This window comes from Rhinopithecus roxellana, chromosome 1 (genome assembly GCF_007565055.1).
Source record: "Rhinopithecus roxellana isolate Shanxi Qingling chromosome 1, ASM756505v1, whole genome shotgun sequence".
Lineage (NCBI taxonomy): Eukaryota > Metazoa > Chordata > Mammalia > Primates > Cercopithecidae > Rhinopithecus > Rhinopithecus roxellana.
In genome coordinates, this window is record NC_044549.1 from 150,238,502 (window position 1) to 151,391,934 (window position 1,153,433).

Below are 1,153,433 nucleotides of genomic sequence, written 5' to 3' on the forward strand. Positions count from 1 at the left end.
CAAGAAATAGCAAAGAAGTTGAAATGCACCTAACAGAGAATGAAAGGAAGAATGTCAGGAGATGATGTCTGAGAAGGGAGAGGAGCCAGGTCATATAGGGTTTTGGGCTGTATAAACCACTGTAAGGACTTTGGCTTTTACTCCAAGTGAAATAGGAAGTCATTCAAAGATTTTAAGAAAAAGAACATTTCACACATGTGTATCATCTTGAGAGCAGGTTGCAAGTATGTAAGGGTGCAAGCAGGGAGATCAGTTGAGAGACTATTATGACCATTTAACCAAGAGATGACGGTGGTTTAAAACAAAGTGATAGTGAAAATTTTGGATTTATTTGAAGGTGGAACTGACTGGAGTAGTCCAACCGATTGGATGTGAGAAATAAGAGAAAGAGGAGAACCAATGATGAGTTTTGACCTGAGCGACTGGAAAGATAGAGGTCACTGATCCCTTTCAAAGTTGTTGGGGTTTGTTTTATTTTGTTTTGTTTTCAGTGAGATGGTGGGAACAAAATTCAAGCACAGTGAGTACAAAGGAGAACTTGAGGAGAGAGAAATCAGAAACAGCTAGTATAGAAAGCTCTTCAGAAAATTTTGCTATAAAAGTGAACAGAGAAATGGGATGGTAGGTGGAGGTGAGGAAATGTTTATTCATTTTTAAGATGAGAGTGTTGAAGCATCTCAGTATGCTTACGTGAATGATCCAGTAAAGAGGGGAAAACTGATGGTATGAGGGAGGGGAGAGAAATACTAAAGAGATGTCCCTGGGTAGGTGAGAAATGATAGAATGTAGGACACCAGGCTGACAATTTGCCTTAGATAAGAAAAGACAAAATTCAACCTTTGTAACCGGAGACAAGTGGAGCACGTGAGTACAAAAGCAGGTGAGGTGTGAGGCTTAGTAGGAGAAACGTACGGAAGTGCTTTCTTGTCCCAAGTGCATTTTTCTTATCAAAGTGAAGTAAAAAGTAAAGTCATCAACTGAGAGTGAGAAAGGAGGAAAAGATCTTTGAAATTTGAGGAGATAGGAAAGAGTGTGAAACATAAGCCAATGGGAGATTGGATAGAGGATGGGGAATGTAATTGTATTTCCAGGCAGCACTAAAGGCCCTGTGAGATTAGTAGTCATGAATGTAAGGTGAGACCACATAGTCCTAGCTAGTGCAATCAGGAAAGAGGAGGAAATAAAGGGAATTCATGGAAAAGAAGAAGTAAAGCTATCTCTCTTTGCTGACGATATGATTTTATACCTAGAAAACCCTAAAAGTTCTGCCAAAAGGCTCCTGGAACTGATAAACAATTTCAGTAAAGTATCAGGATACAAAATCAATGTGCAAAAATCAGTAGCATTTCTATACACCAATAACGTTCCAGCTGAGAACCAAATCAAGAACAAAATCCTATAGGAACAAAGTCTTCAAGAAGTCTGGGATTATGTTAAATGACCAAACCTAAGAATAATTGGTATTCCTGAGGAAGAAGAAAATTCTAAAAACTTGGAAAACTTATTTGGGGAAACAATCAAGGAAAACTGTCCTGGCCTTGCTAGAGACCTAGACATCCAAATACAAGAAGCAGGAAGAACACCTGGGAAATTTACTGCAAAAAGATCATTGCCTAGGCACATTGTCATGAGACTATCCAAAGTTAAGACGAAGGAAAGAATCTTAAGAGCTGTGAGATAGAAGCACCAGGTAACCTATAAAGGGAAACCTATCATATTAACAGCAGATTTCTCAGCAGAAACCCTACAAGCTAGAAGGGATTGGAGCCCTATCTTCAGCCTCCACAAACAAACAATGATCAGTCAAGAATTTTGTATCCAGTGAAACTAAGCATCACATATGAAGGAAAGATACAGTCTTTTTCAGACAAACAAATGCTGAGATAATTTGTCACTACCAAAACCAACACTACAAGAACTGCTAGAAGGAGCTCTAAATCTTGAAACAAATCCTAGAAACACATCAAAACATACCTCTTTAAAGCATAAATCACACAGGACCTATAAAACAAAAATACACGTTAAAAAGAAAAAAAAAGTACACTGGCAACAAATAGTACAATGAATGCAATGGTACCTCACATCTCAACACTAACATTGAATGTAAATGGCCTAAATGCTCCACTTAAAAGTTACAGAACTGCAGAATTGATAAGAACTCACCAACCAACTATCTGCTGCCTTCAAGATACTCATCTAACATAAGGCTCACGTAAACTTAAAGTAAAGGGGTGGAAAAAGGCATTTCATGCAAATGGACACCAAAAGCAAGCAGGAATAGCTATTCTTATATCAGACAAAACAAACTTTAAAGCAACAGTGATTAAAAGAGACAAACAGGGCCATTATATAATGGTAAAAGGCCTTGTCCAACAGGAAAATATCACAACCCTAAATGTATATGCAGCTAACACTGCAGCTCCCAAATTTATAAAACAATCACTAATAAACATAAGAAATGAGATAGACAGCAACACAATAATAGTGGGGGAACTTCATTACTCCACTGACAGCACCAGACAAGTCATCAAGACAAAAAGTCAACAAAGAAACAATGGATTTAAAATATACCTCGAAACAAATCTTAACAGATACATACAAAACATTTCATCCAACAACTACCGAATACACATTCTATTCAATAGCACATGGAACTTTCTCCAAGACAGACCATATGATAGGCCAGAAAACAAGCCTCAATAAATTTAAGAAAATTGAAATTATATCAAGCACTCTCTCAGACCACAGTGAAATAAAACTGAAAATCAACTCCAAAAGGAACCTTCAAAACCATGCAAATACACGTAAATTAAAAAACCTGCTCCTGAATGACCATTGGGTCAAAAATGAAATCAAGATGGAAACTAAAAATAACACAACCTATCAAAAGCTCTGGGATACAGTAGAGGCAGTGCTAAGAGGAAAGTTCATAGCCCTGAATGCCTACATCAAAAAGACTGAAAGTGCACAAACTAACATTCTAAAGTCACACCTCAAGGAACTAGAGAAATAAGAACAAACCAAACTCAAATGCAGCAGAAGAAAGGAAATAACCAAGATCAGAGCAGAACTAAATGAAATTGAAACAAAAACAAATACAAAAGATAAATGAAACCAAAAGCTGGTTCTTTGAAAAGATAAATTAAATTGATAGACCATTAGCAAAATCAACCAAGAAAAGAAGAGAGAAAATCCAAATAACTTCATTAAGAAACAAACCAGGAGATATTACAACTGACACCACAGAAATACAAAAGATCATTCAAGGCTATGGTGAACACCTTTAAGCACATAAATTAGAAAATCTAGAAGAGATGGATAAATTCTTGGGAAAATACAACCCTCCTAGCTTAAATCAGGAAGAATTAGATACCCTGAACAGACCAACAACAAGCAGTGAGATTGAAATGGTAATTTAAAAATTACCAACAACAAAAAAAGTCCAGGACCAGATGGATTCGCAGCAGAATTCTACCAGACTTTCAAAGAAGAATTGGTACCAATCCTTTTGACACTATTCTACAAAATAAAGAAAGAAGGAGCAAAGGCTTGGAATCAACCCAAATGTCCATCAGTGACAGACTGGATTAAGAAAATGTGGGACATTTAAGATTCTTCCTAAGATGGCCGAATAGGAACAGCTCCAGTCTCCAACTCCCAGCGCGAGCAACACAGAAGACCGGTGATTTCTGCATTTTCAACTGAGGTACTGGGGTCATCTCACTGGGGAGTGCCGGACAGTCGGTGCTGGTCAGCTGCTGCAGCCCGACCAGCGAGAGCTAAAGCAGGGCGAGGCATTGCCTCACCTGGGAAGCGCAAGGGGGAAGGGAATCCCTTTTCCTAGCCAGGTGAACTGAGACACACAACACCTGGAAAATCGGGTAATTCCCACCCCAATACTGCGCTTTAAGCAAACGGGCACACCAGGAGATTATACCCACACCTGGCCGGGAGGGTCCCACGGCCACGGAGCCTCCCTCATTGCTAGCACAGTAGTCTGCGATCTAACCGCAAACCAGCAGCGAGGCTGGGGGAGGGGCGCCTGCCATTGCTGAGGCTTAAGTAGGTAAACAAAGCTGCTGGGAAGCTCGAACTGGGTGGAGCTCACAGCAGCTCAAGGAAACCTGCCTGTCTCTGTAGACTCCACCTCTGGGGACAGGGCACAGCTAAAAAAACAACAGGGGAAGCAGCAGAGGCCTGTGCAGACCCGAACGACTTTGTCTGACAGCTTTGAAGAGAGCAGTGGATCTCCCAACACGGAGGTTGAGATCTGAGAACGGACAGACTTCCTGCTCAAGTGGGTCCCTGACCCCTGAGTAGCCTAACTGGGAGACATCCCCCACTAGGGGCAGTCTGACACCCCACACCTCACAGGGTGGAGTACACCCCTGAGAGGAAGCTTCCAAAGTAAGAATCAGACAGGTACACTCGCTGTTCAGCAATATTCTATCTTCTGCAACCTCTGCTGCTGATACCCAGGCAAACAGGGTCTGGAGTGGACCTCAAGCAATCTCCAACAGACCTACAGTTGAGGGTCCTGACTGTTAGAACGAAAACTATCAAACAGGAAGAACACCTATACCAAAACCCCATCAGTACGTCACCATCATCAAAGACCAGAGGCAGATAAAACCACAAAGATGGGGAAGAAGCAGGGCAGAAAAGCTGGAAATTCAAAAAATAAGAGCACATCTCCCCCTGCAAAGGAGCGCAGCTCATCGCCAGCAACGGATCAAAGCTGGTCAGAGAATGACTTTGACGAGATGAGAGAAGAAGGCTTCAGTCCATCAAACTTCTCAGAGGTAAAGGAGGAATTACGTACCCAGCGCAAAGAAACTAAAAATCTTGAAAAAAGAGTGGAAGAATTGATAGCTAGAATAACTAATGCAGAGAAGGTCATAAATGAAATGACAGAGATGAAAACCATGACACGAGAAATACGTGACAAATCCACAAGCTTCAGTAACCGACTTGATCAACTGGAAGAAAGAGTATCAGCGATTGAGGATCAAATGAATGAAATGAAGCGAGAAGAGAAACCAAAAGAAAAAAGAAGAAAAAGAAATGAACAAAGCCTGCAAGAAGTATGGGATTATGTAAAAAGACCAAATCTACGTCTAATTGGGGTGCCTGAAAGTGAGCGGGAAAATGGAACCAAGTTGGAAAACACTCTTCAGGATATCATCCAGGAGAACTTCCCCAACCTAGTAGGGCAGGCCAACATTCAAATTCAGGAAATACAGAGAACACCACACAGATACTCCTCGAGAAGTGCAACTCCAAGACACATAATTGCCAGATTCACCAAAGTTGAAATGAAGGAAAAAATCTTAAGGGCAGCCAGAGAGAAAGGTCGGGTTACCCACAAAGGGAAGCCCATCAGACTAACAGCAGATCTCTCGGCAGAAACTCTACAAGCCAGAAGAGAGTGGGGGCCAATATTCAACGTTCTTAAAGAAAAGAATTTTAAACCCAGAATTTCATATCCAGCCAAACTAAGTTTCATCAGTGAAGGAGAAATAAAATGCTTTACAGATAAGCAAATGCTTAGAGATTTAGTCACCACCAGGCCTGCCTTACAAGAGACCCTGAAGGAAGCCCTAAACATGGAAAGGAACAACCGGTACCAGCCATTGCAAAAACATGCCAAAATGTAAAGACCATCGAGGCTAGGAAGAAACAGCATCAACTAATGAGCAAAATAACCAGTTAATATCATAATGGCAGGATCAAGTTCACACATAACAATATTAACCTTAAATGTTAATGGACTAAATGCTCCAATTAAAAGACACAGACTGGCAAACTGGATAAAGAGTCAAGACCCATCAGTCTGCTGTATTCAGGAGACCCATCTCACATGCAGAGACATACATAGGCTCAAAATAAAGGGATGGAGGAAGATCTACCAAGCAAATGGAGAACAAAAAAAAGCAGGGGTTGCAATCCTAGTCTCTGATAAAATAAACTTTAAACCATCAAAGATCAAAAGAGACAAAGAAGGCCATTACATAATGGTAAAGGGATCAATTCAACAGGAAGAACTAACTATCCTAAATATATATGCATCCAATACAGCAGCACCCAAATTCATAAAGCAAGTCCTTAGAGACTTACAAAGAGACTTAGACTCCCATACAGTAATAATGGGAGACTTCAACACTCCACTGTCAACATTAGACAGATCAACGAGACACAAAGTTAACAAGGATATCCAGGAATTGAACTCATCTCTGCACCAAGCGGACCTAATAGACATCTATAGAACTCTCCACCCCAAATCAACAGAATATACATTCTCAGCACCACATCGCACTTATTCCAAAATTGACCACATAATTGGAAGTAAAGCACTCCTTAGCAAATGTAAAAGAACAGAAATTTTAACAAACTGTTTCTCAGACCACAGTGCAATCAAACTAGAACTCAGGACTAAGAAACTCAATCAAAACCGCTCAACTACATGGAAACTGAACAACCTGCTCCTGAATGACTACTGGGTACATAACGAAATGAAGGCAGAAATAAAGATGTTCTTTGAAACCAATGAGAACAAAGATACAACATACCAGAATCTCTGGGACACATTTAAAGCAGTGCGTAGAGGGAAATTTATAGCACTAAATGCCCACAAGAGAAAGCTGGAAAGATCTAAAATTGACACTCTAACATCACAATTAAAAGAACTGGAGAAGCAAGAGCAAACACATTCAAAAGCTAGCAGAAGGCAAGAAATAACTAAGATCAGAGCAGAACTGAAGGAGATAGAGACACAAAAAAACCCTCCAAAAAATCAATGAATCCAGGAGTTGGTTTTTTGAAAAAATCAACAAAATTGACAGACTGCTAGCAAGACTAATAAAAAAGAAAAGAGAGAAGAATCAAATAGATGCAATAAAAAATGATAAAGGGGATATCACCACGGACCCCACAGAAATACAAACTACCATCAGAGAATACTATAAACACCTCTATGCAAATCAACTAGAAAATCTAGAAGAAATGGATAACTTCCTGGACACTTACACTCTTCCAAGACTAAACCAGGAAGAAGTTGAATCCCTGAATAGACCAATAGCAGGCTCTGAAATTGAGGCAATAATTAATAGCCTACAAACCAAAAAAAGTCCAGGACCAGATGGATTCACAGCTGAATTCTACCAGAGGTACAAAGAGGAGCTGGTACCATTCCTTCTGAAACTATTCCAATCAATTGAAAAAGAGGGAATCCTCCCTAACTCATTTTAGGAGGCCAACATCATCCTGATACCAAAGCCTGGCAGAGACACAACAAAAAAAGAGAATTTTAGACCAATATCCCTGATGAACATCGATGCAAAAATCCTCAATAAAATACTGGCAAACCGGATTCAGCAGCACATCAAAAAGCTTATCCACCATGACCAAGTGGGCTTCATCCCTGGGATGCAAGGCTGGTTCAACATTTGCAAATCAATAAACATAATCCAGCATATAAACAGAACCAAAGACAAGAACCACATGATTATCTCAATAGATGCAGAAAAGGCTTTTGACAAAATTCAACAGCCCTTCATGCTAAAAACGCTCAATAAATTCGGTATTGATGGAACGTACCTCAAAATAATAAGAGCTATTTATGACAAACCCACAGCCAATATCATACTGAATGGGCAAAATCTGGAAAAATTCCCTTTGAAAACTGGCACAAGACATGGATGCCCTCTCTCACCACTCCTATTCAACATAGTGTTGGAAGTTCTGGCTAGGGCAATCAGGCAAGAGAAAGAAATAAAGGGTATCCAGTTAGGAAAAGAAGAAGTCAAATTGTCCCTGTTTGCAGATGACATGATTGTATATTTAGAAAACCCCATTGTCTCAGCCCAAAATCTCCTTAAGCTGATAAGCAACTTCAGCAAAGTCTCAGGATACAAAATCAATGTGCAAAAATCACAAGCATTCTTATACACCAGTAACAGACAAAAAAAGAGCCAAATCATGAATGAACTTCCATTCACAATTGCTTCAAAGAGAATAAAATACCTAGGAATCCAACTTACAAGGGATGTAAAGGACCTCTTCAAGGAGAACTACAAACCACTGCTCAGTGAAATAAAAGAGGACACTAACAAATGGAAGAACATACCATGCTCATGGATAGGAAGAATCAATATCGTGAAAATGGCCATACTGCCCAAGGTTATTTATAGATTCAATGCCATCCCCATCAAGCTACCAATGAGTTTCTTCACAGAACTGGAAAAAACGGCTTTAAAGTTCATATGGAACCAAAAAAGAGCCCACATTGCCAAGACAATCCTAAATCAAAAGAACAAAGCTGGAGGCATCACGCCACCTGACTTCAAGCTATACTACAAGGCCACAGTAACCAAAACAGCATGGTACTGGTACCAAAACAGAGACATAGACCAATGGAACAGAACAGAGTCCTCAGAAATAATACCACACATCTACAGCCATCTGATCTTTGACAAACCTGAGAGAAACAAGAAATGGGGAAAGGACTCCCTATTTAATAAATGGTGCTGGATTGGCTAGCCATAAGTAGAAAGCTGAAACTGGATCCTTTCCTTACTCCTTATACGAAAATTAATTCAAGATGGATTAGAGACTTAAATGTTAGACCTAATACCATAAAAACCCTAGAAGAAAACCTAGGTAGTACCATTCAGGATATAGGCATGGGCAAGGACTTCATGTCTAAAACACCAAAAGCAACAGCAGCAAAAGCCAAAATTGACAAATGGGATATGATTAAACTAAAGAGCTTCTGCACAGCAAAAGAAACTACCATCAGAGTGAACAGGCAACCTACAGAATGGGAGAAAATGTTTGCAACCTACTCATCTGACAAAGGGCTAATATCCAGAATCTACAAAGAACTCAAACAAATTTACAAGAAAAAAACAAACAACCCCATCAAAAAGTGGGCAAAGGATATGAACAGACATTTCTCAAAAGAAGACATTTATGCAGCCAACAGACACATGAAAAAATGCTCATCATCACTGGGCATCAGAGAAATGCAAATCAAAACCACAATGAGATACCATCTCACACCAGTTAGAATGGCAATCATTAAAAAGTCAGGAAACAACAGGTGCTGGAGAGGATGTGGAGAAATAGGAACACTTTTACACTGTTGGTGGGATTGTAAACTAGTTCAACCATTATGGAAAACAGTATGGCGATTCCTCGAGGATCTAGAACTAGATGTACCATATGACCCAGCCATCCCACTACTGGGTATATACCCAAAGGATTATAAATCATGCTGCTATAAAGACACATGCACACGTATGTTTATTGCGGCACTATTCACAATAGCAAAGACTTGGAATCAACCCAAATGTCCATCTGTGACAGACTGGATTAAGAAAATGTGGCACATATACACCATGGAATACTATGCAGCCATAAAAAAGGATGAGTTTGCATCCTTTGTAGGGACATGGATGCAGCTGGAAACCATCATTCTTAGCAAACTATCACAAGAACAGAAAACCAAACACCGCATGTTCTCACTCATAGGTGGGAACTGAACAATGAGATCACTTGGACTCAATAAGGGGAACATCACACATCGGGGCCTATCATGGGGAGGGGGGAGGGGGGAGGGACTGCATTGGGAGTTATACCTCAGATAAATGATGAATTGATGGGTGCTGACGAGTTGATGGGTGCAACACATCAACATGGCACAAGTATACATATGTAATAAACCTGCACGTTATGCACATGTACCCTAGAACTTAAAGTATAATAAAAAAAAAAATGTGGCACATATACACCATGGAATACTATGCAGCCATAAAAATGGATGAGTTTATGTCCTTTGTGGGGACATGGATGCAGCTGGAAACCATCACTCTCAGCAAACTATCTCAAGAACAGAAAACCAAACACCGCATGTTCTCACTCATAGGTGGGAACTGAACAATGAGATCACTTGGACTTGGGAAGGGGAACATCACACACCAGGGCCTATCATGGGGAGGAGGGGGGAGAGGGATTGCATTGGGAGTTATACCTGATGTAAATGACGAGTTGATGGGTGCTGACGAGTTGATGGGTGCAGCACACCAACATGGCACAAGTATACATATGTAACAAACCTGCACATTATGCACATGTACCCTAGAACTTAAAGTATAATAAAAAATGATAATAATAATAATAAAAAAGAAGAAGGAATCCTCCCTAATTCATTCTATGAAGCCAGCATCACCCTGATACCACAACCAGGAAAGGACGTAACCAAAAAAGAAAAGTACAGACCAATATCCTTGATGAACATGGATGCTAAAATCTTTAACAAAATGCTAGCTAACTGAACCCAACAACAAATCAAAAAGATAATCCACCACAATCAAATGCGTTTCATACCAGGGATGCAGGGACGGTTTAACATATGCAAGGTAATAAATGTGATACACCACATAAACAGAATTAAAAACAAAAATCACATGATCGGTTCAATAGATGCAGAAAAAGCATTTGACAAAATCCAGCATCCTTTGTGATTAAAACTCTCAGCAAAATCAGCATACAGGGGACATAACTTAATGTAATAAAAGCATCTCTTACAAACCCACAGCCAACATAATACTGAATGGGGAAAAGGTGAAAGCATTCCCTCTGAGAACTGGAACATGACAGGGATGCCCACTCTCACCACTCCTCTTCAATAGAGTACTGGAAGTCCTAGCCAGAGTAATCAGACAAGAGAAAGAAATAAAGGGCATCCAAATCGATAAAGAGGAAGTCAAACTGTCACTGTTTGCTGATTATATGATCACTTACCTTGAAAAACCCTAAAGACTCCTCCAGAAAATTCCTAGAACTGCTAAAAGAATTCAGCAAAATTTCCAGATACAAGATTAATGTACACAAATCAGTAGCTCTTCTATACACCAACCAACAGCAACCAAGTGGAGAATGAAATCAAGAACTCAACCTCTTTTACAATAGCTGAAAAAAAAAAATATTTAGGAATACAGCTAACCAAGGAGTCGAAAGACCTCTACAAAGAAAACTACAAAGCACTGCTGAAAGAAATCATAGACAACACAAACAAATGGAAACACATCCCATGCTCATGGATGGATAGAATCAATATTGTGAAAATGACCATACTGCCAAAAGCAATCTACAAATTCAATGCAATCCCCAGCAAAATACTAATATCATTCTTCACAGAATTAGAAAAACAATTCTAAAATCCACATGGAACCAAAAAGGAGCCCACATAGCCAAAGCAAGACCAAGCAGAAAACAAATCTGGAGGCATCACATTACCTGATTTCAAACTATACTATAAGCCCATAGTCACCAAAACAACATGGTCCTGGTATAAAAATAGGCACACAGACAAATGGAACAGAATAGAGAACCCAGAAATAAACCCAAATACTAACAGCCAACTGATCTTCGACAAAGCAAACAAAAACAAAGTGGGAAAAGGACATCCTTTTCCACAAATGGTGCTGGAAAAATTGGTTAGTCACATGTAGGAGAATGAAACTGGATCCTCATCTCTCACCTTATACAAAAATCAACTCAAGATACATTAAGGACTTAAATCTAACACCTGAAACTATAAAAATTCTGGAAGATAACACTGGAAAAACGTTTCAAGACTTTGGCTTAAGCAAGGATTTCATGACCAAGAATCCAAAAGCAAATGCAATAAAAACAAAGATAAGTAGTTGGGACTTAAATAAACTAAAGAGCTTTGCATGGCAAAAGGAACAGTCAGCACAGTAAACAGAAAACCTACGGAGTGGGAGAAAATCTTCACAATCTATACATCTGACAAAGGACTAATATTCAGAATCTACAATAAACTCAAACAAATCAGTAAGAAAAAAACAATCCTATCAAAAAGTGGGCTAAGGACATGAATAGTCAATTCTCAAAAGAAGATATACAAATGCCAACAAATATATGAAAAAATGCTCAATATCACTAATGATCAGGGAAATGCAAATTAAAACCACAATGTGACAGCACTTATTCCTGCAAGAATGGCCATTATCAAAGAATCAAAAAACAGATGTTGGCATGGATGCAGTAATCAGGGAACACTTCTGCACTGCTAGTGGGAACGTACAACTATGTAAAACAGTGTGGAGATTCCTTAAAGAACTAAAGATAGAACTACCATTTGATCCAGCAATCCCACTACTGGGTATCTACCCAGAGGAAAAAAAGTCATTATACAAAAAAGATACTTGCACACTCATGTTTATAGCAGCACAATTCACAATTGCAAAATCGTGGAACCAACCCAAGTGCCCACCAATCAATAAGTGGATAAAGAAACTGTGGTATATTTATATGATGAAATACTACCCAGCCATAAAAAGGAATGAATTACCAGCACTTACAGAGACCTGGATGAGACTGGAGACTATTTTCTAAGTGAAGTAACTCAGGAATGGAAAACCAAACATCGTATGTTCTCACTGATACGTGGGAGCTAAGCTATGAGGATGAAATACGTTGGACTTTGGGGACTTGTGGGGAAGAGCAGGATGGGGGTAAGGGACAAAAGACTACAAATATGGTGTGGTGTTACTGCTTGGGTGATGGGTGCACCAAAATGTCACAAATCACCACTGAAGAACTTACTCATGTGGCTGGGTGCAGTGGCTCACACCTGTAATCCCAACACTTTGGGAGGCCAAGGCAGGGAGATCACAATGTCAAGAGATTGAGACCATGCTAGCCAACATGGTGAAACCCCATCTCTACTAAAAATATAAAAATCAGCTGGGCATGGTGGCATGCGCCTGTAGTCCCAGCTACTTGGGAGGCTGAAGCAAGAGAATTGCTTGAACCTGGGAGGCAGAGGTTGCAGTGAGCTGAGATTGTGCCACTGCACACCAGCCTGGCAACAGAGTGAGACTCCACCTCAAAAAAAAAAAAAAAAATTACTCATATAACCAAATACCACCTGTACCCCAATAACTTATGGAAAAACTTTTTTTTAAATAAATAAAAGAAATAAATATTCTGGTGCTACTCCAGAAACCTTAAGACACACACACACACACAATTTTATTTACAATAGCCACAGACACAAAAATAAAATACCTAGGAATACATCTAACCAAGGAGATGAAAGATCTCTATAAGGAAACTATAGAACACTGCTGAAAGAAATAATGGATAACATGAATAAATAGAAAAAAATATTCCATGTTCATGGATAGGAAGAATCAATACCATTAAAATGGCCATACTGCCCAAAGAAATCTACAGATTGAATGCTATTCCCATTAAGCTACCAACTTCATTTTTCACAGAACTACAAAAATCTATCCTAAAATTCATATGAAACTAAAAAAGAGCCCAAATAGCCAAGTCAATCCTAAGCAAAAAGATTAAAGTGGGAGGCATCACACTACCCAACTTCAAACTGTATTATAAGGCTACAGTAACCAAAACAGCATGGTACTGGTACCAATACAGACACATAAACCAATGCAACAGACTAGAGAACTGAGAAATAAAGGCATACACCTACAACCACCTAATCATCAACAAGCTTGACAAAAACAAGCAATGGGGAAAGGATTCCCTGTTCAATAAATGGTGGTGGGGTAGCTGGCTACCCATACACAGAAAAATGAAAATGGACCCCTACCTTTCACCACAAACAAAAATTAACTCAAGATGGATTAATTTAAATGTGTTTGGACGAACGGAGGCAAGATGGCGCAGTTCCAGGTTCTTCACCGTCAACTTTCCCACGCCCCGGAAAGACACGGGTCGACTGCCCAGGCGCAACCCGACCTTCGACAGAGAAGAACCAGAACCCGCCTAGCCACGCCTACCGCCCCGCCCCCGACCCGCCTATGTCCTGCCCACTGCCCGCCCACTCCCAGGCCCAGGACATAAAAGCCGCTCCAGGCGGGCGCGCAGTGCGAACTTCCTCAGCCACTCGTCGTACGCGGGACCCAGGAACCTCGTCGGAGAACGCCGGAGCGAACTTCCTCGGCCCGTCCTCATGCGCGGGACCCAGGAACCTCGCCCAAGAACGCCGGAGCGACTTCGTCAGCCTCCACCCCCGGAGACCGGTGAACCTCGCCCCTACCTCACATTGGCTTGTAAATAAAGTTTTTTTTGCCTTGCCTACTTGCCTTTTCTCTGGCATTTGCTCTGGGGGTCGCATTAAAGCAAATCAGTAAGATCTCGAACGTTAAGAATCCTACATGAAAGCTTAGGAAACACCATTCTGGACATTGGCCTTGGGAAAGAATTTGTGACTAAGTCCTCAAAAGCAATGGCAATAAAAACAAAAATGGATAAATGGGACTTAATGAAACTAACAAACTTCCGCACAGTAAAAGAAATGATCAACAGAGTGAACAGGCAACCCACATAATGGGAGAAAATGTTTGCAAACTATGCATCTGACAAAGGTCTAATATCCAGAATCCATAAAGAATTTAAACAATTGAACAAACAAACAAAAAATAACCCCATTAAAAAATGGAAAAAAGACAACAGGCACTTATCAAAAGAAGATATGTAAGAGGCCAACAAACGTATGAAAAAATGCTCAGCATCATTAATTATCAGAGAAATGCAAATCAAAACCACAGTGAAATATCTCACACCAGTCAGAAAGGCTATTATCAAAAAGTAAAAAAACTACGTATGTCAGGTAAGGCCACAGAGAAAAGGGAATGCTTATACATTGTTGGTAAGAATGTAAATTAGTTCAGCCACTATGGAAAGAAGATTGGAGATTTTCAAAGCATTTAAAACAGTACTACCATTTCACCTAGCAATCCCATTACTAGGAAAAAGAAATCATTCTGCCAAAAAGACACATGCACTTATATGTTCATTGCAGCACTATTCACAATAGCAAAGACATAGAATCAACCTAGGTGCCTGTCTACAGTGGACTGGATAAATAAAATGTGGTACATACACACCATGGAATACTATGCAGCCTTAAAAAGAACAAAATCATGTCCCTTCCAGCTGCATGGATGCAGCTGGAGGCCATTATCCTGAGTAAATTAACCCAGAAACAGAAAACCAAGTACTGCATGTCCCCATTTATAAGTGGGAGCTAAACATTGGACACTTATGGACATAAAAATGGCAACAATAGACACTGGAGACTACTAGAACAGAGAGGAACAGAGGGATGGGAGAAAGGATGTAAAAACTGACTACTGGATACTATGCTGAGTATCTGTGTGGCGGGATCAATCATACCCCAACGCTTAGCATCATGCAATACACCCATGTAACAAACCTGCATGTGTACTCCCTGAATCTAAAATAAAAGTTGAAATTATTAAAAATAAACAATAAAGTGATACCAGGCAGCATGCTTAGTTGCTATTTTCCAGCTACATTTAGCTGCATGTGTGCAGTCACAAAGTACATGGAGTATTGGATTTAACCAGATTTGAGGTATTTCCAGGCAAGTTTGATCAAAAGAGAGAGGGGAACAGAATTGAAGGTATTGGCAAGGTGATGATTATAATAATGGACTACTCTGGAAGTTAAGATGAGTAAGGTGGGAGAAGAGAACATAAGGGGGTACCAAAAGAGCAGAAAGGTGGAGGCTCAATGATTGTTGATCTTAATAGGGTTGAAAAATTGTTAGAGAAGAGGTATAAGAAGGAGTGAACGGGCCGGGTGCAGTGGCTCATGCCTGTAATTCCAACACTTTGGGAGGCCAAGGCAGATCGCCAGGTCAGGAGTTCGAGACCAGTCTGGCCATCACGGCAAAACCCTGTCTCTACTAAAATACAAAAATTAGCCGGGACGCGGTGGTGGATGCCTGTAATCCCAGCTACTCAGGAGGCTGAGCAGGAGAATCACTTGGACCCGGGAGGTGGAGGTTGCAGTGAGCCGAGATCACGCCCTTGCACTCAAGCCTGGGTGACAGAGCAAGACTCCGTCTAAAAAAAAAAAAAAAAAAAAAAGGAGTGGGCTGTAAATCTGAACTACAGAGTGTAAAATTGAACTACCGAGTGAAATGCTTGAAATCGAGAAGACAGAGAGATTGCAGTTATTGGTAATCACCAAAATATGATGAAAGAGTGATTCAGCTATGGGGGTGAGGGGAACAAAAATATTACAAGAATGTAGATTATAAAACTCAGAGGAGGAATTGCCTATGAGATGTTGAAATCAAGAGTTATGACTGGGAATAGTTATAAGTTAAGTCGTTTGCCTGAGATATGGTGAGTGGCACAGCTAGTTTCCAGTCCAGGTCTACATGATTGCAATGCCTTGGTCATCATCAATATTCTCCTGTATATTCTCCAATATAGCCAATATTCTCTGATATAGCCACCAGTGCTGATAACTTCTCTGCCTTCTGGCCTTCCTTGTTCCTTCAATTCTCCCCTTTTCTCCTAATTTCCTCACCATGGAACACTTCCTGCATGCACAACAGACAACCAAGGCTCAGAGAGGGGAAGAAACTGCCTAAAATTAAACAGCTAGAAAATGGATTCATGGGCTACCCAGGAGGGAGGATGAGATGTGTGGCAAACGGTTGAATGACTGAACCAAGAAAAAAGTGCTTCTTGTGAAGGAAATAACAGGGATAAAGGATTCAGACCAAGAAAGAGTGAGTTTTCATGGCAGCCCTGAAGCTTCAGAGTCGTTTTCAGTTTTGACTCATTTGCTTCCTAAATGTTACGTGATAAGGGATTAGTGAAGGGGAAGCTTTTAAAGATCGAATAACAATGTTGTAAAGGTCATTACGAACTTCTTGTGATTGGTCATCTTTATCTTTTAATTCCTATTTTGAGAAACAGGAAGAAAAATAAACAGGAAAATCCCCAACAGGATCTAATTGCATAAAAATAGCACTGACAGGAAACAAACATCTTAAAACTTTAAAGAAGGAACAGAGGACAGTATGGATTGAGAAAATCCTTCAAGACTGATGACTTTTAATTGATATTGAATATAATCAATTACTGTTAAATAGAACAGTGACCAACATTTAAGCAACAGCTTACTGCCTACTGGCAACCCGTTTCTGCCATGTCAGACATTTCCCAAAACTGCTACCTGCCAACACCCTGTAAAGAATGGGAATCAGACCTGGCAGTACCTCTGTGCTAGTGGCCAAGTTATATACCATCATATATTGGCCTAATAGCTAGCATTTACTGAGTGTCATTATGTATTAGACACTGGGCTCTGGATTTTACATGTAAGATTTTAAAAGAAGCTAGAAAAAATCACTGTATCTGAAGTGTTTATCCTTTACTCCAAACATTTCTACTTCATCAATTCTAAGCCTCAATTACCTTTTAGTGCTTTGAATGTGAATTAACTGATCAAATTACCCAGAGTTTGTTAAGTCAACATTTATAGAAAACTACTGTATATGGGTGTCGCGGGGCAAATTCCAGAATTGGGGTTCAGCCCAGGAGGCCACTGAAGGGTTCTTGGCTTTTTGGCTTTGCACATCAAGCCAAGAGAGTAAAGTGAAAGTAAGTTTATTAAGAAAGTAAAGGAATAAATTGGTGGCTACTTCATAGGCAGAGCAGCATCAAGGACTGCTGGTTGGCTATTTTTATGGTTATTTCTTGATTATATGCTAAACAAGGGGTGGATTATTCATGAGTTTTCCAGGAAAGGGGCAGAGAATTCTCAAAACCAAGAGTTCCTCCCTTTTTAGACTATATAGGGTAACTTCTAGCAATTGCCATGATATCTGTAACCCGTCATGGCACTGGTAGGAGTGTCTTTTAGCATGCTAATGAACTATAATTAGCATATAAGGAGCCGTGAGGACGATCAGAGGTCACTTCATTGTCATCTGGGATTTGCTGGATTTGCCTTGCTTCTTTACCACAGGTCTCTGTGACCTGTACCTTTTGAAACCAATCCTGCCAAACTCTTGTCTCATGGACATTCAGATGATCAATGTGAATAAAGAGACAGACAAGACACAGCCCTTCAGGAGCTACTAATCTAGTTAAATATTAAAGTCAGGATTTGTCAAATCTGTGTTATGTTTCTGCCTGTCATGTGTTTCTTAGTTAAAAAAGACAGTTGATTAGAAATCGGGAGAGTTTTCCTACTTCCTCTGCCACCAACTTAATCAATTGTGAAGACTGCAGGTAAATAATTGTCCTTCTTTGGAACCGTTTGCATCTCTTAAAAGAAATGCTTTGGATCATGGTCCCTACATTCTCTTCCAGGGCCACCAATCTATGAATCTACTGCTATTTTATTTTTATTGATTTAATATATATAGCGCTGTATGTCAAACAGTATTCTAGGCACTTTACAAATATTAACCTACTTACTGCTCGATACAATCCTACTATGTAAGCACTATCATTATCCCTAATAATATATTTATATCAAAACTATTATTATTCCCTTTACAGATGATGAAACTGAGGCACAAAATCATTTGAAACACTTAAGATATATTTTACTCTTGAGATACTTATTTTGCTTTGCTGAATGACATATAAGCAGCCTTTGAAATTTCATAATGGGTAGAGTTAGGTTATTAGTCTGTAGAATCTGGTTTTTAGTAGGGTAGGTAGAACAAAAATCTCAGAAAAAGCTGCAGTCATCCATCTGAGATGGTGAAACAACAGGGAGTCTGTGTCACAATCACAAACATACATACAACAGCCACAACACCCACCCTTGAGCAACCAGTGGGAATCCCTGGGGAACTCTTTTTGTTTTTTCTGTTCCCCTATTCCTATATCGTCTCCTTCCCCCTCATTAATGAGAGGAGGTATGCAAAAGTGCCTAACACAGAAACTGGATTGTTTTATTGACTAATTGGTTGACTGATTGGTTGGCTGGTTGAGACAGGGTCTCACTCTGTCACCCAGTCTGGAGTGCAGTGGTGTGATCAAGGCTCACTGCAGCCTCGAACTCCCAGACTCAAGTGATCCTCCCACCTCAGCCTCCTGAGGAGCTGGAACGACCACCGTGCCCAGCTAATTTTTAAAATTTTATAGGGACAGATTCTTGCCATGTTGCCCAGGCTGTTCTTGAACTCCTGGGCACAAGCAAGCCTCCTGCCTCAGCTGCCCAAAGTGCTGGGATTACAGGCACGAGCCAACTCACCCAGCCCCAACTAGCTCATCTTACACTCTAAAAAAACTGCCTTCCCTCCTTCTCTTGCTCTTTTTCCCTCCAGCCATCTTTCCTTTCTCCTTCACACTCAGCCTTTCAATCTTACTACTTTCATAGCGATGTTGTTTTCTGCCTTTCTAGCCATTTCCTAACCAAATGTGATTACTAATTCCTGTCCCAAAAGTGTCTATGTATCCCTGCAACACGATGCTGAATTCCCTTTGGTTTCCCCTTCCATCTACTTCAGAGTTCATTTGTCTACTACTGCTGGGACCATCCTGCAGCTGGATCCTCCCCCACAGCCCTGCAGTGTCATCCCTGCACTCCCCTTTACTGCCACCTCTTCCATGTCCCCATATTTCCAACTTTCTGTGTTGCTCTGTGCCTTAAAATCTCTCTGAAAGCACCAGGCTTGGCCTGACCTTAGCCATCTTGACACTCCACCTATTTGACAACACAAAGTGAACTTTTAACAATGCGGACTCATTGATTATATTACCAAATGGTGGTCAAAGGACACCAGCTTTAGATATAGCAGCATATACAGAAGAAAAGATTTTTATAATTCACTTGGCACTAATAATATATTTTTAACTTTTATTTTTAAATTTTTTCTTTTTTTTTTTTTTTGAGACGGAGTCTCACTCTGTCGCCCAGGCTGGAGTGCGGTGGCCGGATCTCAGCTCACTGCAAGCTCTGCCTCCCAGGTTCACGCCATTCTCCTGCCTCCGCCTCCCAAGTAGCTGGGACTACAGGCGCCCGCCTCGTCGCCCGGCTAGTTTTTTGTATTCTTTAGTAGAGACGAGGTTTCACCATATTAGCCAGGATGGTCTCGATCTCCTGGCCTCATGATCCGCCCGTCTCGGCCTCCCAAAGTGCTGGGATTACAGACTTGAGCCACCGCGCCCGGCCTTTTATTTTTAATTGACAAATAAAAAGTTATATATATTTATCATGTACAGCACGACGTTTTGAAATATGTATACATTGTGGATTGGTGAAATCAAGCTAATTAACATGTGCGTTATCTCACATACTTATCAATTTTTTGTGGTGAGAACACTTAAAATCTACTCTCTTGGCAATTTTCAAGACCACCATACATGGTTATTAACTATATTCACCATGTTGTACAATAGATCTCTTGAATGTATTCCTCCTATGTAACTGAAATTTTTCAGCCTTTGACCACATCTTCCCAGACTTGCCTCATCTTCCCCCACCAGCCCCTGGTAACCACAATTCTACTCTTGACTTTTGTGAGTTTAACTTCTTTAGATTCCACACATGAGATTATGCAAGATTTGTCTTTCCGTATTTGGCTTATTTCACTTAACATGATGTTCTTTAGGTTCATCCATGTTGTTGCAAATGACAGGATTCCCTTCTTATGGCTGAAAAATATTCCATTGTGTGTATACACCCTCACACCGCACTGCTGCTCATCTAACTGTCTGTCTTGCTAGACTAGACTGTGAGCTGCGGAGAGAGGGCTGTGTTCTTTTATTCCTGTATCTCCACTTCTGTTCTGCCAGTGTCTATCACATGCAAATGCTTAAGAACATTGCCTGGGCCGGGCATGGTGTCTTATATCTGTAATCCCAGCACTTGGGAGGCCGAGGCAGGAGGATCACTTGAGCCCAGGAGTTTAAGACCAGTCTGGGCAAAATGGTGAAATGCCGTGTCTACAAAAAATACAAAAATTAGCCCAATGTCATGGTGCATGCCTATAGTCCCAGCTGAGGGACTGAGGCAGGGACAGAGGCTGAGGCAGGAAGCAGAGGCTGCAGTCAGCAGAGACAGCACCACTGCACTCCATCCTGAGGCCCAGAGTGAGACTCCCTCTCAAAAAAAGAAAAAACAACCAACCAAAAAAAAAAAAGAATGTTGCTTGAACAACAAAGGAGGAAAGAATGAAAGTACCCTACACTGATTTTCTTTAGCCATTTCACCATTGACAGACATTTAGGTTGATTCCATATCTTGGCTATTGTGAATAATGCTGCAATGAACATGGGAAGGTAGATATCCCTTCAACATATGGATTCATTTCCTTTGGATATATACACAGTAGTGGGATTGCTGGATCATACTGATACTACTAATATTTAACATTTACAACTTTTAAAAAATTAAAGAAGATGATACTTACATTAGTGTGACTTTCATACATCATGACGTCGTCTAACTGGTAGATATAGAGAAGACACCGCACTGTTCTCTCCAGCAATGGGCAAGCCCCACCTACGCCCATGGGTGAGTCTCATTCAGGGGAATATCATCTATCAAATGTGTCATAATGAGGGAAAACTTTCAAACTACTGGAGAAGGAAAACGGGCATGGATTTTGAGTCAAAAGACATGAAATTAGAGCCAAGCTTTTCATTTACTTACAGTTTAACTTTGTCCAATTTACTGCTTCCATTTAGCTCTTGGCTTTTTTTTTCTATAAAAGAGAGAATTTAGTATATTAATCCCTGAGGTCCCTAATGCTTTAAAGTTCTAATATTGCAAGATTCTAAGCTTACTGTCCAAGTTGTTCAAATGTCCAATTTTGTCAAATTGCATATAACAGCAGCAATTTCCAAACTCACTATTAGGTGGCCTTCAGTAATGAGTAGCACTGTGCTAGGTAAGGTTTGAGGAAGCAAAGAAAAATGTATAGCATGGTTCTTACCCTCACTGAATCTTAATCTGTTTGTGGAGAGAAAATTTGATAAGGCTAATTAGCATGAAGAAGGAGGAAATAAAATTATTCTAATTCTAGTTACACCTGAAACTCAGAAGAAAATTCAAAATAGAGAACTAGGGTTATCATCAAATATGGACTTTAAGCCAGGCTTTGCAGAATGGGCAGATGTTGATGGTGGACAAAGGAACAGACCTTTACGTAGAAAGGAAGCAAATAATGAGTGTCTGAAAGGATGTGTGGGAAGTATAATTGGATAGTAGGAGTAGAACTGTATTATCAAAAGTTTAGGGAGAGGTAAGCAGAACATTTCAGATTTGTTTCCATGAATAATTAGAAGCACTAAAGGATTTTTAAGCCAATAAATAATACAGTAAATGTACAAACCAAATGACAAGTTAAGGGAAAAAAACCTTAAATATGGCAGGTTTCAGATCCAAGGGCATAATTTATAAAAATAAAATCATTTTAAAATAAAGGAGAAGAAAAAAAGGATGAAAACCTTCTGCCTCTCATTTCCTGGTACTACAATCTGGGGACTATCAGCTGGAGCAGTGGAGAGTTTTAATTGCCTCTTAATTGACACTGCATGGGGAGGGAACCAACTGCTAAGGTAACCGGGTCCCAAGCCATATGGGGCTTTGCAGAGTCATTCCAACACCTTGAGCTACCCTTGGAAATGAACAGGCAGTCCTGTTAGGCTGCTCAGTCCGTGGCCAAACACCTGCTTCTAACATCCACCCAGAAGAAGGCAGGGCAGTGATCTGGGCCAGCTGACATTTCTAGGTGATTTGGAAAGAAAAGTTTATGCTGAAATTTTGTCAGAAAATCTGAAAAGATAAATTTCTCCCAATGGGCTCCAATCTCTGCCAAAATGATTTTAACTGGGGCATCCTAAAAATTGTTCAGCAGGGCTTTGTAGCCACAAGGTGTTAAAGTTGGAATTGTCCTTTTGCCAATTGGGGAAATAAGCCCAGAGTAGACATTTTCAAGGTCAGATTTTAATTAACGACAAACCTGGCATTAGACCCCAGGGTTTCCGAGCCCCTAGGCAAGTGCTTTTTCCAATTCATCACCTGGCCTGTCACAATGTTACTTGTTGAATTAAAGGAGGAATCCCAGGCAATCTTCAAATCAGTGTGGTGGAGAGCAATGCTGAAGGTCGGGGGAGTGTGGGGTCATTAGTTCCTTAAATTCCCAGGCATGTAGAGTACTGTCTACGGAAAAGACTCTCCATCAGTTTACTGGATGCAACTATAAACTAAGAAAGACCTTAAATCTGGTGATCCTATAAGCAAAGTCTAGATTATTACTTGACAAATCGACTTCTAGACCTCTGGATATTGTGATAAAATCACCCTATTTTAAATGCAATTTCAGGCTGGGCGTGGTGGCTCACGCCTGTAATCCCAACACTTTGGGAGGCCGAGGCAGGTGGATCACCTAAGGTCAGGAGCTGGTGACCAGCCTGACCAACATGGTGAAACCTCGTCTCTACTAAAAATACAAAATTAGCCAGACATGGTGGTGCATTCCTGTAATCTCAGCTGCTTGGGAGGCTGAGGCAGGAGAACTGCTCGAACCCAGGAGGCAGAGGTTGCAGTGAACCAAGATCATGCCATTGCACTCCAGCCTGGTCAACAAGAGTGAAACTCCATCCCAAAAAATAAAAACAAAATTAAAATTAAATATTAAAAATAAATAAAATATAATTTCAAGCTATCCCTTCTGGCTCCCGCTCCCTCTCCTCCTTTTATCCTGCTCTAATTTCTTTCTCTCTATAACATTTAAGACTTTCTAACTTACCATGTAATTTTATTATTTTGTGTAAACAGAGTCTTGTTCTGTTGCACAGGCTGGAATGCAGTAGCACCACCTCACCTCACCGTATCCTCCGCCTCCCTCCAGGTTCAAGCAATTCTCCTGCCTCAGCCTCCTGAGTAGCTGAGATTATGGTGCTTGCCTCCAGGCCCTGCTAATTTTCTCCACGTGCCCAGGCTGATCTCAAACTCCTGAGCTCAAGCAATCTTCCTGCCTCGCCCTCCCACGGTGCTGGGATTACCTGTGTGAGCCACCACGTCCAGCCCCGTGTGGTTGCTAATTAAGCTTTTTGCATACGACCCTACTCTCCACACCGTAATGCAAGCTCTACGGATTACCTTTGTCTGCTTGGTTCACATACGTATCCCAAGATCCCAGAGTGCTCAGTAAGTATTTTGAATGAGTAACAGAATACCAACTGAATCCGTCACTTACTGTGAACAATTAACATACTTTTAAGCTAGAGTTTCTTATCTGCAACATGGGCAGAGTAATTTCTCTAATAATATAGAAATATTTTTTGCATGGCACTGGGCCCCAAGTTGGCACTCAATAACTACTGACCCTCTTCTTCTAAACGTTCAAAATCTCTCAGCCATCTCGCTTCTGATCAGTTCAGTCCACACCAGAGACACTACAGGTTCCTGCCTTGTAAATGCCTTGACGTTCTTCCTGTGGCTTTAGAGAGTCAAGATGGGACTTCGTGGTATACTGAGCAGAGGAAGGAGTGGTAGTTTGGGACCTAATAAGAAGCACTGGTTTTAGGCCAGGCACAGTGGCTCACACTTGTAATGACAGTACTTTGGGAGGCTGAGGTGGGCAGATCCCTTTAGCCCAGGAGTTCAAGACCAGCCTGGGCAACAGAGCAAAATCTGGTTTCTATAAAAGAAGCACTGGATTTAGAAACAGGTAGATCCCTGATGAATCCTGGCTCTGACACTTTCTAGCCATGTGACCTGGAAAAGGGATCTCTGTTTCCTAAGCCCTAGTTTCCTCCTATGAAAAATGGGGATAATAGTTCCTACTTGACAGTCAGTGAAGGTTACTGAGGCCATATGTTTGCAAATTACCTCCACATTAGTAGATGTTTAAAAAACATAAATAAAAGCAGCTATTATTCCTAGAAATGGGTTGATTTATTAAAAATTATCTTTTAAGGCTGGGTGCGGTGGCTCACACTTGTAATCCCAGCACTTTGGGAGGCTGTGGCAGGCGGATCGCCTGAGGTCAGGAGTTCGAGATCAAAATGGCCAACATGGTTAAATCCCATCTCTACTAAAAATACAAAAATTAGCCTGGAGTGGTGGCAGGCACCTATAATCCCAGCACCTTGGGAGGCTGAGGCAGGAGAATTGCTTGAACCCGGGAGGCAGAGGTTGCAGTGAGCCAAGATCACGCCACTGCACTCCAGCGTGGGCAACAGAGGGAGACTCTGTCTCAAAAAAAAAAAAATTATATATATATATATATGTCTATATATATGTATTTCTTCATGATTGTATATATTATATCGAGGCTTATATATGTAGAAATTACAGAATTTTATGGCCAGATTTTCTACTTACAGTCTTAATTTTGCATATGATGAATGGTTACAGAGAATGCTAATGTAAAAATCTCAATTTACTAAGAAACAGTGTTTTATTAAAAAAACAATTTATGGATATGAACATTTTATAGTTTTCAAAGCACTTGATAATTAACAAAACACTTTCACATTCACTATTTCATCCAATCATCTAGTAACCCTCTACAGTGAGTTGGAACTCCGATTCTATGTCTTTTCAGTCATTCTTCCCATTTTTCTCACTTTGTGTTCTCACACTCTAATCCTGTTAGACTTCTCCCAACTTTCAGGTCATTAAGTTGAACTTACACTGTTCTTTTTTCCATGTCTCTGCACAAGTTGTTCTCTCCGATTGGAATATGGCTTCTTTCTCTTAGTCCTCTAAATCTACTTTTTAAAAAGTGCTATCCATTGACCAAGGCCTAACTTTATCTTTTCTCTTCCAAATCCCTCGCAGGTCCCTTTGGCAGATGTCTGAAGAGGACAGCTATAGTTTTTGCCTCGCTAGTATCCTTTCTTTCTTATTGTGTGATCAACAAACCCTCTTTTCAAATTGTCATGTTGGGCTATCAAATATAGTGCCCAGTTTTCCCCCTAATGTGTCCTGAATTCACCATCACCACTACACACAAGCGCAAAACTGGACATGTGACCTAAACCAAGCAAAAAGCCTCTCTGTTAAGAATAGGGAGTTGGTTCATGGACAGAGGGCCATCCTGTTGTGAGCTCTAGAGTCTCGGCTGATTTCAGTAGCAGCATCCATGACCTCAGGCCACTGAGCTCATAAGGGTTACCTCTCCAGACCTGTCTTCAAAATCTTCTTATCAACCCTTCCTTGGATTCTGAGAACTGTTGGGTTTCCCTCAATAAATTATTCATTTTATTGATTAAAGTTTCTGATGTAAGCAATTAAGAAAACTGGTTACATTCTCTCTAATATTTTCAGAGTTCTTTCTTGGTCACTGTATCCCATTCCTCACATTTCTGCTTTAGATTTAAAAAAAAAAAATGCTTCTGCCTCTCCCATTGAACTATAAGTTCCTAACCAAGGTCTGTATCCTTCCTCTTCAGTTCCACAATTGTCACTTTCTTTCTTTTCTTTTCTTGTTTTTTTTGTTTTGTTTTTTTTTTTTTTTTTTTTTTTGAGACGGAGTCTGGCTCTGTCTCCCGGGCTGGAGTGCAGTGGCCGGATCTCAGCACACTGCAAGCTCCGCCTCCCGGGTTCACGCCATTCTCCTGCCTCAGCCTCCCGAGTAGCTGGGACTACAGGTGCCGCCACCTCGCCCGGCTAGTTTTTTTTTGTATTTTTTAGTAGAGACGGGGTTTCACCGTGTTAGCCAGGATGGTCTCGATCTCCTGACCTTGTGATCCGCCCGTCTCGGCCTCCCAAAGTGCTAGGATTACAGGCTTGAGCCACCGCGCCCGGCCTCTTGTTTTTTTTTGAGATGGAGTTTCATTCGCTGCCCAGGCTGGAGTGCAATGGCACGATCTCGGCTCACTGCAACCTCTGCCTCCTGGGTTCAAGCGATTCTCCTGCCTCAGCCTCCCGAGTAGCTGGGATTACAGGCATGCGCCACCATGCCCGGCTAATCTTGTATTTTCAGTAGAGACAGGTTTTCTCCATGTTGGTCAGGCTGGTCTCGAACTCCCGAACTCAAGTGATCCGCCTGCCTAAGCCTTCCAAAGTGCTGGGATTACAGGCATGAGCCACCACTCCCGGCCTATTGTCACTTTCATACCGTGCGTCCTCAGAAAAACGTTACTGGAATTGAAATGGAGAAAACATATTTTCATTTCATACTAATTAAAATCCTCATATAATACTTAGTTCTAGAAGATAACATTTCTCAAATGCTTGGAATAATTCAATTTTAGGACTGGAAGAGACCTTTACGTTCCAGAGCTACAATCTGATTCTTACGTCCTTACTATATCTTTCCCGTGATGAATACAAATCGATATCACTGGGGGCCGGGTGTGGTGGCTCACGCCTGTAATCCCAGCACTTTGAGAGGCCATGGCGGGTGAATCACGAGGTCAGGAGTTCAAGGCCAGCCTGGCCAACACGGTGAAGCCCCGTCCCTACTAAAAATACAAAAAATTAGCTGGGTGTGGTGGCAGGCGCCTGTAATCCCAGCTATTTGGGAGGCTGAGGCAGAAGAATTGCTTGAACCCAGGAGGCAGAGGTTGCAGGGAGCCGAGATCGCGTCACTGCACTCCGGCCCTGGGCAACAAGAGTGAAACTCTGTCTCAGAAAAAAAAAAAAGATAGATATCATTGAAATGTCCATAATGGGCAACACGATTGTCACCCAACTCTAGGAGAGTTAATCGCTGTCTTATTCCCTATTCCAATGTTCAAGGGCTGAACCAGAGGCAGGTTTGGCGCAAGGGGGAAAAAAAACAGATAAAGGACAGGGATAGAACTCGCAGTTTTTAAAAGAAGCAAGATAGATCAACAGAAAAACCCGGGATATTGGACACAAGCAGTATCAATATTTTACTATGCTTGTAAGGCTTTTGCTCCCATATACACTTGGAGGTCTTTAAAAGTGAATCCCAGCAGCGTGTGAGGGCAAACAGAGAGCAGAGCTAACTGCTTCAGTGGGAGTACAGAGAGCCCTGGTTCCTCAGAGAGGTCTCTAGTCCTGCAAAGCCCGTCCTGCCTTTGTGTCAGGGTGGAAAGGGGGACTAATGTAATTCCCTAATGGAATTTCTCCAGCTTTTCTGTTTATTTTTTCTTTTCAATCTTATTTCGCTTTAAGCTTTGATTATCATCAGGTGATATCTGTTTTATTGTTATTGGATTTGCCATTCTCTTGATTTATGAAATCCGAGATATAGTCAATGTATACTTTTCAAACACTCCATTGAAACTGAGGCGCAGGACAAGAAGATGGGAGCTGCCCTTGGCTCAGGGGAGTGGACTCTACTCCTCAATTAGGAAAAAATGAGGTAGCAATGAGAAACTTACTTCTTTCAACTCCTTGTCAGTGCAATTTGGGTATCCGAAATAATGCACAGAATGTATGACTTCATTACTAAATTAAAATATCATCTGAAATCATTAACAAAAGAAGCATATAAATGAGGTTTCTTGTGTGTTTAATCAGCACAAGTCAACCCCCTGAACCAAATCACTGTTGCATAAATGTATTGAAAAAGAAATTATCCATGGATGTAGCTGAGGATAGATGCAGACCAACAGGAGGCTGATGAGGGCACATTAAAGCTGCCTTGTTCACTGCCTTCACCCCAACAGTCAGTTTACCAAATTCTAATGTTTCAATTTAAGCACCTACCAGAAACTCCTGTCCACCCCAGCTAACACAGTGCATTTTCAAATTTTTGATCTTTGTCTGTTTCATAGTTTAAAATTTGTATTTTATTACATTTTCAAATTGCCTGTTCTTTATAAAAGTACTAGGAAAAACCAAGGTGAACTTCATATTAAAAGATAATTTTGGCCGGGCGCAGTGCCTCACGCCTGTAATCCCAGCACTTTGGGAGGCCGAGGCGGGTGGATCACCTGAGGTCGGGAGTTCGAGACCAGCCTGACCAACATGGAGAAATTCCGTTTCTACTAAAAATACAAAAATTAGCTGGGCCTGGTGGCGCATGCCTATAATCCCAGCTACTAGGGAGGCTGAGGCAGGAGAATTGCTTGAACCTGGGAGGCGGAGGTTGCGGTGAGCCGAGATCATGCCATTGCACTCCAGCCTGGGCAACAAGAGTGAAACTCTGCCTCAAAAACAAACAAAAAAGATAATTTTGACAGCCTGGCCAACACGGTGAACCCTATCTCTACTAACAATACAAAAATTAGCCAGGCATGGTGGCGGGCACCTGTAGTCTCAGCTACTTGGGAGACTGAGGCATGAGAATCGCTTGAACCAGAAAGGCAGAGGTTGCAGTGAGCTGAGATCATACCACTGCACTGCAGCCTGGGTGATTCTGTCTCAAAAAAAAAAGATAATTTTGAGATAGGCAAGACCTTTTTAAGAATGACACAAAACTCAGAATTGTAAAAAAGTGAGAAATTTAAGTATATAAAAATTGAAATTTCCAGGTGTTAAAAAATAATACAAACTCAAAATAAGGGACCAGGAAAAAATATTAGCAAAACATATAAAATACAAAAGGCTAATTTTATTAACTCAAAAAACCTTTAAACTTATAAATTTAATTAATTTATAATAAAATTAAAGTGTTAGTTTTATAGTAGGTATATCATAGTATACCATTTATGCAGGTATATCCATTTATGGTGTACATGAAATGTTTTGTTACAGGCATACCATGAGGAATTATCACATCAGCATAAATAGGGCATTCATCACCTCAAGCATTTATCATTTCTTCATGTTACAAATATTCCAATTAAATTCTTTTAGTTGCTTTTAAATATACAAAGATTTTATAATCTTATAATTGTAAAGGTTTTATAAATTAACATAAATTTAATTTTTTTTTTTTGAGATGGAGTCTCGCTCTTGTCGCCCAGGCTGGAGTGCAACGGCACAATCTCAGCTCACCGCAACCTCTGCCTCCCAGGTTCAAGCGATTCTCCTGCCTCAGCCTCCTGAGTAGCTGGGATTACAGGCATGCACCACCACGCTCGGCTAATTTTGTATTTTTAGTAGAGACAGGGTTTCTCCATGTTGGTCAGGCTGGTCTTGAACTCCCAACCTCAAGTGATCTGCCACTTTGGCCTCCCAAAGTGCTGGGATTGCAGGTGTGAGCCACCGTGCCCAGCCAAATTTAGATTTTATAAATTTATAATTATAAATTATATTAATTTATTTTAAAAGGTTTTACAAATTAATAAGAAAGACTAAATTTTAAAATGGGGGAAAATGAAGTAAAGTATTTCTAAGTACAAACTCTTGTTTTCCCTCCTTTACACTCTAATTTCACACCGTTCTTGGAATCAAAATCCAAATCCTTATGTGGCTTGTCATCCTATGCATTATCTGGCTCCCCTCCACCTCTCTAATTTCATTGCTTGCCTTTATTCCCCTCACTTCCCTATTCCAGATAAACTGGCCTTCTTCCAATTTCTTGATTTCCTCATGCATTCTCTCCCCTTGAAACACACCCCTCTCCCTAAAAAGTAAAAATAAAACCCTTATCTTTTACAGACATTCAAATCTTACCTGAAATGACACTTTCGCAGAGAAGGCTTTCTTGAGCATTGCAACCCCCTACCCTAAAGTAAATGACGTTCCCTGTTACTCGGTCTCAGCTTCCCCTACCTTTTCCCTTCATTGTACTTCACAGTTTATTATATACCTATATGTGTTGATCCATTTATTTCTTCTACACTAGATGGTAAATTCACCAAGAAGCAGATCACCGTATCTCCAGGACTTAGTATATTGCCTGGCACAAAAGACAGTTAAAGAAGTATTTTCTAAATTCAAGCTTGTTTTAAATTTTCTTACTCCTCAGATCAGACTGGTAAGCATTCTTCACTTAACTTCTTTCTCTATTATTATTGGTAATAATACAGAAGTATTATCCAACACTGGGTGTCAAAGTACGGTCCTTGAATCAGCAGCATCAGCATCATCTCTTGTTAGAAAAGCAGATTCCTGAGCCCCAACCCAAACCTCCTGAATCAGAAAGTCTGTGTATAGAGCCCAACAATCTGCGTGTGTTTGTTTGTTTGTTTTTGAGACGGAGTTTTGCTCTGTCTCCAGGCTGGAGTGCAGTGGCATGATCTCGGAGTGCAGTGGCATGATCTCGGCTCAATGCAACTTCCCCCTCCAGGTTTGGGTTATTCTCCTGCCTCAGCCTCCCGAGTAGCTGGGACAACGGGTGTGCACCACCATGCCCAGCTAATTTTTGTATTTTTAGTATAGACGGGGTTTCACCACGTTGGCCAAGACGGTCTCGATCTGCCCACCTCAGCCTCCCAAAGTGTTGGGATTATAGGCGTGAGCCACCATGCCTGGCCAACAATCTGTGTTTTAACAAGTTCTCAGGTGATTTTGATTACACCAAAGTGTGAGAACCACTGCTGTAGGATATTACTAGCATTAGTAACCTACAAACTCAAATGTCACATGGCTTAATCACCGTAGTTTATTTCTCACTTATGTTAGCAGTCCAACATGGGTGCTCCACGAGGTTATTTGGGGAACTCTGCCAGGGACCTCAGCTGACAGAGGCTATGCCAATTGTGACGTGTGGCTCCCAAGGTTGCCCTGGACTTCGGTATCTAGTGAAGGAATAGAGTAGAGATAATGGGGACAGTATGCCAGCTTATTAAGCACCACGATTCAGAAGTGACAGGTAACACCTCCACTCACATCCCACTAGGCACAACCAGTCATATGGCCCCATTTTAAAAAATTTTTTAATTTTAATGGCTACATAGTAGATCTATACATTTAGGGGGTACATGAGATATTTTGATACAGGCATACGATGAGTAATACGAGTAAATGGTGTATCCATCACCTCAAGCATTTATCATTTCTTTGCATTACAAACATTCCAATCATACTCTTTGAGATGTTTTAAAATATACAAAAATTATTGTTGAGAATAATCACCCCTTTATGCTATCAAATATCCATTTACCTACTTCCGACCCCTCCCAGACTCTGGTCAGCATTGTTCTACTCTCTATCCCCGTGAGTTCACTTGTTATAATTTTGAGCTCCCACCGATGAGTGAGAACATGCAAAGTTTGTCTTTCTGTGCCAGGTTTATTTCATTTAACATAATGTTCTCTAGTTCCAACCATGTTGTTGTAAATGACAGGATTTCATTTCTTTTCATAGCTAATACTCCATTGTGTATATGTACCACATTTTCTTTATCCATTTGTCTGCTGATGGACACTTAAGCTGCTTCCAAATCTTGGTTAGTGTCAATAGTGCTGTAATAAACATGGGAATGCAAATATCTCTTTGGCATACTGATTTCCCTTCTTTGGGGTATGTACCTAGTAGAGGAATTGTTGGATCATACAGTACTTCTATTTTTAGGTTTTGAGGCACCTTCATACTGTTCTCCATAGTAGTTGTACAAATTTACATTCCCATCAACAGTGTATGAGGATTCCTTTTTTCTCCACATCCTCGCCAGCATTTGTTATTAAAAATAGCCTGACTTTTGGATAAAAGCCATTTTAACTGGGGAGGCATGATAACTCATTGCAGTTTTGATTTGCATTTCTGTGATAGTCAATGATGTTGAACACCTTTTCATATAACTGTGTACCATTTGTGTGTCTTCTTTTGAGAAATATCTATTCCTATCTTTTGCCCATATTTTAATTGAGTATTCGATTTTTTCTCGTGGAGTTGTTCAAGCTCTGGTTATTGATCCCATGTCAGGCGGATAGTTTGCAAATATTCTCTCCCATTCTGTGGGCTTATCCTTTCATTTGTTGATTGCTTCCTTTGCTATGCAGAAGCTTTTTAACTTGATGTGATCCTATTTGTCCATTTTTGCTTTGATTGCTGGTGCTTGCGGGGTACTACCCAAAAAATTTTTGCCAGACCAAAGTCCTGGAGGGTTTTCCCTATGTTTTCTGTCAATAGTTTAATAGTTTGATATCTTATACTTAAGTCTTTAATCCATTTTAATTTGATTTTTGTACATGGCAAGAGATAGGGATCTGGTTTCATTCTTCTGCGTATGGATGTCCAGTTTTCCCAGTGCAGTTTACTGAAAAAACTGTCCTTTCCCTGATACATGCTCTTGGCAACTTTCTCAAAAATGAGTTTACTGTAGATGTGTGGCTATTTCTGGGTTCTCTATCCTGACCAATTGATCTGTGTGTCTGTTTTTATGCCAGTACCATGCTGTTTGGTTATTCTAACTCTGTAGTATCATTTGAATTCAGATAACGTGAGTCCTCCATTTTTTTCTTTTCGCTCATGATAGCTTTGCCTATTCTAGACCTTTTGTGATTTCATATAAATTTTAGGATTGTTTTTTCTATTTTTGTGAAGAATGTTACAGGTGTTTTGATAGGGGTGGCATTGAATCTATAGATTACTTTGAGTAGTATGGACAGTTTAACAATATTCTTCCAATCCGTGAACATGAATATAGTTCATTTCTTTTTGGTGTCCTCTTTAATTTATTTTATCAATGATAAATAGTTTTTAGAGATTTTTCGCTACTTTGGTTAATTCCTAGTTATTTTATTTTATTTGTAGCCATTGTAAATTGGATCGTTTTCTTGATTTCTTTTTTCAGATTGTTCGCTGTTGTCATATAGAAATGCTACTAATATTTGCATGTTGATTTTGTATCATATGACTTCACTGAATTTGTTTATCAATTCTAATAGTTTTTGTGGTGGAGTTTTTAGGTTTTTCCAAATATAAGATCATATTATTTGCAAACAAAGATAATTTGACTTTGTCCTTTCCAATCTGGATGCCCTTTACTTCTTTCTCTTGCCTGATTACTCATAGCTAGAACTTCAGTACTATGTTGAATAACAGTGGTGACAGTGAGCATTCTTGTCTTTTTCCAGACCTTAGAGGAAAGGCATTCAGTTTTTCTCCATTCAGTAGAATACCAGCTGTGAGTGTGCTGCCCAAGGCTTTTATTGTGATGAGGTATGTTCCTCCTATGCCCAGTGTTTTTTAGAGTTTTTATCATAAAAGGATGTTGAATTTATCAAATACATTTTCAGCAATCAATTGAAATGATCACATGGTTTTTGTCCTCCATTCTGCTAATATAATGCGTCACATTGATTGACGTGTGTATGTTGTACAATCCTTGCATCCTTGGGATAAATCCCACTTGATCTAGATGACTGATCTTATTAATGTGTTGTCAAATTTGGTTTACTAGCATTTGGTTGAGGATTTTTGCATCAATGTTTATTAGAGATATTGACCTGTAGTTGTTTTTTGTTGTTGTTGTTGTTGTTTGAATGATTTTGGAAGTATTCCCTCCTCTTTCAATTTTCAGCACATTTTGAGTAAGAGATTCTATAAATGTTTGGGAGAATTCAGCAGTGAAGCCATTAGATTCTGGGCTTTTCTTTGCTGGGAGACTATTGTGACTTCAATCTCACTACTTATTTTTGGTCTATTCAGGTTTTGGATTATTCATGGTTCAGTCTTAGTAGACTGTATGTGTGTAGAAATGTATCCATTTCTTCTAGGTTTTCCGATTTGTTGGCATATAGTTGCTCATAGTATCCTCCAATAATCCTTTGGATCTCTGTGGTAGCAGTTGTAATGTCTCTTTTTTCATCTCTGATTTTATTTGCTTGGCTATTTTCTTTTTTTTTTTTTTCTTAGTCTGGCTAAGGATTTGTCCATTTTATCTTTTTGAAAACTTGACTTTTTATTTTGTTGATCTTTTGTATGTTTTTAGTTTCAATTTTATTTATATCTGGACTGATCTTTATTATTTCTTTTCTTCTACAAATTTCGGGTTGGGTTTGCTCTTGCTTTCTTAGTTCCTTAAGATGCATCATGGGGTTGTTGTTTGAAATTTTTCTTTTCTTTCTTTCTTTTTTTTTTTTTTTGAGACAGAGTCTTACTCTGTCTCCCAGGCTGGAGTGCAGTGGTGCAATCTTGGCTCACTGCAACCTCTGCCTCCCAGATTCAAGTGATTCTCCTGCCTCAGTCTCCCAAGTAGCTGGGACTACAGGCGCCCGCCACCACGCCTGGCTAATTTTTTGTATTTTTAGTAGAGACAGGGTTTCACTATGTTACCCAGGATGTTCTCGATCTCCTGACCTCATGATCTGCCCACCTTGGCTTTTCAAAGTGCTGGGATTACAGGCACGAGCCACTGCAACTGGCACTATGTGAAATTTTTCTGCTTTTTTGTTATAGGTACTTATTGCTATGAACTTTCCTCTTATTACTGCTTTTGCTGTACCCCATAGGTTTTGGGATGTTCTGAGTCCATTTTCCTTTGTTCCAAGAAAATTTCAAATTTCCTTCTTAATTTCTTCATTGACTCACTGGACATTCAGAAGCATATTGTTTAATTTCCATGTGTTTTTATAGTTTTAAGAATTCCTCTTTGTATTGATTTTTAGTTTTATTCTGTTGTAGTCAGAGAAGATATTTTATATAATTTCAATTTTTGAATATTTTACAACTTGTTTTGTGTCCCAACAGATTGTCTATTCTTGAGAATGATCCATGTACTAAGGAGAAGTTTGTGTATTCTGTAGCCATTGAATAAAATGTTCCATAAATATCTATTAGGTTCACTTAGTCTATAGTGCGATTAAGTCCAATGTTTCTCTGTTGATTTTCTGTCTGGATGAGCTGTCCAATGCTGAAAGTGGGATGTCAAAATCTCCAGCTAATACTGTATTGGAATCTCTGCCTCTCTCTCTTTAGCTTTGATAGTATTTACTTTATATATTTGGGTGCTCCAGTGTTGGATGCATGTATATTTATAATTGTTTTATCTTCTTACTGAATTGACCCCTTTATCATTATATAATTACCTTCTTTGTCTCTTTTTATAGCTTTTGTCTTGAAATCTATTTTGTCTGATATTAATATAGCTACTTCCACTCTTGTTTGGTTTCTACTTGCAGGGAATATCTTGTTCCATCCCTTTATGTTGAGTCTGTATGTATATTTATAGGTGAAGTATTTCTTATAGGCAACAGATTGTTGGGTTTTGTTTTTTATCCATTCAGCCACTCTGTGTTTTGACTGGAGAGTTTAATCTATTTACATTCATTGTCGTTATTGATGAGTAAGGACTTAATCCTGCCATTTTGTTATTTGATTTCTTGTTGTTCTGTGACCTTTCTTCTTTCATTCTTTCCTTCCTTTTTGTGAAGCCAATATTTTCTGCTAATATAGTATATTTTACTCTATTTTGTTTTATTTTTTGTGTATCTGTTGTAGGTTTTTTTTTTATTTGAGGTTATCGTGAAGCTTACAAATAACATCTTATAACCCATTGTTTTAAACTGATTTCAACTTGGCCAGGTGTGGTGGCTGATGCCTTTAATCCCAGCACTTTGGGAGGCTGAGGTGGGAGGATCAGTTGAGGTCAAGACCAGGCTGGCCAACATAGTGAAACCTTGTCTCAACTAAAAATACAAAAATTAGCTGGGTGTGGTAGTGCACACCTGTAATCCCAGGTACTTGGGAGGCTGAGGAAGGAGAATTGCTTGAACCCAAGAGGCAAATTCTGAGGTGAGCCAAGATCACACCACTGCACTCCAGCCTGGGCAACAGAGCATGACTCTGTCTCAAAAAATAAATAAATAAATAAAATAAAATAAATAAGTAAACTGATGACAACTTAACACTGGAAAAAAAAAAAAACAAGCAAAGAGAAAACTAGTAAGAACTCTACACTTCAACTTCATCCTCCCACTTTTTAACTTTTTGTGTTTTCTATTTATATCTTACTATGCTCTCTGTGTCTTGAACAGTTGTTGTAGTTATTTTTTTGATAGGTTATCTTTTAGTGTTTCTACTCAAGGTATGAGTAGTTTATATACCACAATCACAGTGTTATAATATTTACATATTTACATACTTACACAATTACATACTATAATATGTAACTGTGTTTGTCTGTATACTTACTATTACCAGAGAGTTTTGTACCTTCAAAGGATTTTTTATTGCTCATTGATGTCCTTTTCTTTCACATTAAAGAACTCCCTTTAGCATTTATTGGAGGACAAGTCTGGTGTTAATGAAATCCCTGAGCTTTTGTTTGTCTGGGAAAGTCTTTATTTCTCCTTCATGTTTGAAGGATATTTTCAACTGTTACACTGGTCTAAGATACAAGTTTTTTCCTTCAACACTTCAAATATGTCATGCCACTTTCTCCTGGCCTGTAAGGTTTCCATTGAGAAGTCTGCTGCCAGACATATTGGAGCTCCTTTGTATGTCATTTGTTTCTTCCCTCTCACTGCTCTCAGCATTCTTTCTTTGTCCTTGACCTTTGGGAGTTTGATGATGATGATTATTACTTGTTTTGAGATGGAGTCTTTCTCTGTCACCCAGGCTAGAATACAGTGGTGTGATCACTGCTCACTGCAACCTCTGCCTCCTGGGCTCAAGCAATTCTCCTGCTTCAGCCTCCAGAGTAGCTGGAACTACAGGCGTAGTTCAGCTAATTTTTGTATTTTTAGTAGAGACAGAGTTATGCTTTGTTGCCTAGGCTGATCTCAAACTCGTGAGCTCAAGTGATCTGCCCGCCTTGCCGTCCCCAAGTGCTGAAATTATAAAGTGCTGAGCCACTGTGGCTGGCTGGGAGTTTGATTATTAAATGTCTTGAGATAGTCTTATTTGGGTTAAATCTGCTTGATGTTCTACAATCTTCTTGTAGTTGAATATTGATATCTTTTTCTAGGTTTGGAGAGTTCTCTGTTATTATCCCTTTGATAAACTTTCTACCCTAATCTCTCTCTGTCTACCTTTGGTGTTTCTGCAGGAGGATGATTGTTGCAGTGGTCTACTCAGCCATCTTGCTTTGCCTCCTGCCCCACCCCCATATAACCCCATTTAGATGGAAGAAGGCTGAGAAATGTAGTCCTCATTGGACAGCCATTTCTCAGCAACAATTGTATACCATGGAGGAGAACACAAATTTCTAATGTGCAGCTGGTCATCTCTGCCACAGTTACATCATGGAAAATGCCACTTTTGAAACTTACCTTTATATAACTAGAATTTTTTAAGGTCACATCATTAACTCCCTGTCTCAGCAAAAATCTCTGGAAGGCAGGCTCTAAATCTCTCATTCTGGTTCCCATGGTGTGACTCACATGGGCAAAAATGAGTTCATGTCATACTCTTTACCCATTTGGTAGAATTTGTTCCAGTTTACATTTTGTCCTGACAACGGCTTCAGTTTCTAATGTACCTCACGCCATCAGGCAACCTGAGTTTGTCACAGCCATTCTGCCATTGCGTTCTCATAAACACTATCCTGGCTGACAGAGTAGGGCCCTCCAAGACTCTGCTGATTCCTTTGCCCCTGGGGAGGAAGAAAATAGCCCATGCTGGTCAGGATGGGGCAGCAAACAGGACACATATCTCCTGCCCCTTCACCCTCCTCGTCTATTGATAACACTCCACCATGCAGAAGTGTCTTTGGTAGTTAGGTTTATCATCTTGAATTTTTGTTTGTTTATTGTTTTGTTTAGTAATTACCTAAGTTCTGACATACATGCCCTAGGCACTAGGTTGAAAGATAATCTCTGCCCTAAGCACTAGGTTGAAAGATAATCTCAATGACCTGTCTTTTATACTTTTAACCATTTTTCTCACGTCTAGCTAGTGTACCTTTCTTCCCTCCTTTCCAGGCAGACTTGTTCCTCAACAATTAGTGGTCTGTCAACAGCTAGTGGGAGAGGACAAGGAATACAGGCAGAGGCCTGTTAATCTTTGGTAGGGATTTGACTTTGGTTCTGGCCTGCTTAGTCTTTGTTCACCTAAGAAAACTCCTTAATCCCTCTTTGTTCACCCTGAAAGTTTTCTTAATCTCTCATTTAAAGTTACCCATAGCACATATGTGTACATGCAACTAAAGCCCTGTGCTGGGACAACTGTAGATCCACATGCAAAAGAATAAATTTGGACCCCTACCTCATACCATATACAAAAATTAATTCAAAATGGATCAACAGTGTAAATATAAGAGGTAAAACCACAATATTATTAGAAGAAAACATAGGATAAACCTTCATGACCTTGAATTTGGGAAGCTACAATGCCAAAAGCATTAGCAACAAAAGAACAAAATTAAAAACTTTTTTACATCAAAGAATATTATCAAGAAAGTGAACAGACACTTACACAACGGGAGAAAATGTTTGCAAATCATATATCTGTAAGGGTCTAGTATCCAGAATATGTAAATAACTCATAATTCACCAACAAAAGGCTACAACCCAACAAAAAATGGGCAAAACACTTGAATTGACAGTTCTCAAAAGAAGGTGCACAAATAATCCACATGTCCTTGAAAAGATGTTCAACATCATTAGTCATGGAAATTTCAAATCAAAGTCTACAATGAGATACCACTTCACACTCATGAGGATGGTTATAATTAAATATAATAATAATAATAAGTATTGATGAGGAAGTAAAGAAACTGGAACCCTCATACACTGCTGGTGAGAATGTAAAATGGTGCAGCTCCTATGGAAAACAGTTTGGTGGTTCCTGAAAATGTTAAACATAGAAGGTATATATCCAAAAGAACTAAAAGCATGTGTTGAAACAAATACGTGTATAGGCATGTTCACAACAGCATTATTTACAATAGCCAAAAGGTGGAAATGACCCAAATATTCATCCACAGATAAATGTATAAACAAATTATAATATATACATGCAATGGAATATTATTCAGCATAAAAAATATTGGGGCACACTGATACATTCTACGACATGAATGAACCTAAAAATCATTAAGCTAAGTGAAAGAAGAAAGACATAAAATGTTATATATCCTATTATCCGTTTATGTAAAATATCCAGAGCAGGTAAATCCATGTAGACAGAAAGTAGATTGGTGTTTAACAACAGTGAGGTAGATGAAAGAATGGGGAGTAACTGCTTAACGGAGACAGGTTTCCTTTGGGGGTAATGAAAATGTTTTTGTGGTGGTTGCATAACAATGTGAGGGTATTAAATGTCATTGAACTTATTCATTTTAAAATGATTAATTTTACATTAGGTAAATTCCATCTCAATTTTTAAAGATAATTAACAACTTAAGACCTCACTTTAAAATCCCAACTACATTTTTAAGAGTCCCTAATTAGGCTGGGGATGGTGGTTCATGCCAGTAATCTCAGCAATTTGGGAGGCTGAGGCAGGTGGATCACCTGAGGTCAGGGGTTCAAGACCAGTCTGGCCAATATGGTGAAACCCAATCTCCACTAAAAATACAAAAAATTAGCCAGGTATGATGGTGGGTGCCTGCAATCCCAGCTACTTGGGAGGCTGAGGCAGGAGAATTGCTTGAACCTGGGAGGTGGAGGTTGCAGTGAGCCAAGATTATGCCACTGTACTCCAGCCTACGTAACAAGAGTGAAACTCCATCTGAAAAAAGAAAACAAAAAATTCATGGAACTGAAAACCATGGCAGGAGAACTACGTGAAGCATGCAAAAGCTTCAGTAGCCAATTCAATCAAGTGGAAGAAAGGATATCAGTGATTGAAGATCAAATTAATGAAGTGACAAGAGAAGTTTAGAGAAGAAAGAGTAAAAAGAAATGAACAAAGCCTTCAAGAAATATGGGACTATGTGAAAAGACCAAATCTATGTTTGATTGGTGTACCTGAAAGTGACAGAGAGAATAGAACCAAGCTAGAAAGCACTCTTCAGGACATTATCCAGGAGAACTTCCACAACCTAGCAAGGCAGGCCAACATTCAAATTCAGGAAATACAGAGAACACCACAAAGATACTCCTCAGGAAGAGCAGCCCTAATACACATAATTGTCAGAGTCACCAAGGTTGAAATGAAGGAAAAAATGCTAAGGGCAGCCAGAGAGAAAGGTCAGGTTACCCATGAAGGGAAGCCCATCAGACTAACAGCAGATCTCTCAATAGAAACCCTACAGGCCAGAAGAGAGTGGGGGCCAATATTCAACATTCTTAAAGAAAAGAATTTTCAATCCAGAATTTCATATCAAGCCAAAATAAGCTTCATAAGTGAAGAAGAAATAAAATCCTTTACAGACAAGCAAATGCTGAGAGATTTTGTCACCACCAGTCCTGCCTTACAAGAGCTCCTGAAGGAAGCACTAAACGTGGAAAGGAACGACCAGTACCAGCCACTGCAAAAATATGCCAAATTGTAAAGACCATTGATGCAAGGAAGAAACTGCATCAACTAACAGGCAAAATAACCAGCTAACATCATAATGACAGGATCAAATTCACAAATAACAATATTAACCTTAAATGTAAATGGGCTAAATGCCCCAATTAAAAGACACAGATTGACAAATTGGACAAAGAGTCAAGACCCATCAGTGTGCTGTATTCAGGAGACCCATCTCACATGCAGAGACACACAAAGGCTCAAAATAAAGGGATGGAGGAAGATCTATCAAGCAAATGGAAAGCAAAAAACAAAAAGCAGGGGTTGCAATCCTAGTCTCTGATAAACCAGACTTTAAACCAACAAAAATTCAAAGAGATAAAGAAGGCCGTTACATAATGGTAAACAGATCAATTCAACAAGAAGAGCTAACTGTCCTAAATATATATGCACCCAATACAGGAGCACCCAGATTCATAAAGTAAGTCCTGAGAGACCTACAAAGAGACTTAGACTCCCATACAATAATAATGGGAGACTTCAACACTCCACTGTCAACATTAGACAGATCAATGAGACAGAAGTTTAACAAGTGCACCAAGCAGACGTAATAGACATCTACAGAACTCTCCACCCCAAATCAGCAGAATATACATTCTTCTCAGCACCACATCACACTTATTCCAAAATTGACCACATAGTTGGAAGTAAAGCACTTCTCAGCCAATGTAAAAGAACAGAAATCACAACAAACTGTCTCTCAGACTCCAGGGCACTCAAATTAGAACTCAGGATTAAAAAACTCACTCAAAACCGCACAACTACATGGAAACTGAACAACCTGCTCCTGAATGACTACAGGGTAAATAACCAAATGAAGGCAGAAGTACAGATGTTCTTTGAAACCAATGAGAACAAAGATGGAATGTACCAGAATCTCTGGGACACATTTAAAGCAGTGCATAGAGGGAAATTTATAGTACTAAATGCCCACAAGAGAAAGCAGGAAAGATCTAAAATTGACACCCTAACATCACAATTAAAAGAACTAGAGTAGCAAGAGCAAACAAATTCAAAAGCTAGCAGAAGGCAAGAAATAACTAAGATCAGAGCAGAACTGAAGGAGATAGAGACACAAAAAACCCTTCAAAAAAATCAATGAATCCAGGAGCTGGGTTTTTTGAAAAGATCCACAAAATTGATAGACTGCTAGCAAGACCAATAAAGAAGAAAAGACAGAAGAATCAAATAGACACAATAAAAAATAATAAAAGGGATATCAACAACAATCCCACAGAAATACAAACTATCATCAGAGAATACTATAAACACCTCTCACAAATAAACTAGAAAATCTAGAAGAAATGGATAAATTCCTGGACAAATACAACCTCCCAAGACTAAACCAGAAAGAAGTTGAATCACTAAATAGAGCAATAACAGGCTCTGAAATTGAGGCAATAATTAATAGCCTACCAACCAAAAAAAGTCCAGGACCAGCCGAATTCACAGCCAAATTCTACCAGAGGTACAAAGAGGAACTGGTACCATTCCTTCTGAAACTATTTCAATAAATAGGAAAAGACGGAATCCTCCCTAACTCATTTTATGAGGCCAGCATCACTCTGATACCAAAGCCTGGCAGAGACACAACAAAAAAAAGAGAATTTTAGACCAATATCCCTGATGAACACCGATGCAAAAATCCTCAATAAAATACTGGCAAACCGAATCGAGCAGCACATCAAAAAGCTTATCCACCAAGATTAAGTTGGCTTCATCCTTGGGATGCAAGGCTGGTTCAACATATGCAAATCAATAAACGTAATCCATCACACAAACGGAACCAAAGACAAAAACGACATGATTATCTCAATAGATGCAGAAAAGGCCTCAACAAAATTCAACCGCCCTTCATGCTAAGAACTCTCAATAAACTAGGTATTGATGGAATGTATCTCAAAATAACAAGAGTTATTTATGATAAACCCACAGCCAGTATCATACTGAATGGGCAAAAATTGGAAGCATTCCCTTTGAAAACTGGCACAAGACAGGGATGCCGTCTCTCACCACTCCTATTCAACATAGTGTTGGAAGTTCTGGCCAGGGCAATCAGGCAAGAGAAAGAAACAAAGGTATTTAATTAGGAAAGGAGGAACTCAAATTGTCCCTGTTTGCAGATGACATGATTGTATATTTAGAAAACCACATCGTCTCAGCCCAAAATCTCCTTAAGCTGATAAGCAGCTTCAGCAAAGTCTCAGGATACAAAATCAATGTGCAAAAATCACAAGCATTCTTATACACCAATAACAGACAACAGAGAGTCAAATCATGGGTGAAGTCCCATTCACAATTGCTACAAAGAGAATAAAATACCTAGGAATACAACTTACAAGGGATGTGAAGGATCTCTTCAAGGAGAACTACAAACCACTGCTCAATGAAATAAAAGAGGACATAAACAAATGGAAGAACATTCCATGCTCATAGATAGGAAGAATCAATATCATGAAAATGGTCATACTCCCCAAGGTGATTTATAGATTCAATGCCATCCCCATCAAACTACCAATGACTTTCTTCACAGAATTGGAAGAAACTACTTTCAAGTTCATATGTAACCAAAAAAGAGCCTGCATTGCCAAGACAATCCTAAGTCAAAAGAACAAAGCTGGAGGCATCACGCTACCTGACTTCAAACTATGCTACAAGGCTACAGTAACCAGAACAGCATGGTACTGATACCAAAACAGAGATATAGTCCAATGGAACAGAACAGAGGCCTCAGAAATAACACCACACATCTACAACCATCTGATCTTTGACAAATCTGACAAAAACAAGAAATGGTGAAAGGATTCCCTATTTAATAAATGGTGCTGGGAAAACTGGCTAGCCATACGTATAAAGCTGAAACTGGATCCCTTCCTTACGCCTTACACAAAAATTAATTCAAAGTGGATTAAAGGCTTAAATGTTAGAGCTAAACCCATAAAAACCCTAGAAGAAAACCTAGGCAATACCATTCAGGACATAGGCATGGGCAAGGACTTCATGACTAAAACACAAAAAGCAATGGCAACAAAAGCCAAAATAGACAAATGAGATCTAATTAAACTAAAGAGCTTCTGCACAGCAAAAGAAACTACCATCAGAGTGAACAGGCAACCTACAGAATAGGAGAAAAATTTTGCAGTCTACTCATCTGACAAAGGGCTAATATCCAGAATCTATAAAGAACTTAAACAAATTTACGAGAAAACATCAAACAACCCCATCAAAAAGTGGGCAAAGGATACGAACAGACATTTTTCAAAAGAAGACATTTATGCATCCAACAGATACATGAGAAAATGCTCGTCATCACTGGTCATCAGAGAAATGCAAATCAAAACCACAACGAGATACCATCTCACACCAGTTAGAATGGCAATCATTAAAAAATCAGGAAACAACAGGTGCTGGAGAGGATGTGGAGAAATAGGAACGTTTTTACACTGTTGGTGGGAGTGTAAACTAGTTCAACCATTGTGGAAAACAGTGTGGCAATTCCTCAAGGATCTAGAACTAGAAATACCATTTGACCCAGCCATCCCATTACTGGGTATATACCCAAAGAATTATAAGTCATGCTACTATAAAGACACATGCACACGTATGTTTATTGTGCCAGTGTTCACAATAGCAAGGACTTGGAACCCACCCAAATGTCCATTGATGATAGACTGGATTAAGAAAATGTGGCACATATACACCATGGAATACTATGCAGCCACAAAAAAGGATGAGTTCATGTCCTTTGTAGTGACATAGATGAAGCTGGAAACCATCATTCTTAGCAAACTATTGCAAGGACAGAAAACCAAACACTGCATGTTCTCACTCATAGGTAGGAACTGAACAATGAGAACACTTGGACACAGGGTGTGGAACATCACACACTGGTGCCTTTCATGGGGTGGGGGAATGGGGGAGGGATAGCATTAGGAGAAATACCTAATGTAAATGACAAGTTAATGGGTTCAGTAAACCAACACAGCACATGTATACATATGTAACAAACCTGCACGTTGTGCACATGTACCCTAGAACTTAAAGTATAATAATAAAAACAGAGCCCCTAATTAATCATTGATTTTTAAAAGAAACAATAAGTCAAAACTGAAAACCCACATCATTTTAGCTGGTTTTGTGATCTGGGGTGTTCTAAATACAGATTTTGGCACTAAAGAGATATTAACAAATATTTTCAAACCAAAATAAACTACATTACTAAATTTGGATTTTAAATCACAAGTTAAAAAAATCTCCTTTCATCTTAGTAAATTCTATATAAAGTATTTAAGAATAAACTTGCATCCTCTTATGAGATACTGAGATATACTGAGATCCTAACTTAGCATTTGACATTAATTACTAGAACACTATGAAAAAGAAAAATCTATAACAACAGATGGTTATATGGTTTCACTCTGTGTCCCCACTCAAATCTCACCTTGAATTGTAATAATCCCCACATGTCAAGGGCAGTGCCAGGTGGAGATAATTGATTTATGGGGGCGGTTTCCCCTATACTGTTATCGTGAGATCTGATGGTTTTATAAATGGGAGTTCCCCTGCACAAACTCTCTTGCCTGCCACCATGTAAGACATGTTTTGCTTCTCCTTTGCCTGCCAACCATTACTGTGAAGCCTTCCCAGCCATGTGGAACTGTGAGTCCATTAAACCTCTTTCCTTTATAAATTGCCCAGTGTCAGGTATGTTTTTATTAGTAGCATGAGAATAGACTAATACAGATGGAGTAGGGCCAGGTTAGGGTAGCAGAAGTCTATTATAAACACAATGAGAGACTTGAATTAATGGACGAATTTTAGGTGTCTTGGAAGTGAGTTTGAAGGATATCAAAGTCAAAGACTACTTTCAGGAGCAGTTCTGCAATGATTGGGCAGCTGAGCAGGGTAATGGACAAATCAGCTGTTACTGTAGGTAACAGCTAGTTCTCAGCAATAACTGGACTGGTGCTTGATCAGACAAAATGATGCCCACTGATTTGAGCTCAAAAGGATGACGCTTACTGAAGATTGATATTCTACCTCAAATCCTTACTTAATGTCAGTGGGGACACAATTCATTTAACCTCGTAAGCATTACTAATTTATTATACCATTATTCAAAGCATTTTGCAGGACATTCTTGCCTCCTCCATTTATTTTTGATCCTAGACTGACAGAATCTTTTCTCTATCTTCATTTCTTCCCATGCTCATTCACCCCTTTCTGTTTCTCTTCCCTCTTGTTGTGAACAGACAGTTTTGATGTCAAGAGCTGGAGAAGGATGTATACTGGTTGTTACCTACTACTCAAAAATCAGACCTGAATAGGTAGTCAGGACATATCTTAAGCAACATGGACCCAATTTTTTCCCCCACTAAGTTTAAGCTAATTTTTCCCTATGACTGATAAAGAGGGACATTGATAAAGAAAACCCAAAAATTATCACCAGAATTCATCTTGAGATCTCATTTTGATGCACTCTTTCCCAAATGTTGAAATGGGTGAATTTTAGAGTTTGACTCCTTATAACATGTGTGAGAAATATAAATGAGGTGTGAAATGAAAACAGAGAAAGGTGCGAGAGAAAAAATAAGGTATTGAACTAGACAAAAACAGATTAATCAGCTTCTAAAAGACTCAGAATGAGCATGTTTGAGCTCCTACCTTGAGCCAGGCAGTGAGATAGGCACCTAATATAAATGGGACAGAGGATACCAAAAAGAATAAAGACTACTAGGTTGTGGCCACTCCCTTCCAAGATAGAATTTAAGCTGGGACTTGAAAGATATGGTTTTGACAGTTAGCAAAGTGAAGTGTGGTCTGTCACACCAAAGCAGTAATATGCATATTACACCTGACATAATAGATTCAAAAATGTAACTTTGACTGTTGCTCATTTAGAGGCTGCTTACCTAGACAGATTTATAGTTTTTAGTCATCTTTGAATGTAGGCTTTTCTTTCACTGTGACAGATTTTCATCATTCCAGGTTTGTACATATTTTGGAAATTTTGTGTAATCTTGAGTACTTTGCTTATTACAGCTAAAACTGGTTCTCCCAGCCAAAGTAACTTCCTCCCTCCTCTGTGGTTCCACAGAACTCTGTTCGCACCTTTATAGAGCCTAGATTACACTGTATATTAATTGTCTGTTCTTTTCTGGCTTCCTCACTAGAGTGAGAACTCCTTGCAGAAAGCGATTATATTTTCTTGAGACAGGAGAGGTCAGGCATTGGCCTCTCCACTCGTTCTTCCCAAGTTCAAATCCTTGCTCCACTATTTCCTATCTTGCTGAAGAAACTTGGCAAGTTGTTAACCTCTCTCTGTTTCAGTTTCTTCCTTTGAATAATAATAAACTCACTTCATGAGGATGTATTGTGAACATTAGATAAATATGGTACTTTCTACAGTGCTTAGCACATGTGAGGGATCAATAAATGCAGGCTGTTATCCTATAGCCCACAGTTCCCAGCATATGGTAAGTATTTAATACAAGTTCAGAGAAATATTAAGTTAACAAATCATTTTACAAGAGCTACCTACGTTGGGGAATAGTTTTAGTCTACTTTTCCTGCCAAAATTTCCTTTAGATAAAAAGAGAAATCCCCTTTCAGACATTCCGTGATGCTGGAGTGAGTCACTCATTTCCCTTTGGTTTGGTGGGGAAATGATGGTAACTGTTTCTTCCTCATCTTGCCCAGAAACTGCTGGACTCAGCTGAGAACTAAAGACAGGGAGCAATAGTCGAGCTGCAGCTGAAAGTGTCCCTGCCCTTGCAGTTCTCGGGGGGCTGTGAGCACATTGTACATGCTGGTGCTTAACTAAACACTTCACATGTATTCACTCATTTAATCCATACAACAAATCCTTGAGGTTGGTGTTATGAGCTTCATTTCACAACTGAGGAGATTGCAACACAGAGAGTTGACGTAACTGGCTCTGGATCACACAGCTACTAAATGGCAGAGCTGGGATAAGAACAGCGCTGTTACCAGAGTCTGTGCTTGTGAACAGCACCCAAGTCTGCCTCCCTGATTACCTTCATGTCACTGTTTCTCTGTTGTGTGGAAATCCTGTCATGGCAGGTTTTCTTATCTTCCTCTCCAACTAAACTGTGGGGCTCTTGATGGTATGGCCCATACCCCCCTGATTCCCCAGCTCCTGTCATGGTGCCTGGCACACAGCGTGTATTTAACACACATTGAGGAAATGGATGAATGATTGCCCACATTGAAAGCAGAGCTCCAGGCAGAAGATATTTTGTTGGATTTATGTGAAGAGATGGAAAGCAGAGGAATCATGTCTGCATCGGGTTTCTCTAACTGGTCGAGCTCTCAGCAGAAGACGCCTCACCTCTTTTAGATCCAATGGCTCTGGGATGATGAAACTGGAGTCTTCCTCTCCATAACCTTCATCAAAACATTTTAAACAAATCACCAAATAGGAATCATTTAGCTTGCCTTTTCCCACATTAGTTTCAGACTTCCATAAGGGCATTCACTTCAGGCTCTAAACGACCCCTTCGCCCATTTGTTCCCTCCTGGCATAGTTTAATTTCCCCAAACTTTACCTGCCATGGCAACTGAGGCCCCATACATCTGCAGAACTCTCCCCAGAGAAACAGTCCTCTACAGTTGGAGATGTATTACGTCTAAGCATTGAGCTTGTGAACGTCTACCAAAAGAAGCTTTTCATGCACAGGTCTTCACAGCACATTTACCCCAGGGATTAAGGTGCTTTTCCTGCCTTGGGTGGCTTCTCTCCACATGTCTTAGGGCAAAATTGTACTCTTTACTGAGCTACACTGTTGCCTAAAGATATCATTAAGAATTGAATAATGGACCAGGCATGGCAGCTCACGCCTGTAACCCCAGCACTTTGGGAGGGCAAGGCAGGTGGATCACTTGAGCCCGGGAGTTCGAGACCAGCTTGGGCAACATGACAAAATCCTGTATCTACAAAAAATACCAAAAAATTAGCCAGGTGTGGTGGTGCACCCCTGTTGTCCAAGCTATTCAGGAGGCTGAGGTGGGAGAATCACTTAATCCCAGGAGGCAGAGGTTGCAGCGAACCGAGATTGCGTCACTGCACTCCAGCCTGGGTGACAGAGTGAGACCGTATCGAAAGAAAGAAGGAAAGAAAGAAAGAGAGAGAGAGAGAGAGAGAGAGAGAGAGAGAGAGAGAGAGAGAGAGAGAGAGAAAGAGAGAGAGAGAGAGAGAGGGAGGGAGGGAGGGAGGGAATTTGAATAAGGATTAAAGATTGATTCCAGGATATTTTCCTGAAGAATAAAGTGCAGTTTGTAGCCAGGAATTGGAGTGCTTACAATGGGTTTTCTGTGGGCTCAAAGTACATTTTCTCAACAATCTCTGTCACCTCATCTGAGAAATCATCTGAGCCATCCCTGCTCAGGGTAAGGTTTTATTTCTCTCCGACTTCCTATGACCACACAACTGTGACACAGATTTCCCTCCAAACAACATGCACATACACACTTACACAAACAGGCATACATGCTTACACACAGACACACACACTTACACACAGACACACACATAGACATGCACGCTTACACACACACACAGTCATCTGTTCCAAAAGCAGCCAGATCTTAGGGCCCACTCAAGTGATTTTCATACACTTGAACATAAAGCAAAGAAATCTTCACAATTTAGTAGTGTGTGCATTCTTTGAGTCACTACACAAGCCATTTCTATCATCTGCTCATCACGCTTCACTAGAGTGAGAACCCCTTCATAAAGTTGAGTTGTTTTAATGCAACATTAAGAAAGCATGTCAGTGTTACTTAATTTATGAAAAAAAGAAAATAGCAATTCACTTCTTTTTTAAAAAGTTGCCCTATTCCTCTATGGCTTACTGACAGTAAAAACATGAAAATGACCTGACCCGTGCCTTTCTCCTGGTATCATCAACCTTCTTTTGCTCATCAAATATTTATTGACCCTCAATGTGCAGAGCACAGTATACTGTAATACTTCTTACCTATTATTCTGAATAGCCAAGTTGGAAATAGAAGTAAAAGTGAATTCATGTTAATAATGAATTAAAACTATGTTCAACAGAGAGGTTGTACCCTAATGGGAAAATTTAGAAAAACTCATAGGACTGTCTATACCCGTGGTTTTCTAAAATTTTCTTTAGCTTCAAAACCTCTTCACATAAAATTTTAATTGGGAGCTCACTACATCAAATGAAGGTCATATTCTAATTGAGGTGGCTGAACTTGAGAGAGGAGTCAAGATTGGCCAGTATCTTCAAACCACTTCATGGAGTGCATCAGGTCTAGTCCTCTTATCCATACCCATAAGCAGTTGTGCTCACCTGCTGAATTGCAGGTTCCCTTATTATTACAAGCTGTCTTTAATGTCATGAATAGTCTACCGACTTTAAACCCTGGAATCCTGACTCCCTGTCCTTGGTCCCATTTGCCAACAAAATGTCTAATTAGGACAACCACTATTCTTCTCAGAATTTAGAGCTTGTGGGGCCTGCTGTGGTGGCTCATGCCTATAATCCCAACATTTTGGGGGGCAAAGGCCGGCAGATCACTTGAGCTCAAGAGTTTGAGACCAGGCTAGGCAACGTGGTGAAACCCCATCTCTACAAAAAAATGCAAGAATTAGCTGGGTGTGGTGGCATGAGCCTACAGTCCCAGCTACTTGGGAGGCCCAGGCAGGAGGATCACTTGAGCCCAGGAAGCAGAGGTTACAGTGAGCTGTGATTGCACCTCTGCACTCTAGCCTGGGTGACAGAGTGACAGCCTGCCTAAAAAAAAAAAAGAAAAAAGAAATCTGTGTATGAATCAAGATATCTTCCTGAACCTAGTGGAAAATGTCTAAATCTTGAAGCATTTTAAATGGGACTGGATGACAAAAATAAGCAGTTCAATATATGCAACTGGGATAACTGGCTAGCCATATGCAGAAAAATGAAACTGAATCCCTACCTTTCACTATATATGAAAAATAACTCAAGATGGATTAAAGACTTAAATGTAAGACCTCAAACTATAAGAATACTAGAAGAAAATCTAGGAAACACTATTTGGACATTGATCTTGGGAAATAATTTGTGATTAAGTCCTTAAAAGCAACGGCAACAAAAGCAAAAATTGACAAATGGAACCTTATGAAACCAAGGAGCTACTGCACAGCAAAATAAACTATCAGCAGAGTAAATAGACAACTTACAGAGTGGGAGAAAATATTTGCAAACTACACATCTGACAAAGGTCTAATGTCCAGAATCTATACATTAAACAATTCAACAAGCAAAAACCAGTAGCCCCATTAAAAAATGGGCAAAGACATGAAAAGACACCATCCAAAGAAGACACATAAGTGGCCACAAAACATATGGAAAAATGCTCAGCATCACTAATCATCGGAAAAATGCGAATCGGAACCACAGTGAAATACCATCTCACACCAGTCAAAGTGGCTGTTACTAAAAAATAAAGAAGCAACAGATGCTGGCAAGCCTGCAGAGAAAAGGGAGTGCTTACACATTGTTGGTGGGAATGTAAATTAGTTCAACCACTATGGAAAGCAGATTGGAGATTCTCAAAAAACTTAAGGCGGAACTACCATTTGACCCAGCGATCTTTTTACTGGTTACATATCCATCAGAAATCATTCTACCCAAAAGACACACAGACTCATATGGGCATCACAGCACTCCTCACAATAGCAAAGACATGGAATCAACCTACATGCCAATCTACAGTGGACTGGATAAACAAAATGCAGTACATATACACCATGGCATATATGCAATCATAAAAAAAGAATGAAATAATGTTCTTTGCATCAGTGTGGATGCAGCTGGCCACCATTATCCTAAGAGAATTAGTGCAGGAACCGAAAACCAAACACCTCATGTTCTTACCTATAAGCGGGAGCTAAACATTGAATACTCATGGACACAAAGAGAGCAATAATAGACACTGGAGACCAATAGAAGGGAGGGAGAGGAGGGAGCAAGGGTTGAAAAACTATTGAGTACTGTGCTCATTACCTGGGTGATGGGATTGATCATACCCCAAACCTCAACACCACACAATATACCCATGTAACAAACCTGCACATGTACCCCCTGAATCCAAAATAAAGGTTTAAATTATAAAATAAAAATAAAGAAATGTGACTGGAGTGAAGTAGAGGTGCAAGAGCAAAGTGCCTACTCAGAAAGTATTGAGAAAACTGAAACATTAATATTATATGAAGAAATGAAAAAGTGTTGCCCTACCTTGTACCATATCTAAACAGACTTTATGTGAATTAAGGACCTAAATCTTAAACTATAAAGTCATCAGAAGAAAATGTAGGATAGCTTTGTGAAAGAGAGGAAGAAAAGAAAGGAAGGCAACACTGATTATTGACAAGGATATGAGAACATGGGAACAATCGAGTGCTGCTGGGTTTTTATTGTTGTTGTTATTGTTGTTGTTGTTTGAGATGGAGTCTCCCTCTGTCACCCAGGCTGGAGTGCAGTGGCGCGATCTCCACTCACTGCAAGCTCTGCCTCCCAGATTCACGCCATTCTCCTGCCTCAGCCTCCTGAGTAGCTGGGACTACAGGCATCCGCCACCACGCCCGGCTAATTTTTTGTATTTTTAGTAGAGACAAGGTTTCACCATTGCCAGGATGGTCTCCATCTCCTGACCTCGTGATCTGCCCACCTCAGCATCCCAAAGTGCTGCTGGTTTTGAGTGTAAAACATACAGCCTTTGTGGAAAGAAATCTGGCAATATTTAGCAAAATTGAGAATGGTTGGCCAGGCCAGGCATGGTGGCTCATGCCTGTAATCCCAGCACTTTGGGAGGCCAGGGCGGGCGGATCACAAGGTCATCAGTTCGAGACCATCCTGGCTAATATGGTGAAACCCAGTCGCTACTAAAAATACAAAAAATTAGCCAGGAGTGGTGGCAGATGCCTGTAATCCCAGGTATTCGGGAGGCTGAGGCAGGGGAATCGTTTGAACCAGGGACACGGAGGTTGCAGTGAGCCAAGATCACACCACTGTACTCCAGCCTGGGAGACAGAGCAAAACTCTGTCTCAAAAAGAAAAAAAAAAACGAATGGTTGTACCTTATAACCTAACAATCCCAACAATGGGTGTACCCAGGACATTTCTCCCATGAGTTCACTAAGAGACAAATACAAGATAAAGCTAGGCACAGTGACACACACCTGCAGTCCCAGCTACTCAGGAGGCTGAGGAAGGAGGATCGCTTGTGCCCAGGAGTTTGAGTCCAACCTAGGCAACATAAGGAGACCCCATATTTAAACAAAAGAACTTAATTGTGGCAGCATTGTTTGTGCTATCAAATACAGAAGTTACCTAGTATACACCAGAGGGGAATAGATAAGTAAAATGTGGTAAGTTAATAGTCTGGAATTCTAAGCCCTGGTCAGAGTAAATTAACATGTAGCTACATGGATAGACCTAAAAGCACAGTACTGAATGAAAATTTCTAGCACAATATGTTTGAGTAACTAAAAATCCATAGATAAAGCAGCATTTTCATACTTAAGGATGTATCAAATACAGTAGAATAAGTGTTGAAGGGGGAGAAAGGGCTGGGAATGACAATTCTGAGTGGAGAAAAAATGAACAATAATAAAACATGAAAGACTCTTAGTATGCATTAGTGGTGATAGGATTCTATGAACCAGAGTAATTAAATAAACTTCGCAAACCTGGGGTTAAAAAGTAGAACAGAAAAAACAGATAGATATTGTTGGAGAGATGATGTGGTATAGAGAAAATTAACCTGTCCTGGCGGGCAAGAGACTTGGGTTTTCATCTTGACTCTGCCTCTTGCCTGTTGGATAACACGTGCCTGGTACTTTCTTCTCTAGATTTCTATTTTCCTCTTTGACATGATAGCAATATTAGGCTAAATTTCTAAGATCTTTTCCAGCTTTGTGCTTCAAGTATTCTGTTCTTCCATTCCCATCAATAACCTCTATAATGCCATTCATCAGCAGCAATAAAACCATATCAGCCATTTCAGAACATTTTTAATTCACAATGAAAGATAATCTAACTTACGAGCAATGTCTTTTGCTGAAGGTGTGTTTTTATACATCTGGATGACAGAGTGGTGTCCTTTGTTAAAATGTGCATCTGTTATCATCTTAAAGCAACAGTTTCCTTTTTCATGGATCTATGAATGAAGAGAAACAGCAAAAAAAAACAAAAAAAACAAAAACAAAACAAAAAAAAAAAAACAGCTTAAATAATGTTCAATGTGATCGGAGGTGCTATAGAACCAAAAAGCCTTTCTTGGATCATCAGAGCCCGGTTGATGACAATGATGATGATGATGATGATGATGATGATGACAATAATGATAAACAAACTGAAAAAAACATAAACCCACGAGAAATTCAGATTGTCTCTACACATCTAGCCCATAGGGGCCACCAGGCCTTTCTAGCCGGCCCTAGGTGGCATTGACTCTAACTTTAATTCACTTTAAAACACATCCTTGAGATGAGAGATGGAAAGCATTATGAAATGAAGGAGGCCATTTATAGACCTGTGGACTCCATTTGCGAATTAAAATAACAGAATAGAAAAATACACACTGTGATGGAAAATCCATTCTGTATTGTACTAGAAGAATTTTTTTGCCCTTTTAAGGGCTCATTAAAATGCAACAGTGCTCATTTCAGTCAATTACCATTTTGGCTATGAATAGGAAAATATGTGTGAATGGCCAGCCCAGTACAAATGAAAACATTTGCATAACGTCAGCTCTTTCTTTTGTTGCATAATTAATCATTTAGAATTACATATTTGTAAACATAATTTTTCAGTGTCAGAAGAAATCATATTTTACTTACTGAACCACTCGAAATCATAATTACAGCTATCATTTATTGAGCACTCACTGAGTACCAGATATTATACATATATTAATGGTTATGCTCATCACAATATAATAAAGTGAATATTACATCACTGTTCTTGGATTAGGAAACTAAAGTTCAGAGAGAGTGATTAATGTGTCCAAGATGATAAGCAATTCAAAGCTAAGTATGACTGTTTATTAAAGCGTTTGTTCCTTATTACCATAACATTCAGCCTCCTCTAAAGAGTTTTCTTCTGAAAATAATGACCCCACATTAACAGGTAAATTTATTGTGCATTCACTAATATGCCACTGTGCATGCAACTATATACACATTGCCTCCTATAATTCACCAAATATCCCTATGAGATGTGGATACCCTTATTTATTTATTTATTTATTTATTTATTTATTTATTTATTTATTTATTTGAAACGGAGTCTCGCTCTGTCTCCAGGCTGGAGTGCAGTGGTGCGATCTCGGCTCACTGCAATCTCCGCCTCCCAGGTTCAAGCAATTCCCCTGCCTCAGCCTCCAGAGTAGCTGGGACTACAGGTGTGTGCCACATGCCCAGCCAGTTTTTTGTATTTTAGTAGAGACGGGGTCTCACCTTGTTGGCCAGGATGTTCTCGATCTCCAGACCTCATGATCTGCCCTCCTCGGCCTCCCAAAGTGCTGGGATTACAGGTGTGAGCCACCGCGCCCGGCTGAGATGTGGATACCCTTATTATACACATTTTAGGTGATGAGATAACTGAAGCTTAAGGGAAATAGTACCTGGTTCAATAAAGCACAGCTAGAAAGTAATGGAATCTGGATTCAAGGTCTTGATAACTATGAGTTCTTTCATTAATTTTGTTAATTTTGTACAATAAAATTCGCCTTCCTGATGTACAGTTCTAAGAATTTTAATACATGTGTAGATTCATGCTACCATCACCGCAATCAGTATACAAATCAGTTCCATCACTTTACCATTCATCATCACACCTTCCTCTCATGGTAACCCCTGGAACTCAGTGATCTGTTCTCTGTCACAGCTTTTTTCTTTGTGAGAATGTGATACAAATGGAATTTTGTAGTATATAACCTTTTCAAACTGGCTTCTTCCACTCAGTGTAATGCTTTGAACGTCATCCTTGCCGTTGCATGTAACAATAGTCTCTTCCTTTACATTGTTGATTAGTTTTCTGTGATACAGATGTATCACATTTATTTATCCAGTCATCTGTTGAAAGAAATTCGGGTTGTTTTCAGATTTTGGAGATGGTGAATAGAGCTGCTATACACATTTACATATAAGATTTTGTGTAAAGGGAAGTTTGTCTTTTTTTTTTTTTTTTTTTTGAGACCGAGTCTCGTTCTGTCGCCCGGGCTGGAGTGCAGTGGCCGGATCTCAGCTCACTGCAAGCTCCGCCTCCCGGGTTCACGCCATTCTCCTGCCTCAGCCTCCCTAGTAGCTGGGACTACAGGCACCCACCACCTCGCCTGGCTAGTTTTTTGTATTTTTTAGTAGAGACGGGGTTTCACCGGGTTAGCCAGGATGGTCTCCATCTCCTGACCTCGTGATCCGCCCGTCTCGGCCTCCCAAAGTGCTGGGATTACAGGCTTGAGTCACCGTGCCTAGCCTAATTTCAGCCTTTCTAATAAGTGTTTAATAGTATCTCATGGTGGTTTAATTTTTTTTTTCTATTTGAACTTCTTTATGTGTTTATTAAAGAGATGTTAAGCATCCCTTTCTGTGCTTATTTGCCATCTGTATTTCCTTTTAGCAAAGTGTCTATTCAAGATACTTGCCCATTTAAAAAATGTGTTTTTCTTACCATTGAGTTTTAAGAATTCTTTATAGAATTTCTACGGATGTCTGAGTCCTTTGTTAGAAATATGATTCACAACTATTTTCATCATCCAGTTCATAGCCTGTATTTTCATTTTCTTAATAATGTATTTTACAAAACAAACTTTTAAAATTGTTATGAAGTCCAATTTATCAACTTTTCTTTTTAATGGATCATGTTCTTGGTGTCCTGTTTAAGAACTCTCTGACAGGAGGGTCCTGTTTAAGAACTCTCTGACAGGAGGGTCTGGGTCAGAGAGAAGGAGAAGGCGATTGGAAGACACTACAGTTTATGGCTTTGGTGATGGAGAAAGGAGCCATGAGCCAAGGCATGCAGGCCTCCCCAGAAGCTGGAAAAGACAGAGAAATAATTTCTCCCCTAGAATTTCCAGAAGGATTGCAGCCCTGCTGACATCTTGATTTTAGCTTAAGGAAACCCATTTAAGACCTTCCTCCAGAAGTGTAAGATAATAAATTTGTAATAAATAAATATTTTTAAGTCACTTAAAAAATAAATAAAACAAAAAGCCTCTCTGCCTAACTTTAGGTCAAAAACATTTTGGTCCTATCATTTCTTCAAAAGGTTTTATAGGGCCGAGTGTGGTGGCTCATGCCTGTAATCCCAACACTTGGGAGGCTGAGGCAGCAGATTACTTGAGCCCAGCAATTTGAGACCAACCTGGGCAACATGGTGAAACCCTGGCTCTACAAAAAATAAAAAATTAGCCAGGCGTGATGAAACCCACCTGTAGTCCCAGTTACTCAGGAGGCTGAGGCAGAAGGATCCCTTGAGCCCAGGAGCCCCAGGCTGCAGTGAGCCGTGTACTTGCCACTGCACTCCAGTCTGGGCGACCCTGTCTCAAAAACAAAAAGAAAAATAAAAACAACAACAACAAAGAAACTACCAAAAAAGGCTTTATAGTTTCATGTTTTACATTTAGTTCCGTGATTCATTTTGGATTATTTTTGTATAAAGTTTGAGGTTTTGGTCAAAGTTCTTGGCTTTACATGTGGACGACCAATTGTTTCATCGTCATTTGTTGAATAGACAAATCGTCTCTTCCATTAATTGCCTCTGGAAGCTTGCCAAAAATCAATTGGCCATAGTTCTACGGATGTCTGTGTGCTCTCCATTCTGTTCCATTGGTCAATATGGTATTGGTGATTTCTATCACCAATACTGTCCTGATTACTATCGCTTTATAGTAAGCCTTTAAATCTGATCGTGTTTGTGTATGTGTGTGATTCTCCAAGTAGTTAATACTCTGAACCAACAAACTATATGGCACAGATAGATCAGCTCAGTGTCCTCTTTTCTTTTGCCAGCTGGAGGGTGTTAATAATATGGTTTTTGATGTACAAAGGGGTGGAAAAGCAATGGGTCTGCCCTGCTTTTCAGCTCAAGAGAGAAAGGTCCGGCTGTCATTTGCAGCTTTTGCTCTTCCTGAGCCACCTGGAAGCCCCCGTTAACCTAACATTCACTGTGCATTCATATGTATTTATGCAACATACTTATTGAGTGTGTCTCTGTGTTGGGCTCTATTACAGAATTTAGGGAAGAATAGAAGAACAGGGCACACAAGGTTCTCCCTCCTTCAAAGATTATGTCAAACAGCAAACAAATACTATCTAAACAAAGAACACAAAACCAGATGGCTGCTCTTCAGAGAACCAGAATTGGGTAAGGTCAACGAATGACTCATGTATCTTAGATTGCACGGCCAGAGAATGCTTCTCTATAGAGGTGACATTGACACTGAGATTTGAAAGACAAGAAGAAACCAAATGAGTGAACATGGAGAGGAAGAGTATTCTGGACTGTTAGTCTAAAAAGCTGTAGATGAAAACAAGTTTAGCAGGTTTGAGAAAGAAACAAACAAAATGACTGAGTTAGCTGGAAAGTGGTGAGCCAAGGAGAACAGCGTGCGGCAAGTTCTGAGCGGTGCGCAGGGGCAGGGCGCAGGAGGGCTCTGCCACCAGGACAAGAAGTTGGGTTTAACTCTAAGTGCTAGGGGAGGCCATTAGAGAGTTTAAACCAAGTTCGGTCACATGACCAAACACAGAACTGGACTCCCAGATAAACAAATGAGAATAGGGAGCATAATGAGTCTTCCCAATCCTCATCCCCATAGAAAAATGTTTTCTGCTCACATTAAGCTTTTCTCTGTGCACACACAATGATGTACATGAAATTCTAATGAAGTCAAGTTCAGGACTCCATCTTTCACAACTTGCATATCATTTCTTCCTAGTCTGGACTCTAAGAGCCTGAGGAGAGGAAAGGGAAGAGGAGAGAGAGGAAGAAAAGTCACTTGCAGACTCTTGCTGCGTGTTGGGTGCTGCTGAGGGCCCACTACACAGCAGGTTGAGCTCTGAGTGTGAGACAAAGCAGCCCCCAAAAAAGGAGCCTATCATCTCACCGCCCCATGAAAAGTAGAAGCAGAGACCTCTGTTTGCAGAGACAGTGAGTTGTTTCATCACTGCTACTGCTCCATGGTTCCCAATCGTCATAAACAAAGAATTAAAGGAAATTGGATTAAAATTACAGTATAAAGAAAAGTCTTGCATGGAAAGACCTTCCAGCTCTGAGGAGTTATAAGCCCTGGACTGTATCTCCGAGCAGAGGGAAAAGAGAATGTATGTGTTCTGTTTATTTCAACTCCACTTTGGATAAATAACGACCTCTGTGGAAATGTAAACATAGCACCTCTTCCCCATTACAGAATCACGATTTCCAACTCTATGTCATTTCTTCTATCTTCACTGTGTATATGTAATTTTTATGGGACTATTATCCTTGTGATGCTTGCTTTCTAATGTTCTGGTTTTGCTTAACATTTTACATATATTTTCCTATGTAGCAACACAGTCTAAATATTTGCTATTTTACAGAGCTACACAGTGATACACTATAATAAGAATAACTCACACTTACATAGTAATTACTATTTGTCAGGCACTGTTCTAACCACTTTACCCATTTTTACTTATTAAATGTTTTCTCATTAAAGCCCTCTGAGGTGGGTCCCACCTCTCTAGTCTGGCTTCAAAATAAAGCAAATCCTGAAGCAAAAGATTCCATACACTACTTTATTTAAGGTGCAATTCCAGGGAGGCAAGAGTGAAGGAAAAATAATGTGAGGCAGGGAATGGGGAAGAATCCATCTGAGGTTATGTGATTAATCTAGTTACCAGCAAGTGTGATAGATAGATCCATCTATCTAAGACTGTCTTCCCAGGAGACAATTCTCCAACAGGCTGCGAAAGCTGCATTTTAGACAGTTCTGTAGGGGGAGGGAGGAGGACGTTTGTCCACCTGTTTCCATCGGACCCATGAAATATTTTATCCACCCACCACTACCCTGACACATACACACACACACACACACACACACACACACACACACACACACACACATTTCTGGGCTGGTGCACGTCACACCTCTGTAATCAACAGGGAAGCCTCGGGCTAGGCAACAAAAGGCAGGCATGAGGGCTTGAAGCGAGGTACTCTAGTTTGCCTGCACAACTTCACAAAGTCAATCAGAGCCTACATAAAACCTGGTTGTGGCAGCAATGGCTGGGACGTACAAGAGATTCTATATTGCACGGGTTTGAGGGTGAAACACAAAGAGAGTCGGTGCCTCCCTTAAACCACTCAGCTAGGGACTGACGGAGTCACAGTTTGAGTCCAGGAAGCCGGGCTCTTCCCAGTTTCGTTAAACTATCCTTTTCATTGGGGGAGATGTGAATTCTTTTCCATTTGTCACCAAAATGCTCCAGAGCATAATAAAATATCACTGGACAGGAATCGTGGTTTCTGACCTGGCTCAGACCCTTGGAAAATCAGTTCTTCATGTGTCTCAATCTGTTTATCTGTTTTTGGAAGAGTTCAGACTACACGATCTTCAAGTTCTCAAATATTGAATAACGCTGTTCTAAAAATCTGAGCAAATAATTGTTTTAAATGTATCAAACTTTAGGATGTAAATTCAGAAACTAGATCACTCAGTCATAGGGTAGGACCCTTTGTATAAGTCATGGTTTAAATGAGCAGATTGCCTTTGAAAACAACCATAGCAATTGAATGCGTTTATGACACCTTCCACAAATGTGAGTGCCTCTTTCTTTGCAGCCTGATCATCACTGGGATTAAATAAAATTCAATAGAAAATATTAACATTTGATGATTTGATAGCATCTCAGAATGGTCTTTTGTTCTATTTCTTTAGTAACTGAGCAAGCCAAACATCTCTCTAAGTGCTTTTCATATGATTTCCTCTTGTGTAAATTAACTTTCAGCAAGTTACTTCTCCTCTCTATGGGATCAGCTTTGTTATCCCTAAAATGAAAAGGTAGACTGAGATCTCTACAGCTGTTTTGAGGGTTAAGTGCGACAACCTAGAAGCAGACCCGATAGCGGTCCTACCTCAATTTAGTAACTAGTTAAGTAAGGGCTGTTCTATTTTTAGCATTTCTATGGATTTAAGAACCAGCCAGCATGCCCCTTGACCAGAGGCTTTTAAGAAATGTTTGGGCCAGGCGCGGTGGCTCACACCTGTAATCACAGCACTTTGGGAGGCCAAGACAGGTAGATCACCTGAGGTCAGGAGTTCGAGACCAGCCTGGTCAACATAGTAAACCCCCATCTCTATTAAAAATACAAAAAAATTAGCCGGGTGTGGTGGTGAATGCCTGCGGTCCCAGCTACTTGGGAGGGTGAGGCAGGAGAATCGCTTGAACCTGGGAGGCAGAGGTTGCAGTGAGCCGAGATTGTGCAACTGTACTCCAGCCTGGGCAACAGAGCAAGACTCTGCCTCGGAAAAAAAAAAAAAGAAAGAAAGAAAGAAAGAAATGTCTAGTCAACTGGATTCTGTCCTTCTTAGATGGTTCATATTTTAATCATTCCTAAAAGACAGAGAGATGAACTTAAATGACCTGCATGTTTTTTCCCTGATCCTGTCAGTTTATAATATTATTACATGACGAGAAACACATTATCAAATGCCTCTCCCAAGGTGGTGCTTATCTTGGTTCACTAACATTTCTAGTTTGCTCTAAGGCTGGAGCTTCTGAAACATTTGACGCATTTGTTCCAACTTATGGTGACCTACTTATTCTAAGTTTCAATCTTTTAGCAGATAAAATTAAAAATGGCCAAAGCAATGATGTCATCATTGTCAGTCTTCGGAGATTTAAGAGAAATAGGACAGCGCTCTCAAACACTAGGGCGGAGTTAGGGGGCTGGGAAACTGGGAATTTGCAAACAGATTACCATGTTTCCATTCTGGGACAGAGATTTTTTTAAAGCAGGGACTAATCCTTGGAGAGCGCCAGCCTCCTTTTTCTAAGCCTCTTTCTTTATTCCACGGTGTTCCTCTTTATTTTTACTCTCCTGTGAAAATCTGTGTTCAGAACTGGACTAGGAGGCGGGAGAGAGCAGTGCAAGCCCAGTTCTGCCACTTTATAGCTCTGCGAATTTTCATAAGTAACTTCACGTCATTGAGTCTGTTTCCTCATCTGTTTCCATGATTACAGCTCCTTCCACTGATTGTTCGTAGTCTTCACTAATGAGTCTGCAAGATTCTGGAATTAGTAGGAATGCCTTGTTTATCTTTGTGCCCTCCACAAAGGCCCACTATATAATTTGTCATATAAACATGCTCTTTCCTCTTTAGTGTAACAAATTCTAATGAATCTCTCCTTGTTCCTGAACGTGACTACCATCATTTGATCTTTCTAAGGTTGTTCAGGTGTATTAGTTTTCCAGAGTTGCTGTAACAGATTACTACGAAGTTGGTGGCTTAAAACAACAGAAATGTATTCCCTCACAGTTCTGGAGGCTGTAAGTCTAAAACCAAGGTTTCCAAGGAACCATGCTTTCTCTGAATGTTCTAGGAAATAATCGTTCCCTGCCTCTTTCTAGCTACTTAGGATTTCTGGCAATCTTTTGTGTTGCTTGGTTTGTAACTGCATCGCTGCACTCCCTGTCTTTATCCTAACACGGCAATTCCTCCCTTTGTGTGTGTATCTTTCCGTGGCTCCAAATCTCTCTCTTCTTATAAAGACACCAATTATTAAATTGGGTCCCAACCTAATCCAGTATGACCTTGTTTTAATTAAATTTACAAAGACCCTATTTCCAAAAAAGGTCACATTCACAGGTTCCAGGAGGCCAGGAATTTAGAGGGACACTATTCAACCCAGTACACTAGGATATCTCTACACCCTACTTCTTGCATCACATCACCTTGAAGCTGTCTCTTGCCTTCATCGTGAGTAATCCTTCCCTTGAATGGCTTCCCTTCACTGGAGTCGAAATTATTGCCCTCATTGTTCTCCTTGACAATAGGCTCTCCCTCCTGTAATCCATGTTTCACAGGAGCCTGCTGTCAGGCTAATCTCATGAAAAAAGGACAGCTTGGGTATCTTTACTCCCGTACTGAAAAACTTTTTCATGGTCCGATTACCTGTTGGACTAAGGGCTACTCTTCCTCAGAGGGATCTTCACTGACTTTTCCATGTGATCCCAACACATCTTTCCGGTCTTACTCTCATGACTCCCCTCCACGCACACCTCACCTTGTCCTTAACTCCGTGGCCTGTCCTTTTCCTTCTCCAGCATGGTTTTTCCCTCCATCTGAAAAGCCATTGTTTCTAACACAGCATGTATTATTCCCACCTCTCTTGAAAAGCCACCTCCTTTCCAAAGTCTTCCAAGATCCCTACCCCACACCCAGCCAGAACAGTCCCTCCCACTCCAAACTCCCATAATACTTTGTGCTTCACCTGATATTTTTCTTCCGGAAATTGTGATCATGCTATGTCTCTTTTGATTAGAACATCAGCTCTTAAGAGCAGGGACCCTTTCTCACTCCCCAGTTTCTGGTTCTTAGGAGATGTTTGGTACGTATTTCAAAGGGAGCGAGGGACTGAGGGAGGGAGAAAAGAGGGGAGAGAGGGAGGGAGGGGAAGAAGAAATAAATAATTCTAAAGTAAAGATTTTCAGAAGGTACTTCAAGGGATGTGGAAATATTTTGTATTTTATTAATAGTCAAGCTGATTTAAAAATTAAAATGTTATCTTTACCCCTAATTTTAAATTTTGATATTTACAAGAATAGCTCATTTTTTAATAATAAGCAACTATTATAATTAGATTTTCCAAGTAAAGGTATATTAATAAAGTGTATTTCTATCTTATAAGTAGAAAGATAAGATTGTGGCTGGCACAGGGGCTCACACCTGTAACCCTAGGACTTTGGAAGGCTAAGATGGGTGGATCACTTGAGCCCAGAAGTTCGAGACCATTCTGGGTAACATGGTGAAACCCTGTCTCGACAAAAAATATAAAAATTAGCTGGGCGTGGTGCCCACAACTGTAGTTCCGGCTACTTAGGAGGCTAAAGTGGAAGGGTTAACTGAGCCCAGCAGGTTGCGGCTATAGTGAGCCATGATTGTGTCACTGCACTCCAGCCTAGGTGACAGAGTAAGACCATGTCTCAAGAAAAATAAATGAATAAATTTTTTTTAAAAAAAAGGAAGAAGAAAAGAAAGATAAGATTTCTACTATGGTAAGATTTCTACCTAGAGAAATCTGGGTAAGATTTGATTGCATTTTAAAAAGTATGTAAGCCACCAAAGCAGTGAGGTCACATATTGCCCCTGGCAGATGAAGTATGTGCATTTCCTTTTAGACTCTTCTAATCCCAGAAGACATATGATGCTTGGGATTTTTTAACCTATGGGTGATATTAAAGGAGAGAGAGATGTAAAGCCAAGAAGCAGAGCAGAAAGGTAATGGACTTCAGAGTTACAAAGACTGTGACACCCTGCCATTTATTAAGTGTGTGATTTGGGAGAAATCACTGAACTTCTCAAAACCAGTTTCTTGAGATTAGCTTTAATTTATAAGGTTGTTGAGAGGATTACATAATATCCTTTAAACGACTAACATATGAGATGCTTATTAAATGAATCTACCTCAATTACAAGGGTTAGTTCTGGTGAGAGGTGCCGTTTCTTTGACTCCCCTTGGTGAATTACAGCAGTAATTCTAACAAGCTGAGAAAGTGGATGAGTAGGGCCTTAACCTCTCAATTGCCCCGAGGGAAAGTTAGCTAATGAAAAGCCACAAGAGTGAATTATCTGCTGAATGCACTCTTTTGCACAGGTACAAAATTACTTTCATATAGATATCCAGTTTGCTAATTATCTTTTAAAAAATCCAAGGAGCATTCTTTTTAAAGTCCTGGTAGCGACGAAGATTGAAGGAAAAGTAACTGATTTCAACCAAGAATCAAGGGACACACATTTGGAACTAAAATAAGTGCCTGAACACATAATGCTTGATATGACTCTGGAATAGATAATATATTTTTCTGTCTGTAGTCCTTTTTCTCCAAGATTTGGCTTTAAAAAATTTTTTTTGAGACATGACTAAGAAATAGAAAAATCTGCTCCCTGAACTAAATTGGATTTTTTTACTTATTATTATTATTATTACTATTATTCTTATTTGAGATGGGGTCTTGCTGTGTTGCCCAGGCTGGAGTGCAGTGGCACGACCTCAGCTCACTGCAAGTTCTACCTCAGGGGTTGGTGCCATTTTCCTGCCTCAGCCTCCCGAGTAGCTGGGACTACAGGTGCCGCCACCACGCCAGGCTAATTTTTTGTATTTTTTAGTAGAGACAGAGTTTCAATGTGTTGGCCAAGATGGCTTCAATCTCCTGACCTTGTGATCCGCCCACCTCGGCCTCCCAAAGTGCTGGGATTACAGGTGTGAGCCATCACGCCCAGCCCCAAACTGGATTTTTAAGAGAAAGCCAGTGACAGAATTTTTCTCTTACCAGTTGGGTTTCAAGTCATCTTTTTCTTCTTTCATGAGACTGTTCTTTCCTGGGCACTGGTGGGCACTGGTTTTAAGAGTCAAGAGTGCTATAGGAGAATATGCCACACATACCTGCAAGGGGCTCATTCTAGCTTTAACTCATTCCATCTAAAGGATTTTTTTTTTTTTTTTTTGAGACGGAGTCTCGCCCTGTCGCCCAGGCTGGAGTGCAGTGGCCGGATCTCAGCTCACTGCAAGCTCCGCCTCCCGGGTTTAGGACATTCTCCTGCCTCAGCTTCCCGAGTAGCTGGGACTACAGGCGCCCGCCACCTCGCCCGGCTAGTTTTTTGTATTTTTTAGTAGAGATGGGGGTTTCACGGTGTTAGCCAGGATGGTCTCGATCTCCTGACCTCGTGATCCGCCCGTCTCGGCCTCCCAAAGTGCTGGGATTACAGGCTTGAGCCACCGCGCCCGGCCCATCTAAAGGATTTTACCCACATAAGCTGGCAATATCCACATGCCTATGGATGTACTTTCACTTTTGTGACCCAGAGTTTCAAGGACAGGTATTCATGGTCATATAGGGCTCATCGGGAACACCCCTCCCCTATATGTATCTTTCTAAAATTACGTTATGGGGCCATTTCTCAGACCTAGCAAGAGGTGACGCCAGCTGGACTTCTTGGGTTGAGTGGGGACTTGGAGAACTTTTCTGTCTAGCTAGAGGATTGTAAACGCACCAATCAGCACTCTGTAAAATGGACCAGTCAGCACTCTGTAAAATGGACCAATCAGCTCTCTGTAAAATGGATCAATCAGCAAGATGTGGGTGGGGCCAAATAAGGCAATAAAAGCTGGCCAGGGGAGCCAGCAGTGGCAACCTGTGCATCCCCTTCCACGCTGTGGGAGCTTTGTTCTTTCGCTGGTCACAGTAAATCTTGCTGCTGCTCACTCTTTGGGTCTGCACTACCTTTAAGAGCTGTAACACTCACCGCGAGGGTCTGCAGCTTCATGCCTGAAGTCAGTGAGGCCACGAACCCACCAGGAGGAACAAACAACTCCAGACGCACCACCTTTAAGAGCTGTAACACTCACTAAGAAGGTCTGTAGCTTCACTCCTAAAGTCAGCCAGACCATGAACCCACTGGAAGGAATAAACTCCGGACATATCTGAACATCTGAAGGAACAAACTCTGGACACACCATCCTTAAGAGCTATAACACTCACCACGAGGGTCAGCAGCTTCATTCTTGAAGTCAGCAAGACCAAGAACCCACTAGAAGGAATAAATTCCGGACACACTGGGATCTTTGAATCTTCGTTACTTATATCTCAAAGAACTTAAGCGACTGTCTTTTCCCTTCTAAATATTAGCTCTACTTCTTTTTTTTTTTTTTTTTTTTTTTTTTTTGAGACGGAGTCTCGCTCTGTCGCCCAGGCTGGAGTGCAGTGGCATAATCTCAGCTCACTGCAAGCTCCGCCTTCCAGGTTCACACCATTCTCCTGCCTCAGCCTCCCGAGTAGCTGGGACTACAGGCGCCGCCACGGTGCCCGGCTATTTTTTTGTATCTTTTTGTAGAAACGGGGTTTCACTGGGTTATCCAGGATGGTCTCGATCTCCTGACCTTGTGATCCGCTCAGGGCTCAAATTTTAAGAGTTTTACCACCAATCAGAATAAAGAAGAGACATTATTACCAAAGATAAATTGTATGGAAAAGATGGAAAGTCTCTAGCATCTTACAAAGTAACTACAGCCAGTGCCCAGAGCTAAAGTTTCCATTGACATTAGGGATGTCTCAGATAAAAGCTGGAAAAGCAGCACTTTCCACAATAATTTATTCAGTGATACTTGGAATTTTCAGTGATGTTGGGAATAATTGGCTATAACTCAGAAATGGATATGTTTCAAACTGACTCGTACTGAATTCTGAGAGCAAGGGGAAGAGTGATTGGTTCACTTTTTAAATTCTCCTGAAAGTATCAGTTCCTTCGGAGTCCTTCCATTTTTCACGCCATATCAATCTTTCTCTGTTTTCTCTTTCACAGCACTTGATCATGTAGATCTATTCAGCTTCTTTGCTTATTTTCCAATTGCCAGACCCTAAGAGTTGAAAAAACATACAAGAATCTACACCATTTCCTGTATGTCTCCAGGTGAATCTCTCCACTCTTTGTCCTATGAATAAGGCTAAGATGGTGTTTCTTAGAAGACTGAGGGGCGAAGCTGAGTTGGTGAAAACAAAATGTCTGTTAAAACTTGACAGGGCAGACTAAAAAATAATCTGAAAAACTCTCACATATTATTAAATTCTGTTTCATTTACATTTGGATTAAATTATTAGCCATGCCATCAGGAACTTGTTATGTGCCTTTCTCAATCTCATTTCTCTCATGTGTAAACTATAGATATTTGGAGGCCTAGGCAGGTGGATCATGAGGTCAGGAGATCGAGACCATCCTGGCTAACACGGTGAAACCCCATCTCCACTAAAAATACAAAAAGTTAGCTGGGCGTGGTGATATGCACCTGTAGTCCCAGCTACTCAGGAGGCTGAGGCAAGAGAATTGCTTGAACCTGGGAGGCGGAGGTTGCAGTGAGCTGAGATTGTGCCACTGCACTTCAGTCTGGGAGACAGAGCAAGACTCCATCTCAAAAACAAACAAATGAACTGAAAAGACTCTAGTTCCCATAGGTTTAACACAAGAAAAGTTTACATCTGACTCATCTGGGAATGCAGTTAGGATGATTCTTGTTGGGTGATATTTCATGCAGTTATTCAGGGAACCAAGAACTCTATCTTGTGGCCCACCCCTCCTGCAGGATCCAAGGAGCCCTCCCCATTCACTTAAAGACATACAGAGGGGCTGTGGTGAAGACACACCCACTCCACTATTCCACCCAAAGTGACTGACTCACATCATTTCCTCTCTCTTTCCATTGGCAAGATTTCGCCATGTGACTTCCACCCCAGATGCAGGGGAGCAGGAGCATTAAATATGCCCTAGTTGGGTATCACTTTCTAGCAACAACCTACACTATGAAGGAGTCTTTGGTGGTCAGCTATCCATCTCTGCTACTGTGTTAAGTTGTTCTTCCACTGTGTTGCGTTGCTATAAAGGAGTACCTGAGACAGGGTAATTTTTAAAGCAAAGAGGTTTAATTGGCTTATCATTCTGCAGGCTGTATAAGAAGCATGGTGCCTGGCATCTGCTCAGCTTCTGATCAGGCCTCAGGACACCTCAGGCACATCACAGGCCAAAGCAAGAGCAAGAGAGAGAGTGGAAGAGAAGTGCCACACTTTACAACCAGATCTCACGAGAACTCTCTCACTATTGTGAGGACAGCACCAAGCCACGAGGGATCCAACCCCATGGCCCAAACAGCTCTCACCAGAGCTCACCTCCAACAATGGGAAGAATTATAATTCAACACAAGATTTGGGCAGGGACAAATATCCAAACGATACACCTTCTTTTTTAGAAAATGTTTTATTTTTAATTCTTTTGAGTATACAATAGCTATGTACATTTATGGGGTACATGTGATATTTTGATACAGGTAAAATCCGAGTAACTGGGGTATCCATCACCTCAAGCATTTATCATTTCTCTGTGTTAGAAACATTCCAGTTCCACTCTTTCAGTTATTTTAAAATATACAGCGCAATCCCAGCTACTGTGAGACTGAGGCAGGAAAATTGCTTGAGGCCAGGGGTTCAAAACCAGCCTGGGCAACATAGAGAGACTTTGTCTCTACATAAAATTAAAAAATTAGCCAGGAGTGGTGACATGTGCCTGTACACCTAGCTAGTTGGGAGGCTGAGGTGGGAGGATTGCTTGAGCCCAGGAGTTCGAGACCAGCCTGGGCAATGTAGCTAGACCCTGTCTCAAATCTATATGTGTATATATATGTACACACATACACACACACACACACAATTATTGTTAATTTCAAATTAAAGGGTTCTAACTGTAGTCACCCAATTGTGCTACTTAATACTAGGTCTTTTTATTTCTTTACTCATTTTTTCTGAATGCATTTTTGTACTCATTAACCATTCTCACTTTATCATCCCCCCTACTTTCTGATTTCAGTTATGAACAGAAGGATTTATAACTAACTTCTCAGAACCTATTCTGTTTGCTTGTAGAGAAACAGAGAAACTGTGGTAGATACTCAAAAATAGGAGCCATGACTCATAGCATTGCGTGTCTATACAATGAATGCATAAATGCAATTTTTAAATAAATATACTACTTTTTTTTTTTTTTTAAGAGAGATTTTCTATCCTAGATTGTAAATGTGTTAACGTCAAATTTAGGTAATGCACTTATTTGTGTGTGTGTGTGTGTGTGTGTGCGCCCAGTATCTCTTCTTTTGAGAAACTACTCCATACTGCTTCTGTAAATATCTTGGTTTACGTGGTTTAAGAAGGTGAAGGAAGGACTGACACGGGTCACCTCCTTACCTGAGCAGTTACATATGACCTGGTCCTGGCCAATCAAATGGCTTCACCTTACTAGCCACAGTGGGTTTTTCAGGGATGGAAACCTAAGCTGGGCCAATCAGAACTCCTTATGGTGCCTTTTCCAAAGACTCTTACTCTGAGCCCATGACCTCTAAACCCCATGTATACGGAGTTGTCTGTAGGCATCTTACTGCTGCATGGAAATGGCCTAATAATGGAGCCAGAGAGCTGATGGACATGATTTGAATGCCTGAGCAGTCATGAGCAAAGCCCACTACAGGAGCTTTCTAGTTACATGAGTCTGTTCATTTCTCCACTTACACTTTGTTTTTTTGCTTAATTTGATTTGAATTACTTCTGATAATAAAAGCTTCATATTAAAGGGCCCTAACTATGACACCGGATTTGGATTTTTCATCTTTTCATCATGGTTACTGTTCTGCTCTAAAACCTTGAATGAGGCCGGCTGCAGTGGCTCACACCTGTAATCCCAGCATGCTTGGGAAGCCAAGGCCGATGCAGATGGCTTGAGACCAAAAGTTTAAGAACAGCCTGAGCAACATGGCAAAACCCCATCTCCACAAAAAATAAAACACTGGGCCAGGCGCAGTGACTCATGCCCGTAATCCCAGGACTTTGGGAGCCCTCAGCAGGCGGATCACTTAAGGCCAGGAGTTCGAGACCACCCTGGCCAACATGGTGAAACCCTGTCTCTACTACAAATACAAATATTAGCCAGGTGTAGTGACTCGTGCCTGTAGTCCCAGCAACAGGGAGACTGAAGCATGAGAAGCACTTGAACCCAGGATGCTGAGGTGGAGGTTGCAGTGAGCCAAGATCGTGGCAGTGCGCTCTAGCCTGGGCGATAGAGTGAGAATCTGTGTCAAAAAAAAAAGCAGGGCATCATGGTGCGCGCCAGTAGTACCAGCTACTCACGCAACTAAGGCAGGAGAATCACCTGAGCCCAGGGAGGTGGAGGTTGCAGTCAGCTGTGAGTATGCCACTGCACTCCAGCCTGGCTGACACGGTGAGACTGTTTCTTAAAAGTAAGTAAATAAATAAATAAAACCTTTAATTAGCTTATTAATTGCCTACAAAGCCAAATTAAAGCTCCTCTGCTTCACTTTCAGAGCCTTCCACAATAAGGGTTCACTTTTCTTAATCCAAGAACATAAACCTTAGAGTGTCCAAACACTTACTTCTTACACTGACATCTGGTTTCAGTCCATTTCTGTCTTAATCTGTTTCAACTTATAAAATTCCACATATGTTAGGACAGTTCCCATGGAAATTATTACTGCTTTGAGGGTAGGGACCATGTGTTTCAGACCATGTGCCTGTAGCCCTAGCCAATCAGGACAGGAGGCTGAGGTGGGAGGATTGCTTGAGCCCAAGAGTTGGAGACCAGCCTGTGCAATATAGCTAGAACCTGTATCCAAAAAAAAAGTATGTGTATACACACACACACACACACACACACACACACACAATAAATTATTTTTAATTTATTGTTAATTGTAATGGTGTTCAACTACCATCCACTTCTCTACCCCTTGTAGCAGGTCAATCTTAGCATGCCATAGAAACCAAAAAACACTCTGGAAATTCTTGTTGAATTACATTCCTACAGTGATATTTCTTTGAGAAGAAGACTTGAATTTTGAAAAGGCTACTTTTTATTTTTTTGTCTGAGAGAGGAAAACTATTTAAGTAGACAATCTGGGGAGTAAATTTACAGCTTGCAAAAGGTGCTGAGTTGACCAAAGCCTTCTTGGAGGCCAGCATTAAGGTCACCTTTTCTTTTATTTCATTTTCAACACAGTGATAGCTCAGGTACCAACTCAGAGAGTGTTTCTCAATAATTGACCAAAGTGGTAATCTCTCTGAGATGTGAAAAAGAAATCAAGTGCTTCACAGGTCAGCCATCCAGAAGCTGTCGAATATCTGTTCTTCCTTATTCCTGGCACATTATGGTGTATGGCATTTGTTAAAAGAATAAATGATATCCCCCTTCCCTTGGGCCTTTTTCCTCCACCTCCAGGCCTCATCAACTCCAGAAATATTAGGAAGACATAAACTTGAGATGTATCAATTCCTCATACTTTTTTTTTTTCTTTTGTGAGATGGAGTCTCGTTCTGTCACCCAGGCTAGAGTGCAATGGCGTGATCTTGGTTCACTGCAACCCCTGCCTCCCAGGTTCAAGTGATTCTCCTGCCTCAGTCTCCTGAATAACTGGGATTACAGACACCTATAACTTTGCCTGGATAATTTTTATGTTTTTAGTAGAGACAGGGTTTCACCATGTTGGCTAGGCTGGTCTCGAACTCCTGGCCTCAGGTGATTTGCCTGCCTCAACCTCCCAAAGTGCTTGGATTACAGAACAGAGCCACCATGCCCAGCCATCTTTACAGCACTTTTATTTATTTATTTATTTATTTTTTGAGACGGAGTCTTGCTCTGTCACCCAGGCTGAAGTGCAGTGGTGCGATCTCCACTCACTGCAAGTTCTGCCTCCCGGGTTCACGCCATTCTCCTGCCTCAGCCTCCCGAGTAGCTGGCACTACAGGCGCCCGCCACCATGCCCAGCTAATTTTTTGCATTTTTTAGTAGAGACAGGGTTTCACTGTGTTAGCCAGGATGGTCTCAATCTCCTGACTTTGTGATCTGCCCGCCTCGGCCTCCCAAAGTGCTGGGATTACAGGCGTGAGCCACCGTGCCTGGCCCTTTACAGCATTTTTATAGTTTTTATTCACATTCTATCTTTTCATTTGCCCTCCACGATAACTTTGTAGCTAGGAAGGAGGAAATGATAATGTCCATTTTGCAGAGAAGGAGAACTGACACTCAGAGAAGCAAGGGTAACTAAAGATCGTTTAGCTGGCAGAGGACAAACCGAAGGTGTTAGGCCTCCTAACACAGCCATACGCCTTTTCCCATGGTACCCTACCCACGTGCTCTGGGAAGCGACCAGAAAGCAGCACACGCAGTGTAATGGTCAAGACCATAGACTTAGATTCAAGTAGACATTGGTGAAAGTCCTGGTTTGCTGCTTACTATGTAGCCTTGGACAGATTACACAATCCATTAAAGTCTCAGTTTCCTACTCTGAAAACGAAAATGATGCTACAACTTCTAAGGAAATTGTGAAGATTGATTGGCCCTGAGACTGAGATGTTTTCAGTGCTCAACAAATACTAGCTATTAAAGATGAAGTTGTTGAGGGAATGGGGATCTACCCAGGTACAGGGGGTAGTTACCACAGGTCTAAAAACCAGACTTGACATCTGCATTTAGACTACATAGGTCTTGTCTATGTGATATACTATGAAAGACCCACTGTGGGAAATACTTACTCTTGAACATACCAAGAAGAAAGAGCTGGAGGCCGGGAGCGGTGGCTCACACCTGTAATCCCAGCATTTTGGGAGGCCGAAGCAGGCAGATCACCTGAGGTCAGAAGTTCAAGACCAGGCTGGCCAACGTGGTGAAATACCATCTCTACTAAAAATAGAAAAATTAGCCGGGTGTGATGGTGTACGCCTGTAATCCTAGCTACTAGGGAGGCAGAGACAGGAGAATTGCTTGAACCAGGAAGGCGGAGGTTGCAGTGAGCTGAGATCGTGCCGTGGCACTCCAGCCTGAGCAACAGAGAGAGACTCCACCTCAACAAACAAAACAAAATAAAACAAAAACGAAGAAGAGAGAACTGGCATTCAGCCCTCACCTCCATAGGCGCCCCCCAGAGTTTATCATTGAAATGAACTGAGTCATTGTCTTTGGATAAATACATGAGGTAAGCTGTCTAAGTAAACTCAGACTAAGCTCTCCCAAGGAGGGCAACTGCAGCATTAGAATTCTGGAGTGGAGGGGTTGGATCTCCACCAATGACATGCCACTTGAAATTTCCTATTCTTGAAGAAACTTCTTGCTAAAGTACTTGTTGCACTCTTCCCACGTGACACCACGCTCTCCTTTAACAATTAGGAGACACCTGGAGCTTTTCCTGCTACAGTTTCTGATAGGATCAAGCCCTGGAAGACACAGACGCTCAACCTGCTGACCACACCCCACACATTCCACTGCTGGCCTCCCAGGAGCCTTGCCAATCTGGAAATGACTTTGGACTTTTCATATTCTTCAAAATCTAATCCTGAGCTAACAAAGCTTCTTCTTTTCTACTGCCTCAGATTTGCCTCAGGTACTTTTTTAAGGCCCCGCCTCTGCCTTGATTGTTTCTGAGGATGATACTTTTTTTTTTTTTTTCAGACAGAGTCTCACTCTTGTAGCTCAGGCTGGAGTGCAATGGTGCGGTTTCAACTCACTGCAGCCTCCACTTCCCGGGTTCAAGTAATTCTCCTGCCTCAGCCTCCTAAGTAGCTGGGATTACAGACGCCCACCACCACTGCGCAGCTAATTTTTTGTATTTTTAGTAGAGATGGGGTTTGACCATGTTGGCCAGGCTGGTCTCAAACTCCTGACCTCAGGTGATCTGCCCTCCCCGGCCTCTCAAAGTTCTGAGATTAGAGGCATGAGCCAATGTGCCCGGCCAGATGCTTCTTTTTTAAGGGGAGACACTGCTCCCTATCCAGTGGGATGTGATCTTGTCTTCAGACTAGACTGAAACATGATAAACTAAATCTTCTTATAACAGATTGACACCTACCCTGGGAAGGGAACTTTTTCTTAATGAAGTTTTTCATTAGCTAGTTGGCATGATTACCATTTATCCATGCTCCTTATCTATCTCTCCACACCTGCCCTTCTGAGACACACAAAGACATCCTCCTAGACATACTTCTCCTACCCAGGTGTTATTGATGTGCTGCAGAGGGTAACCTCTGTCCTCCAGAGTGTGATTCAACAGTCTGTGGTTTGCATGTCCCACAGGATTATTATGGGGATGAACATTAAAATGAGATCATATACAATAAATCTAAAGCATTATGCAAATGTAAGGTAATATTATGATTCTAAGCCTCTAGACATTTTCCATCTTTGGAAAATAATAGAAGAATGTCACCACAAGACAAATGTTCTGCTGTTCACTGAGGAAGTTGAACTCTGACACTTCTTGAGCGTTCCACACATCTGTTAACATCCATTTCTCGATGATGTCCATTTATGTAATACCTCTGATCAATAACCTCACTTCTCCCCCGTCTCTCTTTTACTAGCCTCTTTGGTAGATTTAATTAAAGTAATGTACTTTATGGGGATATGAAACCAGGCACTTGATTATGTCACTTCCTGGTGCAGGTTCTCAGCTTCCCTTTTATAAAGCAGAAATTAGGAGGGGGAGGGGGAAGAAAGAGTACAACTTGTTTCTGCTCAATTCACAGTGGCATGAATCTGAATAAAGACTGGTCCAGAAAGTGTCTGGAATCCTATAATTCCTATAATTATCTTATTTTTAAAAAATGTTACATTAGCCTCAAAACCAGTCACATTCTTTTGAATGCCATCAAACCATTAATTTTCAGAACAAAACCATGGCTAGTTAGTTCATCAGTAGAAAACATGAATTCCTATGTGGGCAAAAGGATGACTGAGTTTAATGCAGGGATGGGAGAGGCTGGTGGTGGAATAAGTAAGGCACACGTCATGTTTTCTTAATAGTAGTGTGCTAAACCAACAATGCTTCGAAATGTGGGAGCGGCTTGGGGCATGGAAAGAAGATGCCTGAGAGGAATTGTAATAAAATGAATTTATAAGGCACAAAACTGAAATAATAAGAGTCGTAGATTAATTTTACTTTCTTAAGCACCTTGTGACTCCTATAAATATTTTCTCTATGCACCCCTGACCACAGCAATTTAAGTATCATGCCCCTCCCCGCCAAAAAAAACCAAACAACAAAAACAAAAATCAAAAACTACCTTTGACTGAGTGGTAAAAGCAGTAAGGTTTGCATTTTGTGATATATAAATCCCTGAACATGTTATTTGGTGCATCGATACCTATACGTTCATTAAAAGTTAGGGCCTAATGCATTTCTTCCATTTATTGAAGAAATAGTGGCCTTTTCAAAGACAATTAAACTGAAAAACAGAGATAAAGCATTCTTATTTCTCAAGGATGGCAAACTTGTTTTGAAGAGTCAGCAGTATCTAGCTTCCAAAAGGAAATGGCATCGACTTGTATGTGTCGTGCCCTCAAGGTTTTCTGTGTGATTTTGGAGGAATCTCTCGATCTCTCTGTTTCATCTGCAAATGTGCTAATAGCTTTGGAATGAGTACTTGAACAAGCATGGAGTAATCAGTGGCTAAATAAAAGAGGTTCTCATGAATGCTCTATATTACCAGCCAAACTGAACCACTCAATGTTTCTATAAACATCACACATTTTCCTGACTCCGCACTTTTTCTTATGCCATTTCTCTCACTAGGAATGCCACAGTCCTGTCTTGTTCTTATTTTACTGTTCTCCAAGGACAAGGTCAACTATCTTTTGTGTTTTCAGCTTTTCCGCCTTCTTTACCTGGAAGTATTATTCCTTCTTCCAAACCTGCCAAGACAACTCTTGTTCTCTATCTCTTATAGAGTTGTTGAATAACATTTTTAATGTCTTTAATTAAATGACTTATGCGCTTCCTTTAGAGGGCAGGGATTGTGTGTGATTTATCTCAGAACTTGGCATGTGATAAGCACTTAATAAATATTTATTGGGTAGATGGCGTGCCAGTTAGTTTTATGTGTCAACTTGGCTAGGCTCTAGTACATAGTCATTTAATCAAACACTAATCTAGGTGTTCCTGTGAATGTATTTAATAGATGTGGTTAACCTCTACAACTAGTTGACTTTAAGTAAAGGAGATTACCCTAGATGTTGCGGATGAAATTTATCCAATCCATTGAAATTCCTTAAAAACAAAAACTGAAGTTTGTAGAAGAAATTCTGCAACATCAACTCCTGGGAGCCTGCCCTATAGTTTTCAGACTTGCCTGCCCTGCGGATTTTGAACTCATCTGTCCTCACAACTGCATAAAATAGTTTTAAAAATAAATCTTTAGGGCTCCAGTAGGACGAAAATGTTTGCTTTGTTCACCGCTGCATCCTCACTGTCAAGAACGGCGCCTGACACATAACAGGGATTCAATAAATATTTTTTCAATGAATGAAGACATAAAAAGACAACTTCATGAAAAATGCCATATTAACTAGGTTATGAACATTTACTAGGCTATTTACTAGGTTTTTGCTAAATTTGACTATTTATAGTTTTGCAGTATATAGCTATGGACTGCAAACATATAGCTATGGACTGCAACATGTAGCCATTTATTGAGAATTGATGCACAGGCCCTCACATTCTTTGGCTTTTGTGCTGACATGTGTGGAAAAAAATTCCAGTCCTGCCATTCTCTGTGTTCCCATAGGCAAGTCACTTCTGTTCTCTTCACCTTATCTTGTTCAACTGTATTATTAAGATTTTGATGTGATGATAGAGTTGGAAACTCCTTTCCACCCTTCTTTAAGATCTGTGATTTTTATGCATGGCTATATCTTTAATTTTGCATATAATTTTGTCATCAGACATACTTGAATGTTATTTATTGCCTGAAGATTGTTATGTCTTTTTATTACTATCACTAATTACTATCTGAAATTTATAAAGTTGCTCTTCTCTAAAATACGTAAAGAAAACTGCAGCCCAGATTCCTAGGACCAGATTTCTTCCATGTCTTGGTTGTGAAGAAATACAGACTCCTTAATGCTTTTTTGCCAAAACCACAATTTCTTGTGTCAACTGCTTTATAAGCCTGGTTATAAAGTTCTATACCTATGTTGATCTCACACCTGGGCTTCAGAACATCATCCTTGGCTTCTAATTTTAGGGCCAGAAAACCATTTTATAACTGTTTTGCAACCTCTTGTAAATACATCCTGGGGTACTTTCTTCGGGTACCTTCTGTTCTGCTCACCCCGGGGGGAGAGGGATTTCTGGAGTTTGACAACCCTGCTGGGCCCTGGCTGGGCCTAAGAACCCAGAGGCCAGGTAGCCATGCCCTAGGGCCAAGCTGCTGAGTGAATTTCATCAGCAGGCTTTGCTTCATTCCCCACCAGCAGAGAATAAGAGGCCATTAGCCAAGATGTGTCAAGGAGGGGGTCTTAATGCACTTATAGATTCTCTTCTCTTTTGATTTCAGGCTAATTCTTTTACAGCAAAGATCCTTAGAAAAAAATTAGAACATTCAACTATGGAATGTCCAGCTGTGCAAGGATAGACTAGGGGAAATAAGCAAACACACTGTGTTAAGAATTTGTAGGGAGCACAAGACTGCTTTATTTGTCTTCTCATGTTAGAGCTGTAGCCTCAGAATGTCACGCCTGGATGACACCTTATTTATTCATTTACACAAGAGGAAGAGGAGATTCAGAGAAAAGGAGAGGATTTTTCTCTAATCATGAAACTAATGGCCAAAGCTGAACCAGAACAGAAATCTTCTGACTTTCGGTTTTTGTCTGAATTTATTTATTTACAATGTATATCTGATATATTCCTATCTATCCCCCTTTAAAAAATTTAAGGCAGGCTGGGCACAGTGCCTCACACCTGTAATCCCAGCACTTCGGGAGGCCGAGGCGGACGGATCACTTGAGGTCAGGAGTTCGAGACCAAACTGGCCAACATGGTGAAACCCCATCTGTACTAAAAATACAGAAATTAGCTGGGCATGGTGGTGTGTGCCTGTAGTCCCAGCTACTCGGGAGGCTGAGGCACAGGAATTGCTTGAACCTGAGAGGCAGAGGTTGCAGTGAGCCGAGATCGCACCACTGCACTCTGGCCTGGGTGACAGAGCGAGACTCTGCCTCAAAAATAATAATAATAATAAGGCAAATCTCAATAAAATGCATGTACTCATATCCCAGATAGTTTAAATACACAAGAATAATCACAAATTAAATAGAATAAGGGACCCGCGTTCTCTTTTAGTCTTTCTTCCTTTTTTCCTCTCATTTTTTTCTATTAGACTATATAGAAACTTGGAGAACATAAGCGGTGTGAGGATATTTTTTTCTGCTGCTTAGAAAGTACTAACAGAGTAAGCAGAATTAGAAGTCATGGTCCAGGAAGTATATTTATGGCTGTGTGTGTGATAATACTGTCAGAGCTGAAGGAACATCAGAATTTTCCTCAAATCCTCTCTCTCTCTCTCTCTCTCTCTCTCTCCTCTCTCCAGGTTTTACACTTGGAATTTAAAATGAGCTTTGGACCACAACTGAACACACCAGGTCTCGGATCAGGGGAAACAACTCCTGCTATTCTCGTATTGCACTGAGCACGGTCGGAAGAGAAAAAAAGAGAAAGCCAAGTTTTTCAATAAACTTCTTACAGTGTAGGGTTTAGAGAGGTTTTGTTTTTGTTTTTGTTTTTCTGAGACAGAGTCTCCCTCTGTGGCCCAGGCTGGAGTGCAGTGGCACAATCTCGGCTCACTCCAGTCTTGGCCTCCCGGGTGCAAGCGATTCTGGTGCCTCAGCCTCCTGAGTAGCTGGGACTACAGGCACCCGCCACCACGCTCGGCTAATTTTTGTATTTTTAGTGGAGACAGGGTTTCACCGTGTTAGCCAGGATGGTCTCGATCTCCTGACTTTGTGATCCGCTGGCCTCAGCCTCCCAAGATGCTGGGATTACAGGCGTGAGCCACCGTGCCCAGCCTTTTTTTTTTTTTTTTGACAAGATCTAGAAAACAAAACAGGCATTATAGCAATTCCTTTGTCAATGGTATAGACTTGCTCAGAGAACTGCCTTCTATCATTAAACAATGAGCATGTAAATTAATATGTTAAAGGAAGACCCTTTCTTTTTACTGAGAACTTCTCCAAATATAAATTTGAGTTGCACGGTATGTATACGATGTCTGTGGCAATTTTCTGTACCACAGAACTTCTTTGTATCGGGTGGAATGAAATACCCTGCTAGAATTGCACAGTAAGAAAGCCAGAAACGGCCGGGCACGGTGCCTCACGCCTGTAATCCCAGCACTTTGGGAGGCCGAGACGGGCAGATCACGAGGTCAGGAGATCGAGACCATCCTGGCTAACACAGTGAAACCCGGTCTCTACTAAAAATAACAAAAAACTAGGCAGGTGTGGTGGCCGCGCCTGTAGTCCCAGCTATTCGGGAGGCTGAGGCAGGAGAATGGCCTGAACCCAGGAGGCGGAGCTTGCAGTGAGCTGTGATCGTGCCACTGCACTCCAGCCTGGGCAACGGAGCGAGACTCCGTCTCAAAAAACAAACAAACAAACAAACAAACAAACACAACAACAAAAAGTCAGAAACAAGGAAATAAGTATTTTTAAGCCTAGAAAAATAAAAGACACAATCCTTGATCTTCGTTGGGCCTTACATGAGAATAGATCTCAAACGCCTTGTATTTAGTGCAGAACATAACTCTGTCATGGAGTGTATCCTTGTAGGAAGCTAGTTTTCAGTTTTCCTGTTAACTGAAAATGGATCACAGAGTCAGAGCTTCTTAGAGCTGAAAGACATTTCAGAGGTCGTAGTCGAAGCTCTTTACTAACTTAGGAACCTCCTCTAGCATAATCCTGATGGACGGGTAACACAGCCCTGAACACCTTCTGTGGTGGGGAGTTTACTAACTCATAAAGCAGCCTATTCTGTGAAGAGTGGTTCTCATGGTGAGAAAATGCCTCCACATCCTCAGCCAAAGTTTCTATGTCTGTAGCTGCCACCAGTCCCTCCTAGTTCCACCCTCTAGAGCCACATAGGAAAAAAAAACTAAATTAATTTCTTTTTAATTAACTAATTGACCACAGCAAAGTAAGCCAAGCAGCTCCACTTTTCCCATGACAAAGGATTATGGTCTATCCTTGGCACTTGATCTAGTACCCAGGGTATATGTAAAGTAGGATATGGATTGGTGTGGAGACCCCAGAACAGGGCCTTTTGGCAAGTTGAAGGGCCAGAACAAAACGTAACAGTATCAAAGGATTGGTTGGTTATGAGGGACCCACCTTTTCACCAGAACAGCTGATGGGGTTAAGGCTGTTGTAATACGCAAAGAGGATTTTTAGAGTTATTTAAAATTACCTGCAATTATTACTATGCCCTTTCTTACCTGATGTGTAGAGTTTAAGTCAAATGGGTTTTCCCAAAAGAGAGAAGGATTGAAAATATGAACTTAATTTTTAAAGTTATTTTGTCATAAATTTTATTGAGCAAAAGGCTTTGTTTACAATAAAGAAACTTGAATCCAAATTTGGAATCAGATTGTGTATGTGAAATGCTGATAAACTGCACCCATTCTCTAAAATGTGAGAGATTATCGGTGTTTTTCTGTATACTCAATGGTTGCTAACAACAGACTCTGAAGTTTCATGGAAAGAACTTGGATCATAAATCAAAAGACTCAAATCTGAGGTCTGAGCCTGCCACCTTGTTCATGCATTTACTTTTTAATCAAACATTTATTGAATATCTACTACGTTCTTCACATCCAGTAAGAGGTACTGGTGATACATCTGTGATCAAGAGAGGCAACGTTGCATACATTTTTGTGAGGGAAACAGATAAGTTATCAGGCAGATACAAGGAAGTGTGAGAATGAACAGTGACATAAGTCCAAAGGGAAGGAGAGTCTACAAAGGAGTTTACCTGACCTAGACCTGGGTGTGTGGGGGTGGAGGAGATCCAGAAAAAAGCTGTTTTCAAGGAAATGACATCTAAATAGTGAGCTGAAGGATGACAATTAGCCACAAACTTCACTATCTCTCTGAGCTTTAGTTTCTTATTTCCAAAATGCAAACAATAATAATCGTCCTCACTAACCTGCTTCAGTAGGAGGTTGTGAGGAACTGATAAATGAATTTTGTGATGAGTGCTTTGTTGAACTGTAAAGTGCTCTATTATCATAAGGAATCGTTAATAATTGCTATCAGATATTGTTATTTCCATCCCTAGAGTTCATTTCCTTCTTTTCACATGCACAGATTTTGCTTCCCTGAGGATAGCAGGAGCAGAGAATAAAACGAGAGACTGGATGGAGAGATTGATATTGCTGTACTTTTCTCCATAGCTAGATCACTCATGCCCCCAAGGTTATTAGGGTACAGGGTTGGGGAAGAGAGAGAGCAGAGAATAAAATGAGAGACTGGGTGGAGAGATTGATATTCCTGTACTTTTCTCCATAGCTAGATCACTCACGCCCCCAAGGTTATCAGGATACAGGGTTGAGGGAGAAGCTGGGACTAGGCCCTCTGAACCACGTGAACACATCAGAGCAGGTGGGCTTCACGTGGGCCTCACTTTATTGGGACTGAATAGTCTGAACAGAGAGGGTTATTTATACTATTCTGAGGACCTCACTAATATTTCATCAGCCTAAGGCCGGGCATGGTGGCTCATGCCTGTAATCCCAGCACTTTGGGAGGCCGAGGTGGGCAGATCACGAGGTCAGGAATTCAAGACCAGTCTGGCCAACATGATGAATCTCTGTCTCTACTAAAAATACCAAAAGTAGCCGTGTGTGGTGGCATGTGCCTGTAATCCCAGCTACTCCAGAGGCTGAGGCAGGAGAATTGCTTGAATCAGGACCCAGAAAGCAGAGGTTGCAGTGAGCCGAAATAGTGTCACTGTACTCCAGCCTGGGCGACAGAGCGTGACTCCGTCTCAAAAAAAAAAAAAAAAAAAAAAAATTCAACAGCATAATCTCATCAGAAGTAAAACTGCCCAATTTGCCCCAAGCAGGCACATGCGCACCTTTGCTTATGACTACAAAAGAGATTTAGCTCTGGTCTTCATTGTCTACCTATTAGCCAAGTAATTCCAAATGTCAGCAATTTCTGGTTTACTGAGATTTAACTTCCAAGTGCAATGAGTGCATTTTGCCCAAGGGCCACTCTCCTTTTTTTATTTTTATTTTTTAATTATAATTTTGATGAAATTTCATGGCATTTTTCATGTTCTTTCTGGCAGTCTGGAAACACAATAACAAATATTTAGTAAATTTAAAGTTAGTATGAAAAATAGAAACAGAATTGTCTCTACGATTTAGTCAAGTCTCCTTTCTCTTTCTGTGCCCTCATTCTCCCATCTGCTAAATAAGGGTGGTAGATGGAATTTATCATCTAAGTTCCTTCTACTGTCAACATTCCACACGTCTGTGATGTTTGCCTCTCTTTTTCCTGCCTGCATTTCAAATCATAAAAAAACCAGGGCACTTCCATTTGTTAGACTTGTATTGAAAACCCAGCTGCCCAAGAAGGCCAGATCTTGTAGCCTAGGCTGCTATTTAAATCTCCGTCAGACCAGAGAATCTTTGTTTAAAATTATATTTTGTTAATCCGTCATGTGGATGTGGAGCTTGCTATTTTTAATGCAGGTTCTGCACAGCCCAGTTATTCATGGCTCAGAGTTTGCCACAGAACTTCAGAGCTGTATTTAACAACAAACAGCTCCAGAGAAGCAAGATGAAGACTTCTTTCACATGCTAATAAAATTCGGGAGTTGGGAGTAGAAGGGCAAGTTCTACCTCTAAGTGTGACTGCAGCTTGGAGATGCAGGCTGTTACTCGGTTCTGTTTGATGCTGCAAGAGCCAGCAAAGGAAAAGCCTACCTTGGTGCTTGTTTAGATGGTAGACTCCACTGACCTTTGTCCATCTGTCAAAATTCTAGAGATATGCATTTTTATTACAAGGCTCAGATACTCTTTAATATCTTCTAATAATTATTTTCTCTCTCTTTCCACTTTCCCCTCTATCTCCCTTCCTTCTCTTAGGTCATATAACATACACAGGGGGAAAAAGTCATAAAAATTGGGGCTTTTAATTAAATACATGCAGAAATATTTTCATTTATGATAACACTTAGCTAAATACTGGGAAACCATAGATAGCTTACATTGAGATATGTAAATTGTAGCAAAAATGACCTAAATTCTGACTTCTTGGACTTGGATGGTATTAGTTCATTCACTCTTTTTTATTATTATTACTTTCTGAGATGGAGTCTCCCTCTGTTGCCCAGGCTGGAGTGCAGTGGTGCAACCTCGGCTTACCATAACCTCTGCCTCTCGGGTTCAAGCGATTCTCCTGCCTCAGCCTCCTGAGTAGCTGGGACTACAGGTGCGTGCCACCATGCCTAGCTAATTTTTGTATTTTTAGTAGAGACGGGGTTTCACTATGTTGGCCAGGCTGATCTTGAAATCCTGACCTCATGATCTACCCGACTTGGCCTCCTAAAGTGCAGAAATTATGGGTGTGAGCCACCGTGCCCGGCCTCATTCGTTCTTTTATATATTCATTTGAACATATTAACTAAGGTCATAAGATGGGCAATAACTAAATTAAATGCAGTGTTTACACAGGTAAAGACACAGAGTACTTGCCCTTGAAAAGCTCAGAGGTTAAAGTATCCCAATAGATCAGTTCAGGAAATTATGGTTTTTGATCTTTTTTCTCTGTTCTTCTAATTCAACAAGGGATATTGACACAATCTTATCAGTGGTCTATGAGAGCCTAGGAAGGTGTTAGTTTACCATCCAACCACATTATCTGGATATGCAGGCTCACTGAGGGTCCATGATTCATAGAATTCTGATCTGGTTGATGGAAAGGAGAACAGACAATGAGGAACATCAGAGAGACCACTCACTCATTCAAACCCCCAAGGCCCAGCACTATGGCACAACGGGAATACTTTCTGCTAACAACCTGTTGTTTCTCTATGGATATAAATATCACAGGAAAAGGTAAAAATAGGCCGGGCGCGGTGGCTCACGCCTGTAATCTCAGCGCTTTGGGAGGCCGAGGCGGGCGGATCACGAGGTCAGGAGATCGAGACCATCCTGGCTAACAAGGTGAACCCCCGTCTCTACTAAAAATACAAAAAAAAAAAATTAGCCGGGCGAGGTGGCGGCGCCTATAGTCCCAGCTACTCGGGAGGTTGAGCCAGGAGAATGGCATGAACCCGGGAGGCGGCACTTGCAGTGAGCCGAGATCGCGCCACTGCCCTCCAGCCTGGGCCACAGAGCGAGACTCCATCTCAAAAAAAAAAAAAAAAAAAAAAGAAAAGAAAAAGAAAAGGTAAAAATAAGGGAAGAGTAATGATGCCTCATTCATATGCTTGGAAATTAACCAATAAAAAGTGTTCTGATTTTGTTGTCTGAAGTATTTCTAGCTGTACGTGGTTTGGAGGTAACTAGAACCATTCTGCGCTATGGAAGGACGGCCTCAGCCAGCTGTGGCACAGGTGCCTGCTGTTGATCACTAGCGAAGCACTGACAGGTGGGAGTGGATCAATTTGTGCTGGAGTTCCAAACACTTGTGTGGCTTCTGCTACTGCCCAGGTAATGTTAATATCCTCTCAGGATGAAAAGTCAGGGCAGCATGGCAGAGCTGCAAAAGCCAGAGCCTCTTTTTTTTTTTTTTTTTGAGACAGAGTCTCACTCTGCCACCCAGGGTGGAGTGCAGTGGCACGATCTTGGCTCACTGCAACTTCTGACTCCCGGGTTCAAGCAATTCTCCTGCCTCAGCCTCCTGAGTAGCTGGTACTACAGGCACATGCTGCCACACCTGGCTAATTTTTTGTTAATTTAGTAGAGATGGGATTTAATCGTGTTGCCCAGGCTGGTCTTGAACTCCTGAGCTCAGGCAATCCACCCGCCTCGGCCTCCCAAAGTGTTAGGATTACAGGCGTGAGCCACCATGCCTGGCGTAAAAACCAGAGCTTTTAAGTCACTTCCTCATCAGTCCACTAGCATTTATCTAGGCATGGATCCTCTTTCATGCTGAGGGGGTGAGGAAGTGTGTTTCAAAGAGAAGGAAACCAAAAGTAAGAGACATTAACTCATTTTGCCAAAGTTCTTCACTCACTACTTGATTCAATAAACATAGAGGACCCTTCTGTAGGACCATATGCTGCAGGAAATACAAAGATGAATAAGATGTAGTCCTCTTCCCCAGTAATCTTTTAGTTTAAAACTTAAATTAACAACGATGAAGTGGTCAGGTGTGGTGGCTCATGCCTGTAATCCCTTTGAGACCTAGATGCGAGGACTGTTTGAGCACAGGAGGCTGAGGATACTGTGAGCCACGACTGTGCCGCTGCAGTCTGGATTGGGCTACAGAGCAAGACCCTGTCTCAAACACACACACACACACACACACACACACACACACACACACACACGCACGCACACACAAATCCACAACAAAAAACAATGATGAAGCAAGGTCAAAATCATTAGCATCATATGAAAGCTTCTGGCCTGGGCTGCAGAGCAAGACCCTATCTCAAACACACACACACACACACACACACACACACACACACAAACCAAAAAAAACAACGATGAAGCAAGGTCAACATTCATTAGCATCATATGAAAGCTTCTAAGAGTAGGGTCTGAGGAAGGAAAAGTTGCCACCAGCTTGAGGGGAGGGTCTTGGGAAAGCTTTAAGAAAAAGGCAGATGAGGAATTAGTTTTGGTGTAAAGGGAGTAAAGAAGAGAGGAATCCCAGGGGGATGTCAGTGGTCAGATCTGTGTTTTCTAAAGATCACTATAGCAACAAGTTGTTACTAGACTGAGGAAAAGTGAAAGAATTAATAACAATAATAGTAGAAGCTGATAATAGCTAAGTACTTATTACGTCAGTCCTTGTACTAAGTGCCTGTTTTCCCTCATGTAATCCTTAAAACAACCTGTGAGACAGGAGTTATTATTCCCGTTTTATAAAGGAAGGCATGGAAGAGCGTGTACTTCCTTCCATGTCCAACAAAACAATTTGTATTCTTGGCCGTCAGAACTCGGTAAGAAAGTGAGAAAGACCTGATTTAAATCAGGGAATGTGGGATAGAGAAGAGAGGTTTTGGACAATCAGGGAGGAAGATAAGATAACCTATGTTTCTCAGAGCCATGGGCCTCCTAAGTGTTTGAGTGACACACCCCATAAACACCAAAAACACCTCTGAGACTCTATTCTGCCTAAAGGACTATGACTTAGATTGAACCTGCCTTGTCATGTAAGCCTAACTCCATGGTAGGAGTCACGTCTTTTGGCTATCACTGTCACATTCTGTCACTCCATCTGGCAAATAGTGCGTACTCAAATTTTATCCGTTGAATGAGAAAATTTTCATCTTGTCATTCAACATTCCTTGGAACCCGGGGCAATTCATTGTTTCCCCGCTCCCACACCCACACTTCAGTTTCCCTGCCTTTATAGTAGAGTAGGTTGAATCTCATTAACTCATTATATGTTAAGATAAACTGTTATTCAGGTCATTCATCACCTTGGGCAAAGGTAGGGATATTCTAGGGGTTAGTGGGAGTGCCAATACTGGGTTAGATGTGGACTCTCTTTTTTGATACGCTCCATCCTATCATCTTGGCAATCCAAGAGGAAAAGGGTAGAAGACAGGTTTCATATTCCTTAAGGCAGTTTCCTTTACTATTTAAAGGTATTGGAGTTCTTGGGATAGAGAGGTAAACGCGCACAGAGATGTCCTCCCCCAGGACACCGCCCTTAAAATCAAACGGAGGAAGACTTTCTTCTCCTTGAATGCGCTTGACGAACCCTGCCCAGAAAGGGGATGGGGGGACGGCCGTGGAGGTGGAGAAAGAATGCATCCACACCTCGCGCGTCTTCCCAAGTACGGATTGGCAAGTGGCATCTGCGCGCAGACCTCTGTCATTTATTTATTTTCCTTTACACTGGGTGCGCTGTCCCTTTAAATGGAGACGCTGGTGCTGGCTCCGTAACACCGGAGCCGGCAGCTTGTTGATTTCAGAGCTGGTGAATTTCACATTGTTTCCACTTCACTTTCCTCGCTCGGGGGGAGGCTCCGGTTGGCTCTACGACCGCTGTTGCTGCTGCCAGCGAGGGCCAGGGCAGGGCAGGGACGCGCAGCATCGGGGCGGGCGTGGGGCCGGGAAAAGGGTGCCGGGGCCACACACGCACCCTCGCTGCAGTCCAGCTCCTCCCGAAGCTCGCACGCCCAGAGCGCACGGAGCTGGGGACTGCCCGCCCAGACGCCCGCCCGTCAACCCGCCCACGGGCCGGGGCCAAAGCCTGGGAGCCTGCGAGGGGAGGAGGCCCAGGGGGGCGGGGTGGGGGGCGGGGGTGGGTGCTGCGCTGCCGCGGAGCTGCTACTCGGCGCGTTTTGCATGAAGATGGCGGCTCCCACCGCCAGCAAGGCAGCCTCCCTGGGCTGTAACAACAAGCCTGCGTTCCCGGAGCTGGATTTCAGGTCGGGAGCTCGGGTGGAGGAATTGAACAAACTCATCCAAGAATTTACGAAGCACGACCAGCGGGAATACGACGACCAGAGAGCGCTGGAGATTCACACAGCCAAGGATTTCATCTTTTCCATGCTGGGTAAGGAGGAAAAAGGGGGAGGTGTGTGTGTGTGTGGTGGGAAGCGGAGTAGAAAACCTATTCCCCCTTCTCGACCTCTTCCCTTCTCGGTTTCCTTCTCGAGCCGGTGCCTGGGGTATAAGCCATCTCCGTTCCGCCTCTCCTTTCTCCGCGGAAAGCCGAGCTGCCTGCCCTCCCCTCCTTACTATACTTTACGCCGTGTCTCCCTTTTCCCCTGTTCGCTTGCTCTTTTGTTAATTTCTCCGCCACCGGGGGCTGGCAGGCAGGTGAGGCGTTCGCGGTGAAGCTTTGCACTGTTGGGGGAAGCCCCTGGAAGCGAGTGCGGTCCAGGTGAGCCCCTGAGGTGCCTTCACTTGAGGGATTTGGCTGCCGGAGGCAGGGACCTGCGCCTTCCCGACGCCGGCTCTTGGGTGCTCTCCCGAGCTGGGGAGCGGAGACGGCTCAGGGCTCTGGCTTGGCGCCCGAGCGACAAGTTGCTTCTCTCGTCTCGCGGCGCGGCGCTGTCATGCCGAACCCCGGTGGCCAAACTTGTTGGGTGTTCCCGAGTAACCCGCTGAAGTAGTCTGGGCGTCTGGAGTTACTGCAACTTTGATTTGCAAATTGACTTCCCTTTGAAGCGTTCGGAAGCATTTCCGGTGCTTCTCCAGGGCTCTCGCTGAGCTCGGAATTCCTAATTCCCAGCTCTTCTGTGACCCGGCGCCGAGCTCTGGCCGCAGAGGAGCGCCGGTTCCCTGCTCTTTGTGTATTGTCTTAGCGCTGACCGACGGAGGTGCCCAAATTTCCAACCCCGGAGATGTCGGGGGCTAGAAAATGTGCCCCCCACGCCCTACCTCCAGCCCCTCACCTACAGCTCCTGAAACATGATTGAATGCTGTGTAAAGGAACATAATTGAGCCAGGCCCGGGAGACCGAGCCCACCCTCCCCAGGTGTCCTGCCGTTGGGATTATTGCTACTGAGGTGTAGTGGGAGTTTGCCAGGCGCCTGGGTTGTAGCTTGAGGCTCCGCCAGTGGATCCGTGGCTGTCATGCGGTGCGTGGCCCGCAGTCAACATTCCGCAGAACTGGTACTCCAGGGTCGTGCGCTCTAACGCTCGTCACTGTGTGTTCTCTACAAATAGATCAGCCAATTTTCCGGGTGTTGAAAAATTTGATTGGAAAAGGTCTTTTGGCCACAGAGGAAAACAGGGCTTTTCTATTTCTCCCGCAGTCTACTTGGGTTTCAGTTGGCTGTTGCTGCTTCTATCCTGGGATACCTTCTTCCTTCTAGATTTTCTTCTTCCTCACTGCCCAAGGAGGGGGTAATACAGAGTGAACGTGTCTGTGTCCGCTGGTAGTTGTTCACGCGTTGGGAAGTTGGATGAAACATGTTAAAACTCTTGGATGGTTTTTACCTTTTGCGCCGCACTCTCCAAGTGTATCCTACGTTGCGTATGGGGTTGGAAAACTCTTTTTATTGACAGATTCGACCGTTCAACTATTTAGATGAATAGATGAATTAAATATATATAGTATATATATTTAAATTCATAACCTGGTAGGAGTGAGCTTCCAGAGGGAAGCCTAAAATGCTTACAAAGCCAAAAGCCAACATAGTGATTGTCAGGAAGGTGGGGACACACACAGAAGGCTGAGGGCAGGTATTTAAGTTGTTTAGCTAATCATAGCTTTTCTCTGTGGCACAAATAATGGAAGTCTGCCATTGTGTTAATACAGCCTCAGATCATTTCTGACGTCACTTGCGTAGGTCATTTACTAGAAGAAGGTACTGGGTCACCACCAGTTAGGGTAGTCATAGGTCAGGAAATGGGATAATGTAGGGAGGGTAAGTTTAAGTGCCTGGCTCATTAGGAACTTCTGTGCTTAACTCCATAGCTGATCCACTGAGTCAGCAAAGCTTTTATCCAAATATAAAGAAGTAAATTATTCTAGGGTGCTTAATTTTTGCATGTGTTTAATGCCATGGGTGGCATTGTGTTGACAGGCAAACTAGATTTGCTTCTATTCCTTTTTACCCAGTTGACCTTGCGAGCAGTCTTTCTTCCCCCTGGGAATTTAGCATTGCCACCTACAGGAGAGAAAAGCCAGGAGAATGTCATTTAAGCCTTTTGCCCCTCTGGACACTAGAAGGCAGATGGCGAAATGAGCTTGCCTGTGTGTGGTGCTGCATTCATTTGTGAGTTCCTTGCTTTCCTTTAATGAGTTGCAGGCTGCTCTAGACAAGTGGAGGTTTGGCGACAGCAAGGGTTCCTATGTGGATTTACTTTTTCTAAAGCAGATTTTGGCGTAGCTTAAAGAACAAAATCATTTTTTTGTACACTTTGTTTCACTTGCCACAGCCTTGGTTCTTTAATGAATATGCAAATGAAGTCTCTTAATGACCCCTAGCTTGTTAAGGTGTCACTTGGGTGGCACCAGGCCCTCATTTCAGGGATTTGTGGGGGGGCAAGTCCTCTTGGCTTTGTTCTGTATCCGAGCTGCACCTGAGGATTGTTAGCAGCTTACAAATATTATCCCCTCATGCAGAATGAAGTGGCCAACCATGAATTGGGTGCAAGCCTCTTTAGTGGAGCTGAGAAAAATACTGCCTCATGTTTCAGGCAGTTGGCGGGGGTGAGGCATGTTACTCTCTTTTTCTGTAAGATTGTTAGGCAAGTCGGAAGCCCCTCCAGCTTCACAGATCCTTTTCATTTTGTCTCGTTTGGAGGAATTTTACACTGAAGAGCAAAGAGGTGGTAGACAGCTGTCGTAATCAATGACCTGTCAACACCAAGACACTCCACTGTCTTATCAAAGCAGGGTTCTGCACAAGCTGTGGGGTTGATCTGAGCCTGCTGGTGGTCACTCTGGTCTCTGGGATCTGTCCTGATGCTCTCTGTTTGTAGAGATTCTGATTTTTTTTTGGAGGCAGGTGTTAGCTGCCATTGTCTAGATTCACCTCTGATTCCTCTATACCTTGGTCTTTCAGGAGAATGATTGGTGTTATTAGCTTGTTAATATTTGAGAGCCCAGACTGTGCGAGAGGCTGGCAGTGCATAATAAACACCATTTATCAAAATTCAGGGAAATTGCCAGAGTTCATTAATGTTTTAATAATATTTGGTATTTGCATAATGTCTCTGCCAGCTCTTTTGTTGTCTTCATTCCCTGGTGAGGCTGGGTGGAGACTGGTTTGTGTCCCCATTGAACAGATGCAGAACAGGGGGTATGCAGATGCTGGAGAAGGCAGGAAAGAGACAAGCCGTCACCTAACCTACACACCAAATGGTTGGTACCATGGCATGATTTTAACGGTAGTTAATCATTTACTAATTGTCTTCTCAGGGCCAGGACCCTCACATAGACTTTTCAGGAGGTGTTGCTTTCCCATTACATAGATGAAGATATTGAAATCTAGTGGGGTTAAGAAACTGGATATCCAGGGTCACGTAGCTAGTAAATGGTAGAGATGCTACTAAAACTCAGATCAGCCTTACTCTAAGACGTGTTCCTCTTCTCTTACTTGAGACTATTAATAATAGATGCATAAAATCCAGAGGAGAGGCTTTGTTTAAAAAAAATCCCTTCTTCTTTCAGGCTTTTGTTTCTGATTTTAGCTATAAGTTTTAGCATAATGTAAGTAGATTTCTGGAACAGTCTGAGTTCAAGTATTCTATAATAAGATCTCCTATTTGAATTTTTGATTGAGAAAATCATAGTAATTATAATGTTAAAATCTATAGTTCCATTCCCAATCTGCCTCTTGTTGGCTGTGTGGTTTTAGTATTCTCTCTCTCTTTTGTGAGACAGGATCTTGCTCCGTTTCCCAGCCTGGAGAGCAATAGTATGATCATGGCTCACTGCAGCCTCAAATTCCTAGGGATAAGCGATCTTCCTGCCTCAACCTCCCTAGTGGCTAGGACTAGAGGTGTGTACCACCATGCCCAGCTAATTTTTTATTTTTTTTAATTTTTGTTTAGATGGAGTCTCACTATGTTGCCCAGGCTGGTCTCAAAATCCTGCCCTCAAGTGATCCTCCCGGCTTGGCCTCCCAAAGTGCTGGGATTACAGGCATGAGCCACCACGCCTGGCCAGTTTTTTCATTTATTAAACATGGATAACAGTAATGCATTGTTTTTCAGAACTGTTATGTCAGAATGTGAAATTACTTTGCTAACTAAAAATACATACATGAGTTTATTATTTAAAGAAATGTTTGTTTATTTATTTATTTGATTATTTATTTGAGGCAGGGTCTCGTTCTGTCACCCAGGCTGGAGTGCAGTGGTGCAATCTCAGTTCACTGCAATTTCTACTTTCCAGGCTCAAGTGATCCTCCCACCTCAACCTCCCAAGTAGCTAGGACAACTGGCTAATTTTTTTTTTTTTTTTTGGAGACGGAGTCTCTTGTTGCCCAGGCTGGAGTGCAGTGGCACAATCTCAGCTCACTGCAACCTCCGCCCCTGGGGTTCAAGCGATTCTCTTGCCTCAGCCTCCCAAGTAGCTGGAATTACAGGCATGCACCACCACACCTGGTTAATTTAGTATTTTTTAGTGGAGACGGGGTTTCTCCATGTTGGTCAGGCTGGTCTCGAACTCCTGACCTCAGGTGATCTGCCTGTCTCGGCCTCCCAAAGTGCTGGGATTACAGGCGTGAGCCACTGCGCCCAGCTACTTTTTTTGTATTTTTGGTAGAGACAGGGCTTTGTTTTGCCATGTTGCTCAGGCTGGTCTCACACCCCTGAGTTCAAGCGGTCCGCTTGCTTCAACCTCCCAGAGTTCAGGGATAAAAATGTACTTTCTTAGAAAATCCAGTGAACTTAAATTGGAATTATTTCTGCAGCTTGACATCTGAAAGAACTATGGAGTACAATTAGGGTAGCCCAGGAGGATATTGGCTCGTACTATGTGCTGACAGTGGTGCTAGCTACTTTGCTTCAATCCATCAGCTCATGTAATATTTTTTCCACAACTGTGTAAGTATAAGTATCATGACTATTTTGGAAGTGAAATAGGTGTTATTATCCCCTTTTAAAGATGAAATGGTGAGGCTCAAAGAAAGAAGTCAAGAACTTAGGCCAAGATCATTCAGAGTTTGAGATTGAATCCAGTTATTCCTGACTCAGAGGCTCATGTTCCTTTTACTGTAGTAGCAATTGGTTTCCATCACTTTTGGGTGAGACATACTACACTCAATAGCCTGCCTAGCCTGTGGGAGCAAAGATACTTTCTTTTTTTTTGAGATAGAATTTTGCCCTTGTTGCCCAGGCTGGAGTGCAGTGGCACGATCTCGGCTCACTGCAACCTCTGCCTCTTGGGTTCAATCGATTCTCCTGCCTCAGCCTCCCAAGTAGCTGGGATTATAGGTGCCCACCACCATGCCTGGCTAACTTTTGTACTTTTAGTAGACATGTGGTTTCACCATGTTGGCCAGGCTGGTCTTGAATTCCTGACCTCAAGTGATCCACCTGCCTTGGCCTCCCAAAGTGCTGGGATTACAGGCGTGAGCCACCACGTCCCGCCTGAGATAATTTCTTTTTGTCTTGTCTGTCCCTCTTTCTCTCCCTCTGTTTTTTTTGTTTTTTTTTTTTTTAACGCATCTGACAAATAATGAATGTAATAGTGTTTGCCAATCAGCAGGCAGGGTTCTGAGGATAAAATGGTGAGCAAAAATTTGAGAAATTCACAAGGGCCTTTAGGGACCCTTCCCCTGTTTCCTTTGCCCACCAACTCTAGCAGGATATTTTGCTGGCTGTTTCTCCTCCCAGGCCAGTAAGTGCCATGTGGCCATTTCAAAGATGCAAACCACGGTGTGGTGCTCCTGGACCTACCATATTTTTAGGCACTTTCCACATCTCCAGAGTGGGTAATTTTGAAGCCCTGCCTTTCCAGTGTTTGATTGCTGCTTTTCCCCTCATGAATTCCCCCAGCAGGATTTACCGTGGGAATTTATCATGCATTGGTGTTTCATGGGGCTCCATGTGCCTGGGAGGTTCGCGAGAGTTGTGTCTGCTTACGTGCTACATCTGTAGAGTGGACAGGATAATCTCGGAAGCTTGTTCTGTCTCTGAGAACATTATGTATCCCGGGCAGGGGATCCCTCTAAACATTGATTTCTGTGCTAGTTTGGATTGGTTTCAATTCCCCCTCCATGGTTCTGGGCGGTGGCTGCCTTTCATCCGTGAGAGAAGAGGCCTAGAACTGTTGACAGTCCTGGATCTTCCTGTCATTCCTTGTCGTGCCACCCATTGGATAATGCATTGCTCGCAGTTAGGCTGAGCCCCTTTTTAATTCACAGAAATATTAGATTCTAACAATTCAAAATCTCTGGTCCCATTCAGACCTATTGAATCCAAATCCCTGGAGATTCCCCGATGCGCTGCTCAGCATTTCAACATCCTGTCCCCTGTGAGGCCTGATGTTCTGCATTCTCTGTTCTAGGCACAATGAGCGTGATTCCAGTTGACTTTTGAGATTTGAACCAAGCTACTGAGCCTAATGAGCAGATAATGTCTGTCTGCTCCTGGAAAGTAATAACAGGGTTCTTCCACCTGGGACAGAGACAAAGCGGCAGAGTGAGTGAGACAAGGGTATTTACTCTGTCACAGGTGTTCATAGGACTTTACATCATTGTATCATTTAATCATCACCGTTACACTTTGAGGTGGAAAAAAAACTGTGGTGAACCCTAGAATTAGAAAAATAGAGGAATTCCTCCAAGTTTACCAGCAAGTGAGTGGCATAGGTGGGACTTAACCAGGGTCAGGATGAATACAAAGCCCTGGCTTTTAACAAGGACAATATTCTGCGCTCAGGAGGGCCAAGAGACTCAGATTTTACCTCTGAATCTGCAGTTACTAGTATTTGCTGTGTGACGTTGGGCAAATCACTCAGACTTTAAGCCTCAGTTTCTAAATATATAAGTTGGGGTTAATACTTATATGTACTTCGTGGCCGGGTGCGGTGGCTCAAGCCTGTAATCCCAGCACTTTGGGAGGCCGAGACGGGCGGATCACGAGGTCAGGAGATCGAGACCATCCTGGCTAACATGGTGAAACCCTGTCTCTACTAAAAAATACAAAAAACTAGCCGGGCGAGGTGGCAGGCACCTGTAGTCCCAGCTACTCGGGAGGCTGAGGCAGGAGAATGGCATAAACCCAGGAGGCAGAGCTTTCGGTGAGCTGATATCCGGCCACTGCACTCCAGCCTGGGCGACAGAGCGAGACTCCGTCTCAAAAAAAAAAAAAAAAATACTTATATGTACTTCGTGTGTTCAGGTGCATTCAATTCTGAATCTGAAAGCTTTTATATAAAATATGAGAAAAGGGAATTTCTGAGTTATTGTACCTGCTCTGTTTTATACTATGTGGTATGTGTTTTACCCTAAGTCTCCTAACCTATGTTGGGCCTAATTTTGCCCATTTTCCAATGATAGAAAATATAAAGGAAAAAGTAAAATCACCACAACTTTAATCACTATTAACATTTTGATGCACCCTTTTTTCTAAACATCTATATTATACATATGCTTATACCCAGACATATGTGCACATTTACATAACAGGGATGGTATGGGATCCATGTCGTTTTATTAATAGTAAATTTATCAATATACTGTCATCTACTGCATTTTAAAAGAGGAGCTATAAGTTGAAACCTGTAGAATGTTTTCCTAGCTTCTTTCATTCATCTCTTTTTATTCCAAAGAAGATGCATTCCTAGAACTTAGAGCACATTCTGTTATTTAGGTATATATGTATGAATGACAGGTCTCACTCTGTTGCCCAGGCCGGAGTGCAATGGCACCATCATGGCTCACTGTAGCCTCGACCTCTTGGGCTCAAGCGATCCTCCTACTTCAGCATCTCAGGTACCTGGGACCACAGGAGAGCACAGCCAAGCCTGGTTAATTAAATTTTTTTCTTTTTTTTTTTTGTAGAGATGCGGGTCTCATTATGTTGCCCAGGCTGGTCTTGAACTCTTGGGCTCAAGTGATTCTCCCACCTTGGCCTTACAAAGTGTTGGGATGACAGGCATGAGCCACCACGCCCCAACTCTATTCTATGCTTTAATAATTGAGAGAAATGAATCCTCACATTGGTGACCTCCGAGGATTTTACCTACCTTACCTGGCATCTTCTGAAGATTTTACCTACCTTTCCATGCCATCTCCTGTCTCTGCATGTTCTACATTGTCATATAACACACACCCCATATTTCTAACTTTCTTTCTTTGCTTAGGCTCTTTTCTCTCTCTCTCTCTCTCTCTCTCTCTCTCTCTCTCTTTTTAGACAGTCTTGTTCTGTCGCTCAGGCTGAAGTGCAGTGGCCGATCTCAATCTCAGCTCACTGCAACCTCCACCTCCCAGGTTCAAGTGATTCTCCTGCCTCAGCCCGAGTAGCTGGGACTACAGGCACCTGCCACCACACCCAGCTAATTTTTTGTGTTTTTAGTAGAGATGGAGTTTCACCGTGTTAGCCAGGATGATCTCAATCTCCTGACCTTGTGATCCGCCCGTCTCGGCCTCCCAAAGTGCTGAGATTACAGGCATGAGCCACCTTGCCTGGCCGAGCCTTTTTTCTCTATCAGAGTTCCCTAACCTGGGTCCATGGAAACAACATGAAGCCTGTGAACTTGAGTAGGGAGAAAGGACATCTTTATCTGTATTAACCTCTAACTTAAATACAGCATTTTCTTTCAAGGTGGGAAACCATAGTGTTATTAGTGGTACGTATATTTTTGTTGCCAATAGAAATCCCAGGCATCTTTATTTCACATTACAGTTGTTGCAGATATCTCAAAAAATGTTTACTGCTGCTTTGAAATTATGGTGGATATTATACTTGCTGCTAGATTTTATTATTTAAGGCACTAATAATCACATATGGTACTCTCACAAATTTACTTTAAAATGCATTTTGTATTTTAATACTGATTTTCTTGGAAATCTTGTGTGATGTTATAATATTCATTTAAATATGCTGTTCTCTGCAGGGGTCTATAGGCTTCTACAGTCTGTCGAGAGGATCCATGTCACAGAAACAATTAAATGTCCCAGCGTCTACAGATGGCCTTCTGACACCTTATGTGTGCTTTATTTTTCTCTCCCAGCTCAGCTGCCACTTGACTCATGAAGCCTGCCTATATGTCTTCGAGAAGAAGAAAATTTACCTTTCCTGTGTTTCCGCCTGATGCCTGGTCCCTTTTATGGCCCTTAGCCTATTCTTTCCCATGCTGTAAAGAATCCCTGGCTTATTTATCTTTACAGCACCTGGGGGGTCATGCACCTAGTAGTTGCTCACTAAGTGTGATGTGACTTGAGTCACTGTTTAAAAGAGCTCTTCCCAGTGAAGCTTTGTATTGCAGTCTCAGAAATTAGCACTTTCTAACCTTGTCTCTTTATGATTTTTAAAAATCCATTGAGCTATGCTGTATCATGTTTTCTGGAGTCAAGAAAATCTTGATCTTATCTCCTTATGTGGTAGAGGGGTGCAGGGCGAGTTTTTCTACATTTCTTAAGACCTATCCTAGGGCAATATAAGAAATATCCGTAGTGGGCCGGGCGCGGTGGCTCAAGCCTGTAATCCCAGCACTTTGGGAGGCCGAGACGGGCGGATCACGAGGTCAGGAGATCGAGACCATCTTGGCTAACACGGTGAAACCCCGTCTTTACTAAACAATACAGAAAACTAGCCGGGCGAGGTGGCGGGCGCCTGTAGTCCCAGCTACTCGGGAGGCTGAGGCAGGAGAATGGCATAAACCCGGGAGGTGGAGCTTGCAGTGAGCTGAGATCCGGCCACTGCACTCCAGCCTGGGCGACAGAGCGAGACTCCGTCTAAAAAAAAAAGAAAGAAAGAAAGAAATATCCGTAGTGATTGCTGTAGCTTGTTGACTGGGAACAGCAAACTGCAACTCATGACTCATAGGAATGTTCCCTTTCTTGTGGACTCCAGTGTTTCCTCACAGGCATGTTAGGGCACTTCTGGACCTCTGGCATGCCCACACTCAGGGCTTTCCAGAATGCACAGTGGGCACACGTTATCTTTCTCATTATGGTGTTTGACGTGCTTATCAGTCATCCTCCCAAGTGTTTGGAAGGTTCATCTGGAATGCAAGTTGTAGGAATTCTTTATTATTATAAACTACTGTTATTTGCCCTCAATCCTAATTTACCTTTGCACAGTGCTTTATAGATTACAATAAATATTCACATCTGGTATGGTATTATCTGTCGGTAAGGCCTTTGAGAAAGGTTGTAGAGGAACTGTTAATCCCCATTTCTAGATGGGAGTACTGAGACTCTGGGAGCTGATGTGACTGAGTTCTAAGGTCACAGAATCAGTTGTAGATCAAGACTCCAACCAGCCGCAGTGTCTTCTGCCGCAGTCAGTATATCACCTGGGAAGAGCTTATAGACTTTTCTACCCTTAGCCATCTTTCTTGGGTTGCGGGGATGGATTCCATAGTTGCAGACAAGGGAAGGATAATAGGTTTCATTCCCCTTTGGACCTCTCCGCTGTCCACCTGAGTCAAGGGTATATAGGGGGTCAGTCTAACTGAGACTGGAATGAGTGAATACAAGCCCTATAGACATTCATTCCCCAGGTCTGATTTTTAGGCCTTGCCCAACTCATCCTTAGGGCTTGTGACAGTGTTTACAATAGACCTGGGTAAGTACTTGCCTGCTGAGTAATCTCTCTTAAGAACTGTTCATAATTATGCCCTTCTATGAGGCCCTGTTTCCAGGAAACAGCTATCTGTTTTTCATCCACTTAAGTGCCTTTTCATGAATTCACTCTACACAAGATAAAGAGATAACTAGGGACAGTGCTGCTATGAATAAAGCTGGCATGGGAACTGTTCAATTTGTTTATGTTTTATATTTTTTCCTTAACGCAAGAAGACTTGCGAGTTAAGTCAGTAGTGGGAGTTGGTATAAGTCTTGTTTAGACTTTTGTCTCTTCCAACTACTAGTTTGAATATCTACAATGTGTGTAGAATAGTGTTAAGCATTCATTCATTCATAAATTCATTCAACATATGCTGGCATGCCTGCCATGTGCTAGTGTAATTATTGGTGCAATTACTGTGTAAGTGCACAGAGTAATGAATGAGAACCAAGACCACTACCTCCATAGATCTTCTTTTCTCTGGAGAATTTAACAAAATTAAGCATGCAAGTAAACAGGGGTGTGTGCTGTAAAAAAACAAGAAGCAAAGAATATGATGATGGTGGGCAGCTGGTAGGATAGAGTGAAGAGTGGTTGAGAAGCCTTCCCTGAAGCAGAGACGTTTGAAATGGAAGAAGCAGCAGCAGCAGCAGCAGCCATCTGAAGACTGGCTAAAAGTGTATTCCAGGTAGACAGACAGCAGGTGTAAAGGCCCTGAGGTGAGGGGTAAACTTGAAAGGAGCTTTCAAGATGGCTTAAATTTTAGCAAGTTTAATTTGGTCTCCATAAGGAGGAATGGTCTGTGTTCAGATAAGTCCTCTGATGGGGTGGGACTGCCTGCCTTGGCATTTAGTGAGCTTCCTGTGGGTAAGGTTTTCCAGGTGGGACCACACTTTTGCTAGACTCCTGTTAATAGCATTCAGGGATGGCAGGGGTGGATAGGAGGAATGTAGAAAAGTTGGATTACAAGTCCTCAAAAGGTGCTCCGTAGCCTTGTGATTCTCAGATTTTACCCCTGATAGTCCTAGGCCAGAAACAGTGACTTCTACATTTGGTGATTTATGGTTCAAACTGTAGTTTTCATGGGATGATGCTGATAGGCTCTATTTTTATCTAGTCCTCCACAATTTACAAAATACTTTCATATGTATAATCTGATTTGATTTATTCCTCACAGCAACCCTAGGCAGTATTATTATTGTATCTATTTTAACACAGGAAGAAACAATAATCAGGAGAAGTTAAGTAACTCATTCAAGGTCACTAAATGGTGGAGGTGGGATCAAACTCAAATCCTTTGAAACTCACCTTTCATATTACAATAATTTTTCTTTTCTTTTCGTTTCCTTTTCTTTCCTTTTTCTTCTTTTTGAGACAGGACTTGCTCTGTCACCCAGGCTGGAGTGCAGTGGCGCGATCTCAGCTCACTGCAGCCTCAACCTCCTGGACTGAAGCAATTTTCCCACCTCAGTCTCCTGAGTGGCCAGCACTGCAGGCAGACACCTCCATGCCTGGCTAATTTTTCTTTTTTCTCTTTTCTTTTCTGTTCTTTTCTTTTTTTGAGACAGGGCTTGTTCTGTCACCCAGGCTGGAGTGCAATGTCATGATCTCAGCTCACTTGAACCTCTGCCTCCCGGGTTCAAGCGATTCTCCCGCCTCCGCCTCCCCAGTAAGTGTCATTACAGGCGCCCGCCACCACCCCTGGCTCATTATTGTATTTTTAGTATAGACGGGATTTCACCATGTTGGTCAGGCTGGTCTCGAACTCCTGGCCTTGTGATCTACCCACCTTGGCCTCCCAAAGTGCTGGGATTACAGGCGTGAGCCACCGCGCCCGGTCATACCTGACTAATTTTTAAATATTTTGCAGAGACAGGGTCTCACCGTGTTGCCCAAGCTGGCAATAATTTAAACACAAAACAAAATCTTTTCTACCCCATCCCACCCTGTCACAAGGAATGGAAAGGGGATGATTTCTGGTCTGGAGAAAGGCACTGAGTGAGGCTCAGGAGGAAGAACTAAGCCAGCAGACTGCAAGTCTGCCTGTGCCTGATGGGCATTCAACTGTAAGCACTGTTTCAGGCTGCTTCAAGATCACCCTTTTAGCAGCTGCAGCTGTCCTTAATAGCAGCTGCTTGCACGGATTGTATTGTGATTAATAAAGGCAACTCAACAGTTTGTTCTTTCAACTGTGCCCTTGGTGTGCACAGCCTGCGTTTCATACAGTTTTGATTTGGAACAACACAATCCTACGGGCATATGGTGCCTGCGGGCTCATTACCCTGTTGTGAGAAGAGATGGTCCACCTAGGTCAGAGCTGCTGAGCCCAAGACCTCCCAGGGACTGGATAGTAAGGAAGATGAGTGGTGGGTGGCTCAGTAAATGCCAACTCCTCGGTAAGAGTCAGGGATGCCAGGGAGGCAGGGGAAGTTGGTAAATGGAGATCACCTCTTGTCCCTGTTGTCTGATGGGGCCACTGCCCTTTAACACCTGCCTCCACTGCAGTGGTTCTGGAACTTCAGTGTGTGTCGGTGTCCTGCTTGTTGAAACACAGATGGCCAGGCCCCACTTCCACAGTTTCTGATTCTGTAACAGAGCCTGAGAATTTGCATTTCTGATGAGTTTCCAGGTGATACAGCCGCTGCTGGTTGAGGGACCACACTTTAAGAACCATAGCCAAGGGCTGAGGGTCTGCGCTGATAGAACTTTGGATGTTTTGGATTTTTATGAAAAATCTCCAGATTTTAAGTATTGAGAATAAATCAAATTGTAAAGAAACACCATGGGGTTTAAAATTATAAGTCAAACAGAACACTGCCTGTCAACTTATGATCTCTGATCTGAATACTTTCAGGAAAGATCTTTTGCAGCCTGCTCTGAAAACTGAGACCCAGAGAAGGCTGGGAGTTCATCCACAGCATACAGCTAGTTTGGGACAGAATCATGACTAGAAGCCTGGTTTCCTGCTGTGTGTGTGTTTGTCCTTGCATACTGTCTTCTGAATACATTTTCTCTTTGAATGGGAAAACGTCTGAAAATAATAATAGCGGCCGGGCGCGGTGGCTCAAGCCTGTAATCCCAGCACTTTGGGAGGCCGAGATGGGCGGATCACGAGGTCAGGAGATCGAGACCCTCCTGGCTAACACGGTGAAACCCCGTCTCTACTAAAAATACAAAAAAACTAGCTGGGCGCGGTGGCGGGCGCCTGTAGCCCCAGCTACTCGGGAGGCTGAGGCAGGAGAATGGCATAAACCCGGGAGGCGGAGCTTGCAGTGAGCTGAGATCCGGCCACTGCACTCCAGCCCGGGCGACAGAGCGAGACTCCGTCTCAAAAAAAAAAAAAAAAAAAAGAAAAGAATAATAGCCACACTCAAATATTGCTAACTGTGTTCCAGGTGTGGTTCTAAGTACTTTATGTGTATTAGCTAAATCAGTCCTAACACCAACACTGTGAGGAAGGTACTTGTGTTAGGCTGTTCTTGCATTGCTATGAAGAAATACCCAACACTGGTAATTTAAAACGAGGTTTAATTGGCTCACAGTTCTGCAGGTGGTACAGGAAGCATAGTGCTGGCATCTGCTCAGCTTCTGGCGAAGGCTCAGAGTTCCCAATCATGGAAGGAAAGTGGCAGCAGGCACTTTCACATGGCGAATGCAGGAGCAAGCAAAAGTAGGGGGAAAGGTGCCCTCATACTTAGAAATGACCAGATCTCTCAACAGCTCAGAGGGAGAGCTCGCTCATCACCAAGGGTGTGGCCCAAGCCATTCATTGGAGATCTGCCCCATGATCCCAACACCTCCCACCAGGCCCCGCCTCTAATGCTGGGGATTACATTTCAACAGGAGATACCAGTTGTTAAGAGCAAATATCCAAACTCTATCAGTACTATTATCCTTATTTTACTGATGGGAAATCTGAAACAGAGAGGTTGAGTAATTTGCCCAAAGTCACAGAGCTACTAGTAAAGTGAGGATTTAACCCAAGAAGTCTAACTTCAGGCAGAAATTGACAAATAACTAAAGTTTGTTTTTCAAAACTTCATTTAAAACAGCAAAACAAAACCTCTTACCATGCAAAGTACAAATCATGGACAGAGTCTTGTAATTTCAATGCTGCCAGGAAACTTGAAAATTAGGTGGCTTGACTTCCTCCCTCCTCCTTTTATAGACATGGAAACTGAGGGCCAAAAAGAAAAGGGGACATGATCATCCTGAACACTGCCTTTACTTTTGGGCAGAATGGAGGTTAAGTAAATGTTGGGTAAGTAATGCTTTCTAAGAAAGATACTTGGACCTGAGACAGTTGGCTTCATAGCATTTGTGCCCCCGGGAAGATTCTACTGACTTTGAAGACAAGGAAGTCACCTCGAGAGGACTGTGCTTCAAGGTAGGGAAAACTTCCCCTGTTACAAAGCCACCTTGTAGTTTGAAGTTCTCTTAATTGCTATTAGAGGAAGGATGCTACATAAATAACCTCATAGGCAAGGTGTATGTTTGGTCTGTCATGTTTGCTTTGGTCTTTTCATTCGTTCCTCGTGTCTTTCTCTCTGGTTTCTTTCCTCTACAGTGTGACCTTTTCTTATGCCTGTGCTGTTTCCACAGCTTTGAATAGCATGATGAATATTTTGATCTCTGAACAATTAATATCTGTAATAAGCAAGGCTGGCGGGCTGGACTCTGGACTATAGGAGCAGCCTGTGGCTGGGAGGAGTTGCAGCTGCATGGGCTGAAACACCTCCTCGAGACCTGAAAGAACTAGCATAACCTTCACTCCCTGCGGCTGGTCTTAGGGCTTAGGAGGATTTAGGGTGTTGTAATAGGATTCAGAGAATTAGAGAGGAGTTAAGCTAGTGGGAATCTTTCTGAGATCAGCTCATCCACCCCATCATTTTACTGATGGAGAAACCTAATCCCTAGTGAACAGTGACTTGCTCAAGGTCAAACAGTGATGGTAGTGATGAGAATGATGAAATTGAGAAACTCTTCCCTACTGTTTGCTAGGCAATGTTCCAAGTACTTAGAATTATTCATCCATTGAATCCTCACAACAGTCCTGTAAGGAGAGTACTGTTACCCGTCCACACATCATAGATAAGAAACTAAAGCCGGGAAGTCACTTTGCTCAATCCAGTGATAGAGGCTGGATTCAAACATCGGCAGTCTGGCTCCTGCCCTCTTTGCACCTTCACAAAACTGACTGTGCCGGGCTCTGTGTGGTTGCTGGTGTGCAGAGGTGGGGTGGTGCCACACGCTGAGCGGAAGAACAGAAGTGGGGGTAGTGGGCAGGTGGAAGGGATGACGGTTTTGCTCTCCGGGAAACCAGTTGCTGATGTGGTTCCGGTTCTTGGTCCAGAGCCTTTCTCACTCTATCGGTTGGTCTTCCTTGGCAGCTCCCAGGACACACATTTTTTGATGCTTGCGAGTTTGTTTCTGGAAAAGTCCTTGGTATGAAATCTCATCCTAGCTACAGCCTCCTCCTTTTGAAAGTAAGAAGGTGTGTCCCAGCTAACTGATTGATTTAAAGAGGTATAAAGGTCAATTAGGCCCTTGACACTCAGTAAATTAGGGCAGCCTTATGAAGATGCAGGCTTTCCCCCACACTCCCCCAGTGGGTTTAATTTCAGATTTAGAACATTTAATTAGGGCATAGTTAATGTAGTCTATCATTGTGGGGATAATGGGGGAGCAGATCTATTTTTCAGGGAAAGGCAGATGCCAAATGTATTTTTAGGAAGTTGGCTTTGAGGCCACAATTTATAAATTGAGTTGGGTTTTATGTGAACTAAGCGATTGGCCTCTTTAGTGCTGTAAGTGACTCTAACAGTGACTAAAAAGTGACTAATTATTTATTAATATGAATAACCCTTCCAGCTTTCCTGCTTTCTGAGGGCATATGTTTGTACATTGACTTGTCTTAAAGCATTGAAGCATATTCATAGGATGGTACATGATTGGTTGTTGGGGTGAAATGACTTCTTGAGATCCTGGTGCTCATGATGCAGAGGATTGGAATTGAAATTCTCAGAGAAGCCTAATTCCCAACCTACTTACTCATGGTTTTCTGGCAATAAAGTCTTAATAGGAATGGAAACATTCATTTCTCCATGGAATAGTGAACCATCTGGACTTTGTAGAACCTCATAGGCAACAATTTAAAAATCTCTGTTTCTGTGGGAAGAGGATTGATGGGAAATGATCCACCTAATGTCTCTGTCATCCAAGACCAACCAACCCTGGCTGCATCCTCTGCCATCTCGGACTCTTCATCTGGGTATTATTGCTGCCTTCTCCATCTGTAGTTCTTTTTCAGTACTGTTTCCTTCCTGCATTCATACATCCATCCTTCATCAATTTCTTCAACAGAGACCTTGGAGACCTTTGTGCAGCAAGTCTTTTTTTTTTTGAGACAGAGTCTCACTCTGTCGCTCAGGCTGGAGTGCAGTGGTGCGATCTCAGCTCACCACAACCTCTGCCCCCTGGGTTCAAGCGATTCTCCTGCCTCACCCTCCTGAGTAGCTGGGACTACAGGCGGGCGCCACTATGCCTGGCTAATTTTTGTATTTTTAGTAGGGTTGGGGTTTCACTATGTTGGCTAGGCTTGTCTTGAACTCCTGAGCTCAAGTGATCCACCCACTTCAGCTTCCCAAAGCTGGGATTATAGGCGTGAGCCACAGCGCCCAGCTGTTCAAACTCCTTAGCCTGTTCTACAAGGCTCTTGGAAACCCAACTCCAGCCCACATCTCTAGCTTCCTCTCCTGTAACCACCTCAGTTTTACCGCATATTTCTTGTATGCCTGCTATGAGATAGGCACCATGTGAGGTACTGGCCTTGCATTACATGTTAAGGTAAAGACACAAACATTCTGAACATGTTGAGAGGTCCTCAATGCTCCTTCTCCTGTTGCATCTTCAGCCACACACTGAAATCTCAGAAGCTCTTACTCTCATTTCAACCACATTGACCTTTCAGTTCTTTGAAAATACTACATCCTCCTGCCTACAGAGGCCTTTGATGGAATGCCCCATCTCTCTCATCCCACTTAACTCTTACTGATCCATGAGATCTCTGCTCTGTCAAATCGCCACTTCTTGGGGAGGCCTTTCAGGCTAGCCTAGAACAGGTCAAATTTTTCCCTGGCCTTCTAGCCTCAAAGGTTTCTTAGTTGTACCAGTCAGTTATGAATTTGCAATGATTTGTGCTTAACGTCTGGTATTTTACACTGCCATAGAAACTCAATGATGGCCTTTTGTGTATCTGTTTCTGTCTTTTTTTTTAATTGCCTGAAAAGGAGATCAACAAATATTGCTGGTATTGTTGGCTATTTTACCTTCGTTCTTGAACGTGGGCAGTTGGGTGGTACACCATTCACGATGAGGCACTAAGATGGCTATGAGTGTTCTGAGCTTTAAGTATATACCTTGATGTATTTTGGGAACTTATCTTTCCTTCCTGGTCTCCCACTTCTTTGTAGCATATAATCATGAAATGATAAGACTGACATCTTTTGAAATTGTCTAGTCCAGTTATTCCCAACCTTTTCTAGATATGATAATTTCTTTTTTCTCAATTAAGAAAATTATGAGATAGTGATGCACACCTGTAGTCCCAGCTGCTTGGGAGGCTGAGGCAGGAGGATGCTTAAGTTTAGGAGTTTAAGACCAACCTGGGCAATATAGTGAGACCCCATCTCTGAAAAAAAATACAGGAGGTTCATGTATTTTTAGTTGTATTTTTGCTATCAGTTTTTTTTTTTTTTTTGGAAAAAATAAATAGTTATAAAATGCTACTGTGAATTTAATTATATAAATTACTTTAAATTTTATCTTAATAGCATCTACATGTACTTAAAATGTAGTAGTATATTTGCATGAGAGATAATACTATAGCACCAATAACTCCATGCCCGTGTGGTCTCTCAGTCAGGAATCAGCTATTAGTATTGGTCCTTTATTTAAAAAAAAATTTTTTTTTTTTTATTGAGACAGGGTCTTGCTCTGTCACCCAGGCTGGAGTGCTTGATCACAGCTCCTGGGCTCAAGCGCTCCTCCCATCTCCATCTCCCCAGTAGCTGGGACTACATGCCCTCCCAGCTAATTTTTGTATTTTTAGTAGAGGTGGGGTTTCACCATGTTGGCCAGGCTGGTCTCGAACTCCTGGGCTCAAGTGATCCTCCCGCCTCAGCCTCTCAAAGCGCTGGGTTTACAGGTCTGAACCAGCACGCTCCGCCTTTGGTTTTTTATTTTACATGCATCATATTTGGAACTGGTTCCCTGTGAGCTTATTCCACCCCTGACCCCGTATGTGTTCGATCTGACCAGCATGCTGTTTTTAAAATTTTGGAGCAAATATTTAAAAGCTGGGAGATTTTCTTGAAAAATTGGAAGAACTAGACGTGATTTCCTGTATGGCCATAATCACCCGGACTGAATAGCGGCTGCCTCCCCGAGATGTGCCACGTTTTCTTCAGTTTGTCACAGTCCTCACTAATCTCTATCTTATGGCAAGTTACTGGTAAAATGGGAACTCAAAACCGAGTGACCTAACCCTAGGTTCATGGGGCCTCCGTCAGTCTCCACAGAGGCTGTGAGCAGGAGCCCTGGGGTCAGCAGTCCCGAAACCTGGGTCTTTGTCTTCCGCTGTTGCTGACTAGTTTGGTGACCTTGAACGACCTATGCAACCGTTCTGTTTGTTGCATAGTTTGACTTTGAACAAGCTATGCGACTTTTGTCACCTGTTACCACATTCTAGTAAATACCTCATGGATCCCATGAGGTTGTTTAATCTACTGAGGGAAAATTGTTTGCTACAAGTTGCAGAACTTGTTTGTTATTAATTTCCCTGTTTTCTGTTTCCTTGTCTCTCTTCTCCTCCTTCCATAGAGGAATTTACTTCTTGTTTCACCTTGATGGTTCATTTTAGAAATCCGAGAAGGCAACCATTGGTTTTCCCTCACTTTCTCGTCCTGCTGTTTCTTCCACAGGTCGTGTCTGGAGGCAGCTCTGCTCCTTTCATGCCATGCTCTTTGCTCCTCCACAGCCATAAGCAAGCTCCTGCAGTGACACCCGAGACACCCCAAAGCTGGAACTTACTCCGAATATCAGAGTTCTAGCTGGATTATTGCCTGTTGAGATACTCAGTAACTAGCCAATGATGTTAATTATTTTGGTGTTGCTAATATCCATGAACTGCTAACAGGATACTGGGTTAGTAAGGGAAGATTTGGTTTCCAGTGGCAATGTCTTTGAGGCAAAATTTGTGGTTCTGTGTTAAGTTTTCATTGTTTGAGATGAACAATACCAGTGCTTTTGTCCTTGTGGATCTGGAAGGGAGGATGGGCATCAGTGCCACAGGAGAAGAAATAAATATGAAGGAAAGCTGGGTGTGGTAGCATGCACCTGTTGTTCCAGCTTCTTTGAGGCCGAGGTGGGTGGATCACTTGTAGCCCAGAGGTCGAAGTTGCGGTGTGCTATGACCACACCTGTGAGTAGCCACTGCACGACGGGGCAACATAGAAAGACCCCATCTGTAAAACAAAACAAGGCGAAGGACGCTGGGTGGTGCGGTGCAGTGGGAGGAGAGAACGTGGACTTTGGGGTCGGGCCGACCTACCTGTTACAGCTTGTGTGGGACAGCTTGTGTGACCTTGGGCAAACTATACTTTCTGAGCATTAGTTTCCTTGTCAGTGTAATAGGGATAAGAGAATGTGTTTCATCTTTTAATTTTATAGCCACGTTTTTTAAAACAGATTTTGTAGAGGATGAATGCCAACTTCATAGGGTTGTTTTAAGGATTAACTTAATGCCTGTGTTGTATGTTAAACAAGCAGCAGAGTACATAAAACTGCACTTTTCTTCCATGTTTTTGCAGGAAAGTCCTTTTTTTCTCTCTCCTGAAGTAGGATTAGTTTGTTGCCTATGAAAAGAAAAGTAGTGTGAAGTTGTCTGTATAAAGGTCTAGTGTGATTCTTTGTGCAAAGAATTTGACTCAGCAGTTTCTTGGGCCAGGCGTGGTGGCACACATCGGTAGTCCCGGCTACTTGAGAGGCTGAGGTGGGAGGATTGCTTGAGCCTGGGAGGCGGAGGTTACAATGAGCCAGGGCCATGCCACTGCACTCCAGCCAGGACAACACAGCGAGAGCTGGCCTCAAAAACACAAAACAAAACAAAAAAGCCCCCCAAACAACTTGAGTAGGTAGAATGAAATTCCTAGTGATTTTCTAAGTATCTTATAAATAAAAAAAAGCTAGATTTTCCAGGAAACTGAATGAAATTGTCTTTTTCTTTAATAGTTTTCTGGATGTTCTAAAAGGTATATAATTGGCCAAACAGGGTCCTTATTCCAGCCACTCTGTAAACCAAGCCCAAGAGGGCCTTCAGAAGCAGAACAGTCTCTGCCTCTTTGCAGTCAGTCGTTGGCTTCATTGATTGAGGACCTCTTGCCTGGCTGGATTAAAGTGATTGAAATAGATTGAAATAAAGCTGAGGTTTCAAACGGATGCTTGTATTAGTAATTTTTCCTTAGAACAGAAGAGAGATAATTGAGGGAGACGTGATTTGGAGATGATGGGGGACTATGTCTGGGTGTGGGAGTATAGAACTCCCTCCTGAAAGTCTACATATGAGATTTAAGATTCCACTAATCTTCTTGAGGGTGAAGGTGGTGAGGTGGGTTGGGCACCTGCTGGTGAAATGAAGAAGGTGAGCACTGGACCAGAAGGAATGGTGTTGAGAAAACACTCCTGTTCCTTCAGGCCCCTCGAGAAGCGGGAACCATGGAGTGATTTCCCTAGCAGGCCCCCTCGGCTCCCTCCCCCCAACCCAGGCCACCTGTTTCCTGCTTCTGTGTAGGACTGGCTGGTTATGTGGAGAGGGTTGGTGAAGAAAGAGTTGGTGATGAGTTTGATGCCCAGAGAACCCTCTTAGACTGAGGCAAGCTCGGGAATGTGCTGTGAGATGTCAAAGAGGAGATTTCTTTATCAATGTTTGGCTTTCTTATCAATCTTATCTGTTTGTGTTGTGATGAGGTGAGAAAAAGCCTAAAGGGAGGTTTCCCTTGAAGGAGAGCTGCCTGGTGAAACTGGTGCACCCCAGTTAGAGTGCATGCACCTGTTACTCAGGGGAGAGATGGAAGAATGGGGTGGGAAGCAGCAAAAGGATTCTTAAAGAGTGGAGGGTAGAGATTCATCTCTAGGTTGAGCAATAAAGTGGACTCCAGTCGCTTTCTCAGAAAACAATGTTACGTTACGGACATGGGCAAGATGTTTGTAAGACTGGCAGCTTTGAAATGTTCCCAGGTTTGTTTCTCCAATTACCTGTCGCCTCCCTATTAAAATGAGAGGTGAAGACCTCTTAGGTGAAAATAGTCCCTGTGCTTGTCTTCAAGGGAAGCCAGGCACAGGATTGGGCGAAAAGCTGCAGAAACCATGTTCTACTCAAAAATCCAATGGAGGCCAGGCGTGGTGGCTCACACCTGTAATCCTAGCACTTTGGGAGGCCAAGGTGGGTGGATCACTTGAGGTTAGGAGTTCGAAACCAGCCTGTCCAACATGGTGAAACCTCGTTTCTATTAAAAATACAAAAAAGTCAGCCGGGCATGGTGGTGGGCGCCTATAATCCCAGCTACTCATGAGACTGAGGCAGGAGAATCACTTGAACCTGGGAGGCAGAGGTCATTTTGAGCCCAGATTGTGCCGCTGCACTCCAGCCTGGGTGACAGAGCTCAAAAACAAAACAACACAAAACAGAAACAACAAAAATTTGCTGGGGAGAGAAGAGCTCGAACAGGGAACAGAATGGGAGAACGAAGTGGCTCTTTAAATTATTTCTTTTTTCGAGACAGAGTCTTGCTCTGTTCCCTAGGCTGAAGTGCAGTGGCACGATCATAGCTCACTGCAGCCTCTCACTCCTGGGCTCAAACAATCCTTTTGCCTCAGCCTCCAGAGTAACTGGGACTACAGGCACAGACCACTATGCCCAGCTAATTTTTAAATAGGTAGTAGAGACAGGGTCTCACTATGTTGCCCAGACTCTTTTCAAGCTCCTGACCTCAACCGATCCTCCCACTATGGGCCTCCCAGAGTGCTGAGATTACAGACATGAGCCGCCTCCCAGCCAGGGTGGCTCTTTAAAGATGTGAGGGGTGGGAATCACGCACTGGTTTTGAAAGGGAGAAAAGTGCTTGGACATGGGGGAACGCCTGGACTGGACCCTGAGAAATGGGCCGGGAAGCCCATCTGAGGCTGAGTGCTAAGTGCTAAGTGCTGAGAATTGTTAAGGATGTTTCCCAGATGTTTCAGGAAATGCAATGTTTTCCCATGCAATCAAGGGGTGTTGGCAGCCTTCTTCTGTCACTTACTGTGTCATCTTCAGCTCACCCCTTCCCCTCTCTGGCCCTCACTTTCCCCAACTATAAAATGAGGAAATTAGGCTTCCCTTCCTAGTCTGTGATTTTAGGACTCCATAAGTAGAGTCGCCTCTTATTGACATCAAAACCTGTGTCAGGTAGCTATACTTTTGAAATGATGGGTTAGATGTAGAGATTTGCAGTGGTGGTCGGGTTGAGGGCAGTGATTTATATTTCCAGGAAATCTTTGGAGAGCAGTTTCTGTTCTCATTCGAAGAAGTAAAGACGTCATGTCACTTGACACATGGGGAAGCCCACAGCCCTGCCTGTGACTCTCAGAAGGGTGACTCATTAAACTCCAGGGACGCTTTGACCTGCATTGAGAGGTTGGTAACTTGGCCCCTGCTGCTTCTGGTGGTGCGAAAGCTCTGGGCAGCTGGCTGGGCTGAATGTAACTGTGCCTTGTAAGGCACCAAGAAGGCCCTGAGCAGGTTTACATTGACTGTGGAAGCCAAATATTGTGCAAATTAAGTAGGACACCAAAAGGGAAATTCATCTTAATCTTCTTTAAATACTTACTGCTCATTTGCCAAGGTTCTAAGTAATACAATTTCAAAGGTTCAGAGGTGTCTTAATACAATTTTCCCCCTTTGTACATAATTCTATGCCCTTTGTGTAATTCTGTTAGAAACATTAGGGTAATTATAGAGCTACGTTCTACTTTTCAGTTACCATAATATTAGCCCTGAGTCTGCTTGTACCAGCTGTATTAATAAGCAGTGACTATGGCTGGGTGCGGTGGCTCATGTCTGTAATCCCAGCACTTTGGGAGGCCGAGGAGGGCAGATCACCTGAGGTCAGGAGTTCCAGAGCAGCCTGGCCAACATGGTGAAACCCTGTCTCTACTAAAACACACAAAAAGTAGTCGGTGTGGTGGCGGGTGCCTGTAATCCCAGCTACTCGGGAGGCTGAGGCAGGAGAATCCGTTGAACCTGGAGGCGGAGGTTGCAGTGAGCTGAGATCGTGCCAGCCTGGGCATCACCAGTGAAATTCCATCTCAAAAAAAAAAAAAAGCAATGACTAAAGTTCGGCAGACTGAGCCTTTCTCTGTAGCATTTATTTGCTACTAGAGGCAGCCAAGGTCATGACCTGGGATGAGCTTTGGGTTATTAATTCAAGGACCCAGTATCTAAATCCTCATCTGTAAAATGGGGACAAAATTGTCTGAACTCCCAGTCGCTGGATGTGGGGACCAGTGAGCCTGCTGGGTGTGAAGGCACCTTGGGAGCTGAAGATGGACCCTGCAACATGGGCGGTGGGTGTTAGAATGTAGCACAATTCCTAAAGTGTGGGTCAACGGAGCTGCCAATGCCACATGAATTTCTGAGCGGTCTTCTTGGGTGTGTGTCATGGAATAGAAATGTTAATATTTAATATCTGGGCTAATAATTGTTATAATTGTTTGACATAAGAGAATGTACAAGATGATTTTACTCTATGAAGTAAGTGAGTTTGTTTTTCTCCATTCTACAGACCAAGCAGTAAAAGTGCAGGTAGGTTACATAATAGGCCTCAAATCAAATCAACCATTTGATATATAATTTGTTAAGACTTTGCCTTGTGTTCACAGGTTTTAGAGCTTTTCTTTTCTCGTGGATCACGTTTTTGGGAAGGGCTTCCCATCACCTCTATACCAGTAATTACAGCTGACATTTATTGAAGCTTGGTCTTTGCCGACGCATTTTACAGATGAGAAAACTGAGGTAGAAATGTTAAGTAGTTTACCAAAGGTCATGCAGCTGGTGTGGAAGACCCATTTAAGCTTTTCCTATCTTAATAACAGTAATAAAAGCATTAACATGTACTGGCTGTTTGCTAGGTGGCAGGCATCATGTTAAACAGTGTCCTCTAGAACCTCATTTGGTGTCACACCAAGCCTGCAAGGGAAGCCCTTGAAAATGTTATGCAGATGGAGGACTCCTATCATCTGTCTTCTCTGGCAGTGGATTTGCAAATACCTCTCTGTTGCCTTTCTTTTACCAGCTTGGAAACAGCAAATGTCAGTGCCTTTGATGATGCTTTTCCTGCTCTCATTCTATTACATTAATTATTCTAATGCAGATATTATGAATCGGCTGCCTGCAGTCTGAATTTGGCTTGCAGCCTTGTCATGTTTTGGCCCTCAATGTATTACAAATGCATGGTCGAATTAGATGGCAACGTGTAAAAATTCAGGTGACCATATATAAATATGGATTTATGGTTTCTCATGAAAAGTTGCATAATACACCTACCTATTTGAGATACAATGACTCAATTAATACAAAGACCCAATTAATTTGACCAGAAAACTTCTGTAAGAACTTTGTACAAGTCGGAAGAAGGTGTTTTGTAGTTTAAATAAGTCTTCCCCTGAGTGGTATTCCTTTTCTTTGAGATGAGCTGCTAAGAAATAATGAAAATGACCTCTAAAAATACAACGTTAGACTTGGATAGGAGATGTTGCCTCATTTTTCCCCCACTCAGGATAAACTGAGTTTTTATGAGTAATGCTTAAAATCATCAGTCTTTCTTCCTCTCCCCATTTCTCTGCGTGGACTCCTGAGAAGCACGTACATCTTATGTCAATAACCGCCTGCCATGGAGGACGTAAGGAGCATCATGATGACGTAATGCCATAGCCTCACAGCATATATCATTTTTGCTGAAATTCGCTTGTTTCAAAGGCTTTTACCAGATAGCACAATCACCTGGCTTCATGGCTTTCAGAATTTATGAGTTTGTACCTGCGCAGTCAGGAGTGGCAGGGTGTGCCAACTGTTAACTTTAGAGGTAGGATTTTTTTTTCTTCTTTCTGTAATCATTGCTTACAAATCAGATTGCATCAGACCTTTTCTATACCTAGAAAATTTTCATGTATGAAGTTCAGGTTTCCCTTTTGTCAGGAGGCCCCATGAGACACCATCAGACATTACAAGCTAAGCCTGCCCCCTTCTGAAACCCGGGCTGTCTTTTTTTTTTTTTTGAGACAGAGTCTGGCTCTGCCGCCCAGGCTGGAGTGCAGTGGCTGGATCTCAGCTCACTGCAAGCTCCACCTCCCGGGTTCACGCCATTCTCCTGCCTCAGTCTCCCGAGTAGCTGGGACTACAGGCGCCCGCCACCTCGCCCGGCTAGTTTTTTGTATTTTTTAGGAGAGACGGGGTTTCACCCTGTTAGCCAGGATGGTCTCGATCTCCTGACCTTGTGATCCGCCTGTCTTCGGCCTCCCAACGTGCTGGGATTACAGGCTTGAGCCATCACGCCCGGCCTCTTTAACGGACAAGTACAAGATCTTTGTTTATTTGGTGTCTTGCGTTTCCAAGACTTGCTCAAATTATGATTTCCCTAAGTATATCGCATTGAAAATACCAGGAAAAAACCTTCTTAGTCTTTTTATTTATGTTGGGACTTTCCCCTGGCATCTGTGATCAGTGCAGATAGATCATCTACATAATGATGAGAATTTCTGTTTGCGTATTACCGTTAACTCGTTTTATATACTGAAAATGATCCTACATACCTGTTCTGTGAGGGAAGCAGGGACATGCTGCACTGTTTATTCCGTGAAGAGATTTTTCCAGAAACACCAGAAGGATGTCAAGAAAAAGTTGCCCTTGGTTCTTGTTTCTATTATTCTGGGAATAAATAAAAGTAAAAAGATTTTTTTTTCCCCTGACTAGCTGTAGTTTCAGAAATGGCATTAGACATTTCTTATTTCTTGAAATACGTATTTCACGGTGAAGTCATTTCTGATGTCTGTCCTTGGATTTTTTTTTTTTTTTTTTTACTAACTAAGCAACACTTTTGTTATTTTATTTTGTTAAACTAAGTGTTGACTCTGGATGTGGGTGTTCAGGACCTTAATTCTTTTATATTGGAGGTTGTTGGACTGAGTTTAATCCCAGCAGTGATAAGAGTTACAATGTTTTCTTGTTATGTTGCAGGCTTTACAAATAATTCATAAAACACTTTTTACATCTTTATACTCTGCATACATGCATTTGTCTTCTTTGTTAGGTATTTTGGCTTGGGCTTGAGAGTCACCCTGAACAAGCCTCTAGAAACTGTATTTGTACATTAAAAAAAAAAAAAAAAACTTCCTGTGATAAACTCTAGGGCCAGCAGAGGTAGGATCTGGCCTGGGCAAGTATCTTGTAATTTCCCTACAGGCTGCAGCCTCAAGGAGATGCTGCTGGAACTGGGTGCAATAAGACTTTTTAAAAAGAATGACACTTTCAGGTAAAAATGAAATATTAATTGCAAAGTTGGAGCTTCAGAGCAAAACGGCTTCTTTTAATAGCCAGCCTATTGAATTCTTTTCTGCCAGGAGCTCCTGCTGTCTGAGTCTGTGCATTCCAGCCATTCCAAGCTACTCTCTAGTCTGTTCTTTCAGGCTTCAGTGTCTTAGTTCATTTTTCCCCTTGTTGATGTGTTATAAGTACTCTTTGAAGGTCCTGCCCCAAAACCATTGTAATAAGAGAACTCCTTAACCCTTTTGTCAGAAGGGTTTCCTCTGCCTGCCTGAACTACCTATATATGTGTGTGTGTGTATCTGTTGAATAAATCATACATAGATTCTAATCTTTCTGCCCGGTGGCCTTTCCACTGGATTGCGTGCTTGCTGAAGGCAGGAACTTGGGTGGGTTCTTTCCATGCTCCTCCCAGTGGCTGGCTCCCTGTCATTCCTATGTGAACCATAAGGGGCATGATTTGAGCTGGTAGAGGTGGTAGAGTCCCTTGGACTCTAGAGAGCTTGGGTCTGGAGTTCATAGGTCAAAGAGCGTAGCACCTGCTCCTTTACATCATTCTGCTGGAAGAAGCTAAGAATTAACATTTTAGGAAAAGTACTTGCGAAGAGGGGAGGGATTTAGTGAGTAAAGACCCAATAAATAAAATAGTGACAGAGTGTTTTAGGTGAAATAAGTCATATAAACTACTTTGTGCTCACCTCAAAAGCACAATAAATGGGAGCTGTGTGATCCTATGGTAAGAGCTTAAGAATCGTCAGTGATAATCCCTGTCCTCTGGGCATTCATAGTCTAGCAGATAATAGAGCATTTCTGTGAGGACAGAAGACTTTGGTTAAGTCAACCTGACAACCATAAAACATTAGAGGAAATAACTGTATTTTGTGGATAAGATTTTCTACGGGTAGAAATCTTTTGATTCTTCAGAGATGTTGATGGTTGCTTAGGAGCGTGCATGCTTCAATGAATGTTATTTCTTCATTTAATGGAATTTACTAGAGCTTCTAAGATATTCTGCGTTTAACCTTCCTGTAGTTTGTTAATGATTCCCAGCTCTTGCCTGGGCCTCTGCACTTTGGTCTCTGGATGTGTTTCTTTGGCTTAGTCATTACTTAATAGATTGAGAAGCAGAATCTTTCAGGGCATTAGATTTTCATGGCTATTTAAGGAGTTTAGGTGTGTAAGGCTGGTCCTGAAGGAATAAAGCTGATTGCTAGGATGTTTTTGTATGATGCTGTCCATTTTAGAGGTTCTCACTAAGTGAATAATGATGCCTGGTGCTGGGGTGCAAAGGAGTCAGGAGACTTTTTCCCACAACGGAGGAGCAGTGTTGGTGCTCTTCTAGTCCCCAGATATGCAATTTAAATAAAGCCTTGCTAGATTCCCCCCTTGCAAATACTTGCAGCCTTTGAGTCCCCTGTTGCCTTGTTCCTCAATATGGGACCGGTGAGGCAGCACCTGGGAGCTTGTTTGAAGTGTAGCATTTCAGGCCCCACCCAAGCCTCACTGAGGAGAAACTGCATTTCCACAAGATCCCAAGGTGACTCAAATGCACATTCAAGTTTGAGAAGCATGTCCCTTCTAGGACTGTAAAAGGTAAAGCAGGTCTTAGGGCTGCTAGCATTCAAAACATAGGATGCTTTTTATTTTTAACGTAAGAGCAAAGCAACCTGTTAGTAAAGTGAAAAATATTTTTTGGTTGGGCTAAGCCATTTTTAAAACTTTATTTTGGAACTTCAAACATATAAAAGCAGAGGCTAGTATAATGAACCCCCATATACCTATCACTGAGCTTTAATAGTTAGTTTTGTTTTTTCTGTAACCTCTACCCCACCATGGATTATTTTAGATCAAACCTAGACATATAGTTTATCCCTAAATATATCTCTTTCCTTTTTTGAATATTGTGGTAAAATACACATAGCATAAAATTATGATCTTAACAGTTTCTAAGTGTACAGTTCAGTAGTGTTAAGTGCATTCACATTTTTGTGCAATCAATCTCAAGAACCCTTTTCCTCTTGTAAAATTGAAGCTCTATAAATATTAAGCAACGTCTTTTTCCTTTTGAACACACCATTATCACTCTTAAGAAAAGTTAACGATTGTTGGGTGTGGTGGTGTGTCCCTGTGGTCCTGGAGGCTGAGGTATAAGGGCTGCTTGAACCCAGCAGTTTGAGGCTGCGGTGAGCTATGATCACGTCACTGCACTTCACCCTGGGCAACAGAACGAGACCTTGTCTCTTAAAAAGTAAAGTTCGTTGATATCGTCAGATGTCTGGTTAGTGTTCACATTTCCCAGAGTGGATAAAGAAACCAAAGAATTTAGTTCAGCATCTTCTCGAAATGAATTGGTAGCCCTGTTTGTGTCGTGAAGAATCCAGGGACGGTGGCGAAAGTGGAGATTTTTTTTTCCCTTTCCTTAACTAACAGCTTGATGGAATTTTAAATGAAGACTTTGTAATTTCCAGTCTTCTAATTTCAGGAAACAGAGTTTTACATTAGAAGAACATGGACTTAATGGATGAGAACAAAATCTGAATTAGTCATTGCTTCTTAGAATCAGGCAAGATATTTAGTCTTTCATTATTTTAGGTAAAAAGTTACTGTGAAAATTGAATTAAATTGGAATTAATGAACTAGAGTTATATTTCCAACAAAGGTAAAATTTAAAAACGTAAGGTTTAGAAAAGCAAGTTGTAGAATGACTAGTACATGACACCATTTATTGAATGTTAATATTATAAATTGCTTATGAATGCACACATGTGGTAAAAGTATGAAATGTACTTTAGAATGACACACTCATATTTCAGGATGGTAGTCATCTCTCTCAATGACAGGAGAGTGGAATGGAATAACTGTATCTGTAGCTTTTGTTATTATTATTATTATTATTCAAAAGCCTGAAGGAAATGTAGCAAAGTGTCAAGATTTGCTAAAGGTGGCTGATGGATGAATGAGTACTCGTGGTATTAGTTCTGTTATGTGTTTGGAAATACTACAAAAGAAATACCTTAAGAAAACTGGTCAATGTATGTGAAAATATTTTGTGAACTCAAGTACTCAAGAATGTTAGCAAGTATGATTTTTATTTATACTCCTACCTCATCACAAAACAATGGAGACTTTGTAAAAAAAATTATAAAAATAGGCCAGGTGCAGGGGCTCACACCTGTAATCCCAGCACTTTGGGAGGCCAAGGCGGGTGGATCACGAGGTCAGAAGTTCAAGACCAGCCTGGCCAAGATAGTGAAACTCTGTCTCTATTGAAAATACAAAAATTAGTTGGATGTGGAGGCAGGCGCCTGTAATCCCAGCTACTCGGGACGCTGAGGCAGAGAATTGCTTGAACCTGGGAGGCGGAGGTCGCAATGTGCCGAGATCGTGCCACTGCACTCCAGCCTGGGTGACAGAGTGAGACTTCATCTCCAAAGGAAAAAAAAAATTATAAAAAGAATTGAACTAGTGGGGTTTAAAGATGTAAGGAAAATAATTAAAAAGAGCCATTTGTGACGTGTGTGGGGTTGTGCAAAATTTGAACAAGCCTTCTGTTCATCACTTGAGACTCACATGAAGTTCCAAAGAGTTAATAATGGTGAGCCATGGCCAGTTTTGTTTTTATTGGAATTTATAGTTGTGCTGCTTCCAAGGAAGATTTGAGGTGGCAGAGTCCCAGCTTGCTGTGGCCTTGTGGCCCTGAAAGCATCTTCTACTCAGAGAGCCTGCACATTGCCCTGTCATTTGTGCCTGTCCCATCTCTAGGCAGCACTACTTCAGAGCCATCTGAGGCGAATGTTGGTTTTAAAGATGATTGAGAAGGAGATTCTTGGGGCTTCTTAGAGGACTGTTGTGTGTTTAATTGCCTTTCCCTGTAGGCTGGCCTTCCTCACTTCGGGGTCTTCCTGCTGTGCGTGTGGAGGCAACTGATCAGTGTTCTCATTATAATAATCCTTGCCTAAAGGGTGTGATAAAGGTCACAAATTTGATGTTTATTCATGAGTAGAGAACTGAAACCCATCACTGTAGATGTTCTTTCTGGCAATGGAGAAGATTTGGGATTTTAAATCAGAGTGCGTGTCGTGGGAGTGGAGAGCAGAAATATTGTTAATTAAGTAAGCCACATTGACAAAAATGATAGAATTTATCTTGCCAAGAGTTTAAATAATGTGTAATTTATGCAGGTTGTCTGTATCAAGATCTCTTCGTTGTGGATATTTTATTGTTAGTAACTAAATTGGGCTTACGACGTAGTCACATCCGGTATCTGAAGACAGCTTGAAGTCTGTCTTTAGTCTAACCCTTGCTATTATGATTTTATTTCCTCACAGAACCAATTTTTGTCCTCTTAGTCATATTTATTGCTCTTACCTCAACTCTCAAATATCTCTAATCTTCCAGAAACGTATATAATTATCTTTTAAGGGTCTGAATCGTGCCAGATGTAGCAGAAGAATTGCTTCCTGGCTCTTGCATGACACTAAATCTTTTTGTATCAGATTTTACCTCTGTAGAATAGGAATGACACTGTCCTTTTCTATCTGAGTGATTCACGGATTTGTCCACGTATTCAGATATCTGTTGGGCTCCTCTTATGTGTAGGGTGCTGTGGTGGGTGTTATGGGGAAGGCAGGCGTGGAAAGGGGAGAAATGTACACATGTGTGCATGTGCCGAGAGAAAAAGAGGCTCCATTCAGCCTCAGATTTTCTGTTCGACTTTGATCAGGATGGAACAAGACATGCACCTTCACCTACCTGAGACTCCAACACTGTTGAAGTTCACTTCAATTGCAGTTGCCATATCGTTAAGAAGGAGAGAGGATTAGTGCAAAATTAAAGAATGATTTACAGTGTTCGAATGGTGTAGAAGTTAAAGAATGATAGGTTTAGAATGTAAACAATAGCAATGAAGGACATGCAGGCAAATGCAGTTTTCCATCCCCACATGAACACTGCACCCTAACTTTGAAAGGTAGGGGAATGTCTCATCTGATACATGCCCATGCCAAGGGCTCCGGACATGGCTTTTCATGTGTGTGAATCTAAATGGTTTTGACTCATGTTCACCTACTTTGCTGTGACAAGGAGTCTCAGATGCCGAGAGTCAACCACAGAAACAGATGAAGCTTGAGAGCGTTGTGAGATTTCATCCAGATTTGATTGTTGCCTTCAGGCAGCAGCACCACTATTAATATAACTTATTTTTTTATTTTAAATTGAATAAAAGACTCCCCTGTTTCCAGCAGTGAGATGTCTCTAAAGGGGAATCAAGGAAGCCGGAATCAAGGTGATTTAAGCCTCAAATCAGGGAACTATTTAATAGTTATGTATCTTTGGAGCTAGAAACTAGCATTCAGAGAGAGGTGACTCTCCTAGTATTACAAAGGCATTCCTGGGACTGGAATTCTGGTCTTTTGGTCTACGGATCCCACTAACCTCTAACAGAGATACAACCACAGCTACTGGGTCATGTTTCCAGATACCTTCTAATGGATCGTTTCCTTTTCCCCATGCTTTCAGAGAGTGGCCACGGGTTTATATTCCTGACAATAAATACAAAACCTAGTTATAAACTAAGCTGCAAGCCATTTTTAAAATTCCCTGCATTTCAGCAGCTGTCAGTAGCTGTCTTCCACCCTACCATTTTTAACCGAAAGTATCAACGTTTGTGTACGTGTCTTACTCTCATGCTATGCTACAAACTAGATCTTCTTTTCTTATCTTTTTCTTGTCAATAGGTAATTTTTGAAAAGTTTTAAACATGACTCTCATACAACTACAAAATAGGTACATAGCAAAGATGTATTTAACTCGTTAATGAGGGAACCAGTAGGAAGCTAAAGCTGGTTCAAAGAATGTTTGAGGAGCTGTGTAGTTAATAGGCCATGAAGAATACCGGCATAAGATTGCTAGGTTAGATATGAAACTGGTCAGGCCGGGCGCGCGGGCTCGCGCCTGTCATCCCAGCACTTTGGGAGGCCGAGACAGGTGGATCACTTGAGGTCAGGAGTTCGAGACCAGCCTGGCCAACATGGTGAAACCCCATCTCTACTAAAATTACAAAAATTAGCCAGGCATGGTGGCTCATGCCTGTAATCCCAGCACTTTGGGAGGCTGAGGTGGGTGGATTACCTGAGGTCAGGAGTTCGAGACCAGCCTGGCCAACATGGTGAAACCCCATTTCTACTAAAAATACAAAAATTAGCCGGGTGTGGTGGCTCATGCCTGTAATCCCAGCACTTTGGGAGGCTGAGGCAGGTGGATCACCTGAGGTCAGGAGTTTGAGACCAGCCTGGCCAATATGGTGAATCCCCATCTCTACTAAAAAACCAAAAATTAGCTGGATGTGGTGGCGGGCACCTGTAGTCCCAGCTACTCAGGAGGCTGAGGCAGGAGAGTCACTTGAACCCAGGAGGTGGAGGTTGCAGTGAGCCAAGATCGCACCATTGCACTCCATCCTGGGTGCTGGGTGACAAAAGCGAAATTCCATCTTAAAAAAAAAAGGAAACTGGTTAATGTCCTGTAGGGCAATAAACCAGTAACATCTGGGGATCTTATTTCTACCAGGCAGAGAAATCGTATACATCTATAATGGATAAAAATCTCCAAGTTAACATGTAACTTCATAAAGTCTGAACTGTAACCAATAGTAAACAGTCAGTAAAACACAGGTGCATCATCTCCTAGAGAATCAGATAACCCTTGGGTGCACCTGTTAGACAGTACACCAGTATGGCATTGAAAGGACATGCTGCCTGCCTTTTGCCTTATTTCCAAGTGTTGCATAGTGTTTCATCTTATCCTTAGTGTCACTGCATTTAGCCAAGGAGCATACACATTCATTCATTTGGCCGTTTTGTTTAATAATTACTGAATGTGCAGGGCGCAGTGGCTCATGCCTGTAATCCTAGCACTTTGGGAGGCCAAGGCAGGCGGATCACCTGAGGTCAAGAGTTCAAGACCAACCTAACCAACATGGAGAAACCCTATCTCTACTAAAAATACAAAATTAGCAGGAGTTTCGCTTGAACCCAGGTGGTGGAGGTTGCAGTGAGCCAAGATTGCGCCATCACACTCTAGCCTGGGCAACAAGAGTGAAATTCCATCTAAAAAAAAAAAATTACTGAATGTCAGTTTTGTGCCAAGTCGTAGGTTAGGCATTAGACATACATAACTGAATAACAGATGACCCTTGCCCTCAAGGAGTTCAGAGGCTATTCCATCCTGTAAAGGAACTAGCCAGGCAAGAGTTCCTTTAGGAAATGTTTTATTGTGGGATGAGCCAGAGAAATCCTCCTTTCTGGCTCACCGTTCCTTTGGATCCCAGTGTTTATAAGACTGGGATAAAATGCAGATATCACGGAGAATGACAACCAGAGCCCAATACTTTTGGGGACAAGAACAGATAAACATTGATGCCACTTCGTTTTGTTCATGTGGCGTTAATAGCTCCCTAGTGATAAAATTTCACAGGAATTTTGTGTTAGCCATCTGACATGATGGGCCGTCTTTGGCTAGTGCTGCCAGCTTTCTCCAGAAGCCTTCTTTTCTTGGCCTCCACAGGTACCGAAGAGCTTATTTCTCTTGATATGGCCAGTTTGTGACATAAGCTTCCGCAGCTTCTGAGACAAAGACCTGCCAGCGAGGCTGTTGTTTTCCCAGAAGGGTTTTGGTAACTGGTGGACAGCTCAAACTTCATAGCTGTCAGTACAGTTTTCTGAGAGTAACGCTATACGATGTTTAGGGTATTTTGTATGTGTGTCAGTTAAATTTAGCTTCTCATTACAAAAAAAAAAAAAATGGGGAGGGAAGGTGGCTGCCATTTGTTTTAGAACTATAAAACATTGAGCTGGAAGGAGCCATAGAGATCTTCTAGGTTCCCCCTGCCTCAGAAACAGAGCTGCGGAGCCTTTGTCATTAGCCTTTGTTCTCCTGGTGATTCATTGTTGGATGCAAGACTTTTGTCTAGTTTTGGGGTCCTACCTCCATAGTGGTGGTTCTCAGCTGGATTCGTGGGTGGGATATAGAAGTCCTCCAGAGGGGATAAAGGATGCTTTTGTTTTAAGTTTATATCTTTGTTTTTGTTTACAAAGACAGATAACTTGCTACCAAAAGATGCAATTAATACTGAAGGATATTAAGATGAAAGCAAAATCTTTCTGAAACCATAGCACCTAGAGATAATTACTGTGAACAATTTTCGGGACATCCAGACCATCTTCTATATAAATACGTACATCTATATCTATATACAGACGTGTGTATAAATATATATATGTGTGTGTGTCTGTTCCTTATAATTTTCAGTAAGTGGGAAGAGCAAAATTTTCTTGCATTTGATTTTTCTATAATCTGAAAAATGATTGTCATCTTAAGCACTAATGAAAATATTTCCTCTTGGTTTGTATTTTATTCATATTAGTAAATTCCCAGTAACATAACTTAAACTTCTAATCTTCTTAAACTTCACTGTAAATCTAAAGACAGGTTATGTCTTTGGAACAGGTAGACGTGCTAACTGCAGAGATGTGCCAGCCTGGCTCCCTTTGACGGAGGGCTTGCTGACAGTTGCAGGTAGTGCACTCTGCAGACAGCCTCCTGCTCACTGTCAGCTCCATGAGAGCTGCTCGCCCTAGGCCATGCTTTTCCTGGGGGACTCACATCTGGAGACATCTGGTGACAGGCAAGGTTGGAGTATTAAGGCTCACTGGACACCAGACACCCCATTAAGGCTTTGGTGGGTTGCTTTCTCTGCCTCATCCTGCTTCCTTTAAAAGGGTAGTTCTTCTAATAAATATCTTGAACCTCAAACTTTGTCTCAGCATCTGCTTCTGAAGAATCCTACCTCCAACAGTGGATTTTATTGTGGTTTTTGTTGCTGTTGTTGTTGTTGTTTTGAGATGGAGTCTCGCACTGTCACCCAGGCTGGAGTGCAATGGCGTGATCTCTGCTCACTGCAAGCTCCGCCTCCCAGGTTTAAGCTATTGTGCTGCCCCAGCCTCCTGAGTAGCTGGAATTACAGGCACTTGCCACCACGCCTGGCTAATTTGTTTTGTATTTTTAGTAGAGACGGGGTTTCACTGTGTTGGTCAGGTTGGTCTCGAACTCCTGATCTTGTGATCCACCTGCATTGGCCTCCCAAAGTGCTGGGATTACAGATGTGAGCCACCGCACCCGGCCCTATTGTTTGTTTATGAAGTGGTTTACTAGCCATTGGTGAGGCAAGAAATCCTGCCATTTCTCTTGCCGGAGTAGTCCTGGGAGCTGGTAGAATCCTGGGACTCTGAGGATCTGCCAGTCCATTCCTCTTCTCAGAGTGAGCTCATCCTCTCCTTGTCTACTCCTTGTCAGAGGTTTGGCATTTGAGGAATTTGGCCTTGGGCAAGGTGCTGAAGTTGACTGCTTTGTGGTTTTAAGTGAGTGCTTAAAAGGTTTTCTTGCTATGGGTATTCTCTGCAATAAAAATCCATTTTAATTGTTTATGACATTAATCAATGAAAGATTTATCTGCTTTGGGAGAAATTTCTCTAGAACAATTGAAAGCTTCTGCCTAAAAGTTGATTAAGGAAGATTTTTCTTTTTTGGCCTCCAACAGATATCCCCTTCTCTGCCCCTTCCTGCTTCCAACCTGCCACTTAATGAATGGTGTCTTCTGGGAAGCCCTCTATTTGTACAGCCTCTCCAATCACTTTTTAATTTCTAGGGGAAATTGTAATCTCACGAATCACCTAGAAAGGAATGTGGAGATGGGAGTATGAAGACACAGTTCAGGCCTTGAGGCCCGGCGGGGGTTTGTTCTAGTCACTGCATTTGCTCAAATGCTTTGTGTCCGTGGTTAATACTGGGAGTATTGGTGGACCTGCCTCTCCATGTTCTCAGAGTCCCCTTGCAGACCTTCGCCCTGCACTTGAAGGCTGTAGTGCTGGTGACATCGGTGTGAAGAGAGCCACAGGTGCTGTCTGGTCCCTTGGAATCTCTTCTCTTTATTACGAAGTACCACTGGAGGCAGAGAAAGAGATTTTCGATCTTTCCTTCTAGCCCACGAAGCTCAGTTTAATTTGGAGCTTTTAACCTTGACCCTTAACCAGCCCCTGCTGTGTGGATTTTAGAATCAGTGTGAATTTTAGGGAGATAAGGAAGGCCTGCAGAAGTTTGACCATTGCTTCTTGAGCACCTCTTTCTGTCTTTTTCTTTTTGAGGAGGGTGGGGGCTCCTTTAGAATTACGCTGACATGGTGATTCTTTTTTCTTCTTCTTTTTTTTTTTTTTTTGAGAGACAGATGGAGTGCAGTGGCACAGTCTTGACTCACTGCAAACCCTGCATCCCAGGTTCAAGCGATTTTTCCTGCCTCAGCCTCCCCAGTAGCTGGCATTACAGGTGTGCACCACCACGCCCAGCTAATTTTTGTATTTTTAGTACAGACCAGGTTTCGCCACGTTGGCCAGACCGATCTCAAAATCCTGACCTCAAGCGATCCGCTCAACTTGGCCTCCCAAAGTGCTGGGGTTATAGCCCTGAGCCCCCGCACCCTGCTCTTCAGCACAAAGTGCCCATCCCATGGCTAGCATGTTGGCGAGGACAGAAAAATAGAATTGTGATCTTCACAGTCAGGTCTGCAAGACATAGCTTATAGAAATGCCGACACATTCAAAGACCTCACTTGCTTAATGGATGTTTTTTAAGGCTATAAAAAAGTTAATTTTTCATGAAAGGGCAAACTAGACCAGAAGATGCTGCTGAATAAGTCTTTATTCTATTGAAAGTAACAGGCAAAAACCTAATACCATAGAAATTGTTAAGCTTTTTATTTCTTCTCCAATTTTATCTCTAAGGGGAGAGAGGTCTATAAAGGCGTTCATCTGTGTCCACTTCTTAAATGACTTAGTCCTGCCACTGAATTTGCCTGGGGGAAGAGAACTCGTAAGTAGATAATACACCATGGAGTCAAGCCTTTTGAAGTCATTTTGTCGCTCTCTCCTTTTTTGGGTGTTGAGGTGAGGATAAGGGGAGGAATTGCTTGAAGACGTTTCATAGGGGCAGTTTCTGCCTAGTATATGGCTTATCCCACCATCCCTGCCTCTCAGTGTTTCTTTTTTTTTTTTCTTTTTCAATAACAGGTTCATGTGAAAGGAGAGTAATGATTTATTTGGGAACCCGCAAATCCCTAACCACTTGTATCTTTGGCCCTTTCAAGTTCTGACAACAGAAATGCCCATCAGAATTTAGACGTGGCAACTTCTGGACACAAAGATGTGTAGAACACGTATATCAGTCTGCAGTCCTTGCATGTGCGTTTGCTAGATCCTCAGCCCCAATCTGAGTAATTTGGTGTCACTAAGCTACTACTTATTCATAAAGACACATTGTGTAGGAGTTTGAGCTAGATTCCTTGAGCTGAGTAACTACAGATAGATGTTGTACAATATGTATGTCAGATATATAATTATGAAGATACAGGACACCATGGGAACGCCTCTAGATGAGGTCTTGTGGGAGAACAGTGAGATAACTGCAGTGTCACTGACACTGGTGGCCAAGGAGGCCATTGCGGATGAGTTGATAGACACGACGGACAGAGCTCAGGGTAGAGAAGTGGGACTGGCATGAACAGAATTTCAGATACTGTTAAAGGATACGCATGACCTGTGTGGTGAAGGGTAACTAGTTTGAAATGGTTCTGAACACTCAAAATGACGTCGGATTTTATTATTTTGAAAGTTTAACTTCATATTTTTTCTCAAATTATGACCTAGAGAGTTGTGAGCTTTTTTGTTTTTTGTTTGTTGTAATGAGCTCAGAATCATCTTGAATGATTTGAGAGGGTAATACAATTTAAATACAACATAGGAGATGGTAACCTCCTGGAATTTCTTCCATCTTTTAAATTAAATAAACTAAGAAAGTATGTGTTCAGGCCGGGCGCGGTGGCTCAAGCCTGTAATCCCAGCACTTTGGGAGGCCGAGACGGGCGGATCACAAGGTCAGGAGATCGAGACCATCCTGGCTAACACGGTGAAACCCCGTCTCTACTAAAAAATACGAAAAACTAGCCGGGCGAGGTGGCGGGCGCCTGTAGTCCCAGCTTCTTGGGAGGCTGAGGCGGGAGAATGGCGTGAACCCGGGAGGCGGAGCTTGCAGTGAGCTGAGATCCGGCCACTGCACTCCAGCCCGGGCGACAGAGCGAGACTCCGTCTCAAAAAAAAAAAAAAAAAAAAAGAAAGTATGTGTTCAGCCATGGTTTCTGTGGAATCCTTCAGGCCCTGGCTGACACAAACCCTGTTGTTGTGTGGGGTCTTGGGATTGCTTAGAAATCCATTGCTTTTCTTCTCTTTCTTTCTTCCTGTTTCTCTCCTTCTCTTTCATACATTCCACCCGTAAGCATATATTAATTACCCACTGTGGGCAGACGCTGTTCTAGAATCTGGAAATAAACTCGAGGGCAGAGGGTGGCTCATCATTTCACTCACCAGCAGACTATTAGAATTCTGGGTATTAAATAGCAGGTGGCATGGGAGCACATAGGAAGAGCATCCAACCCACTTTGGAGCCGTAAGGAAGTTTTTAGAGAAAGCCGGAGCCTGAAGGAGCAGTAGTAGGAGGTAACCAGACCAAAAGGGAGGAAGGAGTGGGAAAGAAAGCATTGTAGCCAGAGAACATACTATGTTCAAAGGCTATGAGCCCAGGGAAAACATGGCTCCTGCGGGAGCCACAGGAAGCTTAGTCTAACTAGGGGAGTGTCAAGAAGTGAGAGGGAGCAGGGGCTAGATCATAAAGCATCAGCCTTAGGAGGTAGGGCACTATCCTAAGGGCAGTGTCTATTGCAGCATTTTCAGTGGGGAAGTGAAATGCCCTTTCAGAAGACCAACCACTGTGGCCACAAGGTTGAGAAGGGGCGGAATGGACTAACAAAGAAGACCAGTTAGGAAAGTGTTTAAGTAGTCCAGGAGAAAAGATTGCTGCAATAATCCAGGAAGCCTGAACTGGAGTAAGAGCAGCAATTATGGAGAAAACTAGACAGATTCAAGAGCTAGTTAGAAGGCAAAGTGAGCAGAGTTGTTTTGATGTGGGTTGTAAGGACAAAGGCAGAAATAAATTCAAGATGACAGTCACGTTTCTGTCTTGGGCGCGAGAATGCATAGTGGGGTCATTCTCAGAAAAGGACTACAGACAGCCAAAGGAAGAAAGTTTCAGGATGAGATAGAGTTTGGCATTGGGGACTGCTGAGGTGGCAGTGCCTGGGGGAACATCCAAGGAATTTTATTGACTTTCTACCATTGCCATTGGATGTCTTCACACTGGAGGTAGTGAGCAGCAAGTGTCAGAACTGTAGGGATTTGTGGTTTGGCAAGGGACTGTTAATGTACACATGAGGAAAGTGGACCCGAGAGAGGTGGAATAACTGGCTTAGGGGCACATAGGTACATCCTGGTTAATCTGGGACAAGTACCTACGTCTTCAGCATCTGTCTGGGAGTACTTCCACTTCTATTGCTGGTTTAGTGACCTCTGAAAAACGTCTAGAAATGAGTGTATGTAGCCATGTTGTCCCTTGCTTGGGAAGAACTGCTGATAATAAAAATGTGGGCCATAAATCCAGGTGATCTCATTTGATTCCACCTGCCCTGTCTTAACATGATTATGGCAACTTTGTTAGGCAAGTGGCTGCTTAACACCGTGGAAAGTCTTAATTACTCTTTAATAGCTACGTACAGAGGGAAAGTGTTAATATTTAATCATTTGGTTGTCTCTAAAAAAAATTTAGTATTCCATTTGTACATCCATTAAATGTATATATGCATATTTACTGCATTTCCATTTCATTCCAGATTTCAGGGACACAAAATATTTTCTTTTTAAAGTATTATTGCTGTATAAACATAGCAAATTTAATGAAAAATTGAAATTAAAAAATCCACCTACAGTCTTTCTAAAACAACAACAACAAGAAAAATTCAAGCTTTATGTTTTTTTTAATCCTTTTCTCTATGCATCCATATGGCAATCCTGATTTATATTCTCTTTTCTAACTTTTGTCTTTCACCATAGATTTTACCATGCTGTTCATTCATCCATTCATCCATTCGTTCAGCAAACAGCAGAGTATCTTCTAGATGCCAGGTAATCTGAAGGATATTAAGATTTATAGTAGTGTCAGTCCTCAGGAAGCTGACACTTGGAGAGTAGGGGAATGGCTGCATGCATTACACATTAAGTAATAAATAATGACTAATAAAAATTGCAGTGGAGGCAGTAAACATAGTGTAGCATGGTCTTTCCATGTTGCAGATGTAACATAACTGCTTTCCGTTTGTTAATCACAGTTTCAGTCGGGGTCTCAGTAGAAGTCAGGTGGCACACCCAAATTAGGATAAATAGAAGAGTTGTTTTTTTAAAGGGACAGTTTACAAAGGTGTGGTTGGGGTGAAAGGAAACCACCAGGATGGTGCATCTTCAATGCAGTGGCTGTAAAGCACCCCTAGGCCTAACAGCCAGGGGAGGGAGAGATTTCTGAAACCCTGAAGATGATTTGGTAGAATGGATGCGTTGAGAGACTGGTTGAGGAAAGCAGCCATCCCAATTGACCTTGCAGAGGAGTTAGGAGAATGGATGCTCCAAGCTTACGTTCCTGTCTTCCTCGAATCTTTGTTTTTCTGCTGTGCTCCCTACTGGCTGGACCCTACTAGAAGCCAGCAAGCTATAGTCTCAATGCAGTCTGTAGAGGTCAGCTTTCCAGGGCAAGGAGCTGGGAGGAAGTGAATATGAAGGGGCACACAGGATATCTAGCACAGACAGTCCATAAAAAGTTATTTTTAAGAGTGTTTTGACAGGAAGCACTGGATAAGCAACTATACATACAGGATAATAAAGTAAGTGGTGGGGATAGGGCTGGAATAGGGAAACTGGGAGTTAGTGACATCGTTTAGGTAAATTTTGATGTTTGTGGATGCATTTTTTTTAACCATAAGACAGCGTGAGGTTTCATTAGTGTTATCAGCTTAAGTTTTATAAGGTATCCTAGTCATTGTTAGTGATAGAGCTTTGGGGAATGGACCTTGATTCTAGCTGTGGTTCTGACTCATTTATTCATTTGTTCAGCCATTCATTCAACAAGTGTTTTTTTCTTCTTTTTTTTTACTGAGGTACAACTTTTGCATAGTAAACGGCAAAATTTTTATAAACAGCCCAGTAAGTTTTTACACAGTATACACTTGTGTAACTGCTACTACCCAGGTCTATGGAGAGAAACTGCTAGACCCCCTGGATGCTTCTTTGTGCCTTTCCCATTCACTTCCTCTTGTACCCGTCTTTGGTCTTTGAGTAGACACTACCACTCATTTCCATTGGGAATCAACGGACATTTTTTAAAGTACTTTCAGTGTGGTAGGCAAGCATTGTGCTGTATGTGAAAGTGATGAGAATAAATGCACTAAAGCCCAGTACTTTGGCCGGCCAAGGCAGGCGGATCACCTGAGGTCAGGAGTTCGAGACCTGCCTGGCGAACGGTGAAACCCTGTCTCTACTAAAAATACCATTACCGGGCGTGGTGGCGGCGCCTGTAGTGCCAGCTAGTCAGGAGGCTGAGGCGGGAGAATGGCTTGAAGCCAAGAGGCAGAGATTGCAGTGAGCTGAGATCCCACCACTGCACTCCAGCCTGGCAACAGAGTGAGATTCTGAGTAAAAAACAAAAAGAAATGCACTAAGGTAGTCTTCTGTTTCCAGGGAGTGAAGCCCTCAGGCTAGGACAGCAGGTCAGACAGTGGTAGAGGAGGGATAACAAGATAACGAGAGTGGCCCAACACAGGCTGCTTGATTTCTCCAGTGGTGAAATGGCCTGAATGGTAGGAGTGGGAAGAAGGGAAGGTTGCAGTGAACTCACTTGTTCCTTAGGCAGAGCTTTTCAGTTTGGGTAGGGATGGGCTGTAGGTAGAGAATGAGTGTGGAGACCTGCAACTGGTTACTTCTGGTCCTGCGGAGCCTCTTCCCCTTCACCCTAGTATCATATAAATATTATAAATTACATTATTACTCTCTGTGTGTGCTATGATGGAGGTGGGAAGTTTCCAGGGGACCATGCAGTTGAGTACTGTCGTTCTAGAAATGCTCCTTGGAATATAGGAAGTGACACACTTGGGTATTGTTAACCGTCACTTAACTCTAATGTAATCGTACTAATAGTAATTGTGTGTACAGCGACCGTTCTATTGTAGCCCTTGTCAAGGTGGAGGGAGGCAGATAGAGCCAGGGGTAGACTAGGGTTTCATTCTGGAGACAGTGGGGAGGGTAGCACACGAGCAGTCCCTACACCGATCGGTGTCGAGGACAAGAGTGCACAGGCAGGGGAGACAGCATTTTGAGTTGCTTGCCTGGGGGTGTGTGTCTTCTAAACTTGTGAATTTTATGTTTGGTGTTTTGCTGAGTATCACCAAATTTGGGATCTGTTGGACTAAGCTACTGGGGAGCTAATGAATCACTTTTGCTGAGCTTCCTAAGGGAACAGAGGTCAGGATCTAATGGCACCGCTAATGTGTGTGTGAATGAAACCTTGGCTGGGACCACTGTTTTTAAAGACGTAGGGTGGGGACCTCACTGCTTTTGAGGTATTAATTTTCTATTGTTTTGCTCTCCTGACTGGGGGAGGGGCTTGTCCAAAGATGAGCCCAGAGAAAATCTAGAACCTGATTCTGTTTCATAATTTTAGCCATCCCCATAGGGAACATTACCTTCACCCGTGATTCTTTTCTCTGTGTTGAAGTATTTAGCCATAAAGTCAGAGCTTTGCAACTTTTTTTTAAAATTTTTTTTTTAAATTTTGAGATGGAGTCTCACTCTGTCGCCCAGGCTGGAGTGCAGTGGTGCGATCTCAGCTCACTGCAAGCTTCACCTGCCTGGTTCACGCCATTCTCCTGCCTCAGCCTCCTGAATAACTGGGACTACAGGCGCCCGCCACCACGCCCGGCTAATTTTTTTTTTGTATTTTAGTAGAGACGGGGTTTCACCGTGTTAGCCAAGATGGTCTTGATCTCCTGACCTCGTGATCCACCCGCCTCGGCCTCCCAAAGTGCTGGGATTACAGGCATGAGCCACCGCGCCCGGCCAGCTTTGCAACTTTTGATCCTTAGACCCTAGGGGGCTAGTGCAGAAGGCAAACAATTATCTCCCTTACCTTGTGATACATTTGGTTGGTCTCTGTTTACCTTTTTTATTGTAAACGACCTCAAATCCTTTTTAGAAACAGGTGGGGTTTTGCGTAATAAATGAGTAAACTTTTCTTTATCCAAGTCCAAACAGCCAGAACGCTAGGTAAGGATTATTTCCACACCTCAGTTTTATGAGAGACAAACTTGGATCATGATTATATAAAAAGAAAATGAGTGAAATGTTTAGGATATGTGGTAAGATGAGTTCAGCTCTACCTCCATCTACTGCACCAGTGGTTTTTCTATTTCAGCACCATGTGGTGTCTCTATCCAGTAACCAAGGGCATTTCTAGTTACTGGAGGGCCTTTTGAACCACCCTGGAGAGTCCAAGTGATTTCCCCCTCACACCCCTTGCTGCAAACAGTGTTGTCGCTATCATGTCACTCCCTTGCGTAGCACCTTCCATGGTTCCCACCATAGTTAACTCAAAAAGCATTCCTCTTAACCTGTTTTAAGGGCCACTTGGCTTCTCCCCACCTCCGCAGCCCATCTTTGGCCTCCACCCTCTTCATTCTCTTGGTTCTGAGTTCCTTTGAGGCCCTTTATCCTGACCACTCTTGGCTTCAGACCTTGGAACATGCTCTGCCTTCCTTATTCTTTGGCCTTCTTCCCTGACTCTGTAAATGAGGCTAGGTGTTTGTTTTATTCCCATACCTGCACCTCTAATATCTATTTGTTGTTATAAAATATCAGCTCTTCTTTGTAGAACGTAATCCCCATGAGGACAAACTCTGTATTATTCTGTGTTCTGCTGTATCCCTGTATCCCTCTCAGTGTCGGGTAAACAGTCAACGCTCAAGAGAGATTTGCTGAAAAACTGAAATATATACTTGACAGGGGCCACACTTTTGGCATAAGGAATCTATATTTAGTAGGTCCCATCAACCCCTAAATAGCTGTCATTTTTCATAAGTTAGTATCCTTCCTTTTCTAATAAGCCTGGGTACATTCAGTCTGCAAGTATGTGTAACTTTTCACGTCAGGTGATTGTCAACAAGGGCGGGGTGGGTGGAAAGTGGATTCTATGAGAATAGATGGACTCAGCCCCTGCCTTTGTGAATATGCCCGTGTTCCATGTGAGTTGAAGCTTCACAGGTGGAAACTTTCACATTCATAATCCCCACTGATGGCCTTTTAATAACCTCTGAACTTGGCAGAGCAGATGTCTTTATCCCCATCTTACAACTAAGATACATTTGTGATGACAGCAACAATGTCTGGTTGAGAAGTTGCATTCAACATTTGCTCTGAGGGTGGTAATGACCAACTGTCCTCACACTGGTTGGGAGGAGAGAGGCATAGGATTAAAATAGCTATAGGAAACCATTCCCAGTTGGGTCATAATGTATTTTGGCCTTAAGACATATGATGAGAAACTATCTGCCGTTTCTACATGGGTTTTGCATTTTTTTTAACTCCTCAAACTTGTTAGCCTTTGCAATTTCTCCTCTCCTCTTTCTTTCTTTTTCTTTTCTTTTTTTTTTTTTGACGGAGTCCCCCAGGCTGGAGTGCAGTTGTGCAATCTCAGCTCACTACAGCCTCCACCTCCCAGGTTCAAGTGATTTTCCTTCCTCAGCCGGGGATTACAGGCTTGCACCACCATGTCCAGCTGAGATTACAGGCGTGCGCCACCATGCCTGGCTAATTTTTGTATTTTTAGTGAAGGTAGGTTTCACCATGTTTCCAGGCTGGTCTTGAACTCCTGACCTCAGGTGATCCGCCCACCTCAGCCTCTCAAAGTGCTGGGATTACAGGCGTGAGCCAGTATGCCCGGCCAGCCTTTGCATTTTTAAGAATAAGGGTAAGCATGACAGAAATACCCATCAGATCCAATGTGTTCACTCATCGTGCTCACTAGTCTTGGGCTTTAAATGTTTCTGGCTTATTTAATCCTTTTACAGATGAGAAGCTGAGGGTCAGAGACTGCCATTTACCAGAGAGACACAGTCAGGAATCCTGACTAGGTTTCCTGACCCGTGTTATGGATTTGTGTGACAGAAGTCCTTCCTGTGGATTAGAAAAGACAGAGGGGCAGTCCTGATTGTGTGGTTTTGAGGTTATTGTGTGTCTAAGCAGTCGTGGGCCAAGAGCATCAGTATTTGGTTGTGTAATTTATTTCCTGATGATAATTGTTAGCCTTATTCTTCGGCTAGCCTTTCTGATAAATCTCAGCATCTTGCTCCAAGCTTAAACATCATCCATCCAAGTATTACTGGTATGCAGTTTGTTTTTTTTTCTTGGAATTGCTCTGCATGGCTGTAATATAATTTGAAGGCTGAAGCTCCCTTATTTCCTGCTGTTTGAGTACCTTTCCTAGCTCAGTTCAGCAGGTTATAGACAGTGCTGATGGCTGCTCAAAGAGCAGTGATGTTTTTCCTTATTGATAATGTCAGTGGCAGGCTTGTTGCTGTGTCCTGTGCAGGCTGGAATAGGCTCATTGATGGCAGATATGCTTCCTTCCTGCAGAACTGGCCATGGCCCCAAGTGCAAGGTGAGGTCAAGTGTCTTTTTACGGGGAGGAGAAAGGGGAGTTTTCAGAACCAAGAGGCCAGTAAGAATCTGGGTAATTGGCAGCTTTTACTTTCCTTTGGCAAAGCCAGGAAACCCAACTGTGACTAGAGCCTGGGTTGAGTCAGACACATACTACATGACTCTGGATAGATGTGCTTTGGGGTTTGTTCCAGTGATTGGGAGACAGGATGGTTACAGCATCAGACCTCAGCTGGAGCCAGCTTTCAGGTGTTGGATTGTTTCATTCACTGTGTCCGTCTCCTTTACTACTCAAGCCTATCACATTATTCCCCTCCCTCCCTCCCTCCCTCCCTCCCTCCCTCCCTTCCTTCCTTCCTTCCTTCCTTCCTTCCTTCCTCCTTCCTTCCTTCCCTCCTCCCTCCCTCCCTCCTCCCTCCTTCCCTCCCTCCCTCCTTCCTCCCTCCTTCCTTCCCTCCCTCCCTCCCTCCCTCCCTCCCTCCCTCCCTCCCTCCCTCCTTCCTTCCTTCCTTCCTTCCTTCCTTCCTTCCTTCCTTCCTTCCCTCCTCCCTCCTCCCTCCCTCCCTCCCTCCCTCCCTCCCTCCCTCCTCCCTCCTCCCTCCTCCCTTCCTTCCCTTCCTCCTCCCTCCCTCCTCCCTTCCTCTCCCTCCCTCCCTCCCTCCCTCCCCTCCCCTCCCTCCCTCCCTCCTCCTCCCTCCCTCCCTCCCTCCCTCCCTCTCCTCCCTCCTCCCTCCTTCCCTCCCTCCCCCCTCCTTCCCTTCCTCCCTTCCCCTCCTCCCTCCCTCCCTCCCCCCTCCCTCCCTCCCTCCCTCCCTTCCTTCCTTCCTTCCTTCCTCCTTCTTTCCTTCCTTCCTTCCTTCCTTCCTTCCTCCTCCCTCCCTCCCCCTTCCTCCCTTCCTCCCTTCCTTCCTTCCTTCCTTCCTTCCTTCCTTCCTTCCCTCCTTCCCTCCCTCCTCCCTCCCTCCCTCCCTCCCTCCCTTCCTTCCTTCCTTCCTTCCCTCCTCCCTCCCTCCCTCCCTCCCTCCCTTTCTTCCTTCCTCCTCCTTCACCTCCTCCCTCACTCCCTCCCTCCCTCCCTCCCTCCCTCCCTCCCTGCCTTCCTTCCTTCCTTCCTTCCCTACTCCCTCCCCCTCCCTCCTCCCCTCCCTCCCTCCCTCCCTTCCCTTCCTTCCTTCCTTCCTTCCTTCCTTCCTTCCTTCCTTCCTTCCTTCCCTCCTCCCTCCCTCCTTCCCTCCCTTCCTTCCTCTCTCTCTTTTTCTCTTTCTCTTTCTCTTTCTTTTTTCTTCTTTTCTTTGACATGGAGTCTCACTCTGTCGCCAAGGGTGGAGTGCAGTGGCTCCATCTTGACTCACTGCAATCTCCACTTCGTGGGCTCAAGCAATTCTTCTGCCTCAGCCTCCTAAGTAAGTGGGATTACAGGCGCACACCAACACGCCTAGCTAATTTTTGTATTTTTAGTAGAGATGGGGTTCCACCATATTAGCCAGGCTGGTCTTGAACTCCTGACCTCAAGTGGTCTGCCCTATTCCTCTTATTTCATTACTAAATGCAGTATATTTCTTTTAACAACTAGTCTGTGGCCTACCTAATTACTTAATGTATCATTTCACGGGCATAGTTCCAGTTAGTAGCATAGTCCCCAAACTTACCATTTCATTGACTACGTCATTCCCCACTGTGCTTTCTATGATGGTTTGCTTAGCTAGCCACTCATGTCAGTCTGTTAGGTTATCTTATTTTTCATGATTTTATGTGGCAGTGAATTGTATCAAAGAGTTGCACTGATAGAATCCTAGGGATATTAGAGACCATCCTTCCCTGGGCATAGCGCCGAACAACCTTTTCATTTTGTGGACTGCAAAATGGAGCCTTGGTATATTTAAAAATTTGCCTATTTATCTTTTCCCCCTTTAAGATGATTCCTTATTTTGCCACTGATGACTGATGATTTAGGAATGGAAAAAATCAAGGGCAAGTGAAACCCCTCTTTCCATTAACTAGCACGAGTGGCAGCAGCAGCAAAATTAAAAAAAAACAAAACTTAATACAAACTTGCTTAAGCAAAATATTAATTTATTAACTGTCAGTGATAAGTTCATGGGTAGAGTTGACTTGATCAAAGGTGTCAAATAATGTCACTAGTCCTTGTTTCTTTCCGTTACTTGGCTCTGTCTCCCACTGCATTTTCAAAGAGATTCTCTCCCCTTCTGCTCCAGTTGCTGCTTCTGTTTCAAGTTCAGTGGGGACATGGATTCTGAAGAGTCAGACAGTGAGAGTCCAATATAAGCATGCACCTAGCCCTTCTATCTTTTGGATATGACTGCTGTAGTGAGGATGGGCTAAGAGGTGGAGGACCACTGGCACACATGAAGATCACAGAATCAGAGTTGTTACGGCTAAAAGGGCATTTATAGGACCCTGTATCCGTTACTGATTGCTGCATAAAACTACCCCCAAACCTAGTGGCTTCAAATAATACCTTATTATATCTGGTGATTCTTTGAGTCAGAAATTCAGACAGGGTACAAAGGGGATGGCCTACAAGTGCTCTATGATTTCTGGACCTCAGCTGGTAGCTGACCAAACATTTCTCCCCTTCTCTCATTCCAGTCTTCCTTCCCTCCCCACCTCCAGCCTTTTTGTGTGACTCGCTGTGCCGTTCTCATGGCATGGCAGCCTTAGTCTAAGTCAGCTTCCTTATGTGGAAGATCCGGGCTCCCAGAGAGAACATTCCAAGAGATACGAAGTGGAAGCTGCCAGTTTCTTAAGGCCTGATGCTGAAAATGAGCAAACCGTCACTTCCCTCTTACTCTGTTTGTCAAGCAGTGACAGAGCCCTCTTAGATTCAAGGGCACAGGACCTAGCCCCAACCTCTTGATGGGAGAGTGTCAAAGAATATGCATGCAGCCATCTTGCATCTGCCATGGCCATCTAGTCACATAGCCTTTTCTCAGATGAAAAACTTGAGGCCTGAGAGGAGCAGCAATTAGTCCAATTTCTCTGAGCCCTCTTTTTAGAAATCAAATAAAAAATAACAACCAGGACAGAAGCCTATACTCTAACCAGCCAGAGTACCTGTACTCACCACTTTCTGCTACCTTCCCCTTTTGCTCTGTGTCACTGAGCCATGGAGGTACATAGTGAGGTGACAGACAGGGTATATTGTTTTTTCTTTGCAAATAAGATGCTGACAAAATGCTGCTTGTCAGTTTTGAGGGAGCTGCTTTGCATCAGCCTCAGGCTCCTTGGCTCTGCTGGGACACCTTTCTCAGCCAGAGAGAGAGAGAGAGAGAGCCCGTTTTGCTTGTGTTGTAGCGGGCATCTTTGCTTGTTGCATTTTTGTGTCCTGGGAGGGGTGTGGAGGTTGGATTGTGGATTGAGGATTACAGCCCCTTATTTGAGCAGCCTTTTCCTCCCTTTACCCAGTACTCCTCCCATTCATTAGTGGTCCACTGATGCATGCCTGTTGGAAAGTCAGTCCTTTTATAACCTGATATTGCAATATTTTCTGGGTTTATTATCTCCCTCCAACCTGCGGCTTCACACCTTCTGGTGTGCATGCATGCGTACAAGGGAGAAAGCTGAGAGGGAAGGAAAACAGCTTTACCCGTTCCTTCTCCCTTCTGGGAGGAAGGAAAATTTACATTCTTTCCTCACGTAGGACTTGATGTCAGTTTCTAGGTGTGTGAAGCAGGAGGGGAGAGATGGTCAGAGCACATGGTAATAGAGGGTATTTCAGCAACTGGTCAGAAATCCAATGAAGTCTCTTCTAAAGATGGGAACTTTCTTCTCTCCTGAGTTATCTTTTACCTGGTGTGAGGACAATTTTTATTTTTTTTAATATTCTTACATTTCATATATCATGCCTCAAAAACAGGCAGCCTTCATGGATAAGCCAGACTGTTATGTTGATTTAGAATTCATTTACGACCTAGGGGACCTGAGAAAAAATAAATTAATTCAGAATTAAATGTGGATGTGTACATGCATGTCTACATACACGAGCACACATGCATGCTGAGATGCATTGTATCTTTAACATTGTGAGTCAGGTAAAAAGAAATCTCAACAGCATACATATTGGGCTGGAGAGTTGGTTGAGGTGAATAAATTAATTAAATGTAACATTCTTTGATTTTCTTGCATCATTTCCTTCCCTTCTTAATCAGAGAAAGAGAGATCTTCTAACCAGAAGATGGAATCTAATTGATGTTCTTTTGTTTCTTTAATCGTAGCAAATTAAAGAGACTTTGCCAGTGATGTTTTTAGTTCTTTCAGGAAGAATGTGATTCCTGCTTACACTTGTACATTGTAATTTTAGGATATATTTAAAGTTTGCTAAACATATATACTAAATATATATTTAGCATATATTTATAAAGTGTTTTCCTAACCTGAGCATTCTGGGGAAATTCTGAGGCTTAGAGATGAACAATTAGCTTGAAGTAATGGTATTTAAGAAGAAAAATCTATTGGTGCACAAAGCTCAGTGGCTCTAGTCTCAGTTTCTGATGAGTTGAGTTCATCATTACCCTTGGAATCAAAAACTTCTTTTTTTTTTTTTTAGACAGGGTCTTCCTCTGTTGCCCAGGCCAGAGTACAGTGGTGCAGTCACGGCTCACTGCAGCCTCAACAACCTCCCGGGCCCCAGCAGTCCTCCCACCTCAACTTCCAGAGTGGCTGGTACTACAGGCATGAGCCCCCACACCCAGCTAATACTTTAATTTTTTGTGGGGACAGAGTCTTACTATGTTGCCTAGGCTGCTCTCAAACTCCTGGGCTCCAGCGATCCTCCCACCTTCACCTGCCAAAGTGCTGAGATGACAGGCAGGGATCAGCAGCTTCTTTTTTTTGTTTGTTCGTTTTTTGTTTTCTTTTGTTTTTATTATGATTATTATTATACTTTAAGTTCTAGGGTACGTGTGCACAACACGCGGGTTTGTTACATATGTATACATGTGCCATGTTGGTGTGCCGCACCCATTAACTCATCATTTGCATTAGGGTTCAGCAGCTTCTTAAAGGCTGCTGATAGAGAAAATCATATGTTGCACACAGAAGAGTGGTGGGGGCGGGGTGGGGTGGGGGTCGGGGAAGATGGGGAGGGGCCTGGTAGACCAAACCTGCTCTCTAAGCTTCATCGCAGCCACAGACATCTTACAGCTTCAATTCTCACTTTATCCGTAACTCTTCTCTTGGGACTCCCAAATTCAGAACGCAGAGGTGTGGTTATTTTGATCATGTTTCTGAAATCTCTCTTACTTGTAAGATGAAGCAAAGCAGTACTTGCTCTTTTTGCCCTTCCAGTGGAATGTTAATGCATGCACTTTGAATTTCTACATAGTCCTGCTGAACCGTTTCTCCAATATACAAACCTACAAGCCCTTCTACATGCTTCTTATGAAAATCAAGCAAAACCATGAAAGGCGACAGCATCCCGGGAGCAGGAGACTGAGGTGTAACCTTGGGTCATCTTCTACGTTGCGGTTCACCTACCTCTGAGCCTCCTTCCAGCCTCATTCATGCCGATCGGCTCCCTGGGTTGCTCTAAGAATAAAGCCCAGGGACACATGAGAGTGTTCTGGAAGGGTGGAGAGCTCCACATGCAGGAGGTTACATAATTATGTTCTAAGATCGTTCACAGCTGTCAAGTGTGACACACTGACATCCTCACGCTCCTCCACTGTTGAGAAGCAGCTGTTACTTTCATTTCAGCCTCTCCCTTCTCCGTAGGCCAGATTGAGGAGAAATGAATGAATTACAAATCTGTTGGGGGGTGGGGGAAACCATCCGAGGTGTCTTCTGTCTGGCTTTTCATCTGCGAGTATTTTAATATTCCCACTGAAACTGTAAGGTGGGTATATAAGCAGTGTGGGAGGAGGAATATGGAGCTGGAGTCACTCTAAAAATGAAACAGTAGAAATAACAGTGCTTTGGGTGAGAGGGCAGTCACTGAATACGACTCTTAAAAATTGGAGTTAGAGGTCAGGCACTGTTGCTCACACCTGTAATCCCAGCACTTTGGGAGACTTGAGGCGGGCAGATCACCTGAGGTCAGGAGTTCGAGACCAGCCTGGCCGACATGGCAAAACCCCATCTCTACTGAAAGTACAAAAATTAGCCAGGCATGGTGGCGGGTGTCTGTAATGCCAGCTACTTGGGAGGCCGAGGCCGGAGAATCGCTTGAACCCAGGAGGCCGAGGTTGCAGTGAGCCAAGATCGTGCCATTGCACTTCAGCCAGGATGGCAAGAGTGAAACTGTCTCAAAAAAAAAAAAAAAAAAAAAAAAGGCACCGTAATTCACACTTGTAATTCCAGTTCTTTAGGAGGGCAGGGGAGGAGGATCGTGTGAGGCCCGGAGTTCAAGAGCAGCCTAGACAACACAGCAAGGCCCCATTTCTACAATAACAGTAATGGTAATAATGATAACATTAAAAAGAGGACTGTCTGAGCACCTGTGGGGTTTCCTGGACCAGTTCACACACAAACTGAGGTGCTTCAGCACAGCTTTTGAGGTTTATTTCTTGTCCTTCCCTCCTTATTCCCCACATTTATCTGTATCTGGAAGAGTCAGGCCAAGGCCTTTTGACATGCCTAGAAAGTATTTCCCCACCTTGCTCACCTGGAGCACACCTGCTTTTTAAAATCTAGCACAAATGTAAACTTTACACAAAGCCCTCCCTGATACCCACTGCCACAGAGGATCATTCTTCACTTTTTCTTACCTCTGTGTTTGTAAATGCCTCTGTCACAGCTTCCGCTACTGATGTAAAGACGTCTGTCACGTTATGTTTTTACATTTTCTTGGCGGGGAGTGTCTTAGTCCATTCAGGTTGTTCTAACAAAATATCATAGATTGGGTGGATTATAAACCACAGAAATTAATTTCTCACAGTTCTGGCATCTGGGCAGATTTGGTGTCTGGCAGGGCTCCCTTTCCTGGTTCACAGACAGCTGTTGTTTCACTGTGTCCTCACCTGATGAAAGGAGAAAGGGAGCTCTGAAGTCTCAAGTGCAGAAATCCCATTCATGAAGGCTCTGCTCTTATGACCTGGCCACTTCCTGGAGGCTCCACCCCCAGTAATGATCACCTTGGGGATTAGGATTTCAATATGAGTTTTGGGGGGACACAAACACTCAGACCGTAGTAGACAATGAGCTCTTTGAGGACAGGAATCATGTCTTCTTTGTCCTTAGGGCACTGCAGAAGTTTTGTCACATATTAAGTACTCAGTAAATATTTAATAAGTGTATGAATGAGTTAAAAAGAAAAAAACTAAACTTACACTATGTGTTAATGTTCCTTTTGATTCAAGAGTTAATGTTAGTGCACCATCACAATTCCCACTTGGAAAACAACTGTTAGTCCCGTAGATATAGCTAGAATGTCCCCGAGTTGGGTGTTCGTGTATGTGTTAGTTTCCTAGGGCTGCTGTAACAAATTCGGTGGCCCAAAACAGACGTGTTCCCTCAAAGTTCTGGAGTCTAGCAGTCTGAACTCAAGGAGCTGGCAGGCCAGTACTCCCTCTGAAGGCTTTAGGGGAGGATTTTTCCTTGCCTCTTCCTAGCTCCTGGTGGCTGCTGGCAACCCTTAGTGTTCCTTATCTTGTAGCCGCAACACTTCAGTTTCTGCCTCTGTAACCACTGCTACGGTCTGGAATGTTTGTGTTCCCTCAGAATTCGTGTATTGAAAGCTAATCCCCAGTGCAATAGTGTAAGAGATGGGACCTTCAGCAGGTGAGAGCTCATGAGGTCTCTGCCCTTGTCAGTGGGGTTAGTGCCCTTATAAAAGAGGCCTCAAGGAGCTGCTTCTCCCTTGTGCCATGGGAGTATGCAGCAACAGGGCACCATTTTTTGAGGCAGAGAGCAAGCCTCCCCCAGGCACAGAATCTGCCAATGCCTTGACCTTGGACTTCCCAGTCTCAAGAACTGTGAACAATACATTTTACATTGTTTATAAATTACCAGTTTAAGGTATTTTGTTATAGCACCCCAAATGGACCACAGCAGCCATCTCCCATCTGTGTACGTCTGCGTCCAACTTTCCCTTGTCTCTTAAGTGTATGAGTCATTGGATTTAGGGCCCACCCTAATTCAGAGTGAGCATCCTACGAAGACTCTATTACAGTTAAAGGAGCAGGGGGAGTTAGGACCTGAACATACCTGTTTTGCAGGACACAATTCGACTGACAACAGTACGTTGGTCTTATCATGAAATCTTGACTCCTGAGCTCCTCAGTCTCTCCTCTGAATGGTCACCCAGTGTCTGTTTCAGCACCCTGAGGAAGTTACTTCTTCTAGAGGTGAATTTCTATATTTGGGTGGCAGCTTTCTGAGAATTATTATTATTGAACCCAAATTTGTCTCCCTGCTTTCTCTATTATTCTACAATTCACGTGAATATGGAATACAATCCTACTTATGTTTCAGAGGAGAGAGGGAGCTTTAAGGTGTTAAGGTGGTGCTCCTGGCCTCCTTTCTGAATGTTCCCAGTTCCTTCAAATCGTCATCCAGTCTCTAGTTTCCTTAACTCACTTCCTCCATATTGGCAGAACTTTCAGGATGTTGGTTGAAACGGGTGTGGTAAGAGCAGCACAGATGAAAGCAGATACATTTCCTTCCAGGCAGTCTACTTCTGTTCATGCAGCTTCATTCACACAACCTTGGCTGCCAAAGCACACTCTTGAAACATTTGAATTTACTGTTCGTTTCATGTAATGTTGCTGAACCATGTTCCTTGAGCATTGTACCGTTGAGCATTTTGGCCCCAAGACCAGGGCTTGGCTCTTGTATGATTATATTTTACTCTGCTCTACTTGGCCTGTTGCCTCAGTTTGTTGAAACACTTTTATCATAATGTTGTCATTGCACCTTGCATGGTAATGGATTGTGGTGGGGGGAGAGTAGAGACGTGGTTCATGATAGACATGGGTCTATGTTTTTTATTTTGCTTTTGTTTTTGAGACAGAGTTTTGCTCTTGTTGTCCAAGCTGGAGTGCAATGGCGCAATCTTGTCTCACAGCAACCTCCACCTCCCAGGTTCAAGTGATTCTCCTGCCTCAGTCTCCCAAGTAGCTGGGATTACAGGCATGCGCCACCACACTGGGCTAGTTTTGTAGTTTTAGTAGAGACAGGGTTTCTCCATGTTGTTAAGGCTAGTCTTGAACTCCTGACCTCAGGTGATTCGCCTGCCTCAGCCTCCCAAAGTACCGGGATTACAGGAGTGAGCCACCATGCCCGGCCCAAAATGGGTCTGTGTTAAAGGTCACTGTGCTGCTGCTTCATTCCCAAACACCTTATCAGAACAGGACCCAGGTCTAATTTGGGGATAGCTATGGAAAAGGCTTTAGGATTTTGTACTGTTATTCTAGGCAACTGAGGAGGATGCAGCTCTCTCCTCTCTCCTACCATTTACCACCTCTCTCCTACCATTTAGCGGGGTCTCCGCTGACACTTGGGTACTAAGTAGATGCACATAGATGCTGGCAATTCTAGCCCTTTTTATTTGAATGAATACATAGATGGTCAGAACTAGAACCACAGGGAACTTGGAAATGGTAACTTGAAGGATTGAGAACTGAGCCCCAGAAGTCAGATTTGCATGCCTGGCTCCATCTCTTGTTTGTGACTTGGGAGAAAGTACTTTGTAAAATTGGGTTAATAATAGTATCAACTCATAGGGTTGGTAGAATAATTCCCATTTAATTTTAGCCAAGATGCAGTCACCAAGGGAATCTAAGACCCAGAGAAGTCCAGGGATTTGCCTGAGGCCACTTGTGTGTCCACCTAAACCAGCAACGATGTTCAGCCTTTTAGTTTCTAGTTTAATGCTCTTTTTTTCAAACCACTCTAGCACTTTAGAAATCATCAGCTTATGTTATTTATTTTCTCATTCTGCTTTTGTTTACAGAATAAAGGAAGATAAATCCGTAGAATTGGTATTTAAAACCTTTCTCACTAAAATACTGGTTGGGTTCCTCTGTGGTGTCTATGGATTTATTTTAGATGTGTCTGGATTAGTGGGGAGACATTGTTGCCTTCTGAGACAGGGACATAAGGAGGGGACGTTGCCCCAGTCCTTACGTTTTCTCAAGACTTGATAAAGTCTCCCACCTCTGCTGGCAGAGCTGGCTCCCAGGGCAGGCTGGCACCATGTGCAGACTGTCTCTGCATATTCAGCAATTGCTTGCATCCTAAAGCCACACTGTCTCCATTTAATTTGCAATGTGGACTATATTTTCTCTCAATTTCTGTGAATTGGCAAGGTGCATTGTGCCAGCTTTCTTAAATTGCCACAATCAATATTCTACTGCCTTTATTTTTTATGCATGTTAATGACTTTTCTCCTTTTGAAATGTACTTGTTTCCCAGATCAGTCTTTGCACCATTAAAATAAATAAATAAATAAATAAATAAATAAAATAACCCCCACATTTTAAAAAGAGCCTTCTACCTCAGGATCAGTTTCTGCCCGGCAGTTTGTGGCATGAATCTGAACTGGAGGTAGAAAATCGCTGCTCTGCTGTGCTGGGGAAACCCTGTTGGCTTGTCTGGGTGGGTCAGCACACAGCCAAGAGTGAAGAGGAGGTAGGCTTTTGGCTCAGAAAACTACTTGGCCATGTGGGCACCAGTCTGGAGGCCTGTCCTGCATTCGTTGGCTTTCAGGAATCATCCTCCACCTCCCCCCACTTCCCACCTCGCTGAACTGCTTTCTAACAGGGCCTGTGTAAATGTGGGGACACCAAGGTGGTCTCCTGAGAGTGAGCGGTGGCCCTCCACCCTTGCTTATACACTGTCCGCATTTTGGGCTTCATTCTGCATCCTTTCTGCTTTAGTGTCATTTATGCATCTTACATTTCAGACAAACGAGCCTCTCCCTGGTGTTACTCCAGCCCCACACTTCCCCGTCTGAATACTTTTCCCTACTGTTTCTTTCACCTGGGATGTTTAACTGTGGTCCCAGTTCTTGTCAATGGCTCCTTTTTCTGGACACCGTCCATTTAAAGGGAATTTCAAGTGGTGTCTTCTTCACAAAGCCGCCTCTGATTTCTGTGTTTATTCATTCGTTGATTCATCCTTTTCAGAAGACATTTGATTGAGTACCTAATATGTCTGAGGCTCTTTGCTTGGTGCTGTGGATGAAGTGCTGAAGGAAACACACAGATCATTGCCCAGAGCCGTTAGTTGACTCAGGGGAGAGAGGAAAACAAATATACGTGTAGGATGTTAGATGCTAGGGCAGGAATGGCGTTACAACTTTAAATAGGGTGTTCCAAGAGGGAGGTCTTGCTGGGAAGGTGAAATTTGAGTTAGGATCTGACAGCAAAAGTGCTGTCTTCTTCCCCCGCTCCTCATCCGGCACTGTCTCAGATCTATTGTGGGCAGCAACCATGTGGGGGGTGGGGGTGGTTTGACAGGAGGGAGACACTGAGAGACAGTGAAAGATACGAGAGTATGCATGTATCTCTGTGTGTCCACTCTTCCAGTGCCGTCTAGCATTTTTCCTCATGGTGCTTAATACATGATTTGGGAGTGAATATTTTTATCAGGCTTGTTTTGCTGCTCTGCTCATTGAGATGAAACACGATTTGCTCTGTGCTGTGCAGTACTGCTCAGGTATGGGTTGGGATCCCTCTGGGTCTGTGGGCTTTGTGATGGTGATGTTGGAGTCGGCCAGCATGGCTTTGCTGTGGGAGTTGCTCTGTGAGCCCAACACACATGAACCCCTACCAAAGACTTAGTTTTCTCAACCTTAAAATCAGGAAGTTGACTAACTGATTCCTAAGAGCTTTCCTGGCATCAAGGTTTTTCCATTTTGTATGATAAAATTCTCACAGTGTGCAGGAATCCTTTGTGGATGATTCCAGCTCACAGATTGTTCCATGGTTTGTACGCTGTAAATAGAGCCTTTATTACAATACTTGTATATCTGTAAATACAGGTATGTTGTCTTGGACACTGTCGTCTTCCTGGGAGGATATCCTCTCCAAGTAGATTGTGAGCCGTTAAATGACAGGCCTGGGGACATACCTTGTGTCCTTTATAACCTGCAATAGACTGCGCATTCAGGGCTGGTTGATTCATAGCTCCATCTGTCTATCTGTCCATTTTTTGAGTTCCCAGAAAGTATGAGAGGCATTCAATATCAAATACTAGAAATGCCGAGGGGGAAATGTGAATCCTGATCTGCAGAAGTTCACAACTTGTCAAAGGAATAACATTATTAGTAAAATACTTTGTTGTTTGCATGGTGCGATCACATTTGTTTTGATGTATTGATCTTCAGACATCTCTAGGATTCTGATAGGAATTATAATATGACGTTATATTTCATGTCCTTTAAATTCCAGGAATGTGACTTGGAAAACATTGAGAGAGTGAGAGCAGTGGAAATGGTGCTGGCGACATGGAGTTGGGAGCCCTAGCCATGAAGCAGTGTCCTGAGGGGCAGGGAGGCGGCTGGTGGGAGACCTAAGTCTGTTCTCTTTTTTGACCTCAGGTCCCATGTGTCTCTTATGATATATGCATTAAAACATGTCAACCTTACCTTTTCAGTGAATTTACAGATTTCTACCACCACTTTTTTTGGTTTGATTTGTTTTGTTTTGTTTTGTTTTTTGAGACAGAGTTTCACTCTTGTTGCCCAGGCTGGAGTGCGACGGTGCGATCTTGGCTCACCGCAACCTCCATCTCCTGGGTTCAAGCGATTCTCCTGCCTCAGCCTCTCCAGTAGCTGGGATTACAGGCATGCGCCACCACGCCCGGCTAATTTTTATAATTTTAGTAGACACAGGGTTTCTCCATGTTGACCAGGCTGGTCTCGAACTCCTGACCTCAGGTGATTCACCCACCTCAGCCTCCCAAAGTGCTGGGATTACAGGTATGAGCCACCACTTCCGGCCTAAGGCCACTTTTATTATATGTGATTTTGCCAAGTCCATTGACTTATGAACTGAATTCCTCGTGCAGCATGTTTCCATCTTTGTCCCATGTCACAGATGAGATGGTCTCAGAAGGAGGAGTCTTGAAGAATCTTCCTCCCTGTCTGCGTGGAAGACAGTCAGGATTGATCATATGCCTTCCTAACCCACAACCAGGGTTTTTTTTCTCTTTAGCCTAATTTCTGTAATTTCACACATGTGGACTAGTCGTACCTATGGGAGGAACCTGGTCCAGAAGTTGGGCAAGATGCGCACTCTGAAAGGGATAAAAGAGTGGTTTCTCTTTGAGTCTCCAGCTCCTTCTGGCTTGGGTTGGAGATGCCTGTTTAGAAATCTGTAGCTGTTTCTCCTCTGGCATCTAATGAATTCTGGCTGACTTTGAATGTTCCTTTGACATGACTGCAGTTCTTTAAAGCTCATCTTCCACATGGAATTGGCAGGTTCATTTAATTGTTTGGGAGCCAGATAAAAATGCTTTGTTCTTTGTTCTTACATTATGCCATTTCAGAATCATCTCTCTTCTCCCACAAATTGCCGAGACTGTTCAATTTGAGCTTTCAATTGCTTCTCTCTGAGCAGATCTTTCAATTTATTTTGCAGGGCCTGTTGTTTTTGATTAGACAGTTAGAGTATCAGCTGGGTTTCTTAATCTGTTTATTCATATTTCTGCTTGCCTTTCTTTTTTCTACCTTTCAGTCTCTTTTATTGTGAAAAGTATGCAGTCATAGGAGCTATAATGAAGTATAAGTACTTTTTTTTTTCTTGTTTGCTGACTGTAGTATGTGATCATTTTTTCCTTTGCTTATGTTTTAGGGTAATAATAATGTCATCATCACTGTTATTATTTTTCTTTTTAAATCAGTTACTATGCTTAGATCTCAAACAGACAGAAGATAATAAGTAGATAAGAGAAAAACCTAAAATGGCTGTGATTTGGCCAGGCACAGTGGCTCACACCTGTAATCCCAACACTTTGGGAGGCCCAGATGTGCAAATTGCTTAAGTCTACAAGTTCAAGAACAGCCTTGGTAACATGGTGAAACTTCACCTCTACAAAAAATACAAAAATTAACTGGGGTTGGTGGAGTGCACCTGGAGTCCAGCTACTCGGGAGGCTGAGGTAGGAGGATCGCTTGAACCTGCGAGGCAGAGGTTGCAGTGAGCTGAGATTGCACCACTGCACTCCAGCCTGGGTGACAGAGCGAGACTGTCTTAAGAGAGAAAAACAAAAACAAACAAACAAAAAACCCCTGTTATTCAAATTTCAGAAAACATGCAAGGGCAATGCCAGGTGCTGAGGTAGAGCCACGAAAAGGATTAACTGGGTCTCTTCCTCATGGTGCTTATTGCCTAATTTCTCCTGTTTCCTTATTTCACCTTATAGCAATCTGGTAGGATAGGCATTGTGATTCTCATTTAACTCATGGGAAAGCCGAAATTTAGAGTAGTGAAGTGACATAGTTAAAAGAATTGCAGCTGGATTTTAAACCTAAGTGTGGAGTCTCCAGGTGTAGTGTTAGAGTCTGTGTGCCAAGGACTGTATCTTACTGCCTCCAACAGACCTCTAATAAGACCACAGCATCCCCTCTGAATGCAGTCGGAGTCTCCTCCTGATTGATTTTATTCTGAAGTTTGGAAACATGACAGCATGTAGGTCTCTTGATTCTGCCTTTGTCTTGCTTTATTATTATTATTTTCTTATTTATTAATTTTTTTTTTTTTTTGGTTGAGACAGAGTCTCGTTCTGTCGCCCAGGCTGGAGTGCAGTGGCCGGATCTCAGCTCACTGCAAGCTCTGCCTCCCGGGCTTACGCCATTCTCCTGTCTCAGCCTCCCGAGTAGCTGGGACTACAGGCGCCCGCCACCTCGCCCGGCTAGGTTTTTGCATTTTTTTAGTAGATATGGGGTTTCACTGTGTTAGCCAGGATGGTCTCGATCTCCTGACCTCATGATCCGCCCGTCTCGGCCTCCCAAAGTGCTGGGATTACAGGCTTGAGCCACCGCGCCCAGCCTAATTTTTTATTTATTTTCTGAGACAGAGTCTTGCTTCGTTACCTAGGCTGAAGTGCAGTGGTAACGATCTCAGCTCACTGCAGCCTTTGCCTCCTGGGTTCAAGTGATTCTCCTGCTTCTGCTCCTGAATAGCTGGGATTACCACTTGGCTACTTTTTGCATTTTTAGTAGAGATGGTGTTTCGCCATGTTGGCCAGGCTGGTTTTGAACTCCTGACCTCAGGTCATCTCCCACCTTGGCCTCCCAAAGTGCTGGGATTACAGGCTTGAGCCACCGCGCCCAGCCTAATTTTTTATTTATTTTCTGAGACAGAGTCTTGCTTCGTTACCTAGGCTGAAGTGCAGTGGTAACGATCTCAGCTCACTGCAGCCTTTGCCTCCTGGGTTCAAGTGATTCTCCTGCTTCTGCTCCCGAATAGCTGGGATTACCACTTGGCTACTTTTTGCATTTTTAGTAGAGATGGTGTTTCGCCATGTTGGCCAGGCTGGTCTTGAACTCCTGACCTCAGGTCATCTCCCACCTTGGCCTCCCAAAGTGCTGGGATTACAGGCGTGAGCCGCCGTGCCCGGCCTGTCTTGCTTATAGCTTCTTTGAAGCTTCATTTTCTATCCTGTAAATGGAGAGGTAGAAAAGGAGGGGGAAAGTGGAGAGGAGGTTAGTCCTCAAGAGAATGGGTTCTAAAGTACACGGACCTAGTACTGAATCCTGGCACTTCTGTGTTTTGACTCTGATTTTAGAAACGAACTTCAGTTTCCTTATTTGTAAAGTGCAGATGATACTGCATAGAGGCATACCTCAAAGATACTGTGGGTTCATTTCCACACCATCACTAGAAAGTGAATATTACAATAAAGTGAATCGCACACATTTTTTATTTCCCATTACCCTATACTGTATTAAGTGTACAGTAACATTTTGTCTAAAAATGTACATATCTTAATTTAAAAATACTTTGTTGACTGGGCACGGTGGCTCACACCTGTAATCCCAGCACTTTGGGAGCCCGAGGAGGGCAGATCAGTTCGAGACCAGCCTGGTCAACGTGGTGAAACCCCGTCTCTACTAAAAATACAAAAATTAGCCGGGCGTGGTGGTGGGCGCCTATAATCCCAGCTACTGGCGAGGCTGAGGCAGGAGAATTGCTTGAACCTGGGAGGCGGAGGATGCAGTGAGTCAAGATCATGCCACTGCGTTCCAGCTCTGGGCAACAGAGCAAGACTCCACTTGGAAAAACAAACAAACAAACAAACTTCATTGCTAAGAAATGCTGATAAGTATCTGAGCCTTCACATTTACTTCAAAACTACTCATTGGTACATGAGTTGCAGAATGGATGTTGTATCAGCAGACATGAAAACAACATTAATTTTTTTTTTTTTTTTTTTTTTTTTTTTTTTTGAGACGGAGTCTCGCTCTGTCGCCCAGGCTGGAGTGCAGTGGTACGATCTCAGCTCACTGCAAGCTCCACCTCCCGGGTTCCCGCCATTCTCCCGCCTCAGCCTCCGATTAGCTGGGACTACAGGCGCCGCCGCCACGCCCAGCTAGTTTTTTGTAATTTTAGTAGAGACGGGGTTTCACCGTGTTAGCCAGGATGGTCTCGATCTCCTGACCTCGTGATCCACCCGCCTCGGCCTCCCAAAGTGCTGGGATTACAGGCGTGAGCCACCGCGCCCGGCCGAAAACAACATTAATTGTATTGTACATGTCCTTCAGAGTTCTTGAGTGACCAAGTGCATTGTCAGTGAGCAGAACTATTTTGAAAAGAATCTTTTCTTCTGAGCAGTGGGTCTCAACTGTGGGCTTGAAGTATTCAGTAAGCCGTGCTGTAAACAGATGTGTTGTCATCTAGCCTTTGCATTTCCATTTGTAGAGCACAGGCAGAGTAGATTTAGCGTAATTCTTAAAGACCTTAGGATGTTCGGAATGGTAAATGGACATAGGCTTCCATTTCAAGTCACCAGCTGCATTAGCTCCTGACAAGAGAGTCAGCCGGCCCTTTGAAGTTTCGAAGCCAGGCATTAACTTCTCTCCAACTATGAAAGTTGCGTTGACATCTTCTCTGATACAAGACCGTTTCATCTCCATTGAAACGCTGTTGTTTACTATAGCCACCTTCATCCGTTATTTTAGCTGGAGCCTCTGGATAACTTGCTGCAGCTTCTACGGCAGCACCGGTGGCTTCACTTTGTACTTTTATGTGACAGAGATGACTTACTTCCTTAAATCTCATAAGCCAGCTTCTGCTAGCTTCAAACTTTTCTTCTGCAGCTTCATCACCCCTCTCAGCTCTCAGAGAATTGAAGAGAATTGGAGCCTTGCTCTGGATTGGACATTGGCTTTTGGTATTCTATCTAGACCAGTAAATCTTTCCCGATATCAACAACAATGCTGTTTAACTTTGCTATCATTCATGTGTTCACTGCAGTAGCACTTTTAATTTCCTTCCATAACTTTTCCTTTGCATCTACAACTTGGCTGTTAGGCACAAGAGGCCTACCTTTCAGCCCATCTCAGCTTTTGACATGCTCTCCTCACTAAGCTTAACTATTTCTGTCTTTCAACTTAGGGTGAAGGACATGTGACTCTTCCATTCACTTGAACACTTAGAGGCTACTGGAGGATTATTCACTGGCTTAACTTCAAAGTTGTTATGTCTCAAGGAACAGGGAAGCCCACGGGGAGGGAGAGAGCTGAGGTAACAGCTGTTTGTGGAGCAGTCAGAACACACTATGGATGTGATTCCTGGTGCTCCAAGACAATTACAGTAGTAACATCAGAGATCACAGATCACCATGACGTATAATAACAATGAGAACATTTGAAAGATTAAGAGAATGACCATAATGTGACACAGAGACGCACGTGAACCCTCCTGTTGGAAAAATGATGCTCACTGGCTTGATGCAGGATTGCCACAGACCTTCCATTTGTAGAAATCACAACTATCTGAGAAGCACAATCAAGCAGTGCACCTTCAAACAAGGTGCACCTGTACCTGTAAGTCTTTTGAGAATTAAAAAAAAAAAAAAACAAAAACACCAGAGATGTATGTGGAACATCTAGCATAGTGCAAAATAAATATTTTCAGCTATTTTTCTGTTTGGGTCATTGATTCATTTACATATTCAGTGTGCATTCATTGAGTGACACTCAGGCGGGAACATCACCGCTATTGTAATCCCTATTTTGTCCCATGATGGGTACTTAGGGGCACGATAAGGCATTATAGATAAGACATGGTTAAATCTGCGGTGAGTGGTGAGCTGAAACTCCGCAGGTGTCCAATGATAAAAGTTACCTTACGTTAAATGCTACCTTAGTGTGAAAAACCATTTGTCACAGAATTGCCTCCTAAAGAAAGGAGTGTTAAATTCTGACAGGGTCAGCGTGGGATGGAATGACTGTTGGTTGGTGTGGAGATGTGGAGTGAGGGGTCCTGAAGTGGGAGGAGACCCTAGAGGGGCAGTGTGGTTGGTGGGTGTGGTTGGTCCCAAAGGCCAGGTTAAGGAATCTAGACCGCTTTCATTCATTTGTCCATTTATAATGCTGGGACTATATGGAAGATGGATCAAAGAGTCAATGTACTAAATATAAACTAGGTCAAAGGCCATGAAAATGGTCTCAGAGAGAGAGAGAGAGAGAGAACTGAAAACTGGATATAGGGCAGTGATAGGGAGAAAGAAAAATAGTTAACAGAAATGAAAGATGATGGGATATTTTAAAAAGCACTTTTCAGAATCTGGATTTCCAGGTAGTCATGAAGGTAGGAACATGAAAACCTAGAGTAATTTGGAAATGCAGTGAGACTGTAACAGACAGAGGATGGTGGGCATCTTGGTTAAAGTGGCGGGAAGTGGGGGTCAGTGCTGGGGAACTCATTCTGAAAATTCTAGGGCAAAATTGGAGAACTTGCCAGACAACTGGTCTTCACCTGCTTCTGGCAGTCGTCCATCTCCAAATTATGTTAGCCATGCTAACAAATGGACATTGATTTTTATTTTGCTCTCATTGTTTAATGTTTCCTGTATTTATTGCTTTTGGATTCAAAAAGATGCAAGAAACTGAATCTATTTTTTCTTTTCACTCTGAAGTAAAGAGACTGTTTTCCTTGTTTGAGGCAATTGCTTATTTCTCCTTCTTCTGTTTTTCCCTCCTTTAAAATGTTCTGCTACGAAGTGACCTCTAGAACCTGTATATGAAACAGGTTGCAAGGGTGGTTCAGCTGAGTGCTAGAATATATTTAAGAATTCTTTGCTGATGCCAGTTCAAGCAAAAAACAATGCCAACAAAAACCTGCTGCCTTGAAATAAGGGCTGTTTGCTTCCTGTGGCGTTCTTTCGCCTCACAACCTTTCTTTCCAGTGTCTTCGCTTTTGTAGCAATTACATCGATTGAAGAGTGACCATACATATAGGTCTGCATTTTGGAAATGGGTGCTGTGCATCCTGAATAGTGTCTCTGAGTGTGAATCCTGGTGAAAGGATGAAGGAGGCGTCTCGCTCCGTATTTTCTCTCCCTGAACTGGTCTGTCTCAGTTCTGCTTTCTGATCGTTTCCCTTGTTGGCAGAACCTCCCTTTGACCCTCAGCCGCAGTGAATCTGTGTACACTGGCACAACTCCAGATGCCTGGGGGATAAAACTTCGCCCAAATTTGCCAGTCATTCCTCGAAGCTGCCCAGTTGTTCCAGTCTTTGTTGATGTTTCCTAGAAAATTTTGGCTCCACGTTTATCGTGGTTCCTTAGTTTATTTGACAGCGTGTCTTGCTTTGTGTTGGATACTTTAGAGGATACAGCAATAAGACTTGCGCACTGTCTTGGAGTAGCTCAAAGTGGAAGAAGATAAATACTAAGAACCTTTTAAAAATCGGCCAGGCACGCTGGCTTACGCCTGTAATCCCAGTACTTTGGGAGGCCGAGTCGGGGATCACTTGAGATCAGGAGTTCAAGACCAGCCTGGCAAACATGGCAAAACCCTGTCTTTACTAAAAAATACAAAAATTAGCGGGATGTGGAGGTGCATGCCTTTAATCCCATCTACTCTGGAGGCTGAGACAGAAGAATCGCTTGCATCTGGGAGGCGGAGGTTTCAGTGAGCCGAGATCACGCCACTGCACTCCAGCCTGGGCAACAAAGCGAGACTCCGTCTCAAAAAAAAAAAAAAAAAAAAAAAAGTGTGCAATGTAGTGGTTTAGTATATATACAAAATTCATATTGATGACTGTCTAATTTTGGAATATTTTTATTACCCCCAAAAGAAACCCCATACCCATTAGTGGTCCCTTTCTACTCCCCTCTCCCCAGCAGCCCTTTGCAGACACAAATCTCCTTTCTGAATCTATGGATTTGCCTATTCTGGACATTTCATATAAATGGAATTGTATCATACGTGGCCTTTTGTGTCTGGCTTTTTTTGACTTAGCGTAATATTTTTAAGGTTATCCGTGTAACAATACTTCATTTCTTTTTATAGCTTAATTATATGCTATGGTGTGGCTATACCACATTTTGTTCATAGGAGTCATGTCTTGAGGGTGTTCTATGTTCATTGTTCCATGAGCTTTACCTTTTAAATTCATTTGTCTTCACAGTTACTCTACTTCCTAGGTAGTTACTGTTGCCATATTGCCGGTAAAGAAGAAGGCACACATAGGTTACACAGCAACAGAAGAAGGCGCAGACAGGTCACACAGCTAGTAAGTGGCAGAGCAAGCTTGGTTTAACTGCAGAGTCTGTGCTCTTAACCATACTTTTCCCGCCACACACCATGAGTCACCAGATAGAAGACGTATTTAAAAATGATTATAAACGTGGGAGGAAGTTACAAAGGTCTTAAATGACTGTGGAGTTCAGTAGCTCAGAGTTGGGGGTGGCCTGTGGTGTGGGGTGGCTGTTACAGTGTGCTGTACTTCGAGTCCTTTGTACTGCCCTTCAGATTATGGTGCACAGTGGATTTAGGGCAGCACAAGTGATCTAGGCCTCAGGGAGACGGGGTGAGGCTCCCAGTCCACTGACAGGATTGCTCAGGGCTGATTCAGCAGCCTGCAGGGCTGAGCCTGAGGCCAAAGGTTTTCAGCATGTATGTGTATCTGGGTGGGGCCTGGCCTGTGCAGGCAAGGACTTGATAGCAAGCACCTCTTTTCTGTGGAATGTGGAGAAGTACAAGCAAGTCTAACCATGCTGCCCAGCCCACCACACATGTGATGAATGATAGAATGAATAAGAGATGTGGTAGGTGGGTACTAGATTTGAGAGCCTTGAACCTCAAATTGAAGAGACCCTGCAGTGGCCTGCCTTGAGAGGTATACAGTCTGTCCACATCTCTGTTACTCTGCTTGAGCTTGCTGTCTAGATTCTACCAGGAGATATCACCCAGGTGCTTTCCTTCAGTGTAGAGTCTATCTCCTGGGAGATCAGAATTCCCAGCTTAGTCTTTTCTTAGTGGAACCCTAGAAAATTGTTCTATGGGCCAGGTGCGGTGGCTCACGCCTGTAATCCTGGCTCTTTGGGAGGCGGAGGCGCGTGGATCACGAGGTCAGGAGTTGGAGACCAGCCTGACCAACATGGTGAAACCCCCTCTCTACTAAAAATACAAAAAGTTAGCCTGGCGTGGTGGCGTGCACCAGTAGTCCCAGCTACTCAGGAGGCTGAGGCAGGAGAATTGCTTGAACCCAGTAGGCACAGGTTTCCGTGAACTGAGATCGCACCACTGCGCTCCAGCCTGGGTGAGAGAGTGAGACTCTGTCTCAGAAAAAAAAAAAAAAAGAAAAATTTTCTATGACATAATGTTTCTGTCTCTGACAGTTTAGTTATTCACTCAACAGACATTTATGAGGCGATTCTGTGCCAGGAATTGTTCTAGGCACTTGGGACATATGAGTGAGCAATATAATACAGAGAAGGACTTTTGCTGTCTTTATACTCTTCTAGCAGGGCAAACAGAATAATAAGCAATAGACATAAATAAATATTTTTTTTATTTAATAAAATAAGTGTTATGAAAAAAAGTTGAAGTAGAGCAAAGTAGAAAGGTATGTAAAGTGGTTGAAATATTAAATAAAGTAAGATGGTAACAGCCGGGTGCGGTGGCTCACGCCAGTAATCCCAGCACTCTGGGAAGCTGAGGCAGGTAGATCACGAGGTCAGGAGTTCAAGACCATCCTGGCCAACATGGTGAAACCCTGTCTTTACTAAAAATACAAAAATTAGCTGGGCATGGTGGCAGATGCCTGTAATCCCAGCTACTCAGGAAGCTGAGGCAGGAGAATTGCTTGAACCCAGGAGGCGGAGGTTGCAGTGAGCCGAGATCGTGCCACTGCACTCCAGCCTGGGCAACAGAGCGAGACTCCGTCTAAAAAAAAAAAAAAAAAAAAAAAAAGACGTGAAAAACTTGCACTTGAAGATGGTTAACGAATTAGCCGTGAGAGCATTGGAGGAAGAGTTTCACAGTGCAGAATTCGGAAGGTTCAAGTAACAGGCTGGGAGGCAAGTGTGAGCATGGAGGCGAGGAGTGGTGGGAAGCCTGGAAGCCGGCTTGGCACTCGTCTGGCTAGCCAGAGGACCTTGGTTTGTCCCCATAGTGGAATGCCAGCCATTTCAGGACTGAGCAGAGGGGTGCCGTATGTAGGCGTGTGCTTTAAAGTTCTCAATGGGTTGCCCCATTGAGAATCTCATAATGAAACTGAATTTGTGATATGTTAAGCACAATTAGAATAGACAGATTAGCTCAAGAAATAAAAAATTACAAGAATCAAAAGTACTTATTTTATCTGGCTCGATTTGGAGCCTTACCTGGGCCAGAGTTTTTTAAAGATGCCCCCAGAGTTTAAAATGTATGTTATATTTGTTGTACTCCTTTCTTCCCTCCCCATTAGAGATTTGTGGGATAGCTCTTTGGCAAAATGTCAGTGCAAATGTTTGTAGAAGTGGGTGAATGAATTAAAAAGCAGAGTAGGCATTTAACTGGCAGGCTGAAAGAAAAATGTCAGTTTCCGTGGGTTAAGCAGGATCTTTGCAGCATATTTAGCACTTGACTTCTTCCAAATTTGCCTACATGAAGTAACCTCTCTGTTTTCACACATGAAATATTTAAATAACTTTAAAATATGTGTGTAATGCCGGTATGTGACCAGATGGAAGAACACTTCTTGGCCGAAAATGTAAACAAGCTGCCACCAATGTTAATGTTACAGCTATAGACATCAATGTATTTTGGTTGGTTATATTTTATTTTTGAGCATGTACAGTTCATCAGAGTTAAGCCCGAACTGAATTCTGTTTGAATGTTTTTTTGATGGTCCTTCATATCTATATGGATTTTTACCTGCCCTTCTTGTCTAGGATATTTTTACCCCATGTAAAATGGATGCGACTGTTTGTTTTTCAGATCACGTCCAAATAATCATTTCCATCTCTAGTTCCCCAGGGAAAAGTGTTACGCAAACAGCTTTAGGATGTTTTCGCCAGTTAATAAAGTAAGTTGTCAGGTAGGCTGAGGAGTTACTGAGTTTGTAGAGTCTGGACAACTGATTTGCTGCTGTGTTGAACTGGGAATTGTTGTTTCTCCTGCAAGAACTTTGATTTTGGAGCACTGTGGTGAGGGGTGTTTCATGGTTGTAACTGTAGAACAAAGGAAGTTAAGTATCTGTTGTGTGTCATAGGCTGTCTCATTTAATCCTAATATTTCATGTGAGTTGATCTTATTTTACAATGAGGAAAATTCGCCTTTTGAGAGACACCATTTGCAAGATCCTAACTGCTAGTTAGTGGCACAGCTAGGGTAAGGACCCAGTTTCAACCTATTGAAGAGCCCATTCTCTTTTCACTGTCTCTGGTTGTTTTTAGGGAGGCAGTAAGGTGATATTTGTCAAGCATGTCCCAAATGATTGGGTCTGACAGATTTAGTGTTTCTTAATCTCTAGATAATTAAATGGAGAAACTATGCCTTTACATGTTTATGAATTCATTTTCAACATTGAATCAGCAAAGTAATGTTGGGTCTCTGAGCCCCAATCATCTGAATCTTGTTTGACAAATAATCGTGTGAGTGTCTGGGGGATTAATGAAGGCTTAGATTCCTTACAGCTCCCTTGACCTGGAGACGATGAAGACTCAGGGATGACGCTTTCTGAGGTATTCCAGAGCCTCTGCCTCCATATGGTGATGACTCTTCTCCCAATGGGGCTCTAATTGCTACCTCTAAATAAAGGAGTCTAGGGAACCCTCAAATCAGACCACGTGGGAGATTTTAAATTAATTGGCATTTAATCAAAATGTTTGCAGGGATGAAGGTGCCCATGCATGCAACTGCCAGTGTTTGTGCTTACACCTCATATCTTGAAACAGGTATAAGAGAAAAGTGAAAATGAGAAGCCTCAGGAAAACCACAGACTCAAAGTTTCTGGTATGAGGAGCAGGAATGATAAAAGGGGTCCTTGGCTTTGTTGATTCTAGGGAGTGCTTTTCAGTAGTGCATGTTCAGGATATGGCTTGGTCAAACGATGGCTGTTCCTCTGATGCGAAATGAAACAGCATGGCTTTCCTGTTCAGGGTATTCTTGGTAGGTTTTAGAAAGAGATGTTTCTGAGATCCCAAATCTGCAGGTTCCGTAAGAGGTGATGCTGTGAGTGGGCTAGGAGTTGGAACTGTGTTGCCAGTGACCCTGTGGGGTGGATTTGTTTATGTACATGTGAACACATTGGGCCAAGGGCATGGTTTGTGGCATTGGGGCAGGAGAGGAAGGAAGAACAGCAGAGCAGGTAATTGTATATAAAAACAAAATACCAAAACTTTGTTATGAAGATTCACTGAAGTAGTATATATGAACTACTCCAAGCCTGGCCTATAGTAAGCACTCTATAAATGCTGTTTTTAATGTTACTACTCTTGTTTTTATTACTGTTATTTATGTATCTCAGATGTGCATGGAAGAAAGGCTTATATGGATTAATAAAATATGCTTATATGGATTAAGATATGCTATGTAAGTTTTATAACATTTAACTAAAAGATTAGATGATGACTGTGATTAGAGTCTAAACCAGTCAGATGATTGGGCATTTAATCAGAATGTTTCAATGACTTAGCTAAAGGCATTATTTTTATTTCATTTCATTTCATATATATAGTTTTGAGACAGGGTCTCAGGCTGGAGTGCAGTGGCACGATCATGGCTTGCTGCCTCCTTAACCTCCAGGGGCTCAAGTGATTCTCCCACCTCAGCCTCCCAAGCCACTGGGACTACAGGTGTGTGCTACTAATGCCCGGTTAAGTTATTTTTTATTTTTCCTACAGACAGGGTCTCACTATGTTGCCCAGGCTGGTCTCGAACTCCTGGGCTCAAGCAGTCCCCCTACCTCAGTCTCCCAAAATGCAGGGACAACAGGCATGAGCCACCGCGCCTGGCCCCCAGCCACTGGCCCCTGGCCTCTGGCATTATTTTAGAGCATAAAATAATGTGGACTCCTGTGTACCACTCTTTCTGAGCCTCTGGTGGAGGGAAGTGAAGTAGACCAGAGTGATGTTTGACATTTCGGTCTCTGTTTTCCTTCCCTTAAGGCCCTCTGAGCACTCTGGTGGGGAAGGCAGAGATTATCAACCTGTTAGAGTGTGGAACCTTCAGAGCTGAGGCAAGAATTATGGGCTAAGGAGCAGAGCTGGAGGATTTGCTCACCTTTGTGACCCTTTGATCTTGTGATGGAAATTTATAATTGGAGCATAGGAACATAGATGAGGATGCTCAGCAAGTCAGGGAGTGGAGAGGAAACACTTCTTTATGGAAATTATGATTCATAGCTGCAAAATGTTCTCTACCACAAAGCTTATCCTTGACTCTACAGTGAAATGAGAACCTTTGGGGATGTGAAAGGCAGTTACCCGAGTTAGGAATGGTACATTGTCCTTCCTGTGACATGTAACTGATGGAAGCGGCTGGAGTTACTTTTACCCTGGCTCTTAATTATAAAGGGAAAAAAACCTTACTCAGTAATTTATGTCATTTGAGGAATATGTGCTGGTCACCCTATCATCCTTCTGTTACTATTCTGTAGGTTTCTTCACCATTTAGTCTGCAACTTGCGAGTTTCCCAAGGAACTGAGACAATGAATACATGTTTCTTTTACTTTTGAATCAAATTGACTTAGCAGCCAAATCAATAGTGAGTAGAGGATCACTCTTGTTTAAGAGGCTGTTAATCACCAGTTGTAAAAGTTCCAAGTGGGAACGGAAGGGGCAGAGCTTTAATCATGTTGACCTTCCTTTGGAGGAGAAAAGAGAAAGAGGCTGCCAATCGCCTGGCCGAGAGATGGGAGGCTTGGAAACAGACTTTCTCCTACACATCAAAGGAGGGCTCTTGGCTTATTCAGGTTTCTCTTTTTCAGGCAAAATATGGTTGTATGTGAATGGTGTCCTTGTGAAGGAACAGGCTGGAATCAGACCGTAAGAGTTAATGTGAAGAAGGGGTCAGGTTGACAGGAAAGGGTGTTGAAGCATTTCCTCTCTCCCTGGAGTCTCCAGCCCATCAGAATTGGGGAGCTCTGTTTTAGAGGTGTCCCAGGGCTCCACCTCATCTCCCTCAAGAGCTTGTGCTGGCTCCATCTGCCAGAGCAGAGAGGTATCAGGAGACATGTTTTTGTAAACAGAAGTGGATGGGTGGTCTTTGGATTGCATTTTTATTTTATTTTATTTTACTTTAAGTTCTAGGGTACATGTGCACAACGTGGAGGTTTGTTACATATGTATACATGTGCCATGTTGGTGTGCTGCACCCATTAACTCGTCATTTACATTAGGTATATCTCCTAATGCTATCCCTCCCCACTACCCCCTCCCCACAATAGGACCTGGTGTGTGATGTTCCCCTTCCTGTGTCCAAGTGATCTCATTGTTCAGTTCCCACCTATGAGTGAGAACATGCAGTATTTGGTTTTCTGTTCTTGCGATGGATTGGATTTTAAGCTTTTGCATCTGCTCATTTACTAATCAGTTGGTGAAAGGAAGGGACGGAGGAAGCTAAAGAGCACACAGCAATGGGGAGAGACAACTAGAGATTGGCAGAGGTCTTAGGGAAGAGATACTTTTGCCTCTGAAATAACCACATGAGTGGGGGCATCCGTCTCCTGACAGGTGATGAAGATGGGGTCATCTAATTCACATGAGCACCAAGCGACATTCAGGGCAGCCGAAGCTGTCCACGCTCCTTGCCTCCAAAAGTACGGAAGTAAAATAAAAATAAGCTCGACTGTTCATGGGCATTATGTGTCCAGGCTCCATCATCACCGAGGTAAGGACAGTGTAAGTGAGAGTGCCTGGCTGCACTAGATGCCCCGTGGGCTGGCGTGGCTGCAACACGGGGAGATTCAGGTGGGGTCAGGACAGGTTTCTAGCTAAGAGAGGCAGAACTAGAAAGAAAAAAGTTGAGCAGGAATCAAAACCTGGACCGAAATAGCACATTTCATAATCAGCAGATGAAGTAAGCATGGTAGGAGAGGAGGAGTGGGAGTTCTGGGGCTGGGAGGACAGGTGCTCTGGCCAAGTCTGCTAGTGTGGGACTCATATACAAATGGAGCATACGTTTCAGGAGGCTCCTTGTCTGATTGTGCATGGAGGTTTGCCATGGCTGCTTATGAGCCTGGGCTGGGGGCTGTGTAGGCACTTCTCTCTTGCAGTCTTTTTGGCAGGTTGGCAAAGAAGAGGGTATTTATTTCTATTTTATAATTTGGGTAAACAAGGCTCCAGGAAGTGAAGTAACCTGCAGGTTACATGGCTAAGTGGTAAAGCCAGGATGTGAATATAGGTTTTCTGTTAAATTTTTGGGATGGAGAGGGATTCTGTCTTCCCTGACCCAGCTGTCTTGCTATTTATAAGTACATACTGTATACAGACGTCACTGTTTCCCAAGTAGAGATATGTTTATATTTCTGTGAATTCATCATGTCTAACTTTCATGAGCAAATGTCCCTACCTGTATTGCTTTTTAATCTAAAAGGACGCTTGCTGAGCATCTCTGTGGTCCCAGCACAGTATGATGTTAGCAGGACTGGCCTCTACGCTGTGATGACAGTCTCCTTGTCTTATCAGAGCAAGCAGAGAAGCATAGGTTACTCAAGCTGGGTTTTTAGCACGTGTTCCCCATAAGAAAGCTGATGAACATTCCACTCTGATGTGTCAGAGACAGGAAGGAGCTTTCTTTTTGCACTTGTCTTTTGTAGTTCCATTGACAGGACTAACTTAGTGACAGAGGATCCTTTAGCAAAACTGCCGATGTGGGTGACTGAGCCTCTCGCTGCCCAGGGTTGAATTATGTTATTCCCTTAGTAAATCTGGATGCCAGCCCTGATCTCATCTTCAGGCTCTCTGACCTGAGCTAGTAGCTTTTACTTTCTCAGCCTCAGTTTTCCGAACTAGAAAATGAGTGTAGGCTAAAAGACCTCCCGCGCATACTAAGCTAGCTGGGCACTAACCTTGTATGTCTGGGAAGGAAAGGCCACATGTCTTCTTTTCACCCCGAGGGTATGTTACTTCTTTCCCTCCAGTCTCTTAAGACTTCTGTTGGTCGAAGACACAGTCTGCCAAAGGCTAGGGCCCTTTTGTCGGTTTTCCTGCCATAATTTCCACTAGAATGGCCCTGATTGCACTTAACATGCACAGTGGATATGCCAACCTCGGAGTCGTTGGACCATGTCCACTTCCCAGAGAACCAAAAAATTCCCGGATTGGAATGTTCCTTGAATCTCTATTGGTGATTTTTCTTTTGTTGCATAGGATGCCTTGATGAGATTGATAATACTAATATTGTTCTTCAGGCCTTTCCTCCTCAGACCTGTCACTGGCATAAAGGATTATTTTTTGAATTTTCTCTGTATTACTTCCATGTGTTTTCTTTTATTATCATTATTATTAGTTGACTTCATTTTATTAAAGGTAGTGTAATTTGGAGTCAGTTCTTGCAGCCGAGTTGATTTAAGAGGAAACGAAGCTTACATATTTACTATAATTTTGTGTCTATAACATCTACAATATTTATGGCATTAATTTTGTAGTGCAATGCATTGTGTACCAGAACAGCATGTTATATGCATGAATGGTGGTGCTTTGACTGAAAAATGTGTCCTGCGGTAGCTTTGTCCTCAGGCATGGAACTAAATATGCACACATATTAAATGACCAAGTGAGTGTTTAGAGACCTCTGGCTCTGACAGGCAGCCACGGGAGGCCAGGGTTCCATGTGGTAGACCATGTTCCTGCCGTACTTCCCATTCATCTCTTCAATCCATTCCTCCTTCAGCTATGCCCCAGTTCAGCTCTTTGTTTCCCCCACTGGGTCGTTACAGAAGGCTCCTGGTTGACCTCTCTGCCTCTGGTTTTAGAACAGCTATTTCATCTTTTATATGCCCCCCGAGTGGTGACTCGCACTCCTAGCTACTGCCCAGTCATCTCCTTGCTTAAGGACCCTACTTGCGCTCCATTCCCTGTATAAAGTGTAGACACTCTGGCCTGCCATCCCTGGCTCTTGACCCACTGCCCATGGAGCTTTTTTGAAACCCTCTCACCCCTCTGCCTGGTTCACTTCTACTCGTGTCTACAGCACACTAGACTCTGCCACTTCTTACAAACTCATCCTTCCTTCAAAACCTGTTCCTTTGACAAAGAACCCCTAGCCTTCAGGGATTTCTTCCTCTTCCAAACCCTAGCAACCCCCAGCATAGCCTGATGTATTAGTTACCCATGGCTGTGTAACAGATTACTCCACACTGTAAAACAACAAATATGTATTATCTCCCATAGTTTCCGAGGGTCAGGAATCTGGGAGTGGCTTAGCAGGTGACTCTGGCTCAGAGTTGCTCGTGAGGCTGTGGTCAAGTTGTCGGCCAGAGTCGCAGCCTTTGGAGCACTTGACTGAGCCGGAGCATCCACTTCCAAGCTCGCCTGTGAGGCTCTTGGCAGGAAATCTCACTTCTTCACTTCGTCCTCTCCGTAGGGCTACTCAACATCATGTCCGGTGGCTTTTCTAAAGTGAGTGATGAGAGAAAGACAGACAGACACAAGACTAAGATTGAAGCTGCAATGCCTTTTGTAACCAACCCAATGTTGGATGCAAAAACCATCACTCCTATTTGTCACACTGACTACTACCTTTGATACAAGGTGAGAGGTGACTAAGGATGTGAATACCAGAAGGTGGGGTTGTTAGGGGCCACCTGGGAGGCTGGCTGCTACACCTGCCTTATCTTGTTTTTGCATGCATGTGTTCTGTTTTGCCAGCTAGCCTGCACTGTGTAAGTCTGCAGGCTGGTTTCCTTGACTGTGTGATTCTCTTACTTCATCCAGAGTGCTTTTCATGAAGATACTTATTTTGTTTTCAAAATAATCTGTTGCCCTCTCCTCCTTTTTTAAGAGATAGAGGTAGCTGGGGCCCGGAAGGGTTGGTTATCTAAGTCAGTCAACTACCGTGTGACAGAGCACGTGAATTCACTCCTAGGTCTTTAAATCTAAAACCCGTGTTTTGTCCACTATACAAATGGTATGCTGATTTTACTTTCTATAATGTGTTTTCTACAACCTGCCTCTTGTCTATAAGCTTTGGTGTTAATTAAAAGGAACAACTTGGAAGCTCCCAATGATTGCAGGGAAGTATTTGTACATAACAGTTTTAAGGTGGGAAAAGTTTCCGAGAAGTTGTCTTAACCAACTGAAACCTCATCTTCCCGGCCTTCATCTGTTCAGCAGCTGCCTAGCCAAAGCCTGACTTATTTGACTGTTCTACTGATCAAGGGAGCTTAAGAGGCCCATGCAAATACTATGTTTTAGCAGTTTTTTTCTTATTAAGTCATCTGGGGAGATTCAGCTGGTCACCTCCTCCCACCACAAGAAACTTTCTACCATAGCGCCTTGCTCACCTGTTTTTAACAAGTCATGCTCTTGTGAACAGTCTCTGGGTTGTCTAGGTTTGGAGGGATTGCGCTGGAAATTCAATTGGAAACTCTCCGAATAACGCACTCTGGATACCGCGACTTAGCTTCAGAGGGAGGTTCTAGGAAAAGAAAAGAAAAGAAAAAAGAGAAAAAAGGCTTTGCCGTACTCCCAAGTACAAAGTTATGGTGGTTGAATTCAATAAAGGAGCTTTGATTTTCTTTTTCATTTTGAACAAAATACTGGTCCCTTTGGTTGACTTTGAAAATGTGTAATGTGTATGTTTCTAATTTCAGTTATTCGCCCTTTTCTGCAGAAAGGGGAACACTGCAGGTGGCTTTCTGAAACTTGAACGCCTCGAGTTTTTGTGTTCCCTCTCATGATCATCTTTTATATCTGCAGGGGACATTAGACTTATTCTTGTAGTGATCTTTAGATTTTTGGCTTATTCGCTAAAGACATATCTTTTTGAAACATTTTTATTGAAGTATGTCTTCTACCCCCCAATGGTTGGAGGAATTTTGAATATTGTTTTCTAACCTCTTTTCTTATCTCTGCATAGAGATGCTTTTTATTTTTTACCTGCAGTGGCCGGGGGTTGGTTTAATGTTACATGCTTCTCCACGGTGAGTTTCCCTAAAACGGAATTTTTTGGATCTCTTTAAAGAGTGTGAACATACTGGGAAAAGATGAGAAAGGGATTTGAAAAAGAATTGAGAATGAACTTTCTCAAATACGTCTATGCTCCTAGGTGGCTAGAAGGTTATTTTCTGTATAGATGGACATATAGATTGACATTTTCTTTAGCGGCTATAGCCTGAATCAAATTTCTTCCTCTGGAGCTCTGGGGAAGCTCCCATTCTGATGACAGTAGAATTGTGTCTTGCTAGTTTGTTTTTACGTATACCTAGATCTAGACTTAGGTAAATAATAGATACCCACACATACAGACACGTAAATGTGTATGTAGACATATCTGCAAATACAACATATTTCCAGAAACTTCTATTTTATGTGCTGTTCCTTCTTACTGTCACCTTCAATATAAATGGACATTTAAACATTTAGGGAGCAGTTAACTGTAAGTCTTCAAGATGAGTTGCTTGATGAAGTAGCTTTGGGCACTTTTTAAGTACATTGTACAGGGCCCATCCAGTTCTAATTGCCAGGAACACCACAGGTAGGACAGGTTTAGCAGAAGGAAAACATAGTTTGGAGCAGGGAGATGAGGGCCCCAGAGAGAAACAGAAGGCTGTTTTGCTCCAAGAAGGAAGGTGTACAAATCCAGAGTGGGTACATGCAAAAGGAATTAAGGTGACCTGTGTGTGTTGACCTTTTCACCACCTGATATGTATATATTTTTGCTTATAATAAGCATGCTAGTAATTGTAATTGTTGATATTTACAGCACTCAGCTAGTTTTCCAGCACAGCCACACACTTTATTTTCTTTAGCCCTCACAAAACCCTGGCCTCCCACTCCACCCCTCACCACCATGAAGTCATAAGTAGTTTTCCTTTTGTAAAAGAAAAAGGTCGTAACTTAGTGGCTAAGTGATGTACATAGCTAAAAGTGGGAAACCAGGGCCTCAAACCCAGGCTTTTTTGACTTCTAATTCACGATGTGCCTCTGCTCCTAACCTAAATGGGCATTCACCAGTTTGACTTCCAAAAAGGAAGATGATACAGTGGATACTTCGGTTGTCTCTTCTATCCCTGCTCCAAGATTCCAATGAGGGCAGAGTCAAAATCGTGTATGTATTTTTGTAACTCTAATTTCTACTTCATTCTTGGCGTGACAGAAACATTGGAAAGTATGCTGGTTTAAAATATGTCCACAAATTATTTGATATTCACTTCAAAAGATGGAGCCCATTTTTCTCTTGAAGGTGGGTTGGACCTAGTGACTTGCTTTTCATGGATGGACAAAAGTGGAAGTGATAATGTGCAACTGTATAGACTAGTCATTAAAGGCACTGTGGTGGCCGGGCGCGGTGGCTCAAGCCTGTAATCCCAGCACTTTGGGAGGCCGAGATGGGCGGATCACGAGGTCAGGAGTTCGAGACCATCCTGGCTAACCCGGTGAAACCCCGTCTCTACTGAAAAATACAAAAAAAACCTAGCCGGGCGAGGTGGCGGGTGCCTGTAGTCCCAGCTACTCGGGAGGCTGAGGCAGGAGAATGGCGTAAACCCGGGAGGCGGAGCTTGCAGTGAGCAGAGATCTGGCCACTGCACTCCAGCCTGGGAGACAGAGCGAGACTCCGTCACAATAAATAAATAAATAAATAAATAAATAAATAAAGGCACGGTGGTTTTCTCCTTGCTCTCTCTTGGATCGCTTTCTGTAGGGGAAATAGCTGCTATCATGAGCACACTTAAGATGTCTTATATAGATGCCCACGTGTTAAAGAACCAAGGCCTTCTGCCAGCAGCCAGTGAAGAACTGAGGCCTCTGGTCAATGGCTTGGAAATAGATTTTCAGCCCCAGTCAAGCCTTCAAATGGCTGCAGCTCCAGCCACGAGTGATGTCGCTGCAGCTTCATGAGAGAGCCTGTGCAGACATGGAGCTCTGCTGTTCCTGGATTCTCAGCTTACAGAAACTAAAAGATAAGAAGTGTTTGTTGTTAGAAATCCCTAAGTTTGGGGGTTTTCTGTCATGTAATAATAGAAAACTAATGTAGAAGTTAGATGGGTGGTACCTCTGGGTTTCTGATGTTTCTGATACTGACTTGATATGAACTGTGATTTGTTGGCATTGGCTGCTTCTCAGTTGCTTTGTTTTCTTTCAACTAAAAAATGTGTGGCAGTTTTGTGTGTTTCTCAGATTAGACAATCACCTGGGGATCATTTAAAAATACAGAATCCAAAGCCCCAGACTCATGACATGGAATGTCCTAGAATGGCATTTTGGAATCTGTATTTTTCTTGCAAAACCTTTTGAGATGATTCAGATGCAGAAAGCCCAGACTCATCCAGGGAATGGCATTTGGAAACCAGTGAGCAAGAGCCCTTTCCTTGATTCAGGTCTGACAATCAAGGTTTGCTACAGGATTCCTCCATTGGGTTCTCTCCCGGGAGCTCGACTTAATGCCTCTCTGCTGAGGGGCATGCCTTGGAATGATGAGCTGTTACAGTCTGCAGCTTGTTCTCCCCTTGAGCTACGTCTTGTGCTTGGTAGGGAGCCCAGGTCGGACAGGGATGGAGGATTGCCAGTTCAGGCCTTGAGTGTGACCAGGAGCCGAGAAGGAGACATGTTGCAGTGCTAATGCTGACACTGATGTGTGGTAATACTCTTAACAATAGGCGTGTTTATGTGGGAATGTCTCTGCATGTTTACAGCCTTCAGAAGGCCCTTTTGGGAAAGAAAAATACTCAGAGGAGAATAAGTAGCAATGGTGAGCTCTCTCAGGAGGAAACGTGTGGGCTTTCTAGGGGGAAAGAAGAACTGCTAATACTTACTGTGGTCAGCAGATGCTGACATAGTTCTGGGCTCAAACAGGGCATATGCTAACATGTATTTTTTTAGTTCTTCAGTGTCATAATCCTAATTTAAAATGCGTTCTTCAAGCATTATGGCCGTACCCTGGGCATGGTCTCTGGATGTCTATGCCAAGTGTTTTGTTGTATCATCTGCATTTTTTAAAAAGAAAAAAGTACAGATGTCTGAGGGTACCTGTTTCTTCCCATGAGCCATGTTCGAGTACCTCTTCTGACACTTAAGTAAGTGTGTGACCTTGGGAAAATTAGTTACCAGCATTAAGATGAAAGTCTTTTCTTTAGAGAAAGGAGAAACTTAGGCAGGATGATTGAACCATCTAAACAGTTAAATCTGTTCAGTATTGTATTAGCTTGCTAAGTCTGCCATAACAAAATACCACAGATAGCGTAGCTTAAACCACAGAAATTTGTTTTCTCACTGTTCTGGAGGCTGGAAGTCTAAGTTCAATGTGTCAATAGGTATGGTTTCTCCTGAGGCCCCTCTCCTTGGCTTGCAGACGGCGGCCTGCTTGCTGTGTCTTCACATGGCCTTCTTCTGTGTATGTGCACCCTTGTGCATCCAGATATCTCTTCTTATAAGGCTACCAGTCAGATTGAATTAGGACTCACTCTAACAGCCTCATTTTAATTTAATCACTTCTTTGAAGGCTGTATTTCCAAATACAGTAACATTCTGAGGTTACTGGGGGTTAGGGCTTCAACGTAAGAATTTGTGAGTCTACAACTTAGCCCATAACAAGCACCCAGGTAGCTTTTGTGTGTTAGAGTTCTGTGTGAAGCAATGGCTTGGGGTGGGTGCCAGGCACCCTTGGGTTTCTGTAGCAGAAGTAAAATAGAGTGAACTCCCTATAGACATTTGATCCATTGTCTGCTTTTTCAGAAACACGCTCTGAGATTATCTCTGTTAGGGAGTCACCGAATGCTACCTTCAAGGAATGCCCTCTATTTAATATTAAAGGAAGCTGAGGTCCAGGTGGGGATAGAGCTATGTCTGTAATTAGATCTCTTGATTTATAACCCAGTTCCATCCACTCGGAAACAAACCAGAGCATATAACCATATTCTCTGACCTCACTATTGCCTCACTCCAACACCTCAGAGACACCCAGCTTAGGAGTGGTGGGACTTTTTTTTCAACTCCGGAGAGGGAGGATATAATGGTGCTTCACTGGGAATGTGCTAAGAACATTCTGAAAATAGTGGCATCCTGTAATCAAAAGCTTTTTGTCTGAGGGAAGGCTTTTTTTTTTTTTTTCTCCAATCCTTTCTTCTTGATCTTCCAAAGGAGGTCAGGTTTTTCTCCATGAGTTCTAGGATCAAGGCTAGTAAATCTGTAAGTTGGCAGAGTTTTGTTATATTTAAACAGAGGTAGAACAGAGACAATAGTAGAAGTGATTCATCTAATTGTTTTAGTTTAATTCCAGAGTTAAGACTGAAAATGATTCTTAATGTCTTAATAAATAGTTTTAGACCAACAGACAGTTAAAATGTTTTAAGAAATTAGATCAAATGGTTATCATTTTTTTCTGGAATCTGTAAGTGACTTGGGAATCAGAGCCTAGCATTTTTCTGGATTAAGTGGAATAAAATTTGCAAATGTGGTTGTATGCTTTTAAGACTTTTTTTTTTTTTTTTTTTTTTAAAGACACTTTCTAAAGATTCATGGGCAAATAAAATGTGAATAATTGGCCGGGCGCAGTGGCTCACGCCTGTCATCCCAGCACTTTGGGAGGCCGATGCAAGCTGATCATGAGGTCAAGAGATTGAGACCATCCTGGCCAACATGGTGAAACACTGTCTCTACTAAAAATACAAAAATTAGCTGGGCATGGTGGTGGGCGCCTGTAGTCGCAGCTACTCAGGAGGCTGAGGCAGGAGAATCGCTTGAACCTGGGAGGTGGAGGTTGCAGTGAGCTGAGATTGCGCCACTGCACTCCAGCCTGGCGTCAGAGCAAGACTCCGTCTCAAAAAAAAAAAAAAAAAAAAAAAAGAACAGTCCTCTCAAGCATCTGTACCTCTGATAGAAAGCAATTGTCTGCACAGTCCAAGGAACATTTCAGTCTATCCCGGAAAGAAATTCTGCCAGCATTGTATTGTTATTCCCAGTTTGTCTTGCTCTCACAGTACAACAGCTGGCACTTCCTTGTTGTGTTTGGCTTCCTTGTTTTTGTTCCTTGGCTGAGATGTGAAGGACTTGGGAGAAACCTTGGGAAGGTCAGAAAAGTAGTGGCAGAAGACACAAAAAGTAGTGGCCCCACAGGAGAAACAGCATGTGCAAAGAGGAGGCATGATGGAAAAGCAGTGGAATGGGGATGAGAAAATCTGGATTTTTGTCTTTTTTTTTTTTTTTTTTTGATATAACTTTGGGGAAAATTACTTCCTCCATCTTCATGTCCTTATTTGCATCATAACTGGATTTGTTTGTTTGTTTGTTTTGTTTTCTGAGATGGAGTCTCGCTTTGTCGTCTGGGCTGGAGTGCAATGGCACGATCTTGGCTCACTTCCACCTCCTGGGTTCAAGCGATTCTCCTGCATCAGCCTCCCGAGTAGCTGGGACTACAGGCATGAGCCACCATGCCCGGCCTCATAACTGGATTTGAGTCAGAGAATCTGAGGGACCTCAGCGTCACTGAACTCGATTCATTCATTCACACAAATTGGCCGAGTACCTGCCATGTACCATGTGCCTGCAGTGTGATTGATCCTGCAATTCAAAGATGAATGAACTGAGATCATTGACCTCAAGCTGCTTGGTTCAGTAGCAGAGACAGACATATGAGACAACCATTTGTGATGCCATGTTGTGAGTGTCATGGGAATACAGATAAGGATGGGATTAGCCTTGATGGAAAGAGAGGGAAGTCTGCAGGACTCAACAGAGGAAAAGATCTTTCCCTAGAAGAAGAAGGTGACGTTAGCCTGGGCAGCCAGGCTGGTATGAGAAGAATCATAGAGATTGAGAAACTTCATTGGAACAACAGTGATAACACTACCACACGATCTAAAGTATCGACAACTTAGTCGTGTGCTTTTGAGACACTACGTGCACCCAGAGCTCTAGGGTTGATCTGCGGGTTGATATGGAAACCCTTGCCCCATGTCTCCGTGCTCTGTAAGGCTGGAAAAGCATAGAATCTATTTTTGTGCTCTGACTTCGTTGCCCATCTGTCAGAAAATGCCCTTTTCACAGCAGGGTTCTAGTGACTTAATTATTGTTTGTGAAATATTTGGAAGTTTAGGTCAAGGATGAATTTCTGTTGTGAAACTGAAGGCACACAAGTGAGATGTTTAAAAATGAAGTGCAAGTGTTTTGTTTTTGTTTTGTTGTTGCAGAAGAAAGATTTTTAATGCTTGAAGGTGCTGCCATAGTTGCATCAGATTGTCAGAAAATTACGTTGTACGTCGGAGGAAAAAAGGAAGAGCCTTTTGAGGAGCTGCTCTAAAATTATTTTTTGTTTAGTCTCTTAACTCTTTGGCTTGAATGAGTCATTGACTTCCCTTGCCAAGATAGGGTTAGCATTTGTTTTGTGTTTTAAAAGCAGGCCAAGGAATTGCCATGAGGGGAGACAACTCAAGCAACTGGAAGAAGAATTGCTAGAAATTGTGTTACAGTTGTTTAGTCTGAATGTGATTAGAAACAACAACAAAAATTACCTAACATTATTGATTTTAAAATTTGTTTTCTGCTTTCTTCCAAAAAAAAAAAAGGTCTAAAGAAAAAAGATTTTACTGTAATGTGTCCATTAAAATACAGAGCAAAGCTAAAGTCTCACAGGAAGGTTTATGTAGCAGGAAATGTTTTATTTGACATAGGTAGATAGCTGTTGTTTGAGTGCATAAATTTTAGATAAAAGATTCCTGGCAGTCTATGCAAAAAAGGAAAAAATGGTTGCCTAGCAACTTTTATTGATTGATTTAAAAGAGACAGGTCTGTCAGTAGAGGTACTCTTTTTTTTTTTTTCTTTTTCTTTTCCAGATGGAGTTTCATTCTTTTGCCCAGGCTGGAGTGCAGTGGCTCGATCTCTCGGCTCACTGCAGCCTCCGCCTCCTGGGTCCAAGTGATTCTCCTGCCTCAGCCTCCCGAGTAGCTGAGACTACAGGCGCACGCCACCACGTCCAGCTAATCTTTTTTTCTTTTTTTTTGAGACGGAGTCTCGCTCTGTTGCCCAGGCCGGAGTGCAGTGGCCGGATCTCAGCTCACTGCAAGCTCCGCCTCCCGGGTTCACGCCATTCTCCTGCCTCAGCCTCCCGAGTAGCTGGGACTACAGGCTCCCGCCACCTCGCCCGGCTAGTTTTTTGTATTTTTTTTAGTAGAGACGGGGTTTCACCGTGTTAGCCAGGATGGTCTCGATCTCCTGACGTCGTGATCCGCCCGTCTCGGCCTCCCAAAGTGCTGGGATTAACAGGCTTGAGCCACCGCGCCCCGCCAATTTTTGTATTTTTAGTAGAGACAGGGTTTCACCGTGTTGCCCAGGCCGGTCTCAATCTCTTGACCTTGTGATCCGCCTGCCTCAGCCTCCCAAAGTGCTGGGATTACAGGCGTGACCCACCACACCTGACCAGACACACTCTTTCGTATCTTTATTGTGCAGATTTTTAAATATTATAAACATTGAATAGTATAATTTGCCATCACTTAAGTTTTCCAGCTGATGATAAACTTTACTTGGTAAGACAAGTTTTTTGCATTGGCCTTCAGTAAAATCTTTCACTTAGTTGAAAACATTTTTATATGGAGAGGGGACGTAACTAAGGCAATCTAGGTTTGTGATTTTCTATTACAATTTGATCCAAGAAAAAATATCAGTAAGTGTGTCAATATTATCTTGTTTAGATCAGTGTTTTAAAACTTGTATGTTCGGAAGAACTGCTTGGGGCCCTTGTTAAAATACAGATTCCAATGCCAGCTGCAGATTTACTGAATCAAAGTCTCTAGGCAGGGGGCCTGGATGTATATTTAACAGAGGCACCAAGTGATTTCCTATGCTCAAACAGGTTTAAGGAGCACTGCTGTAGATGGTTTTCCTTGACTGTTTTTTTTCCTCTCAGCTGGGCTTTGTAGCAGTCATTTTGAGTATAAATTGTGATAGGAGCCTGAGGCAATAGCATTAAAAGTGAGTTGGCAAAGCCCAGCAGAGCCAGTTTAATTAGCTAGTTTGGATAACTGTAATGTCATTTCCCCTTCTCAAGCTGTGGTGCTTCAGGATGCTCCCCATCAAGTTCCTTCCAGGTGTCTTTTCATCTGTTATTCCATTGATCCTTACACCATCTCTGTGTGGTGGGCAGAACAAGTAAAATAATTGTATTTCATTGATTTTTTTAAAAGATGCTCCCCTTTCTCACAATTATTGTACATCCCTAATAATAGTATGCATCTTAGAATTGATTGTCTAAATATGAGTATTTTTCGCTATTCTAGTGATTTGTAAAGTAATGGTGCATCTTACATCCAAAAGTGTGGAAGATTTGACGAACTGCCATGGCTCCTTTCACAGATGAGTCATCTGAGATACTGAGAAGGTGATGTGACTATGGAAAATTGCTACTAGCTGAGAAAACCCAGTCTCAGATCCATCTTTCTGTTCTTGTACTAGTTTTCTGCTGCTGAGTGATCAATTATTCCAAAACTTAGTGGCTTAAAACAACATTAAGCATTTGTGATCTCACACAGTTTCTTGGAGTCAGGCATCTAGGAGTGGTGTAGTTGAGTAGTTCTGGTTTGTGGTCTCTTATGAGGTTGCAGGGCTGCAGTCATCTAAAATTTGACTGGGGCTAGAGTTTCCACTGGACTCACATGGCTGGCAAGTTGGTGATGGTGTTAGGAGGCCTTGGCTCATCCCCTTGTGGGCCTCTCCACAAGGTTCCTTTGAAGTGCTGCAACATAGTGACTGGCTTCTACCCAAGCATGTGATCCAAGGAATCAAGGCAAGAAAAGGTTGCAGTGTCTTTATGACCTAGCTTCCGAAGGCTCATACTATCACGTTTACCTGTTTGATTTGCCACACAGACCAACCCTCATTCAGTGTTCGAGGGGGCTACACAAGAGTACGGGTATCAGGAGGTGAGGATCACTGGGTGTCGGCTATTTCCTTCAGACCACCCAGCCTTTTTGACATGGTTTTGTCCTTATTAGCTTGGCCATCTCATACCCATAGGTCAGTCCTTAAATTGAATAAATGGAAACTCCCTGTGATTTATGTTCCTTTCCAGAGGTTCTAGAACTTTAACATGCCTATAGATCCACTGGGTGTTCTGTTAAACCACAGATTGTGATTCATTAGGTCCAAAATGCAGGCTGAGATTCTTCATTCCAGCAAGCAGATGATGCCTTTGCTTCTGGGCCATGAACAACACTTTGAGTGGCAAAATGAACAGACAGGCAGACTTCCAATAACACTTGCACTGCAACCCAAACTCTTCTCCTTCTCAAGATGTACTTGCCTCTTCCTTTTCTTTTGCAGAGAGATAACTGGTTTGGGGAGAAGTAACCAGAAAAACAGAGGAGCCTGCCTCATGAAGTTGGTTAACAAAAGGGATGTATGAAGCAGATAAGAGCCATGCATTATTAGGTAGGCAGAGTACTGCAGCTGTGAGTCTGTTCATAGTGAAGGTCAGGTTTCAGACAGCAACAGCTGGGTGCTCAAAGTGGTGAGGTCATTAGCTTGCAGGGGGTGGGGGTGCGGAATGGAACCCAAACAGTGCTTAAAATGAAACATGTCAATGCATGATTCAGAACTCAGAGCTCAGATGTCCATCAGTGGATCCTCATCTTTTTTCTCTTCTCTCCCTTTGACACACATACACACACTCACACACACATCTTTGAAGCATTAACATACTAAGAGTCAGGAAAACTCTATGTTCATAATATATTTTTTAAATAAAATGAAGAATGTAGCCTGGTGTGGTGGCTCACAACTGTAACCCTTGCTCTTTGGGAGGCCAAGGTGGGAGGATGGCTTGAAGTCAGAAGTTTGAGACCAGACTGGGCAACATAGCAAGATCCCAACTCTACAAAAATAAAAAATACAAAAAATTATCTGGGTATGGTGGCATGCACCTGTAGTCCTACCTACTTGGGAGGCTGAAACAGGAGGACCCCTTGAACCCAAGAGTTCAAGACTAGCCTGAGCAACATAGCAAGACCCCTGTCTCTACAATAAACAAATACATTAGCTGGACATGGTGGTGCATGCCTGTGGTTCCAGCTATGTACAGGAGGCTGAGGTGGGAGTATCACTTGAGCCTAGGAGGTTGAAGCTGCAGTGAGCTGTGATTGTGCCACTGCACTCCAGCCTGGGAAACAGAGTGAGATCCTGTCTCACCATTTATAGATACACCATACATACCAACATAAACATAAACAGAAGAATGCTCCAGAAGAGAGCACACATGAGGCATTGATTTGTCAAAGGAACAACAGTCATTATCTGAGGCTGCCCATTTAATGTCATCCAGTCCATACATGGCTGGTGGGAATGCAAAATGGTACAAGCACTTTGGAAAATAATGTGAACTTTACAAGAAAGTCAAACGCACACCCACACTTAAAAAATGAACAGCGATTGCACTTCCAAGTATTCATCTGAGATAAATGGAATTTATTTCAATACAAAGGGCTGTACACAAATGTTTACAAAAGGTTTATTCGTATTAGCAAAAACCCAGAAATGGGTGAATGGATAAATTGTGTCACATCTGTACAAAAAGAAGCAAGCTATTGATACTCAGCAAAATGGATGAACTTTAAAAGCATCATGCTAAGTGAAAGAAGCTAGTCATAAAAGGCTACAAACTGTGTCATTTATATGTCATTCAGGAAACAGTAAAACTACAGGCATAAATCAGAACAGAGATTGCCTGGGGGCTGGGAAGGGAATTAACTGCCAAGGGGTGTGAGAAAACTTTTTGCGGTGATGGAAATATTCTGTCTTAATTGTGGAGGTTATACAACTTTATACCTTTGCCAAACTTATCCAACTGCATCTTTAAAAGGGGGTGAGTTTTGTTGTATATAAAGTATACCTTAATAAGTATGACTTAAAAAAAACATATCAACCTGTCCAAATCTACCATTTTCCAAATGAGAAAACAGGCCCCGGATGAGGAAACAGCTTGCTAGCTCTTGTGAGTCAGGGACACAGGCATCTCGGGCCCCACTCCTGCTGCAGAGGTGCGCTGGATCCTTGGCCTCCTGTCGCATTCCAGAACACACTCCAGGTAGGACTCAGATGCTGATCTTCACTTCTCCATGCGCCATTGTGTGTGGCTTTTTAAAACCCACACTTGACTGTGCTGCCCTTTGGGCTGTTGACCTACAGTTTGGCTGGAGGGCTCCTAATTAGAAAATAAAACAAACTTGCATTCAGCCAGAATCCAAAGAACATTGTATTAGTCCATATTCACGCAGCTGATAAAGACATACCCAAAACTGGGTAATTTATAAAGAAAAAGAGGTTTAATGGACTCACAGTTCCCTATGGCTGGGGAGGCCCCACAAACATGGCGGAAGGCAAAAGGTATGTCTTACATGGCGGCCGACAAGGGAATGAGAGCCAAGCAAAAGGGGTTTCCCCAAATAAAACCATCAGATCTCGTGAGAGGACAAGGGAATGAGAGCCAAGCAAAAGGGGTTTCCCCAAATAAAACCATCAGATCTGGTGAGACTTGTTCACCTCCACGAGAACAGTATGGGGGAAAGCAATCCCATGATTCAATTATCTCCCACCGGCCCCTCTCCCAACACGTGGGAATGATGGGAGCTGAAATTCAAGATGAGATTTGGGTGGGGACACAGCCAAAGCGTATCAAACATAAAGCTACAGCAGGAACTTCTATGCACATATGGCATTCTACTTTTATGGTGGGGAGGGGAAAGCAAAACTATCAGTTTATTCAGAAGGGTGCCTTGAAGGACACTAAGTCAGTCTAGAAAGAACAGAATGTTCTATAAACACCAACATTTTGTTGCAGAAAGCAGGTAAGATGGCCGGGCGCGGTGGCTCACGCCTGTAATCCCAGCACTTTCGGAGGCCGAGGCGGGCAGATCATGAGGTCAGGAGATCGAGACCTTCCTGGCTAACAGGGTGAAACCCCGTCTCCACTAAAAATACAAAAAATTGTCGGGCGAGGTGGCAGCACCTGTAGTCCCAGCTACTCGGGAGGCCGAGGCAGGAGAATGGCGGGAACCCGGGGGCGGAGCTTGTAGTGAGCCAAGATCGCGCCCCTGCACTCCAGCCTGGGCCACAGAGCGAGACTCCGTCTCAAAAAAAAAAAAAAAAAAAAAAAAAGCAGGTAAGATTTGGAATGAGCCAGACCTGATTTTAGTTTCTGACTCTCCTTTCCCTCTTCATGCCCCTGAGTAGCCACTTAACTTCTCTGTCTGGGAAATAGTGACCGTAATTCATACATCACAGGGCTTCTGTGAGGTTTAAATAAGAAACTGGGAAATAGAGTACCTCTCCAGCGTCAACAGACTTCTCTAAGTGTCAGCACTGGGCTATGTGCTTCACACACATCATCTTAAACCCTCACAGTCATGGTTCCCGTCGTGGAGGTGAGCCAGCCCAGGGAACACAGTCTGCCAGGGATTATACCAGCTGGGCAGACCAGCAATCATGAGTCCATTTCAATACACGATTGTGGATCTGAATCAAGTTCTATTTATAAGATAATAGGTTGGGGAGCTTGGAAAGAGTGAAATTTTGCTTCTTAATTTGAGAGGAAGCTTTCTTTTATACTTTTTGCTCTTTAAGAAAGAGAGGGGGCCGGGCGTGGTGGCTCACGCCCCTAACCCCAGCGCTTTGGGAGGCCGAGGTGGGCAGATCACGAGGTTGGGAGATCGAGACCATCCTGACTAAAGTGGTGAAACGCCGTCTCTATTAAAAAAAAATACAAAAAATTAGCCAGGCGTGGTGGCAGGCGCCTGTAGTCCCAGTTACTTGGGAGGCTGAGGCAGGAGAATGGCCTGAGCCTGGGAGGTGGAGCTTGCAGTGAGCTGAGATCGCACCACTGTACCCCAGCCTGGGTGACAGAGCGAGACTCCCTCTCAAAAAACAAGGAAAGAAAGGGAAAACAATTGAAGCCTAAATTGGAATGCTGAGTGAGTGCCAAACTTCAGCTGAAAGGAAGCTGTCCTCCCGTATCTTATCTGCACTCAGCCTCCTTCTATGTCTAGAAAAAATGCTCCAACCACCAGGAGACCTTGGGCTATTTAGGGTCCAGCTAATACCGGAATTGCAGGGAGATTCTCTCTGAGGGCATTCTCTGTAATCTCAAACTCGTCTGCCTTCTGAGATGAAGAGGCCAGTTTAACACTAACTGACGAGGGGTCAACTAGGTTTAGGGTTGACTTGTGTTAAAACTTAATTTATTTTTCCCTTTTATAATCACAATGATATATAAGTAGGTTTTCCATCTTCACTTGAAAATGGTTTCTCATTCTGTCACACAGCCAGGCTAAATTTACAAAACACCAACTAGTTTTAATAGCCCAAGAAAACTGGCAAAATACCAACTGGCAAACATACTGAAGACAATAGAATTGCTTCCCATTCTATATGTTTAAATCCCTCCACCATTTGCTACATGTGCCTTGACTCAATTTTCTTTTCCTGACTATTGTCATCCAGTATGAAGTGGTCAGTTAAACTTACATTCCTACAAGCCCTGTGTACCATTTTGTTTTATGGATGTTGTACTCAAAGGGCATAGTTTGGTCTGAAAGTAAGTATACAAGGTTCTGGTATACAGAGAATATTATAAATGTTAAACCTCTGTATGGGGAGAAAAAAGCACATAGTGTTTTAAGTACTAGAGATTTCTCTACTGCCCAGGGTAGAATTACTATCCTTTTGAATAGTTTAGGAACCTGAAGACCAGAAAAATTGGAGTCAAGACTAGTGGTCAAAATGGGAGACTATAGACAGTTTCCCAGCAGCAGCCCAGAGCTGTTTCTGCTAGAGCACACCACATTCCCCTTGTGTAGGTTATTTAATAAATTCATTTCACAACCCATAGAGCACAGTAGGAAACAATGCAATTACTGAACCATTGGAACACAGCTGCCAACATCTTGTTTATTCAGAATTGTCCAAACACTTCCATGTGGGGGCGGGACTGATGCAATTTGCTGGTTCAACAGTTGACATTGATAAATTGGAGTTTCATTTCCTCTGCCTTCTGTTGGAGGTGCTAATGAGCATTGAAAGGCTGGAGAAACACAGAAGAGAGAGAAGGGAGAATCTTGCCTCATCTACATACTAAGTAATTGAGCCTGGAAGATGTAGACTTGACACCATTAGGTAATAGGTGGACACATTTGAAGTCACTAATAAGGGCCAAATGCAATTAGTGTTGTGAAAATTTTAATTATTTAAATTCCGCTTGTAGATCGTGTGGGCTGGAAGCTTCATTTAATAGGAGAGAATGTTTGCTTTTCCTAATTTTCTTTTATGTTTTCTAATTTTTTTCTTTTTATTTCATGGGCACTATGCCAACATTCCTTGGCTTCTGGAAAATGAGGGAATTGGACTAGATGATCTCTGAAGCCTCTTCCATACTCCATTGTTTGACTTGCTCTGGCATGAGGATTTGCCTGAAATGAACTGCATTCCCCTACGCACACATTTATCCAGGCCTCTGTTTTCCAAACCACTAATTTACTCATTCATTCAACAGGCTTACCATGTGCCAATTACTGTGTTAGGAACTAGAAGTAAAGTAGCATCCAGGCTGCAGTGAGCCATGATAACACCACTGCACCCCAGCCTGGGTGACAGTGAGACCCTGTGTCAAAAAATTAGGTAGGTAAGTGTCCTGAATATCACCAGACCTCGATTCTCAAGAGCTGGCTTTCTGAATGGGAGGCAGGAAAGTAGAATATATTGGAGCTATTCTACACGGCAGAACATGAGCACATAGGAGGACCCCTAAGCTAGACATAATCAAGGACAGCTACTCGGGGTATGTAATGTTTTAGGCAGATCTTTTATATAAGAAGGTAAAGATGGGGAGGAATAAGCGTTTGGATAGACTTTGTTTTGTGTACCTCTCAGGACTTTCTGTGCACCTTTTCTGTATGTGGCATAGAAGAGGAACAACAAACTTTAATTAAACTTTCCATCATTAAAAAAATTTAAAAATACATGAATGTTTTGCCACATTATTTGTGGCAACTACATCTCCCAACCTACTTGAGCAGTTTATTTTTTCTTTGATCCAACAAATTGAACTTTTACAATGAGGGCCTTAGACACTGGGCTGTGACATTGTTCTTGTCCCCAGAAAAAGCTTCAGGTCCAAGTGGGAGGATGGATAACACGGTTTTAAGGGGTGAAGAGTCTTAAATTCTTCCTCGGAATTTACATCCCTCAGTGATCTGACCCTGTTCCTACTGTTGAGTGTTCTCTTGGTGAAGCTGGATATATTACTAAACTAGACATTGCCACTTGTACTCACTGAGGTATCTCAAAAACAAGTTCCTGAAATGCAGTGATTTTCACTGTCTTTTCCTCAAAGGTTGTTAGGCCATCTGGATGTCCTCAGACAGAAGTATTTCTGCTGTGTTTTGGCATAGGAAACAATTATTATTTCCACAGTTTTAATTTTTTTTCACTCTTTTAATCTGTTAGTTTTATTAAAAAATAAGTTTATTTGAATAAACCAGGTTAACATGAGTACTGGAGTTCTAAATTAACCTTTTACACACATGAATGTATGTCCTACAGTCCAAGCTAGCCATAAACATTCCTTTTCCCGTCTCTTAAGCTCTCAGCCGGGAGAGTAGACTTATTTTGGAGAAGGGTGGTGTTTTTTTTTTTTTTTTTTTGGTGGTGGTGGTGGTTGTTTTTAAACATAGTTCCACTGTTGTTTCCCAGACTGGAGTGCAATGGCGTGATCTTGGCTTACATTGTGCAACCTCCGCCTCCCGGGTTCAAGCGATTCTCCTGCCTCAGCCTCTGTAGTAGCTGGGATTACAGACATACGCCAGTACGCCGGGCTAGTTTTTTGTATTTTTAGTAGAGATGGGGTTTCTCCATGTTGGTCAGGCTGGTCTTGAACTCCCAACCTCAGGTGATCCACCCGCCTTGGCCTCCCAAAGTGCTGAGATTACAGGTGTGAGCCACGGTGCCCGGCCACAGAAATGTGTTTTGTGAAGCAGTGAGTAGATGCAGTTAGGAATTCTCTAGCTACAAGTCATTACAGAGATTGTCAGACATTTATTCAATGTTTTTAAAGCAAATTGGATTCATTTTTTTTTTTTTTTCTTTTTTTGAGACGGAGTCTCGCTCTGTCGCCCAGGCTGGAGTGCAGTGGCCGGATCTCAGCTCACTGCAAGCTCTGCCTCCCGGGTTCACACCATTCTCCTGCCTCAGCCTCCTGAGTAGCTGCGACTACAGGCGCCCGCCACCTCGCCCGGCTAGTTTTTTTTTGTATTTTTTAGTAGAGACGGGGTTTCACCGTGTTAGCCAGGATGGTCTCGATCTCCTGACCTCGTGATCCACCTGTCTCGGCCTCCCAGAGTGCTGGGATTACAGGCTTGAGCCACCGCGCCCGGCCTGGATTCATTTTTGTATGACATTAATTAAAATGAAACCTAAACAATTTCTTTGCAGGTAATTGTGATTTTATTTTAAATGTGTTTGGTTAACGCTACCTGTAAATAAACTAGAACATAGGATCTTTGGTGTGAAAATAATTCAGATATGTATTTTAAAGGTAAATTTTAACTTTAAATGAATATTATACTGGCTTATAAATGTATCAGATATGGCATATTTTATTATATTTTATCATATCCATTTAGTAGAAACTATGGAGATTGAATGTCAACTGAATGTTGCCATTAGGGTGATGGCCAGACTGTCCTGTAAGGATATAGGTTTACACATTTTCAGGTCATCTCATCACCTTTGTATGGTAATACTTGACTGATAGCAGGGTATGGGAGTGCTCGCTTAAGAATCAGGAGACCTTGCTCTAATCTTAGTTCTGACACTGCGTGGCCTCTAATTACCAGCAGTACCTCTTTGGCATTCAGTGTTCTCATCCATACAAGGAAGCAGTTAGATTAGATGTTCTAAGGGCCTGTGCAGTTATAAGGTGAATGAATGTGATCAGTGGAATGTTTCTGTTTTGCACGCAGAAAAGCAAAAGCCATAAAGGATAAAGTGACCTGACCATGGCCATGGGGAAAATCACTGGCTCATCGGGAATAGGTCAGACTAAGTTTTGGCCTTCATGCTTCCTCGTGGTCCCCGGTAGAACTTCCCTGCAGTGGACCTTATTCTTTACAATGCGAGTCATTTGCATTTGCTCTTACATCTATTAGGAGAACTTATATGTGGATATTCGAAAGGGGTGGGAGGAGTAAAGTTACTTGGTGAGTTCCTATGCTGTTAATGAAGTCTCGACCTCCATGCCTGTTGAGACTGGTATCTGAGGTGAACTCTTGTTACCTTCTCTGTTGAATCTTATTTTGGGGAGAAACCAATGATTGAAGTGAAACAGTGTAAGTGACTCTCCAATGTATCACAAGTTCTCTTCAACTCAATTTAGAAATATCTCCTATTAGGAATGAAAACTTTAAGCAGATGCCCCATTTCAACCTCCCACCCCACCCCACCCCACCTTTTTTCTTTTGGACTCTTATGCTTGTTTGTGGCACATTTAATTAGCTTCTCAGGGCCTTGCTGTGAATAATACCTCCCTCACATTTAGAAATGCGCTAGGTATACACTTGTTTGTTTAGAATCAGATCATGTATTTCCATGTAAAGACATTTCAAATAATGCCTAGGTTCACAGGTGCCATTTTAACTCAGTTTGCAACTGGAATGCAGTACTCATCCTGTTATCTTGGGTTTGGGGAGTAGGAGACTATATAGGAGGGGAGGGAAAGGAAGAGGAAGAGAAAAAAAATTGAGCACAGTTTTGAAATTGACAGAGCGTTTCCTGGGTGCTGCCTCTTGCTGCCTCCCTGTCTCCTACTTCTGTCCTCAGGACCTTCCAGGACCCCGACGGCCCATCATGGTACTTTGTAAACCTCCAAATCACTGAGTCAACTCTGAACCAAACTCCCATTGTGGCAGGGCAGGTGTTCTCTGCTGTGTTAAGAATATTGTTCTCCAATTCCAGACATTTAAACCAAAGAGTAAATGTTAATTAGCGCCTTAACTTCCAGGAAGCAATCTCCAGTTTCTTTTTCAGTGTGACAGTGAACCTAATTGGTAGAATTAGGCAAGAAGAGAGGGAAAGGGCAGAAAATTCTGGACTGAGAACTTGCCTCTAGGTTTGGTGCTCCTTGCTTGTGCCTGGATCTCCCAGCTTCCTTCATTTCTGGATCCTGCAGTGTTTGAAAGCTGCAGGTGCTTTGCTGTCTCCCAGGGCAATAGTGAAGTTGTGAGATGAGGTTGAGGAATGAGGCGGGAGCAGGTGTGGATAGTTCACACTACTCTGGATGAGATGTTTGTGAGTCCACTCCACCTTTGGAGTCAGACAGCTTGGTTCAGCTATCAGATCCACTGACTATGTAACTTTGAGCATTTATTTAACCTCAAGGTCTTTATCATAAGAGGGCATTATAAAGATTTGTAACAATTCACAAGAAACCTTTTGGCCCAAAGTAGGTGCCCAGTAAATGAGTGATGTTATTAAGAGCCCAGATGCCAGTGGATAGTGACATTAGCAATATCTGGAAGGCAGCAGCATTAGTCAAATAAATGATGTGTTCATTATTATTTGAAGGGTACATAACGTTCTATTTGTTTAAAATGGATTTGTGAGGGATGGGTGTGAAGGATGGCTTGAGGCCAGGAGTTCGCAACTAATCTGAGCAACATAGCAAGACCTCATCGCTACAAAAAATAATAATTTAAAAAAGCTGGGTGTGGTGGCACCACCTGTAGTCCTGGATACTCAAAAGGCAGAGGTGAGAGGATTGCTTGAGCCCAAGAGTTTGAGGCTGCAGTGAGCCATGGTCACACCGTTGCATTTCAGCCTGGGTGACAGAGCGAGCCCCTGTGTCAGAAAATAGGATTTGTGGGGATGGAAAACGGGGTGGAGCTGCGAGATAGGTAGTCAGAAGTTGAACCTCCAAACGCTGGCTGAATGAGGCAGCAGAGCATCTCTGAGGAGGTTGGGCCTTTGCAGAGAGAGCCCGGGGTGGGATGCTGGAGGAATGTTTGACACAGTCTGAGTGGCCTCTACACAGGCACTTTCATCAGCAGTCATTCCTCATCTGTCTGTAGGCGAGAATCAATAACAAGAAGAAGGTGACAAATCATTCATTGCCTGGAGACTGGCTGTAAATCCAGTGCCTGTTATTTTCTTTCTAATCATTTTAACAAAACTTATGTGTGAGTCCTTTCCCTGCAACACAGAACCTCATCCCTGGACTTTGAAAGGCCTTTGGAGAGATCTGAAATTACCTTTTGTATTATCCGAAGTTGTTATCTCTGGGGAGTTCAAGGTCTACCTTCCTCTGTTGTGCTTAAGTTAAATCAGCATTCATAATGTCATTGTTTTCTTTTTTACAGTCTGTTTCATGATACTCATAAATTTTAGAGAAATCTGTCTGAAGGATCTGCATATGCCTCTATGTGTTTCTGGGGGGTGTGTACTTTTATACATCTTAGCCCTGACTTGCTGTTATACAAACTCACTCTTAATACCGCACCTCCCTCCCCTTTCTCTCCCCCACAGAAACACGAATACACTGATTTATGTATAGAGTCCTGAAAGTCAGAAGGACATTAAAAACCATGTATTCCACCCAGCTTACTTGGTAGCCAAGGAAACAGACGCCTAGGGAGAGGAGGTGATCCTCCTACCCCCTTGTAGGGAGCACCAGGACTAGGCCCTGGGTGTCCTGCTTCAGGTTCAGAGCTCGTCCCCAGAGCAGGAGCTGCAGGGCCTGCTCTCTGAGCTGCCTGCACTTCTACAGATGGATGTCAGGTGCCTCCTAAGCTGGAATACCTGGAAATGGGTAAAAATAGTTGAACAAGTGAGTATAGTTGGTGAAAAGTAAAGTCCTTTTAGACAGCTTTGGAATGATTAGAGAAGGGACTTGGGGACCCCTCCAACAGTGGTCTGCATAGAAGATCTTTTGTAAGCACTGATTTATTTTTCTGCTGAGGGGCCAGCCTCAGGCAGAATTGGGAAATAGGCAGCTTGATATGATGCAGTGATTTTCTAATCCTTCCCCATCTCCCTTTTAAAACTATAGGACTCTTCCTTCGAATAGAAGCATGAGAGGAAGCCCAGTGTGTAAAACCGATCCACGTGGTTGAAGCGGGGGTAGGGAGCCCAGGTTCTGCTCACTTGACTCTCACATTCTTTCCTTGCACTTCATCTTCCACCTCCACCCTCTGCTTCTCACAGGGCTCCTCCGGAGGTGCAGCCCTCGAGCTAGGTTTGGAAACCACCAGTGCCGTGAAAAGCCAGTGTTTTGGATTCAGGCAACCCTGTGTTAGTCACTGTGGGCAAACTGCGTCACCACTGAGCCTGACTTTCTACATGTCAATTGAGGATTAAGTCTCAAAGATGTTTGCATGTAAATCTTAATATATAGTATAACTGGGCCTTAGCAGATACTCTGTAAACATTGATTCCTATCTCTCTTTTCTTCTTCTCCCTTCCCTTTTGCCCCCAGATGGCCTCTCCCTCTTCAGCAGCCCTGAGACCTAGCATTCTTCAGACATGCTCAGCTCTCCAGGAAAACTATGAGTCACTTATATTCCACTGCCAGGTCAGGTCAGCCTGTCTTACCCAAGAGCGTTTGCATTGGCAGTTCAGATTCTAGCAAAAAAAGCTCAATTCCTGCCTCTCGGATATTCAGTTAGGTGAGAGCTGGCTCCAACAATTGACATTCAAGGGAACTGTATTGAGGGACCTTGTAATCATTCATTGATTAAGACCAGCAGTTGGCCTTCTATCTCCAACTGAGCACTGGTCTAGGTACGTATATAACAATATAGTATATATATTCCTTAAAATCTTCATATTCTGCACAATTGCATTCTGAAAACAAGCATGACTTACAGGAAAAGCAGGGTTATGAGCGTATCACCCCAAACCTATTTGACTTTGTAAGCAGGACATTAACAAAAGCAAAAGAAACACGAAAAGATAAAGAAATACTACACTAAAAAGGACTTTACCTTTAAAAATGGTTGAAGATGGCTTGATGAATTGTAAGGAAGAGATTAAGTTGTTGAATTTTGGAGACAAGGATACAGTGAAGTAAGATTGTAGGCAACAATACAAAAAGAAACGCCACATGATTTCTGAACCAAGAACCACATGTCCGTCTGAGCTGAGGACTCTGTGACTTGCTGTGTTCTGTGTTTGAGTACATTTTTTTAGCTGCTAATTCTTGATTGTACAAAATATTAGCATTCTAGGAAAATTGCATGTGAAAGCAATACAACTTTTAATTGTGCTGACGTCATTTTCCTGTTTGCCAGTCCTGTACAAGCAGTTCATGTTACCGTGACATATTCTGTAGCAGGTTGGACTGTTTCTAATCTCAGTGGCCTAAACCCCAGACACACAGCACACGGGGATGCAGGTGAATAAGGCTCCATTCCTGCTGGGCGCGGTGGCTCATGCCTGTAATCCCAGCACTTTGGGAGGCCGAGACGGGCGGATCACGAGGTCAGGAGATCGAGACCATCCTGGCCAACACGGTGAAACCCCATCTCTACTAAAAATACAAAAAATTAGCCGGGCCTGGTGGCAGGCGCCTGTAGTCCCAGCTACTTGGGAGGCTGAGGCAGGAGAATGGTGTGAACCCGGGAGACAGAGCTTGCAGTGAGCTGAGATCCGGCCACTGCACTCCAGCCTAGGTGACAGAGCCAGACTCTGTCTCAAAAAATAAAAATAAAAATAAAATAAAAAAAAAAAAAAAAAAAAAGGCTCCATTCCTGTCTTCAAAACACTCATCGTCTCGTGTGAGACATGAGAATGAGCTCAGATAGCTGTAGTACAAATGCTGTATGAAGGGGGACAGGAAATAATGTGTATGATTGTGGAGGGTGAGGAGGCAAAAGCTTTTAGGTGGGTAGAATTGGCAGGATTTCAGCAGGCAAGGAGGAGGGAGGGTAACACAGAAGAGAACAAGTAGAGGCTTGGGGACTGGAAAGCACTGGACATATTTGGGGGACTAGCATATTGTGGGGGATCCATTTGGGGGTTGGAGACAATTCAGAACATAGGGGAGCGGTTAAGACAGGGACGAAAATGGAGGTTGGCCTCAGGGTGTGGGAGGGCTTGGCTACGGAGATGGGGGCACCGGCACCGTGCAAGGATTTTGAGCAGGTGAGTGATGTCATTAGAACCCATCTTTCAAGAAGCTCCGTCTGGCAGCCTATGCTGGATGCGCTGGTGGGAGCAGAGTGTAGTTCGGAGGTATTGCAGTTAGTTGTCCCTGTGAGAGATGTGAGGACCCTGGCTGGACTGTTACAGTGACACACAGTGGCATGGGGTATGCAGGGAGCACACTACACCACAAACATTTTAGGGATAGAATCTGAAGTATTTGTCAACTGAATGATGGTGCAGGGCTCTGGTGGTACCTGTTTAATGATGACGGATTTACTGCTTGCAGTGATGCTAGCTGTCATCATTGAGTCCTGTAAAAGACGATATAAAGCTAAATCAGTATGTCTGTTTTTTCCCTTCCTTTCTCTCTCTCTTCTTTCCCTTCTTCCTTCCCTCCTTCCCTCTCTCCTGTCTACCAGATGCTTTGTGGTAATTTTTCATTCAAAGTGTTTTCTGTCCCTTACAAAGCTGACAGAGTTGTCAAGAGGTTTCACCCACTCAACCCACATTACTTGACACACAGTTACTTGCATTACAAAGCACTGCATGAGGAGCTCTTGGTAATAAAGGGGTGACTCAAACACAGATCCTCCCCTCCAAAGTCACATCTGTGCTGTTGAATGTTGAACCACATGACTACATTACTTATTAAAAACTAAAATTAAAAGAAAAGGAGGGAGGTGGTAGAATATATAGAAAAAATATTGGAATATTTATTTTTAAAAGTCAGATGCCCAAATAACAGGATAAAGAAGAGTGTTATTCATTAACCTACAGACGTGTGAACAGAATGTGATTTTAAAAATGCAATTACATTTTCTCAGTATTGCAAAGTTCCAGAAACTGTACTTGGAGCTTTATGTAACTGTTTCAGTCAAGTGTCACAAGAACCTTGTGAGAAAGATTGATATTACCCCAATTTTTTTTTTTTTTAATGAAGAAACTGAAGTTTCAGAAAGTCAAGTAACTTATCCAAATGTCACACAGCTAATAAATCATGAAGCTAAGGTCCACATTCAAGCTTGCCTGTATCCTAAATTAATAATCTTTCTGTCACGTCATCCACATCATCTCTTCTGGCATCCTTCTTTTCTGTCTTCCTTGTTCACCTCAAAGCTGTGAATCTTATCAACGACAGATGTGACATCCCATCATGACAGCAGCATTGCTGCAAACAGCATGTGGGCATTTGAAATTCACCAGCAAGAAGCACTGTGTTCTGACTCACGTTGAAAGCATACCAGTAAAATCAGGTATTAATTTTAAAAATGTGTGTTCAACCTCAGGCCTTACTTTTTGGGTTGGAGCCAGTCCAATAACTAAAGAAAAATTAGGAAGGCATGACCTCTAGTGGAAAGACTGAAAACTTCATATGATTTTACTGGCGAGTTTCTCCTCAAACCACCTCTTTTTAGACTGGAATTATGGAATTTTTCATCACTATCTTAAAAATGGGATTTTTGCATCTCACAATCGTAGCACACCTGAGTCCTTTAATAACCTTTTTCAAGTCGGCACCATCTTAAAAAAAAAAAAATTGTCCTCTAGTCTTTTTGCTGCTTCACTATAAAACCCAAACTGGACTTTTGGAAGGGACACAGTATAAATACAGGTGTCTGTATTTAATCTATCATCTCTAAATTCAACTCTGGGACAATTGATAGCTTTGGAAATTGTACACCTCTATTCAAACTGTGTGATCTTTGGTTTTGAGAGCTGAGCTGTAATTGTGCCCATCACTGCAGGTGTATTGCTTGGCTGCCAAGTCAGCTCGACACTTGATACTCACTGACCCACATATGTGCTCCCATGCAAAGTGTGGTATGAGCGCCAGTTGTCCTTAAGGATTCGGCCGGTGATGCAATCACTTTGTCTATGCTTGAGGTTGAATAGAGGACAAAAATCCTTCCCTATCTGATGGGTAGAGGGAGATAACAGGCCCTGAAAAAATAGCAGAAATCTAGCACAAATGCATCATTTTCTTTCAAAGTGAATGAATACCTGGGTGGTTAGAGATGAATGAATTCCCTGGTGGTACAGAATGAGACCTGCCACATCCCTCCTGAATCTCAATCACTACCATGTTTCCAAAAGCCCGCCAAAGGTGTCTTTCCTGATTCGACGAGTAGCCAATCTCAGCTCTTCAAGATCTTAGAGAATGACTGAGACAGTAAATTCCTTCCTCTAACTTGACAGCTTTGCCTTGACTGATTTCTTGCAGTTAAACTTTCTACTTTGAAATTGAGAGAGAGGCAGTCTCAATGTTTAAAAGCATTTCAACATTGCTAGTTTTAAACACATGTCTCCTTGGAGATTATGCTTCCGTCCTTGTGGGGTGAGACATGGGAACCTGCATTTTTAACAAGCCTCGCGGTTTGAGAGCAATATATGAAGTAGAGAGTTCTGGATTGAGAATCAAGGACTTTGGGTTCTATTTCTAGCACCTGTGCCAGGTGCAGTGCTGTGTCACCTTTACTTTTTGGGCCTTAGCAACCTCATATGTACCATGGCAGTTGGAATAAATAACCTTGAAAGTCAGTTCTGGCTCAATTTCTCCCTTAGTAGCCATCATTTGGTTAATAATTTCTGGCTAGAATACTTGAATGCCACTATTCATCCACCGACTTGCTCCATTTTTAGATGGTTGGGGGAAAGTAGATGAAAAAAGCCAGCTCTCAAAATATGACTTTCCCATGTCAGCATTACGAGACTCATCTTTGACTTTGTCTAAGACTTTTTTTATTGAGCAGGCATGGATTTAAAAACACTGCAGCTTTGCCCTCTTAAATGATCTACCCGTGCTTTTAAACTGCAAATTTCAACTTCTGCAGAGGGCTTTGGCTGGTTATTTTAAGTCTTGACTTCTTTTGGTCTGAACATTTTCAAGCTCAAACAATAAAGTATGTTTTTACCCACATACTGAAAGCAGTGATCAGGTGGGCAATTCTGTCTCCGCAGATTCAGCTCTTTATTAGTCTGTTAGCCTGTCAGTATTTTTTTTTATGTCTGTTCTCCTTGGAAAAACTCATTTGATCCCTTAGTCCTTTCTTAAATTACAGTGATAGGTGTAGCCGTACTAATCTGAACTTCTGGATGTATCGAATATTCCAGCTTTACATGATGGAAATACTTCTAAGACTTAATAACATACTCATTATTTTCCAAAATGGCATGTTTTTAGGATATTACTGATTTGTGATTTGAAAACTAGATTGAGGAAATTCTTATTTGAAATAACATTTACTTATTTAAATGAGGGCAAAAACAATAGAAGCAGGAGGTCATTGTGAATAAGCCTTGTGGAAAATTGATTAATAGCTATTAAGCACTTGGCTATCGACACTTAAAGACAAGTTATTTTTCAGGAAGGATGTGTGTTTATTTTGCTGGCATAGGTAAGGAAAGAAGGGAATCTTATCAGTAACCCAGGCAGTCTGGCTCTAACTGTCATAGATTCCTCCCAATAGAGCATGCTGTACAGTTGGAGTCCTTTCTCCCACCTTGCAACAAATTGACAACTTGATGGGGAAAAAAAATGATCACTCGATCTTTCCTTCAACATAATTGTGTGTGGTCAGATGAGTTTTAGTCTGGTTTAGGCCAAAGAACTAGGTGGATACTCTGTGTACTCATCTTGACTCGTTACTTAGGGCCAGGAGCCTTAGCTTCCACATCCCTGCAGTGAGAATTCTGGAGCTCCTCTTCAAGTAATTATAGGGAACAAATGGGAAAATGATTGTGGCTATTCTCTGGAAACTGCAAAGCATCATACAATAGATGTATTGTTTATTTTGACTTGATTGAAGACAGGTTAAAACATTTTCTTTTTATTAATCATCTGAGCTCCTAAAGTCTTCAATGTATTTATTCACTTGTAGTCAGAATGAAACAGTCTAGAAGGAAGAGTAGTGTCTTAACCTCATAACATCAAAGGCTGTTTCCTCTGACTTCTTTTTCTTTTATTCCTGGAACCTGAAGCTTTATTCACTAAAGAAAAAAAAATTAGCTGCAGTAAGTGCAAGCGGACCACTCTGCCTTGCAAAGAGCTCTTGAATATGCGTTGGGAACCCGTTGTCAGCCATGTTGCTTGCCAAGACAAAGCATCTTTGAGTCTTGGCTCAACCTGGATGATCCCTTCAGCTCCTAAATTATCAGGAGGATTTTCTCAGGGGAACTAAACGGAAAAGTCACTGGGTGGAACCTCAAAGTAAATAGGCCTGGGACTGATGCTTTTAACGTAGGCTTATCACATTTTAGCCCGTTGGTGAGCTTGTTTTCCCGAAGATTTTACTCTAGAATTGTAAGACGTCGGAGCCCAGCTAGAAACTCTTAAGAAATGAGTAGAGTGTGGATGCCATCTCCTGGCAGTTTTTGGGAATGGCTTAGTAAGGAATCCATTGATTTATAGGTTCTCCACTAACACATCAAGGGAAAAAATACATGGTTTTAATCTTTTTAGAAATCAGGTATTAGACTTTGATCATAGATCACACTATAGTTATATAGTAACTTTTCTCCTGCTTCCCTGATGAGGTTGTTGACTAAAAATTGGTGCTTTGGAGAATGTCCTAGAGCTAAATTATCCTCAAAGAACAAGAGGAGACGTGTCTGTGTAGTTACAGTACAGTTCATTAACAAGCTGCTAGCTTCTCCTTCATCTCTTCTGAGCATGTGATATGATTCCCTTGCTTGCAGATATAGAGGCTCTGGAGCCTTTCATCATGTCTCACAATGACAGTGTTGTCAGTCTAAGTATATCACCTGATGGTTTCATCCTCTATAAAGATAGACTTTATTGGCCAGGCGCGGTGGCTCACGCCTGTAATCCCAGCACTTTGGGAGGCCGAGGCAGCGGATCACGAGGTCAGGAGATCGAGACCATCCTGGCTAACATGGTGAAACCCCGTCTCTACTAAAAATACAAACAATTAGCTGGACGAGGTGGTGGGTGCCTGTAGTCCCAGCTACTCGGGAGGCTGAGGCAGGAGAATGGTGGGAACCCGGGAGGCAGAGCTTGCAGTGAGCTGAGATCGCGCCACTGCACTCCAGCCTGAGCAACAGAGCGAGACTCTGTCTCAAAAAAAAAAAAAAAAAAAGAGTTTATTTTAGTAAACTATGTAATTAGGCTACACCATCTGTTTATTGATTCAGCTTACTCTGCTGAACTTCTCTTGTGTTAGGGTGGGAGATATACAAGTCATCAGAGGGACACTGACAGGTAAACACATAATTGATAATTAGTGTAAGCACTACACTAAAAAAAAGTATGGGCCGGGCATGGTGGCTCATGCCTGTAATCCCAGCAGTTTGGGAGGCCGAGGTGGGCGGATTATTTGAGGTCAGGAGTTTGAGACCAGCCTGATCAGCATAGTGAAACCCTGTCTCTACTAAAAATACAAAAATTAGCCGGATGTGGTGGCGCACGTCTGTAGTCCCAGCTACTTGGGGGACTGAGGCAGGAGAATTGCTTGAACCTGGGAATCAGAGGTTTCAGTGAGCCAAGATCGTGCCACTGCACTCCAGCCTGGGCAACAGAGTGAGACTCCATCTCCTAAATAATAATAATAATAACAATAAAGAAAAAAAAAAAAAACTAAACACACACAAAAGAAAGTACGGGCAAAAGGTGATTGAACAAAGAGACTAAACATATCATTTAGAATTATTTCTGTACAATTTAGAGGAATAGAAACAGAATAATCGTCAACAGAGGCTGAAAGAGAAAGGTCGTTTTGGTCTTTAAATTTGGCTTGAGGCTTTTATGTATGAGTAAGGTGAGTCTGTTTGAACAAAACTCCACTCCGAAGGTTGGTTCCTGGAGTGAGTTCTTTTTTTTAATTCACCTTCCCCAACCTTAATCCCCATTGTTCTCTTTGGAATTTAAGGGAAAAAATGCCTGTATCTGAAGAATATATGGATTTTCACCTCTCCAAAGCTTTCCAGAGGTCTTAAAAATATCCCTTGGGAGGTGAGGAGAATTGAGATGACAACAAAGCCAGAAATAATAGGGAAGATGCTAGCTGTAAATGCACAGAAAAGCAAGCTTGCTGCTCTGAGAAGGCTAATGAACTATTTTTGAGAATTGTTCTCAGATCTAGTTTTATAAGACGTGTCATGAATCTCTAACTGATTGTGGGAAGGAGCAAGTAATCCCTTATCATCAGCTTAGGCTTCCAGGCACATGGCCAGTTGTCCATATGAAATATAATTTCATCAAGAATTATTAACAGACATGAGCCTGTCTGTCCCTGATTTACACCCCCCACCCACTACAGTTCCAGAAACAAGAATTACTTTGCTGTGGTAGTTCACTTGGGAGGTGACACAAAGAAACAGGAGTGAGGGAACAGAGCAATTGAGACAGAAGGGAGAAAAGCCAATAAAGGTTCTGTCTATTAATAAGCAATTGAATGGGTTAATCTGAGAGGTTGTGTAAAACCCAGTGTAGAATCGCCCACTGGGGAAGAGTCTGGGGAAGCCAGGGCATTTATCTACTGATTCTGCCCCATTGGTTGACAGTTGCCCCAACGGTGTCGGTTCTCTTGCATTAACTCCCCTGCACTCCTGGCAGTGGCTGGAGAGAGGTTGCCCTTAGGCAAAGGGGCAGAGTCACTGGCACTTGAGGAGACGGGCTGGGAACATCTGGGGGACTGCCTGTCACAGCTGCAAGTGGACCCAGGGATGGGCTGGGGACACAGGGCAGGATATCAACAAAGTCACATGCATGTGTACGTGCGCACACACACAAGCGTACTCATATATTAGGAACAATGTAAATTCAAGTGAGGTTTGTAATAACAAGGAACTGTTATTCATTTTGTTTAGATATGAGAGTGGTGGTTATACTTAAAAAGTCTCTTTTAGACAAATGTCTTTGTCTAATTGAGAAAGTATTGTTTATGGGTAAAATTATAGGTTGTCTGAGATTTACCTTAACATACTAGGCCAAAAAAATGGAATAAATGAAATAAGAATGGCAAACGTAATTGTTGAAGTTAGGTGATGGATATGTGGGAATTTATTATACTATTATACCTACCAGTGTATATGTTTGAAAATTTCTAAGTTTACAAAGTTAGTAAACTTCTCTAAAGTAAGACAGGGTCTTCTTTGACTTGCCAATGAGAGTTTGTAAGTCCTTTGGAGGAGGCTTCTTTCTATAAATTGGGATCATTTTTAAGCTAATTTAGCAGATTCGAATGTGTATTGTAGATCACCGATTCAGGGTCTCTTTTACATGGATAGTGACACGTTTTTTTAGGGTGCTGGTCACAAGGAGCATTATCCCTTATCACAGTTTGATGGATACCAGTTTTTGTTTTTAGAGAAGACACAGAATTCTTTGTTTGTTTCTCCATATCTCAGGGTGCCTGATAAGAGTTTTGTACAGACACAAAATGTGACCGTGATAGATACTGCTGTGTCTGTAAAGGGAAAAGACTTTCTTGCTTCAGAGTTCAATAAAAGTTCCTGACCTTGTGGTTAGTATGTTTTTGGCAATCAGGTTCCTGGCTACCTCCACCTGCCTCCTCAACCTAGTAGTAGAAACTTAGGGGGTACGACCTTCAAATTAAGGCTCTGATGTTGGGTTAAAATAACCTCTTAGACTACACATCTGAATATGTGGGAATGTTTTCAGAGTTTGTCCTGGGAGCCTGAAAGAATTTCAGGGATGCCGTTGTGATTAAAATGCTTGTGGAATGTTCTTTGAAAGTTGTCCAAGAGCTAAGTATGCAACACATACACACTTGCACACATGTGCACGCACATAGCTGTGTGTCTCAGCACTAAGTATCTTTTTATAATGTTATTTATAATCATCTCTTTCCGATGATCCTTGACCCATTTGCTCATATACTTTATTCCCCACAGATGACTAAAGTCAGTTTTTAATCTGCTCTAGAAATCTGTTTACTCCAAAATAGAATTTGTTCCATTTTTGGATGGAGAAATAAATTTCTACTTACTGTTTCCTATACTGTTTATGTGGCAGTTCTAAAGGCCCAAAGTATTACATTGTTTATTCTCTCCTAGGAAAGCCTGTTTAATACAAGAAAGCAGCATAGAATCAGCTATCATGGACATAAACAATTTATTTGACTGCTATTTTTCTTAATTTTCTTATCTGTAAAATGGGGACACTAGGCTGGGCATGGTGGCTCACGCCTGTAATCCCAGCACTTTGGGAAGTCTAGGCAGGTGGATCACGAGGTCAAAAGATCCAGACCATCCTGGCCAATGTGGTGAAACCCCGTCTCTACTAAAAATACAAAAATTAGCCAGACGTGGTGGTGCACACCTCTAGTCCCAGCTACTTGGTAGGCTGAGACAGGAGAATCGCTTGAACCCGGGAGATGGAGATTGCAGTGAGCCGAGATTGCGCCACTGCACTCCAGCTGGTGACAGAGCGAGACTCCGTCTCATAAAAAAAGGGAGTGGGGGAACACTATTGCCCACTTGAAAGGGCCAAGAAGATTGAACAAGATGACACAGGTAAAGCATTCAACCTGTGCCTTAGTGCATGGTAGTGGCATGAATGTTTGTGCCCTTCTCAGAGAGTCCTTGTCATGAGATGTATGTACTTAAAACGTGTACTATAAATTCAGCTCTTCTTTTGCTGTTATGTGTGTCATTGCTAGTGCTAGTTATCGCTTTGTAAAGTTGGTGAAGTTGACTGGAGGATGTGACAGCAGCAGGGCTGCAGGTTACAAATGACATAGAGTAGGCCAGATGAGAAGGAAGGGCAGCATCCAGACTTTGGGCGTAATGCTCAGAGTATGGTCTTCTTACAGCCACTGTGACTGGGCCCACACTGGATGGTCATAGGTGGCTCTGGAAGTCTATGTTATAGTTGTCTGTCTTAAGTAGTAGGTTCTTGGGATGGGCAGCCACCTTGGAAGACATCTATACTGAGACTCCATCCCTGCTGAAGATTCTGATTGATCCTCTCTTGGGATAGGAAAGGTACTGCCTCCACAGGCAGCATTGCTAGAAAATTCTGCCTGATGGATGAGTATACAACATTACACTGAAAACGTCTCTTATGTGTTCTACTCAGTGAAACCATATAGGTAAATTCTGTTTCTTCTTTACTAGCACAACTTACCAGATATTTGAAGATGGCTCTCATGGCCTTTTTGAATTTTCTGTTTTTCAGGCTAAACAATTTTCACTCCTCCTCTTATGCATTTTGGCTAGGACCTTATTCGTTTCCTTCAGTGCTGTTATCTCAGTTTCTAATCACATGTTGATTCGTGTGTAATTATCTGATTAGTGTGGGAGCTGTTCATGCTGCATATCACAGATTCTCAGTTCTCCCAGCATGTGGTAGACTTGTGCTTTCTTTCATGGGTGTGGATGGGACCGTGTGACTAGTTTGACCAGTGATTTGTGTATGAAAATGATGTACGTCATTTCCATGCCAGAGCATTTAACTGCCAAAAAGAGAACCTCCAGAGCCTTCTTTTCCTCCAGTAGAGTGACTGTGAAGTTCTTTCTAGACATGGTTTGCTCTACCCATCTGGGTCCTCAATTAAGGAAAGAAAAGCACCCCCAATCCCTTCCACCCCACGCACCCTGGAGGGTCGTCTAGTGTGAATGAAAAATAAAACTTGGTTGTTTTGAGTCATTGAGATATTACCTTTGTTACTCAGCATAATTTCACCTATCCTGATTGATACAATTAACACTTGGCTTTCTCACTAAATAATCAGCATTATGCAGTGGGGGTGGTGTGTTTCTCTTCACCTTTGTCTCTTCAGTGTCTAGCACAGTACTGGCTCATCGGAGACGCTCATACTTACTGCATGAATACGTAAAATCTGAGGTTTGAATCCTATCTTTGTTGCAATTTCTTGGACTTGGCCTACTTCATTATTTTTCTTCTAAAATGTAGACTTTCCCCCTTCTCCTCCCCAATTAAACACAGCTTTCCAGTTTCAGAGTAATTAAGATGTTTACGTATACGGAGTAATTTGAGATGTTTACGTATACATCTCAAAGTGAGAAAGGAATGGAAACCGGACCCAGCTGGGTCCCGGGCAAAGGATCAGTGATGGGGTACAACACTTGACTTCGTTCCAAATATCTCCATCACAAGCTTATGGGTTCTTGTGAAGAGCAGGAGAGCATGAACGTGGTCATCCCTGGTATATTTCTGTATCCTTATGTAGCTGTTTGACACCATATTGGCATTACTCTTGCTTTTCACTTTTTTTCTTTTTGGCTTTTCAAGAATGAGCCTTCTCAAGTGAACACCCTTCTTATAAAAAGTCAATCTGTAACTTTTGTACCCTATTGTGACTTTGGGAAGCTGCTAGGTAGGACTAATAAGACTCTCTTTTGAGTCTTGCCAGTAAGTTCTGAATGGCAAAAACCATGAGTTCTTAAACTATCCTAAGTACTGAAAAGAAAGAAAGGTCAGGACTTAGTTGATGGGAAAAATATATATTGATAATATATTGGTATGTGGATGCATGTGCCAACAAACCCTGTTTACTGATCACCAACTAAGCACAAAACCACACCCTAAGTAATTTGTTGTGCGTTTTCTCATTTTATTCCCATGACCACCCAACAAACTTGTACCAGTTGTTATTCTACAATTTTGTTTAAGGAAACCAAGGTCCACAGTGGTTGATGTTGGCATGAATAAATTGGACTTGAATCTAGGTCTAACTCATGTTCATTCTGTTTAAAATAGCTTGTAAGACTTTGACAAAGCCCACCAATTTTTAAGACCTTCAGTTTTAATTTTTAAGAAGGAAAACAATGGAAGATTAGAGAGGGATTTTTTCTTCCCGTCTTTTAGATTATTAGTAAACACTTTTATACTCATATGCTGACAGGATTTCATATTATATTGTGCAGCAAATTCCATAATCCTAGGTTATGGTTAATGAGGTATTCAAGTTGATTGAAAGAAATGGTACACACAAAAAGCAGGTGCCTTCTAATCTAAAGTCTACACTAGCAATGCAGCAAAAAAATCTTGACCCCAAGGAGGTTATAGATGTCGCCTAAGATAGGATCTTTCATTTGCGATGCCTTTTTGTGAGTTACTGTGCCAGATGCTTCACAGTTGACCCTTGAACAACACAGGTTTGAGCTGCACAGGTTCACTTATAGGTGGCTGTTTTTCAATCAAATGCGGATTGAAAATACACTATTTGAAAAGGATATGAAACCCACTTAGAGGACCACCTTGTATAAGCGGATTCCACAAGGTCAGCCATGGGACTTGAGTATGCACACATTTCAGCATATGTCGGCGTCCTGGGACCAAGGGATGATTGTCTATTGTTATCTTGTTTAGGAAGAAAGATACACCATGAACACAGCTCACAATGACAGTAGGTGTCGAAAGTGCTCACTTACGAGTTCAGGTCAAGACCCTCCACTAGGATGTACAGGGTGTTCATTCCATGGGATACCTGGGTGAGAGGACAAGAAAGAGCTAGAATCCAGCCTGTCCTCTGCCTGCCACCCTGTGTGTCGTGCCACACGATGGCATCCACTCAGAGAAAGCAGCCTTGGCTAGCAGCAGTCTTGGTACAGCCAGGGAGCAAATACTTCATTCATTTCCCTTCCTCTAACATGTTTTGTGTGCCTTGCATGTGCTAGAGGCTTTAAATAGATTGTCTTGTTTAATTAAACCTTTGAAATAACTCTGTGGAATCTGCGTTATTTGCTCTTCCAGTTTTATGTGTGGTAGGAAAAGGGAAGAACATATGGGGAAAATGAGCTAAATAACTACGATGTGCTTAGACATTTCATCGCAATCCTGTAAGGGTGGGTTTTTACATGCATTTACTTACTTTTCATCCATTTGTTTGTTTTTTAATAGATAAAGAATTGCTCAGAGAGGTTAATTTGTCAGCCTCACTTAAATAGTAAATGACAAGCCCAGGATCCAAGCCCAAGCCTGTCTTGAGTCCAATGTTCTTGCATACATATCAGTATCAAAATGGAGAAATGCAAAGATTCCTTTGAGAGACATCTTTTGACTGAGCCCTCTTACTATATATATATATATGTAGTATATATATAGTATTAGGAGCTATATATATATATATATATATATATATATAGTCTGGTCAGTAGGGCATTGCCATTACCATATGTGAATTAATCAGTTTTCTAAAAAGTAAAATTATATGCAGTTGTCTCAAATTATGCAAAATAAAACAGACTCTTTGACATATAAAACATTATAATTGTGAGTACTAATAACTCAGAATATTATTGAAAAACTGGAAAGCTCCATTTTTGGCTTCTGTATTTCCAGGGTCTTACAGTCTATTTGGGAATACTAATGGCTCTCTCAAGGGAAGCCAGGCCCCTTCTTCCTTATGATAAGTGTGGATGGTCAGACATGTTCTGCCCGTTGTCCCAGGTCCCGCTAAAGATTTGACCAGTAAAAATGCAAAGCTGGCACGTTGCCGTGAGTAATCTGCTGCTTCCCTCTGAAGCCACTGTGCATTGTCATGGGGAGATCAGTACGTATGTGCCTTTCTGATCTTTGCACAAATGTTGGAATGCAACAATGCTGGTATCTGTCACTAAGGCCAGATGACCCCAAATGAGTGATGTCTCTTCTTGGAACCAGTTTTTCCTTCAGATAGATGATTTCTGGGCATGAACGAGGAAAGGCCTAAAACCTTTTCCAACTGGGGTCATGAAGAATTTCATAGATTAGTGACTTTCTTTTTTTTTTTTTTTTTTTTTTTTTTAAAGACAAACATGGCGGCCGCCCCGAACGACACGCTCCGCTTTATTTTATACAGATTAGTGACTTTCTTAGAAAAAGGTGGCCGTGCCCACTTCTCAGATGTTTCTCAGAATGTCAAGTGAGTTTGACGAAAATACTTCCGCCCTGGAAACATAAACCATAATATTTTTATAGGAAGGTTTTATATTGTTTATTGTCAACCAAGGAGACTTATCCTACGGGATGCATCAGAATCAAAGAAGGACTTTGTCAACATTATCCCACCCTATACCCTTCCTCCCATTAAAACCTACTGCCGGAATAAGGCACTGTTTGTTACTGGTATGTGCTACATGAGTTGGAGCCAAAAAATGAAGCTCTTTTATATGAAACAATGAATATTACTGAGATATTCAGGCATATATATATATATTTTCAAAAGTGTATAAAAAGATCAAATTTATCTAATTTTGTAACTTTAATTATAAGACATAAAAATTTTACTTTTTATAAATCTTTCTCCCTTCAAATATGTAAGTGTGTGTGTGTGTGTGTGTGTTTTAAAGAAATCTGTACAAGTACTATTTTGATTTATCTACTTAGTATTTCTTGAACTCTGAGTTTTCACAGACTTACTGGAGTGTGGGGTTGTGAAGACAACAAGAAATGATACTTAGTTTTTGTGCTCTAGTATTAGCAATCTGGCATTATATGTTTGCACGATGAAGGTTTGCAATTTCAATTTAGTGGAATATGATACAGTTTTATTCACTAGAACATAAAGAAGTCAGGGACAGAGTTCCATTTTTCACTTGATATTCTAAAGATAATCAGCAGATAACTGAAAGCATGACATGAAACACATTCCTTAAACTTAGGACCTGAGTATCTATATAAAAGGGTACTATTAAGATATTCCTAAGTAAAAACTCTGAAATATATTAAAACCAAGAAATGGAGAATCACAGGAAAGGAGGTTGGGTGGCAGTTTTACTTAAGAGCAAGCACATGCCAGTGCTTCCATGAGAAGAAGAGACCCACCCAAGGGAATAGCTATCCTCTATCCTTCTTTTTTTGTTTTGCTGCTAACAAGCTCAGTGGTGTATGTGCATCTTCCTTTTGTTCCCATGCCTACCTTTGGATAATCTCACAGCTAAACAGCCAGGGTCACTCGATCTTATCCTCCCATAATTACACAAATAAACCTTGGATCATTGCAGAGATGGCACTTGTTGGAACTGATCCGTACAGCCAAAGCGTACAGTTGAAATTCTTCCCTCCTCTGTCTTTTTCCCTTCCAGCCCTGTGTTTTGGTTGCATGGCAACCCATCTGCCATGATAGCTGATGTCAGCTCATTTTCACTTAAACTTAGCCCAGGAAAGTTTTCAAGGAAGACATTTGGGCTTGTATAACGCTGGGGAAGGCTCGAGTTGTGTTACCATATTGTTTGTAAAATTGCAGACTAATGTGCTCAGGGAGGCTAAATGGAAATGTGGATATAAGAAGGGATTAGCTTCTGGAACAGTGTGGCCTTAGGGACTTTGTTTCTAACTTCTAGGGGCTTAGTAAATGTGTGTCTGCAGTATTCTTTCTGCTGCTAAAGGGCTTTCTTCACTTTAAAAGGAATAAGAAGTGTTCAAAATTACCCTACCTCCTGAAAATTAGAATTTAGCCAAATACTTGATGTTGACTCCTTTGAATAAAGGATCAACATTTTAACGAGATGCATAAGCATCAGTTGGGAGGAAAGAGAATATTTTATCATTGGTGGAATTTTCTAGTGTATATATTGACAAGTGAAAACACATTAAAACTTCTTAAATCCAGCAGAGGGCAGAAGGGAGTTTTGGCTGTGGCTTACCCAAGACTCTCCAAACAGAATTGTGACAATCCAAGGCAAAATTCAGTGGCACTTTTGTAGACAGATTATCTCTAGGTTGTTAATGCACAAGTTACCCTGATTAGATAGACAAGTCGTAGCTGGTGGGCTCAAAACCAGTTTTCTTCTGTCCAGGACAAAAGGATACATAGGATTTTGAGTTAGTTATGCCTAAGAGGAGGCAATAGTGTGGTACTCAAGTAACAATATAGCTTTAATAGATTCAGATCTTATTTACTAACCATAACAGCATTTCACAGTGTTTCTCACGTATATTTATGGTATTCTGAATGCTAGAATGAAAGAATGTTTGAAATAATGAGGAGTAAACTGTTTCATTATCAAATACATCTCACTGAAACTGACTGTTCCGATATGTGAGTTCATAAAATAATGAAAATGATTTTCACAACCTAATCTGAATCTGAGAAATCAATTTTATCCTTTAAAGCAATAACCAAAACGTGGGGTGGTAGTATTTCTTTACCTGGCAAAGATGAGGTTAATATTAAAAGATACTGACGTTTGAGAAACGGATCTTTGTCTTGGCATTTATAAGAACGTTCAATCCGGATTAAGTTTGGCTTAAAAAGAAAACATATTTTCCATGCTGAAGACGGTTTTTGCTTGGGTAGTAGGTAGTATCTTCTGTTTTGCTTGGATAATATTTAGTATGCTGGGTTTCTCAGGAAGCAGCCTCTGAAATGGAGTTAGGATGTTTATGAAGCAGCACCCTTGGGATCTACACCTGTCGAAGTGGGGAAGGAAGCAGGTTCAAGTAGGAGAAGCTGAGCTTCCCTGCAGGCGCATCATTCGCCACAGCCAACCCCACTGGGAACTCAGTTTGAATGGCCCTTCAGAGTATCCTGAGTTGGGACACTCCCACACCAGTCATTTACTGGATGTGCACCTGCAACCCCCATCCCAGCCCACAGGACCTGACCTGGTGAAGACGGCCTTCTGCAGCTGAGACAATCCTTAAGGGATAGCCTTTAAGCAGCTGGGATAAGTCCTTTATTGAAGAGGGACCAGGATGCCATATCACAGTGCAGATAATGTGAGAAACAGCCAAGAAGTCAGGTTTGCTGGATGTTCTTTCTGATGAATTGTTGACACTATAATGTTGGCTAACTTACGGTTTTAAAAAGAAAATGATAACGTGCCATATTTCTGTGTGTAAGGAAATGGTACTAAATAAAAGACTTTTTCATGGTTCATGTGGTTTGGAAAATAGGATTTTAAAGAGTGAAAAAGAGCACAATTTAACAAATGAGCATTAAATTTTAAAGTATAATTGTCTTAGTTCATTCAGGCTGTTATATCAAAGTACCTGGACTGAGTAGCTTATAAACAACAGGGATTTATTTCTCACCATTCTGGAGGTCAAGAAAGCCAAGATCAAGGCGCCTGCCGATTCATTGTCTGGTGAGGGACGGCTTCCTGGTTCATAGATGGCTGTCTTCTCGCTGTGTCCTCACATGGCAGAAGGGGTGAGGAAGCATTCTGAGGTTTCTTTTATGACAGTACCAATCCCGCCCATGAGGGCTCCACTCTCACGCCTAATCACCTGCCAGAGGCCCCAGCTCCTAATACTATCACATTGAAAGTTGGGATTTCAACATGTGAGTGGGGGGCACAAACATTCAGAGTATAACGATAATAGTAACAAAACACATGCATATGGTTTATTTGATTTGAGATTGTCCTATGAAGAGCAAACTATGAATTACAATGAATAATGGAATATGATAATCATTTGTGGTAGGTCTTTATGATCTTTGGGGAAACGCTGTTAAATAAATCACAGGATGATGCTGGTAGTTTGTCAGAGAATCAAGCATAAGCACATATATAATGAAGGAGGGAAAACGTATATGTTGTTTATGGAACAATCATTTAAGTCTAGCCTTTAAGTATTTATGTTAATTCTATCTATTAATGCTATCCACCTATTAATTTCATGCATTTGTTACCTTATCATTTAGTCATAGCCTCAATTATGTTCCTACTGCATGCGTGGAGTCTTCTGTGCCTGCTTAATACATGAGACATGGTTCTCAAAAGGACTCAGTCTCATCAAAAATCACATTCGTTAATATCACCGCCAATTTAATCAGAAACGTATACAATTCGGGAAGATGTCACGCTCATGGTGCGGAGTTTTCTAAATTTAATATTCTCTTAGAAGTTTCAATTTTATCATTGGCAATAAATATTGTCAGTAGTTTCCTTGAAGCCAGACTCATTTTGTTCATTTTTGAAGCAAATATCTGCCAAATACCCAAATCTAAATAGCCCATAGTTTTCCATTGTTCTTTAAAGTAAAAATGGTGTTCCATGAACAAAGAAGCTAGTTCAGCTTACAACTCAGTTACGTGAGTGCTTTTCCTGAAAACAGATTTCCTATTTCAGTATAAGGAAGAGAGGTCTTATGGTTACTTTCATTTCATCACACAGACTATTAGGAAAATAATCTTTCTAATGGCTCAAAGGTTGAGATTCAATAAAATAACTTATTTTTCTTCGTCAAGGATTTTCTTAAGTAAAACTGGGTTTTTAAAAAAATTGCTAATGCATGTCAGTGGTAAAGAATCTACTGACTGCTAGTGCAGTTTGGCATCAGTGTCTTGGCTGCTGCTAAAGCACTGGGAATTTTACCCTCCATTGTTTTTGTGCCATTAGTACAATGGCAACACAGTAAAAAAGTCAAACAAGACTGGGCATGGTGGCTCATGCCTGTAATCCCAGCACTTGGGGAAGACGAGGTGGGAGAATTGCTTGAGACCAGGAATTTGAGACCAGCCTGGGCAACATAGCAAGACCCTGTCTCTTTAAAAAAAAAAAAAAAAAAGTCAAACAATGTGTTGTTATTATTACTATAAAGAGAGTTATGAACTCATTACCCCTGAAAGTGTCTCCAGCCCACACTGAGAACTGCTGGTACAACGAAAAGTCAAGTGCGAAGAGCCTGGGGAAGGAAAACTGCTTTGGCAAGAGATAAAAAAGGCCGAACCTCCTATGATGGCAGGAGAGATGGAGAACAGGGAAGGAGGTGAGAAACCCTGGCAGAGGTTTCATGGAAAAGATTTGGCAGTAGAAGGGCAGCAAAGAGTTGAAATGTACTGAGGTTTTCAGTCTGCACAACTGAGTGGATGGCAGTTCCATTAACTGAGATGATGACTGGGGGAAGAAGGGCTCTGGTTTATTATTGAAAATGATACTGCTTTTCACTGAGAGAGAAGAATCTATCATCATTCTTCCATTTGGAAAAGGGTGGATTCTAGCACTAGTGTAAAAGTACTGTTGACCAGATCTGTGCAGCAACCTGAGATCTGATTTTGTACTGATAATGAATTTTGGTTCTTGGAACCTCAGAACATTCTGTATTCATGCATAAGACTCTTATGTCTGTGCTTCCTATAATAGTGTTGTTTTTTTTTTTCTTTTTTATTTCTAGGAATGGTGCAAAAGCTGGACCAAAAGCTTCCAGTGGCTAATGAATACCTGTTGCTCTCTGGAGGTGTCCGGGAAGGCGTGGTGGACCTGGACTTAGACGAGCTTAATGTCTATGCCCGGGGGACTGACTATGATATGGACTTTACCCTCTTGGTGCCAGCCCTCAAGCTGCATGACCGTAATCAGCCTGTGACACTCGACATGCGCCACTCAGCCTTGTGCCACTCTTGGCTGAGCCTTCGGCTCTTTGATGAGGGGACAATCAGTAAATGGAAAGACTGCTGCACCATTGTAGATCACATCAATGGTGCCACCAACTACTTCTTCTCACCTACCAAAGTGGCTGACTGGTTCTATGATTCTATCAGCATTGTCCTATCAGAAATACAGAAGAAACCCCAGCGAGGGATGCCAAAGGTGGAAAAGGTAGAAAAAAATGGGACCATCATCTCCATCATTCTGGGTGTAGGGAGTAGCCGCATGTTATACGATATTGTCCCTGTGGTGTCTTTCAAAGGTTGGCCTGCAGTGGCCCAGAGCTGGCTCATGGAGAACCACTTTTGGGATGGGAAGATTACTGAGGAAGAGGTCATCAGTGGATTTTACTTGGTGCCTGCTTGCTCCTACAAGGGTAAGAAGGACAATGAATGGCGGCTGTCCTTTGCCAGGAGCGAGGTGCAGTTGAAGAAGTGCATCTCCAGCAGCCTCATGCAGGCCTATCAGGCCTGCAAAGCCATCATCATTAAACTGCTGTCCCGGCCCAAGGCTATTAGCCCCTATCACCTGCGGAGCATGATGCTCTGGGCCTGCGACAGACTTCCTGCCAACTACTTGGCGCAAGAAGACTATGCAGCCCACTTTTTGCTGGGCCTCATCGATGACCTGCAACACTGTCTGGTCAACAAGATGTGCCCCAATTATTTCATCCCTCAGTGCAACATGCTGGAACACCTGTCTGAGGAGACAGTCATGCTTCATGCCCGGAAGCTGTCCTCTGTGCGCTCAGACCCGGCAGAGCACTTGCGCACTGCCATTGAGCATGTCAAGGCAGCCAACCGGCTGACACTGGAGCTCCAGAGGCGAGGTAGCACCACCAGCATCCCCTCCCCACAGTCCGATGGAGGGGACCCCAACCAGCCTGATGACCGTTTGGCAAAAAAACTGCAGCAGCTAGTGACTGAGAACCCGGGAAAGTCAATCTCCGTCTTTATCAATCCTGACGATGTCACAAGGCCCCATTTCAGAATTGATGACAAATTTTTCTGAGTGTTAGCTGACTTTTTTTTTTTTTTCCTGGTTCTTGAACTCTGATCATGTGTCGTGTTGGTTTATGATGCTATCTTTCTGTTTTTTACATATCCAGCCTAGATTGGATTTGTTAAGAACAAATTTTAAGTTTCCTGGTTCTGCAGGATGGTGCAGGCTCTGAAACAGTATATTACTATTTCATATTCTGCCTCTGATTTCATTGTTTACTCTTTGTAGTTATTGTCATGCTCTTTAGTTTGTGGGAGTCTTTTTCTTTTTAAGGAGATCTTGAGCCATAGATGAAAATGCCCGTGAGTCCTCTTGCTCTTTTGTTTCGTGCTCGGTGCAAATTTGTTCGTGGGTAAGAGGAGGCAAATCTCTTTCTGACGCTTAACGATTCTGTCGTATTATTTTTATTATTTTGCTTTTGCCTTTTTTTCTTGCGAGCTTTCACCACTACTGATATTTGAGAATCATATGAACCTGGGAACTACCTGGCGTGTTAGCTGGATTTATTTATTTTGACCAGTGACCAGAGTAGCTTCCCCGTTTTCCACCAAACAGTGGAAACTTTGAAAGTGATAATACTACAAATTGCGTTTTGGAGCAACTTCATTGAATGTAATTGTCCTCAAATCAGAGAACACGGAGTGGTTGGAAGGGTGTGTTTGAGTTTTCCAAACAGAATTACGGTTTCCAAATGTTAGTTTTAGCATATGTAATTATTCGAAGCCTTATTTAAATCCTATTAAAGAACATACCATTATAATTATTATTTGCACTAATCTTTGCCATTGTCAGAACTGCAAAGTGTGTTTCAATATAAATTAACAACCACTCTTGAAATTCTGTCATTTTTTCATTTTGCCCGTTTCTCTCGATCAGTGGAATGCTTCTTTGCATTTGCTTTGTTCTCCTTCAATAGTGGGGTCCTGTTTTACCCTCTTTGATATTCCTGATTCCTGTCTTACTGAGAGAAGTTTTTAAAGCTTTATACATGTTGACTCCATCTAAAGCTGGGGAAAATACATACTTGATAAAGTAGGTGTCTTTGTATTTATTCCTTCTGGGGTCGTCGAGGTAAGCTTTCTTTGTAAAGTCTCTAACGCTTCCTGAGAGTTTTGAGGAAAACTGGCGGGAAGAACTTACAATCCCCAAATAGAAGGTACCACGTTTGTTCAAAAGCAGATATTGCTATAGAGCAGGAACCAGGAAATATCCGTGGGTGCCATCCTTGGTATAGAGGTGTCCTGTCTTCATGAATGAAGTTGCTTGCCTGATTTCGGTGCTGTAAGGCATTGGCTCCCTGTTTTCGTATGGATTCATGGCAAACTGGTGTTTAAGAGGTCAGGAGGCCTGCTGATCTTTCAAAGGACACCCATGATGTCTACTCTGGAAAGGTCAAGCAACGTGTTCATTGTGGTCTTGAATGTCCAAACTCATGGATTGGATTTTGGCCAATTGAAATCAGACATACGCGATCTTGGGTTTTTGCATGGAAATTAATGTAATGCTTATAAATGAAAATGAAAACATTCAACCATCTAAGTCAAACACAAAAATAATAAAAAAGGAAACATACTGGCCTTGAAATTTGGTTGTTGTTGTTAGTTTGTAATCTGGGAATTATTTTCTTATTAGTATTATATTAGTATATTTATATATTAGTATATTTTCTTATTAGTATTATACTAACAGCAGTTTTCAATAAATACAGCCGTGGGCTTGCTAGTGTCTTTGAGACGAGTTGTCCATATAGTGAACATCCAGCATTCAGTCTTCCTCGTTCCCCAGTTTTACTACTGGTGTCTGTCCTCCACATGATCCTCGTCCTTCTCAGGAAATGATGTCATCCCCAGCACTGGAAATGCATCATAATTGGAAAAGCCGGTCTGCACAAACCGGTTCCCTGGCCACAACATTAGCAAGGGACACAGGATGTAAGCCGCTCCAGTCAGGGCCATGCTTAGCATTCCAAGTTGGAATGCCGGGACAGAAACATACACTCTCCCCGATATGGAAGAGAAAGCATTTGGATTCTTTTGCTACTGACAACTGTCATGCAATCTTTATTTATTTATGTATTTATTTATTTTTCATATACTTTAAGTTCTGGGTTACACGTGCAGAACGTGCGGTTTTGTTACATAGGTATACACACGCCCTGGGTGGTTTGCTGCACCCATCAACCCATCACTAATGTTATCCCTCCCCCAGCCCCCTACTCCCCAACAGGCCCTGGTGTGTGATTCCCCTCCCTGTGTCCATGTGTTCTCATTGTTCAACTTCCACTTAAGAGTGAGAACATGCGGCGTTTGGTTTTCTGATCTTGTATCAGGCAGTCTTGACTAGAGCTAGCTTTAGGATGATGCTGACGTTGGATGGCGTTACGGGAGTTGGGAATTAAAACATGACCCACCACACCCTCCAAGTCTTAGATCTCTCCTCCTCTAGACTTCCTAGTTAAATGAGTCAACACTTAAATTATTTTAGCCAGTTTGGCTCATCAAAATATTTAAACTGGTATACCAAACTACTTCAGTATATTTAAACTATTGCGCCTGTCGTGTGCCTCTTTTCTTTCTTGGGATAGGTATCAGGGTTACCATGTATTTTATCTAAGAGCTGGTTTATGCTATCTGATTTGATTAATTAAAAAAGCCTCTATAATAACTGTGCTTCTATTAACACCTGTTAAAAATGTATCATACTTTGACCATTACATTACACTTTGTAGATTAAAATAGTTATAAACCATCAAAGTAGCAAGCATATTACAGCAACTGTTCCTTTAAACTATAAACTACCATAACTATTCTCTGAACTGGTGTCTCACATGCACTTAGCAATATTTGCAATATTTTAAGTGCCGTGTTTTCAGACAAAATTCCATTATAGGCAAAAAAAAAAAAAACAAAAAAAAAAACTAGTTTCAAAGATCCTCTTGACCCTGGTTTTGTTTTGTTTTTGCCACTTCTAGTCCTAGTGAAGATCACTGTACAAATTCTTGGTTAAACTTATTGAAAAAGGTCCAGAGGCCTCTGGGCTCTAGTAATTTAAAAATCCTTTAAACAATTCCTGGAATTTCCTATTGGTACCGTAACGTAGGACTTTTGGCTCAGATGTTGAGAGGGGTAGAAATGGGATGTAGTCCAATACCTTTTCTTATCTGCAGTTTAAGCAAATCATTGAGTTACTAATCAGTCTGTCCTTCTGAAGTGCAGAAGATTGGTTAAAATCACTTCTGTTTCAAGCACAGAATACGATGCCTGAAGGCTGGAGTCGTAATTTTAACATTATACATGGCTGACTTTTTGATCAGGGGGGATTTATAAGCTATTACTCAACAGGCCTTCAATTCTCCAGTGAGGCCTTGTTTCACCTATTTTGAGAGTAGGTTATTCTCTGTCCTCTGGCTTTCCCTTTTGAAATGGAAGATCCAAAGATGCCAGTAAAGGTTGGTTTAGAAGTGGGTAGAGCCAGGACCAGACATTTTAAAAATATTTCTGAAATTACAGAATTATTTCAGAGAAAATAAGAGCAGGCATATGTGGCTAATCTTACTTCTGTGTGGAGAGGTGGGAAAAGTGGAAAGGAGGGTAAGAGCCCCTAGTCACTTGTGTACCGTAGGCACACACGCACATACATGAGTGTGAGCACACACAAACGTTTTTAGATCACCAATTGGAGGTTTCTTTGGGGTGACTTTTATAATGCACTTCCTTAAAGAATTAAGCCCCCCGGTCATAACTAAATGGTGGTGGTTTGGAATCAGATCACTGCCTCACCAAGAGGAATTTTCTGAGTTGGAATTCAGCCTTTGCTGGTAATGCTGGGAAGGAAAAGGAGGCGTGTTGAGCAGCGGTGCTGGTCTCCCAGGGCCTGGGGGGCTTCCTGTGGCTTCAGAGCTCAGCAGTGGTCTTTAGAGAAGGTGCAGGTGCCGCAAGTTCCATCCGGGTAAGCTCTCTCCAGAACCTCTTTTCCTGAGTCACTGAAGGTGCTGTTTGTCTGACTGTCTCAGGTAAGCATCTGGGAAAGACTTTCTTCACTCTCCCATAGTCTTGCCTAGAGGATAACCCTTTCTGTCATTAAATGGAGCACTAGCTACTACTTATATTAAAGGAAGAATAGGGATCAATCTCTGTTGCTGTTTCTTTATTAATATCAGGTAAATACAAATGTATTTTTTAGATTATTACAGGGATGTAATCAATGCCCCTCTTTGAGGAAAACATTTAGTTTTAAAAATGCACCTTTTGGCCAGGCACAGTGGCTCACACCTGTAATCCCAGCACTTTGGGAGGCCAAGGCGGGTGGATTACCTGCGGTCAGGAGTTCAAGACCAGCCTGACTAACATGGTGAAACCCCGTCTCTACTAAAAAGTACAGAAATTAGCTGGGTGTGGTGGCAGGTGCCTGGAATCCTATCTACTCAGAAGGCTGAGGCAGGAGAATAGCTTGAACCCAAGAGGCGGAGGTTTCAGTGAGCTGAGATCACGCCACTGCACTCTAGCCTGGGTGACAAGAGTGAGACTCCGTCTCAAAAAAAAAAGCAGCTCTTATGCTGTAGTTTCTTCAACAGTTAAACAAATAATGTATAATCTAAACACTTTAGGATAAATATACACCAATGGAGAATTACATATCTAAAATTCTACCTTATGTTAATTACCTGGAAAAATTATTTTTTAGAACTGAAGCTATAATAATTTATAATAATTGTGTTTCTCTATGCCCATTTCCAGTGCTATTCTATTAGCAATGAGTTCGAAAGCAGCATGTTTCATAAACCATTTCCTATATCACACTGACATTTTATATTGATTTAATGTGACTATTTTTCTGAGCTTGAATTGACAGTTTTTCTCCGTGGTTGGGTCTCAACATTCAGTGATCATCAGAGAGACCGTGTGACTGGGTTTGTGTGGTTGAGAATATGCAAGAAATCTCAGAAAAGTCTAATGTTAACCATCATGTAAATACACTGTTGTTCAAAGATGTCTAAAGACATATGTAGCCGTAATTTGGTATGGCAGCTAAGATGAGAATGTTTGCACTCTGGACCACTCTCCCTCTCTTTTCTAGATGAATGGACTCCTAATGTGACCTTGGTGAGGGTGCACTGGTATATTTTTTACTTGCCATCTTCTGCCTCGCCATTAGTCACAGAAGATAAAAGGGGCTAACTTTGGATGTAGTTGAAATTTTGTTTCTTTGATTTTATATCCTTATCTGTAAAATGTGGATTGGGGTAGCTGTTCTAGCTTTTACTAAAATTGCCTCAGTTTCTGAACTAACCTCAAGTTTAGATCTATACATCTATCTACACACTTGGAATATTCATTTTGACAGAATCTTATTTTAAAAATCTTACTAAGTTGCACCAACACCTACAGTGGGGCAGAGGAAACACTGAACACCTGCATGTACAGTTCTTGTTAGATGCTTTATATTCATGAGCCTATTTAAGTATCACAATAACTCTAAACACAGTAAATGTAAACTTCAAGACTCAGGAATTAGGTAACCTGTTCAACGTTACATGGATAATTAAGTGGTAGGGCGGAGTCAGTGTTTGACCCCATTTGTTTGTTTCAAAAATTAGGAACTTTCTTCCGTGTTATCCTGCCTCTGGTATTAGAATCCATTTTTATTGTTTAGGAAAAATTCTATTATGTACCTGCATAGGGGGGCCTGCATTCAGATAACAGGTAAACCTTGGACTGTGTTCTGATGACAGAACCCTGAGTATTTCCAGAACTTTTCATCAGCAGAATAGATGGATCATTTAGAGAATGCTAAGAGAAGATAAATGACCATTTATGGAAAATTTTCTGTTTAGGGCAAGGAAATGGACCAAATGTCTCTATCATTTTAATTTCTGAGCTCAGAGGAGTAGGCAGTAGAACTGTTACTATTAGCAAAATACTACTCTTTTTAAAGATATAGGGAGAGAGGTATTTATGAATTAGCTACAAATGAAAGGTATGACAACTTTAATGGATCTTTCAGCTGGCCTTGATGTAAAAATGAAATACACGTAAATAGACCACTTGTATTTTTAAAACAGTATTTCTGTAATTTAGAGGGAGATTTTGAATATTTTTTGAATATGATACCTTTTAAAAATTCTGAACATTTGTAGTCTTTGGTAGACTAAACCCACTACAAAATCTTACTGCTTGCATTTTATAAATCTATAATTTACCATTTACATTAATACTTGTTAATAGAAATTGGAATCTCAAACTAGTTTTTACAGACTATCACCAAACTGAAGGTTGAGGTATGGTTTGAATGATGCCCTAGGTGATTGACCCAAGAGGCAAGACAGCATTCCTTGGTTATGATAGTTGAAGCTACCCTGAGATAAACAGAAGCTTGTTTCTGATCCTTGTTCCTTCCGGCCTCAACACGGTCTATGCTTGGAGGACCAAAGCAAGTATCCGCTATCATGAGCCAAACTCTTCATTTATGGGAATTAATACATCTAGAGAAACTTCCTATCTCAGAAGATAATAATGATTAAAAATAAAGTCAGACTCATCTGATCTTTTGTGGTGATGGGCAGGCACTTTCTATAATGATTGTTGAAATTTACCAAATGACTGTCCTCTGAAGAGGAACCTGTTGACGGAAGAATGTTCTGTATTGGGGAGGAAAGGGCAGGCTGAGGCAACCTGTGAACCAATAGTGAGTGTTTAGACAAGCGGCTGGACCACCTGGATGCAGACGGTTCCGACATTAGCTGTGACACTTCAGGCAAAGCTTTCCCTTCTCTGGGTCTTGTTTGCTCTCATCATTTGTAAATTGAGAATGAGATGTGGGGCCTGTCTTTAGAGCCTTCATGAAGAGCTGTTAGCTGTAAAAGAACAAACACCGAGACAACAGCTGCACAAAGATTAAGCGATGATAAACTGTGTGGCCGGGCGCGGTGGCTCACGCCTGTCATCCCAGCACTCTGGGAGGCCGAGACGGGCGGATCACGAGGTCAGGAGATCGAGACCATCCTGGCGAACACGGTGAAACCCCGTCTCTACTAAAAAAAATACAAAAAAACTAGCCGGGCGAGGTGGCGGGCGCCTGTAGTCCCAGTTACTCGGGAGGCTGAGGCAGGAGAATGGCGTAAACCCGGGAGGCAGAGCTTGCAGTGAGCTGAGATCCGGCCACTGCACTCCAGCCTGGGCGGCAGAGCGAGACTCCGTCTCAAAAAAAAAAAAAAAAAGATAAATTGTGACGGTTAAATGGGATTTGCAGGTCCTGGCTGGGGCTGTAGATAAACTGAGATGGACAGAAGTGGCAGGGAGTGCTCAGATAGGTTGGAATAAATGAGAGGACGGTGCTTGTGCTTGTCTCGTCCTTTACATCAGGGTAGTATCATTGTTCTGAGACCTCTCCAAGGCCAGTCTCATGGTCATAGTCACGGATCTCTCTCTGTACGCTCTGCACAGCTGTGATTGTGACATTTTATAAAGCTGTTGCTTACAAAAGGATTTTACTGGAAAACAAACTATTTTTGGCTCTCAGGTCCTTAAATATAGTTCAAGCATTGACCTTCACTAATTCACACATCAGTTTTGTTCAGCTTTTTTATATGAGAATCCTAAAAGTAAGCCATTTGGGGGTTTGCGTAACAAGAAGGTAAGTCTAGGTTGGGTATATAACCTGCTTAAATTTGATCGCTACCTACCATGTGTTCTCTGTGTGGTAGAAACCTTTGGGGACAGCGTCTCCCATCTGAATCCTGTGACTCTGACAAGATCACGGCACGACTCCAGCCAGCGGAATCATTCCTTGCTGTCATATTGGCCTTGCAGTCATCTTGTGTTTTTCTATGCTAATGGCGTGGAAAAGAAACTAACAAAATATAAGATAATAAATAACAAAGTCACAGTCTCAAGAATGGCTTCCTTAACAGCGAAGGTCCTGGCCTAGAAGGTGTCTGAATTTTGGCATCACCTGACTGTTTGTTTCACACAGGTCTATGCCCAGACCCAGTCTCCTTATATTGTTCTTAGTGACAATTATATCGAATATTAAGTGGATGAAGAGACCCCACCCAAGTTTCTACATTCATTTCTCTTTTCAAATTTCTGTTTTTAGATATACTGGAGTCTTTTGATCAACACAGAAACCTCATGCTTCAGCCTATCCTTAATGCTTTTGGACTCTCCTTCTTCACTTTCCTATGACTTGTTAGAGAATCACTATCTTCTAAGTACTCCCGCTAGACAGCCAAAAATATTTTGACAAGCTTTCTGAGGTTTGTACGGTAAAAATTATAGGTATTAGGGGATTTTAAAATAAATTTAGAGACTGTGCTTTTTCAAGCTACACACTCTCCTAATTCTAAAACATCATGATGCAATAACCCTCCCCCTACCTCCATTAAGAATAATTTACATACATGGAAGGCCAAGTGGATGTTGAAGGGCTTTTCTAAATTTCTTCTGCCTAATTTGATCTCATAGAAGAACCTGCCTCACTAGAAAGAATTATTTATAAAGAAATGTCTCTATAGCTTGTTGATCTACACAGACTTTGCTCAAGTCTTGAATTTCCTATGGTGGGTAGACACCTGTGGAGCTTTATTCTAGTGAAATGGAACTGAACATGAAGGGAGAAATCAGCTCTAGAAAACAGGGGTTCCAAATACACATACACACACATCTTTATATAAAAGCATAGTGTGGTATGAGGTTAGTTTAAAACAAATAAGAGCTTCTGTTCTGCACCTGTGTTTCAGGGTATGATTAGAGCAGCTTTAGCTGGTCACCCATCTACCGCTACTGGCCATGTGACTTGATTCCGGTTTCTTTTTCTCTCTACTTCAGCTTTCTCGAGGGCTGTGTGAGTGTGTTAGATTCTGAATGCACCCTTTAGGGGACACCACGATGTGCTGGTGGTTGGGCTCCAGATCCCTCACCTTTCACTCGATGGGGGCAGCTCTAGGATTATTTGCTTTCTGAACTAGAATTTCCTCTAGGAAGTTATTTGAAAAACAAACAAAAAAAAAGATGTCACTGTTTTAGGTATTAAAAAGCGTGAGATGAGATTATCTCTAAAGGCCTTTCTAGCTTTCTAAGGGTCAGTAGTTCTAGAAAGCAAATGCTGATGTGTTGGGGAGTGAAGGATGAGTGGAAAACACTTCAATTCTTTTTTTTTTTTTTTTTTTTTGAGACGGAGTCTCGCTCTGTCGCCCAAGCTGGAGTGCAGTGGCCGGACCTCAGCTCACTGCAAGCTCTGCCTCCCGGGTTTACGCCATTCTCCTGCCTCAGCCTCCCGAGTGGCTGGGACTACAGGCATCTGCCACCTCGCCCGGCTAGTTTTTTGTATTTTTTTTTAGTAGAGACGGGGTTTCACTGTGTTAGCCAGGGTGGTCTCGATCTCCTGACCTCGTGATCTGCCCATCTCGGCCTCCCAAAGTGCTGGGATTACAGGCTTGAGCCACCGCGCCCAGCCAACACTTCAATTCTTAATTATTCACTCAACAATATTTATTGAGCACCGAGGCTCAACAAACCTTGAAAAACAAAACAAACAAACAAAAACCACTTTCCAGCTTTCTGGAGTGTTCAGTCTAGTGAAATGCGGATTAATATGGAGGAGAACATCTACCCTAGATGCTCAGATATAAAAACTAGCAGTTATGTAAAAATGCCATAATTTAAAAGTCGAAAACAAATATTGAAATCTATTTTCACATATTCAGCCCACATTGGCACAGTAAATTAAGGTTTGTCAAGTTTGGTACTGTTGACATTTTGGGGCCAGATAATTCCTTGTTACGGGAGGCTCCCCTGAGTATTACAGGACCCCTTTGCAGCATCTCTCGCTTCGCTCACTACATGCCAGTAGAATCCTGCACCTCCAGTTTTGACAAACAAACATATCTCCAGACATTGCCAAATGTTCTCTGGGGAGCAAAACTGCCTCTGGTTAAGAACCACTGTAGTAAATAATTGTACCTTACCTATTATTTTTGTAGGGGTATAGACACATTTTACCTTACGTGTTATTTCCTTGGGGATACAGACAATTATGACTAGCTAAAAGTAACAATGCCCGTCTAATGTTGGTTGTATTACATTTTTAAGAGATGAAGTGCTGATGAGGCTTTCCAGAGTTTTTCATTCATCACTTTTATGTTTGTAACTATTGAAGTGCTTGCTCAACCAGCTCATCAACCAGCATTTCCAATGATTCTGGTTACGCTCTTCAAGATGTAGCTTTTTTCTTAAGGAACTGACAGTGTATACAGGAAGATATTGATTGTGTAGCTAGAAATATAATGAGTAGCAAAACGAATATACTGAAAGGGTTAAATGAAAGACCAGATAATAGTTGTCATAGACATTGAGTCTAGGGTGAAATCTCGGGCTGGAATATTTAGGGAAGATTTTGAAGGATAGTAGCTTAAAACCATGGAGACAATTGGAAAAGTGTTACAGAATGAAGGAAAAAATAGAGAATAAGACATGGAAAGTCTACACATGGGAAAGAAGGGCAAGAAATAGAAGTAATCATATTATTTCATTCATTGAGGTCTGAAAATGGTTCTTGAGCTGTAGATTGAACTCAGGAAACATAGCTACAGCAGATTGGAGTGGAGATGGAACCTCACTTCTGATCTTAACTTTTGTCAGCCTGGGAAATATGTAAAGCAGCTTGACAGTATTTGAGATTCAAAAGTTAGTTGTCATTGAAATGACTTCACTATTAAATAAGTTTCACGTGTGAACACTGTTCTACCTTGTTATTTTTGGTTGAATTCATAAAGAAACATTATCAAGTCGTTAGCAACCACGAATTTCCAAAGCCAGTCAAGGTTTATTAATAGTCACTAAGGGAAATTCTTTTCATCCCGATAAATTTCTGTCTCAGCCAGTGTCCCAAAATGTCACACACACAAAAAAAGTTTGCCATTGTTATGTTATTGACCTTCTGTGTGGTTGGGCAATTAAGAATATTCCACTTCTATTTCTCAACAAAAAGATTCACAACTGCCAACAGTTAAGTATACAAGAGCATATGAAGTTGACTGTTGATGTGACTGGTTCGTAACACATAATCAAATATGGTGCTCAAAGTACTTGTTAATGAATAGTACAATGAACAACAGTAGGATTAAGCAGTACATCTTCATACATTTTGGTAAATTTATCCAACTAAAATTTTGTTCTGCTCCACCCATATTTTTATCATTATTAGTTGTCACACAGTTTTGCAGATTCTGCTTCAGATTGTACAGAATTAGTGTTTTTCTCAATGTCTTTGAAAATGTTCTCACCCATAATTGTTCCACATACACTACTAGAGGCCAATTCTTTAGTCACATTCAACTCTGCATTGATTCCTCAAATAAACATCACTGAGGGATATTAATAATACCTGTGAGCTCAGCAAGAGCCAAGGAAAAACACTTACAATTATTTGTCTTGTTTTAAAAAAGTAACTGTTGATGGCTGGGCGTGGTGGCTCACGTCTGTAATCCCAGCACTTTGTGAGGTCAAGGCGGGTGGATCACCCAAGGTCAGGAGTTCAAGACTAGCCTGGCCAAGAAGGTGAAACCCCTTCTCTTCTAAAAATACAAAAAATTAGCTGGGTGTGGTGGCGGGCACCTATAATCCCAGCTACTCTAGAGGCTGAGGCAGGAGAATCACATGAACCTGGGAGGTGGGGGTTGCTGTGAGCTGAGATCGTGGATTGCACTCCAGCCTGGGTGACAGAGTGAAACTCCATCTCAAAAAAAAAAAAAAAAAAGTGACTGTTGATTTTGCTTCTGGCTTCATTTTGTCGTCTGTTAAGATCCCTCTTTCTTAGCCTTAAAATTCCATATTAAACTATGTTTACAGGTTGACCATTCTGGGAAGTATTTACTAGTTACCTAGAGTTTCATTTCAGTTTATATAAGACTTTTTAAACTTGAGAAATCTTTCTTGAGTTATAGTTTTTAAATATTTGTTTTACAGCATTGTTTGACTTTTTCCTTCTGGAAATCTACTAATACTTATGTCCTGTTTCCTTTGCCTGTCTTTTATTTCTCTCATTGTCTTAAAATTGTTTTTCCTTTTTCCTATTTTGTGTTTATTTTATTTTTATTTCTTGCCATTTAAAATCATTTTCTTATTGAGATTTGTCTATTTTTATCTTACTTCTAATTTACTCTTTTATTTTTTAGAAAAAGAAATGTCCAACTCCTAGCATATTTGCAAGTACAATGCAAAGACTTTTATTTTTCTGAATATTTTAAGAGTATTGTATTAGTCTGTTCTCATGCTGTTATAAAAAACCACCCACGACTGGATAATTTATAAGGGAAAGAGGTTTAATTGACTCACAGTTCTGCATGATTGGGGTGGCCTCAGAAAACTTACAATCATGGCAGACAGGGAAGCAAACACATCCTTCTTCACATGGCGGCAGGAGAGACAAGTGCCATCAGGGGAAATGTGTGATGCTTATAAAATCATCAGATCTCTTGAGACACACTCATTATCACAAGAACAGCATGTGGGGCAGGAACTGCCCCCATGATCTATGATCTAATCACCTCCCATGAAATCCCTCTCCCAACACGTGGGGATTACAATTTGGATTATAATTCAAGATGAGATTTGGGTGGGGACACAGAGCCAGCCCATATCAAGTACATATCAAGTACATAGTAAATACAATGTCCCATCACCACCGAATAATTATTTCCCATTAACAAGGAAAATTTCCTGCGTAACCACAGTACAGCTGTCGAAATTAGAGAATTGACGTGGGTCTGTTGTTATTATCTAATCCTCAGACTCCATTCAAATTTGGCCAGTTTTTCTAATACTGTCTTTTCTAGCAAAAAGATCCAGTTGAGATTCTCACATTGCGTTTAGTTGTCACGTTTTTTTCAGTCTGCTCTCTAGCACCTTTTCTCAGTCTTTCCTTAAATTTAGGACCTTGACACTTCTGAAGATTACCAGCTAGTTATTTTTTGGACTGTCTCTCAATTTAGACTTGCTGGTGTTTCCTACATGTTTAGGATTAGTTTTTACATCATTGGCAGTAAAAACATCAACTAGATGCTGAGTTTTTAATGCATTCCATCCTGTGGTACATTATTTACCTTTTTTTTCTACTCAGTTAAGAAGTTGTCTGCCTGTTTCTCCATTGTGAAGCTTATTTTTTATTTTTTTTATTTTTACAGTGTTTTGTAAGGAGGTACTTTCAAACTGTAAATACCCTGCTCTTCATCATATTATGACTTAATCCACTTATTTTAAATCAGGATAGACTTAACGTCGTTTTTAATTTGAAAGTTTATAATCCATTATTATTATAGTTTATTTCGATGATCAAATTGTCCCAGATTTGTCCAGTGGGAGTTTCTTAAAGATGGCTTCTATGTCATCTTGAATTGATCCCCATCACTCTTTGAGCACTTCCTTATTTTCATGCACAACAAGATGCTGTGCTTATCTTCTTTGGTATTTTCCCTGCCTTGGCCCAGGTCTGCAATCATTCATTCCTCCAATCGTTCATTTATTTTTATTTTATTTTTGGTAGAGAATGGTATATACAAACTAAAAACAGGTGCTAGGTATGCTAATTGCCATTAGTGTGTTACTTCTCTCAGGTCCTCTAGTGGAGAGAACTACAGTGCACACACACACACACACACACACACACACATCAGTATTTATTTCTATATCCATTTATAATTTGGAAATAATGAGGTCACACCAATACCCCAAATGTAATCTACTTTTGAAGGGTTCATTTTAGTTTCCTTTATTTTCATTTCGGTTTTCATGGTGTATGTTTATTTTCTGAGAAAGCTGGCCTTGATATATTGTATTTGATCAATCTCTCTGTGTGTAACTAATCTCCTATTCCTTCTGCCACGTCTTTGCCACCCAACCCGCAGTGTGGATCCCCTCTCATCCTACTTGATCTCTGACATGGTCCCTGGGCTGCTGCCCTCCCTCTTGACACTCTCCTTACCTGGTAATGGACCTTCTCCGGGGTAAATGCCCACTCCCTCAACTCCCCAACAAACATGCATCATTCACATAAATACCTACTACACTTGGCCTTGTCTAATAATTTTTGGACTGAATCGTTTGAGGAGAGGGATGTTTTTTCTTTCTTATTTTCAGAGATGTCTGAGTTCTTGTTTCATTTCTTCCTAGATATGTAATTTCTGACTTTTCACTTCTGAGATTTTCTATCTCTGATCTGTGCTATTTCTTCAAAGGTTCAGTCATTTTCTTCATGCGTTATAGTTCATTTTCAAGTGCTTCATGACCACCTTTTTCTATGTCGCAGTCAGATATGATAGGGCTTATTTTAATAGTTTTCTTGTAACTCGTATTTAAGGGGTTCAGTTGAATTCACTTTTTGTTTCTCATGTTTAAATAAGGTGAATTTTTCTGGGCTATACAAAGGAGTTTCCTATTGGGTGCAAGAAAGGAATTAGGGTTTCTTTCCCAGCTTCAGAGCTCAATAACGCTCTCCTCTGTTATCACCTTAAAACTTAAAATATGGCCTCTCTATGTGGCCAAGTCAGACTCAGTAACATTTCCTGCCTCTAGCTTTGTGTGCGCTAGCCTCAACCTGTTTGGGCCTTGGTTGGTTCTCTCTGCTTTAGACTTTGTTTTGCTGTTAGAGTACTTCCTTCCTTGAATCCGCCTCCTCAAAGACTTCCCCTAACTATGGAGGCTTCTCGCTCTTCTTTACCATCAGTGGCCCTCTGCTCTGCTCAATTTGATTTTTGTTTCCAGTATTTCCCGCCCCCTCCCCACACAAAATGGGACTTTATCCTTCTGGAAGAGAATACTTGGTGATTATGTAATTTTCAAAGGCCCCGACTTACTGCAGCACTTTTTGATCTATTCGTATTTACAGTTCTCACTCTGTGAGGGTCTTTGTTTAACAAATATTTTCCAGAACAACCCATACTGGTTTTCAATCAGAATGGTGTTTTCTCTTCTTGTGGATGAGCATTCATTGATATTTTTTAGTTTCAATAGCTTTTAGGGTACAGTAGTGAACTTCCACTATTCAACAGTTATTTCATGCAGGTCCTGCTACTGTTGATGGCTTGATAACAAATGGTTTTTAGGACAATATTGTTGAAGATGTTGTTCATGTCTTTTCCCCCCTGTACTGATGGATGTGTTTTTTTCTCAGAAAGTTTTGGTAAAATTAAAAACTACATAATTCCGTGCTGACCCATGGCATGTGCTCCTGATTTTGCAATGAAGTGAATTCTTCCTGGGCTAGTTATTTGCAACAGCAGAGTGTGGAAGGGCCAGGAATTCTCTCTGCCTCAGAATGAAGTCCCACATGAAGCAGGGTTTGTGATTGTAAGGGGTTAAGTCCTATTCGCGTTGGCTAAGAAAAATTAGCAACCGCAGAGCGTTTTGGCCATCACAGATTTTCTCCAACCCTTCCACATGGTAGCAGATATGGCATCTCAGAAGCTTGCTTTCTCTTGCTCCTTTCCTCATTTGTCCTCAATTCTTTGGCTTCGCTGTGGTGTTAAAAGCAGTTCATTGAGGCTCCCAGGTGCTGCTTCCTCATCTCCAAACTAAAGGTGATTGCTTTTGCCCTTCTTAATGTGCCTACTATTTGGGAGGCCACTGAAGCCAGCTGCTGCTACTTGAGATCTGTAGTGGGTATGGTCCCTCCCCACTCACCTTCCCCTGGTCCAATTTTCACCACCCTTGACAGCTCTTCTTCAAATATGTGTGACTTAGAGGCAGGGGTGTTTCCTAGTTTTGTCTCAGAGAAATAAGCTTTTTTTTTTCACTTCAATTGTTGCTTTCAATTAATCACTAAAAGAAGTGACCAAAGATCATTTCACTTCTCCATCTTCACTCACATCTTTTCATGTACTGAGATTTTTTTTTTTTTTTTTTTTTTTTTTTTTTTTTTTTTTTTTTTTTTTTTGAGACGGAGTCTCGCTCTGTCTCCCGGGCTGAGTGCAGTGGCCGGATCTCAGCTCACTGCAAGCTCCGCCTCCCGGGTTTACGCCATTCTCCTGCCTCAGCCTCCCGAGTAGCTGGGACTACAGGCGCCCGCCACCTCGCCCGGCTAGTTTTTTGTATTTTTTAGTAGAGACGGGGTTTCACCGGGTTAGCCAGGATGGTCTTGATCTCCTGACCTCGTGATCCGCCCGTCTCGGCCTCCCAAAGTGCTGGGATTACAGGCTTGAGCCACCGCGCCCGGCCTGAGATTTTTTAAAAATATAAAAATTACCAAATTTTTTTCATTTGTAATTACTGATTTTAAAACTATTCTTAGAAATGCCTTTGATTTTTATAAGTATTCATATGGTTTTGTTTCATTTTGTATATTTTAAAAATATTTAATTCCTTAATCCTACTGGAGTTTGTTTTTGAGTAAGGTTTAACTTCGATGTCTAGTTTACTTATTTTTATAAATGGTTAGCCAGTTTTTTCCCCCAGCCATTTGTTTATCTCTGTCCTCTCTCTACCGGTATGCAATGCTACAGAATGTACTGATTTCTAATGTAGACTTTCTGTAGCATCTGTAATCATCTGCCATTCTGTTTCTGCTTCAAATCCATAGTGGTTTAATTATTGTGTCTTGAATATATGTATGAAATAATAAGTTTATCTCATCTCTTTTATATTTTTCCAAAATTTATTTTAGCTAGTCCAGATATTTTTGAGGTATTTTGTTAAATTGATTGATTGATATTTTTATACCCTTGAGGTCCCTTTCAGAAACATGAATTCATTTCATGTCAATATATCAGTAGATGTTCTAGTTTTCTTCACAATTCCCATTACTACAAACGTGATTTCCACTCTTATTCCATTATATATTTTCTCAATAGTTAAACAGCTATAGAAAAAATTTAGTATAGACTAGGAGTGGTGGCTCATGCCTGTAATCCCAGCACTTAGAGAGACCAAGGGGTGTGACTCTCTTGAGCCCAGAAATCTGAGATCAACCTGGGCATCATCGTGTGACTCTCCTGAGCCCAGAAATCTGAGATCAGCCTGGGCATCATGGTGAAACCCCATCTCTACAAAAAAAATACAAAAATTAGCCGGGCATGGTGGTGTGTGCCTGTAGTCCCAGGTACTGGGGAGGCTGAGGTGGAGGATCACTTGAGCCTAGGAGGTCGAGGCTGCAGCAATCTGTGATTGTGTCACTGCACTCCAGCCTGGGTGACAGAGCGAGACCCTGTCTCAAAGAAAAAAAAAATTAGTATCAAGGTAAGGCAGGCTTTGTGAATTTAACTGAAAAGATGGCCATCAACAATTAATTTTAAGGATTTAAATGTTAAGAATTATCTGTGTCTTGATTATTTAAAGGAATTTCTATTAAAACCAACTAGGACTGATACCATGTTGTGGGAGGCTTGCATTTGCATTTTTAAAAAGAGTTTTTAATAGTTTTTTTAGGTCATAAGAGAGACAAAACCATCTACTTAATTCAGTTGTTTAATAAACATCATGTGTCAACACTGCGCAGTCTTGGGGATACTGAGGTAAGACATATTTGCTTCTCAGCTTCTCAGGAATTTATTTTAACAGATTAAACTGGCAAATATGCCAATGTTAAATAATGATTAAACTGGCAAAATAACCTGAGTTTAAGTTCTTTCGACAAATCTTTCATTTGATATTATCACTACTTAAACTAATTCTGGTAGGATGAGTGCTATAATCTTCAGATGAATTATTAATTAGCTTTCTATTTCAGTCCCCATCATAACTTCTAAAGCAGCATTTTTCAATCGTATTTCTGTCCCAACCCAGCCTTCTCAAGGGATATTATGCAATACTATTAATGCCAGTGATTCACTGGGTTAGTGTTAGAACAGTTGAAAGAAGCTGCATGTTGGTTACCCACCACCCACCTTACACATGTGAATTATCTTTCTAGAGCTTATAATACTCAACAAATCCCTCACGTATGCTTACTGTTTTGTTATGTATAAGATGAAGTCACAAGTAACAGTTTTTCACTCGCTTATCATTATAATCTTTGTCCTAACTATCCCATTATTAGGGCAAAGATTATATTTCCCATTTTACAATTGACTGACAAGGCTGAGGCTTAAATCAAATGACGTGGATTCCAGCCTCCTCACTTTCAATGCTAGGTCTTTCCTCTGGACTAGGCTAAGGGCAGTGTCCCTTTGAATCTCTTTTAAGAGCTATGAAGAAGGCAGCTTTTAATTTACATAGCTCCTACTACAGATAGTGCCAATCTGGCTGCCTGGTGCTAAATTTCCTTTTCAATTTAACTAGATAATCCTTTTCTTCTTCTATGCCCGACAGTGGTTCCTAGCGTTTCTTTATAAAGAGGAGCTTGAAAGAGCCATATGACAGCCTTCCAACTCCGTATTTGGGGACTGACAGAAATCACAGAATTTGCTTCTCTTTTTTTCTTTTTTTTTGGGGGGACGGAGTCTCACTCTGTCGCCCAGGCTGGAGTGCAGTGGCCGGATCTCAGCTCACTGCAAGCTCCGCCTCCCGGGTTCACGCCATTCTCCTGCCTCAGCCTCCCGAGTAGCTGGGACTACAGGCACCCGCCACCTCGCCCGGCTAGTTTTTTGTATTTTTTTTTTAGTAGAGACGGGGTTTCACCATGTTAGCCAGGATGGTCTCGATCTCCTGACCTCGTGATCCGCCCGTCTCGGCCTCCCAAAGTGCTGGGATTACAGGCTTGAGCCACCGCGCCCGGCCTAGAATTTGCTTCTTTATCAAGACATCTCGTCTCATCTTGCTAACTTTCCACCTTTGCTCAGTTTTATACCAATTTGTCATTCAGAACCAACTGTAATTTATGTTGAATAAGAGAGAGAAAGTATAGACTGCGAAATGAGAATAGTAAGGAAAATTACTGAGATATAATTTTCTCTTCTATTTCATATTTCATAATGAAAGGAGAACTATAAAATTATTTTATACCTTTATGGTCTTTAAGTGAGTGAGATAATACTCCCAAGAGTAAGCACATATAGTTATGGGCAGATAATGAAAAATCAGTTCCTCTATAGTATTTCCACGCAGTCTTTATTGTGAAATATGCCATTAAGGAAAATACATACACATGTAAATAAATATGCAGCTTCACTTTCACAAATTTTTATAAATGTGAACACCCATGTAACCACCACCAAGGTCAATAAACAGAACCTTTCCAGCACCCTCAGAGCCCATCGGCGCTTCTTCCCAATTCCAACCTTCTTTTCCCCTAATAAATGTAATGACATCAAATTTTATGATAATCTCTTCTTTTTATTTTCTTTATTTTTTTTCCGTAGCCCTCTGCATTTTTAGATGATATAGTTTAGTTTGACTGTGTTTTAACATTTTGTATAAATGGAATCATTCTTTCATGTTTGGTTTCTCTCACTCAATTTTATGTTTGTGAGATTCATCGATGGTGTTTCAGGAAGCTGTAGTTTGTCAGCTTCCAATGCTGTCTGATATTCCATTGCATAAACACTCCACTATTTACTTAACTACTTGCTGTTGATGGATATTTAACTCGTCCCCAGTACTTATTAGTAATACTATTGTGGATATTTTCATCCATGTCTCCTAGTACTCATACCTTCAAACCTTTTGAACATAACATAATCTTGGATTTTACCTATGATTTCGGAGTATGTTCTTCTTCTACATATGTTTTCTTCAGTGACTGCCACTTGTATTTGTTCAAAATTTAGATATCAAATTTAGGAGTAAACCTTTTCCCAGGTATGGAATTTTAAATATTATAGAAATCTATACCACATATTTCTCTGTAGGCTTTATTGTGAATTTCTGGTGATGTATAAATGTTTCTACTCTCTATTCTATTCCTTGGTTTTTGTTCCTTCTGTAACAGTTATTAAAAGATATTTTATTTTATTTAAAGCTCCTAATCCCTATAATAGTAATATAGAAAATCTTTTGCATTGTGTGGTAGTTGCTTTCATTAGAGACTTTGAGAGCACTTTATAGGCATTGTCTGGTGGAGAACATTTTCAGAAAGGATAAAACATTAAAATTCTGTATAAATTCATTGTGCTTTTCTAGGCTAACAGGAAAGGAAAAAGAAATAAGTGTCTTAGGAAGACTGAAAGACTAATCTAGCATTTTCTCATTTATGCTTCTTGGTCAAGCATTTGGAGAAATTATTTGAAATGTTGAAGATTAACCAGAAGGGAAATGTCCAGATAGTAAGGAAGCCCAAATGGACATTAATTTATTTCAATACCTTTTACAGAGTCTGAGAGGCTTAGAGATTAACTCCATGAGCAGAGACAGTTTCAACCCCGAGGCTTAACCTACTATTATATCCATTGCCTACAACTGTTTCTGGAGAGAAACATCATTCTGTTCTCCTGGGTCCATGTATGACTGCCTGAATGCTTCTCCAGTGAGGTTTATGACATCACCAACCACACAATGTCTATGTTGGTCAAGGTCCTCTTGGGGGCAGCAGAGCAGCAGTTGCTGTCTACTTGGGAGTTACTGAAGAGTCAGAGAAGTCCTGGTATTGAGGGAAATTCCAGACTGAGAGAAAGACCAGAAGACAAGAGTGGAAGTGTCAGGATCAAGAAAAGATAAAAATGTATACAGCTATGTTCTGGAGGCAGATGTGGGCTGGAAGTTAAATACAGAGAGCATGTAATATTTGCTTTCTCATCAAATGCTTCCTCAGTCCTTAATTTGGGACAGATCTTCAGGGAGGTAATGAGGTCTCCGCCCAATGTCGTATTAAGACATATAAACAAGTGTCATGAACTAAGTGCAATGAAGATAAGTAAGAGGTGCTGTGGGAATTCCAAAACAGTGACTGTGGGAGTGGGGAGGTGACAGATGGTGGAGGTGGCAATGGGGAGGACTTCATATGTGGATGACATTCATCGCAGGTCTTAGAGAATGAGTTGCCAGAGAAATAACAGGGAGACATTAGGGTATATATTGCACACCTTGGCAATGATGAGCCGTTCAGCTGAGCCATAATGTAATGTCCCTTTGAGGAAGTGGGGAAGACAAGGCAGTCAACTTTGCCATCTGTGCATCTCCCCTCTAAGCAAGTATCTCTTTTAATATGCTCTGAGGATAAAGTCCATGAACGCTCTTCATCAATACTCCTTATTTCCATGGCTCTTTGGGGTTCTTCCTTAAGAGAATGAAGAATAGTTTATTTTGCAGAAAATTGAGAAGTTTTATTATCTGGTTAAACCCAGAAATCCCCAAGGGCGATATGAAATATGAGCCCTCACTCTGCCACAACATCACAAGATAAGGACATGGGATAGGCAGAAGGGGACTTCACTGGTAAGATAAAATGTGTCAACGTATCATTTAACCTTTGCTCATTGTTCCGCTTGGGTCCCCTTCGTGAGCCCTAGGCATCTCCAGACTCTCTGGACTTAAATGTTTAGTGTTCTAGATATTGTTTATTTAATTATCCAAATTGCATGTGATGGGAGCCTTTTTGACAGTCTTACTCTCTTAATGGACGTAGTATGATCTGACATGAATTTGTTTTATCACCCACTGTGAACTCAGCAGTTTGAATTTCCTTTTTGCACTGGCTTCCAGGACAGTAGTTTAATTATCAATTGTAATGATTATTGCTAAGACATATTAGAAATATTAAAGTCTGATATTAAAGTGGGATAAATTATGCAGATGAACAGTCAAGGGTCGTAATCCCCCATTCATTATGAAGAACTTGATGTTAACTGAAGATGAAATCTTTGTTGCCAAGATGCATCTACATATATGGAATTTTCCTCCTTTTTTTTTTTTCTTTTTGCTTTTCTTCCTAGTTTTAACAATAGTGTCTGCTGATATCCATACATCTGTCTGGCCTGATATAACCCTTGATGGGAATACATACCACTCTCCTAAGCCCCATGCATATATAAGTCAGGCAGTTTCAGATCTGTACAAACCATGGTGCTAATTATGACACATGAAAGCAACAAGGCTTGAAAATATCAGAATCTGACTTAGTATTGTTACTTACCATAGGAAAAAAAAAAAGACCAAGCCCTGAAAAGTACGAACATCAAAAATTTTACCTCCTGCTACACTTAAAAAAATAATTTTTAAGTGATTTTTCATAAATGTAGGTCAAATTACATATCAAAGACATCCTAAATGTGCCACACTGTCACGTTTCTTGACACAGTCCCTCACTATAGGACTGTAATATTTCCCAAACGACGGTGAGCCAGACTGCTTTCTCTAGCTTGTCCTCAGAACCACCAACGTCTCACATCTGTTTCCTTCTATATTGCATCAGATATATCTGTCCTTTTCTGTGTGTTGTATTTATTAAAACACTCGGCCGGGCGCAGTGGCTCATGCCTGTGATCCCAGCACTTTGGGAGGCCAAGGCAGGTGTATCACCTGAGGTCTGGAGTTCCAGACCAGCCTGGCCAACATGGTGAAACTCCGTCTGTACTAAAAATACAAAAAATTACCTGGGCGTGGTGGCCAGCACCTGTAATCCCAGCTACTGGGGAGGCTGAGGCAGGAGAATCACTTGAACCCAGGAGGCAGAGGTTGCAGTGAGCCGAGATCGCACCATTGCACTCCAGCCTGGGCAACAAGAGTGAAACTCCATCTCAAAAAAAAAAAAAAAAAAAAGAAAAAGAAAGAAAGAAAGAAAAAACAGTCTTTCATGTTTGAGAAGGGTTACAATTGGTGATGCTAATATAAATGTAATTCTTAGGATTATATTTATTTTACATAAGTGCACCACTGTTTTCTTTTGTTACTTTACTGCATTTTATCTTTTATATGTATTTACCTGGATTCCTCTGTTGGTTACATTCTCTTTGAGAACAGCGCTTATATGTTTTTTAAAAAAATCTAGCAACCAATGAATTCCCCATATTCTGATGAAAATAATAGGTGCCTATTCCCCTCAGCTCTATTTTGCCTAGTTGGAAACATGACTTTAAAAGAAATTTGGGCAAATCAGTAGTCAGAGGTCTGGAAATCAAGAAAGTCCTGAGTTTTCAAGTCTAACTCTGGTGCTAATTTGCTCAGTTATTTTTGGTGGATTTTTTTTCAGCATTGCTTTTCTTGTCTATAAAATTAAGGGATTTGGGCTAGATTTTCTCTAATATTTCTGTCATTGTATAGTTCTGTAGAAACAAATTATTATAAACCTTGAACTATCTTTGATTTAGCCCTGATTAAAATGAAAATTGAAGTCTGAGGCTATAAGGTGTTTTGTATTGTTTTGTTTTTGTTTTTTAAAGCAGGAACCTTGAGAACCTGATAAGCTGTTGACACAAGTGTTTTGAGAATAGCAGGTAATTACTAGCTGATTTTTAAATTGACAAAGGAAAAGGTTCGTAAATGTTTGCATATCTTCATTTACCACAAAATGTAAGTAAATCTGTACTTATTTGCATCTAATTATTATGGAAATGGAGTTTATATATCAATTAGTTAACCAAAAGGGAGATATACTTTCCTATCATGTTAAAATATTTATTTTAATCGCAGTTCCAGGTGTTGTCGGCTTATATCCTTGAAATTATATTTATTATAATTACATGCATTTGAGAAAAATGTTTTTTATAGAAAACTATCTAAAGTTGTGAACTGTTCACCATGGGAGGTTGTACATGCTTAGAAACTGTGATAATTAACCTACTATGACCTCATCAATTTTGCTTTAATTAACTCAACCAGTATCAACACCATAGTTTCTTTTAAAATGAGAACACATATAAAATGCTCTTCTTAGTAAAAAGTCATTTTACAAGTAAAAGAAAGGTCTCTAACTAATTAAAACACAAGATCAAATATTATTTTTTTACAACGGATACTAAGAAATCTAAGTGATCTCAACATATTATTGAAAATTCAGCAACATAATGCTGTCTTTTTTGACAAAAAGTTACATGAAATATCTTTAATAAATTTATTGCATTTCCAGGAAAGTAAAACCAATGTCATGTTTTGTTTATGATAACTCATCAACCTCCTGTCTCAACACTCTACCTGCAGGGAAAAAATACTATTGTGATTCTCGGTGCCAGTGTTAGTCTCTTCATCTCCTCTGTACGCTATTCCAACTGTTGGTTGGTAGCTACTCTAACCCACACAACTCAGGAAAAGGGTTAGGTATTATTGGCGAGCGTGGCTGTTTAGGTGACAGTAACAAGCACATACCCTCCTGTTGTCATGGGTTGCTAGTTTACCTCCAGTTGGTTAGGGGAAATGAGTTGAAAAAAGTAAGAGAATGCTTAGGTAAAATGCGAAGGAGTATAAGAAATATGTACTTAGGAATTTTTCCACCACTGTCAATCATTACAAATTAAAAATGTATTGCTACAATGCAGTGATTATAATACACTGAATATATCGTAGAAAAGGTTAAATTGGTGACAGCTCCATAGCATATGGGCATATAAAATATGAGTAGAAATGTGTTTGGAGTTGAACTTCCAACCAGGCTGTCAATTTGACCACTTCAGCATTATCCCAAGCTCACTATAATCTTTCAATGATTCTAACACCCCGGAAAATAACTTTCCCCTTGATTGCAAATACCACTGTTATATGCACAGAACCCAGAATTTACTGATGGAGTGAAAACCTACAGATGGTCCGCTAAGAGTTCCTTTCCCCATCAATTTACTTATCAAGAGAATTATTACATTAGTGACACATGATCCTAACCGCTGACCCCAGTTGTTTGGTTCAGGAATGGATACACTTAACTCCAGCTAGGTTAGAGTCACTTCTCTCTGAGATTTCTGATCTTCAAGCTAAGAACTGTGTTGGTATCTCTTGGTAGGCTGCAAGGTTGGCATGTAAGACATCATTGGTGTTGGCAGCTATGTTTCCAAAGTGTAGACAGGACTGTTATAGTAAGGGTAGAATGAAGTCATTCCTAGAGAAAGCAGAGAAGAGAGGTGGGAGTGGGATGGGGTTGGGAATCCTGAAGACTCTCAAGTCCCTGATTCCAGATGTTTCCGAAGCTTGCTATGGCTTTGCTATTCAAATATTGTGTAAGATATATCCGTATTCTCCCAACGTATTCCCATTTTGCTTAAGCTAGCTGGAATTTTTTTATTCATATAAAACAAAATCTAACTAACACGGCTTTCTTTTATTATGTTGTGTCTGGTTACTAATAGTGTCTAATGGAGTTAGACTGAAATTCTGTTACCAGAAAGTGATACACATAATATCCATGGTTTCTACAGAATGTGCTTCAGTCTGAAGTTGCGGGTTATGAAAGCTAGTCTTCCAATAATTCCCTATGTATCAATAAATGTGTAATTTTGACTGTTCAGTTAACTCAGAATGGCAGACATGAACAGTCAAACATAAGAAGACATAAAGATATGAATGTGAGTCAATGTGTGAAAAAGTTGCGTATCTCTTGAGGGGTGAAAAAGTTAAGAAAAGTTGTATTTGAGGTAAAAGGTATCTTTGAAATCATCTAATTCATTCTCATGTCTTTTCCAGATGGATGGACTTAGGCAAGAATGAAGACGGGTTTATAGCGATTAACAACATTACTGTGTTTTCTTGACTTGGGGATCAGTGTTCTCTGTGGAATTCCATGTGGATTGAAGAACATTAACTTGCTGTGTGACCTTTTTTCTCTGGGTCACAGTTTGTCCCTGTAACCTGATTGAATCATACCAGATGGTAAATAAGATTCCTTCTGGCTCCAATATTCTATGATTCAATAATTTTTTGCTGCATAAAATTATTATACAATGTTTATATATCTATGTGGAAATTCTTAAAGAGAAAGAAAAAACTGAGAGGAGAAAAAACTAGGCCAGAAGGACAAAAAACCCACAAGTAACACAAATTAAGACGAAAATATAATTGATTTATTTGTTGGCAGTTGACAAATTGAATTATTAAAGTCCTTTTAGGAGCCATCTTGCCTTTTACATCTGGCTTATAAATAACTTTTACTATTTAATTTTTTTTTAATTTTACTTTAAGTTCTGGGATACATGTGCAGAACATGCAGGTTTGTTACATAGGTATACATGTGCCATGGTGGTTTGCTGCACCCATCAACCCATCATCTAGGTTTTAATCCCTGAATACATTAGGTATTTGTCCTAATGCTATCCCTCCCCTTGCCCCCAACCCCCCGAAAGGCCCTGGTGTGTGATGTTCCCCTTCCTGTGTTCGTGTGTTCTCATTGTTCAGCTGCCACTTATGAGTGAGGACACGTGGTGTTTGGTTTTCTGTTCCTGTGTTAGTTTGCTGAGAGTGATGGCTTCCAGCTTTATCCATGTCCCTGCAAAAGACATGAACTCATTCTTTTTTATGGCTGCATAGTATTCCATGGTGCATCCGTACCGCATTTTCTTTATCCAGTCTATCATCGATGGGCATCAGGGTTGGTTCCAAGTCTTTCCTATGCTAAATAATGCTTCAATAAACATACGTGTGCGTGTGTCTTTATAGTAGAATGATTTATAATCCTTTGGGTATATACCCAGTAATTGCTGGGTCAAATGATATCTCTGGTTCTAGATCCTTGAGGAATCACCACACTGTCTTCCACAATGGTTGAACTAATTTACATTCCCACCAACAGTGCAAAAACGTTGCTATTTCTCCACAGCCTTGCCAGCATCTGTTGTTTCTTGACATTTTAATAATCACCTTCTAACTGGTGTGAGATGGTATCTCACTGTGATTTTGATTTGCATTTCTCTAATGACCAGTGATGATGAGCTTTTTTCATATGTTTGTTGGGTGCATAAATGTCTTCTTTTAAGAAGTGTCTGTTTATATCCTTCACCCACTTTTTGATGGGGTTGTTTGTTTTTTTCTTGTAAATTTGTTTAAGTTCCTTGTAGATTCTGGATATTAGACCTTTGTCATACGAGTAGCTTGCAAAAATTTTTTCCCATTCTGTAGGTTGCCTGTTCACTCTGATGATAGTTTCTTTTGCTTTGCTGAGGCTTTTCAGTTTGATTAGATCCCATTTATCAATTTTGACTTCTGTTTCAATTGCTTTTGGTGTTTTAGTCCTGAAGTCTTTGCCCATGCCTATGTCCTAAATGGTATTGCCTAGGTTTCTTCTAGGGTTTTTGAAGGGGTGGCCTGCCCCTCCACACCTGTGGGCATTTCTTGTTAGGTGGAACGAGAGGCTTGAGAAAAGAAATGAGACACAGAGACAAAGTATAGAGAAAGAAAAAGTGGGCCCAGGAGACTGGCGCTCAGCATACAGAGGACCCACGCGGGCACTGGTCTCTGAGTTCCTTTAGCATTTATTGATCATTATCTTTACCATCTTAGAAAAGTGGAAGTGGCAGGATAATAGGATCATCGTAGGGAGAAGGTCAGCAGTAAGACATATGAATAAAGATCTCTGTGACATAAGTTTAAGGAAAAGTGCTGTGCCTTGATATGCATATGCAAACATCTCCATAACATTTTTAGTACATAAAGAGCAGCATTGCTGCTAGCTCGTCTCACCTTTCACCCTAAGGCGGTTTTCTCCCATCTTAGTAAATAGAACATAAATTGGGTTTTACACCGAGATGTTCCATTGCCCAGGGATGGGCAGGAGACAGATGCTTTTCTCTATCTTAACTGCCAAGAGGCCTTCTTTCCTCTTATACTAGTCCTCCTCAGCACAGACCCTTCACAGGTGTCAGGCTGGGGGACGATCAGGTCTTTCCCTTCCCAGAGGCCATATTTCAGACTATCACATAGGGAGAAACCTTGGACAATACCTAGCTTTCCTAGGCAGAGGTCCCTGTGACCTTTGGCAGTGTACCTGTCCCTGGGTACTTGAGATTAAGAGAATGGTGATGACTTTTCACAAGCATACTGCCTTCAGGCACTTGTTTAACAAAGCACACCCTGCACGGCCCAGATCCGTTAAACCTTGAGTCACCACAGCACGTGTCTCTTGCAAGGACAAGGTTAGGGGTAGGGTCACCGATTAACAGCATCTCAAATACAGAACAAAATGGAATCTCTTATGTCTACTTCTTTCTATATAGACACAGTAACAGTCTGATCTCTCTTTCTTTTCCCCACAGGTTTTTATGGTTTTGGGTTTTACACTTAAGTTTTTAATCCATCTTGAGTTAATTTTTTATGTAAGGTGTTAGGAAGAGATCCAGTTTCTGTTTTCTGAATATGGCTAGCCAGTTTTTCCAGCACCATTTATTAAATAGAGAATCTCTTCCCCATTGCATGTTTTTGTCAGGTTTGTCAAAGATCAGGTGGTTGTAGATGTGTGGTGTTATTTTTGAGGTCTCTATTCTGTTCCCTTTGTCTATATATCTGTTTTGGTACCAGTAGCATGCTGTTTTGGTTACTGTACCCTTGTAGTATAGTTTGAAGTAAGGTAACGTGATGCCTCCTGCTTTGTTCTTTTTGCTTGGGATTGTCTGGCTATATGGGCTCTTTTTTGGTTTCATATGAAATTTAAGGTAGGTTTTTTTGTAATTCTGCAAAGAAAGTCACTTGTAGTTTGATGGGAATAGCATTGAATCTATACTGTGGGCAGTATGGCCATTTTCTTGGTATTGATTCTTCTTATCCATGAGCATGGAATGTTTTCCATTTGTTTGTGTCCTCTCTTATTTCTGTGAGCAGTGGTTTGTAGTTCTGCTTAAAGAGGTCCTTCATGTCCCTTGTAAGTTATATTCCTAGGTATTTTATTCTTTTTGTAGCAATTGTGAATGGGAGTTCACTCATGATTTGGGTCTCTATTATTGATGTTTAGGAATGCTTGTGATTTTTGCACATTGATTTTGTATCCTGAGACTTTGCTGAAGTTGCTTATCAGCTTAAGGAGGTTTTGGGTTGAGATGATGGGATTTTCTAAATATACAATCATGTCATCTGCAAACAGAGACAATTTGACTTCCTCTCTTTCTATTTGAATACGCTTTATTTCTTTCTCTTGCCTGATTGTCCTGGCCAGAACTTCCAACACTATGTTGAATAGGAGTGGTGAGAGAGGGCATCCTTGTCTTGTGCCAGTTTTTAAAGGGAATGCTTCCAACTTTTGCCCATTCAGTATGATATTGGCTGTGGGTGTGTCATAAATAGCTCTTATTATTTTGAGACATGTTCCATCAATACCGAGTCTTGCTCTGTCACCAGGCTGGTATGCATTGGTGTGATCTTGGCTCACTGCAACCTCTGCCTCCCTGGTTAAAGTAATTCTCCTGCCTCAGCCTCCCGAGTAGCTAGGACTACAGGTACGTGCCACCATGCCTAGCTAATTTTTGTATTTTTAGTAGAGACGGGGTTTCACCATGTTGGCCAGGATGTTCTCGATCTCCTGACCTTGTGATCCACCCCCCTGGCCTCCCAAAGTGTTGGGATTACAGGCATAAGCCACCATGCTGGCCCAAGAGTTTTTAGCAAGAAGGGATGTTGAATTGTCTTAAAGGCTTTTTCTGCATCTTTTGAGATAATCAAGTGGTTTTTGTCATTGGTTCTGTTTATGTGATGGATTACACTTATTGATTTGCATATGTTGAACCAGCCTTGCATCCCAGGGATGAAGCATTCTTGATCGTGGTGGATAAGTGTTTTGATGTGCTGCTGGATTTGGTTTGCCAGTATTTTATTGAGGATTTTCGCATTGATGATCATGAGTGATATTGGCCTGAAATTTTCTTTTGTTGTTTCTCTGCAAGGTTTTTGTATCAGGATGATGCTGGCCTCATAAAATGAGTTAGGGAGGAGTCCTTTTTCTATTATTTGGAGTAGTTTCAGAAGGAATGGTATAAGTTCCTCTCTGTACCTCTGGTAGAATTTGGCTCTGAATCCATCTGATCTTGGGCTTTTTTTGCTTGGTAGGCTGTTAATTACTGCCTCAATTTCAGAACTTGTTATTAATCTATTCAGGGATTTGACTTCTTCCTGGTTTACTCTTGCAAGGGTGTATGTGTCCAGGAATTTATGCATTTCGTCTAAATTTTCTAGTTTATTTGCGTAGTTATTCACAGTATTCTCTGATGGTAGTTGGTATTTCTGTGGGATCAGTGGTGATATACCCTTCATCATTTTAATTGTATTGTTCTTTTTTTTCTTCTTTATGAGTTTAGCTAGTGGTCCTTCTATTTTGTGCATCTTTTCAAAAAACTGGCTCTTTGATTCACTGATTTATTTTGAGGAGTTTTTTGTGTCTCTATCTCCTTCAGTTCTTCTCTGATCTTCATTACTTCTTGTCTTCTGCTAGCTTTTGAATTTGTTTGCTCTTGCTTCTCTAGTTCTTTTCATTGTGATGTTAGGATGTCCATTTTAGATCTTTCCCACTTTCTATTGTTGGCATTTAGTGCTATCAATTTCACTCTTAACATTGTTTTAGCTGTGTCCCAGAGATTCTGGTACATTGTCTCTTTGTTCTTGTTAGTTTCAAAGAACTTCTTTATTTCTGCCTTAATTTCCTTATTTACCCATTAGCCATTCAGGAGCAGGCTGTTCAATTTCCACATAGTTGTGCAGTTTTGAGTGAATATCTTAATCCTGAATTCTAATTTGATTGCACTGTGGTGTGAGAGACTGTTATGATTTTTCTTTTGCATTTGTCAAGAAGTGTTTTACTTCCAATTATGTGGTCGATTTTAGAATATGTGCTATGTGGTGCTGAGAAGAATGTGCATTCTGTTGATCTGGGGTGGAGAGTTCTGTAGATGTCTATTAGGTCCGTTTGGTCCAGACCTGAGTTCAAGGCCTGCACACCCTTGTTAATTTTCTGTTTCATTGAACTGTCTAATATTCACAGTGGGGTATTAAATTCTCCCACTATTATTGTGTGGGAATCTAAGTCTCTTTGTAGGTCTCTAAGAACTTGTTTTATGAATCTGGGTGCTCCCGTATTGGGTGCATATGTATTTAGGATAGTTAGCTTTTCTTGTTGCATTGATCCCTTTACCATTACATAATTCCCTTCTTTGTCTTTAGATCTTTGTTGGTTTAAAGTCTGTTTGATCAGAGACTATTGCAACCCCTACTTTTTTCGCTTTCCATTTTCTTGGTAAATATTCCTCCATCCCTTTATTTTGAGCCTACATGTGTCCTTGCACATGAAATGGGTCTTCTGAATACAGCACACTGATGGGTCTTGACTCTTTATCCAATTTGCCAGTTTGTGTTTTTTAGTTGAGGCACTTAGCCCATTTACATTTAAGGTTAATATTATTGTGTGTTAATGTGATTCTGTCATCATGATGCTAGTTGGTTATTTTGCACATTAGTTGATGCAGTTTCTTCATAGTGTCATTGGCTTTATATTTTGGTGTGTTTTTGCAGTGGCTGGTACCAGGTTTTTCTTTCCATATTTAGTGCTTCCTTCAGGAGCTCTTGTAAGGCAGGCCTGGTGATGACAAAAATCCCTCATTATTTGCTTGTCTGGAAAGGATTTTATTTCTCCTTTTCTTTTTTTTTTTTTTTTTTTTTTTTTTGAGACGGAGTCTCGCTCTGTCGCCCGGGCTGGAGTGCAGTGGCCGGTTCTCAGCTCACTGCAACCTCCGCCTCCCGGGTTTATGCCATTCTCCTGCCTCAGCCTCCGAGTAGCTGGGACTACAGGCGCCCGCCACCTCGCCCGGCTAGTTTTATTTTTTTTGGATTTTTTAGTAGAGACGGGGTTTCACCGTGTTAGCCAGGATTGTCTCGATCTCCTGACGTCGTGATCCGCCCGCCTCGGCCTCCCAAAGTGCTGGGATTACAGGCTTGAGCCACCGCGCCTGGCCTATTTCTCCTTTTCTTATGAAGCTTAGTTTGGCTGGATATGAAATTCTGGGATGAAAATTCTTATCTTTAAAAATGTTGAATATTGGCCCCTGCTCTCTTCTGACTTGTAGGGTTTCTGCTGAGAGATCTGCTGTTAGTCTGATGAGCTTCCCTTTGTGGGTAACCTGACCTTTCTCTCTGGCTACCTTAACATTTTTTCCTTCATTTAAACCTTGGTGAATCTGATAATTATGTGTCTGGGGGTTGCTCTTCTTGAGGAGTATCTTTGTGGTGTTGTCTGTGTTTCCTGAATTTGAATGTTGCCCTGTCTTGCTAGGTTGGGGAAGTTCTCCTGGATAATATCCTGAAGTGTGTTTTCCAACTTGGTTCCATTCTCCCCATCACTTTCAGGTATATCAATCTATCATAGGTTTGGTCTTTTCACATAGACCCATATTTCTTGGAGGCTTTGTTCATTCCTCTTCATTCTTCTTTTCTCTAATCTCATCTTCATGCCTTATTTTGGTAAGTTGTTCTTCAATCTCTGATATCCTTTCTTCTGCTTGATTGATTTGACTATTGATACTTGTGTGTGCTTCATGAAGTTCTTGTGCTGTGTTTTTCAGCTCCATCAGGTCATTTATGTTCCTCTTTAAACTGGTTATTCTAGTTAGCAGTTCTTGTAACTTTTTATCAAGGTTCTTAGCTTCCTTGCATTGGGTTAGAACATGCTCCCTTAGCTCAGAGGAGTTTGTTTTTAATCCACCTTCTGAAGCCTACTTCTGTCCATTTATCAATCTTATTCTGTGTTCAATTTTGTGCCCTTGCTGGAGAGGAGTTGTGATCATTTGAAGAAGAGGCATTCTGGTTTTTGGAATTTTCAGCATTTTTTGCACTGGTTTTTCCTTATCTTCGTGGATTTATCTACCTTTGATCTTTGAGGCTGATGACCTTTGGATGGGGTTTATGTTGTGGGGGGGCATCCTTTATGTTGATGTTGATGTTTGTTAGTTTTTCTTCTAACAGTCAGGCCCCCTCTTCTTCAGGTCTGCTGCAGTTTACTGGAGGTCCACTCCAGACCCTGTTCACCTGGGTATCACCAGTGGAGGCTGCAGAACAGCAAAGGCTGCTGCCTGCTCCTTTCTCTGGAAGCTTTGTCCCAGAGGGGCACTGGCCTGCAGCCAGCCATTGCTCTCCTGTATGAGGTGTCTGTTGACCCCTGTTGGCACCAGCCTGCAGCCAGCCATTGCTCTCCTGTATGAGATGTCTGTTGACCCCTGTTGGCACCAGCCTGCAGCCAGCCATTGCTCTCCTGTATGAGGTGTCTGTTGACCCCCGTTGGCACCAGCCTGCAGCCAGCCATTGCTCTCCTGTATGAGGTGTCTGTTGACCCCTGTTGGGAGGTTTCTCCCAGTCAGGAGGCATAGGGGTCAGGGACCCACTTGAGGAGGCACTCTGCCCCTTAATAGAGCTGGTGAGCTGTGCTGGGAGAATTCCTCTTGTCAGGATCCGCTGCTCTCTTCAGAGCCAGCAGGCAGGAAAGATTAAATCTACTGAAGCTGCACCCACAGCCGCCCCTTCCTCCAGGTGCTCTGTCCCAGGGAGATGGGAGTTTTGTCTGTAAGGCCCTGCCTGGGGCTATTACCTTTCCTTCAGAGATGCCCTGCCCAGTGAGGAGGAATCTAGAGAAGCAGTCTGGCCACAGCCGCTTTTCTGTGCCCAGCCCATACCTCCCAGCCTCCTTAGCACTGTCAGGGGAAAACCTCCTACTAAAGCCTCAGTAATGGCGGACGCCCCTTCACCCACCAAGCTCTATTGTCCCAGGTTGACTTCAAACCGCTGTGCTGGCAGCAAGAATTTCAAGCCAGTGGTTCTTAGCTTGCTGGGCTCTGTGGGAGTGGGACCCGCTGAGCCTCATCACTTGGCTCCCTGGTTTCAGCCCCCTTTCCAGGGGAGTGAATGGTTCTGTCTTGCTGCGGTTCCACGCGCCACTGGGGTACGAGAAAATACTCTTGCAGCTAGCTTGGGATCTGCCCAAACAGCCGCCTAGTTTCGTGATTGAAACCCAGGGCCCTGGTGGTGCAGGCACACGAGGGAATCTCCGGATCTGCAGATGGCAAAAACCACTGGAAATGCGTCCTCACCTGGCTGGGTAGCACAGTCCCTCATGGCTTCCCTTGGCTGGGGGTGGGGGGGGAGGTCCCCGGCTTCTTGTACTTCCTGGGTGAAGCGACACCCCACCCCGCTTCTGCTCACCATCCGTGGGTTGGACTCACGGCCTCAGCAGTTCCACTGAGATGAACTGGTTACCTCAGGTGGAAATGCAGAAATCACCGGCCTTCTGCGTCGGTCTCGCTGGGAGCTGCAGATGAAGCCATCTTGGCCCCTCCTATTTACTTTTTTATTTTTGGTATAAGCGCAATGTTTTTCAATTAAGAATACATCAGAATCAGATTCAGGAAATAATTCCATGAAGAACACTTACAACTTTGGCCTGGAGGATGAAATGTATTATATTTTTAAAAGCTTAGCTGTGATGATACTATCAAATTTATCGTATCTTAAAGCGAGTTACAGGGAGAATATTAACAATGACGTGTTTCTGGGTAATGTAGAAATTTCCATAATATGTTAAGATAGACAAACTCAAACACAATTGTTTTCTAGAATTAGGCTTGAATCTAGGTGCCACTGCTTATTATCTGTGTATCCTTGGCAAGTTACCAAACCTTTCTAAGCTTCAACTTCCTTTTTTTGTTTTTGTTTTTTTTTGTAAAATGAGGATACTATTTATACTTAATTCAGAGGATTATTGTATGTATTAAATGAGACAATGTGTGTAAAGGTACCACGGTGCTTTGCATGCAGCAAGTGTTCAGTAGCTGCTCCTATTAGTGAGTCCTAATGAAGTGTGCCACTTATACTGGAGATAACTCTGATAAAAGAGGGCACCTACAAGCAAGGTGGACTCCAGATTTCTGTTAGCATTCCCATGAATAAGTAATCTTATTAAATCATGGACATGAAACTTTAATGATGAATTGGAAAATTTCAATCCAAACATATTTTACATGATTCAAAGTGATGTTTAAGGCAGGGCACAGTGATTCACACCTGGAATCCCAGCGTTTTGGGAGGCCGAGGTGGGCGGATCACTTGAGCTCAGGAGTTTGACACCAGCCTGGGCAACCGTCTCTACCAAAAATACAAAATATTAGCCAGGTGTGGTGGCACATGCTTATGGTCCCAGCTACTTGGGAGCCTGAGGTGAGAAGATCGCTTGAGCCTGGAAAACAGAGGTTGCAGTGAGCCTGAGCAATAGAGCCAGACCTTGTCTCCAGAAAAAAAAAAAAAAAAAAAAAAAAAAAAGGTGGTATTTACTATTTATAGAGTCGTTTGTGGTTTACAATACTTTTATATGTAAATAAAAGTGTGTGTATATATGTGGGTATAGGTATAATTTTGAATTTTTTCCATCCACCAAATAACCATATTACTAACTCCATTATTTTTTAATTTTTTAATTTTAAATTTTTGTGGGTACATAATACATAACTTTTGTGGGTACAGAATTTTACTGGGTACATGAGATGTTTTGATACAGGCAAGTAATACATAATAATCACATCATGGAGAACTGAGTATCCATCCCCAAGCATTTATCCTTTTTGTTATAAGCAGCCCAATTACACTCTTCTAGTTCTTTTAAAATGTATAATAATGACGTTACTATCGATTATAGTCACCCTGTTGTGCTATCAATTAATAGGTCCTATTCATTCTTCTAACATTTTTTTTGTACCTATTAACCATCCTCCCCTCCCCCCAACCACACTCCTTCTTCCCAGTTCCTAGTAACCATCCTTCTACCCTCTATATTCATGAATTCAATTATTTTGATTTTTTAGATCCCACAAATAAGTGAGAACATGTGATGCTTGTCTTTCTGTGCCTGGCTTATTTCACTTAACATAATATAATAATCTCCAGTTCCATCCAAGTTGTTGCAAATTACAAGATCTCTTTCTTTTTTGTGACAGAATAGTACTTCATTGTGTGTATGTACCGCATTTTCTTTATTTGTTCATCTGGTGATGGATATTTAGGTTGCTTCAAAATCTTGGCTATTGTAAACAGTGCTGCAGCAAACATGGGAGTGCAGGTATCTCTTCGATATACAGATTTCCTTTCTTTTTTTTTTTTTTTTTTTGAGACGGAGTCTGGCTCTGTCTCCCAGGCTGGAGTGCAGTGGCCGGATCTCAGCTCACTGCAAGCTCCGCCTCCTGGGTTCACGCCGTTCTCCTGCCTCAGCCTCCCGAGTAGCTGGGACTACAGGCGCCCGCCACCTCGCCCGGCTAGTTTTTTTTGTATTTTTTTAGTAGAGACGGGGTTTCACAGTGTTAGCCAGGATGGTCTCGATCTCCTGACCTCGTGATCCGCCCGTCTCAGCCTCCCAAAGTGCTAGGATTACAGGCTTGAGCCACCGCGCCCGGCCCAGATTTCCTTTCTTTTGTGTATATACCCAGTAGTGGGATTGCTGGATCATATGGTAGCTGTATTTTAAATTTTTGCAGGAACCTCCAAACTGTTCTCCATAGTGGTTGTACTAATTTATATTCCCACAAACAGTGTACAAGGGTTCCCTTTTCTCCACATCCTCTCCAACATTTGTTACTGCCCCTCTTTTGAATATAACCCATGTTAATTTACTAGGGTGAGATGATGTCTCATTATAGTTTTTATTTGCATTTATCTGATGACCAGTGATGTCGAGTACCTTTTCATATGCCTGTTAACTCCATTCTTTAGATAAAGAAACTCTTTAGAGGTTTGATGTTTACATGGCTAATCCCTGTTGGTATTGTCATTTAAAATCAGGACTTATGACTACTTCTGGCCCAGTTCTCTATTTAATTAACATTTATTGAGCATTTATTAGGAGCAAAGCACTATGATGGGCACTAAGAGAAATATATTGTAGTGCACACTTTTTTTTTCTTTTGCTCCCCTAGCACTTTCTTCGAGAACTGTCCCTTTGTAGGAACTTCCCAGTTTTCTGAGAACTGCTGCTACCCACCAAACTCACACGATAAGGTGACTGAGAGAGCTTCTACATCAGTCTCACCCCAGCTATCATAAGTAGCCAAAGGAACCACTCAATGTAAATATGGGAGATTCAGAAATCTTTTAATCTGCACCATGGTTCATAGAAGAGAGAGAGAGAATGTGAAAGTGTGTGTGTTTGTGTGTGTATGTGTGTGTGTGTGTGTTTGGGTAAAGTGGACACTTGATACCTTCAAAACTAATTTGAATCTTTCCCTGAGAATTTGGTCTTACAAAAGAAAGTTATCTGTCTATGTGGACTGAAATATGTAGCACTGGGGAAACTGCGGCAATTACATTCTGCTACTGAGGAGAGGAGAAAGCCTGTCTGAGGTGAGAAGGAAAAGCCAAATTAATATTCAGAAGCCCATCAAGTCGTGAAACAGAAAAAATCTAGAAAGTGACTTTTCCATTGTTCTTGAGCCCAACTGCAGTCTTTCTTAGAGTTTCATGATCCACTCCAATGTTCTTACATTTTTTGGTTGTTAAAGTAGGGGAATTGTATTTTTATTCTATGCAACAAAGATTTATAATTAATAAAAAATCAAGATTAAAGACATAAGATTTCTGCTTCTATGAGCAAGAAACAATATTATATTTCTCAAATGACTAATATTAGGCTAATTGCCTAAGGACTATTGCAGAGCTTGTTGCAATGCAGATTCTAGGACTTCTTCACCTGCAGGTTCTGGTGTAGGATGGCTCCAATTTAGCCTAGACATCTGTGTTTTTAATAAACTTTTCAAATGAGTCTGATGCACAGCAAGAATTTGAAACCTCTGGCAGAAATACTTCTGTAAATATTTTGAGAACATGGCACTGTGACGTCAAGATGGTGCAGGCCATGTCAATTAGGATACATCAGCTGTATTTCAGTTTGGGTACTGATTAGATGGTAAAATTAAACATTTCCTCTTGTGGGACTGTTATCCCTTTGATGTGTTAGGAGGAGGAGAAGAGAGAAAGCAATGTAGTCAGACTTGGGGATTGGGGGCGGGGGTGGAAGAACAAGGAAGAACTGAAGATCAGAATTGGAGATGGTATGTAGGAAATTGGTAATAGATTGCGGGTGGGCAGAGGGAATGGAGCCACTCCTCAGCTTGACTCAGAAACCATTACAGTGTTAGGCATCCCTGGCCAGAAGCAACGGGAAAAGCAAAGGCAGAACAGAAGCTCTTTTGATGGAAGAAGCCACTGTCATGCCTCTGTGTCTCTTTTCTTGACCTGGCCACTGCTGCGAAGGTAGTTTATAGATGTAGTGGATGAGATTTACCTAATCTTTGCCTCCTGACCTCATGGGATATTGCAGATGGGCATCTTGGGAGGAATTATTTCCTATCCCCAAATTGACCCTGCTGTAATTTGCATATACCTCAGCATCTTTCAGAAGTGCAGGCCATCAGCAATGCATGAAGCGGCTCTAACCACAATCAAGTTACAAGGAGACTCATGAGAAGCTTTTCCATCTGAGAAACACAAAGAGCTCCGTTGATTTTGCTAACACCCCAGAGGTAAGTGTGAGAGCAACACAATTTGTCTCGGCGGTACAGTGAGGAGAAGGGATGGCATAAATGATTCTTGAGTTGTTTCCTAGCCTTGCCAAAAAGCATTACTGGGGAATGGAAACCGGGTGTGATTAAATTCCCAGCAGCTTAGAAAGTCATTGCAGGAGGGAAACTTAGAGATTATCCAGGGCGTAACTCTCTTTACAATTGAGAAACTGAGCTCCAGAGAAAGGAAGTGACGTGTCCCGTTTCACACTTCTAGCTGGTGACAGAGAGTCAAGTTTAGAATTTAGACCTCTCAACATCGAACTTAGTGTTCAATAGATGTAACCATGAGTAAGACTTCTGACTGTGTACAGGGCATGGGAATATAGCCAGTCCGAGAAACAGAATTCTAACAACAATTATATTAGTCAGTTCAGGCTGCTGTAACAGAATACCACAGACTTACCTGTTCTGTGTCATTATCTAATGGATTCTCAATGACAGATGTGGTTTAAACAACAGAAATTTATTTCCCACAGTTCTGGAGGCTGCAAAGTCCAAGAGCAAGGTGCTTACTGGTGCCTGCTGAAGGCTTTCTTCCTGACTTGCAGATGGTAAAATGTGACTTTGTATGGTGTGTGGGAGGGAGAGAGGGAAGGAGAGCACATGCACGCACACACACAAGTACGCTCTGGTATCTCTTCTTATAAGGACACTAATATCATCAGATCAAGAACCTACCTTCGTGACCTTATTACCTAAACCTAAATTACCACCTTATAGGCCTATGTCCAAATACAGTTAAATCAGTGGTTAGGGCCTTAACATATGACTTTGGGTGGGATACACAATTCAGTCCATAGCGATGACCATTTCAGACTAGCCTACATCCTCTGTCCTTGGTCACATTGATGATTTAAATGGAGGCAGGTACTTTCTCTCACTGCCAGCAATAAAGACACTGCTTTTGAAAGGAAGAGGATGCAAGAATATGTATCAATAATGACTTTTTAAAAAAATTTCACTTTAAGTTCTGGGATACATGTGCAGAATGTGTAGGTTTCTTACGTAGATATACACGTGCCATGGTGGCTTGCTGAACCTATCAACCCGTCATCTAGGGTTTAAGCCCTACGTGCATTAGTTATTTGTCCTGATGTTCTCCCTCCCCTTGCCTCCCACCCCCAACAGACCCTGGTGTGTGATGTTCCCCTCCCTGTGTCCATGTGTTCTCATTGTTCAACTCCCACTTACGAGTGAGAACATGCAACACTTTTTTTTTTTTTTTTTTTGAGATGGGGTCTCACTCTGTCACCCAAGTTGGAGTGCAGTGGCATGATCTTGGCTCACTGCAACCTCCACCTCCCAAACACAACTGATCCTCCCACCTCAGCCTCCTGAGTACCTGAGACCACAGGCACGCACCACGATGACTGACTAATTTTTTGTAATTAATGACACCTTTTGTCTATTTTATTTTCTGTGGTGTTTCATTATGAAAACATAAAGGGTCATAGGAAAAATCAACTCAGTACAAGTCAGCTAACATTGATGACTCTCTTAGAGGGACAAATGGAGTCACCAATGGTAGTTGATTAGATTAAGTAGTTATACAAATTGAGTAGTTGTATGGATGTACAATCCCTTACATGTAATTCTGAAGTCCAAAATGCTCTGAAATATGAGTTTTTCTGTAAATGTGTAGCAAATGCTCTTTGTCGCAAAACGTGTCCTGTCCTTATATGAAGTTGTTTGTACTGTTAGCCCACTTATTAATAATATTCACATGTTTTCTGAAGAAACACGAAAGCTTTCAATGACAGGTTCCTGCCCCAGATCCCGCTGGGGTGTTTTTAATATAGTAAGACAGACACTGAACTGTCTTTCTAAAATACAAATAAGTATAAATTGTTGAAACGCATATGGCCCCAAAAGGTTTTAGACAAGAAAGTTTGAGTTTCTACTAAAGTGAATATTCTATTTCAAGGAGTAAAATTGCATGTGATATGGTAGCGGGAAGAAAGCAAAGCTAAGCAGGAGTGATTGTTCTGTCAAAGTCTCTAGGAAATGAGCCAATGTCGAGGCCATCGGAACAGAGCAGGTGAGAAGGCAACTGAGCCGCGTGAAATTGCCGATCCTACTTCTGCCTGGCTTCAGTGACTGCAAGTGGAGTCATGGAATTCTTCAAATAAGATGTTTAAGTCAGAGCCTTTGGATCTGTATTATATAGGGTTCTGAGGAGGACAGCCATGGTGATTTGGAAAATAATAAGCAGTTGTTTTTAGGAATTTGGCAATGCTGTCTCATTCAGCAGACTGACCTCCAGGGAGAAGCTGACTTTCTGGTATTTCCTTCTTATGCATGTTTCTTTGTTAGAAATTAGCCAAATCATTTGACCTGCATGACTCCTTTTTTTTTTTTTTTTTTTTTTTTTTTTTGTTTAAGTGGGAATGGTGCAAAGCACTTACTTTACCATATTCTAAGTCAAGACATAAAATATCATTTTAGGCCGGGCGCGGTGGCTCAAGCCTGTAATCCCAGCACTTTGGGAGGCCGAGACGGGCGGATCACGAGGTCAGGAGATCAAGACCATCCTGGCTAACAAGGTGAAACCCCGTCTCTACTAAAAATACAAAAAACTAGCCGGGCGACCTGGCGGGCGCCTGTAGTCCCAGCTACTCGGGAGGCTGAGGCAGGAGAATGGCGTGAACCCGGGAGGCGGAGCTTGCAGTGAGCTGAGATCCGGCCACTGCACTCCAGCCTGGGCGACAGAGCGAGACTCCGTCTCAAAAAAAAAAAAAAAAAAAAAAAAAAAAAATTAAATATCATTTTAAAAAGACTTATAGTCCCACATAGGCCTTGTTCTCAAGGTTTCATGACAGTACAGCCTCTGGTTCTGGTAGAGTGACTTCAGGGCTGGGTGTTAAAGAGTCATGGTTCTAGTTTCAACCTCAATATTAATTTGTAGTGTGACCTTGAGCATGTCATTTTACCCTCTCTAGACCTGTTTCCTCACCTAGAAATCAGGAGGCTTGGAAATAATGATCTGTGAGGTTTGTTTTGTGATTAATGCTGAACCTACGAATAACAAGATGATAATGATTATACTAGGAGCCTCTAGTTTGTTTAGCAATTTCTAGTTTATAGACAACTTCACATCCATTAAGTCACAACAAATCTGTTAGTATATGCTAAGCAAGTATAACACTGGAAGTATTATATAGAACATGCTGAGGAAGAATAATACTGAGATGTGTTATTCTCTTCCAAAAAAGTTAAGAGAAAAGGGACACTACCCGACCAACATTACAGAGCAAACTATTGTCCAGTTACAAAAGGGACAGACCATGTCTCCTAACTTCCTAACTACCCACCCCGCTACTCCCCTTGTTATTTCTACTCCAGCTCACTACTTCACTGGTTTCAGAGATGGCTTGCTTAATGGCGTTCCCCAAGCAAACACACTTGTGACCCTAGAGTGGACCTAAGTGAATAGCATTTTTTTTTACATTTGACAGTATTGTACTTGGACAGAAAATAGCCAGATCATGGTTTAGCTTCTGTTGCTCAAGACGCTAGTTTTCCTTGTTAGCTGAGAAGACACTAGCAGATGCAATTTTTAAAATGTATAAGAAAGAAAGACAAAAGAGGGAGTCACTTCCCTCCCTGGGCCCCAGTTGCCCCATCTGTAAATGAACCTGACATTCAAGGCCCTCTGTCTTCTGGCTCTGACCTTCCCCAACACCACTCCTCTCTATACTCTAAGAACCCAGTTCCTCCATCGCCCGTGAGGCAACCTCATGCTGCTTTTGCTTCTGTAACTGTCTCTTCCCTTATTTAGCTTCACTATTCCAATTGTTCTTTTTTTTTAGGCTAGCACAAACGCCATGAAGCATTCTTTGAACTCCTCTGCTGGAAGCTAGTGTTTCTTCCTCACCTGCCAGTCACCTGTTTGACTTGTGGATGATGCTTAACAATTTCTGCCTCATATTATAATCATTTGTTACCTGTTCCGTGTCATTATCTAATGGATTCTCGATGACAGACACATCTCTGTGTCCTGTCTCTTCTCCAGGAGTGTGGGCCTCATGAAGTAAAAATTTAATAAATATCTGAACAAACAAAGAATGGATGAGATTTGAGGTCCTTTCTAACACAAACTCTGATTTTAGAGTAACATCACACTCTTCCTGAAGCAAATTTAATAAGAATTCATTTAGAAGTAAGACAGTTTTTGCGAAGTTATTATAGAGACTTGTCTAATCAAAAACTAAATGATCTTGGCTGAATTCTCCTTCTTTAAAAATAAATCCATTCAAAGGTAGATGCCATGTAGTAGAAAAAAATGCTGCCTGGGTTTTTTTGTTGTTGGTTTTTGGTGTGGGAAAAGTTAAATTTGAGATACGGTTCTATTTCTTACTAGCTGTGTGAATTTAGACAAGTCATGCCACTTTTCTAAGTCCTTTTTTTTTAACCAGCAGGTAATGACCTCTTCACAGGGTTGGGAAGAGTTAATGTGATAATGGATGTGAAAGCGTGTTGCAAACTAAAAAGAACCCCACACATAAAAAGGGTTATTATTATCATCACCATTATTATTATTTAAAAAGTCATTTCCATGGGATGTACATGCAGTCTCGACAGCTCCTCTGGGCCTCTAAGTGTACAGACTGTATTTCCAAGTTTATAAAACTCCCAATATGGAGTTGAATAACAGCCAATCAATGCTAATAGCGCTGGATCCTTATTTACAGAGTGCTTTTCTTCTGAGATCAAGAGCTGTTAAAAGCTAAATCCATCAAATTTTAATTAATTTCCATTCCATAGATTGTCCAACAAATATTTCCTGCATGCCTACTATGTGTCAGGCAGCATTTTAGACAGTAGGTGGGTCATTAATCTTGCTAATGGTCTACTTACCTTATGGAAAACTGCAGATCCACAGCATGTGCAGACCAGGTTGGGGCAGGGATTCAGTCCAGAGCGTAAGGTGAGTAGTGGCCTACATTGTGCTAAGAATACTTGTTTCATGAGCTGGAGCCAGGCCCCTTTGGTAAGAGTCATATATCTTCATCCACAGAAAACTGGGCCTTTTCCTTATTTGCCCATAATGAGAAATGATGTCAGTGGCTGAAAGACACATTGTGTGACCCAAGTTGCAGGGCTTAGGTTTCTGGGCTGCTTTGGTCAGCTCCGTTTCAGACACTTTGGAATGGAAAGTTTAAACGTAGCTATTGATTGAGAGACATTTGAGTCTGTCCCAGAGCTGACTCCTGCAGTGCCCTGCACCTGGCTGCAAACACATTTCACAGAGGTGCAATTTCACTTTTATCGTCTAGAGAGAACAGACTCTTTTCCAATTGGAGGATTTTTAAGATGCTGGGATCAAAGCTGCACTTTCATGTGCGGTTGACTCAGAGAACTGGGAGTCAGCAGGGATATGGTGAGCCAGCCCCAGGTGCTACAGGGAGCATTAGGCATGTTTCCCGTTTCCAGCCATGTAGCCTTTCGGACATTTTCTACCAAAGGGTTCCGAGTAGGCCTCCACAGCTTTGGAATATCCCTAGCAGTTTTATCTAGAACAGGAAAATCACATCTTGAACCTGAGCAGGATTGTTGACAGTCATTTGACGCATTTGCTGAAGGATTATCACTTTTGAGAAAGACCTGCAGATGACAGGGCCACCTCCTTCCAAAAGCTCACTATGGGGTGATTAAGAATGTAAATAATTTGAAGGGATGACTCATTCAACAAATAGTCCTTGGTAGAGTGTTTTTGTTTTTTTTTCCCCAAACCACACTCTTCAAAGAGTAAAAAGGATTTTATAAAACCAGAAAGTGTTTTTTGTTTTATTTCTATAATGTGGTATTTGAAATACTTTTGTGGCTGACTATGAAAAATTTTGAAAAAAAAAAAAAAAAAAAAACCAAAGATGGTTTGCGAATGGGTGCATTCCAGAGGTGAGCAATGTCCTAGAGTCAGGGAAGTGGAAACTGATCCTGGGCACCAAGCATGGTCCTGGGAGGACAGACTGGAGAGTACAGCAGGCAAGAACTGGATAAAGAGTTTCTGTGGGTCACTTTGGCAGCCAGCTTAACTCTGTGAAGGCAATACTGTGAAACTTTGAGAGTGCTATTTGGAGGCATTTAAATGATTGACCATGAACAACCTAACTCATTCGTCTGCAGTTATTATCTCACAATTTACCCAATCTCTTATATGTAATAGATTTATCTGAGCAACTGGAAAGCCAGCCTTTCCTCAAATAACAAGTGCCATTGTAATTCGTGATGAATAAAGGATCGGAATGATCTACCACAGTGATTTTTCCAAGCACTTGTGATTTTGTGTATATGTCATTAATAATTGTCTTGCTTTTGGCAAAGTGGCCCTAGAAAAGTAGTAACCATCCTGAATCATTTATTTTATTTTGATAAATAATATATTGGCTTTGATGAGAAAAAAAGAAACTCTCCTATCTTCCTTTTGACTATATTCCTTTGGATCACCGGCTCACCTTTATCCCTGGCTTAAATATAAGAAGTCATCCTATTTTTGGAAGTAGTTACTTCTTAATTCTTCACTTGATTGTTATAATATTCTTAGTGATTTGGGAATTAGTGTATTTATGTAGTTGTCTAAGTAAGTGTTCATCAAAGTAATAAACTCACTTCTAGGTTTGTTTCTATTTAAAATTCTTTCAGAAATTCATCAAATGTGTGTGTGTGTGTGTGTGTGTGTATTTATGTCACTGCTCTCTTAAAAATACCCAGAGCCCCCAACTGACGACAGTGAGAGACGTGTAGAATAGTTGATAGGACCTGGCCCTGGAATGCAAGAGTAATGGATTCTCCAGGGACTCTGCCATTTACCAGCTTTGTGATGCAGGGCAAGTCACATACCTGTTCTGAGCCTTGATTTTCCTTCAAGACAAATTCTCACCCTTTCCTTCCTCCACCTAATGTAGTAGTCCCCCTTTATCTGTGAGGGATATGGTCCAAGACCCCCAGCAGGTGCCTGAAACTGCAGATAGTCCTCAACCCTATATATGGTATGTCTTTTTGATTTGAAAACAGAGATGACTACTAAGTGATTAATGAGCAGGTAGTGTATACAGCATGGATATGCTGACCAAAGGGATGATTCATGTTCTGGGCAGGATGGAGTGGAACAGTAGAAGATTTCATCACACTACTCAGAGCTGGGTGCAATTTAAAACTTATGAATTGTTTATTTCTAGAAATTTCCATTTAATATTTTTGGACCCTGGTTGACTGTGGGCAACTAAAACCCTGGAAACTGACTCCATGTGTAAGGGGGGAACTACTGGAACTAGTGTATTTATTGACTGCGTGGTGTGACGCACTGCTCATACAATTATGGGTGCTTCTCTCACAAAGCTTAAAGCCTAAAAGGGTAGGGGGCAAAGGTTCTCCAGCAGTTTAAGTTATCATGGTCAAGAAATGTTCAAGGTTCTTTGAGAGCCCAGGGTGAGAGCATCAAATCATACTAGAGGATGTGAGAAAGCTTCCTAGAGGAGCTTACATTTGCACTGAAGTTTGAGTGAAGTAGAAAGAAGGGGGCACAATGTTTTTCCAACTGGGGAGAGCAGCATGGATGAACGCAGAGGCATAACACAGCTTGCTGTATCTGGGGGAACAATGGGAGGATCTCAGTAGGAGGTAGGAGAGAGGATAAGCATGGGAAAGGTGGGATCTGGGGCTGCAGTGGTGAAGTCTCTTTTAGGCTAAGCTGGCAATACCAGTGCTGCTAATCATAACTACCTTTTGTTGGCTGAGTTGAAAATACAAGTTAAGCTCATTTTTAGATTTCAAAGATTGATAAAACTAGCATTGCAGAGTGCGTAGCTTTTTACCAAATAGTCATTTCTAATGTGCACTATACCATTTCTTAAATGTCAACAAGTATTATCCAGATCTGCTGACTTAACTGAGATCAATTAACAATGTCAAGAGCTAAAAGGTTATGGAAATGTTGATGTCCTTTTGTGATATAAAATTTTACAACTGTTCATTTAAATATTCACTCCAGTGCTTTGATAAACTGATCCAAATCTTAGCATATTATCGAGGATAATAAGGGTTTACTAGGTAGTATTTATCCTACTTTAGTTCTCTTGAGCATAGACATTCAGTAGATTCTTTATTTCTTGGCACAATTTTATGAGCATTCAAATTAAAACTATTTTTCATGTTTATTGTAGTAGTAACATATGAAAAGCTAAACAGGAAAATAAAACCTTAAATGCAAAATTGCAATGAGAGAGAAGTGTTGAAATTCAGTCCATCAATGTTTACTGAATCCAGCCACATGTTAAATTCAACCACTTTTTAAAGCTCTGTTTACTTGATTTATTTAACCTTGTGAACTTAGGAATAATTATTTACAAACTTGACAGTAATACAGTCGGCCCTCCATATGTATGGATTCTACATCCATAGATTTAACCAACTGTGGATAAAAAATATATATATATTTTTTTGAGGCGGAGTCTCACTCTGTCGCCCAGGCTGGAGGGCAGTGATGCAATCTCAGCTCACTGCAAGCTCCGCCTCCCGGGTTCATGCCATTCTCCTGCCTCAGCCTCCTGAGTACCTGGGACTACAGGCGCCCGCCACCGCGCCAGGCTAATTTTTTGTGTTTTTAATAGAGACGGGGTTTCACCGTGGTCTTGATCTCCTGACCTTGTGATTCGCCCACCTTGGCCTCCCAAAGTGCTGGGATTATGATAAAAAATATTTCAAAAAAAAATTGCATTTGTCCTGAACATGCAGTGAACATTGAATTTTTTTCTTATTATTATTCCCTAAACAATGCAGTAGGACAACTATTTACATTGTATTAGGTATTATAAGTAATCTAAAGATAATAAAGTAAGTGTACATAGGTTAAATGCAACTACTATACCATTTTATATCAGGGAGTTGAGCATCTGTGGATTTTGGTATCCAAAGGAGGCCCTGCAGCCAATACACCATAGACACCAAGGTTCAACTATAGACAAAGGGCATAGTATATAGAGTAAGTGGTTAATAAACTGTACATATCACTTACCAGGCTTTGTGCCAAGCTCTCTCTTGACCTCACCTCCAGGGCACAGCAGTTGGAAGAGGTGAGCCAACAGGATTTCTGTGGGAGCAGAGGTGCCAGGAGAGGTAGAGCTGGAAGGGCTGTTATCCTGACGGTTGTTTAAAAACACATGGAATTAAGGAAGAGAGATAAAAAGCACAGCTGGAAGTTGAATCTGGTATCATGCTGACTAGGGAAGTCAGGTCGTTAACACAAGTCAGACACAAACCTGGTGGCTAAGTAAAGAGACAGAATCTAGGAGCAAATTGCTTAGTGAGTGGAGTCAAAAGATGAAGATCTAAATTTGCATGTGGTCCATATTTCTTTTTTGCAGTCTCAACAGCTTGGAAAGCCAAGACTGAACCCTTAAAGGAGCTACACTGGGAAGGGAAGATCTGGTGGAAAACTCATGCAAGATTCAGTCTTTGCAGGCAAGGAGCTAAATCTGACATGACAGGTAAACATGAAAACAGTCAGAACTTCGGATTTGGTAAACTCTCTGTTCAACTGAAATCCCAGGAGTGTTAAGGTTTCCTCCTCCATCCACATCTAGCCAATCTTCTCATCTTCTTGCAGTGCAGGAACACCAAACTATTTACGTTTCCCCAAATCACCCTACATTCTCTTCACTGAGGCTTTTAATGTTGAAACCTCTGTCAGAAATGGCTCTCTCTGCTTCATGGAAAAGGCTTTTCAGTGTTCCCTGCTCCTTCCCTGGCTGGGAAAATAAAGCACTCTCTCTCTTTTGGGTTCCTGTAGCACAAGTTTATATAAACACTAGTGGTGGAAGATGGCTTACCTACCAAGTGTATGTCCTTGAGGCATGTACAAAGGTCAAGATTTTAAATTCTGTAAGTGTTCAGTTGCATTTTTGACCCTACTCCTCACTTGCTGCATATTTGGGGCAAATAATAGACCTTGGAGCCTCAGTTCCTTATCATTGTTGTTATGAGGATTTCATAATACAGTAGATATAAAGTACCAGGCATAATGATAGACAAAATTTAGGATGTTTGGTTTGTTAAATTCAATCTTTGGAATTCATAATATAAATGAACATAAATGTAAACTAGTTGTGTAACATATAATGGATTTTAGGAGCTACCTTCAGCTTAAGAAAGAAGTTTGATTTCCTAAATTATCATGCTGCCTTTTTGATAAATTCTTCGATGCCACACAAAGACAAGCCATTCTCTTCTCTTGGCAGTTTTACTATTTTATCATCATTATAACAATAAAATGGTGACATTTTAATCTTATTCAATATATAATCCACAAAGTTATTTAAGTCAATTTCATAAGCTTACTTCATTTTCTCAGTGTTGATTTCTTGATTCTGATTTTCAGTTTATCATTGAGATGGATGAACTATCCTGTTTCTTTTTTTTTCTCTCTCATGCCTTCCAGCTTAGTTGCATTCAGATTCCAGTGGGTCTCCCTTCAGGGCCTAAGTAATACTTGTTGCATGATCTCCATGCTTTAAACAATTGAAAAACAACAACAAAAAAATCCAAGTGGAAAAAAGGCACCATTTCTGTTGGCAATTCTCCCACCTCCATCTGTGCCGCCCCAAAGTGTCTGCTTTCTGTACTTACAAGACATTAGTCTTTTGGCACTATCATCCAGAGCAAATAGTGCTGAATATAATAATAGCAAGTGATTTGGCATGTGCATCAATGTGAAAATAGAGTTTACAAATGCACAATAATGTATCCTGCAAGAATACATCATCTTTTAAATGTGTTTCTTGAACATACTTCCGTTCAGTGAGAAAAACCACATCCATTATTAGAAAGGTAGGGTGTCTCTTCATATTCTGGGAAAATTCTTGATAGATGATTGCTGTATTTAGCCATGGAAGCTAACATCTCACTTAAGGGGGGAGTGCCCTCTGTTCAGGGAGAAAACTAAGAATTGGAGTATTTTAAGTTCCCTGCTTAAAAGAAGAAATAATTGGGAGGAAATCAAAAGAAGTGGGTAAAAGGATCAAACAGTAACATTCAGCTACATTCAGAGCTTGAAACTGGAAAATAAAAATCAATAGAATATTTATCATTCATTTATTTCTTTTTCTAAAGCACTCTTTCTTTCCTTGACCAAGTCAGGATACTAGCTCAGCTCATGGAGGTCTATGGAGCCAAGCAAGGAGATTATTAATGAGGAGTGTGTGTGTGCTGCTGGTGGTGGTGGTGGGAAGGTGGGTGTTTCAGGAGATGGGAAATCCAAGACCAGAGGGAGAAGAAAGTAAGACTAAAAAAGGCCAAAGTCTAAGAAGCCAAGAGTGGAGACCTGTTTTTCCTCCAACTTGGAGATTTGGGGAGAAAAGAGCAAGAATAAAGCAGGCTGATGGGAAACACTGACAGTGTTGATAATACTACCCAATGTAGAACAAGCATGGCTATTCAAAGTGGATTTTTATTTGCTCCTGGGGTATAATGAAGAGTGAATAAATTGAATTGAAAGGTTCAGGAATATTTTCAGACTTCATTCATTTAATTACTCGTTGACTGCTTCACTAACGAATTCATGATATCATTACTCTATGCCTACTAGATGCTGGGCACAAAGCTGTGATGGGAATACTCCACCTGTCTTAGCCTATTCAGGATTCTATAACAGAATACAGAATACCACAAACTTGGTGACTTAAAAACAACAGAAATTTATTTATCATAGTTCTGAAGATTGGGAAGTCAAAAATCAAGGCTGCTGGTAGATTTGGTGTCTAGTGAGTACCCACTTCTCTGTTCATAGAAAGCAGTCTCGTGGCTGTAATTTCACATGGCAGAAGAGGCAAGAAGCTCTCTGGGGCCTCTTTTATAATGGCTGTAATTCTGTTCATAACTGCTTTGCCCTCATGACCTAATCATTTCTCATAGTCTCCACATCCAAACACTATTATGTTGGGAATCAGGTTTCAATGTATGAATTTTGGGGGAACACAAACATCCAGTCTATAGCACTGCCTTTATAGAGAGAGACAGATACATAAATAAATGGCAGACATGAATGAAAAATACTGAAAATGCTATGAAGATTAAGAGAAGACTTCTCGTGAAACACTTCAACTGGGTTCTGAAGGATAAATAAGAGTTTCCTCAGCCAAAAAAAAAGTGAGCCCCAAGTTTATATCCAATCTTGTAGCTCTGTGAAATTGTATTTATCCCTTCTTCTGTATCACAGCCTGAATCATCTGCCAACTTGGCTTGTTGGCATGATGTAGGCAATAAAAATGAGATAAACAAGTAAAAAGATATAAGGGAGAGGGGTAATGAGGCAGGTAGGTGGAGATCATTTTGATGGGGTTTGTATTTCTTCATTCCGTAGCTGAGTGGCGTTAGTGGGGCCGAGTAGAATACTATTTTTTCATTTCAACCTATTTTCTATTATTTACTTAAATACTTTGCACTTCATCAACATGTGGAATTACAGTGTAGTAAAGGTAGTAAAGTGACAATATAAGATAATGGCTAAAACGACTTTGGATTCTAGCAGTTCCAAGTTCAGATTCAAAAAGTCTTCCCCTCTCAAGCCTCAGGTGTCTGTTCTATAAACTAAAAGAGTTGGGCTAGAGTAACTCTAGTGTTCCTTTCAGGTCCGACTGACTTAGCCTAGAAGCGATGCTGGTCCAACACAGATGCTTCCAATATTAGGGCTGGAAAGGGCCTTCCTTATAGACTGTTTTGTCAAAGTCCCTTCTTTTACAGAGTAAGAAACCAAGGATACATCTCAATCTTTCCAGTATCCTTTTTATAACAGCTACTACTTTTTAATGATTAATAGCTTGTGGTTCTTCAGAAATCACAATGTTTAATGAATGAATTTAGAAGCGATTGGGTAGGCTAAATAAGAAGTTTGTCCGTCATGATAGATAAACATAAATTTAAGATCAGATGAAAAACATTTTCCTCTGATACTTTAAACTGAGACAGATTTTAGGTGACGGAAAGGGGCCGGCAGCATCAGCATCATATTATCACAACCCTAGGCCTAGAGTTTAGTATACAAGAGAACACTGTGGGCAGAACAGCAGTCTTGGTTCCACCTCTAACTATAACTCTTTGCTTCCCTTACAGTCCTGTAGTCACCTTGCTAGGGCAAATGGTTAGAGAAAAAAAATGTAAAAAGTTGTGGAAAATACTTTTTTTAAAAAAACTATCAGATATACAAATCCATTTGTCATTTTTTTTTTAAACTGCAGAGTATCGGTACTATCAGCAATTAGTCGTGAACCTCCAGGTCCCTGCTGATATTACCCTTGTGTTAATACACCTGTGGGGTCCACTATGCTATTGCATTCTTTTGCTGTTATTTAATTTTAGTTGGCTAAATTACTCATTACTCTTTTCCTCCCCTTTAAAAAGCAGGGTTTTTGGAACCAGTAGCATAGCTAATTGTTTCATTTCTGCATTTCACTTTCCCTGGGTAGCCGCAGTCGCTATGTGAATTGAGATTTGAATATAAACATAAACCATAAAGATCTTTCATCAAGTAAGAGCACTACTAATAAAACAAAGCTTTGTTATTATTTATCGCATGAACAATACACTTGTATCACCTCTATCAGGCATCGTGTAGAACATATTGTGGAGGTTTCTTATTGGCAGCGACACATTTAATATAGTTACCATTTTCCAGCCCCTCAACAAGAACTTCTGGATGTATTTACTAAGTGAGATAAATAAACTTCTGAAACAATGGTTTGCAGTACAACACACATAGGACTAGTCCTCCAACCTAAGAATGTATACAAATTTGCATGGAGAGTGCCGTAATGAGATAGGTATCAGCAGACTACTTCCAGTCTTGTTTATGACTTGCTATTTGACTTGAGAAAAGTTGTCCCTCTCCTCCCTCCTAATGGGTCTTATTTCTCACTTTTGTTTAATAAGTATTTGGGCTACAAGATATATGAAGTTCGTTCCAACCGTGAAATTATAAATGTACATATTATGAGTCTACATATTCATGGTGTATCCCAGCACCTAGACTAGTGTCTTGCACATAGTAGCTTCTCAGTAAATGAACAAATGATGGACTTTTGTTAATTTTTTTGTGACTGAATACTCGTATGCTATTATTACAAAAAGATTGAGCATCCGTGTATTTGGAATTTTGAGGGGAGGGTGTGAGGAGTACAGGATGAGGAAATGTCAAATGTCCACCTTCTTTAGATGCAGCATTTTTTATGAAGCCTCTTTGGACTAAACTTTGATGTACATTTGGTCTATTCTTAGCACCAGAACTCAAAGACTAGGTTGGTCTTCATACTGATCCTGAGCAGATTCAAGAAGTGACTTTTGCATATTAGATTGCCAGGTTATTTCTTATCCCTAGAAGGAAAAGAGACAATCAACTGAAAAGTTTTATTTTCTAGTATCCTATTTTGACTGATTAAGGTTTTGACTCAAAACCTAAACATTAATGAAATTGGCATACCACATTTTAAGTGGGCATTATGCCAGTGTAACAGATGGACCTCGAAACTGTCAGTTGATAGCTTGTGTATAAATCTCTAATATCGTCAAGTGGAGACAGTCCTTAACAAGAAATGTAAAAAATGTTTGTCAGTTGGCTTCCAGATGCCTTACCCATGCATCATTACTCTGTTACACGACTCTGCAAGTCTCTTTAGATACTTAATAGCACCCAGAGACATCAATGTTAGACTGTGTGGATGGGTAACTCCATGGAAAAATATACCCAGATGACCTGCATCTTCTGTCGTTTCCTGTCTTCTCAGACTATTCCTTACCTTCATTCCTTCCCTGAAACCTGAACCATTTTTATTGAACCATTTTTACTGAAGCTTTATCATGTGACCTTGCCTTTTTAGGAAGACCATTCTTTCACTCTCACTCAAGGAAGAGAATGAGAACCTTGCACATAGTAAGCAATCAAGACATGTTTGCTTTCTGAGGGACTCTCTCTAATTTCTACAGCGTGGCCACTTTCACATAGTTTTGCCACGTCAATCCATCTTCTTCTTGTGCTTTGAAATTTTAATCTTCCTATTCTTTCATCTTCTATGACTAATTTCTTCCAGCCTCCTAGCTTGTTTGCAAAGGCATGGCCCACCTATTAGCTTGCTTAAGAGGAATACCTGAACTCAAGTGCAGAGAAAACCGAATGTAGGACTGACTATTTATGGTCTTTGCCCAAGAGTAAGCACTGAGCACATTTGTTAACTGACTTCCTGCCTCGTGGTGATCTTGCTGCTTCTTGCAGGTCACTTATGACCTAGTTTATGCTCTCAAGGATTGCTGATTGATGCTTCTCAGTTGCCAAGTGAATTGGCTTTATGGCCCTGAAAAAAAAAAAAAAAAGCTTTATCTCATTAAACTCATTCATTTATTCAATGAATATTAAATAAAACCTTCTAAGTATCACACACTCTTCTAGAAGCTGGAAAAACAACAGTGACCAAAACGGACAAAGTCCTTGTTTTTGTAGAGCTTACATTCTGGTGACAGTTTGAACTGACACTCTCAGTGGAAACTGAGCTGACCATTTGTTTCATCTTAGAGTGAGTACTCATTTCTAGAGGTGAGCTGACCTCAATATCATCACCAAAAAGTCCATACAATTGGCCAACATTTCTTTTCTGTACATATAAAATACGTTATAAAATATATTAGTTATAAAAAATGAACAGTAAGAAAATAATTGGGCATAAATAAATGGTCACACAGTTCTCTCAGTTTACATTCAGCACTTCTGGACAAACAGCCTGAGTATATGGAAAAATTGTATGTGGGCTGGTAATTGGTTTGGCATTTTAGCAAGGCTTTTAAAATAGTTAATTATAATGCAATGCATTGCTGTTAATTAGTTTCAATCATTTACATTATTTCTGTACATTCTAGTAGGAACTAAAGGTAGACGGTCATAGAATTTATTGTTGGAGCCAGAACTGTTTTTGATGGGCAAAGGGGGCATTCTTTAAAAGTATGTTGTGACAATAAGTATAAAAAGGGAACATTTTGGGAAAACCAGAATGCACATTCACCCCAAATACAAGAAACCCAGTCTCACCTAATTCTTGGCATTTTGAAATAGCAAATTGCTACTAGTCTATTTCCTCTATTCCAGGATTATCATTAAGTGAGTTCATCATAACTAGATCAAATTATGTTTCATCAACACTTTTATGAAGCAATTCTTCCTTTAAATCCTTCCACTTTGGGATGTGGGGATTAGACCCTTTTCTTATTAAAAAGGAGGGGACTTTCAGGGATTCCAGCTCTAATCCTTAGCTTAGATGGATCCAAAGCCCTATATATAATAGTGAGTACAATTTATTGAGTGACCAGTATTTTAGACGCTTTTATAAGTATTATGGTCAGTCCTTACAACAGCTCTGCCTACAAGAAGATATTACTTACTTTTCCAGATTAAAAAAATGGGAACCAAATGCATTAATTACCCAAGATGTTACAGTAAGTAATAACAAGCAAACTGTATTTGAGCCCACGTCTGTCTGGTTCCAGAATCTATTTTTTTCACTATGCTCTACTGTTTCTCTATTCAAATGTATGATAGAAAACTTAGGTGAGATGAAGATATAATGATGATCTCTCCCATGTACTCTGGAGTTTTATAGCTTTGGTCCCAGACCCATACTAAGCATTTCTCTGCCTCCCTCCACTTTCCTCTTTTACACTGGAGATTCACATCTGGTAGAGAAACCTGGAAAATGATAATAACTTCTTATGTCTGAAAGTACTTTTGCACTCTCACATGGTCCCTGCCCCACACTCATACCCCAACGCTGTGAAGCTCAGACTTCAAGAACTGGCTCTGTATGTGTCTCCTCCAGGAAACTTTCTTGAAACCCTCAGGCTGACTGCCAACTCTTCTGCACCTCCTACTCCACCTGTGACAACCTGTCTTATACCTTACTATAGCTTTTAAAATCGTTTATGTTTCTATCATCTTCAATAGACTTTATGCTTCTGTGGGGCAAAGATCATGTTTTATTCATACTTTAATCTCTCTGTGCTCCAGGTTGCTTATCTTTAAAATAGAGATAATAATAGTTCTAATCTCATAACATTTTATTTTATTTCTTAAATCGACAAATAATAATTGTACATATTCATGGGGTAAACAGTGACTTTTAATACATATAATGTAAGTGATCAGATCAGGGTAATTATTATATTCATCATCTCAAATATTGATCATTTCTTTGTGTTGGGAAACTTCAATATCCTCCTTCTGCTAATTTTAAACTATGTAAAATATAATTATTAACTATAACCATATTACAGTGGTATAGAACACTAGAACTTATTCCTCCTACCTATCTGTAATATAGTATCCTTTTATAAATCTCTCCCTCCTTCCCCCTACCCTTCCCAGCTTCTCCTATCCTTTGTTGTACTTTTTACTTCTATGAAATCAACTTTTTCTTTTATCTTACACATATGAGTGAGAACATGTGGTGTTTAACTTTCTGTTTCTTAGGTTTATTTTTATTATTATTATTATTATTTTTTTTTTTTTTTTTGAGACGGAGTCTCGCTCTGTCACCCGGGCTGGAGTTCAGTGGCCGGTTCTCAGCTCACTGCAAGCTCCGCCTCCCGGGTTCACGCCATTCTCCTGCCTCAGCCTCCCGAGTAGCTGGGATTACAGGCGCCCGCCACCTCGCCCGGCTAGTTTTTTGTATTTTTTAGTAGAGACAGGGTTTCACCGTGTTAGCCAGGATGGTCTCGATCTCCTGACCTCGTGATCCGCCCGTCTTGGCCTCCCAAAGTGCTGAGATTACAGGCTTGAGCCACCGCGCCCGGCCTCTTAGGTTTATTTCATCAAACACAATGTCCTTCCATTTCATCTATGTTGCTGCAAATGACAGGATTCCATTCTTTTTTATGGCTGAATAATATTTTATTGTGTATATGTACCCCATTTTCTTTATGCATTCATTTGTTGTTGGACACCTAAGTTGATTCCATATTTTGACTATTGTAATAGTCCTGCAATAAACATGTGGATGCAGATGTCTCTTTGATATACTGATTCCCTTTCTTTTGGATAAATTCCCAGTTGTGGGATTGCTGGATCATATGGTAGTTCTAGTTTTTTTTTTTTTAGAAAACTCCATACTGTTCTCCATAGTGACTGTACTAGTTTACATTCCCACCAACAGTGCATAAGAATTCTATTCTGTCTGCTTCCTCACTAGCATGTGCTTTATTTTCTTTGTCTTTTGATAATAGCCATCCTAACTGGGGTGCAATGATGTCTCTTTGTGATTTTAATAGGCATTTCTCTGCTGATTAGTGTTGTTGAACTTTTTTTCATATATTTGTTGACCATTTGCATGTTCATATAGCTTTATAAAGATAATAGTCATTAAAATATTTAGAATCCTTATAGTGCCTGGCACATAGTAAGCTCTGAGCAATGTTAGGTCAATATTATCATCATTTTGTTATCATGGTGAGTGTAGTTAATGTCACATAGTAAAGTACACAAAAACATTTATGCTAAATGTTACAATTTATGAAACATTTTTATTGTTATCTATATTCAGGACACTCTGTAGACTATACTGAAGAAAGAAAAAGGAGGCCATTTAAAAAATAAGAGTGGGGCCGGGCGCGGTGGCTCAAGCCTGTAATCCCAGCACTTTGGGAGGCCGAGACGGGCGGATCACGAGGTCAGGAGATCGAGACCATCCTGGCTAACACGGTGAAACCCCGTCTCTACTAAAAAATACAAAAAAAAAACTAGCCGGGCGAGGTGGTGGGCGCCTGTAGTCCCAGCTACTCGGGAGTCTGAGGCAGGAGAATGGCATAAACCCGGGAGGCGGAGCTTGCAGTGAGCTGAGATCTGGCCACTGCACTCCAGCCCGGGCGACAGAGCGAGACTCCGTCTCAAAAAAAAAAAAAAAAAAAAGAGTGGGAAAAAGGAACAAGATATATACATAAATTATTCTGATACAGAATAGAAAATAGTGATGGAAAAGTAAAACACCAGTTTTGGAACCATTAGTGAGCGGATCATCAGTGTTCTTGGTAGAGAATATTTTCAGACTGAGAGTATCAGGGAAGACTGTAGAAAGGAGATGGAGTTTTTGTTGAATCTAGAGGAAAATATAAGATTTGAATTTGTAGACACTTGTGGTAGGTAGTAGTTTGAAGAGGTCAAGATCTTACAGCAATGATTATGTAAGCAAAGGTAAGAAAAATCTTGACAGAGGAGCTATTATGATCAAGAAGGTAGTTTTCTCAGTCAAGGTTTATCCATTGTACTCCAGATGTGCTGACCCCTGCAATTTCCCCACATGTGGGAAACTAGACTGCATAATTTGTGGTGGTGGGGGTCTGTGATCCCACTTTCTCCTGGTTTACACAAAAGGAAAATATTGAGGTTTGTTTAGGATAATATGTCTAGGAGTTAAGCTTGGAGAAGAATGGAAAGATCTTGAATGTCAGACCACAAATTTTGCATTAAATTTGATTTGCTTTCTATTTAATAAAGCATCTGGGTTCTTAAAATTATGAATAAAAATAATGATAAATTATGAACTAGAAGGTTCTCCCTATTCTTATTCACTGTAGATAATGGGAAGGCAGTTATATGAAAAAGTATTCTGGATTAGATGGCTTGCCTCTGCCTTTGAGGTATGACGCTTAGGTTCTGAACCCAGATCTGGTTCACCATGTGACTCTTATCATGTGCCACTCCTCCCCTGCCTTTAGCTTCTCCATCTGTAAAAGAATAAATATGAAGAGTACACAGAGATGCATTCTAAAGATATCTCCTATTCTAAAACCTTTGAGAAGGAATGAGCATGTAATGGGGTGCAGTATTAAGAGCAGAAATTATTTATCTCAATGAAATAGGCTGCTGTTCTTAAGGGGGAACACTACTCCTACCCTTAGCCTACTTCCTAAGCCTATTCAACACTGAAAAGAAATCCTGAGTTTTGTGATTCTTCCAAACATACTTTGGCGTACAATTGGAGAACCTAAAAATTAGTAGGCCCTAGGTTGTGGCCTCTGCAATCTGATACTCTTAAATGCTGAATGGATTCAGGTGTTGCTGACCCACAGCAGTTCATTAGTGGGAGTCCTCCACTAATAATGTCCATGTGTGGCTGAACCATCCATGGTTAATATTTGTAATCATGGCCCTAAGGCATTGGAAAAATCAAAGGATGCCCTCTGAATCACCAGAAAAAGATTAAATTAGAGATAACTCCAGGTTTCTTGTTGGCAGTACATTTTATTATATTTCAATGTTTTGAAAATTGCAACTAGAAGCCTACTGTGGAAGGATCTTTTGTGAACTAGAGTATGTGACGAATCTGCACATCTCCTTCCTTAACCATTCCAGATAACAGGGTTTTCTGGACTTCTGGAGAATAAGATTATTATTCTCAAGGAGAGATGATCACCTCAGGAAAATTTGGACTATTGAAAAAATAAAAAATAAAAGTAGTAAATCCAACACGATTTTTCCTATTAAACATTTTGCATAGAAACTAAATACAGTGTGGGCTTTAGAATTATTTTAATATGAAGGTAGTACTTCAAGAGATTTTTGGTTTTGCATCTTCCTCTAGAGCTCTGTACAAGAAAAATATTCTATCCCTGCAACTTCACAAAAATGATTAGGTATTGCATTTGGAAGTACTTATTATCAATAAGGCGCCTCCCCACCTTTGGGGACTTCTTGCAGGTTGTTGGAAAAAAGCTAAAAAGAGCACCTCAAAATATCCTCAGTGGCTTTGTTTAAAGAACTTTAGAAGCCTTGGAGCCTGCTCATGGAACAGTTTTGAGGTGGAGGCAGGCACGAAAACACTGAGTTTGAGTAACAAAGAAGCGAGAGAATATTAACCTTTGACAGTTCCATAAGTACTCTCACCCCACTCTCGAAAAACAAAACAAAACACATACAGGAATATAGCAAGCAATGTGAAGTCAGTGAGGAGAGGAGAGGGAAGCAGACAGCTGGAAAGTTACTGCAGCAAGTAGAAAGAGAAACCCAAATTGTGAACATTAAAAACGATTCGTAAATCTCTCCTCTCTGCCTTCTGAATAAAACCATACCCTGCCTGGAGACACTAGCCTCCTCTAAGACTTCAGCAATTCGTCCTGATGCACGCAGTACCAGTCCAATCCATTTTCTAGTTTGCAGAGGAAAATCCGGTCCGGCGTTTATTTTTAGCAGCGCTTCCCTGTGACCGAATGCTACAGCTCCTCAGCTGGGATAACTGAGGTCCGTATTGGGGAGCGAGGCGAAGGGGGCGGGGGAGCGGGAGGCGGTGAAAAGGGGAGGGGGGACGCCCTGCGCATGCGTGCCAGCGCCCATGCAAATCTGCTGTACATCCAGAGAGCAAAGTGGGATGATCTGTCACTACACCTGCAGCACCACGCTCGGAGGACAGCTCCTGCCTGCAGCTTCCAGACCCAGGTAAAAAAAAAAAAAAAAAAAAAAAAATCTAGGCGGGCACCGTGCATGCATTTCAATATCAGATGCGCGTCGCAACGTATCCCCTGTAGAGGCAATCTGCTGCTGCTCCTAAGTGTCCTTTGGTGGCTGATTGCAGCTTCAAGGTTTAAGAAATCCCATCTTTCAGGAAGCCTGAGGGGAAGGAAGGAAGTACTGGCGAAATCATCAGATTGGCTTCCCAGATTTGGGAATCTGAAGCGGGCCCACATCTTCCGGCCAACTTCCATTGAACTTCCCAGCACTCGAAAGGGACCGAAATGGAGAGCAAAGGTATGTGGTTGTCCCTATCGGGGGACTTCCCGCTGCATGTGCGTGTGGCCAAGGCAATCCTCGGCGAGGGGACTGCAGTGCTTGGGGAGCGAGCATCATACTAGGTCGATAGAGGAGGAGATGCTATGTCCGTTGCAGTACTGGGGAAGTGTGGCAGGAAGGCGACTTCTTTTTAACTCCCACAGCTTGGAAGACAGTGTTTAATACTCCATCAGTTGCGTAGTGAAGTGTGATGAGTTTTTTGGGGGGAGGTGGGGGGAGTCCCCCCAAAATGGAGGAGGAGGAGGTATGTGTTGGTAAAGCATTATCTTTTCTTTATAATGGATGGACTCAGATAAATCTATTTCATTTGCTTTAGAATTGCTGACAGGCACGTTTGTATCTGATATCCAATAATGCATTGCTAAAAAAAAATGTTTGAATTTCACCACCCCCACCTCATGAAGATGGTATTTCTGGGTGTGTATGACCACATCCTACTGCATTTTGAATATATATCAGCAGAGAAATTGGGTCTATTTGGAACAGCATGCGTTAGAACTGACCTCTAAGAAGAACAGTGTATGGGAGTACTGCTTGGTTTCCAAGCATAATGCATTTACTAGTTCTGGACATGTATATTTTAATGTTCTCCTCATAAGCAAATCTGCATAATGTATATATACCAACTGATAAATGAACTGTAAAAATCAACTTCTGAATGGCATATTGAACACACATAAACACAACGAGTGTTCTAATCACAAGATTAGATATCTTTTGGATTTAACCCCATCTATGCAGGTCTATTTCTCCTTTTCCTTAAAACGCCCACCAGGTTGTGAGAGCCTTGAGTGATATGGTGGTCAGATATCCAGGAGGCATACTGGATGTATTTAATTCTGGTGAAATCAGAAGAAATGATGTCAACTTTTATGAAACTATATTCATTACCCAGAACTCGGGAAGCTATATTTGAAACAAGATTTTATTTTTAAACCCGGAATGTCAGTCACTGTGGTAATGTACTCAGGATCAGAGAATGGTGGTGAGTTATCTATTTCTGGGCTGATTAATGAAACTGGAGTGTTGAATGATAGCAGTTCTATGTTCAATAAAGTATTTTAAGTATTTAATTGGCAGATTTAAAGTACTTGAACCTAGACAAGCATGTATAGTATAAAAAGAGCTGAATCAACATGGATTAAGACTAGCCGGCAATTTTCAGTTCCGGCAAATTATTCTTATGATACATTGATGGGCATCTCCATGTCTGACAATGATGTACACATATGAGAGAATCCATGTCTATAAATATACTTGAGGCATATATTATTAACTCTATTATAAACTCCATTTTAAAATAAAAAGCCAGTCCTTAACACGTAAAGGTTCGTAATATTCTAGTTGACTAAGTATTTCTGGGACATAAGGTTAACAACAGGAAAAGAGTATCATTTTACTATGAAACAGTTTTTCTTGCTTCGATGACACCTGGTATTTGTTCACTAAATTTACTTATTTGACAAGGGTTCTTGGTAACAGTTTTGCCTCCAATGTATATACTAATTCCTGGTCAATCATAAAAAGAGGCAGTATCTCTCGGCAGTAATCTTTTATTTTCCTTCGTTGCCCATAAAACATGCTACGTGTCACTCAGCATTCCAGGTGGTTTAATGGTCAGATTGCTAACAGAGTTCTAGCTATTCTTTCAGTCTTTTGAGTTCAGAAAGGAGAAAGAATCTCAGAAATATATCCAAAAAGAATCAGTTCAGAAGTTCTGTGTCAATCCAGACAGCAGTGATATAGTGAATCACAGCACTGATCCAAAGACAATGAAGACTTTTGCCATAGGCCAACACTGTGGTCATTTTGCCGAGGTCCCATAATTGCCTCTGAAAAAAAATATGATGAAAGTCTTTATGCATGTTAGTTCCTGGACTTTCTTAATGAAGCTGTATTACCTGCTTGGCAATCAGATTAAGAATGGCTAATTACTTATACCTTGGCCTGACTTTCTAAGTTGATGCAAATGGCACAGCTAACGATGGTAGCTAACTTGAAATTTTTATTCCAGTCAAAAAGAGTGTATTAAGAGGAACGTGTATTGGTGCAATACTCTAATTGGTGCATCTTTCACGTTTTATGCTGCCATGTACAACGTTCTTCCCCCAACAGATTCAAATCTAATTCTAGGAAGACATTCCCTAATGTATGTATATATAATACTTTTCTATTAGAAACTCTTTAAAGATAGAGTCATATTGTATGATTCAGTTGAGGATTCCAGAGTTCTCTATCCCATACCCCGATCTAATGGCCCGTTTAGTCTTGAATCCCATTGCCTACACTTGACAACCTTCACATTACCTCTAGCATTTGAAAACCTTTCTAAGAGCATTTGTCCAGAGTCCAGAAAGTTGAACTTCAGCTATTTACAAATAAGATCAATTTATTTTTGCTTCCTTATTTACAACTTTGCATCACTCCCTGTCATACACCATAAAGAAGAGAGGAACATAAATCAATTGACCTGAGGTTCAATTCATGATCTAATTTCAGTGATTTTTGTGCACCATGTACTTAACATTGTCTCAAAGCTTTGGGTTGGTACACAGTCCGAGCAGCTCTGATGGAATTTGTGCCTTGCATATCTTAAGGGCTTGAGATTCTTAAATGAGTTAAAATGTTTAGTATTTAGACAACTGGTGCACAAAGTTTGCTGTACACTAGAATCACCTGACATACTTTCTAAACATACTCATCCTGGGATGGCACCCCATACCAATGAAATTAAAATATTGGGGTGGAAGAAAAAAGCATATATATTTCCGTTAGAGGTCCCTAGGTACAGCAGTGTTTGAAAACCACTGATTTAGACTCTTGATAGTCAAAATGTGCTTTGCAGACAAATTTTTCAGAACTGCAGAATCTCCATATTTACTCCAGGTCTATTGAGTCAGAATTAGAATTTTGACAAAATACCTAGGTAATTTGTATGCACATTAATGTTTGAGAAGCAAGATTTAGAGTGAGGAAAGAGGCTTTTTTCCTTCCTTCCTTCCTTCCTTCCTTCCTTCCTTCCTTCCTTCCTTCCTTCCTTCCTTCCTTCCTTCCTTCCTTCCTTCCTTCCTTCCCTCCCTCCCTCCCTCCCTCCCTCCCTCCTTCCTCCCTCCCTTTTCCCTTCCTCCCTTTCCTCCTTCCCCCTCCCTCCCTTCCTCTTCTCCTCTGCCTTCCTCTCCCCCCTCCCCTCTTTTCTTCTCTCATTTTCTAGCCCTTCTCCTCTCCTCCCCTTCCCTCCCCTCCTTTCTTCTTTCCTCCTTTCTCCTCTATTCTCCCCCCACTTTCCTCTCCTCTTCTCTCTCTCTGTCTCTCTCTCTCTCACACACACACACACACTCTCACCTCCCACTGACCCCCACCTATATCACACTTTTCTTTGTCTAGGTAGATTTCCAGCCTCACGCTGGTGTATTACCTATAGAAACACCTGTAGAGCTTTTCAAATGTAAAGATGCTTAGGCCATACCCCTAATAATTTGGGTTTAATTAGTTCTGGGGTGGGATCTTGGCATAAGTATTTTTAAATGACTCCCAAGTGATGCTAATGGATGACCAGAGTTAACCACTGATGTAGGGCATTACTACTGGTGGTCTACAGACCGGCAGCATTTGCATCACCTGGGACTTTGTTAGAAATGCAGAATCTCAGTCCCTGCTCCAGATCTACCAAATCAAATCTGGATTTCAACAAAATCTAATGGTCATTTCTATGCACCTTAACATTTCAGACGCACTGGTGTAGATCTCGGGGAACTGATTGTACCTGAGAATGAATGACACCACTCCAGGCACCTCAGCAGAGAAGATTTGATATTATCTGACTAATAAATATGAAGGCTCGTGGATATGGGATCATGTTCTAAGTCTTCTGGTTGTTTTTGGAAACAACAAAAATGAAATGAAAAAGAAACTGCATGTCTCACAGTTAGATCAGAAAACAAACTTACTTTTAAATACCCTTGCTGCTCATCCTCCAATCACTTACTTTCAACCCCCATTTATCCTTAAATATTTATTCTGTATGTTCATGTTAAGCTCCTGACAAAGTCTGCTGTTAACTCATGGTAATGTGATGATATTTGACTACTTAAATCAAGGCACTTCTAAACAGAGTAAATATAGCTTTATCCTTTTCTATTGTCATACTTCTCTGTTCAACCCTTTTGAGATTCCTTTGACATGTCCCTTGCCACATATTTTATTGGTATATTTTATATGACCTAAGTACTTGTGTGTCCCTCACATAGTGCATTTCTTACAATCAACATTGTGATTTTTGTGCTTTTTATTTAAACAACTATTTACTGAGCATCTGATATGTACCCCATGTGCCTAGTTCAGAGAATGTGAAAGAAAACTAAGATGCAATCTCTGATCTTGACAATTTCACTCTTCTAGCTTCACTATTATATTAACCTTCTTGTGGGCGAAATCTGAGCCTTTAACTTTCCAGCAACCACCTAGGTGTCTATCTCAGGTAGAACATTTTAGTTTGCATAGTGGGGACTCAGATTATATGCGTTGGATAGCCTTAAATAGTTTTTTAGGCCAACTTCATGGATCTAGATGATTGTAAGTTGGGAGAAGTGCAGGAAATTTAGGTACCAGGAGGGCTCCCAGAAACATCAGTATGATTCCAGAACTTGGAAGGGAGTAACTTGACTTGCTCTCTCAAGAGAGACCTGTACATGTATTCCCAAGGAAGATTCAATTCTCTGTTCTAGATTTCATACCAGCCATCCGAGTTCAGTCTGGGCCATGAACCAACACACTTAAGATATAGAACAGTCATTTCTCTGAAGCCAGGATGATTTACTCTGCAGGGGAGAAAGGAAATGTCTATGCAATCATTAGTATATCAGAACTGGAAAGTGGTTTTAAGAAGAGCTATTTTGTGGTTAAACAATAACAACAACAATAATGAAAGACTGAGCCAGTATAGTGAGATAACTAAAATATAATTCAGTAAAATCATGATGTGTAGTCACTGAGCATAGGAAATACAGCTTCTCACTCCAGCTCTCATGGTATAAATTTGGACGAATCTTTTCCTCTCCGGGTATCAAAATTCTTAAATATCAAAGGGGGTCCAGTTCATTTAATTTAAAATACTGAGTTGCCACATTGTTCCAGGCACATGATTAAGTGCGGGGGACAGAGTTATAAATAGTTTATTGACTTGCCCTCTAAAAGCTTACAATGTAGGGATATATGAACAGGATTAAGAGCTGTTGATTTCTAACATTTTATGGGTCTTCTCCATTAATCTTTCAGAGTTCTAGTAGGTTATCTGGGGGGCTAGAATATAAAGTCTTACAGTGATTAATGAGCTCCAAAGAGGCAGTTAACATTCCACAGCCATAATTCCTGCCCTGCCTTTTGTTTCCCCTTTGGTTTATTTAAACAAAATTATTGTGCGGGAGAACATTTGAACTCAAGCTATGTACCTACTGTAAAAGCTATTCCGCCTAGCTGGCTACCTGCCTAACCTGTTTCCTGCCTTAGATTATTATGAGGCTTGTTAGCCTCAGTAATAGGTCTGGGGGAGGTCAACCTACTTAGCATTCCCTTATCCTTGTTCTTTTATGCTTTTAAGTTTTTGAAGTACCAACCTTATTAGGTATGGTGTTTTGTGCTACTGAGTGACCAATAAGAGTTTATTGCATCTGTTAATTTTGGGTTTCCTGATTTGTCACATATTTGCACCCATAAATAACGTTCACGAAACACTTTGTACTTTTTCAAAAGGCTTTTAATATATACAATCTCCCTTAAGACCCTGTTATTGGGCATTTTAACTTTATTTTATAACAAAACAAAGACTCATAAAGACTAAATGACTTAGGCAACTCATCTTACCTCTATTTCTCTGCAAAATAAGAATTCTTATACCCATCCTAAGCGCCATACCATAATATCATGATTATGATTTTAAACTCATGCTAATAAAGTATTTATAACTCTTTAGAACTATAATCTGACTTTCATCATTTTTTAACTGTGTCTGTCTTTACACTAGACTGTGAGATCCTGGATGGTAGAAATTGGTCCTCTGCCATTTTGGTAGATTTAGCAGCAAGTACATGCATAGACACTCAATAAATCATCTTCATTAACTCCCACAAAAACTTAAATTTACCAAAAGGGATTTCTTTTGTGCTTATTCTACAGTTTTAATAGTAACTTCTCCAGCACCTGAATTTGTCTCTATTCTGCTAAGACTTAGTTTTGAGGCAGTTATATAACATCTTATGGGTCTGGGGATGGAGATATATTGAGCCAAGTATTACACCTTGGATGGATTTAAAACATAAACTGTGTAAATTCTGGCCACTAACAATGGTCTCAATCAGGGGTACATCTCAGAACCACTGAACATCCTGTAATACCTGCAACTCAGATATTTAAGAAGCACTCAGGTGATGAGGATGTACATCCTCAATTATGAATCCACAGATAAGCTCCAAGATGGTTACTATGAAACTCTAACACATACATGTGTTCTTTATCAAGAGCACTGTAGGACTCCTACTGCCTGGGCCTTGTCTGTTATTATCACCCTCTTTAGAGTTAAGAGAATGTGTGTAGAAGAGAGATTTCATTTCTGTACTACAGACTTGGGATTGAAAATAGATATGCAAAATAGATGGCAGGAGTTTGAGGCTAAGATGACATGCCATTTTCCCCAGCATCTTCTTCCTCATCTCCTTATTAGCATCCTTGCATGCAGAGCACGGTAGGATTTTTTTAGGATCTATGTCAATAGTTCTAATTTTAGCTTTCTCGTCTCTCCAGTTACTTTTTGAAATAGTCCCTGTCTCCTTGTCTTTGGGAACGTGAGACTCCCACCCAAGGAGGCCGTGGTATTTAACTGCTGCGATGCCACTGATGGCACCTAGGCAGAAGTCCCAAAGGACACCTGTTGCCCCTTCACAGATCTTTTCTTTTTTCTTTAGTGCAACCTCTGCCTGGCTTTTTACCGGAAACAAGCCCCATGACTAATGATTCAAAAAGCACACATAATTAAAAGTGGGACTTTAAACTACGTGAGAGAAGTAAAGGGAAGTTGCCATTCTGTGGTTAGGTTTTTGTTTCTCTCTTGTTTGTGGATTGGCCATTAGCCTGAGAAGCAGCCCAAAGGGACTAGACTGCAGAAAAAGAATCCAGAAACTTTCAGAGGCCATTCAGAAGATAACTAAACGCACCAAAGATTCCTTTAACAAGCAGGCAGGAGGAGGCAGCAATGCCAGTGTCTCCCTACCTCACTCACTTCTACAATTATCCCCCACGTGAAACAATCAGGTTTTCCTCGAATCCTGCGGTACTGATGGCACTCAAACAGACTGACCAAACCTCAACACAGGCACATTGGAAAATTTCTTTTCAGATACTTGGAAACTGAAAGATCTAGATATGCTTCCTGCTTCAAAATGTGTTGGGCTGTTTTTCTTTCTTTTCTTTTTCTTTTTTTTTTTTTTTTTTGCCCTTAGTCTCTTTCACATATTTTAATAAATTGGGGTTAGATTCTCTACAAACAAGACTATTATATAAGATTTATTATCTGATCATTCTAACTGTTTAAATCTGGAAAATTTAAAATTAGACTATTTACTCATGTTATCTAACGGCTTTTCTTTCATTTCAAACTATTTTCAACATTTCTAGCACTATTTAAAATTGAATTTGGTTTACTTCTTTCTTTCTTCTGGGATTTAAAAGAGAAATACTTGCTATGTATCAAGATAAAGGTTTCCATGTAAATCACTCTTTATTTGCAAGCCTACAGATAATTTAAGATGAGACGAAATAAGTCCTTTTTTTTTTTTTTTTACTATGGGCTTTGATTTGTATTAGCATAAAAAACAAACAGATTATATAACTAATATTCTAATGGATTAATCTAACAGACTACTTAGATTATTCTAATCTAACCTGTTAAATGCTAGAAGATCTGGGATCAGGTTATGGTTCCTCTATTTATTCCATGGATGAACCTCAAAGTACTAAATCTCGATCTCTCTTTCTCTCTCTCCCTCCCTCTCTCTTTTTTTAACTCGGTTTCCCCATTATTGATTTTTATTTTCTTGTTACAAAGAAATTGTTATTTTAAGCTTGTTTGTATTCTTTCTTGATCCTCTTTAGGCTTAACTTCTATAGAAAATAAAACAGCATGATCACAATTACCACATCAAATTTTAAGGACTCAGTTTGGGTTGGAGCTAGCTTTTCAATGCTGTGAATTGTTCAACTGAAGTTGTTGGATTTATAACTCTATTGAGCAGTTGATTTGATTCTGAGTGAGAAAGCACTAAGACAGAGGAAAAAGTGCTACTTGGCTAAAGTTCGTATATAGCATGATTGTGACCACATAGGTCACAGTATAGTGTATGTCTGAATTGATGGATGGCTGCAGTGGCCTTGTGGAAAAGACCCTGTCTTGGGAATCCGGAGACCTGGATTTGAATCCTAATTCCCGCCCCATCTTCAGTTTGAGCTGGTGACTTTCTTTCTATGGCCTTGTTCTTCATCTGCAAAACAAGAGTGGATTAGAGGCAAGATTCTTTTCACTTCTGGGATTGAAAAAACAGCATTTGTGAAGTGTTTATATAGGAACTACAGTGGATACATTCTCTTTAAAGATTTATGATCAGCTGCTTGTTCTCTCCTATCTCTTTTGGCGAACTTGATGGCATTTTTGCTTAGCAGATTGTACATTATGTTTTTATAACGTCTTTTCTTCACCCTCATATGTGTCCTCTTTACAATTAAGATGAGTTTATTTATACAACAGTCATATGTGAAGTTGATTTGGTGGATATGGTTTTCTTCTCTCCGCCAGCCCTAACCAGCACCTTCTTGCTAAAAAAAAAAAAAAAAAAAAAAAGAAAGACTAACAGAATAATGACAAACAGTCCAAGGGCTAAGTGTTTTACTGACATTACTGATAGGAAGTTTGATTTTCTTTAGTTCTCAATCATTAGTAATATATTATTAAAAAACAATTGCACTCAGTCCTTCATTGCCTTCAAACAATTTAAAAACCAATAACTATGTCTTCCAATGTTTGATTGGCTACTGATCATTTTAGATAGAAGAAGCATTTTCTACTACCAGATGAAAGTTATCCAAGGTCTATGGGTTTCATGGTTAATAAACTGAATTTCTTGATTATGCAAAGAATAAAAGAAAGGGAAATATCTGACAGTCATTAACATGTTTATGAACATGAGTTATAATCAGAAGTGTTTATGACGTAAGGGTAATTATAAAAATAGTACATGTGGATATATGCACTAATTATAATACTGTAAAATTTGGTCATTGACAAATAGTAGATTGTATTACACAAAAAGTGGCAATATTTGGATAATGATGATTGAATTATGAGTGAACTTTTATCCTTTTTCAAATCTTTTATCAATATTTTATTACAGTTTTTTTCCCATAAAGCAGATTTTTTTTTCTATGCTTTATGGGAAAATAAACTGTAATAGGTGTTGGACTCAGTTATAAATTTAAACAGATCCAGCTAAACTTTAAAAAGCTCTTTATTCTTCATGCTTTCATGCTTTATTCATGTCAAACATTGAAAGGACATTTGAAAAGATAACTGAGTCTTTTGAAATAATGCTTATGCAGCTTTTACTATGTTTAGGCACTGTACTTTACATATATTGACTCACTTAAGCCTCATAAAAACCCAATGAGGCAGGCACTATTGTCATCCCTATTTTAGGGATGAGAAAAGTCAGGCATAGAGATGTTAAGTAATTTGCCCAGGTCACACAGCTGTAAGTTGCAGACTGGCTTCAGAGTCTATGAGCTTATCCACTACTTAACACCTAAGGCATACTTTAGCATAGTCTTATAAGCCAATCAACCTTCCTTTGTTACTGAAAAACTAGTCCCATTGTGTATGTACAGATTTTATTAGCCTTCAGAATACCCCATCTCTGCAGGCTTAGTCTCACTCAAGCCCTGGGCCAGTAAGATACAGACCTGAGGAATTACTGGGACTTCCTGCCTGTTATCAGGTGTGTTCAAGAAAGAACCCACAGCTCTTATGTGCCTTAAATTGGCTTCTACCCCTAGGGACTTAATTAAGCACCGGGTTGCAGATTCTTTTTCTAACCCTCACACTGAAAAACTGTTCTGCTTACCTGGGCAGCTCCGTGGTGTGGTAGAAAGATCATAAGACTTGAAATCAAACACACAACTAACAACTTTTTAGTCTTTGTAACTTGGGTAAGATATATTTCTGTATCCTTGCTTCCTAATTTGTACAATGACTCGCTTTCTAGATTGAGACAAATGAGGAAAATATATAGAAAGAACCAAGCTTAAAATTAGTACTCAATAATCACAGCTGCTACTGTTGTTATTCTTGTTGTTAGTATTTGACCCTTAGGCTTGCTACTTTCTCTGCTTCTATATGGGGCTGGATTCTTTCCTTAAAATCCTTAAGATTCCTCTTCACCTTGCCTAGTTTTATTTCACTAATTTTTATCTGTTTGGATCCATAGAACGCCATGCAGCTGTGGTATGCAGTTTAAAACAATGTAGTTAAGATATACTCGTTTTAAATTATGCAATAAAAACTGAGTAACAGTGACATCAATTGATTACTATACTGATTTTTTAAATCATAGGTTTACTATTTTATTCCCATTGTCTGGCTTACAATGAAGTCTAATTTCTTCGGAAGAAAGAACCTGACTATTTTAACAGGGATGTTGATGTCGTTGGTTGGGTCCAGGAAACATTGCCTTGTTCAGTCAGAAGAGTAAGGACAACTTTCTGACCAGTTTTCAAACTTAAGTGTGTACCAAAACGCAGATCACTGGGCCCCACCCCTTGAGTTTCTGATTCAGTGAACCCAGGGTGAGCCTGGCTTTTGAGTTTGCTTTTCTACAAGTTCCCAGAAGGTGCTGATGCTGCTAGTCTAGATCTTTGAGAAACCCTGGTGTAGACAATCTAGTCTAAGATTCTCTTGCACTTGGGAATTCAATCTAGAAATAGATGTGTATTTTGCTGATTATTCAGAAATATCAGAATAAGGGATCAGGGATAGCCTTCTCATGAGGGAATTCCATAGCTTAAAAGAGTCAGTGAGATCACACATAGACAATTAGCCCAGAATTACCCACAACCACACTGGCTAATTAATTAATACAAGGATCCCTGCTTGGACGTATCCATTTATCTGTGCCATGCACATTGCTTGTCACTGGTGCTAGACATGAAAAACCACGAAGTTAGTGACCTCAAGAACACCTCACAAATTAGCTTTTGAAGAAATGCATAAACAGAAACCTAGGAAGAAATGACAGTTGGCAATGCATGTGAAAATTTAGATTAAATTTACTTTTACCATCATATTGTCTGTGTGTATTGCTCTGGCTAGGTGTTATAGGCCAGGAACCAATGACTAAGATAAGGTTTAAACTATCCCCTATTACACTAAATATATAAATGTAATCTTTTGGGAATATAGAGAGGAATTCGACATCTAGAATGGAGTTGACATATGAACTCACTGTTGCAGAAGGGATAAAATGAAAACATTGGAAAATCGTTCCAGGCTGTGAAATATTATATGCAAAGGTAGAGAGACATTAATATACGTGTAGTAACTAGGAAAAGATTAATGGATTGCTTAGTTCATTCATCCAGTGTCCGTTTATTGTGCTGGACACTGTTTTAGGTGCTGAATATAGTACTGACACTCTTCCCTCATGAACCATGTAGGGTTGGGATGGGATACAGTAGATGATGAATCATGTAAGAAAGGAAGAAAGGTTGCAAGCAAATTGTGGAAGCCTGTTACAAATTATGTAATGTAGGTGATGATTTCATTTACATTTCAAAAGCATTGATTACTGTAATCATCTTTAAAAAATTAGATTCCTAGGGCTTCTAGAATACGATTCTACTTACAAAGCTTTAATTGTTCACTAGCTTTTCAAGAACACATGTACTGTGCAAAGCGAGGCATACGTACAAGCACACTGTCAGGGCCAGAAGAAATACTGTGACCCAGTATTTCACTCTGATTTTTGCCAATCTCTGCTGCTAACACACTTGTCTTGCTTAATGGAACAATGAGTTTCATTCCTGTTCACTTTTGGCTCTCAACTCTCTAAAATTCTAGCATTGAAATGTATAGACTAGTATTCTAGGGTAAAGGTCCTTTTGAAAATAACCTTTTGTAAAGTGTCAGTCTTAAAAATTATTTCCTTAAGATCTATAAATTATTAAGACTCAGAATTATAACAGAGTAAAAACGACACAAGTACTAATATACGTGCATTTTGCAACTGTGTTATATGAATTTTCTCAAACTCTTCTATGCTTAAATATATGAAGACTCATGCCAGAAATACGTTTGTCTCCAAACTCACCCATCACTCTTTCAGTAGCATATTTTTTATATTCTGATGACCCTTCTTTAGAGAAGACAGAATTCTAAAAGAGGGGTTTCTGAATCCAGTTCTAGTCTTGAATTTTATCTGCCTAATTCCTAGCTGAAGGCATTGGGCAAGCATCCTAATCTCCATAATCCTAGATTTCCTTATCTATATAATGGAGATAATAATAGTAGCTATTTATAGGGTTGTTTTGACTATTAAATAAGATAATCTAAGTATTTACCACACTACCTGGCATATAATAAGCATTCAATAAAATGTAGATATTATTATTTTAAGTATCTGGTACAAAATCATCGCCATGGGGTTTTGCTGAGTCTGACAGATTCGAGTTTGCTTAATTGTTTAAATGAAATTTAAGCACCACACTTCCAATGTGTGCCTTTAGTTGTAGCTCAGTGTAGTGCTGTAAAGTATGGCAGCTCCACAAAGATTATGCTTTTGAATCAAACTCTTAAAACTGTTCCGGGAAGACACATCATACCAAACTGCATCATCGTGATCAATGGTTGAAACCTAGAAAGCACCTTGTCTAGGGAATGTCTCAGCTTGATTGGTAAAAGATTTATGAACAAGATTTTGAAGATGAAGGTCAGCAGATGATTTTCATCTAATAACCATAAGGTGCGGTTAGACAGATGGCAGCGACAGTCTTGTCTTTTCTCTGAGCAACCTCTTTTCATCTCAACTGACCCCACTGAATCGTGTCTTAGTGAAGACGGGAGGATGCTGGGGAACACACTGCAATCTCCTGTGATACTCAATTCCATCAGAAATGCTTCTAGAGCAAAAACAATATAAAAACAGTCTCTCACGCATAAAATTTGAGGTGATTTCTTCTTTCTTTTTCTGTTTTTACTTGCTATTTTTGTCACAGTTATAGAAAGTATGTTGTGAAATATAGTACTTTCTTGTCCTCTCTCCCATTTTTTTCTCTACTATCACTTTCGACTCTTGTTGATATTTACCTTCATGTGCTAAACAATATTCTCTTCTTACTACCTCTTAATTTCTCAGCTCTTTTTATTGATGTCCCACCAAGGAAATAGCTTTCAAGTCTCTCCCTTTATCACATTCTCACCACAACATGCATCCTTTCCATCTCACCATCTTTCCAAGGCTGGTACATTGTTATTTTTGTTAGATCAGTATTTAGTAGTTGCATGATTATGATTATGTAAATACTTTCATGACTAAGACAAATTAAACTATGATTACTCCTCCTTTTGTCATAAGATTTTGTTTTTTCTGTGGTTGATAACTGTCTTATTTTTATGTGCCCAGCGTTCTACATACTTTGTACTATATTTAACTCAAGTCCCTGACAGTTATCTGAATCGCATCTCAAGACACTCAGATGCACAGATATTCTATCAATTTCATCTTGAAGTACTATCCCTCAGAACCTGATGACTGGGTGCTATGTGCACACTTTTTTCTGTGCATTGCTTTGGACCTGGAGTTGCTTTATCCATCACCCTAGAAAATTTTTGCGGTCTCTGCTTGGATCTCTTGTTCTCCTGCATCCTCTGTATTATTCTTTCTTAGTTCACTCTCTTATTTTGGTGGAATACATTCTCCAACAGCTTCCTAAAACAAAGGATGCACAGTAAAATTTCTGAGCCTTCTCATATTGGAAAATATCTTCATTTTTTCTCATATTTGAACAATCATGTGGTTAGGTATAGAATTCTAGGTTTAAAATATTTCTCTTCAGAACTTAAATTACACCATTACAACATCTTTTTTTCTGCCAGTTCTGGTCTGATGTCATTCTAACATTCTGATTTCTTATTTTTTGTACATACCCGATATTTTTTTTCTCTGAAAACTTTTAGTGTCTATTTTTTTTTCTCAGTGTTTTGAAAATTGATGGTAATTTGCCTTCTTACAGTTTCATTTTCACTCATTATGCTGTGTATTTACTGTGGAAACGTTTCTTTAATTCTAGAACATTTTCTTTAATTCTTTAATCTCTAGAAAATTGGAAATAATTTCGTTTTTGAAATTATTTTCCTAATGATCTCCTACTCTCTGGTTTGTTGTTGTTGTTGTTGTTATTGTCGTTTTGTTCTGGTATTCTGGAAATCTTACTTAATTGTTTATATTTGGGATTATTTTTCATAGTTTTCTATTTCTCATATGTTTTATTTCCTATTCTCTACCTCTTTTGTCTTTTCTCTATTTTGTAGATTATGGGCCCAAATTTATCTTTTAATCTTTTTCTTAGATGTTATCTTTAATTTCTGGTATCAGATTTTTAATTTCCAGGAGGCGTATTTGTCAGTTTTCTTTGTTTGATTTTATATTATGCCATCTTATTTCACAGGTGCGATATTTTCTAATACTTTGCTGAGAATATTTATGATCTACATTTTTAAAGAAGTTTTAATCTCCTTCCATAACCTCTGTTTCCAGTAAGCTTTTTGTTTGTTTTCATTTCTACCTTTCATCTTAGAGATTTTCTGAAGATGTTTTTGTATTTGGTTACCTGTTCATTTTTAAAAGTGGGTGTAGGGGCTAGAAAGGTGACTGGGAGCTTTGTGTACGTGGCGGGGCTTGTTGTCAACGAGCGTAGAGTGTTGGTGGTGGCTTTTTGCTGTGGAGCTCCTGAGGTCCATATTTCAGGTCTTACCTCTTAGTTTCCCAAGATTCCTCAAAGAAGACTCTTTGGGAAAGACCTGGCTGTGAGAGTTCTGTGGGTTTTGTCAATCCGTATAAATCTTCACTTAATCTCCTGATTTTCAGTGTGGTATTCACTCTGCCCACTATGCAGAGAGTTTCTGCTCTATCCAGTACAAAGAACAAATATCTAATCTTCTGCTGGGATTGAGGAGGGCAGTTGGCTAGATGCTTGATGTTTGGGAGAGCATTTGAGGTTATAATACCATCCTAAAAACAAACTTTCCACCATTTTTGCATAATTTACCCTTTTCTCCTTCACCTCACTTCTAGACAAACCTGGTGCTACCACTTTCTAAACTTCTGGAGATTGTGCAATCCAAGTTAGGTTGCCTATTGACTTTCTCCATTGCTGACTTAGGACTAAGCTTTCTCAGATCTGAAAAATATACCTTCACCAGCTGGTTTTCCAGCTCTAAAATTTTCTTGCTGTTGTCTTCTCTCTCTTTTGTTCCATCTTTAAAGATTTATGCAAAACATAAACACACATGCCATTTATTGTACTTTTAATTATGTTCAAGTAGGAATGAAAGTAAAAGCCAGTGTTCAATATTTCATCCTTACTTGGAAGTCTCTTTACATCCAAAAATACTAAATAACCCTGTGGAAAGATGCTCTCCATTCAGAAGTGCTTGATGTAGCATTTTGGGGAGTTCTCAGCAGTGCCCTGGCCAACTCCTTCAGTTTATCCAATATACTGTAGGTTGTCAGGCATAAGGATCATTAAGGTATTCTTCCCTTGAGAAAACACCATGCAAATAGCTTTAAAAAGTTACTGGCTTAAGAAAATTACCAAGGTCATCTCCAGAGAAATTTTTAACATTACCTTTGACATTCTCATTCATCTGTTCTTCTACTTTTCAAGCATACATTGGACACATAGCCTGAGCCACGCATATTGCCATGCGTTGGCAAAACAGGATAATGAATAAGTGACTGACCTCATGAACCTTCCATGCTATCATGGAAGACAGACACCAGTGTTCAACTTGCAATACGGTAAATGCCACCATAAAGATATTAACGGCCGGGCGCGGTGGCTCAAGCCTGTAATCCCAGCACTTTGGGAGGCCGAGACGGGCGGATCACGAGGTCAGGAGATCGAGACCATCCTGGCTAACACGGTGAAACCCCGTCTCTACTAAAAATACAAAAACTAGCCGGGCGAGGTGGCGGGCGCCTGTAGTCCCAGCTACTCGGGAGGCTGAGGCAGGAGAATGGCGTAAACCCGAGAGGCGGAGCTTGCAGTGAGCTGAGATCTGGCCACTGCACTCCAGTCCGGGCGACAGAGCGAGACTCCGCCTCAAAAAAAAAAAAAAAAAAAAAAAAAAAAAAAAGATATTAACAAGTGCTAGAGGCTCTAGGGGGTGGGAGTGATTAAGTCTGCCTTCGAAACTCATGATTGGAAATGTGTCTTAACTCTCACTATTCAAGCAATAATTTTCCAGAACAATCCCCTTGCCAATTTGTAACTGGAAAACTTAGTAATTTCCTAGCACCATAATAGAGTCTTAACTTGGTCAGAAGAGAATCTGGAAGTCATTTTCAGCTTCTTCATTTTATCTGGAAAAACTGGCTCAATCCTAGTGAAGTCAGGACTGAAACTTAGGTTTCTTGAGTCTCATAGTAATATACTTTCCACTAAATTATATTGGGCCCCCACCCAAAAGCCCAATTATTTTTTGAGATGACTGAAATTTTAATCAGTGGCTCTGAGTCTCAGAGATCTGGACATACTGATTTTAGAAACCTCTAAGAAGTTCTTTCAAAGCAGTAACGTGAGTGAAGGAGCTGTACTTTGGATATAGATACAAGACTCCAAACTCTGTCATGTAATGCCATAAAGAGAGAATGGCTTGGAGTTCTCATTGCTTCTTCTGAAAGCAGCGTTACCATTCTTAAACTAGAAGAACAGGGCTCTTTTTATTTGTACAGGTTAGTATTGATTGAATTTCAAATCAGCCGGCAAATTCAGGGGACAGTTGCCCGGAAGAAGCTTTAGTATGTCATTTTGCAATATATTTTTGAGACATTTCTGTGTTTACATTGTCTTGAAAGCACACAACAGATGTATAAACATAGAGTTTAAACATTTTGGAGAGGCAGACAATGTTGTCTTCGGTGAACACTTAAGAATGTAATGTATTCTGTTAAATATATGGTTTAATGACTTAATTAACAATTAGCAAATGGTATATTATGGGGAAGCTAAGAACTCTAAAAATATATTGTTCAATTGTCAGTTCTTTATCAGTAATATAATATTAACAATAATTACATTCCTCATTCAAAGCACAATATAACTTGAAAGTGATATTATAATATCTTCCCAAAGTATATTAACTTTTTATTTCCACAAATGCTTAGATTGTAATTTTCTCAATAAAGCTTTTCCTTGATCCTCTTCTGCTAAGAATTCCTTCTTTCCCTGGTCCTTCAAATCTCTCCTGTAGTGCTGATTTCTTTCTATGTTATACTATAGTTCCTTGGGTCCTAGCTTGTTTTCTAGGCTGTGAATTTCATGAAGGCAAGGGCTATGTCTTCTTCTTTGTAATTTCAGTGACTTGGCACATGTTAAGCATACAATAGAAGGTAAATTGAGTTAATTCTATAAGGACTATGTCTTTCTGCTTTGTAATTTCAGTGACTTGGCACATGTTAAGTATACAATAGAAGGTTAATTGAGTGACTACTATAAAGCCCTCAATATATTAACATAAAATCTTTGTTTATTTAATTTTTATAGCACTTTTCATTATATCCAAGGCATAAAGTAGCTAAAGCCTCAGGGATGATGTACATGTAACACACACACTTCAAGATTTCCTTCTTTCACTTTTGAAACGCCTCTCATCTCTCACCCCAGGCTGTTAGAGCCCTCTAAATAATGGATCCTATTCCATATGACTAAAATTCCTGTTGTCCATGGAAGAAAGTCATCAATCCTCATCCCTGGGAAATCTGGTTCGGCATAAAAGGTTTCTCCTCCACCTTGGTGGAAGAAATTCCTATGCTGTTTCTAAAAATCAGAAAGAAAACATTCTCTGTTTTTCTCATTTTTTTTTTTTTTTTTTGAGTCGAAGTCTCACTCTGTCACCCAGACTGGAGTGCAGCAGTGCAATCTCGGCTCACTGCAATCTCTGCCTCCCAAGTTCAAGCGATTCTCCTGCCTCAGCCTCCCGAGTAGCTGGGATTATAGGCACACACCACCATGCCCAGCTAATTTTTGTATTCTTAGTAGAGATGGATTTTTACCATGTTGACCAGGATGGTCTCGATCTCCTTACCTTGTGATTCATTTGCCTCAGCCTCCCAAAGTACTGGGATTACAGGCATGAGCCACCGTGCCCAGCTGTTGTTCTCATTCTTGAACAATGGGAAACAGCATGATTCTTTATTATTATTTGTGTATGTGTGTTGTGACCCGTCTTCTGGTTCTCTTCCTTCTTGACAGAGACTGTGTGTGCCGTTCTCGGTCAGCTCCCATGAAGCCAGCTCTGAACACCTCTTTGCATTCTAAGTACAGCCTTGTCATTAGTTGCATCCCTGGCATTAGTGACTGAAATTGTACTTCTCAGGACCTTTTGTGAGTCCCAACAAGGAGACTTCTGCATCAGTTCAAAGGGTGGCATTTCTGGAGCTACAATGATTACAACTTTTGTTGTTTAAGATAACCTGGGATTTCTGCTTCCTAAGGCCTGAGGTTAGAGGTGTTTCAGTTTCCTCAACTCAAAAGTGTAAACTGAAATAAATGGGGAATGAAGGCCTTTCTTGTCCTTGATGTGTGAATCCATTTTCTGGACGTTCGTTTCAGTGACTGTCTTGTCCTTTTCCTCAACAATTCATCTGTTACTTTTGCATGGGTTATTCATCTGTTTAGTATCAACATTCTTTTGAAATCATCTTCTATATTAATAAACACTTCACAAATTTACTGGGGAAGCCCCCTTAGAATCTTGATGTAATAGGGTTATAGTGAATAATTCTTTTCCTTGGATTCTATCTTTATAACAAAAATTGCTGTGGATTGACGTACAGAAAACTAGATGTGTTGTAAAAAGGTCAGGGTTCAAGTTTGGCTCTGTGACCTTGGACATTTCATTTTATCTTTCTAGGCCTTAGTGTGTTGTAAGTGGAGGTAAATATCTTGCATCTGGGGTTCTTGAGGTGGGGATTCAAGGAGAGAAAGTATTTGGGAAGTGCTTTGTAAATGATATTGTACTATATGACAAGCAAGTTGTTATTAATAGAGGCCTGACTATTCCCAATTGTTTCTGCTTGGTCAGTTAGTTCTAGATGAATAAATTGGAGAGGACAGGAAGGAAGGAAATGGCACTGGGCTGGGAGTCGGGTGATCTGGAATCCATCCGGGTGCTGTTCGGCAGTCAGTCGGTGACTTGATGTGACCTTGGCAAAGTCGTGTCACCTCATGTGCTTCTGTTACGTCATTGGTAATATGAGGTGGGCAAAAGAAAAGATGATCCAGAGACTTTTTCCCAGTTTACGAAAACATGTGATTATTAGAGTTTACATTATGAGATTATTATGTATTTAAGGATATCACTGAGTTTAGATTATTAAATCATAAGTCTTACCAATAGTGGGTCCAAATAATATACATATTTTGAATATATAATTTTAAGGAATTATTTTAAAGAAAATGCCAAGACTTCATCTTTTAACCACTGAAAGGAACTAATGGAGTCTCCTATTCACTACATTTTTGTATTATATTTGGAAGGAATGTGTGTATTTAAAGGGAGGCTAAGGATTAACAGATGAAATTCTGTGTAAAAAACCAATTGTGTCTACAGCACCTAAAGCACATTTTGTTGTGATATATTCTCTAGTTGCTTTAAATTTGTTTGTTTTCCTTCATTTAACCAAAAAATGAATAATTGTTAAGAATGAGGCGGTATGCTAATCACTGTAGTTAAGAGAATTCCTGTTATAAGATGTGGTTGATCTAGTGTAGAAAACAGCATGGCTTAAAAATTATACAGGAATGCCTCGTGTCATTGTATTTTGCAGATGTTGTATGTGTTGCATATTGAAGCTCTGTGGAAACCCTGAGCTGAGCAAGTCTATTGTCCCATTTTTCTAACAGCACGTACTCACTTCAGGTCTTTGTGTCACATTTTGGTAATTCTTACAATCTTTAAAGTTATTCTATTACTATAACTTTCATGGTGATCTGTAATATTTGATGTTATTATTGTAATTGTTTTGGGAATCCCATTTATGGGTAAGACAACAACTTAATCCATAAATGTTCTATGTGTTCTGACTGCTGAAGGAAAAGAAACAAATTTAAAGTTACTAGAGAATATATCATACCAAAATCTGTTTTCAGTATTGTAGACATAATTGACTTCTCAAACAGAATTTCACCTGTTAATTCTTGTGTGTGTTCTGACTGACTCCCCCGTCTTTCTCCCTCTTCTCAGACCTATTTCCTGAGACACAAAGATATTAAAATTAAGCCAATTAATCACCCTACAATGGTCTCTTAAATGTTCAAGTGAACGGAAGAGTCACATGTCTCTCACTTAAAATCAAAAGCTAGTAATGATTAAACTTAGTGAGGAAGGCATATTGAAGGCTGAAATACGCTGAAAGCTGGGCCATTTGCCCTAAACAGTTAGCCAAGTGGTGTATGTAAAGGAAAAGTTATTGAAGGAAATTGAAAGTGCTACTCCAGTGAACACAGGAAGGATAAGGAAATGAAACAGTCTTATTGCTGATGAGAAAGTTGTAGTGATCTGGATAGAAGATCAAATCAGTCACAACATTTCCTTAAGCCAAAGTCTAATACAGAGCAAGGCTCTCTCTTCAATCCTGTGAAGGCTGAGAGATGAGGAAGCTGCACAATAAAAGTTAGAAACTAGCAGAGGGTGGTTCATGAGGTTTAAGGAAAGAAGCCATCTCTGTAACATAATGCACAAGGAAAACCTGCAAGTGCTAATGTAGAAGCTACAGCAAGTTATCCAAAAATATTTAGCTGAGATAATCGACAAAAGTGGCTACATTAAACAGCAGATTTTCAATGGAGATTGCATAGTCTTCTGTTGAAGAAAATACCAACTACAACTTCCATAGTGAGAAAGAAGTCAATGTCTGGCTTCAAAGCTTCAAAGGACAGGCTCACTTTTTTGGTTCGGGGCTAATGCAGTTGGTGACTTTAAATGGAAGCCAATGATCATTCACCATTCTGAAAATACTAGGGCCCTTAAGAATTATGTTAAATATACTCTGCCTGTGTTCTATAAATAGAACAAAAAATCCTCGATGAAAGGCCATTTGTTTAAAGGATGGCTTCCTGAATATTTTAAGCCCACTGTTGAGACCTACTGCCCAGAAAAAGAAAGATTTCTTTTAAAATATTACTGCACATTTACAATGCACTTGGTCATCCAAGACTTCTCATGGAGAAATACAAGGAGATTAATTGTTGTTTTTATGCCTGCTAACACAAGAGCCATTCTGCAGTCATGGATCAAACAGTTATGATCCATGAATGATCAACAGCCATCCTGTAGCTATGGATCAAATAGCTGTGGATCAAAGAGTAATTACTTACAAAATATATTTCATAAGGCTTAGTTGCTATAGATAGTGATTCCTCTGATGGATCTGGGCAAAGTAAATTTAACATCTTCTGGAAAAGAGTCATCATTTGAGATGATATTAAGAATATTTATGATTCATAAGAGTAGGTGAAAATATCAATATTGACAGTAGTTTGTAAGGAGTTGATTTCAGTCCTCATGAATAACTGTGAAGGTTTCAAGACTTTGGCTTATGTCTATAATCCCAGTGCTTTGGGAGGCAAAGACAAGAGGATTGCTTCAGTCCAGGAGTTTGAGACCAGCCTGGGCAATACAATGAGACCCTGTCTCTACAAAAATTTTTTTAAAAATTAGCTGGGCATGGTCATGCAACCCTGTAGGAGGAACTGTCAAACACTTGTAAAACCATCAGATCTCCTGAGAACTCTCTCGGTATCATGAGAACAGCACGGAGGAAAAACTGCCCCCACGATCCAATCACCTTCCACCAGGTTTCTCCCTTGATGTGAAGAGTATGGGGATTAAAATTACAGATGAGATTTGGGTGGGAACACAGAACCAAACCATATCACAGGGTTTGAGAGGATTTACTCCAGTTTTGAAAGAAGTTCTACTGTGGGTAAAATATTATCAACCAGTATCACATTCTATAAAAAAAGTTAGTGAAAGGGAGAGTCAATCGATGTGACAAACTTGAGTGTTGTCTCCTTTTGAGGAATTGCCAAAGCCATCCCAGTCTTCAGCAGCTACCGTCATGATCAATCAGCAGCCATGAACATCAAGGTCAGATTCTTCACCAGCAAAAAGATTACGAATTGCGGAAGGCTCAGATGATTGTCAGCAATTTTTTAGCAATGATGTATTTTCCAAATTAAGTTGTGTACATTATTTTTTAGACATAATGCTCTTATACACTTAATAGACTATAGTATCGTGTAAATATAACTTTTCTGTGCACTAGTAGCCAAAAAATTTGTGTCACTTTCTTTATTGCAATATTCACTTTATTGTGGTGGTCTGGAACCCAACCCACCATATCTGTAAGGTATGCCTGTATAAGGAAGATAAAACACAATTCTAAAATTATAGGATAAGGGATTAATTTTGCTGAAAAGATAGAGGGAATATAAAAACAGCATATTTAAAATGCTTTGTAGATTATAAGTGTTTCTTATGTACTATTTTATTTAAATATTAAACAGACTTTGTCAGGTATAGAATGAAATACCATCTTTTGGAAATCAGTTTGAAATCTCCTGCAACTCTCAAAGCCTGAGCAATGTAGAGAAAATACTAATAATATATATTGTTATTTAAATAATTAAGGTGGATAGCTACATGTAATCCAACTCTTTCAAATTTCTGAAAGTTTTGCCTAAAATGACTTAGATTAGTTTTTTTATTTTTTATTTTTATTTTTATTTATTATTATTATTATTATTTTTTTTAGCAGAGTCTTGCCCTGTTTCCCTTGCCCAGGCTGGAGTGCAGTGGTACAATCTCATCTCACTGCAACCTCCTCCTCCTGGGTTCAAGTGATCCTGCCACCTCAGCCTCCCGAGTAGGTAGGACCACAGGTGCCCACCACCATACCCAGCTAATTTTTGTATTTTTTGTAAAGCTAGGGTTTCGCCATGTTGTCCAGGGTGGTCTTAAACTCCTGGACTCAAGCAATCTACCTGCCTCATTCTCCCAAAGTGCTGGGATTACAGGCGTGATCCACTGTGCCTGGCCTTGGACTGGCCTTTGTACATTTGAGCATGAATATTACCCTATTAGTCAGTCTCTTTTTAAATAAGAAGGCTAGAAGAAAGTTTTCAACTTACATAATGTAGGTATTTAGTTCTATGTATGTTTTCAAGGTGAATTTCTCTAATACTTATAGCGCATTGGTTTGTGATCACAAAGCTAGGAGAAGCCTTAGTTCCATTACCTAATTTTAGCATCATCCACAATAGTCAAGATATGGAAACAACCTAAATGTCCATAGAAAGATAAATGGATGAAGAAACTGTGGTATATATGCAATAAAGTATGATTCAGCCTTTAAGAAAGGAGAGCCTGACATTTGTGACACATCGATGAACTTGGAGATCATCTTGTTAAGGGAAATAAGCCAGACACAGAAAGGAAAATATTGCATGATCTCACTCATATGTGGAATGTTTTTTAAAAAGTCGAATACATAGAAACAGAGAGTAGGATGGTGGTTACCAGGTTATTAGAGTTGTGGTGGGAGGTGCTAAGGGAGGGAGAGTAAAAAGTTTCAGTTACGTAGGATGAATAAGTTTGAAGATCTAATGTACAGAATGAGGGCTATTGTTAATAACATTGTATTGTATTATATACTGGGAATTTGCTAACAGCAGATTTTAGGTGCTCTTACAAAAAAGTGCTATCTGAGATGATGGAAATGGTAATTGGCTTGACTGTAGTAATCATTTCACTATTTGTATATCAAAACATCATGTTGTACACTTAAAATATATAATTTTAAAAATCATCCAACTTTACAGATAATGAATACAATTTCCCTTTTTTCATAAAATGAAATTTTTTTTCATAAAAGATGTGTCTCGCTCAATCACAAAATCAGGACTATAATTACGGTCTCTGAGATCAGTTTTCATGCCGCTCTACCACAGCCAGAGTAAAGATCGCAGCAAGTAGAACTTCATTTGATATGGGAGGTGCCGAAAATTCTCTTGGTTGCTGTTTTTCTGTCAGCACAATATTTTTACACGAATTCTTTGAAAAATAATTAATGTTGTGTTTAAAGTTACTACTGCTTGTTGATGAAAAGAGTTTCACTCTGTAAAATATTTGACAAGATTTATTCTGAGTCAAATATGAGGACCATAACCCATGGCATAGCCAGAGGAGATACCAAGAACATGTGCCCAGAGTGGTCGGGCTATAGCTTGGTTTTATACGTTTCAGGGAGACATGTCATCAGTCAATACATGTAAGATGTATATTGGTTCCGTCTGGAAAGGCAGGACAACTCGAAGGGGCAGGGCTCCCAAGTTATGGGTAGATTCAAAGATTTTCTGATTGACAATTGGTTGAAACAGTTATTATCTAAACACCAGGAATCAATAGAAAGGAGTGTCTGGGTTAAGATAAAGGGTTGGGGAGACCAAGGTTTTATTATGCAAATGAAACCTCCAGGTACCAGGCTTCTGAGGTTTTATCAGACTTAAAAAGGTGCCAGACTCCTCTTAGTGAATTATCTCCTGGACCAGGGGAAAGATCGGGAAAGGGAAGAGGATTCTCTACCATTGTAGATTTTCTTACAAGAGACAGCTTTACAGGGCCATTTCAAAATATGTCAAATAAATATATTTTGGAGTAAAATACTTCAGTTTCTTTCACGGCCTGCTACCAGTCATGTTGGCATTTTATTGCTACAAAGAGTCTGTTTTGTCGATCTTAAGATCTCTGTTGGAATGTTAATGCTGGTCACTTGTGCCTGAATTCCAAAGAAGGAATGTATAATGAGGCATGTCCTACTTCCCTTTTCCCATCATGGCCTAAACTAGAGTTCCAGGTTTATTTTGGAATTCTTTTAGCCAAGAGGGGTTCTATAAGTTGCTGGGGGCCTTAGAATTTTATTTTTGGTTTTCATATTGTACAATACTAACATTTCAAGGAAGTTTGACTCTTTTGTGGCCTCAAATGCCTTTAATAATGTATCTGCTCAAACATGTTAAGTAGTTAAACATAAAACAAGGAGATATGGTGGTCAGAATTATTGCTTTCATCTTTGCCTCATTTTCAGCGACAAATCTTTAAAACTGAAATGTATCTTTTTATTATGATGTGACAGGACTTTATTTGGATTTGTTTTATTGCTAAGTAAAATTCTAATTTTACTTTATTTGAACACATTAAATATAGTGAATCTTAAATTTCAATAACTGTACAAATTAATTTTTTTTAAAAAGCACAATTTTCTGGTTTCATGAATGTGATCTTTGTTTATATGTTATATTGTTTGGATATAGTTAAAGCATGGTGTCCATTTTTGGACTGAAGTTTGGAAGAAGCTCATAAAAGTAGAGAGGGTATGTATATAAAATGAGCTCTTTAATGGCAGGTTAAGAGAATTGGCGTTGCTTAACCTGAAAAAGAGAGAGCTCAGGAAATGTGCTAATTATCACCCTCAGGCATCTGAAGTGATTTTATGAAAAGTACTGTAGTTTTTCTTTCCACTTAGAAAGGAGAGATTTGGGACTTATCTTGTGTTAGACGTGATGGGAGCATCTCAGGGATTTAGCAACGGTGATTGCAGTTGTCATTTGTTAATATCTCTTAAGAGAAGAATACAATGAAATGATTACAATGAAAAGATTAGGTATGATGAAGTAACTTCCTCAAGCATGTGGCATTGTCTCTCAAGCTTTCATCCTAAAGATGATGGACTAGAAGCCCAGAGAATGCTGGAGAAAGAACTTACATCAAGATCTTGCATCAAGCCTTACATCAGGGCTTTTGCATGTCTCTGCACTACTTCTGAATACTTACTGAGTGATCTAGTATTTCATTAGAGTTGACTACACAAAATTAATTGGAATGGGAGGTCAAGCTCAGGATAAATTGAGAAATGCACCTCTTTCCAAGTATTGCAGGCAATGGCTTATTTTGTTAGAGTGGTGACTTTCTGCCAGTGTGGCTAAAGAGAAATAGATGTGTTGATTTTGATTGATTTGCATTTAGAAATTATGGAATATTTGTAATGTGTCCTAGATCATTGTGCTCTTCTTTTATAAACTAGAAAGAAGTATGGAGGCACGGATATATTGCACCCCACCACGACCGAATAGTTATTACTCGGAATTTTTCACACCTCGCAGTGGTGCTAATGTTTCATCAGGTATGGCTTTTTGAGAGCCATCATTACCACTGACTCATTCCTTTTCTATGACTTGAAATTGTATAGGAAAGGGAAGAGTAGATAAGTTTAAAGAGATTTCCTTGTTGCAGAAAACACTAAGTTAGAACAAAATGAAAGAGTTGCAAATGGCATGGATGATGTGTTGCCCAAACCCTCATCTGAGAGATGTAAAACTTGAAGCCAGGAAAAACACATGGCTGGTATTTGGAGACAGGTGAGGACTAGAAACAAGGGATGAGAAGGACAAACAAAACTGAAAGCTGCAAATGGGTGATAAGGACTTATCAGGAAACACTGATGGCAGGTTTTTAGTGGCTAAGACAAAGTTATCATCCATATCTTTAGACAGAAAGAGGGAAGACAACTCTTTCATGACACATAACTCTCTTTAAAGCATTAACATAAAGAACTTTTCTGAAAGGGACAAAGGGACTGATCCTGAAAATGGAAGTGGACAATGTGATGAGCACTCTGAAAGGCTGAGGTGTACCTGACAACTAAGGTCTCACTGGTATTTTTCTTTGAAAAATGGAGGTGATTCTCACCTTTTGGGGGAAGACCTGTTGCTATTTGACCATCACTGGCGAGTATCTAACTGTTTCACATCTCCAGAGAACCAAAGGTAAATTATAAAGCTGACAGCAATATTAAAATTCATCATTTCTTCTCAATGCATGAATTCGGATTAATATTTAACTATTCATTAAATTTTTGTATTTTGTCTTCTTCCGACTGTCAGTAAGGTTCAGTGGAATTGAAGTCTGTGTTTACTCACTTTTATGGCTTCTATGCCCTCAGGATAATGTCTGACACATATTAACACTCAGTAAATATTTTTATTATTGTTATTGTATATAAAGCCATTGCTATTCTTATTTTTAGTGTTATATGATATTGGTGTTTAGAAGGGACTTAAAACCTGGTGTAATTCCTGTATTTTGTGATAAAAGACTGAGGCTAGGAAAGGGCCTGTATAAACTTATACAGCTACATAAACAGAACTTGGTTATACTGACTTCATTTATCTCCTAGTCCAGATTTTTTTTTATTTGAGTAAACAGCTTTGTTAGAGGAGGTCATATATAGTATATAGTTTTGATGAGCATGACATTATCTGAGATTCAATACTTTAATAACCCTCTTATTAATTGATTAGTTAATTCACTAAAATATTGATTTGTTAATTCACCAATATTTCTTGAGACATATTGTGTGCTAAGCACTGCTTTACGTAGAGCAGTGAACAAAAGCCAGTAGAGTTCTCTGAGTTTATGATTGACCTTCTGTGATGGGAGAGAGACTCTCAAATAAATAAACATTTTATGTCAGATGTTGGAAAGTATCATGAAAAAAAAAAAAAGATCAGGCAAGGGGACAAGGGATTCTAGGAGACATTAGGGGATTAATTTAGAATTTTACTTAGGGAGGTCATGAAAGACCTCACTGAAGAAGCAACATTTGGACAAGCACTTGAATTAGGCAAGGGAGCAAGCAATGAGCAAGCAATGGCCTGTTTGGGAGAGCAGCATTTCAGATGGAGGGAACAGCAAATGCAAGTCCTCTAAGGAGTAGTGTGCTTGGCATATTTACAAAGCATCAAGGAAGCCAGTGAAGTCAGTGAAAGTGAGAAAGTTGGAGATGAGCTCTGGGGAGGCCACAGTACACCTCCATCTTCTCATGCCCCATATCTCCTGACCAGTGACCACTCCTGACGGTGGCTTCTGTCAGAGTCAAATCTCAGATATGCAAGGCAACACTTCAGGGACTAGTCAGTCCACCTTCTCCCTATTATAGGGTGTTTCCTGCCATAACCAGCTCCTTCAGGCAAGTAACATCTGAGCTTTCTGCCAAGTTGAAATAATAAGTGCCTCCTGAAACTGAACTGGGGATGGGAGTTGACCTTCAGTGAACGCCCTTGTATATCAGACATTTGGGACAGTATCAATAATTTCCCCTAGAGAATGTGCATTTCTCTTCTGATGCAACAGCCTCAGATTGCTGATGGAAGAGACAGAAATGCAAAGTAGTTTGCAAGAGGTGAACTTCTTTCTATTCTGGTTCCAAAAGCAATGCAAGTCTAATGTATACCTTTGAAGAGTTGTTGTAGACTCAGACTATGTTTCATTTAAGAGAGCTGTGTGTTTTGCTACAAGGTTCCTCAGAGCCCCTCTAGTAACCTTTGGGGAATCATTACATTGCTAAATCACCACATTAGCCTGCTGCCTTCTGGAAAATGCTGATCCCATTGCTTCTGTCAGCAGGAGAAGTCAGCCCTTGGGCTAGAACCAACCATATTGAGAACTAACTGAGAGGTGGGGGAGGGTGGGGAAGCCCTTAAAAAGAAGTTCAGATCTTCAGGGTGGTGTGGGGGTGCAAAAAATCCTAGGAAATGCTGTACTAAATAGAAAGCACCTGTTTTTATTATTGCTAATCATCAAATAGCTTTTTTAAAAAATGCATGACAATTTATAAAGCTTTTCCCTATCCCTTACCTCATTTCATCTCCTCTTCAATCCAGTGTGGCCTTGTTACATAAAATGATACAAACCAGCACATCTGCATCACCCGAAGCTTGTTGGAAATGCCCCCCACAGGCATACTGAGCTAGAATTCACGTTTAACAAGACTGGTAGCCCCTTAAAGTTTAAGAACATTGCTATAAAGCCTACAGAACAATAATTTCTTCTGATTACAGTAAGGAAATAGAGAATCAGCCTGATTGGGTGACTAAGCCAAGGTCACCCATTTAGTAAGTAGTGAAGCCGGCCGGGCTTCATACCCAAGCTTTGTGCCTCCTGGTCCAGCAGCCTCTTGACTGCAGTCACTTCCTACTCCACAATCCCTTGATAGCATGCCTGCAATGTACTAGCTTTTGAAAGAAAAACAACCCTTTTTCTCTGAACCCACCTGCTCTTATTTTCTCCACCAGCTGTTCTGGGCTCCTCCCTCATCTGCTTGCTGATTCTAGAAATGCAAACACATTGAAAAGCTCTGCAGCATTGCCCACATGGCGCCCTCAATGAGTGAATCTGATAAGAATTGCTAGCATCAGTCACTTCCTCAGGGCTTCTCTGCAAAAACCTTCTGGCCTCACTTAGAGGAAAGGGTATGAATTCAGAACAAGACAACTGAGATAATGCAGCTGGAACATACTGGTGGGTACAAATGGGTTTTTCCACTATTGCTTACTGTTAGGAAAGGATTAAAAAAAAAAAAAGCTGAGCTTAGCATCACAGAAAAACACATGTGCAGAGAGCTTCATAGCCCACCATTCAACATGATCTTGCTCTGTCACCCAGGTTAGAGTGCAGTCATGAGATCTCAGCTCAATGCAACCTCTGCCTCCCAGATTCAAGTGATTCTCCTGCTTCAGCCTCCCGAGTAGCTGGGATTACAGGTGCATGCCACCATGCTCGGCTAATTTTTGTATTTTTAGTAGAGATGGGTTTCACTATGTTGGCCAGACTGGTCTTGAACTCCTGACCTTAAGTGATCCACCCTCCGTGGACTCCCAAAGTGCTGGGATTACAGTCTTTACCACCAGCGCCCTTAAGGATACAAAACGCAGAAAGTGAGTGCCTTGTCCTCACCAACTAATTGACCCAACAAGTAGGCAAAACTTAGTCTATTGGGTAAACAACCCCTCATCCATAGGAATCATACTTTGAGTGAGGGAAAATTCTAATAGAATTTTAAATATTTGATTTATAGATCCTGAACTAGAATTCCTTTAGTAAAGCTCACTGACCTCCGGTTGAATTCTCACATTTTATTAGTCAGTTTGTTAACTGAAAAAACTGACATAAGACATTTCCTGTGAACCTACTATGTACATGAAGGTCATCAGAGTGGGTGATGGGAAAGGTTCGGGTATGAGTGATATCTTCCCTAAGAGCCGGCAGTTTAACAGAATTCACGTATATGTACATGCCAAATGATAATGGAACACAAAGGGACATTTCTTCCCTTACCTTCCACCTCAAAGAATGAAGTCTTAACCTCAAAGGGACATTTCTCCCTTACTTTCCACCTCAAAGAATGAAGTCTTAACCTAGGAGGTGGCATTTGAATTATTTATGGACAGAAGGTAAGTTTGGGACATTCAGAGTCTGCAGAGTAGAGGAAGTCATGGGCAAGGTGAAAGGAACAATGTGAATAAGACACAACGAAAAATGCTAGGTTTGTATTTGGAATAGCAAATAATGTGTTGAATAGGACTTGTAATCTATCAACTCAGAGACAAAAGAAATATGCTTTTGTTTTCTTTTTTTTCTTTTTGTATATATTTAAGGTTATAGGCTGTTTTGATATACATAGACATAGTGAAATGATTGCTACAGTCAAGCCAGTTGACACATCTATCATCTCACATAGTTATCTTTTTCTGTGTGAAGAACACCTAAAATCTACTCCCCTAGCAAATTTTTTGTATATGGACAAATATTATTCACAATAGTCCTTATGCTGCACACTAGATGTCTACTTACCCTATACAACTGCAAGTCTTTACCCTTTGACCTTCACCTCTCCATTTCTCTCCACCCTCCAACTTTGGTAACCAGCATTTCTCTCTCCGTTTCCATGCATTTGACTGGTTTTTAGATTCCATGTATAAGAGTGATACAGTGTATGCCTCTCTGTGCCTGGCTTATTTCACTTAGCATAATGTTCTCCAGGTTCATCCATGTTGATGCAAATAGCAGGGTCTCCTTTTTTGAAGGCTGTATACTATTTTACTGTATATATATGTGTATGTATATATACACACACACATACATATATACACATACATACATATGTATATATACACATACATGTATATATACACACACACGTATATATGTATATACACCACAATTTCTTTTCCATTCGTCTGTTGATGAACATGTAGATTGTTTCCATTATCCTGGCTAAAGTGAATAATGCTGAAGTGAACATGGGAATGCAGTCATTGATAAAGTACTGACTTCATTTCCTTTGGGTATATACCCAGAAGAGGGATTGCTGGGACATGTGGTAGTTGTATTTTAATTTTTTGAGGAACTTCCATACTGTTTGTCATAATAGCTACACCAATTTACATTCCCACTAACAACGTATAACTGTTCTTTCTCACCGCCCTTGCCAACATTTGTTATGTCTTGTTCTTTTGATAGTAACCATCCTAACAGGTGTGAGGTGGTATCTCATTGTGGTTTTGATTTGCATTTCCATGAGTAATGACGTTGAGCACCTTTTCACATACCTGTTTTAGATTTTTATATTCTCCTTGGAGAAGTGTCCATTCAGGTCTCTTGCCTATTTTAAAACTGAGTTATTTGATTTTTGTTATTGAGTTGTGAGTTCCTTATATATTTTGGATATTAACTCCTTATCAGACATATGATTCACAAATATTTTCTCCCAATCTTTAGTCTGCTTTTTCGTTCTGTTTATTGTTTTCTTTGCTGGTCAGAATTTTTTTCATTTAACGTAGTCCCACTTGTTTATTTTTTCTTTTGTTGCCCATGCTTGATGTGTCAGCCAAAAAACAACAACAAAAATCACTGCAAAGGAAAATATTAATAAGCCTTTCTCACTGTATTCTTCTAGGAGTTTTATGGCTCTATGTTTAGATCTGTAATTCATATTGAGTTGGTTATTTTGTAGTGTCTTATAATGTTCTGACTTTATTGTTTTGATGTGGATATATAGATTTCCCAACATCATTTATTGAAGAGACTCTCCTTTCTTCATTGTATCTTCTTCCCTTTTCAGAATTTAGTTGACTATATATGCCTGAGTTTATTTCTGGGCTCCCTATTCAATTCCATTAATCTCTGTGTCAGTTTTCATAGTAGTATCGTATTTTTTTTTTAATCTTGGTACTATAATTTGAAATCAGGAAGTGTGATGCCTCTAACGTTGTTTTCCTTTTACAGGACAGCTTGGCTATTCAGGGACTTTTGTTGTTCCATAAAAATTTTAGAATTAATTTTCCAATTGCCATGAAAAGTGAAATTATAAGAGGGATTGTGTTGAATCTGTATATTGCTTTGAGTATAATAATTTTCACATTATTAATATTTCAATATATGAGCAAGAGATATATTTTATTTGTATCTTCTATTGTTTCATCCTATGGTTTTCAATATACAGATCTTTCACCTCTTTGGTTGAATTGATTTCTAAGCATTGTATTTTTTTTAATGCCATTGTAAATGGGCTTATTTTCTTGATTTCTCTTTTGGACAGGTAATATTTAGTGTAAAGATATACAATTGATTTTTGTATTTTTTTAATCCTGCAACTTTACTAAAACCATTCTAAGAGTTTGTTGTGAAGTCTTTAGGGTTTTCTATGTGAAGGATCATGTCACCTGCAAATAGGATAGTTTGTATTTGGACACCTTTTATTTTATTTTTTCTTGTCTGGTTATTCTTGCTGGTACTTCCAATACTGTGTTGAATAGAAGCGGTGAGAGTAGGCATCCTTGCCTTAAGCCAGACCCCGGAGAAAAGCTTCTAGTTTTCTCCCATTGATTGTCATGTAGACAATTCATAAGTGGCCTATAATATGTTGAATAAATTTCCTTCAACACCTATTTTTTGTGAGTTTTTATCATGAAAGGATGTCAAACTTTGTCAAATGCTTTTCCTTGCATTTATTAAAATGACTTTTTACTTTTTTTTTTTTTTTTTTTTTTTAAAGACAGGGTCTGTTGGCTTTGTCACCCAGGCTGCTGGAGTGTAGTGGTGTGATCTTAGCTCACTGCAACCTCCACTCCGCAGGCTCAAGTGATCCTCCCAACTCACCCTCCCAAGTAGCCAGGTGTAGCCAGCTACACCACCACACCTGGCTAATTTTTCTATTTTTAGTAGAGACAGGGTTTCATCACATTGTCCAGGCTGGTCTTGAATGCCTGAGCTCAAGCGATCTGCCCACCTTGGCCTTCTAAGTGCTGGGAATACAGGCGTGAGCCACTGCATCTGGCCTGATCATGTAGTTTTTATCTTTTATATTGTTAACATGTTGTATCACATTGATTAATTTGCTTATGTTAAACCAACCTTGCTCCCCAGGGATAATCTCACATAGTCCCAATGTATCACTTTTTAGATGAGTTGTAAAACTTGGTTTACTAGTATTTTATTGAAGATTTTTGCATCTATGTTCATCAGAGGTATTGGCTTGTTGTTTTCCTTTCCTGGGGTATCTTTTTTCTGGCTTTCATATCAGGATAATACTGGCCTCATAAAATGGGTTTGTATGTATTTTCTCTACTTCTATTTTTTAAAATAGGTGATTAGGATGGGTATTAATTATTCCTTAAATGTCTGGTAGAATTCAACCATCAAGGCCTCTGGTCCTGGGATTTACTTTGTTGGGAGGTTTTTAATTACTACATTAATCTCTTTATGTGTTATTTGTATGTTCATGATTTCTCTTTCTTCTTGATTCAATCTTGGAAGATGGTATGTTTCTAGGAATTTTCCATTTCTTTTAGGCTATCAAATTTGTTTACAGATAATTGTTCATAATAATCTCTCATGTCCTTTTTATTTCTGAGACATTTATTGTAATGTTTCCACTTTGGTTTTTTATCTTAGTTGTGTCTTTTTAAAACTTCTTAGTGATTCAATCTAAAAGTTTGTTAATTTTATTTTTTCAAAACTCAACTCTTAGTTTTGATTTTTCAATAGTTCTAGTTTCTATTTGATTCATTTCTGCTGTGAGCTTTATTACTTTTTTTCTTCTGCTAATTTTGGATTTAGTTTCTTTTCCCAGTTTATTGAGGTAGAATGTTAGGTTGTTTGAGTTCTTTCTTCTTTTTAATGTAGGCACTCACTGCTGCCAATATCCTACTTAGGAGTGTTTTACAGCATCTGTAGTTTTTAGTGTGTTGTATTTCCATTTTTGTTTGGCTTAAGAGAGTTTAAAATTTCACTTTTGATTTTTTTCTTTGACTCATCAGTTGTTTAGAAGTATTTACTTTAATTTCCACGTATTTGTGAATTTTCTACATTTTTCTCCTTTTATTGGTTTCTAGTTTCATACCATTGTGGTTGGAAAAGACACTTGATAGGATTTCAATATTCTTACATTCACACAGCATTGTTTTGTGGCCTGACATTTAATCTATACTCGACAATGTTCCATGTGCCATTAAGAAGAATGTGTTTTCTGTTGCTGAAGGATGGAATGTTCTGTAAATGTCTGTTAGGCTCATTTGTACGGAAGAGTAGTTCAAGTCTAATAGTTTATAATTGATTTTTTTTTTGTCTAGATAATCTATCCATTGTTGAAAGTAGGTATTGACACCCCCTTCTATTATTATATTGCTGTTTATTTCCCCCTTCGGATCTATTAATATTTGCTTTATATGTTTTGATGTTCTTATGTTTGGTACCTATATATTTATAATTGTTATAGACTCTTGATGCATTGACCCCTTTATCATTATATAATGACCTTCTTTGTTCCTTGTAACAGTTTTTGGCTTAAAATCTAGCTTTTTAGATACCTCTGCTCTCTTTAAGCTTCCATTTGCACGAAATATCCTCAGTCTGTGTATGGTCTTAAAGGTGAAATGAGTCTCGTGTCAGCAGCATATATTTGGGTCTTGCCTTTTTAAAAATAATTTATCCGCTCTATGTCTTTTGATTGACAAATTTAGTCCACTTACATTTCAAGTAATTATTGATAGATAAGGATTTACCATTGACACTTTGTTAATCATTTTCTGGATATTTTGTAGATCCTTCCTCTCTTGCTGTCTTACTTTGTGATTTGGTGATTTTTTTTTTGTAGTGGTGTTGTGGTTTGATTTCTTTCTTATCTTTTGTGTATCTGCTATAAGTTTTTGCTTTGTAGTTATCATGAAGCGTATGTAAAACATTTTATAGTTATACCTGTATGTCTACTTTAAGGTGATACCCACTTTGATCACAGACAAAAGCTTTATGATTCTACCATTTCCCCACATTTTATGTTGTTGATGTCACAGTTTATTTCTTTTTATATTGTGTATACATTAACAAGTTAATGTAGCTGTAGTTATTTCAAATACTTTTTTTCCTTTCAATCTTTATACTGGCACTATAAGCAATTTACACACAACCATTTCAGTATTATGGTATTCTGATTTTGACTATATATTTACATTTTCAGTGAGTTTTATGCTTTCATATGTTTTCATGTTACTAATTAGTATGCCTTTTCTTTCATCCCAAATAACTCTCTTTAGTATTTCTTATAAAGCAATTCTAGTGGTGATGAACTCCCTCAACTTTTGTCTGTGAATGTCTTTTTTCTCCCTCTTTTCTGAAAGACAGCTTTGCTATGTAATGTATTTTTGGTTGGCAGTTTTATTTCTTTCCACATTTTGAATACATCATCACTCTCACTTGGCTTGCAAGATTCCTACTAAGAAATCTATAATGGCCTTATTGGCATTTACTTGTATGTGACTTGCTTTTTTTTTTCTACCTGCTTTTAAAGTTCTTTCTTAGTTCTTAATTGTTTATTGTAATGTATCTTGGTGAACTTTTCTTTGGGTTGAATTTGGTTGGATTCCTTTGAGCTTCATGTACCTGCATGTTCATTTCTTTCCCCAGGTGGGAAGTTTTTAGCCATTATTTTTCTAAATAATGGTTTTCTGTCCCTTTCTCTCTCTGTTCTTCTGAAGCTCCTATGATGCAAAAAATAACTCTCTCGATGGTGTCTTATACATCACATAAACTTTTTCATTCCTTTTTTCTTTGTTCTACTCTGACTATATGTGTAAAAATCTGTCTTCTAGATTGCTTATTCTTTCTTCTGCATGATTTATTCTTCTTCAAGCTCTCTATTCCATCTTGTTGTTCAGTCATTGTATTATTTAGCTCCAAAATTTCTGTTTGGTTATTTTTTAATGTTTTCTATCATTTTGTTGTGCTTATAATTTTGTTCTTGTATTGTTTCCTAATTTTTTTAAACTGTTATTTTGTGCTCTCTTGTTTGCTAAACTTCTTTTAAATTGATACATATTTGTACATATTCATGAGGTGCATGTGGTATTTTGTTACATACATAGAATACGTAATGATCAAGTCAGGATATTTAGGGTATACATCACTTTAAGTATTTATCATTTATATGTGTTGGGAACATTTCAAATTCTCCCTTTCAGCTATTTTGAAATATACACTACATTGTTGTTACCTGTAGTCACCTTACTCTGGTATCAAACATTAGAATGTATTCCTTCTCACTATGTGTTTGTACCTATTAACCAACCTTGCTTTATCGCCAACATCCATATACCCTTTCCATTTTCTGGTATCTATCATTGTATTCTCTACATCCTGGACCTTCACTTGTTTAGCTCTCACATGAGTGAGAACATATGTCTTTCTGTGCTTGGCTTATTTCACTTAACATCACCTCCATCCAATTCCATCCATGTTGCAGCAAATGGCATAATTTTTTTTTATGGCTAGATAGTATTTCATTATATATATATATATGTATATATATGTGTGTGTGTGTGTGTGTGTGTGTGTGTCTCCCACATTTTCTTTATCCATTTGTCCACTGATGAATATTTAGGTGGATTCCATGTTTTTGCTTTTGTGAATACTGCTGCAATAAACATGGGGGTGCATGTATCCTTTTGATACACTGATTTCCTTTTCTTTGAATAAATACCCATTGGTGAAAATGCTGGATTATATAGTAATAGTATTTTTAGTTTAGATTTATAGAAATCTCTATACTTTTTTTTTCTGAGCTTCTTTAGATAATTATTTTGAATTCTTTGTCATAAAATTCATGAATCTCCAATTTTTCTGAGATCAGACAGGATCGGGCATATTCAGGGTGGTATGGCCATAGACAATGTCCAATTCTTTAAGGTCACTTATTGAAGTTTATTGTGTTCCTTTGGTGTCATATTCCTCTGATTCTTCATAATTCTTGTAGACTTACAAAAGTGTGTCTGTGCATTTGATGCACCCATGCCTTTTCCAAACTTTATGAACTGGTTTTGGTAAGAGAAGACCTTCACCTGTGGCAGAGGTGGGGGGATGGTTAGAGGGGGATACATGCTGGGGCATGCCATGGTACCAGGTGTAGTGGTGTGGGGCACCATGAATGGAGGTATACAGTAGCTCCAGGTCCAGGGGTAGATGTGGTGTCTCATTGGCTCAGAAAGCTGGTTCTTGGTGGCAAGAGCTGTGTGAGGTCTGCTGTGGCTATGAGGGTCCTCAGCGGTGTCTCTGAGTTTGGTGGCAAGAGGCTGGGGCAGCAAGTGATGGGGACCAGAGTCAGTGGTGTGCATGTGCTCAGGTGTGGAGGCTGGCTGAAGGCATGTGTGTGGCAGCAAAGGTCATTTGCAAGCTTGTGCATCATGCCTGGCAGCAGAGGAAGGGGCTAGGACTGACTGCATGTGCTCATGTTGTAGCAGAGGTTGGCAGTGTACACATGCGTGATAGCAGGTGTCAGCTGCAGGCTGGGACAGGGGTCAGGCTGACTACATGTGTGTAGGCAGTAGTGAGCCTGAGCTGGAGATGTGCACACCTAGGCAGCTGCAGGGGCCAGTTCTGGGTACAAGAATAGTGGTGGAGGCAGGAGCTGGCGGGTGGAGCCAGCTGCTTACACATGTACAGCTGCAGGGGCAGGGTTGGGTGCATGCCCTAGCCTGCTGCAGGGGACAGTCTTGGGTGTGGACATGATGATGATGGCTGGGTCCCCGGGCCAGAGCTCCTTTAGAGACAGCAGCTGTTCTTTGTTTCCTTTAAATTAGGCCAACCCAATTCTGACTTTGACTGCTTCTCCTTGGTGGTGAATTATTTGTCAGTCACTATTGGACCTTATCCCACCTACTAGGCAGAGTCAAAGTTCTGCCTGGGTCTTATGAGCCGTAACCCATTTGTGGTCATTGGCCACTGTTATGGAACATGTGCCATGTGTGGGGCATGAGAGTCTTCACTGTTACCAAGAACTGCCTTTTGCCTGGGGTTCAGCTCCCCAGGCAAGTCACATGGTCACCACTCCCCAGAATGCCACTGACTGTCTCTACCCAGCTTCCTCTTAATACCCTTGTGTGTATGTTTTTAGTCCCAAGGAAAACATTTGTCTCATCTAGATACTCTTTTTTTTTTTTTTTTTTGAAGTGAGAGACTATTTTATTAAAAATAAATAGGAGGAAAAAGTCATTGTCTTTTTTTTTTTTAAATTATACTTAAAGTTCTGGGTTACACGTTCAGAACATGTAGTTTTGTTACATATAGATATTCTTAAGAGATGTCTTTCCCACATGTACCTCCATCCCTAAGCCTTACATATCTCCTTGCTGAATACAGTCTTTTCTAAGACCTGTGATCTCCAAATAACTTCTATTTTTCTTACTGAAAAAATACCTGAGTCAAGGAAATACTACCTTAAGTAACCCACTTCAAATAGCACAGGAAAAAGAGAAGAATGAATGTAAGTTAATATCTTAATAAACAGCTGTACCACATTCAGAACAACTGGGGCATGAGGTTGGTGAGATAGAATGGTGGGTGCTCAGACTGGACACTTTTTGGGGTTTTGGCGATGGGGAGTGGTGTGGGGCGTCTTCCATTGACTTCAGTGACTCTCCTCACTCAGATCATACAAGCCTACATTTCAGTCTTGGTTCCAACTTTCTGACCCTTTTTATCATTTATAAACTTGCCTCTGTGCCTGTCTTTCCCTCTTCCTTGTTTCGAGCAAGAGTTGGCTCTCCTTTCATTTACAGCCAGTCAACATTGCCCCTAGATCCTGTCACCTCCTGTGTCTTGTGGGATGCTACCTCAGCACCTACTTCTAAGGCGCTGATATTTTCATCCTCTCTACTGACTTCTCAGCTAATCGACATGCTTACATCTATCCTGTATGAATACAAAATCAGCACATGAAAAGCCCTTCTTTTCACCTTCCAACTCTTTCTAGCTCCTTCCTTCTCCATTCTTCACAACATCCCTGATTGTGCCACACTGATTTTTGCCTCCAGGGCTCGGGGGTGCCTGAGAAACAGCCTGTTCAGTGTCAGTCATGGAGACAGATGGGCTCTGCCACTTACCGTATATTCTCCTGGAGAAATATACTGTAAGCTTTTCTAAGTCCCATGTTCTTAATTTAAAAAATGATAACAGTGAGGACAACCTTGAAATACTATTGTCAGGATTCAAAAACAAAGTAAGTACATCTTTTCGTCACAGTCCTTATATATAATAGATGGGAAAGATCTGGAAGTATTATTATTTTTCTCAGATATTGCACCCTTAGCCTGAAGTCCGATCCTCTCCCTCTTCCATCCTTCCAGTTTTCTTGGGAAATTTCTGCTCATCTATTTATACTGTCCTCTGTGCTGGTACCTGCTGTCACCTCCTTCCCTACCTTTCCCCTTGTCTGATATGCCCCCACTACTCTCTCATGATACCTAAGAAATTGTCTTACAGTTATTTGAATTTTTGTCTCCCTCTCAGTACTGCTTTGCGAGTTCTTGGAGAACAGGAACTGGGGTGTAAATCTTATATCCCCGTGCCTTTGTTGTGTTGTTGTGAGCACTCAAATGCTTGTTAAATTTAATTTTATTTCACAAACTTTTATAGTGCTTACTATATTCTAAACACTTTAGAGATATTAACTTTGTAGGCCGGGTGCAGTGGCTCACGCCTGGTATCCCAGCACTTTGGGAGGCCCAGGCGGGCGGATCACGAGGTCAGGAGATCAAGACCATCCTGACTAACACGGTGAAACCCCATCTCTACTAAAAATACAAAAAATTAGCTGTGCCTGGTGGTGGGCGCCTGTAATCCCAGCTACTCGGGAGGCTGAGGCAGGAGAATGGCCTGAACCTGGGAGGCGGAGGTTGCAGTGAGCCGAGATCGTATCACTGCACTCCAGCCTGGGCAACAGAGCGAGACTCTGTCTCAAAAAAATTAAAAAAAAAAAAGATATTAATTTCGTAATCTTTACAACAAAACTATGATGCGGATACTAATGTCTTCATTCTACAGATGAAGAAACTGAGGCACAAGGAGGTAAATTTGCCCAAGGCCATGTAACACAAGTAAATAGAGGAGCTGACATTTGAACAACAAGGTCAGTCTCCCTCATCCACTTTGTGTTTATTACTATCTACCCTGGGTTAATATTATTATATATTCCTTGCCTGCTTGAAGGATTATGATGAAGAGTATGATATGAATGAACTTTGTAGACTGCAAAATATTGAATGAATAAAGAAAAAGTGTTATATAAATACTACAAGTCATGACAACTAAAAAGAAAGCATTATAAACATAACACTTCATAGAAATTTGATGATGATCATCAAAATACTCTTTTAAACCCTGATTTTGAATCACTGAAAAGAGAGACTGCTATTCTTATATGCTTTTCAAAGGTAAGCAAAAACTGAAAAACAGTTTAACATATGTCACCTCTGGAGTGTGGTCCCACAGTCATTTTTCTGCAAGGATCGATTCTACTTGAGAACAGCTGTTTAGAGCAGATGAAGTTCCTAAAATGGCCCTGGAGAGAAAAAAGCAAACGGGCAGCTGCTTGACCTTTTTCCAAATGAAAAAAAAAACAAACCCTGATCAGTTGGTCTTGATTGGCATGTTCAGAGTCAAGGAGCTTTAGATCTGTTTTTATAACAAATCACTCGTGATGATTACTCACTGCTCACTAACATTGTATCACAGATCTTCTGGTGGGTCTGATGCGTATTTCCATTTTAACCCCATTAACACAGGCAGCTTGGACAGCAAATGCCCTCTCAGTGGTGACCTGTGGTGAAAAGCAATAGAAAGTGTTTCTGCAGGTCGCCTGTGTCAGAATTACCTGGAAGGGTTGAACCATGCAGGTGAGTGGGATCAAACCTAAAACTACCGATTCATAACCTTTGGGAGAGGATTCTAAGATGTTGCATTGAGAGCAAGCATCCCCAAGATGAGTCTTAGGAATACAGGGACTGGGTATCATGGAGGGGAGACGCTGGCCTCTTACAGCATCATACAGGATGAGAACGACTCTAGAACTGAAGTTGACCTTTCCCAAAAGAATTCTAGATTTTCTTTCTTCTGCTGATTATGATCAATTAATTGACGTTTACTATTGCGCAGGGAATAGAGATTGAGTTGCAACCGAACAGAAAGATATTCCTAAGTCTGTTTTGGCTCAGTTTACATCAGTGATTTCAATTCTGTTCCCTGTGCCTTTAGGAAGAAAAAAAGAAATGAATTTTCTGGATGACCAACATTTGAATTGCTTGAGAGTGATAAAAAATAAGCCCCACAGAGTAACATTTAAAGAGATGATATTATTAGGGCTTTAGTCAACACCTGAATAATGATGGTTGCCCCCTAGAAAAAAATTTTTTTTTAACTTTGTAACAGCTGCTTAATATAGCAGGGAAATGTTTCTGTTTTAAGCCCTGTTAGGAGGTGCTGGTGCAGACAAGTGTGTCCTCTTTGACATCTTGGAACAATTTTTTTATGTCATTCATCACACCAACGTAACCATGATTTGAAAATGCTATCAGTAGCTAGTCTCTTATAATCACATAACACCCGTGCTGCCGCCAGAGCATACCAGTAACTGTAAGCCAAGGAGCACTTGTAGAAGGTGTTTAGAGTCCATTTACTTGTCTAAGAACACATATAAATTATAATTATTGTCTAGTAGATATATTGTACGCAATGCTACAAGTCAAGTCTGATGCTAACCACTCAGAGTTAGCACTGACTCCACAGGTTAAGGACGCAACCCCCAACAAGATTGCACTGACTTCAGATGCCGGCTGCCAGTTCAGGTTCCTTAGGCCACTTTCACCTCTCACTAACTGAATACAGATTCGGAAGAGGATTTCCCATGACCCTCTCAGGTTAGATAATTCACTAAAACAATTCACAAAACCCGGTAAAGTATTGTATTTAGGATTATAGTTTTATTATTAGGGATATGATTCAGAAGCAGCCAAATGAAGAGAGACATAGAGACGGGAGCTGTGGCTCACGCCTGTAATCCCAGCACTTTGAGAGGCCGAGGTGGGTGGATCACATGGTCAGGAGATCGAGACCGTCCTGGCTAACACAGTGAAACCCTGTCTCTACTAAAAATACAATAACATTAGCCGAGCGTGGTGGCGGGTGCTTGTAGTCCCAGCTACTCAGGAGGCTGAGGCAGGAGAATGGTGTGAACCCAGGAGGCAGAGCTTGCAGTGAGCCGAGGTTGCACCACTGCACTCCAGCCTGGGTGACAGGGTGAGGCTCTGTCTCAAAAAAAAAAAAAAAAAGAGAGACACATAGAGTGAGATCTCTAAGGGTTTCAAATACTGAGCTTTTACGCCCTCTCCCCATCAGAGCATGTCACCCTTCTGGCACATTGATACGGTCCCCCAACAAGGAAGCTTACCAGAGCCTCAAGATCCAAAGTTTTTATTAGGGTTTTATTACATAGGCATGACTGATTGAGTCATTGGCCACATAAACGAAGTCAACCTCCAACTTCCCTCTCCTTCTGACCCATGGCTCAAAGTTGCAACCCTCTAATTACATGTTTGATCTTTCTGGCAGGACTAGCTGCCATCCAGAGACACCTCCTTAACTCAAACTCAGGTGTGGTTCATGGGCCCAGCATGAATCACAGACACTCTGATGATTTGGGAAGTTTCAAAGGTTTAGAACTTCCATCCCAGAAGCCCAGGACAAAGACCAAATTCTTTGTTGTATAACACTGTAATTCTCAGAGGATGATATTTCATATTAAATAAGTCTTATCTATTGGGACCTTGTACAGTGTTGAGGAGGAATGAATCTTAGAAATGATTTAGTCTAAACCTCTCACTTGACAGGTGAGGAAACTGAGGTCCAGAGGTGAAGGGAATCTCCCAAGTTAGGTACTAGTAAACAGCAGAGGTGGAGCTGGAGTCAGAGTTAGGTTTAGGTTTTCTTATCTCAAGACCTCAGATTTGGGACCCACATGGACATTTTCACGCAGAATTTACATGGCAAACAATGGGGATTGGAGAAAACATGCATGGCTGTGTGTGCACCAGCTGTGTGTGTTCCAGGGCTTATAGCAGAGAATATTGGGTGTCTGCTGTTTAGCTTGCTTGTACCAGGGCTGCCATATGGCTAATGAGGGCTCTTTAAACCACCGCTGGGGGAATTACTGAAACCTAAAACTTCAGATGTGTGTCACCATTTCTCCCGGTCTAAGGAAACCTATTATAAAAGAGAAATCAAGAGCCCGGATTCTGACTGTCTGACTCAGTCAACTCACGAGAAAATGATGGGCAAACCATTCTACCTGCCACTGTCTTAACTTCTCCATTTTTATAAAAAGGGTGGGCAGAGAAGAATGGTATCACAATGTGACACTATGGAATGTCTATGAAACATGGTGTGTGTGTTTTTTTCTTGGGGCACAAATTATTAAAAATGCAAAAAAAAAAAAAAGAGAAAAATGCAGTCATCCTATGGTGACCCTCAGCATGTTCTCTTTCCTCCTCTTCTGCATGTAGGGGTTGGCTGAATAGATGATTTTTATGGCCCCAGCCAGCTTCTAGAGTAAATATCTGGGTGGGGAAGTCATCACTGCTCCCTGTATGCCCATCTGTAAAGCAAGAACAAAGATATTTCCTTTTAAAAAGGAGGATTTGGGTGATACTTGGGAAAGGAAAAAATAGAAAACTTAAAAAAAGACTTCCAGTTAGCTGACTTTTTCTCTTTCATGCTCTCTCTTTATTCATTTCTAAATCCCTCTGGTCACAGGGATTTGTAGAGATTGGTAGAGGCAAGACAGAGGCCTCTACTGCCTCCAGCTGAGCTCTTTGTCTTCTCCTCAGTCACTCCCTTCTCTCTGTTTTTCTCACCTTGCCAAATGACACCACAATCTGCGTAGGCACTCAGAGTGGAAACTTAGTCATTCCCAAGGCAGCCCTTTCCCCACCCAGTCTGACTTTATGTCACCCCTTTTAGCGTCTCTAGTTTACATTGTTATATCCCTTTGGTTCTACTGTCTCAGTTCACACTCCTCACCTCTTATCTTCTGCAGTGGAGGCCTAACTGGCCTCCCTTATTCTGACCCTTTATCATTTATAAGAAGACATTAATTCTATGCTCTATATTATGTTGAGCCAGGTGGCTTACAGTCAGAAACAGTATTGAATAGATAAAATGTTTACGAGTATATTCTTGAGCTGCCTATATTATTGAACAGCTGAATAATCTGAAGACTTGTTCAGCTGAGTCCAGCACAGGCCCTTACTAAATGTCTTCATGTAAATACATTATTTAGTCTCGTTTAAAGTAGCTTCCAAGTATTCCTGTTCTGTGATCTTGGAAGCTCATGAGCCTGGGCTTTATGGGTAGGGGCACTTTTATTTATTATTATGAGTCTAGTATCTAATGACCTGGCAAATAGTAAGTGCTTAAGTTCTTGTGGACAGAATGAATGCAAGAATATACTTCCTAATGGACTTGGGAGCTGGGAGGACCCTCAGAGAAAACTTACTAGAATGTATTCATTTATAAATATAGATGCTGTGGTTAAAAGAGAGGAAGCAAGTCACATTGTGAACCAGAGCTTGTCTGGCTGGGCTGTTCTTATGCCTCTCACGTTTCCTATTGGGTTTCCTGCTGTGCAATCACTGGTCTTTTTCATTGCGGAGAGTTTTCTTCTGTCCGCACCAGACCTCACCTCACAGTCTGCCCTCTTTGGCTTTCACCATGTGATGACCTAAATAACCCCTGCAATAACTCCTTTCTTCATAACCTCCCCCCACCACCACCTCCCAACCAAAGGCCACCACCACCTGCTTTTCTGCCTGAGTCCATTGCGCTTATAGCTCTTCCAGCTCCTTGAACCTCTTCTCCCTGTGTCCTGGGCATAGTCCCTTGTCCCCTTTGCACCATTTCCTTCAGCAGCAGTCATCTTGTTTTTCACCTGGTTATGGCATTAATCTTCTAATCATTCCCCACTTTTTCTAGTTCTTTGTTCAAAATAAGTTTTGGAACAGTGGTGTTCACTTCCAGATTTTTCTGAGGACCCAACGAATTCCTCCCTTGACCCTACTGTATCTGTCTCTGACTTTTATAAACTGCTTTCTTCACATTGAGGCAATGCGAAACATGGGATAAGCCAATTTTTCCAGTAAAGGAAAAGAAAGCCCTTAGTATAGAAATCTTCCACCGACATGGGAGCCAGAGAAAATGTTTGTTTTTGTTATTTCCATCTTTTAAAATGCGATGTTTTACCATCAGGCATGCAACCTGGTGGCAGGGAGTAGAAGAGAGGATTTTATGCTCCCCCAACTCAGGAAGAATTACTCTCTCCTGCCCTGCCCCTGACATATAAAGTCCTCGGCTCCCAAGTCTGAAGCCCCATGGCCTGGTTAGCTGGCTCCCTTAATAATGTGCAGTTGTATAGAGAAGCCACAAAAAGCATCCATCATGATTTAGAAGCTTTAGAATAATAAGGTGTTTGCCCTTTGGGTGTGATCCCTGATTGGTAGTGGTGGGCGGGGTCTGGGGCCTCCCCGTATGAAAAGATGAATCTAGATGTCTATCAATGATTTGTTGTTGTTGTTGTTGGCAGGCTGGGGTGGGGGACAGTGAGGAGAAAGGGTCCTGCTCTGTTGCCCAGGTTGGAGTGCAGTGGCACAATCACAGCTCACTATAGCCTCAAACTCCAGGGCTCAAGTCATCCTCCCACCTCCCACCTCCTGAGTAGCTGGAATTACAGGCATGTACCACCATACCTGGCTAATTGTTGTATTCTTTGTAGAGATGGACTTTTGCCATGTTGTCCAGGCTGGTCTTAAACTCCTGACCTCAAGTGATCCACCCACCTGGCCTGCCAAAGTGCTGAGATTACAGGCTTGAGCCACCGTGCCTGGCTAGATCGCTTTGTGGTCTGAAGTTGGAGCAGAACTGCTTATCTTTTGTGTCAACTCCACATTTTCTGCCTATCTTCCTATACCTCACTTTGTACATTATTGCATCCCAGACTTACCCTGCTGTTTCCATTTCCCATCTAAATATGACCTTCCATGCCTCCTCTATCTGCTGCATACCCTTACTCCACCAAGGAGCTTCTCGCTATCTACTCATTTCTTTTTTGCTTAAAATACTTACTATTCTCCAAAGCTGGGATCCAGAGCAGAGATTCTCAAAAGTGGGGCCCCCAAATCTGCACTGTTAACCTCACGAGGGAACTTGTTAAGAATGAGAATTCTTGGGCATCACCCACATACTCCCTGAATCAGAAACTCTGGAGTAGGCCCAGCAAGGTCTTGAGGGGACTCTGAAGCATATTAAAGATGGAGAACCACTGCTCTGGAGTGAATTCCAGGTCTTCCATGTTTCCCAGTGAGCACTGTCCAAGCACCCATTGAAATGGACCTTATGAAAGGTAAGCTGGGCCTGGGCTGGCTCGCAGGAAGGCCCTGGATTCTGTACCACGCCATGCACTGACCCTGTTTTTCTTTATCCCATAAATGTTTATGGAGATCTTCTTATTAAATGCAAGGGAATATGGTGGGCTTCAGGGAAATTGCAGAAATAACTTAGCCATGAATTTTGCACATATGTAAGCTGTGGGGAAAGGAGAGAGGTTGAAGGTATATAAACAACTACCAGGCAAAAATTGTCGAATCATCTATGAGAAACTGAGAAAGTTGAGTGGAGGGAGAAATTGTTTCTTGGTTAGGGCATAAGGACATGAACGAGTTTGAGTCTTTCAACAACAGTCATTAAATGCAGGTGGAAGAGCTGAGAAGGGGATCCCCACTGACTTCAAAAAAGTTCACAGTCGGGGAGAAAGAAGTGACAGTAATGGTGGCTCTCGGTGCGAGAAGCAGACCAGGATAGTGGTTTATAAGCATGAGCTCTGCAACCAGCTTGGTTTCACATTCTGCATCTGCCATTTATTAGCGGTATGAATTTGAGTAATTTACTCAACCACGTCTTTACCTGTGTTCCTCATCTGTGAGGTGGGAATAGTAAGAATACCTTTGTAAAGGTAAAGGCACACTTATTGTGTGCTCATCTTTGTAAAGATGAGCACAAGATGAGCACAAAATAAGTGAAAAGCATTTGGAACATTTAGCCTGTCACACAGTAAGGGCTCGTAGTAACTAAAGGTGAGTCATTTTGTCATTGAGTATTGTGATAGCAACTTGTGTAATTGAAAACCCGCAAATGAGTACCATATTGTATAACTGTTTTTACGATGTTTTCCTCATGATGGAGTAGTTTTAGAAAGCATTTAGACAGTAAGCCCGGCAAGGCTTACTCTCTACCGATACAATTACTTCGTGTTTGTCGAGAATGTAGTGCCAGGACCTAATCTGGAAATGACTCCAGAGTTTCCTCTTCTGATGAATGGGTTCTCAGTCAGCCTGCCCCAGACTTATGGATTAGGACTGCCAAATCCAGAACTTTTAATGCCCGGCAGTCCACGAGGGTACCAGCTCTATGTGAGATGGAAGACATGCCAGGATCTGTCTTTTGCACCATCATATGTCTCTGGGTGGGGCAGTTTGCACTGAAAAATGTAAAAAAAGGGTGAGGTCACATTGCGTCCATTGGTGCCAAAGCATTCTGCTTAGGCATAGACCACGTAGCTATTTTGTTTTCTCATTTTCCAATTTTAGAGTTTCTATTCTTTGGAGCCTTTTGTATCTCTCTGTTAGAAGAAAAAAAAGACAATATATTGAACTAGCTAGTAAAATGACTAGAAAATATTCATATTTAAACAATTGGAAATTCTGTTCCAAGAGAAAAAAGTTCTCTCCTTGTATACATATAAAATGCTCTGGGCCAGAACTCTGAGAGCACCACGATATGTCCTCAGGTTTGCCTGCCACAACCTCAGGAGTTTCTCTCTGGCTTACTCATCTGTACAGGTGAGATCAGGAAGAGGGAGAAGGCTGTGATCATCTCAACCCCGAAGTTCACCAGTTATTATCAATGTGGGGCTCACTTTTGCGTATAGAACTAGGCCCAGTCAACTCTCAGTGTGGGAGTTGCGGGGGGAGGTGATAGTTTGGAAGGTGAGGGAGGAGTAAAGTCACTGTCTGGCAGGCCATCTTTATTGTATGTGTTGAGGTATGGACTTTTCATGCTATACAAAGTCAAGCAATCTTTGTGGCACATGTTTAGTCTGGAGTTAGGACGACAGTCACTACAGGTGAGCAAATCCAGACTGCAGATGAGCGACTTATTGGGCATTGGAGGAACACTGTGCCTCTAACTCAAACTCATTGAATTCGTTTTCTAGGGCTGCTGTAACAAAGTACCACAGACTGAGTGGCTTCAACAACACAGATGTATTTTCTCCCCATTCTGGAGGCTGGAAGTCTGAGACTGAGGTATCAGCAAGGATGGATCCTTTTGAGAAATTTTAGGGATAGTCTGCTCCATTCCGTGCCTCTTCCTTAGCTTCAAGTGGTTTGCTGGCAATCTTCGCCATTCCTTGGTCCCACTGCTGCCTTCATTTTTCCATAGTGTTCTCCTGTGTGTATATTTGCATGTAAATATCCATTTTTTGAGGATGCCAATCATACTGAATTAAAGCCCACCTAATGACCTCGTTCTAACTTGATTACCTGTGTAAGGGCCCTATCCCAAAACATGGTTACATTTTGAGTTACTGTAGGTGAGGACTTCAACATATGAATTTTGGAGAGACACAGTACAATCCAAAAACTCACATATAATGAATTCATTCCAATTCACTTGCATACATTATTACATGGAAAAAGTTAGAAAGCACTGTGGACCACAAAACAGGAAGCTTGAGGTCTACCTCTAATTTGCCGACTCTACCGCTAATTTGCAATGTGACTCAGACACAGATGTTAAGGCCTCTTTCCATTTCATAAAGAGAGGAGTTGGTGTTGTTCTCTTAGATTTCTTTCAACTCTGTGCTCCTAGGACTCTGCAGCTCTTCCTCTGACGTTCTTCTGTTCTGTCTAGGAAGTCTGATGTTGGGTGATACCATCATACTTACTCTTTTGTCTTGTAGTGATGTGAGCTGGACCAGGGGTTGCTCCAACAAATTCCAAGCACTCATTGCAAGACGGGAGGAAGAACGGATTCATGTTTTTCCTTGAACTTAATGCTAAATGGAACTGAGAATACTCATATGGTCTTCTGGTTTGGTGGCTGTGTGATGGGTTCCCAATAGAGGCTTCCTTCTCCTCTACATTCTCCATTTGGACAGGCTTTGTCAAAAGCGCATCTCTCCAGTTTCAGTTTACCTAGGATATGTCAACCTGAGTGAGTCTGACCACCTGGTGTGGTCTATTGGGTTTAAGACCCTTTTGGGGTATAGGCACCAGTGGATTTTGCTGAATATTCACAGCCAATGCAAATGGTGAGCCACGGTGTGCAGACCTCGGTTGTTTCCACTGATCTGCCTAGCTATTCTTGAGTGCTTTGTGAAGCACATCAGGGAACTGTTGACTTGCAAGCATTTTAATAAGGTGTTTTGATTCCTACTTTGTTCTTTAATGTTTCCTCTCTTTAAGAATCCTTTGAGCATTATTCTTCAAATATCGTAAGGTGACCTTTTGTGTGTCTTGGACAAGGCACTTCAGCTCTCTGAGCAACAGATTCCTCATCTGTAAGACAGGCATAAAAACCTGTATTCTGCTCCCTTCTTAGGCTATAAAAATGGAGCAGATGAAATAGTGGATCATGAACACAGGGTTTTAAGGATGAGAACCATGTGTCCCTGTTTATATCTGTTGTTTTGGGGTGATAATTAATGGCATCCCCTTGTACTCTCAAAAATGTCTGAGTGTGCATAATAAATTATATAATCCTCTTGTATTATAAAACAGTGAATGTAAGGATTCTTGGTTTTATCATTTCTATCACTATGTAAATTATCTTAAATTTTGGTTTCTTAGTCTCACTTGAAAAAAAAAGTAGGACTTTTTGATTTTTCTTACTTTGAAGGACAGAATAAGAGCTTTATACCCACACTCGTTCACATGGTTGAATGTCATTGGCCACAGTGCATCCCAGGCAGACCCTGTTGCTGTGGTGTCCTGGGACCATCCAGGTCTAGCCGGTGCTCAGGCCATCCACAGGCTTCAGTCACTCAACTGATTTTCTCCTACCACTTACTCTATCCCTAAGACTGTCTCCAAAGTGATACTGGTTTCTGCATTTCCCCATTTTCTTTCTGCACCTAAACACAAGTACTGAAGCCCAGTCTATTTATAGGATAAAAACCATGATCACACTTGTAGATAGATTATGGTAAAAAGAATAAAAACATGGAAAGGCTGCAAAGCTTAGGAAAGGGCATGATGTTCTTGCAAAGGGCTTGGCCTAAACCTAGCCTTCTCTACACCCTTGCTGTGACAGAAACTGTAAACCCCACTGGGCTTCTGTCTTCTGCATTTATGGCTAAAGCCGGGACACACACAGTTCTCTCCTAGTTTATAATACATTTTCTCCTTTGGGAAAAAGCATTTCTCCATTAAAGTCTTGTTCCTTGACTAAGGCTGAGTAACAGGTTATATTCTTTCCTTGAATGAGCAGTTTTCACCTTTGAGAATTTCTAGATTGGAGAGTACTCATTTGACAGAAACTTTTATTCATCTAACTGCATCTATCTTATTAAAATTATAATTAAAATTTTTTTACAATGGAAAGCAACTTAGGGATCACAAAATCTACTGCTGTCATCTCCCTTATACAGTGGAAGAGAATGAGTACTCAGAGGTTAGAAAGTGTCCTTTAATTACGGAGTATGGGCCTTGTGCAGGTCTGCAGGCTTAGGGTTTCTTTCTAACATACTATCCATAGTCATTTGTTTATCATTTTGTTTTAGTCCACTATATTGAATATAATAAGTGTTTACCAATGAACAATGCAATTATGGATGGACTGTGTAGTTTCTAAATATGTATCACAAGAATTGAGTCTGTGGATAGCATGCCTTTTGCTGCTTTTGTGGATTACAGTGGCCAGACTTTGGCATCAGTACTTTTAACATTCATGGTGTTTTGATTAGATACAAAGCAACTGACCCAAGTCTATGGTACATAATAATTTGTCACAAGGTTAATAACTACCACATGGGTTGTTCTAGGGATTACATGAGATACGGCACAAAAAATCCTGAGTATGAATGTAAATTCCTTGAGTTGCAACACTGGATATAGGAGGAATCACTCAATAAGAGAGTCTGGTCATAAAACACTCAGCAATAACTTTTGAATGAGTTAGGATCAAGAATTAGATGATTTGAAAAGGTGTCTGAGTGTGGTGATTTCTCAAGGATCTAGAACCAGAAATACCATTTGACCCAACCATCCCATTACTGGGTATATACCCAAAGGAATATAGATCATTCTGTTATAAAGATACATGCACACATATGTGTATTGCAGCACTATTCACAATAATAAAGTCTTGGAACAAACCCAAATGCCCATCAATGATAGACTGGATATGAGAAATGTGGTACATATACACCATGGAATACTATGCAGCCATAAAAAAGGAATGAGATCATGTCCTTTGCAGGGGCATGGATGAAGTTGGAAGTCATAATGATCAGCAAACTAACACAGGAAGAGAAAAACCAAATATGGACACAGGGAGGGGAACAACACACCCTGGAGCCTGTCAGGGGGGCAGGAGGAGGGAGAGCATCAGGACTAATGGCTGATGCATGGGGGCTTAATACCTAGGTGACGGATTGATAGGTACAGCAAACCACCATGGCACACGTTTACCTATGTAACCATCCTGCACATTCTACACATGTATCCCAGAACCTAAAATAAAATAAATGTTTTTAAAAAAGGAAGAGGTCTCTGGATGTAGTTTTTATGAATGTGGGCAACTTGTAATACTTAACTGATTTGTCTCTGTATTAGAGTGTTCTTTACATTTTTCTTGCCAACACCACAGGCCTCTTTGTGGTTGCCCCTTTCTGATGCTCCTCAAGACAACCTAATATAAGCAAAGAGTAAATGAGTGAGGAGAGCACCTCCTCATGTCAGGAAGCCGAGGGGGTTAGATCACCTGGATTTGCTGATTTCCTGGACAAAAACTGCCATTTTAATCCTCAATTTCCTATTAAGGCCTGGTTCAACATTATCATTTCCCAGGGAGAGTCTTCAACTTGAAGCGATCGTTCAATCACTAAGAGCTTCCAACTTGAAGCGATCGGAAAACCACTGCAGCTGCACCTGTCTTATGCATTCTCTTATTGCCTTGTGGATTGGACTTTATGCCTTATTTTTTTCTCCATTTCCAAGTGTGCACATAGTAGGAGCTCATAAAACGTCCACTGAAATTGAGTAGAACAGGAGAGATATGGCAAGGAAACTCAGTGGATCTAGGCCAGCACTTGCCAAGAGTTCCAGACTTCGTCTTTGTACCTGAGCTGCATATTTCTATGGCCTTGATGAATTCCTTGGCAGCAGAACGTTCAACAACTGAAACATGTATGAAAATTTAAGCAAATGGGTCAATAAAGGGAACAAAACGAAGCCCACACAGTCTACTCTTCTGCTCTTTTACTTCTAAAGAAGCTTGTTTGTGTTATCATTTCAACGGTTTGGTACATAACTGTGCCTTCTCCCTGATCTGTCCCCTGTGTTTGAAGTGGTAAAATGTGATGATTAGTCATGGGTGAAAGCTGTATGCACCTTTCCAGGCTACACGGCAATATGTGTGCAGGAATTTGAGGTAAATAGAGATGAGTGCATGGATATCAACCTAGAATGACAATTTTAATATGTGTTCATCTACTTGGAATTTTCAAGTTTGTCCATGCCAGACTTTTAAAAAAGGAACATTCTGATATCTTAGTGATTTCCTTCTTTATTTATGGCAACAGGAAAATCTTATTTTTAAATACTCATAAAAATCCAGAGTTGCCCTCAAAGCATTTGGTCTGGGAGGTATGTATCAGAGGAGTTGCCTTACTTTATCACCCACTCCTACCCACCTTAGGCTCTTCTCACAACTGTGAGATTCTATGAAACACATAAAGCCTCTGTATTATTTCCTTTTATTGTCATATTGCTGCAGTTTATTATAGAAGACTATTGGACTAGAAGTCAAGGGAGCCACGTTCTAGTCCTGGCTTGGCTGTTAACTTGCTTTAATGTTGAGAAGCCAAACTCTCTCTTTGGGTCTCAGTTTCTTCATCAGTGAAGTAAAGAAATTTGTGTGAGTTCCTTGCTATGGTGACCTAAAAGATTGATAGTTTTATTTAAATCCAATTGATTATGAAAAATTATTTATTCCTTTCAACTTAACTTATAGTCACATAATTTTAGCAATGAGCACGGCATTCAGATTTCTTAGATGATGTTGGAATGTTCGTGCGTGTGTGTGTGTGTGTGTGTGTGTGTGTGTGTGTGTGTGTGTGTGTGTTGGCCAAGAAGCATAAGATGCTTTATTGAATGCCTCCACTTCACCACAGCCTTCAATTTCTTGCCTAATTAGAGGACTATTTCCAAGGTATAAAGAGTTATCCCATTTATCATTGTGTGTGATCTTTATAGAAAGTGTATAAATACAATAAAGGGCATTTCATGTCCATCTTACAGTGGAAGAAAGGGCTGAAGCCTCTGGACTTGCCCCAAAGCACACAGCTGGTAAGTGGTTATGAGTATTTCTGCCTACCTGTCCAATGCATCTACCAAATGTTGGGTTAACTTTTGACTGCTAGAAAACCGCTGATTAGATAACATGACCAATACATGGAATTTCCACTGAAAGCCCCACAAATATTTTGTCTTCAATAATTGATATCTTTGAATCCTGTTCACCTAATACAGAATAAATGGTAAATGGAATATAATCTCTAAATAGTTTCCAAACTATTCGCCTGATCTCCACTTTTCTCCCTTGCGATACATATTTTTACTCTACTACTAGAGATATCTTTTTCTAAAGCACAAAAACAATCACGTCACTCTCTTTTGATGTTTTCCTGCTGTCTTCTTCAAAGCTCTGCAGGATCATCTAAATTCCTTTACTTGGTATATAAAAACATTCGTAACCCAGTCTTTGTCTTCCTCAGCAGTTCCCTCTCTTTCCATGCCTTCCGTTTATTTATTGAGAACCTATTTTCATACTTACGATATTCCATGTTTCCAGGCTAGGATAGACATGAAAGCTGATAAAGAAGATAGACCTAGGTGATTCCCTGAGATTACCATCTACAATCCAGCTGAGCCAAATGTCCCAGTTTTGACACTGCTCAGCCTGGATCGCTCTCCCGTTTTTTCTGTCTTCACTATACCAGGAAAACATCTACTTGTCTTTGCAATTCAGTTTTTACCCCCTTCATGAAACCTTTCCTTGAGTCTCAAAGAGATTCAAACTATCCTTCAGGCCCCCATTATACTTTGTATGTTTATGAGGACACCAATAATGCTTTAACCATTCTTATTGGTGTACTAGACTGAAGACTTTTTGAAAGTAGGGGACTCCATAAACATTTACTCAGTGCTTTAACTGTTTGTGAGTCAAAGTACTTTGCAATCAATAAACCAAGAATATTGGTCTATTTATTGTGCTCATATTATATGTAGAAAGACTGATCTGCCCATAGATCTATCCCAGTGGATACATGTACATCAGATCCTGGCCTTTTTATTGTATGGCAATTTATATTATTCATAACACCATTATTATCTTTTCAAAAATATTATTGTTGTTAAAGATTGTTCATGTGTAATGATTACTCCAAAACATTTGGTCTCAGAAGAGCTACCTATTTCAAAATTATTGAAGATTTTGATGAGCTTTCATGTGAATTATATTTATTAATACCTACCTGATTAAAAATTAAAGCTGAGAAATGCAAAAATAGTTATTTGCTTAAAATAAATAAATTATTACGTGCTACTATAAGCAATATATTTTTATTAAAATAACTATATTTTTGAAAACAAAAAAATTAGTGTGAAGAATAGCATTACTTTATATTTTGTAAATCTCTTTTAATGTCTGGCTTAATAGAAGACAGCTGGATTGTCGTATCTACTTCTGCATTAAATATATGGCAAATACTGTTTTGGTTGAGGTGTACTAAAAAAATCCAACCTTGTATCCGATAGTTGGAAAATGGAGGAATATTTTAATAATTCTTTTAAATAATTGTGGATATTTTTCTTAACAGTACATCAAAACTCAACCAGTGATTGTTTCTTAAAGGTTAGAGACAAAAGGAAATGCGAAGTCATATCAATGAACTCTTTATATTCTATCACATTACCTACCTTGTAATTTGAATAGATCTTTTACCTATGGAATATGCTTTAATATCATATATTGATCATTTGAAAAATATTGGTTCACTGAGTCATGCAGGTCTTTCATATGTTGACACAGTTTATTACACAATGTCATCATCTGTCATGGAGCCTCTGGAAAACACATTATAAGAAAATGATAATGAAAAAAGTAAATAACAATTTATTATTATTGGAAAAATAATCGTGACCTTGTGCTCTCCTTGTAGAATTTCTGGGGGCATCGAGGATTCTCTGGACCACACTTTGTTTGTTTGTTTGTTTGTTTGTTTGTTTGTTTGTCTGTTTTTTGAGACGGAGTCTTGCTCTGTCGCCAGGCTGGAGTGCAGTGGCGCCATTTCGGCTCACCGCAAGCTCCTGCCTCCCTGCAACCTCCACCTTCTGGATTCAAGTGATTCTCCTGCCTCACCTTCCCAAGTAGCTGGGACTATAGGTCCCACCACCACACCCAGCTAATTTTTTGTATTTTTAGTAGACACAGGGTTTCATTATGTTGGCCAGGATGGTCTCGATCTCTTGACCTCATGATCCACCGGCCTGGGCTTCCCAAAGAGCTGGAATTACAGGCGTGAACCACTGCGCCCGGACCACACTTTAAGAGCTGTTCCATTCTATCAATCACACTCATATCGACGTTCAATTTCTGGAAAATTCCTAGCCATAATAACATTTCTTTTCTTCTATTTTTTCATGTTTTGCATTTTCTATCATCTTTTAACTTCCATTTCACTAATACAATATTCTACTCTAACTTACATACAATTTAACTTATCTATTGAGATTTTTATTCTAATAGCCATATTTTGTTTTTAAAAACCTTATCTTTTTTACTTGCCTATTCTTTTTTGCTCTAACATTTTTAAAACTACCTATGAAACATATTAGAGCATATTTAATTGCTTTTCACATTTTGCATTTTTCTTATTTGCTTCTTCTAATTTCCTAACTGCTTATTCTTTCAATTTTTATCATGGTTATTAGTCTGTTCTTTTCTCTGAGGGTTCTAATCCTCCTTTTAAAAAGTCTTATTCAGATTTATCTGTTTTCTCTATTTCATGGATATGAGTTATCCTGTAAGTTGGATCTGGTTGCTTTATGTCCCATTGCTGAGCTTTTTCATGTGCTTTAAGATTCTTATTGGAGGTGTCATTTTCTTTGGAGACTGCTCTGTAGTACTGTAGGGAGTTTTGCGGTTTTTAAAATCTGGGACCTACACAATGCACAGCTTCAAACCAAGTCTCATGATAGCATCTCAGTATGAGTTTTACCCTTCGTGGGTGGTCACAGTTCAGGTCCTGCCTCTGTGTACCACGCAGACCCTGTGTACCAGCAGAAAAGCAGCAGAAGCCGAATTTCTGCTTCTGCCCTCAAGTGGCACATTTCTGGCCACAGACCTAGGAGAGCGGGAAGAACTCTTCTCCTTGAAGGTGGGCAGTGCAGTCTCAGCTTCTGCATTTGTTTGGAGAGCCTATCTCAGATTCTCCTACTAGGCAGGAGTCGTATTTGTCCCCCATTGAATATTCCCATTAAGAATCCCGACCCAATGTTTATAGATGTTCCCAGTTCCCTATAGACTAGTAGCTTTGTCTCCGCTTATTGCTGTGGGTTGCCGCTCTATTTTCACCAAGAAGAAATTTTTTTCATTCTTAGAGTATGCAGTTTTCAATTATATATAACTTATTTTGTCGCATCTTTTCGTTACTTATTCTACCATTGTTTTCGGAGTTCAGAGTGGAAGAGGAAATTTTTGGCATGTGCTTAATGTGCCATTTCTACCCGTTTATCCATTTTAGGAAAGTACTAATATTTATTAAACCAATTCCCCATTCTTGGGCATTTAGGGTGTTTTTAGTTTCTTGTTATTTACAAACATCACAATGATAAACATCTTTATAGCTAACCATTTTCACGTATCCATTATTATATCCTGAGATTACATTTTAAGAAGTAAAACGAATGATAAGTTTTACCTTTTCATTATGTGTGTCTGATAACATTTTTCTTCCAGCTTAAAACCCCTCCTTGGTTTTTTTTCATTTCCTTCAGGATAAAACACTAACAACATATACAACATGATGTTAAAAACCTGTCAGTATCTCACTCTTTCTGACCTCTTGCTTCCTGTTACACCAGTCTTCTCTACCATACTTGCCATTCTGCCATTCTGTAGACAGCCTCTGCTCTCTCCCTTCTCTCTTTCACTGTGCCTGCCCCTCTATCAGGGATACTTCCCCCCACCCCATGTCTTTGCATAGTAATCTCCTACTTTTTTTTTTTTTTTTTTTTTTTTTTTTTACGGAGTCTCGCTCTGCTGCCCAGGCTGGAGTGCAGTGGCAGTGATCTCGGCTCACTGCAAGCTCCGCCTCCTGGGTTCTAGCGATTCTCCTGCCTCAGCCTCCCTGGTAGCTGAGATTACAGGTATGCGCCACCAAGCCTGGCTAATTTTTTTTTTTCTTTTCTATTTTTGGTAGAGACGGGGTTTCACCATATTGACCAGCCTGGTCTCTAATTCCTGACTTCAAGTGATCCACCCGTCTTGGCCTCCCAAACTGCTGGGATTACAGGTGTGAGCAACCATACCCGGCCCCTACTCATCCTTTAGAACTCTGCTCATGTGGGCTTTTTGCTGGGAAGCCCTCTGTGACCTTTCCAGAAGCTTTTCTCCCTCTATGCTATTATATAGATCCTCTATTAAAGCATTCACTACAGTTGTTTTACATGATTATCTCCACCACTAGGTTGGGAAATTCTCAAAAAATTGTTATCTGAATCCCAGCACTTAGCAGAATGCATTATACACAGTAGGTACTCACTCAATGTCTAATCAATGAATGAGTGATATTATATAACGTTGTGAATTGTATCATGTTGTATCATGATTTTTTTCCTTTTGCTTCCACATGTTTTGGGTGAAGACTGTATTATGATGTCTTTATGTCTATCTATCTGTCTGTCTATCTATCTATCTATCTATCTATCTATCTATCTATCTATCCATCCATCCATCTATCCATCCATCTAAACTATTGTATTCTTTAATCTCTAATCTAGGAATGTGGTGTCAATCATGTTGTTGGCACACTAAACATTTACTGTTTGATTGACTATTAAGCAAAATTACAGTATTGGTGAGGTTGAAGTGAGTTTATTATGAAGTTCTGCTGCAGGTCATTATACTCTAGGCTGTCAGGATATTTTCACTGAATATTCACTTTGGATGAGCCTCTTTCCCTTTCTTAGTTTTCTCAGACATAAACAAAGGCTTTGGACTTGAAGACCTCCAAGGTAATTTCCAGTTCTAATAGTCGATCTTCTTACTCATAATTATAATCCTATGTCCAACACCTAGACTATGGCCCCTGTTCTATAAAAAATAAGTGAGCCTCATGTCTCATAGTGGCACTTGTTTATGGTATATTTGTATTTTGTGGAGTGCTAAAATAGAAGTCATAGCACTTGTATTTATGTTTTAACTTACATCTGGAAAAATGATTATCTAAAGTCCCAGGAAGAAAGCTTGTAAATCCTTCTGGAAATGTTTTGACTACAAATGAACACCCATCCATATTTCTAGCAAATTTGAAAGTGATAGCAAAAATGATAAACTGTTTGCTGCTTTGTAGAGAAAGTCATAGACTGAAAATAAAATCTTAAATTAAGCAGAGCTATATAAAACTGAGTTGAAAACAGATATGAAACTCAGGAAAGCATCCTTAATTGATTATAGAAAAGAAAGGTATTTAAAATGAAATGGCCTCCTTTTTAATGTTTATTTTACTGTTATCAAATTGAGAGCTATTGTTTTGGGATTTGTTCATTTCTAAAAATCTTTCTCTCTTCTACTTTATAGGTAAGTTATATTGGTTTTGTTTCAGCTGCATTAGTACTAAGGATTATTTCTTAGTGGTATTAAAATTTGATGTATGGACTCAGTCATAACAAACAAACAAAACTACCGGAAACTTTGGTAATCAATTCAATTTCACCATTACTGGTTGTGTCTTCTTTATGAAAGCTCTTATTCCATAACTAATTGACTTGAATATCCTGAATTCTGTTTTGAGTGCTGGTCCCACATATGAGACTTTAGATAAAGCATATTCTTTTTTTTTGTTTTAACTTTACTTTAAGTTCTGGGATACATGTGCAGAACATGCAGGTTTGTTATATGTGCTGTGTGGTTTGTATACATGTACCATGGTTGTTTGCTGCACCTATCAACCCATCATCTAGGTTTTAAGCCCCGCATGCATTAGGTATTTGTCCTAATGCTCTCCCTCCCCTTGCCCCCACCCCCAACAGACCCCTGTGTGTGATGTCCCCCTCCCTGTGTCCATGTGTTCTCATTGTTCAACTCCCACTTATGAGAACATGCAGTATTTGGTTTTCTGTTCCCGTGTTAGTTTGCTGAGAATGATGGCTTCCAGCGTCATCCATGTCCCTGCAAAGGATATGAACTCATTCGTTTTTATGGCTGCATAGTATTCCATGGGGTATATGAAGGCACATCCTTTATTGATTTCAGGTTTATCATTTATGGTAATGGCATAAAAATCTGTTCTCTGGCTTCAACTTATCTGTGGTTCAATCTTCATTTCCTTACCTTTTCCTATAATTGTTCCATGAACCATGATGAAGTTGATTTTTTTCATATTTAGGTAAAATTCTATAAAGAGGAACTGGGTCCAATTTATTTTTTTGCTCTCCACCCACTCTCCTGCCCCATCCTACTACCAGTGTGTAACATGCATTTAAAAAATATTTTGTAACTACATGTATTTCAATAAAAAACTGAAGCTCTTTAATACAGAAATCTTATTTCTCATTACCCTTAGATAAACCATGGTCCTGATTTTGCTGGATTTTTCGGGATTAATGCACTAAAAATCTTATTGAATGACAGATGGGGTTTCTGGATAATTTGTTTTTCTTCTTTGCATTTTTCTGTGTTTTCTAGTTCTTCTCTACTGGGTAGGTGTTATTTAGCTGTACAAAAACTAAATGTTAGTAAAACTCTAGATAGTAGACATCACGTCAATTTGTACTGGATTCTTCCGTGCAGAAAGAATAACAATAAATAATCAAACTGTTTGGGGCTGGCTTTTTGGTGACTTTTTTTGTTGCTGTTGTTGTTTTGAGATGGAGTCTCACTCTGTTGCCCAGGCTGGAGTGCAATGGCATGATCCCAGCTCACTGCAACCTCCGCCTCCCAGGTTCAAGCGATTCATTTCAGCCTCCTGAGTAGCTGCGATTACAGGTGCATACCACCACGCCCAGCATTTTTTTTTTAATTTATTTTTATTTCTAGTAGAGACAGAGTTTCACCATGTTAGCCAGGCTGATCTTGAACTCTGACCTCAGGTGATCCACCCTCCTCGGCCTCCCAAAGTGCCGGGATTACAGGCGTGAGCCACCGTGCCCGGCCTTTGATGACTTTTAAAAACCTTCTTTGTATAAATTCGGGAAGTAATGCTGATGGTAGTTTTAGTGCTCTGATAAGACCCCTAAAATCAGAAGGGCCAAGGTCCTAGAACAACTGTGGGGAGTAGTTTCATTCGCTTGGAATGTCTGTGGCTCATTGAAAACAGGAAGTGCTCATACTAAATGCTCCTCAGTTGCTACTACTTGTCTACTCCACACAGTGGTAACTTTGTTGGATTATAATGTCTCTTCATTTTATTATGAAGGTATCTTTTTATATCTCACAATAGATTTATTTGGTTGACACAAAATGGAATATTAAGGTATGTTACAACGAGGAGGACATTGGTTAACTTCACAATTCCAACCCCTTCCTCTTCCACGTATCTTGAGAAAGGTAGGAGCATTTTTACTCTTCACGTGCATAGAACCACAATCCGCTTTATCGCTTATTAGTGGTAGGATTGGAGAAGCTTGTGTGTACTATGTCCTTCAGGGGCTTCTTATCTAACATGGGGATACTATTACCTGCCTTTCTATCTAATGGGATTATACAATGCATGTGAAAATGCTAGACTAATTGCAAACACAGAACAAATGGATGTTGTCACCATTATTGTAGGATCTCTATGTATGTACAAAAGTGAAATCCGTGGAGACAAGCTGGAAGATTTTTTTTTCTTTAGTATCTCTTCTGCCAAAAATATATATTGATTGCAGCTGGAAGGAAACCATTCTGAGAGGGAAAATAATGTTGAATAGAAATCAGAGCCTGTTTGATATTTGACAGCTTGAACATGTTTCTTTACATTTAATGATAATAATAATTTGACTTTTAAGTGGCTTCTCTGACATGAGAGCCCACTAAATCAGGAAAGCTTTAAACTGATGAAAAGCTATCCCCAGAGAGATGACATGGAAGGGTAAATGGGACTGACCAGTGTATTTGACTGAGGGTACTCATCTGCCTAAGATTTTATGGGCTTCACAGGAGGCCTGTTCTGTGGCATGTGAATGACCCAAAAACAAGTCACCCACCAGCCTTGGACCTCATTTATTGAGATTCTACTATGTGCTACCCTCTGGAGTAGGTGCTTTGACAAAATTATTACATTTGACCTTCAGAACAATTCTGTGAAGAGAGTACTATTGTACCATTAATATCTGTAGGAAAACTTATACTCAAATATTCCCTAGATTACAATTATCATTAGGTCTTTTAATTCTAAATCTGGTACTCTTCTCATTTTATAGACCACAGCCTGACAACCACATATAACTGTATTAGTAACTACACATTTATAAAGCACTTCTACACAAATTACCTTAATTGATTGTTACTTTTTCTGTCCCTAACTTTTCCAAGTCATGCTTGTGTGTTGTTTCTGTCTCAGTTCTGGTGACCTGCCTAAAAAGAACATTGCATGATCATGAACCAGAATTCTGGTATTGTCTCCTTCACCAATTAGCTTCACTACTGAAAGCCCTGAAAGAGAAGGGAGTTGCCTCTACTGTAGCTCTTTGGTGGAAGAATCTAGAGGAGAACTCAGGCTTTTTGAGAACCGGGTCTCCCAATGATCTTTGGAGATAAAAAGTACTAAACATACAAGCATTTGTGCATTTGTTGAGGTCATTATTTAATTAAAAAGTATAATTATGATCTGTTCCTTCTGGTAATCAATAAGACTCTGACTCATAAAATGAAATAAGCAAAAATGTTGGTAGAAAAAGATTTTCCATAAAGGTTTGGTCCTTATTTATAATGAAAATGATACTTAGAGACAAAGGAGAAGAAGCTGTTTAAAGCTTGCATTAGTTGTAGAAACCCCAGCTTGAGGCATTGAATCTGTAAAAAATGGAGACAGAGTTTGGGCTATACTTAAAAGAGTCTATCAAGGGCTCCTCTTTGTAGAGGACCCAAGTCAGACTTCCTAGAAGGTGAAAGCCTATAGAAATCAGCTTGTCATAGCAAATGAATGTACTGGAGACTGACTCTGACCTAGGTAGCTTTCAGGTAATCCCTGGGAAAGATCATTTTAGAGGTTGAATTAATGAGACGGCTAATATGCTTATTGAAGTTATTGAAGACTATTTATTTGGATTTTGTAACGATTCAGATTTATGAAAATGAATTTGTAATGAAAATGAATGGTGGACATAAGCTAATACAGGAAGTGTTCGGCTACCAAAGCAAACCTGCCTTTACAATAAGACAAGGATATTACCTCTGGAGGATGAATAACATATCATTTGAGATATTTTATTAAAGGTTAGCTGTGACTCTCTTTTGAAGGCAGTTGCTATTACTCCAGGGAGAATGACCTCGAGGCTACTTCCTTCTTCCTCTTACCTTTCCTTTTCTTTTCTTTCACCCTTCCTTTTGGACATGCCCTGGTGAATGAAGACTGTGGAATATGGAGTGAGGAATAAGAAAGCCTACTCAGGCTGAGTCAGATGCAGTAGGAGATCAGTGAAAGGGATTTTTCATTAGGGAGTGGGATGTGTTGAGGTGATAAAGCTTCTTGAAGTAGAATTTTATGGCAAGCGTGATATTGTCACTTGCCCGTATTATGCAGCTTTTAAGTAGTAAAGCTACGATTTGAACTGGGTCTGTTTGTCTTGAATCCAGAGGCCCGAGGGAATTTACCAGATCTGGCTCTCATTGGTTTTGGATAGCAGAAGGTTGAACCTTAACATGTCAGTCATTTTTATTTGCTAGATTGATTACATTTTGTCTGGAACATGGTAATCTCAGACTCTGCTCAGTCTTCAGCTTAGGAAATATTTTCTTGTTTATTATTTCTATTTCACTATTTAAGATTTGTTCTCAATGATAAAAATTACTTGTAAAGAAAAATCTCCAGTCTGTACTATTTTTATTATCTTCCCTTTCATATCTTTCACCTTTTCTGATTCTTGGGAGAATTTCCTCTTTACATCCATGATTTAATTTTTTTTGAGACCAAGTCTCACTCTGTCACCCACGCTGGAGTGCAGTGGCGAGATCTCAGCTCACTGCAACCTTTGTCACCAAGTACAAGCAATTCTCCTGCCTCAGCCTCCCAAGTAGCTGGAATTACAGGCTCATGCCACCATGCCCAGCTAATTTTTGTATTTTTAGTAGAGACGAGGTTTCACCATGTTGGTCAGGCTGGGCTCGAACTTCTGACCTCAGGTGATCCGCTTGCGTTGGCTTCCCAAAGTGCTGGAATTACAGGCATGAGCCACAGTGTCCAGCTGATTTAATTTTTTTATAGTACCAGTTTTGTTCTTTTCCAATTCCAATGTAGGATTAATTTTGCTATTGTTACCTTGCTTTTCTCAGCCAGGTCCCTTAATAATTTTAGACTATATTTCCATAAATTGTCTTTTTGTCTCATCATTTATCATCATCCCTAACTTTAACAAGTGTACTTTTTCATATATTTACTTGACAGCCTAGAACAGACATTCCCAGTTTTTTCTTAATATGACATTGTTATTATTATTATTTTTAAAGAACTAGGGTTTTCTTCTGCACTTTCAGAACAACTTTTCCTTACTTCAATTTTTATTTATTTATTTATTTATTTATTTATTTTTTTGAGGCGGAGTCTCGCTCTGTCGCCCAGGCTGGAGTGCAGTGGCGCGATCTCGGCTCCGCCTCCCGGGTTCACGCCATTCTCCTGCCTCAGCCTCCCGAGTAGCTGGGACTACAGGCACCGCCACCTCACCCGGCTAGTTTTTTTGTATTTTTAGTAGAGACGGGGTTTCACCGTGTTAGCCAGGTTGGTCTCGATCTCCTGACTTCGTGATCCACCCGCCTCGGCCTCCCAAAGTGCTGGGATTACAGGCGTGAGCCACCGCACCCGGTCCTTATTTCAATTTTATAGCATGGGTTCAGCCTACGCTGTTTTTGTGCCCCACCCCCACCCCCAAATGTTTACTTTCCCTTGAGCGTGAATCCAACCCTGGAGTTTTCCAAAAGTCAGGCTTCTGTTTTCTGTTATTCCCCAGTACTTCCCATGAGAGTGTAATAGGTTTGTACAAAGCTCTTCGCTGATTTTTAGGCGGTCTGTTAGTGTGGCTCTGCCTAAATAAGGAAGTATCTTCTGCTTGCAATGTAGAAGATACTTCTTTGTTTCTGAAGATAATTTTTCACCCCTTGTAAGTTGAAATTTTTGTAGTTCTTACTTTTCCAAAAAGAGAGTATACAATGGTCAGAGCCCTTCCTGCCTTCACCAGTACCCACTCACCAGCTTTACATGACGTCCTACCTGGAATTTCTGTACCACTGGGCATTACAGTCTTTAACCTCTTCTATAAGGGTAATCCACTAATGCTGCTTTAGGGAAAAAGCAGATTTCACGGGAGAGACAAAATCACCCTAGATGGCTTAGTTAACCATTTCCTTATTGTATTTTCTTGTTGTAATATATGTGGGAAGGGGGATGTAAGATTTCTGATTTCTGCAGGTTTGAGAGGGAGCTACACACTGGGAGTGACTGATGGCTTCTGCTGCTTTTCTAGCCCTGTATATACACATCAGCTGGGGATGAGGCCGCATGCTCATCTTATACAGATGAGTATTGATTTCTCCTGGGTACTGAAAAACTGTTGTTAGATATTATTAATTTACTTTTCATTGCTGTAGTGATGTCAGCTCATATTTTTGGTTTTTGTGTATTTTAATGGGATGTCAGGAGAAAAAATATGAAATGCCATATGATGTATCAACACTTTATTTGTATGATGTCACACTAATGTATTGCTACAAACTTACCCTCAGTAGTTATAATTTTCTGGGATCCTTTTAGAATAGATGATGTCCATTTTTGAGCTCATGTTTTCCTATCCGTGGAAACCTCGCATCAGCAGCTGAAACCATCAGTTTTAGGATGACTTTCAAGCCTGATTTGTCCTGTCCCATGATCCACTCAAGGCACATGGGGAAGCAGCTTGGTGGCCTGGCTGGACCACGAACCCCTGGAAGGCAGGGGCCGTGTATGACTTACCTTTGAATCCTGTGTACTTTGCAAAGGCACCTGGGTTTCTAGAATATATCAAATTATGGGGTTTTTTTGTTTTTTTTTTTTTTTGTTTTTTTTTTAGAGCAAATGAAAAGCCTGCAAAATTTCCAGAGAAAAACTCAGTCACCTTTTCAGGCACTGTGTCGTCAGCTTCTAATGGGATAACTATTTTGATATGTAGTGAATGAGGTTTTTAAAAAGTCTTAACTGCAATGGTAATTTCATACTAATTATTGCACTGGACAAATAAATTATTTTCATTGAAAACCTAAGTTACGCAAAACTATGATTGAAAAGAAAAGCAGAATTTTTAACTCTTCTCACGCTAACCCATTATTTCAAAATAAGTCAAGTGCCCTGCTTTCTAGGGTAAAGCTAATGTACCCTAAAACTTCATTTACTAGTTAGCATGCTCCAAACTCTGCATTGCTCTACTCTCCATGATGATCTTCGTGCAGAGGCTGCAGCTTGCTCAGCTTCACAAAGTCGTGGCAGAATGTAATAAAACTGCTGGTAGCAGCATTTAGGTACCCAAGGGAACGTTCTCACAAGCCAGCAGCTGATCTTGAGTTAAAGAGGGAAGTGGTGAGCTACAGAAGCAATGCAGCACTCTGATATGCCAAGTTCTGAGTACCTGACCACTGGCAGGTTCAGTATCAGCTTTCAGCCTGCTAAGGCATGGGTCTAGTTTACCACCTATTTTGTTTATATAAAACTATATAGAAAATCTGTTTAAATGTGGTCTTTTAAACAGTGGACTGATTGATTATGTAGCACATTTATCATGGTTTTTCTGTGATTTTTCAAGAATCACTGATGTGTCCTATTGTATTTTCTCCTAGTTAAACTTCACAGCGTCTCTGTCAGTGCACTGTTTGATATCTGCAATTGCGAAGTGCTGATGAAGGTCCTTTCTCTTCTCCAAAGGAGCAATGATAGAGTGAAAAAAGAAAAAAAAAAAAAAACCCAAATGATCTCGTGGGCCTCATTGCAGAAATATAGTTTAGCCCAGAGTAAAAAAGTCTTTAAAACTTCATATTATCTTGCCACATTTATTACTTCTGAACATTTTATTAGGGTTTTGATCTTTTTTGCAATTTAAAAATCGGAGCTGCATGTTTGAAAACTAAAATTATTGTTTGGAAATGTCTAGGAAATGTGGTTTTACTGATAAATTTGGGTTTAAGTGTCAGTGGACATGCAGAGCTTGGTAGATGCATAATATAAGATCTCAATATAGTATAGCTAAATGTAGGATTTTAAAAATTATGATGATTAAAATGTCTATTACCTGTATTTTAAAACCACATGAGTCTGAATCTCATAGATTTAACAAATTCAGGTAGTTGGAACTCAGTTGTAAACCAAGAAATAAAGCCAAAAGGAATTTGGTGTGGATAAAATTGATACCCAGAAGCTTATATAGTCTCAGCTCTTGTTCCTTCTCACCTCCCTCCCCTCTCCCCATACTGCTATAGGAGCTTCTTTTAGGAGCTTATTTTACAGTTCTAATAGTTCTTTTTTTTTTTTTTTTTTTTTAATAGTTCTCTGTCTCTCTCTTTTTTAAACCCCATAGAAGACTGGAAGCATCGGAATGTAGGCACAGTAGCTGTAGTTAAAAAGACGCAGTTCCAACTCTGCCAGGAAAGGCAGACAAAGAAAAATGATAAAAATCTGACAGAAAAACTCTAAAAGCATTGGGACTATCTAGTGAAGTGACAGGAAGCCCTGAATATTTCATTTGCTCTAATACAGGACAATGTGGATATTCATCATAACCACGCTGACATGTTAAGGGAAGATTAAATTATGTTCAATATGGTATATCAAATAAAGGTCAGAAATGCACAGTACATTTCAGGAAGCATTCTGTGCAAGTGATTGTCTTTATGAACATAAGGGAAAAAAAACCTCAACTCACCAGAGAACATAGATATCCAGAATAACAACCATTATATGATTACATATTAACCTTCCCATCGTTGATATGTACTGGGATCCTCTGTTATTTGTAAGTGCTGTGACCTTGACTGTGGGACTTTATACTAATACCTATCCCTCAGTAATGTTCTGTAGATTCAATAAGATTTATCTTTGTAAAGTTTTTCACATTGTACTTGCCAATTAGTATATATTTAATAATTGTGGCTATTATGCATTTCAAGCTTCCTGTGAACAAAAAATACATTGGAAACTGGGTCGTGCCAAGAATTACACACCATACATTACATTTTCATGAGCCTACACTGCTAGGTGTTTTCTTGTTGGGTCCTCTGAAAAATATTACATGAACTAAAAGACTGTCAACACTGGAGAGAGTATGCCATAATCTTGAAGTAGCTGGCATTGTTACTAGATATGGATGGCGTAAGTCTTTGGTTTGGAAGTGGGAGGCTGTCCTGTGCATTGCAGGATAGTTGGTTAACAGCATCCCTGGCCTCTGCCCACCAGATGCCAGTAGCACCCCTCCTCCCACCCCAGTTATAACAGAGATATAGGCATTGCTCAATGTCCCTGGGGGCCAGATCACCCCGGCTGAGAACCACTGCACTAGAGAAACAAATGTGTACATACGGAGCATGAGGTTTTAAACAGTGGTCACAGGTTAATGCTGAGTGTGTTTAAATTCTCATTCCTTTGTGCTATGAGGCTTTGACTACGTGCATCTGGTTTACTATAATTCTCTCTCTCTCTGTCTCTCTCTGTGTGTGTTTGTGTGTCTTTTCATCTTATAATTTAGGTGTTGTTTAGTGACAGTGAAAGGATAGTAAGAAAGGATTGGGATGGAACAGTGTGTTTTATCCAGTATTTTGAGAATAAGGCTTCCCAGGTGAGCTTCCGTCACTGATTTTTTTGAATGGCTGTACATCAATTAACATACATTTATTGAGTGCATACCCTTCTAAAAAGTCCTGTGCCAGATACTGCAAGGAAAAGAATTTTTTTTCCTGAACCGCCTGGACGAGGGAATTTCTTTTCTGGCATGTAACGTTTCTTTTCCTGGCCTGTGTGTCTGAGGGGCTAGTTATTCTTCCCCTGCAGTCCCAGACAGCTTCTGTTCCTGTGGCTTCACTGACCTTTTGCTCTAAACTCTTCATGCTTGTATTTACCTCTCCTCATTTCCCCATCTCTATTGCATCACTATGCGGGTTTGCAAACATCATCATCTTCTTTCTGGCATGACTCAGACTCCTGATAACGTTCCATTTCTGGTTGCCTTATTTAGGGAAAATCATCAGCTTTTTCTAGCCCATATTAGCACGGGACACTGGTCCATCTATTACTCAGTCACTCTTTAATTTCAAAATATAGTCAAATCAAAATTTTCTAGCTCTTTAGTTTACTTATATTTCGGGGGACTCATCACTTATGATTGAATTGGTCAACTAGTAACAGAAATCTAAGTAATACTTGTAAACTAAATAGAATTAATTTTCCCTTGACGTAGAAGTTAAGAGGCTGGTATGGTGATGCTGTGATTTCACCAGCCTCTCAGTTGCTCTCAGTCCTTCTATTCTGCATTCCTATTTTGTAGCTTCCATCCTCAAGGTCAAGCCATGGTCGAAAGATGTCTGTCTGTCTATTGCAGCTCCATCACATCTGAGTTTTAGAAATAGAGATGTAGAAAAAAAGAAAGGCCTGTCAATGGAATGCTTTCTGCTTCTCTGAAGTCCCTCTTAAAATTGTTTGAATTTTGACACCTATCTACAAGAGCGGCTAGGATATGTAGCTGGGCACATTGTTGCTATCAACAATATAGAGATTGTGTTAATAAGGAGGAAGTGAGAATAGATATTGGCCAGGCAGCAGATGTCTCTGCACACAGAGAATTTTGAGTGGAATTTATGTCATCGATGTTATATATACGATATACAAAGTAGGACTTTAAGAAGATTTTTCATTATCTATACAGCAAAATTTACTACATTAATATTGAGTTATTACTCCTAACATTTGTTCCTTGTGCTTAAGTACAGAGTTGGAAGGATTCTTTATCACTGCTCCAAGGAATGAGGAGGAAAACTGTCACATTCCTCTGAAAAGTAAAAAATGTGGTCCATCAATCTAGTTGACTATTTTTTTTTCTTTCACACCGATCTGTCGGAAGTGGCTGATTAGCTATGGGTTTCTATACATAGCTAGCGTTTATCAGAGAATATCATGAGGACACTCTTCCTCTCGAATATATGAAAACCATAAGCAGTTTCTCCATGTCAGGGAAGGAGTGGTACACAGGTCTGTCAAACTGTGATGCAGGGTGGTGTGGGGAAAGGAACAGACTATGTTCAAGAAGCCCGTATTCTGCTTCACACTGAACATTTCTGACTCTGTCACTTTTCCTCAATCGCCGTAAGCCTCTGCTTTTCATCTGTAAAGTGGGACTAATCCTTACCTAGGCTGTCCTTTGTTTTGTTCCTTCTTAAAGATACGTTGAAGGCCCATCTGTGGCAAGATACCAGCGTAGGACAGAGCTCTTGTTAGGCGTAAATAAAATATCATGTAGAAAATCATATGTAAATTCAAAATGCTATTGGGTTGCTGACATGGAGATTATTTATTTTTTTTTTATCATTTAGATCCAGATCAGATTTTAGCCATTCTTGGCAACAGATCAACTCTATTTCTCAAAAATTTCTAGTAGCAATCAATTATCTCAAAAAAAATTCTGCTGTCCTGTGTGACACTGCAACTACGTATTACCCATTAATGCTAATTAGGAAGGACCTAGGAAGCACAGCCAGATAACCTATAGTTTCTTCCCAGTCCTCCTACTTGGCCTCCAAACTTCCACAAAACACTAGCTTCCTTTGTGCCTACTTCCAAGCCTAAAATTCTTAAGTAACTTTATTATTTATTTGTTTATACAATGGCAAAATCCTGAAATCCTTCACATATTTGTTAGGCAACATTAAATATTTGTAAAGTCTGAGTGGCACCCTCACCTTAAGAAGACTAAAATGAGGCCAGGTGCTGTGGCTCACACTTGTAATCCCAACATTTTGGGAGGCCAAGGCAGGTGGATCAACTGAGTCAGGAGTTCTAGACCAGCCTGGCCAACATGGTGAAACCCCATCTCTACTAAAAAATACACCTATACACAAAAGTTAGCCGTGCATGGTGGCATGCACCTGTAATCCCAGCTGCCCAGGAGGCTGAGGCAGGAGAATCACTTGAACCAGGGAGGTGGAGGTTGCAGTGAGCTGAGATAGCACCACTGCACTCCAGCCTGGGTGATAGAGCATGATTCCATCTCAAAAAAAAAAAGCCTCAAATGAGGAATCTATATTGAAAGGGTTTTATTTATTTATTTATTTTGGTTTAATGAAAATTTGATCTGTTGTATTTTTTAATTAGAAATTATTTGCTTCCATGTTTTCATACAGGACATACAGGAACTAATTAGAATATTTTTAATATTATAGATCTGGGCCGGGCGTGGTGGCTCAAGCCTGTAATCCCAGCACTTTGGGAGGCCGAGACGGATGGATCATGAGGTCAGGAAATCGAGACCATCCTGGCTAACATGGTGAAACCCCATCTCTACTAAAAAAATACAAAAAAACTAGCCGGGCGTGGTGGCGGGCGCCTGTAGTCCCAGCTACTCGGGAGGCTGGAGGCTGAGGCAGGAGAATGGCGTGAACCCGGGAGGCGGAGCTTGCAGTGAGCTGAGATCCGGCCATTGCACTCCAGCCTGGGCAACAGAGCAAGACTCCGTCTCAAAAAAAAAAAAAAATTATAGATCTGTACTGCGTTCTTAGAAGGCTACAGAACTCTGTGAAAGAAAAATAATTATTTGGCCTGCATGGTCTAAAAGGAGATGGTATCTAGTTGAGGAAAACTGGTGGCATTGGAACATGACTTTGACAGATTTTGATAGGCACAGAAAGCAAGGCTGGCTGAGTATTCCAGGAAGAAACCAAAATGTAGGGACCATAGAAACTCCTGGGGATTACTGGGGGAAAGTGAGAAGATTTTTTTATTGTTCTGAAGAAATGGACTAAACACCTCAAAAACAAGAGCTGTGACTTATTTCCCATCACCACTCCCAGCCTAGTCATAGTGATGACATAAAGAGAGCTTGGTGATCTTTTATCAAACTGAATTACAACCAGTTTTAAGCCAAACCCAAAGACTGTAGAGAAATGGATATGCCCACCGTCTCTTCTGTAATTGTCGTGCTTAAATATGACATGGGTGTTCCATAAAGAGCATTTCACAATTTCTGTTTGTGCACCATTCGAAATATGATGTTACAGAAGGCTAACAGTAAGTTCTGTGTCTCAACAAAAGTTTATTCCAAGGAGAGGAGGGCCACAGCTAGCATCCCTCAAATTAACAATTGGTGCTTAAGTCTCCCTTTCAAGTAGCCCTAAAAAGTGATGACTCACCACCTCAGCATAAATTCCTAGTTAATTCCCAAATAGTCCATCTTGCAATCTTCCTTGCCCCCTGCATGCACACAACATTAGCCTGTAGATTTCAGGAGCGTGTTGGTAATTCTGGGTTAGAACTGATATCTTTTGGTATGAGGATATTCAAATGGGCAGAAGTCCTTTAAAGCAGTGATTCTCAAATTTGCATGAGTATCACAATCACCTGGAGTACTTGCTAAAACACCGATTTCTGGGCCCCACCCTCAGAGTTTATGATTTGGTAAATTTGTGAGATTAGCCTGAGAATTTGCATTTCTCACAAGTTACCACATAATACCAATGCTGCTGATTCCAGTACCACACTTTGAGAACCATTCTTAAGGATATTCTGAAGCCAAGAGCAAGGAAACATCCTCTGTGGCAAAGCTTGGAGAATGAAAAACATAGAGGATATTTTACTTTGCTGCCTCAGGGCTGGTCTGGCTTTCTCTGAACAAAACGATGCCCACTCAGTCTTCCTCCTGCCATACAGGCCAAAAGAACTACCTTGCTAGGTGAGCTTTGCACTCTCATCCATCTGGGCTGTCATTCCTGCTCTTCTTTCCATGTTGGCATGCCTTCCCTTCCAGTGTTCACCTATTGAAATACTTCTCCCTCTTCAAGGCCTTGCTAAATGCCAGAGGCTGTCTCTGATTTTCATGAACGCGATGAATTGTTCAATGGGCTCCCATAGTTCCTTGCTTATATCTTTATGTCCCACTTGTAACATGTGCCCATGGCATACCATTCATTTTATCCACTTTAATCTCTCCTGGAGGTGTAAGAGCTGGAGGTCCAGAAGGGAGGGATCGTGTGAGGTTTGATATTCTCTGGCATCTAGCAGAGTGTCTGGCATAGAGTAGGTGCCTGGCAAATAGGTTTTGAATAAATTAATGAGCCTTCCATCTCTTCTTGTCTCACTTAGCAACATCCTCTACATGAATAATATGACTGGAGGGAGGGGTTGCAATGATACAGAATGAAGCTGAATTGAATCTAGAGACTGACAATTGAATCTTAGCTCTACATTTATTAGTTGCTGGACCTCATGCAGTACACTGAACCTTTCTGTCCCATCCTCTGTCTAAATCAAAGGGTTCTAACTCTCAGCGATGTTTCAAAGATTAAACAAGACATTATACATGAGTGCTTTGCAAAACTGTAAATCCTATATAAATATGAATATGTTAGTTGCTTGATGTTTCCACATATAACAAAAGTATGTACATCTATAATGACCCAAAGTGACAGTGGTTTCAATATATTTTCTATAATGAACTAGAATAAATGTTTTATTTGTCCCCCCATATTAAATGTGTTGCATGTAAGAAAACCATCTTACTTTTGTTTTTAATTTGTTTTATTTTTTTATTTTTTGTCTTCAAAGGTGAGGAGGGAAAATGAGATTGTTGAATTGAGAAGCAGGCCTCTTATTTGCCATATACCAGTAAATATCACTTAGCCTCGTTCATCATTTATTATAACTTGAAACAATCCATAGCTTGACAGGGTGTGAGAGCTGGAAGACTCTAAGGGATGTCATCTAGGCCCCTAATTTTACAGAAGAGGAGCTGCAGTTCAGAAAGAAGTCCCCTGCCCAGGTTCATATGGCTGATTGGTACCCAATTCACCCCACCTGAAGATCCCACCCTGAAGGCTGCAGCAAATGTCAATTGGTCTGAGGAGGTCAATGTTGTGTTTGCTCGTCAGTCCTGGGACTAAGGTTTCTATCAACCCATTGACCCAAGTAATTAGAATGTTTTGTGTGTTTTGGAAATTCACCTGAATTTACACATTTAGCTTCCTAGTAGATGTCTGTGCCTATGAATACAAAGGACATAGATGTACAGATTTCATCTGTAAACTATTTTTTGGTGTCTAGATAATATCTAGGACAGAAACATTAGGACAGAAATATATTTAACTTAAAATCTTACTGTTTAGAATTAAATGGTGGTCAATGAAACCCGTTATATACTTTTCATGTTCATGTTATTCATATTTTTTGAGTAAAAAAATCAAGATATCTTGTTGGATGATAGGACAGAATATTTAAAGTCATAATTGTCCTAGTGGACATACATTAATACATGATATTATTTTATTTTATATTTAAAAAAATTGCTCTTTAAGTGATGATGTTTCATTCTTTAGGTCATGAATACTTTAGATTTATTCAGAAACTTTTATGGAACATTTTTGTGTGCCAGGAACTGTGCTAATTGCTAATAATATGAAGTTGAAAGATACACAGGTCTTGTTTGGAAGAAACTTATAGACTGACTAAAAATGTGTTTAAGGACAAATTATGACAGTGAGGTATAATAAACTCAACAATGAGATAAATAATAGGTATAAGGTTGGCACAAGTACAAGGGAGTGGGTAGCTGTTTGGGTGGCTCAGGGAAGCTCATACAGATGGGAACTGTCTTTCAGAATGAGTAGGAGTTTATCAAAAGTGGAAACTAGGAAAAGGATGGCAGTTCCAGTAGTGGAAATAGCAGGTGCAAAGGCATGGAGATGTGAAACAGTATGGCATATTCAAGTGGTTGTAAGTTGGTAGACATCTCTGAAATGCAGAATTTGTGTAGGTTGGTAGTAGAAACTGAGGTTGAAAAAGGAGGTAGGGACAAGTTCCTGGAAGGCCTTTGAAGGCCCATTAAAATGTTTAAAGTATTCTGCAGGCAAAAAGGAGTTGGGAGTATGTGAAATTTTAGAGACATGTGACATGATCAGATGTACACTTAAAGAGGGTATTTTGCTGTCTGTGTGGCTTCCCCCATGACTCTCTTTGGTTCTTCTTCCTTACAGTCTGCAACAAAGTGAAAGACTGTTTCCTACATGAAGTCTGTGAGAGAGGGAACAGGTTTGCATGTTGCCAAGTTATCAAAGAAAATAAATTTCCTTCAGAATCAGCTTTTTCCCTGAAGCTGCTAGTAAGAAAAATATGAGAATAAACTTAAGCTGCATATAGAAAAGACTATTATCTTGTATGAAAATAATTCAAAAGTTAAAATGTTAAAATAAAAGGCCAGGTGTGGTGGCTCACGCCTGTAATACCAGCACTTTGGGAGGAAGGGGTGAGCAGATCACTTGAGGTCAGGGGTTCGAGACCAGTTTGGGTAACCTGGCGAAACCCCATCTCCAAAAAAAATAAAAAAAAAATTAGTCAGGCATGTGATGGTGCACACCTATAATTCCACACTCCTACTTAGGAAGGTGAGGTGGGAGGATTGCTGGAACCGGGAGGCAGTGGTTGCAGTGAGCCGAGATGGCACCACTGTACTCCATCCTGGAAGACAGGGTGAGGCTCTATTAAAAAATAATAAATAAATAAAAAGAAATAATTAAAATGATATTTCAGTATAATTTTAATAACAGAAAACTCAGGATGTTTATTACAACTCAAATTTATAATAATAAGAAGAAAACTGGATTATCAAGGTATCCTATGAATTAAGAATTAAAACAGTCATCAGTTAAGCAACAGAACTCTTAACGGAGAAGTAAATGAATAATGAGATTTACTGCACTTTGGGAAGGCCTGTCTCTCCCCAACCATTGAACAGACATTACCATTGGGGTCACTCTACTTATTACAAGTGCTTACAGTGGTATATGCAGTGGCTGAGGTTTGGCTGTGGGGATCAGTCCTCTACTGTTGGATGAGGGATAGGTGAAATCACTTCACAGGTCACAGTTAGGAATTTTTCACTGTCTGGGACACTATCAGTTAAATCATAAGATGGCTACTTATAGATATACTGATTTGAGAACTAAGATAACTGCAATTAGATAGGGTGACTCAAAAGCCTTCAACTTTTTTTTTTTTTTTTGAGACGGAGTCTTGCTGTGTCACTAGGCTGGAGTGCAGTGGTGCGATCTTGGCTCACTGCAACCTCTGCCTCCTGGGTTCAAGTGATTCTCCTGCCTCAGCCTCCCGAGAAGCTGGGATTACAGGCACACACCACTATGCCCGGCTAATTTTTGTATTTTTAGTAGAGACAGGGTTTCACCATATTGGCCAGGATGGTCTCAATCTCTTGACCTCGTGATCCGCCCACCTTGGCCTCCCAAAGTGCTGGGATTACAGGCGTGAGCCACCGTGCCCGGCCAAAAGCCTTCAACTTTTGACACCCTGCTTGTGTTGATTTTTAACATGATAGAATGACCCCTTAAGATCGCAATTTCCCTTCCTCCACACTCAGCAACATCTACTCTACCCCCCAAAGATAAGAATGACTTGAAATAATTCCAAGAATGAGCTCCTCGATTTATTTGAGAATCCATATTGGAGATTAATCAGCTCCAAGTTTGGTGAACTCCCTAACTGGCTTCTGGCCCCATACTTCAATTTCAGTTTATATTTAGTTGTTACTCAATGGAAAGCCTTCCCTCACAGGTAATTTATTCTATTTCTGTAAGCATTGTTTAAAAAGTGTTTTTCCTTCTATTTTTCTGTTGCTCCCTTTTAATGCCGTTTCTCATCCCTCATATTTCATGTAAACTTTGGAGCACAAAGCAGTCTTCAGAATGTTGGATGAATTTAACCCCTCTCTGCCTTCTTAATGAAATCAACTCTTAGGTTAGTGCTGGAAGAATAAATGGTGTGCAAAACACCCCTTCTGGTTCCTTGATGAATATTTTATGTGAGATAGAACCCAAAACCTCATTAAAACCCCAGTGTGTCATAACTCTGCCTCATTTTTGATCAGTCGGTCTTACCATTCAGCACGAAGGATGAGACTTACTGATTGTTCTTTTATAAGGTAGCGAGTGGCGACGTTTCATAAGACACAGGGATCTTGTCATCTTCCTGTATCTGTGATGGATTACCGAAAGCCTTTTCAGTTTCTCTCCAGGTAAAAAACTAATCTTATGAAACTGAATTTCCAAAGTTCATTGTTCAATACAGACATAACTCATTTAGCCACAACTCGTTAAAGACAATACCAGTTTTCAAAATTAATTCTGGTATAATCCTATGTAAGCAAACTCTCTAGATCTATCTGTATGTTAGTGTATCATGTATTGACACTAACAGGATGCAAGGAGGTATCCCATGACATTAAAAAAAAATTTATTGATATACAATTTACATAGCATAAAGTTTACCCATTTAAAGTATACAACTTAGTGGTTTTCAGTATATTCATAGAGTTGTGCATCTACCACCGTTATCAAGTTCCAGAACCCTTTCAGCACTGCAAAAGAGAACCTGTACCCATTCAGCAGTGATTCCCCATTTTCCCCTCTCCCCAGCGCCTGGCAGCTGTTAATCTACTTTGTGTCTAAGCATTTGCCTACTATGAACATTTTTTTATTATTGGAATCATACAATATGTGGTCTTTTGAATCTAGCTTCTTTAACTGAACGTAGTGCTGTCAAGGGTCTTTCTTGTAGTATGTATGAGTATTTCATTCCTTTGTATGCCTGAATAGAATTCTCTTGTATGGCTATCTCACATTTTCTTACTCATTCCATAGGTTCTTTAGTTTCATCGAAGTGTTTTGTGAATTCCTCTTCCTACTCCCCAGAAGAGAACATTTCTGGTGGATAAATTAGCCATATATAATGACTCATATATTTATGTTAATTGGGAGAAAGGGGCCCATTAGTAGATACCATACTGTGCTGGAAATGGTCAAAATCTAGGTTTCTTTGTAGGCTTTACTTCCCCTGCCTCTTTTATTAAACGTTGACTTCCTGCATTCCACACTCTGATGATGGATGGATGGATTGATTGATTGATTGATTGATTGATATTGTGTCTCATGCTATACATTTTCTCTGCATAAATAAATCTCTTTGAACTCACCCCTTTCTACCTCTCATCCTGGGTACATGTGAGATGTCTCAACCACACTGACCTTTTTCAGTATCTTGAATACAAAACTAACTCTTTCTAGGTTTAGGGACTTCATATGTGCTGTTCCCACTTGGGGTGACTTTTACTTAGCCAATCCTTTACCAGACTTTCGCTTCAGTTTAAATGCCCGTATTTCAGAGAGGCTCTGACTATCTCCTACTCCCCAACTCAGTCTAGATTACATGGCCCCTGCTATTCCTTTTTAATAGCACTCTACATCTTTCCTTAACTTAAAGTAAATTTATTATCTTGGATTTGTTTGTACTAGAACATTGGCTCCAAGAAGGCTATACTTTTTTTTTTTTTAACCTGTTTTGTCAACTGCTGTATCCTCAGCATCTAAAACAGCTTCTGGCACAGAATAGGCATTCAGTAAATATTTGTAGAACAAACATTTGACTTTAATTACCACTGTACTCTGATGACTGCCTCCTTGGAATCTCTCTCCTAGACATATCTGATGCTCCTTTCTGGTATGGGCTGTCATCTTGACACCTCTATCTGAATGTTCCACATGTACACCAAGTCAGCAGTTCTGAAACTGGACTCGTTATCTTTCTTTGCCAACTTTGCTTCTACCTGCCCTGTTTAGTGGAATAAAAATTCTTCTTACTACCTAAGCCAGAAATCTGAGCATCATCTTAAATTCTTTTCTTTCTTCAGCTATTAATATCCAACTGGTCATAAGGTACAGTTGATTAAGTGTCCTAAACAGTTCTTTAATATGTTTTTATTTCCCCCGTCACTATCTTACTTTAATTACTTCTTTTCTCTCTGTCGTGCTGTTATGATATCCTCCTAACTCGCCTCACCCCACCCCAGTCTTATTTAATTCATACCTCCCACAACTGTGAGCTTTCTAAATCTAATAGTTGACCATGTCAGCTGCTTTGCTTCAAAGGCTTTAGGGATTATTTCTTACAGGTGAGGTCCCAAGTTCGTTACTTGGCCTGCAAGACCCAAGCTTCTTCGGCTTCAGCAGGAGCCATGTTCCAGTCATGCCAAACTGGTTTTAGTCCCTGAAATATGCTACTTTTTTAAAAGCCGTGTGCCCTTTCCCATAAGGTTTCCTTTACCCACAAAGCCCTCTTCCTCCCATCTACTTAACAAACTTATAGTCATTTTTTAAGATTCTGCTCAAATGTGATATATTTCTCAAAGATTTGGCTAACTACCCTAGAAGAGTTAGGATTTCTTCCACCATGCTCAATGACAACTGTACATACCTGAATAATAGCTTGAACCCTGTGGACATAATCATCATGACAGCGACCTCTCTAGACCTGAGCCCTTGAAGGGCAAAAACTCTTCTCTGCCAACCTAGGCTTTGGATGATGGCAGACTTGGGCTTAAATCCTGATTCTTACTTGCAGTCCCACAGCTTGGGTGTGACCTTTAACTCTTTAACTGAGAAGATGTGTGTAAAATGCCTATTAGAGTACCTGACGTATAATAAGTATTTACTTAATAGTAATTCTTATTCATATTCTTTTTAATAATAGAAGTAACAATAGTGTCCCAGGTGTGGGACAGCAGCTGACATTTGGTAACATTCGTTGAATCAACGATTAAACAAAAATTAACTTTATTGTTGGTGAATCATGATGAAACCATCACGCAATAAAATAGAAGTGAACATACACTTATGAGGTGGTCCAGAAAACAGATGCACAGATAGATGACAACAGGGGTTTTAGCCTAGAGTGGTTGGAGAGAGGGCTGGGTGACTTGGACTCTGCTTCCCCCCAACTTGCTGAAGGCCAGATCTGAAAATCTGAAAGAATTCATACAAGAATCCAGGACTCCAAAGGTATGTTCAGACTAAGTGCTTGATGAAGTTGTGGTTTGTTCTAAAAATGTATGGACATGATAACAGTAGCAAAGCAGCAAAACACATGTTTACATTTTAGCAGTGGACATCACCAACTAATAAAAATTGTTAGGGAAGCATTATGATCAGATGGGGATGCATGGGCACAAAGAGCCAGAAGACCCTAGTCTTAATGCTGAGTCAGTTGCTTTATCTTTTTTAGACCTTCATATTTTATGTGTAAGGCTGGAAGTTCATCCTAGAAGGTTCTTTAGGTTTTTTAGCTTTGTAAGTTCCGAAGTCACTTGGTTTACTCTTCAAGTAGGGTGTCAATGATTTCAGAACAAGAAAGCTCCCAGTAAATTAAGACCCATTTATTTTGTGAGAACTCATTGAGGTGATTTACCACACTGTATGAATTCAACTGGTTTTTCATTTTTATTGTTTCACCAAAATTCAGATGCCAAAGAATTTCCCTTATTTGATAGTCTTTTCTGTGGTTTAAAAAACGTGGTCTAGCAGGAAAAATATATATACTATTTATAATGTATATACCAATATAAAACAGTAAAAACCAGAATGATGAATGTATAAAAATAAGTGCCACTGGAAATGGACACTAGCGAAGTTCGTTAAGAATTCAAGAAAGCAGAGCCTTGAAGAGTAGACAGGATCAGAATACGAAAATTGAAAAGACATTCATATTATTTAAAAGAACAAGGAAAAATAGTGTAATATAACATGGCTGGTGTGGGAGTAGAATGAGGGACAGAAAGTATAACTTGCATGAAGGAGAGCTCATGGTGGTAAGATTAAAATGGTAGGTTGGGGCCAGATTGCAGACACATTCACTGTATATATAATCTTTACTTTCAAGATTCACATTGGACAAAATCCCCTTTGGTGGCAGTTTCCTCACTGATTAAGACAGTTGGACTACATGATCTGTAATAGTTCATCCAATCATAATTTTTAAAAAATTTTGTAATTCTCCATGCCAGGATGAATAAGTGATATTCGAACTAGCTAGCTAGAGATAGATAAACGGATATATATTCTAAATTTATCTGTCTATCTATCCATCCATCCATTCTAAATGATCCCCCACTGTTTTCAGAAGCTTAGAATAGTAAAGAATTTCTCTGATATTTTAACTCTATGTCTGAATTATTTTTAAAAAATCATGCTTGCCAGTTATGTGCAGAAAACTCTTTTGTGCAATATCATTCCCTGAAGAAACACTTATTGATTGTGAATACAGAGCCAGGTAATTTGCTACTGGTAAGAAAACATAATTGATAGCTGATCTTACTGTAAGTCATAGCATTTAGTAGTAAAAAGGAATCAAAGGAAAGAAATAAAGAGTAGGACTCCAGATGGATTGGGCAGGACTCCCCGTCAAGCTCCTTGTCAGGTTCCTGCTAGTGCTGGCATGGTGACAAAGAGCAGTGATGTGCTTCATCATTTTCTTTGGGCTACAAGTAAATGGCCCATCAAAATGGATTTCGTGGCAAGTGCTGTGCTGACCTCCGATTAACATTTAATTGGAAATTCTCTTTTCCTTGAGAACCATTGGAACTATGTGAAATCTTTCCTCGGAGAGAGGCAATTCTTACTGGTGGGAGTTGCTTTCACTTGGTCATCTAAGTCTGGCAACTTTTGAAAACCTTATTTGTTGAGTAAATAATATATGTACATGGTACACATTTTAAACCAAAGAATAATAAGTCTTTCCTAACTTCTTTGGCCAGAGACAAAAGTTCTTCCTGGTTATCTTTCCAGAGATAACCATGCACAGGAAAGGACTGTAATTGTTTTTATAATATTATCCTTTATTATGTTTTGACTTTTCTAATCTCAGCTGTGATGATCTTCTGTCTTTCAGCTGGAGTGCTATTCTCTTAGGAGCACCTGAGTTCTGGGGTCAGGGCAGGAGTCTCTTGCTGACTGAACGGTGCTGTTAGGAATGTCTTTTGAATTCTCGGAGCCTGGTTTCCCTCTCTGTAAAGCAGCAATAGTAATTATTTCCATGGGCACCTTATGTGAGAGATTAATGGAATAATTTTGAAGCAGTAAAGACTTACATAAATATGGTTTGAAAAGGAGGTGTTGATTGTTGAGAAATTAGGAAAACTTCTCAGACATTTGGTATCCATGGTGAAACTGTTTGATAAGCCCATGGATGTATACCCAAAACACAGAAGGATATAAATCAAGTTCTGGGTATGTCTAACTTATAAACGAAAGATAAGCTCTTTGCAGGACACATCAACATATTACACATCTCTTCACAGACGTTCAGAGAAGGAGGGAGCAGATGTTTTCTGTGAAGAATCAGAGAGTAAATATTTTAGGCTTTTGAATGCTGTGGTCTCTGTTGCCACTACTCACTGTCATTGTAGCATGAAGGCTGCTGTAGACAGCAAGCCAACAAATGACCATAGCTGGGTTTCAATAAAACCTTTTATTTAGGAGCATGGAAATTTGAATTTTATATAATTTTCATTAATCAAAAACATTTTCTTTTCAATCGTATAAAAATGTGAAAGGCCAGGCACTATGGCTCACAACTGTAGTCCCAGCATTTTGGGAGGCTGAGGCATGTGGATCATTGAGACTATCCCGGGCAATGTGGCCTCTGTCTCTACAAAAAAATAAAAAACTAGCTGGACGTGGTGACATGTACCTGTGGTCCCAGCTATTTGGGAGGCTGAGGTATGAGGATCTCTGAAGCCCAGGAGATTGAGGGGGCAGTGAGCCATGATCGTGACACTGCACTCCAACCTGGGCAGCAGAGTAAGACCCTGTCTCACACAAACAAAAAGTAAAATAAATAAATAAATAAATAAATAAATAAATAAATAAATAAAAAGTGTGTTTTAACTCTCACCCTGTACAAAAATGGGCTACAGTCCAAAATTGGCCCATGGGTCATAGTTTGCCAAACATGAATTTAGAGCAAATTGTATATAGAAAAATGAACTTTTACCAACCAAAATTTTTATTTACTTACTCAAGTTTTTAACACATTTTATGTAAGATTGAGCCGACTGTGTGGACGTGGGCAGGACATGTTATCCTCTGAACCTCACTCTTCCTCCTATAAAATAGCGGAGGTACCATTCGATGACCTCTTAGGAGCTTTCCTTTGCTAATATTTTGCGATTTAGTGGCTCTGAATAACCTACCTTTATTGGAGTTCTTCTTTACTTATATGTGACATATAAAATTTGCCTGTGAAAGCCATTCTCCCAGCAAGCCTTTGGCTTCTATTTTATTTGATTTCACGCTTTTATTTTTATTTTTTAAATTAAAAATAAAATTTGTTGTCCATATTTAAGATATACAACATAATGTTATGGGATACATATAGATAGTAACATGATTCCCAAAGCAAATCAGATTTACATATCCATCATCGCACATAGTTACCCATTGTTTTTTGTTTTTTAATGTCAAGAGCAGCTAAAATCTGCTCATTCAGCAAATACAGCACACATTTATTAACTGTAGTCCTCATGTACCACATCCTCCACATCTGCTACCTCGCAACCTATGACCTACATCCCCCATTTCCTTCCCCCATTTCCGTCCTGTGCCCCTGGTAACCTCTGTTTTATTCTCATCTCCGTATATTTCACTCTTTTTTTTTTTAATGATTCTACATATAAATGAGATTAGGCAATATTTTTCTTTCTGTGTTTGGCCTGTTTCACTTACTGGCCTCCAGGTTTATCCATTTTGTGGCAAATAGGATCTTTTTCTTTTCTAAGGCTGAATAACACTTCATTGTATATACAATCCTACCTTAGTGTCTATGGGGGTTTGGTTCCAAGACCTCCCGAGAATACCAGATCCACAGATATTCAAGTCCCTGACATAAGATCGACATTACTTGTAATATCTAATATAATGTAAATTTTATAAAAATTGTTTTTCTGCATTATATAGGGAATAATGACAAGAAAAAAGCCTGTACATGTTCGGTACAGATGCAGTTTTTGTCTCAAATGTTTTCCATCTGTGGTTAGTTGAATCCACAGATGTGGAATCCATGGAGGGCAGGCTGTATATACCACCGTTTCTTTATCCATTTGTTGATGAGGGACACTTGGATTGTTTCCATATCTTGGCTATTGTGGATAATGTTACAATGAATGTGCAGTTCAGATGTGTTTACAAGGTGATGAGTTCATTTTGGTGGCATATGCCCAGAGGAGGGATTGCTGGGTCTTGTGGTAATTCTATTTTTAATTTATTTAGATATCTCCATACTGTTTTCGATAACGGTTACACCAATCCACATTTCCACTAACAGTGTAAAAGGGTTCTGTTGTCTTCACACCCTTGCCAATGTTTGCGATCTCTTAACTCTTTGATAATAGCCATCCTCATAGGTGTGAGGTGGTTTTGATTTACATTTCCCTGATTATTAATGATGCTGAGCACCTTTTTATATACCTAGTGGTCGTTTTTCTGCCTTCTTTGGAGAAATGTCAATTCAAGTCCTCTGCCCATTTTAAAATCAGGTTATTTGTTTTTCTACTATCGAATTGTATGAGTTCTTTATAAATCTTGGATACTGATCCCTTATCAGATGTATGGTTTGAAAAAATTTTTTTTCCCAATTCATAGGTTTCCATTTTATTTTGCTGATGGTTTCCTTTGTAGTGCAAAAGCATTAAATGCAGTGAAAACCAGAAGTGAATTTCTACATCTTTTTGGGCTCAGTTTGCCTTGGTTCAGAGGTTTCTATTAAATTAGCTGTTTTGGATGTGCATTAACTCTTCAACACCTCCTGGGTACCATTTGGGACACTGCTATGTTATTACTGCACAGCCTAGTGAATCTGAAAACATTTTATATCAGTGGGATTTTTCCCATCCAGTACTCCCACAAACGTGGGCTGTAACTCATACTAAATGAGCACATCTATAAAACAGAGAACTAATACCTATTTTGTGGCCATGTGTTGAAACTTAATTAGTTAATGCTTCTAAAGAACTTTCAAATCCGTGGATAAAATGTATTATTCAATGGCTAAGAGCTATCATTTTTTATTATTTCCTCTAGTATTTGCCAGTGAGTGCTTTACTATTAGGATATAATGGCAGTGATTTTGAAAGAACCTGGCATTTGAGTTTGTTTGCAGAGTGCATGAAGCTACAGGTAACATTTTAATGAAATCTTTCCCTCCTCCCCACAGAGTCATTAGTACACAGATACTGCCTCCTTCTCTTAAAGCTTTACACAATTTAATCGTATTTAAGTAACATCATCATTGCTATAAAAAGAATCAAAAGAAAGAATCTTTTTCCAACTAAGACCAAGTGATTTAGTAACTTCATCCTTGTTTATAATTTTTTTGATGCTAAGACTACGTCTAATGGAAAGAAGAACAATAAGTTGTATTCAGTAATTTACTAATAGTTGCAACTGACCTTTTATGTTGGTCAACATTATAGTTTAGATAAGAACCACTTGAGACAGGCCCTAAGTTACTCTTCTATTATTTATATGTATACATATACACACACACATATATATACACACACAAACACACACACGTAGCTTTGGTAAGACCCACGATTTTTAGATGTCATGCCATTTAATACTCACTTGCAATGACGTGAAAGCCAGCCAGTGTGTTATAATACGAATAGAAAGAACACTGGCCTGGAGGCAAGCCACCTCTTTGGAGACTCAGCTTTTCCCCTTCTTAGCAAGTTTCTTCTCTTTCTGCGTGTCAGTCTTCTTTTTAAACTGGATGCTTATACTTGATTTTCAAACTGTGCTTTTTGGAATTTAAGGCTTAGAACAGATGCTTCAAAATTTCTACCGATAGTTAAGTACTTTCCAACAAATATTAAAGATTTATATGCCCAAGAACCCCCATTTATTATTTTTTCTTCTTATATATATTGTTTCCTTTTACATTTTTATCTGAAGATTTTTATTACTTAGGAAAAGAATTCTACTCTGTGACTCAAAAGATCCTTTCCAGTTCAGGCATCCTATAATCTTTCCTCTCAAAGGAACTTGAGAGGAAACTTTAACATGACTTCCTAAAAATACAGCTCTTAGCACAGAGTCTATGACCCATTTAACAGAGAAGGAAAATGAGGCTGAATACAGGGAGGTCTACCTTCTGAAAGGCACATTTGGTAAGTGGCAGAGGTGAAATCTGAACCCAGGCAAATGGACTTCAGTGCCTCAGTGCCACGTCAATGCCATATTGCCTACAGATGTTTGGGGCACCATGCTAATAACTGTCAGGGGCCACAGCTATGCCACACATGTTGTCCTCCTAGAGCTTATGGTTGTAATTTAAGCTGAAAGTAAATATGAGTGAAAGCAGTGAAAGAAACGCCAGGCAGCCTGCACATCGGTGGCCAGAGGAGAGGTGCAGAACACGGCTATTCTGGGAGTCCTGAGAAGAGGGCAATAGAAACTTGGCATCACTGAAGTGTCATCATAAAACCAGCCAAAAGCAGTGTCAGCATTCCGCAAGATTTCCATTGCCTTATCCAAAGAAATAGGAGCGGGGGAGAGACACTATAAAAGGAAGAATAAAGGAAACATCTATTTATCAGCTGTGTTCTCAGTCATCCCTCGCTTGGCTGGGCTGACAGCCTACGATAATCAGGCTAAGGTGGTTTGTCAGGTAATCCTGTGCAGGCCCATAGCTCTTTGGCTTCCTATCACCTCCCTTCTCCCACCTCCCTAATCAGTAGTAACACTCTCTTCATTGCCCTTGCCCTTCTCCTCTCGTGGCCTTTCTGAATACCCTGGCCACATTGACTGTAGCCTTGTTTCCATTTCTGCTTTGAATTTAGTATTCTACAAGTATAGCGTTTTGGAACAGTCCTCTCTGATAACATCACTGTTGCTCTCCCGAGTGCCTGAGTCATCAGGGAGAAGTCCCCTGAAGTCACCTCTGCTGACCAGTATGGCTTGGCCACCTCACGGCACAGAAGGATTCAGCAGGCAGGGTAGCCCATAGCTATGACTATTCCTCAAACTCTGCACCCATTCTGATACATACACATGCACCCACACCCATTTTCAGGGGACCAGACACTATCATATCCTTGACTCATGAAGGAGAAAAGAAGTGAAGATGTAGCATGACACCTTGGAAGAGATTCATGAAACCGTTTGTTAAGAGTTGACTTGTGCAGATTTCAACATGATGAAATGGTGGTAGTTTATATTGGTGGTTGAAATTTGTGCAGAGAACTTTCTGCAGCGATGGAAATGTCCTCTGTCTGGGCTGTCTACTATAATGGCCACATGTGGCATTTGAACCCTCAAAATGTGGAACTTGAAGTAAAACCAAGGAAATAAATTTCAACTTTTATTTAATTTCAAACGTTTGACTAGTGGCTACCACATAGAACAGGGTAGCTATGGATCAAAGTATCCAAATATTCAGAACTGGATCTAGTGTACCAGTGCTAATACTAGCACTGTGTCTTCCTAGTTATATAGCATATCTTATAAGGTGCATTTCTATACATTGCATGATTGTATTTGAGCAGAAAGGTCTGAGAACATCAAGGATTTCTATTTTATAAATATTTGTTGCAAGTACACATATGCCATTTATCCTCCAGATCCCTGTCTCAGTCTCAGACTCTTCCTTAGTGTGGTGTTTCGGGTAGCTAGTGTCAACTGGTTGTATTTTTGAAGCGAGAGACACCTGATTTCTATCTTTGAGGTGCTAGAGACAACATATATAATGTACTTTGATACAGACATCATCAATTAAGACTTGATGACCAAATGATCTTTAAGGTCTGATCATGAGATTATATGATTTCATCAATTAAAAGGGAATCAGTTCTACATCCTATCCAGACTTCTCCATAGAACTTCAGAAGAGCAACCACCTCTATAGCACTAAAATATGCTAAAAGGATGGCCCTCTACTTCCAATAAACTCCCTCCCCACACTTAAAAAAAAGAACAGAAAGAAAAAAATGTACAGCAAGATTTTAAACCATCTATGGGTTGAAGTGATATCAAATAACTGATTGTTTTCTTTAGTTTCTGGATTAATGTATACACAGCATTAGGCCAAGTCATAAGCATTATAAAAACTTACTAAGGTCAAGCACTTTTAGGTGCTGGTATAGTGCAGGGTTTAATGACAAGTTATTAAGTATTGGAAAGTGACGTAGCAAAATCAACAAAGCTTTACCAGGTTGTACTTAAGTTAAACAGTAAGTCTGTGTGATATATGCAATACCATATATATGTATCAATTCCAGCATCAAAATGTACATGTATATATGTAGGGATTTCAGTGATTTCACAGTGGTTTTTAAAACACAACCAGGTTGGCCTAAAGCAAGAAGAGTTATGAGTAAAGAGGTACTTGAAAAAAATTAGAACACTCTAAACACTAACACATTGGCAAGTGATTCTAAATCATGTTATAGCTCTGTCTTTTTAAACTGTAAGAATGTCTTATAATTATTATGTAATTATAGTAATAGATCATAGTATTTTAAAAATTACTCTTGGCCGGGTGTGGTGGCTTACACCTGTAACCCCAGCACTTTGGTAGGCCAAGGCGGGTGGATCACTTGAGGTCAGGAGTTCGAGACCAGCTTGGCCAACATGACAAAAACCTGTCCCTACTAAAAATACAAAAATCATCCGGATGTGGTGGCACGTGCCTAAAATCCCAGCTACTTGGGAGGCTGAGGCAGGAGAATTGCTTGAACCTGGGAGGCAGAGGCTGCAGTGAGCGGAGATCATGCCACTGCACTCCAGCCTGGGAAACAGAGTGAGACTCTGTCTCAAAGAAGAAAAAAAAACTATTCTCATCCCTATTGTGAACTTATACCTAAAATCAGTTATTATTTTTAACACTTCACAGTTATTTTCCTCTTAAATATATAAATTAATTAATTTAGCTAATTCATTTTAAGTAATCTAAGTTTCTATAAAGTCATTTAAATATATAAAGTAATTTATTCATCTATCAGTGATTTATTGTACACCTTCTTGGAACAAAGTATACTGCAGTATACACTCTTCTGAGATAGTAAGGTATGTTGCTTCCTCTCTCAGATGTCGATTTCTCCTTTTGGAATTAGGTGGGTGTGAATGTGTGTGCATATATGTATATATAGTCATCCCTCAGTATCCGTGAGGACACCCTGTGGATACCAAAATCCATGGATGCTCAGGTCCTTTATATAAAATGATGTAGTATTTGCATATAACCCATGCACATCCTCCCCGTGTAATTCAAATCATGTCTAAGTTACTTTTATTTTCTAATACAATGTAAATACTATGTAGACAGTTGTTATACTGTGTTCTTTTTCAAATTAATTTTATTTTTATTGTATTACATTTTATTTTATTTTTTTTTGGGGGGTATTTTCCATCTGCAGTTGGTTGAATCCATGGCTGTAGAACCCATGAATATGAGGGCTGACTGGACATAACGTGTATGTGCACATGTGTATATGAATCTACGTGTGTAGGCATCATGTATATACAGAAAGAAAAAGATGAAAGAGAGAAAAAAGGAAAAAGGAAGAATAGAGCATGATGAAAATTATATTTTGCTTCGTATCCTTTGAAGCAAAGAGGTAGTGCTATGGTAATTGAGGAGACAGATTTATATCTGCACTGGGCCTTTAGGAATGAATTCAGACCTAAATGGATTTCGAGCAAGCAGATAAGAACTGAGCAGACAGGGATTTCAGGAGAAGCAATAAGGATTTACAGTTATAAAAAGCTAGAGGAGACGAAGGCACCTATCTAATTCACCTTGGTTAAACATAAAGGTGCATGAAGGATTGTTGAGGTGTGAGAGCGGTTACTGAAAATGATGGCCAGGTGTCTAGTGCAGGTATCATGAGCAAGAAACCCTGAACTTTCAGCTGCTGGCTGAAGGGAGTTGAGGCTCCGTATAGGACTGTCACCGAGAGTCAATTCTGTGCTGATTATTGGAGATTAAAAGAAGTTGAATGAAGCCAGGGCTTTTGCAGGGTGACACGGAGTGACTCCAGTACTGCAGCAGCACATCCTAACTTCTCTGACCCGGGCAGCATAATGTAACAGAAAAAGGGAGTGAACTGGATAAGGGTTGAATATACTGTTGTTTTGGTCTTGGCTCCACATCCTATCACTTGTGTGATTTGGGGGGACTCTTTTAACTCTTCCATAGTGATGAATCGTGTTTTCCCAAATTAATGTCTGCCAAGAACCTAAGGATGTGATCTTATTTGGAAATAGGATCTTAAATGAAGACGAAGCCGTATTAGCGTAAAGGGGGTCCCAAATCCAGTGATTAATGTCCTCATAAGAAGAGGAGAGGCCGGGTGCAGTGGCTCACGCCTGTAATCCCAGCACTTTGGGAGGCCAAGGCGGGCGAATCACTTGAGGTCAGGAGTTTGAAACCAGCCTGGCCAACATGGTGAAACCTTGTCTCTACTAAAAATACAAAAATTAGCTGGGTCTGGCCATGTGCACCTGTAATCCCAGCTGCTCGGGAGGCTGAGGCAAAAGAATTGCTGGAACCTGGGAAGTGGAAGTTGCAGTGAGCCGAGGTCGTGCCACTGCACTCCAGCCTGGGCAACAGAGTGAGATCCTGCCTCAACAAACAAACAAAACAAAACAGGAGAGGGCACACAGAGAAAAATGCTGACAAGGGGATGAAAGCAGAGGCTGAATGGATGCATTGATAAGCCAAGAACACCAAGTATTGCCTGCAACCATCGGAAGCTAGGAGAGAGGCATGGAACAGATTCCCCCTCAGAGCTTCTAGAAGGAACCACCCCAGCAGCACGTTGGTTTCAGAGTTCCGGCTTCTATAACTATGAGAGAATACATTTCTGTCGTTTTAAGATGCCCCTTTGTGCTAATTTGTCATGGCAACCCTAGCGAACAAATACACTTTCACACCTTAATTTACTTCATTGTTAAAGGGGGATGATGACTCTTACCTCTGAGAGTTTCGATAAGAATTAAATGAACCAGAATCAAATTAAGAATATATTTGTCAAATTTAAAGTGCTCTACAAATATCTGCAAATTTAAAAATCCATTTCCTAGCATTGGGAAAGATATCTAACAGTAACTGAGCATTAACTATGTATCAGCCAAAGCATGAAACACATCATGCCTGCTCTCTCGCAGTAGAATTAGCAATATTTAGTTGTCATTTTATCTGCTTGTCATTTGAAGCTTAATGTCAACAAACTTTTGTCAGTCTTTACTTACTCGGGGAAAAAGTGAGTGCAGTGGTTAAAATGAAATGATTAATGCATTTTCACTTTCTGGCAGTGTTTTTCTTTTAGTCAAAATCATTTCTTTTTCTCTACAGATAAGCAAAATTGCTAGGCTATGGTTTAATAAGTAAAATATGCACACTAAGTTCAAATAAAAATTTCAGCTGGTGTTGAATTCCATGCTCTGGTTTTCAATTACTATTCACCTTCTCTTAGGAAAGTCACACTTCTCATCTTCCCTGGATTAGATGAGGGGAAGAAGCTCCATGTACCACGTAGTAAGTGTAATCTGGAATTCCAGGAGAAGATGTGTGTGTAAAGCTATTTAGCTCAGTTCATTTTTAGATGATTTGGTAACTGTTGGTTAATTTGTTTGCATTGCTCTCCTGAGAGAACCGTGAATTGCGTTCTTTTGTAACAGATGTTGCTGCTGGAGCTGGACTTCCAGGATTTTAGGACTCTACTCATTGATGAACTTCCCCCAGTAGCATGTGAAGACCCCAGGCAGAAGACCCACAAACTATTCCTGACCATGCTTTAAATGGCCAAAGAAGTTTTCTAGGTTTATATTCTATCACATATTGCAAAACCCATTTGCTCTGACTTTAACCTTCCAGTTTCCATTCCACTGCCTTATATGCAGAAATATAATAACTATAATGGGGGGTATGCCCCTGCCTTCAATGTGCCATGTCTAGTAATGGAGAGTGGAAGTTGAACCATGTCTAGTAATGGAGAGTGGAAGTTAAGACTCAAGTTTAAATAGATAAGGCCACTTACTTTCAGCAAGAATGTGGAGGAATTATGTAGACCAAAACATCCAGGTGCTAAACTTGCCCATTGGTGTGGTACAAGGAGTTAGGAAAATTATCCAGGTATGGCTGCAAATGAGGGCTCAATCTGGTGAACAAATGATGTTAGCAAGATTTTCAGTTATAGTTAAGCAATTGCTGTGGGAAGTCAGGAGTGCTATACCGGATGAAGTGGCATTATGTTCTAATAGTTGGGCTAGATGTCGTGATGGATGCTAGAGGGGTAGGATGACACGGTTAGTCTCAAATATCCAGACACTGGCATCAGAGTAGTAGGTCCTACTGACTAGCCTGAAGTTTAGGAATAGGACTCTTCTCTATGAAAGGGGAAGTGAAAAGCAAATTCGGGCCAGCAGATAGATGGAGGACACTGGACTCTGAAGCAGGTTAGCAAAAAAAGATCCTTATTATAAGAACAAAGGCAAAAATAGTGGCAATGGCTCAGGAACTGGAGAAAGAGATAAGGATCAAGCTGCTGGCAAGAAGGACTTCATACTTATGAACTTCAGAATATGGAACTGGAGACAGTTCAGTAAATTGTGTCATGAGGCAAACTTTGGGGGGAAAGCCAGAATTGGAAGTGCCTGCTGATGTGAAACATAGCTTTAGCCTCAGCTGTTGGGGGGAAGAAGAGTGAAGAAGTTTGGAACCAGGCTAGGCCATAATATAGATTTTTTAAGAAAAAAAAAGTGGGCTGGGCACGGTGGCCCAAGCCTGTAACCCCAGCACTTTGGGAGACCGAGACAGGTGGATCACGAGGTCAGGAGATCCAGACCATCTTGGCTAACAGGGTGAAACCCGTCTCTACTTAAAAAAAATACAAAAAACTAGCCGGGTGAGGTGGCGGACGACTGTAGTCCCAGCTACTCGGGAGGCTGAGGCAGGAGAATGGCGTAAACCTGGGAGGCGGAGCTTGCAGTGAGCCGAGATCCGAACACTGCACTCCAGCCTGGGCGACAGAGCGAGACTCTGTCAAAAAAAAAAAAAAAAAAAAGAAAGAGAGAGAGAGAGAGAGAGAGAGAGAGAGAGAGAGAGAGAGAGAGAGAGAGAGAGAAAGAAAGAAAGAAAGAAAGAAAGAAAGAAAGAAAGAAAGAAAGAAAGAAAGAAAGAAAGAAAGAAAGAATGTTTTTGTAGCAGCAATGTGTCACACAGGGTTAAGAACACAGGAAGGGTGGAAGAGTTCTAGTTCAGCCTTTGTTAGTTATCAGGGGCATGACCCTGGGTAAATCGTTTTTTTTTTTTTTAGCCCTGATTTCTGTATCTATAAAATGAAAGCGTTTCTCTATATTAATAGTTCCCAAATGGCAGGCCATGGGCTGTGTTAGGCTGTTCTCGCATTGCTATAAAGAAATACCTGAGACTGGGTAATTTATAAAGAAAAGGGATTTAATTGGCTCATGGTTCTGCAGGCTGTACAGGAAGCATGATGCTGGCATCTGCTTGGCTTCTGGGGAGGCCCCAGGAAACTTACAATGATGGCAGAAGCCAAAGAGGGAGCAGGCACATCACATGGCCAGAGCAGGAGCAAGAGAGGGAGGGTAGGGAGGTACCCCACACTTTTAAATAACCAGATTTCTTGAGAACTCACTCACTATCACGAGGACAGCACCGAGGGGATGCTGTGAAACCATTCATAAGAAATCCACCCCACGATCCAATCACCTCCCAGCAGGCCTCACTTCCAATACTGGGGATTACAATTCAACGTGCGACTTGGGCGGGGGAAACACATCCAGACCATCTCAGGCTGGCACTAAGTTGCTAGTAAGGATCACCTAGGGAGTGTGTTAAAAATACATGTTCTTGTGTTATATCCTCGCAGATTGTGCTTGAAATAGTTAGGGGTAGATCCCAGAAGTCTGTGCTTTGAACAGGCACTCCACGTGGTTCTGAGGTAGGAATGGAGATGAGACTACCTTAGCCTAGAGACTGTGAAGTCTCTGCAACATTCTGCTTTTATTATTTTGTCTTCTTATCATTTGCCTTTGTACTTTTTTGTGTTCATGAATTGGGATGATGCTCAAAGATCCAGTAAAGAAGTTTATTGGCACACTCTTTCCAGCAGTCACTTGACATCTGGGAGCCAAATGCTGCAGGGAAGTTAGTTTTTATTGCTTTCTCAGCCCCAGCAGCACCAACAATCAAAAGTCTAATCTAGAATCTGTTTTCCTCTGACTTCTGAGCCCATTTTTGCAGATGCAGAAGTTTGCATTCTTGAGATCGCTGGTTTCCTTTTCCCATTTTATGCGGCTTTTCTGAAGCCTAACTAGTAACATCACCCCAGCATTTCAAACTCTTTAGAGAAAAAGTTTTCATAAATAAATATAGGATCAGTTGTGGTGATTGGGTGATTTCTACAGTCATACAGGACAAGGGAAGAACTTTCTGGAGTTTATCTTAGATGAAGTAAATCAACTTGCTGTGTTCGGTGGGTTACTTCTGGGGGAAATAATATGCTCCAGGGCCCACATGTTACCTTATTCTCCAGAAATAGCATTTCCTACTCATTAAGCAAATTCTTTTTCTTTTAGAAGATAAATAATTTACAGATTCTTCCTACATTCTAAACCTCATAGGCAGTCATGATAGTCTGTTTTATCTTGTATTCATATAAAGTTAAAATTACAGATTATTAGAAACTTTGTAGTTTATAGAAACCACGTTCCAGAAAGAGGAAATGGTTCGCTCAAGATCACACAGTAAATTGGTGGTGAAAACAGTCTCAGCCTCTGGTTCTTAGCTCTACATTCAGTGGCCAATAAAAATAATAAGAATATCCTCCATGCCTATATTAGTCAGGGTTCCCCAGAGAAACGGAACCAATAGGATTGTGTGTGTGTGTGTGTGTGTGTGTGTGTGTGTGTATTAATATCTATATAGAAAGTAGTGGTAAAAACCACAATTACTTTTGCATCAACTTATATTTAAAAAGTATATATTTATGTGTATATATGTATATACGTATATGTATATATACACACATATATATGTATGTATGTATATATATGAAACTTTGGTTGGAATGAAAAATAGTGTATATGTACATATATACTAATATATATACTTATATGTCTGTGTGTGTGTGTGTATGTGTATATATATATTCCTTTGGTTGGAATGAAAAATTGTATAGCCCCTCTGGAAAACAGTTTGGCAATTTTTATTTGTGTTATGCTCTTGAGTTTTATTCCAGAAAAACGAACAGTATATTCCCACACGAACCTGTATATGATTGTTCATAGCAGCTTTATCTAAAATAGCTCCAAAGTAGAAACAGCCTAAATATCCTTAAACAGGAGAATGTAGGTTTAACAAGCTGTGTTGCACTCATACTAGGAAATACTACTCAACAATAAAAAGAAACAAACTATTGATATCTAACAATGTGGATGAATCTCCAGGGAATTACACTGAGCGAAAAAAGCCAATCACAAAGGGTTATTTACTGTATAATCACGTTCATATAATACTTTTTAAACTACAAAATTTTAGAAGTGGAAAACAGGTTAGTGGTTTCCAGAGGTTAGAGATCGGTTGGTAGGGTGGGCAAAGGGAAGGAGAGTACATTTATAAAAGGGCAGCATGAAAAATACCTGTGACAAAACTAACTTTGGTGGTGGTGACCTCCACAGGAACCTCTACATATGACAAAATTGTATGTAACTAAATACGCGCGCGCGCACACACACACACACACACACACACACACAGTACAAGTCAAACTGGGGAGATCCATGAATTATGTAAATGTTGACATCTTGGTAGTAAGACTGTAATAGTCTTGCAAAATGTTACCATTGGGGGAAACTACCTGAAATGTACACAGGTTCTCTCTGTATTATTTCTTACAGTTGCATGTGAATCTATAATTATCTTGTAAAAATTTCAAATAAATGATATCCCTACTAATAAGCAAGTTAGCATTTTTCTTGTGCCTCAAAAGGATATTTTTATGCTTCTGTTGCTGGCAAGGACAGAGGAAAATAGGTATTTCTATTCTGTACTGATGGGAGTAGAAATTGCTGTACATCAAAAAATAATTTGATATATTTAATCCTTTCACATGATAATTTCACACCTGTGAAATTGTCCTAGGAAAATAATCAGAAAAATGGATACAATTTATATATGTGTTTTATTATAGTATACAGTATAGTACATTATGATAGCAATAAAACTAAAAACTTACTTAATAAAATATAGTATTTTACATGTTTTATTAAAATTATATTTTCCAACAATATTTGTTAATTGGAGAAATGCCCCTGAGAGAATGTTAAGTACAAAATGTAAGATAAAATTTTATTTATTATATTGCAAACTATGTATCAAAATAGATACCGGACTTCTATGCTTACTAGCTGTGTGATCTTGAGTGAATTGCTAAACCTCTCTATGGACTTGTTATCCGTGGAACAGGGATATAATAGGAATCGTTCTTTTTCTTTTTTAATTAAATGATTATAGCTCTTCCAAGCATATCCTAGCATGTAGATTTTTAAGCTGATAATAAATAGCAATTGTATTTGGTTAGTAGTAATACTTCTCATATTTACACTCTTCTGTATTTTAAAAATCTTTTTTTTGTTTTGTTTTGTTTTTGTTTTTTGAGACGGAGTCTCGCTCTGTTGCCCAGGCTGGAGTGCAGTGGCCAGATCTCAGCTCACTGCAAGCTCCGCCTCCCGGGTTTACGCCATTCTCCTGCCTCAGCCTCCCGAGTAGCTGGGACTACAGGTGCCCGCCACCTCGCCCGGCTAGTTTTTTGTATTTTTTAGTAGAGACGGGGTTTCACCGTGTTAGCCAGGATGGTCTCGATCTCCTGACCTCATGATCCGCCCGTCTGGGCCTCCCAAAGTGCTGGGATTACAGGCTTGAGCCACCGCGCCCGGCCAAAAATCTTTAACAATGAGTATGAGCATGTGATAGTTTTTCTTTAAAAATAATTACTATAGGCCAGGCATAGTGCTCATGCCTGTAACCCCAGCACTTTGGGAGGCTGAGGTGAGAGGATTGCTTGAGGCCAGGAGTTCGACATCAGCCTGGGCAACACAGTGAGACACCACCTCTACCAAAATTTGTTTAAAAATTAACTGGACATGGTCCAGTTGAAATGCTGGGGCGATGTTACTAGTTAGGCTTCAGAAAAGCCTCATAAAATGGAAAAAGGAAACCAGCAATCTCAACTGAGCACACCTAGCTACTAAGGAGGCTGAGGTGGGAGGATTGTTTGAGCCCAGGAGTTGGAGGCTGCAGTGAGCTATGATAGCACCATTGCACTTCAGCCTGGGTGACAGAGCAAGGCCCATTCTCTAAATAAATTAACAAACAAACAAACAAATTGGCATGTATATGTAGTGTTTAACTTACTCCTTCTTACTCTAATCATGACTAATTCCTATCGATACTTAATTTATATCCAAAATGCCTACAGTTAGTCCATTTCTGAGAGAAAAAGACATGCACATTTCTACCCAGCTGAAATTTTCCGTATACATTCTCTTGGATAGTGACAGAGTCTTTGAATGGAGTATTTAATATTTAATTTTAACTATGTCCAAATGTAGGGTATATACTTAAGGAATATGATTTGATCCCGAAGAGCAGAAAAAAAGTGTTGAAAAATATTTACTGTTAATTTTGTTAGTAGATAATTAATTGACTGCCTGGAAAATTAATCACTGATGAGACCATGAAATAAACAACATATGCTAATTATTTCAAAAGATTGAGATGATACATTGGTGATGGGAATTGAAAACGCGAACCACTTACTGGGTCAGGTTATGAAGCATTTAATCATTTACTTATTCTTGGTGAGCATTTAATTTGTCTTTAAAATGGCAGTCATTATAGCAGCCATGAGGACATTTTGTAGACTTTATGCATTGCAGCACCGTCAGAGCAAAGAGCAATGTGAGGAAATAAGAAGCTACAGAATGCGAGTCAACAGGGACTGTCTCGTCTATCTAATATCATCTATTCATCTAATTTTACCCAACAAGCTAGCTATCAATTTACTTTTAACCCTTACTCCTAACCCTGGGATCTTGTGAAAAATTGCAGTTCATGATATTAGGTTTTTAAAGTTTAGAAACATGACATCTAATGACTGTTTTGCCCGTTGTTTCCATTTTTATTTGTTCATGCCCTTTTCCTTTTTAATATTTTTTGTGTTTTTCTTTTTATTACCTAAATACCCCGTGGGATAATCTAGACAACTGGTAACACAGTACTTGAAAAAATATGACTTTTTAAAAAAAGTTTATTTTCTGAAAATAGAGATTTTTCCTTTGTGTATTTGCTCAGGTTTTAAGAAAAAACGTAGAATCTGTATTGCTTTCTGAAAATCATTAGTGTTTGACACTAATGTTTCTTGTTTAACTCTTTTTTTTTTTTTTTTTTTTTTTTTTTTTTTTTTTTTTTTAGGCAGGGTCTCCCTCTGTCGCCCGGACTGGAGTGCAGTGGCCGGATCTCAGCTCACTGCAAGCTCCACCTCCCGGGTTTACGCCATTCTGCCTCAGCCTTCCGAGTAGGGACTACAAGCGCCCGCCACTTCGCCCGGCTAGTTTTTTTGTATTTTTAGTAGAGATGGGGTTTCACCGTGTTAGCCAGGATGGTCTCGATCTCCTGACCTCGTGATCCGCCCGTCTCGGCCTCCCAAAGTGCTGGGATTACAGGCTTGAGCCACCGCGCCCGGCCTCTTGTGTAACTCTTAAAAAGGCAGTAACAGCCTGAACTTTTTAGTTTCTCATTTTTAAATTTTTAATACAGAAAAATAATTTCAAAACAGAAAACATTCAAGTGGCTATTAAACATATGGAAATATGCTCAATCTCAATCTTAATAAGAAAAAAGCAAACTAAAAATTAAACATCAATATATCATTTTTAAATCCACAAATTTTCAAAGATGAGAAAGTTTTATAACATAGCTCATAATACAAGTATACAAATTGGTATAATATTTGTCAAGGACAATTTGGCAGTATCTGTCAAAATTACAGATATATATTTTTTGATCCAGCAATTCTACTTCCAGGAATTTACCTCAGATATCCTGGAACATGTGAAAGATGATTATGTAAAGTAATACATCATAAAATCATCTATAAAAGCAAAAGATTAGACACAACCTAAGTACTAACTAAATAGTGGCACATATAAAATGAAATCCTTTATTTTTGAAACATAACAAAGCTTTTAATGTGCTATATGGAGTACTTCCCAAGCTTGTTAAGTAGATAGAGCAAAGGTACAGGACCATGACAGTAGTCTGTAGCCTATTTGCTTCTTATTAATGTTTTCACAAAGTATCTCTGGAAGAATACAGTAAAACATGAGAAAATGGCTTCTCTATGGAAGGGTACTGATAGATCGCAAATAGGACATAGAGACTTTTAAAATGTGTGGTCTCTTATACCTTTTTGTTTTTTAGCCATGTGATTATGCTACCTAATAAAAAATTAATTTTACAATCATTGTATACACATATATGGTAAATGGAAATGTTTAAAAGCAACTTTCTCCTTGCTACAAAGCTAATTTTTCCCTAAAATAGTCCTTAACAAGGAAGATGCTATATAATTATTTTATAATAATGATGAAAAATGATTTTTTAAAGTTTAAAGAGAAGAATAAAGCTTTGCAGCATTGAAGTCAGTTTATTACTTCTACTTGTATTATTCACATGAGAAAAAATATGAATTAACGTCTAAATGAGTGAATCACTTCCCCTCTTCTCCTTCCTCCTCTTCTCTCTGCTCCTCCTCCTCATCTTCTTGTCTAGTTTATCTGTAGCATTGGCTGATATCGGAAGGATTTTCAAAATATATTCATAAAATATGGGTACGTGCTTGACAATTGTAAATTAATATTTAGATATTCATCTAAATTATGTTTTTTCTGTGTTCATATAAATAGAAACAGGCCTAACTGCCTTTCTGCACATACCAGCCTTATTTTAATAGCGATTTTATTAGTTTTTCATTGGTTTCATTTGGGATTTTTTTTTAACTAAGAGATTGTTCTGCATTTGCTACTGGATTGTATGCCCTATATATATTTCTATGGAAAGTATTAGCACATTTCAATAATTTTTGCTATTATCAACTCTAAAGAAAATATGGAAAAAAGGAACTTAAACCACGGAGACTCCTAATGTCATGTCATCTCAATCTAGCTCAAGATATGGTGTACTTTCACATTTAATTAATCTTCTGTCAAATCCTGTGATAACCTAGTCTTAAAATTGACTATACAGTCGAGCATGTTTTTGGAGTCTCCATAAACGAATTACTTTTTCAAACATGCAGTTTTGGCAACTAGTCGTGATTACTTCTGAGGCTCCTGTAAGGGACTGTCAAAGAAGGGCTCAGATCTGATGTGCCCTGAGAAACTCCAACAGGGAATGATAGCGGAGAGAGAGGCGAAGTTGGTGAAGTTATTGAACTCCCTTGGTCTCTGGCTACTTTTCTTACAGTCTCTCCTCCTTCTGCTGAATCTGCACGACAGTGACTCATTTATGTTCTTTACACCTAAGGAGGACTGCATTCTACTGTCGGCAAATGTATGAAAGAACCTAATGGAAGTCTGGCTTTCCTCGTTCATAGAGACTTACTCTTTCGGCAAAACAAAACCAATACATCTGGATAAAAAACAGAATACAAAACAAAGTAAACACCAGGGAGTATGTAAAAAACAAAACAAAACAGCGGTCACAACTTTTAGGGTGTAATATGTACAGGATTATGAAGAAATTCAGTTGACCTTGTGGCATCACCCCCAAATCAGTATTAGTAGCACTTTTCACTGGTATTCAGCTACCAAATATCAAAACGTGTAATTTTAGCAAACATTGTAATCCCCCGATCAGAAATTTGATCCAGAGCTTTTAACAAAAAGCGTATTTGGCTTGCTTCAATTGTTTACTTTCTTTTGTCTCATCAGAAAAACGATGATACCCCCCTCTGTGCTCTTGCAGTCCATTTGGACTGACCTCACTTTTGCCTTGTTCTTAGTTGTTTTCATGTCAACATGAACATGAACATGGACAAACTGAGGACAAAGACCATGTTATTTCTATCTTTATCTACCGTAGCTTCTAGCAGGGGACCTTATAAGTTATAGCTGTAGCTGTTACATGGTTGATGTTTATTTGATTGAATTGAATAATAAGTGACACTTGGTTATTCAAATATAAACAAAGGGGAAAGAAAGGGAAATATGTCTGGTTTGAAATATAAATTGGTTTTATTTCTAATATATTAAGTGCTTGCTGCAAATGTCATAATCCAGAAAGATTGTTCTGTGGTCCCTGGATCTAGGAGAGAAGAAGCTACGGACTTGCTCTCCTTGGTTGGCCAGGAAGGCCACCCTAAGAAAACAACAAAACCTTGATTACTTTAGCCACAAGTGTGTGTGTGTGTGTGTGTGTGTGTGTCTGTAAGTGTGTGTGCATTTGGGTCCTCACCTGATGAAGAAAAGGGAGAAATCTCTTTATTTGTGGGTATGAGGCGTTTCACAGTTTATGACGCGCATCTGTGCTTTTCCATGATCATATTTGACGTTCAAAACAATGTGAGAATACTTTGTCTAGTTTACAATTAAGCAAACTAAGCTTCAGAACGGGTAAGTGATTTGCCTAAGTTCACCCAGTTAGTAAAGATTGGAACCAAGACTGGGGTAAACCCGAATTATGTGGGGACCTGCCTTGAACTACACAATGATTCCCACTGACTGGTGGTCCCTGCCCTCTCCTTTTCCTAGTCACTGTTTCCATGAGAGAATATTGTATGTCTTGGGTGTCTTAGGGTAGTATGAGGATTGGAAACATCTGACCCAAGGATTGGACTTCTGGTTTCGTGGTTTCTGCTCAGGGCATTCTACCCAATGAATTACCTACTGTCTCATCGGTTAGGTGATAACTACAGAATGGCTCCACGTGAGGTTGAAAGGAGCACTCCTGGATAACTCTGTTCCCACAAGTCTCTTTCTTTCCCTTTGGACTGCTCCACAGCCTTCCTGTCTCTCAGTTGCCTCATTTTGCTTGATACCCTTGGGCTGAAGGAGGGCATGCTGTGGAAATGATTACATCTACATGCCAGTTGGCACAGAGAAGCCACGCTGTGCATATTTATTTGTGCCCATGCCATTTGACAACAGTAAAATTTAGTACTTGGCTTGCGTTTGTAAAGAAATTGGAAAAGAAGACTTTTCCTCAGTGGGCTGCTCCCCAACAACTGGAAAGGTCTGAGTTCTCAATCCTGGCTGGCTGCCACTTTCTTCATATACATCTGGCATTATTTGGCTTCTCGTCACAGGGCAAATATTTGAGACAGAAGATATGTACCCATTTCCCTTATTGCCCCCAAAGAACTTGCATTCTATCATTTCCACTAGTGCTGTTGGAGCACAGTACCAAGCGTCTTGCCAAGCTCTCCAGATTTCTTGAGGCCCCTTCTGGTTATGAGAGCTACAGTTCTTAGGGCTGGAGGCAGGAGGATGTGTGCGAGTGTGTGTTCCTTTTTTTTTTCTTTTTGTATTTGTATTTTGCCTAAGATAATGCCTAAAACTTAATTTAACCCTGCTAGTTCCCTAAACAAAAGACACAATTTTCTCATCAATAAGAATATCTACTTTGTGATGGGCCCTACGCTCCATGAGTTATCTATGTTATCTCTACTCTAAAATAGCCCTGCAGAGCGGGTGCTAGTATTCCCAATATACTATGAGGAAAGTGAGCAACTCCATATCTTCTCTAAGATCACAGTGGCAGAACTTGAATTCCAAATGGTTCTTGCTGGGCTTCAAAGCCCATGCTTTTTCTGGTATCCGTTACTGCATAGATGAACTAAACAGAAACTTAGTTTTACAAAAGGTAGCAATTAATTTCACACACAGTAACTTTTACCCAACCTGCTACCTATGGGAAAAGATTCTGGACAGAAAATAAATTATAGAAGAAAAAAGAATTTCACTGAGGAAGTACATTTCTCTATAAAATTTTTGAGGAAGGAAATTTATTTATGAAAATTAACCAGCTAAATGCAGGCAGGAAAGGTGAGGGGAAAGTGTGCGTATCATTTTGGGGGTGGGTGAAAACAAAAACAATGGTTTTTAATGGATTTAAAGTCAACAATAGATTGCTTGAAGAGAGTGCAAGGTTTAGGGGAGAAGATGTTTGAAATTTTCAAGTCATATAGGATTATATTCCCTTAATTTGCCTGACTAAAAATATGTAAGTATGTTAGAGTCAGATGATGCTGGGAGTTAATTCTCCAACTTTGCAGATGGAGGCTTATGACCTGGAGCTCATACTGCTATATACATAGCCCTAGAACCCGAGCTTCCTGAGCTTGACCTCAGATCTCCTTTGTGAGCTGCCATGATACGCTTTGGTAAGGAAGTAGACACCCCAGCTCTTTCAACTTACCTCAAAAATGAATCCAGAGCTCACTGCATTGATGTTGGGGGGCTCAAAGCTGGGTACATGGCAGTTCAGGCATTTTGATCTTAAGAATATATCTGGGGACAATTCTGAAACCAAATAGACCTCATAAATAAAACAAGAGTGAGTCTTACAGACTAATGTTCTTAGTGAATGATATACTCAGGGAGGACACAGCACATTGGGTTTCAGAATGTAAAAGCTAAATAATGTGGACTCTTGATCAGCAGCTTGCCAGGCGAGAAGCTTGGGCAGCAGGTTGGTGGCATGCTGGCTAGTTGAGACAGGGTGGCATTTTTCCTACCGTATAGTTTTTATGCAGAGCACACTCCAAGCAAATGATTCTCAGCAGGGAAGGATGCAGATTTTTTCTAGTGTATTACAGCCACCAGGGTAGATGAAATATGGGCCCTGGAAGCCTTTTTGGCAAACTCTCCAATTACTGTAAGGAGTGCTTATAAAAGGAAGAATAATGTGGGCTCTTTTTTAGTCTATTGAAACCTTGAAATATTTTTCAGGTTTGAGTGTGTGTGTGTGTGTGTGTGTGTGTGTGTGTGTGTGTGTGTGTGTGTGTGTAATTGATCTTGTTAAACTGAACCATGCATTTTTTGTGAATTCAAGGCCAGAATGTATTTTCATGTCCCCCCAGTGAGGAGGAGGAGAGTGAGGTGGGCAAAAATGGAGTGTTCACAGAAAGTGGATGCCAAAGGGAGTGAACCTGTGTTACAGGGGGTTTGAATCAGAGTTCCAGTAAGCTCTTCTCACCCATCGAGCACAAATGACCACAGGGTATCCCGGTCTGAAACAATCAATACGTTTCTCAGTAAGTATTTTTGTCCTCCCAACCCATCTCATTGGAGAATTTCCCACATTATAGGCAAATTAAACATGCAAAATCAAAGAACTTCCCATAGGAAGTGTCTGAACTGGGTTTACTACTTGGATTCTAAAATCTCACACCTGAGCAGGATGCGGCGGTAGCAGTCCTCAAATTACCCCCAACCCAAAGTTGCCAATACAAGTTCTGAGGTCAGTAAAGGTCGTGGCTATGATACCAAATGCTTCGGAGATGTCAGCAGGAGGTGCTCAGGGGAAGCTTGGCTAGAGCGACTGATGGGAATACCAGTCAAGGCCCAGATGTGCTTCTTCAGCCTTGTCCTGACCTTCCTGCCATACGCACTGGGCTAATCACCTTTCCCAGTTCCTGCCCACATTTTCACTTCTCTTTGCTTTTTGTACATGCTTTTTTTTTCTGTGCCTGGAAATGCATGTTCCTTCTTTGAGGCCCAGTTCAAACGTCACCTGTTCTGTAACATCTCTTCAGATCCCCACCCATGGGGGGAGGAAGGAGGAATAAATTTCTCTCTCATCTCATTTGCCTGATAGAGGTTTCAGGCAGCCAATTAAAAAATCTAATAACATGCTAACCACTTAAAGCAGGACTATTAAAAAATATGTATATGTAAATTAGCAAATGTTTACCAATTAAATTAGCCTTTAATTAGCTAATTTAAGTAGCAAACATTTACCAATCCCTTATATGTGTAATATATATATTTATATATATTGACATATATATTTTTATAGGCCTATTTTAAGTGGTTAAAATGTTATATGATTTTTAATTGGCTGGCTGGGACCTCCATCAGACTGTAAGCCAGGTCTTATCTGTGCATTCCAGCCCCTAGCAAGTGTTTCTCACTTAGTAGGGATTGGTAAATGTTTGCTAATTTAAAGCAGATTCTTGGAACTGTTCTCACCCAAAGAGCAAATCCTCTTATTATTTTTTTTAGTGTTTATGAGATAGTCGAGCTTTGATCTATGAAGGCAGAAGCCACATTTGTAATTGAACAGGGTTATTACTTTTCTTTTTCATCTGTGAATCTCATCTGGAAGACTTAGCAGCTTCAAATGAGACTGAAATTAAAATTTTGAAGCAGTCCATTTCTGAGCCAGAGTTTTAGAGAGAATATTTTTGGCTTCAATTCTGAGGAGAAGAATATTCAAATTTATTATTGATATGCTGCCATTCTGATACATTAACTAACTCTTCTCATCTTGTCTATCATACTGTAAGTCTTCTTCCTTCCTTCCTTTCTTCCTTCCATCACTTCCTTCTAGAAGTGATAATTAGTTTTTAATAATCAATCTATTTATTATCTTGCCTTACATTAAATGGCACTAATCTGCCAAAACTTGATGGACTTGAGTCTGAGGTCATGGGATACACATTAAGTTTAGAGACCTGTGCCAGTATAGAATCCAGTTCTACTAGTTAGTAGCATTCTCTGGTTAACTTAGCAGACTTTAGAATTTTTTTTTTTTTTAGTTCCCCATGATCTCCCTTTATAAAAGAATGTATTCTTTTTCACCTTAGTGATTCCATTGTAACATCAGAAAAACGTACAATAAGAAAAGACCTTGGCCGTCATTTCAACAAGCCCTCTACCATTCCTATGATAAGGGGTTGCTTATGGTCATCTTGAATACTTCCATTCAAAGCGATTTATTATCTTCCAAGTTAACACATTTCTTTGTTAGTCAACCTCGATTCTTCTTTGCCATCCTGGGTATACAGATGGAGTCATATTTATATCAATAACCCAAATTTATTTTCCTTTCCTATATATATGTTCTTAAAATACCTAGGATAGCTGAAGTACTCCCAGCGTTTCTGGGTATATCTGGATTGTGTGTGGAGGGTATCTCCAGACTATTCATAAACTACCATGTGGGTTTCAGACCCTGTTCAGCATCTACCCAGTTTTTCCTCTCCTACTTAGCATTTTCCTTGTCAATTTCTTCTCATCTCAATAATCTCTACTAAAATTCTTCTACCCGGTGGTTGCTGGACCAGCACTATCAAAATTACGTGACAGCTCATTTGAAAGGTGGAGTCTTGGGTCCCACCTCAGACCCACTGAATTGGATCAGCATTTGAATCAGAGCCTCGGGTCGGTTGTATTCTTACATAAATTTGAGAGGCACTGGTCTGTCTAAATAGTGCCTTATGATGCCTGTGACTTGCCCATTCTTATAACACCAATTTCAAGACTAAAAGAGGTGCTTCTGGATGATTTCCAAACCAGAAGAGTCAAGTTGAAGAAGGTTCTGCACAGAAAGTGGGAAAATGACTTCTCCAATTTTATGACTCGCTTTATCACTTTGTAGTGTCCTAAGCAGCCATGTCCTGAACCCCCCTCTATTCATGGAGCTTTTCATAAAAATTGATCCTACAGCCTTTCACCTCCCTCAGTTTCCTTCTGAGGGATCCTGGAAATGCTATCTACACCATTATGATTTTTTTCCTATGACTTTTTCAAACTCCTCTTTAGGTTCTTAATATATCCCTTGCCTATTCTCCTTCAGTCTGAAATTTAAAAGCTTACCTAGAAATCAGTTGGTGCCAAGACCTTATGGACCCACATACGTCACACACATGCAAATAAGCCTGAATTCCTCCTGGATTTAACTGGACCATCCCATATTCATTTATATTGTACTGGCATTATACCTTCCAAAAACCTAGTTATTTTCTAATTTTTGTCTTCTGAAGCCATGAAAAATATACTTTTAATCTCTCTTCCATGTAACCGTTCTTTAGGGATTTGAAGGTCATTTTATGCCCCTGTCCCCCAAACCTTCTCATTTCTACACTGCACATTCTCACACCTCTCACATTTTTCTCGTGTTTGATTTTTCAGTTATTTGTCCAGAATGTAGCTTAGCTCTCTAAGAGTGGATGATACAAACTGATCACAAAACAAATTGATGATCACAAGCAGGAGATAGCAGAAGGCAGAGAGTAACAACACAGGAGATTCTCATATACATGAGGGTGTACAGAATGCCATAGAAGATTTCCACATGCAACTAAGCTGGAAAAGAACTCTCTTACTTTACTACCTCTCATGCATCAAACAGATGAGCTACTCATCTTCTCTTCTCAAAATATCACTGCCCATATTACTTTTTTTCACCAGTTTATTTATATTTTAGATTTTAGTTTCTCAGCGCTTATGCTGAGAACTCTTCAAACAACAAAATTCTGAGAGTCTGTGTCTCAAAGGCTCTGTGTGTCCAGGGCTACTCAAATTATTGGATGTTGGAAAATATAGACTTAGGAATCATAATAAATCTGATGTGAGAAACGTTGTGATGGCTGAGGCTTTTATAAATCGATGAGGTACATACCTAAATCAACATTAAACTAACTTAGAATCATGGGCTTCACTGATGGTATTCCATTTCTCAGATTGTAGATCGTAATGCTTTAGAGACATACTACTTTTATTTGTTTAAACAAATAAAAATAAGTTAAATAGACCGTCAGTGATTTTGAAACTTCTCTGAGGCTGTGACAATGTGGCACACCTTCTTTTCTTTGCCAATGACTCCAATAAATACAACTTAAGATAATTTTTTTCAGTAAAATTTGCTCTATTGAAATTGATTACATATAAGTATCTATAAAATATATTAGTTGTCAGTATATTACATTTGAGGTTATATGTGTTATAGCTTAAGAAAAAAAATTTTTGTAAGCATAAAGCTAATAATTATCTATTGTAGGATTTTTAACATCATAATTGATTATATTTACAAAGAAATTAAAATCATCCATAATCCCATTACTTGTAGATAAATGTGATATGTTGATGTACTTTTTTCATTTTTTATCCATGAAATATATAAACATATACGAGTATGGTTATTGACTCTATGTAATGTCATATTCTGCTTTCATTGCCTGACATATATTTCCATGTTGTTAAATATTCTTTGGCCTTAATTCTTGCATAACAAACCAGCACAAGAATATGCCATGCTTTGTTTATTTTACCATTATTTTCTTGCTGAACATTTAGATTGCTTTTAATATTTTATTGCTTTCACTGGAATGAATATTCTTATATATATATTTTTTGACCACTTCTGTGATTATTTCCTTATAATGGATTCTGTGAATTGGAATTGGCGAGTTAAAAATTATGGACATGTCATACGTATATTTTAAATGTGTAGGTAGTTTAGTTTGTCCATTAATTCAAATGCCACTTGGGTGGAGTGGATAGTGTGTATGGGCGCCGGGGGGGCTGTTAAGGGGTAAGAAATTGGAGAATTGGAGTTACATATTCTCAAGGAAAGAAAAGAAAGATCATTTGTTAGTAGATGATTCAAGATCTTAGCTATTAAGTAATTTTAAACACTCTAAAATGTGATTTTATAATGATAAATCTTAATTCTATAATTATAGAGAAGGGAGAATTTCTCATCTTTCCACTTTTTAATAGAATCAAAAAGCACACACTCACATTTAAAGTGTGTAATTAGTTGTTTATCTTGGCATAACACTGAGATTGAATAATCTCTTTAAAATTTTTTTACAAGGTTTATATTATTTTCTTCCTGTCATAAAAGGAAAGACACACAAAATCAACACTGTAAACTCCATGAAGGCAAAAGATGGCAGCTGTCCCAGGGAGTCTGTATCTCAGTCTCCCGTAGATCTCTTGACACATGAAGGGTACGCAGGAGATATCTGGACAGGGTAGAGAATCTCTTCCTTGTGACTTCTGGAGTATAAAATAGATCTGGTCAAGATAATTTTATTTTCATCAAAATTCTTAGAGAGTGATCTAATGGAGAAAATAATCCCTGTAAACAAGTAAAACAAAAACAGTATGTGAAGACCATTCTGAAGGTGAAGTATTTAGAAGGCTGGAAGTGCTCCTCTGTCTAGAGTTTGCAGTAGATGGGATTTTTTTCTTAACCACGGAAGTCCAGGAACTCACAGAAAACACTTATCTCTCTCATTTTTCAAAGGCCAGTTACCTGAAACTTTGTCTCTCTGTTCTTCCTTTGCCTTATTACAGCATAAAGAATAATACCCAGTAACACCTTCAGAAATGTTTCCTTTTAAAATTTAGTCTAGTAGGACTGAGAAAAAAATGGATTAGAGTTTAAAAAAATCTAAATTCTACCATCTGTAGCAATACAAAGAAAACACACTATGCTCTGTTAATGTATTTAAGGTAATAAGCAAATTTAAAGAATAATACAGAAAAAGCTAGATAAATTAACTTGAATGAAACAGTTTTGTTTTGTTTTTTTTCCTTGAAATGGCTCAAGTCCTTTTCAAACTACCACTGAAGTTTTATAGGAGTTAAAAAATCCATGGGAGGATATAGGTTTCTTCCTTCTTGTCACCTGAAAGCATTCTGAATACTAAAACTCTAATTTTATTCTCTTCACTTTAGTCTAAATGTAGAAATACAAGGGCAAATGAGCAAAGGATCTTTGTAGCAGATTGTTTCAAAAAAGGAGGATTTAAAAGAAAAAATTTAGCTTTAACCATAGAACGTGTTGACCCTTACGAAAAATATTTTAAATGCAATTGAAGGAAAAAAGGTATGAAGGAAATAAAAATTTAGAAATAAAATGATCTGTGGTAGGGATACACAGAGTGCTACATGGAACACACGTTCTCATCCCCCATGCTCCTGGAGCAAGTATATGTTCAGGAGAGATGAATAACAATGTCTTCAGTGGGAAGCAATGGACAAGAAATGCTAGGATGCTGGGGGAGGTCATGCGCTTGTGACTTTGATTCAATAAGAAACCCATCCATCATTCCAGATTGATCATTCTTACCACTGATAAATGAGTTAATTTACATTCCTTTGTTTAATGGCCTTATTACAATTGTAAATTTATAAGTGATGTTTTAGGATCTTATGCATAATTACTGAGAACAAAGTTTGCGTTTTTGAGCCTGTACACAGGGTTGGAATTTTACTAATCAAAGATTTCATTTTGGATGTTTCCAATAACATGAGTGTAAGTAGGAATGTGTCTTGGTGGTTTGCTTGGTGTACCTAGGATCACTCACCTTCTACTTCTCTTAACTGGGAAAATTGATCATACTTATTTTTTTTCTTTGAACATGCCAAAACTCTTGGCAAATATTTGTAAATTTTTATAAAGTGTCTGGAAAATTGTGTTGAAGGTCTGCAGGTCAAATAGCATTTGTTCTACAGAAGAGTCCTTATTGGACGATTTATTCATTACATCTTCTCAGAACCCAGATATAATAATATATTCAGATAAAGGTAAATGAAGTTAAGTCCTATATTGTTTTGCTTTTAGTCTTTAGTGTCATATTTTTATAGCAAACACCTTCTCATCATACTGTTGCAGAAAATAAAACGGAGCAAGATATCTGTGGTATACTGTGATGCGGTTGTCTGTTACAATTTCCTCTATCATAAAAACCAGTAATATAAAAATGCTCATAAACAAAATGAGAAAGGGCTTGGAGACAATAAGGGACAAATTTTACAACAAAATTACTAATCTCTTTTCAGAGATAATTTTCATCAAATAAATTGTACAAAAAGTCTTCAAGGAATAATTGACTTCAACAAGGTTTCCACTGGTCAGCAAAACTTTTTGTTTTGAAGTAAAACAAAATAAAACAAAATAAAAACAGATCAGAAAATAAAGCAGTAAATAAGAAGTAATGCCTACATCTTCCCACCAAGAAAAATGAGCAGGGAAGGGTCACCAGCTTGTGTTTTCAGGATTATTTGTCTATCCCACAGTTTGTGGTTCCAAAGTATTTTATCAGCATTAATTAGCTTTTCCCTTAAAATTTTGGAAACATTCAACTCAGAAGAGTTACACCAATTTAAATCTCAAAGAAAAATTTGGGCACGGAGCATGTTTCTTGGAACAAGGTGTATAAAGGAAAACTCATTTCTATTTATTTGGTTTCCATTAAAACACCACAAGTTATTGGCTTAAATTTCCCTATTTTTTATTTTTTGAAATTAATACATGTTCAGCTTAGAAGATTTGATATGAAATAAGCAAAAGATGAAACTATATAGCCCTAATAATGTTATTTCATAGCTATAGCTTGTAGGTCTTTTTTATATCATAAGTAGATTTGTATCCTCCATCCTCACATATTTTTCTTACTTTATGGTGACCATTTTTCCATGGCATTTCTCATTCTGCAAAGTATTTCACCATATAGGTTTATCATAAAGTATTTAATCAGTCTCCCTTTTAGTAACCATTTATTCTTAATTAAGATGAATATTATCAATTGAATAAGAAGTCAATCATGTACACCAAACACAGTTGTGAAATTCAGATGTGTGTTACAGATCCCAGTTTGGCATAATAAAGCAAAACTTGGTTTCTCTCTCTTCCAAGTGATTCATTTACTTTCAAAAGGCTGACAAAGGAAATTATATACAAACCTGGTCAATTAAGAAGTGCCAAAATATGGAGAAAATATGAAAAAATCCAGGTAGATAGGAGACCCAAAGTACAGGGTCACAGAAGGCAAACCAGAGCGTACTTCATCCAGTCACTATAAACCTTTTAAAATATAGCCATTTGACTGGCTTGTTTTCATGGCCAAGAACTGGCTTTGGTTGCAATTCTACATGGCTAATATAAATGGGTATATAGAGAGTCATATGGTGGCATGAAGCCCAAGTATGATTATAATCCCAGAGCCTCTGCAGGCCTGTTTAATGGGATTGAACTCACCAGTGACTCTCCCTAGAATATCTGCCTCATCTCCATCAACTCACTTGAGTGCAGAGCGATTCCCTAGAACACTGAATCTCCATGAAAGAAAATGGAGAATGAATAATTTCTCAAATTTGTTTGAACATGGGGCCATTTTCTCACCTAAAACAGCCATTAATCTTTCACAGATGAGTACTGTCCTTTGGAACACAGTTTGAGGAACATAGCTCTGACTGGACAGCATTACTTTCTCGTACTCCTCTAGCACTTACATCTGTTGCTCATTCAGTATCCACCCTTTTAATATGACAGCAGGAGTAAAACCTGGAGTAAATATTACAATCACCTGGGAAGTACTGAAGCATTCCTCTGTTCTTTGGATTTTCTGACACCAGGCCCCAGGCATTGGTTTGGTTTTGAGTTTCTTGGGCAATTCTATTATAAAGCTGTGTTGAGAACCACTGCCTGATGGTGCACTTTTTCTTTCTGTATTTTACAGAATATGTTTAGTACAGCTTCAGATGTCCTTAAGGCTCATGCAAGGACCTTGTAGATAATAGATTCTCGATAGATATTTGTTGAATGAATGAATACAACCCTAAAATATACTAAGGCAAAAGTATCAAAGAAAGATCTAAAATCAAAATTAAAAGGCAATCCCTAATAACTGCCTCCTTTTCTTACCACTGTGTATGTAGGTTTTAAAAGCTAGAAATAATTCCAATAAGTAGCCATACATTCTTTCCAAGGATACTCTGATCTTCCCAGAGGTTTAAAGAGTTTTCAATTCTATAAGCAAAGCAGAAAACAGAGCTTCTAGTTACGTAGCTTCCACATATGGCATTGCAATGGAGCTTGCCCTCCATCTTTTCTTCTTTTCTTTCTTCTGTAGCTGATTATTAAGTGATTAATATGTAATGAACACTATTGTAGGCTTTGAGATTATGCTAGTGGACACAACAGACGAAAGTTCTTGCCCTTACAGAAGTGAAAATCTAACTGGGGAAAATAAAGATCACGATAAGGGCTAAAGAGGAAAGTAAAACAGAAAAGGGTGTAGGGAGTATAAATGAGGCTGCGATTTTTACATAAGGAGGCTAGCTTAGGCCCTGATGAGAAGGTGTCATTTGAGTAAACAACGGAATAAGGTGAAGGAATATTTGGATGACAACGTTCTCCAGGCTGAGGGCACAGCGAGGGCAGAGGTTTTGAGACATGACCACACACCTGGTATATTCAGGAAACAGGCTGGGTATTAGGAGGAAGAGATCGTCAAAGAAGAAATGGGGAAGCCAGATCTTGCAGGACCTTGCAGGTTGTAATATGGACATTGGCTTTAATTCTTAAAGAGATGGAAAGTCATTGAGGCTTTTGAATAAAGGTGACCTGATCTGACATTTTAACAGGATCACTCTGGTTTCCATGTTGAATAAACTGAACAAGGTAATGAATGTAGCAGAGACCAGGCAGAAAGCAATTGCAGTAATCCAGATGAGATGATTGTGGTTTGGAACAAGGTGTTAACAACAGGAGATCAACAGTAGCCAGATTTTATGTGAATCTTCCCTTTAATCTATGGACAATGTAACAAGATTGGAGAGAACACACAATTTCCTCCCTGGATATACATCATCATAACTCTACTGTTCATATTGTCTTGGAGCTCAGTGTATATTTCTAATCGCTTCCTTTTTATGATTGCAGACAATGTAAAATAAAAGGAAAATTTGATTCACATTCAGTAAGCTCTCAGCTTTTTTTGCTTGGATTTTGACTGACCAATGAGTGAAGGAATCTGAAGAGAAGATTTCTGTACCCAGCAGAGGGTGGAAATAGATGAATGTGAGCTTTTTTTCTAATTCTGAGATTCTGTGATTCTGTGATCCTTAGTAACTCTGGAAATCGAATGTGCAAAGACTGCAAAATTATGTATGATAGTGGCACCAATTGTCACAATACATGGGAAGCAAATACTAATGATCATGGATGTATTTAAAATATTTTACACCTGTCCTAGCACAGACCAGTCAGAACAGATGCCAACTATAAACAACAGGCACAGCTATGCATCAGGCTGAATACTAGTTGTGCTTATTCTCAGGTGCAAGTCAAATTATGTTTTAGCTGACCTGGTCTGACAAAGATCTATGTCTGTTTGAACCAAGTCAAGTGAGCAAGTGTAGTCAACATGGATGTTGTGCCTAGGTTTGTGCCTGATATTTTGAGAAAAATATTAAAAGGGGTACAAAATACATTTGTGACCTTCTGAGTGTTTTTAATCTGTTTCAGAAGACTACACTTTGCACTCAAAACAAATGAAGAATGTTGCAATATATGAGGCCATCACAACTATTTTACGGGTTCTTGGCCTCCCACTAGCTTGTCCCTAACATAGTAGCTGTGTCTTTCCTGAGATTTCAGAGTAGTGTCATAATGAAAGAAAACAAGCTCACTTGCAAGATATTAGGAATTGTTGACTTCATGATGCTTGCTGGCATCTTAAGAACAGACATGCAATGTCTCAAGCCAGCGTTCAACACACTAACTTAGGCAACAGCCGTATAAGGCAATATCTCTTCTCCATATTCATGATCCCTCCCTCCCACCCTGGTTTGGGTGCTTCCCAGCACTATAAGAAACAACAATCATAAGCCAAAGTATATCTGGAGAGTGGGAGAAGCACTCCTGCAAATGCAGCCTTTTCACACCCTTCACCCCCAATTTATGATTGGCTTCAGGAAAATCTGTGTTGTATGGCATCTGATCAAGTACGGTCGAGGCCTGGATATGCATCATCTATTCGGCATGTAACACAGTTCGCTGGGTAGAGGGTAGGTCAAGGCCTGGATATGCATCGTCTATTCGGCATGTAACACAGTTAGCTGGGTAGAGGGTGTGACTACCGTCCAGAATCAACACACCAGGCTTATGTAACAAATATGGAGAGTTTACGGAATTTTCGTTTATTTGACCTATTGAACCCCCGTCATTAAGAAGAATCTAGAGGAAGAAGAGAATGATCAAAGCTTTATCCAGAAGGAACACAGAATTTCCAAAGTTAGCTAACTACAGATTCTGTCCCTTGAGCTGGATGCCCATTATAGCTCAGCCAAATGCCTTTTTTAGTATCCTCCTCTTTAAGCCTGCCTCACTAAGCTGGTTAAGTGCCAGAATATGTGGAACTGACCATGCACTTCTTCTGCATTAAATATTTCGGAGCTGGTAAATTTAGAACAACCTAAAGAGCCATGTTATGTCTCTCTCTACTGCTTATCAAATTGGCATAAGGGTTAGAGACTTAAAACTGGGAGCTGGATTTTCCCAGAGGACTGAATTATTTAACTGTCAGCAATTTTGAGGTTCACAGTAAAGTAGAAATAATGAAATCTGCTTCTAGATGTAAAAGCGTCTTCCCAGAAGGCCAGAAGGAGTTTGCAGCTTTTTCTGTCTGTTGGGTGTTCTGGGTGCTGCCTAATACACACTGTTTATCTGACCTGAAATGTGAGAAGATTCTGCCATAGGAGAATAAATTCTGTGTAAATTTAAAAGGGAGGGTCTGCATGTGCTGATGGCTCCTTCTGAGGGGATAGTTTGTCAAATTTGGTACATATTCCTCTCCTTTTTTAATTTTTAATTTTTGTAAGTATACTGTAGGTGTATGTACATGGAGTACGTGAGATATTTTGATACAGACATACAATGCATCATAATCATATCAGGATAAATTGAATATCCATCACCTCAAACATTTATCACGTCTTTGTGTTACAAACATTCCAATTATACTCTTTTAGTTATTTTTAAATGTTCAATAAATTATTGTTGACTGTAGTTACCCTGCTGTGCTGTCAAAAGCTAGATCCTATTCATTCTATCTAATTACATTTTTGTACCCTTTAACTGTCGCCACTTCCCACTGCCCCCACTACCCTTCCCAACCTCGTAACCATCCTTCTACCTTCTATGTCTATGAGGTTTGATTGTTTTAATTTTTAGCTCCCACAAATAAGCGAGAGCATGCAAAGTTTGTCTTTCTGGGCCTGGCTTATTTCACTTAACAGTGATCTCAATCCTGTAGTTTCCTCATCTGTAAAATGGGCACAGTAATGGCAAGGGCCTGTTCCTAACAGGGTGGTTGTGATGCGGAATTCAGTCAGAAGAGGAACTGGTTCAAAGTAAGTGCTCTATTCTTTTTTTTTTTTTTTTTTTTTCAGTGTTCTCTGGGTATGTTAACTATTTTTATTTGCTCATGGTGAAATGGAGAGAGCTGACAAGAAAATTTCCACCAACGAACTTTTTATGTCCTTTTAAAAAATTGTCAGAGTTCTATTGAAATAGATGGGGAGCTTAAATAAAATTAATGAATCATGCATCAGAGTAACAAGAGTAATAATCATCATATTTTCAAAACAGTGGATTAGAAATGCAGAAAACCTTTTACTCCAACCAAGGAACTGGCATATTTTTGAAAGTGTGCTATGTGTCAGGCATTTGTAATGGCATTGACGTCATATTTAGTCTTCCCTTCACCCTGGCACTACTATCAGCATGTAATAAACTAAATCTCTAGTTAACAGAAGCTCTAGCGGAAAGCAGGATGAAAACGCAAGTCTGACACCCCTGAAACTCCTCCTCTTCCGCTAACTCCAAATACCACCACATTCTTCCTTCCTCCTTAGGCCAGGCCTCAATTTTCTTTCTGTGGTGTTGAAGCACCTTCTCTCTGTGCTCCTCTCTTCTTTGCTCAGCAGAACTGCTTTCTGATGCTGCTCCTGAACACATGGGGTTTCCTGGATAAGGTGGATTTCATGGGAACTGCTGCAGGATGTGGCAGCTTGATGTGGGTTTTTGTCCAACTTTAGACAAATAACAAGCCTCTTATGTCCAATAATCAATGGCTAACTAAAGACTCTGGTTGTAGTTGTTAAATAAACAACAATGAAAGCGTTTCAAAAGTTACGGAGAACCAGTCAGAGCATAAATGGTAAAATTGTGACTGAATGTGTGTGTGCACCTGCGTGTGTGTAGGTAGCTGTGTGTGTGCTGGGGGAGGGGGTTGTCCTTGAAGCTGTCTGCATTCTTATGAAGTTCCAGTAAAAAACGTTTGTATTCACCTGGCTTACTCAGCATGCTGCTGCAATTGCTCTAAGATATTTCACGCTGTTTGGAAGAGGGGGATTTAGACCCGTGAGTCAGGGGGAAGACTGAAGTTTACTGGAGGTGCGGAGCGGGGAATTCCCAGTTGGAAGCTGTCTGATAGCCTGGACTTGAGTATGGAACAGATCCCGGTTCAAAACTTGTGCTGCTTTTAAATAACTGTATAACGTTGGACAGCTTACTTAACCTCTTAAGCCTTGTTTCTTCCTGTGTAACAGGAAAATAACCGTATCCATGTTACAAGATTCTCTGTGATGATCAATGAAGGAATGAGAATCAAGTACATGGAACATAAATTAGATGGTGCCTAGTGGACAGTGATTATTAATGTGCACTAATTTATTATTATTTTTTTTAAATTTCAACTTTTATTTTAGATCCAGGGGGTAGGTTTTTTACCTGGGTATATTGTGTGATACTGAGGTTTGGTGTACAGTTGATCCCATCACCCAAATACTGAACATAAGACACAATGGTTAGTTTTTCAACCCCTGCATCTCCTTTCTCCATCCTCTTTTTGGTAGTCCTCAGTGTCACTTATGGCCATCTATATGTCCATGAGCACCCAATGTTTAGCTCCCACTTATTAGTGAGAACATGCAGTATTTGGTTTTCTGTTCATGCATTCATTTGCTTAGGATAATGATTTCCAGACGCATCCATGTTGCTGCAAAGGACATGATTTTGTTCTTTGTTTTTTGGCTGCATAGTATTCCAGGTATATATGTAGCACATTTTCTTTAGCCAGTCCACCATGGATGGACATCTAGGTCGATTTCACGTGTTTGCTATTGTGAATAGTGCTGTGATGAACATATGAGTGCATGTGTCTTTTGGTAGAATAATTTATTTCCGTGTGAATATATACCCAGTAATGGGTTTGCTGGGTTGAATGGTAGTTCTCTTTTAAGTTCTCTGAGAAATCTCCAAACTTCTTTCCACTGTGGCTGCACTAATTTACACGCCCACCAGCAGTTTATAAGCACTCCTTTTTCTCTACAGCTCACCAGCATCTATTGTGTTTTGACTTTTTAAGAATAGCCATTCTGACTGATGTGAGATGGTATTTCATTGTGGTCTTGATTTTCATTTCTCGGATGATTAGTGATGTTGAACATTTTTTTTTTCGTGTTTGTTAACTGCTTGTATGTCTTTTGAGAAGTGTGTGTGTTCATGTCTTTTGCATCTGTATTCTTCCTTTTTTGTTGGGCCTTTTAAACATGAGATTTTTTGTTTTTTTGCTGTTCAATTGTTTAACTTTCTTATAGATTCCAGATATGAGACCTTTGGTGGATGCATAGATCGTGAATATTTTCTCCCTTTCTGTAGGTTGTCTGTTTACTCTGTTGACAGTTGTTTTGCTGTGCAGAAGCTCTTAAGTTTCATTAGGTTTCACCCGTCAATTCCACTTGCTTTTGAGGACTTAGTAATGGATTCTTTCCCAAGGCCAAGCCAATGTACAGAATAGTGTTTCCTAGGCTCTTTTCTAGGATTTTTATATATTTTTTTATTTTATTTATTTATTTTTTTTGAGACGGAGTCTCCCTCTGTCTTCAGGCTGGAGGGCAGTAGTGCGATCTTGGCTCACTGCAACCTCTGCCTCCCAGGTTCAAGAGATTCTCCTGCCTGCCTTCAGCCTCCTGAGTAGCTGGGACTACAGGCGTGTGCCACTACACGAAGCTAACTTTTGTATTTTTTAGTAGAGACAGGGTTTCACCATGTTGGTCAGGATGGTCTCAATCTCCTTACCTCGTGATCCACCCATCTCGACCTCCCATAGTGCTGGAATTACAGGCGTGAGCCACCGTCCCCGACCCTCTTCTAGGATATAGTGTGAGGTATTACACTGAAATCTTTAATTCATCTTGAGTTTTTGTATATAATGAAAGATATGGACCCAGTTTTATTGTGGCTAGCCAGCTATCCTAGCACCATGTATTAAATAGGGAATCCTTTCCCTATTGCTTGTTTTTGTTGATGCTTTTGAAGATCAGATGGTTGTAGGTGTGCAGCTTTACTTCTGGGTTCTTTACTCTGTTCCATTGGTCTATGTCTGCTTTGTACCCATACTGTGCTGTTTTAGTTACTATAGCCTTGTAGCATAGTTTGAATTTGGGTAATGTGATTCCTCTGGCTTTGTTCTTTTTGCTTAGGATTGCTTTTGCTATTCAGGCTTTTTTTGTGGTTGCATATGAATTTTAGAATAGTTTTTTCTAGTTCTGTAAAAAAATGACATTGGTAGTTTGATAGGAATAGCATTGAATCTGTAGATTGCTTTGGGCAGTGTGGCCATTTTAACAATATTGATTCTTCCAGTTCATGAGCTTGGAATGCATTTTCATTTGCTTGTGTCCTCTATGATTTCTTTCAGCAGTAGTTTGTAGTTCTCCTTGTAGAAATCTTTCATTTCCTTGATTAGATGCCTTCCTAGGTATTTTACTTTATTTTTTTGTGGCTATTGTAAATAGAATTGTGTACTAGATTTGGCTCTCAGCTTGAACATTATTAGTGTGCAGAAATGCTACTGATTTTTGTGCATTGATTTTGTATCCTAAAACTTTACTGAAGTAATTAATCAGTTCCAGGAACCTTTTGGCAGAGTCCTTATGTTTTCTAGGCATAGAATCATGTTGTCAGCAAAGAGATATAATTTGACTTCTTATTTTCCTATTTGGATGACTTTGATTTCTTTCTCTTGCCTGACTGCTCTGGCTAGGACTTCCAGCACTATATTGAATAGGAGTGGTGAGAGTGGATGTCATGTCTTGTTCCAGTTTTAAAGGGGAATGTTTCCAACTTTTACTTACTCATCTGATGTTGACTATAGGTTTGTCATAGAGGGTCTTATTATTTTGAGATCTGTTCCTTTGATGCCAAGTTTCCTGTGGGTTTTTATCATGAGGGAATGTTAAATTTTATTGAAAGCTTTTCCTGTGTTTATTGAGATGATCATATGGTTTTTGTTAATTCTATTTATAATCACATTTATTGATTTTTATATATTGAACCAACCTTGCCTCCTAGGAAAGAAGCCTACTTGATCATAGTAAATTGACTTTTTGTGTACTGCTGGATTTGGTTTGCTAGTATTTGGATGAGGATTTTTGCATTTGTCTTAATCAGGGATATTGACCTGTATTTTCTGTTTTTATTGGGCCTTTGCACACTAATTTAATTAGAAATGCCAGACACTCATAAACAGCCATGTTTTCCCAGGTCACACAGTGGTATCATAGATCTTCTCCTTAACAAGTATCTATTGAAACTTTGCTGTTTAGAAACAGTTGCATGCACACTGTGGCAGCAACTTGTACTCTCCTGAGAGTGGACACTTCTTATCAGTGTCATTCAACTACACTTCACAGCACTGAGAAGGTATGTAATCATCAACATAGAATTTGATGGACAAGGTGGTGGAAGGATTTGCATAGTTAGCTCCTTCTCATTTTTTAGGTTTTGCACAAATACCACCCCCTGGGAAGGAACTTCCCTGACCATGATCTCTCAAATACCCCTAACTTTACCCATAACCCAGCCAGCTGTAATCTCTTTCCTTTAGTATGATTTGTTTGTTTATAATTTTTTATTTATTAAATAATACATTTAATAAATAATTTTTTTTATTATTTTTTGAGCTGTTTTAGGTTCTCAGGAAAATTGAGCAGAAAGTTCCTATATATCCTCTCCCTCTCACCACATACACAGTCTCCCCACTATCAACATCTTAAACCGGAATAAGACATTTTTTACAATTTTGGTGAACCTACATTGACACATCATTATCATCCAAAGTCCATAGCTTACATTAGGGTTCTCTCTAGGTGTTATACATTCTATCAGTTTAAACAAATGTTTCATGACGTGTATCCACCTTTATAGTAACATGCAGCATACAGTCAACCCTCCATACTCATGGGTTCTACGTCTGTGGATTCAACCAACTGTGAAACAAAAATACTTTTTTAAGAAATTGACAGTTGTGTCTATACTGAATATGTACAGACTTCCTTACTCCCTGAAAAATATTGTATAACAACTATTTACATAGTATTTGCATTGTAGTAGGTATTATAAAGAATCTAGAGATGATCTAAAATACATGGGAGAATGTTTACAGGTGATATGCAAATGCTACACCATTGTATGTGGATTTTGGTATCCACGGGGGTTCTGGAACCCGTCCCCCAGGAATACTGAGGGATGACTGTAGTTTCACTGTGCTTAAAATCCTCTGTGCTTTGCCTATTGATCTCCCCGTCTTCACTAACCCCTAGCAACCAGTGACCTTTTTTTTTCTTCTTTTCTAAGCTGACCTATTATAATTGTACATATCTGTGGGGGTACATTGTGAATTTGCAATACGTGTAATGTATATGATCAGAGAAGGGTAATTAAGATATCCATTATCTCAAACATTTATCATTTTCTTGTGTTGGGAACATTCAATATCCTCCTTGTAGCTATTTGAAACTATATATTATTATTAACTGTAATCATACTACAATGGTATAGAACACTGGAACTTACTCTTCCTATCTAGTTGTAATTTTTATGTTTTAATAGATCTCTCCCTATTTCCCCTGTACCGCTACCCTTCCCAGCCTGTAGTATTCTCTGTTCTACTTTTAACTTCTATGAGATCAGCCTCTTTAGCTTCTACATATGAAGGAGAACTTTTAACTTTCTACTCCTGGCTTATTTCATTGAATGTAATGCCCTCCATTTCCATCCATGTTGCTGTTAATGACAGATTTTATTCTTTTTTATGATTGAATGGTATTTTGTTGTGTATTTATGTCATATGTTCTTTATCCATTCATCAGTTGTTGGACACCTAGATTGACTCCATATTTTGGCTATTGTGAATAGTACTGCAATAAACATGGGGTGCAGATGTCTCTTTGATATTGCTAATTTCCCTTCCTTTGGATAGATGCTCAGTAGTAGGATTGCTGGGTCATACAATAGTTCTATTTGTAGTTTTTTGAGGAATCTCCATACTGTTTTCCATAGCGGTGGTATGAGTTTACATTTTCATCAACAGTGTGTAAGAGTAACCTTTTCTCTGCATCCCTGCCAGCATTTGTTATTTTCTGTATTTTTGATTACAGCCATTATAACTGGGGTGAAGTGATACTTCATTGTGGTTTTGAGTTGCATTTTCCTGTTGATTAGTGATGTTGAGCATTTTTTTCTTTCTTTTTTTTTTTTTTTTGGCCATTTGCTTATCTTCTTTTGAGAAATGTCTTTTCAGTTCATTTGCCCACTTTTAAATGGAATCGTTTGGTTTTTGCTGTTGAGATGTTTGAGTTTCTTGTATATTCTGGACATTAATCTTCTGTTGTATGAATACTTTGCAAATATTTGATTTCATTCTGTAGGTTGCCTTTTCACTTTGTTGATTATTTAATACTACCCAAAGCAATCTATAGATTCAGTGAAATCTCTATCAAAATACCGATGATATTCTTCACAGGATATTTTTTAATCATAAAATTTGTATGGAATCACAAAAGACCCCAAATAGCCAAAACAATTCTGAGCAAAATGAACAAAGCTGAACGCATCACACTACCAGACTTCAAAATGTATTACAAAGCTGTAGTAACTAAAATAGCGTGGCGTTGTTATAAAAACAGACACATAGACCAATGGAACAGATGACAGTGCCCAGAAATTAATCCACATATCTACAGCCAACATTTAATTTTTGACAAAGGCTCCAGGAACACTCATTGTGGAAAGGACAATTTCTTCAATAATTAGTGCTGGGAAAACTGGATAGCTATATGCAGAAGAATGGAACTAGATCCCTGCTGCACAAAAATCAACTCAAAATGAATCAAAGACTGAAATATAAGACCTGAAACTGTAAAACTATTAGAAGAAAATATAGAGAAAACAATTCAGGACATTGGCACGGGAAAGGATTTTATGAAAAAGACCTCAAAATCCAGGTAACAAAAGTAAATATAAACAAATGGGATTATATCAGACTAGCTACTAATTTTACTGTCGCCATACTTTTTTTTTTCCTGTAATGTCATATAGTTGGATACTTTATTTTTAAAACATATATGTCACTATTCGCATTATTTACATGTTTCATTATTTATTTTTTTCCTTCCTCTAGAATGACAGCTGCATGAAAGCACACTCATTTTTTTACTTTTAAAATGTTGTATCCTCAGTGCTAGACTATGATTGACTGAAAAAACTCTTCAATAAATATTTATTAGTTAATAAATGAGTAAATCTTTCTCCTATTAAAATTACTCTCATCCTTCTGCTAACATTAGAAACTGGTCATTGGAGATACTTATACAGTGACAATAATAATCTTGGTTGTAATTTTTATTATCTTACAGATGCCAGGCGCTGTGGTATACATTCTAAGTACATTATTTTATTCAATTCTCAAAACTACCTTCTGAGGTAGGTAACATTTAACAGGTAATATAGATAGTATATAAGTAGTCTAGACAATTTTTAGATACAAAAATGAAATTCAGAGAAGTTAACTTACTGAAGATCACATATTTAGTAAATGGCAAAGTTAAGGCCTAAATTCAGGACTGTAGGATTCCAAAGTTGATATTCTTTATTATTATTATTATTATTATTATACTTTAAGTTTTGGGGTACATGTGCAGAATGTGCAAGTTTGTTACATAGGTATACAGGTGCCATGGTGGTTTGCTGCACTCATCAACCCGTGATCTACATTAGGTATTTCTTCTAATTCTATCCTCCCCTAGTCCCCCACCCCCTACAGGCTCTGGTGTGTGATGTTCCCCTCCCTGTGTCCATGTGTTCTCATTGTTCAACTCCCACTTAGAGTGAGAACATGTGGTGTTTGATTTTCTGTTCTTGTGTTAGTTTGCTGAGAATGATGGTTTTCAGCTTCATCCATGTTCCTGCAAAGGACGTGACTCATCCTTTTTTATGGCTGCATAGTATTCCATGGTGTATATGTGTCACATTTTCTTTGTCCAGTCTATTATTTATGGGCATTTGGATTGGTTCCAAGTCTTCTTAAACATGTTGGAATTTAGTGCAAGAGGAAAGTGTAGAGCTAATCCATTCCACTCTTTGGATTTGAAATATTGTTGCTTAATCTAAGTGCCTTGATATTTAACTCTGGTCCATTTAATACTTACACATCTGCTATTTGCTGTGCCATGTGCTCTAGGGTATCACTTGACTTTTCTTAGAAATGCAGACTTTTAGCTGTACTCCTGGCCCACTGATGCAGAATCTGCATTTAAACAAAATCTCCAGCAGCTTTGTATACATGAGATATGTATGTTGAGAAACACCACACTCTAAGGAATATCAAAACCCAAAACTCCCATGTCCTCGACTAGTGAGCAAACAAGGATCTTAGCTTTTAGAATACCTTGCACTTTAGGAGGAGACATAGTTATTCATGCTTATCACACTTGCTAGCACTAATAAACACTTAGAATTATTACAAATTACACAAGGAATGAACTATCAGCCAGCTAGTAAGGCAGATAGTGTTGCTGAGGGTGAACAAGCCAGCCTCTAGCCCCTTGCCAGCATAAAATATTCTCTTACAGTAATGCATAGAAAATGTACTTTCTTTTTCTCTTGCTGTGATTCAGTGGTAGTGTGGGCATTTGGTGTCATGTTAGCTTTTCTAACTGTAGTTGAGTAGATTTCTGTAATGCCAGTTAGACTGTAGCACTTCTGCAATTATGCAGTAATGTGCATTGCCAGGAAGGGCTGATATTTTACTACAAATCACAGAAGTGCTACTGTATGTCCACCAGGGAAGGTGTGGGTGGTCAATCTTAGCACAACTTGAAGCTGCTATGTTCTTACAATAGGGAACAAAGTGTTGACTGTTTTCTAACATCTCTGGTCCATACAAACTCAATCTTCATTACCCACTTCACGGTTTATGAGCATTTATTTACACAAGGGAAAATGAATTTGGATACTCCAGGTAAGCCATCTATCCCAGCCTGTCTGCATCAAAATGCCACATTGCCATCTCCAGTTTAGGCCCCCCCTCTTTTTCTGCTGTAAGTTGTATTTCAGTCTGAGGATGAATTCAGCACTTTAATCAGTGCATTTGTTTTCTGCTTTGTCATACACATAACTGGCAAGTCTGGCCAGGGCACTGTTTGCAGATGAAATCTGCCTGTGCCTGGAATGCAGAGTGGCCAGTTTCTCCGATTTTTCTTCTCTTTCTCAGTCAACACAGCCACTCTTTCCATTTGTTTCCCGTTCTATGCACACTATAATTATGTATATTTCCTTTAATGCCACTTATACTTGTACATTTCTGCATCTAGGGTGAATGCAATTTATTCCATTTTCTCCTTTTTTTCCCCTTTGTGGACTGTTGCCTTATTCTTTTTCATTGATTCCTGCACTGCCAAACAGTCAAATAGAAATACAATATGTTGCACCTGACATCCAGTTAAATCACCTGCCGTGATGCTAATACATGCTGGTGATTTCTTAGTGTAGTAGTCAATGGAAAACTGTATTAGTATTGCAATAATATGCCTATATTTGCTTTTTCTGGAATATGCTGTGGTTTGGTACATGAACGATTCAATAAAATTGTGAGGATTTAGTGGGAATGAGTAATAACACTTCACCCAATATGTTCCTTAATGTTCAAATCCTAACAGTCCCAATACACCCTTTTGCCCTTTCAATAAGTTAGGGAAGGAATTAGCTCTTATTGTGCACTCTCACTACTAAAGGCCCTGGATTAGGTACTCTATATGTACGTTCTTAGTTTTACATAAGGACACATGAACGAGGGAAAGGACTGGAAATAAGATTATCAGGAGTGGGAGGAGGAAATTGTGTTGAATTGGAGAGCTGCCCTTGCTTAATGGGAGCAGCTCGTGATTATTCTAGACGTTGGTTGCCATTTAGGAATGTGAACCAGGTCCAAATATAATTTTCCAAAAGATGAAAGAAAACATGACTGTCTTACAAATATATAGTGAACGTGTCAAAGATTAATTTAACTCGGAATAAGAATTTAGTAAGATGACAGCTGGTTCAAAGGAGAAAATGAGAGGCTGGAATATTTATACAGTCAACAGAAATAAGAATACTGAAAGAAGATAAAGTTAGTTAAAGAAATTGGTTAATACCCTACAAGGAAACGAAACTGTTATCTATGGAGTTATTTATTCTATTGTACAAAAATACTTTACAATCACTCAATCTTCTACAAGTTGGCATCTAACTTTATAGACTTGTAACTCTAATCAGTAGTACACAGTAAATCTAACAATATTGCATCACTAGAGTCTAGGGCCTAGATTGTCGAGGGCCTAGACAATTGTATAAATCTTAGGCAGATATCTTAGTCCATTTTCTATTGCTGTAACAGAATATCACAGATTTGGCAGTTTATAAATAAAAGAAATTTATTTCTTACCGTTCTGGAGACTGGGAAGTCTAAGACTGAGGGGTTGCATCTGGTGAGAACCTTCTTACTGCATCATAACGTGGCAGAAAACCTCACATGGTGAGAGGACAAGAGCATGTCAGCTCACGTCTCTCTTGCTCTTCTTGTAAAATCACAAATCCCATCATGGGGGCCCAACTCTAGTGACCTTATCTGATCCTAATTATCTCCCAAAGGCCTCATCTCCAAAAGCCATCAATGTATGAATTTGGGGATTACGTTTCCAACACATGAAATTTGGGGGGCATATCCAAACCATAGAAGCAGATTTTTTAGACAATATTCTATTATGATTGCATGAACATGCCATAATCCCTTCGTCTTATTTCTAAGGTCTGGATAATTTTTTCCTAACAAGCAAGTGTGACAGATCTTCTACCTTTAAAGGAAAACTGAGATCAGGATTTATATGTGAAATTCTTTCTTTAATAAATATAGGCTAAATAAAGTGTGCTTGAGGACTGGCAACTGTGGATTGCCACCTTGCAAACCAGGTATAAACCATTATTCAATTTGTGGACTCTAAAAATAGCCTATTCATCATGTGATGACACTCATTCTATTCATTGTATCCATTGTGTCCAGTTATGCACCCCAGTTTCACTATTAAAGCCTGTTATCCAACTTTTGAAAATAGGCAGCCTCATGTTCAAATGTCCTTACCAGACATTTCAAGCCTCAGCTCCACTACGTTCTTCAGAACATTTCAGCAGATTTGCTGCTTTTGCGTAACTTTACTCTAACAGACAAGCTGCTTACCCTCTTAATATTTAAGCAATTAAAGGCAAGACTGAGAATGAAAGTGTCTAGACAAAGTAAGACCAAAACCGTTTAAATCCTTCTTACAATATTCTTAGGCAGAGGAATGCAATTTGAGGATTTTTATAAAAAGAGGACTTTTTCTCCTGGTTTTTCCTTTGTTCTGGAGCCTTCTACCGTTTGAGCCAGTATCTTTCAAGCCTCAGAGGGAGGGCAGAAGCAACCCAGAACAAAGAAATCAATGCCTAGCTTTGAATTGAAAAATGAACTTTTAAAAGTGCACCACAGAAAAAATAGTTTTGAAACCCAATGCAGGCTTCTTGTGAGATTGTTTTTTGGTTTGTTTGTTTGTTTGTTTGTTTAGTTACGAAGATTGATTTTGCTAATAAAGATTCAAAGTTTGGTGAACTCTCAATTTAGAGTTTGTTCATCCATTCATTCATGCACTCTACAATTATTTATTGAGTATCTATAAAGTGCCAGACACTGGGTATACAGTAGCAAATAAAATAATGTGTTCTCATGAAGTTTATGTTCCGATGGGTGGAATTGAACATGTATCAGCAAATAAACAAATATTATGTCAGGTGATAATAAGTGCCATGAGAAGAAGAGGCAAAGAGAAGGGGAAGAGGGTCACAGAGGGCGTAGGGTTGATATTCTATATATGATCATGAGGGAAGGTCACGCAGATGCGTGGTAGCCGACCAGACCTGAAGGCAGTGAGGAAAAAGATATCTGGAGTCTAAGCAAGGGGGACAGCTTGTGCAGAGGCCTGAGGCAAAAGACAGCTAGAGCAGAGTGTTAGAGAGGAGGCAGGAAGGGCAGAAAATATAGGGTTTCTTGGGTCAATATCAGAGCTTTGGATTTTATTAAGAACGAAGGGAAAACCAATGAAGGATTTTGCAGAACAGAAGAGTGATGCTATGTAAGTTGCATTTTAAAGGGATCACATGGCTGCTGTTCTGAATATAGATTCTAGAGAACCAGAAGAGGAAGCAGATAGACCAGTGAGGAGGCAATCACAGTAGTGCAGGTGGAGGATGATGGTGGCTCAGACCATCATTGTAATGGCGGGCAGGTGAGGAATTATCAGCTTCTGGATGTATTTATCGTAGTGAGTCAGGACCATGTGACACCAAAGGAGACAATTTTGTGCCTAATGGGCAGGAAGTAGCACTAGCGGAGCGATGAGTCGAGCTGAGGTGTACTGAGTCTCCATGAAATGCTCAACCCCTCTTTCCTTTGCTTGATACCAAGCTCTGGAGATAAAGGGAAGATGGAGACCCTTGGAGAAATTTGAGGGGATTCTGGAACAGAGGTTTTGTTTTTGTTTTTGTTTTGCTTTACCTTCAAGGACAACTGTGAGCCCTGTGGAGTATCCTGTATCCTGCATGATATTGTGATGGTAGAGGAGCAACAAATGGGCGGAGAGCTTGGGAAGATGGACAAGAGTGTTGCTTCTCAAATTCCTATACATCCCCCATGGTAAACAACTAAAAGTTTCCCATAACCCTAAGAAAGAAATAACGACAGGAGGGAAAAAAAACAGCGAAAAAGAAGGATCTGTGGCTAGGATCAGGAGGACACAGTTTGCAAATACCACTTTACCAGGACCCGTGACAGAGCCAGAGATGCTGGTAGCAGTAGACAAATAAGATTGGATTCCAATACCTAGAACCAGGTAGTTTGAAATTGCTACAGGGGACACCAGCAAAGATAGGACAAATAACGAAGACATAATGTCCTCTCCCAAAGAGGAGGGTTTGTCCTAACAGAGCTTTGTAAAATGTATGCGGTCTTCATCAACAAGACGACACTGATGAAACAACTTCAGACAAAACGTCTGTTTACTCTGTCAGGCCCAAGTTGAATGGGGAGCAATTATAATTCTAGAATTTTGAACTAGATAAAAGTATCCAGGTATCCAGGGCTACTTGTTCTAATAGAGATTTTTTTCCCCTGCCTAATCTCTTTTTATTGTCCACATAGCCTGTAGCAAAACGGAGTAGCAAAAGTAGTCACTTACAAGTAGTTTTTCTTATAAGTTTTTTCTGGCTAAACCACTGAGATTAGGTACTGTGGCAAAAAAAAGAAAAAAAAAAAAGCTTAGCTTCCAATTTTATTTGTGGTAGAAATAGTCTAGTCCCAGCTTTCCCTCTACCCATACCCCTCCTTCATCCTTCCTTCCCCCATCCTTCCCCAGAGTCTTAAGATTCTCTGTAACGTGAAGGGCTTGTGCAGAAAATAATTACAGTTCCTTTAATTCTAAACATGGTGGACTTTCTATTGCCACTTAAGCATTTCCAGCTATACCATTCCCTTTCCTGTGACTCACCTCAGTGTCTGGCACAATGCCTTGCTTATATTCGGTACTAAATATCTCTTTGCCTTATGAGTAAATGATGCATGAGAAAGTTGACTGCAGCCTGAGCCCACTGTAGTGCCTTGCTGGAGGTAAAGGGCTTGATGGACCTTGGCCTGAAGCCCATTGAAACCAGATTATAAATAAGCCACAACCAGCTTATTTCCTGCCTCTTTTTCCTCAGTGCTACCACTTAGCTACTTTCTGGTTTAGTCCTTTAGAAAGAACAATAGGCACATCTCTCATTCCTTCTCCTTTCCTTCATTCGCAGCTGTTTTTAGGCATAAAAACTGGGAGCTGAGCATGTCTAGAAGTGAAAGATTCTCTCATGATGACAAATTGAGTCTCTATTTTTTAAAAATGTATGTAAGAGTCCTCAGAAGGGCTAATAAGAAACTTCCAACCCCCAGGAGCACTCAGGTAGAAGACGGATAGAAGACACTTCTCAGAGCAGCGCTGCTGCTTTGGTCTGATTGTGCCTATGAAGGAACTGGGTTTTGCCTGGTCTCCATAGATACCGCCTTCTTCACGGACTTTATCTTAGACTCACACTACGTGTTTCCAATATGAGATAGCAAAGCATATGAATAGAAAATGAAGAGAGGTGATCTGATTGGACTGAGGAAGGCAAGGCCTCTTGAGACATAGACAGTTTGGTGTTTTGTTAGAAAGTGATATGCATGGGAGGAAGATGGAGAGAGAGAACTGTGAGCAAAGGGGAGCAGAACAAGGTTTATGTCAAGAACAGCAAGCTATCAGGTCATCACTGTGACTGGAGCTGTTTTTGTTTGTTTGTTTTATTGCGACAGAAACTTAAGTTGATGGTGCCACTTTTGAGAGGTTTAAAATCTAAGGCCAAGAAGTCTGTATCTCGCAAAATCCATAATTCAAGAAAATGTGGCAAGGTCCATGTGATTATCTGCTAGATGTGTGGTACAGAGAGGAGTGGAACATGAGTAATTGTGAACCAAACCTCCATCTTTGGTCTTGAAGCAAAAGGAAGTCATTTGTTTTAAAGATGGATGTATAAATAATTTATGTTGTTGCTACTATAAAGACACATGCACACGTATGTTTATTGCGGCACTATTCACAATAGCAAAGACTTGGAATCAACCCAAATGTCCATCTGTGACAGACTGGATTAAGAAAATGTGGCACATATACACCATGGAATATTATGCAGCCATAAAAAAGGATGAGTTTGCGTCCTTTGTAGGGACATGGATACAGCTGGAAACCATCATTCTTAGCAAACTATCACAAGAACAGAAAACCAAACACCGCATGTTCTCACTCATAGGTGGGAACTGAACAATGACATCACTTGGACGCGGGAAGGGGAACATCACACATCAGGGCCTATCACGGGGAGGGGGTAGTGGGGAGGGATTGCATTGGGAGTTATACCTGATATAAATGATGAATTGATGGGTGCTGACAAGTTGATGGGTGCAGCACACCAACATGGCACAAGTATACATATGTAACAAACCTGCACACTATGCACGTGTACCCTAGAACTTAAAGTATAATAAAAAAATAAAAATAAATTAAAAAAAATTTATGTTGATAATTTTTGTGCAGCAATTGACTTCTATGGGGTTTTTGATTCAGAATAAATGCTTATCTACGTGATTTCATTTATTTGTTCTGCTGAAAAAATTGTTCTCCTGCTAAAAAGAAAAACCTTCAAGTGTTTGTAAACCTTTCTGATTATCAGTAGAACATATCAGCAGTTCTACTGGTACATTCACAAAAAATATGGGTAAATGAATTTGAAAGGTAGGAATTTAATTTCCTGAGAACTATATATGTTTTCTGAATGAATTAACTATTTATAAAGTACGACAATGTGCAAGGCAGTTTAGGTTTTACAATTTTTTTTTCATGGTCTGAAACTTTTCTCTTTATCTGTGTTCTGATTTTATATATTTCCCTGGTTCCGTACATATACTGGTTCTAGAATGAATCACTAAAGTGTCTAGTTTTACACTCATTTGTGCATGAATCTGACAACTGAAGCCTGAGTTTTAGGTTAAATACAGTGGAAGGGTGGAAAGAGCAAAGGACTTTGAGAGAGAAGAACCAAGATTAGAATCCCCACTCTACCACTTTAGAGTCCAGTGGCCATGGGCAATTAAAAAAAATCTCTCAAGATCATTTTTTTCCTCATCCGTGTAGTAGTAAAAACAATACCAACCTCCATCTTGGTAGAGAAGGGAGATAAGAGTTTCTCTCATAGGTGCTGAACAATCACTACTCTTCCCTCTTCTCCTTTTTCCATAAAATATATTACTTGCTTGCATAGTCTTTCTCCTAAAAATTGTCATTTTCTCCAAAAAGTCCACCTACTGTGTGACCTTAAGAAAGTGATTTCTGTACTCTGAGCATCAGTCACTCTTTATGTAAAGCGAGGGACTAAAGGAGATTGCTAGGGGACCATACTTCGATTAGTGCCATTCAGTGAGCTTGGGGGATTTCACCTGCTTCTTGACTCTGCTCTTCCTTGACTGTCCATTGCCTCCCTCCATCCCATGAATCCTACAGAGTTTCAGTGTGACTTACATAATGGGTGTTCTGTATCAGACATCCTGGACTTGCTGATAAGATTTAAGCCTAGAAATAAGTTGATAGAATTTGCTGAGACCTACTCATGGAGCAAGCAGTGTTTTTCCTCTTCTTAGCTAACTTTCTTTTCCATTTCAAAACACTGTGATTTGCAAGTCTTTAAGAATTTTATATCTTCTGACAATTTAGCAGAACCTGCTTGTATAAAATGGTGTTATACAATCCAGTAGCAGTTCTTTTTAAAAAAAATTTCTTAGGCCTTTTTTTTTTTTTTTTTTTTTTTTTTTTTTTTTTTTGAGATGGAGTCTCACTCTGTTGACAGGCTGAAGGGCAGTGGCGCAGTCTCAGCTCACTGCAACCTCCACCTTCTGGGTTCAAACAATTCTCCTGCCTCAGCCTCCTGAGTAGCTGGGACTACAGGTGCACACCACCACACCCAGCTAATTTTTGTGTTTTTAGTAGATGGGGTTTCACCATGTTGACCAGGATGGTCCCCATCTCTTGACCTTGTGATCCACCTGTCTCAGACTCCCAAAGTGCTGGGATTACAGGCGTGAGCCACCGCGCACGGCCAATTGTATTAGTTTTTAATAGTAAATTCCTACGGCCAATATTGCTGACTTGTATGTTTTAAACATAATAATTTTTGTTATTAGCTTGAAAATAAGCGAATAAAATGTGCAATTCTTGACCCGGCTGATACAGGTTTCTAGTGACCTCTATCGCACACACCCCTATTAGTCTCAGCACTTGGGTATTCTGTTATAGAGCTCAAGAAGTGGTCACAAATACATACAACAGCTAATAAGGTAAGACAATACTATGTTTCATTCTTTTACTCTCTAGAACAAACATTATAATTACTAATTTACCTCTTACCTAAAGAAAAATCCCAAGAATTCCAGAGTGCTTTAATGTAGTGGAAGGTGAACTCAAATAAGAAGACCTGGGTATAAATGCTGTCTCCCAGTTTCTAGCTGTATAGCCTTGGTGAGTTAATTTGAGTGAATTTTCTGAGCTTTAGCATCTTCATGTATAAAGTAGGAATGATAACCCTGGTATCCCAGGATGTTGCATGGATTAAAAGAGTTGATATATGTAAAATAACACTGTAAAGTCTAAAACACAAAAGTTAGCATTATTATATAATAACTTCTTTCTTGTTCCTAGCACTATTACTGTTGTTTTAATTTTATTTAATTTTTATCCAGATGCTGAATTATTTAATATGCCACTGTTTCGTAAAAGAACTTCTTTCTTGGTCCTAATACCATTACTATTATTGTTTTAATTTTATTTAATTTTTTTATCCAGCTGCTGGATTCTTTAATATGCCACTGTTTCATAAAAGAACTTCTTTCTTATTCCTAACATCATTACTATTATTCTTTTAATTTTATTTAATTTTTTTATCCAGATGATGGATTTTTTTTTTTTTTTTTTTTTTTTTTTTGAGAGAGTCTCGCTCTGTGGCAGTGCAGTGGCACCATTTCAGCTCACTGCAAGCTCCGCCTCCTGGGTTCACGCCATTCTCCTGCCTCAGCCTCCCGAGTTGCTGGGAAGACGGGCGCCTGCCACCACGCCCTGCTAATTTTTTGTATTTTTAGTAAAGACGGGGTTTCACTGTGTTAGCCAGGATGGTCTCAATCTCCTGACCTCATGATCTGCCCTCCTCGGCCTCCCAAAGTGCTGGGATTACAGGTGTGAGCTGCTGTGCCCGGCCTGCATTCTTTAATATGCTACTGTTGTTAAAAAAAGGAAATCATAGATGCCCAAAAAAAGCCTATAGAGTGATGAAATAATCAAATTAGGTAACCAAAAGTGAAGGCAAAAATAAATGTATTATTTGTCTTTTTCGCCCATGTGTTAAGAAGGTGGTGCCCAAAGTTTTAGAATTAGAAATTCTTTTTCCTCACATTTTCAGATTTGAGATTATGTATATATAATGAGAGAGAGGGTCTCCCCCTGTCACCCAGCTGGGGTACAGTGGTGCAGTCATAACTCACTGTAACCTTAAAGTCCTGAACTCAAGTGATTCTCCTGCCTCAGCCTTTTAAGTAGCCAGGGCTACAGCTGTGTGCCACTACGTCTGGAAAATTTTTGTAAGATTAAAAATATAGTGACAGGGTCTCACTATGTTGCCCAGGCTGGTCTCAAATTTTCTGGTCCTCCTGCTCAACTGATCCTCCTGCCACAGCCTCCCAAAGTACTGGTATTACAAACATGAACCACCATGCCCAACCTGCGAGAGTGTCTTGAGTTGATTTTCAACATGAAACTATTTCTTTGTTATTATATGTAAACATAAGGCTGATATTTAGCAGTCATCCTTGTTAAACTATTACAATGTATCCACATTCTGCTGTTCGAAGGCCCTCCTACTACCACCACAACCTCTGCCAGGAGTGCCCTCTTCATAGCCCAGCAACTTATTCTCCGCTCCTAGAATAAGTGGAGGCCTCTAGAAACTTGTTTGATCACAAGGCATTCATTCTGATTGATGATCCTGCAGAACTGATCAGTAACCATTTGGAGTACCACTCTCACCAAGTTCTATATTGAGGATTAAGTGACTGCATTACTACCAGAAGGTAATGTCTTTTCATTCACAGAAATGGTAGATAGAGCAGTTATGAGCAGCACTTTCCCTTCAGATGCCTTGCTGGCATTCACCTTAAAGATTTAATTTAATTCCGAAATGGGTTTAGACCCATAGCTCTTATATATATTATTCTGAGTAGACCCCCCCAGGGTCAGTGATTCCAAAAAAGTGTAAGAATTATCATATTAGACTCTTTCTAAAACAATACATTATTAGATATATAATGTAGAGACACAGGGGGAAATGTGTACAAATGGAAACCATACTAACAAGAAGTACAGTTGTCAGTAGTTTAACAGAAAGCATTTTAACAAGACTCGAATGATTTTTTTAAAAAAGTCAAAGTGAGTATGGACTAGTCTGCAGCAGGACCTACGCACATTTCCAGCATAAACAAATGGATCTCTATGGCGTTACCTAGACTTACATTTATATTTACTAAAGCTTCTCTATGAAACTGAGAGGATGAAATTTAGTCTTTGATACCCACTTCTGGAGGAAAATAGAGCCTTTCTTGCTGGCTTCTTCCTTGCTATCCACTTCTGGCGAAGTTATATTGTAACATCGGCTGTGTCAGAGGCAATCAAGCTCTTTCTGGAGACACTAATGCCAATGTTCCAAGCACTATTTTGGAATGATGTAATAATATTAAGATCAATAACAATAGCTGATTGTATAACTACATTTACTAGTTGTCAGGTACTATACTGAGTTCTTTATTTACATTCTTTTTTTTTTTCTTTTTTTGAGACGGAGTCTTGCTCTGTCGCCCAGGCTGGAGTGCAGTGGCCGGATCTCAGCTCACTGCAAGCTCCGCCTCCCGGGTTCACGCCATTCTCCTGCCTCAGCCTCCCGAGTAGCTGGGACTACAGGCGCCCGCCACCTCGCCCGGCTAGTTTTTTGTATTTTTTTAGTAGAGACGGGGTTTCACCGTGTTAGCCAGGATGGTCTCGATCTCCTGACCTCGTGATCCACCCGTCTCGGCCTCCCAAAGTGCTGGGATTACAGGCTTGAGCCACCGCGCCCGGCCCTAGTTACATTCTTTCATTAAATCTTTGTAACAACCAATGAGATGGATATTATTATGGCCCATATATAGATATAGAAATTGAGGCTTAGAGAAATTAACTTGTGTAAATTTCCAGAGTTCATTAGGTAGCTCATAAGCAGGAATCCGGAGCTTTTGTAAGCTCATAAACAGAAATCCAATGCAGGGTAGTACACTGTCTGCTTCAGTATTTCAATTGTTCCAGGTCTTCAGTTTTAGAAGATGTGATTTACCTGCTTGTTACTTTTGCTTGTCTCATCTGGGTTGTATCCCCCCTTCCCTGAAAAATCACAAGTGCACGAGAAGCAAAAACTCATTACCTTTTTATTAAATTTGTGTATGTTGCCTTTCACATGTACACTTGGTTAATTTTTATGTTTAGTAGTCATTATAACAATGATTTTTTTCTTTGATGGACTATTTCCCACTTACCAATGTCAAGTTATTTTCTTTTGATAATTTCGTTGAATAAAATATTTTCTCTTCATATGTTATTACTGCTACTACTGTATGCTTTCTTCACTAGTTCTTAGAAATGTTGCTGGATTTCAACTAAAAGTATGTAAATACATTCAACTAAGTATAAGTAATCATGGGGTTTCATCAGTGAAGCTAAACTCTTAGACATAATGTTACATTGCTGTAAATACAGTTATCTCTTCACCACCTCCATTCAAGGCAATTGACTATTGGCCCCAGTCTTCTACCTACAGTTGTTATTTTGCTGGTTGTGGGTGTTGAGGGGCTCAGGGAGTTCATGGAGGGCAAGATAAGGCTGAGCAGGAAATGTCAGGCTACCCCTCCTCAGAAAGTGTGGAGAAAAAAATTGGGTGCTGGAATCCCCAGGGTTCTACAGGCCCAAGCTCCTTGGGTCAAGCTGATGAGATACATACCAGCTTGTTAGGTGTCTAGGAGTTTCAGCCAATCACTGAGCCTAGAATCCCTTATGGACATTAAAGTGGGAGCAGGAAACTTGCCACCAGGTTGTGCCAAACCACAACTAAGTGTGGGATATGATCTGTACTGAGATGCCTGAAACTGCTCCCACCCCTCACTCCTGCTTACAGCTGGAAAGAGGCACAAAAATAATTACTATATATGGTAGAAAATATAGAGATTTATAGTTGAACAGACCTGGGTTATATCCTCTTGCTTCCAAGGTTTTTGTGGAGTCTAAAATAAGACAGGGGTCAGGGCAAGCAGGTAGGAAGCATAGTGCCCAGCATTTACCAGGCACTCCATAGTATTGTTTGGACCTGACCTAGAAAGAATTGACTTGGCCTGCAGTTTGTTCCTTAAATATTGAATCCACCTATGCTATTGCCACATTACTTTATTGAAAGCAGAGTAACTTTTTCTCACTTGATGTTGAATGCAACAGAATAAGCCTGTTTCCAGAATGAGAATTTTTTATCTGAAAATAGCTGAACCACATCTTGTCTTTAACCAATTCATTGGCTTCAGCAAGGCACCTAGCTAGGGCCTGGCATACACTATTGAAAAGCAGATGTCATATCCCAGAGGTGTCTAGAGATGGGGATGGCATTCTTTGTGGAGGGACAGAGTTTTGTGGGCATCTTTACAATAATTTATCAATAGAGGAAAAGTGACATTGCATAAAAGCCCAAGAGAGGCTTGAGACCCGAGGAAGTGTCTCAGCCAAGCAGAGAGAGCAGAGAAAGGAAAGAATCTTAGAAGCTGATAACAAGATAGCTTGAGGATCAGACAATACAGGGCAGCCTGGCACAATCCGGAAAGGTAGGAGACAGGAGTATCAGATTTTGTCTACAAACTGTGGTGATAAGGCCAGGGATAAAGGATAAATAAATATAGAAAATGTGGCTGACATTCTGGTATGCAACTAAAAGAGCCAAACCCCATGTGAAATTGTCTGAAAGAACCTAGGGCAACAGTAGGCAGCACATTCAATGTAGAGAACCTCAAACTCTGAACCCACTGCAGTCTGCTTCAGAGATGCTTCTGACTTGAGATAAGCCCTCAGTGTATCTCTGGACCTCTCTGGGCCTCTGTTTTCCACAGGGATCTCTAATATACCTTCTAGCTAAAAATTATTATAATTATGTTATCATGATTAAAAATAAGACTGCAAATAATATTCTTAATTGGTGCAAATTTACAAGGCCGAAGAAGGTTGGCATACAACAGAGAAAAGGGCTATGGCTTTTCCATACTTGCAAGTATAGAGTCGTGCCCTCAGGAAATGCCCAGTGATTTGAAGGGTTAACAAGGGTATCAAAGAAACAGTAATTACTAAGGTTAATCTGCCAGTAATTATTCATCTCTTTTACTCCTTCTGAAGCAGAGCATAGGCAATATCAGAGGAAATAAAGGTGTGGGATGAAGCCAGCTCCACATCTCTTAAATGGCTCCTTATTGAATTTAGAAATACCTGAATCATTAAACTCCATGATTCCACGGTAGATCAGTTTGATGTTCCTATGTATTTCTAAAGAAGATTATGAGCTCAGATTTTTTTTAAGTCAGCAGAACCCTATTCTTCACAGCAGCTCAGCAGGCTTTGTAAAGCTAGTCAGACTGAATTTTTTTCCAGGATTTAAATTAACAGAGAAAAAGATAAAACGATCATTTCAGAAGCAGCCTTTTAAGGCCTATAAAACAAGCTAAACTGAAAGTCAGGGTTAGGAGATACAGCCTTTGTGAAATATGTCTGTAGAGATAGAAATCCAGTTACTGATGCCTCTCCTAGACACCTGTCTGAGTGTGGAAGCACAGGGGAACAGGTCAGATAGTCAAGACTGTGACCTTGCTCTTCAATTGTAGGTAGGATGAAGTCAGGGGGTCTGAAAGTTGCATTTTTTTCTAATCCATTTAAAAAGATTCACATTTAGTATTCTGAAACTCAGATCTTCTTCAGTCTTTTTCTGCTATTGTATGTGACTTAATATCCAAGTCTTGAATTTTTGAAACTTATTGTCAATTCAGAAGGGCTGAAAAGTACCACCAAAGCAAATCAAAGATAGGTTCACTCTCAGTGCCAAAATTATTTTTTAGCACCTATAACAATATTTTCTCTAGAAAAGGAAGAGCATCATATTGTGAAGATGCTTGAAAAGTATAAACTATTTTATGCAATAATATCATTAAACAATTCACATAGCTCATCTGATATCTTATGTACCTTCAATGTTTTCCACACTACACTAGGCCCCATGGAGAATATAAGAGAGCATAAAGCCAGTGATATTCACCATTGACTTGCAGAGAAAATAAAGGTGTGTGTTATTTGAGGGAGTGTATACTTAGATAGCAAACTGGATATCACTTAGCAATGCATAAAATAAAGATTTGGGAGCTGGAGAAATCAGTGAGAACTAAGTATCTCTTCATGGAGGAGATGAGATGTGACCTAGCTCTTGAAGAAAGGGGATGGTCTGGAAAGATTGAGGAACAGATAAAATCTCATTTAGGCCAGAGGTATATGTGATGAGGGGGAAGGGAAGAAGGAACCAAATGAGCAAATTATAAAGTCAGGAATGAAAAGTGCACAGTGCGCATGCTGGTGTTGAGGCTAGGAATGTGAGGAAGGGAAACAGAGTGGGCTAGGCCTGGGGAGTACCTACCGAGAGCTCAGGTGTGGTAGGGTTAAATGAAGCTGAGAAGCTAGGCACGTGCATTTGAACTGCCTCATTCATCTTCACCTTGATCCTGGTTCATACCCAAACCTTTATATCTATGTTCATAACAACTGTAAGATAAGGATTTTTTTTTTTTTTTTTACTAGCTGTGGAAGCATTTACTGCTCCATTTTCTAATCACCAACCACCAGGACTGAGATTCTACTTTGTTTCAAAGCTATTTAAGTCAGTTTAGCTTCTGACCCTTAGGACTGCTCTCACTTCTTACATGGCATTTGAAGTTTTCTTTTCATTTCTCTATGTGCTGGACCCGATCTCATAGTGCTTAGTAGCTGGAAGGTTTCATCCTTGTCAAAAGTCAGCTCATCCTCTTCATAACTTGCTAAGCTATGTATTAAGGTAGGAAATAGTAATCCAGTAATAACAATAAGTGAACATGATAAAGATACAAACTGTAACTTTAAGTTAGAGTTCCCCTCCTTTATAGGCGAACAACTCCCATTTATATTTATAGTATGTGCTTTAGAAGAAGATATGAAATAAAACATAACATTATATTTTATGTTAACGGTCTATGGCAGATTTGCTGGAATCCTAAAAATAACTTTATAGAGATTCTAAATACACAGCCACAATTATTTTTGAAAGCTTAAAACTATTTTTAAAGCTGCCATAATTTAGTAATCCTGAAATAAAATGGCAAAGTTTAATGCAACAGTGAACCAGGTTAACATCTATGCAGTTATATATAGCTGCTTAATAATCAAGAGTTTGGAAAGACTCTACTTTAGTGGGCCTAGAATAATTTTACTTTCCCACAAATCCTGAACAAATACAAATGTTGCAGAAATATTGTCAAATAGTAAAACATTGAGCCTATCAGGACATTTGAATACCCCAAAGAGAGTAAGGCATTCATTGTTTTAAGCATTTTTATATTTATTTATAATCTTTTAGGTAACTAAACATAATGATATTTTAGAGATAAATGTGCTCTGCACATTGAGTAATTAAGAATTCACCATGCCATGTAGATTTGGATGCAGGAAAAATTTGAATTATAGTGTATTTAGATAAAAAAGCCATCATGCCATTTGGGTTCTAAAGAATGGAAAAATTTGAAGTCTTCTAAAAGATTGTCATTTATGTTTTAAAAATCTTCAAAGTCAACAGAGAGTGATGGGAGTTGAATATTTCAATGGAAGGGGAGAGAACACTTGGCCTCAATTATAGAGAGCATGACAAAGTCAAGAAATTTTAGAATGTCCAATTGTCCAGAGTTAATATTTTTGACATTTTTTCATGTATTATTCCTGTGTATATATATACATATATATATATATATATTTTTTTTTTTTTTAGAGAGGTGAGGTGTCATCATGTTGCTTAGGCCACAGTCTCAAACTCCTGGCCTCAAGACATCCTCGTGCCTCAGCCTCCCAAAGTTCTGGGATTACAGGCATAAGCCACTGCACCCGGCTGTATTCCTGTCTTTTTTTTTTTTTTTTTTAGATGTGTGGAAATATATTTTAACAAGCTTTGAGTCTTATAATTCTCTACATACTTTATTTATTTAGTAATAAATTGTGTTTATTAGCCCACATCATTGAAAGTTTTCTATATAATGTTTAATGATAATAATTATCTATGAAACAATGATTTCATAATTAACCATTCCCTTCTCACTGAATATATTATGTCCAGTTTTTCTCTATTATAAAAACAGAACATTTTAATAGACATTTTGTACATATCTGATTATTTCCTTCATCTCAAATTACTGTTCAAAATTCGTGGATATTTTAAGACTTTTCATATGTATTTCAAATCAATAAATCTACTTCAAATTAAATCCTCACAACTTGAATTAGCATCATTAAAATTCTTTATCGAGGCCGGACGTGGTGGCTCATGCCTGTAATCCAAGCACTTTGGGAGGCCAAGGCGGGCGGATTGCCTGAGATCAGGAGTTCGAAACCAGCCTGGCCAACATGGTGCAACTCTGTCTCTACTAAAATTATCTGGGCACACTGGTGCATGCCTGTAATCCCAGCTACACAGGAGGTTGAAGCAGGAGAATCGCTTGAACCTGGGAGGCGGAGGTTACAGTGAGCCGAGACTGGGCCACTGGACTCCAGCCTGGGTAACAGAGTGAGACTCCATCTCAAAAAAAAAAAAAAAAAAAAACCCTCTTTATTGAGAAGGATTTTTTGAAAAGCCCCACATGTGGGACATGGACCAATTGCCCTCATCAGACATAAACTATGTGGAGTTAGACCTTAGGATGCTAGTATCTAAATATTACGACACATTTCCTTAGCAAGCTGCTCCACAGTTCAGCGGTCACTAGACGTTTCCTTAAAAAATTATTGAGTTGAATTTCAGGGAGAGCTTGAAGCAGTTTTCATCTCTAATCAATTTTTTTAAATAAGGGATTTTGTAACATTTGCAAAAAAAAAAAAAAAAAAAGTAGAAAATTTGACTCCATGACAAATTCCAGTGGCTTATTCTAATACCACACATTGGCTGTCACCTTTGTAGCCAGGGAGATAGCACACTGGAACTTGAAATTGATCACTGCGTAAGATCTTGCATAAAGTGCCTCATAAAAATAAGTAAGTAAATAAGCAAATAAAGAAGTAGGCTACAACATTGTATGTCCTGGATTTCTAAAAAAAAGAAAAAGGAAAGAGTAAGCATTGAATTAAAAATCAAGAAGACCCTAGTCTTCCTCCCTCCCAATTGTAAGTTATTTGAGGTCAGGGAGCACGGCGTCTGTCATCACCGTTTCTCTCTGCTGCCTAGGAGAACGCCCAGCAAATGGCACTCAGTAAAAGCAGGTTGCCTGAATGAATAAGTGAATAGGTAAAAGAAATAATGAATAAAGGAATACTGAACTTGAGGCTCTTAGAAGAATAACATGTGGGGTTGGGTGCGGTAGCTCACACCTGTAATCTGAGCCTTTTGGGAGGCCGAGATGGTTGGATCACCTGAGGTCAGGAGTTCAACACCAGCCTGGGCAACATGGAGAAAACCGTCTCTATTAAAAAATGCAAAAACTAGCTGGGCATGGTGGCAAACACCTGTAGTCCTAGCTACTTGGGAGGCTGAGGCAGGAAAATCGTGTGAACCCCAGAGGCATTGAACCCCAGAGGTAGTGGTTGCCATGAGCCGAGATCATGCCACTGCACTCAAGCCTGGATTTCAGAGACTTCATCTCAGTAATAATGCTAATAATAACATGTGGTTTACAGCAACATGGAAACAGTGCTTGTGTGTCCTGAGCTTACCTATCCTCCGGGGGATATTTTCTTGGAGATACAGGAAGTGCCTACCCCAACCAATACCTCCACTCCTTGCTCAGCGACATATATGTGCAATTCCATTTTTACTCTCTTAAATGTGTCTTGAGAAATTAAACTTTGAATGGGTATGAGTTGTCTGCACAATTTTATCTTTCCTTTGTGTATGTGTGCGTGTGTTAAGAATTGCTTTTCATGGCGCTGTAATCAAGTCTTGTACCTTGAGAAGAGATAGAGATCTTAATTTTCTTTACTGGAAACAGGCTTATTACCAGGGTGCAAGTTAACCTTTTCCCAGATAGGAAAATGTTTCCTCAAAATGAAGACACATCGTAGATGGAAACAACATTGAAACCCTGTAATTTAAAGATTGTTGTCTATTTCAGAAAAACCTTAATGATGAACATCAGGTACTTGAAAAAGAACTAGTGAAAATCATTAAAAGAAAGGAGAAAAAGAAATTATAAACTTATAGGAGTGTTGGAATGAAGATTTGGTGATAGACATTTTACAAACCAAGGCAGCGTGGGAGGTCTTCAATTTGTATTTTTAAATGTGAGCAGATGGGCTGAGCATTCTTATAGAAAGTGGATGTGTGTGTCTATGTGATGAAAATGTAGTTCCTGAGGCTGTTCCTTTGCAGGTGGGAATAATATGAGCTACTCGCTTTGCAATAATAGGAGAACTAAAATCAAATCCGCAAATCATTTTACATATGGTGACCCAGTTCTTATTTTCTTATTAACTGTCCAGGGAGTTGTTTTGTTTCTCTTCATTTGATAATTTGAGTGAAAAAGGTAACATTATCAAAAGAAATGTGAATGTCCAGCAAGTAAAGATGAGACACATCATAGAAGAAGAATATCTATTACTTGGCTCTAACGGTACTGGGTGTCTCCGAGGTTAAGTGGGGCAAAAATTAAAGACACACTTCCTACTTACAGATCTAATCTGAGGGGCAAAACTGCCATGAAATTAAGGAATAAGAGCAGTTAATAAATCAGTTTTGAATACAACACGTTGTTGTTATTGTTGTTTAATCTTAAAAGACAGTAAAGGGTTAAGAATGCAGACTCTGGAGCCACAAGGCTTGGGTATAAATCCAGGCTTTGCTAAATATTCCTAACTGTGTGACCTTGGGCAAATCACTGAATCTTCCTTTACTCCAGTAAAAAGAAAGGACCAAGGAGAATAGTAGTGCCTATTGACAGGGAAGTTTAGGAAGACTAATATTAGTTAATACATGTAAAGTGCTTAGAGCAGTGTCTGGCACGTTGTGATGGCTACATAAACATAGTGTTTTCATTTATTATTACTTACTTGGTATTAATTTGATATTATACAGATAACTAGAGTTTGAAATTATCTTTCAGAAAATGTACCAAAAATATTTTTTGTTGCCATAGAGAATATGATGATCTTTCATGAAGTGACGGTACAATGTTGTTATTTAGATACTCTGTCCCCCACCAACCATAACCCCTTTCACTAGACTTTGCTATCTCCCTGCACCTTTCTTTGGAGCCAAATATTTACCCATAGTTACTGCTTGTCATGAAAAAAAAAAAAAGAGCATTTTCTTTTGTTTGATTTGAATGGAAGCATCCTTTTAGAGCTTTATCTAACAACTTCACATTAGTATTTTAAGATTTCTTGGATAAATTCATGTTTATTCAACCTATAAACTACAACTCAATTCAGGCACCTGCTATTTGCCAATACTATGCATATCATTGTGAGATTAGAAAGATGAATAAAACAGTTATTATTGGGGGAGTAAAGTACGGTGGTATTCAGATATTCAAATATATAATGACAAATTATTTTATGAACCTTAATCTTATCACTTTAGTCTTAAGGGATCTCTATTTAAGATTCCTAAATTTTAGTGAATTCCTCTATGCCATATGGCAGAATTTCCTCTTCCTTTGTTCTCTGTCCCAGCTTTTTTCTAAGTCTGTTCCGGCTTCATCTCTCCAGCATTGCCAAAATGCACATAACATTCCAGGTAAAGTTGGCAGGAACATGTTTCCACTTTGTTACACGTACCCTTTGTGAGTGTTTTGCTGCTGGAACTGAGTACATACAAAGGGCCAAATATTTTGAAGATAAGCACAATGACTCTCAGAACCATTTGTTCATTTAAAAAAGATTCTTTTTCTTGTACTGAGGACAATATGCTCATAGTTCAAAAGTAGAAAAGTATAGAAAAGAATAAAGAAACACAAAACCATTTATTGTCTCACCACCAGAAAGAACATGGCTAACATTAGTATTACTTATTTTTCTTTTTTTATTAAACTGTAAATTCTGGGATATATGTGCAGAATGTGCAGGTTTGTTACATAGGTATACAGGTGCTATCATGGTTTGCTGCACCCATCAACCCGTCATCTACATTAGGTATTTCTCCTAATGCTGTCCCTCCTCCAGCCCCCCATCCTCCAACAGGCCCCAGTGTGTGATGTTCCCCTTCCTGTGTCCAGGTGTTCTCATTGTTCAACTCCCACTTATGAGTGAGAACATGCAGTGTTTGGTTTTCTGTTCTTGTGTTAGTTTGCTGAGAATGATGGTTTCCACCTTCATCCATGTACCTGCAAAGAACATGAACTCATCCTTTTTTAGGGCTGCGTGGTATTCCATGGTGTGTATGTGCCACATTTTCTTTGTCCAGTCTATCACTGATGGGCATTTGGGTTGGTCCCAAGTCTTTGCTATTGTGAACACTGCTGCAATAAACAGTATGATTTATTTTTCTGCCCTCCCCTGCCACCTAGCAGATTCAGGACTAAACTGTTATTCTTCTCTGCCTTTCAAACTTAATATTAAAATAAGAGCATTTTTTGCCATATCATTAAGTAATCTTAAATAATGTATTTCATGGATTTGATTATCATTTGTTTAATCATTCCCTTAGTATAAGGAGAGGCCATAGCATGCAGTTAAGACATCGACCTGATTTCCCATCAGTACCTTTGTAAGACATTACTCTCTACTTTGAGTTGCACAATACTTCCTTTTCTTATCTTCTTTTCCAATGAAACTTTCTTCTTAAACATTTCAGTGTCATGGAAAATGTGCAAGATTTAGGGTCAGTTATTCTAAAACTAGCTTGCGTGGTATTTGACAAGTTACTTTATCTGACTTACTGTCAGCTCTCTCATCTGTATGACGAGGTCACATTTCCTGCCTTGTTACAACATAGTTGCGGTGCAGATGAAATCATATGGTGAATATGAAATTGGTTTATGTATTATAAAGTGAGAGATGGTTCTTTTCCTGTGCTTTATTTTTCTAACCCAAAGGCAACTTTCATTATTTTTCTTCTTTTGTAAGCAGAAAAAAAAAAAAGGCTGCACAAATGTGCTGGAAAAGACATCATTCAATTGCCTGACCTCCCAAAGGATTTGTTAATGTTTAACCCCAAGTCACTCCTTGCCCTCAGTGACCTGATTTATCTGATATTTAAAACAAAGGTTATTTGGATGGTGAAATTACAATTCTACAATTTTCATTGCAAATAAAAAAATCTATTGATGGAAGAAAACCTTAGTTATTTTTTTCCGAGTACCTTTCTCATACTTATCATAGAATATAACCTTGTAGTGGTAACAATATCAACATAATAATTACAATGTATTAAGTGTTCATAAAGTGGCAGCTAGGTGCTACAGATATCAACACCCTACAGATTATTTGTTGGGGTGAAAATTTTATTAATAGGCCAGAATCATTTAGAGAAGAGATCCAGAGTAGATCTTTAAAAAAAAATCAGTCTGAATTAGAAAGAAACTAGGCTTAAGAGGGAGAAAACCTAAATGCAAATAAAAGCAACCCTAATGGCTAAGTGGTACCAACAGAAGGAAAAGGAAAAATAAAGAAAGGACTTCAATATGGAAGTCCTAGTGAGAGGCAGAGAACAGGAGAATTTCCTCCTCCTCTTCCTCCTCTTCCTTCTCTCCTCCTCTTGCTCCTCTTCCTCCTCCTCTTCCTTCTCTTCCTCCTCCTCCTCTTCCTTCTCTTCCTCCTCTTCTTCCTCCTCCTCCTCCTCTTCCTCTTCCATGTTGCTGTGTTAGCCCTTCTTCCACTGCACTGTGGATATTAGCAAAGTGAATGTACTTTATTCCAAACCTGAGTATGGGGCAGGGCCAATGCCAATGCTTTGATCATCATTTTAAATTGATTTTTATAGCTCTATTGAGGTTTAATTGACATATTACATACTGTGCACAATTAAAATGTACAATTTGACAAATTTTGACATGAAACTATTACCATGATAAAATTAATGAATGTAACAATTGCATCCCCAGAGTTTCACTGTACGTGTTTGAACTCTTCCTCTCTTTGCCTCTTCTCCATCCCTAGGCCATCACTACCTGCTTTCCGTCATCATTTATTAGCTTGTCTCTTCCAGGCTTACTTCACTCCGTGTAACTATTTGAGATTTTAAAGCATGTTATATATGATAATAGTTCACCTCTTGTTATTGCTTAGTTGTATTTCACTGTATGGATATACCATCGTCTGTTTATCCTTTTATCTGTTCATGGATGTGTACATTATCCATTATTGCATAAAAGATTATCTCAGCACTCAGTGTCTTAAAATAACTATTCTTTATCTCACAGTTTCTGTGGGCCAGACTTTTGGGAGCAGCTTAGCTGGGTGGCTCTGGTTCAGGGTCTCTCATGAGATGGCTGCTAACCCGTTGACCACTTCTGCATGTTCAGTTACCTGAAAGTTTGACTGGGCTGGAGGAGTCATTTCCAAAGATGCATTTTTATCCACTGTATCAATTATCGTACCTAGTACATAGTAGGTATTGAACAAATGTGTGTTGCTAGAGTAAGTTAAGCTTTGATTATGGAGGTTGTTACATTTTAGGCTAAGCAGTTGAACATTTGCCCTCATCCCCGCTAAGCAATGGAGAATCAGTGCAGGGATTTGAACGGGGAATACTATGATAACCCATGTTTTGGAAGTCTGGTTTCATTGACAGGAGGTGGCCCATTTTTGAGTAGGACGACATGAACTATCCAATTGTGCAGTGCTACTCAGAGGTTCAGAGGTTTATTTTCTTGATTTGATCTTTAAGCAAAAGTTTAGATGGTAAAGGGTCAGAAGCATAGCCCCTCCTGCAGAGCAGACATAGTGGATTTTCATGAGGCTCCAACTACACTTTTTAAAATTTATTAAATCTTAAAGACATGTAAGAGTTGAGGCTTCATTATATAGCAGATTTTACAGATATGCTAATAATTACTGTATGGTACAGATAGGACATCTTCCCCTCTGAGGCTTTGTTTCTGCATATCCAAAATAAACCATACTGACTAGCTAACTTCTGCACTCCTTTTAAGTTTTAGGATATGTACTATGAGAAGTAGATTATTAATTACAGAAAAGTCAATAAAATACAAGAGTCCTGTATGTGATCCCTTCCCAAAGCAGCATCTAGCTTTATAGCTGAAAGATAAGGTTTAATCTGGACAGGAAAGACACTATACTTCACTCCCATGATCCTCTGCTAGGGTATCGCTAGGCAGAGGCCCTTACTTCAAGGGCACCTTAGGGGAAAAGAGGCCGGGAAAGGAGAAAAGTTGGTTAAACCTATTATTGCACTTTTGTTCCTAACTTAAATGAAGACTAAATGACACCTGCTGAATATGTAAGAAGAAGGGCATGGGTAAGGTGGCAATTAAATGTTGCTGACACATCAGCAGTGTTGACATTTTAAAACTCAAACTGCTTTTGAAATGTCTTCTTGTGCTGTTTATTTCTTATACCCAAATTTGGTTGGGTTTTATTTTTTCTAATGAGTATCATAAAAGTAATAGGTATTATGTTAGCCAGGGGTCTCTGGAGAATCAGAATCAATAGGAGATTATTTATTTATTTATTTATTATAAGAAATTGGCTCATGTGATTATTGAGTCTTGTCTAGTGTCTGCAGAGCCAGTATCCCAGTTTAAGTCCGAAGGCTAGTAGGCTGCTGTAGAACCAGGAAGAGTTGATGCTCCAATTCAAAGCCCCTCAGGTAGGAATTTCTGTCTTAATCAGGGGAGAGTTAACCTTTTGCTCTATTCAGGCCTTCAACTGATTGGGTGAGGCCCACCCACCATTACAGAGGTCAATCTGCTTTACTCACTCTACTGATTTAAATGTTAATCTCATCCAAAAATAACTTTGCAGGAATACTTAGAATAATATTGAACATATATCTGGACACTCTTTGGCCAGTCAAGTTGACACATAAAATTGACCATCACAGTATATTATCTTTTTTTTTTTTTTTTTTTTTTTTTTTTTAGCTCCGTAAGGCACCAACCATCCCCTTTCTAATATTATTTTTAAGGCCAGTTCAGAAGTATGTTCCATAAGCACTGAGAACCCCTATCCTATAGGAAGAGAACAATTTTCCAAAATAACCTTTCCTAGTTCTGACCACTGAATATAGAATGAGAATCTTTAGTATAAGGTTTTGCTCACGTTGCCATTGCTTTTGGTGTTTTAGACATGATGAAGGCCTTGCCCATGCCTATATCCTGAATGGTATTGCCTAGGTTTTCATCTAGGGTTTTTATCAGAGTGAACAGGCAACCTACAGAATGGGAGAAAATTTTGGCAATCTACTCATTTGACAAAGGGCTAATATCCAGAATCTACAAAGAACTCAAACAAATTTACAAGAAAAAATCAACCCCATCGAAAAGTGGGCAAAGGATATGAACAGACACTTCTCAAAAGAAGATATTTATGCAGCCAACATACACATGAAAAAATGCTCATCATCACTCACCATCAGAGAAATGCAAATCAAAACCACAATGAGATATCATCTCACACTAGTTAGAATGGTGATCATGAAAAAGTCAGGAGGCTGGGCGCGGTGGCTCAAGCCTGTAATCCCAGCACTTTGGGAGGCCGAGATGGGCGGATCACGAGGTCAGGAGATCAAGACCATCCTGGCTAACACTGTGAAACCCCGTCTCTACTAAAAACTACAAAAAACTAGCCGGGCGAGGTGGCAGGCGCCTGTAGTCCCAGCTACTCGGGAGGCTGAGGCAGGAGAATGGCGTGAGCCCGGGAGGCGGAGCTTGCAGTGAGCTGAGATCTGGCCACTGCACTTCAGCCGGGGCGACAGAGCCAGACTCCATCTCAAAAAAAAAAAAAAAAAAAAAAAAGAAAGAAAAAGTCGGGAAACAGCAGGTGCTGGAGAGGATGTGGAGAAATAGGAACACTTTTACACTGTTGGTGGGACTACTGTAAACTAGTTCAACCATCGTGGAAGACACTGTGGCGATTCCTCAAGGATCTAGAACTAGAAATACCATTTGACCCAGCCATCCCATTACTGGGTATTTACCCAAAGGTTTATAAATCATGCTGCTATAAACACACATGCACACGTATGTTTAATGCGGCACTGTTCACAATAGCAAAGACTTGGAACCAACCCAAATGTCCATCAGTGACAGACTGGATTAAGAAAATGTGGCACATATACACCATGGAATACTATGCAGCCATAAAAAAAGGATGAGTTCGTGTCCTTTGTAGGGACATGGATGCAGCTGGAAATCATCATTCTCAGCAAACTATCGCAAGAACAGAAAACCAAAAACCACGTGTTCTCACTCATAGGCGGGAATTGAACAATGAGATCACTTGGACACAGGAAGGGGAACATCACACACTGGGGCCTGTTGTGAGGTAGGGGGAGGGGTGAGGGATGGCATTAGGAGATATACCTAATGTAAGTGATGAGTTAATGGGTGCAGCACACCAACCTGGCACATGTATACATATGTAACAAACCTGCACGTTGTGCACATGTACCCTAGAACTTAAAGTATAGTAAAAAAAAGAAAAGAAAAATAAATAAATAAATTAAATAAATAAATAAATAAATAAATAAGGTTTTGCTCATTATTCTGTCCTTTACTCTCCCAAGTATAAAAGAAAATACCTTTTCTGAATGCTATTTCTTCGTTACTAGAGTCATGTCATCGTCTTTCTTCCCTCATTTTCTCTCCCTTTCTCTAACATTTACTAAATATTTATTTTATATAAAGTAATTCTAAGGGTTGGAAAAACTATGAGGCTGACCACGAAATGGCTCCTGTTGTTCATTGTAGGCTTTTAAAATGTTTGATCCATTGCCATTGTGATGACAGTGAATCCCTTGCATTTTAAATTGTACATAAAAACAGAATTGTTGGTGTAAATTGTGAATGGTTCACTGTGTGCTTTATAGCTCTGATTAAAACAGTTTAGTATATAATTGCTAAAAATAGTCTAAGGGGTAAACTTTTAGCATTGTTTCTCTTTATTTGGCCACAATGAGAGGTATTTGTGCATAAAATTGTCCATATTTAAGTCCTTGGGTTTAAATTAAAGGGCTAAAATACTATACATGCCACTTTTGCATTCCTTTGAGTTTTGTTTGTTTTGTGCTGTTTTTGTCACTACAAAACTTATGTTGCCCTTATATGGCACATTTTTCCTTATTTTATCCTTTCGATGAATTGTAATGACCATTTGTTCTCTGTTAAATTACCTACCTGCTCATCAGCATCATTGAAGGACAAAAGGCAAATGGAGCTTGACCCTGTGCATGATCATGTGAATTTTCCCCTTGCTACAAGAGTTCTTCAAACGGGCCTAAGGAAGATCAACCGGGTACTCAAGGAAGAAATCATTAAGTGCTAAATAATCATTTGGAGGAGGCTGTCAGTCTGATGCTCCTGGAGGATGGAAGAAGTGAAAGAGGTCATTTTCTTCAATTAAGTCTCTTTCAAGAAGAAATGAAAAACAAAGAGGAAGGAAAACAGCAGTTGTGTTTATTAAAAGCTTCCATCCAGGATCTGGATTACTATGAGAAGGTTCGTGATGGATCCTAGTTTCCTAAGCCTCAATGTTCTGATTTATTCATTGTTCACTAAATTGTCCATCATATTCTAGGCACTGTGGATAAGTCAGAGATGTGTAAGGATTGCTAAGACTTATGTATTACAACCAAAATTAAAAAAAAAAAAAAAAAAAAAAAAAAAAAAAAAAAACCAGCAATAGTGCTAAGGACCACTCTATGGACCCTCAGAAAGTTCCCAGGAGGGGCAAACACTCCTAACCTCTGGGAAGACCTCTCAAAGGCATGGGCATTGTGAGATCAAGATCGTTTGAACACCCAGGTTGCTACTTGGGCTGCTGCTGAGGAAGTTGGTGATGTGGCTTTGAGTGTGGAAGAGGCAGCTGCTCAGAAGCTGCTCACGTTGCTGCTTTGGTGTTTGAGGAGCAAGTGCAGGATCTTGCAAAAGCTAAATTGCTGCCCTGCCCTGGGGGAGTAACCTTGACACAGGACAGAGTCAAAAGCACAGTCTGAGTATGACAGATTTCTTTGAATAAGGCCCGAGCACCCTGTCAAGATGTTATCTTGTGGTCAGATGGATACTGAAAGCTTTTGCTTTCTCACAGGGGAAGTCTGGACCCGGGCGGTGGGTTCCCGTCCGCCCCGCGGCACCTTCTGCCTGTTGATGCCGCGCTGCTCGCGCGCTCGGTCGCTCTGGCAGCGATCCCGGTACTGCATGAGTCAGTTTTGCGCTGAACCTCGGCATGATGGAGGAAGGTGCTATTTTAGGATAACAGGCATATGATCAGGGTTTTCTTGTTTTGTTTTGGTTTTTTTATTTGTTTGTTTTTTGGGGGGCAGATTTCACAGACCGCGATGTTTGCATAAAGAGCGATCCTCCAGAATTCCTCCCTTTCTGCTAGAGCACAGAGAAAACAATTTCACGAAGTCATTGTTACCTTTCCAGGAGCAACCGTTTCACATTTGACATTGACAGTCCATTAACTGTGTTAACAGCAGTAATTGCTTTAGAGCAGTTTAGTGGAAGATGTTTATGTGTGGTTAATAAGGTACATTCTTTTTTTTTTTTTTTTTTTCCTAATGGTAGAAATGAAAGCAGAGAGGAATTGGAAAGGTGTGGAGAAGCTCTGAAGCATCAGAAGGTTAATGGAATCATGGAACCCTAAATGAATAGAACTCCCGGTCTGTTTTCCCTCCCTTCTCCATTACTACGTCATTTACTTTCCTAGCTTTCCTAGGAGGGATGCCAAAAAGTGAGCTTCCAGCTTAGAATAGTTATTAAGAAGGGATGTGCTAAGGTTATAATCTTATTTTTTAATTTAGTTTTATTTTTTTCTTACACATATTATTACTGTTACTTACAGTGAACTTTTTTTGGTAATAAGCCGAAATCAATACAAATATTTTATGAAAAGATAAAACAATGTATGGATGTGTGTGTGCAATTTCCAGGATTGTGAAGTTTGGGGATCTGTGTACTACTAGATGTGCTGTAGACAATATGGTGCTATGAATATAGCAGATCTTATTCTTATGTCCACATGATGTACACTCTGGTGTAAATCCTGCTAAACAAATTTGGGGAAACTTCTGGACTCAGTCCTTAATTAGGCTGAGAGATCAAAGGTGACTATGATGAAATCCCCACCTCCAGACACATCATAAACCTTTATCTTTTATAGTGTTTGTGCCAGCCCTCTTTGGCAATATCATTAATCACATATTTGGACTACAGATTTGCATGTTTTTCCCCAAGTATTTATCTATAACTAAAATCTTTTTTTGATAAATTTAACATACATATGCCTAAATGTCTGCTGGAGCTCTCTACTTGGATTTCCATTGGCAACTCAAATTCACCGTGTTCCAATCTGAACCACCCATGGTTCTCTCCCCCATTGAAAACAAAAGCAAACAAACACAACTACCCTGATGCTTGTATTCCATCCTGTCTTGGTAAATGGCATCTCTGTCTTCCTCCTTGCTCAAGCCTGGACCTTGCTAATCATAATCATATTCTGTCCTCCTTTCTTTTTTCTTCATCCTAAATATTCACTGATTTATTAAAACCTATAGATTCTGGTTCTGACTTGCCTTTGGGGCTTCCGCCTCCTTGCAATCACCACTGGCACTTTTATGGCACTGACTCAGTGTAGGGCCTTATTGTCTCCCTTCCAAAACCTGTCATAGCAGTGCTGCTGTCCTCATGTCCTTAGTCCCGTTCTTCCCCAATCATTGTTTTATGCACATATTTCTAAAACACAAATATGAACTGTGTTCTCCCTATTACAACCTTCCAGTAATTCTCTGTTATCATTAGGATAAACTCATTTGCATGGTACATGCGTTTCTCAATAAAGAAAGTGTAAGATCTGGAATCAGACAGATCTGAGTTCAAATCCTCATTCTGCAACTTACCAGTTGTGTGACTATGACTAACTTCTCTATGTCTCAATTTCCTCTTCTGTAAAATGAAAATAATTTGGTGGCTACCTGTGATAAATCTTACTTAATTCCCCAAACACCTGCTTCTCCTCTGATTTTGGACATTACCTTTCCCTGGCCTTTGAAGTTAGGTGTTTACAAATTACTTGCTTGGCCAAAGAAATGTAAGCACAATAGCTATGTGTCGTTTCTGTGGAGAAATAATTCTATTACTGGTACTGAATTCTCCAGACATTCCTTTGTTGAATGTGAAAACATGGGAATATGAGGGTTCCATAGGAATTAAGGAGATAGAATGCTGTGGCTACACACAGAAGACAACTGTCCTGAGGAATGACTCAAATCCACAGTAGACTATGTGTGGATGAGAAACAAACATTCATTAGATGAAGCAACTGATATTTGAGGGTTGTTGCCTCAGCATAGCTTAGCCTACACAGACATTCTACCACAAAGCCTGTTATGAGAAATTATATAATATATAAAGGCATATGCTATGATGCTTGGCCCCAAAGCAAGTGTTCACATAATGATTATCTTTGCAGACAGTATTTTTTTTCCTACCTTTCATTGCTCTACTTTATCCAAGGCACTTAACTAGTTGGTTTCACATTTCAGCATCTTTATACAGGGTAATTATTCTGCACGTACTGTTTTCTCCTATTTTCCTCAGCTGATAACATTTATTTAACCTTAGAGAATCAACGTAAATGTGCCCTTCATAAGTTGCTCTTTTATGAAGGACACACCTAAGTTGGTTCTCGAACGTTGAATAAATGTTATCTCATACCTGAGTCTACCCATAGCCTAGAGTGGTCACGTGGGTTCTATGCTTATGTATGCAAAGGATCTCTCCTTACTGCTTGAACACTATCTTGCAGTGATAACATCATGTATCTCTCCTATTGGGTTGTGGATTTCCTGATAGAAGGACTCTGTCTTGCCCATCTCTATAGTCTCAGAATTTATTAAATAATCACAATAAGCAGAGATTTAATAAAATGTAAAAATTAACAAAAACACTCTCAAAACTAATGAGGGAGTTAGGATAACTGATTCCACTATAATATGACAAGTAATTGGCATAAAGTATAAATGCTCTCATTTCTCTGAACCTCACTGTTCATTTCCTCTCAGACCAAGAATGCTTTTGACTGTGACCATTGGCTGGTCTAACTTTCTCATTTTATAGAAGAGGAGACAGCCCAAGGAGGGGACACAGCAAAATGGTGTCAAATTTTGGAGCAGAGATCAGATATTACTGCTCTATAGCAACTAAACACATGGAAGGGCAGGAGTCCATAATATGTACATGCATGAGCTCCCCACTGGCAGGAGGAAGTACAGTCACAAGAGCATTACAGTGGGTTGAATGGTGACCCTTAAAAGATATCCCCATGTCTGAAACCCTGGTAACTGTATATGTGATCTTATTTGGAAAAGGGATATTTGCAGATGTAATTCTGCAGATGAAATCCATCCAGATTATCTAGGTGGACCCTAAATCCAATGACAAGTGTCCTTATAAGAAACACATGCAAAGGGCAGGGCATGGTGCTCACGCCTGTCATCTCAGAACTTTGGGAGGCCCAGGCGGGCAGATCACCTGAGGTCAGGAGTTCAAGACCAGTCTGGCCAACATGAAACCCTGTCTCTACTAAATATACAAAAATTAGCCAGGTGTGGTGGCGTGTGCCTGTAATCCCAGCTACTCAGGAGGCTGAGGCAGGAGAATTGCTTGAACCTGGAAGGGGGAGGTTGCAGTGAGCTAAGATCGTGCCACTGCACTCCAGCCTGGGTGACAAGAGCAAAACTCCGGAAAAAAAAAAGAAAGGAAGAAAAAGAAAGAAAGAAAGAAAGAAAGAAAGAGAGAGAGAGAGAGAAGGAAGGAAGGAAGGAAGGAGAAAGGAAGGGAGGGAGGGAGAAAGGAAGGAAGTGAGGAAGGAAAGAAGGAAGGAAGGAAGGAAAGAAAGAAGGAAAAAGAAAGAAAGAAAGAAAGAAAGAAAGAAGAAAAGAAAGAAAGAAAAAGAAAGAAAGAAAGAAGAAAGAAAGAGACACGTGGAGGAGACCATGTGAAAATGGAGGCAGAGATTGGAGTTACACACCACAAGTTGAGGAAGGCCTGGCGTTAACAAAAGCTAAAAAGTCAAGGGAGGATTCTCCCCTAGAGCTTTTGGAAGGAGCAGAGCCCTATGGACACCTTGATTTTGGACTTCAGACCTCCAGAAGAGTTGTTTTAAGCCCCCAAGTCTGTAGTGGGGTTTTACAGCTGCCCTAGAAAATGAATGCAGGCACCAGTTGGAGGATACATGCTTTTCCCCCCAAGCATATTTCTCTCCAGTTAAGCTTTCTATAATAATCTCTAAGAAAATTTTTAGCCTTTGTTACTTAAAAAAGGAAAACCCTTTCCCTTTCCTTATCTTTTCCCCTTTTTTCCTCCAACTTTGGTGAGGAATAACTTACAGCGCCAACCCCTTAAAATGTTTCTAGTTCTATAAAAAAAAAAATTAGATATTTTCCCCATTAAAGTTGAAGATAGAGTATTCCCATTCATACTATATTTCCCCTAGATCATATCCTAAAAGAAACAACGACAAAGTTTTGATCTTTGTCTGACCTTTGAGCCTCTGAGGTGCTTCTAGTACCTGGAGTAAAACTTCGATCTTTATCCTCCACACAAAGCATGATCCTTTTCCTGTTGACTTCTCAGAGTGGTGATAAGAAGTAGACAGTATCTGTGGGAGTTTTGTAAAGTGTGAGGTGCTATGTGGAGATAATGTTACTAGCATTACAGCTGCTATTTTGTATGAACTACATAGAGAGGAGATGGAATCTGAGAATTCAATGCCTAGCACCCTCTAGGCTGCTGGCTCCTACTGCTTGTACACTATACTTTGCTGCCATCGTGTGGCCTTTCTGGTCGTTGTCAGTGTTGTTGGTTCTTATATTTTAATAGTTTTAGTCATAAATTTTATAGTTATAAATTTTCGGGATAAAAAAGTAATTTTTATCTTAGAAAAATACTGGTCATAGAACTGTGAAGTTTTTCAGTCTCTGTGTTCTTGTTTGAGGGAAACTAGGTGACGGTTTGGAAATATTTTAAATATTATGACGGACAAATGTAGAGATTAAAAGACTGGAACGCGTCAAAGAGACAACGGAGAGTATTGTAGACTTCAGAGAAACAAAAGCATGTGCCCCATCCAGGGGTATCCGTAAAATACAGTTACTGGAATTCTAACATTTCCTGCAAATTTCCCCAGACTCTCCACAGGTACTCACCAAGTCTTTTTAGCTTCTTTTCTCCAATATCGCTTTCATTTATTCTACACTCACCAGCCTTATGGCTGTTGTGCATTGGTGGCCTTTGTTTCTGTCTGTCTGGATCATTTTAATACCTGGTCTTCCTATCTCCACGATCTCTTATTTATCTTTTATCTTGCACATGCTGCTAGAATGATTTTCATGAAGCACTATAGAAAGAGTACAGAATAGTGATTAAGAGTAAAGTCTGAGGCCAGAATCCTTAAGTCTGAAACCGAGATCCCTCAATTTGGCTCGAACTAGTAGAGCAATTTGGTAACCTGAGGCAAGTTACTTAAATGCTCTTTATTTCAGTTTCCTTACCTGTGAAATATGATACCAATTATGCCTGCTTCATATATAGTCATGCCTCTCTCTCTCTTTTTTTTTTTTTTGAGACAGAGTTTCACTCTTGTTACCCAGGCTGGAGTGCAGTGGTGCAATCTCGGGTCACCGCAACCTCTGCCTCCCGGGTTCAAGTGATTCTCTTGTCTCAGCCTCCCGAGTAGCTGGGATTACAGGCATGCGCTACCACAATCGGCTAATTTTGTATTTTCAGTAGAGACGGGGTTTCTCTATGTTGATCAAGCTGGTCTCGAACTCCTGACCTCGGGCGATCTGCCCGCCTCAGCCTCCCAAAGTGCTGGGATTACAGGCATGAGCCACCATGCCTGGCCCAGTCATGCCTCTCTTAACGACAGGGATATATTCTGAGAAATGCATTGTTAGGTAGTTTTGTCTTGGTGTGAAAATCGTGGAGCATACTAACACAAACCTAGAACATATAGCCTACTGTACAACTAGGCTGTAGGGTATAGCCCACTATACGGTAGGCTCTATGCTGTAGCCTGCTATACAACTAAGCTGTACGGTATAGCCTATGGCTTCTAGGCTACAAACCTATACAGCACGTTACTGGGCTGAATACTACAGAGAATTGTATTTGTGAATCTAAACATATGTAAACAAAGAAAAGACACAGTAAAAATATAGCATTATAATCTTATAGGACCACTGTACTATTATGCAGTCCATTGTTGACTGAAACATTGTTATGTCATGTGTAATTTTATTTCTGACACAGGTAAAATGAGTGAATTCACATCAGTGCCTATAATTTAGTGTTCAACTAATGTTTGCTATTATTAGCACTCTGATAGAATGCAAATTATTTTGAATGCAAGAATTTGATTTGTCTTGGCATCTTCAACTTCACCTGTCACTTTTAAGCTGTAGTAATTTGATAAGATTTTTTTTTTTTTCTTTTTTGAGACAGAATCTCGCTCTGTCGCCCAGGCTGGAGTGCAGTGGCCGGACCTCAGCTCACTGCAAGCTCCGCCTCCCGGGTTCCCGCCATTCTCCTGCCTCAGCCTCCCGAGTAGCTGGGACTACAGGCGCCCGCCACCTCGCCCGGCTAGTTTCTTGTATTTTTTAGTAGACACGGGGTTTCACCGGGTTAGCCAGGATGGTCTCGATCTCCTGACCTCGTGATCCGCCCGTCTCGGCCTCCCAACGTGCTGGGATTACAGGCTTGAGCCACTGCGCCCGGCCCAAGATTTTTAAACATATAGGTGAAGGATCAGTGAGCTTTAAGCCAGTTTACTTCTTGGAACTCTCATTATATTATCAAAATATGCGTAAGGTTATCCCATGGTTTGTCTATGCACAAATGTACAGAGAATTTTCAAACTTGCTAAATTTACAGTTAATAAACAGTGATTAATATTTATTGAGCATTTACCAAGTGAAAAGCTCTGTTCAAAATGTTTTATGTGGATAACCTCATTTAATACGCACAATAGTTTTGAGATCAGTAGTAATATCAGCATTCCTATTTTATGTAGAGGAAACAAAGGTGTGGGAAAGTCCCACAGCCAGAAAAGGAGAGTAGATTAGAACCAATGCAGTTTGTCTCAAGAGCTTACATTCTTAAGGGAATTCTATGCTATAAATACATTCTCCTCTAATCTTTGGTTTCAGTCCTGAGATGCTGTATCTGAACACCAAAATACAGAAACATTTAAAAAATTCCAAACCCAGTGGAATGCAGAATGCCAAGCTCATCGCTGCGTTGAAGCTACATCAGGCCTCAATTTGCCGTAGCCCATTTTGGGAACAGTGCTCCATGTGATAATGAACTGTGATCACTGGTTTCTGTTGTACTTGGATTTCTTTAAGTGTGCAGATGGTGTGGAGACCCCAAAGACCGAGTATTTTAAAACTTGTACAGTAGGAAAGACGATGATTCAATTCCAAAAGCAATTCATGAGACATATCGCGTATCACCTGCTGCCCTAAATGCTGGCTTGTGTTGGAAAGTCTTCCTGAGAATACTGTCCCTGAATCATAAAGTGGACCTGGAAAAGTGTAATCCCTGAGGTAAGTGGAGCATCCGGAACTTCTAGATGTTCCAATAAGTCTACACATTGTCGGCCGGGCACAGTGGCTCACGCCTGTAATCCCAGCACTTTGGGAGGTCGAGGCAGGCAGGTCACCCGAGGTCAGGAGTTCAAGACCAGCCTGCTCAATATGGAGAAACTCCATCTCCATTAAAAATTGCCGGACGTGGTGGCAGGTGCCTGTAATCCCAGCTACTCAGAAGACTGAGGCAGGAGAATCGCTTGAACCCAGGAGGTGGAGGTTGCAGTGGGCCGATATCACGCCACTGCACTCCAGCCTGGACTACAGTCTCAAAACAAACAAACAAACAAACAAACACTACACAAGGTCTAATTTTAAGTCTTGGTCCCTGCTAATATATAGACAGGTTGAACATTGAAAAATGTAGGCACATCAAGTGGTAATCATCCATTGATAATAATAGCACATACCTATGTCTTGCAATACACGGTTCTTAAGCTTGATTTCAATTAATGAATTGAATCCTCATAAGAAGTCTATGATATAGGTATTCTTGTCATCTCTATTTTCTCAGAGAGGTTAGGTTTTCAAATCAGGCAATCTGGATCCAAAGTTCAAGCTTTAACTACTAAGGAATACTTCTTATCATTGTGTTTATTGATAATAGCAGAGTTAAATATCATTTTATTAATTATGTAGAATTTCTCTCTTTATCTCAGGACACTAATGATACATCCTTGCTGACAAAGCACTACCCATGCCCAGTAATCTGGATGTAATTGTGTTCATACTTTTAAACTTGTCAACTGCTAATCAGAATGTCATTCTCAAATATTATCCTTCTTCATTGGATTCAGCTTGATTTTTTTCCTCTTTAGGGAGTAAAATTGAAACTGCTCTGCCTCTCCTCAGTCTCCAGTATTAAACCATTGGCAGCAGCTGGTAACAAACTAGGAGGAGGATGGGATTGTGTGTGCAAGTCTTCATTGTTCGAGCAAGTGGTGAATGTGTGAGTTGTGAGCTTGGGGGCATAAAGAGCCCAGTGAAACATCTGCCCCCAGAACCATTAAATCTTGGGATATGAGGGATATTAAAGATTGGCTTGAGTAGCCATTCATCAGATGCTTAAAATTTGTGTCTACTTACCTGTTTTCAGTTTATACAACGTTTTAATAACATTCTGTTACTCTTAGATAGATCTAACTTTGTTATTTTGAACTGAAATTGCTTTACTTTTAACTTTAACCGTAGGTCCCAGTTTTAAAGCTCTTGAAATCACATAAAAAAGTCTAATATTCTTTCACGGCATATAAAAGCCACTTGTATGTCCGGTATGAGTCTTCTCAAGATCCTTGGAGTCTTTCTGTGACAGGACTTTGATGTCCTTGTTACCCTGGTCATACTCATGCGGCAAACAATGTGTCTATGAGTGTGTAAGCCAAACAGCATTGGTTTCAGTATGGGAAATCCGTGTGAATGTTTGATAGAGAATGTTGAGGATAGGCAATGACAGTGTAAGTATGAGAGACAATTGTCTGCAAGAGAAGCTTAGTGGATGAAACACAGTAAGTCTCGGAGGCAGGGTTGGTATCACCCAGAATTTATCTTCTGTACCCAAATTTCCATACTCGTTGCCATAATGAAGAGTATACCTATTTATTGATGACAAATATGTTTTATTGAAAATAATATAAATTCACAGCAATTATTTGTCCCATGGCAACAAGATGGCCTACATAATTTTTTTATTTATTAATAAGAGCTATATCTAGTACAATTCTACTGCGTTGTTTTTCATTTCAATCAAGTTTTGAACTTTGCTGAATAAATCCCTTCATGCATTTCTTATTCTTTACTTCATGCATTTATGAAGTAAAAATACATGCATTCTTCGTGTTTCTATTGTCTACTTAAAGTCAAATTTAAATGCAATAAAATGCATAAATTTTAAATGCATAATTTATTGAGTTTTGTTAAATGTAACCTGTGTAACCAACACATTCATCAAGACATACATCATTTCACTTGGGAAAATTTCCTCACATCCCTTCCAGTCAGTCTCTTTCCCACCCATCCACAACCAGTCATCTAATTTTTCTCATCATACACTTGTTTGGCCTAACCTTGAATTGCATATAAATGAATTTTGTCAGTCTATACTGTTTTGAAACTTCTTTCCAAACAGAATTTTTGAGATCCATCATGTTGTTATTTATCACTAGTTAATTATTTAAAATTGCTGAGTATAAGGTCTATTGTGTAAGCATTCCATGGTGTATTTATTTGTTTTTATTTTGGTAGACATTTGGATTATTTTCCGTTTTTTACTAACTTGCATAAAGCTTCTGGAAATATTCATGTACAAGTCTTTTTCTTTCTTTTTTCTTTTATTTATTATTATTATTATTATTATTATTATCATTTGCCATGTTTTAACTTCTCTTATGTAAAAACCCAGGAGCAGAATTACGGGGTCATAGTGTAAGCTCTTGTTTAACTTTATAATGAACTGGCAAACAAATTTGCAAACAATCTGATACTATTTTAAGTGACATTTCTAGAAGTATTATTTTCTAATCATTTGTAACATAGTACACTCCCAATGTATGAGAGTTGCAGTTGGTCCATATGCTCACAAGTAAATAGTATTTTCTGTCCACGGTGGCTCACGTCTGTAATCCTAGCCCTTTGAGAGGCCAAGGCGGGCAGATCACAAGGTCAGGAGATCCACACCATCCTGGCTAACATGGTGAAACCCCGTCTCTACTAAAACTACAAAACATTAGCCAGGCATGGTGGCACACACCCGTAGTCCCAGCTACTTCAGAGGCTGAGGCAGGAGAATTGCTTGAACCCAGGAGATGGCGGTTGCAGTGGGCTGAGATCACACCACTGTACTCCAGCTTGGGTGAAAGAGTGAGACTCTGTCTCAAAAAAAAAAAAAAAAAAAAAAAAAAGAAGTTTCTCACCATCATTTTAATTTTCATTTCCCTGATGACTAATGATGTTGATAACTTTTCATGTACTTATTGATTCTTTTTATACCCTCTGTTCTAAAGTTCCTGTTCAAATATTTTGCTTATTTTAAAATATGTGTTGTCTTTTTATTATTGATTTGCAGAATGTGTGTTAGTGTGTGTGTCAGTGTGTGTGTATATATGGCATATATATATGTTGGTCACTCCCCACTTCCCCCTTCCCTTGTAGATTTTCCTGTTCTGGGCATATCAGATAAATAGAGTCATATAATATGTGACCTCTTGTGACAGTCTTCTTTCACCTACCATGTTTTCAAGGTTTGCCCATGTAGCATGAGTCAATACCTTCTTCCTTTTTGTGGCTAAATATTTTGTTGTATGCATGTACTATATTTTGTTTCTTCTTTTTTAATAATCTGCTAGGTTTGATTTGCTAGAATTTTATTACTCTTTTCACACCTATGTGTATGAGAATATTAATTTGCATTTTTTTCAGTAATAGGTTTGTTAGATTTGTGACAGGTTTTATTTCTTCCTCTAATTTAGGAAAGAGTTTGTTTAAAATTATCATTCTTTCTTTAATGTTTAATATGTAGTTTAGCAGTTAAACAAACCAAGCCTCCAGGTTTCTCTAAGGGAAGGTTTTTCATTTACAAATTAAATTTCTTTTTTTATTTTTATTTTTATTTTATTTTTTTTTTTTTGAGACGGAGTCTCGCTCTGCCGACCAGGCTGGAGTGCAGTGGCGCGATCTCAGCTCACTGCAAGCTCCGCCTCCCGGGTTTACGCCATTCTCCTGCCTCAGCCTCCCGAGTAGCTGGGACTACAGGCGCCGCCATCTCGCCCAGCTAGATTTTTTGTATTTTTTAGTAGAGACGGGGTTTCACTGTGTTAGCCAGGATGGTCTCGATCTCCTGACCTCTTGATCCGCCCGTCTCGGCCTCCCAAGTGCTGGGATTACAGGCTTGCGCCACCGCGCCCGGCCACAAATTAAATTTCTTTACCAAGCAGAATTGTATTTATTTTCTTTATTTTTCCTGTCAATTTTTAATTCATTCTTTTCAATAAATTCATCCTTTTACCTAATTTGAATATACTAACACAAGGGCATGTATAATATATGCCCATAGAATCTACAATGACATGCCATATTTTATTCCTAGTATTGGTAATTAGTGTTTTTTTCTTTTTTCATCAACGGTACCTGTGTTAGGGTTTAACAATCTTATTACTTTTTTTTTTTTTTTTTTTTTTTTTTTACAGAAACACTTTGGCTTTTAAATTTTCCCATATTGTTTGTTTTATATTTTATTGATTTTTGCTCTTAATTATTATTATTTTTATTTATTTGGGTGTAATTTTCTCTACTTTTTCTGTCTTCTTAAGGTAATCCTTAGATTATTGATTGTAATTTTTTTCAAACATAAGAATTTGAATCTCGTTTATTTCTAAGATGTAGTTAAACTGGATCGTACAAACATAGAGTGATTTGTTTTCATGAACATACATTTTCAGAACTTACGTAATGTCCCTTGCTGCTTCTTCTTTTCCTTGCGTGATTTACAATTGTGCTGTTTCATTTGAAAATATTGAAAATTTTCTTCATCTTATTGAATTTTAATTCAATACCATTGTGGTCAGAGAACAGACACCGTAAAATTTCAATATTTTTAAATTTAGTGATACTTCTTTTATGGTATCTCATGAGTGAATCTTGAACATTTTTAGCATTTGAAATGGATGTGTGTTCTGCAATTGTTGCAGTAGTGTCCTATAAATATCAATTAGATTAAAAGGGTTGAGATAGTGCTCAAATCTTCTACTTACCTACTGATTTTTTAAAAATCATTAATGAACTTTAGTTTTTAGAGGAGTTTTAGGTTCCTAGTAAAATTGAGTGGAAAGTACAGAGAGTTTCTAGACAGACACAACTTCCATTGCTATCAACATCTCCCACCACAGTGGTACATTTGTTGCAATCTATTGACACATCATTATTAATCAAAGTTCATAGTTTACATGACGGTTCTCTCTTAGTGTTGTGCATTCTATGAGGTTTGAAAAAAGTATACACCATCATAGCATCACACAGAATTGTTTCACTACCCTAAAAATCCTCTGTGTTCTACCTATTTATCCCTCCCTATCCCTACCGCTTGATAACCACTCATCTTTTTACCATTCCCACAGTAACACTGAGCACGTTTTCAAACACCTATTGACCATGTATATGTCTTCTTTGAAGAAATGTCTACTCACGTCCTTTGCCACTTCTTAAAATATTTTAAAAATTGGGTTATCTGTTGGTTTTGCTATTGAGTTGAAGGGATTCTTTATATATTTTGGAATTAACTCCTTATCAGATATATGATTTCCCAATGTTTTTTCTCATTCTTTAGGTTGGCTTTTATCTGCAGATTGTTTTCTTTGCTGGGCAGAAGTTTTTTAGTTTGATGTAGTCCCATTTGTCTATTTTTGCTATTGTGTTGTCTACGTTTTCCGTGTCAAATTCATGAAATCCTTGTGAAAAGCGATATGAAGACATTTCCCGATGATTTCTTGTAAGAGTTCTACAGTTTCAGATCTTGCATTTAAGTCTTGAATCCATTTTGAGTTTCTGTTTGTGGTGTAATATAATGGTTCAATTTCTTTATTTTCACGTGGATATTCCATTTTCCCAACACCATTTGTTAAAGAGACTATTGTTACTCCATTTTGTAGTCTTGGCACTTATCTCAAAAATCATTTAACCAATATATATATGGATTTGTTTCTGAACTCTTTATTCTATTCCATTGATCTATGTATCTGTCTTCATGCCAGTACCATATTGCATTGATTATGTTGTTTTGTAATATGTTGAAGTCAGGAAGTATGAAGCCTCTAGCTTTATTTTTCTCTCTCAAATCATTTTGGCTCTTCAGTGTTTTGTTGTTGTTTATTTTTGGTTCCATATGAATTTTAGATTTTTTTCCATTTCCACAAAAAATGCCAGTGGGATTTTGATAGCAATTACATTAAATCATTAGGTCACTTTGGGTGGTCTCAACATTTTAACAATATTAAGTGTTCCAGTCTTGAACATGGGATATCCTTCCATTAATTTGTTCCTTCTTAAATTTCTTTCACCAAAGTTTTGTAGCTTTTAGTGTACAATTTTTTTACCTCTTCAGTTAAGTTTATTGATAAGTATTTTATTATTTTTGATGCTATTTTAAATAGAATTATTTTCTTAATTTCTTTTTCAGATTATTTGGTATTAGCGTATAGAAACATAAATGATTTTTGTTTGTTGATTTTCTACCTTGCAGCTTTGCTGAATTTGTTTATTAGTTCTGTTTTTTTTGTTTGCTTATTCTTATATGCACTCTAGAATTTTCTCTATATACAATCATGCTATTTGAGAACAGAGATAATTTTACTTGCTCCTTTCTGATTTTGATGGATTTTATTTATTTTTTCTTACCTAATTACTCTAGCTAAGACTTCCAGTATGATTTCAGTTAAATAGAAGTGGTGAGACTGTGCATTTTTGCCTTCTTATGGAAACATGTTCAATTTTTTACCATTGAATATTATGTTATCTGTTGGTTTTACATATATGGTCTTCATTATGTTGAGGTAATTTCCTTCTATTCCTAGTTTGTTGAGTTTTTTTAAATGAAAGAGTGTTGAATTTGTAAAATACTTTTTCTGCATCTATTGAGTTGATGATGCAGTTATTACCCTTCATTTTGTTATTATGGTGTATCACCTTGATTGATTTTTGTAAGTTGAACAATCATCACATCTCAGGGATATATATTACCACCTGGCAATAAATACATGATTCTTTCAGTGTGCTGCTGAATTTGGTTTGCTAGCATTTTGTTGAGAATTTTTACATCTGTTTTCATTGGGAATGTAGGCCTATAATTTTCTTTCTTTCGGTGTCTTTGTCTTTGCTATCAAGGCAATGCTGTCCTCATAAAATTAGTTTTGAAGTATTCCCTTCTCTTCAATTTTCTAAAAGAGTTTGAGGAAAAAATGATATTAATTCTTCTTTAAATGTTTTGTAAATAGAATTCATAAATGAAGCCATCTAGTCATGGGCTCATCCTTTTTGGGAGACTTTTTTATGCTGATTCAATCTCCTTACCTGTAATTGGTATTGTTTTTTATGTCTGTGGCATCATTGTAATGTCGCCTCTTTCATATCTTTTTTTTCAGACTTATCTGTTTTTTTTTTTTTATACCCTAGCTAAAGGCTTGTTGATTTTCTTTATCTTTTCAAAACACAATTCTTAATTTTGTTGATTTTTTCCATTGTTTTTCTACCTTGTATTTGATTTATTTATACTTTAATCTTGAGTATTTCCTTTCTTTTGGTAACTTTGGGCTTAGTTTGTTCTTTTTCTAGTTATTTCAGCTGTACCATTAAGATTTTTATTTGAGGTTTTTTCCTATTGCAGGCATTTACTGACATAAAATTCCCTCTTAGGGCTGCTTCTGATGCATGCCATACATTTTGGTATGTTGCGTTTTTGTTTTTATTTGTCTAGAGATATTTTTAAGTTTCTCTTTTGGCTTCTTCTCTGACCCATTGGTTGTTTATCATTCAAGAGTATGTTGTTTAATTTCCACATGTTTGTGAATTTTTAAGTTTTCTTTCTGTTTTTAATTTCTAGTTTCAATCCATTGTGATTGGAAAAGATACTTGGTATGATTTTAATCTTCCAGGAGCTCAAACAACCCTATAGGTAATAATTTCCTTAAACTTGTTAAAACTTCTTTTGTGACCCAACACATGATCTGTCCTGGAGAATGTTTTGTGTGCACTTGAGAAGAATGTTTATCTTCTGCTATTTAGTAGAATGTTTCTTACATGTCTGTTAGGTCCATCTGATAAATAGAATTGCTCAACTCTTATTTCCTTATTGGTCTTTTCTCTGTATATTTGGTCCATTATTGAAAGTGGAGTATTGCATTTTCCTACTGTTGTTGTGCTACTCTCCATTTCTCCCTTCAGTTCTATCAATGTTTGCTTCCTAGATTTAGGTGCCCATATTTTGAGTGCGTACATATTTATAATTATGTCCCTTCCTGGTAAATCGACATTTTAATTATTATATAATGGCCCTCTTTGTCTCTTATGACAGTTTTTTATTTGAAGTCTGTTTTGCCTTAAATAAATATGGTTACCATGATTCTCTTTGCTTACCATTTGCATGGAAAATCTTCTCCATCTCTTCACTTTCGGTCTATGTGTGTCCTTAAATCTAAAGTGAGTCTCTTGTTTACATCTTATAGTTGAATCTTTAAAACAAAAACAAACATCCAGCCACTCTATGACTTTTGATTGAAGAGTTTAAGCCATTTATATTTGCAGTAATTTCTCATAGGGAAGGACTCATGATTGCCATTTGTTAGCTGTTTTCTGTCTATCCTGTAGCCTTTTGGTCCTCCTTTCTTCTCTTGTTGTCTTCCTTTGTGTTTTGTTGATTTTTTTTTAATTGCAACATTCTTTGATTTCTTTCTCATTTTCTTTGTTGTATCTTTTATAGATATCTTTTTTTGTGGTTACCATGGGGCTTAAATTAGGCATTTTCTAGTTGTAACAATCTCTTTTAAGCTGGTAATTTCAGTTGTACATAAAAAGTGCCCTTTACTTCTCCTCCCCATGGTATCAGTGACATCAGCTGTAATGTCTTCCCATGCATACACTATGCTATACATGTCACTAAGTACATCTTATAATTTTTTTTTTTTTTTTGAGACAGAGTTTTGCTCTTCTCACCATGCTGGAGTGCAATGACATGATCTCAGCTCACTGCAACCTCCTCCTCCCAGGTTCAAGTGATTCTCCCATCTCAACCTCCTGAGTAGCTGGGATTACAGATGCCTACCACCATGCCTGGCTAATATTTGTGTGTGTGTGTGTGTGTGTGTGTGTGTGTGTGTGTGTGTGTGTTTTAGTAGAGATGGGTTTCAACTTGTTGGCCAGGCTGGCCTTGAACTCCTGACCTGAGGTGATCTGCCCACCTCAGCCTCCCAAAATGTTGGGATTACTGGTGTGAGCCACTGAGCCCAATCTTTTTATATTGTGTATTAACATGTTTTTATAGTTATGTTTTATCTTTCAACTTCTACACCAGAATTAAACATGATTCATGCACTACTTTTATAGTATCATACTATTCTGTGTTTTTCTATCTATTTACCTTTGCCAGCTAGCTTCAAACTTTCATATGACTTGGGGTTGCTATTTAGCATCATTTCATTTCGACTTGAAATACTCCCTTTAGTTTTTCTAGTAAGTCAGGTTTAGTGGTGATGAACTTCCTCTGTGTTTATTTATCCAAGAAGGTCTTTATTTCTCCTTCATATTTGAAGGAAAATTTTGCTGGATGCAGTGTTGTAGATTGCTATTTTTTTTTCATTCAGCACTTTGAATATATCATCCATGTGTATGTTAGACTGCAAGGATTTTCTCCTGACAAATTTTCTGATAGTCTTCTTGAGCCTCTCTTGTATGTGACAAGTCACTTTCTCTCTTGCTGCTTTCAAAACTCTCTCATTGTCTTTGATTTTTGACAATTTGATTACAATGTGCCTTGTTGTAGATTTATTGTGTTTTATACTAGTTGAAGTATTTTGGTATTCTTGAATATGGATATTCATTTCCTTGCACAGATTTGGGAAGTTTGGGGCCATTACTTCTTCAAATAATCTTTCCTTTCCTTTCTCTTTCTCCTCATCTTCTGAGACCCTCATATTGCATATATTGAACAACTTGATCTTGTGCCATGAGTTTCTTAGTTTTTTTTATTCTTTTCCATTCTTTTTTTTCTCCTACTGAATAATTTCAATGACCTGCCTTCGAGTTTACCAATTCTTCATTCTGCTAGATCAAATATACAGTTGAACCCCTCTAATAAATTTTTCAATTAGTTTTAGTATTCTTTCATTCCAAACTCTCTGGGTATTTACAAATGTTTTATTTTTGTTGATATTTTCTTTTTATTCATGAATCCTTTTTTTCTGAGCTCACTGAGCATCTTTATAGTGGCCATTTTAAAATCTATTTCAGGTAGTCTATATACCTTTGTTTCTTTGGGGTCAGTTTCTGAAGATTCATTTCATTTCTTTTCTTGAGCCATGTTTCCCTGTTTATTAAGTGCCTTATAACTTTGTGTTGCGATCTCTTCATTTGAAAAAAAAAAGCCACATCTATCAGTTTTTGTGGACTGGCTTTGTACAGGAAAAGATATTTACCAATCAGCCCAGCTAGAGATTCTAGAGAGCTTCTCGAACTTTTCCTATGGATGCGTCTTCTCTGGACTTGTGCATATAAATTCATTAGAGAGATTTGCCAATTTCTTTTTTTAAGAGTTCATTATCTCTTGCTCCCTCTAATGTCTGTGTTATTCGGAACTGCCACAAGGTGCCTAGCTCTCTTTTGTTCTCAGTGGCTCCCAGGCTTCTACCAAATGTCGGGACACATTAGTGCACTAAGTTTGAAGACACAGAAACAATTCCCCCCAGAAAGCTCCCTGAAAAGCCAGACCACTAGAGGCATACTCCACTCTTCTCTTCTGGCATGACCCCACAAGGGAGAGATCACCAAATGGCATAGGCCTCTGTCTGTTGTATGTTATCAGTAGCAGCAGCAAGTTGCCCGGCTCTATTTTGTCCTCTGTGCCTTGCAAGTGCATAGAGTATTCCAGGTCCCTCCCATCCATCCTCCAAGACAGGCAAGACAGAATCTAATCCTGTGGGCAGTCCCTTGAAAGGTCAGAATGTTGGACACACACTTTAACTCTTTCCCTCCCCAAGGATAAGCCAGGAGTTGAGGCTTCTTTCCCCCCCAACTCATTCTGTACTGAGCCAGAGGGGAAGGGGATAGAATTTTGGTGAGTGAGTGTTTGTTAGTCTAAACCATTACTTTTGTTTTCACTAGTCCCCAACCTGGCACTTTTTCTTTTCTGTGCTTAGATTCAGGCAGGAGATAAACCAGTTCCTTGGGCAGCCCCTGAAAAGTCTTGAGTTTTGGATGTGTTTTAGTCTTTTCATTTCCTCCCCAGAGAGAAGCCAGGAACTGGGAGGTTTCTCCAGATTGCACAACTCTGAGCCAGGGGGAGGGACTATGGTGTATGAGTGACACAAGTTTTCATACTGGTTTCAATGCAGTTGGCTTCATATTTTCCTGAGGTTCAGGAACCTCATAACTGGTTTATGGATTTCTAAGAAGGGACATTTGTCATTGAATTGCTGTTAAATGGTGTCCTGTGAGGGGAAACACGTGCTGGGCTTCTTATTTTGCCATCTTGGTCGTCTATTGGCTTTTTAAGCTGCACTGCTTTATTTATTTTTAGCAGTTGTATGAGGATTAAAGTATGTATTCTTAATTTATTATTACTCACTTAGAGCGACCATTGTAGTATTTCATATAAAATGTAAGAACTTTATAGTAGTATAATTGTATTTCTCTTTCCCGTCTTTGTGGTATTGCTGTTATATATTTTTCTTCTACATATGTTATAAGCCCTACAATATAATTTCTTTTTTTTACTTTGATCAGTAAGCTGCATTTTAATGACATTTGTAAAAGAAAAAAAATAGTTTTTTTTTTTTATATAGACTCATATATTCAGCACTTCTAATTTTCTTCTTTCCTTCTTGCTTATCTGTGCTTCAATCTGGTACCCTACTTCAGTTTGAAGAACCTTCAATAACAAATTATTATAGTGTATTTTTACTGGTGACAAATTTTCTTTGTATGCATTTATTAAAAATGTTTATTTTATCCTCATTTTTGAAGTATTTCCACTGACTGTAGAATACTGGCTTGACTTTAAAAACCTTTCAGTACTTTACAGCTGTTGTTTCAAGATCTTCTGGTGTGTATTTGTTTTTTATTTTTTTTGAGACAGAGTCTCACCCTGTCACCCAGGCTGGGGTGCAGTGGCGTGATCTCGGCTCACTGCAACTTCTGCTATCTAGGCTCAAGCAATTTTCATGCCTCAGCCTCTGGAGTAGCTGGGGTTACAGATGCACACCACCACATCTGCTTAATTTTTGTATTCTCAGTAGAGAGGGGATTTCACCATGTTGGTCAGGCTGGTCTGGAACTCCCAGCCTCAGGTGACCTGCCAGCCTCAGTCTCCCAAAGTGCTGGGATTATAGGCATGAGCCACCATGACCAGCTGGACTGTATTTACTTTTCTGATGAGGAGTCCATCATCTTTCATCTTGTTTCCCTTCATGTGAGGGTTTTTTTTTTTTTTTTTGGTAGATTTTAAGATTTTCTTTTTACCATTTTCTTTCAGCACTTTGATTGCAATATACTCAGTCAAGGTTTTCTATTTACATGGGTTAGGGTTTACCAAATGTCTTGAATCTGGAGGGTAATTTTTAAAACAAATTTTGAATTTTGATTTTTTGCCTTTTTATCCCTCTCTACCTTTTCTTCTCTCCTACTTTTTCTCTTCCTCCTCCTTTTCTTCTTCCTCTGGATTTTCACAAATAGTTGAATTTTCTGAGGTACCGGGGCTCTGCTTGTTCTTCTCAATCATTTTCTTTTCCTTGTCATCAGATTGGTTAATTTATATTCACATGTTTTCAAATTCATTGACCCTTTATTGTAGTGTCTAATCTGCTGTTCAGCCTATCTAGTGAATTTATTCAGGAAAAGTATTTTTTGTTCTAGAATTCTCATTTGGTCCTATGTTATAGTTTTCCTTTCTCTCCTGAGATTTCCCAACTTGGCATTGTGAGTGTATTATTTCTACATTTTTCTTTAAGTTTATATATATATATCTACATATATATCTCTATATAAATAATAACATATCCACCTATGTATCTATATCTACTTATCCAGTTTTAAGGTCTTTATCTCCTTATTCCAACATCTCTATCATGTTGGGATTTGTTTATATCAACTTCTTTTACTTTTGACTATGGGTCACATTTTTCCTACATCTTTGCATGTCTAGTAATATTTGACTGTATGCTTGACATCATGGATGGTATGTCGTGGGATGGTACATATTGAGTATGTTTTTTCTCTTTGAAGAGTGTTTAGTTTTATTCCGGCAAGTGGTTAATTCCTGGTGGCTTCTTTTGATTTTGTTAGAATGGATTTATACTTTACTTCAATTTTATCCTTAGTTCTATGGCATGGCCATTGCTTTAGGTCATGGTCTTTCCTCCTAGGCATGCTCATTCCAGCATCTTGACTGAATGCTTGAGTTGCTCAGTGAAGCTTTCTCAGTCTGGCTGGGTTAGGACTGTAACATCTAGGAGCACTGGTTAGTGTCTCCATTCAGATGAGCACTGAAGGATTTGTCACTGCTGTAGTTGTTCTCTTAAGAGTGTCACAGAATACTTACCTGAACAAAAGTAGCCCATCGTTTGGCCAAGGACCTGAGGGCAACCCCTGTGAAGATTTCTTGCTTCCCTTACTCTGTGAAGCTTTCTCTCCTCAGTACTCGGCCACACAAATTCTAACTACCTTACCAGCCCCAAACTCTGATCTGCGCCTTCTCCTCTCAGTAAAATTGTCATTCTCTACTTGGCCTCTGCCTCCCTTGCTGCCCCTGGAAAGTGACCCCAGGTAGAAAGCTGGAGTTAATATGGGGTTAACTTACATTTTCCTTTTCTCTAAAATATGACAGTCCTGTGCCATTTGTTATCAAGTGCTTGAAAATAATGTGTTAATAGTTTTCCACCCAGTTTTGTAATTGTTTATGGCAGAAAGGTAAGTCCAATACTAGTTGGACTTTGTCATGGCTAGAAGCAGAAGTGTTGTTTTTATTTAATATTGTATACACAATCTATTCCTAGGGCTCCTGACCTAAGTGACTCTTTAAACCTGAGAGTTACATGCATTCCAGGGAGAGGAAGCTAAAATAAATGGGAGATAATTTTGCTTTTTGTAAAGAGAGAGAAAAAAGGTTTTCGTATCTTTAAATATTTGAGTATTTTAATGTATTTTTAAAATTTCATTTTAAGTCTTTTACAAAACCTTCATTGAATTACATTTTTTATTAAATTAACTCTAAACTCTTTGTTTATAGATATATATATCAGAAATATATATCAGAAATATTCCCATGTACCTCCAATCTACCTTTTTCTGCTGACCTCCTACTTTATCTCACCTGATGCTCTAGTTGTGTTATACTATTTGTTCTTCTAAAACTATACCCTACCTACGTAATTTTCTCTTTGTCCGAAACAGACCTCTTCCATTCTTTAAGGCTTAGCAAACTTGACATACTATATTCTTTGTTACTTATTTCTGCATTGCTCATGGTTCTTCAGAGAACCATGGTTCATGGAACTCATGGTTCTTCAATAGGTATTGTATATCATAATATTATATCTGTGTAATATATAATGTAACATATGTAATATGTAATGTTATATTTGTAATATATGTAATTGTATTATATAATATGCATACACACATATAATCTACTATGTATGTATGCACATATATAGGAAGGAAAGGAATATATTATATATGTATGCACATACATATATACATGTATGTGTGTATAAATATTATCTATGCACATGCATATATACACACATATATATCTATACATATATGTATATGTTTATGGTCTCTCACACACCTCACATCCTGTGGCTCACTCAAGTGCACACATAAAATTAACCATCCCGATTTCCTTTTTTCTATATATGTAATTATACATATATACATATATATACACACACACTCACACATATACACATATATAAGTGTGAGTGTATAGATATATGTGTGTATATGTAATATATATATATATAGAGAGAGAGAGAGAGAGACAGAGGGAGGAAATTTTTTATAAGAGATTGGCTCACATGTTTGTGGAGGCTGATAAGTTCCAAGGTCTGCAGTCTGCAAGTCAGAGACCTAAGAAAGCTGTTGGGTAGCTTCCATCCAAGTCTGAAGGCCTGAATACCAGGAATGCTGGTGGTGTAAGTTCCAGTTAGAAAGCTGGCAAGCTCAAGACCCAAGAAGAGCTGATATTTCAGTTTGAGTCTGAAGGCTGTAAAAGACCAACGTCCTAGCTCATAGCAGTCAGACAGAAGGAGTTCCCTCTTGCTCAGCCTTTTTGTCTATTCAGGTCTTCAATTGATGGATAAGGCCCACCCACACTAGGAAGAGCAATCTGTTGTACTCCATCTACTGATTCAAATGTGAGTCTCAGCTAGAAACACCCTATAATCATACCCAGAATAATGTTTGGCCAAATTTCTTGGCATTCTGTGGCTTACTCAAGTAGACACATAAAATTAACACCCCAATTTCTTTTTTCCTATTTTCAAACGTGATTTTATCCTCCTTTTCATTTGTTCCCATATCTGACACTTTATACACTTTACTGTGAATAACCATTATTCTGTCATCAATAATAAATATCTATTTTTCATTTTGAGCCCCTTTTCTATTTAGCACAATTTCAGGAGCTTGGACATTATTGCTTCTTCTTTACTTCCACACACAATCAATTACTAAGTTACGTTAATTATTAGAATCTGTTCTTTTATTTTTATCACAACTGCATTTGCCATCATTTAGGCCTTTACAATTTGTTTTCAGGTCATCTTGGTTTTCTCTATCTCCATACTAGTACCAGAGTAATCCTCCTGAATCACATATTTGATTACAGCATACTAGGGGTTAAAATTTTTCAATACCTTTGATAGGATTTTTAGAAATCCAGATTTCTTAGCCTGAGCAACTGTTAGTGTAATTAGCTTACCTAGTATGGTTTAGGAAGCATAAACTATCACATCTACTTTAATGCCTATTAAGAAATGTAGCAGTGATTTATAGTAGAGAAGTGATGTAGAGATCTATGAAAGACTTTTTTGATGGAAGCAACACAAATGAAGTATTTTTTCAGGTTATAAGAGACAAGGTTATATTGTAATGAATTATTGCCACAGGAACACACTGTAGATTAGTTATTGTATCAGCTTTCTTTTCCATTTTTTAGGTTAATGTGGCCAAGTTTTTTTTAATGCTGTGTGTTGTTACTGGTGAGATGAATAAAAATATCAGTAAGTGTGTTAGAAGGGATGTAACACTACAACTGGGTAAATACGTGATTGTCTTTCAATCTGTCTGCTCTGGAACACAATGGTGACATTATTAGAGAATAACTATCATCAGAATTAATAATAATGTTCAGAATCTGGCTAACACATACCTTGATGAATTAGTTAACCACATCTTAGGCACGGTAGATGAGCCATTGTAGTGTCACTGAAAATACAGGTGATAGCCACACAGTTGATAAGAATAAATCTAGCAAAATCCTCTGGAAAGGGATTTAGAAGTGAAAAGGCTTGAAGTCTGCTCCAAGTTGAGTAATTATGTTGTTAGTGTTTCTGAGTGATTCATTTCCCTATGCCTCAGTTTTTTCCATTTGTACAATGAAAGCATTGGACTGTGTAATATCTGAAATTTATATCAATTCTAATATTGAATTTGAAATTTAAGAAATATTTCCTATTCATGTTTTATATTTTTAAACATGCGTATCAATGCTTTGGGAATGAGGGCCTTTAAGTTGCTTAACGTGATGTTGTCACCAATCCAACTGGTAACAGCTCTAAAGTCTCTCTATGCCTTAGACACCAAAAATCCTTCTTCTCTCCCTCAGCATACCCCGACACTTAAAAAACAGGAAATGTGTATCTTTGGATGTTATTCAAATTTACTCACATAGAAGTAGTTACTCACTTAGAAGAAATGTACTCACTTTGAAGTATGCTAAGAAAGACATTTTCAAATCCTGTAGTAGTTGGAAAGATTTTAAAATCTTGGTTTCATTTTTTGACTTCATTTCTGGTTCTAGTCATCTACATTCTGAATGTACAGAGGCCTCCAGTAAATTTTCTAGCTAATACTTGGGAAGCATTTTTAAGGGAATAGAGTATTATCCCCTAGCACATGTTGAAGAAAATGATAATAGAAGCTATAGAAAAATAGTGACAGAAGCTTTAGGGAAGAAAATGATAATTTTTTATTTCAGTGACTGAAGGCAACCCTGGCCAGTGCTGTGATGAGAAATAATACTAGTTTCATTGGTTAAGTTCTAGCCTTATATACCTAGAGCAGGTATTTTTAAGAACAGGTTGGAGAATGCTTCCTATTGGTTTTGGATTCAGTTGTGAATTCAGCAAGCTGTTTAGAATCCAGTATCATTTATATGTGGCCAATTTTACTACAACATAAGCTATAATTTGTATAAATATTGAGATTTGTCCACAACAATATACCATTGCAAAGATAATAACCTGTTATAAAGTACAATAATCATTTATTAGAGACAACCTTCCTGAAATAACTTGGCATCATTGAAGTGATGAAAGAGAGACATTGGCAGAGTGTATTGCAGAAGCAGAGACTCTATAAAGAAAACGGTGAACATGAGTAAGTTGAGAACTACGTATAGTTTGATTATGGATTACTCTACTGTGATCAGACTCCAAAAGACTAATTCATAGAGATTACTCATAAAAAAATTTAATTAATAAGTCAGATGCTGATGGATACAATTGCACTGGGAGAGAGACATCACCTGCTCTACTACCAGTAGAAATTGTCACTCTGTTTTCTATAAAGGATTCCATACATGGCTTATAAAAAGCCAAAGAGTCATCACAAGGTTTCTTTTGATATGTGAAATTAGTACAGATAGAGTTGGGTAGGTCTAAGGAATATTTGTGGAGGCTCAACTAGAATCTGGTTTGTCTTGCCCCACTCTTGTTTTTTTGAGACAGGGTCTCACTCTGTTGCCCAGGCTGGAGTGCAGTGGTACAATCTCAGCTCACTGCAGCCTCAACCTCCTGGGCTCAAGTGATCCTCCCACCTCAGCCTCTGAAGTAGCTAGGACTACAGGTGTGTGCCACCATGCCAGGCTAATTTTTGTATTTTTAGTAGAGATGGGGTTTTGCTGTATTGCACAGGCTTGTCTCAAACTGTTGGGCTCAAGGGGTCTTCCCACTTCAGCCTCCCAAAGTGTTGGGAATTATAGGCGTAAGCCACCCCACCCAGCCCACCCTACTATTTTGTAAATAGTCATGGTTATTAGGGTATTGAGTGGCCACTCTTTTATTTACTCATTTGTCAACAAAAGTCTATTGAGTAGAGACTATGTGACAGAAATAGTTCTGGTCTCTAGAAATACATTGGTGAATCAGATAAAGTACCTGCCCTCCTAAAGCTTACATTCTATCAGGAAGGAGATAAGCATTGAACCAGGGAACTACAATTAAACCCTTACTCTCCAGTTGTGGTTTTGGTGTATTCTTTATCTGTCAAAATATCCTTGTTTTGTTTTTGAAAAGTATCAATTTCTCATGACAAACATGTTACAAATTCTAAAATTTGCTGTCCATTTTAAATTTCTCCTTAATTTATGAATATGTATATATATATATATGTGTGTGTGTGTGTGTGCATATAATTGATTTTTCCATAGATGATCCTGAAAAGCTAGGATCACTGTGGTTTACACCTAAAGTATTAGTGATGATAGGTTTAATTTGTTTAGTTCCTATTGTAAGCCCAGCAGTGCGGTAGTCACTTTATGTATAACATCTCATAGACTCCTTAAATACTCTATAATGAGGCATTCTTATCTATATTTAGAGGAAACAACTGAGACTCAGAGAGGTCATGTAAATTGTCTAAGATGACACAGCTAATAAATGACAGAACCAGCATTTGAATCAAAGTTGTCCAGGCTCAAAAGTGATGTTCTTTTCCACTATACCACTCTGTCCGTCATTTACTAGGTCTTTCCTAAGGCAATAATCACAGCTAGCTAATTACATTCCATTCAGAGATGGAGAAGTTATGACTTCTTACTTAGTTTATTTGGGTGGAATCCATTCAGAGCACAGAGATCCTTATGCCTTTAATCAATCAGATTAGACCACTTTTCTTTTCAAAATCTCTGAGATCTATTTGTCTTAGAGAGTGTAGCCAAATGGTTCAACGTCCTTTGCCCAAAGCTTGAATGTCCTCTAAAAGTGAAAAGAAGCTCACTATGAGTAGAGACGGGTAATTCCAACTGTGGATGGATTTGAGGAAGATAATATTTTTTAATATTGAGTTGAGAATTGTCTCCTTAAAGTACCAACATCTACCACGTTGAAGAATTACAATATTTTACCCATAAAAGAACCCTCTGGATATTATGTGGACAATTTTGTTTTCTTCTGGAAGCTACTTTTTCTAGCACCTAGAGTTTCGTTCCGTTTACCATGTGTCACTCTCCTCGGGATAGGGGCCAGTTGAAACTAGCTATAGCTATGGGACAGAATTCACAGTTTTGCTAGAAGGTAAACTTTTCACAAAAGCTCTGCACATACTTGTGAAGGATTTTCTGTGGGAGAGAAAGATCAGTGGTTGTGGAGGAAAGCTTTTTCAGAGGTCGTTGAAACGTCACTATTCACAGTTGAAGACTGTTATTTATGATGCTCACTGTCCTTTGTGATAAAATTTATCATGTGGATGCACATGGTAAATGTCTCCTGGAATTCAGTGCCAGGGAAAATATGTTGGTAATGACAAATTGGTACAATTGTCCTGATAATTAGAGCTCATACACAAGTAGTTGTGGGGGCCAGAGTGCAAGTGTTCGGTTGGTACCTACATGAGGGAATATCCTGTAGTATTTGATTCCCCAGGCAGTTGCAGTTGGCACAGAAATCCCCTATCATGCTATGCTAGAGAGTGCTGCTTCTCATAGCTGTTTCTGGTCATTGTGGGGCTCGCTTCCCTTGGACATGGCTCAGTTGATAGTGCGTGAGTCTTTGTACCAGCTTACTGATTATTCAAGTTCTCCTTAAGCTATCTCACCTCACTTCTCCTCCACCTCCTCTTCCAGGAAGAGGAAAAGTCAAAGTCCAGACAAAGTATTTGTGGCGATTGCCCTGAAATAGATGTCTGCTCTTAGATAGACCTACTGACTTACAAATTGAATGGAAATACCAAGGTCTGCTATACTCACGACTGTACCCTGATTGTGTGCCCAAGATTATACAACTTGTGTGGGATAGAATTGGGGTAAAAGTCTAAAAATTCTAGATCCAGAATCAGCTCTCTTAAAACCTACAGTATAGTGCTTCACTATTAATACTTTAAAATAATAAAATAAGTGTGAACTCCAGACCCTACTTCTGTTAAAAAAAAATTGTAAAATTTTAAGTGTTGTAGAGAGAAATCTATATGTTTTGATATTTGTTAAATAGCTCTTTTGGATACCTTTAATACTGAGATAAAATAAATTTGTAGTAAAATTCTCAGAAGGATGAGATAATTTACATGAATCCACTGTCCAGATATCGAAACTTACTCCTTCTAAAAATTAAAATATAGAGAGGAAGGCAGAGCAAGATAGCCAAATTGAAGCCTTCACTGATTGCCCTCCCAGCAAGAATAACAAATTGAACAACTATCCACATAAAAAAAGCACCTTCATTAGAACTAAAAATCAGATGAGGAATCACAGTACCCGGTTTTAATTTCATATTGCTGAAAGAGGCACTGAAGAGGGTGGAAAAGAGAGCCTTGAATTGCCAACAGTACCTGTCCCCATCCCCGCAGCAGCAGTTGTGTGGCATGGAGGAAAAAAATCTGTGTGCTTGGAAGAAGGAGAGCACAGCGATTGTGGGACTTTGCATTGGAACTCAGTGTTGTCCTGTCACAGCAAACAGCAACACCAGGCAGAACTCAGCCAAAGCTAATGGAGGGAGCAATTAGACCAGCCCTAGCAAAGGGGAATTGCTCAGAACCAGTGAATCTGGGGGGCATGTGACCTAGTGAGACATCAGCTTGAACAACAAAGGGAGTGCTTGCACTATCCATTCCCCAACCCCAGGCAGGGTAGCTTGCAGCTCTGGGAGATACTTCTTCCCTCCACTTTAAGAGAGGATACGGAAGAGTAAAGAGGAATTTACTTGCAACTTGGAACCAGTTTAGCCACAGTAAGGTAGGCACTAGGCAGAGTCCTGAGGGCCCCATCCCAGACCTTAATTCCAGGATGACATTTCTAGACACACACCCTGGGCCAAAAGGGAATCCACTGCCTTGAAGGCGAGAACCCAGTCCTGGCAGGATTCATCATCTGCTGACAAAAGAGCCCTTGGACCTTGAGCATTCAGCAGTGGTAGCCAGGCAGTACTCGTTGTGGGCCTTGGCTGAGACTCAGAGACATGCCGGCTTCAGGTGAGACCCAGCACATTCCCAGCCGTCATGGCTATAGGGAGAGACTTCTTCTGCTTGAGAAAAGGGGAGGGAAGAGTAAAGGGGGCTTTGTTCCTTAGCTTAGGTACCAGCTCAGCCACAATGGGGTAGAGCACCAAGCAGAGTGTTGGAGTCCCCATTCTGGGCCTTGGTTCTTGAATGGCATTTCTGAACCTAGCCCTGAACCAAAGACTATGTGCAAGAAAGTATGTGCTAGAGACTATGTGCTAGAGACTATGTGCTTGGTACTATGTGCTAGGTACTATGAGATGGAGACTATGTGCTAGGTACTATGTGCTAGAGACTATGTGCTAGATACGATGTGCTAGAGACTATGAGCTTAGTACTATGTGCTATAGACCATGTGCTAGAGACTATGTGCTACAGAGTATGTGCTAGGTACTATGTGCTAGAGACTATGTGCTGAGATGAAATGGGAACCAAAGGGGATCCCATTGTCCTGAAGAGAGAGTCCCAGGCTTGGCAGCATTCACCAACAAGCTGACTGAAGAGCCCTTGGGCTTTGAGAGAACATCAATGGTACCCAGGCAGTACTTGCCATGGGCCTGGGGCAAGGGTGGCCACAGGGAGAAACTCTGTGCTTGTAGAAAAGGGAGGGAGTAGTGTGAATGACTTAGTCTTGTGGCTTGGGTGCCAGCTCAGCCACAGTAGAACAGAGCACCAGGTAGAATCCTAAGGTTTCTGACTTAAGGGACTGGCTTCTGAACAACATCGCTGGACCTGACCAGTGCTGGAGCAAACTCACCATTCTGAATGGAAGGACAAAAGCCAGGGTGGCTTTGTCACCTGATGACTGTAGAGCCCTAGGGCTTTGGGTGAGCCTAGGTGATAGTCAGGCAGTGGTAACTACAGGGCTTGGGTGAGACCCAGTACCATGATAGCTTCAGGTCCGACCCAGCACAGTCCTAACAGTGGTGACAACAGGAGTACTCATGTCACCTTTCTTCTAGCCTAGTTAACTCAGCACAGAGCTGAGCTGTTTGGGAGAAAGTAAGGAAAGAGAACAAGAGTCTTTTCCTGGTAATCCAGACAATCCTTCCAGATCTAATCCAAGACCACCAAAGAAGTATCTCTGTAAGTCTGCAAGAACCATATTGTTACTGGGCTTGGAGTGCTCCCTAATACAGATGGGGCTGCAGTGACCAGAAACTTAGATCACAACACCCAAGTGCCTTTGAATGCTTGGAAAGCCTTCCCAAGAAGGACAGGTGAAAAACAAAAACAAAAACAGACTGTGAAGACTACAATAAAGGCCCAACTCTTCAATGCCCAGACACTGACAGACATCCACAAGCGTCAAGATTATCCAGGAAAATATGACCTCACCAAATGAACTAAATAAGGGAGCAACAATTAATCCTAGAGAGACAGAGATATGTGATCTTTCATTCAGAGAATTCAAAATAACTGTTTTGAGGATGTGCAATGAAATTCAAGATAACACAGAGAAGGATTTCAGAATGCCATCAAATAAATTTCACAAAGGAATTCAAATAATTAAAAAAGAATTATGCAGAAATTCTGGAGTTGAAAAATGCAATTGAAATACTGAAGAATGCATCAGAGTCTCTTACCAGCAGAATCAATCAAATGGAAGAGATAATTAGTGGGCTTGAGGGCAGGCTATTTTAAAATAGACAGCGAGGGGAGACAGAAAAAAAGAAGAAAAAAGAATGGACCAGTCGTGGTGGCTCACACCTGTAATCCCAGTACTTTGGGAGGCTGAGGCGGGTGGATCATTTGAGATCAGGAGTTCAAGACCAGCCTGGCCAACATGGTGAAACCCCGTCTCCACTAAAAATACAAACATTTTAAAAAAGGCAGGCATGGTGATGTGCACCTATAGTCCCAGCTACTTGGGAGGCTGAGGCCCCCAAGGTCAAAGATAAAGAAAGGATCCTAAAAGTGGCAAGAGAAAAGAAATGAATAACATACAATTTAGCTTCAATATATCTGGCAGCAGACTTCTCAGTGAAAACCTGACAGATCAGGAGAAAGTGGCATGACATACTTAACGTGCTGAAGGAGAAAAACTTGTAACCTAAAATAGTAGATTCAGTGAAATTCTCCTTCAAACATGAAGGATAAATAAAGATTTTTCCCAGACAAATAAAACTAAGGGGTTTTATTAACATCAGACATGTCCTCCAAGAAATGTAAGAGAGTTCTTCAGTCTGAAAGAAAAGTTTGTAAACGAGCAAAAAGAAATCATCTGAAGGTACAAAACTCACTGGTAATAGTGTACAGAAAAACACACTACATTTTAACACCATAATTGTGATGTGTAAACTACTCACATCTTAAGTAGAAAGACTAAAGATGAACCAATAAAAAATAAACTACAACAACGTTTCAAGATACAGATAGTGTAATAAGATATAAATAGAAATAACAAAAAGTTAAAAAGTGGGGGGACACAATTAAAATTAAACTTTTAATTAGTTTTCTCTGTGCAATAAGTGTTAATTTGTCATTAATTTAAAATAATGGGTTATAAGATATTATTTGCATGTTTTATGGTAACTTCGATCAGAAAATACACAACAAACACAATAAAAATCAAGAACTTAAAACCTTAAAACATATTGTCAGAGAAAATCACCTTTGCTAAAAGGAAGACAGGAAACAAGGAAAGAAAGAAGACCACAAACAACCAGAAAACAAGTAACAAAATGGCAGGGGTAAGTCCTTACTTATCAATAACAACATTGAATTTAAATGGACTAAACTCTTCAATCAAAACACACAGAGTAGCTGAATGGATTAAAAAAACAAGACCCAATGTTGAGTTGCACCTTTCCTATAAAGACACACATAAACTGAAAATAAAGGGATGGAAAAATATATTGCATGCAAGTAGAAACCAAAAAGAGCAGCAATAGCTATACTTACATCAGACAAAGTAGATTTCAAGACAAAAACTATACAAAGAATCAAAGAAGGTCATTACATAATGATAAAGAAATCAATTCAGCAAAATGATATAACAACTATAAATATATGTGTACCCAATACTGGAGCACCCAGATATATAAAGGAAATATTATTAGAGCTAAAGAGAAAGATAGACTCCAACTCAATAACAGATGGAGTCTTAAAAACCCCACTTTCAGCATTGACACATCATCCTGACAGAAAATTAGGAAGGAAACATCTGGCTTAATCTGCACAATACACCAAATGAACCTAATGTATATTTACAGAACATTTTACCCAATGACTGCAGAATACATATTCTCCTCAGCACATGAATCATTCTCAAGGATATACCATATGTCAGGCCACAAAACAAGTCTTAAAACATTCAAAAAATTGGAAGTTATATCTTGTATTTTCTGTGACCAAAATGGAATAAAACTAGAAATCATTAACAAAGGAAATTTGAAAACTATACAATCATAAGGAAATTAGACAGTATGTTCCTTAATGACCAATGGGTCAAAGAAGAAATGAAAAAGGAAATTGAAAAAAAATCTTGAAACAAATGATAATGGAGACACAACATACTGAAACCAATGAGATACAGCTAAAGCAGTACTAAGAGAAAAGCTTATAGCTATAATCACCTACATCAAAAATTAGAAAACTTCAAATAAACTACCTAATTGTGCTTCTTAAAGAATTAGAAAAGCAAGAATAAAACAAACCCTAAATTAGTAGAGAAAAATAATAAAGTTCATAGTAGAAATAAGTGAATGTGAAATAAGAAAACAATACAAAAAGCAATGAAACAAAATAGTGGTTTTTAGAAAAGATAAACAAAATTAAGAAAACTTTGGCCAGACTAAGAAAGAAAAGAGAGAAGGCCCCCCAAAAACAAAATCAGAGGTGAAAATGAACACTTTACAACTGATACTGCAGAAATCCAAAGGATCATCAGAGGCTACTATGAGCAACTCTATGCCAACAAATTGGAAATTCTAGAAGAAATGCATACATTCCTAGACACATACAACCCACCAAGACTGAACCATGAAAAAATCCAGAACGGGAACAGACAAATGACAAGTGACCAGATCAAAGCAGTAATAAGAAGTCACCCAGCAAAGAAAAGCCTGGAACCTGATGGCTTCAATGGTGAATTTTACCAAACATTTAAAGAAGAACTAATATCAACCCTACTAAAACTATTCAAAAAAATAGGGGAGAAGGGAATACTTCCAAACTTATGAGGCCAGTATTACCGTGATACCAAAACCAGACAAAGACACCTCAAAAAGAAGAGAAAACTATAGGCCAATATCCCTGTTGAACATTGATGCAAAAATCCTCAACAAAATACTAGCAAACTGAATTGGATTCAACAACTCATTAAATAGATCATTCATCATGACCAACTGGAATTTATTCCAGAAACACAAGGATGGTTCGGCATACACAAATCAATCAATGCGATGCATTATATCAACAGAACAAAATACAAAAAAAAAGATCATTTCAATTGATGCTGAAAAATTATTTGATAAAATTCAACAAATAGACCAATGGAACAGAATGAAGAACTCAGAAGTAAATCCATGTCTCCAGTTAACTCATTTTTAACAAAGATGCCAAGGACATACATTGGGGAAAGGACAATCTCTTCAATAAATTGTGCTAAGAAAACTGGATATCCGTATGCAGCAGAATGAAACTAGACTCCCTATCTCTAGCTAACCATATACAAAAATCAAATAAAAATGGATTAAAGGCCTGGTGCGGTGGCTCACGCCTGTAATCCCAGCACTTTGGGAGGCTGAGGCAGGCAGATCACCTGAGGTCAGGAGTTTGAGACCAGCCTGGCGAACATGGTGAAACCCCATCTCTACTAAAAATACAAAAAATTAGCCAGGCATGGTGGCACGCACCTTTAATCTCAGCTACTCAGGAGGCTGAGGCAGGGGAATCACTTGAACCTGGGAGGCGGAGGTTGCAGTCAGCCAAGATGGCACCATTGCACTCCAGCCTGGGGAACAAGAGTGAAACTCTGTCTCAAAAAAAAAAAAAAAAAAAAAAAAAGGTGTGTTGGGGGGATTAAAGGCTTAAATCTAAGACCTTACATTATGAAACTAATAATATAAAACTTTGGGAAAACACTCCGGGACATTATTCTTGGCAAAGATTTCTTGAGTAATACCCTACAAACATAGGCAACCAGAGCAAAAGCGGACAAATGGGATCACATCAAGTTAAAAACCTTCTGCAAAGTGAAGGATACCATCAACAAAGTGAAGAGATAACCCACAGAATGGGGGAAATATGTGCAAACTATCCATCTGACAAGGAATCAATAACCAGAATATATAAGAAGCTCAGACAACTCTATAGGGAAAAAATCTATTAATCTCACTAAAAAATACATGAAGATCTGAATAGACATTTCTCAAAAGAAGACACGCAAAGTGGTATATAAAAATGTGCTCAACATCATTGATTATCAGACAAATGCAAATAAAAGCTAACAATATGTCACCTCACCTCAGTTAAAATGGTTTTTATCCAAAATACAGGAAATCACGAACACTGGCCAGCATGTGGAGCAAAGGGAACCCTTGTACACTCTTGGTGGGAATGTAAATTAGTACAACCACTATGGAAAATCGTTTGGAGGTTCTTCAAAAAACTAAAAATAGGGCTACCATATGATCCCACAATCCCATTACTAGGTATATACCCAAAAGAAAAGAAATCAGTATATCAAAGAGATTTCTACACTCTCATGTTATGGTAACACTATTCCCAATAGCCAAGATTTTGAAGCAACTGAAATGTCCACCAACAGACAAATGGATAAAGAGAATGTAGTACATATAAACTATTCACCCATAGAAAAGGAATGAGATTCTGTCATTTGCGACAACATGAATAGGACTGGAGGTCATTATGTTAAGTAAAATAAGCCAGGCACAGAAAGATAAACTTCATATGTTCTCACTGATTTGTGAGAGCTAAAAGTTAAAACAGTTGAACTCATGGGGATAGACAGTAGAATGATGGTTCCCAGAGGCTGGGAAGGGTAGTGGCAGGGAGTGAGGATAGTTTATGTGTACAAAAATGGAGTTGGAAAGAATGAATAAGATCTAGTATACGATAGCAGAACGGGGAGACTAAAGTTAATAATAATTTATTATGTATTTAAAGTTAACTAAAAGTATAATTGGATTACTTGTAACAAAAAGAAAGGATAAATGCCTGAGGTGATGAATACCCCGTTTACCCTGATGTGATTATTATGCATTATATACCTGTATCAAAATATCTTATGTACCCCATAAATACATCCAGTATGTACCCACAAAAACTAAAAGTTAAAAAAATCGAAATACCAAAAGCAAAAATCTTATTTTTTATATATTTTTTTCAAATGTCTTAGAAAATCCTCAACAAATTTTACAGTTTTTGTTGATGTCTCAGGATCATTATTATTAATTTTAATAATTGTATCGCCCTGTAAAATACACTTTCGGAGACTTGCTAACAACTTGTTAGGCTGTCTGGTATTATTTGTCTTCACACATGATGGCACCATGTATTGTGACTTTGGAGGGCATGATATTTGTTGGTTTGTTGTTTGCTTACTTTTTTGCCATAAAATAGTTATTTCTCACCATATGTTTTTAAATCTATTTCAACTTTTGCTTCTTGTTAAGAGGTTAGCAGTCCTTTTCTGCTAAAAGCCAGATAGTAAATATTTTAGGCTTTATGGACCATATAGCCTTTGTCACAATCACTCGACTCTGAGATTGTAGCCTGAAACAGTCATAGACAACACAGAAACAAATGGTTATGGTTGTGTTCCAATGGAACTCTATTTTCAAAAACAGGCAGTTTGCTGGATTTGGTGTGTGGGCTGTAGTTCTAGACTGTTGAGTGTGGTGAAATAGCCGTGTAGAGTAGTCTGTAAAAAGGTAAACAGAATTTTTAAAAATGTAAATACATATTGTATCAGGACATAATGAAAGCCTACAAGCTATGGAAAATTTATTGCTGCAATTTTATGACAGCATTTGTGGGGGGTTAGATGTCTTTGCTTTGCCCCTTCTTTGCATCTTCTTTCAGGTTGGTATCTATGTGGCAGATATTTGGGGTTGTTGAATAAATGAGCTCTAGAACACTTGCTTCATATGAATACGTGCATGTGTAGTTTTTGTATCTCAGATATAGCTAAATTCATTATACCAATTAAGACCTAGCTAAGACTGGTTTGAGCTCCATTCTATGAATTTTAGAACTCAGTATTGCCCACCCCAACCACCGCTAAGTTGTATGCAAATTTTCAGGGTGAGTTTATATTTTCGTGATCTCCTCTAGCTCTTAACTCTGATTCTGTCAAATTATTTCATTTTAGAGACTGTACAGCTATCCTTGTTCTCTGAAAAAGTCTCTTGGCCATTTCTACACCTCAGACTCCAGCCTCTTACCATGGTTTTCAGTTTTCCTTAGTCCCTTCCAGAGGGCTCACAGGAGCTCCAACTTCTTCTCACATTGTTCTGTAGATGAATTCCATTTCCTCCAGTCTTACTCCCAAATTTCTCTGACTCCTCTGTGCATTTTTTGATCTACCAAGATGCTTTGCTGAAGAAAGAAGACCTGTTCTCCCTTAATTGAACTGTCTTCCTAAGAGGGGAGTTTTAATTTTGAGTAGAATTTTTTCCCTATGGATATATGGACGAAAGACTATATATGGGTGAATGAATGACTAAAAAGATGTTATATGGTACTATATATTAGGATAGCTACTTCATATGGAGGCTAGTACCAAATATGAAAAACCTATTTTTGGCTTATTATAGTTGATTTTGTGATATAGATATTATTCAGCATTGTTCTTCAAATCCCCTGCCATAGCCAAAACACACCTTATATACTATTTCTGCTTTTACCTATAATATAATTTTATTCATTTCTTGTTTCATTTTATAGCATATCCTAATAATGATTTTATTACAAAAGGAGTCAGGAGTATCACTTCATATGATAGTCTACTAATTGTAGAAATAAAATATAAGATCATAAATTGTGTAAGGTAAAAGACTTAAAATCAAAGTATCCACTGAAACTTACAATAGTAAGGTGGTATTTCTATTTGGAGGAATGTCCCCAGATCTCCAATATTAGAAAAATAGTTGTCTTATTAATATTAAATACTTCTAAAATAGGTAATTTAAAATGATTTTATTCAAAATTAGTATTATTTAGTCATATATGAATTATCAGCCACTCTTAATTGTCTACAAAGAGCACTGCAAAGAACTTCAAATAAAAAGATACATTTTTAATAGACTAAAGAACATGGTGGCTCATGCCTGTGATCCCAGCACTTTGGCAGGCCAAGGCAGAGAGATCTGTTGAGGTCAGGGGTTCAGTACCAGTCTGGCCAACATCAAAAATACAAAAATTAGTCAGGTATGGTGGCATGTACCTGTAGTTCCAGCTACTTGGGAGGCTGAGACATGAGAATCACTTGAACCCAGGAGGCAGAGGTTGCAGTGAGGTAAGATCACACCACTGTACTCCATCCTGGGCGACAGAGTAAGACTCCATCTAAAAAAATAAAAATAAAAATAAAGAACTTACAATCTGGTTTTGCTTCTGGAAGCGATAGAAATATGATTAAATGATTAGAAAAAATCAGAAGTGTAATATATGAGTAAGGTAATTTTTTAAAAACGCACATTTCCTGAGCACTGCAGTAACCTAAACCCAGCTTCTTTGAAGTTTACTCAGTGTGTTGAACTGTAACAGAAAGCTAGCAACTATACTGCTTATACTTTTTTCTTAGAATCACTAGAAAATATTTGACCAGAAAGAATAGATTCTGAGTAAAATTAGTTTTTTAAAAAAACCAAACCCGATCCTTTTGTAGTTCATAAGCATGATGATTGAGTGTTCACGTGCATGAGTGAGATATGCCATCCTTGAACCTTGTCAAGACATTGGCACATTACCCATCTAATATGAAAAAAAAAAGTCATCTTATAAAAATTCACATTTATAAAATAGGAATAGATAGGACACTGAATGCTTTGGGTTTGTTTTGTCAACATTTATGTTTTCAAGCAGTCGTGCTTCATCCAACTTTTATATTCTTTTGAGGAAAAATACATTGCCAGGAATCACAGTATGTAATGCAAATCAGACACAGAACTATTCCCTATGGACTTTCTAGCCTGTGAAGAAAGATATGCATGCAGACAACAGAGGAAATTGGGGTGCTTCTGACTTCAGGCTTTATGGAAGAGTTGACGTTTGGACTGGCCCATGATAAACTTTAATAAATTAGAAGAGATACAAAGGACATTTTTGGCTAAGGAAAGAAGATGAACAAAGGCTCAAAAGTTCCAAAGTCTATGTCCAAGTAAAGCAAGTGCAGGCTTACACTTTACTGTCTTTGATTTCTAAATTCAAGAAGCTCTGAAAACCATTGTGTGTGTTGTTGTTTTTCCTTAAGGTACAGACTGACCTGAATTGACAGGAGGCCATTTATAGTCTTTATTTATCCCACTTATGAGAATATTTATAGATTTTACTGAAGAAATATCAATGTATTTCATTATAGGTGCAGCCCCAACATACATAGCTTTTGCTAATATTTTATACATTAACTGTATTACTTAAAAAAAATACCACCTTGTTCCCCCCAAAAACTTGAATTACAAAACACACTCGGCCCCAGCTGTTTCTGGTAAGGGATTGTAGACTTGAAGTAATTATGGGAAAAATGATATTGTATAAACTGTGTCCAGAAAGCTAGCTGAAGATTGTGCCAGTTCTTGAACACACCAAGTTACAGATTTTGGTAATTTGACTTTAGGCTACAAGGAACCATTATATACTTTTGAAGAAGAAGTGAAATATTCAACCATTTTTAATCAAAATTGGTTTGAGTCCCTGAGCACACGCTATTTTAAATTTTTTCTCCATGCAATTACAAAAACTCTGAGTAAGATGGTGTCAGATGAAATGCCTTTTGAAAATAGATATTTACATCCATCATTTGTTTACTTGTGATGGTGTGTAGGAGAAACAAGTTTAGAGAAAACAATTTCAGATAATGTCTGCAGCTTGCTAAGTGTCATGCCACATAACTATGGTCAGCGGTTGATGTCCCCAAATGACTGTGCATTAAAAATACTAGAATTGTTTCATAGAAGAAAAAATAAACAAGCAAAAACCATAAGAAATAGTAATTTATTTCATATTTGGTCACTTTCCTTGCTAAAAATACCTGAAGGCAAATTCCAGAAAATTTGTTTCTGATTTGGTTAAGAAAATTAATTGAGAAATTAAAAATGTTATTGTCACTTGTTGTGTATACAGTGTATGTGTGTCACTCATAGTTAGTCTTTAAACTCTGCCTTTAAAAACAAGCATCAGAAGTTTGGTACAAAATCAATGTTCACAAATAGTAGAACTGCTATACACCAACAACGACCAAGTTGAGAATCAAATCAAGAACTCAATTGCTTTTAAAACAGCTACAAAAAATAAAATTAAAAAATACTTAGTAATATACTTAAAGAAGTGAAAGATCTCTACAAGGAAACTACAAAACAATGCTAAAAGAAATCATAGACAACACAAAGAAATGGAAAGACAACTCATGCTCATAAATGGGAAGAATCAATATAGTGAAACTGACCATGCTGCTCAAAGCAATCTACAGATTCAGTTCAATCCCCGTCGAAATGTCATCAGCATTCTTCACAGAAATAGAAAAAAAATCCTAAAATTCATATGGAACCAAAAAAGAGCCCACACAGTCAAAGCAATATTAAGCAAAAAGAACAAATCTGGAGGCATCACCTTACCCAACTTCAAATTATACTACAAGACTATAGTTACCAAAACGGCATGGTACGAGTGTAAAAATAGGCAGGTAGACCAATGGAACAGAATAGAGAACCCAGAAATAAAGCCAAATACTTACAGCTAATTGATCTTCAACAAAGCATACAAAAACATAAATTGGGGAAAGGACACCCTATTAAATAAATGTTGCTGGGAAAACTAGCAAGCTACATGTAGAAGAATGAAACTGGATCCTCATCTTTCCCCTTACACAAAAATTAACTCAAGATGGATCAAAGACTTAAATCTATGACCTGAAACCATAAAGATTATAGAAGATAACATTGGAAAAACTCTTCTAGACATTGGTTTAGACAAATAATTTATGACTAAGACCTCAAAAGCAAATGCAACATAAACAAAAATAAATAAATGTAATATAATTAAACTCAAAATCTTCTGCACAGCAATAGAAATAGTCATCAAAGTAAATGTATTTCCCACACAGTGGGAGAAGAAAATATTCACAAACTATGCACCCCACAAAGGACTAATATCTAGAATCTGCAAGGAACTCAAACAAATTAGCAAGAAATAAACAAATAATCCCATCCAAAAGTGGGCAAAGGACATGAATAGACAATTCTCAAAATTAGACACAAACAAAAAACAAGAAAAAATGCTCAACATCACTAATTATCAGGGAAATGTCAAGTAAATCCACAATGAGATACTACTTTACTCCTACAAGAATGACCATAATTAAAAGCCAAAAAAAGAATAGATGTTGGAATGGATGTGGTAAAAAGGGAACACTTTTACACATTTACTCAGCTGGTGTGAATGTAAATTGGTACAACCTATGGAAAACAGTTTGGATATTTCTTTAAGAACTAAAAGTAGAACTACTATACAATCCAGCAATCCCACTGCTGGATATCTACCCAAAGGAAAAGAAGCCATTATATGAAAAAGACACATGCACACACGTTTGTAGCAGCACAATTCGCAATTGCAAAGATATGGAACCAACCTGAGTGCCCATCATCCAATGAGTGGAGAAAGAACATATAGTATATAAACACCATGGAATAGTACCCAGCCATAAATAGAAATGAAATAATGTCTTTTGCTGCAACTTGGATGGAGCGGGAGGCCATTATTCTAAACTAAGTAGCTCAGGAATGAAAAGTCAAATATTGTGTGTATAAGTGGGAGCTAAGCTATGAGGATGCAAAGGCGTAAGTATATATATATATATATATAAAATGAACTTTAGGGATTTGGGGGAAAGGTTGGGAGCAGGATGTAGGATATAAGACTACATATTGGGTACAATGTACATTGCTTGAGTGACAGGTGCATTAAAATCTCGGAAATCACCACTAAAGAACGTATCCATGTAACCAAAACCACCTGTTCCCCCAAAACTATTGAAATATAAATAGAAGTGCATTCACCAAAAAAGGTTGGGAATTAGAAAACTGACTCTAGGAATGTATCCATCTCCGTTTTTCTTTCTTAGACTATCTGCATAGTCAGTTAGTTTTGGCTTTCTGTAAGCTTGTAGTAAGTATTTCTGAGACCCCAAGATTAAAAGCACACTTTTTTCAATTTTTGAAATGTCATTCAAAATTTCAAACAAAAACAAAAACAAAAAAACAAATGGAAAGACAGCCCATGCTCATAAATGGAAGGATCAATATAGTGAAAATGACCATACCGTCCAAAGCAATGTAAAGATTCAGTGCAATCCCCATCAAAATGTCATCAATGTTCTTCACAGAGCTAGAAAAAAAATCCTAAAATTCATATGGAACCAAAAAAGAGCCCACACACCAAAGAAATACTAAGCAAAAAGAACAAATCTGGAGGCATCACCTTACCCAACTTCAAATTACACTACAAGACTTTGTTACCAAAACAACATGGTACTGGTATAAAAATAGGCATGTAGACCAATGGAACAGAATAGTGAACCCAGAAATAGGCCAAATACTGACAACTAATTGATCTTCAAGAAAGCATACAAAAACATACATTGAGGAAAGGGCACCCTATTCAGTAAATGTTGAAATGCACCAATACCTGGGCTGGAAGCACATGTAGGCTTATATAATAAAACTTGGAATTGGTATATTTTTCAAGAAGAGTATTTGGTATCTGCCTTAGCAAAATTGCTTAACTTACTTCCTAGAAGTGGAATTCCAATCCTTGAAAGTCTTTGCAAAGAAAATCAGAAAGTTCCATCTAATTCCCAGCTTATGGTTTTCCAGAAAAATTCTGCATTTGACTTCAGAAGAACAGAGAATAATAATAATTTTTATAAACATTATACAGCTCTCACTAGAGCCCAAGGATGAAGAACATGTATTAGGTCATAGAAGTATTTTTTGATGCTGTAATCTCAACAATCATATTCTGACTATTTGATGTTCTTAGTGATTTTTATCACTTTATAAGTGATTTTTATTTTTTAAAAATCACATAAAGATGCTTATTTTTTAAAACAATATTTATTTGATTTAAAAAGTATTCAATAATACTTTTAGAAAATATGAGAATATAGAAATGCAGTAATAAGAATTGATATTGATATCTATTGAGTTTTTTTTGAGGTCCTGTTGTCATTGTACCTTACATTTTACATACATTATCTCAGTTAAGCTTTACCCTGTTATATAATATTATTCACATTTTATATAAATAGAAACTGATGACTAGAGAGGTTAAGTGAGTGGCACAAAGTTATATGGCAGTAAGTGGTAGAGCAGAAGTCAAGCCCAGGAAATTCAATTCCAGAATGCATGCTCTGAGCAGCCATTCTCCCAGCTTCTCCACAATTGACAACCACCACCAAAATGGTCACTGAGAAATAACTACAGTTATATTTTTTGTGTATATGCTTTCAATATTTTCCCCATATATATACAAATATATATATATATATTTCAATATATAAATGAAACAATAAGACAGACTGTTTTCTCACCTTCAATAATGGCTTTTTGCTCATCGAACTTATGAAAACTAAAAGAATGGCAAAGGAATGATTTTAGTATAGGCTAATCCAGAATGTAGGTCTAATGCTGAGTGTCTAGGTAAGACCATGGACTAAAAACAACAAACAAACAAAAAGCACTATCCAAGCAAGCTGCCATCAGACTAACACCTCCTGAGCAAAAGCTACTTATATTCCTCAGCTCGAGGTGTCAGTGACAGCATCAAGCATGTGGTGGAAAATTAAAGAAGGGGGTTGATTTTCCAAATTTTATCTTCACATACCTTCCTTTCAAAATATAACAACCCAAAATGTTGTTAATAACTTTAAGTCTTAAATTTCACCTTTAAGAAAAGTATTTTCATTTGCTTTAAAATAATTATGAATTTTTAAAATAGGGATGACCAATGGATGTTTCATAAAAGGTTCTGACCAGAAAAAAAGAAAAAAGAAAAAATGTCCAAACCTCTTTTTCAGAATGTACTAGTCCTTTTAAAGATCTTCTGTAAATGGGGAGTCCGCTAAGTGCTAACCTCTATGTTAAGCATTTCCTTTTCTTTCTTTCTTTTTTCCTTTTGCCACAACAAACCTCAAGGCAGATTATTAACCTTGTTTTGCAAATGGGAAAAATGAGATTAATTTTAAGAAATGTGTCCATGAACACACAGCTGGGACTTGAACTCAGCAATGTGTAGCTCTTATAATGTCATCTAAGAGTCTGACAAACAAACTGATCATAATATCTACAACGTGGATGGACAACTGAAATGAAAACAGGAAAGAAAAAAAAATCACCACTCTAATAACGTGTGTAGCTGTAAACTATCTTGCTGTCTAATATTTTTCTGATAGTTTTAAAACATTAAACTGCAGGGCTGGGTGTGGTGTCTCACTCCTGTAATCCCAGTACTTTGAGGTGGATGGATCACCTGAGGTCAGTTCGAGACCAGCCTGGCCAACATGGTGAAAAGCTGTCTCTACTAAAAATAAAAAAATTAGGTGGGCATGGTGGCACATACCTGTAATCCCAGCTACGCTGGAAGCTAAAGCAGGAGAATTGCTCAAACCCGGGAGGTGGAGGTTGCAGTGAGCTGAGATCACTCTTTTGCACTCCAGCCTGGGTGACAGAGCAAGACTCTATCTAAAAAGAAAAAAAAAAAGGCCGGGCGCAGTGGCTAACGCCTGTAATCCCAGCACTTTGGGAGGCTGAGGCGGGTGGATCATGAGGTCAGGAGATGGAGACCATCCTGGCTAACACAGTGAAACCCTGTCTCTACTAAAATACAAAAAAATTAGATGGGCATGGTGGCAGGTGCCTGTAGTCCCAGCTACTCGGGAGGCTGAGGCAGGAGAATGGTGTGAATGCGGGAGGCAGAGCTTGCAGTGAGTGGAGATCGTGCCACTGCACTCCAGCCTGGGCGACAGAGCAAGACTTCATCTAAAAAAAATATATATATATGTATATTAAAATACAATTCAGATACCACAAAATTTACCCTTTTAATGTGTACAGTTCAGTGGTTCTTAGTATATGTACAAGGCTATGCAACCATCACCACTCTCTAATTCCAGAACACGTTCATCACCCTGGAAAAAAACCCCATACCCATTAGTATTCACTTCTTATAGAATTTTGATGAAGCAAAATCCTTCAAAAGCTTTCTACTAAAAATCCAATTTTCTTAGATTTTTCCTTCAAAGACAATTCTTAAATATTTTATAGCTACAGAAGAGAAATTATTAAAATAATCTCAAATAACAAATGAGCGATATTGCTGTTGTTGAATAAATCTTCAAGGATGAAAGGATGAAAAGGATTATTACTGGTAGAGTTTCCCAAAAGTCATAAATGTCAATAAACTTCTCTGCCATATCATTACCACAACTTATTAAGCATCTATGATCTGGCAGGCACCATATTAAGATATTCTATCTCAATTAATTCTGACAACAATTCTAAGGAAGTATGAATACTCAGTCTATTGTAGACATGATAACCACTGAAAGATGGAGCAGTCATCTCACCCAGTAAGTGTAAGAGTTGAGAAGTAATCCTAGGTCCAGTTTGATTTCAAAGCTCAAGCTCTAAACACTAAGCTCCACCAAGTGACAGAAAGTGGATCAAAAGAGAACGTAGATGTCAAAATTAAAAAAACAAAAACAAAACAAAAAAAAAACAGGAGGGAGAGAGGAGGATGAACAGAAGTGGGTTAAGGGTACAAACATACAATCCAATAAGAGGAATAAATGTAATGGTTGGTAGCAGAATAGGATGACCATACTTGATAAAAATGTATTATCCTCAGGTGATGGACACTTTAGATACCTTCCTTTAATTGCTACACATTAGGTATGTGTAAGAACATTTCTCATGCACCTCACTGATATGGTTTGGCTGTGTCCCCACCCAAATCTCATCTTGCATTCCCACATGTTGTGGGAGAGACCCCATGGGAGGTAGTTGAATTATGAGGGTGGGTTTTCCTGTGCTGTTCTTGCGATAGTGAATAAATCTCATAAGATCTGATGATGATGTAACTGGGAGTTTCCCTGCACAAGCTCTCTTCCCGTGTCTGCCGCCATGTGAGATGTGCCTTTTACCTTCTGCTTTGATTGTGATGTCTCCCCAGCCAGGTGGAACTGTAAGTCCATTAAACCTCTTTCTTTTGTAAATTGCCTAGTCTCCATTATGTCTTTATCAGCAGCATAAAAATGGACTAATACAGTAAATTGGTACCAGTAGAGTGGGGTGCTGCTGAAAAGATACCTAAAAATGTGGAAGCAACTTTGGAACTGGGTAACAGGCAGAGGTTGAAATAGTTTGGAGGGCTCAAAAGAAGACAGGAAAATGTGGGACAGTTTGGAACTCCCTAGAGACTTGTCAAATGGCTTTGACCAAAATGCTGGTCATGATATGGACAATGAAATCCAGGCTGAGGTGGTCTCAGATGGAGATGGGGAACTTGTGAGGAACTGGAGCAAAGGTGACTCTTGTTATGTGTTAGCAAAGAGACTGGTGGCATTTTGCCTCTGCCCTAAAGGTTTGTGGAACTTTGAACTTTAGAGAGATGATTTAGGGTATCTGGCAGAAGAAATTTCTAAGCAGCAAAGCATTCAAGATGTGACTTGGGTGCCGTCAAAGGCATTCAGTTTTGTAACTGAAAGAGAGCATTAAAGTTGGGAAAATTTGCAGCCTGACAATGCGATAGAAAAGAAAATCCCATTTTCTGAGGAGAAATTCCAGCCGACTACATACATTTGCATAAGTAATGAGTAGCTGAATACTGTTCCCCAAGACAATGGAAAAAAATGTCTCCAGGGAATATCAGAGGGCTTCATGGCACCCCTTCCCATGTCAGGTCTAGAGGACTAGGAGGAAAACATGGTTTTGTGAGTGGGGCCCGGGGTCCCTATGCTATGTGCAGCCTAGGAACTTGGTGCCCTGTGTCCTAGCTGCTCCAGCTGAGTCTGAAAGGGCCAATGTACAGCTTTGGCCATGACTTCAGAGGGTGCAAGACTCAAGACTTGGTAGCTTCAATGTGGTGTTAAGCCTGCCAGTGCACAGAAGTCAAGATTTGGGGTTTGGGAAACACCACCTAGATTTCAAAGGATGTAAGGAAATGCCTAGATGTTCAGGCAGACTTTTGCTGCAGGGGTAGGCCTCTCAGAGAACCTCTGCTAGGGCAGTGCGGAAGGGAAATGTGGGGTTGAAGCCCCCATACAGGGTCCCTACTGGGGCACTGTCTAGTGGAGCTGGGAGGACCACCATCCCCCAGACCCTAGAATGGCAGATCCACTGACAGGTTGCACCATGTGCCTGGAAAAGCTGCAGACACACAACACCAGCCCATGAAAGCAACTGAGAGAGAGGCTGTACCCTGCAAAGCCACAGGTGCCGAGCTGCCCAAGAGCATGGGAACCTACCTCTTGCATCAGTGTGACCTGGACATGAGACATGGAGTCAAAGGAGATCATTTTGGAGCTTTGAGATTTGACTACTGCACTGGATTTCGGACTTGCATGGGGCCTGTACCCCTCTGTTTGGGCCAATTTCTTCCACTGCCTGAACCCCCATTGTATCTCAGAAGTAACAAACTTGGTTTTATTTTACAGACTCATAGGCAGAAGGGACTTGTCTTGTCTCAGATAAGACTTTGGACTGTGGACGTTTGAGTTAATGCTGAAATGAGTTAAAACTTTGGGGGACTATTGGGAAGGCTTGATTGGCTTTGAAATGTGAGGATATGAGATTTGGGAGGGGCCAGGGGTGGAATGGTATAGTTAGCCTGTGTCCCCACCCAAATCTCATCTTGAATTCCCACATGTTGTGGGAGGGACCCAGTGGAAGGTGGTTGAATAATGGGGGTGGGTCTTTCCTGTGCTATTCTCATATAATGTATGAGAATCACCAGATCTGATGATTATATAATGGGGAGTTTCCCTGCATAAGCTCTCTACTCTTGTCTGCCGCCATGTGAGACATGCCTTTCACCTTCCACCATGATTGAGGCCTCCCCAGCCACGTGGAACTATAAGTCCATTAAACCTCTTTCTTTTTTAAATTGCTCAGTCTCTGGTATGTCTTTATCAGCAGCATGAAAATGGACTAATACACCCCTAAATATGTACAAATAAAAAAATAAAAATGAAAATAACTTCAGTCTAAATGGATTATTTACATAAGCCCAGGATGCTGCAGATGGTTATCTAGTGCTGGCTCCTAGAAGGATTATTGCAGTGATTTTCATATCTACATATTGAATGCTTACAATGTACACTTGCATAAGACCATAGAAAACAGATCATTCTGATCCTTCCATTTTTCATCATTTGTTAATTAACCTATAAAACTAGAAATGGAAACAATGGCAAAACTGGAAGTATACAACCTTTCAGACTAATACTATGAACCCCTTCTCCCAGGTCTTTTTCTGTTGGTCTTTCAGGATCTTTATCCTAAACTAGTCATCATCTTAGTTTATTTTCTGTTGTTATAACAGAATACCACAGACTGTGTATTTATAAAGAAAAATACATTTAATTTTCACAGTCCTGGAAGCAAGGAAGGCTGCTAGCATCTGGTGAGGGCCTTTTTGCTGTGTCATATCACAGCAGAAGGCAAGTGTGTGCTAGCTCAGGTTTCTCTTCCTCTTCCTATAAAGCCACCAGTCCCATCGTGAGGGTCCCACTCTGATGATGTTATCTAATCCTAATTACCTCCCAAAGGCCCCACCTCCAAATTTTATCAATATATGTTTGGGGATTGAGTTTCGAACACATGAAATGTTAAGGACACATTCAAGTCATAGCACCAATTTAAGGGCTCCAAAGGCTCCTTTTCTCCTGGTTTGCATTTCTTTTGGATTTTTTCAAGACCTCCTTTATTTTTATCATACTTGAAACCATGTGGTAGGTGTGTCATTGATTTTTAGGAAAGACAGAAGGCATGACGCATGCTGCTTTTGTTGTAACTGAAATGTAAGGTTATAATAAATTTGATTAAGGCTTTATCTTCAGTCGAACCATATGGTTAACTCTAAAGAAACAGAATCATATAACAATTCTGCAACTCTGGGTAAAGTTTTCAGTTAATTCGGCAGATATTTATTGACCATTTCCTATGTTTCAAGTAGCATCTGTATATGGGGAAAGGCAGAAATAGTAATATTTCATGATGAATGACTTTTATGACTTGCCATGAAAGGGAACAAAAGTGACGTGTGTGTGTGTATATGTGTGTCTGTGTGTATAAGCTTGAGGTGAGGAACTGTATATAAACATGTGCCCAACTAATTGTGACACAAGCTATGATGTGGTAAGTGCCTAAGTGTTTCCTGATTCCTCTGTGGCTAAATCAACACTTCTACCACCTCTTTAGACACTATAAAATCATGTACTTCTTTTGTGTAGCTGTTACAGTTGTAATAATATATTTGTTTGCATGACTATTTGGCTAAATTTTCTATAAGTACTTTGGCTTTTTGGAAATCAGAGATTATTGTGTGAAAGTTCTATGCTAAGAAATATGTGCAGTTAAGCTCCAAAGAATGGCACCTAATCCAGCCAGGGAAGGTTTGTTGACAGAGGCGATAATGAATCCAAGTTTTGAAGGGTGGGTATGAACTCACTGGAAGAAGAAAGAAAGCAGGATAGTCTAAGCAAGTGAAATATCATGTGCAAAAACATGTAGACACGAACACGAAACAGTGCAACTCAGGCAACGCATGGTGGCTCACGCCTGTAATTCCAGCACTTTGGGAGGCTGAGGCAGGCATATCACGAAGTCAAGAGATCAAGACCATCCTGGCCAACATGGTGAAACCAGTCTCTACTAAAAATACAAAAATTAACTGGGCATGGTGGTGCACACCTCTAGTCCCAGCTACTCAGGAGGCTGAGGCAGGAGCATCATTTGAACCTGGGAGGCGAGGTTGCAGTGAGCCAAGATGGTGCCACTGAACTCCAACCTGACGACAGAGCGAGACTCCGACTCAAAAAAAAAAAAAAAAAAAAAAAAAAGATAAAAAAACAATGAGACTCAAGGATATGGACTGAATTAAGTTCATGTACAGAGATAAAAGAAGACAAGCAAATCATTGTAGGTTTTATGTACCAAACTTAAATTGTCGACTTAATCTTCAATACTATGAAAAGTTTCTGAAGAGCCACATTCTTTAGGGACTTGAGTTTTAGGGTGATTATTTTGGCAGTATGGAGGCTAAATTTAAGGCAGTTGGAATATTTTTGTAAATATGTTGTAGTAATTGGGCAAGACGTGATCAGGGCCTGAAGGAAGGCAAGAATAAACTGATGGCTGTTAGATAAGTTAAACAAATAGTATCTATAATACTCTGTTTGACTGGAGATAAGTTAGCAAGAACAGTTTAGGATGGCTCACAAGGCTTTGAATTTGGAAACTGGATAATTAGATGTAGTTGTTCATTAAAATATGGAGTGCAAGAAGTTTAGAGGGAAAGAAATGTGTCCAGTTGTAGTTATGGTTTTTTTTTTTTTTTAAATACCTGTGGATCCTTTAGTAGAGATTTCCAGGGAAACTTGGAAATGGATGATTAAACCCATGTAGTTATCTTGCCAGCAGACACAGATCCAGGAGTTATCAATAGTGCAAGAATTTTAATGTGTAAGAAGATGTCCAGTAACAGCAAAAATGGAGAAGAGATTGAAGCTTGGTAAATAGTAACACTTAGAGGATGGCAGAAAGAGAACTATGATGTTAATAGAGAAGTAGAAGGAAAACCGAGAGAAAAATGGTGTTTCTGAAGATGAGGAAGAGTTTCTTGAAATAAAATGATCAATAATTTTAACACATATAATTACTTGCATCTTTGTAGCATTAGGACAAAATGTGCCCATTGTATCTGGAATAGCGTTGATTATGGTGATTTTATAAAAAGAACTTTGGTGAGATTGTGCAAGCAAGAGGCAGCACTCAGTGGGTTTAAGAAAGAAAAATACTGAAGTGAAGGTAGTACATATTGCCTCTTCTTTAAGATGTTTGTATGTTTGTGGAAGGGAAGAAAGAGGATAGAAAAATAATGCACAAAGGAGATTTCAAAATTCTACATGTGGCTCTTGCCTGGTATGTGAGAGTGGCAACTTTGGGCTTAACCTGTGTTATGCGCAGTCACAAAGATATATACATATGTATACTTGTGAATATATTTGTGTGCATAACCATCACCTTAAAGGGGCTAAAATATTCATTCTCCAAATTACTGCATGTCCAACAAATCTTCGATATGGATCCTGATGAACTTCTCCAGTTAACCCTTTTTCTCCTCCTTTTCCTACTCTAACCATTGCCCCACAACCACTTGTATCAGGACAGTTAAAAACTTGCCATCAGGAAAGTTAGCCAAAGTCAGTAAGTTTAGACTCTTTCCTATGCCCTTTTCTGAAAGTTAACACTAATAGAAACCTCATAGTTTACCATAAAGGCAATGCTTATTTTTATTGGTCAGATCTTTAAATGAATGACTACCTTCTGCTTCTAGAAAGCAGACAATTTACAGAGAAAATTCAATTTCCAGGGAAGAGAAAAATGTCCTGAAATCATTTCTATGCATAGTATCAAGTAGGTTTGATTCTGATGCTATCAAAATCAAGGGCAGCATCATAGTGTCTTTTAAAGAATATTACACTAGGAAGGGGGCAGGGGTTCTGAGCCACTTAGTTGCAGCCCGGCTGCTGGGGGCCAGGTGACTTTTGAAGAAGTCAATGTTCCTTTTTTTTTTCTGTGAAAGGATGGAGTTAGCAAATAAACGTCTACCATGGGTTGACTTATGTTAAAATTTTATTCCCTAAAACCCCAAATGAAATCATTCCACATTTCCTTCTCCTATCTGCAATTTGGAAGAACCTCTTTACAAATGTCATGATACTACTATGTGGTTTTACATGGTTCGCATCCCTCCTAGGCAATCAGAATTGCTCTTCTCATCTGTGCTATCGCTACAGGCTTCACATTTCTCTGTCCATTGTTTGTATAGCTATATATTCTTTCCATCTCTATGAGATAGTGAGTCCACTGAGGGCAGGGTTATATTTAAACAAAATATGCACTTGCTAAATGTGCAGTGAATAGAAATGAGTATTTTAAAATTCATTTAACAGGTGGACTTAACAGTATCTTATAAAACTTGATGACAGTTTTATTCGGAGAGCTTGGATAATATGAAAGCTAAAAGAGGTTGGGTGAATCTTTATTATCAGACTTGGATAGGGCTCTTTATTACTGTTTTGGTGTCTTTAATACTCAAGATTGTTGAAATTTCAGAAGGGCATGTGGGAATCAAACATGGTTTCTATCAATCACATGGAAGTAACTATTTTTCCCAATGTCACCTAAATGTAAGACTTTCCATTTAAAAATGAATATATAATTTAAAAATAAAATAAGAGTAGCAGCTCGGATTTATGGCACTTTGGAAATTTCTTATCATTTACTCATGCATCCCTTCGTCTTAGAGGATAAGGATCATCAAAACTTGAACTCCTTTTGGTACCAACATTCTACTGTTAGGCGCTGAGAAGTTATGATTCTCACTTAGGTCTTCTGATTCTCAGGCATCAAGACTATATCCTGTTGCAACTTAGAAATAACATTTCTAGTCCCTGTGTGTCTCCTTCACATTCCGGATTTTTGTATTTTAATTAAGCTTAGTAATAAATACGTTTTAAAAATCAAAGCAAAATTCATATAATTGATTTTTGTTGTTGTATGTCATTTATTTTGAAGAAGTAATATGCATACGGTGCACTTTTAAATTATAAAATGGAATGCAGTCCAAAGTAAGTCTCCCTCTCTCTGTTCTGTTCTGCTACCTAATCTTTCTCCCTGAGACTACAACTGATGCCAATTTCTTATGTACCTTTTCAGAAAGAGTCCATGAGTTTATAAACATGAATGTATGCACATTCTTATTTTCTAGATTACACAAATTGTGGCAAGCTATATAGATATATATACATACATATATTCTTTTATATGGTTATTAAATTCAGTAATAAATTTCACAAATCTATTCATATCAATACATATAGTGTGGCTACATTAAAAAAAAAATTGTAGCACATTACTTTATGGGAATATACCAAAATGTAAGTTAGTTCCCTACTGATAGATTAGTATCACTAGTATCAAATAGTGTTATCAACAATGTTGTACTGACTACTTTGTGCAGTTGTCACTGTTGTATGCTTGTACAACTATATCTAAAATATCTACGTAAGAAATTGCCAAAGGGGAAATTGGCTTTTTAAAGTTTGAAGGGTAGAGACAAATAACTATCCATAAAGGCATTAACGCTCACTTTTAACAAGAATGTATGAGGGTTCCCATTTCCTCTATATTTTCTCTAGTACACTAAGTTACCAAACATTTTTATCCTTGAAATCTTATATGGTATTAATATTTTATTTTGGATATATTTAGTATTTCTCTCATGTGTGAATCTTACGACTTTTCAAATGTTTAAAAATAAGTTATATCTTCTATCTAATTCATAGACTCACTCTAAATTCTTTCTGGGCTATGGTTTGTAAATGTAACATAGAATTATAAATATTTTTCCCAATTGGAAAATCACAAAAAGTCCCCATTTTTTCATTTCATCAATATTTAAATAAATTATTTCTTACATATTCTAGGTACCAAGATATACAAACATAAAAGATATGAACATGAACACCAAAATTTGGAGGCGAAAAGCCTCATAGTCTCTTGGGAGGGAAAATATGTATGTGCAAGCTGAATAAAATAAATCCTATAATAGAGGAACTACAGTGTGCTCTGGGAACTACGAGGAAGCTGTGACTGCTTTGGGGGAGGAGATAGGAGGGAAAGTTTACCAGAGAGATCGCTGTGGTTTCTATGGTAGGTCTCAAGAAATGTGTGTAATTTATAGGGTCAGAGAAGTGTTCAGGTGATAGGAGAAAAGGGTGGAAACACCCATTTTGTATTGTGCCCCTCTTTTGGTACTGAGTTTTGACTAATGAGCGATTTCTTTTTTCCTTGACATTCATAAGTTTTTATTATCTAGAACTGATTGGCCTCATATTTTGCATATTTTGCAAAATAATTTTTTGACCTCATATTTTACTATGATGATTTAAAAACATTTTCCTTCCATTTGAATTAGATAACTCATCTTTCAAGTTTTCTTATGGCTAACAAGCTCTGTGTTTATTCAAGACAACTTGTTAAAGTGTTATTAGAAGAGATGAAAAATGTCCAACTGCAGCAGCAAATCCTGGAGGTATCTATTCCAAGATAAGAAAAAAGTTCTCAAACAAATGACAAAATGTTCAAACTCAATCATAATTAGAGATATGCAAATTAAAACATTACAATCAAACTGACATAAATGAAAAAGTAGGACAATACATTATGTTGGTAAGGCTGTGGGAAAATAGGGAATCATATATTGCTGGCAAGAATCTAAATTCATACAAGCCTTCTGGAATGAAATTTAGCAATACTTAGCATAAATATCTACACACATACTTTTCAACCCAGCATTTCCATTTCTAGGAAGCTACCCTGGAGGCACACAGAGTGTATTTCTCGCAGGAGTATTGGTTAGCAGTGTTTTCTACAATATGAGAATGCTACACCTAAGGTTACTTATTGCAGCATTGTTTATAATAGCACAATACTGGAAACAATCAAAAGACCACTACATAGAAGAGTGTGTGTGCATTTGTACAAAAGAAGCACAGGCAAGATAAACTAAAGAAACCAGTTACCTATAGGCAGTGCATGGGAAATAAGTGGAAAAAAAGGAATGAACAGGAACTGGCCAGGAGGGATAATGAGGGAATAACAATGATCAAGCTATACTTTTTGGTAAAGCTTTGACTGCAAGTACTATAGTAATGTTTCATGCACCCAAATAAAAAAAATAATTTAAGTTAATTAAATTTAGGTAAATAATCAAGATCAATGTGTATGGAATATAAGTTTACAAATGAATAACCAAATCACACTGAAGAGGATGGGCAAGTAAAGAAACAACCTAAATCACTTTCAAAAGAAAATGATATTTTGATTGGATACTGTCAAGTTCAAGACAAAAACAAGTGTATATAAATACTGCACTATTGTAATAAGTGTCTCTCACAGGAGTATCAGTTAGCAATTCTCTAACTACCTTAAGTGTAGTAGGATTTAATAAATAAGTGAATATATTACAAATAATGAAAGTCGGGTTTTTCACTGTCAGAAAGAAGTTACAAATAAGGAAAAGGCAAAAAATAAAATGAACCTGGTGGTATTGACTTAGGATCAAAGTATTAATGACATCTATCTCTATCTCTACATGATATATCTGTATCTATCTAAAAAGATATACTGATAGAAACATAGAAATAAATATGATGTAGGTGTATGCGTATATAGATTTCCTAGCTCTCTCTGCTGAGAGGGCCTAAGAGCAGTAACACCACAATAAAAATGAGCACACTTAGCACTCAGATCTTGGTTGCTATATATTGTTCTCCAAAGAAAGAACTCAGACTCATTTGGCAATCAGTTGATTCCAGGGCTAGGGTAGAGGGGACAAAATAATAAACTTGGAACATATGTGATGCCAAAAAATTAAGGAACTGCTAAAAAAAATGGGAGTATGTCAAAAGGACACAATAACAAATCAGAAGGATCTCCCAATGGCTAAGCCAGAACAATTTTAGCCACAAAATAAATAATGATAGTATTGGATTATAATCCTTAAAATAAATATCCTTGAGGCCATACTGATATAAATAAATAACTGAATGCATAAATGAATGCAGGAGAAGTAACAGCTGTTACAGAAGAATTCCTATTACTTTAGACAGAATAAAGGAAATACAAAAGTCACTGTTGGGCAAACGGCACAGTAATAATTGTTGCAAGCAAGATCTGTCAGTGGATGCTAAAATCAGTGGATAAAAGCTAGAGGAAAAACAGGACATTAGCACAACATCAAAGTTTTTCCTCAATATAGTTATCAATTATAAATGAAAAAAAATGTAACTTTACAGTATGGAAATCTAGTAGACATAACCTGAACCAGGCAATCAAGGTTAACATCACTGACATCATGTACTCTCCCCCCTGCCATAATGATATACTAAGAAGGGTACAACATCTCTTCTATGGTATTCTTGCCAAATGAATAACCTTAGACTAATCATTAGAAAAAATTGGACAAACCCAAATTGAAAGACATTCTGCAAAATATTTGACCAATACTTATTAGAAGTGCCAAAGTACTGAAAGACAGGGAGGCCGAGGGCCCACCACAGATTGAAGGAGATTCAAGTGACATGACGATCAAATGCAATATAGGTCCTAGTTGGATCTGGTACAGAAAAAGGACATGAGGGTGGGGGAGAACTGGTGAAAGCTGAATAAAGTTTGTAGTTTAGTTAATCACAAGGTACTAGTGTAAATGTTCCGGGTTTGTACACTGGTTATAAAAGTCATGGGAGGTGATTGGATCACGGGGAGGATGCCCCCATGCTGTTCTCATGATACTGAGGGAATTCTCACGAGATCTGATGGTTTTATAAGGGGCTTTTCCCTGCTTCATTTTGCATTTCTCTCTCCTGTCACCATATGAAGAAGGACGTGTTTGCTTCCACTTCTGCCATGACTAAGTTTCCTGAGGCAGGCTTCTCAGCCATGCAGAACTGTGAGTCAATTAAACCACTTTCCTTTATAAAAAGAAAAAATTAGGGAAATTGGGTAAATGGTAGGTATGGACTCTCAGTCATATTTTATAACATTTGCATAAGTGGAAACTTATTTAAAGATAAAAAAGTTTGGAAAATAATAGAAGGAGATAATGAAGATGAAGAAGAGGAAGAGAAGGAGAAGGAGGAAGAAGAGGAACAGGAATGGTAGGGAGAGGAAGGAAAACGAAATAAAAAAGAACAAAAGGAAGAAGAGAAATTTTAAAATAACATGTTTGCTTTTTTAAAAACAGTATGAAGATTGTATTTGAAAGTATTGCTAAGATGAGAGGTACAGGCATGGTTCTGTGCCCTTTCAGAGTCAATGGGCTATATGCATAACATGGAACAAAAATACCATGTTAGATATCGTACTGATTTTCATCTTTTAGATTATATGTTGGTTTCTTTGTGAAAATAAATTTAATATCAATTCAACAGATATTTTGCCATTGATATACTCATTAAAAGTTTTGCAACCTAGCACGATTCTTTATATGTTATTACCAATTCAACATTTGCTTCCAAACAGATAAATACAGATTAATTGCACAGCTGATGCCAAGAGTGAACAGATGCCTATGTTTAGTGTTAATAGAAAATATCTTAGATAAGTCACAATTTAAATATCTCAGAACTCCCTTACACAATTATTAATTTCTACAAACTCTTAGTAATTATTTTTAAAAATAAAAAATTGGGGTACTAGGAATTCAAACACATTCATCCATCATTATATACCAGAATTCCTAATCCTTCTCAAAAAGTGCTAACTTATTGTATTTTGAAGCCACACTGGTGAGTCACTTGCTAGAATTTGTCCAAGATGTCTGAGTCAATTAGAGAACAGAAAGAATGGCTAACTTTAAAAATCTCAATTAGAGACAGATAACATAATTTAAAATTTGGGTATTAAAACAATAATATATCTTGAATATAAAATTAAAAATATTATTGTCAGTACAAGTTTGATTTTGGTTTATGGGATAATACACAGAAAGGAGAAAAGATGAATGTTCTTGTTCAAACTAAAACACATCACTTTTTTACCCTTCATGTGCTCCTGGCTATTTTGTTTTGTTTTATTTTGTCTTGTTTTGGGATGTTATGATACGTGTAAAAACGAATTCTGATATATTGCTCAAGATACTTCAGAAAGACTGAACCCTATGTGCCTAATTGTGGAAGTGGGTGACAATTACATGAGGAGTTGCTTTAAAAAGCATGCACATTGAAATCCTGGTAAGTGTAAGACCCTTTTTTAAAAAAATAAAAAACTGTCTAAGTAATACAATTCCAGTGATCAAGTTTTCTATACTTACTTACAAAGTAGAAACTTACTTTGATATATATTATACTTACAAAGTACGAACTTGCTATTATCAAATGTCCATACTATACAGTAAGAAAATATTTTGCATTAAAATGTCACGTGCCCTCTGAACTCATCTGAGAGCTCAATAACAACAAAAAAAATTGATAAATGTAATAACTCAGTTTGTTTTCATAAGTACTCTGATAATCCATTTCCTCTCTGGTCATTAGAATCACTGTGATGGCCATTTAAACAATACAGTGCACCATTTGAATATTAATTGTACTGATTGGCTTTCCCGCTCTGCATCCTAAAAGTTTACAATCCTGTTGTGGAGTCAGAAGAGTCACACATAATTGCTTCCTATAATCAAAGAATAGAACCACTGTATTAGACCTTAATAGTCTAACACCCAGAACCCAGGGAAGTTGGTAAAACACCTTATCTTGCAAAGATAGTTAAAATCTTCAAAGCACTTTCACATGTTTTACCTAATTGAACTCTTGCCACAACCTTGCCAGGAGGCAGAGAGGGTTATGATAAATATAAAAACGGATGGTCAGGAGGTCATATGTGTTTTAAAATCACACATGGACCTGTTCACTCTGCTCACGTTCCGGCCAGGGAACCACGGCATTGTCCTGTTCATTTGCTATTTTTCCAGGAATAGCACTTTCCTCAAAGTAAGGAAATAGCTCTAGGCATTGGGTTCCAGAATAGGAGAGCTCGACTGGAAAACTGTTCCGCTGCAGCACAAAGGACTATTTTTAGATGTTTTCCTTTTGCTAATTGCCTCTCCCTCTGTGGGGAATTTCTATGGGTAGAACCCCAGAGGAGCTAAGTTTCTCACTCATTCTCAGAGACAGGAAAGACGAAGGCCATGGCTCAGGTTGCCCTGGGGCTGCATAACTTCTTGGGTGATGTCAGCGTAGTGGTCTTTAGCAAGATCTTCAAGGACCTTGGAGCTTAAAGAGCTTGTAATACCACTGAACAACAGGACTAAGAGGCGACTAGAAAGAAAGGCCTAGGCATATCTTCTTGAATCTTGGAATCACCCCAAATGACCTTTCCTGGAGCTTGAGCTTTGAGAGGAGCTAAGAGGGTGTGAACCCAGTGGTGGCTGTAAGCTCAAGCGGCCCTCCAGATGTTCTGGTTTTTCTTCCATCACCTCTGAGAGGAAACAGGAAGAGACTTCTTCCAGGCAACTTCAAACGTCATTTCAAGTGTTAGGGAACATCAGTGGAACCGCCAATGTTTAGCCTACATAAGAGAAAGAGGAAAGGTGCGATGCAAACCATTTTTACTCCCTTGCAGGGAAGAGCTAACCAGTTAGTGCTAGGCTGCCCTGAGACAATGGGTGGAACAAAGGTGAAGTCAGTTGTTGGCTCAACCTCAGGGAAAACCTAACAGTTTTCGTGCAATGAATTACCTGGGGAGCTGCTGAGTTCTCTGCCACCTGGACTATTCCAGCAGAAATTCACTGGTATGAACACTGGCCTTCACTGGAAAGTGAAAATGATTCACAACCCTAGAGGTGGGGTCTAAATAATAATAATTGCAAACACTATTTTAGCACTTACTTTATAACAAGTATTTTCTTAACTCTCAGGGGGTATATGAGACAGGTGCTATCTTTAACTTTCTTTTAAAGATGAGAAAATTGAGGGACAGAGAGGTTAAGTAATTTGTTCAAGGTCACACACCTAGTAGGAATTTGAACTCAGGCTGCTTGTCTCTAGTGTCTGTGCTCTTAACCACTTGCTGTATTGCTAAGCGTCCCCTAAGGTCCCCTCTTGCCCTGAGATTCCACATAGGGTGACTTCCTGTCACTTCGACAGCATTCTTCCCATGCTTCCTCACTGCACTTCCAAAAGGGCATTGTTGGAATCAGGAAAAGAAAAAGAAACAACAACAACAAAAAGAGTCAAGGGGGCTGCTGGGAAAAAAAAATCGAGATCTTTAAACTCATGGAGAAGCTGTTTGGTCATCTTGGCGGGCTGGCAGAGGCAGAGCCTGCCAGAATACTGGCGCTAAAGCGAAGCGCTCTTTTGTCTTCAGATTTCCAGCCTCACCTGCCTCCTCTCCCTCTGTCCCTTCTAGCCCCACTTCCCACTGCACCTATGCTAAGCTTTTCCAAGAGCCTGAAAGGCACGGGGACAAACAAGCACGCCGCTGCCAATCCTCTATGTCACACCCTCTTCCCCACCCAGATTGACGGGGAGACGCCCAGGGTGGTAAGTGACTTACCCAAGGACACAGAGTCCCGACCAGAAAACCCAGGTGTCCAGACTCCCACATCGGCACTCTGTCCGCGCCTATACACACCTGACTTTTCATAGCCAGCACCCAAAGCTTTATTCCACGTCCCCGCCTCCCTACCCCACCCCCTAGTTCCCTAGAGTCGCTTCTGACGCTCTGCAGCCTCCGGGGTCCAGCCCTCCCTGCGGGTGCTTCCCTTCCGCCGGATTCCCACGCCGGAGTCGCCCTGGGCAGCGCGGAGCCCGCGGGACCGCTGCCTTCCGGGCTCGAAGCCGCGCAGCCCGCTCAGCGCCCCAAGCCCGGGACGGCTGGGACACCGAGGCAGGCTCCCAGGGCACAGGGTCCGGCGCCGAGGGCAGGAGCAGAGGACCCCGGTCCAGAAGGCACCTGTAAGGAAGCACCGACCCGCAGTGACGTCCTCCGCGTCGTCCTCAGACCAGCCGCCGCCTCCGGAAGGTCTCAAGGGGCCGTGTTCGAGCCCACCGAGGGGTGGCGGCGCCTCTGGCTCTCGGAGGGCTGCCCCGGGCGGAGCGGCACTTCCTCGTCCCGGCTCGCCCCCTGCCGGCGCCCGGGCTCCCTCCCGCTCCATGTGCAAACTCCCCTCCACCTGGGCGCGCGCGATGGACTCAGGACCCGGCTGCCGAACACAGGCCGCCAGTTGGTTGGACGACTAGCGCAGGTGGGCGGGGAGTTGACCAACCCCACACACGCGCTTCTCCATGAAGATTCTTGAGCTTTCTCTGAAGAAAGGAGTGCATATGCTGCAGTGTCTCTGTGGAAGGAGCCTGAGGTCCAGCGACAGCCCAAGTGGTGAGAAAATGTTCTTTCCCCAGCCCCAAAACACTGCAGAATGCCCCCTTCCCTTCTCCCGGGGCCCTCTCCGCCGCCCTCCTCTGCTTGATTCAGCGCTGCTTGTGTCGGAGGGAAGGCGTTTCCCGACTGGGGCCCCTCCGCTAGTTCTGTCTGTGGGTATTTTTTTTTCTTTTAAATCCCTGAAGTCATCGACGCTTTGTAGGGAGAGCGCGTTCGCTTTCGCCGGGCGCGCCTGGGCTGAAACCTGCGGGTCTCTCCGAGCGGTGCTGGCTGTGAGCTGCGTTCCCACCTTCTCGCGGCCCTCTCCTTGCGATTTGTGAGGGCGGCGCGCGACTTGGAGTTGTTCAGTGTCTCCAAAAAGTTGCTCGTGTATTCCACAGGAGAGGGGACTTTTAAACAGATGGCTGGCAAGGCAGGTATCTTTTCTTTTTCTTGCTTTGTCTGCAAAGTAGACATCTGGCGGTGGTTTCCCCTGGAGATTTAGCGATTTCTGTCCTAGGCGCTGAAGCATGAGGGTCCCGGTTAGCCTTGGGCTTCAACCCGGTCCCCCGGGAAAGACTCCAGGGAGGAAAAGAAAGAAAATCAGACCCTTTGAATGAACTGAGATATTGAGAAAGGCCATTAAAAACTTAATGGAAAAAAAAAAAACCCACCAAACTAATATCAAATAAGTGTGATTCTTTTCTGCTGAAGTCTTGCAAAATAGTGTGCTGTTTCACCACGTTTCCTCCATTGTCTATCTCTAATTGTTTAAGGTTCTTTAAAGGGTTTGTATAAGTTATCTTTAAAGTGATGTGTCTATTAATCTTGCAAGTGCGAATTCAGTTTCTGTGTCTTTTGATTTTCCTTTTACAAACTGGGAGTAGGGTGTGGGGAGAGAACAATGACACCCTAATACATCTAAACAAGTGCCTTTTTGCCAAGAAATATACGTTTTTGGTCCATGAATTCCAAATAACTTTACTTTTCAAAAATTTAACAACATTATACAAGATTTCGTGTTTAAAACTCCATATGTTATTTTGGAGAGTCTGATTCATTTGGTTATGGCACCTATTTTCACTCTGTTCTCGAGCTATGAAAATTATATTTGGAAAGATTAGAATATATGTAGGTTTCATTCATTCTTTTAGATCTTTGACTTTGTGGTTACTCATCAGTATAAATGAAATATAAAACTACTTAAAAAGAACTAATTAGAATTAAATAGAAAACTACTTAAGAAGAACTAATTTATGAAATTGCAGAACACACTTTCAAAATGAAATCAGCAAGAAGATCTCATTTTTACTTCCATGTAGTTCAGAAGATTATTTATACATTCTTTTTTGCGGTATATTTGTAAATACTGAAAGGCATCATACCACTGTATTCTAAACGAAGTGTCTTTATGTTAAAGTTTCATGTTTTGATATACATATTTCAAGAAGCCAGTAGAGATAGGTGTTATCATTTCATTTTTCCTGGTCCACAGTAAATCTAATATGAATAGATTATAACTTGGATATATGTCTCTTAGGAGTGAACATTTTAAAACTGTGTGGGGTTGTAATGAAGACAGGGCAGTTTCTCATGTCAAATTAGGAAAGATATTCATTTTACCTGCAGAGTCAGTTTCCCAAATAGCGATAGAGCCAAATAGAAGGGTTAACTTATGTGATTGGACAGCATAGTTTGTTGCAAGTATGGGACTGATTTAGTTGTAACAGTCTCAATAAGTCACTACCCATCTTTGAAACTCATTATTTTTATCTTACAACAGTGGAAATGATAGACATAGCCTGTTTTTTTAAATACATATTTGACTATACCTTAGGTTTAACAGTGATTCTATGGAAACTTGTGTTTTATTTATATATGCATTTTTACTTAGTGGGGTAGAGGAATTCTTGTAAAATGGTATTTAGTTCCAAGTAGTGAAGTTTCCTTCCCACCCTTTCCACAGACAGAGGTAATATATGGTTATGTATCAGGAGACTGTTTCTTGGAACAAATTACCTTTTAGAAAATTGTGACTCTTTTAAACTTATGATCTTGTGTAACTAACATGGCCTTGCTGTTTCCGAATTAGTGCATAAATGTAAATTACTATAATAATGGTACCTACCTAATAGATTGTAGTGAACATTAAATGAATTAACAGCAGCTAAAGATTTAGTCGAGCTCTCATGGTATGCCAGGCACTGTTCTAAGAACTTTATATTATATACCTATTATATATATACCTATATATTATATATACCTATTATAGCCTATTATATACCATATGCTTAGTATATTTTAGGTCTTTTTATTATTGTGTTCTATTTTAAAGAGATTTTTTTTCATATGGCCTGTGCCATTAGCATGACCTCACAGCAATTTTTCATGTAATATTGCCATGCCCAGTGTGCATATACAAATTGAGGTAATGATATAAATTTTTTTTTTTCATGGAGCAAATATATAAAAATAGAGCTCAAATGAACAACTCTAATTTTTAAAACTAACTTAAGGAGAACTTAAGGAGAAGTTTTATGCCAGCTGCTGCTTCTCCATTATTTTACAGTTGAGGGAGGTGAGGCCCACAGAAGGGAAGTGACATAATTTGTTACAATAGATTAAAAGATTCTCCTAACAGATTGCTGAATAGTTGGAATTATAAGCATTTTGATATTTTATTTGTTTTATTAAATGAATGGTACTAAGAAAATACAAACTAATCATTTATTTTGAGCTTTTTAGTATCATTAAAATATGTTATTGCTCCTGTCTTTCCTCTCTGTTACCAGATGTGAATGTCTTGTCTAGTTTATCCATCATATTAATTTCTAAGTCCTTTGTACTGCAGTAGTATGGGCATAAGCTATCAAATGGAAGACAGTCTTAGACAAGGCTAAATTCTGGGTCCCTTATGATCCTTTTTATTTCTCCATTTCTCAAAATGAAATTGTTTTAAGCATGTAGAGCCCATCCATTAAATGAAAGATATGAAGTTTAAGATGCTAAACAATATTGCTAAGGTTAAATGGCACTTGTATTAATCTGATAAAATATTAAGTATTTAGCTCAAAGGCAAAGTAAAGCAAGTACATCTTTCTCTAGAGATAGAACCTTTACAAAGAAAAAGACTCCAGAAGAGTAGTGATTAAAACAATAGCTAATGCCTGTTCCCATTCCTCTCAAAATGTAGTCGGGGGAAAAGTGGAAGCAGTCCATCAGAGTGTTGCTAAGATTGCAGGTTTCTCATCACTTCAGCAGGAAAGACCGTTATAATGTTGTAGGAGAGGAATTCCTGTCTTAACAACCAGGCTCCTGAGAAAGCTGGGTTAGGCCTCAACGTGAACCAGAAGGGCAGCACTTTTGGCAGTAGGTCCCTACAGTAGTAGTAGTAGTAGTGTTAGTAGCAGGTGTGTGTGTGTGTGTGTGTACACACAATTGCTTCCTTGATTGCCTGTGTTATCACGTGGGCTATCCCAGAAAATCAACCTCCTTCTCTGTATAATGACTCTTCTGTGTTATTTACTCAGGAGCTTCTCAGCCTGGTAGCCTGAAGGATTATCAGATACCTAGAAACTGAGCTAAACAATCACATCAAGTGGCCTTGATATGGAATTGAAACACTCTAGGCAAAAATAGCTCAACGATCCTATAAGAAAACACATACCCCAAACTCTGTCTTTCTTAACCCCTGAAAACCTGTGGTCTTTTTACTATCACTATAGTTTAGCATTTTCTAGAATGCCATACAGTTGGAATAAGATAGTGTATAGCCTTTTTATATTGACTTCTTTCACTTAGTAATATGAATGTAAGTTTCCTCCAGGTCGCCGGGCGCGGTGGCTCAAGCCTGTAATCCCAGCACTTTGGGAGGCCGAGACGGGCGGATCACGAGGTCAGGAGATGGAGACCATCCTGGCTAACATGGTGAAACCCCGTCTCTACTAAAAATACAAAAAACTAGCCGGGCGACGTGGCTGGCGCCTGTAGTCCCAACTACTCGGGAGGCTGAGGCAGGAGAATGGCGTGAATCCAGGAGGCGGAGCTTGCAGTGAGCTGAGATCCGGCCACTGCACTCCAGCCTGGGCGGCAGAGCGAGACTCCGTCTCAAAAAAAAAAAAAAAAAAAAAAAAAAAAAAAAAAAAAAAAAGTTTCCTCCAGGTCTTCTCATGGTGTAATAGCTTATTTCTTTTTAGCACTGTATGATATTCCATTGCTTGGATGTGCCACAATTTATTCATCCATTCACCTACTACAGAACATCTCGGCTGCTGCAAGACTTGGAAATTATGAAGAATAATGTTGCTATAAACATCCATGTGCATATTTTTCTGTGAGCATAAGTTTTCAGCCTGTTTGCGTAAATATCAACGAGCACAGCTGTTGGATTGTATAGTAACAGTGTTTAGTTTGGTAAGACAGTGTCAAACTGTCTTTCAAAGTTGCTGTACCATTTGGCTGTCCCACCAGCAATGAATGCAGGTTCCTGGTGCTCCACATCCTTGTCAGTGTTGTCAATGTTTTGGATTTTGGGCATTCTAATAGGTGTGGAGTAAGTTCTCATTATTGACACAATTTGCAATTCCCTGATGGCATATGATATAGAATATCTTTTCATGTCCTTGCTTGCCATCTGTGTATTTTCTCTGGCGAGATGTCTCTTAATGTCTTTTGACCAGTTTTAAATCAGGCTGTTCATTTCTCATTGTTGAGTTGTCATTAGGACTTTTCACCCAGTATTTTGGATCCTCCTGCTGGGCGTATTGTTGGATGGCATTATCCCATTCATTGGAAGGTAGTTGTGGCCGTATGACTTGCTCAGGCAAATGAAGTGTGAGCAGAAGTGACATACTGGAAGCTTTCTTAGCCTGATCACAACTCACCTCAGGTTCTTTGCTGCTGCTGATGTTCAAGGCAGTGTGTACCCTTAGCCTGTGTGTCTGAGTATCTGTGATGAGGAGCCCCGCCATGTGACCCATGATGGACATTTAATGCAAATGAAAAGTTGAAACCTCTTTTTGTGAGTAACTTCAGTGTTTAAGTTAGTGTATTATCTAGCTTGCCTTGGTTGATATAATAAGACAGGGCAGCTTAAATAATAAGATTTAATGGAGAGTTACTGATCTGTGTTGCAGACTCTTTTTAGTTAAAATGCTCTAATTTCTCTATGATAGCATGTGTAGTATCTAATAAATAGATGTATTGATTTCTGTTTGTAGTCTTTTGATAAATTATGAGGTTTTGTTATTACAGTTCTAGTTAGTGTATATACTGAGGCTAGTTGGTGCATTAGTCCTTCAATGATATTGATCTCTTTTCCAAAGGTGTAATTAATCCCTGCTGATGTTTTTCAAGAACTTTGAGATTATTGTTTCAAAGTAATTTAATTGTAATTGTATTTAACAATTTAATTGTAATTTAATTGTAAGACTGTAATTTAATTGCAAGACTCTGAAAAACTCAGTCGTTCCTTTCTACTTACTATAAAATGTGGAAATTACCTTTTGCTGCTCACAATCACGTTATCTCCATTGCCTGGAAAGCAGTGACAATGTGGTAGCTTTCATCACTGCTGCAGTTCTGCCAGGCAATGGAAACTGCAAATAAATGCTCCTTTTCTTCTCTCAACTTATAAACAAAGAGTTGTGTGCATTGGGAAGAGTATCAGTGAAGTAGTTTATGGTGAAAGGATAGGCTCAATGCTCCCATCTGGGTCATGGGCCAGCAATCCATTTGCCTGGCTCTGTGTTAAGCACAGAAGAAGAGAGAAGGGAACGCAGACTTTTTCTGAAGCCTCGAATACTTGCACCATGCCAATTCACCATCCCAATTGCCAGCCCTCCCTTCTTTCTTTCCTTCTCCATCCGAGAGTAGAAAGTTAGAGAAATATGTCTCTTGCTTCAGAGATTGCCATTTTCCAATTTAGCAAAAAAATCCTTCAGGATTGATTGTATCTAGCTTCTGTTTTAGGCAATAGAGACTCAGCAGGGAGCTCTATACCTATAAGCTAAAGGTATCAAACAAGGCCAAAGTGCCAAAATGAAGGGATTAGGAGTCTCAGTTTGTTTCAGTTCAACAACCCTTATTTGACTTAATGTTTAATGGTAAGAATCACCTCAAGAAAGGAATAACTAATTCAGTCTAAGATTCGTGATAATCTCCCTGAGCTTGAAAAGCATTTAGGAGTTCACAAGGAAGTGCTGGGGTATGACAGATGAGAGCTTTAATGGAAATGAGTAGTATCTCTGTATATTTTACTGGAAAAATGTGTTTGAATAAAACTAAGATAAAGATATAAAAAGAAGCAATTTTTAACAAAAGGCAACTACCCTACAACTGAATTCAAGTCGACTTACCTTTGTCCATATTCAGATATCCTGCAAAGTTACCAATGTGATATCTTTTCTCTGTTCTTGTTTCAATGTAAATCCGTTTATTTACAGCCAGATATATTAGAAATCAGCTTCTTAGAAAGGTGCAAGTTCTATTCCGTGGTACCAGAGCTATAAAGGGATATCCAGTGAGTACTTAGAGATCTGTTCTCTCAATTTCTATGGAGTGTCTTAAAACAATGGAATTCTTTTTCTTTGTCTAGTTTAGTGTATGCAATTGTTATCTTTATGCCATGTAATTTTCACTGCACAATATTATGAATGTCATGTTTGAACATTTTGAACATTTCTTCTGATGCCATTAAATGTGGGGCATTTGCATTTCATAGGGTGCCAATCAGAAAGATACTGTGACTCTTTTTGAGACAATCTCTCTTTCTGAAATGATCTTTCTTGTTTATACATAAGCTTCTAGTACCGACCTACCCCCTCCACTCATTACTGTTTATAGAAACGATAGCATTGCAGTTGGTGTCACTGATTGCCCACGTTGTTACTTCAATGAAGCCAGCTGGGATGCGATTGCATGGTCTTTAAATAAAACTTAGTGACACAAAATGAATCTCTTTTTTTGAGGGGAGAGGGGTTGTTGCTAGCTGGATCATTTTTCTAAGGCACTAATTATTTGCTTAACTTGAAGAAACTTGAGAACCAGTGAATCGCCATGTTGGTTCAGCATCTGACCTTGGCCCTAAGGAACTTGTGGGTGGATAGCAGAGTTATGATAGCAGAGTTACATTATGAAGCCATTCTCAAAATGATGGTGATGATCCTTTTACCGCAACTAATTCCACCATTCTGCAAATAAATCATTGACTAGAATAGTAGACGTGCCTGTGGTTCCCATTCCTCAAAGGCTGAGGCCAGAAGATTAATTGAGATCAGGAATTCTGGGCAGTAATAGCCCTTTCAGCCTGGTGACAGTCTTCTGTTCACAAGCAGCCTGGGGATTACCTGAAAGTGGTGAAAAAGAGAGTGAAAAGTTGGGGTTGCATTTTCTAAAACTGCCACGGTATAGAATATGGAGAACATCAATCATTACCTTTGACCTTTGGGCTTGCAAACCTTATCGTGAAATAAAGTAAGATACCATTCCTCCTTACAGTTATGTAAGACAAATTAGGAAACCGGGACTTCCCCAGCTGAAGATTTAGGTCTGTGTACATTATTTTATCCTGAAAAAATGTATAAATTTTAAATATGTTTATGTCTATTTAAAATGTCTCTGTGTGTGTGTGTGTGTGTGTATTTGGTCAAATGCATTACAAATTGCTAATGGCAGTATAAACTACAACGAAATGCTAAGCCCCTTAACTGATTGAATGAACCCTGTCTCAACCAAGAGGCTTACCCCAGAAAAGCCTTAAAAGCCTTGAACACTGAGTTCATGGCCGTGACTAGATGGGAGGTCAGATTTGCCCTGTTATATCCCCTCTGTTTTGCAGTTTGGACACAACTGACCAGCATTAATGTTAAAATGGAGATCATAAGGCTGACAGAACAGATTCTTTGTGGCCGTAAATTAGCAAATTGTAAATAGAATCTGAGGTCATCCCAGGCAGGGGTTAAGTTATGCACCCCTACACTGAAAGAATAAACTATGTTGGCCGGGCACGGTGGCTCACGCCTGTAATCCAAGCACTTTGGGAGACTGAGGCGGGCAGATTACCTGAGGTTGAGAGTTCAGGACCAGCACGGTGAAACCCCATCTCTACTAACAATATAAAAAATTAGCTGGTTGCAGTGTTGCATGCCTGTAATCCCAGCTACTCTGGAGGTTGAGGCAGGAGAATCACTTGAACACGGGAGGTGGAGGTTGCAGTGAGCCAAGATCGTGCCACTGCACTCCAGCCTGGGCTACAGAGGGAGACTTCGTCTCAGAACAAAACGAAACAAACAAACAAACCAAAACAAACCAAACCAAAACAAAACAAAAAAAACAAAAAAAGAATAAGCTGTGTTCTAACTGCCACAAGGTATTTGTTTTTCTCTAGCAGCTAAACAGGCCCTGGCTTTGAGATAAGCAATGTTGAGGAATTACAGCTCCACCAAATTCTAACTGGACCCCAACTTCTCTTCCACAAGTGATAACTGTAGCTTTGATTGGACAAGAGATTGACATCAGTAACTTTCTCCTGATAAGAGACCACTGACCATGCACTGGCTCTGGCTGGCTTACAGAAGCGATGTACTTGAGTGCTTTCCTTCCTGTCCCTGCTTCACCTTTTGACCCACTGGGTCCAATTGTAATACACTTCATGTTAAGCCTCCACCCCAAAGTGAACATAGGTCATATGTTACATACATATTTGTTCAGTATGCATGCATCAGAACTACCTTCATGAATATTCATAACTCCTCCTGTAACCTGTTGAATAGCTATATTTAGCCAACCTATTTAGCATAAAGCTCCTAGCCCAACCCCTCCTCCTTCGAAGGTCCTGTCTCTGGTCTTTGCCAGAGCTACACTTCCCAGTCTGCAGGAATGGCCACCTAGCAGTCTGTTAGCCTTGATAAGAAAATTTCCTTCGCACATTTATAGTTCTGTGATTTTTCAGTTAACTGCAGTTACCTTTAGGGAATTTGACAGCTGGGAAGACTAGCTTTTTACTTTACATGTGTTTATATTATTTAAATTTTTATTTAAAATGTGTTTCTTTTATAATTAAAAACTGGTGAGATATATATATATATATATTCAGATTATGCAGTTTTCTGATGATAGCACGAGACTTTGAAAATGTAAAATCTCCATAGAGTAAAAAAATCTCTTATAAATCTGTAACCCCAATATAATGTCTTCCATTCTATGCATGTGCATTTTTTAAACAAAAGTTATCACACAAACATTAATATGTGTTGTTTGTTTCCTTTCTATGGGACTAAATAATTATTCTAAATATGGAAAGAGGTACATATATTGAAATATTTGGAACATATATTTTTTCCAAAAGGATTTACAAACAGCTGTTCGTAATGATTACTTGAGGAGAGAAACTTCTGAAGCAGCGGGAAAGAGGCTTTCCCGTTTTAGCTTTTTGCATTTCTGTGCTGTTTCTAATGATGTGTACATATTGACTTTATTTAAATATAAGTAAGGGTGTAACTAGGTGGGGAATAGTGAATCATTTTCATTTCTTTTTTTTTTTTAAGCCGGTCTGTATTTAAAAATACTAATGGATGTGCAATTTTACAAAAGATTCTCCTAAACTTGATTTTAAATTACATTACAGGTCTATACCATACTTATCAGTCTACTCAATGTTGTTTGATATTTAGATTTTTTTTTTATGAGCTGTGGGCTTGGGGGAGGATATCAGTAATAACTTTTCTTTCATTTTCTTCCTTTGAACTCCCTCCTTCATTCTGAGTTCCAGACAACTGAGAAAATAGAGAAACTTGTCAAACAGATGGCTATCCACCTTCTTAGTCGATTGCTGGAATACTAGATTGGAGATGATCAAAATGGAACTTAGCACCTTTCTCCCAAAACTAAATCTTGGCACGTCTAACTCGCCAGAGGGAAGGTCTGGGTCTACAGAGAGGACTCATCTGCTGAGAATTCCCGCCTCATCTTTGCTGAACCCCAATAGTAGTGTCAGAGAGATTTGGACTCCACATCTGCCTGTAAAAGCAGGTTGAGGTCCTGACCCATTAGTGCCTACTCAGCAGCTCAGGATGTGTCCAGCCTGTGGCCAGGCTGATCCACGGAGATAGAAACAACAGGCTACAACTCACGTGTTCAGTTTTCCCCCGATCTCACCGAACGCGCAAAAGTTTTATCTTCCCTGGAAAACAGTGAGAAGAATGGACGGAAGGGTAAAGACTCTTATTTCCAATACTCTGGGAAAGGCAGAAGTGCCTCTTTTGTGGGCCAAGAAGTCGCTGTGGAAAGTGAGATAGCAAATATTAACTCTTACAGTGTGTAACTATTCTTTTTTTCAATTATTTTCACTTTCGTTTTAGGTTCGGGAACATGTACAGGTTTGTTATAGAGGCAAATTGTGTGTCGTAGTGATTTAGTGTACAGGCTGTTTCATTCCTCAGGTACTAAGCATAGTACCCAATAGAAAGTTTTCTGATCTTCACCCTCCCCATACCCTCCTCTCTCAAGTAGGTCCTGGTGTCCATGGTTCCCCGCTTAATGTTTATATGTCCTCTTGCTTTGGCTCCCACTTATAAGTGAGAACATGCAGTATCTGGTTTTCTGTTCCTGTGTTAGTTCACTTAGGATAATGACCTCCACATATATCCATGTTGCTGCAAAGAACATAATCTCATTCTTTTTTTATGACTGCATAGTACTCCATGGCGAATGTACCACATTTTCTTTATCCAGTCTGCCTCTGATGGGCATTTAGGTTGATTCTATGTCTTTGCAAAGTGAACAGTGCTGCAATGAACATACACGTGCATGTGTCTTTATGATAGAATGATTTATATTCCTTTGGTGTATACCCAATAATGTAATTACTGGGTCAAATGGTATTTCTGTTTTAAGCTCTGAGGAATCATAAATACTCTTAAGGGTATTGATATGTCCTCTAGTGACTTACACTCCTGCCAACCATATAATACTATTCTTCAACCCCTTCTGTCATGTGTACCTTTTCTATGCTGTGATGCACTATGCCATATGTGTGTGTTTTAAATCTTTATTAGGTATTAGAAAAACATATTGCTTTGCATTTATTTGATAACCAATGTGGGTTAAACCTTGTTTCATGTTTTGTTGACCTTTTGTATTTCTTGTTCTCTTTATCTTAGCAAGGAAATATCTTTTTGTTTTTGAGTTTCAAGAGTATGGAAGACCTTTGTTCTAGAGCTGTGTAGTGACATAGGATTTGAGTCTAGACACTTTACTATTTTTCCAATTATTTTTTATCTAGAAAGTTTACTTTCTAGAGAGGTGCTTCTCTAACCAACTTTTACTTCTTTAGTTTTTAGTAGAAGAAGTAGAATCACGGCTTTCCTTTGCAGCTTTTATGTATGTTGGAGCATGTGAAACAGTGACACAGTGTGTCCAGTTTTGCAGTCCAATACTTAAAAAGAGAGGAACAAGTTCCCTCACTTTTTCCTGGTTTTTGATGTCCAGGCTATCCCATTTTCCCATCCTGTGCTTGAAGGATAATCCTGTTTTTACCATATGCTGATGCCCCAACTGCAATGTATGATCACATATGATCATTTCTTTAAAAAATGTATGTAGGCCGGGCGCGGTGGCTCAAGCCTGTAATCCCAGCACTTTGGGAGCCCGAGACAGGCGGATCACGAGGTCAGGAGATCGAGACCATCCTGGCTAACATGGTGAAACCCCGTCTCTACTAAAAAATATAAAAAACTATCCGGGCGAGGTGGCGGGCGCCTGTAGTCCCAGCTACTCGGGAGGCTGAAGCAGGAGAATGGCGTAAACCTGGGAGGCGGAGCTTGCAGTGAGCTGAAATCCGGCCACTGCACTCCAGCCCGGGCGACAGAGCGAGACTCCGTCTCAAAAAAAAAAAAAAGTATGTTTGCGCATTTATGCATTTTCTAGTTATAAAGGTAGTACAAATTCATTCTAGTAATTTGAAAAAAATACAGATAAGCAAAAATAATATAAAAATTATTCATGTTCTCACCCTAGATAACTACTATTCACATTTGATATCCATTTTGTTTTACAAAATAGTATTATACCATATATTCTTCTATAAACTTTTCTTTTTTAAACCTAACATTATATCAACAGTGTGTTACATGTTAAAATACTCTTAAAAGTATTTTGAATGGCTGTGTAGTAGTCACTTATATGTGGGTGGGATAATCAATTCAACCAATTTCTTTGCTTGACATTTAGATTGACATATATATGTCAATATATATCTCTATATATGATCTATCTATCTATTTATCTATCTATCCGTTGTATCTCCTTAAGGGTGGCAGGTCTTTTCTCCTCTTAATTTTATGTCTAGTGTTTAGCCTGGTGCTTGCCACCTTTAAGGAGTACAAAAATATTTTAGATTACATGAATGAATTCTGCTTTTTGGAAAATTCATTAGAGATTCAACTTGGGGTATTGGCCTCATTTATTGGCTCTACAGTTTCAGTGTCAGAGTGTCCCTAGTACCTACCACTGGTGATAAGCAGCCTTGCAGGAACGGCATAGAAGGAGAGATAGGGTAGAGTACAACTAAAGCTTCCTCTGGTCAGAACCAACTTCTGCGTTACCCTCTCTTTGCCTGTGAAGACCCCAGGAATTGAGCAGTGTGCTACTCCATCCACTGACCACTAGCTGTCGCTCTTCACAATGGAGCATCTCTCACCCTTGCGGAAGGGCATGCGATTATGTTGATTCTCCCTTCTCTTTCTTATATTGAAGTAAGCATAGAGCACATTTTGAGATTTTCGTTGTTACATGACACAAGAAACAAATATGGTACTTAAAAGTCTCTGAAATTACTCCTTTCTTCTTGTACCCTAAGTTTTTGGGGCCGTATAATTGAAGATGGAAGGAGGTTACATGCAGACAGCAGAAGAGTCTATAGTGGTGAGAAAGAAGTGGGGAAGGGCAGAACATAATTCCAGAGAGTGGTGTTTGAAAGATAATTAGAATTTCTAATGCAATTTTTAAGGACCAGTTATTCTGTAAATCATGACACCGTAAGTTATGGATTCCTGTGTTTAAATGCCTAAATGAATCATAATGTCAAGGAGTATTTCAGGGTTTTAGAGAAGAGGAAAACTGATGTTTAAGAAGGGATAAGAATAAATGAAACAGTTGCTGAGTGATAACATTGGCAGAGACTGAGTGAGGGAGAGTTGGTTTAATGGAAAGTTTATGTTGGTTTGTTTTTGTTTTTTACACGCTAAGTGGAAGTGATGGAAGAGTGAAAAGAACCTCCTGAGGTCATGTCATTGGTGGCTGGATAAGAGTTCAAGGCGAAGGTTGAAAATTAGGTATATTGTATTTGAAATCCAAGAGTTAAATTGCTCCTAAATAGGGTATGCAGCCGATTGAACTCCATAAGGCCACCAGACAGCCCTTGGGGCACACATTTGGGGAATTCAGTGGGAGGCAGAATCTAGAAGTTGAAGAAAGGTCTTGTAGACAAAGCAGGAATTTATGTCCTGGCTCTGGCACTCACTGACTGTGTAACTGGGCTAGTTTCCTGGTTTTCCTGTGACTCATAAATGAAATGGGGCTTAATAATAATGCTTAGTTTATAGAAGTGGTCTCAGGATTAAACGTATTAATGTCTGTAAGGTGCTTAACCTGTGAAATCCTGGACAGGTAGTCAGTACTTTTTCTACTCCTCTTTCTCTTGCCACTCATCCTTCCCGGTGCTGTAAAATACCAAATGCATGCTGTGAGTGAATGGTTTAACCTAACTTATTCCTTCTTTTAATTTATGGCAAACAATGTGCACCAATACTAAATCTTTGAGTATATTTGAAAATTTGATCTGTATGTTGAGCTTTTCCTTATTGTTTAAGACAGACCTTTATTCTGGTAAAAAGCAATAGGAGTCTATATACAGCCTATTGCATTTGTGAGATTTCTGTTTGTTTCCATAAAACTAACAATCGCCGGCCATGGTGGACAGATCACGAGGTCAGGAGATTGAGACCATCCTGGCTAACCCGGAGAAACCCCGTCTCTACTAAAAATACTAAAAAACTAGCCGGGCGTGGTGGTGGGTGCCTGTAGTCCCAGCTACTCAGGAGGCTGAGGCAAGAGAATGGCGTGAACCTGGGAGGCGGAGCTTGCAGTGAGCCGAGATCACACCGCTGCACTCCAGCCTGGGTGACAGAGCAAAACTCTTAAAACAAACAACAACAAAAAATAACAACAACAACAACAAAAACTAACAATAATCCATATCCATAGAATTCAGAAAACATTTCAATTTGGTTTTTCATTGATTAAAAAATGTAAAATGGTATTGGGGAGTAATTTGGCTGTAACATATAACTTGGATGATAGTCTTTTAAGTGACTTTGGATCACTGATTTTTTGGAATTCAGCATAGTGACACTACTACTGAATAGTCTATGGTGATCCATTTTCAACCCTTTCTTATGTTGCTAGATTTTTCAGAGGATCAGGACAGGAGGCAAGCAAAAATCATATTAAAATTTAACATTATAAATCATATAACAGAAATTTTTGACCTCATTAACCTGTGACTAAAAAGTAAATTCACTTTCATTTCTCAAGTCCTGATAGCTAGGCTCATTCAGTAGATTGCTGATTTTTCATTTTCTTGCTGTTTTTCTGTCACCAAGTAATTTCTAAGAAACACTGCAAGTATTTATACATTCCACAAATTTATCCTGGTGTTAATTTGACGTATCCACCAACTTTCCTCACTCAGAACCACTGAGATGCAGGAACTTTGCCACTCTCCTCTTTCACTCTTAAGAAAAACCAGACTGTGGGTCTTTGGAATAATTTGCTGAATTCCTACAGAAAACGAAAGTGTATTTACAGTGTAGGAAATGGAAATGTTGAGATAGATATTAGCTATCACTGCTTCTACAGCCCTTAGGCCATGTGGTCCCTAGAACAGCCTCTTGTTCTTCTCTAACTCCTAGCCTAGATATGCATAATGGATATTCTTTGTTTCCTCTAGCAATTAGGCGCTACTCCCGATTACACAGAGAAAGTTCCTGCTCCCATTGCAACGTTAGTTGCTTTTCTTACTGCCACATGACTGAAGGTGGAGCATCCCTGTCTTTTAGGAGAGACACTTGTACCACAGGGCATGGTCGGGCCACTCCTGGTACAGAAAAGTAATCACAGTAATCTACACAGTCTGGCCACTCCTGGTCCAGAAAAAGTAATCACAGTAGTTATCTGTACATTTCTACGTGTGTGGGTTATTTTGTTTTAAATATTGGACGAGAAACACCAGGAGTCCGGCCCAAGTAGCATTACACCTTTCCATTATCTGTTATACAACGTAGATTGCAAAGAGATTAGTCTGACATGCTCTTCTTGGGATGATCCGTTCTCACAGACTTTTAGGAAAAATAAGACGGTTCTTCTAAGAATGATAAACAAGGACTTTCAAATAGGACAGCCAAATGCAGAGGAAAAATTTTTAAGTCTGCTTAGACTTGGTTCTGCTTAAAATATACCCAATGTAAATTACTAAACAAAATACTTAACACCTCGTTGGAAGCATCTGTTACAATGGTGGTGGTGGGAGGGGGGATTTCCAAGAACAAAGAATAGGAAATGGACTTAGATTTGTATGATTAGAAAGACTCACCAGGCAGTCCCTCTCAAAACAAAGTAGTTTCTAGGACAAGGGAAAATTCTAATCTCTATCCTAGGGAGCAAAAATTACGAACACTTCCCAGATTGGTATCTATCTAGTTATAGGAGTTTTAAAGGCCAGCCTCATTGGTCACCCTACTGCTTGAAGAGTTGAATGTTTTAGGTTTGGGAAAGAATAACATTATGAAATATAGCTTCATTTATATGTTTTCTTCAACCAGCATTACTAAGACCTGTGTCATGTGCCAAGCAATGTGCCTGCATGAACCCTATTTTAAAAGAACCCATAGTTTGATAAGGGAGATAACAGGTGAGCAAAACTGATCCTAATTAAGATATTAATGATGTCTAAAGTGTGTCATTCTTAAACAGCATTGTCATTGTTCTAGCAGAGACTGCTATGTTTGGAGTAGAAATAAATTCTCCCAAATATTTTTGTTTGTAGGTTATCTTCTCTGGCAATTATGGTTGGCTGCTGTCATTGTGTACGTGTGCTCAGTTCAAATTCTAGTTAAGTGGATTGGTTGTTGTGTTGTTTTCATCACATTCAGCTGGAAATATTCTATTTGTAGTCACTGTTAGGCTGACTGGCCCTAGATGAGTCATCATTACGATTTTGTTTTCCAAAATGCAATACTTATGGATTTCATGACTTCAACTGGAAGTAGAGTTCCTGGCATTGGAATTGGGAAGGCACAGGAAGGAATAGAAGAAAAAATATACGTAGTTTGTTTTTCAGGTTAAGATACAGAAATGTTCAGAGAATACTGTAACAAACACCAATACACCTAAAACTTAGAATGAAAAAATTTGCTGACTTTATATCATGTTTATTTCAGGTTTTTTTTTAATGAAGTAGTTAAATATTAGTGATGCAACTAAAATTATTAGAACCCTTCCTAGCTCTATTCTCCAATTCTTTTTTTCTCAGGGGTAACAACTTTAATGATTTTGGTGTGTGTCCCTCCAGTCCATGTGTTTACCTTCTTAACATATATGTAATGGTTTTGAGTGTTGTAAACATTTATATAAATGGTATCTAACTCTGCTGATCTCTTTGCATCTTATTTTTCACTCAATTTTGTGTTTTTGAAATGTATCCCTGTTAAAACAAATTTATCAGATTTAGAAAGAGGTAGCCTGATGTGAAATCGTCAACTATAGCGGCTGAGATGATGGACTATGGAGCCACGTTGCTGGGTTTTACATGGCTCTGAGAGGTACCACTTATACGATCTTGAACAACCTTCAAGGTTGTTCTTTAGCCCCTCAGTGCCTCAATTTCTCCATTTGTAAAATGGCAATAACAATAGCACCTACGGCTGGGCGCGGTGGCTCAAGCCTGTAATCCCAGCACTTTGGGAGGCCGAGACGGGCGGATCACGAGGTCAGGAGATCGAGACCATCCTGGCTAACACGGTGAAACCCCGTCTCTACTAAAAAATACAAAAAGCTAGCCGGGCGAGGTGGCGGGCGCCTGTAGTCCCAGCTACTCGTGAGGCTGAGGCAGGAGAATGGCGTAAACCCGGGAGGCGGAGCTTGCAGTGAGCTGATATCTGGCCACTGCATTCCAGCCTGGGTGACAGAGCGAGACTCCGTCTCAACAACAACAACAACAACAACAACAACAACAACAAAAAAAAAATAGCACCTACTTTGTGGGGATTGTAGTGAGGATTAAAATGAGTTAATTTATGAAAGCTCTTAGGATAGTGCTGGCACCTGTTAAGCACAATGTAGGTATTTATTATCTGTATTTCACTTGGGAATGCATATTCAGTCATAGTAGGAGGAGCAGTCTTGCTTGGCTAATGTTCTCTGATTTCTTACATTCATGTTAACTAGAAAAAACATTCTGTGTTCAGAGTTGGATTAGTCTCAGAAGCAACTGGGCATTGAATGAAGCAGAAAGAGTAGTAACCTAAGTAGGATAGATTAGGCTGTTGCACAGTGGACTGGCGTAGAGGGAAATTTGTAGCATCTGCTGAGAAGTTGCCTGACTATTCTGTGTGTGGCGGGGGGAAGTTGGATTTATTATATCAGCAATACCACAGGGACAAACTGAGAATGGTCTGAAATCCTATTCTATTTTCTAGACCTTCCCGTCCTCTCTCCCGGGAATTGTAAATAGGTGTACTCTTGTCATCTCACCTTTTAAATGGAAAGGGTATGGTTCTTGGTTGAGCTGGAACTAGAGTGAGCACTTGAGACTCAAGTCAATCCTTCCAGCTATGTAAGAGGAAAAATAAGTGAAAGTATGTGGAGCTGGGATTGTCCAGTGACTTCAGATCTGTGTCAGTTCTGCTTTCCAAGCCACATGGGCATCCTTAGCAGGTTCCTTATGACCAAAAATAGCCAGCTGTCTCAGAAAGGTGAAAGTGCATTTCTAAGGCAGACATTGACACTGAGGCAGGACTTTGTTTTGATTGATCTTCTCGCCTCATGAATCCTTTAGGCATGACCAAGTTTCACTAATTCTAATGCACCTTGCTGTTATTATTGCAACGAAGATTTCAGGAAGAGAAAATAATACCTGGGTTGTAACTTTCTAATGAAGGTTACAGAGTTTAAGTGCAGAGAGCATAAGCGATTTTAAATGCAGAATCTTAATATTGAGATGCTAGCAACAACTGGAGGCATTGAATGCACCCTTTTATTTGGCAGATGAATAAATTGAGGGCCAGTAAGCTTGAGATGTTTTTTTCAAAGCCCCAAGTCTGTGTAAAGTGGCTGAATCTTTGAATCCAGAACTTGTACCTCTTAGTACACTTCGGATTTGTAGACTTGTGACCTGGGTTGAAATCTAGTTCTTTTGGTGCCACTCAATGCATGACTTTCGGCAAGTTTCTTAACCTCTTTGAGCCTCAAAATTCTGATCTGTAAAGTGATTATGATCATCCTTGCTCCCATCAAAGCATAGTGAAGTTTAAATGAAATAGTGTATGTCCAAAGCATAAAATAGAAAAAGCATGACACAGATATAACTTCTTTATTACCACTGTTGTTATATTTGATTTATTCATAACACAAAGGCTATATCAGGGATAAAATGAAGCTTCATTTTATATCACTTTGGAGAGGATTTAAAGGCAGAAGCAAATTATACCAACATGAACCTTACAGCTTCTTTGGCATAAGAAGTATATCTTCCAGTAGCTATTTTGTTGCACACATTTTTTTCTGACCGATTCTATTATGATGCTGCTTACAGAAGATGCTATCCTTATCAGTTAAATAGAAACTTTTCCATCTGTGTTGTGGAGTGGGATAACATGATAGAGATGAATGCATTTTGTTGATTTAAACTTGTTTTAATGCGTTCACTAGTGACTAATAACTAGACTCTTACAAAGTGTGTGGTAATGGACTCCAATATCCAGACTTACTTCTATTATTAAAGTCTTGCCTCACTCTAGTTCTCAGTCAATGGTGAGCAAATATATACTTGATCAGGGTTTAATTCCTAGGGCCTACGTGCATTTTTATCTGTAATGCAGAGAGAACAATTGAACGACATTTAGGTGTGGCAACCACAGTAATGAACATCAGCTGTTAATAAAAATAATAGCACAGACAGAAGGAAAGTAAAAGCTCGCATAAGCACTAGTGATTAGACATATTTAGACATAATTTGGTTTCTAGTAGGTGCCGGACTTTGGGCATACAAAGGTAAGTCAACGTCTGCCGCAGGGAGTTCATAGTGTGGTCAGGGAGCAAATACCTAGTCAAAAGTACATCCTCAAAAATAGGTGCTAGACTGAAGATAAGAATAATTATCCACAGGAGCAAACAGAGATGAAAGCAAGTTATCATTCAAGTTGCATTTTTAAATATAAATAGGCATCCGCTTGGCATAGAAGGCAATGAGAAAGAACATTTTAAGTAAAAGGGAAAATGTGCACCAAGTCATGGGGCCAAGAAAGAACATGTGCTTCAGGCTGATGAGTTTGCTGTCTTTCATTTATTCCTTCATTCATTTATTGATGGCCTACTGTTTGCCAGGTGCTATTTTAACTGCTAGAGATTCAGTGGTGAGCAAAATAATGCTGATTTTGAAAGCTTATTTTCTAGTGCTGAAGTAAAACAAAAAATAAACAACTTGCCTGCGTATCATAGAATGTGAAGTGGTAATAAGTGCTATGAAGAGAATAAACCCATTAAGGGGATAGAGAGTGAAAAGAAGAACTCTTTGGATAGAGCAGTTTTCTCCAAGGGAATTGCTTTTTAGTAAAGACCAAGGAAGTAAGGAAGCAAGCCAGCCTGCAAATACCTAGGGAAGGTGTATCCCAGCTGGAAGGAACAGCAGGTGGAAAAGTCCTGAAGCAGGAAAAAATGTGGCGTATTTAAAGAGGAGGAAGAAGAGCAGCGTGGCAAGAGCAAAGTGAGGAAGCATGGTAAGAAAGGAGATTATTTGGGGTCTTACGCCGTGACACTTATTTTGGAATAAGGATTATGGGAAGTCATGGAAGGGTTTTGGACAACAATGGCATAAACCATTTATATTTTAAATGGATCCTCTGGCTGCACTATGAAAACAGACTCTAACAGGGAGACCATTTAGTAGGTTATTCAGGATTTCTGGTGGGAGGTTTGGAATAGGGTGATAATGTGTTGAGTAGTGACACATAGTCTGACTTGGAATATTTTTTGAAGGCAGAACTGTCAAGATTTGCTATTGATTGACGGTGGGATTTGAGAGAAAGAGAGGCCTCAAAGATGACTCAAGTAATTGAACCTGAGCAATGAGGTGAAGTGCGATACCTTTTACTGATTTGGGAAATAGAGTAAATCTGTGTTGTGGGGTGGAGGTGGGGGAGGGTGGGGGAATAAAGTGCTCTGTTCGAATATGTTAAATTTCACACAGAGTAGAGAAGAGACATTGAAGAGAAAGATAAAATTCTGGAATTTAGGAGAGGCTCGGGCTGAGATATGAGTGTGTGATTCATCAGCATATAGATGGTATTTAGGACCACAGAACTGTATTTAGTCATGTAAGGAGTGAGTGTCAATATGGAAGAAACGAGATATAAGGACTAAGCCTGCAATGTTCTGTATTTAGCCATCAGGAGCTAAATCCTACCAAAAAACCAGAAGGAGTAGCTTGAGAAGTAGGGGAAATTCAGGAGAGTGTGATAACACAGGAATTAAGTGAAGAAAGTGGCAGAAAGGAATGACCAACTTGATGAGCGATATCCACAATGTGCAGACTGGGAGTGGATCTTTCGATTGGGAAACATGGAGGTCATTGGTAACCTTGGTGAGCAGTTTCAATGGAGAAGTGGGTGAGAAAGTCTGATTTGAAAGGGCTCAGGAAACTAGAAAGTGAGATAGTGGGGACAGTGAGCATGGAAAAATCCTTCTGTAAGAGTTTTGCAGTAAAGTTGTGTGGAGAAGTAAGGGAATGTGAGATCATGAGAACATTGTTTTTATGCAAAATATTATTAGCATATTTATATGCTGATGAGATAGATTGACTAGAAAGAAGGAAAGCTGATGTTGCAGGAAAAAGAGGGAGGATATTGCAAGTACAAAAGCATCTTCCCATGGCTGGCAAATGCCAGGCTTGGACCAGTATATCAGAGTCACATCAGGCTCTTGTCAAACAGATTGCCTTGTCCTGCACCAAACCTCCTCTGTACCAGAAAGGTTCTGTATTTATATTTTAGAAAAGCTCCTCCCAAGATTATACTGTAGAACTAGATTTGGGAACATTTGTTTTAAGCAATGTAAGATGTTGCAGTGGTGGCAAGAATCCATTAGCTTGGGGTGGAAAGTTAGACTTTTTATAAATGTTTCATCTTGCTGTGGCTTTTCTTGGTTTTGAATTTCCCCTGTTAAGAATGATAATAGCATTTGTGACTAGAGGCTGCTAATGGTTTTTGGAGTCCATGTGGTTTCTTTGGGGAGTATTTACATAAGAGTCTAGCTCTATTTGTGATTAGAAAAACTTTAATCATGGATTTTAGCAAATGATTTCCTATTTTTAAAAGTGAGGATTAGGCTGGGCACAGTAGCTCATGCCTGTAATCCCAGCAATTTGGGAGGCCGGGATGCGTGGACTGCTTGAGCCCAGGGGTTCGAGATGAGCCTGGCCAACATGGGGAAACCCTGTCTCTAAAAATATATATATATAAATTAGTTGGGGGTGGTGGCCCATGCTTGTGGTCCCAACTACTCGAGGCTGAGTTGGGAGGATCACTTGAGTTTGGGAGGTCAAGGCTGCAGTGAGCTATAATTATGCCACTGTACTTAAGCCTGGGCAACAGAGCAAGACCCTGTCTCAAAAAGGTGAGGGCTATTGGATTTGGAATACAAAGGCCTGGGTTACAATTTTATCTCTGTAATTTAAAAACTATGTGAATTTTGACAAACTTTGTATGTTATTTGAAAATGAGTGTGCTAATTCTTTCCTTAAGTTTACAGCATCCTGGAGTTTTGTAAAGATCAAGTAGGTCTAAAACACTTTATGATTGATAAAGACTTACACACATATATAGGTAGGTTTATATATATATAATTTTCATGAATTGTAGAAAACAGCTTTTATAAAAATAATTATATACAGCATGATATAAGTATCTTGGGAAAAAACATTCATATTCTACTGCTTGTGATGCAAAGTAAGACTGATTAAAATGTTTATGTATGAACACTTTATATATTCATATACATATATATAAGCATACATAGATATAAATGTATATGTTGTATAATTTTGTTCAGTATAGCTTTGTTATAGGTTTCTTCAGAGATTAGGATGATTTTTAGATTATGAGATTTTTAGTTAATGAGACTGTAGAAAATGTATTAGTGGCTGGGTGCAGTGGCTCACGCCTATAATCCCAGTACTTTGGGAGGCTGAGGCTGGTGGATCACGAGGTCAGGAGTTCAAGACCAGCCTGGCCAAGATGGTGAAACCTTGTCTCTACTAAAAATACAAAAAGTAGCCAGTGGCAGGCACCTGTAATCTCAGTTACTCGAGAGGCTGAGGCGGGAGAATTGCTTGAACCTGGGAGGCAGAGGTTGCAGTGAGCTGAGATTGTGCCACTGCACTCTAGTCTGCATGACAGAGCAAGTCTCTGTCTCAAAACATATATATATATATATATGTATAGACCCTCCAATTCTTCCCACAGCACTTTCAAATATGTAGATAAGCCCTTGAGTTTCACTGGTGTTTCTCTGTACTACACCCTCTGTTTCAATCTGTGTTCCACATATTAAATAAATCACAAATGAGAGAAGGAATAGAATGCATGATACAGTAGGTTCTGCCTTTGTATTCCATGCAGATCACAAAACATTTGCAGTGGGAAGGAGGAGATTATATTTGGTCTTGGGAATCATGATTTTCAAGGAATGTTATCATACTAGAGTACATCTAGGGAATAGTGACCAGGATATTAGTAGGATTTGGAATCATGACTCAGAAGGAACAGGTAAAGACTAAAAATATTTAACGTAAACAAGAGAGATTGAAGTAAGATATTATGGTCTGATGATTTCGAGGAAGTAGAAGTAGGTTTGAAAGATTTAGTTTGAAAAGCAGCTCTGTGCCAACAGGAAGTACTATTATAGACAACACAATGGATGTTTCGGCTGCTTATCAACTTTGCAGTTACTGTTATTGTACAAACAGATGCTGGATGTCTGTAGGGATATTGCAGAGGGATTTAAACATCTGATATGAAGCAGAGATAAATGACCTACAAAGTATCTTCTAGCTCTCACTTTCTGTGTCAAACCTAAGATGTTATGAGAGGAAGAGCTAGTGAATTTTCTGAGCTCTAATGGAGGTTGGCGGGGAAGCTACAGAGTAAGACAGAGATGCAAGAAATGCTTGGTTATGCTAAATGGTAGAAAATATTTCAGAAGGTGTCTGGAAACATGAAACTTGCCGTTTGATTTCTGAAGTGTTTAGATAAATCTCTAGGTACATGCTGTTCTGTCATTCTCTTCTGATCCAAGGAGTCAGAACAGTGTCCTTGGTATATAGCTAGTTCTCTTCTAAACAACAGAAAAAAAGTCATCCTCTGATAGGGTTTGGATCTGTGTCCCCATCCAAATCTCATGTTAAAATGGAGGTGGGGCCTGGTGGGAGGTGATTGGATCATGGGGGCGGTTTTTCCTGATTTAACACCATCACCCTTGGTGCTGTCCTTGCAATAGTGACTTCTCCTGAGATCTGGTTATTTAAAAGTGTGTGACACCTCCCTCTTTTCTCTCTCTTCCTCCTGCTCTGGCCATGTGAATTACTTACTCCCCCTTCACCTTCTGCCATGATTGTAAGTTTCCTGAGGCCTCCCCAGAAATTGAGCAGATGCCAGCATCGTGCTTCCTGTACAGTCTGCAGAACTGTGAGCCAATTAAACCACTTTTCTTTATAAAGTACCCAGGCTTAGGTATTTCTTTATAGAAGTGCAAGGCCTGACTAATACATTCTCTGAGGCCTTCTTATGTCTCCCTTGTAGTAGTAAAATTTGCTGTAAAATAATAAAACTCTTAGCACATGGACTTGGATAAGTGAATAAATTGGAGGGAAGAAGCAACAATTTAATTTATGGGCCACTTAGTTAAGAAGAAGTCCATTTGACATACTTAACAGCTAACTGTGCTCCTGATGCAAAGTTAATGTTTTATACATAGACTCACAGATTGATGTTGCAGAGAGGAACTTTGGAGATAATTTAGTCCTTTCACAGATGAGCAAGCTGAGGTTCAAGGAAGAAATCTGCTAAAGGAACACAGTCTCAGCACCTGGACTAAGACCCAGAATGCCTGCTGTCATTGGCCAAGGCATGCTGAAACTCTTTGTGTTTCCGTTTGTCTCTTAAATTTGTAATTCCCATGATTACACATTGAGATGACTATTTCTAAGTTTTCCTAAAAATAAGGGTGGATTGCTTGAGCCCAGGAGTTCAAGATGAGCCTAGTCAACATGGTGAAACCCTGTCTCTAAAAAAAAAATTTCAAAAATTAGCCAGCCATGGTAGTACATGTCTGTGGTCCCAGCTACTTGGGAGGCATCATCACTTCTTACCTCTGACATCATCACTTCTTACCTCTTACGTCATCACTTCTTATCTCTACCATCCTGTGTATAAATTGGAAAAATTTGGGAACTGATCCAGAGGAAAGCACCATTAAGGAGGCTTTTCTGACACCTAATGACATGTGAGGAGCAAATATCAACTAACACAATAGCCCGAAACTCCAGAAATTCATGCACCTCTTGAATAATTTTGTTATTTCGGTGTGCTCCTTTTTCTTTAAATCAACATATCTAAAAATCAATTAAGTTTTGTCCTAGTAATAGTATCTGTAAAATCACAAGTTTAACATGCTGTTTTTTTCTGCTATAAAAATAATTACTTTAATATAACCATACTTCTTTTTAACAGTTTCGTCTGGGTGTCAACTAATATAATTTTGTATACCATGCTTTGAGAAATGCTGAGGAAATGAGACTATTTCAGCAAAGTTTCTGCAATGTGTAATAATTTCTTCTTCTCTACCCTCCCCGTCTGACTACTAATATCTCAGTAGTTTAAGAGGAAAAACATCAATACCTACCTGTGTATATGTGTGTGTGTATGTCATTTTTATATACTTTTTCTTTCTCCATAAGGGTAGAGGAAATAGGAAAGAATTGGAAACTAATTTGTTAGAAAAATGAATGAATCAGGTTACAATTATATATTAACTAATGATAAGAATCTTTTTGCTGGAAAAAGTGATTAAGAAAATGTACAAAATAAGTATTTCATTTCTTCTTAAATATTGATCAGGTGTTTACAAATTTATTCTCATTAGATATGTAAGATATAAACAAAACATCCTTTATAAAGTCTTTTTTTCCTGTGATGCCACCAAAAAGTCCATGCAAACCTAAATAAACATTCCAAATTCAGTTTAGGAGATTTAAGTCTGTAGTATGAATACTCTTATATGATGAATGCCACTCCTGTTTTGATCCCAATGGTGATTGGAGCAATCTGTCTTGTAGACCTACCATTGTGTTTGAGCTCAACTTAGTAGATGTTGCTTGAAGGAGAGGCACAATACCTTGATCCTATCTGAGCAAGAATTTTTAATTTTAGTAAATTTATGGTTTTCTGGTGCTTTCTAGCCAGTGTGCATAATTACCTGTCCTCCAGCTCTAAGAAGCCTTGTTATTTTACTCTAGTGTATTGTACAGTAACTATAATTTTCTAGGTGTGACATGCCATGAAAAAGGCTACGAAATACTACTGGAAGACAATGGAGAACAATGCTTGTAGTTTATATGCAGTTTCAGAGTTTACGTAACATTATATATATTAAGTCTCTTGACATACATATCGATTTTGTGAGGCAGACATGATTATCCCCGTAATTCAGATGAAGATATTGCAGATCTAATAGGTAAAGTTGCCTGTATTAGTTTCCATAGCTAAAGGTGATGTCGAGTGAAGGCTTGCAAATAAATTCATTACGTTTTTCATCCAATGTGCCTTCTACACTACAGCTGCCTTCAGAATTGCAAAACTTCATGATATTAGATTATGAAAACTGAAAAACACAAAAGCACACACCAACAGCTGACTTTTGGTACATATATTTTATAGAAAGCTATTTTGAAGTACAACTCCCTTCAACAATGATTACTGATCTATCTGATGCATTGCAGTGTGACATAGCACAGATGAGATCCTTGCCATCAGAGAGATCATAGTCTTATGGGGAGAAGAGGTGTTTACATATTCAGACATTGTAATACAAAGGAGCTTGGGATATCTGTTACACGGTAAGTGTAGACAAAATTCAATGGAGGAATAAGAGAGAAAAAGGTTAAATTGAAATGAAGAAGGAATCAAAGGAAGTGTTGTAGAAGAAATGTTAATGATAATTCTTTGGTGTGATTAAACTTTTTTTTTTGCTTTGGAAAACAATTTCTTTAAATATCACATACAGAGGAATGCGCGAATCTTAGATATACAGCGTGGTGTAATTTCACAAAGGGAACACAACCATGTGACTATGACATAGATTAGAAAACAGAACATTCCCAGCATCCTAGCAGCTCTGCTCGTTCCTCCTTCCAGTCACTGCCTTCCCCAAGGGCAACAATTATCTTACTCTGACACTATTGATTAGGTGCCTGTTTTAAAACTTGAATCAGTGAAATAATACAGTACATCTTCTTTTGAGCCTAGGTGCTTTGCTTAGTGTTATCTTTGTGAGATCTATCCATATTGTTGTATGTGGCTGTAGTTGCAGTTTGTTCGCTTACAGTGCCATAACCATACCACACATTATCCTTTTTACCACTGGTGTCCATTTGAGTGGTTTTCAGTTTGGGATTTTTATGAATAGTGTTTTATATGCTCAATCTCTGTCTTTTTGGTAAAAATATATATATGTATATGTATGTGTATAGATGTATATGTGTGTGTGTATATATCTGTGTATATACACATACATACACATATATACACATACACATATATGTTTATATATAAGTTTATATACAATAACCACATATACATATGTGTAATATAAACATATATGCATTTCTTATTGAAATATTACTAAGTGTAGGCTTACTGAGTCATGAAATATACCTGTACTAACATAACTTTTGATGAAGAAAAATAAAGATGGCAAAATACTTCAGTGATGGAGGTAGAACCATTTACAAAATCCTGCAGCGAACCACAGAGAGAATTCAGAGAATCATGAGCAATTGGAGTGGCTATTTGAGAGCTAAGTGGAAAGTAGATTTAAAGAGAAACACAAGAAACAAGGTGAGACTTTTTTTTTAGAAGTCCCGAGCTACTAAAAAAACCCCCTGTATGTATCACTTAGAAAAGCATTCAGTGGTAAGTTACAGGCTTCAGTGTCTTCATCAAATGGGGATTGATTTTCCTCAAATACTAAGTCTGAAAGTAGGCATTCTGCTGGATTTCACAAGGAACTTAGTATTTTTTTAACTTTTATTTTAAATTTAGGGGTACATGTGTAGGTTTGTTAAATAAACATGTGTCATGGGGGTTTGTTGTCCAGATTATTGTATCACACAGGTATTAAGCCTAGTACCCATTAGTTATTTTTCCTGATCCTCTCCCTTCTCCCACCTCCACCCTCTGATAGGTCTCAGTGTGTGTCGTTCCCCTGGGTGTGTCTAGAAACTGTCTTTCTGTGGTATCTTCAGCATGTTGCCATTTATACTCTGACTTGCTTTTTTAGTCTCAAGATAGTTGTTGCAGTTCCAGATATCAAGCCTGAATTCAAAGTAGCAAAAGGGTGACAGGGTGATGCCGGCTACCCTCGTCTCTTTTTCTCCTCAGAGGAGTAAAAGTTTCCCAAACACCCCTGCAAAGGCTCCTTCCCAAGCCTAATTACCGAAAGTAGGTGACTTCTGGCTAGAAGTGACACATAGTATTATTGAGTTTGGCTTACGTTGACTATTATTAGCTACCTGGGACTAAGCACATTGTTGTTCTGAAGAAAACTGAGACTTTCTTGGCAAAGAAGGAAAAAAAAAAATGGATTTAGATAGGTAATTAAATGGGTCTTCTATAGCAATGATGGCACTGGAGTGAAGAATGAATTAGGAGAAAGGGTTTTTTTTGTAATGTGCAATTTTATATTCACATACAGAATTAGATAAAAGTGGAAATTTGTATAGGGAAAATTAAGTATTCCATTTGATGGTGGGAAACTCACTAAGTCTTTTTATTTGTAGTATTTTTGCTCTTTTTATTGTCATTTTTGTTATTGTGATAATAATGATATCATGAGATTAAAAAATAATTAGATAATATGTCTTAAAGTTAGATGGCCCAGCAAGTCATCAGTTACATAAAGTGACTTTTTACCAGCTTTTCCAGAATAAAGTGAAACCAGAGCACAGGCAAGCATTGTGAGATGCTGCAATTACAGGCAGTGGTGTAAAGAGATTTCTATGATGCATAAATTAAAACATCCTATCATAAGGCTAACAGATCCAAAATAGCCCCAATTTGGTCTTTCATGTGACTTTATTTCTATCTCTAACCTGCAGTTGTGGATTTCTGACAAATTAATTTATCACAAAATCAGCTGAGTTAGCGCACAGAAAGATAGCACATTGATTCAGACGTTGTTTCACAGCCGAAATATGTACTGCCCTGCAAAGAGAAAAATGGTCATATGAAGTTCTTGAGGTTCTTTTTGTTTTAAACAAGTCTTAGAAATCAGGTCAGTCTATAAATTCTGTTTCCTGACAATTGATTCCCTGCAAGCAGCAGGATGAGGTTCTCATCCAATTAAGGCTCACACAACATAACTTTTGTCTTTGATGGTCGTTTGTTAATATTTAATTTGGTGATAAGGTGGTAGAATTAATTTGGCAAGAGTTGAGGTTTTCTGTATTGAGTGGAAGGAAAGAGAAAGAAAAGAATCACAGCTATGTCATCTCCAATGTAGTACTGATAAAGGTGGAACTAAAGGACTGAGAGATTTTCATTTTATGCTGAGTCTGATGAATGTCTTTTCTGTCCAAGAAGTTTTGCTCAGGGAAAGGAAGAAGAGGAAAGAAATGTGACTGTGATTGGAAGACACAATTTAGACCTGAGTTAAGCAATATTTAGGTAACTCTATTTTCATATGTGGTTATTAGTGATGGATGTGATATTTCTATATTAGGAAATATTCCCCAGATATTTCATAATTATTGTATCTATTGGTATGTTTCAAGATTATATATTGAACCAATAGAAGTTACTCTTATCAAGAGGTAATTAATGAAGAATTTTATTATTCTGAGGGCTATTATAGATTCATAATATAAATAGCTTAGGAAAATAGCATATAAGCTAGAAGCCATAGCTCATAGTTAAGTAATTGGTGTTGTTTGGAGAAGAAAGTGATATAGACGATGCTTCTATTATATTTTAGAGATCTCGTCAGCAAGCATGAGCATGGTTTTCCATTTAGCTGTCTCATGTGTCCAGAGCACATCTTGTGCTGCATGTCTCATAGCCTGGCATTCACTCACTACTCAACAAAATATGTACTGAGAAGCTCCCCATGTCCCACTACTCTAGGTACTGGAGTTACAGTAAAGGACAAGTTAAAATTCCCTACCTAATGCCCTTACATTCTTTTAGAAGCATTTATTTTTCATGATTTGGCTAAATTGCATACTCTCCAGGCAGATGAGAGTAAAGGGATAAAACTAGAAACAGGCTTCAGTTAATCTCAACCCAAGAGGTTACACATAAAATACAATTAGAATTGTACATTCTTTACATTTACATTTACAATTAAATAATTAAATTATAAATAAAGCACTTTAGGCAGGCAGCATCCGTTTTGCCAACTAAAACACTTAATTTTGTATACAGTACCCTGCCCCTCAAAGGGTCCAGCCCTGACATGAATAGTAGATGTAAACAGTGCAGAGGCCCTGTGTGAATGTCTTCAGAAACAAGCATGATCAAACAGGTGAGATTGAGACCTGGGATAATGACTCACAGAACTGAAGCTAAGCACTAGGCTTGGATGAGCAGTGAGATAGAACAAGTTGATGTTTCATGCCTAGGTGTGGTCTTGTTCGAGAAACAATGGACAAAGCCATCTGGGACTAATAAGTGAACAAAGATCAGGTTTAGACAAAAAAAGATCAAGTTGTCATGGTCTTTACCAAAGTTTTGAAGCAGCACTAGGAATAGCTCCTAAGGACTGTGACTGTTATTAGTTACTGTGGTTCCTATGAGGAAGTAAAAAATAATAAATGCATCTAGCTGTAGCCAACAAGTAAGAAAAGTGAATGAGGTAGGCTAGTTCTTACGCAGTAGGGGATTTGGAAGAAATGTGGCAAATATGAAATCACAGCACTTTCCAAATGGGGAAATTAACCAGCTGCTACTCAGCTCCAGCCAGTTGGTTCTAGGCAGGACTGCAGGCTCAATGTTACTGGATCTTCCAGAAAATAATAATAATAATAATAATAATAATAATAATAATAATAATAATAAAACAAATCCAAAGATGCAGGAGGAAATCCAGATATTTTAAGTGAAATCTCATGATTTTAATAATTTTGGCAACTCAAATTAAAACATACAAAATACACTAGTAAACACAGTCTTGGCTCTGGTTCCTTTTAAGTCAGTTTTGGCTCTGAGTCAAAGAAGCTATGTCCTTGTCCATCTACGAATGTTCAGTGTTTATTGATGACACATGTAGCCATCTTACCCACTGTAGCCTGATGTTCTCAAAATATAAATTAGATCACATTTGTCTACTGCTTATGCTGCTGTCTTCCCATTCCACTCAGAATGAAGGAAGAACACTTTAACATGGCCTTCAAGGCCCTGAACAGTGTGCCCTGCTTACCTCTGTGACCTTGTCTCATGCTGTTCTTCCCCCTGCTCACTATTTTCAAGCCACAGTATTCTTCCTTTTCTTCCTAGGCTATACCAAACTTTTCTGACACTAGAGGCTTTTAATTTTTTGTTCCCTCTTCTACAACATTTCCCCTTGCTATCCATGTTCACTCTTTGTTAACATGGCTTATTCTTTCATCTAGGCCTCATCTGAAGCAATCTGCCCTCCAAGAGGCTCCCACGGATCATTTAATACCAACTGGTCCTCCCAGTTACTCTGTTTGCCACAGGACCATTCAGACACTGAATGCAATTTGAATTAAAAAAAAAAACTATTTGCTTTCATGTTAATTATCTGTCTCATTCATTTGAGTGTAAGCTCCTTTGAGGATAAGAAACGTCTGTCTTGCTCACTAATATATAACTCCAGTGTCTAACACACAGGAGGCATTCAGTACATATGAATGGATGGATCACTGCATTAAAGGACTTGAAAGCTTTATGTCCTGGATATGTTGGTTTGGTGCTGTATTCTTTGGACCTAGATCTTCTGGAGCAGTGCTCCTCAAATTTAGGTAAAGGACTCACCTCTTACAATAAAAAGCCATATTAATGGCCATCCACTGACAATTTAGGTTATTTTTACTATGTATTATATATGCATGTATACAGCATAAAATTCTGTTGTTTAGAGTGCTTACAAAATGATGAAACTAGATAATTTACAAATTAAATTATAAACAAGTCTATATAGAAACAATTCAATCTAAATTAGCAATATTAATTTAATGTTATAGGTGACATTTTAATAACATAAAATTACCTCAGTTCAGATGCAGTTTTATATTTAATGTTTCTATGCTCAATACTTACGGAGAGAATCTGTTCACGTAAGTATGTTGAATAAAATTATATTACTAATTTATTGGTTTTGTTACTTAAGGGAAATTAGACTTCATACTTAACTAAATTTTTGCCTGCTAAAAATCCTAAAATGCAAAATGTAATGATATCACTAGAAAAAATTTTGGAAGACAGTTAATAAGACAGCATTACTGAAAACTGCATTTAAATGTTTTATGAACTAATTACTGGAATTGGGAACCGAGAAATTTCTTGTTGAATATTTGCTATTTAGTCTTACCATCAATGAATTATTCTAACAATGGTATTCTTAGAGCTGGGATTTTTGAAAGACATATGCCTGCTAAGTAAAATGTCTTCTTACTGCTGAAGCATTAATACCTAAACTTTCAAAAGTCTGGTGATTACTCCATTTTCTCAATTTGAACTACCACAAACAATGATTTCTTCAATGCACAGTGATTTCATCTAACCTTTATTGAAGTGAAACATACCATAATAAAAACCAGAAACATTCGTTTCAGAATTTTGTGGCAATAATTAGTTTCCGTAAAGTCAATAAAGTCATTATCCAGATGCCTTGGAATATGTCTACGTCTAAATAATAGATATACATACGCACACATGCACACTTGTTTATAGATATAATACATACAGGTAAATGGATGTTTATGTGTATACATATAAAATTTAAATTTTAAATTTTAAATTTCCATGGATACTTCCTACTCCATCCTTACCTAATTTGAGAAACAGTGGATTAGAAGATCCAGCTGTGTTTCAACTCCCAGAAGTCCAGGCATTGATTATGGAAGGTGAGGCTCTAGACCAGTCTTGAAACATGTAGACTTAAAATGAAAATACAAATAAAGAGATGAAACTCCTTCTAGAAAATGCATTGTTGTCTTTGAACTGAGCTCTGGTCTAGAAAATAGCCAACATGTTGCACAGTTCTGGGAACACCATTCACATGGCTTTCTGGAATTGTGTTTCAAGAAGTGACATTTCATATAAATACAATGGAAATGGTGCCCTTTGGGCCTGTGCACTGTGGGCCTGTCGATTCAGCCTGGGAGAATGCATAAGGTCCGCCCACCTTTATGGCAACTGTCCTCTTTTTTCACCCAGAGAAACCTGCTCTTCTCCTGTACTACCTCTCACAGCCAATCATTCACTTTGGCAACAGTTTAAATGATAATTCCCTCTTACAGAAATATTCACATCCTAAAAGTTAACTCCTGTATATTATGAATATGTCAATAATAGAATAATAAGCTGGAACAACAGGCTGTATTTTGCTTTTTGTGGGGATATGCGAGCTGTAGTCAGCATATTTTATCATGCACTGACTGAAGGGTCTGTGTGGAATTTCAGAGTCTATCTTCATGTCAGGTTCTAGAGCAAGTTCTAGATCAATAAAAATTGATGTTCTTTTCTTTTTTTTAGGAGAATGGAAGGATCTCCACTGAATTAAAAGAGCGTCCAGTTGTTGAGTGTTCTTTTGCATAGAGATCAGAATCTTTGCACCTAAGTGGTGATAATAGAGAGTACTCTCTCAGAAAAACACTTGCCTTCACAGTATCACCTGTCCTCAAAGCGCCCTTCTCTTTAATTCAAGACCAAAATAGAGTTTGCTATTTCATCTACTTAACTGGGCCTCTGTGGCTAGTCTTCATTGCTATCAGGGATAAAATCAGTTCCCCAGTCTTTCCGGCTCCAATTCTTGGATTCACCTTTAATATCCTACAATTTATTTTTTTGATATTGATAAGTCACAGATAATTAACATTTGTTCTTTATAATGTATTTTATGCTACAAGTGACTTCTCAAGAGCATAATGTCTCCCTCATATATCAGCAATACGCCTGTTTGACCTTACAACAATTTTTATTTTTCTATTGATGTCTGGCACAGCCCATGTGATTGTTAGATGGGTTACATGTCTACCTTTACCACAACTAAAATATATATATTTTTAAATTCTAGGCTACTGCTTATTTATTTTTTTCTACCTGGAATGCCTTTCTGCTTCCTTTTAATGCATCCAAATAGTAACCTTCCTTCAATCTACACCTCAACCACACTTGTACTCGTTGGCAGTTCATGCTGGAATGATCATTCTGTGCTTTGAATTCTTCTCTCATTTACACAAATAGCTTATAACACTTAATTCCCCTACACCATAAAAGTTATTTTCTCCTTCTCTTATTTTTGTTTACTTACTGAACTGATATTTACTAAAATATTTGTGAATTATCTCACTTTAGTATCTTAAGGACATAAAACCGTATCAGGTATAATTCTGCTCATAAAGCCTTTACAGTTCAGTAAGAGAAATTAGACATTTGTTTACATGTGACTGTTGTATAATAGGTTTTCATTTCATTTGGTTTTGCTTTTAAGAGCAAGCAAGTTACAAATCAAGGGCTGTAGAAGTTTCGAGAATGAAGGATGACAACTAGTGGTGGTTTATGAATCCCCAGGAAGGAGCTGGCGTTTGAACTGGGCTTTAGGACCTAGTAGTCCATTAGAACATTGTAAATAGTAATACTGTATTAAAAGACATGGGTAGATGTTAAGTAGGCAGATAAAGAGTATTCTTCAAGGAGGAATGGTAAGAGCCAAGATATGTAACTGGCTAACATAAGGGGTGCTGAGAAAGAGGTGTCTAGGAATGCAGGGTTACTGGCAAGCAGAACTCGTAAAGATGAGTAGTAGGAGATGAAGCTGGAAACATATATTGAAGCCAGGTTGTAAGTTGTAGAAAACTATAAATTCTATTCTAAAATATTTGGACTTTATTCTTCAGACAATAGAAAGTTGGCAGCCTTGAACAAGGAAATGAATCAGTGTTTTACCATGCACATTTTATCTTTCCAACTAGGTTAAATGCTATTCATTTTGTGGGAATCATATATGAATAATAAAGATTTTATTAAGCTTTTTTACATTATCTAATATCATCCTCTTAATAGCTTTTGAAAATTTTATTATTCTTTTGTTTTACTGCTGAAGGGAGTGTGCCTCAGAAAGTTTAAGTAAACAGCACAAAATTACACAGCTAAAAGGCAGAGAGTAATTTAACCATGTCTCAAGATTCATACTCCGTGCTGTTCTTGTTTTATTTGTTTTTTTGTTTTCTGAGACAGAATCTTGTTTTGTTGCCCATGCTAGAGTGCAGTGATATGATCTTAGCTCATTGCAACCTCTGCCTCCCAGTTTCAAGCCATTCTCATGCCTCAGCCTCCTGAGTAGCTGGGATTACAGGCGTGCACCACCACGTTCAGCTAATTTTTGTATTTTTATTAGAGACGGGTTGTCTCCATGTTGGTCAGGCTGGTCTCGAACTCCTGACCTCAAGCGATCCTCCCGCCTCAGCCTCCCAAAGTGCTAGGATTACAGGCGTGAGCCACCACGTCCAGCTCATACTGTTTTTCTTTACCATGGTACCTGTGTTCTTCTCGGTTCACTTTTTAGCTTTCCAGTAAGAGCTTAGATTATCAGTTAATAAAATAATCTCAAACAATATATGAATATGCTTATATTTTTTTCTCATACACATTTTGCTTAGTTCTTTTCAAATTCTAAAACACTAAGGTTGCAATCTCTTCTATGATTGAGGTTCAAAACTCAAATTTGGAAACTCACAGTGATCCCAATAATGAGGTGCAGTGTTCTTACCATTCTCAGCAGTGATAAGGTTGGCTTGTGATAATGACATAGTAGCAAACGTCGGGCCCAGGAGTCCCCATTAGTTACAATTCCTAAAAATCATCTTACCTTCTTCATATGACTCTTCTTTACTTCTTCATATTTAGACAAATAAAAATATGTTTGAATATTCAGCAGTCTTTAAGATTCAGTTTATTATTCTCTGACTATAGGCTCTGTGAAAAATTGAGCAACACATGCTGCATGGCGGTTAGGATACTTTCGAGCAGAATTTAAGAAAATATGACTCAGTCTGGCTTAAACACCAGGTGATAACTTGATTCATTTGATTGGAAAACCCAGAGGTAGACCCAACTTCAGGGTGGGCTGGTCGAGTGGTACATCTCTTTCATCAAGAACTAGATTTTTCTTCACTCTTTGCTCTGCCATTTACAGTGTTGCTGGCTTCATTCTTAAGATTGTTTTTTTTGTGGCCACAGATAGGAGACTGCCTGAAGCAAACTTAGACTACTCAGCAGGATAGTGTGGGTACCACTGAACAACATTCATGAAATCTCTGTGGCCAGAGAATTATTATTCATTGATGGGTATAGACCCAGTTTATCTTAAACAAACAAGATGCATAGGATTACCTTTATAGATGTGGATTAATTAGGACGTACCCCTAGTTGGAGATAGTAGTAAATCCTGTCAAAAGAAATGACTGCTACCCAGTGGAATCTGAAAAGACAAGCTAGGGTCCAGTATACATCAGGATACATGACTTTTTTTTCCTCAGAGAGGATAAGTGCATTTTTTAAACCATCCAAGCTCTTTATGCTCTTTTTCATTTTCAAAGAGTTTTCTTTAAAATTTTTGTTATCAACATACCCTTATATGAAATGTATTTTGAAGAATACTGATAAAAGTAATTCCTCAGCAAGCCCTAGAGATCTTAGAAATGAATTTTCTCTTATATACAGTATTCTGAACAAGATGCACAGCAAATAAAAAATGTCATATTTCAGCATTATAGTTCTTGATTTTGAGGGGAGGTTAAATTCAGCCTGTTCTTTTAGAAAAATAAATTAAGCATACAGCATATTAACCAGTGCTACTCCTTTTCCTGCCTTCATGTTATGTCTGACCAATTATAATGGAGCCTTCTTTGATTTAATTTTAAATGGATCCTGGAGTAATTGATCTGTGTTAGCTCAGCATGCAGACAAAGAAAACACTTTGATCAATCAATAGTAATGGGTGAATGTCACAAGATAATTCAGTTAAGCTGTTTGGATTCCATTTTAGGTTTCACAATGTAATGACTTATTTTATTCTTAATGTAGAATATATCATGTGTGGAATAAGACTGTAAATGACTTTTGCTATGTCCCATATTGCTGGTGGTTGGGACTTTGGACAGAAACTTTTTACATTGCTTCAGTGTAGGGAGAGTTGAAAGAGGTCTCAATGTTTCCCAATAGTTAGATACATTCTTTCTGCATTTAGCAATGACTCTACTCGATGGACAACTTTATTTGTAAAATACCTTTGTTCTTTTATTGTTTCTATACATGGCAGTATCATTTGTCTCAGATTCCTCTTGGGAAGAGGACTATCTTCTCTAGTAATAAGTGTATCCTCTTTGTACTGACCAGCACAGCAATTATATGCCATTTCTACAATGAGTGACTTCCTAGAATTAGTCATGGGCTCTCATACTGATATTCAAAATCTTGTATTTAGAGGAGAAGTGAAGGAAGTTAATGTTGATACTTAAAGGTGGTTGTGCCAAGTGAAATGTTAGAATCTTATAGTCCAGGTTTTGTGGGAGAAAAATAGATTTTGTTGGCAAGGGTGAGAAGAATGGTAAGGTTCCTTTGCAAAGTCTTACGATTAAGTTTTTTCCTCTTGTCCTGTCTCTGTAATAATCTACCCTTAGTACTGAAATTATTTCAGTTGTCATTAGATTCTGTAATTCCCTTTTTTTGTCTCCACCCCCACAGAAAATAATTCTACCTGTTGGTGCCAGCCAAATATTCCCAGAGCAATGATGTCCTCTCTGCTATTATCTTTTCATCGTCTGCATGGCATTCCCCCCCTCCCCTAAATCCTTCTTTCTTCTCTTTCCCAATCCCAATGTTGTCTTTCAAACCCAGGCTGGCTCATAGCTGTGCCACAAAACCCTTCCTCAATACTCGAGTCTATAAAAATTCCTGATTGCATATGCTCCATAGTGTTTATAGGGTCTTCATTACCCGTCATCTTATTCTTTAGCCTAGCTCATGTTACTGTAATAATTTTTTAAATATTCTTACTTCTCAATATTCTGGGGGATGGTAAATGTAACTTAAATTGTGCAAACTCCAGAAACTGGGCACAGTGGAGGCTCTCAGTTAAAATGGACCAAATGAACCAGGTACCATTGTCATGAGAGTGTAAAACAGGGTTTTTTTAACCAGACCAGGTTAGTAGATCCATTCTACTATTTTTCTCCCCCTCTTACTCACACCTACCATTCAGGAGTAAGGAATCTCTATTTTGGTTTGCTGAGGAAGATAGGAGAGTCTGTGGAGTTTTTTTTTTTTTTTTTTTTTTTTTTTTCATTTATCATTTTGTTTGGTGAAAGAGAAAATAGGTAGTGCTTAAGGTCTCCCAGGTTTTTTGAGTTGAACATCTGAAATAAGCTGACTAAATGTGCATTATTAAGACTCAGTGTGACTTTCATTGGTCAATATGTTTCAATGACACCTGACTCAGATGGAGCCTGGGACTTTGGACAGGTGGGCATCTGCTCAGGGACCCATCCTACTGCTGTATCTCTTGAGAGAGCTGCTACTGCTGCCTTCTGAAAGGATGATGGTGTTAGACTCTAAATATAGTTGGCACTGATATAGTCTCCTGTGGCCTTGAAAGAGTCTTGCAAGTGGAATAATTCCTTTTTGACACTGGTGAGGAGAAGGAGGGAGGCCCAGGCACATTGCCTCCTCAAAAGGGAATATATTTCCTGTATCCAGAAAAAGAAGAACTAAAAGAAGGGAAGAATTTGGCTTTAGATAAGAACACTCATCTGCATGATGTTTCACAGTGTTTTTCAAACAGCATGCCTCTTTTAGGCTTCCATATTTTGATCAATATGTACAACCGGAGATTTATTTTGCCTTAGTAATGCCTGTTCTGCAGAAAAGTGGACTGAGCAAGTTGTAACCAGATAAAACTTGTAGTAAGAATTAAAATATATAGCATAACATCAAGACAACACCAACAGTATGTTTCATGCTTACTGGAATATGAGAAACTTTCTTTTGAGTTTATGCAAGTCAACAGTTACACTGAAACAGTAACTGAATTCTGCAGACCAATTAAATAAATAGTATGGTCGTTTTTAAAAGAATTTTCCAAACTTCCTTTTTCTTTCAGCCAGTGTTCACCTTTAACTACTTCAGGTATGCTTTTCCACAGTCTACTATTTGAAAATTTTATCTTAATCACAAGAAAACTGAAAATGACTAATAGATGATCAAAATATTTATTTGAAGAATGAATACAGTAGTCTTTTTGAAAAGTTATACTTAGGGAGTGGTCAAGAATCTTAGAATTTATAAAACAAAAATTATACATTTATATAATTCTTTACCTTTACATAATATTTTAGCGTATTATTTCATTCAAAGCCTAAATGACTATTATGGGGTAGGAGGATAGTAGAGTATATACTATCTACTAATTATGGAGTAGGAGGATATATAGTATATAGTTTGGAGTCAGGCCAGGGTCTGGGTTCTCATCCTACTTTACCATTTATTAGCTGCAAGACAACAGGTAAATTACTTAACCCACATTAATAAGACTCACGTTTCTTATCAGTAAATTGGAGATAACTGTTGTACCTACTTCTTGGGTTGTGGTGATAAGTAATGGAGATAAACCTGGTGGTTGGAAAACGGTAATTGCTCAATATATATTCAATGTTCTATGAGAGGTTAGGTAGGGCAAGATATTTGCTTAAAAAGGTCAAAAGACTTGCCCAGGGTTACAAAGCTAAAATGCAATGAGATTTTAGGCTTAATGCCTACCAAGGATATTTTGATTTTAACAATTCTTAGCAAAGCTAAACACTGACCTTTGGCCTACATTTTTCATAAGCCAGTGTGCTTATCAGTCATACAAAGAGGTAACCTATGGATCTCCATGTGGGAAAGCAATATCTCCAGAATTGAAACAGGTTGTATTTTTAAGTGATATAAAGTACCACCACTTAGCTCCTGGTTAGGAAACACCAACATTCTTGTTGATGACAGTTTTCTATTGTGTCATGAACCTGAAAGAATAATTGATCTAACAGCATATTAAACTGTTATTATAAATATGTGGCTTCAAGTGAAGTCATTTTTAAATCAACCGTATGCAGTTTTCTGCTACTAATAATTTATAGCTAATTTTTCATGCCAGATCAAATTAACAATCAAAAGTATGTATTTTTGGACCAGATTTGACTCTTCCCCTCTGTCCATTCCCATTCTCCATTTGAATAGCTGCTATACTTACAGAAACTGGAACTACAATATAAATGAGTCTAGTGTTTAAAAATAAATATAGTTATCTTATACAATCATTGGGAATAAAGTATTTTTATACTGGTAACAATATCCTACCCTTGTTTCTACTCATTCTTCATTTATCTTAATACAGGTAACTAAAAATCGTCTGTAAACTATACTGCAACAGAGTTTTTCTCATTATTGGGAAGACTTTGAGTCAGATATCTTTGGTTTCGGCCTCCATATCCCCTCCACTCTCCTACCTCTGTTTTCTTCCTGGGGGGTTCCCCTATGTGAACTGTTTGAGGGGCTTGAGTGTACTCTGGCTGCTTGTTGGGTTTGTCCAGTGGGAAGCGCTGGCAGGAGATGGAGTGAATAGAGAAAGCAAAGTCAGTCTTTACTCCTCTAGTTTCTTCCCTGTAAAGTGACCTCTGATTGGTCATGACAGAATGTCACTGCTCCCTTCTGGGTAGTGTACACTCTACAACTTTCTGTCCTGGATTTGGGTAGCCCCTCTCTCTTCTTGTTCCATTAAGCTAGTACAGTTCTGCTGCTACTAGCCCTGGGTTCCTACCTGCTCCCTTGTGTTTCTCTACTCTTTGTTCTTCCTCCTGTAATTACTTCTTTTGTAAGTAAATCTTCCCCAAATTATCCAAACTTAAGAATGCTATATCTTTTTGGGATCTAGTCTGATATGAAGTTAATCATCCAAAAGCATTTATCAGATACTTGCTTGTATATAGCTCCAATCATGTCCCGCATGTAGGAGCCATTCAATGGCTCTCTATTGCCTTCAGAGTAAAGATCATCCAAACTCATTTACAACTTGGCTATAATCAGTCTTTCTTTACTCCCACTAGTCTCCTCCAGACAACCTTTATTCTAGCAAAACTAGACTTCTAGGTACTTCTCTGATCCTCAGTGTCTGACTTTGGGGGAGTCACTTTGCTTCTTTGTCCTCAGATCCCAAACCTTGAGCTTCTTTCCTGCAATTTTGCATTATGTGGTGTTTGTGGAGGTAGTTCCATGAAAAGTCACAGCGGGGATCAATATCAACAAAATAAACAGGGGGCATATTACAGATGGCTGTGAGGCTGCTGGACTTAATGCCATTGATCAATTCATTCATCAATTATTTATCAAGTACTTCCCATATGCTGTGGTAAAATGATGAGTAATTCATCGGGGTGATGTAGAGTGGTGGCAAGAGTCAGGCTTTAGACTCAAACAATTGGGATTTGCATTTAAGTTCTGCCAGTTATTTGTTAGAGACCTCTGGGCTCCATTTTTTTTCATCTGTAAACAAAAATAACAATATTTTCCTCATAGGTGAGAACTAAATGGTAGTCGCTTTGCAGAATCATTTAGGTAAATGGATGCAGAAAAAAATCGTCAAGATTGTAGCTATGATTATTTTTATGTTTTCGTGCCTTTAAAATATAGAGCTCACATGTGATCTCTGAAGCCAATGTCTAGGCCACGTATGGAAAGTCTTTCAGGTGTCATCTCACCTGGAGCTGCAGGATCTCTTGGGGATCACGTTATTCTATTTTATTCTGTTTAATGATGGTTTTGGAAGTTCATAGATTGTAACATTCTTTGTTGAGTGGGCTAGACTATTTTTCAGAAAGATTTTATCTATCTATCTATCAATCCATCATCTATCAGCTATCATCTGTCTATTTATCTATGTATCATCTATCATCTATCTATCTACTATCTATCTATCTACCATCTATCATCTATCTATCTACCGTCTATCATCTATCTATCTGTCTATCTATCTGTCTACCATCTATCATCTATCTATCTATCAATCATCTATCTGTACATCATCTATCTATCTACTATCTATCTATCATCTATCTACTATCTATCTATCTATCTATCTATCTATCTATCTATCAATCAATCTATCATCTATCCTATCTATCTTTAATGATTTTAGGCTTCAAGTAGTGGACTTCTGGAAGGATATTTTCTGGCTGTTAAGTCAGAATCATATTTCAGACACATAGAAGTTGTGTTCGTTCCCTGTGAATTTCCCTATCACAAGAACTGTTTCTGCACTGACTTGTAATCCTTTCATTTCTTTGTCATTTAAAAATTATGATATGAGAAGATTTGGTCTAGAAAACATGAGCCTCTCCCAAAATACTGGAATCCATAATCACTTAAAGCACTCTGGCATTTTCTGTTTGGCTTAGCTTTACAACTTTCCCATCAGTGGGTAGAAACATCTTTGAATTTGTGCTTTCCTTGTATTTTCTATATTTATTTCAGTATTTCTGGAAAAATAATTCTTGGAACAAGCTGGTATTTCCGGTCCTCTAAGGCCTGCAACCTTGTGCATCGTGCCCCCCTCATGACCGTCACTGACACCTACATTAGTCATATGTTTTGTATGTACATCACTTTTCTGTGTCCCAGTCATTCAGTTTATAGATTAGTGGGGAAAGGGCTTCCCTGGATATGGGTGGAAGCTCTGGAAAGGCTCGGGAACAACCTATCCTTAATCCTTACTAATTGAGAGCTAGAATGGACCACTGATGAGGGTTCCATGGCGTGCTTCCAGGGGCATCATCATTCTTTACAACCCAACTTGTTGAATTGGATCGATGTAATGTTTGTTCTGTTTTGATTTATAAACCAATGGTTGAAAGCTACTTTAATTCAGTTATATTCAATAGTACTTGCGATACAGAAACTGAATTTTAATTTACTTAAGCAAAGAAGGAATTGTTAGAAGGATACCGGGATTGCTCACAGAAAGAAGAGCTACATTAATGAGGTAGATATGGGATTTCCAGAACTGGGCAAAAGACTCAAGAGCCCTCAGAACATTCTCTCAATTCCACTACTCTGTTTGTGGGCTTTGTTCCCCTTTTCTCCTTCCCTTCCTTCCCTTCCTTCCCTTCCTTCGCTTCCTTCCCTTTCTTCCCTTTCTTTCCTTTCTTCTGCCTCTCTGCCTCTCTTTGCCTCTCCTTGCCTCTCCTCGCCTCTCCTCGCCTCTCCTCGCCTCTCCTCGCCTCTCCTCGCCTTTCCTGTTTCACTCTTGTTTCCCAGTCTGGAGTACAGTGGCGTGATCTCGGCTTACTGCAGCCTCCACCTTCTGTGTTCAAGCAATTTCAAGCAATTCTCCTGCCTCTGCCACCCAAATAGCTGGGACTACAGGTGCCTGCCACCACGCCTGGCTAATTTTGTATCTTTAGTAGAGACAGGGTTTCATCATGTTGGCCAGGCTAGTCTCAAACTCCTGACCTCAGGTGATCCACCCACCTTGGCCTCCCAAAGTGTTGAGATTACAGGCCTGAGCCACTGCACCTGGCCTTCCTTCTTCTTTATACCTTTTGGGCATGGCTGCAGTTTACTATAGCTGTGAACCCAGCAAAAAAGGTAGCAGTTTTCTCCAACCACCTCAGTATATAGAAATTCAAGGAAGGACCCTATCATCCTAGATTATGTTCATATCCAAGCACCGATCACTGTGACCGAGAAAATGAGGTACTATAATTGGCCACATCTGGGTTATGTGCTTAAACTTGTGGTCTGGGAAGCCAGTGTCCTATGATTAAAAGCCTTAGAAGGATTACTTGTCCCTAAAATGAGATGAGTGTTGTTACTGGAAGTAGAGGAAGAAATTCTGCGCTGACAAAAACAACAGATGTCCAATACACAAAGGGGAACTAATTTTTAAAGTTTTAATTTCTACATCGTTAAACACAACCTGTTTTACTTTATTGCAATGATATTAATTCAAAATATTTATTTAGTACCTTTTAATGTGCCAAGCTGTAAAAAGGCAATATGATATCATTCTTATCCTTAAATTAAAATAAAACCAGTCTTCAATAATTTGCCCTATGCATAAGGTTTTTTTCTATGCTCTGTGTAAAGACCAACTATAAAGCGGAGTGGCTTACAATAAATATTTAATTCATGCTCACGTACCATGAGCGCTTCAGGGCATGAGTCTGGGTGAGTGCATGAGTCTGGGTGAGTGCATGAGTCTGGGTGAGTGCACGAGTCTGGGTGAGTGCTTGAGTCTGGGTGAGTGCATGAGTCTGGGTGAGTGCACGAGTCTGGGTGAGTGCTTGAGTCTGGGTGAGTGCACGAGTCTGGGTGAGTGCTTGAGTCTGGGTGAGTGCACGAGTCTGGGTGAGTGCACGAGTCTGGGTGAGTGCATGAGTCTGGGTGAGTGCATGAGTCTGGGTGAGTGCAGTTCTGCTCTGTGTTTCTTTGCGTTGTGGAACCTGTACTGAAAGAGCAACAACCCCGGTCCGGAGACGTGAGAGTCTCACAGTACAGGGCAAGAACAGAAGAGCTTCAGCCATCCACACACTTACATTAAAGGCTTCTGTTTAATCATGGCAAACGTCTGCTCGCAGTTCTTTTGGTCACACGGCCAGTGCATATCACATGATGGCCAAGCACAAAATTAATGAGGTGGGAATGTGGTCCTTTCCCACAGAATGGATGACACGTCATTTGACAATAAAGAGAGATGTATAATCCTGTTTTAGAGAGGAAACGTGATTGAGGATGATAACCAAAAATATGACACTTACAAAGCAATATTGAATTTTCACTAATTCATTTCTTATGTGTTTCAGAAATGAAATATTGGTATATAAGTAATAATTACCGTGAGTTTTCTTTAGCGTAGATGGAAATTAGATAGAGTGTAACCAGCTACATAATGTTTCTATATTTCATTTCCTGGATTCACCAGCCATGTATACAGCCTTTAATGACCACTATGCCTTTGGTTACCCCATAATAACTATCAACTCAAGAGAAGGGATGGCAAGTAATGTCACTGGTCTAGAAAACTTGCTGGAAGTAGGCATGGGAATAAATTAGTGAAAGCACAAAGAAATCAGTGTGTCAACCATTCTGAAGGTTAGGTCAAACCTCTTCAGCTTGAGGGGTGAGGTGTGGTTGAGAATTTTAAGTTACAGTTGACTCCAAAACATACCGTGTATCTTTAATTTCCTGTTTCAATCAAACGTTTTTCCATAAATTGAACACACCCTAAGAGTTAGAATTACAAAGATGAGTAAACTCAGGCTCTGCACTGAAAGAAATCACAATGAGTAAAAACATGTCAATTATGGAAGTTTTTTTAAGTACAGAAACAGCACAAAAGATAAAATGACTAAATCTTTCTGGGGCCTGCCTTGAAGGAGAGGGACCTAGGGAGAGACTTCTCAGAATAGGTGATATGTGAACAGAATTTTGAATAATGGATAGGAATTATTTAGGTAGAAATTACATTTGTCCTTCTCAATACCCAGTAATAAGAATAGCAAGTACAAAGTTGAAATCATAGAGACACAGGCTTTGTCTTTTTGTTTTTAACACCCCTGGGAGGAACGAGGGGCATGTAGTGGGAGGAGGTGAGGAGACAGGGCTGAGGAGCCCAGCAGGGACAGCAAGAGAATTAGAGAAAATGAGACATCCCTCTTCCTGGAGTAGGGTGTGAATGACTCCCTCCCTTCCTCCTCCTCATTCCTCTGTGGAATAGCTGGATGCTCTTCATGAGTTTTAGCTTATTAGCCTTTTGGGAGTTTCCAGGGCACTGTGAGTCTTTGGAGGCCCTGGAATGTGGGCTTTGGGGGAACCTTCGGACTCTACCAGAAGATAGAAATCAGAGGGAGAAAAAGCCAGGTGACGGTGTGGAGTGGCATCCAGGTACCATGTAAAAGTGAAAGTGTTATGAAAGGAAATGTTAAGTTTCGTTCCAAGTATCTGCACCTACACAGTGGTGTATGTAGCTGGACCGGATGACGGGAGAGGCCGGACTCAATACGGCCGATAAGGGGGTGTGGTGTCTACGGACTTAAAAATATTAGGCTGGACGCGGTGGCTCATGCCTGTAATCCCAGCACTTTGGGAGGCCAAGGCGGGCAGATCACGAGGTCAAGAGATCAAGACCATCCTGGCTAACACGGTGAAACCCCGTCTCTACTAAAAATGCAAAAAATTAGCTGGGTGTTTTGGTGTGCGCCTGTAGTCCCAGCTACTTGGGAGACTGAGGCAGGAGAATTGCTTGAACCCAAGAGGCAGAGGTTGCAGTGAGCCGAGATCGTACCACTGCACTCCAGCCTGGCGACCGAGCGAGACTTCATCTCAAAAAACAAACAACAAAAAAATGAATAAGGTGAAATACAATCTATAAGCTTTTTTTATCAGCGTATGCAAGTATTCTAAACAGTGTCAGTGATAACATACTCTTCCCCTTAAAAACCTGCTGCTGCCGTTGCTTACAGTTGAGTCTTTAGAATAAATATGTAAGCTTGAAATTCTCACCGTTTAAAATCATGTACCCTTGAACACACTGTATTCTATCTATATGAAAGCTAATTTAGAGACTTCCCAGTTCCACAGTCAGTCCTCAATACATGCAAACTCAGCTACACATGTTCATTTTGAGCATAAATTAGCCATGGCTCAGAATATCCCAGCTCACTTCAAGAGCAGCTTATATCTATCAATTCCTGGATTTAAATAGTAGATTTGAAATCAACAATAATAACACAGTTTGTGAAGACGAAGAAGTAATTTGAGTGACTTCAATTCTGTGACCACTTGAAGAGCTTTTGTGCCTAGCATTTAAATCAGTGAAATGAAATATGAACCATGGTATACAATTTTTCCCTTTTCTAAAAAGTATATTAATGTAATTATTTTATTTCTTCTCATTATATTATTTTTATTTTACTGCTGGTTTCATTATAGATAGAATTCAATAAACCATTTTTCACTGTTTGCAAATTTCTCTATTAGTATGATTAAAATAATTTTATTACGCATAGGAGAGAAATGTTACAAAATAATTTTTTCTGGTGCCGTATGTAGTAGTTATACCACTGCTTGGCTCCTAAAGCTAAGAATAGAAATAGAGACTCAGAGAAAGCTCTGTTCCCAGGCTGAAAACTGCATCTGAATGAAACATCCCCAAGAAGTACATGTCTGCAACCTTAGCATGATGTTTATGGAGCATCTAATCCTTGCCAGGCACCGTGCCTAGTACTGGTAACATCACAATGAACAGGCCTTGAGGAGCCATATGTTCTAGTGGGGAGACAGTGAAAGTCATCCTGTAAAGTAAAATACTTTCAATGAAACAACCAGTGAAATGAAACTGCACTGGGGATAATAAAGGATGGAGGATTTCGATAGGCGGTCAGGCGAGATGTCTGGGGAAGTGCCATTTGATGAGAAGCGGGAAATGTGAAACTTTGGAGGAAGAAGAGTGAAGACAGAAGGGTCAGCCGCACCTCAGGCCCAAGGAGGTCAGGCTTCCTTTGTCCAGAAGATGGAGAAAGGGCTACAGTGACTGGCGTAAAATGAACATGGAGAATGAAGAGATTAGTTTTTCCTTGTGTGAGAAAAAGCCTAAGGAGTAACTTGATGGACCCTGATAATGATGAATGTTCATGACAGTTGTCAAACTCCATTACTAGGCCCGGTGCGGGGGCTCGTGCCTGTGATACCAGCACTTCGGGAGGCTGCTTGAGGTCAGGAGTTCGAGACTAGCCTGGCCAACGGTGAAACCCCATCTCTACTAAAAATACAAAAATTAGCCAGGTGTGGTGATGGTCACCTTTAATTCCAGCTATTCAGGGGGCCGAGGCAGGAGAATCACTTGAACCTGGGAGGCAGAGGTTGTAGTGAGCCAAGACAGAGCCATGTGCACTATAGCCTAGGCAGACAGAGATCCTGTCTCAACAACAGCAACAACAGCAGCAGCAACAACAACATTCTATTACTAAAGCAAGATATTTAATAGAGCCAATGTTGGATTTTCAAAGCATCGTAATGCATTTATATTGTTCTCACGTGTCGTTTTGAATTAAAATATCTTCAGTGCTGAATTTTAAAATACCTCTTACCCTTTAGCTTCTGGAGGCCTTGAATGACAATAAATTTAATATGAGTAAAAAATGTGTTTTTAAGTTAAAGGCTTATCGTATTTACTGGCCTTTGATTATTTCATTGACTTCTTACACATTGCCTACTTTGATTTTTACCTCCAGAGAGGACATTGGAATTAGTTACACTCTCCAATGCATCACACATAATTATCCTGGTTCAATGAAAATGCATTTCTCTTATTTTGTCATACTCTTTCCCTTTATATCCAGTTCCACTCTCCTTCCCATCATGAAATGCAGGATCTGATATGTGCCAAATATACACACATACCTTTGTAAAACAGATAATTTTTATGTAGGCGTGTGTTTTAAATTTATGTAAGTGGTATTATTATTTATCTCCTGACTCTTCATCCAACACTGTTTTTGAAGTCTATCCAGGTTCGGTTTATTGCACAGTTCCCACTTTTTGTGTCCATTACCTTTTACGTTTCCCTTCCCCCAGTGATGGACACCTAGGTTGTCTTCAGTTGCCACAACTACAAACATTGTGGGGACAGTTAATTACACACGTTCCTTTATAGACCTTGAGTAAATAGCATAGAACAGATTCTCTGAGTCATAAACCATGTAACTACTTAATTTCACTTAGCCTAATTTAGATCTTTCACAATTCTACTTAGTTTGGTAAACATACACACTTTCATGTTGGCTGAGTAGGTTATTGTGGAGGACAAGCTCTGCTATTGTTTGTCCTGTGGGGGCCAGGTTTCTTATCTTTTGAGAAAACGCTACAAGTAAAGAAGGAAGGCTATCATGAGCCCTATGGTGTTTGACTGGATTTACAGGTATCAGTACGAATTCATAGTATTTAATAGATAGACATACAGAGAGAAATACAGGTGTGTACATGCAGGTGTTAGCAAATGTACATTTGTTTCCTAGATCTACTGGCTGAGAGGGTCTAGAAACAGAGGCACTCTGTCTATAATGAACACAGTCAGCAACCAGATCTTTGTTTCATTTCTAAATTGCATTCTTTAATAAAAAGAGCCAGGACACCTTAGAGAAGTGCTGGGGAGGGTAAAATACCAGATGAGCCTGGAGCATCTTGTGATACGAAAAAATGAGGTAGTGCTTAAACAGGTACAAGGACTTGTCAGAAGAACACAGGAGCCTACCTAAAGACTCTTGATATCCAAATCTGGAACAATTTGAGCATGAACATATGGTAGTATTAGATTTTAATCCATGGGATAAAAGAAATAGCTGTAAATCTCTACTGGTATAAATAATCAAATAAATAAATGAATGGGGGAGAAGGGATCAGTCTTCTTTTCAGAAGAATTTCTATTAATAAATGTAGGTGGAAAAAGGGAAATAGAAAAATCACTGTTCAGCAAACCCCACATTAATAATGACTGCAGATAATGTGCCTGATGGAGGCTAAAATCGGAAAATTTTTGAGAAGAATAGATACTTAAATAGGCTCAGCGTCTCTTCCTAGATATATATTAACTACAAGTGAAAAGACAGTAACTTTCCAGAGAAGAAACCTGGAAGATGTCAACTTAACCAAGTGATCAAAGTTAATCATCACTAGTAGTAGACATATTAACATCAGCCCCTTAATACGATGTCTAAGAAGGACACAGCATGATTTTTGTGGCATCCTTTCAGAAAAAATGCGCAGTCTCCATCTAATCATGTGAAAACAGCAGGCAGCCCTAAATTGTGAAACAGTCTACAAAATAACCCATCAATATATTGCAGAAATGTCAAGATGATGAAAGACAAGGAAAGACTGAGAAAGTGTTGTATGTGATGCACTGGAGGAGATTAAGGAGAAATAACAACACAGTGCATTTGGGATCCTGGATAGGATTCTGAAATAACAAGCAGACATTAGTGGGAAATCTGGTAAACTTTGAATAAGGCCTGTAGTTTAGTTAATAGAGTGCCAATGTTCATTTGTTGGTTTGGACAATTGTACTGTGATTGTGTAACCTGTTAACGTTAAGGGGAGCTAGATGAAGGATGTACAGGAATGCTACTCATTTTTCAGTTTTCCAGAAAGGATTGTCATTGAAACCATCAGACGGGAAACCCACTCCTTAGTCGTAGGACTCCATGTCTCTTTGTGTGTTCATGCAAAAAGGGGGCTGTTTGAATTTCTGTGTCAGGACTTCCCCACTCTAGGGAGTGGATCATGGAAGTTGGTGTCGGTGGTGAACTGGTCCAGGGTCCACGCTCTTTCATCCTCTGCTCAGGAAGGGAGGACCTTTGGTAAATGCAAATAGCAAATCCATTTGAGATGTGTATGGCCTGTTGTGCTCGGTGCCGGCCACTGAAGACTGACTTCTCTGACAGCCTCTTCTAGATGTCAAAGCAAATGTGTTTTCTGAGACAGCTTTGCTACATGTTAAGTGTAGGACATTGGCCTGGGAGTCAGAAGACCTGTCTTAAGGTTGGGCTCTGCCATTTCCTAGCCGGGAGGCATTGGGCATTCCGTGGTTCTTTGTGTGCCTAGTATTTCTATCTTTAAAACGGGCCTGAAACTTCTATTGCTAGGAACTCACAGTCATGTAGTCCTCTTTTAAAAGACAAACGGGGACCTTCCTCTCTGTAAATGTAGCTGTGTTTCTTGACGTAGCATGTCAGAGGCAGCTAACCTGTGAATGTTTCCTTCTTAATTATGGTCACTGCAATATAAGCTTCCACGTTTTCCCGTTCAGCGCAGTGCTCTAGGCGGCCCGCTCACCTGGGCCGCGCACCATCTGACTAAAGTAGAACTCTGCTGCCATCCTCTGGCTAATTCTAGGTACTGTAGGGCTGGGAAACTTGCTAAAGAGTAAACCGATTCAGGAATTTATGGAATCATAGACCTCTAAGGAGGTGGGAGATTCCTCAGTATCACCTAAGCCCATTCCTTTGTTAATAAGGAAACTGATGCCCGTAGAGGGAGAGTGAACTGCCTTTTGCTACTTACTGATCAGTGGGAGAATTAGGAGCAGAACCCAGGCCAATGCAGTTGAAATTAATTTTCCGACATATATGATGACAGGAAAAAGATTTTAATACTACAAAAGTTGACTAACTGGAAAAATTCTAAAACCTTTTGCAAAGGGCCTCTCTAGATTCATCTTCTTTTAAATTTACGCAGGTGTTACAAACAATTAAGAAAAAAGCTAAAAATTATAAATAAGAAGAGCCATTATGTATTGTGTAATCTTCCAACAAAATGGATATTTTAGCCCTAAAAAAGGCGGAACATAGCGAAAAATATGTGGCGAAATTATGTTACTTTTTTTTCTCATTTCACTGAGGGCTAATGCAACTTCTTTGCTGGTATAAACGTCTGTCTACAAACCGCATTTGAGGGAACTACTTATAATCAGGAGAAGCCGGGGCTCTAGATTTTAATAACTGGGTCTAATTTCAAGTCTTCCATACTCTGTGCGTGTGAAGTAATTCCACCTTGATCAGACCCCTGACCTTCTTTCTCTTGTCCCCCATTTCCTCATCTATGCTAGTGAATAGCTTCCTCACAGGAAATTTGCCAACATTAACTAAGAAAATTAAGGTAACATTGGTGGTAACCTGCAAGCACAAAAAATATGCTTATTATTTTATTGTAATTATGGAGTAAATTGAGAGAGGCAAAGAAATTTGTTAATGATATGAAGAGCTCTCAGGAACCCCTTTCGTCTTCTGTTGAGGAGGGAACCTTTGGTAAATGCAAACAGCAAATACATTTGAGAGGTATGTACCTGTTGTGCTCGGTGCCGGCCACTGCATATGTGTGAATTTATTACATGTTTAATTTTGTCTCGGAGTGCGTGTGTGGGTGTTTAAGTGCTTTCCTGAGGATCTCGAAGACCACCCACACATTCTGTGATTTGCTGGAAATACAGGATTTAGTAGATACAGTCATGTGAACGACATAACAGCATTACAGTCAACAAGAGACTCGCCTGTATGATGGTAATTGTATAACATTATAATACCTTATTTCTACTGTCCTTTTTCCGTGTTTAGATATGTTTGGACACACAAATACTTACCGCTGTTACAGTCACCTGTGGTGTTAAGTGCAGTAGCATGCTGTACAGGTTGGTAGCCTAGAAACAGTAGGCCATGCCACATAGCCTAGGCGTGTAGGAGGCGGAACCATCTCGGTTTGTGTACATGTGCTCCATGGTGATCGCACAATGCTCACGGTAACGATCGCCTGATGACGCATCTTCCAGTCATTAAGCAATGCAGAAGTGTAGTTGCACTATCCACTGAAGTTTATTGCAGGGAAAGGAAGCATGATAGGATCAACAGGGAAAAAGAGACTAGAGATCCATGCGGAGGCTTGTAATGTTTTCTGTCTCCTCTGAGGGAGCGCTGAGGGTGCTCCTTTCTTCAACAGCAAAAAAATGCGGTAACATGTATACAATGTTTCTTCCCAGGAAGCTCATTAGAGACTGAGCATGCAAGGAAACTACCTGATGGGGGAACGGGGGCGGGGGCAGGGGGGCAGTCACGTAGGCGTCCTCTGCCTAGCAGCTATCAAAATTTAAGAAAAGTAGCTATTCAGCATAAATCGCATTATTTGTATAGACAGTCTGTGCACAGCAAACCATCTTTATCAGAGAGAGAATGGAGGGAACTCTCCATCGACCAAGTTTCCAGATGCCAGCCCAGGGCCAACCTTTCAAGACAGACATTCTAGAAACTGCAGCCTCAGTTCCACTTTCTTAACTTTTTTTCTGCACAGTCAAGATAGTTTCTACACTTAGAAACTGTAGCCTCTGAGTGTAGGGCGAGTCTTGGGTTTATTTTTATCAATATGGTTTTCAAAATTCATGTATTCACCTTATATCTGTACGTTAATTCTCAACTTCTACCTGATTGTGTATTTTTAGGAGGTGTTTCAGAATTTGGGATTTTGGGAAGAAATTTAAATATTTCACTGTTACCAGCCTGAGTACTTCTTTGAAAAGTTAAGTTTTCAGTGGACTCAAACGTTAGAGTTTTATATTGCCTTATTAACCAGCTAATTTGCATTTAACTTAAAAAGTTCTTCAATGTAAAAATTCTTCTATAAGTTTTTAACACGTATTTGGGATTTAATCTCTCCCAATTTAGATGCCAATGAGGAATTTACATTACTATACACTCACAGAAATATCATTATATAATGTTAAATAGAAGTTGTACTGTGTTATATTAATTATAAAATACATGATCTGTAATAAGAAAGGCCGTAATTAAAAATCACTGGATGTTTGGGGGCTTTTTCTTGTTAACATCAGATCAAAATGAGGTAGGAACTTGTCCTTCACTTTATGCTTCAGCTTTGCTCATTCAGCTTTAGTGCATTTTTCTTCTTAACAGCCAGACTTCTCAGAGGTGTGGCTGCACCTACTGTGTCTACTACCACACCTGTTTTAACACATTCAGACAGGCTTGCACTACTTTTCCCCAGTCCATAGGAAAGAGCTGTGATCAAAAATGATCAGCAATATAGAACATACCCAAATTAGGTTAAATACTCTAAGGTAGAAGGAGAGGAACCTGGAACACAGCATGTCAGAGGCAGCTAACCTGTGAATGTTTCCCTCTTAATTATGGTAATTGCAATATAACCTTCCACTTTTTCCCCTCAGCACAGTGCTCTAGGTGCCCCGCTCACCTGCTTGGTGCACTATCTGGCTAAAGCAGACCTCTGCTGCCATCCATTTGTTAGAGGAAAAATTAGGTTAAATACTCTAAGGTGAAATATGTGTAAAGCAGAGCCCCTTCTCCTAAAGGAAACTTCTGCCATTCGATCCAGCAGTCCCACTACTGGGTATCTACTTAGAGGAAAAGAAGTCATTATGTGAAAAAGTCACTGCAACCTCTGCCTCCCAGGTTCAAGCGAAAAAGAGATTTGCAGATGCATGTCATTACAATTAGCAGTTGCAAAAATAAGGAACCAGCCCAAATGGCCATCAATCAAGGAGTGCATAAAGAAAATGTCATACACACACACACACACGCACACACACACAATGGAAGACTACTCAGCCCTACAAAGGAATGAAATAATGGCATTCATAGCAACTTGGATAGAGTTGGAGACCATTATTCTAAGTGAAGTAAATCAGGAATAGAAAACCAAACATCGTATGTTCTCTCTTATAAGTGGGAACTAAGCTATGAGGGCACAAAGACGTAAGAATGAGACAGTGGACTTTGGGGACTCAAGGGGAAGGGTGGGAGGGGGGTGAGGGATACAAGACTACACATTGGCTACAGTGCACACTGCTTGAGTGATAGGTTCACCAAAATCTCACAAAATCACCACTAAGGAACTTATCCATGTAATCAAACACCACGTGTTCCCCGCAAACTGATTGAAATTAAAAACAACAACAGCAACAACAAAACTCATGCCTGGGCCCCACCCTGAGCAGTGTAATTGGAATTTCTAAGGGTCGACCCAGGCATTGTATGTTTTAAAATCTTCTCACAGCTGGGCGCAGTGGCTCACGCATGTAATCCCAGCACTTTGGGAGGCTGAGGCGGGCGGATCACGAGGTCAGGAGAACGAGACCATCCTGGCTAACATGGTGAAACCCCGTCTCTACTAAAAATACAAAAAATTAGCCGGGCGTGGTGGCAGCACCTGTAGTCCCAGCTACTCAGGAGGCTGAGGCAGGAGAATGGCATGAACCCGGGAGGCGGAGCTTGCAGTGAGTCGAGATGGCGCCACTGCACAAAAACAAAAAACAAACAAACAAACAAAACTTCTCACATGCCTCTCATTTGTAGTCAAGAGTAGAGCCGCTGATCTAAGAGTAGGATTAGAAAAAAGAGGGTAGTATGGCAAGATTGGAGAGCTTCACCACAGAGCCAGGTTTGGGTTGGGAACACTGGCAGGAGTTACATTATGGACGATAATAAAGCATATTGTTTTGCAGGTAGCTTTGTTCTTAATTTAAATAAACAAAAACAGAAACTAACCTAAAAAAAGAACAAAACAGATGAATAGCAGCTACTCTGATTTAAGTGAGTTAAGGGACTAAATCTCCACCCACAAGCTCTTCATCTTCCATCATCCTTTCACGTGATTCCCTATCATGCCTAGAGCTGCGGGAAGCAGAGTTTCACAAGCACCCATCTAGGTGCGAGCCACCGTGCTGGGCTGGGAAGGTGTCGGATGCTTGTTGGGACTCAAAACGCACAACTGTTAAGTGCAGCTCCTGGGATGTGTGATGTTAACTTTTGGGAATGGCCGGGTAAGCTTGAAGAGTTCATCCCCAAAAGGTAAAACCACAACCAGTTGATGGAAATAAGGTATGTCTTTTATTATATAATATTTTCATAATTCCTTAGAACAACAGCAACTGTGTTTTTTTAAAAGACAGAGTCTTACTCTGTCACCGTAGCCTGGAGTGCACTGGTGTAATCTCAGCTCACTGCAACCTCTGCGTCCCAGGTTCAAGCGATTCTCTTGCCTCAGCCTCCCAAGCAGCTGGGACTACAGGCATGTGCCACCACACCCGGCATATTTTTTGTATTTTTAGTAGAGATGGGGTTTTGCCATGTTGTCCAGGCTGGTCTCGAACTTCTGGCCTTAAGTGATCCACCGGCCTCAGTCCCCGGAAGTGCTGGGATTATAGGCAAGAGCCACCACACCCAGCCAATAACAAAATCTTCTATCACCCTAAGGTAACAACTTTTAACAGCTTGGTCTATTCCTTTCTAATGTCTTTGATATCATTTTCCCTCCTCTATACCCGGGGATTTATTATAATTGCAGTTTTCCAGCTTTCTCTTTTCACTTAACACGATAGCATGAGCATGATTTCATATCCCCATAAACTCTTCATACATCATATTTTTAATATCCCTGACAGCTTTTCATAAGCCGTTACAGTTGTGTAGCTTCTACAGAGTGCTTCTCTTATATGGCTGGATATTTAAATTGTTTACATTATAAATCAGTTATATGGATAATTAATACCTATCATTACTGTATGAAACTTTATACATAAAGTCCTTTTTAAAAATTTACTAAGTCTACTGTAGGCTTTCAAATCAAAAGCTAGGGGCATTTGTACCTAATGTCCTCTCAGTGAACTGTCATATTAAAGAACCTTGGTGTAATGCCTTCTTAACTAGCCGGGACTTCTTAACTTGCCAAGAACTCTGTGTCAGTCTATTTTCTGTTGTTTATAACAGAATACCTAAAACCAGATAATTTATAAAGAAAATAAATTTATTTCTTACACTTATGGAGGTTGAGAAGTCCAAAATTGAGGGGCCACATTTACTGAGGATCTTCTTGCTGGTAGGGGCTCTCTACAGAGTCTTGAGGTGGCCAAGGGTATCTGGTGGCCAGGGGGCTGAGCATCCTGCCACACTAACTCAGGTCTCTCTTCCTCCTCATATAAAGCCACCAGTTCCCTTCCCATGATAAGCCATTAAATGCATGAATGGATTGATCCATTCATGAGGCACAGCCCTTAAGACCAAATCACCATTTAAAGGCCTCACCTCTCAATACTGCCACATTGGAGATTAAATTTCAACATGAGTTTTGGCACGTATACTCAAACCGTAATAATCTCCGTCCAGAACAAGTTATACTCCCACTATGTTACTGACATTAGGAATTCTTAATAATTTCAGCATTTGTTTAATATACATTTCTTTATTACTAGTGAGTTTTAAAAACATGTTTTCAATTTCAAAATGAAACAAGCCAGATATTTTTTTTCTTGTCATCCAATAATCGTTAAGTAATAATGATTTTTTTTTTTCTTTCGTGACAGAGATTCACTCTTGTTGCCTGGAGTGCTGTGGTGCGATCTCAGCTCACTGCAACCTCCCCCTCCCAGGTTCTAGCAGTTCTCCTGCCTCAGCCTCCTGAGTAGCTGGAATTACAGGTGCTCACCACCATGCCCAGCTAATATTTTTGTATTTTTAGTAGAGGTGGGGTTTCACCATGTTGGCCAGACTGGTCTCAAACTCTTGACCTCAGGTGATCTACCCACCTTGGCCTCACAAAGTGCTGGAATTACGGGTGTGAGCCACTGTGCCCGGCCAAGTAATAATGATTTTTAAAAAACATCTCCTCCACACTCCTGCTTACACACATACTTCCGTTTAGGGTCAGATAATTGAAAAGTGAATTCAGTTATAATCTCAGTTATATAGCTTGTAGGAACGAGAACATAAAATTCCTTTAAATTAAGAAATAAGAACCACATCAGATAAAAATACCGATTAGGATTTGATAGATAATAGTTTGTAATTTACCTTATAAATATAATGGAATTCCAGTCACTATTAATCCTTCACAGGAATTTTTACTCTTCTTTTACCTTGGAGTATTTAACCTAATTTGGGTATATTCTATAGTGCTCATCATTTTTTATGTCATGGTGCCAATATTTTCAATTATTGTAAATTAGGCAAATGTGTTCCATGAAGATTCTGTTTAACTTTCTTTTGGATGATCTCAAGCCTGAATGTTTTGAGTTGGAGGCATGCATGTGGATGATTTTTTGGGCACGTCTTTAAGCATGTTCCTCCCAATGTAATTCAAGGTGTATTTATTATTCAAAAGTATCACAAATGTTTTACAATGTTCATTTACAAAAATCCCATTGTTTAAATAATTGCATTTTCTGGATAAGCTTCAACCTGTGAAAAAATGTGTCCTATATGTTATATATGTTATCACATTGAGTAAACATTACTTGAAACAGATCATGGATTACAGGTTTTTAAACTGGCCCCCATATCACTTAGCACAAACTGTGAGCCATACCAAGTGCTTAGTGAGTGTAAGTACTCTGGATAAAGAGGAAGGGTGCAAACACTTAGCAGCACTGTGTGGCAGGAAATGCAAAGGAATTAAAAATGCTTGACTTTTTGCTCCAATTCAGTTAAAGCGATTGTTAGAAATTCATTTTAACTCTCTAAGCTCCATGATTCTTGCCCTAACCAACTTAGAGTGCTCTCGAAAGTAGCAAATTAAATAATATATAAGAAAAAAGTTTCCAACTGTAAAGCACTATCTAAATGAAAGTAAATGCAAAATGGATATATATACACACATACATACATATATATATATGTATATATTTGTTGCTGTTGTTTCTTTTTGTTTTAAGATGGAGTCTCACTCTGTCACCCAGGTTGGAGTGCAGTGGCACAATCTCGGCTCACTGCGGTCTCTGCCTCCCGGGGTTCAAGCGATTCTCCTGCCTCAGCCTCCCCAGTAGCTGGGACTACAGGCGCACGCCACAATGCTCTGTTAATTTTTGTATTTTTAATAGAGACAGGGTTTCATCATGTTGGCTAGGCTGGCCTTGAATTCCTGATCTCAGGTGATCCGCCTACCTTGGCCTCCCAAAGTGCTGGGATTACAGGCATGAGCCACTGCACCCGGCCCAAAATGGATTTTTTTTTTTTTTTTTTTTTTTGAGACGGAGTCTCGCTCTGTCGCCCGGGCTGGAGTGCAGTGGCCGGACCTCAGCTCACTGCAAGCTCCGCCTCCCGGGCTTACGCCCTTCTCCTGCCTCAGCCTCCTGAGTAGCTGGGACCACAGGCGCCCGCCACCTCGCCCGGCTAGTTTTTTGTATTTTTTTTAGTAGAGACGGGGTTTCAACGTGTTAGCCAGGATGGTCTCGATCTCCTGACCTCGTGATCCACCCATCTCGGCCTCCCAAAGTGCTGGGATTACAGGCATGAGCCACCGCACCCGGCCCAAAGTGGATATTTTTTAAGGGTAGGAAAAAAGTGACACTTTCCAAATGTTCAGAAGAGATGAAAAGAAATTCTTTCCATTTCCTCTGCCTTTTAACGTTAGGTTCAACAAGCATTTACTGAGCATAGCACTAGTCATTGATGGGAGAAAAATCATAAAGACGTGGAAAGTCAAAGTCCCTGCAACAAATGCAACGAGCTCAGAGTGTAGTAGGAGATGATCTGACATGCGGCAGGACTGGTGTTCTTACTGCAAACACAGGGCTATGAGAGCATTGTAAAGGGGTGACTGTGAGCTGCAGAGTGGAGGTTCGGAAAGCGTCTGTAGCCTGTGCTTGCTGGTTGCAGAGCATATGCACTCTGCTTGGGGGTTTAAAGACACTTATGTGACATTAGTTTCAGAGTTGATTCTCAGAGACCTGATACATGAGCCTTATATTCCCCTGTCTTCCCTATATTGAGTTTTAAGTGGGCATATAGACCCATGCTGCATGTTTGCATGTCATTTGTTATTGAACAAAACCGCTGAAACCGTTTTACTACAGAAAGCTTACATTTCTTTTAGTTGATAATCACATCATCTCCTTACGAAACAACCTTCCCTCTCAGTCCAGTTTTCGTGGCTTCTGCTTTGTTGCTGGGGCTGCTACATCTAGCTCTTTCATATGGATTTAAAATACATTCTTCCTACTTTTCTTGCTTGCTCCTAAACAAAACTAGAAAAATGTATATTCTGGGGATCTGCCATGAATTCGCTGGGGAATCTATAATTTCATCTCAGTCAACTTTGCCGAAAACCTCATGTCTTGGGATGGGAACTAGAAAACACTGTAGACAGATCACAGTGGTTGAAAGGAAAGAGAACATGTTCCTTCTCCTGAGAGTGGTTTCACTCAGCAAGGGCTTTTGTGATGATCATGCAGAACTTGCCATCTGGGCACAAGAATCTGAGAATGATACAAGAATGGCAGGAGAGGCCCGGCGCGGTGGCTCAAGCCTGTAATCCCAGCACTTTGGGAGGCCGAGACGGGCGGATCACGATGTCAGGAGATCGAGACCATCCTGGCTAACACGGTGAAACCCCATCTCTACTAAAAAATACAAAAAACTAGCCGGGTGAGGTGGCGGGTGCCTGTAGTCCCAGCTACTCGGGAGGCTGAGGCAGGAGAATGGCGTAAACCCGGGAGGCGGAGCTTGCAGTGAGCTGAGATCTGGCCACTGCATTCCAGCCTGGGTGACAGAGCGAGACTCTGCCTCAAAAAACAAACAAACAAAAAGACTCAAAAATAAGAATGGCAGGAGACGGGCTGTGTTGAACCCTGGGAGAGGCGAAGATAGTTAGTGTAACAGGAAGTGCAGAGTTTATTATAGTCACAGCTCCACTGCCTACACAACTTGTTTTCCTCGCAGCACTCTGCAGTTTTAGAACCAACTATCGCTGGTTTGTTCTTTCTCAGGAAATTGAATGCACTGCGTTGTTACCCTGGGCAAATCTAAGGTAGACATAAGGCTACCGTAAGGCCCATGTCTGGTTTAGGTAGACGTGTGCTCCTGTCCCTCCAATTACATGGGTATTTTATTTGAAAGTTGTTAAGAGCAAAGGTTAAATTCTTGCAGGAACCTGAGGAAATCCTACTTCTTAAATGGTCCTTTGTGGTCAAGCATGTGCTAAGGGCTGAGCAGTGTACTGGAGTTTTAGCTTCGATGTCAGTAAACTTTTCCCCAGGTAAACAAGACCCCGAGTATGATTCAAGTCACCTCTTACTTTTCTAGGCCCGTTTTTGCTTATGGGTTATTTTGCTTCTGTGTCAAGAGATGAAATCTGTCTCTGCTCTGGAGAAGGCATTAGTTGCTGTGGCCATCCAGGTGGCCAGGCAGGCCTGCACGGTTTTCAGTCGACATTCGGAACTTCGTTGCCATTCCTCTGGCTCAGCTCTGAGGCTGTGGGCAAAGCTCAGACAGACTCAGGCAGGTTTCTGAATTTAGAAAAAGCTCCCTTGTCCTACCCGAACTTGAGCATGAGTAGGAATAAAATTTGATCCAAGTGGTTTGTTCAGCTGAGTCTTTTGGAAAAGGAAGAAGTTCAGGCAAGGAAGAAAAGGTTGGAGCACACTTTACATTTTCTTGGCCTACTATGACTGAGGTCTTATGCTTGTCCTTCTCATTAGGTCCCTATGTCATCAGAGTGTTCCCTAACTGCCCCCTCCCACAAGGTAGAGTTGGTTACCTTTCTTCTCACCCACCAACTCTTCCTTGTAAGTATTTGCATTATCACCGTATCGGAAAGGTGCTTATGTCTGTTTATCCTGTATGACTCGAAGACAAGGTTGATCTAGATCATCTTTGTAGCTTGAAAGTCTAACACATCTCTCAGTACTTGAAAGGTACTCAATGAGGGTTTTCTGAATGATGTCGAATCACTTTCTGTCTCCTTCTCTCTCTCTCTCTCTCTCACACACACACACACACACACACACACACACACACACACACACACTCTAAGCATACAGTCAGGAAAGATTATCTTTTCAGATTATTAAGAATTTTTCTTAAAAGGTTGTACAAATATAAGCAATTTTAACCATATTTTAACCAGTCAGATTAAAGCACATACGTCTTCAAAACGATTTTATTTTTTTCTTCTGGAAACCATGCAACCATTCTAAATTTGATTCTATTATTAACCCATTTTAATATTTGAATCAATATATGCAATGTGCCCAAAGACAAGGCTCATGAAGAATGGTGCCTTGTTTTTGAAAACAAAAAAGATTAAAGTGTGTCTGGTTCCCATGGGAATGTAGCCATAGACATGGAGCAATCAAATAAGATTCACAGTTTTGTAATGCTGTTACTGTGCAGCATTTTCCAAATCCTTTTGTTTTGAATGTAGCATTCATAACAAATGCAAGTTAAACAATTTAAATTGACCAACTTATGTCTCCTGAATACCAGGCAATTCCTTTGAAATGAATGAGAATCAGTTGTAGGAAATGCCAAATTTTGTTGCTGTGTTATTTAGCATTCACAGCAAGAATTGAAGCTCAATTTTTAGATCTGATGAGAAGTTTGCTAACTTAACTGAGTTAGTGAAATCAAGCAGCCACAGTATTTGATAATTTAATTCTGAATTGCTATGGAATTCCGGGAATTGTGCTACAAACATAGATAAGATGAAGTGTCTGCATGTATTAGCCTGTTTTCACACTGCTGATAAAGACATACCCTAGACTGGAAAGAAAAAGAGGTTTAATTGGGCTCACAGTTTCACATAGCAAGGGAGGCCTCAGAATCATGGTGGGAGGTGAAAGGCGCTTCTTACATGGCAGTGGTAAGAGAAAATGAGGAAGATGCAAAAGCAGAAACGCCCGATAAACCCATCAGATCTCGTGAGACTTATTCACTAGCACAAGAACAATACGGGAGAAACTGCCCCCATGATTCAGATTATTTCCCACTGGGTCTCTCCCACAATGTGTGGGAATATGGGGTTATAATTCAGGATGAGATTTGGGTGGGGACACAGTGAAACCATATCATTCCGCCCCAGCCCCTCCAAATCTCATGTCCTCAAATTTTAAAACCAATTGTGCCTTCCCAACAGTCCCCCAAAGTCTCAACTCATTTCAGCATTAACCCAAAAGTCCACAGTCCAAAGTCTCATCTGAGACAAGGCAAATCCCTTCTGCCTATGAGCCTGTAAAATCAAAAGCAAGTTAGTTACTTCCTAAATCCAGTGGGGGTACAGTTATTGGGTAAATACAGCCATTCCAAATGGGAAAAATTGGCCAAAACAAAGGGGTTACAAGCTTCATGCAAGTCCAAAAACCAGTGAGGCAGTCAAATTTTACAGTTCCAAATTGATCTCCTTTGACTCCAGGTCTCACATCCAGGTCACACTGATGCAAGAGGTGGGTTTCCATGGTCTTGGGCAGCTCTGCCCCTGTGGCTTTGCAGGGTACAATCCCCTTCCTGGCTACTTTCATGGGCTGGCATTGAGCGTCTGCAGCTTTTCCAGGCACACAGTGCAAGCTGTAGGTAGATCTGCCATTCTGGGGTCTGGAGTAGGGTGGTCCTCTTCTCACAGCTCCACTAGGCAGTGTCCCACTAGGGACTCTGTGTGGGAGCTCTGACCGCACATTTCCCTTCTGCACTGCCCAAGAAGAGGTTCTTCATGAGGGCCCCACCCCTACAGCAAACTTTTGCCTGGGCATCCAGGCATTTCCATACATCTTCTGAAATCTAAGCCGAGGTTCCCAAACCTCAATTCTTGACTTCTGTGCACCTGCAGGCTCAACACCACATGGAAGCTGCCAAGTCTTGAGGATTCCACCCTCTGAAGCCACAGTCCGAGTTTTATGTTGGCCACTTTCAGTCACAGCTGGAGTGGCTGCAACTGAGGGCACCAAGTCTCTAGGCTGCACACACACAGGGACCCTGGGCCCAGCCCACAAAACCACTTTTTTCTCCTTGGCCTCCAGGCCTGTGATGAGAGGGGCTGCTGTGAAGCTCTATGACTCGGCCTGGAGACATTTTCCCTGTGGTCTTGGAGATTAATATTAGGCTCCTTGCTACTTATGCAAATTTCTGCAGCCAGCTTGAATTTCTCCTCAAAAATGGGGGTTTCTTTTCTATTGCATCATCAGCTGCAAATTTTCTGACTTTTCTGCTCTGTTTCCCTTTAAAACGGAATGCTTTTAACAGTACCCAAGTCACCTTTTGAATGCTTTTGCTGTTTAGAAATTTCTTCTGCCAGATACCCTAAATCATCTCTCTGAAGTTCAAAGTTCCACAAATCTCTAGGATGGAGGCAAAATGCCACCAGTCGCTTTGCTAAAACGTAACCGGTTCCCAACAAGTTCCTCATCTCCATCTGAGACCATCTCAGCCTGGACCTTACTGTTCATATCACTATCAGCATTTTAGTCAAACCATTCAACAAGTCTCTAGGAGGTTCCAAACTTTTCCACATTTTACTGTCTTCTTCTTTTTTTAGATGAATTTAATGAATTTTTTAAATGAATTTTTAAAAATTATATATATATTATATTATACTTTATGTTCTAGGGTACATGTGCACAACATGCAGGTTTGTTACGTATGTATAGATGTGCCATGTTGGTGTGCTGCACCCAGTAACTCATCATTTATGTTAGGTATATCTCCTAATGCTATCCCTCCCCTCTCCCTACTGTCTTCTTCTGAGCCCTACAAAGTGTTCCAGCCTCTGCCTGTTACCCAGTTCCAAACTCGCTTCCACAATTTGGGTATCTTTTCAGCAACACACCAATCTACTGATACCAATTTACTGTATTGGCGCATTTTCACACTGCTGATAAAGACATACCTGAGACTGGGAAGAAAAAGAGGTTTAGCTGGACTTACAGTTCTGTGTGGCAGAATCATGGCAGGAGGGGAAAGGTACTTCTTACGTGCCAGTGGCAAGAGAAAATGGGGAAGACGCAAAAGCGGAAACCCCTGATAAGACCGTCAGGTCTACATGAGACTGATTCCCTACCACGAGAACAGTGTGGGGAAAACTGCCGCCATGATTCAAATTTTCTCCCACTGTGCCCCTCCCACAACATGTGGGAATTATGGGAGTATAATTCAAGGTGAGATTTGGGTAGGGACACAGCCAAACCATATCACTGCATGTGTGGATTTATGTTATAATCTAGAAGAGAGTGCCTAGAGTTTGGTATAGGAATCATACATTCTCATAGTACTAACTCTATTCACTGCAGTATGGTTGAACTGAGTCTCCAAGATATTTACCCAACGTCTATATAGCTAAACCCTGCAGGCTGTAATTCTTACCTTGCAGTCCTTATCTGCAAAGAGTTCGTACATAAAATGTTTTAGGTGGTGGGATTTAAGTCATTTCATTTATTTTTTTAACTTTTAAATTATTTTTAAACATTTTTGTGGATACATATTAGGTGTACATATTTATGGGGTAAATGAGATTTTAAAATAACTTAAAGAATGAAATTAGATCATTTTACTTATTTTTAAAATATATTCATCAATTTTTTTCTACAATAAGCCCGTATCACGTTTATGATAAGAAAGATTAATCTTCGGAAAGTATTTTTAATGAGTTATTCAGAACTAGCTAATTGCAATGAGACTCCATTCTCTAACCTGCTTGACAACAGGCTTTGGGCTAAGGTATCTCTAAGTCTCAGACGACCTCTGCCTCTTAATTCCAAGTTTGATCAGTGGCATAACAAATTTGGTTTTCCAGTTTCTTTTATACATAATCCTGAAAGTAGAAATGAATTTTTTATAACTCTGTAGGTCCACAACATAACAATACATTTCTAATTTTAGAGCACAATTACATTTTAAATATTTTCTCTTGTATTCTTCATAAATTGTGAAAATGTGATAGACGTTACCATGCTTTTATCATCTCTCAGATTTTGTCATATACCCAGAATTATCTGAAAAGGCTTTAGTCAGACCATGCGTATCATATTTTGTCTCAGTGTATGAGAAGATGTTGATACCTAATATATCAATCCACTTTTTCAGAGTTCAGGTGATGTGAGTCAGGTTGAGTTGATAACATGTTATGGACTCAAAAGACCAGTTACTGGCTTTCGGTGACCACCTCTGCAAGGCCCCACTTAGTAACCACTTTGCTTCGTCTGGAGCATCCCATGAACTATGTGAAGTATGTTTTCATCTTTATGGTTTTTAATGCATATATGTGGAATTGTGTTTGAGGGACCAACGGAACTGTTGACATTTAGTATCATGGATTCATGTGTTTTTTTCTGAACATATTCTCAATTACATCTACTAATATTCCGTGGAAAATCTTAGAATTATTTATGATAGTAGAAACTTAAAGCCATCTCAATATGCAGAAGCATGTTAAGACTAAGTGCATTAGAGCAAATCATTGGAGTATTATTCAGTTATTGATAATGTTATAAAAAGTTTATAACAACAACATGTATGTTTATATTTAATATATAATGTTAAATAAGAAAGTTGTAAAATGTTATCATTGTATCTACTGCCATAAACGCAATAGACTGTGCAGAAATTAAAGAGATCCTGTGTGCAGAAGGGGCCAGCCCTGACCATCTCTCTGTCTAAATATATGATGTTATCATTTCTGTTCTCCAGTAGGTACACCATGTTGATGCAGAGTTTCCTTGCAGCCATTTCTCTTCCCAGAATTCCAAACAAGATTTGGGTTCAAAGACTTCTGTTCTGTCAGTTTCCTCCTGATCAAGAGTTTCACTCTTCTTGTCATCACCCCATCTGAGTTGAGAACCAGAGTGACAGAGTCATTAGAAACCTAAGAGGCTCAGAGAGCTTTTGATCCTTTTCTGGTCCCCTCTCAGAAACAGTATTTCTCCTCCAAAGAGTTTCTATATCTGCATTTTATCTGGTAGAAACTTTCTGTACATCATATTATTCTTCTTTCCAACTCTACAGGCTTTTAATTTTAGGAAGTACTTGCCCACTCTTTTCCAAGCAATAAGTCTTATGGCTTAGCTTTGATCTTAGAGGTTCAATAAAAGTAAATTTCTCACCAGTAAGAGAAAATACATTGAGAATTGGGGGAGGTAAAAAGTATCCTCTCCATTTGAAATTAATAATTAAAATAATTATTAGAGAAGGTGGAAATATTATAAAAAACTGAGATGTCCAAGACCACAGACATCCAAAATAGATGTTGAACCTTGTAATGTCCCTCTCATTGTTGAGCTAACAATGGATTGGTTATGTACTAGACATCTTCTGAATGTGTCACCTGGCCCTTTCCCTACTGTGGCACCTTTCTCTCCTCAGATCTGCAGTAATTAACAATCTAATATCATTTTATAATTTTGATGAGATTCTCGCTAATGGTTTTGTGCTCTCTTTCGTTTTCTAGAAACTTCCTTTGCTGTATGAAAAGGAATGGAACCATGTAGTCTGAGAAACATGCCTTTGACACTTTGTTGTGTTTCTCTCCTTGCACCATGTTTATCAGACTACATGGTTTAAGCCCTTTTTAGATTTATGAAATAAGCCTTTTATTCCTGAATTTTTGTTTCTTTTTCTCCTTCTACTATTCAATTTTTTTCCTTATTTTAGAAGTATCTCTCTTTCTGAGTGAATAACATTTCTAGACTGTATTTGTACCAGACACTCCCCATGTTCATTTTAGTCTGCTGACGAAACAGGAAAATCTTTGTGTTTTTGATAAGGACTGTGGAACTAGAACATACAGGCCTTTCTTGTTCAGAGAAGTATAGGCCGGGTGCGGTGGCTCACAACTGTAATCCCAGCACTTTGGGAGGCTGAGGCGGGCGGATCATGGGTCAGGAGATTGAGACCATCCTGTCTAACACGGTGAAACCCCGTCTTTACTAAAATACAAAAAAAATAGCTGGGCATGGTGGCACACACCTGTAGTCCCAGTTACTCAGGAGGCTGAGGCAGGAGAATCGCTTGAACCTGGAAGGTGGAGGTTTCAGTGAGCCAAGATCACGCCACTGCATTCAAGCCTGGGCAACAGAGCGAGACTCCATCTCAAAAAACAAAAAAGAAAAAGGAGAGAAATGTAGATATACGTATTTAACTTGCTGCCAAATTTTGATTAGAAAGGAAATAATAGACCAAGAGTATTGCATAGAGAGAGAAGTATCTTTGGTCCTAAATATGTATCATTTACATAAATATTATATTTATTAAAAATACTTTGAGTTTATACAGAAGTAAAGTTTAAACCCAGATTAGTTAAATTTGATTTAAACAACTGAATTTTGTTAACTAACTGATCAAGACAAAGATCAATATGAGTGTGAAATTGGGAGACTAATCCCATGGGCCATCATGCTAGGAGAGCTGAGCCAAAGCCAAGCAGGGGACACCCGTCATCCCCCAGTAAAACAAGCAAAAGTGATCACAGACAGATCAGTACTAGACACTAAATCCCGACCAAAAAAAAAATGCAAATATTCTCTGAAGGAAAGCAACCGTAATTAATCATTTTCTACTAATACCTTTTAAAAAATTAAAGTGTTTTTACTTCCATTTTGGAATTCAATTCCCTAGGAGACAAACAGATCCTCAGAAGGTAAAGATATTAAATAGAATCAGATATGAGCTTGAAGTTAAATACGACCAAACCCTCCAAAATTAAAAAAAAAAAAAAAAGACGGGGGCATTCTTAATGACCCTTTCGAGAACCAAGAACTTCATATATTAGAACGGTCAGTTTCGGAATAATACAGAGCTATGTATAAAATATTTTAAAAATAAAATTTATACGTTTAGATATAGAAGGAACAAAAGATTTTCAAATGTGATCAAATTAGTTTCCAAAAAGAATCAGATACAACTTTTAAAAGTGAAAAATATAATTGAAATTAAAAACCCAATAGATGGTTTGGAAGCATATCAGACACAGCTTAAAAAAGGAATAAACGAAAAGGGAGACATATATGAAGAGATTACCCAGATCATAATAATGCAGAGAAGGAAGGTAGAAAATATGAAAGAAAAGTTAACTGACACGGAGGACACAATAAATATCTAAGCTAGATCCAACTGGAGTCCCAGAAGGAAAGGATAAAGGCAGTTGAGGAAAGAAGTGACTGAAAATTGTCTGGAATTATGGAAAGATATGCATCATAGACACACAAAGGAACCCGCACATTAGGTAAGTGAATAAGAAATATCATTTATATACAATAAAATATGTGAATGTCAAAGAAATTATAGTGAAGTTTTAGAACACCAAAGAAAAAGAGAACTTAGGAGCAGCCAGAGAGAAAAGACTGATCATCTGCAAAGGAACAATAATTAGGTAAAGAGAAGACTTCTAAAAACTGGAAGCTGAAAGACCCAACCAATACTGTCCACATTCTGATGCAATCACAGGCGAGGATGCTGAGTGGAGCCACACAGGCTGTGCACTCAGCAGCTCCAGAGGGGTGTAATTCACATAGGATTTAGTTTGTGTAGTGTTCCCTGGAGTTGGCCAATGCAGCGTTAAATAGAATTTTGAATTCAGCAAAATTATCTTTCAAATATGACCTGAAATTTTTCAGGAAGTAGAAGAGGAAGCAATTTCAGCCTCATATCATGAGACCAATATAACCCTGTTACTAAAACCTGACAAAAATACTTAAGAAAATGAGTAGAGACTGTAGCACCTAACACAGAGCCACAGAAAATCCACAATAAAACATTGACAAATCAAATCCATCAATGTATCAAAAGGATAATAAATTATGGCTAAGTGGAGTTTGTCCTTAGAAAAGAAGTTTGGTTTATCATTAAAAACTCACCAATCTATGTAATTCAACATATTAACAGAATAAAGGTTAAAATTCACATGATCGGCTCAACAAATACAAAATAAAAACAGTTAACAAAATTGAACACACATTCATCACAAAAAATAATCTCCTAGCAACTGAGAAATATAAGGATCTTTCTCAATTTGATAGAAAATATGTACAAAAAAACCTATAGTTTACTTCAAAGTGAATGGTTAAATATCGACACTTTTTTCCTATACTTGGGAATATGGCAAGGATATCCATTTTTATTACTTCTATTCAATATTGTACTGGCGATCCTTACCAAAGCAAAAAGGCAAGGAAAAGAAAAAAATCTATTAATGCTGAAAATGTGAATACTCTATAATTATCTATTCTACTTGAAGGCAAACATTCTAGCTAAAACTCTTACACATCACCAGGAGACACATATAAGAATGTTTATAGAGGCATTGTTTAGCCTAGCACCAGTCTTTACCCAGGTTCCATCAGTAGTGGAATGCATAAATAAATTTTAGCAAATTCACACAATGGGCTGTTATACAGCCATGGAATAAATTAACTACAGCTATGCATTACTACATAGGTGAATCTTAGAAACAAATTGTTGAGTTAAGAAGCAAACTGTTAAATGCAAGATCCTAAATATATGTGATATTTACCAGGTCTTGACATACTCATTGTGTCTGGGACTTTTAGTAGTCTTTTAACTTTAGTGATCTCCTAAACCCTCAACATGTCTTATCTTTAGTCCATTAAATACCTAAGGGTCTAAGAATCATCACAGACTTACCTTTTAATATAGCAATCTCCTGCTTAATAGTCATAATGACATCAAATAAATTCTTGGTACAGTAGGCTGATTTCAGTTCTCATGGTTTGGCCATAGCAAGCCTTTTGAGTTTTCCTGTTGTCAAGCACAATATATTTTATGCTGTCAGACTGGTGATTCTCATAGTTCTTCCATTCTCTCAGCTGATGTTACAGCTGATGTTGATAACATCAGCTGATGTTATCTTTAAATCTTTTCTCTTGACACTTACAATGGCATAGAATAAAGAGAGTGTTGGAAAGTCAGGAGACTTGAATTCTGCTCCTGATCATTCTTTACACCTACTAAGTTAACCTGAGAAATTATCATGAAATGAGAAATATCTATCATAGAGCACTGCCAATGTTGAAACCATTGTGTTTACAGTTTGGGTAAAAATCACATCAGTAAAGTAATTCTTGTCCGAGAGTAACGTACAGCTCGGAGAAACCAAGGAAGATATGTATGTAGTCACTGTGCAAAGTAGAGCACAGATCATGATAAGAGAAACACAGGTCATTCTATGGGGCTTCCAGTGTTGGAGAATGAAGGGGTGGCCTGCCTCTCCACACCTGTGGGCGTTTCTCGTTAGGTGGAATGAGAGACTTGAGAAAATAAATGAGACACAGAGACAAAGTATAGAGAAAGAAAAAGTGGGCCCAGGGGACAGGCGCTCAGCATGCAGAGGACCCGCACCGGTCTCTGAGTTCCCTCAGTATTTATTGATCATTATCTTTATCATATTAGAAAAAGGGAAGTGGCAGGATAATAGGATCATCATAGGGAGAAGGTCAGCAGTAAGACATATGAATAAAGATCTCTGTGACATGAATAAGTTTAAGGGAAAGTGCTGTGCCTTGATATGCATATGCAAACATCTCCATAAACATTTTTAGTGGATAAAGAGCAGCATTGTGCTAGCAAGTCCCACCTTTCACCCTAAGGCGGTTTTCTCCTTTCTCAGTAAACAACATACTGAGAAACACCAGGATGTTCCATTGCCCAGGGACAGGCAGGAGACAGATGCTTTTCTCTATCTTAACTGCCAAGAGGCCTTCTTTCCTCTTGTACTAGTCCTCCTCAGCACAGACCCTTCACGGGTGTCAGGCTTGGGGAGAATCAGGTCTTTCCCTTCCCACGAGGCCATATTTCAGACTATCACATAGGGAGAAACCTTGGACAATACCTAGCTTTCCTAGGCAGAGGTCCCTGCGACCTTTGACAGTGTACGTGTCCCTGGGTACTTGAGATTAAGAGAATGGTGATGCTTTTAACAAAGCACACCCTGCACAGCCCAAAATCCGTTAAACCTTGAGTCACCACAGCACATGTCTCTTGCAAGGACAAGGTTGGGGGTAGGGTCACAGATTAACAGCATCTCAAATACAGAACAAAATGGAGGCTCTTATGTCTACTTCTTTCTATATAGACACAGTAACAGTCTGATCTCGCTTTCTTTTCCCCACAGGAGAAATCACTTTTCATTTTGTTCGTGGAGACTAGCCAAAGTTTCATGATTGAGGTGATACTGGAAGTGTCACACAAAGGTACTGAGGTGTGTTAAACATATACAGCAAACTGTGATCAATGGAAATGCTTTGGAAAAGGATTCTGGCAACTGAAATAAGTACAGGATTGACACATAGTTTAGTGCTTTTCACTCTGTGTTTAATTAGACTATTAGATACAGAGGCTAACTCATCTCTTCATTATCAAAAATGGATCAGAGATGGTGACCAGCTTGGTACCGTGGATTCTTAATCCATGAAACTGTGTTATATTTTTATTCAGATTCTAATATTAGGAGCCAACTTTTCTTTCTATACTAAGTGAATGACTCTTGACTATTACCAAGAGTAAAGCATCTTTTTGTTCAGTTTGGTTTATTTGGATGAATCATAAAATGAATGCCTGATTACACTGTGGTCATTGTAATTGTACAGTTTATTTCATCAAAAGTTAGGAGGTTTATCTACTCAGTGTCCTGTGTTGAATTTTACCTGTCATCTGTGTTGAGTTTTATTTGGTATGCTATGTTCGGTTCTATCTATGTTGAATGTTACCTGTGGCGTCCCAAATTTGCTACATGATTAAAATTGGATATCTTGTCAGTCTTCACTTTTTGCTTCTTAATAGGATCTGCAGACCTATCTCTGTGTAATGGGCAGTTCTGGTGTAGTGCATAGTATGATATGATGCTTTTGTCTTTGAGTGTCTTAACAAAATGAGTTGGAAGGAGGTTGCTATAAAATGACACTGAGGTTAATTATTTTATTATATTAGGTGTTTTTTCCTTACTTCTCCAACATGTTTTTATTCCTGGAAAGGGTATCTTGGTGCAGTGGGAAAAAAACGGGATTTTAGATTTAGAAGGTCTTGGTTTTGGTCTTGGCTTTGTCTCTGCTACTCTTGGATTTCATCGTCTTGAAAGATGGTGTATTAATTGTGGTCAACTCAGGAGACAGAAACCTCACAGTAATTTGAAAAGTGAGAGTTTAATATAAGAATTATTAATTGTAATGTGGATTGAAGTAACAGAAAATTGGCTAGTAAGAAGTACAAAGAATTCTATAGGATGCAGCAATATTATGTATAAATATTAGCTGCTGTCATAAGGCTGAGATACAGTGTCCAGGAAGAGTCCTCTAACCCACCTCAGGCTGAGATCCAGACTCCCTTGGAGAGGGCATGCCCTTGGCTGATTAGGAATTATTGAAAAGTCACCAAAGTGCCTCACTTCTGAGACTTGCTGGAAATCTGCCTTCTGAGGTACAGAAAAGCAATCCACAGGGAGATGTTGCCCTCAAACCTTGCTGCAGAGTTGCTAGAGTCGGTGCTGGGTGAAGCTATTTGCTGCTGGGCACTGTTGGTCACCAGATGCTACAAGAACCAAGAGACAGAGAAGTCTTCGTCTGTAGGAATGGAGCATTGGAGAAACTGCACTCTGGAGGGATCTTAAGCGTAAGAATGCCTAAGCCCTGCAGGAAGTGAGCCCTGGCAGGTGCACAGGAGCTTACCCGACGACAGGGTGGTGTGGAACCTGGGATGCATGGTATCTACATTGGGAAATCCATGGCAAGATGATCACTGAGCTGGAACTGGGGACACAAGCTTACAAAGGGGCTGCACATTCCAGCTCTGTGAGCACCACAATTTGTGAGTATTCTCCCCACAAATTAGCTGCTGACGGCTCTCCAAAACAAATAATAAGAAAATCAACATAGAAGTAAACTAGAAGCAGGAAGAGAAACCACTTCCTCCAGCACCCTCTAGTGACAAGCTTAATATTGTGTTTGCTGCAAAGGACAGAGACTTAAAGGGTTCAAGGCCATTATTGCCGAGTAGGTAATGAAGGATGGATTTGAACTGAGACACAATAAATTGATAACTTGCATAGAGGAGGGGACAGATCCCTGCAGGTATCTGAAGGACTGAATGAGGTTTGAATTTAAAAGCACTTTGTGTACACTAAAACAGAATACAAAAATATACTGTTGCTATAGTTATGATTCTCTGTAATTAAACATGATACTGACATAAATGTACAGTGCCAGAGTTGGATCGGACTGATTCTGCTGCAGCAAGTCTGCTGTTCTTGTTTTTAGGGAATTTATTTCAAGATTACATTTAGGAAATATTGCACCTCAATTTAAACTTATTTGTGTCTTCTAAGCTAAACTATATGGCATATTGGTGGCCATTAGTCAGTATAAAAAATAATATATATTGAAATCTAATGATATGCCAGAATACATTTACTCATGCTAATATTGATATTACTGGCCCTGTTTTTGAAATGAGCAGCTGAGGTAAAGTAGTTTTCTAAGACCATACAGAAGGAAATAATCCAGGATTCAGTTCCAGGTTTTTCTGATTCTACAACCTGTGCTTCTAACTGAGAACCAAAGCACAGTATCACTCAAGCCTAGGCTAGTGTCAAAGTGCCGTCACTTGGGAAACATGCATATTTACTTTGGACCTTTCATGTCTCTGTCCTGCTTACAGTTCTGCTACATTGTTATCCCTCCCTCCCAATTTTTAGGAGGATGTTTTTCTTTTATATTCAGTTACTTTTCAATAACTCACACATTTGACACTAGAAGTAAATAATAGATAAGCAGAAATTGATTTAGAGTTGGTTGTCTATCTCTAACATCAGAAAATGAACTTTCTGCAGAGTGCAGAACAACTGAGGCATGTTCGACAGAAAACAGTTTTCCACATCTTTGGTAGATTTCTACAACCCGTTTCATTTAGAGGTGTTTTCTGCTAACAATATGACTAGACTGAAGCATGGCTAATAACAGGAACTTAATTTAATGGCTGCAAGTTGGAAATAACCCAAGTGTACTTCCACAGTGGCTTGGCTAGAGTAAGTGCATGTTAATGTGTGCTTATATATATGTGTATAGATACACATCGATATATGAAAATACTTTGAAGAAGTGAAAATGTATAAACTACCTATACAAAAGCTTGGATGAATTTAAAAGACATGATATTGGGCAAAAGAAGTCAGGCAAAAAGGGCTGTGAAGTTCAGAAACAGGCAAAACGAATTTACGGTGCTGTAAGTCAGAATGATATTTACTTTTGAGGGTATTGCCTGGGAAGGGACATATAGGAGGCTTTGGGATGCTGTTGTGTCAAATACTTGATCTGCATAGTAGTTATGTAAGAGTAGACATTTGCCAATTTCATAGAGTAGAAAAGATTTACGTCCTTGATCTATGTAATATTTTCAATAAAACGTTTAAATATGGATAACAACTTAAGTTTTTAAACATAGGAAAATGATAAGTATACTGTGTAATGGTGAAATGATTTCATGTTAAGTAGTCATTACTTAAGTTTACTACAAAATTTTACATGATAAGAAAAAAGTGCTTCGGTTACAGCGTTGAGAGGAAACAGATTCGAGTCCAGGTCTGAATACACTGTATTATTACCACTGTGTAAACCAAATGTCTAGAAAATGTGTAGAAGAAAATGCATCAAATGTTAGCAGTACTATAGAAATGGGTGATTTTTCTTTTTACTTCACTAAGTTTTTTCAGATTTCCTGCAATAAATGTATAAACATTTTTAATAATCAGCTATACTAATTATTGAAAAAAATGAGTATTTGGAGAGTGTCTTCATCTTTAAAGATCCCAGTGTTTCCCATTACCTAATACTGAAGTACTCTAGAAAATGGCTCCAATCTGAGTCTGTATCCTGGATTCTCCCTGTTTCTGCAAATATTCTCTGTGCCTTGACCAAATTGGGCTTTATCATTTTTTTGTTGTTAATTCATTAAATAATTTTCAAGCATTGGTTATCTGCCAAGCACTCTAGGTACACAGAAACAAATAAGAGTGGCTGTGATTTCCTTTCCCTTGATTGCTATTTCCTCTGATGGGGAAGACAGTAGATAAGTGATTGTCTTAAAGATTGATTAGGTTGAAGGTGGGAAAAAAGTAGAATATTAGGAAAGTTTATTTATAAGGGAGATCACATCCAATCAAAAGAGGCAGTATTATTGCTGCTAAAGTTTTGTTTAAGCAAAGACTAAAAAGATGAATAGAAATCTGCCAGTTGTAAAAGGACAGGACACGTGCTGGTGGACAGGAGCAAGAACAATGGATTAGAGATCTCAGGAAGACTGAGGAATTGTTGGGAAGTGGTGGAAGAAAATACTGTAGGACAGGAGAGAGGTGAGTCGGAGTTGGATGTTTCAGATGAAGATTTCAGAGGCGGCGTAAGTTCGTGTTTGACTTGAGTGTGGGTTGTGAGGCAGGATGGAGGAAAATATTCAAGGTGAGGATGCCAGTGGTGTGAGAGCTGGTGCTGGATGCATTATACATGTGGAGGCTGACCTCACTGGAAAGACAATGGAGAGGAGTAGAAAGGAAGGACCATCTCTGTTTGCTGACTGCTGTCAGACTATGCATCTTTAAAGACCCACGGGAAGCAGAACTTCTATGAGGCCATCTCTGAATTGCCCAATTTGATACATGCTCTCATTCTTTTAATTCCGTAGCATCTAACGATTCATTGCATAAGTTGGTGCTCAATGAGTATTTGCTTAATTTAATGCTTCCGTGAGAGATCACTATTAGAAACGGATGTGTTGAGCTGAATGAACTGTGTGTTTAACCTGCATTTATTGTTGTGTTCCAACAGTCAGGCAAATTGAATTGCCTATTCTGAAAGCAGTTTTGTTGAGAGAATAACAATCCATGGTTTTCACTTGGTATACAGCCATACAGTTTAGAAAGAATTTCCATGCATTTGTGCTAAAAGGGTAAAACTATAGCTTTTTAAGTAGTCACTTAATGTTTATATTTCTGTTCAGTGTCTGGGTATAGTCTCACTTTTCTGTAGATAAACTTGCAACTCCAAATGACAGGCATGAATTCGAGACAGATGTCTCCAATGTCTGGAATCAAGACAAATTATATCACTTGGCTGTCACAAAGAATGCCTCTTTTGACGTTATGGAGCAATTTGTTTAATGACACAATTGCTAGGCGGTGGAACAGATGACTGTCTCCTTTGTTGCTTAGAATTCCTGGGGCACTGCAGAGAGCCAAGCAGTTGCAAAGTGATTGGTGTGTCTGGATAACGCTGCAGGCATGGTGCCTGAGTGGCAGGGGAGAGGAACAGCTCTGTTCTATCGGTGGCCGCTGTTCCGCCGCTTTAGGGAAGGTGGGAGGTTTGTTTTCTGGTGGCCATGCTGCAAATCTTTTTGCTTGGCTAATTATTTGAAGCCATAAGATTCTAAGAACAAACTCGTAAGAGTTTGGGATGAACTCTTTAAACCTTGCCACGTGCAGAACGCTGCTGCATGTGCTCTGAAAGCCCATGTAAAGAGATGCATGAGAGACCCCCCACCTTTCAGCATTTCTAGGTGAAGATATGGATCTCTGATGAGCTAAAATAGGAAGGTGGAATCAAACGACCCCTGGATAAGGAAGTTCTTGGCGTGAGGGACTCAGGAAAAGGCATCTGTTTGAATTTTCTGGAATAAATTGGGAATGCTTTCTAGATGAGATGCTCTAGGAAGCTGGGCTATAAAAAAACTAGTAATAGTGTAATTTGCAAGAATGATGGCAATTCTATTCCGAAATTGCTTAATTCTTGGATTCAATGAAGAAAGCAGTGGGGTCTCTAACTGGAGTGCACAGTGTGCAAGAGAATCAACTAGACACTAACCTCAAATGCCCCTTCCCAGGATTCAGCCTCAGAAATTCTAAGTTAGTTGATACTGGGTAGGGCCTAAGAAGCTGCACTTAAAACAAAAAAAAAGTATAGGTGATTTCAATGCAAATGGTCCATAAATCACACTCCTCTGTGAATTGTTGGTGTTAAATATGAAAAGGTAACTTGTTTTTGCAAGATGGATGGTAGTTTCAAAGATAGAAGAGATTTTTCACGAAAGATTTAATGGAAGGGTAGTAATTAGTGCTCTGCTTTAAAGCATGAGTGGCATTTACTGCTCAGATACTATGTAAATTTTAATTTGAATTCAATCTGCATAATGAGTGCTCTTTTTTCTTTCTTTAGGTTTCTGTTACAAATCCTTTATTTAAAGAAGTGAAGCTGGGGTTGTCCTTCACCTTAAAGTTTACCTGAGGGCAGATTCATTGTACAGATATCTCTCCTGCTACTCAGAGAATCCCTAGGACAGAGAATTCATAAATTCAGGCTTCGCTTCACTGACTGGAAGGTGTTCAAGCCATTTAAAAATACAATTTTCTTAAACGTGTTTTGAGAGCTAAGCCGAAACTCAGTCTCATTCGCAGAGTGAGGCAATTTCCCTTAACTCCACGAGGTGGCGCTCGCCTACCATTGCTGGCCTCCTATGGGTAGCAAGCAGGGCTGTGATGGTGTCTAGAAGCAGAGAGAATCTGGGGAGATCCTGTCAGCATTATGGCATAGGCTTGTTTGAATTATTTTAGAACATAGAATGACAATATACTCTGCTTTTTTCCCACTGGTTCCAGTCTTGTCTAATGCTGAAGGTCACATTATCTTGTTCCAGAAACAATGTTAGGATCGACTGGCTAACTAGAGCAAACAAAGACGATTTCACAGAAAGGCAAGAGAAAAAAAAAGACAAAAGGGAAAAACAAAGAGGTCTGAGTCAAAAGCACGGAATCCTTCTAATAAACCTACTGAATGGAAAGTGTTGGAAGGTGTGAAGAGAGAAGGAAATTATGGCGGATGATGAATTCAGGTTTGAAAAAAAGTGAGCTCAAATCTTTCTTCTCCTTTTTTCAAGGTCAGCTGTCAAGGTCGGACCAGAGAGAACTGGAGGGGATATGGATGATGTCACACACTGTGGCATGCTGGGCCTTGGTTTTAGGGCTTGGCTACAGAACTCAAGGTGGCCAGACTGATGGTCATTTTCATATTTCTTCCTTGCAATGAACTAGTTAAAGGCCATGTAAATGTCTGTGACTTGGTGAAGAATTATTACTTTATTAAGGAACTATAGGGACTTCTGGAACTCTGATAATCTACCATCCTGAGTTGAGAGGAAGTCTGTGAATCCCGGGATAAGCCCAGTGCCTTACACTGGGCCAACATTGCACCCTGCAGTGCCAGTGCTTCTCAGCCACTGTGTTTGAGCTCTCTTGTTGCTACCTGCCCCACTTGCTACTCTCCTGGTTCCCCTAAGCTACAGAACCCTGTGCGTGTATCATGGAGAAGAACTTGACCATGATGGGGAATTTCCATCCTGGCTTCTTTTGTGTGAAGCAAATAAATAAATGTGAAAAGGGTAAAGCAAAGTCTAAATGAAAATGCAGATTTTGCTGAGCTAGAAATCATCTTTAAATTGTTTTTTCTTGTTTTCATAACTTATAGTGTATATTGAGAGACATTTTGAACTCAGGTCTTAACCAAAATTAAATATTGAGCCAAAACAAAATTATTAGCTGTAATTTTTGAAGCAGAATGCTGATTATGTTGCAACTGCTTTTCAAAATCTTCAATGAAGAAAGGTACAGTTAAATACTAAGCTAGGTATTCAAAGCTCTGCAACAACCTTTCCAGCCCTACTTATTACTACTCTCCTGCAATATTTAAGATATTCATATTTTTAGAAAATATCTTCTCTATTACCATCCATATTTAAAATGTGTATGTAAGAGAAGAAAAGAATATTCCATTCTGACTATCACAACTCAGTTGTGGATATAGGAGCTATAATGACAGAATTGTACAAAGCAGTGAAAACCTCACTTAAGGTTATCTCTGAATACCACGATGTTTACACATTTTACAAAGAGGATGGATATGCTTGAAAATGTCTGAATTCCTCTGTGTTGTATCAACTGAAATCTAGTCTTCCCAAATAAAACTCATTCTTTCAGCTTAATCAAAGATCTTGTTAGTAAAGAAGGAAGACATGTGGCTCCATTTATCTATCTGAAAACAATAACATGTTCTTTAGCTAAGGCCCATCTCAGTTACCGGGCAGCATTCTTTTGGTACTATCTGAATAAAAGAATTCATTTAAATACTGAGATTTTGGGGTTTACTGAAGGTTAATTTGGAATTGATTACATTACACCAGTGCGATATTCACATTTCTTTATCATCTTCTCGCCAAAGGAAAAAAAAATGATGTGTACAGTCTTGACCTCTTTTCTCTGTCCCAGATGGACAGTACATCTGTAACTTGATTGGGCATCTCCAGATTATTTTCCCTCTGGCACCTAAAACTTAGAGCATCCAACAGACTCACCAACATCTTAGTCTGTCTTGAGCCTATTATCTTGTCTTTTATAATATTGGTGATTTCAGTTCATTATCCCATGCATTTATTCAATTAATAATCAGTACATGTCCATACTGTGCCAAGCCCAGGGCTATACTGGAAGCAACTTTCATCCACGAAGCATTGTTTTTCACTGTGTAGTCAGTGCCCGATGCAGTGTAGTAAACGCTGGACACAGCAGCCAGTGAATGCACAGAGATATAGCAGTGAACAAGAGACGTGTGTTCCCTGCCCACTGAGCTTGAATACAAGGGTAATGTCGTAGACTTCTTTGAATCGTTTGGCTGTGGCAGTTTTTTTTGCACTGTAGATCCTCTGTCTCTACTTGGTCGTCCTGTAGGCAAAAGAAAGTCTCGCTCAAAAATGCTCTAATTTTAGGCCGGGTGCGGTGGCTCAAGCCTGTAATTCCACCACTTTGGGAGGCTGAGACAGGCGGATCATGAGGTCAGGAGATCAAGACCATCCTGGCTAACATGGTGAAACCCCATCTCTACTAAAAAACTATAAAAAACTAGCCGGGCGAGGTGGCGGCGCCTGTAGTCCCAGCTACCCGGGAGGCTGAGGCAGGAGAATGGCGTAAACCCGGGAGGCGGAGCTTGCAGTGAGCTGAGATCCGGCCACAGCACTCCAGCCTGGGTGACAGAGCGAGACTCTGTCTCAAAAAAAAAAAAAAAAAAAGCTCTAATTTTGATCTATATAGTTACTGTAAATCAAAATTAGGCTTCTAAAATGTGTGTACAATTGTTGGCATTAAAGTGAGTCAGCAGCAAAAGCAGTTTTATTCTTGTCATTCTAAGGGAAACTTCAGCTATAATGAGTTCATCTAACCTAGAGAGTAAAATTCTGGTACAAGTATGGACCTTGGAACTACAAACAGGAAAATTCTGTAATGGATGAAATTGTTCACCTGGAAACCAGGCCAGTCTTTGAGAGGTAATTGGTACCTTTCCATATCTGCTCACAAATTTCTGGCCTTAAGAGTTGCTAAGGACTCACTAGTTAAACAGTTGTGTTTCCTAAAGTGGAATTTCTTTTGCTATCTCTTGAACAAGAAGAAAATAATCCAGACAATCTTGGGGGTGAATCTGAGTGCTGTTGTTTCTCATTTGAAGGGGTCTTTTCATACTGAAAATGAACAGTGATTTCTGTTTATTGCTCCTTTCTTCATCCTCAAATAATTGAGTAAAGAGCTTCTTTCTGTGGCTCCCTGGATCTAGGCTGTGACAATAGGATGTCAGGAAAAAAAACGTGCAATATCAACTGGGAAAGGAGTTACAGGGAAGGAAACTGAGGCACAGAAGGAGAAGAGGCTCACCCCAGATCAGAGAGTCAGTGACTGAACTGGGGCTAGAACCCTGGTTTCTTGACTACGTAACTAATACTTTTTTACTGGCTAAATCCTCCCTCAGATCCTCCAGTCAGAGATTCATTTGTTCATACCTTTATTTATCCAACATTTAGTCAGAAAGAGATAAGGAATGCTGTCCTAAGTTCTGTGATAAATGCCGTTGCTTTAAAGTACACTATCTCATTTCACTGAATCTTCAATATTTATAACTGAGGCAATTGAAGCCCAAGAAAGTGAAATAATTTGCCCAGTTTTACGTAGCTAGTTAAGTGGCCATACTGGCATTAGGACTCAAGTCCCCAAAATAAATCTCTTTTTATTATGCCATCAACCATTGCCAGTGCCCACAACAGTGTTAGGGATTGGGAAATGAACAGTATTTAATTTATCAGATTGAAGTACTTTATCCTAGAGCATATTCTGCAATGTAAGATGTGGTTTCTGCTGTCATTGAGCTTGCACTTAACTTGGAGAGAGATTCTATATCCTTTAAAATGTAAGTAAAACTGCGAGTTCAGTGTCATCACCAGATTAGTATATATGATGGGACAGAGAACAGTTACCAGCTTCATGGGATGCCCACAGGGACTGAAGAGTTAGGTTGTGTGGCTGACAAGGAGGGCATCAATTGCTTTACATTCTATTTGTTGAGTGATTAATATGTCTTAGAAGAGTAGAGAGTTAGGCTTTTAAATGTGGCAGATGTGTGAAAACCTCTTACCATCTGCAAAACAAGACTTTAAGAGATGTCGCCTGCTATCCTTGCAGCTAGGAAAAAGAGGAGGGTTAGTGAAGGAAAATCGTGAAGCTCAACACATCAAGATTCAAATGTATGATTTTATTGCTCGCAGTGTGTCTGTTGGCAGTATCCCTGCATTCCGTGAATGGTATCAGACTATACATTTATTCCAGGAAACTTGACACATTGTTGCTCTCCCGCAAATCTCGTCTGACTAATCACTAATTGCTTCACTGCCACCACTGTCGTCTTGTATCTTTCACCTGAGCTGCTGAAAAATACTCCCATCCACCCTTCTGTGCTAAATGCTCCCCTCCCTTGATAATTTCCCAGACTACAGTCAGAGTGACGTTTTCAAAATGCAAATTTTTTCATTTTATCTCACTCATTCTGTAAAACCATTCAATAGATTTCCTGTTGCTCTAACAAATAAAAATTGTTTTTAATGATCTATAAAGACCATTTTTCCCAGTCTTTGAAAAATAATTTCCTCTTATCCTGCACACTCTTTCACATGGCAGTCTTCCTACATACCATTCCCCATACCTGAAAAAGTATTTAGTTGGGTACCTCCACTCAGCCCTTGGAGCTCAATTCAACATTTACTTCTTCCGTAAGGCTTCCCTGACTTCCCTCTGCTTATATTATGCTTTTTATTTTTCTTTATTTTCTTTTTGAGATGGAGTCTCTCTCTGTCACCCAGGTTGGAGTGCAGTGGTGCAATCTTGGCTGACTGCAACCTCTGCCTCCTGGGTTCAAGCAATTCTCTGCCTCAGCCTCCCAAGTAGCTGGGATTACAGGTGCCCGCCACCACACCCGGCTAATTGTTTTGTATTTTTAGTAGAGACGGGGTTTCACCATTTTTGCCAGGCTGGTCTTGAACTCCTGACCTCATGATTCACCCACCTTGGCCTCCCAAAGTGCTGGGATTACAGGCGCGAGCCACCATGCCCGGCCATGTGATGCTTTTGTACAACATGTACCTCTCCTGCTTACAGATGCAATCTCCCATTTAACTTATATGATTTATTCCCATCTGTCTCTCCTACCACTAGATTGTAAGCTCAGTTGTGTTGGGGTCTGCGTGTTTCCCAAACAAAGGAATGAACACACAAGACAACAAGACAAACATGGCAGGCGCGCAGAACGACACGCTCCACTTTATTTTATACAGTCGTTTGTGGAATGTTACCAAGTCTCAAGACACATTGTTGTTTTTCTGACCTTTCCCTGACTTTCTGGATTTTCAAGATGTTTACACATAAACAAACCCCCAGGGTCTGCCGTTTGCAGCTGGCTCCTTTGTCCTCCCTGCAAACAGGGAAGGAACACCCTGCTTCGTTTGCAAGAGCAGGACTTATCGGGAACGTCTCGTTTTTGCAAGCACGTAGTCCTCTACACAGTTGAGGCAAGAACCAGGTCTGCTTTTGCTCACCATTGTATACCCAAGCCAGTGAAATGCTCAGCACATAGAAGGAAACTGCGAAATATTTGTTGAATGAGTGATCCAAGAAAAATGGGACGATTCTGATTCTAGGAAGGGAAGATTAAGGTGTGGCTTTAAAAGGACCTTTATAGGAAGTTGCATTACATGCAGAAAAGTTTGATGTTCTCTTCAGCTCCCCTGAGGATGGGTAAAAGAGCTCTTCATTGTGTTGGACATAAAGAAATATCGGGATGAATTACCAGTAGATGCTCTAAAATCTATATAAAGAATACCGATAGTGTCAGAATGTAGGTTGACAGGAGAGAATAAAGGCTAGGTCAGTGAACTTCTGAAGGGGCCATTGTAGTAAACAAAGTTACTATTTTAATAAAAGCTTTAGGCCATTTTAAATTCCTGCTTGAGTGTTTGACTTAAATCCAAATCTGATAGCCCTTTATAATTTTCCTTAAGAATGTGACAAAGGCAGTCAATCCCATGTTGGTGATACAATGTTTTGGATAATTCTCAGGGACCCACTGCAAACTGCAAATTAGTATCTGCAACTAGGTCCATATAGTTAGTGTTGCAGTTCAGGACAAAGTGGGGGCTTACTCACACTTCGTGACTCCCACGTAGAAACTTTTGTTTTGCATTCAGCCCTGTAGAGGTGCTTCTCTCAAGTCAACCTGTTCTGTTTCGGTTCTTCTGAAACCAGGGGGCTTTGTAAAGCTGGAGAGCCTGAGAGACTAAGAGGCTTTGACACGTGGAAGCACATGCATACTGACTTCCTTGGTCACACCAAAAAATGCCACTCCTACTGGTCAAGCATGAATGTCATTATTGGAATACTCACAAATCATCCATCTTTGACGTGAATGTTTCCTTCCTTAGTGGTGTCTGCCTGATTATAGCAGCGAACCTGGTCTCTTGTCTGGGTACTCTTCTCTGGCTTTTACCCTTCAGAGGCTGGAGCAGAAAGAGGTTTATTAATTAGTGATTTCACTGCACTGGCACCAGGAAATACGAAGATTAGGAATCCTTAGTTCTGCCTCTGGACTGATAAGAGGAGCCAAATCTATTTTCCTGCATTCCTGAAGAAGTCTTCTTCTAGACTGGCTATAAGTTTCCAGGAAGGCTTAACATCAGAACTTTGTATCAGTTTATACCTTCTCCAGTTAATTTAAAAGGTGATAAGTGTAAGCCTCAAGTCGCATACTTGCAAACAATATATACTCTTTGTTCTTAATGATTTTAACATCTGGATGAGAGGTAAGAGTAGAGCGTCACGAGCTATCATTGTAAAGTTAGAGGAATGAAGAAGAATCAAAGGTGGTAATAATATTCAGTTATAATCAGAGATGCTTTTATAGCACATTTGAGATTTTTTAAAGGGCAATAGGATCTCATCAATGGGTGAAAATGAGTAAAATCATATCCTTCAGTTTCAGGTGCCTATGTGATAACTTGCAAAATATGTACAAAAGGCAATTGAAAATGAGAGACTCAAGCTCAGTATATTTGCAGATGTTCAAGGAAAAAAGTTGGATTCATCACTACAGAAAGGACTTTTTTAGTCAGTTGAGGGGATATGACTGCCAAAGAAGAACAGAATTCAGAGAACACGTTTATTCAGGGACAAAAGAAGGAAGGAGAGGCAGGAAATGAAGCTATACAAGGGAGTGGGCAAAGAGTAGGAGGCAGGCCCTGATGCCAAGGAAGCTGGAGACTTTAAGTAAGAGGGAGTCTCCAGTAAAGCTTCCAGATTACGAAGAAACTGAAGGAATAGATTTGGAACTGGGAACTGGGGGTTACTAGCAAGTAATTTGTCACTCTTTTCTTTTTTTTTTTTTTGAGATGGAGTCTTGCTTTGTCGCTCAGGCTGGAGTGCAGTGGTGCAATCTTGGCTCACTGCAACCTCCGCCTCCTGGGTTCAAGCAATTCTCTGCCTCAGCCTTCTGAGTAGCTAGGATTATAGGCGCCCACCACCACACCCGGCTAATGTTTTGTATTTTTAGTAGAGATGGGGTTTCGCTATCTTGGCCAGGCTGGTTTTGAACACCAGAATCTCATGATCCACCCACCTTGACCTCCTGAATTGCTGGGATTACATGTGTGAGCCACAGCGCCCGGCCAATTTGCTCACTGTTACACATTCTGCTGACTTCCTTAGAACTTCTGGCTAAAGGGCAATGCTACCTCTCAACTGGTTCTTTACATGAATAGCATATTTTGTTAGTTCCTTGTATTTGATGAACTTCTTTAACAAAGATGGTAGTATTTCTATTTTCCTAATGTTTTTGAGAGTGGTGGTGTTAGGTTTTTTTTGTAGTCTTTGCAGTTCTATCATAGGTCCTTCCTCTAGTCGCTAGCCTTTTATTTCCTCCATTTTCCCAGAGTTCTCCCTGCTCCCCTCTGCTTACTTAACTATGCCCCTTCTACCCGGCTTCTCTTGCTGCAAGACCTTTTAAGGAATTACTATTCATTCACAAGATGCAATTCAGACTATAGCACTCTCGTCCTTAAACACCTCCATAGCCTCTAATTTTTAGAAAGAAAAGCCTGAGTTTCTTGGCACAGCATAGAGTGAACACTCAATAAATTTTTTACCTAGATAATTTAATACGTTAATCTTTGTGTCCTTTAACATCTTCCCACCTCTGTGTTCTCTAGCACTGGAATACAGTCTGTGTTGGGAAACAGCACTTTACATATAGTCAGCTACCCAAAAAAGGGGGCTGCGTGCTAGTTTTTTCTGGGAATGCCACCTTAAGCATAACTTTACCTAGAATTTCAATCTACAGGGCAAAAAATCGCTGATCAGTCTCCTCAGAAGCATGTATAATCCTCAAAGTATCTTGAACATGCAGTTATTTTGGGAAAGTGACATTGTGTAATCTAACCCAGTGGCTGTCCAACCTGGGTGCACATTCGGAACACCTGGAGAGCTTTGTAAAACTACCGAAGTCAAGGCCTTGTTCCAGACAAATTAGCTTATTCATGATCGCTCCTTTACAGCGGAGGTTTTCCCAGTGTGGGTCACACGTCAGCAGCATCAGCAGCACCTGGGAGCTTGCTCGTACCAAAATCTCTTGACTCCACCCGAGACATTTCGAATTAGAAATCTGGAAGTAAGGCCCAGCGATCTGCGTTTTACTAAGCCCTCCGCTTGATTCTGCTGTGTATGACTATTTGAGAACGATTAATTTACAGCACTAAGCTCTGACTCTCAGTACCACTGTATCCCAGGGGCAAAGCTAGGCACAAAGGAAGGGGAGTGCTCCTCTCTGCTATGGTACCGCTCTACAACAAAGTGTTTAATTTTTGGCCCAGGAGGCTTCTCATCTTTACTAATTTAAGTGGGATCACCATCTACAATGGGAATGAGCTTCTTGAAGACATGGACTATGACAATATCATCCTGAGGTCACATTCTTCTGTTTCCTTCAGAGCTCCAAGCCCTAGCACAAGGCCTGGAGTGAAGCGAGTGTTCAATAATGATGAGGAGAAAGCTTTGAGGAATGCTGGGGCTAGCCGAGAGAAGTAGACATATTCATTGTAGTGTGTTGGTTTCCTTAAATTGTGTTGTTTCAAAAAATATTCTTCAAAATAAAGATTCTTTTTAAAAATGCCAGGGAATTGTAAAACCTGGTTAAGCAAATGTTGTTTATCATTTATGCTTCTGAAAATGTGATAACAAGGCTTAGCATGGTAACACATTGAAAATTACTCTGCACTGGGAAAATGATAGAAGCAGATTGTATCATCAGAGCCCAAACAGAAGAACAGGAGAAGAAATGCTTATTTTGATTTAGGCTTGATATATTTTATCAGAAAAGCAAAGCTGTTTCATCCTTCAGAGTAACTTGCCTTTTAGAAAACATAGAGTTTCTGAGAGAGAAAGACCTAAGGAAGTTACTAGGTACAGAGGACAAACGTAAGGCTCAGGAGGCTCATGCAGAGCCCTCTAGCCGAGCAGTGCTGTTCTGGGACCAGACGTTGGGTTTCCAGTACGTCATCTGTCATACACATGGTCAAAATGGATCGCCAACTTCCCAGACCTTGCAAGTTCAGGACATCACCAAGCCTGGGGATCATCCCAGGGAGCAGTCCTGGGAGTAAGAAGCCAGATGGCCAGGCTCTTTTAGAGGCTTTTGCTAAGATCTCCTGCCTCTTTTCAGTGGTTTTCAATTTCAGAATTAAAATTTTTACTGTATTTCCTTTAGCGGTAATTAGAAATTCATTCTTCATTTAGCATTTGAAGAAATAAAGTTAGTTTTTTGTTTTTAAACTAGTGTTGTACTAAGTGAAAAAGATCTGAGATAAACCCAGAATATTCCCCCAACTTCACAGCCTCAAATGTTCTTCTAAAGCTCTCTGATTTGTGGTTTAAAGCAGAAAATAGAGACTTTATGCTTTATAGATCACAGAACATTGGAGCAGCTGTAAAATTACTTATCCTGTTGAGGAAAATGAGACTAAGATGGGGACAGGAGCTGGAGTTGTCCAAAGTGTCAAAGACGGAATAATTGTGAAAATGGGACCTAAAGCCAATTGTCCTTTTTCTTCCATGCTCTTTAAACCCTTCGATGGCTAAGACAGCACCACTGAGAAACATGCTCATAGACCTGAAAAGCAGTTGGATGAAAGTACTGCTACCCCAATTAAATGGAGAGAGAAGCCATCATGAGTTAGATTATCTTTCTTGTTTTTTTTTTTTTTTTTTTTTTTTAATATCCTGATCATAGGGGTTTTAAACTAACAAACAGCATTCTGGGGGAAACGCTTTGAGACTGGCTTTGTGACTACAACAGAGTCAAACTGTATTTTGAGTAGCACAGCTACTCCTTATGGTACTTAAAAATCAACTCTATGACTAAATTTTATTCCTGAAGACTGCAATCAAGTAGAACAAACAAGAACTCAAAAAAGTCAACTCCATATTAAGTTTCATCACAGAACACTTATTTCCTTTCCTTTCTGCCAGATATATACACATGCACAGACACACATACATGTATACCTGCACATGTACACATGTGCACATATGCCTGCCCACACACATGCACAATCTCAAGCTTGCTCCTATGGCAGTCTGCGTAGCATACTGGTAAAAAGTGTGAAGGCAGGATTCAGGCTTCCTGGGTTCAATTTTACCTATACACACACTGGGAAGTTATGTAACCTTTCCATGCCTTATTTTTCCTATTCCACAAAGAGCTTGATCTGTCTCAGTTTTTCAAGGAAATATTGATGTCTTTCACTTCCACTGAACAGAGGCTAATCAAGCCACAGCTTCAACAGTTCCTTACTTGTACAGCCCCTTCCAGGTTCTAGGAGAGGCTCCCGGAGGGTGTTCACTTTTTTTTTTTTATTTGCGAAAGTGAGATTTTTTTTTTTTTTTTCCACAATTGGTTAAGGTTGCTACATTTTTCTACTAGGCTATTTATCAGTTTTCCTCTGTTTAAGGGTGGTAGAGTGGTCATTGCCAGTTTTGGCTCTGGCTGAGAAGAAGTTGAGTTGGGGATACATTAGCTTGGTTTTGGTAGGATTGTCATTTCTGTTTACAGTCACTTACTAGTAAGTCATTGCCAGCCCTCCTGATGTCAAAATAGCCAGAAATACTGCAGTTGCCCACTGTGCTGACTCAGTGTGGGGCAGGACACAAAACTGCATGGCAAGAGATTGAATCGTGCCGTGAACACACCCCATGGAGAGGCAAAGTGCAGAGGAATTAATCGTGGAAAATTCTTCCATGTTTCATAGCTCCTATGTGAAATATTTGAGAAATCGAGGAAATTGAGTTTGTTTTAAAATCAAATTTGATGCTAGTCCTAAATATTTACATGACACTAGCAATAATGAGTGGTAAAGCTGAATTTAACAATTCTTAAGTTTTCACAATTAAAAATAAGTTAGTCACCTTGGAGGCAAGATTGATAATCTGTTTTATAGAAAATATTGTAACATTTGTGTTATAGGATGAAAACATTTACAGACAAAAATGATAAAGAAAAGGTATTAAAACTGTGTCTGAATTTTGTGATGTTAATTTTTCAAATGTGCGATTTTGGTCTAAATTCTTTTTCTTACATTTAGTAAATGTTTACCTGGTAAGTAATTTGATGTTCGTAATTTTGTATTATTTTCTTTAAGGAGAGTTTCCCAAATTACCTAAGCTTCAGGCCACACAAAACTTGTTTGTCCTTCTGCAGTTGACTGTTTGTAAGAGGTGAAAGAGGACACTTGGGGCCTGTTTTCATCTAAAATGAGGATCAGGACAAGATTACTCCCAAATATCTTTAAGGACCATTCTGTATCTAAAGTACTGTGATTCTGTCTTCTCAGCACAGTGACTAGGGTGCTTGGGTCCCTGGGGTGCTCTCAAAAAGAATGAATCTAAGAATGATGAATCAATGCCCTTTCTAGGAATTCCCTGGATAGAACATATGTGTGCGTTGGAGCGAGGGGTGGCAGAAGATTGATAACAGCTGGATTCTCAGATTGATCACGTTTGATGATCTGACGGGTACCATTCCCTAGAAATTGTGTGGGAAATCAGACTATATGGTACACTCAGGGAGTTCACCAATGCTACAGACCACCCTGACTCATTTCATTTAGGGAAGGTGTAATAGTTCTTTCATGCTGCATAACAAATTGTTACTTAAAACAGCATGTGCTCATATCTCAGTTTCAGTGGGTCAGTAACCTGGACACAGCTTAACTGGGTGCTCTATTCAAGTTCTCACAAAGCTGCAAAGTGTTTTCCATGCTGTTGGTTCTCACATAGAGCTCAGATCCTCTTGCAAGTTCATTCAGGCTGCTGGCAGAATTCAATCCCTTGTGGTTGCAAGACTGACATCCTTTTTTTTTTTTTTTTTTTTTTTTTTTTTTTGCTAGATGTCAGTAATGTCTTCTCAGTTCCTACAGGCTTCTCTCAGGACCTTGCCCCATGGCCCTTCCCACAGGCAGTTCACAACATGACAATTTCTCCTTTAAGGCCATTAGGAGTCTCTCTCTGATCTGCTAAGGATGGGTCTTATACAGCATAATCCAGAGAGTGATATCTCATGTATTCATAACCCAGAGAGTGATACCTACTTATGTCGAAGGGGAGTGGATTACACAGGGTGTGCATTCTAGGGGACAAGATTCTTGGGGCCGTCTTAGAATTCTGTGTACAACAGAAGGGAAGGACAATATTATTTTGAGTACCAACAGCATGCACTTATATGTATTTATTTGTTTGTTAGAATAATTTTGAGATAGTTGTGATTATCTCATTTTTCATAAGTAAGAACCTAATGTTGGAGAAATCAAGAAATTTGCCCAGAGTTAGAGAAGCTGAGTCTAAATTTGAATCTGTATCTATTTGACTTGACAGTCTGGTCTTTGCAACATACCACCTGGCCTCAGGAATTGATTGTCTCTCCGCAGAGAAGAGCATTTAATGACCTCTCTGACCACATCAGGTCAAATGGAATATACAATCACCTTGTGATGCGTCCTGACTCTCGTAAGAGATGGGATCTTATAAACATAATGTGCCTGTTTGATCAGTGCAATTCACATGGTGCAGTTTAAATTGTTAGGCTTCTTTCTCAACAAAGTTTCAAGTTGTCCATCTTTAAAATTTCAGTTTAATTTGGGAAATATTTCCTGTGTTTCCCATATGAAAAGCAGTGGATAAAATAAAAATTAATAAGGAAGATGTTCTAAACAATAATTTATATAAGAATCCTCATGGTAGAGTAGACAGACCACTGAATAAGAATCTGGAGACTTGAGCATCCGTGCCTCCATTTACCAATGACTTCAACTTTCTTGCTCTCAGTTTCTCTCATCTGTAATACTTGTAAGGACACCTGTGAGGATCAAATGAAATAACTGAGAGACAATATGATAAACTGCAATTATTCCAACCCAAGTTTTATAGGCTAACACAGGGCTCTGCAGGGTGCTACAAAAGCAAGAGGAGAGTGAAGGTTATCTCAGGGAAGTTGGAGAGATTTATGGGATGACGTTGATCTTTGAGGGATCATCTTATGGATTCCTAAGTAGGGATTAACATTTTCCCCTGGTAATTTTTCACCTCTGAGAGTATGTTTCACAGTGATGTACCATAAAGATGGGAATCTTCACCCTCTTATTATTACCGCGGCCTGCCATTCTTTGATTAGAATAGACATTCTTAAAATTCCATGGAGGCCCGGTGTGGTAGCTCACACCTGTAATCCCAACACTTTGGGAGGCTGAGGTGGGAGGATTGCTTGAGCCCAGGTGGTCAAGACCAGTCTGGGAAACCTAGGGAGATCCCATCTCTACAAAAAATTTAAAAATTAGCCATGCATGGTAGCACACCCCTGAAGTTCTAGCTACCTGGGAGGCAGGGGTGGGAGGATCACTCGAGCCTGGGAGGTGGAGGTTGCAGTGAGCCGAGATTGCACCACTGAACTACAGCCTGAGTGTGAGAGTGAGACCCTGTCTCAAAAACAATAAACAAAAAACAGAACCAAAAAACCAGTATTCTAGTGGAAACTTAAAAAAAATTAATGTTAGGAGTAATTCACTAGCTGCTTCTGCTGCTATAGACCTTAACAACATCGCCTTCATATACCACGCATTTTCGTGCTCACTTGTCAATTAGCTTCTCTGCATAGACTTGCTTTGCCTTCTTATATATTATTATTTGTTTATCCAAGTGTACGTTGGAGAAATGAGTTTTTGGTTATCATTGTAAACCCTATTTTATAATTGTAAAATCTGCATTATAGAAAATGTAGAAAATACACAAAAATACAAAGAAGAAAATTTTAATCTTTCATAAATCACCAAATAGGGAGAAGCCGTGTGGATATTTGCAGTTTGCACACCCATTCTTTATGTATTTGTATAAGTGCATATTTCCTCTATACACATCTACCTAACATACTTCCTATATGTACTCACATATAAATTGTCATATACAATTTTAAATGAAATTGAGATTTTATGTATTATATAGTTTTGCATCCCGCATTTTCTCATGCTATATTTTATTATCCTATTTTATTTTATTTGCTAATATGATTTTTAAAAACTGCTCCATGTTTCTTCATGTAAATAGCATACTTTTTACCTCTTCTACTTAAAAATTATTTTGGTTGTTACCTTTTCACAATTTCTCTTACATATTCCAAATTATCTTTGAAAATAGCTGAACATGTCTTACCTCTCACGTGCCATACCTACCTCAATGTGCCTAGCCAGTTATGGTCTTACCTTTTGAAAACATGGCAAGAGAAAAGCTCATTTTAAGTTGTATTTTTAGAATATCTCTTATTCTTTAAGGTCTGGCTTTACTGTCATTCCTTCCTTCATATGAATCAATACAACCACAACACTTTGAACAGGATTGTATTTGGTTTATTCTGCCTTGTAGTACACTTATTTATTAGGTTCTGTTACCCCAGCTACTTAAAGGCAAAAGTCATCATTCATTTTCGTATCTTTGTTAGCACCTAGGGCAGCTCCTGGTACATAACTGGTGTCAGTAAACATTGAAAGACGGTTGTTGAAATAAGTCCCTTGAAGAATGGGAATTAAGAGGGAGGTGCCCCTGGTGAGCAGACCTGATCTATGTGGTGCTGCCCAGGTGAGAGGTGATAGAATGCCTGGATGAAGGGTTACCAGTGGGAATAGAAAAAAGACAACAAAAAGACATTGTGGAAATAGCATAATGTACATGTGTATTGACACATGTGTGCTGTGGTTGGGGTACATGAAGGAGAGGCTATATCAGAGAGGATGCCCTGTTTTTCCTATTTAATGACCTGGTGAAGGTTAATGCTGTTATCCCAGCTGTTATTTGATAAGCAGTGGGACAAGTTAGGCTGATTTGACATGCTGAGTTTAGTATTTCAAAAACATTTCTAGATAATAGAAAGCTTATGTAAGTCGAAGTCTAGATACAAGTCTATTTTACACTTTATGATAATACAAGTCGTCATTGGAGAAACACTTGGTACTTGAGTTGGGCAACTTGACCTTCCAACCCCAGGATTCTGTGATTCTATCAGAATTGTTTTCCGTTGAGCCGGTTTTGTATTTTGAACTGATTTTCCATTTCTCCCTGTCATTTTTCATTACAGGAAGTAGAATAACAGTATAAAAGGAGTCTCTTGGTTTTCTTTAGTTTTCTAGTCACATTGGCAATAGAAATACAAGAATAAAGTGCTATATGCTTTTTAAATTCTCCTTCACACATTTTCTTTTTAATACAGCTTTACCATCAGGGACTCCAGCTATTTTGTTTCTCCCCTTTAGCTAGGATCTAATCAGCTCCTTTCTATTTTGATTTCCAAGAAAATCAACCTGTTACAAACTGTAAATTGAAAGGTTTCACCTACAACTGCTTCCAGGCACCACTGAAGTTTCTCTTTTCAGAACCCAGCTCCTGTGTAAGTAGGGCGAGCTTATCTCTGAGATTCATTGTGGGTGGTAAAGGCCGTTTTTGCCTTTGTTAGAGTGATCCAAGTAATGTCGCCATTCAGATCTCATTTATGTTGGAGTTCTCAAGATAACTCATATCATCTGTTCCTTCATTCCTTGGCTTACAAGATATCTTCAAAATAATATCTGGTGGTTGGGGGAAGTGGGTGGACTCCATTGTGACTTGAGGTTAACATGAAACCTCAGGTATCTCTTGAAATAGAGAAGTGTTCAGTGGAATTTAAAAACTGTTGATATTGAGCATAGACCCAATTGTTTGAAAAACTCAAAGGTTGAGAAATTCAGATAACAGTTATGCTCCCAGTGCACTGGTTATAGTACAGAAGCAGGTTGCTGTATTCAGGGTCATTAGGAGTATGTCTTTCCCTACCTGTGCTCACTAAGACCTATCCAGCACTACCCTCTTGATGGTGGTGAAATGCCTTCCCTCATTCCCCCTTTCATCCCAGGGCCAAACTCATTACTTTATGCATAATAGGACCCCAACAAATGAATTGAATGTCTTCTAGCCAACTTGCTTATTACTTTGAGAAATATTTGTACATTGCGTAGTAACTATTTAGAGAGTGGGAATCAAAAACTAAATGGCAGGGGTGAGGTTGAAATAATTGCAGGCATTTTGTTTCAAAGAAGATCCAGTTCTTTATTTTTAATTGAGATAACACAGATCAACTTTACCATCTTCACTATTTTTAAGTGTACAGTTTAGTAGTATTAAGTACCCTGTTGTGCAATGGATCTCCAAAACTTTTTCATCTTGCAGAACTGAAACTATACCCACTGAACAACAACTCCCTATTTTTCCCTTATCCAGCTCCTGGAAACCGCCACCCTACTTTATTCTGCTACGGATCTGATGCTTTAAATGCCTCATACAAGAAGAATAATACAGCATTTGCCTTTTTGTGGCTGGTTTATTTCATGTGGCATAATGCCCTCAAGTTCATCCATGGTGACAGAATTCTCCCCCCACCTCTTTTTTTTAAGGCTGAATAATGTTCCATTGTTTGTACATACCACACACATTTGGTTTATTGATTTATCCATCAATGGACATTTGAGTTGCTTCCACTTTTTGCCTATTGTGAATATGCTGCTATGAACATATGTGAGCAAAGAGAAGGCCAAATTCTTAAGGTAATTATAATACTTCCAAAATGAGCTTATCTTAAAATTGCTAATGCTATTTAACTAAAATAGAATAGTGGCAACAGAGACAATCATTTTATTACCATTGAAAATCTACTCTGTGTGGCTTTGAAGAAAGCATCTGGTATATCTATACAGAAGTATATTTGTTTGTTTGTTGCAAAACATATCTTAAGGGCCTTTTACCTCATTTTCTTCCTTGATAGTCTTTTCTAGCAAAATACACTAGGTGCATTTTTTTTTCCAGAATGGCATTAAAAGATATTTTCTCAAATTCAAAAATATTGTTATCCACTTGACCTCATTTGCAAAGACAAACAAACACCAATATGTAATCCAACCCTCATGAAAAGTAACATACATGTGGTTTAAACAAAAATGCATCAATATCTAACCAGATTTTCTTTTTTCTTATTTTTCATGGCAGCCATCACGAAGTACACTTGGCCTTTGGGTAAAGTACAGGCACACAGTTCTAGAGAAGGAGTAATGCATGTAGAAAGCAGAGAGATTTTGTAATATTTTTAAGATAATGACTATCAATACTTTATGCAAAGGAGAAACTGGAGGAGCATATAAAGGAAGACAAGGAGAAAGAAGAGAAAAAAGGGGGAGAGTTAGGAAAAGAAAGAAAGGACTGCATTTTTCTCAGTCCACTTCTTTTTCCAAAATACTGTAGTATAGAGGACAAGCTCCTCCTTCCATTCCATCAAAATATAGCTTGTTCTTTGAGTGATCCTTCACAAGCCAGTCTTTAAGTGGTGCCAGTGTGTTTTACAGTTTAAAATTATTAATCTGTGATGGCTGTTATAAACAAGAGCAGAGGCCTTAAGCTTCATGAAGAGGTAAGTTGATGCTGTCCTCTTCCCTCATCTCTTCCAGTGAACTTAGATATTTCAACTCAGTATTAATTTGTGAAGTACTCTTTTTTTTTTTTTTGAGGCATTGTGCTAGGTGTTTGGGGTGAGTAGGGTAAACATAGTTTTTGCCCAAAATAAATTCGTGATCTAATTGAGAAAGCCAACATATATCAGTGTATAAATAAAAGTACATAAACGTGATCCACGGGTCTTTAAGAAGGATGAATAAACTGACTGGAGGAATGAGAGAAGGTTTCAAGGAAAAGACGGCAATGGAGTTGGGTCAAACACAGGAGAAGTAATTCTAGACAGAAGGATTACCATGTGCAGACTCACGGAGCTTTCAAAGCATATGAAATACTTAAAGGAACAACCTCATATCCTTCATCTAAAGTTAAGGTGCTGGAATAATTGATTCATAAAATCCCTCCTTCTTTCTGTTAGTTTGTAAAATATATAGTTTTTTTCTCTCCTATTTTACTGTTTCAAAATCTGACACTGTCACCAGTCTGGGGAAGTATGGGATTATGCTTAGATTTGGACTTGCTTCTACCATCTTCTGCAGCATCGCCCAAGTGTGAGAATCCACGAGAAAAGTCACTGTCAAGTTTTAGATCATTTATATATTAATAACATCCCAAGCAGTGTTTTTTCTTTTTTCTTTTTTAAGACCCAGATACTCTATTTAATTTTTCAAATGGAAACTTCTCTGAATTATCTGTTTGACAAGCCAGGAGTATAAAAATCAACATCATTATTAGAATGGCTGCTTTCGGACATAGTAATTCATTTCTCTTATTTTCATACATGTGAACTGTTTCCCCCTTCCCTTCTTCCTCTCCTGACTCTTCCCTCTAACACACCTTTAATTAAACTGAATGTTTCTAAAAGAGGAAGTTAGACTCCCTGCCTTCTAGGAAATCATGGTCAAGTAGAGGAGATAGACACAAATCAATGTAATGCAAGGTAGGAAGCTGCCTTTCCTATGGCAAAACCCGAAAGTGCTTTTGACATTCAGACTTGGGTGGCGGAGGGGGATCCTGTTAGGAGACCACAAGAAAGTTGCCATTGAGAAAGATCTTGAAGGGCTTGAATAAGAAAAGCATTTTCTACCTGACACAACTTGCTACACAATATTAACATCCTTTGGTTTGGGTTGGCAAAGCATAGTTGAAGTTCTAGGACATTCTCAGTGGCAGGTTACCTTAGTGCCTTGAGTCTGCACTCTGATCTAAGCAAACGGAAAATCAAGAGGGATATTGTTTCAGATGCTGGCAGGCATGAGAAGAGGCTGTGTCCCCCATACCTACTTCTCTGCTGGTGGCTGCAGTAAGTGGCTCTCTCTGTGTTTCTTGGAAGTCACACAGATGAGTTCTGCTCCCCGCTGCCAAGTCTTAGTGACATTGATGCTCTGTCAGAACGGTACCAGGGAATGCACTTCAAGAGCCTCTCAGTATCTCCTCTTGAAAAATTTTTCTCTTTACACATCTTCCCAGAAACATACTGCTGGGCAGTAAATGAAATGATGTAAAAACCACTCTACCGCTATTTGTATTTATTTACCAAACGAAGTAAATGCCTACCATATTGATTAGAATTAACATCAGATTGTCCTATCCAGATAATGCAAATTACAAATTAAAATGTTCCTGCTAATTTAAAAATTTAGCTGTGTTTTAGGTTCACTGAGAACCTAGAGTATGTTTGGCACTACTACATACATCATGAGAAAGTGTTAAACAACTTACACTCTTCTACTCTTTTTGTTTTTCTGTTTTTTTTTTTTTTTTCTGAGACAGAGTCTTGTTCTGTCACCCAGGCTGAAGTGCAGTGGCAATCTCAGCTCACTGCAACCTCTACCTCCCGGGTTCAAGCGATTCCCTTGCCTCAGCCTCCTGAGTAGCTGGGATTACAGGCGCTCGCCACCACGTCTGGCTAATTTTTGCATTTTTGGTAGAGACCAGGTTTCACCACGCTGGTCAGGCTGGTCTCAAACTCCTGACCTCGTGATCCACCCACCTCAGCCTCCCAAAGTTCTGGGATTACAGGTGTGAGCCACCGCACCCAGCCTACACTCTTCTACTCTTATAGTGCTCTACAAATGTTATTGAAAAGTCCCAGGAAAAAAAGCTAGCATTTATTCAGCACATACTATGTGCCATAAACCATGCCAAGTAATTACTATAATGTATTTTTGTATACCTCAAAATAATCATATCAGTAAGTATTTTTATTTCCATTTCAAAGAGGACTACCAAACTAAGAGACAGTAAATTAGTAATTAACCTACATTTCTACAGTTATTTACTTAAATAATTAAAATTTAAAATCAGGATTCTGATTACAAGTCAAACATTCTTCTACTCTTGAGACATTTGGTTCTTTTAAATCCTGATACTACTTATGTAAGCGTCTCTCTTTCAAACATAGCTAAGGATAAAAGTAAATGTGCTCACAGTCTCTCTAGCTCTTAATATAGTTACTGGGGTGTCACCATCTTTCTTTTGTATTACACTTTTTATCTCCTACAACTCTCAAGTAATTTAGGAAGTTGATGAAGAATATTATTATACATACTGGATTGCCATCATCTAAAATGGGGTCATCTCTAGGGTAAAATATAACATCTGTTTGAAGAGCTACACAGATTTCCAAATTTGAAGCCTAATATATTTTCAAAAGTAGCATTAAACATAATGCAGTGTTCCCTTGTAGCTTCCTGCCTCATTTTTCACTTTATACCTGTATTTGTTCAATTTTAGATGAGTAAAGAAAAGGATGTGATATTTTTCCCTCTGACAATACTATGAGGCTCATCACTCCCTAGCCCTCTGCTGTGCTAAGTATGGAAACTAACAGAGGCCATTCCAGAGACCTCGTTGGAATCACAGATTGTCAGTGCTAAACCAGACCATGGAGGGCACCATTTCCTCCCTCCTTTTATAGATTAGGGAACTGGAGCCTAGCAAGGGGAGGAAAAACCCAGGATCTTAGACCAAGTTAATGGTAATAGCAACACCAAATCCAGGTCTTACACTACTAGTCCCGTGCTGTGTGTTATGTATAGCCGTGGGAGAGTTTGTGGATATTTATATGTGTTTTTCTACTTGTGGAAACAGATAACTTTTCAATAACATTTGTAAAGAGGCATAAACTTGATGAGAGTAAGTGTAACACCTATGAGCTTGGTCTCTTGGAGCTTTGTCTCACGTGCTATTTATATCCATTTAAGAAAGTTGTAGGAAGACAGTTTCATGCCCATATAATTTTAATGTATTGAAATTTAGTTTAATATTATTTAACTTTAATGTAATGAATGAATCTGATTACTACGCTGTTGTACCACATTTAACCCAATTACTTTCATTAAAAACTACAATAGTACATGACTTTATAGATTAAATTCCATCACAGTTCTCTTAAAAACTTTCCATGGCTCTCTGTTGCCTTTAAGATGAGGCACAAATTCCATAGCAATGCATTCTATTCACTAGTGATTTGTTACGATTTCTATCATATATCTCCACACGTCTTATTTTTTTGACCTAATAAACTGTTAACACTCTCCAAACACTGTTCACTCATTTACTGTTTTGTTTGATTGATTTAATTTTAATCATGAGTTTGACACATGAGAAATGATAGTAAGACATATAAGGTCACTGCCCTGGAGGACATCCACAGCCTGACATCACCTTGATGTTTGACACCTTTGTGCTTTTCCTTTCCTGTCTGTTTAGAAGGCCTTTCTCAGACTTATTCCTGGGAGACTGCATCCCACTTTTCCTTAAGTGAGCAGTTCTCATGTCACTCCATGGTGAAACCTTGTAAGGACCCTTCTAATTGAGAAGAGTGTCCTTCTCTCCTGAACATCTCAGTGCAGAGCCCACCTTTCATTTGTATGTGCTTCATTCTGTTACTACATAAAATACCAGGTCCATCCACTACACAGTACGCTCTAAGGAGAGAAATTATATTTTATTTCTTTATGTCTCTCATGTGATCAGCAGTTTGGCGTGTGGTAGGTGCCCAATGACTGAGGGATGGATGTAAAAGGAAAAGCACATAAATACTTTGGTAGAAAAAGTTGGCAAGAGACCGCTTTTCTTCCTCTCCTTCACTAGTTCTTACCTTAGCATTTTAAAATTTTATGCACACATATATGCAATATACATATAAAACAGCAAATATGTATATACATGACAGCTCACCTTGTATGCATCTTGTATGTAGTATGTATCATATTTTATGCATATATATGTATATTGTATATGCATAAAATTATAAAGTGCTGAGGCAAGAAGACTGGTGAAGGGATAAAAAAATGGTCTATTGCAAAGTTTTATATTGGTAAATAAAGAAATTGGTAAGGTGTAAGATGTGTGTGTGTTTGTGTGTGTGTATGTCTCTGTGTGTGTGTAAGGCGAATTATTGCTAAGAATAAACATTGTTGTTTACAGACTCTCCTCCTTTGGCATGCAATTCAAATTATATATATTCAGGACAAAGGCAAATTCATATCTTCGTGAAATTTTCCCTAGACTATAGTTGTTTTAAATGATAACTTGCAGGTTAATGAATACTCTAGTACCAAGTTGCAAGTTTTGTGTTTAATTGAATCCTTGAAGCCAAGATGCACAAGGGGTGAACTAATTAAAGAAATTAGTTATGTGACTATCAGATGCTGCAACATCTAATACATATATTAAAGGCAATGCCTGTCTTGAAATTACCTGGTGGAGAAGATCCTGAGGCAAAGTTTGCATCCTGCCTTTCAGCTCCTATGTATTTTTGGCTTGGTACACCAGATATTTTGCAAACAGCACTACCTGGTGAAGAAAATTCTCATTAGCATTACAAATAATTCTATATTTTGATGATACTTCTATGGTTACAAAAATAATTATGACTCTCTTATCCTATGCAATAAATTAGTGGGAGAAATTCCTACTATTCTGAAGAATCCTGTTTTATTTGAAAATAGATGTCAGATGAACAGGATCTGGGGAAGTGACCAGTGAAGAAATGCTTAGCTAATTGGGGACATTTTGGGGAAAGCATTAATAGTCACTTTTTTGAAGATTTTATAATTCATTTGATTTTACCTGAAACAAATTTAAAGAGGGCAGGGTGAAGTAAAGGTCCGAAGAAGAAAATGAATTTCAAATTTCAAAGATCAGAACTAGAATGCTAATGCAACCATGGGCCACTTCCTCAGCAGCCTGAGCTTCTGCTTATGCAGCTATAAATTAGGCATATAGTGAATGTTGATAATAATAAGTAACTGTCTTACTGAGTGGTTGTGAGGCTTGAATGGGAAGCTTCTGTAAGCTGTTATTTTGTACATACTAGCTTTGGTTAGAACTTTTTAAAAAAGCCTAAAATGTAGTCTTTAATAGAAAAATTAAACCTTATACCAGAGAAACCACTGATCCTAGAGTCAGGAGGCCTAAGCTGTATTTCCGCTTAAGCTACCAAGAACTGTGTGACCTAAAGCATATTGCACCTTTCTCAGTCTTCAATTTCATAATCTTTAAAATGAGGGCATAAGCCTTAATAATTCTTAAAGTTCTTTCCATTTCAAGTATTGTATGTGGTGATTCCGTAGCTAAATCTTTTCATCTAAGTCTTTATCATGAGAGTCTGCTGTATTCATTTTGGAAATGATCTTAAGGAACAAAAAGTTTAAGCTGTTTGCCCAGGCTCTCTCAATAAGCTAACAGCAGTTATACATGAGAATGAAAAACCCGAGAACTTAGCGCCTTAATGCTGTGTGAAGTTGCTCTTCTAGATACATACTTAGAAAATGGCTCCCTAAGATTGAATACTCCAAAAAGAAAATCAGAGGTTGGTATTTTATGCATATTGCCCATATAATTTCTAAAAACACTCACACATTTTAGTGGCTCTAGGAGAATTGGTTAGCAAAACTGTACATACTTTCATTACACACATTATGCAACAGGGGGCTCTCTAACAAAGAAGAAAATTAGTGAGCCACACATTTAGGCCTGATTCTGCTTCAGAAGCAGGATTAAGTCTTACCCACAGTTTTCGAGGAAGTAGACGTGAGATGCTGTGCAATTACAGGGCTCAGTTAGGATGATAAACTCACGGAGCTGTCAGTGTCAAGGCTTACTTAGAAGATTTTCATTCACATCAGGTTTTCCCACCCTGCCCAGCCACGTGCTTTCTTTTCATAGAGAACAAAAAAGAAGAGCTGTCATAGCCATCACTAGCACCAGAACTAGCACCCTTCCTCCCCCACTACACTGGGACCACAGAACTGAAAGGTGATTCATCCATTAGTAAGAGGCTGAACCCAAACTTGCTGAGTTCAAATCATGGTCATTCCCTTTGATAGCTGTATAACCTTAACCATGTTACATTTTTTTTTTGTTCCTCTGTTTACATGTTGACAATGATACCAATGTAATAGGGTGGTTGTGATAATAAGTTAATACATATAAAGTGCTTAGACTTTATATGTGTATTTACCAGTTCCTGGTAAATAATAAGCACTCGAAAAAATGTTTGCTTTAAATATTATTGCCTTTATCCAGTTATAGAGAAGTGCTTTGTTGGCACAAGATAGTGAGTCAGGTTTAGTTCTTCTGGGGACTGAGGGAATCTAGCCAATGGCCTAGGGAAAGCAGGATTACCAATGCTCTTTTCACTTTAGTTAACTACTCTGAAGTTACTTTGGAAGATAACAGAAAATGCTTCCTACTTTGTTTTGTTTAAGTAATATGATGTTGGTGAGCTCTATATTTAGAGTCATAGAATTTTAGAGTAGAAAGAGACCTTAGCAATCATCTGGCTAATCTCATTTTAAGAATAAGGAAATAGAGACCAAAAAAGAGGAATAATTTGTCCAAGGTTCCATATTGAGTAAGTAACATCAGAATAAAAATTCAGGTCAGGCTAGAAACAAGTCCATTGGAATGTATTTCCTCTGTTGACCCTCCTCACTGTAGAATTACCTCATTCTTTTATCCAAATTATTACAAAACTGTTCATCAACAGTTATCTAAGATTTATTATCTATATAGAAATTGTACACAGGAAAAAAAAATACCAAAAGCCAAAAAAACAAAAACAAAAACTAAAGCAAAAACCTTTGAAGTCCAACTATGATAGGGACAGCTTTATGTTGTTTTGGGCCATCTCCACAGTTAACAGACATCTTCATACTTCTTTCCTTCACCACCAGCACCACTTATTCAGAGATAGAGAAATTCCAATTGAACTAAAACTGGAGAACTTAGCAGCTTCAAGAGAGTTTCGTTGAGATGAGTCATTTATTCTTTTTTTTTTTATGATTGTACTCTAAGTTCTGGAGTACATGTGCAGAACGTGCAGGTTTGTTACATAGATATACATGTGCCATCGTGGTTTGCTGCACCCATCAACCCGTCACCTACATTAGGTATTTCTCCTAATGGTATCCCTCCCCTGGCCCTCCATCCCCCGACAGGCCCTGGTGTGTGATGTTCCCCTCCCTATGTCCATGTGTTTTCATTGTTCAACTCCCACTTATGAGTAAGAACATGCAGTGTTTGGTTTTCTGTTCTTGTGACAGTTTGCTGAGAATGATGGTTTCCAGCCTCATCCATGTCCCTGCAAAGGATGTGAACTCATCCTTTTTTATGGCTGCATAGTGTTCCATGCTGACAATCTTTGCTACAGCTACTAAAGTCTTTTTTTTTTTTTCAAGTAAGCAGTCACATTGAAAATACTTGGGTGCCTTAGACTATATACTTTTTTTTCTTATTGTTTAGAATCTCTAAAACTGAGTGTCACACGTGGTTCCAGAAGTAATCTTCCCAAAGTAATCTTCATTAAAGGACTTAAAGCATAAAGATCACTGGTTATTCTTTTAACAATTTCTCATTTTATGGATGAGTAAATTGATGTACAGAGGTTAACTGACCTTTCTGTGGTCACTCAACTTTCTCACCTACTAGTGGAGCACATGCCTACTTTCTACTTTTAAAGATAATACTGTGCATGGAGTCAGTTAAACATTGTCAAGCAGGAAATGGGATGGTTGCCTTTCAATGCTCCTAACTTCATGCATGTAGTGGCCACTGTCAATTCTCTTTGAATATCTCTCCACCCTCTTCATTGCGTTCCGTAGCATTTCATTGATAAACACTTTGTAAGACTTTTTTTTTTTTTCAGTTTGTAGTCAGTTTTCTCCAATTGGTTTTGAGTTTTTCCAAATTGTGATTCTCCTTTTTCTTCCTGAAAAAATGAAATCAAAGATACTATATGATGAGCTGTGAGTGTGTACTGAGATTTAAGTATTTCTTTCTTTTTGCCAATAATTAAGTGTAGTAGCCCATTTGATGTTGCTAAACACGTATACCTGAGGTTGGGCATTTATAAAGAAAAGAGGTTTATTTGGCTTGTGATTCTGTAGTTTGTATAAGAAGCAGGGCACCAGCATCTCTCTCTGGGGAGAGCTTCAAGAAGCTTTCGCTCACAGCAGAAGGCGAAGGGGAATCAGGCAGTGTCACAGTGCTAGAGAGGGAGCAAGAGAGAGAAGGGTACATCCCAGACTCTTTTTAACAATTAACTCTCACATGAACTAACAGAGCGAGAACTCACTCATTACCATGGAGAGGGCACCAAGCCATGTATGAAGAATCTGCCCCCAGGATCGAAACACCTCCCACCAGGCCCCACCTCCAACATCGGCAGTCATATTTCAACGTAAGACTTGGAGGGCATGAACATCTGAGCTGTATTATTGAGTCTCCAGATTTCTCTGTGATTACTTTTAGTGGAATTGGTAGATCTTGTAGGAAACAACCATGACTACAGGCTAAAGTAAGTATTTCCTTTTCACATTTTCTAATATGAGCCTAACACTTAACCTGCAGAAGGCCTGATATGAGGGAACCATAGCAGAGCTCCTAATAGCCCGATTTCCACCCCCTGACTGTTTTCTTTTGGTTCTGTGCTCACCTTTAAGCTCATCAGCTTTTGGTTATTTTGAGGTGCCTTACCCCAAACTGGGATCTTTCCTACATAGAAATCCAAAAGAGTCAATGACCATCTTCCACAGAATCCACTGTAGTTTTGACGAACAACCTGGTAGCTTTTTATCCTGGCCTTTCCAGGGGAGCTTTCCTCACATGCAACTTAATAGGTTAATATGTTTTCTTTTTCTTATTCTCAAATACCACAGCTCAGAGGAACATTATCATTTAGGTTTTCAACCATTTGTTAAAAATCTACTTATTTAATCAATTATGCGAGCCTTTATAATACACATTTGATGCCATAGAGAAGTGTTTAGCCCTGTGCTTTCTTTCAGGGTTAGTAAAGATGTGCTTTCCATGACTATTTGCGTGACTATCTCCTTGAATCTTCCATCCTTCTGTCATTTCTCCCACATCCCCAGCAATCACTTTCATTATTGATTCATGATTCCTTATTTCCCCTTTTTTATATCCTTTAAAATGAATGAAAGTTTTCCCAAGTATTGCTTTGGATGCAGTCTATAATGATTTTGATTCACTCTCCACCCCCAGCAATGCTGACCTTAATCATTTTATAGAATGCCTGTCTGATTTCTTGGAACCCACTTCCCATGGTGTTGCTCCTGATCTTGAGTGGAAAGTCTCTGATGGTTGGGAAACCACTTTCCCATTTTGTGATGCAATCTGTTCCATGGGTGGAATAGAGGCATCCAAGTTTGCCTCTGCACACACACAATATCTAGTTCTTAGTGTGAATCTCCTGCACACACAGGATATTCAAGTTCTTCAAACACTTGAACATAGGCCTCACTTTCCTCAGTGTCTGTTTCCCCAGGTCTGTTTGTTAACTAGTATTTCAAATGGGGTCATGATCACCAAGGAACAAATAGCATGGATGCCCCTGACTTAGATTGTGGGTGACCTTAAATGATAAGTTATCTTACCTTTTTTTTTTTTTTTTTTGTACATTTCAAGAATATAAATAGGCCTCATAAGTTCATTTTGTGGATTCATCATCTTAAAAAAAGTCAAGAAGAGAGCTTTGGATTTGGAGTGTGCTGAACTAGATTTGAATTCTGGACCTGACCCATATTTCAGACAATTAATTAACTTTCTATGCCCTTTAGTTTTCTCATTGTACCATGTGAATAACAATGTTGGCCTTGCCAGGGTTATTGTGAGGATTAGGTAAAATAACCTGTGTAGAGCCCAGGACTGTGCGTGGTGTGTAGAAGGTGTCTAATAAATCTTAATGTCCATATTAGTCTGTTCCCGCATTGCTATAAAGAACTGTCTGAGACTGGATAATTTATAGAGAAAAGAGGTTTAATTGGCTCACGGTTCTGCAGACTATACAGGAAGCATAGCTCGGGAGACCTCAGGAAACTTAAGATCATGGTGGAAGGCAAAGAGGAAAGAGTCATATCTTACATGGCTGGAGCAATAGCAAGAGAGTGAGAGGGGATGTGCCATACACTTTTAAACAGTCAGATCTCATGATAACTCACTGTCACGGGAATAGCAAGAGGGAAATCTGCCCCCATGATCCAATTATCTCCAACCTGTCCCCTCCTCAAACACTGGGATTACAATTCAACATGAGATTTGGGCACGGACACAGATTCAAACCAGAGCAATGTCCTTTCTATTCCCTACCCTATCCTTCCTGTCCCTCAAACACTTTTAACCTATAATTGGAACGCAGAGTTTTTTAAATATTTTTCTGTGGTTCAAAGGATTTGCCTGAAATTATATAAGGACTTGGTAAGGAAAACCCAATGACTTCTTGACTGACATCATACTGTTAATTCTCCATAGTCTGTGTTGAAGGAGAGCATCTTGTAGCGATGACTAACTCACCCCAGAGATACAGCTTGGAGACTCTCATTAATTATGTTTGTTATTTCCATGGTGCCACGTAGTATGTAGCTCCTGGCCTAAGCATTGACATATTAACTTTTTTATTAATTATGAGCAGCAAAAGAGAGACTGAGCAGGAACACTGACATAAGACTTTATTGAAAGCCAGGGCTTAACAAAGAAAATTGCAATGTGGAGAGTAATTTGCATCTAACATCTACATAACTTGATATTGTTCACTCTTTGGAGTCCACCACTCCAGACTAATATCTTAAAATAATCCCTATGAGATTGTTTTCCTGTGCAGTTCCTGGCTTAATTCTGCTTGGTAGAGGATCTCTTCCTTTGTCTGTCAGCACAACCATAAACATGGGCAAATTATTCAAAATCCAGACACAAAAGAACAAAGCACAACCTCTTTTTTTGAGTTTAGATGCACCTTCCAAGGCTCAGGTTTCTTAGATGTTGCCTGAAACGATGATGTTTCCCTCACTTAGGGCATAAGCTTTCCCTTCCCTAGAGTGGTGTGGGTTTACCGTAGGTTTTTCTCAGGGTTGCCTCAGGGTTTTATCAGGAGTTCAGTATCTGCTAGATGTACAAAGGAGATAAGGGAAACTCTCCTAGATTAAAACCATGTGTTTTTGACCATATTTATCAAACATTTATTTCTTGTTTTAATAGCCACTACTTAACTGATGCTATCAGAGATCAAAGGTGATTCCACTATTTGAGATTATTCTCACTCATCCTGAACATTTATTATTTTTAAGTCAAAGTTAAAAATCAACACATGCTTTACAGAGTCTATCTTATATTCAAAACACTATACTACGTTCTTATAGGAGGAACAAAAATTCTAAGTCAGATTCTTACCCTCAAATTCTATGTCTACTCTTATACACAGGTCATTTTTAGAATTTTTTTTGTTTGTTTTGGTAATGAATTCTACTTATCTTGGCATGAAGTCAACATTCTTTCCCTGCCTTTTGTCCTCACGAATTAATAAACACTTTTGGTTACTTATCTTTTAAAGGCCAGTTATGGCTATTTTCTTGTCATGGCCCCTTTTATAGAAATGAGAGAAAGAACTGTCAAAATGCAATGAGGATCATGTTGCTTTTCCATTGCCATGCCATTAGCATACTCAACCAACCTGGAGACAATTTCCAGCCTACTTTTAAATAAATCTCTTCTCTTAAACTGTTGCTAACTGACTACAATGTGTATACATTATCTACAGTAGGCTGATAACCTCATGAGATCCCTTCCAGTTAACACTGCAAGTTTAGATATGATTATCCTGTCCAAAACATTGGAAAAATATTGTTTCTTCCTGCTTCAAATACTGTTTAAAGAAATATTCTTATACATTATCTTATACCTGCTTTTCTAGAGAGCTGAGCATCGAAATGCATACCTATCTGTATCTATCTATCTGTCTGTTTTGGCTGTAGACTTCGCAGTCACACAGACATCTACATCAATGCCTCCTTGATGTCATGTTGCAGGTTGGATTAGTGGGTAATACTAGGCACAGGGGGATATTATTTTATGTAAAAATGATTTTTAAGTGAGTGACAGATTTTTATTACATACTTTCATGTACTATCCTACAATTCTTCAATGCTTCTAATCTGCCAAGACGCTCCCCACATCTTGTTAAATTTTTATTGGGAGCAATTTTGCTTAGCCTAACAAGGCTAATTTAGGGATATTTAAATGAAATATGCTATATTTCCTCCATACAAACATCCATCCACTCATCTGCTTATCTGTTTATTCATCCATTTATTCATTCACACTTTTTCTCATTTGACAAATCAGTGCCATCATTTCAACCTATTATTTTCATCAATTTAGGTCCTATAATATAGTTGTTTTACAGGCAAATAAACTTCAACTCAGGCAGACGAAGTAGCTTTATGTAAAGACAAATTATGTACTCTAAATTGCATACTCTTTCTACTTAACCTTTTACTCTTAGAGAATTCTACAAAATTAGGACAAGAAATGACCTATTGGTCACCTCATCCAAACTTCCATTTGATCCTCTGACAGTTTTTTTCTCGTCAGTTAGTATATTTCAGTTTTCTCCAGTAAAATCTTACTCAACATCAAATATCTGTGAGCGCAGGATCAGTGAGATCTCTCATTAATTGTTACTTTCACAGTGTCTGGTGCTGTGTGCGTGCAGAGGACAAAAATATGAATTTATTGTGGTTTTAATAGTATATTTTGAGTGTCAGTCATGTGGTGGGTGCTGTAAGAGACTGCTATTTCAACAAGATCCATTCCCTGAAAATTTGGAATCTAAATTTAGAAATGAGAGCAACTAGGAATGGCCCATGGAGAAAGAATCTCAGTGAACATGGGTGACAGTATAAATGTGAGGATCATTAAACCATTTTAAGGTCATTTTAGTCATATTCTGAGACTTTAAAGTTGCCCACTCATTTTACCTGATGTCTGTGGCTCTGTTTGCCTTATTATATTCCTTTCTTCTGTGAACATGAGTGTGTGTGTGTGTGTGTGTGAGAGAGAGAGAGAGAGAGAGTCAGAGAGAGAGAGAGAGAGAGAGAGAGAGAGAGAGAGAGAGAGAAAGAGAAGTATCAGAACTGAAAATATAGGCCTAAATATGGGGATGGAGGTTGATCAGAGCAGAAACCTAGGTACCATGTACCCTCTGAGGATATCAGATTTAATAGATAGATTGGATTTAGGCAGAGAATTTTAGGGATTGTTGATAAAACAAAAATCAACTTTGGAAATGTGGAAGCTACCCTTGAGTTACCTGAGCTTATTTCCTGGTCCAAAGAGTTGATACCCCATTCTTCACTTTGGGATGACCGATGCATCTATCTGACTCAAAAAGCTGGGTGGATGGATTGATGAATTAATTCATTTATGTGAGTATTTTTTGAATATCTGGCTATGTGCAAAGATTATTTTAAGGACTAGAGATAAGAAAGTAAACAAAATAGACAATGCCACTGTCCTTATGGGTTTTACATTCAAATAGAGATCTTCCAGCCGAGTTTCTCTTTGAAAAGGAAAAGGTTTTTTGGCCGGGCGCGGTGGCTCAAGCCTGTAATCCCAGCACTTTGGGAGGCCGAGACGGGCGGATCACGAGGTCAGGAGATCGAGACTATCCTGGCTAACACAGTGAAACCCCGTCTCTACTAAAAAATACAAAAAAAAAAAAAAAAAAAAAAACTAGCCGGGCGTGTGGTGGTCGCCTGTAGTCCCAGCTACTCGGGAGGCTGAGGCAGGAGAATGGCGTGAACCCGGGAGGCGGAGCTTGCAGTGAGCTGAGATCCGGCCACTGCACTCCAGCCTGGGCGACAGAGCGAGACTTCGACTCAAAAAAAAAAAAGGGGGGGGGGGTTGGTGTTTTTTTACATTTACATAAAATTACGTAAATGTAAATGTACATTTACGTAAATTTATTATAACTAAAATGAATTTAATTGTTCTCAGATTTGGCCACCTTATAGCTCCGTTTAAGGAGGGGATTTGTTAAAAACAAAAGTGCATTATAACTTGGTCAAATTACTTTCACATTAAGGTAAAAAACTTCTAAAAAGGAAAACAAGAAAAGCAATTCTTCAGTTTCACATAATTAAAAGAACAGGAGAAAGCATGTAAGCTACATATAGCTAAATTTACGAAACCAACCAAAGCCTGGGGGATTTCTCTTCTGATGATGTGTCATAAAAAGGTCCACTGTCTTATATACACATGTATCTAATGTTACATTCCATCACTGTAAAAAGTCCCCTTTGCCCCCTCCCCCAAAAAGTTTCAGTCTAGTCCCCAAACTTGGAAAGCGGCGCTCACTCCTGCTGCCAGTGCAGTTCGTTCTTGGTCAGCAGCACTGGGTTAGTGACAGTGGGACTTAGAGTAGGATTAAATGATGGGCAGTCTGTTGTGACAGGTCTTTCAGCATCTTTAACCAAGTACCAACCATCTCCTAGGTGGTATAAGTCAAACCGATATACATTTTTAAGGAAAGAAAATGGAGGAAATTTACATTTCTCCCCTTGTAAGCTTCTTTAATTTCTGTTTTAACTTGGTTTCCCTACGATTTTCATATTGAGCTCAACTTGAATTACTAAATCAAGAAGGAGAGTGTTTCAAGACCACCCTCCTAGAACCAAAGAAAACGTAGTACCCTACGTTGGCCAACAATAGTAAAACCAGGAGTAGCTCCCTCATCTAGAAAAAGGTAAGAGCTTCACGGGGAGAGAATTTGGGATACTTGTTTCCTCTCCCTTCCAACACAAAATGATCTCTTCAAGGTCATTCACAAGATGTGAAACCATGTTAGAAGCTAGTGCATGGAAGTACATTTGGCATTCTCAATTTTCCCCTCCAGGTTACTTTAGTTAGGGCAGTAGTCACACTGCAGTTAGAAGGCCTGGATTAAACTCATAGATCTTCACTCATTGATTGTATGACCTTGGGCTATCACATTACTTACTGGAGTCTCAGTTTGTGAAACTGAATTATTATTTTGCCTTTAACTTCCATCATAAGATTGTTGAAGAGTCTCAGTGAGATAATACATGGGAAGATGATTTGTAATCAGTAAAGAGTTACATAAATGTATGTGATTTGTATATGCTTATTTTATTGACTTTATTACATGATTGTAATTATTCATGGTGTTATGTTTTTGTTGACATAAGTATGACACAGAAGTAAAAGGGAAGCTCTGGAAATAAATTATATGGGTGTGAATCTGAACTCTGGCAATTCTTAGCTGAGTGACCTTGGTTAAACAACTTAACCTCTCTGTCCGAGTTGCTTCATTTATAAAATGGTGATATGACAGAACTTACCTCATAGAGTTGTTGTAAGGATTCAACGTGTCAATAATTGTAATGCATTTATAAGTGTGCATGGCACTTATCATTGGCTCACATTAATTATATCCATGTTTCTTATCAAAACACCTATTCTCCAAAACATTGAAAAGTTTCCTATTTGGGCAATGAGGATACCACTCTTCGTCTGTGTCATAAAGAGGAATTAAATCTATTCTCTTTTCTGTTTTGGAATATGACCAAAACCAGATGGACATACAACATGTAGTAATTCAGTTTTCAAATTGTTGAATAAAGCACCCTGAATAAATTTGCTATATAAAGGAATTTACAAATTATTAGGAAGTAGTTGTTTATATTGCTTTTGTCAGCCTATTGTAACTGACAATATGTCAGAGAAAAGCAAGTGGAAGTACAGCTACTTTATATAATAAAATTCATGGAGAAAAAGTCTTCTTCCATTTGCTATGGCAGAGCCCAGTGAGCTCATATTCACCCAACTTTGAAGCAGGGGCCTGATTTCAGAGCAAGATGATGTAAGAGCAGAGCTAGGCTTCTTTGTGTTTTCAAGACAAGGACACTGACAATATTCTACTAATGAAAATTCTATTTGCCATTACAGTGTCAAGGTTAATCATTCATTTCAAGTAAATTTTCAGCCTTTGTTAAATATATTCCAAGAGTGAATGATGATGTGTATGAATTACAAGGTGTGTTTTCTTGTTTTAAGAAATCTGTATCTTATGTCAGGGAATTAATTTAAATGAAAATTTTAATAATAGCATGGTCATTCTCATACTTTACATTATTATCACATCTTCTTTGAGCCTTGCAAGAGCCTAGTTAGGTACTGCTAGTATTATTATGGATCTGTTTTGCAGATGTGGTTTAGAGAGGTTGAATAACGTGTCCAGCAGCATACAGTTACTGGGCAATTAAAACAAGAGCCATGAAAGATCATAATGTCATGAACTGGAAGCTTGTTGAGGACAGAGAGAATGTGGAGGTGTATGGAATTCCCTGGTAACTTACAAAGCCCTGGATGCAATCTGTGAATGATGCAGTGTTTAAAACGAATGTGTAAACTAGCCCAATAGTAGATTTGGAAGTTGAAAGATGGCCTATGAATAAGCAAAAGACCAAAAAGCCTCTGTTTTTCCTTTTAAAATGTGGAGATAATTAAGACTGCCCAAGTTTTTATTTGTTTGACTAGAGGCCAAAAACATAGACTCTATATATATAACTAAACATAACTGCATAATTATCATTTTGATGTGCATTTGACACCTTTCTTCAAAGTAATTAAAACTTCTTCTGCTCATAATGTCTTCAGAAGAGGAAGAAGAAATTCTTAAGTTGTTCAAAGAAAGATAGTGTAAAAATAAAAGTATTGGTATCCCTGAGATATAACCCTTTAAAATACCTGGTTGTTAATTTAACCTAAATCATCAGTAGGTTGGCTTAATTTCATTCCTGATCCCAAAATGCAAAGATATTGGAAATGTACAAGTAACTTTGGAGGAAGACTTATGAGATTTAGTGGCCCAGGTAGGAAACGTACGAATTTCTATATACAAAATAAACTGATTTAAGCATTGCTTCTGAGCTCAATATCCATATATTTAGGTCCTAGCTAACTTCTTAAATTTCTTTATACTCACCTCTTCTCACTGGGGAAATGGAGTAAACGATGCTGATGATGACTTAAAAAGCCAAAAAGCACTATGACAATAGCTGCAGGAGTGCGAGGAAAAAAGGAGTCTTTGTTGTCTGACTGAATCCAAAACACTACATTCTTTTAATAGAGATCTAAACACAGAAATAATGTTGCTCTCAGAAAGCTGACATGGATTGTTTTTGTTCTGTTCTTTAAATGCCTAACTTGATGTTGTCATGTTAAGACAGAGAGGAGAACTTCAAACAGCACCGGTTACCTTTTTCATCTTTCCTCCTAACTTCCTTCTCTGCTGTGCTTCTGTATTGGTTACCTTCTGCATCACCACACCCTCATATCTCATCAACCTACAGAAAAAAATCAGCAACACAAAGACTCAAGAATACACATCCTCTTTCCAGGTCTTTTGTAGGGGGTGTGGGGTGGTGGTGCACAGGACTGCAGTTCTGGAGAAATGTGCCATGTTTTACTTCTGTCTTCTAGTATTATTTAGTTTGCAAACATACATTAAACTCTGAAACTTTGACACCTGGAGAAATTGTTAAGAATTTAGATTCTCAGGCTCTACCCATACAGACTTCGTGTTTTGAGAGACCATTAGGAATCGGCATGTTAACAAGCGTTTCAGGTGAATCTCATGCATTTTCTTTGAAAAAAAAAAAAAAAGCCATCATTGTATTCATTCATTTGGCATTTTCCAGTTTTCAGAACGCTTACATATGCATATTCAGTTCTGCGAGGTAGATGCGAATCATTATCCCCATTTTGAGGATATAAAAGAGACTCCAAATTTAGCAATAATTTCCTCAAGGCCTCATTATACACCCCCTCTTGCCTATTTCTCTGGCTACTCCCCTTAGCTGACCTTTGTCTGTTTGGATGTTTAATTGCAAGGCAGGGAGCCCCCAAAGCCCACTGTACTATCCATGTCTGCCTTGCTCAAGAATGAGAGAAGTCTTCTGTTAGCCGAGGAAGGAAAACAATTTTATTTGTGGAATGTGAACATTTTCCTAATTGATAGAATTACCGGTTGATGTTCAGTAATGCCCCTCACCCCATCCAGATGCACATATGGAAATGCATTCAGCCTTGCTTTGGGACGTAAGGTATGTGTATGTGTGTCTTTTTCACGTATCTGGTTCTGTATTGCTAGACTTCCAAGGATATATCCACTGTCTTCATTCAGCCACACTGAACTGCTGCAGGGGATGTGTGCTCCCCAAATGACAGCTGGGATTCTCCCTTTCCTCAGGATGTCTTGCCTGTTTAATCCTCCTCCCAGCTGTTTGTTCCATGAGCCCCTATCTGCCAGCCTCTGCTTTGCCCAGCTGGCAGCCTGGAAGGTCCAGGCCCCTGGGCGTTGTAGGGTGTTAGACTCCTGCTTGATCTGAACAACGTCACAGATCTCAATCCTTTTCATCTCGAGACCACGTGAATCTTGGCTAGGCCCATAGGTTTGTGCTCATATCTAGAGAGCTCCTGGGGTCCTTCTGAGTCCCACATCCATTTTCAGTAGCTTCCAGGGCCTGCATTTTCCTTGCCTTCTATTAGGATGTTTCCAACATACACCTGTCTGTGCTTGGAAATCATACATTTAATCCTTCTGCACTACCCTAGATGCTTAGTGAGGTGTCTGAAGGAGAGAGATTAGGGATATATGAAGAGAAATTGTAAGTAGAAACCAATAGCCGCTCCCAGACTTTATCATGAATGGAAGGTGATTAATGCTTCATGCTGCATTTTAACTTGGAGAACTCCTCTGCCCAGTGTCTCCAACATCAGACATCATCACACTCACGTCTGCGGACCTGATTGCACTCCACAGCTTGTGGTTGACTGTCCTTGTCCACATCACTCCCTCACCGCACTTGGAGTGATCCTCTGTGCAGGTTGCTTATTTGGGCTCTCTTTTTAGGGGCTGTGCCTGCTTTGCAGCTTTCCAGACAGAACCAAGAAATCTGGGTTCCAAGAAGGAGGGAAACACTTTTTCCTGTTCCAAAATGAGCCATAGGTGGGGCCCATGATAAGGTCCAAGAGGTCATTGTTACTTTCTCCAGTGTTCACTTTCTTCCTGACTAAACAGAGAATCCTACGTGCTCAAGCTTATTGGAGAGAGCGTGGACTGCATTTTCTCAGCTCCCCCATCTCTCACCCCTTCTTTGCCCACCTAGGGTCCTTTAACCCCCACTGTGGTTGTGTTTCTCTTGTGGGAGGGACCGGACAGAGGGGACCCGAGCTGCAGTTCCCTTGCTCTGCCTCTGAGAATTTCTCATCCAAACCTCAATCACGTAGGATTGCGTAGAGAGGAGAAAAGGGGAGAGACAGAAAACACAGAGAGGAGGGAAAGGGGTGGCGGGAGGGAGGGAGGAAAGAAGGGAGTCTGGGAGCCGAGGGCGCGAGGAAAGGGAACCTGACTAGAGCGCGCTGTGCTTCCCGGCGCTCCAGGAGCCCGGCCCCCAGCTCGGCCCCACCTGGGCGCTCTTTCGCTCTTCCGTGGGTCGGCGGGCCGTGCGGGAGGAACTCTGGCTGCCGCCAGCTCTGCGTCCCACCCACCATCTCGGTGGCTCTTGCCCCTGCCCGGAGTTTCCTGCGGTGCTAACACTCCAGCTGAGCCAGCCGGTGGGGCGGCGGCGGCGGCTCCGCGCGCCCAGAGCCTCAGCCCATGAATGGGACTCCGCCCTGAGCGCCCCCTCCCGGGCCTGGGGAGGCGGCGGCGCGGCGGCGGGGGGCGACCCGCAAGCCCGCGGCTCTGAGCGGCCACCTGCGCAGCAAGTTGGGCGAGTTGGCAGCCGCCCGCACCTGCCTCCTGGCCCCGGCCCCTGATTCCGCCTCCAGCCCCAAGTGCCCGGGTTGCGCGCTCGGCTGCCTCCTGCCGTAGCGCCAGGAGGCCTAGGGGCCCCGCCTGCGCCCCCGGCGCCAGACCATGGTGGGCAGCTCCGGCCAGGAGCCGCAGCCTCCGCGAGCCGACGTCGCCTGCAGCCAGCCCCCGCCCCACCCGAGCGGACGCGCGGGTGTTCGCAGCGCGAGGGTCACTTCCTTCCTCGGCCGGGATGGGCGGCGCGGGACTGAGTGATCGGCCTTGCGTCCGGCGGGTAATCCCCATCTGATCTGCTGCCTGTGAGCTGCTGACTGCCGGGGCGCGCGAGCCTGGGGGGCACGGGCAGCAGCGCGGCGATGACCTGATCCCGAGCCCGCCAGGGCGCCCCTTCCTTCCCTCCCTTCCCTCGCTCCCTCTGAGCCTGTGCGGAGACCGGCTCGGTGCGGCGGCCCCGGGTGGACCATGGCGGGGAGCTCCAGTTAAAGGCGTGTGGGCGCCGAGCTGGAGAGGACACCTTCGGCATCGCTGCCTTTTGAGGGGGCTTATTTAAACTACTGAGTCATTCCAGATTTAGGATTCCCTAAATAATCACCAACTGTGCCCGTCTCGTGCTGGAAAGCAAGCGGAAAGAGAAAGAGCGCCCACTCTTGGGACCCCGCAGATCGCCTCTCGCTGGTTTCTCCCCGAGGGGTGCTTGGCCCTCGAGGCTATTCCCTCCCTCCCTCCCGCCCTCCCCCCTCCCTCGCCTCCCGCTCTCTTTGCAGTGCTGCTGGCCGGGAGTCGCTCTCACCGCAGCTGGAAACAGCTGCCCCCGCCCCGCGCCCCTACCCAGGCTCCGGGTAACCGCTCCCACTTCGCGCCTCTCGGAATTCCAGAACTCGGGTGGCCGGCCCCTGGAAAGCCGCAGCCGGCGCGATGCATTCTGTAGACCTCACCCTGCCGGGACGGACCTCCTAATCTTCAGAACCGCGGGCCGCAGGGAGTTAAATTGCTGCCTTCCTCTCCTCTCGTGCGGTTGGTGGCTTGTTTTCTAAAGGAACGTTTTATTCACTTTTTAGTATTTTCTACTCGGGGCGCGCTACCCGCCTGGGTCCAGACTCTGCTTTGTAAGTGGGTTTTCTATGTATGTATGTGTAGGTATACTTTGGACACCTTACAACGCTTGCGCCTCTCCAACAGAGGCACGGCTTGTTATTTTGGACATCGTTCTTCCCCTTCCACTTGGTACCCCGAACGCAGTGTGACTAAACTCCCCACTGCCCCTTGGACGCCGATCGCCTTGGGGTGCAAGTTTGGGGTGCAAACGTCTACTTCGCAAGAGGGCCTGGGACCGCCCCGCCCCGCCGCCAGAGGTTGGGGAAGTTTACATCTGGATTTTCACACATTTTGTCGCCACTGCCCAGACTTTGACTAACCTTGTGAGCGCCGGGTTTTCGGTACTGCAGCCTCCTCAAATTTTAGCACTGCCTCCCCGCGACTGCCCTGTCCCTGGCCGCCGAGGTCCTGCCCTCACCCCGGCGGAGCGCGAGCCGGAGGGCGCAGTAGAGTCTGGGGCCTGGGGCCCTCGCTGAGCAGCTATGGCTGCGGCGATAGCCAGCTCCTTGATCCGACAGAAGCGGCAGGCGAGGGAGTCCAACAGCGACCGAGTGTCGGCCTCCAAGCGCCGCTCCAGCCCCAGCAAAGACGGGCGCTCCCTGTGCGAGAGGCACGTCCTCGGGGTGTTCAGCAAAGTGCGCTTCTGCAGCGGCCGCAAGAGGCCGGTGAGGCGGAGACCAGGTCAGTAGAAGCCCGGAGAGTGGGCTCCCCAGAGGCGGACACCCTCTCTCCCCTTCCTCAAAGCGCCTCGGGACGCCCGTGGAAGGGAACCAGGATTCCTCTTTTACATTCTGACCCCTCTTCTCTCATTTCCAGACCTCTCTTTCAACCACTCTGTCAGTTAATAGCTTCTTGCCCCATATTCAGCAAAAACACTTTCTACTTTGATCAATCCAGGGTTTGACTAGAAGAATTACATGTATAGATGCACTTATTCTAAAAGAGCCTGTAGAGTCCTTGAGGGGAGTGAGTGACCACCTCATTCATTCATTTATTCATTCATCGGTTTTCTCTCTCTCCCGCTCTCCCATCCATCCATCCATGCATCCATCCGTCCATGCATCCATCCATCTGTAGAGTACAGTACTTACGCTGCCCACTGAAGACCTAAGGATTAATACAGCTCTTCCCTTATCCCTCATAATCCATGATAGACACCTAGTAGACACCAGATGAACTTAAATTTATTATTTTTCCAACTCTTCCTCCAGCAACACTTGGCATTGCATATTTCAAACGCCCTTGTCAATTTCTCGCCTCTTCATTTTTCCCTCATGCCCTTTCACTTCCTTTACACAGTCTTCATTTTCCTGTTAATTTTCTTCCAACCCCTCTCATGGTTTCCAAGGACTCTGCTCATTAACGTTTCTGTCCTCTTACGATACTTAGCACACTCACACTTCTGGGACATTGAGGGAACAAGACAGTATACACAGTTTGGCTTCAAGGAGTGTAAAGAAAACTTCAGCTTGATCAGAGATTTTCATGGCATGGGCTTTTCTGCAGCCCTGACCACAGATGATTGTTTTGGATATGTCTCTACTTGCAAAGCGAAATTGGATACCCAAAGTTTCGACATGATGATTCCCAGCTCAAGCCAGGCCAGTGTTCCCAGCTTGAGAGAATGAAAGCAGAATTGCGGAGAGATCTGTGCTTCCATCAGACTGTTGGTTTTCTGGTTGTGGCTGCAGAACCATTTGCATTCTGCAGATACTCTACCCCTGTTGTGGACAACTGAAAGGCAGCACTGTCTAGAAAGGGAGCCTGCTCTGTACTCAGTTGGCTAGTTTGTCTCTTTGCAACTCTGACTGTGGTATACTGTTGGTTTCTAGCAATGAGGCACATGGATAGGTCCATTGGATGAAGGATGACACTTGGGAAGTCTGGACAAGTGGGGCTCAGAATTAGCTCAGAAATTTGGGATTAAGCCTTGTGAAGAAGCGACCCTGTTTCATTTTCCATTGGGTTTTCATGACATTGTCCACTCCATACTAGGCTCATTTTCTTATTTTGTGATGATGATAAAGTAGTAAATCTCAGGAGTATACAAAACTAGTTGTGATCCCAAGACAGGAGCAGTATACTAGTCTGTATTATTTTATGTCCAATTAGTATAGCATGTTCATTTTATGAAGTGGAGATTTATGCAATAGTTTGAATTACCTCTACAAAGGAATTCACCTAGTGGAAAATAAAATAACCTGTTCTGTTGTGGAGGGATAATTTGGAGGCCTTCTTTTCTTAGGGCTTATGTGGTCTACAGAGAACTTCAAGGTTCTGAACTCAGTGTGACTTTTATATCTCAATCTCTGAAGTACGTGCTTGCACTCTCGTTGGGATAATTATATGACATCTTTGAGTTGATCCTAGTCAGCCTCTTCTAAAAAACAAGATAATAAGAATGATAGGGGGATATATGTGAACGGATAAGATAAACTGATCCTGACCTCTGGAGTTGACTTGGAGATGATCAATGGGTTACTTCTGCATGGCTTTATTTTCATGGCTTCATTTTGCATGGGAAGGAAGGACCGTATTTACTGCTTCCTGTGGGCTCTTCCTTAGCATCTCATTAGAAAACAGAGATTTGAGGCAGTTTCTGAGTTTATGGTTTTCTTCAGTGTTCATTTAATTTGCCTCCCTTTTTCTTCGACATAGTGTTCATCTTATCAGAGAAGATCCTGACTGGTGACTTCCTATAGCTAAAGTGTCACAATAACAATCTGGCAGAGAGATGGCAGGACCTATTAAGACATTCTCAGTGCAAGGGCGACCTGCGTGTATTTGTATACCATTTCAGTTTGTTCTGAAGCTTAGCTTAGAAGAATGGGCGTGTGGTATGTGGAAAAGCTTTTTGGGAAGATGATAGTGTGCTATTATCTTTACTAACAAAGCCAAATAATTAATCTGTTGATTTGCTGTCAGCAACCATGATTCACATAGCATGGAATAAGTTTATTTATAGAGAGATAGCACCCTCCACATATCAGTTCCAGAGAGGAATCTTTAGCTGGATTGGGAGGAAGTTGCTAAACACCAAAAAGAAAACTATTTGAATCTGTTTTATAATCACTTTGATGTTGTATTCACTTAATGTTTGACTTATTCTTGAAACCACTAGCCTTCCTAAGCCATATCATCGTGAACTAACAAAGTAACTCACAAATGGTAAAGTGGCGAACTGGAATAATTTGTCCTGATAAAGAATTTCCACTCTGAATTTCTGTCAGTGAGACACATGTTCCATTGACCAGAATTTCTAAGGGAGTGAGGCTTAGGAAGTGAATCTAAGGCAAGAGTTTGATGGGAAAGGCCACGGTTGTGTTTCTGATTTCAGGGCTGACACATTGAGTATCTCTGCTTCTCTTTTTTCTTAGCTAACCAAGTTCTGATATGTGTAGTGTTGAATTTTTATAAATACAGTGGGGATCCTGAAATTATCATGGCAAAGGGTTCAGATTTAAAATGACAGTAACGCAGAATGAAAACATGGGAAATGACTAGGTACGGCCTCACATCACACAGTTTCAGGGCCAGGGTGCACAGTGGATCCTTTTTGTGCAGCAAATCTCTGTCTTTATAGATGAGAAATCCTGGAGCCATTGCAAGTTTGTAATTTATCTAAGGTTGCACAACTAGGTTTTGTCAAAATTGAGACTAGATTCAGTTGACTTTCTTTCCTACCTTCTTTGCAACACAGCAGAAAGTAATGTCAACTAGTGTGAAGAACTGGATGTCTTATGTCACAGTTTTAACCACTGGTATTATTGTTATCATTGTGATCATTATTTTATAATTAGAACAGATATAGGGTAGAGTAGAAGAGGTAACTTGTAGAAGAAGGCATAGGCTAAGGAGGCCATTGGACTTCAGCAATGACCACCCTATAGCATTATTGAAGACCTATAGGCAACATAGGGTTAATAAGCCCCTTAGACAGTGTGTGGGCTGTAGATCTTTGAAAATGAAATATTGGAGACCCTGAACTGGAAAGTTGGATGAGGCCATTGAACCGTGAAAAAGGCTTTAGAACATTTCTATTTTGTGCACTTTCTAATGAGAAAAGAGTGTTCTTATAGTCATTATTTGAGTCATTATTTATGTGTAAAAAGGCTGTATGAGTCAGGCACACTAGAATATTTTCCTAAATGTTGATGCCACTTAACTTGCTGTATCTAGACTATTAGCACATCCGTATGAATTATATGCTTATTCATGTCCAACCTTTTGCTTTATTTTGAATAGAAACACTAGTACAAATGATTGACTACGAAATGATGTATGTTTTGACTCATAAGTTATTACAGACAAAGGGTAAAACTCACAATCAAGGAGGGAAAGGTGTTTACAGAATCTGAATGTCTGAGTGGCCACGAACCTTGGAGGTCATCAATATTACTCTTCCAGTTTTCAAATGAGATCCTCTGTGAAAGAGCACAGCAACTGATTAAGCCTAAATCTAGGTATTTTAAGTGATGTGAGTGTTTTTATTATATTTCTATATAGCTTAGTTTCTTACCTCAAACCAGAACATTAAAAGAATAATCAATCAGGAAAAATCTATCTTAAAACCTAAAGATCTTCAGAATTTTTTATAATTTAAAGATTCGATTTCATACACTGATCCCTTTAAAAAGTGATGGGGTAGAATTACACTACATGGTAAGATAAATCAAAGTAGTCATTGTAATTTGCCCAGTTTTGTTGATTTTCATTTACCTTATCTTTCTGAGTCCCTGTTTCTGCTGTTATAAAAATTGTGGTTATTCAAAATATTTCAGTATTATTTTAAATTGTTTTGGTAGATGCATAGCGTTTTAACAGTATACTCAATCAACAGTTTTATTATAAAACATATCCTTTTGCATAGAGGAAGAAAATATCATAGGAAATAGAAACTTCAAGAAGAAAGTTGACAGTAAAGGTCAAATGTTTAATCATGTGATTTATGGAATATGAGTTAGATTTTTATAAATTGCAATAGTTTTGGCCAATATATGGGTCAAGAATAGATTTATATGACAGGTGATATTTTACATTTATAGGAAGTACTTTGATTACATTTTCTCTTTTAAAAGTATGATTCATATCTGAACTATAAAATCAGCCTAATTAAATGATATTTGGCTTGATGTTTGTTAAAAAAAATAAAACAGTGAGACCCCTAACTTTAATAAACCCATCTTAGGGTTTAAACTGATATTTTGAACGTGTTTTTAAAATTCTGTTCTCTCTACAGCAGTGCGTTCTCATCAATAAATTATGTTTCCATTGTAAGAACATTTTAAAATAGCAGTTATTGTGATCTCTTGATTTCTTTCATCCCACAGAGATCTCATCAAGCCATAACTCGAGATTAAGTCTTTAAAGTTTTAATGAATTAGTTATTCTTGAACAGAAGGAGAAAAACAATTTATAGGAAATGAGGCAGTCTCTGCATTTGAGGAAGCAATAGGAATATTTTGGAAGATCTTTAGAAATGTAAGCTTTGTCTCATAAAATTGTATTTTAAAAAGTCCTGGGCTTACTCGTATAGAAACACATTGCTTTTATTCTTGGTGAGAGAATAAATTTGCTCTGGAAAATTTGTAGATTTGCTTTGGAAAATGTGTTAATAGTGATTAATTTTTTCTTATCTCTTCTTTGAATGCATGATCATCATGTATATTTGCTTTTGACATATAGAATTATTATAGATTTTATGATGGTTCCGCAAAACAGCCTTGTTAGACATAGGAGAAAGACTTGATATGCTACATTTTGGATTTTATCTTCTGGCTTACCCATGGAATTACAGAACTTTTCTTACTTTCTAAAGAAAGGTACACCACATCTAAAGGGCTCTGATTCTAAGACTACCTCCTAAGCATCTGTGAGTTGGGAGAAGCCTTAGAAGCAAAATGCCTATAAATTAATCATCTATAATAATAAATTTTAATAATAATAACTTGACTTCAGGATTTATAGAATTTCTTTACAATTTTTGCTTCTTTTACTTTTCATAGCAGTCTGCTGAGATAGCCCCATCTTAGAAAAAAGAAAACTAAGCCTCAAGTGGCAATGAGATTTGTTCAGATTCATGGAATCAGAAGATGACTAAAAGTCACATGGCCCTCAGTCCCACACTGCAGATAATCTGCCTTTATCTCCCACCACACTGAGGGCTAGGAAGCCCTGAATCTGAAATAACTTAATGTGACTTGAAGCTGGGAAACTATTGTTGGGGTGAATCTGATGAAAAGTTCAAGAAATGTGGAACATGATTACGTGGTTTGTTTTGCTGTATGTGTGGTCTAGAGCCCCGAGGGTGGAGGAGAGAAATGGAAAGCTGATGGAGATCTTCAGGGCAGGACTGAAGAAGCAGTCCCATGGCTATGTTGTTATGTGCTGGGCTTAGGCTCCTGGCTCAGATGTTCCTGTCTGAATGCCAGAAGCCTTGAAGATATCAAGGGTTGCCACAGGGGATACCTAATGACCCACTGGGAGACTTGGGCCCCGAGGGCCAGACTCTCTTAACCATAAACATAAACAATTGCTTCAGATGTTTTGGAGAGTGAAGAGGTTAACACCAAGTTAAAGACAGCCCTGTAAGATTTAATCTTTTTGTCTGTTTGTTTAGCTTAAGTGATACATAGCAGAATGATTAAGTACCTGGACTTTGGAGTGGGATGTGAATTCAAATTATGGTCTTATTATTTGTAAGAACATTAGGCAAGTGTCTTCATATCTTTGCACCTCAATTTGCTGATTTGTAAAATGAAGATATTACCTCTATTTTGGTGAAGAAATGCCTCTTTGAGGAAGAATCATTTAAGCTGAGCTGCAAAAGATGAAATAGGCATACAGGGATGGAAGAACATTCCAGGCAGAAGAGAACAACTTGCATGAAGATTGATGTGAGAGGGAGCTCGGTGCTTTTGAAGAAATTGAAGTATAGCTGGAGCAACGAGAACAAAGGGGAGAGGGGTACAGATGATGTTGGAAAGCTTGGCAAGAACTGCAGGACCTTGAGAAGCCTAAGATGAATTTTGTATTTTAATCTAGGGTCCAAAGAAAGATCAGCAGTACGGGGTGATATCATGCAACTTGTATTTTTAACTGGGCACTTTGGCTTTGGAGAAGAGAATGGATAGCAGCGGAGCCAGAGTAGAAGCAAAGGAACAGTGAGGAGGCTAGGGCATCAGTCTGGACCAGCAGTTCTCAAAGTACAGTACAGAGGCCCTAGAAGCTTCCTGATAATCTTTTAGTGGATCCGCAAGGTCAAAATGGTGTTCATAAAAAATATTTCCTGGCCGGGCGCGGTGGCTCAAGCCTGTAATCCCAGCACTTTGGGAGGCCGAGGCGGGTGGATCACGAGGTCAGGAGATCGAGACCATCCTGGCTAACATGGTGAAACCCCATGTCTATTAAAAATACGAAAAACTAGCCGGGCGAGGTGGCGGCGCCTGTAGTCCCAGCTACTCGGAGGCTGAGGCGGGAGAATGGCGTGAACCCAGGAGGCGGAGCTTGCAGTGAGCCGAGATCGCGCCACTGCACTCCAGCCCGGGCGACACAGCAAGACTCCGTCTCAAAAAAAAAAAAAAAAAAATTTCCTAATACCACTAGTTATTTGCCATTTTCACTCATTCTGTCACAAGTGTCCATTGGAATTTTCCAGAGACTGTGTGATATATCCACAATCGTCTGTAAAAGGTACTAAAAGTTTCCTCTCTTTTCAACCACGTTTCTTTGTGAGGCCAGGTTATCCTTACGTACTTCATCCACAATAAGATATCAAAAGAGATTGAATGCAGAAGCAGACTTGAGAACAATGACTTCTATTAAGCCAGACATTAAAAACATTTACAAATAATTTATAAAGTAGTTTTTTCATTAATTCCTTTTTGTTTGTTTTGGAAAATACAGATAAGTTTTATTAAATCATGCTATTTATGTTAACACTTAGTGGAGCTTATTATTGTATGAATAAATAATCATTTGAAAAATTTCACTGTAACTTCTAAATACAGTAAATGTTGAGAGATATAAACTACATAAGCACAAAACTCTTTGGGGGCACTCAATAATTTCTAGGAGTGTAAAGGATCCTGAAAACAGAAAGTTTGAGAACTACTGGTCTAGGTTATAGATAATGTTGAAACGAAGTTGGTGGCCATGGATATAAAAAGAGTGGGTAGAGGTAGAATGAGCAGAACCTCATGAGAGGTAGACTATGAGTGGAGAGTGGAAGGTGCCTGGATGATTCCTGGCTGTACTATTTCCTCATGAATTGCATGTTTGTGGCGATGGAGTGGTGAAGGAGCAGGGTTGATAGAGGTCAATAATGTAATTGCCCAACTACAAAACACTATAGAATGTGAAGGTGGGGACTGGGCCTGGTGGCTCACACCTATAATCCCAGCACTTTGGAAGGCTGAGGCAGGCGAATCACAAGGTCAAGAGTTCGTGACCAGCCTGGCCAACATGGTGAAACCCCGTCTCTACTAAAAATACAAAAATTAGCTGACCGTGGAGGTGGGCGCCTGTAATCCCAGCTACTTGGGAGACTGAGGCAGGAGAATCATTTGAATCTGGGAGGCGGAGGTTACATTGAGCTGAGATTGCATCATTGCACTCCAGCCTGGGCCACAGGACGAGACTCAGTCTCAAAAAAAAAAAAAAAAAAAAAAAAAAGAAAGAAAGAAAAGAATGTGAAGGTGGAAGATTGGGTTTTATTTATTGTTAATAGTTTTACAATACCCATATATATAAGACTGTTTACTTTATTCTTGAACTCTCAAGTAAACACTCAGTTGCCTTTGAATAGTCAAGTGACTTTACAAACACAAATTTTGTAAACTGCTCTTTTTCTGCCTATTGTTAGTGATTTGATTAGTTTGTAGTATTTGTAGGCCTCCCAGACTCCACGCTTCTAATCACACTTACGTTAATGCCTCATAATTGAAACTTGGGCTGACGGTTTTACATTTGAAGATTCAAACAACCATGGATGGAAATATTTCAAGAAGAAAACCATAGTACAACCATGCTATGCAAATACTGTGCCATTTTATGTAAAGGACTTGAGGATCCTCAGGTTGGGTATCCTGAGGGTGGGGGTCCTGTAACCACCACTCCTCACCCTGAACACAGGGAGGGATGACTGTACTCTATACAGTCTTTTCTTCATGACTTTTTAGGAGTCAGTAGAGAGGGCCCTAAGGCCTAAGACCAAACTTGGTTCCCTAGAAGTAAAGAATGACATGGGACAAATAGGATCTGTATGTCGAATCACAAAATGTTAGCACTTAGAGCTTATATAAGCCAGTGGTTCTCAGCCCTAGCTGCAAAATGAAATCAACTGGGAATTTTTAAAATGTACTAATGCCCAACACCTAGAAAGTCTGATTTAGTGTGTTCAGTCTGGGACCCAGGCATCAGCCATTAGTTTTGTTTGCTTGTTTTTAAGCCCCTATACGATGCTAATATGCAGCCAGGATTGAGAGTCCCCAACCTGTTCCAATCCCTTTGTTTCATAACTTGTGGCCCTTAAACAAAATTAATGATTTTATTAATTTCTTTAGGAACACATCCATGATGCCTAGACATTTTATACACCAATATAATTTATAATGATGATCTCTTCTGTCTCAGTCCATTCTGGTTGTTATGACAAAATACCATGCACAGGTGGATTAAACAACAGAAATATATTTTTCACAGTTCGAGAGGCTGGCATTCCCAAGATCAAGGTGCCAGAAGATTGGGTGTCTGTGAGGGCCTGCTTCCTGGGTCATAGATGGCAGTCTTTGCTGCTTTTTCAAATGGCAGGAGGGGCAAGGGAGCTCTCTGAGGTCTCTTTTGTAAGACCCCTAATTCCATTCATGAGGGCAGAGCCTTCATGACCTAATCCCTTCTCAAAGGCTTCCAGTTCCTCATATCATCTTGGAGGTTAGGATTTCAGCATTGGGCAGGGGCAGGGGCATGTAAACATTCCATCCAAGGCACCATTTTTCTTTTTTTTTTTTTTTTTTTTTTGCTTATATTTGAATCTTTCCTGTGCTTAATGATGTCCCAAACCTGAGCTGCATCATCATATGGAATGCTCGCATGCCTCGTCTTCTTGGTGAAAACTTCAGTTCCCAAGCACAGGACCTGGTCAGCACTAGATTTCTCAGCACTTAGCATACTGCCTGTGTCGCCGCAGTTCTTCCGTTGCCGTTAAATCCATGAGGAAATGATATCCTGACTCACTGAGCAAGCCTCAGAGGAAGAAGGATTCTGAAGTTAGCATCTCTCCTCCCCACCTAAGGACGCTGAGATCCTGCGACTTCTCAGTTTCACAGGACTGGTTAGATTCTGAATTTGAACTCAGGTTTGTTTTTCCTAATCTAGTTTTCTTTCTGCTCTGCCAGTCCTGGAAATGGACCTCAGTTTCTGTCTTTGAAAAACAAACGAGTTATATATAAGAATATATAAGAGCTAGCCTGGCTGCGGTGGCTCACGCCTGTAATTCCAGCACTTTGGGAAGCTGAGGCAGGCAGATCACTTGAGGTCAGGAGTTTGAGACCACCCTGGCCGACATTGTGAAACCCTGTCTTTACTAAAAATACAAAAGTTAGTCGGGTGGGGTGGTGCATGCCTGTAATCCCAGCTACTTGGGAGGCTGGGGCAGGAAAATCACCTACCCCGGAAGTGTAGGTTGCAGTGTGCCAAGATCGCACCACCGCACTCCAGTCTGGGTGACAAAGCGAGACTGTGCCCCCGCCCCAAAAAAAGAATATATAAGGGCTTTTTTTTTTTTTTTTTTTTTTTTGAGACGGAGTCGTGCTTTGTTGCCCAGGCTGGAGTGCAGTGGCGCGATCTCGGCTCACTGCAAGCTCTGCCTCCCGGGTTCACACCATTCTCCTGCCTCGGCCTCCCGAGTAGCTGGGACTACAGGCGCCCACCACCACGCCCGGCTAATTTTTTTGTATTTTTAGTAGAGACAGGGTTTCACCGTGTTAGCCAGGATGGTCTCGATCTCCTGACCTCGTGAACCACCCGTCTCGGCCTCCCAAAGTGCTGGGATTACAGGCGTGAGCCACTGCGCCCAGCCATAATGGCCTCTTTAGCCTGAAAAGCCATTAACTGTGGTTCCCCTCACCCCAGGAGAAACATTCGTGACTGGGAACATGAAACACAAATCTTTTCCCTGCTTCTTACTTGAAGGACAAAACTATTTTCTTCGTGTGCTGTTTTGGATGTTCCTAACTGCATCCCATGGTTTAATTACTCACAATGCACTAATAAAGAAATCTGTCCAAAATATCAGTCTTTCTCTTGACACCAATTGAGGCTTATTTTGTCCCTTCAAGGATTAGGAATTATATCAGTGTGCTGTGTGCTGTGTTATAGATTTTTTTTTAAAAGGGGTTTGAAGGGAAGAGTGAAATTCATGAAAGAAGAACTATAAACCTGGATAAGTTGCATAAGTTATAAAGATAAAATAGGGTAAAAAGTTCATAAAGTTTTTTTTTGTTTTTTTCAATTGTACTGGTGATTTAAATGTTGTATTTTAATTTTGGGAACTCAAAAGATGACCCAGATCACCTTCACAGTGTCCTAGAATCAGATAATGCTTTAAAAATCATTAAGAAACAGGGACAGAATTTAAATAAGTGCCCAAAGTAGGGATCTGTATTCAAATTTCCTGGTTAGAATAGGTGTCAGGTTCTGTTTTCAGTCAAATAGCTCTAGCTGTCTACACAATATACCTTCTACACACGATATTACATTTGAGAAAGGAAAGTCATCCAGAGTCACCCACAGGGGCCGCAACAGAAAAGGTTCATCCATATCTGAGTAATTAATATAACATGATGGAAAATACAGAGGATCTCAAATTCTATGGAAACCAAAGTTTCTCAGTGAGGGGCGAGTCACATATGTGTTGCTGTCCTGCTTTGTTGCTTCAGAGGATACTGTAGTGGGTTTTTGCAACGCGAGTCTAGCTAGGAGAAGAAGAGATGGCATATGAGATGATGGTTCCGAAGCTCAGAATTCTAGGAAAGGAAGTCACAATGATAGAAACCCAGGTATCCTCTGTAGTCTTCTTACAGGATATTCCTCTGAGAAACTGGAGATATACTTTCTTTTCAGAAAAGTAGAGAGGATTCCTCATTGCCTCGTTGCCTCACCTGTCTTTCCCTGACAATCCCTGGGCCATTATCCTCTGCAGCTTTTGCTCAGGAAAGGAGTTGGCAGCATTGTGGCCAGGCCGCCTCCACATTCTGCAGCTCTGGTTTCCCAGGCATTCTATCTACTCCTCCCTCTCCACCTACAGGTCATGAGAAAAGCAGGACCAAGAAGGAAACTTGCTTTGAAATTATGCTTTTCCTGGTGTTGCCACAAAGCTCCCTTCTTTGAAATGCTCCCGAGTGCATTTTCTGGGTTACCACATGGCTTTATGAGTTACAGTTCCATTCATGATGATTCTGCTAATGGAACTACCATCTTGGTTAGGAGCCTGCCCCTTTGGGATAAGTTTTAGTCTGGTGAAGATGGAGGTTCCTTGGTCCTGACTCTTGTTATTTTCACTGAAACTGCTGTCCTGCCTGCTGTCTTTTTCATGCTCAGCAACTACATTCATTCTGAAGCTGGTTTTCTTTGAGATTATGCGGACATCTGTAAGGTCTGAAGAGCAGCAAGCTTTATGCACCTGGGTTCATTATTTGAATTCAAAATCTGGTTGAACTGGCACTTCAATTTTGTCTCAGGCCATTATATATCTTGCACTTGGAGTTGAGTATCTGTGACATTAGCCTTGAGATGTCTACCTGGTAGGGTGTATATGAAAAGTGTTGGTGGGTTTGAATTGGAAAACAGGACTCATTACAATACACCTGCCCACCTCATGGAAGAAAGAAATGAGACTCATAGTGGGCGTTAGGTCATACAACTATGAAAGGCAGAGCAAGGACTGAAATTTGCGATAAGGCTATTCCTTACTGCTGCACCACAGCTGCCTCCTTTTGGGGCCCATTGCCCAGTGCTGGTAGCAAGAGCTATATGCCTGTTCTGTGTCTGGAGCAATATAAATGTTGCGTAGCTGCCTTTAAATATCTATAGTCAAGTTATATTGCTAGACACCTATGGAGTATTTCTATATCATGTGCTTGGGAATGGGATATAGAAATACTGAGAAAATCATTGTCTTCTTTTGTGTAAGGCAGTATATAATTAAGATTTGTTAACTCTTGCCTGATTTGCGTTACTGTGTTCCAAGTTAGAGTTTTGCTGTATTATTTTGGACCGTTTCTCCTTTAATGTCTGTATTTCAAGAAAAACAGTAATTTCTTAATTTAAAAAAATTAGCCACAATCTGTCTTTTAAAAATACACATGTGGGCTCAATGCCTGGTTAAGAGCAAACAGTTTATTATTGTATCATCAATATGAATAGGCTCCACAATCAAGGTTCTTTCTCCACCCTTCCCCACATACTACTCTAACTGACCCAAACCTTCTTGACATTCATAGAACATTTACTGCATCTATCCATTTCAGTTCTTTTAGTTTATAGATGTTTTTATTTCTCCACGAGGGATGCCATTAACCTCCACACCTATCCTTCACTTACCCAGAGACAACCCCTCATTTATCCACGCTGCTGCAGTCCTGCCCATTATTCAAAGCCCAGCTCAACTCCCATCTCTTCTGCCAGATCTTCGCAGATCCTTCCAGGTAGAATGAATCACTGCCTGCCCCAGGCTTTGTACCCTGCACTGTTGTCTGCAGTTAGTCTGTCTTGTCTTATAATTACTCTGTAAGTACCTCTTTGTCTCTGCAGCTGGAGAGTGAGTTCCTGGAGGGCAAGGGCCCTGTCATTTCAATGCTTTCTACATAGTAGGTGATTAGAAATAATTCATCAAAACGAAATTAATTCCAGTGGTGACTAATGTGCTCATGGCATCAGTACTAGTCAGGCTCTGAGGGAATTTCTGCATATATATGAAAATGTTGGGAAAGAAAATAAATCAGTATTTTGGGCTAATACAAATATCTCTTCATTTGATACTAAATTCCAAACATATTGTTACTCCAGTTTAATTTGATAGATAGCTGTTAGATAAATACTGAGAACTTCATGTCTTTACTTATTCCCCAACCCAACTCCTAATGGCCATCCCTTCTTGTACTTAGTATTTACTTTGCCTAACACCTTCAACCTTTACCTCTTTCTTACCAGAGCACCCACTGATGCAGGGGGCAGTTTCTGTGGGAATGCTGAAAGAAGGAGCATCTTTATATTAATTTATCTCTTTGCCCCAGAAACCTAGAGGGAGTGGGTGGTGCAGCAAATTTGGAAAAGGGCCCACTTCTATTTTGACTGGCTTAGGTTTCTTAATGTTAGGTTAATGAGGAATAACCTTTGCCATTGATTTCAGATTTAGTCATGTCTGGTCCTTACATTTACAGTTGAGACCAACAAGTCATTTTAGTGTTAAATAGCCTTGAGGGAACATACTCACTCTGTTTTCACTTTCTTTGGTGAAGGGCTAAGTGATGGGGAAATACAGTATTGATTGGGTTTAATGAAAAAGGTTCTTTCTGTCAACTCTTGATTACCTCACTGGTTTTTCTTCTTTTCTCTTATTTTAAGGTTATTGATAGCAGCATTAAATAAGTCTTCTGTGTATGCTGCAGTTCTCTGTATTTATTCTTTTGCTTGGTTTGAAACGCAACCTGTTTGAAAAGAAGATATAAATAAAAGAGGCTTTTGATTCAGTCTAAGGTAAAATGATGTCAGAGAAAAAATACTGGACTTGGAGTCAGAGTCCTAGTGACCTTGGGGAAGTCATTTTTCTTCTCTTCCACTTAGTTTCCTTATTTTCAGCATAAAAGGGTTACTATCAGTGATTTCCGAAATTCCTTTCAGCTTTATTATTCTGGATGTATATTTATGGTGCTGATACTCAGGGAGGACAGGCATATGTATTCCAAGATATCTGTAGGTCAGATATAAGAAAATGGCTTAATGATGTTTGATATGAAGTTCTAGAAGATTTGATATATATTAAATGGAATATCACAAATTTAACAAATATATTTTTATTAGCTTCTCTGTTGTATATTCTTTATTTGTTCTTAGATTCATTCAGTGGGACACAAATTGACTATGTTTCTAAATTTTCCTTATTTTAGTTTCTAGCATTTTGACAGGCCTTCAAGGTAGACCATTACATAAGTTTGGACCTCAGCCCCAGAGGAATTTAATAAAATAGTGGAACTAGTATTTGTTTTAATGGAAAACACATTTATTTACTAGTGTAGTCTCAAAGATAATATAACCATTTTTTTAAAAACAGACAGGAAAGGAACTATGTGATTTTGAGTGAAAGTTGGAGACTTTATGTCTGCGTAGGTTAATGTGTAATGTCATATTGCAGTACAGTTTTAAGCAATAGAAATGTGGTAAAGTATAGGATGCCATAGGAACTGATTGGAATTTTTGTGGAAAGGCAAATCATGCCTTAATTATCAAGTTTTTAGATTTCCCAGACTTGGAAAATGCCTTTTAGATATGTTTTCCACCAGGACTTCATCAATTATGGAAATTTTTAAAAAGATAACATTTACTAAATACCAGTCTTGACATTTTCTTGGAATCATCACATTTAATATCATGGGCAGTTTGTGAAATTGATTTATGCTCATTAGTGATAATAGTAAAAGACTTGATAAGGAAGGATATGATTAAAATATATCCTAAAATGATATCTTAGAGTTTCTGTGAGTTTTATTTATATATATTATCCACATTACCTACTTCCATAGGTGTTATTGGTATTTGACCTTTTTCTTTTTTTTCCCCGTTTCCTTTATCTGTGCAGTATGGTTACAATAAACACAGGAAAATTCAGTTTTATCTTTTGTACCATTGATCATGTTACTTCACCAAAAAGAAGCTTGGCCTACTCCCTGAATTTGAAGTGTAATACAAAATCAGTTTTAACCACGAGAAGGGCTTTTTCTTTTTGAGGAAAATGTCCTCAGAGTCAGTTAGAGGCCACCTCATAGTGTGTATCAAACATGAGGAAACTTTTACAAAAACAATTTGGAGAGCTCCTATAGGATTATTTCTCCCTATTTACATATGAGTTGAGAGTGAATGTAGGGTTCTACTGAATCACTGGCTAGTTTACTGTTTTGATTAGAACAGGGTGCTAATAAAGTCATTTCTTGAGTTTAGTCCTTATGTAGAACATGGTAAAGAACAAAGCCTAGCATATTGCTTGACACGCAGATGTCACATCAAATATATTTGTTGGATGAGTCACCTTACCAATGACATAGACCTAACAAAGCATGGTAAATGCAGATTATCACTCCTGGTGGAGAGGGAGAGTGAAAGGCACTCAGCAATGCTCTATGAATACCCATAAATAGAGCCATCTTCATATACACTGTGAACCTTTGGGAAATTCGAGTTTGTTGGGTGAAATGTTTTGATTCTGCTCTATCCCACATATAGGTAGAATTAAAAAGCAAACCTATACCCCATTAACATTATAATCACAGAGTCTTAATATTGTAGAAAACTTCACAGGCAATGTAACTTCATATTTGAACCCACTGACTGCATCACCACTGTGCATTCATTTATATTTTCAATTATTTGACAAACATCCATTGTCTACTTGTAATCTGTCTAGTACTGAAGTATGGGTCAATAGAGAGAAAAAAAAGGCCTTTATCTTAAAAAGGTCGTGGGTTAGAGGAGATGCAGAACACCACAAATTACATGTGTAGTTCAGCTTGCTTCCTTCTTCCCTCCCTCCTTCTCTCCCTCTCCCTCTCTCGCTTTCTTTCTTTCTCTCTCTCTGTCTCTCTTTCTCTCTTTCTTTTTCTCTCTCTCTTTCTTTCTTCTTTCTCTCTCTCTCTCTTTCTTCTTTCTCTCTCTCTCTCTCTTTCTCTCTCTCTTTCTTTCTTTCTTTTCTTGAGTTTCAGTCTTGTTGCCCAGACCGGAGTGCAATGGTGCAATCTTGGCTCACCACAACCTCCTACCTCCTGGGTTCAAGCGATTCTCCTGCTTGAGCCTTCCAAGTAGCTGGGATTACAGACATGTGCCACCATGCCCAGCGCCCGGCTATTTTATTTTTTATTTTTGTATTTTTGGTAGAGATGTTTCTCCATGTTGGTCAGGCTGGTCTTGAACTCCCGACCTCAAGTGATCAGCCCACCTGCCTCCCAAAGTGCTGGGATTACAGGCATGAGCCACCACTCAAACGGCTTTAGTTCAGCTTTCTACTTGAATCTTATGATCTTCAATGGATGACACATGTTGTCAACTCTGATTATTAAATGATTTCCCCCAGTATTAATTCAAAATCTGTCTTTTGGAATCTTCTTAATTCAAGTCTTCTGAGAAACAAAAATAAAAACATAGGAAAAAATGTCAAATCCCTTCTCTCCGTAATAGTTCTTCAGATCAGCACTTCTCAAACTTGTGAAATGCAGATTCTGATTCAGCAAGTTGGGGGGTGACTTTGGAATTCCCTCCTAGGCGATACCATTGCTGCCGGCCTGGTGACCACACATTGAGTAGCAAGGCTTTAGTAAACGTAAATCTTTGATTATGCAACACTGCCTATCCCCTCCTCCTCAATCCGTGTCTTACTGCCTCCAATCTAAGTCTCACTTAGTTTCTTAGTTCTTTCTGATACAAGGTGGCATTAAGCTCATCTATAGAAGTAATAATATTGAAAAACTCACATGTCAGAGAGACATGGTCAGGTATTGAACTTTTCTAATCCTCACTTTTCTTGTCTGAAAATCAGGACACCAAACTTACCTATCCTAAATTTGGAAAGAATTTATTTGAGATGAAGGATTTACAGCACCTAGTATAAAACTATTTCATATAGGAGATTTGTTCACCTCCAGTTTGTCAATATCATTGTAGAGGGTGTTGCTTGGAATCAAGTATAATAATCCAGATTTGGTCTGATAAACCCAGAGTAAAATCCCTTCAGTCGAGATGAGAATTTCTGTGAGGCCTTTAAGAGATCACTTTATCCCTCTGCACAGTAATATTTGGTTAATAATCTTTGCAACTGCTGTTTATAATGTGCTTTGAGAAAAGAACTTTATAATTTCACAGTAGGGATTTTATTATTTTTTAATGTTAACCAAACTCTTAGGATTTTCATGAGATGTTTTTGCCTGCATTCTAAATTAAGTCTCCAGTTGGTCTAGACCTCATCTGAATTGATTCAGGCACTTTCGCAGGTAGATTTCACAGCATGTAAACTATATGCTCGAAGGCATTACTGTGTGTTAATTTTAAGAGTTCTGAGCATATTGTTGTCCACAATTTCACTGTTACAGTCTGAAAAGTATCATAGTGAAGAGATATACATTTTACTAATCCCCAAACAGTACATCTTTTTGTCCTCCTTGGGCTCATGCTTTTCTCTTTGCTTGGCTATGGTTTCTCCTTGGATAGGCTCATTTTTATTGACCTCACTTGTCTCCTCTATATTTCTGAGCCACAGATTAACATCTGAGCTCCTCATCCATATTTTCCACTACATGCTAGATGCCTGCCGGTAGTTGTTCCACTGGTAACCCAAATGCAATTTGCCTTGATTTGAATGTATTATCTTCCTTCAGAACCCAACCTGCTTTGTGTCTTGAGTTTCCCCTTTTAGTCAACGGCACTACTAATGATACCTAGTAGACACTTAGCAAATATTGGTAGTTTTCTTACACTGACCTTCTTGTTTGCCAAGTTGGGGACTCCACTTATCTTTGACTCATCTCCTCATGTCAGTCACATGCCTCATTGACTCTGTCTCTGTAACGTTTTATTCTATTGTTTATTCATCAGGTACTGACTGAGGACTTTCTGGGAACTATAAGGGATAGTAAGATGAATTAGCTCAGTCCTGGCCATCACAGAGCTAACAGCTTTTGTTTCATACAACCTTTTCTTCATCCCTCCTGCCATAATTTAGGGGCTTGTTGTTCCAACCTGAAATGTTGTAAAATCCCCTACCTGGTGTCTCAACCTCCCTTTTCTTGAATCCCTGATTATTCTTCACACAGAATTTTTCAAAACATATTTAATGTCACATTACTTTCCTATAAAAACCTTTGCAGAGGTTCCCAATTTCTTACAAGAGCACCTTTAAATGGCTTTAAAATGACTGTACCTTCATGAGATCTTATCTCATCCAATCTTTTTATCCTCTCTCTTAGCTGTATCCACAGCCTCCACACTCCAAGTATGGCATTTGAGCCAGGCCGGAGAAGATGAGAAGAATTTCAATAGGCAGTAAGTGTGGGCGGTAAACACATCAACAAATAAATGAATAGAGATGGGAAACTGTATGGCTGCATGTCTCAGCAGTTAAGGAAACTCAGAAATACATGACACAAAAGCGCTTTCCCTCATCCCTCCATTTTGACATTTTTCACGTAGTGTGCTAGAATCTAAACAGCCATTTTGTACGTGTTCTAAGGAAGGAAAACTCATGGACATTTGAATGTTTTTCATAAACTAAGTGAACTAAGTCCGTGATTATGAGTCAGCCTACAGGACAGCTCTTTCTTTATATACCTGGGTTACCATAGTGCCATTCTTGGTTTAGATTAAACGTTTTAAAATTGAAAAGGGAAACTTGAACATGATAAGTAAAGGAAGTTCTTGTTGTTGTCCAGATATTATGGATGATGGTCTTAATCAGACATATAATAATTATTTCACCATTTGTTCCTCGAAGTCATTTTTTTGTGCCATCATCTAGTCTAATTGTAGTTTATATTGGACACTTCTGATTTATCAACTCTTGTAGAAATTATACAAGAAAAGTGGGTCTAATACTTAATAATTCATAAGAGAATGCCTTTTTATTAACCTTTTGTATCAAATAAAGATTTTTAAATAATTTTAAGTAGAATCAAAATAAAGTTGAGTTGATCCAAATTTTTGTTCCCTTTTTGCTTCTTTTTATTTTGCTAGATCAAACATTAAAGATTAGGAATGTTTAGTTACTTTTTAAAAATCTAGAACAGGCAAATGGAAATGCTAATGCTGAAAGGATAGCATTAAAATGGACGTATGCTGTTCCCAACCTTCCCCTTGAGGAACTGTTGGATCTAGATTGTCCCAGACCTCAGGGGAAGATTGTGGAATATGTATTGTTGTTGTTGTTTGTGTCTGACATGGAGTCTCACTCTGTAGCCAGGCCGGAGTGTGGTGGTGCCATCTTTTCTGCTCACTGCAACCTCTTAACTTCCAGGTTCACGTGATTCTCCTGCCTCAGCCTCCCGAGTAGCTGGGACTATACGCAGGTGCCACCATGCCTGGCTAATTTTTGCATTTTTAGTAGAGATGGTGTTTTCCCATGTTGCCTAGGCAGGTCTGGAACTCCTGACATCAGGTTATCTGACCGCCTTGGCCTCCCAAAGTACTGCGATTACAGGCATGAGCCACTGCGCCTGGCCATGTATTGTTAATTTTAGTCTTTTCACATTGGTTCGCCATTGATTATGTTTCGTTGTAAGATTATCCTTTTATTTTTTTTCTTGGTTACCTTAGTTTCCTTTTTATTTTTTGGCTTCTTTTTTTCAGTAATTTGGTATCACAGACATCAGTATCAGGAAATAAGTGACAAAATTTTGGCACCACTTTATATTTCATAAGACATAGTGAAAGTTTTTGCTTATTTTGTTATTCTTCTTTTCCATATGTTTCATTTTTTTAAAAAAATTGAATATCTTTTAAAATATATTTTTCAAACTTGAATACTTATTTATAGAACTCTACAGTCTGGCATCATATAGCAAGTTGCTTTCAAAATGTGAAATGTTTTTAAAATATAATTTATGATGACTTTAATTTTAAGGAAATGACACTGATTTTTAAATTTTTATTTTACCTTCTATACTCCATCTTCAACTCTTATTCCATGTATTACTGTATTGAATTTATGTGATTATAAGTTACACATCTTTCTTAATAGTCTGAATTCTTTTAGGGCATGATACATTTGTGATTTCTAATTGTGATCTCTACAACATCTGAGAATATATCTAGCACTTAATTATATTTCTGTAGACAAAAAATAAATAAAAAGCACCTAACATATGTCAACCTCTATAACTTCACAAATTTTAAATAAAATGCAGTCTAAATTATGATACCTCCAGTATAATGACTCATTTACTGTAGCTGATATTGCATTGTATTATAATGATTTGGATTGTCTTTGTCTTTGCTTATTTTTATAAACACGTTTTATGTATTATTATTATTATTTTTAGATAGGGTCTTGCTTTGTCTCCCAGGCTGGTGTGCAACAGCAGTGTGGTCACAGCTCACGGCAGCCTTGACCTCCTGGGCTCAAGTGATGCTCCTGCCTCAACCTCCCAAGTAGCTGGGGTTACAGGCACATGCCACCATGCCTGGCTATTTGGTTTAATTTTTTGTACAGATGGGGGCGTCTCTTTATGTTGCTTATACTGGTATTGAACTCTTGGGCTTAAGCAATCCTCCCGCCTTTACCTCCCAGAGTGTTGGGATTCAGGTGTGAGCCACCCCTCCCGGCCTTATGTATGTTCAATTATATAAAATAACTAAGAGTGGCTATAATCAAACTTCAAAGTCATGGCATTTCTATCTTGTTACTTTTTATTTTTTGGAGACAGTGTCTCACTCTGTCACCCAGGCTGGAGTGCAGCGGCATGATCACACCTCACTGCAGCCTCAACCGCCTGGGCTCAGGTGATCCTCCCACATCAGTCTTCTGAGTAGCTGGGACCACAGGCACGCACCACCACAACCAGATAATTTATATATATACATATACATATATATGTGTGTGTGTGTGTGTGTGTATATATACACATTTGGTTTTTTTTTTTTGTAGAGATGGGGTTTTGCCATATTGCCCAGGCTGATCTTCAACTCCTGGGCTCAAGCATCTTCCAGCCTTGGCCTCAGCCTCCTAAAGTGCTGGAATTACAGGCCTGAGTCACCATATCCGAACTGTTTTGTTATTGTTTTATTGAAAATAATTATACTACTTTATTGCAAGAATGAAATAAAAAGAAATCCATTTTTAGACATTTATTTAAAATTATTGAAGCATACCTGGCTTTTTGAGTTATTTTATTAATATGCCATTTTCTTTCTCCCAACTTAAACAATAGAAGACAGATTTGGATGTCTATCCTATAACTAGATGGCTAGATATACTTTTGGTTTATCTAAACCTTAAAATTTTGAGCTTCTAAATAGCCCCTAACTGGTCTTAGACTTGTCACATCTGTTCTGTGAAATCATAAAAGGGCCAGCTATGAGATGTCATTTGAATTCTTCGTGTGAGATATAATAGAATATTAACCAGCTCTTCTGTAGGGTGTTCCCAGATGCACGCATGCCAGGGAACATTGTGATTCAATGATAGTAATGGGATCCGATTATGATCCTTCCTAGGATTTGCAGTACAGTGAGACAGGAATACCATGGTTATTTCTCTATATTCTTTCTCAAATACAGTGTACAGCCCTGCTAGCAATTGCCCCTTTTTGTGTTCATATTACTGTTATTTATATTGTACAATATATAGAGATATTCATATTATAGATGAGGGAGCAACAGATAGGTTAATGTCAACCTTATCGAAGTTTTGACACTTTTAACAATAAAGTATATACCTGTACCTGGAACATTGTAAGTGTTCAGTGAATTTTAGTTTATTTTTTGCCTCCCCAGCTTTTGACTCCAATTCCAATGTTCTTTATATTAGCAGAGATTACCTCTCCCAATTGCCTTTTTATTGGGTAGGTCAGAAATAGTTTGATTTCTTCACTTACTCAATTCATCATTTTCAATTTGTGTTCTTTAGACACGTCTCTGTTTCTATTCATGCATTACCTTGTATGTAGAAGCAAAAATAGAATAATAAATATTACATAAATTACTCTAATGATTTTATCAGAGCCTCCCTTTAACTTTCATATTCATATTTATTCTGGATTCCAGCTGGGAGACAGAATTTATATTTACAGTAAGTTTTTTAAAACAAGAAAAGTAATTTTTAATGGAATTTGAATGCGGTTTTGGATGGTGAGGTTTATAAGTATTGCATTCCTGAGTCATGAATCAGCCAGAACTTATGACAGATGAAATTTGTGTAGGGGAAATCAAATAATGAAATGAGACTTAATAATTTCTGCAAGCCATATTTAAGATTGGTTCCCAAGATAAGCTGCAGCTAGCATATACTGTGTGTATGTATGCATATACGTGTATGATTATACACTAACATAAACATAAATGTATGAGTGAATGAGCTATCAAGAAGAATATTCAAGACCATGAGAAACTAGGATAGCAGTATGTATTGAAGTCAGCCTGGAACTGTGGAATTAGCTCTGGAGAGAGAAAGAGAAGACTGTGTTCCTGTTGGAGACAATGTCACTAATTAGGTGTGTGTCATTTATTCCTCATTTATTCACCCCATATTGAAAACTTACCATATTCTAGCAACTGGGCTGAGTAACTGTTGCTTAATCTTTCTGAGCCCCAGTTATCTTCGTGTTAAAATAGTTTAATGAGAATACTAATGACTGCTTTAATTCTTGGGCAGGGGCCGTTGTCCTAGACTCTACTCAGGCCTTTCTCCACGCATGTCCACGTCTGTGGCAGCAAGGAGTCCATGGGAATAAGGGGACATGTTTACCTGGAGCCTGGGCTTCCCTATTCTGTACCACACTCTGGAATCCCAGAAGTTCCTACCCAGACATGACCGAGGCTGCTTCCAGGAGCCGTGTGCTCCTCTTCCTTGGCGGTACTTCCAAGGGCAAATTGCGTGGCAGAGAGTACATGACCCTGGCCTGACGGTTCACCAAGGCTGTTAGACAGAGGTGGATGTTGCTTGGACATATAGACTATTGTGTCTGTGTGAATCCCTGTGAGTCCCTGGCAGTGTCAGTTGACTGGAGCCCAGAGTGGGAAGAGAAGAGGTCTGAACTATTTTGTGCTGTTTTTTTATAGCAATGTATTTTTTTTGTTGCTATAGGTAATAGAGAAGACCACAGTAATAATTGGTAAGCAAAGAAAGGCCATTGTTCTTGGACAAAGGTAGATAAAATAAAAGGCTAGATTCGCTCAGTCTTGCTTTGTTTGGTGAAAGATCAGATCTGAGGAGCCCAAGAGATCTGTGTGAATTAGGAAAACACAATTTTCAAGTAGCAAAACTAAATATCCTTTATTTGACAGTTAGTTACCTTGATTTATCAATTTAAATATTAAACATACGATATGGGAGTCTCCATTTGTTCTCTTGCTTTAAGCCCTACAGATATTAGGGCTGAGTTTGAATACTACCTACCTTAAAAGTGTGTGCTGTGAAACAAACAAAATATATATGTTATGCTTTCATTTAAATTGGAAAACGTCGACATAAATTTAGGATATGTCAAAACAATGTTATTATTTTTATATATAAATAAATACTAACTGAGCTCCATGGTAATGAGAGACCTGATACTTCACATAGAGCCTCAGCCCACAGTGTTCAGGACATTGTAGGCACTCAGTGCCATGGCCACACTGAAATTCATTTAAATATGACTAGCAATTTCATAACTTAGTCTATGAACCTGCTTCCTGAAAAGCCATTTCATCCCCCTTTTCCTCAAATCTATCTATATATCTGCATTTCTGCCTACCTACCTATCTGTTGCTACTGTATATACATCTGGACATTGTAAAAACAGATGTCACCCAAATGAGAGTGACAGAGTTAAGAATTGAGGCAAGTTCTCCTGACCCTCATAACAGTCCCTTTTCACCCTCTCTCTGCCTAAGGAATACAGAGGTAACTGACCATTCAGTGCATCTGTGCAGATGGTGCTCTGCACAGTTCTTGGGATGTGATACTCACACAAACATCAGTGAATGTCACCCCCGGAGTCCAAAAGTGAGAAACCTGTGGTGGCTCCCAGGAAAAGTCATCCTCAGCAGATATTCAGTGTAGTCCGAGAGAGATTGTTTATGTGTGTGTGTGTGTATGTGTATAAGTCTTTTTTTCTCTTTAAGAATTTTCATATATGTATTAAAAATCTTGAATGAGAATTACCTGCTATAAAGAGAAGTCACCACATTTGGGAGCTCCTCAGCACTTTTGCATCTGAATAAGCAAATTAACATCTGTTCTATCCTTCTTTCCTTCTGTTAGAATGAAGATGTTATTTCTTCTAGCTAAGACCAATCTCTTGTGTTCTAAATCTCATCCCCTCTCACCTTCGTAAGGAAGATACATCACCTTTCATCCCCTCTCTCCTAGCTTCTTGCTGTTTTCAATTTAATACGCTTAAATCTTTATAAAATATCAATAGTCCCCAATCCTTTTTCAGGACTGAAAGAGCGCCTACATTTCTTCTTTTTGATTTTTAACCTTTTAACAAATTCTGTATATTCACTGCTGGCTTTTCTTTACCTCTCACTTCTATCTCATCTTTTTCTAATCTGGCATTTGCACTCATCACTAACACTAACAATACTCTTCTTGCCACCGTTACCAATGACGTCTAATTTACCACATCTAGTGGATACTTTGCAGCCCTCATTTCTGTGATTTCTTGATAGCACTCAACACAGCTGGTTGATTCCTGTTTTTGAAATATTCTTTACTCCCACTTTTCTGGTTTCTCCTTAGTCTCCTTAAGCAGTTTACACTATTCTCCATCTTTAGAGATCCAAGGCTGAGTCCTGGATCTTAAACACTCACTTTGTACTTTCATGGCTTTATTTATCAAAACGTCAACTACTGCCACATTTGTATCTTCAGGCAAGACCTCTCTCCTGAGTTCTAAACCTGTAAATCCGACTTCCATTTGGTGCCTCCAACTGAAAATATCCTAAACTTAATTTGTAGGTTTATTTCTACATCTGTTCCTCTTCTAATAGTTCCCTCCTCAAATAATATGGTTATCATGTTTAAACAAAGTGGGTACCTTGTACCAACTTTGCCAATGGTGTAGAACCTCAAATATACAGCCATAAAACCTAAACACCTTTGCACAAATTTAGCCTTTGATTTCATCTACCTTTATCCAAGAATAATGGCCTTTCTTTCCTTTCCAGTTATTAGTGTGGTCTTCTATATTACCTATAGCAGTAAGTTTTTTTTTTTAATCTTTTTTTTTTTTTTTTTTTTTTTAAATCAGAATCCTTGGAACCATGTCCTGTTAAGGGAGTTCTGACCTCAGAAGTGTATCTGGGTTCAAAGACTTGTGAGAATAACTTGTTTTATTTAAGACTCCCTTGACTGCCTTTTCCCCCTCTGGTTTACTGTCACATCAGCACATGATTATTATAAAGAGTACACACAGCAGCAAGGATACAATTTATTATAGCATGTGCAGCCTCCCCATTGGCTCTCTAATATCTCACAGAGGCATACCGAGCTCAGTAGTCAATGCAGCTCACAAGGAGAGAAGTATGTTCATCAGCTCAGAAAAGTATAAACTCTGGGTTTTGTCTTCCATGCCATGCTGGGGTGTATATGTGAGTTTGGGGGAGATAGACCAGTGAAGGATCTACTTTGCTGTCTTCTAAGAAGATTCCGTCTGTGCCATGATTACGTACTTCCACTTTCTATTTTTACTGCCCTCCCACACGTTTCCCTTTTTGCCCACATGCAATTAATAACTAAGTCAAGACAATTTTACATCTTCACAAACACTCCTGAATCCAAGTCACTGGCATCTCTTGACTGGCCGTGTTGTTACTTTCTCACTTGTCTCCCTGCTCATCCTCCTATCTGTTCTCTTGCTGTCAGCCTTTACTGAGCTTTTAAAGGACAGATTAGATACCGTTCTTACCCTTAAAACTTTCCGGTGACTTGCCATTACTCTTCATAAAAGTGAAAAGTTTAAAATATAGGCATTTCTTTTACAGGGTAATTTACATTCAAATTTAATAATTGTATATTTTGGGGTAATACAGTTTATTAAAGGGAAATGATGAATATGCCTTATATAATTATGAATTATAACTGTTACACAATTTTAATTTATTTAGAACCAACCTCTTTTGCTTGATTACTTGCTCTATGTTAGTTATGGCAAAGGGAGGAAAAAACATGTTATTGCTTGGGTAAACCAGCTGTTTTGTGCGACTGACTGTTTTTTATAGCAATGTATTTTTTTGTTGTTGCTATAGGTAATAGAGAAGACCACACTAATAATTGGTAAGCAAAGAAAGGCCATTATTCTTGGACAAAGGTAGATAAAATAAAAGGCTAGATTTGTGCGATGGTGTTTAGGTTTTATGGCTATATATTTGAAGTTCTACACCATTGGCAAGGTGGGTACAGGGTGATGAACTGTGGTGTAGCATTTGGTTGATGGACAAGCTCAATAGAAAGTGTTATGCTAGGCCGGGCGTGGTGGCTCACGCCTGTAATCCCAACACTTTGAGATGCCAAGGTGAGTGAGTCACATGGTCAGGAGAACAAGACCATCCTGGCTAACATGGTGAAACCCTGTCTCTGCGAAAAATACAAAAAATTATCTGGGCATAGTGGCACATGCCTGTAGTCCTAGCTACTCAGGAGGCTGAGGCAAGAGAATGGCTTGAACCCGGGAGGTCGAGGTTGCAGTGAGCTGAGATCGCAGCACTGCACTTGAGCCTGGGTGACAGAGCGAGACTCAAAAAAAAAAAAAAAGAAGTGTTATGCTAGTCTACATAACACTTCCTATATGTCCTCTGTGTCTGACTTTTTCCATTCAGAATTTTCCAGATGACCCTTGCTTTCACACTGCTTCTTCCACCGTGCTCTATCACATTCCAGATGATCTGAACTCCTCTTGAGCCACTGTCCAGACTCTTGGTCTTTAAACTCCAGCCACACTTTCCGTTGTTTACATTCACCAAAAAGTCCTTTCTGACCCTGAACCTTTTCTTTTACTTCTGTCCTTGTGTGGAATGTCATTATTTTTTGCTCCTCATTTTTTCTGACACGTACTCACTTCCTCTAGCTAATTCCTTTTTCTTTACACTCATCTTCCGTGTTCTATCCTGAGGGAGCCATTTTTGACTCCCTAGGGATTAGGTGAGGTTCAGCCTCCATAGCAGCCAGGACTCCTTCAGAACACTTCTTATATTTGGAATTATAATAACTGATTGTGGAGCGATTTATTTAATTTCTTTCTTTTTGACAAGAGGGTCGATTTCATGAGAACACTAGCCATCCCGCCTTGTTCATAGTTGTGTTCTGTGGCGTGGTATCAAGACCAGGGCATGGGTGGAAGGGAAGATCAAGGTTAGGATGGAAGGAATGAAGGCAGGCAGGCAGTAGGTTTAGGATATAATTTTTGCTTGCACCATATTTGGTATGTATTTTTCAGAATGTATGTGATCTTTGATTACCTGTACCTTGTTGTTATCAGTATTAACAACGTCGTCAAGATCATTGTTGCTTTGTATAATAAATGGTCAGGTGCTGCTTGGAGAAATGTGTCTGTCAAGATGTCCAACCATCTAGGGCTGTGCTATACAATATGGTAGCCACCAGCAACATGTGGCTTTCGAGCACTTGAAAGTGGCTAGTTCAACTGAGATATACTGTGATTGCAAAACACACAGTGTGTTTTGCAGACTTAGCATGAAGAAAATGAATGTATGATATTGCAAGTAATTTCTATATTGACTACTAGTTTGGGATACATTATGTTAAACAGAATATGCCATTAAATATATACTATATATCAATAGAATACTGTATATAAATATATACTCTATATAAATAGAATATATACTTTCACCTATATATTGTGCTTATTTAAATATGAGTGCTAGAAATGTTTGAAAATACTTATGTGGGGTTTGCATTATGTTGCTATTGGATAGTACTGGCCTAGGCATGAAACTCAGCATTCTTTCCCTTGCTATTAGATCCCAAGGGAGAGAAAAGCCATTCTGGTGAAATGAGGTGACTATTTTTAACAATGTGCTATGAAATCTAACAAGTTGTACTCTACTTTTTACTGGACAATCAGGGGCGAGTTTTTCTGATTTTGCCTTGCTATCTTGCTATCAGAAATTAGAATTTCTGTGCATAAACACTATTTTCGAAATAAAGTAATTGTTACCATTTGATAGTGTTTTATGGTGTAGAGCATTTATTTATAGTTAGATTATTTTTTCTCTCTCATGAACTTATACTCTAGTAGCCACCATCTATACTTTGCTAGATTCTAGAATGTCGTTTGTTATGTTTTCATTTAGGCAAATGAAAGTTGGTAAGTTTCAAGCTTTGAAATACACTTGGAAATTTTTCTAATGTGACAGAAAATGTTGAAATCAACCATAAATTATCTCACAACCGATATTAAGTCCAGAACTCTGAATTTTAAGAAGATACCAGTCCATTAAGCAAACAGATGAAATATACTTTGCCTAAAGGTTTATCTGCAGTGCAGTCAATTGTAATTCTTAATAATGAGACAAGGAAGGGAAGCTTGGACACCTGGAACTGAAACTACACATCACCCATTTAATTATTAGTGAATATTAATTATTATTGCCTAAAGTTGGATCTGATTTACTGTTCTTAGAGATTTCTGGCATAGCCTTTAATTTAAATCTTGTTATTAATTTCCGATTATTTATTTCCCCAAGCAGTAAGCTATAAAAAGTATGTTATATACCACTGTGGTGTTTGAACGTGTTCAAATCTGGGTACTTTTGGTACCCAATAACTAAAACATAATAAAATCGTACGTCAGTGTCTTATCATTACCACCATTATTGTTTTAAAGCCATGGAACAAAAGAGCTAAAAAAGATCTTGATGATCCAATTCCTTTAGAAAGCTGAGTAATGGAGTGAATGGCAAAGCTGGGACTGGGACTTAAGCCTCCTGAATCCTAGAGCAGTGTTCTTTCTGCGGACTTCTCCTGAGAGTATATTGGTTCCAAAATGTGGTGACTTATTATTATTAAATTGAGTAAATAAGGCAGCATCCTTAGGTATGTTAAACTTAATAAAAATCCACAGTTACCTATTTGTGTGCGAATGCATGTGTTTGCATGTGTGTGCGTGCGTATATGTGAAATTTCGATGTCATTCTGGGAAATAGCCACTTTGTAAATATTATTGCTTTGCTAACGATTCCCCAAAGGACTGAGAGCTCTTTCAGTGTCCCTCATGTCTTTATATATTTTTTCCTTTTATTGTTGAAGATAACAGAGTATAAAAGGACATTTTTAAAAAATAGACTTTTTTTTTTTTTTTTTTTTTTTTTTTTTTTTTTTTTTTTTAGAGCAGTTTCAGGTTCACAGCAAAATTGAGTGGAAGGTGTAGGGATTTCTTATATATCCCTTGCCCCACACAAAATGACAATTTGTTAGCTTATCTCCAGAATACATGATTTTATTTGTATTTATTAATATGTTTATTAAATAGTCATATACACATGTATTTATCACATAGTCATTTGGGAAACGTAGGTATGAATTATGGAAGCTGAATAGCTGCTTTTGCAATTCACGATAGCAAAGTCATACAACGACCTATATACCCATCAGTGGTGGATTGGATAAAGAAAATGTGGTGCATATACACCATGGAATACTATGCAGCCATACAGAAATGAAATCATGTCTTTAGTGGGAACACTGATAGAGCTGGAGGTCATTATTCTTAGACTAATGCAGGAACAGAAAACCAAATACCACATGTTCTCACTTATAAGTGAGAGCTAAGTGATGAGAAATCATGGACACAAAGAAAGGAGCAACAGACTCTAGGGCCTTCTTGAGGGCAGAGGTTCGGAGGAGGGAGAGGAGCAGAAAAAATAACTATTGGGTACTAGGCTTAGTACCTGGGTGAAGAAATAATCTGTACAACAGCCCCCTCCCCCCCAAGGCATGAGTCCACCTGTATAAAAAACCTGCATATGTATCCCTGAACCTAAAATAAAAGTTAAAATATGTATATAGCCCACAACCCCATACCTGCCCCCGGATCCCCCCAAAAAAGTGCTTTTGATTCTTGGAGTTTGGAGAAAAAGGATTAAAAATCAAACAAGAAACAACAAATAAATGTGATTTTCTTAAATCAGAATGTAAACTTACACCAAAGAATATTCTTCAAGAGCTGTTTGCTAAAATGACGAAAGTGAATCCCTGCTCCCTTACTTTTGGAAATCTTAAATTGAAGTTTACTAAAATTATGTGTATGAATAATCTAAGGTTTACCTATTTAAATTTCCAGTTACAAAAGTAGTTATGTCTGTATCTTTGCATTTTTGGGAAAGTTATTTTAATAGTTAGAGGAGACGAGGCACAGTGGCTTACACCTGTAATCCCAGCACTTTGGGAGGCTGAGGTGGGCGGATGGCATGAGCCCAGGTGTTCAAGACCAGCTTGGGCAACATGGCAGAAACCCTGTCTTTACAAAAATACAAACATTAGCTAGGCATGGTAGCACGCGCCTGTAGTCCCAGCTACTCAGGAGGCTTAGGTGGGAGAATCTCCTGAGCTCAGGAGTTGGAGGCTGCAGTGAGCTGTGATCTCACCACTACACTCCAGCCTTGCCGACAGAGTGAGACACTGAGAAAAAAAAAAAAAAAGAGAGAGAGAGAGAGACAGAAAGAAAAAGAAAGAAAGGGAGAAAAAAAGAAGGAAGAAAGAAGAAAAGAAGAAAAAGAAAGAAAAGAAAGAGAGAAAGGAAGATAGAGAAGAAACAGGAAGAAGAAAGAAGAAAAAGAAGGATACAGCCCCTAAAGCAACGAAGAAGAGCCGAAAGGAAGGCCTTCCTCCTTCTTCCTTCTTCACTCCTTTGCCTTTCCTTCTTCTTCCTTCCCCCCCCCCTTTCCTTCCCCCGTCCCGGTCCTCCTTCCTTCCTCCTTTCTTCCTCTTCTGAGAAGGAAAGAAGGAAGGGAAGGAAGGAAGGAAGGAGGAAATAGTCAGAAGAAAGGGATCTCGTCTGATTTTGATCAATGTGTAATACCAGAAAGGTCATTTTTTCCTGCACTAGGGTTCTATTCCTTCTAAGGAGTGCGAATAAGAACAGCTTTCCTGACTGGTGGTTTGTAATTCTCTAGGGAAAACATCTCTTCAAATATGTTATTTTCCTTAAAGCAATAGAATAAACTATTCAAAAATTATTTTTCCTTTAAGATTTAAAATTTGGGAACATAAACTAATAAGCTCCCTATTGTATCCCAAGCTCCTTGGATAGTGTCTGACCCTGGGAGACTCTCAACTACAAAATACCTGACACTGGGAAGGGATCAGGCAGATGTGTTCATGACTCAGTCCTTCAGAGTGTTTTTATGTCCTGTTTGCACAGTTCTAACCACAATGATCATTTTGAATATTACACAGTTTTAATGTTACCCCCATAATGTACCACTTGTTAGAGGCATAATAAACATTGATGCCGAAATAAGACTTCGACCATTGTAATCTGAGCTGTTACGAAATGATTCTGCCTCCCACTTAAAATAGGTGAATCTGCTGGAGAAAACATAACAACAAAAATTAAAATGCATAGTTGCACTCAAAACCAAACAGGGGAAATCTCTACGTGCCAGAAAAGAAGAGGGAATTTATATTTATCGAGATGAGCAGGAACTGAGTTTCTGTACTTCAGGTGGCGATTACTAGAACGGCATAGGCATCAACAGGTGAGCATTGGGCTTAACCTTTATGTGGGCACAGGAGACTGGATGTCAGAGGCAGTGCTCCTTCTGAGAGATGGTGATCTAGAAAAATTTCTATCTGCCAAGGAAAACTAAAAAGAACTTGATGTGTCCACCTAGAGCAATGGGTGGGAAGTGTTGTCTATGAGGCATTAGAAACCCAAACGAGGACCACTTCCTGGGTGAGGTTCAGTATCAAACTGTCCTTGTTAAGTTGGAATTCCAGACTGAGAAGCTAACGTAAGAACTTCTCTCTAGCTGGGGAAATCTGCGAAGTACTACAAGAGACCAAAACAAAGCCTTTCCATGGGTTTCACAGTCCAGGGAAACACAAAACAGCACAACTCTCTCTGAGGAAAATCTCAGTCTGATCATTGAAACCATGTAAGGATATAAACCATTAAAAAGAAGAGTAAAGCACAACAAATTGCATAATTCATACCCCAGAGTTGTAGCTATTAAGATGAATCTAAAATGAATTTTAAAAATAGTATTTAAAATGTTTATTAATTAAATGAAGCAGAAATCACAAGACAGGAAAAGGGCAGTATAGAAAAAAAGGTGAATTTTAAAGAAAATAATTATATAGCAGCCAGGCATAGTGGCTCACGCCTGTCATCCTAGCACTTTGGGAGGCCAAGGCGGGCGGATCCCCTGAGGCCGGGAGTTTGAGACCAGCCTGACCAACATGGAGCAACCCTGTCTCTACTAAAAATACAAAATTAGCTGGGCGTGGTGGCGCGTGCCTATAATCCCAGCTACTTGGGAGGCTGAGGTAGGAGAATTGTTTGAACCTGGGAGGTGGAGGTTGTGGTCAGCCAAGATCACGCCATTGCACTCTAGCCTAGGCAACAAGAGTGAAACTCTGTCTCAAATAAATAAATTAATTAATTAAATTAAATAAATAATAATAATTATATAGCAATTACAGTAGTAAGAAAGAAAGCAAGCTTATGTGTGTGTTCAAAAATAGGCGCTAAATAATAGAAGAGAAAATGATTGAATTGGAAATGAAAGCAAACAAATCAATTCTTCTGAGAGATTAATAGATGGAAAACATTGAGTGAGATTTTAAGAGATAGGAAGTATATATAGAGAAGCTCTAACATGCATTTCAAAGGAGTCCTGGGAAAGGAGAAAAGGTACAATACCAGATCATCTATAATCAAAGAGATTAAGATAGAGAATTTGCAAAACACAAAAATTCATATGGACTTTTCCCATCATGTGGATTCTTAAAACAATCCACACCTGGGAATATTATAGTAATATTATAAAATCACATAATGATGAAGATACAGTATTTTAAAAGAAGTCAGAGAGAAGAGACAGATTAACTACAAATGAAAGATAGATTGCAGACTTGTCAGCAACAATAGTTGCTAGAAGATGATGAAAGTTTTTTTCAGAGTACTGAGGGAAAATAAGCATCTCTTTGATGTTATGTGTCCAGTTAATTACAATCAAAAAGAGAGAGGAAGAAATAAACAAATGTAATGCCAAACACTGAGACATTTTTACACTTTAATAGATTGGTTCCTTATTGGTTCACAAAGAGGGGGTTGAGTCTAGGGGTAATGAGGGGTTACAATGGTGAGTGAAAAAGATGGTAAACATGTTTGTAAATCTATCATAATAAATGAAAAAAATCTTATGATGAGCATTTCATGGGTTTAAAAAGAAAATAGAACTAAAATACTAGACAGTAATAGAAATATGTGGATTTGAGTTTTTAGCCATTTGCATTATTTGATAAAAGCTTAGTAATTAACAGTTAAATTTGGATTTTGTTAAACTACAAATTTATTTAGATTGTAAGGATTACTACTAAAATAATAGAAACAGAACTGTAATTTCCAATTCAAGATAAAGGGAAAAATTGGAGGGAGTGTAAGGGAGACTAAATCAATCTAATTGAAGGAATGTAAGGATAAAATAAAGAAGCAAAGAAATGCTTAATAAATAAAAACCACAAACTAAGATGATAGAAATAAAAACAGCTAAATCAGAAAATTAAAGTTAAGGCAAAATGATTATAGTCATTTATTATGGGAATTTCAAATCAGATGAAAATTCAAAATCCAAATATATGGTATTAATACAATGTTGAATGAGATAATCAAATTGCTTGATAATATACATGGCACATTTTTATGTTAAAATGCACAATGCACAAAACTCAGTAGGTACTTTTTGTGGATATTTACAGAGGGAGTACAGGCACAAAAATGTGAATAGGAAAGCTACCTCCCAAATTCAGAAATATGGTTGCATCTCGCTAGCAAAATAACGGAATGGAATTAAAGAGGTGACTGTAATGGTTTGATTCTATAAAACGATTTGAGGCAATTATGGAAAATGCTAGTATTTGTTAAATATGGGTGATGAGTACATGGTTATTTGAGAGGCAGTGAGAAGATAATCTGTTCTGTGGGTTCTGGAGCCGGGCTGCCTGTGCTCAAACCCTTACGGCCCTTCTACTTACGAAATACGGGCGAGCCATTGGGCACTCACTTCACTTACACCTTAGTATTAGCACCTATAAAATGAGAAAAAAAAAATACTAACTTCGTAGAGCTAATGCAAAGATGGAATGAGTAAGTACTAGACATAGAAATCATTTGAGTCCCTGGCTCATGGTAAGCACTATTAAAGGTTATTATTATTTTTCTGTTTTCTGCATGTTTGAAATATTTCATGTTAAAAAGGTAATTCAAATTAATAAAACTGTTAATGGATAGGTAAAATTATAATAAATCTTCAAATCATAATCAAGATAATCTTCATCAAAGCAAATTAAATTTACTAATAAAAATTCGTATGTGCTATAAATACATGTTTTTAGAGCCTCAGTATCAGAGTTAAAGAAGAAAATCTTATGAACATTGTATCTAATTTGTTTTTCCATTTATGACCACAGAGGTGATCGATGGATGGAATTGATTATGTGTGGATACATACTTGGGAACAGTTTCAATTTTTTAATCTTGTGTGGTCACTAGAAAGAAAACACAGAGATTCTAAAATTAAACCAGTTTTTATAAAACAAAGTGCAAGATTTTGAAGCCCCAAACAAAAAACCCAATGTTTTTGTATTTTTGATTCTGTAACACATAGACAAAATTCAACATACATTTTAATGTTTAGTTGTTCTCCCAAACATGTGCCCTTTAAAAATTATTTGTTGACAAATCATGTCTTTTCTTCATACAACGTGTGACATGTTAATGGGAAACTGTTTCAATTTTTAAAATAGATTATAGGTGTTAAAGTCAGGCTGGCCTTCTCCATAAGGTTTGAGAGAATCCTTAGCTATGACTAGATCAATCCTTGCTGTACTGAATCCTGAAATATGCTTCTGGGAGTCGGCCATGAGAGAAGTAGACTTTTGGTCATGTGTCTCTACAATCAGATCAGCCACCCTTGAAAGTATTGTCCTAGCACTTTGTCTGAAAACACTGGTTTCTTTATTCATGAGATCTTAGCCTCTATGTCACAGTCCATCATTGTCAGTCACAGTGGCAGTTCCTTATACCTGTTTCACTTGTCCCTAAGAGCCTCCCAAAATGAATGAGTTACAGCACCCAACCCATGTTTACGTATTTACAGTGTGTGTGTTATCCACATTTGATGAATATTTTCAGTGCTCTTTTGTGTGATGTACTATCAAGTAATAAATTAATTGTATTAGTATAGTTTGTCTAGATTATAATTTAATTGAAATTTTAATAATCTTCATTGATTGACAGTGGTAAGAGATGTATCTATTAAAAATATTTTCTCCATTTTTAATTCTAACTTATTAAAAATAGCTTGTAAGTATCTGTCTTGACCTGAGAGTCCCTCAGGTTTCTGGGACCTAGACTTGGAGCCACTGAACTCTTCCAATACAGTCGTTTTATAGATGAAACCTGAAGCCCAGAGAGAAGAAACTAGGTCACTGGAAAAGAAACTATGTTTGCTTCCTATGTGTTACTAGGCACTATGCTAAGAACTAGGTATTTTGTAATAAATACAAGTTACATGGCCTCACCCTCAGGGATGCTACAGTCTAGAGTGGGAAATAGATAGTAAACAACAAAGAGAAATAGCTATCTAGTTACAAATTGGACTACATGCAGTGAAGGGAGGAAACAAGCAAAACAACAGTGTGCTGCCAGATAATATCTACACAAATGTGGAGGCAGATCTAGGTTGGAGGCCTAGACAAGACCTCTATGAAATTGTATTTATGGAGTGACTTGAATTTATTTCAGGAAGAAATCAATCCAGGCAGAGGGAAATACATGTGCAAAAATCCCGAGGTCTGAACAGAAAGAGGGCACATGTGCCTGGAGCTTAGTGAGCCAGGGAGAGAGTCAAGTGAGAGGATGATGGAACTGTAGGCAGGAGCCAGATGGTGCAAAGCTCTCCCGGCCATGCTAAGGGTCTGACGTTTTATTGTAAATGAAATGGGAAGCTGCTAAAGAGTTTCAGCAGAAGAGTGGCATGATCCAATTTATATTGTAAAATATTACCTTGACTGTAGTGTGGTTTGGAAGGGAAAGAGTGTTAGTGAGGAGGCTGTTAGTGGAATCTAGCCCGGAGCACTTGATGGCCTGAACAAAGGTGGAGGCAGTGGGGAAGGAGAGGAACAAACAATTGGAATTAGACCCCAAATGTCTGGATCCCACTGCCCGGCATATGCCGTTGCACCACAGTGCCTGAGCTTACCAGGGTCAAGGCTGATGGATATGTTCTTGGAACTCTCAACTGCTCTTTTGCCAGAAGTATTATTATACCACTAGAACTCACTCTGGTTGACCCTGCAAAAGCAAAGCCTTTTTTTTTTTTTTCTTTTTTGTGATGGTATGAAAAGATGATAGACAAAAATCGCATTTTAACAACAATAATAATATACTTGCAGGTAATTTACATTTGGGGTGCATGAGGGAATTCCTCAGGCTTGCCAACCTGGGTAAACAGATCTCCTCTGATATCCAAGGCAGTTTCAGGACAAGTCCAACATTTGTGCAGCTCCCCTGATGTCAGGGAACTGTCATGCCTGTGCTCGCCCAAATAATGTGTCCTGTTCATTTATTTCTGGTGCCAAAAGATGTGTCTATGAAAAAAGAGACCAACTGAGAAGATTTTTCTATGCCAAATGAGGATGCTTTTATTACAGAAGACTTTCTGTGTGCATAGAAGTGTCTACATCCCTGCCACTTTTTTGTGACAGGAGGCCAAAAGCTATGTTTGCAACTCCAGTTTAGTGTTTGCTTTTTATTCTTGGCCCCTGGCTTTATAGATTTCCACAAGGCTTTTGGGCTGATCACAGTTAAAGAAGTAGAGAGATATATTAGCACGTTAGAGTTCTTCAAAAGACAATTGATGATTAACAATGAGGTGTAAAGCAAAAAGCTTCCACCCTGGCTCTGGCATGGATTAACTCTGTCATTTAGCACTAGTGATTTAACCTGTGTAAGCCTCAGTCCCCTAATATTATATGAAAAACAGTCCAAGGATAGCACCTGCCTTGAATTATTTCAATGAAAATTCAGAGATAATCCACATAAAGTGCCTGGCATTTGTTAACTCCTTGGCATTTCCTTTCTGTGAGTGAAACTCAGGAGGATTTGCCTGTTGCTACTGCTTAACTAACCATGGATTTTCCTATCTACATTAATTCTGTCTGAAAGTTAAATCTACCATATGAGCATGGCATCCTAGTCATAGGGCACACTATAATGTGTATTCCTAATTTCTTAGAACAGCCTTTAGTTGAGTGGGTCTTAGTCATCTAAACAATTTCACAAGAAGCAAAGTATGGCTATGCATGAAGAAATGAAATAGCTTTCTGGATACCATGCAGCTAGTTTGGGATAAGATCAGGAAACCTCTGGGAGGCACAGAACTGGAAGATCCCGGTATATTAAAGAACTCTGACTCCAGGGATTGGAAGATGCGCTGCCATGCGAATTTCCCCTCTCCCTGGTGTTTTGTTTCTTCATATGTAACATGAGCCTTGAATTCCATTATGCTGAATGGCTTGTCTGGCTCTGAAATCTTAAGATTTTAGGATTATCTTCGTGTTTGAAGTGTCTTGTGGTCTTCATTCTTTGAGCTGCCTGGAAAGCCACATTCATTCCAGGTCTACTTCTCTGGGTGATCATTTGAGAAAGACCAGAGAGTTGTAATACAGTGAAGTTGACCAGGGTCAAACTCCCCTCCATGAACAGAGATTCTTAAAAGGCAAGAAGGTATTAGGCTTCATGGGAATGCCTGCGTTGAGCTTTCTTCACCCACACCTTCATTAATATTCAACATTTAAATAGTGCTCCCTTAGGAAGATAATGATTGATTTGGATTTGGATTTGGGATTTAGATTTACAACTGAAATGAGACTTTCATTCTTAAGGTGGCTGAAACGTTAGCACACCAAGCATAGTCAGTCCTCTAGCTGGCAGCTTTTCCCATCCTCATTGCCACTGCCTATGTAAGGCCCTTATTATATGGAATAGCTCTGTAACTGGCTCTCATAACTGCAATATCACCCGTTCTAACTCAGCCTTCACTATTGTCCCCCACTTTGACTTTCTAAAATACTACCCTCATAATTTTAGCCCCTGACTTAAAATCCTTCCCAATTTTCCCATTGCTTAATGCATTGGCCTCTGAAGCATGTGGGGCATGACAGCCATTGGCATATGAAAAAAAACTATTACAACTTTTTTTTAGATACAGGTTCTCACTCTGTCTCCCAGGCTGGAGTATAGTGATGCAATCATAGCTCACCGCAGCCTTGAACTTCTGGGCTCAAGCGATCCTCTCACCTCAGCCTCCCCAGCAGCTAGGACTGCAGATGTGCACCACTATGCCTGGCAATGACAACTTGTGTTTGTGTTTATCATTGATCCCATTTTAAAATTCCTATTTTGATGTATATTATACACAAAATTTACAGAGTGGCACATCCACGTGGCATAAATTATACATGTACATATATGGAGGCTGTAGGTTTAAAATATTTTACTGACAGAGATGTGTAATTAGAAAAGTTTGGAGATCATTGATTTAAGGAATAAACTAAAACTTGTTACTAGCTTTGCTTAAGGATCCTCAAGTGTCCTGGACCCTGCTGCTTTTCTGCTGTCGCCTCTAGCCCCTGCATGCACCCCCGTATTTCCTTCACCCTGACCACACCCATCTACATGCATGGTCCTTGCACATGCTCAGCACATGTGTCCATCTGTGCCCTTGCTCCTGCTGGTGCTGCTCAAAGCAAAATCCTCCTGCCTATTCTGGGCTAACTATAAAATGGTGCTTCATCTTTAAAGCTTTTTTTCAGCTGCTTCTTGTCCCAGAACCTGCCATCCCAGGTAAAATTAGCATCCCCATTCTGTGATTCCATGGCATTTTGTTTGTTCATTTATGACAGCACTTTTCATGTTCACTGAAATAATGATTAGTTGTGTATGTGTCTCCCTGATGAGGCCGTGGGTGCCTTCAAGGCAGGAATTGCATCTTACTCATCTTTGTACCCAGCACCTAGTGCCTATCGGAAGTCAATAAATGGTGCTGGAGCTATTTTAAATTTTCATGAGCATATTACAGAGAAGAATCTAGGAGGAAGGGGGCTAATGCTATGAGGAATAAAATTGACTCAGTACAAAAACCTTGTCCCTATTGGCATTTCACATCTTAGCTCAGTTTTCCTGCCCTCCATCTCCTGTCTTCTACAGCTCAGACTGCTTTGGTGAAGAGGAAACTCCAAAAATGCAGGTTTTTTTCTTTCCATTTAGCTTTGAGACAGTATGAAGGTTAAGGATTGCCTGTCTCAAGGTCATTCAATTCCTGTTGAAATGTGAGGCAACTCAGGGCTTTGGAGACTGTGCAGTTTATGGGGGAGGCTGCTTTGCTTGTGAGACTGTGTTCAGTGTGCAGGACAAAATTGGAAGAAACGCACTAGAGGCCAGAGGCATTATATTAAAAGGCTATAAGCAGCTAGCTCTTTGCACAAATGAGAAACTCCTTTGAAAGTCACAGGTGACAAAGGAAAATGCCAGGTATATCTTATTACTTTCGTTCCTTCAGCATACAGACACTCCTCATCTACCTTGTGCCTGGCACTGTGTTCAGTGCTGGGATAGAGTTGATGAATAAGGTCTCTGCCCTGAGAAGTTCGTAGTTCAGCAGCAGAGACAGGGGTGTAAACAAGCACCTCTAAAATAGTGCACAGCTCTCCTAACCTGTGCACAAGGGAGCTGTGAAGAGGAAGTGATTAATTTTGCCTCACGGTGTCAGGGAAGACCCTGTGGAAGAAAGCAGTGCTTAGAAGGCTCTGGAGGCCCCTGGGCAGAGGAAGAAGGCAGGGGTTGTGCATTTCAGGCAGAGGTATCTACAGAAGCAAGAGAAAGCAAGTAGAGAAAGGGCTGGCGGACTTTCTCATTAAAGGGTCTGTCAGTAAAGAGTCTGTTAGTAAAGTCTTTGCAGGGTATAGGGTATCTGTTGCAACTACTCACCTTTGTTGTAGCTTGAAAGCAGCCAGAGGCAATGCATGAGTGAATGGGCATGGCCATGCTCTAATAAAACTTTATTAACCAAATTGGCAACCACAGGGCTACAGTTTGTGGACTCTTGGCATAGAGGAAGGATCTTCGGAGAGCCTCTAATCTGTTGGTTATTAATCTTTTCAATTATTAGGATTGCTTTACACTTGCTGCTTCCTGCTCCTGGAATGCATTTCTGTTAGATATCCTTAATGGTTTCCTTCCTCTCTTTCTTTAGGCCACTGTGATGTTATCTTCTATTCATTCTATCCACAATAGCACATCCATCCCTTGCATGCTCTGTCCTTTTTTATTGCTTTAATTTTCATCATAGCACTTATACGAACATTTTATTATATACTTTATTGTTTATATGTTTATTTTCCATCTTCCTAGTAGAATGCACGCTTTATGTTTTAACCTCTGTTATATTCAGTGGTGAGCTGAGCTGATGGTGCTCACCTCTTTCCAGCTTCATGTCTATGTTCAGTGATGTCAAGTAGTAGTTTTAAATCAGTCATAGTTGAAGTATTTGCACTGTGGAAATCATCCCATGGACATCCAGTTTTGGATTTTCTTTTCTGCTCTGTTTTTCTGGCAGGGGAGGGAGGTGGGGGAGAGGTGGTTTACTAGCATGCACTGATTATCCCTTTTGCCAGAAGAATAACTGTCACAAAGGCTGCTGCTTAATAAATATACATTTTTTAAAAATAAAAATGTGCCATTAGTGTCTGTTGATAAAGAAAATAGATACGCACTTAGTTACAGAATCCTCTTGGAATATTAGCACTTTTGGGGTTGATTCATGGCCCTCAGGGTCGGTAGCTGCTCACGGTGTCTCTCATCTTCATTTGGCCGATGGGGAGATTGAAGATGACAGACAGGACCTGACTCATTTTACTCCACAGAGCAGATTATGCCAGGCTACAGTGACACGTCTTCAACCTTAGCCTTTCAGTTCTGGAAGGTGTTCCTCTAGGTCTGTTCATGCAGTCTCTTGAGTGAATGAGGGGCCTGAGGCCTGCTTCTCCTTTACTAAATAGCATATATTTTTAATGAATCCCCGTAGCTCAGTAGAGTTGCAATTTTTCAGTGTGTTCAGAAGTCCAGGTAAGTTCTATCCCTTTTCAAATGCTTACTGTAGCTCATTTCTGATTTGTCGGAGACTTTGATTTATGGTATGTAAATATGCCCTAGTCTATACCGTTTAGTCATGATTGGTCAGAAATATATTTGCTTATGAACATTTTCTAACCCTAATAATCTAATTTTGAAGTCTGCTTGAATGTAATGCCCCGGAAGCACTTGACAAAAATCGCATTTCACAGCTTCTCAATCTCAGTTCCTTCAAGTGGACATTAAATGTTAATACAGAAGGCTCATTTGTAAACCCAAAGAGACTGATTAAAAGAACCCATCAAACTACTCCACAATCCGTGTTTAACATTTATAAAGAAGATTGCAGGCCGGGCGCGGTGGCTCAAGCCTGTAATCCCAGCACTTTGGGAGGCCGAGACGGGCGGATCACGAGGTCAGGAGATCGAGACCATCCTGGCTAACACAGTGAAACCCCGTCTCTACTAAAAATACAAAAAAAAAAAACTAGCCGGGCGAGGTGGCGGGCGCCTGTAGTCCCAGCTACTCGGGAGGCTGAGGCGGGAGAATGGCGCAAACCCGGGAGGCGGAGCTTGCAGTGAGCTGAGATCCGGCCACTGCACTCCAGTCCGGGCGACAGAGCAAGACTCCGCCTCAAAAAAAAAAAAAAAAAAAAAAAAAAAAAAAAAAGAAGATTGCATTTTCTGGGTGCCTGGTAAACCTTGTTTTTAATTCCCTGTCTTACGCACCAACTAAGGAAACAGAAAAGTGAAATTGTATTTAGTGGACCATCCGGCTTATTCCAAAGCTTTCCAGGACACCAGGGTTAGAAAGGATTTTTCATTCTCACTCAGAGTGTCTCAGCCTCTGGAGACATCCCCGTCCTTCACAGCTGCTCTGACCTGTAGTTTTTCTGCTTCTTTCTGGTTATATCCAGTGATAGAAAACTTACTCTTTCCTTAGGCAACCTGTTCTCTCTTTGAATACGATTAACAGAGAGTTCTTTTTTATCTGCATACCTGGTAACTTTCACCCATTGGCCGGAGGTCTGTCTCTGCGGAGCCACTCAGAACAAATTGGCTGCTTCTTATTTCTTTGGATTTTCAAGAATGTGGAGACAGCTCTCCAGATCCTCCCTCTTCTAGGTTCTCACATTCCTCCAAATCCCCCCTTTTCTAGGCTGCACAGCCACTGTTAATTCAGCCATTCTTCATACGACAGTCATTTATACCCTCTTTATTTGGCTCCCTTTCCTCTGGACATGTTCCAGTTTTGCCAGTATTCTTTTTAAAGGGACTGAACAGTGCTAGAGAGTGGCTGTGACTTTGGGTAAAAGTGATGCAGCTTCCTGGAATCTCAAAGAAACTGAAAAATGAGAAAAAAGTCCCTCATACAGCCAGTTGTTATGCATAATAAATAAAACCGTAGTAAAATGATCAGAAGCGTACCTGCCACGAAGGAGATGGGTTCAAAATATGGCCATTGTTATTGAAAGTACTATTAATTCTCTAGATACGGCCTCCATTACATAATTTTCCTTAGTGTTATAATAGTTTTCATTTTAGATTGGAGTTTATATGTAGACTCTTTCTCTAAAGTTTGGGTATATGTGAATATGCTGGCCCTAGAAGATTTTAGTATCAAAGGTTGTATATACACATATTTCTTGCACAGTTTTCCATAACTGCTTCTCTATCAACCCATACTTTAATAACTGATGCACAGCTAGATACTCTCCCCTCCTTATTCTCTCCTCTCTTCTCCCTTCTTGCTCCCCAACCCTGTTTTAATAAGGTAAGAATTTTGCTCTTTGGAAAGGAAAGGATGATGTCCATTCCGTTTATAGGAACTGAGTTCTTGTCTGAACTCATCAGTGTGTTAGCTGTGTGACCTTGGGTAAGACACTGTCTCTCCGAGCCAGAGTTTTGGTTTTTGTTTTTTTTTTACCTTTGAAGCTAATGAAGGAAAGTGTCGATCCTTTCCACGTCTAAAATTCATCCTATTTCCTGTAATTGAATATTCATCCTGAGATGTGTGACCGGGACCCCTTGGCTCTGTCTCTGTTCTGGGTTTCCATCGTGTACCTAGGAAATACTCCGTATCACTGGACGGACTGTCAAGCCGGCAGGAGCGCCTAGATAGCTCTGGCATGTGTCAGCTTTTCTGAGTGGCTCTGAATTCAAACCTTCTGCTGAAATTGCCATGTCATCCTGATGGGAAGCAGTATAGAACCCGAGGTCCCATCCTTTACCTTCTTTGTCACTCAGCCTCTTTGAGGAAAACATGTATAACTTGCTTTTTTGGCTGTACTTAGTATTTTTAATAAACCTATTATTTCAGAATATTTTAAATTTATAGAGCTGTGAAGATAGTGCAGAGTTCCTATATACCCTATATCCAATTTCCCATAGTAACAGCTTACATTAATGTACAATATTTGTCACAATTAAGAATCTATATCATTACAGTATTTTTAACTAAAATCCATACGTTATTCAGATTTCCTTCATTTTTACATAATGTTCTTTTTCAGTGTAGGGTCTCATTCAGAATACCCTATTACATTTAGTTGTTATGTCTTTTTAGACTCCTTTTATCTATGACTTTTTCCTAGACACTCGTTTTTTTCAATGACATTGATAGTTTTTTTTTTTTTTTTTTTTTTTTTACTTTTAACTTTTATGGGTACATGGTGGGTGTATATATTTGTAGGGTACACGTGATATTTTGATGCAGGCATACGATGCGTAGTAATCACATCATGGCAAATAGGTTATCTCTCACCTCAAGCATTTATCCCTTCTTTGTGTTATGAACAGTCCATTTTGAGAAGTATTGGTCAAGTATTTTGTAGAACATTCTTTAATTGGCATTTGTCTAATTTTTTTTTTCTCATAATGAGACTGAGGTTGTGGGTTTTTTGGAGGAAGATCACAGAGGTAAACTGCTATTCTCATTACATAATCTCAAGAGTACATACTATCAGCATGTTTTGTAATTGATGATGTTAGCCTTGATCACCTGACTGAGGTAGTGCTTTGTTAGGTTTCTCCACCATAATATTACTGTCTCCTTCCCTTTCCATATTGTATTTTTTGGCAGGAGGTTCAAAGCCCATTACAGGCAGCCAATGGAAATTTATTTCTTATTCAGTTCACTGCCCAAGGGAGGTATTTCAATGGCTGTCATCTTTTCTTTACCTGTTATTCAGGGACCCAACGTTCTTCCCTTCTGTTGCTTCTGTAGCCCCCAGGGTTATGTTATCTTAATCTGGCCGGTGTTAAGGAAAAGAGAATGTGGAGGAGAATGTTTGCTTTTAAAAACCTTGGCCTGAAAATGGCACACATCACTTCCACTTACATTCCATATGACACTCATTCATCTGCCAAACCCAACTGCAAGGGAGGCTAGGACATATGGTCTAGCTGGGTGCCCAGAAAAAAGAGGAAATGGATTTCAGTGAAATGCTTGCAGTATTTGCCACACCACTTTAGAGCACAAAAGGGAACAAACCAACCATTCCTCCCCTACCATCTAATAATATAGCCATCATTTCATTAAAAAGAGAAAAATAGTCATGGAAGAGCATAATTTTAAAATCAAGGAGTCATATAAACTGAAAAAAAATTAGGTGCATAGAAAATCTATTCCATTGGCCCTATTTGTCTTAGTGTCACTGTTGTGTTATGAATATTTGTTGAGAACAGGCACTTACTTGCATGTCTGCATTTGAGAACCCTTTTTTCTCTTCTGTCTATTACCAGGCTGCATCATGCCCAGAGTTGTCATGTTTTGTGTGGAATGCCTTTCCTCTGGTTTCCTTGCCTATAGCAGTCCTACTCATTCTTTAAGTGAGAGATGAAGTGTCTTATCCCAACTTTCAGACAGAACTGGTCACTTGCTCCTTGGTGACATCACATCACTGTGATTCACTTCCTCATTTATCAACTCTCCCACACTAGTATTATGCACAAATATGTTTCATGCATTTGACTGGGTGCTCCCCGAGGACAGCAACGGTTTTATTCCTATCTTGGGTCCCCAAGCATAGTCTGACGAATAAATGTGCGTTCGTTGAATGTACCCAGGATGCTGGATGGGCTGAAAAGTAGTCTCATTTTGTACCTCCTTTCTTTAAAATAGAGCAAAACATGTTCTGGCTTTCCCCCTTATAAAGGAGATCCTCACTTATTATAGTCGAGCCTTCATGGAGGAGGTGATGTTGAGCTGAACCTGGAAAGGTTGGTAAGACTTGATAGATGGTAATAGACATAAAAGATGCCAGTCAGACTACACAGCTTTCTGTGCCCCATCTATGTTATGTATGTTCAGGGTATTTTTTTTCAACAGATGATCAAGTCTCCTTTGAAACTTCTATAATATAGGATGTTCATTTTCACATATCACAACATAATTAAAACGCAGACTCTGGGCTTGTTCTGGCACTGCTCTCAGAGATGGGTGCTCAGAGTCTGATGCTCATTATCCTGAGCAGGAGTTCCCAACCTGAATTACCAAGTCTCCAACAGGGGATGGCTCCACCAAGGCTAAAGAAGTGTTTAATTACAGGTATGGAAAGAGGAGCACGAAGAAAACAAACAATCATTTACAGGTTTTAACGACTAAACTGCCATGCATCTCATTACCAATAAAAACATGACTTCTTAAAGTGACTTTATCAAGCTTATTAGAAATAAAGTATGAATTGTAAGACAGTTGTCCTCTTCCTCCCTTCTATCGTTTTCTATCCTGTACTTTTAGCCCAATGTTTACTTTAGTGGCTTTACAAACTCAGTTAATATTTTACTAAAGCAGAAGCTGGAGACATATTCTTTTCTCAGAATGCTTCTTTTACCTCCCTTATACCGTGTCCTTGATTTTCATAGTTGAAACATTAGACTTTAATCAGGATGTATATTTTATGGGTTTTCTAGTTCATACTTTGTCATTATTCATTTGAAATTTGCAAAGATTATAGAGTTGCACTTTTTAAAAATCTTACTCTATAGGTACAAAAACTTGAAACTCAGATGTTAGTTAGATGAGTTGCTCAGGGCCACACAGCATTTGAAGTTCAAATCTATAGGTGAGTCTACCACGTCAGAAGCTGTGTGTCAGCCAGGCAGCCAAAGGCAGAGGCACACAGAGAGCTGTTCGCGGCAACTGTCACAAGGACAGAAAACCAAACACTGCATGTTCTCACTCATACGTGGGAATTGAGCAATGAGATCACTTGGACACAGGAAGGGGAACATCACACACCGGGGCCTGTCGTGGGGTGGGGGGAGGGGGGAGGGATAGCATTAGCAGATATACCTAATGTAAATGATGAGTTAATGGGTGCAGCACACCAACATGGCACATGTATACATATGTAACAAACCTGTACATTGCGCTCATATATCCTAGAACTTAAAATATAATTTTTTTTTTCAAAAAAAAGAGAGAGTTGTTTGCAGCGTTAGCTAGCCATGTGTTTCCCCAACTTGTCCATAGTTCTGGGATTAGATGAGCCTATGGAGGAAGTGCATTGAAGATCCTTTCTTCTATTTCTGCCAGCATTCAAGGCAGAGGATTCTACTGTGCTCAGAGTGAATAGAGACTCACATGAAGGAACAAACAATCATTCAGTTTAACTTCAAGATTTTTGTTGATGAGGACATTGAAGTTCACAAATTTAAAAAATTGAATTTATTTAACTCATAAAGACAATACCTACCTATTAATTGGAATGCCTAATTTCCAGTTCAGTTCTTTGCTCATCAGCCTGCTTCCTCATTCCCAATTTCTTTGACATGTCTTTTGCTTCTTAGGACTGCTGTGAAAAAGACGTGTTGATAGAGGCATTGCCCCATATTCCCAAATAATGTGAATGTGATCAAGTCACATGTGCAAAAGTCCCAACGACAGACACTTGTTACAGGGTGTAGGCCAATTCTCAAAGAATTAATCACATTAAATGTTTAACTAGAATTCTCTTTTAGACCTAAACATCAATAAATGCATTCAGTGTAACACACAGTGCCTGCCATGTTGCTGGGCAGAAAAAAGACATTCTTGGTATAGATTAGTTGAATAGATGGATGAAGGATGAAGTTGACTCACTTAAATTCAGCGATTGTCCTTCTGAGGATATCATGTTGCTACTTCAGCAATCACATGATTTCATCTTTGCCTCAATTTTTATCTCTAGAAGCAGCATTTTTCTTTTTCTCCTCATTTTAATGAAATAATTAGGGCTATAAGTGCCCTAGAATAATTCATTTTTGCTCAACAATAGAGACAAAAATGGTGATGCGGTGGAAATTAGATTGTTGCTGGCAGCCAGCACTGCAATGAGAAAGCTTTAAATATTTATATTAGCTGATGCACAAAAATTCAAATGTGTTATACAAAGGTTAGTTTGAAAGTGTTTGTGTTTAGAGGGTTTTTAAAAGTTGAGCAATTCTGGTTTGAAATACGTAGAGAAATATGTATGACTTGATTTTTTTTTTTTTTTTTTTTTGTACTGGAGAAATGAACTTTGGAATACTGAGGCTCCTCTCTGAAGAAGTATGTAGTGAAGGTGAAATTTGCATTTCCACATATTTCCCAGTGACATCTCATGGCCGTGGAAGTTTTGCTGTTGCCTGTGGTTCTTCTCATCCAAACTATTCTTTCTGGCTGAACTTGATCACAAATTCAAAACCCAGGAGCTTCTGATGGAGAGCTGACATCTTGCAGAAATAGAAATCTTATGAACCTGGTTATGACTACTAGAAACTTAGAAATTACAGAGGCATTTGGCCTAAACAATAATTCTGGAATGGGACTATAATGTTGGTGAAACCTTGCAGTCAGACACCAGATGTACAAAGGAGGAAAATAATTCACTTTTTAGCATGTCTCAGTATTTTCCTAATCATAATTTGCTTTTATTTATTTGCATTTAGTTTACTGTTAAAAGTGTTAAAGCTCTCTACCTCTAGATGGAATAAAAAGCATAGATACGTTACTGAAATACCCAACTGCCCAATACATAATTCAATATTTAAGCTATTGGCATTTACGTATTTACTTACAGGATGTTTTTAACAATTTGTAAGTGTGCATTTGTATAAGCCAAATAAAAATTTGAATAATTATTTTGTTTTGCAGAACCCCAGCTGAAAGGGATTGTGACAAGGTTATTCAGCCAGCAGGGATATTTCCTGCAGATGCACCCAGATGGCACCATTGATGGGACCAAGGACGAAAACAGCGACTACAGTAAGAAACATCAGCTTCTTACAATCTGGTTACAAATCAAATGTAGGGCCCAGTGTATGCTATACTTAAAGCATTGCTAAGCTGCCTTACAAACTATGCCTTTCAAACTATTTAACTATTAATAAGCTAGTATCTTTTCCTTTATCCTTCTTGTTATGATTTCCTGCAGCAAAGACACAGTATAGGAGGGAGGTGATGCAGGTAAGAGAAGGTAAGAAAGAGGCTTAAAGGTATTTCCTTTGGTCAGTGGGAAAGAATATACTCCCATCACGGTGTTTTAAGGCAGCATGATGATAAACACTCCTAGGAACAATCAAGCACATCTTCCAACACAAGATGGTATTTAAATCCCAGAACCAAGAGATGAACAAGTTATAGTTCAATAATGAACAAGTTATGTATTTCTCAGAACACAATTTCTGACAGACAAAAATTACTAAATACTGAATACATGTGTGTGTGTGTGTATATATGTGTGTGTGTGTGTGTGTTATATATATATATAACATACATATATGTTATTTTATGTTAAAGGCAAAATTGCTGATTTTAAAAGGAAAATATATTTAAATATCATGATTACCTATGGCACATGTAATAAATATATATAACAGTAAGAAGATAATGAAGACTGATAGACCTGAAATGGAATTTAAATTTTTTGGGGGGAAATAAAAATGCCGAGCATTCAAAGATTAATAATAATTTCTCTGGATATAGTTTTTAAGTGATCTAACTTTAGAGTTGACAAGTTTAAAAATTAAATGCAATCATCAAGGTATGACAAAATGAATTTGCAGTCTAGAAAAATTTCAAATACAAGCTCCAGAGGCAAGATTGATAGCTGTCATGTCTTTCAAATTTTGCATAATCATATACAGATACCTGAGGGCAAATTCGTGTCATTCTAAAATTATGTATGATGCCATATTGTTTCCTAATGTTTCTCTGTCTTCGTTGCTAGATCTTTAGTGTTGAGCACACAGTAAATACTCATTGATATCTGTCCAAACAAGTTGTGATTCTGATGGATGTAATTTTGTGATCAGGCTGATAATCTACTAAACTGCGTAAACTAATATCGGAAGCTAGATATTTTATAGTGAAATGTCTTTTAAATTATTAAGAAATATTTGAGGAAAAATTTAAAGTTCCTAAAGAATGAAAATGATCTTGTCCACCCTTTCTAAGTTATTCTTTGTTCAGTTAATATCACACATTTAGAATATAATTTACAATAGATAAAAGGTCTTATTATAAAGAATTTCATTTCAGTTTTCTTGCTTTCAGATTTTTTGCTAAGTTGTTGATTGACTTATTTTGGTTTGCATTGGTAGTGTGTTTTTGTGAAAGCATTCTTTAAATGATTAAAGCTTTCAGCTCAGTGTAGAAGAATCAGGATAGTTTTCTCTCCGTGTATTGTCATTTATTGCATCTGTCATTAAATGTCGATTTAGTGAGGCTACAAATATAGATGCAAGAACCAGGGAACCACTTAGTTGTGTCACTTATCTGCACTAACTCCAAGATATTACTAGTTCTCAGGTTTTATTTCTATAAAATGTGATGGCTGGAGATGGTGATGATATATCAACATCTCTGTCAGCACCATCCATCTAACTTTAAAAAAAATTGAAAAATTATAAATTGATGAAGATAGAATCAATCCCTAAGTAAGACAATTAGCCATATTCAATCTACAAAATGCTATCTTTACCCAGCCAACTATCTTGCAAATGCATGACATTTATCATGGGGCAAAGACAGAAGAGTGTGAAAGTGCAGGTTTGGGGTCAAGCTAGGACAAATCCTTCCTGCATTCTTTCTAGGAAAATGGTTGACAGTGCTTGCTTTGTTGATGCTGGGTTAACTGCTAGTGTAAATCTACACCCACGTGTACATTTGTACCTCCCTTCATGCCTATATATATATATATATCTTAGCATAATGTCATTATGCCTACCACACACAAACACACATACACACACACCAAAGGGCATGCATTGTGTCAAATACGTACTTTAAAAAATTCTCTGAATTCACAGATTTAAACTAATATTTTATCAAGATAAACTACCACACACACTTTTTAATCAATTGTTTTTAAAATCATTTAGGTGTGCAAAATATAAAGATTAATACAAGTTTATCTGGATACCTACTACTAGCTTTTTTAAAATTAATTAAAAATATCGATATAGTTTAACCTCCTTGTTGTGATATCCCTGATGGAATCTTGCTTTCCTTCATTACCAGATATAATAACTCCCTGGAATTTTGTATATCTCATATATATGCAATTTAATAAAACATTTTAATTCGTAACATTGTTTTGCATATTTTAAAATATTTTGTAAGTTAGAACATTATCATAAATATGTTTTATGTACTTTAATCCCCAACATTATGGTTGCGAGGTTTGTCTATGGTAATATATTTATTTGTTTTATTTCTTTCATTTTTGTAAAATATTCCACTGTATGAATGTATACAAACATATTTATTCCTTTTCCTTTTTGTGTATAATTATTGTTTCTATTTTAAGGCCATTACCAATAGTGCTGCTAAGATCTATCTTATAGATGTTGAAGATGCCTTCTTTAACAGTCCTCTAAAAATTACACTTCTCACCTTGGAACTCTCTATTTTCATATCCCACTTTCTGAAATATGTATTATTGCTGTTTATTTATTTTTGATCTTCTTTCCCAGAAGAATGCATGTTCCGTGAGTGAAAAGATTTTGACTGATGCCTCATGCACTATTAGAACCTAGAATGAATAGTCTGTAACACATAGTAAGCACTCAATACAAAGTGAGTGAATGAATGACTAGGTGCATGAATGTCTCTGTCAATATGTACAAAAGTTTCTGTAGGTCACTGGCTAAAATACTGTTATCCACATTTTACTTTTTTGAGACGGAATCTCACTCTGTCACCAGGCTGGAGTATAGTGGCGTGATCTCGGCTCACTGCAACCTCTGACTCCCTGGTTCAAGCGATTCTCCTGCCTCAGCCTCCCAAGTAGCTGGGATTACAGGCACGTGCCACCACGCCCAGCTAATTTTTGTATTTTTAGTAGAGATGGGGTTTCACCATGTTGCCCAGGATGGTCTTGATCTCCTGACCTCGTGATCCACCTGCCTTGGCCTCCCAAAGTGCTGGAATTACAGGCGTGGGTCACTGCGACCGGCCCCACGTATTTTTTAACTGAAAAAATCATTTAAGATTTCAGAAAAATTACAAAGTAATAAAAGTGAATTCCTTTATACTTTTTATCCAGCTTCTCCTAATGGTATCATTTTACATAACAACATAATGATCAACGTCAGAAAATTAACACTTGTGAATATTATTTACAGAGAGCTATAGCCTTTATTAAAATGTTATCAGTTTTTCAACTAATGTGCTTTCTTCTGACCCTCTCCCCACATATTTTAATGAAGAATATCAAATAAAAATAAATAATTTTACATATACTTTGTCTGAGTGGGGATTAGAAGTAAAAATATCAAAGAAGGATTTAAATTCTACTCATTTCTTTTATAGAAAAATTATAAGCCTCTAAGTTGTTAAAATGTCTTTTCTTTCTCTACTTTGTGTGTGTAGGAGTAGAAGCAGTTGATTGTTTGAAAAAAGAATCTTGTTACTATGAGCATCTGTCAGAAATGTGTTGTTTGGTTCACTAGACATCATTAGGTCTAACCAACCTTACCATAGCATCTTGCACAGAATTGATAAAGACACCTGTTCTTTTGTTCATGAAGAAAAGACTAATTATATGTAATTGAGTACAAAACACAAATGGATTTGTCGGCAGTAACAGATAAGAATCTCTGCAAATGTAATGATAAAAATTACAAAACTGTGTTGGAACACTGGAACAAAAAAGACAATGGCAGTTTGGAGGGTATTAATAGGAATATTTTACATAAAATTAAAAAGCTAATTATTTTGTTTCCTGAGTTACCATAAGACAAGACACATTTGAAGAGGTCAAAAAATGCTAGGGAGAAAACAATGAAGATATTATAACCAAAGGTATTGTTCTCTTTACCTCTGAACAATAAAATATTGAGAGCCATTTGACTGTGGAATGGGCTGCCTGACAAGCTAGTACAATGGTGAGACTGGAGATATTCAAGCAGATGCTGTCCTGGCACTTGAGGCAAAGGGAGAGGTTTACAAGAAAACCCCCTTGGTGTGGGAGGAGGAAGCAGAGTGGTGGTAGGAGGGCATGATTTCAGAACTCAGTGACTTTTAAGGTCTCCTTTAGTCCTCATATTCTTTGAAAACTTATTTTGAATAGATAAGATAAGTGTATGGCACCAAATTGTAAAGGTACATCAGCGTGTGTAGTTGAGAAGCAGCAAAACAGTCCCTGACAGCCAGAAGGTGGCTTGGCACTCCCAAGAAGACTTGGTCTCCTTCTGTTGAATATAGACAATTTCATAACATTTGAAATTAGACAAAGCCACTGAGACATGAAGGGTCAAGATTAAAGCAAGACCCTGTAATCATGTCTGAACACGACAAAACCAAAAATGTTTCCTAAACTACAAAATGACTAAATATGTCTCTGTCCTGCATTATGTGAGTGGCTGCTGCTTGTTTACCAAACACAGCTTTAACCTTGCTCTGTTCTTGCCTTCTAGAAAATAATTACTAAGATAGTAGCCATAGAATTACACCCACATCCTTAGAGAATCCAATCTGGGGCAGATTCTCATTTCTTTGAGCCCTCCTTAAAACCACTTGCTACACATCCAAATCCTGTAAATCTTTTCTTAAATCCTCTTCCCAAGACACCCCAGTTCTACTCTGGTGTGTATTTTTCCTCCTTGCTGAGCATTATTAAAACAAACTTTGTTCAACCATAGGTGTGTTTATGATATTCACTGGACGTCATTGATGCAATCTAAAGCAATTTTCATTCGCACCCCTCCATTGCCACCTAGGCACATTCTTGGTATTTTCCTGATATAGTCTATGCACTTATCAGCATGTACAATATCTATCCATCCAGCTATCTGTCTATATCTATCTACTATATTGATCTATCGATCAGCACCTTCTTTTAACTTAAAATGTATATCTGCAAGATTTTTTCATATTAATACATACTTAAATGGATAATTAATACTTAATTTCCTATTAGGCATTTTGCTAATACAAACAATGCCATAAAGAAAATCCTCCTATATAAATCATTTTTAATATATACAAATGTATTTATAGGATGGTTACTTAGAAGTAGAATTGCTGGGTCAAGGGTATGTGCTTTCTTCATTTTGAAAGGTATCACCTAATTGCTTTCCATTGTACAAATTTACTCTAAAATTGTCTATTTCCTTATCATCTAGTCAACAAAATGTGTTATCAAACTTTTGGTTCTAGCTGGTCACAGTGGCTGACACTTGTAATCCCAGCACTTTGGGAGGCAGAGGTGGGTGGGTCACCTGACATTGGGAGTTCTAGACCAGCCATGGCCAACATGGTGAAAACTTGTCTCTACTAAAAATACAAGAAAAATTAGCCGGGCATGGTGGTGCATGCCTGTAATTCCAGCTACTCGGAAGGCTGAGGCATGAGAATTGCTTGAACCAGATAGGCGGAGGTTGCAAAGAGCAGAGATCTTCCCACTGTATTCCAGCCTGGGTGACACAGCGAGACTCTGTCTTGAAAACCAAAAACAAACAAATAAACAAACAAACAAACACAAAACTTGGTTCTTTGTTACTTTAAAATGTAAATTTTAATTTTTTTCAAATTATGAGTTAGGTTGAACACTTGTTTAAGGGTGATCGTACTTCCTTTTCTATGAACTGTCTGTCTATATCTGATTCTATGAAATGTCCCTTTTTATTTTTAGGAAATCTGTATTTAAACAATCAGGTTTTTGTTGTGATTTGCCTTTTTTTTTTTTTTTTTTTTTTTTTTTTTTTTTTTTTTTTGCTAATTCTGTTGCCTTTGATTTTTTTTTTTTTTGCCATGCTTTATTCTTTTTTGTTTTATTTTAAATGTGTTTTTCTGCCCTCAGCTTTTCGTTCCAATTTAAAAAATCTTTATTTATCCAAAATTATTTTAAAAAGTCTCCTATGTTCTGTTTTTAGTAATGTATTCTTTTTTTTCTTATATTTGCTATTCAGTTAATCTGGAAATTATTAAGATTCTCTCAGTCTAGACTTCTAATACTTTATGTTCTTATCAATTATGAATATAAATATACTTTCTTTAGATTTTATGAATGTGTTAAATTCGCTATGAGTTTAGCATCAACAAACATTTCAAAATGTTCTGTGTCTGATTTTCAGAAAACCAATCGGAAATGTAAAAGTTTAGTCATTTAGTTACGTTTTCTATACAATACCAAACATATGATGTTTTGATACCGCCAGTCACAAGTATATAGACACAGCCAGAGTCAGCAGAAGCTTTTATTGCTAAACTATCAACAGAAGTATGATCCAGATGGTTAGTTGAGGAAAATTATGAAGGAAATCTTTTATTTGTTATTACAAGGGCATGCAGGTACTACAAAAAATTAAACAGATGTTCTAAATTTGTTAGAAATTTGTTTTCATTGACTATGTTTTAATTTTAAAGATAGTGCCTCCAAATAATATTTGTGGAAAATTTGGGCAAACACTAATTATTTTCTTGAATGACTTATCCCCTTACATAAAATCATAAGGGGATAACTGCTGCAGACTTTTTAGCCTCGACTCTTCACTTTCTTCTTGATCTTATATACATTTTTGATCATAAGACTTCTACTCCCATGTATCTTCCTGGTCAGTAAAGCAAAACATGAGTCATTTGAAATTATATTCTTTCCTATTTACTCTATGACTTTTTATGGGTATATTTCTAGGCAGAATACATAGTACTTAAAAATCTTATTGGAGCTGCTTAACCAAATGTATTGTTAGAAAGAGCTGATGACTGAGGTTGTCTTTGATCTGTTTTTGGCTCTGTGTGATAACTGGTGCTTTGGCCTTGAGCAAGTCACAAAAACTTTCTCAGACTTATACAAATTCAGATAGTACAAAATTAGAGGAGCCAAGAATCGCTAAGATTTTGATAGTCTTTTATTAACTTCTGATATAGAAGTAAAGGTATGTTCAGAAAAACTGATTGACAACTTCTGTTTCCCTAAATACCCTTTGTTCTGAAAGATATGTTACCGGCAGGCAGGAAATCATCAGTTTGCAAATCCCTGTGTGATAGTCTCAAAGTGTGTAAAGATCTAGAGAGTTGAACACATAAATGCTAGAACCAGAATTTGGGTCCCAGTAATCTGACTTGAGGTTCTTTGCCTTTGAATGAGTTATTTAACCCCTCTCTGTGTTAAATTTCCTCATTTGTTAAATGACAATAATAATAATATTTAGATCATAGGGCTGTTGTGTAGATTAAATGGTTTGATTCCTTAAAAGTGCTTTAAGCGGTACCTAGAACACAGTAATTCTTAATAAATGTCATCTGCTGTCATTGTTTTCATCAGTAGGGATGAGAGACCCTTTATTTGCAAGGAGCTCATGCACAGTGACCATTTTAACAGAAATACAGTTCTTAGCAGTGGCAGCTCTTGTTATATGGAAGAATTTGAAGGTGTTTACACTGGTGGGTATTGAAGAGTAAGTCAGTGATTCATAAAATGTCTAGTCCCTAGACCAGCAGCATCTATGTATCTGGGAACTTGTTAGAAATACACATTTTCCAGCATCACTTCAGACATGCTGAATCAGAAACTGTGAGGCTGGGGCCCAGCAGTCTGTGTTTTGACAAGCTGTCCAGATTATTCTGATGCACTGCAGCAAGTACAACTGGCATCTTTCCCCTACCCCCAGGATTTGAAGTGCTCACATTTGCTAATGAAGGCAATCTGTGTTCTGGGACTGTGAAGCCTATTTCTATGGGGATCTGACTCCTAATATAATAGGGAAAGCAGAGGTCTGTAGGCACTGAAATTCAAACTTTCTACCATCTTAAACATGTGTGAAATCTGCTACATTTTGATTCATTACTTGAAGAGAGTCAAGGCTCAATTCTAGACAGATATATGATCAAATATAAGTTTGGAGAATTACAAAAAAAAGAAAAAAAGATGAAAAATATGTAGTGAAATAGGTAAGCCTGTATCACAGATTTGTACATCTTGGAGCTTTTACATATGCAAATTTCTTTGGCTTGTGAGGTCTTTGCCAATCTTATCCACAAGGCAAGCCACTCTCAGCCTTCAAAACCCTCCTCAACTCCTGTTTCTTTCGTCCACGTGAGGTCTTCTTTAGCCATCTTGTCTCAGCTGTCACCCCATACAAAACCCCACGCTCACTCACTTCACTCTACTGTATTTGAGGCTTATGCATGTTTACAGCTGCACAAGTCACATTATATACAGCAATTCCTTATCTGCTTTTGTGTTTTCCCTATTAGAGTGTGACTTCCTTATTTGCCCTTCTGCCTAGCCAAGCGATGGAGATTTTCCAAAATTCGAAGAGCTGCAAATGTGTTTCATTTAGCTGGCATGCTTGGGAAGCAGGAATGATTGTATGTAAGCAACAGATGCATCTACTTTTTTTCCACATTTTCTTCCTACCTGCCTAGGCCCTGAAGACTTTTCAGTCTGAGATACCTGTGGCTTTCACTCAATGTTTGTTAAATCAAAATAACAGAACACAACTTTAAAGGAACAGTACAACCCCCTTAAATTTCACCAACTTTAAGACAAAGTAGCTTGGGCTGTGAGTCAGACAGCCTGGTTTCCAGTCCAGGTTCTTTCTCTAAATAGCTGAGTGAACTTATTTAAGTCCCACAAACTTTCTGTTCCTTGGTTTACTTCCCCCCATCATTTCTCCTCTGAGGAATGAATCCTTTGTTTTCTAGTCTGTAAAATGAGGTGTTTAGAAAAGATAATATCCAATATCTCTGATAGATTTGAAATTTTTCAAGCCTTGACAATGATTTTTGTTTTCACCTTTGAAAAATGGGAAACTTTTTATTTTAAACACATTACAAAAGAAGGCAAAACTGTAAAAGCAAATAGTACAATCGTTTTTGCCTTGAATTGGAACACAGTAGTGAATTCACCACTACTTTCAATGTATATGTACACAGATTTCAAGAAATTCTCAATACCCCCGTTGCCACTCCCTAGTCTAAGCTACTATCCTGTTTGTATAGACTCTTGCAATAACTCTCTAACTGGTCTCTTTACTTCAAGCCTCCCCCCGCCAGCCTATTTTCTATACAGCAGCCAGAGTGACCCAGTTAAAAGATAAAATGAAATAAACTCACTTCTTTGCTCAATACCTTTCATCGCATATCATTTGGGGTTAAAGCCAAGACCTTTTTCCTATGACCAATAGCATTTTATATAATCTCAACCATTGCCTCCTTCATCCCTCCTCAAATATTATCTCTCCTCTTTCTTTCCACTGGCCTTCTTGCTATTTCTCAAACCCAGCAACCAAGTTCTTGCCTGAAGGCACTGGGACCAGCTATTCCCCTCTTTCTGGAATGTCCTTCCAAATATCTAAATAGTTCAATCCCTCATGGTCTTCATACCCCACTCAAAAGAGAAGCCTTTTCTCGAAAAGATCTTTTCTGGTTAATCTACATACATCTCAGTCCCTGTCCTCAATATTTCAGTCTCCTTTGGCTACTTGAATTTTGTTTTCATCTTTAGAACCCTTACCACTATCTAATATACCTACTTGTTTTATTATGTCTTCTTACTACTAAAATATTACTTATATATACCATACATTTTTTCATTCTATCGTATACTTGCTTATGTTATTTCTTCCACTAATTATGCCATCCTCTAAAAGCCTTTTGTCTTTGAAACCTATTTCTGATTTAACTGTACATTCTACTTTTTCTCTGAACAAACTGTACATCTCATGATTTTATACTGTTTCATCTGTATGTATTTATTGTGTATATGACTGGCTGACTTCTTTTTGGTTATGAACTGCTTAAGGGCATTGACAATGCCTGCTTTATCTCTGTGTTGGCCTGTAATAAGTTCTTAATATTGAGTAAGGCCTTGATAGTGGATATTTATAAGTTCATAGATAGTAGCAATAGTATAATCATTATACCATTGAAACTGAAAGACTTAATTAGAATGTAATCTTCATGAAGGCAATGAGCTTTGTGTGCATTTTGTGCTGTTATGTCTCCAGCACCTAAAAGAATACCTGGCACATATTAGGTATTCAGCATTTGTTAAATAAATGAATGAAAGTGAATTCACAGAACAACCCCATCAAAAATGAATATGACTTTGTGTGACAATGCTCAGCTTGAAAAATGAATGCTAATTGGATCATGCCTGCATCTTGTTTTGAGAATGACAGATAATTTAAGATAATTCAAAGGATGAGTAAGGAAATTATTTTCTATTATGAAAATAGGAAGAAAATTGAGTGTGCTTAGTTTGGAAAAGTGAATTCTATAGCAATAGTAGTAGAAGAAGACACTTTCACAGTGTTACATATATTCTCAAAGTGTCACATGAATATATGTATATGTATATGTATATTCATGTTGATAATTATGGAGACATCATTTTCCTAAAATATGCAAATGGTATATTTGCCCATAAGAGAGAGAGTCATTGTTTTGATTATTCATAAGGGCAGCAGTATAAATTTAAACATATGTTGCAGGAAAAAGAAAACATACACTCAGGTGTTTTAAGAATAAGAAACTAAAAAGAGAGGGTTTCTTGAAGTGGTGGAAAAGGGTATTAAAGTTTTGATGAGTGAGAATTAGAGATTACTTTACAATTCCTGAAATTCATTACTTTACTTTGAGGCTCTGAAGTGAGAGTTGATTTGCTCCAAGTAGAGTGAGTAGAATTCAGTTCTACTGTATCCGTATCCTGTGCTCCATCTTCAACATAAGTTACTGATTGCAAGGTTGTATAGATTTGTCCATAATCTTCATGAATTGCAGCAGAGTTTCCTGTATGTCTCTGGTTTGATTAAGCACTATTTTTAGCCACTGACTAAATAAGGTATAAATTATAAATGTATACTCATATGGATTAGCATTTTCCAGGGCATACTACCATGAAAGATAAAGAAGAACTACATATTTGGAATGAAGGATTTGGAAAATAAAATAATATGTGTTAAGTATTATTTCTTAATCTATGACTTGGGGACATATCAGATAATAATAACTGTTTGCTCAACACTTTCTAAATGTCTAGTACAGGTATGAAAAATTTCAAAAGTATACTCAGTTAAGTCTTGTAATAACCCTATAAAAGGTACTATAATCATTTCTATTTTGAAGATGAGTAAACTGAGGCACAGGAAGGTTAAATAATTAGTCCATGGCCATACAGATATTAAACAATAGATCCAGGATTTGAATTCAGCAAGGTTAGTTCCAATGTTAATACCTTCACCCAGTTTACACTGTATCTCAAATTTATTTTTCCTGGTTAATATTTCCCAGTGCATAATAATCTCTTGAATCATACCTCTGCATTCTTCTGACAACACTTTTAAAAGGCATTAAGAAGGCTACATGGTTTAGTCTAAAACATTACGGTAGTTTACTTTAGACAGGCTAAACAGTGAACTTGCAAGGATTTTTCAATGTGTTTGATGTATTTGAAATATAAATTATAACTTTTTTTAGAGATAGTAAACCATTGTACAATAATTTTAAAGATTTTAAATAGCCCGGTTGCCTATTTCATATATCTGATTTGAGAAGTTTGAGGTGTGTAGGATGTGTGTGTCTTTATGTGGATGTATATTTTCATGTATTATTCAGCAGCCTAGATAGAGTAGTACTGAACAGGCATCCAGCCAAGATCTAGTGAGGTCGCACTTGGTACATCTGCTTCCCTTGACATTGAGACCGAATGTGGAACACATACCTTTGTCCAACTATGTCTGTACAGCATTATTAAGCCCACTCCACAGTGTTACAATTGAATTTTTACAAATATCCTAAAGAGAACTCCTTGCTCCTTGCTACTGAGGTATGAGCAGAAAACATCGCTTTTATTGTTTCTATAGTATGCACCAAGGATTGCTTCCCATACCTGAGGAAGCAGGATAGTGTTATAAATAGTCCATTTGATTTTAGGGACAGACAGTCATGGCTATTCTTATGGGTATCTCCACTTGCCAGCTGGATAAACTTGGGCAATTAGTTTAACACTTTGAAACCAGAGTTCCTCATCCACAAAATGGGAATAATATGTAGGAGATTTAAGTTAATAATATCAAAATGTACCCTTATGGAAGGAAGTGGCCTGGAAAGTCTTAACAGGAGACATCAGTGCTGACTGAAGACTGATCAAGAGCAATTTCAGGAAGAATGAAGGACTTGAGCTTTGACAAACTGGGTGAGAAGCCATTTTTGAACCACATCTGTAGTTTCAGCACTCTTTTTTCTTTTTTTTTGAGACGGAGTCTGGCTCTGTCGCCCAGGCTGGAGTGCCATGGCCGGATCTCAGCTCACTGCAAGCTCTGCCTCCCGGGTTCCCGCCATTCTCCTGCCTCAGCCTCCCGAGTAGCTGGGACTACAGGCGCCCGCCACCTTGCCCGGCTAGTTTTTTTTGTATTTTTTAGTAGAGATGGGGTTTCACCGTGTTAGCCAGGATGGTCTCGATCTCCTGACCTCGTGATCCGCCCGTCTCGGCCTCCCAAAGTGCTGGGATTACAGGCTTGAGCCACTGTGCCTGCCCAGTTTCAGCACTCTTTTAGGCCCTGGACCAACCCTCGTTTCTTTGGGAGAATTGATTGACGTCTAATTTAGAGAAGATTAACATCCAGGGCACTTGGAGTTTCCCTCTGAAGGGGTTGGAATGCACAGTTACATATGGTCTCTTCCCAGTCTTTGACACTACTGATGATCTGGGCGGAAAAGTCCTACCGAGACGTGAAGGAAGACAGCAGCCGCGCCTCATAGATCCCCGTTCTCAACAATGGCTCCAAAATCTTGGTTTTTTGAATCAGTACGTCTGGAGGAGGACCCACACTTTGAGAACCAAGCACACAGCACTTCTCAAACTTTAAATGCATTGTAATTGTGTTAAAATGCAAATTTTGATTCAATAATTCTTGCATACAGCCTGAGATTCTGCCTTTCCAGCAAGCTCCGGACGAAGGTGATGCCGTTCACACTTTCAGCAGCAAGGTTTGGTTCCTTGATTGGTAAGGTTTGGGAAGAATCAGTATAGCTTGTGAGCTTGCTAGAACTATCCCAGGTTATTGAACTTGCTTTCAAGTTGTGAAACTGAAATTGTTTTCAGTGATGAAGCATACTGGAACAATCTGAAGAGTTAAAAAATGCTTGTCTTCAATTCCAGGCATTTTTATTTAATTATTATGAGAGTAGTCTGGACATCAGCATTTTCAGGCTTTTCAGAAGGTTTTAATATGCAGCAAAGTCTGTGAACCATTCAGTTAAATTACCTCTGGAGAGTTGGTTTTTTTCTTCAATTTTTAAAGTTTGCATTCCAAATTTGTATTATTATAACTTTGAGTCAAAGTTATAATAATCAAAGATATTGATTTTAAAGTACAGTGCAAATCATTGCTGTTCTTTTATGGAATGTTTCATGCTATTTTATTATAAAAGGAGGCCCTCAAGTGGGAGATGACAAATCAATGGCTCAAGTACCCCCTCCTGTGTTCGCTGCAGACATCACTAAATTCTCACAACATTCATTGTTGCCTGGCTTCAAATGTCTCCTTTAGGCATTGTTTCAGGCAGTTACAACCAAATGATTGAGTTTTCACATATGTCTGCCATATGCATGCTTTATTTTCATTAATAGCAACATATTGAAGGCCAACTGTGTCCTAGTTACTGGGTTACAAAAACGAATCTGATACAATTCCTGCCTTCTAGCTGTTCCCAGAGCATAAAAGGTTTTACATCTTAATGTAAAACAAAAAGTGTCACTGGTACTACCAAGTGATTAGAAGAATCACCAGATTTCAGAGATCTAACAGATCCTCAAAAGCCATAGTAATCAACAAGTTTGGGTTTAACCCAATTCTTGAAGAATGGGAACGCAATAAATAAATTAAGATTAGGACAGTTGTATTTCAGTTAAGGAGGCACAAAATTAGGAAGTGGAGAAAGCTCCCACCATGTTAGGGAAAAATTAACCCACTAGCTTGCATGAAGCAAAGAGATTATTTGGAAGTATCATGGCGCCATATTTTAGAGTGTCTTAACTGACACTTAGGGGAGTGTAGGCTTTATATTGTAGGAAATAGGGAACCAATGCAAGTTATTGAGCAGTGACTGAAATGCAATACTTTAGAAAAATTTTCTGACTGGAGATTATAGTAGACATGGGTTGAATGAGAGATTTTGAAGTAGAGAATAGTAAGGACAAAATCATCATTTTATTTTTCAAGTCCTTTTTTATCCCTTAATTTCTTAAAAAAAAGAAATCTTTCCACATTATGTTTATTTCTATAGATCCACTTAATATTTTTGGAATTAGGCAGTCATATTTTCTTATTTAGGTATTAATGATAACGAAGTACAAAGCTTTGTTTGAGCATATCTAAATCAACTCAAATAAGTGTGCTTCTATTGCCTGTGTAATTTTATCTAAGAAATACTAAAGATTTTGTACCTTTTGAGTAGGATGGTTCTACTTGGCTAAAAAATTACTTGTCAGGTTTTCACATTTTCTTATTATAGTCTGTTTTTCCCACTTTCTTCACAACTACTTGAATTGTTATCATTAGAATTTTATTTTATATCTTAAGAGCAACAATATTTTTTAGCTGTATAGCCCCCAGAATGTAGGTTCACTGCTTAACTTTTTCACTAGCTGACTTTATAACCTTGCGAAAACAATATCTCTGAGTCCCAGTTTCCTGGTCTGTAAAGACGGATACAGAGTACACATGTGGTTACTTTTATCTATTTTAGACTTTAACTACCATGATGGCAGGTACCATCTCTGTCTTTTCTACCACTGTATTACAAGTGCCTGGCACAATGTCTGGAATATATGTGATGAATTAATGAATAAACCTAATAGGCCATAGTATTGATTTTGGCAACATAGTGTTTGATGAAAGGTTTATAGAGGATGCAAATCTAAAAGCTTCAAAACATGCAAACATTTCTCGGAAGATGTTTCTGCCCATTGATCTTATGGACCATCACCTGTGCTGTTCACTGAATTCTTCAGATGGGCTCCGAGACAAGTCTGTATAAGACAAAGGGTTCCAGAGAATGAGTAATGACAGGCATTTGCTTTCATTATCGATAGTGATGTGCCTCATTTTTCATCTTAATGAAAAAAGAATCATGTTGAATTGACTTGTTAATTATGCAAATTTTTGAACATTTTTGAACTATCGTAGGAAAGGTTATATGATATTATCAGGATTAAAAGCCAATGACAGGACTTCTACCAGAGCTAAGGCAAACATTTCTACTACCTTCTATCAAAGACAGAGATCACAATGCTGCTCATTTTTATTATGCTGAAAACCCACAGCGTATGCTGTCAGCCATTGCTTCGAAGAAAAATTTTAGTCTCTGAAGTCCCAAACTACTAGTCAGCTCGGTAAGTCAGTAAATTCAGTGGGAAAATAAATCAGTCAGTTGGACTATTTGGCCAATTGTTTATAAAATAAGGCATCGTACTTGGTGAACCAATATAGCTTGAAGTATGTTGATGTTTACATTCTTAACAGTGTTTTATTTTAACTACGTAGTTGTTTTGCTTACAGGAGCTTCAATAATAGAAGATGAAATACGTGCTTTTTTTTCTCCCATAACATTTTAAGAAATTTAAATTGAAATATGGAATAATGATCACCCAGCCATGTTCCTCCTACTATGAAAACTCCGGATATGGAGATATGAAAACAACAATGGGAACAAAACCACTGGCAACGCTGATAGTGATGCATTGTATCCTTTATGGTTTAAAAAGTGGTTTGTTTTTATTATCTCATTGATCTTCATAATCCAGTGAAACATTCAGAGCCAAGAAATACTCAAAGTAGTTAACTCTTTATGCCTAGTGTTCCATTATTGGAACACTAAGCATGTGGGAGTTATTTATATCCTACTGCTCAAAGTCATTGCCAAGGTCTAATTGCAGAAATTCAAAAAATTGCCACCTCATTAAATTACTTGGAGTCACCAAGACCACAAAACTGTTAAGTTTTAGAACTAGGGCTCATGACCCAAAGCTATGTCCTCTGCGTATCTATGTTCAGTCCTCATCTGAGTCTTATTTCCTTGACTTAAAAGCTAAAAGAATAGGGCAAGTTACATCTTTCCTTTAATTTCTGTAAGATGCTGTTTCAGAGAGTTAAATTCAGTAACAACAATTGTTTAGGCTTTATTTTGAAATGCAATCTGGATGCAAAACAAAAACAAATACATATTTTATACTCTAAGAATCCCTAGTTTTCAGGGAAACTCAGACAAACATATAAATATGAATAAGCACTGTGATAAGTGCTGTGTATGGAATGCTGTGGAATTAGGGTAAGGGAATGAATAATTAATTTGCCTGGGTAAACATTCCATTGTACCATAATTTAACCACTTTTGTATTGGAAGATTTAAGAGCTCACTACTTTGCTGGATATTCAATCATAGCATTTTCCTATTGAGAATGGGGAGGGCGAATAATTGACTTAAGTAAATTATAAATAACAGAAGTAAATATTGATTTCATAACTAAGGAAAAACCAATTGAGTGGCCTGCAGCTATTATAAATATAATTACAGATGTTATTGTGAGAGACTGTAGGATTTATTGTAGGAGAAAATAACCTGGTACTAACTTAACTTATAATTTAAGATTTTGTAGGATATGATCTTATTCACACTCTAATAAAATATCTTGATTGAGAACATTTTGAGATGTTGGGAATGATATTGAATTTTCAATGAAATCTAACATTGAAAATGCACAGATTATAAACCCAAATATCTCCATTCTCTCTCACAATGTTTCTTTAATGGGTCACAGGATGAATCTTTTTTATTGGCCATTTGACAAAATAGACCTAGAATTTTAAATACGACTGTACTCTTCTATACCTTTCTTCGTTACAAGCAATAACGAGTCTGTCCTTAGAAGTTACTTGGAAAGATACTGGATTTACGAGTTCCAAAGACAATTTGTATTGAGCCTTTTTTCTCCTTCCTTCCCTCCTTTCTTCCTCCCTCCCTCCCTCCCTCTCTCCCTCCCTCCCTCCCTCTCTCCCTCTCTCCCTCCCTCTCTCCCTCTCTCCCTCTCCCTCCCTCCCTCCCTCCCTCTCTCCCTCCCTCGCTCCCTCCCTCCCTCCCTCCCTCGCTCTCTCCCTCCCTCCCTCCCTCCCTCCCTCTCTCCCTCCCTCCCTCCCTCCCTCTCTCCCTCTCTCCCTTCCCTCCCTCCCTCCCTCCCTCCTTCTCTCCCTCTCTCCCTCTCTCCCTCTCTCCCTCTCTCCCTTTCTCTTCTTCTCTTTCTTTGCAACTTATTGGTTGTCACATTGTCTTCCCATGTGTTTTGGATTGTTACCTTTTCCTTACTGGAATAATATGGTGTGGATAATGTACAGGTAGAAATTAAGCTGAGTGAAACATAACACTTTTACAAAGTACATTTTTTGGTCCAATATCATTGGACAGGATGTTTATTTTTTATTTTATTTTGTTGAGACAGAGTCTTGCCCTGTTACCCAGGCAGGAATGGAGTGGTGCAGGTCATGGCTTACTGCAGCCTTGACTTCCCGGGTGCAGGCTACCCTCTGACCTCAGCCTCCCAAGTAGCTGGGACCACAGGCACACACACATACCTGACTACATTTTTTTATTTTTATTTTCGTTTTTACAGAGATGGAGTCTCCCTGTGTTTCTCAGGCTAGTCTCAAACTCCTAGGCTCAAGTGATCCTCCTGCCTTAGCCTCCCAAAGTGCTGAGATGACAGGCATGAGCCACCACGCCTTGCTGACAAGGTGTTTAATATCTCAATTGTAACAGATTCCCCAAGCTCTTTCCTTCCTCTTAACTCCCTCCAACCTTGCATCACTCTACACACACATGTACTCCTATCCTCACCAGGCCCATGCATCCCATGAGTCTGCCATTTCAGACTTTGTACCGTGTAGGTTTTTTGGCTTTCCTTTAGTCTATGTGTAATACATATTATCTTCAATTTTTTCTACATGCTTAATTATAAAAATATGTCCTAGAAAAGTTATGAATAAACATGTGCAAGGAGAAACTACTCGCCATTCATTTATTTATTCAGCAAATATTGAATAACAGCGTCTAAAACCAAGATATCATGCTAGGCATTGGGGTTCATAATAAAAGTTTCTGGTGCCTTCAACTTGCCCTTGAAATAGTGGAAACCTCAGAAAGATTCACAAATAAGAGTATTCTCACTACAGACCACGTCTGTTATGTTCATCACTCTTTTTTTTTTTTTTTTTTTTTTTTTTTTTTTAGCTTCAGCGTGATATTTGGCATAGAGTAAGTGCTCAATAAATTTTTATGGTAAGAATAAATGACTTCTAAGTCAGGTTTTTACAAGTGCTGTATGTGAGCTCAACTTACTAAGGCCAAGGTCCTACCCCAAAGGTTAGGATGGTACTATTCATTTTCTCAATTATTTTTCACTTTGTACTCCTCAGAGAAGTTAGGACTTTTATATACTGTTAAATGACTACCTTAAGTACTTTGACTACTTCAAGTAGTCAAATACTGAGTTTGTAATAAAATGGCATTTTGCATATCAAGATGCCTAGCAGGACGCCTGAAAAAAAAGTAGACATTCAATGAATATTATCTCTTTAGTTTTTCTTTTCTCATTTGTTACTTTGTCTCATCTTCTCCTTCCACTTAAAGTTCAACCTGAGAATGACTTAGGTTTTGTAGGTCCTAAAGCTTATAAATATAATTAAATGAAAATTAGATGCAAAATTGAGTATTTACAGTGAGAAAATAAACCACAGAAGTTTAATTTTTGAAAAGCTGGGAACTATCAAAGATGATAAAACTCAGGAAAATAATACAGTATTTTAATTAATTGCCTGATAGCAGCAAGTCTATACATTTCCTTCCCATTATTGTGAATATATAATTTTTGAATGTCTTTCCACATGAAAACACTTTTTTATTATACATTTCTTGTAGAGATAAATATAAAGATAATTCAATCTTTCATGTAGCATGATTAATCAAAGTGATCCTTAAATATTTTATAACTTGGAAGTGTTTATTTTAGGTTCACAGCTCATCATTATCTGATGATTAGTGATGTTGAGTATCTTTTCATATACCTGTTGGCCATTTGTATGTTGTTCTGGAGAAATGTCATTCAAGCCTTGTGTCCATTTTTTAATTGGCTTATTTGTTTTATTTTTTATTTTTTTATTTTTATTTTTTTATATTTTTTTTGCTATTGAGTCATAGGAGTTTCTTATGTACTCTGGATATTGAACCCCTACCAGATATACAATTTGCAAATATTTTCTCCCATTCCATAGGTTGCCTTTGCATTCTGTTGATTGTTTCCTTTGCTCTGCAGAAACTTTTTAGTTTGATGTAATACCACTTGTCTATTTTTTTGCTTTCATTTGCCTGTGCTTTTAATGTCATATCCAAGAAATAAATCTTTGCCAAGGCCAATGTCAACCTTTTCCCTTATGTTTTTTTTTCTATGGGTTTTACAGTTTTAGGTCTCACATTTAATTATTTAATCAATTTTGAGCGAATTTTGTGTATGGTATAATATAAGGACCCAATTTCATTCCTTCATATGTGAACACCCAGTTTTCTCAATACAATTTGTTGAAGAGACAATACTTTCCCTTCATTACCTTTTCCAATACCTTTTTTCCGTGAGGTTTTATGATTGAGCTTGGTTTATTGAAGCCAAGAGTACCAGCTCCATTATTTCAGTTTTTAAAATACAAGAGTCAACTTTACAAAAAGATTTAGAACAAGATGCTCCTTTTGGATAGGACAAGTTTAAGAAGATCTTTGAATGTCAGATTAAATACTTGGACTCTATTTTGTATATAATTGTAGTATTTAGTCCACAAATGTTTACTGGGATTGCTAATATACACAGAATATATACTACCCTGCATATTCTCTCTCTCGTTTTCTCTCTGTGTCTCTCTCTGTCTCCTCCTTTCCTCGTATTATACAAGTGTAGTTTCGATGTGAGTTTTGTTTTGGAGAGCTTACAATCTAGTTGTGGTTGGAGAGGAAACAGATTTTTTAGAGGAATAAAACTATAAATTGTGATAAATATAGTCTGGATCCAGGAATAGGGCAGCTAAGAAGTGAAAGAAAGCACTTGGCATTTGGTGTGTCATTTCAAGTATGTCAGGGATTTCAGTGTGAAGATGTAGGGAGAGTGACATTCCAAGCAGAGGGAACTAAGTTAGCAAAAAGATGGAGTTTAGAAGGTAGGAGGAGGAAGAGCAAATTACTAGAAGCACTCAGTATTGAAGTGAAAGTGTCATGTAGCACAAATGTATGTTGTAGATTAACCTTGAATATCAGGCTGAGATGCTTTAGTTTCTAATTTCATTTTTATCTTAAAAAGAACTTTCATTGTAACAAGGAAACCTACATTCCTGGAAAGAATGTGTTTTTGTCATAACCCATATAATAACATTTATTTAATAAAGCTATGTACTTGTAACTGGGCTAGACATTACAGCAACTACCCTCAAGAATCTTGCAATGTAGGGACAGAGACAGAGATATAAACAAAGAACTCTAAAACCATGTTCTAAATACCATTACAAAAATATACACAAGAAATAAGCCATCTGGAAAAGGGAAGTATTATTTCTGAAGGGCTTTGGGCAAGACTCATGGGGGAGTTCAACAGGTAGGCCTTAAATGATGAAAAGAGTTGGCCAAATTTAGAAGTGGGAAGATAAGCTTTCCAAAAAGAGATAGAGGACAAAAGAGGACAAACTCCAGCCTAGTTAAAGATTGAGGGGGAACTTAGGAAATGGCAAAAAGCTCTGTGAAGCCGGTTACAGCAGATGGAAAGGGTGACAGGTGATAAGCTGGAAATGTGGGTTGGAGCCAGGTTGTAAAGGACACTGGAGACAGGGAGGAATCACTGCAGGTTGTAAGCAGGAAAATGGCATAAGAGGATGCAAGGGACTTAAAGAGTGGGTGGAGTCAAGTAGCCCAGTTACTATGAGTTAGGACAGTGGCTTTGAGGAGTAGTGAAAAGAGCAAAGGGCTCCTGTGAGCTAGAGCCAGAGTGTGCTACTCTGAAGATAATTAATGGATAAGAGTAAGTCATTTGCCGCCTTTTGGGATTTTTAGGAGGCAGATGAGGACGTTTCCAGAGAAACTGTGTTTAGCTTTTACCAATAAAGTCTCATTTCAAATCATTTACTGATTTTTAAAAATGGGCTTGGTAAGTCTTACAAAGCAAACCAGCTAAAAGCCATTATCATCTTGTGGTTCATATAAAACTTTCAAACAGGTTTCTTGTTTTTGTCCCTGCCTAGCATTATCAGTTTGCTGTCATTCTTCATGTATGAAAAATTTTATAGTTGCTTTTCCTTCTATGGTGAGCTACGTAAACCGGTGTTCTTAGCATTTATCCTGGGAAGTCTTTTCTCCTTCTCACAGTAATTGTCAGTGAACTTAATATTTTCCAGTATCTGCTTTTATTTAAAATGAAGTACCTTGCATCTAGTTCATATCTTACATATTAATTCTGCTTTCATTAGCATCTCTATCAGTTAGGATTAGGGTTGGCTCTGCATTGCACAGAGTAAAATAACAAGGACTTATTTTCTCACGTAAAAGCCAGACCTGGGTAATTGAATGTTGGACTTGTGCCACTGCTCCACAAAGCTCTCAGGGACCCAACTCCTTCCAGCTCACCTGCCAGCACCCGCTGGGGAGTAGTTCTTGTTTCTGTGGTTTCAGATGATCCAGCTACCATATTCCCATTCAAACAGCAGTAGGTAAAGGTTGAGAAGGGGTGCAAAGGACACCTATAAGTTGTCTGTAAGGAAGGATTCCTCAAGTCTGTAATGATGTGATGACTCATATCTCATTGACCAGTAGTGAGTCCATAGGACCTACATCCTACATCTGGTTGCAGGTTGCAGGATATGTAAGAAGATGTAGCTGAATAATCTATTTATTTGCAAGAAGGTAAGAATGGATATTAGAGGAAATTAAAAGAACAAAAAGGGGAGGCCGAGACAGGTGGATCACAAGATCAGGAGTTCGAGACCAGCCTGGCCAACACAGTGAAACTCCATCTCTACTAAAAGTACAAAAACTAGCTGGGTGTGATGGTGGGTGCCTGTAATACCAGCTACTTGGGAGGCTGAGGCAGGAGAATCACTTGCACTCCAGCTGAGTGACACAGCTAGACTCTGTCAAAAAAAAAAAAAGAAAGAACAAAAAGATGAAATATGATGTTTGGAACAGGTAGGCCCATTAGAGAGCCTGAAAGCCTTTGTTTAGCATTTTCCCCTGGGTTAACTCTAAATCTTTTTGTACTTCTAAAAATTAAGGTAATCATTCTGTCCTAAATTCTTCATAGCATTTATGGTTGAGGATCAAATATAATTAATGAACGTATCAGCACTTTGAAAATTGTTACACAAATATAAAGTATTATATTTTAAAGCATTAAAACAATCTGCTGAATATAAACTAAAAAATATTATTGAGGCAATATGTCAGTTTTTACAGTAGCCTTATGGTAACTTTATCTGACAAACAGAAGAATTAGGTGTTCATGACAAATAGCTCTTCGAGAGGACACGTCTCTGAATCACTTTCAGAAACATGACAATGCATTTGGTTCTATCAATTCTGTGCAAGAAGGATTATCATGTGCATTTTACAGATAGGAAAACTAAGGCAGAGAAGTTAAATGAATAGCTCAAAGCCATGTAACTTAGTGGAGGGTTTAGAAACTATGTGTCTGCAAATCTCATACTCATAATCTATGTTTTTGCTCTAGTTTTCATATGGCACACATCTTGTTGCCCATTTGGTAAAGTCTACATATCTAAGATTAGAACGACAGCCTCGCAGTTATTTATCCTTATTTTATTTACATGGTGTTCTTTCTCATTTTCCCCCAATATAAATCAAATCCTCCAATCTGCCAGTCCCTTTCTGCATACACACATTACTCTGCAAAACCACCTAACTTCCTGCCTCACTAAAATGTTTTCTGTTCTTGGTTTTCTCAACTTCTGCTTCTTCTTTAAGTGTCAACTCAGGTTCCATTTTCTGTGTAAGGCATTCCATGAATACTTCAGGCCACACAGAGCTTCCATTTTCCTGAACTTCTGTAATATAGAGAATATATATATAGAATGCATATATTACATTTAATTATAGAAGTACATTATACGCTGTATCATATTATTCCATATGTCTTAGCTTTTTCTCCCCAACTAGACTTTGTCTAGTTCTTGTATTTCTTAAGTTGTTTCAGTAACACAAGGATACTGGTAAGAATATAGCAAGAAATAAAACCAGTTCAAATCTAAATTGAGCCAACAATTAATCTATGAGAAACTACTTATAGTTTCTTATCTAGTCTCAGTTTTCATGACAAATGTGGAAATGGGTTCAAAGAGGCAAAAAGACTGTCAACAGCTAAGAATGGAATCCTGTTCTACCAAACCTGTGGTCTAAGGCTTGATCCTCTACAACTGTCCATTGAACATTGACTAAAAGCCAAATACTATGAGTGTGTGTGTCTGCGAGTGTGTGTGTTTAGCTTACTATTGTAGGTTGAGAGAAGCCCAGAAAAATAGAGGCATCCCTGAATAACAGTAGCCCTCGGGTTAATTTATATGTATCTTGTATTAAAAACTAAGAAGACAAGAACCGAGAGGAATTTTATCAATAGAAAAGGTGGATAAGAACTTCTAATTAAGCCAGGATACTGAAATGAACTGCAGAGATATTTTCTTATGCATACAACCATGAGATACTTCATTCATATCCATCTTGCCATCTACAGAACCTAAGTATATGATTGCTTTTCTTCCATATGCAATGTGAATTGTTTCAGGGTGGGGGCAATGTTTTCTGTTTATGCTCATTTTGTGATCTTAAAAGTAACTGAAGTTGTCCCAAGGACAGAAATATATTGTTGGAAGAAAAACAGAAGGTTCTCTTAGGTATCTTTTTTTCTGATCTATGAATTCCTTCTCCAAGTGGACATATAGACTATTGAGTACTTTGAGTGATGAGCAACTCGAATATGTAAAGACTGCAAGCATGTTCCCATTTCATCTTAGGATGTTGAATTACTTTTGTCAAATTAATTCTTAATGGTTTTGAGTATATGTGTGTGTGTGTGTATATATATGTGTGTATACACATATACATACACATATATTACATACACACATATATTACATATATATACACACATACATTTTTCCCACCTGGATATAAATATATAAAATATATCCTTTATAGCTTAAGCTATCTATCAATCATCTATCCATCTGTTTATCTTTCTTTATTTACATGTAAAAAATTGAGATATCAAGAAAAAAGTTTTGTCTGAATGTTATCACCAATAGGTCAGCAAATTTTGCATTCTTCTTCTGTGTTCAATATAACGTTTGGAACAACAAGGAAAAGACTAAAAACAAGAAGCTTTGGACTGTTGTAAAGATAATATTTTGTTATTTCTTATGACTACAGATATATTTTCTCCTGTTGAGAATTTCTCGGTTCATATTATTTGTTTGTTAGAAAAAATTATCTTATATTACCTGTTTGAGGGTAATTTTTAGGATCAGGAATCCTGAAATCTCAGATCCAGTTGGGCCTTTAGAGACCTTCTAATCCAACCCCTTTGTACAGAGTTTATGTAACTTACCTGAAGTTACATAGGTCATTAATGCTGGCGCAGGGTCAAGAAGTCAATTTCCCTCATTTTTAGACCTCTCTTTATTTCTTTCTCTCTCCATTTTTCTACCAAGTTCAATTAATAGGTTTTAATTCTCAAAAGGATTATTAGAAGAAAAAAGATTATTTATTCAAAAGGTCACTGATCCTTTCCTCCTTTCTTTTTCTCCCCCCAGCTCTCTTCAATCTAATTCCCGTGGGCCTGCGTGTAGTGGCCATCCAAGGAGTGAAGGCTAGCCTCTATGTGGCCATGAATGGTGAAGGCTATCTCTACAGTTCAGTAAGTACATTGTAGTGTGTATTTGTGTGTATGTGTGTGAACTACCACTGAGAGGTAATAGAGTAACCATCATGTTAGGCAGGAAAATTGGAAGTTGAAGTCATTTTATATTTTGTGATCCCGTTTTTCAGGATTATTTTGAGGTTTTGTAATTTAGAGTGTTAAGGACCATGTCTTGTTGAATGACTATATTTGCAGTTACTCTCCATGCAATATAAATTCCTTGTGTCTAGCTTCCATTTCTGCAGAATATTCTCCTTTTGGAATTTTACCTTTCTGTTTAATTCAAAAAGCAAGACATTTTTCTTTTCTCTTGTTATCTCTCCTTTAAGCATAGAGGATGGCTCAGGAAGGAAAATTCTTCAATTTGTCTGGAAATAGTCTCTGTCCTACCATGGAGAAAAAAACTTTCATAATGGATTGTGGCTTTGTTTGTATTTAGTAGGTCTATGTTTCATCTACTGTGTCAGAGTCTCAGAATAACTTTAACTTAAAGGCAATATGAATTTATGGAAAGAGCTCTGGATTATGAGAAAGGATATTTGAGTTTTATTTGCATTTCATGTACTATCTTGATATCCCTTTGGGCAAATTATCTTCCTCTGCTGGCTTAATTTTGGACCTTTCAAATGAGCATGTTGGACACCATGTTGTATCATGTCTTCTTTCAAATCCCAAACTGGCAAAATTAGGTAGCATCAGTGGCTCTGTTATCAGCACTGACATATTTTAAAGTTACGAACACAATTCTGATGCTTGTCTCACTCTCAGGATAATAATTTATGTGTTGAGGCTGGGCACGGTGGCTCACGCATGTAATCCCAGCACTTTGGGAGGCCGAGGCGGGTGGATCACGAGGTCAGGAGATCGAGACCATCCTGGCTAACACGGTGAAACCCCCTCTCTACTAAAAATACAAAAGAATTAGCGGGGCGTGGTGGTGGGCGCCTGTAGTCCCAGCTACTCGGGAGGCTGAGGCAGGAGAATGACGTGAATCCGGGAGGCAGAGCTTACAGTGAGCCAAGATCGTGCTACTGCACTCCAGCCTGGGTGACAGAGCAAGACTCCGTCTCAAAATAGTAATAACAACAACAATAATAATAATAATTTATGTGTTGAGAGAATGTGGCTGCACTGAATGGTGTATGTGTGTGTGTGTGTGTGTGTGTGTGTGTGTATGTGTATTTCCGCTTTCCTGTAAGAGAGTTGGCTATTTGTAGTTCATGAAAAAAATTCGTTGAAAATCATGATTACAGATTTCCACCCTTACTTTCTATGATCTCAGTAAATAGCACAAGGTTATTTTGGAAGTTCCCATATGTCTACTGGATTCTAAATTAGTTATTGACTAGTTTTCATTAGACTCTTCCAATGTTCAATTAAACGAATCTCTGGTATATTGGAGCTCAGACATTGATACCCTCAAATATGGTGTTTTTACATGCTGTACAGAAGAAGCAGCCGCAAAGTCTCTCTGAACTCCCTCTGCCTCCTGTGGCTCAATCCTATCTCTCCCAAAGCACAGGATGAAGTTGTTCTCTGGAGTTCCCTTATCTGCCTAAGCTCGGACCTGCCAAAGAAGAAAACAATTACCTTTGGTCTCTTCCCTGAGTTTTCATTAACTGAACTCCTATCACAGGAAGAAAGACTGAAGTTCATCAATACACCTAGACAGCGTTTTGTCACAAACCGTGGTCTACTCTGCAGATCCAAAACACTTCGTCCCAGCTCATTTTATGTTCTTTAAGTTCATTGAACTCCCCCCAAAATCATTTGCTATCGCTATAAAATTGTCCACACCTCCCCATCTCCCTTTCCTCTAAAAAGAAGGGTATTGGCTGGGCGCCGTGGCTCACACCTGTATTCCCAGCACTTTGGGAGGCCAAGGTGGGCGAATCACGAGATCAGGAGATCGAGACCATCCTGGCTAACATGGTGAAACCCCATCTCTACTAAAAATACAAAAAATTAGCCGGGCGTGGTGGTGGCGCCTGTAGTCCCAGTTGCTCAGGAGGCTGAGGCAGGACAATGGTGTGAACCCCGCAGGCGGAGCTTGCAGTGAGCTGAGATCGTGCCACTGCACTCCAGCCTGGGTGACAGAGCCAGATTCCATATCTTAAAAATAAAAATAAATGAATAAATAAAAAGAAGGATATATAACCATGTATACCACATTTCACATGGTGGGGTGATCACCCTGTGATTCTCCCCAGTGCACGTTAATAAGTTTGTATTTATTTTCTCCTGTTAATTAGCCTTTTGTCCATCGATTTTCACTTAATCTACAGAGGGCGAAGGGAAAATTTTCCTTTGGCTCCAACAGGTACATCATACTTGCTTATTAGTAATACATCTGTCATTTGTATTACAATTATGGAAGTTAATATTTTACTCCTGAAAATATTCAGATCAAAATATACACTTACATGCTGTATGTGTACATATACATTTTTTCAAAGTTTCTGCTCAAAATAACACTTATATACATTTTCAGTCAAAATAATGGGCTCTCTTAGTGTGTCACAGCTCTGACAATTCTTCATGTCCAGTTATTGTGAGTCCATTTTAAATGTAAGAATTAAAATAAGAAAAAAGACAAGATGATGTTATTTTGACTATTTCTAGTTAGTCTTACTTTAAAGATTTAATCAGTCATTAAATAAGCAGCTAAATGTAGACTGTATTATGTGTATTTAAAAGGTCATAATTCAGGTTATAATTCCACAGAAGCTGTAGAGTTCAGTTTATTAGACTAGAGTCGATCCCCAAAAGTCCATAACAAAGAAAAACACAGAAAGTTTGACAACAGTATTGTAAGCAGGAGACGATTGTATAAGGGAAGGAGGGAGTTTAGAGGGATTGCTGGGTTGTGGTTTCATCCTCTGAAGCTTTTCAGATATGCATTCCTTCTCTCTTTCTGGCTTAGATCTGAGGTTAAGAGGGGGTGGGATCTTGAGCCACAAGAGGGAGTTTCTTTTGTGATGGAGTTTACCTTTGTAAACCTAGTGGGGTATCTAGATTTTCAGTTCTTCTCTCCACTTAAGTCAAACTTGCCTCATAAAATCACAATGCTTTCCCCTGGTGAGTTAAAAATCATCTGTTACCTTTGACTTTCCTGAGGTGTTTCTGGTATGCATTAAGGCTAGAATTTCTTTGAAAAGCAATTTTCTATGTTGTGGGCAACACTGTAGTTGGGCAACCAATAAGGGTCATAACTGCAGTTCATTGAGAGAGAGGAGAGGGTTGAGGCAAACTAAGAGAACCTAGATAAGCTCATTTAGAACCCAAAAGATTCACAAGTAGTATCATTTTTCTAGTGTCATTTACGTCATTTACCTGGCTTCTATTTATTTTTAAGCTAGGAATTAATTCCCTTGTTACTTTTGATTTCTATTTCTTCACCAGGAAGCAGGAGGAGAGAGTGTCAAAGATGGAGTGACTGTTAGGTCTAAAGCACAGAGCTGTAGTTTTAAGAGTTGCTCTGAAATTTTGTGTTTTAATAGGTGAGTTTAAGCCATATGTATTTGATGAGATTATTGATGTATCTGGATATGTTTTTACCATAGTAGTGTGTATTTTTCTAAATTTCCTTTTGCTTCTCTTTTCTTTTTAAAAAACATTCTGTTGTTTTATTCACATGATTTTATTTTATTAAATTCTTCTGCAAGTTTGTAATCCTAGACTATATTTTTATTCCTTTAGTGGTTAGTCTTATTTTTTAAAATCATACATAAATAACGACATACTTTGCTAAATATTTTTTAGTGTTTCTGTCTTCCTTTCCAACAGCTTATGGATATTATGGTGTTTTCTTTCTAGTAAATACCACAACCTTTCTTGCTGCCAGTTTGATTAGTTGCACTTTAAAATAAAATCATATGCACAATTAGTTATTTTATAATTATTAAATTAATGAATGTTTTGAATAATTTGTATGCATAGAATTTTTGTTTGTGTGTATATATCAAATTTGGTCTCTGATTTCACTTTTCTTCTAAACTAAACCTTTGATTGTTTTGTGTGTGAGGGTGTGTGGATGGTGAACTTGCTTTTGGTATCCATGAAAATGTCTTCCTTTCACTTTCATTCTTGAATTGCAGTTCAGGTAGTTATAAAATTCTGAGTAGACCAATATTTTTCTCAGCATTTGGAAAATAATATTACATTGGTTTCTGGTATCTATTGTTCATTAGGAGAAGTTGCCATCAGTTTAATATTCTTTCCTTTGTAGGTAATCTCTACAGAAACTTTTTTCTGCCTTGAAAAACTAAAATTCTGTATACCAATTGAACAACAGCTCTCTTTCCTCTCTTCCCCCAGCCCCTAGCAAACACCATTTTTTACTTACAGTTACAAAGAGTTTGACTCCTTTAGATATCTCATATAGGTGGAATAATGCAGTATTTGTGCTTTTTATAACTGGCTTAGTTCACTTAGCATAATGCTCTCAACATTCATCTATGTTGTAGAATATGACAGGATTTCTTTCTTTTTAATGTTTAAAATATTTTAATGTATGTTATGTGCATTCCACATTCTGTTTATCTATTCATCTATTGATGGACATTTAAGTTACTTTGACCTCTTGGATATGAGCTTACTGCTGCAATGAACATGGGTGTACAAATACCTTGTCAAGATCTTGCTGGATGATATAGTAACTCTGTTTTGTTTTGTTTTGTTTTGTTTTGTTTTGAGAAAACACCATACTGTTTTCCCTATCAGCAGCATCATTTTACATTCCCACCAACAGTGCACCAAAGCTCCAATTTCTTCACATCCTTGCTAAGACTTGATACTTTTTGTTTCTTTTGATAGTAGCCATCCTAACAGGTGTGAGATGATATCTCATTTCGTTTTGATTTGCATTTCTCTAATAACTCGTAGTAATGGGCATCTTTTAACTTACCTGTTAGTCATTTATAAATCCTCTTTGGAGACATGTCTATTCAATTCCTTTGCCTACTTTTTAATTGAGTTGTTTTGTGTTGTTGTTATTGAGTTGGAGGAGTTCTTTATAGATTCTGGCTATTAAGCCCTTACCACTTATATGATTTGCAAATATCTTCTCCCATTCTGTAGGTTACCTTCTCACTCTGTTAGTTATTTCTGTTGACACGCAGAAGTTTTAAAGTTGCATATAGTCCTATTTGTCTATTGTTGCTTTTGCTGCTTATTCTTTTGGTGTCATATCCAAGATATAGTTGCCAAATCCAATGTCATGAAGGATTTTTCCTATGTTTTATTCTAGAAGGTTTTTTGTTTGTTTGTTGTTTTTGTTTTATTTTTTGTTTTTTGAGATAGAGTCTTGATTTGTTGCCAGGCTGGAGTGCAGTGGTGTGATCTCAGCTCACTGCAACCTCCACCTCGTGGGTTCAAGTGATTCTCCTGCCTCAGTCTCCTCTTATGCATAGATTTGTAATCCATTTTGAATTAATGTTACATGTGGTATAAGGTAAGGGTCCCATTTCATTCTTTTGCGTGTGGATATACAGTTTTTCCAATACCACCTGTTGAGAGGCTAACCCTTCTCCATTGCGTAATCTTGTTAAAGATGATTTGACCACATATTAGAGGGTTTATTTCTAGGCTCTCTGTTGTGTTCCATTGGTGTTTGTGTCTCTTTGTGCCAGTATCATACTGTTCGATTACCATAGTTTTTTACTATGTTTTGAAGTCAGAAGGTGTGAGACCTACAGCTTTATTTATTTATTTTTCTTAAGATCGTTTTGGCTATTTGAGGTTCCTTGAGATTTTATATAAATTTTGGAATGGAGTTTTCTATTAACGCGAAAAATGACATTGAGATTTTGATAGGAATTGTATTGAATATATAGATTGTTTCCTGTAGTATGGACATTTGAAGAATATTAGGTTTTCTGATTCATAAACATGGGATTTCTTTTGACAATGTTTCGTAGTTTTCAGTATATATGTTTTTCAACTCCTTGATTAAATTTAAACTCACAGCGCCTTTTAGAAAGGAAGACCAAGATAATTTTAATGGTATTAAATAACTTTAAAAAATTGAGTAAATAAAAAGTTCTATAAGGCATCTCTTTCTCAAACAAAAGAAGGTTAAGCATGTTGGAAACTTATGTTTCTGAAACACCTTCTTTGATAGTTCAGGAAATACCATTCTGTGTTACAATCTGTTGAAGCAGATTTTTCTACAAATTTTACCTTATACATAGACAGTGCCTTTTAAAAATTTTGCTGTTTAACCAGTTTTGATTTAAAATGTAATATCCTTTAATGTTTTATTCTTTTTGAGTTTTAAAAGTTTTTGAAAAAAACTTGTAAGACCACCTACATTTTCTCAAATGTTCACAGTGCTTAAAGGCATTTCGGTTGGGAGTGAGGAAGGAGAGGCATATTTTCATTTTATCCAAAAAAGATAAAAACCAAGTAAGTCCTCGACTATCCTCTGTAAATTTACTCACATCTTTTTATATTTGAGTTGCTTGAACTGAAACTTGTTTAAATAAAACAAATGTAGATAAACATCATTTGGTATGACATTAGTTATAAAGCTAGATTTTCAAATTGTGGTTAGAACACTAGTGATATAATATTTTAGGTAACTTGATAGAATAGTATGTGTGATAAAATATGTAAAGAATAAAAACAATATTTACTAAAGTACTATCACTGATACTGTTATGTTTGCCTTCTTCTCTTCTGTACCTATGTAACTCATAATTTTCCTTAAAGCTCAGCTCAAATCTTACCTGATATGTCACCTGTCTCCATTGTCCATCCTCTGTGAGAATTAGATGCTACTTCTGCTATAATATTGGAGCACTTGACTTTTATTTTGCTGGTGGGCATGAATTACATCGTATTTATCTTTGCTATCTGGGCCATCTGGGCTACGTATTTTTCCCAACCACAGCATTAAACACATTCCCTGGGAAAGGAAGATTCTCAATAAAGACTTGTGGAATTTTAAAGAATTGCCTATTTCAAGTATAGATGGAACAAATTTCATACAATTGTTGCACAATTAACTATGATTACATTGATCAAAGTTTAATTGGTAGTCTTACAAACCACTGCACAAATGCTGGTTTGTCCTCAAAGCAATCTCAGCAAACCTAAAGTTTGTTCAATACATACTGATTGAAACTCTACCACATCTCAGGCACCAGACTGCATACCGAGCATATAAAGGTGGATGAAATAGATACAATTCTTATTTTGTTATGGTTTGCTCTTATAATCATAATTAGTTAGCTGTTGTAAGGAGTTTAGGCCAACTACAAAGTGAGAGGGCATAGTCCTCAAGGCTACCCTCACTTCTGGCACCAACTGCAAGTTTGTGGCCTCACAGAATCACCTTTGGAGTGATAACTTTCCAGAGGGACTCAAAGAACTCACTGAAAACCATGGTTATACTCATGGTTACAGTTTATTGTCAGGAGAGGGACAGATTAAAATCCATCAGGGGAAGAAATACTTAAGGCAGGATTCAGTAGAAGTACCAAATACTGAGCTTCTATTGTCGTCTTCCTATGGAGTCAGGACACGTGACTCTTCGGCTACCAACATGTGATAATACGCATGGAGTGTCGCCAACCAGGAAGCTTACCCGAGCCTCTATGTCAAGAGATGTCATTGGCACCTGTTACGCAGGCAGGATTCATTCATTGCCCATGTGCTTGATCCCAGCCTCTGACTCCACAGATATTATGTGACCCAAAGCCCCTACCCTAAATCATAGTGTTAGTCTCTGTTTAACCCAAGGCTCTCAGGCAAACACAAATTACCTTCCAGAAACCAATGGCAATGACTGCACCTCTTTTGGGGCAAGTTCTTTATGTGTCCAATGTTCAAGTGAAGTGAATGCCAAACTCCATAAATAGGTACCTGTGGCTCTGTCTCCAATCCTAGTCCCTCACTCTTCTGACTACCATCTATTTTCTTACCCCAGCCCAGAAGAAGAAAATGATGAAGGAAAAGAAATTTATGGGTGTAATATCTGGCTTATCAGCACTTGGGAAATGAAAATATAACTTACTGCTTTGTATAATTTAGGAGCCTTGACATTTGCATCTAGGAAAATGGCGCTTAAAAATAATGCAGTTTGAACCTGGGCAACAGGTGAGTATCTGTCTCTACAAAAAATTTCGAAATTAGCTGGAGATGGTAGCATACACCTGTGTTCCCGGCTACAAGGGAGGCTGAGGTGGGAGGATTGCTTCAGCTTAGGATATCAAAGCTGCAGTAAGCCATGTTTGTACCATTGAACTCCAGTCTGGGCAATAGAGCAAAACCCTGCCTCAAAAAAAGCAATTTGTATAATTTGAAAAGTGTCTAGAACGTACACCTAGGCAAAACATTGGACCTTTTTTAATGAATAGTTTGATGTGCTTAGCACACATATCACTGGCATTTTAGTGGTTAATATTGGTTAAAATGTTTTTAAAAGGTTTATTTTTTCTACCTACAGCTGTGATTTGTTTACTTTTTATAAACTTAGACTATTTATTGCCCAAATCTGAATTAGGTAGTTTATGAACTAAATGAGAATTTTTTTAACTGAAGGATAAACTAAAGTCAAATTATATGAACACAGTTTTTTATTTGAACAGGGCCTTAACCTGTACCAGTTGTATTTGAAGCTGAATTAGTGATAAAGATGCTTATTTTAGTCAGTCTATATTCTAATAAATAAGTAATATTTTAAGTTCTTATCAGAGTAGCTGTAACCATGAAAGTAATAGTAACAATATTAATGGCTGTACTAGTGCAAATAATACACTGTATGTTTAGTTTTTGTTGTTTTAAAGGACTTTTAGATTTGTATTTAATATCACAGCAACTCTGTGAGGAGGGATGGAAATGAACTAGTAGATTTTTTTTTTTTTTTTTTTTTTTTTTTGTTTTTGAGAGTCTCGCTCCGTAGCCCGGGCTGGAGTGCAGTGGCCGGATCTCAGCTCATTGCAAGCTCCGCCTCGCGGGTTTACGCCATTCTCCTGCCTCAGCCTCCCGAGTAACTGGTACTACAGGCGCCCACCACCTTGCCTGGCTAGTTTTTTTTGTATTTTTTAGTAGAGATGGGGTTTCACCGTGTTAGCCAGGATGGTCTCGATCTCCTGACCTCGTGATCCACCCGTCTCGGCCTCCCAAAGTGCTGGGATTACAGGCTTGAGCCACCGCGCCCGGCTGAACTAGTAGATATTGATGAAGAGCTGAGGCTTGGTGAGGAGCTTGACTTAAATAAACCCATTCTGGTGAGTAATGGAACTAGAGTTGAAATCTAGGTCTTAACTTCAAAAACCATGAGCTTTTCATAACACCATACTGCTCTTGGCCTTATGTGTAATGAAACCTTTCCATTGGAATGTGTCTCATCTTTTCCCATGTGCTTTCACATAAACTGTCACATTTGAGCCTTGCAATAACTCTGATATTGCTGAGTGGCAAAAGGTATGCCTGGGAAACAGAGACATTAAGTGACTAAAATGAGGTCACTCAGCATAGTGAGGTACGTTAAGTAAAAGCAGCTTCTAGTTTAATATTCATTTCTTTCATCGATATTGCTTCTCCTATTTGCTGTTGCAATTAAGGGTGTGCCATACTATAGTGTTTCAACATAATATAAAAAGTATAATTCTTTGAAAATCAGGGCAGCCTATCACCTTGTTTGTGATGGCTTTATTACAGTGGTAACACCAATAACAAAAAGCAAAGAGACTGCTCGATTGATGCATGTGCTTTGCACCATTTAGAATTTCTCCTTTAATGTGTTGCCTCAGTGCAAGCAGACAATGTCAAGACTGTGAGATGACGATACTGATTTTATATTGAAAAGCTGCATCAGGAGTTACTGAGAAACATGAGTTGGGGGTGGTGACTTCTGAGGAAGCAAAATGAAAGGGCCACTATTGATAACTATGAGGAGAAGACTATTTGATGTCCACAAGGTAGGTGATAGGAGAAAGTGGTTGTTATTCCCTCCTCTAATTTCGTTTACTTCCCCACCATCATAGATACCCAAATTTCTCTCATCATTTAGGACCCAGTAAATATTTTCCCAATTTCTACAGCCCCAAATAGCTTCCACATTTTATCCGTTGATGGGACATTTATCTCTGTATTTCCTTTCTTTTATTAGAATTTGTTCTTAATGCTTTTTATATCCTATCAGATGCAAATTCATTGGGGTTAGGGATCATATCTAATATAGATTAATATCTCTCATAGCACTGAAAACTGTAATTCCAGTGTTCAGACATCTGCCGAAGTCTTTTTGAATCAGTTGATAGAGGCATCATACAGTTTAATTTTGGCAATAATTCACTGGCTCTCTGGACTTAATGGGATTTATAATAGATGTCCTGAGTATGAGCCTACACACTTTCCAGTTCAGTGACTAGTTCACTTTTGAATAGCCTGTTTCTATTCTACTGAAGTGTGTAAAATTTACTAGAGGAATCTTACTGTTCATGCCTCTTCTCTATTGAGGTTGATATGGTGCTGTAGTTTTAAGAGCTGATAGTGCCATGGTTTTCTTTCTGTACTAAATACTGTGGTAAGGGAGAGGTAAAGATTAGGCATGATATCTTCCTGGGAAGCCACCTGGTTTTTACAGTTAATCTCTCACTGAAAGAATTCTGTTCCATCCTAAAAAGATACACAGACTTTTTAAAACAAGCATATCTGGAATAGAGGTACAAAGCAGTTACCCATTCTGGAATCTGAGTTTCCTTATCATCAACTTACTTTCTCATGGAAAGTTCTGAAAGCTGAGGCATATTCACAGCTCTTTCTTGGGACAGCAAGTGAGTGGTATCTCAGAAAAGTGAAAGACGAGAGAGAGAGAGAGAGAGAGAGAGAGAGAGAGAGAGAGAGAGAGAGAAACAGGAACCTTAACTATTAATGTCAAATGAATCATAGAGTTCGAAGTTAATGATGCCTGAATAGAGAAAAGTCAAAGGCCAAATCGTAGAGGCTTGTTCAGCAAGTAGATTGTTAGATATTCAGTTTAGATCATTTACATAATTTTTTCTTCTCCTATACTCATGATTTGCTTGACCTTTGTAACATTCCTTTTTTTAAAAAAATTGGGGGCATAGCACCTAGAAAAGGATTATCTATTTTGCCTATTTCTTTTTTCACCCCATATATAGTTATTAAATGAATTGGAATTTTTTCCAGTTAAATAAAGAAAGAAAATATAGAATTCTGTCAACCCAAGCACCTGGCAATTACTGCTTGCAAACATGTGACATGGGCTATTTTTTGTTGGGATTACATTGTCTTTCTTCAGAATCAACAGATTATTAGTTATACTTTCAGTAAGGATTGAGTAACAGTAAGCATCCATTTTTAACTTATAATGTATTCATAGTAAATAGTGTTGGTTTTCTTCTAAGAGTTTATAATTTATGGAAATGTTAATACTTTAGCTCCAGGGCTAAGCTTAATTGGAAAATTAGCATATATGTTTCTAGTAACATTTTTCATTAGAAAATAAAAGCAAGGCTCAGCTTTTGAGAGCAGCACTAATGAGGACCTTTGGTTAAATTATTTGAATATGATGCCAGATTTCATATTTTTCTTTTCCATCTTGTCATTCGCCACATTAGGCCAAAAAGTAGTCGTATTTCCAAAGTTTCTAAATTGTATTTTTTTAGTCATCAGTGAATCAGGGAATATTAAATAGTAATTTAAAATGTAAGCTTTAGAAATAAAACTGTGTTTGAATCATAGCCCTATAACTTACTTCCTTTGTGAAAAAATTGGAAAGATTTTTAACTTTCTAGATTGTTTTCTTACATGTAAAACAGGGCCCCTAATAATGAGAATATGGGCTTCATAGAATTATGTAAGGATGAAATGGAAAGATGCATGTAAAGCCCTACTGCAGTGTATACTGTGCACTCAACACTCAGTGTTAGCCATAAGCAGTAACAGTAGTAGCAGTAGATACATTTTAAAAAGATGCTCGGTGTACCCTCAGGCAGCTCCTTAGCATCAATCCATAAAGTTTCTGTAGGATTAATCTCACTGCTAGTTTTAGTGCTGGTTCCTGCTTTGCCTAATCTAATATCTTTAGTCACTCTGGTCTTGGGGGATTGCTTGAAGAGTATTTCTCATCTAGTTAGGTCAAATTAGCTTCAGGCTCAAGACTTTATCTGTTAAAGGAGAGTTGCCTTTTACTATTATTATTTTTAGTTTTAAGTTTTGTGGGTACATGGTAGGTATATACATTGATGGGGTACATGAGATATTATATTTAATTTATTTATTTGTTTTATTTTTTTGAGACAGAGTCTTGCTCTGTCGCCCGGGCTGGAGTGCGGTGGCATGATCTTGGCTCACTGCAACCTCTGCCTTCTGGGTTCAAGCAATTCTTCAGCCTCAGCCTCTGAAGTAGCAGGGACTACAGGTGCACACCACCAGGCCTACCTAATTTTTTGTATTTTAGTAGAGACGGTGTTTCACTGTGTTGCCCAGGCTGGTCTCAATCTCCTGAGCTGAGGCAATCCGCCTGCCTCAGCCTCCCAAAGTGCTAGGATTACCAGCATGAGCCACCATGCCCTGCCACATGAGATATTTTAGTACAGGCATATAATGATAAATAATCACATCAGAGTAAATGAAGTATCCATTACAAACACTTATCCTTTCTTTGTGTTCCAAACAATTCAATTATACTCTTTTAGGTAATTTAAAATGTACATTAGCTTATTGTTCACTGTGTTGTGCTATGAAACATTTGGTCTTAAACCTTCTATCTAACTATATTTTTGTACCCATCAACCATCCCTACTCCCCACATCCCCCTTTCCTGGCCTCTGGTAAGCATCATTCTACTCTCTATCTCCATGTATGTAATTGCTTTAATTTTTAACTCCCACAGATGAGAACATATGACGCTTGTCTTTCCGTGCCTGTTTTGTTTCACTTAACATAATATCTTCCAGTTCTATCAACATTGTTGCAAATGACAGGATCTCATTCTTTTTTGTGGCTGAATAATATTCCACTGAGTATATATACCATATTTTCTTTATCTATTCATCTGTTGATGGACAGGTTGTTTCCAAATCTTGGCTATTGTGAATAGTGATGTGGTAAACTCAGGAATGCAAATATCTCTTTGATATACCTATTTCCTTTCTTTTGGATATACCTAACTGTGGGATTGCTGGATCATATGGTCATTCTATTTTAGTTTCTGGAGGAACCTCCGTACTGTTTTCCATAGTTGTACTAATTCACATTCCTATCAACAGTGTTGAAGTTTTCCCTTTCTTCACATCCTCGTCAGCCTTTGAAGTTGCCTGTCATTTGGATAAAAGCCATTTTAACTAGAATGACATGACATCCCATCATAGCTTTGATTTGCATTTCTCTGATGATCAGTGATGATGAGCACTTTTTATATACCTGTCTGCCATTTGTAAGTTTTCTTTTGAGAAATGCCTATTCAGATCTTTTGCCAGATTTCAGTAGTTTCATACTTTGAGGTCTTAGATTTAAGTCTTCAATCTATTTTGATTTTATTTTTGTCCATGACAAGAAATAGAGGTCTAGTTTCATTTTTCTGCATGTGGATATCCAGTTTTCCAAGCACCATTTATCAAAGAGACTCCTTTCCCCAATGTATGTTCTTGGAAACTTTGTCGAAAATGAGTTCTCTGTAGAGGTATGAATTTATTTCTGGGTTCTCTATTCTGTTCATACAGTGGTCTTCATATCTGTTTTTATGCCACTACCATGTTGTTTTGGTAACTATATCTCTACAGTATAATTTGAAGTCAGGTAATGTGATTCTCTCAGTTTTTAAATTTTTTGCTCAGGATAGCTTTTGCTATTGTGTGTGTGTGTGTGTGTGTGTGTGTGTGTGTGTGGTTTCATGTAAATTTTAGGATTTTTTTTCTATTTCTGTAAAGATTGTCATTAGTATTATGATAAAGATTCCATTGAATCTGTAGATTGCTTTGGGTAGTATGGACATTTTAACAATATTGATTCCTCCAATCCATGAACATGGAATCTTTTCCCATTTTTTTGTGTCCTCTTCAATGTATTGAATCAATATTTTATTGTTTTGTTTGTTTGTTTTTTGTTTTGTAGAGCTCTTTCACTTCTTTGGTTTAGGTAATTCCTAGGTGTTAAATTTTATTTGTTGCTATTGTAAATTGATTTTTAAAATTTCTTTTTCAGATTGTTCACTGTTGGCTATATAGAGAATGCCACTGATTTTTGTATGTTGATTTTGTATCCTGAAACTTCACTGAATTTGTTTATCAATTCCAAGAGTTGGCTTTTTTTTTTTTTGAGTCTTTAGGTTTTTCAAATATACCATCATATCATCTACAAACAAAGATAATTTTACTTCTTCCATTCCAATTTGGATGCTCTTTCCTTCTTTCTCTTGTCTGATTGTTCTAGCTTGGACTTCCAGGATTATGTTGAATAACAGGAGTGAAAGTGGTCATCCTTGTCTTGTTCCCTAATCTTAGAGGAAAGACTTTCTGATTTTCCTTGTTCAGTATGATGCCAGCTGTGGGTCTGCGATGTACGGCTTTTATTTTGTTAAGGTACTACCCTTCTATACCCATCATGTTTAGGGTTTTTATCATGAAAGGATGTTGAATTTTATCAAGTGATTTTTCAGCATCAATTGCAAAGATGATATGATTTCTGTTCTTCATTCTGCTGATATGATATATCATATTGGTTGATTTATTAATGTTGAACCATTCTTGGATACCTGGGATAAATCCCACTTGCTTATGATGAATAATTTTTTTTTAATGTGCTGTGGAATTTGGTTTGCTAGTATTTTGTGTATTTTTGCATCAGTATTCAACAGAGGTACTAGCCTATAGTTGTTGTTTGTTTGTTTCTTTCTTTTTTTGAATGTCTTTATCTGGTTTTGGTGTCAGGGTAGTACTGACCCCACACAATGAATATTCCCTCCTCTTCTGTTTTTTGAAATAGTTACAGTAGGGTTGGTATTAATTCTTCATTAAATGTTTAATAAAATTATTCAGCAGTGAATCCACTAAGTCCTGGTACAAAGTTTCTTTTTTGGGAGACTTTTTGTTACAGCTTCGATCTCATTGCTTGTTATTGGTCTGTTCAGGTTTTGGACTCTTTCAGGGTTCAATCATGGTATGTTGTATGCGTCTGAGAAGTTATCTTTGTCTTCTAGGTATTGTATTGGTGTGTAGTTGCTTAGAGTAGCCACTAGTGATCCTTTGAATTTCTGCGGTACCAGTTGTAATGTCTCCTTTTTCATCTCTGATTTTACTTATTTGAGTACTCTCTCTTTTGTTGTTCATTGGTCTGGCTAAAGGTGTGTTGATTTTGTTTATCTTTTCAAAAAAACAGCATTTTTTTCCATTGATTTTTGTATTTTTTAAAATTTCAAGTTCCTTTACTACTGCTCTGGTCTTTATTATTTATTTTCTTCTCTTAATTTTGGGTTTGATTTGCTCTTGTTTTTTTTAGCTCTTTAGAATGCAGTGTTAGGTTTATTAGAAATGTTTTACTTTTTTATGTAGGCATTTATACCTATCAGTTTTCCTCCTAATATTGTTTCCACTGTATCCTATAGATTTGGGTATGTTGTATTTTCATTTTCTTTTGTTTCAAGAAATTTTTACATTTCTTTCTTAATTTCTTTATTGGGTAAGAAATATTCAGGAGCATATTGTTTAATTAGTTTTCATATATTTGTAGAGTGTTCAAAATTCCCCTTTTTATTGATTTCTAGTTTTTATTCCATTGTGGTCAGAGAAGATACTTGATATTATCTCAATTTTTTTGAATTTTACAAGACTTGTTCTGTGACCTAGCATATAGTCTACCCTTGAGAATAATTTATGTGCTGAGAAGAATGTGTATTCTGGAGGCCTTTGAATGGAATGCTCTGTATTTATTAAGCCTATTTGATCTATAGTGCAGATTAAGTTTGTTTCGTTGTTGATTTTCTGTCAGGATGATCTCTCCAATGTGAAAAGTGGGTCATTGACGTCTCCAGTTATTATTTTATTGGGAGCTCTCTCTTTAACTCTGATAACATTTACTCAGTGTTGGGTGCATTTATATTTACAATTATTATATCCTCTTGCTGAATTGACTCCTTTGTTATTATATGATTTTCTTTTTTTGTCTCTTTACAGTTTTTGTCTTGAAATCCATTTGTCTGATATATGTAGAGCTACTCCTTCTCTTTTTTGGTTTTCATTGGCATGGAATGTCTTTTTACATCTTTGTATCTGTCTATGTGTATCTTTCTAGGTAAAGTGTGTTTCTTATAGGTAAGACATCATTGGCTCTAGTTTTGAAATCTATTCAGGTACTCTGTGTCTTTTGATTGGAGAGTTATTTCATTTCCATTCTGTGTTATTGTTGATAAGGAAGGAATTTTGTTCCGGCCGCTTTGTTATTTGTCTAATGGTTGTTTTGTAGTCCTCTCTTCCTTTTTTCCTTCTTTCCTATCTTTCTTTTAGTGGAGGTGATTTTCTGTGGTAGCATGTTTTAATTGCTTGCTATTTATTTTTGTGTGTATCTGTTGTATGATTTTTGTCTTCAGGTTACCATGAGACTTGCAAATCATATAACCCATCATTTTAAATGGATGACAACACAGGTTGCATAAACAAACTAACAAAGAAGCAAAGAAAAAACTAATAAAAACTCTACATGTTGGATTCATCCCCTTGCCTTTCAACTTTTTCTGTTTTTTAAATATCTTATTATACTATCCATGTCTTGAAAAGTTTTGTAGTTATTTTATTTATTTATTTATTTATTTAGAGACAGAGTCTTACTCTGTCACCCAGGCTAGAGTGCAGTGGTGTCATCTCAGCTCACTGCAACCTCTGCCTCCCAGGTTCAAGTGATTCTCATGCCTCAGTCTCCCGAGTAGCATTACCACACCCGCCTAATTTTCGTATTTTTAGTAGAGGCAAGGTTTCACCATGTCGGCCAGGCTGGTCTTGAACTCTGATCTCAAGTGATCCTCCCACCTCGGCCTCCCAAAGTGCTGGGATCACAGACGTGAGCTACTGCGCCCAGCCCAGTAGTTATTATTTTTGACGGGTTCATGTTTTAGTCTTCCTTTACAGGATGTGAATAATTTATACACCACAATTACAGTATTATAATATTGTGTGTTTACTTTTGCCAGTGAGTTTTATGCCCTCAGATGGTTTCTTATTGCTCATTAACATTATTTTCTTTCAGACTGAAGAACTCCCTTTAGCGTTTCTTGGAGGACAGGTTTAGTGTTGATAGAATCCCTCAGCTTTTATTTGTCTGAGAAGGTCTTCATTTTTCCTTCCAGTATGTAGGATATTTTCCCTGGATAATTCTATTATAGGATACAAGTTTTTGTTTGTTTGTTTGTTTCCCCTTCAGGACTTTAAATATGTCATGCTATTCCCTCCTCTTGGCCTATAAGGTTTCCACTGAGAAGTCTGCTGCCAGATATGTGGCAGCTCCATTGCATTTTTTTTCTCTTGCTGCTTTTATGATCCTTTCTTAACCTTGACCTTTAAAATTTTAATTATTAAATGTCTTGAGATAATCTTTTTTTGGGTTAAATCTGCTTGGTGTTTATAACCTTCTTATGCTTGAATATTGACATCTTTCTCTAGGTTTGTGACGTTCTCTATTATTATTCTTTTGAATAAACTTTCTACTCTTATCTCTCTCTCTCTCTACTTCCTCCTTAAGGCCAACAACTCTTAGATTTGCACTTTTGATGTCATTTTCTGGATCTTGTAGGCATGCTTCATTTTTTAAAATTCTTTTTTCTATTGTCTTCTCTGACTGTGCGTTTTCAAATAGGCTGTCTTCAAGCTCCCCAAGTCTTTATTCTGCTTGATTAATTCTGCTGTTAAGAGATTTTAATGCATTCTTCAGTATGTCAGTTGGCGTTTTTCAGCTCTAGAACTTATGCTTGATTCTTTTAAATTATTTCATGCTTTTCATTTAACTGATAGGATTCTCAATGATTTCTCTGTGTTATCTTGAATTCTGTTGACCTTCCTCAAAACAATTATTTTGAATTCTTTATCTCTCTAGGATTAGTCCCTGGGGTCTTATTTAGTTCTTTGTTGAGGCCATGTTTTCCTGGATGGTCTTGATGCATGTGGATGTTCTTGATGCATGTGGATGTTCATCCGTGTCTGGGCATTGAAGTTAAGTATTTATTGTAGTCTTTGCAGTCTGAGCTTGTTTTACCTGTCCTTCTTGGGAAGACTTTGCAAGCATTCAAAAGGACTTGGGTGTTGTGATCTAAGTTTTTAGCTATTGCAGCCATATCTGCATTAGGGGGCACCCCAAGCCTAGTAATGCTGTGGGTCTTGTAGACTCACAAGAGGTACCATCTTGGTGTTTTGGGTAAGATTGGGAGAATTTTATGGATCACCACGCAGACACCCTTGTTCCTTTCTCTTACTTTCCCCCAAACAAATGGAGTCTCTCTCTCTCTCTCTCTTTCTCTCTCTCTGTGCTAAGCTGCCTGGAGCTGGGGGTAGGTGACACAAGCACCCCTGTGGCCATTACCACTGGGACTGCACTAGGTCATACCTAAAGCCAGCACAGCACTGTGTCTCATTTATGGTCTGTGCTGAGCACTGCCTGGTTACTGCCTGTGTTCACTCAAGGCCCAAGGGCTCTATAATCAGCAGGTGGTGAAACCAGCCAGGCTTGTCTAACTTCCCTTCAGGGCAGCAAGTTCCCTTTTCCCCCATGTAGGTTCAGAGATGCCATCTGGGAGCCAGGGCCTGGAGTTGAGAACCTTATGAATCTTCCTGTGCTCTTTTCTACTGTGGTTGAGCTAGCACCCATGCTGCAAAACAAGGCTTTCCCACTCTTCCTTGTTCCCTTTCTTTAAGCAGGAGAGTCTCCTCCTGTGGCCACTACCATCTGTGGCCCACAGCACACACTGCCTGGCTACTGCCAGTGTTCACTCAATGCCCAAGTGCTCCTCAGTCAGCTTGTGGTGAGTGTTGCCAGGGCTGGGTCTCTCTCTTTAGGACAGTGGGCTCACTTCTGGCTCAGGGCTGGTCAAGAAATACCATCCAGAAGCCAAGGCCTGGAGCTGGGTACCCTGGGAACTTGCTTGATGCTCTACTCCAGTGTGGTCAAGGTGGTGCCTAAGCAGCAAGAGAAGCCCCCCTTACTCTTTCCTCTCTTTTTCTCAAGCAGAAGGAGTCTCTTCCTTTTTTTTTTTTTTTTTTTTTTTTTTTTTGAGGCAGAGTCTCACTCTATCGCCCAGGCTGGAGTGCAGTGGCCAGATCTCGGCTCACTGCAAGCTCCGCCTCCCGGGTTTTACGCCATTCTCCTGCCTCAGCCTCCCGAGTAGCTGGGACTACAGGCGCCCGCCACCTCGCCCGGCTGTTTTTTTTTTTTTTTTTTTTTTTTTTTTTGTATTTTTTAGTAGAGACGGGGTTTCACTGTGTTAGCCAGGATGGTCTCGATCTCCTGACCTCGTGATCCGCCTGTCTCGGCCTCCCAAAGTGCTGGGATTACAGGCTTGAGCCACCGCGCCCGGCCAGAAGGAGTCTCTTCCTATAGCCACTACATGTGGGGATGTGCTGGGACACCCTAGAAGCCAGCACAGTTTTAAGTCTCACCCAAGGCCCGTGGCCTCCACTGCTAATTATTCAGAGTCCAAGGGCTCTTAGTCAGCCGTTGATGGATCCTGCCAGAACTAGGTCCTTCCCTTCAAGGCATTGGGTTCCTTTCTGGCCCAGGGCATGTCTAAAAATTTCATCCCTGAGCTAGGGCCTGGAATGCAGGCCTCATGACTGGTGCCCTATTGTATAGTGGTCGAGCTGGTATCCCAGTTGTAAGGGAAAGTTTTCTTTCTTCTCCCCTCTTCTATCCTTAAGCAGAAGGAAGAAGTCTTTCCTATAGCTGCTAGCAGCACTGCCTGGGGTTGGGGAGGGGTGATGCAAGCATCCCCTTAGCCACCTGGGCTGGTGTCTCACTAGGTCACATGCACCCCAAGTCCACTGGCTCAGTGCCCAGCTCAGCACCAGGACTTGTCCAGGAATTGCAGGGTTTGTTGTCTAGGCTCCATTTCAAGTTCATTTAGGACCTCAGTGGCAAGGCTTGGCAGAACTCAAGTTCTGACTACTAGGATAGACAGTTCACCTCTGGCTAGGGCTGGTCTGAGTGCCCCCTATCTGGGCACCGGGAACTTCTTCATTTTGCTGTTTTCCACTGTAACAGGGAAGCACTGAGTTCTAATGCGGAGCCCCACAGCCACTGTACTCTCCTTACCCCAAACACACAGATTCTTTCTCCATGCCATGCAGCCACTAATGGGGGATGGGAAAGTGGTGATATAGGTGATTCATGACTGTCTTTCCTACCCTCTTCAGTCCCTCTTTCAGTGATATGAAGTTGAAACTAGACACCGTGACAATTCATCTGAGTTTTGGTTATTATGAAGTGTTTTTTGTGTGTGGAGGTAGTTATTCATTTTTGTGTTTTAACTGGGAGGACAACTGCTGGGGTGTTCTATTTGCCATCTTGCTCCACCTCAATGATCTGTTATTATTTTTTAAACTGGATGTGGAGCGGAAAAGATAAAGGGACTACAACCATCTTAATACCACAGAGGAAGATCCTTTCTGCGAATGATTCCAACATTCAGAGGACAGGAGGTCTGGTTCAAAACGTGGGAAGCAACACGTTCTCATTCTCATCCTTTGAAGTTGTATATGGAGACACACTTGAATCCAGCCCTACCTCCAAAACTCTGTTACCTGAGCCAATAATCACCCTTTTTATATGAATCATTTGGGTTACATTTTTATGATCTGCTAAACTGATACATCAGTGAACCAATTTTTGAGAGTAGTAACATGTTCTGAAAAAGCTAAAACTCCATTTAGTCCATGTCCTCCTTGTTGTTCCTGCCAAAGCATCACACAATGACCTCTGAAGAGTTATGGCCTTGCTGTAGCTTTCTGATCCACCCTGACTTCCGAAAGATCTCCTGTCTTTATTAGTTCTACTTTCTCTTGCTGTTCTATACCCCAGTCTGCAAAATGTAAAAACATTAGTAGTTTTCATATTTGAATGTTTATTGGGTTTTTAACAAGAAAATCAAAAAAAGTATTGGTCGCTTATTTTTTCCCCCTAGGATGACCTGGTTTTTCAACTTCTGGGCATTTTCCTTCTTGGAACTATCTCCTTATATAACTCACTTGGAGGGAAGTATATGACATAAAATAAAGCTACAGTCCAGGACTTTCATAGCCTTCAGGGAGAGGAAAAGAGAAAGAATTTATGTGTCCTCAATGCAAAGGGGAAATCAGTGGATTTTTCAGTAGAAATTTGAAAGGAATAGAGGTGTGGCAAAGCAAAGAAGCAGAAACAAGTCATTCTTATGAACAACTCTGTAGAGAAGTTGGCTCTTTGAACATATAGCAGTGAGAAAAAAGACATAACAACAACAACAACGAAACAAATTTTAAGCACCTGTGATGGGGTCAAGTGAAAACAATGATAGACAGAGATAGATCACAGAGTGCAGCATGCTCCACAAGCCCACAGTCTCCTGTATTTATGGTATACCTACTGGTTATTTCTGCACCAAACCAAAAGTCTAGTAGTTACGTTAGGGGAATATATAGAATTTAAATGGCATACCTTTCAGCCAGCTACAACTGAAATGAAAGACCTTTATTTTGAGGCCACTGTGAACATCATTCTCCCATGGGGTAACTGTATGTCCTGATTCATCCAGAAGAGTTCTCGTTTATGCCTGATATCTTAGTGTAATTATTGGTGGCACCTATTTAACCTTCTAAAGAATCCTGGATTCAGATTTTGGCAATAAGTATGCAGTCACCTTACACATGCCTTCCACATAATTCTACATGTAACTCAGTGGATAATTTGAGGTGTCCATACATGCATGAAACCTCACTAAGAAGAAAGTTTCCTCTTCTGATTTTATTTCCTAAGACCAATTATTAATAACAAATTTCTTAGGTTTACTTTCCTGTATCAATGAGGAATTGAGTCTAGCTGTGAGGAAAGTGATGCCCATAACAATGGTTTAAAGGAATCAGAGGTTTAAGTTTCCTTATACACCCAGAAGTCTAAAGGTAGACATTTATTGGTATTGGTTCATTGATTGACTTGACGGGCCCATTATGTCCAAGGCCTCTTTACATTTGCTTGGCCGTTTCCTTCTGACATGGATGGCTCTTAAATCCCCAGATAACATGAGACCTTTCTAGGCAATAGAAAGGGGCACGAGGAAGAGATGGTGCCTTTATCAGGAAAACTAACATCTTCCCAGAAGTTCCAGTAGATTTTGCTTAACAATCCTTGGATAAAACTATATCACATGTTGAACCTTAAGTTGAAAAGAAAAACAAAAAACAGGGTGATGCCTCTTTTAGCTTTTATTTTTCTTTCTTTAATTTTAATTTTTAATTTTAAGCAATATACTTTGCCATGTGTATCAAACCAGAGTTGCCTTAGTTTGTTTGGGCTGCTTTGACAAATTACCACAGACTGGTTGGCTTAAATAATGGACATTCATTTCTCACAGTTCTGGAGACTGGTAAGCCCAAGATTAGCGGGGCAGCAGGGCCACTTTCTCGTAGGGGCCCTCTTCCTGTTTGCAGTTGGCCGTCCTTCTTGCTGTGTACTCATGCGGTGGTGGGCAGAGAAAGAGGAGACACACTCTTCCCTGTCTCTTCTTACAAGGACACCGATCCTATTTATGAGGACTTTACTCTTATGACCTGATTACTTCCCGAAGTCTCCACCTCCAGATAGCACCACATTAGGAATTAGGCTTCAATATATGGATTTGAGGGTAATAAAAACTTAAAGTCCATAGCACCTGGCAATAGCCACACCTCTCTAGACCAAAAACTTAACTGTGCATAATATAAGACTTTAGGACATGAAAGAGAGAGAGAGAAAAAGGGAGTAGACTGAAGCATAGTTATGCATACATAGTCTCTTCATTAGATTGCATATTATCTTTCAATCACCGTAACTATTAGTTGACAAGTTTATGAACCTCTACTGGGAAGCCAAATATTGAATTGTAGAGACTACAAGGAAGAGAGATTACCTCTAATTTTATTCAGGTCTAAATAAATTAGAACTCATCTGGGATTTGGAAACAGAAGCTTACTGCTTGATGAGTGTTCACTGCAGATTGCTGGATATTACCTCTAAAAATTCTACAGCGAGGGCAAGGATGAATAAGCGTTACTACTTCAACCTTTATTCTTTGATTTCAGTAGATGGGAAAAGGTTCTCTCTGCAGGGAAATGTGGAAGGTTGTGTGGGAACTGAAAGCCCTACCATGAAGAAGGACATAGCTATGGCTTTGTGCAGTCATGTTTGCCTGTGGTTTCAATATAGCTATTCCTGAATATTCAGGGATCATCAGTTTGTCTATGATCCCATTTACCCAATCATTTACTACCTATTTAAAAGTATTAACGTATCGCACATTGTCTTAGGCATTGGAAGTAAAATGAAAAACACTCCATCTCCCATATTGGGAGAGCACAATAACATGTAAACAAATAAATGTAAACATTTGCTATTTAGGATTAGTGCTATGAAAGAATGAAATACATTTCTGTAATAGAGAATAATAGAAGAAACTAATTTAGACAGAATTTCTCTGGAAATTTCTTTAAGGATATAATACTTAAGCTAAAACATAAAGGATGAAAAGGAGAGAAAATTATGCATCAAAACAGGGAAAAAGTGCCAATTCTAGAATTCATTCATTTTAATTTGTTCACCTATTCAATTTTGAATATTTTTACTTATCATGTACCAAGTTATAGATGCTTTAATCATGGTAGAAGATAAAGGCAAACACTATACTTTAATACTATAATAAAATATTTAAATTGTTAAGTGCCATAAGAGAGAGAAGCAGGGTAATAGAAACATTAAATATTTTGCATCTTGGCACATTTTTTTTTTGAGATGGGATCTCACTGTGTTGCCCAGGCTGGAGTGCAGTGGTGTGATCTTGGCTCACTGAAAGCACCGTGGCATAAAATTTTAAGTTTTCATTAGCTCTCATGAATTTCCTTGTTTTGTATTTGGATTATCTTTGCATTTTGACTAATTGTACATATAATCCAAGAACAAGATGTTTAATTTCTAAAAATGTATGTACTACTTGTTGAAATGCTTTCTTTATTGTTTACATGCTTATGGAATTTCCACAAACTTTTTTAGTTATTTCAATGAAAAGATCTTGTTGCCATTGTCTGAAGATCTTAAGAAATCTGACTGGTAGAAAAAAAAAAATTTATAGGCTGAGTTTTCACATGACATATGAAAAAGTAACCTAAAATGGATCAGAGACCTAAATGAAAAAGTAACCCAACATGGATTAGAGACCTCAAACCTATGGTTTTAGAGCTAAGACCATAAAACTCATGGAAGAAAGCATAGGAGTAAATCTTCATGACCTTGCATTAAGCAGTGGTTTCATGGATATAACATCTAAAGCACAACCAACAAAAGAAAGAATAGGTAAGTTGGATTTCATCATAATTTAAAACTTTTGGGCTTCAAAGGACACAATCAAGTGAAAAGTCAATTCACAGAATGGGAGAAAATTTTGAAAACCACTTATCTGATAAGAAATTTATATCTAGAATATATAAAGAACTCTTACAACTCAATAATAAAAAGACAAATAACCTAATGAAAAGTGTGCAAAGGATCTGAAAACAGATAGATAGATAGATAGATAGATAGATAGATAGATAGATAGATAGACAGACAGTCAGTCAATAGCAATGTGAAATGATACTCAACACCATTAGCCATCAAGGAAATGCAAATTAAAATCACAAGGAGATACCACCTCCCACCCGCCGCAAAGGCTATATTAAAAAAGACAGATAATAACACAAGTAGGCGAGAAATTGGAACTCTTATACACTGCTAGTGAGAATATAAAATGGTGCAGGCATTTTGTAAGACAGTCTGGCAGTTTCTCAAAAGATTAAACATAGAGTGATTATATGACCTGACAGTTCCACTGCTAGGTGTGTACCCAAAACAATTTACAACAGATGTCTACACAAAAAGTCTTGTATATCCATACCCATAGTAGCATTATTCGTAACAGCCTAAAAGTGGAAACAATTCAACTGTCCATCAACTGATGAATGGATAAAGTTTGGTATAGTCATACAGTGGAATATTATTTGGCAATAAAAAGCAGTAAAGTTCTGATGTATGCTACAATAAGGATGAACCATGAAAATATTATGTGATATGAAAGAAACTAGTCAGAAAAGATATGCTTTATCATTTCATTTATATAAAATATCCAGAAAAAGCAAGTCTATTGAGACATAAAGTAGTTGTATAGTGCTGAGTGGGGATGGGAGGAATGGGAGGGGTTCATGGCTAAAGGGTGTGGAGTTGCTTTGTGAGGTGAAGAAAAATATTCTAAAATTAATTGGGGTGATGGTTTTACAACTCTGTGAATATTTAAATACCATTTAACTGTACACTTTGAATGAGTGAACTGTATTGTATGGGAATTATGTCTTAATGGTTCTGTTATTTAGAAAGAAAATTTGTCCAAAAAATGCTAAAACGTCAATTTAATCATTATTTAAATGAGATTAAACAGGAAATAAACTCGTTGTTCTTTATGTATTCAATACACATTAATCGAATTACATTTTTTAAAGTAACACAGAGGTGTGAATTTCTTCACAACCAGAGAGGTGAGACAACATTTTAACACTCTGGTGTTGGACCAAAAAAGTGGAATAAGTAGTGGAAACAGTGGAATCCATGTTTCAGTTGTGAAGCTGTGTCTTACAACTGTAAACACAATGATTTTCACCACAAAATACTACTATGCAAGAAAAGTTTTCCTGATGAAGAGTTTTCCTAGGACTGGTATTTAACTTTACTTACTGAGCTTGGGCTTCCAAATTACTATTGTCAGTGCTTAAAAAAAACATACATATCTCTTAATGAGATGGTGCATTTGGTTAGGTATTAAATTGCAAAATAGATTTTTGGTTTCTCTCCTTAGATCAATTTAAACATGTATTGTGAGATATTTTATAATATTTTGTACCTTAAAATGATACCTTTGAGCTATTTAATGAAAAACAGGTATAGAAATAAATGTATCAGTTCAGCAATGTACATTCTGGTGCCTTGCATCAGAGAGAATATTACTTCCTAATAAGTATTTGGAAATTTCAATTTATGGTGCAGTTTTAAGTATAAATATTTTAAACAGGCTTTAATTGAAGTTTGAAGCCCATAGGAATCTTTATAGAAAGATACATGAAGACATACTTTCTATAATTAAATATTTATCTTTAGTTCATACATTTTATGATAAATCACTTAATGATCATCTCTAAGATATCAAAATAGCACACAGTTGAGGGGCAACGTGTGTCTTCCACTCTCAGTTTAGTTTAATTCATCTTCTTCATCGTTAGACATAATAAGCACATCTAGGCCGGGCGCGGTGGCTCAAGCCTGTAATCCCAGCACTTTGGGAGGCCGAGACGGGCAGATCACGAGGTCAGGAGATCGAGACCATCCTGGCTAACACAGTGAAACTCCGTCTCTACTAAAAAAATACAAAAAACTAGCCAGAGGAGGTGGCGGGTGCCTGTAGTCCCAGCTACTCGGGAGGCTGAGGCAGGAGAATGGCGTGAACCCGGGAGGCGGAGTTTGCAGTGAGCTGAGATCCGGCCACTGCACTCCAGCCTAGGCGACAGAGTGAGACTCCGCCTCAAAAAAAAAAAAAAAAAAAAAAAAACACATCTGAAGCCATTATAGAAGTCTATTTTATGAAGTGTGACTATTAATCCAGATTGTATCTCTTGGCATTGCGACAAATACTTTACCAACACTTTTTTTGTGTTGTTAGAGCATTCTTACGTATGTTACTCAAGGTCAGTGGCTGGGTTAATCAATATTACTTTCACTCATCCAATCAGATGAGATTTCATGCTCAATAATTTACCATTTTAAATATTTTGTATCTACTTCACCTTGTGTAGTTTAATGCAGGCCATCTCTTAAAAAAAGAAGAAAAAAAGAGTAAAAGAAGAAGTACTCTAAAATAAATACTGAGAAGTACAGAGTTTTAAGAAGGATGAAAGATTTTCAACATAATTTAGCCTAGAATAACATTTTCTGATGGGTTCCCTCTAGATCTATTTAGACTCTTGTACACGTTGAGGTCTGTGGGGGCATGCAACCCCAAAGGCGTCTCGTGCCGTGTTCCAACAGTTTGATGTAGTGTAAAGAACGGTGTTTGGAAGCAGTTATACTTGGGGTGAAACTTCACTTCTGCTGCTGGTTGAATTTGGGTGATTAACTTAATGTTTCTGAGTTCTTATCATTTATTTTTGTTTTTATTATTATTATTATTTTTAGAGGCAGAAGTCTTTCTCTGTCACCCAGTCTGTAGTGCAGTGGTGCAATAGTAGCTCATTGCAGCCTGGAACTCCTGGGCTCAAACAATCTTCCTGCCTCAGCCTCCTGAGTAGTTGGGACTATAGGCCTGTGACTCCATGCCTGACATCATTTTTGAATTGGATATGTCATATCTAGCTTGTAAGTCTGGTGGAAGAGTTTAGAATGATAAAATAATATGTAATATGGTCAGATCAATAATTAACACCAATAAATATAGTTCTTTCTTCCTACTCTCTATAAATGTCAAAACACTTGGCAGGATAAAAAATATCTCAGTGTAGTATGTCTGGTTTGCGTGCAAAAAATTTCTTATTTACCTATTTTGATTAAGGGAAAATGAAGTGATTCTTTTCCTTTTGTTCATCCTTCGTGTTAACTCCTGTATTACCTCTGTTCTCTTTTTGCTCCCCAGTCCCCAGTCTTGCCAGCTCTGGAAGAGTGACTATGTTGCTGCCCCCATTATTTTGTATTCCACCCTCTTCCGGGTGACTAGACACTTACTGTATCTAAAACCTTCAATGAATTCTAGGAACTTATATATATAATCCAAAATTCTTTGGCTGGCCTTCTAAACTGTTTAACAGTTTGACCCCAGCATAATTCTCTGGCTTCATCTCCATTTTCATTTACTTTTATGACATGTTTTCCTTTTCCTTTCAGTCATTTCATATATCTCAACTTTCCATACACTCAATCAGTGCTCATGTCTTTTCCTGTCATCATTATTTATCCTGTCCTGTTTCTTCTTTAAGACCCAGTATACCTCCACCATGAAATCCTTGCTGTGTTTCCTGTTGAAACTTTCCTTATCCTTCCATAGCTTTTTGCTTGTACCTCTCTCCCACCTTAGGTTGAGTTTGTACTTTTGTCTCCAGAGCTGAATTATCAGCATCTTGAAGGCAAAGCCTGTGTCCAATTTATCTTCCTGTTCCCATCTACCAGTTTCCTGCAAACTGGCTCACCCCATCACCGACCCAACCATGCCTCCGCAGAGATGAAGGCGTTGTCTGTTGCCACAGTTTCTTCAAATATATGGAAAAGCTTTGTGTCCTCACTGTAGCCACTTAGGAAACCATAGCAGATTGGATATTTGGGAATTTAATCTTAATGAGACTGACACAAGGTACGGTTTCTGCTTTGGTTTTCCCTGAATGGTCTAAATCATAAAAGCAGTCTTTCCACTAATGGCTGTGTTGTGCTCTTCCTGTTATTCTCTTCCTTTGCACTTTGCATATTATTTTTTATAGTCAATTCAGCATGTTTATGGTTACATCTTTGCTTTAAAATGATGTGATAGCCAGAAATGGAGTTGCTCTTGCATGATAAATTGAGGGTGATTCTTTAATTTGCAAAAAGCAAGTAATATCTCTGTAAATGAAATACAATATTTACATTGTGTTTTACATTTTACATTGTATATTTACAAAACATGTTTGTACTTATTGTTTCGTAGGAAAGGTAAGTGGGTACAGACCTTGAACTAATTTTTCTTTTTTTTTTTTGAGACGGAGTCTTGCTCTGTCGCCCAGGCTGGAGTGCTGTGGCGTGAACTTGGCTTGCTGCAAGCTGCACCTCCCGGGTTCACACCATTCTCCAGCCTCAGCCGCTCGAGTAGCTGGGACTACAGGCACCTGCCACCAAGCCCAGCTAATTTTTTGTATTTTTAGTAGAGATAGGGTTTCTCCGTATTAGCCAGGATGGTCTCAATCTCCTGACTTCATGATCCGCCTCCCTCGGCCTCCCAAAGTGCTGGAATTACAGGCGTGAGCCACCAGGCCCGGCCTGAACTAACTTTTTGATGCTTACTCTAAGATAATTTCTTTTCTATAATTCTGGAATATTTAACATTTACATAATTTAATTTATTAAAATAACTTATCTGTAATCTTTCCCCCACCCAATGCTCCATCAAGTAAAATGGATTGCTGTAGGTTTAGTGGTTTAAAGGACTTTATTTGGTTTAGACTTTTTAAAAAATTATGTATTTATTTATTCATTTTTGAGACAAAGTTTCGCTCTTGTTGCCCAGACTGGAGTGCAGTGGCGCAATCTTGGCTCACCACAACCTCCGCCTCCTGGGTTCAAGCGATTCTCCTGCCTCAGCCTCCCAAGTAGCTGGGATTACAGGCACACCACCACAGCCTGGCTAATTTTTTTTGTATTTTTAGTAGAGATGGGGATTCTCCATGTTGGTCAGGCTGGTCTCGAATTCCTAACCTCAGGTGATCTGCTCGCCTCAGCTTCCCCAAGTGCTGGGATTACAGGTGTGAGCCTCCGTGCCTGGCCTCTTTGATATTTTAAATTTTAAATATTCTTTTTATTTTGTTTGTTTTGCCATTAGGTCTGCCAATGTCACTTGCCCTCCAAACGGTTCAACATCCTATTCGTTTTGAGTGCTCTAGTAATATCCAAGGTTAAATGTGATTGAGACGGTTGCAAATTGGGTTCTGGTTATTTCCACATTTACTTGTTTGTTCTTTTAATGTCTGATTTTTCATGTGAATATCGTTGGAGAGTGGTTTTCATTCTAGAAAGTTTTTAATGGTCTGCTAATTTATCATCTCAACAGTGATTTTCTTCATTAGTATTATAATTTAAAATATAAGTATGAAGCATAGAGCTGTAGATAATTATAGTAAGAATTCATTTCTTAAGATTTCTAACGTGTGTTTCTTGGTCCTTATGCTCAAATCTATATTTACAAACAGACTGCATTTTTGGTGTCTTATTCTTCACAAAATGAAGTCCCTACGATCTAAGATGTATTGTGTGAAAATTTAAAATGGAGTTGTACAGCCTAAGTCTCAGATGAAAAATGCAGAGGGAAGTAATTGGCCACATTCCAAACTCTTCTGAGAGACTGATCCAGTAGTCCAAAATGGGAAATGAAATTTCAGAAAAAGCATTCCCCCAAAGAGGCATGATTCATCTTGCGTGGCAGTAAATATAACTCTTGGAGCACTGTTATTTATTTGACCACTTCACTGGGGTCCAGGCTTGCCTATCTCTGCATATCAGCTTCTCAGCAAACTCTTAAAGCCCAATCTCAGTGCTTCCTATAACAATAAACTGTTATCATTGTTGTTTGGTTTGTTTTAAAAAAATTCTGCCTGTAGAATTGAGAGATCTTCCAAATATGCCAGTTCTGTCTCTACTATCTACCATTGTGCCCACTCTAGCTTTATCTATTTTTTTTAACTTTCAGTTGATAAAAATGATCATAGAGGTCGGCTAGACTAAATCAGTGGCTTTTTTTTTCTAATATTCACCACAATTAGAATCTGGTCATTGCTGCGATCTGTAATATTAGAACTTTATTACCTAAAGCGTACCCTGGAGGTGATGATAAGGACTATTTTCTATTTATTGGGCCTTTTCTTGGTCCTAGTTTTACAGTCTGGCATCATAGAAAATATATGTTGATTACCTAACATGTTTGGCACGTGGTTAATGCTCTAAAGCTGTTGGTTGTTGTAACGATTAAAAGAATTTTTCTGTCTCGATCTCCATTTTATTTCTTATCTCAATCATTATCCATATCCATGTGTATCTATATATTTGTCTTCCATCACATAAAATGATGCCTAAGATATAGTAAGTGCTGTAAAAGTGTTTGCGAAAATTATTATTTTTCGCATAACGCGTTTTCAACTATTTGTTGATCACATTTAAATACTATATGATGTGTCATCATAGTGTCCGTGAGAATATTAACCAAATCTAATTCTTTCACAGGTACTTTGCTCATTTTAAGTAAATAAATTTTTTTTTTATTTTGAAATGGAGTCTACCTCTGTCGCCCAAGCTGGAGTGCTGTGAGGCAATCTCCGCTCACTGCAAGTTCTGCCTCCAGGGTTCACGCCATTCTCCTGCCTCAGCCTCCCGAGTAGCTGGGACTACAGGCACCCACCACCACGCCCAGCTAATTTTTTTGTATTTTTAGTAGAGACGAGGTTTCACCGTGTTAGCCAGGATGGTCTCGATCTCCTGATCTCGTGATCCGCCCGTCTCGGCCTCCCAAAGTGCTGGGATTACAGGCGTGAGCCACCGCGCCCGGCAATAAATATTTTTTAATAAATAAAAGAACAAGTAAACAATAATGTTATTAAATTTTGGAAGTGGAAGGAAACATAAATTATTGGGTTCAACCCCTTTTTATCAGATGAGAAAATTGATTTGGACAGCCTGGACTTTTTAAATCCTTTCGTTATCCAGAGGTCACTCTTATTTATATTGCCTCTCCTGAAATGTGGTATTATGTAATCTGTGCAAGTGATATTTCGTTAGCTTCTGCCCTGGGTAAGTCTTTGATGACAAACGACTCTCTAGGGCCACCAGAAAACCATTCATGGTCAACATATATCAATCAACAATACGGGATTGAGAACTAGAATTCATTCATTTGCCCCTTAGAAAGATATGTTAAGAAAGTCTCTTTACGTTGCCCAGACTAATTTTCAACTCCTAAACTCAAGCAATCCACCTGCCTCAGCCTCCCAAAACTCTAGGATTACAAGTGTGAGCCACCATGCCCTGCTTCTTTGACCAGTTTTTTTGGTAGTGATTATGATGCCACCCAGAAAAATGATGCCCCTTTTTGTCTTCTCAGAGTATTCCATCATTGGAGAATCATAACCTGCAACTCACCCGAATTGGGGGTTAGGGCATGTTTTTGTATATACCTGGTTGCAGTAGTGGGAATTAGTGGCTTAGAGCTTCCATAATGGGTGGATTTGTGTAAGAATTTCCAACTTATTTTGTCCCCTAACATATAATTGAAATCATATAAACAAAAATGTGCATTCAGAAAAGGTATCCGACAGCGTGTTTTTGTGTACATTTTTAAAATTTATGGTAGAGAAATGTTCCTGTTTGTAATGACACTGGATCCACATAAAAACCCCAGAGACAGGTGGATCATGAGGTCAGGAGATCGAGACCATCCTGGCTAACATGGTGAAACCCCGTCTCTACTAAAAATACAAAAAAATTATCCGGACATGGTGGCAGGCACCTGTAGTCCCAGCGACTTGGGAGGCTGAGGCAGGAGAATGGCGTGAATCCAGGAGGCAGAGCTTGCAGTGAGCCGAGATTGTGCCATTGCACTCCAGCCTGGGCGACAGAGCGAGACTTCATCTCAAAAAAAAAAAAAAAAAAAAAAAAAAAAAAAAGAACAAAGAAAAAAAAAGTAAAAAGAAATATAGAAAGTTTCTAAAAGGAAATAGGGGTCACTAATATCAGTGTCAGACACAAAAACTAAGCTTCTTAACCCTAGATCTGGGAGTCTTTTCACACAGTTTTTCATAAGATTTTCATATATATATATATATATATATATATACACACACACATTTTTTTTCCTAAGCCTCCTTTATCTCTTATTTGAAAAATAGCAGTCCTATCATGTGCAGGAGTTTAGAATTTCTATTTAAGACTTTTATTTCTTTGTTTATGTTTCACTGGAGGCCAGAATATTGGATGGGGTGTGTGTCTGGAAGAGTGACGTCGATGGTTTCAGGACATGAGTGCTGAGGACTCGAGCAAACTGATGTGTAGAATCTGGTTGGGAGGTACAGAAGGAGTGGGAGGTATATAGAGAAAGGGCAGCTCGACATGCATTTCTGGGAAGAAAAGTAAAACACAAGCAAAGCTATTATGTCTCTGTTTAAATTTTTTTTTTTTTTTTTTTTTTTTACATTTAGCTCTTTGAGTTTGTATGAAAATGAAGCCTGTTAAAATTCCATTTTTTTGACACCCTGTAGTGGCATCAGTCATCCTAAGGACTAAGAAGTGACATACAAGAGTGACAATAAGAAACAGTGTTATACTCTATCTGAGAATTGGTGTAAGAGTTGTATTTAAAGTAGTCAAACATCTTTGAGATCTCTCCTCGTGCATTTATAACAATTTAGTTTTCTTTCTTCTGTTTCCATCTTTCCTTTTTCCTTATTTCCCTCCTTCCTCTCTTTTCTTTCTCTGTTTATCTCTCTTGTTTTTTCCTCCATTCCTCCAATCCTCCTCCTCTTTCTCCCTCCCTTTCTTTTTTGTTTTTGTTAGTATTTCTTTAATAGATATTTGTTAAGCATGTACTAGTGAGCTAGATGCTTTGGATGCGTGTGCTACAAACAGTGACACAAAGCTTCTGCTCTCAAAGGAGCTTATACAGCAAGAAAGCTAAACAGTACAAAAATTAAGACATTCAAAGTGGGATCTACTAAAGTTCTGAGTATGGAATAAGCATTATGAAGCAGAGAGGATATTTTAAAATTTTAGCTTAAAAGTGTAGTCCATGTCAGTAAGTCTTACTGATTTGAGTCCAGGAAAATACTGGCCATTGTGACCTGTTCTTAACTGTATAGCGGATTCACCTATTATAACATGTAAAGTATGGAATATGAGATAATTATATCATACCTTTTAAATATTAAATATTACCGCAAGCAAGTGGAATTGAGTGAGAATTGAGAAACTGACTACTGTAGTTCCTTTAAAAATTTTTCCTGTTCTTTCCTTTCTGTGCAGGAGAGCATTTTGGTAATAAGATAAAAAAGTAGATACTCTGTTTAGACAGACCTGTGAGGAACTATACGCTTGGTAGCACTTGCTTAATCAAATATACCATGTACTATCCCAAATTTTTGGTTATGTGTTGAGCAGGAGAATGGTAATTTCATGGAATGGAGGGGTCATCAGGAGGAGACAGCAAAAGCAAAGTGCTCAGTGCCCAACAGAGGAAGCAGGTGTCTTGGGAATAACCTCTAGCATGCATGAATGTGTTAAAAAGCTGTGGATGGTTAAGAGAGTTTTGGGCAATATCCCTTGGATACATGTGTTTGGGGTTCTATAGCATATTGCTTTGGGGGTCAATTAGTAGGAATAAAAAACTCTCTCCAATGTAGCAACCCTTCAAATTCTCACGGCATTAAATGATGGAATGATAATAATTGTTAGTGAACATTTTCGAGTGCTTACTACAGTCTTCACAGCCAGTCCCTGAATCACGTCCTAGCATTATCTTCGTTGGGCAGGTGAGGAAATAAAGATGAAATAGCTTATTAGAGATTACCCAGATGGGAGCTGAAGCTATTAGCTATATTAAATACTGTTTCCCCAATAGTAAGAAAATGTCAGTTAGTATTTATTTACATGAAGTTTGGCAGTTTGAAAGGGTTTTGATATCTGCTATATTTTGTGATTAGCACAACACTGCTGTGCAATATGTTAGGCCAGGCAAAGTATGTATCTTATTTTAAGAGATGGAAAAAATTAAAACTCGGGGAAACTATCATGCCTAAGAACACATGGGCAGTAAGTGATAAAACTAACAGTCACCTTTAGGTGTCTTTAAAACCTAAGTGTAATCCACCACACTCTGATATCTGATATCCACCACACTCTAATATTTAAACACACAGGCATCTAAATTAAGGCAAATTTCCAATCATGCTATTGAAATTCTAATAGTCCCTGGTGCATGGGAATGTAAATTTCAGTCTCTTAGTAATTATCTTATACACTATACAGTCTTCACTGGAGTTGCCAGATAAATGAGATGTCATTGCACTTAACAGCAAGGATCACTGCCGCTGGCTTTTGATTGGCTCCATCTGTTGCTAGGAGGAGTTGCTATCTCTCAGCAGCTGCCAACCAAGCAGGCATTTCTGAGTGGAGCTGAGTCTAGGTTGACAGTAGCTAGAAAAGGGACGTACCCTAACCTGGCAAGGACATCCTTCAAGTCGATGTTTTTGTCTACTAGTGTGACAAAATTTCTCATGTTGATACGTTTCATTGCTTTTTTTGAAGCCCATTTTTTTCCATACTTAAATTTGTGTAATGGCTGACAGACCATATTCATGCACCTTACAAAAGAAAAAGTACATTGCAATTAACATACGAAATGCAGAATTTGGTTCCAGCTCTATTGGAAAAGTGATACATTGTTTGATTCAAAAAATAAGGATTGTTTTTTCTAAATAAGGACTCTGGGCACACATCATTTTCCTAGCAATTACAAAAGAGATTTAAAAATGTTCCCTTTAGGATTTTGATAAAAGAATGAGAATTGTCTGATTTGGATGGCTTCCCATGTTTAAAATCCTGTTTATCTGCAATGTGACTGAAATAGATGCTGGGGAAGGAAAAGCATTATGTTCGTTCTTTCCCTTCTTGCCTTTACTTATAGTCTGTCTGCCTGGAATGTTCTTCACCTTGTTTAGCTAACTCCTCTTCACTCCTTAAGATCAGGCTCAAATGCAAGACTTATGACAAAACTTCCCACACGTACCTCTCCCATTAACACTTACTTACTTACTTCTTAGTGGTCTCAGAGTTCTTCCTTTGTATGTCTAGGTTGATACTTAGAGCAGTAAACTCTGTATGCTCACTGTTTTCTGCATGGCCTTTTCCATTCTGAGCCCATTGAATGTCTGATGTGCAAGGACCACATTTTATGCAATTTGGAATTCCTGGGACCTAGTCCTGTGCCTGGCCTTAGCAAACACCCCTCCTTAAATCCCCAACACCAACGTCAAGACATTTAGTGAATTAGTAAGTGCATATTATGGTATATTAGTCTTAATCTCTGAACAGCTCAGTTTAGTTTCAAGTTTCTCAAAAGTGAGGCTTAAAAGGGGGAGAAATCCCACCCCAACAGCAAAATCTTAATTGTATGTCTGACCCCTTAAATATATTAACTGCCTTCCATCATACACAAACGCAGATGTATTTGAGCTTTTTCTAATGACAGTCTGAAAAATGGAGCACAGTCTGTTTAACCTGGAAGAAACCGCACAAAGTCAGTTGCCTACAAGCTCTATGACAGATGTGAAAGGAAGGCTCCCAGAGGAGACATGACCTGCCTAAGGCCACCCAGAGGGCTGGTGGCTCTACTTCAACACCTAGCAGGCGTTCTATTAGATTTTTTTCTCCCTCTCACTTGATTGTTCTGCAAAGCAAGTGTTGTGCTCACTTTTATATTCCCCATAGCACCGTCTTAGTTGTACATTTTGGATTCTTGGTAAATATTAAAATGAAATAGGGCTTCTCTTATTCTCTTCATCATACTCTTTTCATGGCCAAAGGTATAAGAGAGAAAAGATAGCTCTGATTTGAGAGTAAACGAAAGAAGAGGTGGTTGCTCAGCCTCCGGTCAAAGGATTCGATGGCGAAAGTTTGCCTCTTCCTCCTTGTTTCTTTCCCTGCTCCCTTCCTTACCTGACTTCTACTCCCATACTCTCTTTTCTTCTTCTCAAGGTGGAGAATCTACCCAATTTCTGCAGTGTGTTGAAGAGTGTCATAATTCAAAATACTAAGCAGCAGTACCCTCTTTTTCTACACACTCCTCCCTTCATCTGGAACACCCTCCCTCCACTCTGCCTGGCCAATTTGTGCTCATCTTACAGGTCAAAGCTTCAACTCCACTGACCACAAGACTATGGATGCCTTTGTTGCCACAGTACTCTTTTCCTCCATGGAACTTATCATAATTTTTGGGGTTCTTACTCACTTAATTAATGCCTGTCTCTCCAAGTCGACTGTAAGCTTCACAAGGTCAGAGACCATTTGTGGTGTTTCTATACCACTGGATATCTATCACGTAGCTTGTGGTACCTGGCACATAATAAGTGCTCAATACATTTTTACTTACTGGATGAATTGAGTAACTAAACAATAATTAGTAGTTCTTGGCTATTTCCGCCAAGTGACTATTTAGTGGGACCCTGTTTCTTTAAGACTCTACTTGCAAGATAGAGAGAGTATTCAGTTTTCTCCCTGATGCTTGTCTTGGAATGATTTCTCCATGCCCAGTGATTCATTTATCTTTACCTAGTCCTAACCTATCCCCTTCCTGATATTGTAAATTCCTTTCTGTTGCCCTTTTTTTTTCACAGTAATATTTTAAGTCCATTTTTCTTTGGACTTTCAATACCTCATTGTATTTTCCCTATGGAAAGTGACCTCTCTACTCTTCTTTGTCCCATGCATTTGCTATGCTTGCACATTAACTGATTACTGGACAGTCTTTCGGGAATTGTCTTTTTCTTTGAGATAGAATATCACTCTGTCATCCAGGCTGGAGTGCAGTGGGGTGATCTCGGCTCCCAGGTTCAATTGATTCTCATGCCTCAGCCTCCCAAGTAGCTGGGGTAACAGGTATGTGCCACCACACCCAGCTAATTTTTGTATTTTTTAGGAGAGGTGGGGTTTCACCATGTTGGCCAGGGTGGTCTCAAACTCCTGGTTGCAAGTGATCAGCCCCCCTTTACCTCCCAAAGTACTGGGATTATAGATGTGAGCCACTGCACCAGGTCGGCCTTCAGGGATTCTTAACTATTTTGTGCCATGGATCACATTGGCAGTCTTGTGAAGCCTAGGGATTCCCTTTTTAGAATAATACTTTTTAATTTATAAAATAAAAAATACATAACATTACAAAGAAAATGAATTATTATGAAATATGATTATCTACAACTCTTCACTCTTCTCATGACCGCCCCCAAGAAAGACCTGACTTGACAAAATTGGCACCTACCGTGCTGCCCCCAGGCCCTGGCCCCAGGCATTTGGAAGGTGATAGATTGGTCGTCCAGAACTGTAATGTTAGGCTGTCTCTGTTTAAGCTAAAAATTAAGGTAAACTATTAGGTCCCTTCTGGACAGCCCCATTGTTACATTTTATATAGCCTTTCATAATCAGCCTCAATGACAGGTATGTCCAGCACATATCCAAATTGGTTTTAAAGTCAGTTGCATCATCATTTGCTGATATTTAAAGTAGATCATTATAATTTAATAAGCACCACTGGTGGCTAGCTCTGAGAGGAGAGCTGCCATGTGACAGAGTAGGTAAGATTTTCCAACCCAGGACACCTGGCAGGTGCTATTAGCAGTGATACCAGGGTCTTCCTGAGCACCCCCTAGGGGTGGCAGAAGGGATTGCCTGTGCTCCACTATGTTTTGCCAGAGTTTCTATTGGCTTTTGTGGGAGATGAACACAATCTGTAGAGAAAATAGTCCCCAGTGGGACAGGTGGAGCAATAAGCACAGGAAGAAAAATAAAATGCATAAATACCTGAGGCAGCTTTGTAATTTCAATACTGAAATGAAGTCCTTCTAATGAGGAAATATCCAATAGAATCAATGTATCTGTGGAAAGACTATCTTAGGCTGGGATCTGGAAGACTTGAGTTCAATGACTGGCTCAGTGTTTTGTGCCTTACTCATTGCACAGAGTACTATCTACAACTTCATGTGGCGTTCCAGTCGTTCTCCTCGCAGTGTGGAGTCACTCCTCCTCCCTTCCAGCTGTAAACTCATCTGGTGATATTTCATTAATAAGAATTTATGGAACATTTTTAGTGTATCAGCATGGTTAAGACATTCTTTTGGGAACACCACCATATCCTCCATAATGCCTACGACAAAATTTAGCATAAAATGTGTACTTGAGGAGTTTTTGTAGACTTTTTGTATGTTTCCATACAAGTAATTATGGTGTACTATGCCATAGAAGTCTTCCAGCCTTTTATTCAAAAGAGACTTACATTTTCTCATTTTGAAATATCCCTGATGAACATCGATGCAAAAATTCTCAATAAAATACTGGCAAACCAGATTCAGCAGCACATCAAAAAGCTTATCCACCATGATCAAGTGGGCTTCATCCCTGGAATGCAAGGCTGGTTCAACATTCGCAAATCAATAAACATAATCCAGCATATAAACAGAACCAAAGACAAGAACCACATGATTATCTCTATAGATGCAGAAAAGCTTTTGACAAAATTCAACAGCCCTTCATGCTAAAAACGCTCAATAAATTCGGTATTGATGGAACGTACCTCAAAATAATAAGAGCTATTTATGACAAACCCACAGCTAATATCATACTGAATGGGCAAAAACTGGAAAAATTCCCTTTGAAAACTGGCACAAGACAGGGATGCCCTCTCTCACCACTCCTATTCAGCATAGTGTTGGAAGTTCTGGCTAGGGCAATCAGGCAAGAGAAAGAAATCAAGGGTATCCAGTTAGGAAAAGAAGAAGTCAAATTGTCCCTGTTTGCAGATGACATGATTGTATATTTAGAAAACCCCATCGTCTCAGCCCAAAATCTCCTTAAGCTGATAAGCAACTTCAGCAAAGTCTCAGGATACAAAATTAATGTGCAAAAATCACAAGCATTCTTATACACCAGTAACAGACAAGCAGAGAGCCAAATCAGGAATGAACTTCCATTCACAATTGCTTCAAAGAGAATAAAATACCTAGGAATCCAACTTACAAGGGATGTCAAGGACCTCTTCAAGGAGAACTACAAACCACTGCTCAGTGAAATAAAAGAGGACACAAACAAATGGAAGAACATACCATGCTCATGGATAGGAAGAATCAATATCATGAAAATGGCCATACTGCCCAAGGTTATTTATAGATTCAATGCCATCCCCATCAAGCTACCAATGAGTTTCTTCACAGAATTGGAAAAAACTGCTTTAAAGTTCATATGGAACCAAAAAAGAGCCCACATTGCCAAGACAATCCTAAGTCAAAAGGACAAAGCTGGAGGCGTCACGCTACCTGACTTCAAACTATACTACAAGGCTACAGTAACCAAAACAGCATGGTACTGGTACCAAAACAGAGATATAGACCAATGGAACAGAACAGAGTCCTCAGAAATAATACCACACATCTACAGCCATGTGATCTTTGACAAACCTTAGAGAAACAAGAAATGGGGAAAGGATTCCCTATTTAATAAATGGTGCTGGGAAAATTGGCTAGCCATAAGTAGAAAGCTGAAACTGGATCCTTTCCTTACCCCTTATACGAAGATTAATTCAAGATGGATTAGAGACTTAAATGTTAGACCTAATACCATAAAAACCCTAGAAGAAAATCTAGGTAGTACCATTCAGGACATAGGCATGGGCAAGGACTTCATGTCTAAAACACCAAAAGCAACAGCAGCAAAAGCAAAAATTGACAAATGGGATCTAATTAAACTAAAGAGCTTCTGCACAGCAAAAGAAACTACCATCAGAGTGAACAGGCAACCTACAGAATGGGAGAAAATTTTTGCAACCTACTCATCTGACAAAGGGCTAATATCCAGAATCTACAAAGAACTCAAACAAATATACAAGAAAAAAACAAACAACCCCATCAAAAAGTGGGGAAAGGATATGAACAGACATTTCTCAAAAGAAGACATTCATACAGCCAACAGACACATGAAAAAATGCTCATCATCACTCGCCATCAGAGAAATGCAAATCAAAACCACAATGAGATACCATCTCACACCAGTTAGAATGGCAATCATTAAGAAGTCAGGAAACAACAGGTGTTGGAGAGGATCTGGAGAAATAGGAACACTTTTACACTGTTGGTGGGATTGTAAACTAGTTCAACCATTATGGAAAACAGTATGGCAATTCCTCAAGGATCTAGAACTAGATGTACCATATGACCCAGCCATCCCACTACTGGGGATATACCCAAAGGATTATAAATTATTCTACTACAAAGACACATGCACACGTATGTTTATTGCGGCACTATTCACAATAGCAAAGACTTGGAATCAACCCAAATGTCCATCTGTGACAGACTGGATTAAGAAAATGTGGCACATATACACCATGGAATACTATGCAGCCATAAAAAAGGATGAGTTTGCGTCCTTTGTAGGGACATGGATGCAGCTGGAAACCATCATTCTTAGCAAACTATCACAAGAAGAGAAAACCAAACACCGCATGTTCTCACTCATAGGTGGGAACTGAACAATGAGATCACTTGGACTTGGGAAGGGGAACATCACACACTGGGGCCTATCATGGGGAGGGGGGAGGAGGGAGGGATTGCATTAGGGGGTTATACATGATATAAATGATGACTTGATGGGTGCTGACGAGTTGATGGGTGCAGCACACCAACATGGCATAAGTATACATATGTAACAAACCTGCACGTTATGCACATGTACCCTAGAACTTAAAGTATAATAAAAGAAAGAAAGAAAGAAAGAAAGAAAGAAAGAAAGAAAGAAAGAAAGAAAGAAAGAAAGAAAGAAAGAAAGAAAGAAAGAAAGAAAGAAAGAAAGAAAGAAAGAAAATACAATATACATTAGGAGAGGTAACAATCTGAGGAATATTTCAGACACATGAAAGAATAAGTCACGTCCTCAAACACTATAGATGCACACATTTACATACAACCAATCTGTATGGTAATCACAGGCCAATCTCATCCAGAATTTCTCAGTAACACAAATCAAGTTTGAATGTACAGAGTGTAGTCAAAGGTGATATAATTTCAGATACAGATTTCTCCAAATTGGTGGTAGCAGGAAAGCTGTTTCTACTTCTTGGCCTTCCCTCAATCTGCAACAATCTTCTCCAATTTCTTCCGCCTATCAAAATCATGCAAAACCCAAGTGAAACTACATCTTTTGTGAAGCATTGTTTTGAAGCCTCACTGATATTGATTGGATATTTGTCCCCTCCAAATCACGTGTTGAAATTTGATCCGCACTGTTGGAGGTGGGGCCTGGTGGGAGGTGTTTGGGTCATGGAAGCACATCCTTTATGAATTGCCTGGTGCCGTTCTTGAGGATTTGAATGAGTTCTCACTCGTAGTTCCCATGAGATCTCTGTGTTAAAAAGAACCTGACGTGTTCTCTTTGTTCTCTTGCTCCCTCTCTCACCATGTGATGTGCAGACTCCACCTCCCACATCTCCTTCCACCGTGACCAGAAGTTTCCTGAGGCCTTACCAGAAGCAGAGGCTGGTGCCGTGCTTCTTGTAAAGCCTGTAGAACCATCAGTAAAATAAACCTCTTTTTTTTTTTTCTCTTTGAGACAGAGACTTGCTTGTCACCCGGGCTGGAGTGCAGTGGCGCGATCTTGGCTTACTGCAACCTCCACCTCCTGGGTTCAAGTGATTCTCCTGCCTCAGCCTCCTGAGTAACTGGGATTACAGGCATGCACCATGCCTGGCTAATTTTTGTATTTTTAGTAGAGATGGAGTTTCACCATGTTGGCCAGGCTGGTCTTGAACTCCTGACCTCAAGTGATCTGTCTACCTCGGCCTCCCAAAGTGCTGGGATATTACAGGCATGTGCCACTGTGACTGGCCCAAATAAACCTCTTTTTAAAATAAATGACCCAGCCTCAGATATTCCTTTATAGCAGCACAAAATGGACTAAGACACTCACCAAGTAGAAGTATTTCTTTCTTCTTTTGTTCTCCGACCTCCTGTTCTTCTATTGTTATCTTTAATCATCTTCATTTTTCACTTACCTATCTATCTCTAGTTAATTATAAACTCTGAGATCAAGGGACAGATAACATTTTTCTCTTCTTGTTGCTAAATCATTCGGTGATTTGCAGATAGCAGAGTTCAACAAATGATGATTGATTGACTGATTAAATGAATGAACAAATAAATATATGAGTTAATGAAGCTGAGAGAACATTAGTTTTTTATGTTGGGGTGACTACTGATTACTGTGTGCCATGCACTGTGTTCAGTCTTGGGTATACAATGCTGAACTTGCGCTTGCCACCACAGCACTAATGGTCTAATCTTTTAATAACGGTTACAAATGCCTTCTTAGTGTTATATTCAGAAATGTAGACATTCTACCATTTTTGAGAATGTGTGGAAAAATCTGTGACTCTTAAAAACTGAACACACATTGGAGTACAGAAGTGAGCTTTCGAGAAATATAGTCAGCATAAAGAAACCTACGGGTTCAGCTATCAGTGCCTAAAAATATTAAAGATGTTAACCGTATCAAAACAGCCCTGCTAACTTTGGGGATGTTAGAGATTCTATTTCAATCTCAAAACAAGATTCCTTTTTGAACTTATCCAAACCATTTCTTGCTTGAAGTCCTCAGTTTTATAATCAATTGCTCATTCTCCTGACAAATGAGTATTCTGGGGATTGATTATTGTAAAGCACTTTGCAGATGAAAGGTCTATATGAATTGTAAGTGTTATTGTTATGTCGTGGGTGATGTGCCAGGGAAATATTGACAAAAGCCCTTATTTGCTAAAGCCTGCCTTGATGTATTAAACTCCTGCTATAGAACAGTGCCTCTGGGAGTCTTGTATATTCTTTTCTTTAGATATGTGAACTGGCAATTAAAAATAATTATATTGCAGTACTCTGTCATGCCAATCAAGAAATCTGCATTGAACAGCACAGGATGTGGTCTTTGAGTTCCAATTACCAAACAGTATACTTTTCTCTTCCCTTTCAAACAAAATATTGCATCTGAACCAGTGTAGCAATCCAGGAGACGTTTGTAATTTTTAAAATTTTTGCTTCATAGCATATTTGCAGAAAAGTGAGTGAATCAGTCTTGTTTGTGGGCTATGACTCAAATCATGGGAAATTCTAGTCCAAATAGGTTTCTCTCTTTTTATTTTTTTGAAGCAGACATACCTGTATTTTGACCCTCGTACTTTTATTGTTCTTGACAACATGTGCTGGTAGAGGGGATAGTAAAGGGTGAGCAATAACCATGTTGTGCCAAAAAGAAGTCTAGATAATGAAACTTGAACAAAGCAATTTGAAAGAAGTTCGGTTCTCATTTAGGGGCACTTTGCTGACTACCTGGATTTTATTCCTTTTGTAAACTTGCATGTAAGCCTGTCTTTTCTGGGTTTGGGCTAAAATGTGTACAGGAATAATGTTATCAGTGCAAATGATAGAAGAGAATTAGGTTGTACATGCTAAGTACTCCACATGTTTTTTTCTGAAATCTAAAGTTTGGACCTTAAAAGTATTTTATTTTTAAATTTGACATTATCAAATTTGCAGGACATTTCTTAAGGGATTGTAAAAGTTTCATACAGAATTATAGATTACTTGTGTGCATTAAACTTGTAAAGAGCAATATTTCATTTCTTATGAAGACCTAATAATGTTCTTTACAAAGAACTAAAGAATCTGTACAACTAAAGATGATAAATATTAATATCATGTTTTGGGATGTTGTCTTTTCTTATTAAATCAGGACAATTTTTGAAGAAATGAGGCTGAACAAATGAGGCTGGGCACAGTGTCTCACACATGTAATCCCACCCCTTTTAGAGGCCTAGCCGGGGCTATCACTTGAGCTCAGGAGTTTGAGACCAGCCTGGGGAACATGGCAAAACCTCGACTCTACAGAAAATGTGAAAATAAGCTGAGCATGATGGTGTGCACCTGTGGTCCCAGCTACTGGGAAGGCTGAGGTGGGAGAACCACTTGAGCCTGGGAGGTCAAGGCCATGATTGTGCCACTGCACTCCAGCCTGGGTGACAGAGACCCTGTCTCAATAAAATAAAATGAATAAAATAAAATAAAAACATTGTAGGCCAGGCATGGTGGCTCAGGCCTGTAATCCCAGCACTTTGGGAGGCCGAGTCAGGTAGATTGGTTGAGGTCAGGAATTTAAGACCAGCCTGGGCAACATGGTGAAACCCTGTCTCCACAAAAAATAAAAATAAAAAAAAAAAGGAAAAAAACAAATAGTCGGTGTGGTGGTGTGTGCCTGTGGTTCCAGCTACTTGGGAGGCTGAGGTGGGAGGATTGCTTGAGCCTTGTAGATGGAGGTTGTGGTGAGCTGTGATAGTGCCTCTGCACTCAGCCTGGGCAACAGAGCAAGACCCTGTCTCAAAAAAATAAAATAAAATAAAATTTTAAAATTAATTAATTAATTAAATATTTCTATTGCAGTTTTAAAATCATAGTTGTATTGGAATAGCTATGAAAAATAGGAGTGTTTGTGATAAAACTAGTCTATACCAGCTTGATTTTGACCAAGTATTTCAGGGAAGAGAGTTGAGTTTGTATGAGATTCACTCTTCTTTAAAGATAAAATCTAGATTTACCTTTAAGACAGTCTATCAAAACAATCATTCTAGGTTGATATATTTTAAGGTTGCTTCCTGTTGAAACGTTTCATTAAGATTCCTGCTGTGATTATATTTAGCTCTTCTTCATTGGCTAGAAAATTAAAAGAGAAATGTAGACATTAATTTGATGTATCCACACTTGGATGTTCTGTCTTCGAATTCTTCTTAAATATAACACATTCTTTTGAGGTCTTATGTATGTTGAACAGTTATTCAGGAGAGATGGCATCTGAAGTCCATACTGCCATGGGCAGTGATTCTAGTTGGGTGAGGCATAAGGAGATTCCTGGCATATTAGTGGTGCCAGTGGTTATATTCAAAGGTCATGATGACCTAGTGGTATAAATATTTCCAAAATTAACATGCTGTTTTGTAGTGGATAGATAAGTGAACTGGGAGTGAGGAAATGCAGTTACTAGTTCCAATCCTGCCACTGACCCACACCAAAAAGTACAATGCATCGCCAGAAGGCTCTAGGCAGTTCTCTCAGATAGGTCTGCTTTTGTAAGCCAGAGAGAGCAGGAGGTGGGGAGGTGCCTGAGTGCTAGCAAGAGAGTGAGGCAAGATTCAAACCTTTTTTCTCCATCACTGTGAGTCTTAAAGCCTCATCATTTTTTGTCACTAGAAACAATATGTTTACATCTGCATAGAACTCCTGTCTTCGATTGGTAGGATAATTAACCTGTTAGAGTCCACTGGTATTATTTTAAGTTACAGTCTTATGGCCAAAATTCTGAGAGTTTGTGTCTCAAGAAACCAAACCTCTTGATGACTTCCTAGGTTTATATGCTCAAGGGAGCCCTCTTAGTGTTAAACAATATGTCTTTATAGAGAGATATTATATTTTTCTGAAAGTAGTTACCTAATCTAATTAAAGTTTATTTACCCCGATCAATTTAGAAGATTGCTGTTGCTTATCTTTTATTTTGTGTTATAGTTGCAAAATTTTTCCCTATCAGCCAAAATATGTTGGAAAATCAGGAAGAAAGCAAAAAAGCATGTTAAACATTAAAAAGACAAATTGTGATGTCTTTCTATACAGTCCCATGCACTTTACTTGTAAGTGTAGAAATTATTCTGCTTTTGTGTGATCTGATATCTGTGCTTCTCCCAACCTAGGTGGTTTTGTTTCTTTGCCTAAGGAGATGGGAAGCTACACTTAAAAAGGAGAAAAAGAAAAGAGTGACAGCGATAACGGGGAAGAGTGCTATGACTGGAGTGTTTGTGCCCCCTACATTCATATGTTGAAATCCTAACTCCTAAGGTGGTAGTTTTAGGAAATGGGGCCTTTGGGAGGAGATTAAGTCATAAGGGCTCTCAAAAATGTCATAAGTGTCCTTATAAAAGAGACCCTGGAGAGCTAGTTAGCTCCTTCCTCCAAGTAAGGACTCAGTGAGAAGGTGTATTAATCTGTCTCACGCTGCTGATAAAGACATACCTGAGACTGGGAAGATAAAAGATTTAATGGACTCACAGTTCCACGGAGCTGGGGAGGCCTCCTAATCATGGTGGAAGGCAAGGAAGAACAAGTCCCATCTTACAGGGATGGCAGCAGGCAAAGACAGAATGAGAGAGAAGTGAAAGCGGAAACCCCTCATAAAACCACCAGATCTCATGAGATTTATTCATTACCATGAGAACAGTACTGGGGAAACCACCACCCATCATTCAGTTATCTCCCACCAGGTCCCTCCCACAACTTGTGTGAATTATGGGAGTAAAATGCAAGATGGTTTACAAACCAGACAGATGGCCTCATGTATTGACCAGAAGAGCAAGCACTTACCAGACACTAAATCTGCCATCACCTGAATATTGGACTTCCCAGCTTCTGGAACTGTGAGAAATAAATTTATATTGTTTATAAGCCATCTGGTTCAGCTTCCCAAACAGATGAAGATAAGCAAGAACTAGGAGAAACAACCCTGAATCAAAAGAAAAGGCAGACGAATGTTGAATATATATTAGAAAATGTTCCACACAAAAAGAAGGAAAGTGAAAGGTACGGAATCTCTAAATCTTTAATTCATTATAAATGGCAGTCAGTGCTACATTCGTGAGAAGCCCAGTATTCTGAGACTTTATTCACGTGCATTGTTCTCTTAAGAACCTCACAAAATTTGGCACTTCCTTTGGATACAAAGGATCTCAAACTGATAGCAAATCAAAACACTAGAATAATCCCTAAATCAAATTAACCTTGAGGGCATGAGGATGTGGTGATGGACAGATATGTTAAGTTTTATTTTAGAAAACCCTTGAGAATGAGGTTCAAATTTAGCACTGGAAAAATGACTGGAAATCTCCAGATACGTACACGTCATTTTCTCTTCTGTTAACAAACTATAACAGGTAAATTTTCATATGATTTTCTTTTATTTCCCAAGAGAAAGTGTTTTTCTTCCTCTAAATTCCACCTTTTTTTTTTTTTTCCGGAAAACATCACTAAGGCACAGAATTAGATTAACCAGAGAAAACTTTGATTGAGTTAAATGAAATCTCTCTCTTTCCTTCTTCAATCTCTCTTCCTTATCTGTCTATGAAAGAAATTTAAATGAAATTCTGAGAGATCATATGATCAAAATTAACTCTCAAGAAGTCAGTTGTTGGCTTATGCCTATAATCCCAGCGCATTGGTAGGAGGAAGTGGGAGGATTGCTTGAGGCCAGGAGTTCAAGATCAGCCTGAGCAACTTAGCAAGACCCTCATCTTAAAAAAAATTTTAAAAATAAAAACCTAGCTGGACATAGTCGCACCTGCCTGTAGTCCCAGCTACTCAGGAGGCTGAAGCGGGAGGATCGCTTGAGCTCAGGAGGTCGAGGCTGTAGTGAGCCATGATCACACCACTGCATTTCAGCGTGGGTGGCCACGCAAGACTCTGTCTCAAAAAATTGAAAATAAAAAAGAAGTCAGTTGTTCAACTGGTATGTTTGTGTTGAAGTGTGTTGCTTGTTGTTTTAGATATGTATGTTTTAGATAGAAAGTGAGGCAGTCAGAGAGGGAGACTGACTTTACAAACCAGAAAATTGTATAGACCGTTAACATCTTTTCTGCCATGTTTATTTCAGTATCTTAGACTTAAAGCAATTGCATACATATTTGAATAAATGAATGAATTTTCATTTAATATCCTCTCATTTTGTTATTTTATAAGTAAGACAATATAGAAAGAGAATAGACTCAGATGTTTCCATTTTCCTTTATTAAGATGAGAAATTAGCACTGATTAAAGGCATTTTGAAGCAATCAAGGTCACTGTCCTCAAGTAAATTATCACAAATTCTCTTTATGAAACTTAGAAAAGGATGCTGACTCATTGCAACATATTGTTTTATGTTTGTGACTGTATAATATTCTGCAAACACTAAAAAAAAATTGTTTAGTATTCCTGACACGATGACCAATAAAATGCCACAAACACAAAGCATTTGAAAAGAAATCACGTGATTTGTCAATAGCTACTTGGTCCATATGTGAACACAGTAACTTGCCCTTAGAAAGTCGCTTATAACATGCTGAACAAACTTCTGATTCCGAGCAATAATAGTAAGTAGTTTTAAATTTACTATGAGTGTGATCAAAATTTGGTGTGAATTTTAGCCATTTTCATATTTTGGTTGTGTCAGCACATGTTTTGAGCTTTGATTACGATTTGCCTTCCTATTTCTACTTAAGTGGTGTTTCAAATTGGGTTAGATGCATGGTTCCAATGCCAATTTGATACACATATTGTCAAATAGAGCACACTTTGCTTTTATGAGGACTTTGGGAAAATAGTTCTTTTTTCCTTTTAATTAAGATTCACAATCTTTTGCTCCATAAGTTTAGTGTCAAAGGTTACATAACTTTAGTATTTCCTTTAAAACATGGAAAGAATGTCTTTCTATGACTAATTTGTTTCCATATATTTATTTCCCCTACTTATTTCCATAGGTTTCTCACATTTATTCCATTAATATATACCTTTTGCTCTGTATTAGTAAGCCAGTATTTCCCAGAGTATTTATTTGAGGAATATTTTTGGGTGATATTCTGTAACAAACCTCTGGCAGTGGTGATTTTTTTTTCTTTTTTCTTTTTTCTTTTTTTTTTTTTAGACAGGGTCTTGTTCTGTGGCCCTGCAGGAATGCAGTGGTGCAATCTTGGCTCACTGCAACCTTGACCTTGCCCAGGCCCAAACAATTCTCCCACCTCAGCTTCCTGAGTAGCTGGAACCACAGGTGTGTGCTACCACACCCAGCTAATTTTGTTTATTTTTTATAGAGATGAGATCTCACTATGTTGCCCAGGTTGATCTCAAATTCCTGGGTTTAAGTGATCCTTCTGCCTCGCCGTTCCAAAGTGCTGGGATTACAGGTATGAGCCACCATGCCTGACCTGTAGTGATAAGTTTTTAAAAAGTAACATCCGTAAGATTCTCAAACTCTTATGTCCATAGAATAATTAATAAATTAAAAATGTTTTATAAAAATGTATACACATATATCAGATATTCTTAATATCCAAGAAGCTCTCCCACTCAATGGTAGTAAATCACCAGATGATAATAAGAAAAGCAATTTATTTATGCACAAATACATGTACAGTCCATGAACTGGAGATATGATATTTTAATATTATTTAATAAGCAAGGGGTAGTGACATTGCAAATGTATATAGATAGATAAATACACACACATATATGCAGAGGTGAAAAATACACACATGTATAGATGTTTTTCGATGTATATGTGTATATACATGTATGTTATATACATATTTTTTATATGTGTCCTTTTTTTTTGAAGTAAATAACTTTATAGCTTTCCAGACCAGAATTGATTATAAGACTCCTATATTGTTATTAACAAGGATATAACCTACATGTAACTAGTGGGGTATTTTTGTGTTTTAACAAAGAGTCACTTTAATACAATACGGTTTAAGAACCTGTCTTTTCTGTGCAGCAAGTGGAATTTCCCAGCTAGTTACATGAAGAAATAAGTATCATGATGTGTTGGAAACTTGAGAGGTCAAATCCTGGCCCTGCTACTCACGAGCAGCACAACTTGGGCAAATGAATACTCTGTGAGTGTCAGGTCGCATGCTAGGTGTTTTACATGCTTTCTCTTACTTAATCATTAGCCCATTTAGATGCTGTAAATACTGATCTACATTCTAGATGTATATTAGCATAGAAGCTGAATTTCTGAGAAGAAATGTATCTAGAGTTGCATGACTAATAAATGTAACACCACAGGGTTGGGCTTAGCTGTCTTCAAAGCCTTGCTCTTAACCATTGTAACTAGGAATTGTACTCTATAGACAGATCGCAACTCCTACGACTTCCCCTTCTTTCACTGCTTTATGAAAAACTCCTACGCCTTTATCTGAAGCCGTGATTTACGTATTACTGTAACATAGAGATACCATCAGTAGGCAGTGTAGTGCAGCCCAATCTTTTAAAAAGCTAATATTTTTAATTGAGAAATCATAATTGCATACATTTATGAGGTACAGAGTGGTATTTTGATATATATGTACAAAGTTGAATGAATAAGTCAAGCTAATTAACATATTTATCATCTCACATAATTTTCTGTGGTAAGAAATTTGAAATTTACTATATTAGTAATTTTGCGTTATAAAATATATTATTATTGGTTATAATCACTCTGCTGTGCAATCCATCTCAAAACTTATTCCTCTTGTCTAACTAAAAGTTTGTACCCTTTGACCAACAAATTCTTTGCCTTTCCTCCATCCCCAGCCAAGAGGAGATATTAGTTGGGTCTAACTCCAAGCTCCCATGCAAAGCAATCATTTTGCAAATGTCACTTGATCTCTTTGAGCTTCAGTTTTCTCATCCATAAGAGAAAGATGATAAAACCTTTTCTGAAGGGTTACTGGAAGGTTGAATGAGGTACTGTCAGCTGTGTTATAAAATAAGTTATTATAACTGGGCTTGATATCTCCTTGTAATCCCTATTTTGTAAATCCTACTTATTCCCCTGGTAAAGAGAGAACTGGCATTTATTGGACATCTAATATGTACCAAGTGCTTTATTTACACTAATTAATATTAACTACAAACTTAGATATTTGATGTTACTCTAATTTTGTAGTAAATAAACAAAAGTTAAAAGTGGTTAACTCTCCCACATAATGAAACTAAGAAGAGATACAGTCAATAATCCCACTCTGGCTTGTTTGCTCTTCTCTCTTGCAGGCTGGAGCTAGGCCTGTGCAGTACCCAGCAAGATTCCAGTCTCTTCCTCACACATGTCAACTTAGAATGGTCACTGTATTTTCCCATTTGAATCCTCTACTTGTTTTTTTCTTCATATCTTCCAGTGACTGTTCCTTCTTGTTTTATTCTTACCTTCGTTTTGGCACAAAAGCTGAGATGTGATCCTTTTGCTCCAAATCACCAGTCACATTATCTGTTTTGTTGTCATTGTAGCACTTGTCACTGTCTGAAATTATTGATGTGTTTAGCGAGGCACTGATGGACTCAGTCAAAGGAATGTAAGTTCCATGAGAGCAGGGACCTTGTCTATCTTCTTTGGTCCTGCATCCCAGCATTTAGAATGGAGCCTGGCATTGTAAATACATAATCAATAACTGTTCAATAAATGAATGAAAGATGCTCGGCTATTTCCTCAAATCTATTTTCTATTGTCAGAGGCTGATCAAATCATTTTAAATATAACCTTCAGGTTCCTGCGTGATTATCAGTGTTTTCCTTGAATGTCACCCAATTTCCTGGAAAGATTTCTTGGTGGTAATAGACTTCAGTATCAGTGAGTGGTTTCCTCTTGTAGTAGGATGTCAAGGGCACTTGGACACGGGGCTTTTTTTGGTATCATGAATGGTAGTTCTATGACAAAAGTTAAGCATAAAAGGCATGGTACATATGAGAGCTTAGGAAATGTTGAAGATATTTAAAATGGAAAAACAGTGTTTATATCCTGAGTGCACAGTTTGCAGCCAATCTTAAAAGTGCTATTTCAAATAGAAAAATGGATTTATAACTAGGGCCCATGTTCCTCGGTAACCAGCACGAACTAGTTTTGGGATAGACTAAAATTTTGTCTACTTTGATATTGAAAAGCCATTTAATAAGAATTAATTGGAACTCTATTGCTTGAGTACATTTATCATTGCCAAAATCCTAATTATGAACACTTTATAGTTGATGATTCAAGAAAATAGGATGGCCATGGATGAACTTTCAGGCTGTCAACTGGAAATGTGGAATCATCAATTAAGATATAACTATCATTTGTATTTTAAATATAAATTTCATCTGGATATCAGCTATAACAAAAGAGCATACCATAATTTAGTAAAAATTTAAAAAATTAATCACAGGCATAAATCTAATTTTGAAGGAAGATTCATGAATCCTTTGGGAGAACAGATACTATATTTTGTCTTTCTCTTAAACGATACCTAGATGGTTTATGTAATTGCACTTCAGCTTTGATAGCACTTCTTGATGTCCGTGTTAAGTGTATTCTGCATTAATTGCTATAAATTGCTCTGTTTCCTGCTGTGAATTTATTTTTCTGTTAGGCAATTGTTTGTATTTTGTGAATGATGCATCTTTGTCACACGGAGTAGCACTGCAGTTCACAAACTAATTTTTTCCCTGCCCTGATCGCTTGAAAACTTGTCACTTCTACCCAAAGTTATGCCTGTAATGAACACCCCAAATCCTGAAGCACTTTTGGAAGATTCTTTTTTTTATTCTAAAGCCTTTCCTTCAACTTATTTCTAGGGGTGATTAGTGATTAGTGCCTTATTAACCAGTAACTGACAATAACTACATTTTCTTGGTAACTGAGTTTATCAAAGAAAGTTACTACACCAGGAAGCCCTTTTTGACTTAGGCTGGGTTGAAGAAGTATCTTTTGTCTGTGCTTCTGCTCTAAGATGTTTATATTTGTCATAGCATTTGCCACTTTTTTTGCTTTTGTTTTTGAAAATAAAATAATGTATCCCTTTCCACTAGTAGACAGTGAGTATCTCAAAAGCAAATGATCCAGATGCCGTGTCAAGCTTTATAAACTCAAATTCTGGCATAGTTCTTGGCACACAATAAGTATTAAGTAAATAGTTGTTGAACTTGAAATCTAGGTGAATACTCTTTTCATTTACATTCTCAGAGTCATTTACGGTTTTGCAATCATTTGCCCCTCCACTGAAGGACCCCAGTCTACTTTGGGGTTAGTGGTTTTACTATTTTGGCTAGCTTTTTCAATGGAATCTCTTCTCACTTGTGCTAGCTTTCAGAGCTTTTCTAATCTGCTTTGAAAAGCTGCTAGAGTTTTTGAACTGCTGCTTCTCGTCTGCTTTGATGCAACAGACCAGATAACTAAACACATTAAAACAATAAGCTAAATTTCACAGACTGTTAACCTCTGAACAACTGCTGAATAAAGGTATATGCATAGCATTGTGTTAAATATCATGAAGATAAAAAGAAAATACAAGACACAGTTCCTCCCTGATTTATTTGGAAAGACAATATGCAAAAAGGGAATACAATTTGAGAATGAGATAACATATTCAGCAGCGAAAGGTTAGGTGCAGATGAGGGTAAAGGAAGCAACACTAAAGGAATTAGTAAACAAAGGAAGGTTCATAAATTATCATGGTAGGCTATATGATTAGATCTAAACCTCGAAAGTTAATCACAAAGAAACAGATAGGGTGATTGACAAAATGTTTTTGGAGAAAAAAGGTTAGTATAGTCAAATGCTATATTTTTCTTATTTCAAGCCTGGTAATCTTTAATTTATTCTGAGTCATTTGGACAATTCCATTAATGTTTGATCATTAATTTTCTATTTCAGCTTTTTTTTTTAAGTTTGTAGATTGCCTTATTATCTTAGAATTGGATAGGATGGAAACTCTGAAGAAAACATTTTGAAAGGATGGCATATTTTACAGCAACCCTTCCTTACATTGGAAGTGTGCATGCCATGGCTCAGCAGCAGATATATAGTGTCTTAAAGTTTCCCGTAAGTCGTCAAAACCCTGTCCTATCATGAAACTGTTGTGTTATTTGATCACTTGTTGATAAAAATGAAGATAATTAAACAAAAATCAATCTCAAGAATATGCTCAGAACAACCATAAACCGTTGTCTTAAAAGTTTTGTGAATATTAATGAACACAATAGATAAAAGGATTTCTTTTTCATTCAGTTTTTTCTTCATTCAGTAAGAATTAGTCCATTCCATTCTCTCTTCTGTACCTTTTTTGGAGATGATTTAACATTTCCTTGTTGAAAACCTCTGTGTCTACCATTTGCAAGCATATGTGAAACAACCAGAACTGGTCATGATCACAGAAATCAATCAATTCAATCAGATTGCACATCATTCTGAGCAACTGAAAAAAAAGGATAACAGATTTCTTGCTGCTTTAAGTTCCCCGTAACTCAGTAACACCACAGTACTCAGCACTAGTAGCAGTGAATTGAAACAGTGAGTGGGAACACTTGCAAACAGAGTCTACCATGGATGCATATTTGAGTTGGAGGGTTGTCTGATTCGGTGAGGACCTTTGGGAGACTTAATGGCTCCATCAGAAAATTAACCTCTCTCTGATGGGCGCCAACAGCTCATGGAATGGAAAACATAACCAGAAATCCAATGATATACAATTCAGAGCTTCAGGATTGATCCTTTTACTCCTTAGCTTTTTAAAGTTCCTGTTGTAGCAAAAGCATGTCTGTTACTTCAAGATTCAGTTGTCACCTCCTTATTGGAGTTTTCACTTGCTTCAGATGAATGAATGACTGACCTTCTCTAAGCCTGCCATTCTTTGCTTATATGACTAAGTTTGATATATTTTTGTTTAATTTATTATGTATCCATCTCTCCTAAACTGCAGTCTCATCAGGGACAGGCACCAGGTTGTACTAATTTTTGTGTCTCCAGCACATTGTAAATACTCAAACATTTGCTGTCATACTTGAGGAGCACACGGTTAGTTCACTCAATTATCTTTGGTTATTTCCACCAAAAACAAGATAACCTTGATATAGTCTAGAATACTGTCACAATAGGATGTTATTTCTTTTACTTCATGCAAGAAGTTTTAATTACTAAAGGCAGCCATGAAAATAATTTTAGTTTGACCTAAAAGGTGGTTCACAGCATAAACACCAAAAATGAAAGTATAATTAGCTTTTTGGACATTTCACTTTTATTAGAGAGAAAGTGAAACAAGAGCTTCAGAATTTAAAAGAATTTCAGGTTGTAATATGAAATGACAGTAACTGAACTATACTCACATGAGAGATTCTTAGAAAAATGCTTATTTACATAGGCCGTTTTTGAAAAAAAATACAGGCGCAAACCATATCCGTGATATTTAATTTACTCATGTCGCAGTCCCTATAATAAGCTGATATTCTTCTTAAGTCATTGATCTAGAAAATCAGTTCTTGATGTGAAGATATTTGCTTGAGATTGTAGTGAAAAGCGCATGAGGTTTAGACTCAGGAGGCTTGAATTTTAGTACTGGCTTGGCCTATTAGAAATAATGTGCTTATGGCCAAGTTCCTTTATTTCTTTGAGGCTTATATAGCTCATCTGTAAAACGGAGATAATAATTCCACTCTCACAGGTATTAATTGCTTATCAACTACTAAGGGTCATGGGGATTAAATTGGCAGGAGATGATTTATATTACATATCATTTCATAGGGCAGCAGTGTACTCAAGACTTGAACACTGCATTTGTCAGGTCATGGTAAATCCCAAATAGTACTTAGTATACTACAATAGCTTGCTATACATCTGTGTCATGTGTCTTCGAATAAAGGCTATGTCTCCACTTGTACCTTGGTGGAACCGAACTAGTGTAGCTCCTGGGCAGTCCAATCAGCTTGTTGAATGTAAATCCCAGTAACATACATAACCTCAGAGTTACCAGCAATCTGATATGAGCCTAGTGCTTGCTGCGTAACACCAGGGCCAATGGGTTAAAATCCAGCTTCCCCAGTAGTTTTCTAGGTGACTCCAGGAACTCATTTCAACACTTCCAGCCTGTTGATTCTATGACTTTATGAAAGCCAGTATATTATATTAGAGGTTGTCTAGATTTCACTGCTTTCTGGGTTAATTAGGAACTTGAGATTTGGAGTTTTGTTCTTCTTATTCTCTAACTCTATTGATTTGCCTTGAGAATCATAACAAAAATGACTCTCTCCCTGTGGAATGCCAGATAAAATGCTGTTCTGCAGTGTGACCTGCTTCTCAAAAATCAAATAGATCAATACATTTTGTTCTTCCTATTTTTTTTTTTAAATCTCCTCTCCCTTCTGTCTCATCTCCTGCATTTAGCTAGAGTCTCATATCCTTGGGAAGCTAAATTGCAAAGGTAATACTATGTTTTTTACATTTGTGTTGGAAACTTCTAGTGTAAAGATTATTTGAAGGACAGAGTAGCATATAGCAGCAATTGGGGCATATTTTAGCAGGTATCTCAAAGAGTTTTATCAACCAGATTTCCATTTGAGAATACTAATTGAACATCCACAATGGGCAGGGTGCCCTGTGATCATCAGCATGTCACCAAAGGTAAAATGCAAATATTCCATGCGCCTCCTCATCAAGAACTTTCTAGTGTAGAAAGAATGTTGAGGTTTGGAGTAATGATTTTCTAGGCTCTAACTAGCAGAAAACAGGGACAAGAGTGCACATGAGGATCAAAGTACAGTTTTATTATTAGTGGCAAGTGTCTAGTAGTTGGAAAAGCTGCAATGCAGAATTCAGTGTTGCTCTAAGACAGAACTGTAGGATTATTTCTGAGTCTCTGAATTAGACCTCAGAGCCTACCTGTGGAGAAAGCTGTGTCTGTAAGTGATCCCAAATGCTCTTATGCATTCAGCTTCGTGGAGTTTCTCTGGCAGAGCAGGAAAGAAGGATAATTTCAGGCTTTTATGAGTGCACTGAGATGAGAGAACCTGGGCTCTGTTTTAGAAGTGCTGACCGCGTGGAAATAGGAGAGGAATTCTTTGTCGCTATTCAGGCAGTGATATAAAGTAGTGCTTCCCCCACTGACCACTCTCCCACCACCTTTTAAACCTAAATAGCCCTATTCATTTTTTACATGGCCCAGTGAACATCAAGTTTTGACTAATGAGATTACCTGCATCTCATATGGAATAAAGATATAGGGAGGCCACTGAAAATTGGTTTCTCTGTTGTGACAAATAAAGAGGGGAAAATTTACCCTTCTAAGAGAAAATGAGATTCTCTTCCAACCAGTAGTGATGACATGTGTACACAAATAACTATTCTAAGTAACATCTCCTAAACATTGAAATCCTGTAGCTATTTAATTATATGTGTGTGAAAATTATTTCCAATCCTTTTGTGAATAGAGCTGAATATAAATGATCAAATAAATGCTTGTGCTCAACCTCATCCTTTAACGAAGAGTTTAGTTGCCTCTCTGATGTCAAATTATTAAAGATAATAATGTTTTTGTTTGGAAAGAAAACAAGGTGAATCACAATATTCTACCCAGAGCGAATCACAACTGAAAAAGAACTTTTCATACTTTTATTACTATTATAAATAACATAAATAATAATAGTTCTTATAGACTGTGGTTCCATGTGTGCTAACCCCAGACTAGGTGTTTTATGGTGGTTACATTGATCTAATATTTTAGATAACATTCAAAAATATGTTTTATGCCATTCATGTCATGAAAATTTTTCTCATACCTGTTGTATGAGAAAAATTTACATTATTTAGATTATTTTTACATTATTTGCATTTTTTACCTTTTTTACATTATTTACATATTTTACATTATTTTTCAAGGGCCTGTCCAAGAGCCACCTCATCTGGGAAGTCCCTCCCAGTTTTCCCTCACATACATCATTTCTTGATTCTGGGAAATGCTGTAATACTGCCTGCAAAACATGGTCATTCCTTTTTCAACAGCACAAGGCATCCATTTTATCTGTTTATGTGTATAGCTCTCAGGTCCCGCTTACCTCCTGGGCAGAAATTAAGCTTTATATGTCTCCTCGCTCTCCCCGAGTAATCACATCTGGGGCCTTATTTATAGTATATACTCTCTGCACTCTCTGGGCAATTTCTGTAGACTTGAAACTGTTCAAAAGAATGAACTTCTTAATATTAATTTAAGGTCATACTGTTTTAAAATATTAATTCAAGGTTATATTGTTATATATGTTACAGCTCTCTGTCTCATATATATATGTGTGTGTATATATGTACACATAAATATATATATGTGTGTGTATATATATGAGACAGAGAGAGAGCTGTAACATATATATATATCGATATACAGAATCTGTAGGCGTAAAGGCCTATGGAGCTTTTATATTTGACCCAATTAATTGACCTAGAACTCCTTGGAAGCCACAGTGAAAACAAAGATATAGTCATTTACATACTTACATTTTTATTTTGGTACACAGTACACTTGGCCACTCTTTAAAGAAAATTTTCAAACATCTCATAGTGGGAGTGTGGAGGGACAGCACACAGTGGAAGAGAATCCAAAACAAAATAGCTCTTCTAGTATCAATTATTTTTTGACTAGAGTAATAAGGGGGCATGTTCTATATTTAAGAATCTAGTAATTTTGCATTCTCTTGTCATCTAGATTCGCCCATTCTGCCAAATTCATTAACTCATTCATTCGTTTACTCAAAAAATATGTGTTGTGTTGAGTACCTACTATGTACCAGATGTTCACCTAGATATTGGTGAGAAGTCTGAGAACAAATGGAGCTTGCATTCTAAGGAATTAATCAGACGATTGTTCAGAACTATTTAGAAGATTGAAAATATAACCTACACAATAAAATACATGTTTTGCTCAGTTATGATTTATTAAAAACACCACATAGGCCGGGCGCGGTGGCTCAAGCCTGTAATCCCAGCACTTTGGGAGGCCGAGACGGGCGGATCACGAGGTCAGGAGATCGAGACCATCCTGGCTAATACGGTGAAACCCCGTCTCTACTAAAAAAATACAAAAAACCAGCCGGGCGCGGTGGCGGGCGCCTGTAGTCCCAGCTACTCGGGAGGCTGAGGCAGGAGAATGGCGGGAACCCGGGAGGCGGAGCTTGCAGTGAGCTGAGATCCGGCCACTGCACTCCAGACTCCAGCCTGGGCGACAGAGCGAGACTCCGTCTCAAAAAAAAAAAAAAAAAAAAAAAAAAAAAAAACACCACATATCACTTATGAATGTTCTTAAAGTGGATGAAGTGGCTACCTACAGCAAATGAATAAGTAGTGTGTGCTCTGTATGTCACGGCAGTCAGATGAGTGTAGGTTAATTCCTGTTTCTAATTTATACTGTTATTGGAGATTTATGGAAACAGTTTTGCAGGAAATCTCCAAGTAGACATTTTCACACTAGTGTCTGCAGTGTAATCAGGAAAGTAGGAGGATTTGAAACACTGAAGCCTTTCCACTCTAGGACTGCATAAGGGCTATAGGGAATAGTTTTGGAAGGGCTGAGGCACATGTTCATTATGTTTTAGGTAAGCCCTGGTTGCACTGTACTCAGAGGTCTACCCCTAATCCCTTCACCTCAGTCCTTTGGGATCTCTGAAAACTGTTTGCCCATGTGTTGCTAAGTGCCCAGGCTGAGGTCACAGTGCAACCTCCGGCAGCCTGGAGACATCTGTGAAGTCATTACAAAGATTATGTGTTGAATATAGAGCCTCTCAGAGGTGTATGTCAATGTCAACTAAATGCCAGGCCACAGTATCTGCACACGTGAATACTGTCCCCCAAATTCATGTCTACTTCGAATCTCAGAATGTGACCTTATTTGGAAATAGGCTTTCTACATATATAATTAATTAAGGACCTTAAGATGATGTCATACTTGATTCAGAGTGGGTCCTCCCTCCAATGACTAGTGTCCTTATAAGATAGGGAGAGATGCAGAGATACACAGGTAGAAGGCCATGCATGTGAAGACAGAGGCAGAGGGTGAGGTGATGTGGCTACAAACCAAAAAACACCAAAGATTTTCATTAACCCCCCAAAGCTAGGACAAGGCAAATTAGGATTCTTCCCTAGAGAATTCAGAGGGAAGATGGCCTTGCTGACATTTTAGTTTCAGAATTCTGGCCTTCAGAACTGTGAGATAATAAGTTTTTGTTGTCTAAACCATCCAGTTTGTGGTAATTGTAGTGGCAGCCCCAGGAAACTTAATACACCCCACACACTGAATGCGAGAGACTGCAGAAAGTGTAAGGAAAACTGCACCACAAATATCTGAGGCCCCGTCATTCAGTGTAGTGAATAAGTGGAAAACGGCATTTCTCTTGTCAAATCCTTTTTGTAATGAAACAGAATTTTCAAAAATAAATAAGACTTCACAGAAGGCCTAAATTTTACATTTTTAAAACAGGCCTTCTGTGGAAATATATCTGAGATATTACATCAAAGCCTTAAACATTTAAACTAAAAATTAGAATATTTTAGCTTATATTATTGTTATTTATCCTGTTGTTTCTGGTTTTATTCTGCACCTATCAACAGTCTATAGTCAGATCCTAGCTCTCCAACTAACTGATTAACTTTGGCAAATTACTCTTTCTGCCTCCGTTTCCTCACTTGTCAAATGAGGATGATAGTTCCTAGATATGGGTTCGTTGTGAGAAAAAAAAAACCATAAATGTAAAGCATCGGGAGCAGTATTTTGCACATAAGAAGGCCTAAATCATGTCAGATACTATACAAATTTCTGCTCAGCGACTTGAGATTTGCTTTGAAGAGGCACTAGAAATACAACTATTGATTTTACAATAGCAAAAGACTTATGTGAGAAGAAATGAAATTCTGAAAAACATTTTGTAATCACAGATAATTATAATATATATGGAGAGGAAGTAAAATATTGAGTAATTTTCTAATTTTGTAACTAGTAAGTAAAGAGACCAAATACCATGTTTCATATTTTAAACTCTGAATTCTTGTTACATTTCTTATTTAATGCTAAGCTATGACAAGGAAATAAATGTGTTATCTGCTCCATTAACTAAAATTTGTTTGGAAAAAAACCTCATTACATTTGCAAAGTAGCATTTACAAAACAAGCTGCCAAAACAGCTGTGCAGTTCTAAAAATAATAATAATGAATCTATGTATAACCCCATCACACTCTCTTGAAAAAAAAAAAAAAACACATTTAGGCCTAGTTGATCTTTGAAACTGTCTTTTATTTTCATCCAGTTGACATGTTATAAAAATATTTTTTGATTGCATGTTAAGATAGCATTTTTTCAAGACTATCTCTTATGTAAATGTAAATTTTAAAAATATTTCATCAGCCCTGCAGTCAAATGCAAGGCTAAATTGTTTGCATAATTTAATATGCATTAGCTGCCCACCACACACATATTCTTTTAGAGCAGGAAATCGAATTCAAATCTGGAAGGGTCCCTGGAGACTCTCTAGTCCATTTCTTTAATTTAATCGGCATGGAAACTCAAGCCCAGAACATGTAAGTTATTTACCCCGTGCCGCACAGCAAGATAGTTAGTGACAGACCTGTTGTACCGCCCTCCTTCCTTTTTAACTTTTGTTTTATTGTTTATGGTACAGCTGAGTCCTCACAAATTGATCTAGGGGAAATCTCATTCAGGATTTCTGGTGTAGATGCTGACTTTGCTGCTCACTCACTATGTCACGTGCCTCGTCGATAGGACTGTAGGCGCTGATGCTCAACTGACAGGTGTTAATTGCTGACCATATCACTTGCTGGCTGTGAACTTTAATATCTCTATGCCTCTGTTTCTTCATCTATAAAATGGGGACTATAATAGTGACTACTTCATAGGACTGTTATGAGAAATAAATGAAATAAATATATGAAATGCTTAGAAAAATGTCTGTCCATTCAATTCAAGCAAGTTATTGATTGTCTTTTTTTTTTTTTTTTTTTTTTTTTTTTTTTTTTTTTTTTTTTTTTTCTGAGACGGAGTCTCGCTCTGTCACCCAGGCTGGAGTGCAGTGGCCGGATCTCAGCTCACTGCAAGCTCTGCCTCCCGGGTTTACGCCATTCTCCTACCTCAGCCTCCCAAGTAGCTGGGACTACAGGCGCCCGCCACCTCGCCCGGCTAGTTTTTTGTATTTTTTAGTAGAGACAGGGTTTCACCATGTTAGCCAGGATGGTCTCGATCTCCTGACCTCATGATCCGCCCATCTCAGCCTCCCAAAGTGCTGGGATTACAGGCTTGAGCCACCGCGCCCGGCCACTATTGATTGTCTTGAATTGGTCTCTCTTAGAGTCATTTTCTTTCCCTATGAAATGAGAGACATATTTATCTCACAGAGTGTCTGTCTAGGTTAAATAAAGTTCTTTATGGGAATGTACATGATACGTATATAGAGATACATGTGAACTCATACATTAACCAAGCATGACTTATAAGGTAAAATCAATGTACAAATTGATCAGTTTCGTTAACTGTCCTTTAAAAATTTATACACAAGGAAAATTTTCCCATGTCCTTGGATGAAACTCATCATTTTTCTTCAAGTTGTAAAACACGTATTCACTTAATAAGTAAATTTCCCAGATCAATAGAACATAAACACTTCCTCTGTTATTCAAAGGTTATTCATTCCACACTGTCATCCACAATCAGGCCCTAACTGTGACATTCTTGCAGGAAGGCCATCAAAAATTTTAGTCACCTCCACTGCCCAAACCAACCACTATGTTTAATATCTTCAGGACTAGTTAGAATATGGAGAGGGAGGAGCAGGAAGGGAACCAGAGAACTGTTACTTGACTGATACTTCAATAAGCATCTATTTGGGAGTAGCTCTTACCTACTGTGGTTTTTAAGGGTTTTTTAGAGACTTCCCCTTGTGGGCTGTCCAACTGAAACTCTGTCAGTTCAGTGATGACTCCTCACCTTCAAACCACTTTTCCATCAGCTCTTGGTTTTCCACTTTCTACCATATGTAGGTTTTTCCTGTTATTTAAAGCCTCATTTCCTCTTATCCTGCTCTCTTGGCCTGGAGTTTTAAAAGACTCTAGGCTGGTTCTTTTTTACCATGTGGCCCATATCTGTTCTAGAAGTATTATACACTCGTTCTCCTCTGTCTTGACCAGCTTTGGGAATGCCGTTCAGTCAAAATATAGGATGAGCTCCTCGCCCTTGCTTTGTACGTTCCTAGGTGGGACTATATGTTGACATTGGTGTCCTGTGCTTCTCAGTACAGTGGGAAGATCAGAAACTCTCCATGGTCCTATTGAAGCCCTTTTTCTAGGTTTGAGATGAAGAAATTATCAAGCCCTGCTCTTAAACTTTCTATGTCTTCCTTGTAGAATTTAGAGCAGTGTAACCAATTTCTGTGTTACCTATTTTCAGATTTCTATATTTTCTGGAATAAAATTTTAGAATTCATATCTTTTATTCCCTGATGCCTCAGTCAAAGTTTGTCATTTAAAAAAATCCTGTTACATACGTAATGTCTATTCATCGATATATGTTAACACAGTGATGATTTTCAGTCTTTAATATAGATAAGCCGACTGATTGGTAACAGCATCAGACCTTTAAAGGAGAAATGTGGCTGGGCAGGGTGGCTCACACCTGTAATCCTAGCACTTTGGGAGGCTAAGGCGAGTGGATCACGAGGTCAGGAGTTCAAGACCAGCCTGGCCAACATGGTGAAACCCCGTCCCTACTGAAAATACAAAAATTAGCTGGGCGTGGTGGCAGGCGCCTGTATTCCCAGCTACTCAGGAGGCTGGGGCAGAAGAATCGCTTGAACCCGGGAGGCAGAGGTTGCAGTGGGCCAAGATTGTGCCACTGCACTCCAGTCAGGGTGACAGAGTGAGACTCTGTCTCAAAAAAAGAAAAGGGGGAAATGTATGTGTACGGGATAGGAGCTGCAGGGACTGTGACAGCCAGATCCTCATACAGATGCTGGACGGTGGACTTCCCTGCTCTGAATACACCCAAGGAGGAAAGAATGTTCACTGTAAAGACCCATGCAAACAGTAGTGAGCACCGCAACACAGTCGTAGTTTCTGCAAGCAATACTCATAGTTGCCCAGTTAAAAATAATAAGGGATTTGCCTCTTTTGGACCAAAAACTTCATGTGAAAACACTATAGAGATTGATCAAACAGCTGCCCCCACTGCAGACCAAGCATCATTCTTTGTTTTCCCTTGAAAACCATCTTTACTGTGTCTCTTGGTTTTGCAATAACAGCAGTTATGCATACGGACAGAAATACTTACAGAATGCTTTCTCATTCAGCGCAAAAAAAATAATAAGTGTTTTATGACTGCCCCTCAAATTTGGCTCTTCTTACCAACTTGTGGCTTCTCCCTTCTGGCCTAGGCATATCCCTAACACCTGAATAAACTTGAGGGGATATTTTCACTTAGAAACAATCTATTCTGTGATGGGAACAGCATGAATCATTTTATCAATGAATGGAGAGTATATGGGCCACCAGAAAACATTTCCTCTGCTGCCTTAAGGTTCACTGAAAATTATTGACAAGAGGCAGATTGAGAGGAAAAAAAGCATATAAATTTATTTGATCATAGTTTTACATGACATGAAGCCTTTCAGAATGAAGGCCCAAAGAAGCAGGGGAATGATTTATCCCTTTTTATTCTTAGGTTTAACAAAGTATGGACAGTATCCTGTAGAAATATGATTGGACAAAATGAATATGATTTAATGTTAATAGACTGAGTAGGGAAACTCAGTAAAACCTGTCTGTCTAGATTTTTCTTGGTACGTATTCCTTTCTTCTGAGTGTGGTGAGGACCCTCTCTGGAAAGGGAATCTTATTACCTATGGTTAAACAAGGTAGGTCAGATAATATTTTCATAGCCAGTTTTTATACAGAAAGGTGGAGGGGGCAAGTTAGAGTAATATGTTAAGGTTTTTGGCTGACTTCAGGGAAAAGGGGTTCTGGTTTCTATCACCCACCTTGGGAAAGAAGGGGTCTAGTTTCAATGGCTCACCTCAGGAAAAAATGGAACTGAGAGGCAAGAGGACAGGAAAGGGACAGAAAAAGATTGGGTTCTCAGGCCTTCAGTTGGGGGTATTGTTCTCTAACTTGCAACAAGAACATTAAAATGAGAATCATTTTCAGAAAAGCACCTTGGTTTTCTGTGAGTTTATAAGAAAACAAATTTAAAACTAAGCTGTAACCAAAAAAGTAGTGAATCTACACTCTAGGACTTTGTCGGAACACATTCAGAGCATTGTAATTTGCGCTGGATGATGACTTAAACAAACCTGTCCATTTTACTCAGCACTAAATTTCTAGACTTCATCTAGGTTGTTGTGTAACCCTGGGATTTGTCCATTGTACCCATGCATTTCCTCTTGAAGTTGTGCTCTTGTGAGGGAAAGGAAACTTTAGTGCTTACACATGGACTGTATTTTCTGCAGTGACTGTACGACTGGTGAATCCACTCTCCTGTCAGTGAGCATTTGTTTCCAAGTGTTTGCTTTTTGAACACTGCATGTATGAGCCTCTTTAACTCCAAGGCTTGATGAGTCTTAATGAATTGCTGACTGTTAACATTGATAATCTAGAAAAGTAAGTAACATTATTCCATCTCTTATCAGTAGGTGTTGGTTTTATGTGGAGTGCTGTCATATATACAAGATGCTCTTGGTAATATAATTTATGTTAGTTTCAAATTACAGGGAAAGGGATTCCAGTCCATCCCGGTGAGGTGACAGTGAGGCAATATCCTTAGCTGGGAGGTTGGAATGTGGAGTTGTCTAACAAAGTGGTCAATCCAATCTCATGATTTATAATCTTTCATAATTTCCTGTAGAACAAGAAATAAAGTCCAAAGTTTTTGGCTTGACATTCATATTTCTTCATATTTTGTCCCCAAAGTACATTTCTAGTTGTTTAGCTTACTTATACTTTACTTTAGTAAAAACGATATCTTATCGTTCCTTGGGCAAACTCTCTCCATTATTTTTCTATTGTATTTTCCTGTATTGTTTCTACCAATCTTTTTAGTTCCCACTTAGAAAACACCACCTTCACGAAACCTTTTCTAGTTCCAACAGGTGGATATAATTCAAAGACAAAATTACAACAGATTTTAGTTTGAAGATCCTAATTGTTTTTTGTTTACCATTCTGGAATCAGGCAATTTTGCATTCTATAAGTAGAATGAATATTTCAGTGAGCTGAGCAGAGGAGTTTGGTTTTACAAACAGAAAAGGGTAGAGGGAAACAGAAATAGAGAACAAAAAGCAAATTGGTCTTTTCAAAGTTACCTTCCTTGCAAAGGCTAATGCAGGAGGAGCTTCCTTATGATGATAGCTAAAACTGTCCTGTTTAGGGATGTGACTCTCTCCAGATTCCTTAAAGGGTCAGGTAAACCACTTAGTTTTGGCTTGGTGAGGAATTTCAGCATGAGTGACTCTATCTTGGTTTGGTCTTTTGGGCTTGGTGCAAGGGCTCAGTCTAACCCAATGGCTTCCTATAACTTTTATTTATCTATGAATAAGGTCTGGTTACTTATAGATAGCTCTCATGCCAGGTACTGAACAAAAGAAATAATAGATACTAATCATCTGTAGTCTAAAACGTTAATACGCAGCTTCATTATCTATATTATTTGAAAGATCTGTTTTCACTTTGTTAGGATTTTTTTTTTCCTCTTTACAAACAGTTGAAGAACCTGCCCTAGGTTCTTAAAGCATGATTTAAAGAAACACCTAAACCGTGGACTTTGTGCTGATGGCATCCTTGGACAAAGAAAATGTGAAGCCTTCCACAGTGATGGATATGAAGGAAACACGTTTATTTGCAAAAGCTCTATGTTATTAGCAACTTTGCTTCTTTAGTGCCACACTGTGTCCTTGTCATGTCCTTAACTGAACATCAGTCATGCTAATTTGGACGAATGCTTACGTATCCTTAAAGTATTGACATATGACGTATCCTTGACATATTCACATATTATTGGATTCAACTTCAGAAAAGCCAGGAGATTAGATAGTAGCTGTAAGTAGAATCATTTCTTCTATATTCTCTCTCTCTCTCTCTCTTCCTCTCTCCCCTCTTCTCTCTCCTCTCTCTTCCTCTCTTTCTTGCCAAATTCTTAAACCCTGACTACCCTAGTTTACACCAAATAGTTTTTCTGATTGGCCATCAGTGTGACCGCCTTCCTATTTTTACTACTCTATATCTTCTCTCAAGTGAGTTAATAGGTATAGTTCTGGTGAGGTATATAAACAGTAGGCAAACATGGAATTTTTGAAGTACTTTCTCCGTTATTTATTTTTGGATATAGGTATAGTTCTGGTGAGGTATATAAACAGTAGGCAAACATGGAATTTTTGAAGTACTTTCTCCGTTATTTATTTTTGGTATGGCTTACTCTACATATTTTCTATACATAAATACTTGTCACTGAATTTCTCACTGTAATATTTTGGTAAGTGTGCATACTAAATATGTTATTTTACAAAGATTCTTGTATTTGGGAAATTTTTACTCTGCCCTACCTTGATAGGTAATAATGTAATAGGAAGATTTATTCTGGAATTTCAGTGTATCTCTGGATATAGGAAATAATCTTTCTTAACTCTACTTCCTTTTATTTTTTCTGTAGCAGTATCTTTAAACATAGAATATTGAGTATTTATATGATGTCACAAAAGGCAATTAGGATGTGTTAACCTTGAGGCATCTATTTTAGGTTTTATGTTTGTAACAATCATCTTCAGCCTGGATAATTATCTGTCTGATGGCGATCAATCATTATGATGCTGATGACAGGCATTTTTCATTGTTTTCAGTTCTACATTTTTTTTTTTTAAACTCACTCACTTGACATCCTAAAGACTCAAATCCTTGAATTAATCCACTGAGCAGGAAGGACATGGGCAGCAAGCAGAGAAACCCATTCGTCCGCTGGCTGTCTCAAGGTTGCAAAACCAAATTGAATCCTTCCATCTATTATTTTTACAAGCATTTTTTAAAGAAAAAGTTTTACAAGAGTGGAAGTAAATTTTCCAAAGTCTTGACACGCCCAGTGTCAGATATACGTTCATTCATTTAACATTTACTGAGGGTATACCATCCCCAAAGCCCTAGGGAAGAATATTTACCACCTTGAGAATGGTTTGCAGCCCAGTCACAGACATGGATGTGCAAACAGCCAATAATGCCAAGAGATGCTGCATGACTCCTTGAGTTTACATCTGAATGCATCCTGAGCTGTTGGTGAGGCAGAACTCTAAATATTGCCTGGCATGCAGGACTCTCTTGGAGGCTCCACGTCTGTCTGTGCCCATAACCCAGCTTCAGCCCCAGGGAAACTTGGTCTTTTTATCTTTATTTACAAGTTTGTGTTTTGGGAAGTTTTCTTCTTTCTCCTTGGATCAGAGTATACTGTATGTATTTTCCCTTTTCCACTATCATGGAAGCTAAAACAGTAGGAATGGCAGTGTCTCTCAACCTCATTCATATGTATAAATTCAGAGTGCTACGTGCAGATGTTTGAATGGATTTCCCCATTAACACATTTATGTAACAGCATAAGTGGTTCAGTAGCTTCTGTTGGAAGAAGAGGTTGATTTTGTTATGAAGGGAGTAAATTCCCTCATAGAGAACACTTTGCCCACAAGTGATAAAACTAACTTGCCCTTAGTTATGTGGGAGGTATGGCTCTATCCACTTCACCTCTTCTCTTCCTTCCTTGAAACCAATCTTGCAAAACTGATTCTAAAAATTTATTCAGCATTTTCTTCCCATCTATCAAAGTTTGAAAAAGAGATGGAGGTTGAGATAGACGATATTTTTTCTTCTGAAACTGGAAGGATTTGTCTATGAAACAGGTTGTGTAAGTGATGGCTTGCCAAGTTTAGCAAATCACAAGTCAAGGAGCATCAGACTGGGAAAGGATCTTTCCTTTCATCCATGAATATTTTTACAATGGCTATGATCAGCTGGGCTATTTTGGGGCTCTCTTGGTGGTGGAGAGCTCCCTCTCTTTCAATGTGCACATTCTCTGACACACAGGGAAAAATCAAGCAAGTTGGAGCCTTGTGACAAATGAGCCATAGTTATCCTGCCTCATCCCTACGCTGTTTCTTCTTTGTTTTGCTCAAATAAGGAAGCATCATTTAAAAGAGTACCAAGCATATCATATACTCATAGAGCCCCCTTCTCGATTTTAGGGGATTTATATTCATTTAGTGGAGTGGTTTGTAACTTGGTGATAATTAGGATCAACTATGCCCTGTAATCATGCAGCCATATTTCATTGGTTACATTTTATTTTATTTAAAAAATGTTTTAAAGTAGTTTTTTACTTTCATGAAATGGATTACATTTTGACATGGCAATTTCACAAAATCAGATAATATGAACACATAACCTCCCCTTCCCCTTTTCTTGTCTGCAATGGAACAAAGTTAGGCTTGAAATGACGTGAGCCTTACTTGAAGCCTAGCTGCCACAAAAAAGCAATAACAGTTATTGAAAATGCCTAGAATAAACTGTGTCTGTATGAAATGCTTTTTAAAAAAATTTTGGATTTGTCTCTGAGTGATTATTTCATTTTCAGATGACTCTAAGGAACTTGGGCTGTTAATATTTTAGTACAGCTCTCTGAATTTTCCAGGACTCACCATTATTTTTATTAGTCATTCCTAATATCACTTGGAGGAAAGTCAATATTCTTCCCTCTCCTGTCTTCCCAGAAAACCCTAGAACTGGATGAGAGAAATGAGTAGGACCACATCAGATTCTAGGCAAGAGTCACAATTAGAAGATCAGCTTTGAAGAGCCATTTTAAGGCATCTCAATAAACCAAGGAGTCAGTCTGTAGCCTGGGAAACTGTGAATCCTTTGGGATACTTCTTTTTATCATGCTGCAAAACTAATGTCCTCAGCTTCTCTACCTCTTCCTTGGGACATACTGAATGTCTGTCTTTCAGACTCCTTCATTAAGTTGCCTTTGTGTTTGTTTATAAAACATTCAGATGTGATACATGAGATTGGATTGATCTAATTTGGGGATGAGGATTGGGAAAGACTTCCCCCCAAACAGAAATATTTGAATTGATATCTAAAGGAAAAGTTAGGAGTAAACTAAGTAAAGGTTGGAAGATACCATTAGTAGAAAGAACGAAGGCAGAGGTGATAGGGAAAGCTAGAGATAGGCAGGGAGGTGGGAAATGGTAAGTTAGGCTTGTAGGTTGGATTTCAGAGATGGGTGGGATACTCTGATGGGAGTTTAAATCAGCAATTCGGAGCCACATCAGACTTTGCCTTGCTATTGTAACGTTTCAGCCTTGCTATTGTAACTTCCAGCAAATGGGCTGAGACTCAAAGTCACAATAGTTCTGGTTGACAGTGATTATAGCATTCAACAATGCGGATACTTAAGTTGACTCAAAAAAGTTTAATGGGCAAATAACACAGAATACAGGAGAAAAGAATTTGAAGAGTGCTTGAACCTCTGAACTCATACAAAGCCAGCAGATGTATTGGATGTTATTAAATACATTGACATGAAGAAGGTGCTACAGTTTCAAGCATGAGGCTTATTCTTCCTTGTTAATCAGAAATGATGCATGGATATCTTATAGAATGTCCATGATATTTCATGCCAGAGTTAATAACTTTTAGATGACACTTGGAGAGAAAACTGTGGCAATGTCTAATTGATTGATCTGGGTCCGGTTTTTTAAGAACCATCCTTACTGCAGGGAATGAGGCTGCCTGCCAATATACTATCTGAGAAACTCAGAAGGGCAAGAAAAACCTACATATCAATTCAATTTAAATTGAATTTGAGGTGTTTTTGGTGGAATTCTAACATCCCACCAACACACATTATTTCTCCCTATTTTCTTCCCATTGGATTAGTGGATTCTTTTATTCTCCTTCCCTTCCCTTCCCTCCCTCCCTCCCTCCCTCCCTCCCTCCCTCCCTTCCTTCCTTCCTTCCCACTTTCCTTCCCTCCATCCATTCATCTGTCTTTCCTTTTTTTCTTCTTTTTAAAAATTTCAGCATAGCAGTTTTCTACAATCTGGAGGAATATACGGGTTATATAAGTGTGGAAACATATTTGTCATTTTAGTTTACCTTTGCTGAAATTGTGAAGGATACCTAAAGTATAAGATATAATAGTTCTCTTAATTTTTTGTGACTTGGCTCATCCAGAATTAGTTTGTCACCTCCTGGAAAGCACTTTACATCTTATTTCTCTCCCAGTACCCTTCATGAGATCTGCTATGGTACATAGTAACTTAGATTGAATTATTTTTCGTTTCTTAGTTCACTTTGCCCAATAATAGAAGGGGAGAAAGGAGGCATTTTATGAAATGTTGATATAGTGGGATAGCATGAGTGGAGAATTTCAAGAAAGTTCAGTTCTTTGCTCATGAATTGATTTAACAGTTACCAACTAAGGTGCAGGAAATTAAGTGCCATATTACATGTAGCCTGAGGCTCCTTGGAGAGAAGAAAAATGCTTTTGCTTTTCATTGAGCTGTGGGAAATTGTTTCAAGACCATCAGGAAAAGCTTTATTTCTGTGAAAAATAGCTCTATGGTCATCGGAGCAAAAGGGCCTTGAATTTTATATTGTGAAAGATTTGTACTGAATAAACCACTAAGTCTTGACTCCATTGACCTTGAAATGTGGGAGGATGTGGAACACAAAATTGAAATTGTGACCCACACAAGTTATTCTTTTTTCAGTAGTACTACAGTATTACAAATATTCCATGTTCATTGATGAAACACCTAGTCACTAACCTGAATGGATGTCAATTTCGTTTCTCTTTATAACACAGGGCTCACTAACAGTCTTCAGACTTTCAGTCATTTATTAAACTCAGAAATTTGCCTTAATAAAATCATTTCAAAGAAGAAAAAAAAAAGAGCTGTATGTATGAAGATATTCTTTGTAGTGTTAACTATAATAGTAAAAGATGGAAACAATTTAAATACCCAATGGTTTACAAATTATTAAATAAATTTACATGCCAAGAGGTAAAGAAATATTCTATGGCCATGAAGAGTTTTTGGGTAGACTCTGCAACTGCAGAAAATTGGCTCCAACCTAGTGTTATACAGAGGAACTAAATAACTAGTCATAATAAATATAGCATTTATTAGGTCCTTTTAATGTGCCAAACACTTTTGAAGAGGTTTATGTTTATTAAGCCTAACAGTAATATTATTAGGTAGGTACGATTATTATCCCTTATTTACACATGAAGGAACTCAGCAAGATTGCAGGGCTGATAACCCCTGGGTTTGGGATTCAAATGGAGAAAGTCTGTCTCCAGAGTTCACATTTAACCAGTACTGTGTATACGATCAACAAATGGCTCTATGTACATTGATTACATCTGGTAACACTGAGTGCAGGTTAAAAAGCTAGGAGATTATAGAGAAATAAAATTAGTTAAGACTGCTGAAATTTGGAAGAGAGGCATTTTTAAAAAATTTTTCTTTTATGTTTTAGTGGGTGATTTTCACTATTTAAAAACATCTTAGTAGGGCTGGGTGTGTTAGCTCATGCCTGCAATCTCAGCACTTGGAGAGGCCAAAGCAGGTGGATCACTTGAGGTCAGGAATTTGAGAACAACCTGATCAACATGATGAAACACTTTCTCTACTAAAAATACAAAAATTAGCCCAGCGTGGTGGCATGTGCCTGTAATCCCAGCTACTAGGGAGGCTGAGGCAGGAGAATCACTTGAACCCAGGAGGCAGAGGCTGCTGTGAGCCAGGATCATGCCACTGCACCCCAGCCTGGGTGACAGAGTGAGACTCCATCTCAAACAAATAAAAAATAAAAACTGAAAAATAAAACATAAATAAATACAAATAAAAATGTTTTAGTAATGTGTAATATTTGCATACTAAGTTCAAACTGTATTAAAGTAGGCTATTGTATTAGACTATTCTTGCATTGTTATAAAGAAATACTTGAAACTGGGTAATTTATGAAGAAAATAGTTTTGATTGGCTCACAGTTCTGCAGGCTTTCTAGGAAGCATGGTGCTGGCATCCCCTTGGTTTCTAGGGAAGCCTCAGGAAGCTTACAGTCATGACAAGGCAAAGGAGGAGCAGGCATGTCACATGGCAAAATCAGAGCAAGGCAGGGGAGAAGCCACACACTTTACACAGCCAGATCTCATGCAAACCCAGAGAGAGAGTTCACTTATCATCAAGGGGATGACCTAAGCCATTCATGAGGCATCTGCCCCCATGATGCAAACATCTCCCACCAGGCTCCACCTCCAACATTGGAGATGACATTTCAAAATGAGATTTGGGCAGGGACAAATATCCAAACTATATCAGCCATCACCTAGTATGAAAGAAAAGAGTTATCTATCCCATATGGCCTCTTACTCCATTTGAAAACCCACGTCTAGAGGTCTGGGGTTAAGTCTAGTTTTAGATAAAGGCCACCACAGCACCCCAGATGGTGAAAGAGTAGATACTTGAAGGATGAGCTCCTTGTGGAAAATTGGAAGCAGCAGAATTTGCTAGTATGTAGAGCAGATAAGTGCAGTCTGGGTAATCAGTTTATAATCCTCTAGCCTATGATGTGAAAGTGACAAAGAAAATAGCTCCATCTGGCATAGGAAATATTTACGTTAAACATTAGGAAGAACTTCTGAGATTTCATAGTATTGTGCTGGGTTGTGTATTCATGTTTTAAAATAAAAGCTTTATCTTTAAATCTGAGATATCCATCCCTTGGGGGAACGAGGATACTCAAATAGAAACAGAAAGGATTCTTACAAAGTGGGAGGTGAAGCACCTTATTGAATAGAGAATATGTGATGTGAAAGGAGAACTATGATGTATGTTAAACTTATTAAAGATGCATTTTTAAAAATTTGTGATTTTTGGTGCAAAATTGTCTATAATGGGTTTTTATGATTTTGAATGGCACAGAAATTATATTTTATAATTTAAAATGTTCTATAAAAATTTTAACATTAGGAGTCCATGAATAGGTTTAGGTAAATTATACAGCAAATTTCTGTATGTGCACATGAATATTTTCAGGAAGGGAAATCCATGGTTTTAATCAAATGTTTATAAATGTCCACAATGCCAAATTTACTACTATAACGTCTCCACTGATATGTTACAGGAAAAGAGAGGACTGAATGGTAATTTAGGTAGATAGATGACAGATAGATAGATGATAGATATAGAGACAGATATATAAATATAATCTCTTTCATAGACTTGGAGAATCTTCTTGGGCCCTGCTAATGTTGTTAATATTCTCATTAAAAAGAGAAGATAGAATCTTCTTATTAAACTCTCATTGGAAATGGGAATAACTAACATGTATTTAAATACCTTTATTCTATGGCCATCGAAAAGTGTAATGCATGGGAATTTTAGATGGGGGCTGCAGCTATACCTTGCACATTGTGTTGTGGCATAAAGATGGATCAGGGCATTGAGATGATACACTGGGGTTCTTCCTGGAGACGCTATGCTGCCAGTCAGTCAAGCATAGTTATCTAAGATGCATTAATCAACCATGTAACCTGTGATTCCCTCTCAGACGAAATCACCTCTCCAAGGACTAAGACTCAATTAAACCTCCATCGCTTACCTTAGTGACATCTGTTCTTCGCATTGTCAGGAAATCTGTTGTCATTATTTAGAAAGCAGCCTTTCAGGTTTCATGTAATCGAAGACTACAGGTGCCAAAAATTTAAATTAGCATGAAACATCGGATTCCTCAAGGCATCGGTTCCTTGAAGCAAATAACCAATGAGAAGAGATTTATTCTCTTTTATAATTCACATTTTTATTGCTTTTACTTTAGTAAGAACTTTATTGAGATATAAGTCACGTCATAGATATTTTTTCCTGAGTTTCTTTTCCTTTTGTTAGTTTTGTAAAAGTGTACTTATGCATGTGTGAGGTAGCATGTGTGTGTGTGTGTGTGTGTGTGTGTGTGTGTGTGTGTGTGTGTGTGTGGTGTTTAAAGAGAGCAAATAGACTTTTGAAAAGAACATGGTTAATAAAGCCATTTGGGTTAGTAATGCAGGATGGAGTAAGATTGATGGAGCAGCAGAAAAAAATGGAATATCTTCAAAGTTTCTAATTAACATATTCATTTTATTAGCTACCATTTTCTCACTAAATGACTCTTTTGACTCCGGCAGTTGCTATTGCTGTGACATATTTTAATTTATACCCTAAAGCCAAGTGGAATATGTCTTCATAGGTAAAATATAGCAAGATAGAAATTAGACAGAGTCTAATATTTGACACTTATTGAAGAAAGCCTTTCTCTGACATTCCTTTGACCGAAACTCCTAGTTAACGTGTTGTCTATTATTTGGGAGTGCAGTAAACCTACTTAAAGTACTTAAAGTAATTTATTTAAGTGGGGGGTTACTTAAAGTAAACCCCTACTTGGTTGTTCATTTTCATCTTCATTCAGCTTTTCATTTGTTCAGCAAACATTGAATGTCCCCTATATGTAAGGCCCTATCTGCTTAACATTGTGCAAGTCCTGAAATTAATAAGAAATAATTTCTGCATTTAAGAAGGGTCTTAGACATAACCAAAGTACAAGGTAGATTAAGGATCATAATATGACAGACTGGTAAACAGAACGCTGTGGAAACATAGAGAAAGCAACTAATTTAAACTGAGCAGTCAGAGAGGATTGCATGAAAATACAATATTTTGTTATGCCTTTGAAGGACCACAGTACGAGTTTGGCAGGTAGAGAAGGAGAAAGGGTGCTAAGTACTTCCAACTTAAGGAAAACATTAATTTATTAAGTGCTTTTTTATGTGCAAAACAGTCTGCTAAATGAATTCTTTCCTATGAGCCAATTCTTTATGCCCATAATGCATAGAAGAAAACGGAAGCTTGCAGAGATTCAGTTTATTTTCAGGCCAAAAGAAAGAGCAAGTAACAGAGTCATTGCCATATTTGCTAAGCTGAAAGGCATTTCTTTTTTTCATTATTGTGTCAGAGAGAGGTTGGCAAACCTTTGCTTAAAGAGCCAGATAGTAAATATTGTGGGCTTTTTACACTACACAATCCGTGTCACAATTACTCACCTCTGCCATGGTATGCACCAGACTCTCTGGTGTATAGCTTAAAAGCAGCCATACGCCATAAGTAAATGAATGAGCATGGCTGTGTTAAAAAAAACAAAAACAAAAACTCATTTATGGATATTGAAAATTAAATTTTACACAGTTTTCATGTTTCTTCAAATATTCTTCTTTTTAATTTCTGAACTATTTAAAAATGTTAAAACTGTTCTTTGCTCATGACTCTACAGAATCAGGAGGTGGGCTGGATTTGTCCTGTGGGACATCCTTTGCCGACTCTTGATGCTTTATCAATACTTATCATGAGAAATAATTAAGGAAGAAGGAGCCACTTACCCTTTCTATGAGGCCCTTCGCATCACACAACTCCTGGGTCTTCATTTGATTCTTAGTCCGTCTGAATAGCACTGCCTGCAATTGTGGACTCTGCAGTTTGAGTGACCAGTAAACTCCCAACACCGAGGAATATAACATCGCATGTTACTTCCTCTTACACAGATGCATCTGTTGAAAAAGAGTACGTTAAAAAATCATCTGAGATAAGACTTGACTCTGTTATTGACCAAAGAAATGTTTCCAGGCCAGCTCTTCAAGTGAGCAACGTTGTGTCATACTTAAGTTACCTTGTTTGTCAGTCTTTAAAGAGCAAGGGCTTTTGATGTTTTGTCCTTTATCTTCAATGATTCCCTTTTTTATTAAAAAATATGAAAAAAACCCTGAAGGTTGACTTACTTATAAAGTGAAAATGATGCAAGCCTGATGATGTCCTTAGAAAGCGTTGATGATATCCTGTATACTTGAATATACCTAGTGAGTTCTAACACACCTGAATGGCCTTGATGTAGACCAGAACATTTAGAGAGACAGAGACAAAGCAGCTGGCATCAGACGGTGGATCCCAGGGACGTTTTAAGGCTCACTAGACATTTGCTGTAAGTTTCTAGGGCTAGTCTTCTGGAATTCCACTCTTGTTGGCTGAGAAGTAGAGTCTTGATAACCAGGAGTATATTAGAGGTTTTCGTGGAGGTCTGTCTGACTGCAAAGGCTCTAGGAGTCAGGTCATTTTAACATTCTACTCAATAAAGTATAAAGTGTGACCCTGGCAACGTATCTGTCCTGTCTGTGCATCAGTTTCCTCTTCTGGAAAGTGGGGGTAATAATAGCTACTTCCTTAGGTTGATTAGAGGACTAAATAAGAAAATAAATCATTTTGATTATTTTAATTACCCTCTTTTCGAATTTTTGTTTACCCTTTTCTCCAGAATTAAAATAGAATTCATATTTTCTACATTCCTGATTTATCTATTATGAATGCAAGCTTTTTTTGCTTAGACCCTTTGGGATTCCACATTAAATGTGAAAAAAATCATCTCTTATTTTTGTTTTATCAATATTGTCAAAAAATATGATATACCCAGGCAATTGTATTATTTAGCTTTTAGGAAAAGGTTTCCTTTTTGAAAGTCATTTTATTGATGGTATGAATTAACACAAAATATTAGGTCAATTTAGTTATTGTGTGCTTGGAGAATATTTATTCATTCTGGAGATTTCTGGATGTGCTATATAGTTATGGTGATTTATGAAAACAAATCGGAATACTCTGCCAAATTTTTAACAAGAATCTAAGTCATAATGAGATTTTAGTTTACTTGATGGGAGAATTGATTCATTTGATTTTTCCTAAGGGAAAACTGTTTCAGGCTTTAAAGATGAAATATGACACAACATTAGATCCTCTTTAGGCTCAGTAAGGAAAGTTTGCTTTAATTTTGCAGAACTTTGAAGCTCAGTTTTAGTCTGCATACTGATGTTAACTGTTTAAGATGATTTTGCCTCAAAGAAGAGGAAGAATAGGATGTTTTGTTGAACTGCATTTATGAGCCTTAGAGTGCATATTTAGACTAAAGTGCCGTTCCATTTGGTCCCAACATCTGTAAGGTATTAAGTAATGTCTTACTGGAGTTTTGATAAACAGTATTGGAAGTTTATTTCCTCTGATTTAATTTCAAAACTCAATTTCATTTAGTTCAGAAAATTCCAGCATAGCCAGCATATCTCGTTGTTGTGTTTAAACCAATGTTTCTCAACTTGGCTGCACTTGAGAACTTCATGGAGCATTAAAAAGGATACTTCATCCCTGGACTCATATGCATATTTAATTGGTTTGGAGTGTGGCCCAGGAATAGGTTTTTTTTCTTTTCTTTCCCCCCCCCCTTTTTGATATTTTTTAAAAGAACACCAGATGATTGTAACAAGTAGTTTTGGTTGAAAACCAGGAGTATAAATTAGCATTTCTCAAACTGTAATGCATGTATAAACCACCTGGGAATTTTGTTAAAATATGGATTCTGATTCTTCTGTAGTTCTGGGATGGGACATTGACGGGATTAATACTGCAGAGTCAAAGACTGTATTTTCAGTAAGGAAAGGTCTAAGCTAAGTCCCAATTTAGTTAGAAAACATTTTTATCAATCAGTGCCCTGATACTAAATAATTGTTTATGAAATAATTAATGTTTACCTAGTTACTCAAAATAATGTCATACTCAACATTTTAAAATGGACCGTTTTTCCTGCCATATTGTTTGATTCAATCCTACATTTTCTGAGCACCTATTATATACTCACTATTTTGCTAGGCTTGCAGGGAATGTACACAGTAGAAAAATAGAAACCCTATGCTTAAATAGCCCAAAGAGAACCAGAGCGTTTATGCTAATGACCGTAATTCAAAGGAAAAGGCTGATAAGTAAAATTTTTGATTTTATACTTAATTTTGAGGTATTATGCCTTTTTGTTAGAGACACTTTTTACATTTTAGAAATTCTTGAAATCTGACGTCTTTTCTTTCTCTCTCCCTCTCTGCAGGATGTGTGTGTGTGTGTATGGGGGAGTAGTTCTTAGGGGCTTTTATCTACTTTTTGATGAGTTTATCCAAAGCAACTAGAGGAGCACTTGATTGGAAAAAAAATTACAGTTACGTGTCACTTAATGATTGGGATACATGTGAGAAATGCATCCTCAGGCAATTTCGTCACTGAACAAACATCATGGAGTATGCTTAGATAAACCTAGATGTCAGAGCCTACTACACACCTGGGCTTAATGGTATAGACTATGGTTCCTATGCTATAAACCTGTACGGTATTATACTGAATACTGTAGGCAGTTGTAACGCAGTGATATTTGTGTATCTAAACATAGAAAGGTACAGTAAAAATATAGTATTCTACTCTTATGGGACCGTCTTCTCATATGTAGTACATTGTTGACCAACACATCGTTTTGTGGCACGTGACTATATATACCATAATTACATAATATTTTACTGTCTGCAGTCAGATCTAAAAACCATTTTGAAAACTACTCATATTAGAATACATTTTAGAGCTTAACACGCAATGGAGACATTTTTTGTCTTCAAAAAAGTGTTTTTGAATCTCTTTCAAGAAATTTAACAAAGTGATCCACAGCTCAGTTGCCAAAGGAATTAAAAGCAAAGTTTATGCCTCCCCACGGCCAGCATACTTGTACAAAACAAATGTCAAAAGCTGCACGTGGGGAACTTGGAATGGTTTAATTTACGTGTATGGAGTTAGCACAAAATTCATAGCAGTCTGTCACCAAGGTTTGTTAGCTAATTACTGTGTTTTAAATAAGTGTGAATTTTAATAACACTGTTTAAGAGCCTGCTGTCTCCCTTCCTCTTGGCACACCTAGGGGTTCAAGCTATTATCTGAACACATTTTCTAATTCTTCAAGTACTAAGGGGGCACCTCTGTTGTCTTTGACAGTCAGTCCCCCTCCTTAATAAAATCAGCTAGAAACATTCTCAGGAAAACAGCCCATAAGGCAGAATTTTCATGGGCCACTGCCACTATTTTTTTCTTCACACGCTTCTTTCCCCAGAAAGCACAAACAATTCAGACTGGCCCACAGGCTGCTGGAGATATCACATATTGAGTTTTCCTAGTCTGACTCTACATAAATTACTTTAGGTAGGGAGAATTCATTTAACTAACTAAAAAACTCATCTGTTTGTAACCAGTGTGTTTGACATAAGCTCATGATATAAGCAAAACAAATTTTCTTTTCTCTCTCTGTCCTCCTTGCACTGTATTACAGTGTGGCATAATTTTCATGTGTTCCTGGACATAACCTCTGGCAGAGCCATGACATCTCCACAGCTCTACAGACACTTTAAATCACAAACAAAACACAGTGCCAATTCAGTAATTAGAATGGAGTCCAAGGTATTAATCCAAACTTAAAAGCTTGTGTAATCAACAGTTATATCCTCCCCCAGGTGAGGTTTGCTTGAGTGCGGAAGCCTGTGGTTGGGAATGGAGGTATAGCTTTAGTTCCTCTTTCTTAGAGTCTCTTACTACCTAGATGCTGTATTAGCTCTACAGGGACCAAGGTGATGTGTAGAGCAGAGAAGGTGTAAAAATAGTACAGTTCTTGTTTACCTGGGTGGCTTCATAAACCCTCGGCCATCCATGGCTGATGTTTGAAGCTGAGGTTTTCAGGTAGACCAGGCCAATATAAAAGCCATCTTTTTTTCCTTTCATGAGTGTTTTCATGGAATCTTTAAAGATTCCTTTCTGGATTCTCTCACCCGCAGTTCCCTTAACTGACATTTCTGTTGCAGATAATTCCTTTGTGGCTCCTTCGTCAGCCCCTGCGTACCCTGCGGTGTATGGCCAGTCTCTTTGTGGTGAGGTCCCTTGATCCCTGTACCCCAGTTTAGCTTATCCAAAGTGACTCCCCACCCCCATCTGTCTTGACCTACATCTGATCCAGATAAAACCCTATACATCCTTGGTTCTCACAACTTCTGGGGGTTGTACCCTATCTCCATACGGCGGTACTCTCCTGTCTGTTTCTGCTATCAAAGCAGCGAGTCAGACTTTCAGTCTCTGTATATATTTCTCTGGCATGGGTTAGAGCCTAGTAAAGTTTAACTTTGTAAGAAATGAGTCAGGGCCCTGTCCTCTGTGTCCTTCTGTTGCAGAGAGATAACACCTCTCAGCCCTCCCTCCACAGAGGCAGGAAAGGGGACTCACAACACAGCAGTCGCTTTCTCTGGAGAAATCTGATAACAGGTTTTCTCCAAAATTCTATTTCTGACCCTTGGACCTCTATTTATACCTTGTGCTACCTGAGAGGTCCAACAGTCATGGAATGTGTTCTCCCGCATCACATGTGTAAATTCTGCATATGGAGATGTGTGTAATATGCGGGTTGTATTATGGTAGGCACTGGGTTGATTCTACTGTGAAATCTGAGGCAGGAAGAATCCCAGTCCAAGGATCTGTTATGTATTTTAACAAGTTGAGGATGAACAGAATCCAATTTAGTGTGATTTCTTAGCCACTAAATAAACACTACTAGTTGGGCACAGTAAAAATTTGGTGGGAGATCAAAGATGTTTAAAATATAGCATTTGTCTTCATTGGCAAACAACATATTTGGGAAAGTCAGGTATGCTGTAAATAGCTAAATATAGATGAATATGCCTGTGAGGTACACTTGCCTAAACTACCCTTTTATGGTATCTTGTAGTTTGTCAAGTCAGAAGGTTTTGTACTTGGCAAAGGGAAAACTAGTTTGCTAGGCATAGGGACATTTTGACATGATGATTTTGGTTTGGAGATTGGTTATTGATTACTATCGCAGAGAAGCTTCAAGTGACAGAAGATTCGGTTGGGGAAGAAAAAAGATGTAACGGGCCGGGCGCGGTGGCTCAAGCCTGTAATCCCAGCACTTTGGGAGGCCGAGATGGGCGGATCACGAGGTCAGGAGATCGAGACCATCCTGGCTAACACGGTGAAACCCCGTCTCTACTAAAAATACAAAAACTAGCCGGGCGAGGTGGCGGCGCCTGTAGTCCCAGCTACTCGGGAGGCTGAGGCAGGAGAATGGCGTGAACCCGGGAGGCGGAGCTTGCAGTGAGCTGAGATCTGGCCACTGCACTCCAGCCTGGGCGACAGAGAGAGACTCCGCCTCAAAAAAAAAAAAAAAAAAAAAAAAAAAAAAAAAAAAAAAAAAAAGATGTAACAGCAAAGTATAAACTTAGCCTTAGTCCACATATTTTACTGAGTAATTTCTGTCAGCAAAAGCATCCACAATGAAGACATTCAGCCGTTAGAGACATATATGAGAATGCCACGTAGAATCCCACCTACGAGATCAGCTAACTATTAAGAATTCTGGCGTTAGTCCTAGGTGTGAATCATTGATTGTGAAATCCCACACCCCGTTTATTTTCATTGCTGCATCCTATGCTTCAGCAAACTTTTCCTTCAACCATTACCTAAAGTTCAACTATTTCCACTATTTTGTGGTAAGAACATATTTATTGTATTTTTGTATCTTATACAAAAAGAGGGGATTTTTGATTGTTTCTTCTTTGAGGAAATATTTTTAAACTCCCCTCAATCTACAGATTTCTTTAGCGAAAGAAAGTACAAAACCACCCCTATTTCTACTTACAGACATTTCCTAAGACATTTTTTTCCTCTCATGGGAAAATTATTGCCATGAATATTTATACAGGGCATGTCAGAGACTTAGTGCATTTTACCCATACGCTTAGAATTTCCTTGTTCCAATCTAATGCTTCTGGAGTTTTTAAATAACATAATTGTGCTCAGCTCACTCAATTCATTTTTTTCTCTATTTTATGGATATATTGTCAGCTATGTTTTACATATAGAAAATTGTTTTACAGCCATTAAACCATAGCCTTAACATCTATTGTTATTATAGTTCTTATTCATCACCCCCAAAATAATTTTTGAAATTCCAATACAACTGTTATTTTATGATGCAGTATTTTCATTATGAAGCTTTCCCTATTCAGTTTCTTAGCAAAACATTTTCTGATACTAGACCGATATTTTCCACTTAGATTCTGTTTTGCAGTCATATTAATCAAGCTCAACCCATGACCTTGAAACAGGATGAAATAGACGAATTGCCCTTGGGTATAATGAATTGACACAGGAAAAGCTACTCATGATGGATCTTAAATGCAACCAAGTAATTTGCTTAGATTCTCCAGAGAATGATTTTATATTCTCTATTAGGATGTGTTTAACTGAATAACTGCAGTTACATAAGTAATAGTGATGGCAGTGCAGATAAAGGGGATAAATATACATGCAAATGCAAACACGCACATTTAATAAAATCTGATTCGTTAGTGACGCATATTTCTTCAGTTGCTAAGCATTGATGACAGCATATCATATTCAAAGATTTATAGAAACACGATTTTTCACAAGTCGTTGTTCACTGCTTTCTTTCTCTTTATGTGGAACATGAATTTCTTTCATATATCATTACTTGAGGAACTTCTAGTTATCACTCTGCCCATTTGTGTTAATCTGCTTTTGAGTCACCCAGAAGTTTTTATACTTTCCTTAATAGTATAAAAATAAAATGCTTCAAAAACCTTTAAATCTTCATATGGATTACCACAGAGCAAAAGATTAAGGTATCCAATATTAACCTTCTCCAATTTGAAAAAAAAATGAATCAATTCCATACTGTTTATGCTTTAAATACATTTTTATTACAAACAAACTATACTGTTTAAATCAATTATGTTAACTGCTATTGTTTATTTTATTTATTTATTTATTTATTTATTTATTTATTTATTTATTTATTGATAAAGGATCTCACTCTGTCACGCAGCTGGAGTGCAGTGGCGTGACTTTAGCTAACTGCAACCCCCACCTCCCAGGTTCAAGTGATTCCCCTGCCTCAGCCTCCTGAGTAGCTGGGACTACACATGTGCACCACCACACCTGGTTAATTTTTGTGTTTTTAGTAAAGATGGGGTTTTGCTATATTGGCCATGCTGATCTCAAACTTCTGGCCTCAAGTGACCCATCCACCTTGGCCTCCCAAATTGCTGGGATTACAGACATGAGTCATTGCACCCAGCCCTATTTTTAAAATTGTATTTATTATCATGTCTTATATTTTTCCTCATGCAAAATTTTCCTGGTTCCTCTCTTCCCTGCAAACAAACAAACAAACAAACAAACAAACAAAAACAATCTTTACTTTGTAAAGTTTCTGTTCGTTTTGCTTTTTTTTTTTTTTTTTTTTTTTTTAATTTTACCACTACCTTACTAATATGCAAGCTTCACTGGTCCTGAATCACACAGGATAGGGTAAGGATTGGAATTTAGGAGTTTGATTCTCAGACATTTGCTGCATGTCAAGCCCTCTCAGAAGTCAAGCCGAAGTTCAAAAATAGAATAATATCATTTAGAAGTTGCTCACCCTAATTTTGTATAAAGTGTAAATTTGTATTCCTTGTTATGAAATGAGGAGAAAGCCGGTTTTCCTGTGACCATGGAAAGACTCTTCCAAGGGAGACTTCTGGCAAAGTAGTATTTTCATGCTTAAGAGTAAAAACACAAACAAAAATCTCTCCCTAGTCAACTAGAACATTTGGTTAACTCAACCAATCAGCAAAATCAGCACCAAAATATGTTTCATGAAATAGATGAACTACATGTAGCCACCACTGCACCATGTGTGGAAGTTAAAATGGCTCTGAACAGAAGATATGGAGAAACCTATTCTTTAAGAAGTGAAAATCCCAGGATAATGATGGATAAGGGTTTCAGAGAAATTACTCAAAAGTCAGGGATGAGCATGATTACAAGCAATATGTGTGCAACTGATATAGGGATTAGAGCTTCGTCTGTCACTCCCTGATGTTGATATAGAGATCATTTTGGTGATGGACAGGCTATGTTTTGATTGCTATTGAATAGGAAATTGGGTCTAAATAACACGGTGGCAAAACTAGGACATGAATTGAAAATTCTGGTTCTATAGCTAAATGCTAATGCTGAGACTTTGACAGGGCTTTTGATACTAATAAAATTACCCCCAAAAGATATGGGAAGGTACTTATTTAATCTGATAAAATGTAGGAAAATTAGAAAAGGCATGTAGCAATAATGGTACTGGTTTAATATTTTGAAGAATAACCAAGTCTCGTAATATTATCTGCACAGAGTTCTCTTGCAGTTTTACAAAAACCAAGCACTAGTAAGATTTTGCATTTAGTCTGCGGGAGCATAATTACAATTTATGAGCTTATGGGAAACAGCTACTGAAGGGTGAGATTTTTCTGAGGAGCATAATTCTTGAAATCCAGACATGGAAACTAGTGATGGTGAAAACAAATATTAATTTCCGTATAGTCACTAACCAGATCCAAGCTAATTAAACGAAAGTCCAAGAGCTCAAGAAAACTCAGTTCAAATTGCCTGAGTTTAGGAATGGTCATTATCCATCTATTCTGCTATCTCCACAAATAATTTTGTCAAATAAAACTGTACTTGAAATTATTCTTCAATAAGACTTTTAAAACCTACTTTACTATTTTTATGCTGTTGCCTAAGGAAACGATTTCATTTCGGTCTAATTAAAGTGACTCAAAGATAGAGCATTTTTAAGGGAGCAAGATCAACTTGATGTCAAAAAGTTTTTTTGACATTAAATGGTTTAAATATATGGCATATACCATACCAAATAACATGCAAATTAGTATAGAACACATCATTTTTAAAGAAAGTTAACATGCATATTTTACTTAAAATACGTACATATATAAAATATGTACAATTTATTTTTATAAGTAAAAATAAAATATGTAAATATCTATACAGTAACAAGTGTGTTGGTTATAGGTTTACGTGTGTGTGTGTGCACGTGCGATAATAGTAATGCAGAAGTAGATTTGAATAGAGGGTACAAATCAGTAAGACAATGAATTATTGCAAAAGTATCAAAAGATTAAAAGGAACGATGTATACTTGGTTAGATTATTGAAAGTTTATATTATTTAACAATTATAAAATTATGCAAAATTATAAGTCAGAAGCAGGAAATCACAGTAAATGACTAATTTGTATGGGAAGTAAGACTCTGTCTCATTGTAGCTAGTTGTAAGAATTATGACAGAAGATGAGGACAGGACAAAGACCAACTAGCTGGGTTCACTATTCTTTGACATGAAGCTGAATATTTATGACAATGAATTCCTCATCTGGAATAGCGTAAGAAGTTAAACCATGACAGAAGTGACTTGCAGTTTCCCTCCCCACCAGATACGATGTCAAAAAGCACTATCAATTTCATTAATGGGATGTTTTAGCTCTTTATTTTGGAATGCCAACCAGAGTCCTGCCAGGTGGGTACATTCATGAAATGCCATATAACTTCAGGAAAGACATTAATGGCCACTGGAGATGTTCCATAGACTTAATAATAGACACATCTCTAGGAAAATGTATGTGCATGGCTATGTTTAGTAAATGTAATGTATTTCTTTCATGTTAAAAACCGCTTGGGGGTCAGGCATGAGAAATATGTGTTTAAACTTTGACAAATACCATTATTAAATTCTGTTTTAATAAAGTGTTAGGTTTACATTGATGACTAGTCAGAGATTGCAAATAATAAAGAAATAATAGTAGAGGATCAGGTTGTGCTTACATGTGATATGTAAAACAGATATCTAATTATTTTATTATACCAAACGTGAATTGGAATTGATTGGAAAACTTTATTCTATGATATGCATTTTAACATGATCCCCATTGTGCACTGATAATTTAAACTTTCTAGGTATCATTAACACTTTCTTCCCCTATAACTCAGCTTACTCAGGATGCACTTAATACGTAAAACTCTGAAATGTTTTCTCTCCCCTGATAGATCCTAATTTTAATTAGTATACCTCTCCCCCAGCTCTGTTCATTGGCTTTTGTTAGAATGATTGCAATGGGAAAAGTTCACAATATTTATAATATTAATAATTTAAACTTTTCTCTAACATTAACAATAAATTACCTTTTATTGAAGTCTTATAATGTGCTCAGCTATTTGATACATGGTCTATGAGTAGTATTTCTATTAATCCTTCCTGTAGCCTTTTATGAGAGAGTTGTGTTGTTAATTCATCCCTCTCGCCCTGTTGCCATATTTTTTTATTAAATACTTATGTAATACACATTACTCTTGCCAGGAGTCATGATTTCTCAATATCATCTTATTTCCTCCTTCCCTTTCCCTCTTCTTTAATAGGATTAGTTCCATGTCTAGGAGCAAAAGCCCAACATCAATAAAATGGTCTCTCTGCTCTCAGAAATATTATCTTCTGGAGATTGAAAGGAGGTGACTGAGCACTTTCGTAAAGTATGCAATTGAGAGGGCGAGTTCAGATCCTAGGAGCTTGCAAAATCAGGCCATATCTCTTCATCCAAAGTCCGCATATATTTTTCCTTCAGTAAAAAGTGGGGAGATCCAATGATTTTTGATATGTTTTATATGCTGTTGGTCAGAAATAACCTCTGGATCCATTGATCAATTCATAAATACATTTTCAAGGATATGCATTTCAACAGTTTTATTAAACAACTGATATGATTTAGTTTCCTATTGTTTCTTTTCCTTGGCATTACGACCAAATCAGTTTCCCCAGGGTATAATGAGAGCAATGTTTAGAAAGGCAGTAATGTGAAAAGCATACTCGATATAATGCTTTTTATTATGATTAATCTTTTTAGGGGCTCTTTCTTTTAATTTTGCTGAGATATATGTCTCATGTGAATTAAGTAATGTTTTTCAGAGTATTTTTCCTGACTATCCAGTAAGTTTTTTTCTTTTCTACCATAGCTGACGTTAATCAAAATTAAGGTGATCTTTGTGTTACTTGAAGACAAGTGATTATTTGTGAAAGAGTTGGCAGCAGAAAGCACTTTGACAGAGACATTGATTCTAGTTAGAAGCAACCAACATAGGTACATACACTTTTATTTCCTCAGTCACTCTAGAGTTGGAGGAAACTTTTCTTTTCTTTCTTTTCTTCTCTTTTCTTTTCTCTCTTCTTTTCTCTTCTTCTCCTTTTTTTTTTTTTTTTTTTTTTTTTTTGAGACTGAGTCTCACTCCATTACCCAGGCTGGAGTGCAGGGGCATGATCTGGGCTCACTGCAACCTCCACCTCCTGGGTTCAAGGGATCCTCCAGCCTCAGCCTCCCCAGTAGCTGGGATTACAGGCACGCTACCACCACTCCTGCCTAATTTTTGTATTTTTTAGTAGAGACAGGGTTTTGCCATGTTGGCCAGACTGGTCTGGAACTCCTGAGCTCAAGTGATCTGCCCACCTTGGCCTCCCAAAGTGCTGGGATTATAGGCATGAGCCACCACACCCAGCTGATATTCTTTCCTAAGAGCCTGAATATTTTCTCATCCTAGAGAATACAAAATTTGGTCAGACAGGTCTCTGACTTTACATAACGCTCAATCTGTATCAAAAAGACTTACACACAAACACACACAAAAAAATTAAACATGCAATTACTCTATCATCTTGTTCGCTGGTGTATCACTAGTTCTTATATAAATACCTAGCGTAGACTAAATCCTAAATAATGATATTGCTTCTTGTGAGGAATGATTTATAGGCAAAGTGCTCAAATCTAATGTGTAAAGCTCCTGTGTAACTACTATGCAGATATTTGGAACCCTTCTACCACTCCCAGAAGTTTTCCTAATGCTCCTTCACAGACAAAGCTCTCCATCAAGAATTAACTACCCTTTTGTTTTCTACACATATTTTTTTTTTTCTGTTTTTGAACTTTATATAAATAGGATCATACTACATGGGCCCATTTGTATCTGGCTTTTTTTTTCTCATGCAACTAAAAATATCTGATTTTCTTCATGCTGTTTTGTACATCTTAGTTCGTTCATTATTATTGCAGTGTAGTATTCCTTTGTATTGTATATACCACAATTTCTTTACCCATTCTCCTGATGATAGACATTTGGGTTATTTTCAGTTTGGAGCTATTATGAATAAAGTTGCTAAACATATTCTAGTCATTTTCTTTTGGTAGACATATACAGTCATTTGTCTTGGGACTTTGTATAAAAATAGAATTGCACAGTCACAGGCTAGCTATGTTTAGCTTTAGTAGATAGTGTCAAACATTTCTTGAAAGTTGGTGAATCAACTGACACACCTGTTATAGCCAAATTTAGGAGTATAGTAGTATAGTAGACTTATAGACAATACATAGCATGACTGAAGCAGAAAAGCACAACTTACGCTCTCAGAATCAAAGTGGGTTCTCATCAATGACAACATTTTCATGGTGCACTCCCTGCTCTTAATTAGGAAAAGATAAGTAGCTCTTTCTAGGAGAAACATGTTATGTGAGTTTGAAGGCCCTGAAATATTTGATCAATAGACAAAAGTGAGTTGTGAGACAGAAGAGTTTCCATAGAGTGACAAAGGATACCGATTTGTGCCCCAGTAGCTCCATTATTGACTCACAAGCAGCTTAAGACTTTTAATTTTTCTTATCCAAAACCCACAATCATAGGCAATGGCATATTTTGTCCTGGAATAAATAAAATAGCATGTCTCACTTTTGCTCTTTCTGGATTCTAGTAATTAAGTATGCTTCACCTGATTTCAGCATTTAGAACTCTATGCTCTTTCTGGAAGGTCCAGGTCCACGTGTTCTTTGGCTTGTGTGAATTTAATCTTCTATGTTTGATTTTAAATAGATGAACATCCGAGTTGGGTCCTTCCTTTCTAGTCTACCAGAAATTTAAAAAAACCCTTCAAATTAGACTTATTTGCCCCATAACGTACTGAATTATTTACAGCACAAAGAAAGCTTCCATTTTATACTATGTTTTGATTCTCCAGAAAAAGAAGGCTATAGGTATCCTCTATTTTTTGTTTGATAAAGTCTTTAAAAGCAATGTTCTAAATATATCAGAATTGTCATTTGAATTATTGTTAGCAAGAATTAGGTAGATAGGAAGAGTATGATCAGAATTTTATGGCTGAAATAGACTTGAAATATTTAAATCTTAATTTATTTTTCTAATATTTGAATATTTATCAAAAACACTTATGCTTGTATTGTGGCATAATTTTTTTCTCAAGGTGTAAATATCAAGTGGTTAATTAAATGCAGAATATTCTCTGGTGACCAAATATGAACAGGTGCCCTGTTTTCTTGTGCTGACCATAACTTATGCCAAACTCATCAAAATGATGACTGTAATTTTTCCTGAGTGTGCACTAAACTAGCTAATGTTTAATGCTATCCCCTAATCAAAACTGTTTTTCTGTGGCTAAATGTGGCATTTCCAGGGCCAGAGAACCAAATTCAAAAGTTACCAGAATAAACGGAAATAGAATGGCAAATTTAGGCATACCCTAAAACGTTAGGTTATTATGTCAGATTTAATATAAATGTAATTTGAATTCTCAATGTTTTAGATTATCCACATGAGTGCACACTTCGAGTACTAAGCAGAATAGAGTTGACTATATAAATGAATCAATCATAATGTTGTTTTAAAAATATTTTAAAATATCAGAGCAATGGCTTCCATATCTAAAGCAATCCTGTCTTCTAGTTAGACACCAGCCTTTCTCAATAGTTGGTTTTTGTTGTAGTGTAGTCCTGGTGACAATGCCATTCAAGGTTTTTTGTTTGTTTGTTTGTTTGTTTGTTTGATGCAAACTGTTTGAAAGGGGCCTCAAACTGCCTTTGGTCAGTGTCACATAAAAATTGATAGAATGTGAGTTGTAATGATTGCCTCATTGTTCAGACAACATTGAGAAGGTCACCTCACATGCTTCTCCCATTTTTGTAGTCTGACGGCAAAGTGCCACCAGAGGAAGAGAGGGGTTTGTTCTTTCTATTCCGAAGTTACTGTGTGAACAGTCTCAACTCATCAAAAGAATCAGGGCAAATAGGCCGGGCGCGGTGGCTCAAGCCTGTAATCCCAGCACTTTGGGAGGCCGAGACGGGCGGATCACGAGGTCAGGAGATCGAGACCATCCTGGCTAACATGGTGAAACCCCGTCTCTACTAAAAATACAAAAAACTAGCCGGGCGACCTGGCGGGCGCCTGTAGTCCCAGCTACTCGGGAGGCTGAGGCAGGAGAATGGCGGGAACCCGGGAGGCGGAGCTTGCAGTGAGCTGAGATCCGGCCACTGCACTCCAGCCTGGGCGACAGAGCGAGACTCCGTCTCAAAAAAAAAAAAAAAAAAAAAAAAAAAAGAATCAGGGCAAATAATGCCTTTACAAGCACCATGAAAAACAATCAATATTCCCTAGCAACAAAAGCTGGAGTTTTCACAAAGTCATTCTTAAGACCCTGATTCTCCATGTTGAAAAAAGAAACTTCTCTCTTCCTAAGGCCTTTAATTGCATATTGAAAGGTAGCATTCAAGACCCTACTGACTGCTCATGAAGTGGTGGAAAAATTCTTTTACTGTATTACTATATTTTAAATATTCTGTGGGGGCTGAGTCAGGAATTATATCACAAGTTTGAATCAGAGCAATTGTTTGACCAAACTTAATATTTTACACACATGTTGATCAAGTAGCTGCTGCATGCAGTATTGTATGTAAGTCTAATTAGGCAAGTTTTTAAAATGAAATACTAGATTCATACTTGAGTTCTCTATAATAGTGTTTTATTATTCAGCTCTCATTTAATGAACATCTGCTTTGTGAAAGACATTCTGTTAGGGACCATGGATGGGAGTTATATTACATACCCTTCCTCAAAGAACTCGTGATTATTATGATAATAATAGTACAGTGTGCTGCATTTACATAGCCCTTACAATAGAAAGCTACCATCTTCATTATGTAATAATTGCAGCAGTTTCATCTTGGTCAGGGTTGACTCGTTTATCATGACTCTTTTGCATTTGTTAATCAAGTCTCAATTTGGGCCCCCAAACAGTTGTTAAAACTATTCAGAATTCTTCACTAACCTGATCAATAATCACTGATTGTAATGGTAGACAGAGAGTAATCACTGATCGTAATGGTAGACAGAAAGTAATCACTGATTGTAATGGTAGACAGAAAGTGGCAATAGTAAATATGGCTCATCAAACAGGTAGGATTTGGTGATAGATCAAATTAATTGTGTTAAGCTAAAATAAAATGCTTTCTAGAGAATTAACTCTTAAGGTTTTATATATTTGTATATTTATTTTGAGACGGTCTCTCTCTGTTGCCCAGACTGGAATGCAGTAGTGTAATCACTGCTCACTGCTGCCTGGAACTCCCGGGCAGAAGTCATCCTCTTGCCCCAGTCTCACAAGTGGCTGGGACCACAGGCATGTATCATCACACCTGGCTAATTTTTTTTTTTTTTTGTAGAGATGGGGTCTCACTATGTTACAGAGGCTATTCCCAAGGTTTTATAAGTATTATTAGTCCAGAAGACTGTTACAAATAATTAAAGGGAAACTTTGGGATCATCTAAGAATCTTAACGATCTGAATACCCAGGATAGCTTAAAGCCACATTCTAGAGAATGTGATAAGTATATTCAGTGTTAGTACTTGTGCAACATGAATAGTGATACTTCCTAAATTCAGATAACTCAAAGATGTCAGGATAGGTGAAAGCAGTTGCATGAAGAACATGAAAAGTACCATATTGGGCCACATCTATACATCTGAAAATAGCTTCAAATAGCATACTGTCAAGGTTGTTCTCCATGGTCATGTTTCAGTTCAATTATACTTTAAGTATGTCTAAGTTCCTTAATGGCTGTTTTATTAATTTGCCATTTGTGATTTTTATCTCAGCTCCTTTGAACATGTGTATTATAACTAATGGTTTCATGAAATTTGTCCTTGAGGAAGTAGGTGTTCATAGTTTGATTCCATTGATTCTGGATAGTATTACGGAACAAGATAAAATTTGCTGCACCTTTTATTCCCCCTTTAGAACTCTCATGGCTGATCATAGAGAATAAAATAAGAAAACCTTGAAGGGTCAGATAGCTTAATTTCTTAAGCAGTAAATGGGCCCCAATTTAAAAAGTTCTAATTTTTTAGACATTACAATATGTGTTAATCCACCATCTGGCTTAACCATATGTCAGGAACAGTGCTTTCAGAAGCTAAATACTTTTCATTTTCAATATCCCTTATTATTGGTAAAGTCTTATTTAGAGCAAAATTCTACCTCACTCTTTTGGCCTTAATCTCTCCTGGAAGCCACACAGAAGCTGTCAACGGTCTTTTCCATAAATCTTTCCCAGACTTAACATCTTCAATTTTGCATACATTCCTTATTAAATGTGGTAGAATCAATAACTATATAATGAAATGATTTATTGGATTCTTGATCTTGGACCATCATCTCTTGCCAGTGATCTCTAGGTGTGGATTCAGAAAACTGTCAGCAAAATGTGTGCCATCGTATAGACCCACATAGCTGAAATTCTCTCCTTATGCTCTTTTGACAGAATGCAAGTTGGCTGACCTTTAAATCATATTGTATTCATGCTTGTGAGGTGAGCAGAGTCCATTGAGCCATATCTAATTGCATGCATGGGTGACTGCAAAATACAGTAACCTTTAAGCTAGTAGAAACTGAATGAATGTTTTTTAGCCAGGTAGAAGAGTAAAATTACCAATTGGATACTTTACAATGGCGAAACAACTCTTCGGTGCTGAAGTCTCTGGAGATGGCAGATGAGTACATCTGCTTATTGACTATTTGGGATTAGGCTGCAAGCATGCCTACAGATTTGGGTTTGTGCTAGGCAAATGTTTCCCATCAGCAAGTTTTAGCACCATTGCACATCACCAGTCTCCTTTCCTCAACATTCTGTTTTGTTTCCTGAGAGTTGCTTTAGGATCTTTTCCCTTCCTTCCTTCCTTCCTTCCTTCCTTCCTTCCTTCCTTCCTTCCTTACGTCAGGCAGGGAGGCGGGACGTGCGGGTTTCAGGGCGTGCTGCGGGTGGCGGGGGGCGGGGGGCAGTCGGGCGCCGGACGGCAGGAGGCAGTGGGGCCGTCCGACAGCCAGTGCCTTCCTTCTCATTCTTTCGTGTCGGAGTCTTGCGTTCTGAGGTCTTCTTTCTGGGTTTCGTTCGGGTCTTTCTTTCTTGTACGTTTCTTTCTTTCTCTCTCTCTCTTTCTTTCTCTTCTTTCTTTCTTTCCTTCCTTTCCTTCCTTCTTCTTTCTTTATCTTTCCTTCCTTCTCTCTTTCTCTCTTTCTCCTTCTCCCTTTCTCTCTTTCTCTCTTTCTCCTTCTCCCTTTCTCTCTTTCTCTCTCTCTCTTTCTCTCTTTCTCTCTTTCTTTCTTTCTTTCCTTTTTTTTGTGACGGAGTTTCACTCTTGTCACCCAGGCTGGAGTACAGTGGCACAGTCTTGGCTCTCTGCAATCTCTGCCTCCCAGGTTCAAGTGATTCTCCCGCCTTAGCCTCCTGAGTAGCTGGGATTACAGATGTCCACCACCACACCCTGCTAATTTTTTGTGTTTTTAGTAGAGATGGGGTTTTGCCATCTTTGCCAGGCTGGTCTAGAACTCCTGACCTCAGGTGATCCACCCATCTCAGTCTCCCAAGGTTCTGGAATTACAGGCATGAGCCACCACACCTGGCAGCTTTAGGCTTTCTTATCACTTTTATATTTATGTCAATTAGAACCAGGTCCTACCTGGAAAAGCCTACATACTATCTGAAAAAATAAGTACTTACAATCTTCAGTCAAGGAAAGTATATATCTATGTATAACATATTAAGACTTTCAGGATTCCATGGGCAGCACCAGTAAATTCAGTATAATGTTTGGCCCATTTATAGTTACATTTACTCCACTTACGTTAAAGATTAATTTCTTTCCCTTTTACTATTCCAGGTAGTTATTGATGTCACCTATTGTCACGGTGATTCTTTTGCTTTCCTTTCTTATAAACTCATACTAAATAATTATGTAATTAAAATTCTAAAAAGATAAATGTTATAATTCATATTTTTCGTTTGTGAGCACTTGCCTTGAATTGGAACGTGCTTTTAGAGGAACCATTTTAAAACTAAAGCTATTATTTCTGGTAAATGTTTTGAAGTTATGTTTATGTTCTGATGTTATTAAAAACAGAATTTTGTAATGTGATGAGATATCAAGGAACTAGGAATTCCATTTTAATTTTAATATTTTTTTAAGTTTTTAAATGTTTTTTGAAGTTTAATGTGAACTTAGAACTTTGTCCTACTAATCACTTTTTTACTATGACATTTATTCAGTCTTTTAGCATTAGGGTCCAAAAAAGCAAGGACTCTGTTGCCTGTCACTTATAATTCTAGACAGTCTCGTAGAAATAAAATTTCCTGTGTCTTGTAAAGCCCTCTCTGAGTCTCCCCAGGCAATGTTACTACCTCCTTCTCCTAGCCTCTTGCCATACTTAAGATTTGTGGCTGCTATTCTAACACAGACCAAATTGTATTAAATTCTATTATATTCCTGTCTCCCTGAAAAATGATTACCATGCGAATTATTTAAGGGCAAGGAACATGTCTTTCTCTGTTTCCAGTACCTTCCATGCTACCTGGCATGTAATTGATGCCCATTAAGTATTCGTTGACTAAAGAGTAAATTGTGCTTATGCAAATGCATAATTACTTCCTGATTAAATATTTCTGATGCTCACACATAGGAGGAAATGTTATGATTATGCCAATAGCTAATTGATGCCCAATAAATGTTTGCTGAGTAAACAGTAAGTCGTTGGCCAGGCATGGGGGCTTACACCTGTAATCCCAGCATTTTGGGAGGCCAAGGCAGGAGGAGAACTTGAGGCCAGGAGTTGGAGACCAGCCTGGGTAAAATAGTGAGACACCATTTCTCCAAAATAAAATAAAATTACCAGGCATGGTGTCATGTGCTCATGGTCCTAGCTACCTGGGAGGCCGAGATGAGAGGATTGCTTGAGCCCAGGAGTTCAAGGCTGCAGTGAGATTTGATCATGCCACTGCACTGCAGCCTGGGCAACAAAACAAGTTTCTGCTTCCCAAAGAAAATCCCAAGCAAACAAACTAACAAAAAAAACACAGTAAGTTGGGCTTATGCAAATGCACGATTATTTTGTGCTTAATTGTTTCTGAGGCTCACACTGAGAAGAAAAGAGTATCGTAGTTGCAATGAGTGTTGGAATTAGAATATTCAAAAGGGGTGGTTATTGCATGCTTGGGAGACAGCATCCCCAGCCTGTATAGAGAAGATAACCACTTGGTCCAGAGGAAACTCAGACTCGAAGTGCTCTGGGTCAGTAAGGTGAAGCTGCATTACTAGCTTCATCTGTTGTGTTCCTCTGTCAACATGAATTTTAAATTAACAAAATATGACTCATGTGGGCTAGTATTCTGGATTTCAGAGTCAGCATTTGTTCATCATACTGTGCATATCTTCTTTCATGTTTATCATAATAATCTTTTGTCAACTATTTTTAAACAGTTTATTTCCCTTTGAACAGAGAATACATTCACTTAACTCACAACCATAAGATACAAGATAAATTGAACAATCTCATCCCACTTATCTGTATCCATTCTTTTCTGTAGGCTATCAATAGTACAATTTTCTTATTTGTCAGCTGGAGTTGTTGCTGTTATTACTTTTTGCTTATACCCGTAAAAGCAGATACATCTATTTACCTCTCTTTGTTAGAAAAGATAGCCACTGTGCACACTATCACTCCATTTTGCTCTTTCCACTTAATATTTCTTGGAGATTTTTCCAAATTAGTACACAGGGAGTTTCTGTATTTTTTTAAAGCTATGTGTTATTATACCAAAGACTGTGACATACATGATTTCATCAGTCCCATATCTCTGAAAGTTTGCCTCAATATTTTGCTATTATAAATAACATAATTACACATCAATATTCTGCACATTTTATAGTGTATCTGCAGAGTAAATTTCTACAAGTAGAACAGAAAGCAGAATATTTGTAAGTTTGCTAGATAATGCCAAATCGATCTCCCTAGATATAGTAAGTATTTATGCTCAATAAAGGAATATATGTCACGACAGTGCCAATTTTTCTGCACTTTCACTAGCACAGTGAGTTATGTAATTTTAAAAAGATGCTAAAAAAATTCTATTCATTGTAGTTTTAATTTTTACTTCATTTATGATATGTGGTTTTTAGCATATTGTAACAGAATAGCTAACAGCCGATTTTATTTTAATTTTGTGTTACTTGTCACCTATCCTTGCCTTTGTTTTTATTTGGACCTTGGTCTTTTACTTATCTTTCTGAAGGAAGCCTTTTATATTAGGAAAGTTAGCCCTTGCAAATGCTTCCCAATTTTCACCTTTTGATTAGTTTATGGCATTTTAAGTGATATAAAAATTTTTGCATTTTCATAAGTACCGTGTGTTTGACAGACTCAACAACATAATGATGTTAACTTTTTATTAATCATTTTTTATAGTTTCTGTGATTTTAAAATCTCCTACTAAGGAATACCTTCCTATTCCGTTGTCATTTAAAGTCATTAAAATGCTTAAAGTAAATTTATTGTTTAAAATTTTATACTTAGGTTGCATATACTGTACAGGGAATTTATCTTGAGTTTTTTTTTTTTTTTTTCATAAAGCTGCCCTGATATTTTACCACAGTATTTTAAATAAACTATCTTTTTCCCCTTAGTGTTAAATGCTACCTTAAATATACATATATGCTTTACTTATTTGGACTTCTGTACTACCAGGCTGTTCCAATTTCATGACTATCTATTCAAGTGCCAATAACACACTGATTTAATTATTGTAGCTTTACTTTATTTTTTTAATAACAGCAGGTCTACCTCTACTTTTAATCCCCACATCCCACACCAAATTACTCTTGTTTTTCATGATCGTCCTAGTTATTCTTTCTGATTTTGTTTTCTATATTAATGCTTGCATTAGGTTTTTCAATTCTCTCAAATTTTCTGTTGGTGTTTTATTTATAAATATACTTAAGATTAATATTTTTATGAAGTTGAACCTGTCTGTTTAAGTACTTGGTATTGTTTTGAGTCCATCAGAAGTATTTTGATAGTCTCTTAATATAGATCCTGAAAATATACTATCAGTATTATTCCTGAATATTTTGTATTTTTCCACCATGATCTTCTTCTATAACAGAGGTTATTTGTATACATGAAGGAAAATGATTTCTCTATTTTGATTTTATACTGAGCTAACCTACTAAATTTTCTTACTATTTTTCATAGTTGCTTAGTAAAATACACGTTTCTTTCCAGGTAAACAATAGTATCAGCAAAATTAAATTGCATTTGTAAACAATAATACTAATTTTTGTCTTCTTAATCTTTTTCTGAGGTTATTTTCTTTTTCTAAATTATGTGGTCAAGTGTATCTGGAAGGGTCAAACAGCATTGTAGTGGAGGTTGGTTTAACTGTTTTTGAGATGATTGGATTTTGACAAATTTCTTCCTTTGGAAATTCATACATTAGATTTTCTATTTTTGTTAATTTTACTTTAATATTATGAATTTTATTCAGGTTTCATATTAATTTGTAGAGTTTATTAAAATAGCCTTTGATTTTTAACATTTTCCCTGATCATTACTTCCTTGTTATTTCTTATACTGGGTGTTTGTGCTTCAATTGGAACAATTTTGATGCCCCCAGGGGGAAAATTGGCAATGTTCATAAACATTTTTGGTTGTTAGAACTAGGAAGGGGAGAGCTACTGGCATCTGGCTAGGGATGCTGCTCAACATCCCATAATGAACAGGACAGCTCCCACAGCAAAACTTATCTTCCTTAAGTACCAACATTGAAATATCCTGGCAGCTAAAACTTATTTGTATTATTATATTTTTTCAAAGAGCCTACTTTTGTATTTATTTACTAGTCCTACCGTTTTGTTTCTCATTCATCAATTTATTTTAATCATTGCAATATTCTTCCTTCTACTTTCCTTAGGTTTCATGATTTTTTAAATAAATTTTTGAATATGAATGCTTAATGTGCTTTTCTTTTTAGTTGTTCCCTTACATAAATATTTAATGCAGTGATTTGTTTTTCTGAACACTGCCTCAAGTGTACCCCATAAATACTGATGCAATGTATTTGTATTATTTGTCTCTAAAAGTCCCGTAATTTTGGTCTTGATCTCTTTTTTGATTGAAGATATACTTAAGAACAGTTGGTTTTGTTATTTGATGTAACTTGAAAGCCTTTTTCTTTAATATGTGAATTTAGCCGTATGAATTTCATTCCTTAAAGAAATTTTTGCCTGCAGTCATGAGCCAGGCAATGTTCCAGGTGCTGGGGACACAGCAATGGACAAAACAAGCAGATATCCTTTCCCTCATGGAACTATCAATAGGGGAGATATATTTAATTTTAATTCTACCATAGAATTTCATGTTATGCTTTTCCATCTTTAAAGCTTTTTGTATTTTCTTTTTGCTTACTTTGGGGGGAGAGAGAGAGAGAGAGAGAGAGAGAGAGTTGCTTTTGCTCATTAGAAAGTTAGTATTCTTGATCTAATATAATTTTTATAACCTAAATCCCCTGTTTCTTCAAACTGTATTTGATTCTCCACTATAACCCATCATGGAATTAGTATATTTGTTTTTCTTCATACTGCTTTTTCCTCTTATCCACTTGATTTTGATTAATTCCATAATCTTTGTAGTGTTTTCCTTTGAGATATTAAATACATTTATACTCACATTACTTATTTTGAAGTATTGAAAATATCCTTTAACTCCTGGTATTATAAGTGAGAAAATTACCATACTTATCACTCTCCCACCCAGGCATTTAACATTTACATTCTCTTCTGTCACCTTAATCCTTGCATATGTTTAAATCATTGTTCAACAAATGTATAGATTCAAATTTCAGTACTAATCTTTTTACATAGTCTTTCCGAAAATATCTTTCTGTTCAGTGAAATCCTTCTTCAGTAAGAACTCATGGGAATAGTATTCCCTGAATTCTTACATGTTAAAAATTGTGTTTCGTTTGTATTTGTACTTGAACACTGTGGCTAGATATTAAAGACTTGGATTATATTTTTCTTTCCTTGAATATTTTGTGGGTGTTGATTCACTGCATTCTAGAATTAAATGTTGCTGTGTAGATATCTAAGGTCAGCTTTATTTTTTCCCTCCTTGTAATGGGCTTGTTCTTATTTCCTGAAAGCTCAAAAAAGTCCTTTCCTTACCCTTTAGGTTAGTTGCTTTAATAAGGTACAACTTAAGAAAAAATAGAGGATTTGCTTTGTTGTGGTGAAAAGCATGATAGTATCATAAAATAAGAAATTACAAATAATATACGAAGTGGAGATAAAGAGCTCTGAGAAACTAGAGGGGAGAATATGTCTTCTGACAAAATATCAGACCAAGATTTTTATAGGATTTAAGCCGAGTCTTAAATAATTAGAACATGAGGACTGGAAAAGGAACAGAATACAGCTGGGTGATACTGGGACATTGGGTGAGATAATCACTGTGTACTAGGTCGTCTACTTTACCCAATTCTGAGCAGCTTGAAGTCAACAACTACTTCTGATGTGTCTTTTTATTTCCTGCAACTAGCAAAATCTTTTGCATATAACAGCTAAGTTTACATTTATTTTTGCATGTTATCATTCTTATTGTAGCAGATAAACATATTTATATTGGTTTTCAGAGCAAAATAATAATAATTTTATCAGAAAATCATCTTAAATTCAGTGAAAAGTTAATAGTCCAAAAAAAAATATGTAACGGGAAATCAGATAAGTCATTCTATTATTATTATAACATTGATTTATCTTTTTTTAATGGCAATTATTGTCACCGCAGGGCTAGAAAAATCCAGAAAGCTCTCCAGTATATGGTAATTAGATATGGGATCCATCAGTCATTGTGTGGTGTTGAATAATAAACATATGGAAAAATGAAGCATGAATGCATCTGTTTTGTACTCTTCCCTTTGAGCCTTCAGCATACTAATGGATTACGATAAGGGTAGGGATTTAACATGCACAACATCTATGAAAAATGTGTAAGACAAGTTTCCTGGTTGAGTTTTTCTCTACCAAGAAGGTCATATCTTGGGCTTTCATTCAAAGCTATTATTTTCTGGGATCTTCCCCCTGCACCCATAGTGTCTAATACAACTTTTTCTCACCTTTCATTTTGCCCTCTTTCACTAAGACCTCAGATATTTACTGGGGCTTTCCAACCTTAAACTTAGTTGTGACTTGAGTTACACCATTAGCAGGATTACTAGTCTGTTATAACAGTCCCCAACCTTCTTGGCACCAGAAACCAGTTTCATGGAAGACAATTTTTCCAAGACTGGTGGGGGGTTGGAGATAATTTCCAGATGAAACTGTTTCATCTCAGATTATCAGGCATTAGTTAGATTCTCACCAACAGCGTTCAACCTAGATCCCTCATATGCGCAATTCACAATAGGGTTCATGCTCCTATGAGAATCTGATGCCACTGCTGATCTGACAGGAGGCAGAGCTCAGGCAATAGTGCTCACTCTCCTGCTGCTCACCTCCTGCTGTGTGACCAGTTCCTAATAGGCCACAGACCCGTACCAGTCTATGGCCCAGGAGTTGGGGACCCCTGGTTCATCACACACTTGAAGAACTATTGCTAGAATAAGCTTCACAGAATTAATGGCTTTGTCCCAATTTGGTATTAAAAGAGCAATTTCCCATCTCATTCTGTGCACCAAAATTCAGTGTAAGAGATCGGGGATTTGTTCTTTAATGGAAAAACAAATCTATCAAATTTGTTTTTCTTTAATGGAAAAACAAATCTATCAAAATCAGTAGTCCTGGAAGCATCAATGCAAACGAAATTGACAAGTTTCCATGGATTTTTCTGTTATTCATTTTGAATAACATTAAAGTGCATGGATGCTATCATTTGTATGCAAGCCAAATAGAGAATAGAAAAGAGCTAGCTTTTTATGTATCCCACAGATAATTTTTGGACTCAATTTATATTTTAGGCTATGTATACTTCTAGACGTTGCACATAGATGGCATGTCTTTTCATAAGTATGAAGACTAGGAAAAGTTATACACTAAGCAAGCTCATTCTGTGGGATTGGAATGTTGACCTGTATTACACTAAAACCTCTGCCTACATCAAGCAGTTAGAAAGATCTGAAATTAACAGCCTAACATGACAACTACAGGAGTTAGAAACACAAGAGCGGCCGAGTGCAGTGGCTCAAGCCTGTAATGCCAGCACTTTGGGAGGCCGAGACAGGTGGATCACGAGGTCAGGAGATCGAGACCATCCTGGCGAACACGGTGAAACCCCGTCTCTACTGAAAAAATACAAAAAAATACCAGCCAGGCAAGGTGGCAGGCGCCTGTAGTCCCAGCTACTCGGGAGGCTGAAGCAGGAGAATGGCGTGAACCCGGGAGGCGGAGCTTGCAGTGAGCTGAGATCCGGCCCCTGCACTCCAGCCTGGGCGACAGAGCGAGACTCTGTCTCAAAAAAAAAAAAAAAAAAAAAAAAAAAAAACAACAACAAAACAAAACAAAACAAACAAAAAAAAGAAACACAAGAGCAACCCAACCCCAAAGCTAGCAGAAGAAAAGAAATATCCAAAATCATAGATTAACTGAATGAAATTAAGACATGAAAATTCATGCAGAAGATGAACAAACCCAAAAGTTGGTTCTTTGAATGGATAGATAAGATTAATAGACCACTAGGTAGATTAATAAAAGTGAAAGAAGATCCAAATAGACACAACCAGAAATGACAAAGGTGACATTACTACAGACCCCACAGAAGTACAAAAATTCCACAGAGACTATTATGAACACCTCTGTGCACACCGACTAAAACACCTAGAAGAGGCCAGGTGCAGTGGCTCACGCCTGTAATCCCAACATTTTGGGAGGCTGAGGCAGGCAGACCATGAGGTCAAGACATCAAAATCATCCTGGCCAACATAGTGAAACCCCATCTCTGCTAAAAATACAAAAATTAGCTGGGTGTGGTGGCACGCACCTGTCATTCCTGAAAGAGATGGAAGGAGCTACTCAGGAGTCTAAGGCAAGAGAATCATTTGAACCTGGAAGGCTGAGGTTGCAGTGAGCCAAGTTTGCACCACTGCACTGTAGCCTGGTGACCCAGCGAGATTCTGTCTCAAAAAAAGAAACTGAAATCCTGAACAGGCCAATAACGAGTTCTGAAATTGAATCAGTAATAAAAAACATACAAACTAGAAAAGACCCTGAACCAGATAGACTCACAGCCAAATTTTACCAGATATATAGAGAAGATCTGGTACCAGTTTTACTGACATTATATCATAAAATAAAGGAAGAGGGACTCCTGCCTAACTCATTCTATGAGACCAGCATTGTTCTGATACCAAAACCTGGCAGAGAAACATGAGAAAAAGAAAACTTCAGGCCAATATCCTTGATGAACGTAGATACAAAAATCTTCAACAAAATATCAGCAAACCAAATCCAGCAGCACATCAAAAAGCTAATCCACCATGATAAAGTAGGCTTTATTCCTGGGATGTAAGATTGGTTCATCATATAAATATCAATAAATGTGATTCATCACAAAAACAGAGCTAAAGGCTGAAATCACTTGATCATCTCAATAGACACAGAAAAGGCTTTTAATAAAATTCAGTTCCCTTGGTTTTAAAAACTCTCAACAGACTAACCATCGAAGGAACATAACACCAAAATCATAAGAATCATCTTGACAAACCCATGGCCAGCATCATACTGGATGGACAAAAGCTGGAAACATTCCACCTGACAACTGGAAGAAGACAAAGATGCCCACTCTCACCACTCCTATTCAACATTGTACTGGAAGTCCTACCCAGAACAATCAGGCATGAGAAAGAAACAAAAGGTATCCAAATAAGAAGAGAGGGAGTCAAATTATCTCCCTTTGTAGACGATATGATTCTATACCTAGAAAACCTCATAATCTTCACCCAAAAGCTCATAGAACTGACAAAAAACTTCAGTAAAGTTTCAGGTTGCAAAATAAATGTACAACAATTAGTAGCTCAACAATAGCTGGCAGCCAAATCAAGAATTTGATCCCATTCACAATAGCCGCAAGAAGAATCAAGTACCTAGGAAGATAGCTAACCAGGGAGGGGAAAGTACTCTATGAGAATTGCAGAAACTGCTGAAAGAAATCAGAGATGACACAAAGAAAGAGAAAAACATTCAATGCTCATGGACAGAAAGAATCAATACTGCTAAAATGCCCATACTGCCCAAAGTAATTTACAGATTCAATACCATTCTTATCAATCAAAGCCATTTTTCACAGAATTAGAAAAAAAATTCTAAATTTCATATGAACCTAGAAAAAAGCTGGAATAGCCAAAGCAATCCTAAGCAAGAAGAACAGCCAGAGGCATCACACTATCGAACTTCAAACTATATTACAGGGTGACAGTAATAGATACAGTAGTAGGCTACAGTAAAATGCAGCATGGTAGTGGTACAAAAATAGACACATAGGTGAATGTTAGATAGCTCAAAATAAAGCCATACACCTACAACCATGTGATCTTTGACAAAGCTGCCCATTAACAATCAATGGGAAAAGGGCTCCCTATTCAGTAAATGGTGCTGGGATCACTCGCTAGCCATATGCAGAAGACTGAAACTGGACTACTTCCTTTTACCATATACAAAAATCAACTCAAGATTAAAACTTAAAGACCTCAAATTATAAATATCCTAGAAAAAAATATAGGAAATACCACTCAGGACATGACCTTGGCAAAGATTTCATCACAAAGACTGCAAAAGTAATTGAAGCAAAAACAAAAATTGATTAAGTGAGACCTAATTAAACTAAAGATCTTCTGCATAGCCAAAGACACCATCAACAGCATAAACAGACAACCTACAGAATGGGAGGTTGCATCCAACAAAGGTCTAATGTCCAGAATCTATGAGAAACTTAAACAAATCAACAAAAAAAGCCAAACAACCCCATTAAAAAATAGGCAAATGACACAAATGGACACTTTGCCAAAGAAGACATTCACACGGCCAATAAGCATATGAAAAATGTTCAACATCACTAACATTAGAGAAATGCAAATTAAAACCACAATGAGATACCATTTCACGCCAGTCAGAATTACTGTTATCAAAAGGTCAAAAACTAACAGATGCTGGTGAGGTTGTGGAAAAAAGGGAATGCTTGTACACTCGTGGCGGCAATGTAAAGTAGTTCACCCATTGTGGAAAGCAGCCCAGAGATTTCTCAAAGAACTTAAACCAGAGCAACCATTGAACCCAGCAATGTCTTTACTTAATGTACACCCAAAGGAATATAAATTATTCTACCAAAAAGACACCATAGTAGTATGTTCATTGTAGCATTATTCACAATAGCAAAGACATGGAATCAACCTAAATGCCTATCAACAGTGGATCAGATAAAGAAAACATGGCACATGTACATCATGGAATACTGCGCAACCCTAAAAAATAACAAAATCATGTCTTTTGCAGCAACATGGATGAAGCTGCAGGCCATTATCCTAAGCAGGTTAATAGAGGAACAGAAAACCAAATATCACATGTTCTCATTTATAAGTGAGAGCTAAACATTGAGTACACATGGATACAAAGAATGGAACAGTAGTCAGATATTGAAGGTGGAGGGTAGGAGGAAAGAGTCAAAAAACTACCTATCAAGTACTGTGCCACTGTCTGGGTAACAAAATCATGTGTACACCAAACCCCAGTGATGTGCAATTTACTAAAGTAACAAACCTGCACATGTACCTCCTGGACCTAAAAGAAAGTAGAAAAGAAAAATAAATAAATAAATAAGTACACGTGCATGGGAGCCCACCATTGATTAATTTACACTTGGTAGGATTGCATATGGAATTATGCAGATTAGGAGAACTCTTTCCTGATATTGTGCATATACATCAATGCATCTGATCTTTTATTAAGAGTTTTCTGTACCCTATTAGAAAAAATAACTTTGGCATACCTAATTAAGCATTTACGACTTGGCTCCTAGAGAGCAAGAAGTATCATAATTATTCTTTCTTGATTTACTATTTTAAAAAGAAAGGAAAGAACATGACCTGTTGATACAGACTGGTAGAAAACAACAATGAAGACATTTTTAATAGGCAAACTCATTTCCCATTGAAATGTCTTTCACTGCAGTGGGAAACAGCAGCTACACATAGCCTGGGTTTTAATGATACGACATTGTCAATTGGAAGTTACAAGAAAAAAAAAAAGGTGTATTTGATTTATTGCTGAATTCTGGAAGGATTATGGAGCACTTGTCAGAATTTATTGCAAATGAATATTTGTTGAGAATTAATTATCTCTATATCTGTTGAGCAATGAAATGAATCTAGAAGTCCATCAGAGTAATTATCTTTGCATCTCCTAAGTAGTAGGCAGCACTGACTTTGGTCTCTGTTCCCTACTGGTCAATAATTCACATTGTATGAGCTGATTAATCTAGTTGATGGTTTTCTATTAGGTTGGTGCAAAAGTATTCTTTTGTTTTTTTCTTCTATTGAAAGTAATGACTAAAACCGCAATTACTTTTTTTTGGAGACAGTCTCGCTCTGTTGCTCAGGCTGGAGTGTAGCGGCGCCATCATGGCTCACGGCAACCTCTGCTTCCTGGGTTCAAGCGATTCTCCTGCCTCAGCCCCCTGAGTAGCTGGGATTACAGGTGCCCGCCAATACCCCTGGCTAATTTTTGTATTTTTAGTAGAGATGAGGTTACACCATGTTGGCCAGGCTGGTCTTGAACTCCTAACCTCAAGCAATCCACCTGCCTCTGCCTCCCAAAGTGCTGGAATTACAGGCATGAGTCACTGCGCCTGGACAAAAACCACGATTACTTTTGCAACAAGCTAACAGTTTTCTATCCACCTGCTCTCATTTTAACAGCCCCAATTTAAATGCACGAAAATACAAATGTAAAGTGTTTGTTTGGAGTTCTACAGAGCACCTCTAACTCAATCTCTTTTCTCATTGTTGTTGGTGCTCTGTGATTCCCGATTTTTAAATTTTAGCTTAGTAAAAAAGTTCGGGGGTGGTGGTGTCAGCTATCTAAATAGGCATTTTCAGATTTTCCATGCATTTTAAGGTTTGTTCAGCATGACTGAAACCTGCATGAATAATCTATCAACAACATTTAAAATACAGAGAAGAATTCGGAATTCTGTCAGAGATATTGCCAAGGCCAGAGAAGATGGTATAGGTTTTCCCTTCACAGATAAAATTAATCAAGGACATTTTTACAGGTGAACTTTAAATTTTTCACATTTAATCAAATTTAGCAATGTCTAGAGACTATAAATCTAAACGAATTCAAGTGCTTAAAAATTAGAAAGGTAAATGATTTTCTTAAGTAGGTCATCATTAGCTTAAAGTGTTTAATTATATTAAAGCTTTTATTTCTTGTTTTGAAAATTCCAAGACTATATCTAACATCTGTATTTTTCAACTTGATTTCCACAACCTGGGAAGTCGTAATTGCTGATACACTGTATGAATTTGATTTGTCATTCCTTATATTTCAAGGCTTCCTCCAATCCTATTAAAATTATACATTGAGACTCTTGCCCTATGACAGTAAAAAATAAAGAAATAGAAAAAAGAATGATTATTTCCACCTGAAACTCTAGGTTAGTCTGACATAAGATTTCATTAAAATTAAGTGTAGGTGCTCAAGAATATTAAATAGCAACCTTTTGGGTTTTTTCTATTCTGTGAATTGTTATTTTCAGATGACTTGGAATTAACATTTCTGAGAATTTCCTACTCTTAGCTGTGCTCCAAAGCATTCTTTCCTCTAATTATTGTCAGATTATGATACTGTCATCACCATTTCTTAAGGCAAGTTCCATATTTATCAGGCACTGAACTACGTATTTGAAGGCAATCCCTGCCCTCCAGAAATGTGCAGTCTAAAATTTGCCACAGTGATGCAAAAAACACAAAAATCAAGATTATATGTATATGCCAAACACTTATGTAGAGGAATGCTTAATTGGAATATGAAACAGTAACACCATATATGTATCTGTCTAAATCAGTCCCCATGGATTTGCCGAAGTTTCACATCACATAATTGGGATATCAAAACATTTTTAATATTGCATGATAAGAGTGGATCTTGAAAGCATTGAAGTTACTGCTTTCCATCCAACTTACGTGTGAATAAGTCTATGGGCAATATGGGTAAAATGTATATTCTGATGCAGTAGGTGTGGAATGGGGTCTGAGATTCTTCAGGTCGGTTCTCTTCCTAGGAATGTTGATGCCATTGCACCGTGACCACAGCTTAAGTAGCAAGATGTTAGATAATAAGCTCCATCATACGCATGACACTTTAAAGTTGACTACATTCTTTCTCACATAATATATCATCCATTTTTACAACAATTATGTAAAGTGTGAAAAGTAAGATGTTTATTTTACAGGTGAGAAAACTGAAGTGAATGTGACCATTTCAAGCTTCTCAGGTGCATGAACTTCTAATTAGTAAACATTGTGCAAAAGCTTTGTTTTTCAGATTCCTTGAGCAGATCTCTTTCATTTATCTAATGTTCCAAAGCTGTATGGAAATAGCATCTACTTCAGTTAGTTTATTTTCCATGACCACTCAAACTATTTACAATAGCCATTTATAAATTGCTTGTAGAAATATATGTGTACCTCATTTTAAACTATTTAGCATGGATCTTCTTAGTCTCCAGGATCTGTAATTAATTTTCAAATGTTGTATTTTGTCACTCAGTAGTAATAGTTGACCTCTAACCTGGTAGCAATAATCTAAAAAACAATTTTAGAGTTTTCTGAAAAACAAAAACCTGCAATTATCAAGACACACTTGATTAGCCAATAATTAGTTTTGAGGTGGTAGAGAAACACTGGGGCCAGAATATCTGCATCTAAATTGTAGCTTTTCCACTTCCCCTGTGAATGAGGGAAGTCAGTTAAAAAAACAAATGTGAAGGATTCCCACCTACCATTGGAGGAAGATACATTTTTTTCTTTGCTTTTCTCAAATGCTTGTTTTATACCATTATATAAATAAACATCTTACCAACATGGCTTGGTAAAATGGAAAGACATTCTTGCATTCCCATCTTAACTCTTTCATCTGTTCCTTCTGTGTGCATAACCCTCCAAGGGCTCAGGGTTTTTTAAATTTTTATTCACTTAGATCCATAAAATATACTGTGCATTAGCCATGTGCCAGAAGTTAGACTACTTAGACTTGGCATAGAATGTCCTTACTCTCAATGAGCTCCAATCGTGAGGTGGGGAATGTCACAATATAATAAGCTTCTACTATAGCCTGAAATTATCTGCTCTGTAACATGAAGATTATAATACATATGTAACTCAGAAAATTATTGTGAGGATTGAATAGGTTCATTTTAAAAGAAACGTAATTGAACTCTGTGACTGGAAAGGTACTGGCCCTCACAGTGTCTAGATTCCCTCTGTGTTTTTCCACTCAGACACAGTATTAAAAGTTGTACGGAATAATTACTTAAATCCTGTAACTAAAGCGAGAATGTAAATCGGTGGAGCAAGTGATATTCTTTTATATTCATCTTAATGTTTCCATGCCCTAAGGAAACATGACTGTGGATTCCTTGAGAAGCTGACATTGAATTCTGAGCATTGTTTCTTTCCTAAAATAGTGATGATGATTCTGTATTTATCTTTAACACTGTAAGAATGCATCATTTCTCATTCTGAGGGAAAAACCAGCCGAGGGCATGCTGATTGGGATAAATTTTCCGTTATTTTTAATATCTTGTCTGTGTATGCTGTCCAAAGGTGATGAGCCTTGACAAGTTGACTTGGAAGCTTTGCTAAATAGATAAAACACTGTTGTGGTCAGAGCAAAGTTAGTTACATTTAGCCTATTTCAATTTTTATATATCGCTAATGTCTGGAATGCAATTGTCATGATTAAATGTGATATGCTTGCTCAACAGAATAAGAGGTCAGGACACAGGGAAGGTGGATTTTTACCACTGTGATGGGTAATGCATGCCTCATGTCATCTTTAATCACTTATTTTTTAATTGACAAATAATAATTTTATATATTTATGGAGTACAATGTAATGTTTTGATATGTATGCATTTGTGGAATAATTAAGTTAAGCTAATTTGTATATTTATTACCTACATACTTTATTTTTTTTTGACGAGAACATTTAAAATTCACTCTTCCAACAATTTTGAATTAAACAACACATTGTTAACTATCGTCACCATGGTGGGCAATAGATCACTAAAACTTATTCCTCCTGTCTAATCAAAACTTTGTTGGCTTTGACCAACATCTCCTCTTTCCTCATCCCCCCATGACTTATCTTTATTTCTTATAAACAAACTTTTAAAGTAATAGGCCGTCTTGTAGAAAATATAGAAAAGTAGAAAGAGGAAACTAAACATTTGTTTGTTTTGAAAAATACTCTCCTTGCTTCAACTATTTGCAGTTCTCTTTCGATGCTTGTCAATTCTGTTTTTTGCTGAAGCTGCTTCCGTTTTGAGCACAAATGGAAAATCGTGACTATGTATCACAGAGTTCAGTAAGAAGTGATTGACCTGCGTTTGTCAATGATGGTTAGTTGGGAATGACTTTCCCTTCCTAGACTATGTTTTGACTTTCAGTTAATTTTTCCTTCAATTTAATATGCTTACAAGTTACCTCCTGCTCACTTACTATGGTGTGATAGGTATTTTTTTTCCTTTTTTTTTTTTTTTTACTTTAAGCTCTGGGCACTAAATGGAATTTAAGCTTGACCAGGTAGAAGTAAATGTTTTTTCCCTGGTTAAACATTGCTTTCCATATTCCATTAGTCAGATATAGGGAAATATGAGGAAGCAATTAAGGTACATTTCGGATATTGACATTTCTTCTTCCAGAAGAAGATTGAACTGGCATCCTCATAAAAACAAACGAAAGGATATCTCATAAACCAAGGTGAGAGGCACAGGATATGGAGTTAAGGCTTAAATGTCTGTGTGGAAGTACAAGAACTGTGCTTCCTGGGTTTTACTTTTCTTTCTGAGATTGCTGCTAAAATAGTGATTTTGCTGATAGGAGTATGAGAAACAGAGTAGTAAGACTTCATAAAATACGATCATTCCTTTGTTGTATATGTATGTGTTTTAGTCTATTTGAGCTGCTGTAACAAAATATCATAAACTTGGTGGCTTGTAAACAACAGAAATTTATTTGTCACCATTCTGGAAGCTGGGAGCTCAAGATTAAGGTGCTAGCAGATTCAGTGTCTGATGCGGGCCCACTTCCTGGTTCTTGGACAGCCCTTTTGTGCTGCATCCTCACATGGAATGAGGGCAGACGAGCTCCTTTGAGTCACCCCTTTTTATCATTATATTCATTTTTTTAATTGGCACACAATATTGAATATATTTACCAAGTACAACATGAAGTTTTGAAGTATATATATATATATATATGTAGTGGAGTGACTAAATCTAGCTAAGTAACGTATATGATTCCTCACATAGCTATCATTTTTCTGGTGATTTGGCATTTCTCTAGTATACAGTATGTTGTAATTAAGTATATTCACCATGTTGTATGTTAGATCTCTCCAACCTCTTTTCTAAGGACACTAATCCCACTCAGGAGTGCTCTGCCCTCATGACCTAATCACCTTGCAAAGGTTCCACCTCCTGTTACCATCACCTTAGGGGTTAGGATTTAAGCATAAGAATTTGAGGGGAACACAGACGTTCAGACCATAACAGTATGTGTGTATGTATGTATGTGGATTTTATGTGTGCATTATACATAGATGTGTGCTTACTTATTAGTGACTGCAGTAATGGCATTTTATGTTGTCTTTGCAACATACACAATTCTGCCTTATTCTTATTTTTAGGATCTCAGCATGTTCATGTTTCAAAATGAGATTGCTACATACAAAATTTACAGGGATACTGTGTTTTGAAAAAAACAGTTTGCTTTTTTACTCGGCATTCAGGCATAGAGTACCGACATTATGTGACATATTACGGTAATCACGCATGAAACAACGATATTAAAAAAATGCTTTAAGCCATGGGAAAAAAGCATACCAGGACTTCAAAAGAGCAGTGGTTCACTTAGTCTGGGGTATAGGACACATGAAGAGAGGCTATAGGAGAATGGGTCTCATCTACCAAGTCAGGAAATGTAGGGTTGTTTTTTTTTTGCAGGTGGTGAGGAGCTATTGGAGGCTTTAGTGTGTTTTAACATATTCAGAAGGTTGTGCATTCATCACCAGTATCTAATTTCAGAAGGTTTTCATCACCCCCAAAATAAATCCCATACCCACTACCAGTCACTTCCTATTCCATCCTTCCCCCAGCCACTGGCAGCCGTCAATTTACTCTCTGTCTGTATGGATTTGTCTATTCTGCACATTTCATATAAACAGAATTATACAATATGTAGCCTTTTATGGCTGGCTTCTTTCACTTAGCATGTTTTCAAGATTCATCCATGTTATAACATGTGTCAATATGCCCTTTTTGTAACTGAAAATATTCCATTGTATGAAGAGATCACATTTTATTCATTAGTTGATGGACATTTCAGTTGTTTTTACTTTTTCACTATTATGAATAATGCTGCTATGAATATGAACATTTGTTTATACATTTTGTAGAGATATATGTTTTTAATTATCATATATATATATATATATATATATATATGTAGGAGTAGAAGTGTTGGTAATATGGTAACCTGTTTAACTTTAGGATTTATCAAACTGTTTTCCAATGTGGCTGCACATTTATATATTCCCACCAACAACATACGATGATTTCAGTGTTTTTACATCCTCATTGGAAGCTTATAAGGAGTTTTAAGATTATAAGTATGCATTAAGAATGTATATGTGGTAGCAAGAGTAGGATTGATTAGCATGAGGGAGAGAATGGAGATGGAAAAATCAAAGATGAGATGATTATACAAGTTCAGGCAAGGGATGGTGGGGCAGAGAATGACGATGGAATGGAGGAGAAATATGCAAAATATTGAGTGCAGAGTAATGATGGCTAGTGAGGAGGGGGATGAGCATACTGAGGTTTTGAGGTCGAAGGGTCATTAAGAGAAGCAACACTGGGCGCGGTGGCTCAAGCCTGTAATCCCAGCACTTTGGGAGGCCGAGACGGCGGATCACGAGGTCAGGAGATCGAGACCATCCTGGCTAACATGCTGAAACCCCATCTCTACTAAAAATACAAAAAAATTAGCCGGGCATGGTGGCAGGCGCCTGTAGTCCCAGCTACTCAGGAGGCTGAGGCAGGAGAATGGCGTGAACCTGGGAGGTGGAGCTTGCCGTGAGCTGAGATCTGGCCACTGCACTCCAGCCTGGGCGACAGAGCGAGACTCCGTCTCAAAAAAAAAAAAAAAAAAAAAAAAAATGCAACAATAGTATTAAGGTCTAAGTAAGTTAAATTCAGCTTAGGATACAGACTTGCTGGCAGAATACCCAGAGGAAGATGGTAAGTAGCTAACGATACTTTCTTAATGTGAAATACCAGCCTTGAAGTTGTGGCAAGTCTTCATTTTCTCTGACTTGTATTTGTGTAAGTGTGGCCTGTAGTAAGGATGGGCAAGGCAGGTATTGGTAAGAAATGCCGAGTCCTGGGGCCTCTGTCACATGTATTACATCAGAATTCCGGGTATGGTATCAGGAATTTCTATTTTAACAAGTAGTTCAGCTGATTCATTAACATACTGGAGTTTTACAATGACTGCTGTAACCTACTAGCATAAGAAGAGGTCATTGCAAGACCCTCACTGGCAATGGCAGCTTGAACTACTGTGAGGATTATGTACAGTTGAGAACTAACATTCAGGTTCAAGTTTTATTGACATCATGCCAGACACTTCACGCTTTTTCTTTCTTTTTATTCTAACTAATTTTCTGAGGTAGGATTATTATAATCCTCATTATAAAAATGAGAATTGAGCCTTGGAGGGTTTTTCTTTTAAGAGCAACTCAATGGCAGACATAAAAAGAAATTTAAAAATAATTTGAGGAAGAAAAACCCCAAAAAAAGGAGCTATGAACTGACACTTACTTTTGCTAGTAAGTGTCATTTCTTTTGCTAGTCCAAAAATAGATTATAACAAAATGGCAGAATTAAGAGATGGCAGAACTGAGATTTGAACACTAAAATGTATTTTCACTTCATCAAGCCATATTGGTATAATTTTTATTTACTATATAAAACAAGGATTGGCTAGAAAAAAGGAAAAAGAAGTGTTATCTTCTTCCAGTTACGTGTAGGAAATCCTTCACGTTTGTTTTCGAAGGACTGGAGTAGAAACTGTTTAAAATAAATGGACTTGTACATCATTATCTTCATCATCATCACCACTATCATCATAATATAGAAACAGTTCTCCAGTACCATTTTGCTGAGCTGCGAGTGCTCTGCACCTTGCAAATATAGAAATGCTATATCGGTTTGTCTAGTAGTAATAATGGATTTTGTAATTGGATTTCAGAAAACACTGCAACAACTCTCCAGGTATCTTACAAAATCCCTACCCTGAGGCAATCTCTCAGTGGTAGTATTAGATTTGGGCAGTAGCCAAGGTGACCTTGATTTTGTTGCTAACAAAGCCACTGAGGTTTGCAGAATTATCACAACTCACTCTATACACTTTGTCTTTCTTCATTTTATGGGCTATAGGGAAGTGCTTTCTTGGTGTAATTTATTACATTAGACTTGAGAGTTTGGGGGAAAAAGTATTTTTGTCAATTTAGTCATAGTGAATGATGTAATAATATCATTATATTGTTTAGTAGTAAATATTGTAAAGAATATAGTATGTTACCATTTATATTTTTCCAAATAGATTATACATTTTTAGCTCCTCAAGGGCACTGATTATCCTAGCACAGTTTTATATTTCTCAATACATTTTGCATACACCTGTAATAGACAGTTAAGGCAAACATATAATTTATCATCCAAATCTGGATAATTTTCAAGTAAAATGAGATACTATTAATAATTTTGCCAGAACCATAAGCATAAACTGGAATTGGAGATATGGTCACCATCATTAATGAATGCTTAAAAGGCATAACATTATTTCTCATATTATCTGAGGAGCCACAGAGTAAAATCTCATGATCTGGAATGTAGCTGATAATAGAAACCATTGCCCTTTATTCATTATTATATCTTTAGAGTTTATTTTCTTTCAAGAACAATTCAGTGGCAGACATAAAAAGAAATTGAAGAATAATGTGAGGAAGAAAAACTCAAATAAGACAGTAGCTATGCACTGATATTTACTTGTTAACCATTTCTTTTTGCCATTCCCAAAATAGATTTTTCTAAAATGGCATTCTGCTTCAGTTAGAGGGCTTTGTGTTGTTTTTAAGTGTAGTCACTGTAAGTTTCCTAGGTAACCTGTAATATTCAGTGTTCAGGCGCCTTTAGTAAGTAAAATGTGTTGAAGGTACATAGCTAAAAGAAAAGAGTTTTAATTTAGGCATTTGCAAGATCCCTTAAATGTGATTTTATTTGCTTTGAAAATATCAATAATTTTAAATGCACTTTACTAAGTTATGTGTAATCTTGGGTAAAGTATGGACAGAGGTGCAGTGCAGAATACATGCAACTGAAGAGGAAGGAAATGAAACGTGGGGGAGATTCTCAACAGCATCATAATGGAGACACTGAGTCTTAACTCCACATTCATTTCTCAGAATTCTAATGAACAGTTGTTTTGCAGAATAAGTAATGAAAGTGTGCTGAGTTTCATCCTGCATTTACAAAGAGCCAGGATGAGCACTCAGTTTGGTGAAAATCATGGCCATATTTTTTGATGGAGTAGATTGACCGTTCCCCAGCCTGTTGTATCGGGTAACTTGATAGGTATCAGTCAGTATATTCTGCAGATTAATTTGGAATTTTTCCCTTTTTCACATGCAATAAAAGTATCGTGTATTGATACAGCCTGTTTCCCAGACATTCTTACTATCTTTGAGAGTAGAGGAGAGACATATTTTTACAATTCAATTGGTATCTGCCAACTCAGCCTCCCAAAGAACACCACACGGGAGCAAGGTAAAATCTGATGTGCAAGAAAAATACTAATTATTATTCTTTCCCTTTGAGTTTTCAGATGCTAACGTTTTAATATTGAAAAAATACATCTGGAATCCAATAATCACGTTTCAGGAGTTTGCAGAATTTTTCAGAACAGAAGCAAAGGTGTCTGAAATGGAAACTGATTCTGCTCTCGACATTCTAAGGACATGTTACAGCCAAAGAACCGTATTTGAGTCTCTTCAATAGAGTCGGCTATTATGAATGTTGTATTTCAGGGTTCTTTGTTGAACCTAAGAGAATAAGAAACCCAGCTTTCATCCATCTCTCTTCACCTGCTCAGCACTAAGTACTCATTCCCATGTTCATGGCCTTATCAGGATGACCCCACCAAGTTTTACAGTCTCATCTCCCACTTCTTGCCCCATTTACTTGTATTCTCTCTAGATTTGATTTATGGATAGCGTCTGAATACACATCACACTTGTAACATTCTCTGTTCCTGTGGCTTCCTCTTCTTACCCCACCTTTTCTGGTAAAAATGTAATTTGAATTATAAGACAAATATCTATCAAATGTTTCTCTATCCTTTTGCTAAGGTATCTTTTCTTGTTTTTGTTTATATTTTGCTCCTTCAAATCCTCACACCATATAACCTTGGTGGTATTTATATAACAATTGTTTTATACTTGTTACATTCTACCTTTACACTGCCAGTCAGAACTAGAGACAGGATTGGATCTTAAATATTTTTGTGATATTTTCTTCTATATTTTATACTTCAGTAAATGTTTGTTGACCTGAATTGCATTTTACTTTTAGAAATCCAAGACTTGAACTATATGTCTTTCTTTATATTACCCATGCACATTGTTCTCTTGATTTGCCCCAGCTTTAAGCCTTACCAAGTCCCTTCGTCCAAAATGTAGATATTTAAAGGACTATTGGTGTTCTAAAAGTCCAGGCAGTTGGTTATTCATGGTGGCTCTCTCTTCCGCCCTCTGGCACCACTGGTGTTTATTAACATGCCTTAGTCTAAAGATACGGATCACGTGCTTGCGTCCGTCATGGTGCTTACAGGCATGAGAGTATCTCTCATTTGAGTAAGGCCTTATTAAATTCTATTAGTACTACGTAGGCATAGCATTTTACCTGGTTACCATTTTTCCATTGGCTGATCTGTCAGATTAATGGCTTGCATATAAGAGCCTAAGGGAATGTGCAGAATTTGTGGCTTTAAGGTGAGAACCCTATGGAACATGAAGAACGTTTAAAATAAAAAGAATACCAATCATGTATGAATGTGTGGGAGGGTCAGCCTTGTGAGGCTTTATCAAACGGAAAAGGTCACCTAACTCTAGCAAAGAGGAAATTGGAGAATTGTGTGTTTTGGATAAAATCCAAGCAGCACCAAAGGTAGGCAAGCTGCCATATTTGGCTAAGACCCAGTCTTATCTCATTACCAGTACTCTTCCCCTTAAACCATCCTCTCACAGTCACACAATTACATTAATTTGCCTCTTTGTCTTTCACATGGTTGGTGCAAGATGCTTTCAAGATACAATATGCAGAGGATTTATTTGTGTCTAAATTACTGGAATATTTAAAATCAAGTTTCCAATTGTTCAAAAATCCTTCAAAGAAACTTTTTGAAAACATGTTTATGTCCATACATTTCTAAGGCTTTTTTTCAATGAACCAATATTTACCAGTCATATAGAGCTTAGCACAGTCCTTATCTCATAGAAGTCAATTTTTATTTTTTTGGTTAACCAACTAGATGGATGATAGTTCCTAACTGACAACTAATACGTTGTCCGTGTGTGCGTGTTTTCTCAGTATTTCAAGTGATGTATGAGAGGTAGAATTAAAACCTAAGGTAGTACAGAGTAGATCAAAGCTACTTTAGATTTGATGGATCAAGGAAGGCTTCAGAAGGAAATGGTGTTTGGGACAATTATACTGTGAGAAGAATTTGGAGGCGATGGTAACAGAAGACAAAATTTGGTCAATCCAAGTGGAATGAAAGCATAAGTTGAAACATAACGTTAAAAGTCAATATGGAGTAGGAAAGTTTAGACAATAGTAAATTATTTAGAGTTTAAAGTTAATAGGGGAGTAGAATGGTGAAGGAGAAGTGTAGAAATACAAGGAGGAGCCAGGTCATAGAGGGTCTTTGATGCTAGGTGGAGTAGATTGAATGTATTCAATGGTAAGTCACTGAAGAATTCTAAGCTGAATGAGTTTATGACTTGGCTTGCATTCAGGAAGACAAAACTGTCAACAGTATGTATGAGAAATTGGAGTGAGTAGATACTAGAGGCAGGGAAGCCAGAAACAGATTCAATTGTCAAGATAAGAAGTAATAAGGGCCTGAACTGGAACAATGGCAGTAGGACTGTAAGGGAAAAAAAACAAAAAAACATGATTGTAATATTAAGAGGGTTGAATTAGCACTGGAAAAGAAAACAATGCCTGAAGCTTGGTTGGTGTCTTTTTGTCATAATCAGAAAGAGGAATTTCAGGAGAAAAATTAGGTCTGGGAAAATTAGGATGAACTCGGTTAGGGGATCTTCAAATACAAACACAGCTATAGGTAAGTCACTTAACTGAGTGAAAGCAATAACTATAAGCAATAACTAACAGAGATGTGCAGGGTCTATGTAGTGGAGTGGTTCTCAAATGTGAATGTGAGTCAGAATCGCATCCACGTTTATGGAACACTTGTTCAAACACAGATTCCTGAGTCTCACCCCAGAATTTCTGATTGTGTAAGTTTTGATATGGCCTGACAATTTGCACTTCTCACATATTCCCAGGTGATGTTGGTGTTGTTAGTCAACCGCTTTGGGAATTCACGCTACTGTAGCCCAGCTCTTTGTAGCATGAGGCACATGGGAATCATCTGAGGAGCTTAAAGGAAGCATACCAATACCTGGGTTCAAACCACATCTATTACGTTACAACATTTCTGGGGGCTTTTACTTTTTAAGTATCTCAGGTGATCCCACTAGGCACCAGGCAGAAAACCACTAGTCAGTTCTGATATTTAAAAATTAAAAATCGACCTGGCGTGGTGGCTCACATCTGTAATCCCAGCATTTTGGGAGGCCAAGGCGGGTGGATCACTTGAGGTCAGGATTTCAAGACCAGCCTGGCCAACATGGCGAAAACCCACCCATCTCTACTAAAAATAAAAAAATCAGTCGGGTGTGGTGGCATGCTCCTGTAGTCCTAGCTACTTGGGAGGCTGATGTGGGAGCATTGCTTGAACCTAGGAGGTGGAGATTGCAGTGAGCCAAGATCACACCACTGCACTCCAGCCTGGGTAACACAGTGAGACTCCATCTCAATTTAAAAATAAATAAATAAAAATAAAAATCAATATTTTTATGTAAATGCTTCTAATTTTTATAACATTGCATTTACCAAATAAACAAAGACGTGGACTTCCACGTTTGCAGCTACACAACTAGGGCAACATCTAGCTGTGGGTCACAATAGGCAGCTGAAAGGTAGGGTCAGGACCCGGAAGATACCTTTGTACTGTGGTCATAGATCTAGGTATATATTTGTAACTTGTAACTTTTAAAATGTGGAGCAAATCTAGCAATCAAATGGAAATGATGAAGTTTGATATGGTCCAAATAAAATGGTTATTTTAAAATGCTCTTCCTCTTTTCTGCCTTGGCCCATTTTTAGTCAAAGTACTTTGTTGTGTATGAAATTGTGAATCATATTGTATTAGCCCATTCTCGCACTGCTATAAAGAAGTACCTGAGACTGGGTAATTTATAAAGAAAAAGAGGTTTAATTGCCTCACAGTTTTGCAGGCTGTATAGGATTCTGCTTCTAGGGAGGCCTCAGGAAACTCACAATTATAGTGGACGTAGGAAGGGGAAGCAGACGCATCTTACATAGCCAGAGCAGAAGGAAGAGAGAGACGGGAGGTGCCACACAATTTTAAACAACCAGATCACGTAAGAACTCACTTACTATCATGAGAACAGCACCAAAGGGATAGTATTTAACCATTCATGAGAAACCCGCCCCCATGATCCATCACCTCCCAACAAACCCTTCCTCCAACATTGAGGATTACAATTAGACATGAGTTTTGGATGGGGACACAGATCTAAGCCATATAACATATAATACAGATCAACTGGCCCTAAAGATGCCAATGCCTCCTTATTTATTTCTCACATGCCACAAATGCCTTATTTGTGAACTCCTTGAGTTCATAAGATGAACTCAAGATGCTACAAGATGAACTCAAATTTAATGTTCTCCATTTATCTATATAAATTTCACTTTTTAGATCCATTAATAGAACTTGATTTCCTGACATAGAAAAGTGACAAGAAGGGCCAGGTGCGGTGGCTCACGCCTGTAATCCCAGCACTTTGGGAGGTCGACGTGGGTAGATCACCTGAGGTTGGGAGTTCAAGACCAGCCTGAACAACATGGAGAAACCCCGCCTCTACTAAAAATACAAAAGTTAGCCAGGCATGGTGGCGCATGCCTGTAATCCCAACTACTTGGGACGTTGAGGCAGGAGAATTGCTTGAAACTGGGAGGCGGAGGTTGCGGTGAGCCGAGATCGCGCCATTGCACTCCAGCCTTGGCAGAAAGAGCTAAACTCCGTCTGAAAAAAAAAAGTGACAAGAATTAATATGTCACAAATCATGAAGTACTGATGGTGGTAATAAGCCCTTGATCCTTTTAAGTTAGGATTTTAAAAGAACTAAATGCATGTGTATGGTTACAAAACTTTTTTTTTTTTTTTTTTTTTTTTTTTTTTTTTTTTTTTGAGACGGAGTCTTGCTCTGTCGCCCAGGCTGGAGTGCAGTGGCCGGATCTCAGCTCACTGCAAGCTCCGCCTCCCGGGTTCACGCCATTCTCCTGCCTCAGACTCCCGAGTAGCTGGGACTACAGGCGCCGCCACCGCACCCGGCAATTTTTTTTTTTTTTTTTTTTGGTATTTTTTAGTAGAGACGGGGTTTCACCGTGTTAGCCAGGATGGTCTGGATCTCCTGACCTCGTGATCCGCCCGTCTCGGCCTCCCAGAGTGCTGGGATTACAGGCTTGAGCCACCGTGCCCGGCCACAAAACTATTTTAAGCAAAGCAATTCAGAGAAACATCTTCAAATTTGATTTTTTATATTTGTCTTAATAAAATACTAAAATTGAATTCTAAGTTATCCATAAAACCATTATTAACATGATGGCAAAGAGACTTGGTAGCCATTAAGACCTGCCTGCAGGTGTTTTACAGCTCCATGTGTTTTTATTTTTATGTCTATGTTTCTTTCTTCTCTCTAGTAAAGAGCATTTACTCACAGCAATAGAGTCAAACTCTTGTGCCCACTTCTTCCCTAGGATTAGACTTCTTTGCTTCAGCTTGAATTTGGTTACCGACTGGTACAAAGTGTAAAGAGTGGAAATTAAAACTGAACCTGAGAAGAATATGAAAAAAGTAATTATTCAGTTTAAAAATAGTAACAACAACAAAAACAACAGCAGACACTCATGTAGCACTGAAGGTGTTGGGCAGTTTTATGTGCACTGCATGTATTAACTCATTTTATCCTCAAAACAAGTTTATGAAGGAGGTACTTTCATTATCTCTCTTTTAGGGATGAGGAAACTAAGGCCTTGTGTGGTTCATTGACTTGCACAGTGCCAGAAAGCTAGTTATTGGCAGGGTGGGGATGTGAAGCCAGGTTTTTCTACCTGAAAGCAAATGTTCTTAATCACTGTGCTCTTCCATACTGTGTGCCTAGCAAGTGCCACTCTGTAAACATGCTTTCCTTGCTGCACAGATTATAAATAAAACAAACACATTAGAAACAGCAAGTTTCCCGATTCAATTAATTCATCTTCTCACATCCTTAATATTCAATTATTAAGATACTTATCAGTACAAAGAAAAAATTATTGTGAAGTAAAGTGATAAGAGTTGGAAACGAGTTTAAGCCCATGTTTGCTCCACACTCTGTAGATTAAACAGATACCGCATTTCTCTGGGCCTCAGTTTTCTCACCTCAAAATGGTAGTTTTAAAGATTATTTTCAGCTCCACAATTTTGTGAATTAAACTTGATTTCTGAGATAAAATGGAAAAGGGATAAGAGAACTATTTAGAGATTGACTTGTACATAATAGAAACTCACGTGCTTGTACAATGAATAAGTGATGACTATATTCAACATTTTAATACAGATAAGATAGTGGGATGCATAGAGAGGAGGGCACCCAAGTGAAGAAGGAGGAGTCTTAAAATTCAGTCCCGTGAGGAAAAAATAATAAAAATCTGGACATTAGATGAGACTTTCAGAGAAACTAGAAAGTTGTTTTTATGTCATTGAAGAATTATATCAAAGAAATGGCTTTGTTTTATATGTCTACCACCAGTGAAAGATTGGCAGAATTCCTTCTATGGGGAAAAAGGTTTTGGAGGAAATAAGGAAGAGCAGTCTAATCTGTACAAAGATGGCTCTGAGCTATTTGGAGAGGCAATGAGAACTTCTTAACAGAAGACCTGCTAGGAGATAATAGGTACAAAGTCAGCAGGAGTGCTGTGGAAAAGCTGTCAGCCTTAAAATAGTCTTGAATTTATGGCTTTTTGGCCTTTAAGACCCATATGACCATGAGCCAGGCACTTACGTTTGGGCCCAATGCTACGGATAATGTGTAGTAAGTAAAAATCTTAACTGAAGAAGCATCATTGCTCCAATGAACAATTGCCATGTGAGGTCTATCAATTATAATACGAAAATTTAGCAAACAGTGGTGGTGCAGGGGTAGGAAAGGCTTCTTTAAATTGCTGGATGATGAGTACCAAGTATTTCTCTTCTCTCCCTTCATCATTGACTCAGAAAAACAGACTCCGAGACGGAGATCAATGTGAGGACTAGTGGGTGAGTGGGGGTTATTTGAGAATGAAAGTGATATCAACACCTTTGAGGGAAAGCCAGGAAAGGGAAAAAAGAAAGCAGGGTTCAGCAGAGGGAGTTGTGTGTTAGGAGGAAGCTTTGATGGGAGGACACAGCCATTCACTCCTGTGGAGAGTTCTGAAGAGCCAATGACAGTGTAAGCATCCTCTGATTTAGGGTGAACAGGATTGGCCCCCATACCTCCATGCTGATTAGTCATTGCAAGGCAGCTGTCTTAAGCAGATCTGCGGGGGAGCTGAAAGCATTAAGAATTTCTTCCAGCAGTTCTCCCAGCAGCTGTGGAACAAATTCAGTCCTGAGGAGGGATCCGGGTTACACGTGAGAGCACCTAAAACAATTGTTTTCATGTAGGTACATTTAAGTTGACAAATATCATTCTTTACAGAATGCAAGTTCCTAAAATCATTCTTCTCCAGACATTCTTATGTGATCAAAGATATCTATGCTATTTAGCTTCATCCTAATGTTGATGTTTAAGACAGCTATTGACCTTGAACGGACAGTGCTTATGAGTTGACTTTTTTTTTTTTTTTTGAGACAGAGTCTCACTCTGTCACCCAGGCTGGAGTACAGTGGCCGGATCTCAGCTCATTGCAAGCTCCGCCTCCCAGGTTCACGCCATTCTCCTGCCTCAGCCTCCCGAGTAGCTGGGACTACAGGCGCCGCCACCATGCCTTGCTAGTTTTTTGTATTTTTTAGTGGAGGCGGGGTTTCACTGTGTTAGCCAGGATGGTCTGAATCTCCTGACCTCGTGATCTGCCCGTCTTGGCCCCCCAAAGTGCTGGGATTACAGGCTTGAGCCACCGCGCCCAGCCATGGGTTGACATTTTTAACAACTTTTGACGTGTCATTTACCAACTCGCCTTCTCTATGCTTGTTTCTGCTCTTGGGAAAGTTGCTTCATCATAACAACCGAAACTATGTGAACACAGGAAAATGTGACTGATCTGGAAGCCAGTTTGTAGTTCGAGCTCCTTTTTTCTACTGTAACACATATATAGAGCTATTTGGAGTGTCTGATGATGATGACCCGTGTATCACTTGTCACTCCTCATTCCACATCTTCTGTTAGCAAAAATATTTAACAGCACCATTACCTCCCCCAGGAGAACATTTGCAAATAAAAAAGTAAAACACACCAAGATTCATGGAATAAACATTATTGTGCTTACTCAAAGATTCGCTGTTATTTTTATTATTTCTAGCTTTGGTTCTGGGTTCTCCCACTTATTCAATAAGAAATATTGAGAAAATGTGTTGCCTTTTCTGGCTCTGAATTTCCTAAGCAGTAAAATGAGTATAACACTGGTCTCTCGTGGTTATTGTGAAGAATAAACAAAAAATGAATTAGTAAATGTAAAACGTGACACCCAATCATATGGGTGCTTGGTAAATGTTACAGTTCCCGTCTCCATCGAAGGAAAAACATCATCTAGATTGAGAAATGACCTAATTCAGTTTGGCATTCTAGTAACGAGCATCATAATATTTGTAAATTACATGGACACACAGGGAGAAAAGTAACAGTTTTTTTTTTAAAAAGCCCCTCCCTTTTCTTGACTCGGGTCTTTCATGCCCTGGTACTCCAGGAATTCCCCAACCCTGGAATCAGAGCTCAGTCACAGTCAAATGGCCACAGCTTCCGCAACGGTCAGTGAAACTGGAAGCTGCATTGGAATAAATGGGCCATGAAGATCCAATCTATTGAGAGTCACCACAGCTACATTAAATAAGGAACAATTTGGCTGAATGACAGGCCTGTGAGTAACGTGAGCTACATTCAATCTATCTGTTGAGCCACGGAGAGAGACAGTTCTTACGGTTCTTCAACTCTTTGGAAGATAAACTCCTATAGTGACAGAAACTGTAACTTCCTCAAATGAGATAGTCAAAATGAAGTAAAATGAGAGCTAGACTTGATCTAAGACTTAGTCCTGCCCCTTCTAAGCTGAGTGATCTCAGATAAGTCACTTGACTTATTTGAAAACTGTATCATCATCACTATAGTGAAAAAATAATACTTACTCTGGAAATAATACTTACTCTGGCTGTGCGAATGAAATGATATGCATATTTATAAATGAGAAAATAAAATGATATGAGCATTTATCAATTTAAAGAGCTTAATTCATGTTGGGAAATAGTGTTATTGGATTTAGAGTTTCAAACAAGTAGAAGGTGTTCCCTCTTAAAAGGGTAATTCCTATTCTGATTTACCCAGAGCTCCCTACTGACTACAAAAGCAGCTTCCAAAAAAAGAAAAAAGGAAAAGAAAGAATTGGAGACACTTTCAGATAACCAGGACTTAAAAACAAACAGATGCTCTCCCTTGCCTTCAGCTGCTCTGGCGCTCGCTTGCCGGGACAGTTGTGCTTACAAGGGAGAAGAAGAGTGACAGCACACAGTATTTTCTTGCCCAGAAGCGTAAGCACGTTCTGTGTGGAAACTTCTTGTGCAGAACTTTAGACATTGATGAAGATTGGCGTATCATAACCTGACAAGTTTTGCTGCAGGAAGAACATGGGACAAAGACCGTTGGTGCCATTGCACTTCTGGGACTGGGACAAGACAGATAGCTCTGACAAGAGCAGCTGCCACTCCAGACAGGGTGTTTGATTTTTGTGTATTTCTCTTTATTGTATTACACATCATTGATGCTAACGAGATTGTCCCCACCAAAGCTCAAGGACTAGCTGTTGAAATTAGCAACAGAAATTACCAAGTTATCTTTTTATTTCTTTTTTTAGCTCCCCACCCCCCCCCAATTTTGGGAATTTTAATGTTGAGAAGAAAATATGAAAGGAGAGATTCTCGGTCTCCATGATGCCACAACATGAAGCACATTATTTATGACTGTTAAATGACAAATCCTGAAACTGCTTTGAGTCCAGGCAGGATAAAAGGTTGATATTAAATAAGACCTTTGAATTTAGTGGTATCTAGCAGAAACCTTTCTTTTGGCTGTGCAAATTGTGCTATAAATTAGTAGTCCAGTTTACTGCATTTTCATGCAGTGGAGTATAGGGGGCAGACAGAAAGCAGCAAATACATATATATTTCTTGTCACCTACCATCTTCTAAATAACAAGTTGTTTAAACTTAACCATTCTTCTCCCCACACTGTTTTACATAACACATTTAAATACAATTTTTTTTTTTTCTGAAACTAACTGCCTGAACTAAATCGGAGTTGACATTTTATGGGAAATCTCTTCCCTACACTGTCCTCAGTTTTCACATCTGCAAAATGACACTGTTCATATTCATTATCAATATATTTGTTTGTAGCTTTAAATCTGCACCATATAACCTTCCTGTTTTTATTGTCTATGAAAGAATAACTGTTAATCATGACAACAACTCAGCAGTTTGCAGCCAAATAAGTGATAGGAAGCGCAATCAACTTCTCAAAGATTTCAGTATTTAAAGGTAGGCCCTGCTGTGCACATCTGTATAAATGACAGTGTTGCAACACAGAGAGGATGCATTTGAAACAGAAGTTAAATTGCAAATACATGTTGTTCAAGTTGCACAGTGGGCTATTTGGGGGAGCGCCGGAGGCTGTTAAATGTTCCTGTGTTTAATGTGGGAGAGACTTCACTTTGTAGCAAGAGTCTAAACTTTTGTTTTCCTATTTCTTCTAAAACATGCAATTATGTAGGATTTATTATGTTATCTGAAAGGGAAAGCTATGTTGTGTTATGTCTTTTGTGAAAGCATTTAAAAATGACCATGCAGCAGATCTAATACTTTCTTTAAAATGTATTGTTAAAATAACAATATTTTACAATATTTTTATATTTACAAAAAATAGTGGCCGGGCACAGTGGCTCACACCTGTAATCCCAGCACTTTGGGAGGCTGAGGCAGGTGGGTCGCCTGAGCTTAGGAGTTCGCAACCAGCCTGGTCAACATGGTGAAACCCCGTCTCTGCTACAAATACAAAAAATTAGCCAGGCATGGTGGCGGGCACCTGTAATCCCAGCTACTCAAGAGGCTAAGGCAGGAGAATTGCTTGAACCTGGGAGGTGGAGATTGCAGTGAGCTGAGGTCACACCACTGTACTCCAGCCTCGGCGACAAGAGCAAGACTCCGTCTCAAAAAAAATAAGCAAACAAATAACAATATTATGGTATCACACACTAAACCGCCATTGATTTTTCATGTCCAGAATTGATCTTTTCTTCTAATACGCTCCATGCAAAGTGTTCTCCTTTGTCGTTAATGACAACTCTACCCTTTCAGTTGCTTAAAAACAACCACAACTCTCAAAAGCATCCTTGATTCCTGTCTTCTTTTATATCCCACATATAATAGTTGAACATTGTCATGACTCTGTTTTTCAATTATATGCGTCATCTGACCATTTTTCACCTTGTCCACCGTTTCCCCCCAAATCCAAGCTTTCAGTCTTTCTCCTCTGGAGTACGGTAATCTTCTCCTTAATGGTGGGAATCCACCATTGCACCCTCGGAGCCTAATCCAAACAACAGGAAGAGTATCTTTTCAAGATATGAGACGTTATGTCATACCTCTGCTTTAAACCTTGCATTCTCTCCTGTTTTCACAGTGGCTTACAGGATCTAACCCTGTATACGTCTCTGACCTCTCTCCTATTGTTCTTCTCTTTGCCTCCAGCCACCCTGGCCTCATCACTGTCTTTGGTCTCATCTACCCTGATGAACTTATGAACCTCTTAAAATTGCCACATTCATTCTCACAACACCTTACCCCCATTTATATTCTAATAGCACTTATTTCCTCCAGTATAATATTTATTACATTACTGTCTCCCTCTTCTACTCTCTGTTAGAATATAAGCTCTGTGATGGTAAAGACTTTTATCTCTATTCTTTGCTATATCCGATATGCAGAAATTTAATGTAATTCTATGACAAATACCGAGGTCAAGCAGAAGTACTGCAATTGTCATTTATGTTCAAGTTCATAAAATCCTAGTTTACTGTGTAACTTTCTATTCTTCCATCTCTTTTCTGTGTACCCTATGTTGACTTTCCTAGAATTTTATTAAACTAGTTACACCCGTCGTAGAGCTCTAGCCAAAGTCCCACGTATTACCAGGTCTGTCCACCTTTGTGGGGACATGAACTACTCCTGGCTCTGTGTAAGCTCCAAGAGTTGTCTGGCTTTTTTCTTAGTATTTTTTTTTTCTCCCATAGCCTTGGGTAGTTTCCTTTTACACATATGCAGGTCAGTATTCATCTAAATTATTTTCTTCTTTTAATCTGATACACTGACACCTGACTTCTAGCCACCTTGCCTTCCCTGGCTCCCTGAAATCCAGTTTCTGTTTCCTCAGCTCAGTGAATCTCCTTGGCTCTTTGTGTTCTTTCTCTCTGTGCTGCTGTCTAGACATTTCCTTCTGGGGCAATGCTCACTATGTGTTTTTCTCTCAAGGATGACAGTTGTACACTGAATGTTTTCCAGCATCTGAACATCATTGTTTCATATATGGTATAATTTTTGGTTGTTTAAAGTGGAAAGTTAAATCTAGTCACTGTTACTGTACCATGGCAAAAACAGAAGCCCAGTGAAAAGCTATAAGAAAGCTATTATTTTTATCTTTAATCAGAGGAACATATAAGTGAGTCAGGTAATGAATGGTATACAACATGTGACTAATGTTCACGTGTAGAACCTGCAGGTTATCAATAGGAAAGCAACACATTTTAAGTCAAGAACGTTTGGTTTCTGGCTGCACCAACTGTGGTTATTTGACCTTAGGCAGATTGCTTCACCTTAATTTCATTATCTGTTTGTATGGGAAATGGAAGTCCTGCTTTATTACAGAGTTGCTTCAAAGATTAAATGTGGTCACGGATATAAAAATTCCTGTCTCTAAAATCCTGTACTGATGTGAGGGGATATTCTTATTTGCATCATCATTATTTGTGAAGTTAGAAAATTCGGAATGACAAAACACTTCTCCTTAATTCATCTTGTGCATATTTATCCTGATAACTTATGTAGACAAGAATACTTTCTCTTTTGAGATAACCTGTGTCAGGTTAACCTGTGTCAAGATTAATTTTCACTTTAAACAAAATAAAAGTGGTTTAAACAAGACAGAAGCTTATTTCTATTATACAAAAAAGATCTGAAGGTCTACAGTCCATAGCTAGCACAGGAATTCCCAGAGGACACTAGGAGCCAGGTTTCTATTTTTCTGTTTTTCCATCCTCATTGATAGTTTTCATCACCTCTTGATTCAGGATGGCTGCTGGAATTCTATCCATTGCATCCACATTCCATGATGATGATGGTGGTGGTGGTGGTGGTGGTGGTGGTGGTGGCAATCGTTGGAAGAAGTAGGGGAGAAGAAAATGTTTTCCTCTAAGTCAAATCAGCTCATTTAAATCAACTTTTCTGAAAGTCCCATAATATACATTCGTTTATATCATATTAGGCTTAATTTAGTCAGATGACTTCATATAGCTACAAGGAAGAATGGCAAATGTTGTCTAACTTTTTAAGAAATGTAGCCAAGTATAAAAATATGTGCTTTGTTTCAAACACGTTAGAAAAGAAGAATGAATACTGAAAGACAATATTCAGTTTCTGCCACATGCTTTTTTTTAAATCAACAAGGAATTCTCTGAACTAGTTCAACTAAAGGTACTGTAAGGAACACGAATACTACACTTTATGCCCAGTGAGACACTCATAGACAATAGCTAAGTTAGATACCTGTCACATGGCAACTGAGAAGCATTTGGCTCACATTGAAATTTGTCTATTTTGAAAAAGTGAATTCACTGCAAAGGAGTTGCTCCCAGTAAAGATACTTCAAAGAATGCTCTGAAAGCATTCCTCAGAGAGGGTTCCCAACAGTGTTTTCCATTGTTTTAAAATTGAGAATATTCTATACTTATTTGTATTCTGGAAATGACTCTGTTGATATTAATAATGTATTGTTATGAAATATCTATTCACAAGAAAATACAGTATAATGAGATTAAAATAGTTTTTCTTTTATAATTTGGTATATGTATAATATCCAAATTAAAATATGTTCTTTAATTTATGTAGCAAAGGGCATAGTTCATCTGATGACAAATTGCGGACAGAGAGAAGCACTTAACAATAAAACTATGTATGAGAGTCAGGCTTAAAGACAATAGAGGCTCTTATTTAGGGGCTCAACAACTACATTTCTAGCTATTTCTATTAACCTGACTACTCATATTGTCACACTTACTCCCAACAGTGTTTTGAGCAATTGTGGTTGAAATTTGTGAAATGCATTCTATGGAATCTCATAATAGACATTCTCCTTATTCTCGTTTCTATAAATCACATCAAAGTGCTTTTATAAATTGAATTTCCTTTTTCATTGAAAAATGATAACTTCAAACATTTTATTTTCATCCATGAAGATTTTTAATAAGAACACTTGAAAATGCATCTTTAAGATTTTCTTGACTTTCTCCGCCTCTGTCAAGCAGCTAATGAGCTGTAAAGGGATGCCTGAATGCACTAAGAAACTTCCTATTTAAAGGAACTCTGGGATCCTAAAATGAATCCTTTTGTGAAGGAAAGAATGTTTCTGCAGTGGAAATAATTACCCCGTAATTTATCTGGCCCTAAGTAGGATTTTCCTCTGCTTAGCTTTGTGAGTGTGGTTTACACTGAATGTCCTGCAGGCACCTCCACGTCAGCGTGTCTGAAATGGTGGCAGGGAGCCCAGGTAGGAGGCTGTTGCTGTAAGTCTTGACACCAGTTTCTCTCAACTCTAATTCATCAGCCACTCTGATGCCAAGGAAATGTTTCCTGAAAAACAAATCCACTCATTTCACTGCCCTGCTGAAAACCTCTGCTGGTTCCCCACTGCAGATCTTCATCCTCTGCTGGATAAATGCCAAGCCCTTTAGCAAAGCATCGATGGCCCTTCACATTTTGGCCCTGACCGCTTTTCCAGCAACACTTCCTGGTGTTCCCCCTACATGCCATATGCTCTAGCCACACTTCACTTCTCCTCACTCTCCAAATACACTGAACATTTCATACTTCTCTGCATTCGCCTTTGGCTATGCCTGGATTGCTCTCTGTCCAACATCTTTTGCACCTGAAGAATCCCTCCTTCTGCAAGCCTCAGCTCAAATATCACTGCTCCATCTTCCCAAGTAAAGTCAGTCGACTGTCTCTTTATTGCCATAGCAATCTGCTCATGTCTGAAAGAACTCATTACATTTTATTGTAATTACCTTTATATGTCTCCACAACCAGCCTTTAAGTTTAGGAGGCATGACATAATAATCTTTTTATGTTGAAGGATGATAAAATTGGGATGTTTACTAAATCCCAGAAACTATATGCTCTACAAATAATATATCATTAAGGACTCTCAATAAGATTATGAAGTAGTATTTTCATTTCATTGATGAATGGATGGATATTCAAAGATGCCAGGGAGCTTTCTCAGGACTAGACTGCCAATAAAGCCTATAGCCTTGATTTGATCGCATTTTCTGATGCCAAAGTCTAGTTATTTTTTTCCCAACATAATATCTTTCCTCCTCAAGATTTAGCACCACGATTGATGTCTAATACATGAAAAAGTGTGTGAAATTATGTTCTGCCTAACTCGAAAGTTTATGTTTACCCCCAGAGAATAGGATTTCCCACTATTGAAGTCAGTGTGAAGAAAGTTTCAGGGGCAGCTTCCAGGGGGCCCTCCAGGAGGGTTGAGAGCCAGGGCAGTGCTTTAGAGTTGGATACAGCCACCCTTTTAGTAAAATGTTAAACTGTTAACTTCATTTTGCTCACCATTTGTTTCAATGACAGCAAGGCAACTTTTGAGGAAAGAAACTTACAGATAGGGTCCCCATCATTCACCCTACCTTGTCAAAAATGTGTTTTTTTCTTTTTTGAAAAAGTGCCCAAAACTATGAGTGGGTTTTGTTTCAAAATGTGTGATATGGTTTGGAAAGATTCATTTACTAATGTAGATTGAGTGCTGTTAAACTGGACTGAAAACCAAAAACAGAGAAGTGCATTCATATTTCTTATACAATTGTGCAATCTCAACTTGGTGGATGTAAATATAAACCTATTATACCTTGTTTTGTTCTTCTTGTCATTACTTTTAACTGTACTTTGTCAAATCCAGCTTTCCTGCTTAACAATGTACTGAGTAGATTCTATTATTCTCCAACCACTTGGTCCAATTTAGTGTAAAACTTTAATGTCATATCTGATTTTAGGCTATTCATCTTCCCTTTTGGAGACTAGAGCTATGATCTATGATCCTTTGTTGGGTGGAGAAAAAGAGAAGAGGGTTCTCTAAGATTCCCCCTTCTGTTGCTACTTCTGGGCCTAGAGCATTCAGTTTTTCAGGGAAAGGGGAAAGGATGGAAAGGCAGAGATCTGTTTATAAAGGCCCATGAAGATACTGGAGTGATGTCTACAGCATTGCTCTGCATTGGCCTGGTTCTGTCTGCTGCTAAAGCTTCAGGTGATGTAATTGTCTCCATGTTAGCAATATGCATGGTTTTCCTGGAGTCGTCTTCAACTTCCTGGGACCCTCTGTTGGTGAGGACCTTCTCAGAGAGGCAGCTGTGTCTTTGATTACCCCATCAATGTTGCGCAATAGTAACACCTCCTCTGTGTAGAGCTCCACATTCTTTGAACTGGACCTTCAATATACATAGCCATGAGGAATCCAGAGGTCTTCTTCTGTGTCCTTCCAGGGATGTGAAGACTGGAATGGAGTAGTTGGCATCCTTGTCTTCTTCCATGCTTACCACACCATTTCAAGGCCTCCTCCATGATCCCATAATCAATTACAGCAGGGAGCCTGATTTCCAAATCTTTTCCACAGAAGTGGGCACCATATTCTATGTTCTCAAAGGCCTAAAACATGAGGGTGGCACAAGTCACATTTTTACAAGAACTTCTTAAGCACTCCCTACTCTGCCTACACCAACAGGCCTACTATTTATCAAGCACCCAGTCCAAGGATAAGATGCTAGTCTCTTCCTGCTGAGCACGTAAGTTTTAGGCATGATATTCTTGGAGCTTCCTTCATTTAGCTTCAGGGAGGAGGGATATTCTCCCTTCCCCTAACTAACCCACAAGGAGGGAAGGGAACTGATTGTCCTCAGGAACGCTGCATCTCTCAGAAGACCTACGTCCAAGAAAACCCTCTCTCATCTCTCGTTTTTTCTTATATTAACATGGGGGTAAGATATGGTATGGTAGTTGGCAGTAATTCTTTAATCTCTTCATAAGTGCTATAAAGAGTAGATGGCTCTAATTCTAGGAAGCTTATTTAGAATGCGGGGTGCATAAGGTTGAATATTTTAATCTTGGATTTAGCTACAATTCCAGGACCACACAAAAATCTACTTGAAGACCTATTACACTAAGAGATTTTCTAAAATAGATTAATCATTTTTTTTCTAATGACTGTCATAATTTGTCCTCCCAAAAGATAATAGAGGATACTTCTGCCACAACACATGCTTAGACAGCATTTATATTAGGAGGAATGAGCAGTCCAAGCTTAGGAGAGTAGAAAGTCAATAGTGACCAAGTCTAATGATGAGAAATGCAGAGATAATGAGGCAGAGTTTTGTGTGCATACTTCTTCCAAGGAGTGATAGACAGTCCCAGTGCAGATCTTTTTTTCTTTTTTTTTTTAATTTTTATTTGAGACAGAGTCTCATTCTGTCGCCCAGGCTGGAGTGCAATCTTGGTGCGATCTTGGCTCACCACAACGTCTGCCTCCCAAATTCAAGAGATTCTACTGCCTCAGCCTCCTGAGACTACAGGCGCACACTACCATGCCCAACCATTGTTTGTATTTTTGATAGAGATGGGGTGTTGCCATGTTGGCCAGGCTGGTGTTAAACTCCGACCTCAAGTGATTCACCCACCTTGGTCTCCCAAAGTGCTGGGATTACAGGCGTGAGCCACCACTCCTAGCTCCCAGTGCAAATCTGAAGGTGAACTCCTGATATTATGGGACCTGCGTAAAAGGCAACAACCTGACTTCACAGGTTATTAAAATGCAGCGTATTTATCTACCTGGATTGTGGCACTTTACAATTCTTGCTCCAGTAAAGTGTGACTAAAATATATAGTGGCACTCTCTAATATAGTAGACGCTAAACACATATGACTATCTAAAATTTAGTTCCTCAGTCATAATAACCACATTTTGACTGCTCAGTAGTCAAATGTGGTGTGTGTCTACTGTATCAGACAGTGCAGAAGTATACCATTTCCATCATCAGAGAAAGTTCTGCTGTACAGCTTTGCATGTTGAGACTCTTATTTGCTCTGTGATAAAGACAATGGAATTTTCTTTCATCTCTGTGCTCAGATCTGCCTTGTGTGGGGCTAAAAGACATGGACTAGATGTATTCCTTTTCAAGTTTTTTTTTCCAACTCAGTTTTGGGTGACCTTCATCTAATATCTAGACAAATTAAAAAGTGAAATTTGCCATCTGTCATTGGTTGGATCAAATCACACAATTATAACTAATAAATTTGACAGATTTGCTTTTCTTTAAGTGACCACTTTTTTTTGGCCATATGAACCACTGGCCTTTATTTCTAAAAAGTGCAGTTATTCAGGGAGGCCCCTGACATGTCTAAAATTGAAATCATAGTAAAGAAAGTAAATTGCTGGGCATGGTGACACATGCCTACAATTCTAGCACTTTGGGAGTCTAAGGCAGGAGGATTGCTTAAGGCCAAGAGACCAGCCTGGGCAACATAGTGAGAACGCTGTCTCTACAAAAAATTTAAAAATTTAGCTGGGCGTGATAACATGTGTGTAGTCTGAACTACATGGAAGGCTGAGAAGGGAGGATCACTTGAGCCCAGGAAGTCAAGGCTGCAGTGAGCCATGATTGTGCCATTGCTCTGCAGCCTGTCTTTAAAGACCGTGTCTTTAAAAAAAAAAGAAAAGAAAAGAATGTAAGCTGACTCATTTATTAGAAACACCTAAGCTACTTCTATTGCGACATGTATCCAAATCCTTAGACATATAGATATGTGATATTTACAGAAGAGGTTAGCATGGCCTTCCAAATCTTAACTTCATTTATACTTTTCAATAAGGGTATGTGCAAATGAATGAAAACAAAGTTTTACCTCCCTAGTCAGTTTCACATAATTCTAATTACTTTTAATTGGAGAATATCTTGTTTAGAAGGATCATTAAGCTAGTTCAAGGTAAAAAACAGGCTATAAGACAAATGCATATGAAAGCTACAACTTATAAGGAAAGAAAATACCAAATTAGTTCTATCAGTCCTCTGGCCTGTGGAAGAATGTTATTTTTACCTATTGTGCATTTACACATACACACAAACACACACACACAAATATTTAATGCTTTTAAATACATTGTTTTTAAAAAATAGCTAAACAATGTTTTGACTAATCTTTCCCCCCTAATATTATATGTAAACTGAATTTTTTTGAAAATAAAAGTAGTTCAGCCAATGAAATGCTTTAGCATTGTATTTTTTACCATCAAGCACTGTTTAGCAGGCTGTATTTCCCACTTTTCTTCATTGATGGAGCAAGCACTAGAAATATAGAAAATAAAGATAAAATAATCACAAGTTCTTAACCTTATTTTTTTCAGTCTTTATCAGCTTCACATAGAGAGCTGCTCACTGTGTTATAGCACTTTTTAAGTTGCAAAGCCTTGTCATATGCATTATAATTTGTATTCCTCTAAGCAAGTAAAGTGGTAATTACTGGTATCCTCAACTTTTTGGTGATAGGACCCACAGTTCAGAGATCCTAATACTCCAAATTCACATAGGGAGAGTGTAATAGAGCTCCCGTCACTACATTCCAACAATATGGCCTTTCTGCTACTATTCAGATATGAGACAAAATTAAATATCTTCTTGATTTTCCTTTTCAATTAGAGAAACTGTTGTCAAAAACAAAAATAAAACCTTCCAGATTAGCATTTGTTCAGTGTTGTATGAAAACAGAAAGTGCTTATTTCAATAAAAAATAGTGGTTTTGCCTACATTAATTAGTACAGGCACAGAGTAAACCCGTGCCTAAGACCAAACACAAATGGAGACAAGATTCTTGGGTAGTGGCTTTAAATATTTGGATATTTGCTATCATGTAGACAAAGTACTCATGACCTTCCAACGCCTAACATCAAAACTCTATTTAGATCTTTCCTCTAATGCTTTCATTAGAGTTACCGGACCAACCTCTTGTCTTGGGAGCTGTGCCATTTCCTCAATCTGTCTGGTTTTTTTTTTTGCTGTTTCCTTCATCTTGCATTCCCTCTGCATTGGAACTTTCTGTTGGATATCTTACTTTCTGTTTTTTTCAAGATCCCATCTCAAATGTCACCTCCACTTGAGACATTTATGTATAGAAATAATATTTGGTGTATTTACTTTTGTCATCTGAATGAGATAAATGGAAAAAGTTGACAGCATAAATTATTCAAAGTCAATTAGGTAATTCACATTGAAGAAACATCCATATGTAAGAGATGATTAGGAATAAAGCCTTTTAAAGAATGTATTGTTAATAGCTATTAGTAGATTTGTTCTTGGTAAATAGAAAAACATGTTCCCCAGAGGTTTATGTGTATATTCCATATCTGAAAATCAACGTGCACAAACATGGGGCTGTTATTAGCAAAGTCATTAATTACAGTCCTGCTTGTTCTTGTGTTGTGAAGAATATTTATTCATTTGCTTTCTCTGACTGACAGGCAATAATGACTTCAATAAGCTAATGAGACATCTAGTTAAATAAGTATGATTTTAAGTTAGTAAAAGTGTAAACATGATTTTAATGAGTTCCTATACTAATAGAGTTTCCATAGTTATGGGCTGATGGTGGTGGTATACAGAGAAGGATGAATATAAGATTGGGTTCCTGTTCAAGCTCTGCGGGTTACGAAATTTGTGGTCTGATTGGAGCTATATCAGCTCTCTAAACTGTAGTCTCTGGGCTTACTGCATGGAGATGCGGTGAGGATAATGTCAGATAACACACATTGACGTTGTCTTTTGTAAAATGACAAGTGTTAATTAAATGCATAAAAATGAATTTTAAAGACCTGTAGAGTAGGTGTCCACTCAACACCTTCTTGATAAAGCTTTGCCCTTGCCTGTCCCTTTTTGAATAATTCCATTTCAGTTGTTGTGTTCTATTTCCATTCCCCCACGCATATAATGAAATCTATTGTCCATCCATTATGTGTCAAAATTTGACTTTAGAAAACAGGACAATGCTAAAGAGATCAATCAAGAAAGCAGTGGAAATTACACATTTAGAACATAAAATACAGCTTAGTACCTTGATTCCTGTTCATACATCATCTCATTCCCTAAGGGTCCAGTGTTAACCAGCTAACTTAGTAAAGAGATGTATACCAGTGGCCCCTCCAGATAACCTTTCACCATTAACAGAGGGATTATCTGGAGACATCTGAAGCCATACCCCTTTATGAAAACTTTCGGTGCTTTTATTAGCTTTTTCACCTGGCTGTCAAAGCAGGATGCTTTTACCATCTCTTAAAATACTGAGGTAACCTATTCACTCATATTTTTTTTTCACACAAAAGGCTGATTCTTCTGTCTAATGGGAGCCCGTTACTAATGTTCTGACAAATAATATAAAATACAGAACCACTTTGTGACATCCATAAACTTAAGGAGCATATACCTTGCTAGAGACAACTAAATCTGTGGTGCTGTAAAGAGTCGAGGTAGAATCTTGTTGCCCCCAATCCCTCTCCCATTTTAATGACCATGAGAGAGAGCAAGGATGTCTTGTCCAGGATCACGTGGCAAAAGGTACTCATGGAGTTAGGTCTATCTCACCAAGCACTCACTGACACTGCAGTCTACACTTGTGAGGCTTTGATAATCGCTGGCATGTGAAGATGCTCCAATAATTAGTGCACACATATGGGGGAAACAATGTGGGAGTTTATTTGGCTTCCTATGTCAAAGCTTCTTTCTTAATTAATGTATTACATGTTATCTCTTGGATCTAGTGTTTTTCTGGTTTAAACTGGAGAAGGAAAAATAGTACATAGCAAGTGTTTTTATTCTTGTTTGATTGGCATTCTCCTTTTATTATGATTTTAATATCTTCATGTTCCCAAATATGAGTAATTTCTATTGCCTTTTTTTTTTTTTTTTTTTTTTTTTTTTTTTTTTTTTTTTTTTTTTAAGACAGAGTCTTGCTCTGTCGCCAGGCTGGAATGCAGTGGTGCCATCTCAGCTCACTGCAACCTCTGCCTCTTGGTTCAAGCAATTCTCCTGACTCAGCCTCCTCTGCCTCTTGGTTCAAGCAATTCTCCTGACTCAGCCTCCAGGGTAGCTGGGACTAGAGGTGCATGCTGCCACACCCAGGTAATTTTTTTTTTTTTTTTTTTTTTGTATTTTATTAGAGATGGGGTTTCACCATGTTGCCCAGGCTGGTCACAAACTCCTGAGCTCAGGCAATCCGCCCACCTCGGCTTCCCAAAGTGCTAGGATTACACCTGTGAGCCACTGTACCCAGCCTTTCTATTGCTGTTTTGTTTTTTTTTTTTTTTTTTTTTGTTTGTTTGTTTGTTTATTATACTTTAAGTTCTAGGGTACATGTGCATAACGTGCAGGTTTGTTACATATGTATATTTGTGCCATGTTGGTGTGCTGCACACATCAACTCGTCAGCACCCATCAATTCATCATTTATATCATGTATAATTCAACCATTATGGAAAACAGTATGGCAATTCCTCAAGGATCTAGAACTAGATGTACCATATGACCCAGCCATCCCACTACTGGGTATATACCCAAAGGATTATAAATTATTCTACTACAAAGACACATGCACACGTATGTTTATTGCAGCACTATTCACAATAGCAAAGACTTGGAATCAACCCAAATGTCCATCTGTGACAGACTGGATTAAGAAAATGTGGCACATATACACCATGGAATACTATGCAGCCATAAAAAAGGATGAGTTTGCGTCCTTTGTAGGGACATGGATGCAGCTGGAAACCATCATTCTTAGCAAACTATCACAAGAACAGAAAACCAAACACCGCATGTTCTCACTCATAGGTGGGAACTGAACAATGAGATCACTTGGACTCGGGAAGGGGAACATCACACACTGGGGCCTATCATGGGGAGGGGGGAGGGGGGAGGGATTGCATTGGGGAGTTATCTATTGCTGTTTTGATTGACCTCTTTAGCACTGCTGTTTCCTGGAGCCAGGGAGCCATACCTTTCATCCCTAAGAAATTGACTTAAATATCCCTGAGCAAGTACATGTATATGATTGGCCTTTGATATATGAATCATTCTGGTCATAAACCTAGAAAATACCCTTTAGTCCATCTGAACTGTGATGGTTTTATTCTTGAGCTTTCCTGGCATAAGAGTAGTGTATGATACAATCACTTTCATCTTCACTGTTTTCAGAGTGGGAGGAGGAGGGAGCAGTTAAATCTCATAAGCAGCTAGACTATCTTTTTATTTTTGGCCTTTTCAGATTGGCAAGGAATATTGTTTATTGCATCTTTTAATACCCACTTACAAGATTTAGCTTTTCTCAGATGGCCAAATAATTATCCTTTATTCCTGAACTTCATGCACTGGCTCTCAAAGCAAATGCGGGTTAAGTGAGCTTTCTACATTCATTGGCCTGCTTGTGAAAGAAGGCCACATACACATTTGGCCTCCATTTGTTAGCTGACTTCATTAAGCTACTTGGTATTTGCAGACAATGCTGTTTCTTTGTCCTAATCACCTCCTTCCCTCTCAAGAAAGTAAGAAATCTCCAATACAGAGGACGTATGAACTGTTATGATGTATGTCTTACATGAAATGCTACCCTTGAGTGAAATGTTAGGGAGGTTGAATAGAAAAAGATTGAACAGGAGCACAACTCAGTACACTTACTACTCAGTTTTCCTTTTCAATTTTATTAGCATTCTGTTTTAGGCTCATAGGCTCCTAGACATGGAACAGAACTGAGATGATCTCATCCCTTTCTCCCCTTGCCCCATTTTATGAATAAGTGAGGCCAAGAGAGATGAAGTAACATGTCAGCAGTTGCTACATTAGTTAGTATTGTTACTAACTTCGGCTCTTTCCGATTTGTTCACACATCTTGCACATATCTTCCTTGAAACGGTGCTGAGAAGAGCTAAATTAGCTTACTACTAAAGATAATACTGATTAGTCTTTGTTTATTCTGATTAACCTAAGCAACACATGTGTAAAATTTTCCAGAATGAAAAGATTATATAAGTTTGAGATAGTCTGTTAATGAACTATTGCCCAGTAATGAAGAAACTACCTTAAAAGCCACTAAAAGTTGTGTCTCTGGAAATGTCCAGAGAAGCTGAGTAAACAACATGAAATTTCCTTTTGATGGTGGACACTAGCATGTTGACCTTATTTACCTCTTCATTATAATAATTAGGACTTTTCAAAACATTCCTTAGTTGTTTACATATTTCTAACCAGTTGGGTCATGATATTGGTAATTACAAATTTCAGGAATTTGGAGAACATCAGATTTGCAACCTTTTTTATATTCCCCAAATCTTAATTTTCATTGAATCTTTCTAATATCCTCAGCACTCTATTTTAGACTCATAGCCTCTTATACCTAGAGAACAGATATAGAAATATCTTGCCGCCTTCCTTCTCTCACCCTTTTTTCATGGATGATATAAGTGAGGTCATGAAAGGTAACGCAACATTTCAACATTTACAAATTTAGTGAGCATTATTACTGATTTTATTTTATTTTATTTTTCTTTTGCTCAGTGGTTTGTATCCTCAATCTAATGTACAGATTCTTTTTTACTCAGGTTAAAGGTTAGAAAATAGATATTAACTAAAGCAATGAAACAAATATTGTCAGTTTTAAAGGCCATTAATTCCCTAATCGCCATCAGTGAACATTTGCTTCTAATTTTCAAGTGCCTGAAAACATTTTGGTCATAAAAAAGTCAAACATTTTCTCCTAATCCTATTTATGTGATTCATTTGCTTATCATGTCTTTTTATCAGAATACAAAATGCTCAGTGCTCTGCCTTTAGAATGGATGCATTGTTCTGGATTCTTTAGGGTTTTTCTTTTATTCAAAATTTGTACAAAACTATACAGTTAAAAAGTTTGTTGACAGCAAATTTGCTGATATTGTGAGAGAGAAAGCTAAAAAAAAAATTGGCTTTGTAGGTTGGCACTCAGGACCCCCGGAGGACTTTTTTTTGTTTTTTTTTTGAGACGGAGTTTCACTTTTGTTTCCCAGGCTGGAGTGCAATGGCACGAACTCAGCTCACCGCAGCCTCCATCTCCTGGGTTCAAGTGATTCTCCTGCCTCAGCCTCCCAAGTAGCTGGGATTACAGGTGCCCACCACCACGCCCGGCTAACTTTGTATTTTTTTTAGTAGAGACGGAGTTTCTCCATGTTGGTCAGGCTGGTCTCGAACTCCCGACCTCAGGTGATCCGCCTGCCTCGGCCTCCCAAAATGCTGGGATTACAGGTGTGAGCCACCACATCCTGCCACTCGGAAGGCTTTGTAAAGGCCATCACTATTCTCCCTTCATCGGTTACCTCGTTGGTGAGTTCAAGCACTGTAGAGGCCCCTTGGACAGGATGGAAATGTGAAAGCAACACATTTCCCTTCACTGTTTCAAATACAGAGACTTATAAAGTCCTTATGATCTTTATGGTAGTTACTCCAGATCCTTGTATAAAAGCTAGACAAGAAAGAAAATAAAATAATGTAACACTGCCGTTCAAATGTCGTTACCTTCCAAATTAAATTTCATATAATGCAGACTTCATTTTATCCCCAATATATAAACCTCACACTGAATATTAAACATCTTTAAAAATTAGTACAGAAGGACACATGGCTAGTGTTTAAAACTGGTTGCCTGATCTTGAAGTTCATAGTAATTGTCTATAGAGTTTTATGTAGGCACTGAGAAGAATATAGAATTTAAAACAAAAATCACTATAAAATACATTTTTTTATACTAGGATGTTCCAGAAAGACTTATAGAAAATTGCACATGTACTGTCAAAGCAGAGATTGTCATGGGCCAAATCTAAGCAATCAACAGGAACAGTAATCCATTATTATTTTTAGATCATTAATTCTAAGGGAAATCTTTGAGGGGGCTGTTACCTTTCCCTAGATTTCTGGTAACTGCACATCTTATCTAACAAAAACAGAAACCCCAAGCATCTTATAACTGATCTCGTTCCTAAGGGTCTATTAAGTAGATACTGGTTTTCTGTCCACTGTCATATTAAGTTATTTTCTCTAACTACTGCCTAGTTGATTTCTTGCTAAAAAAAAATACTTGTCTTTGCAAATATGGTCTCTGAAAACGGAATCTATAATTTTACCCTGTATCTTTGTTTGTATGCTCAAGACTGTCAAATTGTCACACACAAAAACTAAATAGATTTAAAGGGTGGAAAGAATGCTAAAAATGCTGTCAAGTCTACCTTGATGGTTCACATTTAGAGTGTTATTTTTGAAAGAAAGTTAGAAATGTACACCCTAGAATATTTTAGTTATTAATTTTATCTACATTTCACATTCTTAGCAGCCAAACATGTTGCTAAACAGCTTTATGGCATGGATGAGACTTTTTTTTTTTTTGTCTTGCAAGCAATTAAAAAGCTCTAGTGTCTTATCAAATATTCTTATCTAATAAGCTCTAAGTATTGGCTAAAAAAGGAAAAGTGGCATTTCACTTCCCTATTGTTTATAATGATCTTTTACATTTCAGAGTGTTACATTTTGTTGTGTTCTAACACTCCCATTTAAAAACTTTGCCTGAGGAATTAAAACATGTGCTATTTACCCAGATTATTTTTTTAAATCTCAATTTTTAAGGTAATATTTGGAACATTCTTTTGTGTCTTTTAAAATCAATGGACTCTTTTTTCATCCGTCCATTGAGAAACTCTTAGGTTGATTCCATTATCTTGAGTATTGTGAATAGTGCTGCAATAAACATGGGAGTGCAGATCTCTTTGAAATCATGGATGAAACTGGAGGATATTATATTATGTGAAATAAGCTAGACACAGAAAAACAAATACCACATGATCTCACTCATGTAGAATCTATAAACTCTAACCTCATAGAATTAGAGAATAGAACAGTGGTTGCCAAAGGCTGGGGTGGTCGGGGGAAGGGGGAATGAAGAGGTGTTCCTTAAAGTATAGGTAATACAGTTAGATGGGAGGAGTAAGTTCAAGAGATCTCTTGTATAGCATGGTGACTGTAGTTAATGAAGACATATTGTACTCTTGAAAAATGAAAAGTGGATGTTAAGTGTTCTTACCACAAAAATGGTAACTAAGTGAGGTAATACATTTGTTACTTAGGTATGTTTAACCATTTAACAATGTGTGTTCATGTGTATACATATATAGATTATATATATGTATACACACACACATACATATATACACATACATACATATATACACACACACATTGTGAAATGTGTGTGTGTATATATATAGTTATACATTGCTTACAATGGGGATACATTCAGAGAAATGTGTCATTACTGCAAGTTCATTGTTGTGTGAATATCGTAGAGTATACTTACAGAAACCTGGATCATATAGCTTACTACACACTTACCCTATGTGGTACAGCCTATTGCTGCTAGGCTGCAAACCTGTCCATTTATTGAATAATGTACGCAATTGTCACATAATGGTAAGTGTTTGTGTATCTAAACATAGAAAAAGTCCAGTAAAAACTGCAGTGTTACAATCTTGCGGGACCACCACTTGCACATGTGGTCTGTTCTTGGCCTAAATGTGAGGTGTATGACTGTACTTCAAAACATCGTGTTGTACGTGATAAAGACATATAATTGTATCTGTCATTATAAACATTTGTAACAAAAATTATGGACTCTGACTTTTCTCTTTGATTGTTTAAATGGTAACTACTTCAGTTGAAATAAAATCCTTATGAAAAATAACACAAAAGGCCAATGATAAATTGCATATAAAAAATAATTTGTGTAGTTCCCGCTTCAACATGAGGGTTCACGATGCCTTTGTTGAAAGAGGTACACAATGGCGGGCCCCCCGGCTGTGTATGGGACTGCCAGTCTGCCTCCTAGTTCTGGCTCCAAGATCACAATGGGAGACAGAACGCTTGGTGTAGGTGCTTTTCTCCATTAAACTGTAAACCACATGAGGACAAAGTCAGTCAGCATCCTTCTTTTACCGCAATCTTTTGCATGATATCTGACCCAAAGCAGGTATCTTGTAAATCCTTGCTCTATGAATTAATTAAACCTTAACATTTAGTATTGGTTGCACTGTATTTGAATTTTTTATTGGTGAGAAATCTGACAAATATGTCATAAAAATGATCAAGTCCCTTACTAAAAAAGCATACATTTAAAAAGTCTCATTATAGTTAGGTAAAGTGAACAGAGACTCGACACTGTTTCGAAGATAATATTGTTTTTTTTGTTTTTTGTTTTTGTTTGTTTGTTTGTTTTTTGAGACGGAGTCTGGCTCTGTCGCCCAGGCTGGAGTGCAGTGGCCGGATCTCAGCTCACTGCAAGCTCCACCTCCCGGGTTTACGCCATTCTCCTGCCTCAGCCTTCTAGGTAGCTGGGACTACAGGCGCCCACCACCTCACCCGGCTAGTTTTTTGTATTTTTTAGTAGAGACGGGGTTTCACCATGTTAGCCAGGATGGTCTCGATCTCCTGACCTCGTGATTCGCCCGCCTCGGCCTCCCAAAGTGCTGGGATTACAGGCTTGAGCCACCGCACCCGGCAATATTGGTTTTTAGCCTGTTAATAAAGATACATTTCTTGGAGTATCCCATCAGGAAAAACTTGACACACTCTGTATCCATCCATATGATAGTCATGGATAGAAAGAACAATTCCACCAGGTATACACTATTTTATTTTTAGGTTGTCAGACATCTAAATGTATGAAAATAAGTCCATGTGGAAATACCCAGATGTTCAGCACTGTGAATGAAAATTTCATCCAGAGTAATATGAATGTATAGCTCTGTGGCATTGTCAGCGTCCATTAGACTCTAAGCCACACTTTCATTTTGTAAGTGGAGAAAGGAGAATCTCCAGAGTTTCATAGCTCTCACTCAGCCTGATTCAATGATTTTAGTTACCACCTGGTCCCCCGAGGCATACATTATCCTTGCACTGGATGAGAAAATATTAATCTCTGGGTCAGTGTGCCAGAGAGGCTGAGCACACTTTGAAGCACAAGCTTTAACAATTTGGGCAGACCACCAGATAAGCATATTGAGCTAAATCTCTTGTCATACATTTTACACATTTCTGACCTATTTGAATGGATTTCTGCTTTATATAAATCAGCTGCTTGAAGTAATAGAAAGCTATGCATTTTATAAAATATGTGCCTACGTTTAAAACCTCTCCAATTTATTTTTGAACATTATGTTAGGATCAGAAATACAGGGCTGTATGAGTTGGAGACGTGATGTTGTTTTAGCTAGAAAAATGCTGCTCTTATTTTTTCTACATACTACACATCCCTGCTGGCCCTGTATGTATATTTGGTAGAAAAAGTAGTTGAGAACGCTATTTATTCAGAGTCAAACTCAAGTACACGAAGATGAGCCGACTGTAATTGCTTTGTAGGACAGGCCAGAAGTATTCCTGAGAGTCACACTGTATACAAATTGTAATACATTCGGAATAAAAATATCTTTAAAAAGGAAAGAGGACAGGGGCCACTTTCTAGTATTTAAAAATGTTTCAGTAAGGATTGGGGAGTCGTTCCGAGATCGGGAGAGTCATGTTATTGACCAGCTGTGTTGAAAATGGAAGGTGACATAGGGTGAGACTATGGAGTGTATTCTGGAAATGATACTCGATTTTAACCCGGGTAAGTCTTACCATGAATCTTCAAGAGAAGAGATGTGCTTGGTAAGAGAATGTCAAATAAGATCATTATAATGTTAGGGCTGCTGATAAAGGAAGCTGATTATGAGAACCTACTTAAAAGGAAAAGAAACTTGGATCACTGCTGGGGAATGGGTCTTTTATTACCTGTGGAAGAAAATGAGCACCCTTCTGTGCAGTCCAGTGTCGGAGTCTAAGACAGTGATGGAGTGATCGTGGCAGTATCATATCCAAGGCATAAGAGTTGAAGTTGTTCGCTTGTCACCTCAGATCAGATTATGTCTAAGTAGGCATTCCTTTATTAGAGTCATATTTTAACAGGAACATTCACAATCCAGAACGTATCTAGAGCAAGGCAAGCGAGACCAGGAAGTAAGTCAAACCATATCATAGGAATCATTAAAATATTTAGAATATTTAAGAATACACATGGCATTTATAAAACTTTTTTTGGTCTCTGAAAGAAGTGAGCTTGAGAACCCAGACCACTGAAACGCAACTTAAATGATTATTTATTGTCATTAATTTCATTTTTATTGACAGTTCATGATGCAAAATTCTTCTTAGTTAAAATAACAAACATCTCAATGCTCTATTTACACAACAATATACTATGTATGCACTGATGTATTATGTGAATAAAAAATAACTGCAGGTATTCATAAATACCTGTTGAACCTGCACTTAATACAACAATATAAAATTAAAGACACTTATTTTTTATTTTCCCTCTCAGGACCTATTTCTTTGCAAAAATCAAATGTTTTCCCCTTTAAGTTTGAAAATACTGTGATTCTATGATTCCACAGGGCAAAAATGCATAACAAAAGTGTGGAGAGAAGAAAAAAGTTACTACTAGTTATGTTAAAAACCTCTTTCAAGTGAGAAAATCTGTCTTGTTTCCTGCCCTGCTGTGTGTGTGTATATATATAATTTATATATAACATATAATTATATATTTATATTATATATTTATCATATATAATATAATTATATATTTATATTATGTGTTTATCATATAATTATATATTTATCATATATAATATAATTATGTATTTATCATGTATAATATGATATATTTATCACATATACATATGCATATTTGAATAAAATACTTACAAATTTTCTTCTATAAAAAGTATGTGTAAATATATAATAATCTGAATAAAATAAAATACTTATAAATTTTTGTAAGCGCAAGAGACAATGAGAGAAAGACAATTTCCCTTTCTACCAAAAAGTCCGTAATCAATAGCTAAGTAGTTCCATTTTGTTCCACTTGTCAGAAAAGTATGAAGCTAGTAATAATTGTATTCTTTCTCCATTAAGTGAAAGGAGAGCAAGACTTCCAGCTCTAATTATGACAGATCTTCATTTAGCATGTCAAAGTTTTTGGATCTAATGAGATTGAAGAATGATTTATCTAGAGTTTGTCCTGAAGGTTTATGCCAGAGCACCAGATCTTACCACTGTTATATGCTCAGTGTATTTAAAGGCACACGATGTTATCCCATGCCCATGTGACAAACATATAATGAACCTAAAAATTATTCAGTGTAATTCTCTTATTTTCTGGGAAACCTTTCCCCTACTCTGTGTATCTCTCTGTATGCCTGCTGTTTGTTTAGGGCTTTGTTATTAGTTTTTTAAGGACCATTTTTAGAGTTGTTTTAGGCTCACAGAAAAAACTGAGAAAAAGTTACGAAGATACTCCATATACTCCCTGAAACACCACATGCATTGCCTTCACATTCTCAGCATCTTCCGCATTAGTGGCACATTAGTTACAATGTATGACCCTGCATTGACGTATCATTATCAACCAAAGTCAATAGTTTACATTAGGGTTCACTCCTGGTGTTTTACATTCTGTGAGTGTGGACAAATGTATAATGACATGTATCGGCCATTATAGTATCCCACAGAATAATTTCACTGCCCTAAAAATCCTCTATTTTTCATGGATTCATCCTGACTTCCCCCTGGGATCCCTAGCCATCAACTGATCTTTCTATTGTCCTCATAGTTTTGTAGAACTTCGTTATTTTCCATATGAAAATACTTGTCCATATTATGTCATGGTAGTCACCAATTAAAAGTACTGATGGGATAGATGTACCTTCAGGAAAAATTACAGAGGTGTCACTACAATATCTTGTCTAATTATACAAGATGTAGTATTGCTTTCTTTTCAGCTCACTCTTACGATAACCTAAAGAAATTGACAGAAAGAATGAATATTCTTGTGAAGAAGTCATCATTCTTCAGATAAGGCTCATAAATAGTAATCTGTTGCACATACATGATACTTTGTAATTTGAAAGACCATTTCGTTAACATTATCACACCATTTGTATTCTGATTCTTTTCATGGGGAGATATTGACCTATTGAGATTTATAAAGAATATCTCAAAAAGAGTATTGGGCTTAGAGATTGTCAGATTTTAATTATCAATGTATAGTTGGTTTATGTAAAAAGAAGATTGTAGCTCTGTTAAAGAACTCATTAAATTTTCTTCTAAAATGTGGATGCTTTAAAATATTTTCAATGAATTAATCACTTGCCCTTTAAAATAGTTTTTGACATGTAAGGAATTTTTGAAACAAAACTTCACACTAGTTGCAATTTATAAAAGTTGTTTTTGTTTGTATGGTTGTTATGGGAAGATGTATTACTGTATAATAACTATAAAGCTTTGACCACTGTGTTTGATCCTAGAGAAGTTATATAAAAATGCAAAGTCTATGCAACATAATTTCAAAATAAATGTTTTATATTTCTTATGACTTTAAAAAAATTATTTTCCTTAGCTCTCATAAACTATGTACCATAACTTAAGTGTTTCCATGCTTTTTTCAATCTGTCCTGATCCATTAAAAAATGGAAAATTCCTCCTTGACCTTCTATGTTTCACATAGTCTTCCCCCCACCATCCTCCCTTGCTCCTGAGTGTCAAACACAAAAGTCCTTAAAACATCCTGCTCAAAGGAAAGAGGAATGGGAGGGACTGGGTAGCCAAGCCAGAATCCTCTTTGCTGGGTATATTAGTTTGCTAGGGCTGCCATAGCCGAGTACCACAGGCGGAATGGTTTAAACAACAGAAACTAATTTTCTCGTGGTTACGGAGACCTTGGAAGTTCAAGATCAAAGTGCAGGGTTGGTTTCCCCTCAGACGTCTCTCCGTGGCTTCCAGATAGCAACTATCTTGCTGCTTCTTCACATGTCTGTTGTCTGTGCACGCCACACTTGGTGTTATTGTGTGTATCCAAATTTCCCTTTCTGATAAAGATACTAGTCAGCTTGGTAGGAGCCCACTCTAACAGCTCATTTCACTTAATCTAAAGGTTCTATTTCCAAGTACAGTCACACTCTGAAGTATTGGGAGGATAGGGCTTCAACATAACAATTTTGGGGTGGGAGAAGACACAATTTAGTTTATAACAGAGGGCAAAAGGAGGAGAGAGGTGGGTCACCTTTACATTTTTTAATCTAACAGATAAATACATTCAGTCGCCAGCTAATTTCTGTTTGGAGAAGTCAAATTTCTCAGTCATTTTGGAACTGAAAAGTATGCCTATGTCACAGGAAAGGGTATGACTCCATTAGAGATTATCTAATTAATATTTTCTTTTTTTTTTTTTTTTTGAGATGGAGTCTTGCTCTGTCGCCCAGGCTGGAGTGCAGTGGCCAGCTCTCAGCTCACTGCAAGCTCCGCCTCCCGGGTTCACGCCATTCTCCTGTCTCAGCCTCCCCAGTAGCTGGGACTACAGGTGCCCGCCTCGTCGCCCGGCTAGTTTTTTTTTTTTTTTTTTTTTTTTTTTTTTTTTTGTATTTTTTAGTAGAGACGGGGTTTCACCGTATTAGCCAGGATGGTCTCGATCTCCTGACCTCGTGATCCGCCCGTCTTGGCCTCCCAAAGTGCTGGAATTACAGGCTTGAGCCACCGCGCCCGGCCCTAATTAATATTTTCTTTCTCCACTGGATTCCTCCATGTGTGGGAAGTAAAGGAAGAAAAGAGAACAAAATCAAAGGAAATCAAAAAAGCCCCTTTTAGATGGCTTAAACAGGACTGGAGATACCATGAAATTGAGGCTCAGGAGGCCTACAAGCTGCTGGCTGGCATGAAAACAGTCAAGTAGTTCTTTGACATTGATGTGCCAGAGTCCCAGGCAAGTTTCTCCTAAATCTGTGTTAGCACACTCATGTGCAGGGAGGGGAGCCTGGGTAAGGTAACTCCAGCTAATTCTTAGAGAAGTAAAGATGAAGTGTTGCCTGAACTCCAGACTTTTCATAAGAAATTAGAGATTACATTTCTATGTGAAATGTTGTGAACTTGAAAAACCTCTTGGGATTAGATCAGGCATATTTGTGGATCGTATCTAGGTGGTTACTCATGTTCTTTTCAAAGCACGTTGCACCACATGGCTTTGTCTTGTAACAAACTTGTGAAATAAGTATGATGATTCAAGTTTCAAATGAGTCCAACCCTCACAGAAATGAAGGAGCTTGCTGCTTTTCATTCAACTAATAGATGGCACAGGCAAAACTGAAACTCAGGGTCTGGCATCAAAGCCCTGAGTTTTCATTTGTCTTATTGTATTTCTCAGAAAATGTATTGTCATCCAGGTATCACATGACACAGTTAGTTGTTCCTAAAAACTTATTATGAAGCTTATTTCTCAACTGCCCGCTGCAGTTTTTGAAAGAAATAAATGAAATAGATCTAAGAATCATGGGACCCATAACCCTCCTTTTCTTGGTCCCAACTGTAGCCTCTTAGAACCAAGTCACCACCGCGCCACCTAGTGGCGGCATTGTCTAATTGGAGGTTAAGTGCCACCTCAGGAAAGCAACCTGAAAATGGAAACACAAAAACACATGCATAGTTTCAATCTGTCATCCCCATTAACCCGTAAAAAGGACAGAATAACACTATTTGAAATGTGCTGGGTTTTATGGAGCAAAGAGTATGGAGGTCCTAGGCTTAGAATTCCTGCCATTGCACCATCTTTTAATTCAGGCTGTCTCACTAGTACCTCTTTTAATTCTAGATTTCATTCCTGGAATCACATGTTTATGAAGTTATTAGACTATTACAAATTGATTTTTGAATTAATAAAATAATACATTACATGAATAAATACATGAAGCCACTCTTCTCCTTAGGAAACTTTCCTGACTCTCTGTTTCACTGGAATGTCTCTGAAACTCCTGGGACTAGAATAGGAATGTCTCCACTTTCTAAATCTCACTTGTCTTTCCGTTCTCATTTCCTAATACACAGGTCTGCTACCATTTATTTCCGTGATGTTGTAACCACAGCTGACCCCTCCATGTCGAGGAAAATTTACTATTCTTTCTTCTCCCTCCCTTCCCTTCCTTTTTCTTTCCTTTCTTCACCTTCCTTCACTTTCTTTTCTTAGTTTTCTTTTTTCTTTCCATCTATTCTATTTATTTCTCTCTCTCCCTTATTTTCCCTCTCTTCATTTTCTTCCAAGTTCCTACACGTGCTTCAAGGGTCAATCAAACGCAGCCTCTTCCAGGAAGCTCTCCTTGGTCCTGATTCTTATTCAAGAAGGAAGCATTATCACTTAATCTTATACCTCATAGTATGGCAGACTCTTTGCAAAAACTGTTTGTTAATCTCTTCATCATTAACCAATTAGAGCATGGATAGAATTTAAGTGTTAGCTAAACGACTACATGAATTACATAATTATTTTAGTGTTTATTGTGTAATTAAATAGCAAATGCTATTTTGTCAACTTCACGTGAACCTTCTCTTTCTACCTTGACTGGATCATTTATAGCTGTTTTAGATTAAAAATTTATATGGAAGTTGAGAATACAGGCAAACTTATGCTTATGGTTTTACTGACCTGTTTATGATAAACTGTAAGATATACTATATAAATTTTGCCTTTGCTCAAAAAAAGACTATATATGTCAGAAACTAAAACTCGTAGACTCTAGCATCATATCTCCTTCACATATTGTTCTGCCCTCCCACACAGTCATTTTAAATACAGCTTTTCAAAACTGAATGCTAGAAATGTGCATGCTGATTCTATTAGGGAAAATGGTGAGATTCTATTCATGTTGAATACAAGCTAAATTGATGAGCTGCTGTGACCCCTCTGCTACTTGGCTTCAAGTTAAGAGAACAGAAACAGTATTGAGGTTTTATAAAATGATGAAATTCAGATTAGAAAAATTCCAAGCTTCCTTTCAGCTTCATCTGTAGTAATACAGACTTCTACTAAGGAGAAAAGAATCAAAAATGCCAATCTGCAAAATATCTGAAAAGAGCAGACTATGTTTAAGTGTGTTGGTACATTTCAGGGGCAACTAAAATCAAAAACTAACTACTTATCAACAATTGAACCTCAGACTTTAAAACTGAAGTTTAGGCAGGTAAAAGAATTTAAGGTCAAGGGGAGACATGACTCATACAAAACAATAGATTTTTCAGTTGTTCTTGAAACTGCCAACCCAGTTCTTTATTTTATTTTTTGCAGAAGAGCATGAAAATCAAAACAGGAAATGAATCAAAATTGTTTTCCTTTCAAATAAAGTAGCAGTACGCACACACACACACACACACACATACACAGACACACACACATTTAAGAGAAAATGAACTGATGGTATTTGTAGTTGATGATCTGAAGAAATTGTTTATTCATTCAATATTTCCGAAAAATAACTAAATAGAATGAGTCTATAAAAAGGAAGTAAATAGCCTTCTTTCTAGTAATCTTAATATGTGCAGAACCACATAGATAAGAATAAATCATGTACATGTCACTAAGTATTTATCAAACAGCATTGTCTAAGGCTTTATGCAAGTTGGTGGCACCATGTAGTCATGAACCTAACAGGAACCCTGACATTTTAGAATGTATCAAAACAATGGGTTTACTCTTAAATGATTCACATGTAATTCTCAAAGTATTAACATCAGAAAAGAAGTATTAGCATTTTCCTTATATTCTCCACGTCCCAGAATACCATTTGTTTGCTTTGGTTCATACATGTTAATGACATTTATCAAGTTAACATGTATCTGAATTTCTACACAATTGATTCTTAGTTCAAGAAAAAAAAATAGTATCTCTTACACTCAACATAAAATCACTATCTTTTGTAAACTAACATAGAACGTGAAGAGGAGGTTGAATCATACCTGTGTTTATTCTCTCATATTGTAGGGTTCTTGAGATTGTATGCTTCAGTTTATACTTTTTTAATGTTTTTTTTCTCTGTCTTTCATCAATGAGTGAATATTTTCTGAAAAATTAAATGGCTTTTTTAGACTACTGATCTATTTATTATTAGCTGTAACTTTTTTTTTTTCTTTTTTTTTTTTAGACAGAGCCTCACTCTGTCACCCAGGCTGGAATGCAGTGGTGCGATCTTGGCTCATTGCAACCTCTGCACCTGAGTTCAAGCAATTTGCTGCCTCAGCCTCCTGAATAGCTGGGATTACAGGCACCTGCCACCATGTCTGGCTAATTTTTGTATTTTTAGTAGAGATGGGGTTTCACCATGTTGGCCAGGCTGGTCTTGAACTCCTGACCCCATGATCCACCAGCCTCAGCCTCCCAAAGTGCTGGCATTACAGGTGTGAACCACCACGCCCAGCCTATTAGCTGTAACTTCTAACTTTCAATTCAAAAAATACTTCACGAAAGAAAAAAGAAAATGTTCACGGTTGGGTTAAGTTCTGAATTTTGTTAGCTATGTTGATTCGTAGAAAGTCTAGTGCTGGAAGCTATCTGTAATAGGCTTCATAAGATATTACAAAGGCTATTTCGTCAAACTACTCCCGACATGGAACAGGCTAGACTCCTCCATTCATGAACTCATTTACAAACAGCTGTGGAGGAGCTACTAGGTGTCAGATGCCAGCTACTGTGCAAGTATCCTATTTCAGTGAGAAATAAGACAGAGGCCGGGATCTCAAATAACTTCTATGTAGTAAGGTCATCGTTGCAAATACACATGATATGTAATACAAAGTGATCGTTATGTTAAGACAGCCACAGATAAATAGCTATGATGGGAGTCAGAAGAGAAAGAGATAATCTTCAGATGACAGGATCAGAGGCTATTTTGTGAAGGGAGTTGAATTTGAACTAGATCTTTAAGAACAGGAGAGATTTGGATTTGCAGATGTAGGTGGGAGGACTTGGCGGCAGGTGAAAGCACAGCAGTAGTAACAACAAATGACGTAACTATAAATTGTAATGAAATCTGTGAGCAATGATAAGATATATATCAAGTATCTTAATAAGATGGATGCACATCTATGAGGTGATTTAGCAATCTGATGGTAAAGATAGAAAATGTAAAGTATCCACATATATCTGAATTCTTCTTTTTATGGATTTGTAATCCAACACTGTAAATGGGAAAATAGGTAGGTAGATAAAACACATGTTTGGAGGACGATTTCATTTGTCTGCCATTTTTGTAGGGTCTGCAAAGATGCTTTGAGGAAGAGACTTGCCAACTTTCAGCTTGCTAGAGAAAATTACTCTAGGATCGAATCCTAAGTTCTGAATCACAAATGAATTGAACTCAAAATGTGCGTCAATAGGATCATGAGGTAGGCGCAGGGCTATTGAGTTTCAGAGTTGGACTGGCCTTCCCCTGACCTTTCACCCATTGTTTCTTTTGCCCACAAATGGCAATTCTACTTTGAAAAATACAATATTTTCTCCATTCACCATCTCTAATTAAGACCATTAGTCAAGCTTACTCTGGTTTTATCCTGTTCATATAAAACAGAATCACCCCTTTTTGCCCTTTGCCACCTCTTTTATTACTAATGTCTGCTTTATGGAATCAAGAGCAAATTACTTCCTACCTGCAGCCAAAATGTCTAAAAGCAGAGAATTCACTCTAATAGGTAAGCAAAGTGAAAATAGCTATTACATTAACGGAAGCACATTGGTCAGTCATTTAATTAATGGAAAATATGCTGAATTAAAAGTAAAAGCCTATTTTATTTTTGGGGACAGGATCTCACTCTGTTGCTCAGGCTGGCGTACAGTGGCAAAATCTTGGCTTACTGTAACCTCTGCCTTCCAGGCCCAAGCTATCCTCCCACCTCAGTCTCCTGAGTAGCTGTGACTACAGACACCTGTCACCATGCCTGGGTAATTTTTGTATGTTTTTGTAGAGACACGGTTTTGCCATGTTGCCCAGGCTGGTCTCAAACTCCTGGGGTCAAGTGATCTGCCCGCCTCAGCCTCACAAAGTGCTGGCATTACAGGCGTGAGCCACCATGCCTGGATTATAAAAGTCTATTTTACCCAGTCATTCTTAATCTATGAAAGTGCATAAATCATAAGCAAAGCACCCACTGTGGCAAAGAGAGGGCAGATCCCTGGACTGGAGACCAGGTTCTAATCTTTATTCTGCTGTTATTTAGCTCCACGGTCTTGATCAGATTAATTCCTCCCCCTGCTCAGCCTTGCTTTTTTCATCTGTAAAGTGAAGAGTCAAACTACATATTTGCAATTCTAGATTTCAAGGATTCTATGATCACGATAAGGACAGAGCTTATGAACTTTCTTTTTAGTACCTTTTATGAAATTAAACAAGTGTACTTGTGATCTCTTTGTCCAAATGGTAGTATATCCAAAACATGATCCAGGTAAATAATATTCCTGGGACTTTAGAAATAAAGCATAAAGTGAACCAGGCCTCTCTCTTTACACTCTTCTTTGGTGGTGAAGGTGTTTACTTTGAATTCTCATTCTGAGGACACATCATCACGGCAAGAACATCGCAGCAAAGATATGTTTTAAAAATCACAGCTCCGGCCTTTCAGTGCCATCAGAACTGTTTGTCTAGCAGATGACTCTTGAGGCTGTTGAAATGAATGTGGCTGGAGTGACAGTCCATGCAGGCTTGATTGAGCCTGAGCAGAAAACACCTGTGAGGTGTGCGTTTCCAGCTCTGCTAGGGATACGATGTCAGGTCTCAGCCTGCTGCCTGCTGGGTGTCTTCATGTTATTGGGGCTTCTTTGCTTAGCTTAAAAAGAATCTTACATGCTCTCCAGATCCATGAAAAGCATTTGGGGTATCTGCCCTACTGACATCAATGTCTCAACCATCTTGCACCACATGGTGCACCCCAGTCCACCTTTCTCCTTCATTGACCATTACAGTCGCTCTTCACTGAGAGACGTTTTAGTCACTGAGCATTGTAATCACCTGCAGGAAGTCTATGTTTAGATCAACGTATAATTTAAACCCAATGAGCAAGCAAGTAATACAAACAAATTCTGGAGTTGTTTCTTCTCCATGGCCGTAGGCATAATTTTATGTCATGACAGGGACATAAGACCCCCAACAAAAGCCCTTTACTGCATATTCATAGGTGAAGCATCATCCTCTTCTGGAGAGCCTGCATCCTTCATTCCAGCTTTGATTAGAAAATTAGGTAGTGTTGGAGGAGAAATTTCAGGGCCCACTGGATGTTGGGATTGATCCAAATCATGAAAATACTGAAAAATGAAGTAAGTAGAATTCAAAGAATGATGAGTTTGTTTGCTTTAATATACATCCCTGGTACTGAGGTCCGAGGCAGTTATGGTGGTCTAAGCAAGACAGAGACGATGGGGTAAGTAAACATATTTATTCTCATTCCCTCCTTCACTCAACCAGTCCATTTAGAGATTGCCTATTTAATGCGTTCTTCATTGATTTTCTTCCTTCAGTAATTTTTCAGAGGAAGGGGCCATTCTTTTATATGGGATTAGGAAAACTTATGGCATATCCTTGTAAGTCATCTTTGTTGTGTGAGCCTGGGTAAGTACATTTGCACTTCAGAATCTGTGTTTTATAAGATTTGAGATAAAACTCTATTAGTAATTGGAGGTCTGTAGTCTACATTTAACTAGTACATTAATTGTACTTGACCCAAATTTTTTCCCCTAAATTCATTACTTGAAATAATAATACATATAGAAAAACAAAATCTGTTTCTTATATCTCTGCTCCCCAGCCATCCAAATCCCTTCCCAGGAGCCAACACTATTACCAGCTTGTGTAAGCCTCAAGACATTTTCTAATCATACATAATACATGCAAATACCTATTTGTTTATATGTATCAGTATTCAGCCTATCATGAATTATATCCAGTAACATTTTCCCTCAAATATGGTTCCTTTCAGTTCTTACATTTTTATTGGGTCTTAAAAATCATTTATATTTATTCTGCTGATATTTATTGTTTATTCATAATGTTCTTTTTTTTTCATTGAGATGTGTTTTGCCTAGAACATGTTTATAGTAGCTGTTTTAAAGTTCTCGTCTGCTGGCTGAGCATGGTTGATCATGTCTGTAATCCCAGCACTTTGGGAGGCTGAGGCAGGTGGATCACTTGAGCCCAGGAGTTGGAAACCAGCCCAGGAAACATGGCAAAACCCCGTCTCTACTAAAAATACAAAAATTGGCAGGGTGTGGTGGTGCACGCCTGTATACTCGTGAGGCTGAGGCAGGAGAATTGCTTGAGCCAGGGCAGTGGAAGTTGCAGCGAGCAGTGATCCTGCTACTGCACTCCAGTCTGGGCAACAGGAGTGAAACCCTGTGTCAAAAAAAAGGAAAAAATTACTTCTCTTAATTTTAACATCTAGGCCACCTTGTGATCTTTTCTACCGTCTGCATAATTGATCATGAGTTACATTGTGCTGCTTGCATCCATGTTTTGTGATATGTCAGACATTTATACGATACATTGTAGAGTGTGTTACATTATCTGCTAATACAGGTGTGTGTTTTGTTGTGGCATTTAGATTAATAACTAATAAATCTTAGATTAATAACTAATAAATCCTCTTGCTCTTGTCATGCTGTGTGGTGTGTGTGTGTGTGTGTGTGTGTGTGTGTGTGTGTGTAGGTCTTGTCTTGACTGTTTTGGTTCTGTCTTTAGTCTGGGGATGAGGACATGCTCACTTAGGGTGTGGTCATTAACCTGAACCTGTGGCCTTTCTGGGGTCTTCATTGAATGCCATCTTTGCTTAGTGAGGCCTCTGCTTTCTGACTTGCCTGGAAGTTTATCATATCCTAGCCCTGCACAGCCACAGCCGTGTCTGTTCAGCTCTCAATCCTGGAGCCGCCATTCTTTGCTGGGCCTTGAAGAGTCTCATCCTGAGCATGTGCTTTTGTCTCTGTAAACCCAGGATCCTCAGGAGATCTCCGTACAGTCTCCTGCCCCTCATTCCATCCAGCCCCTTTTCACTGGCACCTTGCTCCACAAATTCAAGTCACCTTAAGAATCTCGAACTCCAGTTTCTGCCTCCTCAACCTCACAAAGGCACAGCGCTGTCCTTCAGCTTCACCTGCCCACTTCAGAGTTCGAAAGTGCCCCTTGAAGAATGCAAGAAAACCAACACAGAGCTAAGCAAATACATGGTGCTTACCTCCTGTGTATCTGCCTTGTCTCAAAGATCAAACACCCACAGTTCCAGCTGACAAGTGCCTGGAAACTGTTACCTCCTATACCTCGTCCAGTTTTATAATTGCTTACGTCAGGAAGTTAAGTTTGATACCAGTTAGTTTGACTTCATAGGAGTTGAAACAGAAGTTTTAAAAATTAGGCAATCTCATGTAAAAAATATATTTTTTAGCCTTAGTTGATAATTTCTCGTACCTTTTAGTGTATGAAATGTGACTTTCCAAAAAGTAGAAGAATGTTTAAATTGAAATATGTGCATTAGACACATCCCCACTTTCATCCTTATCCCAGCAAAGGAAGACGGAGGCTGAGGCACTAGAACCACACATCTTGTCGTGATTTCCAAGTTCAATCATAGTGGGACACATGGTTCCGTATTGTGCACATGCTCACTTGGTAAGAACCAAAGGTATTTTCAGTGGAGAACTGTGCTGCCCTCCAATATCTGCTCTAGATATCATCTCCAGAATATTGAAGGTCCTGGAAATTATTTTGATGATAACAGTGAATTGTAACATAATACACACCCTCACCCACTGGCTTTCTCTCACCTCACTTCTGTACTTACAGTCTTCTGGGTAGAGGCTGAGTCCAATGGTATTGTGGTATAATGCCTCATTAGGAGGTGATAAGAACCTGAAATTACCACATCACTTATCTCCAACTGATGGCACCAAATTCCTCTGCCAGAGAAAGAAAAGTGATCTGATATATGTGTGTTCTCTATATATAGATGGCCAAATTGAGCCTTAAGCAAGATAATCTTGATTACCTGTCACAGGTAAGAGATCCTCATGACACATTATGTGGATCCACAAATACAGTGACTTTTCTCTGCCGGCTGCTCAGACTACTGCGTTCTCATTTGTGATATCAGTTATCACCTGAAATTGTAACCAGGAGTAAGGAGAGTGAGTAATAAGTCAGGTACTATATGCTTGACACACCTTCATTGTCTAGTCTAATGATCACAACCCAGGCCGGATGCAATGGCTCACGCTTGTAATCCCAGCACTCTGGGAGGCCAAAGCAGGCAGATCCCCTGAGGTCAGGAGTTCGAGACCAACCTGGACAATATAGTGAAACCCTGTCTCTACTAAAATCTCTACTAAAAATACAAAAATTAGCCCTGTGGGGTGGCACACACCTGTAATCCAAGCTACTTGGGAGGCTGAGGTATGAAAATCACTTGAACCCAGGAGGTGGAGGTTGCAGTGAGCAGAGATTGTGCTGCTGCACTCCAGCCTGGGTGACAGAGCAAAACTGTCTCAAAAAAAAAAAAAAAAAAAATCAGCCTTACAGTGATGATATAATTAACCTTAGCTTACACATGTGAAACTGAGTTTCGGAGAAATGAAGTAACTTGCTCAAGGTCAAAAATCAAGGGTTTGAATATTTGTGTCTATCTACCTCCAGCATTACATTTCCAGTACATCACAGGTCGCATTATTTTATGATGGCATAAATTTACCTTGTTTCCTTGTCAGATGTTGCAAAGAATGTGTTAACAAAGAACCTTTATTTTTAGAGGAATCAGCTCAGTAGTTTTCCAGTAAAAATTATTTCAAAAGTGTATAGACAAAGGTTTCCGTATCTGCAGAGGTTTTTTTTTTTTTTTTTTTTTAAGTTGTAAAATTAGACTTACTCTAGTCAAAGCAATCCCAATTTTTTTTTTTTTCAAAAAAATTCATTTGAGATAATGTAATTTGTCATTTTCTTTGCCTCTTGTCAGGAAGGAAAACAATAGTTCTCTTGCTTGATTTAATATCATTATGTCTGACAACAGAGTTAACAAAGTAGCAGCTAATATAGGAAGGATTTTCAAGTTCTGTCTATCTAAAGGCCATTAATGAAGTTAGCAAATCAGAAGCTTGACAGCCAAATATCCAGTGATGTTAACCAAAGAGACTCTGTCTCTGGAGTTGTTGGATGTAAATTGTGTTAGAAGAATCCCCAGTTGTTTTTGATTCCTTTCTTATACAAAACCAAATCCACAAGGTTGCACAGCAAACAGAGAAGGTCGTTATATACATTGAAAAGAGTTTAAGCCTGGCACAGTGACTCACGCCTGTAATCCCAGCACTTTGGGAGGCCAAGGCAGGCGGATTGCCTGAGGTCAGGAGTTAGAGACCAGTCTGGCCAACATGGTGAAACCCTGTCTCTACTGAAAATACAGAAAAATTAGCCAGGCATGGTGGCATGCGCCTGTAATCTCAGCTACTCAGGAGGCTGAGACAGGGGAATTGCTTGAATCAGGGAGATGGAGGTTGCAGTGAGCCGAGATTGCACCACTGCACTCCAGCCTGGGTGACAGAGCGAGACTCCGTCTGGAAAAAAAAAAAAAAAAGAGTTTAGATTTGGGGTTTTAATTGGAAAGGATAGAACCAAAATCAGAGGCCCTTTTTTAATCTGGCATATGCTTGAAAATCCAATAATTTCTACATACCATATGGAGAATCATTAGTCATAATTACTAATACAATAGCAAAGTCTATTTCTCTGATTAATTTTTCTTTGTTTGCTTTTTAAATAATAATATATTACCGCCATTTCTTTGGTAGGGAAAGCTCTATTTTTGAAGAAACAACATTTTATATAGTCTCTTTAATTTTAATAAATTCATATGAATAATATAGCTATAAAGTAAGATAAAAGTGACATTTAAGATTGTGTAATTTGGCATTTCTTTTTTATGTGTAGAGAAACTGAGAGCCTAAGAAAGAAAGAGGACTTTCCCATTGGATCACAACTTAGAGATATACAGGAGTAAAAAATTCAGATTTTATTATGTATTTTCACCAAATTGTTTTCTTGGAGTCGATTTGTTTGTTAATTCCCACAACTGCTGAGAATACGAAGAGAATATAGCAATCATGGTGGCTACCTTCAAGAAGGTTAAACAAATTCATACGTGGTATAATGCCCGAAAGGGTCAAGTCATGAAGGAAAACAAAAGCAAGGTAAAGGGTTAGAAAGTGACTCAAGTGCTAAATTATGTAAGGTAGTCAAGGAAGCTTTCTCTGAGGTAGTTACATTTAAGCAGTAACCTGAATGAAATAAGAGACCAAACCATGTTAATAGATTACTGAAGACATTTTCAAGAACAACGAATATTGATTGTGAAGGATTTGAAATGGGACATGCTTATTATGTTTCAGCAACAGCAAGGAGACCAGTGGCTGAGTACAATGAGCATTCATTGGCTGTACATTCACCCATGGGTTATCTCTGCCAGAGCAGTAAGGAGGAAACAGGGATCTGCAAAGAGCAGAGTGAAGATGAGTTATGGTTATGGTATCATGTAATTATATTAACTATACCGTGCTACCAACTGCTGTATTCCTACTTGAGTTGGAAAGCATGCATTTGGCAAGGAAAGCTCATGGGAGCAAAAGCGGTTGTGAGTGAATCACATAACATTCTTTACCTTTCAAGAAATTTATTCTGAGCAGATGTCATACTAAAATGTAGAAGCCTTTAAAGTTACAATATCAAAGTCGTCTGTGAAAAGAAATAATCTCAAATAATTTTATAGACCTTTGTAGTTATCAAAGAGCTTTCATATCTGTTAAATAATTTGATCATTACAAGACCCTGAGTCTGTATAGTAAACGTATCTTCAGTGTACAGGGGAGGAAGTTGAGGCTCAGAGAGGTTAACTGGTGTGCTAAAGGTCAGGTAGAAAATTGTCAGTGAATGACAAATCAGAAATTTAGATAATCCAAATGATTTTCCAGAAAATCTTTGCTGTTTATTTCTCCATGTGTCCTGGACGATTCTTTTTGCCTATTCTCTTCATTTGATGTCTTGATATAATTATTCTGTGGGACCTTGTCAGTGGTTACTTTTAACTTAGGCAGTTTTACAAACAAGATTAGTAAACCAAACATGTAAGCATAAGCATTGTATAATATCATGGTCTGGAATAGAAAATAAGAAGGGGAATGTGTTAGTTGGTGACAGAATGGAAAATATTTTTTTCTTGAATAAGTTATGTGACCCACAATGTTATATTTTCATCTGGAACAAAATTTGCTTGCAACCTATAAGTGAATGGTTGTTATTTGTTGTTAAAATGGCCATACATCATCAAGTAGGAAAAACTTGATATTGAAAGAAGGACAAAGATTTTGGGAAACCATGTTTGTCATTTTACTTAATCTTCAACACATTTTTAATGTGAGAATTATTGCTCCCAGTTTAACGTAATAGAAAAAGAGATTTTTAACAAAATTCAATAGCATGCCCAAGTTCACCCAGGTAAAGGGATTGAGTCAGTACTGTCAATCAGTTCTATCCCATCATGTAATCTTTGCTGTTTCCCTGACTTAAATTATTGCCACATTTATTTAAACAAGGATAAACTGGGTGCTGAATTGGTTGGTTTCATAAAAAGCATTGAAGAGGATTATGTCCCTATGAACCAAAGCTCACATTTATCTACTATACAAGCAAGAAAAACCATCATGCTTCAAGACAGAATGCATTAAATACTAAAAGACATATCACATACTATGAGAAGCGAAAGGAAGGAAAGTTTGCTGTAACCCAAAGAGACTTGAAAGAGCACCTGTTATGGCTCCCTTTGATGGAGAAATAGAGAGAACAGCTTGAGCAGAGAACAGCTTGAGCAGAGCACAGCTTGAGGGTTAGGAAGTGGGGGCATTGCAAGGAATTAGTGTGTGGTGAAAACAAAGTTGACAGTGGGAGTCAAACCTGAAAAGATACAGCATTTTATCCATATATTCATTCAAATCTCTAAATTTCTGTCTAGTTATCCTTTATGATGTTTATATCTTAAGGGGAATTCCATTCAGATGGGGGAGTGGGAAAGGCCAAAGATGACACAGTTAGAGGCTAGCTAGAGAGGAAAGGACTTTTCCTGGGCAGTGGCAGACCCTAAGAAGCCGGAAACTGTAGAATTTCAGTTGTCTAAGTGCTGGGAGAAGAAGCAGGAAGAAATTCAGTGTTGGAGAGGAATCAAGGGAGAGTATGAAACTATGAAGTTGGGGTCAGGGAGAATTCAAGGGAGAGTAGGTTGGAATCCTGTGGGATGGGGAGAGACTAGAAGGGGTCCTGAGTGATCCATGTTGGGCTTATATGGGGTTCCAGCATTCATTCATCATCTGGATTAAAATGAGTTGGAGATTTTAACTTTTGAGGCAAGGCTACGGTGGACAGTTGTTTGGAATGTGAAAAAGAATTGGTCAAATATTGGCTTGATACCATGACAGAACAAAAACTCAGTTCTGCAAAGGCTGCTAAAAGAGGGAGCACTCTGGCCGGGCGCGGTGGCTCAAGTCTGTAATCCCAGCACTTTGGGAGGCCGAGACGGGCGGATCACGAGGTCAGGAGATCGAGACCATCCTGGCTAACACGGTGAAACCCCGTCTCTACTAAAAAATACAAAAAACGAGCCGGGCGAGGTGGCGGGCGCCTGTAGTCCCAGCTACTCAGGAGGCTGAGGCAGGAGAATGGCGTGAAGCCGGGAGGCAGAGCTTGCAGTGAGCTGAGATCCGGCCACTGCACTCCAGCCCCGGGCAACAGAGCGAGACCCCGTCTTAAAAAAAAAAAAAAAAATAGAGGGAGCACTCAAAAATAATTTGAGAACACTATCAAAATATTCATTTTCTGCTGAAGTCAAAGTCAGTGTAAGTTGAAGAATGGACAGATTTTAAAATAATAATTTTGAAAAGTAGACCCATCATTTCACATATCTACACACACGATATAGAATAGAACATAGGGGTGTTTCTAATTCAACAGATTTCCTTAAGTTTGCTCTGATGCCTGCATTGAATTGAGGGCTCAAGACTATAGGAAGAAGAAACACTCATGAGATGCAACATGACTACTGGTTATTCTTACAAAAGAAACAAAATCCTCCTTATTATACTGATCATTTACTCTGCTTTCTATTATATACACTGAATCAAAGTGGCTTAGGATTTTATCACCTTTGACCCCAAGCCTGCCTGTTTCCATTATACATTAGATTTTTTGTCAGTCTGAACACGCATTTTATAACCACAGAACCCCTTCTGAATATATGTGATTGTCTAAGTCTTTACCAAAAGCTTTAGATTATTTTTTAAATGTCTATATATTTGTAACCTGCATTAGCTACTCCTATGGCACAGGTCCTGGATGTTGGATCGGATATAAACATGTGTGACAAAAGCAGAATTGAGTGCCTTGTTATAGAATTCATTGTATTTTTCCTGCTATGTGAAAACTCAATAATGATGAGTTGGAGGTTTTAAAATTCTAAACATTTATAATATGCATCCATATGCATGCTTTTCCTTAAAATAACTCAATGTACAGTTGAAAATGTGAAATTCAGAGAGCTGTAATCACTTACCTAAAATCCACAGCTAATATGTGTGGAGCCAGAAGGAAAACCCTGATTGTTTTTTTACACCACATGTAGGGCTCTGATTTCTTATTACAAAAAAAAAAAAAAAAAAAAAAAAAGAGGTATAATAGCAAATATAATGTAAATTATTTGATGCCCAACTCCATATTGAAAGTGGAACTGCACATATATTGTGAAGGTTCTACTTAGAATGACTATCCAAGCTGGTTCAGTGCATTAAGATTTCCCTTCCAGTTTGTAGGGTAGCCTGGCTGTGTCCACACAAGTGCCTGCAGCAAACTTCTGCCATATTTCCACCCGGAAATGTCTTGCCCTGGTCAGGTATTAATAGCTGCCTCATTTTCAGATTCTGACTGCATAGCCCTGTTGGAATTATACTGAATGGAAAACTCCACTTGGCTTTTCATTGCTGATTAGGACCTGATGCTGTGTAAGAAATCCCCCGTTTGTCAATGTAGTAGTCCAAAGCCCGGTTCCTACTTAATGCTGTTCCGGGTTCAGGACCCCAGGACTCCAGCTCCTGCGCAGTATCTCTGACTTTTACTGTTCCGGGAGGGAATTTTAAACGAGTATGAAACAGACCTGAGAGTCATTATTTATTAAATGAGAGTGTTGTTTTTCTCATGTATAAATGACAATGTAGTAATTATACATCACTGATATGGTTTCTATAATAATGACTAAGGCTTGCTCAAATGAAGCTTGGAGTCAAAAGCAGGATTGCCTATGCAGTAGGAAAGCAATGTGTGGCACTGGAAGAAGTACTGAACCAGCAGCAAGGAGCCCACTCTTCAACACAGGGTCTGGATCTGCCTCTAACTTCCTGTGACACTGGGGACAAATATTTCACTATCATGAACTTTCATTACCTTGTTAAATAAAGGCACCAAATTGTACTGTCACTAAGCAGCACTAAGCAGCTTTGTATCTATCTTCAAATTTACATGTTTCTGTGATGTATATTCATAAGAAGGTTTTATCACTATCTATGTATATGACGATATGTACTTACACAAAACAGGAATTATTTATTCCCTAACTTCTTTATAAAGTCTGAAATCTTACACGTAGAATGTATTGCTTGAACTGTCCGGAGTTCCTTAGCATAGCATCTAGGGTTAATACTATGTTTGTTAGTATTGGACTAGATCTAGGAAAAAAAAAAAAAAAAGCTTTGGAATTACTTTAGTTTGTTTTTAAAAGAAAATGAACCTAAATCTGTACCTAAATTTAAGCATTTTAATAGTACTTTATTAGTCCTAGAAGAAAACCGGAACTTAATATTATCATTTAAGTTGAATCTGAATCAATTTTATCCATTTTACTTGGCAGTGATTAAACTCTGTCCTGGCAATATTGAGCCAAGGCCTTAGAAGAGCTGGTTTTCCTTCGCAGGGGTTATCACGTAGCCCTGTGCTGCCAGGCAAGGAATGTGCAATAGTTTCATTCCTTCCCTCACTTTCTTTAGTCACCTTATTTATCTGATTTTCTTTTATTGGAGATATCAGTTGAATGCCATGTAATTTACATTTTTAAAGTTTCTGCATGCTTTAGTGGTTTTTGGTACATTCGGAAAGTTTTGCAAACATCACCAGTATCTAATTCCAGAACATTTCATCCCTCCAACGAACAGTCACTCCACCCGTATATCCATCTCACCTCCTTCCCCAACCATTGATACTCACTACTCTACTTACTATCTCTGGATGTGCTTATTCTGGACATTTCATATAAATGGAATCATACAACATGTGGCCTTTTGTGTCTGGCTCCTGGCACTTAACAGAATGTGTATGAGGTTCATCCTTGTTGCCACATAAATCAGCATTTCATTCTCCTTTATAATTGAATGATATTACAATTGCATTCTGTAGAACTATCACACTGTATTTATGCATTCATCAGTTGATAGACATTTGGGTTGTTTCCACATTATGAATGATGTCACTATGAACATTTGTGCACAAGTTTTTGTGCAGACATGTTTTCATTAATCTTCGAACTATACCTAAAAGTGGAATTGTTGGATTGTGTGGCAACTGTGTGTTTAACCTTTTGAGGCACTGCCAACCTATTTTCCACAGCTTCTGCATCATTTTACATTTCCACCAGCAATGTACGTGAGTTGCAGTTTTTCCACATCCTCACAAACACTTTATAATGTCCATTTTTAAATTATAGCCATTACAGTGGATGTGAAGTAGTATCTCATGGTCATTTGTTTCTTTGATTCTTAAGCTGGTAGTTCACTTACTTAAAACTGAAAGTACTCTAAGAAATCACATTTCAGTATTAATATAAAATAATATTAATGTATTGCTACTCTTATTGTTTTAGTATCTACAATCACCTTTCTACTCCAGTTTTCTCTGGGGAGTGTTTTCTTGGACTTTTTTGGCAGGGGAGGGGTTTGGATCAATTTCATTCTGTCACCCAAGCTGGAGTGTGGGGTGTAATCTCTGTTCACTGCAACATCCACCTCCCCGGTTCAAGTCATCCTCCTACCTCAGCCTCCTGAGTAGCTGGAAATACAGGCGTCCGCCATCACACCCGGCTAATTTTTGCTTTTTTAGTAGAGACGGGGTTTCACCATGTTGGCCAGGCTAGTCTCGAACTCCTGACCTCAAATGATCTGCCTACCTCAACCTCCCAAAGTGCTGGCATTACAGAGGTAAGCTACTGCACCCCGGCCTACTCCAGTTTTCTTAGTCTCATTTTTCTTAGTCTGTAATGTTAGAACTATTCAAAAATAAGCTGGGTGCAGTGTACACACCTGTAGTTCCTGCTGCTTGGGAGGCTGATGTTGGAGGATCTTCTGGGCCCAGGAGTTTGAGGCCAGCCTAGGCAACATAGCAAGACCCATCTCTTACAAAAAGAAAAAGGAAAAAAAAAAGGAGAGAGAGAGAGCACTCTCTACAAATGAGGAGATTAGCATGGGAGTATCACCTACAAGGACATGGTTTCACCAACCCTATTCCTATCTTCATTAATAACTTAATTTCAGGTTTGCTTGCATTAAATCATGGGAGTCTCACATTGAAATTCTTCCAGTACATGGAGAGGAAGATGATGACTATGGTGAATATGTCTGACATGTAGGACTCTTGTTTAATTGCAGCTGAAGAAGATACAATAGCATTTGTTTTTCTTCTGCTTATCTCAGAAGGGGAGAAATTTCTTCCTTCCACAAAATAGATTTTGTTCATGTGACATGTTAGGATATGATTTTATTGTATTGATTTTTAAATCTCATCATAAGTCACTAAACAAGACTCAGGCAGAAAAGGTGAGCCTGAGAGGCAGTGATTATGAAGCAATAAATGTGAGCTCTGGCATTGACTCAGTAGTTTTTAAAATGTATATTTGAATTAATCATATAACCTTTTGTTTTTCTCACTTACCAAATGTTGGAGTTGAAGTACAGGATCTTACGGTTTCTTCTGAGACTAAAACTCTCATTCTGTGTTTCACTGAGGTCAATAGTAATAGGAATTACTGTTAGTAATTTTCTTCAATATAATAGTAATTTTTTTCTATTACTTATTCCTGGGCTTTTTACCTGAGATTTTGATTACTAAGGAACAAAATGTTTTAAGGAAATTAAAGAGGAAGTTACTGACATTAGGAAAAGTGGTGATTTTACTGACCAAGCTGTGGTTGTGTAATATGTTTTTGTATATACAGAATAGTCTCTTCAAAGCACCTTGTGTGCCTGTGTTTGCTGTGGTTATATTTGATTTTGATTTCCAGGATAAATTTTAGTTCCATATTTACATGTTAAGGGCGAGTAAATGAAGAATGGCCAATCACTTTAGTTTACAAAGCATATTGCTAGGATCAGAGCGCAGACTTGGCCACAGTCCTGAATGATTTTCACCTAGCTTCAAGCCTGAGCAAATTGTTATCTCTGGGGTAAAGGTTGGCTGGAAAGGAAATCATGTTGTTTGATTTTGTATGATGAATCTTTATAACCAAAGGCTAATAGAAACTATGTGTCATTGCCTTTCATTTGTTCTTAACAGAGGGCATGGATTTCAAGCTTATTGGATTTCAGCATTTGCTGATTCACCTTTAAATCATTTCTCTTTTTTGTGTCTTTTTTTTTTTTTTCTACAGGATGTTTTCACTCCAGAATGCAAATTCAAGGAATCTGTGTTTGAAAACTACTATGTGATCTATTCTTCCACACTGTACCGCCAGCAAGAATCAGGCCGAGCTTGGTTTCTGGGACTCAATAAAGAAGGTCAAATTATGAAGGGGAACAGAGTGAAGAAAACCAAGCCCTCATCACATTTTGTACCGAAACCTATTGAAGGTATGAAACCAACTGACTGTCTTTGTTGGACCCTTATTTGTGTGTTGACATCAATTCTGCTCCTTGCCCTTTTGCTCCAGAGAGTGTGCCTGGAATGTAACAGATCAGAAGAAAGATTCAAAACAAATATTCAGAAAACACAATAGTATCTTTCTGATATATTTATTTTATTTATTTTTTTTTTTGAGACGGAGTCTTGCTCTGTCGTCCAGGCTGTAATGCAATGGTGCAATCTCGGCCCACTGCAACCTCCACCAGGATTCAAGCAATTCTCCTGCCTCTGCCTCCGTAGTAGCTGGGAATCTCTTCCTATTAAAAAAAAAAAAAAAAAAAAAAAGGAAAATTCTATTACAAATACTTGGCACTTGAAAAAAATGCCTGAGTATAGAAGCTGGAAACATTTCGAAAGTAGAAAAGGAGTGGTAGTTACTATCTAGTATGTAATTTCCTCCTTTTCTAAGCCTAATAATTTAATTTCTCAAGATACACCCTTGAAAAACAAATGATAGTTTTGTATTTACAGTATTACATTGCATCCTTCTCAGGTGAGCTTATCACCTTTCTGCTCATAATCATTTAATACTCTTACTCTGTTCATTTATTTCAAACTGACCATTAGAATAAACCTTTTTTTTTTCCCTGAGGAAACCGATTTTTATCCTCATTTTATAGATGGAGAAATGTAATTTAAAGTAATTAAGTAACCAGTCCAAGACTGGTTGCTAGATAACCAGGGCTAGATAAATACAGAACTGGGATTGCAGTCTTAGAACCCTAATGTCAATGCCTGTGTACATCACCTCTGCAATGTATTGCCCTTCAATCTGAAGTAAGCCTATGAATATGCAAATACTCAGAAAAGTCAGTGATAGCAAAGCAGAAATGTTATACTATGATGCAACTTGAATAGTAAACTAGTTTTAAACCATGCAAAATTGAGTCAGGTATACATGATATGATGAGAAACACTCATATTTGTAAACAATCAGATACAACAGCTAATGGAATGAATGCCATATTCAAGCTAGCCAAGAAAGAATTAACAATGCATCACTGCTTTTCTGATGAATTCTAACAAGTTTTATTTCCTACTCAGTAAAAAAATTTGGACCAGACGATTCCCAAAGTTCTCTGGCAATGACATTGTATGGCAGTCTTTATAAGCCCTTTACTGTAAAACCATGTTCTTTTATTGAACCTAGCATAGAATCTACATGTAAAAATGGTCGAAATATATTTTGTTTATTGAATTATTGAATAAACAAGTTAGAGCTTTATGAGCTATTTCCATTATTTGTGATTTTTTTTTTAAATGAGGGAATAGGATGAAAGGCATCCTAGCTATAACTTACCTTTAAATAGATTTTAGGCCAGACACGGCAGCTCACACTTGTATTCCTAGCAATTTGGGAAGTCGAGGCGGGTGAATCACTTGAGGCCAGGAGTTCAAGGCCAGCCTGGCCAACATGACGAAACCTCGTCACTACTAAAAAATACGAAAATTAGCTGGGTATGGTGGTACACACCTGTAATCCCCACTACTTGGGAGGCTGAGGCAGGAGAATCCCTTTCAACCCAGGGAGGCGGATTTTGCCCGGAGTTGAGATTGTGCCACTGCACTCCAGCCTCAGCAACAGAGAAAGACTCTGTCCCAAAAATAAGTGAATAAATAAATAAATAAAGTTTTTGATAATCTTTTTCCATAGGGCAGGTACTACGCACATAACTAGATGACACTTCTAGGAAATGATTAGAAAATGATAGCTCCATAAGAGATTAGCTACCTTGCTGCTAATAGGTTCACCAAAAAAATTATTGACTATTTTATTTGTAATGTTTAAAGGTATTTTTGTAACCCTGTAAGCCCAGTGTTAATACTGTCAGCATCCTAACAGAATCCAGACTGCACGGTAAATGAGCCCTTCCTTTGTGAAGGGAATTGACCTCTGATGGAGGAAAAGCCAAAGTAGGTTTTTTTTGGTTTTGGGTTTTGCTTTTTTGTTTGTTTGTTTGTTTGTTTGTTTTACTGCTTATTTGTTTTTCAAATATGTCTGCCTTTATACCAGTCCTGCTGGTATTTTCTCCTGAATGTCAGGATTCCCAAAATTAAGCTCTGCCAGTTTGAGGGTGGTTAAGTCCTACACTGATAACACAATAATAATTACCCACCAGCCCATTTCCCTTCACTCTTTCACATCTCATCCTGTGTTTAGAGAACAGGAATGTTAATGAGGGGTTTCAAGGTCACCTATTCTGATAGACTGACTTGATATTTAAGCACATTACTATGTACATTGCACATAAACCTCTACTTACACGGATCCCCTCCCCTGGCATTTTGGACAACAGCACAGGCTTCCTGATTCTCAATTCTGCCCTTTCAGAGTGTTGTTCAAAGCACAGATAAGTAACTCCCCCAGATGTAAAGTGTTTTAGTGGTGACCTCCCCCTTTAGCATTAGATACAGCAGCCAAATACTCTGACAAAGAACAAAATACAGTCTCCTCCTTTTCTCCTCCCTCCTCCTTCAAGAAGCACATTACTCAGCTCCTGCAGGTGACTAAGTATTCAGGATCTGGTTCTTACCTTCCAAAAAAAAAAAAAAATCTGTGTACTTTGCAAAGATTTAAGCTTCAAGAACTGAGTCCTGGAGAGATAAATATATCTGCAAATAAGATCACTAAGGATCAATTGAGAGCCATCTGTAGAGAAGTATTAAACTTGGAATAAAGGAATATTGATTTATTTCTCCCAATTTATTTTGTAGTGGGGAGACAGTGCTAACACGCACACACACACACACATACGCACACGCACTTGGGCATATACATGTTATCCATTTTCTTTGTTAGAACTGGTACTTTCAGCTCATAGAATCTGATTTAAGTCTCAGAAGAATGTAAACTGCTGTTTCCCAGACATCAGTATCCGAACCATCTGTAGTGTTCTTAGAAGCTAACAGATTCTCAAACCAAATCTCCAAAGTGATCTGATGTTTTAAACCTAGGTATGACCTAGGACTCTATAGGTTTAAAACCCTGTCTGGGTGATTTCTGATGGCATTGAGTTTGAGATGCGGTGTTCTGAATTTGCTGTTTCTAAGCTCCTTTTGGTCAAATCTGGCCATGGATGATTTAAATTTATTCATATTATTGTGATCAATATATTGGACTAAATCTAATGTAATATAAATTGTCTCTTTGACATGAAATTTAGTGTAGTATGTATGTTACATTTCTACATTCCCTACTACTATTAAGACAGGTATATTTTAGTGCAGGGTTAAATTACTATATGAGGTTAGTAGAGGTAGTACCAATTATTTTATTAAAGTGACCTCCTAGAGCAACTCAATGGAAATCAAGTAACCAAGAATACAGAAGTGTCTCATTCTTTGGGTCAAAATGTGGCAATGATTTGCTAAGCAATTTTTGTTTGAATGAAAGCAAGTGTATTAGAGAAGTCAAGAAACAGAATGGCTACTCCATAGGCAGAGCAGCCTTGCTAAGTCATTTTGAGAAAATAATTTATCTCCTTCCACCTCAGTCATCTCTGAAGATAAAGTCTATTATAAATTCCACCTGCTTCAAAGGAATAATATGAAAATTAGACATTGTAGAAAGTTGGATTTCTCAAGAGAATTCCGTCAGATGAAACATGAAGTGCCTTTTTCATTTTATCTTAGAAAACAGACATTGTCTTATTGTGTTTTGTATTGGAAAAATGCTGTGAGATGTGGCATTGCATGAGAAATTAAAGGCAATGAAAATGGAATCTGGAAGGAAAATAATAATCCCTTCAAAACTACATAATAAGACACCAAAGAACAGAGCAAATCAGGAGTCCTGATGTTATAAAGCTCCAACTGGTAGGACACTAACGCCAAATTTGGTATTTTTATTTCAATAAACTGGAAATAGAAATAAATGCCTTGGTTCTCTTTTGGACCCAACCATACTAAAAGACAAAAGCAGAAAGATGGAGCAAAAAAGAACCTCTCTGCCAGTAATTGTTTTAATTACAGAAAGGATAATAGCTGCAACTCTTTCTTTTGCGTTTTGGATTTCTGCCAGCCTGTGATACTCCTGCAAACCATTGTAACTTTTTCAAACTAGCTTTTTCTGGTTTTTGAATGTAGTCTTTAATACAACCCTCCTACCTCTTCCCCACACATTCTTCCTCTTTCTCTCTCTCTGTTCCTCATGCAAATATTGCTTTTTCTTTCTTTCTAAATGAACATATAGATGCTTTTGTTCACAACATCTCTTAACTCATTATAGTAAACATGTATAGCACAGTGAATGAATTTCTAAGGCAATGCATTTCTTCCAAACCAGCACTTAAAATTTTCCTACAGTTCCAAAAGGATTCCATGTAACATTAATTAAGGTGTGAAATTGCTTTATTTAAATTACCCACACCCTTCTATGATCTGCTATTAAGACAATTAAATATCTTCAATGGTGCATTAACTAACACAGCAGTCTAACCTTTTAGCTTCTTGGAAATTACAGAGGACCAAGGAAAATTCAATTAAATTTGTAGTAATAAAATGATTAATCATATTTAACTTGTCTTTGATGGTAACTAGTAGTCGATGGGGGTTCTTTATAGAGTTTAAATTTTTAGTTTTATTAAAAACAGAAGTTAAATTGTTTTTATTTGGAAAACAGAATTTGTCAGAACAACTACAGTGTTCCCACACGCAGACTGTTCAACTCTCCACTACAGAGTGACATTGACACTGAAAAATTAATACCTGCTACTCCTCATTACTATTAGTACTCTCAAATTTCAAAGGATCTGTCAAGAATACAGCAACAATATAAAGTGATGATTAGTAGCAGCTATATATACTACCTTAAATTCCATTTGAATGGCATATTGTCATTTCAACATGCTTTCTGAACCAGAGTATCATTTAATAGCCACTAAATCATTGGAAGTATGAAGGTTAAGACTTACTATTCCTGTTTTAAACACGAGGAAGATGTCATTTCTAGAGGTTAACTCACTCAAGTGTATACAGTTAGAAAGAAGCAAAACCAGAACTGTTACCTTGTAACTCAGATGTCATGCTTTTCCTACTGTAAACGTGATGTGATGTGATTGTGTGTGTGTATGTAAATAGGCGTTGTCATTCCTTGAAGTCATTCAGTTTAGTTACTTAATCAGTTGTGTCTGTGTGCGTGTATTTGTGTGTAACTTCTTATGAATTAGAATCTGCAGAGGTAAGACGTAGATACAAATATGTATTCTTAGAAGACCCAGGTATATCTCATGGAAGAATTAAGGACAGCAACTCTACAAGTTGAGTGTGCATCAGAATTACCTAGAGAGCCCACTAAAGCATACATTGCTAGGCTCCATCTCCTGAATTCTTAATTCTGTGGGTTTGAGTTGGCCAAATAATTTGCATTTCTTAACGTTGTTGCTGTTGGTGGTGGTGATTAGGGGTTATGCCTTGAGAATCACTAAGTTTGGGGAACCATCTGATGCAATGATCCTCAGAATCTCTTTCCTTTCTAGACTCTGTAATGTACCGTATATACAAGGAAAGGTAAGGGTGGTCGTCAACTTTCTTGGTTTATTTTCTTTTTCATTTATTTTTCTTATTTCTGTGAAGATGAGGCTTATTATTTGATTATTCAAATATCACTGAACTAAAGGAGCTTGATAAATATTGTCCACCATATAGTATTCCTTGCTCCCTTTGTGTCAAAGTCATCTATTTTGTGTTTATATTGGTCAATTTCAGGGAACTCAGCCCAAGTTTAGGACCTTAGAGAAAGTAAAGATTCACTGACTTTAAAGGTAAAAGAAAAATCAACTTTACTCCAACCAAAGACTTGTTCAGTTAGTCACTGTAGCATAGTAGATAGGAATATTCATTTGGAAAATAACTATGAAACACCTACTAATAGCATCGTTCACTGTACTAATGGGGACGCAGCAGTACTCAAGGAAAGACAATTTTGACTTGATAGTGTTTATGTCTGAAAATGGGTAAAAAATACACAATTAAAAATAAGCAGGCATTTTAAAACATCACTAGAGATTAGTTCCAAGAGAAAAAAAAGGGACTATATTTAAAAGGATGATGAAGGTAAACTTTTTAGGGAAGATGACATACATGACATTTGAACAGTAATCTGAATGAAATTTAGTAGTAAACTATGCAAAGATGTGGTGCAAGGTTTCTGCAGGCAAAACTGACAGATTCCAAAGGCTGCTATAGAATCTGAGCATGTCTAATAATGAGCAAGAAAGCCAATGTGACTAAAATGGATTGATTAAAGAAATGGAAGGTAGAAGATGAACTTAGAGGGAAAGCAAAGACCGTATAATTTGAGGGCTTATAACCACCTTCAGGACTTTAGATTTTATGGTTAATGTGATATGGATTCATTATAGATTTTGAGCAGAATTGTAGAGAAATCAGCCAGGATCTTAAGCAAGGTAATATCAGCTTGGACTCTAGGGTTTTATAACTAGAGGTAGAGAGAATGACTTTGAATTCATTTTGAAGTTAAACCTGAAAGAGCATGCTAATGGATTGGATGTAGGTTGTTAGATAAAAAGAGAAATCAGAGATGACTTTTAGGTGTTAGGCATGATCAACTGGGTGAATAATGGGTCTGTGTGCTGAAATGTGTACACACACACACACACACACACACTACTTAAATATGACATTTTAAAAATCACTTCTAATCCCCTAGTACTGGTTATTACAACTCAGACACTACTGACATTTTGGGACTTTGGGTTGTAGAATTCCTTGTTGTGAGGCACATCCCTGTGCATTGGAAGATAGTTAGCAACATCTATAGCCTCTATGTTCAGGATACCAATAGCAAATCATCCTCTCTAGTGGTGACAGACGCGTCTCAGATACTACCAAAGATGCGCTGAAGGCAGATTCAGCACCGCTTGACAACCACTGGCCTAGGTTCTATGACTGCTTTTCAAATGGGGAGACTGTCTTGTTTGGAAAAATTATTCCCTTGTGTGGAACTTTCTCACATTATAGAATATTAGTAATACCACCCTGACCCTCATCACTATAGTTGTGACAAGAAATGGGGAAAATACTTCCCTGGTTTCTTCATACTGCTAAGAAAATGAATATAGCTGCTGGCTTACTCCTGGGGAACACTAACATTTATTGGAAAAGGAGCCTCCTGCAAAGGAGAATAAAATAGAGTAGCCAGTGATTTAGCAGAAAAACTAGGCTATTTTGATTGATGTTCAAGAAGCCAAGTGAAAACATCTTGTCAAAAAGGAGGAAATCATTAACTGTATCCAACACTGCTGGAGTGTCTAGCAAGTTACTACATGAGAATTGATCATTGCTTTTGTAACTTGTGGTCAGTAGTGATGTGACATGAGTGACTTCAGTGAAATGGGAAAAAGTCTGACTGGAAAGAATTAAATAATAACTGGAGGCAAAGAAAAGAAGAAGGTAATACTGAATATTAAAGTTCTTTTGAGAACTTCTGCTATAAAAAGGAAGTAGAGAAATGAGGAGGGAGTTGGTGAGAAACATGATAGTTACATAGTAGGGTTATTTGTTTTTAAAGCTATTTCATATATTTATATACTGATGGGAACAATCTGGGATAAGCCGAAATTGGGATTACAGGAGAGAGGGACACCAAAGAACACTGAGTAAAAGGGCTGGGATTGAGTGCACCGTGGCGCTCTAGATTTAGATACGAACAGGACAGTGCAAGCATTTTAACAAGCAGGAGTCAGAACATGTGAGGACAGATGTGCATAGGTTGGTAATTGTTTGCCATGGAAACATTTCTCATCTGATTCTCCTTTCTAAGTGAAATACAAAGTCAGATAGTATATTGTCTTGGAAAATAAAGAAAGAGGAAGAATTAGAAGGAGAGAGGGAGAAAGAAAGAAAGAAAGAAAGAGAAAGAAAGAAAAAGAAAGAAAGAAAAGGAAAGAAAGAAAGAAAGAAAGAAAAGAAAAGAAAAGAAAAGAAAGAAAGAAATGAAAAGCAGGCAGGCCTATTTCCTGAGTCTGTGGAGGGGCTGAGGGGGTATTGGAAGCTTGAGGTGCAAGGAGCAGGTGTGAAATAAGTCACTGAGAAGAATGAGAGAGCGGATTGACCAGAAAGATGTAGTAGAATTCCAGAAAGTGTTGTGTACCACCATGAGGTTTGGGGTCAAGATTTTGACTTAAGACCAGTCAACACAGTTTTATGTTTTTCGACGTATTTAGACATACTCTAAATATGGCTATCAGCTTAGAGCAGGGGCACCAGAGTTAATCTCACATGGATTTTAAAGCTGGCTGCCCTGTATTGCTGTGTTACTTTGCACAAGCTACCCTCTTTGTTTTTCAGTTTACTCAACTGCAAAACAGGCCACTAAAAGTATCTATTTTTAGGGTCATTTAAAAAACTGTTTGTATGTATAATGTGCAGGCATATAGTAAGTGCTCAGTTAATGTTAGATATTATTATGAGGATGGCTACTGCTTAATAAGAGAGTACCTATAGGATGGTACTTGGCACCTGGTTTATTATAGCTGTGTGCTTTATAAATAACAGCAATGCCCAAGATTTTACTTTTTTCATACTTTTAAGACAGTCATTGTTTCACTGTAATTTTTTCAGAAGAAATTTATAACGAAAATAGAAGGTATTGTTGAATGCTAAAAGTTGTAAATAGGGAAATCTGACCCACCACGATGGCAAGGAAAGCCTGCATATTCTGATAACTGCATTCGCAACACAGGCACCAGTGAAAAGAATATAATAGAAAAATATCAAATAGAAAGCTTGCCCTGGAAAAAATCCATACCTAATCCTACAAAGAGAAAATGGATTTTTTTGACAATACTTCAAAGCTCAGTGATATATATTTCACATTTCTCTTTTCTAAAAGCATAATTGTTCACTTTAAAATGAAGCAAGAACTAAATAAATAGAACAAATACCATATATCCTCACAAAGTCAATATATTATGGTCTGGTTCTGAGCAAGTATTGCATGTTATTTGTATTACCAGAACTGCAGGGCTTTCTGTGGCTGCAAGGTCAGTGCGTGCTCGGACAGCTGTTAGAATCAAAACCTTCGCTGTGCTGGGTCACCTGGTAACCGCTGTCTATCTCCCAAGTGCATTCTGCTGCCATTCAAGGGTTAAACTGGCCATCCCTAGTAAACGCTGTGCTTTACAGTAGCACATCCTGTGAGCTGGGGTATTGGAAACCCTCGCTTGTCCTTGTGTCTAAAAATAAGGAGGAACACTCTCGCACCAAATCTCTACCTTATTTTCACTCAGAAAGCTGGGTTGAATCTCTCCGTTTCAATCTACGATAGCTCTAGAAAAGTCAAAGGCATGAATAGAAAGAAACATTAAGAAGAAGGAAGAAGATTGAAATGTAAATCAGAATAGAGGAAAAATAAGAAGAAAAGAAGTGAAATAAGACTGTGCTTTGATCTGAAGAAAGAGTACTGAAGAACCGAAAGGAAATGCTTTCTCTTCAAAACATTATCTCATTTTACCATTTGTCCAAAACTATTACGATGACACATGGGTTAGAGGAACAATGATATTTTATCTCAGAAATACCCTGCGGTGGGGGGAAGCAAATATTTATTTTCCTACTCTATGTACTTGACAAATGAGTAGAAACAGGGCAAGCAGCTTGATCAAGGACAACCCAGAAAAGCCAGATGAAAGCGAAATAACATTGTTTATCATACAGGCCTTGCATCTTTAGGACACTGAACATTCTTGAAATTTGGGTACTGAAAGTGTGTTGGAAAAATAGTATCAAGTGCAATCAGAAAGAAACAAAGTTTAAAATCAGTCTTATGTTAAGTACTATCTATAATATCATACCTGCTGAAAATAAAATCTGTATCACAAGTGTAGCCCCAAGGTCCTGAGTGAGACATGTTAACTAGTAACATCCCACATTGTCTAAATTAGAGGATTTGTTTCAAATTTCATATGGGAAGTGCCCCTGAATCTGAGTTTTTGTGAAACGCGATTGGGGAACTGGGAAGACAAGAACGATAGGGAGTTTCTACTTGTTTGTTTTGTTTTTGCGTTATTTCCAGTCTAGAAATAACTGCTTATCATAAGAACTAAAATATCAAATTTTGTTCTCATAGTTTAGGTAGGCTCCAATGCATAACACAGAGGAAACAGGAAAAAATTTTCAGGAAAAAAAGAGATTTTAAAAAAATTCTAGCACCTCCTAAAGCACAGTAGATCTATTCCTGGTGAAATGATATTCCTCATTATAACAGAAAGAGACGGAAAAAGTCCCTCTTGAAATACATTGCACTTTGAACTACTACAAATCAGGGGACTAGGAATCTTTCTGGTTGATAATAAGGATCTGATTATTAGGAGAAGAGAGCCTTAATCTGGCACAGGATAAGAATAATTTGAGAGCTACAGTTTAAGAGTTGTAGAATTTATGTAGCTATTGAAGATCAGAGCCTAGACAGTTCTCTGGACATACTTGTTAAAGGTTTCTGCTCATTGCTTAATAGTATGTGATTAGAAATTAATAGCAGAACTCCAAATTCTAGTACTGATATTTATATATGATCATGAATAAATTTTACTATAAAGTACATGTGATTCCCATTTTCTATATGATATTAGTAATTCTTCATACTTGTTCATAGCCAAAAGGCCAGAAGCAATGATATTAGTAATTCTTAATTTATTTTTTGTTTGTTTAGGCTTCTTAAGTTATGCTCCCCCTAAAACAAAAGAACATGTTTTAGCATGCCCAAATGAACCCCACCTTTCAATTGCATTCAGCATTCTGGTACTTGGAAGGGGTATATTAGATAGGCCTTGTACACGTAATGGGTCTTCAACTAGATTTATTCCTCCCAAACTGTGATTGTGTTTGCAAAGCACCAGAACAACTCATAAAAGTTTCAGGCCGGGCGCGATGGCTCAAGCCTGTAATCCCAGCACTTTGGGAGGCCGAGACGGGCGGATCACGAGGTCAGCAGATCGGGACCATCCTGGCTAACATGGTGAAACCCCGTCTCTACTAAAAAATACAAAAAACTAGCCGGGCGAGGTGGCGGCGCCTGTAGTCCCAGCTACTCGGGAGGCTGAGGCAGGAGAATGGCGTAAACCCGGGAGGCGGAGCTTGCAGTGAGCTGAGATCCGGCCACTGCACTCCAGCCTGGGCGACAGAGCGAGACTCCGTCTCAAAAAAAAAAAAAAAAAAAAAAAAAATTCAAATGCTGCCAGCCATTCCTTACAGAATTCATTCAATGAGATTCATCAGTTTGAATGATTTTTCTTGACTATACTGACTAGTTGTATCCATATCATGTAAACGTAGACATTTTTCTACATAAAGGAATTAATAGATTTTTATTTATACACTCATGTCTGATGGACATTAAATCTTCATTTACTATCGTATCACTTAATTAACTAAGTATATTAACTCTTCATTGACCATCATGTTGAGGCTGATATATATGATGGTCATGGTTTAAATTTTCTGGCCTGGAATTCAGCAAGGTCTGACACCAACTAGCCTTATCCTTCTTATTCGTCATCACCTCCCTGTTTTACCCAGTCCGGTGGTGTTTATTTTTGCACTTACAGCACATCTGAATTAGGACTAGCTACATTGTATGTGCTTAGTGGCCACATATGGCTAAATGGATGCTATACTAGGCAACACAGTCCTAGAATATTTTCATCAGATTCCTCTATCCTTTTCCTCACCCTGTATCTCCTCAGTTATATCTCAACTCTTTCTTCCTTAATACAGTTCTAAAACTAAGGTTTTTGATTTTTGGGGAATTGCTGGTTCTTCCTATGCAAATAGAACACCTCTGGCTTTAATAGTCACTTCTTATACCTTATACTCAGGACAATTTAGGACAAGTTGTTTGTGTGTTTGCTTTTTATTTGTGGTAAAATATGATCATACAAAATTTACCATTTTAATCATTTTTAAGTATATATTTCATTGCCGTTAAGTACATTCATATTGTTGTGCAAGCATCACCATCATCCAACTCCAGAACTTTTTCATCTTCCCCAGCTGAAACTCTGTGCTCATTAAACATGAAATCCCCATTCTCCCCCAGCCCCTGGCAAATACTGTTCTATTTTCTGCCTCTGTGAACTTGACTACTCTAGGTATCTCACAGAAGTGGAATCACGCAATATTTGGCCCCTGGTAACTGGCTTATTTCACCTAGCACAATTTCTTCAAGGTTCGTTCATGTTGTGGTATTTGTCAGAATTTTGTTTTTAAGGCTGAATACTATTTCATTATATGATAGGCCTTATTATATTTACCCATTCATTTGTCAATGGACACTTTGGTGCTTCCATCTTTTGGCTAGAGTGAATAATCCTACGGACATGGATGTACAGATAGATGCTGGGGTCCCTGCTTTCATTTATTTTGAATGTATACCTGCAGGTGGAATTGATGGATCATATGATACATCCATATTTAATTTTTTGAGGAATCACCATTTCATTTTCCACAGTGGCTGCACCAATTTACACTGAAGTAGAAATGCTTAAGGGTTTCAATTTCTCCACATACTCACCAACTCTTGTTGCTTTCTTTTTTGATTTTTTTATAACAGCCATACATTTTCTTTTATTACCATTTCTGAATGACTTTAGGAATATTTAGTGAAGTTAAGGCCAACTTAAATCTTGATTAACATACAGACATAAGAATTCAAACACTGATATGTCAGTCATTTTACATTGTTTATTGAATAAATTATGGTATTTCTGATTTTATTCAAAACTCTTAACTAGGACCTTGAAACTCTACACATTCATCCTGGCCCTGCCACTACTCACTATCCAACTTTATGGAAGTGGCTTAATTTCTTTTATTTTTTTTTAATTTTATTTTTATTTTTATTTTTATTTGAGACGGAGTCTCGCTCTGCCGCCCAGGCTGGAGTGCTGTGGCCGGATCTCAGCTCACTGCAAACTCCACCTCCCAGGTTCATGCCATTCTCCTGCCTCAGCCTCCCGAGTAGCTGGGACTATAGGCGCCTGCCACCTTGTCCAGCTAGTTTTTTGTATTTTTTAGTAGAGACAGGGTTTCACTGTGTTAGCCAGGATGGTCTCGATCTCCTGACCTCGTGATCCGTCCATCTCGGCCTCCCAAAGTGCTGGGATGACAGGCTTGAGCCACCGCGCCCGGCCAATTTCTTTTATATTTAAAAAATGGGGGTGATAATTTCTCACCTACTATATTCACTGGGTTATTATAATTGTAAAATTTAGTTAATCAATTTAAAATTGCTTGGAATACTCTGAAATGACAGATTTATTCAAGGACTTATCATTGAGGCTGCTGTAGACATCATGGTGATTTTCGTTTGCGTTTTGCACATGTAATCCACTTTAGAGAACACTTACGCCTTGTTTTCTTCCTCAGTTTTGTTTCATTATTTACCATGTACATTCAGAATAGCAGTCATTAAGTGTAATGCAACTATGGATGGTAGTAAGGCAGTTATATTACTGAAGGGAGGTACTTTATTCTTTCTTGGCTTTCTAATTGGATTATGGTCTTTTAATTACATTGTAATTCAGAAATTTGATTGAGACTTATTCCTCTTTATTTGTCAGCTTCTTAAATCAGATGTATTACTGAATCCTAGGTCCTGTAAATAACAATGAAAATTAATGCTCAAGAAATTACATTTAATCTATTGCTTTGACCAAGGTTTTGCTCTCTGTACTTGTATTTGCATGCAATTTCTAGAATAACTTCAGTTTGCATTCTCTGAACGTCTTTTTATTTTGGCTAACAGAAGTATAGAAATTCAAATACCTATTTGATTTATTGAGAAGGAGGGCAGTTTTCATTAGTGAACTGGAAAACCTACCCTTTACTTGTCATTTTCTAACTGGGACATGAACTAGGTTTTCAAAACCCTTAATTTTATTACTCCATTTAGTGCAAAGATTGGGAAATTAGAAATTGAGTTGTGTGAGAAAAAGAGCAAATTTTACATCTTGCGGCGGCACTGGTGAGTTTGGGTCTTTTTGAAACACTGTCTATTTTCAGATGTCAATTTGCAATACCTCTCAATATAAGGATGGCCAGAGGGTTAAATTACTGGAAAAGTTATCTGCAGCAGTAATTATAATAGTAACATTGTGTGCTGACACAAATGAAGTATTTTATGTGCAGGTGAGAAATAGAAAAAAAAAGATACAAGTGAATGTTTTGGGTTGAATCTGTGGCATAAGAAAACTAAAAAGGAAATTGCAACTCTAAGAAACTCAGCTCAAAAAATGATAAAAATGGCCAGGCGCGGTGGCTAATGTCTGTAATCCCAGCACTTTGGGAGGCCGAGACGGGCAGATCACGAGGTCAGCAGATCGAGACCATCCTGGCTAACACGGGGAAACCCTGTCTCTACTAAAAAATACAAAAAATACTAAAAACTAGCCGGGTGAGGTGGCGGGCGCCTGTAGTCCCAGCTACTCGGGAGGCTGAGGCAGGAGAATGGCGTAAACCCGGGATGTGGAGCTTGCAGTGAGCCGAGATCCAACCACTGCACTCCAGCCTGGGTGACAGAGCGAGACTGTCTCAAAAAAAAAAAAGAAAAAAAAGAAAAGAAAAAAAATACACACTTTAATGAAAATTAGAAAATGTATTCCTCAAGTATCCCCAAATGAAGCTTAAGAATTTACAGGTCAAAATATATTATTTTTTAGAAAGGAGATTTTTGTAAATTCTTTGAGATTCTGATATAGCAATCTGTGGTGCGGCCTGCAGATGTTTGAGTTTTCAGAGCTGATTAGGTGACAGAGTTGGGAAGACCTATTTTATGGTATCATATGAATAGCGTTCCAGCTGAATCACTTCGTTGCTTCTTAATGTCCCCTCTGCATTGAGCAGTTATATGTAAATGGTTGTATTTTGCACAAATAAAAAACTATACTTTAATTTTGGAGTTTTTGATTTTTTTTATAATAGAAAGAGAGGTAAGGAGCCATTGGACTTAGGGAACTTCAAGATTCTGGCAAGATTTTCCATAAGGATCTTCTATTTGTTGAAACAAAAAAAGAAGAAGAAAGACAAACTTGAACGACTTACTTGTATCATTTGAAAATTATATGATCTACTCTCTGAGCTGGTTTCCTCTGTATACTCTGTTACTTCAGCCAAAGGCATTTAGTCCTTTGGGGATGTTGGAAGAGCCATCAGTGCAGTAATTGAAATACTTTAAAATCTCATTAAAATATATGTGGCTAATTTGCGTAACAGCCTTAGCACACATATTTTATACATATATTTTCTGCTATTCAGAGTGTAGTCTGGGTTTTATCAGCATCAACATCACCTGAGATCTTATTGAAAATGGAGACTCTCAAGCTCACTACAATCCTTCTGATTCATAATCTGCATTTTAACAATATTCCTAGGTGATTCGCATGTACAGTAACATTTAAGAAGTTCTATAATTGAATACGTTGGAAGAAATCTGTCTCCTCACCAGTCTCAGGAGAGACTCTCACTTGTACTCTAAATTCTGTTTTAGTCTAGTTTTGGATTTAGAATGCTTTCAGCCAAAACAATTTATTTCTATATTCTCTGAAGATCTGTTATTCAAAATGCTCACAAAGAAATCAGCTCCTTACGTTTCATAAACATTTTTTGGTACTTGCTATATGCAAGGCATTTAATCTTCATAAACATGCTATTTTTCATTTATGAAAATGTGTCCAACTTAACAAGGCTAGTAGATGGCTGAGTCTGGGTGTGGATCCAGGTAGCGTGGTTCCCAAATCGGTAACCACTCAAAGTTCAAGGGAGGAGGCTATTTGATGTTGGAAGTAACATTCAAATTATTAAACCTTTGTAATGATGATTCAATAGGTGGAGATATCTGTTTGTTCCTAAGCCGAGGATAAAACTAACTCCTGATATTTTCATGAGACATATCATATACTCTTATCTAGTCACATTTGTCTATTTCACAACAGTATAATGAAGCTGAATTAATGTGTTTTGTAGGAATAACTATAATTTGAAAGCATTGTTCTTCCTAAACAGTTATCTAGGAATAGCCGTGATGGCTCACAGATGACTGAACTTTACAGCCAGACAAAACAATAGAGAAGAAAAGAACTGTTTATATAGATGTGAACTGAAGTCTCATGTTTGCATGATCACATTCCCTATTGATGAAAAACTAAAAAGTCACGGACTGTGTTTGTTACTTTGGGTAGATCTAGGGCAGTCGGGGAAATTGCTGCTTTTTTTTTCCTTTTCTTTGTCCTCCCTTATTTTTTTACATAGGATGCCCTGGAAATGGCAATACATATTTCAGTTTGATACAGCATCATATTTCCTATGGTAGGGTAAAGATTAGGAACACGTAAATAAAGACTTTTTGCCGGCCCAAATTAGACTGCAGACTAAGGACCAAAAAGTGGAATATTTCCCATGCCTCCTCTGACTCTGGATGAAAATCCTGTTTTCTCAGTTAGGAAACTGTAAAGATTCAAGCCTTGTCTATGAGAGAACAGAAACAACTTAAATGTCTATAGTTCAAGAAAAATTTAAAAGGTTATGACTGAAAGAACTGGAAGAGAATTATGTGTATCCACTGAATGTATTATCAAGTTAAAACTTTTTTATAATGGGAAGAACAGCTTGTGATGAGAGTGAAGAATATTGTAAAATCAAATTTGAAAAGCTTATTGAAGCAAATTTATGTCCACTATCGTAAGTTTTGTTATTTTGCCTTTCAGTGTGTATGTACAGAGAACCATCACTACATGAAATTGGAGAAAAACAAGGACGTTCAAGGAAAAGTTCTGGAACACCAACCATGAATGGAGGCAAAGTTGTGAATCAAGATTCAACATAGCTGAGAACTCTCCCCTGCTTCCCTCTCTCATCCCTTCCCCTTCTCTTCCTTCCCATTTATCCATTTCCTTCCAGTAAATCCACCCAAGGAGAGGAAAATAAAATGACAACGCAAGACCTAGTGGCTAAGATTCTGCACTCAAAATCTTCCTTTGTGTAGGACAAGAAAATTGAACCAAAGCTTGCTTGTTGCAATGTGGTAGAAATTCACACGCACAAAGTGTAACACACTTAAAAGCAAAGGAAAAAATAAAATCAGAACTCCACAAACATTAAATTAAACTGTATTGTTATGCATAGAAGGCTAATTGTAATGAAGACATTAATAAAGATGAAATAAAGTTATTACTTTAAAGGCAAGGGTTTTGGAGAACTGAACTCACAAACTAATGTTATATACTAAATAGCTTAAACTCATGATAATGCTGCGATGTGTGGTTTTGCTTGATTTTGTATTTTATTTGGGCATCTGGAATTGACACACCATTACATTCTGTTTGCAGGACTTTTTTGTAACCATGAGATTGAACATTTCCAAATTATAAACTATTCTAATACCTATAAAATATATAGCCAGGAACCATTTATCATCAAGAAAAGAGTAAGAAATTATTTTTGAGATGTAATTTAAGATTGTCTTATGTAAAAGGAAAGTCTTGTATTGAATCGAATAGCCTTAATGAATTTAATTATTTCGTAAAAATAATTTCAAATTATCCTAGAGTATAATATTTTTATCAAAGATATTATTTCAGAAGTTTTTTGTTTTTTGGTTTTTGGTTTTTGGTTTTTTTCAGTAATTTAGGAAAAAAGTTACTGTTCTAATGCTGAAGTGACTTTTGGGAATTCTTTGCCAGTGCCATGTCTAGGTGGTAAGGTATAAGTTACTTGCTCTTAGCATTTGGTCTGATTTTTTGCTTTGTGGACACCTTTGAGTATAAGTGCATGTTTTAGAAAGCTTTGTATCCTGTCTTGCAGCAGGAAAGAAAGAAGAGGGGTTTTACATAAGGAAATAAGTCCTAGGAAATTAGTCAATGCAAATTGCATTTGCCTTTGTACCTTACCACAGTCTTATATTGTTTTTTAAACTCTGCCATGAAATTTGGAGACATGACTGTGAAATTCCTAACTTACTATCTTATGAAGCAAGTAGCTAATTTGTTGCTATATATATAGATATATACACACGCACACACACACACATACACATATATCCTCATTTACAAGTCCAGTTTGCAATTCGTTTGTTTCCTAGAACACAGAAAGGTACCAGTAATACACTAAATTTTCAAGGGGTGTAGAGAAATAATATGGAATTAGCAGCTATGACTCCAACAGACAGGATTGTGTGAGCAACTTAAAGTAGCAAAAAAGAACTCAGTGTAAAAGAAGGCACATACATAGTTAAGAATACTAAAGTATTTTTAAAAATCAAGGAAGCAATAAATGTTATATAATTTGCATTGGAATAAATAGATCTATTTAGTCCTACAAATCAGGAGTGGTGTAGAGACATCCAAATTTAAAGAAAAAAACCACACAAAACAGAATGTTAAAAAATGTATGCAGATTTATGGATACTACCAATGAGAAGACATAGCATGTAACTTCTCCTATATCTCTACTGTCCAGCATGTATTGTTCCAAATACGACTCCCTAAATATATACACTTTGCAGAAGCTCTAGACCCTCACCTCAGACCTTGCCATTGGTTGCCGTATTTCAAGGTCAACATAGTTTCCCTCACTTTACACAATCATTATTCTTCAATAGTGGATCATATCCTTCACCAGGTATCCTATTTATATTATCTAGAGGTTAGCAGAAAATGAAATGAAGGAATTTACCTAAGCAGTTGAGAAGAACAAATGTTATGCATCTAGGCAAAGATTTTGAAGATACATTTGTAAGAGATATTTGTTTAACCAAAATATTTGGAAAGTAACAAAGAAAGACATTTAAATTTTCTAAAAATGGACTTGCTCTTCTAGGAAAAGAATACCCTTGGGGGAAAAAAATATAACTCTAGCTGTATTTCTTCTTGTCACTCTTGATTCAACTTGATTATAAATACACCTGTCACTAGCAGAACCAAAAAAAAGAAAAAAGAAAAAAATCCCAAGCACAAAGCTTATTTTATTTGAAAAAAATTAAAAAGAAACTTCAACACTATGGGACACTGGCTCTTTTAGCATGAAATGACTTGAGCTTTTGTGGTGATACACACAGATACACACTTATCAGTGAAACGATGGTTTCACAAATAATACAGTTGATGAAATTCATAAAAAACCACAATGGTGATTTCGTGACAAAATATATTTAATTAAGTTGGTTATGAAAAAAATAGAGATATGAATCACTAACAAAATTCCTCCATTTTCAGTGGCTATTCATCATTTATCATCTAGACTCACATTTGTCTCCTTCCTGATAGCAGTTAAGAAAGAATTCTACCCACCCAATTTGTATATTGTTTTTCTCTGTATTACGTTAAGCAAATGTTCACTGCAGTAAAATGTTTTGGAAATTAGCTTTGTCTTATTTCCGGTTTAGTTCAGAGAATTAATTGGAAACCTTGTTTCTTTTATACATAAACCTGACGAAAAAATGTAGCTTAGAGCAAAGGGTGAATGTTAGCTTAACTGCTGCTTACGTCTTAAGTACATAAAACCTTTAATAGAATAAGCCAGTGTTCACTGAGTTTTTAAAAATATTACCATGTATAAACATATAATATCCAACTTTATCCAAAAATATGATTGAGTTTAAGTATTTTGTTTTTCAGGCATATTTCAAGTGTAATGTTCTTTGATTTTCATTGTTCTGATTTCTGGGTCTTCAATTCATTCATCACCTATTCCTTTTTAAGTAAAATAAGTTTTTTTTTTTTTTGAGTTGCATTGGGATTTTTCCCAGGAAAAATATGACTTTTAGTAATGCTTTGCAATTGGCTATGCAGATATAAATTAAGATATGTTTATCCTAAGTTCTTATTGGAATACTTTTCAAAATCAACGAGCTTAAGAATGAAAACAAAACTTTTGAGAGTCTCACAAAATAGCTTTCTGGTCAATATACCTTACTTGATTTGTAAGCTCGGAGAATAAAGTATAGAAACAACTAGAGCTGAAGTTCCATTTGCTAATTCAGAGACTTTTGTGCTTCTGCAAATTGGAGGGCAGCAAGCCATCCTATTCTTATAATAATAGTTTTAACTTTGAAATTTACATACAAATTTAATAGCATATTTTTAGCCATTATGGATTGGCGCAATAAAGAGATATCAATGTAATGCAATGTGATGCTTTATGGGCCTCATTCTAATTCAGAAAGCTGGTTTAAAAGAACTAAGACTCTTCTGTTTAATAAAATAGCAACAATCTAATATCTAGATTGGTGGTCCTGCAGTGTCACCAGTGGGAGATGAGAGTATTAAGACAAGAGTAAGGACAAGGAAAGACTTAAAGGTTGCACACTGAAAAGTCTGGAATTCCTAATTTGGGAGCATTGATTTCTTTGTGAAGAAGTAAGTATGACTACGTTGCCAGTCATTTTTTAAACCATAGACCCAGAAATAGCGAATCTATTTCACCCTCACACCTTAGTCTACAAGGCCTTGCTCTTGAGAAGGTTTTCCATGATATTGCTTCATTTCATCTGCACAAGATGAGACACAAACATAACAATTCCCTGCTGATTTTAATACCATGAAAGGCTGAGGTTATTTCTCTGTCATAAAATTGTAAATAGCATTTTTTAAGTCAAAATTACATTTAAAACAGTGGATTGTTCTACAAATATATATGTGTATATATACATATGCTTCTGAAATAAGGATATATCGAGTTTTTATTTGATTTGTGGTCTTTAGTCATACATAGTCAAAAATAAAGAGATTTGAATGCAAAACTTTATACATTAATGTATATTTCTAATGATAGTACCAATTGCCACTTTATAATAAAAAAGAAACAGGTGGGAATAATAATCAAAGCACACATTCCTTCAGTACTTCGGTGATTTTTAATCCCCCTTGTGATGCGCAGGAAATTATTTTTGAGTTACAAAAAGTTATCTTAAAAATCTATACTTCCCAATACAGATTTCATGATAAGTCATGTCAAACTGAGAATCTGTGGTGAAGGATTAGGAAAAGGCTGCTAGATGCTCATCTTTATTTTTCAGGATTTTTCCTGGAGCCCAAGTTAAAAATTCAATATTTAAATCTAAGTTAAGTGAAAATTAATAATGTTCAGAAATGATATACTGAGCTTTAGTAACAGATGGAAGCAAAAATAAGAATATTTAATGTTATGATAATAGCCTTAATGTAATAAAAATTGCATCATTAAATGTTCTATTAGTTGGAAAGAATGAGCTGATATTTCTTTGTCTTTGCTCCAAGTACAGTTTGAAGACAATGCCATTCATTTTACTCAAAATTGTTCAAAAAGTCCAGAACATACTCCCATGGCTAGAATTGGTATTAGCTCCAATACAAGGTTAAATGTTAACACAATCTTAAAAAATTATTGACACTGAAATGTTTAGTAAACATGTTGTATGAGAAACTAAACAAATTAATGTTTCATTTTTCCATTAAAACACAGATTATTCAAATCATTGTTTTCTGAGCTCAGATTTGTAAAATGTTTATACATCATTACCCTCCTGGAATTAAAAACAATTAAATCCTGAGATGTTCATGCATGTAGACAAAATATTGGCACTTTTTTTTTAAACATTAAACTTCTTTGAGAAGTCTACCATTTTTTTTTTTAGTGTGTTTATCCTATATTGCTGAAAAAGTGCTGTTTCTTCTTAAGAAAAAGATCACAAATTGATTTACAGATGGGAAAGATGTCCAATTTTGTTGAAGAGTCGAAAGAAAAGTAAATGTTTCTTTGTAATTATTTAGCTACTTGTCTCAACCTGACATCTTGCTTTCAAGGATTAAGAACTGAAGTACGTTCGTTTATTCTTTTGTTCATAACATACCAACTAGAGGCTCAGTTGAGTTTAGGCATCATAAACTAAACTGCAATCTCAAGCACAACAACAATAACAAAGGCAGACACATAAATAAACAAATAATGCAATACCTAAAAGTATGTGCTATGATAGATGCCAAAAAGATTTTATATACCACTGAGGAGGCAACAAAGGCATCATCGGGGATTGAAAAAGAACAGATATTTGCTGAGTGATAAAAGGGAGACGACAAAGGCCCCTCAAGAAGACAAAATCATTTGAAGGAAAGATATGGATACTTGCAAAACAGGGCTTAGTTGGGAAGAATGTTCAGAAAAGGAAGTGGAAGAAAAACTGAGTTGAGATCAATAAAAATGAAAAGTTACTCAAAGGTTTTCAATACAGCCTGTGTATTTGTTTGAACATCTGTATCTGCTAGGATGCTTCTGGTTGCTCAGAAAGAATCCCCAAACCAAACTGGCACTTCATCTCAAATATCTAGGTACACAGCATCACCATCAAGACTTATTTGTCTGTAGTTCTCTCAGCTCTGTCCACCTCCATGTTTAACTTTCCTCTTGGAGACAGAAGTTCCTTTAGAAGTTTCAGAACCTGCATGCGTATATAATCTATTCTCTATTCGAATCCCCCAGACAACATCTTACATTTCATTGGCCTGATTTAGATCATGTGTCCACACTTTAGTGACTGACCATGGCCAGAAATTTGAGATCTGTTGACTAGTTTAAGTCAACCAAGACCTGGAGGTTGGATTGTCCCCAAAGATCCAAGTTTGCATGGTTGAGGGGTAAATATTTGAATGAAATTCAGAGCCCTTTTATTAAGAGGAAATGGAAATGAAGAGCAAAAGTGGCAAATCTCCACTACTAACGAATAGATGTATTTTCTATCACAAGTCATTGGATATTCTAAAAATCAGCAGAGAAATGCAAATATTGATTAATTAAAGCTACTCATAAACCATAAGAACAAACAAAAGCATTGACAATTCAATTTCCTAAGCATTATTAAGTGACTGCTATGAAGAAGGCACTGTGCAGGTCACTGATGAAGAGAAAAACAGCTGCAATTTTAAAGAAAAGTGGTACGTTTGACAATAACTCAGTATATCTGATATGTTCAGTGCTTTTAGATGACTCTCATGGAGGGAGCTAGAAAATGCAATTTGCTTATTCTAGATAAGAGGGTCATATCATACCTACTTTTATTCCTACCCATAGAAGCTGCTAGGATTAGGCCATTAGAAAATGCTCCACTTCAAAATCACCTGCAACAACCGTGCATGTCTTTCTTGAATCTCCTCTACAGAACATAGCACATGTTTTGAACACTTTGGATGGCACGAAGTGTCTTAACAATCCAAACCACCATATTCCATTTGTGGAAAGTGTTGGTTTTATATGTATGTTGGCATCAAAACCTTGGGTTACCATCTTTCAAAAAAGTCGTGATTTTCCATTGACTTTCAGGTTTGTTTTTTCGAGAGGATCGAACACATTTCATTTAAAAGTAATGTGCATCTTCTGAGCACATATTTTCACAATTGTTTTTCTTAAGAGTATAAAATAATATTGCTGCTGTCATATTATTTTTCTAATTCTTTTTGACAACCTTACCTGAAAGACAACATATCTTAATTTCTGTGCTATGTCTCTTATATATGATACCTACTTGTGTATTAACCCTGCCTACCCGTTGCAATTCGCTGTCTTGAAAAATATGTTCCTGATCCAGAGAGGCACACAAAGACATACACAAGAAGAACATTGCAGGAGGAGGTATTTAATATGTGAACGGCATATCAGTCATGCTGTGACTTGTCTGTAATGTCATTTTCCTTGCCTGTTACATCTTTTTGTTTCTTATATGCATTTTCAGTTGTACCACTGCTTCACTGACTGACTTAACTCTGAATTATGATATTTTCCCTAGTGTTTTGAGTAATTATTTTCTATGCTGACAGCTTCACCTCAGAAACATACCCTCATAATAGACCTGATTGGTACTTTACCTTTACAACCAAGAAAATAGTGGCTAAATTAAATTGGAAGGTTGTGGGTTTGTTTGCTTTTTTTTTTTTTTTTTTTTTTCTGTAATGATAAACCTGAATACAGGCATTCCATATGTTATTTGTACCATTAGAAGACATCAGGAACAAAGTCTCTGCAATTCAATGTACTTTTTCTTCAAAGTACCATTTATTCACAGTCCAAAATGGCCGCTCTAGTTGTAGGTGTCATGTTCAAATTTAGGACACAGGGAAAAGGAAAACAGGGAGGTAGAAAGATGTGGTACATGTACCATGGAAGCATCTTTTCTAGAAGCCCCCAGCATAAGTCTCATGGGCCAGAACTGGAGGTTGTGGGTAAGGAAGAAAAAGGGATTGAAATTGGGTAAGGAATTAGACACTTCTATCACAAAATGTGGACTGCCCTCACAAAAAATAGGACTGCCTTTGTACTGGGCATATTCGCAGCCTCTTCCATTGGCTAGTACATCCTCTTGCTGACAGTACTAAAACCAACAGGTTATATGGTCTAGGTTAATGATGTTGTTGTGCTCCAGGATACTTGTTTCTCCAGCAAGCTGAGCCACTGTCATTTCTGATCTCCTGTACGACAAGGAAAGTAACTAACCTACATGCTGTTTGGGTGTTCCCTATAAGAAATCAATGAGAGGCACAAAGGATGTATGAGGAGATGAGTTCTTTCTTTCAACACGATTGATTAAAATAGCAATATTCTCTAAATCGTGTACCAAGAAATCTTGGTCAGATCACCCTAGAATGATAGAGCATAGATGCTATTACTTTACCATATCTAGTTCACTAGGAGAATGGTCATCACAGCACCACACTTTGGGGTTCTCACTGAATTAGAAACTTGCCCACACTACTAGCAGATGACCTGTGCCGGGATATCTCAGCCCAAATGTGAACTAATCATGGAATTATGGACAAGAGTGACATGAATCTGTTTTACTAACTCACTCTCCATCTTAAATGCTAGAGTTATTTTTGACCTATCTCAAAACAAGTGACTGTGACCTGTTAAAATATAGCCAGCATAATTGTCCATGGACTTGCAGATGGCCACCCACTTCTCAGATACAGAGTATATAGTTATCTGGAATTTGGTTTTGGAAGCAAGAATTGGAGGGATTAGCTCTCTCTACTTCCTCACTGTTTTCCCCCATCCAAAACCCAGTACATCATTGCCTCTGTAGTTAGGGCCTAGGTTCGGGTCAAGTGTATGTATCCTTCTTCCAGATGCAGAAGTCTAAGAGGCATATCATCAAGAATGCATAAGATGATTTCATTTTCTTGATTTTGTTTCTTCAAGGAAGCAAAAGTAATTGATTATTTCAGTATCTATGTAGTTATCATATATTGTTACTATTTAGATTTCATGACTATTCTTGCTTAGGCTATAGTCATTGGTTTGTAACCTCAACTGCATATTAGAATTACCTGACAACTTCTAAAAAATATACTGAGGCTTAGGTCCCACCCCTAGAAATCCTGATGAAATCGGTTTGGAGTAAAGACAGGTGATTCTTTCTTGCAGATTTGAGAATCACTCCACTGAATGAACCCTTAATAAACCATAGTTAACATTTATTAAGTGCCTAGTCAAGGCTGGTTGGAGTTGACTTTCCAGAGAAATTTTAAGTTGTAAATGTACATAAGAGTTATGAGTAGAAGACTCTCTTATGACAAGGTTTAGACAATTTGAATAGCAGGTGATATTAGATGCCAAGCTTCTGCAACGTCCCTGCCAAATTTCAGCATCATGCCTAATCTCCTAGAAGTATCGTAGTGATATATTTAAAGATTTCTTGATATGGAGCCTGGCCTTATATTAAGCTGTTGCCTGAATGTTCAGAGTTGATTCAAGGACAACTTCTTCCGTGTGAATCCAGAGAAATACTTGTTTAAGCAATTGCATTATGTGAGTGCTTACTTTATGAAAATAAAATAGTTGGATCTGAATTAGGTTAATAAATGTGGTTGCTGTCTTGAAATAGTAGCCCCCCAAATTATTAAGGGCATGTATTTAAAGTCTGGACCTTTACATAAAAAAGTTATATTTTTTGCTTCTGCTGTAATGGTTCACAATGCTACTTTATTTAGTAGTGTGAACATGTTAAGACAGACTTCTCTGTTACTTGGAAAGGAGTTCACTTTCCCCTGACAATACAGTCCTGGCTATGAATGTCTCTTAGCTCATGAGTAATCAGATTTATTCTCTTGCATCACAGCACCCATTCTCAGGACAAAATTAAGTTACAATAGTTTTTTTCAAACTTTTACTCAGAGCACACTGTCTCCTGCAACCAAAACTGTGACACTTGTGTTTTATTTTTTTTCTTTGCCCAGCCCTACACTCTAAAAACCAAGAGGTAATGTATGACTCTACCTAAATTACATGTACACTGACCGAACCCATCATAAGGAAGAAAACAGAAATCTGTGTCTCCTCCAGAAAGCTAGAAAGCTAGGTAATTCAATAGTGCGTGTTTCTGTATTTTACTATTTAAGTCCATGCACCCTATATTTCTCTAGTCCTTGCCCTTATTCTTTCCAGCAGACACACAACTTGTCTCATAAAATTCCTTGATTTGCTCCAAAAATAAGGGAGAGAAAGTCAGAAATTCACTATAGATTACTCCGAGTTTCATTGCTTAGAACCTGCTGAATGCAAGGAGCATATATCAAAAGAATATACCTGGTTACCAGGTCACTAGAATGTGTGCAACTCTCCTCAGGAAAAACCTAGAGAAATTTGCCTCACACTTCCTTTTTTTCCCAAGAAGCATGCTGGAAATTGGGTCAGATCTAGTATTGTGGTCAATTTTATGTGTCAACATGACTGTGCCATAGGGTTCCCATAGAAATACATTCTTTCTGTGTGTGTCTGTGAGGATGCTTCCTGATGAGATGAGCATTGGAATTAGCAGTGTCAGTAAAGTAGATTATCCTCTTCAATGTGGGTGTCCATCACCCCATCTGTTGAAAGCTTGAATAGGACACAAAAGTGGAGGAAGGAGGAATTTACCCCTTTTGGCTTCCTGCCTGTCTCCTTGAGCTGGGACACAGGTCTTCTCTTACCGTGACTGGGATTTGCACCTTCAGCTTTCTGGCCTTTGGACTGGAATTACACCACCGGTTTTCCTGGATCTCTAGATGGCAGATGGCAGATCACGGGACTTTCCCGCATCCACAATTGTATGAGCCAATTCCTGGTAATAAATCTCCCCTCTCCTCCGTGTGTGTGTGTGTGTGTGTGTATCCTATTCGTTCTATTTCTTTGAAGAATCCTGACTAATAAACCTAGTATGATCCCCCCTGACATTTAACTCTGAATTCAATCCTGAAACAATGCAATCCAGCTGTTCCCACTTTCTTATTCTTTATCTCAGCAATACCCTGGAGGGCTGGGACAAGGTATTTGTAAAGTAGTAGGAAGCAATATCTAAGAAGTTAGAAAAACTGTCCTCTAAATCTGGTTGCTGTAGGATCTTGAACGATTTATTTCTCCTCTAAATCTCTGTTTCCTCATCGTAAGACAGAGACACTTTTCAAAGCAGGGATTAATTTGATTGTCTAATATTCCTAATCCACCCTAAAAATCTGTGTCTTTTAATAGATGTGATTTGACCATTTGCATTTGATGTAATTCTTGATATGTTTGGATTTAGGTTTATTGTTTTATTATTTGTTTTCTGTTAGTTATTTCTGTTTTTTCATTTCTCTGTTTCCTGACTTACTTTGTGTTATTTCACAAAGGATTACAATATATGTATTTAACTTTTTACAGTCTACTTAGAATTAATATTTTACTACTTTTGGTTGAATGTAGAAAGATTACCACCGTATAGATCACTTTAGCTTCCCATTTATGTAATGATTATATACATACATTGAAATCTCATTAGACAATGTTATAATTTCTGCTTTCAACTCCCACACACAATTTAGGAAAAAAAATCTATTATACTTACTCAAACATTTGCCATTTTTATTGTTGCTTCTTTTTATTTATTTATTTATTTATTTATTTATTTATTTATTTATTTATTTATTAAAAGACATAGTCTTGCTCTGCTCTGTTGCACTGCAGTGGCACAATCTCTGCTCACTGCAACCTCTGCCTACCAGGTTCAAGTGATTCTTGTGCCTCAGCCTCCTGAGTAGCTGGGATTATAGGTGCATGCCACCATGCTTGACTAATTTTTGTTTTTTTAGTAGAGATGGGGTTTCACCACGTTGGCCAGGCTTGTCTCGAACTCCTGACCTCCAGTGATCTGCCTGCCTCAGCCTCCCAAAGTGCTGGGATTACAGGCATGAGCCATTGTGCCCAGCCTCCTTCATTCTTAATGTTCCATGTTTCTGTCTTATATTAATTCCCTTCATCCTAAAGAGCTTTTTTTTTTTTTTTTTTCCACAATGCTTTTAAATCAGGTCTGCAAGGCAATAAATTCCCTTAGTTTTTCTTCTTCTCAAAGTGTTTTTATTTCAACTTCATTCCTGAGGGATACGTTCACTAGGTATAGAATTCTGAGTTGAAAGTTACTTTTTTTTTTTTTTTTGAGACAGAGTCTTGCTCTGCCGCCCAGGCTGGAGCGCAGTGGCCGGATCTCAGTTCACTGCAAGCTCCGCCTCCCGGGTTCACGCCATTCTCCTGCCTCAGCCTCCCGAGTAGCTGGGACTACAGGCACCCACCACCTCGCCCGGCTAGATTTTTGTATTTTTTAGTAGAGACGGGGTTTCACCGTGTTAGCCAGGATGGTCTCGATCTCCTGACCTCGTGATCCGCCCGCCTCGGGCTCCCAAAGTGCTGGGATTACAGGCGTGAGCCACCGCGCCCGGCCGAAAGTTACTTTCTTGCAACACTTCCTTCTGAGCTATAGCACTGTTCTTCTATTAGTAATTAATCTTTTTTTTTTTTCTGGGTGCCTTCAGGGCTTTTTTCTTTGTCTTTAATTTTTGGCAGTCTGATTACGGTGCTTCTGGGTATGGATTTGTTTGTTTTATCTTGTTTGGCGTTCACGGCGCTTTTGGAATCTTTATGTCCAGTTCTTTTGCCCATTTGGGACATTTTTACCGATTACTTCTGTAATTTTTTTCTGCACTTTTTCTTCTCTCCTTCTGGGACTCAAATAACGAACACACTAGTTTTTTGTTATCGCCCCACAGATGTCTAATGTTCTGTGCGTCTTTTCATTTTTAAAAAAATTTTTATTGTTCTGATGCAATCATTTGTATTGATTTTTCTTCGAGTTCATTGATTCTTTTCTCTGTCATCTCTATTCTGCTGCTGAGTCTGTCAAAGGAGGGTTTTAAATTTTGTTTTGTCTGTTGTTTTGGGGGAAAGTTATTACTGTTGTTGTTATTATTATTTATTATTGTTATTACTATTTTTTATTATTATTATTATTAGAGACAGAGTCTTGCTCTGTCGCCCAGGCTGGAGTGCAGTGGTGCAATCTCAGCTCACTGCAAGCTCCGCCTCCCGGGTTCCCGCCATTCTCCTGCCTCAGCCTCCCGAGTAGCTGGGACTACAGGCGCCGCCACCGCGCCCGGCTAATTTTTTGTATTTTTAGTAGAGACGGGGTTTCACCATGTTAGCCAGGATGGTCTCGATCTCCTGACCTCATGATCCGCCTGCCTTGGTCTCCCAAAGTGCTGGGATTACAGGCGTGAGCCACCACGCCCGGCCTACTGTTGTTATTATTTTTATAGTTCTAAAATCTTCACTTGGTACTTCCTGACAGCTTCCATTTACTTTGTGTACTTTCTATTTTTCCTTTGGTTTCAAGAATCAGATAATTCCAACATCTCTGTTACCTCATATTTATATCTGTTGACTGTCTTTCCCCATGGAAATTGAGATTTTCCTGGTAGTTTACATACCAAACATGTTTTAATTGTATCCTGGACATTTTGAATATTATGTTATGTTATGAGACTCTTGGACTTCTTTAAATCCTATGGAGAATGTTGACATTTTCATTTAGTAAGAGTCAGCCTGGTTAGGTTCAGTCTTAAGTTCCATCACTTCTTGGCCTTTTGGCTAAGATTAAGTGCAGTCTTAAGTTCCAACCTGAGACTCCTATGTGCTATGGTTGCAATTCCAGCATAGTTTTCAGGCTCCCGCCACCACACCCGGCTAATTTTTTGTATTTTTTAGTAGAGACAGGGTTTCACCATGTTAGCCAGATGGTCTCGATCTTCTGACCTCGTGATCCACCCGCATCAGCCTCCCAAAGTGCTGGGATTACCAGCATAGTTTCCAAAGCATTCACAATACTATTTGGATCAGTCCAGTTCATGTGCCACCTAGTGGCCAGTCTCAGACATTGGGCAGTCATGTATCTGTTCAGTTGTGTCCTCTGTAGGCTAAATAACATCAGATCCACATGTGCAAGCTTGGGAAGGAGTCCAAAATTTATAAACCATTATTTGGAATTGATTTCCTGAGTTCCTTTTTCTCCATAACTTTGATAGTTTCTAGTTCCTTGGGGTCCTTCTATGTCGAGGGAGCCAAGGTTTCAGTTATCCCACTCTGAGGTGCAGTTGTGAAGTGTGCCCGCATCCAGGTCCAAACAATGAAAGGACAATCCAGATGGACGACAATGGTGGTCAGCCTCACTCTCTTGGAACCAAGGATCCTCTGCTGAAGATATGGGAGAGGAGTCCCCTTTCATCCATGGTTTTACTCTAGGCAGTGTCAGTTACCTGTGGCCAATCAAAGCCTGAAAATAGGTGTATACGTGACAACAAGATACACTGAGAGAGAGAGACAGAGACTACATTCACATCGCTTTTATTACAGTATATCATTATAATTGTTCTGCGTTATTATTAGTTATTGTTGTTAATCTCTTACTCTTACGAATTTATAAATTAAACTTTACTGTGGGTTTGTGTAAGAAAAAATATACGGGGTTTGGTACTATTGGTTGTTTCAGGCCTGCATTGGTGGTCTTAGAACATATTCCCCACAGATAAGCGGGGACTGCACTAACAGAAACTTTCCTCACCTAGAATTTTGGCTCCACAGGATCGCATAGGAACTACGCCATGGGAGAACAGAAAAAAGAAAGAAAAATAAAACCGGACATTTCCACACTCTTTCTGAATATTTTAAGTTCCCTTTCTTGCTTCTTGAGCCAGAACTAGAGAGAACTTCTTAGGAGAAGACAGAGTTAGACTTCTCCTAAGCTCTCTCTGCCAACTCCTTTGTGATCACTGCTGTTGGTTGTGGGCCTTGAAGGAAAAAAAGTGATACATTTGTCGGTATTTGAATTCTGGGCTTCTTCCCCAGTTTGCCTTCTATTTATCAGGGTCATCAAAGAGCTGCTCTGTTGCATCTGTCTAGTTTTTATTCAGTGCTGAAGACTGAGTGACCAGTGTTTATTCCATCTTGTCCAGTCAGGACCCCTGATATTCTTTAAAACCCCCCAAATTTAAAGACATTTATTTATATTTCAATTATTTTATCTAGTCAGTTTTCTGAATGAAAATCTGCCCTTTTCCCCTTCAGAGTTGACTTAACAAATGAAAATATAAAACCTAGGAGAAATGAACCTAAAATATCAAATATTCCAATACTCTACTAATGCTGTGTGATGTGGGGAAAAGTGAAATAGCCCCATCTAATCCAGTTGACACCTGGATATATAAAATGTGATACTGTATGACTTTCAAATTATAGTTTTTGAAATAATATTTTAAAAAGTAAAGAAGATGTGAAAAACTAATTTAACCTTTCTGTTTAATCCACTGATTAGTGTTTAGAAATTTGGCCAAAACATGGCCCTCGTCATAGAGCCATCCTACAACTTTCGTTACAGCTTAGTGCTTCAAAAGAAATATAAAAGCTGGCTAACCATAGAAAATGCCTTAACCAAACACACCTGACCCTTTTCCCCCCAGCAACATCTACAGTGTGACAGAGTAAATGGGGCACTGAGGGGAAAGTCCACAGTGACAGCTATTCATGGCACATTTCCTCTGTAAATAAATAAATGCACTTTATGCACGATTATGTCGGAGACACATTGACTAGGAAGTTTGCAAAATTTTAACAGAAGACTCAAAGAGATTGGGAAAAAATATGATTTCTCCAATACCTACATAATAATCACCAGGTATAAAATGCCAGTAAGAACATGTATACACTATTATTTTGACAGATCCTCCAAAGAAAATACTTTATTAAAATTAAGGGTCGGTTCCAAATTTTGGTTATGTGAGACAGTTTTTAAATGTAGCTAAGGTTTTCTGGACTATATGTAGTCTTATTTATTTTATTTTTATTTTTTTTACTAAATACAACCGATTTCATTCCTCTCAGAAAGAATGTTACATTTGTACCTAGATGTAATTTGATTCTTCAACTTTTCACACTATTTTATTTCTTTGTGCACCAATCTCCTCTATTGGACTGTAAGCATTTGAAGGCCTGAAATGAAGTCTGTTCAGCTAGATTGGCACAAAACTGAATTTAATAATTTTTCATCAAATTGTTTCAAATGTGAAAAAGATCAGTCATAAAATTTCAATAAAAGGTAATGAATTTTTTAGGCTGACCACATCAAAGAAAAATATCCTGGCAAAACATATTTTAAAGAACACTCATGAAAAATTCATCTTCTGCAAAACGATTCTTGCAAATTAACTATACAGTATGTGGCATTTACTGTACTACTGCTTGATTTTTTTCTTCCTTTATTCAAAGTGACTTTACTGGTAGAAAAATGTAAGCCAGTATTCTAAGTGGTGTGTGGGTATGTGGGAGTCTTCTCTGAGCACATATCTTGTTAATATATAACGGAATATGTGCATATATTTTAACACCCACATCATCTTCTAAATTGCTCGGCTGAAGTCTATACAGCTTATAATCAAGTCAAATGGCTTTTTGCCTGGGACTCTAGTTGAAACTATCCCAAGGCTGCATGTCTCCTTCTGTTGGGTTCAGATTTAATAGGAAGAAAATTTTGGTTATCAAAATCTTCACTCTAAATGAATCTTCACCATTCTACGGTTTTTCAGGAAGCAAATTATATAGAACTGGGTTGCCTAACAAATACGTGTTGGGAGCCACATATATGATTTAAATTTTTCTAGTAAGCATACTAAAAAGGTAAAAAGAAATAGGCAAAGTAATTTTTATAATGCAACATATTTAAGCCAATATATCCAAAAATCATAGTTTCAATATGTAACCAATACACAATTGATTATTCATAAGAAATTTTGCAGTCTTTTTTTTTTTTTTTTTGAGACAGAGTCTTGCCCTGCGCCCAGGCTGGAGTGCAATGGCACAATCTCGGCTCCCCGAAACCTTCACCTGCAGGATTCCAGTGATTCTCCTACCTCAGCCTCTCGTGTAGCTGGGATTACAGGTCCCCACCACCCATGCCAGACTAATTCGTTTTGTATTTTTAGTAGAGACAGGGTTTTGCCATGTTGGCCAGGCTGGTCTCGAACTCCTGACCTCAAGTGATCCACCAGCCTTGGCCTCCCAAAGTACTAAGATTACAGGCGTGGGCCACTGCACCTGGCCTGCCGTCTTTTTTATACAATAGTTTCACAACCTGGTGTTTATTTTTCTTTACAGCACTTCTCAATTCAGACTAGCTGTATTATAAGAGCTCAGTAGCCACATGTGGCTTATTGGAAGCACAGATTTAGAAAAAAAACCCAAAATGAAAAGACTGGAAGACACCATTGAAGTACTCATCCAACTGCTTATGTAATATTTGGATGTTACCTTAATATCCATAAAGACTTCTGTAATCCAAAATGCTTTCCAAGTCTCAGTACCCTACTTGGTTTGACACCACCTTCCTGCTTCTCTGAGCCTCCTGCAAATGCCACTCTCTTTGTTCTAGCCTTACGGGACACCTTTCCATCGCTGAATCTCTACTTGGATGTTTCTACTCAGATCTGTGGCATTCATTGCTTTCCTCTATACAGAATACAATTTACTTTTACCATCCTCAGTTTAAAAATTATCTCAGCTCCCTGGTTTTTTTGAATCACCAACTCCTTTCAGGTGTCAAATTAAATTTCTCTTTCTCGAGGAAGATGTCCCTGAGTCTCCAAGAGTTTTCTAAGAGCAGGGACTGTCCCTCATATGAACTGCTGTCTTTACAACACTTACATGGAGGTTCTCCTTCTGATAAAGAAACATACAAATCAGGTGATAGAGTCATAAACTAAGTACAGAGCAGGTGCTCATTTAATAGTGTTTGAATGAATGGCTGAGTAAGTGAATGAAAGAAAGGTCAGAAAGAAGAAATGAGTTGCTGAAAGTCTCATAGCCAATAAAGGATAGGTCCTAGACAGTAGTCCAGTTGCGCTCACACAATTCAAACATTTAAATAGATTACAGTAAAAAAGAGACTTATCATTACAGGGTGAAGAGCAGAATTACAAATCAACATGCATACATTCAAGAATTTGGGACTATGTGGCCGGGAGCAGTGGCTCACGCCTGTAATCCCAGCACTCTGGGAGGCCGAGGCAGGCAGATCACGAGGTCAGGAGATCGAGACCATCCTGGCAAACACGGTGAAACCCCGTCTCTACTGAAAATACAAAAAAAAAAAAAAAAAAATTAGCCAGGCGCGGTGGCGGAGGCCTGTAGTCCCAGCTTCTCAGGAGGCTGAGGCAGGAGAATGGCGTGAACCTGGGAGGCCGCGGAGCTTGCAGTGAGCGGAGATTGTGCCACTGCACCCCAGCCTGGGCAACAGAGCGAGACTCCATCTCAAAAAACAAAAAAAGAATTTGGGACTATGGCAAGGTTACCATTTCTAAGGACAACATAAAATACACACTGCTGATGGTTGTGTGTGCTGGTGTAGCTGTTCTTGAAAACAATACGTTTGTCAGTAACTGGACCATACTTATGATCCAGCCGGGCCACATTTGGATATACATCTCACATTCTAATACAAATGCCTAAAGAGAAAGGCTTGAAGATGTTCATTGCAATGTTGCTTATGGTGGCAAAGAATTGTAGACAGTGTAGTTATCCTTCACTGTGGCAGAGGGAGGGGTGGACAATTAAAACATGGTGTATACACTCAAGTGAATACTACACCAGAGTTAGAAACAATAGACTTGATGTGTATGCAGCAACAATAGTGCATCTCAAAAACATGGCACTAGTAAAAAAGTAAGGAAGAAAACAAGATATTTACGTAAAACACCATTCATATAATTTAATAACACACATACTCACACAAAGGAAACAAACACATTTTAAATATGTATGTGTAAATATAAGGATATGCAATAAGCATCAAAATATCAAAATGATTATATATAGAGGAAGGATATAATGGTAGTGGGGAATCAGGACAAAATAAAATCGATCAAATGTCTCTTACAGGTAATGGATCATTCATTGAGAAGCATAATTAACCCTCAGAGATTGAAATCCAAAAATTAGAAGCAAAATTAAAAAGGAAAAACAATAAAATGTATATGTTTAAAATATTTACCTCGTCTAACTCATTTATACTCTTGTTAGTTGTACTTGTTTAAAATGTCTTTCTCTCTTCTATCCTTTCATTCTTCTTCACCTTTTCTCACCTTGTTCTCCTCTCCTCCCTTCCCTTCTCTTGCTTTCTCTATCCTTCTCTTTTGACCCCCTTCTTTACCCTCTCCAACACTCTCTCTCTTTCCTTTCTCTTTTCATCTTGAACTAATTTACAGTGGTCATTTTAGAGGTAAACAGCTGTTTTAGAAGTTCAAGAGGACTCGGTATTGTATTGCTAATCATCTAGTTTATGAAACAGCTTGTTAAGTGTACACAGCAGCCACATTGCCTACATAAATAACTTGGCCAAATTTCCTCCTACCCGAAACAGTGCTTATGCCTCCCTTAGCTATGCGCCCTTCTTAACTCAACTCTCAGTGCTGCATCACCAATGTATTTTTTTCAAGTGTTCACTTAATCTTATTTTGTTAGATGCTTTGGACAAAATCATTTTTTGAATATACTTAGATAGTCCCCCTCCTAGGTGATACACATATAAAGATTGATATAAAAATATAATTACCAAATTCTGGAAGATCCTCTATTAATGAAGAGGCATATAGCAAGGAACTTAATCATAAACTAAAATTTATAGGATAGGTTACATAACACTCTGCTACAGTTAGTTTGATATTAGCCTTTTTGACCATGCATATATTTTTTCATATACTAAGCCCAATTCACTGCCAGAGATCAAATAATAAAGCGCTAAGAACAAATCACCAACATCAATCCAATTCTTTAGAAGAATGCCACTTACATACCATGCTCTCAAGATGGAGGAGGATGCACGAGACGTTTCTCTACTGTTAATAAGAAAATTATGGGGCCGGGCGCGGTGGCTCAAGCCTGTAATCCCAGCACTTTGGGAGGCCGAGACGGGCGGATCACGAGGTCAGGAGATCGAGACCATCCTGGCTAACATGGTGAAACCCCGTCTCTACTAAAAAATACAAAAAAAACTAGCCGGGCGAGGTGGCGGGCACCTGTAGTCCCAGCTACTCGGGAGGCTGAGGCAGGAGAATGGCGGGAACCCAGGAGGCGGAGCTTGCAGTGAGCCGAGATCCGGCCACTGCACTCCAGCCTGGGTGACAGAGCGAGACTCTGTCTCAAAAAAAAAAAAAAAAAAAGAAAATTATGTGATGGAAGCTAAGCACATAATCTAAATAAAATAAAATAAAATAAAATAAAATAAAATACCAACAAAGATAAAGAAGGAAATTAGCTGTGGCACAAATATTCTGATTTATGAGTCCAAAATAGGCACATATCCTACATTGTTCAGAGGATTAGGGAGTGTTTCATGGGAGACTAGCATTCAATCAGAAAAACAGTATTGGAAAGAAGACACTTGGGACAACATACATAGCAGCCAGAGGCCACGATGGATGTGGCATGCATGAAAAATAGTAGAGACTTTATTGTGACTGAGAGAATGTGCGAGAAGGGCAGTACTGAAGCTGCAGTGATAGGTTAGAGACAAATCTTGCAAAGATATTAATGACAGAATTTAAAACATGGATCCATGTTAGATTTAAAACACATAATGATAGGTTTATAAAAGTAACTGGGATATAGGAATGTCATTTCATTTATAACTGATTGACACATCTCATCAAAGCATTGGTTTGAAAAGGGACACTGGAGGTTGTAAGTGTGTAAACCACATTTTTTAAAAATAATGATATTGACACCACAGTAAACCACTTTAAATCATTATATTATTTATACAGCATTTCTATTTTGATGAAAGACTTCTCTAGATGGGATTCTATAGCTGAGAATTATTGCTATACCCCTGATTCCCTTTTTATCGGAAGAAGGAATTATTAGTGCCCTTTTTTCTGTCAGCCCAGTTGTCTGAAGCTCCCTTCTCTGTACCCCATTTATGTTCATTGTTCTTGAGAGATTTCTTGTTCATTTCTTGTTCATTTTCTCATTGAACTGTCCATTTAATGTTTTTACATTCAGTGACCTTAAGATTGGTTTAAATAACATTTTCATTTATCTAAATTAAGATATGAGAGAACTAAAATGCCTTAGTATGTGGTATTAATTCAGATAAATTGACATTGCCACTTACACTTTGGATAAATTTCATCTTGTAATTCTGGCTATTTTAGGGAACATTTGTTTCTAGTATCCATGGTGAAAATTCAGAAATCTGCTCCCTGGTGAAGTCTGGTCTTTGGTTATGGCTGAAATGAAAGATTAGTACAGATTAGTCCAATTTGACTGAGAGAGCATATTATATTAGTATACAATTCAAATCATTGTTTTTCTGTAACCACAATGTCTCACTTACTATTGATTCTTATTATATTGATAAAAATGTGAAATGTTGACATCGATCTTCCTCTCTGATTACTAAATATTGTCAATTATAATCAATGCTTAACTAAAATCTCTTCTGGCCTGAGACATTAAATTCCATCAAAATATTTTAGAATCAGAATCTCCCTAAAACATACATTCTATTAATTTCATGACTTTGATACACCGATGCTTCAATGAAACTTGAATGCAAACAAGAAATCCTTGTGATTTTTTTTTTTTTTTTCTGAGTCAACTTGGCTAAGTGGGAAGTTCATTCTCTCAGATTCTTTTTCTGGGTGCTTCTAACTCGGGATTGACAAAAATAAATATTTGCATGAGGCATAGAAGGAAGAAGTGAAGCAGGAGTTCCTCCTTTCTGAAGATCATAGCAGTCAAAACATTGAAAGATGAACCTAGAGGTACTGGTGGGGTTCAGCATGTCCTCACTTATCACTCATTTATGTCTAGTTCTTTCTGACTTCTGGCCCTGCTAACCAACTGCAACACTGGGCTGACCACAAGATGCAGAGGTGACAGCTTTCCACAGAGTTTCCTAACAGCTCCACATTGTGGCCACACACCAACACGTGGACATGCCTAGGCCGCCCAATTCCCCTTGCCAGTGCTTCAGACTGGCAGCTTAGCAACCTGACTCGAATCCTCCAGCTCCTCCATTCTAAATCTTAATCTTCATCTTTTTTCACAGCTGAGTAACAGCCAACCCTTACAGTAAAGTCCTCGTTCCGTAATACTCCTAGTGGTTCTTCTTTCCTGACTGAACTTTGACTGCTACAGTCCTTGCAGGTAATTTCATCGTAGCTATTGGTAAAGAAAAGGAAATAGATTTTCTTCTGAGCAATTCCCTTTTCCCTAATGTAGTCTCCCTTCGACTCAAGATCCTCTTTACTGTTTTGGCTCTAGAAGAAACTTTGTTCTGTTCCATGAAATCTTACTTCCTCTACGTTCCTCTCTGTGAAACAGAAATAATTACACAGTCATACGAAATGTTCTGGAAGTTTTCTTTAGTAACCAGCTTTGAAATTTTTAAAAGTAGACACTAATAATGTGCATCAAATGCTCAGAATTAGTCTTTAGTCATGAAAACAATTTTTCAGCTCATAACCAAATATGTTTATTAAAAGGATTTGTATTCACAGGTATATATAATTGAAATAAATATCTGAAGAAAATAAATGTGAAACAAACATCGAAATAATTTTCAGCACTGTTTTTCTCTTCTAGTAAATTGTGTCAATGTTTAGGCAAAGAGGATAACTGATGGGGGAAGATTTTTATGAATGGAGAGAGTATTCAATCCATGTATAAGGCTGGTCTTTATCTTGATATAAAATTTGACCTAGAACATTGTTATGATTTGTGAGTTAAGAGAATAGGTTAAAAAGTAAAAATCCACTAAAAAAGAAGAAAGGAAGACAAGAAGACAGTTGATACTGAATTCTGCACTTTCATTTGCATCATTTCAATGGAACATGGGAGCAGTAACAGTAACTACAGTACCTGTCACATGGATGAAATCAACCTGAAGTGAAGAAATGTAAGGAAATGACAAAATTCTGTTCAAATGGCCATCATGATTATGATGATCGCCCTTTCATTTTTTCTCTCTTTATCTCATACTCATAGGCATTTCTTGCTGATATGAGCTAATTAGATAAAATAGTCCATAGAACTCTGCGAATGAGACATGCTCTGTTCCCAGGCAACGGATGTTTATTTTAAATATGGTTTTGCAGAAGCGATGGTTTGTCATTGTTGTCTAAGTCAGAAGTGACATTTAACAATGGAGACCTTAAGGGAACTGGATTTTCCAGCAGCCTAATCAATTTAATTCAGCAAACAGTAACTGAACACCTACATTGTACTTTCATGCTCATTCGCTTGTTGGGAAGTGTAAGCCAGGCCCTTAGTTTAGAAACAGAAAATCAGAGATACATCCAGCCTATACAAGCCCTCCTCTCCATTTCCACCACTACAGGGATGACAATACCAAACATTATTTTAACACATAATAGAATATATATTAAATGCTATGATAAAGATTTAAACTAAATGTTAGAAGAGGAGGTTTTAATTGAGTGGAGGAAACCAGCATTTCAGTCAGAATAAATGGCCTGAGCAGAGGTAGAAGGTTATGAAGATATACTCAAGGCCACTTGAAATGTTATTAGGTGTTGCTGGCTAGTGAATATCCCAAGACCATCTATTATGATGCTATTTTCCAAAGTTCAGTGATTTAATAATGACATTCACATTTTTCTCTATCCAAAGATTTGTCAAATATACCATTATTTATTTTTTATTTAATTAATTTTACATTAATTTTACTTTTTAGCTAAAATTCTTCTAAGCACCTAGGCTTGATATACTAGTGGTATTTTTCCTAATGAATATTAAATATATTTAAAATTACTGATATTAAGAATTCTACTCATCTAAAATAATATTGTGCATTAATAGTGGCCTGTTACTATACATTGAGAAACTTGTTTGTGGAAGATGAAGCACAAACAAGAAGACAGAATTATATCAAGGACTTTGAATCCATAGTGTAGACTGGACTTTATGCTTAGGTACAAAATCGTTAAAAATTGTTGCAATGCTCAGAACTGTGCACAGTGATATAATACTAGAAGCACTGATATTAATAGGTGGAGAGAGAAAATTAGATAAGGCAAAGACTGATTTCCATTCCAGCTTCATTCTTTAAGAGCCATCTCAAACGTTACCTTAAAGGAAACCTGCCTTACCTTGACCAGCAGCTAGTAAATTACTTGTCTATGCCGCATTCTAAGTGTATTTATCTATACTGCATTGAATCTAGTACTTTACACATACATCCTGCTCTTCTGTGGATTTGTCGAAGATGTGTCTTGTTCATAAGTAAATTCCCAGACCTCCAGAGTACATGGAAAATATAAAGGGCTAGAGTTTTTGTAAATTATAGAAATAGGATAATAGGGAGACTAGGTAAAATCTGCTTAATAACCTAAAAATTAACTAATTAGAGTCTACAATAAGAGGAGATGAATTCCAGAGATTCTTTTTTTTTTCTTTTTTTTTTTTTTTTTGAGGCGAGTCTCGTTCTGTCACCCAGGCTGGAGTGCAGTGGCTGGATCTCAGCTCACTGCAAGCTGCGCCTCCCGGGTTCACGCTATTCTTCTGCCTCAGCCTCCCGAGTAGCTCGGACTACAGGCGCCGCCACCTCGCCCGGCTAGTTTTTTGTATTTTTTAGTAGAGACGGGGTTTCACCGTGTTAGCCAGGATGGTCTCTATCTCCTGACCTCGTGATCCACCCGTCTCGGCCTCCCAAAGTGCTGGGATTACAGGCTTGAACCACCGCACCCGGCCCAGAGATTCTTAAGAGATAGAATTATAATATCTGGGTGAATAGAGATATCCCAGATCAAAGATGGTTCTGCAATTTCAATCTGTTTGCAGAACATAACAGAAGGAACAATATGTCAAGTAAAAATCCAGCGACTCGGAAATGGTGGTTTCTGAGCCAATTACTGTGTTTCACTTCACTCATCCAAGATAAAACTGTACAACATGTTTATATATTTGTGAGATCAATTATACACAGGGCTTAATACACCAGGTTGCTGACTGAATGTACGAATAGTTGACTACTGAAATGTAGCTGTGTTGTAGTGGAAGAACAAATAAACTTTTTTCTAGTTTTGGCTCTGTCACCTGTCACTGTTTATCCACAAACTGGGCATTCTATCTCAGCAAATTGCAGTTCCTCCAATAAGCCAATGGCTGTGATCGTCACTTCCCTGCCTTTTTTACATGTTGCAATGGTTGTGAACATGGTTTTAGAATTGCTTCTGCTCTTGTATTCACAACAATGTGTTCTGTATAGAACAATCAAAGTGTGATCTTTAAAAAATATAAACCATGTTATTTTCCTTCTGAAGAGTTTCAATAATTTCCTGTCTTACATAGTTTAAAATCTGCACAGCTTACTAGCAGCATAGGCAGAGTCCTTGCACATCACGTGTTCCTTATTTGTTCAGAACTATATTACTAGCACAAGTACAGTGCCTGGCCCATAGTACATGCCAGTAAGTCTTGTTTATTTGTTTGTTTGAGACAGAGTCTTGCTCTGTCACCCAGGCTGAAGTGCAGTGGTATGATCTCAGGTCACTGCAAACTTGAACTCCTGAAGAACAATCCTCTTGCCTCAGCCTCACAAGTAACTAGGACTACAGGGGTGCACCATCACACCCAGCTGATTTTTAAATCGTTTGCAGGGATGGGGTCTGGCTATGTTGTCCAGGCTGGTCTGGCCTCCAGCAATTCTCCTGCCTTTGACTCCCAAAGTGCTGGGACTATAAGCATGTACCACCACACCCACCCATGGTAATAAGTATTTAATAAATATATGAATGCATGATAGAATGAATAAGTAAATGAATGAGTTGACTGTGACTTCCTGGCTAAGTAGTTGGCAGATTCAAAGCTGGAAGATGGGTTTCCTGATACCAGGACCCTTTATTTCCACTGTCCCAAAATTGTTGTAAGTCACAAAATTCTCTTCTTTTACCTCTGCGGTACCTAGGCTTTAATTTTTGAGGTGTTTGCCTACAGCTAAAGGTGAGATCTCTGGCTAAGAATTATGTTACAACACAAAATTTACCATTCACTTTAGCTGGCAAGCACAGCTTTTTGATCTCATATGTTTACCATCTGATCTTTATAGTACACAGAGACTGTTCACATATGCATTTTCATTTTGTAAAATGGCAATATGCATTTATCTGCTTCTTATTCATACATTTTACAAGATAGATACCACCATTTAAAATTTATTTTGGCAAAGTGTAATACTATTCCAGCATGTTATAAATGATAAAGAACAAGGTTAAAGAAGGATTGGATTCATCATGTAAAGGTTAAATAATTCTGATTTTAAGGAATGAATATCAATTGCTCTTTTAAGATGTGTTTGAAGAATTCTTGTCATTGAGGGAAACATTTTTCAAGAGTCCGTTGAAATCCATTCAAGTGTAAGGAGAAGGCTGAAGAACGTATGGGAAACAGATGACTTTTGCATATTAAGTATTTTGAATTGTACTCTTCTTGCCATAGGAATATGGGTATCTTTGGGTATCTTTAAAATCAGGTATTCTTGCAAAATTGTAGCATAGCTTTGTGTTAGCTTTAAACACTCAGAAAAAGGATTCTTGAAAAAGGAATGAAATTCTGGCAAAAACAAACAAACAAAAAAACCAAAACCACCTCAATACTAAGTAGTTTAGATTATTTGAATGAAATATTTCCCATGCTGTTAAATTTATATCCAATTTTCTATGCTTTATTCAAGGAGAATTCTGTTATACAAAGTTTAGAGGTGCACCAAAAATGGCTAATACATCTTATTGTTTTCTAAACCTGACTTCTTCATACATAGGTAAACGATTTTAGATAAATTACATTACTTAACTTTCCATATATTTGTTTCACCATTTGTAAACTGAAAGAATTTGACTTAAATGATCTTTAGATTCTGGACTTCAGATACTTTGTATATAATAGCTAAAGTAGAGATACATTCAATATTTGCAGGATGGTTTGGTGTGTAACATCTAAACAGATACACATAAATAGATTTAAACAGATAAAATACTTAGCAAACTTAGAAACACTATATATACGTGAAAATTAATAGATGATAAAATGAATATGCAGATGGGTAAAAACAATAAATATGTACTTGAACACTTAAAGAGGAAAAGCTCTGAATAAAGACATACGGGGGATGGTAGAGATGGCCACAGAAAATGACCATAGAGAGTATTACGAAGATTGCAAGATTAGACACTGATGACATAAATTACTCTCTTTCTAGATAAAATGACCCATAGATGTTTATGAATCATATTTGTATTATTATTATTGCTGTTACTATTACTTTGATTTATTATTGTTGTTGTCATTAATATTGCCATTAAGATAGCAGGCATAAGAACGCACACAGAATGGCTGCAGTGTAGAGAAGACGAGGATCTCCAGGAAGAAAAAAAGAGGTCGCTCTCACTAGAGCGTGCCGTTTAATTGCCAAGCAATTAATAATGTACCCATTGTAAGCTTCAGTTGTACTCAACTCAAAAATCTACTTTACAGGATAATTGGTCTTTCCTTGCCTATCTCTTTGCTTCTTGCAAGGGGTAACCAAATTAAACATATTCCCAATGAGCAAGAAGTTTCTAAGATGCTTAGCCTTGATATGTAATTTTCAAATATGTGCTTTTTTATGGATTTTTCTATTTTTAGCTTAATCTATTTCTGCTGCTGCTTCCATTGGGCCTTTTCATCAGACAACTCCTTTCTTCCCTTTCGGAATATAAGCTCCTTTAAGGTTAGAGGTAATATTCTCTTCACTTCATCCTCTTATTTCCCAACATGGTTCCTGGCATACAAAGGGTGCTTAGTGAATTTTCTGAATGAGCCACAGTATGCAAATTATAATCAAATTCATACCCCTAATGCTCTACACACCTAAATTTGATTTACAGCATAATTTATGGTGGTAGTCTGTGTACAGACAGGTTTTGTTGTTCATTAAAATAAGATCACAACCTCCTTCCTATACCCTCAATATAATAATTTTAAAACTATACTAAATGTTAGAGTACTTAAGATTATTGATGTGTTCAGAGACAGAGTAGTACATAATTCAGTACCAACAGGACATCATCACAAATTTGGAATTGTGCTCACATTTATGGAAAAACGATTTGCATTCAACTGAGAATAAGTATTCATTTATTTGATAAATATTTATGGAGTACCTGCTATTAACATTAATTTTTCTAAGCATGTGGGATACAAAACTTTTTCTGTGAAGTTTATCATTCAGGGAGGAGAAATAAACAGTAAATAATTAAAATAACAAATAGATCAACTGTGAAGTATACTATAAAGCACTACATGGGGAATACAGAGATGGGGCAGCAGGATCTGGTATGTGGGTTGAGGAATATTCTGTAGGCAGTTTATAGTTTTATATAAGGGGAGTTAGTGAAGGTATTATTGGTAGGATGATATATGAGCTAAGACTTGAAGGAGAGGTGAGATCTAGCTAAGAGGATATCTAGAGGAAGAGTCTTTCTTGCAGAAAAAAACAGTATGTCTGGAAAAAAATATAGAACTGCAAGAAGGCAATTATGGCAGATATCGATGGGTCAGATGGAAAGGGAAGAATGTTAGTAGAAAAATACATCAGATTGGAAGCACAGTATCCAATGAATATTGAAGGAATTTGTAAAAGTTTAGTTCTATTATAAGTAAAGTGGCTCAGCACTACAGGATTTTAAACAGAGGAGTGACAAAGTGGACATATTATCAAAGCATCATTCTGGTTGATATGTTAAACAGAGGGCAGAGCTAGGAACATGGACACCTACTAAAATCTGTTTTACATTAAAGTGGGAAATGATGATGGCTTTAGCCAGCCTGGTAGTAATTGAGATGAAAAGTGGTTGGATTCTGGATGAATTTGAATGTAAATTCAACAGAATTTGCTGATGTATTAGAAATAGCTGTATAATAGAAAGATAGAGAGAAGTCAGGGATAAATATTTTGCACCTGAAAATAATCAAGCATTGTCTGTGGGTCATAGTAGCTATTGATAAAATGTAGTTTGAATAACATAAGTAATATATCACTTTATGATTTAATGTGTGTTTTATTTGGAAAGGCATAGATACTGATGTTCCAAACTCAAGAGAAGCAGACTTAATTAGCTAAAATACGAAGTAAAGAGCTGAGCCAAAAGTAGGCCCTAGATAAACATAGGCACACCTCATTTTATTGTGCTTCACTCTATTGCACCTCACAGACACTGCATTTTTACAGATTGAAGGTTTATAGCAATCTTGCTTTGGGCAAGTCTGTGAGCACTATTTTTCCACCAGCGTATGCTCACTTCATGTCTCTGGGTCAGGTTTCAGCAATTCTCCCACTTTTTCAAACTTTCTCATTATTATTTTATCTGTTGTGGTTATCGGTGACCAATGATGGTTGATGTTACTGTTGTAATTGTTTTGGGGAGCCACAAATCACACTCATACACTACTGTAAACAAAGTAGCCAATAATAATAATAATAATAATAATAATAGAAATAACTCTTAAAGTAGAGCAATCCAAAAGCTCCTGAACCCAATCTTTTTGGTTTTTATGGAACCTTTATTTAATAGGCATGATTGATCACATGGTTGGCCATTGGTAATTAATTCAACCTTTAGCCCCTCTCCCCTCCCTAAAGGTTAGAGGGTTAGGGTTGAAAGTCCCAACCCTCTAATCCTCCCTTGGTCTTTTAGGTGACTGGCCCTCATCCTGAAGCTATCTGGGGGCCCCCAGCCACGAGTCATATCATTAATATACAAAAGACACTTATCACTCGCAAGGTTTCAAGGGCTTTAGGAGTTGTATGTTAGGAAATGCGGACTAAGACCAAATTTATATTTCATAATATCACTGTCCTACTGACATATTAATACACATCTAAAGTTGTGGGCTTATATTTATATACTGTGTGTATATATGTACACGCACAAAAAACTAGACTGTAATCAACAAAGAATGGAGATGAGTGTATATATGTACACTCATCACTGATTCATTTATTATTTCACTATCTTTTATGTATAATATATATTTATATATAATATATAATATAATATCATATATACACACACACTCATCTCCATTCTTTGTTAATCACAGTTCAGTTTTTCCTAGGAAACCTTTCATGTTTTCATGTCGGTGTTAGAGGGCTCTTCTCTGTAGTCATATAACCCTGGGTACATGCTGTACTACAACATTTACTGCAATATATTTGCCTACTAATGCATATTCTGCCTGATCAGAGTATAAGATCCATGTGGGCAGGAATTGTATTTTGTTCACTGCTATATTGCAAGTATATTCCAGCATCACACCTTGAACACAGCAGGTTCCCAGAATATTTGTGTCAAGTGTTAAAAATAAAAAAAAGTGAAATAATGAATAAACGAAACAATGATTTGTTTCCATGAATTACTGCCATGGCAATCCCCAGACTCAGATATATCACAATGCGTAATTGAGCGCAAATAAAGGCATTTTTAAAAACTGCTAATTGGGTTCACTGTGAACTCATCATGTTGTAATGTTACAGCTACTTTCCCATTGTTTTTCTCCAGTTGACTCTGTAATCGATGAAAAAGTTTCCACCTTCTTAAGACTCTTGTTGCTACCACTACATTTTTGTATCCATGACTGTCTCTTCTATACGAGGTTAATGTCAAAGCCAATAGAACTCGTTTTAGCTACTTTCTCTTTTCATTATGTTTGCCTCAATTTTTATATCCACTAAGCCTTTGTTTTTCTATCTGGAGAAAAGAAACATACCTCTACTTTAAGAGTTATTTCTTCCTTCTATTATTATTATTATTATTTTCAAGACAGGGTCTCACTGTGTTGCCCAGGCTGTAGTACAGTGATATGATCACAGCTCACTGCTGCCTCCATCCCTAGGCTCAAGTGATCCTTCCGCCTCAGTCTCCTGAGTAGCTGGGACCACAGGCACATGCCACCACACCTGACTAGTTTTTGTATTTTTTCTACAGATGGATTTTTGCCATGTCGCCCAGGCTGGTCTGGAACTCCTGGGCTCATGTGATCCACTCGCCTTGGCCTCCCAAATTGTTCGGACTACAGGTGTGAGCCACAGGACCTGGCTATCCTCCTTCCGTTATTTTAAAATTTTCCTTGTGTCTGTATTCTCTCCTGATCCCTTGGCCTATGGACATGTCCAGGTCTCTGACAGTCTTAAATAACCAAATGCTCATACCATTAAAGCATCTCTTTATTTCACTACTAAACAACTTGGAAGGACATTGAAGAAATCTTACCTGCAATACGTCACCCTTAGGACTTCTCTCGCATTGTGCTTTTCTCATTTGTTACTGTAAATTACTAGAATAGATTTTGAAACTCTGGTCAGACGATGTTTTGCTATGTCTATAGTTGGCGTCATCTCGGCTCACTGAAACCTCCGCCTCCCTGGTTCAAGCTATTCTCCTGCCTCAACCTCCCCAGCAGCTGGGATTACAGGTGCCTACCACCACACCCAGCTAATTTTTGTATTTTAGTAGAGTTAGGATTACACCATGTTGGCCAGGTTGATCTCAGACTCCTGACCTCAGGTGATGCACCCACCTTGGCCTCCCAAAATGCTGAGATTACAGGTGTGAGACACCATGCCCAGCCAAGTGTCCCGTTTCCTTTGACTTCCATGACCCCTCCGTGTGCTTCTTCTCCTATACCTCCAATAGCACTTTTTCATCCCCACTTATTTCTTTTGTCCTTCCTGTCATTAAAATATGAATATTTACTAAGTATATGGTTTTGCTCTCCTTCTTATATTTCTCTTCATACTCTTAAGGATCTTATATACTTCTTACTTATCAACCACCACCATATGCATGAACTATTCCATCTGATGGTAAAAACTTTCCTCTCAACTTCTTGGGTATTTTCACATGAAGTTTCTGAAATTGCTCTGTCCAAGATAATGGCCACTGGCTACATGCAGCTGTTGACCATTTGAAATGTACCAAATCTGAATTGAGATGCATTATAATTATAAAATATGTATTATTTAAAAAGACCTAGTATAAAACCTAATGTCAAATAATAATTCTTATATTAATTACATGTTGCAATTACAATATTCTACATACATTGGCTTATACAGAATTTGTCAAGATTAATTTCACCTGCTTCTTTTTTACATTAAATTATAATTTTATGAAACTTTTAATTTAAAATGTCCAGGTGACTCCTAGAAAATTTAAAATTAAGATGAGTTCACATTATATTTTGATTGGATGGTGCTTTTTGAAAACTCCATAATACTTTCCATATTCCCTGTTAATCCAGTGTCTCCATCTGATTTATTTTGGATGGAGCAGCACTTTTCCTATCCCCTTTGCCTTTAGTCCTGGGTCTTCTTCGACCTTCCTGTCTCACAGCCCTTCTCCACCATATACTCTCATTTCAACCTTGTGCTCATTCAGTCAGTCATCAAACCTTATACTTAAACCAATTAAGCTGTATTCATTATAATCCTTGGAGGATTATCCACCTTGGAGGTGGATAATCCTCCAAGTTTATGTTTTTCCTTTAAAGTTAATCTGACTCCATTTTTATTTTGGTTTCTATTCTCACTATTCTGTCCTAAACAGTTTTAGGAACTGAATCTCTCTCCTTAGACTTTTTTGCTCCTTTAAAGGATGCTATACATCATTACTAAGTAAACCTCATTAAACATAACGTACCTCTACTCAAAAAGTTTTAATTGCTCCTTATTGCTTACTAAAGTGCAAACCTTTTAATCATTGTTCAAAACTACCAATCTTTCCAATTATATCTCTGACCTCTCTAGATAGTTTCTTTTCCTTTCATTAGCCTTGAGTTTTCTCTAGTCAAGAGGTTTTCAAGCACTGCCACAAATGCCTACCTTTTCATCTCCATTCATTGAAAGCAACCTAGAAGTTCTAACATAAATTGTCTTAATTTAATTTAATGTAACTTAATTTAGGAGAGCTAAGTAATTAAACATGAGGCCAAAGTACATAAGAAAGCGGCAGCCCTTTATTGCAAATATGCACACACTCTCCGGCGAGGTTCTCTGGTCCTCAGGTGTGGGGCGGGGGGGGGGGGGGGGGGGGGCGCCAGGGAAGCCGCGCCCGGGCTCTCCAGCGAGGCTCCCTGGCACACCAATGCAGGGCCGAGGAAGTCACGCCTGGCTCCTGCCGGCAGCGGACTTTTATGCATTGGTACTGGAAGGGGGCGGGCAGTGGGCGGGATAAGGGCGTGATAGGGGCGTCTCCATAGGCGTGGCCGGGTAAGTTTCGGTCTCTTCTGATTGACGTCACCTGGCGCATGCTCGGTTGAGCTGCGTCTTACCCGGCGCGGGCTGCATTTTCCTGCGCGGGGGAAAGTTGGTGAGGAAGAACCCGGAAGCAACAGGTGTGGTGCCTTCTTGTTTACCTTCCTCCATCTTGTCTCTTCCCCCTCACCCAAACATAAATGTGTTTTTTTCTCATGAATTTGGTTACAAATGCTCCTCCCATGTCTGAATTTCGGTGGTACTTCATCTTTTATGGTACTTTCAACTTTTTAACTTGCTTGGTATTTTTCTATTCATTGTTCATTTTCTACTTGAGAGGTTCTCTAAGAGCAAGAATCATAGTTTAGTTATATTTGTAACCATCCCCAAGGGTTATCATGGTACGTACCATGACTAGTGCTAAAAATCGTTTATTGGGTGAATAAATGTGTGAGTAAATTAATGGATAATGATAGAGTCATGTCTTTCAAAAATTAAGGATTTTTTTCTTTCTGGGAAATTGTCCCCCTACAGCAGTAGTAGCGCAAGTTTTTAGTTATTGCCTTATGTTTTTTTCTCCCAACTTAATATGCAAATCATTGACTTAAAACAAGTGTTTCATTTACTGATGAAAATGCTTAAGACAACAAAAACGGGGCATATTAAGAATCAGTGGAAGCTGCTACATCTGTATCTTTTTTAACACCATCTGTCTCCCAAGTTGCTAGATGAATCCAAATCCCATCCAATTTTTTCCGGTCTGCAACAGTAAAATGGTTCAATGGCAATTTTAGACAGATTGAACATATTTCAATTAGACAATTTAGTTGCAAGAGCATTGTCTTGGTGGATAATCCTCCAAGGATTATAATGAATACAGCTTAATTGGTTTATTAAGTAAAATTTACAAAAGCCAGGAGTCTGAGTTGGAAAAACTTATTAGTGATGTATGGATTTTGCCTGTAATAGATGTGATGAGCTCCTGTTGTTGTGGAAGAATTGCTGATTGGTTGTACATGCTGAATGACTATTCTGGCTGATTGAGAAGAAGCATCTGTAAACACAAGTATATTTTTTAAATAATTGTGACATAATATACACCTAGAACTAAGGCTATACATTGAGCCTCGGTGTAGTGCCTTATCAAGAAATCCTGGCTTGAGAAATAGAATTTTAAGATCCTAGGCCTGATTACCCAAATTATAGAATGTAATTAAATTTCCTTTGTCATTCAGTAAGGCCAGAGTCATAAATATCATTATCATTACAGAGTCCTGAAAATTCTTTCCATTTGCACATATTGGTAGACAGACAAATTAAGATCTGGTGTTCATTGCTTGAATAACTATACCTATATTTATATAATTTAATATTTAAGAATATCTGAAGTTAGTGGTAAAATATATGTTCTTAATGTTTGCTTGTTAAATCCACATACCTAACTCTATGAGATGGCACAGATATACCATAAAAAGCAAAAATCACTTTGAGTTGGAAACAAATTTTATATTCTAGATTTCTAAATCCCTCATTGAACAAATGAGGGAAAGAGAGGGTTAGAAAAAGTATGACAATCCTCATGAAGACAATTCTCCAAAGTCAGATATCTAGATAGTTGGTCAATATGGAATCAAAACCCATGTTATTAGCTTCCCAGATGGCTGCTTAGGTGACTTTTACAAGTAACTAGCAAACTCTTGTTTCCAAAGACTGACACAGTGAAGAAAATCAATAGAACCTCTAAAGGTGAAAAAGTGACTGGGAAGCTAAAGAAAAACCCAGAGAAATGCAGACTAAAACTTCTTGATTCTAACTATTTATACACAATTTAACAAGAAGCTAACCATGATTTCCAGAAAAATCTCTTTTGTTCCACTAAATAATTACAGTCATCACAAGATACAAATATTTTTCTAACTTAGAACTTTATTCTTTAGTGTTATCAGGGAACTATAGTGTACCTTATGTTACCATGGGGATAAAGGTACATTAAATTCAAATCAGTATGCATTTTAATATTCTATGTTTAAAGCATTATTCTGAGCAGTTTGGGTGATAAATATATTAAAAATTATGAATATATTTGCTAATATTATACTTTATAAATTCCTTGTTATTTGAATTCTATCCTCCCTAAAGATATGTTTAAATCCTAATCCCTAGCACCTGTGAATGTGGCCTTTTTGGAAATAAAGTCTGCGCATACAGTCAAGTTAAGGTGAGGTCATTAGTGTGGGCTCTAATACAATAAGACTGGAGTCTCTATAAGAAGAGGAAGTGGCATGTGATAACACAGACACATAGGGAGAACACCACGTAATGACTGGCAGAGATTGGAGCGATGTAGCTGCAACCCAAGGAATGGCAAGAATCTATGGGCACCCCCAGAAGCTAGGAAGAAGCAAGGAAGGATTATATCCAGAACCTCTGAGGGAGCATGACCCTGCTGACACTAGCCTCCAGACTTCTAGTTCTAAGAACTATGAGAGAATAAATTTTTGTTGTTTTAAGCTATCCTGTTTATGGTACTTTGTTATGGCAGCCCCAGGAAATTGGCACTATTGTTCATAATTATCAAAATTTAAATCGCTCAGGGCATCCCCTACTTTGAACTTAGACATTCGAAAATTATAATAAAGAAGACTGCATATGCAAAGATAAAAGACTCACAGGAAGGTAGCTTGGAGACTGGTCATATTTGGCATGGTTCCTGGTGGAAACTGTGGAAAGGGAGCAGAAATACTGACATAGGTAAGTACAGCACTCTTGAAAAAGGAATATTGATGCTGAAAACAAATGAACTACATACTTCAAATTACTTCATTCATTTCCATAGTCCTAGGAAGAGAGAGAGGATGTGCCCATGTTTTATTATCTCTAAGTCTAAGAAAGGAGAGAAAAACCAAACAACGTGGGCCACTTACAGCAATAAGAATCTTATTGTTCTCACCTCATTAGATCTTAAGAACATTGGAGAGGCCGGGCGCGGTGGCTCAAGCCTGTAATCCCAGCACTTTGGGAGGCCGAGACGGGCGGATCACGAGGTCAGGAGATCGAGACCATCTTGGCTAACATGGTGAAACCCCGTCTCTACTAAAAAAATACAAAAAAAACTAGCCGGGCGAGGTGGCGGGCGCCTGTAGTCCCAGCTACTGGGGAGGCTGAGGCAGGAGAATGGCATAAACCCGGGAGGCGGAGCTTGCAGTGAGCTGAGATCCGGCCACTGCACTCCAGCCTGGGCGACAGAGCGAGACTCCGTCTCCAAAAAAAAGAACATTGGAGAGTAGGCAATATAAATAGGGAAATAAAATCAGTAATTACATTGGGGATATACAGCTCTACGCTTTTAACAAAGGAGGAGACCACCCCTCACATCTTCTTATGCCAAATTTCTGCCTCCAAATAAAGAAGAAGTAAAAACTAAAAGGCAGAAATGAAATCCACAGACAGACAGCCTGGCGCAGCACCCTGGGCCTGGTAGTTAAAGATCGACCCCAGACCTAATCGGTTCTGTTATCTATAGATTACAGACATTGTATAGAAATGCACTGTGAAAATCCCTATCTTGTTTTGTTCCGATCTAATCACCAGTGCATGCAGCCCCCAGTCACGTACTCCCTGCTTGCTCAATCACGACCCTCTCACTTGCACCCTCTTAGAGTTGTGAGCCCTTAAAAAGGACAGGGGGCTCATTCAGGGGGCTCGGCTCTTGAGACAGGAGTCTTGCCAATGCCCCCGGCCGAATAAACCCCTTCCTTCTTTAACTCGGTTTTGGAGGACTTTTGTCTGCCGCTCGTCCTGCTACATTAATATATCACATGAATCTTTAGATTTATAAAGGATTGTGAATAATTCCTGACAGCAGCAAATGTTAAGTCATAAAGCTCTGTGTATCTGAAGCCTACCTCTTACTGTTTCTTCTTAGTAAGTCCATTGAAGGTAATTGGAGATTAATCATTGATCAAGGAGAAAATCTGTTTGTGTCATGACAGATTCAGAGGTTTGTGTATGACCAAATTTTAAATAAGATCCTCTTACTTTCACACTTTTTTTCTGGAAAATATTTTAATGTTATTAATACTTTTTAAAATACTAGTAGAAATTCACACTATTGTGAATTTCTATTTTGTGTGTTTTCTATGTGCCAGGAACTACTAAGTGCTTTAAATGAATTAACTTTTTAAAAAATATCCTCTGAGGCTTTGGCAGATGATAAAGCAAATAAAAGGTAGTAAAGTAACTTGCCAAGAGTCACACGCCTTAGAAGTGGCTGAAGTAAGTTTCCTTAGCAACGTTGCTCCGTAGCTTCTGTACTAAACCATCATCCTCTTCTGCCTCTCAGAGCTATACGTTGTGTATGATATTAAACCACATGTAGTACTTACTACTTTTCCTTACATCTATTTTATCAAGTCAAATACCAATCTTCACATATATAGAATGTCATCTCCAAGAACCACAGGGTAAATTAGATCATTCTTGATCCACTTCCTCTCACCTTCCATTCTTTCTCACCATAAATTGTCAGGGACATCTACTGGTCTGCTCTATGAGTCATCCTCCATACTTGATTTATAAAATCCATATGAGTGTGGCTTTTACCATCGTAACATGACATTGTCCTTTACTGCAATGTAAACTCTTTCATATTAGACAGGAATAACTAAGGATTACTGTGCTTGCAGAGAGCTAGCTCTTTTTTTTTTTTTTTCCGTGCGTGTGTGTGTGTGTGTGTGTGTGTGTGTGTGTGTATCCTCTTAAATTGTATTTTGTAAACAGAAGAAAAACAAGTGGCCAATCACCAATGTGTGAAAGTAGTAAGACTACCTCATAGAGAATATTTCTGATTCGGAAGGAATATCTTTATTCCACTGTATGCCTTGTTAATTCCACCATAGGTAAGAAAGACCATATATTATCTGCCCTGACAATGTCACACAGATATTATACTGATCAAACTCTAAACTGATTTATGAATAAGTATGAGATGGTATTACCAATGGGTTGCTATTATCTTCTGCTGTTTACTTAGTGCTTGTGCGTATTTTCTTGTGTTTTCCAACTTCAGTCCGTCTTCTAAGCCAAATGTTGAAACAGTTTTCACATGGTAACATTTCACCTTACATTATTTACTTCCCTATTATGATTCATATGTGAATATGTTAATAAACTTGGCATTTTCTAGGTAATAGATTTATTATTGTCCCAAAGAAATGGTCATTTGAAAGTATGTATATCTATCTGTATGTCTTTCTCCTCTTTTTCATCCTTTGAAATGAAATATACATTCCCTTGAACTGCAGGAGGTGGCAGCATGAGGGAAATAAATTTTTCCAGCAAAAGAAAAGGTTGGTTAGCACAGCTGGCATGCCTGAGTGTCGGTAATCATCCAGGACATCATTGAGCTAAGGCTTCTCCCACTGATCTTTCAAATAATACCTTTAAGCTGAGGACTAAGAATATCAGCATCTGTCAGTTCATTTACTAATTAAAATAAGTACATCTCCATGTGGATAAAAAGACATTAAAAATTTTAATGTTATGTTCATGAAAGAGATAAATTTAAAAAAAAATAATCACACCATTTTTTTCCCAGTTCTCCCAACTCAGCCTAGAAGTTGATTCCTTTTTTTTTTCCCCTGAATTTTATGCTCCAAAATCCTAGGCAGGAAATAAATGGAGGATTATTTCCTATGGAATCACTGATTTAAGTGACGTTTGGTGCTCTTATAAGAGGTGTCTGAGAACGTAAAATTTGCCCAAAGGTATTGTGAATAATCATCAGGATTTCTCTTACCTAGCTATGGGTACATACTGTAGTCCTCTGGAGAAATTAAATCACTTTTTCTTCCTACTGTGCAGGAATATATTGGGGAGCTTCTATCTTATTCAGCTCCTAGAAACCCTCATGTTAGAAAAGTACCTGAAGATCCTCAATTTCAATGCCTCTGAAGACTTTGAAGTGGAGCAATAAGAAGCTATTGCTAAAGGTGAACAGCAGGGGCACTTGCTTTGGTCGGGGAGAATGTCTTATTTAGAGGACTGCAAATTTAAATTCTGCATTCTCCTTGTTTGTATCTTGGCAGTGACGCCCAGAAGTTCAGTTTTGCTCTTGTCATTGGAGGGATCAAAGAACAGCACTGAATTCTTTTTTGTAGTCACCATGACGAAGTTCCAAATCTATTAGTATTTTGACATATCACGAAAGCCCTGTGGCTGTGAGGACTCCAGTATATGGAAAGGAATCTATTGGAGGGCATGAAGGATTTCAATAAAGTAGGCAATGAATTTTGTATGAAGTCTAAATGGGCTTTTATTCTTTAACAACCAAGTGCCTGCTAATACTAGACTTACCCAACACTTCAACAAGTCATATTTAGATGAAAAATTCATGGGTCTTTAAAAGTCTAACACTGTCAGCTTAGCACTTATTGGCCATTTACTTTGTGTGAGGCTCCATGCTAAGCAACATGGGGAAATAAAGAGATAAATAAGACAAAAGTCATGCTCCCAAGAAGCCACTATTTTGAACCGTCAATCTCTCTGCCAAAAGTTCCCTGCCTCCTCAGAACTTCTGGAAAGACCATGCTGTGACTTCACAGGTAACATTAAATATATTTTGTAAGTATAATTTGCCTTATTATTTTAGATTTTCACAATGATCCTTGAAATAACTGGAGTTACCAGTTATTATAACTAGATACCCTAAATCATGCCATAAACAATCTTTTATATGCAAATACGTTCCTTGAAACTGATTTTGCACATTTATAAAACAATGACCAACGCTTTGGATATTGACCCTATGTCACCAAGACATCTTATAGTAGGTTCTAGCGGACAAAAACTATGCACAGTAATTCAAATTCTTAAGAAAACATATTGGACAACCTAGCTCTGGCATACACAGTTAGTCTCAAGTAATCAGAATACTTCATTAAACTGAATATTAAAATCTTGGAGTATGCTTGAAGGCAGCTTAAGGTTTCTGTGTACCTAATTATGTATGTGTGTGTTTGCATTTGTATATAAAGAGTTCATTGTTAGTACTTTTCTTAGCATGGATTCTGTTCAAATTAACGAAATGAAGATTTTGGTTTTACTTTCCATTATTCCAGTGTCTAAAAATTTAAGCCAGAAAGAAGAGACGTGACAGTGAATTTACTTACAGATGCTGATCTGTAAAGCAAATGTAGCCTACTTTTTTTTTCCTGTTTCTGTCTTCTAGTCCTCTTCATAATCTGTCCAATAATCTCATAATTATTCAGACAGTTATGGTGCTGCACACAGAGCACAATAAAGACTAGCACACCATGCTTCAGCAGTTCTATAGTCATTTATTATCAAGATTAGACATTCTCAAGAAAATCATGTTTTAACTAATTCTACTTTGAGGATTCAGTAGAAGGAGAGGATGAGATAGAAAAAGGACAATCACACTTTTTAAAACTCTTTTTCTGTTTTTCATTATTCAAGTAACAGTGAGGAAGGTAACGCATCAGGAAGGAATATACTATCTAAACATTTTTAAAGAAAACATACATAATTACATCTTAGCTCTACTTATGGTAAAATTTGAGGGCAATGACTTTTTCTGCCTAAAATCTCCATATGGCTACAAAAATGTGTGCATAATGTAATAATAGAACATATTTACTAATATTACTATAACAAAATAAATATGATCTCATTAATAATCTCGGATGTTAAACTCAGCTTTAGTATTATTATAGCGAAAACACAGTGTCATCTATTTTTTATTTTAGCCGTGATGTTAGATCAACAAATGAGTTTGCTCTCAGGATATTTCAAAATCTATTTTGTTTTCCCTCAGGAAGTCTTGATAAATCAGTAAGTGTTGTTAAATGTCTGCATATTTTTTCAGAACATAACTTTGTTGAGATGTTTCTTAGAGCACTGCTTTCAGTGAGATGCAGTTGGAAGAGCCTTAGACTTGGACATAAATACCTGGGGTTCAAGTTTTAGACCTCTTAATAACTACAACTTTAGTAATGTATTAATTTCTCTGAGTGTTAGACTCATTTTCCTGAACACGGTGGTATTATTCCTTTCTTGCAGTGCTTCAGTAATACCCTAGGTCAAAATCAATTTGTAAACTGAAATGCACTACTTGCTTGTGCATTATCTTAGCAAATAAATACATTGCATGTGTATGGTGGCAAAAGAATTGGACTGGACACCTACCAAAATGCCAAGAAAAACTATTTAAGACTATTGCAATAGGGGGTCAAAATTACTGCAGTGGGGAAGAGATTGAATTCAACTCTGCAGAAACAAAAGGTGGGAGGATTCTTAAATGCTGGGTGAATTAATGGAAAAGTACTGGAGGGTATTAGGGGAGAGGTTGGTCAGTGTGATTAGGCCATCTGTGTTCGCTAATTATTGCTTATTGAAGTTGCATTCCCACATTCCCCACAGAGATTGGGAAATAGAGGCCCCATCTTTTTTTTTTTTTTTTAAGACGGTGTCTCACTCTGTCGCTCAGGCTGGAGTGCAGTGGTGCGATCTTGGCTCACTCAATGTCTGCCTCCCAGGTTCAAGTGATTCTCCTGCCTCAGCCTCCTGAGAAGCTGGGATTTCAGGCGCCCACCACCACACTGGCTCATTTTTGGATTTTTGGTAGAGACGGGGTTTTACTATGTTGGCCAAGTATTCTTGAACTCCTGAACTCAGGTGATCCGCTCGCCTTGGCCTCTCAAAGTGCTGGGATTACAGGGGCGAGTCACTGTGCCTGGCCTGCCCCGTCTTTCTTGATGATTACATTTCAAAGTCAAGACGATGGGAGAAGATTTACATCTTAAGAAGGCAGAGGCAGAGAAATAATTTACAATGGCAAGTGTTCTAAAGTGAATGCTCTAAGAATAAGAAAAGGAACTTTGGTGGCCTGTGGTCAGAAAGAAGCCTGGCTAAAGTTCAATCAGTCTAAGGATGCCTTGGTCAATGTGTGTCAAGATGGTAAAACTCCACAGGGAAAAACAAACAGCTAAATCAGCAGTCACAAATCTACGTTATATTCCCTCTTTCTGTTCACTGCTGACTGACATTCAGCTATCAGTGCCACTATATGCTGAAATTCCCTACTGTATGCTGAAAATATAGTAGCCATTTTGGGAATTTATTTTTGGTATTAGAGTTGTAAATGCATAATTATAGGCGAGTGCTTAAACGATAACAATGACAAGGACATTTGCAGTGAGTTTTTTTTTTTTCCTGAGATTTATTGATGTACATATCCAGATGAACTTATGTCATAAAAAATATATGCAGACCTTGCCCCTTAATTTAGGTAAATAAAGTAAGGGTTTATTTCAGTGTTGATAAATTCCTTCAGACATTGCTGCCAGAGACTATTGCTGCATAGACTATTATCCATGCAGAGCCACATATCTTTGGACAGCTTAATTTTTCCTGGGTCCTTGCTCCATGCTTCTGTGGGGGAGGTATTTAACCTTCTCAATCCTTTTTTCAATGATCTTGCATTTTTATTGCAGTGGTGGAACTCAGAGTTGCTAAATAGCAGTTGTTTAATATGGTAAGGGTGTTCTTTGACCATGTTAAATTGTTGAATCTTGACAGTATTTTCTGATATAGCCAGTGACCTGGGTGCTCACTGATTTAGTGAATAATGAGGTTCGGAATTTAAATTCCCACAATTCATTACAGTGAGAAAATGAAAAATAGCAATTGCATTGTTTAATACCTCATGGTTATAAAGGACCACCACACACATGGATTTATTTGCTTCTTACAACAATCTTGCAATTTAGTAAATCTTGACTTCGTTGTACAGGAAACAAAATAGGTTTAGGGGCCGGGCGCGGTGGCTCAAGCCTGTAATCCCAGCACTTTGGGAGGCCGAGACGGGCGGATCACGAGGTCAGGAGATCGAGACCATCCTGGCTAACACGGTGAAACCCCGTCTCTACTAAAAATACAAAAAAACTAGCCGGGTGAGGTGGCGGGCGCCTGTAGTCCCAGCTACTCCGGAGGCTGAGGCAGGAGAATGGCGTAAACTCGCGGGCAGAGCTTGCAGTGAGCTGAGATCCGGCCACTGCACTCCAGCCCAGGCGACAGAGCAAGACTCCGTCTCAAAAAAAAAAAAAAAATAGGTTTAGGGAGATTCTGTAACACGTACAAATTTGCAGAGAGAGTAAGGGTTAGATCTGGGTCCGGAAGTCTATTTTGCAGGGTAAGAGAAACAGCATGGAGATACTGGCCAGAATACAAATTTTAGAAACACATCAGATCTTGCGCTCAAACACTTTACTGACTGAATTTTTTTATTTGAATTAAGTCAAATCTAGCAATTCTTTCTTGATTTGTAAAAAATAAAAAAATTAAAAATCTCATAAGTGTCTTACCTATAAAAGGGATTTTTATACATTAATTGTCATTCCACTTTCTATCACATTCTCCTCTTTCCCTCTCTGGCTGTGAACACATTGTTCTTTCTGTCATATGCATTTTTGCTAAAAAGTAAAATAAGAAATCTGAATATATGATTCTATAATTTTAAAATCAACTTCAGGTATAATTTCCATAAATAAAATTTACCCATTTTACCTTTATGATATGATGACTTTTGATGTATATACACAATAGTATAAGTACTACCACAATCAAGATTCAGTGATAACTCATGCCTCTTTTTTCAGCCTTCTTTATCCCCAATTTCAGCAGTTGGCAACATTAAGGTTTTGTCTTTTCCAGAATGTCACATAAATGGAATCATACAATGTGGAACCCTTTGATTCCGGTTTCGTTAATCGTCTGTGTTGATACAAGCATCAACTGTTGGTTGCTTTTTATTGCTGAGTGTGGATGTACCATAATTTTTCTGTTCATTTACTTCTTGTTGTACATTTCACTTGTTTTCAGGTTTTGGCTATTGTGAGTAAAGCTGCTTTAAACAATCCACTGTAAGTCTTCCTGAGGGCATGTGATTTCATTTTTCTTGATTAAGTACCCATGAGTGGAATTACTGAGTTAAACGAAACTATATAGTTAATTTTATAAAAAACTTCCCAACTGTTTTTCAAAGTGGCTGTGTCATGCGCATCCGTGTGAAGAGACCACCAAACAGGCTTTGGGTGAGCAACATGGCTGTTTATTTCACCTGGGTGCAGGCGGGCTGGGTCCGAAAAGAGAGTCAGCAAAGGGAGATAAGGGTGGGGCTGTTTTATAGGATTTGGGTAGGTAAAGGAAAATTACAAAGGAGGATTGTTCTCTGGTGGGCAGGAGTGAGAGTCACAAGGTGCTCAGTGGGGGAGCTTTTGAGCCAAGATGAGCCAGGATGAGCCAGGAAAAGGAATTTCACAAGATAATATCATCGCTTAAGGCAAGGACCGGCCATTTTCACTTCTTTTGTGGTGGAATATCATCGGTTAAGGCAAGGCAGGGCATTTGCACTTCTTTTGTGATTCTTCAGTTACTTCAGGCCATCTGGGCATATAGGTGCAAGTCACAGGGGATGCAATGGCTTGGCTTGGGCTCAGAGGCCTGACAGGCTGTAGGATTTTGCATTCCTTAGAGTACTGTTTTAGAATTCTGGTTCTCTACATCTTTAGTAACATTTGGTATTGTCAGCCACTTTACCCATTCTAGTGGATGTGCAGTGCTATCACACTGAAGTTTTGCTTTGCATTTTCATAACGTTTAACAACAATAGGCATCATTTTATGTGCCTCCTGGCCTTTATTTAACTTCTTTTCACAGCAGAAGTTAAACAGAACTCTATTTTGTTCAACTAATCTGTAAGTTTGTCTTTTCTCAGATCGAACTATAGCTTTAGAGTAAGTCTCATAATAAAGTAGTACAAGTCTCTCAATGTTTTACCATTATTTTGGCTACCTGGGAGCATTCACATTTTAAAATAAATTTAGGAATCAGCTTATCGGCTTGAACAAAAAGCCTACTGAGATTTTGATTGGGATTGCATTGAATATGCAGATAAATATGGGAAGAATTACTGGCTCAACAATATCGAGTGTTCAGATCCATCAACATATTGTATTCTCCATTTATTTAGGTCTTTAATTTCTCTGAGCAAAGTATATAGTTTTAGCATACATGCTTTACACGTATTTTATTAATCTTGAGTATTTTGTGTTTTTGATGTTATTGTAAATGATATTGATTTCTTAATGATAATTTATTGGGATTACGCTGATATACACTTAAATTTTGTTTATTGACCTTGTATACTATGAGTTTCCCAAAATCACTATCTGTTCTAGCAGATTTTTGGATATACCTTATGTTATACAACAACAAAAACCGTAACGTTTTTGGATACAAAAGATTTTACTTCCAATATGTTTTTCTCCTACTTCTTTTTCTCAATTTATTGCAGTAGCTATTACTGGAATAGAAGTGGTGGAAGACATTCTTACCTTCATCCTGATCTTATGATGAAGTCATTTAGTTTTTTTTACCACTAACAATATGATACTAGCTGTAATTGTTTTGGTAGAAGTCTTTTATCAAAGAAATACGTCAAGTTAGTTCCTTTCTACACCATTGGTGAGAAATTTTTTTTTTAAATATCAAGAAAGGGTGTTGTATTTTGTCAGTGTTCTTTCTGCATTTATTGATATGATATCTTTTCGATATATTGCTGTATGTTGAGTATAATTTACTTATTCTCTAATTTATTGAAAAAGAAGTGTAAAATTTCCAAATTTAATTTAAACATATCAATTTTTTCTTTAAATTAAATTGTGTTTTATTAGAGACAGGGTCTCACTCTGCTACCCAGGCTGGAGTGCCGTGGCATGATCATAGCTCACTGTAATCTCACACTTTTTGACTCAGAGGACCCTTGTGTCTCAGCCTCTTGAGTGCTAGGACTACCAGTGTGTACCACCACACACAGATACTTTTTTATATTGTTTTCTGGAGATAGGATCTTGCCATGTTACCCAGATTAGTCTCAAACTTCCGGCCTCAAGCAATCCTGCCACACCCTCCTAAAGTACTGTCATTATAGGTATAAGCCACCACACCCAGCCGAAATCCAATTTTTGAAATGTATTTTGAAGCTCTTAGGTGTATACATATTTAGGTTTTTAATGTCTTCTTGATGAATTGCCTTCTTTGTTATTATCAAATGGCCTCTTTGTAATTTCTTATACTTATATTGTCTGATATTAACATGGCAATTTCAGTTTTCTTTGGTTTAATGTTTGAACACTATATCTGTACCCCCCTATTATTTTATCCATATACTTGTTGCTAAAAATATTTTTAAGACAGCATATAGTTTGGTTTTGCTTTCTTATTTATTCCAACAATTTTCAACTATTAATTGGAATTTTAATGCAATTATTGCTTAATATGATTTTTAAACTTTTAAGAAGATAAAATTTGAGAAAAATGTCTTTTGCACTTAGCCACATGTGTGCCATCTCCAAATGCTCTTCATTAATTTGTGCAGATCAACATTTGCATCTGTTATCGTTTTTCCTCTGCCTGAGAACTTCCTTTAACATTTCTTCTAGGCCAGGTGTAGTGGCTCATGCCTGTAAATCCCAGCAGTTTGGGAGGCTGAAGTGGGAGGTTTGGTTGAGGCCAGGCATTTGAGACCAACCTGGACAACATATCAAGACACTTCCTCTACAAAACATGAAAACATTAGCTGGACATGGTTTCTTATGCCTATAGTCCTAGTTACCAAGGAGATAGAAGTAGGAGGATAGCTTGAGCACAGAAGCTCGAGGTTACAGTGAGCTATGATTGTGCCATTACACTCCAGTGTGGGCAACAGAGCAAGACCCTGTGTCAAAATAAAATAAAATAAACATATATATATACACACACACACACACATATTTATGTATATATACAAAATTCTACTAGAGCTATATATGTATGATACTACTATATATATTTATATATATATATATATTTCTACTAGAGCAAGATTGCCAGCAGTGAATGATCTCAGCTTTTGTTTATCTAAATCTGTCTTTATTCCAACTTCATTTTTTGAAAGATAGTTTTGCTCTGTGTAGAATTCTAAGTTGACAGCACTCTTTCCTACAGTACTTTCTCAGTATTTCTCTATCTCTGGCTTGCACAGTTCATTTTTACTTTTTACTTTTTTACTTTTTATTTTTTTCACTTTTATTTTAGATTCAGGGGTACATGTGCGGGTTTGTTATGTAGTCATATTGCATGTCATGGGAGTTTGCTATACAGATTATTTTATTACTCAGGTAATAAGCATAGCTACCTGATAGGTAGTTTTTCAATCCTTAACTTCCTCCCACCTTTCACCTCAGCAGATCCTAGTGTCTGTTGTTCCTTTCTTTGTGTCCACGTGTACTCAATGTTTAGCTTCCACTTATACGTGAGAACGTGTGGCATTTGGTTTTCTGTTGTTAGTTCACTTAAGATAATGACCTCCAGGTCCTTTCATGTTGCTGCAAAGGACGTGTTCTCATTCTTTCTCATGGCTATATAATGTCCCATAGTTATGTGTATGTACCACATTTTCTTCATCCAGTCTACCATTGATGGGCATCTAGGTTGATTCTATGTCTTTGCTACTGTAAATAGTGCTGTGATGGACATATGAGAACAATTTTTGGTAGAACGATTTTTATTCCTCTGAGTATATACTTAATAATGGGACTGCTGGGTTGAATGATATTTCCGTTTTAAGTTCTTTAAGAAATTGCCAGATGGCTTTCCACAGTGTCTGAACTATTAGGTTCCTAGCAGCAATATAAAAGCATTCCCTTTTCTCCACAACCTCGCCAGTATCTGTTATGTTTTCTTTTTAATGATAGTGATGCTGACTGGTGTGAGATGATATCTTACTGTAGATATGACTTGTATTTCTCTAGTGATTAGTGATGTTGAACATTTCTTCATGTGCTTGTTGGCCATGTGTATGTCTTCTTTTGAAGAGCATCTCTTCCTGTCTTTTGCTTACATTTTAAATTAGTTGTTTGTTTTTTTCTTGTAAATTTAAGTTCCTTATAGATTTTGAATATTAGACCTTTGTTCGATGGATAGTTGGCAAATATTTTTGCCCATTCTGTAGGTTGTCTGTTTACTCTCTTGATAGTTTCTTTTGCCCATTAGTTTAATTAGGTCCTATTTGTCAATTTTCATTTATATTGCAATTCCTTTTAGTGTCTTTCTCATGAAATCTTTGCCAGGACCCATGTCCAGAATAGTATTTCCTAGGTTATTTTCTGGGATATTTATAGTTTTAGGTTTACATTTAATTATTTAATCTATTTTGAGTTGATTTTTTATGTGATATAAGGATGGGTACCATTTTCAATCTTCTCATATCCCTAGGCAGTTATCCAAGCACTATTTATTGAATAGGGAGTCCTTTCCCCACTGATTATTTTCATCAACTTTGTCAAATATCAGATGGTTGTAGGTGTGCAGTTTTATTTCTGGGCTATCCTGTTATAGTCGTCTATGCATCTATGCATTTTTATACTGGTGTCATGGTGTTTTGATTACTATAGCCTTGTAGTATAGTTTAAAGTAGGGGTATGTGATGACTCAAGTTTTGTTTTTTGTTTTACTTATGATTGCATTAGCTATTCAGGCTATTTTTTGGTTAGATATGAATTTTAGAATAGTTTTCTAATTATGTAAATAATGTAATTAGTAGTTTGATAGGAATGTATTAAATCTTTAAATTGCTTTGGGCAGAAATGGCCATTTGAACAAAATTGATTCTTTCTATCCATGAGAATGGAATTTTAAAAATTTGTTTGTGTCATCTCTGCTTTTTTTCAGCAGTGTTTTGGAATTCTCATTGTAGATATCTTTTCAGTCCCTGGTAAGCTGTATTCCTGGGTATTTTATTCTTTTTGTGGCTATTGTAAATGGTTTCACAGTCTTTTTTAAAACTTTTAAACATTGTTTTTAAAAATTTGTGTGTACATAGTAGGTGCATATATTTATGGGGTACATGAGATGTTTTGATGCAGGCATGCAATGTGAAATAAGCACAGTGTGGTGAATGAGATATTCATATTCTTAAGCATTTATCCTTTGAATTACCAAGAATCTACTTATATTCTTTAAGTTAAAATATACAATTAAGTTATTATCGACTATAGTCACCCTATTGTGTTATCAAATAGCAGGTCTTATTCATTCTTTCTATTTGTTTGGTACCACTTAACCATCCCCACCACCTCCTCAGCCCCCCACTATTCTTCCCACCCTCTGGTAACCATCCTTCTTTTATGTCCATGAGTTGAATTGTTTTGATTTTTAGATCCTGCAAATAAGTGAGAACATGTGATGTTTGTCTTCTTGTGCCTGGCTTATTTCGCTTAACAGAATGATCTTCAGTTCCATCAAAGTTGTTACAAATGACTGGATCTCATTTTTTATGGCTGAATAATACTCCATTGTGTATATATATGTGCCACATTTTCTTTATCCATTCATCTGTTGATGGACACTCAGTTTGCTTCCAAATCTCAGCTATTGCAAACAGTGCTGCCATAAACATAGGTGTGCAGATACATCTTCAATATACTGATTTCCTCTCTTCGTGTTTGTACCCGGCACTGGGATTGCTAGATCATATGGCAGCTCAATTTTTAGTTTTAAGAGGAACCTCCAAATTGTTCTCCTTAGTGGTTGTACTCATTTACATTCCCACCAACAGTGTACAAGGATTCTCCTTTCTTCACATTCACACCAGCATTTGTTATTGTCTGTATTTTGGATATAAGCCTTTTTTTTTTTTTTTTTTTTTTTTTTTTTTTGAGACAGTCTCTGTTGCCCAGGCTGGAGTACAGTGGCACGATCTCAGCTCACTGCAATCTCTTCCTCCTGGGTTCAAATGATTCTCCTGTCTCAGCCTCCCGAATAGCTGGGATTACAGGTGTGCACCACCACGCCTGGTTAATTTTTGTATTTTTAGTAGAGACAGGGTTTCCCCATGTTGGCCAGGCTGTTCTCGAACTCCTGACCTCAAGTGATCTGCCCGCTTCAGCCTCACAAAGTGCTAGGATTACAGGTGTGAGGCACCGTGCCCGGCTGGATATAAGCCTTTTTACCTGGAGTGAGATTATATCTCATTGTAGTTTTGATTCATATTTCTCTCATGAACAGCGATGTTGAACACATTTTTTATATGCTGTATGCTGTGTGTAGGTCTTCTTTTGAGAAATGTCTATTCAAATCTTTTGACCATTTTTTGATCAGATTATTAGATTTTTTTCAATAGAGTTGTTTGAACTCCTTATATTTTCTGATTATTAGTACCCTGTCAGAGAGGTAGTTTGCAAATATTTTCTCCCATTCTGTGGGTTGTATTTTTACTTTGTGGATTGTATCCTTTGCTATGCAGAAGCTTTTTTTTAAATTTTACGTTCTGGGATACATGTGCAGAAAGTACAGGTTTGTTACATAGGTATACATGTGCATGTTGGTTTGAAATCTGTCTTCTGGGTTTTTTGTTTGTTTGTTTGTTCTGTTTTGTTTTGTTTTTGAGGTGGAGTCTCACTCTGTCACCCAGGCTGGAGTGGAATGGCACCATCTTGGCTCACTGCAACTCCCGCCTTTAAGTCATTCTCCTGCCTTAGCCTCCCTAATAGCTGGGATTAGAGGGGCATGCTGCCACGCCTGGCTAATTTTTTTTATTTTTTAGTAAAGACAGGGTTTCACCATGTTGCCCAGGCTGGTCTCGAACTCCTGAGCTCAGGCAATCCACCTGCCTTGGCCTCCCAAAGTGCTAGGATTACAGGTGTGAGCCACCTTACCCAGCTGTGTTCTAGGTTTTAAGCCCTGCATGGATTAGGTATTTGTCCTAATGCTCTCCCTCCCCTTGCCCACCACCCCTGACAGGCCCCGGTGTGTGATGTTCCCTCCCTGTGTCCATGTGATCTCATTGTTCAACTTCCACTCATGAGTGAGAACATGTGGTGTTTGGTTTTCTGTTTCTGTGTTAGTTTGCTGAGAATGATGGGTGCTATGCAGAAGCTTTCTAACTTGATGTGGTCCTGTTTGTTCATGTTTGCTTTGGTTGTTTGTGTTTGTGGGGTATTGCTCAATAAATCTTTGCCCAGACCAATGTCCAGGAGATTTTCCCCAATGTTTTCTTGTGGTAATTTAATAGTTTGAGGTCTTAGATTTGAGTCTTTAATTCATTTTTATTTGATTTTTGTATATAGTGAGAGATAAAGGTCTAGTTTCATTCTTTTGCATATGGATATCCAGTTTTCACAGAACAATTTATTGAAGTCAACAATTTATTGAAGTGGGTCTTTTGTAGTTCTATATAAATTTTCGGATTTTTTTTTTCTATTTCTGTGAAGACTGTTACTGGTATTTTTATAGGGATTGCATTGAATCTGTAGATCGTTTGGGATAGTATGGACATTTTAACAATATTGATTCTTTCAATTCGTAAACATATTTTCCCATTTCTTGATGTCTTCTTGAATTTCCTTCATGAGTGTTTTATAGTTTTCATTATAGAAATCTTCCACTTCTTTGGTTAATTTCTAGATATCAAATTCTATGTATGGATATTGTAAATAGGATTACTTTTTAAATTTCTTTTGCACCTTGTTCACTGTTGGCATATAGAAATGCTAGTGATTTTTGCAAATTGATTGTTTATCCTGTAACTTTGCTGAGATTTTTTTTTTTTTTTTTTTACCAATTCTGTTGGTTTTCTTGTGAAGTCTAGGTTTTTCCAAATATGGGATCATATCATCAGCAAATAAGAATAATTTGACTTCTTCTTTTCCAGTATGGCCGCCCTTTATACCTTTCTCTTGTCTGATTGCTTTAGCTAGGACTGCCAGTACTACACTGAATAACAATAGTGGCAGTGGGCATCCTTGTTGTGTTCCAGTTCTTAGAGGAAAGGTTTTCAGGGTTTTTTTTTGTTTTTTGTTTTTTTTTTTCCCCAGTCAGTATGATACTAGCTATGGGTCTGTAGTTTGGTACCGATGTAATACTGGCCTCATAAAATGAGTTATCTTCAGAACAGTTTAAGTGGGATTAGTATCATTAGTTCTTTTTTAAATGTTCGGTAGAATTCAGCAATGAAGCAATCAGGTCATGGGCTTTTCCTTACTGGGAGACTTTTTATTACATCTTCGATCTCATTAATTGTTATTGTTCTGTTCAGGTTTTGGATTTCCTTCTGGCTCAATCTTGGTAAGTTGTATGTATCTAGGAATTTGTCCATGCCTTCTAGATTTTCCTATTTGCTGGCATATACTTGCTAATAGTAGCCACTAACGATCCTTTGAATTTCTGCAGTATCAGTAGTAATGTCTTCCTTTTCATTTATGATTTTATTTATTTAGATCTTCTATTTTTTTCTCAGTCTGGCTAGAGTTTTGGCAATTTTGTTTAACTTTTCAAAAAACAACTCCTTGTTTCGTTGATCTTTGGTATTTTTTAATTTCAATTTCATTTATTTCTGCTCTGATCTTTATCATTTCTTTTCTTCTACTGATTTGGGGTTTGGTTTGCTCTTGCTTTTCTAATTATTTCAGATGTATTGTTAAATTTTTTAATTTGAAGTTTTTACTTTCTGTCTTTTGATGTAGGCACTTACAGCTATAAACTTCCCTCTGAGTACTGCTTTTGCTGTATCCCATAGGTTCGATATATTGTATTTCCATTATCATTTGTTTCAGGAAGTTTTTCAGTTTTCTTCTTAATTTCTTCATTGACCCACTGATCATTCAGGTGCATGTTTAATTTGATGTATTTGTGTAATTTGTGTAATTAATACCAAGAGGAATTTCCAAAATTCCCTTTGTTATTAATTTCTAGTTTTATTCAGTTGTGGTCCGAGAAGATGCTTGATATCATTAATATTTCAATTTTTGAGTGTTTTAAGACTGTTTTAACCTAACACATGGTCTATCTTTGAGAATGATCCGTGTGCTAAGGAAAAGAATGTGTATTCTGCAGCTCTTGAATGAAATATTCTGTACATAATCTATTTGATCCATTTGGTCTGTATTGCAGATTAAGTCTCATGCTTCTTTGTTGATTTTCTGTGTGAAAAATTTGTACAGTGCTGAAAGTGAAATGTTGAAGTCTCCAGCTATTATTGTTTTGGGGTTATCTGCATCTTTAGCTCTAAGAATATTTCCTTTATATATCTGAGTGCTCCTGTGTTGGGTACATGGATATTTAAAATTGTTAAATGCTCTTGCTGAATCAACCTCTTTATTATTACAGAGTGACCTTCTTTGTCTCTTCTTATAGTTTCTGTTTTGAAATCTATTTTCTCTGATGTAAGCATAGCTACTCCTGCTCTTTTTTGTCTCCGTCTGCATGGAGTATATTTTTCCATCACTTTATTTTCAGTCTTTGTGCTTCTTAGTGAATGAAGTCTTTTAATGGGTCTCGCTTTTTTATCCATTTACCCAGTTTACGTCTTTTCATTGAAGAGTTTAGTCCTTTACGCTTAATGTTATTATTGATAAATAAGAACTTACTCCTGGCATTTTGCTATTTGTTTTTCCAGTTGTTTTGTAGTATTATCTTCCTTTCACTCGTTCGTGTCTTCCTCTAGTGAAGATAATTTTCTCTGGTGATATTATTTAGTTTCTTGCTTTTTATTTTCTGTGTATCCATTGTATGCTTTTATGTCTGAGGTTACCATGAGATTGCAAACACTGTCTTATAACCCATGATTTTAACCTGAAAACAACACTATTTGCATAAACAAATAAGCAAGCAGAAAGAAAGCTAATAAAAACTCTCCTTAACTTTATCTCCCCAGTTTTTAACTTTTTGTTTTTTCCATTTCTATTTTATTTTACTATCTATGTCTTGAAAAGTTGTTGCCGTTTTTTTTTGTTGGTTCATCATATAGTCTCTCTACTTAAGACAAAAGTAATTCACACACCATAGTTACAGTGTGATAATATTCTGTGTTTTTCTATATACTTACTATTACCAGTAAGTTTTATACTTTCAGGTGATTATTTATTGCTCATTAATGTCCTTTTCTTTTTGGAGAAGTACTCCCTTTAGCATTTCTTGTAGGATGGGTCTGGTATTGATGAAATCTCTCAGTTTTTGTTTGTCAGGGAAAGTATTCTCCTTCATGTTTGAAGGATATTTTCAACCAGATATACTATTTTAGGCTGAAGGTTATTTTCCTTCAGCACTTTAAATATGTCATGCCACTCTTTCCTGGCCAGTAAGGTTTCCACTGAAAAGTCTGCTGCCAGATGTATTGAAGCTCCATTTTATGTTATTCATTTCTTTTCTCTTGCTGTTTATAGGATTCTTTCTTTATCCTTGACCTTTGGGAGTTTAATTAATAAATGCATTGAGATAGTATCATTTGGATTAAATCTGCTTGGTGTTCTGTAGCCTTTTGGTGATTGGATATTAATAGCTTTGTCAAGGTTTGGAAAGTTTCCTGTTATTATCTCTTTAAAGAAAATTTCTACCGCTATCTCTTTCTCTGTCTTTTCTTTCAGGCCGATAACTCATAGGTTTGCCTCTTTTAGGCTATTTTCTAGGTCCTGTAGACATGCTTCATTCTTTTTTCTTCTTTTTCTTAATCTCCTCTGACTATGTATTTTCAGATAGCCTGTCTTCAAACTCACTGATTCTTTCTTCTGCTTGATCCATTTTGGTATTAAAGGACACTGATGCATTCTTTATTATGCAAATTGCGTTTTTCAGCTCAAGAATTTCTGCTTGATTCTTTTTAAATATTTCAATCTCTTTGTTAAATTTATCCAACAGAATTTTGAATTCCTTCTCTGTGTTATCTTGAATTTTTTTGAGTTTCCTCAATACAGCTATTTTGAGAGCTTGTTTGGAGGTCTAGCAGGGGAATGCAGCTACTGATATACCCTTGTCCAAAAACCAGTCCTCCTCTACTGGAGATTGTCATCTTCTTTAACCAAGCACCCAGTTTTGGGAAGGATGCACATGGAGCAGTGAGGGAGGGGACACCTGCCTAGCAAGCCAGATCAGGTGAATCAACTGTGGACATCAATGGGGTGACAGATGTCACAGCTAGATCACCCTAACATTCAATGCAGCTCTTTTGAATTCTCTATCTGAAAGGTCACATATCTCTGTTTCTCTGGATTGGTCTCCAGTGCCTTATTTAGCTCATTTGGTGAGGTCATATTTTCCTGAATAGTTTTGTTGCTAGCAGATGGTCTTTGGTGTCTGGGCATTAAAGAGTTGGATGTTTGTTGTAGTCTTCACTATCCGCGCTTCTTTGTAGCTCTCCTTCTAGGGAAGGCTTTTCATTTATTTGAAAGGACTTGGGTGTTGTGACCTAAGCTGTTTCTGTTTTAGGGGACAACCCAAGCAAGCAATGCTGAGGTTTTTGCAAACTCATCATTGCCTTGATGCTTTGGACAATACCCTGGAGAATTATCTGGGTTACCAGACAAAGACTCTTGTTCTCTTTCCCTATATTCTCCTAAACATACAGAGTGCCTGTCTTTGTTCTGAGCCACCTAAAGCTGGAGATAGAGTGACACAAAAACCCTTGGGGCCTCCACCACTATTATTTTACTGAGTCAAACTTGAAGCCATCATAGCACTGAGTCTTGCACAAGGTCTGCTGTAACCACTCCCTGGCTATTGCCTATGTTCCTCAAGGCCCTGGGGCCCTACAATCACTATGTGGCAAAGCCAGCCAAGTTTGTGTCCTTCCTTTTAGGATGGTGAGGCCCCCCAGGCCCTGGGTGGCTCCAGGAGAGTGGTCTGGGAGTCAGAGACTAGAATCACCCTTCTTAGAAGTCTACCTGGTGTTCTATTGCATTGTGGTTGAGCTGGCACTCAAACCAAAAGATTCAATTTATTCACTCTTCCTTCTCCTTTCTCAAGGCAAAGGAGCCTCACCCTGTAGCCACAGCCACCCCTGACCATGAAGAGTACTGCCAGACTACCACTAATGTTCCCTTAAGGCCCAAGGTCTCCTAAGTCAGCTTGTGGTTAATGCTGCCTGGCCTGGGACTCACCCTTCAGGGAAGTGGGCTCTCCTCTGGCCCAGGACAGGTCTAGAAATGCTGTTCAAGAGTCAAGTACTGAAATTGTGGACCCCAAGAGCCCTCTTGGTGCTCTAGCGCCCTGTGGCATAAGGTGCAAGACAAAGTCCCCTTCACTTTTCCCTCTGCTTTTCTCAATTAGAAAGTTTTGCCCTGTAGCTATCACAGCTGGTACTGTACTGTGGCTCATTTGAATCCAACAAGTCTCAGAGACTTACCCAGTGCCATCGATGTAGTACCTGGGTATTGCTGCTGGTTAGCCAGGGGCCAAGGGCCCTTCCGTTAGCAGGTGAGGAATGCTAGCAGAACTGGGTCTTTTCCTTCAAAGCAGAGGGTTCTTTTCTGGTTCAGGGTGTGTCTAGAAACATCATCTGGGAGCTAGGGCCTAGAACGGGGGCCTCATGACTGACTGGTGCTTATCCTGTTGTGGCTGAGCTTGTATCCATGATGTAAGACAAAGTCCTCCCCACTCTTCCCTCTCCTCTCCTCATGTGGAAGTAAGGGGTCTCTCTTGGAGCCAAGACCTGTATAGTCTGGGGTTAGTGAGGGGTGATGCCAGCACTCCATTGGCTGCCCCAGCTGGTGTCTCAGTGTGTTGCAGGCTTCCCAAGTCCACTGTCTCTGGGCCTAGTTCAACCCTAGGGCTCACCTATGAGCTGCAGTCCTCATGGCCTAGACTGCCTTTCAAGTTTACTTAGAGACCCACAGTACTTTGGCCCCTAGTGGTGAGGTCTGCAAGTACTCAAATTTGGATGGACCACTGGGATGGGCGATTCCCCCATGGCTAAGACTCGTTTACATGTTCCCTCTGTGGGCAGGACCCAGTCAAGTTTGTTCTGGTTTTCCATTCTGTTCTAACAGGACAGTGTTGAGCTCAATGCCTCACAATTGCTGTGTTCTCCCCTAGTGCCCAAAGAGCCACTACCTGGAGTGGGGGAGGGGCGATGTCGGTGATTTAGGAATGTTTTTTCTCTCTTCAGTTCCTCTTTCAGCAATATGAAGTTAAAACCAAGTAGTGTGAGTGATCACCTGATATTTGGTTTTCATGAAGGTGTTTTTTTCTGTATAGATAGTTGTTAACTTGGTGCCTTTGCAGGGGAATGGAGCTTTCTATTCTGCCATCTTGCTCCCAGCTACTCGGGAGGCTGAGGCAGGAGAATTGCTTTAACCCAGGAGGCGGAGGTTGCAGTGAGCCGAGATTGTGCCATTGCACTCCAACCTGGGTGACGAGAGCGAGACTCTGTCAAAAAGAAAAGAAAGAAAAAGAAAGAGAAAGAATGAAAGGAAGGAAGGAAGAAAGACGGACAAAAGAAAGAGAAGATACAGACTTTTATACATTGATTTTGTATCCTGAAATTTGTGATTTTGTTTATCACACCTAGGAACTTTTGGGCAGAAAGTATGGGGTTTTCTAGGTATAGAATCATATCATCTGCAAACAAAGGCAGTTTCACATCCTCTCTTCTTATTTGCATGCTTTTTATTTATTTCTCTTGCCTGATTGTTCTGGCTAGGATTTCCAGTACTATGTTGAATAGGTGTAGTGAGATTGGGCATCCTTGCCTTCTTCTGGTTCCCTAGGGGAATGCTTCTAGCTTTTGCCTGTTCAATATGATGTTTACCGTGGATTTGTCATAGATGGCACTTACTATTTTGAGGTATGTTTCTTGAATGCCTTATATTGTTGGGGTTTTAACAGGAATGGATGTTGAATTTTATTAAAAGCCTTTTCTACACCTATTGAGGTGATCCTTATGTTTTTTGTTTTAGTTCTGTTTATGTGATGAATCATATTTATTGATCTGTGGTGTTGAAATGATCCTGCACCCCAGAGACAAAGCCTGTTTCATCATGGTTAATTAGCTTTTTGATGCTCTGAATTTTGTTTGCTAGTATTTTGTTTAGGATTTTTGCAACTATGTTCATCAAGGATATTGGCCTAACGTTTGCTTTATTTGTTGTGTCTTTGCCAGGCTTTGGTATCAGGATAATGCTGGCTTCATAAGACTCATAAGACTGAGTAGGGAGGAGTACCACACTCTCAATTTTTTGGAATAATTTCAGTAGGAATGGTACAAGCTCTTCTTTATACATCTGGTAGAATTCACCTGTGAATCCTTCTGGTCCTGGGCTTTTTCTGGTTGGTAGGCTTTTTACTATTGATTCCACTTCAGAACTCATTATTGCTCTATTCAAGGATTCAGTTTCTTTCTGGTTTGTGGTATGCTTCCAGTAATTTATCCGTTTCTTCTAGGTTTTCTAGTATGTTTGTATAGAGGTGTTCATAGTGGCCTCTGATGTTATTTTGTATTCCTGTGGGATCAGTAGTAATTTCCCCTTTGTGGTTTCTGATTGTGTTCATTTGTATCTTTTCTCCTTTTTATTATTTTTTTAAATTAGTCTAGCTAGGTTCTTATTCCTTGAAATAACCCATTCCTGGATTTGTTGAGCTTTTGTATGGTTTTGCACATCTCAATTTCTTTGAGTTCAGATCTGATTTTGTTTATTTCTTGTCTTCTGCGATGTTGATATATTGCTTATTTCCTGTCTTCTTTTAGGGCTGGTTTGTTCTTGTTTTTATAGTTCCTCTAGGTGTGATGTTAGGCTATTACTTTCAGATATTTCTAACTTTTTAATGTGTGCATTTAGCACTATAAACTTCCCTTTTAACACTGCTTTAACGATAGCCCAGAGATTCTGGTATGTAATATCTTTGTTTTTATTGGTTTCAAAGAGTTTCTTTATTTCTGCCTTAGTTTCATTGTTTACCCAAAAGTCATGCAGAAGCTGGTTGTTTAATTTTCATTTAGTTGTATAGTTTTGAGTAATGTTCTTAGTGTTGATTTCTGTTTCTACTGCATTGTGTTCCAAGAGTGTGGTTGGTATGATTTTGATTATTTTGAACTTACTGACAATTGTTTTATGTCTGATTGTGTGGTCAATTTTAGAGTATGTGCCTTGTGCAGAGTAGAAGAATGTATATTCTGTTGTTTTTGGATGGAGACTTCTGTAGATGTCTTTTAGGCCCATTTGGGCAGGTGTCAAGTTCAGGCCCTGAATAGCTTTATTTGTCCTTCCTTCCTTCCTTCCTTCCTTCCTTCCTTCCTTCCTTCCTTCCTTCCTTCCTTCCTTCCTTCCTTCCTTCCTTCCCTCCCTCCTTCCTCCTTCCCTCCTTCCCTCCTTCCCTCCTTCCCTCCTTCCCTCCTTCCCTCCTTCCCTCCTTCCCTCCTTCCCTCCTTCCCTCCTTCCCTCCTTCCCTCCTTCCCTCCTTCCCTCCTTCCCTCCTTCCCTCCTTCCTTCCTTCCTTCCTTCCTTCCTTCCTTCCTTCTCTCTCTCTCTCTCACTCTTTTTTTTTTTTGACAGAGTTCCACTCTTGTTACCCAAGCTAGAGTGCAATGGCATGATCTCGGTTCACTGCAACCTCTACCTCCCAGGTTCAAGTGATTCTAGTGATTCTCCTGCTTCAACTTCCCGAGTAGCTGGGATTACAGGTGCATGCCACCATGCCCGGCTAATTTTTTGTATTTTTGTTAGAAATGGGGTTTCACCAGCTTTGTTAGTTTTCTGCCTCGATGATCTAATATTATAAGTGAAGTGTTGAAGTCTCTCATTATTATTGTGTGTGTTCATCAGTCTCTACATAGGTCTCTAAAAACTTACTTTATGAATCTGGGGCTTTCTGTGTTAGGTGTTTGTGTATTTAAGTTAGATCTTCTCATGTAATTGAACCCTTTAACATTATCTAATGCCTTTCTTGTCTCTTTTGATTATTTAAAGTCTGTTTTGTGTGAAATCGGAAAGGCAGCCCCTGCTTTTGTCTGTTTTCCATTTGCTCGGTAGATTTTTCTCCATCCCTTTACTTTGATCCTGTGGGTGTCATTACATGTGAGACAGGTCTCCTGAATGCAGCATACAGTTATGTCGTGCTTTTCAATTGGGGCACTTAACCTATTTATATTCAAGGTTAATATTGTTATGTGTGGTTTTCATCCTGTCATCAGCCTGTTAGCTGGTTATTATGCAGACTTGATTGTGGAGTTGCTTTATTGTGTCAATGATCTATGAATTTAAGTGTATTTTTGTGGTGGCTGGTAATGATGTTTACTTTCCATGTTTAGCATTTCCTTTTTTTTTTTTTTTTGAGATGGAGTCTCGCTCTGTCGCCCAGGCTGGAGTGCAGTTGCGGGATCTCAGCTCACTGCAAGCTCCGCCTCCCGGGTTTAAGCCATTCTCCTGCCTCAGCCTCCGAGTAGCTGGGGCTACAGGCGCCCGCCACCTCGCCCGGCTAGTTTTTTGTATTTTTTTAGTAGAGACGAGGTTTCACCGTGTTAGCCAGGATGGTCTCGATCTCCTGACCTCGTGATCCGCCCGTCTCGGCCTCCCAAAGTGCTGGGATTACAGGCTTGAGCCACCGCGCCCGGCCTAGCATTTCCTTAAGAATCTTTTGTGAGACAGGTCTGGTGATAATGAATTCCCTTAGCATTTGCTTATCTGAAAAGAATTTTATTTATCCTTAGCTCATAAAGTTAGTTTGGCTGGATATGAAATTCTGGATTAACATTTCTCTTAAAGAATGCTGTGTATAGGCCTCTAATCTCTTCTGGCTTACAGGATTCCTGCTGAAAGGTTTGCTATTTGCCTGACGTGTTTCTCTTTGTAGGTGAACTGTCTCTTCTCTCTAACTGCTGTTAACATTTTTTCTTTCATTTCGACTGTGGAGAATCTGATGACTATGTGTGTTGGGGATTATCAACTTGTATAGTATCTCACAGGGGTTCTCTGCATTTCCTGAATTTGAATGTTGGCCTTTCTAGCAAGGTTGGGAGAATCTTAATGGATGATGTCTTCAAATATATTTTCCAAGTTGCTTTCTTTCTCTCCATCTGTTTCAGGAGTGTCAATGAGTCATCAGTTTGGTCTCTTTAAACAGTTCCATATTTCTCAGAGATTCCATTCATTCTTCTTAATTCTTTTTTCTGTACTTTCATCTGGCCGAGTTATTCTGCAGAACCAGTCTTTGAGCTCTAAAATTCTCTCCTCAGCTTGGTTGATTCTCCTGCTAATACTAGCACTTGTGTTATGAAATTCGTGAAGTGAGTTTTTCAGCTCTATCAGATCACTTTGAGTCTTTCTTAAAAGGGCCCTTTTGTCTTTCAGCTCCTGTGTCACTTTATCGTACTCCTTAGATTGAGTTTTGACTTTCTCTTGAGTCTTGGTGTTCTTCTTTCCTATCCATATTCTAAATTCTACGTCTGTCATTTCAGCCATTTCAGCATGGGTTAGGAGCCATTGCTGGGGAACTAGTGAGGTGATTTGAATGTAAGAAGACTTGCTGGCTTTTTGAATTGCCAGAGTTCTTCCACTGGTCCTTTCTTGTCTATGTGGGCTGATGTTCCTTCAGTCTTTTAAGTTGCTGTCCTATGGATTTTTTTTCCCCTTTATCTTCTTTGATGCCCTGGGGGCTTTTTGATTGTGACATAAGGTGGGTTCAGTTGACTGGCTTCATTTTTAGAAGATTATAGGGAGGCAAGGCTCAGCTCGCTACTCCTGGGCTATGAGCTCTAACTCTGGTGTTCTGGGACTATGTACCTTGTTTTCTTTTCCGCCCCTAGAGGTTAGGAACCTGCTGTGCTGGAGGTGCTGAGGTGCTCCTGGTTCACTAGCCACAACACTCTGAAGGGGAATGCTGGCCAAAGCACTTTGTTGGGGTGGTGGCCGTGGAATCTGTGCTCACTCATATGTGTCAGCAGCTGCAGCAGCACAACGGGGTGCATGCACATCTACTGGGGTGAGGCAATGGTGGTAGAGGGGCAGTGATTAAGGAGTTACAGTGGTTTAAGACATTGAACAAACTAGTGGAGGTCAGTATTTTGAAAAATCTAATTATAAGAGAAAAAATTGAACTGAGATCGGTAACTAGGTTAGGAGATATGTGTAGGTGGATGGGTGTGTGTGGATGGGTGTGAATGCTTTCTTTATCTTCAAGAGAAATGTATATATATATATATTTGTGTGTGTGTGTGTGTGTGTGTGTGTGAAATGGAGTCTGGCACTGTCGCCCAGGCTGGAGTGCAGTGGCGCGATCTCAGCTCACTGCAAGCTCTGCCTCCCGGGTTCACGCCATTCTCCTGCCTCAGCCTCCTGAGTAGCTGGGACTACAGGCGCCTGCCACCTTGCCCGGCTAGTTTTTTGTACTTTTTAGTAGAGACGGGGTTTCACAGGTTAACCAGGATGGTCTTGATCTCCTGACCTCGTGATCCGCCCACCTCGGCCTCCCAAAGTGCTGGGATTACAGGCTTGAGCCACCGCGCCTGGCCTGGAGAAAAATATATTTTTTTGGTTAAAAATTATGTCAGAAGAAATAGGTGAGTGAAGGAGAAGAATAATTTCTTGCGAAAGAAAACATTGAGGGTTAAGAATGTAAAAGGAGGAGTTTGTGGTAGAGTAGCACACATATATAGAAGTACAAACTTATTTGTCTGAAGCTAGTGGACTACTCACATAGTCTAAGAAACCATAAAATATAACCCCATTTCTTAACACAATCTAATACATTAGTTGGCCAGGCCAGCAAAATGTTTATTAACACTTCTATGTTATTAGACTTTTATTTCCAATTCATTAAAAATTGAGACAAGTGGGCGAAAGACTGACTGCTGTGACTCATCCCACAGAAATTTACAAACCTATTAACCAAAACTAACCACATCAACTTGCATGCATATTAAAACCGAATCAATAAAGTGACCCAATTCTTTAATTTGTTGACAATGTTTTCTCTTCTGATATTCAAATACAAGATCAAATGGCCTAGTGTCTCTTAAGGATTCTGTAATCCTAGGCAGGAGTTTAAGAAATGCAAGACAAAGAAAGATACTTATCTTTTGCTAGTAAAGTATCCATTTTTTGAATTAACCTCAAATTTAATATGTTAAATAGATTATATCTTTAAATATATTAGCATTAATATATTAAAATTAAGCTTATTAACTTTTGGTTTAAGCTCTGACCTGTAAAAAGAATGAAAGTCATCATTCACATTCTTACAAGGAAAAGCTGAAAAAACCCTGAAAACAAATGTCTTTTCTAGAACTCATTAGAAAACTAAGGTTGCAGGGCAAATTCCCACTAAAAAACCTGGAGTGATGAGACAATCCAGAAAGTAACAGCCAAGTTCTATTTACATGGAATAGAACATGCTGGTGCCATAAAATGCTAAGAACACTTAATATTCACAGGTTACTGGAGACTGAATATAGACTAATATGAGAATGAGAACCTCCTAGGGACAGTCTTAGTGGAGAATACATTCAAGGGCTTTATATCCAGGTACCCCAGAAGATTTTTAAGCTTAATTTCTCCAGAAATGGGAAAAAATGAATAATCATTGTGATATAGGTCCAGAGCATTTTTACGTAACAAAGACCTACCCTCCAGGAATGAAGATTTTATCAGACTCTACCTACCCGAAGTAAGAACACTCTCACCCTTCCATTCCCTTTTAGCCTTCTTGTTTTTTCTAAAGGCAAAAATCTATACCACTAGTGTGACACTTACGATGGTCACAGCCTCAAAAGTCCCTAAAATTTTAGGATTAAATATCCACTAAGATTTAATCCTAAGATTATAGATTGCTTTTCCTCCCTCACACTTTACCACCACCAAAGAGAGTTCCAATATGTCAATGGTAAATTACGACTGAGTTTTAAGATGCTGGCTCTGAAGAGTGCATAGGGAAGTCAAACATTCTGATCACTTAACTTTATTATTGGCTTTTGAAAAGGGAACAAACTACTAAGCATGCAAGCTGAAAATTAAAATAATAGAGATGATGAAATAATATTTGTTAATCATGCTTAGCACACTACAGAGTCATACAAACACTGCATTCTCAAGCTGTAAAATTTAGCCATTAAAAAAATAGTAAGGAGGTTTTTTTCTGTTCTTTAACTCTAAATGTTAAAAACACTGTCTTATGTCTCACCACAGCCCTTTGAGGCTGACAGGGTAAAGATTATTAGCCCTTTTATTCAGAAAATGGACCTAGGATCATCCCCAATTGAGGAATATTCTACAAAACTCTTGATAAAATGGCACAACTTTAAACTGTCAAGGTAATCAAAAACAAGGAAAGACTGAGCAACTTTAACAGCCAAATGAAGCCTCAGGAGACTTGACAACTAACTGTAATATCATATCGCAGATGGGATCCCGAAACAGAAAAGGGATATTAAAGTAAAAACCAAGGAAATCTAAATAAAGTATCAATTATAGTTAATAATGTATGTATATTAGTTTAATAATTCTAATCAGTATATCACATTAATGTAAGATGTTAGTAATGGGGAAACTGGGAGTGGGTATGTGAGAACTCTCTGTATTATTTTGGAAAATTTTCTGTAAATCTAAAACTGTTCTAAAACAAAAGGTTCATTTAAAAATAAGCTTATCAACGTTTGCAAAATGTCATTCATCCAAGAATCTCATTTAGAATTGAGAAGTCATTCTCCTCTTTTTTATATTCCTCAGTCACACATGTATCACTAAGTTCTAATTTCACTCCAATTTCTTTCTAATTTACTTTTTTTATCTCAAAGTATCATGTTTGCTCCAATTCTTATCATTTTATCATGTCCTCTGAGACTAGGGGTCCCCAGCCCCCGTGACACGTGTCAGTACCTGTTAGGAACCAGGCCACACAACCGGAGGTGAGTAGCTGGTGAACCAGCAGAAGCTTTGTTTGCTTTTACAGCCACTCCCCCGCTTGCATTACCACTTGAGCTCCACCTCCTGTCAGATCAGCGTTGGCATTAGATTCTCATAAGAGATCAAACGCTATTGTGAACTGAGCATGTGAGGGATCTAGGTTGTGCACTCCTCATGAGAACCTAATGCCTCATGAGCTGTAGGCTGCAGTTCTAAGATGGCTACAGTTCAAAGAGTGGTACGTGCTCCTCTTTTGGCTAGCGGCATAACTAGACACATTGATGAAGTAGCAGAGGACATTGAGGCACAATTATTAGAGAGGATGAATGAGTCACAGTGGTACATAATCCAGGTTGACAAGTCTACCGATGTTGACAACAAGGCAACAGTGCTTAATTTTGTGCGATGTATTTTTCAGGAGTATGCTCATAAAGATATGTAATGTGCACTCGCATTGCCAACCAACACCATAGCTGCAGAACTATTTAAGTCTTTGAATGATTACATATCAGGAAAACTAAATTGGTCATTTTGTGTCAGTATATGCATGGATGGAGTGGCTGCCATGACTGGGTGACTTTCTGTTTTCACTACTCGAGTCAAAGAAGTCACTTCTGAATGTGAGTCTACACACCGTGTCATCTACAGAGAAATGCTGGCTAGCTGAAAAATGTCACCTGAAATTAACAATGATTTGCAGGGTGTGATTAAAATTATCAACCACATTAAAGTGCATGCCCTTAACTCGTCTGTTCGTGCAGCTCTGTGAGGAGATGGACGCAGAGCACACGTCTTCTCTTATACAGAGAAATGAGGTGGTTTTCTAAAGGTAGATGGTTGGTCAGAGTTTCTGAGTTATGAGAGCCGCTGAGCCACTTCAGAGGTTTCTTTTAGAAAAAGTCACCATTGGCAGCACCTTTTAGTGACACAGAATGGATCACAAAACGTGCTTATTTGTGTGACATTTTCAACTTGCTCAATGGACTTAATCTGTCACTTCAGGGGAGAACAACAACTGTGTTCAAGCCGGCAAATAAAGTGGCTGCATTCAATGGCAAATTGAAATTATGAAGGTGATGGGTGAACATTCGAATTTTTGACATGTTCAAACATTAGCAGAGATTTTGAAAGAGACAGGGCCTTCGTTCTCCCAGCTGGTGCATAATCACCCATCTCAGCTTTCAAAAGAGTTTGAGCATTACTTCCAACCACAAAAGACCCCCAAACCAGGAAGGAATGGGTCCATGACCTGTTTGTGAGTAAGCCAGGTGAATCAACTTTGTCTGTTCTACAAGAGGATCCACTGCTCGAGATCGCAAATGATGGCGACCTTAAAAGTATGTTTGAGACAACTTCAAATGTCCATAAATTCCGGATTAAAGTCAAGGGGTAGTATCCAGAGATTGTCACAAAAGTACTGAAAAACTTACCTCCATTTCCAACATCCTTTCTTTGTGAATCAGGAATTTTTGCAGTGACAGCAACCAAAACGAGATTACAGAATAGACTGGACATAAGCAATACACTTAGGGTCTGACTGTCTCAATGACTCCCAGACGGGACCATCTAGTTGCAGGAAAACAAGCTCAGAGGTCCCACTGATTTTCTATATTATGGTGAGTTGTATAATTATTTAATTATATATTATGGTGTAATAATCATAGAACTAAAGTGCATAATAAATGTAACACACTTGAATCATCCCAAAACCAGCCCCCCTAACATTGTCTGTGGAAAAATTGTCTTCCATGAAACCAGTCCCTAGTGCCCAAAAGGTTGTGGACTGCTGTCTCACACTATCTGAAGTTTCCTAACTAGCTCCATCCCTACCTGTTGCATATTAATAAATGTATTAATTAATGTGTTAAATGCTTAGAAAAGAGTGGAACTTGAAAGACGTTATGAACTTTTTTTTTTTTTAAGGCCGTTGATTTAATAGGTTTGATGGTCCTGAGGTTATTTGCGGGGAAAAAAAAGTGATGATTAAGAAGACCATATTAATTAAGCTGTTTGCTTCCTGCTTTGGTTCTGTTGCTATACTTAAGCCACTTATCTTCCTCATGTATTCCTAGAGATATTATTTCCCAAAGTTCTTTGCCAAGATATAAATTCTGTGATGGTCTTCCAGTGTCTCATGAGAACTTGTTTTGAAGTTAGGGCATTTAGGTGAATGGCTTTACCTATTCATAGCTTTGGGATTCAATGTGCTCCCAAATATGTAATTAGACTATTCATATTACGTATTTGATAATCTATTGACCTTCCAAGAATTATTATGTAAGTTACTAGTTACCATTGTTTCCTGGAGCTAGAATGAATTCTTGATGAAGTAGCAAGTAACAGAATGATTAATTTCAATATGTATCTTTTAATGAATACCCAAAGATAGTGTAAACTGTTTATGATTACTTTTTGTGGACTCTCACATGAGAGAAATAAATATACATTGATTGCACATTAACAAAGCCAGCCTTTTTGAATTACATGTGATGATATTTAGATTTGGTCTAAAATCCTTTTTCAGGTTTGTATTAGACCTTCATAGTTATAGTACATCCCTGTGACGAAATATGATTCACCCATAAATGTATATGTTCATTAATATTTTGGGGGGAACACACAATGCAAAAAATGAAGTCAAACTACATTAGCTGTATTAGTTGCTCAAATCCATAAAACCACATCTGTCCTCCAGGTAAAATGTTCATTGATTTTTCGATGTTTAAAAGATTTTGTTTTTGGATCTGAAGCTTTGTGTTTTCAGTTGGTCAAAAGGTTTGACAAGGGAGCCTGAGGGAATAGTGAGAAAATATTTGATTTTGAGGCTCAGATTTTTCATCTGAAAGGGAGTTAAAATGGTATCTACCAGGAACTGCACTAGCATACATCAAACTACAAGGCTGAAAAAGCAGCCTTTGATTTGTTTTATCTTTCTGGAAGGCATGCTTATCAGAAAAGATTAGGAGTGCACAGTTAATGCTACCAGCAGGACTGCCACCCCTGAAGCTTTCATTAACCATCTAGGACGACCTATTCTTTTAGCGTTGTGAAACAATTGGTAATGTGTTTTATGTTTCTCAATCTAACGGCATTTGTGAACATTCCCTTTGGAGAAAAAAGTAAAATTTGGAGCCATAAAAAGCAAACACTTAAGGAAAAAAAAATTTGAACAAGGTCTGACGAAAAGCAAATGAAGAATGAAGATGTTCGTAAATAAGATAATGAAGATAATGGAAGGGAGAGGCTGGAGTAAAAGAAGGTGCACCTAAGAAGAGGGAATAGATGATTTTGGCAAGCAAAAAGGAAAAGTAAGGCTGAAAAACAAGTGCAAACAAAAGGAAGGGTAGAGGTAAATTAAGGAAGTATTTAGAAAATAAACAATGTGAGAGTGAAAATAAAAAAGGACAAACAATACGAGTGGCCATAAAAGGTGGAAAGGAAAGGGCCAATTATTTAAAAGCTGTTAGCGCTCCCAAAAGGCAGTGAACCTAAAGGTGGTAGTAATCCTCAGAGCCCTAAAAGCAAGAAAAGCTAGCTGTCATTCCCCTTACTTGCTTCCAGCTTCTAGCATGTAGACCTGGAAGCCTTTCTGCTACCCCTTTCTGCTACCCCAAGTGCCACGTGTTGGGTTGAAGCAGGTTGCCTCAGGACAACCTGTCACTCGGACCGCTTGCTTCCATGTCCAGGCTAACCAGTGTGTTGGTATAAGTGGTTTTCAAGTAGCTGCCATGGGGGGAAACGTCATAGGATGAAAGGGGAAAGAGAAGAGGTCAAATCACCATTGAGCAGTAGTCAATCAAAGATGAAGACTGGGGAGTGATAATGTTGCTGGGTAGTCCTAGCATTCTTTTTCTTTCTTTCTTTGTTTTTGTTTCATAAGCAGTTCAGATGGTATGCACATTATGTAATGTTGCAGCTATCAAGCAAAGCTTTTCTTCCCCTTCTCCTTACCTTCTCCAGAGTAGTAGTTATTTTCTAAATGCAAGGGTCAGATGAATAGGCCAGAAGAAATTTACTAACCTCCTTCTACACTTTCAGTCTGCTTCCACCTATTAAACGTAGGAAAATAGTCAACAGAAGCATTCTGCATCAGGGGAACATGGGCCAGAGGTCAGAGCAGCCTTTTCTTTTCTCTCACTTGAACCCTTTTGAAGAAAAAGTACTGCTATTGAGTCATAATTCAGCAGGGGCTGTCATTAGTGACAGACCAAACAGCCAGGTGCCACAGTTTGCCACTGGCTTCCAGCCTCCTCATCCAGCTGCCAGGAAGTGGAACGGGTAGTGGAGAGGGATGGCTTACTGGAGCAGAGCCAAGAGGAGTGAGAGGCTAACAGGCACCTTTCTGCTGTGAAGAGCCAGGCTACAGCTGGGCCCATCAAACAATTCCATGGGGTACCTACAGTGTAATAAGAAAAAGCAGGGAAGAATTGACCGGGCAAGGTGTTTTGGAAACTGAAACACATTTTTCAAGGTGGCACAAACAGTGGAGCCTCTGAAAGAATAAATGGCATGTCAAACATTCTGATCACTTAACTTTATTATTGGCTTTTGAAAAGGGAACAAACTACTAAGCATGCAAGCTGAAAATTAAAATAATAGAGATGATGAAATAATATTTGTTAATCATGCTTAGCACACTACAGAGTCATACAAACACTGCATTCTCAAGCTGTAAAATTTAGCCATTAAAAAAATAGTAAGGAGGTTTTTTTCTGTTCTTTAACTTTAAATGTTAAAAACACTGTCTTATGTCTCACCACAGCCCTTTGAGGCTGACAGGGTAAAGATTATTAGCCCTTTTATTCAGAAAATGCACCTAGGATCAAGAATGATTTTAAAACTGTAATTGTTCTCTGACCATGAGTTCATTATTTGCTCTTTCTCCCTTGCCACCCGGTCTTGTGGTTCATCTTCTAAATAAAATTGAATATGGAAGGGAAGAATCATTTTTCAGCTGCAGCATTTTCTGAAGTACCATCACTAGACCTGGACTAAAGCTGAGTTTTTGATGGGGACAGGTCACCATGTTTTCTGTCTTTCATGCTGATGTAACGTGTCAGTTGAGCCCAAGTCCTTCTATTTTCCAGTGTAATCACTGAATTTCTATATGATCTTGGGCTTTAGGTTCCATTTGCAGGAAATGAGAGATTTAGGAAATTTTTCTTCCCTATGTCTTGCCTCCCCCTCCCCCATAGTCCTGACACTCCAGGTTCTGCGGAAGCACTTTAGCAGCCTCATTGTTGAGAGCTGGAGCTGGGGAAGGAGCAGGAGCAGTGCTGGTTTCGGACCACATGTCACTGCAGCTAGTGCACCCTATTTTTATCTGGTTGATAGGAAGTGCTTTTCAGTAAAATTTAGCTTAAAGAAAGGGCACTCTCCTTTGAAACTTAAAAGGTTTGGAAAGCACTAACCCGATGATTTCCAAATTCCTGCCAGCTTTGATATCATATGATTGCACGTCTCCGATCAATATTTTTAGGTTTAGGTTGGAGTGTGCTAACTCTTTCAAAATACAAGGATCTTGCTGGATACTCTGATAAAAGGCCATAAATTTGAGATCAAAACATTCTAACTTTTATAACAAGGAGATGTCCCAGCATGTGGCAGCTGAAGGGCATTCAATTTGATTCCTTATTTTTCTTTCATTGGCCAAGTCAGTGGCTGATGAAGTAGACAATGAGGAATTGCTTTCCTCATTCTTTGCATCTGCTGCAGTGAACCTGTGCTCTCTTCCCTCTAAGACTTAGTTTCTCATCTATAAAGTAGGTTAATAATACCTATGTATAATATCATTGCAAATAGCAAGTGGAATAAAATATTTAATGTGCTTAGCACAATCCCCTGGCAAATTTTGGTGCTCAAAGATTGTTAGCTCTCTCCCCATTCATTCCTCTGACCTAATCCATCCTAAGGTCTTTAACAACATGTTAATTAGCCTAGTCCATCTTTTTTTTCCCTTTTGTGAGATAATACACCATTTTTATCAGTAAGGAATATTCACTCTTAAAGATGTAGTCAGGTATTAAAAACTTATTCAATTATAGAGACCAGGCAAGTACTGTGAATTGAAAAAAAAAATTTTTCCTAATGCAAAGTGACAAGGATTGGTTTGGACTGTGGCTAACTACTTGTTTTTTTCCTGCCTGAGCTTTGCCATTGGGCCCAGTGGGTTAAGAGAGGCTGGATATCTGCTTTCTCCTCAGAAATTAGCCACTTACAAATGTTGGTTCATTTTCTTCAAACCAAAACACTTTTATGTAGTGACTTTGGCAAGCCTAAGGAGTGTTTGTTGTACTAATTTGGAATGTGGGGAGGTGGATGAGAAGATTCTGAATTTATTTTATATGTTTCGAATTCACACTTCCATACAATTGTCCTTGAGGTCCTTGGGTAACTGGATCAATAGAAGAGCCAAGGACTGACCCTGAACTTTAGTTTGTATCCACTTTTGTCCTCCATTTCCTGAGTGACAGCTAATTTAAATTGAGATTATTTCAGGGTCTGAATTCAGGGGTCAAGTAGATAGAAATAGAAAAGAAGACATGGTCTGGACTTTTAATGGGCAGTTTTCAATAACTTATGCAGTCCAAAAGTGAACAAGTTGTCCAAAGAATCCACTTCCAGAGAGCCCTAAAGGAGCTGCTAGTTGGACATATTAAAGTTCGAGGTCTAGAGAGTTCAGAACTGAAACAGAGGTTAGGATAATTTCAGTTCTTCAACTAATGGGCTGTGCAGCGATATACCTCTGCCATCCAGATGGCCTGTGAAGAAACTGCTGCAGGGCAAATGTCCTCAAAACTTCAAGTGCACTTGAATCACTTAGAAGATATGTTTTTCTTTGTGGCCTTTACATTTATTTCCCCTGATTATAAAATTAGCGGTTGTAAATCTTTTTTTGAAAGAACTAAAAAACACAAAGGAACAGAGAAATATCTCTTCTATTTGCAGCTACTCGGAGTTATTATTTTGTCACATTCTCTTTCGACGGTTTTTTTTTTTTAAACATTGACTATTTAACTGACGGATTAAACAAATACATAAGCAAGTTTTTTGGGTTTATATAAGCATACATTTTGTATTCATAAAATTTCTGGCAAATATAAGCAAACCACAATTTATTCCATTAATTAATTCTTGACTATTTTACTATAGTTCTCACTTTCTCTTCATTCTTTTACCCCTTGAGAGCAGTGTTCTTAAACTCTGATATTAGAATCTTTAGAGTAGTTTTTGAAAAATACTGATGCCCAAATACCTAACGATAGAATCTAAAAAAAGGATGGGCACTTAAAAATTGTTTTTATTTTGAAATATTAATAATTTTATACTTATAGAAAAGTCACGAAAACAGCACAGAGAGTTCCCATTACCCTTCATCCTGTTTCAAATAATGTTAACATTTTATTAATTACAGTACAATGATCAATCAAAACTAAGAAGTTAACACTGGTTCAATACTATTAATTAAGTTACAGACTTTATTTGAACTTTATTTCAACACCAGCTTTTCCACTGTGTCTCTTTGTGTTCCAAAATAGAATCCAATAGTCCATAAAGTATTTAGTAGTTATGTCTTACCTAACCTCAGCCATCTTCAATCTGTGATACTTCCTCAGTCTTTTCTTGTCTTTCATGATCTTAACACTTCTGAAGAGTTCTGGTAAAATATTTTGGAGAATGTCCCCAATTTGGGATTATCTGATGTTTTCTCAGGATTAAGTTGATTGGAGAAAAATATCATAGATGTTTGGTGTGCCCTTCTTAGTGCATCCATATATTTTATTACTGGTTATATTGACATTGACAACTTAGTTAAGATAGTGTCAGCCAGATTTCTGCACTGTAAATTGCTATTCCTTCTTTTTATAAATAATAAATATTTAGGGGGGGATATATCAAATATACACATATTGTCTTACTTAAACTTTAACCGACACTTTTAGTATTCCAAGGAACTTGCCTGCAACAGTTGTAACTGTGAGGTTTAAATAGTGATTTAAACATTTTTTTCTTTTTCATTCTATGTTAATGGGAATTCTATAAGGAAGAGATGCAATCCTTTTTCTCCTTTTGTATTTATTTAATCATTTGTATCAATGTGGAATCATGGATACATATTTTACTCTTTGGGTTATAATTCAATATTGTAGTTACTTATCGTGTTTCTCAAATTATTCCTCATTTGACCTTTGTGAACTCTTCCAGGTTAGCTCCTGCATAGATTCTACATGCCTCGATTCTTTATTTATTTAGTTCATTAATTTATTTTTTCTGGCACCACAAGATGCCTCAAACTCAACTTATATTTTCACTTCTCTCCAGCCCTGATATCAAGCTCTTCTCCAAGAAGTTTGTTGGTTGTTTAATTGGAAAATGATATTAAGAAGCTAAAATATGTGTGTTAGGCGTTATCACTGTTAATAGGATATCACTGCTTCTAGGACTCCTCAAATGTCAGAGCTAGTGAATAAATGCATTAAATGCGTGTATAGTAACCCATGTATACACACATGTATACTTATGTCTATACATATCAACATATATATATATAGTTTAAAAACCAAAAAGCAAAACAGGAGTGTATTAGTTCGTTCTTACACTGGTAATAAAGACATTCTCAAGGCTGGGTAGTTTATAAAGGAAAGAGGTTTAATTTGCTCACAGTTCAGCATGGCTGGGGAGAACTCAGGAAACTTACACTCATGGTGAAAGAGGAAGTCAACGCATTTTTCTTCACACGGTGGTAGCAAAGAGAAGTGCAGAGTGAAGTCCGGGAAAGCCGCTTATAAAACCATCAGATCTTGTGAGAACTCACTATTATGAGAACTGCATGGAGGTAATCGCGCCTATGATTCAATTTTCTCCTGCTGGGTCCCTCCCACAACACATGGGGATTATGAGCACTACAGTTCAAGATGAGATTTGGGTGAGGACATAGCCAAACCTTATCAATGAATTTATACAGATACCTCCAATTCAAATCCAACCACACAGGGCTCCTGCTAGCATTCTCCTTTTTTCCTTCCCCTCTTTTCTCTTTATTTTGAATTCTTTCTTTAATGGTGAGAAAACTGGCTCTCATCATATATCATATATTTACTTATCAGTTCACTCTTTGGGTAAATAAAAAGCAGTTTCAGAATTGCAAATTCGTAACCCTTTGAGAAACTAACTTACTCAGCTAGAGTACAATATTTATATACAGTATATACAGTTCCTTTTGTTTTTGCCTTCCAGTATCCATTTTAAACACTGCTGTCCAAAGTTACTTAGATTAGATCCTTTCTTCGCTACCTCTTCAATGTGGTTGTGTCCTTTATTTATAGTGCAGTGAGAATGGTCACAATAGTCATTCTGTTTTCATTTCTTGATTTCCTCCCAATACTTGTTTATTTTTTAAAATTTAAATTTGCATGCTGTAGAAGTAAGTCTGTGATGCAGAGTCCTACAGTGTTTCAAAAATGCATGCAATTGTGTACCCACTATCACAGTAGCAAACAGAAAGTTTGAACATCTCAATTACTCCCTTTGCTTCTCTTACACATCTAACCCATCCCTACTACCCCCTGACAATGCCAATCTTTTTACCGTTCCTATAATGTTGACTTCCCCAGAATGCCATACAAATGGAAAAGTGTAATATATAGACTTTTGGATTTGGCTCTTTCATTTAGCAAAATGCCTTTAAGATTCAGACATGTTATTGTATGAATCAAAAGATTGTTCCATCTTTACTGCCAAATACTATTCCATTGTATGCATATACCCCAGTTTGCCTAGTTCCTTGTTGAAAGGCATTTGAGTTCTTTTCAGATTTTGGAGTTTCGAACAAAGTTGTTATAGACATTTATGCATAGGTTTCTGAGTATTTGGGTTTTCATTTCACTTGAGTAAATACTTAGGAGTGGGATCACTGGGTTATGCAGTATGTGTATTTTTAACTGCCATTTTCCCAAAGTGACTGCACTATTTTGTACTCCCACCAACAATGTGTGAGAGTGGTATCTCTACATTGTTACCAGCACACGACACTGTCATTTTTAAGACATCACATTTTTGATGGTAAAATAGGTCTGGGTAGGGACATTTTGTTGTGATTTTGATTTACATTTTTCTAATGACTAGTGAGTTTGAACATCTTGTATATTTATTTTTATCTGCATATCTTCCTTATTTTGTTGAGAACTTTTGCTTTTTTTTTTCTTTTTTAGATGTTCTTAGAATTCTTATATACTTTAGATAAAAATGTTTTATCAGATACGCACTTTGTAAATATATTCTTTTAGTCTGTGGCTATCTTTTACTTATCTTAGTAGTAGTATTTTCAGTGCAAAAGTTTAAAACTTGGGCAGCATACAATTTGTTATTTTCTTCTTTTATGCATTATGTGTTACCATGGTATCTTTAAAAAATAAATGCCAAACCAAGGTCACACAGTTTTTTTCTTGTTTTAATCTAAAGTTTTACAGTTTTATATTTTACCTTTATGCCTATGATGGATGCATTTAAAAATAATTTTTGTAAGAGTTATGAAATTTGTATCAAAGTTTTTTTGCATATGGACATCTGCTTTTAGTTCTAACAGTTTTTATTTCATGTATTTTAAACATTTTTGCTAAATACATACACATTTAGGATTATTATGTACTCTTGGAAAGTTGACCCTCTTTTAAAAGATAATGCCCCTGTTTAACCTTGATAATAATACTTACTCTGAAGTATAATTTATCTCATTAATGTAGTTACCTCAGCTTTCTTTTGATAAGTATAAGCATGGAATATTTTTCTTCATCCCTTTACTTTCAACTTATCTGTTTTTTATATTGTGATTTTTTGTGTATAGTAAATACTTTGATATTGCTTTTTTGTTCACTCTGATAACCATTATTTTTTAACTGGAGTGTTTATATGATTCCTATTTAATATTTAATAGGACTGAATTAATATCAACAAATATTTTCTATTTGTTTTATCTGTTCTTTCTGTTTTTTGTTTCTACATCGTATCTTATCTGGTATTACTTGAGTGTATTTTTATCTCATTTTATATCATCCGCTGACTTATTATTTATATCTCCTTTTTATAAAGTTTTGTTAGTGATTGTCTTAAGGGTTATACATTTCCTTCCTCCCTTCCTTCCTTCCTTCCTTCCTTCCTTCCTTCCTTCCTTCCTTCCTTCCTTCCTTCCTTCCTTCCTTCCTTCCTTTCTCTCTCTCTCTCTCTCTCTCTCTCTCTCTCTCTCTCCCTTCCTCCCTCCCAGGTTCAAGCAATTCTACCTCCCGGGTTCAAGCACTTCTCCTGCCTCAGCCTCCTGAGTAGCTGGGATTACAGGCACGCACCATCACATCAGGCTAATTTTTGTATTTTTAGTAGAGATGGGGTTTCACCATGTTGGTCAGCCTGGTCTCAAACTCCTGACCTCATGATCCACTTGCATCGGCCTCCCAAAGTGCTGGGATTACAGGTGTGAGCCACCGCGCTCAGCCCTCTCCTTCAATATATATATTTAAATACAGATTACATATATATTTAAAATTAATTGGAGACTTTCTTCAAATAACATAGTATTCCATATGTTTTGTTAAGTAAACATTCTCATTGTTTCTCTCTTATCCTTTGTACTATTGTTTTTATGTCTTTTACTTTTACGTAAGCTATAAATACGAAACAGATTGCTACAATTTTTGCTCTCAAGCCAGTTATATTTTAAAGTAATTTAAAAGGAGAAAAAAGTATATTACCTTAATTTATTTTATATCTAGTTCTCCTTTCTCTTTGTGACACCAACTTTTTGTCATGTTCTTTCTGTCTGAATAAATTTCTCTTTCATATCTTGTAGATTATGTTTATAGGCAGGAAATTCCCAGAGTCTTTGTTTCTCCAAGGCAAGTATTTCTTCTTCATTCTTGTAAAATAATTTTGTCTAGTGTAGAATTGTGGTTTAATACATTATTTTTTCTTTAACATTTTAAAGATATCTATTATTTTCCAGTTTGCATGATTTCTGAAAAAAAAGTCTACCATCATTCTAATCTTTGTTCCTCACATGTAATGTGTTTTTCTTAGTCTGCCTTCAGAATTTATGTATTCTGTTTTTTAGTCATTCAAACCTAACATGTCAGGGGTGTGTGTGTGTGTGGGTGGGTGGGTGGGTGTTTGTATGTGTGTGGTGGTGTTCCTATTCCATTGGCTATGCCTCACCATGGATCTGTCTCTAGCAAGTTACTTGTTACTTCATGTATGCAAACCTGGAGGGGAGTGGAGGGCATTTTCTGTAATGAGTGCAACTCCTTAGGCACACTGGGACATAGTTGCGTCATCTTCTCAGTGTTTCTGCCCCTCACCCTGCATAGTTCTGCATATAGCATGCATTTACTCCTTATTACAAACACACATGTTAATTATAATGCTTGTGAATAATGTCTTCTTAGCAGATATCTCCATTTTATTTAGTATTGGTCAGACACAAGACTCTGCAATTATATCTGTAAAAGTGCCAGACGCATAGTAGCTGTTCAGCGAACAATGGTAATTTTCTTCTTGCCTCTGCTTAAAATGTTGGTATCTTAGGGAATGTTGTCAGGAGGGAATGAGTACCTGGCCAAAGAACAGACTTTCTTTCGTGCTAGCATTATTTTGAACATAGACAGACTGTCCTTTTGCTTTGTTAATCTGGCAATTACTTCTTTACAGAATCAGCAATTGACAAGGTCACTCCGACCTTCCTCCAGGCAAACTATTATGTTAGAATGCCTACTGTGCTCTAGCACATTGGCTCGTGTGGTTTCTGGGGTTTGTGAGAATCCTGCCACATTTATAAGATTATTTATGGTCTCTTTGCATTTGGGTACAAATAAACACATAACTAGAACAAGTCACATGTATATTCTAGAAACATTTGCTCCAAAAAATAAGACACTATTTTTTCTGAATGGATGGCTTTTACAAAAGGCAGTGGATTTCAAAAAAAGTTAATTTTTAAAAATTAACATTTCTAATAATGAAATCTCCAATGTCCATTTTTATTTTCTATGGCATTCTGTTAAAATATAGAACATTTAGAAAATGATTTTAGTGACCCATGTATTTTAAGACTTTTTTTTTTCTCTGTTGTTTATTGATCAGGTTGTTTTCCCTAGACTGATTAACACTGAAGATTAATAGACAGGAATGTAATTACCTAATTAGAAACAGAGGCTTCCCATGTAGCCAGCTAATCCTCATTTAGCTTTTTCAGAATGATTTATCCCAGTTATTATATCGAGCAGTGGATCTGTTCAGTTGAGACCTAGACATACTTGAAGGACATGAAAAAAAAAAAAAAAAGAGAGACGGAAGGAAGATGAATCACACACATTCTTATATTAATTTTTAAGGATACATTGTATAAGGAAATGTTCTTTTGAAAATTTATGGCTATTTTAAAATATTGAGGCACAGTGTGTGGCAGTATGAGCCCTGTGATTAAAGTAATCGAATGATGTCTATGCCTCCATTGCCAGTAAAGTGCTCCTTTACCCTTTGGCGTGGTTGCTTCAAGGTCTTTCTTGAGCAAGACCTACTTCTTTGTGTCAGATTTGTGTTTGACTTCTCTGTTTTTTAACTTTGTTTTCAAATTGTGTTTCTTATATTTCACCAAGGTAAGTTTTTTTTTTCATGTGTTTTATCCAGCCCCCCCAAAATCTTAAGTACATCCATCTAGTAACTATCACTTCTATATAACCATTCTCTTCATCTCTATTGGTTGCTGCCTTGCAGCCTAGTAATATTCACATATTTTCCCTGTTCCTCTCACAGTACCCCACCCACCCTTCCTTGTTACATTCCACCTATCAATATCTTCTTGAGGGACTTTTTCCTTAGTTCAGCTAAGAGCCAGGTCCTTATCACAGGGCCACAAAAAATTAGGCTTGCAGACCATTTGAAAGGCAAGAATAATGGGATTTATTGGGGAAAAAAAGGATAAAAGGGAAACAGTGACTCTCCACAAAGCCAGAGCCCCTGGTGGTGCGCTTCTCGCCCAGCAGTTTTAAAATCCCAGGTTCTAAGCCGGGCGCGGTGGCTCACGCCTGTAATCCCAGCACTTGGGGAGGCCGAGACGGGTGGATCACGAGGTCAGGAGATCGAGACCATCCTGGTTAACACAGTGAAACCCCGTCTCTACTAAAAATACAAAAATTAGCCGGGCGTGGTAGTGGGCACCTGTAGTCCCAGCTACTGGGGAGGCTGAGGCAGGAGAATGGCGTAAACCCGGGAGGCGGAGCTTGCAGTGAGCCGAGATCCAGCCACCGCGCTCCAGCCTGGGCGACAGAGTGAGACTCTGTCTCAAAAAAAAAAAAAAAAAAAAAAAAAAAAATCCCAGGTTCTACACAGGAAGAGGAAGGGCCAGGCTCCCCCCGGCTGGAAATGGCTCCACCCTGGGGCGCACTCCTCCCAGTGCAACGGCTGGTTGGAGTTTTGCCAGGATGCCCTTCCCACCTGGCTGTCTCATTGTCATTTGCGTATTTTTTCTATTTACATCAAACTCAGCCTAACTGACTGCATCTACTTCCTCACTATCTAGTCGTTTTTTTGGTCTCAACATTTCTAAGTATTTACTCGGTTCAAAGAGCCACTAATTCCACCAGATTTGTTATGACAAAAAATGATTCACAGACCCTTTTTCCTTATTTCCTCTTATCCAGAGACAATCACTTTCAATTACTCTTTGTGTATATACGTTAATATCTCTAAATAATTTTTTTTTTTTTTTTTTTAGTCTGAGTTTTGCTCTGTAGCCCAGACTGGAGTGCAGTGGTGCCATCTTGGCTCCCTGCAACCTCCACCGTCCTGGTTCAGGCGATTCTCCTGTCTCAGCCTTCTCAGTAGCTGGAATTACAAGCGCCCACCACCATGCCCCGCTAATTTTTGTATTTTAGTAGAGGCGGGAGTTTCACCATGTTGGTCAGGCTGATCTCGAACTGCTGACCTCAAGTGATCCACCCGCCTTGGCCTCCCAAAGTGTTGGGATTACAGGCGTGAGTCACTGCCCGCGGCCCACTATTTTCTTATTTCCCACTACATATATATGTGTGTATGTGTGTATGTGTATATATATGTATGTGTATGTGTGTGTGTGTGTATATATAATATATATATTCAGATTTGGCACTATTGACTACCCACTATGATAGATGAGAATTTAGGTTCTTTCCACTCCACAACTCCAAAGATGTGTGCAAACCTCCATCTTATTCTTCCATAGGAGATTTATTATTATTTTGGTTAGAACAACATTCAGTCTTGGAAATTTTTCTCGAGTGAGCCCACTGCTTTTTTCCTCTGCTTGCTTCATCTTTTTGGATTACCTTTTTAAAAATGTCTTCAACTTTATCCTACGAAAGTTATATTGAGTTTTACTCTTTTCCCTCAAGTTTTAGTTTTTATAAGATATCTTTTTGTTTCATGAATAGTTCTTTTCCATAATATTGAAAGTTGTTTAATGAATGTAATATAATATCTTACTGCCCAATCCCAAAGAGGGAACATTCTCCAACTCATCTTACGTCAGATTTGTTCATATATGATAAAGAAGGGTATCACGAGGGGACAGAGCAGAGGACATGGTGAACAATGAATAAAAGAGTTATGGCCAGAAAGCAGAAACCATTAGGAGCAGGATAGGTGAACCAAGGAACCTACCTCAGAGCCAAGGTAGGAAGTCATTGTGATTTCTTTCTATCAGGTTTTCATAACTGCTATGAAACATTGACTACTTTGTGTATCCCATTCTTACCTTTTTTTGAATGCTTACTTTGTTATAGTTATTTTGTTTCTAGTCTATCAATATGTATTAGAAGATAGAGGAGAAGATATCTTACCATGTAGGCAATAGATTGCTTGCTTTTGAAGAGCCAAATTCAGATATGATAAAGAAGATTGCACATCACAAAATCCTGGATTGGGGGCTGGATGCAGTAACTGCATGGATGCTTACATGGCCAGAGTGGTGAACTGAGGGTTAGCAGTTAGAACTGCTCCTAGTTTATAGTTTTCCATGCTTTCTTTTAGAAACAGATACTTTGATATTTATCTAGACTCATTATCATCCAACAACACAACTCTCTCCTTGTTGCTTCTATAGCTAGTTGTCACCATGTGACCAATTTTGGCCAATGGTATAGGAGAAGAATTGATGCATGAAATTATTTGCTGGACTTTCTCTCCTTCATTGGCTATGGAATGGCAACAAATGTAACTACTGTGAAGTCTTATGTTTTACGTGGCAGAACTTCCCTGCCAGCTCTGGACCACTGAACCATGACATGGATGTCTCTGGATGTTGGGTTAAGGATAGACTCTAAATTGCCAAGGATGGAAATGAGGCAATTAGGAGACTATTCCAGGAGCTTGAGTAAGAGTTTGAGACAATGGGTTGAGCAAGAGTGGTAACATCATGAGATTCTGAATACATTTTGACTTTAGGGTCAACAGGATTTCCTGACATATTGGAAATGGAGTTTCATAAATACAATGTTAGGGGTGTTTTCCATGACTTTAGTATGAGGAACTGGAACGAAAGAATTCCCATCATATAAGATGTGGAATACTGCACGTAGATATCTAGTGGAATGGAAGATCAGGAGCTTATGTTTGGCCATGGAAAGTTGGAAATGTTTCTTCACTCTATAAGTTGAGATTTTGAAAAGACAGTTGATAATGTGCATCTGAAGTAGAGAGAGTAATTTGGAATGAGCATATACATTTAAGAATTTTCAGCAGTTATTTAAAAATTATTTCCCCAGCTTTATTATAAAAGGTTTTAACTGGAAAATATTTCCAGTATAAAAAAGTTATTAGAAACATTAGGATAGTTCATCCCTAAGTGCTTCAAACAGGGTATTCTACCACATTAATTCTAATATCAGTGTCACATCAAAGAAAAGTATTTTCTCAATAGTATTTAATACCATAAATAATATTTATGATATTATCCAATAAAACTTTAGTAAGACCATCTTGTCTTCTCCAATTATCTCAAATTTAGTATCATAAAATAATAACGTATTTTATTACCTTTTCTTTCTTCAAATCACAATATAGTCAAGGTTCAAATATTGCACTTGGTTATTATGTATCTTATAATCAGAAAGCATTCCTTCACATCTTTTTGCCATGAAATTGACTCCTCTAAATGACCAGATTAGTATTTTTGTTGAGTATTTTGCATTTCAGATATGTCTAATTGTTTCTGCATCATGTAATAATATTTTTGTAGTACCTTTATTTTTAGTAAACTCACAATTAGGTCTAATGCCTTAAATATGTTTGGTTAAACACATTTGTCGAGACTAGTAGTCTTGGTCACACCTCTAAGGGGATTATGTGAACCTATATTTCCATTGTAAAGATACACATACACATTTAGACCCCCCGCCTCTGGTTTATAAATGTGTATGCATTGTGTAGAAAGAGGGATGATTTTTTGCATTGTGCATTTTGGATTCTTTCTCCAGCAACTTTTTGTGCCTAATAGTTGTGGCAATTGATGATCCTTGCCTGAATCAATTACTTTACGATTGCAAAATTGTGATTTTTTTCCAATTGTAACATTATGTATAGTATGTATGCTATGGTTTGGATCTGTGTCCCCATCAAATCTCACGTTGAATTGTAATGCCCAGTGTTGGAGGTGGGGCTTGGTGGGAGGTGATCGGATGATGGGGGTAGATTTCTCATGAATCGTTTAGTGCCATTACTGCTTGATACTGTTCTCATGATAGTGAGTGAGTTTTCATGCGATGGGGTTGTTTAAAAGTATGCACCACCTGCCCCTTCACGCTTTCTTGCTCCTTCTCTGGCCATGTGAAGTGTGCTCCCCTTTTGTCTTCCACCATAATTGGAAGCTTCCTGAGGCCCTCCCCAGAAGCTATGCTTCTTGTACAACCTGCAGAACCATAAGCCAATTAAATCTCTTTTCTTCATAAGTTATTCAGTCTCAGGTATTTTTTTAGAGCAGTGCAAGAATAGACTAATACAATATATTTACTGGTATTCTCCTATAAAATGATTTTCTTCATCAAACAAAAAACTTATTTCTGTATATAAAGACCAGGTAGATAATTTTACTTTAATTATCAACTTTTCAGAGTAAATCCTTGGTGAAATAGTCTACTTGATGATGGTAAATTAGTTTTTTTCCTTCTCATTTTTTAATATCTCTATTCATTCTTGGATTTTTGTTTACTCAATATTTTACAATCAATTAGAGTCTGTAATTTTTTTTCTTTTTTTTTGAGACCGAGTTACCCTCTGTCACCCAGGCTGGAGTGCAGTGGCGCGATCTCGGCTCACTGCAACCTCCGCCTCCTGGGTTCAAGCAATTCTCCTGCCTCGTCCTCCTGAGTAGCTTGGATTACAGATGTGTGCCACCACATCTGGCCAATTTTTGTATTTTTAGTAGAGACAGGGTTTCACCATGTGGGCCAGGCTAGTCCCAAACTCCTGACCTCAGGTGGTCTGCCTGCTTCAGCTTCCCAAAATGCTGGGATTACAGACCTGAGCCACTGTGCTTGGCTGAATCCATCAGTTTTTGATATTCCACTCTCAAAATGTTCACAAAAGAAACCCATTCAAGCTGGTATCTGTGTCCCTTGATACATTCCAATTAGTCTTGGATATTCCTTTTCTTTCTGGCAAAATAAGATGTCCCAGTATCACCTGAATATTGCCAGAGCAGACATAAGGTCTTTGATAATTTTTGATTCCTTTGCACAGAGAATGGTGTTTAGAAACCAAAGTCTGTCTATAGATGTGCTTGTTGCTATTGATGCCTTTGTTTCCAGATTCCTCTGGTAGATAAAACAAAATATATTTTAAAACATAGTAAGTTCCAAATAGATATTTCCAATTTCAATTATTTGGTATTACAGGACTTTTCATAACTGATAGAAGCCTGTTACTGAGTTTTCATAAAGCTATTCAAAACCTACATTGCCTTTAGAAGATAGAGGTTTCGGCCGGGTGCGGTGGTTCAAGCCTGTAATCCCAGCACTTTGGGAGGCCGAGATGGGCGGATCACAAGGTCAGGAGATCGAGACCATCCTGGCTAATACGGTGAAACCCCATCTCTACTAAAGAATACAAAAAACTAGCCGGGCGACGAGGCGGGCGCTTGTAGTCCCAGGTACTTGGGAGGTGGAGGCAGGAGAATGGCGTGAACCTGGGAGGCAGAGCTTGCAGTGAGCTGAGATCCGGCCACCGCACTCCAGCCTGGGCGACAGAGCCAGACTCTGTCTCAAAAAAAAAAAAAAAAAAAAAAAAAAAAAAAAAAAAAAAAAAAGAAGATAGAGATTTCCACCAAGTGACACATATCCCTTAACTCTTCCATGCCTAATTCTCCATTGCTCTCTTATACGGGGGAGGTTAGTGAAAGGAAGAGGGAGAGAGTCTAAAATATAAAATGATATATAAAAATAATATATTGAGATGTTGCTAGCTCAATGATATTTTTTTCAGAAAGTGTTTCTACAAGAAAAATGGGATAGAAGCAGATGGAAAAATAAGGCCAATAATTATGTTTTTTGGCTGCTATAATTTTGGAAATTAACATAATAAACCTTATATAAATACACATGGTATAGATGAATATTCTTCTGAAAGCTTTCAAGTGTCTGTATGTACTAATCATAATCTGGCTTCCTCCTTTGCAATTCCAACAAAAATTTCTTTCAGCCAATAGAATGTCACTATACATCTTCAAATTTCTGTATCTAATAGACCCTTTTAAGTCCTTATCTTACTTGATGGCTTTGTGGTATGCAACCCAAAGTTAGGCTGCTATGCTTTTTTGTTTTCTGTGACACGGCCCTTTTGCTCTGGATTTCTTTCTACTCTTTAGGCTGCTTTTTTTCTTACCTTCCTGTATGTTCCCCTATCTTTCTGCCATTTCTTTAAAACCATGGTAACCCAACATTCATCCATTGGCCTTTTATCCTCAATATATGAGTCCTTATTTTACCAATGCACTTTTATTTCTTACTTACTATTCCCTGGACCTGGTATAAAAGTTTTATTGCTTGCTTTCCTAATGAAAACAAGTTAAAAAACAAAAGCAAAACTCTCTTGCAATTCAAAAATCTTCTTTTAGTCTGTGGACCAAATTTGCTTTGTAGTGGATACGGGTGGTTATAACAGAGGCAAGTGAAAATATTTAACACCTTTAATATAAATGAAAGGCTTTTTTTGTGTTCAATAGAACAAAAGTTTATAATAATTTCAATTAAGACTTAGACACTTTAAATGTGGTGAAATCATCTTTGCTGGACTTATTTTGTGGACAAAGATATTTGGATTCATATCTGATTTTCCAAATAAAATTAGAACCTGAAAGCTGATTTTTAAGTTATCCTTTTGGAACAATTGTCCTTTAAATGCATTTGGAATAAATGCAGATAGGCGACAGAGACAGAAGTGGCACTTGGAATGAATTCCCATACATTACATGAATAATGATAATTGTAGCTCTATATTTTCACGATGAGATAAATTTAATCGACAAATGGGCTGCCATGGAAATGACTTTCAAATGCACCTCTCATTTATTCAAGGTTAAAACTGTGATTTGATTGCAACTACAATTTATTATTTCTTCTCTGATACAATTTTATTTATTCTTTATGATCCACACTAAAAATTACATAGTTTGACAATATTATAAAATGTGGTAGGCTTTTTGGTACTTTACCTAATTAAGTAAAATAAAAACAATGTACTAAGCACCAAGAATAACTTAGGCTGATTTTAATGAGCTTTAGGTAATTATGAAATATGACTTAAGAAATATTCCAACTGATCGAGGTTCAAAAGCTGAGAATATAAAGGGACTTGCTTAAATTTATATCTCCTAATATTTCTAGTATTTAGTTAATAGATTTATTTCATTGATTTGTGTTAGTATTGAATTTATTCTCTTGCCATATATTCAACAGAGAACGTTATTAAATCAATGCAAATGTTTGCCAAGACGAACAAAACCATTCGTTATTCTCTCAGATGCATTATTCTAATCCAGTGGAGGTTTGTTTAGCCCCCAAAAGAGAAAAATAATGCCATATCCAGAGAAGCAAAATAAGAGACTAAAGAGTTAATATTTATATCAAAATTTCAAAGAAGATTAGAATTTAAAATTGATAATGACTGGAAAGTCACAGAAAAAAAGTTTACTTTAGTGATTTTAATATATGTGAAAATACCCACATACACACTCCAATCTAGAATATACTTATGTATTATACATGATCTCATTTGTTTAACAGTATTTGCTAAATGTCCTAAATATCTATACTATCTCATTTTGAAGTTGGCTTTGAGTTTATAGAATTTCTAAATCTGTAAAGATTTCTAAAACATGGAGCTATTGTGGAAATGTTTACTTCAGTACTATATAAAATAAAACCAATGCTAGTCAAATATGTATTTTTAAATTTTATTTATTTTTAATTTTTGTGTGTCCCTAGTAGGTATATACTTAGGGAGCATATGAGATATTTTGATGTAGTCATATGCATAATAGTCATATCAGTGTAAACGGGATATCCATCACCTTTATTCTTTCTTTGTGTTACAAACAATCGAACTATACTCTTAGTTATTTTTAAATGTTTAATTAATCATTGTTGGTTGTAGTAACTCTGTTGTGCTACCAAATACTAGATCTTAATCATTCTATCTAATTGTATTTTTGTACTGATTAAGCATCCCATTCCCCACCCCACTCACTACCCTTCTCAGACTCTGTTAACCTTCCTTCCTACTCTCTATCTCCATAAGTTAAATTGTTTCCATGTTTAGCTCCCACAACTAAGTTAGAACAAGTGAAATTTGTCTCTCTGTGCCTGACTTATTTCACTTAACATCACGACCTCAAGTTCCAACCATCTTGTTGCAAATGACAGGCTCTCCCTTTTTTTTTTACAGCTGAATAGTACTTCATTGTGTATTTGTACCCCATTTTCTTTATCAGTTCATCTGTTAATGAACACTCAGCTTGCTTTTAAATATTGGTTGTTGTGAATAGTGCTGCAATAAACATGGGAGTTCAGATTTCTCTTTGATGTACTGATTTGCTTTCTTCTGGGTAAATACTTAGCAATGGGATTGCTGGATCATATAGTAATTGTATTTTTAGATTTTGAGAAACCTCCAAACTCTTATCCATAGTGGCTGTACTAATTTATATTCCTGCTAACAGTGTTCGAAGGTTCCCTTTTCTGCACATCCTCACCAGCATTTATGATTGGCTGTCTTTGGATAAAAACCATTTGAACTGGGTGAGATAATATCTCATTGTAGTTTCAACTTGTATTTCTCTGATGATCAATTTCTTTCTTACTATTCCCTGGACCTGGTATAAAAGTTTTATTGCACATTTTCATATATCTGTTTGCCATTTGTATATCTTTTGAGAAATGTCTATTCATATCTTTTGGCCATTGTTTGAATTATTAGTTTTTTTTCTTTTAGAGTTTGAGCTTCTTATATATTTTGTTTGTTAATAGCCCGGCAGATGGGTAGTTTGTAAATATATTCTCAAATTCTGTAGGTTGTCTCTTCACTTTGTTGATTGTATTCTGTGCAGTGCAGAAACTTTGTAAATTGATGTGATCTCATTTGTCCACTCTTGCTTTGGTCACCTATGCTTGTGAGGTATTACTCAAGAAATCTTTATCCAGTCCAATGTCCTGGGGAATTTCTCCAACGTTTTTCTTGCATTAGTTTCATAGTTTGAGGTATCAGATTTAAGTCTTTAATCTATTTTGATTTAATTTTTGTATTTGGCAAGAGAGAGGGGGTCTAGTCTCATTCTTGTACTTATGGATATCCAGTTTCCCCAGCACTATTTATTGAAGGGACCATCCTTTCCCCAATGTATGTTCTTGGCATCCTTGTTGGAAATGAGTTGACTTGTAGACGTGTAGATTCATTTATGGGTTCTCTATTCTGTTCCTTTCACCTATTTGTCTGTTTTTATGCCAGTGTCATGCTGTTTTGGCTACTAAAGCTTTGTAGTATAATTTGAAGTCAGGTAATGTGATTCCTGCAAGTTTGCTCTTTTTGTCCAGGGTAGCTTTGGCTCTTCTGGGTCTTTAGTGGTCCCACATAAGTTTAAGAATTGTTTTTTCTATTTTTGTGAAGACTGCTATTGGTATTTTCAGAAGGATTGAAATAAAGCTGTAGATTGCTTTGGGCAATACGGACATTTTAACAATATTGATTCTTCCAATCCATGAACATGGAATATCATTTCATTTTTTTCGGTCCTCTTCAATTTCCTACATTGTAACATCAATGTTTTACAGTTTTCATTGTAGAGATCTTTCACTTTTTTGTTAAATTAATTCCTAGATATTTCATTTTATTTGTAGTTATTGTACATAAGATCACTTTCTTGATTTCTTTTTCAGATTGTTTGCTATTGGCGTATAGAAATGTTACCGACTTGTGTATGTTGATTTTGTATTCTGCAACTTTACTGAATATGTTTATCAGTTCTAATAGTGTTTTTTTTTTTTTGGTGAAGTCCTTAGGATTTTCCGTATCTAAGATCATACCTCTGCAAACAAGGATAATTTGACATTTTCCTTTCCAATTTGGATGCCCTTTGTTTTTTTCTTTTGTCTGATTGCTCTAGTTAGTACTTCTAGTACTATGTTGAATAGCAGTGGTGAAAGTGGATATCCTTGTCCTGTTCCAGATCTTAGAGGAAAGGCTTTCTGTTTTTCCCCCTTCAGTATGATATTAGCTGTGAATCTGTCATATATGGGTTTTATTTTGTTGAAGTGTGCCCCTTCTATACTTAATTTTTTAAAAGTTTTGTATCGTTAAGGAACATTGAATTGTATCAAATGTTTTTTCCGGCATCAATTGAAATGATCTTGTGGTTTTTCATTCAGTTGACAAGATGTATCACATCAATTGATTTGCATATGTTGAACCATCCTTTCAACCCTAAGATAAATCCCACTTGGTCATGATGAATTATATTTTTAATGTGTTGTTGAATTCAGCTTGCTAGTATTTTGTTGAGGATTTTGCATCAATTTTTGTTATGGATTTTGACCTACAATTTTCTTTTTGTTTTGTGTCTGTCTTGTTTCAGTATCTATGTAATTCTGGCTTAAAAGAATGAGTTTAGAAGTATTCCCTCCTCCTCTATTTTTCCTAATAGTTTCAGTAGGATTGGTATTAATTCTTTAAAAAATGTTTAGTAAAATTCAGCAGTGAAGCCATTGGGTCCCAGCCTTTTTTTTTTTTTTTTTTTTTTTTGTTGTTGTTGTTGTTGTTGTTATGGGAGGTTTTTCATTATGGTTCAATTCACTGAAAACTCCATCTTCCAGGCTCAAGACATCCTTCCACCTCAGCCTCTAGAGTAGCTAGGACTACAGGCATGTGTCACCATGTCTGGCTAATTTTTGTATTTTTGTAGAGATGAAGTTTCACTATGTTGCCCAGGCCAGTCTTGAACTCCTGAGCTCAAGTGATGCACTGACCTTGGCCTCCCAAAGTACTGGGATTACAGACGTGAGCCACTATGCCCGGTTCTTAAGTATTCTTCTTTATTTCTTCATTGACCCACTGGTCATCCAGGAGCATTTTAATTTCCATGTATTTTTATAGTTTCCACCATTCCTCTTGTTATTGATTTCTAGTTTTATTCCGTTGTGGTCAGGGAAGGTGCTTGATACAATATCAATTTTTTTTAAAATTTTTAAGGACTGTTTTGTGACCCAAAATATGATCTATCCTTGAGAATAATTATCGTGCTGAGAATAATGTATATTCTGCTGCCACGGAGTGAAATGTTTTGTAAATATCTATTAGGGCCAGTTGGTTTATAGTACAGATTAAGTCTGATGTCTCTTTGTTAATTTTTCTGTCTAGATGATCTGTCCAATGCTGAAAGTGGGGTGTTAAAGTCTTTAGCTATTATTGTATTGGAATCTATCTGTCTCTTTAGCTCTAATAATATATGTTTTATATATCTGGGTGCTCCAGTGTTGGGTGCATATGTATTTATAACTATCATATTCTCTTGCTGAGTCGACTCCAATATCATTATATGTAATGCCCTTTGTCTCTTTTATAGTTTTTGTTTTGAAATCTCATTTCTCTGATATAAGAATAACCATTGCTACTCTTTCCTGTTTCCATTGACATAGAATATTTTTATATATCCCTTTATTCTCAGTCTCTGTGTGTCTTTATAGGTGAAGTGTGTTTTTTTGTTGTTGTTATTGACAACAGATCATTGGGTCTCTTTTTTTTAAAAAAAATCCACTCAGCTATTCTATGTATTTTGATTAGAAAGTTTAGTACCTTTACATTCAGTTTTATTATTGATAAGTAAGGACTTAAGCCTGCCATTTTGTAATTTGTTTTCTGTTTTTTTTTGTTTGTTGTTTTCTCTTCTTTCTTTCATTTTTCCTGTCTTCCTTTTAGTGAAGGTAATTTTCTCTGGTGGTATGTTTTAATTTCTTGCTTTTAATTTTTTCTGCATCTGTTGTATGTTTTTTGATTTGAGACTATCATGAGGCTTACAAATATTATCTTATTACAGATTATTTTAACCTGATGACAACACTAATTGCATAAATAAACAACCAACAGACAGGCAAATGGAAAACTAATTAAAATTGTACATTTTAACAACTTTTCTCTACTTTTTAACTTTTGTTATTTCTATTTTCTTTTGTACGATCTGAGTCTTGAAAAGTTGTACTTAATAATTTTGATTGGTTCATTTGTTAATCTTTCCATTTAAGTAGTTTACATATCACAATCATGATGTTATAATATTCTGTTATTCTGTGTACCTGCTATTACCAGTGAGTTTTGTACCTTTGGAAGATTTCTGAAGGCATTTCTTGTAAGACGGGCCTGATGTTGGTAAAATATCTCACCATTTTTTTTTTCTTCTGCTTTTAAGATTCTTTATTTATCCTTGACTTTTGAGAGTTTGGTTATTCAATGTCTTGTAGTCTTCTCTGGATTAAATCTCCTTGGTGTTCTATAACCCTCTTCTACTTGAATATTAACATAGTTCTCTAGGTTGGTGAAATTCTCTGTTATTAACTGAGCAAACTTTCTATCCCAATCACTCTCTCTACTTCTTCAAGGCCAATAATTCTTAGATTTGCCCTTTCGAGGCTATTTTCCAGATCTTGTAGGCATGCTTTAGTTTTTTTCTTTCTTTTTTATTTTGTCTCTTCTGTGTATTTTCAAATAGCCTGTCTTTAAGCTCAGTAATTCCTTCTTCTGCTTGATCAATTCCTCTGCGAGGAGACTCTGATGCATTGTTCAACATGTCAACTGCATTTTTTAGCTCCAGAATTTCTGCCCAATTCTTTAAAATTAATTCAATCTCTTTGTTGAATTTATTTAATAGGATTCTGAATTCTTTCTCTATGTTATCTTGATTTTTTTGATTCTTCAAAACTGCTATTTTGAATTCTCCATCTGAGAGGTTTATAGGTCTCTGTCTCTCCTGGATAGATCATTGGTACCTTACTTAGTTTGTTTAGTGAGCTCATATTTTCTTGGACATTCTTGATGCTTATAGATGTTCACCTGGTGTCTGGGCATTGAAGAGTTTTGTATTTATTTTAGTCATCACAATCTGGGCTTGTTTGTATTGTCCTTTTTGGGAGGGCTTTCCAGGGATTCAAAGGGACTTGGGTGTTGTGATCTAAGTTTTCAGTCACAGCAGCTGGATCTGCATTAGCGAACACTGCAAGCCCAGTAATGATGTGGCTCTTGCAGACTTATAGAGGTATCACCTTGTTGAACTTGGGTAAAATCTGGAATAATTCTCTGGATTATCAGGCAGAGACTTTTGTTCTCTTCCCTTACTTTCTCCAAAACAGGCTCTCTCTCTCTATACTGAGCAACCTGGTGCTGGGGGAAGGGTGACACAAACACCCCTGTGGCCACCACCACTAGGTCAGACCTGAAGCCCACACATCACTGGGTCTTGCTCATGGCCCCTGGCAACCACTGCCTGCCTACCACCTATGTTTGTTCAAGACCCTAGGATTCTACAATCAGCAGGTGATGAATCTAGCCAGGCTTCAGTCCTTTCCTTCGTGACTTCGAGGTCCCCCTGTTCTTGGGCAAGTCTGGAAATGGTGTCTTAGAACCAGAGCCTGGAATTGGAACCCTTAGGAATCTGCCCGGTTCTCTATTACAATATGGCTGAGTTGGTACCAAAACCACAAATCATAGTTCTTCCCACTCTTGTCTCCTTTTTCCACAGGCAGAGGAATCGCTCCCCATGGCCACCACCATTCCATGCCCAGAGCGAGTACTGCCTGGCTACAACTAATGCTCATTCAGTGACCAAGAGCTGTTTGGTTAACCTGTGGTGACTGCTGCCAGGCTTAGGACACTGCCTGTAGGGTAGTGGACTCCTCACTGGCCCAGGGCAGGTCCAGGAATGTTGTTCTAGAGCCAAGGCCTGAAACTGGGGACCCCAAAAGCCTGCTTAGTGCTCTACCCTACTGTGGCCAAGCTGGTATATAAGCTGATTTTTGGTTCTTATGAAGGTGCTTTTTGTGTGGATAGCTGATCAATTCGGTATTTCTGCAAGGAGGACAATTGATGGAGGCTTCTAGTTGGCCATCCTGCTCCACCTCCCACATGGGTCATTTGAAATATCCTAGTAACCACATTAAAAAATGTAATTTTTCATACTACATTTCTACTACATTTTCTAAATTCATACTACATTTTCTAAATTCACTCTGTGTTTTACACGTTAAGCCCATCTCAATTAGAACTGGTCACCCTTCAGGTGCTCAACAGCCACGTGTCGCTAGTGCCTACTGTATTACACAGCATACGTCTGTATTGTTGAATTGTGTAGTTGTGGACGTGCATGTGTTTATCAAAATTAGCTATTAAAAAATCTTTGTGGTGAGGCGTGGTGGCTCATGCCTATAATCCCAGCACTTTGGGAGGCCGAGGCGGGTGGATCACAAGGTCGGGAGCTCAAGATTAGCCTGGCAAACATGATGAAGCCCCGTCTATACTAAAAATACAAAAATTAGCCGGGCGTGTTGGCCCAGCTGCTCAGGAGGCTGAGGCAGGAGAATTGCCTGAACCTGGGAGGTGGAGGTTGCAATGAGCTGAGATCGCACCACTGCACTCTAGCCTGGGTGACAGAGCAAGACACCGTCCCCGAAAAAAAAAACCCCCAAAACAGAAAAAACCTTTGCAATTAACTTACCTTCATCCCTTCATTCAGCTTATGCTAGGTATCTGTATTAGTTTCCTTAGTTTCCAATTTTTTCTTTTTTCTTTTTTTAACAGACCACCTCAATTAGTGACTTCCAACAACACAACTTTATTATCTTACAGTTTTGAAGGTCAGAAATTAAAAATTGGTCAGCAGGGCTGTATTCCTCCTGAGAGCCGTAGGAAGAATCAGTTCCTTGCCTTTTTTGGCTTCTAAAGGCTGCCTTTTTTTGTTGTTTGTTTTTCTTTTTTTTTTTTGTTTGTGGCAGCATCACTGTAATCTATTCTCCCATCATCATGTCTCTTTCTCTGACTCTGGCTCAAATGTCCCCCTCTCATAAAGACCTTGGTGATTATGTTGGGCCTACCTGGATAATCCCAAGACAACCTCCTCATTACAAGATCCTTAATTTAATCACGTCTGTAAAGTCCCTTCTGCCATGTAAGGAAATATATTCATAGATTTTGTTGATTAGGAAATGGGCATATTTAAGGAAGACAGCCTACCTACCACAGTACCCAATCTGTTCAAGGCAAGAGCAAGTCTAGAAAATTGTCCAGGAACTATTTATAGAATTGTTAGTTGTAGCTCAAGGACCTAGGGTTTGGATTCAAAATATGACAATGGTATTCATGTAGTCCTTTGCCACAGATGTGTCTAAAATAATAATAATATGATCTCTCATTTTGTGAAATGCAGTAACCCACCAAAACGCCTGTAGTAATTAGTCATGGACAAATGTGTCAATTCCCAAATTGTGTTCACTTTGTGCAACTCTGCTTATTTTTTAGCTGTTTGTACACCTGGTTTCATAATTTGTCTATCTTCAGCCACTCCAATTCTAGTCTCTCTTGCTGTCTCACTTCCCTTTTCATGAGAACTCATCTGATTCTTCAAATGTGCCCTATTTTCTCCAACCCAGGACCTTTGCATATGCCTTGTTTTTTTTTGCCTGAAGTACTCTTTACCTCCCTCTTTAACTAATAATCGTTTTAAGAAATTTTTAAAGACATAGAACCAATTAATTTCTCACCTCGTCTTTCTCTGTCTTTCATTAAGTAATCATTAGATTGAACTGATCACTCCTGTGTGCATGTTGGGCAAACATAAGACAGAGGCCTCTGGTTACAGAATCTTAAGAGATGTTTTACTCACTCCAAGCCCAGTCAGAGACAGGCAACGGTTCCTAGATTACTCTTCTACAAAATGATCAGCTATGTATGAGTTCAGACATTATGTAGGGATCTCAATTCCAATTCTTTATGTGAGTATAAAGGCCTCCTCTGCTTTCGACTTGTGGACATCAGAGAAGTCCCAGAGATATAAAGCCCATAGTCTTTGTTGGCAAAGCCTGCTTCTGTTTACACTGTTTTGTGTTGTGTGTTGTCCGTGAGCTTCATTTCTTTTCTTTTCCTTTTCTTTTCTGTTCTCTCTTCTCTTTTTTCTTTCTCTTCCTTCCTTCTCCTCCTTCTTCCTTCTCCTTCCTTCCTCCTTCCTTCCTCCTTCCTTCTCCTTCCTTCCTTTCTTCTTCTTTCTTTCTTTCTTTCTTTCTTTCTTCTTTCTTTCTTTCTTTCTTTCTTTCTTTCTTTCTTTCTTTCTTCTTTCCTCTTTCCCTCCCTCCCTCCCTCCCTTCCTTCCTTCCTTCCTTCCTTCCTTCCTTCCTTCCTTCCTTCCTTCCTTCCTTCCCTCTTTTTTTTGATGGAGTTTTGTTCTCGTTGCCCAAGCTGGAGTGCAATGGCATGATCTCACCTCACTGCAACCTCTCTGTCTCCCAGGTTCAAGCAATTCTCCTGCCTCAGCCTCCCAAGTAGCTGGAATTACAGGTACCCGCCACCATGCCTGGCTAATTTTTTGTATTTTCAGTAGAGACGGGGTTTCACCATGTTGACTAATTTGCTCTCAAACTCCTAACCTCAGTTGATCCACCTGCCTGGGCTTCCCAAAGTGCTGGGATTGCAGGCATGAGCCACCGAGCCCGGCCGTCCTTGCATTTCTTATCAGCTGGGATTTCTCTTTTTTGCAGACTCAGCTATACGTGTAAAAGGATGCTCACTATATCTTATAGTACGTTTCTAGATTGTTTGCTGAGCCTTTCTCTGTTTATCTTCCACATTCCAAGAACGAGAAGTCTTCAGCACTCATTTATTTTCATTTATGTTCTGTAGCTTAATTCTAAAAACCACATTGTCATCTCTATATCCTAGAGAAATAAAACAAAAGTCATGTATACTCTAGAGAAAAAAAAAAGAAAAACTGATTTATGGAAAAACAACAACAACAAATAAGAAAAATAACAAAATAATGTCCATGGGAAGGCCTTATACTTCCTCTTTCTAGGTGTATTTGAGAGAGATTATATGTGATTGACATTACTATTCATTCTGTGTTTCAGCCATAGCACCATTCAGTGAGCAGTTGCCACTCATAAGCTGGTAGCCTCCCAGACTACAAAGTGAGGAGGAAAAAAGAAATACCATTTTAACTGAGGTAGGATGGAGAGGGAATTCATGCCAATGTACAAGGTTTAGTGCATACAGAGGAACCCAGGGACAGAAAGGATACTGGCATGCCTGAAGCTCCTATATCCTTATCTAAAAAAATAGTTAACAGTATGATGCATGCATGGTACATTAAGGTTCCCTAGGAATTTTCATTGTTTATTTGCAGTAGACAGTAGACATATTCCCTAACAAATATGTTCTATGGTGCTGAGCTCCATACGTACTTTTCAGCAATTTTACATATCTTTTATTGTGGGTATTCCATATTCAATGGAGTGCTCAGAAATAGAAATTTAATACTTAGAAATCATTTCTAAAATGCACAGAGTATGACACATCAGTTAAATTCAATTTTAGAAGAACAACAGGAGAATAAATACGTAATTTAACTGCATATTTGCATATTTATTTAAGTTTAAACACATTAGATTACATCTTCTGGCTTTCATTTTGCTCCTCCCCACCTCACTACTCTCTCCCTCTCCTTTCTTCTTTCTCTGTCTCTCAGCTATGTATCCTCCAATACTAAAATCTCACAGGAAGTAAGGTGATCAAGTTGACCAGTGATAAAATTCCAGAGAAGGTGTGGTGTAACTCAAATAGATATTAGGGGGCTGCTTCATCATCTTTTTCGCTGCTTAACTTAGTCTTAATATGTGATTTAGGGGTCAAAGAAAATTTAGAGTTGTAACATAATACATTTTTATCCATTTTTATGTTGGTAATAAACATCAAATAAAAATAAATTTTAAAAATATTTTCTTAATTTCTCAGTCTTTACTCCTCTACAACTCTTTATTCATCTTGAAATTTCTGCTGCATGTATTGACTGGTCAATGTTTTATAACGATTAGCATTGAAAACAGCATGTATGACATAATCTCAACTGCCTCAGCAGCACACTGGCACTGGGATATCTTGGTGTTGGCGAAGTGTCTTTCTCCTAACGGGGCACAGCTGTACCTGCCATGAGGGTTCTGGGCTTGGCGGTTTTCCTTTGACTCAGCAATATTCAAGGACTAGTTACTCATCATTGAAAAAGAAACACCTAGTCCACTGTCTCCAGTGCTCTTCTGTCTTGAAAAGGGCCTTTCTCCCGTGATCCCTGGTAACTAATTGTTTACACAATAGTGTGCCTATTTAGTGAGCTCATCTATCATCAGAGATGAAAAAAACAGCATTAAAATGACTAGCAGAATTGAAGACTAGTGGTCCAGATGAGCAGAGCTAGCAGAAAAGAAGTCCTAGTGTAAAAAGAAATTCAATTTTAAAGTGTGTCTTTAAATACATGTGACAGCTTGCCCCAATTATTGTACAAACCAAGAAAACAAATAATTGTATACATGTTTGCGAGGCAAAGTGATGGGAAATATATTTCTGTTTCTTTTTGGTATGAAGTACTTGTAAAAATAATTGAAATGTCATTGACTGTTTTCAGATCAGTCTTGCTTTCTTTCCATGTTTGAATTGGAAACCAAGACATCCGAGCTTGCATTTCAGCTCTGTAATTAAATAGCTTATGACCTTGGGCCTGCCATTCTGTCTTTTGAGCTCTTAGATTCCTAATCTATAAAACAAAGGATTGGATAAAATGGTTTCAAAAACCCTTCCAGGTCTAAAATCATTTTATGTTGTGGAGTAATAAGTTGTTCAATTGTCTAGGACCCTAGCAAAATAAAATCTTATTTTTAAAGTATTTTTTTCAAACTAATTAAAAAGAGGCAGTTTATTTAATGGCCTAAATCAGTGCTTTAAAAACATTAATGTTCAGTTGAATCATCTGAGATTTGATGATGATGCAGATTGTGATCCCGCAAGTCTGGGGTGGGGCCTGAGAGCCTACATGTCTTTCAAGTTACCAGGAGATGCTGATACTGCAGGTTTAAGTACACATTGTGATGAGCCAGGACCTAACTAGCTGTGGGGATTCTCATAGAGATATGGTCACACAGATAGTCTCTCTGGAACATACAGACGTGATTATGATCACCCAATCAATGTTTTATTTTAAAGATAACATGTAAATGTTCTCCAGCTAACATCAAATAAAAGTAAACCTTCAGAATATTTTTAATTAACATTTTCAATACTTTATTTGCATTTAAAATTAAATAAATTTAGTTGTGTTACTTTTTACATAATTTACTGATTTTTTTTTTTTAAACAATTGACTGTTTTGGTCTCCTATCAGTAAAAATATGATACTTTGTCTCGACTTGCATCTTCTCACTCCCCACAAAAGGACCTCAGGATGCTAAGTTCAGTCTTTAGAAAGTTATTATAATGATGCAGCTAGGAATAATCACTGTATTAAAAAAATCTTGTATATACAGGTGCTATGGGATTTATTTTCAAGTTCCATTAACATTTCTCCTTTCACTCAGTCTAATTTATGTCAGATCCTGAACCTATGAATCTCATATTAATTTTGACAGCTGGTCTCTGCCTCAAAGCCAAAGAGCTCGAAGATGTTTTATTCACTCCATCCCTTGCCCCACTACCTCCACCCCGCCCACACACCAGCTTCAGTCTGCTAAAATCGAAGTCAAAATGTAAAGACAACATGTTGTTAAGTCAATTAATTAACATATTGCTTCTGGGATGAATTTTTTTTGTTTTCAATTTGGTAATAATGCTTCTATTTTTGAAGATAAGAATCTCTTCTGCACACTAACAACTAACATTACAGAACCTTTCTTGTAATTACCGCAGTGATTCTAACTATGTTAAGTACTTCTTAGACTCAGGCTCTTGTCAGTAGGGATCTGGGTCCCTACAAATACTAAGTCTCATTTATTCCACAAATTAGATTCTCTTTCTAATGAAGAGCTGAGAGTTTATGCCAATTTAAGTTCTAGAATATTGTATTATCATCGTTGTTGTTATTCTGATAGTGGAATAGATCCCAGAGGCTCTAATGGAGCTGGAGAGGAGAACTGGGCTCTTGTTCTAGAGAGAAGTTGTGAAACAAAAGAATCAGCTAAGAAACTTTTCTGAAATGCAATTCTCAGTTGTTATTTATTCTGTGTCAAGATCTTCATGGCCTGCATTATGATGCATTAGGTCTGAGTAGATCTCCAAAACTCAGAATTTAACAAGTATCATATGTGATTCTCATGCAGGTGTGCATGGACAATATTTTGATAATAATTTCACTGTACCTTCAGTCTTGAAACATTGAATATGAAAACCAACATCTGAAAATATGGGTGTTTAGAATAATAGAGATTCTTAGCTATGTAGACTACTGCAACTTATAGTCAGACTTCAAATATAAACAAATTTAATGCAAGTCTGTGTTTATCATGTAGCTGGATACATACCTATCATCCCTTCAAAAGATGAGAATGATGCCAGCATTGTGTGCTGAGTTGAATTATTGAATGCAAAGCATAGAAAGACCTGTAAATAAATGTTTTTGAAATTGAAGCTTTCACCTGTATTCAAAATAGATTTTTGACTCAATTTACTCTAGATACTCTAGATTATCCTTCGGATATTGCCTACACACACACACACACACACACACACACACACAGAGAGAGAGAGAGAGAGAGAGAGAGAGAGAGAGAGAGAGAGAGAGAGAGACTCTATATACCCAGCATAAGAAGTGTACTACAGGTATATTAAAATGACATGTTTTTTCCGTCTCCATTAGAATTAAAGTGACTCAGAGGGAAAATATTGAGTACCTTATACAGACCAGAAAATGTGTTGATGACTTTATGATAATTTATGAACTAGGAAAGGTAGACCAGGTACTTTTACTAGTGTCACAAATCACAGAACATAAACTGAAAAAACCAAACTGCCAAAAAGCATTTTTTGTTTTGATAAAAAGCTTGGAACTGCTAACCTAGTTTCACCCCTTCACTGTAGACATTAGGATCATAAGGTGTACTGATAAGTGACTTGTTAGTTGATGAAGAGCCAGAACCAGAATGAAGCCTCTGAATTCCAGTCCATGGTTTCCTACTTCAGTGTACAATTGGTGTCCCTTGTTGTTGAACAGCAAATACATCATAGAACTATATTTGTTTCAGTGTGCATTTCTTAAGTGTAACTAAAAGTTTCTAAATGTTCCTAAAAGTGCTTGGAAAGAACTGGTATAAAATGTGTGGGTATTGTAAACACCGAGTTCATAATGATTATTCTGATTGGGAAGGACAGTGAAATAGGCATGCGAGATGACAGGGTTGTGGGTGGCCTTCAACTCTGTTAGGAATGTTTTATTTTTTAACAGGGGTTCCTGTGCATTTTCTAAAAAACACCGTAAGTAATTTCTAAATAGATTTTTAAAAAGAGATAGTGTTCTGTACATCTAAAATTAGTGTGGATTTTGATCTGTACAGTTAATGGGTCAAGACTTATTCTGCTTACTTTTAGACCTATTTGGTCTCCCTCCTTCCTCAGTATGCACTTGCATATTGTGTGAAAGATGTTATGTACTTCCAGTTATAAAAACACACACAGACTGAGCACTGTGGCTCACACCTGTAATCTCAACACTTTGGTAAGCTGAGGCAGGAAGATCACTTGAGGCCAGGAGTCAAGACCACTGGGGCAACATAGTGAGGCTCTGATTCTACAAAAAATAAAAGTAAATAAAATAAAATAGATAAAAATACATACCATAATATTACCCTGTAAACTTTTCTCCTATGCCTGTATTTCCACCACGGATTTATAATGATTAGAATACTATTTTCGCCAACCACATGTAAATTTACTCTACCATTCCAAACAGGGTTATTTACCCCAAAAGATTATAGGGTAAACCATCTCTCTTCTTAAAGAGATGACAGCAGAAAATAATATGACAATTTAAATAACAATGATGAGATTATATACTAATGTATTAAATGAAGGTGTTACTAAATTTTTAAGAAAAAGAGTAGAAATATAAAAATATTGTAGCTGTTACTGTAAATCCAAGGGATAATAAAATATAAATTATTCCTTTTATTCTTTTTTAAATAAAATTTTATTCAACATGCAAAAATTTATGAAATAAAGTACAACTGATTATTGCACCAATTTTGAGGAAGAAAAAAATTACATCACAACAAAGGAAGTTATCTATCTTCTTGGGCATAAGGTGTAGTGCCACCAATTGAAATTGGTGCCAAAATTATTTTCTGGCTATTATAAGAATTTTAAGTAAAGCCTTTTCATTGAAAATCATTCCTTCAATTATCCTAAATATAAAACAAATTATATAAAAATATCTATTTATAGATTCTGAAGTCTCAAAAGAAATTCAGAAGATATTACATATAACCCTCATTCTGTTTCTCTTTTAGCAATCATTTCTTCTTGACTCTGTCCGGGGTTGAGGACGCCTACTATGTTCTGATGCAGTTTATTCTATAACTGGGTAGTGATAACTTAAAATATTCTTCCTTATATTGAGTTGTAATACTCCTCTTGGAATTTGCTCCTAGAGGTGTAATTCTGAATTGTGATAACATTAAAAAAAATACTACCACCTTTCTTTTAAAGACTTTCCTTTTGTAGGATAAACAAAATAGTATTAGCTCCTTCCAATATTTTGATTCAATGAAATGTTGGCTGAAACCATCCGCCCTTCTCTTGAAGGTGCTATGGTATCTGTGTTTCTAAAGTAACATGTCTAACTTGAGAGTTAAACTTATGCTCAGACACATAAATTTTAACAAGGTTTTATATTTCAAGCAATCAAATGTTAAATACATAAGTCAACCTAGGATACAAGACTCTAATCCTGCCTCCTGCTTCTGCTTCATGTGCCTCTGGCCTGTGCATGGAGAAGACTGTCTGGGTCTTCTTGCTTTTTGCTACTCCAACCAGATAATATGTGAGTTTTCAGTCCCATATGTAACCCCAGACCGGATCTAGTGAGTAAATGCCTGGCCTAATAGTGCTTAGGTTCATATGAGGAAATATTACCACCACCAAAATGTTAAAAAAATCACAAAATATTTTGTAAGCTTTCTATTTTGATATAATTGTAGATTTATATGTAGTTGTAATAAATAGTATAGGGAGCACCTGTATACCCTTTAACTATTTTCCACTAATGGTAATATCTTATATTACTATAGCACAATATCATAACCAGAGAATTCACATAGAGAGAATCCATTCATCTTATTCAGATATCACTAGTTTAACTGTGTGTTTACTTGTATTACCACAGTGGAAAAACAGAATACTTCCATCAGGAGGATCCCTTATGCTACTCTTTTGTAGCTATAGTCAGTTCAATTCTTCCTACCATTCCTAACCCTGGCAACTAACTACTAACCTTTTCTCCATTTCTGTGATTTTGTCATTTCAATAATACTATATGACTAGAACCCTACGGTGTGTGTAATCTCTTGAGATTTTTTCCCCATTCACCATAAAGACCCATCCAGGTTGTTCTACATGTCAATAGTTCTTTGTTGTTTCATTTTCCTTTTTATTGTTGAGTAATATTTTGTAGTGTGGATGTATCACACTTTGTTTAATCATTTGTCCATTGGAGGACATCTGGATGTAGCGTTGGGCTGTTATGCACTTTTTTTGTACAAGTTTTTGTGTGAACATCAGTTTTTCATTGCTTCAGGTTAAATGACTAAGAGTGCAGTCACCAGGCCATATGACAAATGCTTGTTTAGTTTTTAAGAAACTGCCAAACTGTTTTCCAGAATGGCTATATTGTTTGACATCCCCATCAGAAATACAAATCTGATACGGCATGTAAAGCTGTCTTCTATTCCAAGAACTCATTCCAAGAGCGTTTGACTGTTAGCGTTGGTTATTATTGGCTTGTTATTTCAACCATCTCACCACTGGAATTAAAGTACCCTTCTAGGATTTTTTTGCTCGTTACGTCCATGGAATGGATAGTGCGTTGCACTGTCTAGACCCACTTCAGGGGTCAGGCTTTCATTCTGTCAGGTGCTGAAACTATTGTCTACTAACAGCTCACAAATACAATAACTCTTTCTACGATTTGCTCTGGACTGAAGAAAGCTGCCTCACTGAAGATGAGACCCCACTCCCTGATGCAACCGGTTAAAAAGTGCTTGATGTGGGAGTACAATGACTTGGCCCTCCAGACCTAATCTGGGCCAGCTCAGCTCCAGAGCACTCCGTGGGATCACCTGCGTTCTCTGTTACAGCTACATCACAGTTCAGTTCCTCCCTATGCCCAGTTCTGCTTTCCTCACTTCTGGGAGTTGATCTTTAGTGCACACCCTCAAAAGTTCTGCTGCATATAAATCCATCTCCTATTCTAAGGAACCCAACCCATGACGGTTGATATTAGGGCTACCAGGGGTAGTACAAAGACAGATACTAAAGTGGAATTTGAGAACTGCATCACCTACGAGTTGGTACGAGGAGGAATGATAACCTTGGCAAGATATAGCAGTACAGTTGTCCAATATTTCACTGGTAGAGGACTGGGAAAGTATATTATTGGATGAAAAAGCTCTTCTGGTACAATATATCAGGTAATTGAGAGGTACAGGGAAGTAGTCAATACAAGCATTATGGGATTGGATGGCTGTTGCTGGGAGCTATTGATGCATTGGAGAAAGACATGTGGAAGCCTAAATGTGATTCATCATTAAGAAGTTAAAAATCATAGGGTGCCCATGACAGCGTATCAACTTATTTAATCAGAATAGATGAGCAAGATTTGGCAAATAGGTTAGAGGTCTGGAAAAATACATGGACAACAGATGATAAGACATAAAACCTGTAAAGATTCAGATATCTGCCACATTAGAGGAACTGTTAAGTGTTCAGAGGTTTAGGGCAGCAGTTGGCAAACTGTTTCTGCAAATGGTCAAATAGTTAAGATTTAAGGCTTTGCAGGCCAGACACCATCACAACTACTCAACTTTGCCATTGAAGCACAAATATAGCCATACACAATTTGCAAATGAATGGGTTGTATGAAAATACAACTTTACTCACAAGAAAGAGGCAGTGGGCTAAATTTGGCCTATGGCCAGTAGTTTGTTGACCTAGTGGGTTTTTTGTTTGTTTGTTTGTTTGTTTTTTGAGACTGAGTCTCACTCAGTCGTCCGGGCTGGAGTGCAGTGGTGCGATCTCGGCTCACTGCAAGCTCCGCCTCCCGGGTTCCCGCCATTCTCCTGCCTCAGCCTCCCGGGTTCCCGCCATTCTCCTGCCTCAGCCTCCCGAGTAGCTGGGACTACAGGCACCGCCACCACGCCCGGCTAATTTTTTTTGTATTTTTAGCAGAGACGGGGTTTCACCGTGTTGGCCAGGATGGTCTCGATCTCCTGATCCCGTGATCCGCCCGTCTCAGCCTCCCAAAGTGCTGGGATTACAGGCGTGAGTCACCAAGCTGGTTTTGAGGGCATAATGGGACATCTTCTCCTTCCTAAAGTAAAGGACAAATGAATACGTTTTAAAACTTCCACCACTAGGAAGGAAGCACTATCTCTTATAGGCCTCTTTGGGGTGAAGTTGGCATATTCCATACTTGGGAATACTGCTGTGGTCTATTTACCTTGTGGAATGGAAGGCTGTCGTTTTTGAATGAGGTTCACAATAGGAAAAAGCTCTGTAGAAGTTCAGACTATAGTGTAAGCTCTCCCAGTAGCACAAGACATATCTATGGTGAACAAAACATGTCAAAACAATCCTTAGAACATGCTCCAATAAGAAAATCAAAGCTAACACAGCTAGTTAGTGGTGGAGTTGAGGTTTATGTATAGGTTTGCCTGGACTGTGAGAACAGACACTTAATATTACCTATACTCCTTAAAAAAACAAGCTTAGTCTTGCACAGCATAGGAATCAAGTAAATATATATTCAACTGCGCCAATAGATTTGTGGTTTAGGCAATTAGGGAGTATTTGTTAAGAATTGAATCTGCTTTGTGCCTGACACACATTGGCAAAAAAGAACTTTCTGTTAAACACATTAAAGAAAGACTCAGGTGATTTTTTTTTTATTTGAAATACACAGCTTCAGGATTAAAAGGATTCTAGTTTATGAGAAGAAGCTCCATTGGGAGTCACAGTTAACTTTAGGTTTGGAAATTATTAGTAATAGTTTTCTTTTTACAGAGTCCACAGATGCATGGAATTTTAACAACATATTCCTTGCCATAAGCAAAGAACTGATTCTTTGTTTTTCTCCTTCCTTATTAACAGAAGGATTATGCTGTGTTTTCAGTCTGGTTTATAAAAAGAAAGCCATAAGGCTTTGCCACCAAGTAAGGTCACATTTGTAGGAAGATACTTATTAATATTTGGAGAGTGTTAAATATTCCTTAATGAGAAGCAAGACTGGGCAGACTTATCAAGATATCTGCTGGTTCCAAGCCCAGAGTACGATCGAGAGGCAGAGCAAACTCGTTTCTGTTCCTCCTGGGATGCCAGCAGTGTTCTAGCTGCCACTGGGGTAGAATTTGTATCAGAGAGGTCACAGGGCCTGCTGAATGAAGCGGAAGGAGGAAAAGATGTGTATTGACAATGCAAATATAACAAGGAATAGCTCTTATTAAGGCAGATATGTCTGCAGGCAGCAAATGACAGTCAAATTTTATTACTTTCATCGTTTATATAACACATGGATTGTAACCTTTGGCCTTGGGTTCCTGGGTGGAAAAAGATGAGACAGTTAATGCCTGTTGAGAGAGAGCTTACTGTGTGCCAGGCACTGTGACCATAAACAACTATCATGCTTTATTTGCTGGTTAAGAAAACATAACTATCATGCTTTATTTGCTGGTTAAGAAAAAAAAAAAATTAAAGGCAACAGTTTTCTCCTTTTAAGACCGGTTAGTTAATTTAGATTATTCAATCCCTTCTCTTCACTACTAACAGGAGGTCAGTTATAGCTCATAAGTGCATGACAGTATTTTTCAGGTTTCCTTTAATAGATCAGATTTTATCCCATGTTCCCTGTGATTGTAATAAAATTTGACAATGTACTGAATATTTTATATTTGGACTAAAAAATTGCATTGCCTGGATTTTCTCTTGCTGTTGGAAATGTCAAAAAATTGAGAAACTTGCTTATGTACTTTTGGATGGAATGCATTGTATGAAGACACTGAAAAGTTTACTGGAGTGTCTGATTAGTCCTGATTTCCAGTGGTCCGTATAGTTCTAATTCAATGTGGGCCAATGTGGTCATTAGTTATGGGCCACACAGTTTCTGTAGAAAGTAGCAAGCACTCAGTTTTTTCATTAAAATATTTTTTAAATTTTAATTGCAGTGAAATAGTAAGTGTTTTAAATGTAACTGTAAAGCTTTAAAGGGATTAATTTAATGAACAGGAGAGAACTTGGAACTATATACATCTACTGGGTCATGGCAAGTCCCATGGTAAGACAAATGATCTAAAACCAGAGAGCAGCAGAGCTGAGGGTTCAGTCTGCATAACCTATGCCACTAGTCTGGGTAACAGTGGGGTAGCATGGCACCTGAAAACAGGCCAAGGCTCAGGGTCACTTCTCCAGAGGTATGTACAGTAGAAGGAGTACCTTTTTAACAATAAGTATAGGTAAATATATTAAAGATTCAGATTAAATATACACTCAAGTCATACCTTGCTTCAGTATTATGCCTGGTGTTGGACTGGACACACACACACATGCACACACACACACTCTCTCTCAATATATCCTCATATCAGCAAGGTGAAGTGGACAGAGGAGATCCAACTTCATACGTCCTTGGAGATTGCTGAGGCTTCTTTCTGTATAAATGTCAATTAGATCAAGTTAAGTTCAGTTGGTGTTGTTCAGTTCAATTATATCCTTGCAGATTGGCCTGATGATGGATTAATCAATTACTGGTAGAGATGTGTTCAAGTCTCCACCTATAACAGTGGATTTGTCTATTTCTCCTTGCAGTTCTATTAGTTTTTGTCTCACATATTATGATGCCCTGTTGTTGATATATACATATTAAGGGTTGTTACATCTTCTTGGAGATTTGACACATTTATCTTTATGCAATGCCCTACTTTATCCCTGAGAATATTTCTTTCTCTGAGGTCATCTTTGTCTGAAATAAATATATATATTCCAGCTTTCTTTTTATTAGTGCTAGCATGGTATATATTATGTATTTACTTTTGAGCTATCTGTGTTTTTATATGTAAGGTGGGTTTCTTGTAGGCAATATATAGTTGGGTCTGTTTCTAACACTCTGACAATCTCTGTCTTTAATTGGTGTATTTAGACAATATACATATAAAATCATTATTGATTTAGTTGGATTGATAGTTGCCATGTTTATAATGGTTTTCTATTTTCTGCATTTGTTTTTTGTGACTTTAAAAAATCTTCCCTTCTTTTGCCTATTGTGACTTTGAGCATTTTACAAAGTTCTGTTTTCTCTCCTGTTTTAGCATATCAATTATAATGCCTTAACAAAGCTTTTAATGGTTGCTATTGGCTTTGAAATACACATTTGCAGCTAATCCACTTTCAAATAACACTACATTCCTTCATGAGTAGCACAGGGACCTTGTAACAAAGTCCATGTGCTACCCAATTCTTCCCTTCTATGTTCCCTTATAACATGGCTGTCTTTTATTTCACTTATCCAAATGTCATAAACATCCAATATACTGTTACTTTTAGTACTCTGAATATGTATTTATTAGACCAATTAAAAATCAGAAAAATGAAATCTAAATTAACACAATTATATTTAAAAATTACATTTTGAGTATTTCCTCTTGTAGAAAAATTGTTTTTTTAAAATGCTATGTCAGTATTGGGAGCTTTTCATTTTGCCTTCATATATTACTTTTATGATGCTTTTCCTTTCACTACGAAAATCCAGGTTTCTGAATTCTGTCATTTACCTTCTCCCTGAAGAACTTCCTTTAACATTTCTTGCAAGGCAGGTCTATGGGCAACAAGTTTCTACAATTTTTGTTTTTCTTAGTCTTTATCTCCTTTAGTTTTGAAGGATAATTTCATCATATATATAATTATTGATTTTTTTCTATCAACACTTTAAATATTTAATTGCAGGGTCATCATTTTTACATGGTTTCCAACAAGAAGTCTATTGTTATTTGTACCCTTTTCCCTCTATAAATACGGCTTTTTATTTCACTCTGGCTTCTTTCAAGAATTTTCTCTTTGTTTTTGTTTTTCTCAATTCTGATATGGTATGCCTAAGTGTATATATATATATATTTTTGTATTTATCCTGCTTATTGCTCATTGAGCTTCCTGAATCTGTGGTTTGGTGTTTATCATTAATATTGGAAAATCCTCAGTCATTATTACTTCATGTATTTATTATCCACCATTCTCTGTTTTACTCTTCTGGTATTCCAATTATGTATGTGTTATCCCTTTTGAAATTGTCCTACAATTCTCAGATATTCTGTTTTGTTTTCTTTTCTTTAAATTTATTTTTCCCTTTGCATTTCAACTTGGAAATTTTTTGTCGACATATCTTCAATCTCACTGACTCTTTTCTTGGTTGTTTCTGGTCTGCTGATGAACTCATCAAAGACATTCTTCATTTATGTTAATTTTTAAACTTATATTTTTGGGGTTTTTTTGGCTTTTCTACGTCTCTGCTTACATTACCCATCTGCTCTTGTGTGTTGTTTACTTTTTCTGTTAGAACCTTTCACTTATTAATTATAATTATTTTAAATTACCTAGCTAATAAATCCAACATCTACACCATATTTGAAGATGGTTCTGGTACTCGGTTTATCTCTGCAGATAACGTGCTTTTTTTCTTATGGCATGGTTTATACTTTTTGTTGAAAGTTAGGCATGACGTATGATGTAGTAGAAGATGTAAATAGTTCTGCGGTGCGAGATTATGTTTCCCTGGCTAGGAGCTGGCCCATGTTCAACGTTTGCTGTAGCAGTAGGTGCCAAAAGTTTCCATTTTCCCTGTTGTTCTTGTTTTGTCTGTCCTTTTTGGGGGGTTGTGGGGGTTCCCTAAAAACTCTTTCCTAAATGGAGTCTGTGTCTCGAAGCTCTTTCATTCGTAATCCACTGTTATTATACTGGAAACCTGTTGATGTATCATTAAATAATAAAAGAGTGAAAACATTCTATAATATTTTGACGAAATCTCAGCCTTTTGGAGAGTCTTTGTCTCTGAACTATATAATCTTCACAAGTGTTTCTCAGCTTCCCCCCACCTTTAGATGAGATAGAAAGGCAAAGGGGGCTGGAGTTGACCCTACCTTAGGTCATTTAGCACCCCAGTAAAGTCTTTTCTATCAGAGAGCAAGTCCTCACTATGAAGAGCACTTTATATATACTTCAAAATGGTTAGTTTCCCTCTTAACCAGCCAGACCTTTCGGGATTTTTCTTGGCCCATTTTGAGGATCTTGTAGGGTTCCTAGAGGTAAACCCCACGTAAATATGGGGGTTTCACTAATATTATGGCCACCAAGAGTTTCTCACTCTCACGTTAGTCTGCATTCGGGCTCCAGAAATTCATAAAAATTATCATTTAAGTGCTACTAGAAGTTCATGGGCCATTGGCTTTTGCTCCAGAAAAATAAATCTTGGCTGTGTCTCTCTTGATGTGCCTGTGTCTTCAGATTTTGTAGTGATGCCCTTTGACCTCAATTCTCTAATATGTCCAAGAAATGTCATTGGTTTTTAGTTCGTCTAACTTGTTCATATTATAAGGGTGGGAGAAAGGCTTTCCAAACACTTTGTATATCAGAGCTGAAACTAGAAGTCCAGATTTATTTCTCTTGTTTTGAAGTTAAACCCTAACTTTGCATCCCAGCTGCAGCCATAGCTATGATACATGGTGGTATGTGTGTGAGGCACTGTGTTAGGAAACCTAATTCCAAAGCACAATATTATGAACTATCAGAGTGATCTGTGAATAAGTTACAAAACCTCTCTCTGAGTTTCAGTTTTCTGTCTCTAAATCTACTAATATTTGCCTAGATTGGTGTTGCTTTAGATAAATCTTAGTAGAAGACCTTCTCTTTGGTTAAAAAAATAGAAACTCTAGAAAAGTATAAAATAGTATTATCAAATATCTATTAACTCAGTGTTAAATTTGAAGTTCTAAGGTAAATTTAATTTCTAAAAATTTAAATAAATCATTCTTAGTAATTTATACATCAAAGAATACTGGGCTCTGGAGTCCTAGATGTCTAATAAGAAGATTATGGTATAAATGATGTTTTAAAATTGATGCTTGCAAGAGACAGTCCTTTGCCATCTTCTGATTCTTACACATTTTGAAAACAGGATAAAATATAGATAAGTCTTAATATATATGAGATAAATACATATAGGCTAAAATATATTCAGGTGTTCAGGATATTTTTATCCTGACCAGAGAATAAGATACTGCTCAGGATTTACAAAAACATAATTTCTTTTTTTTTTTTTTTTTTTTTTTTTTTTTTGAGACGGAGTCTCGCTCTGTCACCCAGGCTGGAGTGCTGTGGCCGGATCTCAGCTCACTGCAAGCTCCGCCTCCCCGGTTCACGCCATTCTCCTGCCTCAGCCTCCCGAGTAGCTGGGACTACAGGCGCCGCCACCTCGCCCGGCTAGTTTTTTGTATTTTTTAGTAGAGACGGGGTTTCACCAGTGTTAGCCAGGATAGTCTCGATCTCCTGTCCTCGTGATCCGCCCGTCTCGGCCTCCCAAAGTGCTGGGATTACAGGCTTGAGCCACCGCGCCCAGCCCAAAAAGGTAATTTCTCCTTTTGTAACATTTTACATTTGTAATTAATACAACATATAATAATAAGTTAGTTTTCTCTAGGTATTATGTGCCATGTCAAAGCTAACTATTGTAATTTTAACTGTGGACTACTTTTAATCACTTAATGTTAATTACTCATTTTTAATCTTTTTACCAACTGTTTTTCTGTCCATCAAAAAGAAGATAACTCAAAATTTCTTTACTGGTGTTCTGTTCTCATCTTTTAAAATAATTCTTATCATGGCATCAGCTGTGATTCTAAATGCACTAAGGAAATGTGAATGATATTTAAAATTCTCGGAAAAATGTTTAAAACACATCAAATGAAAACAGTACATTTTTGTCTTATAAATACAAGGTCCACAACTCATATATAATTTATCCAGTGTTATTTAGGACAAATGACTTGCCTTCCATTAATGATATAAAAGAAAATAAAACCAAATTCCTATTTTGAAGGGGAGTGCACCTAATATAGAGAAATATGTATGATTTAATCATATATTGTGATCTAAACACACACACACTATCTCTCTCTATATATGTATAAATATATGAATATGAATGCTGTTTGAAAATAATTTACACAAAGGATTAAAGTGAGGTAAGGGAAGCTTCACAAGGGAGAAAATATGTCTTAAAGAACAATATTAGTTTTAAAGATTGAGGAAATAGAGATGGTAACTTCAGGTGCCATCAATACGACTGGTATTAGCTGATGTGGAAGAAAAGTAGGGTAGTGGTAGGTAAAGCTGTAAAAATAGGCAGAGACCAAATAATAAACAGCTTTATATGCTGCGTGGATAAATTTTATCACAGCATATCATCAAATGTTTAAAACAGGTGTTTAGCAAAAAGTGGTGAATATGGTTCAACATATTTTTTGGAATTACTTTCCTTTATGGGATTTATTTTTTCTTCTAACCCAGTGGACTATTGCCTTGTTTTATTTTTAAGGGTTTATTTATTAAAAAAAAAGAGGTGGCAGTTAATAATAAAAAATATCTATCCTTTCAGATGTTTTCAAATAGGAAGGAAATACAAAAGAGGTTATGGAGCATCTTTCCCTGAGAAATCTGCGACTAAGAATCTTCTCTGTTAGAGAAAGTTTAAGGAAAGCTGACTAGAGAGAGGTTAATGAATGTTGCTAGTGAATGACCTTACTGGGTCCTCCAACCGAATGTTTCAGTAATTCTCTGATTTTTAGAGTTGCGAACAAGCTTTGCAAATTGATGATAAAATTTGTAAAGCAGCTTATGGTTTACAAGGATTAGTGGGGCTCTGTGCGTCCAAGGATCAGCCTTTATGTTTAATGTGCTTGCCCTCACAGACAGAAATGACACTGCTCCTTCAGCTTCAATAGGCGATGCACTGTCAATGATTTTTTCAGTCCTGGCAATACTGAACTCTTTCTTGTGGTCAAGGTCATACACACTGTTGCTAGCTTTCAAATGTAGAAAAAGGGGAATTTTGTTTACCTTCTAAGAGACGATTAGGAGGAAGTTCATAAAGGCACAGAATCTCTGAATGGGAACTTTTCTTAGGGTTACTTAATTAGATCTTTAGTTGCATTCAGAATCTGTTCAGGGTCTCATCTGATCGTATCTTTGAAAAGATGAGATAGCGTTGAAATTTCCCATGGGGAATGCCTGAGAACAATCTTTGTGCTTGCTCAGATATACTGAAGTGTTATTTCAGGTCACCCTTTGGAACAAGGGTTTAGAGGCTCCCCAAAAAGGAAAATAGCAAACAAAAGGGGGAAGAAATTCTAAAAGGAAAAAGCTATGGAACAGAAAAACAAAAAATAAATAAAGATAATGCACGTTCAATTACTGACCCTCAAGGACACTAATATCAAAGAGTGTCCTACATCTAACAGAGGTATGCATATCATGGAATTAAAATTGATTCCAAATCACTCAAATTTTTCCATAGATGCCCTCGTGGAGGTTCAATATAGGCAGAGCTTTGATACCTATTTCAGGTCTCCAACCACCTTTAAAAATCTGACAGAGGGGAAAGGAGCTTTATTACTCACACATTTAAAAGATTAGCATGTCTGTAAAGCAAAAATTTTAATCCACATTTATTAGGTAGCCCCAAATTTACTTTTCACATCTTACTGCTAACATGTATCTGTTTCATATACACAAAACTTTAGGTGTCAGATGACTCAAAATAGCCATTCTTGGGAGGCTGTAGTGTGAAATGTTATTGATTCCCAGAGAAGCACTGTTTGGTAATTAACTGTAATTGCTGGTATAGCTCTCCCTATTCATGTTAAAATGGCTCATGAACTTCCCAGAAGAATCTGTGATGATTTGTGTAACTTGTCGTCATTGATATCCTATTGCTCCAGTTCTTCCCCTGTTCATTTTATTCTTCAATCTGAAGAGGCTATGGGAGCCTAAGACTCAAGTACCATTTGTACTCCCTTTGATATCAGCTGAATGCAAACTGCATAAATTCTAATTGTGTAATATTGTGATATTTGTTTTTATTTCCAACTGATAAATGGTTACAGATCATAGTCCTAAGTTTATATAGCTCTAAAATTTAAATACACTGTAAGGATTCTTAAAGACTTACAATACTCTATATCCTCCAGCCTTTGTCATCCAGACTGGATCTTATATGTAACCCCTTTATATACATATCCCCACAGAGATTTTGAATTTTGGGCTTTAGAAAGATCTTGTTTTTCTTATTGATTTGAGTGAATGTTTGATAATCTAAATACAATGTTTCTTCATATTTTCAGTAATCCATGTTTTAAAACATTTATCTAGTTCACTTTTCTTCCTTGTTTTTAGGATTAAGACAAATGTTCTCTATAATATTTCCACGTTGTTTTTCCTTATATTCCATTTGGATGGTTAAAATGCATGGCTTGACCCACATTCTGCTACAAAATGACCAGAATATTATCAGTGGAATTTTCATAAAAAAGGAAAATTTAGGTAGTGAACCAATCGCAGAGCAAAATTTGGGTGCAGAATAGTGGTATACTTGAGCCTTTCTGTGCTATGTAAAGGACTCTCCTAGCACTGATAATAAGGGAATTTGTAAAGTCATTCACTACTTCTCACTATTAATAAATGCCCAGCAAGACAAGAAGAATGAAAATTGGCTGACTTGATTAAAAGGGACATTGATCTTTGGAGAGCGAAAGATCATACATGGAGATGGAACCTCCACAAGGTTCCATCTAGATTCTTTGTTTTTTCTCTGCTGTTTTGTCTTGGAAAGTCTGTGAATACTGGAAAAATTTCCAAATCTTAAATCTGTAGAACTTGAATTCTAGGGATTATGAAAAAAATTAAGAAAAATTAGAATTAGGGAACTATGAAACTTCACTTTGTATGGCTTTTGAGTGCTTATAATTATTAAAATCAAACAACTCCACTCTACCTTTCATGTGAAAAATGTGTCACAGTAGTTTGAGAAAGTTTTATATAATTTGCCTGATAAGTTTACTTCTTTCCCTTAAACAACTTTTTCTATGACACTCTTTGGATATGAATTATTTTGACCTCTACAGAACACACTTCAGTTTGCAGAATTGTGTTTGGGGGATCTATATGGAAGGATTTATCAAGGTAACTGCAGAGGGAGGAGGCTCTATTGCCAGAAGCTGATTCATTAATTTTCAGACAGATTCATGGTTTGTGAATCAACAGACAAGAATTCTCTTGGCTAGAAATAAGAGAGATTGCAATAGATTCAGTGACAGACATCTGTTACGTCTGCCAGGGAGCTGTACAGTTCAGTCAGTCTTCAGTGATTTCATCCTTCTTATATTTCTAGAGTTGAATGCAGATGTTATTTAAATTGAGTTGAGCCAGAGGAGTTTTTTTTTTAACCATAATTGTGATCTTATCATTTTCTATCAATATTACTGATACAAACAGTGGGATCTTACTAGTGTGGTACTGATACTCTAATAGTTCACGTATGTTTTATCTATGTGGCTACTTCCCTAGCTAAGTCAGTTATATGTTATTTATAAATGATAGCTATATCAGATGATGGATTGTTTGACTATAAGGAACAGAAACCTACTGGACCTAACCTAGACCAAAAAAAATGTATTGGTAATATGGTAGGCAGCTTTTAAAGAATCAAACAAAAGAAAATGAATTACCAATACACACACACACACACAAAGAGAAAGATAAACAAAGTAGTTCTTTAAAATAGCTGATTGATCCAGTTTTGTTGGGTGGTCTTCTTCCCAGACTAGGAGGGGTGCATTTGTTGATACTGCCACCAAGATAACACGCAATGCTGTATTCCTAAATGAATATTGAGGTGCTTTTATCAAAAGAAAGAGGGATGGGTGCTGACAGTGTAAAACAATGGATATCCACTTCATAAACCTGCAACTGAAATTCTCAACGAATGTCTATGAAGAGAGTTTAGCATTAATCTCAAGCTTCACGTTCATTCCTTCCTTCATTCAAGAAATATGTGAATGCCTCTTTTTGCCAGGTCTTGTCTGTGAAAAGACAGATATACTCCCAACTCTCACCAGATATCTCCTATAGAGATATCCTCTCTTTCTAGTCTCTCTCTGACTTTACTGAGGTACAACTGACAAATAAAAATTGTACATATTTAAGGTGTCCAACTGATATTTTTAGATACATATATATTCTGATATGAAGACCAAATCAAACTAAGTAACATATCTATCACCTCACATAGTTACCATTTTCTTTTTTTCTTTTTTTAAAAATCTTTTTGTGACAAGAATACTTAAGATCAACCTTCTTAAGAAATTCCAAGTACACCATACAGTGTTGTTAACTATAGTCACATTACTGTACAATAGATCTCCAGAACTTCTTCATCCTGCAGAACTAAAAATTTGTATCTTTTGATCAATGTACCTCCATTTTCCCATCCCCCTAGTCTCTAGGGCTCTAAACCTCTATAATAATAGACCTCTACAAGTCTATTTTAGACTGACTTATTTCACTTTTCCTAATGTCTTCTAGGTTTATACATGTTATCACAAATGGCACAATTTCCTTTAATTTTAAAGTTGAATAGTATTCCATTGCTTATATATGTGTGTGTATATAATCACATTTTCTTTATCCATTCATCCATTAATGAACAATTAGGAATATATTGCTATTGTGAATAATGCTGAAATGAACACAGGAGTGCAGATATCTCTTTGAGATAATGATGTAATTTCCTTTGGGTTTATATCCAGAAGTGGGATTGCTGGATTATAAAGTAGTTGTATTTTTTCTTTTAAGAGACAGCATCTTGGTCTGCCATCCAGACTAGAGTGCAATGGTATAATCATAGCTCACTGCAACCTCAAATTCCTGGGCTCAAGCCATCCTCCTGCCTCAGTCTCTCAAAGTGTTGAGATTACAGGCATGAGCCACTATGCCTACTAGTAGTTTAGTTTTTTTTTTTTTAGAAACTTCCTTATTGTTTTTCATAATGGCTATATCAATTTACATTCTCATCATCAGTGTACAAGGATTTCCTTTTCTCAACATTCTCACTGACACTTATCATTTTGATAATAGCTATTCTAACAGGAGTGAAGTGATAGTTTATTGTGGTTTTAATTTGTATTTCCCTGATGATTAGTGATGTTGAACACTTTTTCATGCATTTATTGGCCATTAATATGTCTTCTTGAAGAAGTGTCTATTCAGGCCCTTTATCCATTTTTTAATCAGGTTGTTTTTTGTTGTTTTATTTTGTTTTTGCTATTGAGGTGCATACGTTTCTTATGTATTTTGGATATTAACCCCTTATCTGTGTTTGTCAATATTTTCTTTCCTTCTGTAGGTTGCTTTTTTCACTGTATCGATTGTTTCCTCTGTCTGTGAAGAATCCTCTTGGTTAGATGCAATCCCTTTTGTCTATTTTTGCTTTTGTTGCTTGTGTTTTTGTTGTCATATCCAAAACAATTGTTGCACAACCCAATATCAAGAAACTTTTTCCTTATGTTTATCTAGTTTTCCCTGTGTTTATTTAACTTTTTCCCTAGTTTTGTGGATTCAGGTCTAGTGTTTAAGTCTCTAGCCTGTTTTTAGTTGATTTTTGAATATAGTGTGAGATAATGGCCTAATTTATAAGATACCAAATTCAATAGCACATTAAAAGCATTACATAACATGATTAAGTGAGATTTATCTCTTATATGCAAAGATGTCTCAACATATGCAAATCAATCAAACACATTAACAGGATGAAAGGAAACAAAACACATGAGTATCTCAATAGATGCAGAAAAGTATTTTTCAAAACTCATTTTATTCAAAACATTCATTTATATGGAACTCTTGACAAAATAGGTATAAAAGAACTTACCTCAACACAATAAAGTCCATATACTAAAATCCCACAGCTAATATCATAATATATAGGAGAAAACTTAAATATTTTCCTCTATGTCCTGGTAGAAGGCAAAGATACTCCCTTTTGCCATTTCCATCCAATATAGTACTGGAAGTCCTATACAGAGCAATAAGACAAATAAATGAAATAAAAAGTATCCAAGTAAAGGAAAAGGAATGAAAGGAAGAAAGAAGTAAAACTATTGGCTTGCAAATGACATGATCACATACTTTGAAAACCGCATAGACTTAACAACAACAACAGCAACAACAACAAACAGAATTAAAGAATGAATTCACTAAAGTTGCAGGACACAAAATCAAAATATCAAAATCAGTCATGTTTCTATATAAAAACAATAAACTATCTAGAAAGGAAATTATGATAATAATCCTACTGACAATAGCAGCAAAATGATAAAATACTTAGGAATAAACAGTGAAAGAGATGAAATTTGTGTGCTGAAAATGATAAAACATTGATTGTGTCTTCTATAATGGAATAACTAGACAAAAATGGAAAGACATTCTGTGTTTATGGATTGGAAAGATTAATATTGTTAAAATATTCATACTACCCTAACTGATTTACAGAATCAATGAAATTTCTATCAAAATCCCAGTGGCATTCTTTACAGAAATATATATATATATATATATATAAACAATTCTCATAGAACCACAAATTCCAAGTAACCAAAAAACCTTGAACAGAAAGAACAAAGCTTGAGGCCTCACATTTATTAATTTTAAGATATAGTAAAGAGCTATTGTAATCAAAACGGTATGACACTGGCATTAAAAAAGATGTGTAGACTAATGGAACAGAACAGAGAACCAAGAAATAAATCCACACATCTACAATCAACTCATCTTCCACAAAGTTGCCAAGAGCACAGAATGGACAAAAAGATGGTTTCTTCAAGATGGCATTGGGAAAACCGGATATTGACATGCAGAGACAGGGTCTCTATACCATATACTGTTACTGATTACCACCAAATAAAACATTATTTATTAGGTGGAATTAATGTAAAATGTTTCTGATATCACCTTTATTTTCAATTAATTTTAATTAGTAGACAGTGGGTAACCACAAAAATAATGATACAAATACAACTGTCTTGAGGGAATATTAATCTGATGGTGGTCTGAAGAATAAACTCTCAGGGAGAGTGACAGAGGAAGCTAAAATGCCAAGTAATTAACAGGAGATTATCAACTGCTTTCATTCTGATAGAGTCCAGAGAAAATATCACAATAATAAGTTTAAAATATTAATACTTAGAGCTTAGGTGATTTATATGCATAAATGTATGCTTTCCCATAATTATTTATATTTCTTATTTTATTCAACGGTACAAGGGAGGTAATAGATAAGGTAATTGAGGTAGGAAAAAGATTTGCCTTAAATTTCTTATTTAGTGAATGGAGGAGGTAAGATCGATATAGATTAACCTACCAGCACTTTGATTCTTTAACATTCCATAGCTATTTAATTATTGGTAGGTAGAGAGAATTGAAAGGATATATTATGAAGAAAGCAGAGACAGTAGGCAATAAATCTCATATTTTTGACTAGGACTAGCTATGGGGGATGATAGTTAGGTTTCCCTGTCTCAATTAAAGCTGGATATCAGCAGAGAATAATTCTTTCCTGGAACCTTTGTGACACAAACAACTATTAATATATATTTTATCAATAAATTTAAAAAATAAATTTATGAACATTAACCTAATTTTTAATAATGAAAAATCTATGATGGAAAATCAGATTAAGCAGCTTAGATTTTCTGTCACATCTGCTGATTAATTCTCAGGAGGAAGTGTGCATATGAGTTTGAATTTTATTTCTTAATATTTGTTTTTGTGGGGAACTTTATGCAAGCAATGGGATTCTCTGTACTGGTCCTTTTTGCATTTAAATGTCTCAATTTAAAATTTTTGTTTGATTTTGAATTAATAATGATTTTTCTTATTTGAAATCTTTTTTTTTTTTTTTTTTTTTTTTTTTTTTTTTTGAGACAGAGTCTTACTCTGTCGCCCAGGCTGGAGTGCAGTGGCCAGATCTCAGCTCACTGCAAGCTCCGCCTCCCAGGTTCACGCCACTCTCCTGCCTCAGCCTCCCGAGCAGCTGGGACTACAGGCGCCCGCCACCTCGCCTGGCCAGTTTTTTGTATTTTTTAGTAGAGATGGGGTTTCACCGTGTTAGCCAGGATGGTCTCTATCTCCTGACCTCGTGATCCACCCGTCTCGGCCTCCCAAAGTGCTGGGATTACAGGCTTGAGCCACCACGCCCGGCCTGAAATCTTATTACAAATTTATTTATCACATTTCCTATTTCCATTTTCCATTTCCCAGCAAGTCACACTTATTTTTCAACAGGGTAGGCAAGAATCTATTAAACCACATTTCCACTTTTGTAAATATCAAACACTTGTGGTTCCCTAAGTAAAGCTGACCTTTTTTGAAATTATTAATGACTGTGGCATCTAAGGAAGAAACATAGGAAGAATAAATGAAACATTTATAAAACAGAATTTTTATACATTCAATAAACATTATAAATGTAATTACTCTTTAGTTCATAATGCTGCAATGAAAATGACAGTATCATGTGTTCATCCTATTTTTCCAGTTTCTCCTCAACAACAGGGAAAGAGTAAGAAATTGTGGATTTCATAGTAAGACAACAGCAAAAACTCCACAACCACCAATCTTTTCTCAAAGTGTTAATATTGATTGGCTACTTGCATAATCTTTTTTCTACCAACATAAAAAAAAAAAAAACAAATTAACTTTTCCTATTCTATTGCAAAATATAAGAAAAAAATTGTGAGTTTTTTTTTGTTTTTTTGTTTTTTGGTGTTCGCTAGTCAATAAGTTTGAGAATTTATCTTACAGAGAGTCAATATGCAAAGGAAAAAAACATTATCTTTGAGAGGAGATGAGAAGAGACTTTATGTTGAAAGACAGAGATAATAGACTAAAAGGACGGAAGGTTCAGTATTGAAGAAAGTGGAGCTATGGGATAGAAGAATGAAATGATCTTTGTTTATTTGATTTATAATATTAGGTTGAATGGCTGCACCTTTATGGTGCTACAAGTATTTGCTTAGAATATATTTGTAAACAATGATGCCTTTGTTTCACTGAAGTCTCACATTGAAATCTTACATGCTATGGTTTGAATATGTCTCCTAAATTTAACGTGGTAGAAACTATTCCTTAATTCATGTGTTGATCGGAGGTGAGGCTTTGGGAGGCAAATTTGGATTAGATTAGATCATCAGGGTGGTGCCCCCATGATGGGACTTCTGGCCTTATAAGAAGAGGAAGAGAGACCTAAGCTGGCATGTCCTTGCCCTCTTGCCATGTGATGCCCTCTGTCCTGCTATGACTGTACAAAAGCCCTTTCCAGAGCCTGCTGCCATGCCCTGGGACTTCTCAGTCTCTGGAATCATGATACAAATAAATTTATTTTCTTTGTACACTAGTCAGACTCAGTTATGCTGCCATAGCAATAGAAGGCACCACAGAACTCTTCTGACCCCGAGAAATCAAATATTGGTGAGAATTAAACGTTTTCGTAAAATAATGGAATCTGAAGCCAAGAATCTGAAACCACGTTTACAGAAACTCAACCATTCTACGTACTCTTCTACTGACTAAATTAAGGGAAATGCATGGAACTACATTTACAGGCTGTGTAGACTGTGTCAGCACACAAGTCAAAAGTGTGGAGGATAAATAATCTTTGTCAAAGCCAGGGAAAAGGCCTAGGTCCTCCAACTCATCTTTCCCCCTACAATTGATATTTCTTTTTATTTCCCATTTTCAGGCTACTTTCCCAGACAAAACGACATAATTAAGTTTGACAAGAAAGCATTCTTTGTGTATAAAGATAAATGTTTTAATTCTCTCACACATTTCTACTTTATTCCTTGATAATTCAGGATGTTGACACACAAAAGTGTGACTAGAGAGGGATAACCAGTATGATAAAGAATTAGCCAATCATCATCATGTATAGAAAACATATAAAAGGACAGAGAGTGAGAGGTTTAAAGAAGGGAGTATATTAAAAGCTATCTATGATCACTAGGCTGTCCTTAGAAAGATGAAAAATGCTTATGTTGGGCAATATCAGAAGATAAAACTATTCTAGGGACATGCAGTTTACAGCAGAATTTATTTTACTTCAATATAAAGGATATATATATATATATACACACACACACATTATATGTATATAAATTGTGCTGTTATTGGGCCTCATAATCATTTATGATTCATTAAGTAACATTTATTTACTGCTGGGTATGAAAATTAATAAAACATGGGCTCTACTGTGGTGAAATCATGCTCTACCCAGAGGCAAGGCACAGTATCATACATATAGTAGAGGGTGGTTAGTACTGTAATAGAGATAAGTACCAAATGATCCTTTGACACTTCACAGGCAGTAAATGTCTTGATATCATGAACTTTGACTCATGATCTGTCCCACTACCTAGCTTTGTAAAAGAGAATGCTTAATATTTGAATGAAGTAATTAGATCCATCTATCAAAGAATAGACTTCTTTGATGTACATTGTACACGTGTACTCCCTCCTAGGGAATATTCAAGAAGCAAGACATAGCCCAGTTTGAGATGCAGTGGAAGTCATTTCAATATTGGTGAGAAGTTTGAAATAAATGAATAACCAGTAAAAACTCTCACAGTCTTAAGTTTTTGTGGGTCTGTTGCTAGGATAGAAAAACAAAAATTCATTCTTCACTTTCTTACAATCCCAGCCTTAATAAATGTATTTCTTTATGAAGAGCTCAGGAGATAATCTATTAATAGATTTTCATACTGTTAAAATTATGTTAACAATGTAAATGTTAAGTAGATATTATAAAAATAATTGGATATTGAGGGGTCTAATTATCATATCTCACTATTAAATTGAAAACATTTTCTCCAAATAATGTAACACCTATAGGAAAATAAGGATTGAAAACCAAAGCAGCCAAGTATTCCCCTCACATTGACTATGTTTGTGAAAACTGCTTTGTAAGATATGGTCTTCTTAAAATTCAAAATCCCAAACAGGGAAAGATTAGAATAAGGAGGCTATTTAAGTGATTTATGCTGACGAAGATCAATTAAGATATTAACAGTATAGACCTTCTGGAATCTGCTTCATTGAGAAGTATACTTGTAAGATACCATTCTTACTCTAAAGTAAATGCTTTGTTTGTGTTTAAGAGTGTCAGCTTGTAGATTTAGGTGATGCACCCAAATTCTTCAGCAAGGGAGGAAGAGAGAGAGAGAGAGAGAGAGAGAGACAGAGAGAGAGAGAGAGACAGAGAGATGGGGCTCAGGGAGGGTGTGCTTGAAACTGCAACTGCTCCCCCTTGAAGAAAAGTTCCATTTATTTATACAGAATATGAGGTATTATGATGAATATTTACCAAAAGGAAGTATTTTATAAAAATTTAGAGGCTTGAGGATTGATAAAACCTTGAGAGTTTTGGGCAAAGTATGGCTGGGGATGGTGGCTCACGCCTATAATCCCAGCACCTTGGGAGGTGAAGGCGGGTGGATCGCTTGAGTACAGGAGTTCACACCAGTCTGAGCAACATGGAGAAACCCTGTCTCTGAAAAAGAAAAAAAAATATTTTACAAAAACTACCCTGGCCTGGTGGTCGCATGCCTGTAGTCCCAACTACTCAAGAGACTGAGGTGGGAGGACAGCTTGACCTCAGGAGGTGGAGGTGGGAGGATTGATTGAACTCAGGAGGCAGAAGTTGCCGAGGACTGAGTTTACACCACCGCACTCCAGCCGGGGCAACAGAGCCAGACTCTACTTTAATCATAGTAATAATAATAAATATGATGAGAAAATACTTTATTTTGTATAACTTTTCCAGTTTATGTAATATTTACCAACAATGATAATCTCTCATTAATTTTCATAACAATCTTTTTTTTTTTTTTTTTTTTTTGAGACGGAGTCTCGCTCAGTCGCCCAGGTTGGAGTGCAGTGGTGCGATCCCGGCTCACTGCAAGCTCCGCCTCCCGGGTTCACGCCATTCTCCTGCCTCAGCCTCCCAAGTAGCTGGGACTACAAGCGCTCGCCGCCACGCCCGGCTAATTTTTTTGCATTTTTAGTAGAGACAGGGTTTCACCGTGTTAGCCAGGATGGTCTCGATCTCCTGACCTTGTGACCCGCCCGTCTCGGTCTCCCAAAGTGCTGGGATTACAGGCTTGAGCCACCGCGCCCGGCCTAATTTTCATAACAATCTTGTGAGGTCTTGAAAAATATATCTTTATAGATGAGAAAATAAGGATCAGAAAATTGATCTGCCTAAAGATATCTTATTAGAAAGTGTGAGACTCAGAACTAAAAATCTAAGCCTCCTGGTTCCAAATTTTTTGCTCTTTGGTACCCTGTATAGATGAGAAATTCACCCTGAAAATTACATGTAAAGTAGGCAAAACATGATTAGAGTAATGACTCTGTCTGAAAACATGCGTTTGGCACGACCTCATCCAGAGGACCACATGAGATACTTTGAATACATCTTGTGTGTTATAGACAAACATTTCCCTTTCTGAGGACCATGGAAGCTAGTGGGAGAAAGTGAAAAAAATATAATGACCTATGAGGAAAATCGTAAGAGACACAATTTCACTAATCCTCAGATTCCTTCTTTATTTAACAAGTTTTTTCTTTTTTTGTGTAGTTTTTATTTTATACATTTTTACATAGTTGAGATCATGTCTTAGTTACATATTATATCTTTATTTGTTCACATAAATCATAATCAATTTTCAATGTCACTTAAATTCTTTGTGGGTAATATTTTTATTATATGTGTAATGTAAATACATATACAATATTTATAATACATATAAAATACATATAAAATATGTGTATATGTAAATACATATACAATATTACTTCAGTGCTTTTCTAATGTTAGACATTTAGGTCGTTTCCAATGTGTGACTCTTTCAGATAATATTGTGATGAAATTATTGCTACCATTTTAAAAGTAGAATACTGTTACCTATATTGTATTGTTTTATTGTATAAATCATTAACACTTATACAACATATATATTTTATTTATATATGATTTATATAATTTATATCAATAGAAATAATTAGAATGGCAGAAATTATGAATCTAATCTAGAGGTGTTCTAAGTGGTAAACTATAGATAGATAGAGGTAGGGAGAAAGAAAGAAAGATGTAGTAAGAAAGAGAAAGAGAAAGAAAGAAAGATGTAGTAAGAAAGAGAAAGAGAAAGAAAGAAAGATGTAGTAAGAAAGAGAGAGAAAGAGAAAGAAAGAAAGATGTAGTAAGAAAGAGAAAGAGAAAGAAAGAAAGATGTAGTAAGAAAGAGAAAGAGAAAGAAAGAAAGGGAGAAAGGAAGCAAAAGGGAGAGAGAGAGAGAAAGAAAGAAAAATAAAGAAAGAAACGAAAGAGAAGAAAGGAAAAGAAAAAGAAAAGAAAGAAGAGAGAGAAAGAAAGAGAAAGAAAGAAAAGAAAGAAAGAGAGAAGGAAGAAAGAAAGGAAAAGAAAATAATTTAAGCAAGGAAGCATAATGAAGGCATTCAGGGACAATGTATTTAGAAACCAGGGGATATATTTCCTTAGAGGATAAGAAGAATTATATGTAAAGCAAGAGCAAAAATTGTTAGGGATGGGTTAAATGGGTTGGTATATATTTATTATTTGGAGATATTAGCATGAGCAGTGGAAGTCCTCTTTAGAACAGTGATGACTAGAGGAGTCTTAGAAAACTTGATGTATTAGTCAGGGTCCAAACAGGAGACAGAAAACACAGCAGTAATTTGACAGAGTTGATTTCATGTAAATAACTTTAATTAGGTATAAAGTTGCCAACAAATAAAGAATAATTCTAAGGTGTAGGAGAGGTGGAAACTGTAGAAGTTGCTGCCATCCTTATGGCTGAGAAAACAAGGAGCAAGGGAGGAAGTCACACTGCTCAGGAGGGAGTTCTGCTTCTCTGCTGTTGGTGTCTCTGAGCTCAGAGGTCAGACCTCATGGGTTCTGGGACTCAGACCTCTGAGGAAGGGGTGCTGCTGCTACAGGAACAACTGGTGACTATTATGAGGACAAAGCTTTCTTGAGGTCCTGATCATGAGAACCACAAGGTCACAAAGAGCCCTCAGGAAAACACAAAGCAAGTCCTGTCTTCTTCCAAGCATGCAGCCTCCCTGTAGCACCTTTTGTTGACCAGCTTCAATGGAAAGGCAGCCAAAGCACAAGTTTGTAGTCCCAGCCTCAGCATTTCAAAATAGAGTATAGAAGGGTGGCTTCGAAGTTGAGAAATATCTTAACAACAGGCACAATTCATATGTTCTCACATGGATTAAATAAGAGGAAAATTGACATTTATTTAGGATGAGCCTCTCAGTCAAAACTCCTTCTTCACTTCTTGGATTTTGGAAATGGAAAAGCTTAAAACTAAAAAATTCCAAGTATCACTTTTTTAAAAAAGGGAGCTACATTAAAAACAGCACATGGGTCAGAGTTCCTACTTCACCACTAGATTATCTGCTATGACCCTAAGTAAATTATTTCCTTCTCTTAGACCCAGTTTACTCTCTAATCCAATGAATCTGTGTTATTGTATCTAATAAAGGTTTCATGAGAATCAAAATGAGGTGTCACACAAGTGCTTTGTAAATCACCAAATCATTGGTTTTCTTTCCAAATCCAGATAGTTTCTAATACGACAGGATGAACTTCAGCAATAGCTCTTGTATTTATTTTATATTTATTCTTATTATAAGCACCTTAGTTTACTTGCATATTACATAAACCTTTCCGAGCAGACTTTAATATCTGACTTTATTTTCTCTCTTATGTGTATTGCAAACATTGATGGATTTTTGGATTAATCTTCTATATTATTGATTGAAATGCATCACTATCTTATCTCCCTATTGCTCAGTAACTTCAGTCTACACTGCCCAAGTTGTGGTCACATACTATTTCACAACTGTTTTACATCTTATTACATCTTCATCTCTACTTACATGTGCTAATGTCTTTCTCCACAACATATTTTTGTATAATTGAAAATAGGCGTATTCTCCTTTGACCTTCTAGAACAGAAAAGTTTATTCTGTGTGAGCACACGGTGCATGCATGTTTATATGGAAATCTCTCTATTTTATAGCATATTATGTCATTTGTTGACAACATTCTCCTTAAGAGGTGATAAGCCTTCAGGGATTAGAAGTCACTTTTGTACCAGTGCCTCTTGCAGTACTTTGTAGGTCATAAACAGACAATAGACTTGTTGCATAATGTATTAGAGGAAGACTTGGCAGAACTTTGTGTTCAGTGTGGTACAAGGGATGAAGGAGACAAAGAAACCAAAGATGACTCATAGTTGTGAGCCCAGGAGTGTTGAGGACTTCATGTAATATATAAATTTGGAAAAGATGGATTAGAGGAAGGTCATAGACATTTGTAAACATGCTCAGATTTAGTTTTAGGAGAATGCTTAATTGAATTTTATTCAATTATTGAACTTTTTTTAGAGATGAGGCAAAAGAACAATAAGCGATGTTATGGTTATAGATTTGTATCTTAGAGGTTGAAATTTAGAACAAATAAGTAAGTGAATTTCTTAAAGCCTAAGAGAGTGCCATTCACAAAATAAAATTTATTAAACAGATACCACGTGCAAGGATACATTGGTGAATACAATGGACAAAGTTCTTAACTTGTGAAGCTTGCAGATTTACTGCTGTAAATGGGTAGAGGCAAGATAAAAAAAAATAAAACCCATAAGTTTGGTTTATTTCATATCCAGTCATTCAATAAATATTTGTTGAGTATCAATCATAAACTAGTTTTTAGGTTATATCCTTGGGGATATAGCAATAAATGTATCAGAGAGTTTACGGTCTTAAAAATCAAGTAATATAAATTTGATGAGTGTTATGAGGTGCAATAGGGTAGTGTGCTTTCAGAACAGTTGTCATGGGTACTCAACCTAGAGTAGGCTGTTAGGAAAGACCTCTTGGGAGAATGAGGCATAGGGATGCATCTGGTGGGAGAAGTGTGTTTTGGCAGAGAACATCATGATTGAAGAACCAAAGGTGAGAAATAGTATATCAAGTTCAGGAGTGTAAATAGCACAGAATGAAAACATGGTAGGGATGCAGTGTAATGTGTGTGAAAGGACTAGAGATACAGGTGTGTTCACATAATGGGGAACTCTGTAAATTATGTTACTAACTCAGAATTTTATTTTAAGCATGTTGTTAAGCCATTTGTAGCTATGAATAATTGATAGAATAAATAGAACTCAAAGAAGCTATCACCAGAATTTGGCTCTAATTTCCAAAATGACTACCTTTAACTGAATGATGTCTACTTTCCTTTCTCTCTTCTTTGAGAACATTCTAGTAAGATCTCTCACCCTCCAAATTTTAAAACTGCTTTATTGAATTATAACTCAATTCAAAACTATATATAAATTTAAATTGTGCAATTTAATACATTTTGACGTATTTACATTCCCATGAATCCATCATCACAACCAAAACAACGCACACATGCGTCACTCCTTAAAGCTTTCTCATCCTCTGTGTCATCCTCTTTTTCTCACCCCCCTTACCCTACTTTAATTTCACCAGCCCTGATCTGCTTTCTGTCACGGTAAATTGGCTTTCAAATTCCAGAGTAGTGTGTAAGTGAAATAAAACACGTTCATTTGTTGTTCTTTCTGTTTGTCTTCTTTCACTTAGTATAATTATTTTGAGATCCATCCATGCCGTTGTAGGTATCAATAGTTCATCCCTTTTTTATAGACCAGCAGTATTTCATTCAGTGTACAATGCTTTGTTTATCCATTCACCTGCTCATGAAGATTTGCTTTTCCTCTCACACTTGGGTTACCAGCACTCAGCTGAAGACTTGAGGGACCTCACTACGGCTATCTAGAACTCTGTGTTTGCTCAGCTCTTTCTTCTTCAGTATTCTGTCTAGAGAGAGCCGGACAACTTGACATCCCTGGACCCTCCAGTCTGTCTTAAATGAGGGAAACCACTGGGCTTTTTTAGGTTCCTCTCCCTGCCTCTCCATAGGGATCTAGAACTCTCTCTTTGCTTAGCTCTTTCTTCTCCAGTACTCCCTCTAGAAAAAGTGACACACGATGACATCGCTGTACCCTACAGTCTGTCTTAATTTAGCGGGACGGCTGGGCTTTTTTCAGATTCTTCTTCCTGCACAGTGACCTGTATACTCTCTATAGATTGTAAGCTAGGGGCTATTGCACAGATTACTTTATTTTTTCCTTCCTCAGTGGGGAGTCATGGTCCTGGGCTGCCTGATATCCAACATCTAAAAACTGTTGTTTCATATATTTTACCTGGTTTTGTTCAGAGTTTCCATTGTAAATGTAAATCCAGTCCCTGTTTCATCATCATGGCTAAAAGTGGAAGTTTCTTTTTGGTAACATTCAGTTATAAAAGTCTTATTTTTATAACTATGACTTATTTTAATGTATTAAAGATAGAGTCGAGTCCAACAACAGAATGCCAGCCTCTTGTTCATTTCTATGCCTCACTCCTCTTTTTAACGGATGCCTCACTCCTGGCTCAGGGATCTGCAGTGGGAAAGAAGTCATAGTCTGTTTTCTCACTCTTCCTCTGGCTCTTTCAATTATCATAATTTCTCAAGCTATGGACTCTTCTGAGGCTGGAGCAGGGGAATGGAAGCTAGAGGAAAGGCGGGTGGGCTTTAGATAATTTTTACTATATTATTTGTACTCTTTGGTTTGATGCCCTTGGTATTTGCAAAAACTCTTTCATGAGTTGCATTTCTGGGTTCTGGAGGCCTCACAGAAACTGCCAAATGACAGTTTCCACACATCTAGGAAATATACCTTCCGACAGGACGTTTGCAAATACTTCCTCCTCCAGCTGCTATGTAGATATGTAACCACATTCCCCCTTGATGTCTCTTTCTCTCACCAGGCACCCTACTGAGATGAGTTCTTTTTAAAAGAACTACTTTCCATGGCATCCATTTTGGCGAATAGAAAATTCATCATGCTTACCACACCGAGTAGCAGCAAGGCAGGCTTGCCACGCCGTGCCCTCCTTCCTTGCCCTAGTCTCCAGTACTGCTCCAGCTGGCCTCTAACCTCCAGAATCCTCCCACTGCTATGCAGGTATGAGTTTCTAAATAATGCACACACACACACCCTTCCTCTCCCTAAGGGGTTGCATCTCGAGTTATCCCCAAATGTCTTCATATTTCTTTAGTCTGGTAATCTGCATATATATCTTAGTAATTCAGTAAACATTCAGGAACAAAGGACAATGGCAGTCCCTATTTTTTGCAAGCAACTCAATCCTCCAGATGTTTTACTGTTCTTAGCATTTTCCTCACTTGGCTTGAGAGGCTGATGATACCCCTCTCTTATTTTTCCCTTAAGGAAGGGTAGGATTAATATTAAAGAATATGTTAATATTAAAAAGTATGTTAGTCTCCTATTAAAATAGATATTTGAGTTTCTAATGGTTGTTTTGTTCTCTTTGCTGTGTTTTAACAAGTCCTGCATGAGTGTATCTAGAAACTTTCTTTAGAATGTGGTTATGCTGATTCATTCCCACCCAAAATTCAAGACATAAGGAATTTTGTCCTTTAACATCTTGTTGAGACTGGATCAAAGATTCCTTTTGGAATGATCACTATAGCTGCAGTGTGGGAAATAGAAGAAAGGGAGGACAAACAGGACGTTATTTATTTACTAATACTTTGTTCTTAGCTTTGTTGAGGTATGATTAACACATATAAATTGTATATATTTTAGGTGTACAATGTGATGTTTTTGCTAAATGTATACATTGTGGAATGACTACCACAATCGAGTTTACGTATCCAACAACTTGCCTATTCATTTTTTGTGTGGTGGGTCAGGGGGCAGAGAGGTGAGAACACTTGAGATCTACTTTCTTAGCAAATTTCGAATATAGGACACATTGCTATATTAACTATAGTCATCATGCTGTACATTAGATCTACAGACTATTTGTCTTATAACTGAAGGTTGGTATTCTTTGGCCAATATATTCTCTTTTCTCTCATATTTAAAAGACTATGGTTCATAATAATTCCAGGTATCAAGCTGAAGTTACTCCTGAAAGATATGGAGAACAGCGTTTTTTTTTTTTTTTTTTTTTTTTTTTTTTTTTTTTAATTAAAAGCTTCAGAGACACTGCAACTGGGATCTAAAATCCTGGGGAGCCAGCAATAAGGGTGTTGAGTCTGCTACTGGTAGAGACAATGATTGGAGGTGGAGGTCTCTTTTAATTGTGTCTAAGACAAGGAGATTTATTCTATTTGTCTTGGTTCTACTGTGGCTCATAGTCCAGGTTCTCTAATTTCAAATTTATGGGACCAAACCATTAACTCTAGCAGGAAGTATGAAAACCATCTCGAAGGGTATTTCTGGCCTACCAAGGAGGGTATGTTAGATCTAGAAAATTCCTCCTGTATTGTTAAAACCAAATTTAAGAGAAACCTTAAATTATCTTCTTAGTACACGTTTTTTATACCTCAGGGGAATAGATCATTTAGACCCATCTTGAGCAGTTCTTGGGGCACGGTTTGACATGTTTGTCTCTTATTAGGCTCCATTTTTCTAAATCTTAGTTAAAAACAGGGATAAATTTAGATAAATCAAATTTCTGTTCAAATGCCATCTCCTCAGAAATATTTTTTCTATCAAAAGAGCAGCTATCATTTTTTATCCCTTTATCCTACATTATTTTCCTTTATAGCTCATCTTATTGACTGACATTATTCTTTATATTTTTATATTTATTTATTATTTGTCCATCTCATTTAAATGTTAGTTTTATGAAGATAGGGAATTACTGTGCTTTATGAGGATAGAGACTCAGTTGCTTCTGTATCTCCAGTGCCTAGAACAATGCCTGACATACAATAATTGTTCAGTAAACACTTGTTGAATTACTATGTGAGTAGAAGACTGGACTTTTGTTGAAGTTCTCTCTCAGCACAACATAATTTCCATTTTTTAAATTATTATTATTTTTGAGACGGAGTCTCGCTCTGTCGCCCAGGCTGGAGTGCAGTGGCACCATCTCAGCTCACTGCAGGCTTCACTCCTGAGTTCATGCCATGCTCCTGCCTCAGCCTCCCGAGTAGCTGGGACTACAGGTGCCCGCCACCTAGCCCAGCTAATTTTTTGTATTTTTCATAGAGATGGGGTTTCACTGTGTTAGCCAGGATGGTCTTGATCTCCTGACCTCGTGATCCGCCCATCTCGGCCTCCCAAAGTGCTGGGATTACAGGCGTGAGCCACAGGTGCCTGGCCATTTCCATTATTTCTTCGTAAGAATTCGATGCTGAGGATTTCCCTTCACAGTGTTATCTAACCCTTTTATACAGGAAACAGTCCCAGTGCTTGGCATGACATTGCAGCTAGACATGGGATCCAAATATCTAAGGGGGCATCGTGGAAAGAGACAGTTTATCACAGGGACCCATGCCCAGGAAAACAAATAAAGAGTCCAGTTATCTGAGATGGTGTTCTCAAAACAGGAAGGGCTCTTTTACTAGAGTCGGAACGTATAAACCAGTCAAGATGGCTTGATTATGAGCCACTTTAATACTGAGCCAAACGTTGATGTTGCTTTGGACTAGAGACTGGATTGTTAACTACCTTTGCACGAAACTAATCCTGAAGTGGAAGGTGAAGTAGCTCCACCCGAGGGAGAAGGGAAGATGAACTGTGAAGAAGCAATAGATGCTTCGGGCTTTCATGTAACTGTGGCAACAAGAATCCCAGTCAGTTTGCCATGATGTTGAAATTGATGGTCACCAAAATGGTCAAAAAGGACTTGCTTCACTAAAGTGACCAGAAAATTTCAGTCAAAGTTATCAATTGGGCAACACTTTTAAAACATAATAGAATGGCCATTTGTATGACTAAAAAAGTATTTATTTTTAAAATTTCCAGGGAACATTTCTTTCTGGTGTTTAGGGTCCATCGAAAAATCAATGACTGCTTAGCAGCAATACAGTTGGAATTAAAATCCCATTAAATCTCACTTTGTGAGTTTCCCTAATTAAAGTCTCACTGTACTTCTCAGTAAATACTTATTAGAGGAATCATTAGGTGAAGTCCCAAATTATTAATGTTTGAATATAAATACCAAATATGCTACAGTGAGTATCCAAATGTTTCACGCAGTGTCATTAATTCAACTGAATTAGTCTGGAAAATGTCATCAGACATGTCTTCAATGTCAGGGAGGGTAGCAGGAGGGGCTGCTACTCTCCCTGATGATCATGAACTTCTTTTTCCTTGTCCTCCTACATTTACTCTAATTCAAGCAAAATGGCATTCATTTTTGGAGAGTTACGAACAGGATTATCTCAAAGATGCCTTTCAGTCTCAAATCCCTTGTACCTTTATTGTGCTTTTCAGAGTTCTCTGTTTTCCTACCAACGCCATCAGAGTCCTGTGTGTGAACTGAGGTGAGGATTCTCACCTCAGTCAGGTCAGGCAGACACTTGAGTACATCAGAGCAACTCTACGTTGATCTCTTTTTTTTTTTTTTTTGAGACGGAGTCTTGCTCTGTCGCCCAGGCTGGAGTGCAGTGGCCGGATCTCAGCTCACGGCAAGCTCTTCCTCCCGGGTTCCCACCATTCTCCTGCCTCAGCCTCCCGAGTAGCTGGGAATATAGGCGCCCGCCACCTCGCCCGGCTAGTTTTTTGTATTTTTTTTTTAGTAGAGACGGGGTTTCACCGTGTTAGCCAGGATGGTCTCGATCTCCTGACCTCGTGATTCGCCCGTCTCGGCCTCCCACAGTGCTGGGATTACAGGCTTGAGCCACCGCGCCCGGCCTGATCTCTTTTTTATACTGGAATTCGCAGTATATTTTCATTTGATGACAGTGTTTTGCATATAAAAGCAAAGCATTTTGGGGGCAAAGAAGATACAGTGGAACTGGGTACAAGCCAAGGAATCTCTAGATAAAAGAGTTTTTTTGTTGTTATTCCAAAGGTCATTTAAATGTGGTTAGATCTATCACCTCTATTATTGATTAATATTTAAATATATTTTGTCATATCCCTCAATTACCAATGCATAAGTACCACTTTTCTGAGGAAAGGAATATTGATGTATCTCAGCCTGCTACTTAAGTGAGATAATTAATGTATCCCTGGAATTATCTATGCATGGTAGACCTTGATATTTGTCTGCAAAGGATAACCAAAGTTATTCCCAGGAATAAATTACATATGTTTAAAAAACATATTGAAGAGACTAATTTTGTGGAAAAAGCTTCTTCTTCATATTAACACAATACATTTAATTCTCACAATGAGAATGCAAAGAAAATGGTATTTGAAGAGGGAAATTAAAAGAGTGAGGGACGTTCAGAATCCAGAATAAATCACAACATGAGCCCAAATAAGGTAAATCTTTTGAGGAAGTTATAGTTCAACAATAATTTGATATGACACTTTTCTTTTTTTTTTTTCTTGAGATGGAGTCTTGCTCTGTTGCCCAGGCTGGAGTGCAGTGGCGTGATCTCAGCTCACTGCAAACTCTGCCTCCCAGGTTCAAGCAATTCCCCTGCCTCAGCCTCCCGAGTAGCTGGGATTACAGACATGCACAACCACACTCGGCTAATTTTTGTATTCTTAGTAGAGACAGGGTTTCACCGTGTTGGCCAGGCTGGTCTCGAACTCTTGACCTCATGATCCACCCACCTCGGTCTCCCAAAGTGCTGGGATTACAGGCGTGAGCTACTGCGCCTGGATCAAAACTTTTCAAATATAGTATTCAACGTGGCATTAATATTAATCTTAGGTTCCGTATCTTGGGAAGAATATGAATTGAAATAGGAGATACATATTTGGGTAATGATAGAACAATGATTATTGTGGCAGGGAACCTCTGATTTAAGAGAAACATTGAGCAGTCTGAGTTAAAGACAAAGAAGCGGGGTTCTGAGCTAAGCTTTACCAACTGTTACTGACCATACACAATTCACGTTCCCTGTCTAGGTTCCAGTTTTTCTATAATTTGAAGATGTTGAATTAGTGATCTTTCAAGTTCTTTCGGTTATAGTACTATACAAATGAAAAAAAAATAAAAAGCTTGAACTCAAAGCATATGTGGTATCCTAATGAATTGATTTCTGACAAAACCCAGTTGAGTTAAAAAAGAAATGTGATTTTATAGCAGCCTGTGTGCAGGGGGCAAACAATTTTTAAACCAGAAGATAAATTGTAAGTGATTGTAAGAGGTTATTAAGAAAACTGAAAAGAATACATTCAGCATTAATGAGGAAAGTGAACACTGCCTCTTGAATTATTTTTGCTTGACAGGAGAGTGGCCTTTGGCTTCTCACCTCTCTTTTGGTTGACTTTAATAACTTGGATTTAAGTCCCACCAAAGTTGAATATAAAATTTATAGAAAATTCCACTGCTCAGAAAAAAAAAAAAATCCTTCCACAAATTGCCACTATGTATGATAGTTTGCCACTAGGTATGATAGTTTGCCGTTTGAGACATATCATTGAACATTCTTAGTTGCAAACAACAGAATTCACTCCAATAGTTTTAGTAGGAATGGATTTATTTGAAGTCTAGTGGCAGCACCAGAAAACCTGTATAGGCCAAGGGGACTGGGTTTAAATGCTAAATATCTAGGAAAAATATGACTAAGGAACAGCTGTCCAGGAGTGATGCCAAGGGAATGCTGTGGCAAAACAGCATTTTCATCAGTTGATCTTTACAGCTGATTATGCTCAGAATTTTATGGTTAGGTATTGCCCCCCCTTGTGGATTTGAGTATTTTTCTCTGATTCTGGCCGATTAGACACAGTCTGTATTGTCCTCACCATAGTGAGGTGAAATCCATGTTGTTGAGCTTATAGATAACTTACCTTCCTGACTGTAGTCAGGAGCCCTTTGAGCAAATACTAAAATACTTGTAGAAAGAGACTACGACTACAGTACAATTTTCACATTTTTGTAACACTACTTCAGAGGAATCCTTTTTGGTAAGTATTCACATAAGATATAAATATTCTCACCTTTGGCTCATATCTCTTTGTCAGTCTTCTTTGTCAATAATTATCCAATTTTATTCCTTCCATGTGACTGTTCATTGGGTGAAAACTTTAGCCATTGCCAATCAATGGATAGATCTCTACCTCTGATCCTATCACTGGATGTACCGTAGTTTGTTTAAACATTAATGCATTGAAGGACATTTGTGTTGCTTCCAATTTTTATCTATTCCAAATAAAGCTCCTGTGAAACATCTAATGTAAATTTTTATAGGATGCCATGTGTTTGTTTCTCTGGAATAACTGTTCCCAAATGCGATTGTTTGTTATATGATAGTCGAATGTTTATTTTGTTTGTGTTTTTCTTTTTCTGTCTTTTTTTAAGAAATAGCCAAATTGTTTTCTGAGTGACCTATTTCTCTACACCCTCACCAAATTTGGTGTTTTCACTATTTTTGGTTTTAGCCATTCTGATAGGTGTGCAGTGATCTCAATGTGATTTTACTCTACCTTTCGCTAATGACTAATAATGTCAAACATCCTTTCATGTGCTTATTTGACATCTGTTTATACTATTTGATGCAATGTCTGTTCATGTCTTTTGCCCAATTTATTATAAGATGTTGAATTATATAAATGCTTTATATATTCTAGTTACTAGTATTTTTATTGGATAAGTGATTTCAAATATTTTTTCCAGTCTATAGAATATGCCTTTACTTTGCTCACATGGTCTTCTATAGAACAATAGTTTAAAAAATTGATGAGGGCTGGGTGCGGTGGCTCATGCCTGTAATCCCAACACTTTGGGAGGCCCAGGTGGGCAGATCACAAGGTGAGGAGATCGAGACCATCCTGGCTAACATGGTGAAATGCCATCTCTACTGAAAATACAAAAAATTAGCCAGGCATGGTGGCAGACACCTGTAGTCCCAGCTACTTGGGAGGCTGAGGCAGGAGAATGGCGTGAACCCGGGAGGAGGAGGTTGCAGTGAGCTGAGATTGTGCCACTGCACTCCAGCCTGGGTTAATCTGGAATTAAAAAGGGGATTTATTTACTTGAAGATCATTATCTGTAGAAACAGATTTTTTTTCTGTAATATGAAAATCAAAATCTATCACCATTCTACTTGAAGAAATTATTTTTTGTCTCATCTTATTTATTTATTTAAGACAGAGTCTTGCCCTGTCACCCAGGCTGGGGTGCAGTGACGTGATCTCAGCTCACTGCAACCTCCGCCTCCCATGTTCAAGTGATTCTTCCACCTCAGCCTCCCAAGTAGCTGTGATTACAGGTTAAGCCACCACGCCCGGCTAATTTTTTTTTTTTTTTTTTTTGTATTTTTAGTAGAGACGCGGTTTTGCCGTATTGGCCAGGGTGGCTAATCTTATTTTCCTATACCTAAGAATGACCAATATTTTTTTTTCTTACAATGATACCAACTGCTGTGTAATTGAAGGAAAACTAATTTGGACCATAATTGGATATAATAAAATGTTAAGACTTTTTTCTATTATTCTACCTACAAAATAACTGATTTTTATCTGAAAAGTGAGTAGTTTGTCTTTAAAATTTTAAATCCATTCAAAGACTTTCTTATCTGTCTTAACCCTAAAAGTGAATTATAAATATTTCCTGAACACTTATTAACATTTATTAATAACATTTCAATCTTTAAGTATTTGCAAAAAATATTTTCTACCTTCTTTTCAAATATACTATTATTTACTAGATATTAGCACATGTAAGTTCTAGATACAACATTTTACTCCTTTGGAGAGCTCTCTTAGTTTGGTGTGCAAAAATAAATGTTCGTATTAGCCATTCATAATTTAGCAGTTATTTAGATCTATATGTTTTAAAGGTATTAATTATTTATAACTTACAGTACTTCTGTAGTGTGGTCAAATTAAGTAGCTAGGGTTTGGGTAACTTCTTTATTAAGAAAGAAAAAGTGTGAACTTTGTGCTTCCTTGTGATATTAGGCCTCTTACCTGCAGAGTTCTTTTTGTTACAGAAAAAAAGATCCCGATACTATCAGCCTGGAGTGGAATCGAATGAGCTGTGTATGAACAGCTGTCCTAAGCAGTTAGATTCCCTGAGCCTTTTGCAAAAAGGTAAGTATTTCATGCCCTGGAAAGGGAGCCTGGAGCTTAACAATATAAAAATTGGAATTAGTTGAGAGTACTACAACATCTGAGGCTCTCCATGATCTGAAACTAACTTATTTTGTTTACCACTTCATTATATTACGCTTAGCATTACGTTCATACTGCATGAGACTATTCCCCATTTTTGACACAAAACTGTACTTTTACTCACTTCGGGTACCCTGGCTTATCCATCAGCCTTACGCTCTATTACTTTTCCCTCCTTCCTCCCTAAATATTCAAGCTCTACGTCTTCATTTGGGCCTTAAAGAGTAAATAGGTATTCTATGTATTGAAACAACACCTTACAAAACTTTACAATACCGAAGAGTGGTTTAGATAACACTTGCTCTCTTGCTTTCATTTGTTAATGTTACTATTTTGGGGGGATATTTCTGGATTGGTTTTCTTGATAGATGAAATGGCTTGCGAATGCAGTCAGTGAGTTGGAGTTCATGAAGGTATTCAGGGTTGAATATCTACAAAGTCTGCTTTTTCTGCCTTGGAGAACTGTGGTTTCATGATTGAGTTTGTCACATGGTGACTAAGCAAAGACAAAACAATCTTCATGAAGTTTCAGCTTCGTTGCCAAAGAGCGGCTTTCAAAATGGCAATTTGCTGCTTCCATGTTGTAGCGTAACATTTTGTTTACCCTCAGTTGTTAAAATCAATTGCGGTTGGTTGCAATTCCCGAGGGGCCTACCTTTATAATGTAAGGTTTGAATAACTTGTCAAAAGTGCTAAGCTCTAGATTTATAGAGTTTCAAAAAAAAATTTAAAAAAACCTTTGATTTTCTCAAAGTGATACTATGAACCTTTGAAATGGCTTGACTTTGCCCAGTGATCAGGTTTCCCTGCAGAGCATACAGGCTTTGTGGTCAGTATTTTGATCCCCAAAGGAACGCCTTTTGGAAATGCCAAGCTAGCACAAATGCTAAAGCTTAGAAGTGCCTGCTGCTCCGCTACTACTGTGGTGTGTCTTGTTGAAGTTTCCTTTATGTACTTCAAAGACATTGAAACAAATTAGAAAACTGTATCAAGGGGTGAGGGAAAATAGCAGGAGAGATTACATTTCATTGTTTCTTTTATTCTTCAGCTCTAGTTCCTAGACTTTCAGACAAGTAGAGTGAGATGAAAGATGGTGCCTGCTGTTTTACTGAAAGAGTCTTGGTTCCTGTTGCTCAGGTACAAGCTCTAGGATTAATATATCATAGCTATATCTTGAGAATGTCTTAGTTCTCTTCTGGCAGACAGAAATGCAGCTGTGCAGTTTTAGGGCCTGCAACTGGGATAGGAGAAAAAAATAAAAATGGCTTTAGGCTTATTGTGGCCAAAGAAAGACTTCATAAGGAAACAAAAAGTTTTAAGGCTTTATTGGATTATTTTCACTCTTGTTGTTGTGTATATTTGGGAGCTTATTGAGCTGTTGTTGGGAGAAGCATGTTGGACCAGAAATCCATAGAACTGGGGACTGGAATTATGGCTTCAACATTCTCTAGCTCTGTGAAGTTGGCCAAATTACTTAGTTTCTTTACTTATGTCTTCTCCTTTATAATAGCACAGATTTGATCATCTCAATATGTTATACTGTACAGGACTATTGTGAGGCTGAAGCACTGAAGAAATATAAGAAATTATTGGAATTACCTCACAGAAGATGGGCCCAGCAGATCTTTGGTACTTTTTCCAACATTTATATAAACACATTATCTCACCACGTGTTTGCCTAAGTAAGATTGCAGATTTCAGCAGACATACTCATCAAATTGTGAATCTGAAACTGGGAGAGTAGATTGGTCTGCGATTTTCCCGGGAGTCATAGGCTTTTACCAACAGAGTGTTCAAATTTCTATCTCATTTACGTTTTGGATTGGGTACCATGTGCTAAAGGAATGTGCAGTGGCCCGAGAGACTCCTGCTATTTTCAAGAAGGTTCTGCCTTAGGAGTTAACTACAGAATAGTAACACAGTGGATTAATGTGGTACTTTCACTTTTCTCCTTTTCATTATTTCCTTCCTTCCTGCCACAAGCAGCTGTGCACTTACAATCTAGCTATATGAACGAAAGAATTATTCGTTCTAGTACTCACATTTGCTTGTAGGAGTTCGAATTTTGTTAGCATGAGTTTAAGTCTTTAGGAAATTGGATATGCAATATTCACTTAATTTTTCAATTTATCTATTCATTGAAGGAAAGGCACTATATTTCAGTAGAAACAACAAGAAAATATGAATACAATTTTGGTGCACTGATTTCTTGTTTGGCCATTTTTCTTTCTGCTGAAGAAAGAGAGTCTGTAAAGAGATGAAAAGATCTATTTGGAATAGACTATGACTTATGCAATGGAAATACCTTTTATTTTGGCATTGGGGGTGAATGGAGAAAGCGTCTACTGTGTTTGCATCACACCTCTATGAAATAAAGCATGGCATAGTGTTTATGCCACTGTCTTATTCCATTCAGTGTTGCTATAAAGGAATATCTGAGGATGAAAAGACATTTATTTGGCTCATTCTGCAGACTGAACAAGAAACATGGCACCAGCATTTGCTTCTGGTGAAGGCCTCAGGCTGCTTCCACTCATGGTGGAAGGTAAAAGGGAGCTGTTTTGTAAAGATCACATGGTGAAAGAGAAAACAAGAGAGCAATAGAGGTGCTGGGCACTTTCTAACAACCAACTCTAGCAGGAACTAATAGAGTGAGAACCCACTCACTGCCCCAACACCCCCTCCAGGGAAGACATTGATCTATTCATGAGGAATCAGTGACCAGCACGCAAACACTTATTAGACCCCACCTCCAACATTGGAATCAAATTTCAACATGGGATTTGGAGGAAACAGACTTCCAAAATATAACACCTACTAATACCTTCTGTTCTTATAGTCAAGATTCTCACTCTGAGTAGATAATAAAGAAAGAAGAGAAAGCCCATACCACCAACCTAAGCCATTTAACCCAATTTTTAATTTAAAAATATACGAATAAGTAAACATAAATCAATTAGCAGAAATTTCATCAAAGCTAGCAACACAGAAGATAACGAAAAAGGGGAAAAAGAAAAGAAAAAAAGCAACTGACTCTGGATAAATCAGTAAAATTCATGGAAGAAAATATAACTTTAAATGCATTTCATTTAAAAGCTTACAGCAATCCAACGATTTTTGTTTTCATCAAACAAACCAACATGCTCCTTTTAGAAAGGAGAAGGCTTCAAAAAGGAAGAGTTAATGTCAATTTAAAATATTGGCCAAATTTTTTAAAGTTAACAGTAGAACTGGAGAAAAGTTCAAGTAAATCTTGTAGAATATTATTTAAACGAAAATGTAAAGTTTGACAGAAAAGATGAAAGACATAGAGAGACAACACCCATCTAAGTGAAAATAAAGGGGGGAAGTTTTGAAGAAACCTCAGAAGAAATACATACAGTGCTAAGCAGGGTTAAAGGAGAAAGATAGAATGCAGAAAAAAAAAAAAATTATTTCCATAGGTTATTTGGGAACAGGTGGTGTTTGCTTACAGGAGTAAGTTCTTTAGTGGTGATTTGTGAGATTTTGGTGAACCTGTCACCCGAGAAGTATACACTGCACCCAATCTGTAGTCTTTTATCCCTTGCCCTCTTCCTGTCTTTTCTCCCTGAGTCCTCAAAATCCATTGTGTCATTCTTATGCTTTTGCATACTTATAGCTTAGTTCCCACTTATAAATGAGAACATACAATATTGCTGTGGGTTTGTCATAGATGACTTTTATTACATTGAATTATGTCCCTTGTATGCTGATTTTGCTGAGAGTTTTAATCATAAAGCGATGTTGGATTTTTTCAAATGTTTTTCCTGCATCTGTTGAGATGATCATGTGATTTTTGTTTTTAATTCTGTTTATGTGGTGTATCACATTTATTGACTTGAGTATGTTAAACCATCTCAGCATCCCTAATATGAAACCCACTGGATCATGGTGGATTATCTTTTTGATTTGTTATTGGATTCAGTTTGCTAATATTTTGTTAGGGATTTTTATATCTATGTTCATCAGGGATATTGGTCTGTAGTTTTCTTTTCTGGTTATGGCCTTTCCTGGCTTTGGTATTAGGGTGATGCTGGCTTTATAGGATGATTTAGGGAGGATTCTCTCTTTTTCTATCTTGTGGAATAGTGTCAACAGGATTGGTACCAATTCTTCTTTGAATGTCCGGTAGAATTCTGCTGTGAATCCATCTGGTCCTGGATGTTTCTTTGTTGGTAATTTTTTTTTTTATTGCAATTTTAATCTCGCTGCTTGTTATTGGTCTGTTCAGGGTATCTAATTCTTCCCGAGGTAAGCTAGGAGACTTGTATCTTTCCAGGAATTTATCCGTCTCCTCTAGGTTTTCTAGTCTGTGCATGTCAAAATGTTCATAGCAGACTTGAATGAACTTTTGTATTTCTGTGGTGTCAGTTGTAATATCTCCCTTTTCATTTCTAATTGAGCTTATTTGAATTTTCTCTCTTGGTGAATTGTGTTAATAGTTTATTAATTTTGTTTATCTTTTCAAAGAACCAGCTTTTTATTTCATTTATCTTTTGTATTTTCTTTTTGTTTCAATTTCATTTAGTTCTGCTCCGCTCTTGGTTATTTCCTTTCTTCTGCTGCATTTCAGTTTGGTTTGTTCTTGTTTCTCTAGTTCCTTGAGGTATGACCTTAGATTGTCTGTTTGTGCTCTGTCAGCGTTTTTGATGTAGGCGTTTAGGGCGATGAACTTTCCTCTTAGCACCCCCTTTGCTATATCCCAGAGGTTTTGATAGGTTGTGTCACTATTGTCATCCAGTTCAAAGAATTTTTAAATTTCCATCTTAATTGCGTTTTTGACCCAATGAGCGTTCAAGAGCATGTGATTTAATGTACATGCATTTGGATGGTTGTGAAGGTTTCCTTTGGAGTTGATTTCAGTTTTATTCCACTGTGGTCTGAGAGAGTGCTTGATATAATTTCAATTTTCTTAAATGTCTTAAGTCTTGTTTTGTGGCCTACTAAATAGTCTGTCTTGGAGAAAGTTCCATCTGATGAATAGAATGTATATTCTGCAGTTGTTGGGTAGAATGTTCTGTAAATGGGTATAATATTCTGTAAATATCTGTTAAGTCCATTTGTTCCAGGGTATAGTTTAAATCCATTGTTTCTTTGTTGACTTTCTGTCTTGATGAATTGTCTAGTGCTGTCAGTGGAGTATTGAAGTCCCCCACTATTATTGTGTTGCTCTCTGTCTCATTTCGGGTCTATTAGTAATTGTTTTATAAATTTGGAAGTTCCATGTTACGTGAATATATATATTGAGGACTGTAATATTTCCCTGTTGAACACAGCCTTTTATCATTATATAATGTCCCTCTTTATCTTTTTTTAACTGCTGTTGCTGTAAAGTTTGTTTTGTCAGATATAAGAATAGCTACTCCTGCTTGCTTTTGGTGTCCATTTGCATGGGATGTCTTTTTCCATCCCTTTACCTTAGGTTTATGTGAGTCCTTGTGTGTTAGGTAAGTCCCTTGAAGGCCGTAAATTGTTGGTTGGTGAATTCTTGTCCATTCTGCAATTACATATCTTTTTTTTTTTTTTTTTTTTACAGAGTCTCCCACTGTCTCCCAGGCTGGAGTGCAGTGGTATGATCTCGGCTCACTGCAAGCTCCGCCTCCCAGGTTCACACCATTCTCCTGCCTCAGCCTCCTGAGTACCTGGGACTACAGGCACCCACTACCACGCCTGGCTAATATTTTATATTTTTAGTAGAGACAGGGTTTCACCCTGTTAGCCAGGATGGTCTTGATCTCCAATCTCCTGACCTTGTGATTTGCCCGTCTGGGCTTCCCAAAGTGCTGGGATTGCAGGCATGAGCCTCTGTGCTTGGTCTACGTATCTTTTATGTGGAACATTTAGATCATTTACAGTCAATGTTAGTATTGAGATGTGAGGTACCATTCCATTCATCATATTTATTGCCTGTGTATCTTGTTTTTTTAAATTGCGTTTTTGTTTTATAGGTCCTTGAAATTTATATTTTAAAGAGGTTGTGTTTTGATGTGTTTCTAGGATTTGTTTCAAGATTTAGAGCTCCTTTTAGCAGTTTTTGTAGTGCTAGCATGGCAGTGGAGAATTCTCTCAGCATTTGTTTGTCTGAAAAACGCTGTATCTTTGCTTCATTCATGAAGCTTAGTTTTTCTGGATACAAAATTATTGGTTGATAATTGTTTTGTTTGAGGAGGCTTAAGATAGAGCCCCAATCCTTTTTAGCTTGTAGGGTAACTGCTGAGAAATCTGCTGTTAATCTGATAGCTTTTCCTTCATAGGTTACCTGGTGCTTCTGTCTCACAGTTCTTAAGATCCTTTCCTTTATCAGATAACCTGATGACAGTGTGCCTAGGCGATGATCTCTATTGATGAATTTTCCAGGTGTTTTTTGAGCTTCTTATATTTGAATGTCCAGATATCTAGCAAGACCAGGGAGGTTTTCCTCAATTATTCCCATAAATATGTTTTCCAAACTTGCAGATTTCTCTTCTTCCTCAGGAATGTCAGCTATTCTCAAGTTTGGTCGTTTCACATAGTCCTAGACTTCTTGGTGTCTGTGGTTGTATTTTATTCTTCTTTTTCTTTGTCTTTGTTGGATTTGGTTAATTTGAAAACCTTGCTTCAAGCTCTTAAGTTCTTTCATCTGCTTGTTTGATTCTATTGCTGGGGCTTTCCAGAGTATTTTGCATTTCTATAAGTGCATTCATCGTTTCCTGAAGTTTTAATTGTTTTTTTATTTATGCTATCTATTTTATTGAAAATTTCTCCCTTCATTTCTTGTATCATTTTTTGGATTTCCTTAAATTGGGCTTTGCCTTTCTCTGGTGCCTCCCTGATAAGCTTAATAACTAGCCTTCTGAATTCTTTTTCAGGTAAATCAGGAATTTCTTCTTGGTTTGGATCTATTGCTGGTGAGCTAGTGTGATTTATGGGGGGTTTTAAAGAACCTTGTTTTGTCATATTACCAGAGTCAGTTTTCTGGTTGGTTCTCTTTTGGGTAGGTGCTGTCAGAGGGAAGGCCTAGGGCTCAAGGCTGTTGTTCAGATTATTTTGTCCCAGGGGTGTTACCTTGATGTAGTACTCTCCTTCTTTTCCTAGGGATGGGTCTTCCTGAGAACAGAACTGTGGTGATTATTATTTTTCTTCTGAATCTAGCCAGCCAGCAAGTCTACCAGGCTCCAGATTGGTCCTGGAGGTTGTCTGCACAGAGTCCTGTGATGTGAACTGTCTGTGGGTCTCTCAGCTGTGGATACCAGCACCTGCTCCAGTGGAGGAGGCAAGGGAGTGAAATGAACTCTGTGAGGGTCCTTAGCTTGGGTTGTTTAATCCACTGTTTTTGTGCTGGTTGGCCTTTTGCTAGGAGGTGGCGCTTTCAAGAGGGCATCAGCTGTGGTAGTGTGGGGAGGAATGGGTGGTGGGTGGGGCCTTAACACTCCCAAGAGTATATGCCCTTTGTCTTCTGCTACCAGGGTGGGTAGGGAAGGACCATTAAGGGGGGCAGTGCTAGGCAAGACTGAGCTCAGACTCTCCTTGGGAGGGTCTTGCTAAAGCTACTGTGAGGGTGGGTGTGTGGTACCCAGGTCAATGGAGTTACGTTCCTAAGAGGATTATGGCTGCCTCTACTGTGTCATGCAGGTTGTCAGGAAAGTGGGCAAAAGCTGGCAGTCACAGGCTTCACCCAACTCCCACACAACCTAAAGGGCCATTCTCACTCCCACTGTGCCCCCTACCAACAGCACCAAATTTGTTTCCAGGCAGTGGGCAAGCAGGGCTGAGAACTTCCCACATGTAACCCGCCCCAGCTGTGAAGGCAAATAGGGCTTTTGTGCTCATCCCAGCTGTGGAGTCTGCACACTGGATTCACAACCTCCCCCAGGTTCTAGCCAGGAGACTTCTCGATCAGTTCAAATTGTTACAAAGTTCAGCTGGATGTTTCCTTCTCCCTGTGGCCTTTACCCAGTGGCTCTGGCAGCCCTCCCCAAGGACCCCTGTGAGGCAAGGCAGAAATGGCTTGCTAGGGGACCCAACAAGCCCACAGGGCTTTTTCCACTGCTTCCTCTACCCTTGTATTTTTCTTGGTTCTCTAAAGTGACTCAGCTCCACGTAAGGTCAATTCTTCTCCAGTAATCTACACCCTCAGGTTCCCCAATGGGAATGTGTGTCCAGGAGTGGATGATCCCCTTTCCCACTTCCACAGTTTAGCAATCCACTTCCTTCAGAGGGTCTGTGGGTTCTCTTGGCTCTCCCGATTTATTCCTGCAGTCATTCTGGAACACAAGTTCATGATACGAGCCACCAGACACTGCACTGTCTGTCTAAGTGGGAGCTGCAGTATAGTCCTGCCTCTCCTCCACCATGATCCTACCATTATTGGAACCTACCCTGGTTTAATTCTAATAAAATGTCAGGTTAGTATAAACTTAGTAAAAACTTCTTCTTCTCTACTTCCTCCTCTTTCTTCCTCTTATTAAAGAAAAACTCTCTCTCTCTGGAAGCGCTTTTGAATGTAGTGAAATCTAATGACCTTATGTGAAAAGAGAAGATCTGAAGACTTCTATAGGGAAAAAAAAGAAACAACACTCAAATTGTGTACCTATAAGTTAGCAAACAACAGATGACATCATACTTTTCATCCGTTAATGAGCTGTTAGAAGACAGTGGCCTTAACTGTTCTGATAAAAAAAATTAAACCTAGAAATCTCTATACAATTGGACTTTTATAATCTCTAGGTTTCACATCTGCAGATTCAACCAAATGAGGGTTGAAAATATTACACTCTGGAGGCTGAGGTGAGAGGATTATTTGAACCCAGGAGGCAGAGGTTTCAGTGATTTGAGATCACAGCACTGCACTACTCTAGTCTGGACCCTAGGGAACAGCGTGAGGATAAAAGGAAGGAAGGAAAAGAAGGAAGGAAGGACGAAGGAAGGAGGAAGGGAAGGGGAAAGAAGAAGAAGAGAGAGAGAGAGAGAGAGAGAGATAGATAAATCGCGAGATAGAGATAAAAAGAAAGAAAAAGAAAGAAGAAAGAAAAAGAAAGAAAGAACGAAGACATCAACCGCAGCAAGCCATAACTACCTCACACAATGCCCTCCCTGCACACCTCGTCCCCACTATCCTAGCATCCCCAGCCCCCACCCACCCCAAGACGGAGAGGCCTCTCCCGCCCTCAAAGAAAGAAACCCCATCTTAGATAGAGTGAAGACACCCTATTGAATGGAGAAAATATTTCAAATCACAATATGCTTGACAAGAAAGTTAATATCTAAACAAAAGGAAATCAACTAAATAGTAAGAAAACTAAAAATTCAAAAAAGATATACAAATGGCTCACAGATATATGAAAAATGGTCAATATTACTAATAATTAGGGAGATGAAAATTAAAACTGTAATGAAATTGTATTCCACACCTGTTAGTATGGCTATTATCAAGAAAAAAGTAACAAATTCTGGTAAGGCTGTGGAAGAAAGGTAACCTTCATACGCTGTTGTGAGGAATGCAAACTAGTACAACCATTATAGACAATTGTATGGAAGTCCATCAAAAAATGGAAAACAGAACTACAATAGGATCTAGTAATCCCACTTCTGGGAATATATCCAAAATAAATGAAATCAGTATGGTGAAGAGGTGAAGAGGTATCTGCACCCCATGTCCATTGCAACATGATTCACGGTAACAAAGACATGGAATCAATCTAAGTGTTCAATAACAAACGAATGGATAAATACACTGTGACAAACACACACACACAATGCAACACTATTGAGCCTCAACAAATAAGGAAATTCTTCTGGCATCGTAGATAAACCTGGAGGACATTACACTGAGCAAAATATGTCAGGCTCAGAAAGACAAATGCTGCGTGATCTCACTTACATGTGGTATCTGAAAGAGTGAAGCTCATAGAAGCAAAGTGTAGAATGGTGGTTCCTACAAGCTGATGGTTGGGGTGGAAGGAGTAGAGAGACATTGCTCAAAGGGTACAGAGTTTGAGTAAGGATGAATAAGTTCTAGGGATCTATTTATAGCATAGTGAGTTGATAATAATATATTGTATGCTTAAAAGTTGCTGAGCAAGTAGATCCTCAATATTCTCACCACACATTCACACACACCAAAAAATAACTATGTGTGGTGATGGATATGTTAACTATCCTGATTGTGGCAAATATGTTAATTACCCTGATTAAGGCAATCATTTCACAATGTATACATCTATCAATACGTCATATTGTACACTGTGTATATAAGCTATTTTTATTTGTTAACTGTACCTCAATAAAGCTGGAGGTAATAAAGAAAAAAAGATACTTGATGAGTTATCTAAAGAAAAAAGAAATTGAGGCATTGGAGACAGAGAAGAATTAAGACTTCCTAGATATTCCTTGAATATGGTTTTGGTTTTGGAGACAGATACTTATGTGAAAAATCAAAATGTAAATAAATTACAATCTAAAGTAAAATTATCTAAAAATTGAAGAAAAATAGAAAATATTTGAGGAAACAAAAATAGCAATACAACAATAAAAATAATAAACATTTAAAACAGCATTATAACAACTATTTAGATAGTATTTACATTGCCTTAAGTATTAAATAAGTATTCTGGAGATGATTTAAAATATACAGGAGAATTTGCATAGGTTATATGAAAATACTGTATTATTTTATATGAGGAGTGTCAGCATCCACAGATTTTGGCATCCATGATAGTCCTGGAACCAGGACCCTACAGATACTAAGGGACAACTATACATAAATTACCATTCATGTGTACTTGACAAATAGATTTCTTCAAAGACTCATAAAGTTTATATAAAATAATACGAGGGTATAGTTAGGCAAAATGAAAATGAAATCCAAGAATGAGGAAAAAAAGTGAGAAATGATCTTCAATGCTTATTTTATATGCTAAGTCAATGCACACGCATATACACAAGCACAAATGAAAGCTTAGCATGTGACATTGAATATGCTTAGGATGGCACTTCTACCCCGCCTTAGTAATCAAGGAAAAGACTCAGATTTTCTTAGAATAGACTAAAAAAATGAAAATGATTCAGCATATATACTTTTTAATTTTTCTCTACAAACTATGTATTTCTTGGTAAACTTAACTTCTTAAGTTGTAGACTTACTTTTGATGCCAATCAGGGTTGCATATGGCAATAGCCAATCCTTGCTATGTGAAAACCAACTGATAACAAATGTCACCACTATTCTTCAACTGCTTGTTGAAAGTTGAAGAAAGAATCATATAAAATTGGTCAGTTAATAGGGTTGTAAAAAAAGAATCATATAATATTGGGCTGAAAATGAATAAATGGCGTGTAGTTATTCTGAGTGACAACTTTCCAATGTTGATGTTGATTACGTTGTTAATTTAGTAAAAAAAAGTGCTTGAAATTAATATCATAAAGAATACATGTCACCTTACTTCCAGAGCACCAGAACAAATGTTCTGTTTATTGACAGGTATGTAAAAATGAGGGGGGGGGGGGAGAAGGCATGAGGCATATTGCAAATCTGAAGACACTATATCAGAGATACAAATCTGAAAACATATACGTTCATCTTATTTTAATGATTTTTCTTTAGATAGGAACAAAGTAGGTTCTCTTGCTTAAATGGTCAATTTGGGGCTTCTTGCATTAGTTTGGCCAAACCCATGTGAGAAAAATGTAGCCCATAGTGTCTGGATTGGAGGTAATTTTTATCCAGCACCTGGGCAATGAACCATGATGTGAATGCAAATCCTCGTTGAATGATTACATGTATAGCACTCCCTGTGTTTTCTAAGCAGTCTTTTAGTCCTATTCATACAGAAAGTGATCAAAACAGGTAACATATTTTGCCCTGGTAACATAATGGAGCTTAAATCCTAGAGGTAGAATATAGAAAAAGTGAAGTATATGATATGTTAGGTGATAAATGCTATAGAAAAAAATAGAGTTAATCAAAATGCCGGAGACTTGTGTTCAATTTTTAAGAGAGTAGTCAGGGAACGTTCTCTGAAAAACTGTCATTTAAGCAAAGATCATTATAAAGTGAAGCAATGAGTCATGGGATAACTGGATGGAAATAACTGGGCTCGTATGTGCCAGGAATACTAGGAAATTCAGTGTGGCACATTGAGTGAGGAGATGAGTATTCTGAGATAAGCTCACGGGGTTGAGGGCAGGTAGTAGGCCACATTGGACTGGAGTTCTATGCTTCCCTATAGTAGCCACTAGCAACTTTTGGCTAGCTATTGAGGTCTTGAGTGCTTGTTTAAATTGAGGTATATATTAGATGGAAAATATACACTGACTATGTAGTATAAAGAATGATAATTATCTCATTAATACATTTTATATGGATTACATAGCAAAATGATAATATATTTATTGGGTAGAATATAATACATTTAAATATTAATTGATCTGCTCCTTTTTAATTTTTAAGTGGTTACTAGAAAAAAATTGTGGCTACTGGCTGGGTGTGGTGGCTCACAACTGTAATCTCAGCACTTTGGGAGGCCGAGATGGGTGGATCACCTGGGATCAAGAGTTTAAGACCAGACTGGACAACATGGTGAAACCCCGTCTCTACTAAAAATACAAAAATTAGCTGGGTGTGGTGGCTTGCACCTGTCATTCCAGCCACTCTGGAGGTATAGGGCTGGGGAACAACAATGCTACTACATTTAGGACATCCATTTATTCATTTCTTTCTCTGTTTTTCTCTCTTGGGTTTTGTTTGTTCGTTCATTTGTTTCTGTTAACCTCTATTTATGGTAGCCAAAGGGAAAGAGAATATTGTCTTTAATATTTCAAAAAAAGAACTTCTTTCAAAAAATGTATTTCTATATTACAGCTGCTCGGGAGGCTGGGGCAGGAGAATCATTTGAATCTGGAGGCGGAGGTTGCAGTGAGCCAAGATCATGCAAAGCAAGACTCTGTGTCAAAAACAAAAAACAAAACAAACAAACAAATAAAAACCTGTGGCTACCTTTATATATCTATTGGAGAGCATTGTAGACCATTATAAAGATTTTAGCTTTTACTCATAGGGAACTAAGGAGCCTCTGGAAGGTTATGAGTTGAGAAGTAGCATGATTTGACTTCTCATTTAAAAAGATCACTCTGGCTGCTGTGCAGAGAATAGACTATAGAGGGATGAAGGGCAAGGTAACTACATGGGAGACAATTTCAATAATCGAGGCAAGAGGTGATGACAATTGGACCACAGTGAAAGCAGTGAGGTCTCAGATAATTTTTAAATGTGTGTTTAGGCACAGTTGGTGATAAACTGGGTGTAGAATTTGGAAGAAGCCAAAGATAAGGTCAAGATTTCTGACTTAAGGAAATAACAAGTCTGGATTTGTCTTAGTTAATTAAGTTGAGATCAACTTCAGGAAGAACAGATTTTAGGGGGAAGATCAGAAATTCAGTCTAGGACTTACCAAAATTTGATATACCTGGGTTTTTCTGATAATATTAATTAATTATTTATATTCTAGTTAATTGGGTACATATTGCTTAACTGGATTATTTGTTATATATATTGCAGCAATTAATACACTTTTGCATTAATCTCATATTTTCAGAAGTATTCTCTTTAATTTCACAGATGGTAATTACTGCGTCAAAACTTAAGAATATATTTAAGGTTCTTGAATATAATGACAAAACATTTTTCAAAACTAGTACATAATTGAATACTCTTACCTGAAGTGCATAAACATGTATGTCATTTTTCCATACCATTACCAGCCCTGTATAATATACTTTTAATACAACTGCTAATTTTATAGATATTTTGACAACTTTGTTTACATTTTTATTTCTTTTAAAAATAACTTTGAGATTGAACCTTCATATGTTTGTGTAATAACTTCTTTTGTACATTATTTTACTATTTAATTTTATTTATGAAATATTTCTAGGTTTACATATTTTAATCTTCACTTCCATTTCTCCTGAGATCATTGATATATTTATCACAGGGTAATAATAACAAGCTTAATTATTATCAATATAATACGTTTAGTTTTCTGTATACTAAAGTGATAACAACCTATTCTTCTATTTCACTAACTTTATAAACATACAGGTAGCCTAAGTGAATCATTATAGTCTATTGTATTAGCACTGAAACATGCTGATAACTGAGGGCTGTTGTTTTTCTTCCTAGCTTTTGGAAAACTAATGATTTATAATAGATGCTACCTTTATTTCAGAGTGTCTACTTTACCTCTTCTCAAACTGGAAATACATAATCCTGAATGGTTCTTAAGATATAAGGCTGAGGAACACCAACGCTATTACATTTAGGACATCATTTCTCTCTTTATCTCTCTTGGTTTTTGTTTATTTGTTTTTGTTAGCCCCTATTTATGGTTCCCTACTCTAGGCACAGTGACCAACCCCTTATGTTTTCTTTAGAAGACACACATTTCAAGGGTGTAATATGGAAAAACATTTTTTGAAAGAAGTTCTTTTTTTTTGAAATATTAAAGACAATAATCTCTTTCCCTTTGGCTGCTAAATATAGTCTATGTCCTATACCAATTTTGTAAATATGAAAATATGGGTTCTCTGATCTATAAATAGAAAGAACAGTACCCAGACTTGGCATTTGTGAACACACAACACTTGTAGAATATTTTTAGAGACCATCAATATTACTTGGTTATCAGGGGAAACCCCACCCTGATATTCAATGTGGGTCATCAGGGAGTAAAACATGTGTATCTGTGGACCAAACCAATGCCGCTTCTCCGCACCTACCAGAGGGAATTGGGTTCCCACATGTACTTAGGAAAAAAGAAAGACCACGTGGGTGCCAGATATCAGGAAAACCCCACCCCCGATATTCAGTATGGGTTATTTTCTATTTCCCTAAGCATTGGCTGGTCTGAGAAATAAAGGCAAAGAGTACAAAAGAGGGAAATTTTAAAGCTGAGTGTCTGGGGGAGGCATCACATGTCAGCAGGTTCCGTGATGCTCTCTGAGCTGGAAAACCAGTAAGTTTTTATTAGTGATTTTCAAAACTACAAAAATGATGTTAGAGAAGTTCACCATAATGTCCAATTTAACTCCCCTAGGCAGAGCATGGACTGACCAGGCCATCTGATTTCAAAGGCATACTGCCTTTGTGGTCCCAAATGAGGTGTGTACATCTATGGCCCTTCAAGTTTACCTGTGAAATAGGAGCATTTACAGCAACCAAGTGTTGTGGGAAGTCAGGGACCCTGAATGGAGGGACCGGCTGAAACCACAGCAGCAGAACATAAATTATGAAGATTTCATGGATATTTATTAGTTCCCCAAATTAATACTTTTATAATTTCTTACGCCTGTCTTTACTACAACCTCTAAACATAAATTGTGAAGATTTCATGGACACTTATCACTTCCCCAGTCAATACCCTTGTGATTTCCTATGCCTATCTTTAATCTCTTAATCCCATCATCTTCGTAAGCTGAGGAGGATGTATGTCACCTCAGGACCCTGTGATGATTGTGTTAACTGCACAAATTGTTTGTAGAGCACGTGTGTTTGAAAAATACGAAATCTGGGCACCCTGAGAAAAGAACAGGATAACAGCAATGTTCAGGTAACAAGGGAGATAACCTTAAACTCTGACTGCCAGTGAGCCGGGCAGAACAGAGCTATATATCTCTTCTTTCAAAAGCAATAGGAGAAATATCGCTGAATTCTTTTTCTCAGCAAGGAACATCTCTGAGAAAGAGAATGGCCCCTGAGGGTAGGCCTCTGAAATGGCCCCTTTAGGGGGTGGCTGTCTTTTACAGTCAAAGGCAAACGGATGAAATAAGCCCTGGTCTCCTGCAGCACTCCCAGGCTTATTAGGATGAGGAAATTCCCACCTAATACATTTTGGTCAGACCGGTTGTCTGCTCTCAAACCCTGTCTCCTAATAAGATGTTATCAATGACAGTGAGTGCCGGAAACTTCATTAGCAATTTTAATTTCACCCTGTCCTCTGGTCCTGTAATCTCACCCTGCCTCCATTTGCTTTGTGATATTTTATTACCTTGTGAAGCATGTGATCTCTGTGACTCACACCCTATCCCTACACTCTCTCCCCTTTTCTCAGTAGTGTTTAGAGAATGAGTGTGTGTGAAAATGCTCCCAGTTTTATTTTGTCACAAAACACAAAGAAAATTATAAAAGGATTTGATAATTTACATGGTAAGTAAAAAGGGCATATATAGTAAATTAAATGATTTTAGTTATCTAATCGTAGAATGACCATCCATTTTCCAAATAAAGATATTTGAGAGTGAAAAGGGGTGCTGAAATAATAACAATTTATAATTTTAAAATTTTGTAGTTGTTACCTAGAGTCAGTAAAATTCAAGGTTCAAGACCAGTCTTACAATCACCCAAATCTGCCCACAATTTTGAGAGGCCTACTGCAATGAGCTTGCCAACTGCAGTGTCTGAGGGAACAGCCCTCCAGGACTCTTCATCTCAGACACAAGCTGCAAGTGTAGGAGTTCTCAGGCTACCCTGACTTCACACCAGCTGCCTACAAACTTGAGGGTTCTTATGATCATTCACAGCTTTAATAATTAGGTATATGCTAATTGGCTCTGGGCATGTGCATTTGATACCAATTCGTTTTCAGCTGTTGTTGAGTGGTGTCCTATAACATTAATTAGATCCTGTTACTTATGGTGATCAGTTATTCTATATTTTGGATTTTTGCTTAATTCCTCACCATTACTGAGAGAGTGCTGACATCTCCAATTATGATTGTAGACTTGTGTATTTACTCTTTCAGCACGATCAGTTTCTGCTTCTTTTATTTTGAAGGTTTTCTTTTTGTTATGAACATATACCTTTATGTAGTTGTTATGCCTTTTTGGTGAATTAACTTTCATATCAACATGTAATGTTTTACTCTATCCTTGTTAGTTTTCATTCCTATGATGTCCTCTGTGGCTGATATTAACATAGCCATCCAGCTTTTCTTTGGTTTCATGTTTGCATGGTATCTATTTTTCTCCTTTTAACATACATCAATATATTTGAAGTCAGTTTACTAGAGACAGTTTATAGTAGGAATATATTTCAATATCATTTCTGATAATTTATTTCTTTTAGTTGGAATGTTTAGACCAATTATATTTAATGTAAATATAGGTATGCCTGGAATTTAGTCTACCAACTTATTATTTATTTTGGTCTCTTCTTTCTAACTCCTGTTACCCCTTTCCTGCACCCTCATGTGTTACCTGGATATATTTTCATACTGTATTTTAATTTGTCTACTGTGATTTTGACTGTTTCTCTGTGTAAACATTTTTATGGTTTATCCTGGGATTACAAAATATATACTTAACTTTCCACAGTATATTTAGAATCATTCTTTTACCACTTCATTTGGTTGGAAGTAGAAACTTTGCCACCCTATAGGTCTCTCATTTTTCCCTCCTTTATGCTATAGTTTCCCACATAATATACATATATAAACTGAAAACCCCATGAGACAATATTATACTTTTGCTTTCAACCCTCAGTCATATTTTCAAAAACTTATGATGAGAAAAGCATTCTATTACACATAAAATATAATATCTAATGAAAGTATGCATCTCTAAGATATTAATCAATTCTATTCTTCCTTCATTCTTAATGTGTCAGTTTTTTTTCTAGTATTATTTATATTTTCTGTGAAGAACTTTCCCTAGCAATGCTTTTCAAGTAAGTCTTCAGGCAACACATTTTCTTAGTTTCCTTTACCTGAGAAAAAAACATTTTGTATTTATTTATGAAGACTATTTTCAGTGGATATTGGAGCTCACTTGAAGTTGACTCTCTTTTTTTAGCATTGAAAAATATGTTATTTTTTTCTGGCCTCCAGAGTTTCTTATGGGATCTGTAACCATTCTCATTGTTGTTTCCTTGGAAATAATTTATCACATTATTATGGATATTCATAGAATTTTACTTTTTCTTAATTTTCAGCAGTTTAATTATAATATGCCTATGCAGTGATTTCTTTCATTCTATCATGTTTGGGATTTGCTTAGTTTCTTAAATCTTTAGGTATATATCATTCACTAAACTTTGCAAGCGTTTAGCTGTTATTTATTAAAAAATATTTTCAGCACCATGCTGTTTATTTTTAACTTCTGGTATTTCAGTGATACAAGTATCAGAACTTTTGTTGATATTTCACAAGTCCCTGAGACTTTGCTAATATTTTGACTGAGATAAAATTTATAGGTAATAAAATTCACCTGTGTAATGACCTTCATCAGTGCTCTTTATTTCTTCCAGTGGAATCAGGTTATTGTCAAGTGCATTTTCATTTTGGCCAGCAAAGCTTCCTTTAGTATTTCTTTTCAGGGAAGTATGCTAGAGACAAACTTTCTTAGCGTTTGGTTATCTGGGTATGTCTTGATTTTTCCTCCATATTTAGAGGAAAGTTTTGCTTCATGTAGAATTCTTTGTTTGCACTCTCTGTCCCTCTCTCCCCCAGGACATTAAATGTCATCCCATTGTCTTCTGTCATACATTGTTTCCTATTAGAAATCAGCTGTTAATCTTATTGAGGGTCCTTTACATATGATATTCACCTCTTTTGTGCTGCATTAAAGATTCTTTATTTGTCTTTTTCTTCTGATTTTTTAAATGATGAGTTCCCTTATATCTTTGAATTTATCCTAATTAAGGTTTGTTGAGCTTCTTAGATGTGCAGCTTAACATTTTTCATCAGATTTTGAAGGTTTTTGGCTATTATTTCCTAAAATCTTTCTATCCCATTTCTCTGTTTCCTCTCATTCAGGGGATATTATCATGTATATTTTAGTATGGTTGATGTTATACCACCCATCTCTGAGGTTCGGTTATTTTTCTTTAATCTTTTTTTTTTTTTTCCTTTTAGTCAGGCTGTAATAATTTCAATTGATGTATTTTAACGTTTTTTTAAAATTTTATTTCTTTTTTACCTCTTTATTTCACCTGCTCAAATCTATGGTTGAGCACCTCTAGTGCATTTTTCTTTTCTTTTCTTTTCTTTTCTTTTCTTTTCTTTTCTTTTTTTTTTTTTTGAGGTGGAGTCTTGCTCTGTTACCCAGGCTGGAGTGCAATGGCACAATTTTGGCTAATTGCAACTTCTGCCTCCTAGGTTCAAGTGATTCTCCTGCTTCAGCCTCCTGAGCAGCTGGGATTACGGGTACCTGCCACCAGGCCTGGCTAATTTTTGTATTTTTGGTAGTGACAGGGTTTCACCATGTTGGCCAGGCTGGTCTCGAACTCTTCACCTCAAGTGATCACCCACCTCAGCCTCCCAAAGTGCTGGGATTACAGGTGTGAGCCTTGAGCCACCATGCATGGTGTGAATTTTTTATGTCAGATGTTGTTCTTTTCACCTTTAGAATTTCTATTTAGATCTTTTAATTGACTTCTGTCTCTATTGATACTCTCAATTTGGTGAGACACTTTTCTCATAATTTCCTTTAATTTTCCAACATAATCCTCTTCAGCTGTTGGAATGTATTTCAAATAGCTACTAGTATTTCTCTTATAAATCCAACATCTGGACTTTTTCAGGGAAAACTTCTATTGAATGGTTTCTTCCTTCACTCTATGCATTTTCTGTACTTTTTTGCATGCATCATAAATTTTTACTGAACACTGAACATGTTAAATAAAATAATGGCAATTCTGGATATGAGATCTTTCTCCCCTCATCCTTTCACAGTTTGTGGTTGCTGTTTGCTGCTGGTGTTTGTTTAGTAAATTTTCTGAAGTAACTCTGTATTTTTTTGTTAAATGTGGCCACTGAAGTTTCTGCTCACTTAGTTGGAGATTAAATCACTTATGATTAGACAGAGATTTACTTAAACGCTCAAGCCATTAAGACCTAGTATTTTCTGAACATCTCTATGTGCATATTGGAGTATACTTTCAATACTTAGTTAGGGGGCTTACAAATCCAGCTTCACATTCACTTCCTGCTTCCATAGGACCTCATGATTAGTCAGTGATGACAGCCTAGGGCCTTTTGGGGTCTCTCTTGAGCATGTGCACAGACCTATGCATGAATATATCCTTTGAGATTCCTAAGAACATATCAGAGCTTTTCAGTACCCTTGCCCCCATCCCAACATGGTCACCTCATTCCTTTTTCCTTTTAAGCTTTTTGTTTAGCCTGTTGTTTTCTCTAAATAGTATCACTGTCTCATGAAGCCATGATGCTAAACAATTGCTTCTGATTTTATCCAATGAATAGACTTGGAGAAAAAGCTGCTGCCACTGGGAGAATTCTGAGTCAGTTCAAATAAAAGCCACCTTGCAAGTGGGGTCTTTCAGGAGACTACTAGACAGGACATTTCTACAATTTGATTCTTCAAAATTCAGACTATTCATTTTTGTATAATTCTAATTATTTTTTCATAAGTCACCTAATAGTTCCAAAAGTTTCCACAAGTCTGAGGCTTTTTATCCTGACCTGACAGAGGTATAGAAGAAACTCCTCAAAAAAACTGCTTTCATGAAAATTGACAGCTTATGCATCCCAAAAAGCACCATTTTTTCCTTTGCTCTGAAGCCTGATTTTTTAATCTACCAAAAAAATAAAAATAAAAAATAGGAAGAAAAAGAGAGAAAAAAAGATGAAAGCAGGACAAGACATTACAAAAGATCACCATACCAAAGAAGAAAACAGCATCTCCTGATTGCAGTGTTAAGCCCTTGATGATAGAAAACAGTAGCTTAGAAATAAGATATTTCAAATAACTTGACAGAAGGTATTTTGAGTGATGCTATAAAATCTTTCATATTTCCTATTAAAATTTATAAGTGATATATAAATAATAACAGTGAGTATACATGTTTCTCAAAATGAAATATCAAATGGAACTATTTTTGTTGGCTGGAATCTCACAGGTCTTCCTAGGTACAGTTGATACATATACTTCAAATGTCATTTTACACTCTAGGCTAATACTGCTGGAAATTGATGGACTCAAACAGATTTATACTAAATGAATGCATATAAATGCCTTGGAAATAATCAATATGGTCATATCTCAGAAATTCCATTTACTTTGTAGTTCCATTGAGGTCACACCTTCTATATTAATCATAATAATTTTAACGGAATAGATATAAACTGCATGTAGAGTTACCATTTTCAGTCACCCATCTTCAGATATTGGCATCATCTTTTTCATCACCTCTCTAGAGTCTCATATCTAATCATTTGCCAAATCTTGTTGATTTGGCACTAGTAGTGGGAGAAGGGGAGATTTATCACTTGTTCTTCATTTCTTCAACTATTAGTTTAAAGGAGGCACTGTTTTTGTTTCCTTGAGCAATTGCAAGAGCTCTATTCAGATTTCTGTTTCTCCCACATTTCCTTAATCAGATCAATTGTATGCTGCCTGGTTAACTTTTCAACAGTACCAACAAGATCATGTTTTGGTTTTGTTTGTAATCTTCCAATGGTTTCCATTTTATTTAGACAATATATTCCAAGTACTTTTAGTCTGAGATTCAAGTTTCCCCATGACCTGTCACTAGGTCATATTTTTCAAATATCTTTTTTCCATTTTTCCTTTCAAAAACTGTATATTCAAAACTTCAAAGTCTCTAAGATTTTCATACTATGTACCACTGTTTATTGAAATACTTTTTTTTTTTTTCTCTGTCGCCCAGGCTGGAGTGCAGTGGTGCAATCTCGGCTCACTGCAAGCTTCGCCTCCCGAGTTCTTGCCATTCTCCTGCCTCAGCCTCCCGAGTAGCTGGGACTACAGGCGCCTCCACCACGCCCGGCTAATTTTTTGTATTTTTAGTAGAGATGGGGTTTCACCATGTTAGCCAGGATGGTCTCGATCTCCTGACCTTGTGATCCACCCACCTCGGCCTCCCAAAGTGCTGGGATTACAGGCGTGAGCCACCGTGCCTGGCCTATTGAAATATTTTGTAGCAATACTTTTAACCTTCTTGCCTTGAAAAAACCTTGACGAACATATGTAATGGCTAGACCTCTTTTTACAAGTGATTTTAGCCTTTTAAAAAAGGTCTTACTATTGTGTCCAGACTGGAGTGTAGCAGATATTCATAGGTGTGATCATAGCACATGACAGTCCTCCTGGGCTTGAGATCTTTCAGCCTGAGCTTCCCAAGGGACTATAGTCTTGTGCCACCACATTCGGTGGACTTTAGCCATTTGTTATAAAAACACACAAAAAACCGACTATCAATCACGAAGGAAGGTTATTTCAACTCTGGCAAGTGTTATTGATAGTAAGTGAAAGGACCGTGTGCTGATGTGCTAATTTCTGTTTGGTGGAAGGAATCAACTATCTTTAAGATAGGGTGGTACTTTCTGGTCAAGGAGGTCATACTTCAGTTAAATATTTTAGATAAAAATGAAATAAAAATGAAGAAACCCACTTTAATTAAAGTGAAAAATAGGCAAAATGGGCTCAATTCTATATTATCATCTGCTGTTTCACTTACTAAGAACTTGTTATCATCATTTCTCTCTAACACAAATGGACAATATTAATGCACATATATCCTTTAAGTTATTCTGGTTTTAATGAGATTCAAACTTCCTTCTCCTGAAGGGTTTTAAGAGGTAACTTACTGTTAAGAACTAGATTTAATGAAACCCCATTTAATCAAAAGTTTTGGGAATATGGTATTTCACATAGTTGAATTCTTCAGATAACTCAGATTTACCCTCTATAATTTTCTTTAATACTGTTCGAAAATGGATAACTCCATTGTTCTCCATAGCACAGGATACTGGCCTATGTTTTCTTGATATTGAGGATTATCACTATGAATATCCATTATGTTATCACAGAACAATACAGTCTACCTATGGTGGCTTTAATATCTTCTCTAGTGTTGTGGGGTTAGTTGGCACTTCTTTCATAATAATTTAGCTTCACACTAAGAATACTTCTTTGGTTCTATTTTTTTCCCTATTTCCTGTTTTTATCTTTTGGGAGGTGTAAAACAGCCAAGTTGAAATCAGTCACTATATATTATGTAAAAGGGGCAAAATACCTTTATATGGTAGTTCACAATTTATAAAACTAACATATTGTTTTGTGTAATAATCAGTGCAAAAATGAGTGCTAGATATCATTATCTTCACTTTATAAATAAATACGAACTCACAAAAGCAGACCAGATTTTGTAAGTCCATATAGCCAGTAAATTTTAACCATAGAACTTGAACCCTAAGCTTTTGACTCCATGTACAATATATTTTGCATCATAGCAAAGTTGTCAGTAATTTTCTGATCTTCGTCAGCTTCTTTTTTTTTCAACTGGGATTCAAAACTGTCTGAATAGAGAGAGGTAAAGCCTCCTGAAGTAAGGTTACTGACTAGATGTCGGTTACTGTGCTTTTTTATCTAGCAATACAAAAGCTAAATACAACTCAGCTCTACTCATTGTAAAATACAGTCCTGGATACCTTGACTATCAGACATTGTTAATTCCTAGAAGACATCAAATATGGCTACTTATATGGACTTAGAGAGAATCTACCAGATGTTCATGGGGACACTTAAGGAATTCTTTTTAATAAATAGTTATTAGAAAAAAATACAGTAAGAACTTCCACTTGCAGAGGTTCCTAGCTGAGTCCAAACTAAATTGACACACTATAGGGGTGTGGATTTAGGGGACTCAAGTCTGAGAAAGAAGCAGGCTTCCAGATCTTTCTAATCATGTGACCTTGTGGCAGAGCAGAAAAAGAGAAAGTTGGAGATAATGGGAAGATCAGCATAGACGCTTTCTCTTCATTTAGAATGGATTTAATGTCCTACAAAGAAAAAGGTTAGTCCTCAAGCTGAAGACTCTACCTTCATGAAATACTGTACAAGGCTCTGGGTATAAGGAGTATTTCCTAGCACATGATGAAAGTGACTCCTCATTTGAATAAGGGTATCCTTTCTACGTTTACATGAGACCCCAAAAAATTGTGGCACTGAGAATCTAGGTGTGTTTTCCTAGAAATCTTGCTCTTGTGGTGACCTCTTGGAGGGCAGAGATTGAAATAAAAACGGGATAAGTAAAGCAAGAGAACAAAAATAGAAAGAGAATTTAAAACTACCATGATCTTGTGATGACTGTACCTGACTTTCATTTGTGAGAACACATGGGAGAACTATGAGTGATAAGTGGAAGAAGACAGGGTCAGAATGGGAAGAAGGGGATGCATAGGAGAAAAAGACTGGGATTTCGTTCTGGTGATGAATATGAAACTTCTTTCAAGTCCATAGGCCGGGGACCCAGGCAGTATTGTTCAACAGTGCAAATACAGATAAAAGCAAGGACAATATAGGTCAACTGGATATTGTGGAATCTTTCTACTATAGTAAAATGGAGAGAGTTTTTGAAACTGCCAGAGGTTTTTTAAAAAAATGAAGCACGTTTCTTAGATTCCCTATTTAAGAAAGATTCTAGAAAACGAGGCGAGCACACTACTCAATTACTAAATATCTGTTTTCTTCTCTGCTAGAAGACTAATCCTTAGGCCAGATCAAATAGAGCAGATGATCTGAAAAATAAATTTTGTCTGTAATAAGTAAGATTAATATAGCCATCTATTTTAATAAATTTAGGCTCCTAGTTGTATAAATTTATTTGCTAATTTATTAGGAAAGCATAGAGAATCAGGTGGATGCCTGAAAACTAGGTTTATCTAAAATGATTTATGTTTAAATTCATGAAAGAAGAGCTGTGTCCTAGAAGCCACAGCATATTCAAGCAGAAAAGAACCCTAAATATCAAGTGTGACTTAATTTTCAAAATAAGGAAATTAAATCAAAGGGAAGGAAATTAATTCGGCACAAGTGAGTCCTAAAAAATGTATCAAGCTCTTGACTTTTGCTCAATGATTTTTTTTTCTTCTCTTTGTCACATTCAGATTCTTTAGAAATAATCTCAAGCATTGCTGTGAGAAGGTAAAATACACCAACTGCTAAAACCATATTGAGGCTAGAGTAAGGCAACTCATCATTATAAAGAGAATTTAATTTGGTAGATTATCATCTCATTGATGCTCAAATTTTGAGTTAGACACAAATATATCAATCATTGAGCAAATATTAAGGACAACTTATTATTACCTTAAATAAAAGGACTGGAGATAGAAAAATCAAGTTTACTATTGAATATTCTAGTACAAAGTAAGAAAGAGAATACTAAGATTGTAGATATTTTTAACAAAACAGAGAGGAAAAGAGCAAGAACAGCTAGTAACTGGTTAAAAAGCTTGGACACTAGAAGCAAAAAGGATGTGGTTAGTGTGAGATTTTTCTTTTCCCGAAAACTGATAGATTTCCTTAGTGCTTTAATAATAACATGGCAGTGTCTGTATTTCCCCAGGAATGTTTCATTCAAAAGAAGTTGCTCAATATAAATGCCTGTTAATAGGCTATAGCTCGTAAAGCAATAAGTTATCTAGGTACATCAACAAAGGGAGTATAAAATTAAGTAGTAAAACCTCTGGTTGAACCAGATATCAGAGAACATGGTTTATGGCTTTGAAAATGGAAAACGAATTTATAGTTTGAAGTGTCAGAAAAGATAAGCCTGTACCTGAATATTCTGTGCCCCATTAACTGATAGTATGTTTCTATTTTTAGTAAAAGCCTAGAATAAAGCTTAATATATAGTATAGAATGCTGCCTTACATTTCCAAAAAAGCCAAATTATTATAGAGGCATGATTTCTGCTTTGAAAATTTTGTCAAAAATTTTTAGCAGCTTAATTTTTCTGGACCAGATGTATATTGTATATCCATTATGTGCCATACATGGCTGTAGGGACCACTGGAGATTCAAACATGGTGACCTCCCCTGAGAAATTTATTATTATGAAGCAAATACTTACTGTGACATAAGACTGAGAGAGATCTGTTGAAATAGATGCACAAATGAAATCTACTTCGACAAATGTGAAATAGTAACGCAAAAGGACAAAAAAAGATGCATCTTAGTCTGGGTGTTTTGGAAAGGCTTTAAAGAGAGACAGGGTTTGGAGAGTTGACCCCTGAAGCGGAAGGTGAGCAGAGTATTCCAGGCAGGAATTGTGTCCAGGAACAGCAATGTTCCCAGGAAGCTTGGACACAGAGAAAGTAATTGGCTGAGGCTGCAAAACAGGAAGAAATGGAGAGATGCAGAATGAAGGAAGGCTTCTGGATGTTGTTTCATTTCCTGTCACTGTAAACCAATTCATCATGTGGCTTTTGTGGGAGATGACACACAAGAAGGCTCCAGGAGCAGCTCATGGAAGGGTCCTAAACGTTCAGATGAGAGATGGAAGCAGTGAGCTTCCTGCTGTGTATTTCTTGCAGCAAATTGGAAGCAGACTTCTCTAAATCAGCAGTGACCTTCTTCATACTCCTCTACTTCCTCAGGCAGCATTGATCTAAACTCAATCTATGCTAGTTCCTGGTTAAATTTATCTCTACTTCTTACATTACCTGCAAGTTCAATCTTTTATGTCTTCTTGTTTTCTTTTTCTTTTCTTTTCTTTTTTTTTTTTGAGTTGGAGTTTCGCTGTTGTTGCTCAGGCTGGAGTGCAATGGCACCATCTCGGCTCACCATAACCTCCGCCTCCCTGGTTCAAGCGATTTTCTTGCCTCAGCCTCCCGGAAAGCTGGGATTACAGGCATGTACCACCATGCCCAGCTAATTTTATACTTTTAGTGGAGAAGGAGATTCTCCATGTTGGTCAGGCTGGTCTCGAAGTCGCGACCTCAGGCGATCCGCCCGCCTCGGCCTCCCAAAGTGCTGGGATTACCGGCGTGACTCACCGCGCCTGGCCATTCCTTTTTGTCTTATGCTCATGCTGCTCACAAGCTACCCCTCACTGAAATATTTTTCATCCCTTATTGGCTTAGGCAGCTACTACTCATCCTTCAAGATTCATCTCCAGTAATACTCATTTCTGAAGGATTTTCTGACAGCACCTAGGTAGAATAAGTCTTAGTTCATCCAAAACTCTTAGAACATTCCATATCACACACCTCAATAACACGTGTATTTGTGTCAACTTCATAAGAAATTCAATAAGGAGGTATAGCTGAATGGGATTGTTAAGATCTGTTGCCTTATAGAACATGTTATCATCATCAAACTGATTGGAATAAATTATGAAATATGTCTACCTCTTCAACAGAAGCTGAGTCTCAGGAGAACAAGACATTCCATATCTCTTTGTTGCTAAGACCTAGCCTAGTTTAGCCTGGCTACATACTGGCTTAAAAGATGACTGGGAAAAAAATCCAATCATTTATCCTCATTTGGTTCTATATTACATCTTAGAAATATTTTCTCCATACAAACAGTGCATTACACTGCCAATTAGTATTTTAAAACTTTTGAATATATCGTATCTAAGAGCATTTTGCATAAGAAATTGCACAGAGAATGCTTTTTTAAGTTATTGCATCTCTCTACAAACAAAAGTACATGTGTGAAAGCATTACATTTTAATTCATCATCTCAGTGAAGGATGATGTCCCTTTTCTTTGCAATATTAATCACTTCCTATCACAAAGAATGCATCTCTACATACCTGTACGTACACACACACAATTAAAGCAGGTTGATGCTCTATTTATAAGCTTGGGAAGATAAACAGAGAAGACATCTTTTGATGGTAAAGAGTAGCAAAGCAGTGATGCTTTAGTATATGACTGTTTATGGTAATAAGTAAGTTATTTAAGTGGTTATGATATGCTTAAAATACTTTCCTGAAACAGGTTGCTTTTTTTTGTTGTTGTTGTTTTGTTTTTTTAGAAAGAGCTGAAAACCAAAACAATATGTGTAAGTTTCATGTGTTGTATTGACACTTTTTATGGTCTAATAGGTGGAAAATCCTATTACTGCCCAATAATATTTGTATAGGAAAAGGGTCGTATCACAAGATTTAAGAATGAAAGATGTGAGGAATCAAGTCCCACAACCTACTGTAATTCTAAAGCTTTTGGTGCACAATTAAAAGGACACCAGGCTGGGCATGGCGGCTCATGCCTGTAATCCCAGCACTTTGGGAGGCTGAGATGGGTGGATCACCTGAGGTCAGGAGTTCCAGACTAGCTTGCCCAACATGGTGAAACCCTGTCTCTACTAAGAAATAACAACAACAACAACAACAACAAAAAATTAGCCGGGCATGGCAACGGGCACCTGCTACTCGGGAGGCTGAGGCAGGAGAAGCACTTGAACCTGGAAGGTGGAGGTTGCAGTGAGCTGAGATTGCGCCACTGCACTCCAGCCTGGACGGCAGAGAGAGACTTTGTCTCAAAAAACAAACAAACAAAAGGACACCAGGATATAGTTCTATAAATATGACTGATTCAGGAATTAATAATAGCATGTGGTTGAAGCTTTAGATAATAGATGACTATGTAATTGGGCATAATTTATTCACTGCCACCTTTTCCAGCTACTTTTTTTTTTTTCTTTTTTTCCCAGCCAGAGTGTGTTTCTGATGCCAATCGTCTCTTCCTTCTGTGCCTACTTTGTGGAAGACAATTATGGAAGAAAGAACATCCCCTTCACGTACTTTTTTGCTTTTTCTTTTTATGATTATTCTATTTAAAAAATATTCCTGGAATCTCTATTTTAAGCTGATGTGATGAAAATAGAATGAGCATGCTCCTGGAGAGCATATTTTGTATCACCTACTGTGTAACAGAGAATTTGGCCAGGCGTTGTTCCCACTTCCGAGGAGGTAAATTCTGAATCCTAGGAATTTTTCACAGTGTCTTTGTGATTCACAGTGGGACCACATCTGATCGTTTATGCTAATCAGGTGACTCACAGCAGGGGCCCCCTAGATAGCTTATGCTAAGGAAATGACTCAGGATGGGGGGCTGGCCACAACAGAAAGGCAGACCGGGTGATGCCATGTTTGAGGCTTTGAGCCATGTGATATCAGTCTGAAATCTGTGGAGACTGGGTTCAACTGTGTGACCTATGATCGAATAAGTCATACTTATTTAATGAAGCCCCAATAAAAACTTTCCGCATCAAAGCTGAGGTGGGTGTCCCTGGTTGGCACTCCTCTATGTGCTGTCACGCGTGGATGTGCTGGAAAAGTAATGCATCCTTGGTGACGATGGAAGCTTTGCAACCGAGAGCTTCCCACACCTTGCCTTAAGCATCTCTCTCTTTGGCCAATTCTGATTTGTATCAGTTTTGATATAACAAAATGGAAATCATAAAAAATAGTGCTTTCCTGAGTTCTGTGAATCTTTCCAGCAAGTTATCAAACCTAGAGAACAATGGAAGCCCCTGAAATTGTAGCCTGCTGGTGTAAAGTGAGGGTGGCCTGAAGACTCCTAAACTTGTGTCTGGTGTCTGAAGTGAGGGCGTTAGTATGGCAGATTGTGTCCAAAGCCTGTGAAGTTTGGCTTAACTTCGAGTATTTGTTGTCAGAACTCATTATACCTACATTATTTTTTCCGTAAGGGTGAATTTGAGCACAGGGAAAGCTTACTGAGGTTCTCAGTGTTGTAATGTGTTAGGGAAAAACCTGAGAGGGGAAATGAGGTCTAATCTCCCTCATCCCAGTTCCTTATGTTCTACCATGCTAGATATTAACACAAAATCTTATCTTTATATCCACAATAAAATTGTGATAGAGAATAAATCAAAGCAAGGAAAGGAATGGGCTAAGAATGTGGGCAAAATCCCACAGCTCTTAACTACTATTTATGAAAGGCTTAGTAGATGCTGGATGCTTTGCTAAGCACTTGAGAGACATGGTCTTATTTAATCTTCACAACACATTTTTTCGAAGATCTCCATTTTACAGATGAAGAAGCTGAGGCTCATGGAATCTAAGAAACTTACATCAGGCAACAAAGATAAGAAGTACAGAGTTAACATGTTGGGGAGGCAAAACAAAGTCTCACAATAACAGATTCTGGAGGCCGTCAACCTTGATTCCTAAACACGCTTCATTTGAACGGTGACATGTTTTATGATGAACCTTTCAATCCTTTCTACAAAGAAATACTGTATTTTAAATTAAAAAGATTTTTTTAAAGAGCTAGTATGTGAATCCAACGCAATCTCTCCCTTCAATCACGTTTTTTCACTTTATTTTTCGTACTTATAGTTAAGAAGTAAGTTTACATTTTTAATGAAAGAATAAATTTTGTATAATATTTTAAAGAGACTTATTCTGAGCCAGTATGACTGACTACTGCTCACCGAAACGGTCTCAAAGAGTCCTGAGAAAATCTGCCCTAAGCAGTTGGATGACAGCTGGGTTTTATACATTTCAGGGAGGCAGGAGTTACAGGCAAAGAGATAAATCAATACATGGAAGGTATACATTAGTTCCACCCAAAAAGATGGGATGTCTTAAAGCAGGGGCTTATAAACCACAAGGGGATTCCAAGACTCTTTAATCTGCAAATAAAGGACAAAACTTTGTCTAAAAACTTGGAGTTAGCAGGAAGGAATGTTTAAATTAAGATAAAGATGTGGTGTCAGTCAGCTACAATGTGACCTGTTTAGCAAGATGAATGTGCTGCAGATGTGACTTAACACTTGGCGTGCATGGCCTTAGGTTTTGTTTATAATTTGTTATCTTATTGTCACAAAGAGTGTTCTGTCAGCCTCAGGATCCCTGTTCCAACATTCCTGCTGGTCAGTGGTTGTGCCTAAACTCCAAAAACGAGGTGGTATAATGAGGAGTGTCCGACTTTCCTTCCCATCATGGCTGGGGACTCAATTTTTTAGGTTTCTCTAGGGTCCCCTTGGCCAAGAGGGTGCTCATTCATTCAGCGACAGGCTTAAAATTTTATTTTTTCATTTACAAAACTATTTGCATGAGATTGTTACTTGCTTTTATGAAAAATTTTAACAGGAACTATTAAATCGATAACAACCCATTCAAAGTAAGAATGCGGACTCAATATTGTGTGGCCTTGAGAAAATTTCTTGTCTAGTTGAAGAATCAGCTTTTTCTTCAGTTAAACGGAGACAAGAATGCTAATTGCATCTTGTGGTTGCTGTGAGATATAACTCCCTAGGTCAGTGCCCAGCACATAGCAAGCACTTGACAATAATTTCTACCAGAGCTCTCATTGTCAGCAATTTTATTGATTAATATCACTCAAGTGATTCAACTATTGCCTTTAAGTAAAATATGTACTCCTCTTTTGTATACTTGTTTGGTAGATGAAGGAATATTGAGGAAGGAATCAAATGATAGAGGACTTAGCCTGATGGTAAACTGGCTGACTTCAAGCTTGCTATTTTACTTTAAAAATGACAATTCTCTGAGTCAGTGTGAATGTCAACTCAAATAAGAAGATATATCTCAGTGGAATACTTCGAGTTAAACGCAGTACAGAACATATTGACAACATCAAATTGATCTAAATAAATGATAAAGAATTCACCCATCTAAAGCTATGCCCAGTGACTCAGACCTGTAATCCTAGCACTTTGGGAGGCCAAAGTGGGTGGGTCACCTGAGGTTGAGGGTTCGAGACCAGCCTGACCAACATGGAGGAACCCCATCTCTGCTGAAAATACAAAATCAGCCAGAAAATACAAATCCCGTGGGGGTGCGTGCCTGTAATCCCAGCTACTCGGGAGGCTGAGGCAGGATAATTGCTTGAACCTGGGAGGCAGAGGTGAGCCAAGATCACACCATTGCACTCCAGCCTGGGCAACAAGAACAAAACTCTGTCTAAAACAAACAAACAAACAACAACAAAAAACATTCATCTATATGTATTGGAGATGTAGAAATTATGCTATAAACCTCTTCAGCATATGTAACACATTTGTGAGATTTGGCTGGAAAGAAAAATAATTTTCAATTGGAGCAGAATACAAATTGATAACTTAAGGCAATAATCACTTATGAAGAAAAGATTACTAAAATGTTGAAAGGAGTACATGGCTATGGAAATTACAAAGAACGAAGGAGCCAGGATTCCCCCTCACTCAGGGCCAGATCCTCCCTGCAATGCTGTTTTACTCAATTCCTTCTGGCATCTACATTGTCATGATTAAGTAGGATAAATGTTTTTCACTTAGCTTTGGAGTGTGCGATAGAACAACAAGGTCGAATTACCAAGAATAGCAAAGAGCTCTCTAAATTACTTCGTGTCTCAAGGACACAAGGATGTGTGCAGAGGTGAAAAGCAGATAAAAGAAAAACCGACTACTCACACAGCAACCACAAGTTATGAAGTTTAACTTTTCTCAGTTGATTAGAAAGAACTGAAAAAAAGACCTGTTCATTGCTTTTAAATAACCTGATACTTTTCTTCCTTTAACGATATGTATGCGTCCTAGGTCCTCATTTATTCATTAAAATCTACAAAGCTATTAACAGCACAATGTGAGGTATAAACATTTTTGTTAATTAGAAGGCATCCCATTAATTAGAAAAGTTATTAGACAACCAGGTGGTTCTGTGAATTAGCTTATGGTCAATTCTGGGAAATAATACTCTTTTCTAAAATATGAATACATTTGAGGGCACATTTTTAAAAATAAAAAAAGATCTGGATAATAGGATTCATTAATCACTGGAAGATTGCGTGTGTGTGTGTGTGTGTGTGTGCGTGCACGCAGGCGCCTGTGTATGGAGAGAGTCAAGGTTGCCAGCCCTAGAAGCATATTAACCTTTAGTGTGTTAAAACTTGTATCATAATAGCATATACCTGTAAAAAGTAGTATAGATACTCCGGTTACAAGATGCCTGCACTAAGCACCCTCTTGTAACTTTACACTAAAACAGCTATGAAGACAAAAAAAATTGAAAACTAAAAGCGATGAAAAACTAGTACTATAATTATAAGGCAGATGCAAATGACTAAAATTTGCAAAGTTTAGCTTACAATTTATCTTGCTTTTCTTTTTAAGATACATTGTTGCCCAAAATATAAGTTGATTCATCTTTATTTATCTGGGCAGAGAGGTTCTGTAGCCAGAATTCAACATGGCAGTTAGTAAGGAAATAAATGAAGATCACTCAAATGGGAACAAACAAAAGCTATACAGAGCTTGCTACAGCACGGAAGCTAACTACCACCATGTGTGCTTTGGAGAGACTCAAAAGCAGACAGAGGAATGGGGAAGCTTTGAAAAAGAAAGTTTTATGTATGCCCTGAGAAAAGACTATTGACATGGGAATGTTGAAGTCAGGCTAACTAGAAGGAGAGCACCCTGTGAGATTGGTTTAGGGTGTATATTTGGCTTTCTCTGGTTGATGCTGAGTTGGAAGCAGGAACAAAAATACAGAAGGCTGTTAGTTATCAAGCCTTGGCTATTTGGAATCTATTGCTACAGGAGTTATTGTTTGGCTTCCTGGGCTGGTACTATCTTCCTGAATTGGTTACTGTAGATAGTAGGTGGGCTTCTTGGACTGGTTTTGTAGGTAGCAGGCTGGCCTACTGGGCCGGTTGCTGCAGTTTGTGGTTAGAATTCTATGTTTATAAATGGACTGCCCATGGTGTATTTGCATATTCAGTCTCTCATAAGAATTGGGATCTGGCAGTGACATGTGGCAATTGAGAGGGATAATCCTCACAAGAAAAGTACCGTAAAAGTCAACAAAAGTGGGGAGCCACAAGTATCTATGTTTGCTAGCAATTGTGCTTTTTATGTATTACATCAATTTAAATTAATGAGGAACCTGCCAGAAGGAGACAGAGGAAGATGCTACCTGCAATAGTTAATTGGATAAAAGCCAGTTCAGTGTTAGATGCAGAGCTGTGCACCTACGACAACCTTCTCCTCAGCTAAAGATCTCAGGAGGGTTACACCACTTCCCAAGTGGACCCAGGGACATTCCACGGGTTATCCAATGACAAGACTTTGTCTTTTTGTGAAGATGAGTAAGAAAAAATAAACTCGATTAAATTTAGTTAATTTTTTATTAAAAAGGAAGAAAACCATTAAAAAAATCAACATATACTTTAAGGGAAAATTCTACAGAATGAGAGAGCAAACACAGCATTCAGAAGACTCAGAGGAATTGCATAACTTCAGAAAATGTTTTATTGCTGGATCCAAAAGAAAACCACAGTAAACTGTTTTAAGATCTTCATTAAAATTAAAGAAGACATGTCTTTTATGAAAATGGATATGAAAGTCATAAGGGGAAATTTTTCTCTGATGAAAATGGAGATGGAAGAGATAAGCAAATATGTAAAGAAAACTGAAAACTAAATAGCAGAATATGAATCTTCACTGGAAGTGTCAAGTCAATGATATAGCTCATAAACTTGAAACTCCCTCAGGATGAGAGGAAAAATGCCTATTTCTATAAAAGATGAAAGGCACCACTGATATGGCCAGGGAGTAAGCCAAAAACTTACAGATAATTGATATTTCTGAGGAAGAGGTAGAAACAAGGAAAGAAAAAAGCTATCAAATAATAATAATGATCATATGAAATAATTACAGGTAACATTTATTAAAGGCCTGTTATGCCTCAAGCTACATGCCTGTATTGTACTTTGATTGTTAAATTTAATACACACAACAGTACTATGAGTAGTTACATAATAACTCTAGTTAAAAAATGAGAAAATTGAGCTTAAAAGGGTATAATAATACTCTCCTAAGTCATTAAATGAAGCTTTGCTCATACAATTTAATTTTTAAAAAATTCAGTAAATATATGGACCCGTACATATATTTTGCCAAAAATTTTTGTACTGTTAATAAGAAAAATGCAAGTATTCTAGCTTCTGTTTCTTTCACTGTCATCTCTTCCCTTCCTCCTTCTCCATCCCTCCCTCCTTCTCTCAGCAAAAAATTCTAACTAGATGTGTTCTACCACCACAACCAAAAAACTCATTAGGAAAGACTGCTATGTGTCTGTAACCAACAGCTATTTTAAGTTGTGGTTTACATGACCTGTTGGCTGTATTTGTCATTGTTGATCAATGCTTCTTAAAATTCCCCCTTTCTTTGGATCCTATGTTGCCATGCATTTTTGCTTTACATGTGCTATCCTATCTTGTTGCCTGTAAGAAACTCTGGCACAAAGTAAACTCTCAATACTTACCTGTTTTGTTTTCATATTATAAATTCTGAGACCTTGAACTTTCACCACCTTATGTGCAAAATCCTACTTTTGCAATGCCAGTGTTCATGCCACTGGATAACTTCAGAAAGTCTCCAGTTTAATGTGATCTTTAGTTCAAAAGAAAATATTTGTTGAAGTATTTCAAGTCTACTTGAGCCCAAAATAAACTGAAATGGAAAATGCAATGTACCATTGTTATGTTTTACATTTTAAAATTCTGTGAAAATGACAAAGAGTCATACTTTGGAAAGTCAAACATACATAATAATCCTGTCTTTAAAAGTTATCTTAATGAGAATAGGAGGAAATGGGGAGTCACTGTGAGCTGTGAATGTACCTCATTGCTTGAATGTTCCTGCCTTTCCTGTAAATTATTTTGGTTATGAGGAAAGAAAAGAGGCATATAAAGAGAAGCTAAGAAGACTGTTCACTCCCCAAGTCAGCCTCATTTTCCCCATCTGGAAAATGGAGGGGTTCTACATATCACAAGAGGCACTGAGTATAAAAATACAAAGCAAAAGTGTGTTTTCACATAAAATTATTTTATGCATTAATCCATTTATCCAAAAATGAAAAATTTTTGAATAAAATGTAAAGTACTATATGGCAAGTACTTTAAAAAACAGAGACATATCATGAGATAAGTACAATGCTCCAAAAAAACCAATGTTCTGATGGAGAAGATAGGCCTGAAACTAAATGACCCCAGAACAATTTAATAATTGCTATAAAAGAGACATGAACAAAATGTTGCTAGGTGTCTCATCATCTCTTCCTTTAACTTTTCCAAGTTCCCTGTCCATATATCAGGTCTTATCCTTATGGAGTCTTTTCTCTTTTTTTAACTACTTCTTAATTGAATTATCATAGTTCTCTCTCAGGTTCTAGATTGTCTCATATCTAGTATATTCCCCACCTGACTGATGGCTGATTGTATTGAAATGTAGATATGAACATGTACTTCTTGCCTGCAAATTATTTGACAGCTTCTCAATGTCAGCAATTAAATTCCATGCTGCTTAGTTGGGCACAATCTTTCCTAACCTACCTCCTGTCTAGCTCTCTAGTCTCATCCCCCTTCACTCCTCTAGAAACATGCTTAGTTCCAGTTTTAATGAACTAGTTATTTTAGGCTGAGGCAGGAGAATGGCGTAAACCCGGGAGGCGGAGCTTGCAGTGAGCTGAGTGAGATCCAGCCACTGCACTCCAGCCCGGGCGACAGAGCAAGACTCCGTCTCAAAAATAAAAATAAATAAAAAATAAAAATAAAAACTAGCAGATTATTTCCCTCACCTGGGCCTTCATTCATGCTATTTTCTTCTACATGGTTGACAACTCATTTCACATGATTTTAGCTTAAATATTAGCTTTTCAGAAAGGCCTTCCTGACAACTCTCCCTAAAGTAGCCCTGAGTTAATCCTCTTCTATATTGGCTCCCCTGCATCATGTCATCCTTTCACTGCCTTTTTCTTTGTGTGTTGTGTGTGTGTGTGTGTGTGTGTGTGTAACGTTAGTTTTCCCCATTGGAATATTGCATCTTGAGGCAATATTGTTTTGGTTATCATTTTATCCTTCCAGTTTAGTACAGTTTCTGTAACATAATGGCTGTTCCATAAATATGTGCTGAAGAAATAAAGTAAGCTTGCCCATATACCAAACAGATTCACGAGCTCATTCTGCTTCCGTATGACTCATCTGCATTAAAGACACAAAAAACTGGGGCATTTGATCTTGATCCTAAATCCAATTTTCTAGAAAAATAATCATGCCCTACAAGGATATGTTGGTAGTTTAAATTGGAATGAGAAATTCCCCCAAATCCCAAAACACATTCCCCCATTTTATGATGTTCGATTTATATAGAGGCCCACGTTTATGTTTCTCTAAGCAAAGCTCTTAATTTTTTGACTCCCTATCCACCTCACATTAATCTTTAAAATACTGTTCCTGCCTTTTGTTTTTTTCTATACCAAACTGTCCTACATATCTGCGGATTAATGTTGTGGCTTCATAGTGACAAACATATCATAAAAATGTTAAAATGTGTGGCTTGCTTAATATGTCTCAGTAATTTCCTTTGTTCCTATTTGACATGTGATTCATATATCTATTTAATAGATGTTTACTTGAAAAGTGCTCTATGCAAAGCATTGTGGGAAGCACTAGCAGGAAATGTAGACTCCTTCTCTGAAAATGCTCAGCATAATGTTGGGAATGTAAAATTATTAAATACAAATATAATTGACAATAGCAATTTGAAGAACTCAGATGAGACTGGAGGAGGAAGACTTGAATCATTTTCCTGGATTGAAGAGTAAATTACCGTGTGACATTTGGCAAGTAACTTCACCTTTCTCAGCCCTAGTTTCTTATTTGTAATCCGGGATCTGAATGATGTAGCACAAAATTAAATTTCCAATGTATACAGGTCTCTGTAAATTTAGGAAATTAAAACTTAAGCAATGAAGTATTTATCAATTTGTCAAATATTAAATGAATAACAATTATCATTTGGCGAATTTCTTTGGAAATGGAGATTCTTATAAACTGCAAGCAGATATGTAAATTGGTACAATCTACTTATAAGGCATAAAAATGTGAGCTGAGCATCGAATTCTTATTTGCAAAAATTTTCATTATAGCAACATTTTAAAAATAGCTAACTGCATAAATATCAAAAATTAAGAAAATAGATTAGTATTTCGTGGTCCATTTTAACCTTTAATTCTATTTCTGGAAGCTATTTAAAGTCCCTACAATGTGTCAGACTCAGTTTTAAGTGATGTATATGTATAACTCAATTTAATTTCTACCAAAAATATATGAATTAGGTACTATTAGTACAACCACATTGCAGATGAGGTAATAGTGAAACAATTAGCTTAGTGCCTGGCTGAAAAATAATAGGGTAAGGATTGAATTGACACAACTTAACTCCACAGTCCATGCTCTTAGGCATGGCAGCAAGCTCCATTGTACCATGCCATGAATGGTATGAATCCAAGGTAAAATATACTCAAAATAATTCAGCAATAATAGATGAGAACTGATGAGCATGTAATGGTAGTACATACTTACCATGATGTACCACTTATAATGGTAGTAAAAATGGAAAGGGAAAAATAGCCTGGGATATGTGTGGCAAGCATTGTGGAGAATCAGATTGAATGTTGAGGGAAATAAAATAAATTAATGGGGTTAATCAATATGGAGATCAATAAATAAAATAATAATGCAACCACTACTTATTAGGAACTTACTATGTTTTAAATGTTATGCTAGTCATTTAATACACCATCTTACAAATTAATAAGATTTGATTAGTAGAGATAATTAAGTTGGATTTCATTTTAAACTCCTGGGGTTTGAGGTGTCCAAGTGGCATCCTATTGAGATATTTATAGGGAGTGCAGATGGAAGTGAAAGATGCAGAATAAATCAGACAGGACGCTAGCAGGAGGTTCTTCCCAAGAGACATAAGAGTCTCAGGAAGCATAGGGTTAAATTGGTATCTACATATCATATAGTGTATGTGTCTCTTCATTGTTATCAGCATTAACTCTATAAGTTGCAGAACTCACACTCATCCAAAAGAAGTCAGCTCTTTATTTTTTGTGTAACTGATCTAATTTTTCTTATTAGCCCTTACCTACTATGTGGTAACAAAACAAATACACAAATAGGTAAACTAACTTTAACAATTTCTATTATCTTTAATAGATAATAAGCAATTTAACTTTAAACAATTTCTATTATCTGAACGGTCTCGGTGTACATTACTTTTCAAAATTAAGAAAAAAGTAGAAGAAACAGTATAAACCCCAGTGATCAATCACATACATTTAATAATCGTTACCATTTTGCCAAGTTAGTTTTTCCTTTTTTGCCCACTCTATTTTTAGACATAATCATAAACATCATTATATTTTACCTCTAAATATTTTATATGTATTTCTAAAAATCATTTTTTCCTTTATACGTTTTCTATGACTATTGTACCTTAAAAAGTAACAATATTATGCAGTCTATTTTTTAAATCCTCCAATTGTCCCCAATGCGTGTTTGTATGAGTTTGTTCAAAGCAGCATCAAATCAAAGACATCAACTGAATTTTGTTAAGTCTGTAAGGTTTTTTGAAATTTAGAAGTGTCCTACGTCTTTCTTTTCATATACCATTGACTTGCTGAAGACATTAGGTGGATTATCCTGTAGAATAACCAAACATTTGGGTTCCACTCTTTGAGAGAGAATATTTTGGATGATGCTGGATGCTTTATACTGTATTATGTTGGAAGGCACATGACTTCTAGTTTTCCTGCTGTTAGTGACGCTAAGGAGGATTACTATGTTACAGAGTCTGTGCAGCCTCTCCCCGCCGTGCTCCTCCGCTTCGCGCCGCTACGTGGGCCTGCTGCGCTGCTGCCCTGGACCTTGCCCCTGCCCCTGCCCAGCTCCATCGCCTTCACCATCGTGGCAATGCCCAGGATGACGGCAGCAGGTGCCACCAGGATGGGTGCCGGAGCCTCATGGAGTACGTAGGAGGAAGAGCAACCGCTGCCATGCTCTTCTGTGGCTGTATCATGCTGGTGACCTGTTTCTTTCTCACCTTCTTTGCCCTCTGTGCAGCCCCGATGCTAGTCCTCCTGAAAGTGAGTTGGAGGCCTCCTTGCCCTGGCTGCTGTGTGACAGATCATCTCCCTGGTAATTAACCCTGTGAGGTATACCCATAGCTTCAACCTTCATGCCAACCCTGCCGTCACATCACATCTGTCACTGGCCCCAATTATCCAGATTGGCTGTCCTTTCTCCTTCTGCTGAGGCCTGAAGGGCGAAGACAACCTCCTGGGAGGCGCCAAGCCCTGGTCCTTCCACATCCGCCTGGTTGGGGAGGAGAGCCGGAGAAGACCCTGCTGAGAAGGACTCCAGAGGAAGAAGCTGTTTCCCTAGGCGACTTCCAACCTATTTTGGGGCAGTGTTCACAATACTAAACTAGTAGAAAACGCTACAATAATTTGGGAGAAAATATTGTGTTACAATTTCATATTCACTTTTTATATATGTTCTTTGGAGCTGACGTGTTTGTTTTCACTAACCTTGTATCTATCCATAACAGTTACATTACATTTATAAGAGAAGATGAACATGAAACGTACCATTTTGTAAAGTAAAATGAAAAAGCCTCCAAGATTTAATAAACTGATCATGTTTTTGTTATTTCCAGATAGAATGAACTGTATCTATTAAGGGCTAAGGAGGAGAGAGATACTGGTAAAAATTGTCAGTGACCAAATGTTCTAAAAAGAAATGCAAAACAAAATAGTTTTTGTTATTGAGCCTTCAATTATTTAAAGATGCAAGATAGTTTCCTAAATACATATCATTTGTAAGAATTTCTCATTAATATCTTGAATAATGAACTGTTTTTGCTAAGCGTCACGTTGACTTTACATGCCATTTAGGAAATGATTGTTTCCTGGCCAAAACATGTTGCAGTGGTAAGGCTTTCTTCAACAGTAAAACGTTTAGATGAAGTTTTCTCTTTGAAAATTCTCACAGGGTGAGGGTGTGGGAAAATGCTATATTAATAAATAAATAAATCTGCACTGTTTTGTGTCTGCATGTTCAGTACCAAAGTAGACTGGGATGAAAGATGGACTGGGTCTAATTCATCATGACTGCTAGTCCTGATTAGGTTGTGTAGCAAAGCATTAGAAAGGCCATTCCCATCACAGGAGTGCTATTAAAATAGCCTAAGAAGAAGAAACGGTTTTTTGTTTTTTGTTTTTTTTCCCTCAGGCCTAACTGGGTTGTAATCATATAGACAAAGCTTCTGGTAGATTGCAACTGCAAGCAGACACCTACATATAGTTGAAAAATCTGGTCTTTTTTGTTAAAGAGATATAAAATATCTGATGTAAGCCATGCAACAGGGATGTGAGTTTCTCTGAATGGCGTATATATGATATGTCAGATTAATTATTACTATTTTTTACCATTTGTACTTACATAATGAAAATGAGCTTATTTTATATTCAAGTTATTATTTTGTAAGTTGTAGAATATGCAGTTAAAGTTTTAATTGTGAATTTTTCCCAATAAACGAGGTATTCTGAAAAAAGAGTTTGTATAGTTAGATTTCCCCTGGCAACCAGATATTTTATGGGTTGATATTTTGCATCCATGCAGTTATTCTGCTCTCTGTCATCATTTCACTGAATAGTTTCAATGTCCACTGTTGATCTGTGCTTGAAAAAATCACTTTATTAGGGTTGCATGACTCAATCTCTTTTTGATAAATATTTAGTCTTTCAAACATTTCACACCTCACAAAAATGTGCACATTTTTCCCCAAAGTGATAGGTGCGTAAGAGAGTTTACCATGTGCTTGAAGAAACTTTGCAGTTATTCTGTACTCTGTTGTACATAAAGCAAGCATGAATAAGATGAAGAACTAATGGTTTTGGCTTGCCTAAGCTTGAGAGGTTTCCAAGGAAGCAAGAATTTCAATGATAAAACTGGGATATTTCTGTGAAAACCAGGACAGTTGCTCATCCTGTTGGAAAAGCCAAAAAGAAATCTTCTCTTAGCCTAATAGTAGCACGCTGCAGGGTACACGTGGCTTGGGCTGCTCCAGGCTGGCCTGGGACTGACACACACAGTGGTCCTTCCAAGCCCTCTCTGCCTTCATATCCCTCTCAGCATCTCCAACATGTCTTTCTTCTGGCACTTTGATCTGGAGATGGCAGACGGGCAGAACTACCCTACCCTCTGTTGGCTCAGTGGAATCCTTTCTTCTCCCACAATCTCTTAGGCAGAAGATATATGTGTTTCTGTTTTGCTTTTCTCTTTTTGGATATGCCAGGTTTTTCTTCATCCATCGGTGAGACAGCCTAGGAGTTCGCTTTTTCCAGGCCATATTCTTTCTGACTCAAGCCTTAGAGCTAACTAGTAGACTAGTAACATCCTTACATGATTCACTAGTTATAGAGAGTTCTCAAGGCTTTGGCTAGAATTTAATCAAAATTCTTTAATACAAATGTCTTTCTGCCTCAGGTACAAGATCTCATCAGCTGCATTTATATCAATCCAATTGATTCTTCTTGTCATTAGCTGTTGAACAGATCTGTCCAAATGCTCAAGTGCAGGAGATGTTTTCTCAAATGTACATATGCTTACCAAGCCAGGAAGCTCAGCAACACTCCTCTTATGAGTGCTTTACAAAGGGGTGCCATTGTCTTCCAAGAAAATGAATTTTTCTTCCCCAAGCTTGAGGGAGGAAACACAGTAAAGACTGGGTAAAGGCTAGGGTACAAGAGAAAAAGATGGCCTTCTTTATAAGGGAACCTGATTGAGAAATATTTCAAAATTATTTTATGTCAAATATCCATTTTACTTCATAGGAAATAATACCTGTCATGTTTTAGGATATAAAGTTAAATTTATGGTGGCTTCAAAAATCATGATATATTAAAGGAAAAAAGGCTCCTCAAAAAAGACACACTAGAAAATTCTGCTGTTGCTACTTTCATGATGTGAGTTGGCTTGATGATGGATTAAATGGAATTTGAAAGCATCTGGGGAATATTCTAATACTGGTACTTCTAAAATTTTTGTGAATATTTTTATTTCTCAGTCAGGCTCAGTCAGCATTTTGCCTGATATCCATTTATATGGTAGATGTTATGTGGCTAATAAAATTCTCTAATATTTGTAGGCCATATGGCATGTACCTCTTAAATTATCTCGAGTGCTATGACTATCAGGGTATAGGTATCACAGGAAATCTACATAGAATGTGGAATGATTTATTCTACAGATCTTGTAGAAATGGGGTATAAAGTCATTTTTTTCTGAGTGTCTGTTCAACATGGTTTTCTGTTATAACAGACTGTCTATTATATCTCGACTGGATTAAAAACTCCCAGAAGACAATGTGCCTTCTGGAAGAGAGAGCACATAGGTCTTTCCACGTTTTTTCTACGAGGAATGCCATAGACAAAGAGGTAGTGCTGGGAGTAGAGTTGCAAAATTTAAGGAGCTGCCCCAAAGCTCAGCAACCAAGATAAATATTTTAATGCAATATTTTTAAAATTAAAAAGTTATGCAAATGCATTAAATAGCAGCTATTAATATTAAAATAAAGATGGGATAAATACTATGGAGATTTCTTTCTGCTTTAGGCTCTAATATAGTTCTGTATGGCACTACAAGAAAGTTCTTCAAGGAAGGACTTGCTGCCCAGCTGTAAGAGGTCAGCTGTCAACATCTTTAGTGTCTGCCTTAACTGCAGGTTCCTCCCCTCCCTGAGGTCAACCCTTGCCAGGATGTCCACATGCATAATTGACGGAGGCAGAGGTAGAAAGGCCTAGCTATTCTGGCCTGATCAGAGAAAATTCTGAGGCATTGCTCTCTTCAGAATTCCTTGCCAGATTGGCCAGGCTTTATCTCATGTACACCTCAGTTCAACTTCTTCTTCAGCCCAATTTTGTTTCCCCCACCTTCCTTCACACATGTTGATCTTTAAAACATCTTGCATCCAAATTCTGACTTAGTATCTGCGTTCAGAGGACCCAACCTGTGACTGGGTTACAGCTGCTGCCAAACCCAGCTTCATTTAGGTACTATGGTTTAGATTAAAAATGTAAGTTTGCATATTCTCTGGTTTCTTTTCTTAAAAATTTAAAGGTGCTGTTATACGTCAAGCTGTTTAGGAGAATAGGAATTGACTATAGACAATTTTCTAGCAATTAATTGCACACACGCAATTATAGCAGACAGAATTATAAATAATATTCTCTCGTAGCTACACAGTGGTTTTACTATTAAAAAATCAAGTCCAATCTCAAAGTACATCTAAAGCCCTGTGCCCAGATGTGTTAGAGTGGCAATTTCTCATGGTTACGGTTTGCATTCTCCTTTTTGGTTTACATTTCTTTTTTGTTTCTATTTATCACATGATCTCATATCCTTACATGATTCACTAGTTACAGAGAGTTCTCAAGGCTTTGGCTAGAATTTAATCAAAATTCTTTAATACAAATGTCTTTCTGCCTCAGGTATAAGATCTCACCAGCTGCATTTATATCAATCCAATTGATTATTCTTGTCATTGGCTGTTGAACAGATCTGGCCAAATGCTCCAAGTGCAGGAGATGTTTTCTCAAATGTACATATGCTTACCAAGCCAGGAAGCTCAGCAACACTCCTCTTATGAGTGCTTTACAAAGGGGTGCCATCGTCTTCCAGGGAAATGAATTTTTCTTCCCCAAGCTTGAGGGAGGAAAAAATATGTTTTGGGTTGAGTGTTACCAGAAAGATTGACTCCCTTGAGGTAAAGTCCTTATTATCTATGATATTCCCTCCTGTTTCCCTGTCGTCTTCCTTTCTTCCTTCCTTCATCAACTACAGAGCCCCACCTTAGCGGAGGGTCCCACTCTTCCTTGGCTGCTCACATTTAGGAAATGTTGCATTCTACCTTATGCCTTCCAGCCTCAAGGAGGATTTAATTTTAGTTGTTCTGTGTTCACTACACACAAGTTATATGTGTATCCAGGTAGACAATAATTTTTTCTTCACCAGAATGCCTCCGCCACTCCCCGGCCAAAAAAAAAAAAAAAAAGTTACTGGCTTGGGACTCAGAACCAAAGGGTTGTAGTATTTGCTCTACTGCAACTATGGTACTTGACGTCGATTAATCACCTGACTTGTCTGAATTCCAACCCTTCTCGCTGGTCTATGGAGACATTTGCTGAATTGTTGTTGACGCTTTCAGTTTCAAAGCAGAATGACACTTTGGGTCTATTCTAGGGATAGCTTTGAAAAATTGCATGTGTAGTCTTAAAGATTTAGTAGGATTATGGATATATGTGAGGGCTATGGAGTGAGTTATAGATATGAATTCTAAGGTTACTAAATAATAGTTAGAAGGCTTTCAGCATATCACACAACCTCTCAGATTCTTAGTCCATTTATATGTGAACAGAGATAAAGGGGATAATAAGAATTAATTTCCATGGATATTTGGAAGAATTGAGACTCCTCTCATCAAAAAAGAGTAATTCATGGCTTGTAATAGTGAGTTTATATTTGTTTGTCATCATTATCATTGGAAAATGTGCAGTATTTTTGTCAGACTCTTTTTTAAATGAACATTTTTGCTTGATTGTATTTAGTTTCTGAGTTTATAATAGGTATTAATTTGCATGGTTTTGTAATATATAAGGTGCTTTGAGCTCTCTGAGGAAAAGCATTATGTAATTAGCAAACATTATTCACTACTCTGATGTGTGAATGCTCAAGGCTCTAGACATATCCATCTTAAAGGAAATATTAACTTCAATATCTACATAAACCCTATAAATATATACTTAAAAAACACTGACAATTTGTAATTTTTCACTTTTCTGTTAAAAGGAAAAGCAAAGACAAAAAGTTGCCATAGTACAAAATGTATGACATGATTATGAAATGCTAGAATTCAAATCTTTAGTATCAATTTTCTGCCAATTAAATATAAGAAATGATAATTAGGACTCCTGCCAATCTTTGACAATTACAATCAAAATTCTGTCTATATGTGTTTGAACTATGCACATTCCCTTAGTGTTATATTAGCTTTCTACATTTGCATATAAGTTAACAGCACATTTATGAATTTTAAAAATCATCCTCATTATTCTGTTAGAAGAAAAGAGACATAATTAACCCTTTGTATTATGAGAAAATAGAAGCACAAAGAATTTAAGTCATTTGCCTATGATCCCATTAAAGACTAAATTTACACTACTGCCAATCTGGTAATGGTCATCTATAAAACGTAAAAAAAAAATGATTGTTCCAATTTTATTGGAATGTAGATTTGAGGTGTAGGTTAGAACAAGTTGAAAGGGTCCTTGAAATTAATGCTAAGAAATTTGGGTATTTGTATGAATAGAATTGAAGAGAAACATTTGAAGGCTGTGAAACAAACGACTCCCCATATCAGAACTGTGGTATGAAAAGATTAATTTGGAGGAGCCATGAAGATCAAGAGGAATAGAGGCAGACTGGGTGATTGCGCTAGTTCAGAAAATAAGACAATGATGAACAAAACCGTCAAGGAAGCAATCTAAATATAGCGAAGACTAAATTGTTAAAAGACTTGGGAAAATAGGGATTATAGAAATTAAAGAGGGTACAATGATTAAATCCCTCTTATTTACCTGAGTTCTGAACCAGTCGGTTGTTAAATAGGACAGAGGAATCCAAAAGATGCAGATAAATAAATCAGCTTAATGGCTTGGGTTTTTGGTTTAGCCGGACTGTAGACAGTTGTCTTGCTGCACTGTAATTAAACAATTTGGCTGGATAATTGTAGGCCTACCTGAAGTGGATGCCTTTGTAACTAGCCATGGAGAAGTGGAGAATGCCTAGAATGTATGTTTTTTGTTGGCAATATGCTTCTGAAAAAGCAGGAAAGTTGAAGTTCAACTGAGCATGGCTAGTTCCTCTTTCCAAATTTGCTAACCAGAAAGTTACCTCTCCTCTTTTCAGGAACAGAGAACAAATGGTAAAGAAAGAGACCAGGATTGACCAAAAGATTATTCCAGGGAAGTTCTTCCACAGGAAAACATGAAGACTTGGAAATAAGTGAAAAATCATGAAAAAGTCATCCCTGAATGACTTACATTTAACTTAAGTCTGTAGGAAATAATCCATGACAAATTCAGCCTAAAGCAGGGTTTTCCAGCCTAAGCACTAATAAAATATTTGGTCAGATGTATTTTTTGTTTTTTTCAGAGATGAGGTCACACTCTGTGACCCAGGCTGGAGCACAGTGGTGTGATCATAGCTCAATGCAGCTTCAAACTTCTGGCTTAGCCTTTCAGGCAGCTGAGGTTACAGACACAAGCCACCCCACTAGGCAGACATTTCTTTTATAGGGGGAGCACTCTTGTGTGTTGTAGGATATTGAGCAATACCCTTGGCCTCTACCTACTAAATGCCAAGCCAATATCACACCTCCAGTTTTGATACCCCAAAAAGTTTCCATACATTGCCAAATCTCTTTCAAGGAGCAAAATCTCCCTCGTCTCCCAGTTGAGAATAATTGACCTAAATGGGGAAGGCTTTGAACCATGGCTTTGGGATCAGGTAGGCATTCCTGTATCTCCATGACCTTTTTTTATGCCCTTGGAAATCTAAACTTTAATGTTTCTAAATACATTGTGCTTGAGTCTCTGCATGTATGTTATCTTAACTTTTGTTTAAATTTGAAAATACTATGTTTATCATTATGGGGAAATACAATTTTCCTTGACCCTGAAATTTTGGAGACACATTGATAGCTGGAAATGGCTGGGAAAATGCTACTGAGAATTCCTTATGTATAACACTTATCCTAGTTTGGAAAGAAATATTTTAGTTTAAAAATATTTTTAAAACCCTCTATATCAGGGATAGAAGACTATACAACTTTTATACAAGGAAATAGGTAGCACTGTGATTAGTAACACCCCAGTCATTATTACTTTTTAGGCATTCAATTATGAGCTCTCTGAAGATATTTTAGCATTGGGCTTTATTTATTTAATATTCATCTGGAATATAAATAAAGGGGGGATGCCACTCACTATAGCAGATTTGAAATAAAAAATAAAAAGTCAAAAAGATACTATTTTTTCCCCTACAATTGTGGTTAACACAAACAGCACTAGGATTTAATAACCACACTTAGGTTCAAGGCTTAGTTTTTCTCCTGACTAGGTTCTTTACCTTGAAAAAGTCATTTCACCTTTCTAGGACTAAGGGGATGTGTGGGAGTCAGAGCAACCTTCCACAGTGTTGTGTAGTTGCTTACATGGATTGGATAGTTTCCTTCTGATTCATAGTTGTCCTGAAAGCATGCCTTTGTCCCCTAAGAAGGCTCCCCAATTGGTAGTTCTTGAAGTTTGCTGTATTTTTCACTGCAAAACTCAGGCCCTATATTACAGACCTGTAGTCCCAGCTCTTCAGGAGGCTGTGGTGGAGGATCCCTAACAGCCAGAAGTTCCAGGCTGCAGTGCACTGTGATCACACCTGTATTCAAGGTGTGCATTCAATACACCTTGATTCAATACACCTGTATTCAAGCCACTGCATTCAAGCCTGGGCAACAGAGTGGGACAACATTTCCAAATGAAAAATTTTAAAAAGTCAAATTCCCATTCAATTACGTAAGCCACTGTAGCGCATAAACAATGTTTACCCTCAATCTAGTGCTTTATTTTCTCCTCTTCTCTTAGGCTCTAGCCTTGCGATTGTTTCCCAGATTTTCAGTGCTTTGTGGCTTCTTTGTTATTTTCCGTTGTTTTCAATGATAGGTGAGTTGCCACTATCAGAAATGGGAAATCTGATACATTCAATATAAATAATGGGTACACTGAGTAATATAACAATTGGAAAGCACGACAATGTAAGTATTAAGAACAAGTCCATGAAACTCTTGGGTTATTTATTTCAATTTTTACCAAGTTATTTATATTTTTTCGTGTTGAATACATCACTTTATATTACATTTTGTCTTTATAGTGTTTTATAAAGAGTGTAATACACACAAATGAATATTTATATCCCTATTTTCATTTAACATTGGTGAAAGGTGTAAATAATAGCAAGATGAAGAACTCGCATCCAATGTGTAATTTAAATTGAATATTGTAAATTTTTTAAGCCCAAGAGTGAACAATTATTCTGAATTTTGCATTCATTAATCCTGTGCTTTCTTGCATCATTCTTATGTTGTTACATATTGACCACGTTTTTTGTAATAGTGAAAATTTCTATTATACACACTGATTTTATTGAATAATATTTCATGAATTGTATATACTTGTTTATTGAACTCTTCAATATTAGACATTTGGTTTGTTTTCACTTTTAAAAATAAATCATGTTGACTGGGCGCGGTGGCTCACACCTGAAATCCCAGCACTTTGGGAGACCGAGGAGGGCGGATCACGAAGTCAGGTGTTGGAGACCATCCTGGCTAACACGGAGAAACCCCATCTCTACTAAAACTACAAAAAATTAGCTGGGCCTGGTGGCGTGTGCCTGTAGTCTCAGCTACTCGGGAGGCTGAGGCAGGAGAATCACTGGAACCTGGGAGGCAGAAGTTGCAGTGAACTGAGATTTCATGACTGCACTCCAGCCTGGGTGACAGAGCGAGACTGTGTCTCAAAAAAATTAAAATAAAATAAAATAAAATAAAATAAAATAAAATAAATTAATTATGCTGTTATTCATTTCTAGGCAGGAGACTTCCTTTATATGTTTGTATACTTGGGATATAAGATCAAGAAATTAAATTAAGGAATTAAATAATTTTTAAAAAAATCTTTGATTTTGCACTTAAATCCTTTTCAGAGAAGTATGTACTTTTTTTTTTTTTTTTTTTTTTTTTTTTTTTTGTTTTTTTTGTAGACGGAGTCTTCTGCACCGTGTTTTATGCCAGATAGGCTCGTTTATCCTGGCCCGCTGGACTCGGGCTACAGTTTTTTGTTTTTTTGTGGGGTTCACGTGTTACAGGTCGAGCTCGGATCCGCGCCTCGGGCCAAATGGCTTTTATCCCCGGCCCGGCAATGGTTTTTTCAGTAGTACCTGATTACGAGGTAGTTAATAGACACATGAGTTAAAGCCCCAATTTCCCTTCCGCTAACTGCCTGCTTGGGCAAGTTTTTAATTGCTCTGTTTCTTTATTTATTTATGTTTGTAAAGTGATACAAACAAATTACCTACTTCATATGTTTTGAATATTTAATGAAGTAATAGAATTTACATAAATATGCTGATGCAAAAGATTTAATAACTGATAAATATCAGTATCAATGTGAGTGTGCTGTACTAACAACGTACTATTGTGAAGAATAATTTGTATATTTTAAGAAATATTTACCAGTATCTGAAGTAAAAATTATATTTTTAGTTTATGATTCCTTTAATTACTATTTATTTTTATATATGCATTAACTATATATTTTATAAATCAGAAAGCCATAACTGTTTCATTGACATAAAGGAATATTTGTATTCTTATGAATTTTTATTAACTCTAATTACCAAGAAATTTAGCTGTTTTTATACAATGCTTTTTGCAAATGTTTCTCCTATTTTACAATTTTTCATTTTGTTTTTGTTTGAAGATACAGATTTGAAAATTTGCAATGCAATAAAATGTTTAGATTCTATCTCTGGTGACTTCTCCCATTGGAATTATGTTTAGCATGTGTTTTCTTATCTTAGAAAATATTAGTCTAAAAATTTCCTTTCAGTTAAGCCATTTTACTTTTGAAATTAAATACATCAGGAATTTATTTTGGTCTAAGTTTTGATATTATTTATGCCCCCTCATTAATTTCAAGAGCTATTCAGCAGAAATTCTAGAGTATTGAAGAAAAAGAAGTTGTTATTGGAAAACGATTATAGTGTCTCTCTTGCCAGTAGCTCTTATTAATTTGTCTTATTGTTGTTTGTTTCAGACTGAAGAGCTGAGCCACCAGTGTTTCTCTGTTAAGTATAACATTTGCTATTGGATTTCAGAGTAACAGTTACTTTTCATCACATGAAAAATACCCTTCTATTTTGGATTTCTCAGCATTTTAATGAGGAATAGTTATTAAACTTTATTAAATTTCTTTCTTACATTGTTAGAAACGTCCATTCCTTTCTCTGATATCTTTTTAAAGGGCCATGCACAATTGAGGAAAATATGCAAAACAAATAGTCGAGGTAATTGCACATTCTGTACTTTTTAAACTTCTATATCATAGTTGTACATGTTTGGGGGGAATACGTGATATTTTAATACATGTATAAAATGTGTAATGATTAAATCAGGGTAATTGGGATTTTTGGCAACTCACACATTTATCTTTTCTTTGTGTTGGGAACATTACAATTATTCCCTTCTAGCTATTTTAAAATATACAATACATTAATGATAACTATAATTTCTCTACTGTTGCACATTCTGTATTATTAGCTAAGGTTTTGAATCTGATATCTTAGATGTTAGGCTTGGATCATGTTCTTTCTCATACTAAGCTAAATTCTCCCTATTAATTTTTTCTATATAATAATGTAAAGAAGTGATAATAATGATGTTGAGAGTTAATATAATGATGACAATGACTATAGTTAATACTTACTGAATGTTTACTATATATAACTTCAAGTGCTAAACTTCTCATGCTTTATTTTATTTAATGTTCTTATTAAATGAGAAACAGAGAAGTTAAGAAATATAACAAACAAGGGGCATCTAAATGGAGGTGGGGTGAGAGAACAGACATTTGGAATGTGGAGTCAAGACACTCACCTTTATTTCACGGTAAGACTTGCTTCTGTATATTTTCCCGTCAACGACCTCGTTTGAAAAGTTTTGTTGGCCAGGCATGGTGGCTCATGCCTGTAATCCCAGCACATTGGGAGGCGGCAGCGGGTGGATCACCTGAAGTCAGGAGTTTGAGACCATCCTGGCCAACATGGTGAAACCCCATCTCTATCAAAAATACAAAATTAGCCAGGCATGGTGGCAGGCACCTGTAATCCCAGCTACTTGGGAGGCTGAGGCAGGAGAATCGCTCGAACCTGGGAGGCAGAGGTTGCAGTGAGCTGAGGCCACACCACTGCAATCCAGCCTGGCTGACAAGAGTGAGATTCTGTCTAAAAAAAAAAAAAAAAAAAAAGGTTTTGTTTTGTCCTGATTTCTGTGTCTCAAGAAAGACCCAAGATATCACCTTAAAATACTTTTATATTCAACATTGTGTGAATAGTTGAACTCTTTACTGGGATTCGAAAGAGAAAGATAGTGGCACGTACGGGGAAATAAGGGAAAATGAGATGCCCTGGTTATTTTTAGTGTTCTAGAAAGTTCCTGTTCAAATAGATAATTGCAGTGTATTTCTCAGGTTAGTGAAGCTTCTGCATCCTTCTAGCAACAATAGGGTTTAATATTTCTTTGATACTGTTTGTACTATTTTCCATCAGAAGATGGAGCATATGGTTACTAGCTTTTTACAGTGTTTCTAAACTTTTCCTCATAATTGATGGAATCGGGGTAAAGTCTCTCTGGATTTGGGTATATTTCTTCATCCATATTTAGTTTATATTCCTGTTGCTATATTTTCTTTCTTTTGTTTCTGTGATATGCATTTTAATAGGATGGAAGACAGAAATCTACAAAATTCCCTGGTCACATAACCTAGAAATCTAGTTTACTATTTAACTATAAAGTGCTATTGGATTTATTGAGTCTCACATGCAGGATTGTTTGCACAGATTTGATCATTTTGTTATTGTATTAATCAGTTGAAGCAAATGTCTATCTGGCACAATGTCCAAAAATAACAGACAATTGAAGATTAACACATAAAATAATTTTAGTGCTGCTGGTGTTAGATGAGTCCACAAGACATCTTAATGGATTATAATTTTAATTGTACATAGAAATAAGTGGCTCACTAATTGCTTTCTGGTCATGAAAATGTTAACATATCTCAAATAGTTGACCACTGGTGACTTGAAAATAATACTTAGTTGAAATATTTACAGATACGAAGAAAGAGGCATAGCCAATTTTGTAAGATGTGAAAAGATGTAAGCTAAAGTCAGATTTAAAAAAAATGTAGAACAGTAGTAGCAATTTAAAAACTGAGTGAAAACAGGAAGCTCACTTACTTTCCCACCTGAAACAATCTAAAGCAAAGGGAAATATATAAAACAACGTTTTTTCTGTTTTTTTTTTTGAGATGGAGTTTTGTTCTTGCTGCCCAGGCTGGAGGGCGCTGGCCTGATTTCCGCTCACTGCAACTTCCGCCTTTCAGGTTCCAGCGATTCTCCTGCCTCGGCTTCCTGCGTAGCTAGGATTACAGGCGCCCACCACCACGCCCAGCTAATTTTTGTATTTTTAGTAGGGGCGGGGTTTCACCATGTTGCCCAGGCTGGTCTCGAACTCCCAACCTCAGGTGATCCACCCGCCTAGGCCCCCTAAAGTGTGGGATTACAGGAGTGAGCCACTGCACCCGGCCTAAAACAACTATTTTGAAGACACTGAATATCAGGTGATTACGGACAGTAATTCTTGTAATAGCCTATTATTTATCTCAGTTGACTGCATTCCAAAAGTTTCCAGGCTGTAGAACAGGAAGGGGGAAACATGGCAGAGCCTACAGAATATCTGAGTTGAGGGGACAGAGTCTGGGGAGATCAGGGGGCACAAGAGGGTTCAGGGTAAAGTGAGGGGGGCAAATGTGTTTAGAGACAGAGCTTTGAGATCTGCAGAGTTCCCTTCGATGATTCAGTAGAGTAATGATATCCACATGAGGGTGAGAAAACTAGCTAAGACTGAGGAAGAACTGACTGAAAGAATTAGAGGCAACAGTGCCCTAGATAAAACAGGCCCAGAACTAGTGTCTGTTTTCACAAGCCACACTGGAAAAAATAAATAAATAAATCACTGATGGGATATCGAGTAGAGTGCTCAGATATGTCCTGTGGCAGTAATGGGAATAATTAGCCTTAGGCTAAGTATTTCTCAGAATCCAGCTGACAAACCACAAAAAGCAAGTTTCTAAAGAATTAATCCATTTTCAGGTATCTCGACAGCACCTCGGAACAAAGCTGAAGAAGTTTTATAAGAATACAAAAGTCTGCAATGCTCAACTAGGTAAAATTCAGAGTCTGATATCCATGAAAAATTATTGGAATACCAAAAGAAGGAAAACACAATTCATAATGAGGGAAAAACAAGCAATCAATAAAAATGAATACAGACCTCACATTGATATTAGAATTACCAGTAAAGAAAATTAACAGATCCTTTACCAAATAGTGGCTACAGATGGCAAATAAATGCATGAAAAGATATTCAACATCATTAGTCACTGGGGAAATAGGAATGAAAGCCATAATGAGATATCACGACACATCTAGTAGACTGGCTAAAATTAAAATTACTGACTATAACAAATGCTGGTGAAGACCTGATAGAGCTCGTATTCTCACACACTGCTGAGGGGCATGTAAAATTGTACAAGCACTTTCAAAAACAGTTTGGCAGTTTCTTCAACAATTTAAATATAAACCTAACATACGATTCAGGAATTTCACTCCTTATTGGTAAAAAATCATATCGATTACAGCTTTCTACTAATAAAGCTTCTGTGAACATTTGTACATAAGTCTTCATAGGGACATATGCTTTACTTCTCTTGGGTGAAACTTTTAACTCTAAAAGAGTAGAAAGCTTGTCCTTCTTATCCACTACCCCAACTTGGTGCTTAGCACAGTGTGTGGCCATGGTAGAAGTTAAAACATTCGTTGACTAAAATAATATGATGTATTAGAGACTTCGTCCTGTCAAGAGGTCAGTGAATGAAAAAATTATGACTATATCAATACCATGGACTATTGCTTCACAGTAAAAGAGAAGTGCTATTGATTTGTGCAGCGAGATAGATAAATCTCAAGATAATTATGTTAAGTAGAAGAAGTCAGACCGTAAAGAGTACATGCAGTTTGACTTCATGTATGTAAAATTCTAGCCAATTAAAAGCAAGCCTGCCGTTAATAATGACAGAAGCAGATCAGTGATTACCTGGGGAGTCAGAGGGTCAGGAGGGGTGGGAGGGAGAAGTAACAGAGGCATCTGAGGAAAGCTTTGGGGGTAATAAACATGTTCACTATCTTGATTGTGGTGATTTCACGGGTATATATGTACATCAACACTCATCAAATTGTACACTTTAAATATGTGCCATTTATTATGTGTCAATTACATCTTGATACACGTGTTTATCACACCCTCCTCCCCCAAATAAAGTAACAACTGTCAGCTCTTAGGATCTTATTCTAGCAACAAGAATGTATTGGAGATATGCAACTGTCTGTTTTCATACTTTCCTCTCATTTGCTGTTTTATCTTCTTTGGACTGTTCTTTAGCTATTGGTCCTTCTGAGAATTCTCTATCTCCCTGCTCTCTCTATGTGACCTCCTTAAGTGAATTCCTTATACTTTAATGTCTTCAAAACACCAAATATATTTCTATAATTTACATACATTTCCATAGCTCCTGATCTAAATACAACTATATCTTGGAAATGTTTCTTACCCTGTTTTTTCTCCTGTTACTTGAGACAGAAAGAAATTCTGTTCGTAATGGAGAATGTTCTTTGTGTATTCCATGGTTGCTTTCCACCTGCACCTAAAACAGAGAGCATCTTTCTCTGATCTTCACTGTGAGAGTTTGGTGCAGAAGCTATGATAGAGTCGGTGGACACCAAGGATCTCAGGAGTTAGCCTCCATCAGTTCATCAACATTACAATCTAAGTGCTACTACCAGTAACTGGCTCTGGCAGTTTTGGCTTCAAGCAAGCTTATCTTGACTGTGGTTCTCTGTATTTGCCTGTCTCAAAATTTTGGAGTGGTGATTTTTCCCATGACCTCAATTTTTAAATCTAAAATAAGGTGTTGATTTTCCGTTTGTTCAGGGTTTTTTCAAAGTTTCCCCGTGTCAGAGCTAAAACGGGATGTCATTTTGCTGTATCCATATAGGAAGGTATTACTCCGTGATTAAAAAAAAAAAAAAGAGTAAACTATGAAGGCACGGGAAGACATGGAGGAACCTAAAATGCATGTTGCTTTGTGAAAGAAGTCAGCTGAAATGGTTACATACTGTGTGATTCCAACTACATGACATTTTTAAAAGCCAAAACTATACATGGTAAAAACAGCAGTGGTTGACAAAATTCAGGGGAAAGACAGGAGAAATGAATAAGTGAGGCACAAGAGATTTTTAGGGTGATGAAATTATTCTGTATGATACTGTAATGGTGAAAACATGACAGCAGACACTTGTCAAAATCCACATGACTGTACAACACAAAAAGCATTAATGTAAACTATGAACTTCAGTTGATAATGTATTTGTTCACTAGTTAAATGCACCACATTGATGCAAAATGTTAATAAGAAGGGAAACTATGTGTTTGTCAGGAGGTGGCTATGGAAACTCACTATACTAATTGCTCAATTTTTTTTCTGAAAAAATCTAAAACTATTCCAAAGATAGTCTATTAATTTAATTTTTTTTTCTGAAAAAAATTAAAACTATTCCAAAGATAGTCTATTAATTTAAAATGTACCAATCAGGAAAAATGATTGAGGAATTTTCTTGAACTGGGATCACTGCAAAAATCATTTTATTTCTATGGAAGAAAATTAAACAGTTATAACACAAATTTAAAATTAAAACATACCACTTGAAATGACATAATAATACAAAGTACCTGGAAAACTTTCTAGTAAAGGATGTGTAAGATTTGATGCAGGAAATTATAAAACTGTATTGAAATATATATACTAACACATAGAAAGATAGGCCTCATTCACATATTGAAATATTCAATTTCACAAGGAAATGATTTCCTCCAGAATGATTTACATATTCAGTATAATTTAGCAAAGTTGTAAAAAATGATAGAGAATATAAACAATCAAAATATCCATGTGTCTTAGTTCATTTGTGTTGCTATAAAAGAATACCTGAGGCTGGTAGTTTATGATTCATGATTCTGCAGTCTGTGCAGGAAGCATAGCACCAGCATCTGCTTCTGGTGAGGGGCTCAAGAAGTTTCCACTCATGGCAGAAGGAGAAGGGGAGCCAGCATATGCAGATCACATGGCGAGAGAGGGAGCAAGAGTTAGAGAGGAGGTGCCAGACTCTTTGTAACAACCAGCTCTTGAGGAAACTCTTGCAGGAACTAATAGATTGATCATGGCACCAAACCATTCATGATGGATCCACTCCCTTGACCCAAACACCTCCCAACAGGCCCCACCTCCAACACTAGAGATCAGATTTCAGCATGAGGCTGGGTGGAGCCAAACAAACCAAATCTAAACCATAGTACCATGAAGAACACATTTCCTCACAAATTTTCAGTACTTGTTATAAAACTATAGTACTTAAGACCTATATTAACCTAGTTTTAGATACCTAGACCAATGGATCAGAATAGCACAGAGACAGACCTACATAAACATGGGTACTTGATTTCATAGAGGTGATTTTACAGATCACTGGAGTAAAATCGAATTTCAGAATTGGTAGGAGAATATTTGTCATCCATATGGAAAGACAAAATTGAACTCTAAATAATAATGTGACTGTTTATTGAAAAAATCAATGTTATTTACATTAAATTTCTAAATGTAGAAGCTAAAACTGTAAATATTTTAAAAACTCATGTAGAATATCTTATAGTGGTATAGAAAGCAAAACACAAAAAGACATAAATCATAAAAGAAAAGACTGACAACAAATCTATTACAGTTACAAAATTTTAATCCAAAAAAATAAAGATACTGGACATTGGCTGGGTGCAGTGTTGCATGCTTGTAATGCCAGTGCTTTGGGAGGCAAAGGTGGGTGAATGGCTTGAGCCTAGGAGTTCAAGACCAGCTTGGGCAATATGGCAAAACCCCATCTCTACAAAAACTGCAAAACTTAGCTGGGCATGGTGGCATGCACCTGTGGTTCCAGCTCCTCCTGGGGCTGAGGTGAGAGAATCGCTTGAGCCCAAGAGGTCGAGGCCTCAGTGAACTAAGCCCAGATTGTGCCACTGCATTCCAGCCCGAGTGACAGAGCAAGAACCTCTCACACATACACAAACACAAAAAAAAAAGAGTAAAAAAAGATACTGGACGTTGAGACACAAACTGGGAGAATCTATTTTCAACATATAAACTCAGGAAATAATTAGCATTTAGATTATATGAAGTAAATATAATCAATGAACAAGAATAAAAAATAAAACAACGGGCAAAAGAGTTAAGAGAGATTTCAGAGAATAGGAGAAACTAATAGATAATGAAGCAGCCCATGGACTCAATATGCTAGTTATAATTACTAATAGAAAAAATTAACTGGAAACCATTCAAAGATAAATTCACAACTAGCAGATTGTCAAGAACTACAGTCTGACAATGTCATGATTTGGTGAGGTTTGATGAATTAGAATCTCCCATGTACTCAGGGATACATAAACAATAGTAAATGCGTCAGATAGTTTGCAAAATATTTTGATATTGCCTAGTAATCTTGAAATGCACCTACTCTGTCCAACAATAATACAATTCTGAGTATAACCACAGAAACTCCTGGCATACGCATGCTGGGAGATATGTATAAGACGGTAGCATTGTTTATAATAGAAAAGAACAAAGCAGAAATGGTAGGATGAATAAAGGAATGATAGCATATTCTTGAAATGAAAACATATATTGCAGTGAAAATAAATGCAATACAGCTATAGTCATTGAGTGAACTTCTAAAATATAACACTAAGGTACATAAGCAAGTTACAGAAGAATATATGCTATATAATTCTACTTATAAAAGTCCAGAAAGAGTAAAAAATAATTTATAAGTAAAAGCAGAGGACGATTAACATGCTGTTCAGGATAGTGGCTACCTGTAGAGGGGCATGAGTAGTATGCAATTATAGAGGAGAGAATAGGAGATTTCTTCTATGGTATAACATTCTGTTTCTTGGCATAGGTAATGGGGTAGAGAGTTACTTGTTTTATCCTTTTTTCAAATATACATATATGTATTTACATACTCATAAGATATATTTAAATCTGAAGAAAATGAAAAATTAATTAAAACTGTAAAAACTAACCATACATTTTTCTCTTGAAAACCTAGGAGTAACTTTTAGAAAACTATGCCTTTTTATACCATTTAAAAAGTTATTACTTTTCACCTAAAAAATACATCCATTTATCTTGGTGTATTCCTTAATTCCTCAAATCTCCTTTGTAATTTGTAGATAAGATATCTAGAAGATTTCATCAGCATTCACATTTTATAACACTATCTATATGCTGATAACTCAAAAATCTATCTCTACCGCTCAAGTTGATATATTGCGTTCCGAATTATTTATGGAGTCTTAGTATCTTGACCTTAAATTTTAAGGGTTTGAAAAGTATGATTGTACTAAGAAAAATATTTTAGATTTCCTAGAGAAGAAAATTTGGTCAAAGAGTAGAAAAAAGTAGGCAGTTGAAGAATCTGAGGTCCCAGAATCAGAGGGTGATTTTAGATTGAGATAGTGAGACAGCTAGAGGAATAAAAGGCTGGGCTTGGAGTGAAATTTTAGAGCTTACATGCTTTGAGATAGAAAATTCCTGGGCAGTAATATACTTCAATCCATTTTTATCATGATTCCTTGAAGTGTATAAATAATTTGAAGATTTTGGAGAAGAAACAGGTAAGACATTTATTATTCCAAATCACCAGAGAGTATAAAATAAAGGGTCAATGTTATACCAGACACCTAAAATAGAACAAACCAAAACATTGTGATGACTAAGGCAATGAAGTTTAGCAAAGAAAGTTATTTGGCAAAGTTGCACAAATCTCAACAAAACCCAGACTTTTATGTGTGGAAGAATGTGGTAGGAAGAATTCTAAGATGAACCCCATGATCTCCATTTCCCTATATTATGCCTATAATAACGGCAAAAGGGATTTTACCGATGCAAGTAAGTCTCCTAATCAGCTGACTTTGACTTAATCAGAAGGAACATTATGTAGGTGGGTGTGACCTTTTCTATATGAGCTAGCTAGATTTAGAAGCCAGAAGCTGGGAAGTCAGAAAAATCCAAAGCATTCAGATAATTATAATTATTTAACTTCTTTTTATAATCTTATGATAATTTAACATTTTATTAGTAGTTTTAGCAAATGCAGGAGAAAAGCAAATTATATAATGGAGCAAATATTGGAAAAGAAAATATAAAAATATCTCACTGTTCTGCTGAGAGTGTGTACCTAGAAAACTAGTTAAAAGGCCGGGCACGGTGGCTCAAGCCTGTAATCCCAGCACTTTGGGAGGCCGAGACGGGCGGATCACGAGGTCAGGAGATCGAGACCATCCTGGCTAACACGGTGAAACCCCGTCTCTACTAAAAAATACAAAAAACTAGCCGAGCGAGGTGGCGGCGCCTGTAGTCCCAGCTACTCGGGAGGCTGAGGCAGGAGAATGGCGTGAACCCGGGAGGCGGAGCTTGCAGTGAACTGAGATCCGGCCACTGCACTCCAGCCTGGGCGACAGAGTGAGACTCCATCTCAAAAAAAAAAAAAAAAAAAAGAAAAAAAAAGAAAACTAGTTAAAATGACTAAAATTAATAAGTAAACATTGTATGTTGGCTGGAAAAAATGCAAATATGTAAGTACTAACTTTTTCTACTTTAGAAAAGTAACAGACAGGAAAACATAAGAAAGTATGTTCATAATAGCAACAAAAGCTATTTGCAACAAATGTAACAGTAAAAGTTTCAGAATATTGAACTGAATACAAGATCTTGTAATCAGCCATTTTGAAAAGACAGATCACCTACAATAGGGATTGAGAAATACTCTGGAAAAAGATACATCGTATTTTAGATTTTGCAGGCCTTATATGGTTTCTGTCATGTATACTTCTTTGTTATTTTGCACAACCCCTTAAAAATGTGAAAAACATTCTTAGCTCATGAGATGTACAAAAAGAACACAGGCAAGATTTGGACCACAGGTAATTTGCCAAACCTTGACCTACAGTAGAATGACATTGAGAATGGCGTCAGACCTTTCTTCAATATTAATGAAAAAAAGAAGCCAGAGGAACAGTATCTAAAAACAACTGACGGTATGAAAGTATCAATATATAATTTTGCTTCAAGAAAAACTATTATTCAAGAAAAATGATCAAATTCAAGCTATTTTTATATCCATCCAACTAGGAAAGTAATCCTAGAGGAACAGTCTAAGAAGTGATGCACTACAATAAAATGGTTACCAAAAAAGCAAAAATCATGTAAACCCAAACACTGTTTATGTACTATAGTTATTATTGTGCTAAATATAAAATTAAAATTAAAGATAAAACTAAGGTTACCAAATCGAGTATTAAAATTATAGGGTAGACTGCTGTCTATGGAGTAACTATTTTGTTTCTTTACTACTCTAGTAAACTTGCTTTCACTTAAAAAAGTAAATACATAAAAATAAAAATATAGGGCACTCTATTAGATTTCAATCTTTGGAAAACAACACAAATTTTTAGCATAAATATGTGCCAAACCGTGCTCTGGTCTACATTATATTATAAAATTATATGTTGCTTATTTGAAATTCAAATTTAACTGTTAGGCCTGTATTTTTCCAGTGACTCCGGACAAAACCAAAATACTTGGAAACATTTTGAGCCCATAAATATAAATACTTTTATTGTGCAAGTATGCAGGTTCAGATACAGTTAAGATTTAAATTATAATAATGCTAAAATGTTATAGTCAATTACTAAAACAATAGAAATACTATTCTTTGGAAAGGCTAACAAAATAAGTCTGTTGAGATGATTCAAGAAATAAGCAGAATGAAAGTGGAATAAAGGGAAAACTATTAAACAAGGATACTTAACTCTTCAAATTTGGGATGGAAAGCAAGGAAGAAGGAAAACACATAAAAATAAAACAAAAATATAAGTAAAAGTAAAATGTGATTAAAAAGTACAAATATATTAATTATCTGGCATTGTGTAAATGAAATCAACTATCAAAATTTGAGACTGAATGTTAAAAACTAGCTACGTGGACTTAAGAAAAAAATAAGGTATAATGCATTGAAAATGTTGAAAGAGAATGAAAAAAGATGTGTTACTAGAATAGTACACAATGAAGATTGTGGAGCCGTATCAATAGCAGACAATATAGACTTAAAGAAAAATAAAATTAAAGATGACAGTGTCACTTTATAGTTATAAAATCTAATTAGCAGAACATGAGTGATAATTTTAAATACTTAATTGCTCAATAAAATAGCTTGAAATATTGACAGATTTACAAGAAAATTAGACAAATTCACCACACATCTATAAAAATTCAAAACACTTTTCTGAATTACCGAAGGACCAAGCAGATTTTTTGGTACCATATGTTTATTGCACATTTAGGTTTTCTACCCTGTTGATTTCTTTCTTTCTTTCTTTCTTTCTTTTTTAAATTGGCTTTTATTTTAGATATAGGGAGTACATATGCAGGTTTGTTACATGAGTATATTGCATCCAGGTAGTGAGCATAGTACCCAATAGTTGGTTTTTCAATCCACCCCCTTCTCCATCCCTCCCCTCTCTAGTAGCCTATGATCTCTTTTGTTTATATGTCCATGCGTGCTCAATGTTTAGCTCCTACTTGTAAGTGAGAGCATGCAGTATTTGGTTTTCTGTTCCTGTCTTAGTTCACTTAGGATAATGGCCTCCAGCTTCATCCATGGTGCTGCAAAGGTCCTGATTTCATTCTTTGTTATGGCTGTGTAGTATGCCATGGTGTACAAGTACCACTTTTTTTTTTTTTAAACCAGGCCAACTTTGTTGGACACCTAGGTTGATTCTATGTCTTTGCTATTGTGAATAGTGTGGTGATGAACATACAAGTGCATGTGTCTGTCTGGTATAATGATCTATTTTCCTTTGGATGTACACTCAGTAATGGTGTCACTGGGTTGAATGGTAGCTTTATTTTCCACTCTTTCAGAAAGCTCCAAACTGCTTTCCATACTGGCTAATTTACATTCCCACCAACAGTGTGTAAGTGTTCCTTTTCTGCACAGTCTCACCAGAAAGTTACGCGCATCCCTGCGAAGAGACCACCAACAGACTTTGTGTGAGCAACAAGGCTGTTTACCTCACCTGGGTGCAGGCGGGCTGAGTCCGAAAAGAGAGTCAGTGAAGGGAGATGGGGTGGGGCTGTTTATTATAGTATTTGGGTAGGTAGTGGAAAATTACAGTCAAAGGGGATTATTCTCTGGTGGGGAGGGGCGGGGGTCACAAGACGCTCAGTGGGAGAAATTCTGAGCCAGGAGAAGGAATTTCACAAGGTAATGTCATCAACTAAGGCAGGAACAGGCCATTTTCACTTCTTTTGTGATTCTTCAGTTACTTCAGGCCATCTGGATGTCTATGTGCAGGTCACAGGGGATGTGATGGCTTAGCTTGGGCTCAGAGGCCTGACATTATCCTTCTTTAACAAACAATTGCTGACTTTGCTTTTCTCTTTCTTCCAAAATCGCCAAGGGCTCTACTTACTCACTGCTTAAAACGGAAGACTGTACATTTTTAAATGTAGAGTGTTGTTTTTACCTAAATCAATCTGGCCTGGTGTATGACAACATAAAAAACCTCAAGGATAGAGCCCCAAAACTCACCAACCAAGCCAGTAATTAGGCTGAACCCCCTTGGGCACTCTCTAATTGGATGTCCTGGGTCCTCCCAATTCTTAGTCCTTTAATACCTGTCTTTCTCCTTCTCTTATTCAGACCTTGTGTCTTCCGTTTAGTTTCTCAATTCATACAAAACCGTATCCAGGCCATCACCAATCATTCTATACAACAAATGTTCCTTCTAACAACCCCACAATATCACCCCTTACCCCAAAATCTTTCTTCAGTTTAATCTCTCCCACTCTAGGTTCCCAGGCCACCCCTAATCCCGCTTGAAGCAGTCCATTATCTCTCCAACCACCCCACCAAAATTTTCGCTGCCCCAACACTTCAACACTGTTTTATATTATTTTTCTTATTAATATAAGAAGATAGGAACGTCAGGCCTCTGAGCCCGAGCTAAGCCATCACATCCCCTGTGGCCTGCACATAGACATCCAGATGGCCTGAAGTAACTGAAGAATCACAAAAGAAGTGAAAATGGCCTGTTCCTGCCTTAACTGATGACATTACCTTGTGAAATTCCTTCTCCTGGCTCAGAAGCTCCCCCACTGAGCATCTTGTGACCCCCGCCCCTCCCCACCAGAGAACAATCACTTTGACTGTAATTTTCCACCACCTACCCAAATCCTATAATAAACGGCCCCACCCCATCTCCCTTCACTGACTCTCTTTTCGGACTCAGCCCGCCTGCACCCAGGTGAAATAAACAACCTTGTTGCTCACACAAATCCTGTTGGTGGTCTCTTTACACGGACGTGCGTGACACAGAATATCTGTTGTTTTTGGATTTTTAATAACAGCCATTCTGGCTGATGTGAGATGATCTCTCATTGTGGCTTTGATTTGCGTTTCTCTGATCATTAGTGATGATGAACAATTTTAATTTTTTTTTTAGCTGCTCATATGTCTTTTGAGAAATGTTTGTTTTTGTCCTTTGCCTGTTTTTAATGGTGTTGTTTTTACTTATTGATCTGTTTAAATTCCTTATAGATCTGGATATTAAACCTTTTTCAGATGTATAGTTTGTAAATATTTTCTCCCATTGTATAGGTGGTCTGTTTAATCTGTGGATAGTTTATTTTGCTGTGCAGAAGCTCTCTGACTTCATTAGGCACTACTTGTCAGTTTTTGTTTTTGCTGCAATTGCTTTTGGTGACTAAGCCAAAAATTCTTTGCCAAGGCTGATATTGGGAGGGTATGTCCTAGGTTTCCTTCTAGGATATTTATAGCTTGAAGTCTTACATTTAAATCTTTAATCCATCATCAATTCATTTTTGTATATGATAAAATGTAGGGGTCCAGTTTTATTCTTCTACATATGGCTAGCCAATTATCCCAGCATGATTTATTAAATAGGGAGTCCTTTCCCCATTGCTTGCTTTTGTTGGCTTGTCAAAGATCAGATGGTTGTAAGTAAAAGACTTCATTTCTGAGTTTTCTATTCTATTTCGTTGGTCTATGTGTCTGTTTTTGTACCAGTACCATGCTATTTTGGTTACTGTAACCTTAAAATATAGTTTGAAGACAGGTAATGTGATATGTCCAGCTTTGTTCTTCTTGTTTAGAATTGCTTTGGCTATTCAGGTTCTTTTTTGGTTTCATATGAATTTTAGAATAGTGTTTTGTTTTGTTTTTTTTTGAGTTCTGTGAAGAATGACATTGGAAGTTTTATAGAAATAGCATTGAATCTGTAGATTGCTTTGGGCAATATGGTCATTTTAATGATGTTGATTGTTTTAGTCCATGAGCATAGACTGTTTTTCTTTATTTGCATCATCTCTGATTTCTATCAGTAGTGTTTCTTTCAGTAATGTTTTCTCCTGTGGAGCTCTTTAACCTCCTAGGTTAGCTGTATTCCTAGGTGTTTCATTTTCTTTGTGGCTATTGTAAGTGGGATTGTGTTCTTCATCTCACTCTCAGCTTAGGTGTTATTGATGTATAGGAATGCTACTAATTTTTGTTCATTGCTTTTGTATCCTGAAACTTTACTAAAATTATTTATTTGTTGTAGTAGTCTTTTGGCAGAGTCTTTAGGCTTTCCTAGTTATAGAATTATATTGTCAGTGAAGAAAGTTATTGTTTGATTTTTTTATTTTCCTGTTTGGATACGTTTTATGTCTTTCTGTTGCCTGACTGCTCTGGCTAGAACTTCCAGTACTATGTTGCATGGGAGTGGTGAGAGTGGGCATCCTTGTCTTGTTTCAGTTCCCAAGGGGAATGGTTCTAGCTTTTGCCCATTCAGTATGATGTTGGCTATAGATTTGTCATAGATGCTCCTTATTATTTTGAGGAAAAAAAAAAAAACAAAAAGTAAACTTCAGGCCAATATCCCTGATGAACATAAATGCAAAAATCCTCAATAAAATGCTGACAAACCATATACAGCAGCACATCAAAAAGTTAACACACCATGATCAAGTAGGCTTTATTTCCAGGATGCAAAGCTGGCTCAATATGAACAAATCAATAAATGTAATTCAATATATAAGCAGAATTAAAGGCAGAAATCACATGATCTTCTCAACAGATGGAGAAAAAGCCTTGATAAAATCCAACATCCCTTCATGATAAAAATCTAAAAATCCTCAACAGACTAGGGATCAAAGAGACATAGCCCAAGCAGATTTTTATAAAATTGCACTTCTACTGAAGATTTGAACAAGGTATTATATATGAGGTTTAAACAGTGTGTGTTATTCTCAAGCACATGTGGAAAACTGATACAAGTTTATCCTTTATTATGTTGTAAATTGGTATCAACAAATTGCTTAAAAATAGCTTTCCTGTAGGATAGCCCTTAGCACATTTTTTTAATGTAAAAGGCCTAATTAGGCTTTGCACAGCATACATTCTGTAATATAACTGATTTGTTTTTCTAAGACCACCAGAGCGGGCACAAAAGAACCAGCGACTAGGCAAGGGTAGGAGCAAAACTGCAAGTTTATTTTGGTCACCTAGCTTCAGGGGAAGAAGGTGGGTAGGGAGAGGTCTGTTGGCCTCCGGCAAATGAGGCCAACAGAGTCACCCGTGGAGCTCTCAGACGGAGTTCCAACAGTCCCGACCGCAGTGGGGAAGCTGGGAAGTCCGTGCGTGGCATTCGTCTGGAGCGGCTTTTCTAGGAGTGGGAGGGCGATAGGCGGGGCACGGGCGTGTCGGGGGGCGTTCCGCAGGTGCGACCAGGTAAATCTTGGTCTCTTTGGATTGACATCACCTGGCGCATGCCTAGTTGGTCTGCACCTTCCCAGATCGCCGGCTGCATTTTCACGGGGGCGGGAAAATTTGGTGAAGAAGAACCCAGAAGTGCACCATCTTGCCTCCGTTCGTCCAAACAATAACTACTTACTTTTGCCATTGTAACACAAAAACATTAATAGAAAATATTTAAATAAATGAGCTTAGATGTGTTCCAATCAAAGTTTATTAGAAAAATACCTGGCAGGCAGCAGTATTTGGCTCAGAAACCACAACTTGCTAACTCTTGATATAGAATGCTATCTCTGAACAAAACATAATTGTTAGAATAAATAACCAAAATTTTTAAATTACAATGCATTTAGAAATTTATAAAAGACATTGCTAAATAACTCATCGGTCAAAAACTTAATGAAAACTTTAAATTACTTAGAACAATAATAATAAAATAAGCAATAAAAGCACTCCATAGGAAAGCTTATAAACTGCAGAGAAAGGGACTGTGTGAAGGAAATGTATAGTTGTAAATGTTTATATAAAAGAAATAAATGAAAATTATTAATTATATCTCAACTAATAGAAAAGATGAAGAGGCCGGGCGCGGTGGCTCACGCCTGTAATCTCAGCACTTTGGGAGGCCAAGGCGGGCGGATCGCGAGGTCAGGAGATTAAGACCATCCTGGCTAACTCGGTGAAACCCCATCTCTACTAAAAAATACAAAAACTAGCCGGGCGAGGTGGCGGGCGCCTGTAGTCCCAGCTACTCGGGAGGCTGAGGCAGGAGAATGGCGTGAACCCGGGAGGTGGAGCTTGCAGTGAGCTGAGATCCGGCCACTGCACTCCAGCCCGGGCGACAGAGCGAGACTCCGTCTCAAAAAAAAAAAAAAAAAAAAAAAAAAAAAAAAGAAGAGTAGGAAAACTCAACAGAAAAAACATAGTGAAAGAAAAAGTATACATCCAAGTTTTCATCTGATATCATTTTCCTGCTGCCTAAAGAACTTCTTTTAACACTTCTTACAGTGTGACTATACTGATCATATTCACTCAGCTTCTGTATGTCTGAAGTAGTTTTATTCCTCCTTTTATAAAAGATATTTTTATCTGGTAAAAAATTCTAGGTGAAGAGTTTCTTTTGTTCAGGACTTTGAAGATGTTGCTCCACTATCTTCTGTTTTTCATTGTGTCTGATAAGAAACATACTGTCTTGTATATTTGTTCTCAATTTTTGTTCCTCTGTATCAGATGTCAACAAACTATATTCTGTGGTTTTTAAATAAAGTTTTATTGGAACACAGCCACACCCGTTCATGTAAATATTGTCTATGGTTGCTTTCATACTACAATGGCAGAGTTGAGTAAATGTGACAGACTGTATGATCCCCCCAGGGTTATACATATATATAATAATCAAAATAATATATTTTTATAAAATTATAAAATATAAATGTATATTTTTATTTTATTTTTATATTAGATACCTCTGTATGTGTATGTACATATATTTTGAGACAGGGTCCCACTCTGTCAAATAGGCTGGGAAGATCTTGGTTCACTGCAACCTCCGCCTCCCCTACTCAAGTGATCCTCCCACTTCAGCCTCCCCAGTAGCTGGAACTTCAGGTGTGCACCACCATACCCAGCTAATTTTTGTATTTTTTGTAGAGACAGGGATTTGCCATGTCACCCAGGCTGGTCTCAAACTCCTAGACTCAAGTGATCTGCTCACCTCGGCTACAAGGCCTAGTATAATGTCTGCAATTTTACAGAAAACAATTTTTGACTTCTCGGTATGCCATTTGCTTTTCTCTCTTACTTTTAAAATATTTTTTCCTTCACAGCAGTTTGAAACAGTTTTATTTTCACAACTCTTGGTGTCCTTTCCCTCATGTTTATTTAGAAGCTTGGGATTATTAAACTTACGGAATCTGTGGTTTTATAGATTTTACCAGATTTTAAAAACTTCCGGCCATTAGTTTTTAAATACTTTTTTTCTTTAAATATTTTCTGACCCACTCCCCTTTGGAGACTTGAATTACACTTATACTTTGCTGTTTGGATTTTTTCCAACTGTTCACTAATCTTCTGTTATTTAAGTCATTTGGCATTCTATGTTTCATTTTGATAGTATGTCTTCAAATTATGTCTCCAAATTCTCTCATCTACAGATCTAGATGTTTAAATACAAGAAGCTCAAAGAACTGCTGGGAAATTCATTGCAAAAGTATCATCACCTAGGCACATATTCATCAGGTTATCTACAGTCAAAGAAAACAGTCTTAAGATCTGTGAGACAAAAGCATCAAGTAACCTATAAAAGAAAACCTATCAGAACAGATTCATAGTTGATTTCTCCACAGAAACATTAAAGTTACATCCTCAAGGGGCGGGGGGAACAAATTAAAAGACAAAAAACCCAGTTGAATCAAAAATAAAGAACAATTTGAACAAATATTCTACCCAAATGAGAAGGAACCAGAAAAGTAATTCTGGTAATGTGGTAAGTTAGGGTTCCATAACGTCCTTGAAAGATCACAGTAGCTCCCCAGCAGTGGATCCAAGCCAAGAATAAATCTCTGAATTGCCAGATAAAGAATTCAGAAGACTGATTTTTAAGCTCCTTAAGGAGATGCCAGAGAAAGGTGTTTATTTCTTTAGTGACTTTCCTAAATCAGTTTTGTAAAGACTGTATCTTTTGTTTTGTCTATCCGTGGCCACTGACATGTTTGTTCTTTGAGCCTGGTGGTCCGTTAGTGATTTGGCAGAGATTTCTTTAAATGTCTAGAGCCAGGGGGTAAAAAGCACACACTTTTCGCAGGCTGGCTCTGTACTAGGGCGCCCTTTCAATGCTTATTCAGGCCACTTAAACTCTTCTTTAGCCTTCCCCTCCTGCTTGCACAGAACTGAAAGGCCAACCAGAAATGAAAGCTTAGGGTCTTCTCAGTTCTCTCTGAGCACATGTCCTGCCCATGGCATTCACATTGCCTTCTAGATTTCCTGGTATAGGTGCAGTTTCTCAAAGCCTTTGTTCTCTTATGCATCTGCTTTCCCAGAGTTTTGCTTGCAGATTTTTGGTTTGCTTGTTGCTTACCTCAGGTGGCTGCAACTAGTACAGGATATTTTTCTTTAAATGTTTTCAATACTGTCACCTAGGAGCCCACCCCATCCATGAGAAAGCACTAAGGTGGGCAAAACAGAGGCAAGCTCCCAAGCCAGTGCCTTAATTAGCCACCTACCAGGTCAGTGCTGACAACCACCTTTTGCAGAAAGCGTACACCTGATCAAGAACCTTACCCATAACAGATACAGGACTCTCCAGACTCAATCCTTATTAAGCAATGCAATAAAAAATGGGCAAAAAAGATATATGGAGACAAATAAGCACATGAAATACGCTTGACATTAGCCTTTAGGGAGATGCAAACTAAACCCACTACAAATGACCCCTATGTAGTTGTTAGAATGTTTAAAATTTGAAAGACCGATCTTACAAAATATTGAAAAGGATAGAAGGGAGCTGAAATTCTCATGCTCTGCTTCAAGACTGTAAATGATACATTTTGGAAAACAGTTTGAAAGGTTTTCAAAAAGTTAAACATATGCCTATCATTTGATCCTGCTGTTCCACTTCTAAATATTTACCTAAGAGAAATGAAAGCTGATATACACACAAAGATGTATGCATAGCAGTTTTGTTTGTAAACATCCCCAAACTGAAACCAAACAAATGTCCATAAAAGTTTACTGGGTTAACAAATTATATTATATCCCCCCAAACAAAGAAACAAACCAAAGGAATAGACTATTGATGCTACAATATGGATGATGGTGCTGGTGTAAAGGTCACTGACAAAAAAGATTATGCATTATTCCATTTATATAAAATTTTAGAAAATTAAAATGATCTCTAATGTCAGAAAGCAGGTCAGTAGTTGCTTGGAAAAGGGATACTACTCGGTGTGACAGTAAAAAAAACTGTTACTAAGGGGTCTAAGGAATCTTTTGAGATGATGGATGTAATATTCGTTATCTTTACTGTGGTGACGGTCTTACACATATGTCAAAAATTATAAAACTTTTTGTGTTAAAAATGTGCAGTTTATTATGTGTCAATTCTACCTTAAAATCTGTTTTCTTAAAAAAAATCAAATTTTTTGGAATAAACTTTAAAATATCAGTGAAATTAAAAAACTAATTAACTTATCAAATTGATGTAAGAAAAAAATTGAGTGACTGTTTGATAAAATTAGCACATTCTATTCTTTAAAAATGTGTAGTTTATGTCGATTATATCTTTACAATCTTTTTTAAAAAAGCACCAAAATATTTTTGTAATAAATTTTAATACATCAGTAAAATAGAAAAATATTATAATTTAATTCATGGAACTGACATGAAAATAGAATGAAAAAATTGTTTAAAATCCTTATGCAAAATCACAGACAATGTTCACATAGTTTCACTGAATGTTCACAGAACTGATCTTTTTGATCCTACATAAATTCTTCTAGGGGCTACTCAAAAGACGGTACTCAAACTATGAAGCTCTTACATCAGTTTTCTTTGTATCTATTTTCTGAGCTATTTTTTCAGACAGGGTCTTTTTCGTTTGTTTTGTGTCTTTTATTTTAATTTTTCCATATGGTAGCTTAATTGTTCTAATCTGATATTATGATTTTGTTACCTAATTTTATTGTATCTTTAGATTCAATATGCATTAATGCCATAGTTTTTCATTTATGATTACTTCTCATCTTTTAATGGGAGCTGCTTATCCTGGCCATCTGTTCTCTCACAATCCTGTCAATGTCTTTGCCTTTGTTTGATGTTTCAGTATTCAGTAGTCCCGCCTTTTAGGTAAGTAGGAGCCTTTTCTTCTTCTAAGGCCCATGTAGTAGTCAGGGTTCTCCAGTGGGACAGAACTAATAGGATAGATATATGAAAAGGAGTTTATTAGGGAGAACGGGATCACATGAGCACAAGGTGAAGTCCCACTACAGGCCGTCTGCGAACTGGGGAAGAAGGAAGCCAGTAGCGGCTCAGTCCGAAGCCAAAAGTCTCAAAAGCAGGGAAGCCGACAGTGCAGTCTTTAGTCTGTGGCCAAAGGCCCGAGAGCCCCCAGCAAACCAATGGTGTAAGTCCAAGAGTCCAAAGGCCAAAGAACCCAGAGTCTGATGTGCAAGGGTAGGAGGAGTGGAAAGAAGTATTATCACGGGAGAAAGATGAAAGCCGAAAGACTCAGCAGGCAAAGCTTACCCCACTTTCTTCCCCTACGTTGTCCAACCACTCTGGGAACTGTTGGATGGTGCCCACCCACACTGAGGGTAAGTCTTCCTCTCTCTGTCCACTGAAACAAATACTAATCCCCTCTGCCAGCACCCTCACAGAGTCACCCAGAAACAATACTTTGCCATCCATGTAGGCATCCTTCAATCCAATCAAGTTGACACCTAATATTAACCATCACAGCCCATATGTCAGTTTTATTAAAATGCGATTATGTATTTCTCTTGAGTTGACTGTCATTAGTAACAGCAAAGCTAATCAAATCCATTGTTTTCCCTCTACACTGTCACAATTCTGCTGTTTTGCCAAAACTGCTTGTCGGAGCAGTTTAGTTTATAGTGCATTGTCTCTGCCAATCATCAATGTAGAATGTGGCCCTTGGGATTTTCACACCCATGTATGCTTTCCAGACCCTGCTGTTTCAATTAAGACATCACTAGTTGGGCAACAAAACTATAGTACATGCTTCTGAATGTGCCCCATGCAATCTACATAACATGCCCATTCTTTATCTCTTCCTTTTAAACGGTCGGTCCCACATCCACTGTTTGAAAATTGTCCATTACAGGTTGTAGTTAGAAGGAGTCGATATTTGCTACTGTCATTGAAAATGGCACTTTTACTCTCCATATTGTACTTTTTGTCTATTCAGTTGTCTCAGTAAGAAAGAGTGAAACAAAATTTTAAGATGCTTTTTTGTTTCAGGTATATGAGAGAATAGTTTGATAACCTTAAAATTGGAAAAATCTTAAACAACGTATGAAACTCAGAAAATATAAGGCTACATTTTGATAGATTTCTCTTTGTAGAGAAAGGAAAAACAAAAGTCATATAAAGTAAATGATACAATAGTAAAATTTGAAGGACCAAAGAGAACCACAGTGAAAATATATATAATGTTAGAGCAGACAAATCCTTAATAAAATTATGCCAAAGTCAGTGAGGACAAAACAAAGAGACAATTTTACATGAAAGTTTGCATCGGATATGGACCAGTTTTTAAAATGTGTTAGAATGTGAAGACAAAATATTGAACTCACAATTAAATGAAAAAGTAAAATTAAGCCCGAATGTATGCAAATAGGCACAGATAGTAGATAGCATGTAAATAACATTTCGGAGAGCATTTTGGTGTTATCTGTTATATCCAGCTACTTTAATCCAATAAACTTTGACCACCTAAATCTCGAAATTCCTGTTACAATGATACTGACATGAGGGCAAAGATGGATATCTTCATGCATACATACATATAAATTGATATTGAAGCATTTGGTAATAGTGAAAAATTTTAAATACCTTAAAATGTTGACAGATAAGAAACCATTAGATTATTAAATATGTGTAATATAAACTTATTTAGAAAGAATGAGGTAGATTTTAAGAAATATGCTAGTATAGATGATCTCTGTGAAACATTTTTTTTTTATATTGAGAAAATTTAATATAATTTCCCAGAAACTGATATCAAAAATACAAAAGCATTGGTATGTAGAGTTTCTAATTACACATTTATGAAGCTTAACTGTATATATTTTCTTTTCTTTTTTTTAATTATTATTATACTTTAAGTTCTAGGGTACATGTGCATAACGTGCAGGTTTGTTACATATGTATACTTGTGCCATGTTGGTGTGCTGCACCCATCAACTTGTCAGCACCCATCAATTCGTCATTTATATCAGGTATAACTCCCAATGCAATCCCTTCCCCCTGCCCCCTCCCCATGATAGGCCCCAGTGTGTGATGTTTCCCTTCCCGAGTCCAAGTGATCTCATTGTTCAGTTCCCACATATGAGTGAGAACATGCGGTGTTTGGTTTTCTGTTCTTGTGATAGTTTGCTAAGAATGATGGTTTCTAGCTGCATCCATGTCCCTACAAAGGACGCAAACTCATCCTTTTTTATGGCTGCATAGTATTCCATGGTGTATATGTGCCACATTTTCTTAATCCAGTCTGTCACAGATGGACATTTGGGTTGACTTCAAGTCTTTGCTATTGTGAATAGTGCCGCAATAAACATACGTGTGCATGTGTCTTTGTAGTAGAATAATTTATAATCCTTTGGGTATATCCCCAGTAGTGGGATTGCTGGGTCATATGGTACATCTAGTTCTAGATCCTTGAGGAATTGCCATACTGTTTTCCATAATGGTTGAACTAGTTTACAATCCCACCAACAGTGTAAAAGTGTTCCTATTTCTCCACATCCTCTCCAACACCTGTTGTTTCCTGATTTTTTAATGATTGCCATTCTAACTGGTGTGAGATGGTATCTCATTGTGGTTTTGATTTGCATTTCTCTGATGGCGAGTGATGATGTGCATTTTTTCATGTGTCTGTTGGCTGTATGAATGTCTTCTTTTGAGAAATGTCTGTTCATATCCTTTGCCCACTTTTTGATGGGGTTGTTTGTTTTTTCTTGTATATTTGTTTGAGTTCTTTGTAGATTCTGGATATTAGCCCTTTGTCAGATGAGTAGATTGCAAAAATTTTCTCCCATTCTATAGGTTGCCTGTTCACTCTGGTGGTAGTTTCTTTTGCTGTGCAGAAGCTCTTTAGTTTAATTAGATCCCATTTGTCAATTTTGGCTTTTGCTGCCATTGCTTTTGGTGTTTTAGACATGAAGTCCTTGCCCATGCCTATGTCCTGAACGGTACTACCTAGATTTTCTTCTAGGGTTTTTATGGTATTAGGTCTAACATTTAAGTCTCTAATCCACCTTGAATTAATCTTGGTATAAGGAGTAAGGAAAGGATCCAGTATCAGCTTTCTACTTATGGCTAGCCAATTTTCCCAGCACCATTTATTAAATAGGGAATCCTTTCCCCATTTCTTGTTTCTCTCAGGTTTGTCAAAGATCAGATGGCTGTAGATGTGTGGTATTATTTCTGAGGACTCTGTTCTGTTCCATTGGTCTATATCTCTGTTTTGGTACCGGTACCATGCTGTTTTGGTTACTGTAGCCTTGTAGTATAGTTTGAAGTCAGGTAGCGTGACGCCTCCAGCTTTGTCCTTTTGACTTAGGATTGTCTTGGCAATGTGGGCTCTTTTTTGGTTCCATATGAACTTTAAAGCAGTTTTTTCCAATTCTGTGAAGAAAGTCATTGGTAGCTTGATGGGGATGGCATTGAACCTATAAATAACCTTGGGCAGTATGGCCATTTTCACGATATTGATTCTTCCTATCCATGAGCATGGTATGTTCTTCCATTTGTTAGTGTCCTCTTTGATTTCACTGAGCAGTGGTTTGTAGTTCTCCTTGAAGAGGTCCTTTACATCCCTTGTAAGTTGGATTCCTAGGTATTTTATTCTCTTTGAAGCAATTGTGAATGGAAGTTCATTCATGATTTGGCTCTCTGTTTGTCTGTTACTGGTGTATAAGAATGCTTGTGATTTTTGCACATTAATTTTTGTATCCTGAGACTTTGCTGAAGTTTCTTATCAGCTTAAGGAGATTTTGGGCTGAGACAATGGGGTTTTCTAAATATACAATCATGTCATCTGCAAACAGGGACAATTTGACTTCTTCTTTTCCTAACTGAATACCCTTTATTTCTTTCTCTTGACTGATTGCCTTAGCCAGAACTTCCAACACTATGTTGAATAGGAGCGGTGAGAGAGGGAATCCCTGTCTTGTGCCAGTTTTCAAAGGGAATTTTTTCCAGTTTTTGCCCATTCAGTATGATATTGGCTGTGGGTTTGTCATAAATAGCTCTTATTATTTTGAGGTGTGTTCCATCAATACCGAATTTATTGAGAGTTTTTAGCATGAAGGGCTGTTGAATTTTGTCAAAAGCCTTTTCTGCATCTATTGAGATAATCATGTGGTTCTTGTCTTTGGTTCTGTTTATATGCTGGATTACGTTTATTGATTTGGGAATGTTGAACCAGCCTTGCATCCCAGGGATGAAGCCCACTTGGTCATGGTGGATAAGCTTTTTGATGTGCTGCTGAATCCGGTTTGCCAGTATTTTATTGAGGATTTTTGCATCGATGTTCATCAGGGATATTGGTCTAAAATTCTCTTTTTTTGTTGTGTCTCTGCCAGGCTTTGGTATCAGGATGATGTTGGCCTCCTAAAATGAGTTAGGGAGGATTCCCTCTTTTTCTATTGATTGGAATAGTTTCAGAAGGAATGGTACCACCTCCTCCTTGTACCTCTGGTAGAATTCAGCTGTGAATCCATCTGGTCCTGGACTTTTTTTGGTTGGTAGGCTATTAATTGTTGCCTCAATTTCAGAGCCTGCTATTGGTCTATTTAGGGATTTGACTTCTTCCTGGTTTAGTCTTGGAAGAGTGTAAGTGTCCAGGAAATTATCCATTTCTTCTAGATTTTCTAGTTGATTTGCGTAGAGGTGTTTATAGTATTCTCTGATGGTAGTTTGTATTTCTGTGGGGTCAGTGGTGATATCCCCTTTATCATTTTTTATTGCATCTATTTGATTATTCTCTCTTTTCTTCTTTATTAGTCTTGCTAGCGGTCTGTCAATTTTGTTGATCTTTTCAAAAAACCAACTCCTGGATTCATTGATTTTTTTGGAGGGTTTTTTTGTGTCTCTATCTCCTTCAGTTCTGCTCTGATCTTAGTTATTTCTTGCCTTCTGCTAGCTTTTGAACGTGTTTGCTCTTGCCTCTCTAGTTCTTTTAATTGTGATGTTAGAGTGTCAATTTTAGATCTTTCCAGCTTTCTCTTGTGGGCATTTAGTGCTATTATTTTCCCTCTACACACTGCTTTAAATGTGTCCCAGAGATTCTGGTATGTTGTATCTTTGTTCTCATTGGTTTCAAAGAACATCTTTATTTCTGCCTTCATTTCATTATGTACCCAGTAGTCATTCAGGAGCAGGTTGTTCAGTTTCCATGTAGTTGAGCGGTTTTGATTGAGTTTCTTAGTCCTGAGTTCTAGTTTGATTGCACTGTGGTCTGAGAGACAGTTTGTTATAATTTCTGTTCTTTTACATTTGCTGAGGAGTGCTTTACTTCCAATTATGTGGTCAATTTTGGAATAAGTGCGATGTGGTGCTGAGAAGAATGTATATTCTGTTGATTTGGGGTGGAGAGTTCTATAGATGTCTATTAGGTCTGCTTGGGGCAGAGATGAGTTCAATTCCTGGATATCCTTGTTAACTTTCTGTCTCGTTGATCTGTCTAATGTTGACAGTGGAGTGTTGAAGTCTCCCATTATTATTGTATGGGAGTCTAAGTCTCTTTGTAAGTCTCTAAGGACTTGCTTTATGAATCTGGGTGCTCCTGTATTGGGTGCATATATATTTAGGATAGTTAGTTCTTCCTGTTGAATTGATCCCTTTACCATTATGTAATGGCCTTCTTTGTCTCTTTTGATCTTTGATGGTTTAAAGTCTGTTTTATCAGTGACTAGGATTGCAACCCCTGCTTTTTTTTTTTTCTCCATTTGCTTGGTAGATCTTCCTCCATCCCTTTATTTTGAGCCTATGGATGTCTCTGCATGTGAGGTGGGTCTCCTGAATACAGCAGACTGATGAGTCTTGACTCTTTATCCAGTTTGCCAGTCTTTGTCTTTTAATTGGAGCATTTAGTCCATTTACATTTAAGGTTAATATTGTTATGTGTGAACTTGATCCTGCCTTCATGATATTAACTGGTTATTTTGCTCGTTAGTTGATGCAGTTTCTTCCTAGCCTCGATGGTCTTTACGTTTTGGCATGTTTTTGCAATGGCTGGTACCGGTTTTTCCTTTCCATGTTTAGGGCTTCCTTCAGGGTCTCTTGTAAGGCAGGCCTGGTGGTGACAAAATCTCTAAGCATTTGCTTATCTGTAAATAAGCAAATATTTTTTTCTTCTTCATTTATTTTTCCTTCATTTATGAAACTTAGTTTGGCTGGATATGAAATTCTGGGTTGAAAATTCTTTTCTTTAAGAACGTTGAATATTGGCCCCCACTCTCTTCTGGCTTGTAGAGTTTCTGCCGAGAGATCTGCTGTTAGTCTGATAGGCTTCCCTTTGTGGGTAACCTGACCTTTCTCTCTGGCTGCCCTTAAGATTTTTTCCTTCATTTCAACTTTGGTGAATCTGGCAATTATATGTTTTGGAGTTGCTCTTCTCGAGGAGTATCTTTGTGGCATTCTCTGTATTTCCTGAATTTGAATGTTGGCCTGCCCTACTAGGTTGGGGAAGTTCTCCTGGATGATATCCTGAAGAGTGTTTTCCAAGTTGGTTCCATTTTCCCCCTCACTTTCAGGCACCCCAATCAGACGTAGATTTGGTCTTTTTACATAATCCCATACTTCTTGCAGGCTTTGTTCATTTCTTTTTCTTCTTTTTTCTTTTGGTTTCTTTTCTCGCTTCATTTCATTCATTTGATCCTCAATCGCTGATACTCTTTCTTCCAGTTGATCGAGTCGGTTACTGAAGCTTGTGCATCTGTCAAGTATTTCTCGTGTCATGGTTTTCATCTCTGTCAGTTCGTTTATGACCTTCTCTGCATTAATTATTCTAGCTATCAATTCTTCCACTCTTTTTTCCAGATTTTTAGTTTCTTTGCGCTGGGTGTGTAATTCTTCCTTTAGCTCTGAGAAGTTTGATGGACTGAAGCCTTCTTCTCTCATCTCGTCAAAGTCATTCTCTGACCAGCTTTGATCCGTTGCTGACGATGAGCTGCGCTCCTTTGCAGGGGGAGATGTGTGTTTGGACGAACGGAGGCAAGATGGCGCAGTTCCGGGTTCTTCACTGTTAACTTTCCCGTGCCTGGGAAAGACATGGGTCGACTGGGCAGGCGCAACCCGACCTCTGACGGAGAAGAACCGGAACCCACCTAGCCACGCCTACCGCCCCGCCCCCGACCCGCCTATGTCCCGCCCACTGCCCTCCCACTCCCGGGCCCAGGACATAAAAGCCGCTCCCCGCGGGCGTGCGGTGCGAACTTCCTTGGCCCCTCCTTGTACACGGGACCCAGGAACCTCATCCGAGAACGCTGGTGCGAACTTCCTTGGCCCCTCCTCGTACGCGGGACCCAGGAACCTCGTCCGAGAACGCCGGTGCAAACTTCCTTGGCCCCTGCTCCTGTGCGGACCTAGGAACCTCACCCGAGAACGCTGGAGCGACTTCGTCAGCCTCCACCGCTGGAGACCAGTGAACCTCGCTCCCTCCTTCACATTGGCTTGTAAATAAAGTTTTTTTGCCTTGCCTACTTGCCTTTTCTCTGGCTTTTGCTCTGGGGGTCGCATTAAAGCAAATCAATGTCCTCTTATTTTTTGAATTTCCAGCTTTTCTGCCCTGCTTTTTCCCCATCTTTGTGGTTTTATCTGCCTCTGGTCTTTGATGATGGTGACGTACTGATGGGGTTTTGGTATAGGTGTCCTTCCTGTTTGATAGTTTTCCTTCTAATAGTCAGGACCCTCAGCTGCAGGTCTGTTGGAGATTGCTTGAGGTCCACTCCAGACCCTGTTTGCCTGGGTATCAGCAGCAGAGGTTGCAGAAGATAGAATATTGCTGAACAGCGCGTGTACCTGTCTGATTCTTACTTTGGAAGCTTCCTCTCAGGGGTGTACTCCACCCGGTGAGGTGTGGGGTGTCAGACTGCCCCTAGTGGGGGATGTCTCCCAGTTAGGCTACTCAGGGGTCAGGGACCCACTTGAGCAGGCAGTCTGTCCATTCTCAGATCTCAACCTCTGTGTGGGGAGATCCACTGCTCTCTTCAAAGCTGTCAGACAGAGTCGTTTGCGTCTGCACAGGTTTCTTCTGCTTTTTTTGTTGTTGTTGTTTAGCTGTGCCCTGTCCCCAGAGGTGGATTCTACAGAGACAGGCAGGTTTCCTTGAGCTGCTGTGAGCTCCACCCAGTTCCAGCTTCTTAAGCCTCAGCAATGGCGGGCACCCCTCCCCCAGCCTTGCTGCTGCCTTGCGGTTAGATTGCAGACTGCTGTGCTAGCAATAAGGGAGGCTCCGTGGCCGTGGGACCTTCCCAGCCAGGTGTGGGATATAAGCTCCTGGTGTGCCCGTTTGCTTAAAGTACAGTATTGGGGTGGGAGTTACCCGATTTTCCAGGTGTTGTGTGTCTCAGTTCCCCTGGCTAGGAAAAGGGATTCCCTTCCCCCTTGCGCTTCCCAGGTGAGGCGATGCCTCGCCCTACTTCAGCTCTCGCTGGTCAGGCTGCAGCAGCTGACCAGCACCGATTGTCCGGCACTCCCTAGTGAGATGACCCCAGTACCTCAGTTGAAAGTGCAGAAATCACCGGTCTTCTGTGTCACTCGCGCTGGGAGTTGGAGACTGGAGCTGTTCCTATTCGGCCATCTTGCTCCGCCCCCAACTGTATATCCTCTGTGAAACTTCAATTGACAAAAGTGAGTTGAAAGAATACTATTACAATAGATTCACCATCACTTTTAACAAAGAAACCAAGAGAGAAAACAAATCTGGTATGCATTATGTGTTATACACACACCCATACACACACACCCACACACATACACACACACACACATACACACACACCCACACACACACATATACACACACCCATACACACACTCACACACACACATATACTCACACCCATACACACATACACACCCACACACACATGTACACACACCCATACACACATACACACCCACACACACATGTACACACACCCATACACACATACACACCCACACACACACATGTACACACACCCATACACACATACACACCCACACACACACATATACACACACCCATACACACATACACACCCACACACACACATATGCACACACCCATACACACATACACACCCACACACATCCATAGACACACACCCATACACACATACACACCCACACACACCCATAGACACACACCCATACACACATACACACCCACACACACACACAGACACACACCCATACACACCCACCCACACACACACACGACACACACCCATACACACACACACACACATACACACACACCCATACACACACACATACACACACATACACACATACACACCCACACACACACATACACACACACACATACACACATACACACCCACACACACACACATACACACACACATACACACATACACACCCACACACACACACATACACACATACACACCCACACACACACTCACCCATACACACATACACACCCACACACACACACACACCCATACACACATACACACCCACCCCCACACACACACCCATACACACATACACACCCACCCACACACACACACACCCATACACACATACACACCCACACACGCATACACACACCCATACACACATACACACCCACACACACACACGCATACACACACCCATACACACATACACACCCACACCCACACGCATACACACCCATACACACATACACACCCACACCCACACGCATACACACACCCATACACACACATACACACCCACACCCACACGCATACACACACCCATACACACATACACACCCACACACACGCATACACACCCATACACACATACACACCCACACACACATACACACACACACACATACACACCCACACACACACATACACACACCCATACACACATACACACCCACACACACACATATACACACACCCATCCACACATACACACCCACACACACACATACACACATACACACCCACACACACACACACATACACACCCACACACACACATACACACACCCATCCACACATACACACCCACACACACACATAGACACACATCCACACATACACACCCACACACACACATAGACACACACCCATCCACACATACACACCCACACACACACACACACACCCATCCACACATACACACCCACACACACACACACACACCCATCCACACACACACCCACACACACACACACACACCCATCCACACATACACACCCACACACACACACACACACACACACCCATCCACACATACACACCCACACACATATACACACACCCACACACACATACACACCCACACACACATATACACACACCCACACACACATACACACCCACACACACATATACACACACCCACACACACATACACACCCACACACATATACACACACCCATACACACATACACACCCACACACATACACACACCCATACACACATACACACCCACACACATAGACACACACCCATACACACATACACACCCACACACATAGACACACACCCATACACACATACACACCCACACACATAGACACACACCCATACACACATACACACCCACACACATAGACACACACCCATACACACATACACACCCACACACATAGACACACACCCATACACACATACACACCCACACACACACATAGACACACACCCATACACACATACACACCCACACACACACATAGACACACACCCATACACACATACACACCCACACACACACATAGACACACACCCATACACACATACACACCCACACACACACATAGACACACACCCATACACACATACACACCCACACACACACATAGACACACACCCATACACACATACACACCCACACACACATAGACACACACCCATACACACATACACACCCACACACACACACATACGCACACACATACACTTAGTAACGTTCTGGTATTAAACATATTACATTGATGGCCACATGTGGTGAGATTACACCTGTAATCTCAACACTTTGGGAGGCCAAGGCGGGCAGATCATTCGAGGTCCAGAGTTCGAGACCAGCCTGACCAACAAGGTAAAACCCCATCTCCACTAAAAGATACAAAAATTAGCTGGGTGTGGTGGTGGGCACCTGTAATCCCAGCTACTTGGGAGGCTGAGGTGGGAGAATCGCTTGAACCCGGGAGGCAGAGGTTGCAGTGAGCTATGATTGTGCCACTGCACTCCAGCCTCGGCAACAGAGCAAGCTCCCATCGCAAAACAACAACAACAAAAAAACGTATTTCACTGATAATAGTGGTTACTTCTGAGTAGTCTGTGCATGTGAGATATTAACTCAGTTCTCGTTTTATATTTTTTTGTGTTTGAATTTTGATTTTTTAATTTGTAATTTAAAATAACTTAGAAAGTGTGCAAAAAGGAACTTATCCCTCAAGCAAACAGGTGCATATGAAGTGCTGGTCCTTACCTTCCATGGCCTGGCTATTTCTATCCTCTGAGCCTTCCCCGTCCATCAAAGTTCTAGAACTCTATTCTAGATGTAAATAATTGATTGCAGTCCTCTAAAATGTCCTTATTATTTCCACATTAGCTTGTTCAAGTTAATGTTCAAGTTTCCTTGAGCTTGAACATTAAGTCTCCACCCTACCTTCTATCCATGTCATGAGCTTAGCCTTATTGTTATTATATGGCTTATATGTAACTCAGTGTAAAACTTTCACTATTCCAGATCAGAATTTAAAAATTCAATTTTTTCTGATTCCAAATCAGGTTGTACCTATGTCTGTTACGGCAGTTGTCACTTTACTTTCTAGCTTCGCCTTTGACTTTGCCTTCACTGACAAGATGTATAAAATCTAAATAGATTCAAAAAAAGAACAATGAAAAAACAGCCTATGTGTAGTTACCAAATAGTAGATACTAGACATTCGTAAATTGAATATTTCTTTTTCTTTTCTTTTCTTTTTTTTTTTTTAGACGAGTCTTGCTCTGTCACCCAGCCAGACTGAAGTGCAGTGATGCGATCTTGGCTCACTTTAACCTCCGCCTCCCAGGTTCAAACAATTCTCCTGCCTCAGCCTCCTGAGTAGCTGGGCCTACAGGCACACACCACTATGCCTGGCTAATTTTTTGTGCTTTTAGTAGAGATGGGGTTTCATGGTGTTAGCCAGGATAGTCTCGAACTCTTGACCTCGTGATTCGTCCGCCTCAGCCTCCCAAAGTGCTGGGATTACAGGCATGAAACACCACCACATCCAGTCAAACAACATTTCAACACATTTGGACATTTTGAGGTTGCTGTTTTTCCAAACCCCTATCTAAAGCCTCGAAGAGGGAGGCCTAAAACAAACACATAGAAAGTAGTGGGATCAGAATTTGGGACTATGACTAGATGACTATAGAGCCAATGAATTCTTATTACTTTGGCAACTTGCCCTTTCTGCTCCCATGGCCTGGCACTGTAGCTGACTCTAAAAGTTCTCAACTCACCTTTAACAGACAAATACATAAACGAACACTATGCTTCATGGCATTGTGTTTTATACAAAAACAATGAAGGCAGATTTCTGTCCTCCAGAGTTTCCTAGTTTACAACACAAATAACCATAACACAAAATACTCCACATAGTGTGAGAGAAGTAAAAATAAGCTGATGTCATGTAAGGTAAAATATAACATATGTTGTAAGGAATGGAGAAGCATCTACAAAGGTGTCATGGAAGTACTGGAATAATCATTTGCAAATTAGGTAGGATTTCACTACGTAAAAATGGAGGAGTTGACAAGATAAGGGAGATCAGGAGCAAGCATTTCTGGTTAGGAAAAGGCACTAACAACTGTTAAGTAAAGGAAATGTTTACAGAATTTTTACTAATCCGGTCTAGAATAAAGTGGTGACATTAAAATCAGGTCAGAGAGATGGAACCTTGCTCTGTTGCCAAATGGAAGAGTTTGAAGTCATTTGTGTCTGGAAAAACATGACCAAAATCTGTGTTTTAGCCTCACGTGGGGGTGTTATGTGGGCTTAAGGGGAGGAGAATATGGAGACAGACGATCTGTAGGAAGTAATCCCAATCATTGACATGAAAACTATTGAAGTTTAAATGAGAGAACAGGTAGGAACAATGGAGAAAGACCTGACCCAGATTAATTAGGGAAAGATTATGAACAATTTTACTTCACGATCTTTGTTTCTGCTGTTTTATTAAATCTTGGTGTGGTGTTCAGGTCTAGTTATTAAGCTATGGTTTCTGACTAAGAATAAAAGAATCTGAGTATTAGCCTGAAAGGATCAATATTGTACATCTAATCATACCAAAATGTGAGCTAGTTTTCTGAAATATTCTACATTTCAACAGTACAGGTTTCTAATACCTAATAAAGGATCCTAAAAAACAAACAAATCAAAATGTTGCTTGTATTGATAAATGAGACATTAAGTCATTTTAATAAACTATAAAGACAACTGAAGTTATTAATTTCTATATTATATAGTATTTACATTAAATGTGCCCCTTTCAGATAGACAGTCAGGCTTGTGATACATTTTACAGGAAATCATGGCTGATAAAAACCGAGTAGAAACAGATGGGCTGGAAGTTTTCTAAAGGCCTTACAAAAATATTTATTATGAAAATGTGAAGAGAATTTGCCTGGAACACTGATTTAAAATTCACATCATTGTTGATGCTTTAAAATGGCAGATTTCAGAATTGAAATGTCTCTGTATTTCCTCCAATTTCCCTCATATTTGCCGGATTGAAAATGAAAGGGCATTCTAATTGGAAATTAGCCTTCAGTACTAAAAGTATTGATTTTAGTACATACATTTCTGTTACTAAGAGCATGGTAAGAGAGTAAGGGAGCAAGTGAGATGATTCTTTAAGTCTAAAAGATCAAATTACATATGTATTTTACCTTATTTTTAGGTATGGAATACATTTGAACAGGCATATTCTTACAAGGCATTGCAAACATGGGAAATAAGTACTAGTATGTCTTGAAATCTTACTGGGAAATTTGACTGGTTTTGTGAACATGGTTCTATATGCACTACTTAGTTTTGGTGATGTGATGGGAATTTAGTGAAACCTTTGTATGGGTTATTTTGTATGAACTGGCCATGAAGGTGGCTCTTTCTTACATTTTAACATGAAAGAGAGCAGGAGCATATGACAGTCCAGAAATGCTAGATATCAGGGACATTTTGCTTCTGTGAATACTGGTGAGTGTATCTGGAAGAAAGTGAATCTACTAAAATGAAATGTTGAATCACTTTGGTTATATATTCCAGGCAAATTCTCTTCACATTTTCATAACAAATATTTTTGTAGGGCCTTTGGATGCACTGTCACTGAATTAAAATATGCTCTTGTAGTCAATGATTCAATGTGGTCACCTCCATTAAATGTTAAAAACAAAACAAAACAAAACAAAAAAACCCCAAAACCCAAAACAAAAACAGGAGCCTAAAAATTAATAAATGAAAAAAAGAAATGAAAGGAATGAGAGTTATAAAGATAAAGAGGTAAAATTAAGCTGCGGAGGAACCCTGGAAATAATAGAGGCAAATCCTGGGCTTCCTGCCTATCTTGTCCTGTGAACACCTCAATTATAACTGAAAGTTCTTTCTTCTACACCCTCCTGACATTTTAAAATAATATCCCTTGCAATAGTTATTCTTGTTCTTAGTTTATATAATGGTACATTTTTATTCATGAAGGAACATTCCATGAAGCCAGAGACTAACTAGTGAGAGACAATTGTTAAATATTCAGAATTTACCAGTTAGTTGAAAAGCTTTGAGTAGCTAAAACTGGCTTTGCTGGGCATATTTTATCATAGAAATTGGAAAACAGCACAGATCAGAACTTTGTTTTTGAAGAGCCTGTTTACCTGCACACTATTGCACCATTTCTCTTTATAAGACTTTTACTCCTTAGCTCAAATTTGCCTCATTCTGTTTTTTTCTGCCTTTAATACACCTACACTGTAATACACCTCTCTGTACAGAGGCTATAACTCTTTCATATAGCTTAATTACTTATGACATGAAAGCATAACTGACAAGTGAAGAATAAATCAAAATATCAAAGCATTTAGAATTGTGATTGCCATATAATCTGTACATTTTAAATATTTGTCAAATTAATCCATCAATAGTCTCAATGCATTTTCAGCAGGAAAAAAATGCGTATTTGTTGTATTAGTCCATTCTCACACTGTTATAAAGAAATACCCGAGACTGAGTAATTTATAAGAAAAGAAGTTTAATTGGCTCATGGCTCTGCAGGCTGTACAGGAAGCATGATGCTGGCATCTGCTTGGCTTCTGGGGAGGCCCCAGGAAACTTACAATCACAGCGGAAGGTGAAGGGGTAGCCAGCACTTTACATGGCTGGGAGCAGGCGAAAGAGAGATAAAGGGGAGATACTACACACTTAAAAAAAACAACAACAGAAAACAGATTTTGTGATAACTCACTCACTATCATGTGAACAGCACCAAGGCAATGATGCTAAACCATTCATGAGAAACTGCCCCCATGATCAAATTACCTCCCCCTGGGCTCCACCTCCAGCACTGGGGATTACAATTCCACGGGACATTTGGTGGGGACACAGATTCAAACCATGCCAATTGTGAGTGGATAAAAGTTCAAAATAGTTCTAGGTCAATGGTTCTAGAACTTTGCTGGCAATAAGAACTACCCGAGAAATAAAACAAAATGTAGATTCCCAAGGTCCTAGCCTCAAGGAATCTTGACTTATTTGGTCTGTGGTGATTCCTGGAAATATACAAAAGCCAAAAATTCCCCAGGTATTTCTCATCCAAGAAGCCTAATCTGCATTTTAAACATTGTTTTTCTAGTTTCTTAGATTCTTTCAATATTTGAAATCCTGTTCAAAATATTTGTAGGTTGATAAATAATTAATTAAACAGATACTTAAATGGGGCATATTATATAAACAGTATTGTTCAAGTATTGTATAATTTTTAATTCATATAATTCTCATAACAACCTTAGAAGTAGAGACTATTATTCTAATTTTCCCAATAAGGAAACTGAAGAATGATAATTTAAGAAATTTGCCCACATCACAATCATGCAAGTAAGGTAATTCTGTAGATTCACATATAAGACCCCATTGAAGTCACAATAACATAATTATTCATTTTAGCAAGTGATGATTTTCGAATCATTCCACACCAATTATCTTTTCTGACCTTCACAATACCCTTTGAAATAGATTTGGCAGACATTATTATCCCCACTTGAAGGAGAAGGAAACTGAAGCCGGAAGGATTCGGAGTTGGCTCAAGGTCACATAGCTAAGGCCAGATCTGTCATCCAAACTTAAACAGATTGCCATTTACGTGTATTTTGTTTTTCAATCCAAGTCCGACGGCCTTTTCATTATACTCACAATATTCTTGTGAAGTTTGTTTCTGGCAGTTACCTCCTGGTAAGCTTCTCACTGTCTCTTTGTGCCCTGCACTACAGATAAATCCCGCATATTGTTACGCTTTCACAGAGAAGACATGATAGACACTGGTTTCTCAGGCAGTCTCAGGTTGTTGCAAAGTAAAAGGAGACCCGTTTGAATGTTGTCATCCCCCAAGTACAGGCTTTCCCTGAAAAGTCTGCCCCGTGCAAGTCGTTTACAAACCTTCCTCTCTCTGATGCCAATGCCTAACCTGAATCCTACAGCAGACACTCCTGGGTGCTTTCACTTTCTAACGGTTTTCTCATGGGAGATGTCTGAGCTCTACAGTACTGACTATTTTTATTTAATGTTTTGATTGATACTAAAATAAGAACTTCCCTAGTTTTGGTGAAGAAAATCTTGAACAGTGAAAGAATGGATTATATTCTCCATCAAGGCTACCCTTAAAAAAAGAAAGAGTAAGCCTATTTTGATTGCCATCTTACCTTCTAGTGAGTTGAAGTCCACAGACATTACTTCTTTAAAAATTGAGAATTGGAATTTGAAGGCCAGAAGAGAAATCACCTTCATCAACTTGTTAGAGTAATAAAGACACGTCTCATTTTGGCTTGTTATGTAATCATTTTTCACCAGGCACCACCTTCCACTCAAAACCAGAGGACATACATTGTCTTTCCCAACTGCATTTTTTCAGTTCCGGGGATTTTTGTGTTACGTATCGTACTTACAGAGCACTGTCTGTTCTGTCTTTCTGGGGTTTTTTAAATGTTTGAAGCCACTGTTACGACACCCTTAGAAGCATGCTGTCATCACTCAACTCTCCAGATGTTCGCAGAACCTTTTTTTGCGGTCTTGGTCATTTTTTGATCTGTGTAGGTCATTGTACCCGTGTTCTTTCTTTCTATCATACTTGGAGTCAAGGCCAGAGTTTGTTTATGTCTCCCTCCCAGCGGTTTGTACAAGGCCACACACATTTGATTTATTGAATCTGAGTGGGGAATAAAGTTAGACATTTAACTGACCCAGGTTCTTTGATTATTGGGCTAATCTGGATAAAAATTAAAAAGAAAAAGAAAGAGGAAGGAAACATCAATACATCTACAAGTTCTAAACTTTCATTCAGAATAGCACCTCATATACTCTCCGCATGAATCCATTATCTGAGGATCTGATAATTATTATGGTACAAGATTTTAAGACATGTTTTATTATTATTACTTTTCTTTGATTCTGAAAATAAAACGTTTCACAAAAAAGTGACAGAGCACATAAGTTAATTTATATCTAATCAAATTTTAAGTAAGTTAAATTGACCTTTTTTACTTCTCAAAAATAGACAATCTTTTAGAGACTAAATTTACTAGCGACTTTTTGTTGCTAAGAAGCCAAGATGTTACATCCTCTTATACTGCATTAAGGGTCATTAGTACTCAAGATGGATTAAAAAGCTCTAAAGCAAGGTAAAAATATAAATATATTTAAGTGTTTCTTGAGAATTCAGAACAGTGCAATCATTGGGTAACTGGATTATTCTGTCTTTCTCTCACATTTGGAAATAGGTTGCCACTGGGGATAAAGGAATTGCAGTGGAGTTTGGTATTGATTTTTACTGAACCCCATGGAGCATCCCTCTAAATATTCTATTAGGATAAGTTTTTCTAAGGTCAGACTTTTCTCCCAACTTCTGAAAGTTAATACCATTCAACCTAGTAATTTTCACAAATGTTCTCTACCATGAGACTCTTCTGTAGTAGGCCGTATACCCAGTGGCAATTTTTATCAAGTTTTATTTGGCTAGAAAACAAAAATTATAAATTGATAAAATTATTTAGGGCATACTATGACATGCATATTAAGTATATTATTCAGATGATCTATATATTTCAGGGTTTATAGAATACTTGCAAAAATAAGTTACTTACCAAATTTTATTCATTATTCCTAAAACACCCTATGGTATTTCAATTCCCTGCTAATAGAGGCAGATTAGTCATTTATCTTAGGGGACACAAATAACTGACATTAAAATTTTAAGTCCCTAAACTCCAGTCTGCTTACCTATGCTGCCTTTCATCTACATTTTCACATTCCAGAAATGTTTATGATCTCTGAAACAACAAATTTGACCCAGATAGGATTCTTCTGATTTTAAGCAGAAAATAGTTTGGTTTTATGTTTTTGTGTATACTTGTGTGTGTGTGTGTGTGTATGTGTATGTGTGTTTTGGATTTCACTGCAGGGTTGAGTGGGATACATAGAGGAGGGACATAAAAATATAAGCATGGGTTACACTCACAAAGTGGAAATTAAAAAAGATTCAGATGAATCCTTTCTAAGTATTAGAGAAAAATTCAGAACCAATGTTAAAAGTGTATCTTTTCTGATGTATTTGGAACTTTTTGAGATTGACTCTGGTGTCTTCACTTTCTCAAGGAATGAAAATATATCTTTAGGAAATTAAGACTGCAAAATTCCAATAAACCAAAATACATATTTGCTAGGCACCAGGCAGTCTACTGATGAGAACAGAGATTTAAGAGAAAACTTTTCACCTTGAGGTCCTTGGTGACTATGTGGAAAATTAAGACATGAATAACTAGAATATTGAAAAACATAAAAATATAAAATTGTCATTCTACTAAAAGAACGGCCATGTCCTCTTCAATGCTTAGAGCCCAAGTTCCCACACTTTTTGCAAGTAGAAGTTCACAGCCAAATTCACAGTTCAATATGGAATTACAGACTTTTCAGGTGGGAAAGTGCTCTAAGTTAATATAAGAATTATTTGGGAGGCTGAGGTGGGTGGATCACTTGAGGTCAGGAGCTGGAGACCAGCCTGGCCAACGTGGTATATAACCCCATCTATACAAAAAAAAATTAAAAATAAAAATTAATTAGGCATAGTGGTACAGGTCTGTAGTCCCAGCTACTAGGGAGGTTGAAGCAGAAGTATTGCTTGAACCCGGGAGGTGGAGGTTGCAGTGAGCCAAGATTGCACCACTGCACTTCAGCCTGGGTAACAGAGCAAGACTCTGTCTCAAAAACAATAATAATAAAAATAAAAAATTAATGATTAGGAACAAATGTAAGTGAAGATGCAAAGCTACAGGTAGAGAGAACACTGAATAAACTTTTACTAAAGAGTGTATACTTAATTCTTTTGGTGGTTATGTCAACACGGAAAGCCCTTAGCCTTTATGTACACTAGTTATATAAAGTCGAGACTCCAAAGGCTATAATAGCAGTCAACTATCACCCTGCCTCTGCCAAGTCATAACAAAACGCAAGAAAAATTGCCCTGACACTCAATGAAGCCAGATGAAAGAACAAAACAAATATACCTATCCCTGGGATCTGCAGCCGACAGGCTGAACTGCAACTCAAATCAATGTTACCTGCATGGTCCAAAAAAAAAAAAAAAAAAAAAGTCTCTTTAAGGTGAAGGAAGAAACACTAGTGGCTCTAGCCACTTGAAAAAGTAAACCTAAATGATCTCTCTAACTTACTAGGCTTATAGGTAGTCTCATAAATGTATTGAAGAAAAATAAGAAACTCAAACACACAAAATAAACATACACCATAAATAAAATAAGCAGAAACAGACCCAAATATGTTTCACATAGTTATGCACAGATGATGACATCAATGTGTTTACTGAGTTTAAACATATAAAAGCAATAATAAATTTATATAAGTCTTCTTTTTTTTTTTTTTTCTTTTCTTAAGACAGAGTTTCACTCTTGTTGCCCAGACTGGAGTGCAGTGGCATGATCCCGGATCACTTCAACCTCTGCCTCCCGGGTTCAAGCAATTCTCCTGCCTCATCTTCCTGAGTAGCTGGAATTACAGCTGTGCACCACCTTGCCTGGCTAATTTTTGTGTTTTTTTGTAGAGAGAGGGTTTCACCATGTTTACCAGTCTGGTCTCGAACTCCTGACCTCAGATGATCCCCCTGCCTTGGCCTCCCAAAGTGCTGGGATTACAGGCATGAGCCACCACGCCCAGCCCCAGAAAATTATTTAAAATTTATCAAACCACTAGAATTTCCAGAAATAAAAACTTTTAAAAATCTCAAATAAAAACTCCATAGAAGGTACAAAATAGGAGATTAGACATGGCTGAAGAAGGAATTAGTTAATTGAGTTAATATAGACAGCAATAAAATGAAGGAAGTGGGAGATTAAGATTGAGATGCTCTAAAATATTTTTATTTGCATTTCAGAAGGAACTAAGATAGAGAATGGAACAGAGAAAAAAGATTATGGCTGTTTTCAAGAACTGATAAAAGAATAGAATTCACAGGTTCAAGACTTCTAACAAATTCCACGTATGACATAAATCAACATCCATACCTAGACATATGATAATTAAATTTCAGAATACCAGATACCAAAAGAAGCTCTTAAAGCAGTCATAGCAGAAGAATTTTCTTTGAAGGAACCGCAGTTCAATTTAGAGCTTATTTCACAACAGTAAGAGTTGGAAGCCAGAATACAGCAAAATAAAATCTCCAAGAGTCTGAAAGAAAATAATTACTAAATTAGAATTATATATCTTAAGAATTACTCCTGCAAAATTGAAGTCAGAATAGACATTTTCAGAAAAGCAAAAACTGAAGAATTTTACCACTATATAAAATTATAACAGATGCACTTTAGGTGTAAAGAAAGTAGTTCCATAAAATGAATCCGAGAGGTAAGAAAAAATACAGTTGAAGTACATTCTAAATATGTGGGCTAAACAAAAGGTGCATGAACTACACGAAACAATGTTGTTTTGCAGGTTAAAAAATTGCAGCATTAGAACTCACAGTAGTAGGTCAGGAGTGAAGGTAAATGGCATGGTAGTGCCCCAAGTTGTCATATTATTCAAGGAAATCAATTATATTTGTCATAATTTCTAAAGTATCACTGAATCACTAGCAAGTGAATAAATTCTAAACAATGATAGAAAAAATGGGATAATAATGACGAAATGATACACCTGGAAAACAAAAGAAAGATGAAAAAGCAAGAAAGGAAATGAAAAACCTACAAACAAGAAACAGAATAACATATAGATACAAACCCAAATGTATTAGACATTACAGTAACTGGAAGTGAAAAGCATTTTATTTAAAATTAAGAAATTTTTTAATTGGACTGAAAATAAATTCAAACTCTTAATTCTGGTTATAAGAAGATTATGTATAATATAAGTTGCTGAAAGACTGAAAGTAAAATATGGGGAATATCTTACCATGTAAATAATAACTAAGAGAAAGCTCGTAGACTATGTTAATACTGAACGAAATATACTTTATCAAAGCAGTAGTTATTTAAATAAAAGGAAAATCACTTCATAATTAGAAACACCCCATTCACCAGAAAGATACAAGTTTAAATTGGTAAGCTCTTAATAATATAGCTTAAGAAATAAATAAGCCAAAAATTGATAAAATTACAGAAAGAAATAGACAAATCATGTTGGAGAGTTTTAACACAGCTTTCTGGGTAATTAATGAACAATTAAACAAAAATTCCAGTAAATCTACTGAAATTATTAACAGTGGGATCAACAGAATGTACTTAATGCATATATATTAGACACTGCACACAACTAGAATATAGAAACTACTAAGAACAGGTGTGCAGATAACAAATCACACCACCCCAAAGGAAGCCACATTCCTCTAATATGTGTCAATGATGCTCCCTGCCATTGGGCAATAAGCAACAAGCACGACATTACATGGTAGCGCCATACTTTTAAGGCACAAACTGAACATTTATACAATTAGATTGTATCCTTGACAATTTCTTTGCTAAGAAACTGATTCCAAAGAATAGTCAAGTCTAAGCTGGTCTAAATGATTGCTGTCTTAAATTGCTCAGAATCATCATTGTATCTAATCTGTAAGGCATTATCATTGCTTCAGAGAAGATGTGATTTTGTTTATATGCAAATAGTAAATGAAGAATGTTGGTATCTGTAATACAGATTCTAAACATGTTTTTTTGTTTGCTTATTTGTTTTGAGATAGAGTCTCCTTCTCTCGTCCAGGATGGAGTGCAGTGATGAAATCCTGGCTCACTGCAGCCTCCACCTCATGGATTCCAGCAATTCTCCTGTCTCAGCCTCCTGGGTAACTGAGATTACAGGTGGGCACCATTAAGCCCAGCTAAATTTTGTATTTTTAGTAGAGACGAGGTTTCACCATGTTGGCCAAGCTGGTCTTGAACTCCTGACCTCAGGTGTTTCAAACTTCTGCCTCAGGCTCCCAAAGTGCTCGGATTACAGGCGTGAGCCACTGGGCCTGGCCTGTAGTACAGATTCTTAATTTAAACATATCTGCATGAATAATAATAACCAGATTTTAAATTTGCCATTTCTATCCCTAGGAATTCAGGTAAGCATAGGGCAATGCACAAGAAATCATGCCTACTGTAGAGCTTGCAAAGCCAAACTTAGACATTTATCTTGATTATACATAAACTGAGCATTGCATAAAGTTTTTGTGGCAGGGTATAACACGTGAAAAGTAACATTTTAGGAGATCTATGATGAATTAGCTAGAGAAGAAACTGGAAAGAAAGCAAATCAGTAAGGAGGCATGTGGTTAAATAGTTTGTGCTTTCCAGCAGTAATAGGATGTATTCTGGTTTATATGAAGGATAACTATCTCCATGCACCCTTGAGAAACAGCTTTAATGTTATTACTGTCATATATAGAAAAGAGAAAACTCACAGTATTGACAGTAGAGAGGCATTTGGTTTAGAAGATAGAAACCACCAAAATATTTTCAATCAGCTGAAAATGCGTGGATTCATTTTGAATAAAGGACAATCAGCACACCTTTTAGTGAGCTGGTTTACTTTGCTCTGAGGAGAGAATAGATTCAATAAAAGATCTAACTTTCTAGAACACTGCAAATATGGACAGCTTCAAAGGTGAATAATTCTGTCTTTTAGACCACAGACAAATTTATGTAATTAATTTACACTCATGATTGTTCATACAGGACTAACTTTAGAAAGCAAAAAGTAAGTAAAGTAAAAATTTGCACTCTCAAGATGATTTGGGAAACAAGAGGTGTTATTGGGCCAAAGATTTCCTATGACAGGTCCAGAAAAGATAAAGGAAATGGAAGCTAGCCTTCAAGGTACAAACATCAAATGTATTTCTCAACTCAGAGCTTTTATTCTAATTTTTCCCATAATAACCTTAATGTTTGTGTTGGAGCCAAACAGAAGAATGATCATTGGAAATATAATGAATCGAAGGAATAATGCTTTTTTTTTTTAAAGGCTGTATGCTGTATTGGAAAATTTTTTAGGACAACTATTTTTATAATATTCTTAAGTTAAATTATATCTGCTGCTTTTATAAAAAGGGTTTTATACACGTATAAGTAATAGCCCCCAAATAAAACTTTTAAGTAGTTTATGATAAAAGAAATTTCATGAATGGTTTATATGAAATATGTTACTTATATATTGTCCATGTTTCTATATTTTAAAAAATCATTAATTAGAAATGATATTTTAACTCTAGTCATTGCAATATCAGTGTTCTACGTTTTGGGGACTCACTATAAACATCTAAAAGAGAAGCCTGGTGCTTAAAATTAAAAGCACCAAGTTCTAGTCCTGACTGGAAAAGAGACCTTCAACAAACCACTTTTAACATTTTTTTCCCACTCATAAAGGGAACTTTCAATATGAAATCATTGTGTATAATGCTATGCCATTTTGTAAGTTTGTACTACCTTTTTACTAAGGCTTGCAGTGTGGCTAGAGTTCCATTCACTGAGGACTATGTCATATTTGTCACTGGAAATATGCTCTTCATTGATTGAAAAGATGTAACACTATCTGATTAAATTGGTCATCTTTTAAAAGAAAACTTAAATTTGCTAGTAAAAAAAAATGACAAATTGGTTTACTGGTCAGCTCTGTTATTCAAGGCTCAAATGATTGTCTGAAATTGAGCCTGATAAAATTTACTTTTCATTTTCCCACAGTGGAAAACTGGCTAAGACATTTTGGCAGGTGTCTCCTTAGCCAGCCACATTTCCACAAGAAATACCTGTGTGTGATCTTTCTTCTTGAGACAGTTTCCCAGCAATGAACGCTTGCATCAGCTCTCTGTAGATGGATACTTTGCACTTTTTATGTGAAATTTTTGTTTTATTTTCTACTTTAGAGAGAATCCTTTTCTTTTTTGGGAAAGGTAGATAAATGCTTAATGTGTCATAGAGGAAGTCATCTTGTTTCATCCCATTTCACATTGTGTCAATGTATATACAGAGAGAGTACCTACTATGTGTAAGGCAGGGTGCTTTGTCCGTGATGATGAATAAGACAGAGCTCTTGTCTTTAAAGAGCTCACAGCCTAATGAAAGAGCACTAAAAGCTCAATGGCAGGACTATCCGTAAGAAATAATGATATACTCTGGGAACATCATGAAGGAATGACTAATCGTGCCTGAGGGATATAGGGAAGGCATCACACAGGTGGTGACATTTGGACTCAATCTTGAAGAGTGGGTAGGAGTTTGACAAGTGAAGAAGAAAGAGGAAGGAGAGTATTCTGACAGGGGGAACATCGTGTTCAGAGGTAACAGTTTGTGAAAAGACACGATATACTGAGAGAACAGGGCAGGAAGAGTGTATCTTTTATTAGACATAGAGTGAGATAATGCTGATAACATCAGTGTGCAGGATACATTGAAGAGGAGAGACTGTAGGCCAAGAGAACAAATTGGAGGAGTTAAGATACAGGTGAGATACAATATGGACTTGGAAAAGGGTAGTGTCACTAAATTAATAGGAAGAGCAGAAAGTTGTAAAAAACATTCCTAAGGTGTAATCGATGAGATTTTAGCATGGGTTTTAAAAGATGTGAATTTGACATAGAAGGTGAATGCTTTAAGGCAGGGATTCTATTTGGTTTATGCTTTAAGCTGGTTCCAATGTTTGCAGGGGGCTCGTATGGGAGAAGAAAATGCTCCCCTCAATCACATTCTCCAAAAGTGACACTCTTCAAGTTTCTGAAGATATCGTGTTGATTTATGGTGGTGAAGCCTGATGATAACATGATAGAGGAAGCAAGCTGAAAGGGAGAGTCTTTTGCTTTGTGTGTGATTAGAACGTGAGTGTTTAGACCATGATGTAAACAGAACAGGAAAGAATGGTGGTGCCACTTTATGCCTTCTTCATCTCCAACCCATTAACAAGATCAAGTTCCCAGCCTGATCCAACTCCTGACTTCCTTCTCCGCTGTCAGAACTTCACAATCATTGTGACTGATTTGTGCTTAATCAGTGCTTATTAAATATACGGGTTTAAAAATGAATGAATGATGCCAAAATCCAACTGACTACATAAACTCTGTGTGGAGATCTAAAAAAAAAAAAAAAAGTAGTTAAATTACCCAGTGATCAATCTCGACAGATAAAGACAAAAGAAGTTCTGCCATCTGTGTACAACACAGTGTGGATCATTACAATAAAATGTGGAATGACTTTATTATCTAAATGGGAAAACAAAGAAGACTATAAATTAGCATTCCCAGAAAAGAGAAATGTATGTGCATTGTGTGCAGTATAGCTGGCAAAGGGGCAAAAGTTATAGGATGGGGCTAAAAATGTAGGCAAGGGCCAGAACAGGCATCACCCTATAGATCACCTTAAAGTTCGCCTTTTATTCTGAATGCAGTAGACAGGCATTACATTATTTTAAGAATATGGGTAAGATGACAAGATTCATGATGTAAAGTTAAATCTGTCTGCAGTGAGGAGAACTTACTAGGTGAGGACTACAGCAAATGGCAGAAAAATCAGCCAGAGATTTTTTTTTTCAGGGATAAGAGTGACTTAGGTTAGAATGGTGGCCTTGGAAATCGAGAATAGAGGATGGATTTAACAGAGCCTCATAAGGTAAAAATAGAAGTTTATAATGAATTGGAAGTGGGTGTGATGGTTAAGCAAAAGGGGACATCAGGATTTCCAGTTTGCATTACTAGATGGACTTGTCCATTAGTCAAGTCATCACTGACTTGCACTGTAGGGCCTTCCATTGTGCTAGGAGAGGATAGAATATTACCAGTAGGTGGTAGAGAGGGGACAATATTTTAATTTTTGTTTTGAAGATATCCAATTGGAGATAACAAACCTATGAAAGGGTCTAGGATGGAGACATCAATTTGAAAATCATCTGCAATATGTAGTAACCAAAGAAATTTTCCCAGTGAAAATATTTGATAGGAGAAAAAGAATCTACAAATCAGTCTTGAGGAATTCTAAATATTTAATGGACAGGCTGAACACATGAGACAGAAAGGATATAACCAAAAAAGGCAAGGCTAACTCAGGAGTGTGTGCGGCCATGGAAGCCTAGGGAAAAGAGAGTCCTTAGAACGAGAGAATGATTAACTACACAAAGCACTGACAAGGATTATATTACACATGGACTCAGCAGTGTCCACTTTGTTCAGTGACGTGATGATCCTTGGTGAGCCTAGGAAAATCTATTTCAAGAGAGTGATGGAAGCGAGGCTGGAATGTTTTGACCAGTGAGAAGAAGGAGGTGAAGAAATAAACAGTAAAGTATAAAATGAGGTTGTTCAAAATGTTCAAAAATATTGAAGAGAGAGAGTAGTAAGAATAAGGAGAGAGAGAGAGAAGATACAGATTTAAAGGAAGATCCTTTCATTGTTGTTGCCGAGACTTTATTTTTCTTTTAATAGGAGAGACTTTACCATATTTCCACACTTGACCATCACTCATTTGAGAGGGTAAAGAGTTTTAAAACGAGTTTCTCAGAAAGTACAAGAAGGTGACATGCTGAATCAAAGGAAGGCAAAGAGATAATAGAAAACATGGCATCGCACAGGAAATATTTCCATTGGTATATCCACAACTTGATGACAAAAATGAATATAGTTTTGAAGAAAAATAAATCACTATAAAATGCATGGATTACAGTCATTTAGTACTGGTTATAACACAGGTTACAGGATGTGCCCAGTTCTAATCATTTCAAAAGTTGTGTAAAGTTATAAGTAACTTCATTCTTCTGTCCGTCACTCAAGTGAAGCAGATTGGAATGCAAGTAGAATAAAATTATAGGGATAATTTGAATCTTTTAAAAATTATTTTTAAAATATGTACTTAATCATTAGTAATAAGGTATTTGCAATGCATTTAAAAACCAGTGAGGACAAGAATAATATGAAAACACTGAATGTAAGAATTGCCTCTTTGGATGGCAGTAATTTTCATACACAAGTGTGTTTTATACCAATAGTCTGGAAGAAAGAAAAACTTGTTGTAGAGTGGAAAGATATGGAAACTGGAGCAAAAACATACCCTACTCTTAAAAATCATATTTATGAATAAAAGAAGTTTCATTTAGCCTTATAAATTAGTTTAGTTTCTCCATTGTTCCTGGTAGAATTGTCGCTTTTAGAGGATTTTCCATATTGCTTTTGCTTGAACAGATATTAACACCTTAATCTTTTAGTATTACAGAATTATATATGCTTACCTGTGAGAGATTCAGAAGACTTCTCAAAAGTACAAATGAGGAGTAGAATTCCATTCAGGGAAATGTGGTTTGACTTTATCTACAAACTTGCTGTCTCAATTAGAATGTACATTTTTCTTGAGCAGAAAGGAACCTCTGTAATCACAAGGTCTTCCAGCCCGGCTCAGTAACTTTTTGACAGAGGCTAAGTGTAATCAAAAGAAACTGAGGACAAAGGTTATCATTCTCTTTTCCTGTCAAATACCAAAACATCTCTTTTAGCTTAGCTTGTGCAGAGAAGTTAGATTTTATGAAAAGAACTCTAACACTGAGTAATTATTGGCCAACAAAAAGCCAGGATTAGGTATCAGATTACGAACCTAGGTCTTCCACATTTGAAAGAGCTATGGAGACTAACAGTGTTTTCAGCAATAAATTATCCTGGAAGAGCTACAGGGAGTCAGGTAAAAACATAAGCAATTAGAGTTGCAAGCATTCCCATAAGACAAAGGGGGACTATTGTGCCACTACCTTCAGGAATTTAAGCATAACAGTTAGATGCTGAATTTTAGGTTCAAGTATCTTAAGGCTATTCTACAAAAGCAAATGTGAAGTTAATACAAATTCTGCATTCACAGGTGTCAGCATAATGGAAGCAAATCTCTTGCTCAGACTGGCAATCGGGGGATGGAATGTCCCACTTAGTTACATGGCTTTTTCTGAGGGTCTCCAAACCCAGAGGAAATATACCAAGGATGATGGATGAAAGAGTGAAATAGAATTGTCAATCTGTAGCTGAAGCATTGATCAAGTGGCCGAGTAGCTAACATTTTACTCAGGAAGACCTTGAAAGAGAGATTACATAGACTTGAGTTTCTCCATACAATGATTCGAATCGACAAATTAAATTTTTAAATGTTTTATCCAATTGAGATGACTCTGGCTTTTTTTTTTTTTTTTTTCACAAGAATACAACTACTGTGATTGTTTTCCAGTGGTTTGTACATACCACTTTGAACTTTCTTGCCGGATACTCCTTGAGAAAACTGGCAAAACTTCACTTCATGGTTGAAGAATGACTTGAGAATATCTAGAGGTTGAAAATGTCTACATTGCTTATGAAGGACTTTTTAGGCAGATATATCTCAACATTAGTGGTTTGTATTTGTAAAGGCTTGATTCATTTTCCGTCACAAATAAATCTTCACATATTAACTGACTTTTATCAAAGAAAAAGTTACAATTACAAGCCTTCACATGGATATTTATAACAGCTTTGCTTATAATTGCCAAAACTTGGAAGCAATGAAGATATTTTTCAGTGGAAGAATGGATAAATCAACTGTTATATTAGAAAATGGAACTACTTTTCAGTGCTAAGAAGAAATTAGCTATCAAGCCATGAAAAGACATGGAATAAGCTTAAATGCATATTACTAAGTGAAAGGAGCCAATAAGACAAGGCTACACACTATGTAATTCCAACTATGTGACATTCTGGAAAAGGCCAAGCTACGGATACGATAAAAAGATCAGTGACTGCCAGGGGTTAGGCAAGAGGGAAGGATGAATAGTTAAAGCAGAGAAGATTTTGTAGGGCAGTGAAACTATTCTGTATGATGCTCTTAAGGTGGATGCACATCATTAAACAGTGGTCAAAATCCATCCAATGTACAACACCAAGAGAGAACCCTAATGTAAGCTACGAATTTTGGACTGTAATGATGTGTCCATGTAGGTTCATGGATGATAATAAATGTACCACTTTGGCATGGGATGTTGATAATGGAAGAGGCTGTATGTGTGTGGATCAAGGAGCTTGTGCGAACTCTGTACTTTCTGCTCAATTTTTCTGTGGGCTTAAAACTACAGTTAAAAAAAGTCATTTTTTTAATTTTTATTTTTTGTGGGTATATAGTAGGTGCATATATGAATGAGGTACATAAGATGTTTTGATACAGGCATGCAATGTGAAATAACCACATCATGGAGAATGGGGTATCCATCCCCTCAATCAATTACCTTTTATGTTTCAAACAATCCAAGTACACTCTTTTAGTTCTTTAAAAATATGCAAGTATGTCATTATTGACTATAGTCAGCCTGTTGTGCTATCAAATAGTATGTCTTATTCATTCTTTCTAAATATTTTTTTGTAACCATTAATCATCCCCATCTCCCCCACATCCCCCTACTACTCTTGCCAGCCTCTGGTAACCATCTTTTTACTCTCTGCCTCCATGAGTTCAATATTTTTGATTTTTAGATCCCACAAATAAATGAAAATATGTGGTTGTGCCTGGCTCATTTCACTCAACATAATTATCTGCAGTTCCATCCATGTTGTTGCAAATGACTGAATCTCATTCTTTTTTATGGCTGAATGGTACTCCCTTGTGTATATGCACCACATTGTCTTTCTTCATTCATCTGTTGATGGACACTTAGGTTGCTTCCAAATCGTAACTATTGTGAACAGCACTGCAACAAACAACGGAATGCAGCTATCTCTTCAACATCATGATTTGCTTTCTTTTGGGTATATACCCAGTAGTAGAATTGCTGCATCATATGGTAGCTCTATTTTTAGTGTTTTGAGGAACTGCCAAACTGTTCTCCATAGTGGTTGTACTAATTTACATTCACACCAACAGTGTATGAGGGTTCCCTTTTCTCTACATCCTCGCCAGCATTTGTTATTGCCTGTCTTTTGGATGTAAGCCATTTTACCGGGGGTGAGATGATATCTTATTGTAGTTTTGATTTGCATTTCTCTGATGATCAGTTATGTGAGTACCTTATATGCTTTTTTGCCATTTGTATATCTTCTTTTGAGCAATGTCTGTTCAAGTCTTTTTCTCATTTTTTAATAAAATTATTAGAATTTTTTTTTCCTGTAGAGTTTTTTGAGTTCCCTGTATACTCTGGTTATCAATTCCTTGTAAGAGAGTTAGTTTGCAAATATTTTCTCCCGCCCTGTGTGTTGTCTCTTCACTTTGTTGATTATTTCCTTTGCTGTGAAGAAATTAACACAACTAATTTGATGTGATCTCATTTTGTCCTTTTTTGCTTTGGTTGCTTGTGCTTGTGGGGTATTGCTCAAGAAATTTTTGCCCAGTCCAATACCCTGGAAATTTTCTCCAAACTTTTTTTGCAGTAGTTTCGTAGTGTGAGGTCTTAGATTTACCTCTTTAATCCATGTTGATATGACTTTTGTATATGGTGAGAGACAGGGGTCTAGTTTCATTCTTTTGCATATGAATATCCAGTTTGTCACCATTTATTGAAGACACTGTGTTTTCCCCAGTGTATGTTAAAAGAGTCTAAATCCTTATGACCCATGTAACTCTTTCTCTGATAGTGGAGGAAAAGAGAAGAAGGATGGCAGGAAACGAGAGTACTATTTCTCAGTGAGCAGCATTGGAAAACTGCAAGCACTTTGTGTTTCCTTTATTTACTTATGGTACCAATGTTTGCATTAATCCTGACCCTCTGTATTAATTATTGCAAGAAATTTCAACTATGGAATTAGCAAAAGACGAGGAAGATTAGATGAAAAGAGCTGGCATTAGGAGGGTATCATCACTTAACCAAACTACTAACACGAATTTCAATTCATTATGGTGAACTGTGTGCACATATCATTCCTCCTGCCTTAAAATAATAGAAAAATAATTTTCAAAAGGTAAACAAAAACTGTCAATATATATTTTATTAGACAAAGTGAAAGTGGAAGAATGTTGATGGATGAGTAGCAGAGAACGCTGACAGACAGACAATACCCAGAGAGAACGGAAGGCTGAGAGAGAATCCATCCGGTTCATTGAACATTAGTGAGGCTCTGGATTCAGAGAGGGCCAGGGAATCAGATAATTGTGGTAGGAAGTGGTAATAAACTTATGTGGTTTAATAGAAGGTCTTAAAACAGCAAGCTATTTTCCTTCTCTCTTTCTCATATCCACTTAGAACAACTTTGAGCTGGCTTGGGAAAACTTGGGAATGAGTTCAAGGCAACTGGGGAGGTGTGAATCAAAAGAGTCTTATGAAATTTGATGGTTAAAACATTCACTCATGAGAAGCAGAAGAATTACGAATTTGGATGCAAAGAAATTACAGATAATTTTAGCAGTCTTCTTGACTTTTTAGTGAAGAACATTTACATTACCATAAAATGTAAATGATATGATATGTTTGTGAATGTTTTGAGTTGATCTGTGGTCTCAAACTCTTCAGAATGTAAATATTAGTCACTTAAGAAATGTAAAGTAATGTGTAAAGCTGGGCGCGGTGGCTCAAGCCTGTAATCCCAGCACTTTGGGAGGCCGAGACGGGCGGACCACGAGGTCAGGAGATCGAGACCATCCTGGCTAACACAGTGAAACCCCGCCTCTACTAAAAAATACAAAAAACTAGCCAGGCGAGGTGGCGGGCGCCTGTAGTCCCAGCTTCTAGGGAGGCTGAGGCACGAGAATGGCATGAACCTGGGCGGCAGAACTTGCAGTGAGCTGAGATCCGGCCACTGCACCCCAGCCTGGGCAATAGAGCAAGACTCCGTCTCAAAAAAAAAAAAAAAAAAAAAAAAGTAATGTATAAGAAACAGGCATTGAAAGTGGAACTTGGGTTACTTACCACATGGAGAGCCCTTTAGTAGCGTATGAATGAGGAGACAAATAGGGAGTCTATGGATTATGACATGAAAAACATAGGGTTTAGGAATGCCTGTCTGAATGTTGAAGTGAAAAGAAATTAGAATACTGACATAATTACTGGATTTAATTAAATAGAGTGGTAGTATTCTTAAGCTAAATTCTTACCTCTTAGCACAATATAAAGAGACAAGGCCTAAAGTGTCAAGACAATAAGTAGTAGAATGAGACTGTGAATTATTTAGCTTATTGATTGCCTCAGAGGAGCAGAACTGGTAGAAATATATGGTCAGTCACCGGATTATAGCTTTGTTATGAATCCCTTTTTAATACTTGATTTTAAAAATTATTCAATTACTTTGATTAGAATTTGCAAAAAATTAAATATTGGAGTAATGTCATCTTATTTTGTTAAAAATTGTAGGAAAACAATATTACAAAATGAATCCATAATTAGTATGAAAAATTATTTAGTTGAGTGTGTTTTTTAATAGCTTCATTACTTTTGACAATATTTCTTTCTTTTAAATCTGAGTTGAAACAGAAAATGCTTTATACAACAATTCCAGATTTCCAAAATTTGAACCTAAAGTTGATCATATAACAAATAAATGATATGCTAGATTACATTCTGTTCCTTTGCCTACAGAATAAATGTCAAGTTTCCTAATATCTGATTCAATGAACACCTTCTACCAACTTGCCACTCTGGTATTTTTTCACTAACCGTAGTAGTTTATGCAGGCTTTTGAATAAGGCTATGCTCATTTCAGTCATACCTCTGCTGTATACAAGTTGTATGATCTTGGATAAGTTCTATCATGTCTCAGTGTGAGCTAAATTACACAAAGTTAGTTTTTGGTTACCTCTTTTGCGAAATTGGAATCATGGTTAGCATAGTATCTAGCATCTAGAAAGTATAGAATAAATCTTAGTACTATCAATATTTCTGGAGTTTTCTATATATAAAACTTTCTTCATGTAGCCCATATTACAGTCTCATTGTTTTACTCACTAGAATTTGATTATAAAATCTTCCTTTTGTAGCATTTTGCTAGCATCGTCATTTACTTAACACTTCATTTTACTTATTTTAAATGCTTCTCATTTAGAGGTGTAGGTTATACTCTTTTAAGAGTAGAAACTATATTATATTTAATTTTCATCCTAACTCATTAGTATGGTGCCTGACATATGGGAATTAAAATAAATTTTCTTAAAAATAAAATGGTAAAAACACTCTAGAAGTTATCTGGAATTCTTAACACACACTTCAGAATACTGGCTTTGGTATTTGGAGGTATTTATAATTTCCAGATGTTTTCCAATTAACTAATTCCTTTACTCTTTAAAAATTTGGTAAAAGTGTTATCATTATTCTCATTTAAAAAAGATTTAATGTCAACAAGGGACCATGAAGTTTCCACATATTTACTGATCTAGAATTTGAATCATGAGTAGTGATAATTTAAATAATTTCTTCCAAGTTATTGCTTTTACACTATGCCATGTCCCATTTTGGAGACCGTTAGAAAGTGGTTTAACTAAGACTGAAACACAGGTTATCAAAATTCCTAACAGTATTCTATTACTAAACATTTATGGCTTTTTTCCCTAGAAAATGTGAAAGAAAGAGAAACATTGTTTCATTTGTTCTTGATAATAAAATCCAAAAGAATGGTTTTTGAAATTCAAGAAAGACATTGAGCATAGACTGCCAAAATGTTTATAAAGTATTAAACATACAGGATCAGGTTTATAATATAGGGCATAACATCTAGAAAACAAAATGGCTTTAAGATGTTTAGGCACTTTCGTTAGTCACAATATCAATTTTATTGTTGTTTAAAACCCAAAAATTATTTTGTGAGAGTCACATATGTTACATAACTTAACGAGAGAGGTATATGTTGTATCATTTAATGACTTCACTAAAATAGAGGCATATATGTTAGATCGTTTAATGATAAGACACCCAGAAGAAAATGAATCTCAGCCGTTATTTCTCTGTCTGCCTTTGCCTAAATCACTCCAAGTCTCTATGTTTCGCTTTCCTCATCTGCAGCTTGATACACTCAATGTTCCTTTCCAGTCTAATGTGCTACAGTGCTATGAACATCCCTTTAAAATAAAATAAACAGCTAAATAGAAAAAATTAGAGGAGGGCGATTACTAAAGACTTTGAGAGTAGTACCTTATCTAATAAAGGACATTTTCTGTAATTTCAGGATGACTTGCTGCTGCTGCTTTTCATAATTATCATAAAGCTTGCTAAAATGACAAAAATGGATAATATGTTGTGATACTCTATCCACAAAAATAAATATGTTTCTTCAAGCTGAAAAAAAGACTTCACACTTTAACAATGATTTCCATTTGAAATGACTTTATAGAAAATGGCTTACACTCCTTCACTCTAAATTACAGTACATTTTTCCCACTGCATATTTTTCAAAAACATACCTTTAAATTTGGAACTCCCTTTGGGTGACTGAGCTACAAAGCATCTGTAAGATGCAGAGGCTGCCAGAAGGAATGCTGTTACTGACAGGGGAAGATTAATAGCAATACTGGCAGTCCAGATTTGACCCTCTGATAGCCTGAGACCTCTATGAAATAGTTATCTCAGAATTACTGTTTCTATGGTGTATTTATGGAAAGGAACTAGGGCAATGAGTGGAAGTTTCCAACTCTAGCAAATAATTCATGAATTTAAATTTATTTAATATCAAGACAGCGGTATATATGAAACCACGTGTGTTTTTATTTGAGTCACATTTCTAGAAGCAGTAGATTGATTATGTTATTAAAGGAACTCCTAAAGAGTGTAGTATTTTATCAGAATTTTATTTTGAGATTCTATAAAAATAGTCTTATCACAGCACCCTCTAGTAACATGAACAGTGAGAGAAAGCCAAGGAACATCTCTGTTAAAAACAAATAGATTTTTAGGTCTTCAATGCACCATATGTCACTGCTGAATATACAGCTTTCAAAATGTTCATGGCCAAGGTATAAATAAATACAGCTTATTCATTACAGCAACAGGGATTTCTATTTGTAGTAAAACATGTAGTGTGGATCCTCTAGCTCCAGATTTGATCTTCAGTTACAGGCATTCGTTATTGACTGAAAAGCCTTCTACAAATATCAGAAAAGATCCTGTAAAATTTTAGTAAGTACATTTTTGGGAAGCAAAGGAAGGTGCTATAGCTTGCTGCTACTTTTGGAACTGTCTTGCTTTTCAGAGCATTGTCACTGTAGGACTGAAACATATGTGAAAATTCTAATGATCGTACATAACTCTCTTCCCTGTTTATTTATTACTTCTGTTTCTCAGACCGCCTCAGGATAGTACACAGCTGAGGGAAAAGGAACACAGAACTGTTAACAGCTTGACTTCAAGGTAACAGACGAAACACTTGCTTTCACAATTTCCTTTGACATTTGATAGGATATGGAAATTTGGGACAGTGTGAGGAGAAGAGGAAAGTTTAGTCTAGCAAGTGCATTCAGATCACCTGTGGATAAAACAAAAGAATGGCGACTCTTCCATAGGCATTTTCACAATCAGATTAAGACTAATGGAGCTATTTATTACCTTTAATTATAGGCATGAGCATCTGGTAATTAGAACACATTCATAAATTACAATATCTTCAAATTATATAAATTAGAAGTTTTGGGTGGTGTTTTCACTCAAAAATGTTTTGGGGAATAAATGAAAGAAGTTATACAAATAAATAAAGTATTCAATAATTTATATGGTGAGAAGAGTTTGGGAAAGCCAATAGTGGCAAGATTGATATACTGTGTGAAGCCCTGATTTTATTAAAGCTGGACCTGAAAATTGAGTGACATTCAGTCTTTGCCATTCCAGGCCTTACGTTATCCATTTTGACTATTAAATGCCTGGAAAAGAGAGCCAAAAGTTCCCTTCCACCATGACATTCTAGGATTATATAAAAGCATAAATTTAAAAATTTGTCTTACTGACTTCTCTATTATAGACATTGCTTTTCTGGCTTCCTTATCTGTAAGAACTATTTATTTATATTAACATATACATATATATACATACACTGTTATCTGAAGTACACGTAGAAGTAGTCACAATGTACAATTATATACAAGATTTTATTTTCACCTGGAATCTGACAATATGTTGACATCTCACATGGCTTCTTAGCAGTTTCTTAGCTAAAATGGTTATATTCTAAATATATTCTAAATCTAATTAAAGAATAACTAATGAAAATTTAAAAATTTCTCTATAAATTTTAGCCAATTATCTGCAGTGCTTTTAAAAACAATTATATTAACGTAACTGACTTTGTTATTAAGTTCTATTTCCAAAATTAATCTTCAAACATAAATATTAAAATGTCAAATCCAACCATTTTATTTAAGAAGTCCTGTAAGTAGTCTAAGTAGTATCTTTTTATATAAGATCTTCAGAATAATCTAAAGAAATAATACATTTCTGAATCTTGTCCCCCAAGCTCCCATACATTAAAACATACTTGGAGCATGTGCTATGTGTGAATAGTACTCATTTCTAAATAGTACTTTGCCCCCCTCAAAGCAGTTAACTAACCCCTAATCATCAAGACAGCTCATGGAGACGGTGAGAGGTAAAACTTACTACTCTCTGTATGGACTAGAGTTTAGTCCTGTCTTGCATAATTGCAGACCCATGGGAAAGAGGATGACAAGCTACAAAAGAAATGGCAATTTCAGAGACTGACTCAGAGAATTAGTTCTAAAAGTTAAGGTTGGCAAAGCAAAGGGAATGACTAGACAGATAAACAAGCATTTTCAAGTAACATGAAGAAATTCTTTCCCTACCTGTCCTCTAATTTCATTCTCTTTGTTTTGCCTTCTCTGTAGGGCTTACAGTCAAGAACTTGGGGCGACTGGAGATTCATCTTGCTTCTAAATGTCTGTCTGTATAAACCTTTGGATTCTCAACTGTGTTTTCATTTTGGAGTGCATATAGTCATTCCATAGAGATCACCTTTAACAAAATTCAGAGTATAGTACTGATATTATAATATTTTTGATTGTTGAGAAAAAGTTTTTAAAAAAGATTTATCAACTAGATGTTTAGAGTAGATGATCAGCAAAATGTATTGACCATTTTTCCTGTATCTGGTAGATTATAAAATTATTCTTCACCTATGCTGCATTCTGGTGTGGCATGGGGATTCCTCCGACTATACTGCTTGGCAAATAACAGGAATTTAATAAACATTATCAAATGAAATATTACAAGAAAGGAGTTGGTCTTCTCAGTTTATTAGCAAATGCCTATACTGTATCCATTTTTTGAACCATTTGGTTTCACCTAAAATTTACTTTCACAGATTAACATTATGTCCAGTCTTCTTTAATAATGTGATTTAAATATTAATAAGTTGAAATAGGGTCATTTGTTCAATATGCATTTATGCATATATTCTGTATATAAAAGACTCTTTGAAAGTGAGCAAAATGTATTGCATGTCCCTGAGTTTACAGATCATTTTAGGGAAAGTGACATTAATATAATTACCAAAATGTTGTCATTAAAACATATAACCAAATAGGAGAGGAGAAACAAACTGATTTTTACCTGTGGATCAGAGGTCTTTTCAAAGAGCCTATGATCAACTTTCCACAGGATGACAATAGTGGGGAATGGGTATTTCTTCCATTAAAAAAGCACGTGAAAGGACATAAGGCCATGAAATAATAACTGTATTAGAGAACAGCAAGTATTTTCTACGTGGTCGGAGCCTAAAATGATGTTTTAAAAGATTTGAGCACAAATTGGGGAACTTCTAGTGGAAGTTGAAAGGAGCTAAGATATTTAGAGAAAATTTTCTACGAGGTCTTTTTTTCTATACATTCACGTTTTTTAACTTGATTCAAATTGTATGATAAAACCCTATATATTTACATGTTCAGAACGCATGGGTTTCTTCTCTTCAGCTCATATTTCTTGTAGACGTATTCCCACTGAGATAGTTTGAACACATTCTCCATTATCAAAAATTTTAGTATAAATTAGATTTTGCATTTGTTGGGAATTTGTAGTTGAGCATTTTTACTCTCAAAAAATCAATTACATAACATACCTAATGAAAAATGTACGTTAGTATTTAGTCCCAGAAAATTTTAAATCAATCTTGATGCAATGGTAAGTTACCTCTTTTGTGATAAAAATCAGTCTAGCTTTCCATGTTCTTAATTTTGTACAGTACATCAGGATATTCAGTTGATGCTTTGTAGCTTAGGACACTGATTGGTTTCTGTTAGCATCAATTCTTATTTTCTTTTTCTCATTTAATATTTTGTTACTTATGCCCTTTGATAAAACTCTTCAAGTTATTTATGCCAACATAGATGACTTAAAAAATCAACATCTTAGGCAATAGTGACATGTTTCTATTATTATTATAACCATTTTTGCCAATTTAAAAATTGTTTATTTTTCATCATTTTCAAAATAAAATGTATAAAATATTATTATATTATGGCCGAGTGTGGTGGCTCATGCCTATAATCCCAACACTTTGAGAGGCTGAGGTGGGCAGATCACGAGGTCAGGAGTTCAAGACCAGCTTGGCCAACATGGTGAAACCCTGTCTCTACTAAAAATACAAAAATTATCTGGGCGTGGTAGCGTGCACCTGTAATCCTAGCTACTCAGGAGGCTGAGACAGGAGAATCGCTTGAAACCGGGAGGCAGAGATTACAGTGAGCCAAGATCACGCCATTGGACTCCAGCCTGGGAGACAGAGTGAGACTCCATTTAAAAACAAAAAAAATTTACTATATTATTTGAATATTACTATATTAATTACTATATTATTGAGTATTTGTAGAATATAGTAATTAGAATGCATAGTATAGTATATTAATATAGAATATAGAATATAGAGTATTATTATATTAATTACTTTATTATTGAGTATTTGTAGAATATAGTAAACATAATATTTGGATGTGTTTAATATCAGTACCCATCTGAGTAATGTTTTGTTTCAAGAAGGTTTAGCTAGTATATTCTGAATCTCTTTTTATTTTCTGCTCTTTTTAATCATTTTGGAAAATTCAATTTTTAACTATGTTAATATAAATTCATTGTAAAAATGAATAGCAATAACTAGGCTTCCCTTTAACAACCATAGGAGAGTTCATGTTCTATGAGCTAATGGTTTAATTAATCAACATTTTCTTTAGTTTGTCCCTATTTCCCCTTGCAGGCTTTCAGAGGCAAGAGGACATTTGAATAGAGTCACAATTCAGTTTGGAGAGCACATATTATCTAAAAATTAAGAATACAAATTACTTAAATATCAAAAAGAATAAATAAAATACAAGTTCTGCTTCAGAACAACACAAAGCCTAGTACCAAGGATAAAATATACCAATAACAACAATAACACTCACTATAAGGATATTAGTGCAATGTAGTGTTAACAATTTGGTCTCTAGAGGTGCAGATTTGCCAAACCTACCAATTACAAGTTGATGTTACTGGGCAAGTTCTTTAGTGTCCTCATTGTAAATAAACAAGATACTGGTACATTCCTTTTAGGGTCAATACAAGTATTAAATGAGAAAATTGATTGACATTGCTTAGAACTTTACAATTAATATTATGAGAGACATAACATGGGAGATTTAAAGTACTATGAGGAGAGGAGCAAAACAATACATAGTAATTACTATTGAGTGATTTAAAAGGTAGCAATTGGACTGGGCCATAGGATTTTTATTTTTGACAGGTGCAGTCAGTCATTCTAGGATTTATGTTCAAATGCTGGAGGCAGAAAAACTGGCAGTTAAGACTGACTTGGAATATGAAATTAATGTGAGGAAACACTGAGAAATGGGGCTGAAAATATAGATAAAGATCAGAATGTGGAAGACCTTATCTGTCAATCTGTCTCCAAGATTGCTTAATTGTGGCTATCTCTTAAGTATCAGATTATTTTCTCTACAGATTTTTAAGCAACTTGTTATGTGATTCCCAGTCACGTAACCTTCACAATATTAAGTAGACTTTAATTCTTACTAAATATTATAGGTCTTATAAACACTCAGAAATTATCACATTACCCCACAGGCATGTATAAACACACACACACACACACACACACACACACACACACATACACACAGAGAGAGAGAGAGAAAGAGAGAGAAAGATATTTCAAGGTAAACCTGTAGTAGCATTGTTTAACAAATATTGCTAATGTAAATAATATTACGAAGACAATAAACTGTATGACCACATTTTGTGAAGAAGTAAGATGACTGTTAAGAACTCAGAATAATGATTGAGTCAGTAGACCAGGAGTAACTTTGGCCTTGTTCTGTAAAAATAATCTTCTTGTTGATTTGTCCTCTTCTCTCTACACAAACTATAAACAACAGTAAAGGTGAATAATAATATAATGTAGAAAATGTTCCTCAGCACTATTAAAGTCCACAAAGTAAGAAAGACAGCAATTGATTCTGTCAGTGAGTCTCTGCAGGGGATAAGAACATCCTGATTTGTATGCACCTGCTTTGAATATTAATCTTCCACTGTTTAGAGACTAAAAAAATAGCTTTGATAAGCCTTTATGGAGCATCAGTTCTAAGCTAATTGCCATTCTAGGCTCTGATGGAGAGGGCAAGGGGGACACCGTAGAGAAAGTCAAACATTTCATACAAGGCAAACCATGTATAAGTGCTAATACAGTCCGTTCCATACTTAAAATGGTTTGATTGACAATATTTGACTTTATGCTGGTGCAAAAGCAAGAGCATTCAGTGGAAAGCGTCCAATACTCACAGGATGCTGAGCAGTGGCAGCAAGTTGCAGCTCCCAGTTATCCACATGATCACAAGGGTAAACAATCAATACCCTACAGTGTACTGTGTCGCCAGATGACTTTGCCCAACTGTAGGATAATGTAAGTGTTCTGAGGACATTTAAGGTAGGCTAGGCTAAGCTATGATATTTAGTGGGTTAGATGTAGTAAATGCATTTTTGACTTGTGATATTTTCCAGTTACGATGAACTTACCAGAATGTAATCCCAACCTAAGAGAGGGGGCATATATAATAGGTTTCACTGGATGCAGGATGGAGGTTAATTCCTCAGTGTCAAGGCAAAAAAAAAAAAAAAAAAAAAAAAAAAAAAAAAAAATCATGGGATCACAGAGGCAGTGAAATGTAAGTTGGAATTTGAAGGATGATTAGGAATTGTATAGTTTAAAGTGTTTTCCACATTGAGAATACATTGAGGAATTATTTAATTGGAAAGATCATTCAGGCCAAAAAAAGGTAAGAAAAGACCTAAAACTGAAGAAGATCAAGTATCATATTCAGGAAACGGAGCTAATGCGGTCTTTTTGATTACAAGTCAATTTTATATATTATCTCACTAAGCCTCACAACAATATGTGAAATAAAAATAATTTATCTCCATCACTCAAATTTTAAAAAAGGAAAATGATAAGGCTGCATGACACAGTAGATAACTTTGGGCCAAGGGTATTCATCTTTAATGTGCATGCTATTATCAGTACTACCAGCAGCCTTCACAGAATAAAGAGGGAGGTGTGGGGAAAAGTGGGAATGTGGAAGAGGGTGTCCATAGTGAATGTGAGAGCCATATGCTGGGATATAATAATGGAAAGGACTGGCCATGGATAAGATGGGGATTCTAGAAGCTGACTGCTTCGGGTACATTCCTAACACACCTTTTGCTCTAGTGTAATTTTTGGTAAGTGATTTAACCTCCCTAGACTTCATTTTATCATCTATCAATTTGAAGTGATGATATTAATAACTATCTCCAAGAGCTACTTTGAGAATTAAATAAGAAGCATAAAATGCTCAGCACAATGTCTGTAACTTTCTCAGAGATTAATAGCTATTAATCATCATTAGATTTAAAAATCTGGTATCATCATTATTATTACAACTTATTTACTGTACAATGAATAATAGAACTCTACTAAGTTTAGTGTCGCCTTAGAAAACTCAAATGTGGAGTGACTTTAGTTAGGTGAGGAATCCCAGGACCATCTCAAACCCCAGTGGTCTGATGCTTAGACATTTAGGAATCAGGTTAGCTCTATTCTATTTGTAACTCCAGGAGTCCAGAGAACTCTGTCATTAATAACATCTGATGATTCCTGTGCCCAATTACACCATATACTTAATTCTTCCTTGTAGTGAAGTTATTTCAAAAGTGCGGTTGTAGTTAATTATGTAAATATATTTTGCCTCACCCCCATCCTCATGTAACTGAAAGCTCCCTAGTGATGTGGACTAGGTTAAATGTACCTTTGTATACACCTTCATGACTAGTGCATAGTAGAACTTTAACAGTCATTTTTATAATGAGTACCCTCCTGGGTGAATGGAGAAATTATAAAATTTTAGAAAATCCCAAGGGTATCATCATTTTTCACTGATTTTTTTGTCCTATTCTCCATAAATAATTGTAGAGTTCATTATAGAGCCAGAATCTAAGTTTTGTGAGGTCTTGCTGGTCCAGTTTTTAATTCTTAAGAATGGAGCACTCTTAAGGAGCTTTTTATTTTAGCCTATGAAAATAATCAACTGTGTTCTTAGTTCAAAGACAATAGGTATGAGTTAGGTGATCTTTCAAGTGATGGGAATTGAAGCATGTCCTTTTTGTCTCAAGGAAACTACAGATAGATTCTCCAGCCCCAATGACCCTATTATCTAACACAGGAAAAGTGTCAGAATAAGTCATTTTTGACAGAGGAATAGAAATGGGAAGAGAGCATTGTGAGTGAAGGAAGAAGATTTGAGAACACAGATTTATTATTTTTGCTCTCTGTGACTGAATAGAATGAACTTTGAAAAGGAATATAAAATTGCCACCTTTTACAAAGTATTTTCACAGATACTTCACTTAAGCATCAGACAGGATTATAAGACAGGCTATATTTATTATTTTCCTATTACAGCACAGATACTAAAACATTATGCTATCCCATTTTGTCTGAAAACAGGTGGTCAGAAAAATGACCAACAAATTAATGGTAGTATTAGCAAGCTCTCAGTAATACTGCATGTGTTGCAGGTCTTTGAAAGAGCAGAATGCTATTTGGTTTTACTTCTGAATGCCTTTTGTAAGTGATTTACCTTTTAATTGGTGGTATTTTGATTATAAGAGTACATTAGAAGATTATTACTTTCTGACAGTAATGTATTTTATTTTTTGAAGAGGACTGAGAATTATTTCCGATTTATTACATTCTGGAAGTCTGATAGGTCTTATAGCAAACAACTATAATTTCACAAAGATAATGAGCTACTCTCGTTTATCTTCTGGACCATTTGTAAAATATGTCTTTATGGTAAAGTGTTCATCCTAAAACCCGTTCAAGTGTAAAAATAATACCTTAAAATAATGTGTTTTGTTTTCAATGGAAACTTTTAGTGAACTCATAATGATTCATTCAGAAAGAAAGTAGAAAAATATCAATATCTAGCTTTTGAATTATCAATTTAATGATTCTAACCTTTTTGGGAAATTAATATTTGAATTGATTTGGGGGAGAAATTCTATTTTAATCTCTATTTTAACATTGTTTTAATATTACTAAGATAGATATGCACCAAAACTGATAGTAAGCAGATCAATTAGCATTTTGTTTACAGTAAATAATAAAACTCCTGGTTCAAAGTTGCTTACACTGTAAGGGAATTTATAATTTCACTGTGATCTACCTAGGTGACGAAAACAGACACGACTGTTTCACAGTCTTTATCCATGCCCTTTGCAATTTGACTTAGTAGTTCCTCCCATAAGTAAGTGAAATATATTTCCTTACCTCTTGAGTCAAATCTGCTTTGGCCAAAATAATGTAGCATAAATGAAATTGTGCCAGTTTGTAGCACAAGCCTCAAGAGGTCTTGAAAACTTCTGCTTGCTTTTTGGGAATTTAGCCTCTGCCGTGTGAACGAGTTTGCATAAGACCCTGGGAGGAAGAGAGATGATGTGGACGAGAGCCAAATCGCTGCATTTGTTCTAGCCAAGGTTTCAAGAATGAGAGAGAGTTTAGTGAAGATCAGCAACACCCGACTCATTATACAGGTAGCTGCTGACTGAAACTAGAACCACCAAACCGAGCCTAGCAAAAATGGCTCACAATATAACTTTACACTGAATAAATAGCTTCCATTTTAAACCACTGAGTTTGAGGGAAGTTTGTTATGCAGTAATAGCTAACGGATAAGTTCATATATGTGGAAATCAAGAAGCTGAGTAAGCTTCAGGGTGGATTGATACAGTTTAAAAAGATCGTCAAGGAGTCAGATTCTTTATATCTTTTTCTCCTCATCCATTCTCTGTGTTAGCTTTATTACTAAGTATCAGCTGTTTCTGGTATGTCATCAATAAGGACACAGTTAAGAGAAAGTTTCTTACATCCTCTCTTCTTTGCAAAGAAAAAATATATCCATGCAGAAATTTCCTATCACCATTCCTAAGGACACTTACATGTTTTTAAAATCCTGTGACCCAGGAAATATCAGTAGAGAAATTGGGAAAATGTTAAAAAAAAAAAAGTATTACAATTTTCATGCAAGGATTAAAACCAATGCCAACATTGAGATGTTACTGGTGAGAAGAAATCTGCTGAAGGTAAATCAAAAGCAAGAGAAGAAAATGCTGACATGCGGCGTCAAAGTTAAGGCAAATGTTTTGGGGATCTGAGACAGTAGTATCAAGGCCAGAAGTGGTCACCATCGACCTAATCTGTCTTGCCTGTAGCTGTTGCTGTGTTATAAGTGTATGTTTCTAGTCTTGTGTGCAGCTAGCAATGAGCCATTCTTAAAAACAAAATAAATATTAATAACTGCACATATAAACTTTGTTATGTTAGTCCAAAAAAAAAAAGTCTTACTGAAATAATCTTTTCAGAGGATTAAGTGAAGTATCTGTGAATTTATTTAGCGTCCATAGAACTTTATCTTATTAATCCTAAAATGTTTTTAGTGGATTCTTCAAGGTATTCACATGCAAATAGATGCAGTTTTATCTATTTCCTCCCCCCACCCAACCTTTTTTTTTTTTTTTGAAATGGAGTTTTGCTCTTGTCACCCAGGCTGGAGTGCAGTGGCGTAATCTCAGCTCACTGCAACATCATCCGCCTCCCAGATTCAAACGATTCTCCTGCCTCAGCCTTCCGAGTAGCTGGGATTACACGTGTGCACCACCATGCCCGGGTTATTTTCGTTTTCTTTTTATTATTATTATTATTATTATTATTATATATTTTTAGTAGAGACAGGGTTTCACCATGTTGGCCAGGCTGGTCTCGAACTCTTGACCTCAGGTGATCCTCCCACCTTGTCCTCCCAAAGTGCTGGGATAACAAATGTGAGCAACTATGTCCAGCCTGTGTATTCCTTTTTGATAGTAGTGGTTTATGTGTTATTGCATAAGTCAGAACTTCTCAAGCATTATGCAGACCAAAATAATAAAAAAACAGTAATGGTTAAACTAGGAATTTAAAAAAATTATCATTAAAATGCAATTGTCTCCAATATTTCACTACTATTTATGATGTTTTCTCTTAAAGAAACTTAAAACACTGGTTCCTTAAAAATGGCTATAAATAATATCTTCCGTAGTGTTTTCATTGCCCCCCATATAAAACAAGATCTTTTGTAGAATGTTAATAAAAAGTTACAATATCCTGGAATTATTTTTCCTTTTAAAAAACATTATGTCAAAAAAGAACAAAATTATATTCTATTCTTTGCAGCAACATGGATGCAGCTGCAGGCCATTATCTCAAGCGAACTAAGACAGAAGCAAAAATCCAAATACTGCATGTCCTCACTTATAAGTGGAAGCTAAACACTGGGTACACATTGACATAAAGATAGAAGCAATAGACACTGAAGACCACAAGAGTGGGGAGGTGGGGAGGTGGGAGAGTTTCAAAGGTTGAAAATTTACCTATTGGATACTATGCTCATTTCCTGGGTGAGGGATTCAATTGTAGTCCAAACCTTAGCATCATGCGATATACCTTTGTAAGAAAACTGCACATGTCCTTATACCCTTAAATATAAAATAAAAGTTGAAAAGAGAGTTGTCAGCAATATTTTAAAACATTTTATAGGTCAGCCACGGTGGCTCACGCCTGTAATCCCAGCTACTCAGGAGGCTGAGGCAGGCAGATCACAAGGTCAGGACATCGAGACCATCCTGGCTAACACGGTGAAACCCCATCTCCACTAAAAAATACAAAAAAGTTAGCCAGGTGTGGTGGCATGTGCCTGTAGTCCCAGCTACTCAGGAGGCTGAGGCTGGAGAATCGCTTGAACCTGGGAGGCGGAGGTTGCAGTGAGCCAAGATCATGCCATGACAGAGGGAGACTCTATCTCAGAAAAACAAAGCAAAACAAAAAACCCCCCCCAAAAACCAAAAAATTTATTAAAAATGTAATGTATCAAAAATAGAGAAAAGGGCAATGGAGCAGTATACATAGCTAATATCCAGACTGAAGAATTATAATAATTTTGCCATTTTGACTTGTCTATTGTGTGTATGTATTTTAATCAAATCCAAGCCAAATGGCATTTTACCCCTAAATACTCTAGATGAATATCTGAAAAAAAGACAAGTAACGTTTCACACATAATCACAACACTCTCACGTATTATGATTAACACTAATTCTTTCTGATCAAATTTCCCTCATTGTCATACAATGACTTCTTACTAGTTGGCTTTTAAAATAGGATCCAAATATGATCCAAACATTGGAGACATATATATACACACACATATGTGTGTATGTATTAGATGTCTCTTTTCTCAGTAATCAAAAATCTTTTAACTGTAGTGAGGTAAATTACAGGCATTACTAACTGCTTAGTTTAAATAAGGCCAACTAGTTAGAATCCCTGTAGAATGATACTTGAAATAATATTATTTTTTCTGCCAAGATATGCCAACCAGCCAACCAATTAACCAACCAACCAATCAGGCAGCCAACTAACCAACCAACAGAATCTGCTGGGGATGTAAAACTCAAAGGGGTAACTCAAAGTTTTGAAATGAGCAGGATACAATGGAAACTGTTCCTAACTTTGCACACTAATGATTTAGTTACAAAGATGAAAAATAGGTAAATATGTTATATTCAGAATCCATTTTGAAAATTCTGATTTTAAAATAATGCCATAATTTTATTCAGAGAAAACCTATTGTATATGAAAAATATGCCAGTATATCTTGTTTCCATATTAAATACTGAATTACTGAGACTAAGTTATGCTTAAGTAAAAAAATAAACTAAAAAGCCGAGGTACAATTCCTCACACCTGTAATTCCAGTGTTTTGGGAGGCCAAGACAAGAAGATAGCTTGAGCCCAGTTTGAGACTGCAGCCAGCTATAATGGCACTACTGCACTCCAGCCTGGGTGACAGAGTGAGACTGTCTCTAAAAATAAAAACTGAACTAAAAAGTCTCAGCACTTTGGTGCAATCTGATATGGGTCAAACATTTCAAGAAAAATAAATTCCTGACCAATGTAACTCAGGAATGTATACATTAAAATCCTCAATAAAATATTTAAAAATTTAATCCACCACAAGTAATTTATCCTAGGAATGAAAAATTGATATAACAGGTAATGAAACAATGTAATCAATCAATACAGTACAGCAACCAATCAAAGAAGAAAAATTATATGAAAATTTCAATCGGTGAAGACACAAGTAGGGAAGGGAAGCAGAGTCTTTGTATCTCAGAAAATAATAGGATTTACCCTAGTTTTTAAAAAATCATTTATGATAGACTAAGAGGTCTAAAGCCACAAGCTGGAAAAACAATTCTTACCCACTTTTCTGTAATGAAAGTTCAAGAAATTTATTTCATTTAAATACAAGCGACAAATAACAATTAGCATGTTCAGTGAATACAGACAGAAGCTAAACTGCAGAAGTTGTTAGCATACTAATGTTTTTCCCTGATATAGTCATCTGTTGATTGCCTTGAGGATACACCATAAACTTCTAGAGCTATTATTATAACGAAGAATTAAATGGTTGTGGAGGTCAATGCTAACATTTTCTCTTACTGTGCTTAGTAGATAACATTTTTTGTTTCATCTTAAAAGATCCTAATATGCCTTTTCAGGTACACTGATGTACCTGAATTAGAAAGTGGAATCGAGACCGGGTATGGTGGCTCACGCCTGTAATCTGAGCACTTTGTGAGGCCGAGGCTGGCGGTCACCTGAGGTCAGGAGTTCAAGACCAGCCTGACCAATATGATGAAACCCCATCTCTACTAAAAATACAAAAATTAGCCGGGTGTGGCATGCGCCTGTAATCTCAGCTAACGGGGAGGCTGAGACAGGAGAATCTCTTGAATCCCAGAGGTGGAGGTTGCAGTGAGCCGAGATCACACTATTACACTCCCGTCTGGGCAACAGGAGCAAAACTCCATCTCAAAAAAAAAAAAAAAAAAAAAGGCTGGGTGCGGTGGCTCATGCCTGTAATCCCAGCACTTTGGGAGGCTAAGGCAGGTGGATCACCTGAGGTCAGGAGTTTGAGACCAGCCTGCCCAACATGGCAAAACCCTTTCTCTACTTCAAACACAAAAAATTAGGTGGGCGTGGTAGCAGATGCCTGTAATCCCAGCTACTTGGGAGGCTGAGGCAGGAGAATGGCTTGAACCTGGGAGGCAGAGGTTGCAGTGAGCTGAGATCACACCACTGCACTCCAACCTGGATGACAGAGTCTCGCTCTGTCTCAAAATAAATAAATACATAAATACATAAATAAATAAATAAAACAAATAAAAAAGTGGAATCCATATTAACAGTTTTTGAAATTAGATTTTATTTTTCACTCCAAGAAACATGGAAATCAAACTTTATAGCATATTTTAACAGTAACAATGGGGTTTGATAGCCCTTGAAATACCTTTCTCAGAGGCTAGGCATTGTATTTTTATTCTACTGGAAGGTCTGAATTTACAATATGAAGACCATTTCAAGGTTGGGCACAGCGGCTCATGCCTGTAATCCCAGCACTTTGGGAGACCCAGACGGGTGGATTACCTGAGGTCAGGAGTTCAAGATCAGCCTGCCCACCATGGCGAAATCCTGTCTCTACTAAAAATACAAAAATTAGCCCAGTGTGGTGGTGCACACCTGTAGTCTCAGCTACTCAGGAGACTGAGACAGGAGAATTGCTTGAACCTGAGAGGTGGAGGCTGCAGTGAGCTGAGATTGGGCTACTGCACTCCAGCCTGGGTGACAGAGCAAGACTCCGTCTCAGAATTAAAAAAAAAAAAAAAAAGTTTCATAATCAAGAGTTAGCACTGAGAGGTATTAAAAATTATTGTTTTGGCTGTCTGTCAAATTTTTCTAACTGGACTCGTGGACTAGGCTTTTCTCTATAATAAACATGCAATCCCAGTGGCATATAACACTCAGATCTCTAGACTGGCTGAAGTTAGGCTGACCAAGTTTAACTTCATACTGTGTCAGGTAGCATGGCTCTGCTTATTACTTGCAGTAGGTTAGCTCAGCAGCTCTGTTTCACGCATCTTGTTTAATCAGCCAGCTAAGTGTTCTTCTCACAACAATGGCAGAGGCAGAAGAACCTAATGAAAACAAACAAGTTACATAGTCAAAGCGACCTTCAAGTGGGCAGAAAAATACTTCGTTCACAATGAGGCCAACGTCCGGGTGTAGATGAGGAAGGCTCGGAGAATGCGGCCAATAATTTAATCTGATAAAAAGTAAAGTCGTTTTCCCAATAGCACACTGATCACAGATACTAAAGTATTAGTCCTTCTGTCTGGTATGTTGGAAATACTTGGTTGCAGGAATGCCTTATGGATAGGTACCACTCAAAGGGCACAGGCTCGAATGGCATATTACATAGAATATTTTTTGCCCTGTCTATTTAAATTGGCTGACTTGCACGTCTAGATTCAACTTCTAATCCTGTCACTAGTTACCTCTATGATTTAGGACAATGTTTCTCAAATGTCAACATGCGTCAGAGTCACCAGATGGGCTTGTTAAAACAAGATTCCTAGGCCCCAGTTCCAACATCTGATTCAATCGGTTTGGTGGATTTTATGCAGCTAGATCAGCTGCCACCTTTTGAGAAATATGTATTTAATGCATCCAAAAAATGAATCACTAATAATCATCTGATAATTGGTTTCTGTTTTAGGAGTCCCCAGGATTTCTTTCTTTTTATTTTTACTTCTTTCAATTTTGAAGATAAATGGTTTTCCTGACCCTGTCCTACTTGCTCCATCTTGTATTTACAGACACCAATAAATCTGAGGAGATATTTTACTTCAGCTGACTTAGGTTATTTACAAGTGGTGGTTCTCAAGCTTTTATGAATATCAGATGAGCTTGTTTGCCTCATCAGCTAACCGAGCACTAAGAGAGGAATCTGCCTTCATATTAATTAAAAGCTTCCCGTATTTAAATGCATCAATATAAATGTGATTCATTTCAGCAAACAGGTATTCAGTCCCTACTCTAACACCCTCAGTAAATGAGAAAACAGTAGAGTTAAGAAAAGATCTCTACTAATCTTTGATTTTTTTTAAAAATGAATTCCCTACACCAGTAGACATCTATTATCAAAGACTATCGAAGATATAATAAAAGTAAAAACCATTCATTTTTTCAGATGCATTTAGGAGACGGCAAAGGCCAGAGCTGATAAACATGATACTTTTTTAAAAGAAGTGTGAAAATGCAAATTGAAGAGCATGGAAATGGCAGTGATAGGAATCCGTTCGCATCTTGCTACTGCTGCTCAGATAACAAAATAAAAAACAAAAAGCCAGTTTATTTGGGAGCTGAATACTCTTCTAAATTAACAGGGCTTTTTAAAAAGAGTATTTTCCATCTTGATGTTTTAATCTTCTTTGCATAACATGACTAAATCTAATATTCAGGGACTGTAAGAATAGCAAATGTAATCCATTGTGCAAATGAACTAATCAGGATGTTGGAAACATGTTCTCAATATCGCAGACCAAATCAGTAACAAAGATAGGACTAAAATAATTGATTTGTGATTCCTTCTATCATTCCAGGACTCATATGCTGAACAAAATTTTCCATTTCTCTCTCAGTGAAAAATGAAGGTTTTTTAAAATACAGGAAGTAATTAACCAATACTGCCAATGAAAACAGAGGGAACATTTTAAAAAGTCCACTTCTTTTTCCTTCTTGCTGCAAGCATTATTAGCATAGCTTTCCATAAAAGTAATCTGATTTTGTCTATTTATTTTAGTTTTGCCTCTATATTCTTATTAATTACTGCTGCACATATTTTCAAGATAGTTATAACTGAGTGTTAAAAATAACGATTTACATTTGTAAGGCAAATCCACCCAAGAAAAAAAAAAAAACAAAACAATGATTATTGCTCTCCTTTGAGGAACATCTTCCCTTTTCCAGCTGCTCCCTTCCTTCAGTCTCTGGTAGCCATCATTTCACTGTTTACTTCTATGAGTTCAACTTTTTTAGATTCCACATATAAATGATATTATGAGGTGTTTGTCTTTCTGTGCCTGGCTTATTCCACTTAATATAATGTTCTCCAGGTTCATGCGTGTTGTTGCAAATGACAAGATTTCTGGGTTTTTTTTTTTTTTTTTTTTTTTTTGAGATGGAGTCTTGCTGTGTCGCCCAGGCTAGAGTGCAGTGGCGCGATCTCGGCTCACTGCAAGCTCCACCTCCCGGGTTTACGCCATTCTCCTGCCTCAGCCTCCCGAGTAGCTGGGACTACAGGCGCCGCCACCTAGCCTGGCTAGATTTTTGTATTTTTTTTTTTTAGTAGGGATGGGGTTTCACCATGTTAACCAGGATGGTCTTGATCTCCTGACCTCATGATCCAACCACCTCGGCCTCCCAAAGTGCTGGGATTACAGGCTTGAGCCACCGCGCCCGGCCAAGATTTCTGTTTTTTAAAGGCTGAATAGTATTCCTTGTATACATGTCTTAGTCTGTTCTTGCTGCTATAACAAAATACTATTGGACTGGGTAATCTATAGATATTAGAAATTTATTCATTGGACTGGGTAATCTATAATAGCTAGAAATTTATTTACCCCAATTTTGGAAGTGAGGATGTTAAATATCAAGGCTCCAGTAAGCTCAGTGTTTGGTGAGGACTGTTCCAGCGATGCTGTCTTCTCATGGTGGCATCCTCACATGACAGAAGAGGGGAAGAGCAGATAGGGGGAGCTCTTTGAGCTCTCTTTTATAATGTAACTGAATTAATCTCACTCATGACAGCAGAATCCTTATCACTTAATCACTTCCCAAATGCTCCACTTTTTAAGACCACCAGATTGGCAATTGTTTCAATATGTGAATTTGGGGGGGACACATTTGGACTATGGATATATATATTATTTTATATATATAATTTATAGTCTGTGTATATTATATATGTGGTGTGTGTATATATACACCATATTTTCATTATCCACTTATTTGTTAATGTACATAATTATTATTTGCAACTTGAAAATAAAGTTTAAAAAACCACAATGACTCTTTCAGATAATATGGAGACAGGAAAGTTACTAATGCCCCAATTTCAGAATCAAAAAGAAAAAAATGTACAATATGTTTTACAGTTGAAAGAAAACATTTAAGACCTAAAAGATTAGTGACTGAAAAGTCATTAAAGCTATTTTAATTCAGTACTATTAATTTGTAAATGAGAATAATCAAAGCTTACAAAGGAAAAAAATGATCACATAGTCAATTTGTTCTTTATTTGAAACTTACCAAACAGGCTGCTGAATGAACTAAATTTAATAGAAAATCCCTTAATATTTTCTATATCTCCAGGCCAGTAAGGGATATAAATATGAAATGAGAACAGCATTAACCCTGGAACTTCTCTCTGGTAGGCAAATTAAAACATAAAAATTACATTTGTGCGCCCTTTCACAGTGAATACAACAAATTACCATAGTACAGAATATAGTCAAGAAAACATTTTTGAAAAGTTACAAACAGTATGTTATTTGGCCATGATGTCAATGATATTCATTTGCTGGGTATGGAGTTGAGGAGATCTTAGAAATACTGGGGAAAGGGCTTTGGAGATTCCCTATACGTGTATCAGATTTGGGGAAAACGTTTTAAAGGAAAGTGTGAGCAAAACTACAGATGAAAAACTTTGGGGTGTGTATAGAAAAAGAAGATACTTTTGTATGGATTTTATATAAAGGAGTAGTGAGAGACAGTCTTCAGAATTAAACAGGATCTTGACAAGCAGACCAAAGAGTTTGGAGTTCATAAAGTCTCTCTCTTGCTTCTCTCCATCTCACTGATTGCAATGCCATTCTTAAATTGGGTACAATAAATTTCACTTAAGCATTCAATGAACTCATTTGTTCTTTCTTTAGATTTTCATGGTAATGTTCAAAATTATTCAAAATCTAACCATTTGATAAGAATTCTGTGAAGATCTCTAAGTGAGCTTAGGAGAACACAGAGATGCATAAAATATGGCTCCTTTCTTCGAAGAACCTGCAGTTAAATGGGACGGAGAGCTGTGTAAGTAAATAGTTCAAATACAAATTAATGAAAGCTAAAATGTAGCTTTGCATAAGGCAACTGAGAAACCATTTTTCCCGAAAGACTTCCCAGAGGAAGTTACATCTAATTTAACGCTTAAAGAAAAAGGAGTTTTCCAGTTGGATAAAGAGAAGGAGAAATATTCCAACACAGCATTTATAAAGGGCAAGAGGCAAAGGCTGAGTGAAATTACAACAGGCAATTGTAACAGTCACAACTATTTAAATACTATTAGGGAAGAAGTGCTAGGAATACTGTTCTTATCCATAGGACTCTTCTTCCTCTAAAGGTCTCCGAAGGAAAGAAATGCACAAGGAAACAAAGAATGCTACACGCACACTTTCTGATTAATGAGGCCTTTGACTCCACACTCCAGGACTCTGTTAAGTTGTCCTGTATCACACAGCCTGGGTTGCTCTTTTATCTGACCTAGAGGATGAACTGCTTTTCTTCCCAATAAATTCAAACCACAGTGTTAGAATTTACCAACTCCTTGAGATAAAATACCTTTTCTGCTTTCACTAGAGGAATGGAAGAGAGAGCTATAGAAAGCCCAAAGTTAGGCCCTCTGCCCACAGCTCAGTGTTGAGCGGCCTGACACAGTTCCCTCTGGGCTTTGCAGACAGGTGAGTGAGCGTCAGCCTGGATGGACACAGGGTGGGGAGAGAAACCTATCAGAGAGAGGGGAGGCCTGTTTACTAGCAGTCCAGGTCTCCTAGTGTAGTTACAAACCATATAGGAACTAAAAGACAATACAGTTGATAATTGTTGGAATTGATCTGTTCTATACTTATTCTGAAATGATCATATTTGTATTTGAGAAAGAAAACTCAGATGCTAGTGTGAAAGTTGAATAGATATAGAAGTATAGCTAAGTCACAGGGACCTCTGTAAGAAACATTTCAAGCCTGTTTTAATGCCAGAGTCTGGTTTGTGTCTCCGGGTATTGTTAGCCCTATATAATCCCATGAGCATATTGAAAAATCCAGCACAAATTTCTATGAGACCATCATACCACAGCTAATGTAGTGCATTACAAATATTCAATTTCTGCAAAACACATCAAAATTTACTGTAAATATATCTTTGTAGAGAGCCTTAAAAATTTAATTGGTCAAGATCTGATTTGTTTTTATTACTTAGCTGAATATTCCCAATTTGAGTAAGTTTGAAAATTAGAATAAACATTTACTTCTTATTTGGCTTTAGTAAAAAGTTAAATTCATGATTTGTTTGCCAAAGATCCATTATTCAATAATAAACATTTAATATGAGATCAATAGAGTCCACTCCTATGCCAATTTTAGTTAGTTAATTGAGACTTCCTGCCAAGCTGAAGAATTGTGGATTTATTTCCCTTTCAGAGGAAGCATTTGACAGGAGTCCTAAATTAGAAGATTTGTTTATCAACTCTGCTTCAGCAGTGTGAAGTCCCAGGTTAGATTTATTGTTTGCATGGAAATTTTATTTAGATATTTTCATTATTTCTTAGATTGTATAGACTGGTTTAGGCTCTCATTTGAAGTATTTGGGACATTTGTCAAATACCTCAACATTTATCTACTCTTAACGATTTCTTTTTTAAACTGAGCTATAATATTGACCTTTTAAAAGTGCACAATTCCGTTATGTCTAGTACTCCAAAAGTTGTGTAATCACCATTATCTAATTTCAGAACATTTTCGTCATCCTGAAAAGAAACCCGTACCCATTAGCAGTCATTATTCATTTTGTCCCTCTCCCCAGCCCCGAAGGTGGCTGTACTAGCTTAAAATCCCACCAGCAATGTATAAGGGTTCCAATTTTTCCACATCCTCACCAACACTTGTTACTATCTGTCTTTTTTGTTATAACTATCCTAGTAAGTGTGAAGTAGCATCTCACCATGGTTTTTCCCTAATGGGTACTAACATTGAGCATCTTTTCATGTACTTAGCAGTCATTTTTGTCTTATCGTCTTTGGAAAAATGTCTACTCAAATCTTTGGCCAGTTTTTAATTGGGTTATTTGTCTTTTTTTTTTTTTTTTTTTTTTTTTTTTTTTCAGACAGAGTCTCGCTCTGTCGCCCAGGCAGGAGTGCAGTGGCCGGATCTCAGCTCACTGCAAGCTCCGCCTCCCAGGTTCACGCCATTCTCCTGCCTCAGCCTCCCGAGTAGCTGGGACTACAGGCGCCCGCCACCTCGCCCGGCTAGTATTTTTTGTATTTTTTAGTAGAGACGGGGTTTCACCGTGTTAGCCAGGATGGTCTTGATCTCCTGACCTCGTGATCCGCCCGTCTCGGCCTCCCAAAGTGCTGGGATTATAGGCTTGAGCCACCGCGCCCGGCCGGGTTATTTGTCTTTTAGCATTGAGTTCTTTATATATTCCATGTACTAGGTCCTTATTAAGTAGATAATTTTAAAACATTTATCCTCTGATTTCTATTTTATGGACAGATTTGTTGTCAAATTTATTTATAAATTTAATAGTACCTTTCAGCTTCTAGCATTTCTTGGCAGAATTAATCACTCTCAGGCTTTAAAACACCCACTATCATTCTAAAATAGTGGCTCCCATCATAATTATTATATATGTATATATAATTATTATATGTGTATATGTAAACATTGTTAAATTGTTAAGCAATATGGTCTAGGGGTAATCCATGAACAGAATTTGCATGGTACCATTGAGGAATTTGCATCTTGATTACACTTACCCATTAACATTTTGTCAGTCCGGATTTTATCTTTATATAAAGTCAATGACAAGATAAGTACAGGAGAGAGTCAAGTGCTAACAATTATTTTTTTACATTGAAAAATGAAGAAATTTTAAAAGTTATCTAACATAAATGTAAAGATTTTTAGCAAATATCCAAATACCCACATCAAATATTAAATAATTAAATTTTCTAGAAATGTTCTAGATAGTTTATTAATTGACTATATAAATAAAAAAAATTTATGGCTGGTTCCTAAAATAAAACTTTTGATGACTACCTTGTTCTTTGAATGGTTTAAAAGATGATGTTCCATAAATACAGATTGTCAAGTCCTGTGGGTAAGAAAACACAAACCACAGTGATTCATTGGAATCACTTTTGATTATGTTTATACCCTTGGAAAATAAGTTAAAATAACCATTCTTACATATATTATTTATCTATTTATTTTAGAGACAGGGTCTCACTCTGTCACCCAGACTGGAGTAAGTGGCTGGATCATAGCTTACTACAGCCTTGAGCTCCTGGGCTCAAGCAATCCTCCTGCCTTAGCTTGCTCATTAGCTAAGATTACAGGTGCAAACCACCATTCCCAGCTAATTTTTTTTTATTTTATGTTTTTAGAGACAGGGTCTCGCTGTTTCCCAGAGTGGTATCAAAATGCTGGCCTCAAGTGATCCTTCTGCCGTGGCCTCCCAAAACACCGAGTTTACAAGCATGAGCCACCATACTTGGCCATGTTATTTAAATCAAAGTTCAATACATTGATTGAAGGATAATCTAAGCAGAGAATCTGGAGTTAATCATCTTTGTGTACAGTTGTAAATTTGGGCTTCATATAACTATGTGATTGGTTCTACTAACAAATTTCCATCTCCCTCTGGTATTTTACTATATACCTATACACATCGCTTCGCTTGGAGGATAGTACAACTAGTGCTCAAATAAGAATAAGAATAACTCAAATAATGGAGAAAGGACATGGTAGAGGAACCCAACCTGCAATATTGCCAAGAAGTACCTGTGCTGTAAAGAAAAAAAAGTCCAAAATCACATGGCAATAATTAATTTAGGTAGATATGAATAGATGGATAGATCTTCCTTTACTTTCTTCATGTACATTTGTCACACTTATAGGAAAAATCCATTTTGCTATTATATTCTGTATAAAACAGTCTATGAGGATTTTCATTTGAAAGCTGATAAAACTAAAAGGTATTTGAAATAAATACTTAAACATTATAATTAATAAGAATAAAAAACTATGAATAAAACAACACTTTGGCACATTTAAAGTTAATTAAATTATTGCTCTGGAAATAAATAGAAATGCTTTCTATGCTAAGAGATATTGATGATGAGAGTATAAAAAAAGTCTTACATTTATAATGTCATATCTAAATTTACACATTTTGTTCACTTTAGGTTTTCTTTCTTTTTTCTTTTTTACTGACCTGGAAACATGCAAAAGGAATGGTTATATGACATATTTCATCCTCCAAAGTATTATATTATTTAGAGTTAATATTTGCAATAATGATAAATATTTTTGGCTAATTAAAAATAAAAACAAATTTTGTAAATCTGATAAAGGAAATCTGTTTTTTTGGAGCAGGGGATGGAATTTCACTCTTGTTGTGCAGGCTTCAGTGCATTTTAAGTTTTTTAATTTTTGTTGTTGTCGTTGTCATCGTCGTTTTTTTAGATGGAGTCTAGCTCTGTCACCCAGGCTGGAGTGCAGTGGCACAATCTCTGCTCACTGCAACCTCCACCTCCCGAGTTCAAGCAATTAATTCTCCTGCTTCAGCCTCCCAGCTAATTTTTTTTTTTTTTTTTTTTTGTATTTTTAGTAGAGGCGGGTTTCACCATGTTGGCCAGGCTGGTCTCAAACTCCTGACCTCAGGTGATCCACCCGTCTTGGGCTCCCAGAGTGCTGGGTTTACAGGCGTGAGCCACCCCACCTGGCCGGAAATCTTTAAAATATGTGGCAGGTACCATATTAACGGTGAATTTTTGAAAGCTTTTCTTCTAAAACAGTAATGTCTGTGCTAAACACTTTTTAACACTTGGCTGGGTGTTCTAATGACTATAACCAGAAAAGGAAATAAAAGGCATAAACATGATTAAAGGGGAAAATGTTGTCATTATTTACACATGACCTATTTTGTACGTATAAATTCTAAACAGTCTACAAACTAAGTATTTAAATTAATGAATAAATTCAGTAAGGTTCCTGGACACAAAGTCAATTGAAGTTAATTGCATTTAAATACAGTGGCAAATATTTTTAAAAATTAAGAAATTGGTACTGTTTATAAAAGGATAAATCTAAGTGTTTTACCAGAAAACTACAAAATAATGGAGATGAAAATTAAAGGAGTCCTGAAGAAACATAGTGAAATATCATGTTTAAGGATTGGAAGACATAATTTATAAAAATATCAAAACCCCACAAATTGATCTATATATTAAAAATGAAATGTCAATCAGAAACCTAGAATCTTAGAAATTAATTTCTAGTTGGGGGGAGGGTGATTAAAAGCTGGTTTTAAAACTTATATGGAATCATAAATGACAAAGATTTGTAAGGTAATTTTTAAGAAAAATGTATTTGGAGAATTTGCATTAATGAATATTAATACTAATTGTAAAATTATAGTAATAGAATAGAGTCCAGATTCATATCTATGAATATTAATGTATATTTATATATAATGTTATTATATATTATAGATTAGTTACAATGTAGATACGAATACATATATTATATTTTAATAATATATAGATTTACATTAAAATATATTATTTATGTTAATTATATTGATATATGATATTAATTGTATATTATACATATTATATAGTATATATTATATATGTATTATGATGTAATTATTATATTTTACATATATATGGTCACCTGATTTATGACGAAGGTGACACTACAACACAGTGGGGGCAGAGAGAGTCTTCTCGGCAAACAGTATTGACAAATTAGATACCCCATACCATACACAAATATTAAGTTGTGATAGATCTAAATATAAAATATAGACAATTTAAGTATAAAATGTAAACAATATTGCTTTTAGAAAGAAGAAAAAAATCTTTGAATTTTTTGATGATTTAAGATAGGCTTTCATCAAAAGGACATAAAAAATTGGTAGCCAAAAAATTAGATGAATAGGACAAATTAAGATTAAGAGCATACATTCATTCAAATACAGCTTTAAGAGAATGAGAAAGACACGAGGTATGGAAAACATTTGCAATACACATACATGTGACAAAAGTCTTATATCTAGACTATATAAAACAAAACAATGTTAAAATGCATAGAAGCTAATAGAAAAATGAGGAAAGACTTCACAAGCACATTACAATAGAAGACAGACAAACAAAAAGTTGCTTAATATTTAGTCACAAGAGAAATATAAGTTAAAACTAAAATGCTATGCCAATCACAGCTGCCAAAATGGATTAATACAAAGAAAAAAGTACTGAAATTTACTTAAGTTAGGAACAATGGGAAATCCTATCCACTACTGAGTAGAAGTATAAATGTAAGCACTTTGGAAAACTGACACCATGTAATCCAACAATTCCATGTCTAGGCATGTATCCAATCTAAATGCATGTTTATGTGAACTTTTAAAATGTTCAGGAATAGTTATTGCAGTGCTCCTTATCGAACTAGCCATCTGCATTGTTGTATAGATGGAATACCATACAGTGATGAAAATGACAAATCTTAATTACATACAACACACGTGGTTCTCACCAATAAAATGTGAAGCAAAAGAAGTCACATTTAAAAGAGTGCATACCTAATGCTTTCCTTTACACAAAATTGAAAATAGGCATAACTTATCTTTGTTGGCAGTCAGGATAGTTGTTAATTCTGTGTGGTGAAGTCACTGGAAGGGGAAATGAAAGAGGCTTCTCTGGTGCTTTTAATACTGCCTGTCTTAATATGGGCGTTCATTATGATTATGTACCTGTTTTCAGCTTATACAAAATTAATTGCAGTTTATACTCACGACTCTTCTGCTTTTCTCAATTGTACTTCAACAGAAGTGTAGAATAGAAAATTATCTAGCTGCATGAAGAATATGTAGCAGAAAAGCTATATATTTATCTGTATAATTTTTACTTTTCAAATTATTTCTTTAGGATAAATTACTGATAAGGAATTTCTAGATAGAAAATGTAAAATATTTTGCAGTTTTCACTGTAATATTGCCAGAATAGTCTCCATAAATAAAGCCGGATTTCTACCAAATTTACATACAAAAAAGGCAATCGTTTCTTTGTAGCCTTAACTGTATTTGATCTTAACACGTTTTTCTGTTATTCCAAGGAGCCTATTATTTTTAAAATTTCATTTAATTATACTTCAATTATTCCTTTTTGTTTTTTCTTTTGGAAGAATTATCTGTACATATCCTTTCACCAGAACTAGGCCAAGAATTTCACTCCATGTTTAAATGTCAGTCTGCAAAGATATTCCTGTCCTCAACTTCAAACAGAAGGAGTAATGTAACACACAGTTTACAGATAGTCATAAACTAAGAAAGCAATCTAATAGATTCTGTGCTATGTAATTATTAGTCTCTATCTGCTGAGTCAGAGCTCATTAGAGAAACATTAGGGGGCTTCATGTCTCTCACTGATTGTATGTGCAACATCTATGAACTGTAAATGGGATTAATGCGGATACAGTCAGGAGAGGTTCAATAGGCAAATTTTAAAATAATCATTTTCTAACTGGAGTGATACACTGCAGGTTTCTCAGTAATGTGGAACTCTTGGGGACCTGATTCATTTAGCCTTTGACTTCATTTAGCACAGTATACCCACAGGAAAACTTTATGGCATTTTAAGTGTGTTTGCTATCTTGTATTATTGCTTATACAACCAGAGTTATGTTTGCCAGCTCTATTTTTTTTTTTAGGCCATAGTATTTTTCAGTTCTTGTCATCAAACTTTGTTCTTATGCACTTAGTTGAATGGGGAAAACATTGTTTTTACAATTGGAATACGTCTCAGGTTTGCCATAAATAATTTTTTAAGCAGATAGTTTAAAAAAATTAAATGAAAGTTCCACATTCAAAAAGCATAACTTTCTTTTCTTCATTACATCTTTCACTGGTCATCTAATTGCTGGGTCTCTGGAGTTGATTAAGGAGCTGACTATAAAACCTGGGCCTCTAATGCCATCAGAAGTATTAATGGTAAACTGTCTTTCTAGTTTTCAGTGTGACAGTTGGTAATTGTTCAAGAAAATCATGATTGCTATGTCCCTTCTCTTGATTTTCAGAGTTTCAAGAAACACAAGCCAATTTTTCAGAGAAATAAAGCTAACAGTGTTGTATATTTCAGTTTTGGGGATGAGTTCATAAAAACACTTTGTAAATGTGTAAATATTAAAAGTTCATCCATATTAGGCAGTCATTACAGACTTATAGATTAGTGGTCAATAAAATTTTTAGTATGATCAAGATCGCCTGTAGGGTTTATTACACCAAAGATGGTTGGCCCCACCCCTAAAGTTTTGGTTCATTTTGTTTGCATTGCTAACAAGGTCCCAGGTGATGCTGATGCCTCTGGTCAGGAGATTTCACTTTGGGAACCACTGATATAGATAAAAGCTGTAGTTCAATGGCTAGATGGAGAGGCAACTAGAAGCTGTTTCCCTGTAGTTCAGATAACTTCATAGCCTCACTTCCATTCTAGAAACTCTACTGGAATGTACCTTTTTGAGGGTTGTGTTATTTTAAGAATAATATTATTTCTATTTTATTTACTGATACGGCTTGGCTCCACCTAAATCTCACCTTGAATTGTAATAATCACCAGGTGTCAAGGGTGGGACCAGGTAGAGCTAATTGAATCATGGGGCCAATTTCCACCACACTATTCTCATGGTAGTGAATAAGTCTCGTGAGATCTGACGGTTTTATAAATGTGAGTTCCCCTGCACACTCTCTCTTGTCCCCTGCCATGTAAGACATGACTTTGCTCCTCCTTTGCCTTCTGCCATGATTGTGAGGTCTCCCCAGCCATGTGGAAATGTGAGTCTACTAAACCTCCTTCCTTTATAAATTACTCAGTCTTGGGTATGTCTTTATTAGCAGCATGAGAACGGACTAATCCATTTACAAAATGAGTCATTAGTAAGTATTATATTGTATTGGTAACAAATTTGGCCACATCACAAGTGTGCTTGAGCACAGCAGTTGAGACTGGCTCTCCAAGGGAATAGCCTCTGGTTGCCTCTCCAACCAGCCACTGCTGCTGTCTTCCTCTGATGTCCCAATCTTAGCCCCACCACTCACTTCAGTTATTCCCCTGACCCCTGCCCTTGTCCTCAAATATTCTCCATGATGAATGTTCTGAAGTTCTACAGTGTCTATCTGCATGCTCCAGAACCTTCTCTGCAGTCTCTCCAGTGATCACTGCCAGACAGTAGGCCAGTCATTTTTGATACATTCATGTTTCAATTATCAAACTCCCAATCCCATCCCCATAACCCCTCCCCACCCTGTTTTGTCTTTTCACACAGCTTCTGTGTCTTTTGATTACCTGGAAATTTTCAAGTGACAGAATTTCAGTGAAAGTGCTAGAGATCACTTCACCACAGTATCTTTATGAGCCTTTTAATGCCATTTTCATGAAAGCACTTGGGCAGGGCCTTCAGAAGGTGACACAGAAAGCAGGCCAGTCTTTCTTGCATAGCCCACTGAAAACACTCTTTTACTCAGCACAGCTTGACTTACGTTTTCTGATGTGCCCTGGCCATGGCATGGTCTTAGGCTTCTCTAGGAAACCAGAGAGGTGTTCATTACCCTATTGAAGGATCTCAACTCACCTTAAAGAGCAGAGCAAAGGGAGAGCTCCATCCTGCCCCTCACAGGCGGGAAGACTTAAGAAAATGTCAAGTCAAGGTTGCATCACAGTTCCCAATGCTGGTATTCAATTTAAGCTCTAATCATGACTCTCAATTAATAACAAGCCAATGCAAAAGGGTGATTTTATGCCTAGCTACTTGTTGTTTTAAGTAAGAAAGGTTAAGGCGTGCCAGCCCAATGTTATTCTGTCTTCTCTGACTACTTGTCTGAATTTTTATATGCTAAGTTAATTTCAAACTGCACTAAACACATTTTGGCTCTCAGGGTTGTCTCCAGTTTTAATCTACTTTAATACAGTATGCATTGTTTCTTTTAAAGTCATGCAGCTTTGTTTACATTTAATAGAGTTTATCTTTAACTCAATTCAGGAAAGCATCCTGTGATATTCTGCTGTTTTTGCATCCTGGAATAGCCTTGTCTCTCGTGCCCCAACCCCACTCCTTATCCATCCATGGAAAGTCTCATCTTTTGAGGCACAGCTCAGATTCCTGCTCCAATTATCCTTTCCATCCTCATGTCCCTTGGTCTGATACCCTACTGGGTGATTTTACATCACTTGGCCTTATTTGAGTCATTTTTTATTCTCCATCAGTACTTAGTAAGGTGCTTCTCATATAGAGCTGATCAATAGTTTATCTTAATAAAAATCACTAATGCATTAAGTAGTTACTAAGTATTCATTATGTCTCTGATCCTATGCTTTCTCAGTTTATGACTATCTGAAAACTGTGACAGTTAACACCTTACATTTGAAGATAAAGGCAGAGATATCTTTGTAGACTGAAAGAGAAAGAAAACATGGTTGCTCTCCCAGGGAAACTTGTAGTCTAAGGAAAAACACAGGTATGCAAACCACAAAGTACAAAACAGGGTAACAGTTTTCTAACAAAGGTGACTCCAGAGTGCTCTGACAGCATTAAAAAAGATAAAAATCCTTAATTCTAGGGAATTGGGGAGGAATTTGCGTAGGGGTGACATATGAGCTGAATCTTAAAATACGAAAATCACTGGATAGCAGAGCAAAGAAAACATCACCTACAGTGAATGGCATATACAAATGACAAAGCTGTGACTAGACATGGTAGGTTGGGGAAAGCATAAGTAGTTTATTTCCTGGAGGGTTTCATGCAACAAAGAAAGTTTCAGGAAGTGAATTTGTGCTTCCAGCATTAGCCAAATACTTTTGCCTCCTATTTCCGTCTTTCTAAATGTGTAGTCCTCTGTAATGGAAGGCAAGGGAGTTAATGAATGTAAAATCACACCTCTACCAGTCAGGAAAGCGCTCATTATCATTGCCATTAATCTCTCATGAATTGCATCTCTAAAGACAGAAAAATCAATTAGGCTAGTTGAGATTCAAGGCAGTAAACCTATCTTTCAGAAATATGGCATCATTTCTCCGTTTTATTCATACAATTGGCACTTACTGAGAATCAACCATTTACATGATGCTGGATTGATTACTAGGCACAAACACAATTCAATCAATGTAATAGAGGAAAAGACAGACACAAGTAACAATATTATACAATACATATTATACAACATTATACAATATTGTACAATAGAATATTTTAAGCATATTCTTATACAGAGACTATGCTCAGTGTAGGAGTGTAGAGCTGAGAATTATGACTCACAGCAAGAGGAATATGGGAGCGCTTCAAAAGGAAGGTAGCAACTTTGGTGAATTTTCCACTAAGGGTAGCATTTGAAATGGGGGAAAGGAACCTTAGTCAGAGAAATTGGAACAAAAACAGTCAGCGAGTTGTAAAGGAGTATAATAAGTTTAGCAATCCAGATAGCCCATTTTGATTTGGGGGCTTCTTGCCTTGCCTCTCAGGGCTAATGCACTAATAAAAAAAAAAAAAAATGAAATAAACAAAACAAAACATTTTGTCACTAATTAATTTTACAAGATCTAGAGACTGATGAAGAGCACCTGAAAGTTCAAATTAAATGTTATTCAACCAAAACAGATTAAATAAGCAGTTTATTTAAAAAGAAAGAAAAAGAAACAGCTGCTGCGAACTTTTTCAGAGCCACACATAAATTGTGTTCTGTTGGTGCCTTTGAGGCATAAATTATTTAAAATAAATTATGGAGATTTATCTTAATAAGAATAAATGAGAGCATCATCACAACAAAGCAGGAACTTCTCCCATAACTGTCTGCATCAGCATCATTAGGGTTCTGGAGAAGCCATCCTTGGGTAAGCCCTGTTTAAGGCGTTATTTATTTATGGTTAAGCTTCCTTAGACTTGGAAGCACTGAGGCAATATGCTGACGGGTCAGATCAACAGAACACACTGAGTAAGCTGACCTTTGCTGTTCTTTGTAGTGAATAATATTTAGGAAGCTAAATTTTCTCTTAGAGTTCAAAGCATAGAGCAGAACTGTTACTCAGATTCTGTCACTCAATAGAAAGAATGAGGGCCTGGAATTTGGAGTCAGAAGGTCTGAAATTGAGTTGTAGTCCTACCACTTACAAGCTGTTTGATTTTCATCAAGGCACTCAGTCTCTCTGAGACTCCATTTCTCACTTTGAATACAAGAATGACTAATATATGCATTGTCTACACATTTGCTGTGAGAATGACAAGGTGTAAAAAATCAGTGTTTTACATATTTATAATTTCTCAAATGTATATTATTACTTTTATAGTTGAAATCTCAGTAAATAAGTGCTGCTATAACTAGATTGAAACAAACGGAGGATTTTCTCATTTTTCCTTTCTTATTACCTATTAAAATTATCTGCCCAGAGATCCCATTGAATTTTGCTTGTTTATATTCACGTTTTCTTTTTCCTCTCACACTTTCTTCTAAAGAAAAGCAATTTAAAGTGACAGTTTCTCACTCTTAGGCCTTTTGCCATTTCCTCAAATTGCAAAGCTTCTCACATTAGCCCATCTGGTATTTGGAGTAAAATATACACCCCCGTGATGTGCTAATTGTCTTAAGAATATGGCCTCACAATTGTAATTAGTTCTTTTTACACAGTTTCTTCCTGTCATGGATAGTATTTTTGTGAATAAATGATAATGTGGGATTGTCTGTGTCAGAGCAACAGCCTGTTGTTTTCTAGAACATGCATCTCAGAAGCCAAGAGAAGATTTGCCTTCTGTCGAGGGCTGCAACTGTCCTTGTCACTCTATTGCTACACTCTCTGTGGAAGTGATCTCAAAATGTACCCTGAGATAAGATTAGGGAGATCAGTTTCTGAGGTAGAAAGCAATTAATGTACTAAAACATTCTTTCATTGTACTCCAAAAAGACACACGCTGAATATAAACACATTATTGAAATACTAATGCAGACATAATCAGAACTGTGAATTTAGCATGTCTGAATGTAATTTTTTAAATCTGGTAATCACATATAGTATTTATATGCTATGTATTTTTTTTTTTTTTTTTTTTTTTGTGAGATGGAATCTCCCTCTGTCCCCCAGGCTGGAGTACAGTGGTGCGATCTCAGCTCACTGCAAACTCTGCCTCGCAGGTTCATGCCATTCTCCTGCCTCAGCCTCCCAAGTAGCTGGGACTGTAGGGGACCTGCCACCATGCCTGGCTAATTTTTTTTGTATTTTTAGTAGAGTCGCGATTTCACCATGTTAGCCAGGTTGGTCTCGATCTCCTGACCTCGTGATCCGTCCTGCTCAGCCTCCCAAAGTGCTGGGATTACAGGTGTGAGCCACTGCGCCCAGCATATATGCCATATATCTTTATGTAACACTCAATTTTATTGAGTTGTAGACCTACCACTTACAAGCTCTTTGACTTTCATCAAGGCACTCAATCTCTCTGAGACTCTATCTCTCCCTTTTTATTTTATTTTATTGGTGAAAAGGAGTTGATTCTGGCAACAAGCATGCTAAGACTTTAGCAATATTTGGAATGAGAAAGAAGATCTGGGAGTTATTTTTCCAAGGATATTGAGAAACTCATCTCTAATGGCAGCTCGAGGCCAAGGTGCACCAATAAGGGCACATAAACACAAAACTGCAATGTGTTAGACAGTGTGTTACAGATACATTTCTAGAGAAATCAGAAATTGTGAGCTAAGGTGGAGGTGGTAGAAATGGAGAGAAATATATCAAAGAGAAATTGGGAAAATAAAATAGACAAGTGTGAAGAAATGTTTGGATATGGGGGTTGAGGGAGGAAAGATTAAATAGTAAAGGATAATTTCCAGGTTTCAGGTTTGAAGTAGTAGGTGATACTAATAATTCATATGGAAATTATGATGGAAAATTAATTTTAAATTAGGACAAAGGGTCTATTGATAATTTGAACATTCTAACATGGATATGCCTTTGGAGTTCAAGTAGAAATATCCAATAGGTAATTGAGTTGTTTGAGCTCCCTATATATTTTGGACACCAGTGAGAATATAAATTAGTACAGCCATTATGGAAAACAGTATGGATGTGTCTCAAAAAATTAAAAATAGAGCTACCATATGATCCAGCAACTGAGTGCAGTTGCTATGTTATAGTTCTATGTGTGTGTGTGTACATACATATGTTTATTTACTTATTTTATAAAAGAAATCAGTATGTTGAAGCGATATCTGCCCTCTCATGTTTATTGCAGCACTCTTCACAATAGCCAAGATATAGAATCACCCTAAGCGTCCATAATGGATGAATGGATAGAGAAAATGTGGTATATTTACACAATGGAATACCATTAGGCCAGAAAAAAAGAAGAAAATCCTGTTCTTTGCAACAACATGTGAACTTGGAGGACATGTTAAGTGAAACAAGCCAGGCAAAGGAAGACAAATACCATATGATCTCACTCACATGTGAACCCTAAAAATCTAAAAATAGCTGATCTCATAGAAATAGAGAGTAGTAGAATGGTGGTTATCAGAGTCTGGGGTGGTATGGGAGAAGGGGGATGTGGAGAAGTTGATCAAAGGATACAAAATTGCAGTTAGCTAGAAGGAATAAGTTCAAGAGAGTTATTGTACAGTGTGGTCACTATAGTTAATGATAATATACTGTATTCTTGAAAAATGCTGAGTGGCTCTTAAAAATTCTTACGACAAAATGATACCATTCTGGACATTGGACATAGGTCCTAGCAAAGGTTTCATGCCAAAGATTCCAAAAACAATTTTAACAAAAACAAAAATTGACAAGTGAGACCTAATTAATCTAAAGATCTTCTGCCCAGCAAAATAAACTATCAACACTCTAAACAGAGAAACTACAGAATAGGTCAAAATGTTTGCAAGCTATTCATTCAAAAAAGGTCTAATATTCAGAATCTATAGGAAGTTTTAAACAAATTAACATGCAAAAAAACAACTCAACTAAAAATTGGGCAAAGGACATGAACGGGCACTTCTCAAAAGCAGACATACATATGGCCAAGGAGCGTATGAGAAAATGCTCAACATCACCAATCATTAGAGAAATGTAAATCAAACCGCAATGAGATATCATCTGATACCAGTCACAATGACTATTATTAAAAAGTCAAAAGATAACAGACACTACCAAGGTGGCAGAGAAAAGGGAATGCTTATACACTGTTGGTACAAATGGAAATTAGTCCAACCACTGTGGAAAGCAGTTTGGAGTTTTCTCAAAGAATTTAAAATAAACTATGATTTGACCCAGCACTCCCATTACTGGATATATACCCAAAGAAATATAAGTTATTCTACTATAAATACACATGTATGTATATGTTTATTGCAGCACTATTCACAATAACAAAGACATGGAATAAACCTAGTTGCTCATCAGTAGCAGACTGGATAAAGAAAACGTGGCACATATACACCATGGAATACTATGCAGCCATAAAAAAGAACACGATTATGTCCTTTGCAGCAACATGGATAAAGAAAGAGGCCATTATCCTAAGCAAACTAACAGAAGAACAGATAACCAAATACCACATGTTTTCTCTATAAGTGGGAACTAAACATTGAGTACACATGGACACAAAGAAGGAAACAATAAATACCAAGGACTACTTGAGAGTGGACGGTGGGAGGAAGGTGAGGATTGAAAAAACTGCCTATCAAGTGCTATGCTCATTACCTGGGTGATGAAACAATCTGTACACAAAATGGCAGCAACATGTAATTTACCCAGGTAACAAACCTGCACATGTATCCACTGAACCTAAAATAAACATTGGAAAAAAAGATAACCATATGAGATAATGCATATATTAATTAGTTAGATGTAACCATTTCACAGTGTATATATACTTAAAAACATCATGTTTTTACATGATAAATACAATTTTATCTGTCAATTTAAAATAAATAAATTTGAAAAAAATTAAAAATTAAATAAATACCCAGTAGGCAATCCAGATAGGCAGCTAAGGTATATTTGTATGGAGCTTGGAGAACTATTCAGTCTGAATGTATAGATTTGGGATTCATTTATATATAGATTCTAATTCAAACTATGAAGTGGGGAGAAGTGAAAAGAGCACAGAAAATGGAAAATATCTCTGAAGGGTAACAAGGGTGGGCAGAGTAAGAAAAATCAGCGACAGAGTCTTAGAGGGAATAGTTAAGAAAGAAACTGGGTGTTAATGATCTCAGTGGAAGAAATAAGTTTTAGGAAGGAAAGACTGGTCAATACTACTGCCAATGTAGACAAAGGTTATAGAGTATTCATTGAAATTAGTACCTGGTATGCCTTTGTTGATTCAATGGAAACCGTTTGTTTCAATGGAGTGGTTTTGGCACAACCACCAGTGGGCTATGGAATGACTGGGAGAAAAGATTTTTAGAAATGCAAACTGCAAGCATGGATGGAAAGAGAAAGAGAAAAATATGCTCATTATATGCACAGAAGGACGTAGGTTCAAAGAGCTTATCAATTTTCTGGGTGAAGAAGAAAAAAACTTGAGGAGTGATATAGTCCAAGAAAATAAATGGAGAAAGAATTCAGAGGTAAAGAAGAGGGAGGAAATAATAAGTGGAACAAGAATTGTGCAATGTCAAGAAAGGTTGACATTCAAGTGTTTAAAATTCACATTTATTATGTCTTTTACCTTTTATTTTAGGTTTAGGAGAACACGTGCAGGTTTTCTTATCTAGGTAAATTGTGTGCCATGTGGATTTGGTGTGTGAATTATTTCATCATCCAGGTAGTAAGTACCTGATAGGTAGGCTTTCAGTCCTCTGTCTCCTTCCATCCTCCACACTCAAGGAGTCCCTAGTGTCTACTGTTCCCCACTTTGTGTCCATGTACTTTCATCATTTCAGCTCCCACTTATATGCGAGAACATGCAGTATTTGGTTCCTATTCCTGCATTAGTTTGCTAAGGATAATGGCCTCCAGCTGCATCTGTGTCCTTGATGAAAAGGATATGTTTTTATTGTATGGCTGCATAGTATTTCGTGGTATATGTGTACCACATTTTCTTTATCCAGTCTACACATTTAGGTTGATTCCATGTCTTTGTTATTCTGAATAGTGCTAATTTTTGATTCTTTTTTTTTTTTTTTTTTTAATTATAGAGACAGGGTCTCACTATGTTGCACAGGCTGGTCTCAAACTCCTGGGATTATAGGTGTGAGCCACTGCTCCTGGCTTAAATTCACCTTGAAAATAAAGAGAGGCACCTCCTCCTTCTTGAAGAAGGGAGTGAAGAAGGTAAAGTTTCACTCTACATAAGTTCAGACAGTTGGATGGGAAATCAAGGCAGTCTCAATGTGTCTGTTCATGTCTATACAAGCTTTTATATGCTTGCCTTTTTATATACACAAAATTGGCTTTGGGAGGGAAATATGTACAAACTATGGCTGATTAAATTAAAAAAGAATAGTCTTAGTCATCATATTTTTTAATGCTGTCTGTGAACTACATCTAAAACATTTTCCTGTCCCAGCATCTAAGACTTGGAGCCTGAACTAAGCAATTCACAAAATTATAAATTATCTTCCTTCTAAATCTTTACGGAATTGTTTTCCTTAACATAAAATACTGGGAATTGAAAATCCAATAGTTTCTTGGTTAGAAAACATTTCTAGCACATTAAAATGCTATCAGCAGATAACTTTCTAGAGATAAATCTTAACTTTTTCAAAGGGAGTAGAAATGCATTTGTTTTCATATCAAGAAGGATGTCCCTTCGGAGATGACTATTGATTTCGAAAAGAATAATGGCTGACTAAAAATAACAGTAGGGGTGAGAAATGATACTGCTGTAATTTCTTAGTAAACATAAAAAATCAGATTAGTCAATTAAGGCCAAATACATCGAATTCTTGCATGCCTTCAGAAGAAACACCTTCTGCAATACATTCAGGACAAAGATTGCATCTTGATCATTTCTAAAGCTCCAGAACCTGGCCCAATATCTAACATAAAAGACAGAAAGTGTGGAAAAACATGTAAAAGTAAATAAATAATTTGCATTGAAGGTAAAACAGAGAAAATAAGTAATAATGAAAGAAAGAAAGAAAACATAGAAGGCTTGAATAAACCATGGTATATGACCTCCAAAGAGCAAGAGTTCTTGTCTAATCAGGTGTAAAGTGTCCAGATACGATGGTTTCTGAAGGTAAGACCACATCTGGAAGCTATGTACCAGTTCTGGGTGCCAAAGAGGACCTCACAGAACAGTAAATAGTCTGGAAACCATGTCATGGGAGTTGGAACAATTATAGTTGTGGAATCAGAAGAGAAGAGCAAATACTTATAGAATAATTGTATGGAAGGTTAAACTAATTCATGTTATTTCAAAGGGACGAACAGAATAGGGGTTTTGATTTCTTTTTTGGAAACTGTAACTATCAAGGGTTGAGTCAATTACCCTATTCAGTTTGTAGCACGTTTCCATCACTGATTTTTATCAGGTTTTATCCATCTAATTATTCCCTCTCTCCTCATAAGTGATCTACTCTTACTGTACCCCATAGGCAACCATGTTTCATATGAATCTTTTTCTTTTTCTTTTTGAAAAGCATATATTAAGTGTTATTATATTATATATTATTGGTCTTAATTTTTTTCAAAGGATTTTTTTCAAACAATTCTAATACCCATTCGTTATATTATGTATACATCTAATCCTTTGTTCTTAACTGCTGCATAATACTCTATGGTGGATATCTACCTTGCTTTACCTATCTGGTCCCTGAATGTACGGGCAACAGGATTGCCTCAAACATCCACACTTCCTGCCCCCTCATACCACCGCTACAAATAAACCAGGAAAACCATTTTTGCATGTGTCCCTTTTTGGACCTATGTGAGAATTTATTTAGATGTGTATTGATCAGGGGTTCTTTAGAGAGAGAACCAATAGGATATATCTGTAGATATGGAGAAAGAACTATAGATACTTGAGAAAGGACTTATTAGAGAAGTTACCTCACACAATGATGGAGGCTGAGAAGGCTCACAACAGGCTTTGTGAGCTGGAGAACAACGAAAGTAACCTGGCTTAGTCTAAGACTGAAGGCCTCAGAACCAGGGAAGCTGATTATATATAATTCTCAGTCTGAGGCATAAGGCATGAGAACTCAGGAAGTTGCTGGTGCATCCTTAAGTCCAAAGGTCGGAGAACCAGAAGTTCTGGTGCTCAAAGAAAGGAGAAAAAGAGTGTTCCAGCTCCAAGAAAGAGAATGAGAACAAATTCACTTATCCTCTGCCTCTGTTCTAGCAAGGCCTTCAGCCAATTAAATGGTTACTGATCTACTTTGGGTGAGGGTAGATATTCCTTACTCAGTCTACTAATTCAAATGCCAGTCTCTTCCAGAAACACCATCACAGACATAAACAGAAATGATACTTTACCGGCGATGTGGATATTCCCTAGGTTGACATTTTAAATTAACTCTCACAGGATATGTACGCAAAAAAAGAATTGTTTTGTCCAAAGTTATTCCCATGCCTAATTTGCCTAAGTGATACAGGATTACTCACCGGAATATCCGCCCCGTTTTCTAATCTCGCCAATAGTGGATGAAGTGTCCTCTCCTTCTAGCAATACTGATACTATCCAGCATTCTAATTTTTATCAGTCTAATAGTGGTAAAATGGCATCTTATTATGGTTTTAATTTGTATTTATGTGGTCACTATTGATTTTGGGTATCTCTTCTCATGCTTGCTGGTTTTTGTTTATCTGTAAACGGTCAATTTATAGCCTTTTAAATTTATCTATTATAATCACGTTACTTGTAACTATAACATATGGGAATTTCTAGTCAAATTTGAACATCAAAAATAGTTTTTTCCCACGCTAATTGGGCCTAGGGTGTCCTTAGTTGAGCCGCAAATCTTTATTTAATTTTTAAAATTTTTATTTTAAGTTCAGGGCTACATGTGCCGATTTGGTATATAGGTAAACTTCTGTTGTGTGTGTGTGTTTTTTTTTGAAACAAAGTCTTGCACTGTCTCCCAGGCTGGAGTGCAGTGATGGCATGATCTCGGCTCCCTGCAACCACCACCTCCCGGGTTCAAGTGATTCTCCTGCCTCAGACTCCCCAGTAGTTGGGACTACATACAGGCGCATGCCGCCATACCCGGCTAATTTTTTCTATTTTAGTAGAGACGGGATTTCACCGTGTTGCCCAGGCTGGTCACGAACTCTTGAGCTCAGGTAATCCGCCCACCTTGGCCTCCCAAAGTTCTGGGATTACAGGCTGTCATGAGTAGTGGTTTGTTGTTGTTGTTGTTGTTGTTGTTTGGTACAGATTATTTCATCACACAGATATTAAGCCTGGTGCTCATTAGTTATTTTTTCTGATCCTCTCCCTCCTCCAAACCTCTACCCTGTGGTAGGCCTCAGTGCGTGTTGCTCCCCTCTATGTGTCCATGCGTTCGCATCATTTAGCTCCCACTTATAAGTGAGAACATGCGGTATTTGGTTTTCTGTTCCTGCGTTAGTTTGCTAAGGATAATGGCTTCGAGCTCCATCCATGTTTCTACAAAGCACATGACCTCATTTTTTAAATGGCTGCATAGTATTCCATGGTGTATATGCACCACGTTTTGTTTATCCAGTCTGCCACTCATGGACATTTAGGTTGGTATCATAAGCTTATTTTTTATACAGTTAATTTCATTGTAGTTTTTCTCTATGGGTTACTACTTAATAAAATTTTAAAAAGTCTTTCTCAGTCATTATATCCTGAAGGTAAACTGCTAAGTTTCCTTGATATATATATATATATACACACAAATATATAAATATATAATATATAATATATATTTAAAATGTATAGTAGATAACTTATTGCTACTATTATATAGTAGTACATTATTTTATATATATAATTTGCTCTAACATAGAGAAAAGTTTTCTAGGCATTAGAAATAATCTAATAAAATTTTTAAAAAAGAAGAAAAAAAACCAGTTTATCCTTGGAGGACCCTAAATGTCTCCACTTCTGAGATATTTGAGGTTGCTGTGCAGGGTCATTGACAAATCAGTTTGACTAGATTATATGGTTAGGTCTTAAACAGAGAGGTTGTGAACATTTGCTGATGACTCTCTGTAATAGAAAAAAATGTGAAAGTAGGCAAACTCTCCCTAATTAGGGGAATAAAAACCTAATTATAATTTATCTATTCAAGAGAATATTCCATAGCAATAAGGATGAATGATACACATGAATGCATAAAAACATGAATACATCCCAGATGTAATCTGGAGTGGAAACATCAAATTGCCTACCATACATTATGGTATGAAATTATGTAAATTATTAAAATTATGCCGGGCGCGGTGGCTCAAGCCTGTAATCCCAGCACTTTGGGAGGCCGAGACGGGCGGATCACGAGGTCAGCAGATTTCGAGACCATCCTGGCTAACACGGTGAAACCCTGTCTCTACTAAAAAATACAAAAAAAAACTAGCCGGGCGAGGTGGCGGGCGCCTGTAGTCCCAGCTACTCGGGAGGCTGAGGCAGGAGAATGGCGTGAACCCGGGAGGCGGAGCTTGCAGTGAGCTGAGATCCGGCCACTGCACTCCAGCCCGGAAGACAGAGCGAGACTCCCGTCTCAAAAAAAAAAAAAAAAAAAAAAAAAAAAAAAATTATTAAATTATAAATTCTATTGTTTAAAACTACGTGTTGGGAAAAAAGTGTTAGAAAGTTATCACAACTGATAGTGGAAGAGATAAACAAGGAATGGGGAAGATTTAGCTATATAATAATATTTTATTTAAAAGAGAACTTTGAATCAAAAAAGGCAAAATGTTAAAAATGGTTAAATCTGAGACAGGAACCCATGTATGTGTCTCTTATACATTATGTTTTACACTTTTCTATCATTTAAAATATTCTAAAGTTAAAAAAATGACAAAGAAAGCAAATTGAAAAACATCTGAAGTTTATTGGAACAGTATGTTTCAGAAGCTGGTTATTGAAATGCAGCCGCATATGTTTAATAGACTCAGCTGTTTTACTAAATTCAGCTGCTCGACTTCTTTGAAATGAGTCTCTACTGTCCAGACATCATAAAAGATTCAGCAGAGGGCAGGCTGATGGTATAGAAGATTGTATATTCAGGCAGTCTAAAAATATTCTTTTGGGGCATTTATGAAATGTAGGTTTATTAACTATAAAGTTAAAAAAACTCAATTAGTAGAAGCAGTTCTTCAAAAATCTGCAGAAAGTCCTGTAAGACATCACAAGGGGCATCTTGCAGTTTCACATTAGGAAAAAATTCAACATGTAATTGGATGCTGTAAACCCATATAAGCTATCCAAAAATATCCAATGTTTCTAGTTCTAGAAACCTACAGGCTACAAATGATAGATGGATAGTTTTGCCTCCTATCATTCCACAAATTCCTGGTCACCTTGTTTGCTGTCAAACACCCAAGTACTTCCAGAATAAAAACCTCAAAATTATTTATTCTTCAAAATTATCATCACCTCAACTCTATTCTCAAGATTATCCACGCCTTGACTTGTCTGACACAATTTTCAACAAATTTCTCTCCTCCCAAACCGTTATGCTACATATTTTGAACTCATGATTTCTGATCAGCAACAGATCTGAATTTCTTTAAACATTCACCTAATATCACTATTTTCCATGTAGTTCTTTGGAGAAGGGATTATTTCTTTTCTTAAATATCACATGCCTCAGGGTCTAAAAGAGAGTGAGTGTTCTCTTTCTTTCTCTCCCCTACTTCTAAAATGTTTACAAACTCTTTTCTCCAAATTTTTGGTCTATGCCAGCAGGTTTTACCACCTGTTACTCTTCATGGTCATTTTCACTTTCTGACTCTCAAGTTTCTTCCCTTCATTGACTGAAGACTTTAGTTCCTGAATTATTATATTCTTTTCTTCCACTACACATCATTTCCAAATTTCAATATTTTGTCACTCCAGTCTTAACCTCCTCATTACCAATTGTAGTGTTTTATACCTACTTCTGTCATCTTGTCCTTTGGTAACACCTAACACCTTGGAATCACTTATAATTTCACTCCCTAAAAAATAAAACAAAACAAACAAAAAACTCAACTTCCTACCCTCTATCCTGTCACCCACACCTCCTAGGCTTCATGCCTACCTGTCTAGCATTTTTACAACTTTTTAAAAGTTCCTTTGAGACCTCAATCAATTGACTCTTTCCTATCTTCACTCTCCTTAGTCCCTCCCTTCCTTTTTTAGACTATGTAATACAGAATCACACACACTGCTTTGCCAAGACTTCTGACTTTCTCATCTTTCCCTTCCTTTGTTATAGTAGTCTTGAACTGTAGTGAAGTTTAACCATCTGTCACTGCCTGGAAAATTGGACACTGATGAATGAAAACACAACACCAAACTGACTTGTCTCACTATAAATTCTTGATGACAAATTTGAGTCTTCAATGCTACCTGGCAATTCTGCTACACTTCCCTAAACTTTTTTCCTACTCCTTCAAATAATTATTTTATGCCCTCTCTTCTCTCTTCAAAATTCCAATATGACCCAACCTCCCAGTAACAAAACTCAGCTATTGACCTTGTCACATACTGTATTAAGGAAGTAGAAGCCACTGGCAAGGGAAGTCTCTCATTTTACCACCACAACCAATATATTCTGCCGTCCCTCTGTTACTAAGAGGGAATGTCTCTGCCCTTTTCAAGGGAGCCCTTCGTCCTCACATGCTCTAGATCCACTGCCACCACCTAAGTATAAGCCATAATTACCTCTTGCCTATATTGCTGCAACCAGTTCCTAATAACTTTTCTCTCTGATTTTCCATATTTTCCTTTCTCTTGCCCCAGTACAATACATTCACTACGCAGGAGTCAGTGTTCTTTTATAAAGATGTATCATATTTTATCACACCTGCTTAAAAGCTTAAAACCATCCAATGGCTTTCCAATTAGTATACAATTTAAAATTTTCATGTTGATTTAAAAAAATACATTGTCCTTGGTTACTATTTCGCCTCATCTTCTGTTGTTCTCATTCCCCTTTTCTCCAGCCATGCACTCTATGCTGATTCCTGTTTTAGAGCCCTTGTATTTGTTATTGCTTCTACTTAGAATGCTCGTCTCCTCCATACTCATAAGGATGGCTCCTGTCTGTCCTTCAGATGTTGGCTTTAAAAATCTCTTTTCAGAAATGACTACCTTCATTATACAGTAATCCAACTTTAATTTCTGTCACTAAACTGATTTACATGTGTAAATGGAAATACCACTATCTGATATTTAGAGGAAGACGACAAGGGAAGTTAATCCATGGCAGACTGCTGCCTGCTGCAGGGTTGCTGAATTCATAGTTCTCACAAAATATGAGCAAGGAATAAATCTCTCACTTTTATAACAGCAAGTTATTGGGTGGTTTGTTTTCACAGCAAAGCTGCTCAATAACAGCTTGTATTAGTATAACTATCTTGAAAACCACATGAACTAGTTACCCTCTGAAACTCAGCAAGGACACAGCTACCATGGAGGGAATAATTGTGTGAGCTTTAAAGAAAAGGCAGCTTGCTGGGTGGACAAGTGGGATGTTCTGTTCTAGGCAAAGTGAGATATGCTATGCCTGGGGAATAGAAGGTATGTGAAATGTTTACAACATTCTAAGTTGTTTAGTGAGCTGAAATGTGAAGAGATTGAGGGAAAATTGAGAAACATGAGGAAACAATAAGCTGGACCAGACTGTAGAGGGCCTGAAACGTCACCTGGGTCCTATCTATAGTCCAGTAATGTAAGCTTTAAATTACGACTGCTTTGAGCAGAACCGGGTATTAGAAAGTTTACTCAGGAGGGAGTTTGAAGTGCCCAGGGAACAGTGAAAAGACAGCAAGGAAGTTTACAGAAATAATCTTGGTAAGCTATTTTGAAGGTTTGGAGTAAGATAATCAGACATTTGATTATTTCTAGATGAGGAATCTGTGAGACTAGACAAGATTTTTTTCACTTTTCTTCTTTTTGTTTTAGTCTCAGTGACTCAAAGGCTTTTATATTTTTCTATATCTTAGGCAATTAATACATTAATTACTTACGTCTAAACAGGAGAAAAAATATAAGCCATCAAGGTGGTAAAAAGGAAAGACCAAATGTCACTACTTTTCCTTTACACATGATCTGATTCCCTGTCCATGCCCCTCTATCCTTTATTTAAACATTACTTTTCTGAGTGTGGCATTGTTTCGAATGGTAAAATGTGTCACAGAAAATCAAAAGTAATGACAACACAATCTCTGTTTCTCCGTCTTCTGCCTATTTACTGTGTGCCCACCTTGAATTATTTTGGAACAAGCTGTCATCAACCAGGCTGTCAGTCACAATCTCATTCATTCATCCCTGAATGCTCTTACTTTATAGTTCCCATAACATGAGCTTTTCATTCACTTTTTCAAATCTGTATCTCTAACTTACACTTCTCTTTTGGCCTTTGGTTCTAACCACAGACAGACAGACAGACACACACACGCACACACACACACACACACACCCCTATCCTTAGACACATCCTAATGCAGTTGGCTCACAGAATGTATGGTGATTATTTTTAAACTGAAATTTCTTGAAACTGAGATAGAGCAGAAAGTATGGGGAGTAACCTGACACACAAAAGTGAGACAAAAATGTTCCTATTAGATCATGCAAGTAAACTGAACAGTAAACCTTGGCAACTCTTTATGGGAGTTATTGTTTCTCATAATTTAAACACATATCAGTATACAATTTGAGTCTCAAAAGAATTCTATAGTTTACATTCATGGAAAGTATTTGAATAAAAAAAAGAATTCCATAGCTTAGGCTGGGTACATAGATCATGCTGATTTTATAAAAACCATACATAGTCCAGGAGTGGTGGCTCAAACCTGTAATCCCAGCACTTTGGGAGGCTTAGGAAGGAGGATTGCTTGAGGCCAGAAGTTCAAGACTGGCCTAGGCAACATAACAAAGCCCAAGTCCCTAGAAAAAAATTAAATTAGCCAGGTGTTGTAGCATGTGCTTATAATCCTAGCTAGCCAGCAGGCTGAGGCGGGAGGATTGCTTGAACCCAGGAGTTCAAGGGTGCAGTGAGCTATGATAACACCACTGCATTCCAGCCTAGTCTATAGAGGGTGACCCTGTATCTAGTAAAGGGAAATAAAAGAGCAACATGTCAGTATGTGGCAGAGTCAGCTTCATGAGCATGTGATGTGTGCAGTCGCACAGAGCCCTAGAAAAGTCTGTGCTTGATTCAATCCTCTGTGCTATTGCCAACAGAAAGTTTTTGAACATGGAATCTTACTTTTGATTTTGCACTGGGACTGTAAATTATGTAGATAATACTGGGTTTAAGAGATGAGAATCATGCAAGGATACACAAAAACCTAACTGGCAGATTCAAAGAAAAGAACATCAAGATAACTTACTTGCAATCCAATGACGTTTTCATAACTTGGTGCTGCCTAAGATCAGATAGTGGATCCGTATCTTCTGACGTGCCTTTTCCAAATTTTGTAGCTTGTAAAGGCACTTTAACTACAAGCCTATCAACACTATATCCAATACAGAAGAAACAGTGAGACTCGACGTTTATTTTTCTCTTTATTGAAAATAATATCAGATCTTAGGCCAAGTGTTTTTGACTGAGAATGAATAGCTAGCAGGAAAACGAATCCTAAGACACACTCATTCATAGGGAAGATGGTTGTGTGTTATTAAAACAGATGGACTTCCTGAGGCTGATAGCTTCAGTTTGAAGTAAGAAGGCCATCAGGAATAAACGGGGTGCACATGAACATGTAGAACAATAGCTACATGTCTTATTGGTATAAATGAAAATTATAAAGGCCATTAATTGCCCACACACTGATATTGTGCCCCTGTAACTCTCCCAGGGATTAACTGAAAACTTGTATATTGGGAAGATATGAAGGAAAAGATAGTTTGCCTTTAACTTTTCAAATACCCATTTCAAAAAATGACATGGCTAAATCTTCCAGAGATGCATCATTTTACTACAGTTAAAGAAATTCTCTTCAGGCAATATGTATGACAATATTTTGAGAAGATCTGTGCACTTTTCAACAATACTGGGACATATAAGGTGCAGGCAATGAACGTTTTGGCTTTTAGAATGTAGGTACCAATTAACTAAAATAGGGCAAAATTAAAGGCACAAAGTGTTTTTCAGTTTTCTACTTAGGGCCTTATCAAAAACTCTTCTCTTTTTTTTTTTTTTTGATACAGGCCTACCTCATTTTTTACGCTTCACTTTATTGCACTTTACAGATTTATCTTTTTTAAGACATTGAAGGTTTGTGGCCACCCTGTGTTCAGTAAGTCTACTGGCGCCATGTTTCAACCAGTGTGTGCTCACTTTGTGTCTAGTTGTCACGTTTTGATATTTCTCACAATATTTCAAATTTTAAATTATTATTATAATTTCTGATATGGTGATCTGTGATCAGGGATATTTGATGGCACTATTGCAATTTAAGGAAGAGGGATGCACACCACCAACTTACCCACAGAGATGGTAAACTCAAAAGATAATGGTTTTTTGTGTTCTGACGGCTCCACTGACTGACCATTCCCCCATTTCTCTCCTTTTCCCTGAGATTAAACAATATGGAAGTGAGGCCAGTGAACACCCCTCCAATGGTCCCAAATGTTCAAGTGAAAGGAAGAGTGGCCCTTCTCTCACTTTAAATCAAAAGCTAGGATGACAAAGCTTAGTGAGAAAGGCACATCACAAGGCAAGATAGGCCAAACTCTATGGCACTTGTGCCAAACAACTTGTGAGTGCAAAGGAAAAGTTCTTGAAAGAAATTAAATGTGCTAATCTAGTGAACACACAAATGATATGTAAATGAAACAACCTTGTTGCTGATATGGAGAAAGTTCTGAGTGATTTAGACAGAATGTCAAACCAGCCAAAAACATGCCCCTAAGCCAAAGCCGAATCTAGGGCAACATCCTAACCCTTTTCAATTCTCTGGAAGCTCGGAGAGGTGAGGATGCTGCAGAGGAACATTTGAAACTAGTAGAGATTGTTTCAGGAGACTTAAAAGCAGAAGGGGTCTCCATAGCATAAAAGTGCAAGGTGAACCATTAAGGGAGTTGCTGATGCAGAAGGTTATGCGGAAGATCTAGCTAAGATAATTGATGGAGATATCTACACTAAATAACAGATTTTCAGTCTAGACAAAACAACCTTCTATTGGAAGAAAATGCCATGTAGGACTTTCATAGCTGGAGAGTAGAAGTCAGTGCCTGGCTTCAAAGCTTCAAAGGATAGGCTGCCTCTCTTGTGAGGGATTAATGCAGCTGGTGACTTTAAGGTGAAGCCAATGCTCATTTACTAGTCCAAAAATCCTAGGGCCCCTAAGAATTATGCTAAATCTACTGTGCTTGTGCTCTGCAAATGGAACAACAAAGACTGGATGATCACATATCTATTTACAATATGGTTTATTGAATATCTAAAGCCCACTCCTGAGACTTATTGCTTAGAAAAATAGATTCCTTTCAAAATATTACTGCTTACTCACAATGCCCTTGGTCACCCAAGAGCTCTGTAATAAAGAAATATAAGGAGATTAATGTTGTTATCATGTCTGCTAGCACAAAGTACATTCTGCAGCCTATGGACCAAAGAGTAATTTCAACTTTCAAGTTTTAATATTTTAGAAATGTGTCTTATAAGTCTAAAGCTGCCATTGACAGTAACTTTCTGATTGATCTGCACAAAGCAAATTGAAAGCATTCTGCAAAGAATTCACCATTCTACAGGCCATTAAGAACGTGCTTCATGGTAAGAGGTCAAAATATTGACATTAACAGGAGTTTGGAAGAAGTCGATTCCAACCCTTATGGAAGACTTTGAAGGATTCAAAACTTTAGTGGAGGAAGTCACTGCAGATGTTTTGGAAATGGCAAGAGGACTAGAATTTGAAGTGGAGCCCGAATATGTGACTGAATTGCTGCAATCTCATGATCAAAGGTGTATAAATGATGAGTGGCTTCTAATGAACAAGCAGAGAAAGTGGTTTTTCAAATGGAACCTAGTTCTGGTGAAGACACTATGAACATTTTTTGAAATGACAACAAAATATTTGGAATATTACACAAACTTGGTAAAACAGCATAAGGTTTGAGAGGATTAACTCCATTTTGAAAGAATTCTTACTGTGAGTAAAATGCTATTAAACAACATCACATGCTGCAGAGAAATCTTTTGTGAAAGAGAGTCAATTGATGCAACAAACTTTTTTTGTTATCATATTTTAAGAATTGCCACAGCCACCTCAACCTTCAGCAATCACCAGTTTGGATAGTCAGCAGCCATCAACATCAAGGCCAGACCATTCACCAGGAAATAATTGTAATTTTCTGAAGCACAGATCATCTCCAGCACTTTTTAGCAATACATTATTTTTAATTAAGGTATGTTTGTGTATGTGTGTATATATATATATAATTTTTTTTTTTTTTTTTTTTTTTTTTTTTTTGTGACGGAGTCTTGCTCTGTTGCCCAGGCTGGAGTGTAGTGGTGCAATCTCGGCTCACTGCAAGCTCTGCCTCCCACATTCACGCCATTCTCCCACCTCAGCCTCCCGAGTAGCTGAGACTACAGGCGCCCGCCACCATGCCCAGCTAATTTTGTTTTTGTATTTTTAGTAGAGACGGAGTTTCACCGTGTTAGCCAGGATGGTCTCAATCTCCTGACCTCCTGATTCACCTGCCTTGGCCTCCCAAAGTGCTGGGATTACAGGCATGAACCTATTGCACACTTAATAGACTACAGAATAGTTTAAACACACCTTTTATAGGCACGAGAAAACAAATAAAAAATATGATTTGCTTTATTGAAGTATTTGCTTTGTTGCAGTGGTTGGTCTGGAACCAAACACACAATATCTTCAAGGTAGGCCTGTATGGGTGACATCAATGAATTTTTAAATCCTTTTATGTTGTAAAAATACCTTGAGGGAAAGAAACTACTTTAATTGTGTTGCATTTAAAATTACTTTTAAAAATGTACCTTAATGATACAATTCACAGGTAAGTACTATTAAAGGTAGGACCTGGCCAGGTACGGTGGCTCATGCCTGTAATCCAAGGGTTTTGGGAGGCTGAGGCGGACAGAGCACGAGGTCAGGAGTTCGAGACCAGCCTGACCAACATGGTGAAACCCCCCCCTCTCTACTAAAAATACAAAAAAATAGCCAGGTGTGGTACATGCCTGTCATCCCAGATACTCAGAAGGCTGAGGCAGGAGAATCACTTGAACCCAGGAGGCAGAAGTTGTAGTGAGCCAAGATCACACCTCTGTACTCCAGCCTGGGCAACAGAGGGAGACTCCCTTTCAAAAAAAAAAAAAAAAAAAAAAACAAAAAAAAGTAGGACCTATCTCTTTTGTTCATAAAGTATCCTGTTCATGTAGACCAGTTCTTTCACATGGCTTTCATTCAGTAAATATCCCCTGAATAAGTGAATAGGATTAGGTTGAAAATACAAAGGTCTAGAGAAGTTATATTTGTTCCTTAATATGACAAAAATTTGTGATCAACAGAAAAAACATATTCAGAATTACTACAAGATATTGACTACAGAAAGCAAAATTCTGATTAATTATAAATGCAAACATAGCAGGAAGAATTTTCAATTGTACCAGATTGGCTTGTCTGATTATATAAAGGGAAAGTCAGTGAAGTTAACTGTTTTAAACCAGAAGTATACAGCTGGTGCCTCATGGGTTGTATCAAACAAGCAGAATGTGTTTATGTGTTATTTTTAAAAAATTGAGCCAATTTCTTAAAAATAGTAAGGAGATATCACACAGAAATGTAGCTTTTCTATAAAAATATAAAGATCTTGTACTACCAGATCTGCATTTCTAGACAGACACAATTTGCTGAAGATAGTAAGCTGCTGATCCCAGTAACAGATCATAGATGCAACAGCTTTCTATAGTCCCCACCAATCATTTCTGCCTCTCTGATATTTTATCTTGCCTGTAATTAATTTCATTTCCCTATCTGACCCCTATGCGAACTTCAGTTTGTGACTGTGCTTCAAATAACCTGAAGATTAATTGGCATGCATGTTATCTGACTTTTATCTGAAGATCAACTATAGTGTCTGAATAAATTCTGATTCTACCTACTAAAACCTTGTGTAGGCAAAGACAAAATTATATCCCTTTTTAAGGAGGCAGGTTACAAGTGTATTCAAATGGAATATTGTTTTCTGACCTTCCAAAGGCATTGCCAAGCACTCACCACTTATTTTATTTTATTATTGTGTTTTTATTATACTTTAAGTTCTATAGTACATGTGCATAACGTGTAGGTTTGTTACATAGGTATACACGTACCATATTGGTTTGCTGCACCCATCAACCCATCATCAACATTAGGTATTTCTCCTAATGCTATCCCTCCCCTAGCCCCTCACCCCCTGACAGGTCCCAGTGTGTGATATTCCCCTCTCTGTGTCCGTGTGTTCTCATTGTTCAACTCCCACTTATGAGTGAGAGCATGTGGTGTTTGGTTTTCTGTTCTTATGTTAGTTTGCTC

At 38.5% G+C, this 1,153,433-nt stretch overlaps 3 protein-coding genes, 1 long non-coding RNA gene and 2 other non-coding genes across 11 annotated transcripts; 4 read left to right on the forward strand and 2 right to left on the reverse strand.

Annotated features, from left to right (window-relative positions):
• The first annotated feature begins 87,830 nt into the window (after positions 1-87,830).
• MB21D2 (Mab-21 domain containing 2) lies at positions 87,831-209,896 on the forward strand. 3 transcript variants are annotated; one of them, XM_010373010.2, is made up of 2 exons: positions 87,831-88,368; positions 207,057-209,896. In XM_010373010.2, exons 1-2 carry the CDS (start codon positions 88,158-88,160, stop codon positions 208,319-208,321), a joined length of 1,476 nt encoding a protein of 491 aa, XP_010371312.1. In that variant the 5' UTR covers positions 87,831-88,157; the 3' UTR covers positions 208,322-209,896. The 3 variants fall into 3 exon arrangements, with proteins under 3 accessions (XP_010371312.1, XP_030788029.1, XP_030788026.1); XM_030932169.1 differs by lacking the exon at positions 87,831-88,368 and adding an exon at positions 103,323-103,401; XM_030932166.1 differs by lacking the exon at positions 87,831-88,368 and adding an exon at positions 129,715-129,761.
• A 55,972-nt stretch (positions 209,897-265,868) lies between these two features.
• Positions 265,869-266,030, forward strand: LOC115892282. The gene has a single exon (XR_004052180.1). It is a non-coding gene; the product is annotated as a U1 spliceosomal RNA (small nuclear RNA).
• Positions 266,031-267,988: 1,958 nt separating this feature from the next.
• FGF12 (fibroblast growth factor 12) lies at positions 267,989-861,009 on the forward strand. 4 transcript variants are annotated; one of them, XM_010373014.2, is made up of 6 exons: positions 267,989-268,104; positions 268,271-268,413; positions 647,713-647,823; positions 672,912-673,015; positions 842,393-842,591; positions 859,365-861,009. In XM_010373014.2, exons 2-6 carry the CDS (start codon positions 268,401-268,403, stop codon positions 859,481-859,483), a joined length of 546 nt encoding a protein of 181 aa, XP_010371316.1. In that variant the 5' UTR covers positions 267,989-268,104; positions 268,271-268,400; the 3' UTR covers positions 859,484-861,009. The 4 variants fall into 4 exon arrangements, with proteins under 4 accessions (XP_010371316.1, XP_010371315.1, XP_010371314.1 ...); XM_010373013.2 differs by lacking the exon at positions 267,989-268,104 and adding an exon at positions 552,688-552,766 and having other exon boundaries at positions 268,348-268,413; XM_010373012.2 differs by lacking the exons at positions 267,989-268,104; positions 268,271-268,413 and adding an exon at positions 481,195-481,429 and having other exon boundaries at positions 859,365-859,864.
• Positions 458,872-458,975, forward strand: LOC115892228. Its single transcript, XR_004052117.1, has one exon. It is a non-coding gene; the product is annotated as a small nucleolar RNA U13 (small nucleolar RNA).
• Positions 479,526-481,223, reverse strand: LOC115898232. Its single transcript, XM_030932210.1, has 2 exons — positions 480,608-481,223; positions 479,526-479,620 (listed from the first exon to the last, which is right to left on the reverse strand). The coding sequence occupies exon 1, from the start codon at positions 481,206-481,208 to the stop codon at positions 480,756-480,758; it is 453 nt and encodes a 150-aa protein (XP_030788070.1). The 5' UTR covers positions 481,209-481,223; the 3' UTR covers positions 479,526-479,620; positions 480,608-480,755.
• Positions 731,226-750,018, reverse strand: LOC104669895. The gene is made up of 4 exons (XR_749058.1): positions 749,845-750,018; positions 748,041-748,184; positions 731,410-731,527; positions 731,226-731,325 (listed from the first exon to the last, which is right to left on the reverse strand). It is a non-coding gene; the product is annotated as an uncharacterized LOC104669895 (long non-coding RNA).
• Positions 861,010-1,153,433: the final 292,424 nt, after the last annotated feature.

Excerpts from the sequence above, each read along its gene's own strand:
- LOC115898232 (XM_030932210.1), bottom strand. The coding sequence starts at position 481,208 with ATGGAGCGGGAGGGAGCCCGGGCGCCGGCAGGGGGCGAGCCGGGACGA.
- MB21D2 (XM_010373010.2), top strand. The coding sequence starts at position 88,158 with ATGAAGATGGCGGCTCCCACCGCCAGCAAGGCAGCCTCCCTGGGCTGT. Across the intron at positions 88,369-207,056 it reads TTTCATCTTTTCCATGCTGG|GAATGGTGCAAAAGCTGGAC; the intron begins GTAAGGAGGAAA and ends TTTTATTTCTAG.
- FGF12 (XM_010373011.2), top strand. The coding sequence starts at position 598,747 with ATGGCTGCGGCGATAGCCAGCTCCTTGATCCGACAGAAGCGGCAGGCG. Across the intron at positions 598,946-647,712 it reads GCCGGTGAGGCGGAGACCAG|AACCCCAGCTGAAAGGGATT; the intron begins GTCAGTAGAAGC and ends TTTGTTTTGCAG. Across the intron at positions 842,592-859,364 it reads TGTACCGAAACCTATTGAAG|TGTGTATGTACAGAGAACCA; the intron begins GTATGAAACCAA and ends TTTGCCTTTCAG.